The sequence below is a fragment of the Mobula birostris genome, chromosome 25 (genome assembly GCF_030028105.1).
Source record: "Mobula birostris isolate sMobBir1 chromosome 25, sMobBir1.hap1, whole genome shotgun sequence".
NCBI classification, from domain to species: Eukaryota; Metazoa; Chordata; class Chondrichthyes; order Myliobatiformes; family Myliobatidae; genus Mobula; species Mobula birostris.
In genome coordinates this window covers 54,628,871-55,775,117 of record NC_092394.1, presented here as the reverse complement: position 1 = coordinate 55,775,117, position 1,146,247 = coordinate 54,628,871, and the positions used below count along the sequence as shown (strand labels likewise).

At 43.3% G+C, this 1,146,247-nt stretch overlaps 3 protein-coding genes across 19 annotated transcripts; 2 read left to right on the top strand and 1 right to left on the bottom strand.

Annotated features, from left to right (window-relative positions):
- Positions 1 to 171,365: 171,365 nt before the first annotated feature.
- On the bottom strand, positions 171,366 to 191,843 carry LOC140187895 (myosin regulatory light chain 2B, cardiac muscle isoform-like). The gene is made up of 7 exons (XM_072243727.1): positions 191,735 to 191,843; positions 188,262 to 188,351; positions 187,721 to 187,796; positions 187,248 to 187,352; positions 185,102 to 185,180; positions 181,943 to 181,991; positions 171,366 to 171,625 (listed from the first exon to the last, which is right to left on the bottom strand). The coding sequence occupies exons 1-7, from the start codon at positions 191,735 to 191,737 to the stop codon at positions 171,527 to 171,529; spliced, it is 501 nt and encodes a 166-aa protein (XP_072099828.1). The 5' UTR covers positions 191,738 to 191,843; the 3' UTR covers positions 171,366 to 171,526.
- Positions 191,844 to 291,630: 99,787 nt separating this feature from the next.
- LOC140187605 (protein CASP-like) lies at positions 291,631 to 914,543 on the top strand. Of its 8 annotated transcripts, none has more exons than XM_072243099.1 (24): positions 291,631 to 291,826; positions 338,135 to 338,245; positions 457,530 to 457,577; positions 487,762 to 487,840; positions 496,378 to 496,515; positions 510,058 to 510,181; positions 521,602 to 521,678; positions 524,148 to 524,214; positions 590,025 to 590,073; positions 590,721 to 590,825; positions 610,617 to 610,805; positions 612,868 to 612,926; positions 617,585 to 617,633; positions 625,215 to 625,311; positions 626,097 to 626,621; positions 641,582 to 641,647; positions 682,006 to 682,107; positions 682,901 to 683,757; positions 699,701 to 699,784; positions 701,407 to 701,572; positions 769,013 to 769,315; positions 806,618 to 806,806; positions 826,642 to 826,906; positions 851,637 to 865,215. In XM_072243099.1, exons 1-24 carry the CDS (start codon positions 291,719 to 291,721, stop codon positions 852,409 to 852,411), a joined length of 4,632 nt encoding a protein of 1,543 aa, XP_072099200.1. In that variant the 5' UTR covers positions 291,631 to 291,718; the 3' UTR covers positions 852,412 to 865,215. The 8 variants fall into 8 exon arrangements, with proteins under 8 accessions (XP_072099200.1, XP_072099197.1, XP_072099198.1 ...); XM_072243096.1 differs by having other exon boundaries at positions 625,950 to 626,621; XM_072243097.1 differs by lacking the exon at positions 641,582 to 641,647 and having other exon boundaries at positions 625,950 to 626,621.
- Positions 914,544 to 946,154: 31,611 nt separating this feature from the next.
- Positions 946,155 to 1,122,262, top strand: LOC140187550 (SH2B adapter protein 2). Of its 10 annotated transcripts, none has more exons than XM_072242945.1 (11): positions 946,155 to 946,177; positions 963,577 to 963,709; positions 995,164 to 996,030; positions 1,013,901 to 1,014,002; positions 1,036,769 to 1,036,860; positions 1,051,303 to 1,051,382; positions 1,066,277 to 1,066,444; positions 1,070,125 to 1,070,318; positions 1,086,041 to 1,086,216; positions 1,087,379 to 1,087,503; positions 1,115,961 to 1,122,262. In XM_072242945.1, exons 3-11 carry the CDS (start codon positions 995,191 to 995,193, stop codon positions 1,116,257 to 1,116,259), a joined length of 2,076 nt encoding a protein of 691 aa, XP_072099046.1. In that variant the 5' UTR covers positions 946,155 to 946,177; positions 963,577 to 963,709; positions 995,164 to 995,190; the 3' UTR covers positions 1,116,260 to 1,122,262. The 10 variants fall into 10 exon arrangements, with proteins under 10 accessions (XP_072099046.1, XP_072099042.1, XP_072099048.1 ...); XM_072242941.1 differs by lacking the exon at positions 946,155 to 946,177 and adding an exon at positions 946,179 to 946,246; XM_072242944.1 differs by lacking the exon at positions 946,155 to 946,177 and adding an exon at positions 946,208 to 946,246 and having other exon boundaries at positions 963,580 to 963,709.
- The last annotated feature ends 23,985 nt before the right edge of the window (positions 1,122,263 to 1,146,247 follow it).

Sequence of the window (1,146,247 nt, the reverse complement as noted above, 5' to 3'; positions counted from 1 at the left end):
GATCTGCACCTGGAAAGTCTTCACTCTCCAGGGCGTAGGCCTGGGCAAGGTTGTATGGAAAGCCAGCAGTTGCCTATGCTGCAAGTCTCCCCTTTCCACGACACCGATGTTGTCCAAGGGGAGGGCATTAGGACCCATACAGCTTGGCACCAGTGTCATCACAGAGCACTGTGTGATTAAGTGCCTTGCTCAAGGACACAACACGTTCCTCGGCTAGGGCTCGAACTCACGACCTTCAGGTCACTAGTCCAATGCCTTAACCACTTGGCCACATGCCCACACGGGTCTTATATAGCTGTAAAGTTACTTCACAGCTCTTCAACTCAATCCCATGGTTGATGAATGCCAACACACCATGTCTTCTTAACAACACTATCAACCTACAAAGCAGTTTTGAGTGTCCTTTGGGCATGGACCCCAAGATCTCTCTGATCCTCCACACTGCCAAGAGCCTTACTATCAATACTAATTCCTCTTGTGCTTCTTGATCTCATCACTTGAGATTCAGTATCATGCAACCCTACCACTTTGATCTGGCCCAAGCCTTCATTAACCAGGATCAACACTTGCCTTTATTGGATGTTCCTCCTCCTCCTTACAAAAGTTATTGGGTTTGTGGGGGTATGGCCAGGGTTAATCAGGGTGTGCCTAGGGTTTGTGGGGCTGTGTGCTCCCTTGGACTTTAGGATTAGGTTTGAGGGTAGGGCTGGTGAATGTATATGTGGAGCTGGGAGTGATAAGGTTGTGGAGTTTAGTGTGGTGAGGTATGTTGGGTTGTGGAGCCACTTTAATCTGGCCAATGCCTTTCATTAACCTGGTCTGACACCACCTGGCTTAATGATCCAGGTGTGCACTGGGACACATCATCAGTAATGCAACCTGGTGTTTCGGGTCTTTAATCATTAGACAGGCAACCCAGTCAGGATTGATCAGGCTGGCTTGTGTTCATCCCTTGGACCAAGATTATGAGAAGCATGTAATTTGGTGTGTTATGGGTATTTTAGACCTCGTTACTTGGTTTTATTTTGACCATTTGAATGTTCTGAGACCTAGTTATCAGGCTTTATCTGAAAATAAAGTTAAACTTCCCTACTTTAAATTTACACTGGTCTTTATTTTGCATCTGTATGCCTGGGATTGCATGGGTTAAATTAACAGTGTTTACTGGAGACTCAGTGTCATTCCACCCTGTCACTGAGTTTAGTGGTGACTTGTTTTCTGTGCACCCAACTTGGCTTAACCTACCAGTTCTCTCTCGCCTTGTTGGTATTTCTGCTTTTTCACTGGCATTTTGTGGACCGGGAGAATGAAGAACTTCTCACTGTGAGGTTAGGTTGAGGGTACGCGGGCAGTGGGAGAATCATCCCTCTTGTGCTCCTTGATCTCGTTACTCAAGATTCAGTGTCACACAACCCTGCCACTTTGATCTGGCCTGCCTTAGGGTTAGGGTTAGGTTGCAATTACATGGGCAGTGGGTAAAATATCCCTCTGGTGTTTGTAGATCTCGTACTGGAGATGCAGCATCACTTCAGTCTGCCACTTTGTTTTTGGCCCACGTTGTCACTGTCCAGGTCCCCCACTTGCATTTATTGGGATCTTCTCCTTGTTAACTTCCATTCTAGTGTTTAAGTTATGATAGTGAGGTTATTGCTCATGGTGAGTGTTGTGGGGTGGGGAGTTAATATAGGGAATGGGTGCTGTGATTTGGAGGTTGTGCAGTAACTTTTTGGGGAGTGTGGGGGGAAGGGCAGGACTGGGGGTAGAGTTGGGCAATGGTGGTGGAGGTTTCACGGCAAAGGAAGGTGGGGTGGGAACTGGCAGTGCAGGGAGGGGTGGTGCGGGACGTTGCAGTGGGAGGGGGGGAAGGTTGAAAGAGAAACCAAACTGCTGGTGATGTTGGGTGAATTTGCCCCTTGGTGGGGAAAGGGCTTGGGTTTACAGGAATGTGTAGGAGGGTTGGAGATGTTAGGTTTAGGGGTAGGGCTGGGGATGTGAGAGGGTATGGTGGGGCCTGGTGTTACGTAAGCTCCTTTGTGGGGGTGTGGCCAGGGTTATTTGGGATGCTGTCCGGTTTAGTTGGGGTGTGTGGTCCTTTGGATGTTAGGATGAGGGTGAAGGACAGGATTGGGGGATGCCCATGGGGTCGCATGGGTATGTTAAACTGTAGATATGGGGTGAACTTGGCTCCCTGGTGGGGAGAAGGCTTGGGTTTATGGGGGACTGTAGGAGGGTTGGTGATGTTTGGTTTAGGGGTAGAGCAGGGAGGTGGAGCTGTGGGATCTTGCAATAGAGTATGGGGTTGAAAGAGGACCTGAACTGATGGTGAAGTGGCGTGTATTTGGCCCCCTGCTGGAGAGAGGGCTTGAGTTTATGAGGGTATGTAGGAGGAGTGAAGTTGTTAGGTTTAGGGGTAGGGCTGAGGAATGGGGATGCAGGCTTCCCCGTGGGGAGGGAGAGGAAGGTGGAGCACAGTGTTAAATAGGCCCCTTTGTGGGAGTGTGGCTAGGGTTATGTGGGGTGCTGTCCGGTTTAGTTGGGTGTGTGGCCCTTTGGATGTTAGGATTAGCATGGAGGGTAGGGTCGGGGGATATCCGTAGGGTAGCGGCAGGCAGTGATGTGGGGTGAGCTTGGCCCCCGGTGAGAAGAGTGCTTTATGGGGGTGTGTAGGGGGGATGAAGATGTTAGGTTTCACGGTAGGGCTGTGTGATGGGGATGCATTCTTCTCCATGGGGGCAGCCAGGGAATGTGGAATTTCGTGTTGGGGGGTTGGGATGAGCGGCTGGAGGAGTGGGGGTTGTGGAGATTTGGTTTTGGTGGGAAATTATGTGTCTTAAAAGGGGGCTGAGGGTGTGCCATGAAGGTGATGTTGTAGTTGGGTTTAAGCCCGATCCAGTCTCCCTACTTTATAGGATTATCAGTGGTCTCTTCTAGGTCTGGGTACGTTGGTGTTTTTCATCTGGATCAAACTGACTGTTTGGAGTCTATTCCTCCCAGTGGTTATCTATTGTGGAGTTATAATTTCTATTCTCACACCTCGTTTTTCCATTTAGGTGTTACCATTGGGGGAATTAGGTTATGTTCTGAGGCTAGTTGTTAGGCTCTATTTCCAAAGTAAGATGTACCTTTCCTATTTCACGGTCATCTGTCCTAATGTTGTTTCTGGATGGGTAACTGACTGGATGGGAGGGGATCCTCCTCTCCCACCCTGCTCTGGTTTTCTCAATCTAATCCCAATTATTAGGGTTAATTATTGGGTCCAGTGTTGGCCCTTTAGTGAGTATTCTTTTCTGGCCTAGCTTCTTAGGCTTCATTTAGGCCATTTGGGGAATATGTCTGTAGTGTTTCAATCCACATTCTCTCTGCTCTTTTTCTTTGAAAGTTTATGTTAGTTTCCAGGCCCAGGATTTCCAAGGAGTACATTCCATGCTGCAGGAAGTGCCTACTAACTGGTCTGTTCTGGTTTCCTCTTGTGATATTATTGAGGTACCCTGTGATTCTGGTTCTTAAGGTGTTACCTGTCTCCCCATGTATATAATATGGCATTGTTTACACTGGATTGCATACACTAAATTCTTCTGTTCACAAGTTACCCTCTGCTCTACCTCGGCCCACTTTACAGTGTATGCTTTTTGAGATTGGTAGGTATTTTCACGTCCTGCAGTTTCCCACCCCACAGTTTGGCTGTAATTTGGTATTGACCAGTACGTCTCTCAGGTTTTTAACCCTTTTGAAGGCTGAAACAGATTCTGAAACAGACACATTGTCCTCGTGCACAACCCACTTCCGCTTTTAGTTCTTAAAAGTAGGTTTTGACGGCCATGTGAATATTCACCGCTGTCCCAATGTATCCTGTTATCAGTGGTAGTCTCTGTGTTGTGTTGTTCTGGGGTCTGGGAATTGTGATACTTTTTAAAAAGTCAGATTTGATGTGTCTAACTCTCCGTCTGCTGTTGCCCCTGTGTCTAAGTGCAGAGAAGAGGATAGTAGTGGCTTGGTGGAAGTCCTCTGCCCTAGTGCAAATGCGGTGAAACCGGGTCAGCTGTCCTTTGACAATACCTCTGAAGGTGGCTCCTTGTGTGTAGGAGGGGGTGTGTGTGTGTGGTTTTAAAGAATACTTTGGTGCCTAGTTTCTGGCTGCCGTTTTCTCAGACATCCCACCTCTCCGGGAAGTTCCGGGAGTTTCCCACATATTGATAGCGGCTCCCTGATGCCCGGAAATTATATACAATATCCCGGAAATCGATTTTTTTTAGAGACAGCGAAAGTGAGCATCCTGATTGGTCTCTCTTCATGCTAAGTAGACCTATCAGTTTTCTCTGTGGGCGGGCTTTACAGTCGACCTCAAAAATAATGACAGTGTTGCTCGCTGCACTGTTTGCAACAGTGACTTTTCTATTGCCCATGGTGGGTTAAAATGTAGGAGACATGTTCAGGTGAGTTTAACAGGTGTCATTCATTCATTCTCATAGCTAACGTTATTTAAACTAGCTGGCTGGCTGCTAAAGAGCTACTTTACTGATGTCCTACGTGATGAGGCCAAACTTCCTGTGACTTGCATAAATTGTAATAGACTAAAAAAAACGACTCCATGATAATATAATATAACATAAGTACATTTTTCAATGTCACGTTTGCTGCATATACCCAACTTGGTTTACAGATTTGACAAAATCACTAAACAAAGTATTACATACACCCTTGGAGGTCGACCGGGGGGGTGGGGGGGGAGAAGCGGGGTGATATGGGGTTGTGGGTGTTGGGGTGCTACCTCCCTGAAATAGTGGTGCTACCTCCCTGAAATGAGTTTTTGCAGGGTGGGATGTCAGTTTTCTGGTGCTAGTTTAAATACTGTAGTGTCCAGGAAATCAATGTCTCCCTATTTGTTGTGGCCTTAACCTTAATGGATGGATGATGAGTGTTTAGGATTTGAATGAATTCCTCTAATTCTGCCTCCGAGTGTGTCCACACTCCCCAAATGTCATCCAGGTATCTATAGAGACACATGGGTTTTTTGGGACACTTTGGATAAACTGTCTCCTCCCACTTTGCCATGTATATATTGGCATAGGCTGGAGCAAAATTCTTTCCCATCGCTGTGCCCTTGACTTGTAAGTAGAATTCATCATTGAATTCAAAGTCATTTCTAGTTAGGCTGAGGTGAAAGAGTTCTATCAAGGCCTCGTCTGGTCTCTCTAGCTGAGGGTTCTTCCGTAGGATATCCCTCACTGCCTCTATATCCCTGTCCGTTTCTATATTGGTGTACAGGCTTTCAACGTCCATGGTGAAGAGAATGGCCTCAGGAGGCACTGACATGGAATTGACTACCCAGATGAAGTGGTATGTGTCCTTGATGTAGCTGGAGTGTCTCTGCGATAGTGGGTTAAGGAAGGCATCAATGTACTCTGCTATCCTGTATGACTTGCTGCTGCCGTCTGACACAATGGGCCTGCCGGGTGGTATTTCTCCCGGAACAGTCAATGAGTTTGTGTTCTTGTGTATTTTGGGGAGAATATAAAACTCACTTGCTCGTGGCTGTATCCCTGTCAGGTACTCCACCTGCTTCTCTTCGAGGTATCTAGTCCTTTCCAGTTCTTCCAAAATGTTCCTAATTTCTGTGTGTGTTTCCCAGTATATGGGTTTTGTTAGTTCAGTGTAGTGTTCCATGTTGTTTAATTGTCTGTGTGCCTCAAACAGGTATTGCTTTCTGTCCATGATAATGATGCTGTTCCCTTTATCCGCTGGTTTGATAACAATATCCTTGCTTTCCTTCAGCTCTTTCAGGGCTGCTCTCTCCTTCCCAGTTAGATAGGGTTTATCCTGTACCTCTCTCTCCCTCTCCATTATCTCATCCAGTGTGCTCTCAAATTCTAAAACCACTTCTGCCATCGCCCTCCTCTTGGACATCCAGTCTGAGGGAGGGGTGAAAGAGGTCCTTCTACCCTCTGACTTGCCAAAAAAATCTACGAGAACCATTTTCCTATAGCATTTAGCCTAGTCCTTCTCATTCTGTACCTTATGGAGTTTTGCAGTCAGTACAAAAGTGAGGCCCCTGTTCAGAACCTTTTCCTGGGTTTCTGTAGGGATGACCGTACGGGAAAGGTTCACGATGGTATCTCCCAGTCGTGGACCCTGCCTCTCACGGCTTTGTCTCCACTCTAGTTTAAAGCCTGCATCCACCTCTTGACTATGGTCAGGGCTGTGTTCTCTCTCCAACGTACATGGTCTGTGTATATTTTAAACTGCCTCGCAGGGATTGCAGGGATATAATTCTTAATGCTAATAACCTTGTTTAGTTGGCCCAGGGTTGCTCGTTTGCCGCTGTCAATCTGTGGCTAAAGTTTAATTCTAGCACCCAGATACTGGCATGGGGAAATTTAATACTGGCCATTCTTAGTAGTTGCTGAAGCTGTTTAGTTGCTGTCATTGGTTTATGTGATCTGTTGTTTTTTCCAAAGGAAAAGATAACCTTCTGAGTTTCTCGCTGAGGCTCTAACTTTTCCAAGAAAGCAATGGCATAGATGAATTTGGATCCCGGAAAGCTGTCCAATTGAACATCCTCATTAGGGCATCTTTTAAACCTGGAAATGTTAGAGTCCACTATAATTAGAAAAGGTTTAAGGGGCCTTGGTTCCCACATTACATTTTTCTGTCTAGAGTTAGGATGCCTAGTTATTTGACCCTCCTGTCTATCGCTAAGGGGGCTTACTCACTCTCTTGTCTGTCCCTTGTCCTGCAACTCACCGACTGTGTGGTTCCTGGGGGTGGAAGATTTACTCAGCTCTTGTGTACCTGCGCCCCCCACCCACCCCCAGGCTCCCGCCTAGGCGCATTTCAGCCTGATACAGCTAAAAAGCACAACTGCTTCCAAGGTCAGCAGAGTCAACAAAGATGTCTTAATGCGTTTAAATGAACCATTGCTGCTTAAAACTGACGGAAACAACACCGATTTTGATTAGAAGCGTCCACGTGGGATACCTCGGAGGAAGCGTGGGTATAGAGCATGGTTACAAGTGTGTTTTAGGAAACAGGGTTTTAAGCTCCCTATACCAACTATCTTGCTGGCAAACGTGCAGTCTCTGGTGCATAAAATTGATGATCTCAGAGCTAGAGTGCTGAATCAGAGGGACATTAGGGCCACATGTGTCCTTTGTTTCACGGAATCTTTGTTAACCCCTTCCGTACCAAATGCAACAATTCAGATCGATGGGTTTACTATACACCGTCAGAATAGATCTATAGAGTCTCTCAAAAGCAGAGGTGGAGAAGTATGCCTCATGATCAACTCTTCTTGGTGCACAAATATATCAGTGTTGTCCCAATTCTGTTCGCCAGACCTGGAATATCTAGCAGTTAAGTGCACTCCTTTTTACTTACCATGAGAGTTCTCTGGGGTCATTTTGGTAGCAGTTTACATTCCACCTCAGGCCAATGTCAATCAGGCTTTAGATGATCTGAGCAATGGGATCAACATGCATGAAACAGCGCACCCTAACGCCTTCACTATCGTTTTGGGAGATTTTAACCAGGCCAGTCTGAAAAAAATCACTAAGCAATTACCATCAACAAATCACTTGCAATATGGGAGGGAAAAACACACTGGACCATTGTTACACCACCATCAAGAATGCCGACTGTGTTATCCCACGCTCTCACTTCAGGAAGTCCAATCACCCGGCTGAACTTCTACTCGCTGAGTAGAGGCAGAGACTGAAGACTGCAGCACCAGCAGTGAGGACCAAAAAGGTATGGACAGAGGAAGCACAGGAGCGCTTACAGGACTGCTTTGAATCGGTGGACTGGACTGTATTCAGGGATTCATCTTCGAACCCGGATAAGTATACTGCAGTCGTTACCGACTTCATTAAGACCTGCGTGGATGAGTGTGTGCCTACAAAGACTTGCTGTACGTTCCCAATCCAAAAGCCACAGATGAACAACGAGGTACATCATCTGCTGAAGGCCAGATCTGTGGCATTCAAGTCTGGCGACCCAGACCTGTACCAGAAAACCAGGTATGATTTGTGGAAGGCTATTTCAAGGGTGAAGAGACAATTTTGAATGAGTTTGGAGGTGACATAGGATGCATGGCAACTCAGGCAGGGTCTGCAAGACATTACTTCCTATAAAGCGAAACTCAATCGTATGGCAGTGTTACGTACCAGCACCTTAAGTCAGGTTTTAATGTTAAAACCACTATCTTTATTAGTATCTACTCATAACATAGAAAGTCAAACAGTGTTAACAGTTAACAGTGTTATACGTGTAAATGTGTGTGAGGCTCCGAAACAGTCAAGTTTAGGAATACTTTTAAGATGGCAAACTTGAAAAGTACAGTAATCCACAGACTAAGTGAGGAGAGAGATTTGCAAATCCACACAAAAATGTAGAGAGAAGGTAATTATGAAGAATTCCACAGATTCATAGAACATAGAATAGTACAGCACATTACAGGCCCTTCAGCCCACAATGTTGTGCTGACCCTCAAACCCTGCCTCCCATATAACCCCCCCACCTTAAATTCCTCCATATACTTGTCTAGTAGTCTCTTAGACTTCACGAGTGTTTCTGCCTCCACCACTGACTCAGGCAGTGCATTCCACGCACCAACCACTCTCTGAGTAAAAAACCTTCCTCTAATATCCCTCTTGAACTTCCCACCCCTTACCTTAAAGCCATGTCGTCTTGTATTGAGCAGTGGTGCCCTAGGGAAGAGGCACTGGCTATCCACTCTATCTATTCCTCTTATTATCTTGTACACCTCTATCATGTCTCCTCTCATCTTCCTTCTCCCCAAAGAGTAAAGCCCTAGCTCCCTTAATCTCTGATCGTAATGCATACTCTCTAAACCAGGCAGCATCCTGGTAAATCTCCTCTGTACCCTTTCCAATGCTTCCACATCCTTCCTATAGTGAGGCGACCAGAACTGGACACAGTACTCCAAGTGTGGCCTAACCAGAGTTTTATAGAGCTGCATCATTACATCGCGACTCTTAAACTCTATCCCTCGACTTATGAAAGCTAACACCCCATAAGCTTTCTTAACTTCCCTATCCACCTGTGAGGCAACTTTCAGGGATCCGTGGACATGTACCCCCAAATCCCTCTGCTCCTGCACACTACCAAGTATCCTGCCATTTACTTTGTACTCTGCCTTGGAGTTTGTCCTTCCAAAGTGTACCACCTCACACTTCTCCGGGTTGAACTCCATCTGCCACTTCTCAGCCCACTTCTGCATCCTATCAATGTCTCTCTTCAATCTTTGACAATCCACTACACTATCTATAACACCACCAACCTTTGTGTAGTCTGCAAACTTGCCAACCCACCCTTCTACCCCGACATCCAGGTCGTTAATAAAAATCACGAAAAGTAGAGGTCCCAGAACAGATCCTTGTGGGTCACCACTAGTCACAATCCTTCAATCTGAATGTACTCTCTCCACCACGACCCTCTGCCTTCTGCAGGCAAGTCAATTCTGAATCCACCTGGCCAAACTTCCCCTGGATCCCATGCCTTCCGACTTTCTGAATAAGCCTACCGTGTGGAACCTTGTCAAATGCCTTACTAAAATCCATATAGATCAGATCCACTGCACTACCATCATCTATATGCCTGGTCACCTCCTCAAAGAACTCTATCAGGCTTGTTAGACACGATCTGCCCTTCACAAAGCCATGCTGACTGTCCCTGCTCAGACCATGATTCTCCAAATGCCCATAGATCCTATCTCTAAGAATCTTTTCCAACAGCTTTCCCACCACAGATGTAAGGCTCACTGGTCTATAATTACCTTGACTATCCCTACTACCTTTTTTGAACAAAGGGACAACATTCACCTCCCTCCAATCCTCCGGTACCATTCCCGTGGACAACGAGGACATAAAGATCCTAGCCAGAGGCTCAGCAATCTCTTCCCTCGCCTCGTGGAGCAGCCTGGGGAGTATTACGTCAGGCTCTGGGGACTTATCAGTCCTAATGTATTTTAACAACTCTAACACCTCCTCTCCCTTAATATCAACATGCTCCAGAACATCAACCTCACTCATATTGTCCTCACCATCATCAAGTTCCCTCTCATTGGTGAATACCGAGGAGAAGTATTCATTGAGGACCTCGCTCACTTCCACAGCCTCCAGGCACATCTTCCCTCCTTTATCTCTAATCGGTCCTACCTTCACTCCTGTCATCCTTTTGTTCTTCACGTAACTGAAGAATGCCTTGGGGTTTTCCTTTACCCGACTTGCCAAGGCCTTCTCATGCCCCCTTCTTGCTCTTCTCAGCCTCTTCTTAAGCTCCTTTCTTGCTTCCCTATATTCCTCAATAGACCCATCTGATCCTTGCTTCCTAAACCTCATGTATGCTGCCTTCTTCCACCTGACTAGATTTTCCACCTCACTTGTCACCCATGGTTCCTTCACCCTACCATTCTTTATCTTCCTCACCGGGACAAATTTATCCCTAACATCCTGCAAGAGATCTCTAAACATCGACCACGTGTCCATAGTACATTTCCCAAAACATCATCCCAAGTCACACCCGCAAGTTCTAGCCTTATAGCCTCATAATTTGCCCTTCCCCAATTAAAAATTTTCCTGTCCTCTCTGATTCTATCCTTTTCCATGATAACGCTAAACGCCAGGGAGTGGTGGTCACTGTCCCCCAGATGCTCACCCACTGAGAGATCTGTGACCTGACCCGGTTCATTACCTAGTACTAGATCTAGTATGGCATTCCCCCTAGTTGGTCTGTCCACATACTGTGACAGGAAACCATCCTGGACACACTTAACAAACTCTGCCCCATCTAAACCCTTGGAACTAATCAGGTGCCAATCAATATTAGGGAAGTTAAAGTCACCCATGATAACAACCCTGTTATTTTTGTACCTTTCCAAAATCTGCCTCCCAATCTGTTCCTCTGTATCTCTGCTGCTACCAGGGGGCCTTTAGAATACCCCCAATAGAGTAACTGCTCCCTTCCTGTTCCTAGCTTCCACCCATACTGACTCAAAAGAGGATCCTGCTACATTACCCACCCTTTCTGTAGCTGTAATGGTATCCCTGACCAGTAATGCCTCCCCTCCTCCCCTTTTCCCCCCTCTCTATCCCTTTTAAAGCACTGAAATCCAGGAATGTTGAGGATCCATTCCCGCCCTGGTGCCAGCCAACTCTCTGTAATGGCCACTACATCATAATTCCATACTGGGTAAACGAAATGACAGTCGCCGAAGATCTTATCTGTCGAGTCGTTCCGAAATCCACATAGAAATATCACCAGGTGACAGTCACAGGAATATGGTCTTCAAGTGGTTACCACATAACACCCGGATTCCAGGTAAGGGCCAAGAAAAGTGATACCACAGGATACTCCAACAAATCCACACATATGGATTATACGAAGTGACAGTGACACATCTGTTGTGCACTGTGTGCCGAGATCACCCCAATTTTTTGGGCCAGGGAGAGTTCCAAACCATAGCAGTGACAAGCTGAAGTTCCAACAGCATATCTATCTATCTATCTATCTATCTATCTATCTCTATCTCTCTCTCTCTCTCTCTCTCTCTCTCTCTCTCTCCCTCTCCCTCTCCCTCTCCCTCTCCCTCTCCCTCTCCCTCTCCCTCTCCCTCTCCCTCTCCCTCTCCCTCTCCCTCTCCCTCTCCCTCTCCCCCCCCCTTACAAACTGAAGGTCCCAGTGGTCTGTCACAGCATGTCGTACTGATATCATAGTCCCGCCTCATCCAAGCGTCTCTTAAAGTGACAATCCACAGTGAACGAAACCTGTGGTCTTGTAACAACAGTGATGCTTCACTACCAGATGAACTCAATGCCTTCTATGCACACTTTGAAAGGGAGAATACAACTACAGCTGTGAAGATCCCTGCTGCACCTGATGACCCTGTGATCTCCATCTCAGAGGCCGATGATAGGCTGCCTTTAAGGAGAGTGAACCCTCACAAGGCAGAATGTCCCAATGGAGTACTTGGTAAGGCTCTGAAAACCTGTGCCAAACAGCTAGCAGGAGTATTCAAGGACATTTTCAACCTCTCACTGCTACGGGCGGAAGTTCCCACTTGCTTCAAAAAGGCAATAACTATACCAGTGCCTATAAAGAATAATGTGGGCTGCTTTAATGTCTATCACCCAGTAGCACTCACATCGACAGTGATGAAATGCTTTGAGAGGTTGGTCATGACTAGACTGAACTCCTGCCTCAGCAAGCACCTGGACCCACTGCAATTTGCCTATTGCCACAATAGGTCAATGGCAGATGCAATCTCAATGGCTCTCCACATGGCTTTAGACCAAACACAAACACCAAGGTCAGGATGCTGTTTGTCGACTATAGCTCAGTATTTAATACCATCATTCCCACAATCCTGATTGAGAAGTTGCAGAACCTGGGCCTCTGTATGTCCTCCTGCAATTGGATCCTCAACTTCCTAACTGAAAGACCACAATCTGTGTGGACTGGTGATAAAATATCCTCCTCGCTGATAATCAACACTGGCGCACCTCAGGGGTGTGTGCTTAGCCCACTGCTCTACTCTCTATATACACATGACTGTGTGGCTATGCATAGCTCAAATGCCATCTATAAATTTGCTGATGATACAACCAGTGTTGGTAGAATCTCAGGTGGTGACAAGAGGGCGTACAGTAGTGAGGTATGCCAACTAGTGGAGTGGTGTCGCAGCAACAACCTGGCACTCAATGTAAGTAAGACGAAAGAGCTGATTGTGGACTTCAGGAAGGGTAAGATGAACGAACACATACCAATCCTCATAGAGGGATCAGAAGTGGAGAGAGTGAGCAGTTTCAAGTTCCTGGGTGTCAAGATCTCTGAGGATCTGACCTGATCCCAACATATCGATGTAGTTATAAAGAAGGCAAGACAGCAGCTATACTTCATTAGGAGATTGAAGCGATTTGGCATGTCACAAATACACTCAAAAATTTCTATAGTACCATGAAAAGCATTCTGACAGGCTGCATCACTGTCTGGTATGGAGGGGCTACTGCACAGGTCTGAAAGAAGCTGCAGAAGGTTGTAAATCTGGTCAGCTGCATCTTGGGTACTAGCCTACAAAGTACCCAGGACATCTTTAGGGAACAGTGTCTCAGAAAGGCAACATCTATTATTAAGGACCTCCAGCACCCAGGGCATGCCCTTTTCTCACTGTTACCATCAGGAAGGAGGTACAGAAGCCTGAAGGCACACACTCAGTGATTCAGGAACAGCTTCTGCCCCTCTGCCATCCGATTCCTAAATGGACAGTGAATCCTTGGATCCTACCTTACTATTTTTAATATACAGTATTTCTGTTTTTTGCACATTCTAAAAAATTTCTTCAATATATGTATATGTTCTATTCTGATATTAGTCCCTTTTGTGACAAGTGTATAGTGGGCGAGGCTTCTCTTATCCACATGTATTAGGCTTGTCCCAGTTTGGAGACATTTTGGAGAGATATCTTTTTAACTTTAATCCCATACCCTTAACTGCTATTTAGAACCTAACTATTTGGTTGCTCTTTTTGGCATTTTGGGTGAAGTTGACACGCGTTTGAGTCCGACTAAACGGCGAACATTGTCTTTTGCCTCTCTTTTGGCTAGACATTTAGTTGGAGATGTCTTAGGCGGAGAATGTTGCCCCACCCACTCATGCTCAATGGCTGAGAGACATTATGCCCTGCCTTAGACCTTGAAAAGATTCATTATTCACTTCTTAATTCGGACATGAAGTTCCAAAAGGTGTGGGGACTTTTTCTTGATTATTTTCATAACTCCTCTTTAGATTAAAGTTTTATCTTCCTTTTTCTTTTAGTGATTTAGTCCCTTACATCCAGCTTTCTTTTCTGGTTAATTTTTATGTTTTTTTTAATGTTGTGAAATATAGTTTAGGTAGTAGGCAATACACCTTTTTTATATTCACAGCTCTGTGGCGACAAAAGCTCTGATTATCTTTCCTTTATATCATAATGGTTAGCTTGGGGTGCGTAGTGGGAGGGTGGGGTGGAAACTAACTTAATATGATTTTATTTTGGGTGCTTTTTTTACTGTTATCAATTGTACATCAGACACATTGGTTTTGCACTGCATAAATCTTTTTGTTGGTGGGTTTTTTTGTTCCAATGTAGAAATTCATAAAAAAATTAATATAAAAATATATGTATACTGTAAATGATTTACTTCTTTATTATTATTATTTTATGTATTAATTTTTAAAAATATTATGTATTGCATTGAACTGCTGCTGCTCAGTCAACAAATTTCACGTCACATGCTGGTGATATTAAACCTGATTCTGTCTATCTCTCTGTCCACACCGATGTGGGGCAGGCTGTCAGAGTTACCGGTGCCCCAGAGACCTGGGTCGAGGGAGCCCGTGCTCCTGGATTGGACAGTGTCCCTTCAGAGGGGCTCGTGGTTGGGGAGGGCAGCCCCCAGCGTGTTCTCCGTTTCTGTGGCAGAGGCAGTGCGGCCACATCAGCACCGCAAGGGTCGGTGCAGTGCAGCGCTCTCTGCTGGACGGTACCGGAACGTCCACTCCGAGGAAGGGCAGCCGCACCGGTGCTTAACACAGCCCAGCGCCCTCTGTTGGATTGTACCAGACCTTTCACTGCACTTGTTTGTCTCCGGGCCAGCAAAATGCCCCGCAGTAAAATCACTGGACACAGGCTCATTTTGCTCGGTGCCAGCGGGCAAAGTGCGGAGTGGGCGGTCTTCTTCCACGGCTTGAGTGCGATACGGGCCTGGTCACAGCTAACCCAGAAGCCGACCCTGGAGCTTGAAGGTCCGTTCTCCTCTTTCTCTTGGGATGCAGTTTCTATAGTCAGTGGGCTCCTGGTGGCTGTATTAGACGTGTGGGGTCCCTTGTGGGTCCAGACTGCAGTGGCCTGCTGTTCTGACACAGGTCTTGAGACCAGATCAAAAATATGCTTTTCAATGACATCCAATTTGATTTGAAAATTTTCCTTTAAATTTTGTTTCAGATTATGGCTTTGGCAACTTCTTCTTGTAAACGGCCAGTCAAACCCAATTCAATGAATTTTAGTTGCAATTCCCGCAGGCTATTTTGTTAATGTTCAATTAAAACTTACCGTGTTTCTTTAGCCCAAGCATCCGCACGTTAGGGTTAGGATGCGATTACTCGGGCAGTGGGCAAAGTATCCCTCTAGCGTTTGTAGACCTTGACTGGAGATGCAGTATCATTTCGCCCTGCCACTTTGTTTTTGACCCAACTTGTCAGCATCCAGGTCCCCAATTTGCTTTTATTGGGACCTTCATCCTCGTTATCCTCCGTTCTGTAGTTTAAGTTACGATGGTGGAGTTATTGCTTATGGTTAGTGTTTGGGGGGGGGTTATATGGAATGAGTGCTGTGATTCGGGGGTTCTGCAGTAACTATTTGGGGGGGTGTGGTGGGAGGGCCAGGATGGGATGCGGGTAGAGTTTGGTAAAGGGGATAGAGATTTCATAGCCTCCTGGTAGGGAGAGGGCTTGGGTTTATCGGGATGTGTAGGAGGGTTGGAGATGTTAGATTTTGAAGACTGGGGATGCAGGAGGGGATGGTGGGGGTTAGTGTTACATAAGTCCCTTTGTGAGGTGTGGCTTGGTTTATTTGGGGGTGCAGTCCGGTTTAGTTGGAGCGCACGGTCCATTAAAAGTTAGGATTAGGGTGAAGGATAGGGTTGGGGATGTCTGTTAGGGTGAAGGGTAGGGTTGGGGATGCCTGTGGGGTGGCGCAGGTAGTGTTCAACTGGCAATGTGGGGTGAACTTGGCTTCCTGGAGGGCAGAGGGCTCGGGTTTATGGGGAAGTGTAGGAAGGTTGGAGATGTTAAGTTTAGGTATAGGGCTGGGAGGTGGGGCCATGGGACCTTGCGGTGGTGGTGGGGGGGGGAGGGTTGAAAGAGGACCCGAACTGATGGTGAAGTGGGGTGAACTTGGCATCCTGGTGGAGAGAGGGCTTGGGTTTATGGGGGTGTGTAGGATGGGTGAAGTTGTTAGGTTTAGGGTTAGGGCTGAGGAATGTGGATTCAGGCCTCCCCAGGGAGAGGGAGAGGAAGGTAGGGCCTGGCATTAAGTAGGCCCCTTTGTGGGGGTGTGGCCAGCACTATTTGGGGTGTTGTCCGGTTTAGTTCAAGTGTGCAGTCCCTTGAATTGAGGGATGTCTGCGGGGTGGTGGCATACAGAACTGGCGATGTGTGGTGAGCTTGGCCCCCTGGCGACAAGAGGGCTTGGGTTTAAGGGGGTGTGGAGGTTAGATTTCAGGGGAGTGCTGTGTGATGGAGATGCATTCTTTCCTATGGGGGGAGCTGGGGTGTGTGGAATTCCGTGTCGGGGGCTGGGTGAGTGCTATGTCTGGGTATGTCTATGTCGTTATTTTTCTTGTGGATCGAACTGATAGTTAGAAGTATATTCTTCCCAGTGGTTATTTCCTCTGGATCAAACTGATTGTTAGGATATTCTTCTTAGTGGTTATCCATTGTAGAGTTCTAATTTCTATATTTATCCCTCTCTATTCTGTTTAGGTGTTACTATTTGGGGAATTGGGTTCTGTTCTGGGGCCTAGTTGTTAGGCTCTATTTCCAGAGTAAGATGTACCTTTCCTATTTAATGGTCACCTGTCTTAATTTTGTTTCTGGGTGGGTGACTGTATGGGATCCTCCTCTTTCTCCCTGCTCTGGTTTTCTCAATCTAATCCCAGTTTTTAGGTTTAGTTATTGGGTCCAGTGTTGGTCCTTTGGTGAGTATATTTTACTTTCTGGCCTAGTTTTTTAGGCCTCATTTAGGCCGTTTGTGGAATACATCTGTAGTGTTTCAATTTGTCTCCTCTCTGCTCTTTTTCTTTGGAGGTTTAAACATAAAAAAACATAGGTTTGACCACTTTATGTTAGTTTCCAAGCCCAGGATTTCCAAGGAGTAGATTCCATGCTGCAGGAAGTGCCTACTAACTGGTCTGTTCTGGTTTCCTCTTGTGATATTACTAGTTCTTACGGTATTGCCTGTCTCCCCATGTCTATAATATGGCATTGTTTACACTGGATTACATAACTAAATTCTTTTGTTCACAAATTATCCTTTGCTCTATCTCAGCCGACTCTCCAGTAGCTCTGTAGTGTGTACTTTTTGAGATTCACAAGCATATGCATCTCTGGCAGTTTCCCACTTCACAGTTTTGCACTTCCTGTAATTTGGTACTGACTAGTATGTCTCTCAGGTTTTCACCTCTTTTGAAGGCTGAAACTATAGTGCAGTGTCCCAGTGGCACCCCCCCCCCTTCCACCTTTAGTTCCTCAAAGTGTGTTTTGACCGCCCTATGGATATTCACCGCCATCCCACTGTGTCCTGTTATCAAGGGTAGCTTCTGTGTTGCATTGTTCTGTGGTCGGGGATTTGTGATACTTCTTAAGAAGTCAGATTTGATGTGTCTGAGTCTCTGTCTGCTGTAGCCCCTGTATCTAATTGCAGAGAAGAGGGTAGTAGTGGTCTGGTGGAAGTCCTCTGCCCTGGTACAAATGCGGTGAAACCGGGTCAGCTGTCCTTTGACGATGCCTCTGAAGGTGTCTTTGGGATGGTGGCTCCCTGTGTGCAGGAGGTTATGTGTGTCCGTGCTTTTAAAGAATACTTTGGTAGTCAGTTTCTGGCTGCCATATTCCGGTACTAGTTTAAATACCGTAGTGTCCATGAAGTCAATTTTCTCCCTGTTTGTTTTGGCCTCAACCTTAGTGGATGGATGATGAGTGTTCAGGATTTGAATGAATTCCTCTAATTCTACTTCCAAGTGTGTTCACAGCTCCCAGACGTCGCCCAGGTATCTACAGAGACACATGGGTTTTTTGGGACACTTTGGATCAACTGTCCCCTCCCATTTTGCCATTTATATCTTGGCATAGGCTGGAGCAAAATTCTTTCCCATCGCTGTGCCCTTGACTTGTAAATAGAATTCATCATTGAATTCAAAGTCATTTTTAGTCAGGCTGCGGTGAAGGAATTTTATCAAGGCTTCATCTGGTCTCTCTAGATGAGGGCTCTTCCATAGGATATCCCTCACTGCCTCTATACCCCTGTCCATTTCTATATTGGAGTACAGGCTTTCAATGTCCATGCTGAAGAGTATGGCCTCAGGAGGCACTGACATGGAATTGACTATCCGGACAAAGTGGTACGTGTCCTTGATGTAACTGGAGTGTTTTTGCAATAGTGGGTTAAGGAAGGCATCAATGTACTCTGCTATCCTGTATGACTCACTACTGCAGTCTGACACGATGGGCCTGCCGGGTGGTATTTCTCCCGGAACAGTCAATGAGTCTGTGTTCTTGTGTATTTTGGGGAGACTATAAAACTTTGTTGATCGTGGCTGTATCCCTGTCAGATATTCCACTTGCTTCTCTTTGAGGTATCTAGTCCTTTCCAGTTCTTCCAAAATGTTCCTAATTTCTTTCTGTGTTTCCTAGTATATGGGTTCTGTTAGTTTAGTGTAGTGTTCCATGTTGTTTAATTGTCTGTGTGCCTCAAACAAGTATTGCTGTCTGTTCATGACAACTATGCTACTTCCTTTATCTGCTGGTTTGATAACAATATCCTTGCTTTCCTTCAGCTCTTTCGGGGCTGCTCTCTCCTTCCTAGTTAGATTGGGTTTATCCTGTACTCTATCTCCTTCCCTATTATATCATCTAGTGTGCTCTCAAATTCTAAAACTGTTTCTGATATCTCCCTCCTCTTGGGCATCCAGTCTGAGGGAGGGGTGAAAAGGGTCTTTCTACCTTCTGATTTGCCAAAAAAGTCAATGAGTACCATTCTCCTATAGAACTTAGTCATGTCCCTCTCAATCTGCTCCTTATGGAGTTTTGCAGTTGATATAAGTTTGAGGCCCCTGTTCAGAACCTTTTCCTGAGTTTCTGTAGGGATGACCGTACGGGAAAGGTTCACGATGGTCTCTCCCAGTCGTGGACCCTGCCTCTCACGGCTTTGTCTGTACTCTAGTTTAAAGACTGCATCCACCTCTTGACTATGGTCAGGGCTGTGTTCTCTCTCCAATGGACATGGTCTGTGTACATTTTAAACTGCCTTGCTGGAATTGCAGGGATATAATTCTTCATTCTAATAACCTTGTTTAGTTGGCCCAGGGTTGCTTGTTCTGCCTCTGTCAATCTGTGGCTAAAGTTTAATTCTCGTACCCAGATACTGGCATGGGGAAATTTAATACTGGCCATTCTTAGTAGTTGCTGAAGCTGTTTAGTTGCTGTTGTTGGTTTATGTGACCTGTTGTTTATTCCAAAGGAAAGGATAACCTTTTTAGTTTCTAGCTGTGCGTCTAACTTTTCCAGGATAGCAGTAGCATGGATGAACTTGGCTCCCGGAAAGCTGTCCAATTGAACATCCTCATGAGGGCATCTTTTAATCCTGGAAATGTTAGAGTCCCCTGTAACTAGTGCAACACGCTGTAAGGATTCATTGCTAATGTAATGGCTTCTCTGTAATGTTCACTGTTGAGGTAACGGTTTCTCTGTAGCAGCAATGTTTGGGTTATGGCTGGAGATAACAGGACTTTGGTAAGCATGTTAGCCAATCAGGAGATTGTTGCTCTGTCTTGTGGATCTCGAAGGAGACTTTTCATGGTCCAGATCAGAGGCGACACAATCGGCAATCGCCTCTGATCTGGGCCGACATTTACATGCCGGGCGGCACCTAATTAATTAGCTTGTTTATTTCGGCTTTTTTCTTAAAGATGTGTTGGGTGTGTCCCGGCTATTGCTGCATTCTTCACGGCAGTGTATCGGTTCGCGGCCTGGGGATTGGGGTGGTGGGACGCTGGGGTGTCATCTCATCGTCTGTTTCCATCAGGGCAGGCAGGTCATCTTCTTCTATATCTGCCTGCCTCGATGTCAAAGGTCGAGTTTCGTCGTCTGCTGTGGCTGATGTGGAAGGCTTGAGAAACGACAGTATGCTTGACTAATTAGCCTCGCGCATTTTTTCTATCATACAGTTCTTTGTAAGCACTCAAACCATCCTGCAAATATACCCTAGACCTACGTACCCTTTCAAAATTAAAGTCGTACTTTTCTGCAATCATTGTTGTCAATTGCAACTAAAATTTCACACAGTTGCTTCACGTTCAGTTCCTGGACGACTTCACTTTTGGCCCATTCGCTACTGCATTCGGTTTTTATCCTTTCCTCTTCCAATTGCATCCGCTCTTCATCTATCAGTTCTTGGTCATGGGATGCCAAAACCTCTTCAACATCATCTTCGTCAACTTCCACAAGCCTTACTTGGTTCACCACGATCGAAACACTTAATTATGTCTAGTTTTACGCTAAGTGTAACACCCTTACGAGCTCCTTCATGTTTTTCCGATACCTGAGAATTCATCTGGCAAACGGTTGCTCATGGGCACGTGTTTAAGCAATGCCGGCTAGAATGCAGTTCCGAATCCGGGAGAGGAGCTTGGCTGCTCAGGGTGCATGCTGCCTTTTTCTTGTAACAGTGAAAACACCTGTTAGCGAAAACAGGTAACTACTGTAGGTCTTTCGTAACAACGAGGATTCGTAAAGCGAACGTTTGAAAAGCGGGGGACACCTGGTATGCATACAGGCGCAGATCCATGGTCTCGCGAGACTAACGGATGCCCCACACACACACATTGTGCTTTTACAAGCTAGCGTTGGCCTGGCACGTGCATTATTTTGGCCGGCATGAAAAATGGATCGATGTTTAGTGAGAAAACGACCTCATCCAGAGGCATCAGTGGTGTCTCAGCCTGAGCCTGTCTTAATTGAAAGTGACATGCAGAAAGAAGTGGGGATGAGGACAACAGCAGTTCATCGAAGGAGTGTGAGGGCGAAGTAGAGGAACAAGAAATGGAGCGGGATTCGGAAGGGAACGTGGATGAAGCTGCTCTTAGTGCTAGTGGGAATACCGTTAGCGATGTTAGCCAGCAGCCTGAGGAAGGACCCCGTTGGCCAGCATTAAAAAAGTACCCTTCGCTGCTCGCAACAGTTTGGCAATCAGCAAAGGAGTTTTATTCGTGGCTGGTTTGACTGGCTAGAATATTCGATCACGAAAATAGTACGTTCTGCTTTGCATGCAGGTATTTCCTGTGTGGAGGGTTAGGATGCGAGTATGCGGGCAGTGGGCAAAATATCCCCCTAGTGTTTGTGGATCTCGTACTGGAGATGCAGTATCACTTTACCCTGCTACTTTGTTTTTGACCCACGTTGTAATCATCTGGGTCCCCAACTTTCCTTTACTGGGATCTTCCTCCTCTTTAACCTTCATTCTGGAGTTTAATTTAGAATGTGGAGTTATTGCCTATGGATAGTGTTTTCATAGTCATAACCATAGTCATACTTTATTGATCCTGAGGGAAACTGGTTTTCGTTACAGTTGCACCATAAACAATTAAATAGTAATATGTAAATTATGCCAGGAAATAAATCCAGGACCAGCCTATTGGCTCAGGGTGTCTGACCCTCCAAGGGAGGAGTTGTAAAGTTTGATGGCCACAGGCAGGAATGACTTCCTAAGACACTCAGTGTTGCATCTCGGTGGAATGAGTCTCTGGCTGAATGTACTCCTGTGCCCACCCAGTACATTATGTAGTGGATGGGAGACATTGTCCAAGATGGCATGCAACTTAGACAGCATCTTCCTTTCAGATGCGACAAGTCAGAGAGTCCAGTTCCATCCCCACAACATCACTGGCCTTACGAATGAGTTTGTTGATTCTGTTGGTGTCTGCTACCCTCAGCCTGCTGTCCCAGCACACAACAGCAAACATGATCGCACTGGCCACCACAGACTCGTAGAACATCCTCAGCATTGTCCGGCAGATGTTAAAGGACCTCAGTCTCCTCAGGAAATAGAGATGGCTCTGACCCTTCTTGTAGACAGCCTCAGTGTTCTTTGACCAGTCCAGTTTATTGTCAATTCGTATCCCCAGGTATTTGTAATCCTCCACCATGTCCACACTGACCCCTGGATGGAAACAGGGGTCACCGGTACCTTAGCTCTCCTCAGGTCTACCACCAGCTCCTTAGTCTTTTGAATTGGGGTCTTTTTTATAGGGACTGTGTGCTGTGATCTGGGGGTTGTGCGGTAGCTAATTGAGAGGTGTTGGGGGGAGGGACATTCCCGGGGGTAAAGTTAGGTAATGGGGGTTGAGGATTCACGGCAAAGGGAGGTGGGGTGGGGTGGCAAATGGCATTGCGGGGGGGGGGGTTGCCCCTGAAGTAGCGGGGAGGGCTGAAATAGGACCCTAATTGCTGGTGATATTGGGTGAATTTGGCCCCTTGATGGGGTAAGGGCTTGGGTTTATGGGGGTGTGTAGCAGGGTTGGAGATGTTAGGTTTAGGGATAGGGTAAAGGACTGTTATATAAGCCCTTTTGTGTGGTGTGGTTTGGGTTATTTGGGGTGCTGTCTGGTTTAGTTGGGGTGCGCGGTCCATTGGAAGAGGGCTAGGGTTCATGGGGGTGTGCTGAAGGGTTGGAGGAGTTACGCTGAGGTGTATGGCTGGGTAGTGGGGTCACGGGACCTTGCAGTGGTGGGAGGGTTAGGGTTAGGGTTAGAGCACCCAATCTGATGGTGTAGTGGGGTGAACTAGGCCCCCCAGTGGAGAGAGGGCTCAGGTTTATGGGGGCGCGTAGGATGGGTGAAGTCGTTATGTTGAGGGATATGGCCGAGGAATGTGCACGCAAGCCTACCCATGGGGGGGGGGTGGGAAGAAAAGGAGCATGGGGTCCAGCATTAAGTAGGCCCCTTTGTGGGGGTGTGGCCAGGGTCCACTTGGGCGCCATCTGGTTTAGTTGGGATGTGAGCTCCGTTTGGATGTTACGATTAGGTTGGGGGGGGTAGGGTAGAGGGGGGTTCGCTGGGCGGTGGGAGGTATAACTGGTGGTGAGGGGTGAGTTTGGCCCCCTGGTGAGAAGAGGACCTGTGCTTATGGGGTGTGAAGATGTTAGGTTTCAGGGCAGGGTCATGTGCTGGGGATGCATTCTACCCCATGGGGGGAAGCTGGGAGGTTGGGGCGAGTGCTGTGTCTGGATCAAACCGGTTGTTACGAGTCTATTCTTGCTAGTGGTTATCCCTTGTAGAGTTATAATTTCTCACGTTATCCCTCTCTATTTGGGGAATTAGGTTCTGTTCTGGGGCCTAGTTGTTAGGCTCTTTTTCCCAAGAAAGACGTACCTTTCCTATTTAATGGTCATCTGTCTTAATTTTGTTTCATGGTGGGTGACTGAAGGGGATCCTCCTCTCCCTCCCTACTCTAACTTTCTCAATGTTTTTAATTATTGGGTGCATTGTTGGCCCTCCAGTGGGTATATTTTATATTGTTGGCCTAGTTTTCTAGGCTTCGTTTAGGCCGTTTGGGGAATTCGTCTGTCGTCTTTCAATCCATATCCTCTCTGCTCTTTTTCTTTGGAGGTTTGACCAGTTTATGTTGGTTTCCAGGCCCAGGATTGCTAAGGAATACATTCCATGCTCCAGGAAGTGCTTACAAACTGGTCTGTTTTGGTTTCCTCTTGAGATATTACTGAGGTGTCCTGTGAGTCTGGTTCTCAAGCTGTTGCCCGTCTCCCCTATGTATATAATATGGCATTGTTTACACTGGATTGCATATACTACATTCTTTTGTTCGCAAGTTATCCTCTGCTCTATCTCGACCCACTTTCCTGTAACTCTGTTGTGTATGTTTTTGAAATTCTTACATATATGCATGCCCTGCAGTTTCCCACCTCGCAGTTTGGCGCTGTTTGTACTTTGGTACTGACTAGTATGTATTTTAAGTTTCTACCTCTTTTGAAGGCTGAGACTATGGTGTATTGTCCCAATGTCCCCCCTTCCGCTTTTAGTTCTTCAAAGTGTGTTTTAACTCTCTTGTGGATATTCACTGCCACCCCACTGTATCCTGTTATCAAGGGTAGTTTCCGTGTTGTGTTGTCCTGTGGTTGGGGATTTGTGATACTTTTTAAAAGGTCAGATTTGATGTGTCTGAGTCTCCATCTGCTGTAGCCCCTGTGTCTAAGTGCAGAGAACAGGATAGTAGTGGCTTGGTGGAAGTCCTCTGCCCTGGTGCAAATGCAATGAAACCGGGTCAGCTGTCCTTTGACAATACCTCTGAGGGTGTGTTTGGGATGGTGGCTCCCGGTGTGTAGGAGGGTGTGTGTGTCTGTGGTTTTAAAGAATACTTTGGTGGCTAGTTTCTGGCTGCCATTTTCTGGTGCTAGTTTAAATACCGTAGTGTCCAGGAAGTCAGTTTTCTCCCTATTTGTTGTGGCCTTAACCTTAATCGATGGATGATGAGTGTTTAGGATTTGAATACATTCCTCTAATTCTACCTCCGGTGTGTCTACACTCCCCAAATGTCATCCAGGTATCTATAGAGACACATGGGTTTTTTTGGGCACTTTGGATAAACTGTTTCCTCCCATTTTACCATGTATATATTGGCATAGGCTGGAGCAAACTTCTTTCCCATCACTGTGCCCTTGACTTGTTAGAATTCATTATTGAATTCAAAGTCATTTTTAGTTAGGCTGAGGTGAGGGAGTTCTATCAAGGCCTCGTCTGGTCTCTCTAGCTGAGGGTTCTTCTGTAGGATATCCCTCACTGCCGCTATACCCCTGGCCGTTTCTATATTGGTGTACAGGCTTTCAATGTCCATGGTGAAGAGTATGGCCTCAGGAGGCACTGACATGGAATTGACTATCCGGATGAAGTGGTACGTGTCCTTGACGTAGCTGGAGTGTTTCTGCTATAGTGGGTTAAGGAAGGCATCAATGTACTCTGCTATCCTGTATGACTCACTGCCGCAGTCCGACACGATGGGCCTGCTGGGTGCTATTTCTCCCGGAACAGTCCATGAGTCTGGGTTCTTGTGTATTTTGGGAAGGATATAGAACCTTCTTGCTCATGGCTGTGTCCCTGTCAGGTACTCCACCTGCTTCTTCTCGAGGTATCTAGTCCTTTCTAGTTCTCACAGAATGTTCCTAATTTCTGTGTGTGTTTCCCAGTATATGGGTTCCTTCAGTTTAGTGTAGTGTTCCGTGTTGTTTAATTGTCTGTGTGCCTCAAATAGATATTGCTGTTTGCCTATGATAACTATGCTGCTCCCTTTATCTGCTGGTTTGATAACAATATCCATATTTTCCTTCAACTCTTTCAGGGCTGCTCTCTCCTTCCTAGTTAAATTGGGCTTATCCTGTACCTCTCGCTCCCTCTCCATTATCTCATCCAGTGTGCTCTCGAATTGTAGGACCGCTTCTGACCTGTACCTCCTCTTGGGCATCCAGTCTGAGGGAGGGGTGAAAGGGGTCTTTCTACGTTCTGACTCCCCGAAGAAGTCGATGAGTACCAATGTCCTATAGAACTTATCCATGTCCCCCTCAATCTGCTCCTTATGGAGTTTTGCAGTTGGTACCAAATTAAGGCCCCTGTTCAGAACCTTTTGCTGGGTTTCTGTAGGGATGAACGTACGGGAGAGGTCCACAATGGTCTCTCCCAGTCGTGGACCCTGCCTCTCTCGGCTTTGTCTCCACTCTAGTTTAAAGACTGCATCCACCTCTTGACTATGATCAGGGCTGTGTTCTCTGTCCAATGGATGTGGTCTGTGTCAACCTTAAACTGCCTCGCCGGGATTGCAGGGATATAATTCTTAGTGCTAATAACCTCATTTAGTTGGCCCATGGTTGCTTGTTCTGCCTCTGTCAAACAGTGGCTAAAGTTCAGCTCTGGCACCCAGATACTGGCGTTGGGAAATTTAATACAGGCCATTCTTTATAGTTGCTGAAGCTGTTTAGTCGCTGTTGCTGGTTGATGTGACCTGTTGTTTATTCCAAAGGAAAGGATAACCTTCTTAGTTTCTAGCTGTGGCTCTAACTTTGTCAGGATAGCAGTGGCATGGGTGAATTTGGCCCCCAGAAAGCTGTCCAATTGAACATCCTTATTAGGGCATCTTTTGATCCTGGAAATATTAGAGTCCCCTATAATTAGTATAGGTTTAAGGGGCCTTAGTTCCCAAGTTACATTTTCCTGTTTAGAGTTGGGATGCCTCATTATTTTGACCCTCCTGGTTGTTGCAAATGGGGGTTACCTGTCCTCTTGTTTGTCCCCCGTCCTCCGACTCTCGGGCTGTGTGGTCCCCTGGGGCGGAAGACTTGCTCGGTCCTCGTGTACTGTCTCCCCTTGTCTGTGTGCCCATCCGCACTTGTGTGGGGTGGGGTGCTGATTCCCCGGAGTCCTAGGTCGGAGAGGCCGTGGGGGTGGTTGGCTGGGGCTCCCCTGCTCCTAGGTTGGATTATGTCTTCTCTGAGGGGCTCATGGGTGGGGAGGGGCACACCAGGCGTCTTCTCTGTCCCTGTGGCAGGGGCAGTGGGGCCGCATCGGCGTCGAGTGGGTTAACTAGCTCCAGCGCCCTCTCGTGGACGGTGCTGGAACTTCCACTGCACCGCACTGAGACAGTCTCCCAGCACAATTACCGGACACAAGTTCGTTTTACTCGGCACCGACGGACAGGGTGCAGCCTGGGCGGTCTTTTTCCGAGGCTCGGGTGTGATACGGGTCCGGTCACGGCTGACCCAGAAGCCGTCCCTGGAGGTCGAGGGTCTGTTCCCCTCTCCCTCTTGGAATGTGGCTTCCATTGTCCGTGGGGTCATTGTGGCCACGTTCGAATTGTGGGGCCCCTTGTGGGCCTGCCGTTCTGGCACAGGTCTTGAGACCAGATCAAAAATATGCTTTTGGACGGCCTCCAATTTGATTTGAAATTTTTCCTTTAATTTTCATTTGTTCCAGATTACGGCTTTGGTGATTGCTTCTCGTAAGCGATCAGTCAGATCCGATTCAATAAATTTTACTTCTAATTCTTGCAGGCTACTTTGGTAGTGTCCAATTAAAATTTGTCGTGTTTCTTTAGCCCAAGCGTCCGCATTCGCAGCAATTTTACGAAGCGTTTCTTGGGAGGGGTTCACCGGCTTAATGAATTTGGTCAGTCTGTGCGCCTGGGTCGTGATCCCCTTCAGTGGCCTGTTCATTTGTTCCAAAACTCTTAGGTGGTGCAGAATCTGAATTATTTTATATATTAATCTAACCGTGGTGGAAAAGGAATCCCTGGGAAAACCAAGGTTTCTGCAGTTACCACGGTAGTCTGACGCACCATGTGCTGGCAGGCCCCTGGTCCTCTTTCTCCAATTTCTCCTCCACATCATTAAAGTAAGACAATAATCAGAAAACTACAGATGAAGTCCATTTAATTAATGTCCCTATCGATTGTTCTTCGTCTTGGGTTCAGTGATTTCGACTCCTGCGTATTGCCTTTAATAAAGCGTATTTCCCGACTGGGAGAGTCACAAGTTTCACCTCTTCTCTGTGGCTTCCTCAAGGGGAGTCCTGTAAAGACTGAGGTGGTCTTCCTTTGAAATGTTCCACTCCACCCCCCACCAACCTCCCACCTCCCACCTCCCACCTCTGTATTGTTTTACCAAACCTGTTAGTCCATTTCTGCTGTAGCCTCTGGCTGTTGCCAAGATACTGGCCTGCCTTGTTTGTTAAAATTCTTAAAGGTAAATTATCCGCTAATTGCACTGCTCCTTTTTATTATTCGACCCTCCCCATTCTTTTAGTCCCTAATTTTTCATTACTGTTCCTTTAATACCTAGTGAGAATTGAGATTAGATTTCATCCTATTTCTCCTTTTAGGATTACGTTGTTTTATTGTGACTTTAGTATTCAAACTGTGAGTTAACTGTTCTGTGGGTATAATGTGGTAGAAGCTTGTGGCAAATGTATGTTGGGGTTGGGGCTTAACCTCAGTCTGTGCCAGTTTTCATAGCTTCTTGGATTTACTTTGGCTTTTGAGGACCAGGAAGATGAGAGACGTGTCACCTCTGGTTAGGATGCGAGTATACGGGCAGTGAGCAAAATATCCCCCTAGTGTTTGTGGATCTCGTACTGGAGATGCAGTATCACTTTACCCTGCCACTTTGTCTTTGGCCCACGTCATCATCATCTCGGTCCCCAACTTTCCTTTACTGGGATCTTCCTCCTCTTTAACCTCCATTCTGGAGTTTAAGTTACAATAGTGGAGTTATTGCCTATGGATAGTGTTTTGGATTTGGGGTCTTTTTTATAGGGACTGTATGCTGTGATCTGGGGGTTGTGCGGTGGCTAACTGAGGGGTGTTGTGGGGAGGGACATGCCCGGCGGTAGAGTTAGGTAATGGGGGTTGAGGATTCACGGCAAAGGGAGGTGGGGTGGGGTGGCAAATGCCATTGCAGGGGGGGATTTGCCCCTGCAGTAGGGGGGAGGGCTGAACTAGGAGCCTAACTGCTGGTGATATTTGGGTGAACTAGGTCCCTTGATGGGGTGAGAGCTTGGGTTTATGGGGGTGCGTAGCAGGGTTGGAGATGTTAAGTTTAGGGGTAGGGTAAAGGACAGTTATATAAGCCCTTTTGTGTGGTGTAGTTTGGGTAATTTGGGGTGCTGTCCGGTTTACTTGGGGTTCACAGTCCATTGGAAGTTATAGTTATGGTGAAAACTAGGGTTGGGGATGTTTGTGGGGTGGCGTGGTGCTGGTGATATGGGGTGAACCTGGCTCCCGGGTGGGAAGAGGGCTAGGGTTTATGGGGGTGCGCCGAGGGGTTGGAGGTGTTAGGCTGAGGTGTATGGCTGGGTAGTGGGGTCACGGGACCTGGTGGTGGTGGGAGGGTTAGGGTTAGAGCACCCAATCCGATGGTGTAGTGGGGTGAACTAGGCCCCCCAGTGGAGAGAGGGCTCAGGTTTATGGGGGTGCGTAGGATGGGTGAAGTCATTATGTTGAGGGATATGGCCGAGGAATGTGCACGCAGGCCTACCCATGGGGGAGGGGGGACGGGAAGAAAAGGAGCATGGGATCCAGCATTAAGTAGGCCCCTTTGTAGGGGTGTGGCCAGGGTCTACTTGGGTGCCATCTGGTTTAGTTGGGATGTGAGTTCCTTTTGGATGTTACGATTAGGTTGGGGGGGGTAGGGTTGATGGGGGGTCCGCTGGGCGGTGGGAGGTATAACTGGTGGTGAGGGGTGAGTTTGGCCCCCTGGCGAGAAGAGGACCTGTGTTTATGGGGTGTGAAGATGTTAGGTTTCAGGGCAGGGTCATGTGCTGGGGATGCATTCTACCCCATGGGGGGAAGCTGGGAGGTTGGGGCGAGTGCTGTGTCTGGATCAAATTGGTCGTTACGAGTCAATTCTTCCTAGTGGTTATCCCTTTTACGGTTATAATTTCTCATGCTATCCCTCTCTATTTGGGGAATTAGATTCTGTTCTGGGGCTTAGTTGTTCGGCTCTATTTCCCAAGTAAGACGTACCTTTCCTATTTAGTGGTCACCTGTCTTAATTTTGTTTCATGGTGGGTGACTGAAGGGGGTCCTCCTCTCTTTTCCTGCTCTAATTTTCTCAATGTTTTTAATTATTGGGTGCATTGTTGGCCCTCCAGTGGGTATATTTCATATTGTTGGCCTAATTTTTTAGGCCTCGTTTAGGCCGTTTGGGGAATATGTCTGTAATCTTTCAATCCATATCCTCTCTGCTCTTTTTCTTTGGAGATTTGACCAGTTTATATTGGTTTTCAGGCCCGGGATTGCTAAGGAATACATTCCATGCTCCAGGAAGGGCTTACAAACTGGTCTGTTTTGGTTTCCTCTTGTGATATTACTGAGGTGTCCCGTGAGTCTGGTTCTCAAGCTGTTGCCCATCTCCCCTATGTATATAATATGGCATTGTTTACACTGGATTGCATATACTACATTCTTTTGTTCGCAAGTTATCCTCTGCTCTATCTTGACCCACTTTCCTGTAACTCTGTTGCGTATACTTTTTAAATTAGGGTTAATTAGGTTGTATGCACAATGAAACCAACTTTTGTAACTTAAAGAGTTCAGGCATAAAACAGGTTGCAAAGACTTCAGAATCATATGGGAAGTTACGTTAAGAGGTTTCCATCAGGTTTGCAGTCAGTACCTTTGAGTAAAATTGAAACGTATACTTCTTTTAATGTCAAAGCATTGTATGTGCTGTGAAACCAGCTTTTGCATCGTAAAGAGGTCAAGCTTAAAACAGGTTGCAGACAACTCAGAATCATATGGGAATAAAGTTAATAAGTTTCCATCTAGTTTGCAGTCAGTACTTTTGAGTAAAATTGAAATGTATACTTCTTTTAATGTCAATGCATTGTATGCTCAGTGAAACCAACTTTTGAATCTTAAAGAGCACAGGCATAAGGCAGCTTGCAAACAACTCAGAATCATATGGGAAGTTACGTTAAGAGGTTTCCATCAGGTTTGCAGTCAGTACTTCTGAGTAAAATTGAAATGTATACTTCTTTTAATGTCAAAGCATTGTATGCACTGTGAAGCAACACACATCAAAGTTGCTCGTGAACGCAGCAGGCAAGGGAGCATCTCCAGGAAGAGGTACAGTGGACGTTTCAGGCCGAGACCCTTCGTCAGGACTAACTGAAGAAAGAGCTAGTAAGAGATTTAAAAGTGGGAGGGGGAGGGGGAGGGGGAGGGGGAGGGGGAGGGGGAGATCCAAAATGATAGGAGAAGACAGGAGGGGTAGGGATGGAGCCAAGAGCTGGACAGGTGATTGGAGAAAGCAGGATCTCCCAGTGGCCACACATTTTAATTCCTCATCCCATTCCCATTCTGACATGTCTATCCATGGCCTCCTCTACTGTAAAGATGAAGCCACACTCAGGTTGGAGGAACAACACCTTATATTCTGTCTGGGTAGCCTCCAACCTGATGGTATGAACATTGACTTCTCTAACTTCCGCTAATGCCCCACCTCCCCCTCGTACCCCATCTGTTATTTATATACACACATTCTTTCTCTCACTCTTCTTTTTCTCCGTGTCCCTCTGACTACACCCCTTGCCCATCCTCTGGGTTTTTCCCCCCCTCCCCCTTTTCCTTCTCCCTGGGCCTCCTGTCCCATGATCCTCTAATATCCCTTTTACCAATCACCTGTCCAGCTCTTGGCTCCATCCCTCCCCCTCCTGTCTTCTCCTATCATTTTGGATCTCCCCCTCCCCCTCCCACTTTTAATTCTCTTACTAGTTCTTTCTTCAGTTAGTCCTGATGAAGGGTCTCGGCCTGAAACGTTGACTGTACCTCTTCCTAGAGATGTTGCCTGACCTTCTGCATTCACCAGCAACTTTGATGTGTGTTGCTTGAATTTCCAGCATCTGCAGAATTCCTCATGTTTGCGTATGCACTGTGAAACCAACTTTTGTATCTTAAAGAACACAGGCATAAAACAGGTTGCAAACAACTCAAAATCATATGGCAAGTTAAATTAAGAGGTTTCCATCAGGTTTGCGGTCAGTAATTTTGAGTAAAATTGAAATGTATACTTCTTTTAATATCAAAGCATTGTATGCCCGTGAAACCAATTTTTGTATCCTAAAGAGCACAAACATAAAAATGATTGCAGACAGCCCAGTATCATATGGGAAGTTAAGTTAAGAGGTTTCCATTAAGTTTGCAGTCAGTACTTTTGAGTAAAATTGAAATGTATACTTCTTTTAATGTGAAAGCATTGTATGCACTGTGAAATCAACTTTTGTATCTTAAAGAGAAAAAGCAGAAAACAGGTTGCAAACAACTCAGAATCGTATGGGAAGTTAACATTAAGAAGTTTTGATCAGGTTTCCAGTCAGTACTTTTCAGTAAAATTGATACGTATACTTCGTTTAATGTCAAAGCATTATATGCATTGTGAAACCAACTTTTGTAACTAAAAAGACCACAGGCATGAAACAGGTTGCAAACAACTCAGAATCATATGAGAAGTAAAGTTAAGAGGTTTTCATCAGGTTTGCAGTCAGTAGTTTTGAGTAAAATTGAAAAGTAATATATTGACATCAAAAGAAGTATACATTTGAATTTTACTCAAAAGTTCTGACTGCAAAGCTGATGGAAACCATTTAACGTAACATCCCATCTGATTCTGAATTTTTTGCAACCTGTTTTATTCCTGTACTCTTTAAGATACAAAAGTTGGTTTTACAGTGCATACAATGCTTTCACGTTAAAAGAAGTATACATTTCAATTTCACTCAAAAGTACTGACTGCAACCCCAATGGAAACCTCTTAAGTTAAATTCCCATATAATTCTGAGTTGTTTGCACCCTGCTTCATGCCTGTACTCTTTAAAATACAAAAGTTGGTTTCAGGGTGCATACAATACTTTCACATTAAAAGAAGTATACATTTCAATTTTACTCAAAAGTAGTGACTGCAAACATGATTGAAACCTCTCAATTTAACCTCCCATATGATTCTGAGTTGTTTGCAACCTGTTTTATGCCTGTGTTCTTTAAGATACAAAGGTTGGTTTCACAGTGCATACAATGCTTTGACACCATAAGAAGTATACATTTCAAGTTTGCTCAGAAGTACTGACTGCAATCCTGATGGAAACCTTTCAATCTAACTGCCGATATGATTCTGAATGTTTGCAACCAGTTTTATACCTGTGCTTTTTAAGATACAAAAGTTGGTTTCACAGTGCATACAATTCTTTGACATTAAAAGAAGCATACATTTCAATTTTATTCAAAAATTCTGACTGCAAAGCTGATGGAAACTTCTTCAAGTAACTTCCCATACAATTCTGAGTTGTTTGCAACCTGTTTCATGTCTGTGCTCTTTAAGATACAAAAGTTGGTTTCACAGTACATACAATGCTTTGAAATTAAAAGAAGTGTACATTTCAATCTTACTCAAAAGTGCTGACTGCAAACTTGATGGAAACCTCTTAATGTAACTTCCCACATGATTCTGTGTTGTCTGCAACCAGTTTTATGCTTGTTTTCTTTAAAATACAAAAGTTGATTTTACAGTGCACACAATGCTTTGACATTAAAAGAAGAATGCTTTTCAATTTTACTCAAAAGTACTGATAGCAAACTTGACTGAAAGCTCTTAACTTAACTTCGAATATGATTCTGAGTTTTCGGTACCTGTTTTAGGCCTGTGCTCTTTAAGATACAAAAGTAGATTTCACAGTGCATAAACACCTTGACATTAAAATAAGTATACATTTCAATTTTGCTCAGAAGAACTGGCTGTAAAGCTGATAGAAACCTTTTAATGAAACCTCCTATATTATTCTGAGTTTTTTGCAACCTGATTTACGCCTGTGCTCTTTAAGATACAAAAGTTGGACTCAGTTTGTACAATGCATTGATATCAAAAGAAGTATACATTTCAATTTTGCTCAAAAGAACTGACTGCAAACCTGATGGAAACCTCTTAACTTAATTTCCCATATGATTGTGAGTTGTTTGCAACATGTTTTATGCCTGTACTCTTCAAGATACAACAGTTGATTTCACAGTGCACACAATGCATTGACATTTAAAGAAGTGTACATTTCAATTTTACTCAAAAGTACTGGCTGCAAACCTGATTGAAACCTCTTAACTTAACTTCGCATATGATAATGAGTTGTTTGCAACCTGTTTTATGCCTGTGCTCTTTAAGATACAAAAGTTGGTTTCAGGGTGCATACAATGCTTTCCCATTAAAAGAAGTATACATTTCAATTTCACTCAAAAGTACTGACTGCAACCCCGATGGAAACCTCTTAACTTAACTTCCTATATAATTCTGAGTTGTTTGCAACCTGTTTTATGCCTGTGCTCTTTAAGATACAAAAGTTGGTTTCACAGTTCATACAATGCTTTGAAATTAAAAGAAGCAGACATTTCAATTTTGCTCAAAAGTACTGACTGCAAACTTGATGGAAACCTCTTAACGTAACTTCCCAAATGATTCTGAATATTTTGCACCCTGTTTTGTGCCTGTACTCTGTAAGATACAAAACTTGGTTTCATCGCGCTTACAATGCATTGACATTAAAAGAAGTATACATTTCAATTTTACTGAAAAGTGCTGACTGCAAACTTGATGGAAACCTCTTAACTTAACTTCGAATATGATTCTGAGTTTTCGGCACCTGTTTTAGGCCTGTGCTCTTTAAGATACAAAAGTTGGTTTCACAGTGCATAAATACCTTGACATTAAAATAAGTATACATTTCAATTTTGCTCAAAAGAACTGGCTGCAAAGCTGATGGAAACCTTTTAACGAAACCTCCTATATTATTCTGAGTTTTTTGCAACCTGTTTTATGCCTGTACTCTTTAAGATACAAAAGTTGGTTTCATAGCACTTACAACGCATTGAAATTAAAAAAAGTATACATTTCAATTTTACTCGGAAATGCTGACTGCAAACTTGATGGAAATCTCTTAACTTCCCATATGATTTTGAATTTTTGCACCCTGTTTTATGCCTGTACACTTTAAGATACAAAGGTTGGTTTCACAGTGCATACAATGCTTTCATATTAAAAGTAGTATACATTTCAATTTTTCTCAAAAGTACTGACTGCAAACTTGATGGAAACCCCTTAACTTAACTTCGCATATGATTTTGAATTTTTTGCACCCTGTTTTATGCCTGTGCTCTTGAAGATACAAAAGTTGGTTTCATAGTGCTTACAATGCATTGACATTAAAAGTATACATTTCAATTTTTCTCTGAAGTACTGACTGCAAACTTGATGGAAACCTCTTAACTTTCCATATGATTCTGAGTTGTATGCAACCTGTTTTATGCCCGAACTCTTTGAGATAGAACAGTTGGTTTCACAGGGCATACATGGCTTTGACATTAAAAGAAGTATACATTTCACCTTTGCTCAGAAGTACTGACTGCAATCCTGATGGAAACCTCGCTGTTTAACTTGCCGTATGATTCTGAGTGTTTGCAACCTGTTTTATGCCTGTGCTCTAAGATACAAAAGTTGGTTTCATTGTGCATACAATTCTTTGACATTAAAATAAGGATACATTTGAATTTTACACAAAAGTTACGACTACAAACCTGATGGCAATGTCTTAATGTAACTTCCCAAATGATTCTGTGTTGTTTCCAAGCTGTTTTATGCCTGTGCTCTTGAAGATACAAAGGTTGGTTTCACAGTGCACACAATGCTTTGATATTAGAAGAAGTATACAGTTCAACTTTACTCAAAAGTACTGACTTCAAACCTGATGGACTCCTCTTAACGTAACTTCCCATATGATTCTGAGTTGTATGCAACCTGTTTTATGCCTGTGTTCTTTAAGACACAAAAGTTGGTTTCACAGGGCATACAATGCTTTGACATTAAAAGAAGTATACATTTAAATTTTGCTCAAAAGTACTGACTTCAAACCTGATGGAAACCTTGCTGTTTAACTTGCCGTTTGATTCTGAGTGTTTGCAACCTGTCTTTTGCCTGTTCTCTTTAAGATACAAAAGTTGGTTTCACAGTGCATACAATTCTTTGACATTAAAATAAGGATGCATTTGTATTTTACACAAAAGTAATGACTACAAACCTGATGGCAATGTCTTAACGTAACTTCCCAAATGATTCTGTGTTGTTTCCAAACTGTTTAATGCCTGTGCTCTTAAAGATACAAAGGTTGGTTTCACAGTGCTTACAATGCATTGACATTAAAATAAGTTTACATTTCAATTTTGCTGAAAAGTACTGACTTCAAACCTGATGGAATCCTCTTAACTTAACTTCTGATCTGATTCTGAGTTGTTTGCAACCTGATTTATGCCTGTACTCTTTAAAATGCAAAAATTGGTTTCAGAATGCATACAATACTTTGACATGAAAAGAAGAATACATTTCAATTTTGCTGAAAAGTACTGACTTCAAACCTGATGGAAACCTCTTAACTTAACTGCCCATCTATTTCTGAGTTGTTTGCAAACTGATTTATACCTGTGCTTTTTGAGATAAAAAAAGTTGCTTTCACAGTGCATACAATGCTTTGACATTAAAAGAAGTAATCGTTTCGATTTTACTCAAAAGTACTGCCTGTAAACCTGATGGATACCTCTTAATGTAACTTGCCATATGATTCTGAGTTGTTCACAACCTGTTTCATGCCTGTGCTCTTTAAGAAAAGTATACAGTTGATTTCATAGCGCTTACAATGCATTAAAAGAAGTATACATTTGAAAGTTGCTCAAAAGAACTGACTGCAAAGCTGATGGAAAGTTCTTAACGTAACCTCCTATATATTTCCGAAATTTTTGCAACCTGTTTTATGCCTGTGCTCTTTAAGATACAAAAGTTGGTTTCGCAGTGCATACAGTGCTTTGACATTAGAAGAAGTATACATTTCAATTTAACTCAAAAATGCTGATTGCAAACCTGATGGAAACCTCTTAACGTAACTTCCCATATGACTCTGAGTTGTATGCAACCTGTTTTATGCCTGTGTTCTTTAAGACACAAAAGTTGGTTTCACAGGGCATACAATGCTTTGACATTAAAAGAAGTATACAGTTCAATTTTACTCAAAAGTACTGACTTCAAACCTGATGGAATCCTCTTAACGTACCTTCCCATATGATTCTGAGTGTTTGCACCCTGATTTATTCCTGGCCTCTTTAAGTTACAAAGTTCATTTCACAGTGCATACAATTCTTTGACATTAAAATACGGATACATTTGAATTTTACACAAAAGTAATGACTACAAACCTGATGGCAATGTCTTAACGTAACTTCCCAAATGATTGTGTGTTGTTTCCAAACTGTTTTATGCCTGTTCTCTTGAAGATTCAAAAGTTGGTTTCACAGTACATACAATGCTTTGACATTAGAAGAAGCATACATTTCAACTTTGCTCAGTAGTACTGACTGCAATCCTGATGGAAACCTCGCTGTTTAACTTGCCATAGGATTCTGAGGGTTGGCAGCCTGTTTTATACCTGTTGCCTTGAAGATACAAAAGTTGGTTTCACAGAGCATACAATGTATTGACATTAAAAGAAGTATACATTTCAATTTCACTCAAAACTACTGTCTGCAAACTTGATGGAAAGCTCTTAATTTAATTTCCCATACGATTTTGAGTTGTGAGCCCCTGTTTCATGCCTGTGCTCCTTAAGATACAAAATTTGTTTTCACAGTGCATACAATGCCTAAACATTAAAAGAAGAATACATTTGAATTTTGCTCAAAAGTACTGACTGCAAACCTGATGGAAACCTCTTAACGTAACCTCCTATATGATTCTGAGTAGTTTGCAACCTGGTTTATGCCTGTGCTCTTTAAGATACAAAAGTAGGTTTCACAGTGCATACAATTCTTTGACATTAAAAGAAGTATACATTTCAATTTTACTCAAAAGTACTGACTGCAAATCTGATAGAAACCTCTTAACATAACCTCCTCAATGATTCTGAGTAGTTTGCAACCTGTTTTATGCCTGTGCACTTTAAAATACAAAAGTTGGTTTCACAGAGCAAACAATTCTTTGACACTAAAAGAAGTATTCATTAAAATTTTGCTCAGTAGTACTGACTGCAATCCTGATGGAAACCTCTCAATTTACCTTCCCATATGATTCTGAGTTGCTTGCAACCTGTTTTATGCCTGTGCTCTTGAAGATACAAACGTTGGTTTCACAGAGCATACAATGTATTGACATTAAAAGAAGCATGCATATCAATTTAACTCAAAAGTACTGACTGCAAACTTGATGGAAACCTCTTAACTTAACTTCCATACAATTTTGAGTTGTTTTCAACCTGTTTTATGCTTGTGCTCTTAAAGATACAAAAGTTGGTTTCACAGTGCATACAATGCTTTGACATTAGAAGAAGGATACATTTCAATTTTACTCAAAAGTGCTGACTGCAAACCTGAATGAAACCTCTTAACCTAACTTCTGATATGATGCTGAGTTGTATGCAACCTGTTTCATGCCTGTGCTCTTTAAGGTACAAAAGTTGGTTTCACAGAGCATAAAATGCATTGACAATAAAAGAAGTATACATTTGAATTTTACTCAAAAGAACTGACTGAAAACTTGATATGCGAAGTTAAGTTAAGATTTTGCTCAGAAGTACTGACTTCAAACCTAGCAGAAAGCTCTTAACTTATCTTCCCATCTGATTCTGAGTTGTTTGCAAACTGATTGATGCCTGTGCTCTTTGAGATACAAAAGTTGGTTTCACACTGCATAGAGTCCTTTGACACTAAAAGTAGTATTCATTTCAATTTTGCTCAGAAGTACTGACTGCAAACCTGATGGAAACCTCTTAACTTAACTTGCCATATGATTCTGAGTTGTTTGCGACCTGTTTTTTGCCTGTACTCTTTAAGATACAAAAGTTGGTTTCACAGAGCATACAATGCATTGACAATAAAAGAAGTATACATTTCAATTTTACTCTAAAGTACTGACTGTAAACTTGATGGAAATATCTTAACTTAACTTCCCATGTGATTCTGTTTTGTTTGCAACCTGTTTTGTGCCTGTGCTCTTTAAGATACAAAAGTTACTCCCAGTGGGTAGAATGCTTTGACATTTAAAGAAGTATACACTTCAATTTTACTCAAAAGTACTGACTGCAAACTTCATGTAAACATCTTAACTTCATATTTGTTTCTGAGTTCTTTGCAACCTGTTTTATGCCTGTGCTTTGTAAGATACAATAGCTGATTTCACGGCGCACACAATGCTTTGCATTCAAAGAAGTATACATTTCAATTTTACTCAAAAGTATTGCTGCAAACCTGATGGGAACTTCTTAACTTATCTTCCCATATGATTCTGAGTTGTTTGCCACCTGGTTTATGCCTGTCCTCTTGAGGATACAAAAGTTGGTTTCACAGTACACGCAATGCTTTGACATTAGACATGTATGACGTTGGTTCCATCAGGTTTGAAGCCACTGGTATATAAGGGAAGACCTAGATGACACAGTTAGTTTTTATTTTTCCAGCTAGAACGCGCGTTTGTGTCCCCGTTCCTGTTGCGCATTTGTTTTTATTACGCAGTTTCATTATAAAATGGAGTGTTATGTTCTGTTGCAAGGTACAATAGTGCTGGACTGGCAATTTTTGCTGGATGTGTTGATGTACCTTTTTCCAGCAGTACTGGGGAGTGAAGACTTTATCGAAGTACAGGACCCGAAGGTTTAGGAGAAGTTGGTATTGTTCGGCAGTTTAACAAAGGATCGACCTTATTGAGTCTTCGTTGAAGAAGTAGCGACCTGCATCAAAGATAACTCTTGCCAAAAGAGAAAGGAAGGTCATGCAGGACTTGCTGTCTCTCTAAAAGAAATTAAGGTCAGTTCTTTTAAACTTTTTATTTCCTGCATCATGAATCCTTTGGACAGAACTAACAGGAAAGTTGTGTCTATGAAGAAATCCTTCTCCAGAGAAGTCTCTCCCAATTGAACATATAAATCTGTTGGACTTTTGAATTTACCATTTTAAGAACTATATCTGACTTTACCGCATTAAGAACTGTTTTCGCATTTAACGCTTTAAGAACCAGTGCCAAGTGACGATTTGTTGAACGGCTGCTTAGCGGTTAACTTCCGGTTAAGGTTTTCGTTTTTTTTTATTGTTTATCCGTGTTTAATAAATGTTTGGTTGTTTTTACATAACCTGTCTCGATTGATATTCATTGTTGCTGGTTACGTAACACTTGTGCCTTAAAGTGACAGTCCACAGCAAAAAGGAACCCCAGGGGTACATAACAAATACAATGTATAGTTAAACATACAGCAGTATATTGCTGCTGGCGCTGTCATAAATAGTGTGCACTGTGTGGTAGCAGAGTGTTCAGAAGTCTCTCATTCCTGGGGTAGAAGTTGTTATTGGTCCCAAAGTGAAGTCAGAGGTAGACAGGAAGGCATTTGGCTTGCTGGAATTCATTAGTAACTCACTAAGTATAAAGTTTGTGACATTATGTTTCAACATTGGTGAGGTTGCACATGGGGTATTGTGGTCACCAATTTTGGTCACTCTGCTATAGGAATAATGAAATTAAGTTGCACAGAACGCAGAGGAGATTTACAAAGATATTATCAGGTCTCAAAAGCCAGAGTTATAGATTGGAGAAGCTGGGATTTTTTTTCCCTTAGAACACAGGAAACTGAAAGGTGATCTGTAGAGGTGCATAAAATCATGAGGAGCATAGTTACAGTAAATACACACAGTCTTTTCTTGAAGGTTGGGAAATCAAGAACACAAGAACATAGGTTTAAAGTGATGGGGCAGAGAATTAATATATATGCAAGGAGCATAATGTTCACCTGGAGAGTGGCCTGTATATGGAAATAGCTGGCAAAGGAAGTGTTTAAAGTAGATGCAGTACATTAACCACTCGTACAGCTACACAGACAGGGAAGTTTACGGGAGATATGGATCAAACGATGATAAATGGGAGTAAATTAGATTGCAGTTTTGGTTAGCATGGACCAGTCGGATTAAAGGGCCTGTTTCTATGTGGTGTGACTATAACTCTGTGCCATGGCTAAGTCTTTATGGAGTTTAGTAATGTTTGATAAGGTTCCCTATGGTCAACTCAGAAAGTCTGGAGGTGTGGGATCCAGGAAAACTTGGCTTTATGGATTCTCAGTTCAGCTGCCCAAAGAATGCAGAGGCTGGTTGTCACTGGATCATAAGCTGCCTGTAATTCAGTGACCAGTGATGTTCCACAGTGATCTGTTCTGAGACCCCTGATAAGGGTCGACAACCTGAGACTTTCCCCAGTGCATAAATGTGATGGGGCGTAACTTTCAGATGTTTGGAGGAATGTATATTTGGGGAGGGGGGAGCATGTCAGAACACCCTTTCAGGGGTTGTGTGGTTGTGTAGAGGCAGTACATTAGTGACATTTAGGACACATTTAAATGTGAAATAAAAATGGAGGCCTACATTAAAGGGAAGGGTGAGATTGATTTTGGAGAAAATTAAAAGTTGAAGGGCTGTACTGTGTAGCATGTTCTATCCCATCTCACCAACAGCGAACTCAATAAAGGCTGCAGCTGGCTGGAACTGGCCTATTGGGATGGACAGAATGGAGAGCCAGACATTTATCACGGCTTCTCCCTCTCCACAAAAATCCTCCTCAAGGACATCATGGAAGTTATAAATAATGATGCCTTTAAGGTAAGCCGACACTGCTCCATACAGACCTTCTGTTGTAGATTCGGTTTCCCTTTCAGTTGGAAGGACTGTTTGAAACTGACCATGAGGGTTTGACAACTGGGTAACGAGGAGACTGTCACCAATCTTTCACATTTGGCATTAATTCCAACCAGATAGGAAATGTGCTTTTCCATTCCCAAATGTATTACACAGAAACATAACAAACCGACAGCACAATGCAGGCCCTTGGGCCCACAATGCTTTGCTGAACATGTCCTTACTTCAGAAATTACCTTGTACTTTATTTTAATCAGATTCAGAGTCAGTCTATATCACTGGCAGATGTCATGAAATTTGTTCCTTTCTAGCAGCAGTACATTGCAAGGCATGTGAAGAAAAATGATAAATTACAATAAGAATTGTAATCTATATAATATCGGAATCTATAGATATACAGTGAAAAAAACAGGAAAAAAGGAAGTAGCACAGAAATAGAGGAAAAAAATTGAAGCAGTCTTCATGGGTTCATTGTCCATTCAGAAATCTGTTGGCAGAGGAGACGAAGCTGTTCCTGAAATGTTGAGTGTGTGCCTTCAAGCTCTTGTACCTCCTCTGAGATGGTAACAATGAGAAGAGGGCATGTTCTGGATGACGGGGCCCTTGTGGATGGCACCTTTCTGAAGAAGTGGTCGATGCTGGGGAGGTTAGTGCCTGGGATAGAGCTGGCTGAGTTTTCAGCTTGCTGCAGCAACGGCTGCTCCATAGCAGACAGTGATGCAACAAGCTGGAACATCCTCCACTGTACATCCGTACAAATTTGCAGAAGCCTTTGGTCATAGCAATATGCACCACAGAAATAGACCCTTCTGCCCAACTGGTCCATACTTTCCAGTTAATCCCATGTGGCTGCATCAGGTCTATATCCTTCCAAACATTTCCTAGTTTTCGACTTGCCCTATATTAGTAATTGTAACCAGTTCCTCTGGCAGCATGTTCCATTTACCCACCACCCTGTGTGAGAACCTTACCACTCATGTCCCCTTTAAATCTTTCCTTCTCATCTTAAACCAATGCCCTCCCTGAAAGAGAAATACAACATTAGCTGTCCTCCAATCCTTCAATAATGCTTTTGTAATCAGGGATGATAAAATCAGAATCAGGTTTATTATTACTAAAATTAAAAGATTAAACATTAGCTTTATTTGTCACAAGTACATTGAAACATCAGTGAAATGTGTTGTTTTATGACTAACCATCACAGTCCGACATCCGCTGGTGGCAGCCCAAAAGTGTCCCAATTCTTCTGGCACCAACATAGCATGCCCACAACTTCCCGCACATCTTTGGAATGTGGAAAGAAAGTGGAGCACCTGGATGAAACCCACATGATCGTTAGAGTGAAGAAGTCCATTGTCCAGAGTCCAAATCCATAAATGCAGAACCCCTATAACATCCCCTGACATCATCAACAGAGAGAGGCACCACTCAAACACAGAGGCCTGCCCTCGGGACACAGTGAGCCACCACAGAGCGATGGGCCACACGGGCTTCCTCTCAGGCAGCAGAAGGATTCCATCAGCAATCAAAAGGCAGGTAGTCAGTGCCAAACCCTCACTCGCCTTCTGCATTCTCTTCAATGTTTCAAATTCCTTGATGGTTTAATCGACAAACAACAGACACTTTGATTGGTGAGTTGAATATCACTTGCGCCCCATCTTGGAGTTTCTTCGCTGTGAGGCTTTGAGGAATCAATTTCAAGTTTGCGCTCACTTCCTGGAATCTTCTCAGTGGCACCAAAGTGCTGGATCTCTCACTCGATCTCCAAATTGTAAATCACAGGTTCTAACAGTTCCAGAATCACGTTTAAAATGAAAATCAGACGTAAAAGAAGTGAACTAAGCAGTTTTGTGGTCTGGAAGATGTTGATCGAGGGAATGTCGTGCACAGGAGCCATCGTGACACAATGTATCAGCACAAGAATAAAACAACAAATTTCACAACATTCAGGAGGACAAAGGTGGCATCGTAACACAGCAGCTGGCATAGAACAATTACTGAACAATGCTGGAGATCGGGGTTTAATTCCAACTGCCATCTGGAAGGAGTCTGTACGTCCTCCCCATGACAAAGTGAATTTCCTCTGGGTGCTGAGTTTCCTCCCACATTCCAGTGACGAACAGGTTAACAGGTCAGTAAGTTGAGAACATGCTGTGTTGGCACTGGAAGCCTGGCTACCCTTGCGGGCTGCCCCCAGCAGATACTCGGACTGTGTTGGTCATCAACACAATTGACGCATTTCACTGTATGTTTTGATGTTGTGGTGTAGATTTGACAAATAAAGCTGATCATTTGAGCTTTAATGTGTAAAACAATTGTACACTGAATGGTAGGACACTGAGGTGTATGGTAGAACAAATCACCTTGGAATACAGATCTTTAAATCCTTGAAAATGGCATCATGGGTAGATAGGATCATAAAGACAGCCTTTGGAACATAAGGGCTTCATAAATCAGAGCAGCAGAGTACTCAGTAAGGTATGGTTGGTGTGGTCTTACCAAATCATAACAACTGCACCTTGCCAGATCAAAGCTTGTATGATAAGATGGACCTTTGACCTCACAATCTACCTTATTATGATCTTGTACTTTATTGTTTGCCTGCACTGTGCTTGCTCTGTGGCTTTTACACTTTAGAATATAAAACATAGAGTACATCACCGGACAGCCACATCGGCCCACAACGTTGTGACCACCTTTTAGCCAACTCTAATATTGATCCAACGCTTCTCTCCCACACAGCCCTCCATTTTTCTATCATCCATGTGTTTGTATTTGAATTTTGATGTTCAATCCCGACATCCTCTGTAAGGTTTCCCTCTACATTCTCCCCGTTGAATGTGTCAGTTTTCCCTGGGTTCTCCGGTCTCACATCTGCAGAGAAAATTACAATGAAATGTGTCATTTGTGTTAGCAACCCACACCCAAGGATGAGAACAGAGCGTGCCCACAATGCTCAGCAGAACAAAATGGAACATAACTTCCAGTAGACTTGTGGATTTGCAGATACTGTGGCTTCGATTTCCCCAGTGGACTCACAGAGAGTTGTCAGCGGGTCCTGGAGTTTGAGTTCTATGCTGGCTGGTGGAACGAAGTCCAATTAGCCCCTGGATTCGTGAATTGGTGAGAATAGAGTTCAGTGCCCAGTGTTCACCACTGACGAGTCCAGAGTTCGAATGCCTGTTGTTTAGTGATCGGCGTGCCCGATGACAAGGATCAAGTCCCAACAAAGAATCAGGGTTCTAGACGTTGAGTCCTGGAACTGGAGTCTGTGGCGACAGCTTGGGCCTGTCCCCAGCACACCCTGAGGTGTTTCAGTTGTCAATGCACACAACACAGTTCACTGCATGTTTCAATGTACGTGTTGCCAATAAACTTGGCATCAAGTTTATGTGTTCATATCCCTGTCATGCATTCCCGAAGGAAACTTTTGAAAGAAGCAACTTGCTGCCTTCATCAGTCAGGGGACTGAGTTTAGGAGGTGGGATGTGATGTGAAAGATGAGCTTTTTTTCCCTCACATGTGCATCAAAGCATTCAGTGAAATTTCACATTTTGTGTCAAATCAAATCAGCAAAGATTCTGCAGTGCAGACCACAAATGTTACCACACTACCAGTACCAACATAGAAGGTCCACAGCCCACTAACCCTAACATGTACATCTACATCTACATGTAGATTGGGTGAACCAAATTGGTAAAGGTGCTGAGGAAGAGGATTTCTTGAAATGTATGCGGGATGGTTTTTTGAACCAACATGTCGAGGAACCGACTAGAGAGCAGGCTATTCTGGACTGGGTTTTGAGCAATGAGGAAGGGTTAATTAGCAATCTTGTCATGAGAGGCCCCTTGGGTAAGAGTGACCATAATATGGTGGAATTCTTCATTAAGATGGAGAGTGACATAGTTAATTCAGAAACAAAGGTTCTGAACTTAAAGAGGGGTAACTTTGAAGGTATGAGACGTGAATTAACTAAGATAGACTGGCAAATGATACTTAAAGGATTGACGGTGGATATGCAATGGCAAGCATTTAAAGATCGCATGGATGAACTACAACAATTGTTCATCCCAGTTTGGCAAAAGAATAAATCAAGGAAGGTAGTGCACCCGTGGCTGACAAGAGAAATTAGAGATAGTATCAATTCCAAAGAAGCATACAAATTAGCCAGAGAAAGTGGCTCACCTGAGGACTGGGAGAAATTCAGAGTTCAGCAGAGGAGGACAAAGGGCTTAATTAGGAAGGAGAAAAAAGATTATGAGAGAAAACTGGCAGGGAACATAAAAACTGACTGTAAAAGCTTTTATAGATATGTAAAAAGGAAAAGACTGGTAAAGACAAATGTAGGCCCCCTACAGACAGAAACAGGTGAATTGATTATGGGGAGCAAGGACATGGTAGACCAATTGAATAATTACTTTGGTTCTGTCTTCACTAAGGAGGACATAAATAATCTTCCAGAAATAGTAGGGGACAGAGGGTCCAGTGAGATGGAGGAACTGAGCGAAATACTTGTTAGTAGGGAAGTGGTGTTAGGTAAATTGAAGGGATTGAAGGCAGATAAATCCCCAGGGCCAGATGGTCTGCATCCTAGAGTGCTTAAGGAAGTAGCCTAAGAAATAGTGGATGCATTAGTGATAATTTTTCAAAACTCATTAGATTCTGGACTAGTTCCTGAGGATTGGAGGGTGGCTAATGTAACCCCACTTTTTAAAAAAGGAGGGAGAGAGAAACCAGGGAATTATAGACCAGTTAGCCTAACGTTGGTGGTGGGGAAACTGCTGGAGTCAGTTATCAAGGATGTGATAACAGCACATTTGGAAAGTGGTGAAATGATCGGACAAAGTCAGCATGGATTTGTGAAAGGAAAATTGTGTCTGACAAATCTCATAGAATTTTTTGAGGATGTAACTAGTAGAGTGGATAGGGGAGAACCAGTGGATGTGGTATATTTGGATTTTCAAAAGGCTTTTGACAAGGTCCCACACAGGAGATTAGTGTGCAAACTTAAAGCACACGGTATTAGGGGTAAGGTATTGATGTGGATGGAGAATTGGTTAGCAGACAGGAAGCAAAGAGTGGGAATAAATGGGACCTTTTCAGAATGGCAGGCGGTGACTAGTGGGGTACCACAAGGCTCAGTGCTGGGACCCCAGTTGTTTACAATATATATTAATGACTTGGATGAGGGAATTAAATGCAGCATCTCCAAGTTTGCGGATGACATGAAGCTGGGTGGCAGTGTTAGCTGTGAGGAGGATGCTAAGAGGATGCAGAGTGACTTGGATAGGTTGGATGAGTGGGCAAATTCATGGCAGATGCAATTTAATGTGGATAAATGTGAAGTTATCCACTTTGGTGGCAAAAATAGGAAAACAGATTATTATCTGAATGGTGGCCGATTAGGAAAAGGGGAGGTGCAACGAGACCTGGGTGTCATTATACACCAGTCATTGAAAGTGGGCATGCAGGTACAGCAGGCGGTGAAAAAGGCGAATGGTATGCTGGCATTTATAGCGAGAGGATTCGAGTACAGGAGCAGGGAGGTACTACTGCAGTTGTACAAGGCCCTGGTGAGACCACACCTGGAGTATTGTGTGCAGTTTTGGTCCCCTAATCTGAGGAAAGACATCCTTGCCATAGAGGGAGTACAAAGAAGGTTCACCAGATTGATTCCTGGGATGGCAGGACTTTCATATGAAGAAAGACTGGATGAACTGGGCTTGTACTCATTGGAATTTAGAAGATTGAGGGGGGATCTGATTGAAACGTATAAGATCCTAAAGGGATTGGACAGGCTAGATGCAGGAAGATTGTTCCCGATGGTGGGGAAGTCCAGAACGAGGGGTCACAGTTTGAGGATAAAGGGGAAGCCTTTTAGGACCGAGATTAGGAAAAACTTCTTCACACAGAGAGTGGTGAATCTGTGGAATTCTCTGCCACAGGAAACAGTTGAGGCCAGTTCATCGGCTATACTTAAGAGGGAGTTAGATATGGCCCTTGTGGCTACGGGGATCAGGGGGTATGGAGGGAAGGCTGGGACGGGGTTCTGAGTTGGATGATCAGCCATGATCATAATAAATGGCGGTGCAGGCTCGAAGGGCCGAATGGCCTACTCCTGCACCTATTTTCTATGTTTCTAACCAGTAGGTTTGTTATTTGGAATGTGAGAGGAAACCAGAGCCCCCCCCCCCCGCCCCGAGGAAACTCATTCATTCTCACGGAGAAGGTGTAAACTCCTTACAAACAGCAGCAGAAATTGAACTCTGATCTTAGAGCTGATGCTGCAAAGTGATTGCATGAACTGCTACACCACCATGAGGCCAAGTTAATATGGAGATTCCAATGCTTTTAAGATTTTCCTGAAGACTGGGAATTTGCAAACATCACTCCACTCTTCAAGAAGGGAGAGAGGCAGAATAAGGAAATTATAGGCCATTTAGTCTAACCTCAGTGATTGTGAAGATGTTGGAGCTGACTGTTAAGGATGTGGTTTTAGGTGACTTGGAGGCACATGATAAAATAGGCCATAGTAAGCATAGTTTCCACAAGGGAAAATCTTGCCTGACAGAACTGTTGGAATTTTTTGAAGCAGCAACAAGCAGGTTTGACAAAGGAAAATCAGTTGATGTTGTGTATTTGGATTTTCAAAAGGTCTTTAACAAGGTGCCACACATGAGGCTGCTTAATAAGTTAAGAGCCCATGGCATACAAGAAATACTAGCATGGATAAAGCAGTATCGTTATCAGACTGGCAGGAGACAAAGAGTGGAAATAAAGTGAGCCTTTCTGCTTGGCTGCCGGTGGCTTGTGGTGTTCCAGAGGAGTCTGTGTTGGGACCACCTTTTTTAACTTTATACGTCAGTGACTTGCATGATGGAATTGATGGCTTTGTGGTCATGCACTTTGGTAGAATAAAAGGTGGGACTATTTTATAAATACAGAGAAACTGCTAAAATCTGAGGCGCAAAGGGATGGGAATCTGTAGAATTCATTGCCACAGGTAGCTGTGGAGGCCAAGTCTTTACAGAAATTTAAGGGACAGTTTGATAGATTTTTGAGTGGTCAGGGCATGAAGGGATGTGGGAAGAAGACAGGAGATTGTGGCTAGAGGGAAAATGATGAAGCGGTGAATCAGACAATGGGCCAAATAACCTATTTCTACTCCTATTTCTTCTGGGCTTATGTCTTGTATTATTAAACTGGAAAAGGTGCAGAAGAGATTTACCAGGATTCTGCTCGGAGCTACAATGAGAGATTGTATGAATAGATTTTATTCACTGGAATGTATGAGATTAGGGGACAACCTGATGGAAGAGTTTAAGGTCATAAGGGGTGTAGACAAAGAAATAACACACTGTTTTTTCCCCAGGGAGAGGGTGCCACAACAGGTTGCAACATAATTAAAATAGGCATTTTAAATTGTGTAAAAATAAACACAACCGAGTTGAATCTCATTTCTAAGTGATTCTGTTCACTTCGCAGGTGTGTTTGAAAAACAATGATGTGATCACATTAATCAATGGGAAAGAGAAGCAGCATTCCTTCAGCAATGGGAATATTGATTTAAGCACCAGGCTTTTCCTTCCTCTCTCATGTTAATCAGCTGATGGTTTCTTTTCATATGTTTCAATTTTCACAATGCAAAGGCATTTTCCACGTGACTTTGTCAAGGATACAGACATAACCCCAACATTCTGTTTGTCTCCCCACCATCGGGCAAGAGGTATCATAGCATTCGGACAGGGACTGCTAGGATGAGAAAAAGCTTCACCCGCTAGGCCATAAGACTACAGAACTCCCCGCCGCACAAAGGTCTCATCACGTAGGAGCTCCAGTTACATTGCTTACTTCTCAATTTCTGTCAGAAATGCACCTCATTATTTGTAAATTTAGTTGTGAAAATGTTAATAAATGTGTTGTGTACTTGAGTTATATGTTCTGTGTTTGAGACCTTGGTCCTGAGATACATGGCGGTTCACATGTGTAAGATTGAATGACAGTAAATTGAAATTGAACTTGAACTGGAAGTGGAATGGTAAGAGTCCTTGACAGAGTAGACATAGTAAAGAAGTTTCCTATGGTGGGACTATCCAAGTCTGGAGTCAGACAAGAGAGGCGCCCTTTTAGAACAGAGATGGGGAAGAATGTCTTTTGCCAGACAGCGTTGAAGATGTGGAATTCCTTGGCACAGGAAGCTATGGAGACCAAGTCTTTATGTATATTTAAGGCAGAGGTTGTTGATAGATTCTTGATGAAAGAATACTGGGAAAAGGCAGGAGATTGGGGCTGAAAGGAAAATTTAATCAGCAATAATTAAATAGAGGAGAAAATACGATGAGCCAAATGGACTAATTCTGCTCTTTCTCCTTATGGTGTTATGATAAACCCACTCCACTGAACACATGTTACAGTTAAATAATAAATCAAACTATGCCTTGTTCCATCTGTTTGAACAAAGTACACCAACTGGAATTTTTACATTGAATAGAAGATGTACAGTCCTAAAGTGCAGAAAATCACCTGGCCCTTCAGCGAAGGGTGTTTGTGCAAAATCATATTATCAAATGAAACATCACATTTCTCTCAACATTCATCATAGCCTCTCCATTCGCTCTGTTTCCACGTGCCTGTCTAAGCGAGCTTATATAGCTGTGGTTGCCAATAACAACCAGCTCCAAGTAAATCGGGCAGCGTACTCCAGACATTAAACTTTTGCATAGAGCCTTCCCTTGCAACCTCGTTTGAACTCTCACCTTAAAGCTATTCTGTGATACACTTGAGATATCTACCAGAAACCAAATAAATTCACCTTGTACGCTGTGAATGCCTCATATCATTTTATAGGTTTCGATAATTCGTACGTCAGTCTTCTAAGTCCAGGGAAAACAATAAGAACTTGGCTAACCTCCTACTCTACCTGAAATTTGACTTTACTCTGTTATGTCCTTCTCAGACATCCCACAGTACAACTTACAGGCCACAGTGCTGAGCAATTTTTATTATTTCAAAGATGGACGTGTTTCAATTGAGTTCCTCATTGATAGAGATTGGAAACGAAACCCGTTAGCTGGACTGTAGAGAAACAAAACAAGATGAGGAGTCAGAGTTGGAAGGGGTGGGGGCAGAAACACAAGGTGATAGGTGATACTGGGGGGGTAATGAAGAAGCAAAGGTTCAGGAGTTCATCATTGAAAGAGATTCGGGGCTGGGAAAGGGGGAAAATCGGGAGGAGGGAAGGCCTAGAAGACAGAAAAGGGGGAAGCACACCAGAGGGAGACGTTGGGCAGGCAGGAGATCAGGTGAGAGGGGGAAAAGGGGATGGGGATTAGTGGAGCTGGGGTGGGTTGTGGCATTAGCTGAAGTTCGAGAAATTGGTGCTCATGCTATCAGGTTGGAGACTACACAGACGGAATACTATACAGCTTAGGCCAGAGCCCATAGACCACAGACAGTGGGCCACTGACCGAAGAGCTTAGTCCAGAGATCACAGACCAGAGGCCGCAAAGAACAGACCGTAGAGCTCAGCCCAGAGATCATAAACCACAGACCGTGAAGCAGAGGTCAGAGCCCAAAGACCATAGACCGTAAAGCTCTGGTCAGAGACTAAAGACCACATACTTCAAAGAACAGACTGTACAACGTAGGCCAGAGACAATAGAGCATTAACCAGAGAACATAACCCACAGAGCGAGAGCAGAGACTGACGAGCTTAGCCTAGAGACCATAGACCACAGACTGCAGAACACATTTCGAAGAGTTTCGGCCAGAGACCATAGCCCACAAACAGTAGAGCACTGACCGAACAGCTTTGGCTAGAGACCATAGACCACAGACCTCAGTGCTTCTACGACAGACCATAGACTACAGACTTCAGAGCACAGGGGGTAGAGCTGAGGTGATAGACCATAGACCACAGATAGAAGGGATTAGGCCAGCATGATAGACAAAAACCAGTAGACCACAGACTGCAGAGTTTAGGCCAGATACCAGAGACCACAGACTGTAGCACTTATGCAAGAGACCATAGACAACAGTCCATATAGCAGAGATCATAGTGTTTAAGCCAGAGACCAAAGACTGTAGAGCATAGTCTGTAGAGATTATGTCAGAGACCACAGACGACAGATCATACAGCACAGGCCGGATAGCTTCCACCAGAGACCACAGACCACAGTCCGTATAGCAGTACCACAGTGATTAGGCCAGAGACCACAGTCTGTCGAGCTTAGGTCAGGGACCACAGACAACAGTCCATACTACAGTCATACAGCTTGGGCAAGAGACCACAGACCACAAACTGTAGAGCATAGCCCATACAGGTTAGGTCAGAGACCAGAGACGACACATCATAGTGCACAGACTGTAGAGCTTACAACAGGGTTCATGGACCACAGACTGTAGACCAAAAGGCAGAGGCCATAGACCTCTGACCATAGACCACAGACTGCAGAACACAGTTCAAAGAGTCTAGGCCAGGGTCAATACACCTCAAATCGTGAGCACAGAATGAAGAACTCAGGCCAGAGACCATAGAGCACAGAACGTACACTACAGACAGTAGACCACAGAACGAAGAGCTTAGTCCAAAGACCATAGGCCGGAAGCCATAGCCCATAGACTCAGACCGCAGGGCTTAGGCCAGAGACAATAGACCTACAGCCACAGATAACAAACCAAAGACTTCAGGCCAGAGATTATAGACCACAGAACATAGAGCACAGTTCAATGCCCATAGCGACAGACTGTAGAGGACAGACCGTAGAGCTTTGGCCAGAGACCAAAGACCACATCATTTAGAGCACAGAATGCAGGCCAGAGACAATAGACCACAGGCCATAGAGCAAAGACTGCAGAGCATTGACAAGAGAACATAGACCTCAGACCGAGAGCACAGATTGTAGAACTTTAGGCCAGAGACCATAGACCACAGACTATGGAGGTCATATTGTAGATCTTATGGTAGAGACCACAGACCACAGAGAGTAGAGCTAGTGCCAGAGTCCGGAGACCATGCACCGTAGAGCACAGACCACAGAGCTTAGGCTAGAGAGTTTAGACCACAAACCATACGGCTTAGGCCAGAGACCATTGTCCACAGACTGTGGAGTTCAGGCCAGTAAGCATTAAGCAGAGATGGTAGATCTTACGCATGAGTCCATGTTCCACAGACTGCAGAACATATTTTGAAGAGTTTGGGCCACAGCACGTAGACCACACACCCCCATAGAGCACAGACTGAAGATCTTTGGCTGGAGACCACGTTCCACAGATCTTCCATGTGAGACTACAGACTGTAGAGCAGAGGTCGCAGAACTCAGGCTAGAGACCACAGACCACAGACCACAGAGCTTCCATGAGAGACCATAGACCACAGACCACAGGGCTTCCATGAGAGACCATAGACCACAGACCACAGAGCTTCCATGAGAGACCATAGACCACAGACCACAGAGCTTCCATGAGAGACCATAGACCACAGACCACAGAGCTTCCATGAGAGACCACAGACCACAGACCACAGAGCTTCCATGAGAGACCACAGACCACAGAGCTTCCATGAGGGACCACAGACCACAGAGCTTCCATGAGAGACCATAGACCACAGACCACAGAGCTTCCATGAGAGACTATAGACCACAGACCACAGAGCTTCCATGAGAGACCATAGACCACAGACCACAGAGCTTCCATGAGAGACCACAGACCACAGAGCTTCCATGAGAGACCACAGACCACAGACCACAGAGCTTCCATGAGAGACCACAGACCACAGAGCTTCTATGAGAGACCACAGACCACAGACCACAGAGCTTCCATGACAGACCACAGACCACAGAGCTTCCATGAGAGACCACAGACCACAGAGCTTCCATGAGAGACCATAGACCACAGACCACAGAGCTTCCATGAGAGACCATAGACCACAGACCACAGAGCTTCCATGAGAGACCATAGACCACAGACTGCAGAGCTTCCATGAGAGACCATTGACCACAGACTGCAGAACACAGTTTGAAGACATTAGGCTGGAGACCATAGACCAGAAACTACAGAGCACAGACCAAAGAGTTTAAGTTAGAGACCATAGACCACAGAACATAGGCCACGGACGGTAGACCACAGTCCAAAGAACTTATCCAGAGACCTTAGACTACAGACCATACAGCTTAGGCCAGAGGCCATACACCAGAGACTGCAGAACGCAGACAAAGAGTTTAGGCCAGAGACCACGGACCAGAAGCTGTAGAGCACAGACCGAAGAGGCTTGGTAAGAGACCATAGACCACAGACTCTAGAGCTTTGGCCAGAGACCATAGAACACAGACCATAGGGCTTAGGTCAGAGATGATTGACTACAGTTTGTATACCACAGATTGTAGAGCTTAGGCCAGAGACGGCAGACCACAGACTGTGGAGTATTATCCATAGAGCTTAGGCTAATGAACACAGGCCATAAACCACAGGCCACAGATCTTCGATGACAGACAATAAAATACAGAATGTAGAGTACAGGCCGTGGAGCTGAGGCTAGAGATCATAGACCACATACTGGAGAACACAGTTCAAAGAGTGTAGGCCAGACACCATAGACCACAAACCGTAGAGGTCAGACTGAGGAGCTTCGGTTAGAGAACATAGACCACAGACTGTAGAGCTTAGGCCAGAGACCATAGACGTAGGCCAGAGACCAAAGAGCTTGGGCCTTAGACCATAGAAAACAGTCCCTAAAGGACAGATTGTAGGGCTTAGACCAGAGACAACAGACCACAGACGGTAGAGTTTAGTCTATAGAGTTTAGATCAGCAACCATAGAAGACATCATAGAGCACAGGTCGTAGAGCTTAGGCCAGTGAACACTGACCAGAGACCACAGTGCTTCGACAAGAAACCATAGACTACTGACATAGAGCACAGGTCATGGAGTTTAGGCTGGAGACCATAGACTACAGACTGCAGAAACCAGTAAGGAGAGTTTAAGCCGGAGACCACAGACCACAAGCTGTAGAGCACAGACTGAAGACCTTAGGCCAGAGACCATAGACCACAGACCACAGATCTTAGGCCTGAGGCCACAGAGCAGAGACAATCGAGCTCATACTGTAGATCGTACGGCGGACAGCATAGTCCACGGACAGCAGAACTAGTGCCAGCGACCAGAGACCACAGAACATACAGCACAGACCGTAAGGCTTAGGACAGAGGTCATAGACCACAGACCATGAAGCACACACCATCGAGCTTTGGGCAGAGAACATAGACAACAGACTGCAGAGCATAGTCCATAGAACTTAGCTCAGAAACCATAGATGACAGATCATAGAGCACAGACTGCAGATCTTTGGCCAGTAACCAGAGAGATCAGACCACACAGCTTATATGAGAGACCACAGAGTGCAGAACATAGAGCACAGGTGGAAGAGCTTAAGCTAGTGACCATAGACCACAAATCTGTGGTCTCTGGACTAAGCTCTACAAACTGTGCTATATGGAATGTGGTCTATGGTCTCTAGCCAAAGCTCTTCAGTCTGTGCTCAGCAGCTTGTGGTCCATGGTCTCTGATATAGACTCTTCGAACAGTGTTCTGCTGTCTGTGTTTTATGGTCTCTAGCCTGAGCTCTACAGTCTGTAGCCTACGTTCTCTCCAAGAAGCTCTGTGGTCTGTGGTCAATGCTCTCTGGCCTAAGCTCTACCATCTGTTGTCGATGATCTCTGGCCAAAGCTCTGCGGTCCTTGCTCTACGGTATGTAGTCTATGGACTCTGGCCTAAGCCCTATGGTTTGTGGTCGATGCCCTCTGGCCTAAACCCTACGGTTTGTGGTCGATGCCCTCTGGCCTAAGCCCTACGGTCTGTGGTCGATGCCCTCTGGCCTAAGCCCTACGGTTTGTGGTCGATGCCCTCTGGCCTAAGCCCCACCATCTGTTGTCTATGGTCTCTGGCCTAAGCGCTATGGTCTGTGATATACATTCTGTGGTCTATGGTCTCTATCCAAAACTCCACGGTGCGTGCTCCATGGTCTGTAGTCTCAGACCTCTGGCCTAAGCCTACAGTCTGTGCTGTACGTTCTGTGGTCTGTGGTCTCTGGCCTAAGCTCCACGGTGGGTGTTCTCTGGTGTCTGGCACAAGCTCTACTGTCTGTGGAATATGGTCTCTGCCATCAGATTTGCACTATGCTCTATGTCCTCTGGCATAAGCTCTAAGATCTGTGGTCTATGATCTCTGGACTGAGTTCTGCAGCCTGAGTCCTATGGTCAGTAGTCCATGCGTCTGGCCTAAGCTGAATGGCCTGCAGTCTATGGTCTCTGGACTAAACTCTTCGGTCTGTGGTCTACGTTCTGTGCTCTATGGCCTCTAGCCTAATCTATTTGGTCTGTGCTCTAATGTTTGTGGTCTATGGTCTCTGGCCTAAACTCTTCGAACTGTGTTCTGCAGTCTGTCTTCTAAGGTCTCAAGCCTCAGCTCTACTGCCTGTATCTACAATCTGTAGTCTATGGTCTATGGTCACTGAACTAAGTCTACGGTCTGTTGGAAATGGTCCCTGGCCTAAGCCCTCGGTCTGTGGCCTAAGCTCTACCGTCTAGGATCTATGGTTCCTCACCGAAGCTCTTCGATCTGTGCTCTATTCTTTGTGGTCTATCGTCTAAACACTTAAACCTGTTCTGCAGTCTGTGATCTATGGTCTCTGGCCTAAGCTCTGTCCTCTGTGCTCTATGTCTGCAGTCTATGGTGTCTCGTCGAAGGTCTGCGGTCTGTGGTCTGTGGTCTCTGGCCTAAGCTCTTTGACCTGTGGATTATCATCTTCAGCCTAACCTGTTCGGTCTGTGCTCTACATTCTGTGGTCTATGGTTTCTAGCCGAAGCTCTACAAAGCTCTACAGTATGTAGTCTATGGTTTTTAGTCAGAGCTCCTCAGTCTGTGCTCTATGGTTTCTGGTCTTTGGTCTCTGGCCTAAGCTCTGCCCTCTGTTGTTGATGGTCTCTGGCCTAAGCTCTGCCCTCTGTTGTTGATGGTCTCTGGCCTAAGCTCTGCCCTCTGTTGTTGATGGTCTCTGGCCTAAGCTCTCTGGTCTGTTGTTGATGGTCTCTGGCCTAAGCTCTGCCCTCTGTTGTTGATGGTCTCTGGCCTAAGCTCTCTGGTCTGTGATATGCGGTCTGTGGTCTATGACCTCTGGCCTAAGCCTTACGGTCTATGCGCTACATTTTGTGTTCTCTGGTCTCTGGCACAAGCTCTATTGTCCATGGACTATGGTCTCTGATAGATAGATTGAGGGACAGTTAGATAGATAGAGAGAAAAATAGACAGAGAGAGATAGATAGGGAGATAGAGAGAGAGATAGAGAGAAAGAGAGACAGATAGATAGATAAAGAGAGAGATAGACAGAGACATAGATAGAGAGGGAGATAGATAGAAAGAGAGATAGAGATAAAGAGAGATAGATAAAGAGAGAGATATTATGATTATGATTATGAGGACACGCAGTCCCCTTTTATTGTCATTTAGTAATGCATGCATTAAGAAATGATACAATGTCTTTCCAGAATGATATCACGAAAACACATGACAAACTGACGTAAAAACTGACAAAAACCACATAATTCGATAAGAACAGACCATGGCACGGTAAAAGTCTCAAAGTCTCTCGAAAGTCCCATCATCTCACGCAGACGGTGAACCTCCAGCGCCGCCAACTTGCCGATGCAGCATCCTGGAAGCACCCGACCACAGTCCGACTCTGAGTCCGTCCGAGCCTCCGACCACCTCTTCGACACCGAGCACCATCTCTGCCGAGCGCTTCAACCCCGACCCCGGCAACAGGCAACAGGCAAAGCTGAGGATTTGGGGTCTTCATCTCCAGAGATTCTCGATGGCACAGTAGCAGCAGCAGCGAAGTGGGCATTTCAGAAGTTTCTCCAGATGTCCCTCTGCGCTTCTCACAGCTGTCTCTATCAAATCAGGATTGTGCACAGCCCCCTAGTTACACAGAATCGATATTCATTCAGAACGGCTGCGCACGCTGCGTAGCGTCGCCATCTTCTCCTCCCTCCTTGTCCCTCCAGACAATAGAGAGATAAATGGAGAGATAAATAGAGAGAAAGATAGAGATAAAGAAAGATAGAGAGAGAGAGAGATAAAGAGATAGATATAGGGATAGAAAGATGGAGAGATATATAGATAGAAAGACAGACAGATAGAGAGATAGAGATAGATAGAGAGATAGAAACAGATAGAGAGATAGATAGAGGGGTAAAGTGATAGAGAGATAGAGAGAGGGACAGAGAGATGGATAGTGATAGATAGAGAGTTAGAGGTAGATGAACAGATAGAGAAACAGATAGAGATATATATATAGAGAGAGATAGAGAGATAGATAGACCGAGAGATAGATAGAGTAAGAGAGATAGAGATAGAGAGATAGATAGATTGGGAGATAGAGAGATTGATAAATAGGGAGATAGATAGAGAGATAGCTGGAGAGATAGATAGTGATAGAGAGATAGACAGACAATAGAGAGATTGAGAAAGAGATCGATAGAGATATAGAGAGATAGATACAGAGATAGAGAGAGATAGAGAGATAGATAGATAGCTAGAGAAATAGGAAGATAGAAAGAGAGACTAATGGAGAGATAGATAGAGATATAGATTGAGAGATAGAGAGATAGATAGTGAGATAGAGAGATAGTGATAGAGAGTGTGATAGAGATATAGAGAGATAGAGAGGTAGAGTGATAGAGAGAGGGATAGGGAAAGAGAGTGATAGAGAGATAGATAGATATATAGATAGATTGAGGGAGAGTTAGATAGATAGAATTGGAGATAGATAGAGTGAGAGAGCAATAGAGAGATAGACAGAAAGAGAGATAGATAGCTAGGGAGATAGGAAGATAAAAGAGAGACTGATAGATAGAGAGATAGAGATATGGATTGAGAGATAGAGAGATAGATAATGAGATAAAGAGATAGTGATAGAGAGATAGAGAGAGGGATAGAGAAAGACAGTGATAGATAGATATATAGATAGATTGAAGGAGAGTTAGATAGAATTGGAGACAGATAGATAGATAGAGTGGGAGAGCGACAGGGAGATAGACAGAAAGAGAGATAGATAGATAGAGAGATAGAGATGGGATGAGGGAGGAGTTAGCTAATGTGGATTGGGAGCGCAGGTTATTTGGTAGGACAATTGAGGAACAGTGGAATACTTTCAAAGAGATTTTTTACAGTGCTCAACAAGAGTATATTCCAGTCAAAAGTAAGGACAGAAAGTGTGGAGAGATCTAGCCTTGGATAACTAAGGAAATTAAAGATAGTATCAAATTAAAATCTCGTGTACAAAGTCGCAAAGAGTAGTGGGAGACTGGAGGATTGGGAAAACTTTAAAAAGCAACAGAGAACAACTAAACAAGAAATAAGAAAAGGGAAGATAGAGTATGAAAGTAAATTAGCACAAAATATAAAAACAGATAGCAAAAGTTTTTATAAATATATAAAGCAGAAGAGGGTGGCAAAAGTCAACATAGGTCCCTCGGAAGACGAGAAGGGGAAATTGATATTGGGTGATAAGGAAATGGCTGAGGCTTTGAATGGCTATTTGGTGTTGGTCTTCACGGTGGAGGACACATCTAATATGCCAAAGAAGGATGTTATGGACGCAATGGGAGGTGAGGACCTCGATAAAATCACTGTCACTAAAGAGATAATGATGAGCAAACTAGAGGGCCTGAAGGTAGATAAGTCCCCTGGTCCTGATGGGATGCATCCCAGGGTGCTGAGGGAATTGCGGAGGTTATAGTAGGTAATCATTTATCAAAATTCTCTAGACTCTGGGTAGGTCCTGGCGGATTGGAAGACAGCAAATGTCACACCACTTTTTAAAAAAGGATGTAGGCAAAAGATGGGCAACTATTGGCCAATTAGCTTAACGTCTGTAGTCGGGAAAATGCTTGAAGCTGTCATTAAGGAAGAAATAGTGAAACATTTAGAAAGGAGTGGTTCCATTAGACAGACACAGCATGGATTCAGAAAGGGCAGGTCCTGTTTGACAAACTTACTGGAGTTCTTTGAGGACACAATGAGTGCAGTGGATGGAGGAGAACAGGTGGATGTCGTATACTTGGATTTCCAGAAGGGGTTCGATAAGGTGCCGCACAAAAGACTTAGAAATAAGATATGGATGCGTGGAGTCGGAGGAAGTGTATTGGCATGGATAGTGAATTGGTTAACCAATAGAAGGCAGAGAGTTGGTATAAATGGGTGTTTCTCCGGTTGCAGTCAGTGGTGAGTGAGGTGCTGCAGGGGTTGGTGCTGGGCCCACAGCTGTTTACCATTTACATTGATGATTCGGAAGAGGGGACTGAGCATAGCTTAGCAATTTTTTTGCTGATGACACTAAACTGAGTGGAAAAGCAAATTGTAAAAGCAGAATTTGGAAAGGTGCAAAAATAACAGGGTTGTTATCATGGGTGACTTTAACTTCCCTAATATTGATTGGCGCCTGATTAGTTCCAAGGGTTTAGATGGGGCAGAATTTGTTAAGTGTGTCCAGGACGGTTTCCTGTCACAGTATGTTGACAGGCCGACTAGGGGGAAGGCCATACTAGATCTAGTACTAGGTAACGAACCGGGTCAGGTCACAGATCTCTCAGTGGGTGAGCATCTGGGGGACAGTGACCACCACTCCCTGGCCTTTAGCATTATCATGGAAAAGGATAGAATCAGAGAGGACAGGAAAATTTTTAACTGGGGAAGGGCAAATTATGAGGCTATAAGGCTAGAATTTGCAGGTGTGAATTGGGATGATGTTTTTGCAGGGAAATGTAATATGGACATGTGGTCGATGTTTAGAGATCTCTTGCAGGATGTTAAGGATAAATTTGTCCCGGTGAGGAAGATAAAGAATGGTAGGGTGAAGGAACCATTAGTGACAAGTGAGGTGGAAAATCTAGTCAGATGGAAGAAGGCAGCATACATGAGGTTTAGGAAGCAAGGATCAGATGGGTCTATTGAGGAATATAGGGAAGCAAGAAAGGAGCTTAAGAAGGGGCTGAGAAGAGCAAGAAGGGGGCATGAGAAGGCCTTGGCGAGTAGGGTAAAGGAAAATCCCAAGGCATTCTTCAATTATGTGAAGAAAAAAAGGATGACAGGAGTGAAGATAGGACCGATTAGAGATAAAGGTGGGAAGATGTGCCTGGAGGCTGTGGAAGTGAGCAAGGTCCTCAGTGAATACTTCTCTGCAGTATTCACCAATGAGAGGGAACTTGATGACGGTGGAGACAATAGGAGTGAGGTTGATGTTCTGGAGCATGTTGATATTAAGGCAGAAGAGGTGTTGGAGTTGTTAAAATACATTAGGATGGATAAGTCCCCGGGGCCTGACGGAATATTCCCCAGGCTGCTCACCGAGGCGAGGGAAGAGATTGCTGAGCCTCTGGCTGGGATCTTTATGTCCTCTTTGTCTATGGGAATGGTACTGGAGGATTGGAGGGAAGCAAATGTTGTCCCCTTGTTCGAAAAAGGTAGTAGGGATAGTCCAGGTAATTATAGACCAGTGAGCCTTACGTCTGTGGTGGGAAAGCTGTTGGAAAAGATTCTTAGAGATAGGATCTCTGGGCATTTAGAGAATCATGGTCTGATCAGGGACAGTCAGCATGGCTTTGTGAAGGGCAGATCGTGTCTAACAAGCCTGATAGAGTTCTTTGAGGAGGTGACCAGGCATATAGATGAGGGTAGTGCAGTGGATCTGATCTACATGGATTTTAGTAAGGCACTTGACAAGGTTCCACATGGTAGGCTTATTCAGAAAGTCAGAAGGCATGGGATCCAGGGAAGTTTGGCCAGGTGGATTCAGAATTGGCTTGCCTGCAGAAAGAACAGGGTCGTGGTGAAGGGAGTACATTCAGATTGGAGGGTTGTGACTAGTGGTGACCCACAAGGATCTGTTCTGGGACCCCTACTTTTCGTGATTTTTATTAACGACCTGAATGTGGGGGTAGAAGGGTGGGTTGGCAAGTTTGCAGAGGACACAAAGGTTGGTGGTGTTGTAGATAGTGTAGAGGATTGTCGAAGATTGCAGAGAGACATTGATAGGATGCAGAAGTGGGCTGAGAAGTGGCAGATGGAGTTCAACCCGGAGAAGTGTGAGATGGTACACTTAGGAAGGACAAATTCCAAGGCAGAGTACAAAGTAAATGGTAGGATACTTGGTAGTGTGGAGGAGCAGAGGGATCTGGGGGTACACGTCCACAGATCCCTGAAAGTTGCCTCACAGGTAGATAGGGTAGTTAAGAAAACTTATGGGGTGTTGGCTTTCATAAATCGAGGGATAGAGTTTAAGAGTCACGAGGTAATGATGCAGCTCTATAAAACTCTGGTTAGGCCACACTTGGAGTACTGTGTCCAGTTCTGGTCACCTCACTATAGGAAGGATGTGGAAGCATTGGAAAGGGTACAGAGGAGATTTACCAGGATGCTGCCTGGTTTAGAGAATATGGATTATGATCAGAGATTAAGGGAGCTAGGGCTTTACTCTTTGGAGAGAAGGAGGATGAGAGGAGACATGATAGAGGTGTACAAGATATTAAGAGGAATAGATAGAGTGGATAGCCAGGGCCTCCTCCCCAGGGCACCACTGCTCAATACGAGAGGACATGGCTTTAAGGTAAGGGGTGGGAAGTTCAAGGGGGATATTAGAGGAAGGTTTTTTTACTCAGAGAGTAGTTGTGCGTGGAATGCACTGCCTGAGTCAGTGGTGAAGGCAGATACACTAGTGAAGTTTAAGAGACTACTAGAAAGGTTGAGGGGGGCGTTATATGGGAGGCAGGGTTTCAAGGTCGGCACAACATTGTGGGCTGAAGGGCCTGTAATGTGCTGTACTATTCTATGTTCTATATACAGAAGATGTTGAGAGTCTGCAGAGGGATATAGATCGGTTAAGTGAGTGGGCTAAGGTTTGGCAGATGGAATACAATGTTGGTAAATGCGAGGTCATCCACTTTGGAAGGAATAATAAAAGAGCAGATTATTAATTAAATGGTGAAAGATTGCAGCATGCTGTTGTGCAGAGGGACTTCAGAGTGCTTGTGCATGAATTGCAAGAGGCTGCCTTGCAGGTACAACAGGTTATTAAGAAGGCAAACGGAATGTTGGCCTTCATTGCTAGAGGGATTGAATTCAAGAGCAGGGAGGTCATGCTGCAACTATACAGGGTACTGGTGAGACCGCACCTGGAGTACTGTGTGCAGTTCTGGTCTCCTTACTTGAGGAAGGATATACTGGCTTTGGAGGCAGTGCAGAGGAGGTTCACCAGGTTGATTCCAGAGATGAAGGGGTCACCCTATGAGGAGAGATTGAGTCGCCTGGGACTATACTCTCTGGAGTTCAGAAGAATGAGAGGGGATCTTATAGAAACATACAAAATGTTGAAAGGGATAGATAAGATAGAAGTAGGAAAGTTGTTTCCATTGGTAGGTGAGACGAGAACTAGGGGACATTGCCTCAAGATTCAGGGGAGAAGATTTAGGACGGAGATGAGGAGAAACTGTTTTTCCCAGAGAGTGGTGAATCTGTGGAATTCTCTGCCCAGAGAAGCAGTTGAGACTTCCTCACTAAATATATTTAAGATACAGTTAGATAGATTTTTACATAGTAAGGGAATTTAGGGTTATGGAGAAAAGGCAGGTGGATGGAGCTGAGTTTACGGACAGATCCGCCATGATCTTATTGAATGGTGGGGCAGGCCCGATGGGCCGGATGGCCTACTCCTGCTCCTATTTCTTATGTTCTTATGTAGAGAGATAGAGAGAAAGAGAGAAATAGATACAGTGATGGCATCCGTTAGTCTCGCGAGACCATGGATCTGCGCCTGGAAAGTCTTCTTCACTCTCCAGGGTGCAGGCCTGAGCAAGGTTGTATGGAAGACCGGCAGTTGCCCATGCTGCAAGTCTCCCGTCTCCATGACACTGATCTTGTCCAAGGGCCGGTGCAGCTTAGCACCAGTGTTGTCACTGGAGTTGCCAGAACGAGGTTGAAGGCAACGTCGGACTGCCTTAGGGACTCCAGCTCCGGATTTGTCCTCAGGGTTTACTCCCGAAGCCTTCCCCATGAGTGGGTATGGCCACAAGGCAGCGGAGGTTTGAAATCAGAGTTTTCCCTCTCTTAGATGGACTAACTTCCCAGGCTGACGAGCTCCATCTACCCAATAGAGAGACAGATAGAGATATAGATAGAGAGGTAGATAGAGAGACAGGTAGAGAAATAGAGATAGATATAGAGATAGATCGATAGAGAAGATAGATAGAGGGATGGATAGATAGAGAGATAGTGTGATAGAGAGATGGAGAGATAGAGGGGTAGAGTGATAGAGAGAAGGATACAGAGATAGATAGTGATAAATAGAGAGATACAGAGATAGATATATAGATAGATAGATTTAGAGAGAGTTATATTGATATATAGATAGATAAACAGAGAGAGATAGATGGATGGATAGAGAGATAGATACGGAGTGGGATAGATAGACTGAGAGAGATAGAGAGATAGAGAGAAAGAGAGATAGATAGATAAAGAGAGTGATAGAGAGAGATAGAGAGACAATAGAGAGATAGAGAAAGAGATTGAAAGAGAAATAGAGGGATAGATATAGTGAGAGGGATATAGATAGATAACTAGATAGATAGAGAGTTAGATAGAGAGAGAGATAGCAAGTTAGATAGATAGTGATAGATAGAGAGATAGATGGATATATAGATAGATCGATGGAGAGTTAGAGAGCTAGATAGATAGAGCGATATATAGGAAGATAGAGAGACAGTTAGAGAGATAGATAGAGGGATAGATAGATGGAGAGAGATCAGATAGAGATAGGTAGAGAGATAGAAAGATTGATAGATAGAGAGAGATAGATGGAGAGATAGAGAGATAGAGATACATAGAGAGACAATAGAGAAAAAGATAAAGAGGGATAGAGAGATAGATAGATAGTGTGAAAGAGATAGAGAGATAGAGTGAGAAAGAGATAGACAGAAAAAGAGATAGATAGAGAGTTAGACAGATTGAGAGATAGACAGAGAGATAGATAGAGGGATAGATAGACAGATAGAAAGACAGATAGAGAGATAGATAAATATGTAGAGAGAGATAGACAAAGAGGATAGATAGAGACATAGACAGATAGATAGCAAGATAAATAGAGAGATAGAGAAATAGAGAGACAGACAGAGATAAAGAGATAGATACAGACAGAGAGAGGTAGAGGAATATATGGTTAGAGATAGAGAGATAGTGTGATAGAGAGATAGATAGAGGTAGAGAGATAGAGAGAGGGATAGAGATAGATAGAGATAGATTGAGAAATAGAGATAGATAAACAGATAGAGAGAGAGAGAAGAATAGTGAGAAATAGAGATATATAGATAGAGATAGATAGATAGAGCAATTGATGGATAGATAGATAGAGAGGGATAGAGAGATAGATAGAGAGAGATAGAGATTGAGAGATAGTCATAGAGAAATAGATAGATAGTCTGATAGAGAGTGAGATAGAGAGAGAGATTGAGAGATAAAGAGATAGAGTGATGGAGATAGATAGTGAGATAGAGAGAGAGATTGAGAGATAAAGAGATAGAGTGATGGAGAAATAGGTAGAGAGATATGTAGAGAGATAGTGTGATAGAGAGATAGAGAGGTAGAGTGATAGGAAGAGGGATAGAGAGATAAATAGATTATGATAGATAGATATATCGATAGATTGAGAGATTTAGATAGATAGTGAGAAAGATAGATAGAGAGGGAGATAGAGTGAGAGAGAGAGAAAGACAGATAGAGAGAGGGATAGATAGATGAGATCGATAGAGAAATAGAGATAGAGAGATAAATAAAGAGATAGATAGAGGGATAGATTGAGAAATAGAGAGGCAGATAGAGAGACAGAGACAGATGGAGAGATAGAGATTGAGAAAAGATAGAGGATAGAGAGATAGTGTGATAGAGAGATAGAGAGATGGATAGAGAGATAGATAGATATATAGATAGATTGCGAGAGTTGGATAGATAGACAGAGAGGGATAGATAGATAGAGGGACAGAGAAATAGATAGATAGAGAGGGAGATAGATAGATAGAGTAAGAGAGAGATAGAGAGAAAGAGAGATAGATAGAGAGATGGAAGATTGAGAGCAATAGAGAGATAGAGAGAGATATATAGTCGGAGACATAGATAGTGAAACAGATAGATATAGAGATCGAGAAATAGATAAATAGAGAGGATAGACAGAGAGGATAGATAGAGAGACAGATAGATACAGAGAGATAGAGAGATAAATCGAGATATAGAGAAATAGTGATAGAGAGAGAGAGAAATTAAGAGATAGATAGATGGAGAGATTAATAGAGACATAGAGAGATAGATAGAGGGATAGAGTGATAGAGAGATATATCAATAGTGAGATAGTTAGAAAGAGAGATAGAGATAGATAGAAAGAAAGAGAAATGGAGAGCTAGATAGAGATAGAGAGATAGATAGGGAAATAGATAGATAGATATAGAGACAGAGAGGTTGATGGTTAGAGAGATTGATAGATAGAGAGATAAAGATAGCTAGAAAAATTGAGGTGTAGATAGATAGAGATATGGAGATAGAGATAGAGAGACAGAGAGATAAAGAAAGAGATAGGTAGAAAGGTAGAGAGAGATAGAGAGATAGGTAAATACAGAGAGATTGATAGATATATAGGGAGATAAACAGATAGACAGAGAGATGGAGAGATAGAGAGAGAGACAGAGATATAGATTGAGAGATAGAGAGATAGCGTGATAGAGAAATAGATATAGATATAGAGTGAGATAGATTATAGAGAGATAGATAGACAGTGAGATAGAGAGATAGAGATAGATTGAGAGTTAGAGTGATAGAGAAATAGAGAGAGAGATAGAGAGATAGAGACTGAGAGATAGAGAGTTAGATAGATAGGTAGAGAGATTGAGAGATAGATAGAGAGATAGATGGAGAGATAAATATATAGAGAGACAGATAGATGATAGTGTGATAGAGGGATCGAGAGATAGATATGGAGATAGAGTGATATAAGAGATGGATAGAGAGATAAATGGTATAGGAACAGAATGAGGTGGTGGATAAGTGCGTGGCTGAGGAATTGGAGCAGCGGGCAGGGATTCAGATTTCTGGATCATTGGGAACTTTTTAGGGGCAAGTGTGACCTGTACAAAAAAGACAGGTTGCACTTGAATCCCAGGGGGACCAATATCTTGCCGGGCAGGTTTGCTAAGGCTATTGGGGAGAGTTTAAACTGCTGGGGGGTGAGAATCAAACTGAAGAGACTGGGGAAGAGGTGGTTGTTTCACAAATAGAGAAAGCTTGGAGACAGTGCGAGATAGAGGATAGGCAGGTGATTGAGAAGGGATGCGCTCAGACCGATGGTTTGAGATGTGTCTGTTTTAATGCAAGGAGTATTATGAACAAAGCAGATGAGCTTAAAGCATGGATCAGTACTTGGAGCTATGATGTTGTGGCCATTACAGAGACTTGGATGGCTCAGGGGCAGGAATGGTTACTTCAAGTGCCAGGCTTTAGATGTTTCAGAAAGGACAGGGTGGGAGGCAAAAGAGGTATCTCTATCTATTGATCAGAGATAGTGTCACGGCTGCAGAAAAGGAGGAAGATGTGGAGGGATTATCTACAGAGTCTCTGTGGGTAGAGGTTAGGAAGGGGTCAATAACTCCACTGGGCATTTTTTATAGACCACCCAATAGTAACAGGGACATCAAGGAGCAGATAGGGAGAGAGATTCTGGAAAAGTGTAATAATAACAGGGTTGTCGTGGTGGGAGATTTTAATTTCCCAAATATCGATAGGCATGTCCCTAGAGCAAGGGGTTTAGTTGGGGTGGGGTTTGTGAGGTGTGTTCAGGAAGGTTACTTGATACAATATGTAGATAAGCCTACAACCTGGTCTGGTGTCAGATCTCTCACTGGGAGAGCATTTTGGAGATTGTGACCTCAATTCTATCTCTTTTACTGTAGCATTGGAGAGGAAAGCATTTAATTGGAGTAAGGGGAAATATGAGGCTATCAGGCAGGAACTTATAAGCATAAATCGGGAACAAATGTTCTCTGGGAAATGTACGGAAGAAATGTGGCAAATGTTCATGAGATATTTGCGTGGTGTTCTGCACAGGTATGTCCCAATGAGACAGGGAAAGGATGATAGGGTACAGGAACAGTGGTGTACAAAGGCTGTTGTAAATCTTGTCAAGAATAAAAGAAGAACTTATCAAAGGTTAAAAATAGTTAATAACAGAGATCCAGAAGATTATAAGGCTAGCAGGAAGGTGCTTAAGGATGAAATTAGGAGAGCCAGAAGGGGCCATGAGAAGGTCTTGGCGGAGACGATTAAGGAAAACCCCAAGGCATTCTATAAGTATGTGAAGAGCAAGAGGATAAGACGTGAGAGAATAGGACCAATCAAGAGTGACATTGGAAAAGTTGGAAAAGTGTGTATGGAACCGGAGGAGATAGCAGAGCTACTTAATGAATACTTTGCTTCAGTATTCACTACGGAAAAGGATCTTGGCAATTGTAGGGATGACTTACAGCAGACTGAAAAGCTTGAGCATGTAGATATCAAGAAAGAGGATGTGCTGGAGATTTCAGAAAGCATCAAGTTGAATAAATCACCAGGACTGGACAAGATGTTCCCCAGGCTGCAGTGGGAGGTGAGGGAGGAGATTGCTAAGCCTCTGGTGATTATCTTTGCATCATCAATGGGGATGGGAGAGGTTCCAGAGGATTGGAGGGTTGTGGATGTTGTTCCATTATTCAAGAAAGTGAATAAAGATAGTCCAGGAAATTATAGACCAGTGAGTCTTACTTCAGTGGTTGGTAAGCTGATAGAGAAGATCCTGAGAGGCAGGATTTATGAATCCTTTCATTCCTGGAATCGTCCTTATGAACCTCCTCTGGACTCTCTCCAATGCCAGCACATCTTTTCTAAGATGAGGAGCCCAAAACTGTTCACAATACGCAAGGTGAGGCCTCACCAGTGCCTTATAAAGCCTCAGCATCACATCCTTACTCTTGTATTCAGGACATCTTGAAATGAATGCTAACATGGCATTTGCCTTCCTCACCACCAACTCAGCCTGCAAGTTAACCTTCAGGGTGTTCTGCACAAGTCTCTCTGCATCTCAGATTCCTGGATTTTCTTCCTGTTTAGGAGATAGTCCGCACATTTATTTCTACTACTAAAGTGCATGGCCATGCATTTTCCAACATTGAATTTCATTTGCCACTTTCTTTCCCATTCTCCTAATCTGTCTAAGTCCTTCTGCATCCTACCTGTTTCCTCAACACTAGCTGCCCCTCCATCAATCTTCGTATCATCTGCAAACTTGGCAACAAAGCCATCTAATTCATCATCTAAATCATTGATATACAGCATAAAAAGTAGTGGTCCCAACACCAACCCCTGCGGAACACCACAAGTCACTGGCAGCCACCCATAAGAGGATACTTTTATTCCCACTCGCTGCTTCCTACCAATCAGCCAATGCTCTGACCATTAGTAACTTTCCTGTAATACCATGGGCTCTAACCTGGTAAGCAGTCTCATGTGTGGCACCTTGTCAAAGGCCTTCTGAAGGTCCAAATATACAACATCCATTGCATCCCCTTTGTCTAACCTACTTTTAATTTCAAAGAATACCATAAGGTTTGTCAGGCAAGATTTTCCCTGAAGGAAACCATGCTGATTTTGTACCATCTTGTCCTGTGTCACCAAGTACTCCATCACATCATCCTTAACAATTGACTCTAACATCTAACTGAGGTCAGGCTAACTGGTCTATAATTTCTTTTCTGCTGCCTTCCTCCTTCCTTAAAGAGTGGAGAAACATTTGCAATTTTCCAGTCCTCTGGCACTATGCCAGAGTTCAATGATTTTTGAAAGATCATTTCTAATGCTGCCATAATCTCTAATGCTACCACTTTCGGAACTCTAGGGTGCAGTTCATCTGGTCCGGGTGACTTATGTACCTTTAGATCTTTCAGCTTTTTGAGCACCTTCTCTCTTGTAACAGTAACTGCACCCACTTCTCTTGCTTCACACACTACAACATCAGGCACATTGTTAGTGCCTTCAGACCATAAGATATAGGAGCAGATTTAGGCCATCTGGCAAATCAAGCCTGCTCCTCCATCTCATCATGACTGATCAAATTTCCCTCTCAGCCTCAATCTCCTTCTCCCTGTATCTCTTTGTATCCCTTCATGCCCTGACCAATCAAGAGTCTATCAACTTCTGTCTTATATATATATAAAGACTTGGCCTCCACAGCTGCCTGTGGAAATAAATTCCACAGATTCACCACTCTCTGGCTGAAGAAATTCCTCTTCATCTCCGTTCTAAAAGGATGCCCCTTTATTTTGTCCTCTGGGCTTAGACTGTCCCACCACAGGAAATAACCTTTCCACATCCACTCTATCAAGGCCTTTCACCATTTGATAGATCACCCCTCATTCTTCTGAATTCTGGTGATCACAGGCCCAGAGATATCGAACACTCTTCCTATGACAAGCCACTCAATCCTGGAATCATTTTCATGACCCTCTTTTGAACCCTCTCCAGTTTCAGCACATCCTTTTTAAGATAGGGGGCCCAAAACTGCTCACAGTATTCCAAGTGAGGCCTCTTCAGTGCTTAAAAAAGTCTCAACATTACATCCTTGCTTTTATACTCTATCCTCTTGAAATGAATGCTAACATCACATTTGCCTTCCTCACCAGAGACTGAACCTACAAATTAACCTTTAGGGAATCCTGCACAAGGTTTCCCAAGACCCTTTGTGCCTCAGTTTTTTTTCTATTTGCTCTCCATGCTGAAAATAGTCCCTTTTCATTTCTCCTACCAAAGTGTATGACCGTACACTTCCCAACACTGTATTCCATCTGTCACTTCTTTGTTCCTACTCCTAATCTGTCCATGTCCTCCTGTAGTCTCTCTACTTCCTTGAAACGACCCACCCCTCCACCTACCTTGATATCATCGGCAAACTTTACAACAAAGCCATCGATTCCATCATCCGAATCATTGACATACAATGTAAAAAGAATCGGTCTCAACACAGACCCACGTAGAATACTATTAGTCACCAGCAGCCAACCAGAAAAGGTGTCCTTTATTTTCACTCTTTGCCTCTCGCCAATCAACCACTACTTTAAACATGCTTGAATCTTTCCTTTAGTACCATGGAGCCGGAGCTTGTGAAGCAGCCTTCTGAAAATCCAAGTACACAACTTCAACCGACGCTCCTTTGTCTATCCTGATTGTTATTTCTTCAAAGAATCCAACAAATTTGTGAGGCAAGATTTTCCCTTGAGAAAATTAGGTTGACTACAGCCTGTAGTTTCCTTTTGTCTCCTTCTCCCTTTTTGAAGGGCGGAATGACATTTCCAACCTTCCAGTTTCCCAAGAACCCATTCTCTAGTTATGGTAACTACACACAGTTCATTGTCTTTGACACCTGGAGCTTCCGCCATACTGCTGGTGTCTGACTCACTGAAGACTCACACAAAATACTTCTTAAGTTCATCTACCATTCCATTGCTCCCCACTACTGCCTCTCCAGCATCGTTTCCCAGCACTCCCGCCCTCTCCTTTACACTTTATGTAGCTGAAGAAACTTTTGGTTTCCTATATAATATTATTAGCTGGCTTACTTTCCTAAGCCATCTTTAACTTCCTAGTGATTTTTTTAGTTGCCACCTGTTGGTTTTTAAAAGCTTCCAAACCTCTAACTTCCCTCTAGGTCTTGTTCTGTTATATGCTCTTTTTGACTTGGACCTCTCCTGTTAGCCACAGTTGTGTCATCTTTCCTTTAGAATATTACTTCTTCTTTGGGATGTTTATATCCTGTGCCTCTGAATAGCTTCCAGAAATTCCAGCCATTGCTGCTCTGCCACCATCCCTGCCAGTGTTCTTTTCCAATGAATTCTGGCCAATTCCTCTCTCCTGCCTCTGGAATTTCCATTAGACTGTAATACTGATATATCTGACTTTAGCTTCTCCTTCTCAAATTTCAGGCGGAATTCGATCACTTGCCCCTCAAGTTGACAGCGATTGATGCGTGGTGAATTCCGCCCGCCCCCCAGGTGACTGACAGTGGTGAACCCATTGATGATAATGGCAATGGTTATGAAGGGAAAGGCAGCCGTACTTCCATTTAGAGTGTGGCATTCTTCTGATGTGGAAGCCTCAGATCAATTGTTACCCAGGACAACAGTAACAAAGATAGCAATATGTTCCCAGAGAGAGTGGTACAGAACATGTTCTCATGGGTGGAAACGTCCAGAGCAAGAGGAGGTAAGAGAAAGGAGATTTTCTCAAATAACTATGTATGCATATGTGTATGTAAATATGTATGTTATGTGTATGGTGGCGTGTGTATATTGTATTGGTGCGTGGCCAAGTGGTTAAGGCGTTGGTATAGTGATCTGAAGGTCGCTAGTTCGAGCCTCAGCTGAGGCAGTGTGTTATGTCCTTGAGCATCGCACTTAACCACACATTGCTCTGCGACCACACCGGTGCCAAGCTGTATGGGTCCTAGTGCCCTTCCCTTGGACAACATCAGTGTCATGGAGAGGGGAGACTTGCAGCATGGGCAACTGCTGGTCTTCCATACAACCTTGCCCAGGCCTGTACCCTGGAAATCTTCCAAGGCACAAATCCATGGTCTCACAAGACTAACGGATGCCTATTAAGATTAAGATTATTATTATGTGTGTGTGCAAATATTCATGAGTATGTATGTGTGAGTATATATTTGTAAATATGTATGTGTGTATGTGTGTGTGTATATATATACTTTGTAAATGTGTGTGTGTAAATATGTGTATATGTGCATGCATAAATATTTGTGTGTAAATATGTATCTGCATATATATGTGTATCTGTTTATGTGTATTTATATGCACTTGTGTGTATATACGTATAAATGTGTGCGTATACATATGCATGTGTGTATATGTTAATGTATATTTGTGTGTGTGTATATGTGTAGGCTTGTGTGGAGGATCAGAGGGATCTTAGGGTCTGAGTCCAGAGGACATTCAGAACTGCTACACAGGTGACAATGTTGTTAAGAAAGCATACGTGTATTAGCCTTCATCAACCGTGGGATTGAGTTAAGGGTCACGAGGTAATGTTGCAGCTATATAGGACCCTGGTCAGACCCCACATGGAGTACTGTGCTCCCTTCTGGTCGCCTCACTACAGGAAAGATGTGGAAGCCATAGAAAGGGTGCAGAGGAGATTTACAAGGATGTTGCCTGGATTGGGGAACATACCTGATGAGAATAGGTTGAGTGAGCTCGGCCTTTTCTCCTTGGAGCAACAGAGGATGAGACGTGACCTGATCGGGGTGTGTAAGATGATGAGAAGCATTGATCATGTGGATAGTCAGAGGCTTTTTTCCCAGGGCTGAAATGGCTAACATGAGGGGGCATAGTTTTAAGGTGCTTGGAAGTAGGTACAGAGGAGATGTCAGGGAAAATTTTTAACACGGAGTGATGCAGAGGAGATTTACAAGGATGCGTATGTGCCGGTCGTGCACGCAGCCTGTTATAGCCGTTCCGACTAGTTTTCTTACTTTTTTCTTCTTACTTTTTTAAATTGCATTATTTTTTGTATTTTTTTCTCCGTAACATGTTGAAGCTGCACCCTGTCTAACATGCTGGTGGGGATGGTTTTATTTGGGTTTTTAGCGCTGGAAATAGTTACATTCGGACACGTCTCATTAGCGAGGCAGCAGTATGGTCGCATTGTTTATTCCAGGGAGCAGCTGATTGCGCTTACGCCGGCCGGTTTAGCAAACAGAACGGCGGACACCCTGGCTGAAATCTGGAGGAAAACACACAGAGGATGCAGAGGGGGATCACAAAGGCCAGGAAAGAGGACCGGGTCGAGACACAGAGACTTTTGGAGAAGAGGAGTTCGGTGGGTAATAAAATGGACGCGTTGACGGTGCTAGCCAGGCGTCAGAGAACATTTCGGGAGTGCAATGTTATGTGTTTCACTGGAACGGGGCTGCACGAGGACATACCCGATCAAATCTTTTCCACGGACGGCTTCCAGACCGTTCCGGCTGACCGGAACTGCACTGAGAGCGGTAAGCATAAAGGAGGTGGGGGCTTGCTGTTCTGGTTAACAACAGATGGTACAATCCTGGTCATATTACGATCGAGGAACGTGTTTGTAGACCGGATATTGAACTTCTTGCTGTTGGACTCCGGCCATATTCCACCGAGATACAACACTGGGCGTAATGGGAGGTTGTGCCTGCCTGTGGCCATCGAACTTTGCAGCTCCTCCTGTGGAGGGTCAGACACCCTGAGCCAATAGGCTGGTCCTGGACTTATTTTCCATCTGGCATAGTTTGCATTTTGTTGTTTGATTGTTTGTGGTTTTTGTATTGCTATATTTATGCTCTATTCTTGGTTGGTGCAGCTGTAACGAAACCCAATTTCCCTCGGGATCAATAAAGTATATCTATCTATGAGTATGTGGAATGTACTGCCGACGACAGTGATGTAAATGAAGAGCAGGCACAAGAAGGAAGTATAGAAAACTAATGAGCAAAATACAAAAGTCCAGTAGAATTATGGTTTTTAAAGTGAAGTTAGAACATGTAACTTCCACTTTTAGAATAGAGGCAGATACAATAGGGTCTTTTAAGAGACTCTTAGATAGGTAGCTGGAGCTGAGAAAAATAGAGGGCTGTGTGGTAGGGAAATTCTGAGCAGGTTACAGTAATAACATTCTGGGCCGAAGGGCTTGTAAGGTGCTGCAGATTTCTCTGTTCTATGTAACCACAGCTGATGGGAGGATTTTGTTCCATTTTCCCATGCAGCACTTGGATTTAGATGCCCGACAGATCCATCCGGCTGCATTTCCAAACACGCCCCACTGGCTGCCGAGGAAAGACCCAGAGGCGTGACCATCTGCTCCGAAACCAAAGACCGTCTATCGGCCGAAGCGAGGTGCCGCAGAGATGGTGGCAGCATAAAGCTCCCCGGGGGCCGGGTACAGATTGTGGGGCTGAGAGAGAGGGGAAGGACAGGGGTGCAGGGCCACGGCGTGTCCGCGGCTCACAGCAATTGCCTCTCCGCCCGAGGCCCCGCTCCTACCTGCTGCCAACCCTCCAGCGCCTGGCAGCCACTCGATTTCCCGGACCCTCGCGCATGTGAGTCTGAAACGCGGAGGTTTCTGGGTGCACTGAGCCTGTCTGCAAGCGTTATGCAGAAAACTCTCTAACGTAGCACAAACAATACACTCAACATCAACAGACGTTCCGTGTGTCATCTGTCAAAGTCCAACGTCGACAATAAAACACAATTATAAAACTGCAGATGCTGGAAACATCCAGAAACACACATAGAGTGCTGCAGGGACTCGGCAGAGCAGGCAGCATTTCAGCAGAGAAATAAACAGTCTAGGTCTTGTGAAGCGTCTCAGCCAGAAACGACTTTATTCCTCTCCTGATCTGCTGAGTTCCTCCAGCATTTTGCAGACTTAAACTAATTTTTCCGCCAGCACACACAAAAAAATGCTGGTGAACGCAGCAGGCTAGGCAGCATCTCTAGGAAGAGGTACAGTCGACGTTTCAAGCCGAGACCCTTCGTCAGTCCTGACGAAGGGTCCCGGCACAAAATGTCGACTGTACCTCTTCCTATTGATGCTGCCTGGCCTGCTGTGTTCACCAGCATTTTTTTGTGTGTGTTGCTTGAACTTCCAGCATCTGCAGATTTCCTCATGTTTTAATTTTCGGCCTCTCAGTTTCCAAATGGTGCTTACCTTTCATTTGTCACCTCCTACTCTGACCTCCTCCTCCTCCTCCCGGTAAACTCTAGCCCCGGCCATGTCTGGAGCCCCAGAGCCCTGGCTGGTGCTGGGCCACTCTTCTGTTTCTGGCCTCGCTCCATCAGAGATGTACCTACTATTCTGCTGTCACATCTTCGAGGGGAGTGTGCTAATGCAACAACCCAGCTGATGAGCAGAGGATTTAACTGTCCACGACATTCTTCCTTTGCCAAGAGCCCTGAGAAATGGGGATTATTCGGGACACAACCTCAGTGAAATCACCGCAGTCTGCAGCCTGCTGAAAGACATACAGGAAATCCAAGCTGAAGCTCTTCACACACAGACCAGTGACCAGTTGCAACCTAAACATCAGAGGGTGAGTGAGTGGTGAACAGCAGAGATGGATTTGAAAGCAGTGCTGTGGAATAGGGACACGAGCAGGCACCAGATGGGCTGAGTGGCCTCTCTACTGTACATTGGCCATGTGACAGAGACCTGAGACACAGGGTTTGAAATAGAACCTACTGATTTACACAGATCTACAACAGTCTATTTTAGAGCAAACATCAGGAGAACACCCCCCCCACCCCCATGCACAGTGACCAGGGCTCACTACTGTTGTGCTGAGCAGCCACAGACGTACAGAAGTACAGCACAGAAACAGGCCCTGAGGCCTATCTAGTCCCCACCAAGCCATTTAAACTGCCTGTTCTCATCAATCAGCACCAGGACCATAGTCCTATCTAAAAATCTTTTAATTCGAGCTCGTGTGAACCATTTGCACTGGCAGTTCATTCCACACTCTCACCACCCTCTGAGTGAAGAAGTTTCCCCTCATGTTCCCTTTAAATTTTTCACCTTTCACCCTCAACATATCATATGGGTAGTCCCACCCAATCTACAGTCCAATGAATAAAGTCCTACCCTTTGCAATAATTCTTTATAATTCAGGCCCTCATGTCCCACTAACATTCTTGAAAATTTTCTCTAACCTCCTTCAACCTTACTCACACATTTCCTGTAGGTAGGTGACCAAAACTGCACACAATACTCCAAGCTATGTTTCACCAATATCTTACACAACTTCAACATAGCATCCCATCTCCTGCACTCAACCCTTTGATTTATGAAGTCCAATATGCCAAAAGCTTTCTTTATGACCCTATCTACCTGTGAGGCCACTTTCAATGAATTATGGACCTGTGTTCCCAGAGCTTTTTGTTCTACTGCACTCCTCAGTACTCTACCGTTCACTTTATAAGACTGACCCTTGTTGGCCCTACTGAAGTGCAACACCTCGCATTTGTCTGCGTTAAATTCCATCTGCTATTTATCAACCCATTTTTTGCTGTGCCCAGATCCCACTGAAAGCTGTGATAGTCTTCCTCTCTATCCACTGCACCCCGGATCTTGATGCATTCTGCAGATTTGCTGATCCGGTTGACCACGTCATCTTCCAGATCGTTGGTATAGATGACAAATGACAATGTCCCAGCACCGATCCTGGTGGCACACCACTGGTCACAGGTCTCTAGTCAGAGAGGCAACCATCTCCTACCACTCTCTGGCTTCTCCCACAAAGCCAATTTAATCCAATTTAGTATCTCATCTCAAATGCTGAACAATTGAACCTTCTTGACCAACCTCCCATGCAGAACTTTGTCAAAGCCCATGTCGATAACTTCCACTGCCTTACCTTCATCAACTTTCCTGGAAGCACCTCTACTTCCATAGGAGTCAGGGGAGATTCGGTATGACATCAAACGCTTTGCCAGACTTCTATAGGTGTGTAGTGACTGGCTGTATCATGGCCTGGTATGGAAGCACTAATGCTTTTGAACAGAATGTGATGCCAAACCAAGTTATCAGACGATTGATGCTAATGAGAGAGATAAGGGAGACAATGGAGAAATGTTCAAAATGTTAATGAGCGAGGAGAGAGAGATGAACGGAAAAGAAGCACAATTCAGAATATTGACAGACCGGTTGCTTTGAACCTGAACTGTTTGAAGTTTGATGGACAGGCAATACCCCAGCAGGGGGATAAAAAGAACAGGTTCGCTAAGGCACGGGACACCACGAGATCAACGAGACCCTGGAAGAGCGGTGTGCCCCCACAAGTTTGTGGGAGTTTGGAGGTCCAGTTCGCGGGAACAGACCATAGACTCACAGGGTGTAGAGGTACGATCGGTGGGAACCTGGTGTGTGTGTCCGCCCTTGCCTGGGAGCCGGGTTCACCGCAGAAGAATGGTCGTATCCAGAACGGAGGGGTCACAGTCGGTGACCACAGCGGGATAGAAGACATAAAAGAGTCCGCCCGAAAGCCAACTGCGAAGACATCAAAGGCCTGCCTGAATCAAACTGCAATCCCTCCACCTCTCTCTCTCTCTCTCCCCAACGGCACAACAGCGATTACTGCAAACTATACTAAGCTGAACTGAACTCTGCGTCACTTAAAACTGATCATTTTACCCCTAGACTGCGATAGAGCTCAGTTTGATTCCTATTACCCTAGTTCTGTGTACATATGTGTATTATCATTGCTAACCTATTGCATTTATATCCTTACGATTAGAGTACTGTGTTACTTATTTCTTTAATAAAACTTTATTAGTTCCTAGTAATCTAGACTCCAACGAGTGGTCCATTTCTGCTGGTTTGGCAGCCCAGTTACGGGGTACGTAACAAGAATATCCTGCAAAAGGTAGTGGATTCGGCCAGTACATCACGGGTAAAGCCCTCACAATCATTGAGCACATCTACATGAAACGCTGTCATAGGAAAGCAGCATCCATCATCAGAGATCCTCACCACCCAGGCCATGCTCTTTTCTCACTATTTCCATCAGGTAGAAGATACAGGAGCCTCAGGACTCGCACCACCAAATTCAGGAACAGTTACTACCCCTCAACCATCAGGCTCTTGAACAAAAGGGGACAACTACAACCACTTGCCCAACAGTTGAGATGTTCCCACAGCCGCTGATCTCACTTTCGCTTGTTATCTCATGTCCTTGTTATTTAGTTGCATTTGCACAGTTTGTTGTCTTCTGCACTCTGGGTGATCTTTCACTGATCCTGTTATAGTCACAATTCTATAGATTTGCTAAGAATGCTCGCAGGAAAATGAATCTCAGGGTTGTATGTGGTCACTTAAGTGTATTCTGATAATAAAATTTACTTTGAACTTTTGACCACATCTGGAGGTCATGGGTTGGGGGTGAAAGGTAAAACGTTTAAGGGAAAAACATGACAGGAAACATCTTCGCTCAGAAGGTTGTGAGAGTCTGGTGCATGCAAGCTCGATTTCAATTTTTGAGAGAAATGTGGACAGGTACATGGATGGTAGTGTATGGAAGATTAATGTCCTGCTGCAGGCCACTGGATTTCAATGCTTGAGAGAAATGTGGACAGCTACATGGATGGTAGGATATTAAAGGCTATGGTCCTCCTGCAGGGGAGGGAACGTCGACTCAGACCATGAGAGGCCTGTGTCAGGCATTTTCATGCCTTACAAGGCGCAGGTTGGAAGTCTGTGTGGGGCGCCACTCCTCGCACAGACTAGAGCAATGTGTGGTTAAGTGCCTTGCTCAAGGACACAAACACACTGCCACAGCTGAGACTCGAATTAATGACCTTCAAATCACTAGACGAACGCCTTAACCACTTGACCACGTGCCCTGCAGGCCGGTGGGAATAGGCAGTTTCAGTGTTTCGGCATGGATCTGATGGCCACCTGTTTCTGTGCTGTACTTCTCTGTAACTCTATGACTCTATACAAGTTCAGCTGTCCGCCCCCGACTGAGCACGCTGAGACATCTTCCCTAATTAGTAACGCCACCCCTCCTCCATTAATCCTCCCCTCTCTCTCGTGGCTCAAACAACAGAATCCCGGAACACTGAGCTGCCCGTCCCACAACCCTCTCACTTATGGCTACAATATCGTAATTCCAGGTGTTTATCCAAGCCCTGAGCTCAGCTGCCTTTCCTGTGATACTTCTTGCATTGAAATATACTCAGCACAGGGCACTAGTCACACCATGCTCAACCTTTGTCTGTGGTTTGAAGGACATGTCTCCACAACCTCCCCACTGTCTGTTGTTGGCACTGGTTCTCGTCCCCCGTGACTCTAGTGTAAACCGGCCCATACAGCACTAGGAGAGCTTCCCCTGAGGATATTAGTCCCCTTCCGCTTCAGATGAAAACCATCTCTACTGTACAGGTCCCACCTGCCCTGGAAGGGAGCCCAGTGATCCAAAAGTCTGACAGCCTCCCTCCTACACCAACTCTTCAGCCACGTGTTAAACTGTATAATGTCCCTACCTCTGTCCTTGGGTATTACAAGATTACAACCCTGGAGATCCTGCCCTTTAACTTAGTACCTAACGACCTGAACTCACTGCAGACCTTCATCACTCTTCCTACCTATGCCATTGGTAGCTACATAGACCACGACCTCTGGCTGTTCACCGTCTAACTTAAGGATGCTGAGACTCTGACAGCAACACTCGCCCGTGAACGTGCAACTGGATTCAGACAGCATGATGGTTAGGAGGTTAACATACAGCTCATCTGAACTTCCTCACTGATGAGAGGTTGCTGGTGTTTCGTCAGGTGGAATGATTTCTTTGCAGACGCGGCAGGTGTGAATTTGCTGGAGCCTCAAACTCGCTTAACTGAATGAATCTCTTTTCACATGCGGAACAGGTGTGGCTACTCCCCTGTGTGAAATGCCCAGAGCCGCAATAGCTCAGGTGGCTAAACAAAACCGGTCCCACACTTGCAATAGGTGAACAGCCTCTCTCCAGTGCGAACTCTCCGGTGTTTCAGTGGATTGAATGCTTGGGTGAATCCTATCCCATACACGGAACAAGTGAATGGCCTCTCCCTATTGTGAACTTGCAGCTGCAAAGGCCAAGTGAGTCCTTTCCAAAATGAGAGCCTGTGAATGAAATTTTACTGCTATCATTTATCAGGTTAAATCACGGACGTGGCAACTTATTTGGGTTTTCTTTGCAATGTCCTCCTCATTCAAGGATTGGTGAACTGATGCAGCAGAACACACAGACAGACAGATTCATGTAGTGTGGGTCTTTGAAGTTCAATTTATCTCTGTTAGTCTCTGATACAGTGTGAGAGTGTGGGGTTAGTTCTGTGATGGAGAGTCTTTGGCACAGTCTGAAAGTGTGGGGCTAATTCTGGATTTGAGAGTCTCTGGTAGAGTGTGAGAGTATCGGGTTAATTCTGTGTCTGAGAGTCATTGGCACAGTATGAGAGTGTGGGATTAATTTTGTATTTGAGAGTCCTTGGTACAGTGTGAGAGAATGGGGTTAATGATGTATTTGAGGATCTTTGGTACAGTGTGACAGTGTGGGGTTAATTTAGTATTTGAGAGTCTCCGGTACAGTGTAAGAGCGTGGGGTTAATTCTGTACTTGAGAATCTTTGGCACAGTGTGAGAGTGCGGGGTTAATTCTGTATCTGAGAGTCTCTGGTACACTGTGGAAGTGTGTGAGGCCTCCGCCGCTGACCTCGGAAATCGAGCCCGAGGCTCGGCTGGAGCAGAGGCCTCCGCAACCGTGACTCAGCTCACAGACTTGTTTCAGCCAGGAGCCCGGTCCTCCGGGATTAAGTATCAGCTTCGGGTCCCGACCCAATCGACAGCCCGGGTCCCCGGCAGCTGGAAGTGGCAGTGAGGCCTCCCCCGTCACTCAGCTCGACCCGGAGCGCAGGACGACGCGACCCGCCGATCGATCCCCGCAGGATGCATCCATCAACCTCAAAGAGCTGCCAACAACACACTGCATCAATGGAAACCTGGAAAGATGCACTATTTACCGAGGAAGCGTGGTAAAAGAGCTGGGCTGCTGGTCAGATTGAAGCTGAAGGGCTTCAGGGTCCCTATGCCCACCATCCTGCTAGCTAATGTGCAAGCCATAGAGAACAAGGTGAATGATCTTAAAGGGAGACTCACCTACTGCAGGGAGATGCAGAACTGCTGTGTATTCTGTTTCACTGAGACCTGGCTCTCCCCTGCCACCCCCGACTGTGCCATCCGACCGGAGAGATTTTTGATCCATCGGATGAACTGCACAGCGTCTTCGGGCAAGACGAGGGGAGGTGGTGTCTGCCTACTGATCAACACTGCGTGGTGCTCGGACACAGTGGCACTGATAAGCTCCTGCAGCCCGGACCTGGAACACCTGTCAGTGAAGTGCCATCCCTACTATCTGCCACGGGAATTCACCTCGGTCATACTGACAGCGGTCTACATTCCCCCCCAGGCAGACGTGGAGTGTGCTCTGACCATACTGTACGCCAACATCAGTGAACTTGAGATCAGGTATCCGGAGGCTTTGCTCATTACAGCCGGGGTCTTTAACCAGGCCAACCTCAGCAGGGCGCTGCCAAAGTTATGCCAACATGTCTCCTGGCCCACTAGAGGCCCGAATATACTTGACCACTGCTACACAGCAGTCAAGGATGCTTACCGTTCCGTCCCATGACCTCACTTCGGAAAATTGGACCATCAGGCCGTACTCCTCCTCCCGGCTTACAAACAGAAACTGAAGCGGGAGGTCACGGTGTCAAAAGTAGTGTTGCGTTGGACGGAGGAAATAGATGAGGTCCTCCGTGACTGCTTTGAATCGGTGGACTGGTTAGTATTCAAGGACTCGGCAGCTAACCTCGATGAGTATGCCTCAGCTGTCACGGACTTTATCTGGAAATGCACAGAGGGCAGTGTGTCTCGCAAGACGATCCGGGTATTCCCTAACCGGAAACCTTGGATGAATTATGAGGTCAAGTCCCTTTTGAAGGCTAGAGCTGTGGCTTTTAGGTCCGGGGATACCAGTCGCTGCACGGAATCCAGGTGTGAACTCCGGAAAGCCATTAAGGGCAACAAGAGGCAATATTGAGCCAAATTGGAAGCCCAGGCTAACGAGAGGGATGCCGGTAGACTATGGCAGGGTCTAAATGAGATCACTGGGCGCAAAGAAAAGGCTGGGAATATCAATAACTGTGGTGCTTCTCTTCCTGACGAACCTAACGTATTCTACGCAAGATTCAACCAGAAGAGGATGAGCCGGACCTGGTGGCATCGAGATTCATCGTCACCGAGGAGGACGTTAGAAGGGCCTTCCTGAAGATAAATCCAAGGAAGGCGACAGGCCCAGATGGCGTCCCGGGACGGGTTCTCCGGGTCTGTGCAAGCGAGCTAGCTGGAGTGTTTGCTGACATCTTCAACTGCTCCTTGCTTCAGTCTAAGATCCCCTCGTGTTTTAAGAAGGCAATGATAATCCCGGTGCCGAAGAAGGGCAAGGTGGCATGCCTGAATGACTATCGACCTGTGGCTCTGACATCAATTGCTATGAAGTGCTTCGAGCGATTGGTTATGGCACACATCAACCACAGCCTACCGGTCAACCTCGATGCTTTGCAATTTGCCTACCAGAGCAACAGGTCAACGGCAGATGCCATCTCTCTGGCCCTATGTTCCTCCTTAGAACACCTAGAGAATAAAGACACATATGTAAGGCTCCTTTTCATTGAATACAGCTCTGCCTTTAATACCATCATTCCAAGTAAACTGATTCCTAAGCTCTGGAACCTGGGCCTTCAACTCTGCAGCTGGATCTTCAACTTCCTAACAGACAGGACCCAGGCTGTAAGAATAGGGGACAAGCTCTCCTCTACAATCACTCTGAGCACCGGTGCCCCACAAGGCTGTGTACTCAGTCCCCTGCTGTACTCACTGTACACCCATGATTGTGTAGCCAAATTTCCATCGAACCCAATATATAAGTTTGCTGATGACACCAGCATATCTCGGGTAATGATGAGTTTGAGTACAGAGAGGAAATTAAGAACCTGGTGGCATGGTGTGAAGACAATAACCTATCCCTCAACGTCAACAAGACGAAGGAATTGGTTGTTGACTTCAGAAGGAGTAGTGGACCGCACGACCTGATTTACATCGGTGGTGTGCAAGTGGAACAGGTCAAAAGCTTTAAGTTCCTCAGGGTCAATATCACAAGTGACCTGACTTGGTCCAACCAAACAGAGTCCACTGCCAAGAAGGCCCACCAGCGCCTTTACTTCCTGAGAAAGTGAAAGAAATTTGGCCTGTCCCCTAAAACCCGCACTAATTTTTATAGATGCACCGTAGAAAGCATTCTTCTAGGGTGCATCACAACCTGGTGTGGAAGTTGTCCTGTCCAAGAGCAGAAGAAGCTGCAGAAGATCGTGGACACAGCCCAGCACATCACACAAACCAACCTTCCGTCCTTGGACTCACTTCCGCACGCTGTCGGAACAGTGCTGCCAGGATAATCAAGGACATGACCCACCCAGCCAACAGACTTTTCATCCCTCTTCCCTCCGGGAGAAGGTTCAGGAGCTTGAAGACTCGTACGGCCAGATTTGGGAACAGCTTCCTTCCAACTGAACGGATCCTGACCCAGATCTGGGCCATACCCTCCAAGTATCCAGACCTGCCTCTCGGTTTTTTAGCACTACCTTGCTTTCCCTTTTCTATTTTCTATTTATGATTTATAATTTAAATTTTTAATATTTACTATTGATTTGTACTCCAGGGAGCACGAAGCGCAGAATCAAATATCGCTGTGATGATTGTACGCTCTAGTATCAATTGTTTGGCGACAATAAAATATAAAGTATAATTCTCTATTTGAGAGGCTCTGCACAGTGTGGGATTATGTGGTTAATTCTGTATGTAAGGGGGTTTTGTCTCTTATGTTACTGTGTAGGCTAATCAGAATGGCTTCTTTGTTATGTTATACTTGGGAATGCTTCTTTGTTACGTTAAACGCTGAGATAATCCTTCCCGCTAGCAGTTTGTTGAATCACGTTACTGATAAGAAGATGTTATGAACCAATTGGGATAGTTGTTATGTTTTTGGTGTATTTGAAGATACTGTATGCGCGGGGTTTTGGGGGAGAAGGCGGGAGAGCGAGACAGAGGATGGACCAGGTGCTGTGAAGTCCGCTAACGGGATCGGACCCCAAGCGGGGCATTCGGCAAGGAGACGGAGATGGACTCATGTGGAGCGTCTGGTCGACCACCGTTGTTGGTCCCAAGTGGCCGGTTGAGGTGATCCGAGGGGTCGCAGGGTGAAGAAGAAGGGTCTTGAGCTCCAAATGTTTTGTGCACGAAGAGATTGAACTTTGATAAACGTGGTGCCTTTTATTTTCCTTTTATATTTTATTCTCTATTAATTATATAGTTCCAGTAATATCTATAAACTAAATCATTTAATCGTATCTGGTGTGTTGTCTGTTATTTGGGTGGGGTGGGGTACATCACACAGCATCCACACAAACTAATTACCCAGTTTGGCAGGGCCAAGGGCTGTTTCCCTAGACGACAGTGAGCCAAGCGACCGTGAGGGTGGCCGGGGAGGCTGCATGTCTTTGAGAGCCTCTGGTACAGTGTGAGAGTGTGGGGTTAATTCCGTTTTTGAGAGTCTTTGGTACAGTGTGAGAGTGTGGGGTTAATTCTGTATTTGAGAGTCTTTGGTACAGTCAGAGAGTGCTGGGTTAATTCTCTGTGTGAGAGCCTCTCCACAGTTTCAGAGTGTGGGGTTAATACTTTATTTTAGAGTCCCTGGTACACTGTCAGAGTGTAGGGTTAAAACTGCATTTGTGAGTCTTTGTTTCAGTGTGACAGTGTGGGGTTACTCTGTATTTGAGAGTCCCTGGTACAGTGTGAGAGTGTGGGGTTAATTCTGTATTTGAGAGTGTCTGAACAGTGTGAGAGTGTGGGGTTATTCTGTATTTGAGTGTTTCTGGTACAGTGTGAGAATGTGGGGTTAATTCTATATTTGAGAGTCTCTGGTACAGTGTGAGAGTGTGAGATAAACTCTGTATTTGAGAGTCCCTGGTACAGAGTGAGAATAAGCAGTTAATTCTGTATTTAAGTGTCTCTGGTACAGTGCGAGAGTGTGGGGTTCATACTGCATTTGAGTGTCTCTGTTATAGTGTGAGAGTGTGGGGTTAATTCTATATTTGAGAGCCTCTGGCACAGTGTGAGAGTGTGGAGTTAATTATGAACTTGAGAGTCTTTCTCACAGTATGAGAGCTTGGAGTTAATTCCATGTTTGAGAGTCTTTGGTACAGTGTGAGGGTGCGGGGTTTATGCTGTATTTGAGTCTCTCTGGTACAGTGTGAGAATGTGGGTTTAATTCTGTATTTGAGACACTCTGGTACACAGTGAGTGTGTGGAGTTAAAACCGCATTTAAGATTATTTGGTACTGTGTGAGAATGTGGGGTTAGTTCTGTATTTGAGACTCTTTGGTGCAGTGTGACAGTGTGGGGTTAATTTTAGTATTAGAGAGTCTCTGGTACAGTGGAGCGTATCGGGTTAATTCTGTGTTTGAGACTCTCTGGTACAGTGTGATAGTGTGGGGTTAATTCTGTATTTGAGAATCTCTGGTACTGTGTCAGAGTGTGGGGTTCATTTAGATTAGATTAGATTAGATTAGATTCAACTTTATTGTCATTGTGCCGAGTACAGATACAAAGCCAATGAAATACAGTTAGCATCTGACCAGAAGTGCAAAGAATAGAGTTATTTACAAAATAACTGCGAATAAAAAAAGTGCTACAGCACACAAATATAAAAGTACTGAGACAGTACAATCTGGGTGCAATACTGCTTAGTGCTGTGATGAGAGGTTCAGCAGTGTCACAGCCTCAGGGAAGAAGCTCTTCCTGTGCCTGCTGGTGCGGGAGCGGAGGCTTCTGTAGTGCGTACCAGATGGGAGGAGAGTAAAAAGTCCATGGTTATGGTGAGATGCATCCTTGATAATGCTTTTCACCCTGCCCAGGCAGCATTTATGGCAGATGTTCTCAATGGTGGGCAATTGGGTGCCGATAATCCGCTGGGCAGTTTTCACCACATGCTGGAGCGCTTTGTGGTCCGATATGGGACAATTGCCATACCACACTGAGATGCAGTTGGTGAGTATGCTCTCAATGGTACAGCGGTAAAGTTCCGTCAGTATCCAGGGACAGAGGTGAGCTTTCTTCATGCTCCACAGGAAATAAAGGCACTGTTGTGCATTCATACTGCATTTGGGAGTCTTTGCTGCAGTGTGTGAGTGTGGGATTAATACTGTATTTGAGATTCTTTGGTACAGTGTGATAGTGTGGGATTAATTCTGTATTTGTGAGTCTCTAGTATAGTGTGAGGGTGTGGGGTTTATGCTGTATTTGAGAGTCTCTGGTACAATGTGAGAATGTGGTGTGAATTCTGTATTTGAGAGACTGTGGTACATTGTGAGTGTGTGGAATTAAAACTGCATTTGAGATTCTTTGGTACAGTGTGGGGTTAATTCTGTATTTAAAAGACTCTGGTACAGTGTGAGAGTGTAGGGATAATTCTGTATTTGAGGGTTTCTGCACAGTGTGAGAGTGTGGGGTTAATTCTGTGTTCGAGAGCCTCTGGTACCGTGTGAGAGTGTGGGGTTAATTGGGTACTTGAGAGTCATTGGCACAGTTTCAGAGTGTGAGGTTCATTCTGTATTGTATAGTCTCTTGTACAGTGTGAGCGTGTGGGGTTAATCCTGATTTGAGTGTCCTTGGTACAGTGTGACAGTGTGGGGTTAATCCTGATTTGAGTGTCCTTGGTACAGTGTGACAGTGTGGGGTTAATTCTGTATTTGAGAGTGTCTGGTACAGTGTGAGAGTGTGGGGTTAATACTGTATTTGAAAACATCTGCACAGTCAGAGAGTGTGGGGTAATTCTGTGATTGAGAGTCTTTTGGCACAGTGTGAGAGTCTGAGTTTAATTCAGTATTTGAGAGTCTCTGGTACAGTGCAAGAGTGTCGTGTTCATACTGCATTTGAGAGTCTTTGCTACAGTGTGAGAGTGTGGTATTAATTCTGCATTTGAGTGTCTCTGGTATTGTGTGAAAGTGTGGGGTTAATTATGAACTAGAGAATCTTTCACGCAGTATGAGAGTGTGGAGTTAGTTCTGTATTTTAGAGTGTCTGTTACAGCGTAAGAGTATGAGGTTAATTCTGTTTTTGAGAATCTTTGGTACAGTGTGAGAGTGTGGGGCTAATTCTGCATTTGACAGTCTGGTACAGTGTAAGACTGTGTGGTTAATTCTGTATTTGAGAGTCTCTGGTACAATGTGAGGTTTCAGGGTTTTGCTGTATTTGGGAGTCTCTGATACAGCGTGAGAATGTGGGGTTAATTCTGTATTTGAGAGTCTGAGCAGTGTGAGAGTGTGGGATTAATACTGTCTTTGAGGCTCTCTGGTACAGTGTGATAGTGTGGGATTAATTCTGTATTTGAGCGTCTCTGGTACAGTGTCAGAGTGTGGGGTTAATCCTGTATTTCAGAGTCCCTGGTACACTGTCAGAGAGTCCCTGGTCTAAATTCGGTATCCGGCCTGATGCAGCCACGCACTTCCCCAAAAGCAGCTTGAACACTGGGTGAACGGACAATGTCCCCAGAAAGCTCTCGCCAGCCTTCTTCCAGGCCCCCATGAGTTTCTTCACAAGAGCGGTGTTGGTCCCCACTAGAATTGAAACACCGCCCTTCTCAACAGGGTCCGGACAAACCAGCGATAATGTATCAAGGACCTCAGACACTCCCATATCGGCCTCCGAGAACTCCAACTTCACTGACAAATAACTCTCGTATGGATAATTACTAGCCCTAAGCCCCCAGACCTCCAGCACCCTGAATGGTGTCAATGGTAAATGCTTCAGATGCCGGTTGTAAAACTACGATACAACAACGTGACCTGCGACCCGGTGTCGAGTATGGCTTTAGCATAACTACCCTCTATTCGTAGCGACACACTGAAGCATGGACCCACTAAGCCTTTTGGGGGTTCCTTAGTACATTGCGGGGAACGTGTCCCCCCAGAGACACCAGGCCGTTCTCTCACTGGATCTCCTAGGTTTTCCCAACGACTCTCCCCTGCTGAGGTACCTGGGGGCTCTCTCTCTCCTTCTGGCGTGACACCCGCTCCACCAGCCCTCCGCATTGTTCGTCTGCTTGGGGAATCTGCCCCCCCCCCACCATCAGTTCCAACAGATAGGGGGGGGGTCACACCCGCTGATAACAGCCGACATACCTCCATTCTCAACTCTGCCACAATCTCCTCTACTGCTCCCCGGGGTAGGCTGCCTGTGGTCACCTCACCTCAGGGAACTACTACCGAGGACTGTACCCTGCTGACGGAATCCTCCCACGCCTCCGTCGCGTTCTCCTCCTCCCGTACCTCTCTGATCAGCTCAACAAAAGATGGAGGGGGGCGCATCTTACGAGACTGTTGGAGACCCCACGCAATCCGGTCATGGGACTGGGCACCCGGCTATCTGGTATATTCTTAACTGATCCACCTCAGCCGCCTGGATGACCCCTCTGCACTACAAGTAATTTAGCTGCCTTTCTATCCAAAAAATAAAAGCAGAAAGCTTCTCCCCCTTCTCTTGACGTACGTCCTAAAACCCTGCCATGAACTCCATTGGGCTTCCAGTCGGGCCAAAAGCATTGTCCAGTGCTTGCATGTAATTGACAGCTGTCACTACGGGAGATTTCAGCCTGACAGCTCTCACAACGTCAGCGGCCCGCCCATTCAAACTTTCAACCAGTCTCTGTCGCTTTATATCATCAGAGCACTGCTGCTCATCTAACAACTGAGAGGTCCGCTCCGTCCAACTCTCATACTCCTCCTCCCCTTTAGGGGTGGGCGTTATTCCAGCGAATAGGCGGCGCCTGCCATAGCTGGGACTTTTAATCTGATTTTTCCATTATTTCACCAGAGAAGTAAGGGCGGACACCAACTCAGGATTCTCACTCTTCACCGGGGGACGTGGACTAATTCCAAATCCGACCACTCTTTCCCCTCACTCCTCAGAAACGAGAGAACCCTGTCTTTGAAATCTCCACCCCCAGCTGCCGCTACCTCAGCACTGGTCTGGCCAAACTTCAGAAATCTCGTTTGGGTGGATGCTGCGCGATGCGTCCCGTTCCAAATCAGTATCCCGAAATAACAAACAGTACACAATATGCGATTAAACGATTAAGCTTTATAATTCTTACTTTGACTATAGGGTTAGTAAAGAAAACGAAAAAAAAGACCCAACCTTATGAAACAGTCTCTTGTGCAATGTTGGAACTCACTGATAAACCGGTCCTCCACCATCCTCCGATCGTCGCTGCCCTTCGGACACTCGCTCCAAATCCACCCCGTCCGGCAGTCTACCAGCTCTCTCCATTCACGTCTTCTCTCCTCATCTCTCCCCGGCAAAAGACGGCAAAAATCTCTCTTCCAAACTCCCAAGAAAGAACAACAGCATTCCAAACCCCGTTATCTCTAGTCATTGCTGCTACAGTGAAACCTTACAGCATGCTACATCTGGAAGAGAGTTCAAGGAGCTTCAGTAAAGTTACAAGCATTCGGTTTTTGTGATTATAAATAACCAGAATCTACTTTGTGTGCATTAAGGTTATTGCATGATCTTCAAGTGGGTGACAAATAGCAGTTTGTAAAAGTAGACAGATGAATGGAAGGCCAAAAAGAAAGGGGGTCAATGGAGATATGACAACAAGGGATTCATTAGATGGTGTTGTGGATGAGGAAACCAAGAGGAGAGATTAAATGGTAAAGGAAGAATAGAAGATTAATAAGAGAAAGCTCATGTGAACTAAATGCTCCCTCCCAAGATCCAGATGCACAAACTAGAAGAAGAAAAAGGAAGAAGAAAGGCAGCTGCCGCTGTCTGAACCATTTCTGACCGTCTCAGAATCAGCTCCTACAGCCACTATCGAGGAGGACCCAGAACCTGAGGTTGTTCCACCACCTGTCCCACCTTCCAGACAGAGTGATATCCCTTGTCAAGAAAGACATTATTCCACAAGAATAAGAAATCTTCCACAGCAAATAGGTCCTCAGGCCTGAATGGAATAATTTTAAATTTGTTATGCTATTGATGTTTGTATGTCGTAGTTGTAGTGCATAAAATACTGTGTATATATTTGAGATGAATTCTATATTCAGTTGGAGTTTTCACTAAGCAGGGTGTATTTGATATTTTAGTAATAGTTGAGTGATCTCATATATGTTGGTTGATTAAGCATTTACAAATCCATTTATTTAAATAACCCATCATGGGTTACACCTGTAAGTAAGTGAAGTCCATATGTCATCATGCTACCACGTGATACGTGTGTACCTCACTTGAAGTAAACTCGAAGTTAGACTCACATTTTGGAATTCTTCTTTCTTTGAATTAGTCTACTGTTTTTGAAGTTACAAAACATAACACACCCCGCTATAGGAAACACTCTTTCCCCATCCTCTTCATCTAGGCCTTTTAATATTAAATTGATTTCGATGCAATCAACCCCCCCTCCTTTCTCTAAACTCCAGCGAGTATAGGCCCAGCACCATCAAACACTCTTCATACGTTAACCCTTTCATTACAGAGATCATTCTCATGAACTTCTGCTGAGCCCTTTCCAATGCCAATGCATTCTTTGTTAATTAAGAGGGCAACACCCACTCACGATACTCCAAGTGCAACCTGGACGAGGAAGTGGTTAGTAAATTTGCTGATGACACAAAGGTCGGAGGTGTTGTGGATAGTGTGGAGGACTGTCAGAGGCTACAATGGGACATTGATAAGATGCAAAACTGGGCTGAGAAGTGGCAGATGGAGTTCAACCCCAGATAAGTGTGACGTGGTTCATTTTGGTAGGTCAAACATGATGGCAGAATATAGTATTAAAGGTAAGACTCTTGGCAGTGCGGAGGATCAGAGGGATCTTGGGGTCCGAGTCCATAGGACACTCAAAGCTGCTGCACAGGTTGACTCTGTAGTTAAGAAGGCGTACGGTGCATTGGCCTTCATCAACTGTGGGATTGAGTTTAAGAGCCAAGAGGTAATGTTGCAGCTATAAAGGACCCTGGTCAGACCCCACTTGGAGTACTGTGCTCAGTTCTGGTCGCCTCACTATAGAAAGGACATGGAAACCACAGAAAGGGTGCAGAGGAGATTTACAAGGATGTTACCTGGATTGGGGAGCATGCCTTATGAAAACAGGTTGAGTGAACTCGGCCTTTTCTCCTTGGAGCGACGGAGGATGAGAGGTGACTTTATAGAGGTGTATAAGATGATGAGAGGCATTGATCGTGTGGATAGTTAGAAGCTTTTCCCCAGGGCTGAAATGGTTAGCACAAGAGGGCGTAGTTTTAAAGTGCTTGGAAGTAGGTACAGAGGTAAGTTTTTTAAACAGAGAGTGGTGAGTGCATGGAATGGGCTGCTGCCGGCAGTGGTGGACGTGGAAGTGATAGGGTCTTTTAAGAGACTTCTGGATGGCTACATGGAGCTTAGAAAAATAGAAGGCTATGGGTAAAGCCCAGGTAGTTCTAAGTTATGGACATGTTCGGCACAGCTTTGTGGGCCGAAGGGCCTGTATTGTGCTGTATGTTTTCTATGTTTCTATGTTTCTCTGACCAATGACTTACAAAGCCTCAGCACTACAGAATCCTTCACAAAGACTTCCAAGTCCTCACGCAGGAATCCCTAACAGGCAAAATGTTTTCTTGGACCCTGTGGGAGGCTGGTGCAGAAATTGCCGGGGCCCTAGCAGAGATATTTAAAACATTCTTAGCCAAGGGCGAGATGCCAGAGGATTGGAGGATAGCTAACGTTCCATTGTTTAAGAAAGGTTCTAAGAATAAACTCAGAAATTATAGGCCAGTGAGCCTGACATCAGTAGTGGGAAAGTTACTGGCAGGTATTCTAAGGGACCAGATGTATAAGTATTTAGATAGATAGGGACTGATTAGACCATAAAATGTAGGAGCAGAAGTAGGCCATCCGGCCCATTGAGTCTGCTCTGCCATTCAATCATAGGCTGATCCAATTCTTCCAATCATCCCCACTCCCCTGCCTTCACCCCATACCCTTCGATGTTCTGGCTAATCAAGAACCTATCTATCTCTGCCTTAAATACACCCAATGACTTGGCCTCCACAGCCACTCATAGCAATAAATTCCACAGATATAGCACCCTCTGACTAAAGTAATTTCTCAGTTCTAAATGCACATCCTTCAATTCTGAAGTTGTGCCCTCTTGTCTTAGACTCCCCTACCATGGGAAATAACTACCAAAAATAATCTGTTCAGGCCTTTCAACATTTGAAATGTTTCTTTGAGATCCACCCTCATTCTCCTGAACTCCAGGGAATACAGCCCAAGAACTGCCAGACGTTCCTCATATGTTAACCCTTTCATTCCTGGAATCATTCTCGTGAATCATCTCTGAACCCTCTCCAATGTCAGTATATGCTTTCTAAAATAAGAAGCCCAAAACTGCACACAGTACTCCAAGTGTGGTCTCAGGAGTGCCCTGTAGAGCCTCAACATCACATCCCCGCTCTTGTGTTCTATACCTCTAGAAATGAATGCCAGCATTGCATTCGCCTTCTCCAACACGGACTCAACCTGGAGGTTAACCTTTAGGATATCCCGCACAAGGACTCCCAAATCCCTTTGCATCTCTGCATTTTGAATTCTCTCTCCATCTAAATAATAGTCTGCCTGTTTATTTCTTCCAACAAAGTGCATGATCATACACTTTCCAACATTTGCCGCTTCTTTGCCTATTCCCCTAAACTATCTAGGTCTCTCTGCAGGCTCTCTGTTTCCTCAACACTACCTGCTCCTCCACCTATCTTTGTATCATCATCAGATTTAGCCACAAATCCATTCATCCCATCGTCTAAATCATTGACGTACATTATAAAAAGCAGCAGTCCCAACACCAACCCCTGTGAAACTCAAACACGAGGAAATCTGCAGATGCTGGAAATTCAAGCAGAGAGTAGTCGAAGTTTTGGCCTGAAGTGTAAACTGGATTAGACATTGGCTTTGAGAGAGAAGCCACAAAGTGCTAGTAGATGGTTGCCTATCTGACTGGAGGCCTGTGATTAGTGAAGTGTCGCAGGGATCGCTACTGGGTCCGTTGTTGTCTGTCATCTGTAACAATGATCTGGATGATAACACGGTAAACTGGATCAGCAGATGATACCAAGATTGGGGGTGTAGTGGACAGCAAGGAAGATTATCAAAGCTTGCAGTGGGATCTGGGCCAACTGGAAAAATGGGCTGAAAAGGGCGGATGGAACTGAGAAATACAGTAGAACGGAAGAATCTGGGAATACAGATCCATAATTCCTTGAAAGTGGCATCACAGTTAGATAGGGTCGTAAAGAGAGCTTTTGGCACATTGGCCTTTTTAAATCAATATACTGAGTACAGGAGTTGAGATGTTACGTTGAAATTGTATAAGAAGTTGGTGAGGCCTAATATGGAGATTGGGTGCAGTTTTGTTCATTTACCTACAGGAAAGATGTAAACAAGATTGAAAGAGTACAGAGAAAATTTACAAGAATGTAGCCAGGGCTTGATGACCTGAGTTATAGGGATAGGTTGAACAGATTAGGACACAGAAGATTGAAGGGAGATTTGATAGAGATATGTAAAATTATGAGGGGGTAGAGACAGAGTAAATGCAGGCTTTTTCCACTGAGGTTAGGTGAGACTACAACTAAAGGTTATGGATTAAGGGTGAAAGGTGAAAAGTTTAAGGGGAACATGAGGGGAAACTTCTTCACTCAGAGGGCAGTGAGAGTGTGGAATGAGCTGCCACTCAAGTGGTGGATGTGGGTTTGATGAGAACATTTAAGAGAAATTTGGATAGGTACATGGATGGGAAGGGTAGGGAGGGGTAGAGAGGGCTACGGTCCAGAGCTCTCTGAAAGTGCTGACATGGGTAAGTATGGGATCAAAAAGCATAATTGGTATGCTTCCTTCATTGCCTGAGGCACTGAGTGAAAAAGTTGGGACATTGTGTTGTAGTTGTATGAAACATTGGTTGGATTGCACTTGGAGTATTGTGTCACTACACCCTGGGAAGGATGTGGTATCAATAGAGAGGGTGCAAAAGTGATTCATCAAATGTTGCCTGCAATGGAGGGCTGCAGTTATAGGGAGAGATTGGTTTATTCTCACTGGGATGTACGAAACTTAAGAGTTATCTGATTAAAGGTTTATAAAATTATGATAGTCAGAGTCTTTTTCCCAGTGCAGGTGTATCTAGAACTAGGGAGCACAAATTAGGGAGAGAGGGGAGAAATTTAGAGGAGATCTGAAGGGTAAGTTTCTCACACAGAGTGCAATGGTCATCCGGAATGAGCTGCCAGGTTCTGCTTCATCAAGCACCTTCGCTCCATCAACCATGTCCATCTGGATCTCCTAGTTCCCAGCTAATTTTACTTTTCCTTTGTATTCGCACATGGACATGTCTGTCTTCAACTCCCTCCCTGGTCATGTTGAGGCCAAACACAAGCTAGCGGGACAGCACCTGATATTCCACCCAGGCAGTCTGCAACCTGGCAGCCAGAATACTGAATTCTCCAATTTCCCGTAAGTGCTTCGCTCTGTCCCTTTTTCTATCTCTTCTCCCCTTGTGATCTACCCAGACCCCATCATTCTATCTCTTTCCCCTCCCCCACCCTGCCCATCACCCACGCACTCTTCCCACTGGTTCTCCTACCCATCTCTCTCCCTTCATTCCATCCTCCACCTTCTTCTCCTATCAAATTCCAACATCTTCAGCCCTTTGCCACTTCCACCTGTCACCTCGAGCTTCTGGCACTCTACGCCCTCACCCATCTGACTATCATGGCTGTTGCCTAGATCTATTTATCAGCCACCAGCTCTTGCTCCACCCCTTCCTTCCCCCTTCTTGTGCATCTATCTCCTCTCTATCTTTCAGTACTGAAGAAGTGTTTCAGCCCAAAATGTCAACTGTTGATTTCCTTGCACAGATGCTGCCAGACCCAACTGAGTTTCCCCAGTGCCTTTTGTGTGTTGCTTCAGCAACTGCTTTATGCCTCCTGTATATGTTTCTATGATTTTCCAGCTCAACTAAACGCATTTACAGGCTGGAGCAACACTTGCAAAATGCTCCAGGAACTCAGCAGGTCAGGCAGCAAGGAATAAACAGTCAACATTTCAGGTCGAGACTGTTTATTCCTTTCCATAGATGCTGCCTAACCTGCTGAATTCCTCCAACATTTTGTGTGTGTTGCTCTGAATTTCCAGAATCTGTAGTATCTCCTGGTTTCACAGACCCCTGGTCACAGAGTTCCCATATTCTGCTTTAAATCAGGTAAACATATAGCTTTGTTAAGAGTGAATAAGTTCCTAAATTCTGCCGTGGTTGATTTTCACATGGATGGAGTGAAACCCCCCAATCTTTCTTGGTACTAATGACCACTGCAGAATGATCCAAAAGTTGCCTCTACGTCAGAAAGCAAAAGTGAGAAGCTTCAGTATTGACTATGTCAAACTTCCTTCACCCTTCACCTCCATTCCAGCCCCTGTCCAATGCCCAGCAACTGTGGGTGGATTCATTCCATGAACCCATCTTCTGCTGGGCTGCCCAATGAGTTCTAGGCATTGCTTTCATTTCTATGTCTTCTCTCACCAGAGAGATGTGCTCCATCTGCTCCAGAAGGTTTTAAACATATTAAGGGAGAGTCTGTTATTTAATTGTGCAGGCATATTGGGTCACATAGTGAACTGTAATAGTGATGGTTATCAGAGAAATTGATATTAGAGCAGTTTGCAAAATATTGACTAGACACGAGGGTCACAGGATAGTCAACTGCCCATTCTGACACAATGGTCCTATTTCCTGTGCTTTTTGTTGCTTGCTTTTAGTTAGTTGATAATGAAGCAGGTAATCTTTTAAGCTGATGCCATCCATTTTCACAGTGTCATTCCAATTACTCACTAGAATGGGCAGCAGCCCCACTACAACAGGGCAAAGGCCAGTGCTATCTTGTTCTCTTCTACAGGGCTGGACCACCAACTGGCAGTGGAAATGCCAATGGGTATCCACTAATGTCAGATGACACTCCAGGATGGAAAGAGAGGGGTGTGGATTTGACTCACTTATCATCCACTAGAGGTCCTGCCAGATCAGGGGATCTGAGGACCCAAATATTTCTAAGTGTTGGTGGAACACAATTACAGCTGAGAACAGGCTCCAAACTAAATCAGGAGAATAATGCATCTTTAGAAATCCACCTCCCAGGCATAATGGGGCAGCCTTCTATCTCCTGAAAATTATGTCTGTCTTCTGACTCAATCTGAAAGTATATTTAAAGAATATGCAGGGATGGGGGGTATATTCATGCACTGACACACTCTGGTTATCTTTATACATTTTCCTACCCTGGCACCATTTAAAGTTCTTTTAACTTTCTAGATTACCCACCGTATGGATTCTTTCTACGGGCCACACCCTCTTCCCAGATGTATTGACTGGACAACACTATGAAGAGGTTCAGAGAAGATCTGAGGAGGAATATTTACACCCAGAGGGTGTTTGTAATCTGTAGCATCCTGCCTAAGTGGGTGTTGGAGCAGAAACTCTTACAAGCTGATTAACCCAAATGTTAATTAGATTGAACATTTCAAAGTTCCAAGTAAATTTATTATCAAAATTTATTACATATATGCCACCTGAGATCCATTGTCTTGTGGGAAAATTTAGTAAATCCATAATAGAATAATAACCATTACAGGATCAATGAAAGACCACACCAATCCAGGCATTCAACCAGTATGCTGAAGACAACAATAGTAATATTTAATACCCAGATTTTCTGTCTTCCTCCTAAATGCAGATTCATCACCACCTTTGATTCAGCCTATGATAGTGGTGTTGTCAACAAACTTGAATGTGGCATTAGAGCTTTGCTTAGCCACACAGTAAAGCAAGCAGAGCAGAGGGCTGAGCACACAGCTTTGTGGTGCACCTGATTGTGGAGAGAATGTTGTTGCCATTCCAAACTGATTGGAGTCTGCAAGGGAGGAAATCGAGAATCTATTTGCACAGAGTGGTATTGAGGCCAAGGTCTTGAAGCTTATTGATTAGCTTTGAAGGACTGATGGTATTGAATGCCTAGCTATTGTTGATAAAGTGCTCTCCAGATATCTTTGCTTTCCAGGTGTTCCAAGGTTGAGTGAAGAGCCAATGAAATGGACCTGCTGTGGACCTGTTACTCCTATAGGCAAATTGGAGTGGATCCAAGTCACTTCTCCAGCAGGAGTTGATATGTTTCATCACCAACCTCACAAAACACTTCATCATGGCGGATGTAAGTGCTAATGGATGATAACCATGTTCTTCTGAGGTACCAGTATAATTGAAGCCTGCTTGAAGCAGTTGGGTACCTCAAACTGCTGAAGCAAGAGTTTAAACATCTCAGCAAACACTCCAATCAGTTGATCAGCACAGGTTTTTAATATTTGGCTAGGTACCCCATCTGAGTCGGATGCTTTTCGTGGGTTCACCCTCCTGAAGACTGCTCGTACATTGGCACAGGATCATTGGGGTCAGAGGAAGAGGTTGTACACACTGGCTATGTTTTCTATGGGGCAGAGGAGGACGGGGATGACCTGATGGAGGTAGGGTGTAGTGACAATACAGCAGTACAGCACAGAAACAGGCCATTCAGCTCACAATATCCATGTCAATCACAATGCGATTTAAACTGTACATCTTCCTTCATGTGATCCATATCCTTCCATTCCCTTCCTATTCATGTACCTGTCTAAATGCCTCTTAAGCAATGTTCTTTCCAGTCTGTAATGACCAGTGTGTGCAAAAAATTGTGCTGTGCAATTTTTTTGCCCAGTGACAACATGTGCGCACTGAATTTTATATGTAGAGGTATTTATTTTAACAGCTAGCAAAACACTGTCAATAAGAAGTTCGATCTTCTCTGGGTTTGATCATTTTTGCTCTCGTTCATCTGCATTCTCATAAAACATATACAGCAGGCCTATAGTGGGTAATGAAGGATTTTCTCACCGGAGCTTTTGTTCACCATCCATATGTGATTTGCTTGCTAAAGGACACTTTAAGAAGTCAAGTTTCCAAATATTACTTCACTTCTTCCCATTTGCAAATTTTGCAGCAACTTTTGCATCGCAACAATACACGCAGGTAATGCCAGTTTCTATATTGTACATGAATATTTCTAGTAGCTGCACGTTCCTGACCTCATGAGCTTTCAGTGTAGCAGTTTCTACTGTTTCATTAAGCCATTTCACTTTAAATGAAGTAACAGTCCTTTTGCACTTCATGCCCTTTGCTTCTATGGAATTTGACATAGTGAATCAATTAATTTCTTCAATAAAATCAGTATAGATAAACCAGTTCTAAAATCTGTAGACAAATTATCACAAACTACACATTGTCAACACTGTCCACATTAGAAATTGGAAAATGATATGTGATTGTGTATGATCATGAAATATACTTTACATGTCACCGAGGTAGAGGGTAGAACCTTTTGTACGCAGGTTCATTTCCTTTGCGTGCTAGCAGCAAAAAATATGTGCGCAAACACACCATAAAGGGAAAATTGACTTTAAACACCTCTATTGTGACTACTTCCACCACAAACCCCAGCAGGGTGTTCCAGGCACCTGCCACTCTGCATAAGTAAAACCAGACTCATAAATCACCTTGCAATTAAATCTGTGCTGTCTAGTGTCTGACATTCACATCCTCAGGAGAAAAAGAAGACTTTAACAATCTACCCTATCTATGCCTTTCATAATTTGATATGCTTCTATCAGGCCTCCCCTCAGCCTCCGATATTTCAGAGAAAACAATCCAAGTTTGTCAAACTCTCCTTATAGCTAATACTCTGTAATCTAAGCAACATCCTGGTGAACCTCTTCTGCATCTTCTCCAAACCTTCACATGCTTCCTGTATTGCAGTGACTAGAACTGCGTACATGTAGCCTGATCAAAGTTTTAAAGAGCAGTAACATGACTTCCTTTACCTTCCTGATCCCTTGTGTTGCAACATTCAGGGAGCTGTAAACTTGCACCCATAGATCCCTCTGCACATCAGCGTTGCTGGGGGTCATGCCAATTAATGTGTACTTTCGTTTACCTCCTAAAATCCACCATTCCCTGCAATTTCTGCTATCTGCCACCACCAGGGACATTATCCACTCCCATCCCCTCTCCTTTCTCTCCGTGACCCTTGTTACTTGTCCCTTCCCATCAATCCCCCTTCAGGGATTTATCCCTGTAACCATTTTGAGTGCTATACCTTTCCATACACCTTCACCCTCATCACTGTAACACAGATTGGGGGACTACTTTTTCGATCACCTTTGTTCCATGTGCAGTAACAGCCAGAATTTCCTGGTGGCCATTCATTTTGGTTTCACTTCCCACTCCCACACGGACATGTCTGTCCATGGTTTCATAGAAACATAGAAACATAGAAAATAGGTGCAAGAGTAGGCCATTCGGCCCTTCGAGCCTGCACCGCCATTTATTATGATCATCGCTGATCATCCAACTCAGAACACCGCCCCAGCCTTCCCTCCATACCCCCTGATCCCCGTAGCCACAAGGGCCATACCTAACTCCCTCTTAAATATAGCCAATGAACTGGCCTCAACTGTTTCCTGTGGCAGAGAATTCCACAGATTCACCACTCTCTGTGTGAAGAAGTTTTTCCTAATCTCGGTCCTAAAAGGCTTCCCCTCTATCCTCAAACTGTGGCTCCTCGGTCTGGACTGTTTCCTCTGCAGCCACATCAAAACTAGATACAGATTAGAGGAACAACACTCTGGTAGTTGCCAACCTGATGCCATGAACATTGATTTCTTTAACTTCAGGTAACTTCCCTCCATCCCCTTTTATTTCCCACTGTCCCCATTGCCCCTTCTTCTTCCTCTCCATCTACTTATCATCTGCACACTCCTCCCTCCGGTTCATCTCCTCATTTCCATCCCATATTCCACACTCCACCTTCCTCTCCCATCAGATTCCATCTTTTTTCAGCCCTTTGTTACTTCTACCTATCACTTTGTGGTTTCTTACATCATCTTCACTTACCCCACACCCACCTCCATTTGCCTTTCACCTCCTTCACCTGGTTCTACCTATCATCCCTCAAATCTTGCTTGACCTCTTCCCTCCACATTTTTATGTCAGCTATCTCCCCTTGCTCTTTCCATTCCTGCTGAAGGGTCCATTTCACTTCATAGATGCTGCCTGACCTGCTTAGCTCCTCCAGCACATTGTGTCTTTCTCCATCAGCTATTTCTTTGCCCACGATTTTTGACTGATCTTTATCCTTAGACCAGTGGTTCTCAACATGGGTCATGTAGCCTCTCAGGGGGCCATGCTGAATTTCGTAGGGGTCACAAGTATAAAACAAGAAATTGGGGTCCACAGGATAGACCATGATAAGTTCATTGATTTAATAGTAATAATAATAATAATAATATGTACTTTATTGACCCCTAAAGGGAAATTATTTCATACAGCAGCAAAATTTAAAAACACAGCAATAATAATAAATATAATAATGATATTAACTGATAATAAAGTACAGAATAATACAGAATAATGAAGTACAGAATAGTACAGAATAAAGTTACAGCTTTATAGGTCCCTGGTCAGACCCCACTTGGAGTACTGTGCTCAGTTCTGGTCATCTCACTACAGGAAGAATGTGGAAACCATAGGAGGGGTGCAGAGGAGATTTGCAAGGATGTTGCCTGGATTAGGGAGCATGCCCTATAAGAATAGGTTAAGTGAACTTGGCCTTTTCTCCTTGGAGTGACAGAGGATGAGAGGTGACCTGATAGAGGTGTATAAGATAATGAGAGACATTGATCGTGTGGATAGTCAGAGGCTTTTCCCCAGGGCTGAAATGGCTACATGAGAGGGCACAGTTTTAAGGTGCTTGGAAGTAGGTACAGAGGAGATGTCAGGGGTAAGTTTTTTACTCAGAGGGTGGTGAGTGCGTGGAATGAGCTGCCGGCGACGGTGGTGGAGGTGGATACGATAGGGTCTTTTAAGAGACTCCTGGACAGTTACATGGAGGTTAGAATAGTAGAGGGCTATGAGTAACCCTGGGTAATCCTGAGTACATGTTTGGCACACCATTGTGGGCCAAAGGGCTTGTATTGTGCTGTAGGTTTTCCATGTTTATATGTAATAATATACACAATAAAAATTTTCCAATGTGCAATAATAATGTATGAAATAATAAAACAAACTATTGTACTGTGATGTGTGTTCTCCTTTTGCACAGAGGTGAACTGTTGTACGTGCTTATTAATGTGAGAGGAAAGATTTTCTGTAACAATCCTTGTGACAGTGGAGCTGAATGAGTCTGTTCGAAAGGGTGCTCCACTGCTTATTCAGTAGGTCATGGGGAGGATGTGCCAGATTGTCCATAATGGGTAACAGTTTGTTTAGGGACCTCTTCTCCACCACTAATTCAAAAGAGTCCGGGTTGTAGCCAAGGAGGGATCCAGCCTTTTGATGAGTTTATTTAGTCTTTTTGTATCACCACCAGCACTGATGCTGCTCCCCAACATAAAGCCAGGAAGAAGACTGCACTCACTACAACAGACTCATAAAAGATCTGCAGCATCCTGCTGCACACGTTGAAGGATCTCAGCTTCCCTAGAAAATAGAATCTGCTCATCCCCTTCTTGTAAACAGCCTTGGTGTTGGTTTTCCAGTCAAGTCTGTTGTCGAGGTGAACACCCAAGTATTTGTACTGCTCCACCATCACAACTTCTTCTTTCAGAATGTATACAGGACTCAGCACAGTCCCCTTCCTCCTAAAATCAATCACCATCTCCCTGGTTTTGGCCATGTTCAGGAGCAGGTGATTCCTCTCACACCACTCCACAAACTTGTCCACCAGTCCTCTGTACTCCAACTCCTGCCCATCTCTAATACACCCAACCACCGCAGAGTCATCAGAGGACCTCTGCAAATGACAAGATTCAGGTTTGTACTGAAAGTCTGAGGTGTACACTGTGAACAGAAATGGAAACAGGACAGTCCCTCGTGGTGCTCCAGTACCACTCACCACCATCTCAGGCAGAGAACTACCCAGCTGTACAAACAGGTAGCCGGGGTAATCCAGGAGATAGTGGATTTGTCTACACCTATCATTTGCAGCTTCTCACTCAGTAGAAGTGGCTGGATTGTAATTGAAGGCACTTGAGAAATCAAAAAATGTGATTCTCACAATGCCACCAGCCTCATCCATTGGGAGTGAGCCCTCTGCAACAGGTCGATGATGGTATCATCCGCTCCCGCATGAGACTGGATAATGAAATATTAATAAAATATATACATACAATATGTAATTTAATTGGAACTGTGAATGAAATGAATGAGAAAATATGCTTGTTGATACGAATGAGGCAGTAAAACAGCTTGGCCTCTGTGTGGAGGTGGTGGATCCATTTGGGGTGAATGTGAATGATGTCAACACCACATTACAAGAATGTCTTACTGAGTTGCAGAGTGATATAACAGCTCAAGCAAAATTCATAAAAAAGGCAAGCAAAATTTCTGGGTAACTAATGATATTCAAAGTAAGTTCCACAGCTCCGGGGGAAAGCAAAGTTGGTTTTAATTGGATTTCCCACCTCTTATCTAGTTGAATGTGATTTTAGTCAAGCTCTTCACCTGCTAGCAAAAGCTCCTAACCATTGTGATGTTATGAAAAGAGGCAAAAGCATAAATATTGACTATATATTAGAATAACTAGTACAGTTGAACAAAAAAACTTTACCAACTAAGGGAGTTTACCAACAGTGAGGGCCGCAGAGGTAAATGAAAGTCGCAAGTGGACCACAAGCAGAAAAAAGTTGAGAATCTCTGCTTTAGACAGTCTTCTTCTCTGCCCACAACTCTGTCAGCCTTTGCTTTCATCACAAGCTTGTACTTGATCTGGTATTGGGAAATGAACCCGGTCAAGTGTCAGGTCTCTCAGTGGGAGAGCATTTTGGAGATAGTGATCATAATTCTATCTCCTTTCCCATAGCATTGGAGAGAGGTAGGAACAGACAAGTTAGTAAAGCACTTAATTGGAGTAAGGGGAGTTATGAGGCTATCAATAGGAAATTGGAAGCTTAAACTGGGAATAGATGTGTCAGGGAAAAGTACGGAAGAAATGTGACAAATGTTCAGGGGATATTTGTGTGGAGTTCTGCATAGGTATGTTCCAATGAGACAGGGAAATTATGGTAGGGTACAGGAACCATGGTGTATAAAGGCTGTAATAAATCTAGTCAAGAGGAAAAGAAATGCTTACAAAAGGTTCAGAGAGCCAGGTAATGTTAGAGATCTAGAATATTATAAGGCTAACAGGAAGGAGCTTAAGAAGGAAATTAGGAGAGCCAGAAGGGACCATGAGAAGGCCTCAGCAGGCGGGATTAAGGAAAACCCCAAGGCATTCTACAAGTATGTAAAGAGCAAGAGGATAAGACGTGAAAGAATAGGACCTATCAAGTGTGACAGTGGGAAGGTGTGTATGGAACCAGAGGAAATAGCAGAGGTACTTAATGAATACTTTATTTCAGTATTCACTATGGAAAAGGACCTTGGTGATTGTAGTGATGACTTGCAGCAGACTGAAAAGCTTGAGCATGTAGATATTAAGAAAGAGGATGTGCTGGAGCTTTTGGAAAGCATCAGGTTGGATAAGTCACCAGGACCGGACGAGATGTACCCCAGGCTACTGTGGGAGGTGAGGGAAGAGATTGCTGAGCTTCTGACGATGATCTTTGCATCATCAATGGGGACAGGAGAGGTTCCAGAGGATTGAAGGGATGCGGATGTTGTTCCCTTATTCAAGAAAGGGAGTAGAAATAGCCCAGGAAATTATAGACCAGTGAGTCTTACTTCAGTGGTTGGTAAGTTGATGGAGAAGATCCTGAGAGGCAGGATTTATGAACATTTGGAGAGGTATAATAAGATTAGGAACAGTCAGCATGGCTTTGTCAAGGGCAGGTCATGCCTTACGAGCCTGACTGAATTTTTTGAGGATGTGACTAAACACATTGATGAAGGTAGAGCAACGGATGCAGTGTATATGGATTTCAGTAAGGCATTTGATAAGGTACCCCATACAAGTCTTATTGAGAAAGTAAGGAGGCATGGGATCCAAGGAGACATTGCTTTGTCGATCCACAACTGGCTTGCCCACAGAAGGCAAAGAGTGGTTGTAGACAGGTCATATTCTACATGGAGGTCAGTGACCAGTGGTGTGCCTCAGGGATCCGTTCTGGGATCCTTACTCTTCGTGATTATTATAAATGACCTGGATGAGGAAGTGGAGGGATGGGTTTGTAAATTTGCTGATGACACAAAGCTTGGAGGTGTTGTGGATAGTGTGGAGGGCAGTCAGAGGTTACAGCGGGACATTGACAGGATGCAAAACTGGGCTGAGAAGTGGAAGATGGAGTTCAGCCCAGATAAGTGTGAAGTGGTTCATTTTGGTAGGTCAAATATGATGGCAGAATATAGTATTAATGGTAAGACTCTTGGCATTGTGGAGGATCAGAGGGACCTTGGGGTCCGAGTCCATAGGACGCCCAAAGCAGCTGCTCAGGTTGACTCTGTGGTTAAGAAGGCATACATTGGCCTTCATCAATCGTGGGATTGAGTTTAAGGTAATGATGCAGCTATATAGGACCCTGGTCAGACCCCACTTGGAGTACTGTGCTTAGTTCTGGTCGCCTCACTACAGGAAGGATGTGGAAACCATAGAAAGGGTGCAGAGGAGATTCACAAGGATGTTGCCTGGATTGGGGAGCATGACTTATGAAAACAGGTTGAGTGAACTCGGCCTTGTCTCCTTGGAGTGACGGCGAATGAGAGGTGACCTGATAGAGATGTATGTTTGTATAATATGATGAGAGGCATTGATTGTGTGGATAGTCAGAGGCTTTTTCCCAGGGCTGAAATGATTGCCACAAGAGGACACAGGTTTAAGGTGCTGGGGGGTAGGTACAGAGGAGATGTCAGGGATAAGTTTTTTTACGCAGAGAGTGGTGAGTGCGTGGAATGAGCTGCCGGCGACGGTGGTGGAGGCGGATACGATAGGGTCTTTTAAGAAACTTTTGGATAGGTACATGGAACTTAGAAAAGTAGAGGGCTATGATTAAGTCTAGTAATTTCTAAGGTAGGGGCATGTTCAGCATAACTTTGTGGGCCAAAGGGCCTGTATTGTGCTGTAGGTTTTCTATGTTTCTAAGAAGCAGAAGTCTCCCTGCAGAACACCACCAATCAATACCTCCAGCTAGAATAAGACCACTACCCTTTGTCTTCCATGGACAGGCTGATTCTGAATCCAGGTGACCAAGTTACCGTGGATCCCATATATCTTTACAGGTCCCTTCATCACCCTTCATCATCTTCTACATGAGCCTACCATGAAGGACCTTGTTGAAAACTTTATTAAAATTCAACATCCACTGACCTACCCTGAACAATCCGATTCTTTATTTCCTCAAAATCTCTGTCATGTAAGAAATGACCCCCTGCGTATGGTATGGCACAGTAGCCTAGTGGTTATCACAATGCTTTACAGTACCAACGTCCCGGGTTCAATTCCCACCATTGCCTGTAAGGAGCTTGTACATTCCCTGTGGCCACGTGGCCTTCTTCCGGGTGCTCCCACTGTCCAGAGATGTATGTTAATTAGTCATTGTAAATTGACTCATGATTAGGCAAAGATTAAATAGGGGGATTGCTGCTCAGCACAGCTTGAGGAGCTGGAGGGGCCCATTCTGTGCTGTGTCTCAGTAATAAATACTTTTATAAATAAATAAACAAAATGCTGTTGACTGTGTCTAATAGGTCCATGCTTTTAGAGATGTGAGTAGATCCTATCCGTAAACCTTTCTCCAATAATTTATCTACGGTTAATGTAAGACTCTCCAGCCTACAATTTCCTGGTTTGTCTGTATTGCCTTTCTTAAACAAAAGAACACCTGGGTAGACAGTAAGAATTTTTATCCCTTGGTGTGAGTGCCTTAGAGAAGTGGTGTATGTTCAGGGTAGGATGTGAGAGATTTTAAGGTGATGATCTGAAGGGAAGTTTTTTCATAGGGAGTGGTTAGAGATTCAGGATTCATGATTATTTATCACACATACCTCAAAACATACAGTGAAATGCATCGTTCATGTTAACAACCAGCACACCAAGGCTGTGCTGGGGCAGCCCTTAAGTGACATTACACACTCTGGCACAAACATACAGCATCATGCCCCAATCCTCAGCAAACCAACACAGAACACAGCAAGCAAGAAAAAAGCAACATAACAAGCCCCATTCCTCCCTCTCACCCACACACACACAGACACTCCTCTAACACAAATCAGGCTGTATTCTTCGAACTCAGATTTGAACTTAGACTCACAGACATTGAGCCTTTGACTACTCTAGCAGGCTTGCAGAGATTCATAGAACAGGGGCTCTGGCCAATGGGTCTCAAATACCAGATATCAACCTTTGGGTCTCAGTCCTCGGTATCAACCACAGGACCAGACAAATACTGAACACCAGGCCTCAAACTCTGGACTTGACCATGACAGTACCCAGAACACTGGGCCTCAAACTTCGGTCTCACCGATTTGCAAACACAGGGGTTCATTGGACCTTATTCCTCCTGTCTGCATGGAACTTCAACTGTGGAAGCCGCCAGCGAAGTACTAACCTTGGGGGTGCTACCAGCTTCCTTCCTTGCTGCTCTGCTTGACAGGCGGCCAGACATCCTAGCCTGGTCCACAGGTAACACCACTGTCCTTTGTACACGGAGCAGAGGCTTAAAAGTCTGGCCTGTCCTCTAATTCCCCCACATTCCTGTCCTTAAAACCCTAACCTGACCCCTAACTCCCCTCTCTGTTCCCAAACCCATTCCACAAACCCAAAACACCACTAAAAATGAACTAAAATTGAGCCACAGTCTCGACAGAGTTCACAGCTCAATGCCATCTTGAACAGGTCACGTCTGGAACTCCCTGCGTTTGGAGGTAGTGGCGGCAGAGGCGCGCATAACTTTTAAGAGGCATCCAAGCAAACACTTGAATCACCAAGGCTAAGTGTCTGTTTCTGCACTGTATAACTCTATGACTATAAACTGTCATATATACACTGGCCACAAAATATGACAGGCAATCAAGTCATATAATTATCAGTTTCCAAGCAATTACGTTAACATCAGAAAGAACCCTAGATTCTGTATCAGGAGAAATGTTTCTCCAGCTCCATGAAATTCAGCTTCCTGAGATCAGATATCAGCAGCTGACAAATCTTCTGAAAGAATTAATGTCTGTTTTAGTAAATCTAATGACTTCTGACCATCAATTATGTAAGCATCTCAATTTACATTTTGTTGTAACATTACCCCAAAGCACACACGAGGAAAATTATCTCTTACGCTGGGGTACGAGGACACACCCATGGTTACAACATATTACATCAAACTAAAAATCAATGCAGTTATGTGCAGCTGAAAGAGAGAATTTGGATCCTCTTGTTTAGATGTAAAGCCAGCGCTTCTACTGGATGCATATATTCTTTTAGATGCTTGGTTTTCATGCAAATAATTGTTGAAGGCAAACAAGAAAACATATTCATTAAAAGTAAGAAACAAAAGACTAATGAGATGCCATGAATAATTAAAGACATCAGGAAAGCAGAATGTCAAGGAGGAGTCAATCCACATGGGGATGGTGGGCAATGGGAAGAATGTAAAGAGGCTTCAAGGTGAAAAAGTCAACCTGAGTGAGCAAGATCCTGGCAGATGGAATACACTGTGGAAATGTGAGGTTGCTCACTTTGATATACATAACAGAGTATTCTAATGGTGATGTTCAAAGAGACTTGGGTGTCCTTGAAGTCACTGAAATCACCATGTAGCTACTACAAGCAACAAACATCAAAGTTGCTGGTGAACGCAGCAGGCCAGGCAGCATCTGTTGGAAGAGGTACAGTCGACGTTTCGGGCCGAGACCCTTCGTCAGGACGAACTGAAGGAAGAGCTAGTAAGGGATTTGAAAGTGGGAGGGGGAGGGACAGATCCAAAATGATAGGAGAAGACAGGAGGGGGAGGGATGGAGCCAAGAGCTGGACAGGTGATTGGCAAAAGAGATACGAGAGGATCATGGGACAGGAGGCCCAGGGAGAAGGAAAAGGGGGAGGGGGAAAAAACCCAGAGGATGGGCAAGGGGTATAGTGAGAGGGACAGAGGGAGAAAAAGGAGAGAGAGAGAAAGAATGTGTGTATATATAAATAAATAACGGATGGGGTACGAGGGGGAGGTGGTGCATTAGCGGAAGTTAGAGAAGTCGATGTTCATGCCATCAGGTTGGAGGCTACCCAGATGGAATATAAGGTGTTGTTCCTCCAACCTGAGTGTGGCTTCATCTTTACAGTAGAGGAGGCCGTGGATAGACATGTCAGAATGGGAATGGGATGTGGAATTAAAATGTGTGGCCACTGGGAGATCCTGCTTTCTCTGGCAGACAGAGCGTAGGTCACTGGGAGATCCTGCTTTCTCTGTCCTAAGGTCTTTTAAGAGACTCCTGGATGGCTGCATGGAGCTTAGAGAAATAGAGGGCTATGAGTAGGTGGAAACCAGCATAAGCACCGGCCTGATGGGCCACAAGGATCGTGACAGACTTTAAATGGGTAAGGCCTAGGTAGTTCTAAGATAGGGACATGTTCGGCACAGCTTTGTGGGCTGAAGGGCCTGTATTGTCCTGTATGTTTTCTATGTTTCTATGAAGCTGGCTGGAGGACCATGATCTTCCCTGTAGAATGCCGGGGCTTCAATGGTGCATCGATGGGCAAGGTTATTCTGATGGCAGTGACTGGAGTAAGGCTCAGGAAGGCCACTAGGGCAGGTTTTGAAGAGGCCAAAATGGACAGGTTTTGTCTATGGCTGAGGAGGATGGACAGAAATTTGGGGACTAACTAACCTCAATGGAGGCGACAGGGATGTCCCTGCCACTGCTCCGCCACCAGGAGATGGACCAGGGATAAGGGACTGAAAGGTCAATGAACGGAGGTCCCTGGCTGCTGACCTAAGGGCATTGTTGGAGGTATGGCAGGCAGCAATGCCAAGTAGAAAACAACATCTTCCTGTAAATCTCATTATCTGGATATCTGCAGGCTCCAGTTTGGTATCTTTGCAATGCCATTCAAAATATTTATGGAGTGACTGAATCAGCTGAACAAGTGTCTAATTCCATTGTTACATACCTTGTGGGTATCTTGTGACTGTCTTATGCCCATGATGTAATTGAGTATCCTGCGAGCATGATATAATGGTCTTGTGATGGTGGGGTGATGTAATTTTCCCGCCAGTGTGAGGTCACGTGATTACATGTTCCCTACAGGTATATAAAAGGGAAACCTCTGTTGTTTCGCAGTTGATTCGTTGTTTAATTTGTCAGTTACTCCGTTATGCTGCGTATTCGTCTCATGACACAGTTTCTTTTTAAAGTGGAATTTTACTTTCTATTGTAAGGTAAAAATCATTGTGCCGGCAGTTTCACCAATCGCTGCCAGTTTTTGTGTGTTGTACCTTTGTTTTACCTCTACAGTCTAGTATTGGAGAGTGAAGACCTTACCAAAGTACGGGAACCTGAAGGATTGAGTAAAGTTGGTGTCGTTCAGCGGTTTCATAAAGGATCAACCTTATTGAATCTTCATTTAGGAATAGTGGCCTGCATCTGAGATAACTCCTGCAAGATCAGGAAGATTTGTGCAGTGTTCACCATCCAGGAAAAAGGTCAGTTCCCTTAAGCCGTTTTATTTCCTTCGTCATGAATCCTTTGGATGGAATCAGCAGTCTTGGAAGAAATCCATTTTCAGAGAAGTCTCTCCTTACTGACTGTACAAATCACTTGGACTTTAAGACTGTTCGAATTCACCACTTTAAGACTGTGTTTGAATTTACCACTTTAAGAACTGTTCCAGAGTTGCTGTATAGCAGTTAACTTCCGGTTAAGTTAGTCGTTTGAATACTTTTCGCTATTGCCGAGCAGAATTTAATAAATGTTTATGTTTGTTTATAAAACCTGACTCAATTCTACATTCATTGTTGCTGGTCACGTGACAAAATTTTAATGAATTTGTTGTTCACTTCCGGCATGAGCCACGTTGTCTACTGTTAATTTTCACACTGTATGTTGTCGCTCTCATCATTATCAGATTTTTCATCAACAGTGTGCAGATTAGTGCTCTTTTTGAAACTGCAACAGGACTTTTCATCTTTTTCTCTTCTCCCTGTAGTCCATTTCTTTATTTTTATCTGCCTGACATGCTCTTTGTGTGTGTCCTACATTTTCTGCAAGTTTTCCTTTTAAATCTGAATTTCTTTGGTGAATGTGAACACCTGCCACAACAGTAAAACAATTTGTTTGGCCAAGCCGGTTTCTGTTCAGATGATGCAGTTTTGTTCACGCTCACTTTCGTTCTTGATTGCAACTCAATTGCATCTCTGTCTGTGGTTTTCATTGAAACAGTGATTTCCACTGCTCTTTTAAATGTAAGCTCTGTTTCATTTAGGAGCCAGTTTTGAGTGCTTTCTTGAAAGATTCCAGAAACTGAACAATCTCTCAGTATATCATTAAGCTCATTACTGAAATGACAATGCTCAGACAATCTCTTTAATTTACCATGTATGCTGCCACTTATGAAACCTAAAGCGTTCTGCAATCAACAATGGCTTTGGTTCTGGAAACACTTTGACAATATCAGTAAAGCTCATTTCTGATGGTTCGGCTGGAGCAGTCAAACTTTGTAGCAAACTAGATGCCTTTAAACCCAATGAACTCAGCAAAATTGGTACTCACTTCTCATTGGCTATTTCATTTGCTTCAAAATACTGTTGCAATAGGTCAGTATACATGAGCCAATTACCTATTAAGTAATCAATCTTGTAATCTTTCCTATGTAGCCACCACTTCTGATTTTTAAAAAAGGATTATTATCACCTGGTACTCATTTTGTATGAACCCCAAATTCTTCAGTTTTTGGCCTTTTTATTAACTTGACGTCCCTGCACGTGCTGGGATGCGTATTTTACTCGCTGTGTTTTTTTTTGTTTGAACGTCTCGCTGTGCTTTAACAGGTTGGTAGCCATCTCGGGTTAATTTAAAAATATTTTGTTGCAAATGTTATGTTTTGTAACGTCAAAACATTAAACTAATTCAAGCAAGACACAGGAATGTGGGTCTAATTTTGAGTTTAAGCAAGGCACAGACATATTATGTGGTAGTGTAATGACGTATGCAGTTCACGTATGTACACATATAACTGTAATGAATTATTTAAATGAACAAGAATGCTTAATTAACCTGTGTGTGTGTATATATATACACACTGTATACTGTATATTTTACACACACACAATATTATTCAGATATTATTGAAATAAAACATAGAATATAAAGCATAGAACAGTACTGTACAGGAACAGGCCCTTCGGCCCAAATGTTGTGCTGAACCAGCTATAAAGTAACTCAACAACCCCCCAAAAACTAATCCTTTCTACTTACAAAATGGCCATATCCCACCATCTTTCCCTTATTCATGTGCCTATCTAAAAATCTCTTAAAAGGCTCTAATCTATTTGCCTCTACCACCATGTCAGGAAACACATTCCAGACATCCACCACTCTGATTAAAAAACTTACCTCTCACATCTACTTCTCACCTCCAATTCATGCCCTCTGGTATTAGACATTTCTACCCTGGGAAACAGATTCTCCCTGTATACTCTACCTGTGCCTCTCATAATCTTATAAACCTCGATCAGATCTCCCCTCAGCCTCTGTCACTCCAAAGAAAACACCCCAGGTTTATCCAGCCTCTCATGCGAGCACATGCCCTATAAACCAGGTAGCACCCTAGTAAACCTCTTCTGCACCCTCTCCAAAACCTCAACATTCTTCCTATAGTGCGGCAACCAGAATTGTATACAATACTTCAGAAGTGGCCTCACCAGAGTTCTATAAAGTTGTAACATAACTTCTTGACTTTTGAATCAATGCCTTGACTAATAAAACCAAGCATTGCTTAAGCCTTCTTGACCACCTTATTGACCTGTGTAGCCACTTTCAAGGAGCTGTGAACTTGGACCCCAAGATCTCTCTGCTCAGAAACACTGTAAGGGTCTTGTCTACTTTCATTTGTCCTACCAAGGTGCAACATCTCACATTAATCTGAGTTAAACTCCATCTGCCATTTCTCTGCCCATAACTTCAGCTGATCTACATTGCACTCTATTATTTGCAGGTCTTAGACCATAAGACCATAAGACATGGGAGCAGAATTAGGCCATTCAGCCCATCAAGTCTTCTTTGCCATTCCATCGTGGCTGATCCCAGATCGCACTCAACCCCACACACATGCCTTCTTGCGATATCCTTTGATGCCCTGACCAATTAGGAAACTATCCAATTCCGCCTTAAGTATATCCATGGTCTTGGCCTCCACTGCAGTCTGTGGCAGAGCATTTCACAGTTTCATTATTCTCTGGCTAAAACAATTCCTCTTTACCTCTGTTCTAAAAGGACACTCCTCAATTTTGAGGCTGTGCCATCTAGTTCTGAATAATCCCAACATAGGAAACATCGTCTCCACATTCACCCATCTAGTCCTTTCAACATTCGGTAGGTTTCAATGAGATCCCCTCTCATTCTTCGAAAGCTGCCAAACACTCCTCATATGTTAACCCCTTCATTTCCAGAATCATCCTTCTGGACTCTTCCCAGTAACAACATATCCTTTCTGAGATGTGGGGCCCAAAACGGTTGACAGTACGCCAAATGTGGCCTCATTAGCGTCTTATAAAGCCTCAGCATTATTTCTTTGCTTTTATATTCTATTCCCCTCAAAATAAATGCCAACATTGCATCTGCCTTCCTTACCGCACTCAACCTGTAAATTAACCTCTGGGAGTCTTGCATGAGGACTCCTAAATCCCTCTGCACCTCTGATGTTTGAATCTTCTCCCCATTTAGATAATAATCTGCACTATTGTTCCTTTTACCAAAATGCATAATCGTACATTTCCCAACAGTGTATTTCATCTAAACACAAAATACTCTGAAGTTGCTGGGGTCAAAGCAATACTCACAACACACTGGAGGAACTCAGTAGGTCGGGTAGCATCTGTGGAAACGATCAGTCAACGGTTCAGGCCAGAACCTTTTGTCAGGACTGAAGAGGGAAGGGGCAGAGGCCCTATAAAGAAGGTGGGGGGAGGATGGGAAGGAGAAGGCTGGTAGGTTCCAGGTGAAAAACCAGTAAGGGGAAAGATAAAGGAGTGGGGGAGGGGAAGCAGGGAGGTGATAGGCAGGAAGGGTGAAGAAGGAATAGGGGAAAACTCAATGGGTAGTAGAAGGAGGCGGAACCATAAGGGAGGTGATAGGCAGCTGGGGGAGGGGGCAGAGTGAAATAGGGATAGGGGAAGGGAGGGTGAGGGAATTACCAGAAGTTGGGGAATTCTATATTCATATCAAGGGGCTGGAGACTACCCAGACAGTATATGAGGTGTTGTTCCTCCAACCTGAGTTTAGCCTCATCATGGCAGTAGAGGAGGCCATGTACGGACATATACAAATGAGAATGTGAAGCAGAGTTGAAGTGGGTGGCAACACCTCCGCTCTGTCCGCCACAACAGACAGGATCTCCCGGTTGCCACCCATTTTTGAAAGTTTTGAAGATAATTCAGAAAGGGTCCCCACAATATTTGAAAGTCTTGACAAGATTCAGAAATTGAACAACGAATCTTCTCTAAATCTAAGCATGACATAACATCGCATAACCATTCAGCCTGAGTAGGAGGAGAAACATCTTTCCATTTAAACAAAAGTGCCCTCCGAGCTATAAGAGAGCTAATGGTCAAAATATGTAAATCTGATCTCTTCAACTTGATATCTTGTCCTGCAACAATACTGAATAGGGCCATCAGAAGATTAGGCTTTAAATTGGCTTTGAAAAGTAAAGAAAAAGTTTGAAAAACCTCCTTCCAATATTTTTTAAGACATGGACAAGTCCAAAACATATGAATTAATGAAGCTTCTCCATTATTGCATCTGTCACAGTAGGGAGATATATCCAAATAAAAATGAGATAGTCATATGGACTCTATGTACCACCTTAAATTGTATGAGGGAATGGTGAGCACATAGCGATGACGTATTAATCAGTTTAAAAATTTCATTCCAAGTTTCCTCAGATATTGATGTCTGTAAGTCTTGTTCCTAGAGGTTCTTAATATTGTCTAAAGGATCATTCCGCATCTCCAGTAACATACCATAAATATTAGATATTGAACCATTAAAAAAAGTTTCAAATTAAAAATTACATCTAGTAAGTTCTTATCTTAGCTTATAGGAAATTTGCATAATTGAGATCTTAGAAAGTCTCTAATTTATAAATATATAAAAAAGTGAGTTTTGGGTAGGCTATATTTAGCTGACAGTTGCTCAAATGAAAAAAAGATTTCCTCCAACAAACAGATCCCAAAAACATTTAATACCCAACCTGTCCCATTCTTTAAAAGCTCCAGTCATGGAGGGTTTTAAATAAAATTAGAATAAATGGGACCAGAAAGGGAAAATCTCAATAAACCAAAATGTTTTCTAAATTGTATCCAGATCCTCAGAGTATGTTTAACTATTAAATTATCAGTTAGTTTACTTACAAATAAAGGAAGTGAGGATCCAAGAAGAGAAATAATAGAAAATTTATTAACAGAATTAGCTTCCAAAGAAACCCATACCGGGCAGTCTACACAATTAATATAATATATCCAAATGTAAGATATCGTATATTAACTGCCCAGTAATAAAACCTAAAATTGGGTAAGGCTAAACTTCCAGACTTTTTAGGTTTTTGAAGATGAACTTTATTTAGATAAGGACGTTGTTTTTCCATATATAGGAGGGTAAAATAGATTCGAGAGAGTCAAAAAAGGATTTAGGAATAAAAATGGGTAAAGCCTGAAAAAGATATATAGATTTAAGTAGAATATTCATTTTAATAGAATTAATTCGTCCAATCAATGATATTGAAAGAGGTGACCAATTTAATAATATCTTTTTTACATGGTTCAATAAAGTAAGAAAGTTTTCTTTAAACAGGTATTTGTAATTCTCAGTGATTGTTACACCCAAATAAGTAACTTGATTCCTTACAATTTTAAAAGGAAGATTAGTATTAATTGGTACCAAATTATTTAAAGGAAGTAATTCACTCTTATGTAGGTTCAATTTATATCCTGAAAACTGGCTAAAACAGGAGAGTAAAGAAAATACACAAGGCAATGAAATCTCAACATTAGAGATAAAAAGCAATATATCATCAACGTAAAGCAAGATTTTGTGGGTGATACCTCTCCTTGAAATACCACAGATATCATTAGATTCTCAAAAAGCAACGGCAAGGGGTTCTAAAGCTAGATCAAAAAGCAAAGGACTCAAAGAACAGCCTCGTCTAGTTTCGCGGTGAAGTTTAAATGGTTTGGAATTTTGAAAATTAGTAAGAACTCGAGCAGAAGGAGATACATGAAGTAATTTAATCCATTGAATAAAATCTGGTCCAAAATTAAATTTTTCTAAGGTTTTAAATAAATAATTCCATTCAACCCGATCGAAGGCCTTCCCAGCATCTAAGGATATCATACATTCCGATATCTTCTGAGAAGGAGAGTAAGTAACATTTAATACACGGCGTATATTAAAATGGGAATGTTGGTTTTTAATAAATCCAGTCTGATCATCAGAAATAATAGAAGGTAAAATATTTTCAATCTACGAGCCAGAACTTTAGAAAGAATTTTAGTATCTACATTATGTAATGAAATTGACCTATATGAAGAACATTCAGCTGTATCTTTGTTCTTTTTTAGGATAAGTGAAATAGAAGCTTCATAAAAAGATTGAGGCAAACTACCCAATTTTTGAAAGAATCCAAAAAGACTGCAGTATAATTAATGAGGAAAAAGCCTTATAAAATTATCCAGAAAATCCATCTGGACCCAGAGCCTTCCCCAAGTGTGATGAACGTACAGCCTCGGCAATTTCCTCATAAGAAATGGGTTGATCCATTTGATTGCAATTATCTGCAGAAAGTGCAGGGATATTTAATTGATCTAAAAAAATTGTTCATTACAGTATTATCTTTAGGGGAGTCAGAACTATAAAGTTTAGAGTAGAATTCTCTAAAGGTATCATTTATTTCAGAGTAATCATTTGTCCTAACACCATTAGTTTTGCAAATTTCTTTAATTTGTCATTTAACTACAGAAGTTTTTAATTGGTTGGCCAATACTTTGCCTGATTTATCTCCGTGAATGTAAAATTGAGTTTTATCTTTAAGAAGTTGAGTTTCAATTAGATATGTTAACAGAAGATCATATTTAGTTTTAACTTCAACACATCTTTTATATAAAACAGGATCTGTAGCTATAGCATGTTTTTGATCTAATTGTTTTAATTGATTAGCTAATTCACTTCTTTCTTTATTAGCTTTATTCTTAACACTCGCAGTATAAGAAATAATTTGTCCTCTAATATAGGCCTTGAAAGTATCCCATACAATAAGATTAGAAGTCTCTTCCTTTTTATTCTCTTCAAAAAACAAAATAATATGCTTCTCTAGAAATTTTTAAAATTCCTTATCAGATAACAAAGTTGTATTCAAACGCCAGAATCTGTTGGTTTGAAGAAGACCAGGGAGTTTTAAAGATAAAAATATAGGAGCATGGTCTGAAACAGCAATCTCTTTATATTCACAGGAATGAACTGATGAGATCATTTGACTATCGTTAAAAAAATAATCAATCCTGGAATATGTGTGATGAACATACAAAAAAAAACCAAATATTCCCTATCTAAGGGATGTAAGAAATGCCAAATATCAACTATACCACACTTCAACAAAAAGGATTGAATAAACAAAGCTGATTTATTAAGAGATACTGGTTTAGAAGATGATCGGTCTAAGATTGGGTCTAACCAACAGTTAAAATCTCCTCCCATCACCAAAGAATAAAGATTCAGGTAAAAATGGAATAAAGTGTTTGAAGAATCCTGAGTCATCTACATTTGGGGCATATATATTGGCAAATACTATTAACTTATTATCTAGTTTTCCTGAGACTATAACAAAATGTCCATTAGTATCAGACACTACTTTATGTTGGACAAAGGAAAGTGTATTATCTATAAGAATCGAAACTCCTCTAGATCTGGCCTGAAAAGAAGAGTGAAAACAAAGTCCATTCCAACAGCTAAAAAAACTGTAGATGATCACATTTGTGTATGTGAGTTTCTTGTAAAAAAAATAGGGACCTTAAATTTCTTAATACAAGCAAAAATCTTCTTACGTTTAACAGGGTGATTTAACCCTATCACATTAAAACTGAGTAAATTAATAGTCAATTAATGGTCCATTTTTAAAAGTATTTAAAGGAAGGGTTAAAATGTAAGTTAAAAAACAAGCCATAAACCTTGAGAAATAGTAACCAAGCAACAAGTTGGCTGAAAGTTCAAAAACAGCTTCTAAGAAAAAAAACCACACCACCACCCACCTCCCAAAGAAGGAAAACCGACCAATAGAAGGCCGGCATCTACAAACTACTGACAACCCCCCCCAAACAACATGGTGATCAATTAGTTTCAAGGTTATTTATATTTCAACCTAGACTAAACAATACCCAAACAAGAGATTCAGCTCTCGTATGTCAAAAATACAGTATTAAGAAATACGAAAGGAAATTAGTTACAAACGTTTATCAAAAGTAAAAGATACAATTATTCATACAGATAGACATTAAACATTAATCTTATATCTTCATGGAAAAACAGACTAAGCAATTAGCTTTCAAATTTAAAAAATCTTTGTGCTTCAGCATTCAAACGAAGCCATTCGAAGGATCCATCTTTAATAAGACTCTCAGTCAAACTGGGTAGCCAAGGGACGGGTTAAAACCCTTGTTAAAAAAAAGTTCCAACAGAGCTTGTTTAAACTTAGCACACTCCTACATAACCTCAAGCAAATAACCTTCGAGAATCTTAATATTCCACCCTATAACCAGACGTGCCCCTTCGATGGGATTTGCGATTTAAAAGCTTCTCATTTAATCTTGAGTCTTCATGTAAGGAGAAACTAAACAGTTAGCCTTCGGATTTTAAAAACTTTTGTGCTTCAATAGTCGAGCAGAACCATTCGAAAGAACCATTCTTAAGTGTGATTCTGAGTCAGTCCGGATAGCGAAGGGAAGGCTTGAAACCCATATTAAAAAGCTCAGACGTAACTTCTTTGAATTCAACGCGTTCCTGCATAACCTCAGGCAAATAATCTTCAATAATTCTAATCTTGCGACCATTATAGTCGATCATGCCCCTTTGAGGAGATTCACGAATTAAGAGTTCCTTTGTTTTAAATTCATGAAAGCAGATTATTAGTGACCTTAGTTTCTGAGCGTTAAGAGATCTAAACACAGGAGATCTGTGAATGCGTTCAATCATAGGCGCAGACATCAAAATCTCTGGAAATAATTCTTGCAAAAAGTTTGCAAAAAACTCAATAGGATGGTTACCTTCGATTAATTTTTTGAGACCCAGAACCCGTAAGTTTTTCCTTCTACTTCTATTTTCTAGGTTGATAATCTTCTGTCTTAACTTTTTGTTGGACTTCAATTGCTTTTCACAAAGCTTCTGCAATTCATCCACTTCCGTTTCCGGAGCCAACAAATTTTCCTCATTATTTTTAATACGTTTATCCTGTTCATTAAGAGTTTGCTGAATAGAGTCCAATTTACCATCTATTTGTTTAAATTCAGTGCTGAATTGTTGAAACTTCTCAGAGGCTTCTCGTGTATGACTTTGCAGCAATTCCATAATAGAATCCAAAGAGGCAGGAAAATCATCCTTTTTAGTACCTCTGGCTCTCCTTCCAGCCATAATGAAAGAACATCACACTTAAAAAGAAGCTTCAAGACAGGTTGGAAATTAAGATAATTAAGATTGGAGCAACGGCAGATTACTGCTACTCCATCAGCCACCACCAGGAAATCTCTGATCCATGCTCTAACTTCATCATCTTTACCTCCTAGCATTAAAATATACACACTTCAGACGATCTGTCCCATCATACGTGTTATTCATGCAAAAGGCCTCCTCACCTTGGGAAGTACATTCTTGCCTTTGAGGAAGCATGGTGAAGCTGGACTGGTTCTAGCTTTCACTAGATTGGTCACTGGACTTAATTTCACTGGATTGGTTGCTGGACTGACAGGGCTGCTGAACAAGATTGAGCAGATCGGACTGTTCCTTAGAAAACTGAGAGAGCTAATTTAAAAAAGGGTTTGACGGGCTGGATAATTGGAGGATGCTTTCCCCCAGCTGATAAGTCCTGAGGCAGGGAGCACAGTTTGATAGTAGGGGAATGTGGGGAGGATGAATGGATTATGGTTGCGTTAGTGTAAATGGTGTTTGTTGGTTGGCGCAGACTTAATTGGCCAAAGGGCCTCTTTCCATATTGTCCTTTCTATAGGTCTATGAGAAAAGTTCCTGCATCCAAAGGTGGTGAATTCTTGAAATATGATAACCCAGAGGGCTGTGGAAGCTCACTTGTTACAGTTGTTGAAAGCAGAGACTGGTAGGCTTCTGGGCTGCTCTGTTTTGGAATTTCCCAGGAAAAACAGTTCAGTGGGTAGGATAATAGTTGATTTGAGCTCAGTCACCGTTGTAGTAGGACATCAGCTACCCCAGCTGCTTCCTCAACGACCTTCCTTCCAATTAACGTCAGAAGTGGAGAAGTTTCTATGTTCAATACCATTTGCAACTCTTCAACAAAAGAAGCAGCTCTGCCCAAAGGCAGTCAGGCCTGGCCTATAAGTTGCATTGTAAAATTGCTGGCAATGTCCCTATTGAAAAAGTGAAAGTCTGACTTCCATTCTTTGCTTCAGTGGCACTACCACTGTCAGGGTCCCCATCTGGAGATCACTACTGATTCAACGCATTACCAGCTCAAATGCAGCAGCCAATAATTTCCAGGGCTATGAGGTGAGAGGCTGAATATCCTATGGCCAGTGGCCACATTCTGATACCCTCAAGGCCTTCACACCATTTAGAAGGTTCTGGTCAAGACCATGACCAACACTCTCCACCTTCCTGGATGAGTGCGGTGCCAACAACTGTCAAAATGTCAGAAACTCTCCATGACACAGTAGTTTCCTTGGCTGGCACCAGCCACTGCTGGCATACAGAGGCTGCAGGATCCACCATTGATAAGGTGCACTACAGCAACTCACCAGGTGACTGACTCCTGCAGGAACTCCTGAACCATGCACTTCAACTTCAAAGAGTGTTTGATTCCTGAGCAAATGTTGACTTTGGGACCTGCGTGATGTTTTCTGCTGGTTTCCTAAAGGGTATGACTGAGGACCAGCTTGTGAAAGAGCTACGGACATGAAAAAGAAGCACACTCAGGCCCAATAGTTTCATCAATAAATAAAGTAATAGCTGATGTAATCTTTGGCTCTTGTTTCACTTTCCTGCTTTTTCTTCAATACAGAGCAAAGATCCATGAGTCTTGTCCCTGAATATATTCCATCTCAATGCTCTTCATTGTAGGGAGGCCAATATTCACCTGAAGGAGGATGCTACAACCTCAGTTCCTCAAAGCAAGAGCTGCACCCCACACCCTGAAGGGAGAGGTTAGACAGAGTGGAAGAGGCTGCAGACGGTATTGAACTGGTCAGGTTATGAGATTGGGCTGCACCAGTTGCCTTCACATGACCAAACTCAAGAGGATATGTGGTGATCCCAGCTCTGACTGACACAGCAGCGCGGCAGGTTATACCACTGGCTCTGCTTATATCTGGAAAACATAGAATTATCCAGGGATATTAAATGTAGTTTGTGCAGGGAGGTCATCATTTACAAATCTTGATTCATGTTTTTGAGAAGGTGATGAAGATGACTGATAAGGGCAGGGCAATGGATGATGTCTATGTGGACTTCAGTAAAGTTTTCCACAAGGTTCCTCACAGTAGGCTGATCCAGAAGATAGTTTGTACCTGCTACTAACCCTGGAGGAATTAACTGGCTCCATCTGTTCCCTTGACTCAAATAAAATCCTGGAAGTGATGTCTTACTAGTAGAATTATACCCAGCTCTGTGGGATTGGATGGGCCTAGACCTGCTGTAAGTGTACAAGACTGTGCTTGACTCCATGAGGAAAGGCATCATCACCCTCATCAACAAAACCAAGATTCATTTAAGTGGTCATCACAAACCTTGTGGGCCAAAGGGTCTGTTCCTGGCCTGTACTGTTCTGTGTTCTGTGTTTTAGGTACATAACACAAGTCAGTCCACAGCTTGAGTAAGATAAGCTTCTGCTCACCACGTTACAGGATGTGATTACATTTGAGGGAGCGCAGAAGAGATTTACAAGGATTTGGCCAAGACTGGGATATTATAGCCATGAGAAGAGGTTGAAAAGGCTCTGGAGCAGGAGAGACTTAATTGAGGTGTAAATTATGGTGACGGCCCCAGAAGAAATCAGAAAACTGCAAAGGCAGGAAATCTAAAATAAACAGAGCATTCTAAAAATTCTCTGTCACAAGGGGGCATTGGTGGCGGACCCAAATGCAAGACACAGACACTGAAGTACTAGGAACAGGACAGGACTAGAGACTAGAGTTAGGGACGTGACTGGATGCAGACTAGGAGCTGGGACAAGAACACAGACTTGGGCTAGGACATTGGCTAGGCAAGCGGGACCAGGACTAGGAACTGGGAACTTGGAGCCTGGGCTTGGACTCCAAGCCAGAGACTGGACAAGGACCCAGAACCTGGTCTTGACTTGGGCTCGGACCCTGGAACTAGGCGAGGAAATGACGTGGCTACAGGACTGGACATGGCTTGGGTTCCTCGAGGCTTGAGTTCTTCGTGGCTTGGGTTCCTCGAGGCGAGGACATGACGAGGCTTGGGTTCCTCGAGGCGAGGACATGACGAGGCTTGGGTTCGGACTCCGAACCAGAGACTGGACAAGGACCCAGAACCTGGGTCTTGACTCGGGCTCAGACTCCGGAACTAGGCGAAGGCATGACTTGGTCTTGGGAGACATGACTAGGAAAGGCTGCAGGACAAATGAGAGACTCCTGGTCAAGAGGAGGGAACTCCAGTACAGGATGAGGGAACTCCCGCACAGGAAGAAACACATGGACAGGACGAGGCACATGGACAGGATGAGAACATGAAGCCTTGACTTGGTCAAGGGAGACAGGAACGCAGAACACAGAGCCTTGGACTTGAGAGGACAGGAACGCAGAGACATGGAACACAGGGCTGGGTCCCCTCCTTGGGAACAGGACTTGGGGGCCGGGGCTCTACACAGAACACAGAGAGACAGTTGCCAACACAAGGTAGCGGCAAACGGCTGGACCGACCCAGCAAAGGCATGGACACAGAGACAGTTCTCAACACTAGGTAGTGGCAAACAGCCAGACCTACCTAGCAAAGGCGTGGACACAGAGAGACAGTTCGAAACAATGACAGACAGTTTCTTATCCTGACACAGCAAGGCTCCGGTCCTGCTCCGACGGTTGAACTTGACAGTGGTGCAGGCAAAGGTTGCAGGCGAGGCGAGGCGAGGCGAGGCGAGGCTACAGACACTGGTTGCAGGGCAAGGCTTCAGGAAGAAGGGGCCGAGAAGGGATTCTGACAGGGGGTTTTGACGGGAACAATCCAGCAACTGAAGCTGAACCAAGGAGCTATTTATGTAGGCAGCCCAAAATGTGAATCAGCTGCCTTAATTAGAGCACCCAACAGAAGAAAAGGGAAAACCAGAAAACTTGGAATAAGGAACGAGGGACTGGACCGTGTACCAGAATTCAGACTTCACGGACCGGACCATGACATTCTCAGCAGTTCTGTCAAATTGGTGGTTAGAGAAATAGAGAGAGTACTGTATATCTGACCTTCTGACCTCTCCAGAAATCTTGCCTGACCTGCTGGTGTTCAGAGAACCTTGTTTTTAATACAGATTTTCAGAAAGATGAGGAGTTTTGGCCCAAAACATCAACTGTACTTTTTTCCATAGATGCTGCCTGGCCTGCTGAGTTCCTCCAGCATTTTGAGTGTGTTGAAGGGAGATGAGGGAAAGCTTTTTTTCTCCCTAGAGGGTAGCAGAGGCAGAAACCCTCATCCCATTGAAGTATGCTGGGACTGTGTTTCCAGACGACACCGGCACAGTTCTTTCTTCTGTACGATGGTATGATTATGTGGCACAGCCTGAGAGCAGAATTAATAGCACTTAAACCTTCTGCAGGTTGAACTTTGGTGCTTGGACACCAGAGTGAAGGGACATTGATGGAAGCAAAAACTGCATTCCTTTTGCATTGTGTCCAATGGGTGACCTCAGCCGAATAACTCACCTGTTGGTCTTTAAAGGAGACAATGGCTTACTGCAGCTGTTATGAGTAATGAGCTAACTATACACCTAACAATTGTCTGGCGGCTGGCTCACTTGCATTGTATTTAGAACAATGTGATTATCAGCACTCTGCTCCTTCATAGTCTCCATTCCAATTTCCACAGCTTTATTTAGCTAAACCAGGGATTAGTGGGGATTTTCCACAACAGCTGAGCTGAGTACTCAGACAGTGTCTGGAGCTGAATGGGAAACACAAAATTCGCATTAGTTTTAAATCATTGAAATGGTTTGTGAAAATGTGGAGGGAACAGTGTTTGACTGTTTAGATCTCATGGTCCCTTTCTGTATTATGATACATAAAGGGTTAGGGTTAAATCCTACTTAAATGTAGGATTCAGACATTCATGCAGTTTCTATTAGACCAATATTTGTTAAGTGCAATCAAGTTGTTGCCGACCCGTGGCAATCCTATGGATAGTGTAATTGTCCATAGGTTTTCGTGGAAAGACACAGAAGTAGATTGCCTGGCCTTTCTTCCGCACAAATATTGCTATTGCTCAGGTTGGGACCTGGCTGGATTCAAACTCAGCCCTCCACCTCGAAATCCAGTGCTGATGCTACTACACCATTAGCTGGCACAATATTTGTACAAAACTGGCCAAATTCTGTATAAAAATGACCTTTATTTGTTCAGACTTCAAAACAGTGTGGTGAGAAGGGCCAGGCACAAGTAAATAAAGTGTGATGGAGGAACAAATCCAAGTTTTCAGCGATGACATTTAGTGGAGATTACACCGAGATAGCTAACCCTTGACTTTGTTATTTGGGGGAATGAAATTGTGCCCTGGTAGCTGATCAGTCCTAAACCTTAGGCAGCTCATATTTGGATAAGGAACTATCTCCACACAGTAAATATTCTGCTGTGTGCAGCAGGCAAGGAACAGCATCAAACTAGTCACCGACTTACTGAGAAACAGGAGATAGTGGCGGAAAGTCGTGGCAGTAAAAGAAGGAGAATACCTCAGACTAGGTTTTGGTCCTGTGAACATACAAAGGTATATTGGGCAGGGTTCACTTCCCACGGGTTCATCTGAGGTGTCTTTGATAGGGTTCGCATCCCGCAAGTTCAGCTGAAGTGTCTTGGGCAGGGTTCGTTCCCGCGAGTACCCCTGAGGTGTCTCAGGTCCTGCGAATGCCCAGGGTTCAGATCCTGCGAGTTCACCTGAGGTTCCTCAGGCAGGGTTCATAGAAACATAGAAACATAGAAAAACTATAGCACAATACAGGCCCTTCAGCCCATAATACTGTGCCGAACATGTACTTACTTCAGGAATTACCTAGGGTTACCTATAGCCCTCTATTTTTCTAAGCTCCATGTATCTATCCAGGAGTCTCTTAAAAGACTCTATTGTATCCGCCTCCACCACTGTCGCCGGCAGCCCATTCCACGCACTCACCACTCTCTGTGTAAAAAACTTACCCCTGACATCTCCTCTGTACCTACTTCCAAGCACCTTAAAACTGTGCCCGCTTGTGTTAGCCATTTCAGCCCTGGGTAAAAAGCCATTGACTATCTACACGATCAATGCTTCTTATCATCTTATACACCTCTATCAGGTCACCTCTCATCCTCCATCGCTCCAAGGAGAAAAGGCCAAGTTCGCTCAACCTATTCTCATAAGGCATGCTCCCCAATCCAGGCAATAACCTTGTAAATCTCCTCTGCACCCTTTCTGTAGTGAAGCGAACAAAACTGAGCACAATACTCCAAGTGGGGTCTGACCAGGGTCCTATATAACTGTAACATTACCTCTCGGCTCTTAAATTCAATCCCACGGTTGATGAAGACTAATGCACTGTATGCCTTCTTAACCACACAGTCAACCTGCACAGCAGCTTTGAGTGTCCTATGGACTCAGAACCCAAGATCCCTCTGATCCTCCATACTGCCAAGAGTCTTACCACTAATACTATATTCTGCCATCATATTTGACCTACCAAAATGAACCACCTCACACTTATCTAGGTTGAACTCCATCTGCCACTTCTCAGCTCAGTTTTGCATCCTATCAGTGTCCTGCTGTAACTTCTGACAGCCCTCCACACTATCCACAACACCCCCAACCTTTGTGTCATCAACAAATTTATGAACCCATCCCTCCACTTCCTCATCCAGGTCATTTACAAAGAGAAGGGGTCCTAGAACAGATCCCTGAGGCACACCACTGGTCACCGAACTCCATGCAGAATATGACCCATCTACAACCACTCTTTGCCTTCTGTGGGCAAGCCAGTTCTGGATCCACAAAGCCATGTCCCTTTGGATCCCATGCCTCCTTACTTTCTCAATAAGCCTTGCATGGGGTACCTTATCAAATGCCTTGCTGAAATCCATATACACTACATCTACAGCTCTACCTTCACCAATGTGTTTAGTCACATCACCAAAAAATTCATTCAGGCTCGTAAGGCACGACCTGCCTTTGACAAAGCCATGCTGACTGTTCCTAATCATAGATGTTCATAAATCCTGCCTCTCACTGGGAAATTGGGTACTAGTGAGATCCCACCAATGAAAGAATTGCCGTGAGCCCTGGTAGGAGGCCCATTTCAAGTACTGATAACCAATATACTGCTCTGAAGGTGCAGGGGAAGCCATTTTGAGTCTATGCTGCTTGCAACCTTAAGTGATCAAAGTTCAAAGTAAATTTATTATCAAAGTACGTATATGTCACCATATACAAACCTGAGATTTATTTTCTTGAGGGCATGTTGTGTTGTGTTGGCATTCATCAACCGTGAGATTGAGCTCAAGAGCCGTGAGGTAATATAAGACCTTGATCAGACCCCATTTGGAATACTGTGTTCAGTTTTGGTCACCTCACTACAGAAAGGATATGGCTATTATAGATAAAGTGCAGAGAAGATATACAAGGATGTTGCCTGGATTGGAGGGCGTACCTTATAAGAATAGGTTGAGTGAACTTGGCTTTTTCTCCTTAGCGTGACGGAGGATGAGAGGTGACCTGATAGAGGTGTATAAGATAATGAAGAACATCATCAGCTGTTTCCCAGGGCTGAAATGGCTAACACAAAGGGGCAGAGTTTTAAAGTGCTTGGAAATAGGCGCTGAGGGGATGTCAGGGGTAAGTTTTTCACACAGAGAGTGGTGGGTGCGTGGAATGCACTGCCGGCAGCGGTGGTTGAAGTGGATACAACAGGGTCTTTTAAGAGACTCTTAGGTAGGTACATGGAGGATAGAAATATAGAGGGCTATGCACTAGGGAAATTCTAGACAGTTTCTAGAGCAGGTTACATAGTCGGCACAACATTGAAGAGCCTGTAATGTGCTGTAAGTTTCTATGTTATATGTTCTATGTTCAGTAAATTCAAGAATCATAATAGAATCAATGAAAGACTGCACCCAACAGTACGGACATCGGCCAATGTGCAAAAGCCACCAAAATGTGCAAAGGCAAAAGAGAAAGTGAAATAATATGAAGAAATAAATAAGCAATAAATATTGTAAACTTGAGATGAGGAGTCCTTGAAAGTAAGTCATTGGTTTGTGGGAACAGTTCAGTGATGGGGCAAATGAAGTTACCTCTTCTGGTTCAGGAGCCTGATGGTTGAGGGGTAAGAACTATTCCTGAACATGGTGGTGTGAGTCCTGAGGCTCCTGTACCTTCCTCCTGAGGGCAGCAGTGAGAAGAGAGCATGGCCAAGGTGACGGAGGTCCCCGATGATGGATGCTGCTTTCCGGCGACAAGGCTCCATGTAGATGGGGAGGGCTTTACCTGTGATGTGCTGGACATTATCCATTTCTTTTTGTATGTGTAACGCGCTGTAAAGATTCACTGCTAATGTAATGGCTTCTCTATAATGTTCACTGTGAAAGCTAATGTAATAGCTTCTCTGTAATGTTCACTGCTGAAGTGACAGGTTCTCTGTAGCAGCAATGACTGGAGATCACAGGACTGTGGTATGCATGTTAGCCAATCAGGAGATTAGAAACATAGAAACATAGAAAACATACAGCGCAATACAGGCCCTTCGGCCCACAAAGCCGTGCTGAACATGTCCCTATCTTAGAACTACCTAGGCTTTACCCATAGCCCTCTATTTTTCTGAGCTCCATGTAGCCATCCAGGATCTTAAAAGACCCTTTGGTGTCCTCCTCCACCACTGCCGCCAGCAGCCCATTCCACGCACTCACCATTCTTTGCGTTAAAAAACTTACCCCTGACATCTCCTCTGTACCTACTGCTAAGCACCTTAAAACTGTGCCCTCTCATGCTAGCTAATTCAGCCCTGGGGAAAAGCCTCTGACTATCCACACAATCAATGCCTCTCATTATCTTGTACACCTCTATCAAGTCACCTCTCATCCTCTGTCACTCCAAGGAGAAAAGGCCAAGTTCACTCAACGTATTCTCATAAGGCATGCTCCCCAATCCAGGCAACTTCCTTGTAAATCTCCTCTGCACCCTTTCTATGGTTTCCATGTCCTTCCTATAGTGAGGCAACCAGAACTGAGCACAGTACTCCAAGTGTGGTCTGACCAGGGTCAGATATAGCTGCAACATTACCTCTCAGATTTTAAATTCAATCCCATGATTGATGAAGGCCAATGCACTGTATGCCTTCTTAACCACAGAGTCAACCTGCATAGCAGCTTTGAGAGTCCTATGGACTTGGACCCCAAGATCTCTCTGATCCTCCACACTGCCAAGAGTCTTACTATTAATGCTATATTCTGCCATCACATTTGACCTATCAAAATGAACCACCTCACACTTATCCGGGTTGAACTCCATCTGCCACTTCTCAGCCCAGCTTTGCAAACTATCAATGTCTGTTGTAACCTCTGACAACCCTCCACACTATTCACAACACCTCCAACCTTTGTGTCATCAGCAAATTCACTAACCCAATCCTCCACTTCCTTATCCTGGTCATTTATAAAAATCACAAAGAGTAGGGGTCCCAGAACAGATCCCTGAGGCACACCACTGGTCACCGACCTGTATGCAGAATATGACCCGTCTACAACCACTCTTTGTCTTCTGTGGGCAAGCCAGTTTTGGATCCACAAAACAACGTCCCCTTGAATCCCATGCCTCCTTACTTTCTCAATAAACCTTGCATGGGGCACCTTATCAAATGCCTTGCTAAAATCCATATACACTACATCTACTGCTCTACCTTCATCAATGTGTTTAGTCACATCCTCAAAAAATTCATTCAGGCTCATAAGGCATGACCTGCCTTTGACAAAGCCATGCTGACTATTCCTAATCATATTATGCCTCTGCAAATGTTCAATCCTGCCTCTCAGGATCTTCCCAATCAACTTAAAAACCACTGAAGTAAGACTCACTGGCCTGTAATTTCCTGGGCTATCCCTACTCCCTTTCTTGAGTAAGGGAACAACATCCGCAACCCTCTAATCCTCCGGTACCTCTCCCGTCCTCATTGATGATGCAAGAATTATTGCCAGAGGCTCAGCAATCTCCTCCCTTGCTTCCCACAATAGCCTAGGGTACATCCCGTCCGGTCCCGGTGACTTATACAACTTGATACTTTCCAAAAGCTCCAGCACATCCTCTTTTTTAATATCTGCATTCTCAAGCTTTTCACTCCACTGCAAGTGATCCCTACAATCACCAAGTTCCTTTTCCGTAGTGAATACTGAAGCAAAGTATTTGTCACTTGTTACATACACCTGTTAGGGTGCATTCTCCAGATACCTTATAAGGTAACCGTAGCCTTCAGCCAGGAGCAGCTGTCATCAGGTGGTTCCCAACCTTCACCGAGTGTTTCGACCCTTAACCACGACACTCTCCAGTTGGTGGGCCAGCAGTGGTGGCCAAATCACTGCCCATCTACTCCTGGCTTCCAGTTTCCCTCCTCTCGCCTACTCCAAATCCAACAAGAGGCTCGTTCTGCCTCTTCCCCCATCCTACGAGCTGCTCGTTTTTTGCTCCTTTCGTCCAGGCCCAGATCTGACAAAAACCGCCATGCTGATTTGGCTGGGAAACCTCTGCAGCCGATCTCCACAGGGAACAACCATGCCTACCATCCCTTGTCTTTACACTCCTGCACTAAGGGCTGATACTTCAAGGCCTTTCTCTCGTGGGCCTCTTCCCATCCCTCCTCCCACAGCACAGTCAGCTCAACCAGAATTATTTTCCTGTCTTCAGTTGACCACAGTACAATGTCCGGGCGTAGGATTGTGTGCACCACACCCGGGAACTGCAGCCTCCTTCCCACATAACCATATAACCATATAACAATTACAGCACGGAAACAGGCCATCTTGGCCCTTCCGGTCCATGCTGAACTCTTACTCTCACCTAGTCCCACCGACCTGCACTCAGTCCATAACTCTCCATTCCTTTCCTGTCCATATATCTATCCAATTTAACTTTAAATGACCCATGACCCTCATCTCCCATAACCTGGTTTGGTTATGAAAGGCCTGGCTCCCTCTTTGATGAAGGTGATGGCCTTCCTCAAATCTGTGCCAGCCGTCCTCTTCTTGCATCTCTCCCACTCTAGTGTGTCTGCAAGAGCCAGAAGCACCTTATCTTGGCTCCACCTATACCGTCCTTGAGTTAGAGCTGTTTTACACCCAGACAGTATATGAGCCAGTGTCCCCTTTTGACCACAGAGCTTACAGTTCGGGTCCTCTCTCATCCCCCATGTGTACAAGTGTAATGGTGAAGGAAGGGTGTCATACACGGATCGCAAGAGGAAGGAAATACGGAAGGGCTCCAGTCTCCATAACTCTGCCCATGAGATCTTGTGCTTAGGCAGATCCCATTTTGTCCAGACACCCTGGGACCCTTGTTCCACTGCCTTTGAAATCCGCTTCTCTTCCTCACGGATCCATACTTCTGCCTGTATCATGTCTCACCTGTCTCTTATGCTCGCGTTTCCCCACTGCTGGAAGTGAACTGAGCCGAGGCCTTGCCGCCCAATGCAGAGGTTGCCGATGATATCTTGCAGCTTCAGAGAACACACTGCCTCCTCCACAGCTGCGTTGGCTGCCCAGATCTTGCACCCAGATCTGGTTGTAATGCCTGCTTGCTTTACCGAGACGTCATTAGAATCTCTCAAGCTTAATAAGGCTCTGCATTTTGCAACCTTGAATTCCTCCACAACAGATGACAGGGGAAGCTGCCATTGCCCAGATTGAATATAGAGGCCCACTGAAGAGAAGGTTCTTGTTGGTTTTCCTCTCGATGCTCTCTACGGCAGTCATGGGGAAATCATAAAGTGTGAAGAGCCAGAGAAGCCTGGGCAGAATGCTGCAATGGAACATCCAGGTCTTGAATTTACCAGGAATTCCGGATTTGTTCATCTTCTTCAGCCATTCGTCTGTCTGCTTCACAGCATTGGTGACATTGGCCCCCTCTGTCAGTGACGCATTAAACCACTTCCCCAAGCGTTTTATCGGGTTATCTTCGATGGAAGGGATGACCTCACCCTGAACTTGGAGGCTAAACTTGCTAGTAACTTTTCCCTTTCTGATCATCATGCACCTGGACTTCTTGGCCTTGAAGGACATCCTCGCTACATTATCCAGGGTTTCCAATACCCATCTTGCTTGGACATGTGACACAGTTGTTATAGTGATGTCGTCCATGAATCCTCGTACAGCCGGCTGAACAATGCCCAACTCCAGTGTCGGGCTGCGGGTTACATCTTCTGCTGCTGATAATAGGAGGTTCATTCCCATAGTAAATAAGGTGGGGGAGATGGTGCACCCTGTTGGAATCCCCTTCTGGAGGTCCTGTCAACTAATTGTGAAATGGGCTAATGTAAATCTGAGTTTGCATCCTCCTAGGTAGCTGGTGATCATGTCTCGAATAGCCACTGGGATGTAGTAGTGGTCGAGTCCTTCTAGGATGAGGTCATGTGGAATAGACCTGTAGGCGTTTGCGAGGTCTAACCAGACAGCTGTTAGGTCACCTTTTTTCTGCTTGGCCTCATGGATCAAATGGCTAATCATTGAAGTGTGTTCCAGACACCCCGAAAAGCCTGGAATACCGCCTTTCTGGATGGATGTGTTGATATAGTGGTTCTGCATCATGTAAGAAGTCAGCTTTCTTGCGAGCACAGAAAAGAAAATCTTACATTCCACATCCAGAAGAGAAATTGTCCTTAACTGGGCAATTGTGGAAGAATCCTCTTCCTTTGGAATAAAGCATCTCTCTTCCAATTTCCAACTTGATGGAATAGTACCTTTGGCCCAGATCTTTCTCATGACCTTCCACAGCCTCCGAAGAAGTTTTGGGCATTTCTTATACACTTTATAAGGTATGCTGCTTGGGCCTGGGGCAGCTGATGCTTTAGCTTTCCGGATGATTTCCTGGATTTCCTGCCATGTAGGCTCCTTCACATGCAGCTCAGTTGATGGTTTTTCCGGTCTACACCCAGCCCGATTGGTTCCTAGTCCCTCACGCCTCTGTCCGGTTCCGGTGGCTTATCCAACTTGACGCTTTCTGAAAGCTCCAGCACATCTTCTTTTTTAATATTTACAGTCTCAAGCTTCTAAGTCCACTGCAAGTGATCCCCACAATCGCCAAGATCCTTTTCCGTAGTGAATACTGAAGCAAAGTATTCATTAATTACCTCTGCCATCTCCTCTGGTTCCATACACACTTTCCCACTGTCACACTTGATTGATCCTATTCTCTCACGTCTTATCCTCTTGCTCTTCACATACTTGTAGAAAGCCTTGGGATTTTCCTTAATCCTGTCCGCCAAGGCCTTTTCATGGCCTCTTCTGGCTCTCCTAATTTCATTCTGAAGCTCCTTCCTGCTAGCCTTACAACCTTCTTGATTCATATCATTACCTAATTTTTTGAACCTCGCTTTCATTTTCTTCTTGACTAGATTTACAACAACCTTTGTGTACCACGGATCCTGTACCCTACCATCCTTTCCATATCTCATTGGAACGTACCAACTCAGAACCCCACGCAAATATCCGCTGAACATTTGCCACATTTCTTCGGTAAGTTTCCCTGAGGATATCTGTTTCCAATTTATGCTTCCAAGTTCCTGCCCGATAGCCTCGTATTTCCCCTTACCCCAATTAAACATTTCCCTAACTTGTCTGTTCCTATCTCTCTCCAGTGCTATGGTAAAGGAGATAGAATTGTGATCACTATCTCCAAAATGCTCTCCCACTGAGAGACCTGACACCTGACCAGGTTCATTTCCCAATACCAGAACAAGTACAGCCTCTCCTTTTCTAGGCTTATCTACATAATAGACAATAGATAATAGGTGCAGGAATTGGCCGTTCGGCCCTTCGAGCCAGCACAGCCATTCACTGTGATCATGGCTGATCATCCACAATCAGTACCCTGTTCCTGCCTTCTCCCCATATCCCTTGACTCCACTATCATTAAGAGCTCTATCTAACTCTTTCTTGAAAGCATCCAGAGAGTTGGCCTCCACTGCCTTCTGAGGCAGAGCATTCCACAGATCCACAACTCTCTGTGTGAAAAAGTTTTTCCTCAACTCCGTTCTAAATGGTCTACCTCTTATTCTTAAATGTGTCAAGGAACCTTCCTGAGCACACCTAACAAACTCCACCCCATCTAATCCCCTCACTCTAGGGCGATGCCAATCAATATTTGGGAAATTAAAATCTTCCACCACAACAACCCTGTTATTATTACACCTTTCCAGAATCTGTCTCCCTATCTGCTCCTCGATGTCCCTGTTACTATTGGGTGATCTATAAAAAACACCCAGTAGAGTTATTGACCCCTTCCTATTCCTAGCTTCCACCAACAGAGACTCTGTAGACATCCCCTCCATGACGTCCTCCTTTTCTGCAACCGTGTCACTATCTCTGATCAACAGTGCCTCACCCCCACCTCTTTTGCCTCCCTCCCTGTCCTTTCTGAAATATCTAAAGCCTGGCACTTGAAGTAGCCATTCCTGCCCCTGCACCATCCAAGTGTCTGTAATGGCCACATTATAGCTCCAAGTGCTGATCCACGCTCTAAGCTCATCCACTTTATTCATGATACTCCTTGTATTCAAATAGACACATCTCAAACTATCGGACTGAGTGCTTTCCTTCTCTATCGCCTGCCTATCTTCGATCTCGCACTGTCTCCAAACTTACTCTATTTGTGAGCCAACCTCCTTTTCCTCCATCACTTCAGTTCTATTCCCACCCGCTCCCCAGCAATTCTAGATTGTTGTTCTGTCTTGTGGATCTGGAGGGAGGCTTTTCGTGGTTTTTCTGTTGAGGAGAGATGGAGAGGGAAGACATGTGGAGACCACCGGATGGAGTGGACTGGGATCCGAAGGTCGGAGGAGATCGATGGTGAATAGCGAATTAGTGAGCTCCAACGTGCACTTTTGACTTTTCCTTGAAATGGGCCCTTTTTTAATTTCATTACTAACCCTATATTCAGATTCAGATTCATAAAGTTCAATGATTTAATTGCATATAGTGTACTGTCTGATATTTTGTGTTGTGGGTTTGTAACTGGGGGTACATTACATGGCATCCACACAAGCGTGATTTCTCTGTTTGGCAGGGCCAGAGGCTGTTTTCCCCTAAATGAACACCAGCTGGTCAAGCCTGAGGGTTACAACTGACTTTCCGTTCTTTCTGTACCAAGCCACCCTCTCCACTTCTGAGTCCCCCAGTGATGACTGGTTCTTGGACCTCAGGTTTCCACTTTCTGGTCAATAATCAGCTCTTGGTCTTGCTGACATTAAATGAGAGATTATTGTTGAGACACCACTCAGCTAGATTTTTGTAATGTATGGATCTAATTTTTTTGCACAATGATTCCCCTTAGCACTACTTATTAACAGTTAACTTACCCATGCACATTGATCTGTCATTCGCTCGCTCTGTAACATGAATACACCTGCTAACCTCACCTCCGCTTGTGTGCTTTTATGTAATTGATATGTAGCTGTGCAGACACAACAAATTGGCAACAAGTACGAACCTGAATGTCAGCGAATATCACCAGCTGCACTGACAGTTACAAGTAGACAGAATTCAGAGGGAGGAAGAGAGGCAGTGAGAGGAAAGAGTGAATCAGTTTGGAAAATGCCATCATGGACACTAACGAAGGGATGCATGACTAATAGTACCCAGTGAGATAGGCACAACTAGCAAAGTTACAGTGAAAATAACATGACGATGGCCTCAGTCGTGAAAGTTGACGAATTTGGTAACGCTAATGAGGTCTGGGAATCATATATTGAGAGGATAGAACTGAATTGTAATACAAATGACATGGACGAGAACTGCATTGTAATGCAAACAAAATGGAATCTTAGTTTAATGGGTGCTAAAACAGACAGGCCTGTACACAACTTGTACACAAAAGCCAGCAAGCAAGAAATTGTTGCAATTTTACAAAATCACTTGAGCCCTAGACTGCTAGTATTAGCAGAGATTTAGATTTCACAAAAGGAAACAGTCAAAGGATGAGAGCATCGCGGAACTGCGCAAACTTTCCCAGTACTGTGATTTTGGAGATAGCTTTGTGATGCATTAAGGACAGGCTTGAATGTGGCACATATAGTCAAGACAGAATGTGACGTATATAGTCAAAAGATGATACTGGCAGAAGTAGACCTAACCATAGAATGGGCATTGACCATTGCAATATTAGAAAAGGAATCAGAATCAGAATCAGGTTTATTACCGCTGGCATGTGACATAAAATTTGTTAACTTAGCAGCAGCAGTTCAATGCAATACATAATATAGCAGCGAGAAAATATAATAAATAAAATAAAAATAATAATAAATAAATAAATAAATCAATCAATTACAGTAATTAAAACATGCGAAAACAGAAATACTGTACAGTATATTTAAAAAAAGGTGAGGTAGTGTCCAAAGATTCAATGTCCATTTTGGAATCAGATGGCAGAGGGGAAGAGGGTGTTCCTGAATCACTGAGTGTGTGCCTTCAGGCTTCTGTACCTCCTACCTGATGGTAACAGTGAGAAAAGGGCATGCCCTGGGTGCTGGAGGTCTTTAATAATGGACGCTGCCTTTCTGAGACACCACTCCCTGAAGATATCCTGGGTACTTTGTAGGCTAGTACCCCAGATGGAGCTGACTAGATTTACAACCTTCTGCAGTTTCTTTCAGTCCTGTGCAGTAACCCCTCCAAACTAGACAGTGATGCTCTCCATAGTAAAACTATAGAAGTTTTTGAGTGTATTTGTTGACATGTCAAATCTCTTCGAACTCCTAATAAAGTATAACCGCTGTCTTGCCTTCTTTGTAATTACATTGATATGTTGGAACCAGATTAGATCCTCAGAGGTTTGACACCCAGGAACTTGAAGCTGCTCACTCTCTCCACTTCTGATCTCTCTATGAGGATTGGTATGTGTTCCTTCCTCTTACCCTTCCTGAAGTCCACAATTAGCTCTTTTGTCTTACTGACGTTGAGTGCCAGGTTGTTGCTATGGAACCACTCCACTAGTTGGCATATCTCACTCCTGCACACCCTCTCATCACCACCTGAGATTTTACCAACAGTGGTTGTATCATCAGCAGATTTATAGATGGTATTTGAGCTATGCCTAGCCACACAGTCATGTGTATAGAGAGAGTAGAGCAGTGGGCTAAGCACACACCCCTGAGGTGCGCCAGTATAGATCGTCAGCGAAGAGGATATGTTATCACCAATCCGCACAGACTGTGGTCTTCCGGTTAGGAAGTCAAGGATCCAATTGCAGAGAGAGATACAGAGGCCCAGGTTCTGCAACTTCTTAATCAGGATTGTGGGAATGATGGTATTAAATGCTGAGCTATAGTCGATGAACAGCATCCTGATGTAGGTGTTTGTGTTGTCCAGGTGGTCTAAAGCCGCGTGAAGCGCCATTGAGATTGTGTCTGCCGTTGACCTATTGTGGTGATAGGCAAATTGCAATGGGTCCAGGTCCTTGCTGAGGCAAGTCTAGTTAGTTCAGTCTAGTCATGACCGACCTTTCAAAGCATTTCATCACTGTCAATGTGAGTGCTACCAGGCAATAGTCATTAAGGCAGACCACATTATTATTCTTTGGCACTGGTATAATTATTGCCTTTTTGAAGCAAGTGGGAAATTCCACCTGTTACAGTGAGAGGCTGAAAATGTCCTTGAGTACTCCCACTAGTTGGTTGGCACAGGTTTTCAGAGCCTTACCAGGTACTCCATCGTGACCTTCCACCTTGCGAGGGTTCACTCTTTTTAAAGACAGCCTAACATCGGCCACTGAGATGGAGATCACAGGGTCATCAGGTGCAGCAGGGATCTTCACAGCTGTAGTTGTGTTCTCCCTTTCAAAGCGGACATAGAAGGCGTTGAGTTCATCTGGTAGTGAAGCATCACTGCTATTCATGCTATTGGGTTTCGCTTTGTAGAAAGTAATGTCTTGCAGACCCTGCCAGAGTTGCCGTGCATCTGATGTCACCTCCAACCTCATTCGAACTTGTCTCTTTGCCTTTGAAATAGCCCTCCACAAATCATACCTGGTTTTCTGGTACAGGCCTGGGTTGCCAGACTTGAATGCCACAGATCTAGCCTTCAGCAGATGACGTACTTCCTGGTTCATCCAAGGACGGGTCAGAATTAATGAAAATGAGTTTCGAATATGAAATGCACAAAACGTCCTTGAATGGTGCAAAAAGCCCGAAATATTATCGATGTGGCAAAACGTCCCATTATGCAAATGACTGTTGGTTCAAAGAAAAAGTTTGCAGAAAGTGCCACAGACAAGGTCATATAAGTGTCTATAAAAAGTATTCACCCACCCCCCCCACAGGAAGTTTTCATGTTTTATTGCTTTAAAACATGAATCAGAGTGGATTTAATTTGTTTTTTTTATATACTGATCAACAGAGGAAGTCTCCTTCATGTCAAAGTGAAAACAGATCTGTACGAAGTGATCCAAATTAATTACAAATATAAAACAGAAAATAAATGTTTGCATAAGTATTCACCCCCTTTAATATGACACACCAAATCATAACTGGTGCAGCCAATTGGTTTTAGAAGTCACATAATTAGTTAAATTGAGATCACCCGTATGCACTCAACTGCAGGTGGGTCAGTATCCTGGCAAAAACTACATCATGAAGACAAAAGAACACTCCAAGCAACTCTGTGAAAAGGTTTTTGAAAAGCACAAGTCAGGAGATGAATACAAGAAAATTTCCACGTCACTGAATATCCCTTAGAGTACAGTTAAGTCAATCATCAAGAAATGGAAAGAATATGACACAGCTGTAAATCTGCCTAGAGCAAGCCGTCCTCAAAAACTGAGTGACTGTGCAAGAAGGGGACTAGTGAGGGAGGCCACTAAGAGACCTATGACAACTCTGGAGGAGTTACAAGCTTCAGTGGCTAAGATAAGAGAGACTGCACATATAACAACTGTTGCCCGGGTGCTTCACCAGTCACAGCTTTATGGGAGAGTAGCAAGGAGGAAGCCACTGTTGAAGAAGAACTCACATGAAATCTCAGCTAAAGTTTGCCAGAAGGCATGTGGGAGACTCTGAAGTCAGCTGGAAGAAAGTTCTATGGTTTGATGAAACCAAAATTGAGCTTTTTGGCCATCAGACTACACACTATGTCTGCTGTAAGCCAAACACTGCACATCATCAAAAACACACCATTCTTACCATGAAGCATGGTGGTGGCTGTATCATGCTAAGGGAGTGCTTCACTGCAGCAGGCCCTGGTAGGCTTGCAAAGGTAGAAGGCAAAGTGAATGCAGCAAAGTACAAGGTATTCCTGGAGGAAAACCTGATGCAGTCTGCAAGAGAACTGTGACTTGGGAAAAGATTTGTTTTCCAGCAAGACAATGACCCCAAGTATAAAGCCAAAGCTACACAGGAGTAGCTTAAAAATAACAAAATTAATGTCCTGGATCGGCCAAGTCAGAGTCCAGACCTCAATCCAATTGAGAATCTATGGCTGGACTTGAAAAGGGCTGTTCGAAAAGGGCTGTTCACTCACAATCCCCATGTAATCTGACAGAGCTTGAGCAGTTCTGTAAAGAATGGGGAAAACTGCAGTGTCCAGATGTCCATGACTATCCACACAGACTCAAGACTGTAATTGCTGTCCATCCAGACTCAAGGTTGTAATCTACCATCTTGAAGGGGGTGAGTAATTATGCAATCAATTATTTTGTGTTTAATAACTGTAATAAATTTAGACCAATTTGTTTTCACTTTGACACAAAATAGTGTTGTGAACTGTAACATTTTAGAAATAAACCAGCAGCAAGAGATTTCACACTGAGTCGGGTTTTAATGTTAAAACCACTATCTTTATTAGTATCTACGTATGATATAACTTAACCAAGATAAATAAATGTTAACAGTATTATGTGTATATATATGTGTGTAAATATAGCTCCCAAACTAAATTATATTTGGGGAAACAAAGCTTAGAGTCTTGAGATGGTAAAGTAGGAAAGTTCAGTTCATCCACGGAATGCATGATAGGAGAGAGATATTTGTAATCCAGGGTGAAATGTAGAGAAAAAGTGGTTATGTCGAATTCCACAGGTAAACGAAAGTACTCCACAGATTCCACGATGGTAAAATGAGATAACAGTCACTGTAGATCTTGTCCTTCGTGTCGTTCCAAATCCACATATGAATTATCACCAAAAGTGATCTGTCACAGGGATATCGTCTTCAAGGGATTACCACACAACATACCCAGGCAAGGTTTAACACGTAAGTGGTCTCCACAGGATATCCCAAAAAATCCACTCCTTTGGATTATACAAATGACAGTCCCACATTCGTTGTGCACCGTGTTGATATTTCACCCAATCTGTTGGGTTTATAAGAGTTTCAAACCATCACAGTGACCAGCTGAAGTTTTGGCAGCTGGTCTTTTCTCCCTCTCTCTCTCCCCCCCCCCTCTCTCCCCCCCCCCTCTCTCCCCCCTCTCTCTCTCTCTCCCCCTCTCTCTCTCTCTCCCCTCTCTCTCTTCCCCCCTCTCTCTCTTCCCCCCTCTCTCTCTTCCCCCCTCTCTCTCTTCCCCCCTCTCTCTCTTCCCCCCTCTCTCTCTTCCCCCCTCTCTCTCTTCCCCCTCTCTCTCTTCCCCCTCTCTCTCTTCCCCCTCTCTCTCTTCCCCCTCTCTCTCTTCCCCCCCTCTCTCTTCCCCCCCTCTCTCTTCCCCCCCTCTCTCTTCCCCCCCTCTCTCTTCCCCCCCTCTCTCTTCCCCCCCCTCTCTCTTCCCCCCCCTCTCTCTTCCCCCCCCTCTCTCTCCCCCCCCCTCTCTCCCCCCCCCTCTCTCCCCCCCCCTCTCTCTCCCCCCCTCTCTCTCCCCCCCTCTCTCTCCCCCCCTCTCTCTCCCCCCCTCTCTCTCCCCCCCTCTCTCTCCCCCCCTCTCTCTCCCCCCCTCTCTTCCCCCCCTCTCTTCCCCCCCTCTTCCCCCCTCTCTCTTCCCCCCCTCTCTCTTCCCCCCTCTCTCTTCCCCCCCCTCTCTTCCCCCCCTCTCTCTTCCCCCCCTCTCTCTTCCCCCCCTCTCTCTTCCCCCCCTCTCTCTTCCCCCCCTCTCTCTTCCCCCCCTCTCTCTTCCCCCCCTCTCTCTTCCCCCCTCTCTCTTCCCCCCTCTCTCTTCCCCCCTCTCTCTTCCCCCCCTCTCTTCCCCCCCCTCTCTTCCCCCCCCTCTCTCTTCCCCCCCTCTCTCTTCCCCCCTCTCTCTTCCCCCCTCTCTCTTCCCCCTCTCTCTCTTCCCCCTCTCTCTCTTCCCCCTCTCTCTCTTCCCCCCTCTCTCTCTTCCCCCCTCTCTCTCTTCCCCCCTCTCTCTTCCCCCCTCTCTCTTCCCCCCTCTCTCTTCCCCCCTCTCTCTTCCCCCCTCTCTCTTCCCCCCCTCTCTTCCCCCCCCTCTCTTCCCCCCCCTCTCTCTTCCCCCCCCTCTCTCTTCCCCCCTCTCTCTTCCCCCCTCTCTCTTCCCCCTCTCTCTCTTCCCCCTCTCTCTCTTCCCCCTCTCTCTCTTCCCCCTCTCTCTCTTCCCCCTCTCTCTCTTCCCCCCTCTCTCTCTTCCCCCCTCTCTCTCTTCCCCCCTCTCTCTCTTCCCCCCTCTCTCTCTTCCCCCCTCTCTCTCTTCCCCCCTCTCTCTCTTCCCCCCTCCCTCTCTTCCCCCCCCTCTCTTCCCCCCTCCCTCTCTTCCCCCCTCCCTCTCTTCCCCCCTCCCTCTCTTCCCCCCTCCCTCTCTTCCCCCCTCCCTCTCTTCCCCCTCCCTCTCTTCCCCCTCCCTCTCTTCCCCCTCCCTCTCTCCCCCCCCTCTCCCCCCCTCTCCCCCCCCTCTCTCCCCCCTCTCTCCCCCCTCTCTCCCCCCTCTCTCCCCCCTCTCTCCCCCCTCTCTCTCTCCCCCCCTCTCCCCCCCTCCCCTGTGACTGTCTGTGTCCTTGTTTTAAAGTTAAACAAGCTGCAAGTCAGTCAGTTAACAACATCATATTTCTGCCTCATTTAGGCGTTCTTAAAATAACAGTCCACAGTAAATGAAACCAGTGGGTTCGTAACACTTCCCCCCCCCCCAAAAAGGAAATTTTTTGGTCTGCAAGAGCAAAATTTTAACTGCAATCTACACAATGTGAAACAATACATGTATGGTAATCATATAACGTATTGCAGAAGCATTTAGAAATCCCAGATTCTACTCCACTATTAAAAATACATTGCAAGCTTAACATCCGGAAAGACAATCGGCAATTACATTATCTTTGCCTTTAATGTGAGTTATCATAAGATCATATTCCTGCAAAGTCAGACTCCAATTTAACAACCTTTTGTTTTTGTCCTTCATCTTCCTCAAAAACACTAATGGATCTGTATAAATCACAAGTGGTTTCTGAGCTGGGCAAACATACACATCAAAATGCTGCAAAGTGACAACAATTCTTTCTCTATGGTGGAATAATTTCTTTGATGCTCATTGAATTTCTTTGAAAAGTAAACTACAGGATGTTCAACTCCTTCACAATCCACCTTTTGTAGTAACACTACCCCTGTAGCTTATTAACTGGCATCCACAGTTATAGAAAATGGCTTTGTAAAATCAGGTGCTCGGAGCACAGATTGATGACATAAAATGGCTTTTAACTGATCAAATGCCTCCTGTCGAAACAAACTTTTCACCCTTCTTCAGGAGGTTAGTCAAAGAAAGAGCAAAGCAAAGTTACGATAATATCCAACCACTCCCAGAAACCTTCTAAGAGCCTTTTTACCCATTGGAATGGAAACTTCAGAAATTGCCTGAACTTTTGCTTGAACAGGAGCTAACTCACTTTGACCTACCACATAACCACGATAGGTCAGAGTGGCATGGACAAATCCACTTTTAGCTAAATTAACTGTAAGTTTGGCCTTTGAGAGCCTTTCAAACAACTCTTCCACTGCAGAGATATGTGCTTCCCATGTGTCATTCCCTGTGACTAAATCATCAATACAGGCATCTGTATGTTTTAACTCTTGAATCACAGAATTAGTCATTCTCTAAAATGTTCCTGGCACATTTTTCATTCCAAATGGCAGAACATTGTATTCATACAGCCCAGAAGGTGTTACAGATGCAGAAATTTCTCTACCTCTATCTGTCAGTGGAACACACCAGTATCCTTTCAACAGATCAATCTTTGTGCGAAACGTAGCTTTTCCAACTTTGTCTATGCAATCATCCACCCTAGGGATGGGTTAAGCATCTGTGTTTGTTACAGCATTCACCTTTCCATAGTCAGTGCAAAACCTAATACTACCATCTGGTTTAGGTACAATAACACAAGATGAACTCCAATTTGAAGTTGAAGGCCTTATAATACCATTTTTTAGCATATATTCCACAGTAAACAAAACCTGTGCGTTTGTAACAATAGTCATTTCCGTTGATCAGTGTCAAAAAAGCCAAATTAAATCCACTGTGATTCAATGTTGTAAAACAATAAAACATAAAATTATAGGGAAGAATTAAAGGAAAGATGTCAATAAAATTGAAAGAGTACAGAGGACGTTTACTAAAATGTTACCTGGGTTTCATCTCCTAAGTTACAGAGAAAGGTTGAACAAATTAGGTCTTTATTCTTTGGAGCGTAGAAGGTTGAGGGGGGACTTGACAGAGGTGTTTAAAATTATGACGGGGATTGATAGAGTTGACGTGGTTAGACTTTTTCCATTGAGAGTGGGGACATGGGTTGAGAGTTAGAGGACAAAAGTTTAGGGGTAACATGAGGGGGAACTTCTTTACTCAGAGAGTGGTAGCTGTGTGGAATGAGCTTCCAGCAGAAGTGGTTGAGGCAGGTTCTATGTTGTCATTTAAAGTTAAATTGGATAGATATATGGACAGGAAAGGAATGGAGGGTTATGGGCTGAGTGCAGGTTGGTGGGACTAGGATAGGGTAAGAGTTCGGCATGGACTAGAAGGGCCGAGATGGCCTGTTTCTGTGCTGTAGTTGTTATATGGTTATAAACACTTCAAAGGGGTTGAATACTTTTCATAGGCACTATTGAGAGAGTGTTTAAGTCAGATGAAAAGCACAAAGAGAAAAAAAAAACACACAGAAAACATAAAACTAAACAAATGCACAGTGACTGAATGTGAAACTGAATCAGACAACACAGAGTGTGACAAAGGTGAGCTGTTACGCCTAGAGCTCCATAGCATTACTGAAGCAGATTGCAAAATCATATGGATCACAACAAATATATCGGTGTGAAACGGAAAATGGAGTTGGATACAGGGTCAGCTTTGACTGTAATTTCAGGGGCTGACCACAACAAACTGCTTTCTAAGTGAAACACCCTGATTTCCTCGGCTGCATAAGTCTAGGGAAAACAATCTCTGACCCTGCCAAACTTGTGAGATTGAGACGCGAGCCCCACCCCCCCCAAACCCCCGTTTGTTTGGATGCTGTATAATTCACCACAAATTAATGCCATGAAATAACAGACAGCACATTGTATACGATTAAAGTAATTATATTTATGAATCTTAACTAAAGGGTTAGTAAAGAATAATAAAAAGAAAAAGCCCATTCTAATTAAACAGTCAAATGTCCACAAGTTGGAGCTCATCTTGAACAGGTCTCCTATTGGTTCTTCCCGGCATCTTCCTTCTTCATCTCCTCTCGAACAAAAGCCCCAAGTGCAACCTTGGTGTTCCTCACCAGAGAAACCTTCCCTTAATCCAAACATCCAAATTGAATGACACACATTTCTCCTATCTCTTATCTTTAACGGTAACCGAAACATAAGCAGAAACCAAACCGCTCACACAGAACAGCACAAAATGAAATACAGAACAGCATAACCATAAAAAATGTGAACCAGGCATTACATAAGCTATCTTTAGAAATACCTCAGTGATGCTAAAGACCTACGCAGGCAAGAAAGTGTCTCCCAAAGACAAACTGAAAGCAACTGTGACGTATGGAGGCAAAACACAGCAGTTAAAGATTTATGTGTTGAAAAGTGAAGGGCCAGCACTTTTCAGACATGAATGGTTGAGAAAAATCCAAATAGACTTGCTTAATGCTAATAAGAAGGTGTTTGAGAAAGGTATTGGTAAACTCAAAGGCATAAAGGCCAGAATTGAACTGGATAAAGCAGCAACACCAAGATTCCCAAAACTGCGACTGGAGCCTTACACATTACGTCCTACAGTTGATGCTGAACTTCAGAGTGTGGAGGCATCTGGCATTCTTTCCAAGGTTGAGTGGAGCAATTGGTTCATGGTTATTGTCCCAGTGATCAAGAAAGGGAAGGCTAGAGCTGCCCGCATATGTGGGGACTTCAAAGTGAGTATCAACCAGTGCTGTGTGCATTGGAGTGGAAACTACTACCACTGGTTTTTCCGAAACATTACTACAGTGCTGCACCCATTGAATGTACTGTTACAGACAGGAGAAAAGCAGGAATGGTCAGAAAGATGTGAAAGGGCATTCAAGGTAACAGAGGTAATGGATCTTTATCCATTTTCAATCCCCTGCCATGAATAGAAGACATTTGTGCATCTTTGGCAGGTAGGATCATAGATTTTCAAAGATTGATTTGTCACAAGCCCAACTGCAAATGGAGATCGAGGAGTTAAGCAGGAAGTTCCTCACAATCAACACCCAGAAGGGATTGTTCTAGTCTTTGGTGGTGTATCAGCTCCAGCAATTTGACAAAGAGCATTGGACCAAGTGCTCCAAGATATCCCAGGAACACAATGTTACCTTGATGACATCATTGTGACTGGCAAAAATAATGATGAGCACCTCCAGAACCTTGGTAAAGTGCTTACCAGCCTGACAGAGTATGATCTGTGCGCAAAGAGAGATTAATGTGTTTTTCAAGAATGAAATCTCATTTTGTGGACATGACAAGCATGACCTATATAAGCCACAATGAAGATTGAAGCAGTGCTACAGGCACCCAATCTGGAAAATGTGTCAAAACTCAGGTCATACTTGGGCTTTGTAAACTACTACCACTGATTTTTCCGAAACATTGCTACAGTGCTGCACCCATTGAATGTACTGTTACAGACAGGAGAAAAGCAGGAATGGTCAGAAAGATGTGAAAGGGCATTCAAGGTAACAGAGACTATTAACATCAGATGAACTGCTCACCCATTATGACTCATCTCTGCCCATCAAACTGGCATGTGGTATGTCCCCTTATGGTACTGGTGCCATCTTATCACAAACTAGAAAAGATGGATCTGTACATCCAGTTGCTTTGCTTCAAGATTACTGACAAGTGCAGATGCAACTACACACAGGTCAACCAAGAGGCCTTTTAGTATGGGGAATAAAAGAGTTCCACCACCACCTCTACAGACAAAAGTTTACTCTCGTGACGGACTATCTTTATCCATTTTCAATCCCAGGGAGGGAATTCCAATGATGTTTGCTACCCAGTTGTAACATCCGGCATTTTTCCTAGGAGCCCACTCTTAATGCATAGAGTTCAAGGTTACCAAACAACACAACAACACTGATGACTTGGCAATTGAAGAAGAAAAGTCTTCATTCTGTGACCCAGCAAAGGAGCTACATACAGCCTTGGTGGAGCAGTTGCCAGTAACAAATTCTGAAATACAAAGAGAAACAAGGAATTATCCGACATTGTCAAAAGTCTATGACATCACCTTGCAAGGGTGACCAGCTCATGATAATCCTACATTTCCAGAGTTCTCAGTGAGATGAGTCTAACTGCTTGTCAAAGAATGCTGATGTGTGGATCTCGTGCTGTGGTTCCCTCTAACCTGCACACCAGAGTGTTAGAGACTCTGCATGAAGGACACCTGGGTACAGTCAAGATGAAGAGTCTCACCTGGAGCTACGTATGGTGGCCAGGAATAGATGGATTGAAGATTTGACCAAAAGCTGTTTGACATGCCACCAAGTTCAAAATGCACCCCCACAGGCACCGTTCCACCTGTGGGAGTGGCTCTCTTCACCATGGCAAAGAGTATATATTGACTTTGCTGGGCCATTCATGGTCTCCACGCTTGTGATTGCTGTGGATGCTCATTCGAAGCGGTCACAAGTCATACCAATGAAGTCAACCACCTCAGAAAAGACTGTTTCCACTCTGAGGATTACTTCCCCAGAAACGGCTTACCTTAACAAATTGTGAGTGACAACAGACCACAGTACACATTAGAAGAGTTCAAACAATTCCTGAAGTAAAATTGCATCAAACATTTCAAGCCAGTTCCTCAACCATTTCTCTACAGCACTAGGTAGGCATCTTCCTTTCTGTGCATCAGAACTCTGGTCATGCGATGGCAAATCAAACACCTGCAGTGCTGTTCATGGGCAGGAGCCTAAGATCTCACATAGACCTCCTGAAACCAGATCTGCGGAGGGACGTGCAGAATAAACAGTTCAGCCATTTGCCAAGTACATCAGCAAGGAGCTTTGAGGTTGGACAGGAAATCCTAGCCTGAGATTACCAAGAAAACAAATGGATACCTGGTAGGATAGCTACAGGAAATGGACCACTGATTTACAGAGTGGATGTTGGAGATCATACATGGAGACATCATGTGGACCGGGTACTGGATGCTCAGCCAAAGAACACACCTGCATCAGTAGCATCCAACAAGAAGGACACATTGCAGTCAGTGACGATCACCTCACTAGCAAGAACATGACACCTGCAACAAAGAAAATTGTCTTTGAGAGGAAACCTGCCAAACCTGATACCACTCCACAGGTCCGAAGGCACTATCCTGAAAGAAACAGGGTGCCACCCAAAAGAATGAATCTTTAGTATAGTTATTGTGAAAGCATGTTTATTTGAATATGGCATGTTAAAGAGAATTTGAATGTTTTGTTGAGTATACAATTTTATGTTGCATTATTCTAAAGGGAGAGGGAGTGTGATGTATGGATCTATTAGCCCAGTGACTCCCCTAGCACTACTTATTGACTGATAACTTACCCATGGGCATTGATCTGTTCTCTCTCTTCCTGCAGTGTGAATACTGTATACCAGTTAACCTCATCTCCACGTGCATGCTTTTATTTAATTGATGTGTAGTTGTACAGACACAACAATTTTCACTTTCCCACTGGTGACAGAGGTGTTGGCAGCAAACTTAAATATGGCATTGGAGCTGTGCCTAGCCACACAGTTATAAATGTAAAGTGAGTCGAGCAGGGGGCAAAGCACACAGCCTTGTGGTGCACCTGTGCTGATGGAGATTGTGGAGGAGATGTTGTTGCCAATCTGAACTGACTGGGGTCTGCAAGTGAGGAAAGTGAGGATCCAATTGCATAAGGGGGTACTGAGGCCAAGGTCTTGAAGTTTAATGATTAGTTCTGAGGAGATGATGGTATTGAATGCTGAGCTGTAGTCGATAAAGAGCCATTCTGATGTATGCATCTTTGTTGTCCAGATGGTCCAGGTTTAAGTAATCATTATGTATTAGATACTTTGAGCAGTCTATGCATTTGTTTTCTGTCTAAGTACAAACTGTGTCTCATATCATTTTCACAGTCATACAGACCATTCTGCCCATCATTGCCATCCCCCTCCATGTGTTCCTATGCTTTTCCTTTTGTAAATCCATTTGGACTCTGTCCAGTCCTATCATTATCAAATCCTTAAACAATTGAGGTGGTCCCTTTCAGATTCAGATTTATTTATCAAATGTATATCAAAACATACAGTGAAATGCATCATTTGCATTAATAACCAACACACCCAATGATGTGCTGAGGGCAGTCTAGTCACCCCGGCCCTCATTTCTGATTTAAGTTGTCTGAAGCAGTTCAATCTTTATTCAGGGATGTACCCTCAGCCTCAGTACCTTTAACTAAACCTTTCTGTTTCTGTAATGCAAAGACCAAAATTTTCCAAGTCTGAGCTTCTGCATTCCAGTTTGGAGTGAATAGCCGTCACTCGTACGGTGAAAATACTACTACTGAAATTGACTACACCAGAGATGCTGTCAACTCTGAGCAAATCAGACAGCGACCGCACAAGGTCATCCACTGGAAACAATAACTCTGTTGCTGCAGTGTTTTGCCAGTAAGCTCAGAAGGCTGGCTGTCGGGTTTAGGCTGAAGGCACTGCAGGCTGTCAGTCTCGATCTCACACCCAACAAGAAAGGTCTACACAGATTTTATATTTAACTGCTGATGGGATCTCAGAGGCAAGGGCATGCAGTCAGAGCTGAGTGGGGCGCCATAGTCGCATATCAGTTAGCGCAATGCTATTACAGCCTTGGGCAACAGAATTCAGAGTTCAATTCCAGCATCCTCTCTAAGAAAGTTTCTACATTCCTTCCCTTGTGTGCATGAGTTTCCTCTGGGTGCTCCAGTTCCCTCCATAGTCCAAAGACATATCAATTAGTTGGTTAATTGGTCGTTGTAAATTGTCCTGTGATTAGGCTAGGATTAAATAGGTGAGTTGCTGGGCAATGCAGCTTGAGGGCTAGAAGAGCCTGTTCTGTGCTCTATCTCCAAATGAAATAAAAATCAATGTTGTGGGAACTAGTGTGCAGACGTGAAAAATTGAAGTACCTTTGGTAGATAATTGGAATGCTATTCTGTGCTCACCACTGCCTGTAGACCTCTTCACCTGCATTTCCATCCCATCACTCACTTCTCCAGAAACATCCTTGTGACAGTAAGCTTCCCCTGACTGCACTCTGGTGGTAAAAAACTATGTCCCTGAATATCTTACGCAATGTAAGGTTTCTACCTGTCAGCACAGTTGTTTAAGGATTTGATAACGATAGGACTGGGCAGAGTCCAAGACCTGTATCTGAGTGTTCTGCTGAACCTTCACTACCACATGGGTGGGAAGGGGAAGGAGAAGGGGGAGGAGGGAAAAGGAGTGGAAGGGACAAGAAAGGTAGGCAAAATGGATAGATAATGGATAACAAAGAGATGATAAATACAGGGGTCATTAAATAAAAGGATAGAAAGAAGGATATTGTTATGTCCATACATAGATGGAGAAACTGATGACATGCCACAATTTGATTATCTTTGGTCCTGGCTCCAAAGGTATTCATAGCTGAAGGGTGGTAGTGGGGATGAGCTCCCACTGCTAAACAAATGCTCTTCATGCTACCCAGAGGCGTCTCAAGCAGCCTCTGACAACCAAGTCCAACTCCTGGCCTTCACGTGTGGCACAGTTCTTATGCCCGGTGGAGCTGTTCTCACTGACAGGAGAAGGGGTAAAGACAGGTCACTGGCGCCTTAAAACCAGTTGCTCCGGGCAGATGGGGCTCGTTAACCACGGATGGTATCTCATCTAGGAGAGGGAAAACTCCAGTTTCAAACCTCCGCTGCCTTGCGGCTATACCTGCTCATGGGAATGGCTTTGGGAGTAAACCCCGAGGAAAAATCTGGAGTCAGAGTCCGGAAGGCGGCTGCCTGCTGTACCCAGCACCAGCACAGCAACTCCTGTGATGCTGCTGGCCCCAAACTGTATCCACTTTCATCATTCCATTGGAACTGTCATCTGCATGGAGAGGGGGGTTCCACTGCATGGGCAACAGACGGATCTCCATATCAAATCTGCCCTGGCTTGCACCCTGGAGAGGCCACTCCAGCTTCGCTTCAGCAACTACCAGAGGCGCAGTGCCCATGGTCGACCACGACTGATGGAAGCCACACACACAGTCCTGGTCACACTTCTGACCAGTATCTATTCACTGTTTTCACCCCTCCCTCCTCCCCTAACCAATGTTGCACAACATTTTACTTTAAAAAAGGAGGCACATAGCAGGTATAGGCAGGTAGGAACAAATGAGGTACTGATGTAGCGTAAGAATTGCAAGAAAGAAATCAGGAGGTCTAAAAGAATGCATGAGGTTACTAGCAGACAAGGTGAAGGAGAATCCTAAGGGATTCTACAAATAGGTTAAAAGCAAAGGATTGCAAAGGACAACATTGCTCCTTTATAAGATCAGAATGGTAACCATGTGTGGAGACAAAGAGATGGGGGGATCTTAAATTAATCTTTTGCATCTTTTTGTACTCAGGAGATTGACAGGTGAGGCAAAGGGGCATCAACTTTATGGATCCCGTACAGATTACAGAACAGGCTTTCAAATTTATGGATGACAGGCATTCCAATTTGTGGGTGTAGTAGACAGCCAGGAAAACTATCATGGCTTGCAGCAGGATCTAGACCAGCTGGAAAAATAGGCCGAAAAATGCCAAGTGCAGTATATGTACTTCAGTCGGACCAGCCAGGGTAGGCCTCACACAGTGAAAGGTAGGGCACTGAGGAGTGCTGTAGAACAAAGGAATCTGGGAATACAGGTCAATACTTCATCGAAAATGGTGTCACAGGCAGACAGGGTCATAAAGGAAGCTTTTGGCGCATTGGCTTTCATTGATCAAAGAACCCAAATGTTAAAAGGCCTGAACAGATGAGATACAGCAAAGTTATTTCCCATGGTAGGGGAGTCTAAGACAAGAGGGTACGACTTCAGGATTGAAGGACATTCATTTAGGACAGAGATGCAAAGAAATTACTTTAGTCAGAGGGAGGTACATCTGTGGAATTTGTTGCCACAAGCAGCTGTGGAGGCCATTCATTGGGTGCACTTAAACATAGAAATGTAGAAAATAGGCACAGGAGTAGGCCATTTGGCCCTTCAAGCCTGCACTGCCATTCAGTATGATCACGGCTGATCATCCAACTCAGAACCCTGTACCTGCCTTCTCTCCATACCCCCTGATCCCTTTAGCCACAAGGGTCATATCTAACTCCCTCTTAAATATAGGCAATGAAGTGGCCTCAACTGTTTCCTGTGGCAGAGAATTCCACAGATTCACCACTCTCTGTGTGAAGAAGTTTTTCCTCATTTCGGTCCTAAAAGGCTTCCCCTTTATCCTTAAACTGTGACCCCTCGTTTTGGACTTCCCCAACATCGGGAACAATCTTTCTGCATCTAGCCTGTCCAATCCCTGTAGAATTTTATATGTTTCAATAAGATCCCCCCTCAATCTTCTAAATTCCAGCGAGTATAAGCCTAGTTGATCCAGTCTTTCATCATATGAAAGTCCTGCCATCCCAGGAATCAATCTGGTGAACCTTCTTTGTACTCCCTCTATGGCAAGAATGTCTCTCTTCAGATTAGGGGAACAAAACTGCACATAATACTCTAGGTGTGGTCTCACCAAGGCCTTGTACAACTGCAGTAGAACCTCCCTGCTCTGTACTCGAATCCTCTTGCTATGAATGCCAGCATACCATTCGCCTTTTTCACCGCCTGCTGTACCTGCATGCCCACTTTCAATGACTGGTGTACAATGACACCCAGGTCTCGTTGCACCTCCCCTTTTCCTAATCGGCCACCATTCAGATAATAATCTGCTTTCCTGTTCTTGCCACCAAAGTGGATAACCTCACATTTATCCGCATTAAATTACATCTGCCATGAATTTGCCCACTCACCTAACCTATCCAAGTCAGCCTGCATCCTCTCAGCATCCTCCTCACACCTAACACTGCCGCCCAGCTTCGTGTCATCTGCAAACTTGGAGATGCTGCATTTAATTCCCTTGTCTAAGTCATTAATATATATTGTAAACAACTGGGGTCCCAGCACTGAGCCTTGCTGTACCCCACTAGTCACTGCCTGCCATTCTGAAAAGGTCCCATTAATTCCCACTCTTTGCTTCCTGTCTGCCAACCAATTCTCTATCTACATCAATACCATACCCCCAATACCATGTGCTTTAAGTTTGCACACTAATCTCCTGTGTGGGACCTTGTCAAAAGCCTTTTGAAAATCCAAATAGGCCACATCCACTGGTTCTCCCCTATCCACTCTACTAGTTACATCCTCAAAAAATTCTACAAGATTCGTCAGACATGATTTTCCTTTCACAAATCCATGCTGACTTTTTCCGATGATTTCACCGCTTTCCAAATGTGCTCTTATCACATCTTTGATAACTGACTCTAGCATTTTCCCCACCACCAATGTCAGGCTAACCGGTCTATAATTCCCCAGTTTCTCTCTCCCTCCTTTTCTGAAAAGCGGGGTTACATTAGCCACCCTCCAATCCTCAGGAGCTAATCCAGAATCTAAAGAGTTTTGAAAAATTATCACTAATGCATCCACTATTTCTTGGGCTACTTCCTTAAGCACTCTGGGATGCAGACCATCTGGCCCTGGGGATTTATCTGCCTTTAATCCCTTCAATTTACCTACCACCATTTCCCTACTGACATGTATTTCCCTGGGTTCCTCCATCTCACTAGACCCTCGGTCCCCTACTATTTCCGGAAGATTATTTATGTCCTCCTTAGTGAAGGCAGAACCAAAGTAGTTATTCAATTGGTCTGCCATGTCCTTGTTCCCCATAATCAATTCACCTGTAAGGGACCTACATTTGTCTTAACCAATCTTTTTCTTTTCACATATCTATAAAAGCTTTTACAGTCAGTTTTTATGTTCCCTGCCAGTTTTCTCTCATAATCTTTTTTCCCTTTCCTAATTAAGCCCTTTGTCCTCCTCTACTGGACTCTGAATTTCTCCCAGTCCTCAGGTGTGCCGCTTTTCCTGGCTAATTTGTATGTTTCTTCTTAAGGCAGAGATAGATAGGTTCTTGATTAGCCAGGGCATCAAAGGGTATGGGGAGAAGGCAGGGGAGTGGGGGGTGACAAGAAGAATTGGATCAGCCCATGATTGAATGGCGGAGCAGACTCGATGGGCCAAATGGCCCATTCTGCTCCTATATCTTATGGTCTTATGGTCTCACTGAGTTGGAATATCATGTGCAGTTCTTGTCATCTACCTACAGGAAAGATGTCGTTGTTCGTGGCTATCCCTCGAGGTCGAGGATGATGGTCTTCGTTCTGAAGAAGTGACCCACAGAGCGAAGACGCCTGTGCGTATATTTGTTTAATGTGTACTTGATGTTACACTCCAAGAAGCACACGATACTTCACAAATCAACCAACTGATTCCAATGGCATGGAAACCACGGCGATTGGAACTGATGGATTTGTTGCAGCCTTCATCTGCCTTCACAGCTGTTGAGTTCAAAGTAACTTCGTCCATCTGTTCCACCGCTGAAGTCTTGGTTGGATTGTTTTTTGTCAGGGACCTCACTCTCGAGCTTACCGCCATGGGTGACCCTACCAGGAGCATAGCTCCAGACCGCATTGCTCTCAGGAGCACGGGACCACACAAGCCTCTCCACCACGACAAGGTGACAATCCACGGAAAGAGGAAAGATGTAAATAAGGTTAAAAGAGACGTTGCCGGGACTGGAGGACCTGAGTTATAAGGAAAAGTTGAATAGGTTCGGACTTTATTCCTTGGAATGTAGGAGATTTATAGGAGATTTGATAGAGGTTTACAAAATTATCAAGTCAAGCCAAGTTTATTGTTGTTTAACTATATACATGTATACCATCAAAAGAGACAACATTTCTCCAGAGCAGAGTGTAAGGCACTGTCGTACACATAATAGAATCAGAATCAGGTTTATTATCACCGGCATGTGACGTGAAATTTGTTAACTTCGCAGCAGCAGCTCAATGCAATATATAACGTAGCAGAGAGAGAATAAAGAAGCAAGTAAATCAATTACATGGATTGAATAGATTATATAAAAATGTGCAAAAACAGAAATACTGTATATTAAAAAAGTGAGGTAGTGTCCAAAGCTTCAATGTCCATTTAGGACTTGGATGGCAGAGGGGAAGAAGCTGTTCCTGAATCTCTGAGTGTGATATAACAGACAATCACTTAGGAAAGTAAGGATAAAAACTACAGATAAATTACACATAAATAAACAAAATAAAGTGCATAAATTAAATGTTGTCTGGTACAGAGCAGATTAACCAGTGACACTTTGAATACAAAACGGCAGGAAGTTCAGAAGCCCGAGAGAGGAAAAGCTTTCCCACCCTGACTGTTCTTGTCTTTATGCACCAGAGTCTCCTGCCTAATGGCAGAAAGTCAAAGAGGATGCTGGATGGTTGGATGGGGTGGGGGGAGGGGGGGAGCCATGATAATACAAAGGACCCTGCATACACAGCACTCCTGATAAATGTCCCCACTGGATAAGGCCATAGGATATAGGAGCAGAATAGGCCATTTGGCCCATTGAGTCAGCTCCGCCATTCAATCATGGACTGATCCAATTCTTCCAGTCATCCCCACCCTTTGATGCTCTGGCTAATCAAGAACCTATCTATGTCCGCCTTAAATGCACCCAATGACTTGGCCTCCACAGCTGCTTGTGGCAACAAATTCCACAGATTTACCACCCTCTGACTAGAGTAATTTCTCCCCATTTCCATTCTAAAAGGACATCCTTCAATCCTGAAGTCATGCCCTCTTGTCCTGGACTCCCCTACCATGAGAAATAACTTTGCCATATCTAACCTGTTCAAGCTTTTTAACATTCGAAGAACCATAATCAGCATCTAACACCAGGTCAGGGTCTTCAAAAGAACCCTGAAGGGAAAAAAGAGAGATATTAAAGATGGAAATAGAGATGTTTTCGAAGATGCTGTTCACCGTTAGGCGCCATTAATCCTCCTAAGCGTCAGGACCTCCTCCCTTTTTCTACCTATGTCATTGATACCAACGTGTACCAAGCCTTCTGGCTGTTCACCCTCTCCCTTCAGAATACTCTGCACCCGATCTGAGTCATCCCATACCCTGGCACCCGGGAGGCAACACACCATGCAGATATCTCTATCAGGCTGACAGAACCTCCTGTCTGTTCCCCTGTGACTACTGCATTCCTTATCTTCTCTCCCTTCTGTACCAAGGAACAAGGCTCAGTGCCAGAGACCCGATCGCCATGGTCGTGCTCTGTCAGGTCACCCCCCCCCGCCAACAGCATCCAAAACGAGATAACTATTACTGAAGGATGTCTCTACTACCTGAGCTCTTTCCTTCCCTGACAGTCACCCACTTGTCTAACTCCTGGGGTGACTAACTACCTGTAGCTCCTATCTATCTACTGCTCACTTTCCCTAATAAGCTGCAGGTCATCAAGCCGTAGCTCCAAATCCCTAGCACGGTCTCTCAGAAGTAGCATCTTGGGGTACCTGGTGCAGATGTGGCCATCTGGGAGACTGGAAGATTCCCTGGATTCCCACATCTGACACCCAGAGCAAAGTACTAACTCTACAGAGGATGGTAGGGTGTCATGGTCCGGTCCATGAAGTCCGCGTTCTGATTCACAGTCTGGTCCATGGACTCCGGACTCCGGGTCTTCCGGCTGTCCCTTGTTTCAGTTGGGCTTAATCATAAGCACCTAATGCTCATCTTGGGGCTGGGAATATAAGTGGCCCTGGGATCGAGTGTGGGTGCTGGTTTGTCTTGTCAGTATCCCCTTGGAGCAACCCACCGGTGGAAGGCTAGAGCAGCCATTAGTGATCTCTAGGCCTGGTTGGAGGACCACCACTTCATGGAGCCTTGTTGTCTCTCGTCGGAGCAGTCATTGTGGTTTGGATTCGGCCGTTTCCGGGGCCAGCTGAGTGGCCATCTGCCACTCCGAGCTAGATATGGATTCGGCTGTCTCTGTGGCCAGCAAAGGTTGCTGGCCGCCCGAGATCCGGGGCCACACCCGATTGAGCTCTCTTCCTGTCCTAGCCTCCGTGGGGTAAGTCAGGCCGTCTTTGCCATTACCCTGCGGTTGGACCTGTCCCTTCCCATCCTTGCCTCCATGTGGTAAGTCAGACCACCTTTGCTGTTACCCTACGGTGGGATCTGTCCTTTCCTGTCCTTGCCTCTGTGGGATAAGCCAGGCTGTCTTTGCCATCACCCTGAGGCCGGACTGTTCCCTTCCCCTCCCCATCTGAATCCCTGACAGTTTCCTCGGCAGTTTACCCCAGCAGTCATCTGGTCCCTGCATCCTAGTAAGCATCCCAGCCCGGCGTCCAAGGAAGGGTCCCGGCCCTGTGCTCTAGGAAGGGTTCCTGGCTCTATAATCAAGGGTCTGACCGAGCCTCAAAGAACCCAAGCCTCGAAGAACCCAAGACATGTTCAGTCCTGTAGCCACGTCATGTCCTTGCCTAGTTCTGGGGTCCGAGCCCCAGTCAAGACCCAGGTTCTAGATCCTCGTCCAGTCTCTGGCTCAGAGTCCAAACCCAGGCTCCTAGTTCCCAGTTCCTTGTCCTGGTCCTGCTTTCTCAGCCAAAGTCCTAGCCCAAGTCTGTGTTCCTGTCCTAGCCCAAGTCTGTGTCTTGTATTTGGGTCCGCCTTCAGCGCCTCCCACGTATGACATAGGGAGACCCTTATGATCCTCACAGCTATTCACATAGTCCTTTGCAGTGGCCTCTGGTCCAATGTTCTGCTGCTCCCTTACCAGATGGAGATACAGCTTTTCCCAGTTGTGCTCCTGTAAAATGCAGTTGTCTTGGGAGCAGTGCAGAGTAGCCTTGCTTGCCTCGATCTACTTAGGAATTGGAGGTGCTGCTGCGCCTTCTTGTTCAAGGAGGTGGTATTGAGGGACCAGGTGAGGTCATCCGTGATGTGAACTTCCAGGATGGATGGCTGTCCTGGCAGGTGTGAGGTGATGCATTTTCGAGGTTAAGTATGAACGGGACATACATAGTGAATGTGTTGATGTACAGACAGACCCTGGGATGTAAATTCATAGCTCCCTTAAAGTGGTGACATCGTGAACAGTATAGTGAAAGGGCATTTGGAATGCTTACCTTCCTCGGCTGAAGCGTTGGAATGTCATGTTGCAGCTGTACAAAACATTGACAGGACATACTTGGTGTACACACTGGTCACCACGCTGCAGGAAGGATGTGGTAGCAACAGAGTGCGGAAGAGATTCAATAGAACGTTTCCTGGATTGGAGAGCTGTAGGAATAAGGGGAGATTGAGTAAGCTGGGCTTGTTCTTATTGGAATATCGAAAACTAAGGGGTGATCAGAGGTTTGGAACATAGAATAGTACAGCACAGTACAGAATCTTCAGCCCTCAATGGTTTGGTGACCTTTTAACCTACTCCAAGATCAATCTCATCCATGTGCCTACGTAAGTAACAGTCTCGGAAATGTCCCTAATGTATCTGCCTCTGCCACCATTCCCAGCGATGTATTCCATGCATCTACGATTCTGTTTGTAAAAGAAAACCTACTTCTGACATTTTCCTCCCCTCCCCCCCCCCAACAAACTTTCCTCCAGTCACTTTAAAATTATGCCCTCTTGTATTAGGCACTGCTGACCTGGATAAAAGGGGCTGGCTGTCTACTATCGATGCCTCTTATCACCCTATCACCTCTGTCAAGTCACTTCTTATCCTCTTTCACTCCAAAGAGAAAAGCTCAGCCTTGCTTAGGTTTGTGAGGGTATAGATAGTCTGAGTCAATTTTTTGTGCCTGAGGACTCCAAAATGAGAGGTGAGAGGAGAGAAATTTGAAGGAAATCTGAGACCTGAGCTCCCTGCCTCCAGGGGTTGGTGGTTATCTATAATGAGCTGCCAGGGGATGCTGTGGAGTCAGAAGCAATTATAATTTTGATAGAGATATAGTGGAGAGATGTGCGACAAATGCAGGCAAATGTGCAGATAGGCATTGTGGTTGGAATGAGTGAGTAGGGCCAAATGGCCAGTTTCTGTGCTATACCTTTTCATGTCAGAATGACTCCATGAGCTTTGGTTAGAAAAACAGAAACATAGAAAACCTACAGCACAATACAGGCACATTGGCCCACAAAGCTGTGCCGAACATATCCTTACCTTAGACATTATTTAGGGTTACCCATAGCTCTTTATTTTTCTGAGCTCCATGTACCTGTCCAGAGGTCTCTTAAAAGACCCTATCACTGCCTCTACCACTGTTGCCGGCAGCCCATTCCACGCACTCATTACTCTCTGCGTAAAAAAAAAACAAAGCACACACAAACAAACAAACAAATTTACCTCTGACATCTCCTCTGTACCTACTTCCAAGCACCTTAAAACTGTGCCCTCTCATGCTAGCCATTCCAACCCTGGGAAAAAGCCCCTGACTATCCACACGACCAATGTCTCTCATAATGCCTCTTGTAAACCTCTATCAGGTCACTTCTCATCCTCCATCGCTCCAAGGAGAAAAGGCCGAGTTCACTCAACCTATTCTCATAAGGCATGCTCCCCAATCCAGGCAACATCCTTGTAAATCTCCTCTGCACCCTTTCTATGGTTTCCACATCCTTCCTATAGTGAGATGACCAGAACTGAACGCAGTACTCCAAGTGAGGTCTGACCGGGGTCCTATATAGCCGCAACATTACCTCTCAGCTCCTAATCTCAATCCCACGATTGATGAAAGCCAATGCACCATATGCTTTCTTAACCACAGAGTCAACCTGCACAGCAGCTTTGAGTGTCCTATGGACTTGGACCCCAAGATCCTCCAGACTGCCAAGAGTCTTACCATTAATACTATACAGGCTTCCCCCCGCCATCCGAAGGTAGAGTGTTCCTATGAAACAGTTCGTAAGCCGAAATGTCGTAAAGTGAAGAAGCAATTACCATTTATTTATATGGGAACATCTTGTGAGCGTTCGCGGACCCAAAAATAACCTACCAAATCATGCCAAGTAACGCATAAAACCTAAAATAACAGTAACATATAGTAAAAGCAGAAATGATATGGTAAATACACAGCCTATATAAAGTAGAAATACTTTTCTACAATCATTACTGAACTGTTCTCTGTAGCGAAAATCTCACGCAAGCGCCGTCGGCAGAAAATCTCACGCAAGCGCTGTTGGCAAAAACACGGCCCAAGCACTTTCCATTAACCTTTAAGCTACGAAGCTGCCAAATCATACCAAATAACATGTAAAAATACACAGCCTATATAAAGTAGAAATAATGTATGTACAGTGTGATATCACTTACCAGAACTGGTTCAGCGCCGAGCACACTGATGATGGTGTGTTAGACTGAGACGTCGCAGGTTGGGTGGTGCAGTAGCCCCCACCCTCCAGGCCGCCGACCGATACATTGCCGCGAAGCATGCAGGAATGCAGCGGCAGCCGGGAGGCACACAGCACATCTTTAAGAAAAAAGCCAAAATAAACATGCTAATTAATTAGGTGCCGCCCGACACGTAATTAATTAGCATGTTTACTTCGGCTTTTTTCTTAAAGATGTGCTGTGTGCCTCCTGGCTACCGCTGCATTCTCCACGAATTGGTATCTATCCACGGCCTGGGTGTTGGGGTGGTGGGACACTGGGGTGTCATCTCGTCATCTGTTTCCTTTAGAGCAGGCAGCTCATCTTCTCTGCCTGCCTCGATGTCGAAGGTCGAGGTTCGTCATCTGCTGTGGCTGATGTAGAAGGCTTGCTTGACTGCTGAGCCTCGCGCATTTTTCTATCATACAGTTCTTTGTAAGGACTCAAACCATCTTGCAAATATCCCCTAAACCTACGTACCCTTTCAAAATTAAAGTCATACTTTATCATTGCAGCAAAAATCTCATGCAGTTGCTTCACGTTCAGTTCGCTACTGCATTCGGTTTTGATTGTTATCCTTTCCTCTTCCAATTGCATCAGCTCTTCATCTATCAGTTCTTGGTCATGGGATGCCAAAACCTCTTCAACATCATCTTCATCAACTCCCACAAACCAAACTCACTTCGTCCTTGCTTTGTTCACCACGATCGAAACGCTTAATTATGTCTAGTTCTACACTTAGTGTAACACCCTTAGAGCTCTTTTAGGCTTTTCCGATACCATAGAACTCATCTCGCTAATGGCTGCTCACAGGCACGTGTTTAAGCAATGCCGGCGAGAATACCATTCCGAATCCGGGGAAGAGCGGCTGCTTGGGGCGCACGCTGCCTTTTATCGTGCGCTTTTTTTTATCGCACTGCTTTTTTTGTAACAGTGAAAACAGGGAACTAATGTAGGTCTTTCATAACAGTGTGGTTTTGTGAAGCGAACATTCAAAAAGCGGGGGACACCTGTATTCTGCAATCATATTTGACCTCCCAAAATGTACCACCTCACGCTTATCTGGGTTGAACCCCATCTACCACTTCTCAACCCAGTTTTGCATCCTATCAATATCCCACTGTAACCTCTGATAGCCCTCCACACTATCCACAGCACCCCCAACCTTTGTGTCATCAGCAAATTTACTAACCCATCCCTCCACTTATTCATCCAGGTCATTTATAAAAATCATGAAGAGCAGGGGTCCCAGAAACAGATCCTGAGACACACCACTGGTCACCGGCTTCCATGCAGAATACGACCCGTCTACGACCACACTTTGCCTTCTGTAGGCAGGCCACTTCTGGATCCACAAAGCAATGTCCCCTTGGATCCCATGCCTCCTTACTTTCTCAATAAACCTTGCATGGGGTACCTTGTAAAATGCCTTGCTGAAATCCATATACGCTACATCTCTCTACCTTCATCAATGTGTTTAGTCACATCCTCAAAAATTTCAATCAGGCTCGTAAGGCACAATCTGCCTTTGACAGAGCCATACTGACTATTCCTGATCATATTATGCCTCTCCAAATGTTAATAAATCCTGTCTCTCAGGATCTTCTCCATCAACTTACCAACCACTGAAGTAAAACTCACTGGTCTATAGTTTCCTGGGCTATCTCTACTCCCTTTCTTGAATAATGAAACTACATCCGCAACCCTCCAATCCTCTGGAACCTCTCCGGTCCTCATTGATGATGCAAAGGTCATCGCTAGAGAGTCAGCAATCTACTCCCTCACCTCCCACAGTAGCCTGGGGTACATCTTGTCCGGTCCTGGAGACTTATCCAACTTGATGCTTTCCAAAAGCTCCAGCACATCCTTTTTCTTAATATCTACATGCTCAAGCTTTTCAGTCCACTGTAAGTCATCCCTACAATTGCCAAGATCCTTTTCTGTCGTGAATACTGAAGCAAAGTACTCATTAAGAACCTTTGCTATCTCCTCCGGTTCCATACACAGTTTTCCACTGTCACACTTGATTGGTCCTATTTTCTCATGTCTTATCCTCTTGCTCTTCACGTACTTGTGGAATGCCTTGGGGTTTTCCTTAATCCTGTCTGCCAAGGCCTTCTCATGGCCCCTTCTGGCTCTCCTAATTTTTTTCTTAAGTTCTTTCCTGCTAACCTTATAATCTGCTAGATCTCTATCATTACCTAGCTTTTTGAACCTTTCATAAACTCTTCTTTTCTTCTTGATGAGATTTACAACAGCTTTTGTACACTATGGTTCCTGTACCCTACCATAACTTCCCTGTCTCATTGGAAGGTACCTGTGCAGAACTCCACGCAAATACCACCTGAACATTTGCCACATTTCTTCCATACATTTCCCTTAGAACATCTATTCCCAATTTAAGCTTCCAAGTTCCTGTCTGATGGTCTCATGTTTCCCCTTACTCCAATTCAATGCTTTCCTAACTTGTCTGTTCCTGTCTCTCCCCGATGCTATGGTAAAGGAGATAAAATTGTGATCTCTATCTCCAAAATGCTCTCCCACTGAGAGATTTGACACCTGACCAGGTTCATTTCCCAATACCAGATCAAGAACAGCCTCTCCTCTTGTAGGCTTATCTACATATTGTGTCAAGAAACCTTCTTGAACACACCTAACAAACTCTGCCCCACCTAAAGCCCTTGCTCTAGGGACATGCCAGTCAATATTTGGGAAATTAAAATCTCCCACAACAACCCTGTTATTACACCTTTCCAGAATCTATCTCCCTATCTGCTCCTCGATGTCCCTATTATTTTTGAGTAGTCTATAAAAAACACCCAGTAGTGTTATTGACCCCTTCCTGGTCCTAACTTGCACCAAAAGATACTCTGTATGCAATCCCTCCATGTCTTCTTCCTTTTCTGCAGCTGTGACACTATCCCTGATCAACAGTGCCACGCACCCACCCCTATCCTTTCTGAAACACCTAAAGCCAGGCACTCGAAGTAACCATTCCTGCCCCTGAGCCATCCAAGTCTCTGTAATGGCCACAATATCATAGCTCCAAATACTGATCTACGCTCTAAGCTCATCCGCTTTGCTCATAGTACTCCTTGCATTAAAATAGACACATTTCAAACCATCGGTCTGAGCGCATCCCTTCTCTATCACCTGCCTATCCTCCCTCTGGCACCGTCTCCAAGATTTCTCTATTTGTGAGCCAACCATCTCTTCCTCTGTCTCTTCAGTTTGGTTCCTACCCCCCAGCGATCCTAGTTGAAACTCTCCCCAATAGGCTTAGCAAACCTCCCCGCCAGGATATTGGTCCCCCAGGATTCAAATGCAACCCCTTCATTTTGTACAGGTCACTCCTGCCCCAGGAGAGGTCCCAATGATCCAGAAATCTGAATCCTTGCCCCCTGCTCCAATTCCTCAGCCACACATTTATCCTCCATCTCACTCTATTCCTATACTCACTGTCACAAGGCACAGGCAGAAATCCTGAGATTACTACCTTTTGCCTGGACAGCTGGAGTTAATTGCAGACTAAATGTTGAGTAGGATCCAGAATCAGCAGTGATGTAATGGCAGAGCAGGCTTGTCAGGCTGAATGGCCAAATTCTGCTCTGATGTCTTATGGTAACATTGAAACAGTCGGAGATTTAGAAACAGTCCTAAAAACTTTAATTACAACATCCGCTGCGTAATACAAATGCAGTTCAGCATCTATTTCACATCACTTACACAAATGGATACACTGCAGATACAGTGGACTCCAGGTACACATCTGGATACACTGCAGAGACTGTGGGGATCAGGTACACATCCGGATACACTGCAGATACAGTGGACACCAGGTACACATCTGGGTACACTGCAGATACAGTGGACACCAGGTACACATCTGGATACACTGCAGATACAGTGGACTCCAGGTACACATCCGGATACACTGCAGAGACTGTGGACACCAGGTACACATCTGGATACACTGCAGAGACTGTGGACTCCAGGTACACATCTGGATACACTGCAGAGACTGTGGACTCCAGGTACACATCTGGGTACACTGCAGATACAGTGGACTCCAGGTACACATCTGGATACCCTGCAGGGACTGTGGACACCAGGTACACATCTGGGTACACTGCAGACATCATGTACACATTCCTGAACATGGCACTGTTTTGGTAAAAGTTGTTCTGTGGTGTGATGTGTGGTTTAGTTCTGCACTACTGGGGAAGATTCCAATTGCTCCTACCACTAGTTCCAATGACTCTTCTTTCCTCTGTACCAATTACCAAACTTTTGCATTGCAAGCTCTGGCTATGATTGATCAGAACCATAATCTAACCAGATGGATCAGATCTGGAAAATGATACAGCATGTTGTGTGATGAGTTTGATCCGGAGACCTGATTTTTGTACAAATTGTGAGGGCTCCCAACATTGATATGAGACTGTGAGCAACCGAGATCTTCGCCACATTTCTATTTGCCATTAGTCTTCATAGTTATGGCTTTCTGAACCTGGTGTGTTTCCCAGTGCATTGCCTATGGCCATGGTAATGGAATACAATGGAGCTGGGTGATACGTATGATTTGTCTGAGGTGATGCCTCACACCCCACATTTTAGGAACAGGTTCGTCCCCACTGCCATTAGCTTTCTGAGTGGACAATGAACCTATGTACACTATCTAACTATTTATTTTTCTTTTTTGCTCTCTTTTTATAATAGATATTTAAATTAATTTTAATATATATTTCTTATTATAATTTGTATTATTTGATCATGTCTTGCACTGTACTCCTTCTGAAAAACAACATACTTCATGACATAGGCCAATGATATTAAAACGTGATTCTGATTCTGATATTTTCAGTTATAGTCCGTGAGCCAGTAGGGTTGGTCGGTACCATCTGAGGGGAATAATGCTCATTATGATTTTTAGCAAGGTATACATCTCTAGAGTTAGAAGATGCGTGATAGGATTGCACCGGTGGTAGCTTCATGTGTGTTATCATGCATTTTATAACACTACCCTAAAATAAGCATTTCTGAAAAATGGCCAATATAAAGTACAACATATATATTCAACTTAGTGGTATTTTGTCATCAGTGATCCCTCAACATTGAAATTTGTCACAGTGATAGCTGAGTTCAAGCACTTTTCATCAAATGTTGTTACAAAATTCTACATTGAAAACTATGTCATTGGTGACACTCGCAGTACAGTGTCCAATTTCAGTAGAGTGAATCATTTCATTTTTAGAAAAATATTTGTCTGTTGTTTATTTTGGAAAAGTCAATAAAAAACCCTAGGACACATATAATCACATGGATCTGTAGAGAATTTATTTAGGAATTGAAATAAGTAATCACTTTTTGTATATATTCAATATTAACATCAGTACTGCAGAAAATGTTACCCCACCCCCCAAAAGGTAAAAAACCTCATTTGGAGAGATTTCTGGAATTTTATCAATGTCATGATATTTTCTATATTGTTGTATCAAATCAAAACAATCTTAAGCTTTTGTCGTAGCATGTAGAATTACAGTACAATAATTCAAATGTGGGGTTCCACATGGCCATAACCTCAGCCCCATTTGGTTGTAAAATGAATATATTTAATCAAAGACTGCTTTCCATACTTTGTTTTCCATACTTTCATAACCTATTAATAATCATAATAATTTCCCAAGTCTTCCACATCTTCTACATCTTCATCTGAACTTTCCACACTCTCTGAGGTGGATGCCTGGTTCTCACAGTCTGCCAGTCTACATATGTCAGTACACCTGAGGCCATTTGCAACACACATACATCATGAGAGTGAACATTTTTTTGGACAGTTACAGGTCAGTAGATCCAGGACGGCATCAGGTGCTGGCTGGCCTTCCATCCAGTACACTACCAACTGTTCAGCTTCCTCTTCTCTCTCCATCTTCCATCCTCTGCCAAAAGGGCTTGGCAGTTGTGGGTCCTTCTCCAAACATCTTCTCCATATACCAGCCTGGTAGTTGGCTCGCTGTGCGTGTTTTGTTAAGCAGTCCTTGCATGGTGGGAATTGATGACTTTCGATTTCACCTTTTTTGGCACAGAAAAGGTGATACCTGAGCTCATTGACCTTGGTGGTCATGCTTTTGGGCGTACAGGAGACATGTAAATGCCTCCAGTTTGTCCATCAGTTCTGGCGAGAGGTCCCATTCCTGACCCAACTCTAAGAATGTGTCCTGAGTTTCCCTGTTGCTGGTCAGAAGCTTCAGGGCACTTGTCTTCCCTTTGCCTGCAAAAGTGCTTACAGTGTCACATCCTGGATATGCGTGCAACCTGATGAGAGTCCTACAAACCTCTATGCCAACAGTGGCAGCAACCTTCCTGATATCTACAAGCCTTGTACAGGTTCTAGTGCCACACTTCTGGAACAATGAGGCCTCAATCTTGTCACAAAATGCTAAAGGCATGATAAAGACATCTGTGTCTTCTGAGCAGATCACTACAGATTGGTATCCCTCTCTTGTGGCATGGGCAGCATGGAGAAGTAGGCAGCCATCTGCTTCTTGTTGACGCTGAAGAGCTGACACCTCCTCACTGTCTTGAGATGTGATTCTGTAACATTTGTCATTCACAGTTGCATACAGAATCTTCTCCTGTAGCTTTGCTTTGTACTCCGTCTTCCTCCACTCATGGATTATGAAGCTAACGAGACTATTTTTGTTACTGACTTTGGTCAGGAATCTTCTCCACTGCCTCACCATCTGTGTGCCTGTGATACCTTGCAACTCATGACCAGTCTCTTTACCCCATAGAGATCTTTCACTATTTTTGATAGAGTTCTCCTTGTATGTGTCAAACACAACATCTATTCTGCTACCCTGACTGCCTTCCCTCAGAGCTATACCCAGAATTGTTGTGGCAACATCTCTGAAAGTAACTTGATCACCTTTCACTCTTTGGACCAAGTTCATTCCATCAACCACTGTAGCAGAGTTTCCTGGGAGTTGCTCTTCTACTGCTACATTTTTCTGCAAGGTTGTGGCTAAAGTAGCTTTATTTGTCTTTCTCAGCAATCCTTCTGGTGTGGACAGGGCCCAGGGCAATGGTCCAAGGGGATGAGAAAGGATATCCTCCATACACAGACTGCGCCCTTGTGCTATCACTATGATGCGTCCAAACACAGACCTGTCTGCTTTCAAGATGATCGCCCTCCCATTTGATTTCACTTCTCTCTTCTTACACATATCACTGAATGTTTTCAGCTTGTTGGTTTTCATTGGGTCACAGAATTTCTTTGCTGGTGGGTCTTCCTCTAGTCTCTCATCCTTGAAGGTTGCATAGCATTGCTCACCAATCTCATATGCCTTCATCAGGTCGGAGGCAATGCCTTTGCCGTAGAGATGCTAATGAGGTCCCGCTTCTCTGCAAATGGGTTGACCCATTCATGCATGAGGCTACCCACTGCTGAAACTGCCTCCTCATCTTTCTGGATTGTTGGCCGCTGTAGCTCCGCATGACAAAGCTCTGATTTGTTGCCTTGCACCATCTCCCTTAACTGTCCCAGGAATGCACTGTGGTGCTCAGCTGTTATGTAGTAACACTTGATAGCTCCAGCATTCAGGCTGAACCGTGATGTGCCTCCAGGAGTCTGTGTGTCTTTGTTCCCTGTGGCTTCAATAGCCTGGTCCACAGGGATCTGCCCAAAGGGGTTGTTACTTGACAGCTGCACTAAGAATTGGCCTGTCTTGAAGGCCTCATACACAGAAGGATTCTTCTCTGGGACGTTCATCATCTGAGCAGAGTAAGGGGACAGGTACCTGGCATAATTCATCTTATCATAGGCAAAGCACCATGGGGTCATGGTTTTCATAGCATGGAGGTGCAACTCCCAGTCCCCCTCACAGAAAGCTACCACTGCTGCAATGCTATCACATATTTTCTAGCATTAGGGGTGTATACCTTGCCAAAAATCACTATAAGAATTATTCCCCCCAGATGGTACCGGTGGCCCAAATTTGGGGTCCTGGCTCACAGACTATAAGTGTGAGTGAATACATGTGGTACTTAGTTTGTAAAGTTGTTGCCATACAACATCCAGACACAGGCGCCTGGCTGCTCTTTGTAGAATGGTGCTTTTGGGACGGGAAAGTGCCATACTTCCATCATCTTTTACAGCTGGTTACCGCACTGGACTAGATAATCATACACTGCAAACTTTAGCTGATCAGTGCCTGTGTTTTAGGTGGAATGTGTAGGAATGGGTTTCACCCAGAATGCTCCATGCTGATGATTACAACTAGTGAAACCCAAAACATTATAAAACTGGACTAGGAACTGATGGCAGAGGCATGTCCAATGACACCACAGGTCAGACCCACGTCCAGTAACATTACAGTTTGAACCCACATTCAATGACATCACCAACCAGACCCAGACTCAATGATATCACAGGTCAGACCCAGATCCAATGGCATCACAGGCCAGACCTACATCCGATAACAGTAAAGTCTGAATCTACAACCAATTTCTTCGCAGGTCAGACCCCAAGTTAAATGACATCACAGATCAGACCCAGGTTCAGGGACATCCCAAGTTAACACTACAACCTTCCACCCAGAACCAGTATAAGAACAGAAGGCACAGGATCTGGAATAGGCCACTTGGCACTTACTGTCTACTCCACCTTTCAAGAAAATCTTGGACTGATCTCATACTAACCTCATGTTCTTTATTTCCCTTCAGTCTCTAAAAATCTATCAACATTTGTCAGAAAGAGACTCATTGACATGGCCACACTTCCTCCTGGGTAGAGAATTCCACAGGCTCACCCTGGGTAAAGAAACTTCTTTTTATTTTTGTCTTGAATGACCAATTCCTTATTTTAAGTCTATGACCCTTGTTTCTAGATACCCCACCAGGGAGACATCATCCTTGCATCTACTTTATTGGGACCCATAAGAGGTCTGTAGAATTCAATATGATCTCCACTCGTTCTTCTAAGCAAGTGAGTATTGAACGAGAAGTCCATACAGCTGCTTCCACAAAAGCCGAAGAATCAGGTTTTCAGATCCTGGAGTTTACCACCCTGCAAGTCCCATTGAACCTCCCAACACTAACTTTCTGCTGGTGGTAATGTCATTGATCTTGCCACATGCTAGATCTGTGGTCTCCTGTAGTTCCTGGTTTCTGTGTCTTCTTTCAGGAGGACACAAAATAATTATTTAATTTCTCTGTCATTTACTTGTACTACTGTCGAACCTCTCCCATCTCAGTTTGCAAGAGGCCGGCATTAACTTTCATTAATATTTTCCTTTTACATATTCAAACAATCAAAGGATTGTTTATCCTCTCCAACACTAAAGGTCTTACAATCCGCTCCCATCATCATCGCTGGCTTACTTCCGTATTCCTTTCCCTCTGATCCTTTGATGGACACACCTTGATTTCTTCTTTTCCTTGAGGAGATATCTATTACTTGAAAACTGTTTACTAATTGTTTACCTGTAAGTCATCATTGGTCACCAACACTCCCCACCCCATTGACCACAGCTGCTCACTCCTCATACCTTGTGGTTTAGCGTTTTGAGATTAGAATAAAACACTTATGATTATTAACTCTCCTGAGCTGTACTGTCCAACTACCCTTTTCTTCATCCAGTCAAAGGCTAGACTAGCACTCAAAAGTAGTATGAATTACATCCTCAATATCTGCCTTCACCTATTCATGGGAATGGTCCGCATTTTACAGGATGTTACCATGAACCACTTCCTATTTCTTGGAACCAACTCCAACTGAAGGTATTGTCTTATTCTCAGGTGCTCTGTGCTGCCCTGACTCACTGTTATCAAGATCTATTTTACTGGCCTAGCTTGTGCTCTTTATCTAACTGCCTCCCAACTCCATCTGTGTACTTTGAGGTTTACTGTTTACCTTATCTGCAGCCCTAGAGGTCACATTTTCCAGGACAGTGGTCCCAGCGGGATTTAGGTGAAACCCATCCCCATAGAACAACACCCCAGAAGTACGGTCAGTGATCCATGAACTAACATCCACTTAGTCCACACCAATCCACGACCTGTCTTGCTCACCATCCTTCACCAGTCCTATCTACGTTGTTGATAGTACGTCATGGATCATATCAAGATCTGATTGAGGGAGGGTGGAGAAGATGGCGGCACGACGCAGCGCACACGGCCGTTCCAAATGAATATCATATGTGTAACTAGGGGGCCGTGCACAATACGGATTTGATGGAGACAGCCGTGAGAAGCACGGATGAACACCTGGAGTAACTTCTGAAATGCCCGCTTCGCTGCCGCTGCTACTGTGCCATTGAGAATCTCCAGAGACGAAGGCCCCAAATCCTCAGCTTTGCCTATTGCCTGTTGCCAGGGCCAGGGTTGAAGCGCTCGGCAGAGATGGTGCTCGGCGCTCGGTGTCGGAGAGCTGGTCGGAGGCTCGGAGTTTTCGGACGGACTCGGAGTTGGACTGTGGTCGGGTGCTTCCAGGATGCTGCATCAGCAAGTTTGCGGCGCTGGATGTTCACCGTCTGTGTGAGATGATGGGACTTCCGAGAGACTTTGAGACTTTTACTGTGCCCATGGTCTGTTCTTATCGAATTACGGTATTGCTTTGCACTGTTGTAACTATATGTTATAATTATGTGGTTTTTGTTAGTTTTTAAGTCGGTTTGTCATGATATCATTCTGGAAAAACATCGTATCATTTCTTAATGCATGCATTACTAAATGACAATAAAAGAGGACTGCGTGTCCTCATAATCTAATCTAATCTGATCTAATCTAATCTAATTTTACCACCCCCACCTTCTCCAAGTTCCTTTCTAGCCCCAAAGAGAGGTCCATGATTCTGACATCAGGTAACCCACGTAGCAGTCTGGATTCATGCTCACTACTGTTTATGTGCCTTTATACTTCCTTCCTAATACCTTGCGTACTACAGAATGGTATGGCAGGTATGATATTGCAGGGGCTTCAGCCCTTGACCAACAGGTACAATGTTCATATGGCCTGCAGGGTGGTGCAGAGCACCTCAAGCTGGCAAAGTAAGGAATCTGATTGTCCCTGCTGGGAGCTCCACTGGCTAGGGCTCGTCATTTCTTCCAAATTAAGAAATACAATCACACATCTTCAATGAGGAGTGACAGATTGTACCTGAGGCAAAGTCTCTCCTGTTATTCAGGTCCCCGTAAACAGGAAACTGGACTGAAGGAACGGAGGGAAGTAAGGGAAAGTGCTGAACTCTATGAGGATTTTCCTAGGTGTTGGATACACCTTGTCTATCGGTCCTTAACCTGGGATGGTGTCAATGGGCTTACTTGTCAACAACACAATGGATTTTACACAGAGAGTGCTGAGTGCATGGAATGGGCTGCCAGCAACAATGGTGGGGGCGGTTACAATGGCGTCCTTTAAGAGACTCCTGGACAGGTACATGGAGCTCAGAAAAATAGAGGGCTATGGGTAACCCTAGATAATTTCTAAGATAAGGACATGTTTGGTACAGCTTTGTGGGCTGAAGGGCCTGTACTGTGCTGTAAGTTTTCTGTGTTTCTATGTTATTTTTTCCTACAAAGGGACAGAATTTGTCCACAGATATGCTAAGTGTCCAAGCAAATTCCATCCACTGGGAATGTTTGCCCGTTGTACAACACTGAAACAGGCTTTTCAGCCCATCATGTGCACGCTGACCCTGTATTTACCTTTACTAGTCTAGATGCTTCTTTAATGTTGTGAGATACCTGCCTCCATCACCCCTGCAGGCAGGGCATTCAGAAGAAAAACTCCCCACAGATCCTATAAACCTCCTGCATCACCCCTTTTTCCTTTGTCCTCTTGTTGTAGGCATGCCTACTGAGGGGGGAAAAAATCAGATCACTCCTCACCCTCCTCTGCTTCAGCAAAAATAGAACCTGTCTGTTTAGTCTTTCATTGTGCTTGAATGCTCCAACCCAGTCATCATCCTGGTAAATCTCCTCCCAACTCCGTCCTCCCCATAGTGTGGCAACCAGAACTGCCCCCAGTTCTCCAGATAAGGCCAACATAACATTGTAACATGAATCCCTGCTCCTATGTGCTACTCCACGGCTGATGAAGGCAGGTATTTTATACACCTTCTCCACTCTTCCTATCTGTGCTGCCAGTTGCAGGGATCTATGGATGTGCACTCCCCAGGGCCCTATATGACCTTCCAGAATGAATCATTTTCCCTTTGTCAGAATTAATTTCCATCTGCCAATGCTCCACCCAGATTTCCTTTAGGCCATTATTTAACTTTCTAGTGCAAAGCTACAAATTACCAAATTTATCAACCTGCCCTGTGGGAATTTAAACTCACAACATCTGGGCTTCTAGCCCTGCGCACCAACCTTTGCACTACCTTCCTACTTGAACTTAGATTCATGATTGTGTTCTGGCCCCAGCTCTACACTGACCCCATCCACAGTCCACATCCTTGTCTCACAGGATGGACAACAAATACACAAAGTACACAACCTGCCTATGCAGAATACCTGCCTCCACGTATTCGAAGGTGGAACACGCCAGCCCAGAATAAGCTAAGAGAAAAGAACAACGCTAGCAGAAGATATTTATTACAGCATAGTTGGAGTCATGACCAGGGTTGTAAATCTAGCTGTAAAATACTTGCATAACTAAAACAATGAGTCAACATCAGGATATTGGAAGTCAACACACATAAAACACAATGGTTCCACATCCATCTGTCAACTCTTTTTCTATTGTTCAGCTCCCGGCTCCAGTCTTTTCCTTGCGTGGAGAGCTCTGTCATTCCTAATCCTTCTCTTCACCATGAGTGATGACGTAGCAGAGGTTTTTGTAGTCAACGTTGCCTGAAACATCAGGAGGGAATGCAATAAACATCTGCTCACACTGGAGGAAGAGAGAGAAAAGGTCAGGGTGCTGGTCACAGCAGTCACGGTCACAATCTTCTGTCCTGACTGGGGCTGTAGTCAGGACAAGGCACACTGGTCACAGGAGTCACGGTGTCAGCTGGCAGACTGAACTTTAACCCCTTCAGGTTCAGACCTGATGCACTGGCACTGATTGGTCACACTGCAGCCCCAGTCAAGACAAAAGCCTCAATGTCTTGAATTCTCAAGATAAGGAATAGAAACAACACACACAAAATGCTGGAGAACTCAGCAGGTCAGGCAGCAACTATGGAAATGAATAAACAGTTGACGGTTTGGGCTGACATCCTTCTTCAGGACTAGAAAGGAAGAGGGAAGATGCCAGAATAAAAAGGTGGGCGGAGGGGAAGGAAGATAGCTAGGAGGTAAACACGAGGAATTCTGCAGATGCTGGAAATTCAAGCAACACACATCAAAGTTGCTGGTGAACGCAGCAGGCCAGGCAGCATCTCTAGGAAGAGGTGCAGTCGACGTTTCAGGCCGAGACCCTTTGTCAGGACTAACTGAAAGAAAAGCTAGTAAGAGATTTGAAAGTTGGAGGGGGAGAGGGAGATCCAAAATGATAGGAGAAGACAGGAGGGGGAGGGATGGAGCCAAGAGCTGGACAGGTGATTGGCAAAAGGGATATGAGAGGATCATGGGACAGGAGGCCCAGGGAGAAAAAAAGTGGGAGGGGGGAAGCCCAGAGGATAGGCAAGGGGTAGTGAGAGGGATAGAGGGAGAAAAAGGAGAGAGAGGAAAAGAATGTGTGTATATAAATAAATAACAGATGAGGTACGAGGGGGAGGTGGGGCATTGATGGAACGAATGGACGAGGGAGTCGCGTAGGGAGCGATCCCTGCGGAAAGTGGGGGGGGGGGGAGGGAAAGATGTGCTTAGTGGTGGGATCCTGTTGGAAGTGACGGAAGTTACGGAGAATAATATGTTGGACCCAGAGGCGTGTGGGGTGGTAGGTAAGGACAAGGGGAACCCTATTCCTAGTGGGGTGGTGGGAGGATGGAGTGAGAGCAGATGTGCACATAAAGACCCAGCCTTGAGTTCAAGGCTGGAGTCGCAGTTGGTGGTTGCACAATCGCCAATTGCTATTCCTAGTGGGGTGGCGGGAGGATGGAGTGAGAGCACATCTGTGTGTTGAGTATGTGCTAGCGTACGTGTGTGTGTGAGTGTGTGCTACCACATGTACATGCATTTGAGTCAGTGTGTGTGCATGCGTTCTCCCTGAGTTTGTATATGTGCCTGTGTATATACTGTATGTGCCTCTGCCTGGGCTTCTACAGGTGCCTGAGCTCATTTTGCTTCTTAGTTAGATAAAACAATCCTGATCTCACACCTAATGAAGAGTTTGGGAAATGACAGGGTTTTTTTAAAGTCACATAGTGAGCAGGATTTGTTGTGGCCATGGGATGAGTTTGCAGCACTGCACAGGAAGAAGTCTCAGAGCTCTGTCGGCTTTACCCATCACTGCACAGATCTTGTCCAAAAGCAGTGAGAGGACTGGGATAGTCAGTGACCTGAAACACACCTGTCTGCAATAACCCCAGAATGTAACTGGCCTAAGGTAAGAAGCCAGGGAGCTGGAAGTGACTGCATTTTGGAATGTGCAGAAGGGAGAGGGAAGGTTTTTTTCATACTGGAAATGTGGAAGGGCCCCGCAAGAAGGTTCAAACATTAATGGTGCAGGGTTGGGCTCAATCCAACCAGCCCCGTAACTGGATATTACCTCTGCAGTTCTCCAGCACACGGCGAAGGCAGCAGATCCCATTATTTAACATGAATGAGGTCCCCTTACTGGTGGCTGGAACTGCCAAAGCATGGCACCTTAGAGGTGGGACCAGTGTTTACTCTGCTTTTCACAGTCAATAAGTGATAGGGAAGCTCACTGAAATTTTTAAGATGGTGAAAGGACTTGGCAGACCTGAATAAGGAGTTCAGAGCCAGCAGTCACAGTCTGAGAACGAGAGGTGCTCTGCGGGTCAGAGTGCTGACCCTTTGGAGTTCTCTCTCCACAGGGCCACACACGTTCTACGTTCTAGATGTTAGGGACATAAGAGGGTACTGTGATAGCACAAGGAAATGATGCTGAAGTGGAAGTAAACCGTGATCTTGAAGACAGGGAGATGTTTGATGGGGGGTTGGGGATGATTAGGAGTGGGCGATTGAGGAAGAGGGATTCAGACACTGAGTGAGTGATGATATCGTGACTTGGAGAGGTTGCAATCAGAATCCAGACAGGGCATCTAAAGGTCAATAGCAATGGGGGAGTGGTGGAATAACCTGGAGGGATTTGTCTGTGAGGTGGACATTCTATTGGAAGGGGTATATAGGGAGAGAGTGATAGAGAGTGTTTGATGGATGGGGTGAGGTTGAGAGAAGTGATTAATGGGAGGATTGTAATTAGAAGACTCAGGAAGGGGAACATGACAGGAAGAACCCGGCTTGGGGGCAGGGAAATGGGGATGTCCCTAAGAAGTGGGTGACTGGGAAGGAGCACATTTGGAGGTGGGGCTGATCTATGGGGTGGCAGTTGGGAGAAGCTCTGTTGGAGTTGAGAGAGTCTGGGAGGTGGCAGGGCCCAGCCGATTACAAAGATGAGGTGAGGGTGATGGGGCTTGCTGATCAGGTGGGGTGACTGGGAGTGGCTGGTCAGGAGAGATCAGAAGGGTGGGTAGGACAGGATATGGTAAGAAAAACATAGAAACATAGAAAGCCTACAGCACAGTATAAGCCCTTCGGCCCCAAAGCTGTGCCGAATATGTCCTTACGTGAGAAATTACCTAGGGTTACCCATAGCCCTCTATTTTTCTGAGCTCCATATACCTGTCCAGGAGTCTCTTAAAAGGCCCCATTATATCTGCTTCCACCACCGTCACCAGCAGCCCATTCCACACACTCACCACTCTCTGCATAAAAAATTTACCCATAATATCCCCTCTGTACCTACTTCCAAGCATCTTAAAACTGTGCCCTCTCGTGCTAGCCATTTCAGCCCTGGGAAAAAACCTCTGAATATCCACATGATCAATGCCTCCCATCACCTTATACACCTCTATCAGGTCACCTCTCATCTGCTGTCGCTCCAAGGAAAAAAAGGCCGAGTTCACTCAACCTATTCTCATAAGGCATGCTCCCCAATCCAGGCAACATCCTTGTAAATCTCCTCTGCACCCTTTCTATGGTTTCCACATCCTTCCTGCAGTGAGGCGACCAGAACTGAGCACAGTACTCCAAGTGGGGTCTGACCAGGGTCCTATATAGCTGCAACATTACCCCTCGGCTCCTAAACACAATCCCACAATTGATGAAGGTCAAGGCACTGTATGCTTTCTTAACAACGGAGTCAACCTGCGCTGCATCTTTGAGTATCCTATGGACTTGGACCCCAAGATCCCTCTGATCAATGGTAAGACTGCCAAGAGTCTTACCATTAATGTTATATTCTGTCATCGTATTTGACCTACCCAAAATAAACCACCTCACACTTAGCTGGGTTGAACTCCATCTGCCACTCCTCAGCCCAGCTCTGCATCTTACCAATGTCCCGCTGCAACCTCTGACAGTCTTCCACACTATCCACAACACCTCCAACCTTTGTGTCATCAGCAAATTTACTAACCCATCCTTCCAGTTCTTCATTCAGTTCATTCATAAAAATCACTAAGAGTAGGGGTCCCAGAACAGATCCCTGAGGCACACCACTGGAGACCGACCTCCATGCAGGATATGCCTTCTGTGGGCAAGCCAGTTCTGGATCCACAAAACAATGTCCCCTTGGATCCCATGCCTTCTTACTTTCTCAATAAGCTTTGCATGGGGTACCTTATCAAATGCCTTGCTGAAATCCATATACACTACATCTACTGCTCTACCTTCATCAATGTGTTTCATCACATCCTCAAAAAATTCAATCAGACTTGTAAAGCACGACATGCCTTTCACAAAGCATACTGACTATTCCTATTCATATCATGCCTCTCCAAATGTTCATAAATCCTGCCTCTCAGGATCTTCTCCATCAATTTACCAACCACTGAAGTAAGACTCACTGGTCTATAATTTCCTGGGCTATCTCTACACCATTTCTTGAATAATGGAACAACATCTGCAACCCTCCAATCCTCCAGAACCTTCCCGTCCCCATTGATGATGCAAAGATCATTGCCAGATGCTCAGCAATCTCCTCCCTCACCTCCCACAGTAGCCTGGGGTACATCTCATCCGGTCCTGCTTGATCAAGTTGCTTATCCAACTTGATGCTTTCCCAAAGCTCCTGCACATCCTCTTTCTTAAGATCTACATGCTCAAGCTTTTTAGTCCGCTGTAAGTCATCCCTACAATCACCAAAGTCCTTTTCCGTAGTGAATACTGAAGCAAAGTACTCATTAAGTACCTCTGCTATCTCCCCTGGTTCCATCCACAATTTTCCATTGTCACACTTGATTGGTCCTATTCTCTCATGTCTTATCCTCTTGTTCTTCACATACTTGTAGAATGCCTTGGGGTTTTCCTTAATCCTGTCTGCCAAGGCCTTCTCATGGCCCCTTCTGGCTCTTCTAATTTCTTTCTTAAGCTCTTTCCTGCTAGCCTTATAATCTTCTAGATCTCTGTCACTACCTAGCATTTTGAACCTTTTGTAGGCTCTTCTTTTCTTCTTGATTAACAGCAGCCTTTGTACACCACGGTTTCTGTACCCTACCATCCTTTCCCTGTCTCATTAGAACGTACCTATGCAAAACTCCACGCAAAAATCCCCTGAACATCTGCTACATATCTTCCATACATTTCCCTGAGGACAGCTGTTCCCAATTTATGCTTCCAAGTTCTTGCCTGATATTTCCCCTTACTCCAATTAAATGCTTTCCTAACTTATGTGTTTCTATCCCTCTCCAATGCTATGGTAAAGGAGATAGAATTGTGATCACTATCTCCAAAATGCTCTCCCACTGAGAAACCTGACACCTGACCAGTTAATTTCCCAATACCAGATCAAGTACAGATTCTCCTCTTGTAGGCTTATCTACATATTGTGTCAAGAAACTTTCTTGAACACACCTAACAAGTTCACCCCATCTAAACCCCTCGCTGTAGGGACATGCCAATCAATATTTGGGAAATTAAAATCTCCCCCCACAACAACCCTGTTATTATTACACCTTTCCAGAATCTGTCTCCCTATCTGCTCCTCAATGTCCCTGTTACTATTGGGTGGTCTATAAAAAACACCCAGTAGAGTTATTCACCCCTTCCCCTTCCTAACTTCCACCCACAGAGACTCCGTAGGCAATCCTTTCATTCTTTCCTTTTCTGCAGGCGTGACACAGTCTCTGATCTATAGTGCCATGTCCCCACCTCTTTTGCCTCCCACCCTGTCCTTTCTGAAACATCTAAAGCCTGGCACTCGAGTAACCATTCCTGCCCCTGACACATCCAAGTCTCTGTAATGGCCACAACATCACAGCTCCAAGTACTGATCTCCGCTCTAAGCTCATCCGCTTTGTTCATAGGCAACTTACCTCACCTCGATCCGTTATCGCTGAAGCCCGTTGAGCCAAAGCCTTCCTATTCTGTCTCCCTCTACTCCTATGCCTGCTCTACAAGGTGACTCCTTTTAAACTCTTCTCCCTGTTCTCACTGACTGACGTCCACGTGCTTGCGCAGTCATGCCCCAATCAAACTGCTGAAGCCTGATTGAGTTCTTTGAGGAGGTGACCAGGCATGAGGGTAGTGCAGTGGATGTGATCTACATGGATTTTAGTAAGACATTTGACAACGTTCCACATGGTAGGCTTATTCAGAAAGTCAGAAGGCATGGGATCCAGGGAAGTTTGGCCAGATGGATTCAGAATTGGCTTGCCTGCAGAAAGCAGAGGGTCATGGTGGAGGGAGTACATTCAGATTGGAGGGTTGTAACTAGTGGTGTCCCACAAGGATTGGTCCTGGGACCTCTACTTTTCGTGATTTTTATTAACAACCTGGATGTGGGGGTAGAAGGATAGGTTGGCAAGTTTGCAGATGACACAAAGGTTGGTGGTGTTGTGGATAGTGTAGAGGATTGTCGAAGATTGCAGAGAGACATTGATAGGATGCAGAAGTGGGCTGAGAAGTGGCAGATGGAGTTCAACCCAGAGAAGTGTGAGGTGGTACACTTTGGAAGGACAAACTCCAAGACAGAGTACAAAGTAAATGGCAGGATACTTGGTAGTGTGGAGGAGCAGAGGGATCTGGGGGTACATGTCCACGGATCCCTGAAAGTTGCCTCACAGGTGGATAGGGTAGTTAAGAAAGCTTATGGGGTGTTAGCTTTCATAAGTCGAGGGATAGATTTTAAGAGTTGCAAGGTAATGATGCAGCTCTATAAAACTCTGGTTCGGCCATACTTGGAGTATTGTGTCCAGTTCTGGTCGCCACACTATAGGAAGGATGTGGAAAGGGTACAGAGGAGATTTACCAGGATGCTGCCTGGTTTAGAGAGTATGCATTATGATCAGAGATTAAGGGAGCTAGGGCTTTACTCTTTGGAGAGAAGAAGGATGAGAGGAGACATGATAGAGGTGTATAAGATAATAAGAGGAATAGATAGAGTGGACAGCCAGCGCCTCTTCCCCAGGGTACCACTGCTCAATACAAGAGGACATGGCTTTCAGATAAGGGGTGGGAAGTTCAAGGGGGATATGAGGAAGGTTTTTTACTCAGAGAGTGGTTGATGCATGGAATGCACTGCCTGAGTCAGTGGTGGAGGCAGATAAACTAGTGAAATTTAAGAGACTACTATACAGGTATATGGAAGAATTTAAGGCAGGGGGTTATATGGAAGGCAGGGTTTAAGGGTCGGCACAACATTGTGGGCTGAAGGGCCTATACTGTGCTGTACTATTCTATGTTCTATGTATGTTAAATAACCATCTCCCTTTAAACACTTCTCGCTGTTCTCACTGGCTGACGTCCACGTGCCTGCGCAGTCGTGCCCTGATCAAACTGCTGAAGAAATGGTTTGTGGGTTTATCCTGGTTTTGAGGTGCACTGTTTTCTTCCAGTCCAATAGCTAAAAGTCCCCTGCCCAGGGGTTTAGTGTTCTTGGTGATTACCTACCCAGTGTCAGCTGTTCCTAGAACAGAGGAACACAGCCTCAGTACATGCACTCAGGGATAAGCCCCTGACTTAGGTTCAGGTCCTTGGACCTTCATTGCTCCACATGTTCTATTGTAGTAGGGAGGGGACTTCAGCCCATACTCACAGAGGCTAAAGCGGTGTTATTTTTAATTACTTAGAGATAGACAGAGTATCAGGCCCTTCTGGCACAATGGCCCCACACTGCCCAATTACACCAGTTGTGACCAATGAACCTACAAAACTGAACATTTTTGGAATGTGAGAAGAAACCAGAACACCCATAGGAAACTTACACAGGTACGGGGAGAACATACAATTAATTCCTTACAGGCAGAAGCGGAATTGAACACGGGTCGCTGGTTCTGGAATAGCGACATGAACTGCTCAGTATAGTGTTGCCCGTGGTAATGTTAACGGACAAGAACAATGTTAGGTTACAGCCATCGTATTCCCTGATCATTAATTGTGGGCACCATAAACTGTGATCAGCAAAAGCTCTTGCCTTTGTCCCAACTCTCCAAACTAATTCTCCAGGGAGTAGGAACCTGGGTCCCAAGTAAGGACCAAGAAGGTATGGACAAGGGAAGCACAGGAGCACCTACGGGACTGCTTTGAATCGGTGGACTGGACTGTATTCAGGGATTCATCTTCGAATCTGGATGAGTATGCTGCAGTTGTTACCGACTTCATTAAAACCTGTGTGGATGAGTGCGTGTCTACAAAGACTTGCTATACATTCCCAAACCAAAAGCCGTGGATGAACCAGGAGATACGTCGTCTGCTGAAGGCTAGATCTGTGGCATTCAAGTCTGGCAACCCAGGTCTGTACCAGAAAACCAGGTATGATTTGCGAAGGGCTATTTCAAAGGCAAAGAGACAATTTCGAATGAGGTTGGAGGTGACATCAGATGCACGACAACTCTGGCAGGGTCTGCAAGTCAATACTTTCTACAAAGCGAAACCCAATGGCATAAACGGCAACGATGCTTCACTACCAGATGAACTCATCATCTTCTATGCCCGCTTTGAAAGGCAGAACACAACTACAGCTGTGAAGATCCCTGCTGCATCTGATGACCCTGTGATCTCCATCTCAGACGCTGATATTAGGCTGTCTTTAAAGAGAGTGAACCCTTGCAAGGCGGAAGGTCACGATGGAGTACCTGGTAAGGCTCTGAAAACCTGTGCCAACCAACCAGCGGGAGTATTCAAGGACATTTTCAACCTCTCACTGCAACGAACGGAAGTTCCCACTTGCTTCAAAAAGGCAACAATTATACCAGTGCCTAAGAATAATAAGGTGGGCTGCTTTAATGATTATCGCCCGGTAGCACTCACATCGACAGTGATGAAATGCTTTGAGAGGTTGGTCATGACTAGACTGAACTCTTGCCTCAGCAAGGACCTGGACCCATTGCAATTTGTCCATCACCACAATAGATGCAAACTCAATGGCTCTCCACACGGCTTTAGACCACCTGGACAACACAAACACCTACATCAGGATGCTGTTCATCGACTATAGCTCAGCATTTAATACCATCATTCCCACAATCCTGATTGAGGAATTGCTGAACCTGGGCCTCTGTACCTCCCTCTGCAATTGGATCCTCGACTTCCTAACCAGAAGACCACAGTCTGTGCGGATTGGTGATAATATAACCTCCTCACTGACAATCAACACCTTTGCACCTCAGGGGTGTGTGTTTAGCCCGCTGCTCTACCCTCTATATACACATGACTGTGTGGCTAGGCATAGCTCAAATACCATCTATAAATTTGCTGACGATACAACCATTGTTGGTAGAATCTCAGGTGGTAATGAGAGAGTGTACAGGAGTGAGATATGCCAACTAGTGGAGTGGTGCCACAGCAACAACCTGGCACTCAACGTCAGTAAGCTGAAAGAGCTGATTGTGGACTTCAGGAAGGGTAAGACGAAGGAACACATACCAATCCTCATAGAGAGATCAGAAGTGGAGAGAGTGAGCAGCTTCAAGTTCCTGGGTGTCACAATCTCTGAGGATCTAACCTGGTTGCAGCATATCAATGTGGTTATAAAGAAATCAAGACAGTGGCTATACTTTATTAGGAGTTTGAGGAGATTTGGTATGCCAACAAATACACTCAAAAACTTCTATAGTTGTACTGTGGAGAGCATTCTGACAGGCTGCATCACTGTCTGGTATGGAGGGGCTACTGTACAGGACCGAAAGAATCTGCAGAAGGTTGTAAATCTAGTCGGCTCCATCTTGGGTACTAGCCTACAAAGTACCCAAGATTTCTTTAGGGAGCAGTGTCTCAGAAAAGCAGTGTCCGTTATTAAGGACCTCCAGCACCCAGGGCATGCCCTTTTCTCACTGTTACCATCAGGTAGGAGGTACAGAAGCCTGAAGGTGCACACTCAGTGATTCAAGAACAGCTTTTTCCCCTCTGTCATCCGATTCTTAAATGGACGTTGAATCCTTGGACACTACCTCACTTTTTATTTAATATACAGTATTTCTGCTTTTGCACATTTTTTAATCTATTCAATATTGATTTACTTGTTTATTTTTTTTCTCTGCTAGATTATGTAGTAAGTTAACAAATTTCACGTCACATGCCAGTGATAATAAACCTGATTCTGATTCTGAGGTGTGGAATCAGTTATTTGATCAGTTACTCAGCAGTCCAGGGTTTGACTGGTTGATTGCTGAATTTCAGTGAGAGCAGCAAAGAGGATTATCCTGACCTGTCCAAGACCATTGCTTTTGGCTCTGTTCGGAGATCAGGTTAGTGACTGTATAAAATCATTCAAAATACCCACAGACTCTAGTCACAAGAGGGAATGGAAAACGTTCCAACTTGGCAGGCTCTGGGGTAGTTGATGCTCTGAGATTCTCCACCTGCCTGTTGTATTAGTCATGAAACTGGTTTAACAGGGAAGTGGAATTTCAAATCTTTTGTATCTGCTGCTGAAGGGCAACAGGATCACCCGTTTTGGAATAAGAAGCCTGCAGGCCAGGTTAATGACTGTCAGGGCAATAAACCTAACCTGCCAAGTAATACCCCACTGTAGCCCTGATGACAATAATAGTCTGACCACACACTGCTATATCTTTGGAGGATGTTAATGTTAATATTACTCTGAATCTAATTTCTAATATTAGCAACTTCACATCATTACCTCCTCTTCATTAAATCGGTCTGCCTGGGTCTTCAGCATATGTTTGAGGCTGTAACAGAGAGGAGAAAGATAACAATGCACTGTTAGCCATACACATAGAGAGATGAGTATTAAATCTTTGAGATGTTCAATATCTACAAAGAGCAGGAAGTTTCTTCACATACTTATGTGATGGCCCATTGTCGATGCTACCTCTTTCCAGGACAATCTTCGTGGTCTCATTCCCCTAGAGCCCTGCAAATTATTTCTCCTCACCTGCCACCAATTATTCTTTTCAATTTTGATTCACTGGCTCCCCTTTATCCCCTTCACAAATTCTACCATCTTTGGTAAAATTCCACCACTGGAATCACCCTGCCCTCTCTGCTTTCAACATTCTGAAGGGACCATCCTTGGGCAACTCTCCGGCACAGTCTTTAATCATTACCCATAGGCCTTCTCTTTGCAACTGCAGGAGATGTAATTCCTATCTTTTTACGCCTTCCCACCACTCTGTCCAGTTGCAGCAGTGCCTGACCTGTACTTCTTTCTATCCAATGTATTGTATTCAGAGTTTCTCCCATGGACACCAGTCTGAGATTGGGTGACCACTGTGCAGCCCCCATCCTTCAATCTGCAGGGGTGACCCTGAGCTTCTGGTTGCCTAGCACTTAAACTGTCTGTCCCACTCTCCCTGTGACCGCTCCATCTTCAGCCTCTTGCACTACTCCACAACAGTTCAATCAAGGTAGAGCACTGCGTCTATACCTACACAGAGGCCAGGGATACTTATTTAATCAGTCCTATTGTCATTGCCAATTAACTAAATTCTTAAAAAAAAACCTGCATTCACTCTTCAATCCCACTATATATCTGTGCAGAAGGAGAATAGCTTGGCCCTTGTCATCAAACTATTCTAAAGTTTGAACCAAGAAATTACATTTTACCTACAGAATTGACTAGTTGGATATAGATATTGATCAATTGGCAACCTTGTGGATGTTCAAATTCTTTCTTTACATAATCAAACAGCAATCACACTAAAATACACATGTTGATAGCCAAATAATACTTCAGTAAATTTAGTAAAATTACTGTCCCAAAGTCCCAGTGTCTGCTTCTTGCCCCCCTGGCTTCCTGCCAACTCCAGCAGCACTGCTCAATACGTCTCTCATCCCTCACTCCCGTTCCTCTTGTCCAGCTGTAACACGACTCTCCCCTCTCATCCTGAATGTGCTTGCTGATTACAGGGATGTCCCCACCCATACTGCAGGGAGGTTGGATTCACACAGCAATGATCACAAAGGGAAGGAGGGGAAGATTCGATTTCATTGACCACCCCCCCCCCCCACCCCCCGCTTTTGGAATACAACGCATTGGGGATACACCTCACTGCCAACTTCACCTTTCCTACACTGAGAACCTGCTGGAGAGCTGCAGTGCTCACCCAAAAATGACGGAGCACAGCAGGAGGCTTTGAGAAGGCAATCTGGTTAATCCCACTGATCCTCAAGGTTAGTAACTTTCAAAGTAGTTGGCTCTTTGCTGCCTTTAGCACATTCTATAAAAGTTTCCCTCTCCTTCTTGGTCTGACCTCCAACACACAGGAGGTTAGGAGAATAGCATTCCCGTGGTTTGAATCATCATGTATGTTGGTACAGGGTCTAGAGATACACTACACCTGTCTCTGGGCTGGATCACTTGCTGGTCCAGTGGAGATTAAAATGTTAATTCTTGGCATCCTGGCCTGCCACATAGTTTTCAGCTATACCCATGGGGAAGGTCAGAAGGACGTAAGCAGCCAGCAGCTGCCTACTTCCACTGGGAACCCCTGAAGAGGAAAGAGTCGAAGCAGGCAATGCCTGATACAGATTTGTTCATAAAAACATAGGGCAATGAGATTGGCAACATCATTCTGACCTGTCCAGCCTTGGGACTGGGCATGGTGTGCAAAGCACTGGCAAACAGCTGTGCCAGCAACGGTGTCTGCCCACAGCTGAACGAGGTGAGGGGAGATGTCTAGTTCTCCCATAGCTTCCTTGGCCCACATTGGCAGGTCAGATTTGGATGACTACCCTCTTGCAATTCTCCCATGAGGTCAACCACTGGTGTCCTCTGCTCACTAAGGTCATTAGCCAATCACGAAGGCCTACTGATTCATGTGACCCATCAGCCATATGACCAACAAACCAAGGAGACTGTAGGAGAAAAGATGCTAAAGTGATGTGTACAGTGGGAATAAGGTGGGTGCAGTGTGGGAGAACCAAAACAGCTCAATAAAATTATTGACAGGTTGCACTCAGTGTTCACCTTTTTTATACCATCATGAGACATCAGTGTGAGGCATGTAAATATTTTAGAGTCATAGAGTTATAGAACATGGAAACAGGTCCTTCAGCCAACATTGTCTACGCTGACTTAAATGTTTTGCCAAATATATTGGGCACTAGCCTCCCCACTATCGAAGACATCTTCAAAAGGTGATACATGGAGGACTGTCACATCCAGACATGTTTATGTTTTTATTGTAATTTATACTCATTTTTATGCAATGCAGTGTACTGCTGCTACAAAATTTCATGACATAAGTCGGTGACTGTCTGCTCCACGTTGACATGAAATGGGCAAAGTCTGCAGATTCTGGTATTTGTTCGCAAATACTGGAATTCATAAATAAGGATTACATAGAAAAATGCTGTAGTTCCCAAAAAAATACCAAGACTCAGAGTCAAATGGACCTAACAGAGGAAGACAGGCACTACAAAGGAAATAGCATTTAATGTACGAAAACAGACTTCACGCTGGAAATCACAGGGAAACACTGGACGTTAAAGAACATTGGAACTCAGTGACCATTTACTGAAAGGGGAATACTGATTAACAGAGGAAAGGAAGTGTTAACAGAGGGACACAGGTCTTGATACGGGTGTCCACAGAGAACAAGTGTTCAGTACTGTAACTGGCATTTAAAAAGGAAAAGAAGGTTCATAGGGCGTTCAGTGAAGAATACACCTTCATGCAACAACATCGTTCTTTGGACTGGAATCTCATTTCTCATCCAGATGCTTGGAAAGACATGCACTAAATGTGGCTGCTTCCATCTAAGGGGAAATGATTATATTTATGTGACAAGCTACAGGGGTGGAAAATGCATAAGGTTTCCATTTGTTTTAGACTTACTAGTCAGCTTTGATATGTCCCTTGTCTTCTGGGTCAAAAATCTTGAAAGCATTGAGAATGGTTTCTTCTGGGTCGGAGCCTGCAGAAATCCACAGGAAGAAATAGATCATTAACACTCACACCTATGAATCAGGATGTGAAATTTAATGCTTGCATGTCTCTTTTAATTCCTGGTCAATTATAATGATTCACAGAATGGAGATGTGCACTCAGGAAGTCAAAGACACAAAGGAACTGCTGATCTGCAGATGTGTTTGAAAGTGAGAAGCAAATCGAACAAAGGAGCCTGTTCTTCAATACAGAGAAAAATACCTGTAATAGAAGAGCAGCCTGAAATGAAGTTGCATCCTGGAAATGATGTGTTTGTTAACTGTTTTTCTTTCCACAGATGCTGCCTGACCTGCTGAGACTTTCTAGCATTTTCTGTTTTACTTTTGATTTCCTGTATCTGCAGTGTTCACTTTCGCCTGAGTCAAGTTGTTCCTCGTTTGCCTTTTCTCCCTGTGGGTTTGCTGTTTTCCTGCAACAAACTGGCACCAGGATTTCTCTCTGGGACAACCTTCCTACTTTATGCCAAATCTTAGCTGTAAATTATTTTACCCAACCTTGGCTTTAAGATGTTATTTTATCTTTTTATTTAGAGATACAGCATGGAACCAGCCCTTCCAGCCCAATGAGCTGCACTGACGAGCAATCCACCTGTTTAACCCTAGCCTAACCATGGGACAACTTACGATAACCAATCAACCTACTAACCTGTACGTCTTTGGACTGTGGGAAGAAACCAGAGCACCTGGAGAAACCCACACATTCCATGGAGAAGACATACAAGCTCCTTACAGAGGATGCCAGGATTGAACGCCAAATTCTGACACCTTGAGCATCGCACTAACCACTACATTACATGGCCACCAAAGATCAAGATCTTTGCTACTATGCTCTATATACTCTTTACTCCAGCTGAATTGAAGTCCAGATGAATATTCCTTGTGCTTGGAACTAGTCTGATTTTGATCCAGTGACATTGGCTGGATTCTCTCCATGCTCTAAGTGACCAGTTTTTGTGTATTTCTGGAGAATACTTGCTTGTTCAATGTCTCTCAAATATAAAATCTGCAACTGGCTTTCTTCCTAGTTCATCCTTTTACATATATTTGATGAAATTATATAATTGGATACTTGCATTCTTAATAAGGAGCTCAAATCTCTCGCCACCACAGGAGTCCACTCCTCTGATTCCATCTCACTGAACCTCACCAGCAGTGAAATGAAGTTGCCAATGTATACAACCTGAATGGTGGACTGCAGCAGCTTACTCCCTTTCTCCCCTCTCTTCCTCACCCACTGTTTCCTCCTTCCTTCCCCTCCTTCCTCCCCATCTTCCTACCACTCCCCCTCCCTTTCACTCATTCCCCCCCTCCCCTCATTGTTCCACCACCAGCACTATCTCTGAAAAGCCATTTGCATTCACCGGAAGGTTAAATGATCCAGTTGCGAGGCCAACACCCCGAACACCACTTTGCTGTAATCCCTTACAGTTGGTCAGCCACATTGTTCCCAAGCCAACATCTAATGCTGACATCTGTCCCAAGGTGTACCACAGGAAAAGATGAGCAGCCATAGAGAAGAGATACAAGAATGTGCTCTAATGTTGCAATGACACCAGCTCCAGGGAATCTCTACTTCATGAGAATCCACAGTCAGGAAGGAGATGAAGGATGGTACCAGGAACCTAGTGTGAGCATGCACAGGAACACAAACCAGCGTCCACCTGACGAAACGTCACCACCTCACCAACACCCGTAGCACCTGCTGGAGAAGTTGGTCTGGTGTCAGCTCACCCTGGGCAGAAAGAATGATAGTAACTCATCTCTGTCACCCAGAGTTCACTTTCTCAATGTTTCTGTGCTTCTAAGAGAAGAGTTAACAGTTCTTTCAGAGGAAGAAACGACCACACAAACCCATTGTTAGATTTCAAAAGCTATCAGTCATTAATTGAACAGTGACCAAGCTGCTCACCTGGATAAAGCAATGGCCAACAAAAGCAAAATTGACAGAATAAGTGGAGCCTATAATCTGCAACACTATGGGAATTTTCAATCACTCCAATTAACCTTTATCTTCCAGCATTTCTTGCTTGCTTTACCTTTCAGCTTCTCCCCGAACATTGTGAGAAAGACGGTGAAGTTTATCGGTCCAGGAGCTTCGTTCAACATCTCATCCAGCTCCTCGCTGTTCACATTTATCCGACCTGATGGAAGAACAACAAACGTTCTCATCATGTCCCCTGCACTCGAGTACTTGCAAACCCTCTGTGAATTCTTGGAAGTTCTGTGAGGAATTTCCAAAGTGTTTCCCTAACTCTGTCATGGATAGTCCCAAGCCTGGCTGTAAAAGGTGGAGGCTTGGGCTTGGAGCTAGCAACCCCATCCCATAAAATCCCAGAGCTATAGAAACACCAACAGAGGCTCCAAAGGCCTCATCCCTGGGAGAGGAAGGATGGGCTAGAACCATGAACAGCTTGAAAGACTGGCCCAGAGCAGAGGACCCTGGTGATCTGCTCTTGGCATCCTATGCCTCCGTAGCGGTGATGGGCTTTAAGTAAGTAAGTACCCCTACCCAGCGCTGCGAAGGTTCCTTTCAGATCGTCCTTGTTGATGAATCCATCCCTGTTCTGGTCCATTATGGTGAATGCCTGTGGGAGAGAACATGGAAGTACAACTTATAAACACAAGATATTCTGCAGATCCTGACCAACACACAGAAAATGCTGGATGAACTCAACAAGTCAGGCAGCATCCATAGAGGTGAATAATACGGGCTGAGACCCTTCATCAGGACTGGAAAGGAAGGGGGCTGAAGCCAGAATAAGAAAGGGAGGGGAGGGGAAGGAGTGGCCGGTGATGATAGGTGAGACCAGGTGAGGAGGGTAGGTGGGTGGGTAGGGAAGGGGGATGAAATGAGAAGAAATATAACCCCTGCTTTCAGTGGTTACTCCCTGTGTTAAGGACTGGTCTGTATTGCCGGTACGATCAAACCATTTCCCACCTCAGAGGTTCCAGCCTCACTCAGCCCACCAGGAAGACTAGTCTGCAGCACCAATTTGAGCTCAAAGCACAGACTTAGGAGCTAATCCAGGCTTGGGCCATCTTGCACTCACCTCCTTGAACTCCTGGATCTGAGTCTGATCAAACATGGAGAAGACATTGGAGCTCCCCTTCTCTATCTTCTTCTTTGCCTTCTTTGGGGCCTGAAAAAGATACCACATCAGAAGACCATAAGAAATACAAAGAGATTTAGACCATTGAGTCTGCTCCACAATTCCATCGTGGCTGATTTATTATCCCTTGCAACCGCATTCTCCCCATAACCATGTGCATAAGACCATAAGACAAGATGATATCAGTCTGGGGAGAAGCTGAAGGGGAGGGGAAGGGAGTGAGAGAGGGTAAGAGGTAGGAAAGAGACGGAAGGAAGGGGTTGAAAGAGTGAGGGATGGAACACGGGAAGTGTGGAATATGGGGGTTGTGGAACGGGGTGTGGAAAATGAGGTGTGGAATACAGGGGATGTGGAATACCAGGAAGGGGTTGGAATATGGGGGGGTGAAATACTGGAGGTGGAATACGTGGGGAGTTGAATTTGGGTGGGTGGAATATGTGGGTATGTGGGTGTGGAGTACAGGGTGAGGTGAAACTGGAGGAATATGGAGGGTGGAACGGGAATTGTGGAATACAGTGGAGTGAAATATGAGGGTGTAGCATACTGTGGGAATGGAATATGGGGGGGGCAGGAATACAGGAGAGAGGGATTACTGGCGAGGTGTGGAACACTGGGGTTGAAATATGGGGGGTGTGGAATACGGTGGGAATGGACTATGCGGGGGGATGTGGAATACAGGGAGGTGTGGAACACAGAGGGGGGAGAGGTGGCATATGGTGGGGGTGCAACATGGGAAGTGTGGAATATGGCGGTGTGGAATACGGGGGGGCAGGAATACAGGGAAGAGGGATTACTGGAGAGGTGTGGAACACTGGGGGTGAAATATGGGGGGTGTGGAATACGGTGGGAATGGACTATGGGGGGGGATGTGGAATACAGGGAGGTGTGGAACACAGGGGGAGGGGTGGCATATGGTGGGGGTGCAACACGGGAAGTGTGGAATATAGGGTGTGTGGAACACAGGATGTGTGGAATATTTAGGATGGAATAGGGGGTATGGAATACTGGGGGTTGAAATACGGGGATATGGAATATGGTGGGAGTAGAATATGGGGGGTTGTGGAATACGGGAGGGTGGAATGCTGGGGTGTGAAATACTGGAGGTGGAATACGTGGGGAGTTGAATTTGGGAGGTGCGGAATATGTTAGTGTGGAATACAGGGTTCAGGAATACAGGGTTCTGGAATACGGGGAGTGGAATACAGGAGAGTGGAATACGGGGGAGTGGAATACGGGAGAATGGAATACGGGGGAGTGGAATACGGGGTGGTGGAACATAGGGGTAGAATACTGGGGTGTGGAATACAGGGATGTGGAATATGGGCAGGGGGGAGTTCGGGAGGTGTGGAAAACTGGGGAGTGGAAGACAAGGGATGGAATATGTGGGGGTAGGACATGGGAGGCTGTGGATTATGGAGTGTGTGGTGTGGATTACAGGGGGAGTGGAGAACGGCAGGATGAAGTACAGGGGTGTGGAAGAAAGGGTTGGAATTCGTGGGGGTGGAAAATGGGAAGGTGTGGAATATGGGCATGTGGAATTCGGGTGGTGAAATACTGGGGTGGATTATGGGGGGTGGAATACAGGGGGTGTGGAATATGGGATGTGTGGAATACAGGGGGTGTGGAATACGGGAGGTGGAATACATTTGGGGAGGAAAACGGGGAGGAAAATGGGGAGAGGAATACAGTGGGGTGGAACACAGGAAGTGTGGAACACGGGGAGGGTGGAATACAGGAGTGTGGAATATGGGGGTTGTGGAATACATAGGTTGGAATATGGGGGTGTGGAATACGGAGGGTGGTGGAATACATTGGGGGTGTGGAATGTGGGGTTATGGAACACGGGAGTGTGGAAGATGGGGTTTGGTGTACAAGGGGGTGGAATACGGGGCACAGCAATACGGGTGATGTGGAATACAGGGGGGTGGAATACTGGGGGGTTGTAAATACAGGGGGTAGAATAGGGTGGTGTTGAATACAGGGGGAGTGGAATATGGGGGGGTGGTGTACAGGGGCTGGTGGAAGATGGGGTAGAGATGGGGGAGTGGAAGACAGGAGTTGGGATATATGTGGGTGGAACATGGGGGGTGGGAATACAAGGAGGATGTAAATACAGGGGATGGTGGAAGACAGGGTGTTGGAATAAGGGGTGGTATGGAATACTGGGGGTTTGTGGAATACGGGACGGTATGGAATACTGGTAGGGGTGGGGTTGGAATTATGGGGGTGGAATGGGGGGTGGAATACGGGGGTTAAAATATGGCAGGGGTGGAATACGGGAGGTGTAGAAAACAGGGGGATGTGGAATATGGGAGGGTGGAAAATCGGCTGATAAAATACTGAGGGTGGAATACGGGTGATCTGGAATACAGGGGGGAGGAGTACGGGGTGTGTGGAGAATACTGTGAGTGTGGAATACAGGGGAGAAGTGTAATACGGGGTGTGGAGTACAGGGGTGGAATGCAGGGGTGGTGGAATACGGGGGGGTGGGATACAGCTTGTGTGGAATATGGGGATGGAATATAAGAGAGGTGGGGGATAAGGGGGGTGGAATACAGGGGGAATGGAGGTGTGGTATGCATTGTGTATAGAATACAGGGGAGGTGGAGTACGGGGAGGTGGAATACGGGAAATGTGGAATACGGGGGTTGTGGAATACGGGGTGGGGTGGAACACAGGAAGTGTGGAATACAGGGGGAAATGAAGGTGTGTGGAATACAAGGGAGGTGGAATATGTGGGATGGAACATGGGAAATGTGGAATACAGGAGGGATTTAGTGGAATACAGGGGCTGTGGAATACGGGGGGTTTGGAATGCAGGATTGTGGAACATGGGGGTGGAATACGGCACAGTGGAATACAGGGGGTTTGGAATGCAGGATTGTGGAATATGGGGGGTGGAGTACAGCGCAGTGGAATAGAGGGGCTGTGGAATAGGGTGGGCTTGGAATAGGGGATTGTGGAACATGGGGGGTGGAATACGGTGCAGTGGAATAAAGGGGGAGTGGAATACGGGGTGGTGTTGCAATATGGGGAGGTAGAATACGGTGTTGGGGAAGAAGTAGGGAGGGGAATGGGAGGGAAAGAAGGAGGGAGAAAATTAGGCAGTTCTGGGAAAAGAGAGGGGAAAAGAGGGGGAAATAGGGTAGACGGAGAGGAGGTGGTGGAGGATGGAATGATGAAGAGGTAAGAGGGGGAGAGGGGAGAGAGGAGGGAGAGGTGGGGCCAGTGGAGGGAGGAGGAAAGGCGGAGGTTGAAGAGAGGGTGAAGATGAGCTGGGGAGAGGAGAGAAAGGAGATGGAGGAGAGAGGGAAGAAGGGAGAAGGAGGGGAGAGGATGAAAGGGAGAAGGAGAGGGGGAGAAGATGGAGGAGAGACAGGGGAGAGGGGAGAGGAGATGAAGGAAAGACCTACCATGCTCTTGTGTCCGGCAGTGTGCGGCGGGCGGCTGGCAGGGCAGTGCCTTGCTTATATAGACGGCGCCGAGGGTAAAAATACCGCGGTGCCATTCCGGAGACCGCCGGCCCCCATGGCAGAGTTACAGGTGATCGGCAGCCAGAGGAGCGCGGTGACCTTCAGACAACGGAACAGACGCCCGGGAAAGTATTCACGGGGTGTGTGTGGGGGAGGGAGAGGGGTGTCGGCAGGGTCGGGGTTGGGTGCTGTTCCCGGTTCGCCGTCCCTGCTGTGCGCACACTCTGCGTTGAGCTGCTCCGAGAACGGAGAGACGGAATCCCACCCAGGCTCCACTTTGTTCATCGTAGCAGAGCTTCAGGACGTTGCCGGCGGTAAGAAGCTATCGAAGAAAAAGAACCATGTTTGAGCTATTCGAGTACTAAAGAAGATACGCATAAGGTTGACTGGATGAGGAAACTGCTTGAATTCAAACTTCCGTCTTCACACCATATTCACTGATACAAATTGAAAATAAAAGCGTACAAGTACTGACCGTGGGGAAAAAGGTACAGTTATACAGACTCCCACTCAATAGCACAGTGGCCACTTGGCACAGCTCCTCTAATCGGATTTCGGTGGTTGTTATTCATGTCCCGATAGACTTGTAACACAGACATCTTTAGATGTTACACGCTATAGTATTAAATGTCCCAGTGAAGTTCAAGTGGAAGTTTAAGTTCAGTTCATTACTGTGCAACAGTACACACACGTATACCAGTGAAACAATATTTCACCAGTCCAAGGTGCAAGGTGCAGTTAACTCACGCACAACACATAAAGTGAAGTTACGACAAATAAGTTAACAAACAATAACGTTTTTTTTCTATAGCGTGTCGCATCTAGATGCGAAAGACCTCCGCCTAATCAGAAATCTGTACTGGGAACAAACTGCCGCTGTACGAATAGATGGAGAAGTGAGTCAGTTTACGAAAATCAAGAGAGGCGTTAGACAAGGGTGTGTTTTCTCCCCTGATTTATTTAATGTGTACAGTGAAACAATATTACAAAAAATAAGAGACATTTTGGGAATCAAAGTTGACGGTGAAAACATCAATAATATCAGATATGCAGATGACACTGTGTTAATTGCAAGTACGGAGGAAGAACTACAAAACTTAATTGATATAATTGTTGAACAAAGTGCAAAAATAGGTCTATCTATCAATTGCAAAAAGACAGAATGTATGGTGATATCCAAAAAGAAGGAGAATCCTATCTGGAGGTTGAGAATAAACGGGGAAGATATAAAACAAGTACAGAATTTTTACTACTTAGGAAACTGGGTGACATCAGATGGGAGGTGCGACTTAGACATTAAAAGAATAGAGATGGCAAAAGACACCTTTACGAGAATGGAGAGTATACTGACCAGTACTAAACTAGGCATGACAACCCACCTCAGAGTACTGAAATGTTACGTTTATCCAGTTATGTTATACGGCTCAGAATGTTGGACAATATCTAGCAACATGAGGAAACGAATTGTAGCAGCAGAGATGTGGTTTTTGAGGAGGATGCAAAGAATATCATGGACGAAACGAATACCTAACGAGGATGTCATGAACACAGCAAACACAAAAAGAGATAATGTATGAGATCATGAAAAAGCAACGTAACTTCATTGGATATGTGATTAGGAAAGAGGAGTTAGAATGCATGGTAATTATGGGAAAGATTGAAGGGAAGAAGGCAAGAGGAAGACAAAGAGAAATGGTGATGGAGACGGCAGCCAGAGAACTGGAAATGAATACCAATGAATTGATCCACTTGACCCGAAACAGGAGTGTGTGGGCCATGGCAGTCAAAACCCAAACTGGGCATGGCACCTGATGACGGTGGTGATGTCGCACTCGACAGTGAGCCACTCTTGCCTGGCGCGTGGTGTCAGGATTGGTCTCCTTTCGGGTTAGCCGGGTCATGATATGAAAGTTTCTGACTTGACCCTTTTTTTAAATAGACCGAACGGCTAGCTCGACGCTCAACCCGGCACGGATGGAAGGCGTGCTTGTGGGGGCGAGGAGGGGGGGGGCTGACTTGGATTCGAACTCGGGAGCCTTTGCTCTGGAGTCCGGCGCTCATGCCATTGCGCCACCAGCCGGCAACAACAAGGTGCATTTATAACACAAGTTAAAAAGTAAATAGTATAATGTTACTGGCGCTTCATACGTGATGAGACCCGGGTGTGGGCAAAGAGTTCAGTAGCCTTATGACCTGGGGGAAGAAGCTGTTTCCCATCTTAACAGTTCTAGTTCTAATGCTGTGGTACCTCCTGCCTGGTGGAGGTGAACTCAATCTGCTTAAACGGAATACGCAATGAGGACCTGGTGTGTGAACTGACGCCCCACAGAGTCAGACACTGAATTTCCAAAAGCTGGATAGCAGATTACTGTAGTTTTACTGAATCTTAAAATTATTCACAGAGTCTGTTTTGTTACGTACCCCGTAACTGGGATGTCAAACCAGCGGAAATGGAACACTTGTTGGAGACTGTGATTACTAGAAACTAATAAAGTTTTATTAACAAAAATAAGTAATACAGTACACTAACCGCAAGGATATAAATGTAACAGGTTAGCAATGATGGTATACACATATACACAGAAATAGTGTAATAGGAATCAACCAAGTTCTATCGCAGTCTAGGGGTAAAATGATCAGTCTTAAGGTGAAGCAGAGTTCAGTTCAGTCTAGTGTAGTTCGAAGTAATCGCCGTTGTTGTACCGTTGGGGGGGGGGAGAGAGAAAGAGAGATACAGTTGAGGTTTCAGGCAAACCTTTTGATGCCTTCTGATCCCGCTGTGGTCACCGACTGTGACCTCTCCGTTCCGGATGCGACCGTTCTTCCGTGATGAACCCGGCACCCAGGCAAGGGCAGACACACACCAGGTTCCCACCGATCGTACCTTTACACCCTGTGAGCCTCTGGTCGATTCCCGCGAATCGGTCCTCCAAATTCCCACCAACTTGTGGGGCACAATGCTCTTTCCAGGGTCTCGTGGCGTGTGTCCTGTGCCTTAGCAATCCCGCTATTTTTATCCCCCTGATGGGGTATCACCTGTCCATCAAACTTCACACTTCCTATTGTCTCAGCATGATTGTTAATGAACAGTTCAGGTTCAAAGCAAACTGTCTGTGGCAGACGCCAACATACTGAATTATGTGTCTCGCTCTCGTTATCTCTCTCTTCTCTCTTATTAGCGTTTTGAATGACTCTCCGTTGTCTCTCGTTATCTCTCTCATTAACGTCATCCATTTTGCAGCTCTGCTTGGCTTCACACATGACACCCCCACCTTTAAAAGAATTTTTACCGGGGGTAAAAATTACGGGCATGAATGCACATTATAAAATACACACTAATATACAGGTAGTCATCAGCTATTCGGCTAATACAGAGAACTTTAAATTTTAACACCTGGACAGACAATCAGCAATCACATTGTCGGTTCCTTTTACATGTTTTATCTTTATATCAAATTTCTGTAATACCAGACTCCAACTTAACAAGCGTTCGTTTTTATCCTTCATTGTGGTCAAAAACACTAATGGATTGTGATCAGTGTAAATTATCAGTGGTTTCCGTGCCAGACAAATATAAACCTCAGAATGTTGTAATGCCAAAATGATTGCCAATAATTCCTTTTCCACAGTGGAATAATTTCTCTGATGGACATTAAACTTCTTAGAAAAATAAGCCACTGGGTGTTCAATTCCCTCCTTGTCTGTCTGCAACAGCACCGCCCCTGTCGCTTCATCGCTAGCATCTGTTGCTAGGGAGAAGGGTTTTGAAAACTCAAGCGTGTTCAATACAGGGTGGTGACACAGTATCGCCTTCAGACTCTCGAAGGTTTGTTGACGAAGGTCGTTCCACACAAACTTCTCATTCTTCGGCAAGAGCTTAGTAAGAGGGAGGGTAATATCTGCAAAGTTTTTACAAAACTTCTGATAGTACCCCACCATCCCCAAAAACCTTCTCAGGGCCCTCTTGTCCATCGGGATGGGAACTTCAAGGATAGCCTGCACCTTAGCTTGCATACCCCAGATAAGTGACCTTAGCATGGCCAAACTCACTTTTCACGAGGTTCACTGTCAGGTTGGCTTCAGACAGCCATTTAAACAGTTCCTCTACTGCCACAATGTGCTCCTCCCACATGTCACTCCAGACTACTAAATCGTCAATATTGGCTTCTGCGTTCTTTAACCCTTTTATCATTGAATTAATCATCCTTTGGAAGGTCCCTAGGGTGTTCTTCATGCCAAAAGGTAAAACATTATACTCGAATAACCCGGATGGAGTGATAAATGCTGAGATTTCTCTAGCCCGGTCGGTTAAAGGAACACACCAGTACCCTTTCAGTAAATCGATCTTAGTGATGTACTTAGCCCTCCCCACTTTATCGATGCAATCGTCTACCCTTGGGATGGGGTAAGCGTCAGTTTTTGTGATGGCGTTCACCTTTCTGTAATCTGTACAGAATCGTATGCTCCCTTCGGGATTCCAGACAACCACACAGGGAGAAGTCCATTCCGATTTGGATGGCCTAATAATACCTGTGGCTATCATGCGTTCAATTTCTTTCTCCACTAGCTTGTCCTTCTCCAAGTTCATCCTATAGGGGTGTTGCTTAATAGGCTGATCTGACATAACAATAACATCATGTATCGTCCCCTTGCATGGCTTCGGGACATCCGGACATACGTCTGCGTGCCGGTTAATTAGCCTTATCAGCGGCTCGCTCTGTTCAGAGGTTAAGTGAGAGACCTTATCAGCAAAGTTGGCCAAAACAATAGAGTTCTCCGATCTGGTTGGCACCATATTTATCTTTTCAAGATGTGTTTTCCCCTTATCACTTGGCACCAGATCCTCATTCATTTTTGTGAAAGCACCAACTGGATCTGCTTTCTCATCGTGGTAAACTTTTAGCATATTGATATGCACTAATTGTGTCGGCTTACGTCTGTCCAGCATTTCAATAACATAATTCAAAGAGTCTATCTTTCTAATCACTTTGTACGGACCGTGGAATCTCACCTGGAGGAGGTTGGTTACCACTGGAAACAGAACTAAGACCCTATCGCCCACTTGAAACACTTGCTCTCGGGCTCTTCTATCATACCACTGTTTCATTTTTGTTTGGGAGTCTTGTAGATTTTCTTTGGCAAGGTCACAGATCCTTTTAAACCTCTCACAAAAGTTTAAAACATAATCAATCACATTGACTTGTAGTGTCAGGCTGGACCATTGCTCTTTCAGTAAGGTCAGAGGTCCTCTGGGCCTATGACCGAAGACGAGCTCGAATGGGCTGAACCCCAATGACTCCTGAACGGTGTCCCTTACAGCAAATAAAAAGATAGGCAAGGCATCATCCCAGTCTCTAGTGTTCGCTTGACAATAAGTTTTAATCATGGTCTTTAATGTTGCGTGGAATCTTTCCAACGCCCCTTGGGACTCTGGGTGGTACGCGGAGGCCAAAATCTGTTTTGCTCCCATCTCATCCAACATCCGTCGGAATGTGTGAGATGTGAAGACACTCCCCTGATCTGACTGAATTTCCCTTGGCAACCCCACCATAGTGAAAAATATCACAAGCACCTTTTCCACTTTGGGAGCCTTGACGCTTGCCAGGGGCATGGCCTCCAGGAACCTGGTGGCGGTGCACATCATAGTCATCACATACTCCTGCCCACTCGCAGTTCTGGGCAGGGGACCGACAAAATCCACAATTATTTGGAAAAAAGGTTCCCCGAAAGCGGGTATCGGTCGAAGGGGCACTTTAGGCAGGACCTGGTTCGGCTGACCTACCACCTGACAGGTGTGACACCGTCTACAATACCCAATAATATCCTTCCTCATGTTCGGCCAGTAAAACTCTTTCATAATCCTATCGACTGTTCTCCTCACCACAAAATGTCCACCGAGGGTTATCTTGTGGGCCAGGTTAAAAATCTCGTCCCCATAAATTTTCGGCACTACCACCTGGTGTACCACCCCCCAGCTCCTCATCTGCAGGCACGGTACTTGGTCTCCACTTCCTCATCAGTAGTCCCTCCTTCACATAATAGCCCGCCGGTTCCCTTTTTATTTCAGCTTCAGAGAGAACTGTCACCGTCAAAACCATCAGCTCCTCGTCTCGTTCCTGTGCCTGTATAAATTCCTTCCTCGCTAATGATAAATCTACCTCAACTCCCTCACTTCCTTCCACTCCACTACGCTCCTTCTTCTCACTTTCTAACCCCTCCCAGTACAAAGCTAGTAAAAACTTCTCAGCTAAATCTACATTCGCTTTGGCAGCCTTTCTGGACATGCGTCGAGTTACTGCACAAGCGGGATAAACCTGTGAATCCATGGGCGGGGCCTCAATGCTGGCAGGCTGGCTCGTCAGCTTTACTGCTGGGTACACATCTCCACCTGCAAGGTCGTTACCGAGTAAGACCTCCACGTCTTTCATCAGTAATTCAGACCTCACCCCTATCATGACTGGTGAGAAGACCAAGTCACTTTTCAGGTGTATCTGGTGCAAAGGTACTGCTTCAGTCCCCTTCCCAATGCCTTTTATCACACTGACCTCCCCAATCTCGGTCTCTGCACTGAATTCTAACACCTTCCTTAAGATCAATGACTGACAAGCCCCAGTGTCTCTCCAGATCCATACTGGAGCTGGGGTTGACCCCTCCTTCACCAACACCAATCTGGCCAAAGTAAACTTCTAGCGCCCTTCCTGAACTCTATCAGACCTCTTCTCCCCTAGTGGTTTGTTTACCGGCTCAATACAGAGTCAGAGTCGTCATCTTTCCTTTCCCCATCTCCTTCTTTGGGGCAAAACACCGGGATGCAATGTGACCGGCTTTCCCACAATTATAGCAGACGACCCCAGGAGACTTCCCACCAAACTGCTTCCCGTCTTCCTTAACCTTCTCACCAGTCCCCGGCTTACTTTCTGGCTTTGCCGGTGGACTTTCTCCACCCTCTTGACTACCCTTTTGGTAGCTCTTACTCAGGGTAAACTTTGCTTTGTGTTTTAATGCATACTCATTCGCTAACTTAGCAGTTGCTGCTAAGGCTTCTGCCTCTTTCTCATCTAGATAGGGCCTCATACCTTCAGGGACACAACCTTTAAATTGCTCAATCAGTATTAGCTATAGCAGTCTGTCATAATCCCCATTAACCCCTTTCGAGGTGCACCAACGCTCACCATACATTTGCATCTCACGGGCAAACTCTAAATACGTGTGGCCCCATTGCTTCCTCACATTCCGAAACCTTTGCCGGTATGCCTCCGGAACCAACTCATAAATCCTGAGTATAGCCTCTTTTACCACATCATACCTCTGTGCATCGTCTGCTGACAACGCTGAGTAAGCTTGCTGAGCCTTCCCCTGAAGCACACTCTGGAGTAGAACTGCCCACTTATCCCTCGGCCAGTCCTGACTTGCAGCGACTTTTTCAAAATGTAGAAAGTATTGATCAACATCGGCCTCCTCAAATGGGGGAACCAACCTAACCTCCTGGGTCGCCCTGAACTCTCCACCTTGGTCCGACATTTGGCCCCGTCTCTCACGTTATCTTTAACTTCTCCAGCTCAAACTCCCTTTCCTTCCCTCTTTCCTCCCTTTCTTTCTCTCTTTCCTCCCTTTCTAGCTGCTTCTCTCTCTCTTCCCATTCTAGCTGCTTTTCTCTCTCTTCCCTTTCTAGCTGCTTTACTCGGAACTCATGCTCGAGCCTTAATCTTTCCATCTGCAGCTGCACTGCCTCCCCACCAGGTTTGCTCATAGACACCACCTCCAGCTCCCCGTGGGGAAACACATCTTTAGATACATATTACTCAACGATGGCTCTGTGCATCTCTGCTCTCCTCAATGTCTGCTTCCCCTTCAAAAGATTCAACCGTTTTGCAACAGTCACCAATTCTGCTTTCTTGGCATCCTCTAATGCCTCCAAGTTTGGCGCCTTTAAAAATTCCTCAATCTCTATTTCTGCTGTTTGCCCTTTTTTTTATTTGGGAATTTAACCCAATCAATTTAACCAGTCACAATTTTGGCGTTCAAAATCCTGGGACGAGATCCCCACTTATGTTACGTATCCCGTAACTGGGTTGTCAAACCAGCAGTAATGGAACACTCATTGGAGTCTGTGATTACTAGAAACTAATAAAGTCTTATTAACAAAAATAAGTAATACAGTACACTAACCACAAGGATATAAATGTAACAGGTTAGCAATGATAGTATACACATATACACAGAAGTAGGGTAATAGGAATCAACCAAGCTTTATCGCAGCCTAGGGGCCTAGGGGTAAAATGATCAGTCTTAAGGTGAAGCAGAGTACAGTTCAGTCTAGTGTAGTTCGAAGTAATCCCTGTTGTTGTACCATTGGAGAGAGAGAGAGAGAGAGAGAGAGAGAGATACAGTTGAGGTTTCAGGCAAACCTTTTGATGCCTTCTGATCCCGCTGTGGTCACCGACTGTGACCCTTCCGTTCCGGATGCGACCGTTCTTCCGTGATGAACCCGGCACCCAGGCAAGGGCAGACACAAAACAGGTCTCCACCGGTCGTACCTTTACACCCTGTGAGCCTCTGGCCAATTCCCGCAAATCGGTCCTCCAAACTCCCACCAACTTGTGCTTTTGTGTGGAAATGCTCTTTCCAGGGTCTCGTGGCATGAGTCTTGTGCCTTAGCAATCCCGCTATTTTTATCCCCCTGATGGGGTATCACCTGTCCATCAAACTTCACACTTCCTATTGTCTCAGCAGGATTGTTAATGAACAGTTTAGGTTCAAAGCAAACTGTCTGTGGCAGACGCCAACATACTGATTTATGTGTCTCTCTCATTATCTCTCTCTTCTCTCTTATTAGCATTTTGAATGGCTCTCCGTTGTCTCTCGTTATCTCTCTCATTAACAGCATCCGTTTTGCAGCTCTGCTTGGCTTCACACCTGACAATTTCCATCACCCTTTTGTGGAAGAGAGTTCCAGAGTTCCCAGCTCTGTCAGAGGGGTGACGTCATTTATACAGTGCCTCTGAGAAAACAGAACAGTTCAGCACTGAAACAGACCCTGCCTCCCACCATCTATGTGCCATCCATGATGCCAATTGAAATTGCACATCTGCTTCCACATGGTCTATTTTCCTCCATTGCTTGCTCAATCATGCCATTGCCCAAATGTTGCTATTATATTTGCTTCCACCACTTCCCCGGCAGCACATATCAGGCACCAGTATTCTGTACAAACAACTTTCCTCATACATTTCCTTTAAACTTCCTCCTGCCCATTCTAAAGCTATGCCTTCTAGTATTTAACATTACCAGTCTGGGAGCAATACTCTATCTACCCTATCTATGCCATGCCAATTCTTACAGGGAGACTTTTAACATAATTCTCTCCTTGCAAAATCTTAAGAACATATACGCAGTGGCCACTTTATTAGGTATGTATGCACCTGATCATTAATGCAAATATCTAAGCAGCCAATCATGAGGCAGCAACTCAATGCATAAAAGTACGCAAACATGGTCAAGAGGTTCAGTTGTTGCTCACACTAAACATTAGTATGGGGAAGAAATGTGATCTAAATGGCTTTGAACTTGGAGTAATTGTTAGTGCCAGACAGGATGGTTTGAGTATCTGAGAAACTGCTGATCTGGTATTTTCATGCACAACTATCTCCAGATTTTACAGGGAATGCTGTGAAAAATGAAATATCCGTGAGTGAGTGGCAATTTGGTGGGCAAAAATGCCTTGTTAATGAGAGAGATCAGAGGAGAACAGCCAGTCTGGTTCAAGCTGACAGGAAGGCAACAATAACACAGATAACCACAGATTAGAACAGTGGTGTGCAGAACAGCACAACACATCAAACAATGAGGTTGATGGGCTACAGAGCAGGAAACCACACTGGTATCCACTCCTGTACCAATAAAGTAGCCACTGATTGTAGAACAGTACGTGTGGAGCACCATGCCAGAGAGTGGTTAATGTGTCACCATTACGTGTGGAGCACCTTGGTAGTGAGTGGTTAGTGTGTCACCATTACAGCACAGCTCTTCAGAGTTTCAGAGTTCAACTCCGGCGCCATCAGTAGGAGTTTGTACCTTCTCCCTCTGACAATGCAGGTTTCCTCCGAGTACCCTGGCTTCCTTCCACAGCCCAAAGACATAGTAGTTTATTGGTTAATGTAAATTGTCCCGTGATCAGAATCAGAATCAGGTTTATTATCACCAGCATGTGACATGAAATTTGTTAACTTAGCAGCAGCAGTTCACTGCAATACATAATCTAGCAGAGAGAGAAAAAAAAATAATAATATATAAAATAGAACATAATAATAAATAAACAAGTAAATCAATCACATATATTGAATAGATTTAAAAGAATGTGCAAAAACAGAAATACTGTATATTTTAAAAAGTGAGATAGTGTCCAAAGCTTCAAAGTCCATTTAGGAATAGGATGACAAAGGGGAAAAAGCCATTTCTTGAATTGCTGAGTGTGTGCCTTCAGGCTTCTGTACTTCCTACCTGATGGTAACAGTGAGAAAAGGGCATGCCCTGGGTGCTGGAGGTCCTTAATAATGGACACTGCCTTTCTGAGACACTGCTCCCTAAAGATGTCTTGGGTACTTTGTAGGCTAGTGCCCAAGATGGAGCTGACTAGATTTACAACCTTCTGCATCTTCTTTTGGTCCTGTACAGTAGCTCCTCCATACCAGACAGTGATGCAGCCTGTCAGAATGCTCTCCACAGTACAACTATAGAAGTTGTATTTGTTGACATGCCAAATCTCTTCAAACTCCTAATGAAGTATAGCCGCTTCTTGCCTTCCTTGTAACTACATTGATATGTTGGGACCAGGTTAGATTCTCAGAGATCTTGACACCCAGGAACTTGAAGCTGCTCACTCTCTCCACTTCTGATCCCTCCATGAGGATTGGTATATAAAAGAGCAAAAAATTAGTGGGAAGCTTTTAGGAACCAACAAAAGGCAACTAAAACAATGAGAGAAAACATGAAATATGAGGGTAAACTAACCAATGATATAAAAGAGGATGCCAACAGTTTTTCGGATATATATAGATAGAGAGAGAGTGAGTGAGAGCGGGGGGGAGGGGAGAAAGAGAGGGAGAGAGAGAAAGAGAACAGGAGAAGCCTGAAGGAAGACAAGTCACCTGGACGGGATGCACTATACTCCAGGGTTCCAAAAGAGATAGCTGAAGAGCATTAGTAATCTTTCAAAAATCACCAGATTCTGGAATGTTTATGGAGTACTGGAAAATCACAAATGTCATTCCACATGAACAGAGGGAGGCAAAAGACAGGAATTATAGGCTAGACAGCCTGACTTCAGTGGGTGGCAAGAGTCCATTATTAAGTATGAGATTTCAGGATACTTGAAAGGTACATGATAAAAAAGACCAAAGTCAGAATTGTTTCCTTAAGGGGAAATTTTTCCTGAAATATCTGTTGGAATTCTTTGAGGAAATAAGAAAGGAGAGTCAGTGGATGTTGTTTACTTGGATTTTAAGAGAGCATTTTAAAGGTACTACACAAGAGTCTGCTGAAGAAGATAAGTATTACAGGAAAGATACTAGCAGCATGGACAGAAGATTGGGAGGCTCGCAGAAGAGTAAGAATAAAGGGGGCCTTTCACGGTTGGCTGCTGATGACTAGTGGTGTTCCACCATGTCCGCTACTCTTCATGTTATATTTTAATAATCTGGATGACGGAATTGATGGCTTTGTGGCCTAATACCCTCTGGTATTAGACTTCAATTCTGGGAAAAGATGCTGTCTGTCTACTCTATCTGTGCCTCCTATAATCTTATCAATCTCTATCAGGCCTTCCCTCAGCATCCGACACTCTAGAGAAAACAACCCAGGGTTATCTAACCTCTGATTACAATACATGTCCTCTAATCGAGGCAATGTCCTGGTAACCTCTTCTGCACCCTCTCCAAAACCTCGACATCTTCCTATAATGGGGCAACCAGCACTATGGATGAAAAGTATCCCCTCTAGATCTCTTCTCACCTACTCTAAATACCACTCAAGCACTAGAAAGGTACCCCGTAATACTATCTTCATAAAATCCTTTTATCTGCTGACAAGATAAGTGAATCAATGTCTTTATCCTCGGCACTGAGTGTCCAAATTACACTCACAACTCCTTTAGACAGGATCCTAATTGCACAGCCTACACCAGTCTCCTTAAGCAGACACGCTGGTAGAAGAAGAGAATACTAGGCAGATAAAGGAAAAGACTTGTTTGCTCTTGATACATCATTCCCATTGACTCGTGGCATTCTCTGTCCCATGACTGCAACATTGGGGATCACACTGAGAACCTCAAGTTCAATGTGATAGGAACATACAGAGGAAAAAGGAACACACCATCTCCCAAACTGCCCACACATTTCCCCTGTGGGTCCCAGGCTATTCATGCTAGCCTCACAGAACTTAGACCATAAGATATAGGAGCAGAAGTAGACCATTTGGCCCATCGAGTCTGCTCCACCATTCAATCATGGACTGATCCAGTCATCCCCACTCCCCTGCTTTCACCCCATACCCTTTGATGCCCTGGCTAATCAAGAACCTATCTATCTCTGCTTCAAGTACACCCAATGACTTGGCCTCCACAGCCGCTTGTGGCAACAAAATTGACAGATTTACCGTCATCTGACCAAAGTAATTTCTTTGCATCTCAGTTCTAAAAGGACGTCCTTCAATCCTGAAGTTGTGTCCTCTTGTCCTAGAATTCCCTACCGTGGGAAATAACTTTGTTATATCTAAACACAAAATAATCTGCAGATGCTGTTGTCAAAGGAACACTCACAATGCGCTGGAGGAACTCAACAGGTCAGTCAGCATCAGTTGAAAAGATTAGTCGACGTTTCGGGCCGAAACCCTTCATCAGGACTGAAGGAAGAACTTTGGGGAGGGTTTGAAGAATGCTGGTAGTTGAAAAAAACAGTAATTTTAAAAACAAAGGGGCGGGGGAGGGGAAGCAGGGAGGTGATTGGCAGGAGAACAATGCGAAGTAGTAGAAGGAGGTGGGACTATGAGGGAGGTGATGTGAAATAGGGATAGAGGAAGGGAGGGGGAGGGAATTACCGGAAGTTGGAGAATTCTATGTTCACACCAAGGGGCTGGACACATCCCAGACGGTATGTGAGGTGTTGCTCCTCCAACTTGAGTTTAGCCTCATCATGGCAGTAGAGGAGGCCATGTATGGACATATCTGAATGGGAATGGGAAGCAGAGTTGAAGTGGATGGCTACCGGGAGATCCTGTCTGTTGTGGCGGATGGAGTGGTGGTGCTCGATGAAACGGTCCCCCAGTCTGCGTCGGGTTTCACTGATGTAGAGGAGGCCGAACTGTGAGCACCGGATGCAATAGATGACCCCAACAAATTCGTAAGTGAAGTGTTGCCTCCACTCCGTCAGCCACAACAGACAGGATCTCCCGGTAGCCACCCACTTCAACTCCGCTTCCCATTCCCATTCAGATATGTCCATACATGGCCTCCTCTACTGCCATGATGAGGCTAAACTCAGGTTGGAGGAGCAACACCTCATATACCGTCTAGGTAGTCTCCAGCCCCTTGGTATGACCATAGAATTCTCCAACTTCCGGTAGTTCCCTCCCCCTCCCTTCCTCTATCCCTATTTCACATCACCTCCCTCATAGTTCCACCGCCTCCTACTTCTTCGCATTGTTCTCCTGCCAATCACCTCCCTGCTTCCCCTCCCCCACCCCTTTGTCTTTAAAATTACTGTTTTTTTCAACTACCAGCATCCTTCAAACCCTCCCCAAAGTTCTTCCTTCAGTCCTGACAAAGGGTTTCGGCCCAAAACCTCAACTGATCTTTTCAACTGATGCTGACTGACCTGCTGAGTTCCTCCAGCGCATTGTGAGTGTTCCTTTGTTATACCTAATCTGTTCAGGCCTTTTAACATTCGGAATCTTTCTATGAGATCCCCCGTCATTCTCCTGAACTCCAGGGAATACAGGCCAAGAGCTGCCAGACTTTCCTCGTATAGTAACCCTTTCATTCCTGGAATAATTCTCGTGAAACTTCTCTGAACCCTCTCCAATGTCAGTATATCCTTTCTAAAATAAGGAGCCCAAAACTGCACAATGACTTCACATCAATGTGGCAACCCATAGTGTGGATATTGGCTTCCAAATTTTCTGCTTTGAGACCATGACCAACTTTCAAAATGAGGCCTTAATCTGTCATGGTCATAAGTGGTCCTCAATTAAAGTGATTATTTTTGGCATACTTTGCCACATCCTAGGTGATTCAGTCATTTATGAGCTTACATGGTGTGGACATTCTTGGAAATGGGGAGATATTTTCACAATCATGTTTCCCTTTTATTCTCTTGTGGAATGCGATCATTACTGACCAGGCTTGAGAAAGTGATGTGAAGTCATTCCCTTTCACCCATTCCTGACAAGCAGTGAAGCACTTGCTGGGAAGAAGGTTCAAAAATCTGAAGCAATTAAAAATGAATGGCAATGTTGGCAGAGAATGTGCTGATGATGGGTCTGCACAGGGTTTGGTTGTGAGAGCAGTTTCAGCCTGTGAGCTGGGCATGGGAATTTGTAGGGTGATCAGACATCTGGACCAAGAGGATAATTAGGGAGAGGGCAAGACCACACAAGGTTAAAGGATGCTTGGAGGTGGAGGTTTTGGGCAAAGTCTTAAATAAATACTTAGCATCAGTATTTGGCAAAGAGAAGAATTTGAAGGCACAAACCTGCCCACCATTAAGTATATCTTCAAGAAGCAGTGCCTCAAAAAGGAAGCATTTATCACCAAGACCCTGAGCATTCAGGTTATGCCCCCACTTCTCATTATTGTTATCAGGGAGGAGGTACAGAAGCTTGAAGACCCAGTCACAATGTTTTAGGAACAGATTCTTATCCTTGGCCATCAGATTTCTGTTTTTGCACTAGTTATTTATTTATTGTAACTTATAGTAATTTTAATGTCTTGCCCTGTACTGCTGTCACAAAATAACAGATTTTAATTCAGGTGTCAGTGATAATAAACCTGATTCGGATACTGATTCTGGGATCAGTGTGTAATGTGCTAATATAACGGAGCATTTGGAGATAAAGGAAGAAATGGTATTGTTCTGCAGAAGAACATTAAGATGGATACATCTCCAGGACCTGATGGGATATACTCCAGGTTGTTGAGAGGGGCAAGAGCTGTGATTGGTGGGACCTTGACCAAAATCTTCGTGTTCTATTAAGCCACAGATGAGGTCCTGGAGTTCTGGCAGTATCCTGGAAATTATAGATTTTTATATTCAACTAGCATCATACACTACAGTACAGAAACATGTTCTTTGGCCTATTTAGCTTGTTCCTAGCCATTAATCTGCTAGTCCCATTGAGCTGCACTGGGACCATACCCTCTCATACATATACCAAGCCAAATTTCTCTCAAGTGTTGAAATCAACCCCGCATTCACCATTTCCACTGGCAGCTCATTGCACACTCTCTCCACCTTCTGAGTGAAGAAGCTCCCCCTCATGTTCTCCTTAACAATCTCACTTTCACCCTTAACCCACGACCTCTAGCTACAGTCTCACCCTATCTCAGTGGAAAAAGCATTTACCCTATATACTCATACTTTTGTATACCTCAATCAAATCTTCCCTCAATCTTCTGGCGAATAAAATCCTAACCTATTCAACCTTTCATGGAAACATAGAAAACCTACAGCACAGTACAGGCCCTTCGGCCCACAAAGCTGTGCCGAACGTGTCCTTACCTTAGAACTACCTAGGCTTTACCCATAGACCCCTATTTCTCTAAGCTCCATGTACCTATCCAGGAGACTCTTAAAATACCCTATCGTTTTCACCTCCACTACCACTGCTGGCAGCCCATTCCACGCACTCACCACTCTCTGCGTGAAAAAACTTACCCTTGACATCTCCTCTATACCTACTTCCAAGCACCTTAAAACTATGCCCTCTTGTGCTAGTCATTCCAGCCCTGGGAAAAAGCCTCTGACTATCCACACGATCAATGCCTCTCATTATCTTGTAAACCTCTATCAGGTCACCTCTCACCCTCCATCGCTCCGAGGAGAAAAGGCCGAGTTCACTCAATCTATTCTCATAAGGCATGCTCCCCAATCTAGGCAACATCCTTGTAAATCTCCTCTGCACCCTTTCTGTGGTTTTCATGTCCTTCCTGTAGTGAGGCAACCAGAACTGAGCACAGTACTCCAAGTGGGGTATGACCAGGGTCCTATATAGCAGCAACATTAACTCTCGGCTCTTAAACTCAGTACCACGGTTGAAGAAGGCCAATGCACCATATACTTTCTTAACCACAGAGTCAACTTGCACAGCTGCTTTGAGCGTCTTATGAACTCGGACCCCAAGACTCCTCTGATCCTCCACACTATTCAGAGTCTTATCATTAATACTATATTCTGCCATCATATTTGACCTACCAAAATGAACCAGCTCACACTTATCTGGGTTGAACTCCATCTGCCACTTCTCAGCCCAGTTTTGCCTCCTATCAATGTCCCACTGTAACCTCTGACAGCCCTCCAAACTATCCACAACACCCCAACCTTTGAGTCATCAGCAAATTTACTAACCCATCCCTCCACTTCCTCATCCATAGAAACCATAGAAACCACAGCACAGAAACAAGCCTTTTGGCCCTTCTTGGCTGTGCCGAACCATTTTCTGCCTAGTCCCACTGACCTGCACACGGACCATATCCCTCCATACACCTCCCATCCATGTATCTGTCCAATTTATTCTTAAATGTTACAAAAGAACCCGCATTTACCACATCGTCTGGCAGCTCATTCCATACTCCCACCACTCTGTGTGAAGAAGCCCCCCCCAATGTTCCCTTTAAACTTTTCCCCCCTCACCCTTAACCCATGTCCTCTGGTTTTTTTCTCCCCTTGCCTCAGTGGAAAAAGTCTGCTTGCATTCACTCTATCTATACCCATCATAATTTTATATACCTCTATCAAATCTCCCCTCATTCTTCTACACTCCAGGGAATAAAGTCCTAACCTATTCAACCTTTCTCTGTAACTGAGTTTCTCAAGTCCCGGCAACATCCTTGTAAACCTTCTCTGCACTCTTTCAACCTTATTTATATCCTTCCTGTAATTTGGTGACCAAAACTGAACACAATACTCCAGATTCGGCCTCACCAATGCCTTATACAACCTCATCATAACATTCCAGCTCTTATACTCAATACTTCGATTAATAAAGGCCAATGTACCAAAAGCTCTCTTTACGACCCTATCTACCTGTGACGACACTTTTAGGGAATTTTGTATCTGTATTCCCAGATCCCTCTGTTCCACTGCACTCCTCAGTGCCTTACCATTAACCCTGTATGTTTTACGTTGGTTTGTCCTTCCAACATGCAATACCTCACACTTGTCAGTATTAAACTCCATCTGCCATTTTTCAGCCCATTTTTCCAGCTGGTCCAAGTCCCCCTGCAGGCTCTGAAAACCTTCCTCACTGTCTACTACACCTCCAATCTTTGTATCATCAGCAAACTTGCTGATCCAATTTACCACATTATCATCCAGATCATTGATATAGATGACAAATAACAATGGACCCAGCACTGATCCCTGTGGCACACCACTAGTCACAGGCCTCCACTCAGAGAAGCAATTCTCTACCACCACTCTCTGGCTTCTTCCATCGAGCCAATGTCTAATCCAATTTACCATCTCTCCATGTATACCTAGCGACTGAATTTTCCTAACTAACCTCCCATGCGGGACCTTGTCAAAGGCCTTACTGAAGTCCATGTAGACAATATCCACTGCCTTCCCTTCATCCACTTTCCTGGTAACCTCCTCGAAAAACTCCAACGGATTGGTCAAACATGACCTACCACGCACAAAGCCATGTTGACTCTCCCTAATAAGCCCCTGTCTATCCAAATGCTTGTAGATTCTGCCTCTTAGTACTCCCTCCAATAACTTACCCACTACTGACGTTAAACTCATTGGCCTATAATTTCCCAGATTACTTTTCGATCCTTTTTTAAACAACGGAACAACATGAGCCACTCTCCAATCCTCCGGCACTTCACCCGTAGACAGACATTTTAAATATTTCTGCCAGGGCCCCTGCAATTTCAACACTAGTCTCCTTCAAGGTCCGAGGGAACACTCTGTCAGGTCCCGGGGATTTATCCACTTTAATTTTCCTCAAGACAGCAAGCACCTCCTCCATTTTAATCTGTACAGTTTCCATGATCTCACTACTTGATTCCCTCAATTCCATAGATTTCATGCCAGCTTCCTTAGTAAATACAGACGCAAAAAACCTATTTAAGATCTCCCCATTTCCTTTGGTTCCGCACAAAGCCGACCACTCTGATCTTCAAGAGGACCAATTTTATCTCTTACAATCCTTTTGCTCTTAATATACTTGTAAAAGCTCTTTGGATTATCCTTCACTTTGACTGCCAAGGCAACCTCAGGTCTTCAGTAGCCCTCCTGATTTCTTTCTTAAGTATTTTCTTGCACTTCCGGGTCATTTATAAAAATCACCAAGAGTAGGGGTCCCAGAACAGATCCCTGAAGCACACCACTGGACACTGACCTCCATGCAGAATATGACCCATCTACAACCACTCTTTGCCTTCTGTGGGCAAGCCAGTTCTGGATCTACAAAGCAATGTTCCCTTGGATCCCATGCCCCCTTACTTTCTCAATAAGCCTTGCATGGGGTACCTTATCAAATGCTTTGCTGAAATCCATATACACTACATCTATGGCTCTAACTTCATCAATGTGTTTAGTCACATCCTCAAAAAATTCAATCAGGCTCATAATTCAATCAGACCTGCCTTTGACAAAGCCATGCTGACTATTCCTTTTCATAGATGTTCATAAATCCTGCCTCTCACTGGTCTATAATTTTCTGGGCTATCTCTACTCCCTTTCTTGAATAATGGAACAACATCCGCAACCCTCTAATCCTCCGGAACCTCTCCCGTCTCCATTGATGATACAAAGATCATCGTCAGAGGCTCAGCAATCTCCCCCTTGCCTCCCACAGTAGCCTTAGGTACATCTTGTCTGGTCCCAGTGACTTATCCAACTTGATGTTTTCCAAAAGCTCCTGCACATCCTCTCCTTAACATTTACATGATCAAACTTTTCAGTCCACTCTAAGTCACCCCTGCAATTGCCAAGATCCTTTTCCATAGTAAATACCGAAGCAAAGTACTCATTAATTACCTCTGCTATCTCCTCCAGTTCCATACACACTTTTCCACTGTCACACTTGATTGGTCCTATTTTCTCACATCTTATTCTTATCCTCTTGCTTTTAACATACTTATAGAATGCTTTGGGGTTTTCCTTAATCTTGTCCGCCAATGCCTTCTCATGGCCCCTTCTGGCTCTCCTAATTTCTTTCTTGAGCTCCTTCCTGCTAGCCTTATAATCTTCTAGCTCTCTCTCATTACCTCATTTTCTTGAACTTTTTGTAAGCTTTTCGTTTCTTCTTGTCTATATCTTACAACAGCCTTTGTACACCACAGTTTCTGTACCCTACCATCCTTTCCGTCTCATTGGAACGTACCTATACAGAACCCCACGCAAATATTCCCTGAACATTTGCCACATTTCTTCCGTATGTTTCCCTGAGAACATCTGTTTCCAATTTATGAGAACATCATAACAGTTCCTGTACCCTACCATCCTTTCCCTATAACTCAGGTCCTCAAGTCCCAGCAACATCGTCGTAAATTTTCTCTGTGCTCTTTTAATCTTATTACATCTTTCCTGTACGTAGGTGACCAAAATTTGTCACAGCACTCCAAATTAGGCCCTATCAACGTCTTATACAATTTCAACATAACATCCCAACTCTTATACTCAATACATTGATCTATGTCTAAAGTGCCAGAAGCTTTCTTTATGACCTTAACCACCTGTGACACCACTTTCAAGGAAGTATGGATCTGTATTCCCAGAACCTTCTTCTACTGCACTCTCCAGTGCCCTTCTGCTCACCATGTAAGACCCACCCTGGCTGGTGCTCCCAAAGGGCAACACGTGTATGCATTAAATCTGCCATTCTTCAGCCAACTTTTCCTGCTAGTCCAGATCCCGCTGCAGGCTTTGATTGTCTTTCTTGCTGTCAATTACACCCCTATTCTTGGTGTCTCCTGCAAATACGCTGATTCAGTTTATCACTTTATCATCCAGATCGTTGATATAGATGTACGGGGTCTTTCTTTTGTTACATTTAAAATGGCGATTTTGTTATGTTAATCTGTGGAATGCGGCTTTGTTGTGTTTTAACGCTGCAGAGAGTTTGCGCTAACAGTTTGTTTTACTTTAAATGAGATAACAGGATTCTATTAGCCAATGGGTGGTTATGTATCGTTTTGTTTTCGGATGCCATGCTGTATGATATGACTGTGGACTGAGTTTTGGCGGGGAGTCGGAGGAGAGACGAGGAGGACGGCGGACGTGTGGAGAGGCTCCGGTCGATCACTCTGGGTGGTCCCGAGCCGTGGGTCGATGGAATTCGGGTGGTCGTCTGAAGTCGAATTGAGCTCCAACAGTAGCGCGCGAAGAACTTGGACTTTGATAAGTGTTCGCGCCTTTTGTTTTCCCATTACTTTCCTCTCTGTATCAAATGCATATTAATGTCCTAGAATTAGTAATATCTATAAAGTGTATGTGTTAAAATTTACTGGGTGTGCTGGCTGATGATTGATGTTTGTGATTGATTCGGGCGACGATTGACCCTGAGGGGAGTGTTGAAGCAGGTGCTGGGCTGGATTTCCCCTAGACATACACGAGCCAATATAACGGAACGTTACATAGATAACAAACAACAATGGACCCAGCACCATTCCCTGTGGCACACCAGCAGTCACAGGCCTCCAGTCAGAGAGGCAACCATCTACTACCACTCTCTGGCTTCTACAGATTCTGTGCCCATCTCCTGAGTAAACACTGATGCAAAAAATCAATTTAAGATCTCCCCCATCTCTTTCTGCTCCATACATAGATGACCACTCTGATCTTCTGGAAGATAAGTTATGTCCCTTGCTGTCCTTTTGCTCTTAATATATCTTCTGAAACCACCAGGATTCTCCTTCATTTTGTCTCATAGAGCAACCCATGTCTTCTTTTAACTCTCCTGATTTCCTTCTTAAGTCTTCTCTCGCATTTTTTGTACTCCTCAAGTACCTCATTTGTTCCTGCCTACTTATATCTGCTATACACCTCTTCCCTTTTCTTAGCCAAGGCCTCAATATTTCTTGAAAACCGAGGTTCCCTAAACCTGTTATCCATGCCTTTTATTCTGACAGGAACATACAAAGTCTGTATTCTCAAAATTTCACTTTTGAAATCTTCCCATTTCCCAAGTACACCTTTTCTAGAAAGCAACCTATCCCAATTCACACCTGCCGGATTCTTTCTGGGGCCATCAAAACTGGCCTTTCTGCAATTTAGGATCTCACCCTGAGGACCAGGCCTATTCCATTCCATAAATACCTTGAAAATAATGGCATTGTGATCACTAGATGCAAAGTGTTTCCCTGTGCCAACTTTTGTCGCCTGCCTTGTTTCATTCCTGAATAGGAGACCTAGTATCACACACTCTCTAGTTGGGACTTCTATGCACTGATTGAGAAACTTTCCTGAACTCATTCAACAAACTCTTTCCCATCTAGCTCTTTTACCTTTTATATTCTATAATTATGTGCATTTGGAAAGCGTGACTTATTTAGGGAGAGTCAGTTTGGCCTTGTCCGGAACAAGTTTTATTTTACTAATTTATTATTGAAGCGCCACGGTAGTATAGCACCTAGCGCGAGGCTGTTGCAGCTCGGGGAATCAGAGTTCAGAGTTCAGAGTTCAATTGCGACGTCCTCTTCACCCACATGTGCGTGTGGGTTTCCTCTGGGTGCTCCAGTTTCCTCCCACAGTCCAAGGGTGTACCAGATAGTAGGTTAATTCACATTTCTAGTGATTACTTATTTACTTACTGTCCATTATTTTCGGGCAGCAATGAAGATCCTCATCCCTTCCAGAAACTAATTTTGGTCTTGGTCTTGGTGGTGCTCAGGGTTTCCTTCATCATGCCAGTAGCTTCCTCTCAGTTTTCACTACCGTCAGCCGCACAGTTCCCGGGTGGAGACTCAGGAATACTGTCGTACACAGATGTAAAAGGATTCTCCATTACTATTTCTGTAACAGCTTTGTTTGATCTGTCAGGGTTGTGAGCCTTGAGCTGAACTTCCAAACCTGGAGGACCGGTGGACCACTCTTAGTCTAACCTCTACCCTTTGACCTATTTGGCATGGGTGACACCACCAAGAGCCAAAGCATAAAGTCCTGACTCCAGCCAACATAGCTCTCCAGGTCACTGAGGCACAAAAGCCTCCAAACCACGACATGTTTCTGGTCCTCTTAGAGGTGTCTAGTGATCAGGCTAGGGATAAATTGGTGGGTGGCTGAGGAGTATGGCTCAATGGCCCAGAAAGCCCTCAGAATCAAAATCAGAATTAGGCTTATTATCACCAGCATGTGTCATGAAATTTGTTAACATAGCAGCAGCAGTTCAATGCAATACATAATATAGAAGAAGAAAAAAGAAATAATAATAAAACAATAATCTCGTGGGGCTCGGTGCATTAGCAGTGGACTAATCAATTCGTAGAGAGAGAGGGCTTTGCACAGGTCTGGGAGAAAAGTTTAAAAAAGGGACTTGGCACATTAGAATAGTGAGTATGACTGTGAGGCCAGTTTTCTGTTCCGGGTGTCAGATGTGGGATGTCTGGGAGATTTCCAGCCTCCCTGATGACCACATCTGCACCAGGTGCAACGAGCTGCAGCTCCTTAGAAACCAAGTTAGGGAACTGGAGCTGCAGCTTAATGACATTTAGCTTGTTAGGGAGAGTGAGAAGGTGATAGACAGGTAGTCACCCCGGGGCTTCCCGGATAAGTGGGTGACCGTCAGGAGAGGGAAGGGAGGGCGTCAGGTAGTGGAGAGCACCCCTGTGCCTGTCCCCCTTAACAATAAGGACTCCATTTTGAGTGCTGTTGAGGGGTACAACCTACCTGGGGGAAGCAACAGTGGCCATGCGTCTGGTACTGAGTCTGGCCCTGTGGCTCAGAAGGGTAGGGAACAGAAGAGGAGGGCAGCTGTAATAGGGGACTCTGTAGTTCGGGGGATTCTGTGGACGTGAAAAAGAAACAAGGATGGTCGTTTGCCTCCCAGGTGCCAGGGTTCGTAATGTTTCTGAACGCATCCGCAATATCTTGAAATGGAAGGGTGAACAGCCAGAGGTCATGATACATATTGGTACCAACCACAAAGGTAGAAAAAGGGTAGATGTCCTGACAGCAGACTACAGGGAGTTAGGAAGGAAGCTGAGAAGCAGGACCTCAAAGGTAGTCATCTCAGGATTACTGCCTGTGCCACGCAACAGTGAGTATAGGAAAAGAGTGAGGTGGAGGATAAATGCGAAGCTGAGGGATTGGAGCAGGGGGTGGGGATTCAGATTTCTGGATCATTGGGACCTCGTTTGGGGCAGGAGTGACCTGTACGAAAAGGACAGGTTGCACTTGAATCCCAGGAGGACCAATATCCTGGCAGGGCGGTTTGCTAAGTCTATTGGGAAGAGTTTAAACTAGGATCACTGGGGGGTGGGAACCAAACTGAAGAGACGGAGGAAGAGGCAGTTGGCTCACAAATAGAGAAAGCTTGGAAACAGTGCGAGAGGGAGGATAGGCAGGTGATCGAGAAGGGACGCGCTCAGACCGATGGAAGTGAAGAGGCAGAGGATGGGGAGGTTGGAGCACAAGAAGAGACAGCTTATAGGAGTTCGTGAGGAAGGACAGTTTGATGTTAGAGCAAAGATGCACTCAGTCTGATGGTTTGAAATGTGTCTATTTTAATGCAAGGAGTATCATAAGCAAGGCGGATGAATTTAGAGCGTGGATCAATATGTGGAACTGTGATGTTGTGGCCATTACAGAGACTTGGATGTCTCAGGAGCAGGAATGGCTGCCGAGTGTGCCAGGCTTTAGTTGCTTCAAATAGAACAGAGAGGGAGGCAAAAGAGGTGGGAGTGTGGCATTGCTAATTAGGGATAGTGTCATGGCTGCAGCAAAGGAGGAAGTCATGGAGGGATTGTCTACTGAGTCAGTGTGTATGGAAGTCAGAAACAGGAAAGGGGTAATAATTCTACTGGGTGTTCTTTATAGACTCCCCCAATAGTAACAGGGATATCAAGGAGCAGATAGGGAGGCAGATTCTGGAACGGTGCAATAATAATAAGGTTGTTCTGATTGGAGATTTTAACATTCCTAATGCTGATTGGCATCTCCTTAGCACAAGGGGTTTAGATGGGGTGGAGTTTGTTAGGTGTGTTCAGGAAGGTTTCCTGACACAATATGTAGATAAGCCAACTAGAGGAGAGGTTGTACTTGGTCTGGTATTGGGAAATGAACCTAGTTAGGTGTCAGATCTCTCAGTGGGAGAGTATTTTGGAGGTAGTGACCACAACTCTATCTCTTTCACCATAGCGCTGGAGAGGGATAGGAGGAGACAATTTGGGAAAACATTTAATTGGGGTGGGGGAAATATGATGCTATTAGGCAGGAACTTGGGAGCATAAATTGGGAGCAGATGTTCTCAGAGAAATGCATGGCAGAAATGTGGCAAATGTTCAGGAAGCATTTGCAAGGAGTTCTGCGTAGGTATATTCCAATGAGGCAGGGAAAGGATGGTAGAGTTAAAGAACCATGGTGTACAAAGGATGTAGAAAATCTAGTTAAGAAGAAAAGAAAAGCTTACGAAAGGTTCAAGTAACTAGGTACTATTAGAGATCTAGAAAATGACAAGGTTGCTAGGAAGGAGCTTAAGAGTGGAATTAGGAGAGCCAAAAGGGGCAATGAGAAGGCCTTGGTGAGCAGGATTAAGGAAAACCCCAAGGCATTCTACAAGTACGTAAAGAACGAGAGGATGAGCCGTGTGAGAATAGGACCAATTAGGTGCGATAGTGGAGATGTGCATGGAGTCGGAGGAGGTAGCGGAGGTACCTAATGAATACTTTGCTTTATTATTCACCACAGAAAAAGACCTTGGCAATTGTGGGGATGACTTACAGCAGACTGAAACGCTTGAGCATATTGAAATTAAGAAAGAGGATGTGCTGGAGCTTTTGAAAAGTCACCAGGACTGGATGAGATATACCCCAGCCTACTGTGGGAAGTGAGGGAGGAGATTACTGAGCCTCTGGCGATGATCTTTGTATCATCAATAGGGACGGGAGAACTACCAGAGGATTGGAGGGTTGCAAATGTTGTTCCCTTGTTCAAGAAAGGTAGTAGAGATAACCCAGGAAATTATAGACCAGTGAGTCCGACTTCAGAGGTGCACAAGTTCAGAATCAGAATCAGGCTTATTATCACCGGCAGGTGTCATGAGATTTGATAACTTAGCAACAGCAGTTCAATGCAATACATAATATAAGACCATAAGAGCAAAAGATATAGGAGCAGCAGTCGGCCATTTGGCCCATCAGGTCTGCTCCACCATTCAATCATGGGCTGATCCGATTCTTCCAGTCATCCCCACTCCCCTGCCTTCTCCCCATACCTTTTGATGCCGTGGCTAATCAAGAACCTATCTATTTCTGCCTTAAATGCACCCAATAACTTGGCCTCCACAGCAACTCGTGGCAAAAAATTCCACAGATTTACCACCCTCTGATTAAATTAATTTCTCCACATCTCTGTTCTAAAAGGACATCCTTCAATCCTAAAGTCATGCCCTCTTGTCCTAGACTCCCCTACCATCGGAAAATAACTTTGCCATATCTAATCTGTTCAAGCCTTTTGACATTCAGAATTTTTCTATGAGGTACCCCTTCATTCTCCTGAACTCCAGGGAACAGAGCCCAGGAGCTGTGAGACGTTCCTCATACGGTAACCTTTTCATTCCTGGAATCATTCTTGTGAAACTTCTCTGAACCCTCTCCAATGTCAAGATATCCTTTCTAAAATAAGGACCCTAAAACTGCACACAACACATGATACTCCAAGTGTGGTCTCACGAGTGCCTTATAGAGCCTCAACATCACATCCCTACTCTTATATTATATACCTCTAGAAATGAATGCTAACATTGCATCCACCTTCTTCATTACCGATTCAATCTAGAGGTTAAACTTTAGGGTATCCCGCACAAGGACTCCCAAGTCCTTTTGCATCTCTGCATTTTGAATTCTCTCCCCATCTAAACAAGAGCCTGCCTGTTTATTTCTTCCACCAAAGTGCATGACCATACACTTTCCAACATTGTATTTCAGTTGCGAATTCTTTGCCCATTCCCCTAAACTATCTAAGTCTCTCTGCAGGCTCTCTGTTTCCTCAACAGTTATTTCTTCAGTGCTTTGATCGGGGCACGACTGCGCAAATGCATGCACATCAGCCAGTGAGAACAGTGAGAAGAGTTTAAAAGGAGACAGCCTTATAGAGCAGGCGCAGGATTAGAGGGAGACTGAGTAAGAAGGCTTTGGCTCAACAGGGCTTTGGCGTTAACGGGTCGAGGTGAGGTAGGTTATCTGTGTAGATTACAGACTGGAAGCATGTGTGTGAGGTCGGTTTTCTATGCTCAGTGTCAGATGTGGAAGATCCAGGAGATTCCAGTCTCCCGGACGGCCACATTTGCGCCAGGCGTGTCGAGCTGCAGCTCCTTAGGGTCCGTGTAAGGGAACTGGAGATGCAGCTCAATGACCTTCGTCTGGTCAGGGAGAGTGATGAGGTGATAGAGAGGAGCTATAGGCAAGTGGTCACTCCGGGGCCTGGGAGACAGGTAAGTGGGTAACAGTCAGGAGAGGGAAGGGCAGGAGTCAGAGGCTAGAGATCACCCCTATGGCTGTACCCCTTGACAATAAGTACTCCTGTTTGAGTACTGTTGGGGGGACGGCCTACCTGAGGGAAGCAATAGTGGCTGCGACTCCGGCACAGAGTGTGGCCCTGTGGCTCAGAAGGGTAGAAAAAGGAAGAGGATGGCAGCAGTGAGAGAAGACTCGATAGTTAGCGGGTCAGACAGGTGATTCTGTGGATGCAGGAAAGAAGCACAGATGGTAGTTTTCCTCCCAGGTGCCAGGGTCCGGGATGATTCAGATTGCGTCCACGATGTCCTGCAGTGGGAGGGAGAACAGCCAGAGGTCGTGGTACATATTGGTACCAATGACATAGGTAGGAAAAGGGAAGGGGTCCTGAAAACAGACTACAGGGAGTGAGGAAGGAAGTTGAGAAGCAGGACCTCAAAGGTAGTAATCTCAGGATTACTGCCTGTGCCACGTGACAGTGAGTATAGGAATAGAATGAGGTGGAGGATAAATGCGTGGCTGAGGGATTGGAGCAGGGGGCAAGGATTCAGATTTCTGGATCATTGGGACCTGTTTTGGGGTAGGAGTGACCTGTACAAAAAGGGGGACAAATACCCTGGCGGGGAGGTTTGCTAAGGCTACTGGGGAGAGCTTAAACTAGAATTGCTGGGGGTGGGAACCAAACAGAAGAGACAGAGGAAGAGGCAGTTGGTTCACAAATAGAGAAAGCTTGGAGACAGTGCGACAGGGAGGATAGGCAGGTGATCGAGAAGGGACGCACTCAGAGCGATGGTTTGAGATGTGTTTATCTTAATGCAAGGAGTATTATGAACAAAGCGGATGAGGTGAGGGTGTGGATCAGTACTTGGAGCTATGATGTTGTGGCCATTACAGAGATTTGGATGGCTCAGGGGCAGGAATGGTTACTTAGAGTGCCAGGTTTTAGATGTTTCAGAAAGGACAGGGAGGGGGGTAAAAGAGGTGGGGGCGTGGCACTGTTGATCAGAGATGGTGTCACGGCTGCAGAAAAGGATGAAGACGTGGAGGGATTGTCTACGGAGTCTCAGTGGGTGGAAGTTAGGAACAACAAGGGGTCAATAAATCTACTGGGTGTTTTTTATACACCACCCAATAGTAACAGGGACATCAAGGAGCAGATAGGGAGACAGATTCTGGAAATGTGTAATAATAACAGGGTTGTATTGGTGGGAGATTTTAATTTCCCAAATATCAATCGGCATGTCCCTCGAGCGAGTGGTTTAGATGGGTTGGAGTTTGTTAGGTGTGTTCTTGACACAATATGTAGGTAAGCCTACAAGAGGAGAGGCTGTACTTGATCTGGTATTGGGAAATGAACCCGGTCGGATGTCAAGTCTCTCTGTGGGAGAGCATTTTGGAGATAGTGATCACAATTCTATCTCCTTTACCATAGCATTGGGGAGGGGTAGGAACAGACAAGTTAGGGAAATGTTTAATTGGAGTAAGGGGAAATATGAGGCTATCAGGCAGGAACTTGGAAGCATAAATTGGAAACAGATGTTCTCAGGGAAATGTACGGAAGAAATGTGGCAAATGTTCAGGGGATATTTGCATGGAGTTCCAATGATTCAAGGTTCAAGTAACCAGGTACTATTAGAGATCTAGAAAATGACAAGGTTGCTAGGAAGGAGCTTAAGAATGGAATTAGAAGAGCCAGAAAGGGCCAAGAAAAGGCCTTGGTGAACAGGATTAAGGAAAACCTCAAGGCATTCTACAAGTATGTTAAGAGCAAGAGGATAAAACGTGAGAGAATAGGACAAATCAAGTGTGACAGTGGAGAAGTGTGTATGGAACCGGAGGAGATAGCAGAGGTACTTAATGAGTATTTTGCTTCAGTATTCACTGCGGAAAAGGATCTTGGCGATTGTAGGGATGACTTACAGCGGATTGAAAAGCTTGAGCATATAGATATTAAGAAAGAGGATGTGCAGGAGCTGTTGGAATGCATCAAGTTGGATAAGTCACCGGGACCGGATGGGATGTACCCCAGGCTACAGTGGGAGGTGAGGGAGGAGATTGCTGAGCCTCTGGCAATGATCTTTGCATCATCAATGGGGACAGGAGAGGTTCCGGAGGATTGGAGGGTTGCGAATGTTGTTCCCTTATTCAAGAAAGGGAGTAGAGATAGCCCAGGAAATCAAAGACCAGAGAGTCTTACTTCAGTGGTTGTTAAGTTGATGGAAAAGATCCTGAGAGGCAGGATTTATGAACATTTGGAGAGGCATAATATAATTAGGAATAGTCAGCATGGCTTTGTCAAAGGCAGGTCATGCCTTATGAGCCTGATTGAATTTTTTGAGGATGTGACTAAGCACATTGATGATGGTAGAGCAATAGATGTAGTATATGTGGATTTCAGCAAGACATTGTATACGGTACCCCATGCAAGGCTTATTGAGAAAGTAAGGAGGCAGGGGATCCAAGGGGACATTGCTTTGTGGATCCAGAACTGGCTTGCCCACAGAAAGCAAAGAGTGGTTGTAGACAGTCATATTCTGCATGGAGGCCGGTCGCCAGTGGTGTGCCTCAGGGATCTGTTCTGGAACTCCTATTCTTTGTGATGTTTATAAATGACCTGGATGAAGAAGTGAAGGGATGGATTACTAAATTTGCTGATGACACAAAGGTTAGAGGTGCTGTGGATAGCGTGGAGGGCTGTCAGAGGTTACAGCAGGACATTGATAGGCTGCAAAAATGGGCTGAGAAATGGCAGATGGAGTTCAACCCAGATAAGTGTGAGGTGGTTCATTTTGGTAGGTCAAATATGATGACAGAATATAGCATTAATGGTAAGACCCTCCGCAGTATGGAGGATCAGGGGGATCTTGGGGTCCGAGTCCATAGGATACTCAAGGCTGCTGCTCAGGTTGACTCTGTGGTTAAGAAAGCATTTGGTGCATTAGCCTTCATCAATCATGGGATTGAGTTTAGGAGCCGAGAGGTAATGTTGCAGCTATCTCGGACCCTGGTCAGCCTCACTTGGAGTACTGTGCTTGTTTCTGGTCGCCTCACTATAGGAAGGATGTGGAAACCATAGAAAGGGTGCAGAGGAGATTTACAAGGATGTTGCCTGGATTGGGGAGCATGCCTTATGAGAATAGGTTGAGTGAACTTGGCTTTTTTTCCTTGGAGCGACGGAGGATGAGAGGTGACCTGATAGAGGTGTGTAAGGTGATGAGAGGCATTGACAATGTGGATAGTCAGAGGCTTTTTCCCAGGGCTGAAATGGCTAACACAAGAGGGCACAGTTTTAAGGTACTTGGAAGTAGGTACAGAGGAGATATCGGGGTAAGTTTTTTACACAGAGAGTGGTGAGTGCATGGAATGGGCTGCTGGCGATGGTGGTGGAGGCGGATACGATAGGGTCTTTTAGGAGACTCCTGGACAGGTACATGGAATTCAGAGGAAATGAGGCTATGGGTAACCCCAGGTAATTTCCCAGGTAAGGACATGTCCGGCACAGCTTTGTAGGCTGAAGGGCCTGTAGATGCTGTAGATTTTCTATGTTTCTAACACTACCCGCTCCTCCATCTATCTTTGTGTCAACAGCAAATTTTGCCACAAATCCATTCATCCCATAATCCAAATCACTGACATACATTGTAAAAAGCAGCAGTCCCAACACCGACCCCTGTGGAACTCCACTTGTAGCCGGCAGCCAGCCACAATAGGATCCCTTTATTCCCACTCTCTGTTTTCTGCCGATCAGCCAACGCTCCACCCATGCTAGTAACTTCCCTGTAACTCCATGAGCTTTTACCTTGCTAAGCAGCCTCTTGTGTGGCACCTTGGCAAAGACCTTCTGAAAATCTCCTTTATCTACCCTGCTTGTAATTTCCTCAAAAAATTGCAGTAGGTTTGTGAAGCTCCTTCAATAATTCCAAAAGATTGAAGTAGGGTAAATACTCAAAGGCTTTTATTCGCAGTAAGACGTGACCTCCATGCTGGTCTGAGGGGGAGGAGCAGGGTAAAATCGCCTTTATTCAGGGATCTGTGAGAGGAGCCACAGGGGCAGTCAGTAGAGGGGCGGGTCCAGACAGTTAACCCAGTTACAACATATGTATATGGTTTACCACAGTTTGTCCGGCAGGATTTTCCTTTCAGGAAACCAGGCTGGCTTTGGCCTATCTTGTCATGTGCCTCTAGGTACTCTGTAATCTCATCCCAAACAATTGATTGCAGCAACTTCCCAATGACCAATATCAGGCTAACAGGTCTATAATTTCCTTTCTGCTGCCTCCCACCCTTCTTAAATAGTGGAGTAACATTTGCAATTTGCATCCAGTACAATGCCAGTATCTATCGATTCATGAAAGATCATTGTTAGTGATCTCAGAACATTAACAGATGCCTCAGAAAGGCAGCGTCCATTTTTAAGGACCTCCAGCACCCAGCGCATGTCCTTTTCTCACTGTTACCATCAGGTAGGAGATACAGAAGCCTGAAGACGCACACTCAGCAACTCAGGAACAGCTTCTTCCCCTCTGCCATCCAATTCCTAAATGGACATTGAAGCTTTGGACACTACCTCACTTTTTTCGACATACAGTTTTTCTGTTCCTGCACATTTAAAAAAATCTATTCAATATACGTAATTGACTTACTTGTTTATTTATTATGTTTTATCTTATTCATTATTATATTTTTTCTCTCTCTGCTAGATTATGTATTGCATTGAACTGCTGCTGCTAAGTTAACAAATTTCACATCACATCACATCACCTGATTCTGATTCTGAGTCTGAGTCTAATGCCTCCGCAATCTCTCCAGCTACTTCCTTCAGAACCCAAGGGTGCATTCCATCAGGTCCAGGAGATTTATCCACCCTCAGACCATTAAGTTTCCTGAGCACCTTCTCAGTCATAATTTTCACTGACACACTTCACTTCCCTGACACTCTTGAATGTCCAGTATACTGCAGATGTCTTCCACTGTGAAGACTGATGCAAAATACACATTCAGTTCCTCTGCCATCTCTGCATCTCTCATTACAGTATCTCCAGCGTCATTTTCTATTGGTCCTATACCTACCCTCAACTGTCTTTTACCCTTTATATACTGTACTTTAAAAAGCTTTTAGTATCTTCTTTGACATTTGTCGCCAACCTCCTTTCATAATTCATCTTTTCCTTCCTAATGACCTTCTTGATCTCCTTCTGCAAGTTTTTAAAAGCTTCCCAATCCTCTATCTTCCCACTAGCTTTGGCTTCCTTGTATGCCCTCTTGTGCTTTTACTTTGGCTCTGACTTCACCTGTCAGCCATGGTAGTGTCCTTCTTCCATTCGAAAATTCCTTCTTATTTGGAATATACCTGACTTGCACTTCCCTCATTTTTTGCAGAAACTCCAGCCATTGCTGCTCTGATGTCCATCCAGCTAGTGTCCCTTTCCAGTCAACTTTGGCCAGCTCCCCTCTCATGCCATTGTAATTTCCTTTATTCCACTGAAATACCAACACATTGGAATCTAGTTTCTTCTTCTCAAATTTTAAAGTGAACTTGATCATATTGTAATCACTGTTCCCTAAGGGTTCCTTAACCTTAAGTTCTCTTATCACCTCCGGATCATTGCACAGCACCCAATCCAGCACAGCCGATCCCCTATTGGACTCAACAACAAGCCGTTCTAAAAAGCCATCCCGGTGTACCTGGCGCAGATGTGGCCATCTGGGAGACTAGAAGATTCCCAGGACTCCCACATCTGACACCCAGAGCAAAGTATTAACCCTACAGACAGGCTCTCTATTCTTCAAAAAATGCAAGGAAAGAACAAAGTCCACTTACCCACTTACCTCGCCGAACCCCAAATGAGCCAAGCCCTACCGCTCTGACTCAGACCACTCCCTCGAAGACTGCTGCACTAGGAGACGTAGATGTAGGCCAGTACCCAAGATGGAGCCTAATAAATTTACAACCCTCTACAGCTTCTTTCGGTCCTGTGTGGTAGCCACCTCCCCACCTCCCCCCAGCCCATACCAGACAGTGATGCAGCCTGTCAGAATGCTCTCCACAGTACATCTACAGAAGTTTTCGAGTGTATTTGTTGACATACCAAATCTCATCAAACTCCTAATGAAATATAGTCGCTGTCTTGCCCTCTTTATAACTGCATCGATATGTTGGGACCAGGTTAAGTCTTCAGAGATCTGACACCCAGGAACTTGAAGCTGCTCACTCTCTCCATTTCTGATCCCTCTATGAGGATTGGTATGTGTTCCTTTGTCTTACCCTTCCTGAAGTCCACAATCAGCTCTTTTGTCTTACTGACGTTGAGTATAAGGTTGCTGCTGTGACACCACTCCACTAGTTGGCATATCTCGCTCCTGTGCGCCCTCTCGTCACTGCCTGAGATTCCACCGACAATGGTGATATCATCAGCAAATTTATAGATGGTATTTGAGCTATGCCTAGCCACACAGTCATGGGTATATAGAGAGTAGAACAGTGGGCTAAGCACACACCCCCGAGGTGCACCAGTGTTGATCGTTAGCAAGGAGGAGATATTATCACCAATCCAAACAGAAAGTTGAGGATCCAATTGCAGAGGGAGGTACCAAGTTCTGTAACTTCTCAGTTAGGATTGTGGGAACGATGGTGTTAAATGCTGAGCTATAGTCGATGAACAGCATCCTGACATAGGTTTTTTTATTGTCCAGGTGGTCTAAAGCCGTGTGAAGAGCCATTGAGATTGCATCTGCCGTTGACCTATTGTGGCGATAGGCAAATTGCAATGGGTCCAGGTCCTTGCTGAGGCAGGAGTTCAATCTAGTCTAGCCTGTTGCACAAAGTATCTATAAATAAAACAGATAAAATACTTTGAGCTTTAAACAGAGGTGATATAGGTGATTGATGAAGGTAAGCATTTAACATGAGAGGAGGAAAGTTCAAAACTGATGTGTAGAAGAAAGTTGTTTTTTATACAGAAAGTGGTAGGTGCCTGGAATGTATCACCAGTGGAAGAAGGAAATGCTGGAAATACTCAATGGGTCAGACAGCATCTGTGGAAAGAGAAACAGAATTAATGTTTTAGGTTAGAGACATTTAGAAGACTCTTAGATAAGGAACTGAATATGTACAGAGGGGTATGGAGTATGTGCAGACAGAAGGGATTGGTTTAACTAGGTGTCATTAGCTTAATTAGTTTGACACAACTCAGTGGGCTGGAGGGCTTCCTTCTTGTGCTGTGCTAAACTGTGCTTTGCTGCATTGTGCTGTGCTCTGCTGTGTTGTGTTGTATGGTGGTGTCCTCTACTGTACAGTAATGTGCTACAAGCACTGCACTGCGCTGTGCTCTTCTGCACTGCACTGTGCTCCGCTGTATAGTACAGTACAATAGAGTACAGTACAGCACCATACATTACAGTACAGCCAATTACAACATGGTACATTTCAGTACAGTACAGCACAGCACAGTGCAGTACCATACTGTAGACTAGAGTACAGAACAGTACAGCACAGCATAATACAGTACAATACATTACAGGACATAGCAGTACAGCTCAGTTCAGTGCAGGACAGCACAGTACAACACAGTGTACTAGAATATAGTATAGCACAACACAGTAGCATCACAGCACACTACAGTACATTACAGCACCATAAAACCATAAGACATTGGAGCAGAATTAGGCCATTCAGCCCATCGAGTCTGCTCCGCCGTTCCATCATGGCTGATTCTCAATCCCACTCAACCCCATACACCTGCCTTCTCACCATATCCTTTGATGCCCTGACTGATCAGGAAACGATCAACTTTCACTTTAAATATACCCACAGACTTGGCCTCCACTGCAGTCTGTGGCAGAGCACTCCACAGATTTATTACTTCCTAGCTGAAAAATATTTCTCCTTACCTCTGTTCTAAAGGGTCGCCACTCAGTTTTGAGGCTGTGCCTTCTAGTTCTGGGTACCCTCACCATAGGAAACATCCTCTCCACATCCACCCTAACTATTCCTTTCAACATTTGGTAGGTTTCAATGAGATCCCCTCGCAATCTTCTAAATTCCAGTGAGTACAGGCCTAAAGCTGCCAAACGCTCCTCATATATTAACCCCTTCATTTCCAAAATCATCCTCGTGAACCTCCTCTGGACTCTTTCCAATGACAACACATCATTTCTGCGATATGGAGCCAAAAACTGTTGACAATACTCCAAGTGCGGCTTCTATTCCCCTTGAAATAAATGCCAACATTGCTTTTGCCTTCTTTACCACAGACTCAACCTGTAAATTGACCTTCTGGGAGTCTTGCACGGGGACTCCTAAGTTCCTCTGCACCTCTGATGTTTGAATTTTCTCCCCATTTAGATAATAGTCTGCACTATTGTTCCTTTTGTCAAAATGCATTATCATACATTTCCCAACACTGTATTCCATCTGCCTCTCTTTTGTCCATTCTTCCGATTTGTCTAAGTCCTGCTGCAATGGCATTGCTTCTTCAGCACTGCTATCCCTCCACCTACCTTTGTATTATTTGCAAACTTTGCCACAAAGCCATTAATTCCATTATCCAAATCATTGTCAAACAACATGAAAAGTACACCTCCATATGGCACAACACAGCACAGTACAGAAGAGTACAGTACAATGCAGAAGACTGCAGTACATAGCACAGTATAGTACTGTGCTGTGCTGTACTATACTGTACTGTAGTGTACTTTATTGTACTGTACATTACTGTGCTGTAATGCTGTAATGTACTGTACTCCACTGTACTGTCCTGTACTATGCCCCACTGTACTGTCAGCAGCCTCTATGGAAAAGAGTACAGTCAGCATCTTAGGCTGAGGCCCTTCAGCAAGACCTGTTTCTCTTGTATGTGCTGTGTTCTCTGCTGTACTGCACTGTGCGGTAGTGCACTGAGCTGTACAGAGCTGTACCATGCTATACTGTACTGCACTCTGCTGTATTGTAAAGTGCTGCACTGCGCTGTAATATACAGTACTGTTGGGATGTGCTGTACTATACTGTGTCATTCTTTGCTGTGCTGTTCTGTACTGTGTAGCTCTCTACTGTACTGTACCGTGCCGTGTTCTACTGTTCTGCGGTATCCCGAACTATACTGTATGGTAATAAACTGTGTTGTACAGCACCATGCTGTGCTGTGCTATACTGCGCTCTTCCGTAATGTCCTGTACAGTACTATGCTGTACTGTGCTGTGCTGTACTGTGCTCTGTTGCACTGTAATGTATGGTGCTGTAGTGTACTGTGCTGTACAGTGTTCTACTGTAATATACTGCCCTGTGCTGTACAGTACTGTCCTGCATTGTGCTGTACTGTGGTGTGCTTTGCTGTGCTGTACTGCACTGTACTCAACAGTACTATGCTGTGCTCTACTGTTCTTTACAGTGCTTTGCTGTACTGTATGGTATTGTATTGTGCTGTATTGTTCTCAGCTGTTCTGTTCTGTGCTGTATAGCACTGTACATTACTGTGCTGTGCTCTGTTGTACTGTACTGTACTCTGCCACACTGTGCTGTATACTGATGTACTGTGTTGTCCTGCACTGTGCCATAGTGTACTATGATATGCAGTGCTTTGCTTTGCTGGACTGTGTGTGGTCTGCTGTACTGTAATATGTTCTGCAGTGCGATACCGTGCTGCACTCTGTTGTGCTGTACTGTGTGTGTTCTGCTGTATTGTACTGTGCTGTACTTTGCAGTGCTGTACTGTACTTCGCTGTGCTGTACGGTGCTATACTGCGCTGAGCTGCACAGTACTGTGCTCTTCTGTACTGTACTGTACTGATCTGCACTCTACTGTACTGCACTACATTGTGGGAGATTTTAATTTCCCTAATATTGATTGGCATCTCCCGAGAGCGAGGGGTTTAGATGGGGTAGAGTTTGTTAGGTGTGTTCAGGAAGATTTCTTGATACAATATGTAGATAATCTGGTATTGGGAAATGAACCTGGTCAAGAGTCAGGTCTCTCAGTGGGAGAGCATTTTGGAGATAGTGATCACAATTCTATCTCCTTTACCATAGCATTGGAGAAGGATAGGAACAGACAACTTAAGATTGCGTTTAATTGGAGTAAGGGGAAATATGAGACTATCAGGCAGGAACTTGGAAGCATAAATTGAAAAATAGATGTTCTCAGGGAAACGTATGGAAGAAACGTGGCAAATTTGCGTGGGGTTCTGAGTATCAATTAGATGGTTCTTTTCTTATAATATAAGTGGAATCTGTGGCTCTGGTCCTGAATTTCAACACAATACTGTGACATTGCCTCAACTTGGTGCATGGAGTCCAGAACTGAACAACACAGACAATGTAATACAGACCACAACACTTGTACAAGATCTTATGCTGGACAACCCACAGTAATACAAGTATATACTATTCAGAGTAGACTACTTTTAAAAAGGAAGGATGTTGCATTGGTATTGAACATTTCAATACTGTACTGTACAATGCTTTGTTACACAGTACTGTAATGTATTCTATCATACTCTACTGTACTGTGCTCTCCTGTGCTGTACTGTACTGAGCTGTACAGTACACTACTGTACTGTACCATGCCATGCTGTACTGTACTGTACTGATCTATACTGTATTGCATTGTACAGTACTTTGCTGTGCTACTGTACTGTGCAATGCTGTCATGCACTGTGCTGAACAGTACTGCACTGTACAGTACTGTGTTCGGCTGTACTCTACTGTGCTGTGCTCTTCTAGACTGTACTGAGCTGTACTGTGCTCTCCTGTACTGTACCGTGCTGCACTATGGTCTGCTGTGCTGTATTGTATGTTAGCGTACTGTGCTGTACTGTACTTTGCTGTGCAATGCTGTCCTGCAGTGTGCTGTGCTGCACTCAGCTGTACTGTACAGTGCTGTCTCTACCGTGCTGTGGTGTACTGTAGTGTATTGGACTGTGCCTTTTTGCACTGTACTGTTCTGTGCTGGGCTGTGTTGCACAGCATTGTGCTGTGTTGTGCTATGCTGAGTGCAATGTACTGTGCTGTCCTGTACTTACTGTGCTGTGCTCTGCTGTACTGTACTGTCTCTACTGTACAGTGCTGTACTGTGCTGAGCCATCCTGTGCTGTACTAAAATGTTCTGTAGTGTGCTGTACTGTGCTATGCTATACTGTACTATATTCTACTGTACTACACTCTGCTCCACTCTACTGTATTGTATTGTGCTGTGTTGTACTGCACTGTACACTGCTGTATTCTACCATACACTACTGTACTGTGCTATACTGTGTTGTACTGCACTGTACTCTGCTGTTTTCTAATGTACACTACTGTACTGTGCTGTGCTGTTCTGTAGTGTGCTGTACTGTACTCTACTGTACTATACAGTACTTCAGTGTGCTTTTCTGTACTGTTTTGTGCTGTGCTGTACTACACTGTACTCTGCTGTATTCTACCATATGCTACTGTACTGTGCTGTTCTGTGGTGTACTGTGCTATACTGTGCTGGACTGTACTCTACTATGCTGTGTTCTACTGTACTGTACTGTGCTGTACTGTATTCTACCATACTCTACTGTACTCTACAGTACTTTAGTGTGCTGTCCTGTGCTGAATTGCACTGTGCTGTGTTGTATTATGTTGTACTATTCTGTGCTGCACTGTGCTGTACTGTGCTCTTTTATAGTGTGCTGTACTGTAGTGTGCTGTACTGTAATATACTGTATTAAGTTGTACTGTAATGTACTGCACTGCAGTCAACTGTACTGTACTATTCTACACTCTATTGTACAGCACTATGCTGTACTGTATTCTACAGTACACTATTGTACGGTACTGTGCAGTATTCTGTAGTATGCTGTACTATACTGTACTGTTTTCTACCATACTCTATTGAACTGTATTGTACTGTGCTCTCCTGCACTGTACTGTATCAAGCTGTACCATACTCTACTGTACTGTATCATGAAGTACTCTAATGTACTGTGCTATACTGTATTGTGCTGTGCTGTACTGTAATGTGCTGTGCTGTACTGTGCTATACTGTACTGTACTGTGCTGTGCTGTACTGTACTGTGCTATACTGTACTGTGCTGTGCTGTACTGTAATGTACTGTACTATACTGTACTGTGCTGTGGTGTACTGTAATGTACTGTACTATACTGTGCTGTACCATGCTATGCTGCAGTTTGCTGTGCTGTACTGTACTTTGCTGTGCTATACTGTGCTGTCCTGAACTCTACTGTACTGTACTGTGCGATGCTGTCCTGCACTGTGCTTTGCTGGACTGTGCTGTAGTATGGTGCCCTCAACTGTACTATGCTCTATCCAACTGTGCTGTGTTGTATGGCCCTGCCTGTAGTGTACTATAGTGTATTGGACTGTTTTGCACTGTACTGTACAATGCTGAGCTGTGTTGTACCGTATAGTACAGTATTGTACTGTGCTGTATTGTGCTCTTTTGTGGTGTGCTGTGCTGTACTGTATTCTACCATACTGTACAGTGTTGTACTGTGCTATGCTGTGGTCTGCTGAGTGTAATATACTGTGCTGACTGTATTGCAGTGCACTGTCCTAGTTACTGTGCTCTACAGTGCTACCTGCACTTTGTTGTACTTTATGCTCGACTGTGCTGTGTCATACTGTGCTGAACTGAAATGTGCTGTAGCGTGCTGTACTACAGCAGAGTACCGCACATCTGCATCAGAAGTGGAGAGAGTGAGCAGTTTCAAGTTCCTGGTTGTCAAGATCTCTGAGGATCTAACCTGGTCCCAACATATCGATGTAGTTATAAAGAAGGCAAGACAGTGGCTATACTTCATTAGGAGTTTGAACAGATTTGGTATGTCAACAAATACACTCAAAAACTTCTATAGATACACCATGGTGATCATTCTGACAGGCTGCATCACTGTCTGGTATGGGGGGGGCTACTGCACAGGACCGAAAGAAGCTGCAGAGGGTTGTAAATCTAGTCAGCTCCATCTTGGGTACTAACCTACAATGTACTCAGGACATCTTCAAGGAGCGGTGTCTCAGAAAGGCAGCGTCCATTATTAAGGACCTCCAGCACCCAGGGCATGCCCTTTCCTCACTGTTACCATCAGGCAGGAGGTACAGAAGCCTGAAGGCGCACACTCAGCAATTCAAGAAACCGCTTTTTCCCCTCTGCCATCCAATTCCTAAATGGACATTGAATCTTTGGACACGACCTCACTTTTTTTAAATATATAGTATTTCTGGTTTTTGCATGATTTTTAATCTATTCAGTATATGTATACTGTATAAAGTATACCGAATAAGATTTACTTTGTTTTCTTGTATATTATGTATTGCATTGAACTGCTGCTGCTAAGTTAACAAATTTCACGTCACATGCCAGTGATAATAAACCTGATTCTGATTCTGTGTACACTGTACTGTAATGCGCTCTCCTGTGCTGTACTGTTCTATACTGTGGTCTGCTGTGTGTACTGTATTGTGCTATACTGCGCCATTATAATACAGTACAGTACAGCACAGCTCAGCACAATACAATGGAGTAACTACAGCACAGTAAGTACAGTACCCCACAGAATAGTACAGCATGGTACAATGCGGTACAGTACAGAACAGCACAGCACAGAGGAACACAGTGGAATTCAGCACAGTAGAGCACAGCAGAATACAGCAGGTCAAAGTACATTACTACACTACGGTGCAGCAGTATAGCACAGCACAGTAGAGTACAGTGGAGTACTGTGCTCTACTGTGCTGTATTGCTCTGTACTGTGCCATTCTGTACTATGCCATAATTTGCTGTACTGTGCTCTTCTGTAGTACTGTACTGTGTTGTAGCATGCTATACTATTCTGTGGTGTAGTGTAATGAACCGTACTCTAGTGTACTTACTGTGCTGTAGTTACTCTGCTGTACTGTACTGCATTGGTCTGTGCTGCACTGTGCTCTACCATACTGTACTGTCCTGTATTCTACCATACACTACCATACTGTACTGTGCTCCCCATGTGTACTGTGCTGAAGTGTAATGTACCTCGCTGTACTGTACTTACTGTACTGTGTTGTATGGAACAGCGTTGTGCTGTACTCTAGTGTGCAATGAAGTTTTATGTGTTGTGCTGTGCTGTACTGTCCTGTACCGTACTGTGTTGTGTTGTCTACGTTGTACTGCAGTGTCAGACTATACTGAACTATACTGTGCTGTGCTCCACTGTGCAGCGCTCTGCTTTGCTGTACTGTACCGCGCTGTGCTGTGATGCATTGCTGTACTGTATTGTGTAGTACTGTACTTTGTGCTGTGCTGTATGACGTGTGGTACTGTGTGGCACTCTGCTATTTTGTACTGTCATGTGCTGTGCTGTCCTGTGTTTACTGCTGTACTATATTATACTGTATTGTACTGTGCTGTACAGTGCTGTGATATGCTGTACTGTGTTGTACTGTGCTATACAGAAACATATTGTATACTGCATACAGTTACAGTATAAGAAATGTGATTTCAGTGTATCAGCCATCAAACAGTTGCTAAAGAAGAAAGAAAAAGGAAAATAATAAAAGGGCCCTTTATAATTAAAACATTTAAATGTGCACAAGATGGAGCTCAACTGTTCCAAAAGCTGGAGGTGTCCTTGTACTCACAGCATCAACTCTTATTCACACATCACCAATAGAACCTTCCATATTGGACTCCATCAAATCGCGCATTCCTGTTGGATCAAAACCTACCACCCATTCTCTTGATCTTCTTCTCCCTCCATCTCCTGCTGAAAAAGAACCTCGACCTCCCTAGTGTCCGTCACAAAACTTCTCCACCTAGTTTTCTCTAGAACTTTCTCCCAATCCCACATCCTGATTAATATTCCTAAGCAGAATATCACCAGCCCTTATCTTTAATGGTAACTCAAACACTACCGGCAGAACACACTGCTTCTACAGAAAACTATTAAATGAAATGCCCTACAGCATTAGCAGTAAAAGCTCAACCAGAGTATTGCATTTAACTTATCTTTAACATGTAAATTTAATTTGCAGTATCGATCTGTGTCTTTTCTGGAGGGATAGAATGCACACGATGATCTGTGAAGAAGCTATTCCATTGGGACAACTTGGAGACCACATCCCCTGTGGCTGAGAGCAGTGACTGTGGGTGCAGGGTGGGTCTGTCGTTACAGAATCAGATTTCTCATGTTTGCTAAAGATGGCTATATTCTCTTCCTGAATGGCTATCTCTGAGGTCCATGGTACGTCCTCCTCCTTGAAGTAAACAATGAGATTGTGGATGCATGTCTGAAGCTCTTACTCAATAGGTCTTTGAACTTCTGCGGGATACCAACTGCTCTCAAAACTTGGTTGATTTTTACCCAGTATACTGCCTTAAAACTGCTCCTTGGCCAGGACTGTCAGCTGGGCTGAATTGGCTGCCATGGGGTGGAATCAAGTATGCAAAATCCAGAGTTATAATTGAAGAGGTTTTGCAGTATTCTCTCCAATGTCCCCATTCATTGCCTCGCTAACCTTGGCATGTTCGTTTGCATTATTAACTCAGTTTCAGTTGTTTGGTTTGCAGACTACCTTCACAGTGCTAAAGAATCCTCACTTCATGACAACTGAGCTCTTTACAATTATCTTTAGTTCTATTGGTCACAGGCTTTTGGCTGGATCTTCACTTTCCCTTATGTATCTCTATGGCACCTGCCAGAAGAGGTAGGCATCTATGAAAAAGTTCACCAGCATGGCCTTTGGCTGCCAGGAAACTGCATGAAGACCTCAGGTTCAAGTTCAAGTTTAATTGTCATTCAACCGTGCACGAAAACTCCTGAAAACAGCCAAACAAAACAGTGTTCCTCCAAGGCCAAGCTGCAAAACACAGTACTAGCAGTCATACACAGCACAAGGCACAGGCAGTACATACAATATTGCAGAAAAGACACAGTCATACAGTGTCATGTCCTGTAGATTGATGGTGCGTGGTTGTAGCTGGCAAGAGCAATCCTGTATCAATCTGATCATTATGCACTAATGCAGCCGTGGAAAATTCTGTACAAAACTGTCATCAGCGATCCTCACTCTCCTGCATGCTTTTGAGCATTTGACTACTCACAACAGACACCAGAGAGGTACCACCAGCCATGAATCCACAAAATGCTCCAAATATCCATCAGCAGGATAAGTGAACCAATGGCTGTGTCCTTCACCGAGCCAGCACCCCAGCACTAAGAACTTTGGGCAGACCATATCACTTACATAACTGGCATAAACATCTGAAAGAGACACTTTTCCAAACTCTGTCACAGGAAGAGATTATCACACAGAGGGAAATACAAGAGTCTGCTCAAATTTTCCTTCAAGCCTGTGAATAAGCAGCCCATGACCATTCTAAGTGGGGTAGGAGCAGTTATAATTGTATTGAGAAACACAGAAGATAGAAGGAGTTGGCTATTTGCTTTAAGATCCTACCCAGCTATTCAATACAATCATGACAGTTTGTTTGAATTAATGCTTTTCATCATATACCTTGGACATTTTAACCACTGTATCATATCTGACTTCTTGGGTGTATTTAATGATCTAGACTCTAAAGCCTTCAATGGTGGAGAATTTCACAGGTTCACAACCTTTGGGTGACGAGGCTTCTCCTCATCTCTGTGCTAAGCGGTCAACTTATGATATGATCACCTTTGGGAAGATTTTATTGGTTCAGTTCCATCGGGATCTTACAGCAGTATAGAACAGTATGGAACTTTTAGCCCATGATCTGTTCCCATGATCAATCTAACCTTTCCTTCCTTCTCAGTTTTCTGAACACTACTGAATATAAAGGCAATTGCCCCAGCTTCACTTTGTTTGTGATTCCCTTCATCACAGGAATTAATGTAGTGAACCTTCACTAAAGTTCCTCCAGAGCAAGATCATCTTTCCTCAGATAGAGGCAAGCTCATGCAAAATGCTCAAAGTGCATTTTTAACAAGGCCCTGTATGATTGCAGTGAGGTTCAACATGCAGTACATACCATTTACCTTCTTAACCGCCTGACACAGGCATACTTTCATTGCCCGGTGCACAAGGACTCTTCAGTTGTGCTGCTCCTCCCCCTTCCACTAATCTCCTGACATACCGATAATGATCAGTCTTTTCACAGTGGATCTCCTCACATTTATTCTCATTACCTACATCTCCCATGTATCTGTTATCTCCTTCAACCTATTCAAATCAACCCGGAGCTGCCCTGCGTCTTTCTCAAGGCTCACACTGGAGAGGATTCATCGGCAACCCTGGAAAAAGAATAGCTGGAACACACCACCTCACAAATCACCCACCCCATCTATTACTTCCTGCCTCTCCTGCAGAAGAATCTGTGGTTTCACTGTTGGCCTCGTCAGTCACTTCTGAACTCAGCAGATACAAGGAAGGAGTGGAAGTAAGTGATCTTCAATCCCAATGGACAGTTTCCTCTGAAGAAGAACAGAGAATTTTCTAGACATCTGTGTGAAATATGACCCTTGTATCCACTTCATTATCCAGCCACACTTTCACAGATAAAAATGCTAAAAATATTTCCAACATGTATTATGCAAATGACTATACTTTTAAAGCCATTCATTTCTGTGTAACTGAATAATTAATGAATGAATTTTAGTTTAAAAATTCACCAGAAATTCTTAATTTAAATTAGAGAAATGCAAAACTGATTAATTAAAGAAAAGCCTCTGGGGAATTAAAGAATGTGGGAGAAAGTTTTCCTTAACTTTAGTCTCCTGAAATTGGGCTGCCGACCCAGAGTAATGTTCTCTTTTCTCAAATGAGAAAATCTGCAGATGCTGGAAATCCGACCAACACACACAAAATGCTGGAGGAACTCAGCAGGCCAGGCAGCATCTATGGAAAAGAGTACAATCGATGTCTCGGCCCAAAACGTCGACTGTACTCTTTTCCATAGATGCTGCCTGGCCTGCTGAGTTCCTCCAGCATTTTGTGTGTGTTGCTTAATGTTCTTTTTTGTTGCAATCACGTTAATATGTAATGGTTAAAGTGATCACCTGATTGAAAGGCAAAACTCAACACATTTATGATAAAAGGAAGGGACCAACTGCTCCTTCTGTCATCCTCAATAACTCCCCCCCCCCCCCGCCACTACACACACTGGAACAGGATTCAGTGGATATCATAGACCTTCATGGCAGCAGCTCAACAACTACTCAAGGACAAGTTCAGCACAGACTAGATGGGCCCAAGGGCCTGTTTTTGTGCTGTAGTGCTCTAGGACTCTATGACAAAGACAACACAAAGGTGAGAAAAGAAAGGCTTCCAGATCAAATCCAGAGGCAGGCAAGACTGCTTCCCCCTCTCCCTTCTCTGTGTGTTGTATTGCAGTTTTAACTGAATCCATTCAGAAAAACATAGATATAAAAGGTGCGATGATCCTGGGGCAGCCAAGGCAGCTACCTCGTCTATGGATAACATCGCCATCTTCTGCCCAGATGGCTGGTCCACAACATAGATCCGTGTCTGTTCAAACTGAACCCAGGGACCAGAGTCAATCACAGCAAAATAGGCTGGTGCTGTAGTGTTGCAGTTACTGCAATGTTATTACAGTGCCTGTGATCTAGGTACAGCTCGCTCATGTCTGAAAGGAGTTTGTACGTTCTCCCCAGAACTGCGTGTGTTTCCTTCAGATGCTCCACTTTCCCCCCGCGTTCCAAAGATGTACGGGTTAGTAACTCAATTGGTCACATGGGTGTTATTGACCGCCTCATTAGGTCGGCAGGACCTGTTATAATGCTGTATCTCTAAAAGAAATAAATAAAGTTCACATTCTCCAGCTTCAGTCTGATCAGTCCTTTGTTTGTTCCACAGTCAAATCTGATGAACTGAAGATACTGGGGACCTGGGGGAGCAGCTGGAATATGTGGGAAGGGCTAGTTAGAGTGGAAAGCCAAAATGAGATGAAAGCTGAATATCTTGGGGACGGCACAGAGAACCTTAAGTTCAGTCTGATAGGAACACATGGACACCCAACACAAATGGCAAAAGACCATAGACCATAAGACATAGGAACAGAATTAGACCATTTGGCCCATTGAGAATTCTCCACCATTCAATCATGGTTGATCCTTTTTCCCCTCCTCAGCCCCACTCCCCAGCCTTCTCCCCGTAACCTTTGATGCCATCTCCAATCAAGAACGTATCAAGCTTTGCCTTAGATATACCCAATGACCTGGCCTCCACAGCTGCCTGTAGTAACAAATTCCACAAATTCACCACCCTCTTACTAAAGAAATGTCTCTATATCTCTGTTTTAAATGTACGTCCCTCTATCCTAAAACTGTGCCCCCTTCTCCTACACTCCCACACCATGGGAAGCATCCTTTCCACATCTACTCTGTCTAGGTCTTTCAACTTTCAAAAGGTTTTCAATGAGATCCCTCCTCATCCTTCTAAATTCCAGAGAATACAGACCCAGAGACATCAGATGTTCCTCGTATGATAACCCTTTCATTTCCGGAATGATCCTTGTGAACTGCCTCTGGACCCTCTCACAGCACATCTTTTCTTAGATGATGTGACAAAAGACCAAGTTATCAGAAGATTGATGCCGATAAGAGAGACAATGGGGAAACATTCAAAATACTAATATGAGAGACGAGAGAGATTAACGAAAAGAGACACAGTTCCGAGTATTGTCAGACCGGTTGCTTTGAACCTGAACTGTTTGAAGTTTTACAGACAGGCGATACCCCAGCAGGGGGATAAAAGGAACAGGTTCGCTAAGGCAAGACACACACCACGACACCACGAGATAACGAGACCCTGGAAGTGCGTTGTGCCCCCACCCCCCACAAGTTGGTGGAAGTTTTGGAGGTCTGGTCTCCTGACCGACCATAGACGCACAGGGTGGAAAGGTACGATCGGCGGGAACCTGGTGTGTGTGTCCGCCCTTGCTTGGGTGCCGGGTTCACCGCAGAAGAACGGTCGTATCTGGAATGGAGGGGTCACAGTCGGTAACCTCAGAAGACATTACAAAGGGCTCGCCCGAAAGCTAACTGCGAGGAATATCAAAGGTCTGTTTGAATCCGATTTGAATATCATCATTCGCTCTCTCTCTCTCTCTCCCCAACGGCACAACAGCGATTACTGCGAACTGAACTAAACTGAACTGCACTCTGCGTCACGTGAGACTGATCATTTTACCCCTAGACTGCGATAGAGCTTGATTGATCCTATTATCCTAGTTCTGTGTACATGTGTGTTTTACCATTGCTAACCTGTTGCATTTATATCCTTATGATTAGAGTACTGTGTTATTTATTTCTTTAATAAAACTTTCTTAGTTCCAGTAATCCAGACTCCAACTAAGTGGTCCATTTCTGCTGGTTTGGCAACCAGTTATGGGGTACATAACAATGAGAAGCCCAAAACTGTCCACAATACTCAAGGTGAGGCCTCAATTTAATTTTTAAGGTGTTCTGTACAAGGACTCCCAAGTCCCTTTGCATTTCAGATTTTTGGATTTTCTCCCTGTTTAGAAAATAGTCTACACACTTACTTCTACTCCAAAGTGCATGACCATCCATTTTCCAACATTGTATTTCATTTGCCACTTTCTTACCCATTCCCCTAATCTGTCTAAGTCCTTCTGCAGCTTATCTGTTTCATGAACACTACCTGCCCCTCCACCAATCTTCATATCATTAGCAAACTTGGGAACAAAGCTATCTTTTCCATCATCTAATTCATTGATATACAGCATAAAGAGAAGTGGTTCCAACATCAATCCCTGTGGAACACCACTCCAACCAGAATAGGATCCTTCTATTCCCACTCACTGCCTCTTACAAATCAGCCAATTCTCTAACCATGCTAGTAACTTTCCTGTAATATATGGGAAGTAGCTCATGTGTGGCATCTTGTCAAAGGCCTCTGGAAGTCCGAATATTTAACATCCAATGCATCCCCTTTATCTATCCCACTTGTAATCTCCTCAAAAAATTCCAACATGTTTGTCAGACAAGATTTTCCCTTAAGGAAACCATGCCTATGTTTTCCTATCTTGTCCTGCGTCACCAAGTATTCCATAACCTCATCCTGAATGCCAAACAACTGAACCTTCTTGTACAGCCCCCCCACGTGAGACCTTGTCTAAGACTTTGCTCAAGTTCATGAAAACAACATCCACTGCCTCTTCATCAATTTTCTTGGTAACCTCCTCGAATTATGTCTAGTTACATAATCAGGCTCTGTCTATCCAAATACTTTTATATACGGTACCTTAGAATACCTTCTGATAATTTATTCAAAGCTGACGTCAAGCTCACTGGCCTGTAATTTCCAAACTTATTCTTGGAGTTTTTCTTAAACAAGGGAACAATATTAGCTATCCTCCAATCCTCCAGTACCTCAACTGTGGCTAAAGACAGTTAAGTACCTCTGCTAGGGCCTCTGCCATTTTTGCATTAACCTCCCACAAGGTCTGAGGGAACTTTGTGTCAGGCCTTGGGGAATTATCCACCTTAATTTGCCTCAAAACAGCTCTTCCTCTGTTATCTGTACTGGGTCCATGAGCTCGTTGCTGTTTTGCCTCACATCAGATTTCATGCATAGATGATGATCTATCAGCTTTGCTCTTAATATATCTGTAGAAACCCTCGGGATTCTCCTTCACTTTGTCTGCTAGGGCAACCTCATTCTTTCTTTTAGTTCTCCTGATTTCTCTCTTAAATGTTCTCTTACACTTCTTATACTCCTCAGTATATCATTTGTTCTTTGCTGCCTATACCTGCTATGCAAACATGGAGAAATCTGCAGATGCTGGAATTTCAAGCAGCACACATGAAAATTTCTGGTGAACACAGCAGGCCAGGCAGCATCTCTAGGAACGTCGACTGTGCCGCTTCCTAGGGATGCTGCCTGGCCTGCTGCGTTCACTAGCACCTTTGATGTGTATACCTGCTATGCATCTGCTTACCCTTTACCTCTTGAAAACTAATGTTCCTAAAACCTGTTTGCATTGCCTTTAATTCTGACAGGAAAGTAGAAAGTCTTCACTCTCCAAATTTTACTTTTGAAGGCCTCCCACTTGCCAAGCATGCTTCTGCCAAAAAACAGTGTGTCCCAAACCACACTTGCCAGATCCTTTCCAATACCATCAAAATTGGCCTTCTTCAATTTAGAATCTCAACCTGAGGACCAGACCTATCCTTCTCCACAATTATCCTGAAACTAATGGCATTATGATCACTAGATCCAAAGTGTTCCCCTACACACACCTCTGTCACCTACCATGTCTCCTTCCCTAGTAGGATATCCAGTATCGCACTCCCTCTAGTTGGGGCGTCTATAGTATATATTGATTAAGGAAACTTTCCTGAACACATTTGACAAACTCGGTCCCATCTATCCATTTTAAGTATGGTAGCCCCAGTCAATATGTGTAAAATTAAAATCTCTGTCTATCACAACCTTATTTTTCTTGTCTACAATCTTTCTACAAATTTGCACCTCTAAGTCCTGCAGACTCTTGGGTTATCTTCGATATAATCCCATTAACGTGGTCACTTCTTTATCATTTTCTCCTCAGTTCTACCCATGTAGCCTCAGTAGACGAACTGTCCTGTCTGAGTGCTACCATGGCATTTGCCCTGACTAGTAAGTCTCCCCTCCTCCTTTAATCCCTCTTGCTCAATCATGTTTAATACAATGGAATCACAGAACATTGAGCCGCATCTGAATTTACTTGGGACACAGACACAGATGTGAATGGTAGATGGTGATAAAGTAAAATGAAAAAAATCAGCAGACAAAAATGGCAGAGTGGGTATTGGACAATGACGCTGGAGAGGTAGTACATGGAGATGCTGGAGGTGATTCCAGAGGACTGGAAAATTGCAAATGTCACTTCAATCTTTAAGAAGGTGGGGGAGGCAAAAGAGGGAAAATTATTAGCTAGTTGACCTGACTTCAGTGGTTGGTAAGATGTTAGAGTGAAAGATGATGATGAGGTTTCGAGGCACTTGGAGGGACATGATAAATTAGGCCGAGGTCAACATGGTTTCCTTAATTGCTTGACAATTATGTTGGAATTCTTTGAGAAAATAATAGGCAGGATAGACAAGGGAAAGTCAGTGGATGTTGTTTACTTGGATTTTCAGAAGGAAGGTCTTTGACAAGGTGCTATACATGAGGCTGCGAAACAACATAAGAGCTCATAGGAAAGATACTAGCATGGACAATATCTCCGGATTCAACAAATGGTGCAAATGTGTCTTAAGTATTTTTCTTGTGATCGCAGGACCCTGTTGGACATTGATAACACAAAATCCTGCAAGTCCAGTTCATTAATTTATTGGACAGACTGATGGCGGGGGCGCCGGGTGGTCTCGGTTTTTGTGAGGACCGAGCCCTCATTCCACAGAATTGCCTGTTCCAGCTATCCAGGGGAGGAGGCAACGGAGGCTGTATGTATGAGAACAGAAGCACGGTGGGTGCACTCGAATCCACGCTGGGTTTGGGGCTGCTCCTGCAGGCCGGCTTTCCCATTGGTGCTGCTCTCCAGTGTTCACTCCCTGGAAGATACAGTAGCGTAGTGGTTAGCATGCTTTACAGTACAGATGACCCAGGTTCAATTCCTACCGCTGCCTGTAAGGAATCTGCATGTTCTCCCTGTGACCACATGGGTTTCCTCAGGGTGCTTCAGTTTCCACCCATAGTCCAAAGACGTACCGGTTGGTAGGTTAATTGAGTAGATTAATTAAGTTGTCCTGTGAATAGACAAGGGTTAAATCAGGGGTTGCTGAGTGGTACGGCACAAAGGACCAGAAAACCCTGCTCCGTGCTGTATCTCCAAGGTTCATTTTGATATCAGAGAGTGTGCACAGTATACAACCTAGAATTCTTACCCTTCACACATGTCCACAAGACAAGGACCTTATAGAATGAATGATGGAAACTCGAAGCCCCCTCCCTTCACACAAGCAGAAGCAAAAGCCTCAAAACTCCTTCCCCCTCCCACTCGCACCAGTAAGATCACCGACCAGCGACACCAATCCAGAGTCTATTGAGCTACGGTTCGTAACCCAGCATTGTGGTATCTCAGACAGGGTCTCTTTCTCCAGCGTGGGAGAGAGAGGTCACTGCTGCAACATCAAGAACGGAGACCAGCAAGTCAGGGTTCCTGTGTTACAATCTTGCACATCATTTCTCTAAGCCCTCTGCCCCAAGGACTGACAGGTTCTCAATTTCCATTAAGAGAGAGGGAGGGATGACTGGAGTACAGGGTCCTTTTTCCAACAGCAGCTGGTGATTAGCAAACACACCGACTGCTGTCTCGATGTTTCAGTCTCTCACGACGCTTCAGTTGGCGAGGATAGAGGAATAGAGGATAGAGTTGGAGGAATTTAAGGTGGGGTTATATGGTAGGCAGGGTTTGAGGGTCGGCACAACATTGTGGGCCGAACATACTGTTCCATGTTCTATGTTCTATGTAACCAGATCATCTACAGACCTACTCCCCGAGGTGCACATCTTTCAGGCTGTTCCTGGAGATAGTGAAGCACTAGGCTGCACAGCCAGTCCAAAAACCTTGCAAAGAACTATAGTTTGAACTCTGGATCATGGACTCTGACAGCCAACTCAGAAAGAAAAGAAAGGCATAAGAAAAGGAGAAAAAGTTGTTTTGTTTTTTTTACTTTTTTTATTGCAACACCAACAAATTACATTCAATACAACCAGTTACCAATTACATTTTGACTGTTTAACCTAGCCACCCCCCAACCTTCATCACCATCCCCCCTCCACCCCTCTCTCCCCCACAACCCTCTCCCCTCCACCAACCAACTGAATAGTAGTGCATACACTGACAACGCATTCCTATTTTAACAAAAAATCTTTTAAGTTAGATATCAAATTTGTTCACTTTAAGATTGTGTTTGGTCGTGCATCATTTACTCTTGCTGATGAAAGTTCCAGGTAAGAAATGTCCAAAAAGCTCTGAAGCTAGTGAGTATTGGAAATATCATGGGGAGGTTTCCAACACTGGACTACAATCTTCTTAGCTGCAGTCAGGCCTGCCAGCCAGACCTTGCGTGTTTTTCCCATAAGGGAAAGGTGGGAGCCATCATTTAGAAGATGTACAGCGGGGTCCATTGGGAGAAAAAGTTGTTTTGTTGACAAACTGGAAGAAGTCGCCTGGGTCTACAAAAACCACTGGCCCCATCTTTCCTCAATCAATAAATAAATAAAATAAAAATCATCTTGCATACTTGTTCTTGCAGAAATGTAGCTCTAGAATAACATCCCATACTCCATCAATCTTCAGGCACTCAAGGATTTGTGCTAATGTTTTTGGTCATTCAAGAGGTCAAGAATACAAAACCAGGGGTGTGATGCTGAAACTTTATAGGGCACTGATGAGGCCTCACCTTGAGTTTTGGGCTCCTCATCTAAGAAAAGATGTGTTGACATTGGAGAGGATTCCTTGGAGGTTTACAAGGATGATTCCGGGAATGAAAGGGTTATCATACGAGGAACGTTTGATGGCTCTGGTTCTGTACTTGCTGTAATTTAGAAGGATGAGAGGGGGTCTCATTGAAATCTTTTGAATGTTGAAAGGCCTAGACAGGGCAGATGTCAAAAGGATGTTTCCCATGATGGGAAAGTATGACAAAAGGGCACAGCCTCAGGAGAGAGGGGTGTTCATTCAAAACAGAGATGCAGAGAAATTTCTTTAGCCAGAGGTTCATTGCACTGGCAGCTGTGGAGGCCAGGTCGTTGGGTGTAATTAAGGGAGAGCTTGATAGGTTCTTGATTTGACATGCGTTAAAGGTTATGGGGAGAAGACTGGAGAGTGGGGCTGAGGAGGGGAGAAAAGGATCAACCATAATTGAATGGTGGAGCAGACTCGATGCCCAAATGGTCTAATTCTGCTCCGATGTATTATGATCTTATGATCTTATGTACTAACTTAACAGTGAAAAGCTTGTCTTGCATACTGTTCATACAAATCAGTCATTACACAATACATTCAAATAGAACTGAGTAAAGTAATAACAGAATGCAGAATAAAGTGTTACAGTTGAGGCCTAGAAAGGCACAGAATACAAAGTTTAAAGTTGAAAGTGAGTACATAGGTTGTGGGAACAGTTCAATGTTGGGATGAGTGAAGTTAGAGTATAGAAAAGCACAGCACTGAAACAGGTCCTTTGGCCTATTTAGTCCATGCTGAACCATTTAAACTGCCTACTCCAATTGACCTGCACTGGGACCATAGCCCTCCGTACCCCTACTATTCATGTATTTATCCAAACTTCTCTGAAACATTGAAATTGTGCTTTCATGTACCACTTGCACTGACAGCTCGTTCCACACTCCCACGACCCTCTGAGTGAAGAGGTTTTCCTTCATGTTCTCCTCAAACTTTCATCTTTCACCCTTAACCCATGACCTCTGTGGGAAAAGCCTGCTTGCAGTTACCCTATCTATCATCATCATCATCAGGTGCCATGCCCAGTTTGAGTTTTGACTGCCATGGCCCACACACTCCTGTTTTGGGTCAAGTGGATCAATTCATTGGTATTCATTTCCAATTCTCTGGCTGCTGTCTCCATCATCATTTGTCTTCATCCTCCTCTTGCTTTCTTCCCTTCAATCTCTCCCATAATTACCGTGCATTTCAACTCCTCTTTCCTAATCACATGTCCAATGAAGTTACGTTGCCTTTTCATGATCTCATACATTATCTCTTTTTGTGCTTGCTCTGTTCATGACATCCTTATTAGATATTTGTTTCATCCATGATATTCATTTCATCCATGATATTCTTTGCATCCTCCTCAAAAACCACATTTCTGCAGCTACAATTCGTTTCCTCATGTTACTAGATATTGTCCAACATTCTGAGCCATATAACATAACTGGCTAAACGTAACATTTCAGTACTCTGAGGCGGGTTGTCATGCCTAGTTTAGTATTGGTCAGTATACTCCTCATTCTCATAAAGGTGTCTTTTGCCATCCCTATTCTTCTTTTGATACCTTATTTATACCCCTCATAATTATGTATACCTCTATCAAAACTCCCCTCAATCTCTACATTCCAAGGTAAAAAGTCCTAACCTATTCAATCTATCCTAAAATTCAGGTCCTCCAGTCCCAGCAATATCCTTGTAAATTTTATCTGTACACTTTCAACCTTATTTACATCTTTCCTGTATGTAGGTGACCAAAACTGCACCCAATACTCCAAATTAGGCCTCACAATTGTCTTTTACAACTTCAACATAACATCCCATCTCCTGTACTCTGTAAACAACAGGAATTCTGCGGATGCTGGAAATTCAAGCAACACACATCAAAGTTGCTGGTGAACGCAGCAGGCCAGGCAGCATCTGTAGGAAGAGGTGCAGTCGACGTTTCAGGCCGAGACCCTTCGTCTGTATTTTGATTTATGAAGGCCAATGTGCCAAAACCCTTCTTTACAACCCTATCTACCTGTGACACCACTTTCAATTAATTATGGTCCTGTATTCCCAGATCCCTTTGTTCTACCATGCTTCTCAGTGCCCTACTGTTCACTGTGATGAGGCAGGTTGAGTAAGGTTATCCCCTTTGGTTCAACATTTTCCCCAAAAACACTCCAAAAGTTTTGATAGTAGGCAAGGCCCTGACTCTTGAGGGATTTTTTTTTTTGACAGACCTTTGGTTTTCCCAAGGCATAGATTGTTCAAATAAATTGGCAAATTAGTTTATTTTTATTATATGATATACTGAGGTACAGAGGCAAAGTTTGTTTTGCATGCCATCCATACAATGCCTATAAAAAGTATTCACCCCACCCCCCCCAGAAGTTTTCATGTTTTATTGTTTTACAACATTGAATTACAATGGATTTAATTTGACATTTTTGACACTGATCACAGAAAGAGACTCTTCCGTGTTAAAGTGAAAAGAGATCTCTACAAAGTGATCTAAATTAATCACAAATATAAAACACAAAATAATTGATTGCACAAGTATTCACCCTCTTTAATGTGACACACCAAATCATTACTGGTGCAGCCAATTGGTTTAAGAAGTCATCTGTGATCGGTTAAATGGAGATCATCTGTGTGCCGTCAAGGTGTTTCAATTGATTGTGGTAAAAATACACCTCTAGCTGGAAAGGTTGGAAAGTAGATGGGAAAGGATAGAAATCGAGGCTAAGGTGAGGAAGGCCTAATGAGTGGTGGGATTAGAGTCGAGTTGTGACTGGAAAATGGCGGAGAGAGAGAACATCAAGGAAAGATCCAAGCTGTTGAAGGAAGTTTTTGGCGAGAGTAGAAGTGAACTAGAGATGGAGGTCGGCGAGAAAGAGGAACGGAATGGAAAGAGGAAGAAAAGAAAGCAGCGGTACGGGATATCAAACTCTGAGGAGTCAGCCGATGATCAGAACAGGACAGCAAAACAATGGAAAGAAGATGAGATTAAAGCAATTATAAAACTAAGTGAAGACATGGCGTCTTTTGGTGATTGAAACCCCATTCGTCTGACGAAGATGCTCAACAAAATTATACGCCAGATTAAAGCAGCAAGGAATTTACGAAACGGATCGCTATTAGTGATTTGTTGGGGTAGTGCTCAGCAAGGCAAAGTGATAAGATTATGTAAAATAGACGGCAAAGAAGTACAATGCTTAATACCCAACAATAGAAAGTGGGCTAGAGGAGTTATTTCGGGGATACCAACAAAAGTCACTATGGACGAGATTAAACAGAACAGAAAAGGAAGCAAAAATTATTGAGGCCAAACATTTGAAAGTTACAAGAAACGGGAAAAAGTGTGATAGTTTATCGGTAATGATGAACTTTGATGAAGAGAGATTGCCGACTAACGTTTACTTAGGGTATATGTGTTATGCGGCGGTTAGAATATATTTACCACCGCCTTTAAGATGCTATAAATGTCAGAAATTCGGGCACATTGCGGCGGTCTGCAGAGGAAAACAAAGGTGTGGGAGATGCGCTGGAGAACATGAATATGGGAAATGTGAAGCGGGAGCTAGGCTGAAATGCTGCAATTGTGGCGAGGAACACAGCACAGCTTATCGAGGGTGCATTCATAGCAAGAAGGCGGCTGAGATACAATATGTAAAAGTAACTCAAGGAATCAGTTATGCAGAGGCAGTGAAAGAATTTGATGAAAAAAGGCTGCCAAGCAAACAAATACAGGGAATAATAAACTGGTGAATTGTGAGAGCTGTAATATGAAAAATAAGGATACACTATTAACGAGTAGAAAGGATTTCATGTTTTTTATGGTGGATGCAATTAATTGTTCAGCACAAACAAGCAAAAGAACTGAGAAAATTATCATCAAGTCTGCAGGAAAGTATCTTGGTATTAAAGGGAAGAAGTCAAAGAAACGCTGAATGGAGGATCCAACAGTTCATCGGCAGGGGAGATGGAATCTTACTGGCAGTATATTTATCTCAAATGGTCAAGAATTTAAGAAATGTTTCAGAACTTAAGGAAAATCCTCAGATTTTATGGGTGATGCCCAGGGTAAATGTGCAGAACTCCAACAACAAATAGAAGTACCCGACAAGAACAACGGTGAGTTGGAAAGAGATTGGAAAATGGAGGAAATTATTACAAGGATACAAAAGGAAAAGGAATTTGTTGCAAAGTGAATTATCTACATTCAGATTATAAAATGAAAACATGGAAGCAAATGAAGAAGAACTCCGAGGTCTCAGTAAACAACTGCAGGCGATGATCCAAGAAAAGGAAAACCTGAAAAAGCAGATAGATTTGGAAAAACAGCAATTTTAAAAGTATAACCTGCGATAATTACTACTCTCTAACAAGACGATTTTAGTCTTACAAGTGATGTAGATGAAATCATGTAATTGAGGTAATGCAACTACACAAAAATGTGACAAAATTAGGGAAGAATAGCAGTTTGTGGCATTATCTAATGAGCGCATTAAGCATTCACGAGGAATCGCAACTACAGAGTGATGCTAATAGAGAACCATAGGCTGAACTAGATTGTTTAGAGAACTCCAGGACATATTTGGTTGGAACACAAGTCTAGCAGGTGGCGGTAATGCACTGAAAACTGGTTGCTAACCGCCATAAAACGAAGAAGAAGTCGTCTGGAAAGTCCAACTGCTGGAGTTGGAGAGGCTGCCTTGAGAAGTGGTAGTCGGTGGTGCTGTCTGTGAATGGTGTGGGGATGTCGGGAAATAGTGTAGGTTCAGGTAGGGGGGAGAATCTGGAAAGGGGACTACAAATAGAAGGTTTGGGTGAGAATGGGTTGGTGGGAGGATGTTGGAATAGAAAATGGAAAAAGAAAAATAATATTGGAGTGATTTCAAGTGATGGAGAGGAAGGGATGGAAATTTTGGGAAAAAAAAGGGAAGAAGACATTTCAAGGTATTGTTTAAATTTGAACTGGAACAGCTACTTTCCATCAATCCCATTAAATTACCTACAGAAATAGAAGTGGGCATAGGGAATATAGATTGTACTTGTACTTTAGGAGGAGGGAAGGTGTTAATTGTGTGTAAGGATAAAAAACAGGTTGAGAAGGTATTATGATTGGAGACTTGGCAAAAAATAGTATCTATGTTGCCTAAGGAAAATAGAGGTGTTAAAGGTGTTATATCAGGTGTTCTGGTGGAGATTTTGATAGAGGAGGCTACATCTCATTTATTGGGAGGCAAGGTTAAGGAGGTAAAGAGATTGCAAGTAGTCAGAAATGGGGAAATAATGGATAGTTTATCTTGCTTGATGAAGTGAAGCTGTAAAGTTTAGTTGTTGTAATTGCAGAGGAGAACACAGTGCAGTTTATAGAGGGTGTGAAGTGCTTAAGAAAGCAGCTGAAGTTCCAAAGGTTAAAGTACAGTTAGATGTGTCTTACGCAGAGGCTGTGCAAAAAGTTAAACCAAACATTGGTAAAGTATTATCAGTCAGAGAACAGACTGTGAAGGCAGAGGCTATATGTTGGCATCATACATCTCTTATTAAAAATACTTCACTAGTTGATAAAATGAAGTTTGTGAAGTTCATAACAGATGTGGTGGATTGTACTGCTCAGACATCCAGTCATACTGAGAAAATTTAAATTATTGTGAAAGTTGCTGAAGAGTATCTGGTTATAACAGGTGTTATGTGGGAAGGTGTAAATGAGCTATAATGGGTGGGGTATCTGTATTTCAGGCTCCTCGTGAAGGTACATAATAGGCATAAGAATGTTGCAGTGGAATGCGAGAAGCCTGATTTCTAATGGTCTAGACTTTAAGAAGTTTGTTTCTGATTTATCAAATCCACCTGATGTTATATGTATTCAGGAAACTTGGTTGTTACCACATTTAAGTTTTTCTTTGCAGGACTATATTGTAATTAGGTCTGATAGCGGGGGTGATGTTGCAAGGAAAGGGATAAAGTTGTGGGTGTAAATGAAATATATAAGGCACTTGTAGTGGAAGTATTTGATTCAACAGGTAGAGGTATTAAAGTGGTAAATTTTTATAACCCTTGTGGAAAGCTCTTGATTTGCTGGAAAGCATATATAGCTCTAGCTCATTAAGAGTTGTATGGTGTAGAGATTTTAATGCACATAGTTCACTGTGGGGTTGTTCACAGAATGATGGTAATGGTTTGATTGTGGAAGAAGTTTTAGATATTTCACATCTTGTGTCTCTTAATGATGGGAGAGGCATGAGATTTAATGTTCACAGTAGTTCTGAAACTGTTCACAATAGTTCTGAAACTGCTATAGATTAACTTTAGCTTCGAACATTCTGGCTGGAGTGAGTGAGTGGGATGTTATAGAAGATGAAACATTGGAAAGTGATCATTTTCCTATATTTATAAGCTTGGGTGTGGATTAAATAGGAGTCCAAAAGACCTCTTTTAGGAGGTGGAATTTTGGTAAAGCAAATTGGGAGAGGTTGAAGGTTTTGTGTGATGGATGTCTTATCAGGGCTGAATGTTGAGGATGGTGTGGATTTCTGCAATAATGGTCAAGTCAGAAGAAAGAGATCCGATGCTCAATCATCAGCTCTGCTTTAGATTCTTTTTCAACGTCCAGTTAGAACTGTCTTCATTTCTGTCTCGTTTCGTCTCTCAGTTCTAGTCTCAGCTACGCCAACACGTGCCCTAATCATCCTCACCTAGGTCTTTCACCACAGTATGATCCAGCCCAACATGGGCCCAGTGGGGTAACTGGAGCCTCTTGTCAGCTGTGATTAGCCACGGTGAGAAAATTTCCAGAGAGAACCTGGAGATGCATACCTCCAGATTGCCATGTACCAAACTATCGCAAGGAGGAAGTGAGAGTCTCTCGGGTGAGGCTGTCAGTTGTTCTGTGGAGCAAATCCATCTTCCGACCCCAGAGAGATTTGGCAGTGACCCAGGCTCTTGCCATGGCTTCGTGACTCAGTGTTCATTGGTGTCCGAACCCCAACTGTCCCGGTTCCCTATGCACATAGAAAGGTCTTCACGATCTCTCTCCTGATCAGGAGAGCCCTGGCTGGGCAACAGTGCATGGTGACTACTGGTGTTCTGCAGTGGTCTGTGTTGGAACTGCTTTTTATGTTAAATCAATGATTTAACTCAGGGGTCCCCAACCTTTCTTGCACTGCGGACGGGTTTCATATTGACAATATTCTTGCGGACCAGCCGACCCTGGAGGGGTGGAGGGGTAGGGTTGCCAATGGACAAGAGTAGCAGTCAAATACATTGTGTTTACCCTGAGAAAGGCTACAATGACCATGAAGCCTTGTGCGGGCACCTGTGTGCGCATGCGTGTACGTGCCGATTTTTTTTCTGCAAATCGTTTTTGGCGATTCTGTTCGGGGGTGGGTGGGGGTGTTAATCACGACCGAAATATAGGTGATAAGTGGCTAATACACTCAATTTCCTTTCTAAAACAGTTCATCTAATGAATTTAATATTAAAAACACAGCACATATTTTCCTCGCATGAATATAGTGATGAGTCAATTATCAGGGGAGCTTGAAGTAAATATTGAACGAACTTCCAGTAGAAGTGGTTGAGGCAGGTTCGATATTATCATTTGAAGTAAAATTGGATAGGTATATGGACAGGAAAGGAATGGAGGGTTATAGGCTGAGTGCAGGTCGGTGGGACTAGGTGAGAGTAGCGTTCGGCACGGACTAGAAGGGCCGAGATGGCCTGTTTCCGTGCTGTAATTGTTATATGGTTATATAAGTCACTTAAGTCAATAGCATCATAACATTTTAAGTAACGTTTGGATATTAAACACACAGCACATATTTTCCCCGCATGAACATATAAAATCATTGCAACACACCAATATCGCTGAATCAGTGGGAGCCCTGGGCTTGTTTTCCTGCAACAAGACAGTGCCATCGAGGGATGATGGGAGACAGTGATACTCAAAGGGGGTTCCTTATGTCCAGTCTATTCCGCAATTTAGTTTTCATTGCATTCATTGCAGAAATATGTTGGAAATGGAAGCAATGTTGTCAGTGCTTTTGTGGCTATCACAGGATATTTAGCCTTGACTTTGATCCAGAATGCCGGCAGAGCTGTTATGTCAAACATACTTTTCAGCCCGCTGTCACTTGCAAGCTCGAGGAGTTGATCTCCTTCCTGCACTGACATGGATAACCTTGCGTGCATAATCACCTCGCATGCGTAACGGCTCAACAGTGGGCGTGACAGGGAATGAGGAACGGTTTCCTCGCGGCCCGGTAGCACATGCTTTATGGCCCAGTGGTTGGGGACCACTGACATAAATGACAGAATAGATGGCTTTGTTGCAAAGTTTGCAGACAAACATAGAACTCTACAGCACATTACGACCCTTTGGCCCACAGTGTTGTGCTGACCATGCAACTACTCTAGAAACTGCCTAGAATTTCACTACCACATAGCCTTCCATTTTTCTAAGCTCCGTGTACCCTTCTAAGAGTTTCTTAAAAGACCTTATTGTATCCTCCTCTACTACCGTCACTGGCAGTGTATTCCACACACCTACCACTGTCTGTGTGGGAAAACTTACCTCTGACATCCCCCTTGTGCCTACTCCCATGCTGCTTAAAACTATGTCGGGAGGAGAAGATGGCGGCGTGACGCAGATTGCAGCGGCCACTCCAGTGGTGACGTCTGTTATCTGTCCAGTAGGGTGCTGTGCACAATCCTGATTTGATGGAGACGGACGTGAGCGCACGGAGGAACATCTGGTGAAACTTCTGAAATGCCTGTTTCACTGCCGTTGCTACCTTGTGATCCAGAATCTCCGGAGGGGAAGGCTCCAAGTCCTCGGCTTTGCTTGTTGCTCGGCGGCCGGGGCAGGGTTGAAGCGCTCAGCAGAGATAGTGCTCAGTGTCGGAGGGCTGGTCGGAGGCTCGAAGTTTTCGGACGGACTCAGAGTCCGCTGCAGTCGGGTGCTTCCAATGCATCCGCAAGTTTGCATGCTTGGAGGTTCATGGCAGGGACAGTTTTCTCCCTTCCACCGTCTGCGTGAGATGATGGGGCTATCGGGACTTGAGACATTTTTTTACCGTGCCCATGGTCTGCTCTTTATCAAATTACGGTATTGCTTTGCAATGTTGTAACTATATGTTATAATTATGTGGTCTTGTCAGTTTTAGTCTTGGTTTGTGTTTTTTAGTCTGTGTTTCTGTGATATCTGTCTGGAGGAACATTGTATCATTTTTTAATGCATGCATTTCTAAATGACAATAAACGAGGACTGAGTGTCCTCATAATCTAATCTAATCACGTTAGCCATTTCAGCCCTAGGAAAAAGCCTCTGGCTATCCATGTGATCAGTGTCTCTCATCTTGTACACCCCTATTCAAGTCACCTCTCATCCGCCGTCACTCCAAGGAGAAAAGGCCAAGTTCACTCAGCCTATTCTCATAAGGCAAGCTCTCTAATTGAGGAAACATCCTTGTAAATCTGCGCTGCACTCCCTATAGTGTTCAAATCCTTCCTGTAGTGAGGTGACCGGAACTGAACAGTATTCGAAGTGGGGTCTAACTAAGGTCTTTTATAGTTTTAAAAGGGCAGGTAATGTTGAGGAAATGGGTAGGTGGGGATGATGTAGAGAGAGGTGACATAGGGCCAGAGAATGTTGAATCTTTGTGGGTGGAGATAAGAAACTGCAAGGGTGTTATAAAAAAAAGTCTCCAAATAGTAGCCAAGCTGGAGGGTTGAGATTGCAAAGGGAGCTGGAAAAGGCATGTAATAAGAGTAATGACATAATTGTAATGGGGGACTTCTATATGCAAGGGGGTTGGGAAAATTGAGTTGGTGTTGGATCTCAAGAGGGGATTTGTTGAATGCCTATGAGACACTTGTGCTTGAGCCTGCTTGGGGAAAGGCCATCTTAGATTGGGTATTGTGCAATAACCCAGATCCTATTAGGGAGCTGAATGTAAAGGAACCCTAAGGAAGCAGCGATCATAATATAATTTAATTCATACTGGAATTTGAGAGGGAGAAGCATGTATATCAGTATTGCAATGGAATAAGGAGAATTCCAGAGGCATGAGAGAGGAGCTTGCCCAGGCGGATTGGAGGAGGATACTAGTGAGGATGACAGCAGAACAGAGATGGCTGAAGTTTTTGTGAATAGTTCACAAGGCACAGGATAGATATGTTCTACAGATGAAGTTCTCAAATGGCAGCGGTAGGAAATTGTGGCTGACAAAGGAAGTTGAGGACTGCATAAAAACCAAGGAAAATGCATATAAGCAAAAATGAATGGGAAGTTGGATGATTGGGAAGCTTTTAAAATCAAACAAAAGGCAACAAAAAAAGCTGTGAGAAGGGAAAAGGTGAAATATGAGGGCAAAGTAGCCAATTGAGGATATCAAAAGTATTTTCAGTTACAAAGAGTAAAAAGGAGGTGAGAGTTGATATTGGACCACTGGAAAATGATGCTGGTGAGGTAGTAATGGGGAACAAAGAAATGGCAGATAAAATTAATAGATACTTTGTATCTGTCTTCACTGCGGAAGACACTAGCAGTGTGCCAGAGGTACATGAGCGTCAGGGAGCAGGAATGAGTGTTGTTGCTATTACAAAGGTAAAAGTGCTAGGTCTTAAGGTGGATAGGTCACCTGGACCAGATGGATGACATCCCAGAGTCCCTTGAGAGGTTGCTGAAGAGATAATGGGTGCATTGGACATGATCTTTCAAGAATCACTTGGCTCTGGCATTGGTCCCAGAGGACTGGAAGACTTCAAATGGCACTATATTCTTTAAGAAAGGAGGAAGTCAAAAGAAAGTAAATTATAGGTCAGTTAGCCTAACCTCAGTGATTGTGACAGTGTTGGAGTCTATTATCAAGGATAAGGTTTTGAGGTACTTGGAGACTAATGATAAAATAAGTCAAAGTCAGTGTGGTTTCTGTAAAGGGAAATATTGCCTGACAAATCTGTTGGAGTTCTTTGAGGAAGTAACACAGAAACATAGAAATCTACAGCATATTGCAGGCCCACAATGTAGTGCCGACCATGTAACCTACAAAGGAGAGGCAGAGGATTTCATTTACTTGGATTTTCAAAAGGTGTTTGATAAGGAACTACACATGGGGCTGCTTAACCAGATAAAATCCTATGGCGTTACAGGAAAAGTATTGGCATGGATAGTGGAACAGCTGACAGGCTGAAGGCAGCATTTGGGAATAAAAGGGGCCTTTTCTGTTTGGCTACCAGTGACTAGTGGTGTTTGTCAGGGGTCAGTATTGGGACTGCTACTTTTCACATTGTTTGTCAATGACTTGGTTAATGGAATCGATGGCTTTGTGGCAAAGTTTGAGGATGATATGAAGATGGGTGGAGGGGTAGGTAGTGCAGAGGAAGCAATGTGATTGCAGCAGGGCTTGGACTAATTGGAAGAATGGACAAAAAAGTGGCAGATAGAATAGTGTTGGAAAATGTATGATGATGCATTTTGGGAAAAGGAACAACAGTGCAGACTATGATCTAAATGAGAAGAAGGTTCAAACATCAGAGGTGCAGGAAGACTTAGGAATCCTTGTGCAAGACTCCCTGTCGGTTAATTTACAGGTTGTGTCTGTGGTAAAGAAAACAAATGTAATGTTGGCATTTATTTTGAGAGGAGTGGAATATAAGCTAGGAGTTAATGCTGGCCTTCATAAGACACTAGTCAGGCCGCACTTGAAGTATTGTCAACAGTCTTGGGCTCCATTTAGAACATAGAAATCTGCAGCACATTACAGACCCTTCGGCCCACAATGTTGTGCTGACCATGTGACCTACTCTAGAAACTGCCTTGAATTTCCCTAGCATATAGCCCTCTATTTTTCCAAGCTCCATGTACCTATCTAAGAGGCTCTTAAAAGACACTATTGTATTCGCTTCCACCACCACTGCCGGCAGTGCATTTCACACACCCACCACTCTCTGTGTGGAAAAACTTACCCCTGACATTCCCTCAGTACCCATTTCCAGGCATCTTAAAGCTATGCCCCACCGTGTTAGCCATTTCAGCACTGGAAAAGAGCCTCTGACTATCCACACAATCAATGCCCCTCATCACCTTGTACACCTCTGTCAGGTCACCCCTCATCTTTGTTGCTCCAAGAAGAAAAGGCCAAGTAACCATATAACCATATAACAATTACAGCACAGAAACAGGCCATCTCAGCCCTTCTAGTCCATGCCGAACTCTTACTCTCACCTAGTCCCACTGACCTGCACTCAGCCCATAACCCTCCATTCCTTTCCTGACCACATATCTATCCAATTTAACTTTAAACGACAAGTACACTCAAGTACACTCAAGCTATTCTCATAAGGTATGCCCTCCAATCCAGGCAACATCGCTGTAGATCCCCTCTGCACTCTCCCTATCTACATCCTTCCTGTAGTGAGGTACCAGAACTGAAAGGATGTGTTCTCATTGGAGAATCCGGAGGAGGTTCACGAAGCTGATTCCAGGGATGAGGGAGTTAACATGAGGGAGCGTTTGGCAGCTTTGGGCCTGTACTCATGGAAGATTGTGGGGGTATCTCATTGAAACCTACCAAATATTGAAAGGACCAGATAGGGTGGATATGGAGAGGATGGGGGTATCCAGAACGAGAGGGCACGGCTTCAAGACTGAGGGCTGACCTTTTAGAACCGAGGTAAGGATGACTTTTTTAGCCAGAGTGCAGTGGATATATGGAATGAAATGCTGCAGACTGTGGTGGAGGCCAAGTCTGTGGGTATATTTAAAGCAGAAGTGGATAGTCTCCTGATTAGTCAGGGAATCAAAGGATATGGCAAGAAGGTAGGTGTATGGGGTTGAGTGGGATCTGGGATCAGCCATGATAGAAACATAGAAAACCTACAGCCCTTCGACCCACAAAGCTGTGCTGAACATGTCCTTACCTTAGAAATTACCATAGCCCTCTATTTTTCTGAGCTCCAGGGGTGCAGTGCTGCCAGAGCTCACCGAAGAGCTGCTCCGGCACCCCTGTTTTAAAAAAAAGTCAAAATAACCAAGCAGGGAATTTAACAGCAGCCGCATATTAAATAGAGGGAATTTTATGGGAATTCTCTCTCCAGTCTCTCTCCAGCACTCGTTATTAGTAGGGCTACATCTGTGGTGGTCCGTGGATTACTCGCTAATACAAAAGTGAATTTTTCTCACTAACAACCCTATGGCTTCTAAGCAAACAACGTTAACTACTTTCTTTCGTAAACAAGCTGAGGAGTGTAACAAGAATAACATACAAGACATTGATAACAGTAAAAGTGACAAAAGCTATGTTTCGCCTGCTTCTAGTGCAAATTTTCTAACTAGGTCCAAATGCAGCTCTGAAAGTAACGGTCCTTCGAAGTCAGGTTTGTATCCCTGTTCAGATATTTGGACTGAAGAAATGTGGAAGAATAAGAAGGAAACTTATCCCTGGTTAGACTTCAAGGATGATAAACTTGGGTGTAAAGTGTGTGCAACTGGAAACAAAAGCAATCTGACACTTCTCACTTCTAAGGGTTTGAGGCTGTCAAATGAATGGCAGATGTACCAAGTATCCCATTATAGAACCAATCGAAGTACACGCTTGAAGTCTCTCAGAAAAAAAATTGTTGATCACAAACTATCAAAAGCTCACACTGCTGCTCTAAGTGTTGAAAATATAGCTCGTGAAGATGCTCTTGGAAAATTATGTGACACCATGAATGCTTTGCATCTAAAGGCAACTCATTCAATTTTTCGTTCTGCGTATTATTTAGCTCAAAATGACAGACCATACTCTGTCACTTTGGCTTATTGGAACTTCAAAAAAATAATGGTATTGGCATTGGAATTGGACTGCATTCCCTCACTAGTACTACAGAGATAATTAATCACAGAGCCATTAATATGAAAATAAAAATTGCCAGCATATCAAGCAGATAACTGGCAAATTTTCTGTTCTCATTGATGAATAAACAAGCCTGAGCATTAAGACCGCTCTAATAGTTTATTTGAAATGTGAAAGTGATAAGGAAGGTGATCCCCATTTTACGTTTTTAGATCTAATTGAACTGTCTGATCAGAAATCTGCAACTAAGCATCTATTGAACTATCTCAAAAACCATGGGTTTGATGATTTTTACTTGAAACAGAACCTTGTAACATTTGCTAGTGATGGGGCGAGCGTATTGCTTGGTGTCAAATCTGGTGTTACTACAGTTCTCAAGGAACATTACTCTAATGTGATAATTTGGCACTGTTTTAATCACAGATTAGAACTTGCAGTAGGCGATTCGGTGAGAGAAATTCATGGAATAAATCATTTTCAATCATTTATGGACAAATTGTACTCTGTTTACAGGAGATCACCTCTAAATCAAAAGGAACTGTCTGAATATGCCTCTCAACTAGAACAACAAATTTGCAAAATAGGCTGTGTTTTGGGCACCAGGTGGGTAGCTAGCTCGTTTCGAACAGTTTCAGCAGTGTGGCAAAATTATGAAGCACTGTGTTTTCATTTCGAAAAAACAATGAAGGATGAAACAAGATCTGGGAGTGACAGAAAAACCTATGAAGGTCCTTTGAAAAGACTCTCTTCAGAATAGTTTCTATTGGACTTAGCTCTAATGCATGACACGTTGCATGAACTTGGTTTACGGTCAGAGTGTTTACAGAAACGCACCACTACAATTGTTTATGCAGACAAACTGATCCAACGGAGCATAAGATCACTGCATGGACTGAAAGAGCAACCTGGCACAAAAACTCTAGAAGCTCAAGACACGAGGAAATCTGCAGATGCTGGAATTTCAAGCAACACACATAAAAGTTGCTGGCGAACGCAGCAGGCCAGGCAGCATCTCTAGGAAGAGGTACAGTCGACATTTTGGGCCGAGACCCTTTGTCAAGACTCACTGAAAGAAGAGATAGTAAGGGATTTGAAAGTGGGAGGGGGAGGGGGAGATCTGAAATGATAAGAGAAGACAGGAGAGGGAGGGTTGGAGCCAAGAGCTGGACAGGTGATAGGCAAAAGGGATACAAGAGGATCATGGGACAGGAGGCCTAGGGAGAAAGAAAGGGGGAGGGGGGAAGTCCAGAGGATGGGCAAGGGGTATAGTGAGAGGGACAGAGGGAGAAAAAGGAGAGAGAAAAAGAATGTATGTATATAAATAAATAATGGATGGGGTACAAGGGGAGGTGGGGCATTAGCGGAAGTTTAACAAGTCAATGTTCATGCCATCCGGTTGGAGGCTACCCAGACGGAATATAAGGTGTTGTTTCTCCAACCTAAGTGTGGCTTCATCTTTACAGTAGAGGAGGCCGTGGATAGACATATCAGAATGAGAATGGGGCATGGAATTAAAATGTGTAGCCACTGGGAGATCCTGCTTTCTCTGGCGGACAGAGCGTAGGTGTTCAGCGAAATGATCTCCCAGTCTGCGTCAGGTCTCACCAATATATAGAAGGCCACATCGGGAGCACCGGACGCAGTATATCACCCCAGCCGGTTCACAGGTGAAGTGTCATCTCACCTGGAAGGACTGTCTGGGGCCCTGAATGGTAGTGAGGGAGGAAGTGTAAGGGTATGTGTAGCACTTGTTCTGCTTACAAGGATAAGTGCCAGGAGGGAGATCAGTGGGGAGGGATTGGGGGAAACGAATGGACAAGGGAGTCGCGTAAGGAGCGCTCCCTGTGGAAAGTAGAGAGTTGGGGGGGAGGGAAAGATGTGCTTAGTGGTGGGATCCAGACAGTCCTTCCAGGTGAGGCAATATTGTCATTCTGATATGTCTATATATTTGCGAGACCCGACGCAGACTGGGAGATCGTTTCGCTGAACACCTACGCTCTGTCCGCCAGAGAAAGCAGGATCTCCCAGTGACCACACATTTTAATTCCACGTCCCATTCCCATTCTGATATGTCTATCCACGGTCTCCTCTACTGTAAAGATGAAGCCACACTCAGGCTGGAGGAACAACACCTTATATTCCGTCTGCGTAGCCTCCAACCTGATGGCATGAACATTGACTTCTCAAGCTTCCGCTAATGCCCCACCTCCCCCTCGTACCCCATCCGTTATTTATTTATATATACACATTCTTTTTCTCTTTCTCCTTTTTCTCCCTCTGTCCCTCTCACTATACCCCTTGCCCATCCTCTGGGCTTCCCCCGCTCCCCCTGTCTTTCTCCCTAGGCCTCCTGTCCCATGATCCTCTCATATCCCTTTTGCCAATCACCTGTCCAGCTCTCGGCTCCATCTCTCCCCCTCCTGTCTTCTCCTATCATTTTGGATCTCGCCGCCCCTCCCCAACTTTCAAATCTCTTACTAGCTCTTCTTTCAGTTAGTCCTGATGAAGGGTCTCGGCCCGAAACGTCGACAGTACCTCTTCCTAGAGATGCTGCCTGACCTGCTGTGTTCACCAGCAACTTTTATGTGTGTTGCTAGAAGCTCAAGAGGCAGTTGAAAAGGGGAAGTTTGGAGAAATTGCCTTAACAAGCAACAACAAAATTGTCTCCATTAATTATCTACAGTTTCTTACTAGTCTTATAAACAACTTGCAGCACCATATGTTCATGGCAACATCCTTGAAAGATTCTCAAACTTCCAAACCCCAAAGTATGTATAAATCCCTGCTAATTGAAACGTGTGTCCTTGATAAAGGTAACTGGCCTGCTGAAATACTGCCTAATTATGGAGAAGCTGCAGTATCACCTCGCTGCAAGAGGTTTAAGCTTTCTTCTTCCTCTGTAATAAATGCCTTCAGAGATTATGTGGAGGATTGTGGAAGCCGCATCCCCCAAGATTTACGCCCATTACTGAGCTGTTCACAAGTTATTCCTATTAGTACTGCTGAGTGTGAGAGAGGATTCAGTTAAATCAACTTGATAATAACAACAACATGTTCAAGGATTCCCATAGATCACGTATCAGCACTTATGTTTGTTAAACTACACGACCCTCCTCTAGTTCAGTGGAACCCTAAGCCGTATGTCACATCATGGCTGTGGTACCACAGACCAGCAGAATACGCTAGGACAAGAGTTGCTTCAGACCCCCGAACACATATTACACCTGACCCTTTGTGGAAATTATTGTGAAGCTTCTCATTGGTGGCATTTGTTAAGTAGGTAATTACTTTTAAATTGGTAAAATACATGATTACCGTCTTTTTCTTTATTTGCTTGATAATTATATTTTATGATAAATGTGATTGTGTCCTTGAGCAAGGCACTTAACCATACACTGCTCTGTGATGACACTGGTGCCAAGCTGTATGGGTCCTAGTGCCCTTCCCTTACACGACATCTGTGTCGTGGAGAGGGGAGACTTGCAGCATGGGCAACTGCCGTTCTTCCATACAACCTTGCCCAGGCCCCTGCACCCTGGAAACCTTCCAAGGCGCAAATCCATGGTCTCACGAGACTAATGGATGCCTCTATATATATACATATATATAGTGAAAACTGCCCAGCGGATTACCGGCACCCAATTGCCCACCATTGAGAACATCTACCATAAACGCTGCCTGGGCAGAGCAAACAGCATTATCAAAGATGCATCTCACCCTAACCATGGACTTTTTACTCTCCTCCCATCTGGTAGGCGCTACAGGAGCTTCTGCTCCCACACCAGCAGGCACAGGAAGAGCTTCTTCCCTGAGGCTGTGACACTGCTGAACCTCTCATCACAGCGCTAAGCAGTATTGCATCTGTATTGTACTGTCTCAGTACTTTTATATTTGTGTGCTGTAGCACTTGTTTTATTCACAATTATTTTGTGAATAACACTATTCTTGCATTTCTGGTCAGATGCTAAACGCATTTCATTGGCTTTGTATCTGTACTCTGCACAATGATAATAAAGTTACTTTATACTTTATTGTCGCCAAACAATTGGCGCTAGAACGTACAATCATCAAAGTGATATTTGATTCTGCGCTTCACACTCCCTGGATTACAAATATTAAATAATAAAAATATTAAAAATAGTTAAAAATTAGTAAATATTAAAAATTTAAATTATAAATCATAAATAGAAAATAGAAAAATGGGAAGTAAGGTAGTGCAAAAAACCTGAGAGGCAGGTCCGGATACTTGGAGGGTATGGCCCAGATCCGGGTCAGGATCCGTTCAGCAGTCTTATCACAGTTGGAAAGAAGCTGTTCCCAAATCTGGCCGTACGAGTCTTCAAGCTCCTGAACCTTCTCCCGGAGGGAAGAGGGATGAAAAGTCTGTTGGCTGGGTGGATCGTATCCTTGATTATCCTGGCAACACTGCTCCGACAGTGTGTGGTGTAAAGTGAGTCCACGGACGGAAGATCGGTTTGTGTGATGTGTTGCGCCGTGTTCATGATCTTCTGCAGCTTCTTTCGGTCTTGGACAACTTCCATACCAGGTTGTGATGCGCCCTAGAAGAATGCTTTCTACGGTGCATCTATAAAAATTTGTGAGGGTTTTAGGGGACAGGCCAAATTTCTTTAGTTTTCTCAAGAAGTAAAGGCGCTCAGGAAGTAAAGGAAGTAAAGAATCTAATCTTTTATAAAAAATGATACAGTAATTAGTGAGTGCAACCGTGCAATACTCTTGTCATATTATTAAATTAAGTATTATATGTTTCATTGTACCAGTTATACACTGAAATGTAGTGATGGGCTATAATCTTGTTAATGTCTTAACAATCACTATATTTGTGTGGAGCTCTGGAATTCATGTATTTCTTTCATCTTGGTTTAGTGCTTGACATTAAAAGAAGCCCTACTAATATACAGTATATATGTCACACCCAATTTATGTACCAGCTTATTACATGAATGGGGCAAGGAAGTTGCCCAGTACATGAATTGAGCAGGTACACTAATTGGGTGTGACATACAAGGGGTGATTGATAAGTTTGTGGCCCAGGGTGGAAGACATCAATTTTAGAAAACCTAATAATTTTCAACTCTCTAAAACAGAAATACCACAAAAGTTATTAACTTCAAACTTTCTGCATAATCACTCAAAGAGTTGAACTGCACATGCATGTAATGATAGCTGTATAACCTCAGGCCACGAACTTATCAATCACCCCTCATATATAGAGAGAGGATATAGGAAATGGCCGGCTGGTGGTGTAGAGGCATCTGCACCAGACTTTGGAGCGATGGCTTCCAAGTTTGAATCCAGCCAGCTCCCTTGCATGCTTTCCATCTGTGCTGGGTTGAGCGTCAAGCTAGCAACTCAGACTCGTAAAAATAAGAAAGCCTGCTAAAAAAACATCATGACGGCATCCCGATGACTCTACTCGGAGTTAAGGGTTTTCTTCTTCTTCTTCATAGGAAATGGCAAGCATTTCGCCAGCTCTGGCACCTAAAAAATTAGCACTGCACTCCTGCTGAGCTCCATCTACCTGTCCAGGAGTCTCTTAAAAATATCTTAGTGTATCCGTCTCTACCACCATCACCGGCAGCGCATTCCACACACTCAACACTCTCTGCGTTTTTAAAAAAAAACTTACCCCTGACATCTCCTCTGTACCTACTTTCAGGCACCTTAAAACTGTGCCCTCTTGTGCTAGCCATTTCAGCCCTGGGTAAAAGCCCCTGACTATCCACATGATCAATGCCTTTCATTATCTTGTACACCTCTATCAGGTCACTTCTCATCCTCTGTCGCTCCAAGGAGAAAAGACCGAGTTCACTCAACCTGTTTTCATAAGGCATGCTCCCCAATCCAGGCAACATCATTGTAAATCTCCTCTGTACCCTTTCTATGGTTTCCACATCCTTCCTATAGTGAGGCGACCAGAACTGAGCACAGCACTCCAAGTGGGGTCTGACCAGGGTCCGATATAGCTGCAACATTACCTCCCAGCTCTTAAACTCAATCCCATGATTGATGAAGGCCAATGCCCCGTATGCTTTCTTCATCAAGAGTCAACCTGCACAGCAGCTTTGAGTGTCCTATGGACTCGGATCCCAAGATCCCTCTGATCCTCCACACTGCCAAGAGTCTTACCATTAATGCTATGTTCTGCCATCATATTTGACCTACCAAAATGAACCACCTCACACTTATCTGGGTTGAACTCCACCTGCCAATTCTCAGCCCAGTTTTGCATCCTCTGAATGTCCCACTGTAACCTTTAACAGTCCTCCACACTATCCACAACACCTCCAACCTTTGTGTCATCAAATTTACTAACGCATCCCTCCACTTCCTCATCTACGTCATTTATAAAAGTCATGAAGAGTAGGGATCCCAGAACAGATCCCTGGGGCACACCATGGTCACCAACCTCCATGCAGAATATGGCCCATCTACAATCACTCTTTATGTTCTGTGGGCAAGCCAGGTCTGGATCCACAAAGCAATGTCCCCTTGGATCCCATGCCTCCTTACTTTCTCTTTTTTTTGGCGTGTGCCTGCGTGGGTGCGAGTCTGTGCATGTGCGTCTGCATGTGCGTGCATATGCATCTGCGTGTGCATGTGTGCATCCATGATGATGTCCTTTTCATGGCTTTTTACAAGGCGCGGAGAGAGAGAGAGAGTGTGGCATGCAACTCCTCACACAGACATTTTCGCAGTATTTTTCCCTTTATTTTATGAGGTCAAGTTGCAATCTCAACACTCAACCCGGCACAGATGGAAAGTGTACTCGGGAGCGTACCTGACTGGTTTCGAACCCTTATCGAATGCCTTGCTGAAATCCACATACACTACATCTACTGCTCTACCATCATCAATGTGTTTAGTCACATCCTCAAAAAATTCAATCAGGCTCATAAGGCATGACCTGCCTTTCACAAATCCATGCTGACTATTCCCAATCATATTATGCCTCTCCAAATGTTCATAAATCCTGCCTCTCATGATCTTCTCCATCAACTTACCAACCACTGAAGTAAAATTCACAGGTCTATAATTTCCTAGGCTATCTCTACTCCCTTTCTTGAATAATGGAACAACATCCACAACCTTCCAATCCTCCAGAACCTCTCCTGTCCCCATTGATGATGCAAAGATCATCGCCAGAGGCTCAGCAATCTCCTCCCTCACCTCCCACAGTAGCCTGGGGTACATCCCGTCCGGTCCCGGTGACTTATCCAACTTGATGCTTTCCAAAAGCTCCCGCACAAATTCTTCCTTAATATCTACGTTCTCAAACATTTCAGTCCACTGCAAGTCCTCCCTACAATCGCCAAGACCCTTTTCCGGAGTGAATACTGAAGCAAAGTATTAAGTACCTCTGCTATCTCCTCCGGTGTCATACACACATTTCCACTGTCACACTTGATTGGTCCCATTCTCTCACGTCTTATCCTCTTGCAGAATACTTGTAGAATTATACTTGTAGAATGCCTTGGGGTTTTCCTTAATCCTGTCCTCCAAGGCCTTCTCATGGCCCCTTCTGGCTCTCCTAATTTCTTTCTTAAGCTCTTTCCTGCTAGCCTTATAATCTTCTAGATCTCTTTCATTACTTAGTTTTTTGAACCTTTTGTAAGCTCTTCTTTTCTTCTTGACTAGATTTTCAACAGCCTTTGTACTCCATGGTTCCTGTACCCTACCATCCTTTCCCTCATTGGAACCTACCTATGCAGAACACCACGCAAATATCCACTGAACATTTGCCACATTTCTTCCGTACATTTCCCTGAGAACATCTGTTCCCAATTTATGCTTCCAAGTTCCTGCCTGATAGCCTCTTAGTTCCCCTTACTACAATTAAATGTTTCCCTAACTTGTCTGTTCCTATCCCTCTCCAATGCTATGGTAAAGGAGATAGAATTGAGATCACTATCTCCAAAATGCTCTCCCACTGAGAGATCTGACACATGACCAGGTTCATTTTCCAATACGAGATAAAGTATAGCCTTTCCTCTTGCAGGTTTATCCACATATTGTGTCAAGAAACATTCCTGAACACACCTAACAAACTCCACCCCTTGCTCTAGGGACATGCCAATTGATATTTGGGAAATTAAAATCTCCCACTACACCAACCTTGTTATTATTACACGTTTCCAGAATCTGTCTCCCTACCTGTTCCTCGATGTCCCTGTTATTATTGGGATGGAATGGTGGTGCAGACTTGATGGGCTGAATGGCCTAATTCTCTTCCTATGTCCTATGGTCTTGTGGTCTTATAATACTCATTTACTTCTGCCATCTCCTTGTCCCCTGTTTTCATTTCTATGGCCTCATTTTATTTTTATAGCAGTCCTATAATCCACTCCCATCTCTTTTTTTTACATATTTGTAAAAGCTTTTACTATCCGCTTTGACATTGTTATGCTAGCTTGCTTTCACATTTCATCTTTTCCCTCCTGATGTTTCTTTTTGTTGCTCTCTGTAGGTTTTTAAAAGCTTCCCATTCCTCTGTCTTCCCAATAATTTTTCAGGGATGTTAACCAAACACTGGCAAATGGGACTAGTTTAGATGGAAATCTTGGTCAGCATGGGGTTGTTGTGCTGAGGGGCCTGTTTCTGCGCTATGACGTGAATTTTGTTACTTTACTGGAAGGATTAGTGCTAGCACCATTGTTGTTTTTCATGTACTGTATATAAATGGCGTGTATGAGAATATAGGTGCATTGACTAGTAAGTTTGCTGAAGACACAAAATTACCATAAGACCAAGGAGCAGAAGTCAACCATTCGACCCATTGAGTCTGCTCCGCATTTTATCATGAGCTGATCCATTCTCCCATTTAGTCCCACTCCCCCGCCTTCTCACCATAACTTTTGATGCCCTGGCTACTCAGATACCTATCAATCACTGCCTTAAATACACCCAATGACTTGGCCTCCACTGCTGCCTGTGGCAACAAATTCCATAGATTCACCACCCTCTGGCTAATAAAATTTCTTCGCATCTCTGTTCTGAATGGGCGCCCTTCAATCCTTAAGTCATGCCTTCTCGTACTAGACTCCCCCACCATGGGAAACAACTTTGCCACATCCACTCTGTTCATGCCTTTCAACATTCAAAATGTTTCTATGAGGTCCCCCCTCATTCTTCTAAACTCCAAGGAGCACAGTCCAAGAGCAGTCAAATGTTCCTCATATGTTAACCCTCTCATTCCCGGAATCATTCCAGTGAATCTTCTCTGAACCCTCTCCAACGTCAGCACATCCTTTCTTAAATAAGGAGCCCAAAACTGCACACAGTACTCCAAATGAGGTCTTACCAGTGTCTTATAGAGCCTCAACATTACATCCCTGTTCCTATACTCTATTCCTCTAGAAATGAATGCCAGCATTGCATTCGCCTTCTTCACCACCGACTCAACCTGGAGGTTAACCTTAAGGGTATCCTGCATGAGGACTCCCAAGTCCCGTTGCATCTCAGAACTTTGAATTCTCTCCCTATTTAAATAATCGTCTGCCCTTTAATTCTTTTACTAAAGTGCATAACCATACACTTCCCAACATTCTATTTCATTTGCCACTTCTTTGCCCATTCTCCCAATCTATCCAAGTCTCTCTGCAGACTCTCTGTTTCCTCAGCACTACCAGCCCTCCACCTATCTTTGCATCATCAGCAAACTTAGCCACGAAGCCATCTATTCCATAATCCAAATCGTTGATGTACAATGTAAAAAGAAGCAGCCCCAACACGGACCCCTGTGGAACACCACTGATAACCGGCAGCCAACCAGAATGGGATCCCTTTATTCCCACTCTCTGTTTCCTGCCAATCAGCCAACACTCTATCCACGTATGTAACTTGCCTGTAATTCCAAGGGCTCTTATCTTGTTTAGCAGCCTCATGTGCGGCACCTTGTCAAAGGCCTTCTGAAAATCCAAATAGACAACATCCACTGCATCTCCCTTGTCTAGCCTACTTGTAATTTCCTCAAAAAATTGTAATAGGTTTGTCAGGCAGGATTTTCCTTTAAGGAATCCATGCTGAGTTCTGCCTATCTTGTCATATGCCTCCAGGTACTCCGTAACCTCATCCTTGACAATCGACTCCAACAACTTCCCAACCACCGATGCCAAGTTAACAGGTCTATAATTTCCTTTTTGCTTCCTTGCTCCCTTCTTAAATAGCGGAGTGACACTTGCAATCTTCCAGTCCTCCGGAACCATGCCAAAATCTGTTGGTTTTTGAAAGATCATTGCTAATGCCTCCTCAATCTCCGCAGCTACTTCCTTCAGAACATGAGGGTGCATTCCATCTAGTCTGGGAGATTTATCTACACTTAGACTATTCAGCTTCCTGAGTACTTTCTCTGTTGTAATTGTGACTGCTCACACTTCTCTTGAGTGTCCAGTATACTGCTGACGTCTTCCTCAGTGATGCAAAATACTAGTTCAGTTCCTCCGCCATCTCCTTATCTCCCATTACAATTTCTCCAGCATCATTTTCTATCAGTCCTATATCTACTCTCCACCTGTCTTTTACTCTTTATATACTTGAAAAAGTTTTTAGTATCCTCTTTGATGTTATTTGCTAGCTTCCTTTCATAGTTCCTCTTTTCCCTCTTAATGACCTTCTTCGTTTCCTTTTGTATGTTTTTAAAAACATCCCAATCCTCTGTCTTCCCACTCATTTTTTTCTTCCTTGTATGTCCTCTCCTTTGCTTTAACTTTTCTTGTCAGCCACGGTTGCATCCTTTTTCCTATTCAAAAATTTCTTCTTTTTTGGAATATATCTGTCTTGTACCTTCCTCACTTCTCGCATAAACTCCAGCCACTGCTGGTCTGCCGCCCTTCTCACTAGTGTCCCTTTCCAGTCAACTTTGACCAGTTCCTCTCTCATGCCACTGTAATTTCCCTTACTCCACTGAAATACCAACACATCGGATTTCGGCTTCTCTTTCTCAAATTAGACTAAGAAGACACGCAGTCCTCTTTTACTGTCATTTAGTAATGCATGCATTAAGAAATGATACAATATTTCCTCCGGTATGATATCACAAAACACAGGACAGACCAAGACTGAAAAAAAACTAACAAAACCACATAATAATAACATATTGTTACAGCAGTGCAACAATACCATAACTTGATGAAGAAGTCCATGAGCACAGTAAAAGTTCAAAGTCTCTCAAATGTCCCACATCTCACGCAGACGGGAGAAGGAAGAAAAACTCTCCCTGCCATACCCGACCACGGTCCAACTCTGAGTCATCCGAAAACTTTGAGCTCTGATCAGCTCTCTGACACCAAGTACTGAGCGCCATCTCTATCCGAACAATTCGACCTCCATCTCAGTCGCCAACGGCAGGCAAAGCCGGGGATTTTGAGACCTTCCCTCTGAAAGATTCCCAACCGCGCAATAACGACAGCAGCGAACGAGCATTTCAGAAATTTTTCCAGATGTTCCTCTGTACTTTCACGTCCATCTCCATCAAATCAGAATTGTCCATGGCCCCTACTTAACAGATACGATATCATTTTTCACCGGAGGGCTGCGCACTGGTGACGCGCTGCTATTGCCTCCTCCCGCCTAGATCACTAAGTGTTATGATCACTAAGGGTTCCTTCACCTCAATCTCTCTAATCACCTCTGGTTCATTACACAATACCCAATCCAGTACAGCCAATCCCCTAGTGGGCTCAACAACAAGCTGTTCTTAGAAGCCACCTCGTAGTCATTCTACAAATTCTCTCTCTCGAGATCCAATGCCGATCTGATTTTCCCAATCCACTCCATGTTAAAATCCCCCACAATTATCATAACACTGCCCTTCTGACAAGCCTTTTCTATCTCCTGTTGTAATTTGTAGTCCACATCACTGCACCTGTTAGGAGGCCTGTATATAACTGCCATCAGGGTCCTTTTACTCCTGCAATTTCTTAGCTCAACCCATAAAGATTCCGCACCTTCCGATCCTATAATCACCTCTTTCTAATGATTTAATATCATTTCTTACCAATAAAGCCATGCCTCCCCCTCTGCCTACCTGCCTATCCTTCCGATACACCGTGTATCCTTGGACGTTCAGCTCCCAGAGACATGCATCCTTTAGCTATGGCTCAGTGATGGCCACAATATCATCCTGCCAATCTGTAGGTGTACGACAAGATCATCCACCTTATTCCTTATGCTGCGTGCATTTAAGTATAACACCTTAAGACTAGTATTTGGTACTTTTTGCTTTGATTTCACTGCACTCATCCATATGGCTGCAAATTTGCCCCATCACCTGTCTGTCCTTCCTGACATCTTTACTGCTTACTATCTTAGATTTATTTCTGTTTTCCCCCTTCTCTGCTCTGTCATTCTGGTTCCCATCCCCCTGCCAAATTAGCTTAAACCCTCCCTAACAGCTCTATTATACCTTCCCGCCAGGATACTGGTCCCCTTCGGGTTCAGGTGTAACTCATCCATTTTGAACAGGTCATACTTCCCCCAGAAGAGATCCCAATGATCCAAGAATCTGAAGCCCTGCCCCCTGCACCAGTCTCTCAGCCATGCATTCATCTGCCTGATCCTACTGTCCTTGCCCTCACTAGCACATGACACAGGTAGCAATCCTGAGATTACTACCCTGGTCCTGCTTCTCAGCTTCCTTCCTAACTCCCAGGAATCCCTCTTCAGGACCCCCACCCTTTTCCTATCTATGTCATTGGTACCAATGTGTACCAAGACAGCTGGATGCTCACCTGTAAGATTTACATAATTACATAAGTTTTTGAAGTGAAAGGGGGAGACATAGATCAGTCAGAAAGTTGGACAGAACAGTGGAAGATAGAATTTAATTCTGACAAGGGTGAAGTAATGCATTTGGGGCATCCACTACCAACAGGATATATACTTTAAATATTAGGGACCTCAGGAATGTTGATGTGCAAGTGACCTCGGGGTGCTAGTTCACAGCTCACTTTATAGCAACGCAGATGGATAGGGTACCAAAGAAATAATTTGGCAATATTGCCCTCAAAGATGAGGAATTGAATAGAACATATGGGATGTTCATTTGTAGTGGTACAAAGCATTGGTATGGCTGCATTTGGAGTCTTGATACAGGGTCCCTTTTCCTCTACAGGTGCTACCTGGCCCACAGTGTTCCTCCAACAGTTTGTTTCTGCTCCAGATTATAGCATCTTCAGTATCTTGTGTCTTCACTTGAAGAATAATGAACTATTGTGGTTGTCGCACTATAAAAAGGATGTGGTAGCAATAGATAGAATATAGAAGTGATTCACCAGGATGTTACTGAGAATGAAGGGCTGTAATTATGATGAGAGATTGAATATGCTCTGGAATGTAGAAGATCGAGTAATATAGATTGGGTAGATGGTCAAACATTTTCCCTAGGACAAAGGAGTCTAAAACTCAAGAACATAGGTTTAGGACCTAAGGGGAGAAATTTGAAAGAAATTGAAAGGTTCATTTTTCACAGAGTGCGGCGATTACATGGAACAATCCGCCAGAGAAAGTGATAGAGACAGATACAATCACAATGTTTAAAAGGCATTTGGGCAGGTACTTGGACTGGAAAAGATAGAGGGATACTGGTGTAATGTAGGTAAATAGGTCTAGTGTAGATATGCATCATGTTCAGCATTGAATAGTTAGGCTGAAGAGCTGCCGCCTGTACTGTAGATTACGATTGTATTGTATTGGAAGGCATCAGCTGCCTTTGGGAGACTTCAGCGTAGAGTCTTTCAGAACAGGAGCTTTCGTCCCTCACAAAGGTCGCCGTATACCAAGCAGTCTGTGTCACCACCCTCCTTTATAGCTGTGAAGTTTGGGTAACCTACAGCCGTCACATCAAGTCCTTGGAGAGCTTCCACATAAGCTGCCTCCAGCACATCCTGGGAATGACCTGGCGTGAGCGGGTGCCTCACACTGAAATACTTGTAAAGACCAACTGCAGAAGTACTGGGGCCATGATCACCCAGCGTCAGCTGCAGTGGCTGGGGCATGTGATAAGGATACACCCATGTCGGCTACTCTGCCGAGTGTTATACGGCATGGTCGACGCTCAGCTGGAGGGCCGAAGAAGAGCGATAAGGATCAGATGAAGAATGCTTGAAAGAAGTGCAAGATCAGACCTGAGCACCTGGAGGATGTTGCTGCTAACCGTACCATTTGGCGACAGCTGTGTAGGGACGAGGTTCATATTCTGGAGATGGAAAGAACAACCAGAAGACAGCAGAAGAGAGCCAGGAGAAATGCAGCCATGGTTGCCACCACTACCACATATACATGTCCCATCTGCAACAGAGCTTGTGGGTCCAGGATAGGACTGTATAGTCATCAAAGATCTCACCATTAAAGGAGTGGACGTCGTCATCGGATTTCGATGGATAACCGAAGAAGTATTAGAAGTACATGACTCAAGAGAAATGATCCTTCATGTTGACCATGATTCAAGAACAGTTTAAAATAATTTTGTTAAGCAAAATACATGTCATCCTGGGCAACATTTTCTTGTTTTTGTTTTTGGTTACTTGGTTGTAGCAAAAGATGCAAGGGGTAGTGCTGCTGCCTTGCAGTTCCATTGACTCGCTGTGGTTGTTGGTCCTTGTCTCTCTACTCCTTTCTTATCCACATACCAAATGACTCTTAAATCATTTTATTGTATCTGACACAACTACCACTGAGTGTATTGATTCCGTAGGTTAGGGCATTTTGAAATAAAGGAGGAGGTGGTGCTGAGTCTCTTAAAGAGCATTAAGGTGGATATGTCCCCAGAGCCTGATGGGATATACTCCACGTTAGTGAGAGAGATAACAAAATAGATTGCTGGGTCCTTGACCAATATCTTCATATCCTCTCTATCAACAGGCGAGGAACCAGAGGACCGGTGAGTAGCTAATGTTGTTCCAGTATTCAAGAGGGAACCATGGAGAATTATGGAAACTATAGACCAGTGCATCTCACATCAGTCATAAGGAAACTACTGGAGAGAAATTTTTGGGATGGGGTTTTTGAGCATTTGAAAGAACATGGCTTAATTAGGGAGAGTCAGCATGGTTTTGTGCAGGGCAAGTTGTATTTTACTAATTTGATTGCCTTGATTGACTTTGTTGACAAGATGACAAGGGTGATTGATGAAGGTAGAGCTGTGGACGCTGTCTACATGGATTTTTAGTAAGATGTTTGACAAGAACCCTCATAGGAGGCTTACCCAGAAGATTAAATGCATGGGATCCATGGTGAATAGGCACTTTGGATTCAGATCAGACTTTCACATAAAAGACAGGTTGTGGTTGAAGGGACTTTTCTAGCTTGAGATGCGTGGGTTAATAAGCTTGCAGATAAGAAGATTGGTGGTGTTCTGGATAGTGAGACTGGCAAAGAATATAACAGTTTATAAATCAGTTGCAAATATGGCTGGAGAAATGGCAGATGGAGTTAAACATGACTAAATGTATAGTGTTGCACCTTGGTAGGTCAAATGTAAAGAGACAGTTCTTGTTAAAGACAAGATCCTTAACAGTGTTTCTGAGCAGAGCGAGCTTGGGGTCCAAGTTCATAGCTCCCTGAAAGTGGCTACACTGGTTGATAGGGTGGTTAAGAATGTATCTGTAATGTATCATGGTGTCAAAAGTAGTGTCACGTTGGATGGAGGAAACGGATGAAGTCCTCCGTGACTGTTTTGAATCGGTGGACTGGTTAGTATTCAAGGACTCGGCAGCTAACTTCGATGAGTATGCCTCAGCTGTCACGGACTTTATTTAGAAATGCACGAAGGACTGTGTGTCTTACAAGATGACCTGGGTATTCCCTAACCGGAAACCTTGGATGAATCATGAGGTCAAGTCCCTTTTAAAGGCTAGAGCTGCGGCTTTTAGGTCCGGGGATACCAGTCGCTACACGGAATCCAGGCGTGAACTCTGGAAAGCTATTAAGGGCGCCAAGAGGCAATATCGAGCCAAGTTGGAAGCCCAGGCTAACCAAAGGGCTGCCAGTAGACTAAGACAGGGTCTAAATGAGATCACTGGGTGCAAAGAAAAGGCTGGGAATATCAATAACTGTGGCGCTTCTCTTCCTGACGAACTTAACGTATTCTACGCAAGATTCGAACAGAAGAGGAGTGTCCTGCTCCCTCCGGATGAACCAGACCTGGTGGCATCGAGATTCATCATCACCGAGGAGGACATTAGAAGGGCCTTCCTGAAGATAAATCCAAGGAAGGCGATGGGCCCAGATGGCGTCCCAGGACGGGTTCTCTGGGCCTGTGCAAGCGAGCTAGCTGAAGTGTTTGCTGATATCTTCAACTGTTCCTTGCTTCAGTCTAAGATCCCCTCGTGTTTTAAGAAGGCAATGATAATCTCAGTGCTGAAGAAGAGCAAGGTGGCATGCCTGAATGACTATCGGCCTGTGGCTCTGACATCAATTGCTATGAAGTGCTTCGAGAGATTGGTTATGGCACACATCAACCACAGCCTACCGGTCAACCTCGACACTTTGCAATTCACCTACTGGAGCAACAGGTCAACAGCAGATGCCATCTCTCTGGCCCTACATTCCTCCTTACAACACCTGGAGAATAAAGACGCATACGCAAGGCTCCTTTTCATTGACTACAGCTCTGCCTTTAATACCATCATTCCAAATAAACTGATTCCTAAGGTCTGGGACCTGGGCCTTAGCACTCAGATCTGCAGCTGGATCTTCAACTTCCTCACAGACAGGACCCAGGCTATAAAAACAGGGGACAAGCTCTCCTCTACAATCACTCTGAGCACTGGTGCCCCACAAGGCTGTGTACTCAGCCCCCTGCTGTACTCACTGTACACCCATGATTGTGTAACCTAGTTTCCATCAAACTCAATATATAAGTTTGTTGATGACACAACAATTGTAGGCCGTATCTCGGGTAATGATGAGTTTGAGTACAGAGAGGAAATTAAGAACCTGGTGGCATGGTGCGAAGACAATAACCTATCCCTCAACATCAGCAAGACGAAGGAATTGGTTGTTGACTTCAGAAGGAGTAGCGGACTGCACGACCCAATTTACATCGGTGGAGCGCAAGTGGAACAGGTCAAAAGTTTTAAGTTCCTCGGGGTCAATATCACAAATGACCTGACTTGGTCCAACCAAGTAGAGTCCACTGCTAAGAAGGCTCACCAACACCTTTACTTCCTGAAAAAACTAAAGAAATTTGGCCTGTCTCCTAAAACTCTCACTAATTTTTATAGATGCACCGTAGAAAACATTCTTCTAGGGCGCATCACAAGCTGGTATGGAAGTTGTCCTGTCCAAGACCGAAAGAAGCTGCAGAAGACTGTGAACACGGCGCAGCACATAACACAAACCAATCTTCCGTCCGTGGACTCACTTTACACCACACGCTGTCGGAGCAGTGCTGCCAGGATAATCAGGGATAACACCCATCCAGCCAACAGACTTTTTGTCCCTCTTCCCTCCAGGAGAAGGTTCAGGAGCTTGAAGACTCGTACGGCCAGATTTGGAAACAGCTTCTTTCCAACTGTGATAAGACTGCTGAACGGATCCTGACCCAGATCTGGGCCGTACCCTCCAAATATCTGGACCTGCCTCTCAGGTTTTTTGCACTACCTTACTTCCCATTTTTCTATTTTCTATTTAGGATTTTATAATTTAAATTTTTAATATTTACTGATTTTAACTATTTTTAATATTTAATGTTTGTAATCCAGGGAGTGTGAAGTGCAGAATCAGATATCGCTGTGATGATTGTACGTTCTAGTACCAATTGTTTGGCAACAATAAAGTATAAGTATAAAGTATCTGGCATGCTTGTCTTTATTAGCCAAGCCATTGAGTTCAAAATTTAAGAAGTTGTGTTTCAACTTTAAAACTCACGTTAGGTTGCATCTTGAATATTGTATTCAGTTCTAGTTGGCCCATTATAGGAGGATGTCGAGGCTTTGGAGAGGGTACAGAAAAGGTTTACCAGGATGTTGCCTGGATTAGAGTGCATGTGCAATCTCATCCAATGAGAGGTTAGATAAACTTGTGTTGTTTTCTCTGGAGCAGTGGAGGCTGAGGGAAGATATGATGGAGGGTTATAAGATTATGAGAGGCATAGATTGAGTAGACAGACAGTACCTTTTTCCCAGGTTTGAAATGTCTAATACCAAAGGATATCCATTTAAGTTGAGAGGGGGTAATTTCAAAGGAGATGTGAGGGGCAACTTTTTTTTTATAGAGTGATGGGTGCCTGGAATGCACTGACTGGGCAGTGGTAGAGACAGAAACATTGGAGACTTTTAAGAGATGTTTACATGGACAGCAAATGGCACGATATGGTCACTGTGTAGGCTGAAGAGATTAATTTAGTTATCCATTTGATTACTAATTTAATTGGTTCAGCACATATTGTGAGCTGAACGGCCTGTTTCTCAGCTGTACTGTTCTATGATCATTGTTATATTACCTCTGACAGCTTGTTACAAATATTCCCCATTCTCTGTGTGGAAAAACTTGCCCCTCAAAATTCCTTCAAATTTCTCTCCTCTAATTCTAGACTCTGCTGCCATGGGAATATGATTGAGTATTGACCCTATCTATACTCCCATACTCTTCATCCTCCAACACTTCAATGAGAATAAACCACACTTGTCCAACCTTGCTTATAATGTTTTTGCCTCTACCGCTACCCCAAGCTGTGCATCCCAGGCAACACAATGGTGAATCTTTTCAGCATTTTCTCGGTTACTACACATCCTTCCATAGAGTGGCAAATAGAATGTTACAGAATACTGTCAAGGTGGTGGTATAATCAATGTTTTATTCAGCTGCAACATGATACTCCAGGTCTTCTACTCAGTACCTTGGTATATGAAGGCAAACATGCAAAATGCCTTTTTCACTACGCTATCCACCTGTTTCTCCATTTTCAGGGAGCTCTGGACTTGTATCCCAAGGTACATCAGTGCCCCTAAGGTCTCTGGCATATAGCAGAATTTGACTTCCCAAAGTGCATTATCTTCTCATCTGCCATTGCTCCACCCAATCTTCCAGCTAATCAATAACTTGCTGTATTCTTGGACAATTTTCTGCTCTTCTCAATTTCACCAATTTCCATACATCAGCAGACTTGTAAATTACATTCTTATCCTAATCAATTATATACATTACAAACAACAAAGTTCCCAGCACCGCTTCTCTGCAGTGCACCACTTGTTGCAGATTTTCAACAGAAAAAACAATATTCCACCACTACCTTCTGCCTCCTTCTGGACCAGCCTACCATGCAGCACTTTGTCCAAAGCTTGACTGACGTGCACCTAAAGGACATCTACTGCTCTTCCTCTATCAATTTTCTAAGTTATCTCCTTGAGAAATTCAGTAGTCTTTGTGAGGCATGATCTGCACTGCACAAAACTATGGTGACTCTTCCTTCTTAGTCTCTGCCTTTCAATGTGAACATTAGTCTCTCAGAATCTGCTGCTGCTCCAACAACTTCCCTACCTCTGCTGTGAGACTCACTGCCTGTAGTTTCAAGGTATTTTGGTTCTCCTTTATCCAATTTAAATATTATATATATTTGTCATATGTACATATGCCCATGAGTGTTGCCATGCTTCTGGCACCAACATAGCATGCTCACAACTTACCAACCCTAACCTGTATGTCTTTTTGGAATATGGGAGGAAACTGGAGCACCTGGAGGAAACCCACGCAGTAATGGGGAGAACATGCTCTGTAAGGAGTTTCTTTACAGACAGAGATGGGAATCGAACCTTTATCTTCCGATTGCAGATGCTGTGAAGCATTACGCTAACTTCTATGCTACCATGCTGCCACTTGGTAAGGTTCTAATTTTGGTCTAATCTCTTTCTTAAATTGTTCTTGTATCCTCCATCAACCACTTGGAGCTCATTTGATATCTGACATACACTTGTGATGAGAGTCCTTGACAAGGATGGTTTGGATCCAAATGTTGGAGTTTCTGAAGCAAGGATTGAGACATGGCATCAAACTGAATCGAGAACTGAGCACAAAACAAACACTAGACAATATCTCTAGTAGGGCTTTTGTTTGAGCTCCGAACCTTAGTTCAGTTGTTCTTCAAATACTCAATTCTTGGTGCTCAAAACATGATTGCCAATTAGTGGGACCATCCTGAACCCTTAAAAGAACTATGCCAGCTATCCATACTCTGGAGAGTTAAAGCGTCTAAATCCCAGAAACCAGTGCATCTGGAGAAGTCTTGTAACAGGATCCCCACCACTCCTGATTTTCCCCCACCTCATGTAAATATGAGTTAATTTCAAATTTCAGTGTGAGGAAGTGATGGATAGGATGAAGTTATATCCAATAGTTTGTTACATTTCTGTCATAGTAGGCTTGTAATAAAAGATTATGAATTAACTATGATCTCATGAGGGGTTGATTGGCCTAATAATACTCCTGCTTCTTATGTGCTCATTTCTATTGGGCAGGTGTTCCAGAATATAACCTAGTGATGAATATTGAATGAAGTTATATTTGCAGATTAGGATAGTCATGGATTTTGAAATAGAATTTACTTTAAAATTCTGATGCTGAGTCAAAGTAAGCCAGCAGGTGGTAGAAGTGGCATGGATGGGAAGGAAATTATAAACAGTCAAGCAGACCTATGATTTGTAGCACTTATCCATTTAAAACACAAATACAGATAATGGGGGAGACAGGAAACCTTTGCGTGTTTCCAAGATGTGGTGAAATTAATGTAATTCAGATCCTATGGACCACGTCAAACAGTGGTGAGTGGATCACAAACCAGAGAAAATCTGCAGATGTTGGAAATCCAAGCAAAACACACAAAATGCTGGAGGAACTCTGCAGGCCAGGTAACATCTATGGGGATGAATAAACAGTAGACATTTTGGGCTGCGGTCCTTCATCAAGACTGGAAAAGGAAGGGGGAAGAAGTCAGAATAAGAAGGTGGGGGAAGGGTTGGAAGAAGTACAAGGTGGCAGGTGGTAGGTGAAACCGGGCGGGGGGGGGCTGGTAAAGTAAAGAGCTGAGAAGTTGATTGCTGAAACAGATAAAGGGCTGGATAAGGGGGAATCTGCTAGGTGAGAATGGAAGACCATGCAGAAATGGAATGGCGAGGAGCACCAGAGGCAGATAAAGAAATAAGGTGAGAGAGAAATGGGAATGGTGAAGAGGGGGGTGGTGTTGGTAATTACCAAGCAAAATGAGCTTAGTGGTGGGAAGTTCGAGAAATCGTTTCATGCCATCAGGTTGCAGACATCCCAACCTGCAAAAACTCATTTCAGGGAGGTAGCACCATCAATTTGCGGGAGACTTCTGGGAGAGGTGGGATTTTTGCAATAGAGTAGCTCCTTAGCAGCTAGCCAGCTAGTTTAAATAACGTTAGCTATGCTAATGAATGAATGAATGACACCTGTTAAACTCACCTCAACATGTCTTTTACATTTTAACCCACCATGGGCAATAGAAAAGTCACTGTTACAAACAGTGCAGCGAGCAACACTGTCATTATTTTTGACCCCTATTAGGCAGGGGTACACTTTAGGGTAGTCTGGGGTGATGTATGTTTTATATTTTCTTTTTTTGGAACACTCTGCCACTCTGACTTTTTTTTGGAACTCTCTCCCTTGTTCTTGCTGTCTCTCTATCGCACATGCTCTCTCTCTCACTCGTGGTTGCTCTCACTCGCGCTCGCTTTCTTGCTCTTGCGCTCGCTCTCTCGTGCGCTCTCTCACTCTCGTTCTCAAAAAAAATCAATTTCCGGGACACTGTATATAATTTGCGGGCATCAGGGAGCCACTATTAATTTGCGGGAGACTCCCGGACCTTCCAGGAGAGGTGGAATGTCTGAGGTTGGAGGTTACCCAGACAGAATATAAGGTGTTGGTCCTCCAACTTGAGTGTGGCCTCCGCAGCAGAAGAGGACTGACATGTTGGAATCAGAATGGAAAGTAGAATTGAAGTGGGTGGGCACCAGGAGATCCCACTTTTTCTGGTAGATGGAGCATAGGTGCTTGGAAATGCAGTCTCCAAATCTATGTTGAGTCTCATTGATACTTAGACCATGCCAGGAGCACCAGAGTCTGTTGGAAGACCCCAATAGACTCACAGGTGAAGTGTTGCCTCACCTGGAAGGACTGTTTTGGGCCTTGAATGGAAGAGGAAGGAGCTGCAGGGGTAGGTGTGGCATTTGTTACGCTTGCAAGGATAAGTGCCAGGAGGGAAAAACGTGCTTGGTGGTGGGATCCCGTTAGAGATGGCAGAAATTACGGAGAATTATGTGCTGGATGCAGAGGCTAGTGGGATGGTAGGTGAGGACAAGAGGAACCCTATCCCTGGTTGGGTGGCAGGAGGATGGGGTGAGGGCAAATGTGCACAAAATGGAAAAGATGCACGTGAGGGCAACATTGATGGTGGTGACAGGATACTTGGAAGGCAAAAAACACTGAGAACACATTTTCTCATGTTGATTCACATGGATTCCATTACCTCTGCCCCTCTGACTCTCAACACAGGTGCCTCCCAGGGTTGTGTCCTGAGTCCCCTTCTCTACTCCTTTTACACCCATGACTGTACTGCCACACACAGCTCCAATCTGCTGATCAAATTTGCAGATGACACGATTTTGATTGACCTTATTTCTAGTGTAATGAGACAGCCTACAGAGGAGAGGTTGACACCCTGACACAGTGGTGCCAGGATAACAACCTCCCCCTCAATGTCCAAACAACAAAAGAGCAGATTGTGGATTACAAGAGGAACGGAGACTGGCTCAGTCCGATCAACATCAATGGGTCTGCAGTTGAGAGGGTGAGTAGTTTGAAGTTCATCAGTATACACATTACCGATGATCTCTCCTGGACTGTACACACTGGCTTTGTGGCAAAAAAAGCATAACAGTGTCTCTTCCACTTCAGGCGACTGAAGAAGTTTGGCATGGGCCCCCAAATCCTCAAGACCTTCTACTGGGGCACCATTGAAAGCATACTGACTGCCTGTGTCACTGCCTGGTAAGGAACTGCACCGATCTTGATCGCTGGGCACAGCCCAGCACATCTGTAGATGTGAACTTCCCTCCATTTGAGGACATCTATAGCAGCTGGTGCAGAAAGAAGGCCTAGAAGATCATTGGGAACACCAGTCACCCCAATCATAAACTCTTTCAGCTGCTTCTGTCTGGCAAATGCTACCACAGCATTAAAGCCAGGACCAACAGGCTACAAGACAGCTTCTTTCTATAAGCCATTAGACTTTTAAATTCACATGTCTGTACATTGCAACAGTCATAACCCAGAAGTTTTTACTCTCTAGTATTATGTGGGATGGATGAAAGATTTTAAATAAATTCTAAATTCTAATTACACAAGTGTAACACATAGAATGAATACTTTGCATGTATCTTGATCAGGGAAGAGGTCACTTCCAAAGGAATAGTGAAGGAAGAAAAGTCAAAACATAGGAGATATTTTTAAAAAAATGATAGTACAGAGATATACATTTCCTTAGAAGTTTGCGAAGATTCGGCATGACATCTAAAACTTTGACAATTTTCTAATGATGTGTGTTGGAGAGTATATTGACTGGCTGCATCACAGACTGGTATGGAAACACCAATATCATTAAATGGAAAATCCTACAAAGAGTAGTGGCCCAGCCCATCATTGCCCTCCCCACCATTGAGCACATCTACAAGGAGCGCTGTTGCAGGAAAGCAGCATCCATCATCAAGGACTCAACCATTCAGGGCATGCTCTCTTCACACTGCTGCCAACAGGAAGAATGACTCTGCCATAGTTGGATGCATCAGCAAGGGAGATGAGGCTGAGTACAGGGCTATGGTAGGAAAGTTTGTCACATGGTGTGACCAGAATTATCTGCAGCTTAATGTGAAAAAGGCTAAGGAGCTGGTGGTAGACCTGGGGAGAGCTAAGGTACCGGTGACCCCTGTTTCCATCCAGGGGGTCAGTGTGGACATGGTGGAGGATTACAAATACCTGGGGATACAAATTGACAATAAACTGGACTGGTCTAAGAACACTGAGGCTGTCTACAAGAAGGGTCAGAGCCGTCTCTATTTCCTGAGGAGACTGAGGTCCTTTAACATCTGCTGGACAATGCTGAGGATGTTCTACGAGTCTGTGGTGGCCAGTGCGATCATGTTTGCTATTGTGTGCTGGGGCAGCAGGCTGAGGGTAGCAGACACCAACAGAATCAACAAACTCATTCGTAAGGCCAGTGATGTTGTGGGGATGGAACTGGACTCTCTGATGGTGGTGTCTGAAAAGAGGATGCTGTCCAAGTTGCATGCCATCTTGGACAATGTCTCCCATCCACTACATAATGTACTGGTTGGGCACAGGAGTACATTCAGCCAGAAACTCATTCCACCAAGATGCAACACTGAGCGTCATAGGAAGTCATTCTTGCCTGTGGCCATCAAACTTTACAACTCCTTCCCTGGAGGGTCAGACACCCTGAGCCAATAGGTTGGTCCTGGACTTATTTCATAATTTACTGGCATAATTTACATATTACTATTTAACTATTTATGGTTTTATTACTATTTATTATTCATGGTGCAACTGTAACGAAAAGTAATTTCCCCTGGGATCAATAAAGTATGACTATGACTATGATACAGGAGCCTCAGGACTTGTACCACCAGGTTCAGGAATTACCCCTCAACCAATGCGAATAACTTCACTCAATTTCACCTGCCCCATCACTGAAATGTTCCCACAACCTATGAGTTCACTTTCAAGGATTCTTCATCTCATGTTCTTGATAGTTATTGCTTTTTAATTCAATATTTTTCTCCTTAGTGTTTGCACAGTTTGTTGTCTTTTGTACACCTTGTATGTTCTGTTGGGTGTGGTCTTTCATTGATTCTATTATGATTCTTGGATTTACTGAGTATTCCCACAAGAAAACAAATCTCAAGATTGTATATGGTGACATAAATACTTTGATAATAAATTTACTTTGAACTTTGATATTAGAAAAGTTAGAAAATATTCAGTAGGAAAGTTATCAGGACCAGATGGAATGCATCCTAGAATTTTAAAGGAAGAAGGAGGAAATTACAAGGACATTGCCTTTAATACACCAATGCCTTTTGGTTATGGATATACTTCAAGAAGACTGAACAATGGTGAATGTTACTCATTTGTTCAAAAAAAAGGAAGTGGGAATAATCACAGAAACTACAATATTCTTAGTGGTGGGAATATTTTTAAAAACATTGCTCTAGAACAGGATTAATAAAGCAAGATGGCATGGATGTGCTTAGATTCGTTAAACTTGACATATCCTAACAGATTTCTTTGTTGAGGTAGAGTTGATAAAGGTAGTGCTATTGATGTAGTGTTTATACCTTTCCATGGGGCTTTTGATAAGGTGACACATAACAAGTCTGTCAGCCAAGTTGAGCACATGCAATAAAAAGGACATTGCAGCATGGGTAAAACTTTGGTGAAGTAACAGGCAACAAATGGTCATGGTGAATAACTGCTTTTCATACTGGATGAATGGCAATCAGGTTACTTATAGAAATTAGTCATCTTTTCTTTTCAAAATCCATGTGAATAAGTGTGTAAATCACAATTTCTAAATTTGGAGATGACATAAAGCCTGTCAGTATTATGATCTGTGAAAAGGATAACGATTGATTGCAGTAGTATATAAACAGAATCAAAATCAAGTTAAATATTATGAGGCCATAAGACACAGGAGCAAAATTAGGCCATCGATCTGCTCTGCCATTTCATCATGGCTGATCCAATTTTCCACTCAGCCCTAATCTCCTGCCTTTTCCCCATATCCCTTCATGCCCGGACCAATCTATCAATCTCTGCCTTAACTATACATGAAGACTTAGCCTCCACAGCTGTCTGTGACAAAGAATCCCACAGGTTCATTACTCTTTGGCTCATCTCTGTTCCAAAAGGACACCTCTCTAATCTGAGCCTGTGCCCTCTGGTCTTAGGCTCTCCCACCATAGGAAACATTCTCTCCACATCCACTCTATCAAGACCTTTCACCATTCATTAGGTTTCAATTAGGTCACCCCTCATTCTTCTGAATTCTAGTGAATATAGGCGCAGAGCCATCAACGTTCTTCATATGACAAGCCATTCAATCCTGGAATAATTTTTGTGACTCTCCTTTGAACCCCCTCCTAAGATAAGGGACCCAAAACTGCTCACAATGCTCCGTGCTTTATAAAATCTCAACATTAATCTTTGTTTTCTATTCTAGTCCTCTTGAAAGGAATGCTAGCATCTCATTTGTCTTCCTCACCACAGACTCAACCTACAAATTAACCTTTAGGGAATCCTACACAAGGACTTCAAGGTCCCTTTGTGCTTCAGTTTTTTTGTATTTTCTCTCCATTTAGAAAATAGTCAACCCTTTCATTTCTTCTACCAAAGTGCATGAATATACACTTTCTGACACTTTATTATATCTGCCATTTCTTTGCCCATTCTCCTAACCTAAGTCCTTGTGTAGCCTTACTACTTCCTCAGAACTACCTGCTCCTCTACCTATCTTCATATTGTCTGTAAACTTTGCAACAAGGCAATCAATTTCATCACCCAAATTATTGAAATATAACAAAAAGCATCAGTCCTAACACAGACCCCCGTGGAACACCACTAGTTACTGGCAACCAAACAGAAAAAGGCTCCCTCTATTCCCACTCTTAGCCTCCTGCCAATCAGCCACTCCTTTATGTGGCATCTTGTCAACAGCCTTCTGAAAATCCAAGTACACAACATCTACCGATTCTCCTTTGTCTATCCTGCTTGTGATTTCTTCAAAGAATTCCAACAGATTTTTGTCAGGGTGACCATGGCCTATTTTATCATGTGCCTCCAAGTACCCTGAGACCTCATCCTTAATAATCTACTCCAACATATTCCCAACTACTGGCCTATAGTTCCTTTCTTCTGCCTCTCTCCCTTCTTGGAGAATGGAGTGACATTTGCAATTTTCCAGTCTTTCAAAACCAGTCAAATGATTCTTGAAAGTTCATTACTAATGCCTTCACAATCTCTTCAGCCACCTCTTTCAGAGTCCTGGTGTACATCATCTGGTCCAGATGACTTATCTATCTTCAGACCTTTCAGTTTCCCGAGAACCTTCTCTTTAGTCATGGTAACTTCACACACTTCATGACCCCTGACACCTGGAATTCCACCATACTGTTAGTGTCTTCAACAATGAAGATTGATGCAAAATACTTATTGTTTGTCTGCCATTTCCTTGTCCCCCATTACTGCCACTCCAGCATTGTTTTCCAATGGTTTGATATCCACTCTCGCCTCTTTTTTACATTTAATGTATGTTAAGAAACCTTCGGTTTCCTCTCTAATATTATGTATTGGCTATCTTACTTTCATTCTTTACCTTCTTAATGACTTTTTAAGTTACCTTCCATTAGTTTTTAAAAGCTTCCCAATCCTCTAACTTCCAACTAAAAGGCTCATTGGTTAATTTTATTATCAAAGTATACAATTCTGAAATACTCCTCCAGATAGCCGCAACCAAGAAAGAAAAGAATTGCAATACATCATGAACCTCCCAAATCCCTCCTCCCCGCACAAAATAAATCAAGCACGAATGGAACAGACACATCGACTCCCAAATTCCCCTCCCCACCACACACAAAAAAAACGCAAGAAAAATCGGGTGAAAAACATAGGCTGCCTCATTATTATTTGAGATTAGGGCAATCAGTGTAGTGTGTCAGCAAATTTAATTAGCAGATTGGAGCTGTTGGTGGCGTTGGTATACCATAAGACGATAAGACCATAATTAGGCCATCTGACCCATCGAGTCTGCTCCGCCATTCAATCATGGCTGATTTTTTTTCTCCTCCTCAACAGAGAGTAAAGGAGGAGACTTAGTACACAGCCCTGAGGGGTACCTATGTGGAGGGTCAGTGGGGCAGAGGTAAGGGAGCCCATTCTTACCTTCTGCCGGTAGTCTGACAGGAAGTCCAGGATCCAGCTACACAAGGCAGGGTGAAGGCAGAGGTCTCTGAGTTTCCTGTCGAGCCTGGAGGGAATTATTGTGTTGAATGCTGAACTATAGTCTAAGAACAGCATTCTCACATAAGCATCCTTCTTCTCCAAATGTGTAAGGATGGTGTGTAGAGCTATGAAGAAACCTTTCCTTCTCAAATTTCAGGGTGAATTTGATCATATTATGATCACTTTCCCCCACGTGTTCTTTTACCTCGAGCTGTCTAATCAATTTTGGTTCATTGCACAGCACCCAATCCAGAAATAGCTGATCTCCTAGTGGACTCAACCATGAGCTGTTCTAAAAAGCCATCTTGTAGGCATTCTAGAAATCCCCCCTCTTGGAATCCAACACCAACCTGATTTTCCCAATCTACCTGTATATTGAAATCTCCTATGAATATTGTAACATTGCTCTTTTGACATGCATTTTCTATCTCCCATTGTAATTTGTAAACCACATCCTTACTACTGTTTGGTGGTCTGTATACAATTCCCAACCTTTCACCCTTGCAGTTCCTTATCTCCATCCACAATGATTCAACACCTTCCAACATGATGTCACCTCTTTCTAGTAATTTGATTTCATTTTTTACTAACAAAGCAATGCCGCTCCTCTGCCTTCCTGTCTGTCCTTTTGATACAATGTGTATTCTTAGACATTAAGCTCCCAGCTATAATCTTTTCTCAGTCACAATTCAGTGATGCCTACACATCATACATGCTAATCTGTAACTGTGCTGCAAGTTCATCTACCTTATTCCATATACTGCGCTCATTCAATTATCACATCTGCAGTCTTGTATTCGCCCTTTTTGATTTTGTCTGCCTTTTACATTGCAACTCGTCCTGTTGACTGCAATTTTGCCCTATCAGCAGCCCTTCCTCACTACACATTGCCTCTGATTGTACACCAGCTACATCATCCTCAGCTCTATCACTTCAGTCCCATCTCCCTGCCAAATTGGTTTAAACTCACGCGAACAACTCTAGCCATCCTGATCGTAAGGATATTGGAACCCCTCTGGTTCAGGTGCAACCCATCCCTTTTGTAAGGATTGTACCTTCCCCAGAAGAGATCCCAATGATCCATGAATCTGAACCCCTGCCCCCTGTACCAGTTCCTTAGTCACATATTCACCTGCTAAATCATCCTATACCTACCCTCAATGGCACGTGGCACAGGCGGCAATCCAGAAATTACCCTCTGCAGGTTCTGTTTCTCAGCTTTCTACCTAGTTCCCTAAAATCTCTCTTCAGGACCTCCCAACCTGGCCTACCTGTAATTGATGCCAATACTGTATGTACTGACTTCTGACTGCTCACCTTCGCCCTTGAAAATGTCATGGACCCCATCCAAGACATCCCTGATCCTGGCACCAGGAATGCAACATACCATCTGGGTGTCTCTGCTGTGCCCACAGAACATCGTCTCTGTTCCGCTATATCCTATCAACACTGCAGTCCTCCTCACCTCTCTGCTCCTAGCCACAGCACCAGACTCAATGTCATATCACTGACATATGTCAGGAAATTTGTGGTTTTGTGACAGCAATGCAGAGTAATACATAAATAAATTTATAAATTACGATAAGAAATATATATAAAATTAAATTAAATTGGTAGTGCAAAAAGAGAGCAGAAATAGTGAGTAAGTGTTCATGGGTTGACCCATTGTCCATTCAGATATCTGATGGGGAAGGGGAAGAGGCTGTTCCTAAAACGTTGAGTGTGCGTCTTCAGGCTCCTGTACCTCCACCATGATGGTAGCAATGAGAAGAGGGCATATTCTGGGTGACGGGGGTCCTTGATGATGTATACTGCTTTCTTGAGGCATCACCTTTGAAGATGTCCCTGGTGCTGGGGAGACCATAATGGAGCTGGAGTTGGCTGAGTTTGCAACCCCCTGCAGCTTTCTCCAATCCTGTGCAGTGGCCCCTCCACATCAAACAGCGATGTGATCAGTTAGAATGCTCACCTTGGGACATCTGTAGGAATTTGCTAGTCTTTGGTGACATACCGATTCTCCTCAAACTCCTAGTGAAATGTAGCCGATGTTGTACCTTCCTTGTCATTGCATCACCACATTGGGCTCAGGACAGAGCTTCAGAGATGTCGACACACAGGATCTTGAAACTGCACACCCTATCCACTACTGATTCCTTGGTGAGAACTGGTGTATGTTTCCTTGACTTCCCCTTCTGGAAGTCCACAATTAACTCTTTGGTCTTACTGACCAGGTTGTTGTAATGACACTACTCAACCAGCTGATCTACCTTACTCCTGAACACCACCTTGTCACCATCTGAGATTATGCCAACAACAGTTATAGAACTGGTAAAATGGGCGGATGTGTAGCAGGTGAAGTTTAGTGGAGACTCCTGTGACATGAAAAATGGTAGTATTGAATAAAGAATATTGTTCTAAAATTTGCAGGAGCCTAGGAACCAGGGACATGGTCACTGAAAGAGCAGAATGAGTAAGCTGTTATAAGGCTTTATCAATAGAGGCCAAAGCATAAAACACTGCAATGTTATGTTCAACCCAGATTGTCGTACTAAGGGAAGTTTGTCAGGGTGTCAAAGAGGGTCTTTAAAAGTTTCCCAGATGAGGGACAACAGTTACAAAGATAGGCCACAAAGGCTAGAACCGTTTTCTTTAAAAAAGCTGAGAGGAGATTTTATATAAAGTAATGAAAGGTATTGACAGAGTAAGACATAATGGAAGGCTGTTCTCTATGTTGAAGGAGTTACAGGTATAAATTAAAGGGAAAGAGAAACAGAGTGGCAAGTTCTTTTTGTGCAACATGGGTTTGGAATCTGGAAACACTGTCTGCAGGTGTGGTGGAACCTGTTCCATTGTGGTCATAGAGACAGAAACTTGGGCTCACCATGTGCATGCTGACTTTTTTGCTAATTCCATTTGCTTTCTTTTTGGACCATATTTTTCTATGTCTTGCAAGTTTAAATGTCTGTCTAAACACATGTTTTTTAAAGATAGTAAATGTATCTGATTCCTCTGGCAGCACATTACAGGTATCAACCACTTTGAGAAAAAATTTACATAATTAGGAAATGAGCAGGCGTGGTCACTGGTGAGTTATTTGTACAGAGAGCTAGGGCAGGTATGAAGGGTTGAAAAGCCACCTTCTGTGCTGTAATTAATCAATAAGTATGTGAAACAGTAATAATTGGTCTGGGATGTCAGTCAGATAAGCAAAAGGCATGAGATTGTGCACTTGACAGTCTGGTATGAGGGTCGATAGTGGGGAATCCCACCATCAGTCAAGCAGGGAATTATCCTTTAAAACTCCTTTGGTTTCTCAAGACCAGATTTCACAGCAAATTTAAATTTCATTGAAATTTTATAATGGCTTTGAAGTGTCTTCAATTTCTGAATATCAGTGACTTGGGTAAGCTTCTTAAAATAATTCTTTTGCAAGTATCCCAATCAGTTGATGCCATCCATTTTGGTTCATGAAATTATGATTGGACACATTAAAAAGAAAACCACTTTGAATTTTTTTCCATGTCTAATTAATTTTGCTCTTTTAAATGGTGGTAAGAGTGGGCTCCCTCACCTTCACCCTTCTGACTCTCAATACAGGAGCCCCTCAGGGCTGTGTACTATGTCCCCTCCTTTGCTCCTTGTATACCCATGACTATGTCACCACCCGCAGCTCTAATCTGCTAATTAAATTTGCTGACGACACTATATTATCTTATCTCAAACAATAATGAGGTGGTTGACAGGGAAGAAGTCATCTCTCTGACACCGTGGTGTCAAGAAAACAACCTCTCCCTCCATGGTGCAAAAACAAAGGAGCTAATTGTGGATTACAGGAGGAATGCAGATGGGCTATTGGCATCAATGGGTCTGGGGTTGAGAGAGTAAGCTTTAAATTCCTCAGCATCCACATCACCAAGGACCTCACGTGGTCTGTACATACCAGCTGTGGTGATGAAAAAGGCACAACAGCACCTCTCTCACCTCAGATGGTTGAGAAAGTTTGGTAAGGGCCCCCAAATCCTAAGAACTTTCTACAGGGGCAGAACTGAGAGCATCCTGACTGGCTGCATCACTGCCTGGTATGAGAACTGTACCTCCCTTAATCGCAGGATTCTGCAGAGAGTGGTGCGGACAGCCCAGCGCATCTGTAGTTGTGAACTTCCCATGATTCAGGACATTTACAAAGATAGGTGTGTAAAGAGGGCCCATAGGATCATTGGGGACCCAAGTCACCCCAACCACAATCTATTCCAGCTGCTACCATCTGGGAAATGGTACCGCAGCATAAAAGCCAGGACCAATAGCCCAGGACAGCTTCTTCCACCAGACCATCAGACTGATTAACTCACTCTGATTTGATTATATTTTGTGTTACATTGACTGTTCTATTTATTATAAATTACTATGATTGCACATTTAGATGGAGAAGTAATGTGAAGATTTTTATTCATGTATATGAAGGATGTAAGAAATAAAGTCAATTCAATTTTGTTGCACCAACGTTATGTGTCTCGTTTGAAAAAAAATTTGAATATGGGACTAAGAGTTGGAGTCATATGCACAGAGAATATAACTGTTGGTGTTAGATTTGTTTCGGTGGAGATGGGGAATACACCTTCAGTTCTGCTCACTTTTTGAAACCATTTACTGACCAAGGTCTCCAATAATTCAGAAACAATAGAATTCAACTGCAAATATTCAATTTATCATGGTACTTAACAGTGACTCTTTTGTGCTCTTCTGCAGAAACAGCTTAATTTCTACCTCTTATGTCTTTCTTTTCTCTTTTCAGGTTGGATGGGGTTCTGTTGAAGACCCTGACCTGGAGTTACACTCAGACTTTGGTTCTTTGTGGTGGTGGCACCTACTCCTGGGGGCTCACAACAAGCTGCTTTTTGAACTCCAAGTACGCAGCCTAGAAGACCAGTGCACCTTTGGAGTTCCGAGGCCTTGCAGCCTGTGGATGGGCTGATTCTATGCCGATGCCACTGACTGAAGTGTCGTGGGAGAAAATGGAACATTCGGAGCAGCGGATCAGCTGTCGGAGGCTCTGTGCTGGGCAAATTGTGCTCTCTCTCTCTCTCTTATTGGTGGGAGAGAGCGTGTAGTCGATTCTTGGGTCGGAGAACAGAAAAAAAGTGATGCAACAGACTTTATCATCTCAAATTAGTGAGTTGTTTTGTTATGTCTTCCCTTTATTAGAGAGGGAGGGAGGAAGGGAAAGAGGGAACCTGTGGCGTATTGAATTGTTGGGGGGTGCATGATTAGTTTTTGTTGTACTGCAGATCATGGTCTTTCTTTACTAATGCTTGCTCGGTGGGTGGAGAGTGCTGATGCTTTCTTGTGGAAGTGTGGGGGGCGGCAGCATTGTTGCTTTGCTGCTGCTTGTGTGTGTCGGAGGGGGTGGGGGGCTTTAACATTTTTACTGTCTTTCATTTGGGACACCTCTGTTTTCGTGGATGTCTGTGAAGAACAAGAATTTCAGGATATATATTGCATACATTTCTCTGATATTAAATGGAACTATTGAACTATTAATACAAAACAATCACCAACAAGTAGAGTAGTTTACTTTGTGTACCTAGCAGAACTCATAGAATCACAGCTCACTAACAAACGCCGCGGATCTGCGGTACTTCACCGCTGTCTGCGTTGCCTGTGGTTGCCTGGCGGCTGCGATCCGGGCCGGGCTGGTGCTGCGATCCGGGCCGGGTTTTGCGGCACGCCCCCCCTCCCCTTCCTATGAACTCCAATCCAGCTCGCTCTATTGCCTCAATATGTCTCAAGATGGCCGCCAATGTGGGATCGATGTTTCAATATTGGAAGAAATTTGATTTACAACTGCTTCAGGTCAGCAGCTCCACGGGGCTCCCGGATGGGCGGTAGAGTGTGCGGGGCGGCGCGGTGCTGAGCCCGGGGTGGCTAGCGGCGGTTCCGACTCGGTTTTAGGGCCAGAATGTGGCGTTTTCCGATTGATCAGGAATTGATCCCTCGGCTGCTTTTGTGTTCAATCATCGATCAGCCGCCAGCAGCCAAGATGGCGCCGGCAAGCGGGGCGGGCGGCCCAGGCCCAGCCTGGCCCCAGGACGGGCGGCAGTCGTCTGCCTGCCCACTCCCCTAACAACTTTCCGAGCTTGCCTGTGTTGCCGAGTCGGCGGCGGCGGCCGAGCAAAGTTTGAGCGACGCGCCGGCAGCGTGGCTTCCCCCGCCCTCCCGTAAACTCATGACGGAGCGGCTTCGATTTGGAGCTGCGCCGGCAGAGAGAGGAGGCCTTCGGGCGTGGTGAGGTTGTCCCGAGCGGGCAGGTGGGCTTCATTAGGCCTCGCTCAGCCGCGGGGACAGGCAGGTGGGGGGTGGGTAGAGACACGAGTGCCGCCCCGGGCGGGACTGCGCACGAAGTTGTGAAGTTTTTTTGCTGTACGGTCGGCCCATTCTGAGCCGCTCTTTACTGGTTTCGGGGCTTGTTAAAACTGGAGAGCTGGGCGGAGTTGGCTGTGGTGAGCGGGAGAGTCGAGCTGGCTTCCGCTTCGTACTTTGTGTCTGAACTATTCGATTCATTTAAACTTAGCTGCAAGCCAGAATAGTGAGCTAATAGGGTACGCGCTGCCGGTGATTTTGCACCAGAGAGGTACACCAGTGGACATGGGGTGTGCAAATTCTGATCACTTTGAACTTTAGATATAAACAGAAACTTGGAAATATCAGCAGGTCAGACAGTATCGGACCAGTAATAGGGACATGAGCGTAAATAGGTGCGTTGGTGGAGATCTGTGGCAGTTAGGAATCTTGCATTCTAATGGAGACTTAAATCAGCAATCAGGTGAATTGGCGAATCGTGTTCTTCAGGTACAATAACGGGAATTAAGTGTACTAAAGTCAGGTGCGACAATTGACGTTACTACACTCATTTGCCCATCCATTGACATGTTCCAACAACCAATAATCTCACTTTAAGGACTCTCTATCTTGTTATCTCATGTTCTCCTTATTTATTGCTCTTTATTTGCATTTGCAGAGTTTGTTGTCTTGTGCACTCTAGTCGATCTTTCATTAATCTTCTAGATACTGTGCTGTAGATTTGCTGAGTATGCCTGCAGGAAAACCAATCTCAGAGTTGTATATGGTGACATATATGTACTTTAATAATAAAATTTATTTTGTGCTTTGAGGGGGACTTGACATAGCAATGAGTGTAGTAATGACGATCAAAGAGGATTGCAGCAAAGGAGATTAGGGATGAAGTTGGGTGCAACAATAAGAATTAGGTAATGGAGTACAATTTAAAAAAACATTTTGTAATGAGCTGTGGTGTAGCCATGAGATGCAGAGAATGGATTGTTTGCTGTAAATGGATCACATGTTGTAATTGGACTGTGCAAATGATGTAGTGTAGGAGTAGTATCATTAGTATTCTGTCAAGATACTTCTGATGTTATTTTTGTGCAAAACAGGGTTTTAGTAAATGTATACAATAATGGAGTTTTTGTTAGATTTTGGATGAGGGATTGGAATGGGTTAGTTGGTTTGTAATGGAGAGCTCACACTGTGGAACTGAGGATTTGATAATAAGGTCTAATAATGGAATTGCATACACCAAGAAGCTCTGCTCTATCTGTAAGATGTAGTGTTCTGAAAAATGGATCAACTAATTTGATTAATAAGGTGATGTTTTAAAAAAAAGTTCTTTGGTTTTCAGGAGTGTTTAGAAGTAGTAGAAATACAGTAGATTCCAGTTAATTGGGACACATTGGGACCAGTTCATTTTGGCCCAATTAAGAGGCTGGCCAAAGTTTCATGGAAACAGTTAAAAATACAACAAAGACAAACTATCATTTAACTGAGCAAGGAATTATTTACTTAAAATGAAATACAGAACAAATTGGAGCACTGCCAATACTACTACAGTACTATAAAACTGTATTAGTTCCTAATACTTGTTGACAGAGGAATCCATCCATGTTGTATTCTTTTGACTGTAAATGAATTGCTGCAGAAATCTAGTTCAGATAATGGACTGCTTTCATACAATGCTGTTAATGATTGCATCCTCCAAATTTTCATTATCATTGTAACATTCAGAATAATTGTGAACCAAAGAGTTTTGAACTGTCTTATTGCTTATATCTTGGCAACTATCACAGACAAAAATTACTGCTTTTTGAACATAAATACACACAACTGACACTATTTTAAAAACTTTTTGCACAATGCACAGTGTTGTACCACAAGTACACATGATTGACGCTGGTTAGAAACTGTTCAGCAACAGTATCCTGCCCCAATTAGTGTCATAGTGTCTCAAATAAACAAAGGGAATCCCAGCTATTTTCTCATTTTGTTTTTGTTCTTTGAGTTGTCCCAAATAAGCAGCTGCCCTGATTAACCCATGGCCCAACTAACTGGAAGCCACTGTATATTCTTCAGTATGGAAACAATATATGATTTCTGAATTATGTCTGTTTTCTGATATATTGACAATCTTGAGTTAGTGAAGTGGCCCTCAGCTTTTCCTTGTTTGTCCACATCAGTGTTATTTGCAGTATTAAAGGAAACAGACAAGTGCAAACACAGAATAGGTTAAAAAAATGTTGCTGTCTATTTTTGAGCTGTTGATTTATGCAGTGTATATAATTATTAATTTTTTATAGTGCTTAGGCAGCAGGCAGAATCACTTCTTTTTCATTAATCCTCCTCTGTTTGTTTACTGAAGCATACTTTGAAGATGAATTCTGACTAAGCGTGTCTGGTATGATAATTACAGTGTGTGTCTATGTATTGTTCCATACATTTTTACATCATTCATGGGGGATGGGGACATAATCCGTTCACTATTCAGATTTATTCTGTTATTAAAATACTGTCCAGATATATGTAAAGGTGAAGTATTTTACTGAATGGGTTTTGAAGAATAACTAATGTGCATATCTAAGATTGGTATTTCAGAGTGTATTTCAAAATATTAAATTGCATAAAATAATATGGTTTGGATTATGTCAATTCAACATATTTAATTATTTAAGTTATCCTTTAAAATATTTGGTATGTGCTGTACTTTTGAAAGACTGGTCAGATAATTGGGAGATGGGGAATTATTGAAAAGCAATGAGTTCTTTTGTGTTATTGGATAATTTCCCCAACTAATCTTGAATAACCCACTGTGAGAAGAAATGATTGGATTTGAGCTTTATTTGGAGAGTGTACAATTACTGCAAGTTTGTTAGACAATCATACAAACCACGATTGCTCTGGCTGTGTGCCAGATATTGAGGTGTGGGAAGTGACAGGCTTTATATTTTGGGTGGGGTGGCAGCTAATTTTGTTGTTTTAAAAAAAATGTCATTTCTAGCTTTGGTTTTTCAGTGCAGATTTTTTCACGTATGTAAACTAATGGTGGGAGAAATAAACCTTTTGGAGTTGTATTAGAACATATGGTGATTTGAGGGAATGATAAAATGCTTATCTCAGCCATAATAATTGAGTTTTGCTTAACCAAAGTACAATACCCTGTTAAAAGCTGAGATCACTATTTACTGGAATAAATATAACCCAAACTATGAACATAATAATCCTAATTAACATTTAACCATTTTAGCAATAGTAACAGTGATGATAAAATTAAATGAGGACTGGTTGTAGGATCAATTCAGAAAATTTGCACATTGTGACTTTATAAAGTGGGAAAATGTTGAGTCTATAAATATGTTTGTTTATAAAAAATGCAATTTGTACTACAGCTACTTTTGTCCTCAAATATATGTATATACAGTTGATTTTCGTTGTAAGTTGAGTCTCTGATGAAGCAGCTTTTGATGCTGGGTATTTACAGACCCATTGGAGACAAGGGAGAATAAGCTTCCTTTGTGTTCTAACATTCCTGAGGTGGTGAGACCCCCTGGGCACTCCTTGACAGCTAGGTACTAGCAAAGAGCTGGGCTAAGGTTTGAGGTTATTTTTTGCTTTTTTTTTCTTAAAACAATATTTTTCTGTTTTAGTTTTCAATCTGAATTTCAATGGCAGTATATATTTTCTGCTAAGAAATGTTAGTTTTTAAAAAGTGAAGATGGTTCTGTGACCTTTAATGCTTGGGAGAAAATTTTGATTTTTAAGCAGTATTTTGGGGATTATTACAGGGTACGTGGCCAAGTGGTTAAGGCATTCAATTAGTGACCTGAAGGTCGTGAGTTCGAGCCCCAGCTGAGCAGTGTGTTGTGTCCTTGAGCAAGGCACTTAACCACACAGTGCTCTGCGACGACTCTGGTGCCAAGCTGTATCGGCCCTTGCCCTTCCCTTGGACAACACTGGTGTCGTGGAGAGGGGAGACTTGCAGCAGGGGCAACTGCCGGTCTTCCGTACAACCTTGCTTCAGGCCTACGCCCTGAAGACTTTCCAGGCGCAGCTCCATGGTCTCGCAAGACTAATGAATGCTATATTACAGGGCATTACCTTTAATACCATTGACTTTAACTTGCCAACTTGTAAAGGAATGATTTTTTGGAGATCTGCTTAAGCTCTTCCATTTCCCCCTCCTTTGCAGTTTCAGATCAACATTATTTCTGTTGCAATCATTATCGATGGGGAGAGCATCTAGTAAATTAGAACAAAATAAATTGAAATTTGTGTGAGATCTTATTTTAACATTAGTTCATGTGCTGTAGAATCTACTGTATTTTGATTAGAACAATTCAGTGATGTATGGATGCAGACATAGAATGCCATCAGGCATTTTGCTGTAAGGATTTTCTCTTGTTCACAATATGAGTTAAAATATCTTCCCTCAGTGACCAGGAAGCCAATCTTGGAAATTGGGTCCCTGTTCTCTGCCGAGGAGCACCCATTTGAGGATAATTTATTGTTGTATCAAAGTGATTTTGCACAACTCGATGAATGAAATATTTTTTATCATGTTTGAAAGCTTTGACTGTCAAATTCTTAAGAAACTTAAATTCTGGTTATTTAGTGTCACCATTGGTGCTTGCTGTTTCTTCCTGTCCTGCTCTTCATTAGAGTAGTGATGTTAAATTGAACCTGAAACAATTGATGAGGGTTTCACACCATTTGGTGTGAAATATGGTCAAGAAAGCAATATTTTTGTGATAGAGTTATCAAGAGTTTAATATAACTCAAGATCAGATAGATAGAAGTTTGGTTTATATGGAGTATTATTGTCTGCTCCTGTATACTCACCTGTTTCTCCAGTTGGAATAAAAGTGAAATCAGTAATATTTTTAGGTTCTGCTAGTCCACCCTAGTTTATGAATGAAATATATTTTCGGAAGTAGATCTGGAATTCATACTGGGGATCTTTTTCAACAGTTTGTTACTATTCAAAACACAATTGAAAGAGAACCATAAGATAAAGTATCTTTCACATCCACTGGAATGTAAATGTTTTATAACTAATGAAGTGCTTTTTTTCCAAAGTGCTGTTGCTAGTAATGTTGGAAGCACTGCAGTCAAGTTACATAAAGGAAATTTCCACAATAGCAGTTTGATAATAACTGGATGTTGAGTTGTGGATAAATGCCAGTTAACATTTCAGGGATAACTCGCTGTACTGGATGAAAATGTAGATGGGTGGGTTAGAAAGTTTTTCAGATGACAAAAAGATTGATGGCATTATGGATATGTAGAATATTTCCAAATGGAATATGGTAGATGAAGTTTAATCCTGACAAGTGTGAGGTATTGCACTTTGGGAGATCAAATGTAAAGGAAATGCACACAGTTAATGACAGTCCATCAGTAGCATTGATGTACCAGGTACCCTGGGCTTCAAGTGCATGGTTCACTGAAAGTGGCTATGCAAGTTGATAAATTAGTAAAGAAAAGTGCATAGCATGCTTGCCTTTTAGTCAATACCTTGTTTAAAAGTCAGAAAGTTATTCTGTAGCTTTATATTTTGATTTATTTATTAGATGAGGTGGTTTTGGAGAGGGTGTGGAAGGGGTTTATCAGGATGCAATAGAGGATATGTGCTATTTTGACAGATTGGTTAAATTAGGGGTATTTTCTCTGAACGTGCAGTGAATGGAGGGATGTGGACCATGTGCAGGCAGAAGGGACTTGTTTAATTAGATGTCATTAGCTTAATTGGTTTGGCACAAAATTGTGGACCAGGGGCCCATTCCTGTGCTGTACTACGTTCTATATGCTTTATAATTGCACTAAGATCTTTTATATTCATGTGAAAGAGCAGAGGCGACAATATAACATCTCATTCAAACACCTAATGACGTATTTTAACTCTACGTGGCTCCTGTCCTGTTCTCACTGACCTTCAGCAGCATGTTTTTCCTGTGCACGCAGTGGAATGTCTTAATTATAATATTTCAGCACTCTGCTGCTTATATTGTGTTTTCCAACTTTGGCCTACTAGGAATCTCTTTAATCTCCACTTGAACAGTCATTGAGACTGATATTCCTTCACCTCTGAACTGGAGTGTCACTATGGATGTAAAATCTGGATGGAAGACAGGATTGCTACCAACTGTACAATAGAGTAAGATTTGCTTTAGATCTTGCCTTTCCTGGTATGCTGATAGATGTACAACTTTCAATCCACCCCATTAATTTGAATGTCCTTCTAGGAATTGCAAAACATATGCAGTGAATAAGTTTAAAAAAGTAGGTATTTTACCCCCAAGCTGATACAGGAACAAGATTTGAGTGCCTGGTGCTGCTGACCTATGGTGTTTCTCCCTGTACAGGTTGAAATGTTTGGTGTGTGCCAGAAATCTTCAAGCCATCTTTTGACTGCTAATAGTAAATATTGGCAACTTTGATTCAGTAATTAGTGGGAAAAGCTGCTCTTCAGGAATAAGCAGACAGTTCAATACTGTTAGAGGTGTCTTTTTTCATATGAAACTTTAAACAGTGCCTGCCTGTTCAGCTGGGTGCAAAATATTCCTGGCATAATTTACATAAGAGGATGGCGCCAACATGAAGTAAACAGTATAATTGATCATTGCTGTTTGTGAGATTTTACTGTATGAAATGAAATTTTTATTTATATAACTGTTTACATAGCAAAGGTACTTGTAGAATGTTCTGAGGATGTGAGTCATTATGATGCATTAACTTTTTTAACCCCTTTGAATCAGCTATTTTGATCCACACTTTGCCTATTTTGCCAGTAGTATAAATTCCAATGTGCAATATGGTCTATAAATGCCCCAACATTTCTGTTTATAGTCTTGTAATGAGTGCATGATTATGACAATGCTTACTTGTTTGCTACTGTGAATTACTATGGCATTGTAAAATGGGAGGAATTTGTCTGAATTCTGACTTGATAATTAGGTTAAATGGTATAGGAAGGACATTCAAGTGACATTGAGCAATGAAAAGACAAAAAACTCTGCCTTAAATGAGTTTCTATTCTGCAGATAGTTCAGTACTAACTTTGCAATGAGTTTGGCAGTGCACCATGTGTACAATTTTAAACTGTTGTCGGGCTCCAAGGTATCATAGCAACAGGCCGTAGCAACATTGTGTCCCAAAAATACTGTCCCATATAAAAAAATGAAAAAAAAATTGCATCATACCTTTTTATAAACTGTATCCAATAGGTGCCTGTGTGATGTCTTCAAGTGGCTCCTTCACGTGGAAGTTACTTCATGTGTGTGTGTAGATAACAGTAGCTCATTAGAATGAGGCTAACCTTTCTCTAATAGGCCACCCACACAGCAGACACTGAGTAAGTGGAATATAAAACAGCACTTGTATTGTGATGTTATGATCTTAGTACATACAGTGGTTCTTCTCTTTAGGGTAGAGAAATGTGAAATGAAAGACTTCCATTCTAGGAAAGTGTATGTGAAACTAATTTATATTTGAGTTAGCAAGGGATAGCAACCATGTAGTAAGATAAAGACTCTTGGAGAGAGGTTGCTCTGTAGCTGAAAATAAGAGACTGAGAGTGATAAACAGATTTTTCCTTTTAAATTTTAAAGAAGGTGATAATTTTACCACTGTGAATATAATTTTAAACAGCTGAGATATTCTATAATAGGGCTATGATTTCACTAGGATTTTTATTTCTGTGCATGCTAATATTCTTGTGAAAATGTTGAGTTCTTGCAGGCATGCTACCTATTCCCTCGGCATTTCCTATATTTACTGTACATGTAAACTTTTATGTTGACTATGCTTTTCAACTGGAGGGAAAATGACTGCATGTTGCTTTCTGTCTTTGTTTATGTACTTGCACTTATAACACATGAAGTATTTAGCTGAAATCATAGGCTAAATTTTGACAGGCTTCTGCACCCAAAATGCTGAGCCAGTTGCTTCTACTAATTCAGCTAAGAAAAGCTAACTAAGAAACTAATTTGGGGTGATCTTGTTTTCAGTGCATATGTTTTGTGCAGGATAAATTAATTGAATTGGTTATGAATTACAACTTGAAAATAATTTATTCCCAATTCAAATAAGGTATTTGCAAGCTGTTTGCTAATCATGCAATAATCTGACTAAATTTTACATTTTGGTTCTGGTTCTGAGTCAAGGATTGGAGCGTGCAGATGCAATATAAGGTTGAGACATATTTGAGACAAAGTTGGGGCATGTGGAGCAGAGTTGGATCAGTGGAAAGGCAGATTTGAGACCTGTCCACCTAAACTGGGAGAAGTTTGATCATTGAGGTGCCAGGCTGATTTGGAAAGATCAGGTATGAAGCGGAGCGTAGTGGTGGGATCTAGGCCCAGAGTGTATTGATGTGGCAGGGCCCGGGTCCAAGAGTGAGGAACAACCCTATGTTTGGAGGATTTAAACGGCAGGCTAGATGGATTGAAAAGGCAGAGAGTTGGGACCAGAGACGAGGGTTTGGCTGGTTCTGCAATATTTACTCCACTCTTTGCTGACCTGAGGCCAAGGCTGTGGCCTGCTCTGGCTGCTCCAGGCTCTGTGTCTGTGGACCCCGTGATGTTTACTCTGCTATGTGCTGAACTGAGGGTGCTCTGGGCTTTGTGTTTGAGGAATCTTTTTTGTTCTCAATGCTATTTGCCTACATTTATTGCTTGCATGATTTTTGTTTCTCTGCACATTGGGTATTTGTTGGTCTTTTTTAAAGGGTTCTTTTGGGTTTCCTTGTTTTGTAGCTGCCTTTAAGGAGACGAATCTCAAGGTTGTATAATGTATACATACTTTGATAATGTATTTTGAACTTTGGTTTATCAGGTTTTCTTGCAGCTTTTTTTGTCATATGCTATTACAGCCAAATTAATTTCAAAATATCCTGCATGTACATAATTTCAAATTATCTTGCATGTACAGAATTTCATAAGACATAGGATTTGAATTAGGCCATTTAGCCCATCAAGTCTGCTTGGCCATTTCATCATGGCTGATTTATTATCCCTCTCCACCCCATTCTCTTACCTTCTTCCCATAACCTTTGACATCCGGATTAATCAAGAATCTATTAACCTCTGCCTTAAATATAGTCACTGACTTGGCCTGCACAGCTGTCTCAGGCAATGAATTCCATAGATTTATCACCCTCTGGTTTAAAAAAAATCCTCATCTTTGTTCTTAATGGATGTTCCTGAATTCTGAGACTGTGCCCTCTGGTCCTAGTCTTCCCCACTATAGGAAACATCTTCTCCATAACAATTCTATCTAGGCCTTGCAAAATTTGATAGATTTTAATGAGTCCCCCTCCCCCCATTCTTCTAAATGTCTCCCCTCCCCCATTCTTCTAAATGTCTCCCCCAGTGAGTACAGGCCAAGAACCATTAAACACTCCTTGTACATTAACCTTTTCATTCCAGAATCATTCTTATGATCCTTCTGTGGACCCTCTTCAGAGACAGCTCATTTTTTCTTAGATTAGGGGTCCAAAGCTGCTCACAATACTCCCAAGTGCAGTCTGACCAATGCCTTATGAAGCCTTAGCATTATATTCTTGCTTTTAGTCCTCTGGAAATGTATGCTAACATTGCATTTGCCTTCCTTAACAACCTGCAAAACCTTGTGAATACTCTATAAGGTCTCCCAAGCTGCTTTGCACCTGATTTTTGAATTTTCTCCCTATTTAGAAAATAGTCCACACTTTTATTCCTGCTATACTTGCACTGTATTCTATCTGCCACTTCTTTACCAATTCAACTGATCCAAGTCCTTCTGCCTCCCTGCCTCCTCAACACTACCTGCCCCTCCACTTATCTTCCTATTGTTTGTAAACTTGGCCCCAAAGCCACCAATTACTTCATCCTAATCTTTGAAGTAACATGAAAAGAAGCAGTACTTACATTAATTCCTGCGGCACACCATTAGTCAATGGCAACCAACCAAAAAAGGCCTACTTTATTCCCACTCTGCCTCCTGCCTGCCAGTCAGTCAATCTTCTATGCATGCTAGTACCTTTTCTGTAATACCATAGGCTGTTATCTTATTAAGCTGCCTCTTGTGTGGCTCCTTTTCAAAGGCCTACTGAAAACCCAAGTACACAACAACCATCGATTCTCCTTTGTCTGTTGTCCCTGTTATTTCCTCAAAGAATTCCAGCAGATTTGTCAGGCAAGATTTTCCCTTAAGGAAGCCATACTGACTTTGACATGTTTTATTATGTGCCTCTAAGTACCTCGAAACATCATTCTTAATAATAGACTCCCAACATCTTTCCAACCATTGAAGTTGTGCTAACTGGTCTATAATTTAATTTCTTTTGCCTCCTTCCTCCTCAAATAGTAGAGTGACATTTGTAATTTTCCAGTCAATTATCCAATTAGGTTTACTTAATGAAAAATGTGACACAGTTATGGAATGTTATAGTTATCCAGCAGGGAAACAAACCCTTTGCCTAACTAAGCTGTTTCATGCCAGCCAAGATTCTGAGCTAAGCTAGTTCCATTTGCCCATATTTGGCCCTTCCCCATCTTCCCCTCCCCCCCCCCCCCCCCCAAACCTTTCCTATCCATGTTCCTGTACAAATAAATGCCTTTTAAATATTTCTTCAGCGGTTTGATCGGGGCACAACTGCATAAGTGCGTGGATGTCAACCAGTGAGAACTGCGAGAAGAGTTTAAAAAGAGACGCCTTTATACAGCAGGCGTAGGAGGAGTGGGAGACAGTAGGAAGGTTTTGGCTCAATGGGGCTTCGATGATAACGGGTCGAGGCGTGTAGAATACAGACGGGAAGAATGTGTGTGAGGCTGGTGTTCTGTGCTTGGTGTCAGATGTGGGAAGGCCAGGAGAATTCCAGCCTCCCGGATGGCCACATCTATGCCAGGTGCGTCGAGCTGCAGCTCCTTAGCGACCGTGTTAAGGAACTGGAGATGCAGCTCGATGATCTTTGTCTGGTCAGGGAAAGTGAAGAGGTGATAGGAGCTACAGGCACATAGTCACATCGGAGCCTGGGGAGACAGATAAGTGGGTAAAAGTCAGGAGAGGGAAGGGCAGGAGTCAGAGGCTAGAGATCACTCCTGTGGCTGACCCCTAGACAATAAGTATTCCTGCTTGAGTACTGTTGGGGGGTACGGCCTACCTGAGGGAAGCAACAGTGGCTGCGCCTCTGGCACAGAGTGTGGCCCTGTGGCTCAGATGGGTAGGGAAAGGAAGAGGATGGCAGCAGTGATGGGGACTTGATAGTCAGGGAGTCGGACAGGCAGTTCTGTGGTCGCAGGAAAGAAGCACGGATGGTAGTTTGACTCCCAGGTGCCAGGGTCCGGGATGTTTCAGATCACGTCCATGATATCCTGAAGTGGGAAGGAGAACAGCCAGAGGTCATGGTACATATTGGTACCAACGACATAGGCAGGAAAAGAGAGGAGGTCCTGAAAGTAGACTACAGGGAGTTAGGAAGGAAGTTGAGAAGCAGGACCACAAAAGTAGTCATTTTGGGATTACTGCCTGTGCCACGTGACAATGAGTATAGGAATAGAATGAGGTGGAGGATAAATGCGAGGCTGAGGGATTGGAGCGGGGGCAGGGATTCAGATTTCTGGATCATTGGGACCTCTTTTGAGGTAGGTGTGACCTGTACAAAAAAGGACAGGTTGCACTTGAATCCCAGGGGGACCAGCATCCTGGCGGGGAGGTTTGCTAAGGCTATTGGGGAGGGTTTAAACTCATTGCTGGGGGGTGGGAACCAACCTGATGAGATGGGGGAAGAGGTAATTGGCTCACAAATAGAGAAAGCTCGGAGACAGTGCGAGAGGGAGGATAGGCAGGTGATTGAGAAGGGATGCGCTCAGACCGATGGTTCGAGATGTGTATTTTAATGCAAGGAGTATTATGAACAAAGCAGATGAGCTTAGAGCATGGATCAGTACTTGGATCTATGATGTTGTGGCCATTATAGAGACTTGGATGGCTCAGGGGCAGGAATGGTTACTTTGAGTGCCAGGCTTTAGATGTTTCAGAAAGGACAGGGAGTGTGGTAGAACAAAGGGATCTGTGAATACAGGTCCATAATTCCTTGAAATTGGTGTCACAGGTAGATAGAGTTGTAAATAAAGCTTTTGGCACATTAGCCTTCATAAATCAAAGTACTGAGTACAGGAGCTGGGATGTTATGTTGTTGTTATATAAGACCTTTGTGAGGCCTAATTTGGAGTATCGTGTGCAATTTTGGTCACCTACCTACAGGAAAGGTGTAAATAAGGTTGAAAGAGTACAGAGAAAATTTGCAAGGATGTTGCTGGGACTGGAGGACCTAAGTTTTGCCAATCACCTGTCCAGCTGTTGGCTCCATCCCTCCCCCTCCTGTCTTCTCCTATCGTTTTGGATCTCCCCCTCCCTCCCCCACTTTCAAATCTCTTACTAGCTCTTCCTTCAGTTAGTCCTGAGGAAGGGTCTTGGCCCGAAACGTCAACTGTACCTCTTCCTGGAGATGCTGCCTGGCCTGCTGCCTTCACCAGCATCTTTGATGTGTGTTGCTTGAATTTCCAGCATCTGCAGAATTCCTCGTGTTTGCGACCTAAGTTATAAGGATGGATTGAATAGGTTAGGACTTTTTTTCTTGGAACATAGAAGATTGAGGGGAGATGTGATAGGGGTATACAAAATTATGAGGGCTCTAGATAGGATAAATTCATGTAGGCATTTTCCACTGATGTTGGGTGGTACTACAACTAGACCTCATGGGCTAAGGGTGAAAGGTGAAAAGTTTAAGGGGAATATGAAGGGAAACTTCTTCACTCAGAGGGTGGTGAGAGTGTTGAACAAGCTGCCAGTGCAAGTGGTGCATGTGAACTCAACTTCAATGTTTAAGAGGGGTTTGGATAGTAGTATATATGACTATTGTCCTGGTGCAGGTTGATGGGATTAGGCAGTTTAAATGGTTCAGCACGGACTAGATGGCCCAAAGGGCCTGCTTCTGTGCTGTACTTTTCCATGGTTCTGTGTCCTTGAAAGTAAGTCAGTCCATAGGTTGTGGGAGCATTTTAGTCATGGGATGAGTGAAGTTATCGTCCTTGGTATGAGAACCTGATGCTTGGGGGGGTAATAACTGTTCTTGAATCTGGTGGTGTGAGTCCCGAGGCCCCTGTACCTTCCTGATGGCAGCAGCGAGAAGAGTACCTGACCTGGGTGGTAGGGGACCTTGACGATGGATACTGCTTTCCTGCAACAATACTCTGTGTAGAGTGCTCATTGGTGGGGAAGACTTTACCTGTGATGAATTATGTTGCCCTTTCTTTCTGTAATACAAAACTTCATTCATCATGCCTCCTTTCTTCATTTTCTGATTTCTCCTTCTGCTGCATGGGCATTACTTTTTGTAGGACTTTCCATTCAAGGACACCCAGTCAATGGAACCTGATGGTTTAGTTTTTCCTCTGGTTAGGCCTCAAATTATTTACTAATATCATGTAGGTGAAATGAATATTATCTTGGAAGCATGCTCCAGTGCATTATGTCTTATGTTTGGTGCTGGTTTATATTCTGAAGGGCACTCATAGTGAGCCTAACATGATTGGTAGGAATATTATTGGAACAGTTTTTGACATAGGATATACCAGCACTTAGAAAGACAAAAGACAGAAGAGTGGTAGTCAGCAAGACTTTGTACTTAGGAAATCATGTCTCACAATTTTTTTTGATGAGGAAGCAAAGAAGATAGAGAAGGTTAGGGTAGTTTATGTTGACTACATGGGCTTCATTAAGGCCTGCATGGTAGGCTAGTCTAGAAGGTTAGATCACTTGGGATCCAGGGTGTGCTAGCCAATTTTATTTAGCAAAACTGGCTTGGAGAAAAGAGATAGGGTGTGGTAGTTAAAGCTGTTATTTAGATTGTAGGCATGTGACTAATGGTGTGCCACAGGATTGGTGGTGTCATCAATACTAATGACCTCTGTTTTTTTTCTGCTCATCATCTAATGTATACCATCCTCCACAGGTTAAGATTCATTTTTACGTGTGGACTACGACTGTTTATTAGCTATTGAAGTAAGAACAGGTCATAGTTCTCACTGACACAATAGCAGGGATCCTTGGATAGATTCTGAAAGCAGAAGTTGTAGCACAGAGTGCACAGATCATTTTCAGGTTGGATGAAAAGAATGTGGATTGTAATTATTGTTTTTGTGACCTTGTCCACTGTGTATCTCAGGTCTCTGCATTTCTCCAATCTGGTCTCTTGTGAGGAACAGGGTAAGGTAATTACTAGTCAGCAGGGGTCAGATGTGTTGTTTAACAATCTGTAGTTGCTGGAGAACTGGCAGGGCAAATGGCTTGCATTCCCAAGACTCTAAATTTCTGTGGGTTATTGTGGTATTTTGTTGTTGGTGGGGTATTGGGTTGTTCAGGTGAAATCTAACTGTAAGGATGAATGTGGTCTGCAGACAATATTGCCCAGCATTGCTTTCCTTTTATCACCAGGAATTCATGTTTTAAAATTTACATCCCAACTTGTTGGTTGTACATTAGTGGTAAATAATTGTCACTTATTTACACTGCAGAACAGCACTCTTCCCAGGTAGTGAATGTCTTGTTGACTTTTGTCAAACTTTAAGTATGGGATGGCATAGTAGCAAGCAATTAGCATAATGCTATTGCATTGCTAGTGACCCAGCTGTCAGTAAGGAGTTTGTAGGTTGTCTATGTGACCGCATAGGTTGCCTCCTAGTGTTCCAATTTCGAAGTTTCAAAGATACATTTAATATCAGAGAAATGTATACAATATACATCCTGAAATTCTTTTCCTTCACAAACATCTCCGAAAACAGAGGACTGCCCCAAAGAAAGAAATGCGGGTTAGTAGATTAATTGGTGGCATGGGTGTAATTGGGCAATGCAGGTTCATTGGGCCAGAAAGGCTTGTTACTGTGCTGCATCTCAATAAAAATAACTATGCAGGCAGGAATATAGCAGAGCTCTAGGAATTTCTACGAAGCTTTATATGGAGAGGATAATAGAAATTGGCTGAATTTTGTCACGTATTGAGATATAGTGAAAAGTTTTGACACAGGAAAGGAAAACAAAACAGGATGCAGAATATAGTGTTACCATTACAGAGAAGTGTGGGGCAGGTAGACAAAAAAGGTACAAGCGCCATGCCGAGGTATATTAAGTTCATCTTTATCATACAATAAGTCCAATTACAGGTTTTATAACAGCAGAAAAGCTGTCTTTGAGCCTTGTATGTGTTTTCAAGTCTTTGCATCTTCTGCCTGATGGGAGGAGGAATAAGGAAGAACGACTGAGTTGGAAGTGTTTTTGATTATGCTGGCTGTTTTCCAGAGGCAGTGAGAAGTGCAGAGATTCATTGAAGGGATGGTGGTTTCCATGATGGCTGTGCTCAACTCTCTTGTAGTCTTGGGCAGAGCAGTTGCCACACAGCAAACTATAATACGTCCAGCTAGGATAGGATGCTTTCTAAGGTGTACTTGTAAAAATTGGTAAACGATATTGGGAAAATGCCGATTGATTCCCCCCCCTCCCCACACACAGTTTTCTGAGGAAGTTTGAGGCATTGGTGCCCTTTCTTGGCCGTAATATCTATGTGATTGGTCTAGGACAGGCTCTTGGTGATTTTAAACCTAGAAACTTGAAACTGTCAACCATCTCCACATCAACACTATTGATGCAGACAGGGGCATGAACTCTGCCCCCACCCACTTCTTCAAGTCAATAACCGGCTTTTTTGTTTTGATATTGAGCAAGAGCTTGTTGCCTTGACACCATGCCACCAGGCTCTTTCTCCTTCCTGTACTCTGGTTGTCATTTGAGAACTGGCCCACAACAGTGGTGTCATCTGTGAACTTGCAGATGAAGGGGCTGTGGATGGAGCCTTGTTGGATGCTGGTGTTGAGGATAATTGTGGCACAGGTGTTGCTGGCTATCCTTACTGATTGCGGTTTGTTGGTCAGGAAGTTGAGGATCCAGCTGCAGAGGATGGTGCTGCCTGGGTCGTGGAGTTTGGAGCTGAGTTTGTTTGCAATTGAAGGTGGAGCTATAGTCAGTAAATGCTAAGCTGAGGTAGCTGTTTTAGAGAGACTCCAGAGATTAGAGTAGAACCAGAGGAATGGCCAAAGAACTCTTGAAGCACTTTGGTTGCAAGGAAGAAAACGTTACTACTTTCTTTTGTTCATGGTTGATTTAGAATTGTGGCTCTTGTTTTGACATGTGCTTTTGCACTGCTCCCCTGTTGTGGATTAGGTACAAAGTTGAGATGGCTTTCCCTATTAACTTCCTATCCTTCAGAGTCTTTACATGCTGTATTGACCAGTGTATCAACTACTTGATCACTGTGGTTCCCATCCCAGTGCCAAACTAGTTTAAAACCTTGCCAATGGCTCTAGCAAATTTGCCCACAAGGATATTGATCTCCTCAAGTTTAGGTTATACCTACTCCAGAAAAGATCCCAAATATCCACAAATCTGAAACCCTGACCCCTGCACCAATTCCTCAGCCACAGATTCATCTGCCAGATCATCTATTTTTATCCTCACAGGTAGCAATCAGAGATTACTACCCTTGTTAAGCAGGATCTTTCTATATAAAGAACAATGCAAAAGACTTGGACACATGTAAAAAAAAATCCTGTAAAGTGAACACACACAAAATGGTGGAGGAACTCAGCAGGCCAGGCAGCATCTGACCTTGGCCATGTTATTGGGGACATTGTCCTACTGCAGGATGCAGTTGGGACCGATCAGATGCTTCCCTGATGATATTGCGTGATGGATGAGAATCTGCCTGTATTTCTCAGCATTGAGGATTTCATTAATTCTGACCAGATCACCAACTCCATTTGTAGAAATGCATAGCCAAACCTTCAGGGAACCTCCACCATGCTTCACTGTTGGCTGCAGACACTCATCCATGTTGCACTCTCCAGCTCTTCTACGGGCAAACTGCCTCCTGTTTGAGCCAAAAATGTCAAATTTTGACTCGTCATTCCAGTATACTTGCTGTCATTGTTCAGCACCCCAGTCCTTGTGTCTTTGTGTGCAGTTGAGTCTCTTGGCTTTGTTTCCATTTCAGAGGAATGGCTTTTTGACAGCAACTCTTCAATGCAGAACATTTCTGACCAGACCTCTCTGGATTGTAGAGGGATGTACTCGGGTTCCAGTCATTTTTGCGAGTTCAGAGCTGATAACAGTGCTGGATGTCTTCCAATTTGGAAGGGACGTCAGTTTGATGTATCTCTCGTCCGCTGCACTCAGTTTCTGTGGCAGGTCACTACGCTTCTGGTTCTCAACCTTGCCTGTTTCTTTGTGTCTCTTCAGAAGGGCATTGGTATTACATTTTGGTGCTCCTGTCTGCTATGAAATTTCTGCGTGGGAGAAACCACATTGTGTCTTGATGCTATCCATACTCTTGCCATGGTATAAGAATTGATGATCTACCCACACTCACCTTTTAGTTTGGTTGACCTTCACCCAGTTTGATTCCTTCTACACCCGTTTCTGTTTCACTTAAGCAGTTTAGTTCATTAAACTCAATGTTTAATGAACATTAACACCTATTTTCTTTATTTAATCATGCACTAGGCTATATACCTACAAAGTAATCAAGTTTTTATTTGAAAAGTGGTCTGTTACTTAATGCTATTTTCTTTAACAAAATACATAAAATTCTCGAACATTTAATTTTTTTGAAAATGAATGTTTGGAAATCCAAAATTTGCTATTATCCACTGACAAACTAATGCAGAAGACAAAAAATAAACACCTAAAGCCAGAGAAAGCAGGTGTATGGGGTTGAGTGGGATCTGGGATCAGCCAGGATGGAATGGTGGAGCTGACTCAGTGGGCTGAATGGCCTAATTCTGCTCCTATGTCTTATGGTCTTTAAACAAAATTTATATAAAAAGTCTTGGGTGCCCAAGATTTTTATACAGTGCTGTACGGTGAACCTGAATGGTGACATCTCACTTGAGTGTGATTTCTTGTGTGTGAAAAATGTCTTCATTGATAGTGAAGGTGCTTTTTGCCGCCATTAAGAGAAAATGATAATTTCCTTTATCAATTGCAAAACCTAACTTTTTTTTCTGTGATGATTTGGGAGTGTATATACATTCTAATGGTAGACTAGAAGTACTGTATCTAATTTAGTTCAGTTTTACTTGAGGGAGAGGAAGCCAGGATTTATCTCTAAATTCACAAAATAGAATATCTAGAATTCTTGCCAAATGGATTAGCTTTGCAGCTTTGCTGCTGTTGTGACAAGTGGGTCGTGCAGGGTGAGACTTCTAGAGTTTAGTGGGATATCAATCATTTGTTGGAATCAGAACCACTTCCACATTATTTAACAATAAAAATATATTTATTTTGTCATTCAGTAAAAGTTCCAGATTTTTTTGAACCAGCGATTGCTGGTGTACTAATTTGAGCAATTTATTTAGGTTACCATTGTTCTGGAAGTGTATTAAGTGATTAATGCAATATTTATAGTAGAGAAGGACTGCACACTTCAGTTTGGCTTGCTTGTGGTAAGGCAATCTGTAATAATGGAAGGGTTGTGTGTTGGGCCAAAATACATTGTTTCTGTCAGCCTTCATTTTGCCTGCCACAATTCCTCAGTTTTGCAAATACTTTTGGCTGATAATTTTTCATTGATAAATTCTGAGAATGAAAGGTTTAATTTGTTTGTATTAAATATAGATCCATTAGCCTACCACACAACTTGATGAACAACTTGATGCATATTTCAAAATAGAATTTACGTTGTTTAATTTGGCCAATTATAATAGTTTGTAAGAAGAGTTGTGTTCCTTTTTAGGTTGTGAAGTATTCATTTCATTTCATTTCTAGTTGCTGATGGGGCTGCATGGTTTGGCTACTTTTAGTGTTGTGATAATTTATGGTGCTGAAAATATAAAAATGAGAAATCGCCTTTGCAATAACATTATTTCATACATAAGAGTGATTTGGTTTGTTACCTGTCATAATATTTATGATTTGATAGTGGCAAGTCACTGAATATTGGAAGCACAGATTCTGGAACAAGGAAAAGCAATTGAACCTGTCAGGTTTGCTCCGTTCAAATGTCTGGATGGTTAGACTATCATAGACCCTTTGTTCTTGCCCTTATCTTTAGTCATAAGTTCTATTTATTCATCTATTCTGCAGACTCCCTTGCCACCCAAGACCATGTAATCTTGATACAGTCCTTTTTAAACTATGCCAGCAGCAATAAGCAATAATGATCGATCACCCAACATTTCATTCGAAGTTGCACTGATGATGTTGCTTAGCTGGGTAGTGAAACGTCTGGAAGCTAATAAGCCAGCTCGGTGAGCTACTCACAACATCCTCAACCCAAGCTACAAATCTTTTCCACCATCCTATAGAATTTGCTTTAATTAATTTGTCAAAACTTATTTCCTGTATATGCACTTTCCATTGGATTATGCAAGTTTTTGCAGATTTGGACCAGTTTTTCTGAAAATAATGAACCTTTTGTGCACTTGGATTTTAATCACTGAAGTGTAAACGTTTGGCAATAGTTGGATATGTGCTTTTAGTTGGGGCATTTGGTAATATAGAGATTGGAATCTTTGCAGTGATTTTTGGGTTATGCAGATCTTTAAACATTCTGAAAAATAACTAAGTAAATTAACTGTACATTTTGAGGAACTGAGCTATCACTTGGGTAATTGTCTCACTGTTTAAATACGTGTCTATTCTGAATGAAAGTATTTATTAAGCTGACAAACAATCCAAAAGAGTCCTGTACCTATCTACATCAGCTTCATTTTTATGTCAGCATCCCCTGGTCTCCACACCCGACTAGCAGTTAGAACATGAAGTGAAGGTTGAATCTAGGAAAAGAAATATAATTTTAATAATTAAGACTCCTGTTGATAAAGTTTAAGGGAATTGGGGGATTCTCAGATTCCTGTAAATAATGGGTTAAGTACCGATTACGTCTGTGACTGCAGTGTGTTTGAATAATGTCTCACAGCTGCTTCTTTGGAGCAAGATAAGGGTTAAAGTTTATCCAGATCCACATAAGATGTCTCCTGATTTTTCACACCTTTTGGTTTCGACAAAAGGCAGTACCTGATGGAAATTAGACAGGACAGGACATTCTTAATTAAAGCATAAATTGGTGGATGTTCTTATTTTTGTAATTAAGTTTTGGCTCCAACAAATCAGGTAGGACATTCCTTTCTTTAATTAAAGTGGCTGGAATGTCTATCAAACTGATTGTTCTTTTGTATCAATAGTCCATTGACTTGGCTGGAATGGTTATCAAACTGATTGTTCTTTTTAATCGGTGGCCTTATAACTTCTAACAATTCTGACATCAGGCAGTGAACTTGTTGAACCGCCGGAGGGATGAGAAAGTTTCTCCCCTGATGTTGGGACCAAGTTCACTTGCCGACTGAGCTCGAAGAAATAAACTGGTGAAAAGATAAGTAATGATCTTTTTGTGCTGTGGTTATTTGATCCGGCAAATTTATGTTTACACTGTCTTATAATAGCACACTTAAAATCCTATCTTGTAGAACGGGGCTAAGTTGTCATATCTGTATGGTGATGTCATTCAACAGGAAATTACCATTTTATTTCTGTTTTGTATATATCCTACAATCTGAATGTGAAACTGTCACTAACGTATTAACTGTAAATATTCAGAGTTACCCTCACAACACGCTGGAGGAACTCAGCAGGTCGGGCAGCATCTGTGGAAAAGATCAGTCGATGTTTCGGGCCGGAACCAGTGTTCAAAGTTACTTGGTTTGGTAGCAAGTGTCTCTTCACAAACTCTAGAATCTAATCTAATATCACAGCAGGAACCTAGTCATGTAGAAATGAACCTAATACTGCAACTTGACACCGAGTAGAGTCGCAAAAGTTGCTGAATGAAAATACTTGCTCAAACAATGGAAAGCGTATCTGCCAGAATATCTGCTATATTTGAAAATGTATTTTAACCTTTTAGTTGTAAGCATTTTTGTTTGCCATTCAGGAAAAATTAGTATTTTGAGGATCCAGGAAGTGGTGACATTTCTTGTGGCTCATTCTACTGTGGTGGTAAACAATGCAAAGCAGGAATTCCTTGGGTTTCAAGTTTAGAAAATGGACATTTCAGGCAATGATGGATTTTAGACATTTTATGCTTTTCTTCAGGATAGGGTGCTCTTGAATTTTGCTCATTGTCATCAGCTGTGTGAAAGAAATTACATTGGCTGTAATTCATGTTTCTTGCTGATGAATTCTCAAAACTTTTACTTGTTCCAGAGGAATAACTAAAAATTACTTCTGAATAATTTAGGATATTTTAGTTTTTAAAAGGAGGAATCTGAATTTTGGAAAAAAAATGAATAAGCTCTAATTATTCTAACTTGTTGGTAGTCTAAAAATGTAAAGCTAACAGTTTTGAGATACAGGTATTTGATTACTCAAACCTTATCATGTGCTATTACTGCAAATACAAAGTTTAGTCTGTAAAAATCTTCTATACTTGCACACAGCATAGCACTAAGGCTTTGCATCCCAAGTTACAAACTAATAAAAATAAAATTTTAAAGGCATGAGAAGGTAAAAATAGGAAATAAAGGCCACTTATTCACAGAATAGCGCACAGCATCACGGAAGTTAATCCCTAGAGGACGGACAAGTCTCAAAATACCTTGTAGTAAAAATAGAATATGATTTATTCAGTCACTATAAACTGAAGCCAAAGCTTTGTTCTGCATGGCGTAACATCCTTATTATAAAACAATAAATCTTGCCAAGTCCTTTTACAATTTAAACAAAGATGAAAGATATTTTTTAATTTTTGGGAGGTATTATTGTTAGATGGGCTTAATTGGCTACTGGATTAGGATACTGAGAGGTAAACTTTGAGCGAGTGAACTTGGAGGAAAAGCTGGAAGTGTATTTATGGAGTCTGGAGGTAATTAATGTATAATTGAAGGCTGTTATAACACCTTAGCTGAAACATTGTGGAGATATGTGATGACCGGAGATGATCTCTGTGATGTTCAGGTTCAGGGTGATATAGGACACTGGGGTTGAGGCGTATTAAGGTTGTTCTGAAGGAATCTGTAGTTTTTCTCAAACTTCAGATCAAGAAAGTGGAATTCATTGCCACAGACAGCTTTGAAGGGCAGGGTATATTTAAAGTAGGGTTTGATAATTTCTTGATTAATAAGGGAGTTAAAGGTTACCAGGAGAAGGCAGGAGAATGGGGTTGAAAGGGATAATAAATCAGTCATAATGGAATGGCAGAGCAGGCTTGATGGGTGGAATGGCCAAATTCTGCTCCTATGCCGTATGACCTTAAATATTTAAAAATAATCCTTGATTTAAAAAAAAATTGCCTTCAGTGAAGTTCTTGAAACTTGTTCATTTTCTTCTTAAATCTTTAGAATACTCCAATATATTTTTAAGGTTTAAAGGCAATTTCAGGTATAAAAACGTGTACTTTGCATGAGCTTATATTAATCAATGAAAATTAAATTCCAGCAAAAAAAAAGTTTAAAAAAAGTCTCATTTTAAGGCCAGGATACTTGGAAATCTTGATCTGTGAAGGGAAATACATAATTGATGTTTTGGGATTAAACCCTTCACAATTCAGATGAAGGAACTTGACCTGGAAAGTCAGTATAAGATGAACTGTCTTTGAATTTCAGCCGTTAAAGGATGGCTCTGTTCCCCAAGAATCGTGCCATTAACATCTGCTTTCAAATTTGACCATCCAAGGTGGATCTGACACTAACCCTCCACACTATCCACAGTGCCACCAACCTTCGTGTCACCTGCAGACTTAGCAGCACATTCTCTGACTTCTCCATCCAAGTCATTTATAAAAATCATAAAGAGCTAGAGTCCAGAATGGATCCCACTGGTCCCAACAGACACTACTGGTCACTGACTTCCAGGCAGAACACACTCCATCCACAGCTATTCTCTGCCTTCTATGGCCAATCCACTTCTAAATCCATACAGTTTTTCTGGATCCCGTGCCTGGAAGATACCAACGGAAATTAAAATTGCCTGGCTGACAATGCAGCAAAAAAGGACAAAAAGACCAAAGCCTACAGAGCTCTGCCACCAATTGTAGTTTGACAACTGGAGGTGCTAGAGAAACTAAAATTATGTATTTCTTCTCTTTGAATGCGTTTGTTGTGCACCTTGTCAAATGTAGCATAATACTTCAAATCTTCTGTAGCATAAACAACAAATTATGAATGGACTATAAACACTTGTTATTCCTTTCCATCCGCCATAACATTCAAAATACATAGTTGGGAAAGATTGAAAAGGATATGAACCAAATATGGGCAAATAGGTGGGTACTTTGGCTTGGATGTGTTGGGCCTGTTTTTTTGCTGACTATACTTCCACTGTACTATTATACCTATTTGACTTTCCTACTACTTTGCTGACGAGGATTATTACAGATGAACCCACTTTAGGCGGTAAGATTTGCATTCTTAGAAAGTGGTCCTTGTCACAATTTTACTTCATGAAGTTAAGTCTTCTGCGCATGTGTCAAGAAATAAAAGGGAAAACTTCGGTTGTTTTATTTATCTTTCTTACATGTATAATGAGGGTGAATTTTATTCCATATCTCATGTCTTTATAGCTATTTGTGAATTTTGTGAAGTGAATTTCCATTACCCAAAAGTCCATAACCCAGAAGTCACTTGGGCTTCCAGTGTGCATCCTGCATGTTGTGCATATTTTGGAAAAGGTCCACCTTGAGTTATAAGAACGCAAGACATAGGAGCAGAATTAGGCCATTTGGCCCATTGAGTGTGTTCCAGCGTTCAATCATGGTTGATCCTTTTCTCCCCCTCCTCATCCCCACTCCCTGACCTTCTCCTGTAACCTTTGATGTTGTGTCCAATCAAGAACCTATCAAGCTCTGCCTTAAATACACCCAACAATCTGGTCTCCACAGCCACCTGTGGTAACAAATTCACCATCCTCTGGCTAAAGAAATTTCTCCACTTCTGTTTTAAATGGATACCCTTTTATCCTGAGGCTGTGCCCCTTTGTCATAAATTCTCCCACCATGGGAAATGACCTTTCCACATCTACTTTGTCTAGGCCTTTCAAACAAAGGTTTCGACAAGAATCCCGCATCATCCTTCTAAATTACCTAGAGGTATCAGACGTTCCTTGTATGATAACCTTTTAATTCCTGGAATCCTTGTAGAATCCTCTGAACCCTCTCCAATGCCGGGACATCTTTTTGAAGAGGAGCCCAAAACTGTTCATAATACTCTAGGTGAGGCCTCACCAATGCCCTATAAAGCCTCAGCATCACATCCCTGCCCTTGTATTTTAGTCCTAGTGAAATGAACGTTGCATTTGCCACTGACTCTACCTGCAAGTTAACTTTTAGGTTAGTTAACCTTTAGGGTGTTCTGCACAATGACTCCCAAGGCCTTTGCATCTCAGATTTTTGGATTTTCTCCCCATTTAGAAAATAGTCTGCACATTTATTTCTACTACCAAAGTGCATGACCATGCATTTTCCAACATTGTCTTTCATTTGTCATTCTCTTGCCCATTCTCCTGATCTGTCCTTCTGCTGCCTACTTGTTTTCTCAACACTACTTGCCCCTCCACCAATCTTTGTATCATCTGCAAACTTGGCAACAAAGGCATCTATTCCATATAAATCATTGATACATAGCGTAAAAAAAAAAAGGGGTCAACACAAGACTCCTGTGGAACACCACTAGTCACTGGCAACCAATCAGAAAAGGATCCTTTTATTCCCACTTGCTGCCTCCTACCAATCAGCTAAATTTCTAACCTGGCAGTAACTTTTCTGTAATACCATGGATTCTTAACTTGGTAAGCAGCCTCATGTGTGGCACTTTGTCAAATGCCTTCTGGATGTCCAAGTATAAAACATCCGCTGCATCCCCTTTATCTACCTTACTTGTACTCTCCTCAAAGAATTGCAACAGGTTCGTCAGGCAAGTTTTTCCCTTAAGGTAACCATGCTGAGTTTGTCTTATCTTGTCCTGTGTCACCAAATACTCCATAACCTCAACCTTAAAAATTGACACCAACAACTTCCAACCACTGAGGCCAGGTTAACTGGTCTATAATTTCCTTTCTGCTGCCTTCCTCCTTTCTTAAAGAGTACAGTGACATTTGCGATTTTCCAGTCTTCTGGCATCACGCCAGAGTCCAGTGATGTTTGAAAGATCATTACTAATGCCTCCACTATCTCTACTGCTATCACTTTCAGAACCCTAGCGTGCAGTTTATCTGGTCCGGGTGACTTACATACCTTTTAGGTCTTTAGCTTGTTTAGCACCTTCTCCCTTGTAACAGTAACTGCACTCACTTCTCTTCCTTCACACCCTCTAACATCTGGCTCACTGCTAGTGTCTTCCACAGTGAAGACTGATGTAAAATACTCATTTAGTTCATCTGCCATCTCCTTAGCTTCCATTATTATTTTTCCGGTCTCATTTTCTGGCAGTCCTATATCAACTCTCATGAAATTACAAGCAGGGTAGACAAAGGGGATGCAGTAGATGTGGTGTACTTGGATTTTCAGAAGGCCTTTGACAAGGTGCTGCACATGAGGCTGCTTAGCAAGATAAAAGCCCATGGAATTACAGGGAAGTTACTCGCATGGGTGGAGCTTTGGCTGGTCGGCAGAAAACAGATTGGGAATAAGGGGATCCTATTCCAGCTGGCTGCCGGTTACCAGTGGAGTTCCATAGGGGTCGGTGTTGGGACCACTGCTTCTTACAGTGTATGTCAATGAATTGGACTATGGGATTGATAGATTTGTGGCTAAATTTGCCGATGATACAAAGATAGGTGGAGGAGCAGGTAGTGATGAGGAAACAGAGAGGATGAGGAAACAGAGAGGCTTAGATAGTTTAGGGGAATGGGCAAAGAAGTGGCAAATGAAATACAATGTTGGAAAGTGTATGGTCATGCACTTTGGTGGAAGAAATAAATGGGCAGACTGTTATTTAGATAGGGAGAGAATTCAAAATGCAGAGATGCAAAGGGATTTGGGTGTCCTTGTGCAGGATACCCTAAAGGTTAACCTCCAGTTTGAGTCAGTGGTACAGAAGACAAATGCAGTGTTGGCATTCATTTCCAGAGGTATAGAATATAAGAGCAGGGATGTGATGTTGAGGCGCCATAAGGCACTCGTGAGACCACACTTGGAGTATTGTGTGTTGTGTGCAATTTTGGGCTTACTTTAGAAAGGATATACTGACATTGGAGAGGGTTCAGAGAAGATTCACTAGAATGATTCCAGGAATGAAAGGGTCTTGCAGTTCTTGCGCTGTATTCCCTGGAGTTCAGGGGAATGAGGGGAGATCTCATTGAAATATTAAAAGGCCTGAACAGATTAGATATGGCAAAGTTATTTCCCATGGTAGTGGAGTCTAGGATGAGAGGGCATGACTTCAGGATTGAAGGATGTCCATTTAGAACAGAGATATGGAGAAATCACTTTATTCAGACGGTGGTAAATGTGTGGAATTTGTTGCCATGAGTGGCCGTGGAGGCCAAGTCATTGGGTGCATTTAAGGCAAAGATAGATAGGTTCTTGATTAGCCAGGGTATCAAAGGGTATGGGGAGAAACAGGAAGTGAGGATGACTGGAAGAATTTGATCAACCCATGGAGCAGACTTGATGGGCTGAATGGCCACTTCTGCTTTTGTATCTTATGGTCTAACTCATCACTTTTGAACAGGTCATATCTCCCCCAGAAGAGATCCCAATGATCCAAGAACCTGAAGTCCTGCCCCTTGCACCAGCTTCTCAGCTACGCATTAATTTGCTGAATTATCCTGTTTCAACCCACACTGGCAGGTTGCATAGGCAGCAGTTCAGAAATTACTACCTGGGAGGGCCTGCTTCTCAGCTTTCTACCTAGCTCTCTAATGTCTCTTTTAAACGTGAAATGATTTTCTCTCACCAACTGAAGTTCTGGAAAAAAGTGTTTGACATTCCTGATACAAACAATTATTTACTAATCCAGTGGCATGCAAAAGTTTGGGCATCCCGGTCAAAATTTCTGTTACAGTGAATAGCTAAGCGAGTAAAAGATGACCTGATTTCCAAGAGACATAAAGTTAAAGATGACACATTTCTTTAATATTTTAAGCAAGGAAACTTTTTTATTTATATCTTTTAGTTTCAAAACAACAAAAAAGGAAAAGGGCCCGAAGCAAGGTTTGGGTACCCTGCATGGTCAGTACTTAGTATCACCCCCTCTGGCAAGTATCACAGCTTGTAAACGCTTTCTGCAGCCAGCTAAGAGTCTCAATTCTTGTTTGGGGGATTTTCGCCCATTCTTCCTTGCAAAAGGCTTCTAGTTCTGTGAGATTCTTGGGCCGTCTTGCATGCACTGCTCTTTTGAGGTCTATCCACAGACTTTCGATGATGTTTCGGTCGGAGGACTGTGAGGGCCATGGCAAAACCTATAGCTTGCACCTCTTGAGGTAGTCCGCTGTGGATTTTGAGGTGTGTTTAGGATAATTATCCTGTTGTAAAAGCCATCCTCTTTTCACCTTCAGCTATTTTACAGATGGTGTGATGCTTGCTTCCAGAATTTGGAATTGATTTTTCCCTTTACCAGTGAAATGTTCCCTGTGCCACTCGCTGCAACACAAGCCCAAAGCATGATCGATCCACCCCCGTGCTTAACAGTTGGAGAGGTGTTCTTTTCATGAAATTCTGCACCCTTTTTTCTCCAAACATACCTTTGCTCATTGCGGCCAAAAAGTTCTATTTTAACTTCATCAGTCCACAGGACTTGTTTCCAAAATGCATCAGGCTTGTTTAGATGTTCCTTTGCAAACTTCTGACGCTGAATTTTGTGGTGAGGAAGCAGGAAAGGGTTTCTTCTGATGACTGTTCCATGAAGGTCGTATTTGTGCAGGTTTCGCTGCACAGTAGTACAGTGCACCACCACTTGAGTCTGCTAAACCTTTCTGAAGGTCTTTTGCAGTCAAACGGGGGTTTTCATTTGCCTTTCTAGCAGTCCTACGAGCAGTTCTCTCAGAAAGTTTTCTTGGTCTTCCAGACCTCAACTTAACCTCCACCGTTTCTGTTAACTGCAATTTCTTAATTACATTACGAACTGAGGAAACGGCTACCTGAAAATGCTTTGCTATCTTATAGCCTTCTCCTGCTTTGTGGGCATCCATTATTTTAATTTTCAGAGTGCTAGGCAGCTGCTTGGAGGAGCCCATGGCTGCTGATTGTTGGGACAAGGTTTGAGGAATCAGGGTATTTATAAAACTTTGAAATTTGCATCACCTGGCCTTTCCTAACGACGATTGTGAGCAAGCCATAGCCCTAACAAGCTAATTAAGGTCTGAGACCTTGGTAAAGGTTATCTGGGAGCTCAAATCTCTTGGGGTGCCCAAACTTTTGCATGGTGCTCCTTTCCTTTTTTTTCCCCACTCTAAAATTGTACAAAACAAAAATAATACACTAATCTTAAAATGTTGAAAATAATGTTTCATCTTTAACTTTATGACTTTTGGAGATCAGTTCATCTACTCAACTATTCACAGTAACAGAAATTTTGACCGGGGTGCCGAAACTTTTGCATGCCACTGTATACTGGGTAGGCTAGTGCATAAGACCATAAGAAATACTAGCAGAATTAGGCCATTCAGCCCACTGAGTCTGTTCTGCTATTCCATCTTGGCTGATCCCAGATCCCACTCAAGCCCATACACCTGCCTTCTCACTTTGATATCCTGGCCGATCAGGAAGTGATCAACTTCCGTCTTAAAAATACCCACGGACTGGGCCTCCACTGTAGCCTGTGCAGAGCATTCCACAGATTCTCTACTCTCTGGCTAAAAAAAAGGTGCTTCTTATCTCTGTTCTAAAAGGTCATCTCTCAACTTTGAGGCTGCGCCCTGTAGTTCTAGATACTCCTACCATAGGAAACATCCTCTCCACATCCACCTTATTTAGTCCTTTCAACATTCGATAGGTTTCAATAAGATCCCTGCGCAACCCTAACCCTAAATTCCACTGAGTACAGGCCTAAAACTGCCAAATGTTTCTCATTCCCGGAATCATCCTTGTGAACCTCCTCTGGACTCAGTCCAATGACAACACATCCTTTCTAAGATATGGGGCCTAAAACTGTTGACAATACTCCGGCGTGGTTATTTCCTTGCTTTTGTATTCTATTGTCTCTCTCTCCCCCCTCCTCCCCCCAAGGTCAGGTCACTGGTCTGAGTGTTACTGGTACCATGTAACCCAGTACTACCTGTCTCATGGTCGGGTGGTCGGCGACTAAACCGGCTCCCCCACCAGGCTTGCCTGGTGAGGAGGGTGGCTGGACATACTGTAGGACGAAAAACAAGACCTGTCAAAGGGCGGATGAACCCTCTCATAGAGTCAATGGCCATCTAACAAACATGTGCCGTGAAGCACGGAAAGGGCATCCCTTGCATCGAAGCTTGGTCTGGCCATTCACTGCAACAGAACTTCCCCCAGCCGACTTGGACTCCCACCATGCCGCTGGATCTGGGAGGGGATGTCGAGAGAGTGGGTCTGGACCTGTGCAATCCACTACTCACCTAAAATCCATTCACGCACATGCTGCTACGTTCTGAGGAGTGTGTTACCTGTCCCTTGAGTGTCTCCTGAATATGATGTAATTGTCTTATGTTATTGGTATGATGTAAGTTTCTTGTTATAGTGGGGTTGATGTGATGTCACGTGATGGCATGTTCGAACTGTTATATAAGGGGAAACCGCAGTTGTTGCGTAGTTTGTTTTGTTGGGAGTCTACCGTTGGTAGTTATGCCATCGGAGAAGAAGAAAGAATGAAGAATCCCCAGCTCTGAATGAACCCCAAAAGGATTGGGGTTAACCAGCGGCATTCGTCGCACTATGGGTGTGACTGACATTTGGAACCGTCCGTACGTGGCACGCACGTTTTGTTAACCCTGACATGGTTTGAGTATTGTGTGATGATCACTTTGTCGAAAGGTCAGTTACTTTGAGAAATCGTATTCTGCGTCGTAACTTCGGACAAGGCATTTTTTTTTAGATTGGATTATGAGAACACTCAGTCCTCTTTTATTGTCATTTAGAAATGCATATATGCATTAAGAAATGATACAATGTTTCTTTGGAGTGATATCACAGAAAACAGGACAAACCAAAGACTAATACTGACAGAACCACATAATTATAACATATAGTTACAGCAGTGCAAAGCAATACCATAATTTAATAAAGAACAGACCATGGGCACAGTAAAAAAAAAGTCTCAAAGTTCCAAGTCGATCGACTCCCGAGTCCCCAATAGCAGGCGGCAAAAGGGAGAAACTCCCTGTCATAAACCTCCGTCAATTTGCCGATACCTTGGAAGCAGCTGACCCCAGCTGACATTGAGTCCATCTGTCCGAAAACTTAGAGCTCCTGACCAGCCTCTCCGATACAGCCTCCCGAGCGCCATCCTCTGCCGAGCACCTTTGACCTCTTCCCGGCCGCTGAAACACGCAAAGCGGAGGATTTTGGGGCCTTCAGCTCCGGAGATTCCGGTTACCACACAGTAGCAGCGGCAGTGAAGCGGGCATTTCAGAAGTTTTCCAGATGTTCTGCTATGCTGTCACGTCTGTCCCCATCAAATCAGAATTGTGCACGGTCCCCTACTTGACAGATAACAGACATCATCACCGAAGTGGCCGCGCATCCTGCTGTTGCGCGGCCATCTTCTTCCCCCCTCCCAGGAGGATTTTGGCTGGGAGCTGCGTCAGCAGTGACGTCTTTATTTCAGGGACTGTTCCAAAGCTTTGGGAAGTCTCTACCCTCGAATATTTCAGGAATCATTTGGGCTTATTAAATTACCACCTTAAGACTGTGCTTAAATAAGATCTATTAAGAATTGTTTTTAAGTTCAACTGTTTGATAACTATAGGCACATAACACTGTTAACATCTGTTTAAGTTAATTGTTTACTGTTCAATTTTTTTTGGGTAGAGGTTAATAAATGCTATTTTAGAAAAGTTCGACTCAAATTCATCTCTATTTTGCTGCTGGTTCATAACATATGTGGGGGCTCGTCCAGATTTGAACAAATTTAGAGCTTAATTGGTTGTTTAATTAACCATCTAATTGATAGAGGGGAAATAATCGATTCTTTTTGTTTCACAAACAAGAGGAATTCTGCAGATGCTGGAAATTCAAGCAACAAACATCAAAGTTGCTGGTGAATGCAGCAGGCCAGGCAGCATCTCTAGGAAGAGCTACAGTCGACGTTTCAGGCCGAGACCCTTCGTCAGGACTAACTGAAGGAATAGTAAGAGATTTGAAAGTGGGAGGGGGAGATCCAAAATGATAGGAGAAGACAGGAGGGGGAGGGATGGAGCCAAGAGCTGGACAGGTGATTGGCAAAGGGGATATGAGAGGATCATGGGACAGGAGGACCAGGGAGAAGGAAGGGGGGGGGGACCCAGAGGATGAGCAAGGGGTATAGACAGAGGGAGAAAAAGGAGAGAGAGAAAAAGAATGTATATGTAAATAAATAACAGATGGGGTACGAGGGAGAGGTGGGGCATTAGCGGAAGTTTAAGAAGTCAATGTTCATGCCGTCAGGTTGGAAGCTACCCAGACGGAATATAAGGTGTTGTTCCTCCAACCTGAGTGTGGCTTCATCTTTACAGTAGAGAAGGCCGTGGATAGACATGTCAGAATGGGAATGGGATCTGGAATTAAAATGTGTGGCCACTGGCAGATCCTGCTTTCTCTGGCGGACAGAGTGTAGGTGTTGAGCAAAGTGGTCTCCCAGTCTGCGTCGGGTCTCGCCAATATATAGAAGGCCACATCGGGAGCAGTATATCACCCCAGCGGACTCACAGGTGAAGTGTCGCCTCACCTGGAAGGACTGTCTGGGGCCCTGAATGGTGGTAAGGGAGGAAGTGTAAGGGCATGTGTAGCACTTGTTCCGCTTACAAGGATAAGTGCCAGGAGGGAGATCAGTGGGGAGGGATGGGGGGGACGAATGGACAAGGGAGTCGTGTAGGGAGCGATCTCTGCGGAAAGTGGGGGGGGGGGGAGGGAAAGATGTGCTTAGTGGTGAGATCCCGCTGGAGGTGGCGGACAAGGCAGTTAGTCCTGACGAAGGGTCTCGGCCTGAAACGTTGACTGTACCTCTTCCTAGAGATGCTGCCTGGCCTGATGCGTTCACCAGCAACTTTGATGTGTGTTGACTCTTTTTGTTTGATTGGTTTGTGTGTGGTAATCAGCAGCAATGGATGTTGGGGACTTCCTGGAATCACCAAACCCTGCGGCATTAGTGAATGCGAAAAAGGGTGAGGTGCAGGGAATTGCTGAGAAACTGAAGCTTACAGTGATAACAATGGCTACGACAAAGTCAGAGATTCAGAGAATAATAGCTGATCATTATGTCGCTATGAAAGTATTTGATGAAGAGGTGTTAGAGAAGTTTCCTGTAAGTAAAGATATGATCCGATTACAGCTAGAACAAATAGCGTTAGATAAACTTAAAATAGAGGCTGAGGGGAAATGACAACAATTAGAGGCTGAGTTGGAACGAAGTCGATTAGAAGCTGCAGAAAAACAGTGAGAGTTTAAGCTAGAGTTAGAGAGGTTAAGGCTCAAGAAGCAAGATGGTTCGAGGAAACCGTGTATACCGTTTATTGCTGGTCAGGAAGTTAAATTGGTTCCTCCATTTAATGAGGCAGATGTTGATAGATACTTCCAGCATCTTGAGAAGGTTGCTCTGAGTGCACCATGGCCAAAAGAGCGCTGGCTTGTCCTGTTACAAAGTGTATTTAAAGGTAAAGCACAACAAGTTTATATGGCTTTAACCAGTGAACAGGCAGTTGCTTATGATACAGTGAAGCAGGCTATACTTAAAGCTGTGAAGCAAGCTTTAAGTTCATATACATAAAGCTTATGAACTGGTTCCAGAAGCTTACAGACAGAGATTTAGAAGTCTGAAGAAACATGTGAACCAGACTTATGTGGAATTTGCCCATGACAAATCTGTGTGTTTTGAGCGCTGGTGTACCTCTAAAAAATGTGAATGAGGATTATGACATCTTAAAGGAGCTGGTTTTGATTGAGGAATTTAAAAGGTGTGTCCCTGATGGCATAAAAGAATATTTGAATGAAAAGGAGCCTGCCATGTTGCCAGAGTCTGTTAAATTGGCAGATCTGGTTTGGTCTTATTTGTCACTATTGTAAGAAACCTGGTCATGTTATGGTTAATTGTTTCCATCTGAAGAAGAGGGAAAAGGAGGGAGTTCCAGATGCCTGCGTGCAACACTTTGAAACGCCCGTAAACCCACAGGGTTCGGGACATTCAAAGGAAGCTCTGTCAAGGTCTGCCCAGGTAAAGAAGGGATATGAAACTTTTCTGTCAGAGGGATTTGTTTCGGTGAATGCAAGGATTCCCAAAAGGATTGGGGTTAACCAGCGGCATTCAGCGCATTAAGGGTGTAATTGACATTTGGAACTGTCCATACGTGGCACGCACGTTTTGCTATCCCTGACATGGTTTGGGTATTGTGTGATGATCACTTTGTCGAAAGGTCAGTTACTTTGAGAAATCGTATTCTGCTTCATAACTTCGGACAAGGCATTTCGGCTGGGAGCTGCGTCAGCAGCGACGTCTTTACTTCAGAGACTGTTGTTCCAGAGCTGGATTGGGAAGTCTCTCCTCTCGAATATTTCAGGAATCATTTGGGCTTATTAAATTACCACCTTAAGACTGTGCTTAAATAAGATCTGTTGAGAATTGTCTTTAAGTTCAACTGTTTGATAACTATAGAAGCATAATGCTGTTAACATATGTTTAAGTTAGTCGTTCGTTTACTGTTCCATGTTTTTTTGAGTAGAGATTAATAAATGTTGTTTATTTTATAAAAACTCGACTCAAATTCATCTCTATTTCTGCTGGTTCATAACAAGTGGGGTACAAACCCTACTAACTGACTGAAAAGAACCATCATCATCCTATGGGATGGATAGCCAGAGAGATTCTGTTCCCCTTAAAATAAATGCCAACATTGCATTTGCCTTCTTTACCACAGACTCAATGTGTAAAGTAGCCTTCTGGGAGTCTTGCACGAGGTTTCCTAACTCCCTCCACACCTCTGATGTTTGAACCTTCTCTCCATTTAAAGAATAGTCCATACTATTGTTCCTTCCGCCAAAATGTATTATCATACAATTCCCAACGCTGTATTCCATCTGCCACTTTTTTGCCCATTCTTCCAATTTGCCTAAGTCCTGCTGCAATCGCATTGCTTCCTCAGCACTACCTACCCCTCCACCCATCTTTGTATCTTCTGCAAACTTTGCCACAAAGCCATCAATTCAATCATCCAAATCACTGACAAGCAATGTGAAAAGTAGTGGTCCTAGTACTGAACCCTGAGCCAACCAGAAAAGGCCCTTTTTATTCCCACTGGCTTCCTCCTTCCTGTCAGCCATTCCACTCTCCATGCTGGTATCTTTCCTGTAATGCTGTAAACGTAACTTTGCTGGATCAAATAAAGACAGCACAAAGAGATGGTTACTTATCTTTTCACCCGTTTATTTCTTCGAGCTCAGCCAGCGGGTGAAATTGGACCCGACATCAGGGAGAGAATCTTTCTCATCTCCCCGGCGGTTCTACAAGTTCACTGCCTGATGTCAGAATTGTCAGAAGTTATAAGGCCACCGATACAAAAGAACAATCAGTTTGATAACCATTCTGGCCAAGTCAAAGGACTATTGATACAAAAGTACAATCAATTTGTTAGACACTCCAGCCACCTTAATTAAAGAAAGGAATGTCCTACCTGGTTTGCTGGAGCCACAACTTAATGACAAAGATAAGAACATCCGTCAAATTTGTGCTTTAATTAAGAAAGGAATGTTCTGTCTAATTTCCATCGGGTACTGCTTTTTGTCAAAATCAAAAGGTGTGAAAAGCCCAGAGACATCTATGTGGATCTGGGTGAACTTTAACCCTTATCTTGCTCCAAAGAAAGCAGCTGTGAGACATTATTCAAACACACTGCAGTCACAGACATAGTCAGTACTGAATTCATTATTTACAGGAATCTTGAGAATCCTCCATTCCCTTAAACTTTATCAGTGCCATAGGTTTTTATCTTGTTAAGCTGCCTCGTGTGACACCTTATCAACTGCCTGTTGAAGATCCAAGTAAATGATTTCCACTGCCTTTCCTTTGTCCACTCTGCTTGTTACTTCTTGGAAGAACTCTTAACAGATTTGTCAGGCAAGATTTCCCTTTGCAGACACCATGCTGACATTGATTTATATTATCATTAGTCTCCAAGTATCCTGAAACCTCACCTTTAATAATGGACTCCAACACATTCCTAACCGAGGTTAGGCTAACTGGCCTATAATTTCCTTTCTTTTGACTTCTTCCCTTCTTGAAGAGTGTAGTGACATTTGCCATCTTTGAGTCCTCTGGGACCATGCCAGAATCAAGAGATTGTTGAGAGATCATGACCACGTTAGCTCTTCAGTAACCTCCATCTGGTCCAGGTGACTTATCCACCTTAAGACCTTTGAGTTTGCCTAGCACTTTTTCCATAAGATCAAAAGGCGTAGAAGCGGAATTAGGCCATCTGGCCCATCAAGCCTGCTCTGTCATTCAATTGTCATGTACCCCGTGATGGGTTAAAGAACCAGCAGAAATAGAGAACACTTTGGAGTCCAGTATTGCTATTAACTAATAATATTTATTAGTAACTATGCAGTACAGTAATATAAATGTAGATAAATCAAACAGGTTAGCAATGACTATATATAAATAAGTGTGGAATATATATGAAAACCAAGCTTCAAGTCTAGGGGTAAAAAGATACAGTCTTGTGATGGGTAAAGTTCAGTTCAGTTCGTGGTATTGAGTTGAGTAGTGATAGAGAGAGAGAGAGAGAGAGAGAGGGAGGGAGGGAGAGATTTGAGTCTTCAGCTAAGCTGACCCCGTCAATCTTCTCGATGTCCTCCGAAATCCTTTAAAAGTCACTGACTGTGACCACAACAAAGGGGACCAGTTTTCTGTGGTGGAGCTATCAACCCAGGCAAGGGTGGACACACGGACAACTGCCCACCAGTCAATCCCATTTTACACTGCAAGAGCGCCTGATCGATCCTCTAAAAACCCACTTTTTCTGCGGGCACAACAAAGCTCATTCACTGCCCAAAATGTGCCTGAGGTCTATATCATCTTACCTCCTATTTATCTCACTGTACTGAGTACCAACTGTCATTCAAATAACTCCTCCTTTCTTTGAAATACACTAGCAGGCAAATGTCCTTGGAAGTATAAACATGCTGTTGAAAAATCATAACATTGATTGTCCATCAAATAACACCGCCCTTGGTCACCATAGCAACTTATGAGCTGCTCGGCTCCAACTCAGCAGAAATCCAAAAGTTACTCCCAGTGCCTTAAAGTGACAGTCCAAAAGTTAGTCTTATCTCTCTCTCTCTCTTCCTTTCTCTGTCTCTCTTCAAAAGCACAGTTCATAGGGGTAATCGAGCACAGTTCATAGGGGTAATTCAGGACCCCGTCACACAATCATGGCTGATCTTTTTTTCTCTCCTCCACAACCTCAGTTCCCGGCCTTCTCCCCTTAACCTTTGATGCCATATCTAATCAAGAACCTATCAATCTCTGCCTTAAATACACCCAACAACCTGGTCTCCATAGCTGCATGTGGCAACAAATTCACCACCCTTTGACTAAAGGAATTTCTCCGCATCTCTGTTTTGAAATGGTGCCCCTCTGTCCTGAGGCTGTGCCCTCTCGTCCTAGACTCTCCCACCGTGGGAAGCATTCTTTCTACATCTACTCTGTCTAGGCCTTTCTACATTCGAAAGGTTTCAGTGAGATCCCCCCCTCATTCTTCTGAATTCTAGTGAGAATAGACCCAGAACCATCAAATGTTCCTCGTATGATCACCCTTTCATTCCTGGAATCATCCTTGTGAACCTCCTCTGGACCCTCTCCAATGCCAGCACATCTTTAAGATGGGGGGCCCAATACTTTTCACAATATTCAAGGTGAGACCTCACCAGGCCTTATAAAGCCTGAGCATCACATCCTTGCTCTTGTTTTCTGCACCTCTTGAAATTAATGCTTACATGGCATTTGCCATTAACCACCGACTTGACCTGCAGGTTAACCTTCGGGTGTTCTGCACAAGGACTCCCAAGTCCCTTCGTATCTCAGATTTTTGGATTTTCTCCCAGTTTAGAAAATAGTCCATACATTTAGATTATGAGAACACTCAGTCTTCTTTTATTGTCATTTAGAAATGTGTACATGCATTAAGAAATGATACAATGTTTCTCTGGAGTGGTATCACAGAAAACAGGACAAACCAAAGACAAAAGCCACTGACAAAACCACATAGTTATAACATATAGTTACAGCAGTGCGAGGCAATACCATAATTTGATGAAGTACAAACCATGGGCATGGTTAAAAAAAAAAGTCTCAAAGTCCCTGAGTCGATCGACTCCCGAGTCCCCGATAGCAGGCGGCAAAAGGGAGAAACTCCCTGCCATAAACCTCTAGGCACCGTCAACTTGCTGATGCCTTGGAAGCAGCCAACCACAGCTGACACTGAGTCCGTCCGTCCGAAAACTTAGAGTCTCCAATCAACCCCTCCAATACAGCCTCCCGAGCGCCACCCGCCATCTGGAGCGGGCATTTCAGAAGTTTTTCAGATATTCCTCTGTACTCTCATGTCCATCTTCATCAAATCAGAATTGTGCACGGTCCCCTACTTGGCAGATTATAGATACCATTCACCAGAGAGGCCGCGCGTGCTGCCCTTGCGTCGCCACCTTCTCCTCCTATCAAAGTGCATGTCCATGCATTTTCCAACATTGTATTTCATTTGCCACTTTCTTGCCCATTCTGCTAATTATATAAGTCCTTCTGCATCCTACCTGTTTCCTCGATACCGCCTGCCCCTCCACCAATCTTCGTATCATCTGCAAACTTAGCAACAAAACCATCTATTCCATCATCTAAATCATTTATATACAGCATAAAAAGTGGTTCCAACGCTGACCACCGACACCTGTGGAACACCACTAGTCACTGGCAGCCAATCAGAAAAGGATCCTTTTATTTCCACTCGCTGCCTCCTAGCAATCAGCCGATGCTGTAACCACATCAGTAACTTTCCTGTAATACTATGGGCTCTTAACTTGGTAAGCAACCTCATGTGTGGCACCTTGTCAAACATCAGACTTTCTCCCTAGCAAATTTCAAGTTGAACTTAATCATATTGTGATCACTGGTTCCTGAGGGTTCTTTTACCTTAAGCTCCCTAATCGCATCTGGTTCATTACATAACATCCAATCCAGTATAGCTGATCCCCTAGTAGGCTCAATGACAAACTGCTCTTAAAAACCATCTCTTAGTATTTAACAAACTCACTCTCTTGAGATCCATTAGCAACCTGATTTTCCCAATCAACCTGCATGTTAAAATCTCCCATGAGTACCATAACATTGGACTTTTGACACGCCTTTTCTATTTCCCTTTGTTATCTGTGCTGCACCTCCCTGACATTGTTGGGAGGCCTGTATATAATTGCCATCAATGTCCTCTTCAGGAATAAACATCTTCTGATCCTATGTCACATCTTTCTACCGATTTGATGCGATTCTTTACCAGCAGAGCTACACCACCCCCTCTGCCTACCTTCCTATCCCTCCGATATAACGTGTAACCTTGGACATTCAGCTCCCAACTACAACCATCCTTTAGCCACGATTCAGTGATGGCCACAACATCATACCTGGCAATCTGTAATAGTGTAACAAGATCATCCACCTAGTTTCTTATGCTACACACATTTAGATACAACACTTTGAGTACTGTATTTGCCAATTTTTCTGATTCTGCATCCCTAATGTTTTGATACTCAGCCTGCTGGCTGCAACTAAGTCCCATCACCTGCCTGCCCTTCCTGACAGTCTGATTGCATGCTATCTTTACTTTTTTACCATCTGTCCTGTCCTGAGTCCCTTCACTCCGGTTCCCAACCCCCCCCCCCCGCCAAATTACTTTAAACCCTCTCCAACAGCTCTAACAAACCTGCCTGCAAGATAATTGGTCCCCCTCAGGTTCAGGGGCAACCCGTCACTTCGGAACAGGTCATACCTCCCCCAGAAGAGATCCCAATGATCCAAGAAGCTGAAGTCCTGCCCCCTGCACCAGCTTCAGCCATGCATTTATCTGCCAAATCACCCTGTTTCTACCGTCACTGGTGTGTGGCACAGGCAACAATCCAGAAATTACTACCCGGGAGGTCCTGCTGCTCAGTTTTCTACCTAGCTCTCTAAATTCTCTTTTCAGGACCTCATTGCTTTTCCTTCCTCTGTCATTGGTACCAATATGTACCAGGTCATCTGGCTGCTCCCCCTCCCTCTCCAAAATGTAATAGCAATGGCACTCACTCCTGCTCCCTGTCACTCACACATCTCTGGCACACTGCTAGTGTCTTCCACAGTGAAGACAGATGCAAAGTACCCATTGAGTTCATTTGCCATTTCTTTGTCCCCCATTACTACCTACTTTTCCAGTGGTCCCATATCAACTCTCACCTCCCTTTTACTCTTTACATAACTGGAAAAAAAAACTTTTGGCATCCTACTTTATATTATTGGCTAGTTTGCCCTGATAGTTAATCTTTTCCCTTCTTATAGCTTTTTCTAGTTGCCTTTTGAAGGATTTTAAAGGCTTCCCAAGCATCCATCTTCCCATTCACTTTTGCTGCCTTGTATGCCTTTCCTTGGCTTTTTTTTTTTTTGCAGTCTTTAATTTCCCTTGTAAGCCAGGGTTGCCTAGTCCTGACAACAACTTCTGTGGAACATATCTTTTCTGCACCTTGTGAACTATTCCCAGAAGCTTCAGCCACCTTTGTTCTGCCATCTTCCCTGCCAGTATCCTCCAATTCACTTGGGCAAACTCCTCTCTCATGCCTCTGTAATTCCCTTTATTCCATTGCAATACTGAAATGTGACTTATGTATCACCCTCTCAAATTGCAGTATGAATTTAATCATATTATGATTATTGGCTCTGAAGAATTCCTTTATGTTAAGCTCTATAATAAGATCTGGACAGAATACCCAATCTAAGATAACCTTTCCCCTTGTAGGCTCAAGCACAAGCTGCTCTAAAAAGCAATTTTGTAGGCATTCAGCAAATTCCCTTTCTTGTGATCTGCCACCAACCTGATTTTACCAATCGCCTTACGTTTTGAAGTTCCCCATAATAATTGTGTCATAACCCTTATTTCATGCCTTTCCCAGCTCCCTTTGCAATCGCAGCCCCACACCTTGGCTACTGTTTGGAGGCCAATCATTGATAACTGTTATATTTTTTTTACCCTTACAGTTTCTGAACTCCACCCACAAAGATTCAATGTTTTCTGACCTATGCCACCTTTTTCTAAAGATGTAATTCCATCTTTTACCAACAGAACCACACCACCTCCTATGCCTTCCTGCCTGCCCTTTTGATACAAAGTATATTCTTTGATGTTAAGCTGCCAACTATGGCCTTCTATCATCCATGACTCAGTGATGCCCACAGCATTATACCGAGCAATCTTTAATTGTTTCATGAGTTCCTCCACCTTATTTCGAACCCTACGTGTATTTGAATACAGCACCTTCCATCCTTCTTTGCCCTTTTGAATTTTGCCTGTGTGGTATAATCTAACTCTTCACTCTGTCTGCATTTGTACCCGATCATTGGCTTGTCTTTCCATCCATCATAGAACATAGAATTACAGGCCCTTCGGCCCACATGTTGTGCCGACCCTCAAACCCTGCCTCCCATATAACCCCCCACCTTAAATTCCTCCATATACCTGTCTAGTAGTCTCTTAAACTTCACTAGTGTATCTGCCTCCACCACTGACTCAGGCAGTACATTCCACGCACCAACCACTCTCTGAGTAAAAAATCTTCCTCTAATATCCCCCTTGAACTTCCCACCCCTTACCTTAAAGCCATGTCCTCTTGTATTGAGTAGTGATGCCCTGGGGGAGAGGCGCTGGCTATCCACTCTATCTATTCCTCTTAATATCTTGTACACCTCTATCATGTCTCCTCTCATCCTCCTTCTCTCCAAAGAGTAAAGCCCTAACTCCTTTAATCATCATAATGCATACTCTCTAAACCAGGCAGCATCCTGGTAAATCACCTCTGTATCCTTTCCAATGATTCCACATCCTTCCTATAGTGAGGCGACCAGAACTGGATGCAGTACTCCAAGTGTGGCCTGACCAGAGTTTTATAGAGCTGCATCATTACATCGCGACTCTTAAACTCTATCCCTCGACTTATGAAAGCCAACACCCCATTAGCTTTCTTAACTACCCTATCCACCTGTGAGGCAACTTTCAGGGATCTGTGGACATGTACCCCCAGATCCCTCTGGTCCTCCACACTACCAAGTATCCTGCCATTTACTTTGTACTCTGCCTTGGAGTTTGTCCTTCCAAAGTGTACCACCTCACACTTCTCTGGGTTGAACTCCATCTGCCACTTCTCAGCCCACTTCTGCATCCTATCAATGTCTCTCTGCAATCTTCAACAATCCTCTACACTATCTACAACACCACCAACCTTTGTGTCGTCTGCAAACTTGCCAACCCACCCTTCTACCCCCCACATCCAGGTTGTTAATAAAAATCACGAAAAGTAGAGGTCCCAGAACAGAACCTTGTGGGACACCACTGGTCACAATCCTCCAATCTGAATGTACTCCCTCCACCACGACCCTCTGCCTTCTGCAGGCAAGCCAATTCTGAATTCACCTGACCAAACTTCCCTGGATCCCATGCCTTCTGACTTTCTGAATAAGCCTGCTGTGTGGAACCTTGTCAAATGCCTTACTAAAATCCATATAGATCACATCCACTGCACTACCTCATCTATATGCCTGGTCACCTCCTCAAAGAACTCTATCAGGCTTGTTAGACATGATCTGCCCTTCACAAAGCCATGCTGACTGTCCCTGATCAGACCATGATTCTCTAAATGCCATGATTCTCTAAATCATCTACTTGTAAACCTGCTGGGTCATCCTCAGCTCTATCATACCCATTCCCATCCTCCTGCCATATTAGTTTAGACCATCCCAACAGCTCTAATAAATCTGCCTGTGTAGTGTCCATGATGGAGCTGGCTGAGTTCACAACTCAGCTCAGCCTGCTAAAAGCCAAAAAGCTCTCCAATGTGCCAAAAGCTTTCTTTATGACTCTTAACTACCTGTGACACCACTGTGAAAGAGGGGGACCAGTTTGTATTCCCAGGTACCTCTGTTCTACCACATATTTCAATTCCCTACCATGTAAATCCGACTCTGGTATCTCCTCCCAAAGTACAACCGACTTTTGTTCTTTGGTTAGGTAGTCAAAGATCCAGTGCAAAGGGAGTTTTGATTCTTGGGGTGCAAGAATTTGAAATTGAGTTTGCTTGAAATTATAGTATTGACGGCAGAGCTATGTCAATAAACAATTGTCTGATATAGGTGCCTTTACTGTCCAGAAGCTGATTGAAGATCACATCGATCATCGTCTCTCTGGACCTGTTTAGGCAGTTAGATGGCAGTCTGCCCAGGGTGAAGCCAAATGCAAATTTACGGAACAGCACCTGATATTCCACCTGGGTAGACTACAGCTTAGTGAATCAGTATCTGGTTTATTATCACTGATATATGTTGTGAAATTTATTGTTTTGTGGCAGTAGGAAATAATGTTTTGTGCAAAGGAAAAAGTACTTTAAGCTCCAAAATGAAAGTGCAAAGCAGGAATAATAAAGTGGTGTTCAATGGTATGAACATTGAATTTTCCAATTCCGGGTAACCCTCATGTTGTCCTTCCTCCCCCCCCCTCCCCCACACATATTCCCTCACCGTCGTCCTCCGTTTCCCCTATTTTTGTTCCCTTTGACAACCCAGCATAGTGCATCCACCCGGCTCCTCCCCCCCCCCTCCATTGGGTGGGTCCTGGTTGCATCTGCCTTTCACCTCCCTCCTAATTTTTCATCATTATCTCCCTTACTTATCAGATTGCTGCCTTGGTATGTTTTGTGTTCCCACTTAGTCACTGTTATCAGCACCTATCCACCTTCACCATCCCAACTCCTTCCTGGCTCCAACTTCCTTAGTCGGTCTCCTTCTGTCATGTATCCCAACACCACCTCTCCTCATCTCCTACCTCTGGCTTCTCATCTTCTCCTCTTTATACTGTCTTCCCTCTCCACACTCAGTCCCTTCTCCAAAGGCAGGTTTTTGATTTGAGCCATCAGTTTGTTCCCCACCCCCCGCAGAGATGCTGCTTGACCTGTTGAGCTCCTCCAGCAGGTTATTGTCATCTTGTCCTGTCTTACTGCATTGCTGCTCAACCTTTTGCTTCATCATTTTTCAGCTTTAACGTCCCATTTTTTGATTTTCCTCTTTGAAACACACTCCACTAACCTAATAACCATATGGCTCTGGAAACATTGTAATTACTGGCCTTCTCCTATTACAATATTCCTTTTGTCTTGTCCATTTTTGTACTCTACCATCTCTGCAACTTGGTGCTGGCTGTGAATTTCACTTTTTTGTTCTCAAGTGTCTTCTTCAGAAACATTAATTGTTCCTCTTTCAACAGACACTGCCTGATCTGCAAATTGTACAAAATTTATTGGTTTAATCTGTTTCCAATATCTGCAGATTTTTAAAAGAAACCATTTGTAATTGTTCACACAAAAATGCTGGAGGAACTCAGCAGGCCAGGTAGCTTCTATGGGGGGGAGAAAGGTACAGTTGATGTTTCGAGCTGAGACCCTCCGGCAAGACTGGAGAAAAAAAGATGAGTATGTTTAAAAGGGGGGTGGAGGGAGAGAAACACGAGGTGATAGGTGAAACCGGGAGTGGGTTAGCGATGAAGTAAAGAGCTGGAGAAGGGGAGTCTGATAGGTGAGGATAGAAGGCCATGAAAGAAAATGGGGGAGGAGCACCAGAGGGTGGTGATGGGCTGGCAAAGAGATAAGGTGAGAGAGGGAGAAGGGGATGGGAACTGTTGAAGGAGAGGGCGGGTAGGGTGGCAGTTACTGGAAGTTTGAGAAATAAATGTTCATGCCATCAAGTTGGAGGCTACCCAGTCGGAATATAAGGTGTTGCATCAATTTCTTGAACTTCTAGTAATGGATCGGCCCCCCCTCCCTGCCTCACCTGAGTATTGTGAACAGTTTTGGGCTCCTCATCTAAGAAAAGATGTGCTTGCATTGGGGAGGGTTCAAAGGAGTTTCACAAGAATGATTCTGGGAATGAAAGAATTATCATACGAGGAACGGTTGGTAGCTCTGAGTCTGTACTTGCTGAAATTTAGAAGGGTGAGGGGGGAATCTCATTGAAACCTTTTGTATGTTGAAAGGCCTATTCAGAGTAGATGTGGAAAGAATGTTTGCTATGGTGAGGGAGTCTAGGACAAGAGGGCACAGCCAAAGGATAGAGGGACGTCCATTTATAACAGAGATGCGGAGACGTTTTTCCAGGCTGGTAAATTTGTGGAATTTGTTGCCACAAGCAGCTGTGGAGGCCAGGTTGTTTGGTGTATTTAAGGCAGAGCTTAATAGGTTCTTGATTGGACATGGCATCAAAGATTACGGGGAGAAGACCGGGGAGTGGGGTTGAGAGGGGAGAAAAAGGATCAGCCATGATTGAATGGCGGAGCAGACCCAGTGGGCCAAATGGCCTAATTCTACTCCTATGTCTTATGATCTAATTAGTAAAAGTGTCAAAGGTTTTGGGGAGAAGGGGGTTGTGACGGTAAATATATCCGCTGTGATTGAATAGTGAAGCAGATTTGATGGGCTGAATAGCCTAATTCTTCTCCTATTCTTATGGCCTTGTTTCCTCATTAAGTTATTGTTAATTTTTGTTTTTGTGTCATCTGCTGAACTTCAACTATACCATACCTTTTAAAGCAAATATTTTTGTAGTGCATTGTCATGTGACAGTAAAGGTATTTGGAAAATTCAGTAGAATAAATGTACTTTACTATTCCAGTACATTAGGTTGTTTTTCTTGTCTCTTGTTCGCACGATCAAGTAATTTATGCGAAAGAGTGATCTATTTTTAACAATGAGATCTTTCTTGCGTATTTATATTGCTATTGTCAGCAAGTAATTTGGTACAGTAAATTATCTGCTTATCTCAATAATTTAGAATATTTTGTGATGAATATTTATAAAGTGTAATATACATTAGATGTAATAAGATCAGCTGACTGACTGGATATATTTCATTTTGTTTGATGATTTTGTTATTCAAAGGCATTTCTATTATTTTCCCATTGATCCATAATTTCTCTTGGTAATGATGAAGCTGGTCTCTGGTTCTATAATATCACAGGTTGTTATAGCCATGGGATAAGTGACAGTTCCTAATATTAGACCCACTTTGTGTGTGTGTGTGTGTGGGGTTCAGTGGATGACATTCAATCAAAACCATTTAAGTAATCTTTCTGTATGAACTTGCATTGGAGTTGGTAGGGTACTGTCCAACTTCTTTGTATTAATGAAGATAAACAGTTGCAAATGACATTTTTTATTACTGTCAGCCAGAGTTAATTTTCAGGATGAATCCAGATTCAAATTCTGTATAATTTAATAGCAGCCTAATTTTTTTCCCATTGTTTTTCCAGGAGATTTTTTGTAGTACTTGTTTCTTCCTCTGACTTTTTATGCTTCCCTTTGAACAGAGGGAACTTGATGCTACTGCTACAGTATTGGCCAATCGACAGGATGAGAGTGAACAGTCCAGAAAAAGACTTATTGATGAAAGTCGTGAATTTAAGAAGAGCACGCCAGAAGTGAGTAAAGTATTGCAGTTTATTCTTCAGCCAGTGGACACGATTGTAAGCAAACTGTAAAGTGATTTCTTGCTTTTGGAAGTTGAATCATTCGTTCCCATTCTCATGAAAGTGTTCAATATGAGCATAAAGTAGTAAGAAATATACAGATTTAGTGAAAGTATCTTAGAAACTGAGGTCAGAAATGTAATTGGATTATAAACAAATTGTGATGATACCAAATAAAAGTTTTGTTCCTATGTATACAGTGCAATACATAAATCCTGCAAGAAATAGTGGGTAACCAAGGACAGTCTTAAAACAATTAATATCAGTAGAGGCAAATCCCACTGATGTTGTAGAGTTGACTGTATTTATTATGTTGAATTGATTCTGGAATGCTTCGCTTTTTTGTTTTTTTAAATAGTTACACCTTTATTCAAGAAAGATAGTTATTTTGTTGGTCTTTACTGCAAGAAGATTTGAATTTGAACAAGGGTATCTTTTTCCAAATATGTTGATGGTAAGATTGCAGCTGGAATTTATGTTGAGATCTGTCTCTTAAGGCAATACATAAGTGGATTAGAAGAGACTGTATTAAACCTCAGATTGATTCTAGGAAATATTGTGTTTGTAATATGAGAGTTGACAGAACAGATGAAACTTGTACATTTAAAGTACAGAATGCGAGATGACCTCATTGAAACATACAAAATAATTAAGAGGTTGACAAGGTGGATCCAAAGATATTTCCCTGGCTGGGGTGGCTAAAATCTGAGTTACCATTTCAAAATAAGTGGTTTATAATTGAGGGCAATTGAAAGTAATTTTTTTCAGAGAGGGATATAAATCATTTGGAGAGATGGGTAGAGCATGGGTTGGCAGTCTGAGGTTTTGCATTTTGGGAAGTCAGAAATGGGTAGGGCAATGAGGAATGTTGAACAGAGACTAAGGGGTTCCTGAAAGTTTACAGGTGGATGTGGTGATGAAGAAGCCATATGAAATGCTTACATTTGTAGGTTGAGCATAGAACTTAAGAGCTTGTATGTTGTGTTGCAATCTAGTTAGGCCACACTAGAGTCTTAAGTACAGTTTTGGTTGCTACACTATTGGAAGGATGTAATTCTGCCAGAGAGTGTGCAGAGCAGGTATACCAGAATGTTGACTTGTTTGGAGGATTTGAATTATGCAGAGAGATTGGATAGGCTTGACTTGTTTTCTTTGGAGCAAAGAAGGGCAAGGGTAACCTGATGAAAGTATATAAGTGTAATGCTCTGGGAAAGGTTTCACTGCTAATGTAGTGGTTTCTCTGTAGCAGCAGTATGTTTGGGTTATGACTAGAGATAACAAGGGGTTTGGAATGTGCGATGCCCAATGAGGGGAGTGGTTTTCTTTCTTGTGTGCCTGAGAGTGAGGGATTCATGGGCTTTTGCTCGGTGGAAGATGGAGAGAGAAGAGGCCAGAACATAGAGGTTGTAGACTGCAAGACTGAGTGGACGTGGAATGGGGTCAGGGGTCGACGACACCCGGGGGAAATCGATAGAGAACGGATGGACGAAAAAGTCGTGAGCAATGTGCACATTAGACTGTTGCATTAAAATGGACCCTTTTTGTTTTCTTTACTAACCTGTGTATAAGATGATGAGAGAGGCATTGATCGTGTGGATAGTCAGAGGCTTTTTCCCAGGGCTGAAGTGGCTAGCATGTGAGGGCACAGTTTTATGGTGCTCAGAAGCAGGTACAGAGGAGATGTCAGGGTTAAGTTTTTTATGCAGTGAGTAGTGATTGCCTAGAATGGGCTGCTGGCAACGGTGGTGGAGGAGGATACGATAAGGTCTTTAAGAGACTCCTGTACATGGAGCTTAGAAAATAGAGGGCTATGGGTAACCCTAGGTAATTTCTAAGGTAAGGACATGTTGGGCACAGCTTTGTGGGCCGAAGGGCCTGTAAAGGTTTTCTATGTTCTAACCCTCCAGTCAAATTAAGAATTATAAAGCCAAATCGTTTAATTGCATATGTTGTGCTGTTTGTTATTTCATGGTACTGATTTGAAATGGGAAAACATCACACAGCATCCACACAAACGAGATTTCACAAGTTTGGCGGGCCGAAGAATGTCTTTCCCTAGACTAACGCAGTCCACCGAACCTGGGGGTTATATAAGATTATGAGAAGCATAGGTAGGATAGTTAAAATTATTTTTCATTGGTAGGTATATCAAAAACAAGAGAGCTTTGGTTTTGGTGAGAGGCAGGGGTGAAGTAAGTTTTTTTTACACAGTAGTTGGCATCTGGAATACACCATACGAGTTGGTGGAAAATTTAGTTGGATATTAAATAGGAAAGGCATGGAAGGATATGGCTCTAATGCTTTCAGATGGGAACTATGTAGATTAGCAAAATATTTGGTATAGATTTGATAAGCTGAAAGGCCCTTTCCTTGTTTGATTCCATGATTCTAACTCCAGGGATGTGCAAAACTGACTTCCTGAGATATCTATGCAGCATTTGATTGGATGTGGACCATGGGTCCCAGATAAAACTGAATTTAGACATCAGAAGGGAAGTACTCAGTAGTCATACCTTGTACAAGGGAGCCTGGTTGTGTTACAGGAGATCCTTGGGCAGTGTCCTAGATCCTGCCTTCTTCATCTGCTTGAACAATGACCTTCCCTTATTAGATACTCTCAATTACTAGCTGAGTGGAGATGTTTGCTTATAATTGCAGAATGCTGAATTCTATTCATAACTTCTCAGCAATTGAAGAGGTTAATGCTAATATTTGCCAAATGAGGGAATGCAGCCCTTAACAAAAAAAAAAGTGGTGGCATTGCTATCACCCTGCCTGTACACCATCAACATTCTGGGAGTGACTATTGATCAACTGGACCAACTGTAGAAGTATTGCAGTTACAAAGGCAGATTAGAGGCTGGGCATCCCGGATTGCGATGGAAGTAGAAACATGTAGAAATTCATAAACTAAGCAACTTTGGGTTTATTTTTGGATGATTATTGTAAAAGAAAAAGTAGAACAAAACCAGAACATAATAAATATACTGATTTGGATGAGTCAACCTATATCCCATTTAATTCCACTGTATAAGATTCCTGATCTTAGCACAAAATATTCCCCAGATATCAGGATTTTAGCACTCTTTGTACTAAATATAGTTAACTCACTACCAGCTTTCAACTAGAGTCAGCAGTTTATTTGACAAACCTAATCAGTTTCCTTTGAAATGTAATTTTTGTGAAGTTGTGTACAGTTTTACAGAGAATTGCAGTACAAATGTATAATTAGGTTGCCACGTGAGGATTTGAAAGACCGTTGAAATCAGTTTAGAGTTGGAGCATTTTTTGGTGCCAGTTATCTGGTGTTAGCAAAGTCCTTAATGTTATTTTGAAACAAAAACTCATAAAAAGATTGAGCAATTTATTAGAGCTTATTTGAAAATAGCGTTGTTGCAATTCTGGAAACCATTAGCAAGCTTAAATGATGGGAGGAAATCAGATGAACCTGCACACATTTCTAAAGTGTGTGCATAGGAAGTATTTTCCTTACACGGGTATTTTGGCAGCAAGGTTTTTTTTATTCTTCATGTGGTGTGTAGCAGTTATTTTAAAAGAAACCAAATCTGCTGAGAGACTTAGCCGGGGTATTCAACGCTGTATGACGTGCTTCCAAATAAATCAAGAAAGGTACATTCAATCCTTTATTATGAAACCAGCAAAGATGAATAATCTTACAGCGATTTAAAAAAAAAACTAACAAGATTAAGTTAGCATTATAGCATTCAAATTAGTAAAGTAACAAAGGTGGCAGAAAAATCTAATATACTTAAGCAAAGTTAGTGATCTAGTTAGCATGCCAATGAAGTCCAATTAGCATAACTAAGCAGTCAGGCTAAATTAGTGTTCCAGCGATATTATTAGCAATCAATGAAAAATATCATTCTCCATGGCTTAACCCCACTCCACTGCACTATACTAAACAAAATGAGAATACATAACTGTACTTATTTGCTTCTACAATGTTCCAACCCACATGACTGATTATCACAATAAACACACCGCAAAATACAACACAGACAGAAAATTAGATACATGGCTCTGACATCCCGGCACCTTAATTATTAATCTATAATAATTACAAAAGCATACTACTAAAGTAGGAAGCATGAAATAATGGACAAACATCTTAACATTTATGCAAATCTCCCCTTTCGTCTTTCTTCTTCCAGTCAAGTTATGTGACAGTCACTTAGGCTAGAGGTTACTAGCATTTAGCCCAGACAAGAGTGATCTGTACCACCACTCTCTGTCAAGTCAGTAAATCAAGTCAAAGTCATGAAGCTTCTAGAGCTGTATCTCCTCAAACCTCTGCCTCCTGTAGAAGACAGATCTTGGTTATAGGCCTGTCCAGACTTGGTCTTGATGCTCACCTGTTGGACAAATCCTGTTCTGTCTGAAAAGACTTGATTAACTCTTTCCATGATCTTTGAGGTACTGTGTTGTCAACTATATTGCACAATGTCTCCTGGGAGGAAGTTGTATTTTATACCTGACCACTTCTGACATTCCTGTAGGTATTGTAAGTACTTCTTGACCTACTGTTTCCAAAGCAAGTTGGGAACGTTGATTCAGTGTCTGCCATAATCACCACGAGTTCTTTTCTGAATTTGGTTATGAGGTGTATAGATGTTAGATAGTTCACAATAGTTTTCACCGTCTAAATTAGTGACTTTCAATCCTGAAACAATGTAATACTCACGACCTTCTCTTGACTTATGGTGCTTAAGAGAATGAGTGTCCTTTTTGCTGTGAGGTTGAGCTTGTTTATGAGGCCCACCGTGCAGACACTTGTAGTTCCTTAATGTAAGAATACATAAGTAACCACTGTTGTTACCCTTTTTAGACTTCTTGTACTGGAACTACAGGAAGTTTACTATCATGATTGCCGGGGGAAGGGAAGCCCCTTTCTTTGAAAAGGGAGGATATTTCCTCAGCTGATCAACTGGCACTGTGCTGCAGCTGGCTAGCTAAAGCATAACATAATTACTTATAACCATGTTAATATAGAGCATGGACAGTTGTCATGGAGCCATTTATGTCAGTGGTCCCCAACCGCCGGGCCGCAAAGCATGTGCTACCGGGCCGTGAGGAAACGATATGATTTGGCAATATGAAACGATGTGAGTCAGCTGCACCTTTCGTCATTCCCTGTCACTCATTGTTGAACTTGAACGCACGCGAGGTCATCAGTGACCCAAGACGCAAATGATCCAAGACGTGCAAAGGAATGGGTCTGTGACCCATTTGTGAATATCCTCTGGTGAATTATCCATGTCAGCGCGGGAAAAAGGTCAACTCCTCGAGCTTGCAAATGACAGCGGGCTGAAAAGTATGTTTGACATAACATCTCTGCCGGCATTCTGGATCAAAGTCAAGGCTGAATATCCTGAGGTAGACTCGAAAGCACTGAAAACGTTGCTTCCATTTCCAGCATCATATTGCTGTGAAGCGGAGTTTTCTGCAATGAATGCAACGAAAACTAAATCGCGGAATAGATTGGACATAAGGAACCCCCTTCGAGTATCGCTGTCTCCCGTCACCCCTCGATGGGACCATCTTGTTGCAGGAAAACAAGCCCAGGGCTCCCACTGATTCAGCGATATTGGTGTGTTGCAATGATTTTATATGTTCATACGAGGAAAATATGCGCTGTGTGTTTAATATCCAAATGTTACTTAAAATGTTATGATGCTATTGACTTATAATTGACTTATCAATATTCATGCAAGGAAAATATGAGCTGTGTGTTTAATATTAAATTCGTTAGGTAAACCCTTCTGGAGATGAAATTGAGTGCATTAGCCACTTACAGTTGACTTATCACCTATATTCCAGTTGTGATCAACACGCCCTTCCCCGGTCGGCCGGTCTGCAAGAATATTGTCAATAATAAACTGGTCGGCGGTGCATAAAAGGTTGGGGACCCTTGATTTATGTAACAGACTATGCAGATCTGGCTCAAGTATTTATCTATTGATATATGAGGAGAATGAAGTAAAGGGAATCTTACAGTATTTACTTTTAATGCAACTTTTTTAATATACAGTATTTCTGTACATTTAATAATCTATTTTGATTTACTTATGTTTTATTTTTTATTATTTTTTTCTTTTTCTCTGTGCTAGATTATGCATTGCATAAGACTGCTGCTAAGTGAACAAATTTCATGTCACATGCCGGTGATAATAAATCTGATTCTGAAGATCAATGAAGCTCAGTTGTGTCAAATCTGTTTTTGTGCAAGTCCCATGTAATTTTCATAGAGGGAACATCATGTGTGAAGAACATTAAATGAGACCATTGATTTTTATTTTAATGGAATATTTCTCATACAGTTGCAGTTGGCAATGCAAGCAGTGGTCTTCTGCATGAAAACTTTAACTCCGTTTTCCTTTCCACAGATGTTGTATGAACAGTTGAGCATTTTGTTTTGTTTTGTTTATTATGCTGCATTTAGTTTTGTATCAGGAACAGATTTACATTTCACCTGCTGACATTGAGCATTCCAGGTAAGATTTGGGACAAGACTTGCTGAAAGTACTTTGCAGGTCAAATGTGAGGAGAACAAAATATGTGACTAATGCAGGATGAATGTGAAATTGGTGGTTGATGGTTGGAGAGTACTTGGTGAACTGAAAGGTCTGTTTTCCTGCTGTATATATCACTTCATCAGAACTCTAGTCATGAAGGTATTATGACTATTCAATTGTATCCTTTAATGGGAAAAAGAGAGAAATGTTGCAATCATTCAACTATAGGAATTGGCCATTGGATGTGGCAATCCAGCTTGAATTTACCTTGAAATAGGGTACAGACATTGTAGAACATACAGCAGAACAGTATAGTAAAAGAACAAATCCTCAGTCCATAAAATTTGTGCTGATCCTAATAGTAAAGTAAAATCTATCTGCATATGGTCCGTGGCCCTCTATTCCTGCATGTTCAAAGTTTAAAGTAAATTTAATATCAAAGTTCATATGTCACCAGATACTATCCTGAAATTTGTTTTCTTGTGGACATTCACAGCAAGTACAAAGAAACTGCACACAGCAAAGATAGACAAACAATCCATGTACAAAAGACAGCACAGTTTGAAAATAAAAAAGCAAAATAACAAATAATAAATATTGAGAATGCGTGTTGTAGAGTCCATAGTTTGTGGAAACAAACCAGTGTTGGAGTGAGTGAAGTTATGCACTCCGGTTCAGAATCCCAATGGCAGAGGTGTAATAACTGCTTCTGAACCTGTTAGTGTGGCTACTAAGGCTACTGTACCTCCTGATGGCAACAGCAAGAATGACCTGAATGATGGGAGCCCTTGATAGATGCTGCTTTCCTGAAACAATGCTCCTTGTAGATGTGCTCAATGATGGGGCGAGCTTTACCCGTGAAGGACTGGGCTTTTCCGTTCAAGGGCACTGGTGTTTCCATACCAGGCCGTGATGCAACCATTCAGTATACTCTCCATCATGCATCTACAGTAGTTTGTCTAAGTTTTTGATGACATGCCAAATCTTTGCAAACTTCTAAGAAAGTAGAGATGTTGCCATATCTATGGTTTTCTCCTTCTATGCCTATGATATGTTACTATCATGTTTGCCTCCACCACTACTCCCAGTAGTAACAGGGACGTCGAAGAGCAGATAGGGAGACAGATTCTGGAAGGGTGTAATAATAACAGGGTTGTCGTGGTGGGAGATTTTAATTTCCCAAATATTGATTGGCATGTCCCTCGAACAAGGGGTTTAGATAGGTTGGAGTTTGTTAGGTGTGTTCAAGAAGGTTTCTTCACACAATATGTAGATAAGCCTACAAGAGGAGAGGCTGTACTTCATCTGGTATTGGGAAATGAACCTGGTCAGGTGTCAGATCTCTCAGCGGGAGAGCAATTTGGAGATAGTGATCACATTTCTATCTCCCTTACCACAGCATTGGAGAGAGATAGGTACAGACAAGTTAGGAAAGCGTTTAAATGGAGTAAGGGGAAATATGAGGCTATCAGTCAGGAACTTGGAAGCATAAATTGGGAACAGATGTTCTCAGGGAAATGTACGGAACAAGTGTGGCAAATGTTCAGGGGATATTTGCGTGGTGTTCTGCATGGGTATGTTCTTCTGAGACAGGGAAAGGGTGGTAGGGTTCAGGAAACATGGTGTACAAAGGCTGTTGTAAATCCAGTCAAGAAGAAAAGAAGAGCTTACGAACGGTTCAAAAAACTAAGTAATGATAGAGATCTAGAAGATTATAAGGCAAGCAAGAAGGAGCTTAAAGAAATTAGGAGAGCCGGAAGGCGCCTTGGCAGACAGGATTAAGGAAAATCCCAAGGCGTTCTACAAGTATGTAAAGAACAAGAGGTTAAGACGTGAGAGAATAGGACCAATCAGGTGTGACAGTGGAAAAGTGTGTATGGAACCAGTGGAGATAGCAGAGGTACTTAATGAATGCTTTGCTTCAGTATTCATTATGGAAAAGGATCTTGGCAATTGTAGGGATGACCTACAGCAGACTGAAAAGCTTGAGTATGTAGATATTAAGGTAGAGGATGTGCAGGAGCTTTTGGAGAGCATTAAGTTGGATAAACCGCCGGGACTGGACGAGATGTACCCCAGGCTACTGTGGGAGACGAGGGAGGAGATTGCTGAGCCTCTGGCGATGATTTCTACATCATTAATGGGGATGGGAGAGGTTCCAGAGGATTGGAGGGTTGAAATGTTGTTCCATTTTTCAAGAAAGGGAGTAGAGATAGCCCAGGAAATTATAGACCAGTAAGTCTTACTTCAGTGGTTGGTGAGTTGATGGAGAAGATCCTGAGAGGTAGGATTTATGAATATTTGGAGAGGCATATAGGAATAGTCAGCATGGCTTTGTGAAAGGCACGTCGTGCCTTACGAGCCTGAATGAATTTTTTGAGGATGTGACTAATCACATTGATGAAGGTAGAGCAGTAGATGTGGATTTCAGCAAGGCATTTGACAAGGTACCCCATGCAAGGCTTATTGAGAAATTAAGAAGGCGTGGGATCCAAGGGGACATTGGTTTGTGGATCCAGAACCGGCTTGCCCACAGAAGGCAAAGAGTGGTTGTAGACGGGTCATATACTGCATGGAGGTCAGTCACCAGTGATGCGCCTCAGAGATCTTTTCTGGGACCCCTACTCTTCCTGATTTTTTAAATGAGCTGGATGAAGAAGTGGAGGACTGGGTTCGTAAATTTGCTGATGACACAAAGGTTGGAGGTGTTGTGGATAGTGTGGAGGGCTATCAAAGGTTACAGCAGGACTTTGATAGGATGCAAGACTGGGCTGAGAAGTGGCAGATGGAGTTCAACCCAGATAAGTGTGAGGTGGTTCATTTTGGTAGGTCAAATATGATGGTAGAATATAGTATTAATGGTAAGACTCTTGACAGTGTGGAGGATCAGAGGGATCTTGGGGTCCGAGTCTGTAGGACACTCAAAGCTGCTGCGCAGGTTGGTCTATGGCTAAGAAAGCATGTGGTGCATTGGCCTTCATCAATCGTGGGATTGAGTTTAAGAGCCGGGAGGTAATGTTGCAGCTATTTAGGCCCTGGTCAGACCCCACTTGGAGTACCGTGCTCAGTTCTGGTCGCCTCACTATAGGAAGGATGTGGAAACAGTAGAAAGGGTGCAGAGGAGATTTACAAGGATGTTGCCTGGATTGGGGAGTATGACTTATGAAAACAGGTTGAGTGAACTCGGCCTTTTTTCCTTGTGAGTGACAGAGGGTAAGAAGTGACCTGATGGAGGTGTATAAGATGATGAGAGGCATTGATCGTGTTGGGTAGTCGGAGGCTTTATCCCAGGGCTGAAATGACTAGCATGAGAGGGCACAGTTTTAAGGTACTTGGAAGTAGATACAGAGGAGATGTCAGGGGTAAGTTTTTTATGTCGAAGGTGTTGAGTGCTTGGAATGAGCTGCTGGCGATGGTGGTGGAGGCGGATACGATAGGGTCTTTTAAGAGACTCCTGGACAGGTACATGGAGGTCAGAAAAATAGAGGGCTGTGGGTTACCCTAGGTAATTTCTAAGGTAAAGACATGTTTGGCACAGCTTTGTGGGCCAAAGGGCCTGTATTGTGCTGTAGGTTTTCTGTGTTTCTATGTTTTCCCCTGTCTGTGCGTTTCAGGCACCTACCACTCTGTAATTTAAAAAAAATCTTCCCATGTTCATCACTGTGTACAAGTCTTTGGCACCCAAGACTTTTAAAATAATTTTGTTATTTATCTTACGAAGGGGGATTGATAGGTTCGTGGCCTAAGGTAGAAGGAGATGAGTTATACAGCTCTCGTTACAGGCACATGCAGTTCAACTCTTTGAGTGATTATGCCAAAAGTTTGAAGTTAATAACTCATCTCCTTCTACCCCAGGCCACAAACTTATCAATCACCCCTAATGAGTTCTTAACTGATGAGCTGGATGAAGAAGTGGAGGGATGGGTTCGTAAATTTGCTGATGACACAAAGGTTGGAGGTGTTGTGGATAGTGTGTATAACTGTATAGATAGCTAATGTCTGCAGAAGAACTGTGGCAAATGCTCCATGCTGCTTGAAACAAACTGTTATATTCTGTAACTTGAAAACATTAAGCTAATTCAAAGGAAAACAAGAGAGTTGGGAGATTAAGTTGTGCTCTTCATTTTTTTTACTTTAAGCAAGGAATGCAGTTATCACTTGCTGGCATCATGATGTGTGCAATTCATGTATTTTTACATATAATCCTTAGTGAGTTATTTCAACAGACAAGAATGCTCAAGCAAACAATATATTTACATTATTACTCAAATACTATTGAAATATTAAATACACAGCACTCCTTCCTGCTTAACTATAAACTCCAATTCAATGTAGAATGCATCTCAGCTATATACACATTATACTATCTAATACAGCTACTGTACAGGCAAGCACAGCGTAGGAAATTTTAAATTATCCCATTCAGGCCTGAAGGTTTAATCACAGTGGAGGCTTTCTTACTCTTGTGGGACCATGTCTTTCCTGACGGATCACTCTGCTTGGCAGGTGAGACTTGTGGCTGTGACACAGTCCCAGGTTCTGGGACCTCCTCTATGGTGGTTGTAGGAGTTGACTCTGGAACTTGTGGAAGTGGTTCTGATAGCTCTGGATACTTTTGATTGGAGTATGGCACAGACGCAATAGAACCATTCTCATGTAAGTCTGGTGAAGTGCTTTAAAAACCCAGTCTCCAAAAACGAGGGGGACTGTCTAAGAGCAGTCGTCGTCAGAGTGGTAAGGCTTTGGCTCAACAGGACTTCTATGAGAACAGGCCGGCACATTTATTTCTACTACCAAAGTGCATTACCATGTATTTTCCAACATTGTTTCATTTGCCAGTTTCTTGCCCATTCTCCTAAACTAAGGCCTTCTGCATCCTACCTGTTTCCTCAACACTACCTGCTCCTCCACCAACCTGCAAACTTGGCAACAGAGCCATCTATTCCATCATCTAAATCATTTATATACAGCATAAAAAGAAGTGGTCCCAACACCAACCCCTGTGGAACACCACTAGTCACTGGCAGCCGACCAGAAAAGGATCATTTTATTCCCACTCGCTGCAGCCTACCAATCAGCCAATGCTCTAACCATGTTAGTAAGTTTCCTATAATACCATGGGCTTTTAACTTGGTAAGCAGTCTCATGTCAAAGGCCATCTGAAAAGTCCAAACATACAACATCCACTGCATCCCCTTTATCTATCCTACTTGTAATTTCCTTAAAGATGCAGTGTGCCAGAGGTCCACGAGTGTCAGGGAGCAGGAGTGAGTGCCATTGCTATTACAGAGGAAATAGTGCTAGGCCAACTCAAAGGTCTTAAGGTGGATAAGTCACCTGAACCAGATGGACTGCATCCCAGAGTCCTGGGAGAGGTTGCTGAAGAGATGACGAATGCATTGGTTAGAACCATAGATCACTACAGCACAGAAAACAGGCCATTCGGCCCTTCTAGTCTTTGCCGAAACTTTATTCCGCTAGTCCCACTGACCTGCACCCAGTCCATAACTCCATACCGCTCCCATTCATGTATCTATCCAACTTATTCTTAAAACTTAAGAGTGAGCCCACAATTACCACATCAGATGGCAGCTCGTTCCACACACTCACCACTCTCTGAGTGAAGAAGTTCCCTAAAGAATGCAAATACAATGTTGGCATTTATTTCAAGAGGAATAGAATATAAAAGCAAAGAGATAATACTGAGCCTTTATAAGACACTAGTCAGGCTGCACTTGGGAGTATTGTCAACAGTTTTGGGTCCCTTATAATGTGTTGTCATTGGGGAGAGTTCAGCGGAGGTTCAGGAGGTTGATTCCAGGAATGAAGAGGTTAACATATGAGGAGTGTTTCGCATATTTGGGCCTGTACTCACTGGAATTTAGAAGAATGTGTGGGTGGGAAATCACATTGAAACCTACTGAATGTTGGAATGACTAGATTGGGTGGATGTGGAGAGTATGTTTCCTATGATGGGGTTAGCGAGGACTAGAGGGCACAGCCTCAAAATTGAAGGGCGACTTTTTAGAGCAAAGGTAAGGAGGAATTCTTTAGCCAGAGAGTAGTGAATCTGTGGAATGCTCTGCCACAGACTGTGGTGGCCAAGTCCGTGGGTATATTTAATGATGGATTTGATGGTTTCCTGATTGATCAGGGCATCAAAGGATATGGCAAGAAGGCAGGTGTATGGGTTAAGTGGAATCCGGGATGAGCCATGATGTAATGATGGAGTAGACTCATTGGGCTGAATGGCTTAATTCTGCTGCTATATCTTATGGTCTCATTGTCTGTGTTCTTTTCTTGGCTTTTCTCTCTAGATCATCTTCAATCCTTGATTCTCTCCTGGTCCCTGGTTTTTTTCTCATTATTCCACTGTTTCTTTCTCACATTTCTTCTCTCATTCATGCCTTTCTCTCTCTCTCACTCAGTCTTTCTCTGTCACTTCTCTCCTTTTCAGCTTGTCTTTCCTTCTTCTTGCCTTCTTTCTTTCTAGGATATGCATTTTGATCTTGGGAAGATATATTTGGTTCAGTGGAGTATTTTCTTATTGATCCTTCTATTGCTTCCTTTATGATCTGATTTTCTCCCCTTGATTTCCTTGTCCACAACATCATCTGATGATTCCTCTGTTTTCCTTTCTCCATTTCCTTTCTTTTTGGCTTCCACTCATTCAGCTGGTCTTTGGTTTTTGCATCTCCTTTTACAAGCAGCTTTTTGTCTCCAACTTGAAATTCATGCAATAACCTCAATGCACACAAGCGGAATGCTTGCATTTTTTCTGAAGCTCCTTGAACTCTCTTCCAATTTAAAACCAAGCCACAACTCGCAAGTACCTGCCTAATTAACATAACAGAAGCTTTCTCAGATATGTTGCTGACAAAAGCTGTTATAGCTGGACCACTGCTCAGAATCAGAATCAGGTTTATTATCACCAGCCTGTGTTGTGAAATTTGTTAATTTAACAGCAGCAATTCAACACAATACATAATATAGAAGAAAACAATAAATAAGTAAATTCAATTACAGTATGAGTATAATGGATGCTGTCTTTCTGAGACACCGCTCCTTGAAGATGTCCTGGGTACTTTGTAGGCTAGTACCCAAAATGGAACCGACTAAATTTCCAGTTTCTTTCTGTCCTGTGCAGTAAGTCCTCCCCCCCACCCCCCCATACCAGATAGCGATGCAGCCTGTCTTAATATTCTCCATGGTACATCTATAGAAGTTTCTGAGTGTATTTGTTGACATTCCAAATCTCTTCAAACTCTTAATGAAGTATAGTTGCTGTCTTGCCTACTGCATTGATAATGTTGGGACCAGGTTAGGTCCTCAGAGAGCTTGACGGCCAGGAACTTGAAACTGCTCACTCTCTCCAGTTCTGATCCCTCTGAGGATTGGTGTGTGTTCTTTCGTTGTACCCTTCCTGAAGTCCACAATCAGCTCTTTCATCTTACTGATGATGAGTGCCAGGTTGTTGCTGTGACACCATTCCACTAGTTGGCATATCTCACTCCTGTACGCCCTCTCGCCACCTGGGATTCTACCAACAATGGTTGTATCATTAGCAAACTTGTCGATGGTATCTGAGCTATACCTAGCCACGCAGTCATGGGTTTAGAGAGACTAGAGCAGTGGAATAAGCACACACCCCTGAGGTGCACCAGTCTTGATAGTCAGTGAGGAGGAGATGTTATCACCAATCTGCACAGATTGTGGTATTCCGGTTAGGAAGTCAAGGATCCAGTTGCAGAGGGAGTTAGAGAAGCCCAGGTTCTGCAACTTTTCGAACAGGATTGTGAGAATGATGGTATTAAATGCTGAGCTATAATCGATGAACAGCATCCTGACATCAGTGTTTTTGTCACTTTTATGATTCTTCAGACCTGGATGGTCCTTTCTTGGTCCAATATGCTTTCCAACCAGAGAAATAGAGATTGCCACCAAAATCTGTTCGCCCTCTGGTGCACAGCATGGAGGCAGTTGTGGTGTTATCCAGTATCCTTTTTAATTCACTTTCAGTTCGCACTGTTGCAGGAGATGTGGCATGCAAATAGTAGATGGATCTTCAATCAAGTAGTGATTGTCTCAGCCACTCACTACCTCACAACGCTGGCCCACTTGTTTGTATCACATTCAAGATCAATGTGGTTTGTTGGTTATTGTATTTCACTGTTACGTATGTCATTCCCACAGAAGCTATATTTTCTCCAGTATTATTTCTTAGTTGGTTATCTGAAGGCTTTAGTTCAATATTTTAAGAAATGTCATTCCAACTCATTTTGTGGAATGACTGAAACAGCCGAGCCAGTATTCCATTCGATTTTAATTAATTTGCTGTTCATTTCTGGTATACATCATATTGCTTGTCTATTATTAGTTTTTACTTTATAAATCTCAAGGGTACCTAGTCCTGTGTCACTGTCAACATGATCAGATTTTTCATCAACAGCATGCAGATTAGAGCTCTTTTTGAAACTGCAACTTGACCTTTGTAGTCTTTTCTCTCCTTTGTTACATTTTCTGCAAGTTTCACCTGTAGACTGGCATTGGTGTTGAATATGTGAGCCCCTGTCACAACGGTCAGGCCAGTTTCTGTATCGACATTGCCATTTTGTTCATGGTCACTTCCGTTGACGGCTGCAACTCAATTGTATCTCCGTGGTTTCCATTGAAAGAGCTATTTCAACTGCCCTTTTAAATGTGAGTTGTGCATCAGTTAGGAACTGTTTATGAATGCTTTCTTGTAAGATTGCACAAACTAAACTATCTCTGAGTGCATCATTAACCCCATAACTGAACTGACAATGCTCAGACAACTTCTATTCAGCCACGTATGCTGAAATGGACTCCTCTTCCTTTTGATTCCACTTAATAAAATCATTTTGGTTCTAAATGTTCCCGCATTTGTTTCATAGTATCAATAAAGCTCATTTTGGCTGGTTTAGTTGGAGCAGTCAAACTTTGAAGCGGACTGCGTCCACTCAGCAATATGCACTCTTTTCTCATTGGCTATGTTATTTGCATCAAAATACTGTTCAGTTAGTTCAGTTATACATGAGGCAATTACCTGTTGAGTAATCAAATTCGTCTGTCTTTCTGATGTTGCCAGTCATTTCTGCTTTTTACCCGAGTATTATCATCCAGTATTCAGTGTTTAACTCATGAATTCTTCTGTTCACTTTTTTTAAAATTTGACTGCCTTTGCACATACTGTGCTGCACTGTTTTTTTTTAAACTCGCCGCTCCTCTTAACATCTCGCTGCATTTCAAAAGGTTGGTAGCTGTCTTTGGGTTTGTTTTAAAAATACCTCATCACCACTGTTACAATTGGTAATTTCAAAGCATTAAACCAACTCAAAGGAAAAAGAGTGTTGGGAGGTAAATTGTGTACCTCATTTTTTTTTACTTTAAGCGAGCTGTGTATGTATCATGTGGTATTGTCAAATGCTACTGAAATACTATATATACAAAACAATCTGTCAGCTGGTTTTCTTGTAATTCTGCATGGTGGTATACCTAAGAATTGATGCAGTTTTAAAGGCAATGAGTGGTCACAGCAAATATTGATTTTATTTAATTTTGTACTGTTTACTACTCTTTATAGTTCTTGTGTTTGGAAACTTTACATTTCATTATTTTTGAAAGTGTCTTTACTATATTTCAATATTATGAGTTAATCAATTTGTGTAAATATAGAGTAAGGAGTTTGTATGTGCGATTCAGTATAATGTATTTGATATATTTTTTTCTTGAACTCTGTATTCTATGTAGAAAATTAATAAAAATATTGAAAAGAAAGTGTCTTTGCTTCATAGAATTTTTAAAAATGCAAGCAAGACTTAGAACTGTAAATCTCTTTTAACCTCTTCTCTTCCTCTTCCCCCCCCCCAAATCTTAAAGCAATGCCTCTAGCATTTGACTTTTCCTCTCTTGGAAACAGGCTTCAATTCCTACTCATCTGTGCCCCTCGTTATTTCAGATTACCTCTCAGCCTCTGACACTTTAAAGAAAACAAATCACGTATGTCTAACCTCTCCTTCTTGCCAGTATTTTATAATCCAGGCAATATTCTGGTGAACCTCTTGTTCACTCTCATGTCCGTCCTATATTGTAGCGACCAGAACTGCATGCAATACTTCAAATATGACCTCAATGTTTTATGTAGCTACAAATGACTTACTAGCTTTTCTGCTCAATACGATGAAGATAAATATCCGGTACACTTTTTTTATCACCCTATCTACTACCACTTTTAAGGAGTGATTGACTTTGCATCCAAAGATTCTTCTGCATATTAATGCTTTTAAAAGTCCTGCCGTTTACTCTTGTATTGTTTCGGAGAAGGAACACAAGCAGCAATTCATCATGTATAGAACTTTACACTGGTGTAAAGTTGTGTGCTGAACAGGAGATGAGAGAACCATAACTTAGCTGATGCTGCTGGGTCCCCTACATGGTGGCAGAACTCATCCATAAAATTATCTTTTATAGATTCCATGAATTAGCTTCCTCTTTGTTAGAGTAAATATAATTCATGCAGTATATATATATATAAATATATATAAAAGTCTCCTGCTTTGTCTTTGTTACGTGGACCTATATTTTATGGATTTAAAACATTCTACACAATAGTTATATAAAGAAGTAATGCAGATGATAAATCTTCCTAAATTCATTTTGCAGATAATCCATGTGTATGATAGAGAAACTATTTCTCTGCTCTTGAATCTGAGTTGAAAGGCATTGTGAATTAATCTATATTAATTCATTGTGAATTAATCTATATACTACTGAAACTTTCATGCTCTGTCTGTCTGTGACCTCCAGTTAGTGCAAACGGTGCATTGCAGCAGCACTTTTTTTGGCTAGATCAAATTTAAATGCGCTAACTTATAGAATTCAGGCAAAGTTCGGGGTTATATATTCGTATAAAATTGCTCATACGCCAAAAATCAACAGGCTCCCTTTTAACCTGAGAGCCGATCTGCCATCATGGAAATCGGGACGCGACAGCCGGACGCATGCCCACGGCCAGCCTCAGCAGTGACACCTACTGGAGCAAAAGGGCAGGGCAGCTCTGTTTCAAGGGGTCAGCATGTGCATGTGCAGGATTGGGACAGATCTAACTGCCACCCATCAATAAGAGATAATTAAATCTTATTGTAATGATGTACTTCGAGACACCCATAAAACCCTTTGCTGCAAGTATAGTGGTGACTATATCACGTCCACTTAGGAGAGTGCCAACCACATCATCAAGAATAATCAGTATCCTTTGGTGTTACTGCTTCGTATCTTCTATCTAGCATTAGGGTAAAAAAAAATGGTCAGCCTAATTATGCCGCGTGGAAAGGGGAGGGGGATATTATGGTCAAGCGATGATGCCAAACGTCGTCAGGAAGCGGCAAGGAGAGGGAGAGAACAAGAATCAGATGAGGCCAGGGCCGCATGACTCCAGGATAAAAAAAGATGAGAGAAGAAGAGACAGAGGAGGAGAGGCATGCACGTCTCCAGGATCAGAGTCAAACAACAAACAGCAGAAGAGACAGCAGGTGAAAGGACTGCACGTCTCCAGAATGACAAAGAGGCACAAGGGTGGCAGATTAACCAGAAATGATGCCATCAAAAGTGTCCTTCATTAAATAAGGAGCAGCTATATTTGCTTTGCTACGGGTCATTCTTCTTTAATAAACTGGGGTTTTCTACTTCAGTTTCCAAAGCAAAGCGATACCAATAGTATTCAGGAAAATTTAATGTTCATTCTGGTCACATCAGACTGCACTACCCTTCTCTCAAAGGGTGCTGCAATGGGTCACCCTGTTGTCTAGTGCGATATGAAGAGTAAACTTGCATACTTAGCCTGGTTCAAATATGCTGTTTTGAGATTCAGATTAATTGCTCAGGCTGAAGAATTTAGAACCAGGGAGAGATTCGATAAACTACTCTCACTATAAGGAGGAACACATTTGGGACTGAAACACGGCTAATTTATTTGCTTGGGGTTACAGAATTTTGAAATTTGTTAACTCAAGGGACCTGTGAATGCTCAGTTATTTAGTGTTTTCAAAACTGAGATCGATTGACTTTCTGTTCCCAGGAAATTAGGATATAGATATCGAGTAGCAAATGAACAAAGTGCAGATCAGCTGTGATCATATTGAATGGTGGTGCAGATTTGAGTGGGTCCATATGGTGTACTAGTTCTATTATCTACATTCTTTATTATGCAAAAGGAGAAAACTATTTTTACAATTCATGATTTGAGGGTTCTCTGATCTTTGTGTGTTGCTTCCAGAGGTGTTTTTGGATGTAGGGAAGGATCTGCATCTGACATGGTCAACATTGTTGGGCATTTTAAGCATGACATGTTGCAATATAAACAAAACTGTATTTTTAGATTTCTACTTTAGTGTGAAGGCAGTACAGTTAAAAGGGAATTTCCCCCCCCCCCCCTTATCACTTCTACTTTTGATAACCTTTGGAGAGCGTTAGAAAACTTCAGTGGGTGGGCACTTTTTTAAAATTGGTGAAGAGTCTTTAACTTGGTACTTGGAGACCTATTCTAGGTGCATGGTAAAATTATGCTGGAATTAGGAAGGTATTACCAATAACATGTAACTAGAATTTCAGTTTGGGTATCTCAAGTCAGACACAATGTTCTTCAAGTAGTATTATAACCATACTGGTTCTGTTTTCTTACTATTGTACATGTAATAAAGCAGGATGTAAAAATTCTTTGAGATGAGAACTATGCCAATGTCTTATGGTGGAGAGTTCCCTGTTACTCCTGGCCCAGATCATCCACCATTTCTTCTGGCAGCTCATTCCACACTCTCACCACCCTCTGAGTGACGTTCCCCCTCATGACCCCTTAAATATTTCACTTGTCATGCTTAACCCATGATCTCTAGTTCTAGTCTCACCCAATCTCAGTGGAAAAAGCATGCTTGTATTTACCCTTCATAACTTTGTATACCTTGATCAAATTGTCCCTCATTCTCCAACATTTATCGACCCTAACTTGCCTCAAGACAGCAAGCACCTCCTCCTGTTCTCAGCCTCATTGCTGTTTTGCCTCAGTTCTACAGACTCTGTCCATCTCCCAAGTAAATATCCAAAAAATCCATTTTAAGATCTTCCCGTCTGTTTCGGCTCCATACATCGATGACTGCACTGAATTTCAAGAGGTCTGTAGGTGCTCTTGGGATTCTCTATTACCTTGTCTATTAGACCAACCTCAAGACTACTTTTAGCCCTCCTGATTTCCCTCTTAAGTGTTCTTTTACATTTCTTAAACTTGTCAAGTATCTCATTTGTTCCTTGCTGCCTATATCTGCTGCAGGTGTGGACTCGATTTTTTCAAAAATCTCTCAATGTACTTTTATTATTGTTGATTTTTGACAAGTCTGTTTCAGCAGTCCTTGGTTTCTCAGTTATCAAGGGGTTTTATTACAAGTGCGATTAGATTGTTGTACATTGCTGCTGTGTGATCAAATTAACATCTGTTTTTGAAAAGCAAAAATCTGTGCTGCTGGAAACGTGAACTTAAAAAAAAGAAGCTGGAAGTGCTCCTGAAAACTCATTATCTTTCAGGTGAAGCAGTGATTCATTTGTAGCATGTTCAATTTAGTATAATGTATCTGGTGCCTTTTTTTTAGGGCCTCCTCTGCAATTGCAAAAATTGTACACGGATTGGGTGACTGCTTTGTAGAACATATGGATTAATTTGCAGGGGTGACTGAACATCCAATTGCATTATCAGTTTAATTCTCTTCCTGCGCTGTCTGCTGCCTCTTGAACTGCTCTATCTGAGTCCTGTGTAAGCTTGAGGAGCAGCATCTCATCTTCTAAGTAGATATATTTCGGATTTAACATTGACTCCATCTGTTTTAGGTAACTAGGCTTTCAATTTTGTATCTGAACCGGGCAGGCAATCAAACTGTAATATCTGTTTTCATTTTTCTCACAACCTGACTTGGCATTTCCAGTCTTCTGCTTCCAGTATCCATGTTTTGTATTATCACAGTTTCAGCACTGGGTTTCTTTTCTCTTGCTTTCTTCCTTTTCATTCATTTTCATCTCTTCCGGATAACTACTATTGACAAACCTTCAGAAATACGTCAGCTGACACCACCAGAATTTGGTCTTCATGCCTTCAACTTGAATTTGATAATCAATTGCAACCATTGTAGAATCCTCTAAATCCAACCTTGGCCTTTATCATCCATTCACGGTGATACAACAGAACATTTTCTTAAATAAATTTTCACTAAATATGTGTATATCTGCTTTATGCCAGATATGGAAAATTAAATCAAAAGTCTGGAGGAAGAGTTTAATCAAAATGCCTGGGCATCCTAAGGAAAGTCTTCTGTGAAGACCCTGTTAAATTTTGAGACCACTGGGACTGTACGTGTATGCTTCTTTGTCCAGTGTTAATGTACCTAAATGACATTCAGCTGAGGATTCTAATACTTTTCAGCAATCATATTTTTAATATGATTCTGTTCTTTGGTGTTCCATGGGTTTGTCACTTGGATTATTTTGTTCTCATTAGCGTGCTTTTTAGGATGCAATGTAACCCTGTTACTAGGAATCGCAGATTTCATTTTGAAAGTGATTCTTCAGAGGAACCACATCTGTAATTCATTTAAGGATATAAAATCAAGAAAGGAGGTAGATAGCCCATGATTTATAGACCTCCGCCACTAAGTCTTTGACATCAACAGCACTTGTTTTATCTCTTGATCTTCATCTGATTTGTGACATCCTCTGCATCTCCATTCCTCCCATTTCTCTGAATCATAAATCATATTCAAGATGGCGCTGCATACGATGACAGTGTTGCAAGCTCCATTCCAAATCTACAGTATACTACTAATTTCTATGGTTTTCTTAGCATTTTCTGTTCAAGTAGCTGATAGGCACATCAGATATGATAGACTGACCCTTCTGATCATCGGAAAGACATTTACCCACTATGTGCTGCCTTTCCTAAACTGGGATTCCCTGCTTGCGTGATCCATGGGAGACTCATCTCTTACACCATCACTACCTCAGAAGAAATGCCGGAGGCGAGGGAGAAGGGCCGGTGTCCTGGTGAGGCTGAGACAGTGTGCAAATCAGCCGCCGCTCCCTAGCATACTCCTGGCTAACATTCAGTATCTGGATAACAAGCTTTGTGAACTGAGAGCCAGAATCTCCTATCAGCGGAAAACAAAGGAATGCAACGTTTTGTGCTTCGTGGAGACCTGGCTGATGGAGGAGATCAGCCATCGAACCCTCTGGGTTCTCCCTGTTCCGGGCGGACAAGTCGAAAAACCTAACTGGGAAGGGTGAAGGAGGAGGGGTATGCTTCATGGTGAACAATGCTTAGTGCAACCCCCCCAGAATGTGCATGCACTCAAATCCTTTTGTTCCCCAGACCTGGAATATCTGGTGCTGCTGTGAAGACTTTACTGGCTGTCTAGGGAGTTCACAGCTGTTATCATCACAGGGGTGTACATTCCGCCGCAGGCCGATACTGATCTGGCTCTCAAGGAACTGTACGAGACCATCAACACGTTGGAGTCTGCACACCCAGAGGCAGCCTCATTGTCGCCGGTGACTTTAATCGAGCGTTGCTGATGAAAGTCTCTCTGAAGTTTTGACAGTATATCCAGGTGAGCAGTCGTGGGGATAAGATACTTGACCCCTTCCGCAATGCTTACTCTCCTTCGCCTAGCTTTTGAAAAATCAGATCACTCTTTGATCCTGCTTTTGCCGATGTACAGGCAGAAACTGAAACGAGGCAGCCATAGTTAAAACCGTCCACTGTTGGCCCAATCAGTCGGCCTCCATGCTGCAGGACTGCTTCGATGATGTCGACTGGAATGTCTTCCATGATTAGGATGTCTCCAAGTTCATTGATGGGAGTCACGTGCTTCATCCGGAAGTGCATTGACGATGTTGTCCCCCAGAAGTTGGTTAGGGTCTTCCCGAACCAGAAATCCTGGATCAGTAGTTCTGTGCAAGCAGCACTTACAGCACAACATCAAGCTTACCTTGCTGGCGATCAACTAGGGCTCAAGAAAAGCAGCTATGATCTGCGCAAAGCTAATAAGGCTGCGAAACGTCAATACAGGGACAAGATTGAGTCAAGATTCACAACGAATAGCACAAGTGACTTGTGGCGAGGGCTGCATACCATCACAGACTTCAGAGCCAAACTTTGTGCTGCCACCAATATCGTGGCCTCTCTCCCAGATGAGCTGAATCACTTTTGTGCTCAGTTTGCTGTCGCTAACTTTGAGCCTCTGAGGAAAGCCACCGCTACAACCTGCAACCTGGTCATCTCTGAGGCTGAGGTACGCAGACGTTTCCAATGAATGGACAGTCGCAAGGCTAAGGGACCGGATGGTACCTCAGGGCAAGTACTCAGGATGTGCACAGCACAACTGGCAGGTGTGTTGACAGATATTTTTAAATCTCTCCCTCTCCCATTGTAGAGTGCCCCCTTACATCAAATTATCCACCATTGTCCCTGTACCAAAAAAGACCAAAGTAACATGCCTTGAACGACTAGCGTCCTGTCGCACTCTCCTCAATAATAAGAAAATGCTTTGAGAGGCTGGTCAAGGATTACATCTGTAGCTTGCTACCATCCAAACTGGACCACCTATAATTCGCCGGCCGACACAACTGATCGACAGATGACGCAATAGCCACTGCTCTACTTACAGTCCTTACACATCTGGAGAGGAATGATGCTTACGTGAGAATGCTGTCCTTGGACTACAGTTCAGCATTCAACACCGTAGAAACTCTGAGACCTCGGCTTTGACCCTGCCTTGTGCAACTGGATCCTGGTCTTCCTGTCAGATCGCCAGCAGGTGGTAAGAGTGGGCTCCCTCACCTCCACCCCTCTGACTCTCAATACAGGAGCCCCTCAGGGCTGTGTACTGTCCCCTCCTTTACTCCCATGACTGTGTCGCCGCCCACAGCTCTAATCTGCTAATTTGCTGATGACAGTACATTGATTGGCCTTATCTCAAACAATAATGAGGTGGCCCACGGGGAAGAAGTCGTCACGCTGCCACAGTGGTGTCAAGGAAACAACCTCTCCCTCAGTGTTGCTCGTTATGGATTACAGGAGGAATGGAGATGGGCTAACTCCTATTGACACCAATGGATCTGGGGTTGAGAGGGTAAACAGCTTTAAGTTCCTTGGCATCCACATAACTGAAGACATCACGTGGTCTGTACACACCAGCTGTGTGGTGAAAAAGGCACAACAGCGCCTCTTTCATCTGAGACGGTTGAGGAAGTTTGGTATGGGCCCCCAAATCCTAAGAACTTTCTACAGGGTCACAATTGAGAACATCCTGACTGTCTGCATCACTGCCGGGTATGGGAACTGTAATCATAGGACTCTGCAGAGAGTGGTGCGGACAGCCCAGTGCATCTGCAGTTGTGAACTTCCCGTGATTCAGGACTTTTAGAAGGACAGGTGTGTAAAAGGGCCCATAGGATCATTGGGGACCCGAGTCACCCCAACCACAAACTGTTCCAGCTGCCTGCCATCTGGGAAACAGTACCGCAGCATAAAAGCCAGGACCAACAGGCTCAGGGACAGCTGCTTCCACTGGGCCATTAGACTGATTAACGTGAGCTGATTTGAGTGTACTGTGTTACATTGACTGTTCTATTTATTATAAATTACTATGACTGCATATTGCACATTTAGACAGAGATGTAAAGATTTTTACTCCTCGTGTACATGAAGGATGTAAGAAATAAAGTCAAGTCAATTCAGTTCAATTCAATTCGTGCTTATTTTCTCATCTGTCCATTCTGCCCCCTCTAATGGGGTATGGTGCACAGTGAAGAATGTTATCCAGTACTGCAGAGGAATCTTGATGAGCTGAGTAAGTGGGCTGAGGAATGGAATTTAATTCTTCTATTAATTTTTGCAAAATCAAATCAATCATAGTGAATGGCAAGGCCTTGGAGTGTTGTAGAACAGAGGGGTCTTGTGGTATAAGGACATGGCTCCCTGAAAGTGGCATTGTAGGTAGACAGGGTGGTGAAGAAGTCTTTTGGCGTGCTGGTCATTATCAGTCAGGATATTGAATTTGAAAGTTAGGATGCCATTGTAGTTTTACATAACACTGAGATCACATTAGGAGAATTGTGTCCATTTTTGGCTACGTTGCTATAGGAAAGATGTTATTAAAGGGGCACTATGTTATTAAACTGGAAAGGGTGCAGAAAAGATTTATAAGGATGCTGTCAGAACTTGAAGGGTTGAGTTACATATATATGGAGAGGTTGGACAGTCTGGTGCTTTATTCCTTGGAGAATAGGGGACTGAGTGGTGGACAATTTATTATATAAAATCATGAGGGGTAAATGCACTAAGTCTTCCCAGGGTTGGGTAATCAAGACTAAGGGCAAGGTTTAATGTGAGAGGGGAATTTGAGGAACAAGTTTTTTATACAAGTGGTGTTATGTCTGTGGAATGAGTTGCCAGACGTACACTGAAAACTTTTAAAAGACAGTTGGACAGTTACATGGATTGAAATGTTTAGAAAGTTATGGGGTCAAATGATGACAAATGGGGCTGGCATGGATGGGTCATTTTGATTGCCATGGATCATATGGGTTGAAGGGCCTGTTGCATTTATGACTATAACACTAAGATAGTTACTGAAAAAAAATGTTTTGCCAGAGCAGTTGTTCTTTGTGTTATTTATGGTCTACAACATACATCTGACTACTTTTATTGAGATTGTTCTAAGCATTTTTTTAATGTTGTAAAATATATATTCTTGTACTTGAATTAGTTATCAGATATAAAAAAAATGACATTCATTCTTTTAATGCTGTATGTACTATACAGTAGTTAGTTTGGTTGATCATAGTGATTAAGTTAATGATCCTTATTCAACCTATACAGTGCTCTATGTATGGAAATGGAATAATTTTTTTAAATACAAGGTTCCTTGACTGTGAAAGAGTCAAAAACCTAGTTTTTCTCAAATACTGGGTGGAAGTGAACATATTTAATCATTATTTGTGTACCACTTTAAGCTATTTGTTGCTGAGTTTGGAATATTTATACTTTGGAACCAGGGCAATCAATCAATCAATCCTGCTGCAACTTGCAGGGTTGGGTGCAGTTATAATTCTAGGAATTTTTGAAGTAAATGTATGTTGGTTATTTAAGTACATTGCTGTTATAAATTTGCTTTACTATCTCTAAAATAAAAAAGGTATAGTAATTGAAAACGTACTGCTTGTAATGCTGTTAATGGAGGAAATCCACTATAAAAGGAGAAAAATGGTAAATGAAAAATTGCAGGAGTCTGAGCATTTTACTTCATTGTCTTCTTGTATAATTCAGTGTTTACAACGGAGGACAATAATACGTCTACAGAATTAGTACAAAAAGGATGGATTTGGTTAGGAGAGTTAAGGAAGATCATGTGACTAGAACTTCAGTGAGTACAAAGAACAGAAATTCCTGAGGTAGCCACTGAATCAAATGATCAAACCATTAAAAAGTATTCCAAATGGATCCGTGGAAACTGTTTTGTTGTAGAATTTGGTAGACAAACCTTAGTGAGTTAATGGAAATCAATTCAAGTGAAATGCCTGAGTTAAGGTGGTTTAATTGACAAAGGAGTTCACACCAGTTGGGAACCCATGAAGAGGATGGAGAAATAAGTCACCAAAAAGGCCTGCAGGGAAACTCAGGAAAATGCTGATCAGTTAACATGATGTAAGGGAAAACACTGGAGTCTTGGTGTAAGGTGTTGTGAATCCTGGAAAATTATGGATCTGTGTGTGAGCCAGTATAGATTAATGAAGGAAAAACTATGCATCATAATTAAATGGTGTTCTTTGAGGAGTGAATGTGGGATGTGGTGAAGATAATGAGTTTTATTGATGAAAGAGACTACAGGCATTTTTATAATATTGAACAAAACTTTGTTCCAGTGTCATACAGGGCAATGATCCATTAAAATTTCAGGAATAAAATAGCAGATGGAATGTAAAACGATTTGCTCCTCAGAATGTGCAACAGCATCTCCAACACTACTCCTTTTAGAAACCCCCATCCTCTCTTGCTGATGGGACATCAATCACCTTGAGTTCTTTACTGCCCTCGGCCACTCCAATCATACCTGAATCAGCTTTCACCAGTAACCCTGCACTTGCCGCCTCAAGGAGTTCCAGGCTATCACGATGACATCTTTTTCATTTCTTCCATCTTAATGCCTGCTTCTTTGGCAAAGAATCCTTAACACCTGGTGATGACTCTTTAATTTTGGACATCCATTTTTTACCGCTGTTAACCTTTTCATCTTTGACATTTCCATTTTCAATTGATGACATGACATAGACTGCCTTGCCTTCTCCATTCCCCTCATCCACTCAAACCTCACCCTCTTAAGATGCAGCAGCAGTGTCTTGGTCAGCAGTTGGAATGTGCAGGGGGTTATGGATGGAACTAGGTTGTTTTAAAGAGCTTGACCAATGGGGAGTCTTATTCTCTGTTAAGATGAATAGGAATGGAAGCAAAGCTCTGTGTTTAGAGATGCTTCAGGAGTGGAAAGGACTGGGGCAGGATGCTAATTACCGGGATAAATTGGGGCAGGTGGGACATCTGCTTCAATGTGGCCAAGTGAAAATTTGTGAGATTGCAGAAAGATTCTAAGTGGCAATTTAAGAGGAGTGGGATTATGATCAGGGATGACAGAAAAATGGAATTTAAAGAACTGTTGGATAGATCCTTGATGTCACCAATACAGATGAACTGTTGTAAAGAGTTACTAGGTACATCTTTCTAGTGCTGGTAGAGCCTTCCTTTGCCTTCAGAGCAGTCTTTTTCGCACCTTTCTCTAGAGACCGTTGTGCATGAAAATCCCAGGAGATCAGCAGTTTCTGAGACTCCCTGTCCAGCACCAACATTCTACAGTCAAAGTCACTTAGATCACACTTCTTCTCTATTCTGGCATTTGGTCTGAACACCAGTTGAACCTTTTGACCATGTTTGCATGCTTTTATGCATTGACTTGCTGCCACATGATTGGCTGATTAGATATTTGCATTAATGTGCAGGAGTAGCCACTGAGTGTATGTTCTTTGTCTGTGACCGGATGAATTAAGGGTAGTTTCCTTTTTGATTCTATTTCTTAATTACAAATAAAAGCTGTGTAAGTCTGTTTGTAAGATGTGTAGAATGTAAACTCTTTCAGCTCTATCTTGTACACTTTTCACTTCTCTTTTGTTTTTCCTGAGACTGATGCTACCTCTCACTCATGGCATGGAAACAAAAAGGTTCATTGTCTTGGCTGTTTTTCATTCTGCTCCATGTGCTCCTTCACATACTCCATCTATAGTTCTTTCTTTCCCTTCCTTGATTGTCTCTTTCCAGTGGAGAGTTAGGATAATTACAGTATCTGCTGCAGGCTGAACCTCACAGGCATGTTGACTAAATTTTTCTAATATATTTTCCTTTTCCTTTGATTATGAATTTCCTCCAGTGTTGTTGATAGGTACTGAACTGTGACCTTTTTATTTTCTACGTGTCTGCTCTCATCCTTTTTTTCTCTCCCCCCCCACCCCGCCACTCTCTGAGTTTTGGCCCACTGCCATTTAATGGACTCTGCAATTTCTGATGCCACCACCAGATGCTATTCCCTTTCTGACCTTCTAATCCCCTGAGCCTTGTAGCATTCTGAGTGGATCTTCACTTACATGGTTACATAGTCCATTAATGTTCACATTCTTTCCCATCTTGTTCTGCCATGTGGAACTTTTTACTTACTCCTGCCATGTTATCCAGAGCACCCTTTCCAGGTAATTTTGGAGTAGTGCATTTTGTGCACCAGAGGTGTCTGCAACACTTCTGCATTTTGTCATTTTTTTTCTTTGTACTGCCTCCACGCACTGTTGTAATGAAATGATGAGGATGGATGGCATGCAAAGGGAAGCTTTTCACTGTACCTTGCGTGACAATAATAAACCAGTTTACTAATTTAGTCTGCATTCTGATTTGGAGATACACAAATTTTACAGCTTTGCTTCCTTATTTCCTTATCCAGCTGTGTTGTGACAGTATTTTGAACAGAGATTGCAGCTGCTCAGAAGGTGAATACTAAATGGCTGCGTCAGTAGCACCATTTCAATGACATTTAAGGGTTGGCAGTAAATGGAAGCTTTGTCAGTGATGCCTGTATCCTGAAAAACGAAGAAGGAAAAATGTATCCACCCAGTGGATATGAGGGGAAAGGTTACTGGATTGACTCCTCATCCACCACCCTAAGCATTCACTCTTTTCCTTACTGGTGTAGAGAGATTGCAGCGTGTATCATTTATATCAGTGCGCTCCGACTACTTTCCTGATGTCCAACAGCACCTCCCAAAGCCACAACCTCTTCCATGACTAAAGAAGGGCGAGGTCTGCAGGCACATTAGCTCTTTAAGCTTATGCATCATTCTAAAGGCTGATTTATACTTGTGTGTCAAATGTACGCCGTAGGTACTGCGTACCCTACGCCATAGGGTGACGTGCACCTCCCCAAAAGTGTAACTCATGCGTCGTGGTGTCGCGGCGACGCAGACCACAACAACTGTGATTGGTCTGCTTGGTAGCATCACATTTCCTCATACACATTTCCGATTGCTTTTCTCCGCCATGTTGGTACACTGATGTGAAATAAGTGGTTGGAGAAGATGAACCAAACTGTCAAATCTACCTGCTGACATCCGAAAATATTTGAAATGCATTTCCTCGTCCGTGTCTCTCACGAAGAAACTCAACACAGTGGCATAGAAACCCCACCGCCAACTTGCGTTTTGGTGGTGAATTGCAGAGCGATGTAGACACAACTACGCATTGCTCGCTACGGCATAGGGTTAGGCAAACTCAGGCCTACGGCGTAGCCCGCACGCACAAATATAAATCAGCCTTAACTTGGAAATGTGTCATTCTTTGTTGCTGGGTCTTATTTAATAGATGTTTGAAGAAAAGATCGTTAATTTACTTTCTATTTGAGATGGATGTTAATATCAACTGCAGCTGAAGATGGACAATTGCCTCTAAGTGGTGTATTACTGTGAAACTACATAAATTACATGATTTTATATTTGAGGAATTAATAAACATAAATTAAAATGAGAGAAAAAAAATGACAAATTGGATACACAGAGGAACCATTAAAGAGGTTGCTAAGATCCCTTTCACCCATCAACTGATTTCCTGGCCTCATCGTGCTCATTGTAGCTATCTTATGTTGTGAATTGTATCCCATCTTTATGCAGTTCATATAGTTCAGTTCTGTAAGTCAGAGCTTTTCCTGTTTGGTGTCTGGCTGTACCTCCTGTTCCGACCATTGTGCGGGTATAGATTTAGAACCTCATTAATTTTCAAAGATGGGTAATTGAAATTCTTGCATATACCTATTAGGAACCTGTTATAACATTACAGTTGTTATGCTTAAAAAAAAGATGCATTGAGTTTTTTTGGGTAAGTTCCTGAGCAGTAAAGTTGTTTTGCACCAGAAGTTAAAGTGGCTAATAAATGCATCACAATTATTATTTAGAGAAGTTTAAAAACGTGTAGATTTGTCTATTTCAACTCTTTAGGTCAGTGTTCATTTTGAATTAATTATTAGACTATCCCAGTGATGAACTTCCAGTATTTGGTACAGCATTGCTGGAAAATACATAAATTATGAAATCTGCAATTTGTACTATAAAGATTTGTACCAGAAATTCCAATATAGTTTTCATTTAAAAGGTGAGGAGTACATAGCATTTTTGAGACTGCCAGTGTCTATTGAATTTGGATGATTTTAGTCATGATGCTCAACCTAACATTTACAGTTGTATTTCAGGATTAAAGTGTATTCTTTTTCCTGATCATCCCATTTTGTGATGTTAACATCGCCCTGACTGAATAAGTTATCAGCACAGACCAGAGGTTGGATTTTACTGCTTTGGCGTACATGTGATGGACTGCAGACGAAAGACCTCAGGCTTCCTTCCTCCTTTCCCATCCCTGTTGTAGTAAGGTTAAAAATAAAGTTCTCTTTCCTTGTATGGCATTTCTACATAAATTGTTTTCAGTTATTTTGAACATTTCAAAAATACTCCATTGGCTGCTTTGGAACAAATCATTACCAGGAAAGTGTTAAAGTATTTTTATGGGAACGTGGACTCCGACGAGAAATAGAAAAGGTATAAAACTATTGGGCAAATTTAGGATGTATCTTAAAAAAAATAACATAAACAAGAGTATAGTGAGTACATGGGAAAAGTAAGTTAGATAAACCCATCTTCGATTGCTACTAATGAGATCTAGAATTTTACAGTAACCATAAACTTTTTCCTTTTTCATTCTATTTGCATTTGTGAATTTAATAGTTCAACATGCACACTGATAAAATACATTAGTTATACCTTAATTCTATGTAGTGAATTAGATTGGGGATTTGAATGCTTTCCCTGTAGAATTAAACCATGTTGAAAGTGCTGAATGTGCGACATCAGTCATCGGTCAATGTCTAGCCTTGTTTTCTACAGTCAGTCCATCATAAGGTCCAGTTAGTTATGTATGTCTTAATGTGTCTTTTGTAACATTCAATCATTTTAAAGGTAACACTGTTATATGGATTTGGCATAAAGAGATTGTAGAAGGTTTTAATCAGAACAGTACATAGAAATGTGTGTCTCTGCTTCTTTTTGGATTCCAGACCTAACCAGTTCCCCTCTACCACCACTCTGCTCTGTCTAGCAGAATTAGTCCTTACTCTTAATAATTTCTCCTTTGGCTCCTCCTACTTCCTCCAAACTAAAGGTGCAGGCATGGGCACCCGTATGGGTCCCAGCTATGCCTGCCTTTTTGTTGGCTTTGTGGAACAATCCATGTTTCAAGCCTATACTGGTATCCGCCCCCCACTTTTCCTTCGCTATATTGACGACTACATTGGCGCTGCTTCCTGCATGCATGCTGAGCTCATTGACTTCATTAACTTTACCTCCAACTTTCACCCTGCCCTCAAGTTTACCTGGTCAATTTCTGACACCTCCCTCCCCTTTCTTGATCTTTCTGTCTCTTATCTGTGGAGACAGCTGATCTACTGGTGTCTACTATAAGCCTACAGACTCTCACAGCGACCTGGATTATTCCTCTTCCCACCTTGTCTCTTGCAAAAATGCCATCCCCTTCTCGCAATTCCTCCGTCTCCACCGCACCTGCTCTCAGGATGAGGCTTTTCATTCCAGGACGAAGGAGATGTCTTCCTTTTTTTAACGAAAGAGGCATCCCTTCCTCCACCATCAACTCTGCTCTCAAACGCATCTCTCCCACCACCCCACTAGGAATAGGGTTCCCCTTGTCCTCACCTCCACCCCACCAGCCTCCAGGTCCAACATATAACTCTCCGTAACTTCCGCCACCTCCAATGGGATCCCACCACTAAGCACATCTTTCCCTCCTCCCCCCCCCCCTGCTTTCTGCAGGGATCGTTCTCTATGCAAATCCCTTGTCCATTCGTCCCCCCCCCCCCCCGCCATCCCTTCCCACCGATCTCCCTCCCGGCACTTATCCTTGTAAACGGAACAAGTGCTACACATACTCTTCCAGTTCCTCCCTCACCACCATTCAGGGCCCCAGACAGTCCTTCCAGGTGAGGCGACACTTCACCTGTGAGTCGGCTGGGCCTTCTATATATTGGCGAGACCCGACACAGACTGGGAGACCGTTTCGCTGAACCTCTGCTCTGTTCGCCAGAGAAAGCTGGATCTCCCAGTGGCCACATATTTTAATTCCACGCCCCATTTCCATTCTGATACGTCTATCCACGGTCTCCTCTACTGTAAAGATGAAGCCACACTTAGGCTGGAGGAACAACACCTTATATTCCGTCTGGGTAGCCTCCAACCTGATGGCATGAACATTGACTTCTCTAACTTCTGTTAATCCCCACCTCCCCTTCGTACCCCATCCGTTATTTATTTATTTATTATTATTGATTTTTTTTTTTCTCTCTCCTTTTTCTCCCTCTGTCTCTCTCACTATACTCCTTGCCCATCCTCTGGGCTTCCCCCCTCCCCCTTTCTTTCTCCCTGGGCCTCCTGTCCCATGATGCTCTCATATCCCTTTTGCCAATCACCTGTCCAGCTCTTGGCTCCATCCCTCCCGCTCCTGTCTTCTCCTATCATTTCGGATCTCCCCTCCCCTCCCACTTTCAACTCTCTTACTATCTCTTCTTTCAGTTAGTCCTGATGAAAGGTCTCGGCTTGAAACATCGACTGTACCTCTTCCTATAGATGCTGCCTGGCCTGCTGCGTTCACCAGCATTTTTTGTGTGTGTTGCTTGAAATTCCAGGATCTGCAGATTTCCTCGTGTTTGCATAGAAATGTTTGTTTATCAATAGGAAGGAAAAAGTTAAATTGTCAGACTCAGTGGAAATACATTCTATCAGCCATGTGAGGACTCTGTACTAGAACTGCTCTACAGTAAGCAATTTTATTCAGTGCTTTAGTGACCTACATTGAAAATTCTTCATGTTCAGGGTGCATGCAGACAGATGGCAGGTACCGTTCATTTTCTTTTGTTCAATTCAGTGAACAAATTACAACCTTAGTTTGTTGTTCCATTGGATCGGTTCCTCGGCAATTTTCAAATGCAGTTCCATTGTTAACAAGATTGTTTGTCTATTTTAATGAAATATTTGGCTCCTTTATTTCCTTTAGTTGAGTAATTGATTAGGTACAATGTAGTTACTGACTACTTATATTACACTGGTGCCTTATGTCTGGTTCTGTAAGTATTTGGATGCAAAGATGAGAAATTTTAAAATCATTCTTCAATTGTGCTTAACTAATCAATTTGTTCTGTTTATCTTAGCAATCCATTGAATGTGCTGGAAATTCAAATGGACATGTTGATTCTTTGTGTTCTAAGCTTGACTTATTTCTAAGATATTACATTGTAACTGTACACAACAATGTTATTTCTCTGGGATGAATACAAATCATTTTCATTAAAGGTTGAGGTTTCTGGGTCTGTCGATTGTCTTTGTTTTAGCTTCACTTGCATAACGATTTTTAACTCCAGCAAAAGGAACATGCTGCAGGAAGAGCGTAAGATAATAGAAGCAGAAGTAGGCCACTTGCTTCTCGAAATTTAAACCTTGTGTCATTCAGGCGAATCTGCATTTTTATCATTGCAAAGGCTAATGTATATTTTATGAGATTCATTGCTCAGAACTGAACACAGGTCTTCCAAATAAGGCCAATGAAAGGTTCTACTCAAGTCTATCCTCAGCATATCACTTATAGAACATAGAATAGTACAGCACAGTACAGGCCCTTTACTCACCACCAGGCCATTTCAGAATAAGACCAGCATTCTTCTAGGCTTCTCACCACAGGAGCAAATTTGACGTTGTTTTTCTTTGCACTCTTTCCATCGTAGTCGCATCCTTCATAGAGCACTGAACACTGTATTGCAAGTGTGGCTTCACCAATGTCTTGTACATCCCAGCTTGCATACTTAATGGCCTGACTAATGAAGGCCAGAGTTGACCACCTGTCTACTGGTGATGCCACTTTCAGGAAACCACGTACTTGTACACTTGGATTCCACTGTCTATAACTCCCCTCGAGACCCTACTGTTGGCTGTGAATGCCCTACCTGATTTGTATTTCCAAAATGAACAACTCAGACTTAACCACTTAAATTCCACTTGCCACCTTCAGCCCACTTCAGAATCAGAATCAGGTTTATTATCACCGGCATGTGACGTGAAATTTGTTAACTTAGCAGCAGTAGTTGAATGCAATACGTAATCTAGCAGAGAGAAAAAAACCCAAATTATTTGATTATGTATATTGAATAGATTTTTAAAAATGCAAAAAACAGAAATACTGTATATTTTTTTTAAAATGTGAGGTAGTGTCCAAAGATTCATTGTCCATTTAGGAATTGGATGACAGAGGGGAAGAAACTGTTCCTGAATCGCTGAGTGTGTGTCTTCAGGCTCTGTACCTCCTACCTGATGGTAACAGTGAGAAGAGGGCATGCGCTGGGTACTGGAAGTCCTTAATAATGGACACTGTCTTTTTGAGACACAGCTCCCTGAAAATGTCCTGGGTACTTTGTAGGTTAGTACCCAAGATGGAGCTGACTAGATTTACAATCTTCTGCAGCTTCTTTTGATCCTGTACAGTAGCCCCTCCATATGAGACAGTGATGCAGCCTGTCGGAATGCTCTGCACAGTAGAACTATAGAAGTTTTTGAGTGTATTTGTTGACATGCCAAATCTCTTCAAATTCCTAATAAAGTATAGCCACTGTCTTGCCTTCTTTATAACTACATCAATATGTTGGAATCAGGTTAGATCCTCAGAGATCTTGACACCCAGGAGTTTGAAGCTGCTCACTCTCTCCACTTCTGATCCCTCTATGAGGATTATATGTGTTCCTTTGTCTTACCCTTCCTGAAGTCCACAATCAGCTCTTTCATCTTACTGAAGTTGAGTGCCAGGTTGTTGCTGTGGCACCACTCCACTCACTCCTGTATGCCCACTTATCACCATCTGAGATTCTACCAACAACAGTTGTATTGTCAGCAAATTTATAGATGATATTTGATTTATGCCTAGCCACACAGTCATGTGCATAGAGACAGTAGAGCAGTGGCCTAAGCACACACCACTGAGGTGCGCCAATGTTGATCGTCAACGACGAGGAGATGTTATCACCAGTCCGCACAGATTGTGGTCTTCCAGTTAGGAAGTCGAGGATCAAATCGCAGACGATGCAATTGCACTTACCCAGTTAAGATAAATCCCTCTGTAAATCCTGATAACTGTTTTCAATGACACCACCTATTTTACTGTCATCTGCAAACTTCATAAACATGCCATGTACATTTTTATCCAAGTTATGCGTGGGGCCATCACTGAGCCCTGGGGTATGGCAAGAGTCACAGCCCTCCAATTCAAAAAGCAACCTTCTTTCATTATCAAAGTTGCTGGTGAACGCAGCAGGCCAGGCAGCATCTCTAGGAAGAGGTACAGTCAACGTTTCAGGCCGAGACCCTTCGTCAGGACTAACTGAAGGAAGAGTGAGTAAGAGATTTGAAAGTTGGAGGGGGAGGGGGAGATCCAAAATGATAGGAGAAGACAGGAGGGGGAGGGATGGAGCCAAGAGCTGGACAGGTGATAGGCAAAAGGGATACGAGAGAATCATGGGACAGGAGGTCCAGGGAGAAAGACAAGGTGGGGGGGAACCCAGAGAATGGGCAAGGGGTATAGTCAGAGGGACAGAGGGAGAAAAAGGAGAGTGAGAGAAAGAATGTGTATAAAAATAAATGACAGATGGGATACGAGGGGGAGGCGAGGCATTAGCAGAAGTTAGGGAAGTCGATGGCCATGCCATCAGGTTGGAGGCTACCCAGAGCATATGCTACTGGGCCGCGAGGAAACAATATGATTTGGCGATATGAGTCAGCTACACCTTTCCTCATTCCCTGTCACGCCCACTGTTGAGCTTGAACACACGCGAGGTCATTACCTGCGCGTCATCCATGTCAGTGCGGGAAGGAGATCAACTCCTCAAGCTTGCAAATGACGGCGGGCTGAAAAGGATGTTTGACATAACATCTTTGCCGGCATTCTGGATCAAAGTCAAGGCTAAGTATCCTGAGATAGCCACAGAAGCACCGAAAACGTTGCTTCCATTTCCAACATATCTCTGCGATGAATGTAACAAAAACTAAATTGCGGAATAGACTGGACATAAGGAACCCCCTTCAAGTATCGCTGTCTCCCATCACCCCTCGATAGGACCGTCTTGAGCCCAGGGCTCCCACTGATTCAGCGATATTGGTGCGTTGCAATGATTTTATATGTTTGTACGGGGAAAATATGCGCTGTGTGTTTAATATCCAAACGTTACTTAAAATTTATGATGCTGTTGACTTATAAGTGACTTATATAACCATACAACAATTACAGCACGGAAACAGGCCATCTCTGCCCTTCTAGTCCATGCTGAACGCTACTCTCACCTCGTCCCACCGACCTGCACTCAGCCCACAATCCTCCATTCCTTTCCGGTCCATATACCTATCCAATTTTTCTTTAAATGATAATATCGAACCTGCTTCTGCCATTTCTACTGGAACTTCGTTAGCACTTACTTCAAGCTCCCCTCTCCTCCCCGATAATTGACTTAATTCATGCGAGGAAAATATGCGCTGTGTGTTTAATATTAAATGCGTTAGATAAATCCTTTTAGAAACAAAATTGAGTGTATTAGCTACTTAACACCGATATTCCGGTCATGATTAACAACCACTCCCCCCCACCCCCGAACAGAATCGGCAAAAACAATTTGTAGCAAAATAATTGGCACGTGCACGCATGCGCAAGTCACACATGCGCACTGGTGCCTGCGCAAGGCTTCATGGTCATTGTAGTCTTTCTCGGGGTAAACACAACATATTTGACTGCTACTCTTGTCCGTTGGCAACCCTCCCCCGTTCCCCCCCGGATCGGCCGGTCCGCAAGAATATTGTCAATATGAAACCGGTCCGCAGTGCAAAAAAGGTTGGGGACCCCTGATTTAGACTATATCTACAACCTTCTTGATTACTGTTTCAAATAACCATTTGTGAAACATGATCTTCGACATTGCTGTGGAGGTCAAGCCTTTGGGTACATTTAAAGCAGAGGTTGATTCGATTCAATTCAATTCAATCCATTTAATTGTTATTTAAACGTATGAATACTCATGAACAGGGTCAAGCAGGACAGTGTTACTACAAAGACACAGCAACTTTGATGTGTGTTACCAACAGTCTCACACAGTAAGTACACTCAAGATTACAATCACAGAATAAGAGTCCCGACCCCCACGATTCAAGTCAACAAACCTACAGAGAATATCAATAAAAAGGCGATGATTCAGAATATGCTGTATCAATAAAATGCATATTGTGCGTCATTTTTGTTATTCTCTCTCTCTCTCTCTCTCTCTCTCTCTCTCTCTCTCTCTCTCTCTCTCTCTCTCTCTATCTCTCTCTCTCTATCTCTCTCTATCTCTCTCTATCTCTCTCTATCTCTCTCTATCTCTCTCTATCTCTCTCACTTTCTCTCTCTCTCACTTTCTCTCACTTTCTCTCTCCTTCTCTCTCTTTCTCCCCCCTCTCTCAACATCTGTTGACTGGCCCCGGGCGCCTGCTAGGTGACACAGTGGCTTTGAGGCCCAGTTCTTGCATATACAAGCACAATAGAATGTTAGTAAAAAAATACAAACAGACAAATGTGTGTGTGTGTGTGTATATATATATATATATTTATAGTCCAGACCCTTCAGTCCATTTTAAATCTTAAGTTGCCACATCTGTGCTATGCCTCCACTGGTGGAATGCGACAGCTTGGATGCCTCTGAAAAGCAAGCGACCCCTCAGCTTAAGACCCCAGTCCATTGAGTGCCGCTAAAAATATGCAGCTGGCCGCAACAGAGTTCGCCTTCTGCCAAGCGAAACCCTGGGAAGGCAGCTTCGACTCCATTCTGGAACTGTGCCACACCGTTTGCAGTGAAGTGCAACGGCTTCGCCCCTTACTCTGTGTCATTGAAAGAAGACGACACTGGCTTTAGGCCAAGTCGTCACAAAGGACTAGGCCGCTCCATCCTCCCCACTCGTATCCAATAAATCAGCGATCGAACTTGCGGTGTACCAGATTAACAATGTTGAAAAGGGACTTGCGATCTGAAGAGGAGCTACCATGGCACTACTGGCTATTTGACTGTAAACTGTAAGCCTCGATCTACTCAGGCAGCAGCACGTTGCGCAGCTCCTTCATTATCTCTGCCAGCGAGTAACTTGCTGATGGTGTAGACCTGTAGTCCTTTGAATTCACAGCAAGATTATGTGATCGTTAGATGTACATTTGAGTAGAATGGCATCAACTTTTGTTGACTCTGTAGAAGCCGCTGTGACTAGTCGCATGGCCATCTTGCTGGGACACGTGCCGGATGGTTCTTCATTAGGACAGATGTCAAAGGTTATTGGGAGAAGGCAGAAAAATGTGGTTGAAAGGAATAATAAGCTAGCCTCGTCTATCAGGTCACCTCTCATCCTCCTCCTCTCCAAGGAGAAAAGGCTGAATTCACTCAGCCTTTCTATGGTTTCCACAACCTTCCTGTAGTGAGCTTGACCAGAACTGAGCACAGTACTCCAAGTGGGGTCTGACCGGGTCCTATATAGCTGCAACATTACCTCTCGGCTCCTATACTCAATCCCACGATTGACGAAGGCTAATGCACTGTATGCTTCTGAACCACAGAGTCAACCTGCGCTGCAGCTTTGAGTGCCCTATGGACTTGGACCCCAAGATCCCTCTGATCCTCCACACTACCAAGAGTCTTACCATTAATACTATATTCTATTATCGTATTTGACCTACCAAAATGAACTACTTCACACTTACCTGGGTTGAACTCCATCCGCCACTTCTCAGCCCAGTTTTGCATCCTATCGATGTCCGCTGTAACCTCCGACAGTCCTTCATACTATCCGCAACACCTCCAACCTTTGTGTCATCAGCAAATTTACTAACCCATCCTCCATTTTCTCATCCAGGTCTTTTATAAAAATCATGAAGAGTAGGGGTCCCAGAACAGATCCCTGTGGCACACCGCTGGTGACCGCTCTCCATGCAGGATATGGCCTGTCTACAACCACTCTTTGCCTTCTTTGGGCAAGCCAGTTCTGGATCCATAAAGAAATGTCCCCTTGGATCCTGTGCCTCTTTACTTTCTCAATAAGTATTGCATGGGGTATCTTATCAAATGCCTTGCTGAAATCCATATACACTACATCTACTGCTTTACCTTCACCAACGTGTTAATCCTCAAAAAGTTCAATCAGGCTTGTAAGGCACGACCTGCTTTTCACAAAACCATGCTGACTGTTCCTAATCATATTATGCCTCTCCAAATGTTCATAAATCCTGCCTTTCAGAAACCTTTCTATCAATTTACCAAGCACTGAAGTAAGACTCACTGGTCTATAATTTCCTGGGCTATCTCTACTCCCTTTCTTGAATAATGGAACAACATCCGCATGCCTCCAAACCTTTGGAACCTCTCCCGTCCCCATTGATGAAGCAAAGATCATTGCCAGAGGCTCAGCAATCTCCTCCTTCACCTCCCACAGTAGCCTGAGGTACATCTTGTCTGGTCCCGGAGACTTATCCAACTTGTTGCTTTCCAAAAGCTCCAGCCCATCCTCTTTCTTAATGTCTGTGTGCTCAAGCCTTTTAGTCGGCTGCAAGTCATCCCTACAATTGCCAAGATCCTTTTCCGTAGTGAATAGTGAAGCAAAGTTTTCATTAAGTACCTCTACTACCTCCTTCGGTTCCATGCACACTGATCCACTGTCACACTTGATTGGTCCTATTCTCTCACACTTTATCCTGGCTATTCACATATTTGTAGAATGCCTTGGGGTTTTCCTTAATTCTTCTCCGCTAAGGTCTTCTCATGGCCTCTTATAGCTCACCTAATTTCTTTCTTAAATCTTCTTCCTGCTAGCCTTAGAATCTTCTAGAACTCTTATCACTATCTAGTATTTTGAAGCTTTCATAAGCTTTTCTTCTTGACTGGTTTTACAACAGTCTTTGTACACCACGGTTCCTGTACCCTACCACCCTTTCCCTGTCTCATTGAAACGTAGCTATGCAGAACTCCATGCAAATATCCCCTGAACATTTACCACATTTCTGCCATACATTTCCCTGAGAACATTCCCTTTCTCCAATTAAATGCTTTCCTAATTATCTGTTTCTATTCCTCTCCAATGCTATGGCAAAGGAGATAGACTTGATGGACTGAATGCTCCAATTCTGCTCCTGTGTCTTATGATCTAATCACTATGCTATTCCAAATAAATTCCTGTCATTCCAAATGCCTGTATATCTTATTTGCTATAGTAACCTATCGAGCCTAGCTGTTAGGTTATTGGTCTCTAGATTTACTTTGCAGCCCTTCTTAAATAAAAAGTTCCAAAGTTCAAAGCAAATTTGTTATTAAAGAAAATATATGTCACCATGTACAACCCTGAGATGAATTTTTTTGTGAGATTCACAATAAACACAGTAGAGTCAATGAAAGACCGCACCCAACAGGGCAGACAAACAACCAGTGTGCAAAAGACAACAGTGTGCAAATATAAAAAGAAAGAAAAATGAAATGATAATATAAAGCAATAGCTATTGAGAACAGAGATGAAGAGTCCTTGAAAGTGAGTGCAAAGGTTGTGGGAACATTTCAGTGTTGGGGGGAGTGAAGTTATCCCCTCTGGTTCAGGAGCCTGATGGTTGAGTGGCACAATGTTAGCCACTCTCCAGTCTTCTGGCACTTCATCCACCATTATTGATGATGCATATATTTCAGTCAGGGCTCCTGCAGTTTCTTCTGTAGCTTGCCAAAGAGTTCTTCGATATACCTGATCAGGTTTTGGAGATTTACCTTTTGTGCTGTATTTTAAGACCTCCAGCACCATCTCTGCTGTAATGCAGACTGTCTCCAAGACATGCCCGTTAACTATCTAGAGATTTAAAGTCTTCAATTTCTTCTGCAATATAAAGAGAAATACTCAGTGAGGATCTCGCCGATCTCCTGAGTTCCACACAAAAGGTTTGGTCTTTATGGAGCCCCGTTCTCTCTCTGATTACTCTTTTTTCCCTTAGTATACTTAAAATCTCTTTGTATTCTCCCTAATCTTCTCTGCTCTCTCATCCACCCTTTTTTCCCTCATGCCCCGCCTTGCTCTCTCGTGGCTCCTCTTCTGCCCTTCTGATTCCCTTAAGTACACTCCTGCAAGTCTTATTCCCAAATGATTTACTTGAACCCAGCTGCCTGTACCTGACAGGTTGCCTCATATTTCCTGACCAAAGCATGAATATCCTTCGTCATTCGGGATTTCCTACTCCTGCCAGCCTTGCTCTTCTGTGTAACTTTGTAAACCAGCTTCAGTTTAGCCGTCTGTGCCATTCTTTATTCAGGCTAATTCCATATACAGGACAAAATTACCTTAGTAGATCCACTTGAATTGATTGGCAGCACAAGGAATGTCTTCCACTTATGAAATATTCAAGCTTAACTTGAACATGGTCAATACCACCAACCCCTTAAAAGACCCTATAAATAAACTTCAAAACTTGGGCCTCTGTACCTCCCTCTGCAGATAGATCCATTTTTTCATTAGGAGACCACAGTCAGTATAGACCATTAATAATATCCCATCCTTGCTGACAACCGACATTGGCGCATCACAAGGATCTGTGCTTAGCCCACTGCTGTACTTTGTCTACAATCATGACTGTGGCTAGGCATAGCTCCAAAGGCATCTATAAATTCATCAGTGACACCATTGTTGTTGCAGAATATCAGATGGCTATGAGGAAGTGTACAGAAGTGAGATAGATTGATTGATGTCGGAGCAACAACTTTGCAATCAATATCAGTAAGATCAATTAATTGATTGTGGACTTCAGGAAGGGGAAGTCGGAAGAATATACACCAGTCCTCATTGAAAAGTCAGCGGTGAAAGGTGGGAGCAGCTTTGAGTTCATGGGCATTAGAATCTTAGAAGATATATCCTGGGCCCAACTTGCAGATGCAATCTTGAAGGAAAATTTCAATCGCTGAGTGCAATGATACACTCAGTGGTCACTTTATTAGATACAGGCGGTACCTAATATATTGGCAACTGAGTGTATGTTCCTGGACTTCTAGGTATGAAGTGTTGTGTGTTTGGCAATGCTGTTCTGCACACCACTGTTGTAACGTGAGATCATTTGAATTACTGTTGCCTTCTTATCACCTTAAACCAGACTGGCCATTCTCCTCTGATCTTTCTCATTAACAATGCCTCTCATCATCTTATACACCGTTATCAGGTCATCTCTCATCCTTCGTCGCTCCAAGGAAAAAAGGCTGAGTTCACTCAACCTATTCTCATAAGGCATGCTCCCCAACCCAGGCAACATCCTTGTAAATCTCCTCTGTACCCTTTCTATGGTTTCCACATCCATCCTATAGTGGGCCGATGCTCCAAGTTGGGTCTGACCAGAGTCCTATATACAGTGGCATGCAAAAGTTTGGGCACCCCGGTCAAAATTTCTGTTACTGTGAATAGTTAAGTGAGTAGGAGGTGAACTTATCTCCAAAAGTCATAAAGTTAAAGATGAAACATTCTTTTCAACATTTTAAGCAAGATTAATGTATTATTTTTGTTTTGTACAATTTTAGAGTGGGAGAAAAAGGAAAGGAGCACCATGCAAAAGTTTGGGCACCCCAAGAGATTTGAGCTCTCGGATAACTTTTACCGAGGCCTTAGACCTTAATTAGCTTGTTAAAGCTATGACTTGTTCACAATCATCGTTAGGAAAGGCCAGGTTATACAAATTTCAAAGCTTTATACAAACCCTATTTCCAGAAAAGTTGGGATATTTTCCAAAATGCAATAAAAACAAAAATCTGTGATATATTAATTCATGTGAACCTTTATTTAACTGACAAAAGTACAAAGAAAAGATTTTCAATAGTTTTACTGACCAACTTAATTGTATTTTGTAAACATACACAAATTTAGAATTTGATGGCTGCAACACACTCAACAAAAGTTGGGACAGAGGCATGTTTACCATTGTGTTACTTCACCTTTCCTTTTAATAACACTTCTTCATCGTTTTGGAACCGAGGATACTAATTGTAGTAGATTTGCAACTGGAAATTTTGTCCATTCTTACTTAATATAAGACTTCAGCTGCTCAACAGTCCGTGGTCTCCGTTGTCTGGTTCTCCTCTTCATGATGCATTTTCAGTAGGAGATAGATCTGGACTGGCAGCAGGCCAGTCAAGCACACACACTCTGTGTCTACAAAGCCACGCTGTTGTAGCCCGTGCAGAATGTGGTCTGACATTGCCCTGCTGAAATAAGCATGGACGTCCTGAGAAGAGACGTTGCCTTGATGGCAACATATGTCTCTCTAAAATCCTAATATACGCCTCAGAGTCAATGATACCTTCACATACATGCAACTCACCCATGCCGTGGGCACTGATGCACCCCCATACCATCACAGATGCTGGCTTTTGCACCTTTCGCTGATAACAATCTGGATGGTCATTTTCATCTTTGGCACGGAGAACTCGATGCCCGTTTTTTTCCGAAAACTAACTGAAATGTGGACTCATCTGACCACAGCACACGGTTCCACAGTCTTTCGGTCCATCTGAGATGAGCTCGGGCCCAGAGAACGTGCCGGCGTTTCTGTATAGAGTTGATGTATGGCTTCCTCCTTGCGTAATACAGTTTCAAGTTGCATTTTTGGATGCAGTGACGGACTGTGTTGAGGGACAATGGTTTTCCTAAGTACTCCCGAGCCCAGGTGGCTAGAATTGTCACAGTAGCATGACGGTTTCTTAGGCAGTGCCGCCTGAGGGCTCGAAGATCACGCACATTCAACAGTGGTTTCCGACCTTGCCCTTTACGCACTGAGATGTCTCTGAATTCTCTGAATCTTTTCACAATATTATGTACTGTAGATGTTGAAAAACCTAAATTCTGTGCAATCTTGCGTTGAGGAATGTTCCTTTTGAACTAACAATTCTCTCACGAATTTTGGCACAAAGAGGTGAACCACAACCTGTCCTTGCTTGCAAAGACTGAACCTTTGATGGACGCTACTTTTATACCCAGTCATGATACCTCACCTGCTATCAATTAGCCTGCTTAATGTGGAGTCTTCCAAACCGGTGTTACTTGAATATTCTGTGCACTTTTCAATCTTATTTTAACCCTGTCCCAGCTTTTGTTGAGTGTGTTGCAGCCATCAAATTCTAAACTTGTGTATATTTACAAGATACAATGAAGTTGGTCAGTAAAACTATTGAAAATCTTTTCTTTGTACTTTTGTCAGTTAAATAAAGGTTCATGTGAATTAACAAATCACAGATTTTTGTTTTTATTGCATTTTGGAAACTATCCCAACTTTTCTGGAAATGGAGTTTGTAGATACCCTGACTCCTCAAACCTTGTCCCAGCAATCAGCAGCCATGGGCTCCTCTAAGCAGCTGCCTAGCACTCTGAAAATTAAAATAATTGATGCCCACGAAACAGGAGAAGGCTATAAGAAGATAGCAAAGTGTTTTCAGGTAGCCGTTTCCTCAGTTCGTAATGTAATTAAGAAATTGCAGTTAACAGTTTGGTCTGGAAGACCAATAAAACTTTCGGAGAGAACTGCTTCTAGGATTGCTAGAAAGGCAAATCAAGGGCTGGCTGGTGGTGCAATGACATCGGCTCTGGACCCGCGAGCGGAGGTTCCCGGGTTTGAAACTAGTCGGGTCCGCTCCCGAGTACGCTTTCTATCCGTGCCGGGTTGAGTGTCGAGACCGCAACTTGACCTCGTAAAACAAAGGGAAAATACTGCGGAAATGTCTGTGTGAGGAGTGGCGCGGCACACAGTCTCTCACTTGCTCATCATCACGGATGCACGCACGGACAAGGAGACGCACACGCACAGACGCGCATGCACACAGGCACACGCCAAAAAAAAAAGGCAAATCAAAACCTCTGTTTGACTGCACAAGACCTTCAGAAAGATTTAGCAGACTCTGGAGTGGTGGTGCACTGTTCTACTGTGCAGCGACACCTGCAGAAATATGACCTTCATGGAGGAGTCATCAGAAGAAAACCTTTCCTGCGTCCTCACCACAAAATTCAGCATCAGAGGTTTGCAAAGGAACATCTAAGCATTTTGGAAACAAGTCCTGTGGACTGATGAAGTTAAAATAGAACTCTTTGGACGCAATGAGCAAAGGTATGTTTGGAGAAAAAAGGGTGCAGAATTTCATGAAAAGAACACCTCTCCAACTGTTAAGCACAGGGGTGGATCGATCATGCTTTGGGCTTGTGTTGCAGCCAGTGGCACGGGGAACATTTCACTGGTACAGGGAAGAATGAATTCAGTTAAATACCAGCAAATTCTGGGAGCAAACATCACACCGTCTGTAAAAAAAAAGCTGAAGATGAAAAGAGGATGGCTTCTACAACAGATAATGATCCTAAATGCACCTCAAAATCCACAATGGACTACCTCAAGAGGTGCAAGCTGAAGTTTTGCCATGGCCCTCACAGTCCCCTGACCTAAACATCATGGAAAATCTGTGGATAGACTTCAAAAGAACGGTGCATTCAAGAGAGCCCAAGAATCTCACAGAACTAGAAGCCTTTTGCAAGGAAGAATGGGCGAAAATCCCCCAAACAAGAATTGAAAGACTCTTAGCTGGCTACAAAAGGCGTTTACAAGCTATGATACTTGCTAAGGGGGGTGTCAATAAGTATTGACCATGCAGGGTGCCCAAACTTTTGCTTCGGGTCCTTTTCCTTTTTTATTATTTTGAAACTGTAAAAGATGGAAATAATAAAGTAATCTTGCTCACAATATTAAAGAAATGTCATCTTTAACTTTATGCCATTTGGAAATCAGGTCATCTTTTACTCGCTTAGCTATTCACAGTAACAGAAATTTTGACCGGGCGTGCCCAAACTTTTGCATGCCACTGTAGCTGCAACATTATCTCTAGGCTCCTAAACTCAATCCCACGATTGATGAAGGCCAATGCACTGTATGTTTTCTTAACCACAGAGTCAACCTGCGCAGCAGCTTTGAGTGTCCTGTGGACTCAGACCCCAATATCCCTCTGATCCTCCACACTGCCAAGGGTCTTACCATTAACACTATATTCTGCCATTATATTTGACCTACCAAAATGAACCACCTCATATTTATCTGGGTTGAACTCCATCTGCCACTTCTCAGCCCAGTTTTGCATCCTATCAATGTCCTGCTGTAAACTTTGACAGCCCTCAACACTATCCACAACACCTCTAACCTTTGTGTCATCAGCAAATTTACTAACCCATCCCTCCACTTCCTCATCCAGGTCAACCCACCAATCTTCTGGAACCTCTCCTGTCCCCATGGATGATGCAAAGATCATCACCAGAGGCTCAGCAATCTCCACCCTTGCCTCCCACAGTAGCCTGGGTTACATCTCATCCGGTCCTGTAACTTATCCAACTTGATGCTCTCCAAAAGTTCCAGCACATCCCTTTCTTAATATCTACGTGCTCATGCTTTTCAGTCCGCTGTAAGTCATCCCTGCAATCGTCAAGATCCTTTTTCGTAGTGAATACTGAAGTAACGTACTCATTAAGTACCTCTGCTATCTCCTCGGGTTCCAGACACACTTTTCCACTGTCACACTTGATTGGTCGTATTCTCTCACATCTTATCCTCTAGCTCTTCACGTACCTGTAGAATGACTTGGGATTTTCCCGAATCTTGTCCATCATGGACCCTTTTGGCTGTCTTAATTTCTTTCTTATCTACTTCCTGCCTGCCTTATAATCTTCTAGATCTCTATCATTACCTAGTTTTTTGAACCTTTCGTAAGCTTCTGCTTTTCTTCTTGACTAGATTTACAACAGCCTTTGTACACCGTGGTTCCTGTACCCTACCATCTTTTCCCTGATTGGAACGTACCTATGCAGAACACCACGCAAATATCCCCTGAACATTTGCCATACTTCTTCTGTACATTTGCTTGAGAACATCTGTTCCCAATTTACGCTTCCAAGTTGCTGCCTGATAGTCTCATATTGCTCCTTACTCCAATTAAATGCTTTTCTAACTTGTCTGTTCCTATCCCTCTCCAATACTATGGTAAAGGAGATAGAATTGTGATCACTATCTCCGGAATGCTCTCCCACTGACCAGGTTCATTTCCCAATACCAGATCAAGTACAGCCTCTCCTCTTGTAGGCTTAGCTACATATTGTATCAAGAAACCTTCCTGAGCACACACAACAAACTCTGCCCCATCTGAACCCCTCGCTCGAGGGACATGCCAATCCATATTTGGGAAATTAAAATCTCTCACCACGACAACTCTGTTATTACACCTTTTCAGAATCTGTCTTCCTATCTGCTCTTCAAGTCCCTGTTACTATTGGCTGGTGTATAAAAAAACAGCCAGTAGAGCTATTGACCCCCTCCTGTTCCAAACTTCCACCCACAGAGACTCTGTAGAGAATCCGTCCATGTCTTCTTCCTTTTCTGCAGCCGTGATACTATCTCTGATCAACAGTGCCATGCCCCCACTTCTTTTGCCTCCCTCCCTGTTGTGGACATCTAAAGTCTGGCACTTGAAGTAATCATTCCTGCCCCTGAGCCGTCCATGTCTCTGTAATGTCCACATTATAGCTCCAAGTACTGATCCACGCTCTAAGCTCATCTGCTTTGTTTATAATACTTCTTGCATTAAAGTAGACTCATCTCAAACCATCGGTCTGAGCGCATCCCTTCTCGATCACCCCAGCCGACTCATTCCAGGACGAGGGAGATGTTCTCCTTTTTTAAAGAAAGGGGCTTCCCTTCCTCCACCATCAACTCTGCTCTCAAACGCATCTCCCCCATTTCACGCACATCTGCTCTCACTCCATCCTCCCGCCACCCCACTAGGAATAGGGTTCCCCTTGTCCTCACCTACACCTACCACCCCACCAGCCTCCTGGTCCAACATATTATTCTTCGTAACTTCCGCCACCTCCAACGGGATCCCACCACTAAGCACATCTTTCCTTCCCCCCCCCACTTCCGCAGGGATTGTTCCCTACACGACTCCCTTGTCCATTCGTTCCCCCCCCATCCCTCCCCACCGATCTCCCTCCTGGCACTTATCCTTGTAAGCGGAACAAGTGCTACACATGCCCTTATACTTCCTCCCTTACCACCATTCAGGGCTCCAGACAGTTCTTCCAGGTGAGACGACACTTCACCTGTAAGTGGGCTGGGGTGATATGCTGCGTCTGGTGCTCCCGATGCGGCCTTCTATATATTGGCGAGACCTGACGCAGACTGGGAGATCGTTTCACTGAACACCTATGCTCTGTCCACCAGAGAAAGCAGGATCTGCCAATGGCCACACATTTTAATTCCATGTCCCATTCTCATTCTGATCTGTCTATCCACGGCTTCCTCTACTGTAAAGATGAAGCCACACTCAGGCTGGAGGAACAACACCTTATATTCCGTCTGGGTAGCCTCCAACCTGATGGCATGAACATTGACTTCTCAAACTTCCACTAATGCCCCACCTCCCCCTTGTACCCCATCTGTTATTTATTTATATACACACATTCTTTTTCTTTTTCTCCCTCTCCTTTTTCTGTCCCTCTCACTATACCCCTTGCCCATCCTCTGGGTTTTCCCCCCTCCCCCTTTTCCTTCTCCCTAGGCCTCCTGTCCCATGATCCTCTCATATCCCTTTTGCCAATCAACTGTCCAGCTCTTGGCTCCATCCCTCCCCCTCCTGTCTTCTCTTATCATTTTGGATCTCTCCCTCCCCCTCCCACTTTCAAATCTCTTACTAGCTCTTCTTTCAGTTAGTCCTGACGAAGGGTCTCGGTCGGAAACGTCGACTACCTCTTCCTAGAGATGCTGCCTGGCCTGCTGCGTTCACCAGCAACTTTTAGTTGGGGTATGAAGGGATCTGGGGAGAAAGCAGGAGATTGAGACTGAGAGGCAAAATGGATCAGGCATGATGAAATGGTGGAGGAGACTTGAGGGGCCAAATGGCCTAATTCTGCTCCTATATCTTATGGTCTTATGAATATATTAAGAGCAAGAGATAGCAAGGGTCAAAATTGGTCCACTTGAAGATCAGTGTGGCCATCTATGCATGGAGCCAAGAGATGGAAGAGATCTTTAATGGATTTTTTTTGTATCGGTATTTACTTGGGAGAGAGAGAGAGAGACGTAGAGTCTATAGAACTAAAGCAAAGCAGCAGTGATGTCATTGACCGTATATGGATTCAGAGAGGTAGATGGTTGGTATGTTGAGGCAAATTAAGGTGGATAATTCCCTAGGGCTGATAAAGTGTCACCTTGAACATTATGGGATGCTAGTACAGAAATTGTAGAGGCCCTTGCTTAGGTATTTCAAATGTCCTTAACCATGGGCGAGGTGCTGGAGAATTGGAGGATAGCGAATGTTGTTTTGATTTATATGAAAGGCTCTAAGCATAAGCTGGAACATCATAGGTGCTTTGAGAGGACAAACCAGTATTGTCCTCAGGTTGTGAATAATAGAGCACTGAGAGGTGTGATAGAATACAGTGATCTAGGGGCACAGATCTATAATTCCTTGAATGTGGCATCATGGGTAGCTTTTGCTTCATTGTCTTCATTAATTAAAGTACTGAGTACAGGATTTGTGGTGTTATGCAGAAGTTGTATGAGATATTGGTGAGGCCTAAATTAGAGTATTGTGTGCAGTTTGGATCATCTACCTACAGGAAAGATGTCAGTAAGATTGAACAAGTATATTGGAAACTTACGAAACTGCTTCCAGGACTGGAGGATCGAAGTTACAGGGAATGGTTGAATAGGTCAGGATTTTATTTCCTAGACTGTAGAAAAATGAGGGCAGATTTGACACAGATATCAAAAATTATGAGGTGGGTGTTGTTAGGGTTTTTCCACTGAGGTTGGGTGAACCCAAGAAATGTGGGTCATAAGTTAAGGGTAAAAGGTGAAACATTTAAGTGGAACCTGAGGGGGAACAATTTCACTCAAAGTATGGAGCGTACTGTCAGTGGATTTAGTGGATGTGGGTTTGATTTCAACTTTCAAGGGTAATGGGTAAGTACATAGATGGGAGGGGTATGAAGATATGCAGGTCAATGGGACTAATATGTTTAATAGTTTGGCATAGACTAGATGGGCTGAAGGGCCTGCTTCCATGCAGTAGTGCTCTGTGACTCCAGTGGAGTTACATGTGCAATGTTCCAATGGCTTTTTGGGAACAACTGATAGGTTGTGGTAAAGAAATGTTAAACCAGTATTTGTAACACCAACTTTCAGCTAAAAAGCCTGTGTTACTACTTTTGGTGATTTCCATGTTAACTTAGCTGTACTTTTTATGGCTTTTATCAATAAGATTATAAAACTTTTTGAGTGTGGATTGTCTAAATTCCTAATTTTTTTTAGAAGTCCTATTCAGATCGTAATTTGCAATTTTGATCAAACTTCTATTCAGGCAAACAATGATAGAAATCTAATGCTGAGGATATTGACATATTCCCTTGCATACTTCTTGCAGCTTTAGATTAAGAAGCTACAGAGATATCAATATTCTATCAGTTGAAAAATCATCAAAATACTTAGAGAAGATTTCAACCGGTTGGTTTGATTACTCTTTAATGAGCTATTTGAAAAGTATTGCTTAAAAGCTAAAAAAAAATGCAAACTTTTGAACTTTGAATTGTAATTGCCAGAAATCTTTGCACAGAACATAGTACATTGTATAGTACAGGAACATGTCCTTTGTTCCATGATGACTGTTAAGGCTGATTTGTACTTGTGTGTCAAATGGATGCGGTAACCTACGCAAGTGGCCTACACACGTTGTGAGCATTTATACTTGTGCGTCAGTGTGTCTGCATTGCTCTGCAATTCGGGCACGTCGCGCAAGTGCACACACCTGCCCGTGCAAGGCTTCATGGTCATGGTAGTCTTTCTTGGGGTAAACAAATTTAAAGCGAGCGTCTTTTTTTGTAAAAGCGAAATGCGTCCTCCATAATTTTGGAGGTCTGTAAAGCTTTATGGAAAGCATTGCAGCCAGAGTTCCTTCCCTGCCCTTCAGTCGCCCAGTGGGAAGCTATTGCAGCGTAGGATGAAATGCGATGCTACCAAGCGGACCGATCACAGTTATTACAGTCTGCATTGCCGCGACATGTAGTTACATTTTGGGAGAGGTGCACATCAGGCTACGGCGTAGGGATCCACGTAAACTCTGTGTAGGGTTCGTGGTGACGCTGTACCTATGGCGTCAAGTTGACACAGAAGTATAAATCAGCCTTTAATCTAAGTACGTTCTGCCTGTACATGGTCTAAATTCCTCAATTTCCTGCCTGTTCCTGTCTATCTAAAAGCCACTTAAACACCTCTATTGATCTACTTCCATCATCATCCCAGACAGTACAATTACAGGCCCCTGACACTCGGTCTGTTTTTTAAAAAAGGAGCACACTTGCACATCTCGTTTAAACTTCCCTCTCTCACCTGAAATGCATGGCCTTTGGTACTTGCTGTATATCAGTGATTTAGGTGATGGAATGTTTGCAGATCATACAAAGATTGGTGGAGGAGCAGGTAGTGTTGAAACAGGTAGGCTGCAGAAGGGCTTGGACAGGTTAGGAGAATGGGCAAGAGAGTGCCAAATGAAATACAATGTGGGAAATTGCAGGTCATGCACTTTGGTAGTAGAAGTAAATGCAGACTGTTTTCTAAACGGGGAGAAAAGACAAAAATCTAAGATGCAAAGGGACTTGGGAGTCCTTGTGCAGAACACCCTAAAGGTTAATGTGCAGGTAGAGTCAGTGGTGAGGAAGGCAAATGCAGTGTTAGCATCCATTTCAAGAGGTCCAGAATACTAGAGCAGGGGTGTGATGCTGAAGCTTTATAAAGCACTGGTGAGGCCTCACCTTGAATATTGTGAACGGTTCTGGGCTCCTCATTTAAGAAAAGATATGCTGGCATTGGAGAGGGTTCATAGGAGGTCCATAATGATGATTCCGGGAATGAAAGGGTTATCGTACAAGGAATGTTTGATAGTTCTGGGTATGTAGTCACTGGAATTTAGAACCTCATTGAAACCTTTTGAATGTTGAAAGGCCTGGACAGAGTAGATGTGGAAAGGATGTTTCTTATAGTGGGGGAAGTCTAGGAAAGGAGGACACAGCCTCAGGATAGAGCGGCGTCCATTTAAAACAGAGATGTGGAGAAATTTCTTTAGCCAGAGCATGGTGAATTTGTGGAATTTAGTACCACAGGCAGCTGTGGATCTAGTTTGTTGGGTGTATTTGATGCAGAGCTTGATAGGTTCTGGATTGGATGCGGCTGAGGCGGAGAAAAATAGGATCAGCCATGATTGAACATGGTAAGTTGACGGAAAAGATCCTGACAGGCAGGATTTATGAAAATTTGGAGAGGCATAATATGATTGGGAATAGTCAGCATGGCTTTGTCAAAGGCAGGTTGTGCCTTAAGAGCCTGATAGAATTTTTTGAGGATATGACTAAACGCATTGATGAAGGTAGAGCAGTAGATTTAGTGTATATGGACTTCAGCAAAGCATTTGATAAGGTACTCCATATAACCATATAACGTATAACAATTACAGCACGGAAACAGGCCATCTCGGCCCTTCTAGTCCGTGCCGAGCTCTTACTCTGCCTAGTCCCACTGACCTGCACTCAGCCCATAACCCTCCGTTCCTTTCCTGTCCATATATCTATCCAATTTAATTTTAAACAACAACATCGAACCTGCCTCAACCACTTCTGCTGGAAGCTCGTTCCACACAGCTACCACTCTCTGAGTAAAGAAGTTCCCCCTCATGTTACCCCTAAACTTTTGCCCTTTAACTCTCAACTCATGTCCTCTTGTTTGAATCTCCCCTACTCTCAATGGAGAAAGCCTATCCACGTCAATTCCAACTATCCCCCTCATAATTTTAAATACCTCTATCGAATCCCCCCTCAACCTTCTACGCTCCAAAGTATAAAGACCTAACTTGTTTAACGTTTCTTTGTAACTTAGGAGATGAAACCCAGGTAACATTTTAGTAAATCTCCTCTGTACTCTCTTAATTTTATTGACATCTTTCCTGTAATTCAGTGACCAGATCTGTACACAATACTCCAAATTTGGCCTCACCAATGCCTTACGGCAGTGCTGGCTCGAGGGGCCGAATGGCCTACTCCAGCACCTATTGTCTAATACAATTTCAACATTACATCCCAACTCCTATACTCAATGCTCCGATTAATAAAGGCCAGCATACAAAAAGCTTTCTTCACCACCCTATCTACATGAGATTCCACCTTCAGAGAACTAGGCACCATTATTCCTAGATCACTCTGTTCTACTGCATTCTTCAATGCCCTACCATTTATCATGTATGTCCTATTTTGATTAGTCCTACCAAAATGTAGCACCTCACATTTTTCAGCATTAAACTCCATCTGCCATCTTTCAGCCCACTCTTCTAACTGGCCTAAATCTCTCTGCAAGCTTTGAAAACCTACTTCATTATCCACAACGCCACTTATCTTAGTATCATCTGCATACTTACTAATCCAATTTACTACCCCATCATCCAGATCATTAATATATATGATAAGCAACACTGGACCCAGTACAGATCCCTGAGGCACACTGCTAGACACCGTCCTCCAATCTGACACAAAGTTATCCACCACTACTCTCTGGCATCTCCCATCCAGCCACTGCTGAATCCATTTTACTACTTCGATATTAATGCCTAACGATTGAACCTTCCTAACTAACCTTCCATGTGGAACCTTGTCAAAGGCCTTACTGAAGTCCATATAGACAACATCCACCACTTTACCCTCGTCAACTTTCCTAGTAACCTCATCAAAAAATTCAATCGGATTTGTCAAACATGACCTTCCACGCGCAAATCCATGTTGACTGTTCCTAATCAGACCCTGTCTATCCAGATAATTATGTATACCATCTCTAAGAATACTTTCCATCAATTTACCCACCACTGACGTCAAACACTCAGGCCGATAATTTTTAGGTTTACTCTTAGAACCCTTTTTAAACAATGGAACCACATGAGCAATACGCCAATCCTCCGGCACCATCCCCGTTTCTAATGACATTTGAAGTATTTCTGTCAGAGCCCCTGCTATTTCCACACCAACTTCCCTCAAGGTCCCAGGGAATATCTTGTCCGGACCTGGAGACTTATCCACTTTTATATTCCTTAAAAGCGCCAGTACTTCCTCTTCTTAAATCCATACTTTCCATAACTACCCTTCTTGTTTCCTTTACCTTACACAATTCACTATCCTTCTCCTTAGAGAATACCGAAGAAAAGAAATTGTTCAAAATCTCCCCCCATCTCTTTTGGCTCCGCACATAGCTGTCCACTCTGATTCTCTAAGGGACCAATTTTATCCCTCATTATCCTTTTGCTATTAATATAACTGTAGAAACCCTTTGGATTTATTTTCACCTTACTTGCCAAAGCAGCCTCGTATCTTTTTTTAGCTTTTCTAATTTCTTTCTTAAGATTCTTTTCACATTCTTTATATTCCTCGAGCACCTCATTAACTCCAAGCTGCCTATATTTATTGTAGATCCCTCTCTTTTTCCGAACCAAGTTTCCAATATCCCTTAAAAACCATGGCTCTCTCAAACTTTTAACCTTTCCTTTCAACCTAACAGGAACATAAAGATGCTGTACCCTCAAAATTTCACCTTTAAGTGACCTCCATTTCTCTATTACATCCTTCCCATAAAACAAATTGTCCCAATCCATTCCTTCTAAATCCTTTCGCATCTCCTCAAAGTTAGGCATTCTCCAATCAAAAATCTCAATCTTAGGTCCAGTCCTATCCTTTTCCATAATTATATTGAAACTAATGGCATTGTGATCACTGGACCCAAGGTGCTCCCCAACACATACCTCTGTCACCTGCCCAGCTCATTCCCTAACAGGAGATCCAACACTGCCCCTTCTCTAGTTGGTACCTCTATGTATTGCTGCAAAAAACTGTCTTGCACACATTTTACAAACTCCAAACCATCCAGCCCTTTTACAGAGTGTGCTTCCCAGCTTATGTGTAGAAAATTAAAATCTCCCACAATCAGAACCTTGCGCTTACTACAAATATCTGCTAGTCTTATTCAGAAAGTAAGGAGACATGGGATCGAAGGGAACCTTGCTCTGTGGATCCAGAACTGGCTTGCCCATAGAAGGCAAAGAGTGGTTGTAGATGGGTCATATTCTGCATGGAGGTCAGTCACCAGGGATCTGTGCTTCAGGGATCTGTTCTGGGACCCTTAGTCTTTGTGATTTTTATAAGTGACCTGGATGAGGAAGTGGAGGGATGGGTTAGTAAATTTACTGATGACACAAAGGTTGCATGTGTTGTGAATAGTGTGGAGGGCTGTCAGGTTATAGTGGAGTATTGATCGGATGTAAAACTGGGCTGAGAAGTGGCAGATGGAGTTCAACTCAGATAAGTGTGAGATGGTTCATTTTGCTAGGTCAAATATGATGGCAGAATATAGTATCAGTGGTAAGACTGTCGACAGTGTGGAGGATCAGAGGCATCTTGGGGTCCAAGTCCATAGGACACTTAAAGCTGCTGCGCAGATTGACTGTGTATTAAGAAGACATACTGTGCATTAGCCTTCATCAACCGTGGGATGGAGTTTAAGAGCCGAGAGGTAATGTTACAGCTATATAGGACCTTGGTCAGACCCCACCTGGAGTACTGTGCTCAGTTTTGGTCACCTCACTATAGGAAGGATGTGGAAACTGTTGAAAGGGTGCAGAGGAGATCCACAAGTTTGTTGCCTGGATTGGGGAGCATGCCTTATGAGAATAGGCTGAGTGAACTCGGCCTTTTCACCTTGGAGCTGTGGAGGATAAGAGATGACCTGATAGAGGTGTATAAAATGATCAGAGGCATTGATCGTGTCTATAGTCAGAGGCTTTTCCCCAGGGCTGAAATGGCTTACATGAGAGGGCATAGTTTTAAGATGCTTGGAAGTAGGTACAGAGGAGATGTCAGGCCAAATGTTTTATGCAGAAAGTGGTGAGTGTGTGGAATGGGCTGCCAGTGGCGGTGGTGGAGGCAGATATGATAGGGTCTTTTAAGAGACACCTGGATAGGTACATGGAGCTTAGAAAAACAGAGGGCTATGGGTAACCCTAGGTAATTTCTAAATGTTCGGCACAGCATCGTGGGCTGAAGGGCCTGTATTGTGCTGTAGGTTTTCTATGTTTCTATGAATGAATGATAGAGTAGACTCGATGGGCCAAATGGCCTAATTCTTTTACTGTATCCTATATCGTATGGTCTTATTATCTTAATGTTTCTATCTTGGAAAAGAAAAGCTTTTGTCTAAGTTTCTAGTCAGAATAACACCCTTCCATCACTACTCTTCTTCTATATGCAAGCCATTTCTAAACCTGAACTACCAAGCCACTGTGGTCCCACAATACAGTGAAAGAAATTAGTTCATATCCCTGCATTTCCAGCACGTTCTAGGTATCCATCACTGCAAAAGAAAATTCTTTGGCCTCAATGGCACTTTTGAACATTCACCCCCTGTCTGGTACTGGAGGTTTCTACCCCAGAAGAAAGATACCAGCTGTCTAGCTATGCCTCTCATAATCTCTTAATTTCCCCTCGGCCTCCATCACACCAGAGTGAACATCCAAAACTTGTCCACCCTCTCCTCTAATACCCTATAATCCAGACAGCATCCTGATAAACCACTTCTTCACCTTCTCCAAAGGCTCTACATCCTTTCTAAAAAGAGGTGCCAGTGTCATGGCGGATCGACCCGATGCAAGAGCGCAGGTACCACAAACACAATAACACAAGCAATATTTTATCAAACTTTACTCTTTATTCATAGCATTCTATGGGGGAAATTACAGACTGATCTCCCAAAGAGCCAATCTAGACACTGCCCTCACCCGAATCACAATTCTCCACAATTTATAACATTGATCATGTACGCAGGAAATCTTACGATTACAAGTTAAGACAATATTAGAATAATTTCAGTCACATGCTGAGATACTATTAGATGTAAAATCATCATCGGTTAGTTATAATTACTTTCTGCCAATGCTAGCCTGGATACAACATCAGTTCCTTATATTGACACTTTCTCCTTTCTCTCGAACGTTCTGTCCCCTACGCTATCCTTCCCATATTTAGTTTTACCTTGAGATATCCCTTCAATCATTCTTATATCCATATTTAGTTATGCCTCCAAATGTTTTGGTATGACCAGATAATTTCTTATTTGAACCTTTATCTAACATTTTCAGAGAACAATGGATCGTACGTCACCTGTTGCTGGGTAAGGTTTCTTTCTGATTTGTCCAACAACAGTAAGCTAAGGTGCTTATAAAGTGATTGATCATTAGCTAATCATTGTTCTTAGTATTTACCTATCCCTCTACTCTTATCACCAGCAGTACTCCAGATGTGCTCTAACTAGAGTTTTGCAAAATAGTGACAGAAATTCCCAACTCTTGAACTCAATTTCAATATTGCAAGTATACAGTATGACTTCTTTACCACCCTATCGTCCTGTGCAACTGCATTCTTAGACCCCAGCATCTCTCTGCAGAAGAATACTGTTGAAGATCTTGTCATTTGTATTTGATCTCCAAAAATGCAGCATATCACATTTGGCTGGGTCAAACTCCATCTGCCTTTTCACTGCTCAAAACTGTAGCTCTTCTTTATCCTACTGCATCCTTTGCCAGTCTTCTACAGTATCCACAGCACTGTCAATTTATGTATCATCTGCAAACTTAGTAACCCCACCCATCTACCTTTTCATCCCTGAAGAACATTAGTTTTATTCTGGCTGGACGTCTGTGACTAGTTGACTACTGCTCTCTGTAGTCAATGGGGAAGTCAGTTCTGATAATCCGCTGGATGAACCTTTGAAGGACTTTGTCACATGCCTTATAAAAGCCATGTAGACAACATCCGGAGTTCTACTTTCATTAATCACCTTTGTTACCACCTCAAACAAAGTTAGTCAAATTGGTAAGACATGACTTGTCCTTCTGAGTTCGGTACCAGCAGTGTTGCAGGAGTTGCCAGTTGGCATTGAGCTAAATGTAGGACTGCCTTAGGGACTCCAGCTCTGGATTTTCCCCTCAGAGTTTATTCCTGAAGCCTTCCCAATGAGTGGGTATAGCCGCAAGGCAGCGGAGGTTTGAGATCAGTTTTCCTTCTAGATGAGCTGCCAGCCATGGCTGACAAGCCCCATCTGCCGGAAGCGACTGGTTTTAAGGCACCAGTAGCCCATCTTTGACCGTTCTCCTGTCAATAGAAATGATTCCTCCCGGGCTTAGTAGCTAAGCCACACATGAAAGCCAGGAGATGGGCTTGGTTGTCAGAGGCTATTTGAGACGCAGGCTGTTAGGACCATTTAATAGGTAGTGGGAGCTTGTCCCCATTACCATCCCTAGCTATAATAACCTTAAGGAACCAGTTGATAGTGGTGGGCAAACTATTGGAGAGGTTTCTTAGGGACAGGATTTGAGCATCTAGTCAGTATAGCTTTGAGAGAAGCAGATCATGCCTTATGAGACCAGTTGAGCTTTTTGAAGAGGTGACAAAAAAAAATTGACAATAGAGCAGTGGATGTGTTGTATATGAGTTTTATTAGGTATTTGCCAGATTCCCTATTGTAGGTTCATCCAGAATGTCATGAAGCATGGAAACTTCAGAGAAGGCAGAGGGAGGTAGTAGATGGACAGCACAGTACAGGCCCTTCGGCCCATATTGTTGTGCCAACCCTCAAACCCTGCCTCTCATATAACCCCCCACCTTAAATTCCTCCATATGCCTGTCTAGTAGTCTCTTGAATTTCTCTAGTGTATCTGCCTCCACCACTGACTCAGGCAGTGTATTCCACGCACCAACCACTCTCTGAGTAAAAAACCTTCCTCTAATATCCCCCTTGAACTTCCCACCCCTTACCTGAAAGCCATGTCCTCTTGTATTGAGCAGTGGTGCCCTGGGGAAGAAGGCGCTGGCTATCCACTCTTATCTATTCCTCTTATTATCTTGTACACCTCTATCATGTCTCCTCTCATCCTCCTTCTCTCCAAAGAGTAAAGCCCTAGCTCCCTTAATCTCTGATCATAATCCATACTCTCTAAACCAGGCAGCATCCTGGTAATTGTCCTCTGTACCCTTTCCAATGCTTCCATAACCTTCCTATAGTGAGGTGACCAGAACTGGACACAGTACTCCAAGTGTGGCCTAACCCGAGTTTTATAGAGCTGCATCATTACCTCGCGACTCTTAAACTGTATCCCTCAACTTATGAAAACTAACACCCCATAAGCTTTCTTAACTACCCTATCTACCTGTGAGGCAACTTTCAGGGATCTGTGGACATGTACCCCAAGATCCCTCTACTCCTCCACACTACCAAGTATCCTGCCATTTACTTTGTATTCTGCCTTGGAGTTTGTCCTTCCAAAGTGTACCACCTCACTTTTCTCCGGGTTGAACTCCGATCTGCCACTTTTTAGCCCACTTCTGCAACCTATCAATGTCTCTCTGCAGCCTTCGACAATCCTCTACACTATCTACAACACCGCCAACCTTTGTGTCGACTGCAAACTTGCCAGCCCACCCTTCTACCCCCACATCCAGGTCGTTAATAAAAATCATGAAAAGTAGAGGTCCCAGAACAGATCCTTGTGGGACACCACTTGTCACCACCCTCCAATCTGAATGTACTCCCTCCACCACGACCCTCTTCCTTCTGTGGGCAAGCCAATTCTGAATCCATCTGGCCAGACTTCCCTGGATCCCATGCCTTCTGACTTTCTGAATAAGCCTACCATGTGGAACCTTGTCAGATGCCTTACTAAAATCCATATAGGTCACGTCCACTGCACTACCCTTATCTATATGCCTGGTCACTCCTCAAAGAACTCTATCAGGCTTGTGAGACGCGATCTGCCCTTCACAAAGCCATGCTGACAGTCCCTGATCAGACCATGATTCTTGAAATGCCCATGGATCCTATCTCTAAGAATCTTTTCTAACAGCTTTCCCACCACAGACGTAAGGCTCACTGGTCTATAATTACCTGGACTATGCCTACTACCTTTTTTGAACAAGGAGACAACATTCGCCTCCCTCCAATCCTCCAGAACTATTCCCGTGGACAACGAGGACATTAAAGATCCTAGCCAGAGGCTCAGCAATCTCTTCCCTCGCCTCGTGGAGCCGCCTGGGGAATATCCCCTCTGGCCCCAGGGACTTATCCATCCTAATGAATTTTAATAACTCCAACACCTCCTCTCCCTTAATATCAACATGCTTCAGAACATCAACCTCACTCATATTGTCCTCATCGTCATCAAGTTCCCTCTTATTGGTGAATACCGAAGAGAGGTATTCATTGAAGACCTCGCTCACTTCCATAGCCTCCAGGCACATCTTCCCACCTTTATCTCTAATCGGTCCTAACTTCACTCCTGTCATCCTTTTGTTCTTCACATGATTGAAGAATGCCTTGAGGTTTTCCTTTACCCTACTCGCCAAGGCCTTCTCATGCCCCCTTCTTGCTCTCCTCAGCCCCTTCGTAAGCTCCTTTCTTGCTACCCTATATTCCTTAATAGACCCATCTGATCCTTGCTTCCGAAACCTCATGTATGCTGCCTTCTTCCACCTGACTAGATTTTCCACCTCACTTGTCACCCATGGTCCCTTCACCTTACCATTCTTTATCTTCTTCATCGGGACAAATTTATCCCTAACATTCTGCAAGAGATCTCTTAACATCGACCACATGTCCATAGTACATTTCCCTGCAAAAGCATCATCCCTATTCACACCAGCAAGTCCTAGCCTTATAGCCTCATAATTTGCCCTTCCGCAATCAAAAATTTTCCCGTCCTCTCTGATTCTGTCCTTTTCCATGATAATGCTAAAGGCCAGGGAGCGGTGGTCACTGTCCCTCAGATGCTCACCCAGTGAAATATCTGTGACCTGACCCGGTTCGTTACCTAATACTAGATCTAGTTTGGCTTTCCCCCTAGTCAGGCTGTCAACTTACTGTGACAAGAATCCATCCTGGACACACTAAACAAACTCTGGCCCATCTAAACCCTTGGAACTAATCAGGTGCCAATCAATATTAGGGAAGTTAAAGTCACCCATGATAACAACCCTGTTATTTTCGCACCTTTCCAAAATCTGCCTCCCAATCTGCTCCTCGGTATCTTTGCTGCTACCAGGGGCCTATAGAATACTCCCAATAGGGTAACTGCCCCCTTCCTGTTCCTGACTTCCACCCATACTGACTCAAAAGAGGATCCTGCTACATTACCCACCCTTTCTGTAGTTGTTATAGTATCCCTGAGCAGTAATACCACCCCTCCTCCCCTCCCCCCCATCCCTTTTAAAGCACTGAAATCCAGGAATATTGAGAATCCATTCCTGCCCTGGTGCCAGCCAAGTCGCTGTAATGGCCACTACATCATAATTCCATGTATGTATCCAAGCTCTTAGTTCATCACCTTTGTTCCTGATGCTTCTTGCATTGAGGTACACGCACTTTAGCCCTTCTACCTTCCTACCTTTACACCCTTTATTCTGCTTCTCTTTCCTCAAAGGCTCTTCATAAGTTAGATCTGGCTTTACTCCACGCACTTGTTTCACTGCTCTGTCACTCCGGGTCCCATCCCCCTTGCAAATTAGTTTAAACCCTCCAGAACCATGCTAGCAAACCTACCTGCAAGGATATTGCTCCCCCTTGAGTTCAGGTGCAACCCATCCAATCTGTACAGGTCCCACCTTCCCCAGAAGAGATCCCAATGATCCAAAAATCTGAAACCCTGCCCCCTGCACCAACTTCTCAGCCACGCATTCAACTGCCATCTCCTCCAATTCTTACCATCACTGTCACGTAGCACTGGCAGCAATCCTGAGAACGCCACTTTTGAGGTCCTGTTCTTCAGCCTTCTGCCTAGTTCCTGAAACTCACACTTTAGGACCTCATCCCTCTACCTTCCTATGTCATTGGTGCCAACATGTATCATGACTTCTGGTTGCTTTCCCTCTCGTACCAGGATGTCGTGCACCCGGTCAGAGACATCCTGGACCCTGGCACCCGGGAGGCACCAAACCATGCGGGTGTCCTTCTCACGTCCACAAAATCCCCTGTCTGCTCCCCTGACTATAGAGTCTCCAATGACGACAGCTCTCCTCTGCTCTGATCCACCCTTCTGCACCACAGGGTCAGACTCAGTGCCAGAGGCCCTGCCACCATGGCTCACACCTGGCCAGTCGTCCCTGCCAACAGTATCCAGGACGGTAAACTTATTACTCAGGGGAATGGCTACAGGGGTGCTCTGTACTACCTGTCTATTCACCTTTACTTTCCTCCCTCTGACTGTCACCCAGCGACCTGCTTCTGGCAGCCTAGGTGTGACTACCTCCCTGTAGCTCTCATCTATGACTGCCTCATTCTCCCTTACGAGTTGAAGGTGATCCAGCTGCTGCTCCAGATTCCTCACACAGTCTTCCAGATCGCCCAGCCGCATGTACTTCTGGCAGATGTGACTCAGCGGGAGAGGGGAGTTCCCCCAAGACTGCCACATCTCACATGAGAGGCATATCACCGTCTCAGGAGACATTGTGAAGACTAACTGCGAGCAAGCTCGTCCTCTGCCTCTTCTCGTCAAAGCCTCTCGAGTCAAGCCTGAAAGACCCACTCACTTACTGGCTGCTCCACTTGAGCTACCCCTCTATTTATTTGTTCGAGCTGTTCAAACTGCTTGGTCACCTGACCTTGATTGCCTAATCAGCTGCTTTCTGCTGCGTCTGAGCTATTCAAATCTTGATTGACTTGATTGCATAGTCCAACTGCCAAAACTGCCAGAATCTCTCGAGTCAAAGCCTCAAAGCTCCACTCCTTCACTGGTCCACTCACTCACGGGCCGCTTTCCACAGCTATATTTTCATATTCTTTTCATACACATTGGATCATATACTGGACTTTAAATCTTCGCTGAGGAATTAGTTGCTTCCCAAAATATCAATTCCAAATTTCCAGTTTAACTATCCACCAATGACCAGTTTCCCCAAATGCCAGTTTTCTTCTGAAATGTTGGCATCTCCTACCTGGAATAGAGATGCTCAGATCTCCATCACCTTAAACTGGACTCCATGTGGCCGGTGAAAAACCAGAAGTTTTTTCAGATATATTAAGAGTAAAAGAGGTGAAAGTATATATTGGACTGCTGGAGGTTACTTCCTGAGAGCTGAGGTTGTAACAGGCCACAACAGGAATTGCAAACAAAAGATATTTGTGTGGGGTAGTGCTGGTGCAGAATGGGAGAGAAGGAGTGGGGGTGGCCTTGTTCTTAATCAGTCTCCAGCAGGTGCCGGCAATGGAAGGGCAATTGCAGATGTCCCAGGGAACTGCCACACAGTAACAAGAGAAAACAGTAACGACACAGGTCCACCACAAAATACATGCTTAGCCCACTGCTGTACTCTCTCTACACTGATGAGCAACTTTGGTTTATTGGTTGAACGCAGATGGCAGTGGAGAGGTGTACAGGAGTGGGATAGATCAGCTAGCTGAATGGTGTTACAACAACAACCTCACACTTAATCTCAGCAAAATCAAGGTCAACCTCACACTTAATCTCAGCAGGATTGTAGGCTTCAAGAAGGGAAAGCTAAAAGAATACACAACAGTTCTCATTGAGGGGGCAATGGTGGAAAGAGTGATTGCAGTCAACTTCTCAGAAAGTGTATCTTGTGCCCAAAACGAAAGGCTTTCCTTCATTAGGAGTTTGAGGAGATTCGGTATATCATGACAGAACTTGTGCAAACTTTTGTAGATGTACAGTGGAGAGCATTCTGACTGGTTACATCATTCCCTGATACGAGGTCTCCAGTGTACAGCATCGCAAGAAGCTTCAGAGGGTTCCAGATTAAGCTACCTCCATCACACATAGCTCCTCTCCACTATTGTGGGCATCCTTAAGAGGTGCCTTAAGAAAGCTGCATTCATCACTAAGGGCCCTCAGCATTTGGAACATTATAGCATCGGGGAGGAGATACAGGATCCTGAAGATACCCAACACTGAACAATTCAGAATTGGCTTCTTTCCCTATGCCATCAGTTTTGTGAATGGCCCATGAACACTACCATGCTAGTCCTTTTTCTCGCACTAATTTATTTTTGTAATTTACAGTATTCTGCAGAAGTCTTAGCCACCCCAATTTTTTAATATAAATTTTGTTCTAGATATTTATGTTTTGGTCCTCTGCATTAATGTGTCAGTATATTTAAAATTTCCAAACATTCATTTTCCAAAAACATTGTTGCAGTGAAATTTTTGTATTTGTTAAAGGAAGAAACATATTAACCCTCTTTTCAAATAAAAACTTGATTACTTTGCAGGTACAGTGGGATGCAAAAGTTTGGGCACCCCAGGTCAAAATTTCTGTTACTGTGAATATCTAAGCGAGTAAAAGATGACCTGATTTCCAAAAGGCATAAAGTTAAAGATGACACATGTCTTTAATATTTTAAGCAAGATTACTTTTTTATTTCCATCTTTTATAGTTTCAAAATAACAAAAAAGGAAAAGGGCCCGAAGCAAAAGTTTGGGCACCCTGCATGGTCAGTCCTTAGTGACACCCCCTTTGGCAAGTATCACAGCCTTTTGTAGCTAGCTAAGAGTCTTTCAGTTCTTGTTTGGGGGATTTTCGCCCATTCTTCCTCGCAAAAGGCTTTTTACAGATGGTGTGATGCTTGCTTCCAGAATTTGCTGGTATTTAATTGAATTCATTCTTCCCTCTACCAGTAAATACAGTTCACTGGCTGCAACACAAGCCCAAAGCATGATCGATCCACCCCCATGCTTAACAGTTGGAGAGGTGTTCCTTTCATGAAATTCTGCATCCTTTTTTCTCCAAGCATACCTTTGCTCATTGTGGCAAAAATTCAGCGTCAGAAGTTTGCAAAGGAGCATCTAAACAAGCCTGATGCATTTTGGAAACAAGTCCTGTGGACTGATGAAGGTAAAATAGAATCATTGCTTACACCATGGCAAGACAGAATGTGATCATCCTGCATCAGCAAAATCTCTCTCAAGTAGAAATTTCATGGCAGAGAGGAATTTCAAGATGTGCTATCCAAGATTTCTGAAGAAATACAAAGAAACTGGCAAAGTTCAGGACCAGAAACACAGTGGTCGGCTATGAAAACTGAATGCAGCAAATAAGAGATACATCAAACTGATGTCCCTCCTAAATTGGAAGACGTCCAGCACTGCTGTCAGCTTTGAACTCACAGAAACCACTAGAACCCAAGTATACCTCTCTACGGTGTGGAGAGGATTTGTCAGAAGTGATCTTCATGGAAGAATTGCTGCCAAAAAGACATTCTCCCGAAGTAGAAATAAAGTTAAGCTATTCGTCTATGCACAAAAACACAGGGATTGGGGTGCTGAACAATAGCAGTAAGAGCTCTGGACTGAGGTGTCAAAATTTGAAATTTCTGCTTCAAGTAGGAGGCAGTTTTTCTGTAGAAGAGCTGGAGTGTGCTACATGGATGAGCGTCTGAAGCCAACAGTGAAGCACCAGTGAAGGTTGTGGTTCCCTGGAGGTTTCGGGCTGCATTTCTGCAAATGGCATTGGTGATCTGGTTAGAATTAATGGAATCCTCAATACTGAGAAATGTAGAAACATAGAAAACATACAAAGCTGCTCCGAACACGTCCCTTCCTGAGAACTACCTAGGCTTTACCCACAGCCTTCTATTTTTCTAAGCTCCATGTAGATAAGCCTACAAGAGGAGAGGCTGTACTTGATTTAGTATTGGGAAATGAACCTGGTCAGGTGTCAGATCTCTCAGTGGGAGAGCTTTTTGGAGATAGTGATCATAATTCTATCTCCTTTGCAATAGCATTGGAAAGAGAAACACATTTATTGGAGTAAGGGGAATTATGAGGCTATCAGGCAGGAAATTGGAGGCTTAAATTGGAAACAGATGTTCTCAGGGAAAAGTACAGAAGAAATGTGGCAAATATTCAGGGGATATATATGTGGAGTTCTGCATAGGTACGTTCCAATGAGACAGAGAAGTTATGGTAGGGTACAGGAACCGTGGTGTACAAAGGCTGTAATAAACCTAGTCAGGAAGAAAAGAAAAGCTTACAAAAGGTTCAGAGAGCTAGGTAATGTTAGAGATCTAGAAGATTATAAGGCTGATAGGAAGGAGCTTAAGAAGAAAATTAGGAGAGCCAAAATGTGTCATGAGAAGGCCTTGGCAAGCAGGATTAAGGAAAACCCCAAGGCATTCTACAAGTATGTGAAGAGCAAAAGGATAAGACGTGAAAGAATAGGACCTATCAAGTGTGACAGTGGGAAAGTGTGTATGGAACCGGAGGAAAGAGCAGGGATACTTAATGAATACCTTACTTCAGTATTCACTATGGAAGAGGATCTTGGTGATTGTAGGGATGACTTGCAGCAGACTGAAAAGCTTGAGCATATAGATATTAAGAAACAGGATGTGCTGGAGCTTTTGGAAAGCATCAAGTTGGATAAGTCGCTGGGACCGGTTGAGATGTACCCCAGGCTACTGTAGGAGGCGAGGGAGTAGATTGCTGAGCCATTGGCGATAATCTTTGAATCATCAATGGGGACAGGAGAGGTTCTGGAGGATTGGAGGGTTGCAGATGTTGTTCCTTTATTCAAGAAATGGTGTAGAGATAGCCTAGGACATTATAGGCGAGTGAGTCTTACCTCAGTGGTTGGTAAGTTGATGGAGAAGATCCTGAGAGGCAGGATTTATGAACATTTGGAGAGGCATAATATGGTTAGGAGTAGTCAGTATGGCTTTGTCAAGGGCAGGTCATGCCTTACGAGCCTGATTGAATTTTATGAGGATGTGACTAACATATTGATGAGGGTAGAGCCATAGATGTCGTGTATATGGATTTCAGCAAGGCCTTTGATAAGGTACCCCATGCAAGGCTTATTGAGAAAGTAAGGAGGCATGGGATCCAAGGAGACATTGCTTTGTGTATCCAGAACTGACTTGCCCACAGAAAGCAAATCGTGGTTGTAGACGGGTCATATTCTACATGCAGGTCGGTCACCAGTGGAGTGCCTCAGGGATCTGTTCTGGGACCCTTACTCTTCATGATTTTTATAAATGACCTGGATGAGGAAGTGGAGGGATGGGTTAGTAAATTTGCTGATGACACAAAGGTTGGAGGTGTTGTGGATAGTGTGGAGGGCTGTTAGAGGTTACAGCGGGACATTGATAGGATGCAAAACTGGGCTGAGAAATGGCAGATGGAGTTCAACCCAGATAAGTGTGAAGTGGTTCATTTTGGTAGGTCAAGTATGATGGTAGAATATAGTATTAATGATAAGACTGGTGACAGCGTGGAGGATCAGAGGGATCTTGGGGTCCAAGTCCATAGGGCGCTGAAAGCAGCTACACAGGTTGACTCTGGTTAAGAAGGCGTATGGTGTATTGGCCTTCATCAATTGTGGAATTGAGTTTAGGAGCTGAGGGGTAATGTTGGAGCTATATAGGACCCTGGGAGTACTGTGCTCAGTTCTGTTCGCCTCACTACAGGAAGGATGTGGAAGCCTTAGGAATAGTGCCGAGGTGATTTACAAGGACGTTGCCTGGATTGGGGAGCATGCCTTATGAGAATAGGTTGAGTGAACTCGACCTTTTCTCCTTGGTGGGACGGACGATGAGAGGTGACCTGAAAGAGGTGAATAAGATGATGGGAGGCATTGATTGTGTGGATAGTCAGAGGCTTTTTCCCAGGGCTGAAATGGTTGCCACAAGGGGGACACAGGTTTACGGTGCTGGGGAGTAGGTACAGAGGAGATGTCACGGGTAAGTTTTTTACTCAGAGAGTTGTCAGTGCTTGGAATGGGCTGCCGGCAATGGTGGTGGAGGCGGCTACGATCAGGTCTTTTAAGAGACTTTTAGATAGGTACATGGAGCTTAGTAAAATAGAGGGCTATAGCTAAGCCTCTGTGGGCCGAAGGGCCTGTTTTGTGCTGTATGTTTTCTATGTTTAGCCATCCAGGATTCTCTTAAAAGACCCTATCGTTTCTTCCTCCACCGCCGCCACCAGCAGCCCATTCAATGCACTCACCAGTCTCTGCATTAAAAAACTTACCTCTGACATCTCCTCTGTACCTACTTCCAAGCTCCTTAAAACTATGCCCTTTCATGCTAGCTAATTTAGCCCTGGGGAAAAGCTTCTGACTATCCACACGATCAATGCCTGTCATTATCTTGTATACTTCTATCAAGTCACCTCCATCACTCCAAGGAGAAAAGGCCAAGTTCACTCAACCTGTTCTCATAAGGCATGTTCCCCAATCCAGGCAACATTATTGTAAATCTCTTCTGCACCCTTTCTATGGTTTCCACGTCCTTCCTATAGTGAGGCGACCAGAACTGAGCAAAGTACTCCCAAGTGGGGTCTGACCAGTGTCCTACATAGCTGCAACATTACCTCTCGGTTCTTAAACTCAATCCCATGATTGTTGAAGGCCAATGTACCGCAGGCCTTCTTAACCACAGAATCAACCTGCGTAGCAGCTTTGAGTGTCCTGTGGACTCAGACCCCAAGATCTCTCTGATCCTCCACACTGCCAAGAGTCTTACCATTAATACTATATTCTGCCATCATATTTGACCTGCCAAAATGAACCAGCTCTATCAATGTTCTGTTGTAACCTCTGACAGCCCTCCACACTATCCACAACACAGCGAACCTTTGTGTCATCAGCAAATTTGCTAACCTCACCCTCCACTTCCTCATCCAGGTCGTTTATAAAAATCACAAAGAGTAGGGGTCCCAGAACAGATCCCTGAGGCATACCACTGGTTACCGGCCTCCATGCAGAATATGACCTTTGTACAACCACTCTTTTACTTCTGTGGGCAAGCCGGTTCTGGATCATCAAGGCAATGTTCCTTTGGATCCCATGCCTCCTTAATTTCTTCATAAGCCTTGCATGGGGTACCTTATTAAATGCCTTGCTAAAATCCATATACACTACATCTACGGCTCTACCTTCATCAATGTGATCACTATCTCTGAAACACTTTCCCACTGAGAGACCTGACACCTGACCAGGTTCATTCCCCAATACCAGTTCAAGTACAGCCTCTCCTCTTGTAGGCTTATCTACACATTGTGTCAAGAAACCTCCCTGAACACACCTAACAAACTCTACTCCATCTAAACCCCTCACTCCAGGGAGATGTCAATCAACATTTGGGAAATTAAAATCTCCCACCACAACAACCGTGTTATTATTACTCCTTTTCCAGAATCTGTCTCCCTATCTGCTCCTCTATGTCCCTGTTACTATTGGGTGGTCTATAAAAAACACCCAGTAGAGTTATTCACCAGTTCCTGTTCCTAACTTCCAGCCACAGAGACTCCGTAGACAATCCCTGCTACTTCCTCCTTTCTGCAGCTGTGACGCTATCTCTGATCAACAGTGCCACACCCCCACCACTTTTGCTTTCCTCCCTATCCTTTCTGAAACATCTGAAGCCTGGCACTTGAAGTAGCCATTCCTGCCCCTGCACCATCCAAGTCACTGTGATGGCCACAACATCATAGCTCCAGGTGCTGATCCATGCTTAAAGCTAGTCGCTTTATTCATGATACCTCTCGCATTAATAGAGACACCTCTCAAACCATCGGACTGATCATGTCCCTTCCCTATCACCTGCCTATCCTCCCTTTTGCACTGTCTCCAAACTTTCCCTATTTGTGAGCCAACCTCCCTTTCCTCCATCACTTCAGTTCAGTTCCCACTCTCCAGCGATTGTGGTTTAAACTTTCCCTTCTAGCCATAGCAAACTTTCCCACCAGGATATTGGTCCCCGTCGGATTCAAGTGCAACCCGTCCTTTTTGTACAGGTAACACCTGCCCCAGAAGAGGTCCTAATGATCCAGAAATCTGAATCCCTGCTCCCTGCTCCAATCCCTCAGCCACGCATTTATCCTCCACCTCATTCTATTACTATACTCAAAATCACTTCGCACAGGCGCTAATCCTGTGATTACTACCTTTGAGGTCCTGCTTCTCAACCTCTTTCCTAACTCCCTGTAGTCTGTTTCCAGGACCTCCTCCCTTTTCCTACCTATGTCATTGGTACCAATATGTACCACGACCTCTGGTTGTTCTCCTTCCCATTCAAGATATCGAGAAGTATAAGCAGATTCTCATTCATCATGTAGTACCATTAGGGAAGTGTCTGATTGGTCCCAACTTCATTTGGCAGCAGGAGAATGACTCCTAACACACGGCTAAAGTCATAAAAACCTATCTTTAGCAGAAAGAATGAGGAGCTCTGCTCACAACATCAACACCAGAGACTATCTGGGATTACCTGCAGAGACAACAAAAGTCTGCAGAGGAATTGTGGCAAGTTTCCCAAAATGCTTTGAACAACCTATGAGCAGATTTTCGTTGATAACTGCACCACATGTACGTAAGAGAATTGATGCAGTGTTAAAGGCAAAGGGTGGTCACACCAAATATTGATTTGATTTAGTTTTTTGCTGTTAACTGCTCTTTATATTAAATTATTGATATTTTGAAGTCAGTAATAATAAATCTTATTCTGACATCCCCTGCCCCTTTAGATATCTGTCTAAATACCCTTTAAATGTTGCTATTATATCTACTTCCACCCTAGTTTCTGAGTAAATAAAAATTGCCCCACAAATCTCCTTAAAACTTATTTCTTCTCTTCTTAAATCTATTCCCTTTCTTATTTGACATTTCAACTTGGGAAATGTACTTGACTATCTCTGCTTCTCATAATTTTATATACTTTTGAAAAGTAAGTATACTTTATATACAAACGTTTGTACTTTGGGATGTTATCAATAATGTTCAATAACGTTCATCTTCAGCGAAGAAGCAGGTGCTGCTGATAAAATGGTTGTCACAATAAAAGTTATTAAAGAAAATTAAACCTATGGTGTAGGAGGTAATATATTGAAAGAGGTGATTGGAAACAACATCTTTGGATACCTTTAAGGCAGAAGTAGATAGAGTTTTGATAAGCAGGGAGTGAAAAGTTACTTTGGGCTCAGAGAGATGTGGAGTTGAAGTTCCAATCCGTTTTATCATGATCTTGTATAATGGAGCAAGCTCAAGTTCAACGAAAATTTATTGTCAAAGTACGTGTATGTCACCGTATACAATCTTAAGATTAATTTTCTTGCAGGCATTCTCAGTAAACAGAAAGAAGCGGAATAGAATCAGTGAAAAATTGCACATGACGGCGATGGGCAAATACCAATGCGCAAAAGACAACAAAGTGTGCAAATACAAAAAGAAAGAAAAAATAAATAAGCAATAAATATTGAGAAATATGTCGTTGTAGAGCCCTTAAAAGTGTGGAATCAGTTGTGGAAATAAATTAATTAATTAGCGAAGTAATGCCATCTGGATCAAGAGTCTGATGGTTGAGGGGTAATGACTGTTCTTGAACTTGTTAGTGTGGACTCTGAGGCTCCTGTACCTCCTTCATTTTGGCATCTGTAAGAACAGAGCATGGCCTGGAATGTATGGGTGCCTGATGATTGATGCTGCTGTCCTGCGACAGCGCTGTTTATGAATGTGCTCAGTGGTGGGCTTTTCCTCTGATGGACCAGGCTGTATCCACTACTAGTAGTTTTTTCTCATTCAAGGACATTGGTATTTCCATACCAGGCTGTGATTCTTTATAATGGTAGTTGCATACTGGACCTGAGGAATTTAAAATTGCTGACTCTCTATCTACTTCTGAGTGGCCTACGTCTCCTGGTCCATATGTAGAAAATATTTACAGTGATTGGTGGGTTTATACAAGCAGTCTCTTTTGTTTTGCATGTTCTCTAGCTTCTTGCATGTGAATGGAAGAGTATTTCCATTGCTGTCTTTATTTTACTTTGCTTCATAGTTTCATTTAGCGTGCAAAATTACTTCGCTCGGTAGATGTCAGTCTCGGCCCGAATGTTGACTGTACTCTTTTCCATAGATGCTGCCTGACCTGCTGTAGCATTTTGTATGTATTGCTTGGATTTTCAGCAGATTTTCTCTTTTTTGTGACTCAGTAGATGATGGCATTTTAGTGTTTGGACTGGCTAGAGCCAAAGACTATTGTCTCAGAATGGGAGGCCAGAAAAAGGAAAGAAAGAAAAAAACAGAAGGAAAAATCGATGTTTATGACATCAAGTTGGAGGCTACCTAAATGGAATATGTTAACAGTTGGCTCGTAACATCGATTGTTTACTCTTTTCCATAGATGCTGCCTGGCCTGCTGAATTCCTCCAGCATTTTATATATGTTGTTTTGGAGGGGTTTATTAGTGGCAAAAGAGGAGACCATGGACGAACATCTCCCAATGGAGGTAGAAATGGGCGCCATAGCGCACAATGCTTTACGGTACCAGCAACCCCTGTTATATCCAGAAAGAAAAGCCTCGTCTTAGAAACAGATGTGGCTGAGATGAAGGAACTGAGAAATGGGAATAGTACTTTTTACAGGATATGGGTGGGAAGTGGTATAGTTAAGATAGCCGTGGGAATTGGTAAATTTATAGAAGATGTCGGTAGACATTCTGTCTCTAGAAATGGAGACAGAAGGATCGAGAAAGGGGATAGAGATGTCAGAAATGGACCAAGTGAATTTGAGGGCAGGGTGGAAGTTGGAGGCAAAGTTGATGAAATCGATGAGTTCAGCATGGGTGCATGAAGCAGTGTCAATGCAGTTGTCAATACAGTGCAGGAAGAATTGGAGAGCATTACCAGATAAGCAACACACATGAAATGCTGGAGGAACCCAGCAGGTCAGGTAGAGAAGGCCTGAGAAGACTTGGATCATAGACTGTTCAATAAAAAGGCAGTTACAGCTGGGGCCCATGTCTATGCCTTGAATTTGGAGAAAATGGGAGGAGTCTTTGGAGAAATTGTTGAGGGTGAGGACCAGTTCTACCAGACAGAGGAGGGTGGTGGTTGAGAGGAACTGGTTGGATCTCTTGTTGAGAAAGGAGAGCTTTAACGTCTTTTTAATGGGTGATTGAAGTGCATAGGGACTGGACATCTGTGGTGAAAATGAGGTAGTCAGGGAATTGAAAGTTGTTGAGGAGATTGAGAGCATGTGAAGTGTCGTGGATGTAGGTGGGAAGGGACTGAACCAAGTGGCATAGAATGGAGTTGAGGTATGTGGACACGATTTCAATGGGACAAGAACAGGCAGAGACAATAGGCATACCTGGACAGATAAGTTTGTGGGTCTAGGGTAAGAGGTAGCGATGAGCAGTGTGGGTAAGGGGACTGTGTGTCTGGTGGCAGTTGATGGGGGTTCTCCAGAATTGATGAGGTTAGTGATGGTGTGGGAGGCAGTGGCCTGTGGTCTGTAGTGGGATCCCCTTCAAGAGGTAAGTAAGAGGAGTTGTTTGAGAGTTGCTGCCTGGCCTCAGCAAGACAGAGGTCAGTCTGCCACGCTACAACAGCACTCTTTGTCTGCGGTTTGATAGTAAGGTTGGGATTAGTGTGGAGAGAGTGGAGATTTTAGAGGGGGTAAGGTTTGAGGAGGAGAGAGAAGTGTTGGAGTCGAGCTGGTTGATGACTCATCAGCAATTACTGATGAAAAAGATCCAGAACAAGCAGAAAACCAGGGTGGGATGTCCAAGAAGAGGAGGGGTTGGAGATGAGAATAGGGGTAATTGGTGTAGGGTGGTGAATTCTTGCCAAAGAAGTGTGCTTGGAGACGAAGGGGACAGAAGCAGAACTCTGCGTTGTGATAATGCTTTTATTAAAGTTGTTTGAGAGAAGTTATCAACTGGGATATTAGAGAGAATTCTGCTGATTTGGAATGAGAATCAAAATTTCTTTATTTTTCTTTTTTTTTTGGCGTGTTCCTGCGTGCGTGCGTCCGTGACGATGTCTTTTTCATGGCTTTTACAAGGCGTGGAGCAAGAGAGAGACTGTGTGGCATATTACTCCTCACACAGACATTTTCGCAGTATTTTCCCCTTTGTCTTACGAGGTTGAATTGCGATCTCGACACTCAACCTGGCACGGATGGAAAGCGTACTCGGGAGTGGACCTGGCTGGTTTCGAACCCGGGAGCCTCCACTCCCGGATCTGGTGTCGATGTCATTGCGCCACCAGCTGGCCCCAGAATCCAAATTTCTAAGTGCAAGAGCTGAAGTGGAACTTATTGTGTAGATAGACAAAGCTTATAGATAATAATACTATTTTCGGGCCGCCTCAGGGCGACTCGTGTAGCAGCAGAACTCTCAATGGATATGGTTAAATATTCTCATTTCAGCCTGATACAGCTAAAAAGCACAATTGCTTCCAAGGTCAGTACAGTCAGCAAAGATGTCTTAATGCGTTTAAACGAAATATCGCTGCTTAAAACTGATGGAAACAATGCTGATTTGGGATAGATTTGTCCTTGTAGTATTTCGCGCAGGAAACGTGGCTGCAGGTCAGAGTTACTAGTGTGTTTAAGGAAACAGGGTTTTAAACTCCTAATACCAACTATCTTGCTGGCAAATGTGCAGTCTCTAGTGAATAAAACTGATGATCACAGAGGGAGTTTAGGACCGCATGTGTCCTTTGTTCACGGAATCCTGGTTAACCCCTTCCATACCAGATGCAGCGATTCAGATCGATGGGTTTACTATACACCATCATGATAGATCTATAGAGTCTCTCAAAAGTAGAGGTGGAGTTGTATGCCTCATGATCAACTCATCTTGGTGCACAAATATATCAGTGCTGTCCCAGTTCTGCTCACCAGACCTGGAATATCTAGCAGTTAAGTGCCGTCCTTTTAACCTGGGATCATTTTGGTAATGGTATACATTCCACCTCAGGCCAATGTCAATCAGGCTTTAGATGATCTGAGTAATGGGATCAACATGCAGTAAGCAGCACACCCTAATGCCTTCACCATCGTTTTGAGGGATTTTAACCAGGTCAGTCCGAAAAAAATCACTAAGCAACTACCATCAACAGATCACTTGCAATACGGGAGGGAAAAACATACTGGACCATTGTTACACCACCATCAAGAATGCCTATCATACTATTCCAACACCCTCATTTCGAGAACTGTGATCACCTGGCTGTACTTGTACTCCCTAGTGTAAGTAGAGACTGAAGACTGCAGCACCAGTAGTGAGGACCAAGAAGGTCTGGACAAGGGAAGCACAGGAGCGCTTACAGGACTGGTTTGAATCGGTGGACTGGACTGTATTCAGGGATTCATCTTCGAATCAGGATGAGTATGCTGCAGTTGTTACCGACTTCATTAAAACCTGTGTGGATGAGTGTGTGCCTCCAAAGACTTCCCTCGTGGATTAACCAGGAGGTACGTCCTCTGCTGAAGGCTAGATAAGACCATAAGTTATAGGAACAGAAGAATGCCATTCGGCCCATCAGGTCTGCTCCGCCATTCAATCATGGGCTGATCCAATTCTTGCAGTCGTCCCGACACCCCTGCCTTCTCCCCATACCCTTTGATGCCCTGGAGTCTATCTATCTCTACCTTAAATGCACTCAATGATTTGGCCTCCACAGCCGCTCTTGGCAACAAGTTCCACAGATTTGCCACCCTCTGACTAAAGATCTGTGGCATTCAGGTCTGGCGATCCAGGCCTGTACCAGAAAACCAGGTGTGGTTTGCGGAGGGCTATTTCAAGGGTGAAGAGACAATTTTGAACGGGGTTGGAGGTGACATCGGATGTACGACAACTCTGGCAGGGTTTGCAAGACATTACTTCCTACAAAGCGAAACCCAATAGCATGAATGGCAGCGATGTTTCACTACCAGATGAACTCAATGCCTTCTATGCCCACATTGAAAGGGAGAACACAACTACAGCTGTGAAGATCCCTACTGCACCTGATGACCCTGTGATCTCTGCCTCAGAGGCCAATGTTAGGCTGTCTTTAAAGAGGGTGAACCCTCACAAGGCGGAAGGTCCCGATGGAGTACCTGGTAAGGCGCTGAAAACCTGTGCCAACCAACTGGTGGGAGTATTCAAGGACATGTTTAACCTCTCATTGCTATGGGCAGAAGTTCCCACTTGCTTCAAAAAGGCAACAATTATACCAGTGCCTAAGAAGAATAATGTGAGCTGCCTTAATGACTATTGCCCCGTAGCACTTACATCGAGAGTGATGAAATGCTTTGAGAGGTTGGTTATGACTAGACTGAACGCTTGTCCCAGCAAGGACCTGGACCTGTTGCAATTTGCCTATTGCCACAATAGCTCAATGGCAGATGCAATCTCAATTGCTCTTCATATGGCCTTAGACCACCTGGACAACACAAACACCTATGTCAGGATGCTGTTCATCGACTATAGCTCAGCATTTAGTACTATCATTCCCACAATCCTGATTGAGAAGTTACAGAACCTGGGTCTCTGTATCTCCCTGTGCAATTGGATCCTTGACTTGCTAACCAGAAGACCACCGTCTCTGCGAATTGGTGATAACATCTCCTCCTTGCTGATGATTAATATTGGTGCACCTCAGGGGTGTGTGCTTAGCCCATTGCTCTACTCTCTCTATACCCATGACTGTGTTGCTAGGTATACCTCAAATACCATCTATAAATTTGCTGATGGTACAACCATTTTCTCTTCTATATTATGTATTGCACTGAACTGCTGCAGCTAAGTTAACAAATTACACAACAGTTGCTGCTGATAATAAACCTGATTCTGATTCTAATATAATCACAAACAAGTCTTCTGGATTTTAGAAATGGAAAAGATGCCATATAATGGAAAGAGGGTATTATTTTTCATTTCATATTGTATGCATGAACATGAGATAGAGGAGGCCACTTGAGTCTGCTCCGCTGTTTGGCAAGGTGTTTGCTGATCTGGCCTGATCTTCAACATCTTCACACTCTCTCCCTTTACCTTTGACTTGGCTGTAAATCAAATAGCTGACTATTTACCTTGAATCTATTCACTGATTCTACCTCCTCCTTGGTCTGAAGCAAAGAATTCCAAAGAGGCATTATCTTCTGTAAAAAGAAGTACTTGTGATGCTGCAAAAAGCCAATTTTCATGGCGTTTATACCCTGGCTATATTTGATCATGCAAATAAGCTTGAACTTATCCTTGATAAACCCTTTCAGCATTTACCTGTATGATCTCCCTCAGAATATTTTATGTTTGATTAAGATTACCCTGGGATTTATAACCAGTGAGTTTTACTTCAGTGATAGGCAAATTATTGGAGAAGATTCTAAGAGACGGAATTCATGAGCACTTAGAGAAGCATCGTTTGATTAGGGATAGTCAGCATGGCTTTGAGAGGAGCAGGCTATCCCTTACCAGCCTCTTGAGACTTCGTAGCGGGCTACAACCATCACAAGCAGTCGCTTGTTTCGGTGAGGTTGTGCATGATCTGCATAGAGTATAGAAGCTTTTGGGACATTTTGGCAGACATAGCCTGATTAAAAAAGAAGTTAAGTTTAACAATGCAGTGGCCATTGTTAAAGTGAGACAGTGGTTTGTTTCGGGCTTTGGCACAAGAGGCTTAGGCGAGAAAAGACAAAGACTCCAGGTAAGTTTCTTTCTTTGTTTAATAGTGCAGTAAAAATGGGTCCAAGGTCAGTGGTGTGTTCTTCATATGCGATGTGGGAACTCCGCGAGACTTTCAGTCTCTCTCATAACTACCTGCACAAGGTGTATCCAGCTGCAGCTGGATGACATCATATGGAAGAATGAGGTGGTGATAGGAGCTACGGGTATGTAGTCACCCCCAAGTTCCAAGAGGCAGGTAGCTGGGTGACTTTCAGGAGAGGGAAAAGGAATGGGCAGACAGCGCAGAATACCCCTGTGGCTGTTCCGATCAGTAATAAGTATACCACTTTCGATACTGTTGGGGGGGGGGGAATGGGGGTATGGAGGGAGTGACCTTACAGGGGAAAGCCATTGCAACCAGTTTACTGCAACTGAATGTTGCTCTGTGGCTCAGAAGGGAAGCGTGGTGGGGCTGGTGGGGGATGCAGACACGAGGAATGTAGTAGTAATAGGGGATTCGATAGTTAGGTGAGCAGACAGGAGATTCTGTGGATGTGAAAGAGACACCCGGATTTTATGTTGCCTCCCAGGTGCCCGGATCAATGAGATCTTGGATCAGGTTCACAGTGTTCTAAAGTAAGACCAGAATTTGCAGTACGTATTGATACTGGCATGGGTAGGAAAAGAGATGAAGCTTGAAGAGAGAATATAGGAAGCTAGGTTGAAAGCTGAAAAACTGGACTTCAAGGGGTAGTAATCTCTGGATTGCTACCTGTACCATGTGCCATTAAGGGTAAGAATAGGATGATTTGGCAGATGAATGCATGGCTGAGGAATTGGTGCAGGGGATAGCGTTTCATATTTCTGGATCATTGGGATCTCTTCTGGGGAAGGTATAACCTGTAGTAAAGGTCGGGTTACATCTGAATTGAAGGTGGCAGGTTTGCTTGTGCTGTTGGGGAGGATTTAAACTAATTTGGCAGTGTAATAGGAACTGGAGGGGTATGGCTGAGGATGGAGCAGTTGGTGTACAACTAGATATAGTGCGTTATGAGACTGAGGAAGGATAGGCAGTTGAGAGGGCAAAAAATGCAGTCAGTGAGTTGGGTTTAAGTTTGTCTTCAAACTGAATAGTAGGTTTAACAGTTTGGAAATGTGATGATAAAGCAAAAGGGAAGGAGAGTGCAAGAGAGGTTACAAAAGTCTCCAGAATAAATAAATAGACAAAAAGTTTAGAAAGTCACAAGAATTTAACGCGGTAACATAGGGACAAAATTGAAAAGGGTGCTGAATATAGGACTGAAGGTGAATGCATGCAGCACATAGAATAAGGTAGGTGATCTTACAGAGCAGTTAGAAATTGGCAGGTATGATGTTGTGGGCATTGCTGAGTCGTGGCTGAAGTTGGGAGCTTAATATACAAGGATAGACATTATATCAAATGGACAGGCAGGTAGACGAGGGTGGCGTGACTCTGTTGATAAAAAATTAAATCAAGCCCTTAGATTTTTTTTAGATTATGAGAACACTCAGTCCTCATTTATTGTCATTTAGAAATGCATGCATGCATTAAGAAATGATCCAGTGTTCCTCCAGTGTGATATCACCGAAAAGCAGGACAAACCAAAGACTAACACTGACAGAACCACATAATTATAACATATAGTTACAGCAGTGCAAAACAATACGATAATTTGATAAAGGACAGACCATGGACACGGTAAAAAAAAAGTCTCAAAGTCCCGAGTCGATCAACTCCTGAGTCCCCGATAGCAGGCGGCAAAGGGAGAAACTCCCTGCCGTAAACCTCCAGGCACCGACAACTGCCGATGCATTGGAAGCACCCAACCACAGCTGACACTGAGTCCGCCCGTCCGAAAACTTCGAGCCTCTGACCAGCCCCTCTAATACAGTCACCCAAGCGCCATCCTCTGCCGAGCACCTTCAACCTTGCCCGGCTGCCGAAACAAGCAAAGCCGAGGATTCGGGGCCTTCTCCGGAGATTCCGGACCGCACAGTAACAGCGGTAGCGAAACGGGCATTTCAGAAGTTTCTCCAGATGTTCCTCCATACTCTCACGTCTGTCTCCATCAAATCAGAATTGTGCACGGTCCCCTACTTGACAAATAACAGACATCACCACTGAAATGGCCGTGCGCGCTGCACTTCTTAGACAGAAGTGACATAGGATCGGAAGATGCAGAATCCTTGTGGGTAGAGTTAAGAAACTGTGAGGATAAAATGACCCTGATAGGAGGGCTCTGAACAGTAGCCAGAATGTGGGATATAAATTACAACAGGAGATAGAAAAGGAACGTAATAAGGGCAATGTTACAATGGTCATAGGAGATTTCAGATGTAGATAGATTAGGAAAATCAGCCTGGTGCTGATCCCAAGGGAGCGAATTTGTAAAATGTCTACGCGATGGCTATTTAGACCAGCTTGTACTTGAGCACACTAGGGAAAAATCAAATCTGGATTTGATGTTTTATGATGACCAGATTTGATTAGGAAGGATACCTAAAGTTGTTCTGTTATTCAAGAAAGGCTTTGGGAATAAGCCTGGAAATTATAAGCCTGATGTCAGTAGTAGGGAAATCATTGGAAGGTATTCTAAGCGACAGGATATATAAATATTTAATTAGACGGGTCCTGGTTAAGGGTAGTCAACATGGCTTTGTCTGTGGTAGATCATCTCTAACCAATATTGTTTTTTTCAAGTAAGTTACCAGGAAAAATGAAGGAAAGGCAGTAGATGTTGTCTATATGGACTTTAGCAAGATCTTTTGACAAAGTCCAGCATGTGAAGCTGGTCCAGAAATTCCATTCAGGATTTAGAATTTTGAATTATTTAAATCTTATGTCCATCCCACAACATGAGGGAGTAAAAATCTTTGCGCTATGACTCTGTTACAATGTAGAGTCGTGTGAATTTAAAAGTCTAATAGCTTGTAGAACGAAGCTGGCCGGTAGCCTGTTGGTTGTGGCTTTAATGCCGCGGAAGCAGCTGAAACAGTTTATGATTGGGGTGACTGGTGTCCCACTTCAACTCTGCTTCCCATTCCCATTCGGATATATCCATACATGGCCTCCTCTACTGCCATGATGAGGCTAAACTCAGGTTGGAGGAGCAACACCTCATATACCGTCTAGGTAGTCTCCAGCCCCTTGGTATGAACATAGTATTCTCCAACTTCCGGTAATTCCCTCCCCCTCCCTTCCCCTATCCCTATTTCACTCTTCTCCCTCCCCCAGCTGCCTATCACCCCCTCATGGTTCCGCCTCCTTCTACTACCCTTTGTGTTTTCCCCTGTTCCTTCTTCACCTTCCCTGCCTATCACCTCCCTGCTTCCCCACCCCCACCCCTTTATCTTTCCCCTGGAATCTACCAGCCTTCTCCTTCCCACCCTCCCCCATCCTTCTTTGTAGGGCCCTTGCCCCCTCCCTCTTCAGTCCTGAAGAAGGGTTCCGGCCCGAAACTTTGACTGATCGTTTCCACGGATGCTGTCTGACCTGTTGAGTTCCTCCAGCGAGTTGTGAGCGTTGCTTTGACCCCAGCATCTGCAGAGTATTTTGTGTTTTTGGTGTCCCTGATGATTTTTCAGGCCTTCTTTCTGTACCTACTGCTATAAATGTCCTCAGTGGAGGGAAGTTCACATCTACGGATGTGCTGGGCTGTCCGTACCACCCTCTGCAGTGCCCAGCGATCAAGGTTGGTGTAGCTCCTGTATCAGGTGGTGATACAGCTGGTCAGTATGCTCTCAATGGTGCCCCTATAGAAGGTCTTGAGGATTTGGTAGTCCATGTCAAACTTCTTCAGTCGCCTGAGGTGGAAGAGATGCTGTTATGCTTTTTTTGCCACAAAGCCGGTGTGTACAGTCCTAGTGAGATCATCCGTGTTGTGTAATCAAGGGGAAATAAAACCTTAGATCATGTCTACACTAATCCGGCTGACGCTTACAAAGCCACTACCCTCCCCCACCTGGGACAGTCCGACCATCTTTCATTGTTTCTGCTGCCCAAGTTTAGCCCGGTCATTAAACGTGTGAAACCCCCAATGAAGACTATTAAGATCTAGCTGGAGGGTGCTGACTATGCTCTTCAGCACCAATGCCAGCACATAGACTGGAGCGTGTTTGCTGCCCGTGCCACCACGGACTCTCAGATTAACATTGATTTATATACCAACTTTGTCCTTGAGCACGTCAACAAGTATGTAGATAGAATGATAGCACAAAAACAAATAAAAGTTTTCCCCAATCAGAAACCATGGATGAACAGAGAAGTTCACCTCCTGCTCAAAGCCAGAGATTCAGCTTTCAGGTCTGGAGACCGGGAGGCTTACAGCTCAGCCAGGGCCAACCTGAGGAGGGGAATCTCTCAGGCTAAACACATATACAAACAGAGAATCGAAGAGCATTTCAACTCCTCAGACCCCCGGCGCATGTGGCATGGCATACAGGTCATTACAGACTTCAAACCACCTAGTACTGTGCCCCCTTCCAGCTCTGCTTCCCTCCCTGATGAGCTCAATTACTTCTACACTCGCTTTGACCGAGAGAACAAGGAGGTCACCCTCAAAGCGGATCTCCCACCTGGTGAACTGCCTCTCTCACTTTCTACCTCTGATGTTTGCGCCACCCTGAGCAGGGTGAATGTACGGAAGGCAGCTGGTCCAAATGGAATACCTGACCGTGTGCTCAGAGTCTGTGCAGGGCAGTTGGCCGAGATCTTCACGGACATTTTTAACCTGTCCCTGGCCCAGGCAGTTGTCCCCACAAGCTTCAAGATTGCCACCATCGTACCAGTGCCGGAGCATTCCACTGCCACAGGCCTGAATGACTTCCGCCCAGTTGCACTCACCCCCATCATTGCAAAGTGCTTTGAGAGACTGGTTCTATCACATCTGAAATCCTGTCTGCCCACTACCCTGGACCCCCATCAATTTGCCTATTGCACCAACAGGTTAACAGAGGACGCCATCTCCACAGCACTTCACTCTGCGCTGACCCACCTGGACAGCTCCAACTCTTACATCAGAATGCTGTTCATTGACTTTAGTTCGGCATTCAGTACCATGGTCCCTTCCAAGCTGATCACCAAACTTTGCCAGCTTGGTATCAGCTTATCCCTCTGCAATTGGACCTTGGACTTTCTGACTAACAGACCCCAATCAGTTAAACCATGGACTTTTTACTGTCCTCCCATCTGGTAGGCGGTACAGGAGCCTCTATTCCCGCACCAGCAGGCACAGGAAGAGCTTCTTCCCTGAGGCTGTGACCCTGCTGAATCTCACATCACAGCGCTAAGCAGTATTGCACCCATATTGTACTGTCTCAGTACTTTTATATTTGTGTGCTGTAGCACTTACTTTTTATTCGCAGTTATTTTGTAAATAACACTATTCTTTGCATTTCTGGTTAGATGCTAACCGCATTTCATTGGCTTTGTAACTGTACTCGGCACAATGGCAATAAAGTTGAATCTAATCTAATCTAATCCGAGGAATTTGAAACTGCTCACCCTCTCGACTCCAGACCCATTGATGTTGATCGGGCTGAGCCTGTCTCTGTTCATCCAGTAATCCACAATCAGCTTTTTTGTTTATTGCACATTGAGGAGAAGGTTGTTATCCTGGCACCACTGTGTCAGGGTGCCAACCTCTCCTCTGTAGGCTGTCTTAGTAACGCTAGAAATAAGGCCAATCAAAGTTGTGTCATCTGTAAATTTGATCATCAGATTGGAGCTCTGTGTGGCAGTACAGTCATGGGTATAAAAGGAGTAGAGAAGGGTTCTTTGAACATAACCTTGGTGGCCACCTGTGTTGCGGGTCAGAGGGACATATGTCAGCGATCCAAAAGGAAGTCTAGGATTCAGCTGCACAAGGTGTGGTGCAAGTTGAGGCTTCTGAGCTTCTTGTCAAGTCTGGAGGGAATTATGGTGTTGAATGCTGAATTGTAGTTCAGGAACAGCATTTTAACATATGCATTCCTCTTCTACAGGTGAGTGAGGATGGTGTGTAGTGCTGTGGCTATGGCGTCATTGGTAGACCGGTTCCGACGATAGGTGAATTGTAGGGAGTCCAGTGTGGGTGGTGGCATGCTGCAGATGTAGTCTTTAAAAAGCTTCTCAAAGCACTTGCTTATAATTGAGGTGAGTGCCGACAGGGCGCCAACTGTTCAGGCAAGCTACTCTGGTGTTCTTAGGTGCAGGGACAATGATGGACGATTTGAAACAGGGCACGACACACTGGGAGAAGGAGGGATTAAAAATGTCTGTAAGCACACCAGCCAGCTGTTCAGTACACACTTTAAGGACACGCCCTGGGATGGTGTCCAGCCCCGCTGCCTTTCAGCTGTTGACATTTAGAATTTTTTACGTACCTCAGCCTCATGGCTGACCAAGGTACAGATCTCGTTGGCAGCTGTACTCAGGGGTTCAGTCCTATTAACCTTGAATTGAGCGTAAAAAACATTTAGCTCGTCTGGAAGTGAGTAGTAATTTGGATATAACATTGGCTTGGCAGGAGAAGTCAGAGGGTAGTAGTAGCAGATTGTTGCCTCTCTGACTGGAAGCCTGCAACTGGTGGTCTGCCACAGAGATAAATGTTGAACCAACTCGCTGATAGAGGTGACAACCACAACTGACATCAATCATGACAATCAGAAACCAGAGAAAGTCTGCAGAGGTTGGAAATCCGAGTAACACACACAAGATGCTGGAGGAGCTCAGCAGGCCAGGCAGCATCTATGGAAAAAAGTATAGTCAACCTTTTGGGCTGAAACCCTTCGGCAGGACAGTCCAAAACGTCAACTGTACTTTTTTCCATAGATTCTGCCTGGCCTGCTGAGTTCCTCCAGCATTTTGTATGTGTTGCGCAATCATGTTGATGATGGATGTCTGTTGTTTGTTAAGTGTATTAATGATCTGAATTATGTGGTAAACTGAATCAGCTAATTTAACGGTGACATCAAGATTGGGCTCATAGTGGACAACAAGAAAGACTATCAAAGCTTGCAGTGAAATCTGAACCAGCTGGAATAATGGGCTGAAAAATGGCAGAGATAATTTAAGTAACACACACAAAATGCTGGTGGAACACAGCAGGCCAGGCAGCATCTATAGGAAGAAGTACAGTCGATGTTTCGGGTCAAGACCCTTTGTCAGGACTAACGGAAAAAAGAGATAGTAAGAGATTTGAAAGGGGGAGGGGGAGACCCGAAATGATAGGAGAAGACAGGAGGGGGAAGGATGAAGCTAAGAGTTGGAAAGTTGATTGGCAAAAGGGATACAAGGCTGGAGAAGGGGGAGTATCGTAGGACAGAAGGCCTTGGAAGAAAGAAAGGGGGAGGGGAGCACCAGAGGAAGATAGAGAACAGGCAAGGAGTTATCGTGAGAGGGAAAGAGAGAAAAAAGAAATTAAAAATTAGGGATGGGGTAAGAAGGGGGGGGGAGGGGCATTAGTGGAAGTTAGAGAAATCAGTGTTCACACCATCAGGTTGGTGCCTATCCAGATGGGTCTCACCAATATATAGAAGGCCACACCGGGAGCACCGGACACAGTATATCACACCAGCAGACTCTCAGGTGAAGTGTCGCTTCACCTGGAAGGTCTGTCTGGGGCTCTGAATGGTGGTAAGGAAGGAAGTGTAAGCGCAGGTGTAGCACTTGTTCCGCTTACAAGGATAAGTGCCAGGAGGGAGAGCGATAGGAAGGAATGAGGGGGAATGAATGGACAAGGGAGTCGCGTAGGGAGCGATCACTGCGGAAAGCAGAAATTGGGGGGGGGGGGAGGGAAGGATGTGCTTGGTGGTGGGATCCCGTTGGAGATGGTGGAAGTTACAGAGAATTATACGTTAGACATGGAGGCTGGTGGTGTGGTAGGTGAGGACAAGAGGAACCCAATCCCTGTGGGGTGGTGGGAGGATGGGGTGAGAGCAGATGTGCGTGAAATGGGAGAGATGCGTTTGAGAGCAGAGTTGATGGTGGAGGAAAGGAAGCCCCTTTCTTTAAAGAAAAGGAAGACACCTCCTTCGTCCTGGAATGAAAAGCCTCATTCTGAGAGCAGATGCGGCGGAGATGGAGGAATTGAGAGAAGGGGATGGCATTTTTTACAAGTAACAGGGTGGGAAGAGTAATAGTCCAGGTAGCTGTGACAGTTTGTGGGCTTATAGTAGACATCAGTAGTTAAGCTGTCTCCAGAGATAGAGACAGAGAGATCAAGGAAGGGGAGAGAGGTGTCGGAGATGGACCAGGTAAACTTGAGGGCAGGGTAGAAGTGGAGGCAAAGTTGATGAAGTCATCGAGCTCAGCATGCGTGCAGGAAGCAGTGCCAATGCAGTCGTCAATATAGCGAAGGAAAGGTGGGGGACGGATACCAGTATAGGCTTGGAACATGGACTGTTCTACAAAGGCAACAAAAAAGCAGACATAGCTGGGACCCTTACAGTGAAATTTAATGCAGACGACTGTGAAGTGTTGCATTTTGGGAGGACAAACCAGGGTAGGATTTACACAGTGAATGATGGGGCACTAAGGAGTGCTGTAGAACAAAGGGCTTTGTGAATATGGATCCATAATTTCTTGAAAGTGTCAGCACTGGTAGACAGGATTGGCCTTCAGAAATCAGAGTATTGAGTTTACAACAAAATTATGAGGGGTATAGGTGGTAGAAATGCAAACAGCCTTTTCACTTGAGTTTGTGTAAGACTACAACCAAATGTCATTGCTTAAGGGGAAAAGGTGAAATATTTAAGGGGAGCGTGAGGGGTAACTTCTTCACTCAAAGGGAGGTGTGAGCGTGGAGCGAGCTGCTAGTGGAAGCGGGTTCGATTGCAACATTTAAGAGAAGTTTAGATAAGTATATGGATGGGAGGGGTATGGAGGGCCCTGGTCCAGGAGTGGGTTGAGTGGCACGACAGAATAACAGCTTGTCACGGACTAGATGGACAGTAAGACCTGTTTCTGTACTGTACTTCTGTGATGCCATGACTCAAATGAATTTGATGCTATCAGTAGATTGAATGTTGTGTCTGAGGTATAGTCTTTTCGATATCATGGAGCTTGGACAGTGAAATTATATACTAGAATGTGCAGTGTATTATGGTTGGGTGGAAAGCTGTTTGGCTTTGTGGGAATGTAACAGGGTGAGATGGTAGTAGAGGCATGTCATTTCTTTTGTGATAGACTGATTCATAAATAGAAACTGACAGTTGTGCTAATGATGTCACCATAGAAGGAGCTACTGTACAGAATCTTATTATTTTGGATGTATTGAATTGAGGAACACTTGTGAGGAGAGTGCATCTGATTAGTGTTGAAATTGCAGAGGCCCTGGCAGAAATATTTAAGATGTCGCTGTCTACGGGTGAAGTGCCGGAGGATTGGAGAGTGGCTCATGTTGTTCCGTTGTTTAAAAAAGGATCGAAAAGTAATCCGGGAAATTATAGGCTGGCGAGTTTAACATCATTAGTAGGTAAGTTATTGGAAGGAGTACTAAGAGACAGAATCTACAAGCATTTGGATAGACAGGGGCTTATTAGGGAGAGTCAACATGGCTTTGTGCGTGGTAGGTCATGTTTGACCAATCTGTTGGAGTTTTTCGAGGAGGTTACCAGGAAAGTGGATGAAGGGAAGGCAGTGGATATTGTCTACATGGACTTCAGTAAGGCCTTTGACAAGGTCCCACATGGGAAGTTAGTTAGGAAAATTCAGTCGCTAGGTATACATGGAGAGGTGGTAAATTGGATTAGACGTTGGCTCGGTGGAAGAAGCCAGAGAGTGGTGGTAGAGAATTGCTTCTCTGAGTGGAGGCCTGTGACTAGTGGTGTGCCACAAGGATCAGTGCTGGGTCCATTGTTATTTGTCATCTATATCAATGATCTGGATGATAATGTGGTAAATTGGATCAGCAAGTTTGCTGATGATACAAAGATTGGAGGTGTAGTAGACAGTGAGGAAGGTTTTCAGAGCCTGCAGAGGGACTTGGACCATCTGGAAAAATGGGCTGAAAAATGGCAGATGGGGTTTAATACTGACAAGTGTGAGGTATTGCACGTTGGAAGGACAAACCAACGTAGAACATACAGGGTTAATGGTAAGGCACTGAGGAGTGCAGTGGAACAGAGGGATCTGGGAATACAGATACAAAATTCCCTAAAAGTGTCGTCACAGGTAGATAGGGTCGTAAAGAGAGCTTTTGATACATTGGCCTTTATTAATCGAAGTATTGAGTATAAGAGCTGGAATGTTATGATGAGGTTGTATAAGGCATTGGTGAGGCCGAGTCTGGAGTATTGTGTTCAGTTTTGGTCACCAAATTACAGGAAGGATATAAGGTTGAAAGAGTGCAGAGAAGGTTTACAAGGATGTTGCCGGGACTTGAGAAACTCAGTTACAGAGAAAGGTTGAATAGGTTAGGACTTTATTCCCTGGAGCGTAGAAGGATGAGGGGAGATTTGATAGAGGTATATAAAATTATGATGGGTATAGATAGAGTGAATGCAAGCAGGCTTTTTCCACTGAGGCAAGGGGAGAAAAAAACCAGAGGACATGGGTTATGGGTGAGGGGGGAAAAGTTTAAAGGGAACATTAGGGGGGGCTTCTTCACACAGAGAGTGGTGGGAGTATGGAATGAGCTGCCAGATGATGTGGTAAATGCGGGTTCTTTTTTAACATTTAAGAATAAATTGGACAGATACATGGATGGGAGGCGTATGGAGGGATATGGTCCGTGTGCAGGTCAGTAGGACTAGGCAGAAAATGGTTCGGCACAGCCAAGAAGGGCCAAAAGGCCTGTTTCTGTGCTGTAGTTTCTATGGTTTCTATGGATAATGTAAAGGACATATTGTTAGCAAAGTTGATCAGAAGTGTAGTAGATTGATAGGTGCAATAAACATTTGCCTAATGTTTTGTATTATGTACAGGGGAAAAAGCCATCTTTCAGTTCAAAGCCAATCAGATGAGAAACACAGATCATCTTGTCAACCTGAGACAGTGAGGAGATTGAATGTTTCAGAGACAGATCTTTGAGATTCTCAGGAACATGCAGGGTCTGCTCCACACACAGGCAATCAGGGACAGTGCTGACCTGGGAATTGTATGTTTATCACTTTCTTGATTTTTAAAATTTGAGCCCAAGTATTAATAGCCTTTTAGAAGTGTGACTCCAGATTCTCACTCTGTGGTGAAATTCATTATTATCACATGTACCAAGGTAAAGTGTTGCTTGTTCATACAGATCAAATCATTCCACAGTGCTTTGAGATAGAACAAGGTAAAATGATAACAATGCAAATAAAGTGTAAAGCCTTCATAGAATGCACATTGTTGGTAGATAATAAAATCAATGAAGTGCAAGAACAGAATGAGGTAGGTTGTGAGATCAGGGGTTCATCTGTTATACAAAAGGTCCATTTAAGAGTGATAACAGCAGGTTAGAAGCTGTCATTGAGCCTGGTGGTACATATTTTCAGGCTTCTGTATCTTCTGCTCGATGGTAGAGGGGAGGAAAATAGAGAATGTCCAGGGTAGGTTTGATTATGTCAGATGCTTTACTGAGGAAGTGAGATGTATTAACTGAATCCATAGAGGGGAGGCAAGTTTCCACGTGCTGAACTGTGAAAAATGTTTCTTGACTTCAGTCTTCAGTGGGCTAGATGCTGTTGTTAAGTGTAATTTACTCACTTGATTAACTTTATTACTGAACGTGTTGCTAAGAGTATCCCAAAATTATGAAACATAGAAACATAGAAAACGTACAGCATAATACAGGCCCTTTGGCCCACAAAGCTGTGCTGAACATATCCCTCCCTTAGAACTACCTAGGCTTTACCCGTAGCCCTTTATTTTTCGAAGCTCCATGTAGCCATTCAGAAGTGTCTTAAAAGACCCTATCGTTTCCGCCTCCACCACCGGCAGCCCATTCCACGCTCTCACCACTCTCTGAGTAAAAAACTTACCCCTGGCATCTCCTCTGTACCTACTTCCAAGCACCTTAAAACTGTGCCCTCTCGTGCTAGCCATTTCAGCCCTGGGGAAAAGCCTCTGACTATCCACACAATCAATGCCTGTCATTATCATGTAGACCTCTATCAACCTATTCTCATAAGGCATGCTCCCCAATCCAGGCAACATCCTTGTAAATCTCCTCTATACCCTTTCTATGGTTTCCATATCCTACCTGTAGTGAAGGTGACCAGAACTGAGCACAGTATTCGCAAGTGGGGTCTGACCAGGGTCCTATATAGCTGCAACATTACCTCTCAGCTCTGAAACTCAATCCCACGATTGATGAAGCCCAATGCTCGTATGCCTTCTTAACCACTGGGTCAACCTGTGTAGCAGCTTTGAGTGTCCTATGGAATCGGACCCCAAGATCCCTCTAATCCTCCACACTGCCAAGAGTCTTACCATTAATGCTACATTCTGCCATCATATTTGACCTACCAAAATGAACCACCTCACACTTATCTGGGTTGAACTACATCTGCCACTTTTCCGCCCAGTTTGCATCCTATCAGTGTCCCGTTGCAACCTCTTGACAGCCCTCCACACGATCCAAAACTCCCCCAACCTTTGTGTCATCAGCAAATTTACGAACCCATCCCTCCACTTCCTCATCCAGGTCATTTATAAAAATCACTAAAAGTAGCGGTCCCAGAACAGATCCCTGAGGCACACCAATGGTCACTGACCCCCATGCAGAATATGACCCATCTACAACCACTCCCTTGCCTTCTATGGGCAAGCCAGTTCTGGATCCACAAAGCAATGTCCCCTTGGATCCTATGCCTCCTTACTTTCTCAATATGCCTTGCATGGGGTACCTTATCAAATGCCTTGCTAAAATCCATATACACTGCATCTACGGCTCTACCTTCATCAATGTTGTTTAGTCACATCTTCAAAATATTCAATCAGGCTTGTAAGGCACGACCTGCCCTTGACAAAGCCGTGCTGACTATTCCTAACACGAGGAATTCTGCAGATGCTGGGAATTCAAGCAACACACATCAAAGTTGCTGGTGGATGCAGCAGGTCAGGCAGCATCTCTAGGAAGAGGTACAGTCGACGTTTCAGGCCGGGACCCTTCATCAGGACTAACTGAAGAAAGAGCTAGTAAGAGATTAACTGCTGAAGCAATAACCGTCACCTTTTCAACTCTGCTCGCTTTTAAACTCCTCCCGCTGTTCTCACTGGCTGACCTCCACGCCCTTGCGCAGTCGTGCCCTGTTCAAACCACTGAGGAAGTTCAAGAGAATGCAAGGCATATTGATGCAAGTAGTCCACATAATTTATTACATTCTTGCAAGACGAACATATCTTTTCTTGTGGTATTTGGAGCTGAACACAGTATCCACATAGAATGGAAAAAAAGTTGATTTAAAAATTAGAACTGAAGCTCATTTTCTTTTTTATATTCCAGACACTTGAGAAAAAGAGAACAAAATACAGCCCTAGGACTGAATTAAGACCATAAGTTAGAGGAGCAGAATTAGGCGATTTGGCCCAAAGAATCTGCTCCGCTATTCAATCATGGCTGATCCTTTTTTCTCCCTTCTCAGCCCTACTCCCAGGCCTTCTCCCTGTGTCCAATCAAGAATATATCTAGCTCTGCCTTAAATACACTCAACGACCCAGTCTCCACAGCTGCCTTTGGTAACATATTGCTCAACTTCTCTACCTTTTGGCTGAGGAAATTTCTCTGCATCTCTGTTTTAAATGGACTCCCCTCTATCCTGAGGCTCTGCCCTCTTGTCCTAGACTCCTCCACCATGGGAAACATCCTTTCCACATCTGTCATGTCTGGGCCTTTTAACATTCCGAAGGTTTCAGTGAGATTCCCCCCCCCCCCCCACCCCATCCTTCTAAATTCCAGCAAATACAGACACAGAGCTATCAGACGTATGAAGTTCAGGACAGTAATTTCAATCATGCAGCAAAATTGGCTGAATGGCTGTCCCTGGAGTTGTATAATTTTATAACAGTTCCTCTATATCTTCCTCTGCTTCATTTTCTGCTCAGTCATGATTAAGTGCCACTTGGCACATCCATATCAGACTATAATTGTTTTATTATCACTCAAACCTTCAACTTCCCTTCCCAAGTCATAACTAACCCATGTCACATGTTTATCTCCAATTTTGTATCACCTTGCTGTTTAACTCATGTGGAACTTCATCAAAGGACAGCACTATTAGCACTTCTTTGTCCAGTACATTAATGATCTCAAAAATTCAATCAAATGGGTTAATCTCTATTAATACACATTTGAATCAGAATGAGTTTTAATGTCATGGCATTTGTTATGAAATTTGTTGTTTTGCATAAACTCACAATTCCCTCCATATGAATATGCGTAGATGATATTTTAAGTTCTTTGAGCATTGTACAGTTTGGTGCAAAAGTCTTATAAAAAAAACCTGTAAAGTGAAGATACTTTAAAAAATAATGAAATGAAAAGTTTCTAAATGTCAAAAATTTACTGTAAAGTGCAGTAAACAGTTAAAAATCAAATCAAATCACCTTTTGCCTTTAAAACCACATCAATTATCTTAGGTACACTGTCATGCAGTTTTATAAGAAAATTGACTAGTAGGTTGTACCAAACATCTTGGAGAACTTGTCACTGTTCTTCTGCAGACTTTGGCTCACTTGCTTGCTTTTGTTTGAGAGTATAGAGTTGGTATGTTCCTGTTAGAATAAAAGGCAAGGATAATAGGTTTGGGGAACCTTGGTTTTCGAGAGAGATTGAGGACCTGTTTTTGAAAATGGTGCATAGCAGGTATAGGCAGCAAGTAACATATACAAGGGAAATCAGGAGGGCTAAAAGAAGGCACAGGATCGCTCCAGCAGACAAGGTTGAAGGAGAATTCCAAGCACTTTTACAGACATGTTCAGAGCAAAAGGATAGCAAGGGACAAAATTGGTCTTCTGGAAGATCAGAGTGGTCATCCGTGTATGGAGCTGAAAGAGATGGGGGAGATCTTAAATGGAATATTTGCATCTGTATTTTCTCGCTAGATGGACAAAGTCTATAGAAGTGAGTCGAAACAGTAGTTAGGTTATGAACCATATACAGTTTACAGAGGAAGATGTGTTTGCTGTCCTGTAGCAAATTATGGTGAATAAATCACCAAGGCATGAATGAACTCTTTGGAAAATAAATTAAATTTGACTACTCGTACATTGGAGCAGTATAAAGCCAAGATTATTGATTTGGAGAGTCGTAGTCGCAGACAGAATTTGCGAATAATAGGACTCATTTGAGAGCGGGGACCTTACTAAATACTTTACTCAATTCTTAATGGAAGTCCTTGGAACGGAGGTCTTCTCCTCTCCTCCGGTACTCGATAACACACATCGATCGCTAAGACCGAAACCTTCGAGAGAGTTACATCCGCGTCCTGTAATTCTCCAATTTTACTATGTGAGTACTAAGGAGCACTTAATTGGAATTGCTCGTCGGAAAGGAATTATTGTACATCAAAATCTTAAGTTTCGTTTGATTGAAGATTATTGCCCTGAGTTATGGCAAGAAAGATCGCGTTTTAAATCAGTGATGTCGGAACTAATTAAAGGAATTTTCAACTGGCGTTGCTATAAAAGTTGTTTTACCCGATAATTCGTTTAAGTAGTTTGAATCCGTGGACGACGCACAACAATTTCTCGAAGAACATGCCTTGAGCTTGGATGTTTAATTAATTTACCGTTCCTTTAAGTTTGTATACACCTGGTCTGTTAGTTAATAACCAGCTTACAGATTCGGACATTTTACGTTCGTAGTGCTTTGGCCTTGGGCTGAGTCCTCTGGTATTTTGTTTTCGCTTTTGTCTGCTTTATGTTAATATCCCTTTTCTTTTCCCAGATTATTTTATTTTTCTTTTATTTTTAAATGTCAGGTTTAGAAAATTATTATGACTCTGACTTGGTGATTATTTGATTTTTCTTGAAATATTATTAAGATTGTACTCTGTTTTACTTCTTAAGACCAGGTCTTTTAAAATAGTCTGCAAAGGGTTGTTTTTTCATCTGTGTTTGGCATTCCTATTGTAATGTTTAGGCTATGGGTGGTTTTTATTTTATTTTTTAGAGTTGGAGATTTGCCGTCAAGCGAGATGGGGATTGGGTGGTTCTTAGATAGTTGTACTGGCTGCCTATTGGCCAGGTTTTGGGGCTTTGTGGGGGGGGGGTGAGGAGGTTATTTTTACTTTAGTATTTTTCACTTGGGCTGACTTGAAACTACAAAAATGTCTGTATTGTCATAACTTCCAGTTCCTCTTTAAACTTTTGTTCCTCTTCCTGATTCGTGAGTTTCCTGTGCAATTTGGTTAGCCCTTTACTTACCATATGGTTTATTTAAGCAAAATGAATGATATTATTAACTTTGTTTCATAGAATACGAATGGTTTGAATCATCCAATTAAATGGAAGAAGATTTTAAAAGTTTTTCATAGATTGAATGCTCAGATTATTTTTGCGCAGGAGACTCGTGAGGAAGGAGGGTAATCAGCGTTTTCTAGGTTTTGGAAAAGAGAACAAGTTTCATTCAAACTCATCGACCAAAGTGAAAGGTGTTTCCATTTTTATAGATTCTTCAATCTCATTTGTTCATTATGGTATAATCTCAGACCCAGATGGTAGATTTCTGTTAATTACTGGTTTATTTATAACCAAAAGATAGTTTTGGTTAATGTTTATGCGCCAAATATTGATTATCCTGAATTTTTTAAGCATTTATTTCTATCTCTTCCCAATTTAAATGAATATATGTTAATAATGGGCGGTGATTTTAATTGTTGTTTGAATCCTATGGTGGTAGGTCTGCGCCTAATCAGGCACTTCCAAACAAACCTGCTATTTTTATTAATTCCTTTTTAGTTGACGCGGGAATTTTAGACGTTTGGAGGTTTTTATATCCTAATGATAAAGAGTTCTCTTTCTTTTCTCATGTATCTCATAATTACTTTAGAATCGATTACTTTTTTATTGATTCTCGATTAGTTTCATTTGTCACTACCTGTGAGTATGATACAATCCCCATTTTTGACCGTGCGCCTTTGAAATTATCAGTTAAATTTAGGAATGCAATTCTTAGTACCAGACAATGGCAGTCTAATTGTATTTTGCTTCAGGATTTAAATTTTGATAATTTTATTAAAGAACAGATTGCATTTTTCTTTACATCTAACTCAACTGAAGAAATTTCCAGTGCGATATTATGGGATACCTTTAAAGTATATATCCGTGTGCAAATTATTTCATACTCTGCTGGAGTGATAAAACGTCAATTGCTTAAAACTAAAGAGTCAATTTTACATACATGGTGATAAATTGGGTACTACTACTACTATGTTGACTCAGGCCTAGGGGGCCGGCGTTGGGCACGATGATGGACTCTCCACTTCTCCCTCTCCCTCATCAGTGTGTTCAGTTCATCTACATTAGCCGCGCCGCTGTCTTCTAGGAGCGTGTTGACCATAGTCTTGGGAGGGCACCCAGGGTTCATCCTCCCGTGCTTGGGCTCCCATATGATGACTAGGCTGGCAGGTAGCTCGGGGTGGCGTAGACAGTGCCCCGCTAGTTGCAGTCTTCTTGCCTCGATTTTAGTGGTGAGCATCGGTAGGTTGTTATAGAGCTCAATGTTCATCATGTGCTGTTGCCAACTCACGTCAAGAGCCATCCGGAGCATTCATGTATAGCAACCATCTAGAGACTTTCGCATCGTCTTGGTGAGTGTCCACGTCTCGCATCTGTATGTGAGAATGGACTCTATGACTGCTATGAAAATCCTCTTTTTTTAAGCCCTCTGGTCAGGTTCGACTTCCAGATTTCCTTCATGTGGTTCATAGCCCTTCATGCTAGCGCCTTCCGTATCTTTTTGTCCTTCTCCGAACTCATCATTCTTGACCCGAGGTACTTGTAGTCAAAGACTTTCTTAATGGTATCATTCTTTACGGTCTTGAGAGTACCTTTGTCGCAGTTAAACGCCATGTACTCTGTCTTTTTAGCGTTTAGGTGAAGTCCAACTTTATTGCACTCATTTTCCACTTTTGTCAGTAGCTGCTGTGCTTCCTCCATCTGGTCAGAGAGCAGGACAATGTCATCTGCAAAATCGAGATCTGTGAGTGTAACTGGTCTGACCCTTTTGGTTCGTCCTGGTTTTATGGTAAAACCAAGCTTGTCATGATCTTTGGTAGCTTGTCGCAGAGCGTAATCAAGGACGATTATAAAGATGTAGGGTGCCAGAGTGTCTCCTTGCAAATCGGTAAATTACTGGCTAATCAATTGAAAGATGCTTTGGCGAAACATCAGATTAATAAAGTTTGTAGATGGGATGGTAATTTGACGGTTGACCATGATGAAATTAATAAATCTTTTCAAGAATTTTATACCAATTTGTATCAATCAGAATTTCCTGATGATCCTACCATAATGCATGATTTTTTAAAGAGACTAAATATGCCGAAATTACTAACTGATGAACGTTTAACATTAGATGCACCCATTACTGAAGAGGAAATAAAGAAAGTAATTTTTTCAATGAATTCTGGTAAAGCACCTGGCCCGGATGGGCATCCAGTTGAATATTTTAAAATCTTTTTCAGATGTACTTTCTCCCTGGTTATATATAATTTTTAAAGATGCCTAATCTGTAGGTAAATTACCACAATCCTTTTATGAAGCATCTATCTCATTAATTCCTAAAAAAAGATAAAGATCCCACTGAATGTGCATCATATAGACCTTTGTTGAATGTGGATTCTAAAATCTTTTCCAAAATATTAGCAATTAAAATAGAGAAGGTACTACCACAAATCATCTCCGAAGATCAGACAGGATTTATTAAAAATCGTTACTCACATTTTAATGTTAGGAGGCTAATGAACATTGTATACACTACTTCAATTAAAACTCCAGAATGTGCTATTTCGCTTGACGCCGAGAAGGCATTTGACAGACTTGAATGGGAATATTTATTTGATATACTTGAGGAATTTAATTTCAGCTCAAAGTTTATATCCTGGATTCAATTGATATATTGTACACCTCTGGCTGCTGTATTTATCAATAATCAGAGATCTCCGTTTTTTAGGCTTTTTCGAGGTACTAGACAGGGCTGTCCTTTAAGCCCTTTACTTTTTGATGTTGCCCTGGAGCCCCTGGCAATTGCTATTTGTGATTCACCTAATATATTTGGGATTATTCGCGGGAGTGGGACGCATAAAGTATCACTATATGCAGATGACCTGTTACTATATATCTCTAACCCAGAGAAACCCATTCCTGCGGTAATAACACTGTTTGCTCAGTTTAGTAGTTTTTCTGGTTATAAACTGAATCTTGATAAGAGTGTGCTTTTTCTATTAAGTATGCAAGTTCCAATTTATAGGCAATCACCATTTAGATTAGTTACCGATTATTTTACTTATTTGGGTGTTAAAATTACTAAGAAGCGTAAGGATCTATTTAAAGTTAATTTTTTACTCTTAATTGATCATGTTAAACGACTGTTTACTAAAGGGTCCCCATTGTCTTTATCTTTGATTGGTCAAATTAATACTATTAAGATGATTATTTTACCTAAATTTCTGTATCTATTTCAGGCTGTATCAATTTTTATCCCTAAATCTTCTTTTGATACTATTGATTCTAAAATTTCTTCATATATATGGCGGAATAGAAATCCCAGGTTATGTAGGAACTATTTACAGAAATCAAAAAAAGAAGGTGGTTTGGCTTTGCCGGATCTTAGATTTTACTACTGGGCAATTAACATTCAATATTTAATGTTTTGGACGCAAGAATTGGATGAAACTTAATGTCCACGATGGATGAACCTTGAGTGGGAATCTACAGGGATTTTCGCTGGCTTCCCTTTGCACTTACTAAATTGAATAAACAAATGATAAATCCAATAATTAAACATATAATACGAATATGGTTTCAATTTTGTAAATTCTTTGGATTGAACAAATTTATCCTATCAAGTTCTATTATATCTAATTTAATATCTATTTTTTTCTTTCAACCGCCTAGAATTGATCAAGCTTTTCTTCTATGGAAAACAAAGGGAATAACATGTTTTCGTGATTTATTCATGGATGATTGTTTTATGTCTTTTGAACAGTTGGCTAATAAATATAATTTGCCTAGATCATACTTTTTCAGATATTTACAGGTTAGAAACATTTTGAACCTTTCCAATATCGCGTCAACTTGAAGTTACAGAAAAAATTTTAGGTTTAAACCCCTATCAAAAGAGTTTAATAGCAATTATTTATGATCTGATTACGAAAACACGTTTAGGTACACTTGATAAAATTAAGAATGAGTGGGAAAAAGAACTTCAAATATCTTTATCTACAGAGAAATGGGAGAAAATTCTTGAATTAGTCAATACTTCCTCAATGTGTGCCAGACACGCCGTGATACAATTTAAGGTGGTTCATAGGGCTTATATGTCCAAGGATAAGTTAGCTCGTTTTTACTGCCACATAAATTCTGTTTGTGATAGATGTAATTCTGAGTTAGCTTTCTTGACACATATGTTCTGGTCTTGTCCTCTTCTAGAAAAGTATTGGAAAGATATTTTTGATATTATTTCAGTTGTTCTGCGTATTGATTTACAACCTCATCCTATTACTGCAATTTTTGGACTACCAGTGATAGACTCTAGTCGTTTATCCTTGTCTGCTTGTTGTCTAATTGCATTTATTACATTAATAGCCAGACATACCTTTGCTCATTGCGGCCAAAGGGTTCTATTTTAACTTCATCAGTCCACAGGACTTGTTTCTAAAGTGCATCAGGCTTGCTTAGATGTTCCTCTGAACCTTTTGAATAGAACTTCTTGGCCGTAGTGAGTAAAGGTATGTTTGGAGGAAAAAGGGTGCAGCATTTCATGAACACCTCTCCAACTGTTAAGCACGGGGGTGGATCGATCATGCTTTGGGTTTGTGTTGCAGCCAGTGGCACGGGGAACATTTACTGGTAGAGGGAAGAATGAATTCAATTAAATACCAGCAAACTCTGGAAGCAAGTATCACACCGTCTGTAAAAAAGCCGAAGATGAAAAGAGGATGGCTGCTACAACAGGATAATGATCCTAAACACACCTCAAAATCCACAATGGACTACCTCAAGAGGCGCAAGCTGAAGGTTTTTTCATGGCCCTCACAGTCCCCTGACCTAAACATCATTGAGAATCTGTGGATAGACCTCAAAAGAGCAGTGCATGCAAGATGGCCCAAGAATCTCACAGAACTAGAAGCCTTTTGCAAGGAAGAATGGGAGAAAATCCCCTAGTCAAGAATTGAAAGACTCTTTGCTGGCTACAGAAAGCATTTACAAGCTGTGATACTTGCCAAGCGGGTGTTACTAAGTACTGACCATGCAGGGTGCCCAAACTTTTGCTTCGGGCCCTTTTCCTTTTTTGTTGTTTCGAAACTAAAAGATGTAAATAAAAGAAGTTTCCTTGCTTAAAATATTAAAGGAATGTGGCATCTTTAACTTTATGCCTTTTGGAAATCAGTTCATCTTTTACTCGCTTAGCTATTCACAGTAACAGAAATTTTAACCAGGGGTGCCCAAACTTTTGCATGCCACTGTAGCTGCAACATTACCTCTCTGCTCCTAATTTGAATTCCACGATTAATGAAGGCCAATATGCTATATGCCTTCTTAATCACAGAGTCAACCTGCGCAGCTGCTTTGAGCGTCCTATGGACTTGGACCCCAAGATCCCTTTGATCTTCCACACTTCCAGGATTCTTACCATTAATACTATATTCTGCCATCATAGTTGACCTACCAAATGAATCATAGGCAGACAATGCCACCAACCACCAATGGCCTGTGACATCCAGTTTCACTGAGGTCAGAATATAAGTAAGGAGCTTGTTGTCCGATCTCACCTCAAACTTGGTCTGTAGAGGTAGTCACTCAGCTTATCCACCACCGCCCATTTCAGCGCCAGAAATTCCAGTTTGTGCGTGGGATAGCTTCTCTCGGAGGGCGACAGACTCCGGCTGAGAAACGCAGTAAATTTCAACCGGGTGCCATGATTCTGATACAGGATGCCCCCTATGCCCTCTTGGCTGGCAACTGTGTGCAGTACATACAGCAATCGGGGGTCCACAAAAGCCTGCACTGTGGTGCCTGGGTCAGCAGCTCCTTCAGCGACTGAAAGGTCTCTTCACAGCTTACATCCCACCTTGGTCCAAAGGGCTCCAATGAGCTAAGATATTCTCCACCCACCTGTCCTTCTATCCCCCTCCCTTTCTTCCCTAAGGGAGGGTACCGCACAGAAGCTGATCCAATGGGTGACTCACTTTTGTGTAGCCCTTCACGAATCTCCGATAGTAACCACAAAACCTGAGAAACAAGCGCAGAGCACCCACGGTCTGTGGTCTTGGCCAAGTGGTCACCTCCTCTATCTTAGCTGGGACTCCATCCTATGAGATTATGTGCCCAACATAGCTAACAGACATTTTGCAGAACTGACACTTGTCCAGGGAAAGGTTTAACTTTTCAGCTTTCAGGCGGCCGAGCACCTTCAGTAGCTTCGCTTCATGTTCTTCCAATACCTCAAACAAGTTCATATTCCCCACCATCTTTTCCATGACCCGCTGGAAGGTCACAGGGGCCCCCGATATGCCCTGAGGCATCCTTTTGAACTGGAAGAATCCCAGGGGGCATATAAAGGCTTTCTTCTCTTTGTCAGCCTCACTCATGGGGATCTGGTAATATCCACTCCTCAAATCCAGCACACTGAACCACTTCACACCACTCAGACAGGCTAGTGTGTCTTCGATCCTCGGGACCGTATACTGGTCAGAGTCCTATAGTCCACACACATGTGTACCTTCCCATTCTACTTCCGGGCCACTACTACTGGGGACAGATAGGGGCTTTGGGACTCGGTGATGATCCCAGCATCATTCAGTGTACCCCTGCTTCCACGTCTTCCACGTCTGCAGTGGCCAGTCGACACGACCTCTCTCTAAACCCAGATAGTGTGACGAATGTTCTTGGAACAACCCACATCAAACTGGTCAGTGGAAAAAGTCATCTTGCAGCTTCAACATCTTCTCTACCAATCCCCTCTTCCAAACCGCAGGAACTATGGAGCCCCTGAAGTTGAATGACTCAGCTGTCAACTCTCACCCGCCCTTCTAATTTTTTCTCCCTGGCTTATCTCACAGGGACACTAGACATTACTGTCACCGGGAACAGGTGTGCCAGGGGCATCCCCCACCTGAAGGTGACCTCCCTGTTTGTAGTGTTCCTGACAATCACTGCCATCCTGTTTGCCTGTACAACCGAGGGCTTCTGCAGCTCGGGCCTCACCAGTACCCCAGCAAGAAATCCTGACTCCCCCTCGTGGTCTTCTGGACCGTCCACTCGCGCTCAAGCACTCTGGGAAATTTGGAGTCTCCATCACTCTTGCTGCTTCTCCAGGCCATATCACTATTGACTGCAACTGGGAGAACCACACAGTCCCTTGTTTAAATTTGGTATCTGGCCCAGTGTAGCCACGCACTTCCTCAAAAGCAGCTCAAAACACTGGGTGCACAGACAATGTCCCCAGAAAGCTCTCACCAGCCTTCTCCTTGCAGGTCCCCCATGAGTCTCCTCACAAGAAGGGTGTTGGTCCCCACTAGAATTGAAACGCTGCCCTTCTCAACAGGGTCTGGACAAACCAGCGATAATGCATCAAGGACCTCCAACACTCCCACATCGGCTTCCGAGAACTCCAGCTTCACTGAGAAACGACTGTTGTATGGATAATCACCAGCACTGAGACCCCAGATCTCCAGTGCACTGAATGGTTGCAATGGTAAATGCTTCAAATACCGGTTGTAAAACCAACGGAACAACAACATGACCTGCAACCCTATGTCGAGTATGGCTTTAGCATAAATACCCTCCATCCGTAGTGATACACTGGGGCATGGTCCCACTAAGCCTTCAGAAATAGTCTTTCGCTTTTGGAGGTTCTTTGATATATTGCTGGAACGTGTTCCCCCAGAGACACCAGGCCATTACCTCACTGGGTCTCATCACCTATCCCTGCTTCGGTACCCGGAGGGTCCCTCCGAGAGGCTTCCTGCCGCTCACATTCTCGCCTGAAGTGTCCCTGTTCACCACAGTTATAGCAGGCTCTGCTGGCAGCCCCCTTTTGCATGGAACTCGGCCAGCCGCAGCCCTTAGGGGGTCCCCCTCTCTACCAGTGCTGTCATATGGGGGGTCCACACCTGCTGTTAATGTCCAGGACATCTCAGTTCTCAGCTCTGCCACAATCTCCTTTACCATCCCCCGCCTTGGGCTAGCTGCGATTACTTCACCACAGGGGCTACTGCCAAGGACTGTACCCTGCTGACGGAGCCCTCCCGTGCCTCCGACGTGTTCTCCTCCTCCTGTACCTCTCTGGTCAGCTCAACAAAGGAGGGAGGAGTCTTACGGGACGTTGGAGACCCCAAGCAATCATGTCCTGGATCTGGGCACCCTTGGCTATCTGGTCCATTCTTAACATCCACCTCAGCCGCCTGTATGACTGCCCCCCCCCCCCCCCACGCCGCAAACAATTTAGCTGCCTCTCTCACTGAAAAATGTAAGCAGAAAGATTCTCCCCTTTCTCCTGACGCATGTTCTGAAACCCCGCCATGAGCTCCATCGGCCTCCTTGTTGTACCAAAAATGCTGTGCTATGCACCCAGATACTCAGCAAGGCGAGCTGAGGGTTGGTGAATTTTCATAGCTCTCACTACGTCAGCAGCCAACCCCTTAAAACTTTCAACCAATCTCTTTTGCCTTGCATCATCAGAGCACTGCCACTCATCTAACAACTGAGAGGTCTGCCCCGCCCAAGTCTCATACTCCTCTTCCCCCTCGGGGGTGGGCGTTATTCCAGAGAATATTCTTAGCTTCTTTTCTTTCTTTTTCAATCTTTTTATTAATTTTAGAATATATAAACAAAACATAGCAATGATACAAATAATCGGAGATAAATTGTTACACTTACGAACAGTAATCGTAAAGTCCAATATTGAAATTTGACAAAGCTCCCAATCATATAAAACTAACAATGGATAATACAAATAAAAAAAACTAAAAAAAATTATGAAAAAGAAAAAAAAACCAAAACCAAAAAAAAATCCCATCCCAAAAGAAAGACAAAATTAATCAACTAAACTAAAAGACTTGGGCAAATCTAAGAGCTTATAAATGAAAAAGAAGAAAATCTTAGTGCCGACGACTCCATTCCCCTCCAACAGCAATACAGAGAAATAAAACAAGTTTGGAAATAAAGATATTACATTAAGTGAAAATGCTGAATGAATGGCCTCCAAGTTTTTTCAAACTTAATGGAAGGGTCATAAACTGCACTTCTAATTTTCTCCAAATTCAAACACAGCATAGTTTGTGAAAACCAATGAAATACCTTAGGAGGGTTAATCTCTTTCCAATTCAACAAAATAGACCTTCTAGCCATTAAAGTAAGAAATGCAATCATCCTTCGTGATGAAGAGGTTAAATTATTTAAATCTATCATTGGTAGTCCAAAAATAGCAGTAATTGGATGCGGTTGTAAGTCTATATTTAAAACCGTTGAGATAATATCAAAAATATCTTTCCAATATTTCTGCAACAGGGGACATGACCAAAACATGTGGGTTAGAGAAGTTATCTCGAAATGACATCTGTCACATATTGGATTAATATAAGAGTAATAGCGAGATAGTTTATCTTTGGACATATGAGCCCTGTGTACTACTTTGAACTGTATTAACCTATGCTTAGCACACACAGGGGATGAATTCACCAACTGAAGAATTTTTTCCCATTTTTCAGTCAGTATATTAATCTCAAGTTCTCTTTCCCAGTCAGCTTTAATTTTATTAGAAACATCAGGACATAAATTCAAAATTATATATGATTGCTACAACACTTTTCTGAGAGAGATTTAAATCTAAAATTTTTTCCAAAATATCCGTTGGATATGGATGTGGGAAATTAGGGGAAACAGTAATTAAGAAGTTCCTAATCTGTAAATATCTAAAAAAGTGAGATCTGGGTAAGTTATATTTATTAGAAAGTTGATCAAAAGATATAAAACAATTATCCATAAATAAATCGCGAAAAGATATTATACCTTTGATTTTCCAATCAGAGTAAGCTTGATCCATCGTGGAAGGTTGAAAAAGAAAGTTTGACAAGATGGGGCTTGCTAGGATAAATTGATTGAACCCAAAAAATCTTCGAAATTGAAACCATATACGTAAAGTATGCTTAACTACCGGGTTATTCATTTGTTTATATAATTTAAAAGAAGTAAAAGGAAGTGAAGTTCCTAAAACCGAACCCAAGGAAAACCCTTGTAATGAATTAGATTCAAGATTTACCCAATGAGGATTTAAAGATACGTCCAGATCTCGTAACCCAAATTTTAAATATCGAATATTAATTGCCCAATAATAAAATCTAAAATTCGGGAGGGCAAACCCCCCCCCCCTCCTTTTTAGACTTCTGTAAATACCTTTTACCTAACCTAGGATTTTTATTCTGCCAAATTATATGAAGAAATTTTTGAATCTACATTATCAAAAAAAGATTTTGGGATGAAAATTGGAACTGATTGGAATATATACAAAAATTTAGGCAAAATGATCATCTTAATAGCATTAATCCGACCAATCAAAGACAAAGAGATTGGCGACCATTTGGTAAATAACAGTTTAATCTGATCAATTAAAGGTAAAAAATTAGCTTTAAATAAATCTTTATATTTTTTCGTAATTGTTATCCCTAAATATATAAATGAATCAGTAACCAGTTTAAATGGTAAAAGTCCATAAATAGGTACATGCTTATTTAAAGGGAATAATTCACTCTTATTAAGATTCAATTTGTAACCAGAGAAGTTACTAAATTGAGCTAACAAATCTAAGATAGCAGGAATTGACTTCTCCGGGTTAGAGATGTATAACAGCAAATCATCTGCATATAACGATAACTTATGTATTTTGTTTCCACGGGTAATACCAACAATATTTGGTGAGTTACGAATAGCAATTGCTAAAAGGTTCAAGAGCAATATTGAATAGCAAAGGACTAAGAGGGCAACCTCACCTAGTGCCACGAAAAAGATGAAAAAAGAGAGATCTATAATTATTTGTACAAACCGAGGCTACCGAGGAGTAATATAACAATTTAATCCAAGGTATAAATGTCAAATTAAAATTAAATTTCTCAAGAACATTAAATAAATAAGGCCATTCGACTCTGTCAAAAGCTTTCTCAGCATCTAAAGAGATAATACATTCCGGGGTGGTAAATGAGGGGGTATAAACAATATTTATTAACCTCCTAATATTAAAGGATGAATAGCGATTCTTAAAAAATCCAGTTTGATCCATAGAAATAATTTGAGGTAACACCTTCTCCAATCTAGTTGCTAGAATTTTTGAAAAAATTTTAGAGTCTACATTCAAAAGAGATATCGGTCTGTATGATGCACAATCAGTAGGATCTTTATTCTTTTTAAGAATTAAGGAAATAGAGGCTTCGTAAAACGATTGTGGTAATTTACCTAAACTGATTGCTTCCTTGAATATTCTAGACAACTTAGAGGAAAGAATGGAGGAAAAAAATTTTAAAAATTCCACTGTAAACCCATCCGGACCGGGTGCTTTACCGGAATTCAAAGATGAGATTGCAGTTATTATTTCTTCCTCTGAAATGGAAGTTTCTAATGATAGGGACTCTTCGGGTGATAATTTCGGAAAACTCAATTTACTTAAAAAGTCATGCATAAAATTAGAATCATGAGGAAAATCAGAGTGATATAAAGAGGTATAGAATTCTTGAAAGGTTTGATTTATCCCAGCATGATCCACTGTGAAAGTATCATCCTGTTTACGAATCTTAGTAATTTGACGTTTAACCGAATCAAATTTCAAATAGTTAGCCAGTAATTTACCCGATTTATCGCTATGAATATAAAAATCACTTCTAGTTCTCATTAATTGATTTTCGATGGAGGATGTTAATAATAAGCTATGTTCCAGTTGGAGTTCAACTCTGTGTTTGTACGGCTCCTTACTGGGAGAAATAGCATATTTTTTATCGACTTCTTTAATTTTATCAACCAACAAAAGTATTTCATTGTTAACACGTTTCTTCAAACCAGCCGACTAGGAAATGATCTGACCACGGATATAAGCTTTAAAGGCATCCCAAACAGTTCCATTGGAAACTTCGTCCGTAGTATTAGTTGAAAAAAAGAAATCGATCTGCTCCTTTATAAATTTGACAAAATCTTGATCTTGAAGCAAAATAGGGTTAAATCGCCATTGTCTGCTAGTACAAGAGGTGTCCATTAACTTGATGGAAAATTTCATTGGAGCATGATCTGAAATAACAATAATGTCATAATTACAATCAACTACATATGGAATCAAACGGGAGTCAATCAAAAAATAATCAATTGGGGAAAAAGAACGATGAACATGTGAAAAAAAAGGAGAATTCCTTGTCATTTGGATGTAGAAATCTCCAAATTTCTAAAATCCCAGAATCCAACATAAAAGAATTAATAATAGTAGCCAACTTATTCGGTAAAGCCGGACTAGCTATGAACCTGTCCAACATGGGATTCAGACATAAATTAAAATCACCACCCATTATCAACATATACTCGTTTAAGTTAGGAAAAGAAGTGAATAGGTGTTTAAAAAATTCAGGGTAATCCACATTCGGAGCATAAACATTCACCATAGCAACCTTTTTATTAAAAAGTACCCCAGTAATTAACAGAAATCTGCCATTAGGATCCGAAATAATGTCTTGATGAGTAAATGTAATTGAAGGATCAATAAAAATTGAAACGCCTTTAATTTTGGCTGGAGCATTTGAGTGGTATTGATGATCTTTCCAAAACTTAAAGAAGCGTTGATTATCCTCTTTCCTTACATGAGTCTCTTGTGCAAAAATAATATGAGCATTCAGTCTTTGGAACACTTTGAAAACCTTTTTCCGTTTTATTGGATGGTTTAAATTATTTGTATTCCAAGAAACAAAATTAATAGTGTGAACCATAATTAAGAGTTAACCCTTTGGTGAGAAAGGGGTTAACCATAATGTGAGCTCATAAAAGCGGAAGAGGAATACATGATTAGAGAGGAACCGGAAATCTCGACACTGCGGACATCTTTGTAGTTCTGAAACAGCCCAATAGAAAAAATTAAAAAAGAAAAAGACTACCCCACCCCCCAACCCCAAGAGCCCCGAACTAAGCCAAAAATGGCTGAAGGAAGCTCTAACTAAAACTAATTCTAACCCCATTTCTGCAGGGGGCAACTCCAAAAATATATGTTAAATAGATGACCTCCCAGAAACTGATGCATGTAAAAAATAACCAGTATAATAATTAATCTACATAATAAAAATTAGTAAAATATATAAATTAAAAAAGTCAGTGCATATAATTAGTTATAAACGAATAAATAAAAAATCACTTCCAAAATGAAAGGATTATGGGAAGAAGAAGCATAGGAACATGGCGTCCCGAAAAAGAAACAAAGGAAGCTAAACAAAAAGAAAGACAAGTCGCCATTTTGATTATGCGAAAACCAAAAGTAGGAAACATATAACTAAAAATGATTGTCGAATCATATCATAAATAATAGCGAAAAAGGAAAAGTTAAAACAAAAGATTAACTAAAAGAAAACTGATGTTAATTTACAGAAGATAAATATTCTATATAAGTTATAGAATAACAACTATAGTAGTAAATAAAAAACAAAAATCTTAGACTTAAAATAAACCTTCATCGCGCGCTAATAAGAGGTTCATTTTATAAAGAAAACACCAGAAGAAAAAAAAATTGGTGCTGGAAGCACCCAACACACATTAAGAGAGGGTATCTGTATCAGAAGGGAACTTATCATCCAAAAAGCTTCGGGCAGCAGTCATAGAATGGAAAACACGACGATTTCCATCGGGAAGAGAGATTCTGAGACGTGCAAGATACAATAGTGCCGGTTTGAGATTTTTTTGATAGCATTCCGACATTAGAGGTTTAAAAGTCAGTCGTTCCTTCATCACTTCAGGACTGTAATCTTGAACTATCCTGAAGGAATGCTGGCGATACTTGATCATCCCTTGTCGACGAGCAGTCTGGAGAAGTTGTTCTTTAACATTGACATAATGGAAACGGAGAATAACTGGTCTAGGTTTAGAAGCAATCGCTGCCGACTTTGTCCACGGTATACGATGGGCGCGGTCGAGTAATGGGGGATCGTTGGGAAAAACTGAACCGAACGAATCCTTTAAAAGTTGAGCAAAGAATATTGCAGGGTCTCCAGCCTCAACATCCTCGGGTAAACCGATTAAACATAAGTTTTGTCTTCTCGATCGTTTCTCGAGATCAATAACTTTGGATTTAAGTTGTTGGAGTTGTTTAGTAGTCAAAGCTAGATTCTTCTCTAAGATCTCGACTTTTGTATCTGTCTTCTGAGACTTAGTATCCAGTTCAGAAATTTTGGCATCGTGTTTCTGAACATCAGAATCCAGGGATTTCAAAGGGTCCGTGATTGATTTTAAATCTCCATTGAGGCTTTGGCGATGTTCTTCAAATTGAGCCGATAAACTATCAGATAACTTTATCCGCTGCTGCTCAAACATTTCCTCCATAACTTCGTAAGTTAATTCCGTTTGTTTAGAATCACCTTTCTTCTTTGCTCCGTTCCCATCAGCGTCTTTCCCATTTTTGGTTCTAGATCTCGTACTCATTTCTCTAAACTCAAGATTTGCAGTTGACAAAAGGAAATCAATTAATCAGTAAATCAAGAAAATAAAATAAAACTTCTGGTGTACTTAAAGTTGATTAGATCAAGGAGATCATAGGTTGAAAAGAATAACGGGGATGGAGCGAAGCCAAAGAAACGACCTCACTCCATGAGCGCTCCCTGCAGACTCTCTTAGCTTCTGGTAGGGACCCTCTCCCTGTGCACTGGGCCACTTATTTGCCAGAGCGGTAAGGGCTGATGCCAACTCAGAACTCTCACTCTTCACTGGGGGACGGTGACTAATTAAGACATTTCAAATCCGACTATTCCTTCCCTCACTCCTCAGAAAAGATAGAACCCTGTCTTTGAAGTCTCTGCTCCCAGCTCAGGAAGCTTGACTTGTGACTCAGCCAGCTCTGCTGTCTTTTCCTCCCTGGAAATATGGACAGACCATGGCCCCGCCTCGCCTGGGGCACCGATAGACACTAGCAGTTCCACTACCATTACGTGAACGCTAGTCTGAACTAAAACAAGGCCTGAACCCGCCATTTGATCACATCTCCACGCTGTGACCTCAACTGTACCAACAGCTCTAACCGTGCTCAAAGATTGCATTTACAATTCATCCGGGGTATGAATATCCACCCCACTCAACACGCACACATTAGTTACTCGTAACCCCATGGAGCTACACCACTGCTGTACCCTGGCAGCATCCATACCAGCACAGATTTAAAAACACAACCCACTGGTTCAATGCTCAGGGCAAGTGCACAGCATTCAACAGACTCAATCCCGGAATGATACCCCCACTATTGTAACCCTCGGGTTCGGCCAGCTCATGTTCGTTTAGGGGAAGACAGCTTCTGGCCCCGCCAAACTGAGAAATCTCGTTTGTGTGGACGCTGAGTGCTGTGTTGCCTAGTTACAAATCCGAACCGCAAAATATCAGACAGTATGCAATTAAATGACTGACCTTTATAAATCTTAATCTGAGTATAGGGTTAATAAAGAAGATGAAAAGAAAAAGGGCCCATTTTAAGGAAAAAGTCAAATGTGCACGTTGGAGCTCACCGATAGGCTATTCGTCCACTGTCGACCTCCACCGAGTGTCGCTGACCTTTGGATCGTTGCTCCCCGTCCACTCTGTCCAGTGGTCTACCAGTGCTTTCCACACCCATCTTCCCTCTTCATCTCTCGCCGACAAAAGACCGCGAAATCCCTGCTCCCAGACCCACAAGAAAGAGCAACATTCTGCTCATTGGCTGACATATATTCCAAGGGCTCGGTTATCTCTAGTCATAACCCAAACATTGCTGCTACAGAGAAACCATTACCTTAGCAGTGGAACATTAGAGTGGCCATTACATTAGCAGTGAACCCTTACAGCGCGTTACATTTACATGCTGGCATTATTAGATTCTCACCAACTGTGTGACTTTTCTTTTTCTGGGTATTAAGTTATGCTACTAAACAACTTGCTTGCTGATCAGGTCAACTGACTATGACTTTATTAGCAAAAGCTTTACTCTGTTTGTTTTGAGATTCCAATAGCCATTTAAAATAATGAGCACTTTTGCGTGCCGTATGGCTGTGGTTTGTAGTAAAGCATCTTTTCAATTTTGCTGGAACCATTGCTACATTTGTAAAAATTACTTCCTTAGAATGAAAATTTCCCTCCAATTTTCGGCTATACCGGTAGAGTTTGTTCTCTCCCATAAGACAGTCGGTGGTGTGTAGGGATAAGTTGGGGAGGTAATGCGGAAGGGAGAGGCTGATGTCACAGCCCAAGTTGGGCGAGTCCATTCAATGTTCAGAAAATGCACTTCACACTCCTCATCAGCCTACCGTCCTCCCCTCTGCGCAATACAGTGCTCACCAATTATTAATGGCCCACCTATCGTGTGTCAAAAACTGAGAATGGACTCGCCCAAATAAATATAGTCTTACTGCGTACTGCCATACAGGGCTGAGAGACCCCAATGAGATTGCCAAAGGGGCTACTCTGTCGCTGCCCAACACTGCGAGCCCTTGCACAAAGTTCAAAAAACAATGTTTTTTTTTAATGACGATCACATGGAACCCCGGTTGAGAAACCCTGGTTTAGCCTGATGGTCAAAAAGCTCAATTTTGGTTTCATTAGACCATAGAACCTTCTTCTGGCTGACTTCAGAGTTTTGCTCGTTTTCTGGTCAACTCTAGCTGACGTTTTATGTGAGTTTTTTTTCAACGGGGACTTTCTCTTTGCCATTCTCCTATAAAGCTGCAACTGATGAAGCACCCGGGCAACAGTTGCTGTATGTGCGGTCTCTGCCATCTCAGCCACTGAAACTTGTAACTCCTCCAGAGTTGTCATCGTTCTCTTGGTGGCCTCCCTCACTAGTCCCCTTCTTGCACGGTCACTCAGTTTTTGAGGATTGCCTGCAGACTTACAGCCATGCCATATCCTTTCTATTTCTTGATGATTGACTTAAATGTACTCCAAGGGCTATTCAGTGAATTGGAAGTTTTCTTGTATCTATCGCCTGAGTTGTGCTTTTCAATAACCGCTTCATGGAGTTACTTAGAGTGTTCTTTTGTCTTCATGGTGTAGTTTTTGCCAGGATACTGACCCACCAGCAGTTGGACCTTCCAGATACAGGTGTATATTTACTACAATCAATTGAAACACCTTGACTGCACAAGAGTGATCTCCATTTAACCAATTATGTGACTTCTAAAACCAATTGGCTGTACCAGTTATGATTTGGTGTGTTATATTAAAGGGAGTGAATACTTATGCAATCAATTATTTTGTGTCTTATGTTTGTAATTAATTTAGATCACTTTGTAAAGATCTGTTTTCACTTTGGCACAAAAGAGTCTTTTTCTGTTGATCAGTGTCAAAAAAAGCCAAATTAAATCCACTATGATTCATTGTTGTAAAACAATAAAACATGAAAACTTCCAAGTGGAGTAAATGCTTTTTGTTGTGTTGACACTATATAACTATTTGGATAGATGAGGACTGATAGGAAGAGTCAACGTGGTTTTTTGCATGGTAGGTCACGTTTAACCAATCTTACAGAGTTTTTTTGGGGAGGTTACCCGGAAAGTTCATGAAGACAAGGCAGTGGATGTTGTCAGAGCATGGTTGGAGTGTGGAACGAGCTGCCAGTGGAATTGATGGATGCAGTTTTGATTTCAATATTTAAGAGAAATTTGGATAGGTACATGTATGGGAGGGGTATGGTGGCCTATGGTTTAGTTACAGATCGATGGGACAAGGTGGATGAATTCTTTGGTATGGACTAGATAGGTATAAGGGCCTTATTCTGTGCTGTAGTGTTCTATGACACTTTTTCCAGGAAAGGACTATGGTCTGAAATCATTCTACTTGCCTGAGGGCTAAGTCCTGTGTGATGGTGTCTCAAACTGTTTATATCCAGTGATAGTATTTTGAGAAGTTAGTGATGAAACATATCAACTCCTGCCTAAGAAGTGACCTGGATCTGCTCCAATTTGCCTACTGGAGAAACAGGTCTACAGCTGAGGCTCTTCACTCAACCTTGGAACATCTGGACAGCAAAGATCTAAATATATTTTATGCCCTATAGCTCGGTATTTAATACCATCATCTGCTCAAAACTAATAAATAAAGTTTAAGACCTTGGTCTCAATGCCTCTTTGTGCATTTGGATTCTCTTTCCTCATTTGCAGACCCCAGTCAGTTCAGAATGGCAACGACATTCTAAGAACATAAGAAATAGGAGCAGGAGTAGGCCATCCGGCCCATCGAGCCTGCCCCGCCATTCAATAAGATCATGGCTGATCTGTCCGTAAACTCAGCTCCATCTACCTGCCTTTTCCCCAGAACCCTAAATTCCCTTACTATGTAAAAACCTACCTAACTGTATCTTAAATATATTTAGTGAAGAAGTCTCAACTGCTTACCTGGGCAGAGAATTCCACAGATTCACCACTCTCTGGGAAAAACAGTTTCTCCTTATCTCTGCAACACACAGAATTCCTGTTGTTTGCGTTCTCCTTATCTCTTTTCTAAATCTTCTCCCCTGAATCTTGAGGGAATGTCCCCTAGTTTTAGTTTCACCTACTAATGGAAACAACTTTCCTACTTCTATCTTATCTATCCCTTTCAAAATTTTGTATGCTTGTATAAGATCCCCCCTCATTCATCTGAATTCTAGAGAGAATAGTCTGACTCAATCTCTTCTCATAAGTTAACCCCTTCATCCCTGGAATCAACCTGTGAACCTCATCTGCACTGCCTCCAAAGCCAGTATATCCTTCTTCAAGTATGGAGACCAAAACTGCACACAGTTTTGGCCTCAGCAGTACCCTGTATAGTTGCAGCATGACCTCCCTGCTCCTGAATTCAGTCCCTCTAGCAGTGAAGGCCAATATTCCGTTTGCCTTCTTAATAACCTGTTTTACCTGCAATCATCTCTCCATGATCTCCATCATCCACATGTGCACCACAAGACTGTATGCATAACCCCCTGCTCTTCTTGCTTTACACTTATGACTATGTGGTTTAACACAGCTCCAAGGGCATTTTTAAGTTTGCTGACGACACCACGATCGCAGGCTGGATCAGTGACTAATCAGAATAAAGGAGGGATATTGAAAATCTGGCTGAGTAGTGCCATGACAACAACCTCTTATTCCATGTCATTAAGACCAAGTAGCTGATTATTGATTTCAGGAGGAGGAGACCAGAGGTCCATGAGCCAATCCTCGTTGGAGGATCAGAAGTGGAGAAGATCAGCAACTTTAAATTCCTTGGTGTTATTATTTCGGAAGGCCTGTCCTAGGTCCGGCACATAAGGCTGATTATGAAGAAAGGATGACAGTGCCTCTATTCCTTAGGAGATGGCGAAGATTCAGTATGACATCTAAAACTTTGACAATCTTGTATAGATGTGTAGTGGAGAGTATATTATCTCGTTGCATCACAATCTGGTATAGAAACACCAATACCCTTGAACAGAAAAGCCTACAAAAAGTAGTGGATATGGCCTAGTCCATTACGGGAAGGCCCTCCTTACCACTCGGCAAACCTAATGAAATGTTGTTGCAGGAAAGCAATTATCTGGCACCTGACCACCCAAAACATGCTCTCTTCTTGCTCTGCCATTAGGAAGAAAGTCCAGGATCCTCAAGACTCACATCACCAGTTCAGGAACAGCTTTTACCCCTCAACCATTGGACTCTTGAATCAGAATCAGATTTAATATCACTGGTATATGTCATGAAATGTGTTTGCTTTGTGGCATCAGTACAATGCAATACATAATAATAGAGGGGAAAAAAGTGAATTATGGTAAGTTAAATTAGTAGTGCCAAATTAAAATAAAAATAGGTAGTGAGGTAGTGTTCGTAGTTTCAATGTTCATTCTGAAATCAGATAACAGAGGGGAAGAAGCTGTACCTGAACGGTTGAGTGTGTGCCTTCAGGTTCTTGTACCTCCTTCCTGATGGTAGCAATGAGAACAGGGCATGTGTTGGGTGATTACCCCTTTTATCCTCTATTCACTGAAAGTTAAAATGCAAGAAGATAAGGCGGTAAAGGTGGTGTATGGCATGCTTCCTTTAATTGGTAGGGAAACCAAGATTAAGGAAGATATCTTTGTTGGTTCAAAAATTAAAACAGGCAGTTCTAGTGGGACTGGAGAAAATCGCATGTAAGGTATTCAAGGATGTGGTATATTTTCTTCACAACTACAGAGCACCAAACTACATTTGACTGGTTGACAACATGCTTCAAGCATTCAAAATCATGAAATGCAACATGTCACTAAGATTATTTTTGTGCATTCACATTTATACTTCTTCCTTGCAAATCTTGATGTTGTCACTGTTATGCATAGTGCAAGGTTTCACCAGGACATTGGAGTCATAGAGAAATGGTATCAGGGCAACTGGAATGCATCAATACTGTTGGACAATTAAGTGAAAAGCCTCAGGCACACTGCAAACAAAAATCAAAAGCAAATCATTTTTAGCTTAGTTGAACTAGTGCAAAGAGTCAGCACTGTTATGCAATTAAACACATTATATTTAATAAAAGTTAATTTCTTGTTTCTCCAAATTCCTACGTGATGCAAGTAGTATGAAATTAAATATGTGTTCAGCTTCAGGTGGTCTTCTGAGGAAGCAATATTTTTGAAAATCTTTGTTGTCCAGTGTTATTCTTCCTAGAGTGTTGGAAGCAGAGAAGAGATGCAATAGAGTTTTTTTAAAATATGAGAAACAAATGGAATCAGTATTCCCCCCGCCCCCCTGGGTAGAAATATTAAACACCTGAGGATATGTTTTTTAAAATTAGATGGAGGAGATATTTTTTCAAGCAAGGTAGCAGTGTGAAATGGATTCTTCATCTGTCCTGATGAAGGGTCTTGGCCCGAAGCACCGACTGCTTATTCCTTTCCATACGTGCTGTCTGACCTGCTGACCATCTCCAGCATTTTGTATGTGATGAACTGGATTGCCATCATTTACAGAATCAGTCAATGTAATTTATTTGGAGTTTCAGAAGGTCTTCGACAAGGTGCAGTGCATGTGGCTGCTTAACAAGATAAGAGCCCATGGTGTTATAGGAGAGGTACGAGCAGGGATAGACGATTGGCTGACTGGCAGGAGGCAAGGAGTGAGAATAAAGAGGGCCTTTTCTGGTTGGTTGCTGGTGACTAGCGGTGTACCGCTGGGGTAGGTGTTGGGACTACTTATTTTCATGTTGTATGTCAATGATTTGGATGAAGGGATTGATGGCAAGTTCACGGACAGTACAAAGTGCAGATAGTGTTGAGGAAGCAGGGTGTCTGCAGAAGGACAGAGAGATTGAGGGAGTGGGCAAATAAATGGTAGATGGAATATGATGTAGGGTAGTATACAAGGAAGTACAAGGTCATGTGCCTTGGAAAAAGGAATATTGGCATGGACTATTTTCTAAGTGTGGAGAACATTCAAAAATCAGAGGCACAGAGTGACTTGCGAGTCTTCTTGCAGAATTCCCTAAAGGTTAACTTGCAGGTTAAGTCAGTGGTAAGAAAGGAAGATGCAGTGTTAGCATTCATTTCGAGAGGACTAAGTAAACAAGGACTAAAAGGATGTAATGCTGAGATATTATAAGTCATTGGTCAGACTGCACTGGAATATGGTGAGCAATTATGGGTCCCTCATTTGCTGGCATTGGAGAGGGTCCAGAAGATGTTCACAAGAATGATCCCAGGAGTTAAAGGGTTCACATATGAAGAGCTTCTGATGGCTCAGGGCTTTTAGAAGAATGAGGAGGAATCTCATTGCAACTTACCAAATGTTGACTAGCTGAGATAGAGTGGATATGGAGAAGATGTTTCCTATAGTGGGGGAGTCCAGGACCAGAGAGCACAGCTTCTGAATTGAGGAATGTCCATTTAGGATGGAGATGAGGAAAAATTTCTTTAGCTAGAGGGTGGTTAATCTATGAAATACTTTGCCATATATGGGTGCGCTGGCCATGTTAAGGTGGAGGTTGGTTAATCATGGCATCAAAGGTTATGGGGAGAAGGAGGAGAATGGGGTTGAAATCAGTCCTGATGGAATGGCGGAGCAGATTCGATGGGTAGAATGGCCTAATTCTGCGTCTATACCTCTTATAGTCTTACATTTTGGATCAATAAGCAGCTGTCCCAAGTAGCCGAAGTTTCATGGAAATAATTAAAAAGGTATAAACTGTGTAACAAATTATGTATTTAAATGAAATACAGCACAAATTGGAACATGACAAATACAGTAGTCTAAAAGTGTGTCTTAGTTCCTAGTAGTTATTGACGGAGGAACTTATCCAGTGTATGCAATGAACAAAATCACGGCAGACTACTAGTGCAGATAATAGACTTACTTCATACAATGCTGTCAACGATTCCATCCTCAAAATCTTCATTTTCATTGTAACATTCAAGATGATTGTCGATACCTTAATTCTTCATTGTTCCTGACTTGTGGAAGTAGTAAAATCGTTTCATTTTCATTCCCAGCTGTTTCTGGTGCCTCCAAGCCTGAATGTTTGAAACTGCAGTGACCAAGAGTTTGTCCTGATGAAGGGACTCAGTCCCAAACTGCGTAGGATGCATTTATCATGATGCAGAATTCACCCTGTAGTTTGAGGGAGAAGCTGAAGCTGAAGTCAGTATAATGGTGGAGGAAAGGCATTTAGAGGCTTGGAGAGGAGTTGGCTAAAGTTGATTGGAAGGGAACAGTCAGATGATGACAGCAGAACAACACTGGCTGGAGTTGCTAAGAGCAATTTGGAAAGTGCAGAATAGATACATCTCAAGGGCTAAAAGTATTCTAAAAGGAGGATGTGGCAACCGTGGCCGATAAGGGAAGTCAAGGACAGCGTAAAAACAAATAATATAATATAATAACAGCATATAATACAGCAAAAAATAATGGGAAGTTAGAGGATTGGGAAGCCGTGAAAAACCAACAGAAGGCATCTAAAACACCATAAGGAGAAAAAAGAAGAAATATGAAGAAACTAGCCAGCAATATTAAAGAGGATACCAAATGTTTTCAGAAATACAAAATAAAAGAGAGGTGAGAGTGTATACTTGAAAATGGCATTGAGAGGTAGTAATGGGGGACAAAGAAATGTCGGATGAACTTATTAAGTATTTTGCATCAATCTTCACTGTGGAAGGCACTATGCCCGATGATTGGGAGTGTCAGGGGCCAGAAGTGAGTGTAGTTACTATTACTAAGGAGAAAGTGCTTGGGAAGCTGAAAGGTCTGAAGGCAGATAAGTCACCTCGACCGATGGACAACACCCGAAGTTCTGAAAGAGGTAGCTGAAGAGATTATGAAGGCATTAGTTATGATTTTTAAAGTATCAGTAAATCCTGGAATGGGTCAGGAGGACTGCAAATGTCACTTCACTCATAATGAAGCAGAAGAAAGGAAATTATAGGCCAGTTAGCCTAATTTCAGATGTTGTGAAGATGTTGGAATCCATTATTATGGACAAGGTTTTGGCGTGCTTAGGCGCATGATCAAGTAAGCTAAAGTCAGTTTCCTTGAGGGGAAACCTTGCCTGACAAATCTGATGGAATTATTTGAGGAAATAGCAGGCGAGATAGATAAAGGACAGTAAGTGGATGTTTGATTTTCAGAAGCCTTTGACAAGATGCCACACGTGAGGCTGCTTAAGAAGATATAGAGCCTGTTGTATTACTGGAAGGATACTAGCATGGATTGAAGATTAGCTGATTGACAGGAAGAAAAGAGTGGGAATTCTGGTTGGCTGCCGATGACTAGTAGTGTTCCATAGTGGTCAGTATTGGGACTGCTTCTTTGCACGTTATATATCAACAATTTTGATGATGGAATTGATTATGTGTAGCCAAGTTTGCAGACGATATGAAGAAAAGCTGAGAGGCAGGTAGCGTTGAGGAAGTAGGGAATCTGCAGAAGACGGATTAACAGAATGGGCAAAGAAGTGACAAATGGAATATAGTGTTAGGGAAGTGTATGGTCATACACTTTAGTAGAAGGAATAAAGTCATAGACTGTTTTCTAAATGGGGAAAAAATTCAAAAAATCAGATGTGGTAAGGAAGGCAAAATGCAATATTAGCATTTTGAGTGGACTTGAACCTACGAGCAAGGATGTGATGCTGAGACTCTATAAGGCATTGGTCAGATGGCACTTTGAGGATTGTGAGCAGTTTAGGCCCTTTATCTATGAAAAGATGTGTTGGCTTTGGAAAGTGTCCAGCGAAAATTCACAAGAATTATTCTGGGAATGAATGGGACGAGGAACATTTGATGGTTCTGAGCCTGTACTTGCTGAAGTTTAGAAGAATGAGGGAGGATCTGACTGAAATCTACTGAGTACAGAAAACCTAGACTGATTGAATGTGGAGAGGATGTCTCCTATCACGGATGAGTCTATGACCATGGGGCACAGCCTCAAAACAGGGATATCTATTTGGTACAGAGATGAGGAATTTCTTTAGCCAGAGGATGAAGAACTCATTGCCATGGACTGTTGTGGAGGCTAAGTCATTCAGTATATTTATTGCAGAGGTTGATAAGTTCCTGCTTAGCCAGGGTGTTAATGGTTTCGTGGAGAAAGCAGGAGAATGGGGTTGTGAGGGATGATAAATAAACCATGATGGAATGGCAGATCAGTCTTGATGGACAGAAGAGCCTAATTCTGCTCCCTGAGAATAAGCTAATTCAATGGATTCCATTCAACAGTATTCCTTTTTGAATGTCCAAGATCAACATTGAGGGAACAGCAACTAAAATGCATTATGCTCTTCGGACACATGCTGAATAGTCATTTGGTGGAGTGAGAAGTTACAGTAAAATCATTTTACAGTAGTCTTGTAGCTTGGAAGGTAATTCTGTCATAAGAGATGAATAAGGTGTGATGTATAAAAGATAGGATCTTTCATTACTATTCCACTAATGTCATGTTTTTCTGTCTTTTTTCCTACCTGTTCTGATATCCATCAACCTCTTCCCTGCAAACTCCCTTGCTTCTCCATCCACCCACCACTCTGAAAACAACTCCCATCTAACTACAGGACTTGAGGAAGCTTGTGGCTCCATTACTGAAGAGTTTCCAGGCAGAGGTAAGACTCAGCTTTCTTTAAGCCTGACAGAGTGTATCGTTTTAAAGAGTCATAATCCTTCGATGAAAATCAAAACAGCAGATGTTGGGATTCTGAAACAAAAAAACATAAATGCTGGAAGTACTCAGTAAGTCAGATAGTATTGGTAGAAAGAGACAGAGTTAGTGAAGATTTACGAGAATCATTCTGGGAATGAATGGGATGAGGAAGATTTGATGGTTCTGGGCCTGTACTTGCTGAATTTTAGAAGAATGGGGGGGTGGAATTTCACTGAAATCTACTGAATACAGAAAACCTAGACTGAGTGAACTTTGAATGTTTCCAGCATCCTCTGTTTTCTTTCAGTGTTTTTTGGCATACAAGGTACTTTTGACTTGCATGTAAATTGTACCATAAACTGACTCTTAACGTTTGCCTCTAGATTAAGTTTGAGGTTTTTGTCTTTTTTTTAAGTACTTAAACTTCAGAACTTTTTGTAGTATATATTATTGTATCATCAGAAATATATATTTACAAAGATGTTATGTACAACTATAATAATTATTTTTTGATGCTGCAAGAAAGATGTGATTGCCAAGTTCCTATAACTTGCAATCAATTATGTGATGCAAGTTTCCCTCATTATAGTTAGCAGGGGACAAAGTATTGCTACATATCAAATCTGTGGTGATGCTGTGTTACGCACAAAAAAATGCTGGAAGAACTTGAATTCTTATGGAAATGAATAGACAAGTCAATGTTTTAGGCTGAGACCCTTCATTGGGACTGGAAAGGAAGATCGATACTTTATTGATCCCAAAGGAAACTACTGTGTCACAGTAGCATTACAAGTGCACAGATATACAAATACACAAATATTAGAAGAAAAGTAAGAGATGGGCTGGCTGGTGGCGCAACGACATTGGCGCTGGACCTGGGAGCGGAGATTCCCAGGTTTAAAACTAGTCGGGTCCGCCTCCAAGTAGGCTTTCCATCCGTGCTGGGTTGAGCGTGGAGATTGCAACTTGACCTCGTAAAATAAAGGGAAAATACTGTAAAAATGTCTGTGTGAGGAGTGGTGCGCCACACGGTCTCTCTCTCGCTCAGCGTCTTGTAAAAGCCATGAAAAAGACATCATCACGGACGCACGCACGGACACGCAGACGCACACGCACAAACGCGCATGCACGCAGGCACACGCCAAAAAAAAAGTAAGAGAGAATAAGTAAAAAAATAAGAAGGGGGAAGAAGCCAAAATAAGAAGGTGCAAGGTGGGGGAGGGGTTATGAAGTAAGAAGCTAAAGGTGATAGTCCGAAATGTTTAAGGGTTTGGGAAGAAGCAATGTGAACAGAGAGGAAATTGGACCATGGGAGAAAGTGGCGGAGGAGAGGCACCGGGGGAGGCGATAGGCAGGTGCGGAGAAGAAAAAGAGGCGGGGGGGGGCAGAGTGGGGAACTAAAGAAGAAGGAAGGAAGAAGGGAAAAAAAAATAATGTTCACAATAGTTCTAAAACTCCGATAGATTTAACTTTAGTTTTTAACATACTGGTTGCAGTGAGAATGTGCGATGTTATGGGAGATTAAACATTGGGGTGTGATCATTTCCCTATATTTATAAGCTTGGGTTTGGATTTATATAGGGGACAGTAGGCCACTTTTAGGAGATGGGATTTTGGTAAAGCAAATTGGGAGGAGTTTAAAGCTTTATGTGTTGAATGTCTGTCAGGGCTGAATATTGAGGGTGCTGTGGATTTTGGTAGTGAAAGTAATGTCACATTATTCATCAAACTGCATTGGAAGTGATTCCTATTAAAAAGAACATTAATAGGAGAAAGGCTGTATCATGGAGTACTGAGGAGTGTGCAGAGGCAATTAGGGAGAGAAATAAGATGTTTAGGAAAGTTAATAAGTATCACTCTCCAAGTGACCTTATTATGTATAAAAGAGCTCAGCCCATAGTGAGGAAAATGGTGAAGGTTGCAATAAAGGTTTTCTAGAGGTCATATTGTAAATTGAATTGAATTGACTTTATTTCTTACGTCCTTCACATACATGGGAAGTAAAAATCTTTACGTTATGTCTCCGTCTAAATATGCAATGTGCAATCATACAAACGTTTGTAGTAATTTATAATAAATAGAACAGTCAGTGTAACATAGAAGTAAACTCAAATCAGCATGAGTTAATCAGTCTCATGGCCTGGTGGAAGAAACTGTCCCGGAGCCTGTTGGTCCTGGCTTTTATGCTACGGTATATAATGAGTGCAGTGTATAGAGGGGAACAGGTGGATGTCCTATACTTGGATTTCCAGAAGGTATTGGAAAAGGTGCCGTACAAGAGATTTATAAATAAGATATGGATGCATGGAATTGGAGGAAGTGTATTGGCATGGATAGTGGATTGGTTAACCAGTAGAAGGCCGAGAGTTGGTAAAATTGGGCGTTTCTCCGGTTAGCAGTCAGTGGTGAGTGGGCTGCCACAGGGGTAGGTGCTGGGCCCGCAGCTGTTTACCATTTACATTGATGATGTGGAAGAGAATTACATTAATTCTATAAAATCAAGTTGCAAACAAGAAAAAGGCCCACCAGGCAAGGGGGTAGTTCCAGAAATGCATTCAGTCTTTTTACAAATTAAACATGCTGTGGCTTGTTTTTTTTAGCTGCTTGCTGGAAGTCAGGGTGCCACCAAGATTGTAATAAAGTATTAACCATTCTCTCCTTGCCCAGGTGTGTACAATTATGTACATAATCTATCAAAATAGATAAGAACACAGAGGGAACATCGACCTGTCCCGCAGGGGTCATCCATAAATTGGTCTGAGGTTCAGGGTGGCAACCCATTTGGGACCATAGTTTGCGCTCTCCTTCAGGGGCGTCCCCCTGGAAGTTACATCTTTCCCCCATGTCTGGCATACCCATCTTTAGATTTTGTCTAATTGGAGCTTGCTGGGTTCCCGAGGGGACTAAAAGTGTGGGATTCAAGCCTGTCTGTTTCGCTGCTGCATCAGCCTGAGCATTACCCTTAAATATCTCTTCAGATTCCCCAGTATGGGCTGCATATTTAATAATAGCCAAAACTCGAGGTAGCTGTAGGGGGTGAGTAAGTTGTTTACAAAGGTAGCATTACTAATGAGGTGGGCAGAGGAAGTCAGGAATTCCCAAAGCCCCATAGTCAGTGCATAACGGGAGTCTGTTTAAAAGTTTGCACTTTAGTCTGTTGCTAGGATACAGGCACGAGTCAGAGCAAGCAGCTTAGCCTTCTGGGCGGAGACAGCTGTTTCAAAAGAGGCCTGCTCAATTACTTCAATGTCGTCACTTATCGCATAGCTAGAACATCGTTTTCCTGCTGGATCAACAAAAGAGCTTCCATCCTCATAAAACGTTGCCTCGGGCTTGAGGGGTATTGCGGAAGGGATGGGAGAGTCTGTCCTTCTTTTATGGTGATCCGGACAGGGGGGCAGTTGGTGCGGCCGACTTCATGGCCTGAAATTGCCCAGAAATGGGGTACAACGTTTTGGGTTCGGTCAATATTAAAAGAGTTTCTTACCGGATGTCCCGTCTTCACCTTTGACTCCTATCAGTATTGGAGTTGGTCCGCGGCCAAGTTTTGCCATTCTCCCTCGGTGCTGGAGGCTTGTTTCGTCAGGGTGTAGGCAAGGAACCCTAGGCTCTTTAGCTTGAACCCAGGGAAAACCCTAACGGTGGTATGGGGAACCACCAGCCCTGTCTCTCGCCAAAGGAAATCCGAAACTTCGGCCAGTAATGCAGTGCCCTCTTTTCCTTTAGCCTCTCCAATCATCGTGACTGGGAACTTCTGTCCCTCGAAGGGTGCATGATATTGACTCTCCTCAGTAGGATTATAGCACAGAGTCACATGTGGGTCTGCCTCTGGCAGAGGAGGTTTCAAACGAAGTGGAGTCCAGATTAAGTGCCCACCACTGGGAGGTCAGTAACTGGGGAAGCTGTCGGTTGTTCACTAGTCCCAGAGTTGCACCCTTGTCCGTGCATAGAATCTCAACTTCCAACGGACAGAGCAAGTCTTTCCCTGCTAGATTACACCGCAGACTGGTGGTGGCTGTAAATGTAACTTCACACTGGGTCCCCCTGGAACTCCATCTGCAGTGGCTGAGTACATGAATACGTGTGTTCCGTGCTTCGGTTCCTATTTCTGATCCCCAGATATAGTCCGCTCGTGTCCTTCTTCCTGCTGAACGTATTCACCTTTAATATCAGTTCCCTTCGGGGTTGATCGGGATTAGAAAGCCGGGACCCAGTAATATGTGAAAGCTCATCGCATTTGATTTCGATCATTGTCAGGCCAATCCATATTATTAGTTCTACTCATGTTGGCCTAACTTAATTGGTAAGCATTGGAGCAGTAAGGCATTAAACTAGAGGGACGGATTCCCGTTATCAGAGGCTTGGTCTCCTGCGAAAGTGCCATAGCAGGCCACAAATCGCTCTCGATAGTCTGCTCCTGATTTCCCAGGCTTAGGTTTGCATTCAAGTACTTTAGTGATATTTACAGGTTGTTGGAGAGCCCTGTCTAAGGCTTGAATAATCTGGTCTGTCTGTTCATTCCCACTGTGGATTCCTGCCTGTAACTCCTGATAGGTTTGGTATCTTAATTCTGCCTTCCATTTCCGCCCCTCATCATGCAGCAGAGATCGAATAGATCTTGCGGGGTCGCATTATACATTTGTATAGTACTGCGGACATACTGAGCAAACTGTGCTGGTTTTTCTTTTCTATCTGGGGCCTGATTCGTGATCACTATCATTTTTTTTAGATTATGAAAACACTCAGTCCTCTTTTATTGTCATTTAGAAATGCATACTTGCATTAAGAAATGATGCAATGTTTCTCCAGAGTGATACTACAGAAAACAGGACAAACCAAAGACTAACACTGACAGAACCACATAATTATAACATATAGTTACAGCAGTGGAAAGCAATACCATAATTTGATGAAGAACAAAACATGGGCACGGTAAATAAAGTCTCAAAGTCCTCGAGTCGATCGACTCCCGAGTCCCCGATAGCGGCGGCAAAAGGGAGAAACTCCCTGCCATAAACCTCCAGGCACCGTCAACTTGCCGATGCCTTGGAAGCAGCCGACACTGAGTCCATCTGTCTGAAAACTTGGAGCTTCCAACCAGCCTCTCTGATATAGCCTCCTGAGCGCCATCCTCTGCTGAGCGCCTTCAACCTAGCCCCGGCTGCTGAAACACGCAAAGCCGAGGATTTTCGGTCCTTCTGCTCTGGAGATTCGGGTTATCACACAGTAGCAGCGGCAGCGAAGTGGGCATTTCAGAAGTTTTCCAGATGTTCCTCCATACTCTCACGTCTGTCTCCATCAAATCAGGATTGTGCACGGTCCTCTACTTGACAGATAACAGACATCACCACTGAAATGGCCGCGCGTGCGGCCGTCACGCCACCATCTTCTCCTCCTCCATTTCTTGAGGCTTCCAGGGTGCATATGAACAACAATGGTGTGCATGGCAGGATTGCAAGAAGGAAGCCACTACTGTCCAAGAAGAACATTTCTGCCTGTCTAAAGTTTGCTAAAGTCTATGTGAATAAGCCAGAAGGTTATTGGAAGAATGTTCTGTGACAGATGAGTCCAAAAGAAAACTTTTTGGCTTAAGTGAGAAGTGTGATGCCTGGTGAAAAGCAAACACTACAGTTCAGCATAAGAACCTCATCCCATCTATGAAACATGGTGATGGCAGTGTCATGATTTGGACCTGCTTTGCTGCCTTGGGACCAGGACGGCTTGCCATCATTGATGGAACTATGAATTTTAAATTGTACCAGCAAATTCTACAGGAAAATGTCAGGGTATCTGTCCATGAACTGAAACTCAAGGGAAAGTGGGTCATGCAGGAAGACAACAACCCTAAACACCCAAGTCTGTCTACCAAAGTTTGGTTAAAGCGAAAGAAATTTCATGTTTTGGAATGGCTGAGTCAAAGTCCTGACCGTATTCCTATAGAAATGTTGTGGAAGGACCTGAAGTGAGCAGTTCATGCAAGGAAGTCCACCAACATCCCAAAGTTGAAACATTTTTGTAAGGAAGAATAGCCTAAAATTCCTCCAAGCTGATGTGCAGGACTGTTCAACAGTTACTGGAAATGTTTGGTTGAAGTTATTGCTGTACAAGAGGATCACAACAGTTACTGAAAGTACAAACGAGAAAATCTGCAGATGCTGGAAATCCAAGCAACACACTCAAAATGCTGGAGGAACTCAGCAGGCCAAGCAGCATCTATGGATAAAAGTACGGTGAACATTTCAGGCCGAGACCCTTCGGCAGGACTGGGGGAAAAAAAGATGAGTACATTTAAAAGATGGGGGAGAGGGGAGTTACTGAAGGCAAATGTTCACATATTTTTTCAAACAAATGCATAAAATATTGAATAATTTTCCTTAATAAATAAATGAAAACATATTTTTGTGTTATTTGTTTAATTGGGCTCTCTTTATCCAGTTTTAGGACTTGTGTGAAGATCTGGCACATTTTAAATTATAATTATCCAGAAATAGAGAAAATTCTAAAGGGTTCACAAACTTTCCGGCACCAATGTAATTTAACTGGGAATGTTGGTGTGGCTGTTTTTGGGCCTGAATTACAGATAACAGAAAACAAAATCACTTATTAACCATTTATCAGTATATATAGCAGAATTGGTTGCCATCATTTTAGGCTTACAGTTGGTGGAGGAAATTTGTCCTTGCAATGTAATTTGTTTAGATTCCTTTTCCACTTTGATGAGTCCTAAAAAAGGTCATTCCGGTGGTAGGTCATATTTACTTTTGGAAACTCATCAAGTATTATTTCATATACAAGGTATAGGTTTAAATGTTTGCTTCTTATGGGTCCCTGCACATAGAGGTGTTGTTGGTAATGAGTGGGTTGATTGTTTAGCTACAAATGCTGTTAAAAGTTCAACAGTGGATTTGGACTTAGCAAATCAGAAGCTAAGGGGGTGGTAGGGTAAGAATTGGGGGTTATAGCGACACTGTAGGATAATGGGCGTAAGGGGACACACTTTACAGAATGCATAAAACAGTTGAGTTAATAGGAGAAGGGGATAAAACAAGAAAGGAAGGAGTTATATTGACACAACTTAAAATTGGGCATACTACGCTTAATTATTCCTTTTATCTTGTTGGAAAACATTCTGGGTTGTGTTGGTTTTGTCATCATTATGAAACAGTTGAACATGTACGAATACAGTGTGAAGCATATAAGGTTGAAAGAAATTAAATGCAGACTTCATTACAATCTTTACGGGTTGACAGCTTTCATTTAAAAACTTTGTTAAGCTATGGGAGTGACTAATTTAATTCACAGTATCGTCTTTCACTACTTACAATCTATAGGGCTTTTTAGGGTAATTTAGCTTTTCATTTGAAAAAAGAAGTAGTAAGGGTCCCCGCAACCCCCCTCCAATCTCTACACCGCACTCCAGTCCAGTTGGTGGCAATAATGCACATTTAAGTTGGACTGTTAACCAGCATTAAAATCAAGAAGAAGAAGATGTTCAGTTGTTGTTCAGACCAAATATCAGAATGGGGGAAGAAATATGACCTAAGTGGGTTTAACTGTGGAATGATTGTTGGTGCTAGATGGGGTGGTTTGAGTATCTCAGAAACTGCTGGTCATCTGGAATTTTCATATACAGCAATCTCTAAGAGTTTACAGAGAATAGTGTGAGAAACAAAAAAAAGCAGTGAGCTTGAGTTTAGTGCGTGAAAATGCTCTGTTTGTCAGAGGAGGTTGGCTAGACTGGTTCAAACTGACAGAAATGTTACAATAATTCAAATAACCATGTGTTACAACAGTGGTGTGCAGAAGAGCATCTCTAACTGCACCATATGTCAGACCTTGAAGTAGGTGGGCTACAGCAGCAGAAGATCATGAACATACCCTTAGTGGCCACCTTATTAGGTACAGGAGGTAACTAATAAAGTAATCACTAAGTATATCTTCTTCATGACTCACTTTTTTCCCCCCCCCATTCTTTACTAATGATGTATTTCTCAACCAGCCTTTCGGTGTTTCCGTCCCAATCAAAGAAATGGTTAAAAGTTGACTGCCCAGGATCAATCACTGTGACATAGTACTTGGTGTACCTTTCCTTATCGAATGCCAGCTGGAAATCTAAGTACAGTAAATTCACTGATTTCCCCTTTATGTATGGCACTTGTTAATACTTTAAAGCTTGTTGTTGTTCAGTCATTTAGTCGAGTCCGACTCTTTGTGACCTTATGGACCATTGGGTCCGCAGGGTTTTCATGGCAAGATATGGAAGTAGAATGCCAGGCCTTTCTTCAGCACAGATACTGCTGCTGCCCAGGTTGGGACCCGGCTGGGTTTGAACTTGGGACCATCTGCCTTGAAGACCAGTGCTGATGCCACTAAAGTAGTACAGTCAAATATGAACACAAACACGAGGAATTATGCAGATGCTGGAAATTCAAGCAACACACATCAAAGTTGCTGGTGAACGCAGTAGGCCAGGCAGCATCTCTAGGAAGAGGTACAGTCGACGTTTTGGACCGAGGCCCTTCATCAGGACTAACTGAAGGAAGAGCTAGTAAGAGATATGATATGATTTCCTTTTCACAAAACCGCATTGACTTTGCCAGATTAACTTGAAATTTTGTTAGTACTCCTCTGTAACGTTGGTAATAATAGCTGCAAACATTTTTCCTATCTCAGATGATGAGTTTAACTAGCTTGTGCTTTCCTGCTTTTGGTTTCTGTTCCTTATTGAGTAAAGGAGTTAGGCATGGAAATCTAGGAAATTTCAGAAAATTGAATGCATCATTTGTCTTACTAGGCACTTATTCTCCAGCGTTTCTCCCTCTCTCCTTCCTTCATCCACACACAATTCCAGATTTAGAGTCATTACTAGGTATTGTTACTCATTTCAGAAGACGTGAAAAATAACTGTTTATCTACAATCTCGTTATTTTCTATTATTAATTCCCTAACAATATTCTTAATCTTTTACTTTTGAGGTATCTATAGGAATTCTTAGTTTCTATTTATAGATTTCTGGCAAACTTTAGCTTGTACAGGTGTGTGCCGCTTAACGTCCATTCGGACAACGTCCGATTGCATATACGTCTGTAGTTCCGATCAGAGAACGTGACGTAGTGAACGTAATCAATTTCGTGTGTCGAGCGTCGCTTGGGTGTAGTAGCGTTATCTCTGTTTAATTTTCTTTCAAAAATATAACCGTAAAGTGCATCATGGCTTCCAAACTCAGCAAAACCATTCCTAGTGATAGCAGCAGCAAGAGGCAAAGGAAAAATATTGATTTGGAAGTGAAACAAAAAGTTATTAAACAATATGAAGGTGGAAAACCAGTGAATGCTATTGTTCGGGATTTAGGCATGTCGCACTCGACAATCACGACGATCCTGAGAAACAAAGAAAAAATTCTCAAAGCTGTTAAAGGATCGGTTTCACTGAAAACTACAAGGCTCACGAAAATATGAGAGGGACCTTTATCGGATATGGATAAATTGCCAATGTATGTATGTATAATACTGTACAGAATACAGTTTTAGTGTAAGTTCTTGGCTATTTAGTCAATACAGGTACACTACAGTACTCCATATAGATAACCATATTATATATATATACTTATATATTATAAGTATATATAATATATACTTATTATATATTATAAGTATATAATATGGTGTTCGCACAACTTCTAAATCAATAATGTCCGATTTCACAGAACATATCGCGGACGTTAAGCAACACATACCTGTACTCAGATTTTTACTTCCTTATTAATCTATGTGTTTTTTTTGCATCATTTCTTTATCTGTCATCTCTCTTTGTACAATCATATGCTTTCTTTTTAAGTTAAGCAGGAGTGGTAAGTCTTGCCTTCTGAATTTTATTTGATTCTTGCAGTATATCTATACTGTGCGTTTGGAAAGTGTGATAGCATTGTGTTTGCTGACTGTGAAGTTCTAAATTCAGATGATGATATTAGGCCCTATCAGATATAAATAGTCATGAATGCTCTCATTAAAGGATAATTGTACTGTAGCTACTGAATCTTCAAAGATTAGTTTACTTCCTGTTTATTCTCCACGTTGTTCATCTGCCAATATCCATTATTCAAGCAGTGGCTCCCCTCTCCCTACGAATGAGAAGATACTTGCAGCTAACAAAGAAGTTTAAAACACAGTTCATTTATTTTTAGTGATAGACATTTAAGTCCAGACAGCATCCTTAAAACATATTTAAAACTCAGAAGATTTATATCTTAAACATTTCTAAATTACAATCATTTCAAAAACAGAATACGTTTCCAGAATACAAAGGACAAAGGATTTCCAAAACACAGGTGCAGCTCCTGTAAACTAAAACCAGATACCAAAGTTGCAAACGAACAAATTATCCATCACAGACACTAAAGCTGGAGGAAATGGTTCTAGTTCACTATGATTCTTCCATTACAAAAGGTTCAAAAAACTAGGTAATGATAGAGATAGCAGGAAGGAATTTAAGAATGAAATTAGGAGAGCCAGAGGGGGCCATGAGAAGGCCTTGGCGAGCAGGATTAAAGAAAACCCCAAGGCATTCTAGAAGTATGTGAAGAGGATAAGACGTGAGAGAATAAGACCAATCAAGTGCGACAGCGGAAAAGTGTGTAAGAAATTGGAGGAGATAGCTAAGGTACTTAATGAATCTGTTGTGTTTTACTATTTATTGTTATGTTTATTACTTAGTGTTGCATTTGTTATGTTATGATTGCACTGCCCCTGAGAAACGCTGTCTCATTCTGCCCTGCAGAGCTGATGTATGGTTAGAATGACAATAAAGTTTTTTGAATCTTTTGAATCTTGAATCTTGAATCTTTGCTTCAGTATTCACTACAGAAAAGGATCTTGGCGATTGTAGGGAAGACACAGCAGATTGAAAAGCTTGAGCATATATACATTAAAAAAGAGGATGTGCTGGAGCTTTTGGAAAGCATCTGCAACTGGACGGGGTGTACCCCAGGCTTCTAGGGGAGGCGAGGGAGGAGATTGCTGAGCCTCTGGCAATGATCTTTGTGTCATCAATGGGGGTGGGGGAGGTTGCAGAGGATTGGAGGGTAGCAGATGTTGTTCCTTTATTCAAGAAAGTGAGTAGAGATAGCCCAAGAAATTATAGACCAGTGAGTCTTACTTCAGTGGTTGGTAAGTTGATGGAGAAGATCCTGAGAGGTAGGATTTATGAACATTTGAAGAGGCATAATATGATTAGGAATAGTCAGCATGGCTTTGTCAAAGGCAGGTCGTACCTTACAAGCCTGATTCAATTTCTTGCGGATGTGACTAATATGTTGATGAAGGTAGAGCAGTAAATGTAGTGCATATGGATTTCAGCAAGACATTTGATAAAGTGCCCCTGGCAAGGCTTATTGAGAAAGTAAGGAGGCATGGGATCCAAGGGGATTTTGCTTTGTGGATCCAGAATTGGCTTTCGCACAGAAGGCAAAGAGTTGTTGTAGATGCATATTCTGCATAGAGGTCGGTGACCAGTGGTGTGCCTCAGGGATCTGTTCTGGGACCCCTTCTCTTCGTGATTTTTGTAAGGGGTTAGTAAATTTGCTGATGACACAAAGGTTTGGGGTGTTGTGGATAGTGTGGAGGGCAGTCAGAGGTTACAGCAGGACATCGATACGATGAAAAACTGAGCTGAGAATCTTGGAGACATGGACCTCAGCTTTCCATCATTAATGAAGTGAAGCTAACTTCTCTAAGTCGATAAAACTCCCAACAGATTTAATAAATTTCACGACACATGGCGGTGATAATAAACTTGATTCTGATTAATAGATCAGTTATTGATATGCTAAACGATATTATCCATCTGGTCTGTAACAAAGTCAGCTTGTGTGTTTTGAAGCAAGCCAAATTAAATAACCCATTGTTTTACACTGTACTTTGTGCAGCAATAAAGCAGGTTGAAGTGACTTTCTACAAACAGAGCTTGTTTGCAACTTCAAGCTGATTGCTACTCCATTTACATTTTAAGAACTGAAGACTGACTCCATTTACGACCAGAAGATACACAAACTGTTAGTTAGAAGTTTACTTCCAACTGTTTGTTATCTTACAAGTGGCAACTGCTGTGTTTAGAAAGCAAAATTAGCGAACAAATATCCATCACCCCCCCCCCCCCCCCCCCGCCCAAGCGAAGGTTTACAAGCCCACTTTTTCCTACGGACATCAGTTTCGAGATCAAGAATCCGGCCAAGTCTCCTTTTGGGAACAGACTATCGCTCCACCATCTGTTTCAGTAGGTTACCAGTGCTAGAAAGGCTCTTTTCATGTGGTACTCAAAGAACGCATTGAGTACTTCCCAATATAAAGGTTTCTGTGTTATTTTCTCTTCAGAGTATTCACTCCCTCATTCTCCATTGCACACATTTCCCAATCCTCAAAGGATTGCCACCATTATAATTTTACATAAACACGTGACGATATATCAACAGTCATATTAGTCCATCCAAAATTTCTCTTCCTCACAAACAGTTCGTGCCACTTCCTTGATGCAAGTTGGAATCACTGTCTCTGTCGCCGTTAGTTCATGAGGTCAGCTCACAATGTCTTTCATGAAGCTGAAAATAGCTTATCTCTTCATAGGTGCTTTCACTTTGCTTTCAAAGCAGTGCACAAATTCACCCAGGTTTCCTGAAAACAAGTCTTGTAAACAAATTACTGATCCTGTATTGTTGTCCTCTTTTGCTTAAGGATTAATTATCTCACATTTTATAGAAAATTATATCTAGTTTACATGATTTAACAATATAATAACGTACATAAAAAATAAAACATTCACAGAAATAAGGAAGTGTGCAGTTCTCCTGTTGAGGATTCTATCTGTACTTTATAAGCTCCGAGAAAAAATAAAGATGTGAAAAATATGGGGTTGGTTATGTCCTTCGTATGGGAGTAAACACCATTATGCTGTAACTTAAAATTCTGATACCAACCATACCACCTGTTTAAGTTTCTTCCCATCTTAGTGATTCTGCATAAGGAAGTGTTTGCTCTTTACTTTTAAGGATTGGACCTGATGAAAAAAGAATTGACACAATCTTCCCAAACTTTGTGTTTTCCCAGAAAACTTTTACTGAACAAGGCTACTCAGTCTTTTATGTTAAACCACGTGATTTTATCAACCAAATATACAAATTATTCTTGTAACATAAATTATATCATAAATAGAAGTATTGCTAAGCCGAGTGGATTGTTAGGCCATGTTGCGTTGTAGGAGTAGCACGTACTTAATATATACTCAGAGGTTACAGCGGGACATTGATAGGATGCAAAACTGGGCTGAGAGGTGGCAGATGGAGTTCAACACAGATAAGTGTGAGGTGCTTACTATCTCTTCTTTCAGTTAGTCCTGACGAAGGGTCGTGGCCCGAAACGTCGACTGTACCTCTTCCTATAGATACTGCCTGATCTGCTGCGTTCACCAGCATTTTTTTTTGTGTGTGTTGCTTGAATTTCCAGCATCTACAGATTTCCTCGTGTCTAAGTGTGTGAGGTGGTTTATTTTGGTAGGTCAAATATGATTGCAGAATATAGTATTAAATGGTAAGACTATTGGCATTGTGGAGGATCAGAGGGATCTTGGGGTCCGAGTCCATAGGACACTCAAAGCTGCTGCGCAGGTTGATTCTGTGGTTAACAAAGCATACGGTGCATTGGTCTACATCAATCGTGGGACTGAGTTTAGGAGCCGAGAGGTAATGTTCCAGCTATATAGGACCCTGGTCAGACCCCACTTGGAGTACTCTGCTCCGTTCTGGTTGCTTCACTATAGGATGGATGTGGAAACCATAGGAAGGGTGCAGAGGAGATTTACCAGGATGTTGCCTGGATTGGGGAGAATGCTTTCTGAGAATAGGTTCAGTGAACTCGGCCTTTTTTCCTTGCAACAATGGAGGATTAGAGGTTACCTGATAGAGGTGTATAAGATAATGAGAGGCATTGATCATGTCGATAGTCAGAGGCTTTTTCTCAGGGCTGAAATGGCTAGCATGAGAGGGCACAGTTTTAAGGTGCTTGGAAGTAGATACAGAGGAGATGTCGGCTAAGTTTTTTACGCAGAGAGCGGTGAGTGCGTAGAATGGGCTGCCGGCGACGGTGGTGGATGCGGATAAGATAGGGTCTTTTAAGAGACTCCTGGACAGGTACATAGAGCTCAGAAAAATAGAGGGCTATGGGTAACCCTAAGTCATTTCTAAGGTAAGGACATGTTCGGCACAGGTTTGTGGGCCGAGGCCCTGTATTGTGCTGTAGGTTTTCTATGTTTCTCTGTTTCTGTGAAAGATCTAAATGTATACCTGTACCAGATGGTCTATACCCTGTGGTTCTAAAAGAGCTGACTAAAGAGATTATTGGCATTTGTAATGTTCTTTCAAGAATCCAGTCATTCAGGAATGGTTCTGGAGCACTGGAAAATTGCAAATATCACCTCACTCTTCGAGAAGGGAGAGAGCCAAAAGGTAGGAACTTATAGGCCAGTTAATCTGACCTCAGTGGCTGGGAACATGTTGGAGTCGTTAGTTAAGGATGTGCTTTTGGGGTACTTTGGAGGCACATGTTAAAATAGGCTGTTGTTAGCGTAGTCTCATCAAAGGAAAATCTTGTCTGACAAATCTGTTGGAATTCTTTGAAGAAATAATAAGCAGGATAGACAAAGGAGAATCAGGTAATGGGTACTTAGATTTTCAGTTATGAGCCCCTGGCATTATAGGAAAGATACCAGCATGGCTAAAGCAATGGCTGATTGGCAGGAAGCAAATAGTGGGAGTAAAGGGTAACTTTTCTGGTTGACTGCCGTTAACTGATGGTGGTCCACAGGGGTCTGTGTTGGATACTACTTCTTTTTACCTTGTAAATCAATGACTTGGATGATGGAATTAATTGTTTTGTTGCAAAGTTTGTGAATGATACGTAGATAGGTAGAAGATAGTTTTGCAGAAGTAAAGAGGGTACAGAAGGATTTAGACAGACGAGAATAGGCAAGAAGTGACAGGTGGAATATATTGTCAGTAAGTGCATGGTCATACACTTTGGTAGAAGAAATAAAAGGGTAGACTTTTTTATAAATGGAGAGAAATTTCAAAAACTTGAGGTGCAAAGGGACTTTGGAACCCTTGTATACAGGATTCCCAAAAAGTTACTTTGCAGGTTGAGTCACTGATGAAGAAAGCAAATGCAATGTTAGCATTCATTTCAAGAGGATTAGAAAAAAAGAGAAAGGATATAAAGTCGAGGTTTGTATTGCGCTGGTGAGGCCTCACTTGGAGTATTGTGAGCAGTTTTGGACCCCTTATTGGGTTGTAATAAGGATTGTACTGACACTGGAGAGGCTCAAAGGAAGTTCACAAAAATGATTCTGGGATAGAACGGCTTGAGTTAGAAAGCGCATTTGATTGCTCCAGTCCTGTATTCACTGGAATTCAGAAGAATGAGGGGTGACTTAATTGAAACCTATTGAATATTGAAATGCCTTGATAGAGTGGATGTGGAGAGGATGTTTCCTATGGTAGCGCAGTCTAGGACCAGGGGAGACAGAATAGAGGGGTGTCCTTTTAGAACAGGGATGAGGAGGAATTACTTCAGCCAGGGAGGAGTGAATCTATGGAAATTGTTGTCACAAGCAGCCAAGAGACCAGGTCTTTATGTATATTTAAGGCAAATGTTAATCAGTTCTTGATTGGTCAGGGCATGAAAGAATATGGGGATGGCAGGAGATTGGGGCTGCAAGTGATGATGGGTCTGCCATGATGAAATGGCGGAGCAGATAAAATGGGCCAGGTGGCTTAATTCTGGTCCTATATCTTATGGCCTTATGGTCTGAAACCCAAATTGTAAGTTTCAACACATTCTTGTGACAATATAACACTTTGTAGACCTCAGTATCGCTGTTTCCAAAGAAGTCGCAACAGAATAGGTAAAAAGGTTATCGAGAGTCGTCAATCATTCCTCGTGGATAACTATCTTTCTCCTCCTCCTCCTTCTGATAAGTTCTATTTTAACTTCATTAGTCCACAGGACTTGTTTCCGAAATGCATCAGGCTTGTTTAGATGTTCCTTTGAACCTATTGAATAGAACTTTTTAAGCACAGTGAGCAAAGGTATGTTTGGAGAAAAAAAGGGTGGTAGTGGTGGCAACCATGGCTGCATTTCTCCTGGCTCTCTTCTGCTGTCTTCTGGTTGTTCTTTCCATCTCCAGAATAGGAACCCCATCCCTACACAGCTGTCGCCAAGTGGTACGGTCAGCAGCAACATCCTCCACGTCCTAGGGTCTGATCTTGCACTTCCTATATGCATTCTTCATCTGATCCTTATAGCGCTTCTTCGGCCCTCCAGCTGAGCGTCAACCATGATGTAGCTGGCCATATAACACTCTGCGGGGTAGCCGACATGTGGGCATCTTTATCACCTGCCCCAGCCACTGCAGCTGACACTGGGTGATCATGCCCTCAACACTCCTGCAGTTGGTCTTTACAAGTATTTCAGTGTGAGGCATCCGCTCATGTCAGGTACTTCCCAGGATGCACTGAAGGCAGTTTATGTGGAAGCACTCCAAGGACTTGATGTGATGGCTGTAGATTACCCAAGCTTCACAGCTATAAAGGAGGGTTGTGACACAGACCGCTTGGTATATGGTGACCTTTGTGGAGGGACGAAGGCTGCTGTTCTGAAAGACTCTACACCGAAGTCTCCCAAAGGCAGCTGATGCCTGTTTAATGTGGCTCTGGATGTCGTCAATGCCGCTATCCTCAGAGAAAATGCTCCCCGGATATTTGAAAGATGACGCTACTGACAGCTTTTCATCACCAACAGTGAAGGCAGGTAGAGTGGGTGGGACACTGTACTCCATTGGCAAACCACTTCTGTCTTGGTGGTATTGACAGTCAGCCCTATCCTGCTGTATGCTCTCACCACCTCAGTAAGGACAGTCTGAAGATCCTCCAGAGTATGGGCCACAAGAGCACAGTTGTCTGCATACTGCAGCTCTGGGACCCACACTCTATGGAGTTTGGTGGTTGCGTGCAGCCTCCTGATGTCAAAGAGGTTGCCATCTAATCTGACATCTACTGCCACACCGCTGCTGTCTTCAATCTCGTTGTGGAGAAGCTTGGTAACACACACGAGGAAGATGTTAAAGAGCACTGGTGCTAGCACACACCCCTGCCTCACCCCTGTGGGTACAAGGAAGGGCTCGGACTCTTGTCCTCCTATGGTCACCTGAGCAGTCATCCTATCGTGGAACTGGCGGAGGATGTTAACAAATTTATTGGGACAGGCAAACTTGAGGAGGACACCCCATAAGAGCTCTCTTTGCACAGCGTCGAATGCTTTGGAGAGGTCGACAAAGGCCATAAACAGGACCTGTTGTTGCTCCCGGCAATTTTCCTGAAGCTGCTGGGCTGTGAAGATCATGTCGATCGTGCTCCTATTCTTCCTAAATCCACCCTGCGATTCAGGCAGCATTGACTCGGTGATGTTGCTGATGAGTCTCTGAAGCATCACCTTAGCCAGGACCTTTCCAACAACAGAAAGGATTGATATGCCCCTACTATTGCCGCTGATGGCCTTGTCACCTTTGTTGTTATAAATGACAACGATGTTTGCATTTCTCCATTGCTGTGGGATGTTCTCATCATTCCAGGCCTTGGTGATGTACTGGTAGAGGGTGCGCATACGCATGTACCCTCCGTTCTTCAGTAACTCAGCAGGGGTATTGTCAGTGCCAGGAGATTTGTTGTTCTTAAGGAACTGGATAGCTGATAGAACCTCCTGGAAGGTTGGTGGTAGACTGAGGTCATGGATAGGAGGAAGTTCAGGCAGCTTGTCCAGGATGGTGGGGTTTGTGTCAGAGTCTTGATTAAGCAGGGTGTTAAAATGCTCAGCCCACCTCAGCAGAATGGTATTCTGATTCTTCAGAAGTGTTAGACCATCAGCTGTTTTCAGGGGAGTAACGCATCGATTTATTGGGCCATAGATGATTTTGACAGCATTGTAAAAATTATACATGTCATTATTATCGGCAAAGGACTGGATTTCATGCGCCTTTTCAGTCCACCACTCATTTTGCATGGCCCGTATTGCCTTTTGCACATTCCTCCAAGCTGCCTGCCAATGTTGTCTGATGCTGGTGGATGAAAGGTTGTTTAAAGTTGCCCGGTGTGCTTTGTGCACGTCCTTAAGCAAGTTGTGGATGGTATCTGAGTTATTTTCAAACCAGTCTTAGTGGTTCCTGCTCCTATGGCCGATGGATTGGGCTGCTGCCTCATAGAGTGCAGAGCTGTTACAGGTCCACTGTTGATCCATGGTATTTTCTGAGTCCAGACAAGGTTCCAGCTCCCTTAGTTTCTCAGCTAGGATGCGTCGAAACTCACTGCTTGCTTCTGTGTTTCTCAGGTGGTTGCAATTTAGCCACTTTTTATTGGGTTTTTGCAGCCACAAGTGGGGACGCACTTTCATATGGAGCTTGGCCACAATCATACAGTGGTCAGTCCAGCACTCTGCACCTCTCATGGCACGGGTGATGAGAACATCCTTGGTGTCAATACGTCTCACAATGATGAAGTCGATCATGTGCCAATGTTTAGAGCGAGGGTGCATCCACGAGGTCTTATATTTTGCCTTCTGCTGGAAGATGATGTTGGTTCTGGTAAGGTTGTGCTCAGAGCAAAGAGTAAGTAGCCTCATGCCATTTGCATTCACCTTGCCAATACCATGTCTACCTAGCACTCCACTCCAGATACTGTTGTTCTGCCCACCTTAGCGTTGAAGTCCCCAAGCAAAGGGATCTTTTCATTCTTAGGGATCCGGCAAGGAGCTTCATCCAATGTCTGATAAGAGCATTCCTTGGCCTCAATCTGAGATGGCAGAGTTGGTGCATAGGCACTGAGAAGCGTGGCATAATGTTTCTTTGCCGGGGGATACAGAGGGTCATTAGTCTTTCACTAATGCCAACAGGTGTTTCTGTGAGACTTGGTAGAAAGATGTTCTTGATGGCCAATCCTACTCTGTGGAGATGTTGTCCACCTGGGGGGGTGGGGGTAGCGGGATCCTTTCCAGAAGAAGGTGTAGCCCATCCCTTCCTCTGTTAAAGAGCCTTCATCCAGGAGCTTGGTCTCACTCGATGTTGTAGCGCCTCAGCTCAGCAGTGATCAAGGCTGTTCTCTGGTGAGGTCTGTCAGGGATGCCATACGAGTCCAGGAGAGTCCTTACATTCCATGTTGCCAGTTTTAGGTTGCATTGTTTCTTATTTCGACCGCAATAGTGGAATAACCCGATAGGCGCGGTAACCTATCCAGGTGAGCGATTGAATGGGCAATTTTTAGGCCACCTTTTCTAGGCCCTTCCCCGATTGGGGTGAGCAGTGCGGTCCCTAAATAGGGCTGCTCAGTCGCACAGGGGTCTGCAGAAAACTGCCACTCAGTCCCAGCTGCTAGTGACCAAATACCCATCCCCAGTAGCACTATCTTCACCACGATGAGGTAAATCCTGGTGGCAAGGATGATCGCAGGACAACTGGTCCCACATCTTGGCTGCAGGAAGCTGCCGGGTCCTTAGTCTGTTAAGGCCTGCCTATTGCACGCCACCAGTGCATTGCTTTTCTGACAGGGTGTGCTTCCTTAGCCTTGTCTCAACAAATTTACCACAAGGCAGTGGGGCTATTTTGCCCATTGCTGGGACAGTGGTTGACGGATGCCAGGGTGTGTCCACGCGGTGTTGGGCCTGCATGCCACGTCTCTGGGGTCCACTGCTGCTCCAAGATCCCCTGTAGTTTAGCCTGGGACCGTAAGATACCCAGTTTCTGTGTGTGGCCCGGTGGAGGCACTGCAGGAGTCTTGGTGCTGGAGAGGCTCTGTACTGGCAGGAGGAGGCTTACACACTCAGCTCCTCTTTTCACCCTCTGTTAAGAAGGCTAGCCAGCAGCAATAGCTGTAAGCAGAGATCACTATGTGGTATGCAGCATGCACTGACTACAAGCACTACTACACTACTGCACTAGACGGTTCACACACACCCTGTGAGCAAATACTCCCACACACAATATGTAATATGAATGTAAAGAAGGGCAAGCCAGTGATTGGATACAACTGTAGAGACAGTAAAGAGTTAAGTTGTACCACAGAAGCAAAATTCAAAAGGGAAAAGAATGCAAGACTGATACTGTATTTAAAATGTACATAGTATTTGGAATAAGGTCGACAAACTCATGGCCCAATTAGAGATTAGTTGGTATGGTGTTGTGGGCAGCACTGGGTCATGGCTGAAAGAAGGTCATAGTTGGGAATTTAACTTTGTACCGAAAGGGCAGGCAGGAAGGCACAGGCAGTGTTGTGGCTCTGTTGGTAAGAGGTGGAATGACATTTTTAGAGTGAGGTGACATAGAGTCAGAGAATGTCAAATCTTTGTGGGTGGAGTTAAGAAACTGCAAGGATAAAAAATCCATTATAGGAATCATATATAGGCCTCTAAATAGTAACCAGGATGTGGGGTTGATATTGCAAAGGGAGATGGAAAGAGCATGTAATAAGGATAATGTCACAATTGTAATGGGGGGGTTTCAATATGCAACGGGATTGGGAAAATCAGCTCGGTGTTGGATCGCAAGAGAGGAGATTTGTTGAATACCTATGAGATGGCTTTTTAGAGCAGCTTGTGCTTGAGCCTACTCTGGGAAAGGCTATCTTAAATTGGGTGTTGTGAAGTAACCCAGATTTTATTAGCTTAAGGTAAAGGAACACTGAGGAGGTAGTGATAATAATATGATTGAATTCGTACTGCAATTTGGGAGGGAGAAGCACAAATATCGCAATAGAATAAAGGGAATCGTAGAGTCATGAGAGAGGAACTTGCCCAAGTGGATTGGAGGATATTGGCGGGGATGATGGCAGAGCAGAGATCGCTGACGTTTCTGGGAATAATTCACAAGGCGCAGGATCGATATGTTCCACAGTAGAAGTAGTTCTCAAATGGCAGGGGTAGGTAACTGTGGCTGACAAGGGAAGTTAAGGACTGCATAAAGCAAAGGAAAGGGCATATAGAAACATAGAAAACCTATGGCACAATACAGGCCCTTTGGCCCACAAAGCTGTGCGGAACATGTCCTTACCGTAGAAATTATCTAGGGTTACCCATAGCCCTCTATTTTTCTAAGTTCCATGTACCTGTCCAGCAGTCTCTTAAAAGACCCTGTCGTATCCGCCTCCACCACCGTTGCCTGCAGCCCATTCCACGTGCTCACCACTCTCTGCGTAAAAAACCTACCCCTGACATCTCCTCTGTACCTTCTTCTAAGCACCTTAAAATTGTGCCCTCTCATGCTATCCATTTCAGCCCTGGGACAAAGCCTCTGACTATCCATGCGATCAATGCCTCTCATCATCTTATACACCCCTATCAGGTCACCTCTCATCCTCCGTTGCTCCAAGGAAAAAAGGCCGAGTTCACTCAACCTATTCTCATAAGGCATACTCCCCAATCCGGGCAACATCCTTGTAAATTTCCTCTGCACCCTTTCTATGGTTTCCACATCCTTCCTGTAGTGAGGCGACCAGAACTGAGCACAGTACTCCAAGTGGGGCCTGACCAGGGTCCTATATAGCTGCAACATTACCTCTTGGCTCCTAAACTCAATCCCACGATTGATGAAGGCCAATGGACCGTACACTTTCGTGACCACAGAGTCAACCTGCGCAGCAGCTTTGAGCGTCCTATGGACTCCGGCCCCAAGATCCCTCTGATCCTCCACACTGCCAAGAGTCTTACTATATTACTATATACTATATTCTGCCATCATATTTGACCTATCAAAATGAACCACCTCACACTTAACTGGGTTGAACTCCATCTGCCACTTCTCAACACAGTTTTGCATCCTATCAATGTCCCACTGTAACCTCTGACAGCCCTCCACACTATCCACAACACCCCCAACCTTTGTGTCATCAGCAAATTTACTAACCCATCCCTCCACTTCCTCATCCAGGTCATTTCTAAAAATCACGAAGAATAGGGGTCCCAGATAGCAAGAGTGAGTTGGAAATTAGATGATCGGATGTTTTTAAAATTTAACAAAAGGGAACTAAAAAAGCTATAAGAAGGCAAAAGATGAAATATGAGGGCAAACTAGCTGATAATATAAAGCAGGATACTAAAAGTTTTTTCAGTTATATGAAGGATAAAGGGGAGGTGAGAGTTGTTATTGGACCACTGGAAAATGATGCTGGTGTGTGGTAGTAAAGAAATGGCAGATAATATTATTAATTTCTTTGTTCAGTCTTTACTGTGGAACATACCAGATGTATGCCACATGTCTGAATGTCAGGGAGCAGGAATGAGTACCATTGTTATTACAACGGGAACAGTGCTAGGCCAACTCAAAGGTCTTAAGGTGAATAAGTCACCTGGACCAGATGGACTACATCCCAAACAACAGGAATTTTGCAGATGCTGGAACTTCAAGCAACACACATCAAAGTTGCTGGTGAACGCAGCAGGCCAGGCAGTATCTCTAGGAAGAGGTACAGTTGACGTTTCAGGCCGAGACCCTTCGTCAGGATGGACATTTCAGGCCGAGACCCTTCGTCAGGACGAAGGGTCTCGGCCTGAAACATCGACTGTACCTCTTCCTAGAGATGCTGCCTGGCCTGCTGTGTTCATCAGCAACTTTGATGTGTGGTCTACATCCTACTCTTTAAGAAGGGAGGAAGACAAAAGAAAGGAAATTATAGGCCAGTTAGCCTAACCTCAGAGGTTGAGAAAGTGTTGGAGTTCATTATTAAGGATGAGGTTTCAGAGTGCATGGAGACTAATGATAAAATAAGTCTAAAGTTGACATGGGTTCTACAAAGGGAAATCTTGCCTGACAAATCTGTTAAAATTCTTTGAGGAAGTAACAAGTAAGGTGGATAAGGGAGTGCTAGTGGACGTCATTTACTAAGATTTTCATAACGCATTTGGTAAGATGCCACACATGAGGGTGCTTAACAAGATAAAATCCTGTGGTGTTACAGGAAATATACTGGCATGGATAGACAGGTAGGAGACAGCGAGTGGAAATACAGGGGGCCTTTCCTGGTTGGTGCCTGTGACTAGTGGTGCTCCTCAGGGGTCAGTATTGGGATTGCTTATTTTCACATTGTTTGTCAGTGATTTAGATAATAGAATTGATGGCTCAGTAGTGAAGTTTGCCGATATACAAAGTTAAGGTGGAGGGGTAGGTAATGCTGAGGAAGCAATGCGATTGCAGCAGGATTTAGACAAAGTGGAAGAATGGGCAATAAAGTGGCAGATGGAATACAGTTTTGGGGAATGTATAATAATACATTTTGGTAAAAGCGATAAAAGTGCAGACTCTTATCTAAATGGGGAGAAATTTCAAATATTGGAGGTACAAAGGGACTTAGAACTCTTAAAGCAAGACTCCCCAGAAGGTAATTCACAGGTTGAGTCTGTGGTAAAGAAGGCAAATGCAATTTTGGCATTTATTTCAAGGGGACTGAAAAGAAAAATGAGATAACACTGAAGCTTTATCAGCCTACAGTTTTGGGCCTCTTATCTCAGAAAGGATACACTTTCATTGGAAAGAGTCCAGAGGACGTTCACGAGGACGATTCCAGGAATGTATGGGTTGACATGTGAGGAGCTTTTAGCAGCGTTGGGCTGAAAGGATTAGATAAGGTGGATGTGGAGAGGATATTTCCTCTGGTGGGGCTACCCAGATCTAGAGGGTATGGCCTTAAAATTGGGGGTGGGGGGACCTTTTAGAGCAGAAGTAAGGAGGGATTTTTTAAGCCAAAGCATGGTGAACCTGTGAAATGCTCTGCCACAAACTGTGTGGAGGCCAAGTCCATGGGTATACTCAAAGCAGAAGTTGATCAATTTCTGAGTGGTCGGGGTATCAAGGGATATGATGAGAGCACAGGTGTATGGGGTTGAATGGGATCTGGGATCAGCCATTGTGAAATAGCAGAGCAGAGTTGATGGGTTGAATGGCCCTGATTCTGCTCCTATCTCTTATGATCTTATGGTCTAAGTGGCAAATACTGTGTTTAGAATACGAGGTTAGAAAACAACCAAAGGATCCATTACAAAAGATCCTTTAAATTTTCACTGCTACTTCTCATTTGGTGATACCTTTAACTAATTTGCCAGTTCACTTTTGCTAGCAGGTTACTGCTTGAATGTCTTTGTGATTGATTTTGTTTATTTTTAAAGTATTTACCTTGGACCTGTTCTGTTTTCACTCACCCTGAATGCAAGATTCAGTCAAGTGGTGATTGGCTGCTACCTAGGCAGGACATGTGGAGAGGTAAAGCAGTTAATGTTTCAGGTGAATAATCGTCACATCACATTTTGTACACACTGTATAGTGTTACAGAACATTTCCTTGCTTTGATGGTATTTGATTTTGTGGGTTGAAGTCGGTATTTAGGTAAACCTCCCAGACCTCTCTCCTGATTGCATACTTACTGCAATGCTACTACCTTTTTGACATGTGTGTCCCTCCGGTGGGAATTATGATCGTCTGATTTGGGGTGTTGCCTTGAACGTTGTTATTCACGGAATGTGACTTTATTTGGCTTTTGCTCAACATAGCTCTTCGATATAGCTCTTCCAATTTGCACTTTTAGCAGAGTTTTGTCTGGTTTGATGCTATATGGTTGTTCTGCTCTAATGTTATTTCAGTCATTAATAGAGCTGTTTTGGAAGACAGTGATGTTTAAATCCTTTGCTCTGAGCCATGCAAGCAAGCTTGGATTTCAACAGCAGGTTTTTGTTCATAAAGCATGTTAATGCCCTGAGTTGCAAATGCATGGTGAAAGGTTGAGAAATCTACTCAGTCTTGGATGATGATCTTGTGCAGCTCTAAGCCACTTCATTTGGCCATGCTTCAGATCAGGCAGTTGGCTGACTGACAAGCAGTAGTAAAGATAATTACAGAGTTGTAGCTGTTTGTCAGTGGAAGTTTATGTTCCATGGTGCTGATGGAGCAGTGCCTAATATTTCTTGTACTCTTGAGGACTGCAGTGACCTTGTGCTAATCCCACCAATCACCAATATCTAGTGCAATGATGGATTATGATTATGAAGACACGCAGTCCTCTTTCATTGTCATTTAGTAATGCATGCACTAAGAAATGATGCATTATTTCCTCCGGTGTGTTATCACAAAACACAGGACAAACCAAGACTGAAAAAACTGACAAAACCACATAATTATAACATATAGTTACAAACAGTGTAACAATACCATAACTTGATGAAGAAGTCCGTGAGCACAGTAAAGTTCAAAGTTTCTCAAATATCCCACACCTCACGCAGACGGGAGAAGGAAGAAAAACTCTTCCTGCCATGCCGACCACAATCCGACTCTGAGCCATCCAAAAACTTTGAGTTCTGATCAACTCTCCGACACCGAGTACTGAGTGCCATCTCTGCCCGAACAATTCGACCTCCTTCTCGGTTGCCAAAAGTAGGCAAGGCCGGGGATTTTGAGGCCTACCCTCCGAAAGATTCCCGACCTCCCAGTAACGGCAACAGCGAACTGGCGCTTCAGAAATTTCTCCAGATGTTCCTGTTTCACGTCCATTCTCCATCAAATCAGAATTGTCCATGGCCCCTATTTAACAGATACAATATCATTTTTCACCACCATCTTCTCCTCCTGCCAAGTATGATTTTGGATGATGCTTTTTTTAGGCATTGGATGTCTTTGAGTCATGGAGCATTACAGCAGAGGTACAGGCCCTTTGGGCCAACTGGTCCATGTTGACCACTGCGCCCAACCAGCTAGTCTTGAATCCTGCATTCAGCCCAATTTCCTCTGAGCTCCTCACTTCGATGTTCCTATTTAAGTGCTTCCTTAATGATACTATTATATCTGCCTCAGTCACTTCCTGTAGCAGCTTGTTCCATATTCTCACCTTGCTGTGGGTGGAAAAAGTTGCCCCACAGTTCCTTTGTAAATTTGCCCCCCACCCCACCCTAAATACATAGCCCCTGGTTTTGGACTTCTGTACCCTTAATTTCATACATTTCTGTAAAGACACCCCTTTTCTCCCAAGTTCTCTGGCCAATGTTTCCCTTTATTTCAGGCCCTCGAGTCCTGGCAACATGCTCATAAATCCTTTCTGTTCTATTTTCCAGTTTCACCTCATGTTTTTACAACAGGGTGACCAAAAGTGTGCTCCACAGGCAGCCTCACCAATGATTTATGCAACTGCATCTTTATGTCCCAATTCCTGTTTTCAGTGCCCTAACTGATGAAGGCCAGTAGGCAAAATACTCCTTTTCGCCATCTTGTTTACTTGTGACACTGCATTCAAGGAACTGTGTTCTTGACCTCCTAGGTCTCTGTTTCATTTTATTACCTAGTCCACTACTGTTCATAATGTAAGTCCTGTGCTGGCTTGACTTCTGGCTCTTTCAGCTGTACAGCTCCTGGTGGAGTAGAAGCTGCAAAATCTGCTTTTAACTATGCTTAGTTCCTGCCCATGATATATTAATGGCATAACTCACCACCATGAAGGTATGCAAAAGCTGCAATCTGTTGAAAACCCTGCTGCACAGCTGATGTTATTCCTGCAGAATCCTTGATTTTGCCCACATGTTTTCTGGCAGACTTGCTTAAAATATTACATTTTAACTATTCATCTACTACCTGATGACAAGTCTCGGCTCGAAACGTCGACTCTTTGCTCCTTTCCATAGATGCTGCCTGGCCTGCTTTGTTCCTCCAGCTTCTTGTGTGTGTTGCTACATTTAGTAAGCTGTCCCATTTAAGTTCTTAGCTGAATCCTGTGGAGCACTGCAAGGAGTTGGCACTGACTCTATTTGTCCATTGAGTTCAAAATATCGGAACTTAAGACATCTAATTTTTAAATCAGGGAATTTTGTGGAATGTGAGTAGGTGGGCGCGAGTCCACAATAGTGCCATCTTTAACCAGTCACTTATCAAAGATCAAGTTAAGTGAAATGTATCTCCTATTGATGGTTTGTGCATATTTCCTTTCTTCCCCTCGTGAATGATTGATTGCTTCGATACTGCACCATGTTGATCTGAAAGTTAACTCGTTTGTCAATAAGTATTGTGCTTTTTGTATAGTTGATGTAATCTAATAGCTGTTATGAAAGGTGGATGTGAGGCATGTAGCAATTAACCATATGAGGATATCATGGTGTGTGTTAATTTGAAAGTCTGAGTGATAGAAATTGTCTGAAAGTGGGAGATGGGAATGTTGTACATTGAGCATTGTTGGATGTTAGTGGTGTGATATGCCATGTGAAATTGCACCCCCAATGTATGAATGTATTTGAGACTATTGAACACCTTGCAATATGTCATCCAGCTCCTCGTAGCTTGACTTCTTTAATTTTTTTCACCTCCCCTTCTACTCCATCTGCCAAACACCAAAGCACTGCTCCCGCGGGCTTTCCTATCCCCTCCATTCACTGTTTGCATTTGTCCACCAACCCTTCCGTATTTCATTCCATTTCCCTCCTTCCTTTCTTATCAGATTCCTTACATCTGTAGCCTTTTTTTGCCTCCACCTATTGCTTCCAAGCTTCTGTCACTCTCTTCAGCCACTCTTCTTCCAACTGACAATCCAACAGTCCCTCCCACCTGGATTCACTTATCACTTTCCAGCCCTCGTCCCAACCCTTACCCCTCCTGATACTGGCATTATACCCTCTTCTCTTTCTGTTCAGTGAAGGGTCTTGACCAGAAACATCAACCATCCATTTTCTTCCACAGAGGTTGCCTGATCCACGAGTTATGCCAAATTAACGAAATGAATAATTAATCACCTAACTAAATTAATCCCTTCTCCCTACATAATGTCCATGGCCCTCCACTCTCTATACATTCATGTGCATATCTAAAAGCTTTAACTACCATGCCTGGCCGCATAGTCCAGGAACCTACCATACTCACCTTAAATCTATGCCCTGAAATCTTTTGATCCTGAGAAAAAGACCATAAGACTTAGGAACAGAATTAGGCCATCTGGCCCATCGACTCTGCTGTGCCATTCAGTCATGGCTGATCTTTTTCCCCCTCCTCCTCAACCCCTTCTCCCGGCCTTCTCCCCATAACCTTTGATGCCATGTCAAGAACCTATCAATCTCGGCCTTAAGTACACATAATGATCTGGCCTCCGCCGCTTCATGTGGCAACAAATTCCGCAAATTCACCGCCCTTTGACTAAAGAAATTTCTCCGCATCTCTATTTTGAAGGGCACCCCTCTATCCTGAGGCAGTGCCCTCTTGTCCTAGGCTCTCCCACCATGGGAGACATCTTTTCCACAACTACTCTGTCTGGGCCTTTCAACATTCGAAAGGTTTCAATGAGATTCCCCCCCCACCCCCCCATCCTTCTACATTCCAGCTAGTACTTTACTTTATACTTTATTGTCTCCAAACAATTGATACTAGAACATACAACCATCACAGCGTTATTTGATTCTGCGCTTCGTGCTCCCTGGAGTACAAATCAATAGTAAATATTAAAAATTTAAATTATAAATCATAAATAAAAAATGGGAAAGGGAAAGTAAGGTAGTGCAAAAAAACCCGAGAGGCAGGTCCGGATATTTGGAGGTTATGGCCCAAATCTGGGTCAGGATCCGTTCAGCAGTCTTATCACGGTTGGAAAGAAGCTGGTCCCAAATCTGGCTGTACGAGTCTTCAAGTACAGACACAGAGCCATCAAATGTTCCTCATATGATAACCCTTTTATTCCTGGAATCATCCTTGTGAACCTCTTCTGGACCCTCTCCAATGCCAGCATATCTTTTCTAAGATGGCTCAAAACTGTTCACAATACTCAAGGTGCCTTATAAAGCTTCAGCATCACATGCTTGCTTTTGTATTCTAGACCTCTTGAAATGAATGCTAAAATCAATGCCTCTTATAATCTTTAAACATCTACCAAGTATAGACTTTCTGGTGAAAAATCTTCTGTGCTGGAGTTGCTTGTATTTTGCTCCAGATTTCAACATTTGAAGCCTTTTGTGTCTCTTGATAAGCTGTAGTTAACAATTCCGAGTCTCTTCGGGTGGGGGGGGGGGGAAGTGTTTGTATTTTGGCCTGGTTGTCCCTGGATAGAGCACAACTTTGTATGTGGGGCTTTAAACCATTCTCAGTGTTTTCTTAGTTACAATACCAACTACACAAATACGTGATGGTCTTTGGAAAATATGCTGGAATTAAGTATTCCTTTCTGGTTTTAAACTGTCTTTTCTGCTGAAGGTATTGGTTCATGCTGAGGGAAACAGACCCCCAACAACTTATTTACCTCAGGTTGCACAATATCAGTATGCAGTATAAAGTGGCATGCTTTCACCTTCGGAAAATACATTTGCAGTCTAATTGCACATTGTGACTCCTGTCCTCATTTTTAGGAATTCTATTAATGATATATTATATGGACAGGGAGAATATGTTTCAAAAGGCAAACCAGATTTTTCTCTAAAGTGCTTGAAGGTGTGGTGGTTTGAGTGTGATCCCACAACTAATTAGTGTTTAGCAGGTGACCAAAGCTGGCATCACAGGGTAAGCATCTGTGACTGTTCTCTTCCCTAAACATTACTGGGGTCAGTTTGTTTCACAAATTGCTTTTTACGTCTGGTGTCATTTTTATTTTTAGTTTCTGTTGTGGGTAATTAAATTTGACCAATTTTGGTTTAACAAGAAGATCAAGAATATGATAAAAAAGTTAAGATTCCTAGCAACAATGTTATAATTGAATGGGGGAATTGCTATGGTGTTAAATGTGTCACGATCATAAAAAAAGGCCAGGCGGCATTTATGGAGAGGGAAAAATAAGGTGGGTGAGCTTTTATCAACACTGGATGTGCTGATAAAAGATGTAAAGCTTCAGAGCAAATAATGACAAAGAAAAAAGGGAAAGCAATAACAGAGAAAAGCTCTGCAATCGTGTGGGAGAAGGGATGAATATATATGATGGATCTGTAGAGCAGAACTTGTATATGAGAAGCTGTAATACCTGAAATTTAGGATTTGGTTTTAATGCACTGTTGCCAAGATTGTTTTGCCAATAATGTATGATATAAGTGTTTCTCTTCTTTTGGAATAAGAATTTACCATTTGTGTTTCAGATTGATGCACTAAGTAAAAGAAGCAAAGAAGCAGAGGCAGCCTTTTTGAATGTTTACAAAAGATTAATTGATGTTCCAGGTAAGTTTTCAGAACATAGTGATGTGTGACCTTGGCTATGCATTTTGTGCCACTTCCTTAGTTTTAGAAATGGCTTGTTTATATCCTCAGAAGTAAACCAACCATTAGATTTGCCCAAATAATCTAAGCCATTATTCCACTGGGTAGAGATACCAAGATGAAACAATATCCTGTTCACTCTATTATAATTAACTCTAACTCAGATGGCCATGGAGATTAAAATGACACTGTATGTGCAGAAGCAGTATAACTGGAGCATTTGGTTATGCACAACTTGTACTGGCCCTCTGTGTTGTAATTGTATACATAATAAAGGAGAATCTTATTTCGTCGTAATAGCTTGAACACTCAAGTAAAAATTTTGGACATATGTATGATGTTTAAGAACTGCAGAGTGATCTCATCATTATTTAAAAATTAACCATGAACACATTACAAAAACTGTAAAATGTGTACTGTGAAATTATAAATGCCATTCTTTTGGGGTGGAAAGGCAGACATCCCACCCTGCAAAAACTCATTTCAGGGAGGTAGAACCCCGACCCCCGCAACCCCATATCCACTCCCCCCGCCCCGTCAACCTCCAAGGGTGTATGTAATACTTTGTTTAGTGATTTTGTCTAATCTGTAAACCAAATTGGGTATATGCAGCAAATGTGACATTAAAATATGTACTTATAGTATCCTGTTTATTCTATTACAACTTTAAGTAAGTCTACAGGGAGTTTGGCCTCATCATGCAGGACATCAATAGCGTAACACCTTAGCAGCTAGGCAGCTAGTTTAAATCAGGGTTCCCCAACCACTTTTGCACTGCCAACCGGTTAAATATTGACAATATTCTTGCGGACCAGCCAACCCGGGGGGGGGGGGGGGGGGGCTCGGGGGGGTTGGGTGTTAAACACGACCGGAATATAGGTGATAAGTCAACTATAAGTCACTTGTAAGTGGCTAATACACTCAATTTCGTTTCTAAAGGGGTTTATATAACTAATTTAATATTCAACAGATAATGCATATTTTCCTCGCATGGTTGTAGTGATAAGTCAATTATAACAGTGGTCCCAAACCTCCGGGCAGTGAAAAATGCACCTAATCAATTAGCTTATTTATTTCGGCTTTTTTCTTAAAGATGTGCTGGGTGCCTCCTGGCTACCGCTGCATTCTTCGCGGTTCGGAGGTTGGGGACCACTGAATTATAAGTCGCTTATAAGTCAATAGTATCATAACATTTTAAGTAACGTTTGGATATTAAACACACAGCACATATTTTCCTTGTATGAACATATAAAATCATTGCAACACACCAATATCGCTGAATCAGTGGGAGCCCTGGGCTTGTTTCCCTGCAACAACATGGTCCTATTGAGGGGTGATGGAAGACAGTGATACTCGAAGGGGGTTCCTTATGTCCAGTCTATTCCGCAATTTAGTATTCATTGCAGAAAACTCCGCTTCGCAGAGATATGATGTTGGAAATGGAAACAAAGTTTTCAGTGCTTCCATGGCTATCTCAGGATATTCAGCCTTGACTGATCCAGAATGCCGGCAGAGATGTTATGTCAAACATAACTTTTCAGCCCACCATCATTTGCAAGCTCGAGGAGTTGATCTTTCTCCCGCGCTGACATGGATGATTGACCAGGGACATTCACAAATGGGTCACGGACCTGTTCCTTCGCACATCGTGGGTCACTGATGACTTCGCATGTGTTAAAGTTCAACAGTGCATGACCGGGAAAGAGGAAAGGTGCAGCTGACTTATATTGCCAAATCGTATTGTTTCCTTGCTGGGAACCACTCTTAGCACGAACAGAGACCAATCAGGATGCTCGCTCTCCCTCTCCCTCTCAAAAAAATCTATTTCATGGATATTGTGTATAATTTCTGGGCATCGGGGAGCCACTATTGATATGCGGGAGACTCCCGGAACTTCCGGGAGAGGTGGGATGTTTGGAAAGGGGAGAGAGAGGAAGTTAATGTTTCAGGTTGATGATACCTCACTAAAGTTAAATAGTTATCAACGTGCAAGGGAGAGGTCTAAAGTTGAAAGAACTACCTTTTCACTGAAAATACTGGAACATAATTTTACTTCTGCCAATGCTTATGCTAGGAAATACTGGGGTGTCCCCACACAAGTCCTGCTTTCCAGTACTGATACGGGCTCCCATTGGATGACTACACCCAGGACGGACCTGATTAAACTGGTGGGCAAATATCAGCCAGTTTGGTGCAACAGAAGATCTGATTCATAGAATTGAGGCTCAGCCTGCTGCCGTAAGGATATCAGGTGTCAGGAAACAGGAGGCATCTGGGATCAAGCAAACACCTTGAGTATAATTTAACTTTAGTAGACAAGGAAAAATAAAGAATCATAAGAGATTCTTTAGTATATTATGTGCAAAAGGGTAAGTAGGGAGAGAATATGTCCCCTTAAGGATCAGCATGGTCATCTATGTGAGGAGCCACAGGAGATGGCGTGGTCTTAGGGGATTACTTTTCATCATGGAAAAAGTCATGGAATACAGGGAATTCAAGAAGGAGATGTCACATACACCGGGATGGGTTAAAGAACCAGCAGAAATGGAAAACACATTGGAGTCCGGTATTGCTGTTAACTAATGGTATTTATTAGTAACTATGCAATACAGTAATACAAATTCAGATATATAGGCTAGCAATGATAATCTATATGTAAGTGTGGAAATATAGAAACCAAGCTTCTTCAAGCCTAGGGGTAAATGGATACTGTCTTACGATGAGGAGTAAAGTTCAATTCAGTTCAATTCGTGGTATTGAGTTGAGTAGTGATGGAGAGAGAGAGAGAGAGAGGTGTTTGGTTCTTCAGGTGAGCTGATGCCGTTGATCTTCCTGTTGTCCTCCGAAACTTCCAGGTTAGCCAAACTTGACCAACTTAAGAGCACTGTCTTCGAGTGGTAGTTTACCAACCCAGTTGAGGGTTAGACACACTAGTAGACTCCACAAGGTCGCTCTTTGACACACTAATAATCACAGATCGATACCTCATAATCAATCCACAGTCCCACACTCCTGGGCACCTAAACAGGATAGTGGTAACTTCACCACACCCTTGTGCGCCTGCATGTCCTGTCCCTGTGAAACAAGCAATTACGCTGATTTAAATACTGTTGTGCTGAACACCAGCTGTCCATCAAGTAGCTCCTCCCTTCCGTCTCTGTAGGAACTCAGAAGCTGCCAGTGTCCTTGCAGAAATTCCAAACAAGCTGTGAGCAGTCTTTGCCTCTCTCTCTCTTAATAACAAGGTGCTTGAGTTGAACAACTCTCTGCCTCTCTTTTTTAAAAGCACAGTTCATAGGGATAATTCAGGATCCCATTACAGAGAAACATACCTTTGCTTATTGCGGCCAAAAAGTTCTCTTCAAAAGGTTCAAAGGAACATCTAAACAAGCCTGATGCATTTTGGTAACAAGTCCTGTGGACTGATGAAGTTAAAATAGAACTTTTTGGCTGCAATGAGCAAAGGTATGTTTGGAGAAAAAAGGGTGCAGAATTTCATGAAAAGAACCCCTCTCCAACTGTTAAGCACGGGGGTGGATTGATCATGCTTTGGGCTTGTGTTGCAGCCCGTGGCACAGGGAACTTTTACTGGTAGAGGGAAGAATGAATACAATTAAATACCAGCAAATTCTGGAAGCAAACATCACACCGTCTGTAAAAAAGCTGAAGATGAAAAGAGGATAGCTTCTACAACAGGATAACGATCCTAAACACACCTCAAAATCCACAGTGGACTACCTCAAGAGGCACAAGCTGAAGGTTTTGCCATGGTCCTCACAGTCCCCTGACCATCGTCGAAAATCTGTGGATAGACCTCAAAAGAGCAGTGCATGCAAGAATCTCACAGAACTAGAAGCCTTTTGCAAGGAAGAATGGGCGAAAATCCCCCAAACAAGAATTGAAAGACTCTTAGCTGGTTACAAAAAACGTTTACAAGCTGTGATACTTGCCAAAGAGGGTGTTACTAAATACTGCCATGCAGGGTGCCCAAACTCTTGTGTCGGGCCCTTTTCCTTTTTTGTCATTTTAATACTGTAAAAGATAGAAACAAAAAAGTTGTCTTGCTTAAAAGATTAAAGACGTGTCATCTTTAACTTCATGCCTTTTGGAAATCAGGTCATCTTTTACTCGCTTAACTATTCACAGTAACAGAAATTTTGACTGGGGTGCCCAAACTTTTGCATGCCACTGTATAATCAGTAGAAAAGAGATGGTGCTGAATGTGTTGAAGTTCATAAAGTTAGATAAATTCACATGGTTATGGGAAACTAGAGAAGAAATTGCTCTGGAAGATAGAACAACACAGCGTAGGAGCAAGTCCTTTGGCAGATGTTTGTGCTAAGAAGCCAATTTAATCTGCATACCTGTATATAATCTATATTATTCAATTCTCTATCTGTTCACATTTCTATATAAATGTCTCTTAAGCTATGATTTTTTTTATCATCATTAGCCTTTACAGTGGCATGCGAAAGTTTGGGCACCCCTGGTCAAAATTTCTGTGACTGTGAATAGTTAAGTGAGTAGAAGATGAACTAATCTCCAAAAGTCATAAAATTAAAGATGAAACATTCTCTTAAACATTTTAAGCAAGATTAGTGTATTGTACAATTTTAGAGTGTGAAAAAGGGAAAAGAATATATGGGGGGAGATTTGGTGGAAATGCAAAGGATGATTTACTTAATTGGTATCTAATGGTGTGGATGATGAGGACTGGGGAATTCCAAGGATCAATCCATGGTGAAGATGAACTGTTTGAGACCAGGGATATGTAAACTGTGAAAGTGGAATTTGCAAAGATGTTTCCTGGATTGGGGAGCATTCCTAATGAGAATAGGTTGAGTGAACTGGGCCTTTTCTCCTTGGAGTGGCGGAGGATGAGAGGTGACCTGATAGAGGTGCATAAGATGATGAGAGGCATTGATTGTGTGCATAGTCAGAGGCTTTTTCCCAGGGATGAAATAGCTAACACAAGAGGGCACAGTTTTAAGTGTCTTGGAAGCAGGTACAAGGGAGATGTCAGGAGTAAGTTTTTAACACAGAGTGTGAGTGTGTGAAATGGGCTGCCAGTGATGGTGATAGATGCGGATATAATAGGGCCTTTTAAGAGACTCTTGGATCGGTACATGGAGCTTAGAAAAATAGAGGGTTATGGGTAACCCTAGGTAATTTCCAAAGTAAGTACATATTTGGCACAGCATTGTGAGGCGAAGGGCCTGTATTGTGCTGTAGGTTTTCTATGTTCTATGAAATGTCCCAGATGTAAGTGAGAAGGGATTGGACCTGAGGAAAAAGAAATAATTTTGGTGGGGTAAGAGTAAGCTGTAACAATGCCTCTGTTTGGATGGTGTAGCTTGTGGATCTTGGACAGAAGGTAGAAGCACGCTGTGTAAAGTTGAAAGCGATGGAGAGAACTTATCAGTGATTTTCTGCATTTTATCCATCATTATCTGTCACCAAAGACTTACTTGCTTTCCCTTTTCCCCATTCTGATATAGGGTCCCAGACCTAAAATGTTAACTGATTCGTTTTTCATAGATGATGCTGACCTGCTGAGTGTTTCTCAGCTTTCTTTGTGTTCTTTGTAGTTTGTGCAGGAGAGCAAATGAAGAAGAAACATTATATTGCAGCCATACTATTCTGGAAATACTTGGCTTGTCGCTCAGCTAGGCCTTCTTCTAAATTCTATTTAAATCCTTTAAATTTTCTCTAAATTTTAACATTTGCCCAATGTGCTGGGCTGGCAAGATGATACTAATATTTTCAGGCTACCAACAGTCCTTCCAGGTGAGGCAATAATGCACTTGTGAATCTGTTGGGGTTGTCTACTGTATCCGGTGCTCCTGATGCAGCCTGCTCTACTTTGGTGAAACCCAACATAAATTGAAGGACTGCTTTGTCGAACACCTCCACTCCATCCACTAAGAGTGGAATTTCTTGGTGGCCAACCATTTTAATTCCTATCCTCATTTCCATTCTGACATGGCCTGCTCTTTTGCCACAATGAGTCCACTCTCCGGGTGGGGAGCAGCTCATATTTTGTCTGAGTAGCCTCTAACCTGATGGTATAAACATTGATTTCTCCTTCTGATAAAACTTCCTTCCTTCTAATTTATTTCCAACTTCAGTCTCTCACCTCTTCTCCTCACCTGGTGCCCCTTCTTCGTCCCTTTTTCCTGTGGTCCACTCTCCTCTCCTATTAGATTCCTCCTCCTTTACCCCTTACCCTCCTGGCTTTACCTATCATTTTCCAGCTGGTCCTGCTTCCCTTCCTCCACCACCCCCCACTTTTTTATTTTGGCTTCTTCCCCTTTTCAGTCCTGAAGAAGGGTTTCAGCTTGAAAAATCAATTGTTTATTCATTTCCATAGATGCTGCCTGACCTGTTGAGTTCCTCCAGCACTTTGTGTGTGTTGTTAATATTTTCTGTTTCTTACAGCTCCAGTTGAGGGATGGAGTCGTAACATGTGAAATTCAGTATAAAGCCATATTATTGATAATTTTTAAATGTGTTTTTAATGAATCATTTTCATCAACTTTGCCTCTAACTTCCACCCTGCCTTTAAATTCACTTCGTCCATTTCTGACAGCTCTCTCCCGTTTCTCAGATTCTCTGTCTCGCCCCTGGAGACAACCTGTCTACCAACATCCTTTATAAACCTATGAATTCCCACGGCTATATTGACTATACCTCTTTCCATCCCGTCTCCTGTAAAAATGCTGTTCCCTTTTCATAGTTCCTTCATCTACGCCACATCTGTTCCCAGGGTGAGGCTTTCCTTTCTAGAGATGTCCTCCTCCTTCAAACAATGGGGCTTCCCTTACTCTACCATCGATATTGCTTTCACCTTCATCTCCTCCATTTCCTGGAAATCTGTTCTCATCCCACCTTCCCGCCACCCAGAGATAGATTTCCTCTTATCCTCACCTACCACACGATGAAATTTTGCATCCAGCATACCATTCTCTGCAACTTCTGGCATCTTCAGTGGGATCCTACAACCAAACACCTCCACACCCATTTCTTCGCTTTCCGCAGGGATTTTCTTGTCCATTGTCCATTCGTCCCTCCTCAATGATCTCCTGCCTGGCACATAGTGAGGGAAATTCTACATCTGCCCATTCACTTCCTCCCTCACCTCCATTCAGGGCCCCAAATAGTTCTTCCAGGTGAGACTACACTTCACCTGCGAATCTGTTGGGGTTGCCTATTGTGTCTGGTGCTCCCAATGCAGCCTCCTGTGCATTAATGAGACCAACATAAATTGGTGGACCACTTGGTTAAGCACCTCTGCTCCATCTGCCAAAAGAGGACTTTCCCGGTGGCCAAATATTTAAATTTCTATCCCCATTCCCATTCTGACATGTCAGTCCATGGCCTCCTCTTTTGCCATGGTGAAACCACTCTTAGGGTGTAAGAGCAACACTTCTTATTTGGTCTAGGTAACCTCCAATCTGATGGCATGAATATCGATTTTTCCTTTCCATTAATTTTCTCTCTCTTCCTTTCCCCCTCCCCCTTTCCTGTTCTTTCATTCCCCATTTGTCCTCGTATCTTTTCTCCTCACCTGCCTATCACCTCCCCCTTTTGCCCCTCCTTCTTCCCTTGGTCCACTTTCCTCTCCTATCAGATTCTTTCTCCAGCATTTAACCTTGCCTGCCCACCTGGCTTCATCTATCACCTTTTAATTTGTCCGTCTTCCCTTTCCCCCACTTTTTTATTCACGCATCTTCCTTCTTCCTTTCTAATCTTGATGAAAGGTCTTGGTCTGAAATGTTGACTGTTTATTCATTTTCGTAGATGCTGCCTGACCTGCTGAGTTCTTCCAGCATTTTATGTGTGTTGCTCTTGATTTTCAGCATCTGCAGAATCTCTTGTATTTAAAATGTATTGTCTTTCATGACCTTACACACTCACACTATATCAGCTGTTTGCAAGTTCATGTCTCGGAAATCTGAGATCAGAAATGTAGACTGAAGCTTTGGCTTGGTCTGGGGGATTTAGTGACTTGCAGCAGAGTGGACTTTATTACAACGAGGTATTTGTCTCCACAAACTGATATTGCGAAGAAGGGGTACTACTTCGGGGATAGATTAATGATGCTAAGTCCAATTGACTTTTGTTCCCTTGTCTTTATTTTGTCACCCCAGCTATACTGGATGGCACCATTAATATTTCAGCTAGTGTCAGAATCACAGAGCATGGAAACTGGCCCATGCCAACAAGTTCCCCATCTAAGCTAGTCCCAGTTGCCTGCTTTTGGTCCATACCCCTTAAAGCTTTTTCTATTCATGTACCTGTTCAAGTACCCACTAAATATTGGTACTGCGCCTGCCTCAACCACTCTTTTGACCGCTCATTCTAATATACTGACCACTCTGTGGATGGAAAAAGTTGCACCTCAGGATCCTGTTGCTTTAGAGCACCTAAAAGGTTAGACTGTACTTGCTTGGAGAAGATTTAACTGTGCTGATGAACCTTGGTATATTTTGTTGCAGATCCTGTTCCAGCATTGGATCTAGGACAGCAACTCCAACTCAAAGTTCAGCGTATGCATGACATTGAAACAGAGAATCAGAAGCTCCGCGAAACACTTGAGGAATACAATAAAGAATTTGCGGAAGTCAAGAACCAGGGTAAGACTGGAAAATTTTGCCTGGTATTAGAACTGTCAATAATGAATTCCTTTGATTCATTTATGATGGGGTTGCAATTTTGAGTACAAGTTAAGCAGAACAGGTGAAAGCTCTCTTGATTTCAGAATGAAGATAGGTAATTTCACTGAAGCATTCAGATTATTATGACCTTTGCATGGTAGAGTTGGCATTTTGGATTGATGTGTTCTGGTAAGATTGCGCCATTAAGTAGTGACTCTTTGCATGCAGCCCCATTAGATATTTTCAGTTTGGAGTACTGCAGTTGAAATCCACAGTCACAGACATGGATGCTTCGGTGGGTAGCATCATTTTAAGATGTGTAAAACAAGTACTCAAAATCGACAAACTTTGGATGGTACACTTGGGTTGCGAATAAATGCAGTTCCCCTTTGAGGTAATGGAACTGGGGATGCTGCATTCGTCTGCATGTACGATTGAAATGCAGAGGCCTTAGACTTCCACTCCTGATTATCCTGCTGGCAAATGTACAGTCTCTGGAAAATAAAATTGAAGATCTCAGAGAAAATTGCTGTATCAGAAGGACATCAGGGACTGCTATGTACCCTGCTGTACAGAAACATGGCTCACACCAGCAATTTGGGATGCAGTGCTGCAGCTCGATAGCTTCACTGTTCTCTGCAAAAACAGGATAGCTCAATCTTTTAAAGGTGGAGTATGCTTTATGATTAACTCATCGTATTGCACAAACATGGCATTTCTGTCTGTCTTGCTCACCTGATCTGGAACATCTAGCGGTCAGATGTCTATCTGCCGAGGGAGTTTGCATAGCTGTATACAATCCACTTCAGGCCAATGTCAAGCAGGCACTGGAGGACATGAGCAACGTAATCAGTAGTCATGAAATAAAACACCCAATCATTGTGGGGGATTTCAACCAGGCCAGCTTGAAGAAGTCTATAAACAACAACTGCCAACATATCACCTGTGGGACCAGAGGAGTCAACACACTTGACCACTCTTATGCCACCATTAAGAACATTTACAGTGCCATCCCACATCCACACTTTGAAAAGTCCGATCACTTGGCTGTACTTCTATTCTTAGCATGTAGGTGGAGACTAAAGACTACAGCACCAGGGGTGGGGACCAAGAAGGATGGATGAGGAGCACTTACGGGACTGCTTTGAGACATTGAACTGGACAATATTCAGGGCTTCATCTTTGAACCTGATGAATATGCCACAGGTGACACCAACCTCATCAAGACCTGTGTGGATGAAAGTGTGACTTCGAAAACATACCGGGCTTACCCTGTGGATGAACCAGGAAATTGATAAATCTAATCTGGGCTAGATATATGGCCTTCAAGACCATTAATCCAGATCTATACAAGAAGTCCAGTTACAACCTACAGAAGGCTATTTTAAGGGCAAAAAAAAAACAATTCTGATTGATGTTAGAATCATGTGCACGTCAGCTCTTTCAGGGTTTGCAAGCCTACATGGCGAAACCTAACTGTGATGCTTCACTCCCAGAAAAACTCAACACCTTTTATGCACACTTTGAAAGGGAGAATAAAACTAACCTGTGCAAGTCCCTGTAGCATCTAGTGACCCTGTGATCTCTGTCTCGGAGACCAACGTCAGAATATCTTTCAGAAATGTGCACCCTTACAAGCTGTCAGGTGCTTGGTAGGTTCTGAAAATCTGTGCTGATCAACTGACGAGAGTGTTCAAAGACATCTTCCATTTCACACTGCTGCAGTCGCAGGTTACCACCTGCTTCAGAAGGACGACAATCATTCCAGTGCCCAAGAAGAGCAGGGTGAGCTGCCTCAATGACTATCGCCCATTCATACTCACAATTACAGTACTGTGATGAAGTGCTTTGAGAAGTTGTTCGTGGCTACAATCAACTCTTGCATAAGCAAGGACCTGGACCTGCTGCAATTTTCCTATTGCCATGATGGGTCTCCAGTAGAGCTCACTTGGCCTTGGATCACCTAGACAATAGTAACACCTACGTCAGGCTGCTATTGCTTACAACTCAGCGTTCAACACATTCATACCTCCGGTTCTAACCAACAAGCTACAAAGCATGGACCTCCAAATCTTCTGCTGCAACTGGGTCCTGGACTTTCTTATTGGGGGACAACAGTCTGTGTGGACCAGAAATAAAATCTCACTGACACTCAAACTGGCGCAGCTCAAGGATGCACGCTTAGCCCACTGCTCCACTCTTTCTCCACCTACAATTGTGTGGCTAGGCCCAGCTCATATGTCATCTATAAATTTGCCAATGACACAACTATTGTTGGGAGAATTTCAGATGGTGAGGAGCCATACAGGAGCGAGGTAGATCAGCTAGTTAAGTGGTATCACAACAACCTTGCACTCAATGTCAGTAAGACCAAAGAATTAATTGTGGACTTTAGATTAGATTAGATTATGAGAACACGCAGTCCTCTTTTATTGTCATTTAGTAATACATGCATTAAGAAATGATACAATATTCCTCTGGTGTGATATCACAGAAACACAGGACAGACCACGACTGAAAAACTAACAAAAACCACATCATTGTAACATATAGTTACAACAGTACAACAATACCATAACTTGAAGAAGAACAGGCCATGGCGCAGTAAAAAAGTTCAAAGTCTTTCGAAAGTCCGAAAGTCCCACATCTCACGCAGACGGGAGAAGGAAGAAAATTCTCCCTGCCATGCCTGACCACAGTCCGACTCTGAGTCGTCCGAATGCTTTGACTTCAGTCTCGGTCGCCAGCAGCAGGCAAAACCAGGGATTTTGGGGCTTTCCCTTTGGAGATTTCTCGATCGCACGGTAGTAGCGGCAGTGAACCGGGCATTTCAGAAATTTCTCCAGATGTTCCTCTGCTTCCCACGTCTTGTCTTCATCAAATCAGAATTGTGCATGGCATCCTACTTACAAATATGATATCATTTCACTGGAGAGGCTACATGCGCTGCCATCTTCTCCTCCCGCCTCAGGAAGGGGAAATCGAGGGAACACACACCAGTCCTCATTGAGGGATGAGAATTGGAAAGAGTGAGCAGCTTCGAGTTTCTGAGTGTCAATATCTCTGAGCATTTATCCTGGGCCCAACATATTGATGCAATTACAAAGTAGCCATGTCAGCAGCTGTATTTTACTAGGAGTTTGGGGAATATTTGTATATTGTAGTCGCACTGATACGCAACGAGTGAAAACAAGACACTGATTCGGGCAGGGTCGGGTTGAACCGTTTACTGTTTGAATCGGCGCGCGCTTAAGTAACCCGCTCCCGGTCTGCCCTGCACTCAGAGTCCTCTCGGTTGCCACTGGCTGTGGGCTCGCTGCCGACTGCTGGAGCCGGTTTGCTTGCTGCGTGGGCAAGCCGCCACATGACCCCCCCCCAGAACCGGCGATAGGAGGTGCAGAGTCCACAGCCTGCACACTCTCAGTTCTTTTACGTGTCCGGCCTGGATGTCATGGGGGCGGTACCGCAACCAGGCGTTCAATGTCTAGATGCACCAATATGAGACGGTCAATGGTAGAAGTCTCATCCCGACTGCCGATGTCGAGAACGCAGGTCACTCCATTATGGCGCACCACCTTGTAGGGTCCCTCGTATGGCCGCTGCAGGGGTGGTCTCTATGTGCCTCGGCGAACGAAAACATACTAGCTCTGTTGTAGGTCCCTGGGCACAAAAGAGGGTGTTGTTCCGTGGTGGGACGTCGGGACTGGGGCAAGTGTTCCAAGCTGCTCCCGGGGTTTAGTTAGGACCCAAGCAGGTGTGTCCTCCGGGCCACGTGGTGCTGGCACAAGCTCACTGGGAACTGTGAGCGGACCACCGTAAACCAGTTCAGCCGATATGCGGCCAGGTCCTCCTTGGGTGCCGTGCGGATGCCAAGCAGTACCCAGGGGAGTTCGTCCACCCAGTCTGGCTCTCGGAGGCGTGCCATCAGGGCTGACTTCAAGTCCCTGTGGAAACGTTCCACCAGGCCATTAGACAGCGGGTGGTAAGCAGTCGTTCGGTGGAGCTGGGTTCCGAGTAGTTGTGCCAGCGCAGACCACAAAGCCGATGTGAACTGCGTATCCCTGTCTGAAGTAACGTGGGCTGGGAGTCCGAACTGTGCCACCCAGGTGGTAATCAGGGCTCTGGCACATGTCTCCGTGGCAGTGTCAGCGAGTGGGACAGCTTCCGGCCACCTCGAGAACCTGTCCATGAGGTGGCCGGAACAGGTATCTCGCTCCTCTCGAAACTGGCAGTGGGCCTTGAGTGCCTCATACCTGTCCGTTGCCAGGGGCTGACGCAGAAAGTCGATAACGCGGCCCGCTGTCTCCTGGTCGAGGGCGCCCACCACGTAGTAATACTTCGTGGCGTCTGAGACAATTTGCCCGACCTGGAACTGGGCCTCCGCTTGCTCAAACCAGACCAGGGGTTGGGTGGTCCAGAAGGTTAGCAGTTTAAGGGAAACTGCATTCTGCAGAACCAAGTCATTCATGTTGGGTCCAAATGCCCGTTAGACTGTCTGGGTCACCAATGTAGCCGCGCTGATACGCAACGAGTGAAAACACTGACTCGAGCAGGGTCGGGTTGAACCGTTTACTGTTTGAATCGGCGCGTGCTTAAGTACCCGCTCCCAGCAATCCCTGCTCTCTGCGGGGCAGAAGCGACGCCGGCTTCCGGACCGAGGACTGCCCCGCACTCAGAGTCGTCTCGGTTGCCGCTGGCTGCGGGCTCGCCGGCAACTGCTGGAGTCGGTTCGCTTGCTGCGTGGGCGAGCCACCACAGTATCATCAAAGACTAGTAAATTTCTACAGATGTACCATGGAGAGCATTCTAACTGGTTGTATCACCATCTGGTATGGAGAATACATTGCACAGGATTGGTAATAGCTGCAGAGAATTGTAAACTCAGCCAGCTGCATCATGGACAGTAGCCTCCTCAGCATCCAGGATACCTGCAAAAGACGATGCCTCAAAAAGACAGCATCCATCATTATGGGTCCCTCATCACCCTGGACATGCCCTCTTCTCATTGCTGCCATCAAAGGAGAGGTACAGGAGCCTTAAGGCACACAAAATGTTTAGGGAATAGCTGCCTGTTTTTCTCCCCGTCTCTTTGTGCACTACTTCTTTAAATATATATAAGATCAGAGTTCATTTATTATCAAGGTATGTATACATTATTCAACCTTGAGATTTGTCTCCTTACAGGCAGCCACAAAACAAGAAACCCCAAAAGAATACATTAAAAAAAAGACTGACAAACAACCAATATGCAGAGAGAGAAAAAAAAACAAATTGTGCAAGCATTGAAAGTAAGCAAATAACATTTAAAACAGAAGTATATGCTCAGACCTGAAGCCCGGAGGAGCCAGAGCAGGCCCACAGCCTCAGCACACAGCGGAGTAAATGTTATGGAGCCCAAAACACAAAGCCCGGAGCAGCCCGAGCAGGCACACAGGATAAGCCTCAGTGCAGCAAGCAGAACTGGCCTGAGCCTTGTCTTTGCTTCCGACACCCGGCCTTTCCAAACCTTTTGGCCAGGTGTTTAAATTGTTCAAACACTGGGTCATTTCACACACTAGGACCCGGGCCATGTAGTATCAATACACTGTGGGCCTGGACCCACACAATGTTTTGGTCCGTACCTGACCTTGCCAAATTGGCTCGGACCTTAGATCAATCGAACCTTGCTCTTGGTTTAGGTGGACAGGCCCTGAAGCTGCTGCTCCTCTGCGCCAACTTTTCTCCGCTCTGCTCACCCCAACTCCACCTTGAACATGCACCCAGATGCTTCGACCTTTGACTCAGCTTCGCCTTCGCTCGCCTTTTCATTGTTTGTGTTGATTGTTTACCATAATTTTTTTGTTATTAAAGTATTGAGCTGTATTTCTTGTGAACTGCTGGAAAGTTGTCACTCACCTTTAGCAGCGCCATCTTCGATTGGAAGCCTCTATATACACACACTTACTGTGATTTAATGTTTTTATTATTATGTATTTCAATGTACTCCTGCCACAAATCAGCACAACATATGCCTGTGATATTAAACCCAATTCCAAATCTGATTCTGAAATTTCTTTATGCAGAGAGTACTGAATCTTTAGGATGAACTACCCAGGATGTTCCATCACTGAAGAACCTCTAGTCAGATTTTCATGTCATCTGCAAACCAAATCAGCTGTCTACATTTCCATCCAAGTTATTTATTGTCATTTTTACCTTAGACTTGCAAGAGGGTTCCCAGTGCTAATGCCTGAACCCTACTGGCCACAGGCATTCAGTCAGAATAACACTCCTCCACCATTACCTTCTATGCTTGGAGTTGGAAGAGATGGGGAAGATCTTAAATGGATTTCTTTTTTTGCGTTTGTTTTTACTACAGATGGGCAAGTCTCAGAAACTGAGTAAAAACAACAGTGAGATCCTGGACCATACAAGGACTAGAGGGGAAGGGTGCTTGTTGTATTGAGGCAAATTAGGGTATATGAATCCCCAGGGTCTGGCAAGGTTCCCCCAATGCTCCCTTTGTGGGAGGCTAGTGCAGAAATTGCAGGGCCCTAGCAGAGGTATTTAAAATATCCTTAGCAATGCGTGAGGTGACAGAGGACGGCTGTTTAAGAAAAGCGCCAAGAATAAGCAGGGAACTTAGAGACAGGTGAGCCTGACAACAGTAGAATCAGAATCAGGTATAATATGTTGTAAAATCTGTTGTTTTGCAGTAGCAGTACAGGGCAATACATAATTATTACAATAATATATATTATATATAATAAATATATATGTAGTAAGTACAGTAGTGAAAAAAGAGAGGAAAAAATAGGTGGTGTTGATGGGTTCATTGACCATTCAGGAATCAGATGATGGAGGGGCAGTAGCTGTTCCTGAAAAGTTGAATGCATGAATGTGTGTCTTCAGGTTCCTGTACCTCCTCCTTGAGAGTATCAATGAGAAGAAGGTATGTCCTGAGTTATGGAGGTCCTTAATGGTGGATGTCACCATGTTGATGTGTTGCTTTCTGAAACTGTCCTGGATGCTGGGGAGGCTAGTGCCCATGATGCTGCTGGCTGAGTTGAAACTTGCTGCATCTTTTTTCAATCCTGTGCCATGGCCCCTCCAGTTAGAATGCTCTCCAAGATACACTTGTCGAGATTTGTGGGTCTTTGATACATACCAGTGTCCTTAAACTCCTAATGAAATCCAGCTGCTGTTGTGCCTTCTTTACAATTGCATCAATATGTTGGACCCAGGATAGATCTTCGGAGATGTTGACACCCAGGAACTGGAAACTGCTGAACCCTCGATGAGGACTGGTGTGTGTTCCCTCGGCTTCCCCCTTCCTGAAATCCACAATTAATTCTTTGGTCCTACTGACCTTGAATGCAAGGTTATTGCAACACCACTCAAACAGCTACTCTATCTTGCTGCTGTACACCTCCTCATCGCCATTTGAAATTCTGCCAACAATAGTTGTGTCCTCAGTGATTTTATAGATGCCATTTGAGATGTGCCTAGGCATACAGTTGTGGGTGTAGAGATAATAAGTATGCAGTCTTGAGGTTTTGCGGTGTTGATTGTCAGTGAAGAGATGTTGTTTCTGATCTACACCGACTGCGGTCTCCTGGTGAGGAAGTCAAGGATTCAGTTTCAGAATGAGGTAGAGAAACCCAGGTTTTGGTGAAAAAAGAACTATTTCACTACTTCAGCAAGTTAGGAACTATGAAGAATTAGAGGATGTCTATTAACAATCATCTTATATGTTACAATGAAAATGAAGATTTAGAGAATGCAGTCGTTGATTGCTTTGTATAAAGGCAGCTTATGATATACAGTAGGTGTCTGTGCTGATTTTGTTCATTGTGTCCATGGATGAATTCCTCAGATAATTATTAGAAACTAATTCACAGTATTATGTTACTGTAGTACTGTATTATCACTATACTACTGTAGTGGTACTCTAATTTATGTATTTAATACATAATTTGTTGCTCAGTTAGTCTTTTTATACCTTTCAAAGATTCAGGGTACAATTATTGTCAAAGGATGTATTAATTATACAATTTGAGAGCTGTTTGCTTACAGGCAGTCGCAAAGCAAGGAACCCAAAAGAACCTATATAAAAAAAAATCAAACCTTGACTTGGAATTTGAATTGATGTGAACCCCGAAGAAAGAAAGAAAGAGAGAGAGAAAAACAAGTCATGCAGACAATAGAAGTAAGCAAACAACAGCATTCTGAACCAAATTGAGTCCTTAGATCCAAATTCCAGAGCAGCCCAAAGTAGACCCGAAGCTTCAATATTCAGTTAATCATATTAGCTGGGCAAATCACCGCAAATACTATTTTCATGAAATTTCGGCTAATTGGGGCAGCTGCTTAATTGGGCCAATACGTAGTGGGCCTGATGAATTCCAATTAACTAGAATCCACTGTATTTGTATAGATAGGGACGAATTAGGACCAGTCAACATGCGTATTAAGTCATGTATAACCAATCTTAGAGAGTTTTCCTAGGGAATTACCAAGAAAGTTGACAAAGGAAAGGCAGTGGATGTTGTCTACATGGACTTCAGCAAGGCCTTTGACAAGGTCCTGCATGGGAAGCTGAGCAAGACTTGGCATTAAGATGAGCTGTAAATGGGATTAGACAGTAGCTTCCTGGGAGAAGCCAGTGAGTGGTAGTAGATGGTTACCTCTTGACTGGAAGCCTGTGGCTAGTGGTATGGCACAGCGGGGTTCTGGGTTCATTGTTATTTGTCATCTATACTAACTAGACTGGGGATATAGTGGACAGCGAGAAAGACTATCAAAGCTTGCAGTAAGATCTGGATAAACTGAGAAATGTCTGAAAAATGGAATTCAATGCAGACAAGTGTGAGGTTTTGCACTTTCGGAGGACAAGCCAGGTTAGGACTTGCACGGTGAACAGTAGGGCACTTAGGAGAGCCACAAGTCAGAGGGATCTGGGAATATAGATCCACAGTTCCTTCAAAGTTAAATAGGGTTAGAAACATAGAAAACCTAAAGCGCAATACAGGCTGTTGTAAGCTGCTACAGCAATTTTTTGAGTGGGCATTGTGAAAATGGTTTAATTAAGTGATTTTAAAGGAATGTGCATATGAGTTGAAATCGGTCATGAATAGCCAAATGGGTAATTGCAAAAATATTTTAAGTGGAGAGTCAAAGGTTTGTGAACAGGGATTTTGAAAGTGCAGGTGAAAGTGAAATGGAGAAAGCTTTTCCTGGGATGAACACTGTGGGTTTAGGAAGGAACTGACAATATTTATGATCAGAGATAGTTTCTTTTGTTGAAACTTGGAAGCAACAGTTCACGTGAGATGTCAGGTTCGCAGAAGTGACGTTGGCCATTGTCTCACAGCGAGGTATTGTAAGAAATGTGGAGGAAGTGGACTTGAAAGGAAGAAATGAGTTGAAGGTGGATCTGCAGAAGATAAATCTGGAGTGGATATTAAAGGAAAGTTGATTGAAATATTCAACTTCGGAATTACAGCAGCAATCAGGGCTAATCCATTTATCACCATAATATAAAAATATTATTTTAGTGATGCAGTACAAACAGGCCCTTCTGGCCCACTGTTCAGCAGCTTTCTGTTTGACTCTAGCCTCATCAAAGGACAATTTACAATGACAGATTAACTACTAACTGGTGTGTCTTTGGACTGTGTGAGGAAAGTACAGCACCCAGAGGAAACCCATGCGTTCACAGGGAGGATGTACAAACACTTTAAAGCGGATGGTGGAATTGAACTCTAAACTCCGAAGCCCCGAGCTGTAATAGGATTGCGTGAACTGCTATGCTTCTGTAGCCTAATTATTGTTCAATATTATAATATTATTCAATCTATATTTTCTGAATTGAGGCAATAATTGGTCTTCCTTTCTAACATGTAATTGTCATGTAATTAGAGAGAAAATGCATGCCAAACGGGCAATGTTAGATTAGTCATGGGGATTACAGATCTGTTGGAATTCTTTAAAGAAAGAACAAGCAGGATAGACTAGGGCGAATCGGTTGATGTTGTATACTTGGATTTTCAGAGGGGCTTTGACAAGGTACCACACATGAGACTGCTTAACAAGCTATGAGCCCATGGAATTACAGGATAGTTTCTAGTATGGATAAAGCAGTGACCAGTTGGCAGGAGGCAAAGAGTGGGAATAAACCCTTTTCTGGCTGCTACTGGTATTTCATAAGGGTCTATGTTGGGAATGATTCATTTAACTTTGTATGTCAGTGATTTGGATGATGGAATTGATAGTTTTGTTGTAAAGTTTGCATACCATGTGATGGAGGGGAGATAGTTTTGAGGAAGTAGAGAGGCTACAGAAGGATTTAGTTAGGAGAATGGGCAAAGATAAGGCAGATGGACTACGTGTGGGGAAGTGTATGGTCATGCATTTTGGTAGAAGTAATGAAAGGGAGAGAAAGTACAGGTGATGTATAAGATGATGAGAGGCATTGATCGTGTGGATAGTCAGAGGCTTTTTCCCAGGGCTGAAATGGCTATCACGAGAGGGCATAGTTTTAAAGTGCTTAGAAGGAGGTACGGAGGAGATATCAGGGGTAAGTTTTTTACACAAAGATTGGTGAGTACATGGAATGGGCTGCTGGTGACGGTGATGGAGGTGGATACGACAGGGTCTTTTAAGGAACTTCTGGATAGGTACATGGAGCTTAGAAAAGTAGCAGGCTGTAGGTAACCCGGTAATTTCTAAAGTACATGTTCAGCACAGCATTGTGGGCTTAAGGGCCTGTATTGTGCTGTAGTTTTTCTGTGTTTCTACAGAAAACTGAGGTGGGAAGGGACTTGGGAGTTCTTGTGCAGGATTCCCTAAAGGTTAATTTGCAGGTTGAGTAAGTGGTAAAGAAGGCAAATGCAACGATAGCATTCATTTCAAGAGGACTAGAATATGAAAACAAGGATGTAATGTTGAGACTTTATTAAAGCACTGGTGAGGTCTCACTTGGAGCAACAAGTCAACAGCAGATGCCATCTCTCTGGCCCTACATTCCTCCTTAGAACACCTGGAGAATAAAGACGCATACGTAAGGCTCCTTTTCATTGACTACAGCTCTGCATTTAATACCATCATTCCAAATAAACTGATTCCTAAGCTCCGTAACCTGGGCCTTAGCACTCAGATCTGCAGCTGGATCTTCAACTTCCTCACAGACAGGACCCAGGCTGTAAAAATAGGGGACAAACTCTCCTCTACAATCACTCTGAGCACCGGTGCCCCACAAGGCTGTGTAATCAACCCCCTGCTGTACTTACTGTACGCCCATGTAGCCAAGTTTCCATCAAACTCAATATATAAGTTTGTTGATGACACAACAATTGTAGGCCGTATCTCGGGTAATGATGAGTTTGAGTGCAGAGAGGAAATTAAGAACCTGGTGGCATGGTGCGAAGACAATAACCTATCCCTCAACGTCAGCAAGACGAAGGAATTGGTTGTTGACTTCAGAAGGAGTAGCGGACCGCACGACCCAATTTATATCGGTGGTGTGCAAGTGGAACAGGTCAAAAGCTTTAAGTTCCTCGGGGTCAATATCACAAATGACCTGACTTGGTCCAACCAAGCAGAGTTCACTGCCAAGAAGGCCCACCAGCGCCTGTACTTCCTGAGAAAACTAAAGAAATTTGGCCTGTCCCCTAAAACCCTCACTAATTTTTATAGATGCACCGTAGAAAGCATTCTTCTAGGGTGCATCACAACCTGGTATGGAAGTTGTCCAAGACCGAAAGAAGCTGCAGAAGATCGTGAACACGGCGCAGCACATCACACAAACCAATCTTCAGTCCGTGGACTCACTTTACACCGCACACTGTCGGAGCAGTGCTGCCAGGATAATCAAGGACACGACCCATCCAGCCAACACACTTTTCGTCCCTCTTCCCTCTGGGAGAAGGTTCAGGAGCTTGGAAGACTCGTACGGCCAGATTTGGGAACAGCTTCTTTCCAACTGTGATAAGACTGCTGAACGGATCCTGACCCGGATGTGGGCCATACCCTCCAAATATCCGGACCTGCCTCTCGGTTTTTTGCACTACCCTACTTTCCATTTTGCTATTTTCTATTTATGATTTATAATTTAAATTTTTAATATTTACTAATTTTTTACTATTTTAAATATTTAAATATTTAATATTTGTAATCCAGGGAACGGGAAGCGCAGAATCAAATATCACTGTGACAATTGTACGTTCTAGTATCAATTGTTTGACGACAATAAAGTATAAAGTAAAGTAAAGTATTGTGAGCAGTTTTGGGCCCTTTATCTTAGAAAGGATGTGCTGAAGCTAGACAGGGTTCAAAGGAAGATCATGAAAATTATTCCAGGATTGAATGGCTTATCAATGAAGAGTGTTTGATAGTTCTGGGGCTGTATTCACTGGAATTCAGAAGAATGAGGGGTGACCTCATTGAAATCTATTGAATGGTGAAAGGCCTTGATAGAGTGGATGTGGAGAGGTTGTTTCCTGTGATGGGAGAGTCTAAGACCAGAGCTCACAGCCTCAGAATAGAGAGGCGTCCTTTTAGAATGGAGATGAGGAGAAGTTTCTTTAGCCAGAGAGTGGTGAATCTGGATTTTTTTCGCCATAAGCAGCTCTGGAGGCCAAGTCTTTACGTATATTTAAAGCAGAGGTTGATAGATTGTTGATCGGTCAGGGCATGAGGGATATGGGGAGAAGACATGCGATGATGGCTGAGTACGAAATTGTATCAGCTATGATGAAATGGCGGAGCAGACTTGATGGGTCAAATAGCCTAATTCTGCTCCTATATTTTTTGATCTTATTGTTTTATGATTTTATGTAGCTGGCTTAAATGAAAGATATAACGAAAGGTGAAAGAGTCACCTGACGGCCCAGTGTTTTTGTATTTAGCCAGTTGGTAACTAAGCCATATAGTTTATGTAGGTTTCATTGGTGGTTTAATTTAATTTGAGAGTTAACAGTCATGGGCCAGAATACCAGCCGAGAAGCTGTGATTTGTCCCTGCATTGCTAGGGAGGAAAAGTAGTTTGAGATGCTGCTAATAAACCTAATAGATGGTAGGTAAGTGTTTCTACATATTTATTGCTGGCATCGAGATGTTGTCTACCTTTTTAACCTCAGGTATGATACCCCTGAAGTTAAGTAGATCTCACTCATCAGATGTCAGAGGTGAATAAAGTTAGTTGTCTTTGTGTGGTGGAAGTGAAGATGAATATTCTTTCATTTTCTAATCCCAAATTTCCAAGTGGCTTCCATGGTGCATCAATGCTAATTTGAGTGATATTATATTTTAGACTTGATTGTTTTTGAGTCATCTCAGTGAACCTAGTATATCCTGTAAATCTATTGACCTCTCAGCCAAAACATTTGAAGTTCAATTTAGCCTTTAAGGAACAGTCGGTCTCCAAAGGATACTTGATTATGTCTGGATTGAAAAGTTGCTGTTTAAATCACAGTAAGCATTCAGAGTGCAGGTAACCTCCTCTTGTATAACAGAACAATAACTTTTGCCTTGTTCCTGCAGAGGTTACAATAAAGGCACTTAAAGAAAAAATCAAAGAATATGAGCAGACTTTGAGTAGCAGAGCAGAAATCCTTGCACTTGAAAAAGAACAGAAATTACAAAATGACTTCACTGAAAAAGAAAGGTAAGTTAATACATTATTTTATGTTTCACATTTTATATCACGTTCTTTGAAAGCATAACAATTCTTACTGCAGAGGTCATGGGATTCTTGTATTACTTCTATTGATTGTCTGTAGAATGGTTTCTTTCTGTTTGAGATTTACAGTCGATGTGTCTCTACAGGTGTAACATTCTACTTAATAAGGCTTAGTTAAAAACCAAGTGACCGCTACATTCCTGATGCATGAAAATCTACGTTAATACTTAATCCAGGTTGGCACGATTGTTAATAAGTGAGTCCCCCTGTCAACTTACTACTCACACTCTGCTTTGAGTTCCTTCATCATTCTGTTTATCAAAGAGATGTTGATACTTTTGTTCCTACGATAAAATATGTCAGAGATGAGCTCTTTCTGCTGTTGTGATACCCTTCCATATAAAAGAATACAATTGTATTAGAGGAGGTCCAATAAAAGATCTACCAGAAAACTTCCCGGGCCGAGAGTTCCGTCAAGAGAGACTAAACAAGTTGTGTTCGATTCCTTGGTGTTTTGAAGGGATGATCTTATTAAGATCTACTGTATGAGATCTTGAAGAGGGTTGACAGGGTAGCTGTTGAGATATTTTCAGTGGTGAGGAAGTGTCAAACCAGGGGACCTAGTTACAAGATAAGTAGATGGCACGGAAATTTATTTTTGCAGAGGTTATTGAATTTCTGGAATTCCCTACCCCAGAGTATTATAGAGACAAAATAATTAGATATGTTTAAAATGTTTTGAATTGTGAGCCGTGGGCCAGTATATGTCAGCCATGATCATATTGAGGGGCCAGGAGGCCTACTTTTTCCTGTTTTTAAGTGTGTTTGTATGTAGCTTCCACATGCTTTGTCAAATAAAATAATGTAATAGATAGGGAGTTATAACATATTTGAGATGGGAGCCATATTCTAGGCTTGTCCATAAACTCCGTTAGTTGATGCTGTTGAAACCTTTTGTGAGGTCCGAAAATACCAGCTGTGGTGGTTAGTGCATATCTTGTATTTGGCACTGGGTGAACCCAGGATCTACGGTATCTTTTGATGATAGAATCTACAGATAGAACATAGACCACTACAGTACTGGAAAGGCTATTTAGTCCATTATATTGTATTGATCCTGATACCACTTTATGTTAAGTGTCTTCTTCCTATGTATCATCCATATCCCTCCATTCCCTTCATATTCATGTGTCTATCTGAAAGCACCTCGAACTCCACCAAAATGTGTGCTTCCACTGCTACTCCTATGAGCCCATATCAAGCACCTACTGTGGTGCTAGAAAGTTTGTGAACCCTGTAGATTTTTCTCTATTTCTGCATAATGTAACTTAAAATGTGATCAGATCTTCACGCAAGACCTGAAACTTGATAAAGAGAACTGAATTAAGTAAGTTACACAAAAACATTATACTTGTTCATTTACTTATTGGGAAGAATGATCCAATATTACAGGTATTTGTTGGAAAAAGTATGTGAACCTCTGGGGTAATGCCTTCTACAAAAACTATTTAGAGTCAGGTGTTCCAATCAATGAGATGAGATTTGAGGTGTGGGTTGTAGAGGTGCCCTGCCCTATAAAAAAGACAAAGTTAGGTTACTCTTCTCACCAAAAATCTGTTTATGTGCACCATGCCTTGATCAAAACAACTTTCAGAGGACCTGAAATGAATTGTAGAGATCCATGAAGCTGGAAAAGTTTACAAAAACATTTCTGAATGTTCATCAGTACAGCGTAAGAGAAATTGTCTGCAAATGGAGGAAACTCAGTACTGTTGCTCCTCTCCCTAGGAGTGGGCATCCTGCAAAGCTCACACCAAGAGCACAGTCTGCAATGCTGAAGGAGATGAAAAAGACCCTACAGGTAACAGCAAAGGAACTACAGAGATTTCTAGAACTTGCTGAAGTCTCTGTTCATGTGTCCACTATAAGAAAAACATTGGACAAGAGTGGTATTCGTGGAAGGACACCACGGAGGAAACTACTGCTGTCCAAAAAAAAATTCTGCACATCTCAAGTTTGCAAACTGAATGTTCTACAACACTTCTGGGACAATGCTCTGTGGACAAATAAAACAAAAGTTGAACTTTTTGCCAGAAATGCACATTGCTATGTTTGGAGGAAAAAGGACACTGCATACCAACATCAAACCTCAGCCCACTGTGAAGCATGGTGGAAGGAGCATCATAGTTTGGGGCTGCTTTGCTGCCTCAGGGCACTGGGAGGCTTGCAATCATTGAGGGAACAAATAATTCAAAAATTGTATCAAGACATTTTACAGGAGAATGTCAGGGTAGCAGTCTGTCACCTGAAACTTAATAGAAGTTGGATAATACAACAAGACAATGATCTGAAAGACAAGAGTAAATGAAGAACAGAATGGTCTAAAAAGAAGAAATTTTGTGTCTTGGAATGGCCGACTTAAAGTCCTGACCTTAATGCTATAGAAATAATGTGGAAGGACCTGAAGTGAGTAGTTCATGGAAGGAAGCCAATCATCATCCCAGAGTTGCAGCAGTTTTGTAAGGTGGAATGACCGTCAGTTCCTCCAAGCTGCTGTGCAGGACTGATCAATAGTTACCGGAAATGTTTGGTTGAAGTTATTGCTGTACAAGGGGATCACACCAGTTACTGAAAGCAAAGGTTCATATATCTTTTCCAACTAATTTTCCAACTATCTTTTTGCTCTTAGTATACTTACAGAATCTCTTAGGATTCTCCTTTACCTTATCTGCCAAGACTACCTCATGGGTTGCCTCCAACCTGATGGCATGAACATTGATTTCTTGAACTTTTGGTAATGTCCCCTCACCATTCCCCATTCCCATTTCCTCTCTCACTTTACCTCCTTACTATCACCTCTCTTTGGTGCTCCTCCCCCTTTTCTTTCTTTCATAGCCTTCTGTCCTCTCCTATCAGATTCTCCCTTCTCTAGCCCTGTACCTCTTTCATCAATCAACTTCCCAGCTCTTTACTTCACCCCTCCCCCCACCTCACGGTGACACCTATCACCTCACGTTTCTTCCTCCCCTCCCGAACCTTCTCACTCCGCTTCATCTTTTTTTCTCCAGTCCTGATGAAGGGTCTTGGCCTCAAACGTCCACTGTACTCTTTTTCATAGACGCTGCCTGGCCTGCTGAGTTCCTCCAGCATTTTGTGTGTGTTGCTTGGATTTCCAGCATCTGCAGATTTTCTCTTGTTTGTGATTGGACTATCTCATGCCCTCATTTTTTCCCTTTTCATTGTGCCTTCTTGATTTCTCTTTTAAGTGCACTGCTTCTCAAGGGACTTGCATTATCCTAGCTGCTGTTATTTGCCGATATTTTCCTGACCAGAGCATTAATATCACTCATCAGTCAGTGTTTCCTAATCCTGCTAGCTCTGCCTTTCACTCTAATAGACACTTACTGGCTCCGAACTTTCCCTATTTGGCTTTTAAATTAAGTCTCCCACTTGCCAGGTATGCTTAATTCAACCCTTGCAAATATCTGTCTAATTATGTCAAAATTAGCCCTGGCCTAATTTAGGACATTAACTTGTGGAGAGGAGATTAACGCAATAGAAAGGAAGGATATTAGCCAGGAGGATGTGGAATCGATATGGGTAGAGCTGCATAACACTAAGGGGCAGAAAACGCTGGTGGGAGTTGTGTACAGGTCACCTAACAGTAGTAGTGAGGTTGGGGATGGTATTAAACAGGAAATCAGAAATGCGTGCAATAAAGAAACAGCAGTTATAATGGGTGACTTCAATCTACATATAGATTGGGTGAACCAAATTGGTAAGGGTGCTGAGGAAGAGGATTTCTTGGAATGTATGCGGGATGGTTTTTTGAACCAACATGTCGAGGAAGCAACTAGAGAGCAGGCTATTCTGGACTGGGTCTTGAGTAATGAGGAAGGGTTAATTAGCAATCTTGTCATGAGAGGCCCCTTGGGTAAGAGTGGCCATAATATGGTGGAATTCTTCATTAAGATGGAGAGTGACATAGTTAATTCAGAAACAAAGGTTCTGAACTTAAAGAGGGGTAACTTTGAAGGTATGAGACGTGAATTAGCTAAGATAGACTGGCAAATGACACTTAAAGAGTTGACGGTGGATATGCAATGGCAAGCATTTAAAGATCGCATAGATGAACTACAACAATTGTTCATCCCAGTTTGGCAAAAGAATAAATCAGGGGAGGTAGTGCACCCGTGGCTGACAAGGGAAATTAGGGATAGTATCAATTCCAAAGAAGAAGCATACAAATTAGCCAGAAAAAGTGGCTCACCTGAGGACTGGAAGAAATTCAGAGTCCAGCAGAGGAGGACAAAGGGCTTAAAAAGGAAAGTTAAAAAAGATTATGAGAGAAAACTGGCAGGGAACATAAAAACTGACTGTAAAAGCTTTTATAGATATGTGAAAAGAAAAAGATTGGTTAAGACAAATGTAGGTCCCCTACAGACAGAAACAGGTGAATTGATTATGGGGAGCAAGGACATGGCAGACCAATTGAATAACTACTTTGGTTCTGTCTTCACTAAGGAGGACATAAATAACATTCTGGAAATAGTAGGGGACAGAGGGTCCAGTGAATGGAGGAACTGAGTGAAATACATGTTATTAGGGAAGTGGTGTTAGGTAAATTGAAGGGATTAAAGGCAGATAAATCCCCAGGGCCAGATGGTCTGCATCCCAGAGTGCTTAAGGAAGTAGCCCAAGAAATAGTGGATGCATTAGTGATAATTTTTCAAGACTCGTTAGATTCTGGACTGGTTCCTGAGGATTGGAGGGTGGCTAATGTAACCCCACTTTTTCAGAAAGGAGGGAGAGAGAAACCGGGGAATTATAGACTGGTTAGCCTAACATCAGTGGTGGGGAAAATGCTAGAGTCAGTTATCAAAGATGTGATAACAGCACATTTGGAAAGCGGTGAAATCATCGGACAAAGTCAGCATGGATTTGTGAAAGGAAAATCATGTCTGACAAATCTCATAGAATCTTTTGAGGATGTAACTAGTAGAGTGGATAGGGAAGAACCAGTGGATGTGGTATATTTGGATTTTCAAAAGGCTTTTGACAAGGTCCCACACAGGGATTAGTGTGCAAACTTAAAGCACACGGTATTGGGGGTAAGGTATTGATGTGGATAGAGAATTGGTTGGCAGACAGAAAGCCAAGAGTGGTATTAAACGGGATCTTTTCAGAATGGCAGGCAGTGACTAATGGGGTACCGCAAGGCTCAGTGCTGGGACCCCAGTTGTTTACAATATATATTGACTTAGACGAGGGAATTAAATGCAGCATCTCTAAGTTTGCGGAAGACACGAAGCTGGGCAGCAGTGTTAGCTGTGAGGAGGATGCTAAGAGGATGCAGGGTGACTTGGATAGGTTAGGTGAGTGGGCAAATTCATGGCAGATGCAAATTAATGTGGATAAATGTGAGGTTATCCACTTTGGTGGCAAAAGCAGGAAAACAGATTATTATCTGAATGGTGGCCGATTAGGAAAAGGGGAGGTGCAATGAGACCTGGGTGTCATTATACAGCTGTCATTGAAAGTGGGCATGCAGGTACAGCAGGCGGTGAAAAAGGCGAATGGTATGCTGGCATTCATAGCAAGAGGATTCGAGTACAGGAGCAGGGAGGTACTACTGCAGTTGTACAAGGCCTTGGTGAGACCACACCTGGAGTATTGTGTGCAGTTTTGGTCCCCTATTCTGAGGAAAGACATCCTTGCCATAGAGGGAGTACAAAGAAGGTTCACCAGATTGATTCCTGGGATGGCAGGACTTTCATATGATGAAAGACTGGATTGACTAGGCTTATATTCGTTGGAATTTAGAAGATTGAGGGGGCATCTTATTGAAACGTATAAAATCCTAAAGGGATTGGACAAGCTAGATGCAGGAAGATTGTTCCCGATGTTGGGGAAGTCCAGAACAAGGGGTCACAGTTTGAGGATAAAGGGGAAGCCTTTTAGGACCGAGATGAGGAAAAACTTCTTCACACAGAGAGTGGTGAATCTGTGGAATTCTCTGCCACAGGAAACAGTTGAGGCCAGTTCATTTGCTATATTTAAGAGGGAGTTAGATATGGCCCTTGTGGCCAAAGGGATCAGGGGGTATGGAGGGAAGGCTGGTACAGGGTTCTGAGTTGGATGATCAGCCATGATCATACTGAATGGCGGTGCAGGCTCGAAGGCCTGAATGGCCTACTCCACCTATTTTCTATGTTTCTATGAACTGTTCAGTGAAGCGTAGAAGGCTGAGATATACCTAAAAGAGGCATACCATAAAATCGTGTAGGTCTAGATAAGGTGAATGGTTACAGTCTTCCTAAGGGTAAAGAAGATTAAAACAAGAGGACAAGGATTAGAGGTCAGGTGGGAAATATTTAAAGGGACCTTACGGGGCAACTTTTTAAAAGGAGGATGGTGGGTATGTGGAATGAGTTGCCAGAGGGAGGTGATAAATGTGTCTTTGAGTTCATCGAGAAAGCACCTAAAGGGTAGATAAGGGAAGGGTAGTGGATGTTGTCTATTTGGACTTTAGCAAGGCCTTTGACAAGGTCCTGTCTGACTGTTTAGATGGCATTGGATTCAGAAGGATAAAGTGGATTGGGTTCATAAATGGCTCAGTGATAGGAAGAAGCATTGATTACTGAGAGTTGTTTCTCATTTGGAGGTCTGTGTTAGCGGTGTGCTGCAGGTGCTGGGACCTTTACTGTTTAAATTTATGAAAATGATTTGGAAATAATTGTGATAGGCATTGTTTGTAAGTTTGCAGATGATAGTACTATAGGTGGTATAGACATTGAAGAAGATTATCAGAAATTTATAGGAAGGATCTTGATCAGTTGGGTAAGTGAGCTGAAGATTGGCAGATCGCTTTCATCCAGGTAAATGTGAGGCATCACATTTTGCGAATCAAAGCAGGGTAGGACTTCTACAGTGAATGATAGAGCAAGAATATTGTTCGCTAAAAACAGCATGGGGGTATAAACAGCATAAGATAGACAGGGTGATGCAAGGGCTGGTTGGTATGCTGGGCAATGAGAAAAGGAGTTGTGGAGTTTTTGTTTGATTTTATAGATACAGGCCCTTCCTGGTTAAACACCTGCACCACCCAGCAACCCAACTACTTTTACCCTTGCGTAATCACAGGGCAATTTACCACGAGCAATTAATAGAATTGCTCGAATTATTGTGCTACTGTGGTGCCTATGTTGCTGTTATGGAAGTCGTTAGTGAAGCTTCACTTGGAGTATTGTGTATAGTTTTGGTCACCTGATTTTAGGAATGATGTTATTAAACCATAAAGAGTGCAGCAAAGATATACCAGGATGTTGCCTGGACTTGGGGGACCTGAGTTAAAAGGACATTTTGCACACACCATGACTTTATTCCCTGCAATGCAGGAGATTCAGAGGTGACCTGGAAGAGCTTTATATGATCATAGAAGCTATAGGCAGGGTGAAAGCACATAGTCTTAGCACACCCCTCCTCCCTGGTTATAAAAGCAGTAGGGCATAGGTTTAAGGTCAGAGGCAAAAGTTTTAAAAGGCACATCAGAAGCAGCTTCTTCACATAGAGGGAGGTGCATATTTGGAATAAACTGCCAGAGGTAGTGTGGAGACAGGCACATTTGCAATATTTATAAGTTTTCTAGATAAGTACGTGGAGAGAGGATGTTTAGAGGGCTGTGAGCCAAACACAGGCATAAGGGACTAGCCCGCTTGGCAACATAGTATTGATGAGTTGGGCTAAAGGGTCTGTTGCCATGCTGTCTAAATCTGTAAAATTACATGATGTATAAATAGATTAGCATAGGTAGGTATCGCAGTCGGCATTCTCTTTCCAGATAATAGTAGACCTGTGATGTCTTCTAGTATTTTCTTTCCTTCTGTTTAGTTTGTACCTCATTTGTGTCAGGTAGATTATTGCAAGTTGTAAATAGGCATGAAAATTAGATCGTAAAGCATTATATTTTGTGCATTATCTGATTCTATTTTAATGAAAAAGTAAAAACTCAAGTATCACTGGTAAAAAGTACCATCTGTGGTCCTATCCATCTAGGAGCAAACACTGCTCTTTCAGGCAGCACCCTCACCGTGACTTCAGTCACCTGTCTGTCTCCTTTCCTTCCAGCTGTTTCTGATCGCAGTGTGCCATTGTTGTTTTGCTTGGCCCTTGAACACTTTTAAGTTGGTTACAAAGGCCTTTCACATACGGTGTCAGTCTATCCCTGTAAGCTCCAGGCTCAACACATCTTGTAGTTACCCCGTAGGGAAGTTGTATTGCTTGCCCCATCAATAATTCGTAGGGACTGAGACCCAGCGTGCAGTTCGGGGTTGATCGTAATCTCCTCAGGATTCCTGGTAATACATCAACCCACGTCTTTCCTGTCTCAGCTATAGCTTTGGTTAAGGCATTCTTGATTGTTCTGTTCATCCTTTCTACCATAGAACATAGAAATCTACAGCACATTACAGGCCCTTCAGCCCACAATCTTATGCCGACCGTGCAACCTACTCTAGAAACTGCCGAATTGCCCTACTGCATAGTCCTCTATTTTTCTAAGCTCCACATACCTATCTTAATCTCTTAAAAGACCCTATTGTATCCACCTCAACTACCATCGCCAGCAGTGCATTCCACGCACTCACCACTCTCTATGTAAAAAACTTACCCCTGACATCCCCTCTGAAACTACTTCCAAGCACCTTAAAACTATGTGTTAGCCATATCAGCCCTGGAAAAAAGCATAGCCACCCACACGATCAGTCTCTCTCAACACCTTATACACCTATATCAGGTTACCTCTCATCCTCTATTGCTCCAAGGAGAAAAGTCAAAGCTCACTCAACCTATTCTTATAAGGTATTCCTGAACAGTGAGGATGGTTGGGTACGTGGAGCTGTTGTCGAGTCCCTAACAGTCTGCACATTTCCCTCATCACTTTCCCTCTGAAATGTGTTCCCTGATCTGAGTCCAACTGAACTGGGGTTCCCCACCTTCGGAGGATTTCCTGAACTAGAATCCATGCGGCAGTACTGGCGGTACAGTCCCTTGTTGGGAAAGCCTCTACCTACCGGGTGAAGTGATCCATAATTACTGGACAGAAGCTTTCCTCTGTGCAACTGGATGTTTTCCCAGGGTCCCCTTGGCTGTGGCTGATTTGCCAGCCGTAGCTTTATGCCCTTACCAGGGTTATGCTGGACACAAATAATGCAACGTTGGCAGAATTTCTCAACATCCTTGCCCATCCCTGGCCATCACCAGTCCTGCTGGAGGGTTGTGGTCATGCTCGGCCTTCCCTGATGAATCACCCCATGGTATAACTTCAATAGTACCTACCTAATGTAGAGTGGGGCCTCCACGACTCCTTCCTCCCCGTGTGTCCAGCTCCCATCTGCTCTCTTCTTTGCTCCCTTTCTCCTCCACTTCTCCTTCTCTTCTGCCTCCACCTCTTCACAGAATTTTACTAAACAGACTTCTGTCGTTTCTTCTTGCACACTTGCAATTTCCACTGCCTCTTGTTTCTCTGCTGCCTTCTTCGCAGTGATGTCTGCCTCCTCATTTCCTTTCTGCTGCTTACTGTCCCTTTTCTGGTGAGCTTTAACTTTAATTACTGCCACCTCTGTTGGTATTTAGGAGCTTTACAATCTTATGTAATGTATATTGTATGAATTGTCCCATCATTACAATTGGTTCACTTATTCGCACTGCCAGTGCTGGGCAGTCTAAAGCTGCAATGCAACAAGGAAGTCCTACTGTCTGTTTCTTTGAATAATATGCCACTAGCTTTCTTGTGTCTCCATGGTCTTGCACTACAACTGCTTTGGTACAGTATAGGTGAAAGGGGCGAGCCACATCCTAGCGCGGGTGCAGAGACCAGGGTTTTTGTGATATCTATAAAAGCCTTTTCCTCATCTGGTCCCCATCTTACTTCCTCCAGAAGGGACTTCTCTCATTTAATCAAGGCCTGAATCAGGACCACTAGTACTGAGAATGGTGGTATGAAATTACGGCCATAATGGAATAGACCCATAACCTTCCTTAACCTTACGTTTTCTGGGCGGGGTATGAATCTGATTGCCGAATGTCTGTGATCTGACATGTCCTTCCTCTCCTGGCAAATGGTGTAGCCTAGATATTGTATGGCTTGCTTTCCTATCTGAACCTTGTGTGGACTGATTTTAAGCCCCTTGTCTTGCAGTATCTCTAAAACGCTGGCTATCACCCTTAAATGACCTGCTTCTTCTTCCAAAGCAATTACTAGATCGTCTGCATATTATAAGCTGGTCGACCCGTACGACATTAGATTGAGCTTTTCCAAAGACTGTGCCAATACCTTATTAAAAACAGATGGACTAATGTGGAATCCCTGCGGGGAACCTGGCCCATGTATATTGCTGCTCACCTAAGGTGAAGGCAAATCGGACATGGGATTCAGGTGCTAAGGGGAGGCTCCAAAATCCATTAGCGATAACCAAGACTGAAAAAACTTTATGTTCTGGAGACAGGCCATTCAAGATTGCTGGATGGCTCGCCACTATGGGATGCAAACTCGGCATGGTCTTAAGGGTGGTATAGTCTGTTGCTGTTGTCTGTTGGGCTTCTTTACTGGCCATGTAGTGAGTTAGTGGTTGCCTCAGTCTCTCTGAGTATCCCCAGGTTTTTTAGTTCTTTCACTTTACCCTGAATAGTTGTCAATGCATCAGTTTTTATAGGGTACTGCTTACGGGTTCATACAGGCTCTCCTCTATCTTTAACTGAGTTTATCTTTACTTGACCACAATCTTGCTTGTGTCTACCCCATACTGCTGGGAAATGCTGGCTCCAGTCTCTGAGGATCGGGGCAGCTGCAAATTAAATTCACAATACATATTCAGATGTGAAGACTGGTAGCCAGAGTTAATTGCTAAATGTATATGTCGAACACATAAAAATCGCTCTTAACGTTGTCACGCTGCTGGTGCGAACGTAACATGCCCACAATTCATGTTAGAATGTGAGATCGGGGTGGAAGTTTATGGCAAAGGTAATAAAATTGATGACTCTGCACGGGTGCGGGAATCAGCACCAATGCAGTCATCAGTGTAATGGAGAAAGAGTTGGGTGTGGTACCTGAGAAGGTTTGGGACTATTCCAATCTTCTCAGTACCACTCCCCAAAGCCCTGTCCTGATGTAGGGTTTTGACCCAAAACTTTGACAGTTCTTTTCTTCCCGTTGACAAATTGTAGTCATTGGCAAAAAGCTGTATTAAAAAGTTCAAATGAGTTTTTCATTAATGACAGAACAGAAGAGAATCTTAATGTAACATCATGCCTGGATGCAGTCATATGTTTTCACAGATGTTTGCTGCTGAAATTACTCTCATTATGAAATCTGTCTTGACATTTCTGTTTAATATATTTTGCAGGAAACTACAGGAGACTCAGACATCCTTGGCCTCAAAATTTGAGGAAGCTGATCATAAAGTTCAGGCATTACAGACAGGTAACAGATTGACTTTGATGATGTAGTTTCAGGGCTTCGAGTGACTCATTATTTTCATTATTCTCATTGTGTTAGATTATTTCCAAGTTAACGAACGATATACAATTGTTTAAAAATTAATGCAATATTTAATTTCTTTGAAATTAATGATAATGATTGACAAATCAGATGAAACTAGGCCTTCACAAGTATATGACGTTGAAGATAGTAACATAGGTTTGTTGAATCAAGATCATAGAAGCACAAAATGCAAAAGCAAGGAAGTTATTTTGGGTAAAGCTGGGCCTAGATCAGAAAGGAAGGCAAAGCATTGAAAAAGCTGCCATGAGGAAGTAAGGAATTACAGGCGTTATAAGGAAATGAATTGCATTCCTTAAATATGGAATGAATACACTTCATTATCAACTTGCGTGAGAGAATTATATGTACCTGAAAATTTACTGGATTGGAAGGGAAGATTAAAGGTGTAGAACAAACTGGATCCTAAGATGTGTCTCTTGTTTGGTTTATTGGCTGATATAAATTCCCCTTGTGGTGTAAATGAGTGAAAGAATAAAGGAATTTTAACAGGATCGTGGAGAGATTATTGTTACCGTGTCGTTGATGATCAGCATGGTCTTGATGGGTCAAAGGCCCTGTTTCGGTTCTCTTATAATTTTCAGAATAAATAAAATATTTCTTCTGTGTTTCACTTGGCTATTTCTCTATTAATTGTTGAATAATTGAACCTGTATTGATAAACTGTGTTGTTTTAACATTAAAAGCTGCATTTAAATGTTTGCTCTAATTTAATATTATGACTAGATGTTGGTTGATGCCATATACTTCCTGAAGTGGACTGAGATTTATCTTTGACATTAAGAGGTGATCTTACATGGTAAGATTTTGAACATGAACTGATTGTTAGCAGAGTTCCCTGTGCATATCAATCCATGATAAAGAGCTCATTCCATGCTTAGAAGCATTGGTGTGAGACATGGGGAGAGAGAAGTACTTTTATGCACGAAGACTGTTTTCAGGGTAGGGCCCTTATTACATAGAGAGAGGTTCTTTCAGTGCTTAACCTTCTACATTACAATTTGGTGGTGGTAGTGGTGCCATTATGTATATCTAGATGGGAACATGAATCATCAAAGCATAAAAGGCTTATAGACCAAGTGTGGGTAAATGGGATTAGTATATTGAGGTACATAATGGTCAGCCCAAAGCCTTCTTCTGTACTGTTTGACTCAGTGAATTGACATTAGGATCCTAAGATGGACTATAGTAATTCTATTCCAGTTCATGTACATCCTGAACTTGTCAGAACTAAAATCATAAGTGTGGCGCCTAGACTCAGCTTTATTGTTATATTTTAAATCAAAGATAAATTATTTGAGAATTAGGCATGGAATTTTTAATAAATGTGATGTTTTATTTTACTTTATTTAATCTTTTAAGGTATCAGGAAGGTTTAATGAGTACAATGTGCTCAATGTCTAAATTGATTTATAGTAAAATTAACCCCAGCTGGAAGCAAAGGGTAATGGTTGGTAGGTATTCTAGTGATTGGAAGGCCATTGCATGGAATGCTACACAAAGTGCAGTGCTGTGTTTTACTTTTTGTATATATTTATAGGGGCATGATAGTTTTGTAGAACATACGCAGAGTCACAGACTAAAGTTTGCAGATGAGACACAAGTTGGCATGAGGTTGAGAATGTAAAGTAATATTGTAGACAGCAGGTGGATATAAATGGTTAATTGGACAGATAACGTGGCAAATGAATTAATCTTGATTTGTGAAGTACTGATTTGGTCAGGTACAGTACAGTAAGGGAATATACAACAGACAGGAGACACAAAAGTTTCGAGGAACAGGTGAAGCATACATATGTAGATCCTATACTTAATTGAACTTCATGACATTTTGAGGAGCCTAAGTTAAATGAAGCTTATTTCCCTTACCATGAGTCAGAAACTGGTGCTAGGATTTAATATAATTATCAGAAGGATCAGAGGGAAGATAAGAAATATTCCAACTAGAGAGTGGTGGAAGATGGAACTCTGCCTGAAAGGTTTGCAGTGGCAGAAACCCCATCATTCACAATAAGGAGTTTTCAGTGTGCAGCTGGAGAATCATGACCTGTTGTATTGTGGGCTGTTTTGGGAAGATGGGATTCAACCTGTTAGTGCTTTTGTTGCCTGGCACAAAAACATTGGCCAAAGAATCCCCTGTACATTGATTTTTCTATCATTCTGCCTAGTTATCGCAGTTTGTACGTGGATATTCAGTTCACCTGCACAGAGCCTTCCCCCTAAATTTACTAATTACTTATATTACACGTTCCTGTAGGAAAAATGCAGTGGAAGCATTTGACTTTAAACAACTCTTATTTTATTAATGATGTATCTGCAAAGTCTGTTGAGAAATACTCATTGAACAACTGCAATCATTGATCCTCTTGGAACTATTCCTTTCTTTTGCAGCCTTGGAATCAACACAGACTGAATTATTTGATTTGAAAACAAAGTATGATGAAGAATCAACTGCCAAGTAAGTTTCATGAATTACAAAGGAGTAAACTATTGATGATAATGTGCTGTTGAGATGCAGAAGCATTGCCTGCAGCTGCATCCCACCCAGGACTCAGTTCTTAAGATAACAGTGGATTAACTTAATCAAGGTAGTTTTTTGTTTTACTGTCTCCAACTTGATCTTATTTGGAAAAAGTCAGTTATGAAATCTTGGACAGTTTTACTATGCCATTTTCTAATTCTGAATCATATACTTGCTCTATTTTTAAGTGAACTTCATTGTAATAGTTGAAAATTCTCATGAGTTTTATTTTTTATTTTTATACAATTCCTGGCAAGATCAGCTTTTATTTGTTATACTTAATTTCTGTTGATAAGGTCTGTGAGCTCTCTTCTTGATTCTCTGCTGTCCATCGGGTTAGATAACTCCAAGTGTTGTTGGATTGGGGGTTCTAGCATTGAAGCAACAGTAATATATTCCCACATACTGACTTCAGTGATGATGGGAACTTCAAGAAGAATTTGAGATCAGTTAGCCATGTGGTATTTTTGATGGAAGTTGTTTACAAGTATGCTCTGTTAGATATTAATCTGTATTCCTGGTATTAATCGGGTACATATTCTTCTTACAATAAATGGAGGATAATGTAAAAAAAAATATGTGATGCATGGCTAGGATCATTGATTCATAATTAGCAATTCATTTAACTTCTGGTTTCGTGTGTGGGTTTTGCTAATACCTATTTTATTTGTCCATAAAGACTGTAAATGAATGGCTGTGATTGTTAGCATGTTAATTATGTTTTTTGTCTGTTATGCTTTGTTTGCGTGAAGTAGATTGGAAGGAACTGTATGGTACTTGGTTATTATGGTCAGGAGGTATTTGTGGATTATAACAGCAGCTGCATGGTGAGATGCATGACTTGCAGGTGATTCTGTGGAAATGCAAGGTTTTTGAGAAAAATGATAGTAAAAAATGATCGGGTGGAAAATTTGAGTGGTTTACTTTGTTATTTTACAGCAAATTAAGTGAGTTGATTGCAGTAGGTACTGAGGTTAGGAAGAGGAAAAATAGATGGGAAACCAACTCTTTGGAAAATTTGACAGGAAATTATGTTTGGGATACGTGTGGACAGGAGTGGTGTAAAAAACCTAAAATTCGTATCAGAATTCGTTGTTTTGAAGTTGATCCATTTGTTTGATCCTGAACAATTAGATCAAAATAAAAAAGGAAAACTTTTCACTGTGAAAACTGATTTACCTAAGATTTTATAAGTTTTAAAGCAGAAAAATACTTTTTTTTGTTTCCTTTTCTCCAGTTTACTCAGAAGCGAGGCATATGCAATGTAATTTGGCAATCAAAAAGAAATTGTCTCCTTGTTACAAAGTTATTCAATGTATTTTGGAATCATTAGTATGCAACAATAGGGACGCTTGCTCAAACGCAGTGCATTTGCTCACTGTACAAAATTTCCTCAGGCAGCTGAATAGCTTGAGGTCAAGATGTAAACTTCATTACTCTCAGAGTGATGAAAGCTTGCATGTAAAACATGAGCTCCTCAAGCACACACAAAAGATAACTTTAGTGGTAAGATTGATCACATTTTGTGAATAACGTAACTGGTAATTAACTTAAAATGTTTTAATAATTATAGTTTTAGTTAAGCAGCATTAAATAATTGAAACAAATGCAGAGGATATTTTCTTGAAGTGAAATAAATGAGTTATTGATTGACCAATGTGAAAAAATTTAATGCATTGATTTTAATAATATTGATTATACTGAAGTGCACTATTCCTTCTAAGCTGTGCAGTAACAAATGCTTCTGTGCACATAACCCTTGTTGCTGTGCAGCTGGGATTTTCTTTTATATTTTTATAATTGTGAAGTACCCGGCTTGTTACGTGTTTTATTATTTATTTATTACTTTTATACCGCAACCTTTACTTTGAGACATTTTAGAGCTTCAATGTATTTGCACTGTCAGTGTTTCAAGTTACAACATTTACAACTTGTAGCATTAAACACAGAATAGAAGTTGGTAGATCATTGTTAGTTAACCGCTGGCCCATTAAACACTGACGTTGTCTGATCAAAACATTTTACTTTTGCCATTGTGCTTGCAGTTGTTCTGACGTAGTTTACTTGTGTTGTGGGTTGTGGTTTATGTTTTTTTGATGTGAAAAATTTTATAGTATGACTTTTTTGGTAAGTATCTTTCAGAAAAATTATAGTCTTAATAAGAATTTTTTATTAAAAATTTTTGAGAAGGTAAAATTTGTTTCTATAAAATTGTTTGCATGACTGTGGTTATTTTATTAGTATTCTTAAATTATAATAATAATTATTTTTAGTATCCTATGGATGTTGAAAATAAAAACAAAAGAAGAGTTAAATGCTTTGAAGAACAAAGCTTGTATAAAATTTAAGGTAGAATGACCCTTGCAGCTCATAGATACTAAACTACCAGCTTCACTTCAATATCAAAACATAAAAATTGGCAATATTTTTACATATCAGGATACTGGCGATATTGTATGCACTATTTGTGTGGAAGTGAAAAATTGGGGATAAATTCAGTTCCGCACAAAATTGGAAGAATGGAAGTCAGCTTATTTAAAATGACATCATAACCAGAGGATTCATGTATATGCAGTTACCAAGTTATGCAGCCCGAAGAAATGTGGAATTTTGTGCATGTTAACTGAAACTTCAAGAGAGCATGAGGCAAGAGTGACACAAGATATGCAAAAGATGTCTAATTCTGATAGTCAAAGGGGTAATTAACAGCATTATCTTAGCAATTAAAATGAATGCTTCTAAGTATTCTGTGTAAGAATTTCGTGCACATATGACCAAATATATAAATATACCAGAGAGTTGGCGCAGCAGGACAATGCATTTGAATTTGTTGCACATATCAGTGTTGTGCTTCAGAAACAGATAATGGAAGAACTGCGGAAATTTGCTTTCCATACAGTAATTGCTGACAAAAGTACAGACATTTTTTTAGAGAAAATGTTAATTTTGGAAAATTTTGAAATTCGCTGCATGTGAGGGTATCACTATTGTTGAAGCAATAAAATATTATGTCAACAATAATCTTGATATTCAAAAGATGGTATGTTTATGTCAGAGGGAACCAGTGTTATGCTTGGAAAGAATAATGGGGTGCCAGCAATCCTTTAAGAAATAAAGCATCTGTGAGAGCAACTTTGGGGTGCGCACAGAGAAGACCTGGGAAAAACCATCAATTGAGCACTCATTCGAACAATGTATACAATGTTCAGAAGGTTTTTGATTAAAAAGGAAAAGCTGGAAGGATTAGCTAATATTACAGAGTGTGATGTTGTATCATTTAGACCACTAGACAAAGTAAGGTGGCTGTCAGGACACGTTACTGCTTTAATGAGGAACTGCGAAGTTTTGATTCAGTAATGCAAAGAGCAAGTTAATAAATGTCACAATTCAATCAGCAACTATTGCCTGAAGATTTTGACCAATCCACAATATGGAGTATTAACTGTCCTTAATGATGTTTTGGAAGATCTGGCATGTCTTTGTAAATACCTTCAGAAAAGCTGTTTGAATACAATTGAGGTACTGCAGTATGCAAAGCAAAAATTAACGAGATACAGTTACAGTATCTTGGTGATACCATTTATTTAAGTGACAAAGTGAAAGATATGCTTACAATTATAGTTCTGACATTGATATTACGTCTATCATTTGAATCATTCAACGTGTGTGTAATCACTTGGATAATAGATTTCCTGACGATGAGTCAAGAGAATGGCAAACTTTTGACCCTGTTGCTATTGCAAATGCAACCAATTTTGAATTTAGAAAAGAGAATTTGGAAAACTCAGCTACTCAGCTACTAATACGAGCTACAATAGAAGTGTTGCCTCGAAAATATCGCAGCAATACTGTGATTTCAAATTTGCTGTTTCTGAGAAAGCCATGACTAGTTCAATTAAGATGTTCACTGATATGTTGAACTATGTTCTTAGAAATGACGAATTGGAAGAACTGTCAATTTTTGTTGACATTGTTGGAACATTAGGGTTCTTCTATTGCTGACTGCGAACATGGATTCAGTCTTACGAATTCAATCAAATCTAAATACAGAAGCAGAATAGAAGTGGAACATTTGGATGATCTGATGAGGATTAAGTCATTCCTGGACAATGGATTTGTAATAAGGACATGAGAAAATGTTTGCAAAGCGTGAAAGATTTTCTTTGTACTGTATTTCATTATACACTTCAATTAATAAATAAAACCAAAAATATGCAGTTTTTAAATTGTCATTCTAAATATTCATAGTATGCATATTACAAAGAAAACATGTAAACTGCCGCATAGTTTACAGGCTATGTAAAAATATGAGAGCAATAGTTGGTCCGCGCGGTTGTAAAATATATGAGAGGGATCGTTGCTTCAATGTGACAATGTGTGGCAAGTATTAGTCTTTCCATTGCCTACTCATGATTGTTTGGCGATCCTCATGATACTTTGCAGGCCATCCTGATTTGTGATGATTAACTATTATGATAAATAGGTTTGAGCTACATGATGTTATTTATAACCACAGTAGTACTCTTGGCTTTATTTTCCTGTTCATATACTGATGATGCTACATTGATTGGCCTAATCTCAAATAGTAATGAGACAGCCTACAGAGAAGTCATCACCTTGAAACAGTGGTATGAAGAAAACAACCTCTCCCTCAATGTCGCAACAACAAAGGAGCTGGTTGTGGACTGCAGGAGGAATGTAACCCCTATAGACATCAATGATTTTGGGGATGAGAGGGTGAACAGCTTTAAGTCCCTCGGCATACACATCACCAAGGATATAATGTTGTCTGTGCATACTGGCTGTGTGGTGAAAAAAGCACAATAGCGCCTCTTTCACCTCAGATGGATAAATAAGTTTTGAGCTACATGAAGTTTGGTATGAGTCCCCAAATCATAAGGACTTTCTACAGGGACACAGTTGAGAACATCCTGATTGGCTGCATCACTGCCTGGTATGGGAACTGTACTTCGCTCAATCGCAGGACTCTGCAGAGAGTGGTGCGGACAGCCCAGCACATCTGTAGATGCGAACTTCCCGCTATTCAGGACATTTACAAAGACAGGATCATTGAGGACCTGAGTCACCCCAGCCACAAAATGTTCCAGCTGCTACCATCCAGGAAACGGCACTGCAGCATAAAAACAGCAGGCTGTGGGACAGCTTCTTCTACCAGGCCATCAGACTGATTAATTCACGCTGATACAATTGTACTTCTATACTATATCGACTGTTCTGTTGTACATAATGTTTATTATGTTTAGACAGAGACATAACATAAAGATTTTTACTCCTCATGTATGTGAAGGATGTAAGAAATAAGGTCAATTCAATTTAATTCGATTATTTGCTGCGCCTACATGCATGCATGGAGCAAAACTGTTCCAAGGATATCCTTCAATGTCCAGGTAACAAATGCAACCCTCAGATCTCAACCTGAATCCTCATTAATGGTAAAACTCAGTGTGTGCTTCAGACAAGTGGTAAGAGGAAATCTGTTACTATTCAATGACGGCCTGTTGACCCTAGATATACTCACCATGAAAGAAGGGAAGGTAAATGAATCAAATCATTATGGCTCCAGATGGATTAATATTTTGATAGGCTTGTGCCTTTAAGATCAAACTATGAATCAAGATCAAGATGAAAGTTCTAATGGGGGTGAGTGTTGCGGGATGTACTGATACATCATAAGTATCTCTCCACAGTAGCAACATTTGCATCATTACTGAATTCTCGATGCTTGAACAATTGACCATTTAAATTCATGTGGTTGATTGAACTATCATTCTAAGTTGAACTCACTAGATAAAAGTAAACAGTAAATATGCATCAACAGTACAAAATGCTGGATGTATTCAACCGGTCAGGGAGTATCTGTAAAGGGGAATGAACAGTCGCTGTTTTGAGTCGAGTCCCTTGATCTGAAGTGAAAGGAAGAAGTCAGATAGCCAGTATAAAGAGGTGGAGGGAAGGTGGATCTAGGTGGGGTGAAAGGCAGATGGGGGGGTGGAAAAGAGTGGGAATGATGTATGAAACTGAGAGATGATAGGCAGAAGTGAAAGGGATGAAGATGATAGGTTGAGCATGGTGGAGCATGAATAAAAGGAAGGTAGTGTGTGATGATGGTTCGATGGAGAGAGTAAGGTAGTGGAGGGCAAAGAGGAGGTGATGAAGTCAGGAGGAGAGAAAATAAAAATAGACAACAGGCAGGGAGGGGGCTAATAGGAAGTTTGAGAATTCGTTGTTCTTGCTGCCGAGCTGGATTCTGCTCAGACAGAATATAATGTGTTTTTCCTCTAATTTGTATTTAGCCTCAACTTAGCAGTGAGAGTGATAGGCAGCCATGTCATGTGGGAATGAGGAAGTCAGAATGGTGTTAAACTCTCATGAGAGCTTTCCATCTTGCTTTACCAGGCCTATGTAATGACTGTTGCCCTGCGGGTGGAAGACTGCTCTCTCTCTCATGATGTCAATGCTGGGCAAGTGCTTGAGCTCGTCTTCTGGACTACAACATGTGGCAGTAATGGCATCAGAGAAGCTAACAGTCGACACTGGCTGGTACTGTAGTTTGCACCACAGAATCAGTGTTCTGCTGGATTCTGCTGTGAATTTGGAGGTGGACCTCTGTGCAATTTGGCACTTTTTGTGATCTGCCAGGAAGACTAGGCAATGAGGTCATGCCTTTGATCATGTATAGAGGACGTTCTTCCCTTTTGCAGTTGTCATCTAAATCATTTGGGCAGTATTAAAGGATAACCTTTCTTGCAGATGTTTGCTTTCATTTTTGCATCAAGGTAATACAATTCTGGTGATCTGAATTCAGTTTTGACCTCTGGTGTAGTCTTTTTGGAGCTTGCACGTTCTCTTGTACCCCCGTGGGTTTTCCCACACTGCTGCACTTTCATCCTATGTGCCACATCCCTGCCTCCTCTTGGGTGAATTGGCTATAGCAAAGTACCAGTAGTGGTTGACAGTGGTAGAAGAATTGTGAGTGGTGGATGTTAATGAACATGTGAAAGAGAATATAGGGAAATAAGTCGGGGAATGAAATTGTTGTAATTTCTCTGAGAGTTAGCAGAGACAGAAGGCCAAATGGCCTCTTTCTATGACATGAATGAACATGAGAAATGTTTGAGAACTGTGTCCAGGATGCACCAGTCTGATGAGGGTGGGGAGTATGGAGAAAGACACTTTCAGGGGTGTCCCGGGGTCTGATGAGATGTATCCTTGGCTGCAGTGGAGGGTAAGGGAGGAGATTGTGAGGCCCTCAGCTCACAGCACCAGAAACCCTGGGATTGTTGCCTGTTGTAAAATATAATGAGTGATAGAATCTGGAGGGGGTAAGTTGATAAGTATGTGGGAGAAAAATAAAAGGGATTATTAAAAATGAGTAGTTTATAGTGACCTTGATCTTTATGGCTGATGGTCCTGTTTCTTTGCTGTAACTCTCTATATGACTACAGAGATAGTGTGGCTTTGCTTGTGTGAAGTATCGTCTCACTAATTTGAATGAAGTTTGAAGAAGTATATTGATGAGGGCATGGATGTAAATATTGTCTAAATGAATGACTGTGAGGTCGTTGATAAGTTCCCATATTTCAAATGATTAGAGTCCATGGGATCTAATGTTAACTGGCAATTAGATCCAAAATTGAGTTGGTAATGGGAGGCAGAGGGTAGAGTTGACGTTTGCATTTCTTGTTGGAAGCCTGTGACCAGTGGTGTTTTACCCGTGATATTTGTAACAAAATATTAATGATTTAGATATGAATATAGGATGAATAATCGATAAGTTTCCAGATTGCATTCAAATTTGCATTGTTCTAGATAATGAGGAAGATTATCTCAGGCTGAAATGTGATATAGAACAGCTGGAGCATTGGGTGCTGCAATGGCAGATACATTCATGACAAGTTTGAAACAATGCATTTTGGAAAGTAATATAAGGGTAGGACATTCCCAGTTAATGGCAGAATTGATGCACGGAGGTATCTCAAGTCCTTGTGGCAGCACAGGTAGTCAAATGTATGGGATGCTTGTTTTCATCAGCTGTGTCATTGGAGATAAGGGCAAGGGACATCATGTTAACATTTTATAAAACATTGGTTAGGCCAGAACTGAAGTATTATGTATAGCTTTGGCTGACACACTATAGAAAAGATACGATTGTGATGGAGAGTGTACAAAGGAAATTAACAGATAGTAATAGTTTTTATCACTTTAAAAAGCAGAAAAGGCTGGCTTAAGTGAACTAGGTCCTTGGAAGATGAGAAGCGGAATTAATGTTGGATAATGTGGAAATAAGTTGAGGCTCTGAATGATTTTTATGAAGATTTTCAGAGTCTGGGGCATGTCTAACATGCCAAAGAGAGATGTTATGGATGCAATGGGAGGAGAAGACCTGGATTCAACCGCTAGCACTGGTAGTGATGAACAAACTAGTTGGCCTAAAGATAAGCAAGTCCTCTGATTTTGATAGGATGCATCCCATGGTACTGAAAGAAATGTAAGTTTTAGTTCAAAGTAAATTTATTATGAAAATACTTATATGTCACATACTCCTTGAGATTAATTTTCTTGCTGGTATTCACAGTCGAACAGAGAAATACAATAGAATCAATGAAAAGCTACACACAAAGACTGACAACAACCAATATGCAAAAGAAGACAAACTGTGCAAATAAAAATAAATAACTAAATAAATAACACTGAGAACATGAGCTATAGAGTCCTTGAAAATGAGTCCATATGTTGTGGAATCAGTTCAAAATCGAAGCAGCTGAAGTTATGCATGCTGGTTCAGGAGCCTGATGTTTGAAGAGAAGCGGCTGTTCCTGAACCTGCAGGATCTAAGGCTCCTCTACCACCTTTCCGATGGCAGTAGCGAGAGGAGAAGTTGGCCTGGATGGTGGGGGACTTGATTATTAATGCTGCTTTCTTCTGGTAGCGCTCTTTGCCTGTGATGGCAAAGTGGCTGTGTGCCACTTTTCACGAGGAATTCTGCAGATGCTGGAATTTAAAGCAACACACATCAGAGTTGCTGGTGAACGCAGCAGGTCAGGCAGCATCTATAGGAAGAGGTACAGTCAACGTTTCGGGCCCGAAACGTCGACTGTACCTCTTCCTATAGATGCTGCCTGACCTGCTGCATTCACCAGCAACTTTGATGTGTGTGCCACTTTTCGTTGGCTATTCTGTTCTTAGGCATTGATGTTTCTATACGGGCCATAATGCATCCACTCAAGATACTCTTCACTGTGTATCTATAGAAGTTTGTCACAGTTTTAGATAACATTATAGTAGATGATAGAGATGTTAGTGATAATTTACCAAGATTCTCTGGACTCTGGGCAGGTCCCAGAAGATTGGAAGGCAGTGAATGTCACACCCCTGTTTAAAAAAGATGGCAAAAGGTGGGTTACTATAGTCCAATTAGCGTAATGCTTGTAGATGGGAAAATGCATGAGGTTATCATTAAAGAAGAAATTTCAAGACCCCTGGATAGAAGTGGTTCCATCAGGCAGACACAGCGTGGATTCTTATTTGATAAATGTATGGGAGTTAATCGAGAATATAATGAGTACAGTGAGGGGAACAGGTGGATGTTGTATTTGAATTTCAAGAAAGTGTTTGACAAGGTGCCGCATTAAAGATGAGGATGCATGGAATTAAGGGCAGTGTATTTTCATGGATAGTAGATTGGTTAACCAAGACAAGACAGAGTTGGGATAAATGGGTGTTTTTCTGGTTGGCAGTCAATGGTGAACAGGCCCACAATTATTCATGATATACAGTAATGATTTAGAAGAGGCGGCTGAATGTATCATAGCTAAGTTTGCTGATGGCACTAAATTGAGTGATAGGCAGCTTTGACATTGTGGGCATCTCTTTAGTTGTGGCTGAAAGAAAATCATAGTTGGGAGCTTAACATTCAATTATACACGTTGTTCAAAGTTCAAAGTAAATTTATTTTTGGAGTACATATATGTTACCATATACTACCCTAAGATTTCTTTTTCTTGCAGCCATTCACACGAAAAACTGCACAGAAACAAAGACAAACAACCAATGTGTGAAAGACAAATTGTGCAAATACAAAAAGGAAATTAATTATAAAAAATAAATATGGAGGACATGAGTTATAGTCCTTGAAAGTGAGTCCATGGGTTGTGGTATATGTTCAGTGTGGGGTGAGGGAAGTAATCCACTTTGGTTCATGAGCCTGATGATTGACATTCCTGAACCTGATGTTGTGGGAACTAAGGCTCCTGTACCTCCTTCCTGATGACAAAAGCAAGAAGAGAGCATGGCCTGGATGGTGAGGATCCTTGAGGTCACTTGCAGCGCAGTAAGAGATTGGCATGTATGATGAATGGGCATCAGTGAGAGAAGCATCATGTGTGGGTGAAAGAAGATCATAGTCGGGAGCTTAATATCCAAGGTTACACATTGTATTGCAAGGACTGGCAGGTCTGCAGAAAGGGTGTGGTGGTTCTTTTGATTAAAAAATAATCAAATCCTCAGAAAAATACAGTAGAGAGGAGCTGGCCAACGATTAGAAGATGACACTAGCAGGGATGATGGCAGAACAGTGGTGGCTGGAGTTTCTGTGAGCAATTTGGAAGGATAGATAGGTCCCAAAGTATTCTAAAGGGACGATGACAGAACCATGCTGATAATTTTCAGATATATCAAGAATAAGAGAGGCGAGATATCAGATCGTTGAAAAATGATGCTGGAGAGGTAGTAATGGCGGACAAGGAAATGGTGGATGAACTGAATAAATATTTTGTGTCATTCCTTACTAGCAGTATGCCAAAATTTCGAGCGTGTCAGGGCAGAAGTAAGTGTAGTTGCCATTACTAAGGAGAAGGTGCTTGGGAAGCTGAAAAGTCTGAAGGTAGATAAGTTACCTGGACCAGATGGACAACACCCTAGGGTTCTGAAGGAGGTAACTGAAGAGATTATGGAAGCATTAGTGATGATTTTTTAAGAATCACTAGATTCTGGAATGGTTCCAGAGGATTGGAAAATTGCAAATGTCTCTCCATTCCTTAAGAAGGGAGGGAGGTAGAAGAAAGGAAATTATAGGCCAGTTAACTTGGAAAGATGTTGGAGTCCATTATTTTGGGGTGCTTGAAAGCACATGATAAAGTTGACCAAACTCAGCATGGTTTCCTTATAGGGAAATCTTGCCTGATAAATTTGTTGGAATTCTTTGAAGAAATAACAGGCAGGATAGACAAAGGAGAGTTGGTGGATGTTGTTTACTTGGATTTTCAGAAGGCATTTGACAAGGTACTGCACATGAGGCTGCTTAACAAGAGTCTTTGGTATGACAGGAAAGATATTAGCATGGATAAAAGATTGGCTGACTGGCAGGAGGCAATGAGTAGGAATAAAAGGGGCCGTTTCTGGTTGGCTACCACCAACTAGTGTTGATAGTCCAAAGTAAATTTATTATCAGGAGACATGTATGTCACCTGGGACTCATTTTTTTGCAGGCATTCATAGTAAATAGAGAGTCAATGAAAAAATATGCATGACAGGGATGGACATTAAACCAAATTGCTATATTCTGCTTCTATGTCTTATGGTCTTATGGTCTCCTGAACCTGTTAGTTGCATTTCTTAATGTGGCTTGGATTGGAGTGTTTCAGTTATGAGACATTGAATAGACTGGTTTCATGTTCCTTTGAGTAGAGGAGGATAAGTAGATAGTGGGGTGGAGTACTATGAGAAGTATAGATATTCTAGAAAGTATGAAACTTATGCTTTTAGCAGAGGATCCTGAAACATAGATGAAGGATAAAGGGGATCCAAGGAAGAATTTTTTTCATCCAGAGGATGGTTGACATTTGAAATGCACTACTTGCATGGGTAGTGGAGGTAGGTACTATCTCCATGAAAGCTTGCATGATCAAGCCATTGACCGATTGTAGGTAAATGCGATCAGTACAGAATCTAATTGATGATCAGCATGAACGTGGTGGGCCAGAGAACCTGTTTCTGGGTGATAGATACACATTTACAAATCATCGCAGTAAAAGGATGGTGAGTCTCGGCCTGAAACGTCGACTGCACCTCTTCCTACAGATGCTGCCTGGCCTGCTGCGTTCACCAGCAACTTTGATGTGTGTTGCTTGCATTTCCAGCATCTGCAGAATTCCTGTTGTCTGCATCCTTTTGAAGTGGTTACATTATATGGAGGTTAGCAGTAGTGATCTCTTAGTTTGAGATGACTAATATCGAAGATTCAAGGCAAGAGAGGAACTTAAACTTCAGTTGAATAGTTTTGGTCACTGCTTTTGATTTTAGGTAGTCTACCTCAGGATTTTACAGTATATCTACTTTAGAGCTGTATTCTGCAAACTCACAGTGGATTAAAGTGTTAAATTAAGGTGGGGGAATTACATAGTTTTTTGTCAATATTAAGTTGAGAAGATTCAGATGTTAAATTCTATGTGTCAGAAATATAATACAGACCTGATGAAATTCATTGAGTCATGAGATTTTACAGAGAAAAGCAGAACAAAATCCAGTTTCCACCTTGAAATTAGATTAGATTAAACAATTGGAACTAAAATTAGGAAACCCTTTTCCCCGCTGTAATTAAACCTGGAACTTCCTTACTTCAGACACAAGGTGCAGGGATGTAATTTATTCAAAAGGGCACTTACTTTGCAAATTTTATTAAGAGTTATGGATCAAACTGTTCAAATAAGCTTTATCTAATTGAAAGGAACAAGATTGAGGGTCTAAATGGTGCATGCTTATTCCTTTGTTTTGGTTATAGTTGGGTGTGGTGGCAGGTATTAGGTCCTACTACCTATTAAATGCTCAGTACGGTGTGTGTCTCCAGTAGACTCGACAATAAAGGCCAGATCCTAGCCTTCACACATGGCTTGGCTACTAAGACTGGCGGAACCATTTCTACTGACAGGAGAAGGGGAGGAGCCAGGTTACTGGCATTCTAAAGTCACTCCCTTTGGGCAGATGTGGCTCCTCAGCCACAGTTGGCAGCTCAGTTAGGAGAAAGAAAACTCTGATCTTAAATCTCAGCCTCTTTACGCTATACCCACTCATGGGAAAGGCAAAGAGGGTAAAGTCTGAGGAAAAATCTGGAGTTGGAGTGGTGCATTGAGTTCAGAGCTAACTGGCAACTCTTGCAACACCACTAGTGACAAACTGTATCGGTCTTTGGCACTTTTTTGGATTCATCAGCTGTGTAGAATGGGGGAACCTGTTACATCGGCACCAGCTTGCTCTCTGTTTTGTACTGCCCTGACGTGTAATGGCTTGCTTATCTCATGGACAGCTGGGACGCAACATTCATGGTCGGTCCCAACCAACTGAGAAAAGTAACATGGATATTGCCCCAATCTTTCAGAAACTAGCTAGTTAAATTGGATGACAGGTATTGTAGTCAAGGATAACCTGAATGATAGTGTTTTTCAGCACACTGAAGTAGCTACCAACTGAAAATGTTGAAAACAACAACTGAAATTTTTTTATATTATGCTTTTTGCTTTCATACTGTGGCTGCAGCATCTGCTTTTTATACGTGTATAAATATTGCTTCTGCTTTATTGCTTCCACTGGGAGTGTAGTAGTCTGCTCAGAAATACCATGTAGTGAAAGTGCTAAAACCATTTGGATCCCATTGCATGGAGAACATTTGTGTTTTGTTTTGAGTGTGTGATTGGATTAGCACTTCACAAGGCTTCTATTACAAATGAATGACACTAATTAAAAACAAAGCTGTTTTCCCCATACGGCACTAAGTAACTCAGTTTCTGAAGTGTCGTCTTCGTAATGATATGTACTGTTAGAATAAGAACACTGAATTCAAATCAACATGTCTACAGACCCGCCAACTGTGGGTCAGGTTCTATTTCAGTTCCTCCAGCATTTTGTGTGTTTTATGTGTGTAACTTGTTTAAATCTTGTTTTAACTTTATGACTTTAAAGTTGCTTTTTCAGTACAGGATATGAGATGGGCTTTTTATAACCCTGAAATCAAATTGAGAAAAGAGATTAATATTTTAATGTGAAATATTAATTCTTGATGTAACTTGTGATTTCTTTTCAAACTTATTATATTAATGAACACCATTCTGAGAAGGTTGAGCTACTTTGAATGTTTAGTAGGTAAGTAATGCTGAGTATTGACAGAGGAATTATATTCACCTTAACTGCTGAGTTCTCGGTCCCTTTTTAAAAAAAAATATTCCAGTACAAATACACTGTTTCAAGGATCAAGTCAAAAATCTTAAACATCCTAAAATTCCTTATACAATCCATATGTAAGTATTCATGTCTAAACAATAATAAACAATTTGGGTTTCTCAGGCTTACACGTAGGATATAGAGAGGCAGGAGGATGGAGCTGAGAGGGAAATGGATCAGCCACAATGAAATGGTGGAGCAGACTCGATGGGCCGAATGGCCTAATTCTGTTCCTATATCTTATGGTCACTAGGTGAGCTGAAATGCCAGTTTCTGTGTTGTAATTCTCTTTGACTATCTGTATTTCAGTCTCCAGAGCACTTGACTGGCTTTGTTTTTAAAGAAGGATTGTAACACAAACAAAATATCGGCATATTGGTCTTTTTAATTTCTTACTTATTAATGTTGCTCTGTCAATTTTGCTTCTATAAATCCTGATTGTAATACAGGTTTCCCCTGCCATCTGAAGGTAGAGCATTCCTATGAAACGGTTTGTAAGCCGGTATGTCGTAAAGTGAAGAATCAATTACCGTTTATTTATTTGGGAAAATTTGTGAGCATTCACAGACCCAAAAAATAACCTACCAAATCATGCCAAGTAACACATAAAACCTAAAATAACAGTAACATATAGTAAAAGCAGGAATGATATGATAAATACACAGCCTATATAAAGTAGAAATACTTTTCCACTATCATTGCCGCACTGCTCTCCATAGCGAAAGTTTCACGCAAGCGCTCTCGGCAGAAACATTCTCTCCAGTAACCTTTAAGTTATGAAGCTGCCAAATCATACCAAATAACACATAAAAATACGCAGCCTGTATAAAGTAGAAATAATGTATGTACAGTGTAGTATCACTTACCGGAATTGGGAAGACAGCGCTGAGCACACTGATGATGGTGTGTTAGGCTGAGTCGTCGGAGGTTGGGGTGATGCTGTGGTTCCCAACCTCCAAGCAGTGAACCGATACCGATCCGCAGAGAATGCAGCGGTGGCCGGGACGCTCCCGGCACATCTTTAAGACAAAAGCCAAAATAAACAAGCTAATTAATTAGGTGCGGCCCAGCACGTAAATGTCGGCCCAGATCAGAGGCAACGCAATCGGCAATCGCCTCTGATCTGGGCCGATATTTACGTGCCGGGCCACACCTAATTAATTAGCTTGTTTATTTTGGTTTTTTTCTTAAAGATGTGCTGGATGCGTCCCGGCCACCGCTGCATTCTCCGCGGCAATGTATCGGTCCACGGCCCGGGGGTTGGGGTGGTGGGACACTGGGGTGTCATCTCATCATCGTCTGTTTCCATCAGGGCAGGGAGGTCATCTTCATCACGTTCAGTTCCTGGATGACTTCACTTTCGGTCCGTTTGCTACTGCATTCGGTTTCGATTGTTATCCTTTCCTCTTCCAATTGCATCAGCTCTTCATCTATCAGTTCTTGGTCATGGGATGCTAAAACCTCTTCAACATCATCTTCGTCAACTTCCACAAGCCTAGCTCACTTTGTCCTTACTTCGTTCACCACGATCGAAGCGCTTAATTATGTCTAGTTTTACGCTAAGTGTAACACCCTTATGAGCTCTTTTAGGCTTTTCTGATACCATCTTGCTAACGGCTGCTCACAGGCACACGTTTAAGCAATGCTAGCTAGAATGCCGATCCGGGGGAGGAGCTTGGCTGCTCGGGGCATGCGCTACCTTTTACCGTGCGCTGTTTTTTTTCGCATGCTGCCTTTTTTCGTAACAGTGAAAACACCTTCTGTTAGCGAAAACAGGTAACTAATGTAGGTCTTTTGTAACAGCGAGGTGTCGTAAAGCGAATGTTCGAAAAGCGGGGGACACCAGTAAATACGTTTGAATGTTAGTTTAGCTCAGAGTCATATAGAGATGGAGCACTGATTTAGCATTTAGTATTTTTAAGTAAGTATTTGGCTCTAATTCTGGTTAATCATGGCTTAAGTTGTTCTGCACAGTTCTGCAATAAGTCTTAGTAGAGAATGAGATGTCTCCATTTGGTGCTGAGGTGGTAAACACAGTACTAACAGTCACACACACAGCACATACAGCATGTTTAATTATGATAGCAGAGTATTATACAGTTACAAAATAATATTTTTTAAAAATAGCACAAGTCCCTGAGTGTCATGGCCTGAAGATTGATGGTGCACGGATGTTGTCCTGGATCCACGTTTCTGCAACATCAAGTCCTCAAAAGTTCATCATCTCATGCGAGTGCAGCTGCAAACAAATACAATCCAGCCTGTCTTCCATTGAACAAACACTGGAGGGCAGCATTGACGAGCGCGTCCAGCCCCCAAACCCGGTATGGAATCCAGGGGCACGCAGCCAGCTCCAGCATCTCCTACTCTATTGGTTGCAAAAGGGCGACCCCAAGGCATGAAGGCCTGGTCTGCGCCACAACCAAGGCCATGCAGCTGCTCGGCCTTTGGTCTCGCCAGTGAATCCAGTGAATTGGATTTGCAGAATTCTGCATTACCAATGTCTACTAGGGACTTGCGATCACAATAAGAACATCCAAGCCAGTCATTTCCACCATTTATTAGATTGCCCATTGCCTCGTGCACCCCCTCTGACGCATCTTCCCTGGATGGCTGAAGTGTGCAGCAGGTCCAGGTCCATCGCTATTGAGCAACTGGCTAGTGGGGTAGACCTGCAGTGCTTGAAATTCTTGGTACCCTGCAGTGTCTTGTGATCATGGTTGGACGTAGAGAGGCTGCTGTGTCTGAGCGTGCTGCATCTCACTCAGCAAGTCAGGCATCATCTATAGAGGAAGAATCAATGTTTCAATTTCATCTTTCTTCATTTGCAAGATTCACTGGGGTCAATCGACAATTGATTAAAATCTTTACTGATCCTCAGTAAGATTGAAAAGGAAGTTTTGAATATCTTTTAGAGATGAATTCTTTTGTTTCTTTACTTCAGGCAAATGTTGGGTCTCAAATGGAACTACTGCAACCTTGAGAGTCTTCTGAATCTCAGTTATATCTATCATGCGTATTTCAGACTGGCTATTATAGCCTGTTGCATGGGCTGAATCAGACAGTGAAATTGAATTCTGGGTTCACTACAAAATGTGGCATGAATCAGATCAGAATCAGGTTTAATATCACTGACATGTGTCATGAAATTTGTTGTCTTGAGGCAGCAGCACATTGCAATACATGAGAAATTATAAATTAAGAAACATATAAATTAAATAAGTGGAGCAAAAATGAAATAAACAGAACCGTAAGGGTCTGAATGTCACTATGGAAGGAAGTGGTAGGCAGTAATGTTGATTTAAATTAACTTTCTTCAAATAAATTTTTCATAGGTTTTTTTGTCCTTTCATTCTCTGAGGCTGTATTAATTTGGAATGCCATTGATTACCAGAAAAGACTGTGGGATGTCTAATATTTTCCCAGTCAGGCGGGGCAGAGTACCATGGAATGCTGAGAATATGAATTTTTAATGTATTGCTATAAAGCAGAGTCTTTGCAGTGCAGCTGCGTTACTCTCCTGAGCTTACAGATTTTATGCTTTACTGAACAGAACATGTACTGGGGGCTTAGTACTTCAGTTTGTATTAACCCTTTGATTACTGACTGTGCAAAAGTTAATTTCCCAATGGGCCACAAATATCTACTAGATAGAAGGTCTTGAATAATGTAGTTCCACTGAGGTTATCAGGAGGGAATTACTAAAATAATATAGGACGACTTTTATATTGCTTGTTTTCTTTTAGGAGTGTGATGTTAAAAGCTAAGGAGACCTTGAATGAAGATTCCATTGATCATTTGTAACTTAGATTTTTTATTTTTGACGGTGAATATTTCCTAAATTTCTTTTCCTAAATTCAGCATTTAGGTAATTAGGTGTACAGTTGCAAGAGGAAGTTTGTGAACCATTTGCTATTACCTGGTTTTCTGCATTAATTACTTATAAATGTGGTCTGATCTTCATCTAAGTCACAATAATAAACACAATCTGCCGAAACTAATAACACATATCAGAGATTGATAGGTTCTTGTTTGGATATGGCATCAAAGGTTACAGGAAACACACATAAAAATTGCTGGTGAACGCAGCAGGCCAGGCAGCATCTCTAGGAAGAGGTACAGTTGACGTTTCGGGCCGAGACCCTTTGTCAAAGGTTACGGGAACTGGGGTTGAGGAGGAGTGGGAAAAAAGGATCAGCCGTGATTGAATGGCGGAGCAATCTCAATGGGCCAGATGGCCTAATTCTGCTCCTATGTCTTAGGGTCTTCTGGTCAATACTGAGTACACCATTTATACAACTGCGGTCCAGCTTCAAAAGAGTATGTGAACCTCTGAGGTAATGCCTTCCACAAAAGCTATTTGGAGACACGTTTACCAGTCAATTGGAAGTTAGAGGAGTGGGTTGTAGAGGTGCCCTGACCTATAAAAAAGAAACACAAAGTCAGGTTACTGGCAGAGCCTGCTCTTCTCAACAAAGATCTGTTTATGTGCACCATGCCCTGATCAAGACAACTTTCAGAGAACCTTAGAAGAAGAATTGTAGAGATGCATGAAGCTAGAAAAGGCTACAAAATGATTTCTAAAGACCTGAGTGTTCATCAGTCCACAGTAATAGTCTGCTACTCTCCCTTGGAGTGGGCATCCTGCAAAGATCACACAAAGAGCACTGCGTACAATGCTGAAGGAGGTGAAAAATAACCCAAGGGTAACAGCAAAAAGACCTGCAGGAATCTCTAGAACTTACTAAAGTCTCTGTTCATGTGTGCACTATAAGAAAAACACTGAACAAGAAATGTGATCGTGGAAGGACACCACAGAGGAAACCATTGCTCTCCAAAAAAAAATATTTATGCATGTCTCAAGTTTGCAAAAGATCACGTGGATGTTCTAGAAAGCTTCTGGGACAATGCTCTGTGGACAGGTGAGACAGAATTTGAACTTTGTTGGCAGAAATGCACACTGCTGTGTTTGGAGGAAGAAGGGCACTGCTGGGCCTGGGCAGCTTGCAATCATTGAAGGAGCAATGAATTCAAAATTGTATCAAGACATTTTACAGGACAAACGTAGACACATCGAAAACCTACAGCACAATACAGGCCCTTCAGCCCACAAAGCTGTGCTAAATATGTCCTTACCTTAGAAATTACCTGGGGTTACCCATAGCTCTCTATTTTTCTAAGCCCATGTACTATCCAGGAGTCTCTTAAAAGACCCTATCATATCTGCATCCACCACCATTGCTGGCAGCCCATTCCACACACTCACCACTTTCTGCGTAAAAAAGCTTACCCCTGACATCTCCTACTTCCAAGCACCTTATGTCAGGAGAATGTCAGGGTAGCAGTGTGTCACCTTAATAGAAGATGGATGATGCAACAAGACAATGATCCAAAATAGAAGAGTAACTGAACAGCAGAATGTTTAAAAAGAATAAAATTGGTGGTTTGGAATGCCGAAGTCAGAGCTCAGACATTAACCCAACTGAGATGCTATGGCTAACCTGAAGAGAAGGATGTTCATACAAGGTATCCTAGAAATATTGCTGAAATGAAACAGTTTTGTAGGGAGGAATGGTCTAAGATTTCTACTTGCCATTCTGCAAGTCTGCTTCAGGAAACGTTTGGTGGAGTTAAATGCTGGTGAAGGAGGTTCTACCAGTTATTAAATACAAGAGTTCACATACTGTTTCCGGCCTGGACTGCGAATGATTAAACGAGGTGTTCAGTAAAGACATGAAAAGTGCAATTGATTGTGTGTTATTAGTTCAGGCAAATTGTATTTGTCTATTATTACGACTTAGGTGTCTGAGATGAGCTGATCCTTACCTCCTCATTAATGAATCTGCCTTTGTTCCTCACCTTCACTTTATCAAGTAAATATTAGTACTATGTCTAAAATAATATTAAATCAAAAAGGCCATAAGACAGAGGAACAGAAACAGGCCATTTGGCCCATGGAGCTTGCCATCTGTTGGGCGGAGTCAACCATTGATATTGTGTCTTAGCTGTCTACATGATACGCAAGCTAGTACACACGCAAGAGCAGTACGATATGGAGTCGTTGCCCCTGAAGCAGGCTGCTCTTGCTGTACAGCTGATCGATCCAAGAGTTGCCAGTCAGTGTTGAACTCAGCATAGGACTGCCTTATGGATTCCAGCTCCAGATTTTTCCTCAAGAGTTTACTACTGAAGCTTTCCTCATGAGTGGGTATGGCCACAAGGCAGTGCAGGTTTGAGATTGGAGTTTTCTTTCTCCTAGATGAGTTGCCAACCATAGCTGGTTTTAAGATACCTTGGCCCCTTCTGTCAGTAGAAACGGTTCTGCCTGGCTTAGTAGCTAAGCCATGGGTTAAGTCCAGGAGCTGAACTCAGTTATTTGAGACATACTTCATTGGGAGCTTATCCCCACGACCTCCCCCAGCTTGTCACCCTGAAGGAACAATCATGGCTGATTTATTATCACTGTCAACCCCATCCTTTTGCGTTCTTCCTGTAACCTTTGACACCTTGACCAATCAAGAACCTATCAACATCTGTTTTAAATGTGCTCAATGACACGGCTGCCACAACTGTCTGTAGCAGTGAATTCCACAGAATCACTACCCTAAGGCTAAAGGAGTTCCTTCTCATTTCTGTTCTAAACGGATGTAATTTATTTTGAGGCTCTGCCTTCTGGTCCGAGACTCATCCACCACAGGAAACATCCTCTCTACATTGTGACGAGAATACACATAAATTAAGATGTTTGCTGGCCTGGGCTAGCACCAGTGGCATCAGCAGTTGGTCTGCCACCTGTCCTCAGGGGAGGGAGAGATAAGGAACACAATAAAGCAGCATTTGGAGATGTTAATGAAGGAGCCATCAGTCTGGGTATTGTCAAGATCGGCTCCCCCTTTGAACCCTGAACTGTTTGAAGTGTGATGGACAGGCGATACCCCAGCAGGGGGTTAAAAAGGGACAGGTTCGCTAAGGCAAGGCACCCACGACACCACGAAGTAACGAGACCCTGGAAGCGGCACCCCCCCCCCCCCCCCCCCCCCCCGCAAATCGGCGGGAGTCGTTTGGAAGGCTGGTTGCGGAACCAAGCCATAGACGCACAGGGTGGAAAGGTACGATCAGCGGGAACCCAGTGTGTGTCCACCCTTGCTTGGGTGCCAGGTTCACTGCAGGGGATCGACCGCATCTGGAGGAGGGGTCACAGTCGGTGACCTCAGGTGACATCACAAAGGACTTGCCCGAAAGCTGCTTGTGAGCAATATCGCAGGTCTGTGTGTGGAAGCCGTTTTGAATGATCATTCGTTCTTGTTCTCTCTCTCCTTCCCCCCCACATTGTCCATCGCCATGGCAACGATTACTGCGAACTGAACTAAATTGAACTGGACTTTGTGTCACTTTGAAATTGGTCATTTACCCCTAGACAACGATAGAGCTTGATTGATGCTGTTATCTTAATTCTGTGCACATGTGTGTTTATCATTGCTGAACTGTTGCATTTATTATCCTTTCGATTACTGTGTTGCTTGTTTCTTTAATAAAACTTTCTTAGTTCTAGTAATCCAGACTCCAACTGAGTGATCCATTTCTGCTGGTTTGGCAACCCAGTTACGGGGTACGTAACATAAGTGGGGTTCTCGTCCGGGATTTTGAACGCTAAATTTGGGACGGAGTAAATTGATTGGGTCAAAATTCCCGAAAGAAAGAAAAGACAAACAGCAGAAATGGAGGCTGAGGAATTTATAAAGGCGCCGACCTTGGAGGCATTAGAGGATGCCAGGAAATCGGAATTGGTAGCTGTGGCCAAACGGTTGAATCTTGCTAAGGGGAAGTCGACAATGAGGAGAGAGGAGATACACAGAGCTATCGTAGAGCACTATGCATCTAAAGGTGTGTTTCCCCAAGGCGAGCTGGGGGTGGTATCTATTGAAAAACCTGCTGGAGACACGGTACAGGTACAGCTTGAAAAACTGAGAGTTGAGCACGAGTTCCGGGTACGGCAGCTAGAACACGAAGGGAAGCAGTTAGAAAGGCGGGAGAAAGAGAAAGAGTTAGAGAGGCAAGAGAGAGAGTTAGAAAGGCAAGAGAGAGAGAGGGAGAGACAGTTGGAGAGAGAGGAGAAAGAGAGGCAATGGGAGCGAGAAGAGAGAGAGAAACAGAGGGAAAGGGAATTCGAGCTGGAGAAGTTAAAGATAAGGGCTGAGCAGTGCCAAACCAAGGTGGAGGGTTCCGGGCGACCCAGGAGGTTAGGCTGGTTCCCCCATTTGACGATACCGACGTGGATTGGTACTTTCTCCATTTCGAAAAAGTGGCTATAAGTCAGGAATGGCCGAGGAATAAGTGGGTTGTTTTGCTTCAGAGTGTACTGAAAGGGAAAGCCCAAGAAGCTTACTCAGCTTTGTCCGCGGAAGATGCCCAGAGGTATGAGGTGGTAAAAGAGGCCATCCTCAGGATTTATGAGTTGGTCCCGGAGGCATACCGGCAGAGGTTCCGGAATGCGAGGAAGCAGTGGGACTGCACATATTTAGAGTTTGCCTGTGAGATGCAGACATATTGTGAGCGTTGGTGCGCCTCGAAGGGGGTAGAGGGGGATTATGACAGACTGCTACAGCTGATCCTGATTGAGCAGTTTAAAGGTTGTGTCCCTGAGGGTATGAGACCCTACCTAGGAGGCAGCCACGTTAGCCGCAACTGCTAAGTTAGCGGATGAGTATGCATTGACGCATAAAATGAAGTTTGCCCCGAGTAAAGGCTACCAGAAGGGTAGTCAGGACGGCGGGGAGAGTCCGCCGGAAAGTCAGAAAGTAAGCCGGGGACTAGTGAGAAGGATAAGGTAGACCGAGAGCAGTCTGGTAGGAAGTCTCCTAGGATCGTCTGCTATAATTGCGGGAAAGTCGGACACTTTGCGTCCAGGTGCTTTGCCCCAAAGAAGGAGACGGGAAAAGGAAAAATGGCAATTTTGACTGGCTGTATCGAGCTGGTACACGAACCGCTAGGGAAGGACAGGTCTGCCAAAGTTCAGGAAGGGCGCGAGAAGTTTATCTCGGCCGGATTGGTGTCAGTGAAAGAGGGGTTAAAACCAGTTCCAGTGCGGATCTGGAGAGACACGGGAGCATGTCAGTCTCTAATACTGAAGAGTGTATTAGAGTTTGGCTCAGAGACCCAGACTGGGGAGATAAAGGTCAAAGGTGTTGGGGAAGGGACAGAGTCAGTCCCTTTGCACCAGATACACTTACAAAGCAATGTTGGCTCTGGACTAGTCACGATCGGGGTGAGGTCCGAATTACTGATGAAAGGCGTGGAAGTCTTGCTCGGTAATGACATCGCTGGGGGAATCATGTTCCCAGTCGTGAGATTGACAGGTCAGCCTGACAGCATTGAGGCCCCGCCCATGGACTCACAGGTTCATCACGGGACCGTGGTAGTGAATTTAGCTGAGACGTTTCTGCCAGTCTTGTACGAGACGGGGCTAGAAAGTGAAAAGAAGGAGTGTAGTGAGACAAGAGGTAGTGAGGGAGCTGGGACAGACGTAGCATTAGCCAGGAAAGAATTTGTGCAGGCACGGGAGCGAGACGAGGGGCTGATGGTTTCGGCAGAGACAGCTCTCTCTGACACAGGCTTGACAAGGGAACTAGTAGGCTATTGTGTGGAGGAGGAAGTGCTAAGGAAGCAAGGGAGACCAAGTACCGTGCCCGCAGATGAGGAATGGGGGGTGGTGCAAAAGAGTTATGGGGATGAGGTTTTTAACCTGGCCTACAAGGTACCCCCCGGTGGACATTTTGCGGTGCTGGAGGAAACAGTTGGTGGAATCATGAAAGAGATTTACCGGCTGCCCAGGGGGAAGGATGTTATTGATTATGGCCGACGCGAACTGGGACGGTCACAGGCTTTTGATATGCTAACAAACCTAGTCGGGGTTAGCGCGGAAATCAATGAAGCTAGGGGCCCCCTGATAAGAGAAAAAAACCATTTTGAAAAGATTAGTATGGTATCGATCAGATGGGAGAAGACTATTGTTTTGGCCAGGTCTGCTGATAAGGTCTCTCCCTTAATCCCCGAACAAAGCGACTCTTTAGGAGAAGTAATTAAACGACTCGCACCCGTGTGCTTGATTGTCCTGAGGCGATGCAAAGAACTGGGATGTTGGGTGGTGTCTGTTACAATAGGTCAGCCTGTGAACAACAGCCATATAGAATGAGTAATTCAGTGACTAAAGGGCTGACGAACACAGAGGTGTGTATTGGCAATTTAATACGGCTGTCTGAAGCCAGCTTGATAGTGAACCTTGAAAAAAATGAGTTCGGCCACACGAAGATCACTTACCTGGGAATTGTGGTGACACAGGGGCAGCTGGCAGCGATGCAAGCTACAGTGCAGGCTATCACTGACCTCCCAACTCCGACAGACAAGAGGGCCCTCAGAAGGCTCTTGGAGATGGTGGGGTACTGTAGGAAGTTTTGCAATAACTCTGTGGTCACTACCCCTCCCCCTCCTACTATGCCCTTGCGAGAGAAAACTTAAGTCGGAATGGGACGACCCTTGTTATTGTGGTCCGGGACAAAACCAAATGAGAGGTTACATTGATCGCAATTCATCAGTGTTTTTGGCCACTATGAAGTTTGCTAAATTGGAGCCTGGTCTAAAGGGGGAAGTGTGACGAGAATACACATAAATTAAGATGTTTGCTGGCCTGGGCTAGCACCAGTGGCATCAGCAGTTGGTCTGCCACCTGTCCTCAGAGGAGGGAGAGATAAGGAACACAATGAGGCAGCATTTGGAGATGTTAATGAAGGAGCCATCAGTCTGGGTATTGTCAAGATCGGCTCCCCCTTTGAACCCTGAACTGTTTGAAGTGTGATGGACAGGCGATACCCCAGCAGGGGGATAAAAAGGGACAGGTTCGCTAAGGCAAGACACCCACGACACCACGAGGTAACGAGACCCTGGAAGCGGCGCCCCCCCCGCAAATCGGCGGGAGTCGTTTGGAAGGCTGGTTGCGGAACCAAGCCATAGACGCACAGGGTGGAAAGGTACGATCAGCGGGAACCCGGTGTGTGTCCACCCTTGCTTGGGTGCCAGGTTCACTGCAGAGGATCGACCGCATCTGGAGGAGGGGTCACAGTCGGTGACCTCAGGTGACATCACGAAGGACTCGCCCGAAAGCTGCTTGTGAGCAATATCGCAGGTCTGTGTGTGGAAGCCGTTTTGAATGATCATTTGTTCTTGTTCTCTCTCTCCTTCTCCCCACATTGTCCATCGCCACGGCAACGATTACTGCGAACTGAACTAAATTGCACTGGACTTCGTGTCACTTTGAAATTGGTCATTTACCCCTAGACAACAATAGAGCTTGATTGATCCTGTTATCTTAATTCTGTGCACATGTGTGTTTATCATTGCTGAACTGTTGCATGTATTATCCTTTCGATTACTGTGTTGCTTGTTTCTTTAATAAAACTTTCTTAGTTCTAGTAATCCAGACTCCAACTGAGTGATCCATTTCTGCTGGTTTGGCAACCCAGTTATGGGGTACGTAACAACACCCAGTCTATCTGGGCCTTTCAATATTCGATAGGTTTCTTTGAGATTCCTTCCTCATTCTTCTAAACTGCAGTGAGAACATCCCCAGACCCATCAAATGTTCCTCATACATTAACCCTTTCATTCCTGGAATCATTCTCGAGAATAAGTGGCCCAAAACTGCTCACAATACTCCCAAGTGCAGTCTGACCAACAACGTATAAAGCTTCAGTTTACTGTTATCTTCTAGTCCTTTGAAATGAATGCTATCATTGCATTTGTTTGCCTTAACACATGCATGAGGACTCTCATTTCCGTTTGCACCTCTGAATTTTGAAATTTTCTTCCCTTTTAGAAAATAGTCTGAGGCTTTACTCCTTCTACCAAGGTGCATGACCAAACACTTCCCTATTCTATATTCAGTTTCCAGGTTCTCTAGACTCTGATGAAGACTCATTATCTGAAATGTTATTTCTGCCTCATTCTCTACTAATGCTGCATGACCTGCTGGGTAAATCCCACATCTCCTGTTTTTATTTTGTATTTCTTACATCTGTGTTTGTATTTGGCTTTTGATGAGTAGATGAAAAATAACAGCTTCATGAATATCCCCACCTTCAATGACAATGGATCTCTTGCTTAAGTGCTAGTTCTAAGACAAAATATATTTTACAGAGTGGATGGTCCATTTCCTCTCCCACCTGAGATTCCTAGATTCTGACTATCATAGAATCTTGAAGTCCTAGAATTATGCAGCACAAAAACAAAATGACCTGCCAAGTGCATGTTAACATTTTTGTACACCTACAAGAGGTTTGTATCCACCTCTGGTAGCGAGATCTAGATATTTATTTGTTTGTTTATTTATTTCAATGCAGATTGGCAATTCCATTGTATCCTGGAAAATGGACTACCTGACTGGCAGCCCACAGTTTGTGCAGTTTCAGAGCTGTGTGTCAGAAATGGGTATAAGCAACCCTACAGTGGACTGCATTGGCTCCCTTCCTGCTTACTCTGTATACCTTGGACATTAGATAGAAAACCGTGTCATGTCATCTGCAGAAATTCTCTGATAACTCAGCAATAGTTGGATGTATAAAGGGATGACAAGAGGATGAATACAGGGCCCTAGTGGAGGAGTTTGTCAAATGGTTCAAGCTGAATCATCTGCAGCTCAACATCAGTAAGACAAAGGAGATGGTGATGGACTTTAGGAAGACTAAGCCTGCACTGCTCCCTGTTTCTGTTGATGGTGAAAACGTGGATCTGGTGAAGACCTACAAGTACTTGGGGGTGCACTTGTATGACAGACTTGAGTGAAGCACCAACACAAAGGCTGTGTACAAGAAGGGCGGGAGTCGCCTATATTCCTGAAGAGATTGAAGTCCTTTGGATTATGCAAGCCTCGCCTTCACATGTTCTACCAGTCTGTTGTTGCCAGTGCAATCTTCTGTGCAGAGGTGTGCTGAGGCAATGGCATCAACAAGGGTGATGCCAACAGGCTCAATAAACTGATTAGAAAGGCTGGCTCTGTTAGAGGAGTCAAACTGGACACACTGGAGGCTGTAGTAGAACAAAGGGTCCTATGGAAAATCCTGACAATTCTGGACAACGTTTCTCACCCTCTACATGTTACCTTGGCTGAACAGAGGAGCACTTTTAGTAAGCTAAGACAACTGCTCTGCTCCAAATTGCGCTATATGAGGACATCCTTACCCTCGGCCATTAGGCTCTATAATTAGTCAATCTGTTACAGGGAATGTGATGACCCCTCCTGTTAGACTGGTTGAGGTAACATACTTTTGATTCTTTCTTACTTCTCTTCTAATATTTGTATATCTGTGCACTTGTAATGCTACTGTGATACTGTAATTTCCTTTGGATCAATAAAGTATCTATTTATTTATTGAGACCATGCTGTGTAAGTAATTAATAAATAAAATCCCCTGTAAAGTTCTTTCTTTTCAACTGAAATCTCTTGTTGGAAAGAATCTGACCCCTATCTATGTCTCTCTGTGCTATCACAGAATGGTTGAGAAGACAGAATACAGCAGAACGCATGGGATTAGACAACATCATGCTACAGTATTGAAGACTTGCACTTCAGAAATAGTCAAGTCTCCAGCCAAATTGTTCCAATGAAGTTGCTCAGAAATAGCTGGTTTGCACAAAGTGAGACAAATTGAGTGTGGTTATTAGCTGCCCATTTAGTCTACTCTAAAATATTAGAACAGCAGAGCAGTAGTATCAGGATATTCTGTAGTCGCGTAGCTGCCGGTGCTATGTGATAGTGATGGTAAGAATTGGAGGTGGCAGTTGAATGTGTGGCTGACGGACATCCCACCCTGCAAAAACTCATTTCAGGGAGGTAGCACCATCAATTTGCGGGAGACTCCCGGAACTTCCGGGAGAGGTGGGATGTCTGCGATAGAGTAGCTCTTTAGCAGCTGGCCAGCTAGTTTAAATAATGTTAGCTATGCTAATGAACGAATGACACCTGTTAAACTCACCTCAACACGTCTTTTACATTTACAGTCTTAACCCACCATGAGCAATAGAAGAGTCACTGTTGCAAACAGTGCAGCAAGCATCACTGTTATTATTTTGACCCCTATTAGGCAGGGGTACACTTTAGTGTAGTCTGGGGTGACGTACGTTTTATATTTTCTTTTTTTTAGAACACTTCGCCATCGCGCGCTCTCGCTTGCTTTCTCTCTCCATTTTTCGCTCGCGCTCTCTGTCTCTCGTGGTCACTCTTGCGCTCTCTCTCACTCGCTTTCTCGCTCACGCTCTCTCTCGTCACTCTTGCGCTCTCTCTCACTCGCTTTCTCTTCCACTCGCGCGCTCTCTCTCGTGGTCACTCTCGCGCTCTCACTTGCTTTCTCGCTTGCGTGCTCTCTCATGGTCGCTCTCACTCTCGCTCGCACTCTCTCTCTCTCACTCTCTTGCTCTCAAAAAAATTGATTTCTGTGATATTGTATATAATTTGCAGGCATCAGGGAGCCACTATTAATATGCGGGAGACTCCCGGAACTTCCGGGAGAGGTGGGATGTCTGGGCTGAAGAGTTGGTGCAGGGAGCAGGGTTTTAGATTTTTGGATCATTGGGATCTCTTCTGGGGAAGGTGGGACCTGTACGGATTGGATGGGTTGCACCTGAACTCGAGGGGGAGCAATATCCTTGCAGGTAGGTTTGCTAGCATGGTTCAGGAGAGTTTAAACTAATTTGCAAGGGGGATGGGGCCCGGAGCAATAGAGCAGTGAAAGAAGTGCATGGAGTAAAGCCAGATCTAACATATAGAGAGGCTTTGAGGAAAGAGAACTAGAATAAACGGTGTAAACACAGTAAGGTAGAAGGGCTAAAGTGCGTGTACTTCAATGCAAGAAGCATCAGGAACAAAGGTGATGAACTGAGAGCTTGGATACATACATGGAATTATGATGTAGTGGCCATCACAGAGACTTGACTGGCACCAGGGCAGGAATGGATTCTCAATATTCCTGGATTTCAGTGCTTTAAAAGGGATATGGGGGGGGGGGTGGCATTACTGGTCAGGGATACTATTACAGCGACAGAAAGGGTGGGTAATGTAGCAGAATCCTCTTTTGAGTCAGTTTGGGTGGAAGTCAGGAACAGGAAGGGAGCAGTTTCTCTATTGGGAGTATTCTATAGGCCCCCCTGCTAGCAGCAGAGGAGCAGATTGGGAGGCAGATTTTGGAAAGGTGCAAAAATAACAGGGTTGTTATCATGGGTGACTTTAACTTCCCTAATATTGATTGGCACCTGATTAGTTCCAAAGGTTTGGACGGGCCAGAGTTTGTTAAGTGTGTCCAGGACGGATTCCTGTCACAATATCTTGACAGGCCGACTCAGGGGAATGCCACACTAGATCTAGTATTAGGTAATGAACCGGGTCAGGTCACAGATCTCTCAGTGGGTGAGCATCTGGGGGACAGTGACCACCATTCCCTGGCCTTCAGCATTATTATGGAAAAGGATAGAATCAGAGAGGACAGGAAAACTTTTAATTGGGGAAGGGCAAATTCTGAGGCTATAAGGCTAGAACTTGCGGATGTGAATTGGGATGATGTTTTTGCAGGGAAACGTACTATGGACATGTGGTCGATGTTTAGAGATCTCTTGCAGGATGTTAGGGATAAATTTGTCCCGGTGAGGAAGATAAAGAATGGTAAGGTGAAGGAACCATGGATGACAAGTGATCTAGTCAGGAGGAAGAAGACAGCATACATGAGGTTTAGGAAGCAAGTATCAGATGGGTCTATTGAGGAATATAGGGAAGCAAGAAAGGAGCTTAAGAAGGAGCTGAGAAGAGCAAGAAGGGGGCATGAGAAGGCCTTAGCGAGTATGGTGAAGGAAAACCCCAAGGCATTCTTCAATTATGTGAAGAACAAAAGTGACAGGAGTGAAAGTAGGACCAATTAGAGATAAAGGTGGGAAGGTGTGCCTGGAGGCTGTGGAAGTGAGCGAGGTCCTCAATGAATACTTCTCTTCGGTATTTACCAATGAGAGGGAACTTGATAACGGTGAGGACGATATGAGTGAGGTTGATGTTCTGGAGCATGTTAATATTAAGGGAGAAGAGGTGTTGGAGTTGTTAAAATACATTAGGACTGATAAATCCCCGGGGCCTGACGGAATATTCCCCAGGCTGCTCCACGAGATGACGGAAGAGATTGCTGAGCCTCTGGCTAGGATCTTTATGTCCTCGTTGTCTACGGGAATGGTACTGGAGGATTGGAGGGAGGTGAATGTTATCCCCTTGTTCAAAAAAGGTAGTAGACATAGTCCAGGCAATTATAGACCAGTGAGCCTTACGTCTGTTGTGGGAAAGCTGTTGGAAAAGATTCTTAGAGATAGGATCTATGGACATTTAGAGAATCATGGTCTGATCAGGGACAGTCAGCATGGCTTTGTGAAGGGCAGATCATGTCTAACAAGCCTGATAGAGATCTTTGAGGAGGTGACCAGGCATATAGATGAGGGTAATGCAGTGGATGTGATCTATATGGATTTTAGTAAGGCATTTGACAAGGTTCCACCCGGTAGGCTTATTCAGAAAGTCAGAAGGCATGGGCTCCAGGGAAGTTTGGCCAGGTGGATTCAGAAAACAGCTTGCCTGCAGAAGGCAGAGGGTTGTGGTGGAGGGAGTACATTCGGTTTGGTGGGTTGTGACTAGTGGTGTCCTTCAAGCAACAGTTCTGGGACCTCTACTTTTCGTGATTTTTATTAACGACCTGGATGTGGGGGTAGAAGGGTGGGTTGGCAAGTTTGCAGACGACACAAAGGTTGGTGGTGTTGTAGAAAGCGTAGAGGATTGTCGAAGATTGCAGAGAGACATTAATAGGTTGCAGAAGTGGGCTGAGAAGTGGCAGATGGAGTTCAACGCAGAGAAGTGTGAGGTGGTACACTTTGGAAGGACAAACTCCAAGGCAGAGTACAAAGTAAATGGCAGGATACTTGGTATTGTGGAGGAGCAGAGGGATCTCGGGGTACATGTCCACAGATCCCTGAAAGTTGCCTCACAGGTAGATAGGGTAGTTAAGAAAGCTTATGGGGTGTTAGCTTTCATAAGTTGAGGGATAGTGTTTAAGAGTCGCGAGGTAATGATGCTGCTGTATAAAACTGTGGTTTGTCCACACTTGGAGTACTGTGTCCACTTCTGGTCGCCTCAGTATAGGAAGGATGTGGAAGCATTAGAAAGGGTACAGAGGAGATTTATCAGGATGCTGCCTGGATTAGAGAGTGTGGATTATGATCAGAGATTAAGGGAGCTAGGGCTTTAATCTTTGGAGAGAAGGAGGATGAGAGGAGACATGAAAGAGGTATACAAGATATTAAGAGGAATAGATAGAGTGGATAGCCAGTGCCTCTTCCCCAGGGCACCACCGCTCAATATAAGGGGACGTGGCTTTAAGGTAAGGGGTAGGAAGTTCAAGGGGGATATTAGACGAAGGTTTTTTACTCAGAGAGTGGTTGGTGTGTGGAATACACTGCATGAGTCAGTGGTGGAGGCAGATACACTGGTGAAATTTAAGCGAGTACTAGATAGGTTTATCGAGGAATTTAAGATTGGGGGTTATATGGGAGGCAGGGTTTGTGGGTCGGCACAACAATGTGGGCTGAAGACCCTGTACTGTGCTGTACTATTGTATATTCTATGTTCTATATTAACTTGCTTGCTGATGGTCAGTTTAGTTTTGCTGAGACACCCTGCATTGAGGGCAGTGGTGAATTCTGATGGTGAGGTGAGAGACCATAAGACATAGGAGCAGAATTACACCCCTCGGCCCATTGAGTCTGCTCTGCCATTACATCATGGATGACTTATTCTCTTGCCTTCTCCCTGTAACTAATCAAGAACCTGTCAAACTCCGCTTTAAATATACTGAAATACTTGGCCAACTCCGCCATCCATGGCTTTGACTTCCACAAAGAGGTGGAGAGGTAGATAGTATTGAGGAAGCAGAGAGTCTGCAGAAGGACTTCAATTGGGAGAATGAACAAAATACCAGGAGATGTGATATAGTATGGAGAAATCCATTGATACGGACTTTGGTAGAAGGAATAAAGGCATGGAATATTTTCTAAACAGGGAGCAGACTCAAAAATCAGAGGTGCAAAGGGACTTAAGAGTCCTTGTGCAGGATTTTCTAAAGGTTAACTTGCAGGTTGAGTCCATTAAGGAAATTTATTGAAATGTTAGCATTAATTTAGAGTGAACTAGAATATGGAGCAAGCATGTAATGCTGAGGCTTCATAAGGCATTGGTCAAACTGCACTTGGAGTATTGTGAGCAGTTTTGGGCCCCTTATCTAAGAAAAGGTCTGCTGCCATTGGAGAGGGTTCAGAGGATGTTCACAAAAATGATTCCAGGAGTGAAAGGGTGAGGTGCTTTTGATGACTTTAGGCCTGTACTTGCTGGAGTTTAGAAAAATGAGGGGAGATCTTTTTGAAACCTATTGTATAATGGAAGGCCTAGATAGATTGGATGTGCAGAGGATGTTTCCTATAGTTAGTGAGCCTTGGGGGGGGGGGTCACAGCATCAGAATTGAGGGACATCCATTTTGAACAGTGATGAGGAGGAATTTCTTTAGCCAGAGGGTGGTGAATTTCTGGAACTCATTCCAAAGAATACTGTGGGACCAAGACATTGTATATATTTAAACTGGAGGTTGCTTTTTTTTGATTAGTTGGGGCATCAAAGGTTATGGGGAGAAGGCAGGAGAATAAAGTTGAAAGGGATAATAAAATCAGCCATGATGGAATGGCAAGGTGTACTTAATGGGCTTAATGGCCTGAATGCCCTTGCATTGTTACAATGATATTTGGACAGGCTTTGAACAGGTATCATCAGTAAATAAAAACAGCCGATATTCCATTTGTAACATTGCAATAATCAGTCACATAGAATATCAGCCTCCAATACCACTCAAAGAGCTTAAGATCATCTTTGAATTTTTCAAAAGCAAAGTGCATAACAACGTGCATTTGAAATTGGGAATATGGCAGTGTTTGTCAATTGTTTTGAGTTTCATTCCACAAATTCAGTGCCTGACGTCATTGCTTTTGAGAAGGTCAGGAAGATTTGCCAGAATGTTGTCTTCGATGGAGTTTTTCATTTACGAGGACAAACAGTATTGACTGGTTTATTTGCTAATGGAATTGTAATTATTATGAAGAGCAAAGTTTGTAGGAATATTTTCCAGTGGCAAGTCTGTTTAGTTTAGGGGAAGTTAAGAAATTTAGTTCCAGATTCCAACCACTAGTTAATGCTAGTGTTTGGAATCTGGAACACAGCAGCTGAGTGGCTGGTGGAGAAAGGTGTTGTTATCCAGGTGTCCACTTAAAGCACCAATGCACAGGAGGCTGTAAATCAAGTGCTGGTAAATGGGATGAGTATAGAAGGAGACTTAAACATGAGAAAGTCTGCAGATGCTGGAAATCAAAACCAACACACATAAGATGCTGGGGGAACTCAGCAGGTCAGGCAGCATCTATGGAAAAAAGTAAACAGTTGACGTTTTTGGCTTAGATCCTTCTTCAGGGTATTTGTTGGTTGGCATGGATACGCTTTGCATTTGATCTCCCAAAGTGCAACACTTCACACTTTCACAGATTAATCTTCCATTTGTCATTTCTCTGCTCATATCTGCAACTGACCAGTATCCTTTTGCAATCACTTATACCAGGGGCCCCCAACCTTTTTTGCATTGCGGACCAGTTTCATATTGACAATATTCTTGCGGACTGGCTGACCAGGGGGTGGGGTGGTGGTGGAGGGTAGGGTTGCCAACGGGCAAGAGTAGCAGTCAAATACATTGGGTTTACCCAGAGAAAGACTACAATGACCACGAAGCTTTGCGCGGGCACAAGTGCGCATGCCTGACCTGCGCATTCGTGTACGTGCCGTTTTTTTCTACAAATCGCTTTTGCCGATTCTGTTCGGTGTGGGGGTTGTTAATCACGACCGGAATATAGGTGATAAGTGGCTAATACACTCAATTTCGTTTCTAAAAGGGTTTATCTAATGAATTTAATATTAAACACACAGCGCATATTTTCCTCGCATGAATATAGCGATAAGTCAATTATCAGGGGAAGACAGGGGAACTTGAAGTAAGTGTTGAAAAAACTTCCAGTAGAAGTGGTAGAGGCAGGTTCGATATTATCATTTAAAGTAAAATTGGATGGGTATATGGACAGGAAAGGAATGGAGGGGTATGGGCTGAGTGCAGATCGGTGGGGCTAGGTGAGAGTAGTGTTCGGCACGGACTAGAAGGGCAGAGATGGCCTGTTTCCGTGCTGTAATTGTTATATGGTTATATAAGTCAATAGCATCATAACATTTTAAGTAACGTTTGGATATTAAACACACAGCACGTATTTTCCCCGTATGAACATATAAAATCATTGCAACACACCAGTATCGCGGAATCAGTGGGAGCCCTGGGTTGTTTCTCTGCAACGAGACGGTCCTATCGAGGGGTGATGGGAGACAGCAATACTCGAAGGGGGTTCCTTGTGTCCAATCTATTCCGCAATTTAGTTTTTGTTGCATTCATCGCAGAGATATGTTGGAAATGGAAGCAGCGTTTTTAGTGCTTTCGTGGCTATCTCAGGATATTTAGCCTTGACTTTGATCCAGAGTTCCAGCAGACATACTTTTCAGCCCGCAGTCATTTGCAAGCTCGAGGAGTTGATCTCCTTCCCGCGCTGAAGTGGATGATGCGTGGGTAATGACCTCGCGTGCGTTGAAGCTCAACAGTGGGTGTGACAGGGAATGAGGAAGGGTGCAGCTGATTCATATCGCCAAATCATATCGTTTCCTCGTGGCCCTGTAGCGCATGCTTTGCGGCCGGGCACCGGTCCGCGGCCCGGTGGTGGGGGACCGCTGATTTATACTATCCAACAATCTTTGTAATTTAATCATTCACCTATCTACATTTTCATCCAGGTTAGTTATATGTAGCAGAGATAGGCTGTAGAATATCTTGATTAAATAATGATACCATTCAGTGAATTTTTGAACATATTGATAAATTTATTACTTTTCAATATATTGATATTGTGATTTAACAATTATAAAATTATTTGGTTAAGCAATCATACATGCTTTTATTCTTGTCACAAAAGAAATCAATTTATTAGGCATATGATTTGATTGATATTATTGTTTTAAAGTCTAATTACTGGAAGAAAGTGAAATAATTTGAACATTACGTGGAAGTAGAAAAGTAATAGTAAAGCCTGTATAAGTTGATAGATTGACCTGTAGAACGGAAAGGTTAATGTAATACGAAAATATCTAAGTTTGTTTCAATACTTTTATGTTCAGCAATTATACAGTGCAAGGTTTACCTCTATGTTATGACAGCAATAAATGGACAAAATGTCAACCCTTTATTTTTGCACAGTTCTGTCATTTCTGGAATATGGGATGCTGATCCATGTAATAAGCAGTTTTAATGATATTCAGTCCATACTGTTGTGCCAGACAAATTAAACTAGTAATTGAATTGCCAACTAAACTAATCCTTTCTGTTTACACATGGTTCATATCCCTCCATTCTCTGCCCATTCATGTGCCTATCAAAAAGTCTTAAAAGCCTCTCATATCTGTTTCCACAACCACTCTTGGCAGTGTATTCCAGGCAGTCACCACTCTGTACAAATTTGTGTTGCACTTTTCCTTTGAACTTTCCCCCTCTCACCTTAAATGCACACCCTCTAGTCTGAGACATATTGACCATGGAAGAAATACAGTGCCTGAGAAAAGTATTTAACTGCCACAACTATTTTCACATTTTACTGTCTTATTTTCTAAATTTAAAAAATATTGAAGTAGGATTTTTGAGCTATTCTACAAAACATTTACTAAAAATTGAAAACCAAAATTGTGAGACTGAAAAAGTATTAATCCCCTTTGTAATTATTATGCTAATTTTCCTCAGGTGCAATATTCAATAAGTTTCAATAGGTACATTTAATATCAGAGAAATGTATGTACAATATATATCCTGAAATTATTCCTCTTCGCAAACATCCAGAAAAACAGAATGTCCCGAAGAATGAATGACAGTTAAATGTTAGAACCCCAAGCCCCCCTCTCATGCGCAAGCAGCAGTAAGGCAACAACCCCCAGCAAAAAAGCATCAACACCCCCTCACCGAGCACTCAAGCCTGCAGCAAAGCATCAATAAAGACACAGACTGGCAGAACCCCAAAGACTACTCGTTTTCCTAGCAATTCAGCATACCACAGGCTCGCGCTCTCTCTCTCTCCCCCCCCTGCTAATAAGGGAAAAAGAGGTGTCACCGTTTCACAGCGAGAGGGGAGACAAAACAAACAACTCACTGATTTATGATGTTAAAAGTCTGCTGTGTCGCCTTTTCTGATCTCTGCGCCCAGAGTGTTGGCTCCAAGACTCTGAACACACAGTCCACAGCAGGTAACTGGCTACTCCTGACGTTCTGTGTTCTCCTGCAACACTTCAGCCAGGGGCACTGGCCTTGTATCAGCTAGTCTCCAGAGCCACAAAATCTGGCACCCTGAAAGCGCGCTAGTCTCCAGGCCACATCCTTCAGATATCAAAAAACGGCTGGTTGTGTGGCCCTGAGAGTGGGCCCCGTTCCCGCAAAGATCCAAAGTCAGAGTGTAACTCCAGGTTAGAGTCTTCAAAAGAACTTTGTAAATGAAAAAAAGAGTTATCAAAGATAGAGATAGTGCTGTTTCCAAAGATACAAGCAAAGGAGTTGCCGTTTAGTGCCACCATCATTTCTTATTTTTAATTTTTATTTTTATTGAAGGAATGACACAATACAGAATATATAATGGATTACATTTTCCTCCATATTGCTTTAGTATTGTACCCCCAAAACAAACCTCCCCCCCACCCGCTCTCCCCGAACCTATCATGGCAGCTAATATATCTACAACACAACAGTTCACAAATACAAGTACGGACATTTCACAACCGTACCCCCACACTACTTCAATACGACAGCTCATACACATCTGCAACATGTCAGATGATCCAAAATACACTCATATTTACAATTCATCAACCACCCTGTGAGGTAAATTGTAAGTGTGTTAAATTGGAGGCAACTTCCTAAGTACAAGCAAATGCCCTCGACTAGTAGGTAATTCCTTAAGACTCCCAAAATATGATAAGAAAGGTCCCCATTTCAAATAGAACTTTTTCACAGACCCCTCAAAGTGAATTTAATCTTTTCTAATTTCAGAAAAAACATTACATCTTCTAACCAAGCAGCAGCAGTTGGGGGAGTGGCAGATTTCCAAACCAGCAAAATTCTCATACGGGCCAATAGCGATGTAAATGCAATGATATCCGACTGGCTTGCATTTAAACCCAAATCATCATCTGCCACACCAAATACAGCTATAAGCGGGCAAGGTCTCAGTGCCACCCCCAAAACCTCACTGATAATTTTAAAAACCAGTGCCCAATAGTCATCACGCCGAGGGCATGACCAAAATGCATGTACTAAACCAGCCGGAGAGAAGGAACACCTGTCACAGCCAGCGTCTGTCCCAGGGTATATGTCTGCCAGTCTGGCTTTACTTAAATGTACCCTGTGTAAAACTTTGAATTGTATGAGCCCCAGTCTAGCACATGATGATGAGAAATTAACCCTATTCAATACTTTTGCCCAATATTCTTCCGCAAGGTCCATACCGAGGTCGTCCTCCCACCTACTCTTAGTTTTGTTTAGATCTTGAACTCCCAAAGACATCAGCTGAGAGTATAATTCAGAAATCAGCCCCTTATTGTTAAAGCTAAGAGTGAATTTTTCCCATAACATAGCAGGTGGTAGAACAGGAAAAGAGGGAAATTTTTCCTTGACAAAGTGGCGAATCTGCAGGTATTTAAAAAAATGATTATGGGGAAGGCCATACTTACCGCGCAGGTTATCAAAACTATCAAATATGTTATCAGTATACAAATCCTTAATGCGCATAAGACCGTTCAAACCCCATTGTCTAAAAGCTGAATCGAATGTGGAGGGAGGAAATAAATGGTTTTTATGAATGGGGCCCAAAACTGAAGCTGATATGAACTTATAGTGGCAGCGAAATTGATTAAAAATTTTGAGGGTGGAGACCACGACCAGGTTAGATGTGAATTGAGAGGATTTCAATGGTAAGGAAGAATACACCAAAGCTGGGAGGGACGAGGAGTGGCAAGACCGTGACTCAAGCAGGCACCAGATTATATCTGGCCGGTGAAGCCAAAATAATACTTTTTGAATGTTCGATGCCCAGTAATAATGAATAAAGCTGGGAAGACCCATTCCACCTACGTCACGACCTCTTTGAAGAATGCGCTTATTAACCCTTGGGACTTTATTTTCCCAAATAAAGGAGGTTATAGCTTGATCAACTGATTTAAAAAATAACTTAGATAAGAAAACTGGCAAACACTGAAACAAATAGAGAAATCTAGGAAGTATAGTCATTTTCACTGACTGAATTCTCCCAGCTATAGTAAGGGGTAAACTGCGCCATCTCTCGAAATCAGCCTTCATTTGGCTAACCTGAGGCCTGTAGTTAGCTTCAAACAGAGATGTAAAAGAGTGAGTAATATGTATTCCTAGTTATACAAAACCATCTTGAGATAAAGGAAAGGGCAAGGATTCCTGTCGGATCTGTAGGGCCAAGTTATTAATGGGGAAGCATTTGCTTTTTTGAAAGTTCAGTTTATAGCCAGAGAAGGCTCCAAATTGACCTAATAATGGCACAATAGCAGGACTACTACCTACAGGGTCGCTAACATAAAGTAAGAGGTCATTAGCATATAGGGAAACACGGTGTTCCATGTCCCCTCTTCTAACACCTTGAAATAATGTAGTTGACTTAATTGCAATAGAAAGAGGCTCAATTGCAATTGCAAAAAGAAGAGGGGACAGTGGGCAGCCTTGGTGAGTGCCACGTGTTAATGGGAAATAGATCAAAAATAATTTGTCTGTATACACGCTAAAGGCGAGTGGTATAATAGCTTAACCCAAGCTATAAATATTCTGCCAAATCCAAATTTCTCCAAAACACTAAATAAGTATACCCATTCCACTCTATCAAATGCCTTCTCCGCGTCCAAGGCGATAACAACCTCTGGACTTGGAGAATCACTCGGTGAATAAACCACATCAGCCAGTCGACGGATATTAAAAAAAGAATCGCGATTTTTAATAAAACCTGTTTGATCATCTGAAATTATCTTGGGAAGGGGATGTTCTAAACGACATGCAAGCACTTTAGCCAAAATTTTCACATCTACATTCAAAAGTGAGATAGGGCGATATGATCCACATTGAGTCGGGTCCTTGTCCTTTTTAAGAAGTAGTGATATAGCTGCCTGTGAAAGAGAAGGGGGTAAGGAGCCATTCTCCAAAGATTCCTGAAACACTTCTAGAAGGACCGGTGTGAGCTTATCCTTAAATTTCTTATAATATACTTATTACCTTACCAGCTCTTCCAGTTTGTTGATGTAGAAAATTGGAGGATCACCTGTTTTCAATAATTTATAAGCATAAATTATTGTAAGGTCCAATAGTATGGTAGAGTGCTGGCTGTAGTAGTCACGAGAGGTGGTTCAACTAAGTACTGAGCAAAGAGGGATTTTTAGCTTTCCATGCTTTACAATTTACTGTTTTTTGAGCTGTACTGTGAAAAAAAGAACAAGTGATTCACAAGTAAAAATTTTCAGTTGAATTGATCAAAATCCCTGGTTGTAATAGCTATTTATGTGTACAAAGGGTTGGGGTTAAATTCTTTTAAAAGACACTGTATTTTGACTGTTTTCTCATAATCTTATGAACTTTTTCTTGTTTCCCCTACTTTGTTTACATCTCCCTTCCCCTCCACAATTATACATATTGCTGCCTCCTCCTTGTTCTGCAGCCCTTTTTCTCTTTCCTCTTCATTCTCCTCTCCCCTTCTTCTTGTTCTTCTTTCCTCTGCATTTTGTATCTAGTCCACTTCCCTGCTCTCATTTTTTTCTTTTACCCTTTTAAACACCGTCTACAATTTCTTCATATTTCCCCTATTTCCTGGCTTCTTTCTTCCGTTCCTTTCCATTCTAATATTCCCACTTTCACTTTGTCCTTTCATGTATCAGAGGTGTTGATATCAATTGTTATTGAATAGCTAAGATATAACTGAAGCATATTCCTTTTGAATGCTCTTCATTTGTTTTTCTATTTTGTTTAGAAACATGTTGTTAGATTGGGATTTTCTCCAAATCCTAATCTCAATTTACTTTTGTCAAATTTTCAAAAGTGCCAGGAAAAGTAAAACTGGAAAATGTTGAATGTTACAGAGAAAGTGGAAAGGGGCAGAAAAAACAAAAGGAAAGGTCTGAATAGAGGATTGACACGTGAGCTGGTGTCACTAACTAAGGAAAGGGTGGCTAAGGTCTGTGGAGGGTGGTGCAAGAGGAAGATAGAAAGAAATAAGGAGAGAGGACTGACCAAAATCAAATGCTAGAATTGAATTTTTTTTGATATTTGACTACCCCTCACATTAGGGTTAGGGTTACTGATGATGTCACCTCGTATGGTGATGAAATGTTTGCAAATGGATTGCCAGGATCGGAGAACAACTCAATCCAGGGATCAATCACCTGAGCTACATATTTTCCGAGTTACTTCCTACTCCCTCTGATCATTTTGCAGGCCTCGATCAGGTTGTGCCAAGGATTCTTTGCTCCAGGGAAAGTAAATCCACTCTACCCAATCTCTCCTTATAATTATTTTCCCTCAGTCCAGGCAACATCCTGTTGAGTTTGCTCTCTAGTGTCAGAATCAGAAACAGAATCCAATTTAGCATCACTGGTATACGTCATGAAATTTGTTGTCTTTGCAGCAGCAGTACAATGCAAAACAAAGTAATGGAGAAGAAAAATTTGTGAATTACAGTAAGTATATATAAAATATATATTAAATAAGTAGTGCAAAATAAAAATAAAAGGCAGTAGTGAGGTAGTGTTCATGGGTTCAATGTCCATTCAGAAATCAGATAGCAGAGGGGAGGAAGGTATTCCTGAATTATTGAGTGTGTGCCTTTAGTCTGCTGTACATCCTTCCTGATGGTAGCAATGAGAACACAGTGTTGGGATTTTGGTAAAAGGAACAATAGTGCGGACCATTATCTAAATGGGGAGAAGGTTCAAACATTAGAGGTGCAGAGGAACTTAGGACTCCTTGTGGAAGACTCCCAGAAGATAAGCTTACAGGTTGAGTGTGTGCTAAAGAAGGCAAAGGCAATGTTGGCATTTATTTCAAGGGGAATAGAATATAAAAACAAAGAGATAATGTTGAGCCTTTATAGTTAGTCTGCACTTGGAGTATTGTCAACAGTTTTGGGCCTCATATCTCAGAGAGAATGTGTTGTCATTGGAGACAGCCCAGAGGAGTTTCACGAGGATGATTCCAGGAATGAAGGGGTTAAATATAAGGAACATTTGGCAGCTTTGGGCCAGTACTCACTGGAATTTAGAAATATGGTGGGGGGGGGTGGGAGGTCTTATTGAAACCTACCAAAGTTGGAAGGACTTGATAGGGTGTATATGGAGAAGGTGTTTCCTGTGTTAGGGTTATCCAGAACTAGAGGGCACAGTTTCAAATTTGAGAGGCGACCCTTTAGAACAAAGGTAAGGAGGAATTTTTTTAGCCAGAGAGTAGTAAATCTGTGGAATGCTCTGCAGTGGAGCCCAAGTCTGTGGCTGTGTTTAAGGCCGAAGTTGATTATTTCCTGATCGGTCAGGGTATCAAAGGATATGGCGAGAAGGTAGGTGTATGGGGTTGAGTGGGATCCGGGATCATCCATGATGGAATGGCAGAGCAGACTCAATGGGCTGAATGGCCTAACTCTGTTCCTAAGTCTTATGGTCTAACAGGGCGAGTCCTGGGTGATGGGTGTCCAAAATGATGAATGCTCTGCTCCTTGAAATATCCTGAATACTACGGAGGCTAGTGTACATGATCCATTTCTGATCCTTTTATGACGACTGGTGTGTTTTCCCTCGACGTACCCTTTCTGAAATCCATTAACAGTTCTTTGGTCTTACTGACGTTGAATTTAATCTTATTCTTCCTTTCAACCTAAGTTGTTGGTACCAGTGCGCACCACAATCTCTGTCTGGCTTGAGAATGTTCTGTAGCCACTCAAGCCTCCTAAATCCTGGCACCCAGTAGACAACGCACCATCCTGGCACCACAGAATCTAATGTCCGTTCACCTAACTATTGAGTCTCCCATCACTGTTGCTCTGCCTGACTTTACTTTCCTGTCTGCTGCTGCTGTGCCCTGATAGTCAACCCCCCCCCTTGCCCCTGCCCACAACCCCAACCCTTCAGCAGTATCCAAAGATGTATACTTGCCAGTGTGAGGAATGGCCACAGGGGAAAGGTCTCCTAGAGTACTTAGCACAGCTCAGGGCTCGGCTGCACTTTTGGGCTATCCAGAGGATTATTAAGATTATTACATGTCAGGCCACATCTATAGAAAGAGAAACAAAGTCAACATTTCAGGTCAAAGAGTTTCCATCAGTACTGAGAAGAAGGCAAAAGAAGCTCATTAAGATGCAGAGAGAGTTTGTTTATTTAGTTAACACTTTCTTCCCCAAAGACAAGTTATTTCTTGCTTTAGATGACATAATTACATACACAGATACATAAACTCCAGTAAATGCAGGGCATTGCCACACACGCACACACACACCCCTTTTGTTATTTATTAAGTTTTTGGGAAAGAAGGCTGGTGAACCTATGGCACTCATACCCAAGATAGCAGATGCAAAAGTTTTGTTGCACTCCTTGATATTTTAAAACCCACCCATAATAAAAAAGAATATAGTGGGTCGCGCTGATACGCAACGAGTGAAAGCAACACACTGAGTCGAGCAGGGTCTGGTTGAACTGTTTACTGTTTCAGTCCGCGCGCGCTTAAGTGCCCGCTCCCAGCATCCCCTGCTCTTTGCGGGGCGGAAGTAATGTCGGCACTCAGGGCCCCCTCGGTTGCCGCTGGCTGCGGACTTGCCCGCGACTGCTGGAGCTGGGCGAGCCGCCACAATAGTGAGTTCCCTTAAGCAACAAATGATCTTGTACAACACAAGGGCAGTGAGATGCTTTCACAGGAAGCATATCACGCCAACTGGGTACCATCTAAATGATTGCAGAACCACATGCTGTTAGATAATATGTTTTGAAATCTTTGCAGGTCTGATGTACACATCAGTATTTGGATAGTAAATGATTATAATAATACTATTTAGGAATGATGTTATTTTGCAATTGTCTTTTTTAATAGATTGATATTAATAATTATGAACGAGTTCATATCCTTTGAACTTACCCCCTCACCATAAATACTTGCCCTTTAGCATTTGACAGTTGGTCCTTAAACACTCTCAACAAGTCAGATGTGAACTTGCCCAAAACAGCTGTTCCCAGTTAATCCTGCCTAATATTCTCATAATTTACCCTTCTCAAACACTCCTGCAAGATCCATAATCCTTATTCATAACAATCTTAAAAGTTGAGTTGTGATTACTGTTTCCTAAATGCTCCCCCCTGATAGTTCAGTCACCTGGCCAGCTTATTCCCTATTACCAGGTGCATTTTGGCTCATCCTATAGTGAAACTATCCACATACTGTTTTAAAAGATCCTTCCCGGACGCAACCAACAATTTTTTTTCCCGTATCAAAACCTCCTGCACTGCGGAGGTCCAGGTTTATATTGTGGAAGTTGAACTAATCCATGACAACAGTCCTGTTGTTTTTGCTCCTATACCTAATCTGGCTGAATATCTGTTCCTTAATGTCCTGGTGGTTACTTTGTCAGATTTGCAGCTCATTTTTGGATTCGCCTGGCACTGCTCCAAACATACTGCCTATGCTTGTCATTGAAGTAGGTATCAGAATCAAGCTCATTATCATTGTCTAATACAAAATTTGTTGTTTTGTGGCAGTAATGTAGTGCAAAGACATTAAGTTATTAGAAATTGCAAAAAAATACTTAACATAAAATAAAGGGATAATGAGGGTTTTTTTGTGGACTGTTCAGAAATCTGATGGCAGATGCTGAATGTGGGTCTACCTTGTCCCTAATGGTAGTGATGAGAAGAGGGCTGATCCAGATGATGATCTTTAGTGGTGGATGGTGCCTTCTTGAGGCACTGTCTGTTGAGGTTGTTGATGGTGGGGAATATTGTGCTTGTGATGGAGTTGGATGAATCTACAACCCTCTACAGTTTGTTATAATAATGGTAAAATAAGCAAATGCCATGGCATGAGATGGCAGATTGTTGTGGAATACAACTCTGCTGGTAGCAATGCTCCTGAGTAGGCAATTCTAAGGTATTGCATCTGTTCCCCTACCTGTACCGTTGTGGGTGGAAATACCAGTGTAGCTGGAGGATGAGAATGATCCTTTGTCTTGTTTTGCTCAGCACCTTTCACATGAGGTACTTTGCATGGGTCTTGCATTCAGGTGAGTTAAGGCATTATTGAACTAAAAACATTTTAGGACAGTCTAGTCAATAATGCCAAGGTTCAACTACTTGAACCAGTTTATTTAATTCAGTGAATCGCCAATCTTCAAAATTCGGCCTCCGTACGTTCATCTGCAACTGGATCCTTGACTTCCTTATGAAACCACCGTCATTGTGGATTGGTAATGACAATCAACACAGGTGTACCTAAAGGATGCGTGCTTAGCCCACTTGTCTACTCTCTCAATAATCTTGACTGTGGCTAAGCACAGCTCAAATGCCATCTATAAATTTGCTGATTTCACCACTTGTTGGCAGAATGTTAGATAGCAATGACGAGGCATACAGGAGTGGCTGGTAGAGCAGTATCACAACAACAACCTCACACTTAATGTCAGCACGATGAAGGAGTTGATTGTGGACTTCAGGAAGGGGAGGTTTTGGAGAAATCACACAAGTCCTTATTGAGGTGAAAAGGTGAGCAGCTTCAAGTTCCCGTGCATTCATGAAAAAGACATACAGGGGCTCTCTTCTTTAGGAGTTTGAGGAGATTTCATATAACACCAAAGACTTTTGCAAATAGCTAAAGCTCTATGGTAGAGAACATTCTGACTGGTTGTATCACTGCTTGGTATGAATGCTCCAATCCACAGGATCAAAGGAGACTGCAGAGGGCTGTGGACTCATCTACCTCCATCATGGGCACAACCCTCCTCACCATCAAGGAGGAACTATTCAAGAGGCAAGAAGGTGGCATCCATCATTAAGGACCTTCACCATCTGGAACATGTCCTCTTTTCGATACTATCATTGGGGTGGAGATACAGGAGCTTGAAGACATGCATCATTGTAGGAACAGCTTCATGCCCTACGGCATCAGATTTCTGCATAGTCCATGAGCGTACCACACTGTTTGTATTTTGCACTATTTTAAAGAACAAAGTAAATTTTATTATCCAAGTACATATATGTCACCCTGAGATTCATTTCTGTGGGCATACTCAGCAATTCTATAGAATAGTAACTAACAGGAAATAGTATCTATAAACCTCGAAGGATTTATTCATTTTAATTTCCTGTACTTCGCATACATTTACTCCTTTTTTCTGATTAAACCTATAAAGTCACTCACTAACCGAGATAAATTTTACCATCTTTGCTTCTCACCCTAACAGTAACATGATGACAGAAATCTTATTTTCCGGGTTTTAAACGCCCCTTACTTATCAAATGTTATCAAGTGCTCTTTGTTATAAATAATGCCGACTTAATTGTTTCTGCTTATTATAAAAAATATAAACATAATAGAACTCAAAAAAAAAGTGAATGCTGAAAATGCTCGGCAAGTCAGGTTTATAAACAGAAAGATCTTTGAACTGAAGCATTGACTTTCTCATTGTACAGCTGCTCCCTGGCTTACTGAGTGTTGTAACATTCTGTGTTCATATTTCACTCTTCCTGCTTCTCTGGTTTTAAATATTAAGTAATTCCTTTAACTAGGTTAATTGTGTTATTTATCAGTGAGCTAAAACAACCAATGCCTATTGGCCAGCTGACAACTAATCCCAGGCTGATTTTCACTGGTTGTTGTTCTGATCAATTTCTCAAATATTCTTGGGTAAGCCATTTAAATAGTCGTGCATTGGGATGCATTGTTGAGTTTTGAGATTGTTGTAGTTGCGTGGTTATTAAACTTCTAGAAATGTACCGTGGAGAGCATTCTGACTGGCTGCATCACTGTCTGAATTGGGTGGGGAGGAGGGAAGGGATACTGCACAAGATCGAAATAAGTTGCAGGAACTTGTAAAATTAGTCAGCTCCATCATAGGTACCAGCCTCCATTGTATCCAAGACAACAGCAAGGAGCGGTGCCTTAGGAGGGTGACGTCCATTATTAAGAATCCTCACCACCCAGGACGTACCCCCTTCATCTGTTACCGTCAGGAAGGAGGTACAGAAGACTGAAGGCACACACTCATCAATTCAGGAACAGCTTCTTCCCCTTTGCAATCTGACTCCTAAATGACTCCTCACTATTTGTTTAGTCCTTTCATTTTGCATTACTTATTTAAACTTAACTATTTAATAGACACAATTTATATATATATAAAACCTATTTCATTGTACTGCTGCTGTTAAATTAATGATGGTGGCGGAAGCAGGTACAATAGGGTCTTTTTAAGAGCCTCTTAGATAGCTGTATGGATCTTAGAAAAATGGAGGACCATGCGCTAGGGAAATTCTAGGGAAGACAGAGTATGATATTAATGATAAGACTCTTGGCAGTGTGAAAGATTTGAAATATCTTGGGGGACACTCATGGCTGTTGCTCGGGTTGACAGTGCTTAAGAAGCTTAAGAAGGCGTATTGTGCTTTGGCCTTCATCAGCTGTAGGATTGAGTTCAAGAGCCATGAGGTAATGTTACATCTATATAAGACCTTGATCAGAACCCACTTGGAGCAGCTGTGTGTTCAGTTCTGGTCACCTCACTACATGAAGGATGTGGATACTATAGAGAGAATGCAAAGGAAACTTAACAAGGATGTTGCCTGCATTGGAGGGTGTAGTGTATGAGAATAGATTTTGTGTAAACTTGGCCTTTTCTTCTTGGAGTGATGGAGGATGAGAAGTGACCTAGTAGAGGTGTGTAAGATGATGAGGGGATCGTGTGGATAGCCAGAGGCTTTTTCCCAGGGCTGAAATGGCTAACACAAGGCGGGGGGGGGGGCGGGGATAGTTTTAAAGTGCTTGGAAATAGATACCGAGGGGATGTCAGGGGTAAGTTATTCACACAGTGAGTGGTGGGTGCGTGGAATGCACTGCTGGCAGCGGAGGTGGAAGCACTTCTACTTCCTTAGGAGTCTGTGAAGAATCAGCATGACATCTAAAACTTTGAAAAACTTGTATAAATTGTGGTGGAGAATATATTGCATCACAGTCTGGATGGAAACACCAATGCCCTTGAATGGAAAATCCTACAAAAAGTAGTGGATACAGCCCAGTCCATCATGGATAAAGCCGTTCCCACCATTGAGAACATCTACATGGAGTGTTGTCGCAGGAAATCAGCATTTATAGTCAGGAACTCCCATCACCCAGGCCATGTTACCTTCTCACTGCTGCTGTCAGGAAAAAGGTACAGGAATCTCAGGACTCACACCACCATAAGACCATAAGACATAGAAACAAAATTAGGCCATTTGGCCCATTGAGTCTGCTCTGCCATTCAATAATGGCTGACCCTTTTTTTCTATTTCCTCCTCAATCCCAGTTACTTGCCTTCTCCCCATAACCTTTGATGCCATGTCCAATCAAGAGCCCATCAATCCCTACCTTAAATACACCCAATGACCTGGCCTCCACAGCTGCATGTTGCAACAAATTCCACAAATTCACCACCCTTTGGCTAAAGAAATTTCTCTGCATCCCTGTTTTGAAAGGGCATCCCTCTATCCTGAGGCTGTGCCTCTTATCCTGAACTCTCCCACCATGGGAAATCCTTTCCACATCTACTCATTCAATGAGATTCCCCCCTCATCCTTCTGAATTCCAGCAAGTACAGACCCAGAGCCATCAAACATTCCTCATATGATAACCCTTTCATTCCTGGAATCATTCTTGTGAACCTCCTCTGGACCCCCTCTTTTCTTTCTTTTCAAATCATCTTATTGTTATATTATACAAAAAAACATGAATACATTGAAGTAACAACACTTACAATGTCTCAAAAAAGACATTATCTCAAAGATTGAAAAAAAATTTTGTGATAACAAAAGAAACCTACTAAGCAGAAAAGTGAGAAAAAAAAGAACCCATTAGGTGTACAACCCCGGAGTCATGCGTCATACAAAAAGCTTCTAAAAATAAACATCAAACCGCCAACAAGAAAAGAAAATATACTAAAAAATTTACAATTAGATCGTGGAAAAATTATATCTTTTATCTCATATGCCAACACATCTTTTCTAAGATGATGGGCCTAAGACTGTTCACAATACTCAAGGTGAGGGCTCACTGGTACCTTATAAAGCCTTGGCATCACATCCCTGCTCTTGTATTCTAGACCCCTTGAAATGAATACTAACATGACATTTCCCTTCCTCACCACCGACTCAACCTGCAAGTTAACCTTTGGGATCTTCTGCACAATGACTCCCAAGTCCCTTTGCATCTCAGATTTTTGGATTTTCTCCCCATTTAGAAAATAGTCCGCACATTTATTTCTACTGCCAGAGTGCATGACCATGCATTTTCCAACGTTATATTTCATTTGCCACTTTCTTGCCCATTCTGCTAATCTGTCTAAATCCTTATGTATCCTACCTGTTTCCTCAACACTACCTGTCCCTCCACCAATCTTCGTATCATCTGCAAAGTTGGCAACAAAGCCATCTATTCCATCATCTTAGTCCTGACGAAGGGTCTCGGCCTGAAACGTCGACTGCACCTCTTCCTACAGATGCTGCCTGGCCTGCTGCGTTCACCAGCAACTTTGATGTGTGTTGCTTGAATTTCCAGCATCTGCAGAATTCCTGTTGTTTATTCCATCATCTAAATCATTTATATATAGCAGCGGTCCCCAATCACCGGGCCGCGAGGAAACGATATGAGTCAGCTGCACCTTTTCCTCATTCCCTGTCACGCACTGTTGAACTTGAACATAGGGTTGCCAACTGTCCCGTATTAGCCGGGACATCCCATATATTGCGCTAAATTGGCTTGTCCCATACGGTACCGCCCTTGTCCCGTATTTCCCCCGCTAAGGTAGAGCATTCCTATGAAACCTTTCGTGCCGAAATGGCGTAAAGCAAAGAAGCAATTACCATTAATTTATATGGGAAAAATTTTTGAGCGTTCCCAGACCCAGAAAATAACCTACCAGACCATACCAAATAACATATAAATCCTAAAATAACTCTAGGATATAGTAAAAGCAGGAATGATATCATAAATACACAGCCTATATAAAGTAGAAATAATGTATGTACAGTGTAGTTGGGAAGATTAAGCCAAAACCCATTTGTGGAGAAAAAAATCGACACGTACGCACATGCACACGTCACATATGCGCACATCACACATTAGATTATGAGGACACGCAGTCCTCTTTTATTGTCATTTAGTAATGCATGCATTAAAAAATGATACACTGTTTTTCCAGAATGGTATCACAGAGACACATGACAAACCACGTCACATATGCGCACATTACATACAAGTTTCCCCCGCCATCCGAAGGTAGAGCGTTCCTATGAAACGGTTCATAAGCCGAAATGTTGTAAAGCGAAGAAGCAATTACCATTTATTTATATGGGAAAATTTTGTGAGCGTTCGCAGACCCAAAAATAACCTACCAAATCATGCCAAATAACACATAAAACCTAAAATAGCAGTAACATATAGTAAAAGCAGGAATGATATGATAAATACATAGCCTATATAAAGTAGAAATACTTTTCTACAATCATTACTGAACTGTTCTCCATAGCGAAAATCTCACGCAAGTGCCGTCGGCAGAAAATCTCACGCAAGCGCTGTTGGCAAAAACATGGCGCAAGCGCCCTCCAGTAATCTTTAAACTATGAAGCTGCCAAATCATACCAAATAACACGTAAAAATACACAGCCGTTATAAAGTAGAAATAATGTATATACACTGTAGTATCACTTACTGGAATTGGGAAGACGGCGCAGAGCACACTGATGATGGTGTGTTAGGCTGAGTCATCGCAGGCTGGGTGGTGCAGTGGCCCCCACCCTCCGGGCCACCAACCGATACATTGCCGCGAAGCACGCAAGGGTCCAACGGTAGCCGGGATGCGCCCAGCACATCTTTAAGGAAAAAGTCAAAGTAAATATGCTAATTAATTACGTGTGAGGCGGCACCTAATTAATTAGCATGTTTATTTCGGCTTTTTTCTTACAGGTGTGCTGTGTGCCTCCCGGCTACTGCTGCATTCTCCGTGAATCGGTACAGTGTCTGTCCAGGGCCCGGGTGCTGGGGTGGTGGGACACGGGGGTGTCATCTCATTGTCGATCACAGAGACACATGACAAACCAAGACTGAAAGACTGACTAAAACCACATAATTATAACACAGGTGCCCGCGCAAGGCTTCATGGTCATGCTAGTTTTTCTCAGGGTAAACACAAGTGTCCCGTCAACACATACAAAAGATGCTGGTGAACACAGCAGGCCAGGCAGCATCTATAGGAAGAGGTACAGTGGAAGTTTTGGGCCGGGACCCTTCGCCGGGATTTAACTGCTACTTTTTTCCCTTATTTGGGAGTGAGAAAGTTGGCAACCCTAACTGTAAAAGACATGTTGAGGTGAGTTTAACCCTACTTGAACACCACCCCCCCCATCCCCCAGTCCTCTGGTCCGCAAGAATATTGTCAATATTAAACCGGTCCACTGTGCAAACAAAGGTTGGGGACCCGTGATATATAGCATAAAAAGAAGTGGTCCCAACACTACCCACCAACCCCTCTGGAACATCACTAGTCACTGGCAGCCAACCAGAAAGGGATCCTTTTATTCCCATTTGCTGCCTCCTACCAATCAGTCAGTGGTTTAACCACCTTCGTAGAATTACGGCGGGAGGAGAAGATGGCGGCGCGACGCAGCTTGCAGCGACCACTCCGGTAGTGATGTCTGTTATCTGTCAAGTAGGGTGCCGTGCACAATCCTGATTTGATGGAGACAGATGTGAGAGCACGGAGGAACATCTGGTGAAACTTCTGAAATGCCTGCTTCGCTGCTGCTGCTACTGTGTTATCCAGGATCTCCAGAGGGGAAGGCCCCAAGTCCTCGGCTTTGCTTGTTGCTCGGCGGCCTGGTTGGGGTCGAAGCGCTCAGCAGAGGATGGTGCTTGGTGTTGGAGGGCTGGTCGGAGGCTCGAAGTTTTCGGACAGACTCAGAGTCCGCTGCGGTCGGGTGCTTCCCATGGTGCTGCATCGGCAAGTTTGCGGCGCTTGGAGGTTCATGGCAGGGAGAGTTTCTCCCTTCTACCGTCCGCGTGAGATGATGAGTCTATCGGGACTTTGAGACTTTTTTTTACCATGCCCATGGTCTGCTCCTTATCAAGTTAAGGTATTGCTTTGCACTGTTGTAACTATATGTTATAATTATGTGGTTTTGTCAGTTTTAGTCTTGGTTTGTCCTGTGTTTCTTGTGATATCATTCTGGAGGAACATTGTATCATTTTTTAATACATGCATTTCTAAATGACAATAAATGAGGACTGAGTGCCCTCATAGTCTAAAAAAAATAATGGTCTCTTAACTTGGTAAGCAGCCTCGTGTGGCACCTTGTTAAAGGCCTTCTGAAAGTCAAAATATACAACATCCACTGCATCCCCTTTATCTGTCCTACTTGTAATATCCTCAAAGAATTCAAACAGGTTCGTCAGGCAGGATTTTCCCTGAAGGAAACCCTGCTGACTTTATACTATCTTGTCCTGTGTCACCAAGTACTCCATCCCCTCATCCTTATCAATTGACTCCAACATCTTACCAATCACTGAGGTCAGGCTAACTGGTCTATAATTTCTTTTCAGCTACCTTCCTCCTGTCTTAAAGAGTGGAGTAACATTTGCAGTTTTCTAGTCCTCTGGCACCATGCCAGAGTCCAATAATTTTGAAAGATCATTTCTAATGCCACCACAATCTCTAACGCTACCTCTTTCAGAACCCTAGGATACAGTTCATCTGGTCTGGGCGACTTAAGTACCTTTAGATCTTTCAACTTTTTGAGTGCCTTCTCTCTTGTAACAATAACTGCTCCCACTTCTCTTCCTTCACACATTACAAAATCAGGCATACTGCTTGCTAGTGTCTTCCACAATGAAGACTGATGCAAAATACTCATTTAATTCATCAATCATCTCCTTGTCCCCTGTTATTATTTCTCCTGCCTTATTTTCTAGCAGTCCTATATCCACTGTCATTTCTCTTTTATTTTTAACATACTTGAAAAAATGTTTACTGTCCACTTTGACATTATTTGCTAGCTTGCTTTCATATTTGGTCTTTTCCTTTCCGATGATTTTTCTAGTTGCTCTCTGTAGGTTTTTAAAAACCTCCCAATCCTCTAGCTTCCCACTAATTTTTGCTTTGTTGTATGCCCTTTCTTTTGCTTTTACAATAGCTTTGACTTTCCTCGTCAGCCACGGTTGTACTATTTCACCATTTGAGTATTTCCTCATTTTTGAATACACATATCCTGCACCTTTGTCGTTTTTCCCATAAACACACGCCATTGCTGCTCTGCTGACATCCCTGCCAGCAGCTTCTTCCGATTTACTTCAGCCAATTCCTTTCTCATACCACTGTAATTTCCCTTATTCCACTGACATACTGCTACATCAGACTTTACTTTCTCCCTAGCAATTTTCAAGTTGAACACCATCATATTGTGCTCATTGGTCCCTAAGGGTTATTTTACCTTAAGCTCCTTACTCGCCTCCGGTTCATTAAGTAACACCCAATCCATTATGGCTGATCCCCTAGTAGGCTCAATGACAAATTGCTCTTAAAAGCTATCTCTTAGGCAATCAATAAACTCACTCTCTTGAGATCCATTACCAACCTGACTTTCCCAATTCACCTGCATGTTAAAATCCCCCATGACTACCATAACATTGCTCTTTTGACTCACCTTTTCCATTTCCTGTTGTACCCTCTGGTCCTCCTCCCAGTCACTGTTGGAAGGCCTGCCATCAACATCCTTTTACCCTTGCAGTTTCTTCACTCAACCCACAAGGATTCAATATCATCTGATGCTGTGTCATATCTTTCTACTGATTTGATGTCATTCTTTACCAGTAGAGCCATACCACCCCCTCTGCCTACCTTCCTATCCCTCCGATATAACGTGTAACCTTGGATATTCAGCTTCCAACTACTGTTCTTTCATCCTTCAGCCATGATTCAGTGATGGCCACACCATCATACCTGGCAATCTGTAATAGTGCAACATGATCATCTATCTTATTACCTGTGTGCATTTAGATACAATACCTTGAGTATCTTATTTGCTATTCTGATTCTGTATCACCTAATGATTTGACACTCAGCCTGTTGGCTGCAACTGAGTCCCATAGCCTGCCTACCCTTCCTGACAATCGGACTGCACACTATCTTTACTTTTTTGCCATCCGTCCGTTCCTGAGGTTCCCATCTTCCTGCCAGGTTAGCTTAAACCTCTAACAGCTGTAACAAACCTGTCCGCAAGAATATTGGTCCCCCTCGGGTTCAGATGCAACCCGTCACTTTTGAACAGGTCATACCTCCCGCAGAAGAGATCCCAATTATCCAAGAACCTGAAGCCCTGCCCCTTGCACCAGCTTCTTAGCCACACATTTATCTGCCAAATCATCCTGTTTCCACCCTCACCGGCATGTGGCACAGGCAGCAATCCAGGAATTACTACCCAGTAGGTCCTGCTTCTCAGCTTCCTACCTAGCTCTCTAAATTCTGTTTTCAGTTCCTCATTGCTTTTCTTTCCTATGTCATCAGTACCAATACGTATGAATCTCTCCTCTCTCCAATCAGTCATCTCTCTTCGGTGTTTGTTACCATCGCCTTATTTAACGCAGTGGTTGAGTGCAATGCTGATGACTTCACTCCATATGACGGTGCCATCAATTGGAAATATGAAAAATTCAAGCTGGGTAACATGGCTGAATCACAGTTCAAACTGCATAACTTTTTATTTGCGGACTTCAGGTAACTGGCAATGCAGGCATTTGCAAACAGTTCCTGGCCAGACTGGAGCAAGACCTTGATATGACTCTACAAGCTGTCACTAGACAATGTCAACATTTGATCAACATGAAACATCATGTCAATGCAGTTCCATTGGCCTAGGCATCACACATAGCTTGTTGGAAGTGTGGTGCATGACATTGCGCAAGGAACTGCTAATACGATAAGTACATATGCAGCAAATGCCAACGCCATAGTCACAAAGAAGGTTTTGCCATCCTTCACCATCTTCCAGTCCAGTGAAATATAAGAACAAGATGTTTCAAAAGCCATCAAAATCTACAAAAATTTAATGGTCACATTCAAAGTTGACTTTTGCCCCCAGAAGAAGATGTGTCAGCGTATTTATCAGCAATCATTTGGTCAAGCTACAACTCAATACAGTGTTAAACATCACCAATATCTTCAAACACATGTGGTGCGTATTTGGGTCCCAACCAGTCAAGTCAACTCATCACTCTGCCTGTAGTGCATCAGATAGAACCCTCCAGCTGAATGGTGAACTGCACTGCCTGGTGCAGCTAAATGGTAACCAAGTCAATAGTGTATGTTACCTAACAGACCAGCCAGTTCTGAATGCCCTGGACAACGTTTTGAACAAACTACAAAACTTTGGATTATGACTTTAGACAGAAAAATGCAGCCTCCTTTTTCAGCCTTCTAATGTCTTCAAGCTGTGATGAAAAACCAAGTTATCAGAAGATTGATACTGATGAGAGAGATAAGAGAGACAAAGGGAGAAGCGTTCAAAATGTTAATGAGAGAAGAAAGAGATTAACGAAAAGAGACACTTCCGAGTATTGACAGACCAGTTGCTTTGAACCTGAACTGTTTGAAGTTTGATGGACAGGCGATACCCCAGCAGGGGGATAAAAAGAACAGGTTCGCTAAGGCAAGACAGACACCACGAGATCACAAGATAACGAGACCCTGGAAAAGCGGTGTGCCCCCACAAGTTGGTGAAAGTTTGGAGGTCTGGTCGCGGGACCGACCATAGACGCACAGGGTGAAAAGGTACGATTGGCAGGAACCTGGTGTGTGTGTCCACCCTTGCCTGGGTGCCGGGTTCACCGCGGAAGAATGGTCATATCCAGAATGGAGGGGTCACAGTCGGTGACCACAGAAGACATAAAAGGGTTCGCCTGAAAGCTAACTGCGAAGAACGAAGGTCTGTGTGAATCAGAATTTGCATATTATCTCTCTCTCTCTCCAACAGCACAATAGCGATTACTGTGAACTGTACTCAGCTGAACTGAAATCTGCGTCACTTGAGACTGATCATTTTACCCCTAGACTGCAATAGAGCTTGATTGATTCCTATTATACTAGTTCTGTGTACATGTGTGTTTTATCATTGCTAACCTGTTGCATTTATATCCTTACGATTAGAGTACTGTGTTACTTATTTCTTTAATAAAACTTTCTTAGTTCCAGTAATCCAGACTCCAACTAAGTGGTCCATTTCTGCTGGTTTGGCAACCCAGTTATGGGGTACGTAACATAAGTGGGGATCTCGTCCGCGATTTTGAATGCTAAATTTGGGACTGGGTAAATTGATTGGGTTAAAATTCCTGAAAGAAAGAAAGGGCAAACAGCAGAAATGGAGATTGAGGAATTTCTAAAGGCGCCAATCTTGGAGGCATTAGAGGATGCCAGGAAATCTGAATTGGCAACTGTGGCCAAACAATTGAATCTTTTTAAGGAGAAGTCGACAATGAGGAGAGCGGAGATGCACAGAGCTATCATAGAGCATTATGTATCTAAAGGTGTGTTTCCCAAAGGGGAGCTGGAGGTGATAACCATTGGCAAACCTGGTGGAGAAGCAGTACAGCTGCAGATTGAAAAATTGAGACTCGAGCACGAGTTCTGGTTAAAACAGCTGGAGCGGGAAGAGAGGGACAGGCAGTTAGAACGACAAGAGAGAGAGAAGGAAAGGGAGTTTGAGCTGGAGAAGTTAAGGATGACGCTAGCGCAGGGGCCCATGCCGAACCAAGGTGGAGGGTTCAGGGCGACCCAGGAGGTTAGGCTGGTTCCCCCATTTGAGGAGGCCGATGTTGATCGGTACTTTCTCCATTTTGAAAAAGTTGCTGCAAGTCAGGACTGGCTGAGGGAAAAGTGGGCTGTTTTGCTTCAGAGCATACTTAAAGGAAAAGCCCAGCAAGCTTACTCGGCCTTGTCCGCAGAAGATGCCCAGAGGTATGATGTGGAGAAAGAGGCTATACTCAGGATTTATGAGTTGGTCCCGGAGGCATACCAGCAGAGGTTCCGGAATGCGAGGAAGCAGTGGGGCCGCATGTATTTAGAGTTTGCCTGTGAGATGCAAATGTATGGTGAGCGTTGGTGCACCTCGAAAGGGGTCAATGGGGATTATCACAGACTGCTACAGCTAATGCTGATTGAGCAGTTTAAAGGTTGTGTCCCTGAAGGTATGAGACCCTACCTAGATGAGAAAGAGGCAGACACCTTAGCCGCAACTGCTAAGTTAGCAGATAAATACATGTTAACACACAAAGCGAAGTTAACCCTGAGTAAAGGCTACCAGAAGGGTAGTCAAGAGGGCGGAGGGTCTGCCAGAAAAGTCAGAAAGTAAGCTGGGGACTAGTGAGAAGGATAAGGTAGACTGGGAGCAGTTTAGTAGGAAGTCTCCTGGGGTCGTATGCTGTAACTGTGGGAAAGCCGGTCACTTTGCGTTCAGGTGCTTTGCCCCAAAGAAGGAGACAGGGAAAGGGAAAACAACAGTTCCGACTGGCTGTATTGAGCTGGTAAACAAACCGCTAGGGGAGAAGAGGTCTGATAAAGTTCAGGAAGGGCGCGAGAAGTTTATCGCGGCCGGATTGGTGTCGGTGAAGGAGAGGTTAAACCCAGTTCCAGTACGGATCTGGAGAGACACTGGAGCTTGTCAGTCATTGATATTAAAGAGTGTGTTAGACTTTAGTTCAGAGACCCAGACTGGGGAGGTCATGGTGATAAAGGGCATTGGGAAAGGGACTGAAGCAGTACCTTTGCACCAGATACACCTAAAAAGTGACTTGGCCTCCAGACCAGTCACGATCGGGGTGAGGCCCGAACTACCGATGGAAGACGTGGAGGTCTTACTCGGTAATGACCTCGCCGGCGGAGAGGTGTACCCAGCAGTAAGATTGACGAGCCAGCCTGCCAGGATTGAGGCCCCGCCCATGGACTCACAGGCTTATGCCGTTTGCGCAGTGACTTGGCGCATGTCCAGAAAGGCTGCCGAAGTGAATATAGATTTAGCTGAGACGTTTTTACCAGCCTTGTACCAGGAGGGGTTAGAAAGTGAGAAGCAGCGTAGTGAAATGGAAGTTAAGGTAGACTTATCATTAGCAAGGAAGGAACTTATACAGGCACAGCAGCGAGACGAGGAGCTGATGGTTTTGACGGAGACAGCTCTCTCCGAAGCAGAATTAAAAAGGGAGCTGGTGGGCCATTATGTGAAGGAGGGAGTACTAAGGAGGAAATGGAGACCAAGTACCGTGCCAGCAGGTGGTGCCGAAAATTTATGAGGATAAGATTCTTAACCTGGCCCACAAGATACCCCTTGGTGGACATTTTGGGGTGAGGAAAACAGTCGATCGAATCATGAAAGAGTTTTACTGGCCACACAGGAGGAAGGATGCTATTGACTATTGTAGACGTGAGCTAACACAGTTACAGGCTATTAACATGTTAAAAGCTTATCACGATCAGAAAACAGATCTAGTTGGTGTTATCACGAAAATTAATGAGGCTAGGGTGCCACCTGATAAGGGGAAAACCCATTTTGAAAAGATAAGTGTGGTGCCGACCAGATGGGAGAAGTCTATTGTTTTGGCCAGCTTTGCTGATAAGGTCTCTCCCTTAACCCCCGAACAGAGCGACCCGCTAAGAAAGATAATTAACCGGCACGCACACAGATGTCCGGATGTCCCGAGGCGATGCAAAGAGACGGTACATGGTGTTGTTGTCAAATCAGGTCAGCCTAGTAAGCAACACCCCTATAGGATGATTAATTCAGTGACAAAAGGGTGAAAGAACGCAGAAGCGTATATTGGCGATGTAGTGGTCTGGAGTGACACGTGGGAGGAGCTGTTTAAAAAGCTGTTTGAAGCCAGCCTGACAGTGAACCTCGCAAAAAGTGAATTCGGCCACGGATGGATCACTTATCTGGGATTTGTGGTAAGACAGGGGCAGCTGGCACCGATGCAGGCTAAGCTGCGGGCTATCTCTGAAGTCCCCACCCCGACAGACAAGAGAGCCCTGAGAAGGTTCTTGGGGATGGTGGGGTACTATCGGAAGTTAAAACTTTGCAGATACTACCCTCCCTCTTACTAAGCTCTTACCAAAGAATGCTAAGTTTGTGTGGGACGACCCTTGTTATCTTTGTCTGGGACGGAAACCACTGAAAATTTACACTGATCACAACCCATTAGTGTTTTTGGCCACTATGAAGTTTACTAAGTTGGAGCCTGGTCTTAGAGGATTATTAAAATAACACATATAAAAGGAACGGAAAGGTGATTACTGACTGTCTGTCAAGGTGTTGACAACTTAAAGTTCTCTGTATTAGCCGAATAACTGATGACCCTGTATATTAGTGTGTATCTAATAATGTATTCATGCCTATAATTTTTACCCCGGTAAAAATCCTTTGAAGGGTAGGGGTGTGACGAAAAACCAAGTTATCAGAAGATTGATACTGATGAGAGAGATAAGAGAGACAAAGGGAGAAGCGTTCAAAATGTTAATGAGAGAGGAGAGAGATTAACGAAAAGAGACACAGTTCTGAGTATTGACAGACCGGTTGCTTTGAACCTGAACTTTTTGAAGTTTGATGGACAGGTGATACCCCAGCAGGGGGATAAAAAGAACAGGTTCGCTAAGGCAAGACAGACACCACGAGATCACAAGATAACGAGACCCTGGAAAAGCGGTGTGCCCCCACAAGTTGGTGGAAGTTTTGGAGGTGTGATCGCGGGACTGACCATAGATGCACAGGGTGAAAATGTACGATTGGCAGGAACCTGGTGTGTGTGTCCGCCCTTGCCTGGGTGCCGGGTTCACCGCGGAAGAACGGTCGTATCCGGAACGGAGGGGTCACAGTCGGTGACCACAGAAGACATAAGAGGGTTCGCCCGAAAGCTAACTGTGAAGAACGAAGGTCTGTGTGAATCAGAATTTGCATATTATCTCTCTCTCTCTCTCTCCAATGGCACAGAAGCGATTACTGTGAACTGTACTCAGCTGAACTGAACTCTTGCGTCACTTGAGACTGATCATTTTACCCCTAGACTGCGATAGAGCGTGATTGATTCCTATTATCCTAGTTCTGTGTACATGTGTGTTTTATCATTGCTAACCTGTTGCATTTATATCCTTACGATTAGAGTACTGTGTTACTTATTTCTTTAATAAAACTTTCTTAGTTCCAGTAATCCAGACTCCAACTAAGTGGTCTATTTCTGCTGGTTTGGCAACCCAGTTACGGGTTGTATAACAAAGCAAGTATCTGGGACTCATGATAGATAAGTGCAGTCGTCACCTGGATCCCAAAAACATCACTGCTATCTTAAAGATGCCTCCACCATCAGATGTCTGGACTTCATGAGCATTTTTAGACATGATCAGTAATTAATTAGCTTTTCTCTGAGCAGTATACCAGCTGAAGGATCCACTCAGTGCCCTGCTCAACAAGGGTGCTAGGTGGAAATGATCCAAACAATATCAAGAGGTGAAGAATATGCTGTCATCCAATCTTCTTGATGCATTTCCGCAAATAGGGAGGAAGCTGTCTTGCATGCAGCCAGACCACTAATATCAGCAGAAAGGGTCCATGAACAAATCAAGAAAGAGGCCTTAGGAATCCTCTTTGCTATTAAGAAATTCCACAAGATGCTTTATGGCATACACTTCATTCTCTTTACTAATCACAAGGCAATGTGGTCCATTTTTGGGTCTAAGAGAGGCATCCCGGTGTATACAGCTAACCATCTCCAAAAGTGGTCAATGATGTTATTAGCCTTTGATTTTGAAATTAAGTACACATCATCCTTGGTCACCCAGGTGTCCTCTTCAGACTTACAAATAAGTAGATTACTAAGAAAGTGCTGCGGTGCTTTCTTTGTAATTTCAGTTCTGTGTTGTCCCAGGACAGATCCTCTGAAATAATAACATCACCTTAGATCCCCAAATGAGGGTTGGCTTATGGACTTACGGTTTCTTCCTCCTATAGTTAATAATCAGCTCTTTGGTTTTGTTGACGTTAAGTGGTTGTTGTGATGCCATTCAAACAGATTTTCATCCTCCCTCCTATATTCAGTCCAACCAATCCATGCTGGTCATGGTCCCCACCCAGCTACTCCCAATTCCCTGCTTTTGGCCTATATACCTCCAATACCCATCCTTCTATACAGCTATCAAAGTGTTTCTGAAATGAAACTATCATACCTGCCTCAACCTCTTAGTCTGGCAGCTCATTCTATATACTCACCACCCTCTGAATGAAAAAACTATTCCTCTTCTCACATTTTAAACATCCCTATATGGTCATCCTTCATTTTTCTAGCCAACCTCTGTCTACAACTTGGGCTCTCTAGTTCTGGCAACGTCGTTATAAATCTTTATTCTGCTCATTCAGTTTAGCCATGTCTTCACTTTAGCAGAACAGGGTGACCAAAACTGAACTCAGTATTTTCAAGTGTGGCTTCACCAACATTATACAAGTCCAATATATCATCACAACTACTGTACTGAATGCCCCAAATGATGAAGATGTGTTTTTCTAGCCTTGTAACTAATTGTACAGCTTGCTAAAGTGAACTTAAAGTGAACTTAAACTTCTTGAAGATTCATTGATTGAGACAAGTTCTGTTTTGCCAACACTTCTAAAAGTTAATAACATGAAATATTTTAAAATTAGCGGTTTTTCAGATCGAAAAGGATTACGTGTAGTCAGTTATGCAAAATCAGTTTTAACTGTCCTTTGCTTCTTCCACCTATCACTTCCCAGCTTCTCACTTGATCTCCCCCCTTCTCCCTCCACTCACTTTCTCCCTCACCTATTTTCACCTATCACCTTGCCTTCTTGTACTTCTTTCTCCCCCCCCCAAATCTTCTTATTCTTACCTTCTTTCCCCAGCCTTTCCAGTCTTGATGGAGAGTGTCAGCTCAAAACATCGATTGTTTATACTTCTCCATTGATGTTACATGACTCGCTGAGTTCCTCTAGCATTTTGTGTGTTTTGCTCTGGATTTCCAATATCTGCAGAATCTTTGTGTTTATGATTGGTTTTAACATTCTCCTTTAATTTCAAAACTCAAAATCGACTGTTCTCCAGGGTTCCTTCACATTTGTGAATTGAGTGTCATGTATTCTAATTCTGTTTGCAATAGAATATTGAAAATATATGACATTTCATCTGTCTGTTTTATAAGTAGTCTTAAATGATACTTTCCTTCAGATTAAGCTTTTGTTTACTAAATGGTTACCAATTTCTTTGTCTTTAATTGGCCGAATTAATGCTATTAAGATGATTATTTTGCCTACATTTCTATATGTATTTCAATCGGTTCCAATTTTTATCCCAAAATCTTTTTTTGATAACGTAGATTCAAAAATTTCCTCATATTTATAGCAGAACAAAAATCCTAGGTTAAGTAAAAAGTATTTCCTGAAATCTAAAAAGGAGAGGGGGCTTGCCCTCCCGAATTTTAGATTTTATTATTGGTCAATTAATATTCGATATTTAAAATTTTGGTTACGAGATTTGGAGGTACCTTTAAATGCACATTGGGTAAATCTTGAATGTAATTCTTTACAAGGGTTCTCCTTGGGTTCGATTTTAGGAACTTCGCTTCCTTTTACTTTTTCTAAATCGTATAAACAAATCAATAATCCAATAGTTAAGCACACTTTACGTATATGGTTTCAATTTTGAAGATTTTTTGGGTTTAATCAATTTATTTTAGCAAGTCCTATCTTATCTAATTTCCTTTTTCAACCTTCCACTATGGATAAAGCTTATTGTGATTGGAAAACCAAAGGTATAATATGTTTTCGTGATTTATTTTTGGATAATTGTTTTATGTCTTTTGATCAACTTTCTAATAAATATAACTTACCCAGATCTCACTTTTTTAGATATTTACAGATTAGAAACTTCGTTATTACTGTTTCCCTAATTTTCCACACCCATACCCAATGGACACTTTAGAAAAAATTTTAGATTTAAATCTTTCTCAGAAAAGTGTCGTAGCAATTATATATAATATAATTATGAATTTATCCCCTGATGCTTCCAATAAAATTAAAGCTGATTGGGAAAGAGAACTTAAGTTTGTCATACCGACTGAAAAATGGGAAAAAATTCTTCAATTGGTTAATTTATCCTCTATATGTGCCAAACATGTGTTGATACAGTTTAAGGTAGTCCACAGGGCCCATATGTCCAAAGATAAACTATCTCGTTATTACTCTTACATTAACCCAATATGTGATAGATGTCATTGCAAGATAGCTTCTTTAACTCAGATGTTTTGGTCATGTCCTTTGTTGGAAAAATATTGGGAAGATATTTTTCTCATTATTTGAATATGGACTTATTACCTCACCCAATTACTGCTATCTTTGGATTACCAATGATAGATTCAAGTTATCTAACCTCTTCAGCACGTAGGATGATTGCATTTCTTACTTCAATGGCTAGAAGATCTATTTTACTGAATTGGAAAGAGATTAACCCTCCTACTGTATTCCATTGGTTTTCACAAACTATGGCGTGTTTGAATTTGGAAAAAATTAGAAGTGCGGTTTATGACCCTTCCAATAAATTTGAAAAAACTTGGAGGCCATTTATTCAGCATTTTCATTTGATGTAAGTTGACCATTTCCAAACCTGTTTTATCTCTCTGTACTGCTGGTTGAGAGGAGCGGAGTCTTCGACACTAAGGCTTTCTTCTTTCCCATTTTTAAGTTGTTAGTACTGCCCAAGTCTTTAGTTTATTGACTAATTCTGTTTAGTTTAGTTTTTTTTGGGGATAGGGTTTTTTTCCTTCGTTTTTTCTTTTTCATGTTTTCTTTCTTTTTTTTTGCTTTGTATTATTCATTCCTATTCTACACGATTGGGAGTCTTGTCAATTTATACTATTCGGTCTTATAATGATTTATTTTAACTGTAACAATGTATCTCCTACTATTTGTAATATTGTTATGTTATGTTTTCATTCTATGAAATTAATAAAAAGATTGAAAAAGAAAGAAATTATACTTCGCTGAAGTTCTTTAAACAAAAGTTACTTGTAATTATTTGGTCAGCTGTTAAATGCAGAGATTTTTTTGATGTATTTTCCCGTTGGCACCTTGACTATTCTGCTTCTTTTGTAGATATTGGTCCATTTCAACTAAAACACAATTCTCTTGCCTTGTTTTAAAGGGTGGGATGAGTTTTGCTGATACAATCATATCATATCTATAAGTTTTCATGCTGTAAGAATGCTATTCCCATTTATTTGCTAATAGTAAATAATTGAAAATCTACTATATTTCATTGTGCTCAATAAGTATAAGATATAGGGTCATGGATTAGAGTCTGAGTCCATTTCTGACACTACTATTGAAGAAAGCAGTGAGTACAGGATACTGCAATTTTATTGCAAGTTCAATTAATACCCTGTGAAATTTTGCTTTTATTACTGTTTATGAAACAAATTTGGTCATGCTTCTTAAGACTTGGATATTTGTCGACTGGGTTTAGTTATGAAATGGAAATCATTTATAAGGTGTAGGCAGCCTGTATTCCTTTGACAATTTTTCTACACACGGTTAAACTGTGAATGATTGAACCTGATCGTTTTGATCTTTATTTCCTTATTAATTGGTAATGAATTTTTGTTGTCACAAGCACCAAGATATAGTGGAAAGCTTAGTTTGCGTGTCGTCCGTATAGATCATTTCAAAACAATGGATTAGCACTAATGGAACTCATTATATATTGTGAGAGTAACATTTACAGAGAAAATGCAGAGCACGTAAATCATCAGGATAAGAGTTCATCTTTGTTGTATGAGGTCCATTCAAGAGTCTTATAATAGCTAACTAGAAGCTGTTCTGAACCTAGTCGCACATGCTTTCTGTCTGAGGGAAGGGGAAGAAGAGAGAAATTCCATGGTGCGTGAGGTCTTTGATTATGTTGACTGCTTTACTAAGGCAGGAAAAATGTAGGCAGAGTTTCTGGAAGGTGCTGAGCTGTGTTTGCAACTCTCTGCAATTTCTTGTCTTGAGCAAAGTTATTGCCGTATCAAGTAATGATGCATCCAGATAGAATGCATCTATGTAAATCGATGAAGGTCAGCAGTGACGTGGAGAATTTCCTCAGCCTTTAGTGTCAATGTCATTGGATCAGGGCAACCCATTCGTGAGGTTTACACCTTGGAATTTGAAGCTCTCTGCCATATCCACTCAGCAACATTGATACATGTAGGTGCATGACCTCCACTCTCCTTCTTGAAGTCAATGCTAGCTCTTTTATTTTGCTAACTTTTAGAGAAAGGTTGTTGTCTTGACACCATGCTGCTAGGCTCTTTATCCCATTCCTGTACTCTGCATCATGTTTGTGATTTGGTCCAGTATAGTAGTGTCATCTGTGATCCAGTTGCGAAGAGGGTACTGAGTCCTTGGTCTAGAAGTTTGTAGATGATCTTGTTTGGAATTATGGCTTTGATGGTATTAATTTTGGAATTTGTTGTTTGAATAATCAACGCTTTCCATGTACAGAGCTTTCCCCTATAATGTACGTTCTTTTTAGTTTTCTTGTGAGTTCTCCCCTGTGTAAGATACTTTTTAACTTCTTGTTCTTGGTACACATTCCGCATATTTCTTCTTTTGGGTTAGCAAACTGGTGCAAATTTTCTTCAGTGAAGAAGAAAACTTTGGAAAGCTGAGATGTAGTGTGGGCAGTTTCTAGGTTTCAGAGTTCCCTTGCAAAATCCCTGTAATTTGGACAACTAAATGCAGTCAGCTGAAATGGATCAAGATGCTGCAACATCTGATATAGGACAAAGCCTGTGATGAAAGTGGTTTCCAATGTGATATTAAGGACGTTTCCTTACCCAAAATATTTATTTGGTTAAGAGTTTCTTTTTTATTGCACAGGTATACCTGCACTGAAATTAGGACTTTAATTTATTTGGTTTCTTTCTATTACAGAGCAGATGAAATTGAAATGATCATGACAGATCTGGAACGAGCCAATCAGGTAACAGACTTTGAGGATATAGTTCAGTGTTTTGGCAACTGATATTGCTCTTGTAGTTTCTCACTCCCATTCTCCTCACTCCACCCCCTCTTCCTCAGCTCAACTTGCCTCTGTCAGTATTATTTCACATTCCATCCTGTCTGCCCATTTCCTTTTCCTTCTATTTGGCCCATCTGGTCCATGCCAACTAGTAGGTAATCTTATTTCCTCTGTGCCATATTTTCTCCACCCTCTTTCTCCTGTGGACTTTTTTTGTGCTCTTCCCCTTTTCTGATTTTGAATTCTGCTCTCCCTCCCCACAACAAATAAAATCTCCTTTGGTCTCAACTGTGCAAAAATAAATTGAATAAAATAATCTCCTTCCATTTGTTTTCGCTCTATCTGAAAAATTCACTGAACTGCAACATTAATATCAGCAGGGATTCCTTGCTCCTGGCGTTAAATTGCTGTCATAATCACTCAATTATTTCCTCCTTGTATGGTATAAAATGAATATCCATCACTTGCAGTATTTTCTTTTTACATTTATTAGGTTGACTGTTAAGGAAAATCTGTTATAGTCAGTGGCGCAGAAATTGATTAATGGGTCCATAAAATTTTTTCAGCTGCTCAACAAGTAAGTTTTGTTTTTCTCTCCTTTTTCTCAGAGGGCTGAAGTGGTTCAGAGAGAGGCAGAGTCCTTACGAGAGCAGCTTTCCTCAGCTAACAAATCCCTTCAACTGGCCACTCAGATTCAGAAGGCTCCTGATGTGGTAAGGCATTAAAGAGTATGAATCAAATGAAGGGTCGACTGATAATCACATTTTTCATTTTAAAACAGATTTTCAAACAGCTTTATTAATTCTATTGACAAATCCCTGCGATCTGTTGACTCACAGTTTTGGGTTTTGACGGAGTTAACTTTGGAGGCAGACAGTGAACTGATTGGTATCTTCCGTATACTCTAGAACTCCTATGTTGCAGACCTGAGTGCGACACTTTCTGGATTTAATCACCTCTCTCTAAAGTTGCATCCACCAGGCACTTTGAGTCACGAGTCTCAATTGAGCTGGTTGACGAGGTTCTTTGTGAGCAAGGGACGTTAGTGGGAAGGGACCAATGGGCAAGGGAATCATGGTGGGACCAATCCCTGCGGAAAGTGGAGAGAAGAGGGAGTTAAAAACCAGTTCAGTGGTTGTATCCTTTTGGAGATGACACAAGTTGCAGAGAGTGATGTTTTGGATGTGGAGACTCATTGGGTGGTAGGTAAGGACAAGAGGATCTCTATCCCTTATAAGTCAATGGGAAGATAGGGTGAGCGCGGATGTTTGGGAAAGGGAGATGTGGGCGAGGGAGGATTAATGGTGGAGGAAGGGAAACAATTTGAAGAAGGAGGATATCTCTGATGTCCTGGAAAGGAAAGCTGCATGCTGGGAACAGATGTGGTGGAGATGAAGAAACTGAGAAAAGGGAATAGCGTTTTTATAGAAGGCAGGTTGCAAAGACATATAGTCAAGATAACAATGGGAATCATAGGTCTATAAAAGACATCAACTGACAGTTTCTCTACAGAGGTGGAGATAGAGATTGAGAAAGGGGTTAGAGGTGTCAGAAAAGGACCAAGTAAATTTAAGTAGAGGATGTAAGTTGGAGACAAAATTGATGAAATTGACGAGCTCAGCATGGGTGCAGGTAGCAGGGGATGAGTTGGGGAGTATTACCGGAGAAGGCTTCAATCATGGACTGTTCGACATAGCTATTGAAAAGGCAGATATAGTTGGGGCCCATGGCTATCCCTCCAGTCTGGAGAAAATGGGAGGAGCCGAAAGAAAAATTGTTGAGGATGAAAATGAGATGTGAAATATTCACCTGAAAGAGCTTACAGTAGAAAGGTTTTAATTTTTTTTGTTTTATGTAGATTTGGACAATCACATGGTTGTTTGGTTGAAAAGTAACTAATTTCTGCAGTGTGCTCACCAAGTTGCAGAAAATGGTCTTTGAACCGAAAAAAGTGCAGTCCCTATTATTAGTGAGTTTGTAACAGCTTCACAAATGGATGAACACTTACTTATTAGCAATCATACTATGATTGAGTTTGATGAACTCTGGTTTCAAATCCAAGATTCTTATAGAAGTCAGGAACAAGGCATAAAACTTGTTGCTTTATGATTGTTTCATTAAGAGTTGATAGAATAAGGGAAGTTGAAACAAACAGTGAGAGAGGTTTACTACTTGAAGAGAGAGAAAGTGAAGATGGCACCTAGTATAAAACAGTTTTTTTTTAATATTGAGGTAAGAACAATTCCATTCAAATCTATAGATATGGGTTAACCAATTAAAAAGCACTTAGTCAATACCAAATTACCCAATGAGAGAACACATTCACAGGCTTTAGATGTTTCAGAATGGACAGGGAGGGAGACAAAAGAGGTGGGGCGTGGCACTGCTGATCAGAGATAGTGTACTGGCTACATAAAAGGTGGACATCATGGTGGGATTGTCTACAGAGTCTCTGTGGGTGGAAGTTAGAAACAGGAAGGGGTCAATAACTCTACTGAGTGATTTTTATAGACCACCCAATAGTAACAGGGACACTGACAGCAGATGGGGAGACAGATTCTGGAAAGGTGTAATAATAACAGGGTTGTCATGGTGGGAGATTTCAATTTCCCAAATATTGATCGGCATCTCCCTAGAACAAGGGGTTTTGATAGGGTGGAGTTTGTTAGGTGTGTTCAGGAAGGTTTCCTGACACAATATGGAGATAAGCCTACAAGAGGAGAGGCTGTACTTAATCTGGTATTGGGAAATGAATGTGGTCAGGTGTCAGATCTGTCAGTGGGAGAGCATTTTGGAGATAGTGATCACAATTCTATCTCCATTACCATGGCATTGGAGAGGGATAGGAACAGACAAGTTAGGAAAATGTTTAATTGGAGTAAGGGGAAATATGAAGCCATCTGGAGGAACTTGGAACCATAAATTGGGAACAGATGTTCTCAGGGAAATGTGGCATACATTCAGGGGATATTTGCGTGGCATTCTGTATAGGTATGTTACAATGAGACAGGGAAAGGATGGTGGGGTATAGGAACCGTGGTGTAGAAAGGCTGTTGAAAATCTAGTCAAGAAGAAAAGAAAAGCTTACAAACGGTTTAAAAAATTGGGTAATGATAGAGATCTAGATTATAAGGCTAGCAGGAAGGATCTTTAGAATGAAATTAAGAGAACCATGAGAAGGCCTTGGCAAGCAGGATTAAAGAAAGCTCCAAGGCATTTTACAAGTACGTGAAGAGCAAGAGGATAAGACATGAGAAAATAGGACCAATCAAGTGTGACAGTGGAAAAGTGTGTATGGAACCGGAGGAGATAGCAGAGGTACTTAATGAATACTTTGATTCAGTATTCACTACAGAAAGGAATCTTGGTGATTGTAGGGGTGATTACAGCAGATTGAAAAGCTTGAGAACATAGACATTAAGAAAGAGGATGTGCTGGAGCTTTTGGAAAGCATCAAGTTGGATAAGTCTCCGGGACCGGACGAGATGTACCCCAGGCTACTGTGGGAGGCAAGGGAGGAGATTGCTGAACCTTTGGCAATGATCTTTGCATTATCAATGGGGACGGGAGAGGTTCCGGAGGATTGGAGGGTTGCAGATGTTGTTCCCTTATTCAAGAAAAAGAGTAGAGATATCCCAGGAAATTATAGACCAGTGAGTCTTACTTCAGTGGTGGTAAGTTGATGGAGAAAATCCTGAGAGGCAGGATTTATGAACATTTGGAGAGGCATAATATAATTAGGAATAGTCAGCATCGCTTTGTCAAGAGCAGTTCATGCCTTATGAGCCTGATTGACTAAACATGTTGATGAAGGTACAGTAGTAGATGCAGTGTGTATGGATTTCAGCAAGGTAGTTGATAAGGTACCCCTTGCAAGGCTTATTGAGAAAGTAAGGAAGCATGGGATCCAAGAGGACCTTGCTTTGTGGATCTAGAACTGGCTTGCACTCAGAATGCAAAGAGTGGTTGTAGACGGGTCATATTCTGCATGGAGATTGGTGACCAGTGGTGCGCCTCAGTAACCCCCTTTGTAATTTTTATGAATGGCCTGGATGAGGAAGTGGAGGGATGGGTTAGTAAATTTACTGATAGCACAAAGTTTGGGGGTATTGTGGATAGTGTGGAGGGCTGTCAAACATTACTGTGGGACATTGATAGCATGCAAAACTGGGCTGAGAAGTGGCAGATGGAATTCAACCCAGATAAGTGTGAGGTGGTTCATTTTGGTAGGTCAAGTATGATGGCAGAATATATTATTAATGGTAAGACTCTTGGCAGTGTGGATGATCAGAGGGATCTTGGGGTCCATAGGACATAGGACACTCAAAGCTACTGCGCAGGTTGACTCTGTGGTTAAGAATGCATATGGTGCATTTGCCTTCATCAAACGTGAGATTGAGTTTAAGAGGCAAGAGGTAATATTGCAGCTATATAGGACCCTGGTCAGACCCCACTTGGAGTACTGTGCACAGTTCTTGTCAGCTCACTACAGGCAGGATGTGGAAACTATAGAAAGGATGCAAGGAGATTTACAAGGATGTTGCCTGGATTGGGGAGCATGCCTTATGAGAATAGGTTGAGTGAACTCGGCCTTTTCTACTTGGAGCAGCGGAGGATGAGAGATGTGGTGAAGGATGATTGCTTTACAATGAGCCAGGAACTGTGTACAGTAAAGTTGGCCAATGTACTTGTGGGTGAAACAACTGTAGAACAATGGGAGATATTGATAAAGGAGCTCAGTGACGCAGGGTCACTTATACTCCCAAAAGACAAGTGAGCTTGTTGCCAAAACAAAACTTACTGGACTGCTGAATGTGGGATAAGCCAAATGGAGAATGTATAGAAAAGGCAAAACTAATGCAGATCTTGAAGACTGGCAGCATGCAAAAATGCAAAAGTAGCTGTTTTGGATCTCCAGATATGGATTTGTTTTCAACTTTAAAAGAAATTTTGAAAAATACATAATTGGAAGGATATAAGAGGACTTATGGTTCAGGTGTTGGTTGATGGGACTGGGGAAAATAATAGTTCATCATGGACTAGATGGACTAAGGAATATGTTTCTGTGATGTAGAAAAGCAGAAAGAGAGCAAAAGGCCCTTGGAACAGAAGTCCTTCTGAAGGGCCTCAACCCGAAATGTTGACTGTGGAGTCCTGCTAAAGGGTCTTGTCCTGAAACATCGACTGTACTTTTTTCCACAGATGTTGCCTGGCCTGTTAAGTTCCTCTAGCATTTTGTGTGTTGCTTGGATTTCCAGCATCTGCACATTTCTGTTGTTTGTGATTGGACCAGAAGTATTGAATTCTGTTGCCTTTTCCTGGACACTGCCTGACCAGTTGAGTGCAGGAATTTCTAGTCTTTGATTTTCAGATTTTTCATTTTTGCAAACCTCTCTTTGAACATGAACTTTTCTTATGATTGGAAAAACTGTGATGTCATTCAGCTATTTAAAGCATAGAGAGAGAAAGAGCACAAATTATGGATTTAATATTCTACCAACGTCGCTATTAAATGAACAACAGCAATATGGCAATGAATGTCTGTTTTTCAGACTGATTGAATCATACTGAGTTTGTTGTATATTAATGACTTGAATCTTGGTGAACACAATTATTTAACATGGACAGAAAGAATGGAAAAGGAATGTGAAGTAGACTTGTAACTTAAGATTGGTGTAAGGATTCTAAATAGCAATGACTTTTTCTGCAGAAAGACAAGTTTAATGAGGAAAGTTTAAAAGATGGAAATGATAGAAAGTGGGAACAAAAGATACCCCTGGGTGTACTTTGCAGGTATCTTAGTAGCAAGGAGAGAATTCAACAAGAAATGAACAATTTTGGTTTTCATCTTGTTAAGCGGAGAAGACTAAAGAGTGACCGATGACTTAAACCGATAGAACATTTTGATAAAGTGGCTACTGAAGGAATTCTTCTGCATGTGTGGAAAAGTAGTGTGAAAGTCATCAAGACAAAATGGTGACTGAGAATCAGAAGGAACTTCTTTTGCTCAGAGTGGTGAGGATGTGGAATTCTTCACTACAGGGAATAAATGTGGCAAATGGTACAGATGCACATAAGGTGTGACTGAAAAAGCACTTAGAGAGTTATGCTGATGGACTTCAAAGACGGAAGTTGGGAGGCTCAAATGGAGTTTATGAGAACATGCTTTATTGGTATTGGAAGGATGGCAATAATCGTGGGCTACCCTCCAGTGCATCCTTGGACTATGTCAACTATTGACACTATTTTTCGATGTGCGTAAGGCATTTCCATGTATGCTACAATGTGCATAGGACAAATAGAACATAATCTAATATTATCTAAACATCAGCCTGGACAAGTTGGATAAAATTGTCTATGACAGTAATATACATTCTGTCCTATGTAATCCTAAGTCAATAAAACCATCGTGTGGCCATGATGGTTATAATGGCCAGGATCACATGTTAATGGGCAAACAAATTCATAAATTTTTTTTGGTAGGAAGAATTTGTAGAATGCAGTATGTAGTGTGTACAATGTGGAATAAAATAGGGAATAGGCTATTATGACTTTATTTTGTGTCGATGTGTAATAAAGTAATCTCAATAAAAGATGGAAAAGTGATTTCAGCATGACACAAGTTGATATTTATGTTGAGAGTAAAGCAATTTAGTGAAAGAAGTTTCTTCAAATTACATAAACTGGGTACATAGAAATGAGGAATGAATTGTCAATGATAGATGTAGCAGATTAGATTAGAAGGTTTGCCAGTTGATAAATGATTGTTTTAAAAGGAACATTTCACAGTACTCAGTAAATACACATTGCAAAGAGAAATAAACGTATATGGAAAACTCAGTAGTAATAATAATATTTAATCATCCCTTATGTTACTTCTAAGCAGTGAAGTACCCAAATTTATGCAAGTGGAGTATTTGCTGTATATCATCCCAATGTGAGGATAGTTCATGCAGTCCCATTCCCTCCCTTCACTCCAAAGCCTTGCATATTATTTTGTATAAGGGGATTGTTCAATTAATTTTTGAATGTTGTAATCCCCAATACTACTTGCTGAAATTAAGTTTGATGATTGGGGAAGTTTAGAACCAGCCATTGAAGATTGAAAAAACAAATTATTCAAGTGGTTGAGGGTAGAATATAAGAAAAAGACTGTAATGCTTCTGTAAACCACATAAATAGGAAGAAAGGTGAAGATATGTTGCTTACTCTATGTCAGAGGTAGGAAGAACTATATAAACAACGAAGAACTGGCTGAGGTATTTAGAAATATTTTGTTTGTCATGACTATGGGAAGTATAAATGTAGTAGAAATTATGTGAAATTAAGACATGAAAGTGAAAAGGTCAAAGTAATTATTATTGCTTTAGAGAAGGGTTAAGCAAATCACCTGGACATTATGCCACAGCTACCAGGGTGGCAGCTACAACAAGGAAAAATTGTTCTAGAACAATCTTACCAAACTGGAAAGTAGGGAAATAAAACATAGAACATTACTGTACAGTGCAGGCTGTTCTGCCTGTGATATTGTGTTGACCCTTTAACCTACTCTAACGTTAATCTCTTACATCCTACATAGCCCCTCATTTTTCTTTCATCCATGTGCCACTCTAAGTTTTCTTAAATGTCCATTATGTATCTGCCTTTGCCACCATCCCTAACAGGGCCTTCCATGCACTCAACACTCCATGTATTACCTCTGACATCCCCACTATACTTTTTTCCAATTACTTTAAAGTTATGCCCCCTTGTTTTATGCCACTATTTGGCTATTTAGCTATTTTAGCCCTGGGGGAAAATGTAAACTGCCTATCCTCTAAATCTATGTCTCTTATTATCTTGTACACCTCTTATCAAGTCACCTGTCACCCTCCTACATTCCAAAGAGAAAATTCTTAGCTCACTTAACCTGGCCTCATAAGACATGCTCTCTAATCCAGGCAACATCCCAGTAAATATCCTCTCTGCACCTTCTGTAAAACTTCCCCATTCTTCTGATAATGTGGCACCTAGAACTGAACACAATTTTCCAAGTGTGCTCTAACCACGGTTTTATAGAGCTGCAACATTACCTTGCAGCTCTCCAGCTCAATCCTTCAGCTAATGAAGGTCAACACAATTCTTAAAAACCATATCAACTTGCACTGCGTCTTTGAGAGATCTTTGCATGTAAACCCCAAAAACACTCTGTTCATCTACACTGGTAAGAATCTTGTCATTAACTCTGTATTCTGCCTCAACTTCAATCTTCCAAATTGAATCACTGCAGACTTTTCTGGGTTGAACTCCACCTGCTAATTCTCAGACCAGCTCTGCATCTTGTCAATGTCCCTTTGCAACCTATGACAACCTTCCACACTATTCACAGCTCCTCTAATTGAACTACCATCTGGAAACTTACTAACCCATCCTTATGGAACACCACTGGTTACTAATCTCCAGACAGAATTTTTTCTATCTGGAACCACCTATGGGCAAGCCAGTTCTGAATCCATACAGCCAAATTTCCCTGGATCCATGCCCCCTGACCTTCTGTATTAGTCTAACTTTGGTGAACCTTATTGAATGCCTTCCTAAAATCCATTTCCACCATATCCAGTGCTCTACCTTCATCAACGTGCTTTGTCATATCCTCAAATAATTCAGTCAGACTTGAGAGACATGAGCTGTCCCTCACATAAGCCATGCTGACTATCCCTAATCAAACTATGCTTCACCAAATACTTGCAAATCCTGTCTCTACGGATCTTTTCCAGAAATTTACCCGCCATTGAAGTAAGATTAAATGGTTTGAATTCCCAGGATTACCTCTACTCGCTTTGTTGAACAAAGAAGTATACTTTATACTTTATTGTCGCCAAACAGTTGATACTAGAATATGCAATCATCATAGCGATATTTGATTCTGCGCTTCCCGCTCCCTGGATTACAAATCTTTATACACTTCATTGTCGCCAAACAATTAGACCATAAGACCATAAGACAAAGGAGCAGAAACTGGCCATTCGGCCCATCGAGTCTGCTAGAATTGATACTAGAATGTACAATCATCACAGCGATATTTGATTCTGTGCTTCCCAGTCCCTGGATTACAAATATTAAATATTAAAAATAGTAAACAATTAGTACACATTAAAAATTTAAGTTATAAATCATAAATAGAAAATAGAAAAATGGAAAGTAAGGTAGTGCAAAAAAACCAAGAGGCAGCTCCGGATATTTGGAGGGTACGGCCCAGATCCGGGTCAGGATCCGTTCAGCAGTCTTATCACAGTTGGAAAGAAGCTGTTCCCAATTCTGGCCGTATGAGTCTTCAAGCTCCTGAGCCTTCTCCCGGAGGGAAGAGGGACGAAAAGTGTGTTGGCTGGGTGAGTCGTGTCCTTGATTATCCTGGCAGCACTGCTCCGACAGCGTGCGGTGTAAGGTGAGTCCAAGGACGGAAGATTGGTTTGTGTGATGTGCTGCACCGCGTTCACGATCTTCTGCAGCTTCTTTCCATACCAGGTTGTGGTGCACCCTAGAAGAATGTTTTCAACGGTGCATCTATAAAAATTAGTGAGGGTTTTAGAGGACAGGCCAAATTTCTTTAGTTTTCTCAGGATTCTCCAGGTGTTCTAAGGAGGAATGTAGGGCCAGAGAGATGGCATCTGCGTTGACCTGTTGCTCCGGTAGGCGAATTGCAAAGTGTCGAGGTTGACCGGTAGGCTGTGGTTGATGTGTGCCATAACCAATTGCTCGAAGCACTTCATAGCAATTGATGTCAGAGCCACAGGTCAATAGCCATTCAGGCATGCCACCTTGCTCTTCTTCAGCACTGGGATTATCATTGCCTTCTTAAAACACGAAGGGATCTTAGACTGAAGCAAGGAGCAGTTGAAGATGTCAGCAAACACTCCAGCTAGCTCGCTTGCACAGGCCCGGAGAACCCGTCCTGGGACGCCATCTGGGCCCGTCGCCTTCCTTAGATTTATCTTCAGGAAGGCCCTTCTAACGTCCTCCTCGGTGACGATGAATCTAGATGCCACCAGGTCCGGTTCATCCAGAGGGAGCGGGACGCTCCTCTTCTGTTCGAATCTTGCGTAGAATACGTTAAGTTCGTCAGGAAGAGAAGCACCACAGTTATTGGTATTCCCAGCCTTTTCTTTGCACCCAATGATCTCATTTAGAACCTGTCATAGTCTACTGGCATCCCTCTGGTTAGCCTGGGCTTCCAACTTGGCTTGATATTGCCTCTTGTTGCCCTTAATGGCTTTCCAGAGTTCACGCCTGGATTCCATGCAGTGACTGGTATCCCCGGACCTAAAAGCCACAGCTCTAGCCTTTAAAAGGGACTTGACCTCATAATTCATCCAAGGTTTCCAGTTAGGGAATACCCGGATCATCTTGCGAGACACACAGTCCTCCGTGCATTTCCAAATAAAGTCCGTAACAGCTGAGGCATACTCATCGAGGTTAGCTGCCGAGTCCTTGAATACTAACCAGTCCACCGATTCAAAGCAGTCACGGATGACCTCATCCGTTTCCTCCGTTCAATGCAACACTACTATTGACACCGTGATCTCCCGCTTCAGTTTCTGTTTGTAAACCGGGAGGAGGAGTATGGCCTGATGGTCCGATTTTCCGAAGTGAGGTTGTGGGGCGGAACGGTAGGCATCCTTGACTGCTGTGCAGCAGTAGTCAAGTATATTCGGGCCTCTAGTGGGGCAAGAGACATGTTGGTATAACTTTGGCAGTGCATTTCTGAGGTTGGTCTGGTTAAAGTCCCCGGCTGTAATGAGCAAAGCCTCCGGATATCTGGTCTCAAGTTCACTGATGTTGGCATACAGTATGTTCAGAGCACACTCTACGTTCGCCCGGGGGGGGAATGTAGACCGCTGTCAGTATGACCGAGGTGAATTCCCATGGCAGATAGTAGGGATGGCACTTCACCGACAGGTGTTCCAGGTCCGGGCTGCAGGAGCTCGTCAGTGCCACTGTGTCCGAGCACCACGCAGTGTTGATCGGTAGGCAGACACCACCTCCCCTCGTCTTGCCCGAAGACGCCATGCGATCCATCTGATGGATTGAAAGTCCCTCCGGTCAGATGGCACAGTCGGGGGTGGCAGGGGAGAGCCAGGTCTCGGTGAAACAGGATACACAGCAGTTCTGCATCTCCCTGTAGTAGATGAGTCTCCCTTTTAAGATCATCCACCTTGTTTTCTATGGCTTGCACATTAGCTAGTCGGACGTTCCATGTCTGGTCGAGTAACGGGGGAGGCTCCGTTGCCACTTCCAGTTGCTGGGGGCCCAGGCTGTCAATTGGGTCGGGCCCCGAAGCCGACACTTAATCCCAGAGGGTTGGGTCCCTGGCTGAAACAAGTCTGTGAGCTGAGTCACGGTTGCGGAGGCCTCCACTCCAGCCGAGCCTCAGGCTCGATTTCCAAGGTCGGCGGCGGAGGCCTCACTTCCAGCAGCTGTGGATGGCCACCAATGGGGCTTTACGGTCGTTGCTCTGGGGAATCGTCTGGGGCACCTTGAGGTCTCCGCCGTCACTTCTGTGTTGTCTGTTCCGGAGGGGTGCTGGTCGGAATGGGCCGTGTTGCCAAGCGCTCCGGCACGGTAGCAGACAGCGGGTCTCCGGGAACATGGTGGGCTTCGTTGGTTGGGTCCAGGTGCGGTCCGGACTTTAAGAAGCAATTCTAGCGCGGTGGTCTCCAGCTGGGTCAGTAGCTTCGCCAGGGTGTTGTTGATCTTGATCTTGGTAGATTGGAGGTTTAGAAGGGTTTCTCGGGTATACAGGATAGTGGAGAGGGCAGTTTGCTCGGGAGAGCACGTGCAGTTACCAGTTACCGGCGCCATCTTTAGCGGATGATAGTAAATATTAAAAATTTAAATTATAAATCATAAATAGAAAATAGAAAACTGGAAAGTAAGGTAGTGCAAAAAAACCGAGATGCAGGTCCGGATATTTGGAGGGTATGGCCCAGATCCGGGTCAGGATCCGTTCATCAGTCTTATCACAGATGGAAAGAAGCTGTTCTCAAATCTGGCCGTACGAGCCTTCTCCAGGAGGGAAGTGGGACGAAAAGTGTGTTGACTGGGCACCCTCCAGTCACCTTTTACTACTCCTGTGGGAAATGAGGACGCAAAGATCATCACCAGAGATTCGGCAATCTCTTCCCTCACTTTTCGTTGTAACCTCAGGTATATCCCGTTCGATCCAGTGACTTATCTAGCACAGTTACAAAATGTAGTCCAGTTACTCAAGAAGAGGAGAGGGAGATAATATTACAAACTCTAGATGGGATAACCTACCATCAAATTTTGGGGAATGTTAAAATTAGTTATAAAGTTGAGATAGCAGGGTGCTTAGAAAATCACGATGTTATTAGATAATGACAGAGGAATTATGGAAAGAATTGTTTTCTGTTTTCTGGGAAATCAATAGAAATATGTTGGGTAAATAAGGGTTAATGGATTTTGAAGTAATATGAAATAATTGATTAAAGAAAGGAAAATAAAAGTCAATTCAACTTATACTCAACGTCAGTAATACGAAGGAGCTGATTATGGACTTCAGGAAGGGTAAGACGAAGGATCATAGAGAGGTCAGAAGTGGAGAGAGGGAGCAGTGTCAAGTTCCTGGGTGTCAAGACATCTGAAGACCTAACCTGGTCCCAACACATCAATGCAGTTATAAAGAAGGCAAGACAGCAACTATACTTCATTAGGAGTTTGAAGAGATTTGGCATGTCAACAAATACACTCAAAAACTTGTATAGATGTTCCCTGGCGAGCATTCTGACAGGCTGCGTCACTGTCTGGTATGGGGGATGGGGAGGACTTCTGCACAGGACCAAAAGAAGCTTTGAGGGTTGTATATTTAGTTGGCTGCGACTTGGGTGCTAACCTACAAAATACCCAGGACATCCCAAGGATCAGTGTCTCAGAAGGGCAGCGTACAGAAGCCTGAAGGCACACATAGCGATTCAGGGACAGCTTCTTCCCCTCTGCCATCCGATTCCTAAATGGACATTGAACCCACGAACACTACCTCACTTTTCTAGTATGTATTATCTCTGTTTTTTGTATGATTTTTAATCTATCAATATAAGTGTACTGTAATTGATTTATTTATTTATTATTAGTATTTTCCCCCCTTCTATATTATGTATTGCATTGAACTGCTGCTGCTAAGTTAACAAATTTCACGACACGTGCTGATTCTGATTATTATTCTGAATTTGATCATGTGACGTGTTTCAAGGGGGATGCCAAAAAAATCTCAGTGCTAGACACTCAAGTATTTATGATTTATATGAAAGGCATACAGCTCTGGTTGTCTCATTATAGGGAGGACGTAGAAGCTTTAGAGAAAGTGCAGAGATTTACCGGGATGCTTCCAGGACTAGAGGGCATGTCTTGTGAAGATAGGTTGAATGAGCGAGGACTTTTTTCTTTTGAGTGAATGAGGATGAGAGGCTCTTCTGGTAAGATGGTGGCATGCTCAGATACAGCAGCCTCTATGGGGCCACCCAAAGAAGTTATTGGCTTTTTTACAATCGCAAGACACTGCTGTCTGTCCTATCACTGAGTTGGTCATTGGTGGAGGAACTAGAAGAGCTGGACTTGGTGCAGACTGTGTTGCTGCCTGCTATAGAGAAGCGTTGGAGTTACGAAGGCAGCGTGCAGTCTAATAACAAGTGGTTGCCTTTGTCATTTTTCTTGTGATTACAAGACCCTGTTGGATATAGGTAAAATGTGGAATGCTACAAGCCCAGTTCATTGGTTTTATTGGCAGGGCCGATGCTGGTGATGCTGCGTGGCCTTAGATGTAGCATGGATGTGCCGCGTCATCACCTGTTTGCAGCCACTCAGGAGAGAATCATCTGAGTCGGTCCCCAGAGACAGTGTGGCATGATGCTCTGTTGGTGTCGGTGCTATTCTCCAGTGTTTGCTCGTTGGAAAACAAGTTGAATTGTGGTCTGCATACTGCTGCAGGCTTGCCCCTGCCAACAATATTCATGGACTTGGGCTGTATTTTTTGTGTGACTGAATGTTTACTGCTATCTTATAAGTGCCTTGTGCTGTGTATGAATGTTTGGACTGTGTTTTGCACCTTGGACCTATGGCTGTGTTCATGGATATTCATGTATGGTTGAATGACAATTAAAACTGAATTTGATAGAAGTGTACTAGTTGATAAGAGGCATAGCTAGAATGGATAGCCAGAGAAGTGGGAACGGCTGATACAAGGGAGCATAATTTTCAGAATTTTGCAGGAAAGTATAAAGAGGATGTCAGATCTAATTTCGTTACCCACCTTCTTATTCTGGCTTCTTTATCCATTCTTTCCAGTTCTGATAAAGAGACTTGGCTAGAAATTGAGTGGCTATTGCTTTCCATAAATGTTGCCTGACCTGTGGAGTTGCTCGAGCATTTTGTGTGTGTTGTACTGTTCTGTGAAAGGCAATATTTTATGTTAAAGATTTCTTGCTGGTTGGAAAAGTGACACCAAGTGTTAACTAGGACTATTCAATGCCAGACTTAGCCCGGACCTGGACTGTAAGCTGAATTCTGCTCTCAACATCAAGAAGTGAAAGTGCCATCAGTTTCTTAATGTTGAAGAAGTTTAGCCAGTAATGCTGGCTGTGCCACCAATGCTCCTATACTCTAATGAAAGTAATTTGAATGGGTAAGTGGATAGAATGACGCATAATGGGAAAAATATAATATGTAGGAAAACAGAAGAAACAGATACATTTTTAAGTGATAAGAAACTAATAAGTGATAAATAATTACTGTGAAATTCAGGATAACTCAAATCACAAAATTGAATTGCAAATGCAGTTGATTGGACATTGATGCAAAGGAATTTGAGTAAGAGGAAAGAAGTGATGCTGCTTTTGTAACAGGACCATATTGGAATTGGTTTGTTATTGGCACATACTGAGGTACAGTGAAAAGCTTGTTTTGCGTACTTTTGATACTGATCAAATCATTACACAGTGCATTGGTGTAGAAGAAAGTAAAATAATAAGAGAATGCAGAATGAGTTATAACAGCTACAGAAGCAAAATCAAGTTTAATGTCATTGGCATTTGTCATGAAATTTGTTCTTTTGCAGCAGCAGTATATTGCAGTACATAGCAATAAAACTAAATTACAATAAGAAGTACGGTTGCAAGAAAATGTTTGTGAACTCTTTGCAATTACTTGTTTTTCTGCATTAATTACTCATAAAATGTGCTCTGAATGGCCTAATTCTACTCCTGTGTCTTATGGTTTTAAGATCATAACGAGGTAGATTGTATGGTCATCTTATTGTACTAGGGATTGATTCAATAGTGTTACAACAACATGGTAAAAACTGTTCAAAAGTGATCTCCAGACATAAGGAAGAACATTATCTGGCCTGGATGTGATGTGGGTTAAATTCATTCACTTGATGGCAGAGTTGAGGGGCTTAAATATGATTGGAAATTCAGGAACAATTTCTAGGTCTTTTGCTCTAGTTTAGATGCTGTGAAATAGTGATTCTGTTTCTGTGTACCTGCTGAGTATTTACAATGTTTTGTTTTCATATTCTGCAGGGATTCAGAAATGCATGGAGTAGACTGTTCCCCTACTTTCCTAAGTCTGGAGCAAAGCTCCACAGAAGGGTCCACTATTTAGTATTAGGATGAAGAAAATTTGTGTTATTCACATAGGGGGTTATAAATCTTTGGAATTCTGTCTCAGAGGTCAAAATCTGATTAGATTTAAGATCAACAGATTGTTGGGTACTAAGGACATTAGGCCGGAAGGTAAATTTGAGGAAGTTCAAGTTTATTGTCATCGAACTCTACATATATACAACCAAAGAAAACAATGTTCCTCCTGACCATGGTGTATCCACGATACATATATCACACACAACACAGAGAACAAAATATTACCTGCAATAAGATAGTGAAATACAATTCAAAATGCGTGAGAAATGCACAGCACAGGTAAACAGTAAACAGATCGCTGTCCTAGTGACAAAACCTTGGTCGTGGCTAGGTATTCAATCAGCTCGCAGCCTGGGCTAAGAAACTGTTATCCAATCTGATACCCCTCGTCCTGATGTTCCTATACCTCCTCCCTGATGCATGGATGGCAAGGATCCTCATGAATGCCTCGGGCCCTTTGCATACGATGCTCCCAGTAGACATCACAGACAGGGGGTGTAGAACCCAGTGGTCCCCTCGGCGGGTTTTACTATCCTCTGTAGAGTCTTTTGATCCAATGCCTGGCAGCTTCCGTATCACAAAATGATGCAATTAGACAGGACTATCGATGCTCCTGTAGGAAGTTGTTAGATTGCGGGCAGAGAGCCTTGCATGCCTCAATCATTTCTGTGTCTTCTTGACTAGTGAGGAGCTGTTGTGGTCCAGGTTAGATCATCTGTTATGTGCACACCAAGGAACGTTGTGCTCTTCACTCTCTCCACAGCAGAGCCATGGAGCCATTGTTGTGCAATGGAGAGTGGTCAACCCATGCCTCCCTAAAGGCCACAATTATCTCTTTTGGTTTGCCATGTTGAGACCCATGTTGTTTTCTCAGAGCATTTGACAAGTCTCTCTACCTTCTCTCTGTACACCAAATCATCACTGTTGCCTACGAGGCCAACCATTGTTATCATCAGCTAACCTGATGCGATTTGAGGTGGATCTGGCAGTGCAGTTGTGAGTCAGCAGTGTGAACAGCAACGCTGAGCACATAGCCTCGGGTGGGGTGGGGGGGGGGAGCAGTGCTCAGCATAATGGAACCCGAAATATTGCTGCCAACTTGGACTGACTGAGGTCTTACCATCAAGAAGTCCAAGATCCATTTACAGAGACGCATGTGAAGTCCCAACAAGGACAGTGTACCTACCAGCCTCAGAGGGAGGAAGGTGTTAATCGCCGTCCTGGCGTGTGAGGCATTGTTTTCCAGGTGGGACTGGACAGAGTGGCGGGCCAAGGCACTGGTTCATCAATGAACTGGTTTGAGCAGTCTAATATGGACGAAAGGTGGGATTTTATATGGTCCATTGCCACTGGGCAGTAATCACTTAGGGCAGTTACTGTTGTTCTCTTGGGCACCAGAATTATTGTGGTTGCCTTGAAGTGGACAGTTGCAAAGAGATGTTAAAGATGTCCATTAAGACATCTATTAGATAGGCCGCACAATTTCTCAGCACCTGACCAGTTACGTTGTTTGGCCGCTAAGCTTTGCATAGGTTTACCCTGGCTAGGATCCTCCTCATTTTGGCTGCAGCCAGACAGGATGAATGTTCCTTAGGGGGAGAAGGGGGGTCTTCTTCACTGTCACATCATTCATTATGTCAGATTGTGTGCATGGAAGGGACTCAGCATACCAGAATGGGAGATGTCGCTGTCATTGACAGTGCAGGATGGACTTTAATCTGATATGGTTTGTTTACATTGTGCTGTGTGTTCCTGTGTCACAAAAGTGTCTGTAAATTTTCTGTGAGTACTTTCGCTTTGCCTTTTGATGGCATGATAGAATGCAGCTCTTGCTGACCTTAGAACCGTTTTATTCCCTGATCCGAAGGCAGCGTCCCAATCCCTAAGCAGTGCACAAGCCTGTGCAGTCAGTCATGAAGGAAAATATAGAAACATAGAAAACCTATGGCACAAGACAGGCTCTTTGGCCCACAAAGCTGTGCCGAACATGCCCTTACCTTAGAAATTACCTAGGGTTACCCATAGTCCTCTATTTCTCTAAGCTCCATGTACCTGTCCAGGAGTCTCTTAAAAGACCCTATTGTATTCGCCTCCACCACCATCGCCAGCAGCCCATTCCGCGTTCTCATCACTCTACATAAAAAACTTATCCCTGATATCTCCTCTCTACCTACTTCCAAGCAGCTAAAAACTGTGCCCTCTCATGCTAGCCACTTCAACCCTGGGAAAAAGTCTCTGACTATCCCACGATCAATGCCTCTCATCATCTTATACACCTCCATCAGGTCACCTCTCATCCTCCGTCGCTCCAAGGAAAAAAGGCCGAGTTCACTCAATCTATTCTCATAAGGCATGCTCCACAATCCAGGCAACATAGAAACACAGAAACATAGAAAACCTACAGCACATTACAGGCCATTCACCCCACAAAACTGTGCTGAACATGTCCTTACCTGAGAATTTACTTAGGGTTACTCATAGCCCTCTATTTTTCTGAGCTCCATATAACTGTCCAGGATTCTCTTAAAAAACCCTATCATATCCGCCTCCACCATTATCGTCGGCAGCCTATTCCACGCACTCACTCTCTGCGTAAAAAACTTACCCCTGATATCTCCTCTGTACCTACTTCTAAGCACCTTAAAATTGTGCCTTCTCGTACTAGCCATTTCAGCCCTGGGAAAAAGCCTCTGATTATCCACACAATCAATGGCTCTCATCATCTTATACACCTCTATCAGGTCACCTCTCATCCTCTGTCGCTCCAAGGAGAAAAGACTGAGTTCACTCAACCTATTCTCATAAGTCATGCTCCCCAATCCAGGCAACATCCTTGTAAATCTCCTCTGCACCCTTTCTATGGTTTCCACATCCTTCCTATATTTGATCTGGGTCCTATATAGCTGCAACATTACTCTCAGCTTCTAAACTCAATCCCACGATTGATGAAGGCCAATGCAGGCATGCATTCTTAATCACAGAGTCAACCTGCGCAGCAGCCTTGAGTATCCTATGGACTTGGACCCCAAGATCCCTCTGATCCTCCACACTGCCAAGATTCTCACCGTTAATACTATATTCTGTCATCATATTTGACCTACCAAAATGAACCACCTCAGACTTATCTGGGTTGAACTCCATTTGCCAGGTCTCAGCCTATTTTTGCATCCTATCAATGCCCCACTTTAACCTCTGACAGCCCTCCACACTATCCACAACACCTCCAACCTTATCAGCAAATTTACCAACCCATCCCTCTACTTCTTCATCCAGGTTATTTATAAAGATCATAAAGAGTAGGGGGTCCCAGAACAGATCCCTGAGACACACCACTGGTGACTGACCTCCATGCAGACCTGTCTACAACCACTCTTTGCCTTCTGTGGGCAAGCCAGTTCTGGATCCACAAAGCAATGTCCCCTTGGATCCCATGCCTCTTTACTTTCTCAATAAGCCTTGCATAGGTACTTTGTCAAATGCCTTGCTCAAATCCATATACACTACATCTACTGCTCTACCTTCATCAATGTGTTTTGTCACATCCTCAAAAATTCAATCAGGCTCGTAAGGCATGACCTGCTTTTCACAAAGCCATGTTGACTATTCCTAATTATATTATGCCTCTCCAAATGTTCATAAATCCTGCCTCTCAGGATCTTCTTCATCAACTTACCAACCACTGAAGTAAGGCACACTGGTCTATAGTTCCCTGGGCTATCTCTACTCTCTTTCTTGAAAAATTGTACAACATCCACAACCCTCCTATCCTTCGGAACCTCTCCCGTCCCCATTGATCATCGCCAGAGGCTCAGCAATCTCCTCCCTCGCCTCCCACAGTAGCCTGGGGTACACCTCATCTGGTCCCGGTGACTTATCCAACTTGATGCTTTCCAAAAGCTCCTACATATCCTCTTTCTTAACGTCTATATACTTAAGCTTTTCATTCCGCTGTAAGTCATCCCTACAATCGCCAAGATCTTTTTCCATCGTGAATACTGAAGCAAAGTACTCATTAAATACCTCTGCTATCTCCTCCGGTTCCATACACACTTTTCCACTGTCACACTTGGTTGGTCCTATTCTCTCAAGTCTTATCCTCTCGCTCTTAACATACTTGTAGAATGCCTTGAGGTTTTCCTTTATCCTGTCCACCAAGACCTTCTCGTGGCCCCTTCTGGCTCTCCTGATTTCTTTCTTGAGCTCTTTCCTGCTAGCCCTATAATCTCCTAGCTCTCTGTCATTACCTAGCTTTGTGAACCTTTTGTAAGCTCTTCATTTCTTCATGACTGGATTTATAATAGCCTTTATACATCACAGTTCCTGTACCCTATCATCCTTTCCCTGTCTCATTGGGACGTACTAATGTAGAACTCCACGCAAGTATCCCCTGAACATTTGCCACATTTTTTCCGTACATTTCCCTGAAAACATCTGTTTTCAATTTATGTTTCCAAGCTCCTGCCTGATCACCTCATATTTTCCCTTACTCCAATTAAACACTTTCCTAACTTGTCTGTTCCTATCCCCCTCCAATGCTATCGTAAAGGAGATAGAGTTATGACCACTATCTCCAAAATGCTTTCTCACTGAGAGAGGAATAGGATCATATGAAATGACAGAGAAAGCTGAAAGGACCAAGCTCTTGCTTTTGTTCCTTAGCTGATAGGAATCAGTCACATTCCAGTGGAAGAATCTGTTCAGTTTTTCTCCTCTCTTAACTAGTAAACAAGAGGTGTGTTATTTTGTATGACTTAATAAAGATATTAAAGGATGCAAATGTATTAAATATGTCTTTTGGGTCCTGTTTATTAGGAACAAGCTATTGAAGTGTTAACACGATCAAGTCTGGAGGTTGAATTAACTGCAAAAGACCGTGAAATAATGCAGTTAGTTGAAGACGTGCAACGATTGCAGGCAAATCTGACGAAACTCCGTGAGACCTCAGCAAATCAGGTCTCACAACTTGAGCAGCAACTTACTGCAAAGAATAGCACACTCAAGGTAAAGGAATTCAAATATTTATTCGACTTTAAATAATTAATGGTTTTGTGGCAGATTTTGGACCATACTGTTTTTGAGGCTTTTCTATTTATTTGCCAATTTCTAGCTTTGCTGGGCTTGTATTTCTTGTATGGAACAGCCGTTAATTGGTATAATCTACAACATAGCAATGTGCTTAGATTTACTGTTACAGAAATGCAATGCTGAGCAGTGGAAATAATTTTAAAGGAATTTGTAACTGGCAATCTACAGTGGCATGCAAAAGATTGGGCACCCCTGGTCAAAATTTCTGTTGCTGTGAATAGTTAAGTGAGTAGAAGATGAACTGATCTCCAAAAGTCATAAAGTTAAAGATAAGACATTCTATTCAGCATTTTAAGCAAATTAGTGTATTATTTTTGTTTTGTACAATTTTAGAGGGAAAAAACAGAAAGGAGCACCATGCAAAAGTTTGGGCACCCCAAGAGATTTGAGATCTCAGATAACTTTTACCAAGGTCTCAGACCTTAATTAGCTTGTTAGGGCTATGGTTTGTTCACAGTCATCGTTAGGAAAGGCCAGATGATGCAAATTTCAAAGCTTTATAAATACCCTGACTCCTCAAACCTTGTCCCAACAACCAGCAGCCATGGGCTCCTCTAAGCAGCTGCCTAGCACTCTGAAAATTAAAATAAACGATGCCCACAAAGCAGGAGAAGGCTATAAGAAGATAGCAAAGTGTTTTCAGGTAGTCGTTTCCTCAGTTAGTAATGTAATTAAGAAATGGCAGTTAACAGGAATGATGGAGATCAAGTTGAGGTCTGGAAGACCAGTAAAACTTTTGGAGAGAACTGCTCATAGGATTGCTGGAAAGTCAAATCAAAACCCCCGTTTGACTGCAAAAGACCTTCAGGAAGATTTGGCAGACTCTGGAATGGTGGTGCACTGCACTACTGTGTAGTGACACCTGCACAAATATGACCTTCATGGAAGAGTCATCAGAAGAAAACCTTTCCTGCGTCCTCACCACAAAATTCAGCATCAGTAGTTTGTAAAGGAACATCTAAACAAGCCTGATGCATTTTGGAAACAGGTTCTGTGGACTGAAGAAGGTAAAATAGAACATTTTGGCCGCAATGAGCAAAGGTACGTTTGGAGAAAAAAAGGGTGCAGAATTTCACGAAAAGAACACCTCTCCAACTGTTAAGCACGGGGGTGGATCGATCGTGCTTTGGGCTTCTGTTGCAGCCAGTGGCACAGGGAATATTTTACTGGTAGAGGGAAGAATGAATTCAATTAAATACCAGCAAATTCTGGAAGCAAACATCACACCGTCTGTAAAAAAGCCGAAGATGGAAAGAGGATGGCTTCTACAAGAGGATAATGATCCTAAACGCACCTCAAAATCCACAATGGACTACTTCAAGAGGTGCAAACTGAAGGTTTTGCCATGGCCCTCACAGTTCCCCAACCTAAACACGATCAAAAATCAGTGGATAGACCTCAAAAGAGCAGTGCATGCAAGACGGCCCAAGAATCTCATAGAACTAGAAGCCTTTTGCAAGGAAGAATGGGCAAAAATTCCCCAAACAAGAATTGAAAGACTCTTAGCTGGCTACAAAAAGCGTTTACAAGCTGTGATACTTGCCAATAGGGGTGTTACTAAGTACTGACCATGCAGGGTGCCCAAACTTTTGCTTCGGGCCCTTTTTCTGTTTTGTTATTTTGAAACTGTAAAAGATGGAAATAAAAAAGTGATCTTGCTTAAAATATTAAAGGAATGTGTCATCTTTAACTTTATGCCTTTTGGAAATCAGGTCATCTTTTACTCGCTTAGCTATTCACAGTAACAGAAATTTTGACTGGGGTGCCCAAACTTTTGCATGCCACTGTATGCATTTCATTGTTCTCACTTAGTGGGATGGTAGTCTTGTAGGAAATCTCATATGGTAATTGTTGAATAATTATTATCATTTACTTGGCAATGAATGCCGTGGGATATTACACTTTGTACTGTTGAATAAACACTAATTTTTACTGCTTTTATCAACCTTTACATAAATTGTTTTGTCTATTTTTGAAGCAACTGGAGGAAAAGCTAAAAGAACAGTCTGACTATGAAGAAGTTAAGAAGGAACTGAGGTGAGTAATTTACAAAGTAGCTTCTCTTTGTACCTTTGGCAAAATAAAAGTGTGGCAACAAATTCCACAGACTTACCACCCTCTGGTTAAGGAAATTCCTCATCATCTCTGTTCTAAATGGACAGGCCTCTAATTTGAAGCTGTGCCCTGTGGTCTTAGATTCCCCCATCAAAGAAAACTTCCTTTTCACATCCACTCCATCTAGGCCTTCCAACATCCTCTATGTTTGAATGAGATTCCAGCCCCACCCCCCCTCCCATTCTTCTAAATTCCAGTGAATACAGGCCCAGACCTTCAACTGCTGCTCATAAGATAACCCTTTCATTCTTGGAATCATTCTTGTGAACCTCCTCTGGACCCTCTCCAATGTCAGCACATCCTTCCTTAAAGAAGCAGCTCAAAACTCCCAAGCTAGGCCTCACCAGTGCCTTATACAGCCTCAACATTACATCCTTGCTTTTATATTGTAGTCCTCTTGAAATGAATGCTAACATTGCACTCGCCTTCCTCACCCCTAATTCAACCTGCAAATTAACCTTTCGGGAATCCTGCACAAAGACTCCCAAATCACTTTGAAACTCAAGAGTTTTGAATTTTCTCCCTGTTTAAAAAATAGTCTGTGCTTCTACCAAAATGCATGACCATACACTTCCTGACATTGTATTTCATCTGGCATTTCTTTCCTCATTCTCCTAATCTGTCAATAAGTCCTTCTGTAGCCCCTCTGCTTCCTCAGCACTACCTGCCTCCCCCCACCCATCTTCGTATCGTAAGCAAACTTGGCCACGAAGCCATCAATTTTATCATCCAAATTGTGGACATACAATGTAAAAAGAAGTGGTCCCAACTCGGACCCCTGTGGAACACCACTAGTCATCGGCAGCATGTCTTTATTCTCTCTCTTTGCCTCCTGCCATTCGCCATTCAGCCAATGCCCTATCCATGCTAGTATCTTTCCCTTAATACACTGGGTTCTTACCTTGTTTAGCAGCCTCGTGTGCTGCATCGCATCAAAGGCCTTCATTCTGAAAGTCCAAACATAGCCATACCATGTCTGCTATATTGGTAAGTCCTTGTGATAATTCAGTTAGTTTTATTAACTAAACTGTGGAGGATATAAACAGATTAAATTGTCAGCTGAGCAGATGTTCCTTTAATGAATATCTTCATTCATGGATGGCAGCTAATAGTGTTGCCTGTCATATCTGGAGGATGGTCAAAGCTATGTTGATAAGAAGTTGTTGATGTTAGCAGTTAAAATGTAATATTTACTATGAAAATCTTCCCTTGTTTTTATTTTTTATTCCAGCATTGAGAATGCTTTAATCTGGAATTTTTTGTCCTATAAATCTTAACAGTGAAGAACAACTGATGTTTTCATTGCACTTTCTACATAAAAAACCATTCAAACATGCAGTAAGAGTAATTTTATATTTGATGATAGTTCGAAATTAAGAAAATCAGAATATTCTGATTTGTTTATGCGAATAATTCAGTATTGTGGTCATTATCTTTAAACAGTCTTTTTCACAGTTGGCTAAACGTAGTGTTGACGTAGTCATGGCAGTAGTGAATTTCATAGTTGACACTGGCCTTTGTTGCAAATGTTCCATCTTTTCTAAGGGAAACAGGTTTTTATTGTTGGAGAGTCATACGGGGTCATACAGTTGGAGAGTACCATGGGGCTGAGCTGGAAGATAGTATTAGGTTGAGGAGAGATACTGAAGTGCTGGTGAAATGGGTTGAAGGCTGGAGTTTAATTCAGTCAAATGTGAGGTGATGCAGTTTTGGAGTACAAGTGAGGCAAGGGCATACACTATGATGGTCAATTTTTAAGGTTTATGGAAGAACAGAGGGACCTTGATGACATGCTGGAAGGTTGCAGTGTGAGTGTTGATTAGTCAGATATTGGATACAGAAATAGAAAGTTTATGTTGCAGCTTCATAAAATCTTGGTTAGACCTCTGCTGGAGAACTGTGTGTAGTTCTGGTCACCAAGGGACAGGAAGGACATGATCACACTGGAGAGGGTGCAGAGCAATTTACCAGGATGTCACCGAGAATGCAGCAGCTAATTTATGAGGGGAGACTGAAGAAGTTAAATCTATTCTCCTTGCACCAGAGCAGGAAAGGAAAGGCTATGAATGCGGTATATAAAATTATAAACAATGAGTATCTGAACTGGCTGAAACTGGGTAATTGATAGCCTTTAAGAGTTGAACATATTGAAGTCCATGGAGCAAGTGCTGGGAGATGAGATTAAAACGGAAAGATACCCACTGATTGGTGTAGGCAAGTTAGGCTGAATGGCCTGTTTCCATGCTGTATGATTCTATGACTGAGTTTTATTTTGGAGGAGGTGTCTGTATTAACCATCCCTTCAGGCAGCTCAGTTAAACATGTAAATGATGACTGAGCTCAGCCTCAAACACAAGTAACATCTTCACAATGCTGCTGTTGCAGAGACTTTGATTCTGGAGTTCAGTAGCAGATCTGCTGCTGCTTCACGATACCAGTGACCCGGGCTCAGTCCTGACCTCTGGTGCTGTTAGAATGGAGATTTCACATTTGTTCTGTGATTATGTGGGTTTCTCTGGGTAGCCTGGTTTCCTTTCACATCCCATAAAGGTTCTGGTAGGTTAATTGGTTACACATTGCCCTTTATATAGGTGAAAGTCAAGTTTATTGTTATATGCACAGGTACAGTACGTGTTAACTGAAAAGTCTGAAGCAGCATCACAGGCCCATAGCATCATGTCAGCAGAATTCATAAGAAAAACAAATTAAGCACTATTTTTACAAGAGCGAGCACACTTAGAACAAACTAAAAACAAAGTCTGTTTTAGTGCATACAAAATGATCAGACAGGTCAGAATGTTAACTTTTAGTGTTTAAGATTTTGCCCATTGGGGTTTCACCTGCAGAATGGTTGAATGGAAGTAGCTGTTCTTGAACCATAGATATGGGACTTAACTCCGGCACATTAGTAGTTGCAAAAAGATGTTGTGGCCTGACTGGCGGAAATGTTTGTTTCAGGAACATCGGGGGAGTTGATAGGCATTTAGAAGAGAATCAGTTACATGGAGAGCCATCATAGACTTGACTAACCAAATGGCGTCTTTCCAACTGAAAGAAATTTGAATGGAGATGATGATGGTTAAATGACTTCATATTAGTCTTGCAGATTAAACCATAAGACATAGGAACAAAATTAGGCTATTCAGCCCATTGAGCCTGCTGCACCATTCAGTCATGGCTGATTTATTTTTTCTTTCGTTTTCTTGCCTTCTCCTTGTAACTTTTGCCACCCTCACAAATCAAAAACCTATCAGCCTCTGCTGTAAATGTACCTGTATATTGAATTGCAGTGTCCTGGTCCACCAGGCAGCAATGATCCCTGTCTGGAGGCATCTGATACTTGGATTGCCTACAGCAGGCCAGGCACTGACATGTGAAAGTGTATTGTATTGCCTTAGAATAAACTGGGGATGGTTTGAAGTGAACTGAGGACTCTATCCTTGCTGTAGTTTGTGTACCAGTTCAAGGATATTATTCACCAGTAAATCAATATTCATCAAGGCTTTGACAAGCTTCCTCATGGTAGGCTGCTATAAGAAGGTTAGATCACATATGAAACAGGGTAAGCCAGCCACTGATGCAAAATTAGCTTGGTGGTAGGAATAGGAGGGTGGTACCCAATACAATTTGTCATTTGTATTAAAGAATTTGAAGGAAATATAGATAGCATGGTTAGTAAGTTAATGGATGACTAAAACTGTGGGATAGTAGATAGTGAAGAAAATTGTGTTGGGTTAGAAGCAGGGTCTAGATCAGCTGGGATTGCGATCCAAGGAATGGCAGATTGAACTTAACTCGCAGATATAAAGTGTTGCATTTTGGAAGTTAAACCAGGGTAGCGAATGACAGAGCCCTAGAGATAGACATGGAGTTCTCTGAAAGTGGTGATACAGGGTAGACAGGATGGTGAAATCTGGTATGACATACTTTATTGGTCAGGGTATTGTGTACAAGAGCTGGAAGGTCACGTTGTAATGGTACAAATTGTTGGTACTCCAAAGGTGTTTGGAGTATATTGTTCACTATATATAGAGAGGGATGCCATTAAGTTGTAAAGGATTCAGAAATTATTTCAAGAATCCTGTGACACTGAAGGGCTTAATTATAAGAGATGGGTAGGGCTGCTTTCCCGGAACAAAGGAGGCTGAGGGATAACCTTATAGTGGTATATATTCAAGATTGTTTAATATCACTTCCAGTACACAAGTGCCTAAAAGAGAATAAAATAATTGAAACACACACACACGGTAGCTTATATAAGAGGATTGAGTATATCTTCACAGAATGCCGCTTGGCACATGACAGTCATTGATAAGGTGACTGATCACAATGGTTTTCCCAGGAGCAAGTTTTTTACACGTGAATTGGTGGGTATGAGCTGCCTGGGAAAGACGTAGAGGTGGGTACAATTACATTGTTTAAAAGAAATTTAGAACATGGGTAAGATAGGTTCAGCAGATATGGGCCAAATAGCACTAGTTCAGTGGAGGTATCTTGGTTGGCATGGAGCTATTGGGCTGAAGGTTCTGTTTCTATGCTGCAACACTTTCTGATTCTGACTCTTTTCCTATCATTTCCAGTATCTTGAAGTCCATGGAATTTGTACCAGCAGAGGGATCTGGAGCACAGGTATGTTCTTTTCTAATCTTAACAGCCGAATGTGAGGTATATTATGAGAACATGTTTGTCAACAGTATTGCTTAGTATTTTGGTATATGTTCACCATTTCAAAGGAATGATTTTAGGCTGGGGTGAGAACATCTGCATACAAAGAACAGATGACTTTCAGTGCCAGATTTAAGATGTTTAGGATTTTAGCTGTCTCCCTATGGAATTTGAACAGACTGGTTTGTATTCGTTTATCTCTACCCAATCAATGCCCCTTTGCTGTGAAAGACACATCTCAAAATTTAGCCCTGGTGGTTCACATTAAATTCTACAGGACTACCAGAACTCAAAGGGAAGAATTTTAGAGCCACTGCAACTACCAGTTTTCATTTAGGTCTGCATATTATGACACATGAATTTACAAACATATTATTTCAATTATCTATCGTATTTTAATTTTGTTTCTAACTTTCTGACTACTGTTCCCATCAGTTATTTTTAGAATTTATTAGATTATTGCAATAAAAGCTGCATTTATTTATTTGAAATTATTTCTAATCACATATAATACTGTAATTTTGTATGATTAAAAAGGCCGGAAATTTGATGTAAATTCATTTATTTTTGCACAATTTGAAAGCCTCACAGAAACTAAGTGATTTTTATGTTATTAGTAGGTGAGATAAATTTGCAGAACATTTGCATATATGGTCATCACTATCTGATAATTTTTGTTGTCACAAATCTAATAGACTATTAGTCTATGATTTTTTTTCTGTAAAATCAGTGATAACATTTCTACAGGCTATTTTTAACAGAAATTATAATATTGGTACTCTAGCCTTCAGAGGTGCAGTTTGTTTTGTACAAATGTACATACATCTGCACGTAAGCTGTTTCTTATATCATTTCCTGTGTGGATTAATTTGGATTTTGACGTGAAGCACATGGTGTACAAAGACATCCATCTCCAACCCCTTTTTAAATGCCCTTGAAGCAGCAGTGTCTTTTCACAAATAACATCTCATTAAAACCCCTGAAGGAAGCTTCCGATTCAGGTGATTTTGAGAAGGTATTTAACTCCCTGCCTAGCTTTGTAGACATGCTCTGAGAGTGAAAGGATAACTCTTCTTCAAAGGCATTGCCTGCTAACTGGAGACACACCTTGAATGCCATATGTCAGCTTCTGACATGAGCAATGTCAGTCTTTGAGCTCTGGAAGTCGGGTCAGAATGTGGCCTTTCGATTGTGTTTTCGCAGCATTCCAGCAAAACCACAATTAGCGTGGCCACAGCACGGGCCTGCACCAGAGCTGAAGTGGCAAGTATGAAATCAGCGTACACTAAGTGCCAAGTTGAAATGCGAATGGAGAGTGTACATACAGATAATGGAGAAAGCTCATACAGAGGCTACACTGAGTGTCCTGAAGGAGGAGAGTGAAGCTGAGGCTGCCTTATCAGAAGCAAATGCGTATAGGAGCTGCAGCTGACTTAGACAGTGGTGATCGTCCCTTTAGGAAGGTGACTGAAGAACCAACCATTAGTGCAAGCCTTCAATTACGACATGATTGCTCAACAGAGGATGAAATCAAAGCAGCAGTCAAAGATGGGAACTAACTTCCTGTCATGCTTCACACCAGATTTTTATCCAGTCCTCCAGTGTCTGCATCCTCTGCTGCAGATTCAAACCCAAAAAAAAGATAAACTCTCATATAAGGCAGGAAATTTAAAATGCCCATGGTCACCTAACTTGGAAATGCATGGGTGGTCACCACTTAATAAAAGTACTCGAGGGCTGAACAGTGCACCAAGAGCATCTGTGGACCACCTATCAACGGAACCAACTGCACAGCCCTCACTGGCTGCATCACGCTGTGTGATAAATCACCATTGGACAATAGTCTGAGTGAGATGCTGAGGCAAGCCAGAGAAGCCCTGAGGCAGAGTCCCACCTCCCTCTGGTGCTCCTCCCCCTTTTCTTTCTTCCATAACCTTCTGTCCCCTCCTATCAGATTCCACCTTCTCCAACCCTTTTTCTCTTTCACCAGTCAACTTCCCAGCTCTTGATGTTACCCTTCCCCCCCTTCCCGTTTTCACCTAGCAGCTTGTGGTTCATCATCCGTTCCCTCCACTTTCTTACTCCGACTCCTCAGATTTTATTCCAGTCCCGATGAAGGGTCTTGGCCTGAGTCGCCGTAGAGGCTGCCTGGACACTGAGTCCCTCCAGTATTCTGTGTGTGTAGCTGAGGCAGAGTCAGTCTGAATGTGAACAAGACAGTCATCCAGAGAGTGCTGGAGGATCTGGAGGGTAGCGAGGAGAAATGGAGAAACAGTAACAATAGATTGCAGAACACAAATGGTTACATGGTGCTGCAAGCACCAATGGACTCCAGGAAACTGAGCCAAAACTCTATTTGAACTTCAGAAAAATTAGACCCAGATACAGCTGTAAATTTAGGGCCAGCACCTTGGGTTCCTACTGTTTTTAGCACACCTACAGAAGAGCATAGTGGGGAGTTAGCTGAACATCTGGAAGAGGTGCCAGTGGATTTGTTGTGAAGCCAATAAGAGGAGAGATCTGCTTACCCTTGCCAACCGTCATTGAGTGCGACCATATTCCGAACAACAGGGATGAAATCCCAGTTCCTGAAACTGCATGTGGTCATTTACACCTTAAGGACATAGCTGACTTGACTCTTCTGCGATTCTCCTGTTGCTTTGCAGAGGCACCATCTGTGTACATAAGGTACGTGAACAGTACAATGGTCAGCATGACGCACCTTATGCCCACAACAATGCTCTACAGTACCAGCAACCCTGGTTCAATTCCCGCTGTTGTCTTTAAGGAGTTTGTTCATTCTCCCCAGGACTGTGTGGGTTCTCTAGTTTCCTCCCACAGTCCAAAGATGTACCGGTTGGTAAGCTAATTGGTCATTGTAAATTGTCCCTTGATCAGGCTAGTGTTAAATTGGGACTTGCTGGGCGGCATGGCTCAAAGGGCCGGAAGGGACTACACCACGCTGTATCTCAATAAATAAATAAATAAATGTCTGGACCTGGCAGGATCATAGTGTGTGAAGTCTACCTTGGTGGTGCTCATCAGCACACTTTCAGTGTATTTAAAACTAGTGTCCTGGACATCCAGGTCATTTCAAACCCTGAGAGAGTAGTATCGATATGAAAGAGAAGATTGTAGGAGTGGCCAAAGGCAGCCTTTGCAGTGGTTGGCACATTTGTAAACAACCTCTTAGGACAGAGCAACTGAATCCAGCAAAGGTTAGAATCCTTGTTGTTCAAAGACAGGTGTATTTAGAGGAAGTGTCATCCATCGCGAAGCAGGAACTTCTCCCAATCCAAAGTTTCCCAAGTAAACTCTTTCCATTTCTTGACTCTGAGGGGATACTGCAAGTTGGAGGACATAGTTAGTGGGCACAACTCACTTCAGAGGGAGTACCTCATCCAATTGTCATTCTGGTTGAGTACTATGTCACTGCTCTGCTCATCAGACATTACCACAAGTAAGTAACCACCTGGCCACGCGCCAACATAGGGGTGTATCAGTATTCTGGTCAGATGCTAAATGCATTTCATTGGCTTTGTATCTGTACTTGACACAATGACAATAAAGTTGAATCTAATCTAATCTGTATGGTAACGTAAGACCAGCAGTTGCCCATGCTGCAAGTCTCCCCTTTCCACGCCACTAATGTTGTACAAGGGAAGGACAGTAGGGCCAATACAGCTTGGCATCAGTGTCATCACAGAGCTGCCTCAGCTAAGGCTCGCCTAGCGACCTTCAGATAATTAGACCGACGCCTTAACCACTTGGCTATGCGCCACATATATGCACAGGTGAAATTCAATGCTGACACCAACATTCACAAGGAAGATATGAGCTAAGAACAAAACGGTGCAAAATTATACAAGAAAGAATGCAATTAGATTTTAAAAAAGTTAAAAGTTGATTGTAGTGCAAAGTGATCAGTGTTGCTTTACTGAAGTAGTGATTAGGGTTGTGCTGGTTGGTTCAAGAACTGTATGGTTGAAGGGAAGTAGCTATTCTTGAACCTGGATGGTGAAGATCTTTGAAGTAGGATGTTGCCTTCTACTGATGGTGGGAAACAATGTGTCAATTATGTATTGGACTTGTGTCCACTTCTCTCTACAGCTTTTTACGTTCCTGCTCATTTAAATTACACTAACAGACTATGATGTAACCAGCTAGGATAATTTCAACTCTATAGAAATTTATTAGATTGTCTGGTGACAAGCTGAACCTCTTTAACTTTCAAGGAAAGTAGAGACACTATTGCTCCATCCTTGTGATTATAAAAAGTGTTTGCAAAAGACCAGGTCATTCAATATGTCAACTTTCAGAAATTTTAAGCTCCTGATGCTCTCCACTGCTGATCCATCAATATAAATCTGTCAGAGGGCAGAAGTGAGTGGAGTTGCTATTTCTAAGGAGAAGATGCTTGGGAAGCTGAAAGATCTGAAGGCAGATAAGTCACCTGGACCAGATGGACTACACCTGAGGGTTCCGAAAGAGGTAGCTGAAGAGATTATGAAAGCATTAGCAATGATCTTCCAAGAATCACTAGATTCTGGAATGGTTCTGGAGGACTGGAAAATTGCAAGTATCACTCCACTCCTTAAGAAAGGAGGGAGGTAGAAGAAAGGAAATTATAGGCCAATTAGCCTGACTTATTCTAGCCTCTAGAGGGTTACAATAAAAAAGCAAGAATGTAATGCTGAGGCTTTATAAGGCGTTGGTCATACCGCACTTGGAGTATTGTGAGCAGTTTTGAACCCTTTACCTAGCATTGGAGAGGGTTCAGAGGAGGTTCATGAGAATGATTCCAGGAATGAAAGGGTTATCTATCATGCCTTTGATGGCTCTGGGCCTGTACTTGTTGGAGTTTAGAAGAATGCGGGTGGAGAATCTCACTGAAAAATTTTAAATATTTAAAGGCCTCGATGAGTGGATGTGGAGAGGCTGTTTTCTATAGTGAGTGAGTCTAGGATGAGAGGACACAATCACAGAATAGAGGGATGTCTGTTTAGAACAGAGATGAGGAGAAAGGCAACAGTTATACCAGTGCCTAAGAAGAATAATGTGAGCTGCCTTAATGACTATCACCCAGTAGCACTCACATCTACAGTGATGAAATGTTTTGACTAGACTGAACTCCTGCCTCAGCAAGGACCTGGACCCACTGCAGTTTGCCTATCACCACAATAGGGTAAGGGTAGGGTAAGACGAAGGAACATATACCAATCTTCATAGAGGGATCAGAACTGGAGAGAGAGAGCTGTTTCAAGTTCCTGGGTGTCAAGATCTCTGAGGACCTAACCTGGTTTCAACATATCGATGTAGCTATAAAGAAGGCAAGACAGTGACTGTACTTCATTAGGAGCTTGAAGAGATTTGGTATGTCAACAAAAACACTCAAAAACTTCTATAGATGTACCGTGGAGAGCATTCTGACATCACTGCTTGGTATGAGGATACTACTGCACAGGGCCGAAAGAAGCGGCAGAGGTTTGTAAATTTAGTTGGCTCATCTTGGGTACTAGCCTACAAAATACCCAGAACATCTTCAAGGACTGGTGTCTCAAGAAGGCAGCTCCTGTTATTAAGGACCCCCAGCACCCAGAGCATGCCCTTTTTACATTGTTACCATCAGTAAAGAGGTACAGAAGTCTGAAGGCACACCGATTCAACAACAGCTTCTTCCCCTCTGCCATCCAATTCCTAAATGGACGTTGAACCCTTGAACACTACATCATTTTTAATATATATTCTGTTTTTGCATGATTTTAATCTATTGAATATACATATACTGTGATTGATTTACTTACTTATTTACATTTTTTCTTCCATATTATGTATTGCATTGAACTGACGCTGCTAAGTTAACAAATTTCATGACACGTGCCAGTGATAATAAACCTGATTCTGATTCTGATGAGAAAATTCTTTGGCTAGAGGGTAGTGGATCTGAGGAACTCATTGCCACAGATGGCTGTGGAGGCCAAGTCAGTGAGTATTTTTAAAGTGGTGGCTAATAGGTTCTTGATTAGTCATGGCATCAAAGGTTACAAGGAGAATGGGATTGAGAATGAAAATAAATCAGCCATAGAAACATAGAAATATAGAAAATAGGTGCAAGAGTAGGCCATTTGGCCCTTCGAGCCTGCACCGCCATTCAGTATGATCATGGCTGATCATGGCCATGATGGTATGGCAGAGCTGACTCAATGGGTTGAATAGTCTAATCTGATCCTATGCCTTACGTTCTACTTGCGTTTATAAGTGAGGACATTGTATATTAAAGTTAGCAAGTCATGTACTGTATAAATAATTGGTGGGACCTCATTTGGAGTACAGCAAGGATGTGGAGTATGTGGAGAGTATGCAGAGGTTCACTAAGATATTAACAGGGCATTCATTATAAGAAATTGGACAAATTAGGGTTGTTTTCTCTGGAGTGTTGAAGGCTGAGGGGGAACCTGATAGAAGTTCGTAAAACTGTGAGAAGCATAACTAAGATAGATAATTAGTCTTTTTTCTGAGCGGAAATGTCGAATACTAAAAGGTATAGGTTTAGGGAAAAAGGGAGAAAGTAAAAGATATTTGCAAAACAAGTTTTTACACAGAGAGTGGGAGGTGCCTGCAATGCACTGTCAGGAGAGATAGTGGAAGCAGATAAAACAGCATTTAGAGGTCATTTGGACAAGCATATGAATAAGCAAGGAATGGAGGGATATAAACTACATGTAGGCAGATGGGATTGGTTAAAATTAACATTACCGTTGACACAGCCATTGTGGGCTGGTGGGCCTTTCCCTGTTCTGGTTTCTGTGTTCCTATGTATATATTTTTTTATAATTCTTATGTGTTTGCATCAAATAAGAAGTAAATTAAAAAATAGGTTAATGCTTTGGCAGGATAAAATTACAAAGTTCCTTACCCATCCACACACAAACCTAATCTTCTTTTCTTGCCAGTTCTTCTGGCAAAATAGATTTTGGATAACATCTGAAACATTAAATCCTATCTGGGGATAAGGAGGTGCAGTAGATTTTGGGCATAGAGACAAAAACTGTTCACAGTTAAGAAGTTAATTTGATTATTTCAGAATTGTAAAATTTAGCTGGTAATTGGAAGAATGGATTAAAAATTTTCCTATTAGATTCGTTAGCAAAGTATGCCAAATTCTCCTTTCGGTCTATTTTACTTGTTTTTAGAACACTATGTTGTTTCTGTGCTGCCAAGCTGGAATAATTGTGCTATGTTTGTGAATTCTTTCCTATATGTTGTAGTAGGAGCATTGCTTCATAGTTTCTTCATTATGAATTAATGGACTTTCAAATATGAATTATGTCATTTCATCCAGAGTGGTTGTTAATAAACAAGACTTACCAGGCAGTTCGTGAAATCAGTGTGCCTTCAAAGGACTTTGGAACTGGAATTGATTGCCTTGGGCTGCATGTTTGCCATTAATTTTAATTCTTAATGAATCCTTGATTAAACATGTTGAGTACTAAAATATCACATGCTTAACATTAAATAAATCTGACTTCATTGTTGCTTTAACAGGATGCATCCAAGACTCTAGAGGTACTTCTGCTGGAAAAGAACCGCTCACTACAATCTGAAAATGCAACTCTGCGTATCACCAACAGTGACCTTAGCGGTAGGTCTTTGCATTTGCAGCGTATGTAGCTGTGCTTGGGGAATGTGAGTACATATCCTGAGATCAAAGCCTGTATTAGTGCATGGCAGCAAGATTTTTGTGTATTATACCCTTCTAAATCACTAAATTATAGTTGTGTATTTGTACAGACTGGGTAATAGGACAAAGCTTTCATGAAAACATTGATTTATTTAAAAAAATCAGATGCTTTTGAACTTTATTGATGCATTTGGGTTTTTAAGCCTTGTTTTTTTGTTTCCCTCATAGGTTTCTCTCAGAGCATACATTCTATAGCCAATGCAGTATTCAATCATATTGAATTGATGCTATTTTGTATTTGCTGCAATTATCTCTCCAAGTAGGATTTTATATTTGTTAAACTAATGATGCCTAATATTTGCTATGGGCTACGTAAATGATTGTTAGGAATTCTCCAGACTGTTACTTACAAGAAAGGTACAAACAACAAATGCATGACATCTGCCGTTGGGGGCTAGTCTGGCATAGTCAAATTTGACCATCCATATCAACAGCAAAGCCCTTTGAAAAACAGACAATTTTGGGCTAAAGTTTGCTAATTTTCATGGTTTTACTTTTTTCACTCCCCCATAATGCATTGTGTTTGACCTTTCTTGTAGGGTCAGCTGGGAGAAATGGGAAAGAACGACTTGAAAGTCTGCGTCCTTCGACCTCACCAACTCCCCCTCCCTCAAAGTTGCTGCGCAACACGAATGAGCAGGCTTCCAGTGCTAATGGTACGCACCAATTTTCACCGACGGTTTTAGGTCAAGATTTTTACAGTTCATCATTGGCAAGCTCCCCGATCCCCCTGGCCTCTGCAGGGAAATTTGCACTAAACTCGCTTCTTCAGCGGCAGCTAATGCAGTCCTTCTACTCCAAGGCAATGCAGGATGCGGGAAGCACAACCATGCTTTTTCCAACAGGTCCTTACAGCACAAACTCCATATCATCCCCAAGCCCCATACAACCGAGCGCTGACTTGAATGGAATGATCCCTTCACCCAGCCAGTCAGAGAGTGCTGGAAGCATATCCGAGGGCGAGGAGCTGGATACAGCGGAAATTGCACGGCAGGTTAAAGAGCAGTTGATCAAGCACAATATTGGCCAACGGATATTTGGACATTATGTACTGGGGTTGTCTCAAGGCTCTGTAAGTGAAATATTGGCCAGACCGAAACCGTGGAATAAGCTGACTGTTCGAGGGAAGGAGCCCTTTCACAAGATGAAGCAATTCCTGTCTGACGAACAGAATATTTTGGCCTTGCGGAGCATCCAGGGCAGGCAAAGAGGTGGGTGATGGATTTAATCTTCATTCTGAATCCCTTAAAGTTCTTATGGTTGCCCTGCTTTTCTTGATAAAGTAGGAAGTAGAATATTATTTTGATCATTTGAGTAAATTGATGCGTCTTTGTAAATGGATGGTGCAGGAATCTTCACCTTAATTCTATGCCCTCTATTCTGAGATTTACCCACGGTGGGGAAAATAATTACTATTTACTCTCTATCCTCGTAATTTCACATACCTCTTATCAGGTTACCCCTCGGCCTCCTCAACTCCAAGGAAGCCAAATCCAGCCTATCCAGTCTCTTCTTATAATTCCTATCCTGACAACATTCTCGACCATCTCCAGTATAACTGCATCTTTTGTATAGTGTGCTAACCAGAGCTCCACATAATACACTCGGTGTGGATTAATCAATGTATTATAAAGATGGAACATGATGTCTCAAGTTTTATATTCTAACCTTATTCATCAGGATATCCAAACACCTGTGCTGCTACTTTCAGGAATCTGTGGACTTGTCGTGTGTTCACCAACATACCCTAGAGCACATTCAATCCTTGATTGCCTTCCCAAAATACATTTTTTCACATTTGTCAGGATGAATTTTAATTTGCCACTGCCCCACCCAAATTTTAGAGAATTTTCCTCACTATCTACACCACCAGCAGTTTTCATATCTATGTTGTTTATGGGACCATTGCTAACCATTGCTAGACATAGAGCAAACCCACTTTATGTCTAACCCTTGAAAGGATTGAATAACTTGGTGTGCCTGGCAAAGAAATGTTTCTCATTCTGAGTAACCAGATCTCAGTTGTCTTATTTGGCAACTGACTATAATATTCCTGTTTAAAATTGCTCCTGCTGATGCCGGATGAGAACAGAATTGAGCCGCCATTGCCTATTTTGGCTTGTTGGACTTTATAAGAACATCAGCAGGAGCAAGAGTGGGCCATCTAGCTTCTCAACTCTGCTCCATCATTGAGTAAGGTTGTGACTGATCCGAACTTGACATTAATCCTTTTACACTCAATTTTTGAAATTCCTTTGTAGTCTAAAAATCTATCTGCCTTGGCCCTGATTTTGAAAGGAGAAATTTCCCTTCATCTCAGTCTTAAAAGACTATTTTCTGCCTTGACTGAGTGTTCATTAACTCTAGAATCCCTCAAACATCTGCTTAGTATCCAACCTGTCAATCACTCTCTGAATCTTGATTGTTACAGTGGCTTCTCAATCAGCTAGCTAAACACCAGAGGTTGTAGGCTTGTTTTGCATATCATTCTTCCTAGGACATTCTGTTGTTTCTTGGCATGAGTCTTGTTCAGCTTTTCCAGATTTCCAGAACAAGGATCAGTTATCTTTAATAATACCAAGTAATATTATTATTAATGCCTTGTAGAGTTGTGGCTTGTTAATATTCTGTCTCTCTAGTTCAGATGTCAGAATACCGCAAGTCCCTTGCCATTTGACTAATGTGCTTTTATTCCTCCTTCCCACTTAAAGTGGACACCACGTTTCCCCCCCATTTCAAGTTTATGCGGTTCATTGCAGTGCACTTGTCTATATCTCTTTCCCAATTCTTTTTATCCTGCTTAGCAGACTCATTTATGTTATATTTGGTCCTTTCATCTGCCATTCTTTCAGATTGTGGATAGCTGAGATCCCACCACAGAATGCTAAGGTTTATGTAACACTAGTTTTATGTAACCATATTAAAAATGCCCAGTGAACAAATAGAAAGCCAATCTTGATCCATGCTAATTTATTACCCTCATCCCAGGAGTCCACACAAGAGTATTTTTTTCTCTGAAACCTTATCGAATTCCTTTTGCAAATCCAACTACGTCTTCTACAAGCTTCCTGGTGGCTACATGGTCAAAAAACTTGTTAAACATTATTTCTCTTTCACTGTGTGGACAGTGCCTATTCATTTTACGGTCTTAAGTGTTCTGTTATCACTTTATTTGTAATGGTTTTCAGCATTTGCTGATCTCATTCCCATTTAGCCAACTCAAGTCAACACCAGAGTGAAATACCATTAGAAAATAATCTTGGCTGTAAGTTTGATTAGTTCATTTTAGATAGAAAGAGAAGCTTACTTAAAATGAAAGTACATTAAAATTGACAAATACATTCTCTATTTCCATGAAGTACTTTCTTGTGATATTGGAAAAAAGGAGACAGATTATTTCAAAATGGTGCATGTAAGCTTGACTATAAATATTCTATTAAGGTTTTAATGCTTGTGTTAAAAAGAATATTGTCTTTAAGTTGTCATTGTGATATTGTAATGAGATAGCTTAAAAGTATTGGAAAATAAATCCTATCCCTTAGGTATGCTGGGGAAAGACTTAGTAACCTGCTCATTTATAATTAGCCATTACTTTTGTGCACTATTAAATAAACTGTGATGTTTACTCTGCAGAACTTTACAAGAGTAAAGAGCTGCTGGAAAAATGCTGGGAAAAATGAATTGTGCAGAATCTAAAGAGGCAGAAACTGTTAAATAAATCAGTTATTTTCACCAAGGATGAAACTGTTTCTCTCTCTACAGATGCTTTTGTTTATTTAGAATATGGCCATCATTTTCTCTCTCTCTGGATTCTCTTCAAATGCTCCAAAATAGTTTTTTAGAGGTTGTGCGCCATCACCTTGCTATTGATTTATAAACTAAACAGCAAAATTCTTATCATAGAGAAAAGTGATTAGTGGTTGAAGCTTCGGAGTGTAGTTTACTCCAGGGTTAAATAATTGAGTATCTTCTGATCTTATTGCCAGGGAGTGTAGCCAGATTTAAAGTACTGTATGTTTTGATGTAGTTTCAAGTAGTGGTTGGGTGACACTTTAAATATTAACATGGTAGCATAATATAATGATACAATATGATTTTGTAAGCTTTTATTTGAAAACAGTTGCACAAGTGGGGTTACTTGTGGCAACACACACAAAATGCTGGAGAAGCTCAGAAGGTCAGGCAGTATCTATGAAATAGTCAATGCTTTGGGCTGAGACCCTTCTTCAGGCTGCTTGTAGCTCAGCTGTTTTATCCAATGAGTCCTGAACCATTAATGCCCCAGTTTCAACAAGTGATGCACAGAGTCAGTTGGTCCGGAGCAGTGTATTGATGAGTGGAGACTTAGTGTGGATGCCCTGGTGGAAGTACGTCAGGGTTCTTGTTCCCTGCTGGATGTGTGGAGGATGTGGGTGTGAGTGACAGAGGTTTAGGCTCAGTTACTATTTCTCCTCTCTGTATCCTTTGTTTTGTGTTTACTTGTACATCCTATCATAAATTTATGTTTGTCAGCTACTGAAATCCTCAGGGTAACAGCTGCCAGGCAGGTAAAGGTCAGAGCTCTGAGTGTGAGGGATGAAGTAAAAAAATATAACTTTTGACTAGATTCCAACATTATGTATTATCTCAGGGTTTCGAGACCTGGAGGGAATATTATGAATGTAGCATTGACATAGACTTCAAGACGTTAATGTGTGGATGTCACAGCATTTTTATGGTAGTTGCTTCTTCATAAAACTAATTAGAAATAATGTCATTATTTCGCATTAAATAAAACTGGATTGTCAGAAGATAGAATGCCTCGAAGTTCATCCCCACTCAGTAGCACTCTGAACACTATGAAGCATCAGACTTCAGTGGAAGCAGAGTGGAACATGTTGTCACTGCTGTATTTAATGCTATTTCTAAGTGAGATTTAAAGCATTCTCTTGAATTTGATCTCCATGTAGTACCAGTTTAGCTTTGATTTCTCCTGTTGATATTTAACATTTGTGGAAACCCTAGCTCTCCTCATTTCTGCTTCACTCCAGAATTACATAGTTTGACAGTTCAGATAATCATTCTTCCCTTGATATCAGACTTCCACACTGTATCATATCATTACCTCCGATCCTCTAATTTCCAAGCAGATGCTCCAACTGGGGCATTATCCAGTCAAGCCTGAGGAAATAAAATGTAGATAAGAAGGAAAATACTGCAAGTTTTGAAACTGTGGAATGAAAGTAGCAAGATGCAAATTCACTGGGTGATTTGCACATGACAGAGGTGGTAATATTTTCTTCAAAGAAACTTTAAACACAAAGAATAAAGTTGTGTAAAAAAATATAATTATGAACAACCATCTCTTGACCAGGATAGTATGATGGAAAAACTAGTGATGAATAGATAATCAAACTAAATATGGCACTGCTGTTTCTCTATCCTCCTCACTGAAACAAAGATTGTAGAATTGGTTGGTATAGCATATTCTACAATATTCAACATGGGGTCTTTTAAGTGCAAATCCATGTCCATCTTGGTGGCATTGCCGCTAACTTGACGTGCATTTCCCCCTCAGAAAAGTTGTCTTCTTTTCTCCTTTTGTAGTTACCAGTTACTTTCTCGTGTCAACAGTTATGATTTTCTATAAAACTGAACTGTGCAGTGAGTAAGTTCAGTGATGGAAGGTACTGCTGGAAGGGTATTGTAACATTAAGCTCTATGTAGAGTGCATATTGTACTGGCACAATTATTTTCAGTGCCAACACTGGTTGTTACAAAATAAGGTAACTAAATTACGTGTTGGATAAGGTACTTGAGGAGATACTTTGAGTTGTCTTATCAGTATTAAGCCATTGGAATTGAACCAATTGATTGTAAAATTCATTTATTTAAGTGTTCTTTTTAAAACTAAGAAAGGGAGCAGGAGTAGGTTGTAGATCTACAACCCCGCTCTGCAGCAGTAACGTTTGTGGCTGATCATTTGCATTGATTAATCTTTGATAGCTTTTCAAATGTTTGTTGAGTCTCCATTCCCACAGATTTATGTATCTCAGTCTTGATCTTTATCAACATGTGAACATCTGCATCCCTCTTATAGTTTCACAACCTTTTGTGTGAAGAAAATTCTGCTCACCTCAGTAGAACAATGACAATAGAAGATTTTTTTACATAGCACTTCTAATGCAGCAAAACTTTTGAAGGGTCCTCTGGTTTGAGAGAAGACCTGGCTTGAACGTGGTGATAGGAAGGTGGTTTGGGTTCAGTAATGGCAACAGTAGCTGAACAAGTTGAGCGTAGTGAAACTAATGTATTTAGATTTGATCAGGAAGTTTGAATTGGAGAGGCACAAGTATTTTTGAAAGGTTATGGGTGGTTACAGAGAAGGCTAGTTGAAGCCATGAGGTCTTTGAAAACAAGAATTCAATTAGAAAAAATTACATAAACTAATTGGTTGTCATTATAGGTCTCTGAGCATGTGGATGATGGAGAAATGGGAATGGTATGAATTAGGATGTCAACAACAGTTTTGTGTGACCCCATTTTTACAGTGGGTTAAAGAAAAAGGCCAACCAGAAATTCTTTAGGTCCAATCTCGATTCAGCATAGATGTGGAAATGCTTACAGCTGCAGATGAACAGAGACGTGCAAAATATTATAGAAGGCAAAATAGAATATAAATATGTGGTCTGAATCTCATGTTGGAGCCAAGTAATTTGTCTTCATTGAGGGATCAGCAGTGGAAAGGGTGAACAGTTTCAAGTTCCTGGGTATCAGTATTTCTTAAGATCTATCCTGGGCCTAACATGCTGATGCAAAGAAGGCACAACAGCATCTATATTTTATTAGGAGTTTGAGGAGACTTGGTATGTCACCAAAGACACTCGCAAATTTCTACACTTGTATTGTGGAGAGCTTTCTAACTGGTTACATCACCATCTGGTATGGAGGGCCACTGCACAGGATTGGAAAAAACTGCAGAAAATTGTAAACTCAGTCAGCTCCATTATGGGTGCTAACCTCCTCAGCATCGAGGACATCTTCAAATGGTGATGGCTGAAAAAGGCAGCATCCATCAATAAGGAGCCCCATCACCCACGACATGCTCTTCTCATTACTACCATCAAGGAGGAGGTACAGAGGCCTGAAGACACAAACACAACATTTTAGGAACAGCTTATTCTGCTTCACCATGAGATTTCTGAATAGCAAAGTGAACCCATTTTTTCCTCAGTTTTTTGCACTCTTTTTGCAGTAATTTAATTTATCTTTTTAATATATACAGTGGATTCTGATTAATTGGGCCAACCGTTAATCATTAGAACATTAGAAAGTTTTTGACAAGAGCAAGCCTTTTGGTCCAACAAAGTTTATCAAATTTCTATTCACGTAGTGTGTTGAAATAACTATCAAGTTTAGGTTTGAAAGTCTCTAAGGTACTACTCTCAGCTACACAACTAGGTAGTTTGTTCCATGTGTTCACAACTCGCTATGTAAAGAAATGCTTCCTGATGTTAATCTGAAATTTCCCTTTAATCAGTCTCCACTATGGCCCCATGTCCTCATTGATAGATTAATTTTGAAGTAGCAGCTAGTATCCATCTTATACCCTTAATGATGTTGAACACTTCTATCCAGTCTCCTCTCATTCTACATCTACTTAGGCTAAAAAGATTTAATTTATTTCAATCTTTCTTCATAGCTCATATCCTGCAGATCTGGAAAGAATCTCATCACCCTTCTCTGAACTCTCTCCAATGCTTTCACATCCCTCACATAATGTGGATACCAAAATTGTACACAGTACTCAAGGTGTGGCCGTACAAACACATTATACAGTTCAAGGAGAACGTCTCTAGACTTGAACTCCACTGAGTGCATTATATAGCCCAACATTCTATTAGCCTTCCTAATTGCTTCTGTGCATTGCCTAGATGAATCAGGGCAGCCTCTTATTTGGGACAACTCTTAAAAAAGAAAAACAAGTTGAGAAAATAGCAAGTATTTCCTTAATTTATTTGGGACACTATGCTTAAGTAATTAGGACAGAAGACTTGCTGAACATTTTCTAACTCTTGTCAATTGTGTGCGTAACATGTGGTGGTTAGATACTACACTGTGCTTAGAATAAACAGTTTTTAAATATCGTCCCTTGCTTGTGTTTGTGTTCAAAATGCAGTGCTTTCTGCCACTGAGATAGTTAGTGAGTTATGAACAGTAAGACAGTTCAGAACTCTTTTTAAAAACGCAAACACGAGGAAATCTGCAAATGCTGGAAATTTAAGCAACACACACAAAATGCTGGTGGAACGCAGCAGGCCAGGTAGCATTTATAGGAAGAGGTACAGTCGACGTTTTGGGCCGAGACCCTTCGTCAGGACTAACTGAAAGAACAGATAGTCAGAGATTTGAAAGTGGGAAGGGAGGGGGAGATCTGAACTGATAGGAGAAGACGGGAGGAGGAGGGATGGAGCCAAGGGCTGGAAAGTTGATTGGCAAAAGGGATATAAGGCTTTAGAAGGGAGAGGATCATGGGACAGGAGGCCTTGGGTTGGGAAAAGGGGGAGGGGAGCACCAGAGGAAGATATAGTGAGAGGGACAGAGGAAGAAAAAAGAGAAAGGGGAAAACATATATAAATAAACAAACAAGGGATGGGGTAAGAAGGGGGGAGGGGCATTAACGGAAGTTAGAGAAGCCAGTGTTCATTGCCATCAGGTTGGAGGCTACCCTGACGGAATATAAGGTGTTGTTCCTCCAACCTTAGTCTGGCTTCATCTTTACAGTAGAAGAGGCCTTGGATAGACTTATCAGAATGGGAATGGGACGTGGAATTAAAATGAGTGGCCACTGGGAGATCTTGTTTTCTCTGGCAGACAGATCTCCCAGTGGCCATTCATTTTAATTCCACATCCCATTCCCATTCTGATATGTCCATCCATGGCCTCCTCTACTGTAAAGATGAAGCCAGACTAAGGTTGGAGGAACAACACCTTATATTCCGTCAGGGTAGCCTCCAACCTGATGGCATGAACACTGGCTTCTCTAACTTCCGTTAATGCCCCTGCTCCCCTTCTTACCCCATCCCTTTGTTTGTTTGTTTTTATTTATTTATATGTTTTCCCCTTTCTTTCTCTTTTTTCTCCCTCTGTCCCTCTCACTATATCTTCCTCTGGTGCTCCCCTCCCCTTTTTTCTTACCCCCAACGCCTCCCGTCCCATGACCCTCTCCCTTCTCCAGCCTTGTATCCCTTCTGCCAATCAACTTTCCAGCTCTTAGCTCTATCCTTCCCCCTCCTGTCTTCTCCTATCATTTCGGATCTTCCCCTCCCCTCCCACTTTCAAATTTCTGACTCTCTCTTCTTTCAGTTAGTCCTGACGAAGGGTCTCGGCCCGAAACGTCGACTGTACCTCTTCCTAGAGATGCTGCCTGGCCTGCTGCGTCCCACCAGCAGTTTGTGCGTGTTGTCAGAACTCTTGCTCAATGCAGTTTCAAGCATTCAGGCTTGGAAATTTCAGAAATGGCTGGAAGTGGAAATGAAACAATTTCACGACTTCAACAAGTTAGGAGATACAAAGAATTTGAAGGTATCAACAATCATCTTGACAGTTACAAAGAAAATGTAGATTTGGAGGATGCAATCGTTGAAAGCACCTTTTGAAGGTAGTTCACTGTCTGTGCTGATACTGTTCATTTGTAGTCAATCAAATGAACGTGTCAGTGTACACTCAATGAATTTGTCTGCCAATAACTATTAGGAACTAATATACAGATTTATAGTACTGTATAGTTTTGGTAGTGTTCTAATTTATTCTATATTTCATTTAAATACATAATTTGTTACTCAGTGATTGGTAGTTTGTCTTTTTTATACCTTTTTAACAATATCCAGGAAACTTTGGCTAATTGGGACAGCCACTTAATTGGGCCTAAATGTATTGGTCCCCATGTGTCCCAGTTAACTGGAATCCATTATTTCTTATTGTAATTTATAGTTTTTTATTATTATGTATTGCAATGTACTGCTGCCACAAAACAACAAATTTCACAGCATATGCCTGTGATATTAAACCAGATTTTTATTTTATTTAGTGATGCAGCATGGAGTAGGCCCTTCCACCCACGCTGCCCCAACATCCCCACAAACCCGAGTAACCCTAACCGAATTACACAATTGTGGATATAAAAATGATTCCACTGATTCCACTCTTCCCCCAATATTTAGATTGAGAAATTTTCAGCATGATACATGAGCTTTGTGGCAATTGAAGATAATGGTGGGATTAGAGAGGAATTGGTTTGAGAAATTCGCACGTAACGAATGCAAGGATGGTGCTGTGAATGCAAGATATTGAAGAAGGGACTGAGAATAGATATTTAAAGAAGCCCGGGACAATGGTTCAGGAGAGGCAGAAACAGACAGGAGTTTCAGGGAGATAGTCACCCCTAAAAGTCAGGAGAGGGAAGGGGAATAGACAGAATGAGCAGAGCACCCCTGTGGCCGTTCCCACCAATAATAAGTACATTGTTTTGGATACAGTTGATGGGGACGACCTACCAGGGACAAGTTGCGGTGGTTGCGTCTCTGGCACCGAGACGGGACCCTCAGCTCAGAAGGGGAGGGAAAAGAGGAGAGCAGTAGTGATAAGGGATTCGATAGTTAGGGGGACAGATAAGAGGTTCTGTGGATGAGATCAAGAATCCCGGATGGTCTGTTGCCTCCCTGGTGCAAAGGTCCGCGATATCTCGGATCGAGTTCTCAGTATTCTCAAGAGGGAGGGTGAGCAGCCAGTTGTCGTGATCCATGTAGGGACCAATGACGTGGATATTGGTGAAGGAGGAGGTCCTGCAAAGAGAGTTTAGGGAGTTAGGTGCAAAGTTGGAGGACAGGACCTCCAGGGTGCAATCTCAAGATTGTTACCCGTGCCACGTGCTAGTGAGGCTAGAAATAGGAAGATAATGCAGCTAAATACGTGGCTAAGGAGCTGGTGCAGGAGGGAGGGCTTCATATTTCTGGACAATTGGGCTTTGTTCCAGGGAAGGTGGGGCCTGTTCCGACGGGACGGGTTGCACCTGAACTGGAGGGAGACTAACATCCCTGCAGGAAGGTTTGCTAGTGCTGCTCTGAGGGGTTTAAACGTGGCCAAGTGGTGAAGGTGTTTGTCTAGTGATTTGAAGGTCGCTAGTTCGAGCCTTAGCTGAGGCAGTGTGTTGTGTCCTTGAGCAAGGCACTTTACCACACATTGCTCTGCGACGACACCGGTGCGAAGCTGGATGGGTCCTAATGCCCTTCCCTTGGACAACATCAGTGGCGTGGAGAGGGGAGACTTGCAGCATGGGCAACTGCTGGTCTTCCATACATTCATGACAACCATCAGACAAACGGATGCCTATTAAAACTAGATTTGCAGGGGAAGGGGAACCAGAGTGTTAGAGCAGATACTGAGGTGGAGGAGGATAAAGGTCATGCGAGGACTGCAAGTATAGTGCATAGAGTAAAGCCAGATCGGACATATAAAGAGGCTTTGAGGAAAGACAAGCAGAAAAAGGGGTGTAAAGGTAGTAAGGGAGAAGGGCTAAAGTGCGTGTACTTCAATGCAAGAAGCATCAGGAACAAAGGTGATGAACTGAGAGCTTGGACACATACATGGAATTATGATGTAGTGGCCATTACAGAGACTTGGCTGGCACCAGGGCAGGAATGGATTCTCAATATTCCTAGATTTCAGTGCTTTAAAAGGGATGGGGGGGGAGGGGAGGAGGGGTGGAATTACTGGTCAGGGATACTATTACAGCTACAGAAAGGGTGGGTAATATAGCAGGATCCTCTTTTGAGTCAGTATGGGTAGAAGTCAGGAACAGGAAGGGAGCAGTTACTCTATTGGGAGTATTCTTTAGTATTAGGTGACGAACCAGGTCAGGTCACAGATCTCTCAGAGAGTGAGTATCTGGGGGACAGTGACCACCACTCCCTGGCCTTTAACATTATCATGGAAAAGGATAGAATCAGAGAGGACAGGAAAATTTTTAATTGGGGAAGGGCAAATTATGAGGCTATAAGGCTAGAACTTGTGGGTGTGAATTGGGATGATGTTTTTGCGGGGAAATGTACTATGGACATGTGGTCGATGTTTAGGGATCTCTTGCGGGATGTTAGGGATAAATTTGTCCTGGTGAGGAAGAAAAGAATGGTAGGGTGAAGGAACCATGGGTGACAAGTGAGGTGGAAAATCTAGTCAGGTGGAAGAAGGCATCATACGTGAGGTTTAGGAAGCAAGGATCAGATGGGTCTATTGAGGAATATAGGGTAGCAAGAAAGGAGCTTACGAAGGGGCTGAGAAGAGCAAGAAGGGGGCATGAGAAGGCCTTGGCGAGTAGGGTAAAGGGAAACCCCAATACATTCTTCAATTATGTGAAGAACAAAAGGATGACAGGAGTGAAGGTAGGACCGATTAGAGATAAAGGTGGAAAGATGTGCCTGGAGGCTATGGAAGTAAGCGAGGTCCTCAATGAATACTTCTCTTCGGTATTCACCAATGAGAGGGAACTTGATGTCGGTGAGGACAATATGAGTGAGGTTGATGTTCTGGAGCATGTTGATATTAAGGGAGTGGAGGTGTTGGATTTGATAAAACACGTTAGGACGGATAAGTCCCTGGGGCCTGATGGAATATTCCCCAGGCTGCTCCACAAGGTGAGGGAAGAGATTGCTGAGCCTCTGGCTAGGATCTTTATGTCCTTGTTGTCCACGGGAATGATACCGGAGGATTGGAGGGAGGTGAATGTTGTTCCCTTGTACAAAAAAGGTAGTAGGGATAGTCCAGGTAATTATAGACCAGTGAGCCTTGCGTCTGTGGTGGGAAAGCTGTTGGAAAAGATTCTTTGAGATAGGATCTATGGGCATTTAGAGAATCATGGTCTGATCAGGGACAGTCAGCATGGCTTTGTGAAGGGCAGAACATGTCTAACAAGCCTGATAGAGTTCTTTGAGGAGGTGACCAGGCATATAGTTGAGGGTAGTGAAGTGGATGTGATCTACATGGATCTTAGTAAGGCATTTGACAAGGTTCCACACAGTCGGCTTATTCAGAAAATCAGAAGGCATGGGATCCAGGGAAGTTTGGCCAGGTGGATTCAGAATTGGCTTGCCTGCTGCAGGCAGAGGGTCGTGGTGGAGGGAGTACATTTGGATTGGAGGGTTGTGACTAGTGATGTCCCACAAGGATCGGTCCTGGGACCTCTACTTTTCGTGATTTTTATTAATGACCTGCATGTTGAGGTAGAAGGGTGGGTTGGCAAGTTTGCAGACGACACAAAGGTTGGTTGATAGTGTAGAGGATTGTCGAAGATTGCAGAGAGACATTGGTAGGACGCAGAAGTGGGCTGAGAAGTGGCAGATGGAGTTCAACCTGGAGAAGTGTGAGGTGGTACTCTTTGGAAGGACAAACTCCAAGGCTGAGTACAAAGTAAATGGCAGGATACTTGGTAGTGTGGAGGACCAGAGGGATCTGGGGGTACATGTCCACAGATCCCTGAAAGTTGCCTCACAGGTAGATAGGGTAGTTAAGAAAGCTTATGGGGTGTTAGGGATAGAGTTTAAGAATCGCGAGGTAATTGATGCAACTCTATAAAACTCTGGTTAGGCCACATTTGGAATACTATGCCCAGTTCTGGTCGCCTCACTATAGAAAGGATGTGGAAGCATTGGAAAGGGTACAGAAGAGATTTACCAGGATGCTGCCTGGTTTAGAGAGTATGCATTATGATCAGAGATTAAGGGAGCTAGGGCTTTACTCTTTGGAGAGAAGGAGGCTGAGAGGAGACAGGATAGAAGTGTACAAGATAATAAGAGGAATAGATAGAGTGGATAGCCAGCGCCTCTTCCCCAGGGCACCACTGCTCAATACAAGAGGACATGGCTTTAAGGTAAGGGGTGGGAAGTTCAAGGGGGATATTAGAGGAAGGTTTTTTACTCAGAGAGTGGATGGTGCGTGGAATGCACTGCCTGAGTCAGTGGTGGAGGCAGATACACTTATGAAATTTAAGAGTCCTTCTAGACAGGTATATGGAGGAATTTAAGGTGGGGGGTTTTATATGGGAGGCAGGGTTTAAGGGTTGGTACAATATTGTGGGCTGAAGGGCCTGTACTGTGCTGTACTATTCTATGTTCTATGAGTAGGAAGAAAAGCAGAATAGAAATCATAGCCTAATCGAATCTTACCGATTGAATAATGATAGGGAGATCCTGAAGGAACTGAGTATGGCGAAGTCTGCAGGCTGGAGGATGGGGGGATTGTCACATCACATTGCTGGACAGTAGTGACTTTGTAAGATACTGTGATTTGATTGGAGCAATTCAAACAATGTGAAGAAGTGTATGTATTTGAGAGGCTAGAATGTATTGAATACTTTGGAGTGCAGAAGGACACGAGGTGGAGTGGCCGTCTGCAAAGGATTGAGAATTTTCTTCAGGGAAAGAGTGCTGAAGGCAGGAAAAGAAACTTGATTTCATTGAAGAGAGTATCATTATTAATTGGTGGATGGCGGGAAGGGTGCAGGAAGAAGTTTAGGTGGTTCGATAGATAGATACTTTATTGATCCTAAAGGAAGTTACAGTGACATAGTCCCATTAAAAGTGTGCAGCTATACAATTATACAAATATTAGAAGGGAAGTAAGAAAGATTAAAAAATAAGTTACTTCAAGTAAGATTCACTAGTCTATAATTTCCTGGGCTATCTCTACTCCCATTCTTGAATACGGGAACAACATCTGCAAACCTCCAATCATCCGGAACCTCTCCCGTCCCCAACTAAGAAAGAATAAAAAATAAGTTACCTCCAACAGTCTAACAGGAAGGGGTCATCACTTCCCTGGCTATAGGTTGACTCATTATAGAGCCTAAAGGCTGAGGGTAAGAATGACCTCATATAGCGCTCTTTGGAGCAGCACAATTGTCTTAGTCTTTTACTAAAAGTGCTCCTCTGTTCAGCTAAGTTGGCATGCAGTGGGTGAGAAACATTGTCCAGAATTGCCAAGAATATAGCAGGAATAGAGAATACGGAACAGAGTGAGGACATGACTTCAGGGTTGAAGGGCGTCCATTGAGAATGGAAATGCGGAAGAAATTACTTTAATCGGATGGTGGTAAATCTGTGGAATTTGTTGCCATGAGAGGCTGTGGTGGCCAAGTCATTGGGTGTCTTTACGACAGAGATAGATAGGTTCTTGATTAGCCAGGGTATCAAAGGACATGGGGAGAATGCAGGGGAGTGGGGATGACTGGAAGAATTGGATCAGCCCATGATTGAATGGCGGAGCAGACTTGATGGGCCAAATGGCCTGCTTCTGCTCATATATCTTATGGTCTTATGGAATTCGTGGCAAAAGGCGAAAGGAATTTGGCAAGCAAACTCATGAGTGTTTCCAGCATTTTCTGTTTTTATTATTTCAAGTTCAATGCCCCCATATCAATAGAAACATCCTATCAGTACATAACTTTACACACTGTTATTTGCTTTGGTAAAATTACTGGCCTTTTTTCTAAAGAATATCACCCAATTCCACTCATTCTTCTCTCTTACACTTTTTTTGTTTTCTTGTTCTCTATACATAGGAAAACACCGAATGAATTTTCCGTTAGTCCGTATACTTTTCATGTAGTCCCGTATAATTGCAGCTTGCTGTAAAGGCAAGAACTGTAAAGGCCTTTTCAGAACTGCCTGTTGTGTAAACATGCTAGCTCTCTATGAGTCACACCAAGATACTTATCTGCTTTTCTATTCATCTATTAAAGTAGGTAGATTCACATTTCCCCTTCATTTGCACTCTGCCAGCTTCTTATCTACTCACTTATGTTTTTAAAAATTCAGTAATGAATGTACAGAAGAATGAAGTAACCCATGAATAAGAAGGCTACTGATATCCTGACTACTGAAGCTCACACAATTTTGAAATAATCTTTATGCCATTTTATGAATCGTATGATAGGATCTGCGACATTAGGAAAACTTAGCCGTTAGCTCAACTGTTATTTCCCACCTTCACTCTCACCATTCTAACTGCCAAACAAAATCATTAAAATAATCAGTGACAGAATCTAATGTTTGTGCTCCAGTTTTAGGTCACTGTGAAGAGACAAGAAACAAACACTCCCCCTTGTTTTATATTCTTATCAAAACTTATTTTTTAACAGAGGTTCCAGGCCAGAACATACAAAGAATGTTGCAGGAAGTAAAGAAACGAAGATATGGTTCAGAAGGTAGGTCCTGGGATGTTCTGTTGATTACAGCCAGTAGGATTCAATAAGCTGTAAATATACCAAGCACATGTTATGTAGTTGACACTGGCCTGGAATCTGCTGGAAAATAGATAATGTGAGTATAAAAACAAGGCATTCATACCTTAAAGCTGCAATGGGTACCAATTTAAATCATAATTTGTTTTTGATTACATGGAATCTTCCCAACTATTTCAAATATATTAAAGTTCAAATTGCCAGCTATTTATTAAGTTAAAGAAAAATAATTATTTTGAGAATTAAGAGATTCAGATTGTAATAAGCAACAGATGTTTATGGAACCCCAAAGGCGGATGTCCCATCTTATCTGGGTTACTGTGAAAGATGTGGTGTACTTTGACAAATATTGGAACAAACCACCGTGAAAACTGCAGCACTTACCTTGTTACAAACTGGGATGCCAGAATGTACCCTATACTCCATTTGCAGTCTCACCAGATCCCTGTGCGGTTCCCCATCAGTCTTGCACTCTACCTTACCTTGCAGGAAAGACCCACTTTGAATTGAGTTTCTTAATTACTTGCTGCACTCGCATGCTGATTTTCTCTTTTTCTCATATCCGGATGTTTGGATCTCTCTGAACTGTAATTTAAATAATCTCACACCTAAATAATTTTCCCTATCTAGGTGATTAGCACCAAATTTCATCTGCTAATATTTTGCCCTGATATATTTAACCTGTTGATCTGACTTTATTCAGCTAATGTCCTTCAAACAACTTGTTTCCCATCTATACGTGTAGTTAAATTGATTGCCCTTCGTCCCTTCAACCAAAGATCAAACAATGGTATTCTGAAGATCCCACAGCACCATTTAAATTGTGCATCACTCTTGTTATTCTGACTCATAAGTGTCAAATGGAAAAAGTTTGCACATTGTTCTGGGCTTGCAGGGTCCTGTGAGGTCCACTATGGTTTAAAGTGCTTTGCTGACTGGTGATTACAGTCAGGAGCCTACATTCCCTCTGGCAATCCCTCCTGCCAAACCCCAACTCCTCCACTACAAATCTACCTCTCTCTCTAATCTCACCACGCCCCACCCCCCCACCGTCAAAAATTTACTAAGGGTTATTTGCTTGATTATCAAATCCAGGCTTGATTTCCATATCATTATGTATCCAAAGATCTATTAGCCCCTGTTAATGTGTGACCTAGACCTAGATGCATGTGTGGGTTAATCAGCATTCTTGGGCCTCCTGTTGAACTGAGCTTTGGAGCAGTTCAAAGAACAGTGGTCAGTATGGATAGTATGGATTTGGCAGGTCGAAGAGCGTGGTTCTGTCATGAATAACTCTGGTAGCTTTGGGTTCACTTAATTACTAAACAGAAATCTGAAGAATATGAACGTTATTCCAAGATGTGCAGCACAATAAATTATATTTAAGGTACATTGCAGCTTTAAGTGATTGGCTGATATATCTCATGGTTCTGTATTGTATCAATGGGATGGGTTTTGTGAATCGTACCCATCAGGAATGTTCTTTGTTCGTAGTCCACAGGTTGTCTGGAATGTTTTGACCGATTAGTGGTCTGGAGTGGTCTAATCACTCTGGAGTGAATGCATACAAAGTAGCTTTTAATGATTTTAAAGTTGTTTGATCACTGTGAATTATATTATTCAGCATGGGTATTTGACACAGTTTTGAATGCTTCAGTCACCTCCCTAATCACAGTGTAAGAGTGAAGAGGTAAATCAAAATGGGAAATTTAATCCTTTGAAGAGCAAATGATGCCTTTACAACAACTGCAGCTAAATACTTAGGTGCATACCACACACTATACTGCTGACCTTCTGAGCAAGAGGCCAGGGTTTTATTTGCAGTAAATGCCTTTATTTCAATTAAAATAAAATTAGCATGTCATTAACCGTATTAATATATGACCATTGTTTTGAGTATGAATTTGTGTTAAATACTGTATCTGATAATACTACTTTTGAAGTACAAGCTGCAAAATTTCCTAACTGACAATAACTACATTTTCAATATAACTAATTTTTAGAATGTCTTGAGGAAATGGAAATTGTTTTCTAAGTGTGTTTATATCTGCTGTCTTTAGTTTGATTGATGTTTAATCATTGATTTTAGGAAACTCCACAGTTTTTATCTCATCAAAATAAATTACTGCCGACTATTTCATGAAATCTACTGAACACAGTCTATAATAATTTAGAATGGGAGCTTTAGGTTTTTACATTTGCGTAATAACAAGAGCTAAATTTTGGAAACCTAAGTCTGGTTAAAGTCATTGCTTTGAATATGTTCATATCGTGTGCAGGGTTATACATATTGTGTATATTGCATTTGAAGTGATTGTTTATTTGACTTGCAATTGCGGGTTCATTCCAAAAGCAGAATATTGTAATTTACACAGTTTTCTAGGATTAAAAAACATAATCTAAGCCTCTATACAGGCTCTTTAGGAGGCTGTAGAGCTAATTAGAGCAAAGTTTATGAGCTGACTGAGTATAGCTAGGGTCTCAGTGCTGAACATGTTGCCCAGAGTGAGGACACTGAAATTAGTTTCTTAGGCTGTTGATCAGTTTTTGAGCTTAAATTGAGCTTAAAGGTGGCGCGGCTGGAGGCAGCAGCAGCCTCTCCGGACCTGGTGTTACTTTAATTTAAATTTTTAAATTTTAATTTAATTGCATATGGACAACAGAGCAACTGGTGTTCGTATCTGCCATCACCAGACACTACTGCAGTACAGAAATTGCCCAACAACGAACCTTCATGAGGATCTGCTGGAGAAGCTATGCAGCCTCGGCTTGCTTCGGGGACCAGGCCTACAGTCCTCGGTGTTGCCTGATGCCGGTGGCCGGGGGTAGGGTCATCGTAAGCGGTGTGCAAGGAAGCAGAAGTGCAGCAAGCAGACAGGGGTCTGTGCTAGGCTAAAAACAAACCCTAGCCGGCTGGCTGTCCTGTCCATTCTGCTCTCCAATGTCTGCTCCCTGGACAATAAATTGGACTACATCCAACTCCAGCAGACTTCTCAGTGGGAGTTCAGAGTCTGCTGCGCTTTCGTTTTCACAGAAACGTGGCTTAGCGACAGAGTTCCGGACGCAACCATTCAGCTAAACGGGCTCGCTTTGTTTCGGGCCGACAGATGCAGCTCTGTGCGGTAAGGGTCGTGGTGGTGGCTTGTGTATATACATCACACGGAATGGTGCAAGAACTCCGTGCTGGTCTCTAGTTACTGCTCATTGCTAGTGGAGTTTGTGACTGTTAGATGCAGACCATTTTATTTATCACGGGAATTCACCATTGTCCTTATAGTCAGTGTGTACATTCCCTCCAGCGCTAATGCTAAGGAGGCCTCTGTGAACTGTATGGGGCTACTAGTGAACAGCAGAACGCACACCCTGGTGGACTGTTTATTGTCGCCGGAGATTTTAACCGCGCGAACCTCAAGTCAGTGCTCCCCAAATTCCATCAGCATGTAGACTTTGCAATGAGAGGGGCAAACGTGTTGAACCTTGTTTATACAAACATCTCCGACGCATACCGGACGGAGCCCTGCCCCCACCTCGGTTACTCAGACCATATCTCTGTTATGCTAATCCCAGCATACAGACCGCTGGGCAGACGCTCCAGACCAGTTCAGAAGCAGGTAAAAACCTGGCCAGCAGAGCCATCTCTGCTCTTCAAGACTGCTTTGAGCACACCGACTGGCACGCGTTCAGGGAGGCTGCAACCGATGGCGACTCTACCAACTTAGAGGAGCACACAGCATCAGTGACTAGCTACATCAACAACTGCATTGGTGATGTCACTGTGTCCAAGACCATCACTACATGCTCTAACCAGAAGCCATGGATGACCGTGGAGGTGCGTATGCTGCTGAGGACCTGTGACTCCACCTTCAGAGCAGGCGACAAGGCAGCCCTAACAACAGCAGGGCCAAACTGTCCCGGGCCATCAGAGAGGCAATGTGTGCGCACGCCCAGCGAATCCATAGCCACTTCCAGGACAGCGGCGACATGCGGCGCATGTGGAAGGGCATTTAGGATATCACCAACTACAAGACAACGTCACCTGCCTGTGCTGGTGATGTCTCCCTCCCAGATGCATTGAACAACTTCTATGCTCGTTTCGAGGCGGAAAATGATGTGGTGACGAGGAAGACCACTCCTCCTCCCAATGACCAGGTGCTGTGTCTTACCGTGGCCAATGTGATGAAAACTCAATGCAGGGTCAACCCACGGAAGGCTGCTGGACCAGACAATACTCCTGGCAGAGTGCTCAGAGGATGTGCAGACCGGCTGGCAGATGTTCTCACTGATATCTTCAACATCTCCCTGAGCAGCGCCGTCGTTCCTATGTGCTTCAAGGCCGCCACCATTGTCCCCATGCCAAAGAAGTCTTCAGTGTCCTGCCTCAATGACTACCATCCCGTTGCACTCACATCCATCATCATGAAGTGTTTCGAGAGGCTCGTCATGAGGTACATCAAGACCCTGCTGCCCCCCTCACTGGACCCCCTGCAGTTCGCGTATCATCCCAACTGCTGAACAGATGACATCATCGCCACCACCCTCCACCTGGCCCTCGCTCACCTGGACAAAAAAGATACATACATTCGAATGCTGTTCATAGACTTCAGTTCAGCATTCAACATAATCATTCCTCTGCACCTGATTAGAAAGCTGAAACTGCTGGGCCTGAACACCTCCCTCTGCAACTGGATCCTAGTCTTCCTGACTGGGAGACCTCAGTCAGTCCGAATCAGGAGCAGCATCTCCAACACCATCACACTGAGCACGAGGGCCCCCCAGGGCTGTGTGCTCAGTCCACTGCTGTTCACTCTGCTGACCCACGACTGTGCAGCAATACACTGCTCCACTCACGTCATCAAGTTTGCCGATGACATGACGAGTCAGCATACAGAGAGGAGGTGCAGCAGCTAATGGACTGGTGCAGAGCCAACAACCTGTCTCTGAATGTGAACAAAACAAAAGAGATGGTTGTTGACTTCAGGAAAGCCTGGAGCGACCACTCTCCACTGAACATTGGCGGCTCTTCCTTTGAGATCGTTAAGAACACCAAATTTCTTGGTGTTCACCTGGCAGAGAATCTCACCTGGTCCCTCAACACCAGCTCCACAGCCAAGAAAGCACAGCAGCGTCTCTACTTTCTGCGAAGGCTGAGGAAAGTCCATTCCCCCCCCCCCCCCCCATCCTCACCACATTCTACAGAGGTTGTATTGAGAGCATCCTGAGCAGCTGCATCACTGCCTGGTTCGGGAATTGCACCGTCTTGGATCGCAAAACCCTGCAGCGGATAGTGAGGTCAGCTGAGAAGATCATCAGGGTCTCTCTTCCCACCATCGCAGACATTTACACTATACGCTGCACCTGTAAAGCCAACAGCATTATGAAAGACTCCATGCACCCCTCATACAAACTCTTCTCCCTCCTGCCATCTGGCAAAAGGTACCAAAGCATTCAGGCTCTCACAACCAGACTGGGCAACAGTTTCTTCCCCTGAGCCATTAGACTCTTAATACCCAGAGACTAGACTGATATCTACATCATTTATTATTATATTGTAATTTGTCCTCTACTGTGCCTGTTGTCTTGATTATTATTTATTATACTGCCCTGCACTGTTTTATACACTTTATGTAGTCCTGTGTAGGTCTGTAGTCTAGTGCAGTTTTTGTGTTGTCCTACGTAGTCTAGTGTAGCCTTGTGTTGTCTCACTTAGTCTAGTGTAGTATTGTGTTGTTTCATGTAGCACCATGGTCCTGGAGGAACGTTGTTTCGTTCTTACTGTGTACTATACTAACAGTTTATGGTTGAAATGACGATAAAAAGCGACTTGACTTGACTTGAGTTTGTGTTATTGCATGTAGATAGTGTTGGTGGTAGTTTTTCATTACTGGAAAAGGTAGACCAGGACTCAGAAGTATATAGGAAAGTAGGAGGTCAGTGCAATCTAATAGATCAATTTTTAAGTCAGCATTGAGGTCTTAAAGGTCAAACACCGTTTTCATCAAATATTGTACAAAAATTCATCTTTTGGCCAACCTTACCCATGTTGATATGATGCCTAGCTGTACTAATCTCATTTGATACAATGGATCCATATCTCTTGCCTCTATTCATATTCAAGTACCTGACCAAGTGCCTTTTAAACAATGTAGTAGTATCTGTCTCCAGCATCTCCTGGCAGCTCATTCCAAATACTCATTGCTCTGTGCATCATGGCTGCTCGCATCTGTTAAATTTCTCCCCTCTCACCTTCAGTGTCTGGCCTATGGCTCTGGATTTTCCTGCTCTAGAAAAAGACTGAAAATATGGTTCCTATCTATGCCCCTCATAATTTTGTGAATCTCTGTTACATCAGTCCCCACCTTCCAATTTTCCAGTGATCAAAAGCTGTGCTGGCACACGGAAGTCAGTGATGAACTTCATCATTGATGCTTGCTTTCACTAAGTCATGGCTGTCAAGATATTCCCATTTTCCAAGGTCTTGTGAGAACTTTTATTGCTGGAGGGCAATGCAGTATGTTTGGGCAGATATAGAACAGCTGTCTCCTTACTGTAAAGCTGAATAGAATCATACACCTCAGCACAGAAATAGGCCTTTCAGCATGCCGAAATATTATTCTGTCCAGTCACATTGATTTGCATCTGGACCACAGCCTTTGATACACCTCCTATTAGTCTACTTATCCAAACATCTTTTAAATGTTGAAATCAAATCTGGATCCACCACTTCTGCTGACAGCTTGTTGCAACCTTAACCCATGACCTCTAATTCTACTCTCACCCAACCTTAGTGGAAAAAGCCTGCTTGTATTTACCCTATCTATACCGCTCATATTTTTATATACCTCTTCACATTTTCCATCATTCTCTTACGCTCAAGGAAATAAAGTCCTAACCTATTCAACCTATCACTATAACTCAGATTCTCAAGTCCCAGCATTCAGCTTTGGTTCAGATGATCTTCGTGTCACTGTAGGTTGAACAGGTTCTCATTAGTTGAGAGTGAACTGCAACATTGCAGTGAAAAAGGTTGGTAAAAGTGTTGGAGCAGTGATGCAGATCTTTGTTTGATATCTGGATGGTGGGCATCCACATTGTGAAGCAGCAATTCAGCAACTGGGAGGGATCATTTCAGAAGGACCCTGTTTTAGCTTTGGCACTGAGTCTGTAAACTGAGATCAGATTTGATGAAAGACAACAATTTCAATGATTTTGTTTCTGTGGCACTGCCACCTGTAGGCTTGATTGCATCCTTGGTAAACAAATCCATGTTCACACTGATGTTCTTGGGGTCGACGATGGATGTTCCGTCCCAGCTGTTTGCATGATATGCAAGCCAGGGCAGTACAATATGGAGCATATATGTACAATATGTTGCCCATGTATCAGGCTTCCTCTCTCCATGAAAGTGGTAAATCCAAAGGAATGATAAAGTCTGATAGTTTGGCACTAGTGGCATTGCAGGAGTTGCCAGTCTGTGTTAAACTCAACACAAGGTTGTCTCAGATATTCCAGACCAGATATCTCCTCAGGGGTTTATTCCCAAAGCCTTCCTCATGATCGGGTATAGCCGTAAGGCAACGGAGGTTGGAGATGGGAGTTTTCCTTTTAGAAAAGTTGCCAACAATAGCTGATGAGCACCATCTGCCTGAAGTGACTGGTTTTAAGGTACCAGTAATGCACTTTTGCCCCTTCTCCTGTCAGTAGAAACTGCTAAGCCACATGTTAAGGCCAGGAGCTGACCTTGGTTGTCAGAGGCGCTTTGAGATGCATGCCATTGGGAGCATTTAATAGGTAGTAGGAGTTTATCCTGAGAACCACCCCTGGCTGTAACAATGCTAAGGATTCTTTTTTCCTTTCTAACGGTCATTTAGATTGAGAACCTTGGGGCAATCTGAACTGCTGTGTAAGCTTCGGCAATGTGGAACAAAACCACTTCTATCAATCATACAGAATGCTGGAGCAACTCAGCAGGCCAGGCAGCATCTATGGAAAGAGTACAGTTGACATTATTGTAGCTGAGACCCTTCAGCAGGACTGGAGATAAAAAGATGAAGAGCAGATTTAAGAGGTGAGAGAAGGGTGAGGGAGAAACAACAGGTAATAGGTGAAACTGGGAGCGGGGAGGAGGGAAGTAAAGAGCTGGGAACTAGATTCGTGAAAGAGTTAAATGTCTGTAGTAGGGGGAATATAATAGGAGAGGACAGAAGGCCATGGAAGAAAGAAGAGGGGGGAGGAGCACCAGAGAGAGACGATGGGGAGGCAAGGAGATAAGGTGAGAGAGGGAAAAACAGGGTGGGGAATGATGAGGGGGGCATTAACAGAAGTTTGAGAAATCGATGTTCATGCCATTAAGTTGGAGGCTACCCAGAATATTAGGTGCTGTTCCTCCAACCTGAGTGTGTCCTCATCATGACAGTTGAGGTGGTAGTGGATCAACATATTGGAATGGGAAGTGGAAATAAATTGGATGGCTACTGGGAGATTCTGCTTCTTCTGGCAGACGGAGCGTAGGTGCTCAGCAAAGCAGTCTCCCAATCTACGTCGGATCTCACTGATATACAGGAGGTCACAACAGGAGCACCGGACACAGTATATGACCCCAGCAGAGTCACAGGAGGGTTGTTGCCTCACCTGGAAGGACTGTTTGAGGCTCTGAATAGTGGTGAGAGAGGAGGTATAGGGACAGGTGTAACACTTGTTTCGCTTTCAAGGATAGGTGTCAGGAGAGAGATAAGTGGGGAGGGACGAATGGGCAAGGGAGGTACGTAGGGAAATCAGAAAGTTGGGGGGTGGAAGATGTGCTTGGTGGTGAGATCATCTTGGAACTTCGGGAGAATTATGAGCTGGACGTGGAGGCTGGTGAGGTGGTCGATGAGGACAAGAGGAACCTTATCCCTGGGAGGGTGGGAGGAAGGTGAGGTGAGAGCTGATGTGTGTGAAATGGAGGAGATGTGTTTGAGGCCAGCGTTGATGGTGGACGTGCGTGAAAAGGAAGAGATGCAGATTTGGACCCCACCACCAAGCACATCTTTCCCTCCCCCCACTTTCTGCTTTCCACAGAGATCGCTCCCTACGCGACTCCCTTATCCCATGATATCCCTCCTTTGTACCTCTTGTGAACTTACTAACCCACCCATTCTAGTATTTATCGACGTAATTTATATACTGCATATAATATCACAAACAGGAGCGATCTCAGCACAGACCACGATAGAGCAAAACTAGTCACGGACCTCCAGCCAGAATCAGTCCCATTGATCACTACCCCAATTGTGAATCTAAACAGCGAGTCATTGTGGAAACCATACAGTACATCTTAATCTTCTGGATGAGCTTCCTATGTCAAATGCCTTACCAAAATCAATGTAGATTATATTATGATTCATGTGTATTGCAATGAAAGGCATCAAAAGATTGATGAGAAAAACAATTGCTAAAGGTGGAGAGACTGAGTAAAGTTCTGTTATCCAAAGTTTATCAGACTTTTGAATTTAATAATATGGGAGCTCATTCATACATAGTGGTGTCCGTATGTCAGGTTTACATAAACTGAGAACAGCCTATAATACATTTGGGAAAAAAACTGTCATTAATAAAAGAATGATTTTGAGGTTTACTGGGTTTTGGGAGTAAAATTCTGCTTTTGTGACCAGTGTTTAACTTGTTTTTTTGGCAGAGTTGTTGGAATTTAGATCTTCCAACAGATCAGGCTACTCAAGACTTGGGTAGATTTGTGTTTTAGTGATGTTGGTCTGTGTAAATCTCTCTGAGTTGCTTTGGGATATTGTCTTCACAATAACAAGGCCCTTGTCAGAATGTGGGGCAAATCACAATGGTTCTGTAGTGAGTCTCACTGTAGAGCAGTCCTGCGCAAAATGAAGAGCAGATAGATGAAAATTGTATGTTGCAGAGAATTGTTCCAGTTCCCTGGGCCATATCCCACAGTAATTTTAGGCATGTGAAAATTGTCATCCTTGCAAATTTGTGCTTCTGATGTGTTCTTTTGATTTTGTGTTCACTGAAGTACATCATTACTGACAGCTTTTAAACAGCTGCTGTACATTCTCATAACATAGAAACATAGAAAACCTATGGCACAATACAGGACTCACGGCCCACAAAGCTGTGCCGAACATGTCCTTACCTTAGAAATTACCTAGGGTTACCCATAGCCCTCTGTTTTTCTAAGCTCCATTAGCCTGTCCAAGAGTCTCTTAAAAGACCCTATCGTATCTACCTCCACCAATGTCGCTGGCAGCCCATTCCACTCTCACTGCTCTCTGCGTAAAAACCTTACCCCTTACAAAGGCTGTAGTAAATCTAGTCAAGAAGAAAAGCTTACAGAAGGTTCAGAGAGCTAGAAGATTATAAGGCTAACAGGAAGGAGCTTAAGAAGGGAATTAGGAGAGCCAGAAGGGGCCATGAGAAGGCCTTGGTGGGCAGGATTAAGAAGGCATTCTACGAGTATGTGAAGAGCAAGAGGATAAGACATGAAAGAATAGGACCTATCAAGTGTGACAGTGGGAAAGTGTGTAGGGAACCAGAGGAAGTAACTGAGGTACTTAATACTTAACTTCAGTATTCACAATGGAAAAGGATCTTGGTGATTGTAGTGCTGACTTGCAGCAGACTGAAAAGCTTGAACATGTAGATATTAAGAAAGAGGATGTGCTGGAGCTTTTGGAAAGCATCAATTTGGATAAGTCACTGGGACCAGATGAGATGTACCCCCAGGCTACTGTGGGAGGCAAGGGAGGAGATTGCTGAGCCTCTGGCGATGACCTTTGCATCATCAGTGGGGACGGGAGAGGTTCCAGAGGATTGAAGGGTTGCGGATGTTGTTCTGTTATTCAAGAAAGGGAGTAAAGATAACCCAGGAAACTATAGACCAGTGAGTCTTACTTCAGTGGTTGGTAAGTTGATGGAGAAGATCCTGAGAGGCAGGACTTATGAACATTTGGAGAGGTATAATATGATTAGGAATAGTCAGCATGGCTTTGTCAAGGGCAGGTCGTGTCTTACGAGCCAGTTTAGATTTTTTGAAGATGTGACTAAACACATTGATGAAGAAAGAGCAGTAGATGTAGTGTATATGGATTTCAGCAAGACATTTGATAAGGTACCCCATGCAATGCTTATTGAGAAAGTAAGGAGGCATGGGATCCACGGTGACATTGCTTTGTGGATCCAGAACTCACTTGCCCACAGAAGGCAAGAGTGGTTGTAGATGGGTCATATTCTGCATGGAGGTCGATGACCAGTGTTGTGCCTCAGGGATCTGTTCTGAGACCCCTACTCTTCGTGATTTTTATAAATGACCTGGATGAGGAAGTGGAGGGATGGGTTAGTAAACTTGCTGATGACACAAAGGTTGTGGATAGTGTGGAGGGCTGTCAGAGGTTACAGTGGGACATTGATAGGATGCAAAACGGCTGAGAAGTGGCAGATGGAGTTCAATCCAGATAAGTGTGAAGTGGTTCATTTTGGTAGGTCAAATATGATGGCAGAGTATAGTATTAAAGGTAAGACTCCTGGCAGTGTGGAGGATCAGAGGGACCTTGTGGTCCGAGTCCATAGGACGCTCAAAGCAGCTGCGCAGGTTGACTCTGTGGTTAAGAAGGCATACGGTGTATTGGCCTTTATCAATCGTGGAATTGAATTTAGGAGCAGAGAGGTAATGTTGCAGCTATATAGGACCAGAGGTACAGAGGAGATAGCAGGGATAAGTTTTTTTATGCAGAGAAGGGTGGGTGCGTGGAATGGGCTGCCGGCTACTGTGGTGGAGGCGGATACGATAGGGTCTTTTAAGACTCTTCTGGATAAGTACATGGAGCTTAGGAAAATAGAGGGCTATGGGTAACTGTAGTAATTTCTAAGGTTTGGACATGTTCGGCACAACTTTGTGGGCCAAAGGGCCTGTATTGTGCTGTAGGTTTTCTCTCTTTCTGACATCTCTTCTCTACTTACTCCCAAGCACCTCTCATGCTAGCCATTTCAGCCCTGGGAAAACACCTCTGACTATCCACACGATCAATGCCTGTCATCATCTTTAACACGTCTATCAGGTCACCTCTCATCCTCCATCGGTCCAAGGGGAAAAGGCCGAGTTCACTCAACCTATTCTCATAAGGCATGCTCCCCAAACCAGGCAACATCCTTGTAAATCTCCTCTGCACCCTTTCTTTGGTTTCCACATCTTTCCTGTAGTGAGCCAACCAGAACTGAGTACAGTACCCCAAGTGGGGTCTGACCAGGGTCCTTTATAGCTGCAACATTACCTTTCAGCTCTTAAACTCAATCCCATGATTGATGAAGGCCTCCTTAATCACAGAGTCAACCTGCGCAGCAGCTTTGAGTGTCCAACAGACTTGGATTCCAAGATCCCTCTGCCAAGAGTCTTACCATTAATATTATACCATTAATATTATATTCTGCCATCATATTTGACCTACCAAAATGAACCAGCTCACGCTTAACCTGGGTTGAACTCCGTCTGCCACTTATCAGCCCAGTTTTGCATCGTATTAATGTCCCGCTGTAACCTCTGATCGCCCTTCACGCTATGCACAAGTTATCTTTCGCAAAGGAGTACCTTCAACGTGCTTGATAAGACATCGACGCAGAATTAGATCATTCAGCTGCACCTTTTGATTATGGCTGATTTATTGTCCATCTTAACCCCATTCTCCTGCCTTCTCCCTGTAAATTATGATGTCCTTACTTAATCAAGAACATATCAATCTTTGCTTTAAATATACCCATTGACTTGGCCTCCACAGCCGTCTGTGGCAATGAATTCCACAATTTCACTGCCTTCTGGCTAAAGAAATTCCTTGTCATCTCTGTTCTAAAGGTATGTCTGTGTCTCCTGCGGCTGTGCCCTCTGGTCCTAGACTCCCTCAGATAGTACTGCAACAAAATACATTCAATGTTGTTTATTTTGTGATGCTGAGAAGCTCACCAGACAATTCCAGTACTGGAATTATATTAAAACCAATCACTGGATGTATATTAAAACCAATTTTAGAGCACTTCTACTTGTGTTACACTGATCCCAGCTCCTGTCAACACCTCATCTTGGAATCTAATTAGTTAATTTCAGAAAAAAATACTTGGGAAAGACTCTTTCTGTGGACCTCTTTTTTTTCTCCAGCCCTCTGTTTTTGTTCACTCCTTTCATGGAACTCCTTTTGCTTACAGCAATGTGATGCGAAGCAACTGGAGAATTTAGACATTACTCATGTCTTTCACTTAGGTCTTGTACATTTTATCATCTGTGAAGAGAGGGATGGCTAACAGATATTGTTTACTGTCCGAGATCACTAAAGTGAAGCATTGGTTAGAGTTGCATATAATGAAAGGAGTGCAAAATTTTGCGAACATATCTGCTTTTCAGTGATAAGAGACATAGATGGAGAGAGTTGGATTCCTCAGAGATTTTCATAGTCAACCCACTGCTCAACCCACTCAGTTCCTCCTGTCAATTGTTTGTTGCTCCAGATCCTAGCATTTGCAGCGTTTTGTATCTGGAGATGCTGGTAGGTCTCTCGAGGTGGATCTATCCCAGATTATTCAGAGAGGCAGCAGAGGAAATTGCTGGAGCTGTGACAAAGATCTTTGGTTGAATCACTGCCTGGTATGGAAACATGCCTAAGAACGGAAAAGCCTGTATATGGTGACATGCAGTATAAGTTCTTTGATAATAAAGTGACTTTGAACTTCTAATTCTAGCCACATGGGAGGCCCGGGAAAATTGGAGAGTAGCTCCAGTAATGTTCTTCCTTTGTTCAAGAAGGAAAATAGGAATGACTTGAGGAAATTAAAGGTTCCTTCCTATAATGAGGTGACCAGAACCGAACACAGTACTCCAAGTGATGTCTAACTGAGGTCTTATATAGCTGTAGCATTACCTCACGGCTCTTGAACTCAAACCCTGGTTGATGAAGACCAATACCATCATAAGCCTTCTTAACAACACTGTCAACCTGTGCAGCAGCTTTGAGTGCCCTGTGGACATGGCCACCAAGATCTCGCTGATCCTCCACACTGCCTGGTGTCTTACCATTAATATTATATTCTGTCTTCAAATTTGACCAACCAAAATCAACCACTTCAGACTTACCTAGGTTCAACTCCATCTGCCACTTCTCAGACCATTTCTGCATCCTATCGATGTCGCACTTTAACTCTAACATCACTCCAGACTATCCACAACACCCCAACTTTTGTGTCATCGACAAACTTACTAACCCACAGTTCTATTTCATCATCCAGGTCATTTTATAAAAAAATCACAAAGAGGAAGGGTCCCAGAACAGATCCCCGTGGAACACCACTGGTCACCGACCTCCATACAGAATATGAACCATCCACAACCACCCTTTGCCTTCTGTGAGCAAGCCAATTCTGGATCCATAAAGCAAGGTCTCCTTGGATCCCATGCCTCATTACTTTCTGAATGAGCCTAGCATAGGAAACCTTGTCAAATGCCTTACTGAAATCCATATACGCCACATCCACTGCTCTACCTTCATCAGTGTCTTTTGTTACACCCTCAAAGAATTCAGTCAACTTCGTAAGGCATGACCTGCCCTTGACAAAGCCCTAATCAGATTGTCTTTCCAAATGCTCATAAATCCTGCCTCTCAAGATCTTCTCCAACAACTTGCCCAACACTGAAGTAAGACTCACTGGTCTATGATTTCCTGAGTTATCTCTACTCCCTTTCTTGAACAAGGGAACAACGTTTGCAACTTTCCATTCATCTGGTACTACTTTCGTTCCTATTGATGATGCGATGATCATTACCAGAGGCTCAGCAATCTCCTCCCTTGCTTCCCACAGTAGCCTGGGGTATATCTCATCTGGTCCTAGCAATTTATCTAACTTAATACGTTTCAAATGCTCCAGCACATCCTCTTTCTTAATGTCTGTACACTCAAGCATTTCAGTCTGCTGTAAGTCATCCCCACAAATGCCAAGGACCTTTTAACTGGTGAATACTGAAGCAAAGTATTCATTAAGTCTCTCACTCCTGATTGATCCTATTCTCACATGGCTTATCCTCTTGCTCTTCACATACCTGTAGAATACCTTGGGGATTTTGTTAATCTTGTCCTTCTCATGGCCCCTTCTAGCTCTCCTAATATCATTCTTGAGCTCCTTCCTGGCACCCTTGTAATTTTCTCGAGCTCTAACAGTACCTAGTTTTTTTGAACCTTTCAAAAGCTTTTCTTAACTAGATTTTCTACATCCTTTGTACACCATGGTTCTTTTACCCTACCATCCTTTCCCTGCCTCAATTGAACATAGCTGTGCAGAACACCATGCAAATGTTCCCAGAATATTTGCCACATTTTCCGGAGAACATCTCCCAATTTATGCTGCCAAGTTCCTGCCTAATAGCATCATATTTTCCCTTACCCAATTAAATGTTTGCCTAAATTGTCTGCTCCTATCTCTCTCCAGCACTATGGTAAAGGAGATAGAGTTGGACCACTACCTCCAAAATGCTCTCCCACTGAGAGATCTGACAGCTGACCAGGTTCATTTCCCAACACCAGATCAAGTACAGCCTCTCCTCTAGTCAACTTATCTATATATTGTGTCGGGAAACCTTCCTGAACACACCTCACAAACTCCACCCCATCTAGACCACTTGCTCTAAGGCGATGCCAGTCAATATTGGGAATGTTAAAATCACCCACCACAACAACCCTATTATTATTGCACTGTTCAAGAATCTGCCTTCCTACCTGTTCCTCGATGTCTGTTACTGTTGAAGGGTCTATAAAAAAACACACAGTAGAGTCATTGCCCCTTTCCTGTTTCTGACTTCCACCCATAATGGCTCAGTAGACAATCCCTTCATAACTTCTTCCTTTTCTGCAGCCATGATACTATCACTCATTAGCAGTGCCACCCCTTCACGTCTTTTGACCCCCTCCCTGAAACATCTAAAGTCCGGCACACCTAGCAGCCATTCCTACCCCTGAGTCATTCAAGTCTCTGTAATGGTCACAACATTATAGTTTCATGTATTGATCCGTGCTCTGAGTTAATCCGCCTTGCTTAAGTTGATTAAGTTCTTTTGAGGAGGTGACCAAGGTGACTGATGAGGCAAGATCCTTCATGGTAGTTTTTTTAGGAAAGTGAAGATGCATGGTATCCATAGTGATTGGAAGTTTGGGTTCAGAATTGTCCTGTCCATAGAATATGGAGGGTGGAGATAGCTAGGCTTCTGTTATGTTCTGCAGCGATGAGTGCTAGGTCACAAAAAATGGTGGAGATCCAAACCAAACTTAAGAAGGTTAACAAAGGATCTAGTGGATTATATCAATTACCTTTATGGGTGGAGAAGTGGCAGATGCAGTGTAATCTCACCAATAGTGAAGAGAGAACAAGGAAACAGCCTCTGCCATCAAGGAACCTCATCATACAGGTCATGCTCTCTTCTTGCTGATGATGCCTTTGGGAGCCTTAGATTCCACACCAACAAGTTCAGGAACAGTTATAACCCTTCAACCATCAGTCTCCTGAACCAGTGAGGATAACTGCACTCACCTCAACACTGAATTGATCCAACAAACTATGGACTCACTTTCAAGGACTCTGTAACTTATGCTCAGTTTTGTTCGTTTGTATTTGCACAGTTTGTTGCACATTGGTTGGTTGTCAGTCTTTGTGTGTAGTTTTCATTGTTGCTATTGTATCTCTTTGTTCTACTGCGAATGCACACAAGAAAATGAATCTCAGGGTATTACATGGTGACACATATGAACTTCAAATATAAATGTACTTTGAGCTTTGAAGTGTGGGGAATTACTGTTTAGGGGGTCAGTGTAAAAGAAAAGTATACAGTTATGGCTGAACCCTTAATGGTGTTGATGAACAGAGGGATTTTAGGGTTCAAGTCCCTGAAAGCAGCAATGCACTTAGACAAGATGTTAAAGAAGGCATATGGCATGGTTGCCTTCATTGTTGAGGGAGTAGAGTAAGAGTTGCTTAACACTTGGAGGATTTGGAGTATTGTGTGCATTTCTAATTGTCTCGTTACGGGAAAGATGTGGAGGGTTTACTTAGATACAGCCTGGATTATAGAGTATGGGCTAAAAGGGGAGGTTGGAGATATGTAGATTATCAGAGTGTCAGAGGCTGAGGGGAAACCTGTTGGAAGTTTATAAAATTATGAGATGCACAGGTAGGACAGACAATCAGAATCTTTTTCCCAGGGTAGAAATGTCAAATGTCAGGACACATAACTTTAAGGTGAGAGGAGGAAAATTTAAAGGTATGTGCAGGACAATTTTTTTAAAAGAGTGATGGCTGCTTAGAATGACTGCCAGGGTTAGAGGTGAAAGAAGATGCTATAATTGCATTCAAGAGGATTCTAGATAGATGAATATGCAATCAATCGAGTGATGTAGATCGTGTGCAGGCATCAGGGTGGGTTGGTGTCTACTTGTGCTGTACAATCTTACGTTCTAATGGATAGGCTGAAACTGTTTTCTCTATGGAAACTGAGGGGTGACCTTATGGAGATTTGCAAAATTATAAGGGGCATATATAGTCACAGTCTTTGTCTCAGAGCAGGTTTAAGGTGAGAGGGGAAAAAATGTAAAGGGGATCTGATGAACAGGTTCTTCACAAAGACCCGTGGTGGATACATGGATCAAGCTGCAGAGGAGGCCGTAGAAGTGGGTATGATTAAAATGACTGGAAAATGATACATGTATAGAAATATCTAAAAGCCTGTGGGCAGATGGGACCAGTGTTAATGGCTGTCTTGTACAACATGAAGGCCTGTTTTTATGTTTAACTCAATAAATCTGTAAATTGCAGTTGTATTTTATCTAATAAAGTAAATGGCATTTTAACACATCTGTGATTTCATTGCCCGTTCAGTCAGTCTGTCTTGCGGTGCAGCCAAGCTGTCTACCATCATCAAATGAATAAAACCAGAAAATCCTGGAAACACTTAGTAGCTCAGGCAATAGGAGAGAGGCATAGTCAACATTTCTGGTTGAAGACCCTTCATTAGAATTAGAAAGAGCAAAAAGTGTTGCTTTAAGTGGCAGAGAGACTCACGAAGGGTGAACATGGAAACGGGAAGGGGAAATGATGAAGGTGAGGGGGAGGGGTGGTGGCAATTGCCGGAAGTTTCAGTTTGAGTGTGAGGCCACACTCAGGTTGGAGGAGCAACCCCTTGTATTTTGTCTGGGTAGCCTCCAACCTGATGGCATGAACATCGATTTCTCAAACTTACAGAAATTGCCTACCTCCTCTTCAGCATTCACCATTTCCATTTCCCTATCTCTCCTTAATCTCCTTACCTGCACTTAGAAACATAGAAAACCTACAGCACGTTACAGGCCCTTTGCCCACAAAGCTGTGCTGAACATGTCCTTACCTTAGAAATTACTGAAGGTTACCCATAGCCCTGTATTTTTCCGGGTTCCATGTACCTGTCCAGGAGTCTCTTAAAAGACCCTAACATATCCGCCTCCACCACCGCCACCGGCAGCCCATTCCATGCACTCACCACTCTGTGTAAAAAAACTTACCCCTGACGTCTCCTCTGTACCCACTTCGAAGCACCTTAATACTATACCCTCTTGTGCTAGCCACTTCAGCCCTGGGAAAAAGCCTCTGACTATCCACATGATCAATGTCTCTCATCATCTTATACACCTCTATCAGCTCACCTCTCATTCTCTGTCGCTCCACGAAAAAAAGGCCGAGTTCACTCAACCTATTCTCATAAGGCATGCTCCCCAATCCAAGCAACATCCTTGTAAATATCCTCTGCACCCTTTCTATGGTTTCCACACCCTTCCTATAGTGAGGCAACCAGAACTGAACACAGTACTCCAAGTGGGTTCTGACCAGAGTCCTATATAGCTGCAACATTACATCTCGGCTCCTAAACCCAATCCCACGATTGATGAAGGCCAATGCACCATATGCTTTCTTAACCACAGAGTCAACCTGCGCAGCAGCTTTGAGTGTCCTATGGACTCGGACCCCAAGAACCCTCTGATTCTCCACATTGCCAAGAGTCTTACCATTATTACTATATTCTGTCATACTTGACCTGCCAAAATGAACCAGCTCACACTTATCTGGGTTATCAGCCACTTCTCAGCCCAGTTTTGCAACCTATCAATGTCCCGCTGTAACCTTTGACAGCCCTCCACACTATCCACAACACACCCAACAAATCATCGGCAAATTTACTAACCCATCCCTCCACTTCCTCATCCAGGTCATTTATGAAAATCATGAAGAGTTGGGGTCCCAGAACAGATCCCTGCGGCACACTGCTGGTGACCGACCTCCATGCAGAATATGACGCATCTGCAACCACTCTTTGCCTTCTGTGGGCAAGCCAGTTCTGGATCCACAAAGCAATGTCCCCTTGGATCCCATGCTTCCTTACTTTCTCAATAAGCCTTGCATGGGGTACCTTGTCATATGCTTTGCTGAAATCCATATTCACTACATCTGCTGCTCCACCTTCATCAATGTGTTTAGTCATATCCTCAAAAAATTCATTCAGACTCATAAGACACGACCTGCCTTTGACAAAGCCATGCTGACTATTCCTAATCATATTATACCTCTCCAAATGTTCATAAATCCTGCCTGTCAGGATCTTCTTCATTAACTTACCAACCACTGACGTTAGACTCTCTGGTTTATAATTTCCAATCCTCCGGAACCTCTCCCGTCCCCATTGATAATGCAAAGATCATCGCCAGAGGCTCAGCGATCTCATCGCTCACCTCCCACAGTAGCCTGGGGTACATCTCGTCCAGTCCTGGTGACTTATCTAACTTGATGCTTTCCAAAAGCTCCATCACATCCTCTCTCTTAATATCTAAATACTCAAGCTTTTCAGTCTGCTATGAGTCATCCTTACAATCGCCAAGATCCTTTTCCGTAGTGAATACTGAAGCAAAGTATTCATTAGGTACCTCTGCTGTCTCCTCCGGTTCCATATATACTTTTCCACTGTCGCACTATTCTTTCACGTCTTAACCTCTTGCTCTTCACATACTTGTAGAATGTCTTGGGGTTTTCCTTAATCCTGTCCACCAAGGCCTTCTCATGGCACCTTCTGGCTCTCTTAATTTCTTACTTAAGCTCCTTCCTGCTAGCCTGTAATCTTCTAGATCTCTATCATTACCTAGTTTTTTGAATTTTTCGTAAGCTCTTCTTCTTGACTAGATTTACAGCAGCCTTTGTACACTACAGTTCCTGTACCCTGCCATCCTTTCTCTGTCTCTTTGGAACTCCATGCAAATATCCCCTGAACTATGCAGAACTCCACGCAAATATCCCCTGAACATTTGCCACATGTCTTCCATACATTTCTTGAGAACATCTATTCCCAATTTATCCTTCCAAGTTCTTGCCTGCTAGTCTCATAATGCCCCTAACTCGAATTAAACACTTTCCTAACTTGTCTGTTCCTATCCCTCTCCAATGCTATGGTAAAGGAGATAGAATTGTGGTCACTATCTCCAAAGTGCTCTCTCACTGGGAGATCTGACACCTGACCAGGTTCATTTCCCAGTATCAGATCAAGTACAGCCTCTCCTCTTGTAGGCTTATCAACATATTGTGTCAGGAAACCTGGAACACATCTAACAAACTCCACCCCATCTAAACCCCTCACTCTAGGCACATGCTAATCAATATTTGGGAAATTAAAATCTCCCACCACAACAACCCTGTTATTATTATACCTTTGCAGAATCTGTCTCCCTTTGTGCTCCTCGATGTCCCTGTTACTACTGGATGGTCTATAAAAAACACCCAGTAGAGTTATTGACCCCTTCGTGTTCCAAACTTCCACCCACAGAGACTCCGTAGACAATCCCTCCATGTCTTCCTCCTTTTCTACGGCCATGACACTATCTGTGATCAACAGTGCCACGCTCCCACCTCTTTTGCCTCCCTCCCTTTCCTTTCTGAAACATCTAAAGACTGGCACTCGAAGTAACCATTCCTGCCCCTGAGCCATCCAAGTCTCTGTAATGGCCACAACATCATAGCTCCAAGTTCTGATCCACGCTCTAAGCTCATCCGCTTTGTTCATCTTACTCCTTGCATTCAAATAGACACATCTCAAACCATTGGTCTGAGCACGTCCCTTCTCTATCACCTGCCTATCCTCCCTCTCGCACTGTCTCCAAGCTTTCTCTGGTTGTGAGCCAACCACCTGTTCCTCAGTCTCTTCAGTTTGGTTCCCACCCCTTAGCAATCCTAGTTTAAACTCTCCCCAGTAGGGTTAGCAAACCTCCCTGCCAGGATGTTGCTCCCCCTGGGATTCAACTGCAACCCATCCTTTTTGTACAGGTCACGCCTGCTCAAAAGAGGTCCCAATGATCAGAAATTTGAAACCCTGCCCCCTGCTCCAATCCCTCAGCCACGCATTTATCCTTCACCTCACTCTATTCCTGTACTCACTGTCACATAGCATAGGCAGTAATCCCAAGATGACTACCTTTGTGGTCCTGCTTCTCAACCACCTTCCTAACTCCCTGTAGTCTGCTTTTAGGACCTTCTCCCTTTTCCTGCCTATGGCGTTGGTACCAATATGTACTTCACCTCCCTCTGGTGCTCCTCTGTCTTCCCTTCCATCATCTTCTACCCTCTCCTATCAGTTCCCCTTATCTAGCCTATCTCTTTCACCTATCACCTACCACCTTGTACTTCCTCCTATCCACCCACCCTCTTACACTGACATCATCTTTTTTCCCAATCCTGATGAAGGTCCTCAGCCTGAAACATTGACTATTTGCTCTATTCCTGATGAGTTCCTCCAGCATTTTGCGTGTGTTCCCCAGTTACTTGTATCCTGCACCTTAGGTGTAACTACCTCCCTGTATAACCAGTCAATCAATTCCTCGGCATCCCAAAAGATCCAGAATTCATCCAGCTCCTGCTCTTGTTCCTTGACATGGTAAATTATGGTACTGGATCCACTTATTGCAGATTTTGCCTTCAGGTACCCTGTCTTCCCACACATCCTGCAAGATGAGCATTCCACTATCCTGCCTGGCATTCCCATTCCTCTTACTGTGCAGTAAGAATGAAGGAAAGAAAGAAAGGAAATTACTTGCAAATCTTGTTTTGCTTCTTCTTGTTGAATTGTATCTACTGTGTTTTTCTTCAGTAAAGACAGACATAAAGTGGCTGTTTAACAGATCTGTCATTTCCTGATTTCCCAGTAAACCTACTCTGGCCTTTGTCTTGATTATCTATTGATCTAGCCCAGGCTGCTGGACTCAGTTTGTAAACTAGAGCAGGGAACAAGCTTGCTGCTATCTGTGAGGAAGAACATATTTATCCAGCAAATGAAGTTGTTGAATGTAGATGTAGAACATAGAATGTAGACGTCTACAGCACATCACAGGCCCTTCGGCCCACAATGTTGTGCCAACCATGTAACCTACTCTAGAAATTGCCCAGAATTTCCCTTCCGCATACCCCTCCTCTTTGTTAAGCTCCAGGTACCTATGTAAGAGTCTCTGAAAAGACCCCATTGTGTCTGCCTCCACCACAGTCGCTGACAGTACATTCTACACACCTCTGACATCCCCCTTGTACCCACTTCCAAACACCTTAAAACCTTACCCCTTATGGTAACCATTTCAGCCCCGGGGGGAAAGCCTCTGGCTGCCCACACGATCAGGTACCTCTCATCCTCCGTCGCTCCAAGGAGAAAAAGGCAAGTTCATGCAACCTATTCTCATAAGGCATGCTCTCCAATCTAGGCAACATCCTTGTAAATCTCCTCTGCATTCTATAGTACCCACATCCTTCCTGTAGTGAGGTGACCAGGACATGTCTGAATGAGTTTTAGAAGTTAAGTAACAGAGATTTAAACTAATGTTGTTTAGCTTGAGGAATTGAAATGTTATGTTTTAATCCTGTGATTGAATTCATCTTTAGGAGATTTTTTTTGTGGGCATAGTACTTTTTGCATTTATACTAAATGGCCATGAAATCAGAAATGTGACTGGTTGATGTGATAGTGTGTATAAAAAAAAAGTCTATTTAAATTAAAATAAAACTGCAGATGTTGGAAATCTGACATAGAAACAGGACGTGTTGGATACAGCTAGCAGGTCAGGCAACATATATAGAAAGAGAATTTTCTGAGACCCTGTTTCAGATCTAGGAGAGGGTCACAAAGGAGCTTTGAAATGCTGAAAGGGGAGTGTTGTTGAAACGGGCAAAAACTGTGATGGATGATAGGACGGGTGGAAAGTGAGGACTGAGGACTTCTATTTTGGCTCCATTCAGGGGAGGTGGGATGAAAATTGAGGTGCTGGAAATAGATTAGACGCAGCACTGTGGTAGATGGAAAAAATATTTCAGAAACAGTATTTCAGAGGCACCTGTTCGGAAGAGTTAATTGTTGGATCAAATGTAACAGAGAGTGAGGAACTGAGGGAATGGAAAGAGCTGTAGAGCGGGATGGAAGGATGAAGGCTTTTCGGTCTTTTCCTGAAGATGTATTGGCATTGTAATTCTGCTGGAACTCTTCTGAAACATCACATAATCTTCTGAGGTTCTAGGAATGGTGGTTTTTATTCTCTTGTTTGACAATAATATTCACCTAGGGCTGCAAGTGAGAGTCTTAAGATCAGGGCTTGCCTGTAATTTTGTGTTGGTTACTTTCAGTTTGGTTCATTGGTCATTTGTTTGCACAATCTAACCATCTTAAATATCTTAAGACTATAATAGGGGCAGAAGTAGGCCATTTGGCCCATCAAGTTTTCTCCACCATTCTATCATGGGCTGATCCAATTCTTCAAGTCATGCGCTCTTGTCCTAGACTCCCCTATCATGAGAAATAACTTTGCCATATCTAATCTGTTCAGGCCTTTTAACATTCAGAATGTTTCTGTGAACAGGGAATACAGCCCAAGAGCTGCCAGACGTTTCTCATATGGTAACCCTTTCATTCCTGGAATCATTCCCGTGAATGTTCTGTGAACCCGCTCCAATGTCAGTATATCCTTTCTAAATGGATGTCAGGTCATTCGTCTGAGTGCTACTGGTACCATGTAACCCAGTACTACCCGTCGCATGGTCGGGTGGTCGGCGACTAAACTGGCTCCCCCACCAGGCTTGCTAGACAACCTGCAGGACGAAAAACAAGATCTGTCTAAGGGCGGATAAATCCTCTCGTAGGGTCAACGGCCATCTAGCAAACACGTACCGTCTAGCAAACATGTGCCTTGAAGTGCGGAAAGGGCACCCCTTGCATCGAAGCTTGGTCTGTCCATTCACTGCAACAGAACTTCCCCCAGCCGTCTTGGATCCCACCATCCAGCTGGATCTGGGAGGGGATGTCGAGAGGGTGGGTCTGCACCTGTGCAACCCCCTACTCACCTAAAATCCATTCACACACACACTGTTCCTTTCTGAGGAGTGGGGTATAAACCCCACTAACTGACTGAAAGGAACCATCATCATCCTTTGGGATGGATAGCCAGAGAGCACCTTTCTAAAATAAGGAGCCCAAAACTGCACACAATGCTCCAAGTGTGGTCTCACAAGTGCCTTATAGAGCCTCAACATCATATCTCTGCTCTTATATTCTGTACTTCTAGAAATGAATGCCAACATTGCATTCACTGCCTTCATCACCAACTCAGCCTGGACTCCCAAATCCCTTTGCATCTCTGCATTTTGAATTCTCTCTGCATCTAAATAATAGTCTGCCCATTTTTTTCTTCCACCAAAGTGCATGACCATACACTTTCCAACATTGTATTTCATTTGCCACTTCTTTGCCCATTCCTCTCAACTATCTGAGTCTCTGTGCAGACTGTCTGTTTCCTCAACACTACCCGCTCCTCCACCTATCTTTGTATCATCGGCAAATTTAGCCACAAATCTATTTATCCCATAGTCCAAATCATTGACATACATCATAAAAAGCAGCGGCCCCAATACCGACCCCTGTGGAACTCCACTGGTAACTGGCAGCCAACCAGAATAGGATCCCGTTATTCTCACTCTCTGTTTTCTGCCGATCCGCCAATGCTCCACCCACGCTAGTAACTTCCCTGTAATTCCATGGGCTCTTATCTTGCTAAGCAGCCTCATGTGCGGCAGCTTGTCAAAGGCCTTCTGAAAATCCAAGTACACAACATCCACTGCATCTCCTTTGTCTACCCTGCTTGTAATTTACTGTTCATAGATGTTCAGGTGCTTTGTGGTTGTTATTTCTCAGATGATGTAATCATGTGGCTTTTGCAATAACTCATTTCAAACAGGCTTTCAAGCCCTGGTATGAATGAAGCAGATTTTGTTGCTGTCAGGTGAGCACAGAATTACCATGATATTTTCAGAAGTTGAGTACTAGCCAGTGTAGCTTGTTGAAAGTCAGCCAAGTGATTTTGATTTATACTTTTTTGTGGCAGCCAAATATTCTCATGAGAGAATATTCTCATCATTCACTAAAAGTTGTTCTGCTTCACACAGGAAGTTGAATGAGCACTAGATGAAGGTATGTAAGGTTAAGATAGAGAGAAATGGTTTCTGCGCACGCGCGCGCACACACACACGCACGCACGCATGCACACACACACACACACACACACACACACACACACACACACACACACACAGATGAAGAACCTGAGAATATTAAATAGGAATTAATAAAAAAGAATCAAAATTGAAGAAAAACTTCTCAAGCAGCTACTCAAGTGCAGTCAAGCAAAATAGATAAATGGCAGGGTGAGACCAAAGAAACATTAAGAGTAGGCCTGGAACTAGAGTCAGAGCAGAAGAAGGTGGTACAGAGATAAAAGTAATAGCTGTTTACTTGCACCTCACGGGAAATGTAACAGAGCTTGACAGGGTAGGTACTGAGATGCTTCAGCTAATGGGAGAGTCTTGAATAAGGCGATATTTACAAATTGAGGGCTGTAAGTCCCAGCTATCACAAAGTATAATTACCTAAGCTGATTCACTGTATGTGAAATCAAGCAATGGTTCATTGCAGTAAACATTAATTGTCCTAACAGTATTCTGGATGGAATGTGAAAATAAGATATGCCTAGAGCCAAAATGTGGTGGTCACAGCTTTGTGGCATCAGCCAGACAGACCAAGTGAAAAATTATATTCCTTGTCCATATAAAATCCAGCCAATCACTGCCCCATCAGAGGAGTTGCAAATATCACCAACTTGACAGAAGGGGTTGTCAATATACTTCTCAATCAGGACATTAACTTGTACATCAGGATCTCTGAACTTCAGATGAAGATCAAGATGAACAAGAGCAGAATTCCAAAGGCTAGATAAAAGTGAATGCTGTTATGCTAAGACTTTGTTTCACTGGAAGTGACGCTATGGAGCCTTGGTAACATTTAAGTCAATGTGAATCAGGGAGATAGCTTTTCACTGACTGCGGTCATGTCTCCCACAAAGGAACAAGGTTGAGTGTTACATTGATCATTTTAACCCAACTACTCTGCTAGAGTTCAGCAGGACTGTTCTGGGTCGAGTTAACTTTAGTTGCTTCATCACAATGTTGGAACCTTTGACAGTTTGCAAGATGGTGCTGGTGAGCCACGGCAACGTGTTGCCAGCAGTTTATCAAACTTCCAAATACACTTCTTCTGAACAACTCTCACTGTAATCTGCAGACTGCAATTTCCCTCTGGGCAATGCACTTTTTAACTGTCTTAATGAAGTAGTGATTTCAGGATCTTCTGAATGACTGGGTGGACTTAACTATCAAGCATGCAGATATAGCACCTTTAAGCAGGTGAAGTTACATCACCATGGCCGAAAGAGAGAGAGGAGGGGGGGATATTTAGAAAGGGGCTACGTAGGGTCAGGGAATGTTGAATCTTTGTAGGTGGAGTTAAGAAACTGCAAGGGTAAAAAAACCATTATAGGAATCATATACAGTAGCAGGGATGAGGGGTTGAGTTTGCAAAGGGAGCTGGAAAGGGCATGTAATAAAGATAATGTCACAATTGTAATAGGGACTTCTGTGTGCGAGGAGATTGGAAAAATCAGGTTGGTGCTGGATCTCAAGAGAAAGAATTTGTGGAATAGCTACCAAGATGGCTTTTTAGAGCAGGTTGCGCTCAAGCCTACCAGAGGAAAGGCTATCTTAGTTTAGGTGTTATATAATAACACCAATTGTATTAATCAGTTTAACGTAGAGGAACCCTTAGGAGGCAGTGATCATAATATGTTTGAATTCATACTCTAAATTGAGAGCGAGAAGCATAAGTCACATGTATCAGTATCGCTCTGGAATAAAGGGAATTACAGAGGCATGAGAGAGCAGCTTGCCGGGGTGGATTGAAGGAGAATGTTGGCGGGGATGACGACAGAACAGAGGTGGCTGAAGCTTCTGGGATTAGTTCACAAGGTGTAGGGTAGATATGTCCCACAGAAGTAGTTGTTCTCAGATGGCAGGGCTGGGCAACTATAGCTGACAAGGGAAGTTAAGGACTGCATAAAAGCCAAGGAAAGGGCATATAAGATAGCAAAAATGAGTGGGAAGTTGAATGATTGGGAAGCTTTTAAACTTCGACAAAAGGCAAATGAAAAAAGTTGTAAGAAGGGAAAAATGAAACATGAGGGCAAACTAGCAGATAATATAAAGTTTTTTCCATAAGACAAAGGAGCAGAAGTCAGCCATTCGGCCCATCGAGTCTGCTTCGCCATTTTATCATGCGCTGATCCATTCTCCTATTTAGTCCCACTCCCCCGCCTTCTCACCATAACTTTTGATGCCCTGGCTACTCAGATACCTATCAATCCCTGTCTTAAATACACCCAATGACTTGGCCTCCACTGCTGCCCGTGGCAACAAATTCCATAGATTCACCACCCTCTGACTAAAAAAATTTCTTCGCATTTCTGTTCTGAATGGGCGCCCTTCAATCCTTAAGTAATGCCCTCTCGTACTAGACTCTCCCATCATGGGAAATAACTTTGCCACATCCTCTCTGTCCATGCCTTTCAACATTTGAAATGTTTCTATGAGGTCTCCCCTCATTCTTCTAAACTCCAAGGAATACAGTTCAAGAGCGGACAAACGTTCCTCATATGTTAACCCTCTCATTCCTGGAATCATTCTAGTGAATCTTCTCTGTACCCTCTCCAACGTCAGTACATCCTTTCTTAAATAAGGAGACCAAAACTGCCCACAGTACTCCAAGTGAGGTCTCACCAGCGCCTTTTAGAGCCTCAACATCACATCCCTGCTCCTATACTCTATTCCTCTAGAAATGAATGCCAACATTGTATTCGCCTTCTTCGCTACTGACTCAACCTGGAGGTTAACTTTAAGGGTATCCTGTACGAGGACTCCCAAGTCCTGTTGCATGTCAGAACTTTGAATTCTTTCCCCATTTAAATAATAGTCTGCCTGTTTATTTTTTCTGCCAAAGTGCATAACCATACACTTTCCAACATTATACTTCATTTGCCACTTCTCTGCCCATTCTTCCAATCTATCCAAGTCTCTCTGCAGACTCTCCGTTTCCTCAGCACTACCGCCCCCTCCAGCTCTCTTCGTATCGACAGCAAACTTAGCCACAAAGCCATCTATTCCATAATCCAAATCGTTGATGTACAATGTAAAAAGAAGCGGCCCCAACGCAGACCCCTGTGGAACACCACTGGTAACCGGCAGCCAACCAGAGTAGGATCCCTTTATTCCCACTCTCTGTTTCCTGCCAATCAGCCAACACTCTATCCACGTATGTAACTTTCCCGTAATTCCATGGGCTCTTATCATGTTAAGTAGCCTCATGTGTGGCACCTTGTCAAGGGCCTTCTGAAAATCCAAATATACAACATCCACTGCATCTCCCTTGTCTAGCCTACTGGTAATTTCCTCAAAAAATTGTAATAGGTTTGTCAGGCAAGATTTTCCTTTAAGGAACCCATGCTGAGTTCTGCCTATCGTATCATATGCCTCCAGGTACTCTGCAACCTCATCCTTGACAATCGACTCCAACAACTTCCCAACCACTGATGTCAAGCTAACAGGTCTATAATTTCCTTTTTGCTTCCTTGCCCCTTTTTTAAATAGCGGAGTGACATTTGCAATCTTCCCGTCCTCCGGAACCATGCCAGAATCTATCGACTTTTGAAAGATCATCGCTAATGCCTCCGCAATCTCCACAGCTACTTCCTTCAGAACACGAGGGTGCATTCCATCTGGTCCAGGAGATTTATCTACCTTTAGACTACTCAGCTTCCTGAGTACTTTCTCTGTTGTAATTGTGACTGCGCACACTTCTCTTCCCTGCCACCCTTGAGTGTCTGGTATACTGCTGATGTTTTCCTCAGTGAAGACTGATGCAAAATACTCGTTCAGTTCCTCTGCCATCTCCTTATCTCCCAATACAATTTCTCCAGCATCAGTTACATAAAGGATAAAAGGGAAGTGAGAGTTGATATTAGACCACTGGAAAATGATGCTGGTAGGTCGTAATGCGGGAACAAAAAAATGGCAGATGAACTTAATGGATATTTTGCATCCATCTTCAATGTGGAAGACACTAGCAGTGTGCCAAAGGTCCATTAGTGTCAGGGAGCAGGAGTGAGTGCCATTGCTATTACAAAGGAAAAAGTGCTAGGTAAACTGAAATGTCTTAAGATGGATAAGTCACCTTAAGTGGATAAGACCAGAGCCCTGAAAGAGGTTGTTGGATAGTTAACAGACACATTGGTCATGATCTTTCAAGAATTACTTGATTCTGGCATGGTCCTGGAGGACTGGAAAATTACAGATAGCATTTCACTCTTTAAGAAAGGAGGAAGAGAAAACAAGGAAATTATAGGTCTAACCTCTGTGGTTGGGAAAGAGTTGGAAATCCATTATTGAAGGTGAGGTTTTGGAATACTTTGAGGTACTATGATAAAATATGTCAAAATCAGCATGATTTCTGTAAAGGGAAATCTTGCCTGACAAATCTGTTAGAATTCTTTGAGGAAGTAACAAGTAGAGTGGATAAAGGTGAGGCAGTGGGTGTCATTTACTTGGATTTTCAGCAGACATTTGATAGGGTGCCACACATGAGGCTGCTTAATGAGATAAAATCCTATGGCGTTACAGGAACGATACTGGCATAGATAGAAGAATGACTGACAGGCAGGAGACAGCGAGTGGGAATAAAAGGGGCTTTTTCTGATTGGCTGCCAGTGACTAGTGGTGTTCCTCCTTGGGACACTACTTTTCACATTGTTTGTCAATGATTTAGAAAGTGGAATTGATGGCTTTGTAGCAGTGTTTGCAGATGATATGAATATAGGTGGAAGGGTAGGTAGTGCTGAGGAAGCAATGCAGTTGCAGCAGGACTGAGACAAATTGGAAGACTGGGCAAAAAAGTAGCAGATGGAATACAGTGTTGTGAAATGTATGATAATGCATTTTGGTAAAAGGAACCATAGTTCAGACTATGGGCAAAAAATTCAAACATCAAAAGTGCAAAGGAACTAAGGAGTCCTCGTGCAAGACTCTTAGAAGGTTAATTCACAGGCTGAGCCTGTGGTAAGGAAGGCAAATGCAATGTTGGCATTTATTTCAAAGGGAATAGAATATAAAAGCAAGCAGATAATACTGAAGCTTGGAGAATTGTCAACAGTTTTGGGCCCCTTATCTCAGAAAGGATGTATTGTCATTGGAGAGAGTCCAGAGGAGGTTCACGAGGATGATTCTGGGAATGAAGGGGTTAACGTATGAGGAGCATTTGGCAGATTTGGGCCTGTACTTACTGGAACTTAGAAAAATGCGTGGGAATGTCATTGAAACCTACTGAATGTTGAAAGGACTAGATAAGGTGGATGTGGAGAGGATGTTTCCTTTGGTGGGGGTATCCAGAACTCAAGGACACAGCCTCAAAATTGAGGGGCAGCCTTTTAAAACAGAAGTAAGGAGGAATTTTTTTAACTGAAGAGTGGTGAATCTGTAGAATGCTGTGCCACAGACTGTCATGGAGGCCAAGTCTGTGGGTACATTTAAAGCGGAAGTTGATGGATTCCTGATTGCTGGGTCACCAAGTGATATGGCGAGAGGACAGGTGTATGGGGTTGAATGGGATCCGGGATAAGCCATGATAAAATGGCAGAGCAGACTCGATGAGCTGAATAGCCTAATTCTGCTCCTATATCTTATGGTCTTGTGGACCTAAAAGCCAGGCTGAAACACCGGAGCATGAAACTTCCTCTACCCAGCATCTTGTTTTCCAAAATGTACAGTTGCTAGAGAACAAGATGAGGACCTCAGGGAAAGATTGCTGTATCAGAAAGAAATGAGTATTTGCTGCATTCTGTGTTCATTTGAGACATGGCTCACTAAGGACCAAGGTATACCACACTGCTGATTCAAATAAGATAAACTATCAGAGCTTGCAGTGGGATCTGAACCAGCTGGAAAAATAGGCTGAAAAATAGCAGATGGAATTTAATGCAGACACGTGTGAGGTATCGCACTTCGGTATGTCCACCAGGGTAGGTCTTACACAGTGAATGGTTGGGTACCAAGGAGTGCAGTAGAACAAAGAGATCTGGGAATGCAGTTCATACTTTGTTGAACATGACGCCAGAGGTAGATAGGGTCATAAATAAATTTTTGGCCCATTGGCCTTCATAAATCAATGTATTGAATACAGGAGATGGAATGTTATATTCAAAGCTCAAAGTAAATTTATTATCAAAGTACAAATATGTAACCACATTCAACCATGAGATTCATCTTCTTGTGCACACAAAATAAACTTATAGAATAAAAACCACAACAAAATCAATGAAAGACAACTCAGATAGGACATTCCACCAGAGTTCAGAGGACAACAAACTATGCAAATACAAAAAGAAGAAATAATAATAAATAAATAAGCAATAAATAGCGAGATGAGATGAGATGGAGAGCTCTTGAAAGTGAGTCCATCGGTTGTGGGAGCATTTCAATGATAGGGCAATGAAGTTGAATGAAGTTATCCTCTTTGTTTCAAGAGCCTGATGGCTGAGGGGTAGTAACTGTTCCTGAACCTGGTAGTGGGAGGCTTGAGTCTCTTGTACCTTCTTCCTGATGGCAGCAGCGAGAAGAGAACATGTCCTGACTGATGGGAGGTCCCTGATGATGGATGCTGCTTTCCTGCAACAGTGTTTCATGTAGATGTACTCAATGGATGGGAGGCCTTTACCATGATGGACTGGGCCATATTCACTACTTTTTGTAGGATTTATTGTTCAAGGACATTGGTGTTTCCATACTAAGCTGTAATGTAGCAGTTAGTATATTCTCCACTACACATCTATAGAAGTTTGTCATGTTGAATATCCGCAAATTGCTAAGGAAGTAGAGGTGCTGCCGTGCTTTCTTCGTAATTGCACTTAGTGCTGGGCCCAGGTAGGTTCTCCAAAATGATAACACTGAGGTATTTAAAGTTGCTAATCCTCTCCACCTCTGATCCTCCGATGAGGACTGGCTCATGGATCTCAGGTTTCCTTCTCCTGAAATCTATAATCAGCTCTTTGGCCTTGCTGACATTGAGTAAGAGGTTGTTGTTGTGAGACCACTCAGCCACCCTCCTATATGCTCATTTATCACCACCTTTGATTCAGTCTACAACAGTGGTGTTGTCAGCAAATTTGAATATGTTATTGGAGCTGTGTTAGCGGCACAGTCATTAATTAAAGTGAGTAGAGCAGGGGACTAAGCACACAGCCGTGTGGTGCACTTGTTCTGATGGAGATCGTGGAGGTGATGTTGTTGCCAATCCGAACTGACTGGGGTCTGCAAGTGAGGAAATCAAGGATCCAATTGCACAAGGAGGTATTAAGGCCAAGGTCTTGAAGCCTATTGATCAGTTTTGAGGGGACGATGGTATTGAGCGCTGAGCTGTAGCTGATAAAGAGCATCCTGATGTATGCACCATTGTTGTCCAGATGTTCCAGGGTTGAGTGAAGAGCCAGTGAGGTGGCATCTGCTTTGGACCTGTTGCTTTGGTAGACAATGGGTGTGGATCCAAGTTGCTTCTCAAGCAGGAGTTGATATGTTTCATCACCATCCTCTCAAAACACTTCATCAGTGTTCACGTCAGTGCTACTGGGCGACAGTGGTTCAGGCCGGTCACCACACTCTTCTTGGGCAATGATATAATTGAAGCCTGCTTGAAGCAGGTGGGTGCCACACAGTGGTGCAGCGATAGGTTAAAGATCTTTGTGAACGCACCAGCAGTTGATCAGCACAGGTCTAGTACTCGGCCAGGTACCCCATGCTTTTCGTGGGTTGTGTTGCCTTAAGGCTGCTTGCATATCAGCTTCAGAGGTTGAAATTATAGGATCATTGGGATATATGGGAGTCCGTGATGGTTCCTCCCTGTTTTGATGGTCAAAGCGAGCATAAAAGGCAGTGAGCTCATCTGGAAGCGAAGCCCTGCTGTTACCTATGTTGCGTGTGTTGAAGTCCTATAACAGTGGGCTGCACCGGGCTGCAGAGCATGTGCTACCGGGCCACGAGGAAACGATATGATTTGGCGATATGAAACGATATGAGTCGGCTGCATCTTTCCTCATTTCCTGTCACACCCACTGTTGAACTTGAACGCACGCGAGGTCATTACCCACACGAGGTCATCAATCGGTATAACCTACAACTACTCGATGAGTAAAAAACAAACGTCCCTTGAGAGTTTCTTTGGAAGAGCTGGTAGGGGACATAAAAGGCCTAACGATGATGATAACGCAGAGACAGCTGAGGCCGAGACTGCAAAAATAGAAAGTTCCCTTCAACAGAAAATACGACGAGTCGTACATAAAATATGGCTTTATTGCGACCGGTGACTTGCACGCTCCAAGCCCCCTGTGTGTGATATGTGGAGACAAGCTATCTAATGAGGCAATGAAGCCCTCAAAGCTGCTCCGGCACCTTGAGTCCAAGCACCCTGCACTTAAAGACAAACCCGTTGAGTTCTTTGAGTGGAAAAAAATGTGAGCAAGCGGGACAGAAGCAAGTGCTGAGAGCCACCACCTCCACAAATGCTGCTCTGAGAGTGTCGTACTTAGTGGCTAGCCATATTGCTACGGCTAAGAAGCCTTTCACTGTTGGTGAAGAATTGATTCTGCCTGCTGCCAAGGACACGTGCTGTGAACTGTTGGGAGAAGCTGCAGCTAACAAGATGGCACAGGTTTCTCTTTCAGCTACCACAGTTTCAAGGAGAATCAATGACATAGTGGAGGACATCGAAGCACAGAGGTTGCTCCTGAAAGCCAGTCTACACACTGTGTCATACACAGGGAAATGTTGGCTAGCCGAAAAATGTCACCTGATTTTAACAACATATTGAGTGACGTTGTTGAAGTTATCAATCACATCAAAGCAAAAGCCCTTAACTCATGTCTGTTTGAGCAGCTTTGTGAGGAAATGAATGCAGAGCACAAATGCCTTCTCTCACACACTGAAGTCAGGTGGCTATCAAGAGGGAGAGCCCTGGCCAGGGTTTTTGAGTTAAGAGAGCAGCTACAGAGATTTCTTTCAGGAAAAAAGCCACCACTGATAGCACACTTCAGTGACGAGGAGTGGATAGCAAAACTCACTTATCTGTGTGACATCTTCAACCTGCTCAATGAACTCAATTTGTCACTTCAGTGGAGAATGACAACTGTCTTCAAGTTGGCAGATAAAGTGTCTGCTTTCAAAGCCAAACTGCAACTGTGGGGACGGTGAGTGGACAGGGACATATTTGACATGTTCCCAACATTAGCGTGGGATTTTGGGAGAGACTGAGGCTGCACCGACCTTCTCACAGCTGGTGCGCGATCACCTGTCTTCGCTGTCAACAGAATTCGAGTGTTACTGCCTAACTGTAAATGATCCAAGACGTGCAAAGGAATGGGTCCGTGACCCTTTTGTGAATGTCCCCGGTCATCCATGTCAGCGCGGAAAGAAGATCAACTCCTCGAGCTTGCAAATGACGGTGGGCTGAAAAGTGTGTTTGACATAATATCTCTGCCGGCATTCTGGATCAAAGTCAAGGCTGAATATCCTGAGGTAGCCATGAAAGCACTGAAAACCTTGCTTCCATTTCCAACATATCTCTGCAATGAATGCAATGAATACTAAATTGCGGAGTAGACTGGACATAAGGAACCCCCTTCGAGTATCGCTGTCTCCCATCACCCCTCGATGGCACCGTCTTGTTGCAGGGAAACAAACCCAGGGCTCCCACTGATTCAGCGATATTGGTGTGTTGTAATGATTTTATATGTTCATACGAGGAAAATATGCGCTGTGTGTTTAATATCCAAATGTTACTTAAAATGTTATGATGCTATTGACTTATAAGTGACTTATAATTGACATCACTATATTCATGTGAGGAAAATATGCACTGTGTGTTTAATATTAAATTCATTAGATAAACCCTTTTAGAAACGAAATTGAGTGTATTAGCCACTTTAAGTGAGCTTATAGTTGACTTACCACCTATATTCCGGTTGGCCCCCGTCGGCCGGTCCGCAAGAATATTGTCAATATTAAACTGGTCCATGGTGCAAAAAACAGTTGGGACCCCTGTCTTATAAGACCTTGATGAGGCCTAATTTGAAGTACTGTGTTCGGTTTTTGTCACTAACCTACGAGAAAGATGTAAGTAAGTTGAAAGAGTACAGAGAAAATTTACAGCAATGTTGCTGGGACTGGAGGATCTACATTATAAGGAAGGATTGTATAGGTTAGGACTTTATTCCTTGGAATGTAGAATTTTGAGGGGAAAATTGATATAGGTATACAAAATTTTGAGAGGCATGGATAGGATAAATGCAAGCAAGCTTTTTACACTGTGGTTGTGTGGGGCTCCAACTAAAAGTCATGGGTTAAGGGTGAAGGGTGAAAATTTTAAGGGGAACACGAGAGGAAACTTCTTTACTCAGAGGGACATGAGAGTGTGGAATGAGCTACCAGCACAAGTTGTGCATATAAGCTTGATTTCAACATTTAAGAGAAGATTGGATGAGTAAATTGATGACGGGTATGGAGGGATATGGCCCGGGTGCAGATCATTGAGAGTGAGCAGTTTAAATGTTTCAGCACAGACTAGATGGGCCAAAGGGCCTGTTTCTGTGCTGTATTTTTCTATGACTCTTAGCAGCCTGTTTTATTGTAAGTATTTATTTCAATCTGATATTATAGAAAGCACAAATACAGACCATAGTGCACAAATTGTTCAGTAATAATTTTAAGAGCTACCTCCACCCTGCTTCATCCCTCTGAGTCAATGCATAAAGAGCTCTTTTCCCTCAAATTTACTGAGCTTCGTGTTATCCTCCTCCTTCACAATTGTTACTGGGTCTGGAGATCATTAATTATAAGGAGAGACTGGATAGGCTGGGGCATTTTCCCTGGGGGTGTATGAGGTTGAAGGGTAACCTTATAGAGGTATGTAAGATCATGAGAGACTTAGATAAGCTGGATGGTTACAGTCTTTCTTAGGGTAGGGGAGTTGAAAATTACAGGACATTAGTTTAAGGTGGGAAGGGAGACCTGTAAGTGTGGTGAGTATATGGAACAAGCTGCCAGAGCGATTGGTAGAGGCGAGTACAATGTTTACAATCATTTAATCAGTCCTGATGTAAGGTCTCAGCCCAAAATGTCGACTGCTTACTCTTTTCCATAGATGCTGCTAGGCCTGCTCAGTTCCTCCAGCATTTTGTGTGTGTTGCTTTGGATTTCCAGCATCTGCAGAGTTTGTTATGTTTGTGATAATGTTTAAAAGTTGAATTGTTGTCATGTGCATTGGTACGACAGAAAACTTAGTTGCAGCAGCATCACAGGCATTATGTAAGTTACATTTACAACATTTACTTACCAGAAAATAGCATGGCCCAGATGGAGGAGATCTTTGATGATTGATGCTGCTTCCTGCACACATGCAGAACTCGTTGACTTTATTAACTTTGCCTCCAACTTTCACCCTGCCCTCAAGTTTACCTGGTCCATTTCTGACACCTCCCTCCCCTTTCTAGATCTTTCTGTCTCTGTCTCTGGAGACAGCTTATCCACTGATGTCTACTATAAGCCTACTGACTCTCACAGCTATCCGGACTATTCCTCTTCTCACCCTGTCTCTTGCAAAAACGCCATCCCCTTCTCGCAATTCCTCCATCTCCGCCGCATCTGCTCTCAGGATGAGGCTTTTCATTCTAGGACAAGGGAGATGTCTTCCTTTTTTAAAGAAAGGGGCTTCCGTTCCTCCACTATCAACTCTGCTCTTAAACGCATCTCCCCCATTTCACGTACATCTGCTCTCACTCCATCCTCCCGCCACCCCACTAGGAATAGGGTTCCCCTGGTCCTCACCTACCACCCCACCAGCCTCCGGGTCCAACATATTATTCTCCGTAACTTCCGCCACCTCCAACGGGATCCCACCACTACGCACATCTTTCCCTCCCCCCCCCCCTGCATTCCGCAGGGATCGCTCCCTACACAACTCCCTTGTCCATTCGTTCCCCCCCCCCATCCCTCCCCACTGATCTCCCCCCTGGCACTTATCCGTGTAAACGGAACAAGTGCTACACATGCCCTTACACTTCCTCCCTTACCACCATTCAGGGCCCCAAACAGTCCTTCCAGGTGAGGCAACACTTCACCTGTGAGTCAACTAGGGTGATATACTGCGTCCGGTGCTCCCGATGTGGCCTTTTATATATTGGCGAGACCCGACGCAGACTGGGAGACCGCTTTGCTGAACATCTACACTCTGTCCGCCAGAGAAAGCAGGATCTCCCAGTGGCCGCACATTTTAATTCCACATCCCATTCCCATTCTGACATGTCTATCCACGGCCTCCTCTACTGTAAAGATGAAGCCACACTCAGGTTGGAGGAACAACACCTTATATTCCGTCTGAGTAGCCTCCAACCTGATGGCATGAACATCGACTTCTCTAACTTCCGCTAGGTCCCACCTCCCCCTGGTACCCCATCTGTTACTTATTTTTATGCACACATTCTTTCTCTCACTCTCCTTTTTCTCCCTCTGTCCCTCTGAATATACCTCTTGCCCATCCTCTGGGTCCCCCCCCCCCTTGTCTTTCTTCCCGGACCTCCTGTCCCATGATCCTCTCGTATCCCCTTTTGCCAATCACCTGTCCAGCTCTTGGCTCCATCCCTCCCCCTCCTGTCTTCTGCTATCATTTTGGATCTCCCCCTCCCCCTCCAACTTTCAAATTCCTTACTCACTCTTCCTTCAGTTAGTCCTGACGAAGGGTCTCGGCCTGAAACGTCGACTGCACCTCTTCCTACAGATGCTGCTTGGCCTGCTGCGTTCACCAGCAACTTTGATGTGTGTTGCTTTGATGATGGATGTTGCCTCAAGATGCAAATAGTGGGGAAGGATATACCTGTGATGTATTGAACCGAGTCCACTACTCTCTGCAACTTGTTATATTTGAACATTTGAATTGCTGTAGTAACTGTTATGCAACCAAGCAAGATATTTTCAATAGTCTATCTGTAGAAGTTAAAGAAACAAGCTGGCAGTTGTATGGTGAATTCAGATTTATTTATTTTGTGTGTATTGAATCATACTGTGAAATGCGTCACTTGCATTAAGGACCAGCATACCCAAGGATGTGCTGGGGGCAGCCACAAGTGTTGCCACACATTCAGATGCCAAGATAGCATGCCCACAATGTTTCACAGAAAAGGAGAAGCAGCAACAAACAACAAAACTAAACAAGACAACTATAGTAAAACAAGCCCCTTTTCCATCCTCCCCATCCTCCCACCCTCCTACCCTGCCACCCTCCCACACAGGCCTCCAACTCAGGACAGGCCACCTCTGGGCCTCCAATCCTTGTCCCCGGATTCTCAGACTCACAGACATCGGGCCTCCGTTTAAGCTTGACCTTGGTGCAGGTAGAGTTACGGCATTTAGCAAACTATTAGATAAGTGATGAGGAGACGTACAGGAATGAGAGAGATCAGCTGGTTGACTGGTGTTGCCATAAGTACCTCATACTTAACATCAGTAAGACCAAGGAATTGATTGTGATCTTCAGGGAGAGAAGTCGGGAAAACAGACACCAGTCCTCATTGAGGGATCAGTTGTGGAAAAGATGAGTAGCTTTAAGTTCTGAGTGTCAGTATCTCAGAGGATCTATCCTGGGCCTAACACAACGATGCAAACACAAAAAAGGCGTGCAAGCACCTCTTTTTCATTTGAAGTTTGAAACAATTTGGTATGTCACCAAGGACATTAAACTTTTTTTTATATAAATATACATTGCCAATGATTCAGAATGATTGCACTATAGCCTGGTGCGGAGCCTCCAAAGCTCAGAATTGCAAGATGCTGCAGAGGGTTATGGACTCAGCCAATTCCATCAAAGGCAAACTTCCCCACCATCAAGGACATTGTGCAGAGGTGTTGCCTCAAGAAAGTGGTAGCCATCACTAAGTATAACCACCTGGGACCTGCCCTTGTTACTACTGTCAGGGGATACAAGAACCTGAAGATCCACACTCAACAATTCAAAAATCAGCTTCTTCTCCTCCACCATCAGATTTCTGACCGGTCCATGAAGCCATGAATGCTCCCTCAGTATTCCTTTTCTTTGCACTATTTATTTTGTAATTTCTAGTCATTTCATGTCTTTGCACTATACTACCACTGCAGAACAACAAATTTCATGTTATATGAGATCATGTCATATAAGACAGGGATAATAAATCTGATAATGAATGGATACGAAAGGTTTAGAGCAATTTGGCCAAGCGGCCTAGCTTAGGTAGGCAACATGATTGGTATGAAGGATTTGGGCTAAGAGATCTGTTTCTGTGCTGTATAACTCTGTAACTTGATTGTAAACAAACAAATTCTACCTAAACTACTCGATATAGAAACTGCATTATTCCTTTGTTAGAAGGGATGATGCATTCCTCATTAGTGATATTATTCTGAAAGTATTTGAGTGTAGATCTGACTCCTAGTGTAATTCTGTTGCCTGCAATGTAAAGTTTTGTTTTCCCTTCTGTTGCACTTTTGGCCTTGTATAAAAAGTATTATGCGAAATGTCCTTGACTTCCAGTTCAGTTGTTGAAGGGTATCCAAAGATCTATTGAAGAAGCAATATTTAACTGATTGTTATAATCAAAGAAAACAGTTTAAGTTTTAGGCAAAATCTGTTCTGGAAATACAAGTTATCAGTGAGTGAAAGCACTGAAAGATGATAGACACACAAACACCTATCGGTAATGTTTGCTGGCTGTAATGTTCTCAGCATTAATTGCCGTTTATTATTTGATGCCTAGGAAACATCACAACACGGATCAGAACCCCTGAGACGGGCTCTGATGAGGCCATCAAATCAATTCTTGAACAAGCCAAGAGAGAACTACAGGTGCAAAAAAATGGTGAGTGCACACTGAACTTGTAAAGTGCACCTGCACATGCTTTTTTGTTGAAACTGAGGAGAGTTTGCAAAAAACCTGAAATGGGCTATAAACATTGAACAAAATCAACCAATGAACTACAGGACACCAGTCTCATACGTAACATACATCTAAATTGATAATAAGTATATCTTTCACTCTCAATGGAAAGCATATATTGAAAATAAGAATAGGACATTTGACCTCTGAAGACTACTCGGTAATATTTTCCATTTCAGTATCACCTTTTGTTGCTGTCCACATAATACCTGATTGTTTTAATACCAAGTCTCTTTGTCCTGTATCTGCTGAATGACTGGGCATCTAGAGCCCTTCAGGGTAAGGATTCCAAGTTTCATAATTGGTTAAAATACAGAACGTTCTCCTTTTCTCAGCCCTATAACTTGAAATATACAATTCCATTATTTTGTTTTACAGACAAAATTTTAATGCTGTTAAGAAAATGTCATTTAAAAAAACTTCCATTCTTTGCTTGCTTCCTTGACATTAATGATATGGATGGTGCTGTTCTCAAATGTTGAAGGTTTTTAATCTTTGCTTTTGTGTATTTCTACTAGTTAGAAATACTAGAGATATTGAAATGATCAGAACTGTACATTGAGCATTGTTTTCCATTGGCAAGTTTGTCAAGTAATCTAATTTATTACTATCTTGAAACATGAAGGCAAAACTAAGAACAAATTCACAAAACCTTACAGTTCAGAAAGGAGTTTGTGAATGTCATACCCACTTTTGTTTCCTTTGTATGTTGCAGTTGATTCAACTCAGCCACCTTGTACATCTAGCAGTGGTGGTTCAGATGAAGCAATATGGTCAATACTGGAACAGGCCCGGCGTGAGATGGAAGCTCAGAAGGCTGGCCTTGAGCCGACACCGAAGCCAACACCTGTTGCGCAAGCTGACTTGACCCTTCATTCATCCAAAGTAGCAGCAGCAGCATCATCATCATCGTCATCATCATCATCAACAATATCAACATCAACGTCGTCGTCATTATCAATCTCTTCCTCATTAACAGTCATGAAAAAGCCTTCCATAATGGATTCCAGTAACAATGCAACACAGACTTCTCATGGATTAAAAAAGGAACCAGTACATGAATCGTGCACCTCAGAACACCATGGTGTTGCAGAAACACCGCATAATGTGCTTAAGCAAGTTAAAAATGAATTGGGACGAGGTAGTACCTGGAGGGACCAGTGGTGGAACACAGTCTGCCCAGACAGAAGAAATCCAGAAGATGGAAGAGCAGAGGAAAATAGCAGTGGAAGAGATAGGTTTAATAATCCAAGCAGACTTGATCGAAACACATTGCAAGGGCCTGCTTCATCTGACCATTGGAAGGACTGGCAAAACACTGAATCCCCTTATTCTCAAGCATCTGATTTAGGCACAGTGGTTCCTGGTAGTAGTGTGACCCCACAGAGCAGTCCCCTGCCCTCTTCACCTCTTATTCCTGTTTCTAAACCACTTAAGCCTTCTATACCACCACTAACACCAGAGCAGTATGAGATCTACATGTACCAGGAGGTGGACACAGCTGAACTAACACGACAAGTGAAGGAAAAGTTAGCCAAGAATGGGATCTGCCAGAGGATCTTCGGGGAAAAAGTAAGCTATTTCTTAAAAAGGTCTTGTTTTTAAAATGTTCAACAACATTAACTTGTTAAGATACCCAACAACACACACAAAATGCTGGAGGAACTCAGCAAGCCAGGCAACATCTGTAGAAAAATTACAGTTGACGTTTCGGCCTACCACCCCACCAGTCTCCGTGTCCAGTTCATAATTCTCCAAAACTTCTGCCACCTCCAACTGGATCCCACCATCAAAACACATCTTTCCCTTTCCCCCCTCCCCCACTTTCTGCTTTCCGCAGGGATCGCTCCTTACCCGACTCCTTCGTCCATTTGTCCCTCCCCACTGATCTGATTTCTGGCACTTATCCTTGCAAGTGGAACAAGTGTTTCACCTGCCCCTACACCTCCTCCCTCATTACCATTCAGGGCCCTAAAAAGTCCTTCCAGTTGAGGCAACACTTCACCTGTGAGTCTGTTGGGGTCATATACTGTTTTCAGTGCTCCCGGTGTGGCCTCTTGTATATCGGTGAGACCCGAAGTAGATTGGGAGACTGCTTCGCCGAGCATCTACGCTTTGTCCACCAGAGCAAGTGGGATCTCCCAGTGGCCACCCATTCCTATTCTGATATGTCCATCCATGGCCTTCTCCACTGTCGGGATAAGGCCACACTTAGGTTGGAGGAGCAAAACCTTATTTTCGATTGGGTAGCCTCCAACCTGATGGCATGAACACCGATTTCTCAAACTTCCAGTAATACCCCCCCCCTCACCATTTCCCATCCCCTTGTCCCTCTCTCATGTTATCTCCTTGTCCGCCCATCACCTCCCTCTGGTGCTCCTCCCCCACCTTCTTTCTTCCAGGGCCTTCTGTTTCTTTCACTAATCAACTTCCTAGCTCTTTGCTTCATCCCTCCCCTTCCCAAGTTTCACCTATCAACTGGCATTTCTCTTTGCCCTCCCCCCAGCTTTCAAATCTACTCCTCAGCTTTTTTCCTCCAATCCTGCTGAAGGGTTTCAGCCCAAAATGTCGACTACTTTTTTCCATAGATGCTGCCTGGCCTGCTGAGTTCCTCCAGCACTTTGTGTGTGTTGCTCCGATTTCCAGCATCTGCAGATTTTCTATTGTTTGTGTATTAAAATACCCAAGCTACTTTACTGAAGAATTGTCATTCAAAATATTGATACCAATCCTTGGTGTGAGATAGCAGAGAGATAACTTAAAGATTGGTCAACAAGTTAGTTTTTAATGGAGCATGGTAAAGGATAAGAAGGAGGTGAAGAGGATAAAGGAGCAAATTCCAAAAACCTAGCCTGGTTATAGCTGAAGACATGGCAGTGTGATTAAGTAATTCAAATCAGGAACGTACAACAACCGGAGGGCACTGAGCTCTGGTTCGGAGGATGCTTCAGATGTCAGGTGGGATCAGGCCTTGGACCTGAATAGGATAATGAGAATCTTACTATGTTTTTGATACTGGAAACCTGCCTGTTTTAGCAAGCAAGGGTGTGCTAGTGTCAGAGGGTGTGGATATAGACCATTAAGCCCATCATGTTCATGCTGATCAATGGATATTGATTCCATCTTCCTTGACTTTGCTCAAGCATTTGAAGTGCTCATCTATACCCAGCTTCAACCACTTTCTCAGACAGTGTTTTCCAGGTTATACACCATTCTGTGGATGAGAAAAACACAGACTCCCCACAATCTTCTTTAAATATGTTATCCCTTACCTTAAATATGCAGTATTGTCCTCCAGTTTTATCTACCTTTGATATGGGGAAAAATACTTGCAGTTTACCCTATGTATTCTCCTCATAATTTGATATACCTTAATCATGTCCCTTTTTAACCTTCACCACTCCAAAGAAAACAAACCCAACCTCTCTAGTGCTCATAACTAAAATGCTCCACCCCGGCAAGATCCTGTGTATCCCCACGAGCACAAGCACATATTTCCTAAGGTGTGGTGATCAGAGTTACATGCACGATTTTAGCTTGAGGTTTGATCAAAGTTTTGTAAACATTTATAAACACTCTTATATTCAAGGCTTTGACTAATGAGGGCCAGTATTCCATATTCCTTCTTAATAAAGTTATTTATTTGGGCTGCTGCATTAAAGATCTTTGAAATTTCAGAAACAGAATCAGTATTAATAGTGCTGACAGATGTCATGACATTTGTTATTTTTGTGGCAGCAGTACAGTACCAGGCATTAAAAATTATTATAATTTGCAATAAAATATTAAAATAAATAATGCAAAAGAAGAATAGTGAGATAGTGTTCAAGGACCGTTCAAAAATCTGATGGTGGAAGGGAAGAAGTTGTATCTAAAACATTGAATGTGTGTCTTCAGGCTCCTGTATCTCCCCTCTGATGGTAGTAATGAGAGGAGGGCATGTCCTTAATGATTGATGCCTTTCAAAGGTGTGTTTGGTGCGGAGGTTTGTACTCATGATGGAGCTGGCTTTGCAACCATTTTTGATCTTTTGCATTGGAGCCTCCATTGTCGGTGAGACACCTAGTGGGAATGCTTTCCACTGTACACGTACAGAAAAGAGGTTCACAAGAATGATTCCGGAAATGAAAGGGTTATCATACGAGGAACGTTTGATAGCTCTGTGACTATACTCACTGGAATTTAGAAGGATGGTGGAGATCTCATTGAAACCTTTCAAATGTTGAAAGGTCTAGACAGGGTAGATGTGGAAAGGATGTTTCCCCTGGTGGGGGAGTCTAAGACAAGAGGCCCATCCTCAGGATAGAGGGGCGTCCATTTAAAACAGAGATGCGAAGGAATGTCTTTAGCCAGAGGGTGGTGAATTTGTGGAATTTATTACTACAAGCAGCTGTGGAGGCCTGGTCGTTGGGTATATTTAGGGGAGAGAATGATAGGTTCTTGATTGACAACATCAAAGGTTATGGAGAGAAGGTTTGGTAGTGGGGCTGAGGAGGGGGTAAAAGGATCAGCCATGGTTGAATAGCAGAGCAGACTTGATGGGCTAAATGGCCTAATTCTGCTCTTTTTTCTTATGGCCTTATGTCTTATGGTCCCATAGTCTTTGGTGACATCACAAATCACCTAAAACTAATGAAATATAGCTTTTGTCAACAGTTTCTTTGTAACTGCATCAATACGTTAAACCTAGGATAGGTCATCTGAGATGTTGATGCCCAGGAACTTGAAGCTGCTCACTTTTTCCACATCTGACCCCTCAATGAGGACTAGTGTGTGTTCTCCTGACTTCTTCCTTCTTGAAGTCCACAATCAGTTCCTTGGTCTCGATAACGCTGAGTGCAAGGTTGTTGTTTCAACACTGCTTAACTAGCTACGTCACTCCTGTATGCTTCTCTTCTTCCAATATTGCCCTGCGGTACTAGTGTACTTACTTCATTAGTGCTCTTAAAATACATAGCCTTGTATTTGATTAAACTCCATCTGTCATTTTTCAGTCTGTTTGACCAATACATCGATATCACGTTGTAGCCTTGAAGATTACCCTCCATACTGTCAGCAACTTTACCAATCTTGTCTCAGTGACGGCAACAGTATTATCAGTCACATGTTAATTAAAACTTCAACTTAATTTCTCATCCTGTTTAGACTCACTGCATTAAAATAGATGCAATTTAACTTTGTGCATCCTTGTGCAGTAACCTGCCTGCTCTGCTTACTGAACTTCTTTGAAAATGTGCACTATGTTCCTTAACCCTGCCAACAGCACCAACAAACCTCCCTACAATGATGTTGGTCCCTTTCAATTTAGGTGCAAACAATCCCACTTGCACACATCGTGCCTTCACCAGAAGAAATCCCATTGATCACTGAATCCTAGGAACACTAATGAGGCTGATACACCCATATCCCTAGGGAGTATTGACAAATAGAGGAATCTTGGTGTGCAAGTCTGAAAATCTTATAAAATGAAAGTACAGGTGGATTATAAAGCCTTCCCATGCAAAACCTCTTCAGTCACACATTCATCTAATTTATCTTTGTAATCCAGCTCGTAGGATTTTTGCAATCCAGAGAATTACATCTTTGAGGTTCTGCCCTCTAAAGAGCTTCCTAACTCCCTAAACATGTTGCAGGACCTCATCCCAACTTCTATCTGTATATATATTGTTAGTACCAACGTAATACTACTAATGCTGGCTGTTCACCTTCCCCCTTCAGAGTATCCTGGACTGAGATGATGATCTAGAACCGAGGAGATTATGTACCATTCTGCAGTCTCACCCAGATGATACCATCTGCTACCACTAACATTCTCCTAGTGTAATTCATTGCCTTTTGTATTCAAAGCTCACCCTGGTGCCACAAACTGCGCTGTTGCTACTCTGTTCCTGAACAGCATTTACAACATAACCTTTTTGAGAGGGGAATGACCACAGGGGACTTCTGCACTATCTTCTTGCTCCATAATTTTCATTCCTGGTGGTCACCCCTCTTCTCTTCTGTACCTCCAGCATGACCAACTCACTAAATATATCAACAACCTATTTTGCATACCCGATACTCTGTGTGGGTCCAACTGTAGTCCAAATGCAGCTGGCCACACTTCCCTCAGGTGTCACCAGGGACACTGGTATCAGGAACAGTCACCTGGACCGAGGGGTAGGAAATTTAAAAAGCAGGTAGTAGGAGCCAGAAAGAGGCGTAACTACAAACTTTAAGATGTTAATCGATCAGGAAACTGGGCAATTGGCAATAACCCATACAAAGAGCTTGGTTTAACCGGAACCCGAGGGGGAGCAATATCCTTGCAGGTAGGTTTGCTAGCATGGTTCGGAAGGGTTTAAACTAATTTGTAAGGGGGGTGGGACCCGGAGCGAAAGAGCAGTGAAAGAAGTGCATGGAGTAAAGCCAGATCTAACATATAGAGAGGCTTTAAGGAAAGAGAAGCAGAATAAATGGTGTAAAGGTAGTAAGACAGAAGGGCTGAGGTGTGTGTACCTCAATGCAAGAAGCATCAGGAACAAAGGTGATGAGCTGAGAGCTTGGATACATAACATGGAATTACGATGTAGTGGCCATTACAGAGACTTGGCTGGCACCAGGGCAGGAATGGATTCTCAATATTCCTGGATTTCAGTGCTTTAAAAGGGATGGAGGGGGAGGGGAGGAGAGGTGGCATTACTGCTCAGGGATACTATTACAGCTACAGAAAAGGTGGGTAATGTAGCAGGATCCTCTTTTGAGTGAGTATGGGTGGAAGTCAGGAATAGGAAGGGAGCAGTTACTCTACTGGGGGTATTCTATAGGCTCCCTGGTAGCAGCAGAGATACAGAGGAGCAGATTGGGAGGCAGATTTTGGAAAGGTTCAAAAATAACAGGGTCGTTATCATGGGTGACTTTAACTTCCCTAATATTGATTGGCCCCTGATTAGTTCCAAGGGTTTAGATGGGGCAGAGTTTGTTAGGTGTGTCCAGGATGGATTCCTGTCACAGTATGTGGACAGGCCAACTAGGGGGAATGCCATACTCGATCTAGTACTAGGTAATGAACCGGATCAGGTCACAGATCTCTCAGTGGGTGAGCATCTGGGGGACAGTGACCACCGCTCCCTCGCCTTTAGCATTATCATGGAAAAGGATAGAATCAGAGAGGACAGGAAAATTTTTAATTGGGGAAGGGCAAATTCTGAGGCTATAAGGCTAGAACTTGTGGGTTTGAATTGGGATGATGTTTTTGCAGGGAAATGTACTATGGACATGTGGTCAATGTTTAGAGATCTCTTGCGGGATGTTAGGGATAAATTTGTCCCGGTGAGGAAGATAAAGAATGGTAGGGTGAAGGAACCATGGATGACAAGTGAGGTGGAAAATCTAGTCAGCTGGAAGAAGGCATCATACGTAAGGTTCAGGAAGCAAGGATCAGATGGGTCTATTGAGGAATATAGGGAAGCAAGAAAGGAGCTTAAGAAGGGGCTGAGAAGAGCAAGAAGGCCTTGGCGAGTAGGGTAAAGGAAAACCCCAAGGCATTCTTCAATTATGTGAAGAACAAAAGGATGACAGGAGTGAAGGTAGGACTGATTAGAGATAAAGGTGGGAAGATGTGCCTGGAGGCTGTGGAAGTGAGCGAGGTCCTCAATGAATACTTCTCTTCGGTATTCACCAATTAGAGGGAACTTGATGATGGTGAGGACAATATGAGTGAGGTTGATGTTCTGGAGAATGTTGATATTAAGGCAGAGGAGGTGTTGGAATTGTTAAAATACATTAGGACGGGTAACTCCCCAGGACCTGATGGAGTATTCCCCAGGCTGCTCCATGAGGCGAGGGAAGAGATTGCTGAGCCTCTGGCTAGGATCTTTATGTCCTCGTTGTCCACAGGAATGGTACCGGAGGATTAGAGGGAAGCGAATGTTGTTCCCTTGTTCAAAAAAGGTAGTAGGGATAGTCCGGGTAATTACAGATCAGTGAGCCTTACGTTTGTGGTGGGAAAGCTGTTGGAAAAGGTTCTTAGAGATAGGATCTATGGGCATTTAGAGAATCATGGTCTGATCAGGGACAGTCAGCCTGGCTTTGTGAAGGGCAGATCGTGTCTAACAAGCCTGATAGAGTTCTTTGAGGAAGTGACCAGGCATTTTGATGAGGGTAGTGCAGTGGATGTGATCTATATGAATTTTAGTAAGGCATTTGACAGGGTTCCACATGGTAGGCTTATTTAGAAAGTTAGAAGGCATGGGATCCAGGGGAAGTTTGGCCAGGTGGATTCAGAATTGACTTGCCTGAAGAAGGCAGAGGGTCGTGGTGGAGGGAGAACATTCAGATTGGAGGATTGTGACTAGTGGTGTCCCACAAGGATCTGCTCTGGGACCTCTACTTTTCGTGATTTTTATTAATGACCTGAATGTGGGGGTAGATGGGTGGGTTGGCAAGTTTGCAGACGACACAAAGGTTGGTGGTGTTGTAGATAGTGTAGAGGATTGTCAAAGATTGCAGAGAGACCTTGATAGATTGCAGAAGTGGGCTGAAAAGTGGCAGGTGGAGTTCAACCCGGAGAAGTGTGAGGTGGTACACTTTCGAAGGACAAATTCCAAGGCAGAGTACAAAGTAAATGGCAGGATACTTGGTAGTGTGGAGGAGCAGAGGGATCTGGGGGCACATGTCCACAGAGCCCTGAAAGTTGCCTCACAGATAGATTGGGTAGTTAAGAAAGCTTATGGGGTGTTAGCTTTCATAAGTCGAGGGGTAGTGTTTAAGAGTCGCGATGTAATGATGCAGCTCTATAAAACTCTGGTTCGGCTACAATTGGAGTACTGTGTCCAGTTCTGGTCTCCTCACGATAGGAAGGATGTGAAAGCATTGGAAAGGGTACAGAGGAGATTCACCAAGATGCTGTCTGGTTTAGAGAGTATGCATTATAATCAGAGATTAAGGGAGCTAGGGCTTTACTCTTTGGAGAGAAGGAGGATGAGAGGAGACATGATAGAGGTGTACAAGATAATAAGAGGAATAGATAGAGTGGATAGCCAGCGCCTCTTCCCCAAGGCACCACTGCTCAGTACAAGAGGACTTGGCTTTAAGGTAAGGAGGTGGGAAGCTCAGGGGGGATATTAGAGGAAGGTCTTTTACTCAGAGAGTGGTTGGTGCATGGAATGCACTGCCTGCGTCAGTGGTGGAGGCAGATACACTCGTGAAATTTAAGAGTCTACTAGACAGGTATATGGAGGAATTTAAGGTGGGGGGTTATATGGGAGGCAGGGTTTGAGGGTCGGCACAACATTGTGGGCCGAAGGGCCTGTAATGTGCTGTACTATTGTATGTTCTATGTTCTATATAAACAGTGTGGCCATATTGTGAGTGAACAAGCTTAGAATAGGGAACAGAGGCTTTGACTCAACAGCCTTTGCTGAGAAGAGGCAGTGGCTAAGGCGAAATCCTGGTAAGTTTCTCTTTCTTGCACAAGTAGAGCAATATGAATGGAACCTAGGGCTCCTCATGCACAACTTGGGAAGTGAGGGAGATCTCCAGTGTCCCTGATGACTATACCTGCAAGTATATCTAGATGCTGTTTCTTACAGACTGTATTAGAGATCTGGAGATAGGTGACCTGCAGAAAATTTGGGAGACAGTGGGATTGATTGATAACAATTATAGAGAGGCAGGTATTCTGAAATTGTAGAACAGAGATAACTGGGTCACCATCAAGAGAGAAAGAGGGAATAGGTAGTCAGTACAGGGCCACCCCTGTGGTTGTTCCCTTCAATAACAAGTGTATTGTTTTGGATTCTGTTGGAGAGGACATCATAGCCCAGGAAAGCCATAGCAGTTAGGAGTCTTCTTTGGTACTGAGTCTGATTCTGTGGCTCAGAGGGAAATGAGGAGAAGATGTGAACGGAAGTAATACAGGATTCACAGGAGAAGGACACAGAGATCATTTGGACAAGAACTCCTAGGTGCTAGAGTTAGGGACGTCTGTCATCAAATTCCATAAGATTCTTAAGGGGGAGGATAAGCAGCCAAAAGTCGTGGTCCACTTTCGTATCAATGACATAGGCAAGAAGGTTACAAGGTCATGCAAAGTGAATTAATGGAGTTAGGTTCTAGGTTAAAGGACCTGACCTCCGGGGTGGTGATCTCAGGACTGCTAACTATACCACATGTAATGTGGCCAGAAAAAGGAAGATGATGCAGTTACAATGTGCCTAAGCAGATGGTGCAGGAGAGAGGGCTTCTGGTTTTTGAGTCATTGTGCTCTCTTCCAGGGCAGGGGAACCTGTACAAACAAGACGGTTTGCACCAGAATTGGAAGAAAACCAATATCCTTGACAGAAGCTTTGATAGTGCTGCTCCAAAGAGTTTAAACTATACTGTAAAAAGACTGGATGGAATAGAGTTTAGCAGAGTGGTGGGTCAGCAAGTGGAGTGGATGTGGAGAAAGTAGATGTTAAACCTACTTGCACAGGGGAAGGCTGAGCATGGTGGGGCTAATTCAATGCTAGGAATATGGTAGGTAGGGCAGATGAGTATAGAGTATCAGTAAGCACATGAATTATGATGTTGTAGCTATTGGTGAGACTTGGTTGAGGGAGGATTAGGACTGGCAGCACAATGTTCTGAAGTTACATTGTTTTAGACATGATGGAATGGGAGGTATTAAAGGTGGCATTACTCATTAGGAAAAAAGTCACAGCAGTGCTCAGAAAGAACATACTGGAAGTTTTGTCTACTGAGGCAATACGGGTGGAATTGAGGAATAAGAAAGGGATAACAACGTTGATGGGTGTATAATAATAGAACTCCAATAGTTAGCAGGCTTTAGAGGAACAAAATTTTGTAGACAGTTGAAAGAACAATGAGTTTGTGCTCGTAGTGATTTCAACTTTTCTTACATTAACAAGGACTCCTACACTGCAAAAGGACAGGATGGGACAGAGTTTGTCAAACATACTCTGGAAACGAGGAAAGTTTCCTTAACCAATGTGTAGAGGTCCCAACTAGAGAGAACGCAATAATTGATCTTTGGGAATGTGACAGGACAGTGAAAGAATTGTGTAGGACAACACTTTGGATCTAGTGATAATAATTCCATTAGTTTCAAGATAATTATGGAGCAAGATAGGAATGTTCCTTAGCTTGAAATTCTAAACTGAAGAAAGGAAAATTTTGACAGCATCAGAAGAGATCTGGCAGGTGTGGATTGAGGTAGGTTATTTTCCCACAAAAGCATGCTTGGTAAGTGGGAGACCTTCAAGTGAAATCTTGAGATTGCTGAATTTGTATGTTTTTGTTAGAATAGAAGGCAAGGCTAACAGGTTTATGAAACTTTGGTTTTCAAGGGATATTGTGGAATGGTTAAAAGAAGAAGGAGGTGTATATCAGGTATAAGCAGTCAGAATCAAATGAGCCACTTGAGAAGTATAAGAAAGTTAAGAGGATATTTAACCGAGAAAACAGGAAGTCTAAAAGAGGTTATGAGGTTGTGTTGGCAGACAAGTTTAAAGAGAATTCCCAGGACTATATTAAGAGCAAGAAGATAGCAAGGGACAGAATTGGTTCTCTTGAAGATCAGTGTGGTCATCTATATATGGAGCCAAAAGAGATGAGGTAGATGGGGAATATATTTTTTGGAGGGCCTGGTTAGGGATGGATAACATGCTTTTATTCCCTGGAGTGCGGGAGAATGAGGGGAGATCTTAAGAGTTATGTAAAATTATCAGAATCAGGTTTATTATCACTAACATGTGTCATGAAATTTGCAGCAATACATGAAATATACTATAAATTACAAGATGTCCTTGATGCTGGGGAGCCTAGTGTCCATGATGGAGCGGGCTGTGTATACAATGTTCTGCAGCTTATTCTGATCCTGTACAGTGGTTCCTTTATACCAGATAGCGATGCAACCAGTTAGAATGTTCTCCACAGTACATCTGTAGAAATTTGTGTCTTTGGTGACATGCCAAATCTCCTCAAACTCCTGATCAAATATAGACACTGGCATGTTTTTTTTTCTGAATTGCATCAATATGTTGAGCCCACAAGAGAACTCCAGAGGTGTTGACACCCAGTAACTTGAAATTGCTCACCTTTTCCACTGCTGACCTCTCGATGAGGCTGGTGTGTGTTCCATAAGAAGGTAAGACATAGGAGCAGGAGTCAGCCATCGGGCTTGTCAAGCCTGCTCCTCCATTCAATAAGATCATGGCTGATCTGACCATGAACTCGTCCCCACATACCTGCCTTTTCCCCATAACCCTTAATTCCCCTACTATGCAAAAATCTATCCTACCTCTTTTAAATTTGTCTGCTTCATTGGGCAGAGAATTCCACAAATTTACTACTCTTCAGGAAAAGCAGTTCCTCCTCACCTCCGTCCTAAATTTGCTCCCCCAGAATCTTGAGGCTATGTCCCCTAGTTGGGGACGATGGCCTTCCTGGGGGAAGCAACAGTGGTTGTGCCTCTGGCACAGAGTCTGACCCTGTGGCTCAGAAGGGTAGGGAAAGGAAGAGGATGGCAGCAGTGATAGGGGACTCTATAGTTAAGGGGGTCAGATAGGCAATTCTGTGGACGCAAGAAAGAAATGCAGATGGCAGTTTGCCTCCCAGGTGCCAGGGTCCGGGGTGTTTCTGATTGCGTCCACCATATCTTGAAGTGGGAAGGAGAACAGCCAGAGGTCATGGTACATATTAGTACCAATGACATAGGTAGGAATTATATGGATCTGTCAGTGTTAGTCTTTGGTCTGTCTTGATTTCTGTGATATCACGCCGGAGAAACATTGTATCATTTCTTAATGCATGTATGCATTTCTAAATGACAATAAAAGAGGACTGAGTGTTCTCATAATCTAAAAAAAGGGAGGAGGTCCTGAAAAAGACTACAGGGAGTTAGGAAAGACATTGAGAAGCAAGACCTCAAAGGTAATAATCTCGGGATTACTGCCTGTGCACCGTGACAGTGAGCATAGGAATAGAATGAGGTGGAGGATAAATGCGTGGCTGAGGGATTGGAGCAGGGGGCAGGGATTCAGATTTCTGGATCATTGGGACCTCTTCTGGGGCAGGTGTGATCTGTACAAAAAGGACGGGTTGCACTTGAATCTGGTGTGGGGGGGGTGGGACCAATATCCTGGCGGGAAGGTTTGCTAAGGCTATTGGGGAGAGTTTAAATTAGAATTGCTGGGGGATGGGAACTGAATTGAAGTGACGGAGGAAAGGGAGATTGGCTCACAAATAGGGAAAGTTTGGAGACAGTGCAAAAGGGAGGATAGGCAGGTGATAGCGAAGGGACGTGCTCAGTCCGATAGTTTGAAATGTGTCTATTTGAATGCGAGGAGTATCATCAACAAAGTGGATGAGCTTAGAGCGTGGATCAGCACTTGGAGCTATAATGTTGTGGTCATGACAGAGACTTGGATGGTGCAGGGGCAGGAATGGCTACTTCAAGTGCCAGGCTTTAGATGTTTCAGAAAGGATTGGGAGGGAGGCAGAAGAGGTGGGTGCATGGCACTGTTGATCAGAGATGTCATGGCTGCAGAAAAGAAGGAAGTCATGGAGGGGTTCCCTACGGAGTTTCTGTGGGTGGAAGTTAGGAATAGGAAGGGGTCAATAACTCTACTGGGTGTTTTTTATAGACCACCCAATAGTAACAGGGACATTGAGGAGCAGATAGGGAGACAGATTCTGGAACAGAGTAATAATAATAGGGTTGTTGTGGTGGGAGATTTTAATTTCCCAAATATTGATTGGCATCTCCCTAGAGTGAGGGGTTTAGATGGGGTAGAGTTTGTAAGGTGTGTTCAGGAAGGTTACACTCACAACACGCTGGAGGAACTCAGCAGGTCGGGCAGCATCCGTGGAAACGATCAGTCAATGTTTCGGGCTGGAACCCTTTGTCAGGACTGAAGAGGGAAGGGGCAGAGTCCCTATAAAGAAGGTGGGGGGAGGGAGGGAAGGAGAAGACTGGTAGGTTCCAGGTGAAAAACCAGTAAGGGGAAAGGTAAAGGGGTGGGGGAGGGGAAGCAGGGAGGTGATAGGCAGGAAAGGTGAAGAAGGAATAGGGGAAAACACACTGGGAAGTATAAGGAGGCAGAATCATGAGGGGGATGATAGGCAAGGTTTCTTGACACTATATGTAGATAAGCCTACAAGAGGAGAGGCTGTACTTGATCTGGTATTGGGAAAGGAACTTGGTCAGGTGTCAGGTCTCTCAGTGGGAGAGCATTTTGGAGATAGTGATCACAATTCTATCTCCTTTACCATAGCATTGGAGAGGGATAGGTACAGACAAGTTAAGGAAATGTTTAATTGGAGTAAGGGGAAAAATGAGGCTATCAGGCAGGAACTTGGAAGCATAAATTGGAAACAGATGTTCTCAGGGAATCGTATGGAAGAAATGTGGCAAATGTTCAGGGGATATTTGCGTGGGGTTCTGAGTAGGTACGTTCCAATGAGACGGAAAGGATGGTAGGGTACAAGATCCGTGGTGTACAAAGGCTGTTGTAAATCTGGTCAAGAAGAAAAGAAGAGCTTACGAAAGGTTCAAAAAACTAGGTAATGATATGAACCTAGAAGATTATAAGGCTAGCAGGAAGGAGCTTAAGAATGAAATTAGGACAGCCAGAAGGGGCCATGAGAAAGCCTTGGCGGACAGGATTAAGGAAAACCCCAAGGCATTCTACAGGTATGTGAAGAGCAAGAGGATAAGACGTGAGAGAATAGGACAAATCAAGTGTGACAATGGAAAAGTGTGTATGGAACCGGAGGAAATAGCGAAGGTACTTAGTGAATACATAGCTTCAGTATTCACTATGGAAAAGGATCTTGGTGATTGTAGGGATGACTTGCAGTGGACTGAAAAGCTTGAGAATGTAGATATTAAGAAAGGGGATATGCAGGAGCTTTTGGAAAGCATCAAGTTGGATAAGTCACCAGGACCAGACGAGATGTACCCCAGGCTACTGTGGGAAATGAGGGAGGAGATTGCTGAGCCTCTGGCAATGATCTTTGCATCATCAGTGAGGACAGGAGAGGTTCCGGAGGATTGGCGGGTTGCGTGAGGTGGTACATTCTGGTAGGTCAAATGTGATGGCAAAATATGGCATTAATGGTCAGAGCCTTGGCAGTGTGGTGGATCAGATGATCTTGGGGTCCGAGTCCATAGGACACTCAAAGCTGCTATGTAGGTTGACTCTGTGGTTAAGAAGGCATACAGTGCATTGGCCTTCATCAAGCATAGGGTTGAGCTTAAGAGCGGAGAGGTAATGTTGCAGTTATATAGGACCCTGGTCAGACCCTACTTGGAGTACTGTGCTCAGTTCTCGTCGCCTCACTACAGGAAGAGTGTGGAAACCATAGAAAGGGTGCAGAGGATATTTACAAGGATGTTGCCTGGGTTGGGGAGCATGCCTTATGAGAATAGGTTGGGTGAATTCGGCCTTTTCTCCTTGGAGCGACAGAGGATGAGAGGTGTACAAGATAATGAGAGGCATTGATCATGTGGATAGTCAGATGCTTTTCCCCAGAGGTGAAATGGCTAGCACAAGAGACCATAGTGCTTGGAAGTAGGTACAGAGGAGATGTCAGGGGTTAGTTTTTTACGCAGAGAGTGGTGAGTGCGTGAAATGTGCTGCTGATGGGGTGGTGGAGGTGGAAACGATAGGGTCTTTTAAGAGACTCGTGGATGGATACATGGAGCTTAGAAAAATAGAGGGCTTTGTGTAAAGCCTAGGTAGTTCTAAGGTAGGAACATGTTTGGCACAGCTTTGTGGGCCGAAGGGCCTGTATTTGTGCTGTATATTTTCTATGTTTTCTATGTTTCTAAATAGGCTGGTGAACGTGTGCGGTGAGTTGCCAGTAGCAGTGGTGATGTGAGTTAAATTGCAGCGTTTCAGAGAAGTTTGGATAGGTACTGTATGTAAGCGGATGAAATGGAGGGCTCTGGTCTGGGTGCAGAGAGATGGAACTCGGCAGAAAAGCTGGTTGGCACAGGTTAGATGGGCTGAGGGCCAGCTCTGCACTGCAATGCTCTTTGACTCTATGTTTGGATATGCTCTTGGTGTCTTACATCCTACAGGAAGTGCCTACCACTGGCCTATCTTCCATATCCTTTATCCAAGTTCTTTTCATAAGAAAGAAAGAAAAGAAGGAAAAAAATCTTACCTGGTTAACCAGTTGCCTTCCATACCAAAGCTTTAACCTCAACGGCAGTAGTACACAACCCCTCTCAAAATGGCTGCTGCCCCTCTAAACTGCAATCTGTTTATAGCACAGGTTCTGAGGGTCTCATTGATGCCTCTAGATCTTACCCCAGGATCAGGTGTAATATCACTGGCATGTGTCATGAAATCGTTTTGTGGTAGCAAAATACTGCAAGTCATTAAAGTTACTCAGTTACAATGAATAAACAAATAGTGCAAAAGAGGAAGAGTGAGGTATTGTTCATGGAACATTCAGTAATCCCATAATAGAGGGGAAGAAACTATTCCTAAAATGGTGAGTATCTCCTTCTCAATTGTAGTCACAAGACAAGGGCGTGTAGGATGGTGAGTGTCTCTAATAGTGGATGACACCTCCTTGAAGAACTTCCTTTTGAAAATGTCCCCAGTAGGTGTGGAGGGTTATGCCCATGGTGGAGTTGGTTGAGTTTACAGCCCTCTGCAGCCTCTTTCAATCCTGCGCATTGGAGCCTCCACGCCAGGGCAACCAGTCAGAATGTTCTCTGCTGTACATCTGTAGAAATTTGCGAGAGTCTTTAGTGATATACCAGATGTCCTGAAGCTCCTAATGAAGTATAGCCGCTGGTATGCCTTATTCATGATTGCATTAATATGTTAAGCCCAGGGTAGACAGTCTGAGATGTTGACACCCAGGAACTTAAAGCTGCTCACCTCTTCCACAACAGTCCTGCTTCAAAATGTTTATTAGGGAACCCCAGAATTATTCTGTGAAAATCACAAAGTAACTTTTTCATACATAGAACTGAGGCCTTCACATTCTTGGACATTGTAAATAATTTGCTGTGTTCAACATGTACACATCCCACAATTGCTTTTGTAATTCTTAAATATAGCATGGGTTAAAGCAAAACAAATCATTATTTTATTTCAGTTAAGTTATTGATTTTGTTAATAGTTTGATTAGAAAGATATTGATGTGAAATTACCTGCCATGGAATTTTTTTGAGCTTCTGGCACAATGGAGAATAGGCCAGTGCCAGTGGCAAGAGTTAATATCTGTCTCTGAAAATAAGTTGTGCTCGACGTCTCAAATAGGAAGTGATCGATGCAGTTCAATTCTGGCCACAAGTTAGCCAATATTACATCTAGCAGATGATAAATCTGAATCGAGTTTGTTTTTTTGCATGACCGCACACATGTGGAACTTGAAAAACAAACATCCTTGTTCCCACATCAGAGGATGTGGTTTCCATTATACAATGGTTCTGGCTTCTCAATGTCATAGCACCAGTGTGATAACACTTAGAAGGGAACTATTTATCATTCTAATTGTCATCACTCAGGTGTTACGTCTGACCACACCACCCAGCTCCTCACCGGCCACATCAAATGACTACCGTGGAGCATTCTGCACTGGAGCAACACCGGTAAGTCCCTCATTAATTCTTAAGAAACTCCATTTTGTTGTTAACAGAGACTGTCCGGTCCAGAACCATTGTATAAATGCTTTTGCAAGAATGTGAAACTGATTTTAGATTATTTCCTGCTTTTTGCTTCATGTGGTCGTGTATCATTTGATGTTGGTGGTAACAACATACAATCTGATGTAACAATGTCAATTTTAACCAACAGCATTGGAAATATAATTTCAGCTGTTTTTGAGGGCATGTCCCATTGTTTAACCTTTCTGCTGCACTTGGAACTAAGATTGAGGTACTTCTGAGGTCAAAGAGACCCTTGTTTTCTGGTTCTTATGTAATTCTATTTATTGTGAGAAAGATGTAGTCCGTTTACTTGTTAGGTAGGGTCAATTGTGATGTCTTTGTTTAGGACATTGTTGTTTCTTTGAGACTTCCATTTTTCCTTGCTACTGAACCAGGCGTATCATGTAATTCTGGTCAAGATGGTGCCAAGTTGTGATATTGGCTCAGACTTGATCGTTTATGTAGGTTCATAGGGATGTTTCTGGGGGCAGCACAGGGAGTTAGTCAAGGCCTAATAGTCAACGCCCCTCGATCTTTGTGTCTGTAAGTTGGAGGCAGAATGTCCGAGACTGTGCATCTGGGCCCAGTGTCTGCCGGGTCTGAGAGTGCAGGGACAAGGATTCCAGAGGCATTCCTGGCCTGGGGTTGGAGGCCTGTCTGTGTGTCTGAATGGGTGGGAGGGAGGGAAAGATTGTCTTTAGCAGTTTTTGGGGGTTTTTTGCAGTTGTTTTATTGTTGCTTGTGTTCTGTTAAACATTGTAGACATGAGATGTTGGCACTAGAATGTGTGGTTACACTTGTGGCATCTGTAGTTTGTGTTGATTGTTAACACAAACAACACATTTCACTATGTTTTGATGTACATGTGATAAATAAATAAATCTGAATCTGAATTTGAAATTCCCAGAGTCAATTCCTAGATCTAGCTTCCCTACTGGAGTTTATGGTAGTGATATTGAAGTGTCATGATACTGTCCATGCACTAAGTGGAGAGTCTGGAAAAATAATTAGGCTGAAGGCAATCTTTAGTCTACTCTTTTAAAAGTGAAGTGGAAATGCTGCTTTAAAGAACAGAGAATTATGCTGTTTTATATTTTTCTCTACGTTGTCGCATAATAAAACTTTTTATGCAAAAAATTAGCAACTCATGCACTATTTTTTCATTAATGAATAAATCATAGAGTACATGAACAGAAAGAATGAAAGATGATTTTGAGAAGCCGAGGAAGGAATAACAAAAATGGCAGGGAACTAATGGAAATTATTGAAAGAAACAAAATATTAAAAATGCTGGGATTATGAGATAAATAACAGCAATAATATAAGTTACTGTTAGAAATTCAATGTTCTCTATATACTTATCTGCATGACTGACTTAAATCTGGATAAGTAACCCACTGAAACAACTTTCTGATACTTGAAATGATTTATAATATTTTGATGCATTCTTCATGTTTGTAAATGTAAGACTCGTACTTCTATCACCAAATCTGAAAGAAAAATAAGGGAAAACATAACTGATTAAGAACTTTGTTTCTCTTTGCTGTGGTTTTCCCTTTTCCCAGGTTTTGGGCCTTTCACAAGGGAGTGTGAGTGACATGCTGTCGCGGCCCAAGCCCTGGAGCAAGTTGACTCAAAAAGGCCGAGAACCCTTCATTCGTATGCAACTGTGGTTAAATGGTGAACTTGGGCAGAATGTTCTTCCATCCCAGGTCCAGCAGCCAGGGCAGGGTGAGTCGAAATAGCCATTTATTAGATCAGTGTAGAACTTGCGTCTACACCTTTGCCTTTTCTCTATCAATTGCTATAATTTTCTTCTTCAAATTTTTGATACATCTAAGAGATTCAGAATCAATTTGTTTGTGATTAATTGCCTCTAATCAGAATGGTTTAGATTAACAAAAGAATTTCATTTTAAGTGAGAGATGGTACATTTTGGTGGGGAGAATAAGAACATATAATTGGGAAATGAGAATTGAAACAGGAAAAGTAACAGAACAACTCAGTGATACAGATGTACAAATGTCTGAAAGTAGTAATACAGGCCAATAATAAGTTGGCGGAAAAAATATTAAAGCATAATGATTCATTTCTCATGGGCCATATTGGAAAACTTGAGTTGCTATTTTAATTTGTTTCAGAAACTTGGTTTGATCACAGAGTAAAGTAGAAAGTATCATATTATAAAAATTATTTGGTCAAAAAAGGCGTCAAGGGAATTGCACGGTTGTACCTACAAGGAAATATTAAATGAGTTTTTGCTCTTTCTGTCACAAAGATAAGGCTAAAGGTGACCTGAAGGATAAAGGTGGTCTGTAAGGTTGTGAAAAGATAGATGTGTACTATCTTGAAAGGAAGATGAAAATTATGGCTCAAATACATATGCCATCAGCTTTCCTTGGACTTGTCTATTTTTCTGTTGTCTGTTCTCCCCAGTAGTTCTAACATCTAATGGAGTTCCATGTCAAAGTTTGTTAAATATCACCCCTGCAATTGTCTTTGAGCATGTCCAGCCCGGTTTTTGAAACGTGGGATGAAACCAATCTGATCATGGGGAATGTGCAGAATCCATGCAGACAGCACTGAAGGTCAGAATTACCTGCTGTATCACTGTGCCAAAGTGATCGGTTCATGAAAGAACGGATGGGAAATAGAATAGCAGTTTTCAACAGACCCATTAAAGATCACGGTTTAAACTGTAGAGCTGCTTCACCTATTATCCTTCTAGCTTGTACTTCCCCTCCCTCCCACACCACCTTATTCTGGCTTCTTGACCTGCTGGTTCCTCCAGCATTTTATGTGCGTTCTTATGGATTTCCAGCATCTTCAGAATCTCTTGTGTGTAGATTTTTCCTGTATCTGAGGAGAGTGAGGGTGAATAGGAGGGCATAAATCAAAATCAAAATTAAAAATAAAAATTCTTTCGAACTAGCTGCTCTATGGCATGAATGTTTATTGGGACAATGGATGTAAAGCATTGTATGGTATTGAATCTGAATCTGTAGCAACATGTGGTACAGATGATAGGAGATAGAATTTGAAGAAGTCTTCACCAACTTGACTCTTTTGTGCTTTTAATTGTCATTTGTTACTTCGACAAATTTGGTCTGCTCAGTATCACAAACATTATCTCTACGATCCTTCTTTTTTGCAAATTAAAATATGCCTTTCCAGTCCTTGACCTGAAACTTTAACTAACTTGCTCTCGCCACTGATTCTGCATGATATGTTAAGTAGTTCGAGCATTCTTATTTTTGGTTTGGATTTCAGGTCTCTCAAGTTTTGTTCCAAAGATAGAGGTACTCTAAATCATTTGTGACTTTTATAAAATACACAAATGAACAGCTACTTTATCTGTTAGAAGTTTGTACACCCTTTTCATGAGTATGTGGGTTTTGTCTGGATGCTGCTGCTGTGGTTTCCAGAGAAATACAGGTTAATAGGTCATTGTAAGTTGTATGATGATTAGGCTAGGTTTAATAGCTGGGTTACTGGGCAGTGCGGCTCGTTTGGCTGGAGGGGCCTGCTCCATGCCATATCGCTAAAGAAATAAATAGAAAATGCTATTCTTTACAGTTAATTGCCAACAAATCATTAAATAATTGATAATCATTTGGAAGTAGCAGTTTGGAAGGTGACAGCTGTTGTTCCTGAGAACTAGGTTAGCTCCTGTACTGAAGTCCAGTGTAATAGTAAAAAAGGAAAGGCCCGTCGCATCCGGAGTTTACGAGCAAGTTACAGCAGTGGTTTGCCATTGCCTTCTGCCGGGTGAGTTTCCAAAGAGATCACCAGCTCATAACCCAGCACAGATGGAAAGCGTGCAGGGGAGCTGGCTGGATTCGAACTCGGGACCTTTCGTCCCGAAGCCCGGCACTGATGCCATTACTCCACCAGCCAGATCAGTAGTGGCATTAAATTAACATTGTTATGATTGGCATACTCAGCGTAAAACATTGATTGTGTTACTGATGTGAGTCAATGGAAGTGCTAAAAAAACTGTATATGAGCCCATCATACATAGATTGCAGCCAAATATGGGCGTGTATCTTCCAAGGTCTAAATCTTTCCATAATCAACAGCCTGCAGTAATGCCAGTGTTTTGCATAGAACTGTTTCAAAGGGCTAGATGGGATTAAGTTTCAAATATTTGTCCTTGATTATTGTAGGTAAAATGTAGCCGTCCAAAAGAGAGGGAAAATGTGCTTCCCCCCTCTACACAGTGTGACTCTCTGTTGAATGTTTGTCTTTGAAAGTTGATGTAATAAGTATGTACAGGTTCACAGAACACAGCTGTTGGGCATAGGTCAGCACAAACTCCATTATGTCTTGTCAATTTAGCACCTTTGATATCTTGTACCAAACCATAAGACCATGTGATATAGGAGCAGAAGTAGGCCATTTGGTCCATCAAGTCTGCTCCGCCATTCAATCATGACTGATCCAATTCTTCCAGTCATCCCCACTCCCCTGCCTTCTCCCCATACCCTTTGATGCCCTGGCTAATCAAGAACCTATCTATCTCTGCCTTAGATGCACCCAATGACTTGGCCTCCACAGCTGCCCGTGGCAACAAATTTCACAGATTTACCACCCTCTGACTAAAGTAATTTCTCCGCATCTCTCTTCTTAAAGGACATCCTTCAATCCTGAAGTCATGCCCTCTTGTCCTAGACTCCCCTAATGTGGGAAATAACTTTGCTATATCTAAGCTGTTCAGGCCTTTTAACATTCGGAATGTTTCTATGAGACACCCCTCATTCTCCTGAACTCCAGGGAATACAGCCCAAGAGCTGCCAGACGTTCCTCATACGGTAACCCTTTCATTCCTGGAATCATTCTTGTGAATCTTCTCTGAACCTCTCCAATGTCAATATATCCTTTCCAAAATAAGGAGGCCAAAACTGCAAACAATACTTCAAGTGTGGTCTCACGAGTGCCTTATAGAGCCTCAACATAACATCCCTGCTCTTACATTCTGTATCTCTAGAAATGAATGCCAGTATTGCATTCGCCTTCTTCCCCACCGACTCAACCTGAAGGTTAAGCTTTAGGGTATCCTGCACAAGGACTCCCAAGTTTCTTTGTATCTCTGCATTTTGAATTCTCTCTCCATCTAAATAATAGTCGATCAGTTTATTTCTTCCACCAAAATGCATGACCATACACTTCCCAGCATTATATTTCATTTGCCACTTCTTTGCCCATTCCCTTAAACTATCGAAGTCTCTCTACAGGCTCTCTGTTTTCTCAACACCACCTGCTCCTTCACCTATCTTTATATTTAGCCACAAATCCATTAATTTTGGTAAACCCTTTTGGTATTTCTGTAAGAACTGGTAAAAAGTATAGTAGCATTCTACTACACTTTTTAAATGCTGCTTTTGATCAGATGAATGTGATTCATTTTATAAAGAAACTCAAGAAATGGGTTTGATGTTGAAAAAGTTGAGATATAGCCAGTAATAAAGTGGTAGGTTATACATAATCATGATAACCTGTTGTCATTTAAAGTTTTTGCAATATTGCTGGCAGCATGATTTAGTTCCTTTGTCTTTGTGATAGCCAGTATTTTCTGACTAATCAAATCAATGAGAACTAGAATCACTCTAAAATAATGTCTGTGCCTCAAAGATTAACTGACCTTCGCATAGTGCAATGCCCAAAATTCTCTCAGCAACATTCTGCTCTTTCCATTGCTCTTGACCCCCATAACCATCCATGACTACTGTCCTCATCGATTGTATCATTGTTGATTATTAATTAAACCCGTAGCCTCAATTCTGCCTGTCCTTACAATGATAGCATGCCCTATATTCCTCCTCAGACCCAGCATTGACTTGGCTTGCATCTCCTCTCTCCTTCAGCTCTACTTTAAATTGTTTCATCCTTTTTCTAAGAAATACTCTGCTTATATCCTCACATAACTTTCCTATTCTTTTTCATATAGCAGTGACTGAAAAAGCAATGGATTTAAGCTATAACCTTGTGAAATATCCTTGAAGTGTTTGTAAAATCTGACTTTTGCTTTCAGTTCATTAACACTTATCCCTTCAAATCTTGGTACCTAATTATTTTCAAATCTTCATATCTTGTTTAATTCTTCAAGGCCTAGTCATGTATCATCTTTTCAAACCTCTGATTTTGTTCCCCTTACCATTTTGTGTTTTTTTTTGTTGGTTTGTAAGAGTTGGACTAGGTTTGCAGCAATGAAATAAGGAAAAGCTGATGAATATCAATTGACGCTGGGCCAATTTTTGCTTTTAAATCCGCGAACAGAAGGCATGTGGGGCAGGTATCCAGTGCTAAGCCACACATCAACTCAGAATTTACTGAATTATGGAATGGGTGTGTGGAGTATTCTTTTTACCCAAATTATCAGCAATCTACCACCTTCTGCTTCTCTCTCTCTTTCTCTCTCTCTCTCTCTGGCTATCCATCCCGTAGGATGATGATGGTTCTTTTCAGTCAGTTAGTGAAGTTTGAGGACACCAGACTCCTCAGAAAAGAACAACGTGTGCGTGAATGGATTTTAGGTGAGTAGGGGGTTGCATAGCTCCAGACCCACCCTCTCGACATCCCCCCCCCCCCAATCCAGCGGCACGGTGGGGTCCAAGACGGCTGGGGGAAGTTCTGTTGCAGTGAATGACCAGATCAAGCTTCGATGTAAGGGATGCCCTTTCCGCGCTTCACGGCACATGTTTGTTAGATGGGCGTTGACCCTACAAGAGGGTTCATCCACCCTTTCACAGGTCTTGTTTTTCATCCTGCAGTGTGTCCAGCCACCCTCCTCACCAGGCAAGCCTGGTGGGGGAGCCGGTTTAGTCGCCGACCACCTGACCATGCGACAGGTAGTACTGGGTTACATGGTACCAGTAGCACTCAGATGAGTGACCTGACCTGCGTATATTCTATCACCAAAAGTTCTCTTCACACCTTAACATACTCTTGCCTTCCTCTCCTTTAAGACATTGAAGGCTTCTGTATAACCCTGCTTTGTCTGTGCCGCCTGCCATCTCCTTTGATAGCCTGTGGTTGTTTTTTGGTTATGTTTTTTAAATTTCCTTGTGATTTCCTTATGACATCCTACTCTCAAAAGTGCAAGTTTACTGTTACTAAATTTTGACAAATGTAATTCCCATGAAGAATGCCAATTCCTGAAATGTGGATTTATATTGGCTTTGTTTTCTGAATGTTTTGCCAATTTATTTTTAAATAAAAGAGAGGAGCCTCTTATGTCATATATTTGCTTTGAGGGATCCTGAAAGGTCTTTCTGTGCCTTCTGTACAAATTTTGTTAAAAATGGATATACCATCTCCATTTTCAGGGAAAGCCTGTGAAGCATTAATTGGGTACACTGAATTGCCATATGCTGTATTGTTAATGTTGGATTGAGGATTGGAGCGAACTTAGCATTGGTGAATGGAACATATACTTGGAACAAATTCATATTCTTTTGTTCTTCCCAGAGTAACTCAATAGATAATTTTTTTCCTAACCACTGTGCTTGCCTTCATGTTAATAATTCTAATTTTGTTTATTTGTAAGCCCTTTTCTTGCTAAGAAGTCTTGGAGGATGGATGTTTCCTTCCATATCTCACTGCTGTATTATAGCCAGCAGCAGTAAGTGTGTGCGAGTGGCTCAATGGGCTTTTCCCACTTGTTTTCTGTTTCTTGTGGGGAAATCTCCAGGAACCTGTTCACCAGTTTTCTCCTGCTCCTCGCTGTGGTGCTCAAATATAGCTTTCAAAAACAATACAGTTCCCAATTTTAACAAAGCAAGGTTCTCTTTGAAAGGTCACATTCCATCGTGAAATAGCAGCATTTGAACAATCTTTTCTAACTGTAATGCTTTAGATGCAGGCTGAGGTCATGGAGAACAAGAGGTGGAAAATCTTTTGTAAAAACAATCTTAAATATGTGCGTAGATCCATTACCAGGATCGTTGATTAGTAGTTCTAGTTATTTTTTTTATCAAATTTGTTCCAATGTATTATTGAAGATAGTTTACGAGGGAATGTTTAATCTGTCATTAGATACAAAACTTAACTATAGGAAGATGCTTTTAAGGCTTTTCTGGATGCAGTAGCAAGAAGGTATTCCTCAGTCACTAATATTCAGTCGTGCGGGAAGGTATCTGTGTTATTTAGGCTGTTCAGTGAACTAGATCCTGACCTGCTGAACTCAATCTGAAGATGCAGCTGCAATGCCCCACAGGGAGCCTGAATTTAATGTTTGTTTAGTTTATCCCATGGTGTCATTCGTCATTCCTCTCTATGCCAGAACCGCAGCTTCTGGTAATGGGAATACCCAGAGGAGCAGTACAAAGCAATAAAGCAGCAGAAAGTGCCTAATTAGAAATGGTATTGTTAAAGGTATTGGTATTACTCTAAATAATTTGTCTTGCTTTAGGGATTCATAAAACTGAATCCATTTTTAATAAAAGGAAGAACTTCCATTTTTATGTTCTTTCATATTAGACAGGACTATATTACTCTTTTACTTTTTCTTCAGACTAAATTAACATCAGAAAATCCCTTAAAAGGCACTATAGCACCTGCACCAGGGTGTAAATGGAAGTTATCTAAAGGCAATTAAAATATTCTTAAAACAATTGCTTTGCATTGATATTAATTGTATCTGAAAACTGTTCTAACCTTTACAGTGAAGGATTAATTGCCCCAGTAACAACTAAAACCTACTTTTTCCTTCTTTAGCAGACTGAAGACGTGATAATATACCTGGTATTCCCCCACCCCCTCCCTTGCATCCTGCTAGTTATTGTGCAGTCACTAGAAAATAAGATTGAAGATGTGAGGGCAAGATTGTTTGATCGGAAGGACTTGAGGGACAGCTGTGTACTCTGTTTCATGGAGACATAGCTCACCACCAACGCTATTGACACAGCTCTCCAGCTCAAGGATTTTTCAATCCACTGCGTGAGCTAGATCATAACATCTGATAAGGGGGAAAAAGATGGCAACGGCTTGATGATAAACTCATCATAGTGCACAAATTGGCAGTTTTGTCCTATTGTCCCAACTTGGAACACTACACAGTGATGTCCTGACCATTCTCCCTACTGTAGATGTTCTGACTGTAATCTGCATCTTACCTCAGGCCGACATAAATCTATCACTTGCAGAACCAAGGGCTGTAATCAACAAGGACAACAAGCGTGTACTCCGATGCCTGTCACATTGCGGTGGGACACTTTACTCAGGCTAGCTTGAAGTCTCTGCCTACTACTTTCAAAGATTACCTGCAACACCAGGGAACTCAGCACACTCAATTACTGCTATACCACCATCAAGGATGCCCACCGCTCTACCCCACCTTGTACTTTGGTAAATCTGACCACCTGACTGTGCCTCTGCCTGTGTGCACACAGAGACTGAAAAATGCAGCACTGCTGAAGAGGACTATGAGGAGCTGGATGGCAGAAGCAGAGGGGTGAATATGGAATTGCTAGACTTGAGCATTCAAGGATTTGTCAATGGATCTACAGTACTGTGCAAAATTCTTAGGCACATACAGTCGCAAGAAAAAATTAGTGACCCCTTTGGAATTACCTGCTTTTCTGCATTAATTACTCATATAATGTGGTCTGATCTTTACTTAAGTCACAATAATAGACAAACACAATCTGACTAAACCATTGACAGGCAAACAACTGTACTTTTCATGTCCTTATTGGCCACATTGTTTAATCATTCACCATCCAGGCTGGAAAAAGTATATGGACCCTTGTACTTAATAACTGGTAGAACCTCCTTTAGCAGCAATCACCTCCACCAAATGCTTCCTGTAGCTGCTGATCCTTTAGCAGCAATCACCTCCACCAAATGCTTCCTGTAGCTGCTGATCAGACTTGCACAATGACGAGGAGGAATATTAGACCATTTCTCCCTACAAAACTGTTTCATTTCATCAATATTTCTGGGACACCTTGCATGAACATCCCTCTCTTCAGGTCAGCCACAACATCACAGCATCTCAGTTGGGTTAAGGTCTGAACTCTGATTTGGCCATTCCAAAACACAAATTTTCTTCTTAAACCATTCTGTTGTTGATTTACTCTTGTGTTTCGGATCATTGTCATATTGCAACATTGAACTTCTATTAAGCTTAAGGTGATGGACCGCTACCCCTGACGTTCTATAAAATACCTTGATACAATTTTGAATTCATTGTTTCTCAATGATTGCAAGCTGTCCAGGTGCTAAGGCAGCGAAGCAGCCCTAAACCATGATGCTCCTTCCACCATGCTTCACAGTTGGGATGAGTTTTTGGTGTCGTCGTATAGTTCCATTTTTCCTCCAAGCATAGTGATGTTCAATTTTTGTCTCATCTGGCCGCAGAACATTCTCCCAGAAGCATTGTGGAATATCCAGGGGTCTTTTGCAAACTTGAGACGTGCAGCAGTGTTTTTTTTTAGAGAGCAGTGGTTTCCTTCCCTGAACGCCTTTCTTAGGAACATAGAAAATCTACAGCACAAGCCCTTTGGCCCACAGTGTTGTGCCGACCATGTAACTTACTGTAGAAGCTGCCTAGAATTTCCCTACCACATAGCCCTCTATTTTTCTAAGCTCCAAGTACCGTTCATTCCGTTCCATTCTTGGTCAGTGTTTTTTCTTGTAGTGTACACATGAACAGAGACTTCAGCAAGTTCTTGAGTTTCTGCAGGTCTTTGGGTTCTTTTTCACCTCCTTCAGCATTGCAGACTGTGTTCATGGTGTGATCTTTACAGGATGCCCATTCCTGGGGAGAGTAGCAACCGTGCTGAGTTTCCTCTATTTGGAGACAATTTCTCTTATTGTGGATTGATGAACACCCAAGTCTTTAGAAATACTTTTGTAGCCTTTTCCAGCTTCATGCATTTCTACAGTTCTTCTTCTAAGGTCCTCTGAAAGTTGTTTTGATTGAGGCATGGTAAACATAAACAGATCTTTCTTGAGAAGAGCAGGCTCTGTCAGTAATCTGACTTCGTGTGTCTTTTTTACATGGCAGGTCACCTCTGGAAGCCATACCTTCAATCTCATCTTATTGATTGGAACACGTGACACCAAGTAGCTTTTGTAGAAGGCATTAGCCCAGAGGTTCACATACTTTTTTGAATCTAGACTGTGATTGTTTAAATGGGATACTCTGTATTGACTAAAAGAAGTACAATGGATTATGTGTTATTAGTTTAGACAGATTGTGTTTCCCTATTATTGTAATTTAGATGAAGATGAGACCACATTTTATGAGTAATACAGAAAACCAGGTAATTGCAAAGGGTTCCCAAACTTTTTCTTGTAACTGTATAAGGTTATACAGACCTGTATAAGGTATACAGACCTACCTTCTGTGCAGTACTGTATATTATGTCTTTCCATTTACCATATATATAAATATATAAACTTTTGTACAGTAACATAAAGGAACATAAGGATCATTACTGACTTCATAAAGACAAGTGTGGATGTGTACCCACAAAGACTTTTCAAGTCCCCCCCCCCCAAGTAGATGCCCTAGGTGAACCAAGTGATTTATTGTGCTGAGGGCTACATCTGAGAATCATAAAGCAGTCTAGTTATGACCTTTGGAAGGTCATGCAAGCACAGTGAGGTAATTATATTAAAGTGGATTCAAGGATGGACAGTTGACCAGTGTGGCCGGGATTGCACAATATAAAATGAGATTGGTTAGCATTAGTGGCAATGACCCATCACTCCTGGATAAGATCAATGCCTTTTCAGAACTATAATACACCCACATGAGTCCCTGCATCTCCAGATGAACTGTTAATCTCCATCTCTGATGCTGACGTCTGGGTATTGTTCAAGAGGGTGAATCCACAAAACGTGTCTACTCCAGATGTTATACCTGGCCATGTACTAAAGAACTGCTAGTTGGAGTATTTACTGTCATATTCAATATCCTGCTTTTGTGATCTGATGGTGCCAACTGGCTCAAAAATGTACTGGTGCCCAAGAAGAGCATGGTGACCTGCCTCAATGACTATCATCTGGTAATGCTTGCATCAGCAGAAACGAATTACTTCAGAACTTTGGTTATGGCCCAAATTAGCTCCTGTCTCAGAGATGATCAGGATCCATTTCAGTTTGTCTACCAGTACAATAGATCAACAGTAGATGCAATTTCTTTGACTCTTCACTCTGCTCTGATCAATGTTGATAACAGGAACACATACATGAGGCTACTGTTCATCAGCCAGAGCTCAGTATTTAATTGGATCATTCCATCCAAACTCATCATCGAGCTTTGAGAAATGGGCAAACTCTAAATACATGCAGTCCCAAGGCTTCCTCAAATTTCGGAGCCTTTGCCTGTATGCCTCCGGGACCAACTTGTAAACTTTAAGTACAGCACCTTTCACTACATCATAATCATTTGTGTCTGCAACAGACAACGCCGAATACGCCCATTGGGTCTTCCCCTTAATCCCACTTTGTAACAGAACAGCCCACTGATCTCTCAGCCAGTTCTGATTTATGGCCACTTTTTCAAAATGTAGGAAATACCTATCGATTTCTGTTTCCTCAAATGGAGGTACCAACTTAATTTCTTGGCTAATATTAAATGGTACAACCGGCTCCCTACTACGGCTTGGCACTGGAACTCCTTGCCGCACCAACCCCCTCTCAAACTGGCTCTGTCTTTCTGCCTCTTCTTTCTGTTTTTCAGCCTCTTCTCTCTGTTTGTCTGCCTCTCTAGCCTCATGGATCCTCTGCCTTTCTGCTTCATCAGCCCCCAGCTGTTTTAATTTCAATTTTAATTGCAACTGAACCTCAGCCTCAGTAAGTACCTTACCTTCAGTGAATAACTCTAACAGCTTCTCATCAAACTTTCCCTTAGCTATATAATGCTGGACTATTATCGTCTGCATCTGAGCTTTCCTCATTTTAGTGGTCATCTTTTGTCTTAACTTTTGAGCAGTTCCCAACAGCACATCCCTCTTAGCATCACCCAACGCTTCAGGGGTTGGTTCTGCCACAAACTTATTAACCTCAAACTCCATTTCTGCTGATATTCCACACAAGCAAATCAAAAGGGATTTTCCCCTAATCAATTCAAACAAGCCCCCCCCAGCCAACTTGTTCATATCCTGGATGAGCCCCCAATTTTGTCACGTACCCCGTGACGGGTTAAAGAACCAGCAGAAATGGAAAACACTTTGGAGTCCAGTATTGCTATGAACTGCAACACACATCAAAGTTGCTGGTGAACGCAGCAGGCCAGGCAGCATCTCTAGGCTGGCCTGCTGTGTTCACCAGCAACTTTGATGTGTGTTGCTTGAATTTCCAGCATCTGCAGAATTCCTGTTGATTGCTGTGAACTAATGGTATTTATTAGTAACTATGCAATATGGTAATATAAATGCAGATATATCAAACAGGTTAGCAATGACTATATATATATATATATGTGTGTGGAAATATATGAAAACCAAGCTTCTTCAAGTCTAGGGGTAAATAGATAATCTTACGATGATACGAAGTTCAGTTCAGTTCATGGTATTGAGTTGAGTCGTGATGGAGAGAGAGAGGTTTGAGTCTTCAAGGTGAGCTCACGCCGTCGATCTTCCCGTTGTCCTCCAAAATCCTTTTGAAGTCACCGACTGTGACCACAACAAAGGGGACTGTTCTTCTGTGGTGGAATTATCAACCCAGGCGAGGGTTGGACACATAAATAACTCCCCACTGGTCACTCCCTTTTCACACTGTGAGAGCCACTGATCGATCCACCTGATCAATCCTCCAAAACCCTCTTTTCCTGTGGGCACAACAAAGCTGATTCAGTGTCTAAAGCCATGTGTCTCCAGGTTTAACAGCTGACCTTCTATTTATCTCACCTAGCTGTTCATCAAGGCACTCCCCCCTTCTCTCTCTGTAAGAACTTGGAAGCTGCTAGTGTACTCGTAGAAAGTATAAACAAACTTTGAGCGGTCTTCACCTCTCTCTCTCTCTCTTTCTTTCTCTCTCTTTTTAACAAGGTGTCTGGTGTTGAACAACTCTCTCTATCTCTCTCTTTTCAAAAGCACAGTTCATAGGAGTAATTCAGGACCTCGTCACACTGCCAGCATCTCCTTCCAATTTACTTTGGCCAACTCCTCTCTCATACCACTGTAATTTCCCTTACTGCACTGAAATACTGCTACATCAGACTTTACTTTCTCCCTATCAAATTTCAAGTTGACTACATCTTATTGTGATCACTGCCTCCTAAGGGTTCTTTTAACCTTCCTAATCGCCTCCAGTTCATTTCATAACACCCAATCCAGTATAGCTGATCCCTCGTAGGCTCAACAACAAACTGCTCTAACAGGCTATCTCTTAGGCATTCAACAAACTCACTCTCTTGAGATCCATTACCAAACTGATTTTCCTAATCGACCTGCATGTTAAAATCTCCCATGACTACCATAACATTGCCCTTTTGACTCGCCTTTTCTATCTCCTGTTATAATCTGTGGTCCACCTCCCAGCCACTGTTGCGAGTCCTGTATATAACTATCATCAACGTCCTTTTACCCTTGCAGTTTCTTAACTCAACCCTCAAGGATTCAACATCTTCCGATCCTATGTCACATCTTTCTACTGGTTTAATGCTATTCTTTATCAGTACAGCCACACCACCCCCTCTGCCTACCTTCCTATCCCGCTGATATAATGTGTAACTTTGGACATTCAGTTCCCAACTACAACCATCCTTCAACTACGATTCAGTGATGTCCACAACATCATACCTGGCAATCTGTAATAGTGCAACAAGATCTTCCACCTTATTTCTTATACTACACACATTTAGGTACACCTTGAGGACCGTATTTGCTGTCCTTTCTGACTCTGCATCCCTAATGATTTGATACTCAGCCTGTGGGCTGCGACTATGTCCCATCACCTGCCTGCCCTTCCTGACAGTCTGACTGCACGCTATCTTTACTTTTTTACCATCCGTCCTTTCCTGAGTCCCTTCACTCCAGTTCCCAACCCCCTGCCAAGTTAGTTTAAACCCTCCCCAACAGCTCTAACAAACCTGCCCACGAGAATATTGGTCCCCCTCAGGTTCAGGTGCAACCCGTCACTTTTGAACAGGTCATACCTCCCCCAGAAGGGAACCCAGTTATCCAAGAACCTGAAGCCCTGCCCCCTGCACCAATTTCTCAGCCATGCATTTATCTGCCAAATCATCTTGTTTCTATCCTCACTGGTGCGTGGAACAGGCAGCAATCCAGATATTTCATCAACAACTCCAACATAACAACTCAAGTACTCAAAACTTGAAAGCTAGTGTTCCAAAAACTCTTTACAACCCTCTCTGCCTGTGACACCACTTTCGAGGAATTACGGATCTATATTCCCAGATTGCTCTGTTCTACTGCACTCCTCAGTTTTGACCTGGTGTGTGATCCCAAAGTACAATACTTTACATTTGCCTGCATTAAATTCCATCTGTTATTTCTCAGCTCCTTCTTCCAGATGCTCCAGATCAATTTGCAAGCCTTGATAGCCTTCCTCTCTGTCCACCATCTTGGTGTCATCCTCAAATTTGCTGATCCAGTTTACCACATTATTATCTAAATCACTAATATAGTTGATGAACTACAACGGACCCAGCACTGACCCCTGCAAGAAACCACTGGTCCCAGGCCTCTAGTCAGAGAGACACCTGTCTACTAACACTCCCTGGCTTCTCCTGCTAAGCCAATGTCGAATCTAATTGACTACTGGAGCAGAATATCCCTGCTGTTGTATTCAATGCCCCAACTAATGAAGGTCATCTTAACTACGTTGTCTATCTGTACTACCGCTTTAAAGGATCTTTAGACTTATACACCTCTATTTCTCATTACTCCCTAGGACTCAACCATTCATGGAGTGTGTCCTACCCTCATTGGTACAGAGAACAGTAACCCCACTATGTCTGTGCCAATCATGATTCCAGTTTAAACTAAGCTATTCTGCATCCACATTGTCTATATCCCTCTGATCCTGGCCTGTTTATGTGTCTTGTCTAAATACCTCTTAAATATTGTTACTTCTTCTGCTTCTACCACTTCTTTTAGGTGCGTTCCCAGCACCTAAAACCCTCTGTGTTAAAAAAAAAATGCCTGGCAAAGTTCCTTTGAACTATTCCCTTTTTACTTGAATGCTATGTTTTCTGGTTCTTGATATTTCCACCCAGATGAAACAAACTCTGACTGTTTACACTACCTACAACTCTCATGATTTTAGAACTTCTATTTGGTCTCCCCTCAGCCTTCGATGCTCCAGAGGAAACAATCCATGTTTGTCAACATCTCCTTTCAGCTAATACTCTGTAATCCAGGCAGCATCATGGTGAATCTCTTCCATATTCACTACAAAATCACCACATCCTTTCCATAGCATGACGAACAGAAGTGTGCTCAGTGCTCCACATGTGGCCAAATGCATGTTATACTAATTGTGTCAAAAAAAGAGGGTACAGGAAGTCATTCACAGCTTTTATACTCAATACCTTGACTACGAAAGGCAAGCATTTCATACACTTCCTTTACCATCCTATCCTTTCTGTTGCCACTTTCAGGGAGGATAAAATCTGTACAAGAAGGGAGAGGGATAGAAGAAAGGAAACTATAGGCTAGATAGTCTGAACTCAGTGGTTGGGAAGATGTTGGAGTCAATTATTAAGGATGAGGTCTCAGGGTACTTAGAGGTACACAGTAAAATAGGCTGTATTCAGCATGGTTTCCTTAAGGGAAATTCTTACCTGACATATCTGTTGGAATTCTTTGAAGAAGTAACAAGCCGGATAGACAAAGGAGAATTGGTTGATGATGTGTGCTTTGATTTTCAGAAGCCCTTTGAGAAGGTGCCACATATGAAACTACTTAACAAGCTACTTAACATGGTACTACAGGAAAGGTTCTAGCATGGATAAAGCAGTGGCTGATTGGCAGGAGGCAAAGAGTGGAATAAAGGCAGCCTTTTCTGACTGGCTGCCGGTAACTAGTGGTGTTGCACGGGGATCTATGTTGGGACTGATTCTTTTTATGTTATATGTCAAAGATTTGGATGGTAGAATTGATGGCTTTGTTGTGAAGTTTGCAGATGATATGAAAATAGGTGGAGGGGCAGGTAGTTTTGAGGAAGTTGAGAGAAAACAGAGTACTTAGACAGATTAGAAGAATGGTAAAGAAATGGCAATGGAATACAGTGTCGGGAAGTGTTTGGTCATGCACTTTGGTAGAAGAAATGAAAAGGTTGACTATTTTCTAAGTGAAGAGAAAATACAAAAAAAACCTAAGATGGAAAGGGACTTGGGAGTCCTTGTGCAGGTCTCCCTGAAGGTTAATTTCTCGGTTGAGTCTGTGGTGAGGCAGGCAAATGCAATGATTGCATTCATTTCAACAGGACTGGAATATAAAATCAAGGATGTAATGTTGAAACTTTATAAAACACTGGTGAAGCCTCACTTGGAATATTGTGAGCAGGTTTGGGCTCCTCATCTTTGAAAGGATGTGCTGAAGCTAGAAAGGGTTCAAAGTATGTTCACGAAAATGATTCCAGCATCGAATGGCTTATCATATGAAGAGCATCTGATGGGTCTGGGCCTGTGTCCACTAGAATTCAGAAGAATGAGGGGCGACCTCATTAAAACCTATCGAATGGTGAAAGCTCTTGATGGAGAGGATGTTTCCTATGCTGGGAGAGTCTAAGACCAGAGGGGACAGCCTCAGAATAGACGGGTGTCCTTTTAGAAGAGAGATAAGGAGGAATTTCTTTAACCAGAGGGTGGTGAATCTGTGAAATTCATTGCCACAAGGAGCTGTGGAGGCCACCTTTATGAATGTTTAAGGTGGAGGTTAATAGATTCTTGATTGTTCAAGGCACAAAGGGATACGAGAAGGATGCAAGAGATCGGGGCTGAGAGGACAGTTGGCTCAGCCATGATGAAATGATGGAGCAGACTCGATGGGCCAAATGGCCTATTTCTGCACCTATATATTAAGGTTTTTTGGTACCCCAAGATTTCTCTGTACATCAGTGCACTTAAGGATCACGTCACGCTTGTCTGAATTAAACTCCATAACATTTCCAAAATGCATCGCCTTATATGTATTAAGATTAAGCAGTCCTAGCATGACTGCCCTGCTTTTGTGTTCCTTGCATCTGTAATGGAGGAATGCATTCCGTATGCTCCTTTAACCATTTGTCCTGACAGGATCTGTGGACATACTCTGACTTCCGGGTGCGTTTGGCTGCAGCAGCTTCTGCGGGGGTTAACCAAAGGTGTTAATTGTCTTTTTTAAGACTTATTTTTTATGATCACAAGACCCTGCTGGACATTAAGAACTTAAAGTACTGTAGGTCTGCCTCATCAATGAGTTGCTCATTGGCAGGGAAACTGAAGGAGCTGGACTTGATGCAGACCACGTTGCTGCCTGCAACAGAGAGGCGTCGGTGCACCAGACGAACAATGAGTGATTGTCTGATTCACCTTTCTTGTGATTGCAAGACCCAATTGGACATTGCTGGTGTGGAATGCATCAACTCCAGTTCATTGGTTTATTGGCAGACAGCAGAGGAGTTGTGTGGCCTCAGTAGCAGCGAGGAGCAGGCTTCAAGCCACGGTGTCTCCTCTTTGCAGCTGCTTAGGAGGAGGCGTCAGAGTCGGTTGCTCCACCAGAGCACTGGACGGCATCCATGGAGGAGCGGGTGCTGTCCCCCAACATTCGCTCAGCAGAAGACAAGCTGTATTGTGTTTGACTGCATACTGCTGCAACATTTAGGGACTCAGACTGTATTTTTTGTGTGGCTATTTTACTGCTATCTTATATGTGCTTGCTTTCCAGCCCTTCGAGTCATGCTGCTCTAGCAACTCCTGACAAACCCGATTAACCCTAAACCGATCATGGGACAAATTATTAAAGACCAATTAGCCTACCCAGTACATCTTTGGACTGTGGGATTTGGTCTACATATTTTCTGTGTGACTGTATTTTACTGCTGTCTTATATGTTTACTATCTTATATGTACTTTGTATGACTGTTGGTACTGTGTTTTGAGCCTTGGCCCTAGGATTAACAGTTTTGTTTGCCTTTATTCATGAGTATTCATGTATGGTTGAATGACAATTAAACTTGATCTTAAATGTCCTCCGCACCTTTCTATATTTTTCCATTTACTTGTTGCACCTCCCAACATGCTTTTCCCCATATTTCCCTGGGTTAAATTTCATCTGGTATTTTTCTGCCCAACTGACCAGACAAAAGCTTTTCTCCTTTCAACATGCAGCTAGTCTTTGTATCATCTGCAAGTTGATAAACGCTGTAAAAAAAAAATCTGCTGATTTTACAGTGATTACCAAACCCAATATTTCACACCACTCTTCCTCAACTGTAATGTTGGCATTACTCTCCTTGTTCTTGAGCATGTTTATATCCTCCTCACTTTCTTGAGGCTGGAGGATCTGTTCCTTCCTCTGTTATTTTCTTGTGCTTTATACATATAGAAAACAGTCTGAATTTACTTTGACAAACAAGAGAAAATCTGCAGCTGCTGGAGATCCAGGCAACACACACAAAATGCTGGAGGAAATCAGCAGGTCAGGCAGCATCTATCGAAAAGAGTACATTTGACATATCAGGCTATCCTTCAGGACTAGAGAGGAAAAAAAGTTGAGGAGTCAGAGTAAGAAAATGGGAGGAGGGAGGTAAAACCACAAGATGATAGGTGACACCGAGGGGGGAGGAGGGTGAATTAAAGAGCTGGGAAGTTGATTGGTGAAAGAGATACAGGGCTGGAGAAGAGTGAATCTGATAGGAGAGGGCAGAAGGCCATGGAAGAAAGAAAAGGGGAGGAGCACCAGAGTGAGGTAATGGGCAGGTAAGGGGATAAGATGAGAGGAATAATGAGAATGGGGAATGGTGGAGGAGGGAGGCATTACCAGAAGTTCAAGAAATCAGTGTTCATGCCATCAGGTTGGAGACTACCCAGACAGAATTTGTGTTCCTTCTCCAATCTGAATGTGGCCTCATAACAACAGTAGAGGAACCCGTGGACTGACATGTTGGAATAGGAATGGGTGGCTACTGAGAGATCCCGTATTTTCGGGCAGACTGAGTGCAGGTGCTCAGCAAAGTGATCTCGCAAACTACGTCGGGTCTCACTGCTATGCAGGAGGCCACACTGGGAGCATTGGGTACAGTAGATGACCTCAACAGACTCACAGGTGAAGTGTCACCTCACCTGAAAGGAGTGTTTGGGACCCTAAATGGTAGTGTAGCGACAGGTGTAGTACTTGTTCTACTTGCAAGGATAAGAGCCAGGAGGGGACTTGCTAATCCATTCGTCCCTCTCCACTAATCTTCCATTTCTATCATATATGTTTCCTACTAATGAAAGTGGCACTTGTTTGCAAAAGTGTGGCATTTATTTGACAACTTCCAATTTAAAACGTCTTCATCCAGGCCTTGTTTTACTTCCATTCCCAGCCTAAACTCCCTCTGATGAATTTCCAGTAGGAATCCTGAAGCATAGAGCACTGTGGCTAAATAGCCACATTCCTGCACTCAACTTCTTCAGCATGATTTTCTTTATGATCTTAAGCGTAGACTGATGCAAAATAATACAGCCAACAGTTGACATTGTGGAAGTGTAACATTTTCCATGAGTAAATAAATCATGACTGATTTCTCATGTTACTATTTTAGTGCTGCAGTTTTAGTGTTTAAGAAATAATGCAACTTTTCGTATGTGTACTACAGAGTCACTGTTAGCCATTGTATACTTACATTGTAAATTGTTTGGTTAGATTTTATTTATACTCAATATTAAGTCTTGGGATCAGTTATTTTTTAGCTCACCCTTGTTTGTGTACTAGAGAGAGGAATATAGATTTGCGGTGCTGTGCCTGGTGGAGGGCAAGCTTGAAGACCCCCTGGGACAGAGAAAGATGTTGTAATCAATTACCACGTTATAACACTGATGCATGATAATTACTGAATGTTCCTCCAGAGATAGCACAGCATTTGGCTGGCATACAGTCCTTTATGGTCGGATGCCTGATTAATATGCAAATAATTGTCCAATTGTATGAAGAATGCAGGGGGAAAATGTACAGATAATGTGATCAGCAGAGCAAAGAGATGATAAATTGCTTTTACTCACTGCTGGTCTTGGTCTGAATTAAGTCTCTTCATTTTATAGATGTTTTATCAAAATTATCAACAGGATTTTTTTATAATGCGTTAGGACAGCATTGTCATGAATTTAATGTAAATTTAACACATTGAGAAATCATATATGCTGCTTGCTAAATTTTAAAAATGCATGTTTATTGTACTTATTCAAGATAGGTTGTCCATTGAATTTTTAAAAACAATTGTACCCAACTCATTGTTCCCTGCTGTTTTGAAGTGTGCTTTCTGGAAGAAAATAATTCCTTCACTGTGTTACCAGTGTCAGGTGCACAGCAGTACTTGGCAGTTTTTCATTCTTTCCAAAGTGGTGACAGCCAGCCACGAGAGCACATTGACCATAAAACCAGAAGATATAGGTGCAGAAGTAGGCCATTCAGCCCATCAAGTCTGCTCCACCATTCAGTCATGGGCTGATCCAATTCTTCCGGTCATCCCCACTTAGGCCATAAGACCAATAAGACAAAGGAGCAGAAGTCAGCCATTTGGCCCATTGAGTCTGCTCCACCATTTTATCATGAGCTGACCCATTCTCCCATTTAGTCCCACTTCTTCTGCCTTCTCCCCATACCCTTTGATGCCCTGGCTAATCAAGAACCTATCTATTTCTGCCTTAAATGCACCCAGTGACTTGGCCTCCACAGCTGCAGTGGCAACAAATTCCACAGATTTACCACCCTCTGACTAAAGTAATTTCTCCGCAATTCTGTTCTAAAAGGACGTCCTTCAATCCTGAAATCGTGCCCTTTTGTCCTGGACTCCCATACCATGGGAAGTAACTTTGCCATATCTAATCTGTTCAGGCTTTTTAACATTTGGAATGTTTCTATGAGATCCCCCCTCATTCTCCTGAACTCCAGGGAATACAGCCCAAGAGCTGCCAGACGTTCCTCACACACTAATCCTTTCATTCCTGGAATCATTCTTGTATATCTTCTCTGAACCCTCTCCAATGTCAGTATATCCTTTCTAAAATAAGGAGCCCAAAACTGCACACAAAACTCTTAAGTGTGGTTTCACGAGTGCCTTATAGAGCCTCAACCTTGCTCTTATATTCTATACCTCTAGAAATGAATGCGAACATTGCATTTGCCTTCTTCACCACCGACTCAACCTGGAGATTAACCTTTAGGGTATACTGCACAAGGACTCCCAAGTCCCTTTGCATTTCTGTATTTTGAATTCTGTCCCCATCCAAATAATAGTCTGCCCATTTATTTCTTCCGCCAAAGTGCATGACCATACACTTTCCAACATTGTATTTCACTTGCCACTTCTTTGCCCATTCCCCTAAACTATCTAAGTCTCTCTTCAGGCTCTCTGTTTCCTCAACACTGCCTGCTCCTCCACCTATCTTTGTATCATCGGCAAATTTAGCCACAAATCCATTAATCCCATAGTCCAAATCATTGACATACATCGTAAAAAGCAGCGTCCCAACACTGACCCCTGTGGAACTCCACTGGTAACTGGCAGCCAGCCACAATAGGATCCCTTTATTCCCACTCTCTGTTTTCTGCCGATCAGCCAATGCTCCACCCATGCTAGTAAGTCCCTTGTAATTCCATGGGCTCTTATCTTGCTAAGCAGCCTCATGTGCGGCAGCTTGTCAAAGGCCTTCTGAAAATCCAAATACACCACATCTACTGCATCTCTTTTGTCTACCCTGCTTGTAGTTTCCTCAAAAAATTGCAGTTGGTTAGTCAGGTAGGATTTTCCTTTCAAGAAACTATGCTGGCTTTGGCCTATCTTGTCATGTGCCTCCAGGTATTCCGTAATCTCATCCCTAACAATCAATTCCAACAACTTCCCAACCACTGATGCCAGGATAACAGGTCTATAGTTTTCTTTCTGCTGCCTCTCACCCTTTCTAAATAGCGGAGTAACATTTGCAATTTTCCAGTCATCCGGTACAATGCCAGAATCTATCGATCCTTGAAAGATCATTGTTAGTGCCTTCGCAATCTCTCCAGCTACTTCCTTCAGAATCCAAGGGTGAATTCCATCAGGTCCAGGAGATTTATCCACCCTCAGACCATTAAGCTTCCTGAACACCTTCTCAGTCTTAATTTTCACTGCACGTACTTCACTTCCCTGACACTCTTGAATGTCTGGTATACTGCAGATGTCTTCCACTCTGAAGACAGGTGCAAAATATGCATTCAGTTCCTCTGCCATCTCTGCATCCCTCTCCAGCGTCATTTTCTATTGGTCCTATGAAGAGAAGAAGAAAGCCCTTAACTCCGGGTAGAGTCAGCAGGACGCCATCATGACAGCGTTTTTTTTAGCAGGCTTTCTTATTTTTACGAGGCTGAGTTGCTAGCTCGACGCTCAACCCAGCACGGATGGAAAGTGTGCAAGGGAGCCGGCTGGATTTGAACTCGGGAGCCTTCGCTCCGAAGCCTGGCGCTGATGCCACTAATCCACCAGCCAGCCTATTGGACCTATATCTACCCTCAATTCTCTTTTACTCTTTATATACTTAAAAAAAACTTCTCTGATATTAGTTGCCAGCTTCCTTTCACCTTTTCCTTCCTAATGACCTTCTTATTTCCTTCTGCAAGTTTTTAAAAGCTTCCCAATCCTCCATCTTCCCACTAGCTTTGGCTTCCTTGTAAGCCCTCCCTTTTGCTTTTACTTTGGCTCTGACTTCAGTTGTCAGCCACGGTAGTGTCCTTCTTTCATTCAAAAATTTTTTCTTCTTTGGAATGTATCTGTCTTGCACTTCCCTCACTTTTCGCAGAAACTCCAGCCATTGCTGTTCTGCTGTCCTTCCTGCTAGTTTCTCTCTCCACTCATCTTTGGCCAGTTCTTCTCTCATGCCATTGTACTTTCCTTTATTCCACTGAAAAACTGACACATTGAAATTTAGTTTCTCCTTCTCAAATTTCAAAGTGAACTCGATCATATTGTGATCACTGTTCCCTAAGGGTTCCTTAACCCTAAGCTCTCTTTTCACCTCCAGATCATTGCACAGCACCCAATCCAGCCGTAGGGGGCTCAACAACAAGCTGTTGTAAAAAGCCATCCCTTAGGCATTCTACAAATTCTCTCTCCAGGTCCCGTACTGGCCTAGTTTTCCCAATCCACTTTCATGTTAAAATCCCCAAATTGCCCTTCTGACATGCCTTTTCTGTCTCCTGCTGTAATTTGTAATCCATATCCTGGCTGCTGTTTGGAGGCCTGTATACAACTGCCATTAGGGTCCTTTTATCCTTGTCATTTCTTCACTCAACCCATAGAGATTCTACACCTTCCGATCCTATGTCATCCCTTTCCAATGATTTAATATTATTTCTTATACACAGGGCCACACCACCCCCTCTGCCTATTAATGTATCTTTCCGATACACCGTATATCATTGGACGTTCAGCTCCCAACGGCAGCCATCCTTTAGCCAAATTTCAGAGATGGCCACAACATCATACTTGCCAATCTGTAGCTGAATTTCAAGATTGTCCATTTCATTTCTTATGCTGCACACATTCAAATACAACACCTTGTGTGTTGGCACGTGGCCAAGTGGTTAAGGCGTTGGTCTAGTGATTTGAAGGTCGCTAGTTTGAGCCTTGGCTGAGGCAGTGTGTGTGTCCTTGAGCAAGGCACTTAACCACACATTGCTCTGCTACGACACCAGTGCCAAGCTGTATGGGTCCTAATGCCCTTCCCTTGGACAACATCGGTGACGTGGAGAGGGGAGACTTGCAGCATGGGCAACTGCTGGTCTTCCATACAACCTCGCCCAGGCCTGTGCCCTGGATACCTTCCAAGGTGCAAATCCATGGTCTCATGAATCTAACGGATGCCTATTATTAAATAGAAGAGCAAGGATGTCATGCTGAGGTTTTGTAAAGCATTGGTCAGACCACGCATGGGCTATTATGAGCAATTGTTTGCCCCTTATGTAAGAAAAGATTTGCTGGCATTGGAGAGGGTCCGGAGGAGGTTCATGAGAATGAATTGAATTGACTTTATTACTTACATCCTTCACACACATGAGGAGTAAAAAATCTTTACATTACGTCTCCATCTAAATGTGCAATGTAAAATTTATAGGGCATCAAAGGGTATGGGGTGAAAGCAGGGGAGTGGGGATGACTGGAAGAATTGGATCAGCCCATGATTGAATGGTGGAGCAGACTCAATGGGCTGAATGCCCTCCTTCTGCTCCTATATCTCTCAATTGTACTCTCTCAAGCTTATTGACATCTTTCCTATAATTCAGTGACCAGAACTGTACACAGTACTCCAAATTTGGCCTTACCAATGCCTTATACAATTTCAACATTACATCCCAACTCCTATACTCAATGCTCTGATTAATAAAGGCCAGCAAATCAAAAGCTTTCTTCACCACCCTATCCACATGAGATTCCACCTTCAGGGAACTATGCACCATTATTCCTAGATCCCTCTGTTCTACTGCATTCTTCAATGCCCTACCATTTACCATGTATGTCCTATTTTGATTAGTCCTACCAAAATGTGGCACCTCACATTTTTCAGCATTAAACTCCATCTGCCATCTTTCAGCCGATTTTAGTGGAGAGCATTGGTAGGTTGTTATAGAGCTCAACGTTCGTCATGTGCTGTTGCCAACTCACATCAAGAGCCATCGGGAGCGCAACCATCCAGAGACTTCTGCATAGTCTTGGTGAGTGTCCACGTCTGGCATCCATATGTGAGAATGGACTCTATGACTGCTATGAAAATCCTCTTTTTAAGCCCTCTGGTCAGGTTCGACTTCCAGATTTCCTTCACGTGGTTCATAGCCCTCCACACCAGCGCCTTCCGTATCTTTATGTCCTTCTCCGAACTCATCATTCTTGACCCGAGGTACTTGTAGTCAAAGACTTTCTTAATGGTATCATTCTCTACGGTCTTGAGAGTACCTTCGTCGTAGTTAAACGCCATGTACTCTGTCGTTTTAGCGTTTAGGTGAAGTCCCACTTTATTGCATTGTAATGCAGTATAACACCTATTTTATATAGCATTTACATTGTATTAGATATTATAAGTAATCTAGAGATGATTTAAAGTATACGGATGTGCGTAGGTTATCGTGGATCGGGATCGAAAAAAACAGAAGTTCTCTTACCAAGTTAGTCGGAACAGGTACATCCGGTATTATTTAGCGTCAGTTAGTCAATCGTTTGTCTTAGTATATAGTATATATTTTACCTTCCTATGCATATAAAATGCTTAAGAAACGTACGTTTCAGCGCCGGGCTCGGGAACAGAAGTTCCTGAGTTCGATCCAGTGACAGACCGCTCCTGAGCTCACTCTCCATCCGTGCAGGGTTGATGTGGAGGATCAAAAACCCAAAACCCCAAAAGCCTATAATTAATAATTGTAGCTTTCATCGGGGCAGGGCCTTTCTCACTTTATCCTTTAAAATTGTTCCGATTGTTGACCGCTTGTAGCCTAACGCTTTTCCAATGACCGATGGCGTTTCACCTCTTTCTGATCACTTTATTATTTCCACTTTATTTTCAGTGGTGATCGTGATTATTTTAATGAACAGAAACACTGTGGATTCAGAGCTCCGCCACTGGGTCCTAATGTTCACCACATTGAGACAGGTTGAATAAGGGACTTGAGCATCCACGATTTTTGGTATCCACGAGGGGTTCTGGAACCAATCCCTTGTGGATAAGGAGGGTCAACTGTAGTTGCTAAACACTATTTCTCATTGGCATTCCAAGTGTAGCCAAGTTTGCTTATGATCCGTAGCTGTTCAGTAATTATGATTTCTTGAAATATTAAGCCATGACAAGTGACAACAGTGAAGTTCACAGGAGATTTTGTGGTTTTGTGTTTCTTCTTTGCCATTTTAGTAATCAGAGCAATTGCAGATTGCTCTCTTTTTTCTTTATAATTTCTCTTTCCTGATGCACATGTGCCCTGTGGCATACCAACAGTGAAAATGTCAATTACAATAATGCATGCATCACAGTGGTGCAATGACATAATATCTTTATCCAAAATGTTTAAATGTACAAAAAATGATGACAATTAAACATTTTATAATCTGCTCCTGCTGATTTTTTTTCCCCCTTAAGTAGTGCTGGGACCCTTGGAGTGTCACTGCACAGAAAATTCTTTTTATGAAATGACTGTAAATTTGCCTCAGATATATCCATTATTTCGAAGCTGGGAAAAACAAAATTTGATGTGATTAATGCAAAAGCCACACCTAGGCATTGGCATAATCATTCAACAATGAATCTAATGCTGTTTATAATCAGATATAAATTGTGTTGGGCAGTGATAAGTTCAAAGGTTCAAAGTCATAGTGCATTTATTATCAAAGAATGTATAAATGATACAACCTTGAGACTTGTTTGCTTACAAGCAGTCCTAACGCAATGAACCCGAAAGATCACAATTAAAAAACATAAGACCAACCCCCAGGACCCACAGAGAAAGAGAAAAAATACACCAAGTAAGTCATGCAAATAATAGAAGCGAGCAGCAACAACAGCATTCCGAACCAAAGTGAGTCCTTAAATCCAAACCCCTGGAGTAGGCCCAAAGCCTCGGTATTCAGTTTATCATATTAGCGGGGCATATCGCCGCAAAGTTCGCATACACAAAGCACGGCAGCTGGGGTAGTCTTATAGCCTTAGTGTAGTGGAGAGAGGAGCCCCCCCAGACTCTCTGAGCCGACATTTTTATTGTCTGAACCTTGCACTAGGATTCAGCAAATCGCTGCCATAGAAGTTGTTCTCGACCTCTCCAAATTACCTTGGTGTCCAGAGCAATACAACCTTACCCAACACCCTGCCTTCCAGTCTATCTGGGCCAGAGTTTAGATTGTCCAAGCAGCCTTTAGTACCCGAGCCTTTGCTGCTGGAGAAGCCTTTCTCGAACTCTCCAAATCAGCTCGGCGCTTAGAACAATCCATCTTCGCATCTGAACCAGCTGGATGGGCATTGGAATTCCTCCATCCAAATGCATTGATTTTGCTGCGCACCATGAGGGCACATCTCATAAATTTGCTTTGCCTTTGCTCACCTCTTCATTATTTACGGTGATAGTTTACCACAATTTACTTTTTAAAAAGTGTTCTTTATAATGTTTTTAATCAAAACCCTTTGCTTTCAAACAACCAGTAAGGTGCTGCATATCTTCAGTAGCGCTATCTTAAACGGGAAGTTATATTTCAGATTACAGATATTCACATTCTATGCCTCAGGTTTTTCACGCACAAGTTCAGATGCGCCATGTAACTCTTGTACCCCCATTCAATTCTTGTAAAAATATGATAATATAGACATATTTAGCATTTTTTCATGATATATTAATTTAATATAAAAACAAGATAAACATTAGTTTCCTTAATGAGACTTTTGAGTCTGTTTTGATTTCACCAAGCTTTTAATGTTTGGAGTTTTAGTTACTGAGAACAGCAGAGAATTCTTCAAATTTGAATTAGTCAATCACAACCTCGTTTTGTTTTTAATCAATTTCATGGCTGAAAATGCTTGTTCACATCTGTATGTTGTTCTGAAACGACAGATATAACTCTGGGCAAATTTTCTTAGTTCTGGGAAATGTTCAGAGGGTAATGATCGTCAGAAATTAATCATGTCAAAAGCATTTGGGACTGAGGGAAGTTCATCAAATTTCATGTTCAATAATTAATTTGTTTTCAAGTCAATAAGTTCCATTTGGAAGTTCCATAGGCATCTTCATGATTTTTTGTTCACTAAGTGAAAATGGGTTTATAAGTGCAAGAATGCAGTCTTCTTCTTTAGCAAAATCACAAAAACAACTTTCAAATGACTCTTGCAATAACCTGATTTTTTTCAGTATATTTTGTAAAATTGCCATTATCTTCAGCATATTCACTCTGCTCTTTTAACTGGCTCAAATCCTGATTTCCTAACTGAGAGGTAAACAGTTTTAACTTCATCTTGAATGCATTGATGTCATTTACTAAGCTAGGAAACAATTTGTTCTTGCCCTAGAGTTTCAAATTTAGATCATTGAGATGGCTGGTAACATCAGCTAAAATGCTAAATCAAATAGCCAATTGTAATCACGTAAAAGGGCTCCTTCCTCAGGCAGCTCATTTTTCTCTTCTAGAAAATTATGAACAGTATTTTTCAGTTTCCAAAATCTACTCAGAGCCTGTCCTATAGAAAGCTGAGGCACCTCACAATGAAGAACGAGATTGCCATATTCCAAATCTAACATTTCACAATATTCTCTGAATTCTCGTCTGTTTAATCCTCTTGCTCTAATTTTATTCACGCATTTCACAACCAGTAACATAACATGCTGCAGATTTAAAGTTTTTCCACACAGTGACTCTTGGTGTACAATGCAGTGATATTTTAGTAGAGGATAACCTAAAAAGTTTTCAAGCGAAGTTGTAGTCCCAGCGGCTTACCTGTGATTGACGGCGATCAGTCAGTACAATCATCGATGAGTTTACTAGAATCGAGTTGTAGATTTTCTAGGCATGATTTTACTTTGTCATATATGTTTGATCCTATTGTTTTTCCATGAAGCAACTCAAGACCGGTAAGTTCTTCAAAGACATTAAAATTATCATCAATTCCTCTCATAACAATGCCTAACTGGGCTACATCACATATGTCAGCAGATTCGTCCAAAGCTAAAGAAAAGAAATAGGCATGGACAAGGTCTTTCAGTTGCTCAGATACATCATGAGAGAGTTCTTCGGTGTGTCTTGCAACAGTTTGCTTTGATAGAGCAATTTTGTCTACTTTCCTTTCGATATTTTTATCACCAAGACATCTTGCAAATATTTGGAGACAAGGCTTAACAACTTCTTCTCCATCAGAGAAAGACTTCTGTTTTTTGGCCAACGCTAAAGCAATTTCGTAGGATGCTTCTGTCATCGCCAAACTTTCATTTTCCCACTGTTCGTTGAATTCATGCTTACTATCACTCTCTGCTTTTCTTTCGCTCATTTTCTTTTGCACTGTGATGGGTAACTGAATATAAAAACAAGGCTTCATTTTCAAAAAAGTATAAAACTGCAAATGTTCACAAAGAACGAAGAAAGCACAACTCCATAGCGCACGAGTGTCGATTGTAAACTGACTGGCGAAAACCGGCGATGCACTGCTGGTGCAGACGCCTGGCACCTCAGGATCAAACAAGTATCAAACGTGTATTCAACAGTTATGGAACAACTGCAGAACAAAAGTCCTTCTTTTCTAGTTTGACTCATTAAACATTTTTTAAAATTAAAAAGATGTGCATGAAATAATAAAATTGCTAAAAATAATTGCTAAGTTTTAGACTTATTCTCAGTAAAACCCATTTCTAGTTCTAAGCTACTTGATTTCCTGCTATAATTTTTTTTTCTACAGATTAGTTTTTGGTTCATACTTTTTGCATGAGTAAGCTTACTTTTATACTATTATCTCTGGGGTGCAATGCGCCACTTCTAATCATCCAATGTGCCACTTTTGGCACATGCGCCATAGGTTGGCCATCCCTGGTTTCAGGCATAGTAAATCTCTTGGGTTTTTTTGAATGATGGAAGGAAGTTTTCCAGAAGGTGCTTTTAGAGCACACTGTGAGTCTGGCTTGTGACATAGTCATGCTTCTGTCTTCTCTTACTTCACCGTGCTGTTGTTCATTCTTGTCTTCAATGTCGTCTTTCTCTTTAAGAGCCTTCTAAACCTTTATACTTCATTGTTGCCAAACAATTGATACTAGAATGTACAATCATCACAGTGATATTTGATTCTGCACTTTCCGCTCCCTGGATTACAAATATTAAATACTAAAAATATTTAAAATAGTAAAAATTAGTAAATATTTAAAAATTTAAATTATAAATCATAAATAGAAAATAGAAAAATGGCAAGTTAAGGTAGTGCAAAAAAACCCAGAGGGAGGTCTGGATATTTGGAGGGTACAGCCCAGATCCGGGTCAGGATCCATTCAGCAATCTTATCACAGTTGGAAAGAAGCTGTTCCCAAATCTGGCTGTACAAGTCTTCAAGCTCCTGAGCCTTCTCCCGGAGGGAAGAGGGACGAAAAGTCTGTTGGCTGGGTGGGTCATGTCCTTGATTATCCTGGCAGCACTGCTCCGACAGCGTGCGGTGTAAAGTGAGTCCAAGGACAGAAGATTGGTTTGTGTGATGTGCTGCACCGTGTTCATGATCTTCTGCAGCTTCTTTCGGTCTTGGACAGGACAACTTCCATACCAGGTTGTGATGCACCCTAGAAGAATGCTTTCTACGGTGCATCTATAAAAATTAGTGAGGGTTTCAGGGGACAGGCCAAATTTCTTTAGTTTTCTCAGGAAGTAACGGTGCTGGGGGGCCTTCTTGGCAGTGAACTCTGCTTGGTTGGACCAAGTCAGGTCATTTGTGATATTGACCCCAAGGAACTTAAAGCTTTTGACCTGTTCCACTTGTGCACCACCGATGTAAATGGGGTCGTGCGGTCTGCTACTCCTTCTGAAGTCAACAACCAATTCCTTCGTCTTGCTGACATTGAGGAATAGGTTATTGTCTTCACACCATGCCACCAGGTTCTTAATTTCCTCTCTGTACTCAAACTCATCATTACCCGAGATACAGCCTACAATTGCTGTGTCATCAGCAAACTTATATATTGAGTTTGATAGAAACTTGGCTACACAATCATGGGTGTTCAGTGAGTACAGCAGGGGGCTGAGTACACAGCCTTGTGGGGCACCGGTGCTCAGAGTGATTGTAGAGGAGAGCTTGTCCCCTATTTTTACAGCCTGGGTCCTGTCTGTGAGGAAGTTGAAGATCCAGCTGCAGATCTGAGTGCTAAGGCCCAGGTTCCGGAGCTTAGGAATCAGTTTGTTTGGAATGATGGTATTAAAGGCAGAGCTGTAGTCAATGAAAAGGAGCCTTACGTATGCGTCTTTATTCTCCAAGTGTTCTAAGAAGGAATGTAGGGCCAGAGAGATGGCATCTGCCATTGACCTGGTGCTCCGGTAGGTGAATTGCAAAGCGTCGAGGTTGACCAGTAGGCTGTGGTTGATGTGTGCCATAACCAATCTCTTGAAGCACTTCATAGCAATTGATGTCAGAGCCACAGGTCGATAGTCATTCAGGCATGCCACCTTGCTCTTCTTCGGCACTGGGATTATTGTTGCCTTCTTAAAACACGGGGGGATCTTAGACTGAAGCAAGGAGCAGTTGAAGATGTCAGCAAACACTCCAGCTAGCTCGCTTGCACAGGCCCGGAGAACCCGTCCTGGGACACCATCTGGGCCCGTCGCCTTCCTTGGATTTATCTTCAGGAAGGCCCATCTAACGTCCTCCTCGGTGACAATGAATCTCGATGCCACCAGGTCCGGTTCATCCGGAGGGAGTGGGACGCTCCTCTTCTGTTCGAATCTTGCGTAGAATACTTTAAGTTCGTCAGGAAGAGAAGCACCACGGTTATTGATATTCCCAGCCTTTTCTTTGTGCCCAATGATCTCATTTAGACCCTGCCATAGTCTACTGGCATCCCTCTGGTTAGCCTGGGCTTCCAACTTGGCTCAATATTGCCTTTTGGCGCCCTTAATGGCTTTCCAGAGTTCACACCTGCATTCCGTGTAGCGACTGGTATCCCCGGACGTAAAAGCCACATCTCTAGCCTTTAAAAGGGACTTGACCTCAAAATTCATCCAAGGTTTCCGGTTAGGTAATACCTGGATTGTCTTGCGAGACGCACAGTTGCATTTCCAAATAAAGTCCGTGACAGCTGAGGCATACTCATGGAGGTTAGCTGCCGAGTCCTTGAATACTAACCAGTCCACCGATTCAAAGCAGTCACGGAGGACCTCATCCATTTCCTCCATCCAACATGACACTACTTTTGACACCGTGACCTCCCGCTTCAGTTTCTGTTTGTAAGCCGGGAGGAAGAGTATGGCCTGATGGTCCGATTTTCCGAAGTGAGGTTGTGGGGCGGAACGGTAGGCATCCTTGACTGCTGTGTAGCAGTGGTCAAGTATATTCAGGCCTCTAGTGGGGCAGGAGACATGTTGGTATAACTTTGGCAGCGCCCTGCTGAGGTTGGCCTGTTTTTAAAGTCCCTGACTGTAATGAGCAAAGCCTCCGGATACCTGATCTCAAGTTCACTGATGTTGGCATATAGTATGTTCAGAGCACACTCCATGTCCGCCTGGGGGGGAATGTAGACCGCTGTCAGTATGACCGAGGTGAATTCCTGTGGCAGATAGTAGGGACGACACTTCACCGACAGGTGTTCCAGGTCCGGGCTGCAGGAGCTTGTCAGTGCCACTGTGTCCGAGCACCACGCAGTGTTGATCAGTAGGCAGACACCACCTCCCCTCGTCTTGCCCGAAGACGCCGTGCGGTCCATCCAATGGATCAAAAATCCCGCCGGTCGGATGGCACAGTCGGGGGTGGCAGGGGAGAGCCAGGTCTCGGTGAAACAGAATACACAGCAGTTCTGCATCTCCCTGCAGTAGGTGAGTCTCCCTTTAAGATCATGCACCTTGTTCTCTATGGCTTGCACATTAGCTAGCAGGATGGTGGGCACAGGGACCCTGAAGCCCCTCAGCTTCAATCTTCAACCTTCTCAACTTAAATGAATATTTTCAAATTTCTCTTAGTATTTCATCATAGAAGTAACACTCGCTTTCCTTTATTACCACCTGAATAATAAACTCAGTTAAAATAAGTCTGTAATTAGTTTGGTGCAGATAAGAAACAGCAAGACACTGGTGAGAGCTGTCGAAGTCTCCTATGCAATGGTCATCAAGGGGATGGTAAATAGTAATGATGGATGACTTTAATCTATAAATCAACTTATCAAATCATATCAGCAATAATACTGTGGAATAAGTAATATTGGAATGTACACAGGATGGTTTATTAGACCAGCAGCCTGAACAATGAGCTGAAGAGCAGGCTATCCTGATGCTGAGCAATGAGAAGGAGCTACTTAATAATCTACTGATGTCTGGCCCACCAGGGAAGAGAGATGATAACATGATAGATTTCTCTATTAAGATGAAAAGTAAAATTGCTCAACCTGAAACTAGGATCTTAAATCTAAACCAACTATGAAGACGTGAACAGTGAGGTGGCTCTGATCTCGCCATACCATTGGGATAGTGAACAGCATTGACTTCAGAGTACCTCTGAGCCAAGCTCTAAGATCAACAGTGCATGTTGCACAACAGATGTGAGAAGCCCAGGCTTTGCCTTGGTTGCCAATTTTATATTCAAAGTAGAGCTAGTAGGCTTTCTTAATAAGGCTCTCTTTGAGATTTTAGTGTATACTCAACACAAATATTATGGAAAGTATTGCGGTTGTTGCAACATTGACAAGACATTTTGCAATCGTGAATATTTCTGAAAATACAACTACTTTATTATAATGCTATGTGCTTAGAGCATGCTTATCAACGTGATTGCAAAGTGATATACATATAATCACAATGCATATAACGGTGTGTGTGTGTGTGTGTGTGTGTGTGTGTGTGTGTGTGTGTGTGTGTGTGTGTGTGTGTGTGTGTGTGTGAGATACTTTTATAGCCTTTCTAAAACCTGTCCTACCATGTAGCATCCACCCTGCCGAAGCATGCCTGGGAAAGATAGAAAGCTTTTCAGCTGAAATTGTGGGCAACGTTTAATTGACTTGAATTATGAATTGAAATAACAAATATAGGTGATTTTTTTTTTAAATGGTGCATGATGGTGATTTTCGTGACCCATAAGATACACCCAAAAGTGTTTAGGACGCAAAATCTTTGTTTTCCAGTGCAATAGGTCTGTGTGTAAAATTAAAAGACAACGTTTTGGCATCATTTGAAAGCTGTTTAGCAATGGGAAAGCAGTAAATAAATGGGCCTATTTTGGACTAGCTGGTAGGCAGTAATTACAGTGTGCCACAAGGGCCGATGCTTGGGACTTTACCACTCGTGACATAGACAAGAAATCTGGGTAAGAGAACAAAGTGTAACAGAACATAGAACGGTAAGGCACCGGAACAGCCCCTGAGCCCACTGTGTGTGTGCTAAGCATGATGTCAAATTTAATGAATTTCATCTGCCTATACATTACTTGCCTGTACATGTACAGACATTATGGAGTGAGGTTGAGCAGTTTGGGGCATTTTTCCATTGGAAAGTTGGCAAATTAGCGTGTATAAAATCATGAGGGGCATTGATTAGATGAAGGCACAGTCTTTATTCCCATGTTTTGGGAATCAAGAACTAGAGCAGGGGTTCCCAACCTGGGGTCCATGGACCCTTCTGTTAATGTAAAAAAATACAGTTGGGCCAAAACCCTTCAGCAGACCTGATGAAAGGTCTTGGCCCAAAACGTCAACTGTACTCTTTTCAATAGATGCTGCCTGAACTGCTGAGTTCCTCCCAACGTTTTGTGTGTGGTGCTTGGACTTCCAGCATCTGCAGATTTTCTTGTTTCCCATCGGTTAATGGTAGGGTACAGAAAAAAATAACAAACAGAAATGGAACAGAAAAAATTGGAACTGAACTGAATATTCCTAGACTGCTTCAAGGACTCTGTGGTTTGATGTTTAATATTCTGTGCTTTTAGCTTATTTTTTGCTGTTTGTGCAATTTGTTCTTTTTTTTTTGCGTGTTGGGTGTTTGATATTTTCTTAGAATGAGTTTTCTGGTGTTTCTTTGTTTCATGGCTGTCTGCAGGAAGACAAATCTCAGGTTTGTATACTGCGTGCATACTTTGATAATAAATGTACTTTGAATCTCTGAAAACAGTACAAGCTTGTGGAACCTATCCTTGGATCACATACTCTCTCATCCAGGCGAGTGAATCCCTCCCACACCTTATGCAAAGCCTCCATATCGTCCTGTAATTCTGTGACCACAACTGCACACGGTATTCCAAATGTGGCCTAACCAAAGTATGACACAACAGCATTGTGATTCCGCAAATTTTATATTCCATGCTGCAACCAATGAAGGCAATAATCCTTATAGTTTCCTTATGCCCTTACTTACATGTGCGGCCACTCTCAAGAAGCTATGGATTTGCACCACAAAATCCTACAGTGCAGCAATGTTCTTAAAAGTGTACTGTTGTTTTCTGTATGCTTTCGTCTTGCAATCGACCTTTCATTGTGTGATACCTCACACTTGTACAGATTAAATTCCATCTCCCTTTTCTCTGCCCATATTTCCAACTGATCTATACTTGCTGTATCCATTAACAAAATTTCTCACAATCAAAAGCTCCATCAATTTTTGTGACATTTGCATACTTCTTAATCAGCCCATCTACATTTTTGTCCATGCAAGTACCAGATGTTGCAGCACTGATTGGTGTGGAACACCACCGACCATAGACCTCCAAACCGAATAACAGCCCTGCACCACTATCCTCAGTCTTCTTTGCCCAAGTGAACTTTGAATCCAGTCTACTGTCACACATCCTACTCCTCTATGATCAGTCTACCATGAGGGACATTGTTAGACATAAGACATAGTCCCTCAAAACCTCATTCTTAATAATAGATTACAACATCTTTCCAACCAATGAAGTCAGGCTAGCTGGTCAATAATCCTTTCTTCTACTCCCCCCCCCCTTAAAGAACGGAGTGACATTTGCAATTGTCCAGTCCTCTGGAGCCATTCCAGAATCTAGTGATCATTACTAATATCTCCAAAATCTCTTCAGGCTCATCTTTTACAATCCTGGGTGTAGTCCATCTGGTCCAGGTAACTCATCTACTTTCATCCGTTTCAGCTTCCCAAGCATCTTTTCCTTAGTAATAGCAACTACACTCACTTCTGCAGCCTGACAGTCTCAAATTTCTGGTGTATTGCTCATGTCTTCTACAGTGAAGACTAACGCAAAATAGATATTATGTTCACTGCCATTTCTTTGTTCCCTCTTACTACCTCTCCAGTGTAATTTTCCAGCAGTCCGATATCTACTCTTGCCTCTCCTTTACCTCTTTAGATATCTAAAAAAAAGTTTTGGTATTCTCTTTTACATTATTGGCTAGCTTCCCTAACTATTGCATCTTTTCTTTCCTTGTGGCTATTCTAGTTATCTTATGTTGGTTTTTAAAAACTTCATAATCTTCAAACTTCCCAATAATTTTTGTTCAATTATATGTTCTCTTTCCCATTTATGCTATCGTTGACTTTCCTTGTCAGCCACGATTGCCTCATTTTTCTTTCAGAGTACTTCTTCATCTTTGGGATATATTTATTATGTGCTTTCGGAATTGCCCCCAGCAACTCCAGCTGCTGCTGTTCTGTCATCATCCCTGCTTGTGTTCCCTTTCAATCAACTTTGACCAGCTCCTCGCTCATGCCTCTAGTTTCTCTACTCCACTGTAATACTGATGCAATTGATTTCAGCTTCTCCTTCTCAAGTTGCATGGGTGAATTCTATCATATTATGATTACTGTTTGCTGGGTTCCTTTACCTTAAGCTCCCTAATCAAATCTGGCTCATAACACAGCACCCAATCCAGAATGGCCTTTCCCCTAGTGCTCTTACTACAAATGCCCTTTCTTGGGATCCAGCGCCAACCTGCATTTTGAAATCCCCCATGATATAGTAACGTTGCCCTTTTTGCATGCTCTTTCTATCTCCTTTCTAATTTGTACTCCAAATTCTGGCTGCTGTTTGGGGCCCTGTCTATCTATCAGAGTCTTTATACTCTTGTGGTTTCTTAAATCTACTCACAAATATTCTACATCTTCTGATCGTATGTCACCTCTTTCTAAGCATTTGATTCAATTTTTTTTTCCAACAGAAGCACCCTATGCCTACCTGCCTGTCCTTTCAATATAATGTTTCTCCTTATATATAAACTCTGCAGTTCTTTATTTACTTAGAGGTACAGTGTGAAATAGGCCCTTGGAGCTGCGCTGCCAACAACCCACCCTTTTAACCCCTGCCTAATTACAGGACAGTTTACAAGACCAATTAACCTACTAACTGGTACATCTTTGGAATGTTGGAGGAAAACGGAGCACCTGGAGAAAACCCACATGTTCCACTGAAGATATACAAGCTCCTTACAGGTGACATTGAAACTGAACTTTTGATACAATGTGTATCCACGGATGTTAAGTTCCCAGCTACGATCTTCCTTCAGCCTCGATTCGGCGATGCTTACAGTGTCATACCTGCCAATCTCTAACTGCATTCCCAGATCATCTGTCATATTCCGTAGACTGTGTGCGTTCAAATATAACAGTATTCATCTCCCTTTTTGATTTTTGCCCTACGTTACACTTCAGCTTAACCCACTCACTGCAATCTGCCTGTCCTTCCTCACAGTGTCGCAACCATGGATTCGGCAGTGCAGCAGATTCGGCAATTGCACTTGTGAATATGCATGTGTCAGCTAATTATTATTTCATTGTGATAGTATTTAACTCCATTGATTCCGTCGTAGTATTTGTCGAGACTTGTACACGCTGCTTGTTTGTATTCGGCCTTGCCTGAGAAATTGGACTGTCAAGTCAACTGACTCTGATGACTAGCGGAATTTGTTTTATTCTTAGTTGTTCTTTTCATCTGCAGGTGTAGGCTTCATTTTCCATTTGAGAGTTTTAGTTAACGGTCCTGTTTGGCCCAGTGTTTGTTGTTTTCTTTTCCCTTTAACACTGTTCGCATTAAGGACTGTGAACTATGGGGTGTCTCTCACTCCACACTTGGGCCATACCTGAACCTGGTAACACACAGTCTCATCACACTCTGCATCTACTTGTTGAATGCTTTACTGAAGTCCACAGAACTATCTTCATTAGTCATCTTTGTCACTTCCTGAAAAAAATTCAATCAAGTTTGTAAGCACTGTTCCCTCTAAGCTATATGGGTGTGCAGCCATGCAGTAACTGAATTGCTCCTGTGTTCATAGCCTAGCCTTTGTTGCCATACAGCTAGAATGTTTTATTCAATTGCTGTGCAGTTTTCAGGCTGCATAAAAACTTCCTGCTCAGAGTAATGGATGGTCCACGTAGCTGTAACAAAAATTAGAGGGAACGTTGTTTGTAAGATATTACCTCCATTGCACAAAACCATCCTGACTATCCCTAATAAGTCCAAATCTGAGTTAATCATATCCCAAAGAACCTTAGATGTTAAGGCTCAACAGCTAGTATTTCTTGGTTTGCCCTGGTTGTTCACCTTAAGCAGAGAACAACACGGGCTTTTCTCCAGTACTTTGTGGCAAAGGTTTGCCCTTGTTCTTAAGCAGAGAACAACACAGCTTTTCTCCAGTTCTTTGTGGCAAAGGAGAATGCAAAGATCTTGATCAAGCCCCCAGCAGTCTTCTCACAAACAAGAGAAAATCTGCTGGAAATCCCAGAAAAACACACAAAATGATGGAGGAACTCAGCAAGCCAGGCAGTATTTGTGTAAAAAAGTACAATCAATGTTTCAGACCGAAACCCCCAACTGTACTCTTTTCCGCAAATGCTGCCTGGCCTACTGAGTTCCTCCAGCATTTTGTATGTGTTCCCATCAATCTTCTCTCTTGTTTTGCACGATAACCTGGGGTAATTTCATTAGGCCTTGTGGACTTCCCCAGCTTAGTGGTCTTCAAGAGTCCCAAAATACTCTAAAATATTAGCTTATCTTTCCCTGATTTCAAAGATTCAAAGTACATTTAGTATCAAAGAATGTATAAATTATACAACCTTGAGATCTGTCTGCTTATAGGCAGTCACAAAGCAAGAAAACAGAAAGAACCCAATTAAAAAAAAAGACCACCCCCAATGCGCAGAGAAAGAGAAAGAAAACACTAATCATGCAAATTATAGAAGTGAGCAGCAACAACAGCATTCCGAACCTAATTGAGTCCCTAGATCCAAATCTCTGGAGCAGGTTCAAAGCCATGGTATTCAGTTCCTCATATTAGCAGGGCAAATCAAGACAAAATTCACAGGCATGAAGCACTGTAGCCGAGGACAGTCTCACAGCCTCAGCAATATGGAAAGTGGAGCCCAGTCTTTCTGGGCTGGTGTTTAAATTGTCCAAACAGTGGATCGTGCCTTGCATTAGGCGAATTGCTCCGTGTCTAGAACATGACACCCAGCAATTTGCTTCGGCCCTAAATTTTGCCGCTGAAGAAGCCATCCTCAACTTCTCTAAATTGGCTTGGGCCTAGAGTGGTCCACTCTCGCACCCGGGTTAATTAGGTGGGCTTTGGAACTCCTCTGCCTTGCTTTCCTCTTGGAATCATTTACTCCAACCAGCACAGCTCCAACTCTAAATGTATCGGTTTTGCAGCACATCTGTCAAATTTGCACCACCAATTTATCAAAGATGCTTTAATATTTGCTAATCAACATCAAAGCAGATGCAGTTGAGAGTTCCAAGGATGATACAAAGTTTGAGTAAGTTGTCTATTTAGAAAGGATTTTCTTACTTTCGAGGGCATGCAATAAAATTTAAGTAGACTATTTCCTGATAGAGTAAGGTCATTGAGTAAAGAAAAATTGGACCAATGATGTTGTTTTCACAAAGGTCTGGAAAGATGAAAAGGAGTTCTAGTTGAAATTTGTAACAAGTGGGAGTAAGAGGTTCCTTTTCTGGTTGGCTGCCAGTGACTAGTGGTGTTCCGCAGAGGTTGGTGTTGGGACCACTTCTTTTTATAAATGACTTAGATGATGGAATAGGTGGCTTTGTTGCCAAGTTTGCAGACGTTACGAAGATTGGCAGGTAGTGATGAAGAAACGGGTAGGATGCAGGAGGACTTAGAGAGATTAGGAGAATGGGCAAGGCAGTGGCAAATGAAATATAATGTTGGAAAATGCATGGTTCATGCACTTTGATAGTAGAAATAAATGTGCAGACTATTTTCTAAGTGGGGAGAAAATCCAGGAGTCTTGGGAGTCCTTGCGCAGAACACCTTGAAGTTAACTTTTAGGTTGAGTCAGCGGTGAGGATGGCAAATGCCATGTCAGCACTAATTTCAAGAGGTCTAGAATACAAGTGCAAGGATGTGATGCTGAGTACAGGTGTCCCCCGCTTTTCAAACGTTTGCTTTACGAAACCTCACTGTTACAAAAGACCTACATTAGTTACCTGTTTTCGCTAACAGAAGGTGTTTTCACTGTTATGAAAAAAGGCAGCACGCGATAAAGCAGCACGCGCCCCGAGCAGCCAAGCTCCTCCCCCGGATTCGGAACTGCATTCTAGTCGGCATTGCTTAAACACGTGCCTGTGAGCAGCTGTTTGCAAGATGAGTTTTAAAGTATCAGAAAAGCCTGAAGTAGCTCGTAAGGGTGTTACACTTAGTGTAAAACTAGACATAATTAAGCGTTTCAATCATGGTGAACGAAGTAAGGACAAAGTGAGTTTGGCTTGTGGAAGTTGACGAAGATGATGTTGAAGAGGTTTTGCAATTCCATGACCAAGAACTGACAGATGAAGAGCTGATGCAATTGGAAGAGGAAAGGATAACAATTCGCGAAAGTGAAGTCGTCCAGGAACTGAACCTGAAGCAACTGCGTGAGATTTTCGCTGCAATGATAAAGTACGACTTTAATTTTGAAAGGGTACATCGGTTTAGGGCACATTTGCAGGATGGTTTGAGTCCTTTCAAAGAACTGTATGATCTAAAAATGTGCGAGGCTAAGCAGTCAAGCAAGCCTTCCACATCAGCCACAGCAGACGACGAACTTCGACCTTCGACATCGAGGCAGGCAGAGATAGGAGAAGATGACCTGCCTGCCCTGATGAAATAGGCGACACCCCATTGTCCCACCACCCCAACCCCTGGGCTGCGGACAGATACCGATCCGCGAAGAATGCAGCGGTAACCGGGAGGCACACAGCACGTCTTTAAGAAAAAAAGCCGAAATAAACAAGCTAATTAATTAGGTGCCGCCCGGCACGTAAATGTCGGCCCAGATCAGAGGCGATTGCTGATTGCGTCGCCTCTTATCTGGGCCGACATTTACGTGCCGGGCGGCACCTAATTAATTAGCTTGTTTATTTCGGCTTTTTTCTTAAAGATGTGCTGAGTGCGTTCCAGCCACCGCTAGACTGCTGCATTCTTCGCGAATTGGTATCAGGTCGCTGCCCTGCACCATCCCAACCTCCGACGACTCAGCCTAACACACCATCATCAGTGTGCTCGGCGCTGTCCCAATTCCAGTAAGTGATACTACACTGTACATACATTATTTCTACTTTATATAGGCTGTGTATTTTTATGTGTTATTTGGTATGATTTGGCAGCTTCATAGCTTAAAGGTTACTGGAGAGAGTGTTTTTGCCGAAGGCGGGCCTTGTTTCTGCCGAGAGTGCTTCCATGAGATTTTCGCTACAGGGAACAGTGCGGCAATGATTGTGGAAAAGTATTTCTACTTTATATAGGCTGTGTATTTATCATATCATTCCTGCTTTTACTATATGTTACTGTTACTTTAGGTTTTATGTGTTATTTGGCATGATTTGGTAGGTTATTTTTGGGTCTGCGAACAGTCACAAATTTGTCCCATATAAATTAATAGTAATTGGTTCTCCACTTTACGACATTCCGGCTTGCGAACCGTTTCGTAGGAACGCTCCACCTTCGGATGGCGGAGGAAACCTGTATTGGGAACAGTTTTGAACCCACGTACTGGACAACACTCCATGTAGATGTTCTCAATGGTGGGGGGGGCTTTATCTGTGATGGACTGGGCTGCATCCACTACTTTTTGTAGGATTTTCCATTCAAGGGCATTAGTGTTTCCATACCAGGCTGTGATGCAAGCAGTCAATATATTCTCCACCACAATTTATAGAAGTCTGTCAAAGTTTTAGATGTCATGCCGAATCTTCACAAACTTCTAAGGAAGTAGAGGTGCTTCCATGCTTTCTTCATAATTGCATTTACATGCTGGGTCCTGGACAGGTCCTCCGAAATGCTAATACCAAGGAATTCAAAGTTACTGACCCTTTCCATCTCTGATCCTCCGATGGGGACTGGCAGATGGACCTCTAGTTTCCTCCTCCTGACATTGAGTAAGAAGTTGTTATTATGGCACCGCTCAGCCAGATTTTTAATCTCCTTCCCATACGCTGATTCTTCACCACCTTTGATTTGGTGTCGTCAGCAAATGAATATGACATTGGAGTTGTGCTTAGCCACACAGTTATAAGTATAAAGTGGGTAGGGCAGAGGGCTCTACCTTGTGGTGCACCTGTGCTGATGAAGACTGTGGAGGAGATGTTGCTGCCAATCTGAACTGATTGGGCCTGCAGATGAGGAAATTGAGGATCCATTTGCAGTAGGAGGTATTGGGGCCAAGGTCTTGAAGCTTATTGATTAATTTGAGGGGACAATGGCATTGAGTGTTGAGCTGTAGTCAATAAAGAGCATCCTTTGCTACCCAGATATTCCAGGGTTGAGCGAAGAGCCAATGAGATGGTATCTGTTGTGGACCTTGCGCTCATAGGCAAATTGGAGTGGATGCAAGTCATTTCTCATAATCATTCTATCAAAACACTGCATCACTGGAGGATAGTGATTGAGGTCGTCTTCGGCACCGGTGTAAGTGAAGTCTGCTTGAAGCAGGTGGGTACCTCAGACTGCTGACGTGAGATCAGTGAACACTCCAGCCAGTTGATCAGCGCAGGTCTTTAGCACTTGGCCGGGTACCCTGCCTGGGCCGGGTACTTTTTGCAAGTTCACCCTTTTGAAGCTGCTGGCTCGTCGGCTTCAGAGGAGTTCGTGATGGTTCCTCCATGTTCAAGGCAAACACAGAAGGCAGTGAGCTCATCTGAGTCCTGTTGTCGCCTATGTTGCTTGATTTTACTGTATAATATGTAATAGCTTTCAAGCCCTTCCACAACTGTTGAGCATCCCTTGTTGATTCAAGCTTAGTCTTGAATTGTTACTTCACCTGTAAGATGTCTTTCTGGAGATCATACCTGGACCTTTTGTAACTTTTTTGGTCACCAGACTTGAATGCCTGTGATCTGGTGCTCAGCAGATTGCGGATCTCATGGTTCATCCAGGGCTTCTGGCTAGAGAAGGTTCTGAATGATTTTGTGGGGAGATACTCATCTAGATCTGTTTCAATAAAGTCTGTGACATTCATAGTGTATTCATTCAGATCCACAGATGAGTTCTTGAACATGACCTAGTCGATTGACTTAAAGCAATCCCAGAGCCTCTCTTGAGCCGCTGCAGTATGCAGGTAGGAGGATAGCCAATTGATCAGATTTACTGAAATGTGGTCTTGGCATGGAACAGTAGGCATTCCTTAACTTCATCTAGTTAACAGTCGTCTAGTGTGTTTAAACCTCTGGTGCTCTAGGTTATATACTGCTGGCAATTGGGCAGGGATTCCTTTAGGCAAGCCTGGTTGAGGTCCCTGACTATGATTTGAAATGCATTGGGATGGATTGTTTGGAGATGGCATCTTGCAGTATCTTAATCACTTGGTTATAGTCAGCTACTGGTAGTAAACTCTGGTAAGAATTATGGATGAGAACTCCCTAGTTAAATAGAATGGATGGGATTTGATCATTATGTGTTCAAGGTCAGGGGAAACACTAGTTCAACAAAACTGCCATGTTGGGTGGGCTCACATATCTCCACATTCCATTGGGTATACACTCACCCACTCACTCAGCATGTTTGTGTTCCGCTGAAATTTCTTCATGTCCTCCTCCCTGCACACAATCCTGGCTAGGTTAAAATTTTTAACAATTTTGGAAAGCTGACATTTGGTCCCTTGATCTGAAGGGAAGAGGAGAAGATGGCCGTGCAACGCAGCGCGCAACGGCCACTCCGGTGAATGATATCTGTAATCTGTCAAGTAGCGTGCCGTGCACAATCCTGATTTGATGGAGACAGACGTGAGAGAACGGAGGAACATCTGGAGAAACTTCTGAAATGCCTTTTTCGCTGCCGCTGCTACTGTGTGATCCAGAATCTCTGGAGGAGAAGGCCCCGAGTCCTCAGCTTTGCTTGTTGCTCGGCGGCCAGGGCGGGATCGAAGTGCTCGGCAGAGATGGTGCTCGGTGTCGGAGGGCTGGTCAGAGACTCGAAGTTTTCGGACGGAGTCATACAGTCAGCTGTGGTCGGGTGCTTCCAACGCATCAGTAGTTGTCGGCGCCTGGAGGTTTATGGCAGGGAGAGTTTCTACCTTCTGCCGCCTGCTATCGGGACTATCAGGAGTTGATTGGAACTTCGAGACTTTTTTTTTTACCGTGCCCATGGTCTGCTTTTTATCAAATTATGGTATTGCTTTGCACTGCTGTAACTATATGTTATAATTATGGGGTCTTGTCCTGTTCTTTTTTGTGATATCACTCTGGAGGAATATTGTATCATTTCTTAATGCATGCATTTCTAAATGACAATAAACGAGGACTGAGTGTCCTAATAATCTAAAATTTCTGATTAAAGTTGTGAAAAATTGGGACCAGTCCCTGTGATAGCCACGGTTAACAGAAAAATGCAGGCAATAGTCTTACAATTAGTGGATGTAGCCCTGCATAAACAACTTAGTAGAATTATCTCTAACTCGCCTATAAAAATAACTAACTGTAGCTTACCTCTGCAGTTGGCTGCACTATTTCTCTGTAATTATTGCAATCATTCATTCCTTCCATCATGGTGTCTATAGTCTGTACTCTCTGCAGTTACACACCTATTTCTTCGGACAGAATTTTTCCAAGCCCAGAACCTCTACCACCCAGAACAACTGGGCAGCATAGCATGGGAGCACCACTACCTGCAGGTTCTTCTGCAGGTCACATACAACCTATACTTGAAAATATACTGGTTTTTTTGTCATTGTTTCTGGATCTAAATCCTAGAACTCGTACCCCAACAGCATTGACTGAAGTGATTCAAAAGGACAGCTCATCACCATCCCCTCTGGGGTGATTTAAGGACTATAGTAAAGCTGGCCTTTATAGCAACTCCCAGATTCCAAAAAATAGAGTTTAAAAAGCGGCTTTCCTTTAATTTCCATTACTAGAAGAACGATCGCTACTTTATCTTTAGCTGTTGGTTTGTGGAATGTTTTAATTCCCTTTGCAATAATTGAAGCAGCAATACACTTTCTTCCTCGTAACGTTTACTTAGAAAAGAAAGATTTGAAATTGTATTTCTTTTCACCACGCTCCAAAGCACTGTCAAGCCAATAAAATGTTTCTGAAGAGGTTTTGATGATTGTTGCAGAAAACACACAGTCGAATTGCTCACAGCATGCTCCCACAACAAAAATATAATAATGGTCAGATTATAAGATCATAGTCATAAGTCATAGGAGCAGAATTAGGTCATTTGGCCCATCGAGTCTGTTCCACCATTCAATCATGGCTGATCCATTTTTCCCTTCCTCAACCCCACTCCTCGGCCTTCTTCCCATAATCTTTGATACCGTGTCCAGTCAAGATCATGTGAAGCTCTGTCTTAAATACACCCAATGACCTGGCCTCTGTAGCTGCCTCTGGGAACAAATTCCACAAATTTACCACCCTCTGACGAAAGAAATTTCTCTGCATCTCTGTTTTAAATGGACACCCTCTATCCTGAGGCTGTGCCCTCTTGTCCAAGATTCCCCCACCATGGGAAACATCCTTTCCATATCTACCATGTCTAGACCTTTCAATATTCAAATGATTTAGAAGCCATAGAAACTACAGCACAGAAACAGGCCTTTTGGCCCTACTTGGCTGTGCCGACCCATTTTCTGCCTAGTCCCACTGACCTGCACACGGACCATATCCCTCCATACACCTCCTATCCATTACCTTTACCACCTCATGTGGCAGCTCATTCCATACTCCCACCACTCTCTATGTGAAGAAGCCCCCCCTAATGTGCCCTTTAAACTTTTCCCCCCTCACCCTAAACCTATGTCCTCTGGTTTTTTTCTCCCCTTGCCTCTGTGGAAAAAGCCTGCTTGCATTCACTCTATCTATACCCATCATAATTTTATATACCTCTATCAAATCTCCCCTCATTCTTCTACGCTCCAGGGAATAAAGTCCCAACCTATTCAACCTTTCTCTGTAACTGAGTTTCTCAAGTCCCAGCAACATCCTTGTAAACCTTCTCTGCACTCTTTCAACCTTACTTATATCCTTCCTGTAATTTGGTGACCAAAACTGAACACAATACTCCAGATTCGGCCTCACCAATGCCTTATACAACCTCACATTACATTCCAGCTCTTATACTCAATACTTTGATTAATAATGGCCAATGTACCAAAAGATCTCTTTACGACCCTATCTACCTGTGACGCCACTTTTAGGGAATTTTGTATCTGTATTCCCAGATCCCTCTGTTCCACTGCACTCCTCAGTGCCTTACCATTAACCCTGTATGTTCTACGTTGGTTTGTCCTTCCAACATGCAATACCTCACACTTGTCAGTGTTAAACTCCACCTGCCATTTTTTAGCCCATTTTTCCAGCTGGTCCAAGTCCCTCTGCAGGCTCTGAAAACCTTCCTCACTGTCTACTACACCTCCAATCTTTGTATCATCAGCAAACTTGCTGGTCCAATTTACCACATTATCATCCAGATCATTGATATAGATGACAAATAACAATGGACCCAGCACTGATCCCTGTGGCACACCACTAGTCACATGCCTCCACTCAGAGAAGCAATTCTCTACCACCACTCTCTGGCTTCTTCCATCAAGCCAATGTCTAATCCAATTTACCACCTCTCCATGTATACCTAGCGACTGAATTTTCCTAACTAACCTCCCATGCGGGATCTTGTCAAAGGCCTTACTGAAGTCCATGTAGACAATATCCACTGCCTTCCCTTCATCCACTTTCCTGGTAACCCCCTCGAAAAATTCCAATAGATTGGTCAAACATGACCTACCACGCACAAAGCCATGTTGACTCTCCCTAATAAGTCCGAGTCTATCCAAATGCTTGTAGATTCTGTCTCTTAGTACTCCCTCCAATAACTTACCTACTACCGACGTTAAACTTACTGGCCTTACTAAAATGAGATCCCCCCTCATCCTTCTAAATTACAGCGAGTACAGACCCAGAGCTATCAAATGTTCTTCATATGATAACCCTTTCATTCCCAGAATCATCCTTGTGAAGCTCCTCTGAATCCTGTCCAATGTCAGCAGATCTTTTCTAAGATAAGGAGCGCAAAACTGTTCACAATACCCATGGTGAGGCCTCATCAGTGCCTTATATAACCTCCGCATCACATCCCTGCCCTTGAAATGAATACTAACACTGCATTTGCCTTCCTCACCACTGACTACCTGTCAGTTAACCTTTAGGGTGTTCTGCACAAGGACTCCCAAGTCCCTTTGCATCTTTGGATTTTCTCCCCATTTAGAAATAGTCTGCACATTTATTTCTACTACCAAAGTGCACGACCGTGCATTTTCCAACATTGTATTTAATTTGCCACTCTCTTGCCCATTCTCCTAATCCATCTAAGTCCTACCTGTTTCCTCAACACTACCTGCCCCTCCACCAATCTTCATATCATCTGCAAATCTATTTCATCATCTAAGTCACTGATATACAGTACAAAAAAAAAGCTGCCCCGACACCACCCCTGCGGAACGCCACTAGTCACTGGCTGCCAACCAGAAAGCATCCTTTTATTCCCACTGGCTGCCTCCTACCACTCAACCAATGCTCTAACCATGTTAGTAACTTTCCTGTAATACCATGGGCTCTTACCTTAGCAAGCAGCCTCATGTGTGGCACCTTGTTAAAGGCCTTCTGAAAGTCCAAACATACACCACCTACTGCATTTCCTTATTCTATCCTACGTGTAATCTCCTCAAAGAATTGCAACAGGTTCATCAGGCAAGATTTTCCCTTAAGGAAACCAGGGTTACTCCATAACCTCATCCTTAACAATAGCCTCTGACATCTACCCAACCACTGAGGTCAGCCTAACTCAGAATAAGAATTGAGTTTATTATCACTGGCATGTGTCGTGAAATTTGTTAACTTAGCAGCAGCAGTTCAATGTAATACATAATATAGAAGGAAAAAAATGATAATAAATAAATAAACCAATTACAGTGTATGTATATTGAATAGATTAAAACTCATACAAAGACAGAAATAATATATACTAAAAAAGTGAGATCGTGTTCACAGATTCAATGTCCACTTAGGAATTGGATGGCAGAGGGGAAGAAGCTGTTCCTGAATCGCTCAGTGTACACCTCTAGGCTTCTGTACCTCCTACCAGATGGTAACAATGAGAAAAAGGAATACCCTGTGTGCTGGGGGTCCTTAATAATGGACACTGCCTTTCTGAGACACCGCTCCTTGAAGTTGTTCTGGGTACTTTGAAGCAGTGGCGGCGCCAGAGATTTTTTCTTGCTGGTGCTACAGTGGGGCTGAATTATTCAGTGATGGTGCTGAGGGATGTGCTGTATGGTAATATGTATTCGCAAGGTCAAACGCGTGGCGTTCAAAAGTCAGTTTCAAGCATTATGTGCCTTCTATAAATGCCTCTGTTAATTCATAAGCAATAGCAATTGATAAATATAATATAGAAGTGAACTGTGACAGTGTCAACAGCATCAGAGACAACCCGGGCTACACAGAGCATAAACAAACAAACCAACAGAGCACCCGACCCACAGCGCACAACATGAATCACGCACCAATCCCGCAATCAGCGTCAAATACGTGCTTTTCACCTGGAAGACACAACACTGCTATTGGCATTACATAGACAGAAAATGCTAAAAGATACACCGTTATTAAAGTCAAATAAGGCAAACAACAGATGCAAGGCTTTATCAGGAGTTGGACGAATCATACTCTGACCATGCAATACCTCAATTAATTCGGCTACTGAATTTAAAACAAAAATCAACAGAATCACTGCTTGGAAGTCTAAGCAAAACCAGTAGGCTTAATAGCAATAAATGTAATAGTTTAGGATTTGCAGGAAACATAAGGACTATGGGGTATCCACCACAAAATAATAATAATAATAATAATAATCAGCATTAGTCTCGGCCCAAATTTTTTTTAAAAATCAACTGCACTCACCATTGATGTTTTCAGAGAAGCACGATCCATCTGTTGTGATTGGTGGCGAAAGCATCAGTGATTTTCTGGTTGTCAATTGCTTTGGTCCTCCGGCTGTTTATAGCCAACAAGGCCAAGTTGCTGTTCCGAGCATCGCCACTGCTATTTGTTGGGTAGTCTTTGAGGCGTCTGAGGCAAGAGAAACTCCGTTTGCATGAGGCAGATGTCACAGGTAGAGTCAATGATACGCAGATTAGTTTGTATAAATCTATAAATGCATCGCGGTAGGGTCTCATTGGAGCTAGAATTTCCACTGTGTCGTTCACTGTCTGTCCTTGCTAGAGACTCAACCACAGCTCGCATATACTCACAATTTTCTTGGACAATCTTTGCATGTCCTTTGTCAAGCATACTTCCCAATCTTGAACCATCTTGTTTTCTCAATGTGAATTCGGCCCGTGCCTCCATGGCAAACTTATGACCTGCACTTACATGGTGGGTTTTGAAAGCTGTTGTAGCTTTCCGCCAGTTGCGGTAACCAGTGACAGTGAAGGTAGACTCAGAATGGAACCCATGTCCTCCACACAGGAAATACCTGCATGCGAAGCAGAACGTAGTATCTTTTGTGATCAAATATTCCAGTCAGCCAAACCAGCCACGAATAAAACTCCTTTGTTGATTGCCAAACTGTTGCGAGCAGCGAAGGATACTTTTTCAATGCTGGCCGACGGGGTCCTTCCTCAGGCTGCTGGCTAACATCGCTAACGGTATTCCCACTAGCACTAAGAGCAGCTTCATCCACGTTCTGTTCCAAATCCGGCTCCATTTCTTGTTCCTCTATTTCGCCCTCACACTCCTTCGATGAACTGCTGTCGTCCTCATCCCCACTTCTTTCTGCATGTCACTTTCAGTTAAGACAGGCTCAGGCTGAGACACCACTGATGCCTCTGGATGAGGTCGTTTTCTCACTAAAAATCGATCCATTTTTCACGCTGGCCAAAACAATGCACGTGCCAGGCCAACACTAGCTTGTAAAAGCACAATGTGTGTGTATGGGGCATCCGTTAGTCTCCGGGACCATGGATCTGCGCCTGGATGTATGCTATCAATCTCTCGTGTGAGTGAGAGTAAGTGACATCACCACCTTAAGTGATCTTAGATCAGCTTAACTGATCTCAGGACAGCAATGGCAAGACATTGACAACGAACGAATAGGCAGAAGTGTAGAGTGGATCTGACAGAGTTTATAACTTTATTGCTGCGTGGGTGCTATGGTAATTGGGGGCGCTGTTTCACTAGATCAGCCGGAGAAACCAGCTGTATTCAAAACTATACAGAGCAAGCAAAGCAGCTGCAATTTGTATGTGAAATTTCAGTTAATTTCTTGGTGGTGCTACGCTGGTGCTATTGCAATTTCTGCTAGGGCTATAGCACCAGCTAGCACCACCTTAGCACCACCCCTGCTTTGGAGGCTAGTACCCAACATGGAGCCAACTAAATTTACGACCCGCTGCCACTTCTTTCGGTCCTGTGCAGTCGCCCCTCCATACCAGACAGTAATGCAGCCTGTCAGGATGCTCTCCACGGTACATCCATAGAAGTTTTTATAGAAACATAGAAAACCTGCAGCACAATACAGGCCCTTCGGCCCACAACCTTAGAAATTACTAGGCTTATCCAGTGCCCTCTATTTTTCAAAGCTCCATCAAGTCAAGTCACTTTTTATTGTCATTTTGACCATAACTGCTGGTACAGTACACAGTAAAAACGAGACAATGTTTTTCAGGACCATGGTGCAATATGAAACAATACAAAAACTACACTGAACTACGTAAAAACAACACAAAAACTGCACTACAGACGTACCCAGGACTGCTTAAAGTGCAAAAAACAGTGCAGGCATTACAATAAATAATAAACAAGACAATAGGCACAGTAGAGGGCAGTAAGTAGGTGTCAGTCCATGAGCCTATCCAAAAGTCTCTTAAAAGACCCTATCGTATCCGCCTCCACCACCATTGCCGGCAGCCCATTCCACGCACTTACCATTCTCTGAGTGAAACACTTTGCCCTGACATCTCCTCTGTACCTATTCCCCAGCACCTTAAACCTGTGTCCTCTTGTGGCAACCATTTCAGCCATGGGAAAAAGCCTCTGACTATCCACATGATCAATGCCTGTCATCATCTTACACACCTCTATCAGGTCACCTCTCATCCTCCGTCGCTCCAAGGAGAAAAGGCCGAGTTCACTCAACCAGTTTTCATAAAGCATGATCCCCCATCCAGGCAACATCCCTGTAACTCTCCTTGGCACCTTTTCTATGGCTTCCACATCCTTCCTGTAGTGAGGCGACCAGAACTGAGCACAGTACTCCAAGTGGAGTCTGACCAGGGTCCTATATAGCTGCAACATTACCTCTCGGCTCCTAAATTCAATTCCATGATTAATGAAGGCCAGTACACCGTATGCCTTCTTAACCACAGCGTCAACCTGCGCAGCTGCTTTGAGCGTCCTATGGACTGGGACTCCAAGATCCCTCTGATCCTCCACACTGCCAAGAGTCTTACTATATTTTGCCATCATATTTGACCTACCAGAATGAACCTCTTCACACTTATCTGGGTTGAACTCCATCTGCCACTTCTTTTTTGTAATATAATTTTTATTGAGTTTTCAAAAAGAATACATGAAAAGATAAAATCTACCCTCCCCCCCCCATATATAGTCCTACCTAAAATGAAAGAAAAGAGAAAAAAGAAGAGCCGCCTGGGTATTGGAAGGTTTCCACATGCTCCATGGGATTCAAAATAAATTTGGTATAATTATTCGTTACTTTCCCCAAGGGACCAAGATCTTTATCGGAGCACTTAAATATGCCATCCTATCTTTTGTAAATAAGGGCGCCAAATATTCAAAAATGTTACATATTTATCTCTTAAATTATAAGTAATTTTTTCGAGTGGAATAGAACTAGCCATTTCATTATTCCAACGATCCATACTTAAATACGAATCAGATTTCCAAGTAACTGCTATAGTCTCCTTAGCTACTGCCAATGCAATTTTTATAAATTCTTTCTGATATTTATTCAACTTAAGTTTTGGCTTTATCCCTTCAATATCACCTAATAGAAATAATACAGGGTTATGTGGAAGTTGAGTTCCAGTAATTTGTTCCAATAAGACTCTTAAATTTATCCAAAAGGGTTGAATTTTAAAACAAGACCAAGTAGAATGTAAAAAAAGTTCCAATTTCTTGATTACACCGAAAGCATTTATCAGATAGATTTGAATTTAATCTATTTATTTTTTGTGGTGTAATATATAATTGGTGTAAAAAATTATATTGTACTAATCTAAGTCAAACATTTATTGTATTTGTCATACTGTCAAGACAGAGTCTTGACCAATTTGTTTCATCAATATTAATATTCAGATCTGTTTCCCATTTTTGCTTTGACTTATGGGTTCCTTGTTTAATTGTCTGTTCTTGAATCAAATTATACATACAAGAAATAAATTTTTTAATTTTCCCTTTTTGAATTAAAATTTCAATTTCATTAGGTTTTGGCAAAAACATTGTTTGACCCAGCTTACCTTTTAAGTAAGCCCTTAATTGAAAGTAACAAAAGAAAGTATTATTAGATATTTTATATTTATCCTTTAATTGTTCAAATGACATCAATATACCTCGTTCAAAACAATCTCCTATGAATTTAATCCCTTTTTGGTACCAATTATATAAAAGTTGATTGTCCATTGTAAAAGGAATAAGTCTGTTTTGGAACAAAGGTCTCCTTGCTAATAGAGATTTCTGTGTTTCATTATCAACATTTATCTTATTCCATAGATCAATCAAGTGTGTTAATATAGGAGATTCTTTCTTTTCCCGTATCCATTTAGATTCCCATTTATATATAAAATCTTCAGGTCTATCTTCTCCTATCTTGTCTAATTCTATTTTAATCCATGCTGGTTTTCGATCATCGAAGAAAGATGCAATAAATCTAAGTTGATTTGCTTTATAATAGTTTTTAAAGTTTGGAAGTTGTAACCCTCCTAACCCAAATTTACATGTCAATTTTTCCAATGATATTCTTGACATTTTACCTTTCCAAGGAAATTTTCTCACACATTTATTTAACTCTTGAAAAAATTTCTGTGGCAATTGTATTGGTAATGTTTGAAACAAATACTGTAATCTAGGAAATATATTCATTTTTACGACATTGACTCTACCTACTAATGTTATTGTTAGTATCATCCATTTGTCAAAATCTAATCGAATTGTTTTCAATAGTGGTAAATAATTAAATTTATATAAATTCTTTACATCATTATCAAGTCTTATACCTAAATACTTTATACCATTTACCGGCCATCTAAATTGGGTTACTAATTGACATTGACTGTAGTCTCCTTTAGTAAGAGGTAAAATTTCACTTTTATCCCAATTTATTTTGTAACCTGATACCTTCCCATATTCATCCAATCTAGAAGATAATTTATGTAATGAATGTTGTGGGTTTGTTAAGTAGATCAAAACATCATCGGCAAAAAGATTAATTTTATATTCCTCCTGATTAACTCTAAAACCCATAATATCTGGATCAATTCTGATTAGTTCTGCTAATGGCTCTATCGCCAGTACAAATAAAGCAGGTGATAATGGACAACCTTGTCTAGTTGACCTTTTTAACTGGAATGGTGTTGAAATTTGAGAGTTTGTCACTACTTTAGCCTTAGGGTTAGAATTTAAAGTTTTAATCCAATTTATAAAAGATATTCCTAACCCATATTTTTCTAATACTTTAAATAAAAAATCCCATTCTAATCTATCAAATGCTTTTTCTGCATCCAAGGCTACTACTATACTCTTCTCGTCCCTTTTTTGTGCCAAATGAACTATACTGAGTAGCCGGGTTACCTTATCTGCCAATTGTCTATTTTTAATAAATCCTGTTTGATCCATATGTATTAAGTTTGGTAAATATTTAGATAATCTATTCGATAAAATTTTTGCTATTATTTTATAATCCATATTCAATAAAGAAATAGGCCTGTATGATGCTGGTTTCATAGGATCTCTGTCTTTTTTTTGGCAATACTATTATAATCGCTGTTGAAAAAGATTCTGGAAGTTTATGTATTTTTTCTGCTTGACGTATTAGTTCCATAAAGAGAGGAAATAATAAATCTTTAAATTTTTTATAAAACTCAGGTGGAAAACCATCTTCTCCTGGAGATTTATTACTTTGGAGTGATCCTAAAGCTTCTTCAACTTCTTTTAATGTAAAAGGCATATCTAATCCCTTCTGTTCTTCCAAATTCAATTTTGGAAGAAAAACTTGTGATTAAAAACCTTTCTATCTCATTAACATCATTTTGGGATTCTGATTGATATAATTCAGAATAGAAATTTTTAAAGGTTTCATTTATTTCAAGAGGTTTATAAGATATTTTATTTGCCCTTGTTCTAATTGCATTTATTGTTTTGGAAGCTTGTTCTGTTTTCAACTGCCAGGCAAGAATTTTATGTGCTCTCTCACCTAACTCATAATACCTTTGTTTAGTTCTTATAATTGCTTTTTCCATTCTATATGTCTGAAGCGTATTATATTGTAACTTCTTATTGACAAGTTGCCTTCGTTTTTCTTCTGACATATATCTTTGAGATTCTTTTTCTATTTTTGTAATCTCTTTTCCCAATTGATCTAGTTCTGCCATATATTCTTTCTTAATTTTAGACGTATAACTTATTATCTGGTCCCTAAGATATGCTTTCATCGCATCCCATAATATAAATTTATCGTCCACTGAATGAAAATTTGTATCCAAAAAAAATTGAATCTGCTTTTTCATAAAATCACAAAATCTTGACGTTTTAATAATGTTGAATTAAATCTCCATCTATAAGCCACTTCTTCCTTATCGGCGATTATTATTGTCATTAATAAAGGAGAATGATCTGATAATATTCTTGCTTTATATTCCATATTTTTCACTCTGTGTTGAATATGCATTGATAATAGAAAAAAATCTATCCTTGAGTAAGTTTTATGTCTATGGGAATAGAACGAATAGTCTCTTTCTTTAGGATTGATTCTTCATATATCAATCAAATTTAAATCTTTCATCAATGATAAAGTTAAATTTACTACCTTCGATTTTATAACAGCCTTGGTTGATCTATCTAAGACTGGGTCTAAGCAAAAATTAAAGTCTCCTCCAATTAATATTTTTTCATGTGCATTCGCCAAATTCAGAAAAGCTTCTTGTATGAATTTTGCATCATTTTCGTTTGGTGCATAAATATTCATAAAAGTCCATAGTTCAGAAAAAAGTTGACAATGTATAATCACATATCTCCCCGCAGAATCAGTTATTACATTTTGTATTCTAATTGGTAACGTTTTATTGATCAAAATTGCTACTCCCCTTGCTTTTGAATTAAATGAAGCCGCAACAACACTACCCACCCAATCTCTCTTTAGTTTCTGATGTTCTGTTTCTGTTAGGTGCGTTTCCTGTAAAAAAGCTAAATCTATCTTCATTTTTTTAATATCTGTTAAGATTCTTTTTCTTTTCACTGGTCCATTAAGCCCATTAACCTTAAAACTCAAAAAATTCAATAAATTAGTCATTATTCTTAACAAAGTTACTCCAATCTAAAACATTACTTATCTTCTCAACTCTCATAGTTCCTTGGGGAATCTCTTTAAACTTCACCATGTTGCTATGTGTTTCCCTCCTAACCTTCCAGGCAAAAAGAAAAAAAAAGATAGAAAGAATACAAAAAAAGAAAAAACAAAATACCCCCCCCCCCACTAATGTTGTGAATGAAAAGATACACAACACTACCCCCCTCCATTTTACGGGTCATGGCAAAAGCCACGCTTGCACACATGATTAGCGTAGCAATTGGTCAGTGCTTCTTCCAGCTCCCCAGCAACAAAAAAAATTATATATATATAGACAAAATTAGTGTTACTATTCCCAGCTAATATTCCTCCAATTTTAACCTTTCTTACCCCCCTCGTATAATTAATAATATATTTATACATTCATCCACCTTCAAAAATCCAACAAGTCCATTCTTTGACCCAATCTTCATCTTCAATCTATCTCGCTCCCCTGGATTTGTTCTTGTATCTGGTGAATATTCAGAGAATCTTGCACAAACTGCTCGACTTTCTGGTAGTCATCAAAAAATCTTTTTTCTCCACCAGGAAAAAAAATCTTCAAGGTTGCAGGATAACACAGTATAAATTGATAACCATGATCCCATAGGGTTTTTTTCACTGGATTAAATTTCTTCCTTCTCTTCAAAAGTTCATAACTTATATCAGGGTAGAAAAAAACTTTGTTCCCTTGAATCATCAATGGCCCTTTTCTATCCTTGGCAGCTCGAGCAGCTGCCTGTAGAATCCTTTCCTTGTCTTGAAATCTTAAGAATTTTATTAAAATCGATTGTGGATATGGGTCATCTTTTGGTTTTGGTCTTAGAGCTCTATGTGCCCGCTCAATTTCAATTGGTCGAACCTCCTCTTCCATTTGCAAAACTTCCGGGATCCATCTTTGAAAAAATTCTATTGGTTTTTCTCCCTCCGTTTTAATATTATTATGTCTACTGAAATTTTCCAACATGTCTACTTTCTCCAAGAGTCGATTTCTTTCCGAGTTCCAGACAAGCAGATCATTTTCTGTTTTTTCCACTCTATCATTCATATGCCCCATTGCTCTTTCCATCTTCTGAAGCTTCTTATCCATTTTGTCCTGTCTTTCCATAACTTTATTATAGCACATCTTCGTATCTCTAAACTCTTCTCTTACGTTTCTTAGTTCAGCCGTTAATTGCAATATAGCCTCTCTTATGTCTCTATCATCTCCTTTACTTCCAATCGCTTCCAATTCTTCCTCCTCTTCTTCATCTGTGTTCTCTGCAGAATCCAATTCTGACTCTGAATCATTTTCAATTGCAGTGGCTGTCGGTTCTTGTAGTTTGCGTTGTGTCGATTTGCGCATGCGCATTTCCGGTATCTTCTTCAGAGAAACCGCTACCGCCGCCATGGCTCCCTGTTCTACCGAAGGAGATCCAACCTGAGTCCGAGGCTCCATCGTTGCAGTAGGCCCTTTTTTCTTCCCCTCTCGCGGCTGCTTCGCAACAGCAGACTTCTTTTGTTGCGGTTTAGGAGGCATATCCTAAAGTAGTCTTGCAAAATTTATAAATAGTTTTCAGAAAATATTTATTAACTTTGTTTTGTTTAAACGGTACTTTGCTGATTTGTTGCGGGAGAGCTGGATTTACACGTCTCAATCCCACGTCATCACGTGACGCCCCCCCCATCTGCCACTTCTTGGCCCAGTTTTGCATCATGTGGAGGGCTGTCAGAGGTCCCGCTGTAACCTCTGACAGCCCTCCACACTATCCACAACACCTCCAACCTTTGTGTCATCAGCAAACTTACTAACCCGTCCCTCCACTTCCTCATCCAGGTTTTTTATAAAAATCACGAAGAGTAAGGGTCCCAGAACAGATCTCTGAGGCACACCGCTGGTGACCGACCTCCCTGCAGAATATGACCCGTCTACAATCACACTTTGCCTTCTGTGGGCAAACCAGTTCTGGATCCACAAAGCAATATCCCCTTGGATTCCATGCCTCCTTACTTTCTCAATAAGCATTGCATGGGGTACCTTATCAAATGCCTTGCTGAAATCCATATACACTACTTCTACTGCTCTTCCTTCATCAATGTGTTTAGTCACATCCTCAAAAAATTCAATCAGGCTCATAAGGCACGACCTGCCCTTGACAAAGCCATGCTGACTACTCCAAATGTTCATAAATCCTGCCTCTCAAGATCTTCTCCATCAACTTACCAACCACTGAAGAAAGACTCACTGGTCTATAATTTCCTGGGCTATCTCTACTCCCTTTCTTGAATAAAGGAACAATATCTGCAACCCTCCAATCTTCCGGAACCTCTCCCGTCCCCATTGATGATTCAAAGATCATCGCCAGAGGCTCAGCAATCTCCTCCCTTGCTTCCCACAGTAGTCTGGGGTACATCTCATCTGGTCCCAGCGACTTGTCAGCACTACAATCACCAAGATCCTTTTCCATAGTGAATACTGAAGTGAAGTATTATGTACCTCTGCTATTTCCTCCTGTTGCATACACACTTTCCCACTGTCACACTTGATAGGTCCTATTCTTTCATGTCTTATCCACTTGCTCTTCACATACTTGTAGATTGCCTTGGGGTTTTCCTTAATCCTGCCCGCCAAGGCCTTCTCATGGCCCCTTCTGGCTCTCCTAATTTCCTTCTTAAACTTCTTCCTGTTAGCCTTATAATCTCCTAGATCTCTAACATTTCCTAGCTCTCTGAACCTTTTTGTAAGCTTTTCTTCTTGACTAGATTTATTACAGCCTTTGTACACCACGGTTCCTGTACCCTACCATAACTTCCCTGTCTCATTGGAATGTACCTATGCAGAACTCCACACAAATATCCCCTGAACATTTGCCACATTTCTTCTGTACTTTTCCCTGAGAACATCTGTTCCCAATTTAAGCTTCAAATTTCCTGCCTGATAGCCTCATAATTCCCCTTACTCCAATTCAACGCTTTTCTAACTTGTCTGTTCCTATCTCTCTCCAATGCTATTGTAAAGGAGATAGAATTATGATCACTATCTCCAAAATGCTCTTCCACTGAGAGATCTGACACCTGACCAGGTTCATTTCCCAATACCAAATCAAGTACAGCCTCTCCTTTCGTAGGCTTATCTACATATTGTGTCAAGAAACCTTCCTGAACGCACCTAACAAACTCCACCCCATCTAGGGAGATGCACCCTTGCCCTAGGGAGATGCCAATCGATATTTGGGAAATTAAAATCTCCCATCATGCCAACTCTTTATTATTACACCTTTCCAAGATCTGGTTCCCTGTCTGCTCCTCAATATCCCTGTTACTATTGTGCAGCCTAATTGACCCCTGCCTGTTCCTAACCTCCACCCACAGCGACTCCTTTTCTGCAGCCGTGACACTATCTCTGATCAACAGTGCCATGCCCCCACCTCTTTTGCCTCCCTCCCTGTCCTTTCTGAAACATCTAAAACCCGGCACGTGAAGTGACCATAGCTGTCCCTGAGCCATCGAAGTCTCTGTAATGACCACCACATCATAGCTCCAAGTTGCTGATCCGTGCTCTAAGCTCATCCGCTTTGTTCACAATACTCCTTGCGTTAAAATAGAGACATCTCAAACCATCTGTCTGAGCGTGTCCCTTCTCGATCACCTGCCTATCCTCCCTCACACACTGTCTCCAAGCTTTCTCTATTTGTGAGCCAAACTGCCTCTTCCCCAGTCTCTTCAGTTCGGTTCCCACCCCCTAAGAATTCAAGTGTAAACTCTCCCCAGTAGCCTTAGCAAACCTCAATACCAGGATATTGGTCCCCCTGGGATTCAAGTGGAACCCGTACTTTCTGTACAGGTCACACCTGCCTCAAAAGATGTCCCAATGATCCAGAAATCTGAATCCCTGCCCCCTGCTCCAATCCCTCGGCCATGCATTTACATCATTCTGTTCCTATACTCACTGTCACGTGGCACAGGCAGTAATCCTGAGATTACTACCTTTGCAGTCCTGCTACTCAACTTCCTTCCTAACTCCCTGTAGTCTGCTTTCAGGACCTCTTCCCTTTTCCTGCCTATGTCATTGGTACTAATATGTACCACGACCTCTGGCTGTTCTCCCTCCCACTGCAGGACATCTTGGATGTGATTTGAAACAACAGGACCTAACAGGACCCAGGTGACCCTGGCACCTGGGAGGCAAACTATCATCTGAGTTTCTTTCCTGCGTCCACAGAATCGCCTGTCTGACCCCCTAACTATAGAGTCCCCTATCACTACTGCCTTCCTCTTCGTTTCACTTTTGCTTCCCCCAGGTAGGCTGTCCCCCCCCCCCCCAACAGTACTCAAACAGGAGTACTTATTGTCAAGGGGTACAGCCACAGGGGTACTCTGTAGTACCTGACTCTTCTCCTTCCTTCTCCTGACTGTTACCCACTTGTCTGTCTCCCGTGGCCCCTGTGTGTGACCACCTGCCTATAACTCCTTTCTATCACCTCCTCGCTCTCCCTGACCAGACGAAGGTCATCGAACTGCATCTCCAGTTCCCTGACGCGGTCCCTTAGGAGCGGCAGCTCGACACACCAGGTGCAGATATGGCTCTCCGGGAGGCTGGGAGACTTCAGGACTTCCCACATCTGTCACTGAGCATGTCAAGGATCCAATTGCAGAGGGAAGTACAGAGGCCCAGGTTCTGTAACTTCTCATTCAGAATTGTGGGAATGATGATGCTAAATGCTGAGCTATAGTCGATGAACAGCATCCTGGCTTGGATGTATGTATTGTCCAGGTGGTCTAAGGCTGTGTGGAGAGCCATTGAGATTGTGTCTGCCATTGACCTATTGTGGCAATAGCCAAATTGCTGTGGGTCTAGGTCCTTGCTGAGCCAGGAGTTCAGTCTAGTCAAGACCAACCTGTCATAGCATTTTATCACTGCTGATGTGAGATGTAGATGTAACTGGTCTATAATTTTCTTTCTGTTTCAAAGGTACGTTTAATGTCAGAGAAATGTATACAATATACGTCCTGAAATGCTTTTTCTTCGCAACCATCCACGAAAACAGAGGAGTGCCCCAAAGAATGAACGACAGTTAAATGTTAGAATGTTCCCCTCCTTCCCGCGTGTAAGCGGCAGTAAGCAGTGATCCCCCCATCGGCACCCACCACTGAGCACTCAAGCCTGAGCAAAGCAGCAGCAAAGACACAGCCTTGCAGTTACCCCAAAGACTTCGCGTTTCACCCGGTATTCGAGAAAGGGAGAAAGAAGCGTCTCCGTTTCACAGCTAGCGGGGAAACATAACAAACAACTCGCTGGTTTGCGATGTTAAAAGTCCGTTACGTCGCTTTTTTCAAGCTCTGTGCCCAAAGATCTGGAGTCTCTAGGCACACAGCTGTAGATATTCCAACTCCCCAGACAACACATCGGTCTCCTGCTGTGATACTGACCTTCGATTCCCCCCCTCCTTCTCCAGAGCCCCGAGATCCTAGGCCTCCATAGCCAAGCTGAACTCTTAGGCAGAGCCTTTGGTGTGCTGAACAACAGCCAGTTATGAAACCCCGAGAGCAGGTCCCAATCCCACAAAGAACTGTACTCGGCATGTAACTCCAGGTCAGGGTCTACAAAAGAACCCTGAAAGGGAAAAATAAAGATATTAAAGATAGAAATAGAGCTGTTTCCGAAGATGCAGGCAAAGGAGTCGCCGTTTAGCATCATCATCATTTCTTCCTGCCTCCGAGTTGCCTTCCTTCTTTCTTAAAGAGTGGAGTGACATATGCAAATCCTCTGGCAGCACACCAGGGTCCAGTGGTTTTTGAAAGATCGTTACTAATGCCTCCACAATCTCTACCGCTACCTCTTTCAGAACCCTAGAGTGCAGTTCACCTGATCTGTGTGTCTTATGTACCCTTAGCTCTTTCAGCTTTTTGAGCACCTTCTCCCTTGTAATAGTAACTGCACTCACTTCTCTTCCCTCACACCCTTCAATTATCTGTTTCTTTTAATGACAATGATTGAGAGATAAATATTGACCAGAATACTGATTAATTCCTTTGATTAGGAGAATAATCTCTTTGAGATAATTCTCATAAACTGAGGAGTCTTGACTGGGACATGAATATGCAACTACAGTAGAATTGGCTCAATTCCTGGCTTTCTATTTGAGCTGAAAAATACATGATGCTTTTGCTTTATGAATCTTAATGAAGGAGTACTGTTGGAATCTTGTAGTGTTGTCCTCAGAATGCCACTGTGTTGCCTACTGGGTGGGATATGTTGAGTCCACTCCATGTCAACTGGTAAACAAGAGAAAATGTGCATATGCTGGAAACCCAAGCAACACACACAAAATGCCGGAGGAACTCAGCAGGCCAGGCAGCATCTATGGAAAAAAGTGCAGTCGATGCTTCGGGCTGAAACGTCCTGCTGAAGGGTTTCGGCCTGAACATCGATTGCACTTTTTTACATAGATGCTGCCTGACCTGCTGAGTTCCTCCAGCATTTTGTCCATGTCAACTTTTGTCCATGCTTTACACACCAGACAGCAAGAGGGATTTGCTTGTGCCCTTGAAATGATATCTGTACCAAATGAATTGAACTTTAAACAGCAGGAAACACAAATTAAATGTTACATTGCCCTAAAATAATGTATATCAAAACAAAAGTTCCCAATTAGCTTGATTGAAGGTATAAGAGAGTCCCAGTGCTGGAATCCTGAACAAAAAAAAAACAAACTACTGGAGGAACTCAACAGGTCAGGCAGTATCTGTGGAGGGAAATGAATAGTCTATGTTTCAGGTCAAGGTGCTTCAATTGGATGAAAAGGTGGAGATAGTTAGTATAGAGGAGAAGAAGAGAAGGGATGGAGCAAGAGCTGGTAAGTGATTGGTAGATACAATGAAGCAGGGTTGATTGGCAGATAGAGTCAGGTAATGTGGGGATGGGAGGAGAATAGAAATAGTGACAGACTGAGAAGCGAGAAATGGAGGCAACTGGGGCTGCAGATGATGGAACCAAATAAGGGAAGTAGGGAGGGCAGATGGGAATAATTGGGGGAGGGGACCCATTGGAAGTGGGGGGGGGGTGTTTGTGTAGGTGATGTGTGGGTAGAGGAGGAGATGGAAACAGAACAATTGGCAGGGTTATGTAAGGGGTATATTAGATTGATTGAAATCACAATCATTATTTAATCCTAATATTTCCAGTTCTTTTACCACAGACTGCTTGGGTAAATTTTCAGATGCTGGAAATTTGAAATAAAAATAAATGCTGGAAACACAGCAGGTCAGGCATCATTTGTGGAAAGATAAACAGTTAGTGTTTTAGATTGAAGTCGCTTCATCATGTCATAAGTCAATTTTTTTTAATGTGTCCAATAAAATTGGAACTTTTACAAAGCTAGTTTGAAGCAATATCAGTGAGAATTATTTATACTATGTGTCAACAGAATGAAGCTTCAACATTTTATTTACCAATGATAAATTTACCTACCAGTTTGACCGTGGTGTAGGTTAAAGGACGCAGACCTGAAGAGAAACATCTTCATCATGTTGGTGTGTCTGCCATCTTTGACATCACATAGTGAGGATGATAGATGACCTGCCAAACTGTTCCTTGCACTGGTGAATTAGGAGCAAATTTGGTAGCTAATTCCCAGTTCTGTGATAGAAGAAATATCTTCGAACAAATTACTGTCGCACATTTGTATTAGGGCTTTTTAGGATAAGTAAATAGGTAGAAAATTTGTGTTGTTTTTATTATGAGGTTGCAGTACAATAATTAATATCATTTTGGTTCCAGTAGAAAGTAAGGCAAGTTTCTATTTAAAATATTCACTTCCTGTTGTTTCATTTGAATCGATCATTGATTGTCTTCACATCTGGGAAAATGGTGTTGTTTATGGAGCTGTTGTTTTATCTTGTTTATCATCTTAATAAAAATGCTACTTTGGGAAAAAGGATTACTAATCTGTTCTTCCCATGGAAAATGGAGGATTCTGAGGGCGAGTTAAAAGCTAACAAATACACTTCAGCTATTTGTAACTTCAAGAAAGGTGCTGTAGCTGAAGCTTTTGAAATGCCATTAGCATTCCTGTCCTCATAGCCTCTTAACCATCATTTGCTTACATGCACTCTTCAGGGCTGGTGATAGTGGACCTGGGAGAGGTGGAAATTACATTTGCAAAGTAGGTGTATAACTGTAATTACAAAATACAGTTCAATTGCAAAAGCTTGCAAAATGCAACAAGGAGATCTTTCATTAATATATAGTTCTTTCGACATAGGCCCAAGATTATCATGTAATCTAAATACCATGACATACAAATGTTTCCTGACTTAGGGATGACGGTTTCAGTGATAGATTAAAGGAGCTGGGGCTGGTTTCTTTGCGGAAGAGAAGGGAGAAGATGAATTTGACTTATCAGATGATGAAGTGTAAATCTACAATGGCATTGCACAGTGTGGATATTGGTGGAGAAGTCAGAGATTAGAGGTCACAACTATGAAATAGTTCATCGAAAGTGGGCTAACAAGTAGACAGGATGGCGAAGAAGAGGGTTTGCATGCTGGCCTTCATTAGTCAAGGCATTGAGTTTGGGAGACAGGGTATTTTATTGTAATTATATAAATTGTTGGTGAGACTGCACTTGGAGTATTGTGTACAGTTTTGGTTACCCTGTTATAAGAAAGACATTGTTAAGGGTGAACCAATATTCTTGTGGGAGGGTTTACTAGAGCTGTTAGGAGTGGTTTAAACAAATATGGCAGCTGAATAGAGACCAGTATGTTAGACCAGAGGTTGAGCCAGCAGGTTTACAAGTAGATGACAGATGTAACATGAATGGACAAGCCAATGATTGGGTACAAATGCAGACAGAGCAAAGAGTTAAATTGTACCACAGAGCCAAAATTCAAAAGGATGAACAATGCAGGACTGAAGGTGCTGCATTTTAATGCGCATAGCATTCAGAATAATGTGGACGAACTCATGGTGCAATTAGAGATTGGTCAGTATGATGTTGTGTGCATCATTGAGCTGTGGCTGAAAGCAGGCCATAGTTGGGAGCTTAACATCAAAGGATACACTTTGTATTGAAAGGGCAGGCTGGTAGGCAAAGGCGGTGATGTGGTTCTGTCGCTAAGAGATGGAATTACATTTGTTGAAAAAGGTGACATAGGTAAATTTACAGAAACTGTTATCTACCATCAACACAGAGAGCGAAAAACTTGGCCTAACCTTAAACAAAAAGAAAACTGAAGTAATGGTAATATCAAAGAAACCTGATATCCCAAACTGTAGGATCCTATTGGGAAATGAAACCCTGAAACAAGTTTACAACTTCCAAGTACCTTGGATCATGGGTAACATCTGATGGCAAATGCGAAACAGACATAAAAGCAAGAATAGCTATGGCAAGAACAGCATTTACAGAAATGAGAAACATCCTAATGAACAAGAAAATAGCAATTGACATCCGCCTTAGAACTCTCAGCTGCTACATTCTTCCTGTATTGATGTATGGCTGCAAGTCATGGACCATCACAAATGCAATGAACAAAAGAATCAATACAGCAGTGATGTGGTTCCTGAGAAGAATGCTGTGCATATCATATACGGACAGGATAACCAATGAAGAAGTTCTACAGAGAACGAAAACAAAACGTACATTACTTAAAAAATCAGAAAACAGCAATCAAAACTCTTTTGAAAAAACATGCGAAGAGAGACATTAGAACATTTAGTTACAACTGGAAAGCTGGAAGGAATAAGAAGCAGAGGCAGGCAGAGAATGAAAATGATAAATGGAATAATATCATGGTTACAAACAGGGGAGGCAACAACTACAATTCAGAGGGTCAGGGACCGTGATGGATGGAGAGACATGATTGCCCACGCCAAACGGCAAGGCACCTGAATGATGATGACATAGGGTCAGAGAACGTTGAATTTTTGTGGGTGGAATTAAGAAACTGCAAGGTAATAAAAAACATTAAGGGAACCATATATGGGTCTCCAAAAGATGTGGGGTTGAGGAGCTGGAAAGTACTTGTAATAAAGGTAACGTCACAATTGTAATGGGGGACTTAGTATGCAAGGAGATTGAGAAAATTGGGTTGGTGTCAGATTATAAGAGAGGGAATTTGCTGAATGCCTACGAAATGGCTTTTTAGAGCAGCTTGTGTTTGAGCCTATTCCAAGAAAGGTTATCTGAGACTGGGGGTTGTGTAATAACCCAGATCTTATTAGGGAGTTTAATGTAAAAGATGATGAGAGGCATTGATTGTGTGGATAGTCAGAGGCTTTTTGCCAGGGCTAAAATGGCTAGCATGAGAGGGAACAGTTTTAAGGTGCTTGGAAGTAGGTACAGAGGAGATATCGGGTAAGCTTTTTACGCAGAGAGTGAGTGCATGGAATGGGCTGCCGGCGATGGTGGTGGAGGCTGAAACTATAGGGTCTTCTAAGAGACTCCTGGACAGGTACATGGAGCTCAGAAAAATAGAGGGCTATGGGAAACCCTAGGTAATTTCTCAGATAAGGACATGTTCGGCACAGCTTTGTGGGCTGAAGGGCCTGTATTGTACTGTAGATTTCCTATGTTTCTATGAAGCATTAGGAGATAGTGATCATAATATGACTGAATTCATACTGCATTTTGAGAAGGAGAAGTATTAGACACATGTATCAGTATTGCACTGGAATAAAGGGAATTACAGAGGCATGAGAGAGGAGCTTGCCCAGGGTGGATTGGAGGAAGATACTGGCAGGGATGATAGCAGAACAGAGATAGCTGATGTTTCTGGGAATAGTTCACAAGGCACATGATAGATATGTCCCATAGAAGAAATTGTTCTCAAATGGCAGTGCGAGGCAACCGTGGCTGACAAGGGAAATTAAGGACTACGTAAAAGCCAAGGAAAGAGCATATAAGGTAGCAAAAGTGAGTGGAAAGTTGAATAATTGGGAAGTTTTTAAAATCAAACAGAAGGCAGCTAAAAAAAAAAGCCATATGAAGGGAAAAGATAAAATATGAGGGCAAACTACCCAATAATATGAAGCAGAATGCTAAAAGTTTTTTTCAGTTATATAAAGAGTAAAAGGGAGGTGAGAGTTGATATTGGACCACTGGAAAGTGATGCTGATGAGGTAGTAATGGGGGACAAAGAAATGGCAGGTGAACCTGATGGGTACCTTATACTCACTGGAATTTAGAAGGATGCATGGGGATCTCATTGAAACCTATCGAATGTTGAAAGGACTAAGTAGGGTGGATGTGGAGAAGATGTTTTCTACGGTGGGGTATCCAGAACTGGAGGGCACTGCCTCAAAATTGAGTGGTGACCTTTTAGAACAGAGGTAAGGAGGATTTTTTTAGCTAGAGAGTGGAATGCTCTGACACAGACTGTGGTGGAGGCCAAGTTCATAGGTATATTTAAGGTGGAAGTTGATAGTTTCCTAATCGGTCAGGGCATCAAAGGATATGGCAAGAAGGCAGGTGTATGGAGTTGAGTGGGATCTGGCATCAGTCATGATGGAGTGGCGGAGTAGAATGGCCTAATTCTGCTCCTATGTCTTATGGTCTTATGGTCTGAGCTGACGATGGTGCAGAATAGGTATAGGAAGATGTTACCTGGATCAGAGGGCTCGAGTTATACGGAGAGGTTGGCCATCCTAGATCGCTATTCCCTGGAGTGGAAGAGAATGACCCCATAAAAGTTTATAATATCACAAAGGGTATGGTTAAAGTAGATAGCCATAGTCTTTTCCCAGGGTTAGGAAGTCCAAAACTGGAGGGCAAGGTAAAGGGGGAGTGATTTGACAGAGACCTGAGAGATGACTTCTCTACACAATGGGTCGTGGTACCTGGAATGAACTGCCCAGAGGTACTGGTTGAGGTGGGTACAACTGCAACATTTAAAAGCCATTTACTTAGATACATGGAGGGGAAGCACTTGGACAGTGTGGGCAGAATGCAGGTAACGGTGACTAGCAGGAAGGGTGCTGTGGTTGACATGGACCAGTTGGGCTGATTGGCCTGTTTTTGCACTGTATTACCAACGTGGACTAAGGTGGGTGAAAGTTCAGAGCCAGGAGGAAATAGTATTACACCAAAATCACAAAGTCATGCTTGGGTTTCTTTCTGCCTCTTCCTATTGCACTATTTATTCAATATAAGAAGCATTTTTCCTTTTTCATATTTTTTTCCTGCACTTAAAAAGTTCTTCCTGTCCTATTTCTACTTTGAAGCTGATTTTACCAACTAATAACTTAATAAATTTCCATTTATTATGAGGTTTAGGTTTGAAGGAAAGTTTATAATCATCTGATTAAAATGCTCTCTATCAAACTCAATCTATTATAATGAAATTATTCATTCATTTATTTTAGAGATTACCCCAAAGACCTCTGCCAGTTGCAGCCCAGCCCCTGAATCTCCAGTCAGCTCTGTGGAATCAGTGAAGAGTGTGGCTGAACTATCATCCCAGCACTCAATAGCCACTGAGAGCAGTAAGGACATCAAACCCTCCGAACCATGTGAACACTCCTCCAATGATCCTCAGGTTCTGTCATCGCTGCCAATGTCTGGCCAGTCAGCAGTAAGCATACAGAAGCTGGTAGCCATGTCTCCTGAACTAGATACGTACGCTATCACAAAGAAAGTCAAGGAAGTGCTAACAGACAATAACTTAGGTAGGTAACAATACACTTTCAAATGGATACAGCTGATTCCATTTTGCTAATGTGTGTCATGTATAAAAGAAAATAGAGTAGTATGGTTTAATTTACAAATTAAATCCATTTTTTGTTATCTTTATTTTTGTATAATGCATTAGAATAATGTTAGTACACATTTTCACAGATGGAGTATGCTGTAAAGAGGCATTCTTCTGGAAGCAAGTCCTCTGTTTTTATACACAAGATGCTAGCTGAATTGTAAATATGTAGATTTGTGACAGAATGTTGAACCTGGGATGAGTTCCTCTTCGTTATCATTACTTTTTTTGTCGGTCTGTGTCTTCCACCCTTGTCCAAATAATTCCTAAAATAAGCAACATTCAAATGATCAACATCAACATATCTAAGAAGGAGTGGTTAGGAGAAGCCAGGAAAAGTGTTATTGTAGTTGCTGTAGCACTAAATAGAATTAAAGCAGAAAATGCTGGTGTTACTTAGCAAGTCAGGTAGCATCTCTATAGACAGAACAGTTAACGTTTCAGTTCAGTGACCCTTCATTGGAACCATATCATCATTACATTGCATTTTTAGACAGTCAGACTTTGTTAGAATGTCATAGACATGGTGCGGTAAAGATTGCCAACACAATTATGCTAATTCCATTATGAATGTGTACATTATTAAAATATTAAATGTTTAAATGACTTTCAAAATAAAAAAAACAAGTATTAGTGATACTTTTGTATTAAAAGGAAAGGGTATTTTTTAACTGAAAAAAATTGTGTTTGTGTTAACCATTTGTGGTGCCCAAACATTTTAAAGCAGACAAATCCTTTTAAGTCCAGTTGTTGAGAGAAAAAGGAGGCATCACACACATCAATGAGATAAATAGCTAACAAATCAATGTCATTAATCATTTTGTCTGGGATGTATATTGAACAGAAAATTGACAAGTTATTCTTGCTGGTCTTAGAGTATAAGAATTTGTTGGTGTCCATCTGAGAGAACAGACAGAGCTTTCTTTCAGTACCTCATGTGGTTGTACTTCTCTTGTGCTGCACTCTCTAGTTCCCACATTAAGGTGACGGCCTTGATTATTGTGAATTTGAACTGAGCAAAAACATTTGGGAGACTTCTTAACAGAGGAAATAATATGAAGTTACTTATTGCATCAAAGATAACATCAAACTAGTCAATATGTATGTCCTGTTCCTGCACTGTAAATTTAATGAATGTGCTTGAATCTGCTAACTTGGATCTATTTACATATGGGATTCCCATTTTAGTTCCATTGGGTCCAATTTATTTAACCTGGCATAAAGTTAAGAAATGAAAAATTGCAGAGTTGCTCTATCACTGTTATCCAGATGTTGGCTGCTGCCTGTCAGTCTTCAGTGGATTTTTAACTACTGTGGTGCTAGAAAGTTTGTGAACCCTGTAGAATTTTCTCTATTTTTGTATAAATATGACCTAAAATGTGATCAGACCTTCATGCAAGTCCTAAAACTAGTATCTGCTGTGACCCCCTTGTACAGCAGTAACTTCAACCAAACATTCCTGGAAACTGTTGGAACAGTCCTGCACATCAGCTTGCAGGAATTTTAGGCCATTCCTCTTTACAAACCTGCTTCAACCCTGGGATGCATGAACTGATTGCTTCAGGTCCTTCCACAACATTTCTATAGGATTAAGGTCAGGACTTTGACTCAGCCATTCCAAAACACAATTTTTTTTCTTTTTAAACCATTCTGTTGTTGATTTACTCTTGTCTTTTGGATCATTGTATCGTTGCGTTACCCAATTTCTACTAAGCTTCGAGTAATGGACTGCTACCCTGACATTCTCCTGTAAAATGTATTGATACAATTTTGAATTCTTTGTTCCCTCAATGATTGCAAGCTATCCAGGCCCTGAGAGAGCAAAGCAGCCCCAAACCATGATGCTCCTTCCACCATGCTTCACAGTTGGGATGAGGTTTTAGTGTTGGTGTGCAGTGCCCTTTTGCCTCCAAACATAGCAATGTGTATTTCTGCCAAAAAGTTCGACTTTTCTCTCATCTGTCCACAGAATATTGTCTCAGAAGTAGTCTTGCAAACTGAAGCCATGCAGCAATGTTTCTTTTTGGAGAGCAGTTGTTTCCTCCCTGGCGGCTGTCTAGGAACACCATTCTTATTCAGGGTTTTTCTTATAGTGAACAGAGACTTCAACAAGTTCTGGAGATTTCTGCAGGTCTTTTGCTATTACTCTTGGGTTCTTTTTCTCTACTTCAGCATTGCATATTGTACTCTTGGTGTGATCTTTGCAGGATGCTCACTCCTTGGGAGAGTAGTAACAGTACTGAGTTTCCTCCATTTGTAGACAATTTCTCTCACTGATGAACACTCACGTCTTTAGAAATGCTTTTGTAACCTTTTCCAGCTTAATGCATCTTCTTCTAAGGTCCTCTGAAAGTTGTTTTGATCAAGGCATGGTGCACATAAATAGATCTTTCTTGAGAAGAGCAGGCTCTGTCAGTAACCTGACTTTGTGTGTCTTTTTATAGGGCAGGGCACCCACTCACGCCTCCAATCTCATTTCATTGATTGGAACACCTGACTCCAAATAGCTTTACCTTACATACTTTTGACATACTTTTTCCAACAAATACATGTAATAGTGGATTATTTTTCTCAATCAATAAATGGACAAGTATAATGTTTTTGGGTTATTTATTGGTTTCCCTTTTATCTAGCTTTAGGATTTACATGATGATTTGATCACATTTTAGGTCATAGTTATGCAGAATTAGAGAAAATTCTACAGGGTTCACAAACTTTCTAGCACCACTGTAAGTTATTTCTGGCGATACTGTTTGAAGGCTTCACCTGCTGAGATTTACATGTAGCCTGTTGGTGATACCACAATATCCAGACCTGGTAAGGCACCATTTAATATATTGTAATTGCATAACTGAATACCCCAGCATGCAAGCAAGATGCAGATTCTGATTAGCCTTTGATTACATCATGTAGCATATATGTGCCAGCCTCCATTTATCAGTTTGTCAGCTCTTTTATCAAAGCACAGGAGCTCTTTGTTGTCAAGGACATTGCTAACAAATGGAGGTCATACAAAGTGCAATATATACTGTGGGTGTTATTTCCCAGTAATTTACAGCAGTATCTGCTATATGGTCTGGCACTCATCAAGTAAAATATTCGCAGTTCTCAGGTGCTCATGCTGCCACTGATGAAGCACCGTTGCTTATTACAAATATAACATGGAAAAAAGTCATTATACTTTAGCACAATGAAAATGTCATTACAAAGATGCTTCTCAGAGTCTTCAAGTGCTTCATTGATGGGAGGCAAGGGGAGAATTCTTTGGGACTCTGGCTAAGATGTTTAAATCATCACTTGACACAAGTGAGGTATCAGTTGACTAGAGCATGACAAACATGGTCCTCTCTTTGAGGAGACCTGGTAATTACAGATCTGTGAGCCTAAATTCAGTAGTAAGGATATTACTGGAAAAAATGCTGATGTACAGTATTAATGATCACTTGGAGAACTGATAGAGATAGCCAAAGTAGCTTTGTCAAGAGCAGATCCTGCCTCACTAATCAGATTGAAGTTTTTGAAGAAAGCAGTAAATTATATTAACGAGGGCAATGCAGCAGATGTGTTTTACATAGACTTGAGGAAGGCTTTTGACAAGGTCTCACATGAAAAACTGGTCCAAAATATTAGGGTCCATGGGATCTAGGGCAGGATGGTAAATTGCATCCAAAATTGGCTAGTTAACTAGAGACAAAGAGTTGAATGCTTGTCACCATTGGTGTTCGTTAGGAAATCAAAATGTGATCCTTGCTATTTGCACTATAGGGAATGAACTGGCTGTTGCTGTGAGATGCATGTAAGGCTAGTTTACAGCTGACGTAAAGCCTGATGTTGACAGCATGAAGGTGTAGTCATACGTTACAATGTTATGTCTGTGTGTTGGTGAAATTGGCTGAGAAATGGCAGATGGAGTTTAGTCCTGATAAGTGTAAGTTTCTGCATTTTACAAGCAATAGTGGTAGAAGGACATACACCGTGAACCATACTACCAGGGAATATTGAGGAGCAGAGGGATCTGGTTGTGCAAATCCAAAGATCTTTCAAGGTCTGGAACAGATAGATAACTTAGTTAAGAACGCACTTTAAGGTCAAGTTTAGATCGTAGTGTTGGGCACGTGGCCAAGTGGTTAAGGCGTTTGTCTAGTGATCTCAAGGTCACTAGTTCGAGCCTCAGCTGTGGCGACATGTTTGTGCCCTTGAGCAAGGCACTTAATCACACATTGCTCTAGTCTGTGCGAGGAGTGGCACCCCACACAGACTTCCGATCTGTGCCTTGTAAGGCATGAAAATGCCCAACGCAGGCCTCTCATGGTCTGAGTCAATGTTCCCTCCCTCCCCTTAGACCATAAGACCATAATGGCATAAGATATAGGAGCAAAATTAGGCCATTTGGCCTATCGAGTTTGCTTCACCATTTCATCATGGCTGATCCAATTTTCCTCTCAGCTCCATTCATTCCCAAGACTTGGGCTCCATAGCTGCCTGTGGCAAAGAATTTCACAGATTTGCCACTCCCAGGCTAAAGTAATTCCTCCTCATCTCCATTCTCAAAGGACGCCCCTCTATTCTGAAGCTGTGTTCTCTGGTCTTAGACTCGATATGTTTCAATAAGGTCACCCCTCATTCCTCAGAGTTCCAATGAATACAGACCCAGAGCCTTCATATGACAAGCTGTTTAATCCTGGAATAATTTTCGTGAACCTGCTATGAAACCATCCTTTCTTTGATAAGGGGCACACAAATGCTCACAATACTCCTAGTGAGGCATTCTATAAAGTCTCAACATTATATCCTTGCTTTTATATACTAGTCATCTTGAAATGAATGTTAACATTGGATTTGCCTTCCTTACCACAGACTCAACCTACAACATAACATAGAAACATAGAAAACCTACAACACAATACAGGCCCTTCGGCCCACAATGCTGTGCCGAACATGTACTTACTTTCGAAATTCCCTAGGGTTACCCATAGCCCTCTATTTTTCTAAGCTCCATGTACCTATCCAAGAGTCTCTTAAAAGACCCTATCGTATCCACCTCCACCACCATCGCTGGCAGCCCATTCCATGCACTCAGCATCCTCTGCATTTATAACCTTTAGGGAATTCTGCACAAGGACACCCAAGTCTCTTTGCACCTCAGTTTTGTCGTATTTTCTCTTCATTTAGAAAGTAGTCAACCCTTTCATTTCTTCCACCAAAGTGCATGACCAGACACTTCCCAACACTGTATTCCATCTGCCACTTCTTTGCCCATTCTCCTAGTCTGTCTAAGTCCTTCTGTAGCCGCTCAGCTTCCTCAAAACTACCAGCCCCTCCAGGTATCTTTATATCATCTGCAAACCCATCAATTCCATCATCCAAATCATTGACATATAACGTAAAAAGAATCTCTCCCAAAATAGACCCCTGTGGAACACCACTAGTTACTGGCAGCCAGACAGAAAAGGCTCGCCTTATTCCTACTTTTTGCCTCCTGCCAATCAGCCACTGCTTTATCCATGACCATGGAATCATAGCTTGTTGAGCCTCATGTGTGGCACCTTGTCAAAGGCCTTCTGAAAATCTAAGTACACAACATCCACTGATTCTTCATTGTCTATCCTGCTTGTTATTTCTTCAAAGAATTCCAACAACTTGTCAGGCAAGATTTTCCCTTGAGGAAACCATGCTGACTATGGCTTATTTTATCATGTGCCTCCCAAGTACCCTGAGATCTCATCCTTAATAATCGACTCCAACATCTTCCAAACCACTGAAGTCAGACTAACTGGCCTATAGTTTCCTTTCTTCTGCCTCTCTCTCTTCTTGAAGAGTAGAGTCACATTTATAATTTTCGAGTCTTCTGAAACCATTCCAGAATCTGGTGATTTTTGAAAGATATTACTAATGCCTCCACAATCTCTTCAGCTACCTCTTTCAGAACTCTGGGTCTACACCATCTGGTCCAGGTGACTTATCTACCTCCAGATCTTTCAGTGTCCCAAGAATCTTCTCTCTAGCTATGGTAACTTCACACACTTATGACCCCTGACACCTGGAACCTCCACCATACTGCTGGTGTCTTCCACTGTGAAGACTGATGCAAAATACTTATTCAGTTCAAACGCCATTTCCTTGTCCCTCATAACTACCTCTCCAGCTGTTGTTGAACCTCGTGGTGTAGGACTTCAAGCTTCTGTACGTCATGTGCGATAGTAGTTGCGAGAAGATAGCGTGTCCCAGGTAGTGGGGATGATTGAAGATGGACATTGCCTTCTTGAGGCAGTGCTTCCTGTAGGTACGACTTACTGTGGGGTGGGATATGCCTGTGATGAAATAGGCTGAGGCAACTACTCTCTGCAAATTCTTACTTTTCTGTGCATTCGAATTGCCATACCAGACCATGATGTTTCTATTTAGGATACTTTCAACAATACATCTGTAGAATTTTGCTGGAATATTCAATGACAAACTCTATCTCCTCAACCTCCTAAGAAAGTGAAGATCCTGCTGCACTTTTCTTATAGTTGCATCTGGGTGCAGGCTCAGGAGAGGTTACCCAATATGTTAATACCCAGTTGATTCAAGCTGCTGACTTTTTCACCATCAATTCCCCAATAACACAAAGGTCGGGGGTGTTGATGACACAAAGGTTGGGGGTGTTGTGGATAGTGTTGGGGGCTGTCAAAGGTTCTAGCGGATGCAAAACTGGGCTGAGAAGTGGCAGATGGAGTTCAACCCAAGAGTGAGGTAGTTCATTTTGGTAGGTGAAATATGATGGCAGAATATAGTATTAATGGGAAGGCTCTTTGCAGTGTGGAGGATCAGAGGGATCTTAGGGTCCGAGTCCACAGGACACTCAAAGCTGCTGTGCAGGCTGACTCTGTGGTTAGGAAGGCATACAGTGTACTGGCCTTCGTCAACCATGGGATTCAGTTTAAGAGCCAAGAGTTAATGTTACAGCTATATAGGACTCTGTTCCGACCCTATTTGGAGTACTGTGCTCAGTTTGGGTCACCTCACTACAGGAAGGATGTGGAAACTATAGAAAGAATACACAGGAGATTTACAAGGATGTTGCCTGGTTTGGGGAACATGCCTTATGAGAATGGGTTGAGTGAACTCAGCCTTTTCTCCTTGGAGTGGCAGAGGATGAGAGGTGACCTGATAGAGGTGTATGAGATGATGAGAGGTATTGATCATGTGGATAGTCAGAGGCTTTTTCCCAGGGCTGAAATGGCTAGCATGAGAGGGCAGAGCTTTAAGGTGCTTGGAAGTAGGTTCAGAGGAGATATCAGGGGTAGGTTTTTTTATCCAGAGAGTGGTGAGTGTGTGGAATGGGCTGCCGGAAATGGTGGTGGAGGCAGATACAATAAGGTCTTTTAGGAGACTCCTGGATAGGTACATGGAGCTTAGAAAAATAGAGGGCTATGGGTAGCCCTAGGTAATTTCAAAAGTAAGTACATGTTTGGCACTGCATTGTGGGCCAAAGGGCCTGTATTGTGCTGTAGGTTTTCTATGTTTCAATGTATACCAGCATGAACACACTCCTTCCCTAAAGTCAACAATCAGTTATTTAGTTTTGCTGACCTTCAACAAGAGTGTTTGTGTTGTGACACCACTCAACCAGTGGTATTTGTGTGATAATGGCCTTCACTGAATGGAGCATTGCATACAATTGCAAGGAGTTTGTGCGTCAACCTAATAAAACCTTGTTCAGCCATCAGCTGGAATACTCAGTGCAGTTCTGGTCACCAAAACATAGGAAGGTTGCAACACAAACAAAATGCTGGAAAAACTCAGCAGGTCAGGTAGCATCTGTGGAGGAGAATAAAATTTGTTGTTTCAGGCCAAGATTTATCATCCAATCCTAAGTATGAAAATTAAGAAAGCATATGCTGCAGTGAGTACATATAACATAACAGGTTGCACATTGGAAGGACAGCGACACAGACATGGGACATCTGCGGATCGGGCTGGGACGGCCAGCTGCATGATGGGCCAACAGACTACTGTGGACAATGACTGGTGGCTTCCCCAGGGTCAGTGAGTTCTTGCGGGTTCTGAAGTTGGAGTTACGTGAGGGATAAAAAAATGAGTTCCAATGAAATCCTGGATTCGTAAATTGGTGAGACCAGAGTTCAGGTCCTGTCATTGACCTGGTGTCAGTTATCAACAGGATGCTGTTGTTCATGCTCAGAATCAAGACCCAGGCGTCGAATTGGAAGCATGGAGGTCGAGTTTCCTGGGTCTGTGAATCTTTGCTTGTCTGCTGGGTTAGTCGAAGGCCAATGTCTCCACCTTTTTGAGTTCAAATCCAAGACGACTGATGGCTGGAAGCTGTAGAAGATGAACTCTCTTAGGGTTAGAAGGCTGCCTGTTTGTGGGTATGAGGGAGGAATGAGGGCTTGTTTTTCTGTTTTTGGTTGTTGCTTGTGTTCTGTGTTGTTCTGCCTAGCATTGTGGGCATGCTATGTTGGTAACTGAGTGTGTAGCGACACTTGCAGGCTTTCCCCAGCATACTGGTGTGGGGTGTGTTGGTTGTTAACACAAATAAATGAATTTTGAACGCCACTACAGCACCAGTGTCCTGGTTTCAATTGCCACCGCTGTGTGTAAGGAGTTTGTATGTTCTCCTTGTAACCACATGCGTTTCCTCTGGGTACTTCAGTAAGGGTTGGTAGGTTAATTACATGGGTGTAATTGGGCAGCATGAATTTGCTGGGCTGGAAGTGCCTGTTACTGTTCTGTATCTTTAATAAAAAAATAAGTTTAAGGCGAGAAGGAGTTTTAAAGGGAACTTGAGGGTTACTTTTTTTTATCCCTACACAGAGTGATAAAGGAGGTAATGGGGGGTGTTTGGTAGCAAGGGGGGCAGTGGATGCACATTACAGGCTTAATTAAAGAAATGAATTACTTATTATAAGCATTTGATCCTCAGTGATTCATAATTGATCACAGTGACCACATAATTATCTCATCTCTTGCTAACTTACCATTCTCTTAAACTTAGCTCAACTCGTGTCATAATTGTTTGAAAACAGTGTGACACTGTATTTGGCATATTATGAGAAATCTGTATTGAAGAAATCTTGTTATTTCTGAGCTTGGCCTGTGCATTATTATTGTTCACTACTGTAGTACAGTGCTAGCTAGTACGATTCCCGTACTTTAATCACACATTTAAGAAGTGAGGCATTTCTTGTGAATTAAGGTATAATGTTCAATGGGGTAAAGTTCAGAATCTGCCCTTTTGAATGGTCTTAACTGCATTTCTCTAGCTCATGGCCCAACTGAGATATCAGTCAGGTTTTGCCTGAGCTGCAATGACGTTATAACTTTCCACTTTATTGATCACAACACTTGAGGTTGGACTTAAACAATAGACAATTATCTGTGGTCATTAATCCATAACAAAAATGGCAGAAGCAGACTAAGCAAAAGAGAAGTGCAGACAGTAAAGTGTGGATTTATACCAGTACCGAGCAACCAACGGCAACCAATGTGCCTGTTGTGTGAAAAGGTTTTTTTCAAAGCTCCAAGATTATTTTATAATGTATGCTTTATACACAGTGTGTGGACAAGATCGGAAATACAAACGTCAAACAAGTCTACAAATTCAAATATCTTGGCAGCCTAATATCAAGTAATGGCAGGTCGACACAGATATCAAATACGGAATAGCAATGGCGAAAGAAGCTTTCCAAAAAATGAAGACCATATTAACAGACAGAAAGATGACCATGTACACTAAAAACAGAACACTGCAGTGCTACATTTGATCCTGACTTATGGAAGTGAATGCTGGACCATTTCTCCAGCAATGGAAAAGAGACTAGAAGCAGCTGAATTATGGTTCTACAGGAGAATGTTAAAAATATCATGGACCACACACATCAAATGAAGAAGTTCTCAGAAGAGCCCAAGCAGTTCGATCACTCATACCAACAATAAGAGGAAGGCAACTCAGATTCCTAGGACATATCATGCGGAAAGATGAGCTAGAAAAACTCATACTCTCTGGAAAGATCGGGGGGAGCAAACCTAGAGGAAGACCTCGGCTTATGTACATCAAAAGCATAGACAGGTGGCTACACATCGAGGAAATGGAAGTCATCCAAAAAATGAAGGATAGACCTATATGGAAATCCATGGTCACCAAAGTCCGCATCGGATATGGTACCTAGGCAGACAGGCATACTTTATACAGTCTTGAGATTCATCTCTTTACAGGCAGCCCAAACTAAAGAAGCCCAATAGAATCCATTAAGACAAAAGAACATAAAACACACAGTGTGCAGATAGAGAGGTAAAAACAAATCGTGGAAATGATAAAATGATAAAACAGCATTCAAAACTGAAGTTCACAAGCAGGCTTCACTGCTGCTGATCCAGATGTCCACTAGTTGCAGGCTACAGCCTCAGCCCAGAACAGGAACAAGCACACCCCATGGAGCAGCTAGCTGAACTGGACAGTCTCTTGCCTCCGACCCCAACACTCTGACCATCTCAGCATGGCCCAGCACTTAAACTGTCTAAACCTCAAGTCATTTCTCACCCTCAGGCTCGGGTTCTGCCACCTTGATTTGGCCAGTATCCAACCTTTCCAGTTCGGCTCAACTCATAAGTTGATCAAACCTCGGATCTTTGCTCGCTTCGCCTTGCCAAGGTTCCGTTGCATCGAATTGCCTCCAAATTTGCTCCAGCAACTGCAGCCCGAACCATCCTGCCCCAGCAAATTTCCAGCCATGCTGCACAAATGCTTGATAAGTCCATAAGACATAGGAGCAGAATTAGGCCATTCAGCCCATTGACTCTGCTCCACCATTCCATCATGGTTGATCCTGGATCCCACTCAACCCCACACACCTGCCTTCTCACAATTACCTTTGATGCCCTTGACCAATTCGGAAACTATCAAATTTTGCTTTAAATATACCCATAGTCTTGGCCTCCACCACAGTCTGTGTCAGAGCACTCCACAGATTCACCACTCACTGGCTAAAAAAGTTCCTCCTTACCTCTGTTCTAAAGAGTAGCCCCTCAATTTTGAGGCTGTGCCCTCTGGTTCAAGATACCCCCAATATAGGAAATATCCGCTCCACTTCCACTTTATCTAGTCGTTTCAACATTTGATAGGTTTCAATGAGATTCCCTTGCATTCTTCTAAATTCCAGCGAGTACAGACGCAAAGCTACCAAACGCTCCTAATATGTTAATCCTTTCATTTCTGGAATCATCTTTGTGAACCTCCTCTGGATTCTGTCCAATGACAACACATCCTTTGTGAGATATGGGGCCCAAAACTGTTGACAATACTCCCAAGTGGACTAGTGCCTGACTAGTGTCTTATAAGGCCTCAGCATTATCTCCTTGTTTTTATATTCTATTCACCTTGAAATAAATGCCAACATTGTATTTGTCTTTTTTACCGCAGATTAAATGTGTAAATTAACCTTTGGAAGTCTTGCATGAGGACTCCTAACTTTCTTTGCACCTCTAATGCTTGAATTTTCTCCCCATTTAGATAGTAGTCTGCACTGTTGTTCCTTTTACCAAAATGCACTATCATACATTTCCCAACACCGTATTCTATCTGCCATTTTTTTGCCCTTTCTTCCAATTTATCTAAGTCCTTCTACAATCGCATTGCTTCCTCAGCACTATCTACCTCTTCACCTGTCTTCATATCATTTCCAAACTTTTCCACAAAGCCATCAATTCCTTTATCTAAATCATTGACAAACAATGTGAAAGGTAGCAGTCCCAATACTGACCCTGAGGAACACCACTAGTCACTGGCAGCCAACCAGAAAAAGCCCCCTTTATTCCCAATCACTGTCTCCTGCTTGTCAGCCTTTCCTCTATCCATGCCAGTACCTTTCATGTAAAGCCACGTGATTTTATCTTGTTAATCAGCCTCATGTGTCGCACCTTATCAAATGCCTTCTGAAAATCCAAGTAAATGACATCCACTACCTCTCCTTTGTCCACCCTGCTTGTTACTTCCTCAAAGAACTCTAACAGATTTTTCAGGCAAGATTTCCCTTAAGAGAAACCATGCTGACTGACTATTTTATCATTAGTCTCCAAGTACCTCGGAACCTCACCCTTAATAATAGACTCCAACACTTTCCCAACCACTGAAGTTAGGCTAACTGGCTGAAAATTTCCTTTCTTTTGCCTTCCTCCCTTCTTAAAGAGTGGAGTGACATTTACAATTTTCCAGTGCTCTGGAGCCATGCCAGAATCAAGTGATTCTTGAAAGATCATGACCAATGCATCTGTTATCTCTTCAGCAACCTCTTTTAGAGCTCTGGGATGTAGTCCAACTGGTTGGGGTGACCTATCCACCTTAAGGCCTTATAATTTGCCTAGTACTTTAGCAGTGTGCTAGAGGTCCATGAATACGAGCTATTACAAAGGAAAAAGTGCTATAGTGAAGACAGATGTAAAGTACCCATTAAGTTCAACCACCATTTCTTTGTCCTCTTTTACAACCTCATGATCATTTTCCAGTGGCCTAATATCACCTCACTCCCTTTTTGCTTTTTATATAGCTGGAAAAACCTTTCAGTATCCTGCTTTCTATTATTGGCCAGTTTATCCTCATATTTCATCTTTTCCCTTCTTATGGCTTTTTTAGTTGCCTTTTGTTGGATTTTAAAATCTTCCCAATCATCCAAATTATCCAGATCATAATTGCAATTCAACTCAACTCAACTCTGACAGGGAAGCCACAGGCCACTGTTTGCAGTGGTCATTTACCAGAAAAAGTGTGAATAATGAAGTATTTTGTTGCTTTCTTTGTTTCATTGGCTACCAGCAAGCAGTGGCATCTTAAACCAGAAGTTACTTTTTCAAATGAGGCAATGAAACCATCCAGACTCTTTGAACATTTGAAGAGAATATGCTCTGATAAAGCAAACAAGAACTTGCCTTATTTTCAATCACTTCATGAAAACTTTCAGAAATAGAAAACACTTCAAAACCTGTTTGCCAGCACTTCAGAACAGAGCAGTGATGGTTTGTGTGCTTCATACATTTCGTTGCTCATTGCTGATTCTGGAAAGCCCCATACATTTGGAGAAAAACTGATGCTGCCAGCAATAAGTGAGATTCTGAATCTGTTCGGAGACAACTCTGTTCAAAGGCGAGTAAGTGAAATTTCTGAGAATGTGGAAGACTCATTATGCACCATACTGAGGACAACAGGATCTGCTCAGCAGTTAGATGAGTCAACTCCGCCAGGCAATGAACCTTTGCTTCTTGGTTATGTTCACTTCATAAAAGATGAAAGCATGGTTCAGGAGTTATTATTTGCAAGGGGACAAGAAATAAATATGAAGTGGGGTCAATATTTTGGGTTGTTGAGCAATATTTCAAAGAGAAGGACACTCTGCTGACTGACATTTTTGATTGTACAACAGATGGAACACCATCAATGACAGGACGCTACCATGGAGCTACTACATTTTTGAAAAAAGCTATACCTAGCATATTTATCATGCACTGTGCAATTCACACACAATACCTTTTGAACACAGTTTGAAGTTCCTCGGCATCCACATCACAGAGGACCTCATGTACACACCCTGTTGTATGATGTAAAAGGCACAACAGCACCCCTTTCACCTCAGACGGTTAAGGAAGTTTGGTATGGGCTCTCAAATCCTAAGAACTTTCCACAGGGGCACAATTGAGAGCATCCTGACTGGCTGCATCACTGCCTGGTTTGGGAACTGTACCTCCCTTAATCGTAGGACTCTGCAGAGAGTGGTGCGGACAGCCCAGCATATCTGTAGTTTGTGAACTTCCCATGATTCAGGACATTTACAAGGATAGGTGTGTGAAAAGGGCCCGTAGGATCAATGGGGACCCAAACCATCCCAACCACAGTCTATTCTAACTGCTACTATCCGGGAAGCGGTACCACAGCATAAAGGCCAGGACCAACAGGCTCCGGGACAGCTTCTTCCACCAGACCATCAGGTTGATGAACTCATGCTGATTTGAGTGTACTCTATGCTACATTGACTGTTCTATTTATTATAAATTACTATGATTACACATTGCACATTTAGATGGAGACGTTATGTAAAGATTTTTACTCATATATATGAAGGATGTAAGAAATAAAATCAATTCAATTTAAAAAAAGTAATCAGCTGCACAAATCATAAAATAGTGTTACCACAGCGGTAAATAATATCAAGGATCATGCTGTCACTTCTCAACTATTACAAGAGCTTTGTATTGAGAATAATGAATAGCTTCAATGGTTACTGTTGCACACAGAAGTCAGCCGGCTCTCATAAGTAATCTGCTTGAGACGCTTTCATGCCCTTTCGGAAACTGATAAAATTCTTTGAATATTTGAATGTTTCATTCAGTAATCAACTCAAGTATGTTAGACATGACATTGCATATTTGTAAAGTTTAATGAAATCAATCTTCAACTGCAGAGAAATTATGTGAATCCTATCAAAGTCAAATCAGTCGTCTCCACATTTCTGTCCGTTAACCCTACTTAAGTGTAACATTGGCTGTTGAGCCCTTTTCCAACTTCTGAGCCTTGCTGAGTTGAAAGGGAAAGAAAGAATACCAGATGATGATCTTCAAGTATACTGTACCCACTTGGGTGAGCTGCATAAAGACGTGTCAGAGAGATTTCAGGTTCATATTCCACGTTGGGTAGTAAGTGTATTCCAGAGTACTTCTAATGGGGAATTAACAGGAAGGATGGTACGTAGGAAATGTTTTGAGGCCTACATTTCTATTGATCTACAAACGTTTGTAACGTTATGCAAATAAGTAGAATGGAAAATATACTTAAAATTCATTAATCATTTGCATACTGACAAATTCAAATCACTTCAACAGCACATCAGTATGAGCCTTTCTCAGGACCGTTAGTCATAGGAGCAAATTAGGCCATTTGCTCTGCCACTTCATCGTCACTGATTTATTATCCTTATCAACCCCATTCTCCTGCGTTCTTCCTGTATCCTTTCACTCCCTTACTAATTAAGAAGCTATCAACTTCCGCTTTAAATACACCCAATGAGTTGACCTCCACAGCTGTCCGTGGCAATAGTTTCCACAAATTCACCACCCTCTGCCTAAAGAAATTCCTCCTCATCTCTGTTCTAAATGGAACATCTGTCTATTCTGAGGCTGTGGGCTCTGGTCATAGACTCTCCCACTATAGGATACGTCCTTTCAACATCCACACTATCTAGGCCTTAAAATATTAGATTAGATTATGAGGACACGCAGTCCTCTTTTATTGTCATTTAATAATGCATGCATTAAGAAATGATACAATGTTTCTCCAGAATATCACAGAAACACATGACAAACCGACTGAAAAACTGACAAAAACCACATAATTATAACATATAGTTACAACAGTGCAAAGCAATACCGTAATTTGATAAAGAACAGACCATGGGCACGGTAAAAAGTCTCAAAGTCTCTCGAAAGTCCCATCATCTCACGCAGACAGTAAATCTCCAGTGCAGCAAAGTTGCCAATGCAGCATCCTGGAAGCATCCGACCACAGTCCAACTCCGAGTCCGTCTGAAAACTCTGAGCCTCCGACCAGCTCTCCGACACCGAGCACCGAGCACCATGTCTGCCGAGCGCTTCGACCCTGGCCCCAGCAATAGGCAAAGCCGAGGATTTGGGGCCTTCCCCTCCGAAGATTCTCGGTCGCACAGTAGCAGCTGCAGTAAAGCGGGCATTTCAGAAGTTTCTCCAGGTGTTCCTCCGTGCTTCTCACGGCTGTCTCCATCAAATCAGGATTGTGCACGTTCCCTAGTTAACGCATACGATATCATTCGGAACGGCCGCACGCGCTGCGTCACGCCGCCATCTTCTCCTCCCTCCTCTATTTGGTAGGTTTCAATGAGATCCTGCTCTCATTCTTCCGAACTCTAGTGAGTACAAACACAGAGCCATGAAAAGCTTCTCATACATTAACCCTTTCATTCCCAGAATCATACTCGTGCATCTTCTCTGGACCCTCTCCGTTGCCAGTACATCCTCTCTTAGATAAGGGGCCCAAAACTGCTCGCAATATTCGAAGTACAGTCTGACTAATGAATGTCATGATTGAAGCCCGCCAAGGAGTCCCAAAGATTCAGGGGGCGTTTGTAACCCCACACTGCCCCTTCAACAAGCAAGTGCTTGCAACGATTGAAGCCCCTTTCAGGAGAAAAGTTCAAAGTTAGCCACGTGGGGGTGCCAGGCATGTGAAAAATCTGAGATGGTTAATGTGCATCATAGAGATAGAAAATACAGTGTCATGATGGCTCGGTCTTCGGCTGGGAACATGGACATTTGCACACAACATGTCTACCAGTGACAAGGGAGAAAATTTTCAATGCATCCACTGACATTACATAGTAAGCAATTTACAAGTATAAACAAAATTTTATCAAGAAAGATACACAGGTAACTCAGCTGTTGGAATCTGGAGCAGTACCAACACTGCTCCAGATTCCAACAGGACGCAGCACCTATAAAGAGAAATGGACAGTGGACATTATGAGTTGATTTTCAGTGCCATTTTAAAGTAACACAATATATCAACTTTTTATGACAGATAAATATATTTACTACCTCGGAGAAGTGGTATTTCTCAATAATTAGGTTGAAGTACTAAAGTTCAATGTTGAGACTCTAAAAGGTCACCTACAATATGACATGTTTGGATACACCATTAAAGTTTTGGACATTTACAGAAGTTTATTAACATTCCTTTTATACTTCTGGTTATATTTTGCTGTTGCTCTTGAGATTTTAATCATCCATGTGCATGGACTACCTCAAGTTTTTTTGAATCCATTGTTTCTCACGGTGTTCTTTAATTTATAGAACACAGAAAAGCGCACTCATAATGTTTGAGCTAAGTCTGATGCCAAATTAAACTAATCCCTTCTGTGTGCTTATCATTCCTGTTCCTCCACTCCCTACGTACTCAGGTGTCTGATCAAAATGCCTCTTGAATACTTCGGTTGTACTATATATGCCTCGCATATGTCACCGACCACTGTGTAAAACATGCCTTGCACATCCCTTTTAAACTTCCTTCTGTCACTTTAAAACTATGCCCTTTAGTACTTGACATTTCTAACCTGGGGAAAAGATAATTGGCTGTCTACTCTTATCTATTCCTCTCATAATTTTATAAACTTCAGCCTGCACATCCTTCTTTTAATGGAGTTATCAGTCTGCACATTAAACTCCAAGTGTAGTCTAACCAAAAATTTGTACAACTGCATCATGATTTCCTGACTGTTACACTTTATGCCTCTAGCAATACAGACAATCATGTCAGTTGTATTTTTACCACTTTGAAACTTCAAAACTTTTTGAACTTTTGTTTTTATCCATTTTGCATGTGGTTTGTCTTGTTATGACTGCTAGAAATGAATAAGGCCAGATTTCTGGCATGTCCTATGATTTTGGTATATCTGGTTAAGGTGGCGCTACCAAACGCGTGCGATAGCTTCCTGGTAGTCAAAAAGCTAAGAAACCCAACTAAACAAATCACTAAAAATGCCTTTTCTGAGGTAAATAGTGTTAAATTATCACCTCAAACAGTGAAGGGGTGAGCGATGGCAAAATGAGTTTGGGGGATGAATTGTTGCAGATGGAGTTAAGATGCGCTTACAAGCTGGCTCTGGAATGAGATTGGATTGTTTTGGGCACTGTAAGGAGAAGTTGGGGCCCAGGGAGAGGAGATTTGATTTTGATGCTCATACAACTGGTCTGGATGCAAGTTTGGATCGCTGTGGGCGCTGAGCTGATTTGAAGAGCTTGATAGCGGTTTCAGGCTGTGTGATCTAGGCCCAGGGTCCTTCACAGCAGTGGTGCCTGGTCCCTAGTGCAAGGTACCTTACGTTGTTTAGATAATTTAAACACCAACCCAGATCGGAGGGGAGAGCCAATTTCACACGCTCTCCATGAGGTTCAGTCCTCTCTCCAGGGCGCCAGAGCCTTTCTTTTTTCTGTCGTTTGGACAATTAACCGCAGGCCCAGATAGACGAAAAGACAGGGTGTCAGTGGGGACGAGAGCCGATTTCGGTTGTTCTCCATGATGGTCATCTCTATAGCACAGAGAAAATGAAGACTACCCCGGCTGCTGTGCTCTGTGCCCGCTAATATGATGAACTGATATGTGAGGCTTTGGGTCTACTCCGGGCTGCTCCAGGGTTCAGATCTGAGGACACAATCTTGGTTTGGAATGCTGTTGTTCATTTCAATTGTTTGCATGACTTGTATTTTTTTTCTTTCTTTTGTGCATCGAGGTTTGTCTTTTTATTTTTATATTTTTTCTTTAAATTGGGTTCTTTTGGTTTCTTGCTTTGTGGCTAACTGTGAGCAAGCAGATCTCAGGTTGTATAATTTATACATTCTTTGATAATAAATGTACCTGAATCTCGAAACTTGAATCTTGTTTCATTGCCGCACCTTTTGCTGAAGTCAGTGGTGCTCAAGGTGCAAAGTTAGGCATGGGCTTACTGTGGGGATTTGGGCCTCCGTCTGGAGAATTCGAGACCTTGGAGGATTGGAGAGTAGGTGTTCAGGGAGCTAAGGTGTGCTGGAGTGAGGTGACCAAAAGTTAAAAACTGGGCACTCAATCTGGTGCTACTCTGCAGAGACCTGAGTGTCCAAGGATCATTGATTCAAAGTCAGCTCTGAGACCATGTGATCTAATTTCCCCTTCAATAACAACAAAAGAACGCTACATGGTGTCAGCAGTATTTGATGCATGCCTGACGCAAAGGTGATAAAAGGGCAAATAAATCCTGCAATTCCCATGAAGGCAGATGCTATGCAAAGAAGAGTGGTTGTTGGAATTGCAGAGGGATAGGTGTCTCTGAATGTTGAAAGGGAAAAGGAGGAATAATTCTTGGTAATGTCATCTCTTTGAAAGTGGTACCTTAGGTGTATAAGATGAGAAGAAGCATAGATAGATTGGACAGTCAGCACCTTTATCCAAGGGCAGAAATGGCTAATAAAAGAAGTTATAATTTTTGAGGTGTTTATTGGAAAGTTTTAGGAAGGGGTGCCTGAGGTAGTTTTTTTTTACACAGAGTGATGGGTGTGTGAAACGCAATTGATCTTGGAGCAGGTTGAAAGGTCAACATCATGGGCCAGAGGGACTGTGCTGTTCTCTAAAATAATGCAATGAACATATTGTTTCTCTACACCAGAATATCTCACACCACTAAAATAATAGCAGTACAGTAGTGATCCAATGCCATTGGTATCCTTTTTTGTTCTATAGTTGTGTTACTCTGGATTTCTGTTTGATCTGTTGCATTCTTCTATTTTTCTCTTTCCATTTGTATTTATTGTTTTCCTTAATGAGAAATTCCACGAGCTATCCTGTCTGTAGTATAAGAAGAGTCTGGTCAATTATCTGTTGGCTGCCAGCTTGATTGACAGCTCTTGGGCCAGCTCTGCTGGAGTACTCCTTAAAGCCAGAACCTTGCAGATACAGCATGTTAAAACTGTGATTGGCATTGTTGTCCGACGGAATCAGTTCAAACTGAAAACAACACTGGTTGCAGTGCTCAGATTATCAAATTATAATAGCACTTTTTTCCAATTTGCAGGTTTTTATTACTGATGCTGAATGCTGGACATATATTTGTTCTTTGCATAAACAAGCTTATATTGCTTGACATGGTTGTTGGAATATTTAAAAGAAAATAACACAAAAATAATGAATATACAGAAGAAAATTATTGAAGTTAATGGTTTTAAATTCCCTTTATACTTATCAATGTCCATGTTAGGAGAAGTATGGTGCATTTTCTGAAATTAAAAAAAGAACGCAGAACTGAATTGATTTTTTTTCATTCTGAATATCTTTGCTGCCCTTGAAAATGGGGCCAAACACCAGCCTTAGGCTATGATTAGCATCAGCTAAAACCACTGGGCTGCTGAAATGTGCTTTTGATAACAATGGGCCTTGGGATTCCATAGCAGATGAATGAAAGATGTGATGAAAACATGAGTGGCATGGGACTTATTCCCCAAGAAATTGCAAAGAGAAGGTACTGTGCAAATTGTTCCAACATATTTTAGTTCTGAAAACTTAGAAAATAGTTTCTATGGATCACATCAACATTCAGTATAGATGCTATCTAAATTGCAAACTGCCATGGTTACCAGACAAAAGAAGTTCAGCGTAAAGCACTGAACTATGTCTATAGTGCCTTAGTTTCCTGATCATTTTTCTCCGCAAAATTATGTAGAAAGAACAGCAGTAAGCATTCTGCAGTATAATCAAATCTGAACTAAGAGTAGTTGGTCTTTTAGTGACTTTGCTTCTATACTAGCTGTTAGACATTTTCTGACAAGACCACCAAAATGTTGACTGTGTTGTCAATGCATATGATCACCTTACTTTTTCCTGAATGTTCTTTATCGTTTTTCTTTATCCTCTGTTTTATTCCCAAGAATGTTTTTTTTCTCTCTCTTGGGAGGGTCTAGTGCTTAAAACAGTGAAATTTAAGAACAGATTAAGATCAAAACTCTGTTTTAAACAGTTCAAGTAAAGTTAACAGCTCCCTGGCCCAGTTCCAGAAATGTGAACTGGTAAATATTTATCCTTATTTGGAATTTAATAATTTTTAAAATACTAAAAAGACATTAACCCAATAATTCCATTTGCATTTTGCCAGGTAGACTCCATGTACTCTATTTACCGGTTTCTTTTGCCTTTTAGAAGAACATCAATTGCTTATAACCCAGTCATAGTATTTAGCACTTTGGCAACCTGCATGTTTTTATTGTCCCTTGCAGGAAAATATCCTGATCATTAGTCCTATTTCTGACAGTGTACTTTTGACTTACTCTTTTGAACCTCCTAGCATGATAAACATTTTTTCTGCATCAACTTAGTCCATTTTCTTTATCATCCTGATAAAATATCAGCATTGCAATATATTATGGGAAATGTTAGTACAAAATGAGGAGAGGGCAGTACACTATTCAGCCTAGCAAAATATAGATTCATAAGTAGAATGTTGGTAAATTGAGAAATGCCTGCAAAGGGTAGCCAAAATATGGATACATAGAGTGAGCTGTAACTCTTTTAGTCTTAGAACCACAGAGTTGTATAGCAAGGAAACAGGCACTTCTCCAACTCATTCATGCCAAGTAGCCTACCTGAGCTAGTTCCATTTGCCTGCGCTTGGACAGAAGCTCTCTAAGCCATTTCTATCCTTGTCCCTGACTAATTATTTTTTAAACACTGTAATTTTATCTGCCTCTACCACGTCTTCTGGCAATTTATCCTCCATGTAAAAACCATAGCCTCTCAGGTTTTGTTTAAATCTTTCCCTTCTCAAATTAAAACTTATGCACTCCATTCCCCTACCTCAGGAAATAAACTGCCTAGTTACTTTATCCATGCCACTGATGATTTTTGTAGATGTCTATAAAGTCACCCTTCAGCTTCCTCTGCTTACCCAGTCTCTCCCTACAACTCAAGCCTTCCATTCCAAGTAACATCCATGTGAATCTTTTTGGCACTCTTTCCAGCTTAATGATATCCTCCCTGTAGCTAGACAACTAGAACTGCACACGATACTGCAGGAGTATTTTCACAACTGTAACATGACATCCTCACTTATGCTCAATGCCCTGAAGACAAGTCTGCCAAACACCACCTCCTCATTTTCCCTGTGTACTACCCGTGGCGCCATTTTCAAAGTACTATGTACTGGTACCCTGTGGCCTCTCGGTTCGAAAACAGTCTCCAAAGCCCTGCTCTTTACTGTGTAAGTCCCGTCCTGGTTTAACTTTGCAAAATGCAAGACTGTATTTGAGTTAAATTCCATCTGCCAGCCCTTGGCCCCTATTCCCATTTGATCTAGATTCTCTTGTAATCCTAGATAACCTTTTTAACTGACCACTAACCAATTTTGGTGTCATCTGCAATTTACAACCAAGCCAGCTATATGAGGGGTGATTGATAAGTTTATGGCCTAAGGAGTCAATTTTGAGATAAAAGAAGTCAATTTTAGAAAAACCTAGCACACTTATTTTTCAACATAGTCCCCTCCTACATGTACACACTTAGTCCAGCGGTCTTTGTAGAAGTGGTCCAAAGCAGGGGTAATTAATAAGTTTGTGGCCTAAGGTAGAAGGAGATGAGTTATTAACTGGTGAACGCAGCAGGCCAGGCAGCATCTCTAGGAAGAGGTACAGTCGACGTTTCGGGCCGAGACCCTTCGTCAGGATGAAGTCGGCCCGAAACGCCAACTGTACCTCTTCCTAGAGATGCTGCCTGGCCTGCTGCATTCACCAGCAACTTTTATGTGTGTTGCTTGAAATTCCAGCATCTGCAGATTTCCTCATGTTTGAGTTATTAACTTCAAACTTTCTGCATTATCACTCAAAGAGTTGAACTGCATGTGCATGTAACGAGAACATCTTGGACCTCCAGGTGGTCCACAGTAGGGGTGATTGATAAGTTCGTGGCCTACAGTAGAAGGAGATGAGTTATACAACTCTCATTACATGCACGTGCAGTTCAACTCTTTGAGTCAAAATGTAGAAAGTTTGAAGTTAATAACATCGTCTACAGTAGGCCACAAACTTATCAATTACCCCTGCTGTGGACCACTTCTGGAGGTCCAAGACGCCGACTCCTACAAAGAAGGGATCCATATGCTCCACAACCGCTGGACTAAGTGTGTAAATGTAGGAAAAATAAATGTGCTAGTTTTTCTAAAAGTGACTCCTTCTACCTTAGGCCACGAACTTATCAATCACCCCTCGTATTCTCAGCTAAATTGTAATGGACATGACAAACAACAGGGGACCCAGCACAAATCCCAGTGGCACACCATGGGTCACACCTCTCCACTCCCACCCTCTGACTCCTATCACCAAGGTTTTTCAACCCCAATCTCATGTGATCTGACCTTCCAGAACAACCCACCACATGGGAGTTGATCAAAGGGCTTGCTAGATTTATCAGTATAGCTTTTCTGGATGATTGTATTCTAAGTTGAATGGGATCCATGGTAAATTGGATCCAAAAATTGGCTTGGTCCTAGAAGATGAAGTGGTTGGGAGCTGTGACATGATGTTCCATAGGGATCAGTGCTGGGACTTCTTTTATTTAAAATATAAATTAATGATTTGGATTAAAATGTAATGATCATTAAATATGCAGACAATACAAAAACTGGTGGAGTTGTGGATAGTGGGGAAGGTTATTAGAGTATGCAGCAGTGTATGGATCGTTTGGAAATCTGGGCAGAAAAAATGCAGATGGAATTTAATCCAGACAAGAATGAGATGATGCATTTTGAGAGATCAAATGCAAGAGGAAGTATAGTGTAAATGGCAGGATCCTATAAGCATTAGTATACGGTCGGATCTTGTGGTGCAAGGCTGAAAGTGGCAACATAAGTTGGTTCAGGAGGTGTATCACATTCTTGTCTTCATTGGTTGAGTATAAAAGTTGGGAAGTCATGTTACATCTGCATAAAACTTCGGTTGGGCCACATTTGTTCTCTGGTTCTAGGCCACACTGTAGGAAGGAATGAGAAGCTTTGGAGAGGTTGCTTAAGATGTTTACCAAAATCTTCCCTGATCGTAGTATATTAGAATGAGAAGAGAATAGACAAAATTTGATTGGTAACTCTGGAGATTCAAGGGCTGCGTGGCAACTTGTTGGAAGTTTATGAAATTATGAGGGTCATAGGATACAAAGTCATTCTTTTTTCCGGGGTGAAAATGTCAAATGTTTACATTTTTGTTGTGAATGTTATGTGTTGTAATGCTGCAAGTTAGCTTTTCATTGCACCTGTGTATTCATGTACTTATGGATATGATAATGAACTCTATTTTGACTTTGACTCTTTGAAATACTGGTGAACATAGTAGATAGAGGACATCTGTGGGGCTAGTTTTCACATTGATGGTCATGGATGCCTGGAATGTACTGCCAGAAGAGGTGCTGAAGCAAAATTGCAAGATTGTTTATTGTCATTCTTCAGTACATGAGTGCAAAGGAGAACAAAATAATTGTTAATGATTGCAATTCTGGGTCTAATGTAGCATAATAAAAACACAATAAGTTAGGAAAGTGTTTAATTGGAGTAAGGGGAAATATGAAGCTATCAGGCAGGAAATTGGAAGCATAAATTGGGAACAGATGTTCTCAGGGAAATGTACAGCAGAAATGTGGTAAGTGTTCAAGGGATATTTGACTGGCGTTCTGCATAGGTACGTTCCAACGAGACAGGGAAAGGATGGTGGGGTACAGGAACCGTGGTGTACAAAGGCTGTTGGAAATCTAGTTAAGAAGGAAAGAAAAGCTTATGAAAGGTTCAAAAAACTAGGTAATGATAAAGATCTAGAAAATAAGGCTAGTAGGAAGGAGTTTAAGAATGAAATTAGGAGACCCAGAAGGGGCCATGAAAAGGCCATGGCAAGCAGGATTAAAGGAAACCCCAAGGCATTTTACAAGTATGTGAAGAGAAAGAGGATAAGACATGAGAGAATATGACCAATCAAGTGTGACAGTGGAAAAGTGTGTATGGAACCAGAGGAGATAGCAGAGGTACTTAATGAATACTTTGCTTCAGTATTCACTACGGAAAAGGATCTTGGCAGTTGTAGGGATGACTTACAGCAGATTGAAAAGCTTGAGCATGTAGACATTAAGAAAGAAGATGTGCTGGAGCTTTTGGAAAGCATCCAGTCTCCAGGACCGCAGGAGATGTACCTCAATAGAAAATGAGGCCAGAGAAATAATAACGGGGACAGGAGATGGCAGATGAACTAAGTGAGTACTTTGCACCAGTTTTCACTAGGTGTGAGGGAAGAGAAGTGAGTGCAGTTACTAATACAAGGGAGAAGGTGCCCAAAAAGCTGAAAGAGCTAAGGGTACATAAGTCACCTGGACCAAATGAACCCTTGAGTTCTGAAAGATGTAGCATAGAGATTGTGGAGGCATTAGTAATGATCTTTTCTAAATCATTGGACTTTGGCATAGTGCCAGAGGACTATAAAATTGCAAATGTCACTCCATGATTTAAGAAAGGAGGAAGGCAGCAGAAAGGCAATTATAGAACTGTTCGACTGACCTCAATGGTTGGGAAGATATTGGAGTGCGATGGAGTACTAGGTGACACAGGACAACATAGGACAAGGTCAGCATGGTTTCCTTCAGGGGAAATCTTGCATGACAAACCTATTGGAATTCTTGGAGGAGATCACAAGTAGGATAGATAAAGGGGATGCAGTGGATGTTGCATATTTGGATTTCAGAAGGATTTTGACGAGGTACCACACATGAGGCTGCTTACCAAATTAAGATCCCATGGTATTACAGGATATTACTGGCATGGTTAGAGCATTGGCTGACTGGTAGGAGGAGGTGAGTGGGAATAAAAGGATCCTTTTCTGGTAGGCTACCAGTGACTATTGATGTTCCACAGGGGTCGGTGTTAGGACTGCTTATTCTTATGCTGTATATCAGCGATTTAGATGATGGAATGGATGGCTTTGTTGCCAAGTTTGCAGATGATATGAAGATTGGTGGAGGGGCAGGTAGTGTTGGGAAACAAGTAGAATGCAGAAAGCCTTAGACAGATTAGGAGAATGGGCAAGAAAGTGGCAAATGAATACAATGTTGGAAAATACATGGTCATGCACTTTGGTATTAGAAAAAATGTGCAGGCTATTTTCTAAATGGGGAGAAAATCCAATAATCCTGGAAGTCCTTGTGCAGAGTCCTTGTCTAGAATACGAGAGCAGGAATGTGATGCTGAAGATTTATAAGGCACTGGTGAGACCTCACCTTGAGTACTGTGAACAGTTTTGGGATCCTCATCTTAGAAGAGATGTGCTGGCATTGGAGAGGGTCCAAAGGAGGTTCACAGGGATAATTCCGGGAATGAAAGAGTTACCATATGAGGAATGTTTGATGGTTCTGGGTCTGTACTCGCTGGATTTTAGAAAAATGGGTGGGGGGGGGGGAAGGATTTCATTGAAACCTTTTGAATGTTGAAAGGCCCAGACATGGCAGATGTGGAAAGGATGTTTCCCATGGTGGGGGAGTCTAGGACAGGAGGGCACAGCCTCAGGATAGAGGGGATCCATTTAAAACAGAGATGCAGAGAAATTTCTTTAGCCAGAGGGTAGTGAATTTTTGGAATTTATTACCACAGGCAGCTGTGGAGGCTAGGTCATTGGGTGTATTTCAGGCAGAGATTGATAGGTTCTTGATTGGACACAACATCAAAGGTTATGGGGAGAAGGCCGGGGAGTGGGGCTGCTGATGAGTGGAAATAAGGATCAGCCATGATTAAATGGCAGAGCAGACTCAATGGGCTGAATGGCCTAATTCTGCTCCTATGTCTTATGGTCTATTAAGAACACAATATAAAAAATGCAAACTAAACACAATACATATAGAAAAGCAATCACGATGTACAAGTAACAGTTATATACATAGACTAATTGTACAGCATGTACATAAATTGATACTAGGGGATGTGTATTTGCTGGGGTGTGTTAATGAGTGGCTTGGGGAAGTAACTGCTATTGAGTTTTGTGGTTGTGGTGTGGATGCTGTATAGCCTCTTCCCTGGTGGGAGTAAACAAACAGTTCATTAACAAGGTTGGTGGGATCCTTCATGATACTGCTGGTCATCTTTTTTTTTTGGCACCTTTCTGTATATATGACCTTGATGGCAGCTAGGCTGGTGCCGTGATGTGTTGGGCAGCTTTAAGCACCCATTGTAAAGCCCTCCTGCCTGCCACAGTACCACATATTAGGGGATGCACTGCACTGAATCTGTGGAAGGTAGTGAGTATTGGTGTGCATAGACCAGTTCTCTTCAGCCTCCGCAGGAAGTATAGGTATCCAGACAGACTCGAGAACAAATAGGGAATGTGGGGATATAAACTATATGCAGGCAGATGGGCTGCAGGAGTGGGTTGGAGGACCTTTTCCTGTGCTGTATTGTTTTATCTTTCTAAAAGCTAACCAGACTGATCTTTTTTCTATTTAATAAGCTTGGTAACTAGGTAACTACATTTCTATAAATGACTGAGATCAGTTTATGTACCTAATTTATGTAATTACACATTTAAAGAAATTGCATAGCTTTGAACAGTATATTTGATGGAGTATGTGTTTGCTCTACTCTTATAAATGACATTAAATGTATTATCGTACAGTGGGTGTGTTTTTGTGCCGAACATTTTGCCTCGTCACCAGTTCACTGGGTGACAATGTTCAGTCTGTATTGTCCTGTTAGATATTAAAAAAATTAACTGCAGGAGACGCTGTAGGCAGTTTAAAATCAACAAATTGTCAAAAGAGTCTGTGCCTCCTGAGCCTTTTCACTAAACTGAAATGATCAACATAATGAGGGTTGCCCGCACACGTTATAAACTCCCATGGAAGGGAATGACTGTCAGTGATCAATATCTTTGATACTGGCAATTTCTCATTTGGACAATCATTTCAATAGATAAAGCTTCTTTTCAAAGTGGCACATCATTTCAGTTGAGTTGTCTGTCTGAGTTAGTAATACAAGCTGACATGGAGCGGTTTGTTATCCTTCATACAGCTAAACCATTATTTAAAGCTTAGAACAGCAAAAATTCAATCTCGACTGTTTAGAACATAGAACATTACAGTACACTACAGGCCCTTCATCCCACAATGTTGTGCTGAACTTTAAACCTACTCTAAACAATGGGCAGCATGGTAGCATAACGTTTAGTGTAATGCTATTACAACTTGAAGTTCAATTCTGATGTCATCTGTAAGGTGTCTGTACCTTCCTCCCCCTGGAATGCATGAGTTTTTTGGGGGGGCTCCGGTGTCCTCCCATAGTCCAACGACATACCGGTTAGTGGGTTAATTGGTCATTGTAGATTATCTGTAATTAGACTAGGGTTAAATAGAGGGTTGCTTGGTCGGCGCAGTTCAAAGGGCTGGAAGGGCCTATTTTGCACTGTATCTCAATAAGTAAGTAGATAGTTAGTCTAACCTTTCCCTCCCACAAAACCTTCCATTTTTCTTTAAAACGTGTGCCTATCTGAGTCTCTTGACTGTCTCTAATGTATCTGCCTCTACATCATCCCTGGCAGTGTTTTCCAATCACTCGCCGCTCTCGTGTATGTATATATAAATTCCTCTGGCATCCACAATATACTTTCCTCCAGTCACCTTAAAATTATGCCTCTTTGTGTTGTCAATTTACACCCTGGGTAAAAATCTCTGGCTGTCCACTCATTGTATGCCTCCTCATCATCTTGTTTAGATTTATCAAGTCACCACTCATCTTCCTTTCATCCAGAAAGAAAAGCCTTAGCTCGCACTATCTATCCTCATTAGACATCTCTTCAGTCCAGGCAGAATTTTTGTGAATCTCCTCTGCATCCTCTCTAGAGCTTCCATATCCTACTATAATGAGACAACCAGAGCTGAACACAATATTCCAAGTGTGGTCTAACTAGGGTATAATTGAACTGCAACATTACCTCACAGCTCTTGGATTCAATCCCCTGCCTAATGAAGGCCAACGTACTATATACCTTCTTAGCAACCTTATCAACTTGCGTGACAACTCGGAGGGATCTATAGACTTAGATTCCAAGATCCCTCTGTTCCTTCACATTGATAAGAATCCTGCCATTATCACTGTATTCTGCCTTCAAACTTGACTTTTCACTTTTCTGGAATGAACTTCATCTGCCACTTCTCTTTCCAGCTCAGTATCTGTCCATGTCCTGTTGTAACCTATGACAACACCCTACACTATCCTCAATGCCACCAACCTTCACGTCATCTGCAAACTTACTAACCCACTCTTCCGCCCACTTCCTCATCCAAGTCATTTATAAAAAAAATCACAAAGAGCAGGAATCCCAAAACAGATCCAGGACTGGTCACCGGCATCTAGGCAAAGTATGTTCCATCTACAATCACCATTTGTCTTTTATAGGCAAGCTATTTAAATCCATACAGTAAAGTTTCCCTGGATTCCACACCTACAGACTTTCTGAATGAGCCTTCCATGGGGAACCTAATCAAAAGCCTTACTAAAATCGATATACACCACATCCACTGTTCTACCTTCATCAGTGTGTTTTTTCACACATCCTCAGTGAATGACCTGCCCCTCACAGAGCCATGCTGACTAACCCAAATCAGGCTATGCTTCTCCAAATGCTGGTATACCTTGTCCCTAAGAACCTTCTCCAATTATTTGCCCAACACTGAAGTATGATTCTCTGGTGTACGATTTCCAGGGTTATCCCTACTCCCTTACTTGAACAAACAAGTAACATTTGTCACCCTCCAATCATCTGGTACCATTCCTGGGGCCAGTGAGGACACAAAGATCATTGCCAAAGATGTAGTAATCTTTTCCCTTGCTTCCGTTAGAACCTGGTGTATATCCATCTGGCTCCAGGGACTTATCTATCCTAATGTTTTTCAAAGGTTTTCAGTACATCCTCTTTCTTAACGTCAACATGTTCTCACATATCAGCCTGTTGACACTGTTCTCACAAACAACAAGGTCCTTCTCAATGGTGTATACTGAAGCAAAGTATTCATTTAGGATCTCCCCAACCTTCTGTGACTCCAGGCACATGTTTCCTCTTCTTTTCCTGATCAGTCCTACCCCTTACTCTACTCATCCTCCTGTTCTTCAGATATGTGTAGAATGTCTTGTGATTTCCCTTCATCCAAGCCTTCATGCCTGTTTCTAGCTCTCCTAAATCCATTCTTCAGCTCCTTCATAGCTCTTTAGAGCCCTTTCTGATCCTTTCTTCCTAAACCTTAAGTAAACTTCTTCCTTCCTCTTGACTAGATGTTCCACATCTCCTTTCAACCATGGTGGCTTCATCCTACTGTATTTTCTCTGCCTCAATGGAATGAACCTATGCAGAACCTCATGCAAGTACTCCATAAACAACCTCCACATTTCCATTGCGCATATTCTTGAGTACATCTCTTCCCAATTTATATTCTTAGGTTCTTGGCTAATAGCATCTTATTTCCCTCTCCCCAGTTAAGTACTTGACTACGCTGGTCTCTTTCCAAGGATATTGTAAACGTCAGGCAGTTGTCATTGTCTGAAATGCTCTCCCACTGAAAGATCTGATACTTAACTAGTTTCATTGCCTAGTACCACATCCAGTATGGCCTCTCCTCTAGTTGGCCTGTCTACACATTGTATCAGGAATCCTTCCTGAACACTCCTAAAAAATCCAGCCCTCTCTAAACCTTCTGCACTAAGGAGGTGCCAATCAACTTTAGGGAGGTTAAAATCAACCATAATAACAGCCCAGTTATCTCTGCACCTTTTAAAAATCTGCCACCAATCTGTTCCTCAGTGTCACTGTTGCTATTGGGTGTCTACAGAATACACTGGATTCCAGTTATTGGGACACATCAGGACCAGTACATTTTGGCACAATCAAGTGGCAGCCCCAATTAGCCAGATTCATGGAAATACTTAAAAATGTATAAAAAAGATAAACACCCGTTTAACGGAGAAACAAATGATGTATTTAAAGGAAATACAGAATGAATTAGAATACTAACAGTACTACACAATACTATAAAACTAGATCCTAATAATTATCGTCTAAGGAAATTCATCCAGTGTACGCTGCCACATTCTTTTGATTGACTGTAAGTAAACAAAATCACACAGACATCTCGTGCAGATACCGGACTGCCTTCATACAAGGCTTTTGACGATTGCATCCTCCAAATCCACATTTTCATTGTAACATTCAAGATGATATTGGTGCCTTAAAATTCTTCATAGTTCTTAACTTGTTGGAAGTAGTGAAATCATTTCATTTTCCCTGATGACCGTTTCTGGCATCTCCAAGCCTAAACGGCTGAAACTATAGGGAGCAAAACTGGTCCGAATTGTCTTACTGCTTATTTCTCAGCAGCTATCAGTGACAAAAGTCACTGCTTTTTGAACACAAATACACACAAGTGACACCATTAAAAACTATTCGGTCTAAGCACTGTGTGGTGTTTAACAGCCACACAAGCACACAATTGACTCTAGTTAGAAATTTTGGCAATGGTCTCCTGCCCAAATTAAGCTGCATGGTATCCTAAATAAACGAAGGAAATCCCTACTGTTTTCTCAATTGGATTTTGTTCTTTAAGAGTTGTCCCAAATAAATGGCTGCCTTGATTAACTGATGGCCTAATTAACCAGAATCCTCTATATTCCCAGTAGTGATCATTCCCTTCCTGCTTCTTTCTTTCACCTATACTGACCCAGTAGACAATCTTTCCACGGTACCTGCACTTTCTGCAGCTGTGTTGCTATTCCCAATTAGTAATGCCACTACCCCTCTTTTATCTCCCTCTCTGTCCCTTTTGAAGTGTATAAATCCTGGAACATCCAGCAGTGATTCCTGCTCATGACAGCCAAGTCTATAATGACCACAATGTCATTGTTCCATGTAATGACCCATGCTCTAAGTTCATCAGCCTTGTTCCTGATACTTCTTTCATTAGAACAGATACATTTCAACTGCCCCAACTGACTGGAATATTGTCCTGTCAACTGCCTATCTGTCCTCTCAATATCAATGCCTGCTGCATCTACCTGTACAACAACTAGTCCGGCCTCTGACCCATCACTCAAGTTCTCGTCCCACTGCCAGATTACTTTAAACCATCCCCAACTGCTCTAGCAAACTTGCCCACTAAAAATATTGGTTCCTCCCTCAAGTTCAAGTCTAACCCATCCTTTTAGTACAGGCCATACCTTCAGAAGAGATCCCAATGATCTACAGATCTGAAACCCTGACCCTTACATCAATTCTTCAGCTACACATTCATCTGCCAAATCGACCTCTTCTTAGCCCCACTGGTGTGTGGCACAAGCAGCAATCCAGAGATTACTATCCTTGAGGTCCTGCTTTTCAGATCATACCTAGTGCCCTACATTCCCTCTTCAGGACTTCATCCTTTTTTGTGTTATTGGTACCAATATGTACCACGAATTCTGGCTACTCCTTTATAATGTTGTGGACTCACTCTGGGGAATCCCTGACTCTGGCACCTGGGAAGCAACATATGATCCTGGAGTGTCTTTCATATTCACAGAATCTACTGACTATTGAATACCATATCACCACCATTCTCTTCTTCTACCACTTCCCTTCTGAGCCAGACACCTGGTCATTGTGCCTGTCCCCACTTGGATGTTGTCCAGCCATCCCCAACAACATTCAAAGTAGTATACCTGTTATTGAGTGGACTGTCCTAACAGTCACCCACCTACCTGCTACTTGCAACTACCTCCCTGAAGCTGTTACATAGCACATTGTTACTCTCATGCTATCATGCTATCAAGGAGGCTGGAGGTCTCCCAGATCACCCACACCTGGTAAAAGGAACATGCCACTGACCCTGGATCTATTCTCACTTCTCTAGCTGGACACTAATACATAGAAACATAGAAAACCTACAGCACAATACAGGCCCTTTGGCCCACAAAGTTGTGCCAAACATGTTCCTACCTGAGGGGAAAGTGATCATAATATTATCAAATTCATCCTGCAATTTGAGCAGAGAAGGTGAAGTCAGATATATTAGTATCACAATGCTGTAAAAGGGAATTAGGGAGGCATGAGAAAGGAGCTGGCCAAAATTGTTTGAAGGGAACACTAGCAGAGATGATAGAAACATAGAAAACCTACAGCACAATACAGGCCCCTCCACAAAGTTGTGCCAAACATGTCCCTACCTTAGAAATTACTAGACTTACCCATAGCCCTCTATTTTACTAAGCTCCATGTACCTATCTAAAAGTCTCTTAAAAGACCCTATCGTATCTGCCTCCACCATGGTTGCCGGCAGCCCATTCCATGCACTCACTACTCTCTGAGTAAAAAACTTACCCCTGACATCTCCTCTGTACCTACCCCCCAGCACCTTAAACCTGTGTCCTCTTGTGGCAACCATTTCAGCCTTGGGAAAAAGCCTCTGACTATCCACACGATCAATGCCTCTCATCACCTTACACACCTCTATCAGGTCACCTCTCATCCTCCGTCGCTCCAAGGAGAAAAGGCAGAGTTCACTCAACCTGTTTTCATAAGGCATGCTCCCCAATCCAGGCAATATCCTTGTAAATCTCCTCTACACCCTTTCTATGGCTTTCACATCCTTCCTGTAGTGAGGCGACCAGAACTAAGCACAGTACTCCAGACCAGGGTCCTATATAGGTGCAACATTACCTCTTGGCTCCTAAATTCAATTCCACGATTAATGAAGGTCAATACACCATATGCCTTCTTAACCACAGTGTCAACCTGCGAGCTGCTTTGTGCGTCCTATGGATTCGGACCCCAAGATCCATCTGATCCTCCACACTGCCTAAACAAAAGACGTACCAGAAACTTACCTTAGCCTTTGGCTCTTCTTGTCAAAACGTCTTGAGCCAAAGGCTCAGCTCCTCAGTCTAACTTGTCTACTCACACAATGGCCACCTTGCCTAAGCCTAACTTCTTTTTATTCTTTCTTGCCGAGTGCCTAATAAACTACAATATCTCAAACCAACAGAAAAGTTCCGAAAGTCCCATTAACTTTTTCAGTTTTGTGCTCGCTCACTACAAACAATATCTCAAGCAGTTTATTGTCAGGTGCAAGAAGTAAATTGACGACCAAGCTGCTGGGTCCAGCCACCCTGCAGCTTACCCCAATTGCACTTCCAACTGACTTCAGAGGAGTTAAGCTTTTGGCCTGTCAACAACACAAATTGAAAATTTATCATTGTCCAGTTTGAATTTTGAAGTGATTCTTAATTTTTAAACATAGACACCTGGTTGCAATTTAATTTGCAAAGTAAATTTAGTGTGAAGTGTTAATTATAAGTCAAATAACTGTGACAAAAATAAGATTTGCAACCTTTTGATAATTTCTCTTTGCCACATTTCTGTTTAGAGGTTTTTTATTATGGGAGTATTGAAATCTCATTAAGAATATTTCTTTGGAAAATGATTGAGCACCACAGTAAGACCGAGAAATGCTCAACAATTTAGGCAGCATCTATGGAAAGAGGAGCAAACTGATGGAGAGAAGTTTCCACAAGTGATATACAGTCTTGTATTTTGAAATCTGCCTTTATAGAATTGCTTGAAGTAGCCATCCTAATTCAAGAAAGGTGAAGCCTTGCATGGTGGTGTGGGCTGAGATGAGTCAGGTGGCATCACCTCTGGTGAAGAAGTACAACCCCAAAACAGGTGTAAGAATTTAGACACCCGGGCTCCCAGGAAAGCCAGTTATTAAATTCTGCAAGGTTCTGGAATGCCTCTGCACGTCCATGATGTTTGCAAGCATTCAGAACAATAGAATCAATGGAACATGAAAGATTAAAACCGAAGTTTAGATATTAAAACACTTTATATTTAACCAATTAAATGGATATTACTTTTTTTTTTCCTGACTCGTTCTTCACTACTGAAATGAATGGATTCGACATTGACTGGCCTTAGCAGACGCAGGCTAAGTATGTTTTACATAATTGCTGAGGAACTACAGTATGTTCATGTGTGTGACACTGAATTGCAGCTGGAAGATTGCAGTGATTATGCTCCACTGTAGGATTATAGTTGGGAAATTGGAGTCAGAATCAGAATCAGGTTTATTATCACTAGCATGTGATGTGAAATTTGTTAACTTAGCAGCAGCAGTTCAATGCAATACATAATCTAGCAGAGAAAAAATAATAATATATAAAATAAAAATAATAAATAAACAAGTAAATCAATTACGTATATTGAATAGAATTTTAAAAACGTGCAAAAACGGAAATACTGTATATTTTTTAAAAAGTGAGGTAGTGTCCAAAGATTCAATATCCATTTAGGAATCGGATGGCAGAAGGGAAGAAGCTGTTCCTGAATTGCTGAGTGTGTGCCTTCAGGCTTCTGCACCTTCTACCTGATGGTAACCCTAATGCAAAGAGACAATTTTGAATGAAGTTGGAGGTGACATCGGAAGTTCCCACTTGCTTCATAAAGGCAACAATTATACCAGTGTCTAAGAAGAATAATGTGAGCTGCCTTAATGACTATCACCCTGTAGCACTCACATCGACAGTGATGAAATGCTTCTGAGAGGTTGGTCATGACTAGACTGAACCCCTGCCTCAGCAAGGACTTGGACCCATTGCAATTTGCCTATTGCCGCAATAGGTCAACGGCAGATGCAATCTTGATGGCTCTTCATATGGCTTTAGACCACCTGGACAACACAAACGCCAAAGTCAGGATGCTGTTCAACGACTATAGCTCAGCATTTAATACCATCATTCCCACAATCCTGATTGAGGAATTGCAGAACCTGAACCTCTGTACCTCCCTCTGAAATTGGATCCTCGACTTCCTAACCAGAAGACCACAATCAAATATCCTCCTCGCTGGCGATCAACACTGGCATACATCAGGGGTGTGTGCTTAGCCCACTGCTCTACTCTCTATATACACATGACTGTGTGGCTAGACATAGCTCAAATACCATCTATAAAGTTGCTGACAATACAATCATTGTTGGTAGAACCTCAGGTGGTGACGAGAGGGCATACTGGAGCAAGATATGCCAACTAGTGGAGTGGTGCCACAGCAACAACCTGGCACTCAACGTCAGTAAGACGAAAGAGCTGATGGTGGACTTCAGGAAGGGTAAGATGAAGGAACACATACCAATCCTCATAGAGGGATCAGAAGTGGAGAGAATGAGCAGCTTCAAGTTCCTGAGTGTTAAATCTCTGAGGATCTAACCTGGTTCCAATATATTGATGTAGTTATAAAGAAGGCAAGACAGCAGCTATACTTAATTAGGAGTTTGAAGAGATTTGGCATGTCAACAAATACACTCAAAAATTTCTATAGTTGTACCGTGGAGAGCATTCTGACAGGCTGCATCACTGTCTGGTATGGAGGGGCTGCTGCACAGGATTGAAAGAAGCTGCAGAAGGTTGTAAATCTAGTCAGCTCCATCTTGGGTACTAGCCTACAAAGTACCCAGGACATCTTCAGGGTGCAGAGTCTCAGAAAGGCAGCGTCCATTATTAATGACCTCCAGCACCCAGTCAATGAGTTTTGAAGATTTCCAGCATTTTGTGTTTTATTTCAGGCATCCTGTCTTTTGCCTTCACATCATTTTGCTTCAGCCAGTTCAGTTAGACATGCACTCCTTGCACTTATTTCCATCTGTTAATGATTCCACACCTGAAAGTCATGAGTGTCTTCTGATCCAAGAGTGTCATCAGACCCCATTAAACAAAATAAAGAACAACTTTATATAAAACTAATAACAGGAACTGTTCCTTCTCTTGGCAGTAGGCAGGAAATAAATTTTGTGTGTATTGAATACATTTCAGTTAATTGGGAAAGGTTTAGAAGGGCATTGGGAAAGAAATATTTCAGACAGTGAGTAGTGCGGATCTGAAACACTGCCTGAAAGGATGGAGGAGATAGAAATCTTCACACAATTTGCGTCATTTTAAAATGGGTAATGTGTTCAGAGCCATGATTTAGACATCCCTGAAGATCTTTACTATGCCCAAGGCAGGTGGTATGTTGATTAGGTCGGAATCAGATTTTTATGAAATTGTGGCTAATATTTATTCAGTTTTATATATTAACCATATCAATTGTCTGTAATTGCTAATAAGAGGTATAAAAACCTGACTGGCTCATCATGAAGCATGTTCCTAAGTCTGCAGCTACCTTGAAGTCAGTGGTTTTACTTAAAATGCCAAACGTCAACCCTTCTTAGTGAAATGGAACAGGCATCAATGGGATTTCTGTAATATTAGATGATAACATTGATGTTACACTCAAAAGCTTACTGGTGAAAACTAATCCATATGAGTTCCTGCTAGTATTTTTATGATAAGTATATTGAAAGAAAGCACAGTTTAGGAAGGAATGAAGCTAGTGTATTCATTATTTTGGAGGAACAATAACTCCATATTCCCTTGTTTAACCATGTTTTATATGGGATATAATGACAAAAATTACACTTCCTAAACTTTTTCTAATCCCAACTCTGACAAAAGTCCTACTCTAATTTAAGATTTTTCAGTACAAAATTGCTAAATGTTTCTGCATAATTAGTAAAATGTAGCTTTGTGTCTCAGTAGGCTGATTGTTTTCTGTGTCCCACGAACAGGCCAACGTCTGTTTGGAGAGACCATCCTTGGCCTGACACAAGGTTCTGTGTCTGATCTCCTGGCACGGCCCAAACCCTGGCACAAGCTGAGCCTGAAGGGAAGGGAGCCTTTTGTCCGTATGCAGCTCTGGCTCAATGACACAAGCAATGTTGAGAAGCTAATGGACATGAAGAGAATGGAAAAGAAAGGTAAATGAATCAACATCTTAAAATAAGTCTGAGCTAAAGTGAATGGATCCTTTGTTAAAATATTAAGTGAAGACTTGAATATACACTTTGCAATCTGCATTGCTTTCATCTATGAATAACATTGTCTTTATTTTGTGGAACTATTTGTTAAATTGTATCTGAGTCCCTAAACTGTTAATTTTCAAAACAGGTAAAATCTGAGTAAAATGGGCCCAAATAGGAATATATACTACTCAGGCAGAGGGTACACTTAATTACTGTAGTTATACACTGCTGCCCACCTTTTGCATATAACCAGGGATTTGCATTGTTACATGATGCTGCATAGTATAAAGAGAACAGAGTAGAAAAGCAAATGCTAGATAGTTTCTTTTTTAAATATGGATATCTTAAATATGCCAAACTAATTTTATTGCTAATTTTTTATTCATTTGAAGTTTTTAAACATGAACTTAAAACAGCACAAGGATAAAGTTTTTTGTCAGGATTGTCATAGTCATACTGTACAGAAACAGACCCTTCAGCCCACCCTGTCTGTGACAACCATCAAGTCCCCATATATACTCTTCCCCAAAAGATACCTGTGGTCTTGTCAATGAAATGGCACAGCAGCTAATTCTCATGCCAATTGTATGTCCTCTTTGCAAACAGAGGCATTCAGTATTGGGTGTATTAAAGATGATCTTAGAGAATGGGTTTGAAATTAAACTCACATCTTACCTAGTGTTTCCATTGTTGGAAATTTTCAGTGTGTTGCAGTAGGACCACTTGTGCTTCTCGTCTGCTTTCAGAAAATGGTTGTATTTGAGACCCACTTATAAGCATTTTTTTGGGGGGGAGTGTGCTTTTTAAGTCAGTGGATGGCTGTAATTTGTCTTTCACAGGTTAAAAAAAATTTCTAGTGAGGAGAAACATTTAATGTCTGCTTCCCAATGAGTTTAGAGGTGATGGAGTGCCACCTCCTGGATTGAGTTTGCTAACCATTTGCTCATAAAATAGCTCTTGGAAACTATCGGATATTCTGGCTACTGGGTAACAAAATACAGAAGGATAAACTACCAGTAATGGATTTGCATATAAAATAATTTGAGGAATAAATGCTGCTTTCATTTCAAAAGCACCAACTAGTAATACTGAGTGCTCATAGGAAAGTTTTTCGCTCATATGTGGTGTGGGGTTGTCAGCCACTCCTATTTTGCCCTTGGTGCTGTTGTCTTCTTCAGACCCTGCAGCTCTTGTAGTAGAGATGTTCCCACAGTATTCATAAACCAGCAGTGAAGAAAGGTTAACAAAATGTTCTCGAATCAGGATGATATAGGAATTGGAGTCAGCATTCTCATGTGTTCTGCCATTAGTGTGGATGTTACAAATTTGAGATGCCCTGCTGGAAATGTAATTAGATGCTATTGATATTTTATTGCCTTGTTTTATTTTGGTTGTGGTCCGAGTGTTTCCCTTTCCATGCCAAATTTTGACATTGAAGTAAACAAATCCAGTCATATTGACTGGTTTCAGGAAAAAAAAAGCTGCTATCATAACATCATGACTGGTTTGCTATTGAAGGGAACTTGTTGCCTCCGCCTACCCTGATGTGCAGTGGATTCCATTCCATGTCTGTTCAGCTGCAAAAGGATTGTGCTTATTTAAGTTAGATCAACAAAACAGGAAGTTATTCAGCCCTTTAGATCAATAGATGTGCAGCAATCCCACTTATGCTACGTCCACACTACGCCGGATAATTTTGAAAACACCAGTTTTGAGTAAAAACGACAGGCGTACACACTAAGCGTTTTTCAAAATATCTCTGTCCACACTAACACGGATATTTGGGCGAATCTCCTCTACTGGGCATGCACAGGACACACAGAAAACAAGCGAAGAGGAAACGGTATACTTATACGCGTTTGTCCAGTTACAGAGTAGAAAAACTTAAAAGGACTGGTGCTTGGCTCTCGCGCAGGAGGACTTAAAACTAAAAAAAACATACTGGAGCGTATGGAGGCAACCGACAGGGAGTTCACGGACAGTATGACCCGGCTGACGACGAACATTGAAAAACTGACTAACTCTGTTGCATTAATAAAGCACCTTGTTAAATGTATAAAACATGTCTGCATCAGTGTTATCTTGTATTTCCATACAATGTTACATTAGGCTGTTACACATCTATTGTCAGAGAAGTACTTGCATAAATAAGTAAACCACCCTCATACGAGCGAGGACAGAAAACGGGGCAAAGTGAGTATACTTATTTATTCAGTAAGCTATGGGTCAAAGTATTTGGTGAGTACATTTCTAACTCTTCTGGCTTCAGTCTCGTTGCCGTCTGCTCTGAAATTGTTAGGTTCTGTGAAGCTCAGAATCAAATATCGCTGTGACGATCGTACGCTCTAGTATCAATTGTTTGGCGACAATAAAGTAGTAATAATACTAAGAAGAAGAAGAAAACAATGAAATACCGGGCTGTCGCCATCTGTTGCAACATGTCATGACTGCGGTTTTAAAAAGCTCCGGTTACCCCGTACACACTGCAGCGGATATTAGGCGTTTTCAGATTTATTCACTCTGGAGACCGTTTCTGAAAATCTCCATTTTCAGGGGATGAAAACGCCGTTTTAGTGTGGACAGAGAGTCAAAACGAAGAGAAAAGGCTTTGTTTTCAAAATTATCCGGCGTAGTGTGGACATAGCCTAAGTCCCAACTTTTCCCTTTCTGTTCTTACTTCTGTACCCGGTCTGTACTCCTGCAATATACACATTGCTGATGTCTGTGGCATTGGATTCCGTTTCTCAGTGTGTGACCTTTGACACAAAGTGAAATTGCAGTCACTCAGATTTAAGAATTCTCATGTCAGGAAGTTTAGCAATGTTTCAAAGTGCAAAATAGGGAGTGGGGATCTTCTTACATGATTGTCGCATCAGAGGTAAACAGGGCTGTAAAGAAGGCTTTTGGCATCCTGGCATTCATAAATCAAAGTATTGAGTATAGGAATTGGGATGTTATGGGGAGGTTGTATAAGGCATTGGTGAGGCCAAATTTGGAGTATTGTGTACAGTTCTGGTCACCTAACTATAGGAAGGATATCAGTAAGATTGAAGGAGTGCAGAGAAGATTTACTAGGATGTTGCCAGGTCTTCAGGAGTTGAGTTACAGGGAAAGATTGAACAAGTTAGGATTTTATTCCTTGTCGTGTAGAAGAATGAGGGGAGATTTGATAGAGGTTTACAAAATTATGAGGGGTATAGACAGAGTAAATGTGAATAGGCTCTTTCCACTTAGATTAGGAGAGATAAATACGAGAGGACATGGCTTTAGGGTGAAAGGGGAAAGGTTTAGGGGGAACATTAGGGGGAAATTCTTCACTCAGAGAGTGGTGGGAGTGTGGAACAAGCTGCCATCTGATGTGGTAAATGCGGGCTCACTCTTAAGTTTTAAGAATAAATTGGATAGGTACGTGGATGGGAGAGGTCTGGAGGGTTATGGACCCAATGCAGGTCAAATATATGTGTGTTCACACACTCATATACAAAATTCTGGAAGAACTCAGCAGGCCAGGTAGCATCTATGGAAAAAAAGTACAACCGATGTTTCGGGCCAAAACCCTTTGGCAGGATAGCCTGAAACGTCGGCTGTACTTTTTTTCCATAGATGCTGCCTGGCTTGCTGAGTTCCTCCAGCATTTTGTGTGTATTGCTGGGATTTGCGGCACCTGCAGATTTTGTGGTTTGATTACACTCGTGCGTGTGTGTGTATGTGTATGTGCTTTCTTGGCAAGAACAGGATATAGTGGAAGATCTGACCTACAAAAGTCCAACTTCACACAAATACTTTGGTACATTTTTTAAAACATTTTCTAAGACGGGAAAGCTAATTGCAGAAATGCAAATGTATCCAGCAGTTATGAAATGGAAAGCAGTAGCTGGTTAAATCAAAGGACAATGAATCTTTAAAAAACATGTTTGACACTAAAATAGCTGGTGCCATAGACAGTGAAATGCGTTATCAGGATTTGCAGAGAGATCTTGATCAGCTGAGTAAGTGGGTTGAGGAATGGTAAATGGGGATTAATTTAAATTATTGTAAGGTGTTGCATTTTGGGAAGTCAAGTTAAGACAGGACTTTCATGGTGAATGGTGTGGCCATGGGTAGTGTTTTAAATCAGAGGGAGCGAGAGGTATAAGTACATGAATCTCTGAAAGTTGTACCAAAGGTAGACAGGATGGTGAAGAAGGTTTTGGGCACTTTGGACTTCATCAGTTAAGGCACTGAGTATAGAAGTCGAGATGTTACGTTGTAATATGGGCCTGTTTATGTGTTGCCTGAGCATGTGTTGGCAGCACGGCGCAGTGGTTCAAACAACCCTTTATAGTATCAGCTTGTACTATTGCCTGTAAGGAGTTTGTACATTCTCCCTGTGATCGTGTGGGTTTCCTCCAGGTGCTCCAATTTCCTCCCACAGTCCAAAAATTTACCAGTTGGTAGTTTAATAGGTCATTGTAAATTGTCCCATGATTAGGCCAAGATTAAATCAGGGGATTACTGGGCAGCGCAGCTTGAAGGGCTGGAAGGGCTGTACGTCAATCAATAAATAAATGTGACATACATCTAGGACCTGTAACCTCACTGTGACAACATTGTCTGTTTAAAACCACTGGTGCTGGTTCACAGCAGGAGACCCATTAGGTTACCCTGGATTCCGGCTAAATGGGACTCATTGGGCCAATTAAGCGGCTGCCTCAATTAGCCAAAGTTTCATGGAAATAGTTAAAAAGGTGAAAGGAAGACAAACTGCCATTTAACTGATGCAAAAATTATATATTTAAATGAAATACAGAACAAATTAGAACACTCAGTACTACCACAGTAGTATAAAATTGTGCATTAGTTATCAATGAAGGAATTTATCCAGTGTACACTGCCACCGCCTTTTGATTGTAAATGAACAAAATCAGTGCAGACATCTAGTGTTGATAATGGACTGCATTCATGCACTGTTTTCAGCGATTGTATCCTCCCAATCTTCATTTTTATTGTAACGTTCAAGATGGTTGTCAATACCTTCAAGTTCTTCATAGTTTTTAACTTGTTGAAATGATTAAATCGTTTCAATTTCATTCCCAGCTGTTTTTAGCATCTCAAAGCCTGAATGCTTGTAAAAGCAGTGAACAAAACAGTTCCGAATTGTCTTACAGCTTATTTCTTGCAACCAATAGTGACATAAATCATTGCTTTTTGAACACAAACATGCAACTGACGCTATTTAAATCTGTTCACTCTGAGTTGCGGAGTTTAATGGCTACACGAGTGCATGCGACTGATGCTAGTTAGAAACTTCGGCAACAGTCTCGTGCACCAGTTAAGCAGCATAGTGCCCTAAATATACAAAGGGAATCCCTGCTATTTTCTTGATTAGTTGTTGTTCTTTACAAGTTGTACCAAAGAAGCAGCTGCCCCAATTACCCGATGGTCCTATTAATCAGAATTCACCATATGCCCAAGAGAGTGATTGTTCCCTTCCTGTATTTTTCTTCTACCTACACTGACTTAGTAGACAATTCTTCCATGATGTCCTTCCTTTCTGCAGCAATTAACCAAAAACCACTGTATTAGCTCTGGAAATTTACAGAACAATCTCTTTGGTTGACACTAGTGTGACAATACTGTATACAATGTAACTTCCTCTGATAGTTGAAGCTCACTGAAACCAGTCATTGGGCGTGGGATTTGCCAATTCTATACCATTGTAACTACACAGTAAAGGCAGTATTGAAATCATTCTTTTCTGACTTAGGTGTCTTAGGTTCTCAGGAGTGTAACCCTTGTGTAACCTGGGGACTGCCTGCATTTGTGGTTTAAGTTCTCAAAAGATGAGGGCCTTAGCAGCGCATCAGCATCCTGCTGACTGTTGAAACAGTGAAATTGGCTGGCAGTCAGGAAAATAACTGCAGTCTCCCATGGAAGTACAGGAAGCTGAGGATTTTTGTTCTAAAATGAATGCAGAAGTTCTGAGTTGTTTGTGCCTACATTCTCAGTACCACCTGCTGCAGTTCTCATGTAGTGCAGTGCTGGAACACAAAGTTGTAGTAAGTCCCAAATGGGAATCCATGATGCAGAGCCAATCCAGGTTGGAAGAATTAGTTGGTTGAAGTGTGATTCTCTGTCTCTTGCATTTCATGTGATAAGCAGAAGTTTCTTACACTGCTGTAGCATTCCAATACAACTTCTTGGAGGTATGGGTAACTCTCTCCCCCAAAGGTAGTTGCTACTGGCCGCAGATTCTATGCCCGCAAGCTTCAGCACCAACGGAGAGTTTAGCAGTGTAAATGAAGCAAATAGTTCATTATATTTTACAACCATGTGTTCTATATAATTATAAGCTCAATTTACTCAAGGATATATGTAAAGATTACAAGCTTTATCATCCTGTTGTAATGGCACAGCTGTTAAATAACTGGACTGTAATCCAAAGACTCAAGTTCAGATCACTTCACAGCAACTGTGGAATTGAAATTTTTTTTAGAATCCAGAATAGCAACAACATAGTTTCAAAAGTGATGATGACGAAGGCGCTGATTATAATCATTTCTTCCTCGCTTCCATGAAGTACCACACTTTAACTCATGTTTTAGGAGTTTTTGAACTCCTAAACCTGGCAGGGGGACGGGAACCAGTGTGATGGAGCTGAGGATAAGCCAGCTGGTTTACAAGCAGATGATGCAATATGAACGTACAAAAGGACAAGCCAATGATTGGGTACATCTGGCCCATCGAGTCTGCTCCGCCATTTAGTCATGGCTGATCCTTATTTCTATCTTCTCCTCAACCCCAGTTCTTGGCCTTCTCCCTGTAACCTTTGATGCCATGTCCAATCAAGAACCTATCAATCTCTGCCTTAAATACACCCAATGACCTGGCCTCCACAGCTGCCTGTGGCAACAAATTCCACAAGTTCACCACCCTTGGGCTAAAGAAATTTATCCACATCTCTGTTTTGAAAGGGCACCCCTCTTATCCTAGACTCTCTCACCACGGGAAACATCCTTTACACATCTACTCTGTCTGGGCCTTTCAACATTCGAAAGGTTTCAATGAGATCCCCCCCCCCCCCACCATCCTTCTGAATTCTAGCGAGTACAGAACCAGAGCCATCAAATATTCCTCGTATGATAACCCTTTCATTCCTGGAATCATTCTTATGAACCTCCTCTGGACCCTCTCCAATGCCAGCACATCTTTTCTAAGATGAAGGACCCAAAACTGTTCACAGTACTCAAGGTGAGGCCTCACCAGTGCTTCAGCATCACATCCCTGCTCTTGTATTCTAGATCTCTTGAAATGAATGCTAACATGGCATTTGCCTTCCTCACCACCATCTCAACCTGCAAGTTAACCAAAAGGACTCCCAAGTCCCTCTGCATCTCAGATTCTTGTATTTTCTCCCCATTTAGAAAATAGTCCTCACATTTATTTTCTACTACCAAAGTGCATGACCATGCATTTTCCAACATTGTATTTCATTTGCCACTTTCTTGCCCATTCTCCTAATTTGTCGAAGACCTTCTACATCCTACCTGTTTCCTCAACACTACCTGCCCCTCCACCAATCTTAGTATCATCTGAAAACTTGGCAACAAAGCCATCTATTCCATCATCTAAATCATTTATATACAGCATAAAAAGAAGTCCCAACACCGACCACTGAACCCTGTGGAACACCACTAGTCACTGGCAGCCAAGCATAAAAGGATCCTTTTATTCCCACTCACTGCCTCCTACCAATCAGCCAATGCTCTGACCATGTTAGTAACTTTCCTGTAATATTGGCTCCTAACTTGGTAAGCAGCCTCATGTATGGCACCTTGTGAAAGGACTTCTGAAAGTCCAAATACACAACATCCACTGCATCCCCTTTATCTATCCTACTTGTAATCTCCTCAAAGAATTCCAACAAGTTAGTCAAGCAGGATTTTCCCTGAAGGAAACCAGGTTGACTTTGTACTGTTATGTACCCCTAGGGTTCATATTTTCTGTGGACTCACTTTAAAATGTCAGGAGAATGAGACTGACTTTTGGACACTGTTCGAGCTGCTCCAGAGAGAGAGAGAGGTGAAGTTATTTGGTGGACAATTGATGTTATGGTTTCTCTGCAGTTTGTTTTGAATATACAAGAACACACAGACACACATAGTTAGAGTCAAGCAACACACATCAAAGTTCCTGGTGAATGCAGCAGGCCAGGCAGCATCTCTAGAAAGAGGTACAGTCGACGTTTCGGGCCGAGACCCTTCCTAGAGATGCTGCCTGGCCTGCTGCATTCACCAGCAACTTCGATGTGTGTTGCTTGAATTTCCAGCATCTGCAGAATTCCCTGTGTTTACATAGCTAGAGTCAAGATGGATTCGGTCAATGGAAGACACCAGTGAGTCGGTGGCTGGTTTAAACTTCCAGTAGCCCAAAAGGGTGAGTTGAGATCGATCCTGAGTATTGATAAATGAATCTCACAAGTTTTCTGCAACTAGAACAAGTTTGCAGGAAGAGAAAAGAGGAGAGATAGGTTTGAAACAGAAGAAACCTAGTGATTAAGAGATCACTGTTTGGACTCTCTCTCTAAGTAGCCCATGAGGGTGAGTTTGTTTCCATTCGACTACGAAAGTGTGATTGTCACTTAGTTAATCCACAGGAGTGGGTTCTCTGGTGAGGAGAAAACCTTTGTGAACACCACGTGTGTGTTTACCCTTTGTCTGGGTGTGGTAGTTCACTGAAGAACTACCCTGTGGCAAATCACTGTTGGAGTTATTTCATATGTCGTGGAACTGGATAAGTGGCTATCACGTTGTGTGCTTGGGGTAACCTTGTGGAATCTACCGGTGTGTTGACCCTTGCCTGGGTGGTGGTTCCCTTGAAGAGAGTCCCCTTTGTTATAAGCTACTGTTGGTGATAATCCATACGTGGATTCTGTTTGAGTGTCCTGTGGCCACCACTTTGAGATGTCCTGTAGCTGAATTCAGGTGTGGTACCATTTGTGTTGAAAGGATATTCGTTGAAGATCACTGTCGGTGATATTTCTTGTGTGGAGTGGAACAACTTCAGAAAAACCTACTACTATTGTTATCTTGTATTGCTGTCGTGGAATCTGTGGAATATCAACGTAATTGCACTCTCAGAACATTCACCTTTGGATTAATTAACCTGTGTATCTGAACTGAACTTTTCTTACATACCATTGTAAAACTGTATCAATTACCCCCTAAGCTTGAAGAAGCTTGAGTTTTATATTTCCACACCTATATATGCATAAATTCTGCTAACCTGTTCGATTTATCTAGTCTTATATTACTGTATTGCGTAGTTACTAATAAAGATAGCGTTAGTAAACTGCAAAAACAGACTCCAGAAGTGTTCCATTTCTGCTGGTTCTTTTAACCCGTTACAAGGTATGTAACAGTACTATCTTGTCCTGTGTCACCAAGTACTCCATCACCTCATCCTTAACAATTGACTCTAACCACTGATGTCAGGCTATCTGGTCTATAATTTCCTTTCTGCTGCCTTCCTCCTTTCTTAAAGAGTGGAGTAACATTTGCAATTTTCCAGTCATTCTTGCACCATGCCAGAGTCCAATGATTTTTGAAAGATCATTTCTAATGCCACCACTATCTCTAACCCCATAGGCGGCCTTAAGCATCTGGGGGCCCACTTCAAGAGTTAATGTGGGGCCCTACCCCCGCTTCCCAAAAAAAAAGAAAGAAAACAAGTGAATATTCAAGTTGGTTTGCATCAATAATGGTATAATTTCAGACTTAAACGTTGATGCATTATATGCACTTTCAGCATAATGGACAGACAGCGCAAGATAATCCAAACAATTCTCTTAATTAAAAACTGTAATAATGACATTTTTTGCTTTGGAGTGAGAAGCCTCGCCCTTTTCAGCAACTAGTCTGCATTGAATGGGACTATGTGTTAGTTATCAGCTGACATAAGAACAGCTAAACAATTTCCCTCTAATTAAATTAATAACAAAAGCAATGTCATATTTAATGAAAATTCACACTTTATTTATTCAATGAACAGTGTCTGAAAGTTAACTACTGGAAGTTTACAACAAGCTGTGTCTCGCGCTCTTTCAGCACCACGGACAGCTCACGTAAGGCCTGGAGAGCAAACAGGAGGAGAGTGAGAGAGAGGGAGGGGACGCAAGCGGGAGAGAGAAATTACGATTTGTGGAAACGAGGCCTAATCACCTATACGCATCTTGAGTGAAATACGTGGTTTATTATTATTTTAATTATAAACTTTATTTCTGCTAAAAATGTGTTAAAAGACTTACCACTAGAACTTCACCACCCTCCTGTGCTTGAGTGCTGAGAATGCTTTAATGAGCTCATCTTTGTCCAGCAATCTTGTTATTTCATGCTCGATTGATATCTGAGCAAGAGCTGACAGACGCTTCTGGAGCAAGGTTGTCCTCAGATGCGTTTTGATGAGCTTTAGTCTCGAAAAACTTCTCTCTCCACTCGCTACAGTCACAGGCACTGTTAGCATGAGTCTTAGAGCAATGGTGAGGTTAGGATACAGTTCAACCAGATTGTTGCTGTAAATGTAGCTCAGAATCTGCAGGCCAGTGGTTTCTTTTGCAGGCACGGCACTGACAGCAGCCGACACCTCAAGCAAAGGGTCCTCAGCGTCCACGACACCAAGTGTCCTCTCCATGTTTACTCAGCTGTCTTTCAGTGTGCGACTTTGGGTGGCTTTTTTCTTTTCCCCTCTGCCGTAAATGAAGCCAAACAGACTGTAAAATGATTCCATCAGCTTGAAGCGCTCACTAATGCCTGAGATGGCAGAGTCCACTAGTGGAAGGAAAACTTCCCTCTTGTACTGTTCCTCGGGTGCCACTGGGTCTGCACTTTGGGACTCGTACTAGAAATGGCGTTTTGGTTTTCTGATTCGTGCAGTAGGAAAGACCATTGGCATCCCTATCTCTTCAGCTATGTCTCTGGCATCTGTTTGGGTGGATGAAAGGCTGTTCTCTCTGTATTCCTTGAGAAATTTCAGAACATATTCCACCTCGCACTGTAGCACATCGATTCCCACTTGTGGGCTCTGGAGCAGCTTGCTGACATGAATCACCTCACGTAAAACGTTGTACCAGATTATAACAGTCAGCAGGAATTTCCATGACATGATCTCCTGTTCTAGGCCTCTGGCTGCAGATGTGGTTTCACTGTCAACTTTCTGTGTGGCATATTCAATCAGTGAGAAGAGCGCATTGGGAAGCTGGTAGCGCAGAACTTTCACACTTTCCACGCGGCACTCCCTTTGCATGTTGGATATGGCCTTGAGGGTCATCTGTGGCACGTTCTCCTTGACAAGCTCCCACCTCTGTGTCGATGAGCTGAATAGTGTGTATAGATGTTGTAGCACCCCAAAGAAGCTCACAGACTCCACTGTTGATTTTGCAGCATCGACAATGACCAGGTTTAGGCTGTGGCTGGCGCATGGCATGAACAGTGCTTTTCTTGTTAATATCTAGCACCCTCTTCTGCACCCTCCTATTTTTCCCCTGCATATTGCTCCCGTTATCATATGCCTGCTCCCTGCATTTTGAGATATCTAATCCTAACTTCTCCATATGCGTTAAGAAAACGTCGGTTAGGCCTGTACCTGTTAGGAAACCGACAAAATGCTCACTAACTGTAGCTCCGACATTTACTTGACATGTGACAAAGCGCAATGTCACAGAGAGCTGCTCTATGTGTGCAGCGTCAGTGATGCAGTCCATTATCACCGAGTAGTAACGTGATTGTTTTACTCTCTCTGTTATCGCTTCCAGTGTCTTGTCTCCACTAAGTGTGATTAACTCATTTTGCATGGTTTTCCCCATGTAGTGGTCAGCAATCTCTTTTTTCTCTGCCTGTCTGACATGTTCGCTCATCACGGGGTCAAACTCGGCAAGCAGCTCCACCAGACCTAGAAAGTTCCCATTATTTGGTTCATGTAGGGTGGAATTGTGGCTATGGAAAGCAAGGTTTCATTCTGCAAGGTGATAGACTATGGCAATGAACCTCTTCATGGCATCATTCCAGTGTTGTTTTTCCAGCATTTGCATTTCTTGGTACGTGCTGTCAACGGCACTGTGCGTTCTTAAGCGCATTTTCAGCTCGCGCCAGCTATCCATGTTGGCACGGTGCGCATTTGACTTCTCATGATCCTGGAGTGTGAAAGTGAGTCGCTCCCACACTCTGAAACCTCCGCAAGTGAGACTGTGATTTCGCTTGCCAAATAGGGTACAGCAGAAACAGAAGATTGAATCAGATGATTCTGAGTACACTAACCATGACCTATGAATAGTTTCTCTATTTTTCATCTTCATAAGATATCTGTCCTTGGTAAAACGACGGCGTGATTGGCTCTGTGGAAAGTTAATGTCCCCTAACTGAACGGGACCTCTGCTAACAATGTCAATCCATTGGTCACTGGTAATATGCGTTGGCCAGTGTGCCGGATTGTTCTCTGTGAATGTTAGTGGGGCTTTCTCTCTGTCTGGTGTGCTGGTAGCGGCATCTCCCTCACCTGTCTCAGTTGTAGGACTGTCATCATGCTGTGGTGCTTGTTCATCAAACAAAGTTTGGTCATCATTATCACCATCTGTTTGAGTAGAATTGTTCTCCTCATTTTCATTGCTCTGATTATCAACATCTCCCGTACTACTTACACTGTCAATTGGCACTGCAGCCCCATGCTGTGACGATGGTGCAGCAGCAACTGCAGTCAGCGGGCCTTTTACAGATGATGGATCAAAGAAAGATGTAACTTTTGGGAGACTGTTTACACATTTTGTTTTGTTGTCTAATATTTTCCGTTTTTCAGCACCGCTAGGATAGGAGCGTTTCATTTTCCTCTCATTGGAAAGTAGCCTTCTTTGCTAGGAGCAATGTTTACAAGTGAAGTAAATATTTTAATATATTTTCTCAGATGTCAGTCAGTGAGCGCCTACTGGCGGTTCAGCTGGCAATAGCAGGAGAATATTGTGGCGTCTGGGAGCTGTGCATTAAATTTTTGCATGTCAGTTGGGGGCCCCTGGGAGGGCGGGGCCCGTTTCAGTTGAAATGGGTGAAACATAGCTAAGGCCGCCTATGTCTAACGCTATCTCTTTCAGAACCCTTGGGTGTAGTTCATCTGGTCCGGGTGACTTATGTGCCTTTAGGTCTTTCAACTTTTTAAGCAGCTCCTCTCTTGTAATGCTAACTGCACCCACTTCTCTTCCATCACATACTACAACATCAAGCGTACACTAGTTTCTTCCACAGTGAAGATTGACGCAAAATATTCAGCCATCTCCTTGTTCCCCGTAATTATTTCTCCTGCCTCATTTTCTAGTAGTCCTATATCCACTGTCATTTCTCTTTTATTTTTAACATACCTGAAAAAACTTTTACTATCCACTTTGATATTATTTGTTAGCTTGCTTTCATATTTCATCTTTTCCCTTCTAGTTGCTCTGTGTAGGTTTTTTAAAACTTTCCAATCTTCTGTCTTCCCACTACTTTTTGATTTGTTGTATGCCCTTTCTTTTGTTTTACAATAGCTTTGACTTCCCTTGTCAGCCACAGTTGTACTATTTTACCATTTGAATACTTCTTCATTTTTGGAATACACGTCCTGCACCTTCCTCATTTTTCCCAATATGCAAGGAATTGGGAAAATCAGATTGCTGTCCATAATCGCATTAGACATAGGAGCAGAATTAGGCCATTCAGTCTGTCGGGTCTCCTCCACCTTTCCAGCATGGCTGATGCCAGATCCCACTCAACCCCATATAGCCTTCTTGCTATATCCTTTGATGCCTTGATCAATCAGGAAACAATCAACTTCTGACTTAAATATACACACAAACTTGGCCTCTACCGCAGTCTGTGGCAGAGCATTCCACAGATTTACTACTCTCTGGCAAATAATATTCATCCTTCCCTCTTCTAATAGCTCACCCCTCAATTTTAAGGTTGTACCCTCTACTTCTGGAAACCTGCACCAGAGGAAACATCCTCTTCACATCCATCTTAGAAACATGGAAACAAAGAAAACCTACAGCACAATTCAGGCCCTTTGGCCCACAAAGCTGTGCCGAACATGTCCTTGCTATAGAAATTACCTAGGGTTACCCATAGCCCTCTATTTTTCTAACCTCCATGTACCTATTCATGAGCCTCTTAAAAGACCCTATCGTATCCGGCTCCACCACCCCATTCCACGCACTCACTACTCTCTGTGTAAAAATCTTACCCCTGACATCTCCTCTATACCTACTTCCAAGCACTGTAAAACTGTGCCCTTCGTGCTAGCCATTTCAGCCCTGGGAAAAAGCCTCTGACTCTCCGCATGATCAATGCCTCTAGTCATCTTATACATCTCTATCAGGTCACCTCTCATCCTCCTTCGCTCCCAGGAGAAAAGGCCGAGTTCACTCAACCTATTCTCATAAGGCATGCTCCTCAATCCAGGCAACATCCTTGTAAATCTCCTCTGCACCCTTTCTATAGTTTCCACGTCCTTCCTGTAGTGAGGCGACCAGAACTGAGCACAGTACTCCAGGTGGACTCTGACCAGGGTACTATATAGCTGCAGCATTACCTCTCGGCTCCTAAACTCTATCCCACGGTTGATGAAGGCCAATGCACCAAATGCCTTCTTAACCACACAGTCAACCTGCGCAGGGTCTTTGAGTGTCCTATGGACTCGGACCCCAAGATCCCTCTGACCCTCCACACTGCCAAGAGTCTTACCATTAATGCTATATTCTGCCATCATATTTCACCTAACAAAATTAACCACCTCACACTTATCTGTGTTGAACTCCATCTGCCACTTCTCAACCCAGTTTTGCATCCTATCAATGTCCTGCTGTAACCTCTGACAGCCCTCCACACTATCCATAGCATCCCCAACCTTTGTGTTATCAGCAAATTTACTAACCCATCCCTCCAGTTCCTCATCCAGGTCATTTATAAAAATCACAAAGAGTAGGGGTCCCAGAACAGATCCCTGAGGCACACCACTGGTGACCGACCTCCATGCGGAATATGACCCGTCTACAACCACTCTTTGCCTTCTGTGGGCAAGCCAGTCCTGGGTCCACAAAGCAATGTCCCCTTGGATCCTATGCCTCCTTACTTTCTGAATAAGTTTTGCATGGGGTATTATCAAATGCCTTGTGAAATCCATATGCACTACTACTGCTGTAAAATCCTTATCTAGTCCTTTCAATATTTGGTAGGTTTCAATGAGATCCCCCCCGCCCCCCCCGGCATTCTTCTAAATTCCAGTGAACACAGGCCCAAAGCTGCCAATGTTCCTCATATGTTAGCACTGTTCACAATACCCCAAGTGCCGCCTGACTAGTGTCTTATAAATCCTCAGCATTATCTCCCTCCTTTTATATTCTATTCCCCTTGAAATAAATGCCAACGTTACATTTGCCTTCTTCACCACAGACTCAACATGTAAATTAACCTTCTGGAAGTCTTGCACGAGGACTCCTAAGGCCCTCTGATGTGTGAACCTTCTCCCCATTTAGATAATAATCCACGCTATTGTTCCTTTCACCAAGATACATTTGGATTGCAAGAGAGGGAATTCATTGAAAGCCTATGAGAGGCTTTTTAGAGCAGCTTGTGCTCGAGCCTCCTAGGGGAAAGACTATCTTAGATTAGATTTTGTTAGTCAGCTTAATGTAAAGGAACCCTTAGTAGGCAGGTATCATAATATGGTTGAATTCATACTGCAACTTGAGAGGGAGAAGCATATGTCACATGTGTCCGTATCACAATGGAATAAAGGGAATTACAGAAATAAGGAGGAGCTTGGCCAGGTAGATTGGAGGAGGATATTCGTGGGTGTATGGCAGAGCAGAGGTGACTGAAGTTTCTGGGAATAGTTCACAAAGGGAAGGATAGGTATGTCCCATAGAAGAAGTAGTTCTCAAACAGCAGGACTAGGTAACTGTGGCTCACAAGGGAAGTGCATAAAGGCCACGGAATGGGCACATAAGGTTGCAAAAGTGAGTGGGAGGTTGGATGATTGGGAATCTTTTAAAATTCAACAAAAGGCAACTAAAAAAGCTATAAGAAGGCAAAAGATGAAATATGAGGGCAAGCTAGCTGATAGTATAAAGCAAAATATAAAAGGTTTTTTCAGAGATATAAAGAATAAATCAAAGGTCTTAAGGTGGATAAGTCACCTGGACCAGAGGGTCTACATCCCAGTGTCCTGAAAGAGGTTGCTGAAGAGATAATGGATATATTGGTCATGATCTCTCAAGAATCACTTGATTCTGGCATGGTCCCAGAGGACTCGTAAGTTGCAAACGTCACTCGTTGAGAAGGGAGGAAGACAAAAGAGAGGAAATTATAGGCCAGTTAGCCCACCTCAGTGGTTGGGAAGTGTTGGAGTCTATCATTAAGGATGAGACTTCAGGGTATGGAGACTAGTTGTAAAATAAGTCAAAGGTAGTATGGGTCCTCTGAAGGGAAAGCAGAGGCAGTGGATGTCATTACTTAGATTTTTTTGAAAGCATTTTATATGTGCCTCACATGAGGCTGCTTAACAAGATAAAACCCTATAGTGTTACAGGAAATATACTGGCATGATAGAGGAATGGCTAACAGGCAGGAGACAGCGAGTGGGAATAACTGGGGCCTTTTCCGGTTGGCTGCCAGTAACTAGTGGTGTTCCTCGGGGGGGTCAGTATCGTGACCGCTGCTTTTCATATTGTTTGTCAATGATTTAGATAGTAACATTTTGGGATGATACGAAGATAGGTTTAAGGATAGCTAGTGCTGAGGAAGCAATATGATTGCAGCAGGACTTAGACAAATTGGAAAAATGGGCAAAAAAGTAGCAGATGGAATACAGTGTTGAGAAATGTATGATAATGCATTTTGGTAAAAGGAACAATAGTGAAGACTATTGGGGAGCTTATTCAAACATTAGACGTACAAAGGGACTTACGAGTCCGCGTGCAAGACTCCCTGAAGGTTAACTCACAGGTTGATTCTGTGGTAAACAAGGCAGTATTGGCATTTATTTAAGGAGAACAGAATATGAAAACAAGGAGATAATGCTGAAGCTTTGTAAGACACTAGTCAGGCTGCACTTGGAGTATTGTAACCTGTTTGGGCCCGTTATCTCAGGAAGAATGTGTTATCATTGGAGAGAGCCAAGAGGAGGTTCACAAGGAGTATTCGGAAAATGAAAGGGGTTAACATATGACAAACGTTTGGCGGCTTTGGGCCTGTATTCGTTGGACTTTAGAAGAATGCGTGGGGATCTATTTGAAACCTATCAAATGTTGAAAGGACTAGATAAGGTGGATGTGGAGGGGATGTTTCCTGTGGTGGGAGTATCCAGAACTAGAGGACACAGCCCCAAAATTTAGGGGCAAGCTTTTAGAACAGAAGTAAGAAACTCAGGTCTCTCAGAGGGGGAGCATTTTGGAGATAGTGATCACAATTCTATCTCCTTTATCATAGCATTGGAGAGGGATAGGAACAGACAAGTTAGGAAAGCGTTTAATTGGAGTAAGAGGAAATATGAAGCTATTGAGCAGGAACTTGGAAGCATAAATTGGGAACAGATGTTCTCAAGGACATGAACGGCAGAAATGTGGCAAATGTTCAGGGGATATTTCCATGGCATTCTGCATAGGTATGTTCCAATGAGACAGGGAAGGGATGGTAGGGTACAGGAACTGTGGTGTACAAAGGCTGTTGAAAATCTTTTCAAGAAGAAAAGAAAAGCTTATGAAAGGTTCAAAAAACTACGTAATGATAGAGATCTAGAAGATTGAGGCTAGCAGGAAGGAGATTAAGAATGAAATTAGGAGAGTCAGAGGGGGCCATGAGAAGGCCTTGGTAAACAGGATTAAGGAAAACCCCAAGGCATCCTACAAGTATGTGAAGAGCAAGAGGATAAGACGTAAGAGTATAGGACCAATCAAGTATGACAGTTGAAAAGTGTGTGTGGAACTGGAGGAGATAGCAGAGATACTTAATGAATACTTTGCTTCAGTATTCACTACGGAAAAGGATCTTGGCAATTGTAGGGATGACTTACAGTGGATTGAAAAGCTTGAGCATATAGACATTAAGGAAGAGGATGTGCTGGAACTTTTGGAAATGATCGAGTTGGATAAGTCTCCGGGACTGGATGAGGTGTTCCCCAGGCTACTGTGAGAGGCGAGGGAGGAGATTGCTGAGCCTCTGGCAATGATCTTTGCATCATCAATGGGGACGGGAGAGGTTCTGGAGGATTGGAGGGTTGCAGATATTGTTCCCTTATTCAAGAAAGGGTGTAGAGATAGCCCAGGAGTTTATAGACCAGTGAGTCCTACCTCAGTGGTTGGTAAGTTGATGGAAAAGATCCTGAGAGGCAGGATTTATGAACATTTGGAGAGGCGTAACATGATTAGGAATAGTCAGCATGGCTTTGTCAAAGGGAGGTCATTTTCTATGTTTCTATGAATTATTTTTAGCCAAAGAGTGGTGAATCTGTGGAATGCTCTGCCACAGACTGTGGTGGAGACCAAGTCCTCAGGTATGTTCAAAGCAGATGTTGATGGATTCCTGATATGGTGAGAGGGCAGCTGAATGAGGTTGAATGGGATCTGGGATCAGCCATGATGTAATGGCGGAGTGGACTCGATGGGCTAAATGGCCTAATTCTGCTCTTATGTCTTACGGTTTTACGGTCAATACCTTTCTCCTAAGAACCACAGTCCTCAAATCCCATCCCTTTCCCTGGTATCTCCTCCTGTGGAACCTTTCCTGATGCATGAGCCTTGCATATTGGAGAGAATTCCTCCATCTCCCCAGTCTAACGTTAGACTGGGTTGTTGCTCTGCGTCACTTCCCATCACTGACAAAATGGTTTTGTCTGAGAGAAACGTATCCTATAGGATGCACCTCTGAGGAGTTAATGGGAAAAGGGGATTTCTGGGGAAGGTATGCCCTCCTTAACATGAGGCTTTCCTATACTGTACATTTCTACCCCATTAGCCTTCTCAAATGCGTCACCTCACACCTGCCAGCATTACTTTCTGCCTGCCATAACTCTGCCCAGCTTCCCATTTGATCTATATGCCACATCACCTTAGACAACCTTCTTTGCTCTCCACATTAATGTACATGTAATCCACAAACTTCTCTTGTTACAGGATGAGACTCGGAAATTGATAATGGGCACCCAGAATATTGAGTACAGTACTGGTCGTCTTGTGTAAAGAAGGATGTGAATTTGTTTGCTGAAAGGTTTACTAACCTGTGGAATGGTTGGACAAGCTTAGCTTGTATCTAGTGGAGTTAGATGAATGAGAAGTGACTGAATGGTTTTGACAGGACTGGTCAAATAGACGTTTCCACATCTGGGAAGTTCTGGAACTAATGGGTCACCCATTTAAGGCAGATATAAGTTAAAGTGTTTTTCTCTCAGAGAGTGCTGAGTCTTTGGAACTCTTCAAAGGCTGGTGGAAGGAGTGTCTTTGAATAAACAGTGATAGATTGGATTGCAGAGTTAAATTATAATGAATCAGTCACAATCATGAAATGGTGAAGAAGGCTTGAGGAACTTAGTGACCTGCTCCTACTAATAATTTATGTGTTTGCATGCCCTAATTTGCAGGGCTGTGGGAACAATTGACATGTCAACAAATGAGTTTTTTTTGTATATTGGCAAACACTGCAGCCTACTAAACCAAAAAAGAAATTGTACCTTAAGTTAATGGATAAGTATGTTTTCTCCAGACTTCAAGTAAGATTATAAGTTAACTTTTTTTGTTTCAGCTTACATGAAGCGACGACACAGTTCAGTGAGCGATGGTCATGGGAGTGATTCTTCAGTTGCTGGGCTAGACTACAGTCAGAGCGCCAGTCCCCAGCAACAGGTTCATCTGAAGAAGCCCAGAGTGGTGCTGGCCCCAGAGGAAAAGGAAGCTCTGAAGCGGGCATACCAGCTAAAGCCATATCCATCTCCAAAGACTATTGAGGAGCTTGCTGCCCAGCTAAATCTGAAAACAAGTACTGTCATCAACTGGTTTCATAACTACAGGTGAGTTTTGAATGCTATAATTTTGGATGCAAATAGCCAGTGTCTGGCTTTCACCCAAACAGGGAAAGATTGAGTTTTCTTTGGGACCACAGGGTTATCTTGATCAACTGGGTAAGTTGGACAAAGAATAGCAAATGACATTCAATCCAAATAACTATGATGCAATGCATTTTGGGAAGTCAAACCAGGATAGGCCTTTCACAGTGCAATGTCACAAGTAAACAGGATGGTGAATAACAAACAAGAGAAAATCTGAAGATGCTGGAAATCTGAGCAACAAACACAAAACGCTGAAGGAACTCAGCAGGCCAGGCAGCATCTCTGGAAAAAAGTACAGTCGACATTTTGGGCCGAAACTTTTTTCCATAAACGCTGTCTGGCCTGCTGAGTTCCTCCAGCATTTTGTGTGTGTGGCTCGGATTTACAGCATCTGCAGATTATCTCTTGTTTGTGATTTGATTACTACCCTGCAAAGCCTCTTCCAGGGATGCCTACCCTGAAGAAGTTAAATCTTCCCTTCAACAGAAGTTCAGTGAAATTCTTTCTCACTGCTCCCCCGCTGTGATCCCTGCTGCTCTCCAGCAGTCTTGCTGAAGGGTTTCGTCCCGAAATGTCGACTGTACTGTTTTCCATAGATGCTGCCTGGCCTGCTGAGTTCCTCCAGCATTTTGAAGATGGTGAATGAGCCATTTGGCATACTGGCCTCAATCAGGGCATTGAATTTAGGAGTTGGGCATCATGTTGCAGTTGTACAAAACTTTGGTGATGCTGCCTATGAAGCATTATATGCAGCAGGTCATAAACACAAGAGATTCTGCAGATGCTGGAAATCCAGTTCAATAGACACCAGATGCTGGAGGAACCCAGTAGGTCAGGCAACAGTTATGGAGAGGAATAAAGAGTCGACATTTTGTGCTGAGTACCTTCATCAGGACCAGAAAAGAAAGGGGAAGAAGCGAGAATAAGAAGGAAGGGGGAGGGGATGGAGTGATGGGTGAGCAGGAACATGGGTGAGTGGGGTAGGGGAGATGAACTGAGAAGCTGGAAGGTGATGGTGGAAGTGGTAAAGGGCTGACAAAGAAGGAATCTGACAGGAGAGGAGAGTGGACCATGCAAGAAAGGGAACAAGGAAGGGCTAAAAAGCAACAGAGGGCAGTGATGGACGGGTGAGGAGAAGAGAAGGAGTCAGAATGGGGAATGGGAAAAGAGAGAAGTGGGAGGAGGAAGGAATTACTGGAAGTGAGAGAAATGGATGTTCACAGCATCAGGTTGGAACATGAGGCCTTGCTTCTCCAACTTGAGAGTGGTGTTATTTTGACAGTAGAAGAGCCATGAACCAGCGTATATGCATACTATGTATCACTAAGCTGAAGAAAAGGTTTACAAAAATGTTGTCAGGACTTGAGAACCTGAGTTATAGACAGAAGTTGGCCATTTTAGACATAGGAGACTTAAGAGTGACCTTATAGAGGTGCATGGAATTATGAGGGGCACAGATGGGTTGAATGCATTCAGTTTTTTTCAGGGGAAAAGAATAAAAACTTGATGCGTAGGTTTACAGTGAAATGGGCAATTTCTTCATGGAGTATATGGAATGAGCTGCCTGAGGAAATGGTTTAGGCAGGTACAATGCCAAATTTTGAAAGACATTTTGACAGGTACAGGAGCAGGAAAGGTTTCGAGGGAAGTAGGCCAAATGCAGGCAGATGGGACTAGCTTAGATGGCCATCTTGCTTGGCATGGATGAGTTGAGCCAAAGAACTTCTCTCCTTGCTGGAGCAAGGGGGTGTGGGTAAGGTCCTGACTTTTCGTCTGTATTCACCAAGAAGAAGTGCATGGAAAGTTCAGTCTTAAGAAGGGTTAGATATCTGGAACACAAGTTCGATAAATCCCCAAGGCTGCTTGGGGAAACAAGGGAGGAGATTGAAGGACTGACAAAATCCCCTGTCTGCCCTGCTAGTTATCAAGTCTCCAATTAATCTTGCCTTTGTTGACTGTATTCCACCCCTCCTGCTGAACCTCAGAGCTGGCCACAGTGCCACTGACATGGCTGCTGCTGCTGTGCCCTGATTCCAACCCACCCCCCTAGGGGTACTTGTTGCTGAGGGGAACAGCCACGAGCAGCCCTGCACTGTTTGTGTGCTTGCGCTTCCTGGATCTTTCCTGGTTGGTCATCCAGCCATTTGCTGCCTGCAGCTTGGGTTTCATAATCTCACTAAAACTCTTATCTATGATTTTCTTTGCATCCTGGGTGATTGTAAATATGTCTAACTGTAGCTTCAGCTTCTTCACATTGCCAGTCAGGAGCTGCAGCTGGGCACATCTCCCACAGATGTTACTTTCCACATCCTGCAAAAGGAGTATATCACAAACATCCCAGCTACGCTAATAGGAAGAGTAATTCTAAGGCATTACCCCAAGGAATATAAGGAAATATGCCTTTACTGAAGTAAGGTAGAGTTAAGGTTCTCTATTTTATTCCGTAGTTGTAGTGAAGGCACCAGAATATGCTGTGGGTAAGCCTGTAACATACAATGTTGGCCTGATAAGGTGAATGCTGAATTCTTTCAGTCTGCTATCATACTTATATAAGGCAAAACAGATTTTCCAAATGTAACCTCCTCATCCCAACCCTTCACCCATTCCTCTTGAATATCAAAATCATTAAGGATTGGACTATAAGGATTGGTCTATGACTCTGTGACCAATTTGAGCAAAATCTAGTGATCATGCACCCAATGTCAATTTCTAAATCATTAATAGTTGCCGTGGACACCCACTGTCAGTGGAAAAATTGCACACAAAGACAGACAAACTGTGCAAATACAAAAAAGAAACAAGTAGTAGTAATAATAATAATAATAATAAGACGCCATACCCTACTTTAAATCCAACCCTGATCCAGATTTAGAGTCTGAGTTCTACAAATTATATTATGACTAATCCATTATTACAGATGGGCAATCTAAATTAACCATCCGGATATAATATTACAGGATAAACAAGCAAGTACAACTTGCTTAATAGATATAACCATTCCCAACACATATATAGAAATTAGTAAGTGAAAAACACCTGAACTATGTTGAATTAAAAGCTGAAATTGAAAAACTATGAAACATGAACAGGGTGTATTCACTACACTGCAGTATTCCAGTGAGTAAAGTTCCAGAGCCATCAATCACTCCTGATACGATAATTCCTTCATTCCTGGAATCATTCTCTTTGACCTCCTCTGTACTCTCTCCAGTGTCAGCACATCCTTTATTAGATAAGGGGCCCAAAACTGCTCACAATATTCCAAGTGAGGCCTCAGCAGTGCCGTATAAATCCTCAGCATTACGTGCTTGTTTTTGTATTCGAGTCCTCTCGAAATGAATGTTAACAGCGCATTTGCATTTCTCACTACCGACTCAAACTGCAAGTTGAACCTTTGGGAATTCTGCACAAGGACTCCCAAGTCCCTTTGTACCTCGGATTTTTATACTTTCTTCCCCTATAATTCCTTTTACCAAACTGCATGACTATACATTTCCCGACACTGTTCCATCTGTCACTTCTTCGTCCATTCTCCTAATCTGTCTGAGTCCTCCTGCAGCCTCCCTGCTTCCTCAACACTACCTGTCCCTCTACCTATCTTCATATTGTCCACAAACTTGACCACATAGCCGTCAATTCCGTCATCCGTTTATCAACATACAATGTAAAAAGAAGCAGTCCCAACATTGACCCCTGCGGAATATCAGTAGTCACAGGCAGACAACCAGAAAAGGCTCCCTTTTTTCCACCCTTTACTTCCTGCCAATCAGCCAATGCTCTATTGAGGTTCACAACAGGAATTCTGCAGATGCTGGAAATTCAAGCAACACACATCAAAGTTGCTGGTGAACGCAGCAGGCCAGGCAGCATCTCTAGGAAGAGGTACAGTCGACGTTTCGGGCCGAGACCCTTCGTCAGGACTAACTGAAGGAAGAGCTAGTAAGAGATTTGAAAGTGGGAGGGGGAGGGGGAGATCCAAAATGATAGGAGAAGACAGGAGGGGGAGGGATGGAGCCAAGAGCTGGACAGGTGATTGGCAAAAGGGATATGAGAGGATCATGGGACAGGAGGCCCAGGGAGAAAGAAAAGGGGTGGGGGGATCCAGAGGATGGGCAAGGGGTATAGTCAGGGAGAGAGGGAGAAAAAGGAAAGTGAGAGAAAGAATGTGTGTATAAAAATAAATAACGGATGGGGTACGGGGGGAGGTGGGGCATTACGGAAGTTAGAGAAGTCGATGTTCATGCCATCAGGTTGGAGGCTACCCAGACGGAATATAAGGTGTTGTTCCTCCAACCTGAGTGTGGCTTCATCTTTACAGTAGAGGAGCTTTGCTGAACACCTACGCTCTGTCCGCCAGAGAAAGCAGGATCTCCCAGTGGCCACACATTTTAATTCCACATCCCATTCCCATTCTGACATGTCTATCCACAGCCTCCTCTACTGTAAAGATGAAGCCACACTCAGGTTGAAGGAACAACACCTTATATTCCGTCTGGGTAGCCTCCAACCTGATGGCATGAACATCGACTTCTCTAACTTACACTAATGTCCCACCTCCCCCTCGTACCCCATCTGTTACTTATTTTTATACACATATTCTTTCTTTCACTCTCCTTTTTCTCCCTCTGTCCCTCCGACTATACCCCTTGTCCATCCTCTGGGTCCCCCCCCCCCCCCCCGTCTTTCTTCCCGGACCTCGTGTCCCATGATCCTCTCGTATCCCCTTTGCCAATCACCTGTCCAGCTCTTGGCTCCATCCCTCCCCCTCCTGTCTTCTCCTATCATTTTGGATCTCCCTCTCCCCCTCCCACTTTCAAATCTCTTAATAACTCTTCCTTCAGTTAGTCCTGACGAAGGGTCTCGGCCTGAAACGTCGACTGTACCTCTTCCTAGAGATACTGCCTGGCCTGCTGCGTTCACCAGCAACTTTGATGTGTGTTGCTCTATTGAGGCTACTATCTTTCCTTTACCACCATGGGCTCTTGTCTTGTTAAGCTGACTCATCTACAGCATTTTGCCAGAGGCTTTGGAGTGATAGAAAAGTACAGCACAGAAACAGGCCCTTCAGCCCATCTAGTCTATGCCTAGCCATTTAAACTGCTTACTCCCATTGACCTGCACCGGGACCATCCATATACCTATGCAAGCTTCCCTTAAACTTCGACATCAAGCTTGCATGCTTGGCTTGTGCTGGCAGCTGGTTCCACACTCTCACGAACCTTTTCACGAGAAGGTTTCCTCTCATGTTTCCTTAATTTTTTTGCCTTTCACCCTTAACCTATGACCTCTCATTGTAGTCTCACCCAACTTCAGTGGGAAAAAGTTTGCATTTACCCTGTCTACACCCCTCATAATTTTGTAAACCTCTATCAAATCTCCTCTTGATCTTCTATATTTCAAGGAATAAAGTCCTGACCTGGCAACATCCTTGTAAATTTTCTCTGTACTCTGTCAACCCTAATTATGTTTTTCCTGTAGGTAAGTGACCAAAACTGTATGCACTACTCCAAATTAGGTCTCAACAACATCTTAGACAACACTCATCTCTTGTACTCAATACTTTGATTTATGAAGGCCAATGTGTCAAAAGCTTTCTTTACGATCCTATGTACTTGAAATGCCACTTTCAAAAAATTATGGACCTGTAATTCCAGTTCCTTTTGTTCTTCTTCACTCCTCAGTGCCCTACCATGCACTGTGTAAGACCTACTCAGGTTGGTACTACTGAAGTGCAGCACCTCACATTTGTCTGCATTAAATTCCATCTACCATTTTTCAGACCGTTTTTCCAGCTAGTTCAAATTCCGCTGCTAGCTATGACAGTCTTCCTCGTTGTCCACTACACCTTAAATCTTGGTGTCATCCCCAAATTTGCTGATCCAATTAACCACATCATCATCCAGATCATTGATATAGATGACAAACAACAACAGACCCGGCACCGATCCCTGAGGCACTCCACTAGACACAGAGCTCCAGTCAGAGGGGCGACTATCTACTACCACTCTCTGGCTTCTCGCACAAAGCCAATGTCTAATCCAATTTACTACCTCCTTGTCAAGTGCCTTGTAAACAACATCTACTGCCTTATCTTCATCAACTTTCCTTGGTAACTTCCTCGAAAAACTCTATAAGATTGGTTAGACATGACCTACCATGCACTATGCAAATACTCATATATCCGGTCCATGTCTATCCAAATACTTATATATTCGGTCCTTCCAATAACTTTCTCCATTGTTGATATCATAGTCATCTGCCGATAATTTCCTAATTTATTCTTGGAGCCTTTCTTACATTGGCTGTCTTCCAGTCCTCCAGCACCTCACTTGTCACTAAGGATGATTTAAATATCTCTGCTAGGCCCTGGCAATTTCTGCACTTGCCTCCCACAGGGCCCAGGGGAACACCCTATCAGACCCTGAGGGTTTATCCACCTTAATTTGCCTCAAGATACCTCCTTCTCTGTAATCTGTATAGAGACCATGAAGTTGATGCCATTTTGCCTTACTTCTGTAGAAAACAGCCTGTCCCAATCCACGCAACACACACAAAATTTTGGAGGAACTCATCAGGCCAATCAGCATCTATGGAAAAAGTACAGTCCCTAGACCAAGACCCTAGATGCTGCCTAGCCTGCTGAGTTCCTCCAGCATTTTGTGTGTGTCGCTTGGGTTTCCAGCATCTGCAGATGTTCTTTTGCTTGTGTCCGAATCCACACTTGCCAGGTCCTTTCCGATACCATCAAAGTTGTCCTTTCTCCAATTTAGAATCTCAACCCATGGACCAGATGTATCTTTTTGCTTATTTGCTTTAAAACTAATGGCATTGTGATCACTAGATGCAAAGTGTTCATCTACACAAACCTTTGTCAACTGCCGTCTTTTTTTCTAATAGGAGATCAAGTATCGCGCATTCTCTCATTGGAACTTCTCTGTACTGATCAAGAGAACATTTTACAAACTCAGCCTCATCTAGGGCTTTTGCAGAATGGGAATCCTAGTCAATATGCAGAAAGTTAAAATTACCTGCTATATAAACCTCATGTTTCTTGCAACAGTCAGCTATCTCTCTACAGATTTGTTCCTCTAGATCCCTCGGTGTATTGGGTGGTCTGTAATATTCCCCATTAATGTGGTCATGTCTTTCTTATTGCTCAATTCCATCCATAATGCCACACTCAACGAGTTCTTCAGTCTGCCCTGACTGAGTACTGAAATGACGTTTTCCCTGACTAGAAACACCACATCTCCTCCTTTAATACTTACCACTCTGCCGCAGCTAAAGCTACGGGACCCCCAGAATTTTGTGCTGCCAGTCCTCACCCTCCTGTAACCAAGTCTTACTAATGATTACAATATCATAATTCTAGTTGTTGGTCCATGCCCTGAACTCATGTGCTTTTTCCTACGATAATTCTTACATTGAAATATATGCTACTCAGGACATTAATCACACCATGCTCCACTTTTTGATTTCTGACTTTGTCTGAAGTCTTAACAACATCTGTCTGCACAACCTCTTCATTATCTGTTCTGGCAATCTGGTTTCCATCCCGTTGCAACTCGAGTTTACCACCCCGTGTGCAACACTAGCAAACCTTCCCACTAGAATATTAGTCCCCTTCCTGTTCAGGTGCAAACTGCCTCTTCTGTACAGGCAAACACGAGGAAATCTGCAGATGCTGGAATTTCAAACAACACACATAAAAGTTGCTGGTGAATGCAGCAGACCAGGCAGCATCTATAGGAAGAGGTACAGTCGACGTTTCGGGCCGAGACCCTTCGTCATGACTAACTGAAAGAAGAGCTAGTAAGAGATTTGAAAGTGGGGGAGGGATGGAGCCAAGAGCTGGACAGTTGATTGGCAAAAGGGATATGAGAGGATCATGGGACAGGAGGCCTAGGGAGAAAGAAAAGGGGAGGGGAGAAGTCCAGAGGATGGGCAATAACGGATGGGGTATGAGGGGGAGGTGGGGCAGTAATGGAAGCCAGAGAAGTCAATGTTCATGCCATCAGGATGGAGGCTACCCAGACGGAATATAAGGTGTTGTTCCTCCAACCTGAGTGTGGCTTCATCTTTACAGTAGAGGAGGCCGTGGATAGACATATCAGAATGGGAATGGGACGTGAAATTAAAATGTGTGGCCACTGGGAGATCCTGCTTTCTCTGGTGGACAGAGCGTAGGTGTTCAGCAAAATGGTCTCCCAGTCTGCATCAGGTCTCGCCAATATATAGAAAGCCGCATCAGGAGCACCGGACACAGTATATCACCACTTTACCTGGAAGAGAGCTCAATAATCCTATGATCCTATACCAACTCCTTAGATATGTGTAAACCCGCATATTCTTTGTACTTCTGGCCTCACTGGCACGTAGCACGGGTAGCAATCCTGAGATCACAACACTGGAAGTCCTGCCTTTCAGCTTAGCACCTAACTCCTTGAACTCACCTTGCAGAACCTTGTCATCCTTCCTACCCATGTCATTGTTACCTACATGGACCATGACCTCAGGCTGTCACCCTCCCACTTAAGAATGCTGAGGACTCGATCCAAGATATACTAGACCCTGACACTCAGGAGGCAACATCCAATCCAGAAATTTTGTTCTCGTCCACAGAACCTCCTTTCTCTTCCCCTACCTAACAAATCCCCTATCAGAACATCTAGCCTCTTCCCCCCACCCCACCCCCACCTTCCTTTCTGAGATACAGAGCCAGACTCAGTGCCAGAGACATCACCGCTGTGACTTTCCTCTGCTAGGTCATCCCTCTCAAAGTAGTGTACCTGTTGTTGATGGGAATGGCCACAGGGATACTCTTCACTGCCTGTTTAACTCCAATCCCTTTCCTAGCTGCCACCAAATTTCTTAAGTCCTGCAACCTGGGTGTATCTACCTCTCTATATGTACTATCTTTCAACTCCTCTGCCTCCCCTCGGAAAATCCAAGTACACCACATCCACCAGTTCTCCTTTGTTATTTCTTCAAAGAGTTCCAACGGATTTGTCAGGCAACATTTTCCCCAGGAAACCATGCTGACTACAACCTTTTTTATTACGTGTCTCCAAGTACCCAAAAACCACAAATTTTTACAACCACTGAGGTCAGGCGAACTGGCCTATAATTTCCTTTCTTCTGCCTCCCTCCCTTGTTGAAGAGTGGAGTAACATCTGCGATTTTCCAGTCCTCCAGAAGCATGTCAGAATCTATTGATTCTTGAAAGATTGTTACTAATGCCTTCCCATTCTCTTCAGCCAGCTCTTTCAGAACCCTGGGCAGTAGGCCACCTCTTCCAGTCAGCTTGTGTACCTTCTGACCTTTCAGGCTCCCAAGTACCTTCTCCCTAGTATAAGCAGTCATTTCTGCCCCCTGGTACTCAAATTTACGGCATACTGCAGTGAAGACTGATGTAACATACATTCGGTTCGTCTGCCATTTCCCAGTTGCCCATTACTAGTTCTCCATTATCATTTTCTAGCAATCCAATATCTGCTCTCGCCTTTCTTTTACACTTTATATATCTGAAAATACTTTTCATGTTCTCTTTGATATTATTGGCTGCCTTACCTTCAGAAGGCCTTTGACAAGGTGCCACACATGAGGCTACTTAACAAGATAAGAGCCCATGGAATTACAGGAAAGTTACATACGTGGATAGAGCGTTGGCTGATTGGCAGGAAACAGAGAGTGGGAATAAAGGGATCCCATTCTGGTTGGCTGCCGGTTACCAGTGGTGTTCAACAGTGGTCAGTGTTGGGGCCGCTTCTTTTTACATTGTACATCAACGATTTGGATTATGGAATAGATGGCTTTGTGGCTAAGTTTGCTGACGATACGAAGATAGGTGGAGGGGCCGGTATTGCTGAGGAAATGGAGAGTCTGCAGATAGACTTGGATAGATTGGAAGAATGGGCAGAGAAGTGGCAAATGAAATACAATGTTGGAAAGTGTATGGTTATGCACTTTGGCAGAAGAAATAGACAGGCAGACTATTATTTAAATGGGGAAAGAATTCAAAGTTCTGAGATGCAACGGGACTTGGGAGTCCTCATACAGGATACCCTTAAAGTTAACCCCCAGGTTGAGTCAGTAGTGAAGAAGGCGAATGCAATGTTGGCATTCATTTCTAGAGGAATAGAGTATAGGAGCAGAGATGTGATGTTGAGGCTCTATAAGGTGCTGGTGAGACCTCACTTGGAGTACTGTGGGCAGTTTTGGTCTCCTTATTTAAGAAAGGATGTGCTGACGTTGGAGAGGGTACAGAGAAGATTCACTAGAATAATTCCGGGAATGAGAGGGTTAACATATGAGGAACATTTGTCCGCTCTTGGACTGTATTCCTTGAAGTTTAGAAGAATGAGGGGAGACCTCATAGAAACATTTCGAATGTTGAAAGGCATGGGACAAAGTGGATGTGGCAAAGTTGTTTCCCATGATGGGGGAGTCTAGTACGAGAGGGCATGACTTAAGGATTGAAGGGCGCCCATTCAGAACAGAAATGCGAAGAAATTTTTTTAGTCAGAGGGTGGTGAATCTATGGAATTTGTTGCCACGGGCAGCAGTGGAGGCCAAGTCATTGGGTGTATTTAAGGCAGAGATTGATAGGTATCTGAGTAGCCAGGGCATCGAAGGTTATGGTGAGAAGGCGGGGGAGTGGGACTAAATAGGAGGATGGATCAGCTCATGATAAAATGGCGGAGCAGACTCGATGGGCCAAATGGCCTACTTCTCCTTTGTCCTATGGTCTTATGGTCTTCATATTCCATCTCTCCCACCACGACACCCCATTGTATTTTAGTTGCCTTTTGTTGGTTTTTTAAAGTTTCCCAATCCTTTAACTTCCCACAGTTTTCTGTTCTATTATTTGCCCTCTCTTTTGCTTTTATATTGGCATTGACTTCCCTTGTCTGCAATGGTTGTGTCATCTTGCCCTTAGAATACTCCTTCTTTGGGATACATTTATCTTGTGCCTTCCAAATTGCTCCCAGAAACTCCAGTCATTTCTGCTCTGCCATCATCTGTGCTCAGTTTTGGTCGCCTCACTACAGGAAGGATGTGGAAGCCACAGAAAGGGCGCAGAGGAGATTTACAAGGATGTTGCCTAAATTAGGGAGCATGCCTTATGAAAACAGGTTGAGTGAACTCGGCCTTTTCTCCTTGGAGCGAAGGAGGATGAGTGGTGACCTGATAAGAGATGTGTAAGAAGATGAGAGGCATTGATCGTGTGGATAGTCAGAGGCTTTTTCCCAGGGCGGAAATAGTTGCCACAAGAGGACACAGGTTTAAGGTGCTGGGGGGTAGGTACAGAGGAGATGTTAGGGGTAAGCTTTTTACTCAGAGAGTGGTGAGTGCGTGGAATGGGCTGCTGGCAACGGTGGTGGAGGCGGATACAATAGGGTCTTTTAAGAGACTTTTGGATAGGTACATGGAACTTAGAAAAATAGAGGATAAGTCTAATAATTTCTAAGGTAGGGACATGTTCGGCACAACTTTGTGGACTGAAGGGCCTGTATTGTGCTGTAGGTTTTCTATGTTTCTATCATCTCTGCTAGTGTTCCCTTCAAACAACTTTGGCCAGCTCCTGTCTCATGCCTCTCTAATTCCCTTTACAGCATTGTAATACTAATACATCTGACTACAGCTTCTCCCCTCAAGTTGCAGGATGAATTTGATCATATTATGATCACTTTCCCCTCAGGGTTCTTTTAGCTTAAGCTCTCTAATCAATTCTAAATGTGACTTTAGCTTCTTCCACTCAAATTAGACAGTGAACTCTGTCATATTATGTCCACTGCCTCCTAATTAAGCTTCCTAATCAGATCAGGTTCATTACACAACCCCCAATCCAGAATAGCTGATCCCCCCGTGGGCTCAACAGCAAGCTGCTCTAAAAAGCCATCTTGTAGGCCTTCTACAAATTCTCTCTCTTGCAATCTAGCACTAATCTGATTTTCCCAATCTGATTTTGGCATACTGAAATCTCCCATGACTATCACAACATTGCCTTTTTGACATGCCTTTTCTATCTCCTGTTGTAATTTGTAGCTCACATCCTGACTGCTGTCAGAGGCCCTTATATAGCTCCCATCAGGGTCTTTTTCCCTTGCTGCTTCTAAACTCTACTGACAAGGATTCTACATTTTCCAATCCTACATCACCTCTCTGTAAGCATTTGATTTCATCGTTCAGCAAGAGCCACACCATACCCTCTGCCTATCTTCTGGTCCTTTAATACAATGTGTATCCTTGAATGTTAACCTCCCAAGTAAAATTTTCTTTCAGCCATGGCTCAGTGATGCCCGTAATGTCATACTTGCCAATCTCTTAACTGCGCAACAAGATCATCTGCCTTATTCCGTGTACTGCATGCATTCTAATCTAACACCTTCAGTCCTGTATCAGATTAGATTGATCCCAAAGGAAATTACAGTGTCACCATAGCATTACAAGTGCACAGATATACAAATATTAAAAGAGAAGTAAAAACATAGAAAATCTACAGCACAATACAGGCCCTTCGGCCCACAATGCTGTGCCAAACAAGTACTTACTTTAGAAATTACCTTGGGTTACCCATAGCCCTCTATTTTTCGAAGCTCCATGTACCTATCCAGGAGCCTCTTAAAAGATCCTATTGTATCTGCCTCCACCATTGTTGCCGGCAGCCCATTCCATGCACTCACCAATCTCCCTGCGTTAAAAAAAACTTACCCCTGACATCCACTCTGTACCTACTTCCAAGCACCTTAAAACAGTGCCCTCTCGTGTTAGTTATTTCAGCCCTAGGAAAAAGCCTCTTGACTATCCACATGATCAATGCCTCTCATCGCCTTATAAACCTCTGTCAGGTCACCTCTCATCCTCCATTGCCCCAAGGAGAAAAGGCCAAGTTCACTCAACCTATTCTTGTAAGGCATGCTCCCCAATCCTTGTAAATCTCCCCTGCACCCTTTCTAAGTGTGGTCTGACCAGGGTCCTATACAGCTGTAAAATTACCCCACGGCTCTTGAACTCATTCCCATGGTTGATAAAGGCCAATGCACCGTACGCCTTCTTAACTACTTAGTTACCCTACGCAGCAGCTTTGAGTGTCCTATGGACTCGGACCCCAAGGATCCCTCTGATCCTCCAGATTGCCAAGAGTCTCACCATTAATACTGTATTCTCCCATCATATTTGACTTACCAAAGTGAACCAGCTCACACTTATGTGGGTTGAACTCCATCTGCCAATTCCCAACCCAGTTTTGCATCCTATTGATGTCCTGCTGTAACCTCTGACAGCCCTCCACACTATCCACAACACCCCCAACCTTTGTGTCATCAGCAAATTTACTAACCCATTCCTCCACTTCCTCATTCAGGTCATTTATAAAAATCACAAAGAGAAGGGATTCCAGAACAGATCCCTGAGGCACAGCACTGGTCACCGACTTCCATGCAGAATATGACCCATCTACAACCACTCTTTGCCTTCTGTGGGCAAGCCAATTCTGGATCCACAAAGCAAGGTCCCCATGGATCCCATGCCTCCTTACTTTCGCAATAAGCCTTGCATGGGGTATCTTTTCAAATGCTTTGCTGAAATCCATATACACTACATCTACTGCTCTGCCTTCGTCAGTGTGTTTAGTCACGTCCTCAAGAAAGTCAATCAGGCTCTTAATGCATGACCTGCCTTTGACAAAGCCATGCTGACTATTCCTAATCATATTTTGCCTCTCCAAATGTTCATAAATCCTGCCTCTCAGAATCTTCTCCATCAACTTAACAACCACTGAAGTAAGACTCAGTGGTCTATAATTTCCTGGGCTATCTCTACTCCCATTCTTGAATAAGGGAACAACATCTGCAACCCTCCAATCCTCCGGAACCTCTCCCATCCCCAACTAAGAAAGAATAAAAAAATAAGTTACCTCAAACAGTCTAACAGGACTGGCTATAGGTTGACTCATTTTAGAGCCTAATTCCAAGGGTAAGAGTGACCTCACATAGTGTTCTTTGGAGCAGCGCAGTTGCCTTAGTCTATTACTAGAAGTGCTCCACTGTTCAGCCAAGGTGGCATGCAGGAAGTGAGAAATATTGTCCAGAATTGCCAGAATTTTCTGTAGGGGCCTTTGTTCAACCACAGCCTCCAGTATGTCCAGTTTGCTTCTATAACAGGCCAGCTCTTCTAATCACTTTATTGAGTGTGTTGGCATCACTCATGTTGATGCCACTGCCCCAGCACACCACCACGTACTGGCGACAACAGATTGGTAGAACATGTGAAAGAGAGGCCTGCATACTCCAAAGGACCTCGGTCTCCTCAGGAAGTAGAGGAGACTCTGACCCTTCTTGTACACAGCCTCTGTGTTGGTGCTCCACTCAAGTCTGTCATTCAGGTACACCCCCAGATATTTGTAGGTGCTCACCATCAATATTAACGGGAGGCTAAGTTTTCCTAAAGTCTATCACCATCTCCTTTGTCTTACTGATGTTGAGCTATAGATGATTCATCTTGCACCATTTGACAAAGTCCTCCACCAGGGCCCTATATTCATCCTCCTGTCTCCCTTATACGCCCAATCATTGCAGAGACATCAGAGAATTTCTGCGGATGACATGACTCAGTGCTGTATCTAAGGTCTGAGGTATACAGGGTAAACAGGGTATCCATCACCCTTTCTAATCTTGTCCCCTTTTGTACTGCAACTCATCCCATTGACCACAGCTTTGCTCTATCATCTGCCTGTCCTACCTGACAGTCTCACTACCCACTTTATCTGCTTGTAAACCAACAACACGATCCTCAGTTCTATCACTCCAGTTCCCATTCCCCGTGCCAAATTAGTTTAAACCAGGTGCTCCTAAACTTTTTTATGACATGGACCAATACCATTAAGCAAGTAGTCTGTGGACCCCCTGGTTGGGAACCCCTGATTTAAACCTGCCTGCAAGGATATTGGTCCCCCTTGGGTTCAGGTGTAACCCATCCCTTACATAGGAAATGGGAGCAAATCCAGAGTATCCCTGTAGTGTTCCACTCTATGATAAGTATGGCACAGACAGCAATCCATATATTGCTATCCTGGAGGTCCTGCTTTTCAGCTTTCTACGAACCTCCTTAAATTCTCTCTTCAGGGTATCCTTGCTTTTCCTACCTATGTCATTGGAGTCAACACATGCCAAGAATTCTGGCTTCTCACCCTCCCGCTTTAGAAAGTTGTTGTTCCAATCCTGGACATCCCTGTCCTGCTCCTGGGAGGCAGCACATCATCCAGGTGTCTATTATGTCCACAGAATCTCATGTCTACTCTTCTAACACTATTCTGTCACTACTGCAGTCCTCTTCTCCTCCTTCCTTCTGAGCCACAGTGCCAGAGACCTGATTGCTGCGGTCCCCTTTGGTTGGTCATTCCCCTCCTCCCCCCACCCACGCCGAAGTGGTATACTTATTATTGAGAGGAACAGCCATAGGGATACTCTGCATTTGCTGCCCATTTCCTCTTCTTCTCCCAATATTCACCCAGGTACTTGCCTCCTGTAAGTTGGGGGCTTCCACCTCCCTGTAGTTCCTACTTATCACCTCCACATTAGTCTTGGTGCAGATATAGTTATCCAGGAAGCTGAAGGTCTTCCAGAATTCCCACATCTCAGGCAAAGAACACAACATTCCCCTTAGAGCTATCCTCACTGCTCTATCAATGCACTAACAGACAAAGAATGAAGAAGATGCAAAAAGAAGTAGAACTCACCAGATACTTACCTCACCCACTCCAGTTCTCATTGAAGCCTGATGAGCCAAAGCTCTCCTACTCTAATCCTGGTCCACTCCCGCAATGGCCACTCCATTTCTCCCTGCCTTATTCTTATTTGCCCTTGCTAGTGAATTGCAACTACACTGCTGAAAAAAGCGAAAGCTTTTATAAATCCCTCGCTCCCAGGCCTGCTTGAGGACACGAGTTGCAGAGGGCTTGATACTGAATCCATAGGTTGTATTTAATGATCCGTTCAGTATTGTGGTGAGTGAAGATGTTCAAGCTGGTTCAGCAGCCTGATGGTTGAAGGGTAATAACTATTCCTGAACCTGGTGGTATGGGACTTAAGGCTCCAGTACATTCTTTCTGATGGTAGCAGTGAGAAGAGAACCATACCTGGGTGGTGGGCGTTCTTGTTGCTGGATGCTGCTTTTTTGTGGCAGTGCTCTTCATAGATGTGCTTGATGGTGGGGAGTGCTTTTCCTATGATGTACTGGGCTATGTCTACCACTTTTTGAAAGCTTTTCCATTCTTGGGCACTGGTGCTTCCATATCAGAGTGTGATGCAACCAGTGAGGATACTCTCCACTTTGCATCTATCAGTTATGGATGACATGCTGAATCAAGCAAACTTCTAGGAAAGTAGAGGTGCTGCTGTGCTTTCTTTGAAATGTTATGCTAGTCCCAGGACAGATCCTCTGATATAACAGCCAGGAATATACAATTACTGACCCTCTCTGATCTGCTAATGGGCCCCCGTTTTCTTCCTCTAGTACTCAATAATCAGCTCTTTGTTCTCTAATATTGAGTGAGAGGTGGTTGTGATAGCACTCAACCAGATTTTCAGTCTCCCCCTAAATGCTGTAAATTTGTAAATGCCTTCACTGTTTCTAATGAATATCAAGGTCTTTTGTTTCTGTCAGAACCTTCCCAGTATTCAACATTAGGCTATGGTCCTCAGGCTCTGAACAGGTGAATGGAGAAGGGACTGATGGCAGATGACAAGTGATGCTGAGAACTTGAAGTGTTACATTTTGGTAGGAAGGACGAGAAGAGACAAATTCTAAAATGTCCACAAGAACAGGGAGGTCTGGGGTACATGGTGCACACTGAACTGTAAGTGACAGGACAGGTTGAGATGGTGGTTAAAGTGCAGAATCCTGAGTTTTATAAGCAAATAAAGGCACAGAGCTTAAGAGCAGGAAGTAGTAATGGGTCCTTCGTACTGGATTGGCCATGACTGTAGCCGCACTAGTTGTGTAGTTGAGCTCACTAGCAGATCTGCTGCTCTGGATTGAGTGCTGTGCAATAATCCGGAGGTGATAAGAGAGCTTAGGGTTAAGGAACCCTTAGGGGACCAGTGATCACAATATGATCGAGTTCAATTTGAAATTTGAGAAGGAAAAATGAAATTCCAATGTGTCGGTATTTCAGTGGAATAAAGTAAATTACAATGGCATGAGAGGGGAACTGTCCAAAGTTGACTGGAAAAGGACACTAGCAGGAAGGACAGCAGAGCAGCAATGGCCGGAGTTTCTGCAAAAAATGAGGAAAATGCAAGAGAGGTATATTCCAAATAAGAAGAAATTTTTGAATGGAAGAAGGACAGTATCGTGGCTGACAAGTGAAGTCAGAGCCAAAGTAAAAACAAAAGAGAGGGCATGCAAGGAAGCCAAAGCTAGTAGGAAGATAGAGGATTGGGAAGCTTTTAAAAACTTGCAGAAGGAAATTGAGAAGGTCATTAGGAAGGAAAAGATGAATTATGAAAGGAAGCTGGCAAATAATATCAAAGAAGATATTCCAAGGCGTTTTAAAGTATATAAAGAGTAAAAGAGAGTTAAGGGTAGATATAGGACCAATAGAAAATTACGCTGGAGATGTTGTAATGAGAGATGCAGAGATGGCAGAGGAACTGAATGCGTAGTTTGCATCAGTCTTCACAGTGGAAGACCTCTGCGGTATACCAGACATTCAAGAGTGTCAGAAAAGGGGAGTATGTGCAGTGGAAATTACAACTGAGAAGGTGCTCAGGAAACTTAATGGTCTGAGTGTGGATGAATCTCCTGGACCTGATGTTCTGAAGGAAGTAGCTGGAGAGATTGCGGGGGCATTAACAATAATATAACCATATAACAATTACAGCCCGGAAACAGGCCATCTCGGCCCTTCTAGTCCGTGCCGAACTCTTACTCTCACCTAGTCCCACTGACCTGCACTCGGCCCATAACCCTCCATTCCTTTCCTGTCCATATATCTATCCAATTTAATTTTAAACAACTACATCGATCCTGCCTCAACCACTTCTGCTGGAAGCTCGTTCCACACAGCTACCACTCTCTGAGTAAAGAGGTTCCCTCTCATGTTACCCATAAACTTCTGCCCTTTAACTCTCAATTCATGTCGTCTTGTTTGAATCTCCCCGATTCTCAATGGAAAAAGCCTATCCACGTCAACTCTATCAATCCCCCTCATAATTTTAGATACCTCTATCAAGTCCCCCCTCAACCTTCTACGCTCCAAAGAATAAAGACCTAATTTGTTCAACCTTTCTCTGTAACTTAGGAGGTGAAACCCAGGCAACATTTTAGTAAATCTCTGTACTCTCTCAATTTTATTGACATCTTTCTTATAATTCGGTGACCAGAACTGTACACAATACTCCAAATTTGGCCTTACCAATGCCTTATACAATTTCAACATAACGTCCCAACTCCTATACTCAATGCTCTGATTAATAAAGGCCAGCATACCAAAAGCTTTCTTCACCACCCTATCCACGTGAGATTCCACCTTCAGGGAATTATGCACCATTATTCCTAGATCCCTCTGTTCTACAGCATTCTTCAATGCCCTACCATTTACCATGTATGTCCTATTTTGATTAGTCCTACCAAAATGTAGCACCTCACATTTTTTAGCATTAAAATCCATCTGCCATCTTTCAGCCCACTCTTCTAACCAGCCTAACTCTCGCCGCAAGCTTTGAAAACTTAACTTCATTATCCACAACTCCACCTATCTTAGTATCACCTGCATACTTACTAATCCAATTTACCACCCCATCATCCAGATCATTAATATATATGACAAACAACATTGGACCCAGTGCAGACCCCTGAGGCACACCACTAGACACCGTCCTCCAATCTGACACACAGTTATCCACCACTACTCTCTGGCGTCTCCCATCCAGCCACTGCTGAATCCATTTTACTACTTCGACATTAATGCCTAACGATTGAACCTTCCTAACTAACCTTCCGTGTGGAACCTTGTGAAAGGCCTTACTGAAGTCCATATAGACAACATCCACCGCTTTACCCTCGTCAACTTTCCTAGTAACCTCATCAAAAAATTCAATAAGGTTTGTCAAACATGACTTTCCACGCACAAATCCATGTTGACTGTTCCTAATCAGACCCTGTCTATCCAGATAATTATATATACCATCTCTAAGAATACTTTCCATCAATTTACCCACCACTGACGTCAAACTCACAGGCCGATAATTGCTAGGTTTACTCTTAGAACCCTTTTTAAACAATGGAGCCACATGAGCAATATGCCAATCCTCCGGCACCATCCCCATTTCTAATGACATTTGAAATATTTCTGTCAGAGCCCCTTCTATTTCCACACTAACTTCCCTCAGGGTCCTAGGGAATATCTTGTCCGGACCCGGAGACTTATCCAATTTTATATTCCTTGAAAGCGCCGGTACTTCCTCTTCTTTAATCGTCATACTTCCCATAACTACCCTTCTTGTTTCCTTTACCTTACACAATTCAATATCGTTCTCCTTAGTGAATACCGAAGAAAAGAAATTATTCAAAATCTCCCCCATCTCTTTTGGCTCCGCACATAGCCGTCCACTCTGATTCTCTAAGGGACCAATTTTATCCCTCACTATCCTTTCTGCTATTAATATAACTGTAGAAACCCTTTGGATTTATTTTTACCTTACTTGCCAAAGCAGCCTTGTATCTTCTTTTAGCTTTTCTAATTTCTTTCTTAAGATTCTTTTTACATTCTTTATATTCCTCGAGCACCTCATTAACTCCAAGCTGCCTATATTTATTGTATATTTATTTATTTATTTATTTATGTGTTCTCTTTTTCAGAACGAAGTTTCCTATAAAACCATGGCTCTCTCAAACTTTTAACCTTTCCTTTCAACCTAACAGGAACATAAAGATCCTGTACCTTCAAAATTTCACCTTTAAATGACCTCGACCTCCATTTGTCTATTACATCCTTCCTATAAAACAATTTGTCCCAATCCACTCCTTCTAAATCCTTTCGCATCTCCTCAAAGTTAGCCTTTCTCCAATCAAAAATCTCAACCCTGGGTCCAGTCCTATCCTTCTCCATAATTATATTGAAACTAATGGTGTTGTGATCATTGGACCCGAAGTGCTCCCCAACACACATCTCCGTCACCTGCCCTATCTCATTCCCTAACAGGAGATCCAACACTGCCCCTTCTCTGGTTGGTACCTCTATGTATTGTTGCAAAAAACTATCTTGCACACATTTGACAAACTCCAAACCATCCAGCCTTTTTACAGAATTGGCGTCCCAGTCTATGTGTGTTAAATTAAAATCTCCCACAATCACAACATTGTGCTTACTACAAATATCTGCTATCTCCTTACAAATTTGCTCCTCCAGTTCTCGGTCCCCATTAGGTGGTCTATAATACACCCCTATAAGCGTCACTACATCTTTCCTATTCCTCAATTCCACCCAAGTAGCCTCCCTAGTCGAGTCCACTAATCTATCCTGCCAGAGCACTGCTGTTATATTTTCTTTGACAAGCAATGCAAACCTGCCCCTCTTGCCCCTCCTATTCTATCATACCTGAAGCAACAAAATCCTGGAATATTTAGTTGCCAATCACACCCCTCCTACAACCACGTTTCACTAATAGCTACAACATCATATTTCCAGGTATCAATCCATCCTCTAAGCTCATCACCTTTCTTACAATGCTCCTAGCATTAAAATAGATGCATTTAAGAAACTCTCCACCTCTTACTCTCTGTTTATCCTTAATGGTGCAAACAACTTTGTTATCTTTTTCTTCCTTATCCCCTACATCTTTGGTCTGAGTGCTCCTGATTTCTGCCCCCTGTCTATCCTCCCTCACACACTGTCTACTAGCTTTCTCTATTTGTGAACTAACCTCCTCTCTCCTAGTCTCTTTAATTTGATTCCCACCCCCCCCAACCATTCTAGTTTAAAGTCACCTCAGTAGCCCTTGCAAATCTCCCTGCCAGGATATTGGTCCCCCTAGGATTCAAGTGTAACCCGTCCTTTTTGTACAGGTCACACCTGCGCCAAAAGAGGCCCCAATGATCCAAAAACTTGAATCATTGCCCCCTGCTCTAATCCCTCAGCCACGCACTTATTCCGCACCTCATTGCATTCCTACTCTCATTGCATTCCTACTCTTACTGTCGTGTGGCACAGGCAGTAATCCCGAGATTACTACCTTTGCGGTCCTTTTTCTCAACTCCCTTCCTAACTCCCTATATTCTCCTTTCAGGACCTCTCCCCTTTTCCTACCTATGTCATTGGTACCTATATGTACCACGACCTCTGGCTCCTCACCCTCCCACTTCTGGATATCTTGGACGCGATCAGAAACATCCCGGACCCTGGCACCAGGGAGGCAAACTACCATCCGGGTCTCCGGACTGCGTCCACAGAATCGCCTATCTGACCCGTAACTATTGAGTCCCCTATTACTACTGATCTTCCAAGAATTGATAGATTCTGGTATTTTACTGGATGACTGGAAAATTGCAAATGTTACTTCGCTATTTGAGAAGGGTGGGAGGCAGCAGAAAGGAAACTATAGACCTGTTAGCTTGACATCAGTGGCTGGGAAATTATTGGAATCAATGATTAGGGATGATATTACAGTGTACCTGGAGGCACATGACAAGATAGGCCAAAGCCAGCATGTTTCCTGAAAGGAAAATTCTGCCTGACTAACCTATTGCAATTTTTTGAGGAAATTACAAGCAGGGTAGACAAAGGAGATGCAATGGATGTGGTACACTTGGATTTTTAGAAGGCTTTGACAAGCTGCCGCACATGAGGCTGCTTAGCAAGATAAGAGCCCATGGAATTACAGGGGAGTCACTAGCATGGGTGGAGCATTGGCTGATTGGTAGAAAACAGAGAGTGGGAATAAGGGGATCCTATTCTGGCTGGCTGCCAGTTACAAGTGGAGTTCCAGAGGGGTCAGTGTTGGGACCGCAACTTTTTACGATGTATGTCAGTGATTTGGACTATGGGATTAATGGATTTGTGGCTAAATTTGCCGATGATACAAAGATAGGTGGAGGAGCGGGTAGTGTTGAAGAAACAGAGAGCCTGAAGAGGAGACTTAGACAGTTTAGGGGAATGGGCAAAGAAGAGGCAAATAAAATACAATGTTAGAAAGTGTATGGTCATGCACTTTGGTGGAAGAAGTAAATGGGCAGACTTTTATTTAGATGGAAAGAGAATTCAAAATGCAGGGATGCAAAAGGACTTGGGGGTCCTTGTGCAGGATACCCTAAAGGTTAACCTCTAGGTTGAGTGGGTGGTGAAGAAGGTGCATGCAATGTTGACATTCATTTCTAGAGATATAGAATATAAGAGCAGGGATGTGATTTTGAGGCTCTATAAGGCACTTGTGAGACCACACTTGGAGTATTGTGTGTCGTGTGCATTTTTGGGCTCCTTATTTTAGAAAGGATATTCTGACATTGGAGAAAGTTCAGAGAAGATTCACAAGAATGATTCCAGGAATGAAAGGGTTACCATATGAGGAAACTCTGGCAGCTCTTGGGCTGTATTCCCTGGAGTTCAGGAGAATGAGGGGTGTCTCATAGAAACATTCCGAATGTTAAAAAGCCTGAACAGATTAGATATGGCAAAGTTACTTCCCATAGTAGGGGAGTCTAGGAGAAGAGGGCACAACTTAAGGATTGAAGGACGTCCATTTAGAACAGAGATGAGGAGAAATTGCTTTAGTCAGAGGGTGGTGAATCTGTGGAATTTGTTGCTACAATCAGCTGTGGAGGCCAAGTCATTGGGTGCATTTAAGGCAGAGATAGATATGTTCTTGATTAGCCAGGGCATCAAAGGGTATGGGAAGAAGGTAGGGGAGAGGGGATGACTGGAAGAATTGGATCAATTCATGATTGAACGGCAGAGCAGACTCAATGGGCTGAATGGCCTACTTCTGCTCCTTTATCTTATGGTCTTATGGTGTCAGTTGTGGAGCCACACTTTAGGTAAAGCATGGTGACTTTGGATAGGGTGGAAAAAGGATTCACAGAAAAGATTCCAAAGTAGAGGGACTTCAGTCATGCAAATAGACAAGGGAAGCTTAAGTTGTTCTCCTTGGACTAGAGGAGATTGTGAGGGGATTTGATTCAGTGATTTGAAATCAGGGAGATTATCAACATAGTGAGAGCTTGTCCCCACTAGAGGAAATGTTATGGACGAGAAAATATGGTATGAGATAATTAGCATTAAGTATCAAAAGTGTCATGTGGAGAGATTTTTACCCCGGACACTGGAATGGACTGCCGGAGATATTGGTGAAGTCAGGTCTAAATATAAAGTGCAGAAGGAAGTGAAGTATCAATTTAGTTGAGTGAATGGAGTCTGGCGTTTCTGCCAATGGAATGTACTATTTCAAAGAATTGGTGCTTGGCTGCACAAAACTGAAAACATGCCTCCTGCTAGGGAAATCCAGAGGGCATGGAAAATAAGCATAGACTTAGTTAAGGAAAAATATTATTTTGTGTGGCTGAAAATCTTTGGAATTCTATTTGCCAGAGAGTTGTAGATACTGAATTACTGAGTATTTCAGGGCTGAGGCTGATATTTTTAGACTACAGGGAAATCGAGAGTCAAAGAGGTTGGTTGGGATAGGAACTTAGGTAAATGCTCAGATCAGCCACAGTCTTACTGAATGAAGAACGTGTGTGGGTAGCTGTGTGTTCTTCTGCACCTGTGTCTATTTTCTTGCATATCTTTACAAATGGTTGTGTCTTTCTCAGTTGCATGCAATACTTTATCTTCTTTCCATCTCAAGTGAGTGGAATGGTTATGTTTGGTCTGGACAGTTTTTCTTTAAACTAGTGATATAAAGTGATAAATAATTAATAGGGCAAAATCACCAAGATGTGGAATCAGAAAGGTGTCACCTTGGTTCGTTTGATGCAGTTAATCTGCAGTTGAAAAAAAAGACACAGTATGTCATGTCCCAGGTCAATATTGCACAGGGAGTTTAAAAGGAAAGTTAAATTGTGAAGTAATGAACAAAATGCTAGAAGTACTCAGGAGGACAGGCTGCATCCGTGGGAAGAGAAAAAGTTAACATTTCAGGTCAGAAACCCTTCAACACGAGGGTGTCCTAACAGAGGCATTCTCTCCCCACACTATCCCTGCAGCTTAACAAGCTTATTTTTATCTCCTTCCCAGTTCTGACAAAGCATCTCCAACCTGAAATGTTTGTTACTCTTTCCACAGATCTCACCTGATCTGCTGAATATTTCCAACATTTTCATTTTTATTTCATTTTTCTAGCATCTGCAGTTTTTTTTTCATATTTTCTTTAAAATATATGACTCAATTTGAACATTTGACCGCAAGTTTGTGTCTCCAATCCTGGATTAAACCTGAATGCCGTACATCAATACCAACTGAGGAAATATCATTCTTCTTGGCAAGTTTCCTGGCATTTATCTGGAAATCCAGTTCACCACTTCCCTTCCTAAGACATTTCCAGTCTTAAATCCGTCTGGATTCTCACCTCTTATTCATAATTTAACATATGAGTTTGTTTACCTTCTAATATCCATTGGTGTTGTGTAAGTATAATAAAAAGTAGAAAGAAAACCTCTGGAATGGTCTAATGATTTATTTTATATTATGTTGCAGGTCACGAATTCGAAGGGAGCTGTTCATTGAGGAAGTACAGGCAGGGTCTCAAGGTCAGACAGGATCCGGTGGCTCTCCGTCTGTCAGAGGAAGTAGGACAGGTCACAGTTCAGAAGGGGAGAGCTGTGATGGAGGAGACTTGGATGTGGTGGCTGAAGAAAAGGAAAATGTCATGGGAGTGGAAAATTATAGCACTGGGCATGTGAGCCCTCAGGGAGGGCAGGTAGAGTCACTTTGTGATGAGGATGCAGAGTCTTTTGTACAGGTTGACCTTAAAGATGACAAAAAGGAATTGTCCCAGTCAGAAAAAGATGCTATGGTATCTCCAAATGCTGAGAGTGAAGATGAGAGGACCCTGAAGCATCCGGGTCGAAACAAGAGATCTCAACAGGAAGCACATTTGTCAGGAGCATCCTTGGAAGAGTTCCAGAAAAGTCAGTCTTTAGTGCAGTCAGTTGTAGAAGAGGAAAACTCTACCTCATCGGCCTCCACATCAGCAACTGTAGGGGAGATTTCCCGAGATTTGAAAGAAGATACCTCTTTGGTGCAGCAGGCGAGCAGTGAGCAGAGCACCATCTGTGGAGGCTCCTCATCCTCTTCCGCTGTAGGCTTTCAGAAACGGCTGTTCAATTTTTCTGACACAGCATCACCTGCCCAAAAAACGAGCTTGAGAGAGAACAGCTTAAGGCGTAAGAAAGCAGCAAACTTGAACAATATTATCCATCGTTTGGAGAAGGCTGCAAGTCGGGAAGAACCCATTGAATGGGAATTTTGAGATTAAATTATTAATTATGCACAACTCCCGAGAGTTACATATTGAGAAACCTCGGACATTCTGTACTCATTTTATCCTGTTACGCACTTAATGCCCTGCAGGCCACGGGGCAAAAATGCCATAGGCCAAGGTGCATATAGAAAGGAGAGCATTAAGTTCTGTTCATCATAGCATTTTCAAAGCCAGAGTTGAAACATGCAGTTAAGCTTTTGTACCCTGAAGTGTTTTTGTGTCATGACTGATTTTCAAACTGTTTGGGATTAACTGTTACAGCTTTGCCTTCCCCCTCTGCCAAGTGGGCTTCAAGCAGCGGCAACCATCGGCTAATGAGGGGATCTCCTAGCCATTAAATGGCAGCAGAGCGATATTACACTATCAACTTCTTAAACAGAAAAAAAAAAATTGGAGAGTTTTCAAATGACTAGAATTTTATAGCTGTTCAGTTGCCACTGAGAGATTGCACAGTCATCTGACTCTAAACACACTAGTTTGGTTTCTTAGATATTTTGAGATTTCTTGCTGTTTTAAACTTTGAAAGAGAAAAACACATTTAGCCCACTTATTTTTTAAAAAAAGGTTATGTAAAAAAAAGATTTGTCAAAAAGATGTGGTAGGTGAGTTAGTGTTTCCTTGTATGTGAATTTGGAATAATGATATGTAGTGCACATTGTTTCATAGCTTTAACTAACTCTGGTTTCTCTGCGGGCCAGGGTTTGTTTAATACACTCCATTTTAGGCCAAATCAGGACAAGATCTGTACCTAGATATTTTATAACCTGCTTTTTAACCTCTAAACCACAAAGCACGCTGATCAGACCTCATATTATTGTCTTCTTGTGTGCGAGAGTGTGTGTGAGGACAAGTTTGTATGTGTGTAAATTTTTAGGTCTGGCTGATTTCATACATACTGATGCACAGTTAGAGTGCATACTGCCACCCTTTCCTCAATAAGCTATGTCATCAATAGAGTTTGTATGAATTAGCTTGTCACAAGTTACATTTTTCTTGCCATATCTTTTATTAAAACTAACAGTAGAGTATTTCAGTATACCAGAATATTTTTGTGCTTATTTATAGGTGTGGTATTTTTTTTCTATCCATTGTTAGGAAGTGATGAAAAGGAGCAAGTCTTGTTCTAAAGGGTCAGACTGCCGGCAGTATTTGGGATATTTTACAAGTTTCACTGGATAAATATTGGCTCCTTGACATCTTACAAGTTTCAGATTATTGATTAGAATTTGTTCCACAGTGTAAATTGCATCATGATTTTTGTGTTGGTCTTTTAGGTCAGAATCCATTGAAGTATCTGTGTAGCACAATCATAACCTGTCATTTTAATTATAATATATGAACTCTGTTTTCTATAATAATTATGGTTGAGGAGTTATATACCTGATATTGCACCACAGCGTGTTGTGTGTAGTTTTTGTAGCAGATTATGACTGTTTATAGGGAAAGCTACATTATCTGCATGATATGTTAAATAATCATATATTTCTTACATAAAAATCATACATTGCATATTGATTGAGCACTTAGCTGTTAAGTGTACTTATGGTTCTGATTCAACTCCAGCTAGTCATAGAGAAAGGCTCTAGGAGGCTGCAAGACAGTAAATTAGAATGAAATCCTCCAGCATTCATGCCCACCAGAGAGCATTCCTCAACATTAAGCTGTAAAAGATGAATTGTGAAAATTATCTGAAACCAGAACTCCCTGAGATACATACTGTTGCTACAGGCATGAGTGCAAAATCACCCAGTACAAATCTTCCACCCAGTGTTGGAGTATAATATATAATTACTGGTAAACCTCCAAGGGCTGTTCCCATGTTTCTTTTTCTTGATCTCCTCAGCTTTCCAAAGGTGAAAGAAACAAGGTATTTCCTGTGGTCTGCTGTGAGGTATGCTCTCCTTCCAAGTGGGTAACCATTTAACATTGTGCCATCTAGCAATGGGTGGCATGTGAATCCTTGGAAGTTATGATTTATGAAGAGGCCATTTGACTCCACTAGTTGACATTTGATATTATCCTCCATGTGAATATGATTTAAGTAATTAGCTGAGCTTAAATTTACATTTACATAATAGTGACATGTCATGGTGGAATTTGGTTTAATTCTACCGGATAATTGGGATTACTGACTGATTGCTGGATTACTAGTCATGTAGCTTCACCACTATTCTTAGCAAAGCCCTATAAAACTGACAACTATGGGCAATAGTCATATTCCCTTTTAATAAGATGTGAGTATTCTGTGCTATTTGTGCTTTCATCAGATAGTGGTGTAAGGAGAAAATTAGTAATGAAACAGAAGGTTTCCGAAGGATTGATGTTAGCTTTGGCAGTTTTCTCAACACTATTCTCTCAAACACAAGCATTAAATAGTAGTCCCTCCTACTCTTTACCATTCTACATAACCTGAGCTTTGCCCAATACCAGAAATTTGTGATCACCCCATAGTTTCAGTCAACTGGATTACTATCAGACTTCATGCCTGAGACTGAACTGTTGGAAAGCAAGAGTTTGTGGGAACAGCATGGCAAGCTGAATGTTTCTCATTTTGGTAACTTTGATAAATGAAAACATTTTATAAAATACCATAACTATTTTTGAGACTATAATCTGTCCATCTGTTGTCTAAACCTTACCTCAAGCATGTGTACCTGTTCTCGAAACAGTTCGCTTTGCAATGTGATCTTTATACTAGAGAACTCAGGAAATTAAACCTCAATTGGAACACATGAGAATTGATGTTGATATAACTTGAAGCTTCAAAGTTAATTTTGTTTCTCAGAACAAAATAACCTAATCCCAAGAATGTTTGCAGTGGTGGAAATTTCTTTAAGAGTCCATCCACACTGGAGGTTTGGGATTAGCTATAAAATTGTTCCATAGTCATTGTGACAATGCTAATTCTTGGAATGATCTTGAAAGATGGCATTTTTTTCAGAGATTGGTTGGGTAATGCGTCTGTAAATTATGTTGACAGTGTTTGCTATCAGCCTATAAAGAGCAGTTAAAAAAGCTTTGTCAAATGCAGTATATTTACCAGGTGGACACTGATTATTTTTCATTCTAAACTTCCGTTTTGTCATGTATGTTAGTGTTATCTGTAGGCTTTGTTCCTTTGTTGACACTGTTTTAACTATTTCATAATGATGCAGAGTGTAGCACACTTTAGAAATCTTCTAATGTTCACAAATAAAAATAAAGTCCCTAAGAACATTGATCATAATATCCTGTACATAAATCTGAGTTAATAACTACAAAGTACAGATTACTGCCTGAGGAAATGGGCAATCCCTAAAAACAGATCAATTCTTTGATGTGCAAAACTTAGCATATAAATAACTTAATAATCAGAGTTAATTCTGGTGATTTTAAAGTAACTTATCCTCAGTCAAATAGCCTTAGGTTTATCCTTTTTTTGTAAATAATTTTTGAGCTGGAATTCTGAGAATGATAGGAACATTTATTTTAGTTCTGTATTGGCAACACAAGTAATTTATTCCTTTGAAATTTAGGTCAGACTGGCTGGAAAACCAAGTACTTTTCATTTGATCACTGTAATAGTTCATTGATTGTATTCATCTTCCCTGAAATTTCAACCAGTCACCGTTCACTAAATTGATGCTTCAGTTGAAGTTGTTGACTGTACATTTTATATCATTTTATTAAGATAACTGTAAACTTAATTTCATTTCAAGACAACCACCTTTTTAATCATACTTTATAGCCCAGTTACAGTAAAGGCAATTATAGCCTGTGATCTTACAGTGTGTATTTTGCAGGTTCTTTGTTTCATGTAAATAATTATGGGCCTTATAATTTTACAAGCTTGTAATATATTTTGGAGTTGTTGATTTTGCATACAAATGTTTCAGTTCTTCTGAGTGATAAAGGGCTAGATGAATTGGCAACATTGTATCATTTAGCATTAAGACAGAAGGAAGTAGAGATTGAGATACTGTCCCCGATAAAGAAATACATTCATTCCTAAATCTCTGCAATTATTATGTGCGTCATTCTTTTGCACGTACCCTTACAAGATAATGGTTAGAACCAGTGATAGTACTACCATCTTCAATTGCTACCTTTTATATCTTGATTCTGTAGTTGAGCAATATTTCTTGTCTACAGAAACTCTGGAAGTCGATCTAAGTTTTACAATCTATAACAAGTACTCTTTGTATGCACCATTTCTATTTCCATTTAAAACATTGAAGGCTGTCACTAAATTTTTGAAGGTTTGTGTTGCAAAACCCTATGTGGTAGATACTAGTTTGAGATTGTCTGCATACATTCCATTTCTGACCCATAAGAACAATAAGAGGCTATCTTAAACTTTCCATGGGTAGGGTTGCACCTAAATCTTCTGAGGTTACCTTCTCCGTTACATAGCCACCTTAAAATTTGGTGATTAAAACATGTTCCTGTGAACCTCTGCTCAATTTATGCATCACAGATGCTAACATTAGATGCTAACATTTGGAGCCAGTATAAATAACTGGAAATAACAGAGTTGAACTCTTGTGTGCCTTGAGTAGGATATTATGGAAAGAATAAAAGTCTGACTCTGTCATAATCTTAGATACTGTGATTGCAGATACTGAATTGGCTCCCATAAACATATGCACAAGTGGAAAAAAGATAAAAGTAGAATACATTCCCTAAAGCACTTGCAGTATATTTTACAAAAAATATATTTTTAAAATCTATTGTGATAAGTCCTTATAAATGGAGGGTCATCAGCATATTTTCTCTCAAAAGCACTATTATAAAAAGCAATATTATCATTCCAGCATTTTTAGCAGTAATTTTGTACAAATGTCTCCTTTGAACTTTTATCGGATGACACTTTAAAAGATGTTTGAAATCATTTTGCTGTTCAACAGTATAAATGCACTCAATTTTCCACATCTAATTACAATTGATAAGCACTGCAGCTCAGAAATCTGTGATGAAATTCCATTTGTAAATAAATCTTTGATCATAATTTCTGGGAATTCGCCATCTTTTACTACCAAATCTTTTCTATGAAAAATTCTCAAACATTTCAGAATTTTTGTGTAGGGTAGTACATCTAAAATATCTGCAATCTGCTCCATTTATATTAAATCCTTCTAAAGTAAAGAATACAACAGTTTCTTTTGTTAAATTTCAAAATTTCTAACAACATTCAGAGTCTTTCTCCATTTACTTCCTGAAGTTTGGGATAAATTTTTTATTTAAATATATCATCTACTAGCCGACTTCTACTGATCTGATCTATTTCGAACCTTTGAAAAGATTTGTTGAACTTTTGTCAGTAAATTTCACAATTATTATTTCTAATTCCTCCATTATGTAAATCATGTGTTTTAACTAATGCTAGAAGACATCATCAAGCAAAGCATTTTCTGTTGGTCATAAAGAGAACTCAAGTTTTGCATTCAGTGTAATGTGTTCATAAAGTAGCATCACTAATATATGTAATTAACATGCAATTCTAATTCACTAGCATCAATTAAGCACTTCCCTTGTATTTGTTTCATCGTTAAATGCATAAAACACAGATGCAGTGAAAAGTTCACTGGTTAAATCACATTTTTTCCCTAGATTTCCCAGCTGGATAGTGGCAAAACAAAATTACTTTAAATAAGGAAATGGAACAGATATTTTTGTGTTTTGTATGATCTTGTTTCAACTATGAACGTAGTATCAATGCTGAAGTTGATCTGAAGAATATTATTTTAAGATAATCACCCATTATTTTGGTGTTTTCTCTTTTGTTATTGGATGGTAAATCTTTGGGGTACAGTGGTTAGTGTTGATTCATTATCCTCTACAGGACAGGCAGGACTTTGCCTGTATTCTCATCTTCATAGGCAAGTCATGTTAGGTCCTGTTGGGCTGATTGAGAGAGCCAGTCTGCATTCTCCCTCTGATACTACTTAACTGTTGAGTTTTACTCTTTTAGCCCCATTTTACCTTTTACTTATTCATACCCACATTCTGTTCTCTATTCTATTATTGCCCTATTCTAATCTGTAATAACCTAACTACCACCTTTAGCTATGCATTGTAAAAGTAAAACAATCATTTCCTCCTTTCCCTGAGCACTACTATTCTATTTATTTTGAAGAATTGTTTCATTCCCTCTGTTTCCTGTTGTATTCACTCCTCTTCGCATGAATGTATCAATAAAATTCACAGAATGTAAAGCATATTTTGGTTCATTTGTGTGCCGTAGGTACACTTTAACAGCGATTCCGGTCAGTAAATGTATGCCATATGGACTTAGGTTGGTTCCTTGATTTTGTTTTAAGCATGAATAACGGGTGTGAAAGCTAAGCTGAATTAAAGGGTTTTTTTTAATACTGCTGGAAATGTATAAGAAGTCAGTCATCATCTGAGAGAAGAAGCATTCCTGGTCCTTTTGAATTCCTCTGCTTTGGTCCATTATGCACTTCAGCTGCAGATTTTAGAAACCTTGTCTGCTCTAGTCTCTTTACTCCACGGGGTTCTGCATCATTCTGTTGGCTCATAAGTTTTGTTTATGCACGTCATTATTTTCCTCATCAGGAGCTGATTTCTCTCTCAAAATCCATCTCTCCCCTGATTATTTTCTGCTTTTGCAACATCTGCCCTTTAGTCATAGCTCCAACTTTAATGATCAACATCCTTGTTTTCCTTCTGTAGGATCTGCTGCTGAGAGTTTTAATGCAGTGTTTTAAGCTGGTGTTTTGTTGTTTGCTAATTTACGAAGGATTATTTCTGGTATTTAACAAAGTGTTTGGAATGCTTTTCTGATTTTGCTCAGCATTATATTTGAATATAACTTCTGCAGTTGTTTAGGTTCACATTTCTGTGGCCCGGAGTAGTTCAGTTACAGGTTAAACTATCCATGTTAGACAAGACTAAGTCAGATGGAAACTTAAGTGACTACACATGCTGGATTACGGGGCAATCCCTGTTTATTTGTCAATTCTCCAAATCTTTGTTTGTATCCATGTTATCTGTTGGCTGCCAGCTTCTGTCTCACCCCTCCCACTCACCTCTTTATACCAGCTGTATCCCCACCACACTCAGTTCTGATGAGGCGTCTCAACTGAAAATATCAACAAGTCCTCTGCCTCCACAGATGCTGCTTGACCTTCTGAGTTCTTCAGAAGTTTTGCTCAAATCATATAAACCTGTTACCTTCTTTAAAAGTCACTGGTCCATAAGGGTTTTTGTAACTAAGAGTTTTGTTAGTACCACATGTGGATTATAATAAATGTTATGTACATAGTACTATACTTACTATACATACAATTAGTACTGTTGTACTGTACTGTACATATTCTGACCCTAAATGTAGAGTTCTATTCCTGTGGGCATTAAGTTTTTTGATTTATCTAATTTTCATTTTCTACTGACCTTTGTGCTCAGCATCAACACAGTTTACCTTGCTGAAGCAGTCTTTGTAGTTTATGAGTGAATGAAATTAATGACAGCACTTTGATCATATATGAGACCAGTGGTGTTGGTTGCCAACAAAGTTACAAATAATAGCCAAGCCATTTAAGCAGGAAAAGTGAACTGAACTCCATTAAGTGTTGTCAGCCATTTCTGTTAAGGCTGTTCGTTTTTTCAATTTTGCCTGTAAGAATCCCAGACTGATCAGAAAACATCTAGAAATTTAGGACATGCTTTTTTTATGTGTGTGTTTTTAACTAAGTTTCATCTCCTTCCTGTCCCAAAGACAAAGCTTTTGTATGGTCAGGAAACAAGCTGGCTGCATTAAACTTACAATTTAAGGAGGGTATGCTTAATAATGGTTAAAATGCAGTGTATGTCCTGCTGGTGCCCGTATTGCTTACATTAAGACGAATTCCTTGTACAACTCTGAGTTTCCACTTTTTTAAAAGATTCATGTTCAAATTTCACCCAAAATTTACTGAGCTTACTGAATCATACAAACAATTTACTGAATTTAAAACTGAGGTCATAGCAGGGGATTTAAAGCAAAACTGTAGATATTGCTCATTGGAACATAGAATATTGAAGAGTACAGCACAGGAACAGACCATTCGACCCACAGTGTTGTACCAAAGAAGTTAAAAACCAAATCAAAAACATCCAAACACTGATCCCTCCTACTCACATTCCATATTCCACCCCCCATCCTCCTTATATCCATGTGCCTATCCAAATGTCTCTTAAAAATCTGTAATGTATTTGCCTCTACCACTATACCAGGCATCCATGACTCTCTGAGTAAAAAACTTGCCCCTCATATCCTCCTTAAACCTACCCCCTCTCACCTTCAATGCATGCCCTCTGGAATTAGACATTTCAACCCTGGGAAACAGATACTCTCTGTCCACTTTATCTATGCCTGTCATAATCTAGTAAACCTCTATCATATCTCCCCTCAGCCTGTGATGCTGCAGAGAAAACAGCCCAAGTTTATTCAGTCTCTCATGATAGCATATGACCTCTAAACCAGGCAGTGTCCTGGTGAACTACTTCTGCATTATCTCCAAAGCCTCAACGTCCTTCATATGATGGAGCAGCCAGAACTGTACACAATACTCCTGATGTGGCCTAACCAAAGTTTAATAAGGTTGCTAATGTAACCTCCTGACTTTTGAACTCAATGCCTTATGAATAAAAGCAAGCATTCCTTAACCACCCTATCTATTGACCTGTGTAGCCACTTTCCTGGAGCTATGACTTGAACCCCAAGATCTCTCTGCTCAGCAACACGAAGGGTCTTGCATTTTTCCTACCAAGGAGCGCACCTTACATTTATCTGGGTTAAACTCCATCTGCCATTTCTCAGCCCACATCTACAACTGATCTATATCGCGCTGTATTCTTTGCCAGTCTTCTACACTATCCTCAACTCCATCAATCTTGGTATCATTCACAAATTTACTAACCCACCCATCTACGTTTTCATGAAGGTCACTTGTTATAGATTACAAACAACAGAGGTCCCATCACAGACCCCTGCGGAACTCCACTAATTAGAGACCTCCATCTGGAATAACTCCCTTCAACCACTATCCTCTTTCTTCCATGTGCAAGCCAGTTCTGAACCCAAACAGCAATTCGCCGTGGATCCCGTGATCTCGATATTTTGGATTAGCCTCCCATGAGGGACTTTGTCAAATAACTTACTGAAATCCATGTAGACAACATCCACCGCCCTGCCCTCAACAATCTCTCTCGTCACCTTGTTAAAAACCTCAATCAAGTTGGTAAGGCATGACTTGCCCCACGCAAAGCCATGCTGGCTCTCTTAGGCCGTGGGTTTCCAAATGCTCATATATCTCATCACTAAAAAATTTCTCCAGCAGTTTCCCTACACCTGACGTGAAACTCACAGCTCTGTAGTTCCCGGGATCTTCCCTTGTTCCCTTCTTAAGTAGAAGTACAAGATTAGCCACTCACCAGTCCTACAGTACCTCACTTGTGGCTGGAGAAGACACAAAAATACTGGTGGAGGCCCAGCAAGCTCATCTCTTGCCTTCTACAATAACCTGAGGTAAATCCCATCGGGTCCTGGGGATCTATTCACCCTAATAGTCCTTAAGAAGCCCAACACTTCCTCCTCCTTGACCTCTAAACGCCCTAACTCAGCACTGATCTCCTGGTCCTCCATTTCCTTTTCATTGGTAAGTACTGAAGCAAAGTACTCATTAAGTACCTTACTCATATTCCCTGCTTCCGAGCAAATATTACCCCCTTTATCCTTGAGTGGTCCCATCCTCTTCCTAATTATCCTCTTACTCTTGATGTATGTATAGAATGCCTTAGGATTCACCTTAATCCTACTTGCAAAGGACTTTTCATTGCCCTTCCTGGCTTTCCTAATTCTTTAGTTCTTTAATTCCCTTCTTTAGTTCTCTTCTGGCTTCTGTTTACTTATGTGCTTCATTTGATCCTGACTTCTAAAGCTTTACAGACTCTAACATTTTTTTCTTGACTAAATTCATCAACTCTCTGGACGTCCAAGGTTCTCTTATCTTTCCATCCCTGTCCTTCCTTCTAACAGGAACATATCTTTCCTGTACTTTGTGTAATTGATCTTTAAACACCCTCCACGTGACTGATGTGGACTTGCCAGAGAAAAGGTATGCCCAATTCATGCTTCTTAGTTCCTGCCTAATGCCCTTGTGATTTGCCCTACTGCAAGATAAAATTTTCCTGCAAGGACCATACTTATTCTTATCCTGAAAGTTAAGGAGAGTGGTCACTGTTCCCTCACTGCTCACCCACTGAAACATCAGTCATCTGGCCAGGCTCATTACCCAACACCAGGTCAAGTACGACTCCTCATCTTGTTGGACCATCCACATACTGAATCAAAAAGCCTTCCTGGATACACTTAACAAATTCAGCCCCATTAAAACCTCTTGCAATAAGAAGGTCCCAGTTTATATTGGAAGTTGAAAGTCCCCATGACAAAAACCCTATTGTTCTGACACATTTCCTTAATCTGATTACATATCTGTTGCTCAAATGTCCAGGTGGCTTTTAGGGAGTCCGTAGTACAATCCCATCAGTGTGATTGCACCCTCTGTATTCCTGAGTTCCACCCAAATGGACTCAGTGTCTGACCCCTCCATTATGTCTTGAGTGCGGCTGTGATGTTGTCTCTGATTAGTAGTGCAACTCCATCCCCTCTTTTACCTCCTCCTCAATCATTTCTAAAACTTCGAAAACCTGGTACATTAATCGCCCATTCTTGCTCCTCTCTCAACCAAGTTTCAGTAATGGCAACAGCATCATAATTCCATGTACTGATCCATGCTCCATCTTCATCACTCTTACCCATAAGCAAGAGGAGAAAGACAAAAGCAAGTCATCAGTAAGATGAAAGACGTAATGTATAATGCTCATGTAAAAATGGATTTTCACGGATTAGCATCACACAATCCAGAAGTCACACTTAAGAGTACATTTGACTTGGTAACTTAAACAGTGAATCTCATGAATTTCTGTCTCACCAGCTGCTGAGAGATGCAATTAAGAAAATCATGTTTAGGAAGATATGCTAACTAGTGGCAGTTCATCTGACAACTACCAAAATTCCTTTTTGCTGAGAAATCATCAGTGATTGTGACTCAGAGATGCAGGGTCTAGAATGTAGAAATCAGAACATACTATGTTGATATTCATTAAAGTTGGGATACTATACAAGTATTAGTGAGTTGTTCTTGCAACATGGAAGTTGTGGCTTAGCTTAGTCTCAGATTTGGAGAAGAAATAAGAAGTGATAACAGTGTGAAAGTGTCTAGGATTTAATTTGCAGGTGGAGATTATGTTTGTTTATTTGTGTTAAGACATTCATCATGTCTCTCCTCACTCTGAGCACTGCTTAAATGCTCTGAAAAATATCCCTTGTATCTTACTTTCAGATAGAGCAATTGCAGAGTCTGGATAGATTGAAAGCATTAATCTATTGTCCTCATGAAAGGTGAAAATTGTCACCATCAAAGGAGACCAGCCTGAAATATGTTAATATTGCATCTAGAAGGAAGGTTGTAATGGACATCCAGAACCCTGAATATTGATATGTAAGGGTGTTATTCTGAAAGAAAATGATAGCCTTCTCCCTCATATTTTCCTTTCTTACAATGTGCCTAGTGATGACACTGCAGTTATGATAGCAATGGAAAGTTATGCCTTTTGCTTAGTGTCAGAGGTGGACTGTCCAGTCTTGTGGCTGGTTGTATTTGCTACAGTGCAGTGAGAGATTATCTCCTCAGTTGCAGTGAAATAGAACATGATCCCATTGTTAAATAGTCCAGCCAATGAGCCATGAAAACAAACAAAGCAACGTCACCTATTTATACAACTCAGAATAATAAGATTTAACTAGTCGTTTCTTTCCTCAGATGCTGACTAACTTGCTGAGTGCTTTTGGCTTCTTTGGATTTCCAACATGTGCAGCTTTCAGTTTTGGAGTTACAGCAATAGATTATCTTTGACTATGGCAAATAAGTTTCACTTCTGCCTTTTGAGCTTGAGCAGTTATACAACATTAATTTCTATAGCACATGTCTGAATCATGGTTCTCTAAGTTGAGGTGAGACAGTAGTTTTAATCTTTGCTCCAGCCTCCTAGAGCCCCCTTTAAATCAAGTTGTTCAATAGTAAGTAGAAAGAGAAAACCGCTCATTAAACCTTTTTCCATTTTGTTGGGGAGAGTGGTGGAAATCCATGGAATTATACATTACCATCTGTGCAATAATTATTAACCACCTGTGGACCGTTTCTGTACTGCCCCATGTACTACAGCAGCACACTTGTGTGACATACCTACCTTGACAATTTTAATAAGCTTATTGTCTTTACCCGCTCCCCAAATGTTTTGTGATGTCTTACAGTTTAAAAGTATTCCATTTATTAATGCCATCACATACTGAATATTTTAGATGATTTTTAGAATTTGCTATTCACAGTCACAGAAAAAGTTCACGATGATAAACCCAGATGACCAAAACAAAGTGTCATTCTTGTGCACATGACTTTATGCTAACCATTTTTCACTGTGATCCACGTTTCATAGTTGTTTTTCTTGGTATTAGGAATTGGTCAAAACTTTTCTATATGGCTGGCAGAAATGGAATCTGCTCCCTCTGTGGCAGAATCAGGTTTCTCTCTGTCTCTGGTGATTAGTCATACTGCATACTTTGTTCTCAGCACTGTAAACAGTCCTTATATAATATGGAGAAGCAATATCACTGTATGAAACTCACATGATGTATTATTCACTAGCACCCTAGGTGTGATAATTGAAGTAAATATCTTTTATACAAACACAGTATTGGCCTTCATTGTCTTTATTTGTGTGTAATCATTCAAAACCAATAATTTAATTTGTTACACAAAGAGAGAAAATGATCCGATGTTTTAGCTTTATAATATGTCTGTTTAAAAATGTTCTTTATATTAAAGTGCATTCTTCTGTTCCTTTCTGAGGGAATATCTGTCTGAAAAATGTTACCTTTGTGTGGTGATGTCCAGGTGCTAATAGCCCGGTACCAGTGTATAAACTCAGACCCATCTTATTGTGCAGTTTGAAAAGCCACTGTATTCCTACTTACATCAGGCAGATGCTCAGTTATTCTCTTCCACAGAAGGCCTGTGTGATTTGTATTAGCCTGTTGGACATCCTCTCCTCAACAGCCAACCTGATGGGCTTTCCTTCTCTTCCTGTCTTAATTCAGGTAGGCCACTTCAATCTGCTTACACCTTGAATGTGAATGACTGAGGGCTAGTGATATCCAGCCTCTGTTGCATGATTCAATTGGAATCTTTTCAGAGGAACATAGGACGTTCATTTGTGTTGTCCTCAACCTCTGAAAACCTTGTTCCTACCTTTCATCCCACATCTATTTTTTCTCAGTTTAAGAGAAAACAAGGCTGAATCTTGCTGTGAGTTGAATGGATGAATCCCATTTTGAAGGTCAAAGCAAGATTTGCTAAAGGGTGTAGTCGAAATGCTGAATCTTATGGTACATAATACAAAGTTATATCCTTTTGTGGGCTGAACATCTTCAGCACATTGACACATAATCAATGTGTATCATTTGACTATTTCTCTGCTCTTACCTGAACTACTAGATTTCTGAGTTTGAAAATGTTCTTTTTCACCATACTCTCCCAAAAGGTCAATGGCTGATGTAAGGTCTTTTATAGCATCATCCCTTAATGGAAATCCTAGGAGCTGAAGACATCTGGAAGACTTGGTTTTAGTAGACTTCTGAGAGACTCTCTACTTTCAGTATGTCCTTAGTTGTTAGTGAGATTGATGCCAGGGTAGCTCTCTGAGTGACTTGGAGGATACACAATTTAGTTCCTGAGAGACACAAATGGGCCAAATAAGTTATTATGGCAATCATGCTTGCTGGTTATATCTGGGTTTTTAAATGCAGATTTAGTTCATGTTAACATATTAACTATCCCTAGCTTCCAGTGGATTATTTATGTCTGTTGCATGTCTCACATAAATGCAGTTATATGTTGCAGTTTTTAGATGTGCCTGAGCACGCTCTTAGCATGCCTTTCTCCACACCCTAGTGAACCCTGGCTTGACTCTGTAATGGCGCAATGAGAAAGCAGCCAGCCTGTGCAGTTAGAAATCACGGTGTCTCATGGATTCCCAGGTTTGACATCTGCTCAGAATTTAAATGATTTAGCATTTTGGTACTGATGGTGCCAGGATGGGACTTGTCTCCACAAGGTCAGTGAGAACAAGAAATCTGACGTTAGAATTAGGAGTAGGAGTAGGCTGGCTGCTGTTTGAACCTGTTGTGCCATTCAACAAGATCATAGCTGATCATACACCTCTTGCTCCATTTCTTGCACTTTCCTCATATTTCCTTGCTCTCTTAATATACAGAAATCTTTGGAATTACATTCTAAATAAATTCAATGACTTGAGTCCCCAAGCCCTGTTGAGTAGAGAATTCCAAAGTGTGTCAACATTGCTGCTCGTTTTCATCCTATATGGCTTATATTCTGAAACTGTACTCATTGCCCTACACTTCTGGGCCAGGGTAAACATTTCTGCTATCTTCTTAAGTACAAACACTGTAGATCCATTCTGTCCTCATATTTGGCCAGCCATTGGTACAGCAGCTCTTGAGCTGATGGACATTGAAGGTGCAGCCTACTTTAGGTTCAGTCCCCTCTGTCTCTGGAGTTTGCATGTTCTCCCTGTAACCAAGTTGGTGCTCCAGTTTCCTCCCACATCCCAAATACGTGCATGTTGATAGGTTAATTGACCATTGTAAATCAACCCTGTGACAGGGAAATTGGGAAGCTGATGAGAATAAGAGTAAGAGAGAGAGAATATGTTACAGAGGAACAATGGAGTGAAAGGGTTGATGGAATTGATGAGAACTGGATAAACTTGATGGGACAGATGAATTTCCTGAATGGGTTCAATGACATATATGAAAGCTTGACTTTATTCTGCCCCTTAGTCAAGACTAAAACAACCACCAGAAATAACTTCTACTTACTTATTATTGCTTTTTAAATATTATCATTTCATTAATATTCTGACAATATTACGCTGACGCTGCAAACTTTTCATGTTCAGGGAAGGTGATATGATAGCTAAGGTGTGCAACAAATGCTGACAACTCCCAGATCCTGAAAATGAATGTTGTTTCACCCTTGCACTTTCAGTGACCTTCCTGTGCTCAAAACTGTTGTCTACACATGGTATCATTGTTGGACAGCATGGAGATCAGCAACGTCATAGACTCCCTGAGTAGCCAACATCATGGACCTTCTAACAGGGGTATATTGATCTCATTCAGAGGAGTGTAACTGTTAAATACCTCACTGTATTAGGAATTGAGCTTCCCTTTAACTCCATAAAGGTTGGTGAATGTTGCAGTGCTCAGTTTTGACATGTGCTTGCCCAAGATGAGATTAATATTTGATTTGTTCAATATCTTGATTTGCCTCAGAGCAGAGATAGCACACCTTTTGAAGAGTATAATTGTCAAAATGTAACAGCTGACTAAAATTGGGGTAATACTGTGATGATGGTGAGAGGAACAAAGGATTGTATGCTAGAATCAGAATCAGGTTCAAAATTGCTGGCTATATGTGGTGAAATGTCCTTGGCAGCAGTACATTGCAATACATAATAATAAAAAAGCTATAAATTACATTAAGTATATATTTTAAAAAGTTAAATAATTAGTGCAAAAAGAGAGGAAAAAATAATGAGATAACGTCCATTCGGAAATCTGATGGCGGCCAGGAAGAAGCTGTTCCTGAAACATTGCGTGAATGTCTTCAGGCTCCTATACTACCTCCTTGATTGTAGCAATGAGGGCGTGCCCGGGGTGATGGGGGTACTTAGTGATCAATGCCACGGTGCTGACGAGGCTAGTGTCTATGATGGAGCTGGCTGGGCTTACAATTTAGCAGCTTTTTTGATCCTGTGCAATGGCCCCTCCATACCAGACAGGGATGCAACCAGTTAGAATACATAATGAACACCCAACATAACTGATAAATCACCCAATTTTCTGCTCTATTTGCTAATGAATGCAGCTTTGTGATGCTAATTTTTTTTTGTGCTGGAAATCGGTGATTTGTGCCACAGAAAGAAATTGTAGCCTTTAAATGGCACAAGTAGCAGTGCTATAATGAGATAGGTTGCACTTATTAGTGGTGAGAACACACTAGTAATTTAGAAGACACGAGGACAAGGGAACAGTGATAAACTGGATTTTGGTGCCAAGAACTGTTGACTTTAATTAATACTTGAGATCTGAAACTATGCTGGAACCATACATCACTGAGGGACTTGTGTACACTGCATTCGCAAAAAACTTATTTGCAGAGAAGCCAGAGACTGAATGGAGAGCTGATCAGCTGAGAATTACTGTCATAATCTGATCTGTGTCATGGTAGGAATTTACATTTAAATCCTGACTCACATCTTATTTTCTTTATACTTTTTTAAAATTTAACCAATAATTTCATAGACGTTCCATGTAAGTTTTAAAGTCACTGCTGTTCTGCACAGGTTGTAGCTGTTTACATATGTACCAAATGGAGCAGTTGTTGGTTTTTCCTGTTCTGTTGGGGAAGTGGGCCAAGGAATAGCAGATGGAGTTTAACTCAGACAGGTGAGAGCAGTAAGCTTAACCAGTGGCAGGACTTTCACAGTAAATTGCAGGGCCTGGAAAGTGTTGTGGAACTGAAAGACATAGTACATAATACATAGACAGGTAGGAAATAGAGACACTGGCAGAAGGGTGGTGAAGAAAGCATTTGGCACACTGGCCTTCAGTTCGGGTACTGAATGCAGAAGTTGGGACATTATGTTACAGCTGTGCAAGCTATTGGCGAGACCACATTTGGAGTATTGTGTGCAGTTCTGATCGCCCATCTATAGGAAGGATGTCATTAAGCTGGGAAGATTCACAAAGATGTGACTGAAGGACGAGTTGTGGGAGGCACAGTGTCATTGTGATTAGTTGGGGTTCAATTGCTACCGCCGTTTGTACGTTCTCCCTCTGACCATGTAGGTTTCTTCCGGGTGCTCTGGGTTCCTCCCACGTTCCAATGATGTATGGGTTAGTAGGTTAATTGGTCGCATAGTGTAATTGGGCAGGCCAGAAGGCAGAAGTACCTCTAAATAAAATAAATATTATAAAGAGAGACTTTTTTTTTATTCTTGGAGCATAGTTGGCTGAGAGGTAACTTTATAAAGGCATATAAAATCATTAGGGGTAGAGTTAAGGTGAATGGTCACAGTTTATTTTTTGCCCCAGGCTAGGGGAGTCTGAAACTAGAGAGAATAGGTTTAAATCAGAGGGGAAAGATTTAAAAGGACTTAAGCAGCAAGATTTTCATATACAGGCTGAGGGGTATCTGAAACAAGCTACCAGAGGAAGCTACAGAGGTGGATACAATTTGATGTTTAAAAGATGTTTGAACAGGTACATGGATAGGAAAGGCTTAGAGCAGGGGTTCCCAATCTTTTTTATGTCATGGAGCAATACCATTAAACAGGGCCCAGGTTGGGACCCCCTGCTTTAGAAGAATATGGGCTCAGATAGATAACTTGATTGACATGGCAAGTTGAACTGGAAGGCCTTTTTTCTGTGCTGTATAATTCTGTGACTTCCATGCTATCACATGTAGCATAAAACATATAGAATCAGGCCCTTTGGCCCATCTAGTCTGTTCCAAACTATTAAATTGCTGAGTCCAATTGACCTGCACCCAGGCATAGCCCTCCTTACCCTTTCCTTCCATGTACCTATCTAAACTTCTCTGAAAGTTTGAAACCAAGCTTGCTTGCACCACTTGTGCTGGCAGCTCATAACAAACTCTCAAGGCCCTCTGGGTGAAGAAGTTTCCCCTCATATTCCCATAAATATTTCACCTTTCACCCTTAACCCACGACCTCTACTTGTAATCCCACCCTAGTTGTTTGCTTCTAAGATTAACTATTGACTCATAATTTACTATGTAAAGGACCCTGCCATCTTAACTGTCAGCTATTCTTCACCACTTTTTGAACCAATTCAAGGTAGTGCTAAACTATTCCCATGATCACAAGGTCTTAACAAGTCCTTACAAGTTTATGCTTATAACTTTGGGCTAGAAGTTGCTGAATACATAATACATATTTATTTGTGTAGGGGCTATCCTCGAGTAAACTTTATGTTTTGTTCTGTGACTTGTTTATTCTAGTGTGTGCATTAATGAATTGTAATCTTACTGTTTTGATCTTTTCCTCTGTTCCCTTCTGCAGTAAATCAAGAGCAAGAAATGGTGTTGATTAATGCTTCTGCCGGTACATCTCCAGTCTGCTGACATGATTCACATCTGCCTTCCATCAATTTTTGTCTGCAGTTACACTTCTATATTTCTTCTTCAGCTAGTTTGTCGTGTTGAAAGCACTATCCATTATTATAAAATGGTTTTTGGTTGTGAAATTAAACTGGATCCTATTTGAAAATGTAATATCCTTGCCTTGCAGAATTCTAAATTCATCTCCAGAAATTAAGCATTAAAGCAAAAACAATAACAGGGAAGTATGGTTTAAAAAGAATTAATATATCCGAGGTTTGCCATGTACTGGATTTAGTAAGGAAAAGTATTGCAGAAGGAACCACTGTGAGTGTTTTGTTACCCAGTCTGTACATTATGTTAAAGGGGCTTGAATTAGTCAATGTTTTCTGAATAAAATCTTCATTGCTGGTATGGGTTCAAAGCATCATCAAATTGTATCTCTTTTTATTGATTAGGATAAGAATGATGTTTAGTTTATATTAGGGAATCTGTTAAATATTAATTTAATGTTTCACATTCTTTTCCAAGTTAAAGTTCATGATGGTTATAGTTTTGGGCACATTTTCTACTTTCAAAGCTTACAATAGTTTAATCATATTTTCCACATCCTTTCTTTGAGTCAAAGGAAAAAAAATGAGATTTGCATAATCTTTTTGGTTTAATCTACCCAATAATACAGTGGATTCAATGAAGTAGCTATAAATTACGAAGATTCATTGTATGTGAGTGTATACCTCAGCAATACTTGGCAAATTGGTTCATTATGGTCACGTACTGAGGTACACTGAAAAAGCTTGTTTTGCATGTCATGCATACAAATTATTTTATCACATCAGTACATTGAGGTAGTAGAAGGGAAAACAATGACCAAATGCAGAATACTATTACAGATACAGAGGCAGTGCAGTGCGGTGCAGGCAGAGAATAAGGTACAACACCATGACAAGGTAGACAGTGAAGTGGATAGTATTCTACTAGGGGACCATTCAGTTGTCTTATGTCAGAAGGATAGAAGCTGGTCCTGAATTTGGTGGTATGTGCTTTCAGGCTTTTGTAACTCTCTCTGATGGGAAGGGCGATATGAAGGAATGTCCAGGTTGTGTGAGGAATTTGATAATATTGGCTGCATTACTGAGGCAGTGAGAAGTGTAGCCAGAGTTCATGGAGGTTGGCTTCTGTGATGTGCTATGTCCATGACTCTTTGCAGTTTCTTGTAGTCTTGGGCAGTGCAGATTCCATACCAAGTTTTAATGTTTCTGAATAGGATGCTTTCTATGGTATCACAATTAAACTTGGTGAGGGTCAAAGGGGATAGAAAATTTCTTGAGCATCCTGAGGAAGACAGGCACTGGTGAGTTTTCTTGACTATATGGTTGAACCACGACAGTCTATTGGTAATATTTACTCCTAGGAACTTGAAGCGCCAACATGCTCAATCTCAGTACCATTGATGTAGACAAGAGTGTATGCAGCGCCCACTTCCTGAAGTCAAATCTTTGTTTTGCTGACATTGAGGGAAGGATTATCATATCACTAAGCTCTCTATCTCCTTCCAGTACTCCAACTAATCGTTATTTAAGATTTCACCCACTGCAGTAAAAAATTGTAGATGGAGATAGGGCAGACTCTGGACACTCAGTGCAGAGTGCTTGGTGACTAGAGTTGAGAATGCAACTTCATGGGGCACCAGTGTTGAGGGTAATTGTCTCGATAGGTTTGTCCCATTGAAGCAGGGAGAGGATGGTCGGGTGAAGAAGCCATTGTTGACGAGATGTGAGACATCTAGTCAAGAGGAAGAAAGAAGCTTACTTAAGGTTTAGGAAACAAGGATCAGGCAGCTCTCAAGGGAGTTATGAGGTAGCCAGGAAGGGAATTATGAATGGACTTAGGAAAGCTGGAAGGGGACGTGAGAAGGGCTTGGAGGGTAGGATTAAGGAAAATACGTTGGTGTTTGGAGATGAAAAAAATAAGTATAAAGCCATTTAATCAATACATTTAACATTAAAACTTATGTTTTGAAATGCTAAGTATGGTGGCTTACAAAACCAAGTTTTTCACTGTATTTTGGTATCTGTGACAATAAATCAATCCAAGTTAGCCTAACATTGCCTGGGAAATTATGCTTTAGATTACTCGTCTCCATAAATCAAGCAGAGGTGCCATGTTTGGTAGATCTAACCAGTGCAGATAGAGGTAAAGAAATAGTGAGCCTGGAGGAATAAATCCTGGAATTAACTGGGCTGTACTTTAGATATTGCAACACTTTACAAAACAGCCCTTGAAAAAAAAACGTTAGTGAAGAAGTTGAGTCTAGACTGGTGTGCCAGAATAGACTTGAAAGAAGAGTTTGGACCCTTGAAAGTTGTGCTCACACTGTTGAATTGGCAAATAAATTACAAAATCAGTCTCCTGTCAGATTAAGTAATTGCTTGCACTGTAACCAACATAAACTTTGTTCTTAATCTTTCATTGTTGCCTTTTCTCCTTGCTCAGATAAAAAAGGATACAATTTCTGTTAATAGTAGAGGCAGTATGCTTAAAATTTCTGTGATGAAGAGTGTACTAGAAGTGTGTATGGTCAGTCTAAACATCAAAGTCTGAGAGGTGAAAGACATTTTTTTTTATTCCACCTTCTGCCCTGATCATGTGTTGTACTCAAAAAAGTTCTACTTCCAAGATGTTTAAGTTACATGTTTCTTCAACTTGTTTCAGTGACCATTCAACTTAATAGTACTGTTACTGTCCAACCTGGAAGAAAATTCTTTTTTGTTAAATCCTGATTTTTGACATTTTAAGTGTGACCTCAAGCCTCCCATCTCCCAACAATTCATAATTCGTTTAGCAGCTCACTTACCACTTTTTCTATCCTTTCTCTAGCCTTCTCATTTTTCTTTATTTGTTCAGATCCAATAACACTGCATGTCTGAAGGACATAAGCTTTTACAATGGTTTATAATCAGTGCCGGTTTTCTTAAAGGTTTATTTAAGTATAGGAGATGAATGATAGTGATATTTGTCTCCAGGTAGTTGTATAGGTGTCTGGATGAGAATCAAAAACACTGGAAATCTGAAATAAAAGAAGAATCAATGCTGGAACTATTCAGTATGCTGGGCAGCATATATGGAAAGATGGAGTTAACATTTTGTTGAAGACCCTTCACTGGAATTAAATTTGCATTTCTGCGTCAAGACCTCTCTCTACAGATGCTGCCAATCTGCTGAATGTTTCTAAAATTTTCTGCTTCTGTCTCTGGACGCTAGTCCAGAAATCTAAATGTTTCTGCAATCTACTTCTCTCCCATCACTTATTTACAATTTACAATTAACTGCAATTAAACATGTTCACTCCTGATTGTTCATGGAACATTAAAGTCTTTCTGAAGGGTTAAAAATAGAATGTTCTCAATTTGGGGAAGGCCATATTTACTGAAGTGACTTGAAAAAGTGGTTTGGAAACTGCTATTTGAAGGTAAACAATGAGAGGAAGGGAGGGATTCAGAGAGCTCCTGGTGTTCAGAGCGAGTACATTCATGTAGAATAATGATGGTAATTCTGGAAAGGCGCTTCAGATAAGGCAAAATGGGAGCTAATACCAGCAATCAATACTGTAGAAATCCAGAAGTATGTAGAAAGTACAGGGGGTGAAAGTAAAGCAGAAGCTAAAGAATACGATAAAGGATTGTAAAATGAAACTTAAGGATATTTCATTAATAGAGCAATAATGAGATAACTGAATTGCATCAGGCCTAATGTTTAAAATTCAGCAGACAAACACTATAAGATGCAAAATGTCCATTGCAGATTACATAAGTGAAATGTTACAGGACGGTGTTGTTTGCCACTTGCATTATGGACAATTTCAATGTAGGTTCAGTTAAGTTCCTTTTCCTCATGCGCTGAGGTATCTCTGTAGAAACATAGAAAACCTACAGCACAATACAGGCCCTTCGGCCCACAAAGTTGTGCTGAACATGTCCCTACCTTAGAAATTACTAGACTTACCCATAGCCCTCTATTTTTCTAAGCTCCATGTACCTATCCAAAAGTCTCTTAAAAGACCCTATCATATCGGCCTCCACCACCGTCGCCGGCAGCTCATTCCAAGCACTCACCACTCTCTGAGTAAAAAACTTACCCCTGACTTCTCCTCTGTACCTACTCCCCAGTGCCTTAAACCTGTGTCCTCTTGTGGCAACCATTTCAGCCCTGGGAAAAAGCCTCTGACTATCCACACGATCGATGTCTCTCATCGGCTTATACACCTCTATTAGGTCACCTCTCATCCTCCTGTACTTGTGCGCTGCTCCAAAACATCTTTTTGAAGCTCTCTTTATTTGAAGTAAAGAGGTGGTACACAGCTTTTCATGCATTGATGTACATGTCTGCAGAAGGGACAACTAATGTCTGGAGTTACTACAATCCATGAGTTGAGCAGGATCCTGGCCTTATGTACTACCCAACTGGCAACGACTCAAGACAAGTGTGGATTTACTATCGTCGTAACAATCTGCTTTTACTGCTATCCTTAACAAATCCAGTGAGCTTATAGTTAGGTTGCATTCATCTGCTTAAAAAGCTCCCCACTAACCATGACAGCTGTTTGAGTATTGAACTCCACCAGTCCTGTGAAAGTCCAATACTAGTCCACAATCCTGGCATTGTCAGTCCTTCAGGAAAACCACCAGAAATTGTGCAGTCAGCATTCTCGGAGACCACGAGGTCTTCATGTACTGATGTCTACACTGCATACCATTTGTTGCCTTTGTTGGATAAACATGTAAAGCAGTAGGTGAGCAGACAATTGGATATAATGTGGCCCGGGGGCTGACGGATAATTTCTGTGCTTGTTCACCTGCTGCTGCTGCGGCTGCTTAGGAGCATCAGTGCTAAAACCTGCCCAGTGGGACAGTGCTCCATTAATCTGCTGATGTGATTACGTGGTGCTGTTACCTTGCAAAAGCTGCCCTGGTTTTTAGCTTTGGAGCCTAGCCTGAATTTACTGTGCCTTCAAGAACTGAGTGACTGGATGGAGCATTTCAGGAAGGCACACAGGGAGCCAGTGTGATCTGCAGCCCATCCTGTGTAAGGATGGTGGCAGTTCCTTTGGATATTAGTGGTTTCATGGAGCAACCAATCCTGCTGTGATATTTCTCATAAATTCTCCAGTTGTGGTGGGATTGGTTGCATTGGACCAGTAATCCAGCTTTTTGGACACTTGACTGCAATTGCACCAAGCCTCAGAACGCAGGAGAGTAAGGGGAGATACAGAGGTATACAGAAGTATGAGGGCTATACAGTAGATAGGGTAAATACATGCAGGTGTTTTTTTTTCCCTGAGGTCATGTGAAATTTGAACTAGTGATCATAGGTTAAGGGTGAAAGTTGAAATATCTAAGGGCAACCTGAGGGGGAACTTCTTTACTCAGAGGGTGATGCAAACGTGGAACAAGCTTGCAAGTGGAAGTGGTGGATGCAGATTTAATTGCAACATTTAAAAGAAGCTTGGATAGGTACATGGATAAGAGAGATACGGAGAGCTCTGGTCTGGTTGTGGGTAGGTGGGACTAGTTGGCACAGACTGGATGAGGTGAAGGGCCTGTTTCTGTGCTGTAGAACTCTATAACTCGGTGTAAGTGGACCAGCATCTTGCCCTTGTCCACATCTTTTGTCACCTTATCTTCTCCGTAATGATTGGCCTCAATTTTTCACGTTTGCTTTTTTCCACCTGAGGAATAATTGAGCTCAAGATTACATCCAGACTTATCAGCCCTTAGCTTTCGACATCCCCACTTTTCTCCTTGTTCATTAGTGCACTATATTTCTCATTCTCCAGTCCTTCTTATATAGTGCCTGCTGAGTATTCCCAACATTTTTTTGTCTTTTGCTATCCCTTGTCCATCTCTGTCTATGGGGTATAAATAACCCCAACTGCCCATCTTCTTTATTTACTTGGACCTGATATATACTTTCTTTGTTTAGCTGTACAAAATTTTAGTCTGCTTTTGAACCTGCATCATACTACCTGTTACACAACGGCTGAGAAACTTCCCTCTTCCAGGTGTGCCTGTACACCTGTCCCAATCTCTGATTTTTCCTTGTGTTTATTTCCCTGACAGTTGTGACTCTTGCTTTGTTATTTAAGTGTTTTATTTTCCTCCACTTTTGTCTCCCCTTCCACTGATGTTTTTACTTTGTGGTTTCCTTTCTTTTTTCTCTCAGATGCTGACTGACCTGCAGTTTTATTTTTGAGGATGTTTTTATGTGTTTCATTTTCCGACATGACCTTTGCTAACAATTTGTGTTGCTGCTGGTTTACTGCAGCTCGCTGTGCTGACTTGCAGATGCAGTACACTGAGGCAGTGAAGACCACAGCAGGACAAAAGGAGCTCATCATAAAGCTGGAGCAAGATCTCAGCACCATCCAGGCAATATCCTCCCTTCAACGCCCTGATGCAGAGGTACAATCTCTGTTCCATTTGAGCAGAATCTTCACATATTGCTATTCAACAAAGACGGCCTTTGGCATTTCCAACTGACAACCACTCCAAACAATTGTTCATTTACAAAAGCTGATTCCATGTTAGTCCTTCAGTAACTATAGTTGTTTGGGGGTGATGTCCATGACGGAGCTGTAGTGGGTACGTGACGGTCCCAGGACTTAGAGTAGTGAGTGGGTGGTGGTCTAGGATCTCGGTGTGGTGGGTGATGGTCCAGGGGCTCAGTGTGGTGGATGAGTGATGGTCCAGGGGCTCAGTGTGGTGGGTGGGTCCAGGGGCTCAGTGTGGTGGGTGAGTGCTGGTCCAGGGGCTCAGTGTGGTGAGTGAGTGATGGTCCAGGGGCTCAGTGTGGTGGGTGAGTGATGGTCTAGGGGCTCAGTGTGGTGGGTGAGTGCTGGTCCAGGGGCTCAGTGTGGTGGGTGAGTGGGTCCAGGGGCTCAGTGTGGTGGGTGAGTGGGTGGGTGGGTCCAGGGGCTCAGTGTGGTAGGTGAGTGATGGTCTAGGGGCTCAGTGTGGTGGGTGAGTGATGGTCCAGGGGCTCAGTGTGGTGAGTGAGTGATGGTCCAGGAGCTCAGTGTGGTGGGTGAGTGCTGGTCCAGGGGCTCAGTGTGGTGGGTGGGTGGGTGGGTCCAGGGGCTCAGTGTGGTGGGTGAGTGATGGTCCAGGGGCTCAGTGTGGTGGGTGGGTGATGGTCCAGGGGCTCAGTGTGGTGGGTGAGTGATGGTCCAGGGGCTCAGTGTGGTGAGTGAGTGTTGGTCCAGGGGCTCAGTGTGGTGGGTGGGTGGGTGGGTCCAGGGGCTCAGTGTGGTGGGTGAGTGATGGTCCAGGAGCTCAGTGTGGTGGGTGAGTGCTGGTCCAGGGGCTCAGTGTGGTGGGTGGGTGGGTGGGTCCAGGGGCTCAGTGTGGTGGGTGGGTGGGTGGGTCCAGGGGCTCAGTGTGGTGGGTGGGTGGGTGGGTCCAGGGGCTCAGTGTGGTGGGTGAGTGCTGGTCCAGGGGCTCAGTATGGTGGGTGAGTGATGGTCCAGGGGCTCAGTGTGGTGGGTGAGTGATGGCCCAGGGGCTCAGTGTGGTGAGTGAGTGTTGGTCCAGGGGCTCAGTGTGGTGGGTGAGTGATGGTCCAGGGGCTCAGTGTGGTGGGTGAGTGATGGTCCAGGGGCTCAGTGTGGTGGGTGGGTGATGGTCCAGGGGTTCAGTGTGGTGGGTGAGTGATGGTCCAGGGGCTCAGTGTGGTGGGTCAGTGATGGTCCAGGGGCTCAGTGTGGTGGGTGAGTGATGGTCCAAGTGCTCAGTGTGGTGGGTCCGTGATGGTGCAGGAGTTCGCTGTGGTGGGGCTGTGATGGTCCAGGGGCTCAGTGTGGTGAGTGAGTGATGGTCCAGGCGGTGTCTTCAGGAGTATTCTTTTCCACTGACCTTTTGATCAATGCTTTAATATATTAAAATACTCAATTAAAGTTGTAGGATATTCTCCCAACAATGTAAAAACAGTTTACATTGCTTAACTTATTCAGTGACTTATTCAGCTGTAACATGACTTCCATGCTTTTATATTTTGTGTCCTAGCTAATGAAGACAAATATACAGTATGCCTTGTTCATCACCTCTTCTACCTGAATTTTTACCCTGTAGGAATGTATGGGCAAGCTCCATGGATGCTACCTGACCTGCTGAGTTCCTTCAGCATTTTGTGTGTGTTGTCCTGGATTTTCAGCATCTGCGTAGTCTCTTGTATCCTCCCAGGAATGTTATGGAACATAGGGTAAAGTGAGGGAGAGGAATTAAATGAAATCAATAGTGCAGCATGACACAGGAGTGAACTGGGTGAAAATGCTGAATCCCGAGGAGTTATCCGAGAGGAGAGTGTGTGTTGCTTAGCCTTGTGTTGGAAGGATAGGCATCACATCTCAGTGAAAGTTCAATTGTTTTACCTTCTAAATGTCCGTTGTTATTTTTAGTGATTAAATGTGACATCAGTTAAACTTATATTTTATTTCTATAATAAAATAGAACATAGAAAATCTATAGCACAGTACAGGCCCTTTGGCCCACAGTGTTGTGCCAACCATGTAACTTACTCTAGAAGCAGCCTAGAATTTCCCTACCACATAGCTCCATGTACCTACCTAAGAATCTCTTAAAAGACCCTATTATATCCGCCTCTACCACCTTCACTGGCAGTGCATTCCACGCACTCACCACTCTCTGTGTAAAAACCTACCTCTGACATTCCCCCTGAACCTACTATCTTAAACCTATGCCCCCTTACGTTAGCCATTTCAGCCCTGGGAAAGAGCCTCTGACTATCCACGTGATCAATGCCTCTCATCATCTTACACACCTCTATCGGGTCACCTTTCATCCTCTGTTGCTCCAAGGAGAAAAGGCCAAGCTCACTCAATCTATTCTTAAGGCATGCTCTCCAATCTAGGCAACATCCTTGTAAGTCTCCTCTGCACTCTCTTTAGCCACTAGGACTTCATCAAGAATGTAGCCTGGGGAAACGCAGGACCATGGCTCAGACACAGCACCACTTCCACCCAGTTGCTGGTTAACCTAGGGCAGCCTATGTCCAGGAAGACCCAGTCAAAGGTTTCAAAAGTACATTTAATATCAGAGAAATGTATACAGTATACATCCTGAAGTGCTGTTTCTTCCAATCCAGTCCTGTCCAATATTGAACAGCCTGACCCTAGCAGAGTATTGTAAGTCCCATCTCCTGGCAGTGACATCCGTTGGTCAGGATCGAGATGTAGTTCTATGCTGCAGCCCATTGTCATCCTCTGTCCATTAACCTACAGTAAGATTGCTTCATCAGTTGTATGAAGAGGGTTCTTACCTCTCTGTTTCATTCTTCCAGTGAGAAGACTTTCCTCCTGTTTCACAAATTTGTCAGATTCCTGAAAACCCCTTTCCTCCTCCATCTCACCTCTCCCTCGGGGAATTACTCAAGCTTTTGACTATTCCATCTGACAATAACCTCCAAACTTGTGTTTTTTTTTTCCATACGTTATTCTTCTTCCTATAACTGAGCAAATCATAGTTACTCATCAGTATCTTACCAATTTGTGTTTTGTCCTTGGCATCAGGGAGCAGATATTGGCAACATGGAGAAGATCCCAGAGCCCATCAAAGAAGCAACAGCTCTCTTCGGTAAGAACACACCAATAAGCCTGTTACAGTCAATGTTCACGTAAGCTGATTGATCTGAGGGAAGGTTCTAATAGATAAGCCATAGCGAATTTAGGATAGGTATAGCATTCGTAGAACATAGAACGGGAAGATGCTCTTTGGCCAACATGTTGTGCCAAACTAACTCATCAGCTGATCAAAGGCTGTTGTTTGATTGATTTCTTGTAAAAAAGTACTTGATTCTTGTGACTTTTCTTTCCACACATGTTATGGTACCAATAGCAGATTGTATTCACTTGCCCAAGATGCTTTAGACAGAGTCACACAGCTCTTCAGTCCACACTGTGCATCCTAACCATAAAGTACACATTTGTCCCACCCTATTTACCTGAATTTGGGGTGGGACAAGTGTGTCTTGGTGATTCAAATGTTCATCCACCTACTTAAACATTAGAGTCTCTGCCTTGAGCACCCAGACACATTAGTTAGATATGCCAGGGAAAGGAAGAGATGTGAGATGGAAGCCTTAATTTAATAGGCATCCGTTAATCCCATGAGACCGTGGATTTGCGCCTTGGAAAGTTTCCAGGGCACAGGCCTGGGCAAGGTTGTATGGAAGACCAGCAGTTGCCCATGCTGCAAGTCTCCCCTCTCCACGCCACCAATGTTGTCAAGGGAAGGGCATTAGGACCCATACAGCTTGGCACCGGTGTCATCGCAGAGCAATGTGTGGTTAAGTGCCTTGCTCAAGGACACACACACTGCCTCAGCCAAGGCTCAAACTAGCGACCTTCAAATCACTAGATGAACGTCTTAACCACTTGGCCACTCACCTTAATAAGGTAGTTCCAAAGGGCAGGACCACTAGCACCCGTGATAGGAGAAGAGGAAATTGTGTATTTTACCTTTCCTGGGAAGATGAAAGGGTTTGGAAAGTGTTTCCCAATGAACTTAAAGGAGGCAGAGATGATGTATTTGGGAGGAGCTGTTGAATATGCTTTGGCAAAGTGTCACAGAACATCTTTTAGGTGTTGGAACTGGTGTCAATTAAGCAGGTTTTTGAGAGTTTTTGGTGCTGTATTAATCTGGGCAAACAGGGTTTTGTAAGCTTTAAGGAAGAAAATAAGGGTGGTCGGTGAGCTATCTCTGAAAGTAGGGAAGGTAGATTTCAGTAATGTACGCAGGACCTGGCAGGCAGAGATCAGGAACAGCTGCAATTCCCCACAGGTGGAAGGTGGTAAGAGTTCAGAGTTAGCATGACCCTATTAGGTCAAAGGCCAAAGGTGGTAACTTTTGGGAACCCAGATATTGAAGTTTTGATCAGAGAAAGGAAGTATAGGTCGGGTACAGAAAGCTGGTATCAAATGAGTCACCCTTATAAAGGATAGGAGTAAAAGAAGTTATCAGAGCGAAAAAAGACCATGAGGTGAACTTGGCCAATCTGATTAAGGAGAATCCTGAAACCTCTTGTAAGTGTACGAGAAGAAGGGGGGTAACTAGGAAAGCGACAGGTCCTCTCTGTGATCATAGGTGGAGCCAGTGGATATGAGCAAAATCATAAATGAATACTTCTCACTGGTATTCATCAGGAATGAGATCATGGAAGCAGAGAGTCAAGGGATGGGTATGCTGATATGCTGGAGCACATCTGTATTGAGCAGTAGGAAGTGCTAGAAATATTGTCACAACCACGGATTTGGCATTGCAATAGATACAGCAATTTTGCTTGTGAATTTGCACGTGTCAGCTAATTATTATTTAATTGTGATAGTATTTAACTCCATACTTATCATAGTGCTTGTCAAGACTTGGACAGAGCACAGCAATGATTCACTTTCGTTTTGCATCGGCCTTGCCTGAGAAATTGGACCATCGAGTCAACTGATTCTGAAGACTAGCAGTATTCATTTAATAATTAGATGTTCTTTTCAGTCACAGTGGCTTCATTTCCCACTTGAGAGTTTTAGTTAGTGGCCCTGTTTCGCGTAGGGTTTATTGTTTTCTTTTCCCTTTAACACTGTTCGCATTAAAGTTTTGTGAACTATCGACCTGCTTCAGTGTCTCTCACTCCTCACTTGGGCCCTATCCGAACCTGGTGACAGCAAGTCTCAAACACACAAAGATGGACCCAGCAGAGAGAGAGCAGCTGACCTTGGCTGTGAGATTCATTGGTCAGGTAGGAGACAAGTTACAAGCAATGGAATCTGTTCTCAGTGAAGTTATGGAGGCAAAGAGGCAGATAATCTCGTGCCGACAAGCCCCGTCTCACTTGGAGGAACAGGTATCATCCCAAGCCGCAGCTGTTCAACAGCTCACCACAGAAAATCAGACTCAGGTGTCTGCGATTTCCACACTCACAGCCACTCTCCACGAACTTACTGTGAACAGCCAGCATCAGCTGACAGCCATTAATGTTCTCACCAATGCAATTCAGCAGCCTTAGGCCGCCTCAGTCCCACTCCCAACATCTCGCAGGTCCTCCTTTTCTGCTGCCCTGACAATCCCTGATACTAATGCTCCCGCTCCCGCTGCCAGACCAGAGCTGACTCCCGCATTCGGACCTCCACAGATACCCGCGTCCGTACAAGATTCTGGTGATCCTGATGGCTGCAGGAATTTATTACCCAATGCAAGCTGACATTCCAAGCCCAGCCTGGTCATTTTGGTGATGATGCACGAAAACTGGCATACATGGTCACTCTTCTTGATTGACCTCCACTCAGCCTGTTCAACGCTTTACGGGAGCACTGATACCCCGCAGCCCAGTTGTTTCAACATTTTGCGGCGGAGTTAAGGAGGGTTTTTGATCTTCCAGTACGGGGTCAAGAGGCTGCCCACTGACTCTTGGACCTGCGCCAAGGCAGAGGAACGGTGAGAGCCAATGCAGTCAAATTCCGTACCCTTGCAGTAGAGATGGGTTGGAATGAGAGATCTCTCATCACTGCCTTCCAGCGTGGACTGAAAGCAGGGGTCCAGCATGAGATCGCTGTCCGGGACGAGCAGAATAGTCTGGATGACCTGATTAATCTGGCTATAAGAGTTGATGACCGGATAGCTGAGTGGCGCAGGGAAAGATTGTTTCAAACTTCCTGATCACCGTCTTTCCTTGCCCTCTCCCCCTCCCTCACCACCCAGCGCCCAGCCCACGGACACGGAGGAGCCTATGCAAGTGGAGCGCAGGCTCCTGTCTCAGGAGGAATGAGAGCGGTGCTGGAGAACAGGTTCCTGCCTCTACTGTGCTGATCCAGGACACCTCCAGGTGGCATGTTCCAAGTGTCCAGTAAAAGCGAATACCCGTCAGCAGGGAGGGGAATCCTGATGGGTCGGTTCACTCTTCAGTCAGCTTCCCCTATTTCTGTAATGCTCGCAGCTTCCTTGTCGTGGAGGTCTCAGACCCATGAACTTAAGGCGATTATCGACTCTGGTGCAGCCAGGAATCTCATGCACATCTCTCTCGCTCAAAGATGGGGAGTTTCAACTCCGAAATTAAGAGAAAAGATCAACGTCAAGGTGCTGGATGGTCGACCTCTGGGAACTGGCGAGATCCACCTTTCCACCCAACCCCTCCAACTGGTGCTCGAAGGCAGCCATCATGAAGAAATATCTTTCTATCTGGTTAATTCACCTGAACCGCCACTGGTACTTCGTCTCCCCGGTTCTCCCAACATAACCCACGGATCGATTGGTCTCTGAAGGTACTCCAAGAGTGGGGACCGGAATGCCTGTTTACCTGTCTGGGTCCAGCTCATGTTCAAGCTCCATTCCATGAATCCCCTCCTGTGTCAACTAAGGATGTGGACCTGTCTGCGATTCCAGCTGAATATGTGGATCTCCTGACGAAGGGTCTCGGCCTGAAACATCGACTGTACCTCTTCCTAGAGATGCTGCCTGGCCTGCTGCGTTCACCAGCAACTTTCATGGGTGTTGCTTGAATTTCCAGCATCTGCAGAATTCCTGTTGTTATGTGAATCTCTTTGTGGTTTTCAGTAAAAGAAAGGTCACTACCCTGCCCCCACACCAGCCATAGGACTGTGCCATAGATCTCCTACCTGGTGCTAGTCCTCCCCCGGGCTGGCTCTTTTCCCTCTCTCGTCCTGAAATGGTGGCCATGGAGGAATACATTAAGGAGGCATTAAGCCGTCCATCACCCTCGCCGGCAGGAGCAGGCTTCTTTTTTGTGAACAAGAAAGATGGCAAGCTCTGTCCCTGCATCGATTATCAGCCCCTGAGCAACAACACTGTGAAGAACCACTACCCTCTTCCCTTGCTGGCGTCTGCGTTTGAACATCTCCAGGGAGCAACCAAATTTTCCAAAATTGATCTACGTAATGCCTACAGTCTGATTTGCATAAGAGAAGGTGATAAATGGAAAATGGCTTTCAGCACCTCTAATGGCCACTATGAATACCTGGTGATGCCTTTTGGTCTGGCCAACACCCCCACTGTATTCCAGGCCTTGGTTAACAATGTGCTCAGGGACATGTTGAACCAGTTAGTGTTTGTGTATTTAGATGACATCCTCATCTATTCCCGCTCTCATCAGGAGCACGTCCAGCATGTCTGGAGGGTATTCAGACACCTTCTTGAAAACAACCTGTACGCCAAGCCTGAAAAATGTGAATTGCGTAAAGGCTAGGCAACATCCTTGTAAATCTCCTCTGCACCCCATTCTATAGTTTCCACGTCCTTCCTGTAGTGAGGTGACCAGAACTGAGCACAGTACTCCAAGTGGGGTCTGACCAGGGTCATATATAGCTGTAATATTAACCCTTGGCTCTTAAACTCAATCCCACGGTTGATGAAGGCCAATGCACTGTATGCCTTCTTAACTACAGAGTCAACCTGCGCAGCAGCTTGGAGTGTCCTATAGACTCGGATCCAAAGATCCCTCGGATTCTCCACACTGCCAGAACTCTTACTATTAATACTATATTCTGCCATCATATTTGATCTACGAAAATGAACCACCTCACACTGATTGAAATTGAACTCCATCTGCCACTTCTCAGCCCAGTTTTGCATACTATTGATGTCCTGCTGTAACCTCTGACAGCCCTCCACACTATTCACAACACACTCAACCTTTGTATCATCAGCAAATTTAATAACCCATCCCTCCACTTCCTCATCCAGGTCCTCCATGCAGAATATGACCCATCTACAACCACTCTCTGCCTTCTGTGGGCAAGCCAATTCTGGATCCACAAAGCAAGGTCCCCCTGGATCTCATGCATCCTTACCTTCTCCATAAGCCTGGCATGGGGTACCTTATCAAATGCCTTGCTGAAATCCACATACACTGCTCTGCCTTCATCAACGTGCTTAGTCACATCCTCAAAAAATTCAATCAGCCTCATAAGGCATGACCTGCCTTTGACAAAGCCATGCTGACTATTCCTAATCATATTATGCCTCTCCAAATGTTCATAAATCCTGCCTCTCAGGATCTTCTCCCTCAATTTATCAACCACTGAAGTAAGACTCACTGGTCCATAATTTCCTGTGCTATTTCTACTCCCCTTCTTGAATAAGGGAACAACATCTTCAATCCTCCAATCGTCCAGAACCTCTCCTATCCTGATTGATGATGCAAAGATCATTGCCAGAGGCTCAGCAATCTCCTCCCTCGCCTTCCACAATAGCCTGGGGTACAACTCGTCCGGCTTTGTGAAGGGCAGATCGTGTCTAACAGGCCTGATAGGGTTCTTTGAGGAGGTGACCAGGCATATAGATGAGGGTAGTGCAGTGGATGTGATCTATATGGATTTTAGTAAGGCATTTGACAAGGTTCCACGCGGTAGGCTTATTCAGAAAGTCAGAAGGCATGGGATCCAGGGAAATTTGGCCAGGTGGATTCAGAATTGGCTTGCCTGCAGAAGGCAGAGGGTCGTGGTGAAGGAAGTACATTCAGATTGGAGGATTGTGACTAGTGGTGTCCCTCAAGGATCTGCTCTGGGACCTCTACTTTTCGTGATTTTTATTAACGACCTGGATATGGGGGTAGATGGGTGGGTTGGCAAGTTTGCAGACGACACAAAGGTTAGTGGTGTTGTAGATAGTGTAGAGGATTGTTGAAGATTGCAGAGAGACATTGATAGGGTGCAGAAGTGGGCTGAGATGTGGCAGATGGAGTTCAACCCGGAGAAGTGTGAGGTGGTACACTTTGGAAGGACAAACTCCAAGGCAGAGTACAAAATAAATGGCAGGATACTTGGTAGTGTGGAGGAGCAGAGGGATCTGGGGGTACTTGTCCACAGATCCCTGAAAGTTGCCTCACAGATAGATAGGGTAGTTAAGAAAGCTTATTAGGGTGGTAGCTTTCATTAGTCGAGGGATAGAGTTTAAGAGTTGTGATGTAATGATGCAGCTCTATAAAACTCTGGTTAGGCCACACTTGGAGTACTGTGTCCAGTTCTGGTCGCCTCACTATAGGAAGGATGTGGAAGCATTGGAAAGGGTACAGAGGAGATTTACCAGGATGCTGCCTGGTTTAGAGAGTATGGATTATGATCAGAGATTAATGGAGCTAAGGCTTTACTCTTTGGAGAGAAGGAGGATGAGAGGAGACATGATAGAGGTGTACAAGATATTAAGAGGAATAGATAGAGTGGATAGCCAGCACCTCTTCCCCGGGGCACCACTGCTTAATACTAGAGAACATGGCTTAAAGGTAGGGGGTGGGAAGTTCAAGGGGGATATTAGAGGAAGGTTTTTTACTCAGAGAGTGGTTGGTGCGTGGAATGCACTGCCTGAGTCAGTGGTGGAGGCAGATACACTAGTAAAGTTTAAGAGACTACTAGACAGGTATATGGAGGAATTTAAAGTGGGGGGTTATATGGGAGGCAGGGTTTGAGGATCAGCACAACATCGTGGGCCAAATGGCGTGTAATGTTCCCGGAGACTTATCCAACTTGATGGTTTTCAAAAGCTCCAACACATCCTCTTTCTTAATGTCTGTATGCTCAAGCTTTTCAATCTGCTGTAAAGTCATCCCTATAATCACCAAGATCTTTTTCTGTAGTGAGTACTGAAGCAAAGTAATTATTAAGTGCCTCTGCCATCTCCTCTGGTTCTATACACACTTTTCCACTGCCACACATGATTGGTCCTATTCTCTCATGTCTTATCCTCTTGCTCTTCACATACTTGTAGAATACCTTGTGATTTTCTTTAATCCTGCTCGCCCAGGCCTTCTCATGGCCTCTTCTGTCTCTCATCATTTCAGTCTTAAGCTCCTTCCTGCTAGCCTTATAATCTTCTAGATCTCTATCATCACCTAGTTTTTTGAACCTTTCGTAAGCTTTTCTTTTTGACTAGATTATCAACAGTCCCCTGAACATTTGCCACATTTCTGCTGTACATTTCCCTGAGAACATCTGTTCCCAATTTATGCTTCCAAGTTCTTGTCTGATGGCTTCATATTTTCCCTTACTCCAATTAAACACCTTCTTAACTTGTCTGTTCCTATCCCTCTCCAATTCATTGATCGTGTGGATAGTCAGAGGCTTTTTCCCAGGGCTGAAGTGGCTAGCGTGAGAGGGCACAGTTTTAAGGTGCTTGGAAGTAGGTACAGAGAAGATGTCAGGGGTAAGTTTTTTTACACAGAGAGTGGTGAGTACGTGGAATGGGCTGCCGGCGACGGTGGTGGAGGTGAATACTTTTAAGAGACTCCTGGATAGGTACATGGAGCTTAGAAAAATAGAGGGCTATGGGTAACCCTAGGTAATTTCTAAGGTAAGGACATGTTTGGCACAGCTTTGTGGGCTGAAGGTCCTGTATTGTGTTGTAGGGTTTCTATGTTTCTATGCTATGTTAGAGGAGATAGAATCGTGATCACTATCTCCAAATGGTCTCCCGCTGAGAGACCTGACCTGACACCTCACCAGATTCATTTCCCAATACCAGATCAATTACAGCCTCTCCTCTTGTAGGGTTATCTACATATTGTGTCAGGAAATTTCTTGAACACACCTAACAAACTCCACCCCATCTAAACCCCTTACTGTGGGAAGATGCCAATCTATATTTGGAAAATTAAAATCTCCCACCCCGACAACCCTGTGATTATTACACCTTTCCAGAATCTTTCTCCCCATCTGCTCCTCGATATCCCTGTTACTATTGGGTGGTCTATAAAAATCACTCAGTAGAGTTATTGACCCCTGCCTGTTTCTAACTTCCACCCACAGAGACTCCATAGACAATCTCTCCATGACTTCCTCCTTTTCTGCAGCCGTGACACTCCCTCTGATCAGCAGTGCCATGCCCCCCACCTCTTTTGCCTCCCTCCCTGTCCCTTCTGAAACATCTAAAGCCTGGCACTGTGAGAAACCATTCCTGCCCGTGAGCTGTCCAAGTCTCTGTAACGGCCACAACATCATAGCTCCAAGAACTCATCCAAGCTCATCGGCTTTGTTCATGATACTTTTTGCATTAAAATAGACACATCTCAAACCATCGGTCTGAGTGCATCCCTTCTCTATCACCTGCCTATCCTCCCTCTCACATTGTCTCCAAGCTTTCTCTATTTGTGAGCCAACCTCCCCTTCCTCCGTCTCTTCAGTTCGGTTCCCACCCCCCAGCAAATCTAGTTTAAATTCTCCCCAGTAGCCTTAGCAAACCTCCCTGCCAGGATGTTGGTCCCCCTCAGATTCAAATGCGACCCATCCTCTTTGTACAGGTCACAGCCTGTCCCAAAGGAGGTCCCAATGATCCAGAAATCTGAATCCCTGCTCCAATCCCTCAGCCACGCATTCATCCTCCACCTCACTCTTCCTATACTCACCGCCGCACGTCACTGGTGATGAATCTGTTGAGTGTGAGATGAGGAGGAAGAGCTGAGTGGATAGAAGAAATCAGCAGAATACACTTGGCCACAACTCCAGGTTAGAGGTATATGATATATTTCAAACATGTGAAGGAGATTTACTGATTCAATCTATTTTTGCCTTGCAGCCTATCCGAGCTCAGAGATTCCACAGGGACAGATGGATTCGCTACTCTCCATTATTTCAAGTCAGAGAGAAAGGTTCCGAGCCAGAAACCAGCAGCTGGAATCTGTACGTAAATGCCAGAACTTAAAGAAACTATCCTGCTGGGTAGTGCTAACCCTCGAAATGACCATGTTTACACATCTGTTAGAACCACATAAGTAAACAGCAATTCGGAAGCCCATCCAGTTGCTGTCATTCTTTGGGAGACTATTGAGAGGCAAAAAGGGAGATTATTGGTAACTTGCTGTGGATTTTTTGTATTTCCTTTTACCACAGCAAGGTCTCAGAGAACTGAAGAATAGGCAGTGTTATTCCCTTGTTTAAGATGGGCAGTAGAAACAAGCCAGGAAATATAGGCTAGTGAACTTCACATCACTGATAAGGAAATTATTCAAATTTATTCTGGATTTGTATTTATTTATTTCAGTGTTACATCTGTCCCACAAGATGAGGGAATAAAAATCTTTGTGTTATGACTCCGTTACAGACATATGAATTTATAAGCCTAATGACATGTAGAAAGAAGCTGTTGGTCCTGTCTTTAATACTGTGATACCATTTGCCAGACAGAGGCAACTGAAACAGTTTATGGTTGGGGTGACTGGTGTCCCCGATTATCTTCCAGGCTTTCTTTTATGCACCTGCTGCTGGAAATGTCCGCAATGGAGGGATTTTCACATTCCACAGATGCGCTGGGCTGTCTGTACCCACAAAATAATCTGCAGATGCTGGGGTCAAAGCAACACTCACAACACGCTGGAGGAACTCAGCAGGTCAGGCAGCATCTGTGGAAAAGATCGGTCGACGTTTCGGGCCGGAACCCTTCGTCAGGACGGATGCTGCCCGACCTGCTGAGTTCCTCCAGTATGTTGTGAGGGCTGTCTGTACCACTCTCTACAGTGCCCAGCAATCAAGGTTGGTGCAGTTCCTGTACTAGGCAGTGATACAGCCAGTCAGGATGCTCTCAATAGTGCCCCTGTAGAAGGTTTAGAGTTTCTGGGGGCTCATGTCAAACTTCTTCAGTCGCCTGAGGTGGAAGAGATGCTGTTGTGCTTATTTTGCCACACAGCTGGTTTGTACAGTCCAGATGAGATCTTCCATGGTGTGTATACTAAGGAACTGGAACTACTCACCCTCTCAGATGCAGTCCCTTTGATGTTGATTGGGACAAGCCTCCGTTCCTCCTGTAATCCACAATCAGCTCTTCGATTTTTTGGACATTGAGGGAGAGGTTATATGATAAGATTCTTGGGGATAGGTATTATTCATGTCTGGAAAAACACAGATTTATTAGACAAGGTCAGCATAGCTTTATGTGGGAAAGGTCATGTTTTACAAACGTGATTGAGTTTCGTGAGGAGGAGGCAACAAAAGGAATTAATGAAGGTGTGCTAGTGAATGTTGTCCACATGGCCTTTAGTAAAGCTTTCAGCAAAGTTCCTCATGGAGTCAAGGAAATTACAGTAAAGAAACAGGCCCTTTGGCCCACCTAGTCTGTGCCGAACCATTTATACTGCCTACTCCCATCGACCTGCTCCTGGACCATAGCCCTCCATTCCCTTACCATTCATCTACGAATTCAAACTTCCTTTAAATATTGTAATAGAGCCCACATGCACAACTTGCACTGACAGCTCATTGCGCACTCTCACGACTCTTTGAATGAAGAAGTTTTCTCTCATGATTCCCTTGAATTTTTCACCTTTCACCCTTAACCCGTGACCTTTAGTTGTAGCCCCACCTATCAATAGACAATAGGTGCAGGAGTAGGCCATTTGGCCCATCAAGCCAGCAGCGCCATTCACTGTGATCATGGCTGATCATCCACAATCAGTACCCTGTTCCTACCTTCTCCCCATATCCCTTGATTCCACTATCATTAAGAGCTCTATCTAACTCTTTCTTGAAAGCATCCAGAGAGTTGGCCTCCACTGCCTTCTGAGGCAGAGCATTCCACAGATCCACAACTCTCTGGGTGAAAGAGTTTTTCCTCAACTCCATTCTAAATGGCCTAACCCTTATTCTCAAATTGTGGCCTCTGGTTCTGGACTCCCCCAACATCGGGAACATGTTTCCTGCCTCTAGCGTGTCCAATCCCTTAATAATCTTATATGTTTCAATCATGCCTGGTGATCTGTAATAGTACAACAAGATCATCCACCTTATTTCTTATACTCCGCACATTGAGATGTAACACCTTGAGTGCTGTATTTGCTACCCTTTTTGATTTTGCATCCCTAATGATTTGATACTCACCCTGTTGGCTGGGACTATGTCCCATCATCTCCCTGCCCTCTTGACAGTCTGACTGCACACTATCTTTACTTTCCTACCATCCGTAACCTGAGACCCATCACTCTGGTTCCACCCCCCCCCCCGCCAAATTAATTTAAACCCTCACCAACAGCTCTAACAAACATGCCCGCGAGAATATTTGTCCCCCTCGGGTTCAGGTGCAACCCGTCACTTCGGAACAGGTCATACCTCCCCCAGAAGAGATCCCAATGATCCAAGAAGCTGAAGTCCTGCCCCCTGCACCAGCTTCAGCCACGCATTTATCTGCCAAATCACCCTGTTTCTACCGTCACTGGTGTGTGGCACAGGCAGCAATCCAGAAATTACTACCCGGGAGGTCCTGCTTCTCAGTTTTCTACCTAGCTCTCTTAAATCTCTTCAGGACCTCTTTGCTTTCCTTCCTCTGTCATTGGTACCAACATGTACCAAGACATCTGGCTGCTCCCCCTCCCTCTCCAAAATGTTGTTGGCGAGATCTGAGACGCCCCTGACCCTGGCACCTGGGAGGCAACATGCCATCCGGCTGTCCTGTTCACATCCACAGAATCTCATAGAAACATAGACATTGAAACATAGAAAATAGGTGCAGGAATAGGCCATTCGGCCCTTCAAGGCTGTACTGCCATTCAGTATGATCATGGCTGATCATCCAACTCAGAACCCTGTACCAGCCTTCCCTCTATACCCCCTGATCCCTTTAGCCACAAGGGCCATATCTAACTCCCTCTGATCCCTTTAGCCACAAGGGCCATATCTAACTATCCTGCCTGTTCTCCTCACTATTGAGTCCCCTATCACCACCACTCCCTTCTCTCTCTCTCTTTCCCTTTTGCACCATGGACCCATACTCAGTGCCTGTAAAGACCTCCCGGGGGAGTGCATGGCATTCCCCTGGGAGGTCATCCCCCACAAGAGTATCCAAAGCAGTTTACTTATTTTTGAGGGGAATAGCCATAAATCAAAGAGTGGAAAGATTTAAATGGGACTTTTTCATGCAGAGAGTGGTGAGCAAATGAAACAAGCTGCCAGAGGAAGTGAGTGAGGTGGGTACAATCATATTATTTGAGAAGTACACGCAGGGGCAGGGCTTGGAGGGGTATTGGCCGAACACAGGAAATTGCGACTAGCTGTGATCACCGTGGACTTGTTGTGCCGAAGAGCCCTTATCTGTGATGCATTACTCTATGACTTAATTTCCAGTGGTGAACAGTGAAATGTAAAGCAGGACAGTCACTTTGTACATCTATATTCTTGGGTTATTTCCAAGATTCAGCCTTCCATTTTGTGTTCCAGGACAATCACATGATGCAACAAACAATACATGCGCTTCAGAATGAATTGGACAACTTGCGTGCTGACAACATCAAATTGTATGAGAAGATCAAGTTTTTGCAAAATTATTCTGGCAGAGTAAGTACAAATACTTCTAAATGGTAGCTGAAGCAGGTTGTGGCATTCACAGTGTGCCACCAGCCCTCCTCATGTTTAAGGGGAAAGCAAGGGCAGCTCTTCCATCTGACTGCCAGATGTCGGAATATAGAACAGTGCAGCACAGAACAGGTCCTTCAGCGTATGGTGTTTGTGCTGACCATGGTGCATATCTGTCTGCGCATGGTCTAAATCCTTCCACCCACTACCCCTTCACGCATTTGTCAATGCCTCTGAAGTGTTGCTTCTACCACTTCTTCTGGATCCTACCATTGTGTGTGAAGAAAAAATATTTCATTCCAAGTTTGTCCACACTCTCTTTAAAGCGAATACGCTCTAATCCAAGCTTTATTCCCGTGAACCACACCTGCATCCTCTCCAGTGACTAGAAATGTACACAACACTCCAAATGCAGCCTCACCAAATTTTTACAAAGTGGCAACGTGACTACCAACATTTATATTCACGCCCCGACCAAAGAGGCAAGCATTGCATGTGTCTTCTTTACCAGCCTGTCTATTTGTGTTGCCACTTTCAGTGCGTTAAAGGGCACAACATTGCTCTGCAAGATCCTGCACCTTCCTGAGGCTTTACCGAGCTCCCTGAGCGATGCTAACTCCGCAGCTGTGAAGGGAAGAAGGCATGTCGCTGCATCACTGCAGCTCATCAAAGCAGTATTAATGACTTAAGTCTTATCACTGACCGTGGTTTTTTACTTTTATAAATGTAAAGTTTTTAAAAATTCTTCATACACTGGATTTTGTTAATTGAACCACGACTAAACCAGTACATTTTCGTCCAATTTAAATGTCTGCCCCAATTAGCTGAACTTTCATGGAAATAGTTAAAGCGTATAAAAAAGGCAAACTACTGTTTAATTGAGTAACAATTTATGTATTTAAATGAAGTACAGAACAATTTAGAACACTACCAATACCTCTAAAGTACTATAAAGCTCTGTATTAGTTCCTAAAAGTTATCAACAGAGGAATTCATCCACCGTGGTATTTTGATTCACTGTAGATGAACAAAATCAGCACAGACACCTAGTGCAGATAATGGACTGCCTTCATACAATGCTTTAGAAATCTTCATTTTCATTGTAACATTCAAGATGATTGTCAATACCTTCATAGTTCCTAACTTATTGAAGTAGTGAAATTGTTTCATTTACACTCCCGGCTGTTTCTGGCACTCTAAAGACTGAGTTATACTTGTACGTCAAATGTACGCCGTAGCCTAATGCACACCTCTCCCAAAATGTAACTACGCATCGCGGCGACGCAGACCGAAACAAATGTGATTGGTCCACTTGGTAGCATCGCATTTCCTCCTACGCTGCAATAGCTTCCCATCGGGCAACTGAAGGGCGGGGAAGGAACTCTGGCTGCAATGCTTTCCATAAAGCTTTACAGACCTCCAAAATTATGGAGGACCCTGTGCTTGACGCCAGTTTGTAGCTAGCTGCTACAGTCTGTTGATTTCCACCTGAAGCTAAAACTGGAATGGTGATTGCCAGTCTCTGAGTATACTGTGTGTACACTGATGCAAAGTAAATGGTTGGAGGCAATGAACCAAATCATCAAATCTACCTCCTGACATCCGAAAATATTTGAAATGCATTTCCTCGTCCATGTCTCTCAGTGGCTGGACAAGCACAGAAAATTCACCCTCCTTCGGTTTCAGCCGCCATTGTTTGAAGTTTGAGTTTCAACACGAAGAAACTCAACACAGTGGCATAGAAACCCCACCGCCAACTAGCGTTTTGGCGGTGAATTGCAGAGCAACGCAGACACACCAACGCACGAGTATAAATGCTCACAACGGCGTAGCCCACTTGAGTAAGCTAGTACGCACAAGTATAAATCAGCCTTAAACCTGAATGCTTGAAACTTTGGTGAGCAAAACAATTCCAAATTGTCTCACTGCTTATTTCTCGCCATTTGTCAGTGAAAAGAATCGCTGCTGTTTGAACACAAACAAATGCAAATGATGCTACTTAAATGCTTATTGCTCTAAGCACAGCGTAGTGCCTAATGGCCACTCAAATGCAAACAACTGACACTAGTTAGAAATTGTTCGGCAACAGTCTCCTACCCCAATTAAACGGCATATTGTCCCAAATTTTTAAGAGTTGTACCAAATGAATGGCTGCCCCGATTAATCAATGGCCCAATTAACTGGAATCCATTGTTTAATTTCTTCTTTCCTATGCTGGTGTTACCCAATCTTTGTAAATGTGAAAGGTGTTTGATGAGTGCAGCCATTGTATGTGTTATGGTAGTCGTTGTGGGGGTCATGGAGGAGGTTGTGTGAGTAGGGGTCAGTGAGGGAGTCATCTATGGGACTTGCCAGTACTACAGTCAGTGGTGTGCAGGGGTTAGTGTTTCCTCCAATGCCCTGGTTTTCTCCACATCTCAAAGTCATGCAGGTTCCCACTGGGAAGATGAATGATAGAATCCAGCAGAGTTGATATAATGCGGGAAAATGGATGACAGGAAGAATTAATAATGAACAGGACTTCCACGTGAGCCAAAATAAACTCAGAAGAATTGGAATGGTATCCTGCTGTGTAATAAAAAAATGTGGAAAATATAGGACATTTAGTGAGTACGTGGATAAATGTGATCTGACAAGAGAAAGTCTATTAGCTCATTGATCAAAGCACCGTGTTGCGGCCCAAAATGCCGGCGCTGTGCCCCAGCCATGAACATTGACTGTAACTGGTCGGTCACACACCAGAACGACTGCTGTATTTTCTGATATTGGCTGTTGTCTCCACAGGGTTCCAGCAGCGATGACACCGAACTGCGCTACTCCTCGCAGTATGAAGAGCGCCTAGACCCATTTGCCTCTTTCAGCAGGAAGGTTGGACATTCTAAAAGCACAACCTTATTTAACATGTATTATAATTTTGAGTAAGATGCACCAGAATAACATTAGCAGACGTATGAGGTCTTAAAGTTGATGAATATGGAGCAGGTTCAAAGCCTCCAACTGGAGTTAGAACATAGACCAGTGGAGCTCAAGAACAGGCCCTTCAGCCCACCATGATTGTGCTGACAATGTTCCCAGATTAAACAAATCGCATCCCTCCATTCCCTGCCTGGTCACCTGTCAGTTTAGATGCCCCTGAAATGTCGCTATTGTAACTGCTTCCAATACTTTATCTGATTCCAGGTAGTTGGCACTCTCTGTATACAAAAAAAATGCTTTGTACGCCTCCTTTCAACTTTCTCCCTCTCACCGTCAAGCTATGCTCCCTAGTATTTAACATTCCCCCATCGGGTAAAAAGCTCTATCTGCGCTATCTATGTCTCTCATAATCTTATAAACCTCTATCACATCTCCTCTCAGCCTCTGATATTCCAGAGCAAACAATCTCTTAAAGCTAATATTCTCTACTCTAGGCAACATCTTAGTGAACTTCTGCACTGTCTCCCAAAGCCTCCACATCCTTCCTGTAAGACGGAGCCAGAACTACAAATGTGGCCAAACCGAAGTTTGACACAACTTCAACATGACTTCCTGATTTTTATACTCAACACTGACCAATGAAGGCAAGCATTCCTTACACCTTCTGTACTACCCAGTCTGCAAAAGATCCTGCCATTTACTCCATACTTGTCTCATACAATTGACCTCCCAAAGCGCAACACCTCACACGTGTCCATGGATTAATCTCCATTGCCTTTTAAATTAATTAAGTAATTAATCAATTAGTTCATGAATTAGAGATACAGTGCAAAACAGGCTCTTCCAGCCCACTGAGCGGCACCGCCCAGCAAGCCACAGATTTAACCTTACCCTAATCACAGGACAATTTACAGTGACAAATTAACCGACTAACCGATGCATCTGTGGACTGTGGAGAAACCCGGAGGAACTCCATGCGCGCACAGGAAGAATGTACAAACTTTCTTACACAGGGCACCAGAATTTCACTCTGAACTCCGATACACCCTGAGCATGCGAACTGCTACACTACTATGGCACCTTTTCTGCCCGTATTTTTATCTAATCTAGTTTCAGCTGTATCCTTTGATCTCATTTTACACTGCCGATTTCCATGACATCTACAAATTTACTAGTCAGCCTATCTGCATTTTTGTCCCTATCATTTTGTATGTTACCACAGGTAACTGTGGAGCCCAGGTCGTTGGGTGTATTTAAGGCAGAGCTCAGTAGGTTCTTGTTTGGACACAGTAGCAAAGGTTATGGGGAGAAGGCTGGGGAGTGGGGCTGAGAAGGGAAAAAAGGATCAGCCATGGTTAAATGGCGGAGCAGACTCGACAGGCCAAATGTCCTAATTCTACTCCTATGTCTTATAGTCATATGTTTCCCAAAAACACAGGCCCCAGCATTAATCCTTGTAGAAGCCTACTGGTCACAGACCTCCAGTCAAAATAACACCCCTGTTGGATGGTCCTGTATGATTTCAGCTTCCTAAACCTTACATTTGCTTCCTTTTTCTTTTGACTAATTTTTTCAGCATCTGGGTCCTCAAAACTTCATCACAAGAACATGTTGGTCATGGATTCTGACCAGCTGACCCTTAAAAAACTCACACGTCTGATTGAATTTATTCAATAAACCCACAGCTAATCCACTCTTCCCAGCTCTTACCTATCACCTAGGAGTAATTAGCCTGCCTTCCCCTCACACCCCGCCCCCCCCACGGTTTAATACATTCCGCAACTGTCCTATGGTATGGTTACTATAATTTTCTAAAAACTTACTGAGTTGTGATTACTTCCTGAGTTATGAGTTATGATTACAAAATGCTCTCCTACTGTAACAGATCATCTGACTAGGGTCATTTCCAAATACAGACTCTAGTGTACATCCTTCCCTGGTTGGGCTATTTGCATACTATGAGAAGAGATCTTTCTGGAAGCACCTAACACCTGCCCTCACTTCATGTTCCTGAAAATCACTCTGCCTCTCCCTGTCAGTCCACCTATAACTCTGCTGTCTCTGTCTCTCTGTTCCCTCTCTCACTCTGCCCGCCTCATTACACCCTGTCACATCACACCCCCTCACTTAGCCCCCTCGTTCCACCCCTTCACACCACATCCCTCACTCAACCCCCCTCATTCCACCCCTTCACATCACACCCCTCACTCAGCCCCCCTCATTCCACCCCCTTCACACCACACCCCTCACTCAGCCCCCCCTCACTCCACCCCTTCACACCACACCCCTCACTCAGCCCCCCTCATTCCACCCCTTCACACCCCTCACTCCACCCCCTTCACACCCCTCACTCAGCCCCCCTCATTCCACACCCCTCACTCAGCACCCCCTCCTTCCACCCCTTCACACCACCCCCTCACTCAGCCCCCCTCATTCCACCCCTTCACACCACACCCCTCACTCAGCCCCCTTCATTCCACCCCCTTCATATCACACCCCTCACTCAGCCCCCCTCATTCCACCCCTTCACACCACCCCCTCACTCAGCCCCCCTCATTCCACCCCTTCACACCACACCCCTCACTCAGCCCCCTTCATTCCACCCCCTTCATATCACACCCCTCACTCAGCCCCCCATTCCACTCCTCACTCAGCCCCCCCTCATTCCACCCCTTCACACCACCCCCCTCACTCAGCCCCCCTCATTCCACCCCTTCACACCACACCCCTCACTCAGCCCCCCCTCACTCCACCCCTTCACACCACACCCCTCACTCAGCCCCCCCTCACTCCACCCCTTCACACCACACCCCTCACTCAGCCCCCCTCATTCCACCCCTTCACACCACACCCCTCACTCAGCCCCCCCTCATTCCACCCCTTCACATCACACCCCTCACTCAACCCTCCTCATTCCACCCCTTCACACCACACCCCTCACTCAGCCCCCCTCATTCCACCCCTTCACATCACACCCCTCACTCAGCCCCCTTCATTCCACCCCTTCACACCACCCCCCTCACTCAGCCCCCCTCATTCCACCCCTTCACACCACCCCCCTCACTCAGCACCCCCTCATTCCACTCCTCACTCAGCCCCCCTCATTCCACCCCTTCACACCACCCCCCTCACTCAGCCCCCCTCATTCCACCCCTTCACATCACACCCCTCACTCAGCCACCCTCATTCCACCCCTTCACATCACACCCCTCACTCAGCCCCCTTCATTCCACCCCTTCACACCACACCCCTCACTCAGCCCCCCTCATTCCACTCCTCACTCAGCCCCCCCTCATTCCACCCCCTTCACACCACACCCCTCACTCAGCCCCCCTCATTCCACCCCCTTCACACCACCCCCCTCACTCAGCCCCCCCTCATTCCACCCCTTCACACCACCCCCCTCACTCAGCCCCCCTCATTCCACCCCTTCACACCACCCCACTCACTCAGCCCCCCCATTCCACACCTTCACACCACACCCCTCACTCAGCCCCCCTCATTCCACCCCCTTCACATCACACCCCTCACTCAGCCCCCCTCATTCCACCCCTTAACACCACACCCCTCACTCAGCCCCCCTCATTCCACCCCTTCACACCACCCCCCTCACTCAGCCCCCCTCATTCCACCCCTTCACACCACCCCACTCACTCAGCCCCCCCATTCCACACCTTCACACCACACCCCTCACTCAGCCCCCCTCATTCCACCCCTTCACACCACACCCCTCACTCAGCCCCCCTCATTCCACCCCCTTCACACCACCCCCCTCACTCAGCCCCCCTCATTCCACTCCTTCACACCACCCCACTCACTCAGCCCCCCCATTCCACACCTTCACACCACACCCCTCACTCAGCCCCCCTCATTCCACCCCCTTCACACCACACCCCTCACTCAGCCCCCCTCATTCCACCCCCTTCACACTACCCCCCTTACTCAGCCCCCCCTCATTCCACCCCTTCATATCACACCCCTCACTCAGCCCCCCTCATTCCACCCCTTCACACCACCCCCCTCACTCAGCCCCCCTCATTCCACCCCTTCACATCACACCCCTCACTCAGCCCCCCTCATTCCACCCCTTCACACCACACCCCTCATTCAGCCCCCCTCATTCCACCCCCTTCACATCACACCCCTTACTCAGCCCTCCCTCATTCCACCCCCTTCACATCACACCCCTCACTCAGCCCCCCTCATTCCACCCCTTCACACCACACCCCTCATTCAGCCCCCCTCATTCCACCCCCTTCACATCACACCCCTTACTCAGCCCTCCCTCATTCCACCCCCTTCACATCACACCCCTCACTCAGCCCCCCTCATTCCACCCCTTCACATCACACCCCTCACTCAGCCCCCCTCATTCCACTCCTTCACACCACACCCCTCACTCAGCCCCCTTCATTCCACCCCTTCACACCACACCCCTCACTCAGCCCCCCTCATTCCACCCCCTTCACACCACACCCCTCACTCAGCCCCCCTCATTCCACCCCCTTCACACTACCCCCCTCACTCAGCCCCCCCTCATTCCACCCCTTCATTATCACACCCCTCACTCAGCCCCCCTCATTCCACCCCTCCACACCACCCCCCTCACTCAGCCCCCCTCATTCCACCCCTTCACACCACACCCCTCACTCAGCCCCCCTCATTCCACCCCCTTCACACCACACCCCTCACTCAGCCCCCCTCATTCCACCCCTTCACACCACCCCCTCACTCAGCCCCCCTCATTCCACTCCTCACTCAGCCCCCCCTCATTCCACCCCTTCACACCACACCCCTCACTCAGCCCCCCTCATTCCACCCCTTCACACCACCCCCCTCACTCAGCCCCCCTCATTCCACCCCCTTCACACCCCTCACTCAGCCCCCCCTCATTCCACCCCTTCACACCACCCCCCCTCACTCAGCCCCCCTCATTCCACTCCTCACTCAGCCCCCCCTCATTCCACCCCTTCACACCACACCCCTCACTCAGCCCCCCTCATTCCACCCCTTCACACCACCCCCCTCACTCAGCCCCCCTCATTCCACCCCTTCACACCACCCCCCTCACTCAGCCCCCCTCATTCCACCCCTTCACATCACACCCCTCACTCAGCCCCCCTCATTCCACCCCCTTCACACCACACCCCTCACTCAGCCCCCTTCATTCCACCCCCTTCATATCACACCCCTCACTCAGCCCCCCCTCATTCCACCCCTTCACATCACACCCCTCACTCAGCCCCCCCCTCATTCCACCCCTTCACACCACCCCCCTCACTCAGCCCCCCTCATTCCACCGCTTCACACCACACCCCTCACTCAGCCCCCTTCATTCCACCCCTTCACACCACACCCCTCACTCAGCCCCCCCTCATTCCACCCCTTGACATCACACCCCTCACTCAGCACCCCCTCATTCCACCCCTTCACACCACACCCCTCACTCAGCCCCCCTCATTCCACCCCTTCACATCACACCCCTCACTCAGCCCCCTCATTCCACCCCTTCACACCACACCCCTCACTCAGCACCCCCTCATTCCACCCCTTCACACCACACCCCTCACTCAGCCCCCCTCATTCCACCCCTTCACATCACACCCCTCACTCAGCACCCCCTCATTCCACCCCTTCACATCACACCCCTCACTCAGCCCCCCCTCATTCCACCCCCTTCACACCACACCCCTCACTCAGCCCCCCCTCATTCCACTCCTCACTCAGCCCCCCTCATTCCACCCCTTCACACCACCCCCCTCACTCAGCCCCCCTCATTCCACCCCTTCACATCACACCCCTCACTCAGCCCCCCTCATTCCACCCCTTCACACCACCCCCCTCACTCAGCCCCCCTCATTCCACTCCTCACTCAGCCCCCCCTCATTCCACCCCTTCACACCACACCCCTCACTCAGCCCCCCTCATTCCACCCCTTCACACCACCCCCCTCACTCAGCCCCCCTCATTCCACCCCCTTCACACCCCTCACTCAGCCCCCCCTCATTCCACCCCTTCACACCACACCCCTCACTCAGCTCCCCTCATTCCACCCCTTCACACCACACCCCTCACTCAGCCCCCGTCATTCCACCCCTTCACACCACCCCCCTCACTCAGCCCCCCTCATTCCACCCCCTTCACACCCCTCACTCAGCCCCCCCTCATTCCACCCCTTCACACCACACCCCTCACTCAGCTCCCCTCATTCCACCCCTTCACACCACACCCCTCACTCAGCCCCCCTCATTCCACCCCTTCACATCACACCCCTCACTCAGCTCCCCCTCATTCCACCCCTTCACACCACACCCTTCACTCAGCCCCCCTCATTCCACCCCTTCACACCACCCCCCTCACTCAGCCCCCCTCATTCCACTCCTCACTCAGCCCCCCCTCATTCCACCCCTTCACACCACACCCCTCACTCAGCCCCCCTCATTCCACCCCTTCACACCACCCCCCTCACTCAGCCCCCCTCATTCCACCCCTTCACACCACCCCCCTCACTCAGCCCCCCTCATTCCACCCCTTCACATCACACCCCTCACTCAGCCCCCCTCATTCCACCCCCTTCACACCACACCCCTCACTCAGCCCCCTTCATTCCACCCCCTTCATATCACACCCCTCACTCAGCCCCCCCTCATTCCACCCCTTCACATCACACCCCTCACTCAGCCCCCCCTCATTCCACCCCTTCACACCACCCCCCTCACTCAGCCCCCCTCATTCCACCCCTTCACACCACACCCCTCACTCAGCCCCCTTCATTCCACCCCTTCACACCACACCCCTCACTCAGCTCCCCCTCATTCCACCCCTTCACATCACACCCCTCACTCAGCACCCCCTCATTCCACCCCTTCACACCACACCCCTCACTCAGCCCCCCCTCATTCCACCCCTTCACATCACACCCCTCACTCAGCCCCCCTCATTCCACCCCTTCACATCACACCCCTCACTCAGCACCCCCTCATTCCACCCCTTCACATCACACCCCTCACTCAGCCCCCCTCATTCCACCCCTTCACATCACACCCCTCACTCAGCACCCCCTCATTCCACCCCTTCACATCACACCCCTCACTCAGCCCCCCCTCATTCCACCCCCTTCACACCACACCCCTCACTTAGCCCCCCCTCATTCCACTCCTCACTCAGCCCCCCTCATTCCCCTCCTTCACATCACACCCCTCACTCAGCCCCCCCTCATTCCACTCCTCACACAGCCCCCCCTCATTCCACCCCCTTCACACCACTCCCTCACTCAGCCCCCCCCTCATTCCACCCCCTTCACATCACACCCCTCACTCAGCCCCCATCATTCCACCCCTTCACATCACACCCCTCACTCAGCCCCCTTCATTCCACCCCTTCACACCACACCCCTCACTCAGCCCCCTCATTCCACTCCTCACTCAGCCCCCCCTCATTCCACCCCCTTCACACCACACCCCTCACTCAGCCCCCCTCATTCCACACCCTTCACACCGCTCACTCAGCCCCCCCTCATTCCACCCCTTCACACCACCCCCCTCACTCAGCCCCCCTCATTTCACCCCCTTCACATCACCCCCCTCACTCAGCCCCCCTCATTCCACCCCTTCACACCACCCCACTCACTCAGCCCCCCTCATTCCACCCCTTCACATCACACCCCTCACTCAGCCCCCCTCATTCCACTGTGTTCACTGTTTTCTAGGAGCGCCAGCGCAGGTACCTGAGCCTCAGCCCCTGGGACAAGGCCACCCTTAGCATGGTGAGTACAATCCACAACTGTGTTCAAGTCGGGGAACTCATGCTTTCTGATCACTGTCTAAGTTTCTTCTTTATTCAAGGGCCGCATCATCCTGTCAAGCAAGTTGGCTCGGACCATCGCCTTTTTCTATACTCTGCTGCTGCACTGCCTTGTCTTCCTTGTGAGTAGATTCTAACTTCACATGCTTTCTGGGATGTGACAGGAAGTTGATCACATGCTCATGGGATTTGATTGGATACCTAGGGGACATTGTGAGGATGTTGATGGGAAAGCAAGTGGATGATATTGGCCCGGACTGTATTAAGGGATTTGATAAGGTTCCTCAGGGTAGGTTGAACAAGAAGAAAAAAATGCATGGGATGCAGGGTGAATTGCTCATAGAAGGCAGAGAGTAGGAGTTGGAAGGCCATTATTCTGGTTGGAGGTCTGTGATTAAAAGTGTTAATAGTGATTGTGTCTTCAATTGTATGTCAATGAATATGTAGAATGGTGGATTGGCGAACTTGTGGTTGTCACAAGATATGGTGGGGTTGTGGACAGTGTGAATGACTATCGGAGAACATATTGGGATATAAATCAGTTTCAGATATGGGCAGAGAATGGAGTTTAATTTGGGCAAGTGTGAGTATTGCACTTTGGGAGGGCAAATGAAAAGAGAAAGTATAAAGGTAATGGTAGACCCATTATTAGCACTGAGGTACAGAGCGATCTTGAAGTCTATGTCCAGACTTCACTGAAGATGGCTACACAAGTGGACAAGGTGGTAACAAAGGCTTTTCTTCATTGGTAGGGATGCTGAGTACAACAGTAAGGAAGTCATGGTGCGGCTATATATAATGTAAGTCAGAGTACACTTGGAATATTGTCTGCTGTTCTGATCGCCCCCCCGTTATAGAGAAGACAAGGAGACTGTAAAGAGTGTGCAGAAAAAGTTTACCAGGTTGCTGTCTGGATTGGAGGGGATGAGCTAGAAGTAAAGGTTGGACAAACTTGGATTGTTCTTCCCAGAGTGTCAGAGGCTAAGAGGAGACCTGACAGGGCTCTTTTTTTAATTTTGAGAGGCATAGATAGTGTACACAGGATCTTTTCCCCCAAGGTAGGAATGTCAAACACAAAACAATATGCTTTCAAGATGGGGTAGTTCAAGAGCATGGTGGTGTTTTTACACAGAGTGCAGGGAATGTGTTACAAGTGCTTTGTGGAAGTAGGCATTTTGGTGGAGTTTAAGGGGCTTTTAGATGGACGCAACAGTATGAACTGTAGGGAGGGATATGGTTGATGCTCAGGAAGAGGCCATTTCATCTGAAGATTCAAGATTGTTTAATGTTATTTCCAGTACACAAGTGTAAAGAAGAACAAAATAATTGTAACTCCAGATCCAATGCAGCACAAAAAAACACAATAAGATAAAGGAACACAATAATAATAAAAAATCCACAATAAATATAAATACATCAGATAGCTTATACGGAGAGATTGATAGTATGTCCATAAACTGACTGTACATAAAATTGCATCAAGATTGGCACAACATTTTAGGCAAATGGCCTGTCCAGTGTTAGAACCATAATACATTGGAGCAGAATTAGGCCATTCGGCCCATCAAGTCTGCTCCACCAGTTGATCATGGCTGATCCATTTCCCTTCCTCCCGCCTTCTCCCCATAACCTTTCATGCTCTGACTTATCTGCCTTAAGTACATTCAATGAGCTGGCCTCCACAGCTGCCAGTAGCACCTAATTTTGCAGATTCATCACCCTGTAAATAAAGAATTTCTTCTTCATCTCCATTCTAAACAGACATACCCCTACTGATGCTGTGTCCTCTGGTCCGAGACTCTCCCACTATAGGGTACATCCTCTCCACATTAATTCTATCTAGGCCTTTCAACATATGAAAGGTTTGAAATTCTTCTAAATTCCAGCATGTACAGTCCCAGAGCTTCCATATGATAAGCCTTTCAGAACCTCTTTGAACCTCCCCAATGACAGCACGTCCTTTAGACCATCAGACATCGGAGCAGAATTAGGCCGTTCATCCCATCGAGTCTGCTCCACTGTTCCATCATGGCTGATCCCAGATCCCACTCAGCTCCATATACCTGCCTTCTCATCATCTCCTTTGATGGCTTGACCAAGCAGGAAGAGATCAACTTCCACCTCAAATATACCCACGGACCTGGCCTCCGCTGCCGTCTGTGACAGAGCATTCCACATGTTCACAACTCTCTGTCTAAAAAAGTTCCTCCTTACCCCTGTTCTGAAAGGTCACTCCTCAATCTTGTGCCCTCTAGTTGTCGATACCCCCACTAAAGGAAACATCCTCTGGACATACATGTTTTGTAGTCCTTTCAACATTCACTAAGTTTCAGTGAGATTCCCCCCACATTCTTCTAATTTCTAGTGAGTACAGGCCCTGCCAAATGCTCCTCATATGTTAACCCCTTCATTTCTGGAATCATCCTCGTGAACCTCCTGTCGACTCTCTCCAATGACAATATATTCTATCTGGGATATGGGGCCCAAAACTGTTGACAATACTTCAAGTGCAGCCTGACTAGTGTCTTATAAAGCCTCAGCATTATCTCCTTGCTTTTATATTCGATGCCCCTGAAATAAATGCCACATTACCACTGACTCAATCTGCAAATTAACCTTCTGGGAGTCCTGTATGAAGACTCCTAAGACCTTTTGCAGCTCTGATGTTTGAATTTTCTCCCCATTTTGATAATTTTGTTCCTTTTGCCAAAATGCATTATCATACATTTCTCAACACTGTATTCCATCTGCCACTTTTTTCGCCATTTTTCCAATTTGCCTAAGTCCTGCTACAATTGTGTTGCTTCCTCAGCACTACCTACCCCTCCACCTATCTTTGTATCATCTGCAAACTTTGCCACAAAGCCATCAATTCCATTATCTAAATCATTGACAAACAATATAAAAAGTAGCCGCCCGATACAAATCCTTGAGGAACACCACTGGTCACTGGCAGCCAACAAGAAAAGGCCTTCTTTATTCCCACTTGCTGCCTCCTACCTGTCAGCCATTCCTCTATCCATGTCAGTAGTTTTACTGTAATGCCATGGGATTTTATCTTGTTAAGCAGCCTCATGTGTGGCACCTCATCAAATGCCTTCTGAAAATCTAAGTAAATGACATACACTTGGTCCACCCTGCAGGTTACTTCCTCGAAGAACTTTAACAGATTTGTCAAGCAAGATTTCCCTTTACAGAGCCATGCTGACTTTGATTTATTTTATCATTAAGCTCCAAGTACTTCGAAACATCATCCTTAATAATAGACTCCAACACTTTCCCAACCACTGTGGTTAGGCTAACTGTCCTATAATTTCCTTTGTTTTGCCTTCCTCCCTTCTTGAAGACTGGGGTAGGTGACATTTGCAATTGTCCAGTCCTCCGAGACCATGCCAGAATCATGTGGTTCTTGAAAGATCATGACCAATGCATCTGTTATCTCTTCAGCAACCTCTCTCAGGACTCTGAGATGTAGTCCATCTGGTCCAGGTGACTTATCCACCTTAAGACCTTTGAGTTTGCCTAGCACTTTTTCCTTTGTAATAGCAAAGGTACTCACTCCTGCTCCGTGACACTCTCAGACCTCTGGCATACTGTTAGTATCTTCCACAGTAAAGACTGAAGCAAAGTACTTAATAAGTTCATTTGTCCTCCACTACTACCTCAGCAGCATCATTTACCGGTGGTCTAATATCAACTCTCATCTCCCTTTTACTCTTTATATAACTGAAAAAACTTTTAATATTTTGCTTTGTATTATTGGCTAGTTTGCCCTCATATTTCATCTTTTCCCTTCTTAATATTTTTTTTTAGTTGCCTTTTGTTGGATTTTAAAGGCTGCCCAATCATCCAACTTCCCACTCACTTTTGCTACCCCATATGCCTTTTCCTTGGCTTTTATGCAGTCCTTAACTTCCTTTGTCAGCCATGGTTGCCTAGCCCTGCCATTTGAGAACTTCTTCCTTAGGGACATCTTTCTTGCGCCTTGTGAACTATTCCCAGAAACCTCAGCCATCTCTGCCAGTATCCTCCTCCAATCCAACTGGGCAAGCTCCTCTCTCATGCCTCTGTAATTCCCTTTATTCCATTGTGCTACCGATACATGTGAGTTGTGCTTCTCCCTCTCAAATTGCGGTATGAATTCAATCATATTATGATCACCGCCTACTAAGCTCCCTAATAAGATCTGGGTTATTACACAACCCAATCTAAGATAGCCTTTCCCCGAACAGCACAACCTGCTCTGAAAAGCCACCTCATAAGCATTCAACAAATTCCCTATCTTGCAATCCACCACCAACCTGATTTTCACAAACCCCTTGCATATTTGAAGTGCCTCATTACAATTGTGACATTATCCTTATTAGATGCCTTTTCCAGTTCCCTTTGCAATCTCAACCCCACACCTTGGCTACTATTTGGAGGCCTACATGTAATTCCCATAATGTTGGGAATCCTCCTGTCATTATCCTCCCATAATCCTCCTGTCCCATGATCCTCTCATATCCCTTTTGCCAATCACCTGCCCAGCTCTTGGCTCCATCCCTCCCCCTCCCGTCTTCTCCTATCATTTTGGATCTCCCCCTCCCCCTCCCACTTCCAAATCTCTTACTAACTCTTCCTTCAGTTAGTCCTGACGAAGGGTCTTGGCCTGAAACGTCGACTGTACCTCTTCCTAGGGATGCTGCCTGGCCTGCTGCGCTCACCAGCAACTTTGATGTGTGTTGTTTGTTGTTATTCCCATAATGTTCTTTTTTTCCCATGCAGCTTCTCAACTCCATCCACAAAGATTCAACATTCTCTGACCTTATGTCACCTCTTTCTAAAGATATAATTCCATTTCTTTTCAGCAGACCCACATTACCGCCTATGCCTTCCTGTCTGTCCTTCCGGTACAAAGTATATCCTTTGATGTTAAACTCCCAACTATGTCCATGACTCCGTGATGCCCACAACATCATACTGACCAATCTCTAATTGCGCCACGAGTTCGTCCAACTTATTCCGAATGCTACAGGCATTTCAGTACAGCAGCTTCAGTCCTGCACTTTTCGCCTTTTTGAATTTTGCTTCTGTGGTATAATTCAGCTCTTTGCTCTGTCTGCACTTGAACCCAATCATTGGCTTGTTCTTCCGTTCATGTTACACCCATCATCTACTTGTAGGTGTATAAGATGATGAGAGGCATTGATCGTGTGGATAGTCGAAGGCTTTTTTCCAGGGCTGAAATGGTTGCCACAAGAGGACACAGGTTTAAGGTGCTGGGGAGTAGGTACAGAGGAGATGTCAGGGGTAAGTTTTTAGGCAGAGAGTGGTGAGTGTGTGGAATGGGCTGCCGGCAACAGTGGTGGAGGCAGGTATGATAGGGTCTTTTAAGAGACTTTGGATAGGTACATGGAGCTTAGAAAAATAGAGGACTATGGGTAGGCCTAGTAATTTCTAAGGTAGGGACATGTTCAGCACAACTTTGTGGGCCGAAGGGCCTATATTGTGCTGTAGGTTTTCTATGTTTCTATGTAAACCTGCTGGCTCATCCTCAGCTCTGTCATACTGGTTCCCATCCCCCTTCCATACTAGTTTAAACCACTCCCAACAGCTCTAGTAAAGCTGCCTGCAAGAATATTAGTCCCCTTGGATTCAAGCGCGACCCGTCCCTTTTGTACAGGTTACACCTGCCCCAGAAGATTAGATTAGATTAGATTATGAGGACACTCAGTCCTCGTTTATTGTCATTTAGAAATGCATGCATTAAGAAATGATACAATGTTCCTCCAGAGTGATATCACAAAAAAAAACAGGACAAACCAAAGACTAACACTGACAAGACCACATAATTATAACATATAGTTACAGCAGTGCAAAGCAATACCATAACTTGATAAAGAGCAGACCATGTGCACGGTAAATAAAAAATCTCAAAGTTTCGATCGACTCCCGTTAGACCCGATAGCAGGCGGCAAAAGGGAGAAGTTCTCCCTGCCATAAACCTTCAGGCGCCGGCAACTGCCGATGCATTGGAAGCACCCGACCACAGCCGACTCTGAGTCCATCTGAAAACTTCGAGCCTCCGACCAGCCCTCCGACACCGAGCACCATCCTCTGCCGAGGGCTTCGACCCTGCCCCGGCCACCGAGCAACAAGCAAAGCCGAGGACTCAGGGCCTTCTCCTTCAGAGATTCTGGATCACACAGTTGCAGTGGCAGCGAAGCGGGCATTTCAGAAGTTTTCCAGATGTTCCTCTATACTCTCACGTCTGTCTCCATCAAATCAGGATTGTGCACAGCACCCTACTTGACAAATAACAGATATCATTCACCGGAGCGGCCGGAGAGGTTCCAGTTATCCAGAAATCTGAATCCCTGCCCCTGTGCCAATACTTCAGCCATGCATTTTAGATAAAGGACCCAAGACTGCTCACAATATTCCAGTGTGTTCTGACCAAGGCCCTATGAAGCCTCAGCATTAATTCATTGCTTTTATATTCTAGTCTTCTGAAAATGAATTCTAGCATTGAATTTGCCTTCCTCACCTCCGACTCAACCTGTAAGTTAACCTCCAGGGAATCCTGCACGAGGCCTCCTAAGACTCTTTGCACCTCAGATTTTTGAATTTTCTCCCCGTTTAGAAATAGTCTACCCTTTTTTGAGGATAGTGCTGAGAAAGAAGTATTCTAAAGGCGATATGACACAACTGTGGCTGACGAGAAATCAAAGCCAACATGAAAGCCAAAGAGAGCACATATAATAGAGCAGCAATTAGTGGGAAGTTAAATATTGGGAAGCCTTTAGAAACCAACAAACGGCAACTAAAAAAATCATAAAGAAGCAGAAGATGGAATACGAAGGTAAGCTAGCCAATAATATTAAAGAGGATACCAGAATTTTCTTCAGATATATAAAATGTAAAAGACAGGCAAGAGTAGATATAGGTCCGTTGGAAAATCATGCTGGAAACGTAGTAATAGGAGACAAGGTGGATGAGCTAAATGAATATGTTGAATCAGTCTTCACTGTGGAAGTCACTAGCGGTATGCTGGAAGCTCAGGAGTGTCAGGGGGCAGAAGTGTGTGAAGTTGCCGTAACTGGGGTAAAGGTTCTTGGGAAACAAATGTCCTAAGGTAAATAAGTCACCTGGACCAGATGGTATAGACCCCAAGGTTCTGAAAGAAGTGGCTGAGAGATTGTGGTGGCATTAGCAATGATCTTTCAAGGATCGATTAATTCCAGCGTGGTTCTGGTGGGCTGAATATTGCGAATGTCACTCCACTCTACAGGAAGGGAGAGAGGCGGAAGAAAGGAAATAGGCCAGTTAGTCTGAACTTAGTGATTGGGAAGATGTTGGCGTCAATTGTTCAGGATGTGGTTTCGGGGTACTTGGAAGCACATGATAAAATAGACATGGTTTCCTTGAAGGAAAATCTTGTCTGACAAGTCTGTTGGAATATTTTGAAGAAATAACAAGAAGGATAGACAAAGGAGATTTGGTGGATGTTGTGTACTTGGATTTTCAGAAGGCCTTTGACAAGGTGCCACACACAAGGCTGCCTAACAAGTTAAGAGCCCATCGTATTACAGGAAAGATTCTAGCATGGATAAAGCATTGGCTGATTGGCAGGAGACAAAGAATGGGAATAAATGGAGCCTTTTCTGGTTGGTTGCTGGTGATTAATCGTGTTCCACAGGGGTCTGTGCTGGGACGGATTCTTTTTACATTATATGTCAATGATTTGGATGACAGAATTGATGGCTTTGTGGCCAAGTTTGCAGACAATACGAAGATAGGTGGAGGGGCAGATAGTGTTGCGGAAGTAGAGAGGCTACAGAAGGACTCAGACAGATTAGGAGAATGGGCAAAGAAGTGATGGATGGAATACAATTTTGTGAAGTTTATGGTCATGTACTTTGGTAGAAGAAATTAAAGAGTAGACTATTTTGTAAATGGAGAGAAACTTAAAAAACAAGAGGTGCAAAGTGATTCCCTAAAGGTTAATTTGCAAGTTGATTCGGTGGTGAGGAAAGCAACTACAACGTTAGCATTAATTTTGAGAGGACTAGAATAGAAAAGCAATGTAATGTTGAGGGCTTTTTTACATACTGGTGAGGTCTCACTTGGAGTATTGTGAGCAGTTTTGGACCCCTTATCAAAGAAAGGTTGTGCTGATGTTGGAGAGGGTTCAGAGGAGGTTCACGAAAATGATTCTCAGATTGAAAGATGGGTTTTATGAGGTGCGTTTGATTGTTCTGGGCCACTACTCACTGGAATTCAGAAGAATGGGAGATGACTTCACTGAAACCTATCGAATGTTGAAAGTCCTCAAGAGAGTAGATACGGAGATGATGTTTCTATGGTGGGAGAGTCTAAGACCAGGGGACCTCAGAATAGAGGGCCATCCTTTTAGAACGGAGATGAGGAGGAACTTTTTTAGTCAGAGAGTGGTGAATCTGCGGAATTCGTTGCCACAGGTAGCTTTAGACACAAAGTCATTGGGTATCTTTAAGGCCGAAGTTGATAGTTTCTTGATTAGTCAGGGCATGAAAGGATACAGGGTCAGAGATTTGGGCTGTGTGGGAAAATGATTCAGCCGTAATGAAATGGTGGAGCAGACTCGATGGGCCAAATGGCCTAATTCTGCTCCAGTATCTTAAGGTCTTATGGAATTTTATTCCTTCTACCATGTCCATACACTTTCCGACCCTGCATTCCATCTGCCACTTCTTAGCTCATTCTTCTAATCTGTCTAAGTCCTTGTGGACACTCTCTCCTTCCTCAAATTACCTGCCCTTCCACCTTCTTCATATCATCTGCAAACTTGCAACAAAGCCATCAATTCCATCATCAAAATCATTGATATATGACGTGAGAAGAAGAATCGGTCCCAAAACGAATCTCCATGGAACTCCACTCGTCACCAGCAGCCTATCGGAAAAGGCTCCCTTTATACCAGCAGCCTGTCAGAAAAGGCTCCCTTTATTCCCACATTTTGCCTCCTGCCAATCAGCCTATGATCTAACCTGTAATACCACAGGCTGTTATCTTGCTAAGCAGCTTCATGTGTGGCACCCCATCAAAGGCCTTGTGAATTCCAAGTACATAATATCCATTGATTCTCCTTTGTCCTGCTTTTTATTTTCTCAAAGCATTCCAACAGATATGTCGGGCAAGATTTTCCCTTAAGGAAACCATGCTCAGTTTGGCCCATTTTATCATGTGCCTCCAAGTACCCTAAAACTTCATCCTTAACAATTCAGTACAACATCTTCCCAACTACTGAGGTCGGGCTAACTGGCTTATAGTTTCTTTTCTTCTGCTTCCCTCCCTTCTTGAAGAGCGGAGTTACATTTGCAATTTTCTTGTCCTCCAGAACCATGCCAGGATCTGTTGATTCTTGAAATTTAGTTACTAATGCCTCCACAATCTCTTCGTCCATTTTCAGACCTTTCAGCTTTCCAAGCTCCCTAGTAATAGCAACTGCACTCACTTCTGCCCCTTGACACTTCCGAACATCTGGCATAGTGCTAGTGTCTTCCACAATGAAGACAGATGCAAAATACTTATTCAGCTCGTCCGCCATTTCCTTGTCCCCCGTTACTACCTATCCAGTGGCATTTTCCAGCAGTCCAATATCTACTCTCACCTCTCCTTTACTCTTTATATATCTGAAAATACTTTTGGAATCCTCTTTGATAGTATTGACTAGCTTACCTTCGTATTTCATCTTTTCACTCCTTATGGTTTTTTAGTTGCCTTCTGTTGATTTTTAAAAGCTTCCCAATCCTCTAACTTCCCACTAAATTTTGCTCTATTATATGCCCTTTCTTTTATTTTTATGTTGGCTTTGACTTTCCTTGTCAACCACGGTTGCATTACACTGTCCTTAGAATACGTTTCCTTCTTTGGAAATCTATCCTGCACCTTCCCAGTTCCTCCCAGAAACTCCAGCCAATGCTGCTCTGCTGTCATCCCTGCTAGTGTCCCCTTCCAATCAAATTTGGTCAGCTTCTATCTCTTACCTCTGTAATTCCCTTTACTCCCCTGTAGTACTGATACATCTGACTTTAGCTTCTCATGCTTGAATTACACTGAATTCTATCATGTTGTGTTCACTGCTTTATCTTCAACTTCCTAATCAAATTAGGTTCATTACATGAAACCCAATCTCCTAGTGGGTTCAACCGCAAACTGCACTAAAAAAAGCCATCTCGTAGGTGTTCTACAAATGATCTCTCTTAGGATCCAAAATCAGCACCAACCTGTCAGCATCTCCTCTTTTGCACTGTGGATATATTTTAGAGCATCACAATTCTGCCCTAAATTCCATACATTCAATGACCTTCTCCATAGTAAACACAGACAAGGAGTTTTTATTTCGGGTTTATAATAATCAGTGAACTCTTGCTGAAGTGACTGCTAATTGGGATTTATGATTCCAGACTTTCCCCTATCACCAAGTTTACATTCCATAGTTCCTTTGTTGGTGCCTAGATTCTTTTTTGAACCAGGGTGTAATGTTTGTGGTTTCCAATCCATATTCCTGATTGAGTCTATAAATGTTTGTAAATTATGGCCTGCATCTCAGCAGTATGAAGTACTCTCTTAAAATATTCCCATTTAATATGTACTGGGTATCTTATTAAGAGTTTTGTTAATGACACTGAATTTCTCAGCTGAATGCCTTTATTTTTCAGGTATTGTATAAGGTGGCCTGGAGTGAGAGTGTGGGCAGAGACTGTGTCGCCTATTGTGCTAAGAAGTGAGTATTGCATCAGAGGTATCCAAAATGGGAGTTTTCTCATCACAGCATGGTGCTTCCTTGCTACAGGTTCACTCCAATTTTGGGATGTTTTTCTATGCAGAGTTCTCTTTGATTGTGATTGGAGGACAGCAGAAAGCGTGACATTGTATAAGTAAACAGCTGTAGTAATTTCTAAGGTAAATCAGGTGCAGAATAGAAAGTTTTGTGCACCATAGTGGAAGGGGAGAGAGTTTAAAAGAAGCGAATGGGAGCAGTTGGCACTTTTTGCATGCCAGAGTCCCAAGGACACATTGAATTATGCATAATTAGACACTTTGCAAGGACCAATAAAAAGAAGTTAAGTTTAAGCAGAGTGACCATTGTGGGAGTGGCCCAGTATTGGAGTGGGGAGTTGAGGCTGTGGCCATAATAGGTATTTTTTTCATTATTTATTCTTTCTTAATTTTTATTGCACATTTAGAGCAGAGGTGGTGCCAGACAGGGTAGTGAGATGTTCTTCTTGCGGGATGTGGGAAGACAGGGAGACCTCCAGTGTCACTGACAACTGGAAGAAGTACATCCAATGGCAACTTCTAACAATCAGTGTTGAGGAGTTGGAGCTGGAACTGGATGAACTCCAGATCATTCAGGAGGCTGAGGGATTGATAAGCCGAAAAGGGAGGTAGTTACACCTAAGCTGCATGCCACAGTTATCTTGGTGATCGTCAGGAGAGGGAAAGGGCACACAGTACAAAGTACTCCTGTGGCCATTCTCCTCAACAACAGGCATACCACTTTGGATACTGTTGGGGGGAAAGACCGAGCAGAGGAAAGCCACAGAGGTCCAGTCTCTGGAATCGAGATTTGCTCAGTGGCTCAGAAGGGGAGAAGAGACGAGCTATCGTAATAGAGATTTGCTGGTTAGGGGAACCATATAACCATATTGAATTTGAATATGGCGCCGGTATCTGGCGGCTCTGCGCGTGCTCTCCTGAGCAAACTGCCCTCTACACTTTATCCACAAGAATATAACAATTACAGCACGGAAACAGGCCATCTCGGCCCTTCTAGTCCATACCGAATGCTTACTCTCACCTAGTCCCACCGATCTGCCCTCAGTCCATAACCCTCTATCCCTTTCCTGTCCATATATTGATCCAATTTTACTTTAAATGACAATATTGAACCTGTCTCTACCACTTCTACTGGAAGCTCGTTCCACACAGCTACCACTCTCTGAGTAAAGAAGTTCCCCCTCATGTTACCCCTAAACTTTTGCCCTTTAACTCTCAACTCATGTCCTCTTGTTTGAATCTCCCCCAATCTCAATGGAAAAAGCCCATCCACATCAACTCTATCTAACCCCCTCATAATTTTAAATACCTCTATCAAGTCCCCCCTCAACCTTCTAAATTCCAAAGAATAAAGACCCAACTTGTTCAACCGTTCTCTGTAACTTAGGTGCTGAAACCCAGGTGACATTCTAATAAATCTTCTCTGTACTCTTTCTATTTTGTTGACATCTTTCCTATAATTCGGTGACCAGAACTGTACACAATACTCCAAATTTGACCTCACCAATTCCTTGTACAATTTTAACATTACATTCCAACTCCTATACTCAATGCTCTGATTTATAAAGGCCAGCATATCAAAAGCTTTCTTCACCACCCTATCCACCTGAGATTCCACCTTCAGGGAACTATGCACCATTATTCCTAGATCCCTCTGTTCTACAGCATTCTTCAATGCCCTGCCATTTACCATGTATGGCCTATTTTGATTAATCCTACCAAAATGTAGCACCTCAAACTTATCAGCATTAAACTCCATCTGCCATCTTTCAGGCCACTCTTCTAGCTGGCCTAAATCTCTCTGCAAGCTTTGAAAATCTACTTCATTATCCACAGCGCCAGCTATCTTAGTTTCATCTGCATACTTACTAATCCAATTTACCACCTCATCATCCAGATCATTACTGTATATGACAAACAACACTGGACCCACTACAGATCCCTGAGGCATACCACTAGTCACCGGCCTCCAACCTGACAAGCAGTTATGCACCACTACTCTCTGGCATTTCCCATCCAGCCACTGTTGAATCCATTTCACTACTTCAATATTAATACTTAACGATTGAACCTTCCTAACTAACCTTCCGTGTGAAACCTTGCCAAAGGCCTTACTGAAGTCCATATAGACAACATCCACCGCTTTACCCCCGTCAATCTTCCTAGTAACCTCTTCAGAAAATTCAGTAAGATTTGTCAAACATGACCTTCCACACACAAATCTATGTTGACTGTTCCTAATCAGACCCTGTCTATCCAAGTAATTATATATACCATCTCTAAGAATACTTTCCATTAATTTACCCACTACTGACGTCAAACTCACAGTTCGATAATTGCTAGGTTTACTCTTAGAACCCTTTTTAAACAATGGAACCACATGAGCAATACGCCAATCCTCCGGCACCATCCCCATTTCTAATGACATTTGAAATATTTCTGTCAGAGCCCCTGCTATTTCGACACTAACTTCCTTCAAGGTTCTAGGGAATATCCTGTCCGGACCCAGAGACTTATCCACTTTTATATTCCTTAAAAGTGCCAGCACTTCCTCTTCTTTAATCATCATAGTTTCCATAACTTCCCTACCTGTTTCCCTTGCCTTAGACAATTCAATATACTTTTCCTTAGTGAATACCAAAGAAAAGAAATTGTTCAAAATCTCCCCCATCTGTTTTGGTTCCACAAATAGCTGTCCACTCTGATTCTCTAAGGGACCAATTTTATCCCTCACTATCCTTTTGCTATTAATATAACTGTAGAAACTCTTTGGATTTATTTTCACCTTACTTGCCAAAGCAACCTCGTATCTTCTTTTAGCTTTTCTAATTTCTTTCTTAAGATTATTTTTACATTCTTTATATTCCTCGAGCACCTCATTTTACTCCACGCTGCCTATATTTATTGTAGATCCCTCTCTTTTTGCGAACCAAGTTTCCAATATCCCTTGAAAACCATGGCTCTTTCAAACTTTTAACCTTTCTTTTCAACCTAACAGGAACATAAAGATTCTGTACCCTCAAAATTTCACCTTTAAATGACCTCTGTTTCTCTATTACATCCTTCCCATAAAACAATTTGTCTCAATCCACTCCTTCTAAATCCTTTCACATCTCCTCAAAGTTAGCCTTTCTCCAGTCAAAAATCTCAACCCTGGGTCCAGTCCTATCCTTCTCCATAATTATATTGAAACTAATGGCATTGTGATCACTGGACCCGAAGTGCTCCCCAACACATACCTCCGTCACCTGACCTATCTCATTCCCTAACAGGAGATCCAACACTGCCCCTTCTCTAGTTGGTACCTCTATGTATTGCTGCAAAAAACTATCCTGCACACATTTTACAAACTCCAAACTATCCAGCCCTTTTACAGTATGGGCTTCCCAGTCTATGTGTGGAAAATTAAAATTTCCCACAGTCAGAACCTTGTGCTTACTACAAATATCTGCTATCTCCTTACAAATTTGCTCCTCAGATTCTCGCTCCCCATTAGGTGGTCTATAATACACCCCTATAAGTGTTACTACACCTTTCCCATTCCTCAATTCCACCCAAATAGCTTCCCTAAATGAGCCCTCTAATCTATCCTGCCAGAGCACCACTGTAATATTTTCTCTGACAAGCAATGTAACACCTCCCCTTCTTGTATCTCCGAATCTATCACACCTGGAGCAACTAAATCCAGGAATATTTAGTTGCCAATCACACCCCTCCTGCAACCACGTTTCACTAATAGCTACAACATCATACTTCCAGGCATCAATCCATGCTCTAAGCTCATCCACTTTTCTTACAATGCTCCTTGCATTAAAATAAATGCGTTTAAGAAATTTTCCACCTCTTACTCTCTGTTTATCACTAACAGCGCAAACAACTTTACTATCTCTTTTTTCTTCCTTCTCCCCTACATCTGTTCCTACACTCTGGTCCCCCTTCCCCCTTGTATCTAGTTTAAATCCACTGGAGCCTCCCTAGCAAACCTACCTGCAAAAATATTTGTTCCCCTCCAGTTCAGATGTAAACCGTCCCACCTTCCTTGGAAAACCGCCCAATTATCTATAAATCTGAAGCCCTCCCGCCTGCACCATGTCTTCAGCCACGCGTTGATCTGCGCTATCTTACTATTTCTAAACCTGCCTGCACGTGGCACTGGTAGCAATCCTGAGATTGCTATCCTGGAGGTCCTGTCCTTTAACTTGGTGCCTAACTCCCTAAACTCACCTTTCAGAACCTCCTCACTGTTTCTCCTCACGTCATTGGTCCCTACATGGACCATGACATCCGGCTGCTCACCCTCTCTCTTGAGAATATTGAGAACTCGATCCGAGATATCACGGACCTTGGCACCAGGAAGGCAACGGACCATCCGGGATTCTCGATCTCTTCCACAGAACCTCTTATCTGTCCCCCTAACTATCGGTTCCCCTATCACTACTGCTCTCCTCTTTTCCCTCCTTCCCTTCTGAGCTGAGGGTCCAGTCTCGGTGCCAGAGACGCAACCACTGCAACTTGTCCCTGGTAGGTCGTCCCCATCAACTGTATCCAAAACGATGTACTTATTATTGGTGGGAACGGCAACAGGAGTGCTCTGCTCATTCTGTCTATTCCCCTTCCCTCTCCTGACAGTCACCCAGCTACCTGTCTCCTGACTTTTAGGGGTGACTATCTCTCTGTAACTCCTGTTTATTTCTGCCTCTGCCTCCCGAATGATCCGAAGTTCATCTAGCTCCAGCTCCAGTATCCTAACTCGGTTTGTCGGGAGCTGCAGCTGGATGCACCTTTTACAGATGTATTCATCAGGGACAATTGTGCTGTCCCTGACTTCCCACATACTGCAAACGGAGCACTCAACTGCCCTGACTGCTGCCTCCATTACCTACTCCTAAGTTAATTAGAGTAATTTAAGGAACTTACAGAAAGGAAATTCTGTGGATGAGAACAAGAATCCCAGATGGCTTGTTGCTTCCTGGGTGCCAGGGTCTGGGACATAGTAGATTGAGTACACAGCGTTCTTAAGTGGGAGGGTGAGCAGCCAGAGGTTGTGGCCCATGTTGGTACCAATGACATGGATAGGAAGTGTGACAAGGTCCTGCAAAGTGAATTCAGGGAGTTAAGTGCTACGTTAAGGGAAGAGATCTCCAGTGGTGTGATTTCAGTATTTCCACCCTTATAACATGCTAGTGAGGCCAGAAATAGGAAAATCATATAGTTTAAAATGTGGCTAAGGAGTTAATGCAGGATGGAAGACTTCAGATTTTTGTATCATTGGGCTCTCTTCCAGGGAAGGTGAGACTTGAACAGAAAGGATGGCTTGCACCTGAACTGAAGGGGGACTAATATCGTAGCAGAAAGGTGTGCTAGTGCTACAGGGGAGGGTGTGGTGGTTGGTGGTTTAAACTAGAGCTGCAGGGGGATGGTAATCAGAGCACCAGGACAGATAAGACCATAAGACATAAGAGCAAAATTAGGCCATTCTGCCCATCAAGTCAGCTCCACCATTCCATCATGGCCGATCCTGGATCCCACTCTACCCCATACACCTGCCTTCTCACCATTTCCTTTGATGCCCAGACCAATCATGAAACTATCAACTTCCATTTTAAATATACCCACGCACTTGGCCTCCACCGCAGTATGTGGCAGAGTATTCCACAGACTCACCACTCTCTGGCTAAAAAAAATCCTCCTTACCTCTGTTCTGAAAGGTCACCCCTCAATTTTGAGACTGTTCCCACCATAGGAAACATCCTCTCCACAGGAAACATCCTCTCCACATCCACCCTATCTAGTCCTTTCAATGAGATTCTCCCCCGCCAACCGCATTCTTCTAAATTCCTGTGAGTACAGGCCCAAGGCTGCCAAACGCTCCTCATATGTTAACCCCTTCATTCTTGGAATCATCTTTGTGAACCTCCTCTGGACTATCTCCAATGATAACACATCCATTCTGAGATATGGGGCCCAAAACTGTTGACAATACTCCCAGTGCAGCCTGACAAAGCCTCAGCAATACCTCCTTGCTTTTATATTCTATTCCCCTTGAAATAAATGCCAACATTGCATTTGCCTTCTCTGCCACAGACTCAAAGTGTGAATTAACCTCCTGAGAGTCTTGCACAAGGACTCCTATGTCCCTCTGCACCTCTGATGTTTGAATTTTCACCCCATTTAGATAATAGTCTGCACTATTGTTCCTTTTACCAAAATGCATTATCATACATTTCCCAACACTGTATTCCTCATTGCTTCCTCAGCCTCCACCTATCATTGTATCATTTGCAAATGATTCTTTTCAAACTCCTGATGAAATATAGCTGCCTTTGTGATTGCAGCGACGTTTCCTAACCTGTTAGCATTGCATTCCAGGTTGCAACCATCATCACAGTGAAAAACTGCCTCCTCAGAACCCCTCTAAACTTCTTACCCTTTACCCTAAGCGTAAGATAATAAGACATAGGAGCAGAATTAGACCATTCGGCCCAGTGAGTCTGCTCCACCGTTTCATCAGAGCTGATTTATGTTCCCTCTTATCCCCATTCTCTTGCCTTCTCTCTATCCTTTGACACTTTGATTAATCAATAACCTATCAACTTCCACTTTAAATATACCTTATGACTTGGATTGTACAGGCTATCTGTGGCAATGAATTCCACAGATTCATCACCCTCTGGCTAAGAAACTTCTCATCTCTGTTCTCAATGGGCGTCCCTCAATTCTGACACTGTGTCCTCTGGTCCTGGACTCTCCCACTATAGAAAACATCCTTGCCACATCCACTCTATCCAGGCCTTTCAATATTTGATCAGTTTCAATGAGATCCTCTCTCATTCTTATAAACTCCAGTGAGTACAGGCCAGGAGCCATCAATTAGTCCTCATATGGTAACCCTTTCATTCTGGTGAACCTCCTCTGAATCCTCTCCAATGTCAGCACATCCTTGTTTAGATAAGAGGCCAGAACTGCTCATAATATTCCATTGCATTCTGACCAAGGCCTTATAAAGTCTCAGCACTATATCGTTGCTGTTGTGCATTTACCTTCTTTACCACCGACTCAATCTGCGAATTAACCTTCAGGGAATCATGTACAAGGTCTCCCAAGTCCCTTTTCAGCTCTAGTTTTTGAGATTTTCTCCCCAGTTAGAAAGAAGTCTATGCCTTTATTCCTTCTACCAAAGTGTAAAACCATACACTTCCCTACACTTTATTTCATCTGCCACTTCTTTACCCATTCTCCCAGTCAGTCTTAAGTCCTTCTGCAGACACGTTGCTTCATCAACACCACCTGCTCCTCCACCTATCTTCCTATCAAACACAAACTTGGCCCTTGTAGTTTCTTAACTCTACCCACAAGGATTTTACACTACATCTTCCAATCTTACGTCACCTCTTTCTAAGGATTTGATTTCAGTTTTTGCCAGCTAAGCCACCTCTGCCTACTTGCCTGTTCTTTTGATACAAGATATATCCTTGGAGGTTAAGCTCCTAAGTATGATCTTCCTTCAGTCATGACTCTGAGTTGCCCACAGTCTCTTACTTGCCATCTCTAACTGCTCCACAAGATTATCTACCTTTTTCTGTATACTGCATGCATTCAAGTATAACACTCTCGGTCCTGTATTCATCACCCTGTTTGATTTTGGCCCTTCATTACACTTTAGCTTAACCCATTGACTGTGATTTTGTCCCATCACCTGTCTATCCTTCACAGTCTCAGTACAAACTAATCAAGTTGTATACCAATTGCTCCATTCTCAGCCCTAATCACTTCGGTTCCCATCCCCCAGGCAAATTATTTTAAACCCTTCCCGACAGCTCTAGCAAACCTGCCCACAATGATACAGGTCGTCATTGGGTTCAGATGTAACCCATCCTTTTTGTACAGTTTGTTTAGAAACCTGAAGCCCTGCCCCCGAACCAATTCTTAAGCCATGCATTCATCTGCCTAATCATTGTGCCTAACTCCCTATGTTCTCTCTTCAGGACCTACTCCCTTTTCCTACTTATGTTGCTGGTACCAATATGTACCACAAGTTCTGTCTGATCCCCCTCCCCTTTAGAATGTTATGGATCCAATCCGAGACATCCCTGACCCCTGCACCAAAGAGACAATATACGGTCCAGGTGTCTCGTTCACAGCCACAGAATCTTTTTTCTGCTCCTCTAATTATTGAATTCCCTATCACTACTACACTCCTCTTCTCCCCCCCCCCCCTTCACTTCTGAGCCACAGAGGCAGACTCAGTGCCAGAGATCTAGTTGCTGTCTCTTCCTCTGGTAGGTTGTTCCCCCCAACAGTATCCAAACTGGTATACTTATTATTGAGGGGAATGGCCACAGGGGTGCTCTGCACTGGCTGCCTATTTCCCTGTCTTGACAGTCACCTGCCTGCTGCAGCCTAAGGGTGACTACCTCCCTGTAGCTCCTATCTGTCACCTCCTCGTTTTCCCGTAGAAGGTGAAGTTCCTCCAGCTGCAGCTCCATTTGTTTAGCACAGTCTCTAAGGAGATGCAGCTCGGCACACTTCATGCAGATGTAGTTATCAGGGAGACTGGAGGCTTTGCAGAGTTCCCACATCTCACAAAGAACATACCACTTCCTCCAGACTCATTCTTGATGCACTAGCTATGTACTATCAGAAAAAAATAACTTACAAGAAAATTACTTAGAACCTACATCTGTGCTTGCCAAAGCCTGATGACTCCACTGGCCTGCTCCCACAATGACTTCTCTGCTTACAACTCCTTTGATTGGCCCCATGCTGACTGCACAGAGCCAAAGAACAGGAGCTCTTCTTAAACCTCACCTTGCATCACCATTGAACAACCTCTTGCGCTGATTTCAGCCCACTGCCATCTAGTTGCATTTCCTACTGCCCACCCTGTCTATGCTTTCATATTTTTCACTTTTATGAGACTCCGCTCAGCATCCTCTGCTCCAAAGAAAACAAATTCAGTCTATCCAGTCTTTCCTCATAGCTGATCTGCTCCATCAAAGGCAGCATCCCTGTGAATCTCCTTTGTACTTTTCCAGTGTCACCATATTTTTCCTATGGTGTGATGACTGGAACTACATACGATGTCCCAGTTGGGCCAAACCATTTGTTTTAATGAAGACACAACACAACATTCATACTTATATATTATTAGCTTTGGCAAGATCTTCACCATGTTATTTACCCTGTGCTGCCTTCAGGGATCTTTGACTTGTACAACAATGTCCTTCTGTTCCTCATAGATTCCTCAGATTCTTAACGTACAACTATAGTTTACCTCGCCAAATGGACTTACTACTTACTAGAATTTAATTTGCTTTCACTCCATCCATCTTACCACCATTGTCTTGTGGTCTAAGATTATTAACATGTTGCAAGTTTCAAGATTTCAAAAATTTGTTTCTCTTAATCATCTTGCATAATCCTGGGTCAGAATTCTTGAACACTCCCACCAGCAGACAGGTTTGTGTAGTTCAAGAAGTCATCTAACCCCCACCACCACCTCAGGACCCATGGGTCATCAATGAAAGGCAGACCAGATTGGAATGTTTTAACAAAGACGACTGGTAGCTCTTCATTCAGACAGGATTTGACTTCTGACCTAATATGATCATTTGAGACCTGCTTTACCTTTTTTCCACTATCAGACATTGTCTCTTCATGGGCGTCTGTCATATGGACAGCAGTTAACTCAAAACTACTACTTCAGAATCCGTCTTTGCTCTTCTTCCTACTGAATGGTATCTGCCTTATCAATGTATTGGGTACTTAATTGGACTGGTATGGACATTAATGTTTCTTTTTTCAAATTAGTGTTCTGTCTCAATATCCAGGGGCTTGTTGTGTGTCCATTGTTGAATATGTTGTTGTCGTTGTCGTTGCATAGGCTGCGTTTGTTTTTCCTGGAGTGAAGGAGGCTGAGGGGTGAACTTCCACAAATCTTCTTTAATGATCAGAGGCAGAGATAGGATAGAAGCAGGAGAATGATATTCAGTTCAATAAAGTTCTGGTTAAGGTTTTAGCTCAGGGTTCAATAGAGGGAATGGGGATAAGCAGACAGTGCAGTCTCCCCTTCAATAACAAATACTTTATACTTTATTGTCGCCAAATAATTGATACTAGAACATACAATCATCACAGCGATATTTGATTCTGCGCTTCCCGCTCCCTGGATTACAAATCGATAGTAAATATTAAAAATTTAAATTATAAATCATAAATAGAAAATAGAAAAATGGATAGTAAGGTAGTGCAAAAAACCGAGAGGCAGGTCCAGATATTTGCAGGGTACGGCCCAGATCCGGGTCAGGATCCGTTCAGCGGTCTTATCACAGTTGGAAAGAAGCTGTTCCCAAATCTGGCCGTACGAGTCTTCAAGCTCCTGAGCCTTCTCCCGGAGGGAAGAGGGACGAAAAGTCTGTTGGCTGGGTGGGTCGTGTCCTTGATCATCCTGGCAGCACTGCTCCGACAGCGTGAGGTGTAAAGTGAGTCCAAGGACAGAAGATTGGTTTGTGTGATGTGCTGGGCTGTGTTCACTATCTTCTGCAGCTTCTTCCGGTCTTCGACAGGACAACTTCCATACCAGGTTGTGATGCACCCTAGAAGAATGCTTTCTACGGTGCATCTATAAAAATTAGTGAGGGTTTTAGGGGACAGGCCAAATTTCTTTAGCTTTCTCAGGAAGTAAAGGTGCTGGTGGGCCTTCTTGGCAGTGAACTCTGCTTGGTTGGACCAAGTCAGGTCATTTGTGATATTGACCCTGAGGAAATTAAAGCTTTTGACCTGTTCCACTTGCACACCACCGATGTAAATGGGATCGTGTGGTCCGCTACTCCTTCTGAAGTCAACAACCAATTCCTTCGTCTTGCTGACGTTGAGGGATAGGTTATTGTCTTTGCACCATGCCACCAGGTTCTTAATTTCCTCTCTGCACTCAAACTCATCATTACCCGAGATACGGCCTACAATTGTTGTGTCATCAGCAAACTTATTTGATGGAAACTTGGCTACACCATCATGGGTGTACAGTGAGTACAGCAGGGGGCTGAGTACACAGTCTAGTGGGGCACCGGTGCTCAGAGTGATTGTAGAGGAGAGCTTGACCCCTATTTTTATAGCCTGGGTCCTGTCTGTGAGGAAGTTGAAGATCCAGCTGCAGATCTGAGTGCTGAGGCCCAGGTTCCAGACCTTAGGAATCAGTTTATTTGGAATGATGGTATTAAAGGCAGAGCTGTAGTCAATGAAAAGGAGCCTTACGTATGCGTCTTTATTCTCCAGGTGTTCTAAGGAGGAATGTAGGGCCAGAGAGATGGCATCTGCCGTTGACCTGTTGCTCCGGTAGGCGAATTGCAAAGCGTCGAGGTTGACCGGTAGGCTGTGGTTGATGTGTGCCATAACCAATCTCTCGAAGCACTTCATAGCAATTGATGTCAGAGCCACAGGTCGATAGTCATTCAGGCATGCAACCTTGCTCTTCTCCGGCACTGGGATTATCGTTGCCTTCATAAAACACGAGGGGATCTTGGACTGAAGCAAGGAGCAGTTGAAGATGTCAGCAAACACTCCAGCCAGCTCGCTTGCACAGACCCGGAGAACCCGCCCTGGGACGCCATCTGAGCCCGTCGCCTTCCTTGGATTTATCTTCAGGAAGGCCCTTCTAACGTCCTCCTCGGTGACGATGAATCTCGATGCCACCAGGTCCGGTTCATCCGGAGGGAGTGGGACGCTCCTCTTCTGTTTGAATCTTGTGTAGAATACGTTAAGTTCATCAGGAAGAGAAGCGCCACAGTTATTGATGTTCCCTGCCTTTTCTTTGCGCCCAGTGATCTCATTTAGACCCTGCCATAGTCTACTGGCATCTCTCGTTAGCCTGGGCTTCCAATTTGGCTCGATATTGCCTCTTGGCGCCCTTAATGGCTTTCCGGAGTTCACGCCTGGATTCCATGCAGTGACTGGTATCCTCGGACCTAAAAGCCGCAGCTCTAGCCTTCAAAAGGGACTTGACCTCATAATTCATCCAAGGTTTCCAGTTAGGGAATACTCGGATCGTCTTGCGAGACACACAGTCCTCCGTGCATTTCCAGATAAAGTCCGTGACAGCTGAGGCATACTCATCGAGGTTAGCTGCCGAGTCCTTGAATACTAACCAGTCCACCGATTCAAAGCAGTCACGGAGGACCTCATCTATTTCCTCCGTCCAACGCAACACTACTTTTGACACCGTGACCTCCCGCTTCAGTTTCTGTTTGTAATCCGGGAGGAGCAGTACGGCCTGATGGTCCGATTTTCCGAAGTGAGGTTGTGGGATGGAACGGTAGGCATCCTTGACTGCTGTGTAGCAGTGGTCAAGTATATTCGGGCCTCTAGTGGGCCAGGAGACATGTTGGTATAACTTTGGCAGTGCCCTGCTGAGCTTGGCCTGGTTAAAGTCCCCGACTGTAATGAGCAAAGCCTCCGGATACCTGGTCTCAAGTTCACTGATGTTGGCATACAGTATGTTCAGAGCACACTCCACGTCCGCCCGGGAGGGAATGTAGACCGCTGTCAGTATGACCGAGGTGAATTCCCATGGCAGATAGTAGGGACGACACTTCACCGACAGGTGTTCCAGGTCCGGGCTGCAGGAGCTTATCAGTGCCACTGTGTCCGCGCACCACGCAGTGTTGATCAGTAGGCAGACACCACCTCCCCTCGTCTTGCCTGAAGACGCTGTGCGGTCCATCTGATGGATCGAAAATCCCTCCGGTCGGATGGCACAGTCGGGGGTGGCAGGGGAGAGCCAGGTCTCAGTGAAACAGAATACACAGCAGTTCTGCATCTCCCTGCAGTAGGTGAGTCTCCCTTTAAGATCATGCACCTTGTTCTCTATGGCTTGCACATTAGCTAGTAGGATGGTGGGCATAGGGACCCTGAAGCCCCTCAGCTTCAATCTGCCCAGCTCTTTTGCCACGCTTCCTTGGTAAATAGTGCATCTTTCCAGGTTTCCATCGATGCAGTGTGTCGTTGGCAGCTGTTTGAGGTTGGTGGACGCGGCCCGCGGGGATCAATCGGTGGGCGGCATTGTTGAACACTTCGGGTCAGGCCGAGTAACGGGGGAGGCTCCGCTGCTACGTCCAGCTGCCAGGGGCCCAGGCTGTCGATTGGGTCGGGCCCCGAAGCTGACACCTAATCCCAGAGGGCTGGGCCCCTGTCTGAAACAAGTCCTTAAGCCGAGTCATGGTTGCGGAGGCCTCCACTCCAGCCGAGCCTCGGGCTCGATTTCCAAGGTCGGCGACAGAGGCCTCACTTCCGGCAGCTGTGGGTGGCCACCAACGGGGCTTTACGGTGGTCACTCTGGGGAAGCGTCTGGGGCACCTTGAGGTCTCCGCCGTCTCTTCTGTGTGGTCGTCTGCTCCGGAGAGGTGCTAGTCGGAATGGGCCGTGTTGCCAAGCGCTCCGCACGGTAGCAGACCGCGGGTCTCTGGGAACGTGGTGGGCTTCGTTGGACGGGTCCAGGTGCAGTCCGGAGTTTAAGAAGCAATTCTGGCGCGGTGGTCTCCAGCTGGGTCAGTAGCGTCACCAGGGTGTTGTTGATCTTGATCTTATTTATTTATTGGACTACAGCAGAGAATTGGCCCTTCGAGCCACACCACCCAGCAAGCCCCTGATTTAATCCTTGCCTGATCACAGGACAGTTTACACTGACCAGTTAGCCAACCAACCGGTATGTCTTAAGACTGTGGGAGGACACTGGAGCATCCAAAAGAAGTAGAAGAGAACATTCAGACTCTTTACAGACAGTGGTGGGAATTGAACCCAGGTCACTGGTACTGTAAAGTGCTTTGCTAACTACTACACTACTGTGTCACCCCGTATTTTTTGGATACTGTTATAGGCAGACATAGTAGACGAAAGCCACAGCTGTCAGGTCTCTGGCACTGAGTCTGGCTGTTTGACTCAGAGGGAAAGGGTGGAGAAGAGGCGAGCAGTAGTGATAGAAAATTTATTGGTTAAGGGAACAAACAGATAAGAATGTGATTTTCCCTTGCAGGCGTCAGGGTCAGGGACATCGTGGACCACGTCCAAAGCATTTTTAAGGGGGAGGATGTCACTACATTCAGATATGGCCGAAGTGCAAAGCGAGAGACACTGGAGTGGGCCAATAGTTCATGGACTTTAATGTGAACAGAGTTAGAGGGAGAAGAAAACAATAAACACTAGGCTAAACAGGGCCATTAACTAAAACTCTCAAATGGAAAACGAAGCCAACACTGCTCCTGAAAGGAATAACTAAATATAAAATGAATATTGCTAGTCTTCAGAGTTAGTTGATTTGACAGTCCAATTTCTTAGGCAAGGCTGAATGCAAGCAGGTAGCGAAACATTGCTATGCTTTGCTCAAGTCTTGATAAGCACTACGATGACAAGAATGGAATGTAATATTATCACAGTGAAATAATAAGCTGACACGTGCATATTCACGAACGCAATTGCTGTATCTGCTGCGCTGCCCAATCCATGGTTGTGACAGGGCTCCCCTCCCTAGGCACAGCCCCTGAAGTGCCTCAGACCTGTGTCCGCTGGAAGTGCCAGATGAGCAACCTGTCCAAGATGTCCTTCGCTGCGATCCAAGTACCTTCTTCTGGACCATACCATTCCCAGTCCAAAAGATCCTGGGCCATACCGTATATGTGGCAAGATGCCAGGAGGCACTGCACTGTATGGAGAAGGGAACCGCCTACCAAGTGGAGAGGAGGGGGAGGTGGGGTGACTGGGGCCAGGGGAGAGGTAGTAACTGGCTTGAGCTGGGAAACATGAAATATTGGGTGGATCTTCAGTGATGCTGGTAGAAGCAATCCCTACAACACCTTGTTGACAGTCTTTTCCTCTACAAACGGTCCCACATAGCACGGTGCCAATTTGCAGCTCTTCAGGAAATGATCCCTTGATGCCTTCCCAGGAGAAGAACCAGCCCTCGTCTCCTGGCTTGAATGGCCTTACCTGTTGGAACCAATCAGCCTGCCAGGCATGTTGTTTCTGGGTGTGCAGTAGAGAAGCCCTGGCTTGTCTCCAGGTGCGCTTGTAGCGCTGGATTAACTGTTCAGCAGCAGGAACTCCTACGTCAGTCTCCTGGTCAGGAAAGAGCGGTGGCTGGAATCCCTTCTGGCATTCAAAGGGAGACATACCGGTGGAGGACGACTGGAGGTTATTGTGGGTGACCTCTGGCCAAACCAATTGGGAACTCCATGACGTGGGGTTGGAAGAGGCAAGACAGTGCAGGGTTGTCTCCAATTTCTGGTTCACTCCCTCAGTATGGCCATTGGATGGGCTGGAAAGCAGACGAGAGGCTGGCCATGGCTCATACAGGAGAGCAGAAAGCTTTCCAAAAGTGGGAAGTGAACTGTGGTCCATGATCAGACACTATGTCTTGTGGAAAGCCATAGAGCCTGAACACAGGTTGAACCATGAGTGTGGCAGTCTCACGAGCCGATAGGAGTTTGGGGAGAGCAATGAAGTGGGCAGCCTTGGCAAAACGATCCACAATGACCAAAGTGGTGGTGTTTCCATTAGACAGGTGCAGCCCAGTGATGAAATCTACTGAGAGGTGGAACCAGGGGCGGTGGGGCACAGGCTGGCATGATGTCATGTTCGGAGCGCAGGTGTGACAAGTAGATACATCCTGGGACATAGATGGCCACGAGAGTTGAGTCTCTTTGCATCTTTATAAAATCCTGGGTCCGTTGAATTCCCGGATGTCCAGCCAGACAGGAGGAGTGACCCCATTCCAACACTTTGGAATGCACTGCAGCAGGGACAAACAGCCGGTTGGGTGGTTCCCCACCTGGGCCTGGCTCTGACTGCCGGGCGGCCCTCACCTCTGCCTCTATTCCCCAGATCACTGGAGCAGCGATACACGAGCGAGGAAGAATGGGCCCCTGGTTCGGCATTGTCCTCAGATCCGTCAATCTGCCAAGAGAGAGCATCAGCCTTTGTATTCTTGCTGCTGGGACAATAGGGTGAGGATGGAATTGAAGCATGTGAAGAAGAGAGCCTACCGGGCGTGACGAGAGTTGAGTCTCTTTTCATCCTAAACGTAGGAGAGGTTTTTGTCACCTGTCCAGACCAAGAATAGCTGCTCTGCCCCCTCCAGCCAGTACTGTCATTCCTCCAGGGCCTCCTTGACAGCCAGAAGTTCCCAGTTCTCAAAATCATAATTCCTCTTGGCCGGAGTCAAACAACGGGGAAAAAAGGCACAAAGGTGCAGCCAGCTATCCACAGACGAGCGCTGAGAGAGAACAGCTCCAATGTCAACATCGGATGCATCCACCTCGTCAATGAATGGCTGTGTTGGGTCTGGATGTTGCAGCAGCGGGGCAGTGGTGAAACATCGCTTTAACTCCCAAAATGCTTGGTTGGCACATTCTGTCCAGTAGAATCCTGCAGAGCTACTCTTGGTGAGTGCACTTATAGGAATGCGACAGAGCTGGCAATAAAAGTTCGCAGACTCCATGAAGCACCATACCTGTTTAGGCCACTGTAAATCTGCCTGAACTTAACTAGAGCCCATCTGAACACTGGATGGGGTAGGGATGTAGCCCAGAAATGACATCTGGTCTTTATGGAACTCACATTCTTCGGGCTTGGTGTACAGATTATTTTCAAAAAGCCATCTGAGAAGTCTGCAGACATACTGGATGGGTTCCTGATGAGAGCGGGAATAGATAAGGATGTCATCTAAATACAAACGTACACAAACGCAGACTGGCTCAACATGTCCCTGAGCACATCGTTAAACAAAGCCTGGAATACAGTGGGAGCGATGGCCAGACCAAAAGGCATCACCAGGTACTCATAGTGGCCATTAGAGGTGTTGAGAGCTGTTTTCCACTCATCTCTTTCTCTTATGTGAACCAGATTGTAAGCGTTGCACGGATCAGTTTTGGAAAATATAGTTCCTTCCTGGAAATGCTCAAATACAGACACCAGCAGGGAAAGAGGATAACGATTCTTTGCAGTGATGTTGTTCAGGGGATGATAATCGATGCAGGGACAGAGCTTGCCATTTTTCTTACTCACAAAAATGAAGCCTGCTCCCACTGGCGAGATTGACGGACGGATAAAACCGATGGGCAATACTTCCTTGATGTGTTCCTCCATGACCACCATTTCAGGATGAGAGAGGGAAAAGAGGACTAGTGCCAGGTGGGAGGTCTATGGCACAGTCGTATGGCTGGTGTGGCCTCAGGCTGGTGGCCTTCCTTTTTCTGAAGACCTCAAGGCAATCAACATGTTCAGCCGGAATCGCAGACAGGTCCACATCCTTAGCTGACGCAGGAGGGGATTCATGGAACGGAGCTTGAGCTGGTCCCAGACAGGCAGGCATGCTGGTCCTCACTGTTGGAGTGCTTTCAGAGACCAAGCGATCTGTGGAATATGTCAGGGTAACCGGGGTACCAGTGGCAGTTCAGCTGAATCAACCAGATAGAAAGACAGTTCTTCATGATGGTTGCCTTTGAGCACGAGTTGAAGGGGTTGGGTGGAAAGGTGCCCAGAGGTCATCCATCCACCGCCTTGACGTTGATCTTTTCTCTTAGTTCTTGAGTTGAAACTCCCCATCTTTGAGCTAGAGACATGTCCATGAGATTCCCAGCTGCAACGAAGTTGATGGGCGCCTTAAGTTCATGGGTCTGAGACCTCAACAAGGAATCTGCGAGCATTACACAATTAGGGGAAGCTGACTGAAGAGAGAACTGACCCGTCAGGACTTCCCTCCCTGTTGATGGGTATCCTCTTTTACTGGAAACTTGGGACATACCACCCGGAAGTGTCCGGGATCACCACAATAGAGGAACCTGTTCTCCTGCACCACACTTGTTCCTCCTGAGACAGGCGCCTGTGCCCTACTTGCATCGGCTCCTCTGTGGACTCAGTGCTGGGTGGTGAGGGAGGGAGAGAGGTCGAGAGGTACGAAGTTTGAAACATTCTTTTCCTGCACCACTCAGTTACCCAGTTGTCAACTCAAATAGCCAGATTAATCAGGTCATCCAGACTACTATCCTGCTCTCCCAGACAGTGATCTCATGCAGGACCTCTGCGTTGAGTCCACACTGGAAGACAGTGGTGAGCGATCTCTCATTTCAACCTGTCTCTACTGCAAATGTGCGAAATTTGACTGCATAGGTTCTCACCATTCCTCTGCCTTGGCGCAGATCCAAGAGTCGGAGGGCAGCTTCCTGACCCCCTACTGGAAGGTCAAAAACCCTCCTTAACTCTGCCATGAAATGTCGGAACGACTGGGCTGTGGGGTATCTTAGGTCCATAAAGCATAAACAGGCTGAGTGGAGGTCCAAAATGACTGGACTGGTCTTGGAATGTCAGCTCGCATTGGGTAATAAAATTCCTGCAACCATCAGGATCACCAGAATATCTGCCTGGTGATGGAATACTCGGTTCCTGTATGGATGCAGGAATCTGTGGGGGTCTGAAAGTGGGAGTCAATTCTGATCCAGGTTCGGGAATGGGAGCATTAGTAGCAGAGATTGGCAGCAGAAAAGGAGGACCTGCGAGATGCTGGGAGTGGGACTGAGGCGGCCAGAGGCTGCTGAATGGCGTTGGCGAGAACATTAATGGCTGTCAACTGGTGATGGCTGTCCACAGTGAGCTCATGGATGGTGGCCATGAGAGCAGAAATCACAGACAACCGAGTCCAATTGTCTGCGGTGAGCTGGTCAACCATTGCGGCTAGGGATGATACTTGTTCCTCCAGATGAGACTGGACTTGTTGGCACGAGATTATCTGTCTCATTACTTCTATAACATTTTCAGCTCACTTTTCCAGCTGATCCAGATCCCTCCACAAGCCATGATTGCCTTCCTCGCTGTCAATTACACCTTTGATCGTGGTGTCACCCGCAAATTCCTTTGCCTGTAGCTTGCCCCCTATCTGACTAATGAATCTCAGGGCCAAGGTCAATTACTGTCTCTCTGCTGGGTCCATTTTTGTGTGATTGAGACTTGCTGTCACGAGAGCGAGAAACACTGAAGCAGGTCGATAGTTCACAGACTTTAATGCGAACAGATTTAGAGGGAAATGAAAACAATAACCGCTAGGCCAAACAGGGCTGTTAACTAAAACTCTCAAGTGGAAAACAGAGCCATCATTGCAGCTGAAAGGAATAACTAAATATAAAATGAATACTGCTAGTCTTCAGAGTCAGTCGACTGGAAAGTCCAATTTCTCAGGCAAGGCCGAATGCAAGCAAACAGTGAAACATTGTTGTGCTTTGCTCAAGTTTCGACAAGCAGTACAGTGAAAAGAATGGAGTTAAATACCATCACAATAATTAGCTGACATGCATATTCACGAGCGCGATTATCTATGGCACTGCCAAATCCGTGTTTGTGACAGAGGGTGAAGAGCCAGAGATCGTGGTCCACTTTGGTACAGATGACATAGGCAGGAAGGGTGACAAATTCCTGCAAAATGAATTCTAGGTGTTAGGTGCTAAAGGACGGGATCTTCAGGGTTGGTACCAATGCCACGTGTCCGTGAGGCCAGAAATAGGAAGATAATACAGTTTAACACATGGCTAAGGAGATGATGCAGGAGGGAGGGCTTCAGATTGTAAACTGTCATCCAGGGAAGGTGGGGCCTGTACAGAATCTGCACCTGAACTGGAACATCTATACTGTAAAAGGACTGGATGGGGTAAAGTTTGTCAAATATGTTCAGGAAAGTTTCCTTAATCAATATATAGAAGTCCAAATTGAGAGAATGCAATACTGGATCTCCTATTAGGGAATGAGACGGCAGATGACAAAAATGTGTATAGGGGAACACTTTGGATCTAGTGATCATAATACCATTAGTTTCAAGAAACTTATGGAGAAAGGATAGTTTTGATCCTTGGGTTGAGATTCTAAACTGGACAATGGCCAATTTTGTTGGCATCAGGAAGGATCCGGCAAGTATGAATTGGGATAGGTTGTTTTCTGGCAAACAGATGTTTAGTAAGTGGGAGGCCTTCAAAGGTGAAATATTGAGAATGATGAGTTGGTGTGTTCCTTTCAGAATAAAAGGCAAGGCTAACAGGTTTAGAGAAACTTGATTTTTGAGGGATTTTGAGGCCCCGGTTAAAAAGAGATATGGGCAGCAAGGAAAGAATGAGGTGCTTGAGGAATAGAAGAAATGGAAGGGCTGAAAGAAGACATGAGGGTTCTCTGGCAGACAAATTGAAGGAGAATCTCAAGGGTTTCTATTGATATATTAAAAGCAAAAGGTTGGAAAAATGAACTGAAAAATGGCAGGTAGAATTTAATGTAGACAACTGTAAGGTGTTGCACTTTGGGAGGACAAACCAGGATAGGACTTATACAGTGAGCTGTAAGCCACTGAGGAGTGTGATCGAACAGAGGAATATAGGAATATATATCCATTATTCATTAAAAGTGGTGTTACAGGTAGATAGGGTCATAAAGAAAGCTTTTGGCATATTGGCCTCCATAAGTCAAAGTGTTAAGTACAGGAGTTGGGATGTTGTGCTAAAAGTTGTTTAAGATGGTGATGAGTCCAAATTTGGAGTATCATGTGCAGCTCTGGTCATCAACCTATAGGAAAAATATTAATAAGATTGAAAGAGTATAGAGAAAATTTACAAGGATGTTGCCTGGACTTGAGGTCCTGACTTATACAGGAATGTTGAACGGGTTCGGACTTTATTCCCTGGAGTGTAGAAGAATGAGGGAAGATTTGATAGAGGTATACAAAATTAGGAAGGGCGTAAATAGAGTGATTGCAAGCTGGCTTTTTCCACTAGGGTTGGGTGAGACTAGATCTAGAGGTCATAGGTTAAGGGTGAAAGGTTACATTTTGAAGGGGAACATCTACACCCAGAGGTTGGGCAAGTGTGGAATGAGCTGCCAGCAGAAGTGCTGAGTGCGGGTTTGATGGCAATATTTAAGAGAGTTGTCAATAAGTACATGGACGGAAGGAGTATGGAGGTCTATATTCCAAGTGCAAGTCAGTGGGGTTAGGCAGAATAACATTTCAGCATAGACTGATGGGCCGAATACCTGTTTCTGTGGTGTCGTGCTCTATAACTCTGTCTTGCATATAGTCAGTAATAGAGCCTTCTTGAGCAGAAAATACCATAGGTTGAAGAAATTTCTCCTGAACAGTTCTGAGTTCCCCTGGATCTTGTTACCCTACCTCTTTGCATCTTCCTCATTAGCCGGCATAAGAGTTTAAGATGTTTCAGTGAAATCACCTCTCATTCTTGTAGGCTCAAATATGGTCCAGTTTACTTTTTCTCTCCTCATTAACCTAGTACCACAGTAGGCTATCTCATGGACCTTTGTTTCTTTCCTGTTGTGAGTAGGTCCTTCCTCAGGAATACCAGCGTTATTCACACTGTTCCACTTGCAGTCTGTCCATTTGCTGCAAGTTTCATTGGAAGAAAATTTTATAGGCTATGTCTTTTTCTAGTGTTGGTTAAAACTGAATAATTAAAGCCCATTTTAAATAAATGTCGGCAATTAGATGTTCTGTAAACTTCCTTCAGTGCATTTTATTTATTATGTTGCTGATTCTGGCATGATGACAAATAAAAATAACCCAGTTCACTGAACAGATGCCAGTTAATATTATCTTAGATTTTGTCAGGTGCTAGTCATCTGTTCTGGTTTTTTTTCAGGTATTCTGACCACCTGCACAAGTTCCATGAGAATGGGGATGCAAGAGATATGTGGCAGTGAAGTGGAGGATCTGGGATCCAGTAAGGGCTCCTAAAGTTTCTGGGTGAAGTCCAGTCAAACACTTGTTCAACAGTCGTCAAGTTCAGCTATTATCAGGAAGCCTTTCTTTTGATGAATCGACATAAAAATTTTCATTTTCTAACTCCTTCCATTAACAGAGAAATTGCACCCCGTGTAACAGGATTGTCTCACTTTTCCTTTCTCCTGCTCTGCAGCTATTATTGGGTGAATGTAGCAGTTGATGATTACAAAGCCGAATTACTGAATCCAGGCAGGGTGTGTGTGCTCTGCTTCTTTCTGCGTCCCTCCCCGTACCTAGACCGGGCAATCCTGACAAATGCCCATGTTACAACAATTAAAGCAGTACCGTTAGTATAGTTAGTAAATTAATTACAGTTTTGGTTTGATTTTTAATGTAATTTTAGTTGCTGTATGGTGCAGATTGTATTCAACTTCCTGGAAGCTTCCATATTTAGTTGTACAACCCAAACAGGATACTGAGATTTAGAAACATTTAGTTCACATGGTTTATGTTAAATTTTTGTTAATTCATGAATAATTATTACTTTTCCCAAGAAAATTGGTCTTTTTGTTTTATCGGATCTGATGGTAACTGAGAACAGGGGTTTGTAGGGTACTCTGTTAGCTAATCAAAATTGCTTAGAAAAGGACAATAACAAAGTTTTTTTCTGTATTGCCCGGTGGTAAATTTAAATCCAGGATCACCAGCACAGCCTCTGTCGAGAGTTTGTCAGAACCCTCTGCTATTGTCTCTGATAACTGACCACTGCTGATATTTATCCTCTCTGTTGCATGTGATCTGGGTGAATGTACGAGCAATACAAGGTTGAATAAACTACTTGGCATCAATGTTTAAATGTTGCTCTATTTACTTCAGCTTTGTTTATAAACAAGGGAGACATGATCCAGTCCATCTGAGTGATGATTTATGGGTTTAGTTTGAACATTAGGCTAATGTTTGCATAAAGTGTGGTAAGTAGGGAGATGCAGTGCCAAAGCAAGGCTGCCCTGCGTTGACAAGAGTGATCACATTCTACAAGTTCAGGAACTGAATTTTCACCTGAACATCAGAGGACCAGTTCTCTGGTCATCAGTGATGAAGTAACTGTGAGATCTTGCTGTGCATAATTCCTGCGTTTACAGGAGTGACGATACCTCAGCAACACTCAGGTCACAGCTTCTCTTCAGCTGTGCTTTCCCTGCACCCTGGTCGACAGCCCTCAACCCTGGGTTGATGATGGCATGAACCCAATGGGCCAAAGGGCAGATTACTGTCCTCTCTGTGACTCTATGGCACAACTGTTCTATTTCCTCTGTGTCAACTCTTAAACCCAACCCCCAAACAGCTAGAGGTAGGATAATCACCCAAACCAACAGACGTCTGGCGTCAGAACCAGACACCTCCAATCATTTCCCCTGATCGCACATTCCAAAGTGACACAGCTCTCTATAGTATTCAGGCTCACCTCAAAATCCAAATCCAATCTTGGTACCACTCATCCAATAACCCTGGATTCACCAATCCGAATTCCACTCCCCTAGAGACCCTGAAACCACGTAGCCAGAATCCCACTCCCCATGACCCTGAATCCACACAGCCAGAATCTCAATCCCCCCCCCCATGACCTTGAATCCATGTAGCCAGAATCCCACTCCCCTTGTAATCATGTAATTGTCACCACTGGTGACAAGACATATCCTCCATTCCCTGCCTGTAACCGAACAGCACTAACGTCACTAACCCCAGTCCAAACCTCAATATACCACTTCCTTGTATTGAAACTGAGGCTCATTGCTCCTTCCCTCCCCCGCCTGTACTGCGAGGCCGCGAATGATTGTGGCCTAGGTCCTGATTGTGCCAAAGATGGCAGGAGGATCAGGAATTGAAGTACTTGGCAACACCAGTGTATTTCTTCAGTGCTGAAGGGGAGGTAGTTGGTTTACACACAAAGGCGATGTATAGTGAGACTCCTAGCAAGGTGGGGCTGATGATAGGGCAAAATTGCAGTCAACAGGATGAGTTGCAATGTAAAAAGTGGACAAAATCAAGAAGGGTGAATACAGGACTGAAGGTGATCTATTTGAATGCGTGCGGTATACGGAATTAGGTAGATGAACTTGTAGCACAGTTACAGATTGGCGTGTGTGATATTGAAGGCATCACTGAAAGAAGATTATAGCTGGGAGCCTAATGTCCAAGGATATACATTGCAATGACAGGACAGACAGGAAGGCAGAAGGGGCACAATTGCTCTGTTATTAAAATGTGAAATCAAATTATAAGAAACAGGTAAAATAGAGTTGGAAGGTATTGAATCATTGTGGACAGAATTGAGGAACTGCAAGGGTAAAAAGACCCTGGTGAGAGTTACAAATCTGCAGATGCTGGATATCCGAGCAACACACACAAAATGCTGGAGGAACTCAGCAGGCCAGGCAGCATCTAGGAAAAGAGTAGAGTTAACGTTTCAGGCTGAAACCCTTCCGCGGGACTGAAGAGAAAAGCTGAGAAGTAGATTCAAAAGGTGGGGGTGGGGAGAGAAAAAGACAAGGTGACAGGCGAAACCTGAAGCAGGAGAGATGAAGTAAAGAGCTGGGAAGTTGGTGAAAGAGACAGAAGAAAGAAAAGGGGGGAGGAGCACCAGAGGGAGGCGATGGGAGGCCAGGGAGATAAGGTGAGAGAGGGAAAAGGGGGTAGAGGGGCATATCTAGAAATTTGAGAAATCAGTGTTTATGCCATCAGGTTGGAGGCTACCGAAATGAAATATAAGGTGTTGTTCCTCCAACCTAAGTGTGGCCTCATCAGGACTGTGGAGGAAGCCATGGATGGACATATCGGAATGGGGATGGGAAGTGGAATTAAAATGGACGGCTGCTGGAGATCCCACTTTTTCTGGAGGACGGAGCGTAGGTGCTCAGCAAAGCGGTCTCCCAATCTACGTCCAGTTTCACTGATATACAGGAGGTCACACAGGGAGAACCGAACACAGTATATAACCCCAACTAGCTCTCAGGTGAAATGTTGCCTCATCTGGAAGGACTGTAAAGGGCCCCGAATGGTAGTGAGGGAGGAGCTGTAGGGGCAGGTGCAAGGATATGTGCCAGGAGGGAGATAAGTGGGGAGGGGCGAATGGCCAAGGAGTCGCGTAGGGAGTGATCCCTGCGGAAAGCAGAATGTTGAGTGGGGGAGATGTACTTGGTGGTGGGATTCCGTTGGAGGTGGCGGAAGTTTTGGAGAATTATGTGCTGGACGTGGAGGCTAGTGGGGTGGTAGGTGAGGTCAAGAGGAACCCTATCCTTAGTAGGGTGGCGGGAGGATGGGGTAAGAGCAGACGTGTGTGAAATGGAAGAGATACAGTTGAGGACAGCATTGATGGTGAGGAAGAGAAGCCTTTTTCCTAGAAACTGACACCTCTTTTTTGCTAGAATGAAAAGCCACACCTTCAGAGCAGATGCAGCGTAGAGAAAGGAATTGAGAGAGGGGGCTGGCATTTTTACAAGTAACAGGGTGGGACTCTTGGCACTTATCCTTGCAAGCAGAACAAGTGTTGAGACTTTATAAAGCACTAGTAAGGCCTCAGCTGGAGTATTGTGAGCCGTTTTGGCCCCTTCTCTTAGAAAGGATGTACTGAGAGGGTTCAAAGGAGGTTCAAGAAAATGTTCCCAGAATTGAAAGGCTTATCATATGAAGACCATTTGATGGCTCTGGACCTGTATTCGCTGGAATTCAGAAGAATGAGGGGTGACCTATTGAGTGGCAAAAGGCCTTGATAGAGTGCATATGCAGGGGATGTTTTCTATGGTGGGAGAGTCTAGGACCAGAGGACACAGCTTCAGAATAGAGGAACACCATTTAGAACGGAGATGAGGAGGTATTTCTTTAGCAAGAGAATGGTGAATCTATGGAATTATTTGTCACAAGCTGCTGTGGAGGCCAAATATGTATGTATATTTAAGACAGAGGTTGATAGATTCTTGATTGGTCAGGGCATGAAGGGATATGGGGAGAAGGCGGTAGATTGGGGCCGAGAGGAGAAATGGATCGCCCACGATGAAGTGGCGGAGCAGGCTCGGTGAGTCAAATGGCCTAATTCTGCCCCATGTCTTATTTCACCCACCACCCCGATCTGCTCTCTGCTCTGGATCGCTGGGGTAACCACTGTCGCATCCAGTGTGGCGGTCACAGCAGCAAGCGCAAGGGGCCTTAATTCTGCGCTACTGCCTCTCGCAGCGTTCAGCACCCTTGGGATTGTCGTCTTATGTTACTGGACTGTTAACGTCAAAGTTTATTGTCGTGGGCACAAGTACATGTCCGTACAAGGTGAAATGAAAAGTTTACTTCCAACAGCATTCACAGGAAAGCAAACAAATTTTCCACATTTTTATGAGAAAAAAATACAAAACAACAAAAGCAACACACGGTGGAGGAACTCAGTAGGTCAGACAGCGTCTATGGAGATGAATGAACGGTCGACCGTTTGGTTCGAGAGTTAAGGGGGAAGTGCGGACACTCAGACTGTTTTATCAAATTGGCCAGCTTTGGTTTTTGACCTGTGTGGCTCAGCTTTCGATCGGACTCAAGCACTCGGCCGTTTGAAAATCGTCCTCATCCTGCTTCACGTGATATGTAAACTTTTAAGGTGAACTGTTGCGAGCGGTTCCCTCGGTCACCGTCGCTGAGCCCCGAGGACCTAACCTGGTCCCAACATATCGATCCGGCTATAAGGAAGGCAAGACAGCGACTATACACTACTAAGAGTTTGAAGAGAGTTGGCATGACAACAAATACACTCAAAAATTCTGTAGATGTACCGTGGAGAGCATTCTGACAGGCTGCGTCACTGTCTGGTATGGAGGTGGGGGGGGGGGCGCTACAGCACAGGACTGAAAGAAGCTGCAGAGTTGTAAATCTAGTCAGCTCCATCTTGGATACTAACCTACAAAATACCCAGGACATCTTGAAGGAGCGGAGTCTCAGAAAGGCAGCGTCCATTATTAAAGACCTCCAGCACCCAAGGCATGCCCTTTTCTCACTGTTACCATCGGGTAGGAGGTACAGAAGCCTGAAGGCACACACTCAGTGATTCAGGAACACCCTCTTCCCCTCTGCCACCTAATTCATAATTGGACATTGAACCCGTGAACACTACCTCACTTTTTAAATATATATAATTTGTTTTTCACGATTTTTAATCTATTCGATATACGTATACTGTGAAGCAACACACATCAAAGTTGCTGGTGAACGCAGAAGGCCAGGCAGCATCTCTAGGAAGAGGTACAGTCGACGTTTCGGGCCGAGACCCTTCGTCAGGACTAACTGAAGGAAGAGGTAGTAAGAGATTTGAAAGTGGGAGGGGGCGGGGGAGATCCAAAATGATAGGAGAAGACAGGAGGGGGAGGGATGGAGCCAAGAGCTGGACAGGTGATTGGCAAAAGGGATATGAGAGGATCATGGGACAGGAGGCCCAGGGAGAAAGAAAGGGGGGGAAATCCCAGAGGATGGACAAGGGGTATAGTCAGAGGGACAGAGGGAGAAAAAGGAGAGAGAAAAAGAATGTGTGTATATAAATAAATAACGGATGGGGTACGAGGGTGAGGTGGGGCATTAGCGGAAGTTTGAGAAGTCAATGTTCATGCCATCAGGTTGGAGGCTACCCAGACGGAATAAAAGGTGTTGTTCCTCCAACCTGAGTGTGGCTTCATCTTTACAGCAGAGGAGACCGTGGATAGACATGTCAGAATGGGAATGGGATGTGGAATTAAAATGTGTGGCCACTGGGGAGATCCTGCTTTCTCTGGCGGACAGAGCGTAGGTGTTCAACGAAACAATCTCCCAGTCTGCGTCGGGTCTCGCCAATATATCGAAGGCCACATCGGGAGCACCGGACGCAGTATATCACCCCAGCCGACTCACAGGTGAAGTGTCGCCTCACCTGGAAGGACTGTCTGGGGCCCTGAATGGTGGTAAGGGAGGAAGTGTAAGGGCATGTGTAGCACTTGTTCCGCTTACAAGGATAAGTGCCAGGAGGGAGATCAGTGGGGAGGGATGGGGAGGACGAATGGACAAGGGAGTCGCGTAGGGAGCGATCCCTGCGGAAAGGGGGGGGGGAGGAGGGAAAGATGTGCTTAGTGGTGGGATCCCGTTGGAGGTGGCGGAAGTTACGGAGAATAATATTTTGGACCCGGAGGCTGGTGGGGTGGAAGGTGAGGACAAGGGGAACCCTATTCCTAGTGGGGTGGCTGGAGGATGGAGTGAGAGCCGATGTGCGTGAAATGGGGGAGATGCGTTTGAGAGCAGAGTTGATGGTGGAGGAAGGGAAGCTCCTTTCTTTAAAAAAGGAGGACATCGCCCTCGTCCTGGAATGAAAAGCCTCATCCTGAGAGCAGATGCGGCGGAGATGAAGGAATTGCGAGAAGGGGATGGCATTTTTGCAAGAGACAGGGTGAGAAGAGCAATAGTCCAGATAGCTGTGAGAGTCAGTAGGCTTATAGCAGACATCAGTATATAAGCTGTCTCCAGAGATAGCGACAGAAAGATCTAGAAAGGGGAGGGAGGTGTCGGACATGGACCACGTAAACGACCCCTTCTCCCGTCTTCATTCCTCCTCCTCTTCATGGACACCCCGCTCTGGTCTCCTGCCTGCTCTGGATCTCTTTATCGCTAACTGCCGACGGGACATCAACCGTCTCGACTTGACCGCACCTTGTTCCCATTCCAACCTCACTCCTCCGATCGCTCTGCTCTCCACTCCCTCCGCACTAATCCTAACCTTACGATAAAACCCGCCAATAAGGGGGATGCTGTTGTAGTCTGGCGTACTGACCTCCACCTTGCCGAGGCACAGCGACAACTCGCGGATACCTCCTCTTATTTATCCCTCGATCGTGACCCCACTGAGGAGCACCAGGCCATTGTCTCCCACACCATCACCGACTTTATCCGCTCAGGGGATCTCCCAACCACTGCTACCAACCTTATAGTTCCCACACCCCGCACTTCCCGTTTCTACCTCCTACCCAAGATCCACAAACCTGCCTGTCCTGGCCGACCTATTGTCTCAGCTTGCTCCTGCCCCACCGAACTCGTTTCTGCATACCACGACACTGTTTTATCACCCCTTGTTCAATCCCTTCCGACCTATGTTCGTGACACTTCTCACGCTCTTAAACTTTTCGATGATTTTAAGTTTCCTGGCCCCCACCCACCGCTTTATTTTCACCATGGATGTCCAGTCCCTATACACTTCCATCCCCCATCAGGAAGGTCTCAAAACTCTCCGCTTCTTTTTGGATTCCAGACCTAATCAGTTCCCCTCTACCACCACTCTGCTCCGTCTACCGGAATTAGTCCTTACTCTTAATAATTTCTCCTTTGGCTCCTCCCACTTCCTCCAAACTAAAGGTGTAGCTATGGGCACCTGTATGGGTCCTAGCTATGCCTGCCATTTTGTTGGCTTTGTGGAACAATCCATATTCCAAACCTATTCTGGTATCCGTCCCTGACTTTTCCTTCGCTACATCGACGACTGCATTGGCACTGCTTCCTGCACGCATGCTGAGCTCGTTGACTTCATTAACCTTGCCTCCAACTTTCACCCTGCCCTCAAGTTTACCTGGTCCATTTCCGACACCTCCCTCCCCTTTCTAGATCTTTCTGTCTCTATCTCTGGAGACAGCTTATCTACTGGTGTCCACTATAAGCCTACAGCTATCACAGTTATCTGGACTATTCCTTTTCTCACCCTGTCTCTTGCAAAAATGCCATCCCCTTCTCGCAATTCCTCCGTCTCCGCCGCATCTGCTCTCAGGATGAGGCTTTTCATTCCAGGACGAGGGAGATGTCCTCCTTTTTTAAAGAAAGGGGCTTCCCTTCCTCCACCATCAACTCTGCTCTTAAACGCATCTCCCCCATTTCACGTACATCTGCTCTCACTCCATCCTCCCGCCACCCCACTAGGAATAGGGTTCTCCTGGTCCTCACCTACCACCCCACCAGCCTCCGGGTCCAACATATTATTCTCCGTCACTTCCGCCACCTCCAACGGGATCCCACCACTAAGCACATCTTTTCCTCCTCCCCCCTCCCTTTCCGCAGGGATCGCTCCCTATGCGACTCCCTTGTCCATTCCTTCCCCCCCCCCCCCATCCCTCCCCACCGATCTCCCTCCTGGCACTTATCCTTGTAAGCGGAACAAGTGCTACACATGCCCTTACACTTCCTCCCTTACCACCATTCAGGGCCCCAGACAGTCCTTCCAGGCGAGGCGACACTTCACCTGTGAGTCGGCTGAGGTGATATACTGCGTCCGGTGCTCCTGATGTGGCCTTTTATATCTTGGCGAGACCCGACGCAGACTGGGAGATCGTTTTGCTGAACATCTACGCTCTGTCCGCCAGAGAAAGCAGGATCTCCCAGTGGCCACACATTTTAATTCCACATCCCATTCCCATTCTGACATGTCTATCCACGGCCTCCTCTACTGTAAAGATGAAGCCACACTCAGGTTGGAGGAACAACACCTTATATTCCGTCTGGGTAGCCTCCAACCTGATCGCATGAACATTGACTTCTCTAACTTCCACTAATGCCCCACCTCCCCTTCGTACCCCATCCGTTATTTATTTATATACACACATTCTTTCTTTCTTTCCCTCTCTCCCTCTCACTATACCTTTGCCCATCCTCTAGGTCCCCCCCCCCCTTGTCTTTCTTCCCGGACCTCCTGTCCCATGATCCTCTCATATCCCTTTTGCCAATCACCTGTCCAGCTCTTGGCTCCATCCCTCCCCCTCCTGTCTTCTCCTATCATTTTGGATCTCCCCCTCCCCCTCCCACTTTCAAACCTCTTACTAACTCTTCCTTCAGTTAGTCCTGACGAAGGGTCTCGGTCTGAAACGTCGACTGCACCTCTTCCTAGAGATGCTGCCTGGCCTGCGGCGTTCACCAGCAACTTCGATGTGTGTTTCTTGAATTTCCAGCATCTGCAGAATTGCTTGTGTTTACGTATACTGTGATTGATTTACTGATTTATTATTATTTTCTTCTTCTGTATGATGTATTGCATTGAACTGCTGCTGCTCAGTTAACAAATTTCACGACACATGCCGGTGATAGTAAACCTGATTCTGAGGTGCGGACCGACGTTCACCAAATCCAACACATTGCTCTGTGGGATGTGATAGAAAAGGACAGCACGGAACCAGACCCTACGGCTCTGGAGGAGCGGACCGACAGCAGCCCGACCGTGGCTTTATGCGAGAGCTTTCCGTGTCCGGCGTGGCTGTTACTTGCAACAGTGAGCCTGGGGCTGACAAATGACTGGGTGAATGGGGAGGACTTTGAAATGTTCCTAAGTTTCGGTACAAATACAGGGTTGTATTCATCCAAAGAGTGAAAAAACGGGAGGCTGTTAATACCCAGGATGGAACGTTTCAACCGTTTCCATCAACAGAGGCAAAGCCGCGCCCAGCATCTGGAGGCGGCGGTCGATGCCCAGTCCGACCGAGCGATGCGGGATCCCAGCGGAGCCGGGGGGAGCAGACCTGAGTTTAGGGCTAACGGGTCTCCTTTCCCCAGTAATCGACTGCGGGAACAGTTGAGAACGGGGGGGTTTGGAACGGCCGGAGGCGGGATGGGGTGGAGTCTCCCTTTTCCAGATGATCAGTTCCGAAGATGGGACAACCTCAGCTCTCCACGGTTACCGAGACAGAGGATGCAAACGTGATTATGTAACTTCCAATGGCCAGGCGGCTCCTTCATTGGTCAGATCACACGTCCATCTATAGCTTAAGACCAATAGGAAAGGAGCGGCTCCAGAGCCCCTGATTGGTAGGATACTGGCGGTCATTCGGTGTCGTCCCGTGATCCCGGCACCAGAGATGCGAAGAGCGGCGGGAGGTGGGTCTGGGGTCCGGCGAGGAGAGTGGGCGCCGGGGAGGTGGGTACAAAGGGCTGGGTGTGAGAGAGCGACCTGATGTTCCCATCGCAGATCCGCCTCTTCTCCAGGGCTAGGGGAGCGGCTGGAGGGAACGGACGCCGGGGTTGGGCCCACGGACTCATCGGGAGCAAACACTTAGCGCTGAACACGGTAAATCCTGATACCAGCCATTCATATCGGGAAACCACTGCCCCCTCCCCGGCGGGTGGTCCAGACCGGTGCAGCCGCCGTCTGATTCGAACTCGTGCGGCAGACAGACAGTGAGTGTTTCCATTCCGGGCATAGAGCGTTTTCAGCCGGTCTCCCTCCCGAGAGGCTGATGTCGGAGTTGGGAAAAGATCCCTCGCCGCAGGTCGGGGCGATCCTTCCCCGCGGATCTACAGTTAATTTAACCTGTGATACAACTGTGATCAATCCTCGCACCGAGCCCCTCTACCTCCAGTTGTATGAGAACCTCCATTCCCTCCTCTGTGTGGGAGTCGGGAACCCACTGTTCATGGTATTATGAACATAAAGATCGCTCCTCCACCCCCTCCCCAGGCACGACCCAGTGGGCTCTCCCCCCACCCCGTTACCCGGTCTGGAAGGTTGGCTCAGTCCGGTGAAATGCTGGCAGTTGGTCTGTCGCTGCCTACCGAAGACATCGCTGTCCCTTGTATTTCACGCACGAACAATCAGGATATGTCCTAGATCAGTTTGAAATGTTTTAGAAACATCTGGCCCCTGGGTGAAATTTTGACCTGACCACTGCCTTCTCTCCAGACCCCTGCTGCAACCTGACAGGATTCCGGATGTACTGAACTCCCGTAAAATTGGGCTGGTTGCGCCATCTCCCATCTCAGTGCCGACATCTGGGGAAACAGTCTAATTAGCCTTCACTGCAGCCTCTCTATTGCAAAAATACCCTTCCATTGACGAGAAGCTCAAGAAGGCACAAATCAATCCATTCTAACATTTCATACAGGTGCGGTAGATATTCCTTACTCCTTTATACAAATGATCCTGAATTGAAGACCAATATTTAGCTTCAAAGCCACCCTCTGTACCTGCAGGCTTTCAGCCACTAATGTACAGGGACTGGTATGTCGTTATGTCTTCCCTTTACACATTCTATCACCATTCAGGGAACACCTTATTGAACCAAGGTGGGTCTCAAACCAAACTGCATCTGCCATGCATTTGCTAATTACAAAATGTTCTCCCAGCTTTGTGTCATCTGCAAACTTGGATATCTTGAATGTACAAGTCACTGCTGTGATCTGTGATTAAGCTGGTCTCCAGTACTGAACCTGAGGTATGGTACTGATCACTTCCTGCCACCTGCAAAGTACACATTTCTTTGTAATCTGTCAACCAATCCTCAGTCCACTTCAGTGTATCACCTCCAGTCATGGACTGTCATTTTGTCAGTCCAGATACTCCACACCATCTTGTTCTCTTCATATATCCTAATTATAGTAGATCCTCAAAATTGCAGTCAGTTTGTTAAGAATGATGTCCCATCACTTTGACCAATCCTGTTAATGTTTTTCAAAAGCTTTGTTGTATCGCAGTTTCTTGTATTCCGCCTTTTCAGGTACAGGTCTGGAATTCCCAGTTTTTTGTTTCTGTTTGGTGGGGTGAAGGGTGGAGGTTGCATTGGTAATGCTCCAATCTGTAGAATTGATCCAAAGTCTGAAAAATTTAAGAATACCATCAATTTATCCACTATTTCTTGAGCCTCTTCCTTTAGTCCATGGGCAAGTAGACCATCAAGGCTTCCACTTTGGCTTTACTAACTCTAACTCGCCCGGGGAAGTTTCTGTTTATGAGGGAAGACAGACAGACCCTCAGTTTCTGTTGGTTGCTCTGCTATTCGCCTTCTCAGTTATACCCTCTGTTCCCGACTATTTTCACAACCTTCACGTTTAATAGGAACTCCTGTGCTTAGCCAGTTTTAATCTGGTACACATTCAGGAGGCCCAGCAAAGAGCGCGGAGGCTGTGGAGACCAGATGGCAAGACACGCAGCTGGAGGAAGAAGTTGCTGCTGAATTGTCCGTGGTCATAAGATGGGCCTCTGTATCCGGCCAGGAATCTCCCACCAGCATCACTAATGTAAACCCCGGTTAATGAAACCACACTGGATCACTGAAAGCAGAAACCAGTCAGCTCATTACTGGCTATGGAAAGACCAGAGCGGAGATGGCATCCTTCAGTTCAGACTAAATGGGGACCTGTGGGTGGTGGGGTAAGTGGATGGGCTACAGAACTGGTGGGGAGAAAAGACCAAGAGTATTGTGAGAGCAGGGTGGAGAGTCTGTGATGGAATGTAGGTCCCAAGAGGCAGAGGCCCAAGTCCTGGACCTGTTGCTATCTTCTGCCAGTAGGGAAAGATCCTGGGGAATTGAAACAGAGACTGTAGAAGTGAGTTCTGTTCATGTGACAATGTGTGGATCCAGAGTGAGGAATGGAGCCATTGTGAAAGAGGAAAGAAATGAAGTTAATATCTGGGGCAGGACATAACTAATGAGGAAGTGTAAAGTCAGCATTCATCTAATACTGCATTTGTGGAAGTACAAATGTACTGAAACCCATGATCAGGGAGTGGTTGGCTGGTGTAGCAAGCCTCATTGAGTCCTGACCACAACAGGGAGACCCATTAAGGGAAGGTCACCCTCCTAATGAAGCATTCATGTCACAGTGGGGGCAGTCATTTTCTGTATTCTCACCAGCTTTGGTGATTTTTAACCCTCTATGTTCAAACTTGCTTTACTTCCTTGCTATAGTTTTTGAGGTTATTATGCAAGGATTTGATTAGCTGGCAAGAGTCAGCACACGAGGGTTTCTTACGTTGTCAGTGCTGACTGAACTGATTTAGTGCTGAGTTAAGAGTTTTATGTTGTGTTGGGATGCTGCAAGGGTGTTTCAGAAGCAATCAGACTTTTATGAAATGTACAATCAGGCTGGTGATGCATTTTATTATATTTCATTAAAGATTCAGAGAAACTTGAGATATAGAGGAATATGCATATCTGACCTGACTTACAGACAAATGAATATGCTCCCACGAGTATCGGTAAATCGAAAAGCCCAGCATTTATTTGTTAATACTGTCAGTAGAGCTAGTTTGCTTTCCACCTGTAGTAATTACTTTTCATATCAGTCTTCTGTGCTTTTGATGCCATACATTGCAATACAGTACTCTGGATGTGTGGTTATTGTGTTGCAGTTTTTGTGTATTTTCTGAATTATGGATAACATTGACTTATGCCTATAAACAAGGAGCCCCTTTGTTACCCAAATGAGCTGTACATTTAACACACATTTCTGTGATTCCAATAACATTTAAAATGAATAAAATTCATATGGGCTTAACTGGACAGAGTGCCACCAGGCAGAATTTGGAGTTGTGCAAAAGAAATTCATCAGAATTATCCAGGAATTTAAGGACTATTTACAACAATAGGGCGACCTATTCATTCTCTCAGGACTGAATAAAGAATGAGTCTTGAACTGTTAGGTGGTCTGACTGAGGTGTTTAGGATAATTAAATACTAGTAAAGTATTGTTTGGAGTAAGTCCTGAATGTGGGTGTTTTGAAGTGGGTGTTGCTGCGTAGGTGGGAGTATTTGATGGCACTCTTGTGCACCCTTTGACATGTTAAAGGGTGCGATGGTCTGTGTTGTGCGGAGCACCAAGTGGGACTGACAATGTTTACAACAGTCCAGCAGCAATCTGCCTGCCAGGTGCCAGTGGTCAATCACCTAGAGGTGTTCTGGCCACACAACAGCACAAACTGGAGCAGGATCTAGACCATGGGAGATGGTTTAAGCTGAGCAAGTGTGAAATGTGTACTTTGGTGAGGTCAAATAGAAGGATGCTGAAGAGCACCAAAGTACATGGGGTCCAAGCCCATAACTGGTTAAAGAGCAGTCATCAAGCAGAGAGGGTGATATGTTGGGAAGAAGGTTTTCTGTGCTCAATGTCAGATCTGGGAAGTCCTGGAGACTCCCAGCCTCCCGGACGGCCACATCTGCACCAGATGCGTGGAGCTGCAGCTCCTTAAGGACCGTGTAAGGGAACTGGAGATGCAGCTCGATGACCTTCGTCTGGTGAGGGAGAGTGAGGAGGTGCTAGAGAGGAGTTACAGGCAGGTAGTCACTCCAGGGCCTGGGAGACAGGTAAGTGGGTAACAGTCAGGAGAAGGAAGGGCAAGAGACAGATGCTAGAGAGTACCCCAGTGGCTGTCCCCCTTAACAATAAGTACTCCAGTTTGGGTACTGTTGGGGGAGACGGCCTACCTGACGGAAGCAACAGAGTCCAGCCCTGTGGCTCAGAAGGGTAGGGAAAGGAAGAGGATGGCAGCAGTGATAGGGGACTCTATAGTTATAGGGTCAGACAGGCAATTCTGTGGACACAGGAAGAAACACGGATGGTAGTTTGCCTCCCAGGTGCCAGGGTCCGGGATGTTTCTGATCACGTCCATGATATCTTGAAGTGGGAAGGAGAACAGCCAGAGGTCGTGGTACATATTGGTACCAATGACATAGGTAGGAAAAGGGAGGAGGTCCTGAAAACAGACTACAGGGAGTTAGGAAGGAAGTTGAGAAGCAGGACCACAAAGGTAGTAATCTTGGGATTACTGCCTGTGCCAAGTTACAGTGAGTATAGGAATAGAGTGAGGTGGAGGATAAATGCGTGGCTGAGGGATTGGAGCAGGGAGCAGGGATTCAGATTTCTGGATCACTGGGACCTCTTTTGGGGCAGATGTGACCTGTACAAAAAGCACGGGTTGCACTTGAATCCCAGGGGGACCAATATCCTGGTGGGGAGGTTTCCAAAGGCGATTGGGGAGAGTTTAAACTAGAACTGCTGGGGGGTGGGAACAGAACTGAAGAGATGGAGGAAAGGGAGGTTGGCTCACAAATAGAGAAAACTTGGAGACAGTGCGAGAGGGAGGATAGGCAGGTGATAGAGAAGGGACGTGCTCAGTCCGATGGTTTGAGGTGTGTCTATTTTAATGCGAGGAGTATTATGAACAAAGCAGATGAGCTTAGAGCATAGATCAGCACTTGGAGCTATAATGTGGCCATTACAGAGACTTGGATGGTGCAGGGGCAGGAATGGCTACTTCAAGTGGCAGGCTTTAGATGTTTCAGAAAGGACAGGGAGGGAGGCAAAAGAGGTGGGGGCATGGCACTGTTGATCAGAGATGGTGTCACGGCTGCAGAAAGGAGAAGTCATGGAGGGGATGTCGGCGGACTCTCTGTGGGTGAAAGTTAGAAACAGGAAGGGGTCAATACCTCTGCTGGGTGTTTTTTTTTATAGACCACCCAATAGTAACAGGGACATTGAGGAGCAGATAGGGAGACAGATTCTGCAAAGATGTAATAATAGCAGTGTTGTTGTGGTGGGAGATTTTGATTTCCCAAATATTGATGGGCATCTCCCTACAGTGAGGGGCTTAGATGGGATGGAGTTTGTTAGGTGTGTTCAGGAATATTTCTTGACATAATATGTAGATAAGCCTACAAGAGAAGAGGCTGTACTTGTTCTGGTATTGGGAAATGAACCTGGTCAGGTGTCAGATCTCTGTGGGAGAGCATTTTGGAGAAAGTGATCACAATTCTATCTCCTTTACCATAGCATTGGAGAGGGATAGGAACAGACAAGTCAGGGAAATGTTAATTGAAGTAAGGGGAAATATGAGGCTATCAGGCAGGAACTTGGAAGCATTAATTGAAAACAGATGTTCTCAGGGAAACATACGGAAGAAATATGGCAAATGTTCAGGGGATATTTGCGTGGGGTTCTGCATAGGTACGTTCCAATGAGACAGGGATGTTATGGTAGGGTACAGGAACTGTGGTGTACAAAGGCTGTTGTAAATCTAGTCAAGCAGAAAAGAAGAGCTTATGAAAGGTTCAAAATACTAGGTAATGATAGAGCTCTGGAAGATTAGAAGGCTAGTAGGAAGGAGCTTAAGAGTGAAGTTAGGAGAGTCAGAAGGGGCCATGAGAAGGCCTTGGCGGACAGGATTAAATAAAACCCCAAGGCATACTACAAGTTTGTGAAGAGCAAGAGGGTAAGACGTGAGAGAATAGGGCCAGTCAAGTGTGACAGTGAAAAAGTGTGCATGGAACCAGAGGAGACAGCAGAGATACTTAATACTTTGCTTCAGTATTCACTAAGGAGAAGGATCTTGGCAATAGTAGGAATGACTTGCAGCAGACTGAAAAGCTTGAGCATGTAGATATTAAAGGAAGAGGACATGCTAGAGCTTTTGGAAAGCATCAAGTTGGATAAGTCACCGGGACCAGACGAGATGTACCCCAGGCTACTGTGGGAAGCGAAGGAGGACATTGCTGAGCCTCTGGTGATGATCTTTGCATCATCAGAGGACAGGAGAGGCTCTGGAGGATTGGAAGGTTATGGATATTGTTCCCTTATGTGAAGATGTGACTAAACACATTGATGAAGGTAGTGCAGTAGATGTAGTGTATATGGATTTCAGCAAGGACCAGTGGTATGCTTCAGGGGTCTGTTCTGGGACCCCTACTCTTTATGATTTTTATAACTGACCTGGATGAGGATGTGGAGGGATGGGTTAGTAAATTTGCTGATGACACAAAGGTTGGGGGTGTTGTGGATAGTGTGGAAGGCTGTCAGAGGTTACAGCAGGACGTTGAAAGGATGCAAAACTGGCTGAAAAATGGCAAATGGAGTTCAACCCAGGTAAGTGTGAGGTGGTTGATTTTGGTATATCAAATATGATGGCAGAATATAGTATTAAAGTTAAGACTCTTGGCAGTGTGTAGGATCAGAGGGATCTTGGGGTCCGAGTCCATAGGACACTCAAAGCTGCTATGCAGGTTGACTCTGTGGTTAAGAAGGCATATGGTGCATTGGCCTTTTATCAACCGATGGATTGAGTATAAGAGCTAAGAGGTAATGTTGCAGCTATGTAGGACCCTGGTCAGACCCCATTTGGAGTACTGTGTTCAGTTCTGTTCACCTCACTACAGGAAGGACGTGGAAACCATAGAAAGGGTGCAGAGGAGATTTACAAGGATGTTGCTGGATTGGGGTGCATGCCTTATGAGAATAGGTTGAGTGAACTCGGCCTTTTCTCCTTGGAGTGACACAGGATGAGAGGTGACCTGATAGAGGTGTACAAGATAACGAGAAGCATTGATCGTGTGGATAGCTATTTTCCCCTGGGCCGAAGTGGCTAGCACAAGAGGCCATAATTTTAAAGTGCTTGGAAGTAGGTACAAAAGAGATGATAGAGTAAGTTTTTTTGGCAGAGTGGTGAGTGCGTGGAATGGGCTGCCGGCGGCGGTGGTGGAGGTGGAAACGATAGGGTCTTTTAAGAGACTCCTGGATGGCTACATGGAGTTTAGAACAATAGAGGGCTATGGGTAAGCCTAGGTGGTTCTCAGGTAAGGACATGTTCGGCACAGCTTCATGGGTCAAAGGGCCTCTCTTGTGCTGTAGGTTTTCTATGTTTCTACATCTATCTGCGGTACAGAGGCCTGAAGGCACACTTTCAGCGATTCAGGAACAGCTTCTTCCTCTTTGCCATCTAATTTCTAAATGGACATTGAACCTATCAACACTACCTGACTACATTATTTTTTTTTGCTCTACTTATTTTAACTCAACTATTCAATAGATATATATATTTCATGTAATTCAGTTTTTTGCCTCTATATTTATTTATCATGTATTTCATTGTACTGTGCCGTAAAGTTTACAAATTTCACAAAATATGCCAGTGATATAGTAATATGCCCAATAGTAACAGAGACATCGATGAGTAGATAGGGAGACAGATTCTGGAAAGGTGTAATAATAACAGAGCTGTGGTGATGGGAGATTTTAATTTCCCAAATATCGATTGGCATCTCCCTAAGGTGAGGGGTTTAGATGGGGTGGAGTTTGTTCTGGAAGATTTCTTGACGCAATATGTAGATAAGCCTACAAGAGGAGAGGCTGTACGTGATCTGGTATTGGGAAATGGACCTGGTCAGGTCTCAGATCTCTGTGGGAGAGCATTTTGGAGACAGAGATCATAACCCTATCTCTTTTACAATAGCATTGGAGAGGGATAGGAACAGACAAGTTAGGAAAGCATTTAATTGGAGTAAGGGGAATTATGAGGCTATCAGGCAGGAAATTGGAAGCTTAGATGTTCTCAGGGAAAAGTACAGAAGAAATGTGGCAAATGTTCAGGGGATATTTGTGGGGAGTTTTGCATCGGTATGTTCCAATGAGATGGGGAAGTTATGGGAGAGTACAGGAACCATGGTGTACAAAGGTTGTAATAAATCTAGTCAAGAAGAAAAGAAAAGCTTATGAAAGGTTCAAAAAACTAGGTAGTGTTCGAGATCTAGAAGATTAGAAGGCTAACAGGAAGGAGCTTAAAAAGGAAATTAAGAGAGCCAGAAGGGGCCATAAGAAGGCCTTGGTGAGCAGGATTAAGGAAAACCCCAAAGCATTCTACAAGTATGTGAAGAGCAAGAGGATAAGACGTGAAAGAATAGGACCTATCAAGTGTGACAGTGGGAAAGTGTGTATGGAACTGGAGGAAATAGCAGAGGTAATGAATACTTTACTTCAGTATTCACTATGGGAAAAGATCTTGGTGATTGTAGGGATGACATACAGCGGACTGAAAAGCTTGCGCATGTAGATATTAAGAAAGAGGATGTGCTGGAGCTTTTGGAAAGCATCAACCATGTTACCATAGAAACTACAGCACAGAAACAGGCCCTTTGGCCCTTCTTGGCTGTGCCGAACCATTGTTCTACCTAGTCCCACTGATCGCACCTGGACCATATCCCTCCATACACCTCTTATCCATGTACCTGTCCAAGTTTTTCTTAAATGTTAAAAGTGAGCCCGCATTTACCACTTCATCTGGCAGCTCATTCCACACTCCCACCACTCTCTGTGTGAAGAAGCCCCCCCTAATGTTCCCTTGAAACTTTTCCCCCCTCACCCTTAACCCATGTCCTCTGTTTTTTTTTTCTCCCCTTGCCTCAGTGGAAAACACCTGCTTGCATTCACTCTGTCTATACCCATCATAATTTTATATACCTCTATCAAATCTCCCCTCATTCTTCTACGCTCCAGGGAATAAAATCCTAACCTATTCAACCTTTCTCTGTAACTGAGTTTCTCAAGTCCCGGCAACATCCTTGTAAACCTTCTCTGCACTCTTTCAACCTTATTAATATCCTTCCTGTAATTTGGTGACCAAAACTGCACACAGTACTTCAAATTGGGCCTCACCAATGCCTTATACAACCTCATCATAACATTCCAACTCTTATACAGTACTCAATACTTTGATTTATAAAGGCCAATGTACCAAAAGCTCTCTTTACGACCCTATCTACCTGTGACGCCACTTTTAGGGAATTTTGTATCTGTACTCCCAAATCCCTATGTTCCATTGCACTCCCAGTGCCCTACCATTTACCTTGTATGTTCTACCTTGGTTTGTCCTTCCAAAGTGCAGTACCTTACACTTGTCTGTATTAAACTCCATCTGCCATTTTTCCGCCCATTTTTCCAGCTGGTCCAAATCGCTCTGCAAGCTTTGAAAACCTTCCTCACTGTCCACTACACCTCTAATCTTTGCTTCATCAGCAAATTTGCAGATCCAATTTACCACATTATCATCCAGATCATTGATATAGATGACAAATAACAATGGACCCAGCACTGATCCCTGTGGCACACCACTAGTCACAGGCCTCCACTCAGAAAAGCAATCCTCCACTACCACTCTCTGGCTTCTTCCATTGAGCCAATGTCTAACCCAATTTACTACCTCTCCATGTATATCTAGTAACTGAACCTTACTTACTAACCTCCTATGCGGGACCTTGTCAAAGGCCTTACTGAGGTCCATGTAGACAACATCCACTGCCTTCCCTTCATCCACTTTCCTGGTAACCTCCTTGAAAAACTCTTAATAGATTGGTTAAACATGACCTACCACGCACAAACTGATGTTGACTCTCCCTGAGTGGAATAAGTTGCCAGGACCGGATGAGATGTACCCCAGGCTACTGTGCGAGGCGAGGGAGGAGATTGCTGAGCCTTTGGCAATGATCTTTGAATCATATGTGGGGACGGGAGACGTTCCAGAGGATTGGAGGGTTGCGGATATTGTTCCTTTATTCAAGAAAGGGAGAAGAGATAACCCAGGAAATTATAGACCAGTGAGTCTTACTTCAGTGGTTGTTAAGTTGATGGAGAAGATCCTGAGAGGCAGGATTTATCAACATTTGGAGAGGTATAATATGATTAAGAATAGTCAGCATGGCTTTGTGAAAGGCAGGTTGTACCTTATGAACCTGATTGAATTTTTTGAAGATGTGACTAAACACATTGATGAAGGAAGAGCAGTAGATGTAGTGTATATGGATTTCAGCAAGGCACTTGATAAAGTACCCCGTTGAAGGCTTATTGAGAAAGTAAGAAGGCATGAGATCCAAAGGGACATTGCTTTGTGGATCCAGAACTGGCTTGCCCACAGAAGGCAAAGAGTGGTTGTAGACGGGTCATATTCTGCATGGAGGTCGGTGACCAGTGGAGTGCCTCAGGGATCTGTTCTGGGATCCTTACTCTTCATGATTTTTATAAATGTGCTGGATGAGGAAGTGGAGGGATGGGTTAGTAAGTTTGCTGATGGCACAAAGGTTGGAGGTGTTGTGGATAGTGTGGAGGGCTGTCAGACGTTACAGCGGGACCTCTGACAGCCCTCCACATGATGCAAAACTGGGCAGAGAAGTGGCAGATGGAGTTCAACACAGATAAGTGTGAAGTGGTTCATTTTGGTAGGTCAAATATGATGGCAGAATATAGTATTAAAGGTAAGACTCTCGGCAGTGTGGAGGATCAGAGGGATCTTGGGGTCTGAGTCCACAGGGTGCTCAAAGCAGCTGCGCAGGTTGACTCTGTGGTTAAGAAGGCATACGGTGGAATTGTGTTTAAGAGCGTAATGTTGCAGCTATATAGGACTCTGGTCAGACCCCACTTAGAGTGCTGTGCTCAGTTCTGGTCGCCTCACTAGAGGAAGGACGTGGAAGCCATAGAAAGGGTGCAGAGGAGATTTACAAGGATGTTGCCTGGATTGGGGAGCATGCCTTATGAGAATAGGTTGAGTGAATTCGACCTTTTCTCCTTGGAGCGACGGAGGATGAGAGGTGACCTGATAGAAGTGTATAAGATGATAAGAGGCATTGATTGTGTGGATAGTCAGAGGCTTTTTCCCAGGGCTGAAATGGTTGCCACAAGAGGATACAGGTGTAAGATGCTGGGGAGTAGGTGCAGAGAAGATGTCAGGGGTAAGTTTTTTACGCAGAGAGTGGTGAGTGCGTGGAATGGGCTGTCGGCAACGGTAGTGGAGGCAGATACGATAGGGTCTTTTAAGAGACTCCTGGATAAGTACATGGAGCTTAGAAAAATACAGGGCTATGGGTAAGCCTAGTAATTTCTAAGGTAGGGACATTTTCAGCACAACTTTGTGGGCCGAAGGGCCTGTATTGTGCTGTAGGTTTTCTATGTTTCTATGATATTAAGTCTGATTCTGATGTGGCATGCTTGCCTTCATTATATAAGGCTCAGAAAGTCATTTTGCAGTTGTATAAAGCTTTGGTTGGGCTGCACTTAGAGCATTGTGTGTAGTTTTGGCCACCCCATTACAAGAAGGACATGGAGCCTTCAGAGAGAGTGCAGAAGAGATTTACCAGGATGCTGCCTGGAATAAAGGGCATGTGCTATTAGGAGAGGCTGGACTAACTTTCTCTCGAGTGGCGGAGGCTGAGGGCTGATCTCATAAAAGTTTATAAGGTTATGAGAGGCATAGCTGGTATCTTTTTTTAATACTAAGTAGTCATGCATTTAAGGTGAGAGGTGGTACGTTCAAAGAAGATATGTGGGGCATAGTTTTACACAGAGAGTGCCTGGAATATGCTACCTGGGGTGGTAATGGAGACAAATATGATACAGATGTTCAAAAGGGTCTTCGATAGGCACATGAATGCACAGAGCATAGAGGGACGTAAGCATTACGTAGGTGGAAGCTAGGCATTTTATTATCTCATCACAGAATTGTGGCCCAAAGGGCTTGGACTGTTCTGTTTTCATAGATAGAATCCTTTTCCCAGAGTAGAAATGTCAGATACTAGAAGACGTGCGTTTAAAGTGGGAGGGAGAAAGATGTGTGGATGTTTTTACAGCGAATGATGGGTTCCTGGAATGGGCTGGCATGGGTTGTGGTGGGTCCAGGAACTGATAGAAAGGTAGTTGAATATGCCAAGAGATAATAGACCATGTGCAGGCAAAGGAGATTTGTTTTAATTGGCATTTTGTTCTGCACAGACATGATGGGCAAAATGGAGTCTCCTGTGCTGTGCTATTTGCAGTTGTTTGTCAATTCTCTGAGGAAAACAAAATAAGCACTCAGTTCAGAGTACCCTATGGCCGTTTCCCTCAATAACCAGTATACTCCTTTGGAAACTGTTGGGGGGGGGGTGCGGGGAGATGACCTACCAGGGGAAAGCTGCAGGGACCAGGCGTCTGGCATTGAGCCTCTCTCTTTGGCTCGAAAGGGAAGCGGGAAGAAGAGGAGCGCAGTGGTGATATGGTATTCAATAATTAGGGGATTACACTGGAGATTCTGTGGATGTGAAAGATATTCTCAGATGGTATGTCTCTGGCCCTACATTCCTCCTTAGAACACCTGGAGAATAAAGACACATACATAAGGCTCCTTTTCATTGACTACAGCTCTGCTTTTAATACCATCATTCCAAATCAACTGACTCCTAAGCTCCGGAACCTCAGCCTTAGCACTCAGATCTGCAGCTGGATCTTCAACTTCCTCACAGACAGGACCCAAGCTGTAAAAATAGGGGTCAAGCTCTCCTCTACAATCACTCTGAGCACCAGTGCCCCACAAGGCTGTGTACTCAGCCCCCTGCTGTACTCACTGTACACCCAGGATTGTGTAGCCAAGTTTCCATCAAGCTCAATATACAAGTTTGCTGATGACACAACAATTGTAGGCCGTATCTCTGGTAATGATGAGTTTGAGTACAGGGAGGAAATTAAGAACCTGGTGGCATGGTGCGAAGACAATAACCTATCCCTCAACGTCAGCAAGACGAAGGAATTGGTTGTTGACTTCAGAAGGAGTAGCGGACCGCACGACGCAACTTACATCGGTGGTGTGCAAGTGGAACAGGTCAGAAGCTTTAAGTTCCTCAGGGTCAATGTCACAAATGACCTGACTTAGTCCAACCAAGCAGAGTCTACTGCCAAGAAGGCCCACCAGCGCCTTTACTTCCTGAGAAAGCTAAAGAAATTTGGCCTGTCCCCTAAAACCCTCACTAATTTTTATAGATGCACCGTAGAAAGCATTCTTCTAGGGTGCATCACAACCTGGTGTGGAAGTTGTCCTGTCCAAGACCGGAAGAAGCTGCAGAAGATCGTGAACACAGCCCAGCACATCATACAAACCAATCTTCCGTCCGTGGACTCACTTTACACCGCACGCTGTCGAGGACACGACTCACCCAGCCAACAGACTTTTCGTCCCCCTTCCCTCCGGGAGAAGCTCAGGAGCTTGAAGACTCGTACGGCCAGATTTGGGAACAGCTTCTTTCCAACTGTGATGAGACTGCTGAACGGATCCTGACCCGGATCTGGGCCGAACCCTCCAAATATCCGGACCTACCTCTCGGTTTTTTTGTACTACCTTACTTCCCATTTTTCTATTTTCTATTTATGATTTATAATTTAAATTTTTAATATTTACTATAGATTTGTACTCCAGGGAGCGCGAAGCGCAGAATCAAATATCGCTGTGATGATTGTACGTTCTAGTATCAATTGTTTGGCGACAATAAAGTATAAAGTAAAGTATGTTGCCGGGGTCAGGGATGTCTCAGATCAGGTTCGGAGCATTCCTAAGGGGGAGGGGAAGCGATTAGAAGTTGTGTCCATGTTGGTACAAACAACATGGGTAGAAAAAGAAAAGAGGTCCTGAAGAGAGAAAATAGGGAGCTGGGTAGAAAGCTGAAAAGCAGGACATGAAAAGTAGTAATCGCTCGATTGCTGCCTGTGTCACATACTAGTAGAATAATATGACAGTTGAGTTTGTGGCTGAAAAATTGTTACAGGGGCAGGGCTTCAGATCTTTGGATGATTGGAATCTCTTCTGGTGAAGGTATAACCTGTACAAAAGGGACGTGTTACATATACCTTGCAGGCAGGTTTGCTAGAACTGTTGGGGAGAATTTAAACTAGTTTGGCAGGGGGTTGGTAATGAAGTGATAGATAGATCAGAGGATAGAGCAGTTAGTGTAAAGGTAGTGAGGAAGGATGGACCATGGATAGGGCAAATTGTAGTCAGTTGAATAGATTGAAATTTTGTGTATTTTAATGCAAAGGGTATCAGGAATTTACAGCTTGAATTAGTACATGGAACTATGATGTGGTCATTACAGAGACTTGGCTGTCACAAATGTAAGAATGAATGCTGGATGTCTCAGGGTTTAGATGTTTCAAAACAGACAGGGTGGGAAGTAAAACAATTGAGGGAGTAGCATTGGTCATCAGGGATAGTGTCGCAGCTACACAAAAAGAGGACGTCTGAGTCTTAGGGGGTGGAAGGCAGAAACAGGAAGGACACAATCACTGTATTAGAACTATTCTATAGAACTCCCAATAGCAACAGAGACACTGAGGAGCAGATTGGGAGGCAGATCTGGGAAATACGCTAAAATAACAGGGTTGTTGTCATGGATGACTTCAACTTCCCTAATGGTAATTGTCATCTCCTCAGTACAAAAGTTTAAGTGGGATGGAGATTGTTAGGTGTGGCCAGAAAGGATTCCTGATACAATAAGTAGACAGGTTGACCAGAGGAGAAGCCATATTTGGATCAGGCACAATGCAATGAACTTGGTCAGGGGACCAGTCTCTCAGTGAGTGAGCGTTTCAGAGACAGTGACCACAACTCCGTGACCTGGACAGGAATAAGAGCAGACACTATGAGAAAGTGCTTAATTGATAGAAGAGGATTTATGATGCTATTAAGTAGAATCTTGGGAGTGTAAATTGGGAAGTACACAATGGACATGTGGAGGATTTTTAGGGAGCACTTGCATGGGTTCTGGTTAGGTTTGTCCCATTGAGGCAGGAAGAGGATGGTAGAGTGAAGGAACCTTGGTTGACTAGAAATGTGAAGCTTTACATTTTTGTAGGAAAGAAACACGCTTAAGGTTTAGGAAGCAAGGATCAGACAGGGCTGTAGAGAGTTACGAGGTAGCCAGGAAGGAGCTTAGCAGAGCTGGAAGAGGGCATGAGAAAACTTTGAGTAGGATTAAGGAGAGCCCCAAGAAATTCTGCATGTACGTAAAGAACAGGAAGATGACTAGAGTGAGGGTAGAAACAATCAGAGATAAAAGAAGAAATGTGCTTGGAATTAGAGGGAGTATAGGAGGCCCTTAATGTAATCTTTGCTTCAGTATTCACCAGTGGGAGGGACTTTGATGAATATGAGAGCAGTGTAAAACAAACTGATGTGCTTGAGCATGTTGCCATTAAGAAAGCGGATGTGCTGGAACTTTTGGAAAACATTAAACCATAAGACCAGTGAGTTTTAATTCAGTTGTGGGAAAACTACTGGAGACGATTCTTAGGGACAGGATTTACAAGCATTTGGAGAAGCACAGTCTGATTATGGATAGTGAGCATAGCTATGCAAGGGGCAGGTCATGCCTCATGCGCCTGATTGAATTCTATGAGAAAGTGACCAAATTCACCAGTGGACGTGGTGTATGTGATTTTAGTATGGCATTTGACAATGTACCTCATGGTAGGCTCCTTCAGAAAGTCAGGAGGATGGGATCCAAAGGAAACTTGGCTGCTTGAATTCAGAATTGGCTCAGAGGGTGGTTTTAGATGAAGCATATTCTGCCTGAAGATCATTCGCTAGTTGTGTTCTGTGGGGTTCAGTTCTGCTCTTTGTGATTTTTATAAATGACTTGGCTGAGGAAGTGAAAGGGTGTATTAGTAAGTTTGCAGCTGACATAGAGGTTGACAGTGATGTGGATAGTGTAGAAGGTTGTTGTAGGAAACAACGGGTCATTAGTAGGATGCAGAGCTGGATTGAAAAGTGGCAGATGGAGTTCCATCCTGAAAAGTGTGAATGATACACTTTGGAAGATTGAACTTGAAGGCAGAATACAGGGTTATTAGCAAGATTCTTTGGGGTCCACATCAAAGTTGCTGCACAAGTTGATAGGGTGGGTTAAGAGGGCATATGGTTGTTGGCCTTTATTAGTTAAGAGACTGAGTTCAAAGCCATGAGGTAATGTTGCAGCTCAATAAAACTCTGGTTGGACCACACATGATTCATTGTGCTCAGTTCTGATCGCCTCACTATAGGAAGGATCTGGAAGCTTTAGAGAGGGTGCAGAGGAAATTTACCAGGATTAAAGAACATGTCCTATGAGGATATGTTAAGTGAGCTAAGTATTTTCTCTTTTGAGGAAATGAGGATGAAAGGTGACTTGATAGAGGTGTACATGATGATAAGAGTTGTAGATTAAGTGGATAGCTAGAGATTTTTTCCGAGGCCAGAGATGGCAAATATAAGGGGACATAGTTTTAAGATGATTGGAGGAAAGTATAGGGGAATGTCAGAGGTAGGTTTTTTCATGCAGAATGGTGGGTGGGTGCATATAAATGTGCTGCCAGGGGTGGTAGTAGCGGCAGATACATTAGGGGCATTTTAGAGACTCTTAGGTGGGCATGTGGATGGAACAGAAATGGAGAGCCATGTTAGTTTGATTTTAGAGTAGATTAAAAGGTTGACACAACATCGCGGGCCCAAAGGCCTGTACAGTTCTGTACTGTTTGATGTTCTCTAATATTCCCCCTCTCTTGTTTTATCACACATAGTGTAATCACATTCTATGCATTAAAGCTGTTTATTGTGAAATTAAGGCTATTTTCCTGTGGCTGTCCTTACACTGATGGGGTGGTATGGTGGTGGTGGTGGTAACTAAGACCTGGTTACCAGCTGGAGTGAAACCCTGAACAGAAGGCACAGTCAGTGCTCAGAGTTTTACCACTCAGACTGGCACCATTACTGCGCCGTGGGCTGCAGGAATGGCACGTTCTCAGCACTTGCTCCGCACGGTGTGCTCGTGGAGAGCTTTGATGGTGCTGCTTGTCTATGTCCGTCCAGGACTGAAAGTTCTCTCTATTTTCTGCTGCAGCAGGTGACCATGTAATGCTGTGGACAGAATGTGTGCAGGAGCTCTCAGGCACCCAGCGTCTGCCGCCACACATATAGAAAAATTCGCTTGACCGGGATGGCCAAAGGAAATGTAGGACTCCAGCCACCTTCAGGTTTGTGAGTTTCTCTGTCTTTTACGGGCTGGGGTAAGAGTTCAGGGCTCTTAGCCGGTCCATTGCTGGTCTCACTGCTCCACCTACACACTGTCCATAACACTGGAAATGCTGCTTGCTTGGGGCGCTCTGTCTCAAATCACTTCTATCACAAAGTGCTATGTTCCATCACCCTAATAGCCACTTCTTCTCCCTCACTCCTCTCTCTGGGACCACTGCAACATGATGATCGCTTGAAACTGGATCCCAACCAAACAGAATAACTTTATTTAAAGTGTGTGTCTCTACAAGGTTTTCTTCTTTGTGTGGATCAGTCTTTAGTATTTTGAGCCTCGACGGACTGGTGAATCTTCCCCTCGGCTTTCCATTGTGTCATGGACCCTCCTACGCCCAGCGGCAAAGTTTTCTATAGCCTAACTTACTGGAGTTCTTTGAGGACATAATGAGTGCAGTGGATAGAGGGGAACAGGTGGATGTTGTGTACTTGAATTTCCAGAAGGCGCCGCACAAGAAACTTATAAATAAGATACGGATGCATGGAGTTGGAGGAAGTGTATTGGCATGGATAGTGGATTGGTTAACCAATAGAAGGCAGAGAGTTGGTATAAATGGGTGTTTCTCCGGTTGCAGTCAGTGGTGAGTGGGGTGCTGCAGGGGTCGGTGCTGGGCCCACAGCTGTTTACCATTTACATTGATGATTTGGAAGAGGGGACTGAGTGTAGTGTAGCAAAATTTGCTGATGACACTAAACTGAATGGAAAAGCAAATTGTACAGAGGATGTAGAGAGTCTGCAGAGGGATATAGATAGACTAAATGAGTGGGCCAATGTCTGGCAGGTGGAATACAACGTTGATAAATGCAAGATCATCTACTTTGGAAGGAATAATAGAAGAGCAGATTATTAATTAAATGGTGAAAGATTGCAGCATGCTGTTGTGCAGAGGGACTTGGGAGTGCTTGTGTATTTGAATTGCAAAAAGTTGGCTTGCAGTTACAACAGGTTATTAAGAAGGCAAACGGAATGTTGGCCTTCATTGCTAGAGGGATTGAATTCAAGAGCAGGGAGGGTCATGCTGCAACTATACAGGGTACTGGTGAGGCCGCACCTGGAGTACTGTGTGCAGTTCTGGTCTCCTTACTTGAGGAAGGATATACTGGCTTTGGAGGCAGTGCAGAGGAGGTTCACCAGGTTGATTCCAGAGATGAAGGGGTTAACCTATGAGGAGAGATTGAGTCGCCTGGGACTATACTCTCTGGAGTTCAGAAGAATGAGAGGGGATCTTATAGAAACACACAAAATTTTGAAAGGGGTAGATAAGATAGAAGTAGGAAAGTTGCTTCCATTTGTTGGTGAGACTAGAACTAGGGGACATTGCTTCAAGATTCAGGGGAGAATATTTAGGACAGGGATGAGGAGAAACTGTTTTTCCCAGAGAGTGGTGAATCTGTGGAATTCTCTGCCCAGGGAAGCAGTTGAGGCTTCTTCACTAAATATATTTAAGAAACAATTAGATAGTTTTTTACATAGTTGGGGAATTAAGGATTATGGAGAAAAGGCAGGTCGATGGAGCTGAGTTTACAGGCAGATCAGCCATGATCTTATTGAATGGTGGGGCCGGCTCGATGGGCCGGGTGGCCTACTCCTGCCCCTATTTCTTATGTTTTTTATGTTCTAACCTGTCAATTTTTACTGGGCAAAGCATCGGGAGAGAGCAGATACTTGGCAATGAGAGTGATAGGTTACACAAAATACTCTGCAGATGCTGGGGTCAAAGCAACACTCACAACATGCTGGAGGAACTCAGCAGGTCGGGCAGCATCCGTGGAAACGATCAATCAACGTTTCGGGACGGAACCCTTCGACCGGCCCGAAACATTGACTGATCGTTTCCACAGATGCTGCCCGACCTGCTGAGTTCCTCCAGCGTGTTGTGAGAGTGATAGGTTATGGTCTCACCCAGTGTTGGGAAGAGGTGGAAACTTTGTTCAATGATGGGTTTTCCTGCCAGTGTCACTGAACATTCAGAAGCCTAACAACATTAAATAAGATCACGTACTCCACACTGCCTTGGACACCAGAGGCTGGAGTATAGGAGTGTGCGGTTGTATGGAATTGCTTTGATCTGTCTGTTGTGACTGCTGTTGTTTCTCTGGACATCAATAGTCCGTTCCTTCTGTGACCTAGTTTGAATCTAGGATCCTATCCACATGTTGTGTTTGTTCGATGCCTCCTCCACAACCTCTTGTCCTTTTCTCAGGCTAGTTAGTCCACTGAGTCCCACATTGCCACTTCTCACGAGGGCCGCTGAACAAGAATCCCTGAGAAGCAGCCGATTCAAGCTGTAGAATAAGAATGGAATGGGTTAGAAACAGGCAGGGGGTGGAGGTGTTTAGAATGGAGTAGGGCTGGGTATATTTAAGGAGGGGTAGTGTATATTTAGGGAGTGTTTAGGGAGAGGGGATGTTTAGAGCGGGACGGGGTGTGGGAAATGTTTTGAATGGAGCAAGAAGATGGTTAGAGCAGGATGGGGCAAGGGAGTTTAGAGAGGAGTGGGGTTGTGTGGATGTTTAGAATCGGGGGGAGATGTTTGGAATGGGGGAATTTAGAGAGTGGTGAGGGCTGGAAATGTTTACAATAGGACGAGGGTTAGAGGGGCAGAGGTAGAGGGGAGTTTAAACCGGACGCGAGTGATATGGGATGTGGAGATGTTGGTGTCTCTGAATTGATTGGCACACCAGGGGATCCTGACATTTGGATCAGGTGTGGTCACAACAGCTCTCGGCTGGATCTCCTTGGGCTGGATTTCCCTCAATCTCCGGAAGTTCCTGCAAGTTGTGCTGGGAGTATGGGGAGTGTATGGCACTAATGCCCACGGTGGTGAAGTGTTTTGAGAGGCTAGTGTTGAAGCATATCAGCTCCTGTTTGAATGTTGACTTGGATCAGCTCTAATTTGCCAACTGAAACAACAGACATACAGCAGATGCCATCTCATTGGCTCTTCACACAACCCTGGAACATCTGGGCAGCAAAGAGGCATATATCAAGATGCTCTTTATCAATTACAGCTCAACATTTAACGTGAGCATCCCCTCAAAACTAATCAGTAAATTCCACAACCTGGGCTTCAATATCCCCTTGTACAATTGGAGCCTGAATTTCCTCACTTGTAGACCTCAGTCAGTTTGGATCGACAGAAACATCTCCACAATAACCATCAGCACAGGAGCACTGCAGAGATGTGTTCTGAGCTCCCTGCTTTATTCACTTTAACCTTTGACTGTATGGCTCCAACACCATATACAAGTTTGCTGATGATACAACTGTTGTGGGCTGTGTCAAAGGTGCTGGTGAATAAGCTTACAGGAGGGAGATTGAAAACTTGGCTGAGTGGTACAATACAACAACCTCTCACTCAATGTCAATAAGACCATGGAACTGATTGTAAACTTCACGAGAGAGAAACCAGAGATTCATGAGCCAATAATCATTGGACGATCAGAGGTGGAGAGTGTCAGTAACTGTAAATTCCTGTGTGTCACTATCTCAGAGGATCTGCCCTGGATCCATTATATCAATAGGTTTCAATAAGTACACTTAATGTCAGAGAAATGTATACAATATACATCCTGAAATTCTTATAAATATTATTGCGAAGAAAGCATAATAGCGCCTCTACTTCCTCAGGAGTCTGTGGAAGTTCGACATGTCATAGAAGACCTTGGCAAACTTCTATAGGTACGTGGTGGAAAGTGTGTTGAATGGCTACATTACAGCCTGGTATGGGAACACCGATGCCTTTCAGTGGAAAATCCTACAAAAGGTAGTGGGTTTGGTCCAGCACGTCATGGGTGATACCCTCCCAACATTGAGCACATCTAAATGAAATGAAAGCAGCATCCATCATCAAAGATCCTCACAAACCAGGCCGTGCTCCTTTTTCACTGCTACCGTCAGGTAGAAGGTACAGGTACTTCAGAACTGGCACTACCAGGTTCACGAACAGTTACTACCCCTCAGCAATCTGGCCTTGAACAAAAGGGGATAGCTACACTCATTTAAGGACTGTTATATTGTTATATCATACTTGATATTCATTGCTATTTGTTTATATCTGCACTTGCACAGTTTGTTCACGGTTAACAGTTCTTTATGTTCACAACTTACAGTTACTGTTCTGTAGATTTGCTAAGTATGTCCACAGAAAAAAGACTCTCAGAGTTGTATGTACTCTGAAAGTAAATTTTACTTTGAGCATCTCCTCCGTGATCTCCATCAGCACAGGTGCATCACAAGGCTGTGTGCTCAGCTGTTTACACTCCTGACTGTGTGGCTAATACCATATTCAAGTTTGCTGATGACACCACTGTTGCGGCTGAATCAAATGTGGTGACAAATCGGCATATGGGAGGGAGACTGAAAATCTGGCTGAGTGATGTTACAACAGCAACCTCTTACTAAATGTTGGCAAGACCAAGGAGCTGATTATTGACTTCAGTAGGAGGAAGCCAAAGGTCCATGAGCCAGTCCTCATCAGAGGGTCAGAGATGGAGAGGGCCAGCAACTTTAAATTCCCCAGCGATATCTTTTCGGAGGAGCTGTCCTGGGCCCAGCACGTAAATGCAATTACGAAGAAGCAGGGCAGCGCCTTTGCTTTTTAGGAGGGTGCAAAGATTCAGGATGACATTTACAACTTAGACAGACCTCTATAGATATATGGTGGAGAGTATATTGATTGGCTGCATCATAACCTGGTAAGAAAATACCAATGCCCTCGAACGGAAAATCCTACAAGAAGTGGATATGCCCAGTCCATCATGAATAAAGCCCTCCCATCCATCGAGCACAGTTTGTCGTCCTTTGCACACTGGTTGAGTGCACAAGTAGGTCCGGTCTTTTATTAATTCCATTATGGTCATTATTCTGTAATAGATTTATTGATTATATGCAAGAAAATAAAACTCAGGCATGTACATTGTGACATGATATGTACTTTGAAAATAAATTTATTTTGTAATTTGATAAGTACCGTCGCAAGAAAAAGTTTGTGAACCCTTTGCAATTACCTGGTTTTCTGCAGTAATTACTCATAAAATATGGTCTGATCTTCATCATAGTCGAACACAATCTGCCTAAACTAGTAATACACAAACAATTGTACTTCTTCTCGTCAATACTGAGTACACTATATAAACAATCACAGTCTAGGTTCAAAAAAAATATGTGAACCTCTGAGGTAATGTCTGTCTGTCTAGGTACCATATCTGATGCGGACTTTGGTGACCATGGTTTTCCATATAGATCTATCCTTCGTTCTTTGGATGACTTCCATTTCCTCGATGTGTAACCACCTGTCTAGGCTTTTGATGTACATGAGCTGAGGTCTTCCTCTAGGTTTGCTCCCCTCAATCTTTCCAGAGAGCACGAGTTTTTCTAGTTCATCTTTCCGCATGATGTGTCCTAGGAATCTGAGTTGTCTTTCTCTTATTGTTGGTATGAGTGATCAAACTGCTTGGGCTCTTCTGAGAACTTCTTCATTTGATGTGTGTGTGGTCCATGATATTTTTAACATTCTCCTGTAGAGCCATAATTCTCCTGTAGATAATGCCTTCTACAAAAGCTATTTGTAGTCAGGTTTACCAGTCAATGAGATGAGATTGGAGGTGTGCCTTGCAGAGGTGCCCTGCCCTATAAAAAAGACACAAAGTCAGGTTACTGACAAAGCCTGCTCTTCTCAACAAAGATCTGTTTACGTGCACCATGCTCTGATCAAAATAACTTCCAGAGGACCTCGGAAGAAGAATTGTAGAGATGCATGAAGCTGGAAAAGGCTACAAAAGCATTTCTAAAGACCTGAATGTTCATCAGTACAAAGTAAGAGAAATTGTCTGCAAATGGAGGAAACTCAGTACTGTTGCTCCTCTCCCTAGGAGTGGGCATCCTGCAAAGCTCACACCAAGAGCACAATCTGCAGTGCTGAAGGAGGTGAAAAAGACCCTACAGGTAACAGCAAAGGAACTGCAGAGATTTCTAGAACTTGCTGAAGTCTCTGTTCATGTGTCCACTATAAGAAAAACACTGAACAAGAATGGTCTTCATGGAAGAACACTATGGAGGAAACCACTACTCTCCAAAAGAAAGCATTGCTGCACATCTGAAGTTTGCAAAAGACCAGATAGATGTTCCAGAATGCTTCTGGGACAACGTTCTGTAGACAGATGAGACAAAGTTGAACTTTGTGGCAGAAATACACATTGCCATGTTTGGAGGTAAGGACACTGCACACCAACATCAAAACCTCATCCCAACTGTGAAGCATGGTGGAATAAGCATCATGGTTCAGGGCTGCCGTGTTACCTCAGGGCCTGGACAGCTTGCAAATGTTGAAGGAAAAATGAATTCAAAATTGTATCAAGACGTTTTACAAGAAAATGTCAGGGTTGCGGCCTGTCACCTGAAACTTAATAGAAGTTGGATGATGCAACAAGACAATGTTCTGAAACACGAGTAAATCAACAGCAGAATGGTTTAAAAATAAGAAAATTTGTATTTTGGAATGGCCTTAATTGAGATGCTGTTGCATGACCTGTGGCTGTTCATGTAAGGTATCTCAGAAACATCGATGAATTGGAACAGTTTGTATGGAGGAATGGTCTAAAATTCCTACTTGCCGTTGTGCATGTCTGATCAGCAGCTACAGGAAATGTGTGGCAGAGGCTATTGCTACTTAATGAGGTTCTACTAGTTATTAAATACAAGGGGTCACATGTTTTTTTCCAGGCCGGACTATGAGCAATTAAACAATGTATTCAATAAACACATGGAAAGTACAATTGTTTGTGTGTTTGTGGTTTAGACAGATTGTGTTTGTCTATTATTGTGACTTAGATGATGAAGATCAGACCACATTTTATGAGAAAAGCAGGTAGTTCCAAAGGGTTCACAGATTTTTTTCTTGCAACTGTAAATAGTGCAAAAGCAGAAAGCAAGGAAATTCATGAACCATTTAATGGTGAAGGGGAGAACGCTGTTCCTAAAACTGTCTTGGGCTCTTGTAACCTCACACCCCCTCGCCTTAATGGTAGTAACAAGAGAAGAGCATGTCCCAGATGGTGAGAGCCCTTGGAGTTGGATGGTGGGGACGGATGGAACTACCTGAGTCCATATCCCTCTGCAGCCTCTTGCTATCCCGTGCACTGGAGCTCCATACTGTGCAGTTATGCAGCCAGTCAGCGTATAGAAGGGGGTTGAAAATCTGGCTCAATACGCCATAACAACAAGCTGTCACCCAACTACAGCAGGGGGAAACCAGAAGTTCATGAGGGTGAGTGACTTTAAATTCCTCTGTGTTACCATTCCAGAGCATCTGTCCTGGGCCCAGAATGTAGGTGCCATAACAAAGAAGGCACTGCTTCATTAGAAATTCGCAAAGATTTGGCATGTAATCTGAAACCTTTCTGACAAATTTCTATAGATGAGGGGTGGAGAGTATACTGACTGGTTGTATCACAGCTTGGTATGGAATCACCAATGCCCTCGAATGGAAATACCTACAAAGATTAGTGGACACAGCCCAGTCCATCACAGGTAAAGCTCTCCCCACCACTGAGTACACCTACAAGGAGCACCGTCGCAGGAACGCAGCATCCATCATTGAGGACCCCCACCATCCGGGCCATGTTCTCTTCCCACTGCTGCCAACACAGAAAAGGTACAGGAGCCTTGGGTACCACACGAGCAGACTCACGAGCAGTGATTACCTTTCAACCATCAGTCTTCTGAACAAGAGTGGATAAATTCAGTCACACCAGCACTGAAATGAATACACAACTATGACTCACATTCAAGGACTCGACAACTCACGTTCTCAATATTTTTTATTATTTGTTTATTATTATTCTTTTGTTATTCTTTCTGTATTTGCACAATTTGTTATCTTTTGCACATTGGGTATGTGTAGTTTTTCATTCAATCTATTGTGTTTCTTTGTATCTACTCTGAATGATAGAAAGAAAATGAATCTTAGGCTAGTATATGGTGACATGTAACATAGAAATATAGAAAACCTAGAGCACAATACAGGCCCTTCGGCCCACAAAGCTGTGTCGAACATGTCCTTACCTTAGAAATTACCTAGGGTTACCCATAGCCCTCTATTTTTCTGAGCTCCATGTACCTATCCAGGAGTCTCTTAAAAGACCCTATTGTATCCGCCTCCACCACTGTCGCCGGCAGCCCATCCCACGCACTCACCACTCTCTGCGTAAAAAGAAAAAAAAAACACTTACCCCTGACATCTCCTCTGTACCTACTTCCAAGCACTTTAAAACTGTGCCCTCTCGTGCTAGCCATTTCAGCCCTGGGAAAAAGCCTCTGACTATCCGCACAATCAATGCCTCTCATCATCTTGTACAACTGGATCAGGTCACCTCTCATCTTCCGCCGCTCCAAGGAGAAAAGGCTGAGTTCACTCAACCTATTCTCATAAGGAATGCTCCCCAATCCAGGCAACATCCTTGTAAATCTCCTCTGCACCCTTTCTATGGTTTCCACTTCCTTCCTGGAGTGAGGCGACCAGAACTGAGCACAGTACTCCAAGTGGGGTCTGACCAGGGTCCTATACAGCTGCAACATTACCTCTCGGCTCTTAAACTCGATCCCACGATTGATGAAGGCCATTGCACTGTATGCCTTCTTAACCACACAGTCAACCTGCGTATGGACTCAGACCCCAAGATCCCTCTGATCCTCCACACTGCCAAGAGTCTTGCCATTAACACTATATTCTGCCATTATATTTGACCTACCAAAATGAACTACCTCACATTTATCTGGGTTGAACGTCATCTGCCACTTCTCACCCCAGTTTTGCATCCTATCAATGTCCCACTGTAACTTCTGACAGCCCTCCACACTATCCACAACACCCCCAACCTTTGTGTCATCAGCAAATTTACTAACCCATCCCTCCACTTCTTCATCCAGGTCATTTATAAAAATCACGAAGAGTAGGGGTCCCAGAACAGATCCCTGAGGCACACCATTGGTCACCAACCTCCATGCAGAATATGACTGTCTACAACTACTCTTTGTCTTCTGTGGGCAAGCTAGTCCTGGATCCACAAAGCAATGTCCCCTTGGATCCCATGCGTCCTTACTTTCTCAATGAGCCTTGCATGGGGTACCTTATCAAATGCCTTGCTGAAATCCATATACACTACATCAACCTTTCTACCTTCATCAATGTGTCTAGTCACTCCTCAAAAAATTCAATCAGGCTCGTAAGGCACGACCTGCCTTTGACAAAGCCATGCTGACTATTCCTAATCGTATTATGCCTCTCCAAATGTTCATAAATCCTGCCTCTCAAGATCTTTGCTATCAACTTACCAACCACTGAAGTAAGACTCACTGATCTATAATTTCCTGGGCAATCTCTTCTCCCTTTCTTGAATAAGGGAAAAACATCCGCAACCCTCCAGTCCTCCAGACCCTCTCCCGTCCCCATTGATGTTGCTAAGATCATTGCCAGAGGCTCAGCAATCTCCTTCCTCACCTCCCACAGTAGCCTGGGGTACATCTCGTCTGGTCCCAGTGACTTATCCAACTTGTTGCTTTCCAAAAGCTCCAGCACATCCTCCTCCTTAATATCTAAATGCTCAAGCTTTTCAGTCCACTGTAAGTCATCCCTACAATCTCCAAGATCCTTTTCTGTAGTGAATACTGAAGCAAAGTATTTATTAAGTACCTCTGCTATCTCCTCTGGTGCCATACACACATTTCCACTGTCACACTTGATTGGTCCTATTCTCTCACATCTTCGTAATAAGTTTACTTTAAAATTCTCTGCACCTTACATATGTAGAAAGGTACAAGAATCTTTAGTGACATACCAAATCTCCTCAAACTCATAGTAGAGCTGCTGGCATGCCTTCTTCATGATGTTGGGCCCAGGATAGATCCTCTGAGATATTGATGCCCCAGAACATGAAATTGCTCACCCTTTCCACCACTGACCCCTCAATGAAGACAGGTGTGTGTTCTCCTGACTCCTTCTTCCTGAATTCCTCAATCAATTCCTTGGTCTTGCTGATGTAGAGTGCAAGTCCTTGTTCTGATATCACTCAACCAGCCAGTCTATCTGCTTCTATACACCACTTCATCTCCATCTGAGATTCTGCCAACAACTGTGGTGACGTCAGCGAATATATAGATGCTGTTTGAGTTGTACTAATTCTGAAAATTGTTGAACATTGTACAATCATCAGTAAACATCCCCACTCTGACATTGCAATGAAAGAATCACCTTGGATGGGTTAATAAGTTTGCTGATGACACAAAAGGTTGGGGGTGTTGTGGATAGCATGGGCGACTGACAGAGGTTACAGAGGGACATCGATAGGATGCAAAACTGGGCTGAGAAGTGGCAGATGGAGTTCAACCCAGATAAATGTGAGATGGTTCATTTTGGTAGGTCAAATATGATAGCAGAATATAGTATTAATGGTAAGACTCTTGGCAGTGTGGAGGATCAGAAGGATCTTGGGGTCCGAGTCCATAGGACACTCAAAGCTGCTGCGCAGGTTGACTCTGTGGTTAAGAAGGCATACGGTGCATTGGCCTTCATCAACCGTGGAATTGAGTTTAAAATCTGAGAGGTAATGTTGCAGCGATATCGGACCCTGGTCAGACCCCACTTAGAGTACTGTGCTCAGTCCGGTCGCCTCACTATAGGAAGGACGTGGAAACTATAGAAAGGGTGCAGAGGAGATTTACAAGGATGTTGCCTGGATTGGGGAGCATGCCTTATGAGAATAGGTTGAGTGAACTCAGCCTTTTGTCCTTGGAGCGGCAGATGATGGGAGATGACCTGACAGAGGTGTATAAGATGATGAGAGGCATTGATCGTGTGGATAGTCAGAGGCTTTTTCCTAGGACTGAAATGGCTAACATGAGAGGGCACAGTTTTAAAGTGCTTGGAAGTAGGTACAGAGGAGATATCAGGGGTTGGTTTTTCACGCAGAGAGTGGTGAGTGCGTGGAATGTGCTGCTGGTGACGGTGGTGGAGGCAGATACGATAGGGTCTTTTAAGAGACTCCAGGATAGGTACATGGAGCTTAGAAAAATAGAAGGCTATGGGTAACCCTAGCGAATTTCTAAGGTAAGTACATGTCCTGCACAGCTTTGTGGGCTGATGGGCTTGTACTGTGCTGCAAGTTTTCTGTGTTTCTGTGTTTTACCAAATCTCACATAGTGGCCAGTTTGGGATTATCCTGGGAAATTGTTTGGCTTACTTAGTTGAGAAAACAAATATAGCTAGTCCCTGACACATGGGAAATATTTCTGTGCTTTTGAAACTCATTTGATTTGGTCTGAGTGTGGAAACATAGGGCAGAGCAACACAACATAAATTTTATACAGAATCTGAGAATTCTCTGCTGGATAAGCAGTAATTTGCAATGTTCCTGCACAATGTAGAATAATAAACAGTCCCTCACAACCTCTGGTATACTGATCTTGTGTTTCTGGGATGCGGCTGCATAGCTTCCACTGGGAAGGTCAAAGGAAAATTGTTGTTTCCTGTCCTTGACGTGTAAGATCACTATCATCCTCCTTCACACTGACAGGAAGTCTCTCAGTTGACAGCAGCTGTTTAGCACCATTCCTTCTAGCTAAGCTTTCTGTCTAGACTGTGTGATCCCAGTGCCTGTCCAGCCCTCGGGGTTCACAGTTTCGGACTTTCTTCCAGCCAGTGATGTCCAGGAACAGATCCACTGTTTGCAGGAGAGCACCTCACCGTCATTGGGTGAGAACGTTGGTGCTGGTCAGCTCTCAGGGAATTTGGCTGAATTTTCACTACTGCTGTATTAATGTTACTTGTGGGACACAGCTGGAGTTGAGGCAGGGTGTGATCCGCATACTGGGCGAAGGACTCCCCGGGGACTGCAGCAGGAGAGTAGGTGGTGAGTGGGATGCAATCTAAGATGTGGTGAGGGTGAGTGTGTGGGATTGGGATGGGGTGAAACCAATACATTAACTGAGTTGGGAGGGGCACGGGTGAGTGTCAGGGAGGGGGTATTGGAGCCATAGACTTAATAGCACAGAAACATGCTCTTCAGACGCCAAACAGGTTGCTTGCCCGAGCCTGCATTAGATCCATTTCCCTCTAAACCTTTCCTGTCCATGTACCTGTCCCAAAGTCTTTGAAATATGACTGTTCCCCTCTCTGCCACTTTTTCTGGCAGCTCATTCCTATACCCACCACCTCTGTTTAAAAAAAAATATGATTTGTCCCACATGTCCTCTTTAAATCTTTCCCCACTTACCGTAAGCCTATCCAATCTCTTCTTATAACTTGAGCCCTTTCGTTCTAGTAACATCCTTGTGAATCTTTTTTGCACTCTTTCTAGCTGAATGACATCTTTCCTATAGCTGGGTGATCAGAACTGCAGATGGAACTCCTAGTGTCATCTCAGTAATATTTTGTTCAGTTGTAACGTGCCTTTGCAATTCTTGTACTATATGCCCTGATGGAGGGCAACAAGTGTGTTCACTACCCTGTCTAACTGCATCAGCACTTTCAAGGAACCCCTAGAATGCTCTGTTTTAAAACACACTCTGTGATACTATGTAAGTCTTTCACTTGCCCGAGTTAAAATTTCAGCTGACATTGCCAGACACTTTCCCACTTAGACTGTATCCTGTAATAATCATGGTGAGGTTTTTCACTGTCCATGACACCATCAATATTGGGGTCTGTTGCAAATTTACTCACCATGTCATCTACACTCAGAGGCCACTTTATTAGGTACCTCCTTTACCTAATAAAGTAGTTACTGAGTGTATGTTTGTGGTCTTCTGCGGTAACCGATCCAGAGCAATTTTCAATGTGTTATGCGCTCACAAATCCTCTTCTGCATACCGCTGTTATAGCATGTGGTTACTTGAATTAACTGTCGCCTTCCTGTCAGCTTGAACCAATCTAGCTATTCTACTCGGACCTCTCATTTACAAGGCATTTTCGCCCATGGAACTACTGCCCATTGGATTTCTTTGTTTTTCGCATCATTCTCTGTAAACTCTAGAGATTGTTGTGCATGAAAACCCCAGGAGGTCAGCAGTTTGTGAGATGCTCAAACCACCCGGTCTGACACCATCATACACAACAAATTGGCGACGAGGTTAATGAACCTGCATCGTATTGGAACGCCATGTTTTAATTGATAACAGCACTCGGAAGAGGCAGAGTGAGGTCGTGAGTCTGAAAAGAAGCGGGAGTTCAGCCAGAGTTGGGAATGTCGGAAGACCGAAAGACACAGTCGGAGCCATGGCACGTCTAGATGAGACCACAGCCGGCGCTGAACCCCAGGGTTGAGGCTCTGCCTGCCTCGGAAGGGAGATTAAAAAAAAGGAGCGACACACGCATCTAGCCAGAGTACACTTGTGACGCTAGCAAAAAAAAAGGTCACATGAGTCAAAAAGAAAACAAGGGACTGGGGCTAAGTTAACATAACAAGGATAAATGAACACAACAGGGATGGTGTTAATTTGATAGTGGTTTGAAGACTGGGCAACTTATATCGAAAGAATAGAGCTATACTGTGATGCTAACGATGTTAATGAAGGAAAAAAAGCCAACATCTTACTTAGTGTAATGGGTGTGAAAACATGGCCTGCTATGGAGCTTGTTAACCCCTGAAAAGCCAGCTGACAAAACGTTCAAACGAATAGTAGACACTCTCCAACAGCATTTAAACCCCAAACCGCTGGTCATTGCTGAAAGATTTAAATTTCGTAAACGGAATCAGAGCAAAGATGAAAGCACTTCTGATTATGGTGCTGAATTGCGCAAATTATCAGAACATTGTCAATTTGGAGCTGGTCTATCAGATGCATTGAGGGATAGGTTAGTGTGTGGCATGCACTGTGAAACCACACAGAAGAAGCTCCTGTGTCAAAAAAGACCTTATGTTAGAGAAGGCGCGAGACATCTCAATATCATTAGAAACAGCCGCACGAGGTGCTTCACAGATACAACAAAAATCTCTGGAATATGCTACGAATAAAATGTCACTGCACAGAAATGAAGGAACGAAATGTTACTGTTGTGGGAACATGTCACATGACCCTGATGATTGTTGGTTTAAAGATAAAGAATGCAGAAACTGTGGCAAGCAGGGTCACACTGGCAGAGTATGCAAAGCTAGTAAACAGCAGGAAAAGGACAAAATACAGAGAAACAAGAAACCCCAGAAAGGAAAATACAACAATGTGCATAAAATGAAAGAAAGCAATTCTGATGAAAATGACTCAGACAAAAGTGAATTGTCTTGTTTGTAACTTCACAGCGTGGAAGAGACAGATAATCGAAGGGTAATATGGATCACTCCACAAGTGGCAGGCGTGAGACTGAAAATGGAGTTGGACACAGGCTCAGCTTTGACAGTGATCTCTGTACGCGACTACAAATGACTGTTTTTGCACATACCTCTGAAACGAACTAAACTACTGCTGAAGACTTACACAGGACAGAAAGTGCATCCGGAAGGCAAAATTAAAGTGACAGTGACCCACGGAGGTAAAACACAGCGACTGTATGCATAACTCTATGTACTGAAAAATGGAGGGCCACCATTGCTGGGACGTGAATGGCTCAGGAAAATTCGGTTGGATTGGCACACTATCAAGGCACCAGATGTGTCAGCAAAGGAGGGCAGCAAAGCTACATCTGAGAGACTGTCACAAACACTTGCTGACTCTGAGGAAGTGTTCATGAAAGGAATAGGAACACGTCAGGGCATGAAGGCAAGGATTGAGATTGAGGAAAATGCATGTCCAAAATTTCACAAAGCCAGACCAGTGCCATATGCAATCCGTCCTACAGTAGAGGCAGAGCTGAAAAATCTGGAGCAGACTGGGGTCCTGTCAAAGGTGGATTGGAGTGAATGGGCCACGCCTGTTGTTCCAGTGATGAAGAAAACCTCCAGCACAAAACCAGGAAAACCAAGCAAGGTGCGCATATGCGGTGACTTTAAAGTGACTGTTAACCCAGTTCTCCACACAGTACAGTATCCTCTACCTCGTATTGACGACATCTGTGCTTCCCCGTCAGGAGGGGAACATTTCACAAAAATCAGTTTGGCCCAGGCTTATCTCCAAATGGAAATCGATGAAGCATCCAAGAAATACCTGACAATAAATACACACAAAGGACTTTACCAGTACAACAGGTTGGTGTTTGGGATAGCATCAGCTCCTGCAATCTGGCAAAGGGCAATGGACCAGGTCCTGCAGGGGATTCCAGGGACTCAGTGCTACCTGGACGACATTATTGTCACTGGCAAAGATGATGACGAACATCTTTCTAACCTAAAACAAGTGCTCACCAGGTTACGAGAATATGGGCTCAGAGCTAATCGACAGAACTGTGAGATTTTCCAAAAAATTTCATACTGTGGGCATGTGATCAGCAAGGATGGCTTACACACGTCTCAAGACAAGATAGAAGCGGTGATTAAGGCACCACCACCTGAAAATGTGTCTCAGCTGAGAGCATATCTTGGTCTAGTGAACTACTACCACAAGTTCTTGCCTAACCTATCCACAGTCCTACACCCACTAAATGCACTATTACAGACAGGGACACAATGGAAGTGGACTGAGAGCTGTGAGAAACTTCAGATGGGGTGCTCGCGCACTTTGACCCCTCCTTACCTATCTGATTGGCTTGTGATGCCTCACGCCACGGGATAGGAGCTGTGTTATCGCACAAGTTTCCAGATGGTTCCGAAAGACCAATAGCCTTTGCCTCAAGAACGCTAACTTCAGCTGAACGCAACTACGCACAGATTGACAGACCCTAAGCCTCGTGCGGGGAGTCAAGAAATTCAGTCACTACCTGTATGGTCAAAAGTTTACCCTGTTGACTGACCATCAGCCTCTCGTGTCAATCTTCAACCCAAGGAAAGGTGTTCCAGTGATGACAGCACACAGGCTGCAGCGATGGTCCCTTTTCTTAGGGGGTCACAGGTACGACATCCAACACAAGGGGACCAAGCAACACGGCAACGCAGATGGATTGTCACGTTTACCACTGCCCACTTCTGTGGTAACTACGCAAATGGATTCAGCAGAGGTTTTTCACACAACAGTAGTTGAACAATTACCAGTGACAAACAGCCTTACTGAAAGGGAAACACACAATGACCCTACGTTGTCAAAAGTGTATGACATCACGGTAAAGGGATGGCCAGCGCGTGGTAACATACTGTTTCCAGCGAGGAAGGAGCAATTGTCAGTGCGTTGGGGAACACTGATGTGTGGCTCACGAGTTGTGATTCCTCCCAAGTTACACACCAGAGTGCTGGAGGAACTGCACGAGAGGCACCTGGGTACCGTGAAGATAAAAGGTCTTGTCCGTGCCTATGTGTGGTGGCCAGGAATCGATAAACAAATTGAGGACTTGACCAAGAACTGCTCTGGATGTCAAAAGTTCCAGAACACACCACCAGAAGCCCCTCTCCATCCACGAGAGTGGCCCTCATCACCATGGCAACGAGTGCACATCGACTTTGCTGGACCATGCATGGACTCTATCTCTTTAATCGTCGTTGATGCACATTCCAAATGGCCAGAGGTCATCAAAATGAAGACAACCACATCGGAAAAGACCATTACAGTTCTGAGGACCATGTTCACCAGGAATGGCATACCAGAACAAATCTGCACAGACAATGGATGACAATTTGTTTCTGAAGAATTCCAAAGTTTTGTGAAGAACAATGGAATCAAGCACTTTACATCTGCCCCTTACCATCCATCCACAAATGGCTTGGCAGGAAGATTTGTACAAACATTCATGAAAGCCATCAAGACAAGGGACAGTGAAAATCGACCACTACAACACAAAATAGACAGCTTCCTCCTTGCCTATCATAATGCAGTACATGCAACCACTAACCAGACTCCAGTGATGACGTTTCTGAACAGGAACCTGAGGTCCCACATGGACCTTCTCAAGCCAGATGTACGGCGTGATGTGGAGAACAGACAGTTCAAACACTTGAATGTTAAGTCAACATGGAGCTTCAGTGTGGGACAGTCAGTTCTTGCATGGGATTACCAGACTGAAAAGTGGCAGCCGGGTACAATTTCCGCCATAGATGGGCCACTGATGTGGAAGAAGTACAGATGGGAGAGAACGTATGGAGATGTCATGTGGAGCAAATCCTGAATGCTCAGGTGGAAAACACAACAACACCTTGCCCGGACTCCCCGGACCGGACATGGAAGGAAACACTCCTGATGTGACCACATCAACCTCGCCCACAGATAAGCCTGTCATCAGTGCTGAGGACCCACCTGATGTACCTGTGGACACTCATTTCCCAAATCAAACGTTGCAGGGCAGACGTTACCCAGAGCGGCAGAGAAGGACCCCCCAGAGACTTCAGTTATAATTATTATTATTATTATGTTACTTTGTTGTAATTTCATATAATTACGTTACTAACTAAACAGTTGGTGGGCGTTTGTATATTAAGGGTACACATACAGTATTTGTTTAGCGTAGTGTCCTTGTTAACTTAAAAAAAAGCAGTTGATACACCTTTAAAATAAAAGGGGAGGAGTGTACCATATAGCCTACTGTATAATATGGGACTATTTTATGTCGTAGTAACAGGTTATTGAGCATGCGCCATTAGGCGTGTATTGATCTGTATATATATGTTCAGTTTGGGTTCCATAAGTAAAAAGCCCTGTTAACTTAGCTCCAGTCTCTAGCGTTTTTATTTGTAGTTTTGTTGTGTAACGTACGCAACAGATTTTAAATAATAAAGGACAATATTGTGAATTAAATTAAAGTCACACATGACTTAGTTTTTAAATGAAAACTGTCAATCCCCCAAAGCTAGTAGTGCAGGTTGCATTTGCTTTCTTTCAACCTTGTATGCTTCAAGGTAAGATACAAGGAATAATTAGGCAGAGTATGCCCAATTCCAAGTTGAATCAATATAATTTCTTCCCTTCTTGTCTTACCCCCTTCTCCCATTAATACAACAGTTTTATGTATTCAGTAAAGGGGTCTCCCCTTATGCCCATTACCCCACAGGTCTTGCAATAATCCCCTGATTCTGAGCCCCACCAACCCCTTAGCTCCTGATCTGCTAAGTGGAAGATCTATATCCACAGATAAACTTTTAACAGCGTTTTTGGCCAAACAATCAATGCCTCTATGTACAGGAACCCATAGGAAGAGGACATGTAGACCAATACTTTGAATGTGAAATAAAATTTGTAGAACTTCCAGCAGTAAATCAGACTTACTGCCAGAATGACCTGTTTTAAGACTAGTCAAAACCAAAAAAGAATCTGAACAAATTATAACCTTGCAAGGACAGATTTCCTGCACCTACTGTAAGCCCAAAATAATGGCAACCAGTTCTGCAGTATACACTGATAAATAGTGAGATCTTTCTTTATTGTTACCTGTAATTCAGGCACAAAAACAGCCACACCAACATTTCCTGTTAAATTATCTTTTGATCCATCAGTAAAAATGGTTAACGTATCACAATAATTCTCCTTAACATACTGATGGACCAACGGACTCTTGGGTATATCAGGATCCTTCAATTTCATTAAATCATGCAACCTAAAATCAAGTGACGCCATTGGAAAAAACCATGATTACCGAAAAAGCTACAGTGGGACAAATTACACGATCCAGCAAACCCATATTCCTAGCATGATGAAAACCCAGCCACCGAAAACTAAGAACACTCTGCTTGTGATGTTCCCAACAGACTAACAACACACTTTTAGCAGGCTGATCATTCCTCTGCCCCCTCAAGTTAGATTATGAAGACACGTAGTCCCCTTTTATTGTCATTTAATAATGCATGCATTAAGAAACGATACAATATTTCCTCTGGCGTGATATCACAAAAACAGGACAAACCAAGACTGAAAAAACTGACAAAACCACATAATTATACATATAGTTACAACAGTGCACAATACCATAACTTGATGAAGAAAGTCCGTGAGCACAGTAAAGTTTAAAGTTTCTCAAATGTCCCACATCTCACGCAGACGGGAGAAGGAAGAAGGACTCTCCCTGCCATGCCGACCACAATCCGACTCTGAGTCATCCGAAAACTTTGAGCTCTGATCAGCTCCCCGACACCGAGTACTGAGCGCCATCTCTGTCCGAGCAATTCAACCTCTTTCTCGGTCGCCAAAAGCAGGCAAGGCCGGGGATTTTGAGGCCTACCCTCCGAAAGATTCCTGACCACACAGTAATGACAGCAGCGGATGGGCGTTTCAGAAATTTCTCCAGATGTTCCTCTGTGATTTCACGTCCATTCTCCATCAAATCAGAATTGCCCACGGCCCCTATTTAACAGATATGACATCATTTTTCACCGGAGAGCTGCGCATGCACTGCCATCTTCTGCTCCCGCCTTCAGTTAACCTAGTTTATTAACAACAACTTCATCCTCCGCAACTGTGAGGGTAATTGCCCCATTTCAACCAGTAAAGCTGAAACAGGAGATGACCTTACTGCACCACAACACAGTCTTAAAGCCTGAGCTTGTATCACATACAAACATTTTAAATTTTGAAGATGAAGCTGATCAATAAGCCACACAGCCATAATCAAGTACTGATCTAATTAAGCAAATATATAAAGTCAGAGATTTTTGTGTAGCACCCCAAGAATACCCACATAGACACTTATGGATATTTAATGCCGCTTTACATTTGTCAATTATCTTACTGGTATGGTGCTTCCATGTCAGCTTATTATCCAGCCACATGCCAAAAGCTCTTATCACTGACACTTCTTCAAGAGTTTGACTATACAGTTTCAAATTGAGTGCAGAGCTATTCATCCTCTTTGTAAAACATATAACTTGTGTTTTAACAACTGAAAGCTTAAAACCATCTATTTGCCCTCTGTACAACTTGTTAATTGCATTCTATATATGATTAAATGAAATTTTTTCTCCTGATTCACAATGCTCCATCATCTGCAAAAAATGATTTTCCCACCCCAGTGCCTATTTCGGAGAAAATATCATTAATCATAATATTAAACAATAAAGGGCTGCAAATATTACCTTGTGCAGACCCATTTTCTATCTCATAGAAGCCCGAATATATCTTTCCTACCCTTACCTGCATAGACCATCTAAATAAGAAACTCATAAAAAAATTATATAGCCTCCCTGCTATTCCTAATTTCTATAATTTAATCAAAAGACCCTCCCTCCATAACATATCATATGCTTTCATTATATCATGACCATATTATATCGTAACATATCATATGCTTTTATTATATCCGCTCTCACGACCAGACTATGTAACAGTTTCTTCCCCCAAGCCATCAGACTCCTCAATACCCAGAGCCTGGACTGACACCAACCTACTGCCCTCTACTGTGCATATTGTCTTGTTTATTATTTATTGTTATTTCTTGTAGCGCCTGCGCTGTTTTGTGCACTTTATGCAGTCCTGGATAGGTCTGTAGTCTAGTGTGGTTTTTGTGCTTTTTCTTATGTAGTTTTTGTATTGTTTCATGTAGCGCCCATGTTCCTGCAAAACGTTGTCTCATTTTTACCATGTTCTGTACCAGCAGTTATGGTTGAAATGACAATAAAAAGTGATTTGACTTGACTGACTTGATATCAATAAGTACTGCTATTACAACTTTATTTACCTATGCTTTCCTAATATCATCTTCCAAACATAAAACTGAATCCAATGTCATTCTACCCTTCCAAAATCTGCTGTTCACCTCTTTTTTTCCCCAAGTATACTTTAACCTATTACCATTTGTTCCATAAGTTTACACAAATGGGATGTTGATGATATTGGTCTATAACTAGAAGGATCTGACAGGGGTTTTTCAGATTGGAATAGGCACTACTACTGCCATTTTTCATGAGGAGAAAAGATGGCCTAAATTTCAAATACAGTGGCATGCAAAAGTTTGGGCACCCTGGTCAAAATTTCTGTTGCCGTGAATAGCTAAGTGAGTAAAAGATGAGTAAAAGGCATAACATTAAAGAGGACACATTTCTTTGATATTTTAAGCAAGAAAACTTTTTTATTTCCATCTTTTACAGTTTCAAAGTAACAGAAAAGGAAAAGGGCCCGAAGCAAATGTTTGAGCACCCTGCATGGTCAGTACTTCGTAACACCCCCTTTGGCAAGTGTCACAACTTGTAAACCATATAACTGTACAACAATTACAGCAGGGAAACAAGCCATCTTGGCCCTTCTAGTCCATGCTGAACTCTTACTCTCACCTAGTCCCACCGACCTGCACTCAGCTCATAACCCTCCATTTCTTTCCTGTCCATATAGCTATCCAATTTAACTTTAAATGACAACATCAAACCTGCCTCAACTACTTCTGCTGGAAGCTCATTCCACACAGCTACCACTCTCCGAGTAAAGAAGTTCCCCCTCATGTTACCCCTAAACTTCTGCCCTTTAACTCTCAACTAATGCCCTCTTGTTTGAATCTCCCCTACTCTCAATGGAAAAAGCCTATCCATGTCAACTCTATCAATCCCCCTCATAATTTTAAATACCTCTATCAAGTCCCCCCTCAACCTTCTACGCTCCAAAGAATAAAGACCCAACTTGTTCAACCTTTCTCTGTAACTTAGGAGATGAAACCCAAGTAACATTCTAGTAAATCTTCTCTGTACTCTCTCTACTTTGTTGACATCTTTCCTATAATTCGGTGACCAGAACTGTACACAATACTCCAAATTTGGCCTACCAATGCCTTGTACAATTTCAACATTACATCCCAACTCCTGTACTCAATGCTCTGATTTATAAAGGCCAGCATACCAAAAGCTTTCTTCACCACCCTATCCACATGAGATTCCACCTTCAGGGAACTATGCACCATTATTCCTAGATCCCTCTGTTCTACTGCATTCTTCAACACCCTACCATTTACCATGTATGTCCTATTTTGATTAGTCCTACCAAAATTATCACATTTATCAGTATTAAACTCCATCTGCCATCTTTCAGCCCACTCTTCTAACTGGCCTAAATTTCTGTGCAAGCTTTGAAAACCTACTTCATTATCCTCAACTCCACCTATTTTAGTATCATCTGCATACTTACTAATCCAATTTACCACCCCATCATCCAGATCATCAATATATATGACAAACAACATTGGACCCAGTACAGATCCCTGAGGCACACCACTACACACCGTCCTCCAATCTGACACACAGTTATCCACCACTACTCTCTGGCGTCTCCCATCCAGCCACTGCTGAATCCATTTTACTACTTCAATATTAATACCTAACGATTGAAACTTCCTAACTAACCCTCCGTGTGGAACCTTGTCAAAGGCCTTACTGAAGTCCATATAGACAACATCCACCGCTGTACTCTCATCAACTTTCTTAGTAACCTCTTCAAAAAATTCAATAGGATTTGTCAAACATGACCTTCCACGCACAAATCCATGTTGACTGTTCCTAATCAGACCCTGTCTATCCAGATAATTATATATACCATCTCTAAGAATACTTTCCATCAATTTACCCACCACTGACATCAAACTCACAGGCTGATAATTGCTAGGTTTACTCTTAGAACCCTTTTTAAACAATGGAACAACATGAGCAATACGCCAATCCTCCGGCACAATTCGGGTTTCTAATGACATTTGAAGTATTTCTGTCAGAGCCCCTGCTATTTGCACACTAACTTCCCTCAAGGTCCTAGGGAATATCCTGTCAGGACCCAGAGACTTATCCACTTTTATATTCCTTAAAAGCACCAGTACTTCCTCTTCTTTAATCATCATAGTTTCCACAACTACCCTACTTGTTTCCATTACCTTACACAATTCAATATCCTTCTCCTTAGTGAATACCGAAGAAAAGAAATTGTTCAAAATCTCCCCCATCTCTTTTGGCTCCGCACATAGCCGTCCACTCTGATTCTCTAAGGGACCAATTTTATCCCTCACTATCCTTTTGCTATTAATATAACTGTAGAAACCCTTTGGATTTATTTTCACCTTACTTGCCAAAGCAACTTCATATCTTCTTTTAGCTTTTCTAATTTCTTTCTTAAGATTCTTTTTACATTCTTTATATTCCTCGAGCCCTTCATTTACTCCAAGATGCCTGTATTTATTGTACATATCTCTCCTTTTCCGAAACAAATTTCCAATATCCCTTGAAAATCATGGCTCCCTCAAACTTTTAACCTTTCCTTTCAACCTAACAGGAACATAAAGATTCTGTACCCTCAAAATTTTGCCTTTAAATGACCTCCAAAAAGTTCTATTCACAAGGTTCAAAGGAACATCTAAACAAGCCTGATGCATTTTGGAAACAAGTCCTGTGGACTGATGAAGTTAAAATAAAACTTCTTGGCCGCAATGAACAAAGATATGTTTGGAGAAAAAAGGGTGCAGAATTTCATGAAAAGAACCCTTCTCAACTGTTAAGCACGGGGGTGGATCGATCATGCTTTGGGCTTGTGTTGCAGCCAGTGGCACGGGGAACGTTTCACTAGTAGAGGGAAGAATGAATTCAGTTAAATACCAGCAAACATCACACCGTCTGTCAAAAGCTGAAGATGAAAAGAGGATGGTTTCTACAACAGGATAATGAACCTAAACACACCTCAAAATCCACTATGGACTACCTCAAGAGGCGTAAGCTGAAGGTTTTGCCATGGTCCTCACAGTCCCCCGACCTAATGTCATCGAAAATCTGTGGATAGACCTCAAAAGAGCAGTGCATGCAAGACAGCCCAAGAATCTCACAGAACTAGAAGCCTTTTGTAAGGAAGAATGGGCGAAAAACCCCCAGACAAGAATTGAAAGACTCTTAGCTGGCTACAAAAAGCGTTTACAAGCTGTGACACTTGCCAAAGGGGGCGTTACTAAGTACTGCCATGCAGGGTGCCCAAACTTTTGCTTTGGGCCCTTTTCCTTTTCTGGTATTTTGAAACTGTAAAAGATAGAAATAATAGTTTTCTTGCTTAAAATATTAAAGAGATGTGTCATCTTTACCTTTATGCCTTTTGGAAATCAGTTCATCTTTTACTGGCTTAGCTATTCACAGTAACAGAAATTTTGACCAGGGTTGCCCAAACTTTTGCATGCCACTGTATGATTCAGAAATTTTAATACTATCTTGAGAGTTGTCAGCCATATGTTTAAACATGCTGTCACTTTCTGGTATCACGTATCCTGTGACGGGAATAAAGAACCAGCAGAGATGGAAAACACTTTGGAATCCAGTATTGCTATAAACTAATGATATTTATTAGTAACTACGCAATACAGTAATATAAATGTAGATAAGTCAAACAGGTTAGCCATGTTTATATATATATAAGTAAGTATATCAGTAAGTGTGGAAATATATGTATGAAAAGACCAAGTTTCTTTAAGTCTAGGGGTAAAAAGATACAGCCTTACGATGATGAGTAAAGTTCAGTTCAGTTCGTGTTATTGAATTGAGTAGTGATAGAGAGGGAGAGATTTGAGTCTTCAGGTGAGCTGATGCTGTCGATTTTCTCGTTCTCCTTTGAAATCCTTTAAAAGTCACCAACTGTGACCTTAACAAAAGGGACCGGTTTTCTGTGTGGAGCCATCCCCCAGGCGAGGGTGGACACGTGGACAACTCCCCACCAGTCAACCCCTTCTCGATCTTCTGAAACCCACTTTCCTCGCGAGCACAACAATGCTCATTCAGTGTCCAAACATGTGTCTGAGGTCTGTATCATCTGACCTCCTATTTTATCTTCCCGTGCTGAGCATCAACTGTCATTCAAATAACTCCTCCTTCCTCTCTCTGTGAAGAAATGCAAGCAGGCAAAAGTCCTTGAGAAGTATCAACAACCTGTCGAAATTCATAACATCGAGTGTCCATCAAATAACCGCCCTTGGTTACCATAGCAACTTACGAGCTGCTCGATGCTGTCTCCAACTCAGCAGAAATCCAAAAGTTACTTCCAGTGCCTTAAAGTGACAGTCTAACAGTTAATCTTCGTCTCTCTCTCTTTCAAAACAACCTGTCAGTGTTAAATAACTCTCTCTCTCTCTCTTTTCAAAAGCACAGTTCATAGGGGTAATTCAGGACCCCATCACAATACAATAACATACCATCCTTGCCACACATTTTAATTCCATGTCCCATTCCCATTCTGATATGTCTATCCACAGCCTGCTCTACTGTAAAGATGAAACCACACTCAGGTAGGAGGAACAACACCTCATATTCCGTCTGGGTAGCCTCCAACCTGACAGTATGACCATTGACTTTTCTAACTTCTGCTAATGCCTCACCTCCCCCTTGTACCCCATTCGTTATTTATTTATATACACACATTCTTTTTCTCTCTCTCCTTTTTCTCCCTCTGTCCCTCTCACTATACCCCTTGCCCATCCTCTGGGTTCCCCCTTCCCCCTTTCCTTTCTCCCTGGGCCTCCTGTCCCATGATCCTCTCATACCCCTTTTGCCAATCACCTGTCCAGCTCTTGGCTCCATCCCTCCCCCTCCTGTCTTCTCCTATCATTTTGGATCTCCCACTCCCCCTCCAATTTTCAAATCCCTTACTCACTCTTCCTTCAGTTAGTCCTGACGAAGGGTCTCGGCCCGAAACGTCGACTGCACCGCTTCCTAGAGATGCTGCCTAGCCTGCTGCGTTCACCAGCAACTTTGATGTGTGTTGCTATCCTTTCCTGAAGCTGTCTGACCTGTACTATTAATAGATTTCATAAATTCACACAAGCAAAACTCTACATCACTAATACTATCATTGCTACAGCTAGGTTCCAACACATCAGGGTATTCACTTAGAACCTTATCCCTACATTGTTCAGCCTCTTCACTTAAATTATCTTGATTATGAATTGCAGCAAATGACTGAGCCAGTAACTCAACCTCTTCGTTTCAGTATCCAGCATATTACCTTCTTTAATCAATACTGGAATGTTACACTGGACAACAAAGACTTTGCTTCCTGAATACCTTTAGGTGTATCTTATGAATTTTGGGCTACTGATCATGAAAATCACCATGAAATTTCCCTATCACGCACCATTTTTTAAATAAACTTATGTTTATTATTTCAATTCATAATTCAAGTCAATTAAAATGTTGCCTACAATGTAAGCTGGAAAGTTTCCTATCTTGTCCGGGCATGCTTGGGCATGCTTAGACGGCAGGGCTGCTGCATGGCAGGACAGGTTTTAGTAATAATTGTTGGGTTCAGGACTGTAAGGATGGAATTTGCTATCACCAGGCACAAAAATTTCTATGAAGAATTTTGATATTTGAGACAGATGCTTCCCAGAATAACTGATGCCAAGATTAAGGAAAGCATTTTTGTTGGTCCACAAATCAAACAGGTCATCAATGACAGGCAATTTGAAGAATTTCTAGTGGGATCGGAGAAAATCACATTGAAGGCCTTCAAGGAAGTTGTTGGAATTTTTCTCGGCATCTACAGAGCACCAAACTAAATGCAGCTGGTTGAAAGCATGCTTCAAGCTTATAAAACGATGAAATGCAACACGTTACTAAAGATTCATTTTCTGCATTCCTATTTAGACTTCGTCCCTGCAAAGCTTGGTGCTGTTAGTGACGAGCATGGTGAAAGGTTTCACCAGGACATTGCGGTCATGGAGAAAAGATACCAGGGCAACTGGAATCCATCAATGCTGGCGAATTATTGTTGGGCACTTAAGCGAGAAGCCTCAGACACTAAGTACAAATGAAAGCCATTAACAAAATATCTTTAACTTAGTTGAACTATTTCAAAGCATCAGCAGCATTATGCAATTAAACACATTATATTCAATAAAAGTTAATTTGTTGTTTCTCCAAATTCCTACGTGATACAAGTAGTCTGAAATTATATTTGTGTTCATCTTCAAGCAGTCTATCATAAACGAACAAAAATTCTGAGGAAGCAACACTTTTGAAAAAATTTGTTGTCCAGTGTTATTAGCCCTATGAATCCACCCCCCCCATTTTTTTAATCATTTCCCAAACATCTCTTAAGTTTAATACCCCTTCCAATACTGGCATAGTATAACCTACAGTAAACATTTTTCGCAACCTTCACTACTTTCCTCACCATAGCCTGTGCCCTTTTGTACTTAATAAGGTCACTGGGAGACTGATACTATTTAACTTTTCTAAACGCCTTATTTCCCTCCTTAATTGCCTCTGCATACTCCTCAGTCCACCATGGTACAGCCTTTCTCCTATTAATGTCCTTTTTAATAGGAATCACTTCCACTGCAGATTTATGAATAATGTAACATAACCTTTCATTGCAGAAATCCATATCATCCTCAACATTCAGCCCTGACAGACATTCATCACATAAAATCTTAAACCTCTCCGAAGTTCGCTTTACCGAAGTTCCATTTCCTAAAGGTGGCCTTCTGTCCCCTATACCCAAGCTTATAAATATAGGAAAATGATCATTTCCCAATGTTTCATCTCCCATGACATCCCACTCACTCGCCCCAGCCAGAATGTTCAAAACTAAAGTTAATTTATAGCAGTTTCAGAACTATTATGAATATTAACTCTGGAGCCCCTCCCATCATTAAGACACACAAGCTGTGAAATATCTAAAAATTTGTCTACAATCAAACTATTACCATCATTCTGCAAACAACCCCACAGTGAACATCCCACACCAAACAACCCTTAGTGAGCTAGAGCTACATGTGCTTTCCAGCAAATCGATCACAATTCTTGATCACGTCTGTATGCATTTATGCATTGAGTTGCCGCTACATGACCGGCTGATTAGGTAGTTGAGTTAACAAGCATGTGTGCCTTTTCAAGTGACTGCTGAGTATACATTCTCACCTGAATCATTAAGACAGATAACAACAGCTCTGGTCACAGCCTCCACTCTGGAAAAGCATCCTCCTCTTCCACGGTCTGACTACTTACACCAATCCCATTTTATATATATTTGGCTAACTCACCTGGATCCCTGTGGTCAAACTTTCCATGCAGGATGTTGTCAAAGACCTTGCTAGCCTTGCCCTTGTCAATCCTCTTGGTCACCTCTTAAAAAGGTACTCAGTCAAAATCATGAGACGAGTTCCTGTGCTCCAAATGGAAGGTAGATCCTGTCCATCAGAATCCCCTCCACAACTTCCCCACCACTGATTTCAGGCCCACCAGCCTGGAGTTCCCTGACTGGTCCTTGCAGCCTGGTTGTTGGGTGAGAGAGAGGGGATGTAGGATGGGGTTCTCCTTCATCACGTATTTGTCTTTAGGAAAATGATCCACTATCCCCCCAACAGAACATATTCCACCCTCCCTATAATCCACTCCACCTCTCATGAACCATTCCACCCCCACCTTCCCTGTGAATGATTCTCCCCCACACACCACACCACAATGTGGACCAGTTGTCGGCATTAACAAAAATTGGCCTTTGTAAGGTGCATGGAACATGCGTTCTGAGACTGTGAACAGAAGTATGTCCTAGACATGGCACCGACAGTGTGAACCAATGCCTATCTGGATTCTATTGTGGAAGGAGAGAGATGGAGGAGTCTATGGAGAGAACTCCAGTGCTGAAGGTTGCATGCTGACTGAACACAGAGCCAAGGGAGTTGTGGAGATTTTGGGACTGGACCCAGGACGGCATCTGTGAAGTTTGTAGTGCTGGAAGAGCAGACAGAGAGAGTTATTGGTCATTTGTGGGGGTGGCTGGAACAGCAAGCCTTTGATAGAGACAACGTGTTGTCGGGAAGGATCCCTGGCTATGGTTTGTGAAGAGGACAATTCCAATTTGGACCAGTACTAGCTGTGCCCCTCCCAGGAGACCAGTGACTGTTTCACTAAGGCTGATGTGTTGGGGAAACCACCACCACCAGCTCGGTTAACCCCACAAGGCTGCCTCTCTGCTGAATCCTCTACCCACCTACTGGTAGTTTCTCCAGCCCTCCTGTTTGTTCGCTATCCTCATTCTCTCAAACTTGCAGCTAAAGTTTGCACACCCCTTGCATGTCATGCCCCTGAACAGCCTGGCTTGGTTTGCTGGGAGTTCAGATCCATCACAGAGGGAGAGACGGATTTTATAACGTTTTCTAGAAACCTATAAAATTATGAAAGGGATAGATAGCATAGAGGCAGAAATGTTGTTTCTACTGTTAAGTGAAACTACAAATTAGGGGACGTAGCCTCAAAATTTGGGGGAATAGGTTTAGAATGGATATGAGGAGAAACTTTTTCCAGAATTGTGATCTGTGGAATTCTTTGAACAGGGAAGCAGTGGAGGCTACCCCATTAAGACACAGTTTGATAGATTTTTGTATAGCAGGGGAATTAAGATTATGGGGAAGGGGTGGGTGGGTGGAGCTGAGTCCACAGCCAGGTCTTATTGCATGATGGACCAGGTGACTGACTCCTGCTCCTATTTCTTATGTTTGTACATCATCAGTTGGTGTTACTCTTGTGTTTGTCTCAGTTACTCAGTGCAACAAAGACATACAGCAGTGCCAGAAAGTTTGTGGACCCTGTAGAATTTTCACTATTTCTGCATAAACATGACCTAAAATGTGATCAAAACTAGATAAAGAGAACCCAATTAAATAAATAATACAAAAATGTTGTACTTGTTCATTTATCTATTGAGAAAAAATGGTGTATTATTACATGTATTTGTTGGGAAAAGTGTATGAACCTTTGCTTTCAGTGTCTGGTGTGACCTCCTTGTACAATAATAACTTCAGCCAAATGTTTCTGGTAACTGTTGATCAGTCCTGCACATCAGCTAGGAGGAATTCCTTACAAAACTGCTTCAACTCTGGAATGTTCTGTGGGCTTCCTTGCATGAACTGCTTGCTTCAGGCCCTTCCACAATTATAAGATTAAGGTCCAGACTTTGACTCGGCCATTCCAAAGCGTGAATTTTCTTCCTTTTAAACCATTCTGTTGGTGATGTACTCTTGTGTTTTGGATCATTGTCTTGTTGTATTATCTGACTTTTATTAAGCTTCTGGATCTTAGCAGGATGCCCATTCCTAGGGAGAGTAGCAACAGTACTGAATTTCCTCCATTTTAGACAATATCTCAGGTCTTTAGAAATGCTTTTGTAGCCTTTTTCAGCTTCATACATCTGTATAATTAGTCTTCTAAGGTCCTCTGCAAGTTGTTTTGATTGAGGAATGGTGCACATAAACAGATTTTTCTTGAGAAGAGCAGGCTCTGTCAGTAACCTGACTTTGTGTGTCTTTTTATAGGGCAGGGCACCTCTACATCCCACACTTCCAATCTCATCTCATTAATTTGAAGCTTTTTCAGAAGTCATTACTCCAGAGGTTTGCATACCTTTTCCAATAATTATATGAAATATTGGATCATTTTTCTCAATAAATAAGTGAATAATTAAAATGTTTTTGTGTTATTTATTTAATTGGGTTCTCTATCTAGTTTTAGGACGTGAAGACCTGATCACATTTTAGGTCATATTTATGCACAAATAGAGAAAATCTTACAGGGTTTACAAACATTCCAGCACCACTGTATAGTTGCATTCAAGCTGTTTTGGATGTCTGACTACACACAATTAATTCTATCCCTGTCTTTCCTGATTTGATTGCAATGTCTTGTCCTGCAGTTTATTGCAAGTTTGTGTCCGTCATTGTTCTGCTTGCTGTTGGACCATTGTCTTCTGATGAACCTCAGCAATGATCATTAATATTTACAAAGGCTGTTGGGATGTGTGTTTTTTAAGATATGTCTGAGCCTCCTGTTTAAAAGGGCCATTGTCGAACCACAATGTTCTTTGGTAGAAACTGCTCTCTCAGTACAGCTGCCTATTACCTGTTACAAGGGGCAGGTCAGTGTGACACACTGTTACATGGGACAGTTTGGGGTGATGTTCACAGTGACAGGTGACGCAGCTCACTCAGTTAGAGGGAAGAGGGAAGAATACTCCAGCTGTTGTTGTGAACAGTTCCATACCACAGGCATTTAAAGGACGGCCAACTCCATTTTCAAAGATTTCATCCATCACTGCTGTCAAGCTCTAGCACTTTATGCAGTCTGGCTCACTGACTAAGGAACAGAGGGGTAAAAAAGAACTTCTATGCCCAGTGAATAGTGTAAAATCTGGAACAGAACCAGCTGGTGAGTGTGGCAAACAGATTCTATCGAAATGATTGAGAAAGCATTAGATAAATGGGTAAATCTGCAGCTGTATGATGAATTGAACAACATATTTGTAAGAACTGTGAAGGCAGAATGGGGCCGTATGTTTCCTTTGATTCCAGAGCAGTGGCTGAGTGTTACAATTATTCATGACCAGGGCATACATTTGGTTGATGTTTCTGGATGCTGGCTCTGACTGTTGGCCACAGAAGTAACAAAGTCTCTCTCCCTGCTTCTTGTGCAGCCTCATTGGGACACCAGTGAATTAGCCATGAATGGTGATTCTGGAAATCAGGATTCATTACAAGATGTTCCAGACTGGAAGGAATTTTGTGAAGTCCAGGCACGTGCTGCTGCATCTGATTTCGCTCAGAAATTCCGGGTATTTATAAGTGAAAATCCTCATTATGAATGCTCTGGAATAGAAGCCAGTTTCTCTCAACACTTTGCTTTCCATTTTGTGGAGTACTTTGCACGAGAGGTGAATGGGTCATATCTCTCAGACTCTACAGCCAGGTGCAGCGTCGCTCCGTTCTCCGACATTCAGAGCTGCCAGCTCTCGTCCAGGGAAGGAGTCCTCCAGAGGAAAGCCGACTCCTGTTCTCTCACAAGAGGAGAGAACATGTCAAACTCCAGCAGGTACCCAAGACATCAGCAAGTCTGCAACGTGTCCAGTTTGGGTCATTCTCGGAGCTCAGAGGATGTGTCGTTCAGTGCTTCTGCCAGACCTAAATTTAAGAAAGGATTTTCTTTGCGGAATATGAGTATGTGTATGGTTGATGGGATGAAGGAGATGTTGCAGTGGAGGTCCTCGGCTGAACCTCTGCTGGGTGCGAAGCCTGAAGGAGAGGAAGATTCCTCAGGGAATAGACTTGAAACTGAAGCCCACGACAGATGGAGCCAGAAGCTTGAGCGATTGCGCTTAACAAAACTGTCCTCCACCAGGGTCGAGCTGCAGGACATCCAGAGGGAAGGAATGCTGAGGTACATGTTGGTTGATGACTCCAACAGTTTGAGCAGCTTACAGTGGCAGAAGTGCCGGGTGTTGCTACGGAAAGCCGTGGGAATCGAGGAAGAGAGGTTCATTCTGGAATTTTACGTCCCACCAAAGGTGAGAATGCAGTAATGGTGTTGGAAACCTGTGTCTGTGACAAAAGTACGACCTTGCCTTGGTACCACTGACTTTAAGAGGCAGACTGCAAAGACAAAGTTGAGTAAAGTTTGCATCCCATTGGGTGCATAAGATTGATACTAGATTTGCTGTTGTATTGATAAAGGGCTCAGTGAAGAAGTTTCCTCTAGTGGGGAGTCTGGAGAAGTACAGGAGTTGTCCCTTTAGTTGGATGCCATGGTAGTGATCACGGTGGAATGGAGAGTAAAGATGGAACTGCAGCTTGAACCAGCAGGTACCATGCATTAATTATTGAAGGACAACAGCAGATACTTGGGCTGGATTTGAAGGGATGTAGAGTGAATGTGGTAGATGGTGTCAATCTCATGAAACGGAGGTACATACTTCAAGGCCTTCTGATTCCTGTTTCAAGTTGCTCAGCGCTAGTTCATGTTGAGTTATTAGTTTGGACGTAACTTGAAATATACAGCCTAATGTTCTAGGATAGAAGTGAGCCACATGCCAGGGTTAGCAGAATATGTTCTGAGATGGGGAAATAGGTTCATTGTTGAGGGAAGCTTTATTTTGTTCAGTGATTGGTGTCCAGTCCGACTTCTTTACATGGTAGGGTAGTGGTTAGGGCTGAGAAGGAAGCAGCTTCCACATTGACGGAGACTCCCATTGGATCAGAGGAGGGGCATCACGATGTATCACTGTGACTCCAGTGATAACCAGGCTGATATTAAATCCTAACCACCACCTGGTTACAGCACTAAATACGGCCATTTGGCCAGTTGAGCCAATGCTGACTGTTTGTAAGAACGCCCAGCTGGTCACACTGTCCTGTCTTCGCAATCAGCCCCAGCTCTTCCATGGGTTGTGACAGGATTCTGTCCTGTGAGCCTGAGGATGCCTGTATTTCTGTAGTAGCCAGCAAATTCATCCTACAGGTCTCCAAAAAAACCTCATACTTACGTACAGGCTGTACAGATGATGGGTGTTTGAAACTGAGGGAGGTCCTGTACTCATCCTGCTCCCTTTTGAACTCAACAACAGAATCTGCCATCTCTAATGCCTGAAGTCCACGCCAAACCCTTGTACTCACTGTCATTTTAAAAATAGGTTTCCCTCATGTATTTTCCCAGCATTCCATATTTGTTTGTCTGTGATACTTCCTCCAGTGGAATGGGCTGTCACCATACTGATAATCTTCTTGATGTCAAATCCCCTTACAACTTCCTCTGTTCCCAGGGGAACAGCCACAGCTTCCCTCATCCATCTGCACTGCTGAAGTTGATCATCCCTGGAATCCCTTTGGTTAATACTTCTCCACCCTATCCAAAGCCATCACGTCTTTCCCACCACTTGTGGCTCCAGTTGTGGCCAATCCAGCACGAAAGACTCATTACCACTTCCTTGCTCTTAAGCTCTGAACCTTTATTTGTTTATAAAACCCAGGATCCTGCACTTTAATCACTATCTCAACCTGTCCTGTCACTTACAGTTCAGTGTGCACCATGTACCCCAGACCTCCTTGTTCTTGCGGACATTTTAGAATTTGTCTCTTCTCGTCCTTCTTACCAAAATATAATACTTCAAATTCTCAGTATTATGTTTCATCTGCCATCAGTCACCTCTCCATTCACCTGTCCACATCTCCTTCAAGTTTGCTCTTTTCCACACTCCAAGCTTTGTGTCACCTGCAAATGTGAAAACAGTTCCTGTATGGCCATGTCTAATCATGGATCTATTTTCAGAAGGGCTGCAGACATGGAACATGGAGCACGTAAGCAGGTCCTTCAGCCCACAATATCTGTGTCAAGTTAATTGAAATCTCTTCTTCTGTACATGACCCATATCCCTCCGTCCCTGCATATTCACGTATGTATCTGAAAGCCTCTTGAACAATGTATTGTAATCCTGGGGATCTTCACTATGCACCCATGCTTAGTCCCAAACACAGTTGTTACTGATTCTTGTTACTTCCTAACATGGACCATAACGTTTCAATGAAGCTACTACAATAACTGCGGTAGTGTGAAAGATGGGTAGTAAAACCAAAATATGACATATTTGGGGTTAATGCAGTTTTTATCTTCTGAGATTCAAATACATCTTCAGCACTTACAGCCTGTTGCGGGGTCCCTGGGGCACAATCTGAACAGCAGGAGCAGCCTCCAGTTTATGCTGTGAGATTACACCGTGCCCAATGGGCCCCCGCTCCCAAGCACTGGTGCCCTCCTTCCCCGTTTCCTTCCAAACAACAGCCCTTCCCTGCGTGCATATCCATGTGCACAGAGCCCATTTAGCTCTCCTCACATTCTCACCCACTCTACGTCTTCTACACCTTCCCCGCACTAGAGAGCAGTTGCAATGGTCAGTGACCAGCACACTTTGGGATACCAGAGGAAACCCACCAGGTGTTGAGTGACTAGACCACTTTGGTGCAAGGCAGGTCATGTTGAAAAAACTTGATTGAGTCTTTTGACAGGGTGACGAGAGAGATTGATGAAGTTAGGGCAGTGGAGGTTGTCTGCATGGATTTTAGTAAGGCATTTGACAAAGACCCTCATGGGAGGTTAATCCAGAAGATTAAAATACATGGGGTTCGCGGCAAATTGGCTGTTTGAATTCAGAACTGGCTTGCATATAGAAGATAGGGGATCGTGGTTGAAGAGACATTCGAACTGTGGACTGTAATTAGTGATGTTCCCAGGGATCTGTTCTGGGACCTCTGCTGTTTGTGATGTACATAAATGACCTGGATGAAAATGTAGACGGGTGGATTAGTAAATTTGCAGTTGATATCAAGATTGGTGGAGTTGTGGACTGGCAAAGAATATAGCATGATACAGATCAGTTGCAGATATGAGCAGAGAAATGGTAGATAGAGTTTAACCAAGATAAATATAAGAGTTGCACTTTGGTAGGGTAAATGTAAGGAGACAGTACACTGTTAAGGGCAAGACCATTGTAGGTCAATAAGGTGGTTAAGAAGGCTTATGCAATGCTTGCTATTATTAGTCAAAAGTCAAGAGGTTATGTTGCAACTTTATAAAACTCTGGTTAGGCCAGATCTGGAGTATTGCAAGTAGTTCTGGTTGTCCCACTATAGGAAGGACGTTGAGGCTTTGGAGAGGGTGCAGAAGACATTTACTAGGGTGATGCCTGGTTTACAGGGCATGTGCTCTCATGAGAGGCCGGACAAACCTGGGTTGCTTTCTCTGGAGCGGCAGAGGCTGAGGGGAGATCTGATAGAGGTTTGTAACATTATGAGAGGCAGAGATAGAGGAGACAGGGAGTATCTTTCTCCCAGGGCAGAACTGTCTAATACCAGAGGGCAGACATTGAAGGTGAGAGGGGGCAGGTTCGAAGGGGATGTGAGGGGTAAGTTTTTACTCAGAGGGTGGTAGATGCCTGGAATGCGCTGCCTGATATGGTAGTAGAGGCAAATTCATTAGAGACTTTTAAGTGATGTTTAGATAGGCACATGAATGTAATGAAGATAGAGGACTATGGACATTGTTTAGGTAGGAGGGGTTAGTTTTATCTGGCTCGGCACAACATTGTGGGCCAAGGGGCCTGTTCCTGTGCTGCGCTCTTCATGTTGACTGGGAGAGCAGAGTGATCTGACCAGCTGGAGCAGTGAGGCAGTCACCCACAGCTTAACCCAGGGAGCTGTGTCACAGGACCCACGTTCAGACCCTGCTACTGATGGTTCAGGGGATTCACCAGCAGCATTCTTGGACCTCCCACCTGGGAACTGAGAGGTGGGCCCTTCTGGCGCTGTGCTAACGTTAAGTGGACACAAAGCTGAAAAAATGCTGGAAGTATTTGGCAAGTCAGTCAAAATGCAGGGAGAGCAGAGCAGTTGCTGATTTGTTTTGATTTCTCAACAAAGCACCAAGTGCCAGAGGGAGCAGAGAGTGAAGAAATTTGTCTTCCGAGAGAACGTGTGCTAGGAGACACAGGCAGACCTACAGACACGCTTGTGACCGCAGGTTTCCCACCTCCATCCCTGCTTCAGAGCCGGAGGTAGAGGTCTCAGCTTGTCAGGATCGAAGACGTGGTGAGGTCCGTGTAGTAACTGATGGTTTCCGGGAAACAGCTGCGAGGCCACAAAAATCGCAAACAGTCCATCCATCCCTCAATGCTTCACCATTCAATGCAATCAAAGCTGATCCATGATTCCCCCTCCACTTTCCAGAACCTTCACATCCCCACTGATAGAAATCAAACTCAACCTTAAGTATCTTCGAGGACTCCTCTCTACAGTTGTCCATTCCATAGGGCCTTAACCCGATGAGACCTTTACCTCAGCTCTAAATTGGTGCCCCGTCTGGTTCTGGAATTCCCATGACTGGACCCTATCCTCTGCTACTGATTCCTGCAGCTTCTCTGCATTCTAACACGGCTCTGTTGTTTTATACAAGTTTTCCTACATTTTACTCTCCATTTGCCAGTATTTTCTCCACTCCCCAGATGTTGCATCCTCCACTCAGCTGGTGTTCCCACTTATTCTTGTGTTGTCTAAAAATCTGGTGACTGCACACTAGCCTCTCCAAGTCATTAATATTTTGTAAAGCTCTGCAGTCTCAGCATTGGTCCCTCTGGTAGCTTCCTGATGATAGGTGGTAAACTTGGGAATGTCCCACTTGCTTCCTGCTAGTTGGACAAACCTCTCTCCCTGACTTCAGCACAGTGGGTTCTTGTTACTTATCCTAGTTGAATGCCTCTGAGTGTTCAGATATGCAGCCTATTGTGACAATAAACCTAATTCTGATTCTGTAAATAGAGAAATTAATGCGGAGCAGGAGGTCCCCTAGCCCCTGCAGCCTTCCCACCATTCAGCAGTTTCATTAATTATTGTAACCACAGGTCTACATTCCCCTCTACTATGATATAAAGATGCACAACGTCCACTTGGTTAACAGGTAAGAGAGTGCAGAGTTTTGAGATGCAGAGTGGTCTGGGGATCCCAGTGCATGATTCACAGAAGACTGACATGCCCAAAATGTGTGGGGGAGCAGAGGGATCTGGGGGTACGTGTCCACGGGTACATGCGATGTAATGATGCAGCTTTATAAAACTCTGGTTAGGCCACACTTGGAGCACTGTGTCCAGTTCTGGTCACCTCACTATAGGAAGGATATGGAAGCATTGGAAAGGGTACAGAGGAGATTTACCAGGATGCTGCCTGGTTTAGAGACTATGGATTATGATCAGAGATTAAGGGAGCTAGGGCTTTACTCTTTGGAGAGAAGGAGGCTGAGAGGAGACATGATAGAGGTATACAAGATATTAAGAGGAATAGATAGAGTGGATAGCCAGCGCCTCTTCCCCAGGGCACCAAGAGGACATAGCTTTAAGGTAAGGGGTCGGAAGTTCAAGGGGGATATCAGAGGAAGGTTTTTTACTCAGAGAGTGATTGGTGCGTGGAATGCACTGCCCGAGTCAGTGGTGGAGGCAGATACACTAGTGAAATTTAAGGGACTACTAGACAGGTATATGGAGGAATTTAAGGTGGGGGATTATATGGAAGGCAGGGTTTGAGGGTCGGCACAACATTGTGGGCTGAAGGTCCTGTACTGTGCTGTACTATTCTATGTTCTATGTTAACTGCAAGTAAAGGCAGTTTCCAAAGCACTCTTAACGAGGCCGAGGTCTCCAACAAGGCAGAGATTTACTCCCAGGGTGTGGGCTAATGGAGAGAGACCAAAAGTTACAATTAGTTAAACTACCATTATTACATAGCTTAGTGGAATTTGACTGAAGGAACTGCTTGGTTAATGTCCAGCACTTTCGATGTGATGTTTTCCATTCTCCTGTCACCAGTTAGCAGCAACCTTAAAGGAGCGCCCCCAAACTTTGGAAGTGGCAGCCTTACTGTCATTATGGAAGACGTGCTGCCTCAGGGACTGGCTCATCAGTGTATTTCCTGTACTGAAATCCAAATGCGGTACTCAGAAATCCCACGCAATGAAATCATTCAAACAAATTACTGGACCTTTCCTCAAGCAGTACATCAAAATTGAGAATCTGTCAAATCAGTGTCACTCAGCACACTAACAGGTCCTTTGACCCACCACATCCATGCTAACCATCAACCACCCATCAATATCAGTCCTACTCACCACCACAACACGCTGGAGGAACTCAGCAGGTCAGACAGCATCCGTGGAAACGATCAGTCAATGTTTCGGGCCGGAACGCTTCATCAGGACTGTAGAGGGAAGGGGCAGAGACCCTATAAAGAAAGTGGGGGGAGAGTGGGAAAGAGAAGGCTGGTAGGTTCCAGGGGAAAGATAAAGGGGTGGGGGAGGGGAAGCAGGGAGGTGATAGGCAGGAAAGGTGAAGAAGGAATAGGGGAAAACACAATGGCTAGTAGAAGGAGGCAGAACCATGAGGGAGGTAGTAGGCAGCTAGGCGAGGGGGCAGAATGAAATAGGGATAGAGGAAGGGAGGGGGAGGGAATTACCGGAAGTTGGGGAATTCTATATTCATACCAAGGGGCTGGAGACTACCCAGACGGTATATGAGGTGTTGTTCCTCCAGCCTGAGTTTAGCCTCATCATGGCAGTAGAGGAGGCCATGTATGGACATATCCGAATGGGAATGTGAAGCAGAGTTGAAGCGGGTGGCAACCAGGAGATCCTGCCTGTCGTGGCGGACGGAGCGGAGGTGCTCGACGAAGCGGTCCCCCAATCTGCGTCGGGTTTCACCGATGTAGAGGAGGCCGCACCGGGAGCACCGGATGCAATAGGTGACCCCAACAGACTCACAATTGAAGTGTTGCCTCACCTGGAAGGACTGTTTGAGGCCCTGAATGGTGGCAAGAGAGGAGGTGTAGGGACAGGTGTAGCACTTAACGCTTACAGGGATAAGTGCTGGGTGGGAGATCCGTGGGGAGGGACGTGTTCCCTCCGCGACTCCCTGGGACATGTTCGGCATGACTTTGTGGGCCGAAGGCCTGTAATGTGCTGTAGGTTTTCTCTGTTTTCTTTGTTCTACTAAGATATGTTCCATTGAGGCAGGGAAAGGATATTAGGGTTAAAGGACCATGGTGTACAAAGCATGGCTTTGTCAAGGGCAGGTCGTGCCTTACGAGCCTGATTGAATTTTTTGAGAATGTGACTAAACATACGGATGAAGGTAGAGCCGTAGATGTAGTGTATATGGTTTTAGCAAGGCATTTGATAAGGTACCCCATACATGAGAAAGTAAGGAGGCTGGGATCCAAGGGGACATTGCTTTGTAGATCCAGAACTGGCTTGCCCACAGAAGGCAAAGAGTGGTTGTAGACGGGTCATATTCTGCATGGAGGCCGGTGACCAGTGGTGTGCCTCAGGGATCTGTTCTGGGACCCCTGCTGTTTGTGATTTTTGTAAATGACCTGGGTGAGGAAGTGGAGAGATGGGTTAGTAAATTTGCTGATAACACAAAGGTTGGGGGTGTTGTGGATAGTGTGGAGGGCTGTCAGACGTTACAACAGGACATTGATAGGATGCAAAACTGGGCTGAGAAGTGGCAGATGGAGTTCAACCCAAGTAAGTGTGAGGGGGTTCATTTTGGTAGATCAAATGTGATGGCAGAATATAGTGTTAATGGTAAGACTCTTGGCAGCATGGAGGATCAGAGGGATCTTGTGGTCTGAGTCCATAGGACTCTCAAAGCAGCTGCGCAGGTTGACTCTGTGGTTAAGGAGGCATATGGTGCATTGGCCTTCATCAATCGTGGGATCAAGTTTAAGAGCTGAGAGGTAATGTTGCAGCTATATAGGACCCTGGTCAGACCCCACTTGGAGTACTGTGCTCAATTCTGGTCACCTCACTACAGGAAGGATGTGGAAACTATAGAAATGGTGCAGAGGAGATTTACAAGGATGTTGCCTGGATTGGGGAGCATGCCTTATGAGAATAGGTTGAGTGAACTCGACCCTTTAACCCTGGAGTGATGGAGGATGAGAGGGGTGACCTGATAGAGGTGTACAAAATAATGAGAAGCATTGATAGTCAGAGGCTTCTTCCCAGGGCTGAAATGGCTAACACAAGAGGGCACAGTTTTAAGGTGCTTGGAAGTAGGTACAGAGGAGATGTCAGGGATAAGTTTTTTACGCAGAGAGTGGCGAGTACGTGGAATGGGCTGCTGGCGACAGTGGTGGAGGCAGAAACAATAGGGTCTTTTAAGAGACTCCTGGATGGCTACATGGAGCTTAGAAAAATAGAGGGCTGTGGGTAAGCCTTGGTAGTTCTAAGGTAAGGACATGTTTGGCGCAGCTTTGAGGGCCGAAGGGCCTGTATTGTGCTGTATGTTTCTAATTGTGGGGATGACTTACAGCGGACTGAAATGCTTGAGCATATAGACATTAAGAAAGAGGATGTGCTGGCGCCTTTGAAAAACATTAAATTAGATTAGTTACCGGGACCGGATGAGATATACCCCAGGCTACTGTGGGAAGCAAGGGAGGAGATTGCTGAGCCTCTTGCGATGATCTTTGTGTCATCAATATAGACAGGAGAAGTAACAGAGGATTGGAAGGTTGCAAATGTTGTTCCCTTGTTCGAGAAAGGGAGTAGAGATAACCAAGGAAATTATAGACCCGTGAGTCTGACTTCAGTGGTGGGCAAATTGTTGGAGAAGATCCTGAGAGGCAGGATTTATGGGCATTTGGAGAGATATAACCTAATTAGGGATCGTCAGCATGGCTTTGTCAAGGGCAGGTTGTGTCTTATGAGCCTGATTGAATTCTTTGAGGATGTAACAAAACACATTGATGAAGGGAGAGCACTGGATGGAGTATATGAATTTCAGTAAGGCATTTGATAAGGATCCACATGCAAGGCTCCTTCAGAAAGTATGGAGGCATTGCATTGCTGATGCAGAATTGGCTTGCCCATGGAAGGCAAAGGGTTTTTGTAGATATTTCATATTCTGCATGGAGGTCAGTGACCGGTGGTGTTCGGCAGGGATCTGTTCTGGGACCCCTCATCTTTGTAATTGTTATAAATGATCTGGATGAGGAAGTGGAGGGATGGGTTAGTAAATTTGCTGATGACACAAAGGTTAGGAGTGTTGTGGATAGTCTGGAGGGTTGTCAGAGGTTACAGCAGGACATCAATAGGATGCAGAACTGGGCTGAGAAGTGGCAGATGGAGTTCAACCCAGATAAGTGTGAAGTGGTTCATTTTGGTAGGTCCAGTTTGAAGACAGAATATAATATAAATGGTAAGACTATTGGCAGTGTGCAAGATCTGAGAGATCTTGGGGTCTGTGTCATAGGACACTCAAAGCTGCTGCATAGTTGACAATGTTGTTAAGAAGGCATATAGTCATCAACCGTGGGATTAAGTTCAAGAGCCGTGAGGTAATTTTACAACTATATAACACCTTGGTCGGAGTGGTGAGTAATGCGTTCAGTTCTGGTCACCTCACTACAGGAAGGATGTGGATACTATAGAGAGAGTGCAGAGGAGATTTACAAGGATATTGCCTTGATTGGAGGGTGTACCTTATGAGAATGGGTTGAGCAGAATTGGCCTTTTCTTCTTGGAGTGACAGAGGATGAGAGGTGACCTGATAGAGGTGTATAAGATGGAGGGGCATTGATCATGTGGATAGCCAGAGGCTTTTTCCCAGGGCTGAAATGGCTAACACGATTGGGCATAGTTTTAAGGTGCTTGGAAAAAGGTACCAAGGGGATGTCAGGGGTAAGTTTTTCCACACACAGAGTGGTGAGTGTGTGGAATGCTCTGTCGGCAGTGGTGGTGGAAGTGGATACAATAGGCCTTTTTAAGAGCCTCTTAGGTAGGTACATGGAGCTTAGAAATATAGAGGGCTATGTGGTAGGGAAATTCTAGGCAGTTTCTAGAGTATGTTACATGGTCAGCACAACATTGTGGGTGGAAGGGCCTGTAATGTGCTGTATATCTTTAGGTTCTTACTGGGTTGAGGACTCATCTGGATGTTACTTCAACATTGAGAGAGACTCTGCCTCCGCCACACCCTCTAGCAATGAGTTACAGAATCAAAGTTTGAGAACATCTCAAGTTTGCCTAACCTCTCCTTATAACTCGTTCATTCTTATCCAGACAACATACTGGTAAACCTCTTCTGTACCCTCTCCATAACATCCACATTCTTCCTATAATGGTGTAACCAGAAGTAAGTGCTATACTCCGAAATCATTGATATAGATGACATGCAACAAAAGACCCAGTACCAGTCCCTGTTGCATACCACTAGTCACAGGCCTCCAGTCAGAGAGGCAATCCTCTATTGCCGCTCTCCAGCTTCTCCCACAAAGGCATTGTCTAATCCAATTTACTGCCTCTTCCTGAATGTCGAGCAACTGAGCCTTCTTGACCAGCCTCCAATGCGGGACCTTGGCAAATGCCTTACTAAAGTCCACGTGGACAACATCCACTGCCTTATCTTCATCCACTTTCCTGCTAACATCCTCAGAAAACTATAAGGTTGGTTACACACACAGCCATGTTGACTTTCATCAGTACAAATACTTTCATATCTGCTCCCTTTGGATACCTTCCAGTAGCTTTCCCACAAATGATGTCAGACTCAGCCGACCTATAATTTCTTGGTTTCTGTTTAGAGCCTTTTTTGAACAGATGGACAACATTGGCTATCCTCCAATCCTCTGGTACCTCTTGTGTCACTAAAGATGTTTTAAATATCTCTACTAGGGCCTGGTAATTTCTGCACTTGTCTCCTCTGTAATCTGTACTGGGTCCATGAAGTTGATGCCATATTGCCTCACTTCTAGTGAGTACAATCAAAGCCAATGGCCCACTGAAAAGATAAGTGTCTTTTCCTAAAGTTCTCATTAGTACTGATTTTGATTAACTTACCATATAGGAAGTTGCTTATGGGAACTTACTAGCAACTTAAAAAAATTAAATCCTTTAGAATTTTTAAAAGCATCTCTGATCAGGAGCATTTAAAGTGTTGAAAAACCTTTGACAAAAGAGGATTGTGAGCAGGGGTTGTGGTGCAGAGACTATGGGTTAATTGGATTCCTCCTGTGCTCCTGCCCCGTCCTTGCCATCTGCTTGAAAACCACAGGGAAACTGATTCATTCTCAGCTAGGGTGAATGAGGAACTGTTTTCTGGGGCTTCCAACTGGAAGAGGTAGACGTGGACACACCAGCTGTGCCAGCATTTGTTGTCCTACGCACTGAGTTTAGATCACTTCATTGATCAATCTGGAGGCGGGCCAGGATGGAAAGCTGCTTATTCTACCTGAACCACACACCAGAGGTGTCTAAAACTAGAAGGCATGTGTATGGGGTGGGGGTAAGTGGATTAGAATTAGAATTCATTCCTCCAGAGGGTGGTTGGAATTGGGAATGTACTGTATTGCCTGAAGGGGAGACAGAGGCAGAGATCTTCACAATGTTACCAAGACTCTAGACTTGTCAGTAAGGAAGAGAAGACCCACAGCAAAGTGCGGACAAATGGCTTAGTACAGATGGAACGAGAGTTCTGTTTTGTCCTACGTTACTTTTTCAATAATTGGGTAGTATTATGGGTCCAGTAACTAAGTGAAGGACAGAAAGAGGGATCCAACTCACTTCTCTCAGACCTTTGCATTTCTGCTCTAATCCAATTCCTGTTCCCAAACTTCTCTTGTGATCAGACGCTGGAGTCCAACGACCCTCTGCATAAAGGAAAAGCTGGTTACTACACACACCACTCGTTGAAGGAAAGGCAACAACTTCCATAAGCTTGCTTCCCTAACCCACTTCTGATTTTTGTTTCACACCTCTCTGTTGCCACAGAGTCATCCAGAACAGAAATGGCCAATTCAGCCGATCAAATTGCAATTCTCAGCAAGCCCTATTTGCCCGGCTTTGGTCCATATCCCGCCCCAGGGAAAATATTCCAAGCCAATCCTTGTAACTCAAGCTCTCGAGACCCTGCAACACTTTTGAGAATCCATTCTGCACTCTCTCTAGATTAATTACATCCTTCCTTTAGTATGCAACCAGAACTGTACACACTGCTCCAGATGCAGTCTCACCAATATCCTTTGCAGCTGTAACATGATGGCCCAACTCCTGCGCTGAATGCCCATCCAGTTTTGTCTTCTTCATGACCTTGTCTACCTTTATCACCATTTTCAAGAAACTACGTGAGGTGTCTGTACTCTACAGCCCAGGACCCTGCCATTCACCATGTAGGTCCTACCTAGGTTTAACTTCCCAAAATGTATCACTTTGTATTTGTCTAAGTGAAATTCCACCTGCCATTCCCTGGCCCACTGACCAGTTGGTCTAGACTCTATTGTATCTTTAGATAATACACACAAAGTGTTGGAGGAACTCAGCAGGACAGGTAGCATCTATGGAACATGGACATAGGCAGGAAGAGGGATGAGGTCCTGAAGTGCGAGTTTTGGGAACTAGGCAGAAGGCTGAAGAACAGGACCTCAAGGGTGGTGTTCTCAGGATTGCTACCAGTGCTACGTGATAGTGATGGTAAGAATTGGAGGAGATGGCAGTTGAATGCGTGGCTGAGGAGTTGGTGCAGGGGGCAGGGTTTTAGATTTTTGGATCATTGGGATCTCTTCTGGGGAAGGTGGGACCTGTACAGATTGGATGGGTTGCACCTGAACTCAAGGGGGAGCAATACCCTTGCAGGTAGGTTTGCTAGCATTGTTCTGGAGGGTTTAAACTAATTTGCAAGGGGGATGGGGCCCGGAGCGATAGAGCAGTGAAAGAAGTGCATGGAGTAAAGCCAGATCTAACATATAGAGAGGCTTTAAGGAAAGAGAAGCAGAATAAAGGGTGTAAAGGTAGGAAGTTAGAAGGGCTAAAGTGCATGTACCTCAATGCAAGAAGCATCAGGAACAAAGGTGATGAACTGAGAGCTTGGACACATACATGGAATTATGATGTAGTGGCCATTACAGAGACTTGGCTGGCACCAGGGCAGGAATGGATTCTCAATATTCCTGGATTTCAGTGCTTTAAAAGGGATTGGGGGGAGGGGAGGAGGGGTGGCATTACTGGTCAGGGATACTATTACAGCTACAGAAAGTGTGGGTAATGTAGCAGGATCCTCTTTTGAGTCAGTATGGGTGGAAGTCAGGAACAGGAAGGGAGCAGTTACTCTACTGGGGGTATTCTATAGCCCCCTGATAGCAGCAGAGATACCGAGGAGCAGATTCGAGGCAGATTTTGGAAGGGTGCAAAAATAACAGGGTTGTTATCATGGGTGACTTTAACTTCCCTAATATTGACTGGCACCTGATTAGTTCCAAAGGTTTGGACGGGACAGAGTTTGTTAAGTGTGTCCAGGACGGATTCCTGTCGCAGTATGTTGACAGGCCAACTCAGGGGAATGCCATACTAGATCTAGTACTAGGTAATGAACCGGGTCAGGTCACAGATCTCTCAGTGGGTGAGCATCTGGGGGACAGTGACCACCACTCCCTGGCCTTTAGCATTATCATGGAAAAGGATAGAATCAGAGAGGGCAGGAAAATTTTTAATTGGGGAAGGGCAAATTATGAGGCCATAAGGCTAGAACTTGCAGGCGTGAATTGGGATGATGTTTTTGCAGGGAAATGTACTAGGACATGTGGTCGATGTTCAGAGATCTCTTGCAGGATGTTAGGGATAAATTTGTCCCGGTGAGGAAGATAAAGAATGGTAGAGTGAAGGAACCATGGGTGACAAGTGAGGTGGAAAATCTAGTCAGGTGGAAGAAGGCATCATACGTGAGGTTTAGGAAGCAAGGATCAGATGGGTCTATTGAGGAATATAGGGTAGCAAGAAAGGAGCTTAAGAAGAGGCTGAGAAGAGCAAGAAGGGGGTATGAGAAGACCTTGGCGAGTAGGGTAAAGGAAAACCCCAAGGCATTCTTCAATTATATGAAGAACAAAAGGATGACAGGAGTGAAGGTAGGACCAATTAGAGATAAAGGTAGGAAGATGTGCCTATAGGCTGTGGAAGTGAGCGAGGTCCTCAATGGTTCAGTATTCACCAATGAGAGGGAACTTGATGACAGTGAGGACAATATGTTCTGGATTGATGTTCTGGAGCATGTTGATATTAAGGGAGAGGAGGTGTTGGAGTTGTTAAAATACATTAGCACAGATAAGTCCCCAGGGCCTGACAGAATATTCCCCAGGCTGCTCCACGAGGCAAGGGAAGAGATTGCTGAGCCTCTGGTTAGGATCTTTATGTCCTCGTTGTCCACGGGAATGGTACTGGAGGATTGGAGGGAGGCGAATGTTGTCCCCTTGTTCAAAAAAGGTAGTAGGGATAGTCTGGGTAATTATAGACCAGTGAGCCTTATGTCTGTGGTGGGAAAGCTGTTGGAAAAGATTCTTAGAGATAGGATCTATGGGCATTTAGAGAATCATGGTCTGACCAGGGACAGTCAGCATGGCTTTGTGAAGGGCAGATCGCGTCTAACAAGCCTGATAGAGTTCTTTGAGGAGGTGACCAGGCATATAGATGAGGGTAGTGCAGTGGATGTGATCTATATGGATTTTAGTAAGGCATTTGACAAGGTTCCACATGGTAGGCTTATTCAGAAAGTCAGAAGGCATGGGATCCAGGGAAGTTTGGCCAGGTGGATTCAGAATTGGCTTGCCTGCAGAAGGCAGAGGGTCGTGCTGGAGGGGGTACATTCAGATTGGAGGATTGTGACTAGTGGTGTCCCTCAAGGATTGGTTCTGGGACCCCTACTTTTCGTGATTTTTATTAACAACCTGAATGTGGGGTAGAAGGGTGGGTTGGCAAGTTTGCAGATGACACAAAGGTTGGTGGTGTTGTGGATAGTGCAGAGGATTGTCGAAGATTGCAGAGAGACATTGAGAGAATGCAGAAGTGGGCTGAAAAGTGGCAGATGGAGTTCAACCCGGAGAAGTGTGAGGTGTACACTTTGGAAGGACAAACTCCAAGGCAGAGTACAAAGTAAATGGCAGGATACTTGGTAGTGTGGAGGAGCAGAGGGATCTGGGGGTACATGTCCACAGATCCCTGAAAGTTGCCTCACAGGTAGATAGGGTAGTTAAGAAAGCTTATGGGGTGTTAGCTTTCATAAGTCGAGGGATAGAGTTTAAGAGTCACGAGGTAATGATGCAGCTCTATAAAACTCTGGTTAGGTCACACTTAGAGTACTGTGTCCAGTTCTGGTTGCCCCACTATAGGAAGGATGTGGAAGCATTGGAAAGGGTACAGAGGAGATTTACCAGGATGCTGCCTGGTTTAGAGAGTATGGATTATGATCAGAGATTAAGGGAGCTAGGGCTTTACTCTTTGGAGAGAAGGAGGCTGAGAGGAGACATGATAGAGGTATACAAGATATTAAGAGAAATAGATAGAGTGGATAGCCAGCGCCTCTTCCCCGGGGCACAACTGCTCAATACAAGGGGACATGGCTTTAAGGTAAGGGGTGGGAAGTTCAAGGGGGATATTAGAGGAAGGTTTTTTACTCAGAGGGTGGTTGGTGCGTGGAATGCACTGCCTGAGTCAGTGGTGGAGGCAGATACACCAGTGAAATTTAAGAGACTACTAGACAGGTACATGGAGGAATTTAAGGTGGGGGGTTACATGGTTGGCACAACAATGTGGGCCGAAGGGCCTGTACTGTGCTGTACTGTTCTATGTTCTGTGTTGTATGAACAGAATACAGTTGACATTTTGGGCCGAGACCCTTCGGCAGGACTGGAGAAAAAATGCTGAGGAGTAGATTTAAAAGGTGGTGGGAGGGGAGAGAGAAATACAAGGTGATAGGTGAAACCGGGAAGGGGAGGAATGAAGTAAAGAGCTGGGAGGTTGATTGGTGAAAGAGATACAGGGCTGGAGAAGGGTGAATCTGATAGAAGAGGACAGAAGGCCATGGAAGAAAGAAATGGAGGGAGGGGAATCCAGAGGCAGGCATTGATTGGTCAAGGAGATAAGGTAAGAGAGGGAAAAGGGGATGGGGAATGGTGAAGGAGAGGGGGGTGGGGCATTACCAGAAGTTGGAGAAATCGATGTTCATGCCATCAGGTTGGACGCTACCCAAATAGAATATAAGGTGTTGTTCTTCCAGCTTAAGTTTGGCCTCATCACGACAGTGATAGACATACGGGAATGGGAAGTGGAATTAAAATGGGTGGCAACTGGGAGATCCTGCTTTTTCTGGTGGACGGAACGTAGGTGATTTGTGAAGCAGTCTCCCAATCTACGCCGGGTCTCAATGATATACAGGAAGCCACACCGGGAGCACCAGACACAGTATATGACCCCAACAAATCTACTCCTCAGCTTTTTTTCTCCAGACCTGCGGAAGGGTCTCGCCCAAAGTGTCGACTGTACTCCTTTCCAAAGATGCTGCCTGGCCTGCTCAGTTCCTCCAGCATTTTGTGTGTGTTGCTTGGATTTCCAGCATCTGCAGATTTTTTTCGTCTGTGTTGGTATCTTTAGGTAACCTTCTTCACCATCCACAAATAGTTTTGGTGTCATACACAAACTTTGCAGTCACCTACGTTCTCATCCAAATCTTCAGTACATGTGACAGACAACAGAGCACTGACCTCTGCGGCACATCCCTCTGCTTCCTCTCTCTAATTCCTACCACTAAACTAACCATACCCAGCTGGGCAGTCACCCCGGATCCCTGTCATCTCTCTTCCAGGCCTGTCGGACTCATTTAAAGGCTCTTTCTGCTACACTGCTGAGTGAGCCTCATGTGCATTCACAGTTCGTGTGACATCCTCCATGAGGTAAGGTCCAGAGTTGAGCACTGGGGACCTGAAGTTCATCCATTTGTGTCCAATTTGTCTGATTTCCTTTTACAACATGCCATTTGAACTCCATGCAAAACAAGACTCTTGTTGTTGCAAGACGGTGGATGCAGTTAGCAGATCAGGCAGAGTCTGTGGAGAGAGGAACAGAGTTACTGTTTCAGGTCAGTAGCTTTTCATCAGAGCTGACCAGTTCAGTTACAGGCTTAGTAACCTGAAACATTCACTCTGTCCTCTCTCCATTTATGCTACCTTACCTGCTGTGTATTTCCAACATTTTCTTTTAACTTCAGTGTTTTGTGACTCGGCTCAGCAATATTTTTCTTCTCCCTCCTCTGTTCTCATTATTCCCACCTACTCACACAGTCACACATGCACACACTCCCACTCCCAGTCCGACTCACACACACAGCAGCTGCCATTAACAACCCGTCCCCATCGTCTCTCAGCCAGCACAGCACTTACACCTCTCAGTGCCTCATGGCTTGCTCCTTACCGCAAACATTCCCTTCATTCTCTCCAACCCTCCCATTCTGTTTGTCCGGCCTTCAGCTCATCCCTCCACAGGTGCTGCCCCACCTACTGTGGTCCTCCACAAAACGTTGGAGGAACTCAGCAAGTCAGGCAGCATCTATGGAGGGAAATCAACAGTAACATTTTGGACCAGGATCCCTGATGAAGGCACTTGGCCCAAAGTATCTAATGTTTGTTCCCCTCAATGACTTGTTGAGTTCCTGCAGTATTTTGAGTGTGTTTCTCAAGAATTCCAGCATCTGAAAATTACCTTACGTTTATAACATTGCACCAATTGATTGATGTTGCCTCTCCTCAGTCATAATTAAAAACCTTCACTTTCCACCTACTCTGAAAATGCCCATCTCCTGTGGACTGTGCCCATCCTTTTGGTGACCTATGAGGTCTGAACTTTGGTCCTGTGTATGTGATTGAAGTCTTGTGGTTGATGAGAATGTACCAAGGATGGGGAGCATCAGCAGGTAGACTTGGCCCTGCCTTCTCTTCCGGCTTACAGGGTTGTGAAGCTGTTATATAGTGGTTGACGGAACACTGCCTGACTGGTCTCCCACAATAACCTGTTGTGTTTTATTGGCAGTCAACAAAGTCACGAGTCAGCATCCCGCTCTCTACAATTGTGGAAGTGCGGACCACTATGCCACTGGAAATGCCGGACAGAGACAACACGTTTGTGCTGAAGGTGAGTGATGGGTGGTGGATCATGGCACTGCTGTTTGTTACCCACACCACAAAAGGAATAGGGGACGCTCTGAGATGGCGGGGGGGGGGTGCGTCCTCTCTGCGGCTGAGCTCAGTGGAAGACTCTGCCACATCAGCACTTCAAGAGCTGTGAGCACAGCTTCTGGCTGGCTTCATCCAGCATGCAGGGTGTGAGCTTCAGCTGGAGACTGTCCCACCCTCAGGAAACCAGGGAGTCCAGGAAGTCCACAGTACAAGCCCTCCACAAAACTCAGCTCTGACTTTGGGATGAAACAGGGCACCAGCCTCCATACTGTCCCATGGTGGGCCAGAACTCTCTCACCTTTGACATTGGTCTTTCACTGGGCCAAAGTCCCTTTGGTCTTTCGGAAAAGATGATGAATGTTCAAGTAGCAATGGGAGAAGTAAAAGATTAAGTGAGAGGGGGTAACAGGAAAGGAGAAAGCCAGGTAAACAAAGGAAAGACTGGGAGGGGCTGCAGGGTCAGGGAATCTGTGCTTATAAAGCCCAGCATCAGTCACTTTAACCACTAACTCAACATACCCTGTCACTTGCAGTTTAGTGTGCAACATGTGTCCAGATCTCACTGTTCTTGTGCACCTTTGAGAATGTGCCTCTTCTCATCCTTCCTATCAAAATGTAACACTTAACATTTTCAGTTTCCTTCTTTGCCTGCCCATTAATATGCTCCGTTCCTTGTCACGGTCCTCTACACCTCTAAATTTTGTATCCTCAGTAGATTGTACCTGTACAACCAAGCTCTAGTCTCAGTACTGAGCCCTGGCAATCCCCACTGTTCACTTCCTACAATCCAACAAACATCTTTTTATCTGTCAGCTTTGGTGTCACATGACCTGTTTCTGTATTGCTGCTGCCCACTGCCCTTGACCTTCAAACTTATTGAAAAGCATGCTACGTGGCATCAGTGAACATACTGAAAACACGAAATAAATTCAATAACATATTTTACAGTCCATCAGTCCATGCTGTTTCCTCTAATCAAGCCACACTTCTCCAAGTGAGACATGATTTTGGATACAAGAGTTTCTGCAGATGTTGGAAATCATGAGCATCACACACTAGGTGCTGGGGGATCTCAGCAGGTCACGTAGCATCAGTGGAGTGTGATAAACTTGTTGATGTTTCTGGCCGAAACCCTTCATCGGTACTGGAAAGGAAGGGGGCAGAAACCAGAATAAGAAGGTGGGGGAGGAACAGTGATAGGAGGAAGGTGACTGGGGGGGAAGGGGGTATGGAGCTGGGAGGGGATAGGTGTAAGAGGCAAAGGGCCAAAGAAGAAGCAGTCTGGTATGAGAGGACAGTGGACAATGAGAGAAGGAGGAGGGGACCAGAGAGAGGTGATGGGCAAGTGAGCTAAAAAGATGAAAGGATAACCAGAATGGGAAATGGAAAAAAGAGAAGAGAGTAGAGTGGAGTAACTACCAGAATTTGGTGTTCGTCCATCTGGTTGGTGGCTCCCAGATGGGATATGATGTGTTGCTCATCCAACCTGAGTTTGCCCTCATTGTTGTAGTAGAGGAGGCCTTGGACAGAAATGTCAGTATGTGAATGGCAAATCGAATTGAAGTCAAATTTAAATGGGTAGCCACTGGCAGATCCTGCCTTTTACGGCAGATAGAGCAAAGGTGCTTGATGAAGCAATCCCCCTATCTGCATCTGGTCTCACCAATATAGAGGAGGCTACTGTGGGAGCTCAGAGAAGAGAAAAGCATTTTTACAAGTGACAGGGTGAAAAACAGTAAAATAATTGTGAGAGTCAGTGGGTTAGTAAAAGCACTGATTCTTGTTACTCCTTTTGTCTGGAATTTCTCATCCTCCAAGGTTGAATAAACTGGTCCATAGTTACTTGGTTCATCCAGCACCTTCTCAGAGAGCAAGTTATCTCAATCACATTTCCGCTGAGTTTGTCCTGAGGGTATGTGACCTTTGTTTGATTAAATGACCACACCACTGGTAGGTGTTGTAGCATGGATGAAATCACTGGAGAGACAGAGTCACTGGTAGATACAAAGCAGCTTCTTTATTCGACACAACAAGCAGGTATCATACGGACAGAGACGCTTTCCGTAGAAAGGTCTGCTAGCTCAGTGTGGGCTGGATATTTATATGCTAAACACAAAGGCAATGGCTACTTAAATAGTTATAGACAATGCTTCCTATTGAAGCTACATATAAAATATCACACCATCCTTTCCTTCCGACGCCAACATGTCTGGGTTGGTATTCACAGCCTTTAGGAATGTAAGTTAAGTCTACGATACATTTATTTGGCATTTCCCGTGCTAACATAGAAGACAGTTAATATTTATAATGTATAGATAATACTGTGTTCAAAACTACAGCATCAGGTCAAACTACGGCGCCAGAAGCATCTGGTATTCACACCTTTTTAGGAGGTGCGTTGTTGTGGACTCAATCCACAGTACTTTGTCAAATAGAAGTCTGGTGGCCAAAGTCATTTAAGTGTAAACAAATCATCTACCCAAAAAAACTCATCTAACAGTAGAGAAGGCTATTTTTTCTCAATTCTGCATTAGATAATTTATGAATGAGTCGCCAGCTACTCGAGGCAGTATATGAAATGATCCAAGGTTTCCAGTTGAGTTATTAATAAATCTAGAGTTCCTATTTGGTGTTTATGAATGGATCCCCATCACTGAAGTGATTTATGAATGGAAGATACATCCCTGTGGACATTTTGAATAGATTCCAATCTCTTTTTTTATGGTAATTAATGAATGGATTCAAAATTACTTTAATTGATTTAATAGATTTTTGCATCTGATTTAAAAATTGGAACCCTGGCTTGTGATGTTGTCTTACAATTGAACCCATAGCTCCTAGTAAATAATTTGTGAATGGGATCACAGCCTCAATTAGTTAATTGATTTTATTGATTTCAGATGTCCCCATCAGTATGGAATGAAAAGTCCTGATGTTCTGTGAATGTGTCTAATTGGTTATTGTAAATGGCACAGAGAATGTGGAAGACTGGGTGAACCTGGAAGGAATTGAGGAGGATATAGGAAGAATAAAATGGGTTGGGTTGTGGAGGAATAATATGAATGGGTAGTAGGTGGTCCATGGGGAATCAGGTAGAAGACCCTGCCAAATATGCCTTGGTTTCGATACATATTCTTCTGCAATGGCATAGTCACTAGTGGGGATTGTCTATGCATGATGAAGCTATTCCCCTTCACTGCTGCAAGTGTGCACAAAACCTGTTGCCAGTTTCTTGAGATACAAGGCCTATGTATTTGGCCTGTTCCTCCTGTAGTGCTGTCAATACTCCATTTTCATTGGCATTCATTCCAGCAATCTATTGCGAAACACACAACTTATTGGGATTTGGCATTTCAGTCTTACCGGGGATTAAATCTGAGACTGTTAGGCATTTGGACTCACTTAATCACTGTCTAAACCATGGGAATTATCAATGGATCTTTTTTAAGTGTTTAATGGGAATTCCAGTTGCAGTGTATTGAATTACAGTTCAGTTGGGAGAAGCAAATTGGCATCTGGCAAAGCTGTCCCAAGTTTAGCTGTTTTTTAATTACAGTCTGCTAGACTTCTGGCATGCATCAGTTAATGGTACAGTTAGCATTCCTTGATGTAAAGAGTTTTTATTTTTGCTGTCCAAGCTGTTTGTCAATTCGGTTGAAAGATGCTGCTGCTGTGAAGTGAAGCACTACAGGACTCTGAATATCAAGGTCAATACTTCAGTGTAATTCAGACTGAATGTGCACACCAAATCCTTTGATCCTGAGACAATTTACATCCTTGATGCCTTCCTGCTTCCATGAGAAGAGAAACAAGGGCCTGCAGCCCTTGGTCAGAACATTTCATGCTTAAAGCATCTGCAGTTCTCATTTTCCTTTTCTTGAACCTGACCCTGTCTGGTAGCTGTTGCGTCCTAGCCCTGTCTGTACATTTCAAGAAAATGACCATTAATCTGACTGCTTTTTGCCCATTTTCAAAAACCTATTTCCTCCTTTCAACCAGTGAGTTCCGGACCCTATCACTTTGAAATAGTAGGTTTGGGAGGAAAGGGAAATCCCTCAAAATTAATTCCCTCCGCGATAGGTGCAGAGTGAGAGCAGCCTTTGCCATTCATAAAATGCACTGAAATACTGGTTTGAACCTTCCAAACCCCCAGCCTTTGCCACCAGGAGCAGCAGGCACATGAAAAGACCTCATCTACAGGCTCTGTATGTTGGAAAGGATGCATCTTCAGAAGGGTGGTTCAGGGGTTGTCAATCCAAGGGGTACTTCATCCTGGATTATGTCAGCATGGGACACCCAGTTGTTGGAAAGGCTTTGGGGTGTCAGCAATGAGTCACTCTGTAGCTTGCTCTGTCGATCTTCTGGTCAAAGGTGGTGAGCAATGGAGCAGAACACTGTTAAGGAGGACATGGAATCAGATGGATAAATCCCCAGGGCTGAATGACACCTATTTCAGAATACTACCCAAAGCAAGTGTGGAGGCACCTGGGCCCTGATAGTGATCTTTACTGCAGGTGTTAACTACAGTTGAGGGACATGGGGATAGCAAATGTTGTTTTGCGGCAGCAGTATAGTGCAAAAACATAAAATTACTATGAATTGCAAAAATAGATACTGCAGAAGTAAGAAACCAAGTAGTGTTAATGGTTTCATGGGTTGATCAGAAATCTGATGGCAGAGGGAAAGAAGCTGCTTCTGAACCATTGAGTATGGGTTTTTGGGTTCTTGTACTGAGGAGTAACATGAAAAGCGCGTGTCCCAGATAGTAGTCATAGTCATACTTTATTGATCCTGGAGGAAATTGGTTTTCGTTACAGTTGCACCATAAATAATTAAATAGTAATATGTAAATTATGCCAGGAAATAAGTCCAGGACCAGCCTATTGGCTCAGGGTGTCTGACCCTCCAAGGGAGGAGTTGTAAAGTTTGATGGCCACAGGCAGGAATGACTTCCTATGACGCTCCGTGTTGCATCTCGGTGGAATGAGTCTCTGGCTGAATGTACTCCTGTGCCCACCCAGTACATTATGTAGTGGATGGGAGACATTGACCAAGATGGTATGCAACTTGGACAGCATCCTCTTTTCAGGCACCACCGTGAGAGAGTCCAGTTCCATCCCCACAACATCACTGGCCTTACAAATGAGTTTGTTGATTCTGTTGGTGTCTGCTACCCTCAGCCTGCTGCCCCAGCACGCAACAGCAAACATGATAGCACTGGCCACCACAGACTCGTAGAACATCCTCAGCATTGTCCGGCAGATGTTAAAGGACCTCAGTCTCCTCAGGAAATAGAGATGGCTCTGACCCTTCTTGTAGACAGCCTCTGTGTTCTTTGACCAGTCCAGTTTATTGTCAATTCGTATCCCCAGGTATTTGTAATCCTCCACCATGTCCACACTGACCCCCTGGATGGAAACAGGGGTCACCGGTGCCTTAGCCCTCCTCAGGTCTACCACCAGCTCCTTAGTCTTTTTCAATGATGGTGAGGGTCCTTAATGATGAATGCTACCTTTTTGAGGTACCATTTCATGAAGATGTCCACAATAGTGAGGAAGGTGGAGCCAGCTGAATCTATAACCTTCTGCAGCCTCTTGTGGTTCTGTGCATTGGTGGTTCCATACCAGATTGCAATACAACCAGTCAAAATGCTCTCCACAGTACATACTTAAAAAAATGTAAGAGTCTTTGATGATATACTGGATCTCCTGAAATACCTAATGAAGTAGAGTCATTGGTATTTCTCCTTTGTAATTACATTAAAGTGTTGGGCCCAGAACAGATCCTCCAAGATGTTGCTGCCCAGGAGCCTGGAGTTCTTTAGTAGATTAGCACTTGGAATTAACACATTGTAGCAGGAAGACCAGCAGTTTAATGTTGCAGTATTCCGTTGTTTTAGACCAGAGAGAGGGGGAGTTAAAGGTGGAGCCATTACTAGTCAGGGAAAATGTGACATCATTGTTCAGGGAGGGCTCATCTACTGAAGCTATATGGGTTGAATTAAGAAATAAGAAAAGGATGACCATGTTAATGGGATTATATTCTAGACACCCCAACAGGGAGCAAAATTTAGAGGAGCAAGTCTGTAAAGAGATAGAAAACAGTTACTAGAAAAATAAGGTTGTGATGATAAGTGATTCTAACTTTCCACATAATGACTGGGATTCCCATTTTGTAAAAAGAATGGATGGGATAGTGTTTGTCAAGTTTGATAAATCTTATTGAACTTTTTGAAGAGGTTACTAGGAAATTTGACAAGGGTAAAGTGGTGGATGTTGTCTATATGGACTTCAGTAAGGCCTTTGACAAGGTTCCACATGGAAGGCTGGGTAGGAAGGTTCAGTCGTTAGGTATTAATATTGAAGTAGTAAAATAGATTCAGCAGTGGCTGGATGGAAGATGACAGAGAGTGGTGGTGGATAACTGTTTGTCAGATTGGAGGACGGTGTGTAGCGGTGTGCCTCAGGGATCTGTACTGAGTCCAATGTTGTTTGTCATATATATTAATGATCTGGATGATGGGGTGGTAAATTGGATGAGTAAGTATGCAGATGATACTAAGATAGGTGGAGTTGTGGATAATGATGTAGGTTTTCAAAGCTTGCAGAGAGATTTAGGCCAGTTAGAAGAGTGGGCTGAAAGATGGCAGATGGAGTTTAATGCTGATAAATGTGAGGTGCTACATTTTGGTAGGACTAATCAAAATAGGACATACATGGTAAATGGTAGGGCATTGAAGAATGCTGTAGAACAGAGGGATCTAGGAATAATGGTGCATGTTTCCTGAAGGTGGAATCTCATGTGGATAGGGTGGTGAAGAAAGCTTTTGGTATGCTGGCCTTTATAAATCAGAGCATTGAGTATAGAAGTTGGGATGTAATGTTGAAATTGTACAAGGCATTGATGAGGCCAAATTTGGAGTATTGTGTACAGTTTTGGTCACCGAATTATAGGGAAGATGTCAACAAAATTGAGAGAGTACAGAGAAGATTTACCAGAATGTTACCTGGGTTTCATCACCTAAGTTACAGAGAAAGGTTGAACAAGTTGGGTGTTTATTCTTTGGAATGTAGAAGATTGAGGGGGGACTTGATAAAGGTATTTCAAATTATGAGGGGGAAAGATAGAGTTGAAGGGGATAGGCTTTTTCCATTGAGAGTGGGGGAGATTCAAACAAGAGGACATGAATTGAGAGTTAAAGGGCAAAAGTTTAGGGGTAACATGAGGGGGAACTTCTTTACTGAGAGAGTGGTAGCTGTGTGGAACGAGCTTCCAGCAGAAGTGGTTGAGGCAGGTTCGATGTTGTCGTTTAAAGTTAGACTGCTATATGGACAGGAAAGGAATGGAGGGTTATGGGCTGAGTGCAGGTTGGTGGGACTAGGTGAGAGTAAGAGTTCGGCACGGACTAGAAGGGCCAAGATGGCCTGTTTCCATGCTGTAATTGTTATATGGTTATATGGTAAATCTGGTTGTACAGTATATGTATATTGAATAGATTAAAAGCTGAGCAAAAAACATAAATAAAATATATTAACAAAGTGAGGTAGTGTCCAAGGGTTCAATGTCCATTTAGGAATTGGATGGCAGTTGGGAAGAAGCTGTTCCTGAATCGCTTCAGGGTTCTGTACCTCCTACCTGATGGTAACAGTGAGAAAAGGGCATGACCTGGGTGCTGGAGGTCCTTAATGATGGACGCTGCCTTTCTGTGACACTGCTTCTTGATGGTGTTCTGGGTACTTTGTAGGCTAGTACCCAAGATGGAACTGACTAAAGTTACAACTTTCTGCAGTTTCTTTCAGTCCTGTGCAGTAGCCTCCCCCTACCACCCCCCATACCAATTAGTGATGCAGCCTGTCAGAATGCTGTCCACGGTACGGTGTATTTGTTGACATACCAAATCTCTTCAGTCTCCTAATGAAGTATACAGGTTTCCCCCGCCATTTGAAGGTAGAGCGTTCCTATGAAATGGTTCATAAGCCGGAATGTCGTAAAGTGTAGAAGCAATTACCATTTATTAATATGGGAAAAATTTGTAAGTGTTCGCAGACCCAAAAATTAACCTACCAAATCATGTCAAATAACACATAAAACCTAAAATAACAGTAACATATAGTAAAAGCAGGAATGATATGATAAATACACAGCCTATATAAAGTAGAAATTCTTTTCTACAATCATTGCTGCACTGTCCACCGTAGCGAAAATCTCTCGCAAGCGCTCTCGGCGGAAACACTCGGAGCAGGTGCTCTCGGCAGAAACACTCTCTCCAGTAACCTTTAAGCTATGAAGCTGCCAAATCATACCAAATAACACCTAAAAATACACAGCCTATATAAAGTATAAATAATGTATGTACAGTGTAGTATCACTTACCGGAATCGGGAAGACAGCGCTGAGCACACTGATGATGGTGTGTTAGGCTGAGTCGTCGCAGGTTGGGGTGGTACAGTGGTCCCCAACCTCCAGGCCACCGACTGATACCGATCCGCGAAGCATGCAGTGGTGCAGCGGTAGCTGGGACGCTCCCAGCACACCTTTAAGAAACAAGCCGAAATAAACAAGCTAATTAATCACGTGCCAGGTGGCACCTAATTAATTAGCTTGTTTATTTCGGCTTTTTTCTTAAAGATGTGCTGGGTGCGTCCCGGCTACCACTGCATTCTTCACGGCAATGTATCGGTCCGTGACCCAGATGTTGGGGTGGTGGGACATTGGGGTGTCATCTCATTGTCGTCTGTTTCCATCAGGGCAGGCGGGTCATCTTCTTCTATGTCGGCCTGCTTCGATGTCGAAGGGCAAGGTTCGCTGTCTGCTGTGGCTGATGTGGAAGGCTTGAAAAACGACAGTATGCTTGACTGCTAGCCTCGCACATTTTTCTGTCATACAGTTCTTTGTAAGCACTCAAACCATCCTGCAAATGTGCCCTAAACCTACATACCCTTTCAAAGTTAAAGTTGTGCTTTTCTGCAATCATTGTTGTCAATTACAGCAAAAATCTCACACAGTTGCTGCACGTTCAGTTCCTAGACAAATTCACTTTCGGTCCGTTCGCTACTGCATTCGGTTTCGATTGTTATCCTTTCCTCTACCAACTGCATCAGGTCTTCATCTATCAGTTCTTGATCATGGGATGCCAAAACCTCTTCAACATCTTCTTCGTCAACTTCCACAAGCCAAACTCACTTTGTCCTTACTTCATTTACCACGATCGAAATGCTTAATTATGTCTAGTTTTACGCTAAGTGTAACACCCTTATGAGCTCTTTTAGGCTTTTCCAATACCTCAGAGCTCATCTTGCTAACGGATGCTCAAAATAAATTGACATAAAGCACAGATGCAGATGCTCACAGGCACGTGTTTAAGCAATGCCGGCTAGAATGCAGTTCCGGGGGAGGAGCTTGGCTGCTTGGGGCGCACGCTGCCTTTTTTCATAACAGTGAAAACACCTTCTGTTAGCGAAAACAGGTAACTAGGTCTTCCGTATCAGCGAGGTGTCGTAAAGCAAACGTTTGAAAAGCGGGGGTCACCTGTATTCGCTGTCTTGTCTTCTTCATACTGTATTGATATGTTGGGACCAGGTTAGATCCTCAGAGATCTTGACCCCAGGAACCTGAAACTGCTAACTCTCTCCACTTCTGATCCCTCTATGAGGATTGGTATGTGTTCCTTCGTCTTACCCTTTCTGAAGTCCACAATCAGCTTTTTCATCTTACTGACGTTGAGTGCCAGGTTGTTGCTGCGACACCACTCCACTAGTTGGCATATCTCGCTCCTGTACGCCCTCTTGTCAACATCTGAGATTCTACCAACAATAGTTGTATCATCAGCAAATTTATAGATGGTATTTGAGCTATGCCTAGCCACACAGTCATAGGTATATAGAGAGTAGAGCAGTGGGCTAAGCACACACTCCTGAGGTGCACAAGAGTTGATCATTAGTGAGGTGGAGATGTTATCACCAATCCACACAGATTGTGGTCTTCTGGTTAGGAAGTTGAGGATCCAATTGCAGAGGGAGGTTCTGCAACTTCTCAATCAGGATTGTGGGAATGATGGTATTAAATGCTGAGCTATAGTGGATGAACAGCATCCTGACATAGGTGTTTGTGTTGTCCAGGTGATCTAAAGCCATAAGAAGAGCCATTGAGATTGCATCTGCCATTGACCTATTGTGGCGATAGGTAAATTGCAGTGGGTCCAGGTCCTTGCTGAGGCAGGAGTTCAGTCTCATCATGACCAACCTCTCAAAGCATTTCATCACTGTAGAAGTGAGTGCTACCGGGTGATAGTCATTAAGGCAACTCACATTATTCTTCTGAGGCACTAGTACAATTGTTGCCTTTTCGAAGCAAGTAGGAACTTCCGCCCATAGCAGTGAGAGGTTGAAAATGTCCTTGAATACTCCCGCCAGTTGACTGGCACAGGTTTTCAGAGCCTTACCAGGTATTCCGTCAGGACCTTCCACCTTGTGAGGGTTCACTCTTTTTAAAGACAGCATAATATAAGCCTCTGAGACAGAGATCACAGGGTCATCAGGTGCAACAGGGATCTTCACAGCTGTAATTATATTCTCCCTTTCAAAGCAGAAGGCATTGCATTCATCTGGTAGTGAAGCATCGCTGTCATTCATACTATTGGGTTTTGCTTTGTAGGAAGTAATGTCTTGCAAACCCTGACAGAGTTGTCATTCATCCAAGTCACCTCCAACCTCATTCGAAATTGTCTCTTTGCCCTTGAAATAGCCCCCTGCAAATCATACCTGGTTTTCTGGTACAGGCCTGGGATACCAGACTTGAATGCCACAGATCTAGCCTTCAGCAGACGACGTATCTCCTGGTTCATCCATGGCTTTTGGTTTGGGAATGTACAGTAAATCTTTGTAGGCACACACTCATCCACACAGGGTTTAATGAAGTCGGTGACAACTGCAGCATACTCATCCAGGTTCGAAGAAGAATCCCTGAATACAGTCCAGTCCACAGATTCAAAGCAGTCCTGTAGACGCTCCTGTGCTTCCCTTGTCCAGACCTTCTTGGTCCTCACTACTGGTGCTGCAGTCTTCAGTCTCTGCCTATACTCAGGGAACAGAAGTACAGCCAGGTGATCAGACTTCCCAAAGTGAGGGTGTGGAATAGCACAGTAGGCATTCTTGTTTGTGGCGTAACGATGGTCCAGTGTGTTTCCTCTGGTATTGCAAGTGATTTGTTGATGGTAATTGCTTAGTGATTTTTTTCAGACTGGCCTGGTTAAAATCTCCCAAAACGATGGTGAAGGCATTGGGGTGTACTGTTTAATATACATTGATCCCATTGCTCAGATCATCTAAAGCCTGATTGACATTGGCCTGAGGTGGAATGTATACCGCTGCCAAAATGATCCCAGAGAACAGACGGCACTTAACTGCTAGATATTCCAGGTCTGGTGAGCAGAATGTTTTTGTGCACAAAGAACAGTTGATCATGAGGCATACTCCTCCACCTCTGCTTTTGAGAGACTCTATAGATCTATCTTGACAGTGTATAGTAAACCCATCGATCTGAATCGCTGCATCCAGCAATTCAGATCGATGGGGTTAACCAGGATTCCGTAAAACAAAGGACACACACAATCCTAACGTCCCTCTGATTCAGCACCCTAGCTCTGAGATCATCGATTTTATTCACCAGAGACTGCACGTTTGCCAGCAAATTGGTAGCTTAAAACCTTATTTCCTTAAACGCACTTGTATCTGGGATCTACAGCTACGTTTCCTCCGTGGGATCCTACGAGGACACATCCGTCCACAATCAGTATTATTTCCATCAGTTTTAAGCAGCGATAGTTCGTTCAAATGCGTTAAGTCATCTTTGTTGACTGTACTAACCTTGGAAGCAGTTGTGCTTTTTAGCTGTATCAGGCTGAAACGAGAATACTTAATCGTATCCATTGAGAGTTCTGCTGCTATTCGAGTCGTCCTTAGGCAGCCCGGAAGGGCCTTCATTGCTGTGGAGGATTTCTTACTCTTGTGGATGACATCTTTCCTGACAAAGGGGTTCACTCTGCTTGGTAGGCTGTGAAATAATCTCAGGTACTGGGGCCTCCTCTGCGGTGGTTGTACGATTGGATTCCAGGACTGCAGGAAGTGGTTGTAACAGCTTTGAACACCTTTCTTCTCCATCAGTTGACTCTGCTGTTCTCAATTGATCAATATTTCATCTCCAGATGACATCAGACACAATCTCCACTGTGTAGGAGAGTGGTCCAGTCCTGTCCTTAATTTTTCCAAGTACCTACTTTTGATCATCTTTGTAGTCCCACGCCAGGGCTGCTTGTCCAGGAGTGAAATGTCAAACCTCCTTGTTTGAGGATCCCTCAATTTGCCTCAACTGTTTGTCCTGCATACTCCTTCTGAGATTGGGTTTAAGGAGATCCAAGCATGGGCACAGGGGACAACCCAGAAACAGCATAGCTGGTGAGTTGCTGGTTGTGGAGTGTGCTGCATTGAAGTATGCAAAGGGGAAATTGGTGAGTATCTGATTCAGTGTTAGTGTAGTATGTTCTGCTGACATTGCTCACACTGGACAGACCTTTCCACCAAGCCATTTGTAGTTTGGAGGTACTGTGCAGATGTAATATGTCTTATTACCTTCATTTTCAGGAATGGTTAAAACTGTTCAGCAACAAATTGTGCTCCATTGTCACTGGCCAAGTGTTCTGAAACACTAGTCTGTGAGAAGAGGCTTTTCAACACATCAACAGTGTGCGATGCTGTTGTGGAGGTTATTGGGAACACTTCTGGCCACTTCGTAGCTGCATTCTGTACTACCAAGAAGTTTGTGCCCATGAATATTCCAGCAAAATCCACATGAATCTTCAGCCAGGGCAATGCAGACCATTCCCAGGGATGGAGAGATGCTGCTCTTGGCATCTTCTGGATGTGTTGGTATCCCAAACAATGCTGATTATATTCCAGGCCACCAAGCAAAGCTTTGAGCCAATGCTTTCATTTTGACCATGCTAAGATAATCAGCATGTGGACTATAGGAGGAATGGAGACAGGTTAGCTCGTATTGACATCAATACCTCTGGGGTTGAGAGGGTGAACAGCTTTGAGTTTCTCGGCATAAACATTATCGAGGATTTCACGTGGTCTGTACATACTGACTGTGTGGTGAAAAAGGCACAACAGCACCTCTTTCACTTTAGAAGTTGAAGAAGTTTGGTGTGGACCTCCAAATCTCAAGAATTTTCTATAGGGGCACTATTGAGAGCATCCTGACTGGCTGCATCACTGCCTGGTGTGGGAACTGTACTTCTCAATCACATGTCTCTGCAGAGAGTGGTGCGGACAGCCCAGCACATCTGTAGATGTGAACTTCCCACTATTCAGGACATTTACAAAGACAGGTGTGTAAAACGGATCATTGGGGACCCGAGTCACCCCAACCACAAACTGTTCCAGCTGCCACCATTCAGGAAATGATACCGCAGCATTAAAGCCAAGACTAACAGGCTCTGGGACAGCTTCTTCCACCAGGCCATCAGACTGATTAATTAATGCTGACGCAACTGTTATATTGACTATCCTGTTGTACATAATATTTATTATAAATGACTATAAATTGCACATTGCATGTTTAAATGGAGACGTAAAGACTTTTACTCCTCATGCAATCCCCGTCAAGGGCAGGTTCATCCTGGTAAAGATGAGGGAACTGGAATTTCTACTGCACATTCCAGCCATTTTGGGTTCAGCCATGTAGATCTGAGTTAGTGTGGATCTGTTCTGGTTTCCCTTTGGATCATCACTGCCATAATAAGGATACATTCTACCTACCATGCCGTGACCCAGAGCGCATTTCAGTAAATCTGATCACTTGGCTGTCCTTCTCCTACATGCGTACAGGTTCAAGAGCAAAGCTCCAGATGTTAGTACAATAAAGAGGTGATCACAGGAGGCAGAAGAGCAGCTGTGGATTGCTTCAAGTTGGTGGACTGGGCCATGTGTGAATGAATACACCATGGTTGTCACGGACTTTATTAATAAACAGTTGCCGACAAGTGTGTCCCTACAAAATCATTTAGTCTTCAGCAACTGGAAGCCCTGGATGAACCATGAGATCCACAATCTGCTGAGGACCAAGTCAGAGGCATTCAAATCTGATGACCAAGAAAGTTACAAAAAAACTTAGAAACATCGAAAATCTACAGCACATTACGGGCACTTCAGCCAACCATGTAACCTACTCTAGGAGCTGCTTAGAATTTCCCTACCGCATAGCCCTCTATTTTTCTAAGCTCCATGTACCTATCTAAGAGTCTTTTAAAAGACCCTGTTGTATTTACCTCTACCACCTTTGCTGGCAGTGCATTACATTCACCCACCACTTTCTGAGTGGAAAAACTTGCCTCTGACATCCCCCTTGTACCTACTACCAAGCACCTTAAAACTATGCCCCCTCACGTTAGCCATTTCAGCCCTGGGAAAAAGCCCCTGGCTATCCACACGATCAATGCTTCTCATCATCTTATATACCTCCATGAGGTCACCTCTCATCCTCCGTCGTTTCAAGGAGAAAGGGCCAAGTTCACTCAACCTATTCTCATAAGGCATGCTCTCCAAGTGGGGTCTAACCAAGGTCTTATATAGCTGTAACATTACCTTACGCTCTTGAACTCAGTCCCATGGTTGATGAAGGCCAACACACCATACGCTTTCTTAACAATACTGTCAACCTGCGAGCAGCAGGTCCAGGTCCAGGTATGATCTCTAGAAAGCCATATAATAGGCAAAGTGGCAATTCCAAACTAAACTTGAATCAACAAAGGATGCCCAACAAGTTCTGGCAGGGCTTGAATGCTATCACCTCTTATAAAGTAAAATCAAGCAGCACAGGTATCACCGGGGCTTTGCTTCCAGATGAGTTCAATGCCTTTTTTGCTTGCTTTGACAGTCAATATGTGGAGAAACGATCACAAACTCCTGCAGCTCTTGATGATCCTGTGATTTCAGTCTCTGAAGGCAACGTGAGAGCAGCCTTCAGGAGGGTGAACCCACAAAAAGAATCCGGACCCGATGGGGTAACTGACCAAGTGCTAAAGACCTCTGCTGACCAACTGGCTGGCGTGTTCACTGAGATTTTTAATGTCTTGGCTTCACTTATACCAATGCCTAAGAAGTATGTGGTAACTTGCATCAATGACTCATCCAGTACCACTTACTGTGATGAAGTGTTTTGAGCAGTTGATGATGAAACATGTCAGCTCCTACCTGATAACCAGTTTGGATCTGCTCCAATTTGCCTACCGGAGAAACAGGGCCACAGAAGATGACATTTAATTGGCTCTTCGCTCAACCCTGGAACATCTGGACAGCAAAGATGCATAATCAGGATACTCATTAATGACTATAGCTCCACATTCAATACCATCCCCTCAAAACTAGTCATTAAGCTTCAAGACCTTGGCCTCAATACCTCCTTGTGCAAGTATATCATCGATTTCCTCACTTGCAGACCCCAGTCAGTTTGGATTAGCAACAATCCTCATCAGCACAGGTGCAACACAAGACTCTGTGCTTAGGGGGGCTCTACTCGCTTTGCGCTTATGACTGTGTGGCTAAGCACAGCTCCAATGCCATTTCAAGCTTGCTGATGACACCACTGCTGTAAGCTGTATCAAAAGTGGTGACAAATTAACATATAAGAAGGAGATTGAATATCAGACTGAGTGCTGCCACAGCAACAACCTCCAACTCATTGTCGGCAAGACCAAGGAGCTTATTATTGACTTCGGGAGGAGGAAACCAGAGGTCCATGAGCCAGAGGATAACCAACTTTAAATTTCTCGGTGTTAATCATTTTGGAGGACCAGTACGTGAGTGCAATAATGAAGAAAGAACACAGAGCCTCTACTTCCTTAGGAGTTTGCGAAGATTCAGCATAACATCTGAAACTTTGATGTACTACTGTAGGAGGCGAGAGAGGAGATTGCTGAGCCTCTGGCAATGATCTTTGCATCATCAATGGTGATGACAGAGGTTCCAGAGGATTGGAGGTTTGCAGATGTTGTTCCCTTATTCAAGAAAAGGAGTAGAGATAGCCCAGGAAATTATAGACCAGTGAGTCTTTCTTCAGTGGTTGGTAAGTTGATGGAGAAGATCTTGAGAGGCAGGATTTATGAACATTTGGAGTAGTCAGCATGGCTTTGTCAAGGGCAGGTCATGCCTTATGAGCCTGATTGAATTTTTTGAGGAGTGACTAAACACATTGATGAAGGTAGAGCAGTTGATGTAGTGTATATGGGTTTCAGCAAGGCATTTGATAAGGTACCCCATGCAAGGCTTATTGAGAAAGTAAGGAGGCATGGGGTCCAAGGGGACCTTGCTTTGTGGATCCAGAACTGGCTTGCTCACAGAAGGCAAAGAGTTGGTTGTAGATGGGTCATATTCTGCATGGAGGTCGGTGACCAGTGGTGTTCTACAGGGATGTATTCTGGGACCCCTTCTCTTTGTGATTTTAATAAATAACCTGGATGAGGAAGTGGAGGGATGGGTTAGTAACTTTGCTGATGACACAAAGGTTGGGGATGTTGTGCATAGTGTGGGCGGCTGTCAGAGGTTACAACCGGACATTGATAAGATGCAAAACTGGTCTGAGAAGTAGGAGATGGAGTTCAACCCAGATAAGTGTGAGGTGGTTCCTCTTGGTAGATCAAATGTGGTATTAATGGTAAGACTGTTGAGCTCAATGCCTTCTAAGCTAGCTTTGACCATCAAAAGATGGAGGAACCATCACGAATTCCCACAGCCACTGATGATCCTATGATTTCTATCTCTGAGGCTGATGTGCAAGCAGCCTTCAGGAGGGTGAACCCACAGAGAGGATCTGGCCCAGAGAGTGTACTAAAGACTAGTGCTGATCAACTGGACGGAGCATTGACTGAGATCTTTCAGCTCTCACTTCAGCAGTCTGAGGTACCCACCTGCTTCAAGCAGACTTCACTTACACCGGTGCCTCAGAAGAACTTGGTAGCCTGCCTCAATGACTATGATCCAGTAGCACTTACATCCACAGTGATGAAGTGTTTTGAGAGGTTGGTGATGAAACATATCAAATTCTGCCTGAGAAGTGACTACAATCTATTCCAATTTGTGTAGTGTATCAACAAATCCACAGCAGATGCTGTCTCGTTGGCCCTTTGCTAGCCCTGGAACATCTAGACAGCGAAGATACATACATCAGGATGTTCTTTATTGACTTCAGCTTATCATTCAGTACCATCATCTCCTCAAAATTAATCAATGAGCTTCAAGACCTTGGCCCCAATACCTCCTTATCCAATTGGATCCTCAATTTCCTCACTTGCAGACCACGGTCAGTTTGGATTGGCAACAACATCTCCTCCACAATCTTCACAAGACTCTGTGCTTAGCCCCCTGCTCTACTCACTACTCACTTTATACTTATGACTGTGTGGCTAAGCACAGTTCCAATGCCATATTCAAGTTTGCTGATGACACCACTGTTACAGGCCAAATTAAAGGTGGTAACAAATCGGCATATAGGAGGGAGATTGAAAATCAGTCTGAGTGGGTCTGCAACCACAACCTCTTACTCAATGTCAGCATGACCAGTGAGCTTATTATTGGCTTCAGGTGGGGAAAACCAGAGATCCATGAGCTAGCCTCCATTAGAGGATCAGGGATAGAGAGGGTCAGCAACTTTAAATTCCTCTGTGTTGTCTCTTCAGAAGAACTGACCTGAGCCTAGCACATAGGTGCAATAATGAAGAAATTACAACAGCGATTCCACTTCCTTAGGAGTTTGCGAAGATTTGGCATAACATCTAAAACTTTGATAAACTTCTGTCAATGTGTGGTGGAGAGTATATTGACTGGCTGCATCATAGCCTGGTATGGAAACGCCAATGCCCTTGAGTGGAAAATCCCACCAAGAAGTAGTGGATAAGGCCCAGTCCCTCAAAGGTAATGCCCTCCACACTATTGAGCACATCTGTGCAGAGTGCTGTCACAGGAATGCAGCAGCCATCATCAGGGACCCCCACCACCCAGGCAATGCTCTCTTCTTGCTGCTGTCATCAAGAAGAAGGTACAGGAGCCTCAGGACTCTCACCACCAGCTTCAGGAAGTTATTACCCCTCAACTAGCAGGAACTTCATTCAGCTTCACTTGCCCCATCACTGAAATATTCACACAATCTATGGACTCAGTTTCAAGGACTCTTCATTTCACGTGCTCGATATTGATTGCTTATTTATTATTATTATTCTTTCTTTCTTTTTTTATTTGTACAGTTTGTTGTCTTTTGCACACTGGTTGAATGCCCAAGTTGGTGTGATCTTTCATTGGTTATTATTCTGTTATGGATTTATTGAGTATGCCTGCAATAAATGAATCTCAGGTTGAAATTTGTGTACTTTGGTCTGAACAACAACTGGACCTCTTGACCATGTCTGCAGGCTTTTTTGCATTGAGTTTCTGCCACATGGTTGTCTGATTAGATATTTGCATTAACAAGCAGGAGTACAGATGTAGCTAATAAAGTGGCCACTGAGTGTATGCTTCCTTCTTTTTCTTGACCAGAAACTGAATATCAATCACCAAACAGGGGTTACAATTCCTGCCAGCCTTACCTGTCACTCCAACAGGATCATGCTGGCCCTGAACTCAGCTCTCCCAATCTCACCTTTAAAAGCATGCTACTTGCTTAATATTTGTTTACCTGCTGACAGTCTCCTCCAATCAGGTTCTGCAAGTTCCTGTCTAGAGTCATCAAAATTACCCTTGTCCCCTCTAGGACTTTAATTAGTTTTAACTTTTCTATAACTGTTTAAAAAACTAATAGAATTATGACCATGAGTTCCAATGTAATTCCCTGCTGACACTTAAGCAACTTACCCAGCCTCATTGCTCAAGATGAGATCATGTGTTGTACGTGAAGTTTTGTTGGGCCATCTACATCCTATTTCAGAAAACTCTTCTGGGCACTTGCAAGTTCTGTCCCATCAATGCCCTTATCATGAAGGCAGTCCCAGTCTATATGAGGCAAGTTCAACCACCTACTATGATCTACAGTGTTCTTACTGTGATTTTGCTGCATATTTGCTTCTCTAATTACTGCCACTTTAGGAACCACAGGGGTGGGGCTGGGTGGTGGGGGGAGGCAAGCTAGTGGTGGAAGATGCCCAGAGGACATTCACATGAAAGTGATCTTCCCCTTCTTATTTCTAATCTTTGGTCCATTTGCCTTCACTGGACGATCCACCAAGAATCACCACTCTTAAGGATGTTCTCCCCAAGTTGTATTGCAGCTCCCCCTCCTCTCTTACCTCCACATCTATTACACCTGTAGCATCTGTATCTATTGTTGATACTTGCTCCCAAGTTAAGAATTTTTGATGCCTGATCCTTGATTTGTGCTGGATATGAAACTCCTAAATATTTAGTACGTCTGCTCATTCATTACCGTGTGAGCAGACCCACTGACCAGAGAGGCTGTCTTATTGTATATAGCATTCTGTAATGTATTGAAAATTCTGTGCATGTGCATGCAATTATCTTTTGGTGTATAATCCTACACTACTAGAAAGAGTTATAGAATCATGCAACATAGAAACAAGGCCTTCAGCCCAGCTGGTCCATCTGTGCTAGTCCCATTTGCCTGCATTTAATGCGCATCCCTCTTAAGCTTTCATATCCATGTACCTGTCCAAGTACCTTTAAAGAGTTCTGCCTCAACCACCTGGCAGCTCATTTCATATACTGAACATCCTCTGGGTGAACAAGGTGCCTTCAGATTCCTATTAAACCTCTCCCTTCGCACCTTAAACCTGTGCACTCTACTTCTCGATTCCGAAACGCTGGGAAAAAGGCAGTGTGCATTCACCCTGTCAGTGCCTCTCACCATTTTATACGCTTCTCAAGATCACTCTTTCTCCTATGCTTCAATGAAAAATGACCCACCCCACTCAACATCTCTCCATAACTCAGTCCCTCCAGTGCTGGCAACATCCTCATAAATATCAGCATAAATATTTGCTGTTTAATGACATCTATATACACTAAAACTCTTATGCTCTGTTTGTGACCTCCAATTAGTGCAAACAGTGCATTACAGCAGCACTATTTTTGACTAAATCAACTTAAAATGCGCTAACTTACAGAATGCAGGCAAGGTTCAGGGTTATATATTCGTTAAAAATTGCTCACTCGCCAAAATCAACAGCCCCGCTTTCACCCAAGAGCCAATGTCAGCAATGGTGGAAACCGTGACGCGACACCACGACGCATGTGCACGGCCAGCCTCAGAAGCGACTCAAGATGCTCACAGCAGTGACACCAACCAGATCAAAAGGGCAGGGCAGCTCTATTTTGAGCGGTCACATTCTGCTAATCACCATCAGCATGTGCAGGCTTGGGACAGATCAAACTGAGACCCATCAATAAGAGATAATTAAATCTTATTGTAATGATGTACTTCGAGACACCAGTCAAACCCTTTGCTGCAGTCAAAGGACAGCGGTGACTATATCACGTCCACTTAGGAGAGTGCCAGCCACATCATCAAGAATAATCAGCATCCTGGTGGCTTTGGTGTTAGTGCTTTGTACCTTCTATCCAGCATTATGGTAAAAAAAAATATGGTCAGCCTAATTATGCCGCGTGGAAAGAGAAGGGGGACATTATGGTCAAGAGATGACGCCAGACGTCGTCAGGAAGCGGCACGGAGAGGGAGAGAACAAGAATTGGATGAGGCCGGGTCCACATGTCTCCAGAATGACAAAAACAGGCACAGAAGGAGGAGAGAGGAAGAGACAAAGGAGCTGAGAAATGCACGTCTCCAGGATCAGAGATAAAGAACAAACAGCAGAAGAGATGAAGAAATGGGGGATGAAAGGGCTGCATGTCTCCAGAATGACAAAAACAGGCACAGGAGGAGGAGAGGCATGCATGTCTCCAAGATCAGAGACAAAGAATAAACAGCAGAAGAGATGAAGAGATGGCGAATGAAAGGACTGCACATCTCCAGAATGACGACGAGAGGCACAAGGGTGGTAGGACAACCAAAAATGATGCCATCAAAAGTGTCCTTCGTTAAACGAGGAGGAGCTATATTTGCTTTGCTATGTGTCATTCTACTTTAATAAACTGAGGTTTTCTTCTTCAATTTCAAAAGCAAAGTGATACCAATAGCATTCAGGAAAATTTAATGTTCATTCTGGTCACATCAGACTGCACTACCCTTCTCTCAAAGGGTGCCCCAATGGGTCACCCCGTTGTCTAGTCTTTCCTATAAACAAGAAACAACATTCCAACTGTAAGGTAAAGTGCTAACCTTTATCTCATTGTACTTACTGATGATGGCTAATGTACCAAAAGCCTTCTTTACCTCTCTGTCTACCTGAGTACTTCTTCACCATGCTGTCTTATAGGACTACTCCCGTGTAATTGTAATTCTTCAACACTGCCCAGGGGCCCAACCATTCACTGTGAAAGTCCTACCCTCATTTATCATCTCAAAATGTAACATCTTACGCTTTGGGGGCGTAGTGAACAGTGAGGAAGACTACCAAAGCTTGCAGTGGGATGTGGACCAGCTGCAAAAATAGACTGAAAAATGGCAGATGGAATTTAATGCAGTCAAGGCTGAGATGTTGCACTTTGGGAGGACGACATGATTGAAAGAGTGGACTGGAGCTTTGGACAATGAGGGAGATTTGATAAAGGTATACAAAATTTTGATGGGTAGAAGGTAAATCCAAGCAGGTTTTTGTCTACTGAGGTTGAATGAGACTAGAGCTAGAAGTCATAAGTTAAGGGTGAAAGATTAAATATTTAAGGGGAACTTGAGGGAGAGTTTCTTCAGTCAGAAGGTGGCGAGAGTGTGGAATGAGCTGCCAGGGGAAATGATGGACGTGGGTTTGATTTCAACGTATGAGAGAAATTTGGTTAAATATGTTGATGGGAAGGGTATTGGGGGGGCTGTGGGTCAATAGTATGAGGGAGAATAAAGTTGAGCAGGGATTAGATATACCAAAGGGCCTGTTCTGTGAAATGTTTATCATTATCTAAATTAGACTCTGTTTGCTATTCCTCAGCCTGCTGATCCAACTGATGAAGATTGCTCTGTAATCCTGTTAACCATCTTCACTGTCAACGACATCACCTTTGAAGTGTCTCTGCATACTTACTTTACCCTGCCTTGTTCATTCTCATCAAAATCATTGACATAATTGATTAGCAATAATGGCTCCAGCATAGACCCCCGGGCACACCACTGATTGCAGGCCTTTAGCCAGAAAAACAACCTTCCACTGTTGCCCTCTGCTTTCTACCATCAAGCCAATTGTGCATCCAAATAGCCAGCTCTCCCCAGATCCTGTGCAGTCTAGTGTTCATAGCAGTGTTTCATGTAGATATAATCAAAGGTCTTATTGAAGTCCACAGCAATCATGTCTACTGCCCTGCCCTTGGTTATTTCTTAAAAAAAGATCAAATTCCCATGCACAACGCCATACTGACTATCTCTTATCAGCCCCTCTCTTTTCAAATCTTATCCATTAGATTCCCCTCCGGTAAATTATTTATCATAAATTTTGGATGTATTGTTCTATTGTTCTTTCTTTGAAGTCCTTAAATAAAAGTATGCCATCATCCACCCTTTACTCTTCTGGCACTTGTGGTGACTTGTGGTGACTTGTGGTGACTTGTTGTGCAACAGGTGGAGAATGGTGTGGAGTACATCCTGGAGACTATTGACTCCCTGCAGAAACACTCGTGGGTTGCAGACATTCAGGACTGCATGGAGCCAGGGTAAGGGAGACTTCGCCTCTGACAGGGTGCTTCTGCTGCATGCCAAAGCATCAAGTAGAAATATTTGATTCTGTAAATCAAGTCGCACAAAATGGAGGCAGCGAGGGTGCAGATACCGGGGAGTGGTGTTTGGGTCCGTTGGAGATGATTACGGTTGGTTGGCATGTCAACAGCTCACTTCACATCAGCCTTGGCAGTCAGATAAATATTGCCCAACATTGCCCCATTGGCTTAATGCCAGCCAGTGATCTGCCATTGACTGTTGTATCTATTGCCTAAAATGCATTATCTAATATTGTTCACTTACTCATGATCTGTAGAATAGGAGCATCAGAATAACTACTAATGTGGAACTAATTGCAGCAATCCCAGCCAATGGCTTCCACCCAGTTTCCATGGAGCACCCAGTGTGTCAGGAACTGATCAGCATGGAGTTGCTATGAAGTGTAGGTCTTGTGTTTGTGGCCAGGCAGTGTCAAAGTTTGCAGGTGGCTTGCCTAGTGAACCTGCAGATGGTCACAGAATAGTCAGGTGGGAGGACAATTGAGCCACTGAAGCTGGTCTATTGTTTACATTCCCCTGCCTCTAACCAGTCAACATGGTGTGCGATTGATGGTAACCTGAAGATGGTGGTGTCCTAATGCACCTGATTTGTTGTTGGAGGTGTTTTCTATCCTTCACTGTTAACAGCTCTACCTGTTAGAGTGGCCTGGTGAGTGGAGCCAAGGAGATCGGTGGACAGAGTGATGATTGAGCAGGTTGGGACTGAGCTTCAGTTATGGAGCTGCACCTCCCCAGTCCAGTGAAGAGTGTTCCCTTGCACTTGAAGAAGATAGGAAGGTATTGGGAAAGGAGTTCCTTGTTAAAGGTACCTAGTATCTGACCTGTCTGTTCTTATGGGCCGTGCATGTTCAGGCAGCACAGTGGAGCAGCTGGGAGAGCGGCTGCCTAGGTTCAGTCCTGACCACTGTGTCGAGTTTGTACTTTCATTCCATGACCACCCAAGCTTCCTGCCACATCCCAACAGTGTACACGTCAGGAGATTAAATGACCACTATAAATTGTACTTTATGTGGGTGAGTGATAGAATCTGGTGGGGCGGGTTATTGATGAGAATGCAGGGAAAATAGAAGTTGGGGGTCTGTGAATGGGTCAGCACAGCCTCAAGTGGGCCAAAGATCCTGTTTCTGCACTGTACCTGGCTATACCTCTGTAATCTCTCTTTGGAGGACAGAGCTTCAAAACCATTGCATTTTAACTACCTAATAGTTCACTGACTGATAATTCACCAATAAATTACATTACATAAAGACTTGCAAACTCTCCTGTATGAACAATGTTCAGAGCTATTCTTGATGCAAAGTTTTAAAAGACTTGGAACATTTTAGCAAATGCGTTAGTTTATCACATGAACATCACAGAAGCTCCTATGGCATCCCTCTGGAGACAATAAGTTTCACTCATGAATTTAAATTTGAAACAACTTAAGATCACTTTGATCTCAGGATCACACAACAACCATATCCTGTGCACAAGATTTTGTATTCACCTGCCATTCCAGCTCACAGATAGCCAGATTGCACAAAACCAGATCCCTCTGCCCACACCTCCTTGTATCTGTTCACACTAAACCCATTCACTACATTAACCTCCCTTGCCTTGGGATTCAAATGTTTGCCTATATGCTTCTCAAATATTGAGAATGTCCTTACCTCTCCCCCTCCTTAATTAGCATGTTCCAAAATATAATCAAATGCCTACCTCTCACCTTCAACCTAATCCCACACACTCCAGGTTTTACTACTCACTAATATGAGGCACGTTTACAGTGAGCCTGCATATCTTTGGGATGTGAGCCTTGAACACCTCCATCATGGGAGAAAAAAATTCCTGGATTATTCTTAGATAGCAGACCCAGTACTGATTCCCATAGCACACCACTTGTCACAGGCCTCCGGTCAGAGTGGCAACCAGCTGTAACCAATCCTTAGCTTCTTCCATGAAGCCAGTGTCTAATCCAATTTACTACTTTATCTTGAATTCCAAGTGATTGAACCTTCTTAACCAACCTCCCATGTGAGACCCTGTCAAAGGCCTTGCTAAGGTCCATGTAGATAACATCCACTGCCTTGCCTTCATACACTTTTCTAGTAACTTCCTTGAAAAACAGTAAAAGATTGGTTAGACACGTGAAACCACCCAGTTTCCTTGGCTACGTAAGTCTAGGGAATACACACTCTGGTCCCACCAAACCCCTGAGATTGAGATAGCTCTCCCACCCTGAACCCCAGTTTGTGTGGATGCTGTGTAATTTGCTACCCTGTTACAACTCAGCGACAAGAAATAACAGCACACTGCATATGATTAAAGGAATTATGTTAATGAATCTTACTTAGCTGAAGGGTTAGTAAAGAAAAGAAAGAAAAAAACCCAAAAAGGGCCCATTAATATATAAATGTCAAGTTGGAGCTCATCTTGAACTTCTCTGTCACTCACGCACTAAGCCCTCGGTCTGCATGAGAGCACTCATCATCTTCCAAACGTTGCTCACAATCCATCTCGAACAAACGAGTCTCTCATCAGTTTGCACCCTACGATCGGTTCTCCCCAGCATCTTCTTTCTTCATCTCCTGCCGAACAAAAGGACCCAGTTGTCAGGCACACAACACAAAAACACACTCCCCTCATTGATTGGTTGACATTCCAAAGCACCTGTAATCTCTAACTATAACCCAAACACTGCTTCTACAGAAAGGCCATAATGTTAGCAGTGAAACTTTTCCCAGGGTGTTACACTCTCCCCCCACCAAAATTAGTCATATCCTCATGATGTTGAGATAATTTCTCACTCCTTCATACAAAGCACAAAGTCCAACCCATATGTAAATGGCAGTGACCAAGGGGATAGGTGCCACACTCTGTTCCCCAGGTGCGACATAAGCCAGTTTGTCTGGGGGTCTCCTTACTCTTTGGGACCTCCTTACCCCATCATCAGACACTCCATGGGCTCGTTCCTGTCTGCCTGGGGAGGCCATAATAAATGAAATACTTCTCCACTGGCCAAATGATGCCTATGCCACTTCCCCAGGACTCAATTCCAGCAACTGCTTTGTCTTCAGAGCAGTCAGGTTGCTGTAAGCCTGTGGAATGGTACCATCAGAAGTTCCCAAATGATCTAACGTTCAATTCTGCCCTTGCCTTTCCTTAGAGGGAATTGGAGCTCCACCCGTAAGACTATGTGCCCAACATAGTTGACAGACTTCTTGCAGAACTGGCACTTGTTCAGGGAAAGTTTGAACCCTTCAGCTTTTAGGTGGCCCAGCACCTTCAGTAGCTTCGCTTCATGTTCCTCCAAGTTGGACCCAAACACTGTGAGATCATCCAGGTACAGCAACACCTCAAGCAAGTTCATATCCCCTACCGTTTTCTCCATGATATGCTGAAAGGTCGCCAGGGCTCCTGATAATGCCTTGGGGCATCCCTTCAAACTGGAAGAGTCCCAGTGGACATATAAAGGCCGTCTTCTCTTTGTCAGCCTCACTCATGGGGATCTGGTAATATCCACTCCTCAAGTCCAGCACACTGAACCACTTCACACCACTCAGACAGGCCAGTGCATCCTCGATTCTCGGGACCATATACTGGTCGGTGACAGTATGCCTTTTCAAAGTCCAATAGCCCGCACACATCCATATCTTCTCACTTTTGGAGACGTGTAAGGGCTTCTTGACTCAGTGACAATCCCAGTTTCCTTCAGTTTCCACAAATGCTGCTGAGCGTCTTCCACCTCTGCAGGTGCCAGTCGCCATCACCTTTCTCTGAAGGGGGTGTCCTCCGTCACCCGAATTATGTGGCGAGTCCTCGTGGAACAACCCGTATCGAACTCGCCAGTAGGAAAAACATCTTCCAGCTTCAACGTTTTCTCCATCAACCTCCTCTTCCAACCTCCAGGTACCAGGGAGTCCCCAATGTTGAATGACTCAGTAGTCAACTTCCCTTTTATCGGAGAGAGTTTCGCCCCGGCTTGTCTCACAGGAGCACTAGACATTACCGTCACCGGAAGGAGGTGCACCATCAGCATTCCCTGCCTGAGGGTGATCTCCATCTCTGAAGTGTTCCTGACAATCACTGTCATCCTCTTCACCTGTAAAATTGAGGGCTTCTACAGTCTGGGCCTCACCAGTACCCCAGCAGGTAAGCAGGACTCCTTTTCGTGGTCTTCCGGAGCGTCCACCAAGAGGGCCTCGGCATCAGGCATTCTGGGAAATCTGGGTTTTCCTGTCACTCTTGCTACTTCCCCAGGGCGTAGCACGTCTGTGAGTTTACCACACAGTTCCTCGTTTATGCTCATCATCGAGTCTGGTGCGGCCATGCACTTCCTCAAAAGCAGCTTGAGGAATGGACAATGTTTTCAGAAAGTGCTTTCCAACTTTCTCCTTACAGGCTCCCACTAGCCTCCTCACAATAGGAGTATTTGTCCCCACAAGAAGCGAAGCTTCACCCTTCTCAACCGCGTTCAGACAACCCAACACTAATGTACCAAGGACCTCAGGTATTCCCACATCTGCCTTTGAAAACTCCAGGTTCGATGAAAAAAGTAGCATCATACAGATAGTCATCCGTACTAAGACCGCAGATCTCTAGCGCACTGAGTGGTGTCAGTGGTAAATACGTCAAATACTGGTTGTAAAACAAACGGTAGAGAAGAATAACGTGAGAGCCATGTCAAGTATGGGTCTCTCATCAATATCCTCAATCCGTAGCGATACACTGCAGTTTGGCCCCACTAATCTTCAGGAATTGCTTTCGGGTGTTCCTTGATATATTGCTGGGAAGGTGTTCCCCCCAAGACACCTGGCCATTCCTTCACTGGGTCTCTCTGTTTAGGTACCCAGGGGTTCACTCTCTGAGGGTTGTCCTGCCCTTCACACTCCTGCCTGAAGTGCCTCTCTTCACCATAGTTATAACAGACAATACCGGTCGCTCTGCTTCTTGCGGACTCTGTTCACAAGCAGCCCTCTGCTTAGTCCATCCCCTCATGGGGTCTGACTCCCTGTCACTTTTTTGTGTGGGGTGGCTGCAACTGTGGCTGTGTGCCTTTCGCAACTTGGTCCATTCTTAATTGATTCACCTCAGCTGTTTGAATGCCCCCCACACTGCAGGCAGCTGTGCCTCTAGCCAAAAAATGTAGGTGGAAAGTTTCTTCCCCTCCTCCTGAAACATGTTCCAAAACCCCGTCATAAGCTCCATTGGGCTTCCTGTCGCTCCAAAAACATTTTCTAGCAATTGCATGTCGCCCGCAGAAGTAGCAAAAGGGTTCTGTGTCTTTAAGGATCTCACTACGTCAGCAGCTGGCCCCCTCAAACTCGCTACCAATCGCTGTCTTTTCACGTCATCAGAGCTCTGCTACTCATCCAACATCTGGGAGGTCTGCTCTGCACAAGTCTCATACTCCTCTTCCCCTTTAGGGGTGGGCTTCGTTCCTGAAAAAATCCTGAGCCTACAACAACTGGGACTTTGCCATTGATTCGCCAGGGAGGTAAGGGCTGATACCAACTCAGAATGCTTACACCTCGCTGGAGGGCTCATTAGACCCTCCACATCAGCCAACTCCTTCCTTTTGCTCCACAGAAACGAGAGCAATTTGTCTTTAAAGTCTCCACCACCAGCTATAGGAAACTCAGCTTCCGATTCAGCACCCAGAAAGTATGGACAGTCCACGGCCCCCCTCCTCTCTCGGGGTTGCAATAGTACCAGGCAGACTCACTGCCGTTATGTCAGCGCTAGTCTGAACTAAAACAAGTCGTTGCCCGCCATTTTGTCAAACCTCCACTCCATGATTGTAACTGTTCCTAATGCTTTAACGGTACTTAAAGTCTGAATTAACAGTTGATTGGGGCTATGAATGTCTACCGCACTCATCCGTTACTGGTAACCCTGTGGATTCGTACCACCACTCAACCCCTGCAGCGTCCATAACCATGTATCTTAATTACTTTACCCAACAATAGTTTAACACAGGCTTCAACGCAACCCACTGGATCAATGCTCAGGGCAATCACACAGCGTCCAACGACAGCGATCCTGGATGAGCCCCCGCATTGAAATCACCTGGATTCCTTGGCTGCGCAAGTGTAGGGAATACACACTCTGGTCCCACCAAACCCATGAGATTGAGATGGCTTGTGTGGATGCTGTGTAATTTGCTACCTTGTTACACCTCAGTGCCAAGAAGTAACAGCCAGTACACTGCATACGATTAAAGGAATTATAAGAAAAGAAAGAAAACAAAACAAAAAGGGCCCATTTTAATTAAACAAGCAAATGTGCACAAGTTGGAGCTCAGCTTGAACTTGAAAGTCACTTACGCACTGCGCCCTCAGTTAGCATGAAAGCATTCACCACCTTCTGAACGTTGCTCGCAATCTATAGTGAACAAACAGGTCCCCCACTGGGTTGTATCCTATCAACACACATCAAAGTTGCTGGTGAACGCAGCAGGCCAGGCAGCATCCCTAGGAAGAGGTACAGTCGACGTTTCAGGCCGAGACCCTTCGTCAGGACTAACTGAAGGAAGAGTTAGTAAGAGATTTGAAAGTTGGAGGGGGAGGGGGAGATCCAAAATGATAGGAGAAGACAGAAGGGGGAGGGATGGAGCCAAGAGCTGGACAGGTGATTGGCAAAAGGGATATGAGAGGATCATGGGACAGGAGGTCCGGGAAGAAAGACAAGGTGGGGGGGAACCCAGAGGATGGGCAAGAGGTATATTCAGAGGGACAGAGGGAGAAAAAGGAGAGTGAGAGAAAGAATGTGTGCATAGAAATAAGTAACAGATGGGGTATGAGGGGGAGGTGGGGCCTAGCGGAAGTTAGAGAAGTCAATGTTCATGCCATCAGGTTGGAGGCTACCCAGACGGAATATAAGGTGTTGTTCCTCCAACCTGAGTGTTATAAAAATAAATAACAGATGGGATGAGGGGGAGGTGGGGCATTAGCAGAAGTTAGAGAAGTCGATGTATAAAAATAAGTAACAGATGGGGTATCGCTCAGGTTGGAGGAACAACACCTTATATACCGTCTGGGTAGCCTCCAACCTGATGGCATGAACATCGACTTCTCTAACTTCCGCTAATGTCCCACCTCCCCCTCGTACCCCATCTGTTACTTACTTTAATACACACATTCTTTCTCTCACTCTCCTTTTTCGCCCTCTGTCCCTCTGAATATACCCCTTACCCATCCTCTGGGTTCCCCCCCCCCCATCTCCTTGTCTTTCTTCCCGGACCTCCTGTCCTATGATCCTCTCGTATCCCTTTTGCCAATCATCTGTCCAGCTCTTGGCTCCATTCCTCCCACTCCTGTCTCTCCTATCATTTTGGATCTCCCCCTCCCCCTCCAACTTTCAAATCTCTTACTCACTCTTCTTTCAGTTAGTCCTGACGAAAGGTCTCGGCCTGAAACGTCGACTGCATCTCTTCCTAGAGATGCTGCCTGGCCTGCTGCATTCACCAGCAACTTTGATGTGTGTTGCCTGAATTTCCAGCATCAGCAGAATTCCTGTTGTTTGGGTTGTGTCCTATGACTGGTTCTCCTCAGCATCTTCTTTCTTCATCTCCCGCCAAACAAAAGGACCCAGCTCACACTGGTGTCAGGCACACAACACAAAAACAGACTCCTCTCATTGAATGGCTCACATTCCAAAGCTCCTGTAATCTCTAACTATAACCCAAACACTGCTTCCACCAAAAGACCATTACGTTAGCAGTGAAACCTTTCCCAAGGTGTTGCACACAACTACCCATGCACAAAGCCATGTTGACTATCCCTAATTAGTCCCTGTTCATCCAAGTACTTCTATATCTGGTCCCTTAGAATAACTTCCAATGACTTTCCCACTATTGATGTCAGGCTCTCTGGCCTATAATTTCCTGACTTATTGTAGAGCCTTTTTGAAAAGCGAAACAACACTAGCTCCCCTCCAATCCTCAGGCACCTCACCCGTGGCGAAGGATGTTTTAAATATCTTTGCTTGAGCCCCTGCAGTTTCTGCACTAGCCTCCCACAGGGTCTGATGGAACAACTTGTCAGGCCCTGGGGACTTATGCACTCTAATTTGCCTCCAGACAACAGGTACAACCCCTATAATCTGTCTAGGGTCCATGGCATCATTGGCTGCATTGACTCACATCGATAGATTCTGTGTCTGTCTCCTGAGTATATACAGAAGCAAAGAATCCATTTAAGATCTCCCCCATCTCCTTTGACTCTGTGCATAGATTTACTAGCTTATCTTAAATGCCAAGCGACTGAACCTTCTTGACGAACCTCCCATACTGGATTTCTGATCTTCCAGAGGACCAGTTTTGCTCCTTGCCATCCTTTTGCCCTTAATGTATCTGTAGAAGACCAGAGGATTCGTCTTCACCGTGTCTGCCTGAGCAACCTTTTAGCCCTCCTGATTTCATTCTTAAGTTTTCTTTTGCATTTCTTATACTCCCCATTTACCTAATTCGCTCCTGCTTCGCCTGTATTTGCTATGAACCTTCTTTTTTTCAAACCATGGCCTCAATCCAATGTTCTTTGGTTCCAAGGTGTCCTGTTTCATTCCCTAATAGGAGATCTGGTATCACACTCTAACTCATTGGGACCTCTGTGTCCCAATTAAGGAAACTTTCCTGAACATATTTGACACATTCTTTCCCATCCTGCTCTCTTATAGTATGGGAGCCTCATAAAACCATAAGACATAGGAGCAGAATTAGGTCATTTGGCCCATTGAGTCTGCTCCAAAATTCGATCATGGCTCCTCAGCCCCACTCCCTGGCCTTCTCCCCATAACCTTTGATGCCATGTCCAATCAAGAACCTGTCAAGCTCTGCCTTAAATACATCCAATGACCTGGCCTCCACAGCTGCCTATGATAACAAATTCCACAAATTCACCACCCTCTAACTGAAGAATTTTGTCCACATCTCTCTTTTAAATGGGCGCTCCTCTATCCTGAGGCTGTGCTCTCTTGTCCTAGACTCTCCCACCATGGGAAACGTTCTTTCCACCTCTGCTCTGTCTGGGCCTTTCAGCATTCAAAAGGTTTCAATGAGATCCCCCCTCATCCTTCTAAATTTCAGTGAGTACAGACCCAGAGCTATCAAATGTTCCTCAAATGATAACCCTTTCATTTCTGGAACCATCCTTGTGAACCTCCTCTGAACCCTCTCCAATGCCAGCACATCTTTTCTTAGATGAGGAACCCAAACCTGTTCACAATACTCGAGGTGAAGCCTCACCAGTGCCTCAAAAAGCCTCAGCATCACATCCCTCCTCTTATATTCTCGACCTCTTGAAATGAATGCTAACCTTGCATTTGCCTTCCTCACCACTGACTGAACCTGCAAGATAACCTTTAGGGTGTTCTGCACAAGGACTCCCAAGTCCCTTTTGCATCTCAGATATTTAGATTTTCTCCCTGTTCAGAAAATATTCTGTACATTTATTTCTACTACTAAGGTGCATGACATTTTCCAAAATTGTATTTCATTTGTCACTTTCATGCCCATTCTCCTAATTTGTCTGTGCTTCTGTAGCCAACCTGTTTCCTCAACACTACCTGCCCCTCCACCAATCTTCATATCATCTGCAAACTTAGCAATAAAGCCATCATCGGAACCATTGATATACACCATAAAAAGAAGCAGTCCTGACACTGACCCCTGTGGAACACCACTAGTCACAGGCGCCTAGCCAGAAAAGGATCTTTTCATTCCCACTGACTGCCTCCTACCAATCAGCCAATGTTCTAACCGTGCCAGAAACTTTCTTGCATTACCATGGGCTGTTAACTTGGTAACCAGCCTCCTGTGTGTCACCTTATCAAAGGCCTTCTGAAAGTGGAAATATACAACATCTACTGCATCTCCTTCATCAATCCTACTTGTAATCTCCTTGAGGAATTTCTAGAGGTTTTTCAGGCACTATTTGTCCTGAAGGAAACCTTGCTGACTTTGTCCTATCTCATCCTGTGTCACTAAGTACTCCGTAACCACATCCTTAACAATTGAATCCAATATCTTCCCAACCACTGAGGTCAGGCTAACTGGTCTATAATTTCTTTCTGCTGCCTTCCTCCTTTCATAAAGGGCTTCGAGTTCCTGGATCATTGGGGCATCTTCTGGTGAAGCACGACCCCAAAAAGGACAGGTTACAGCTGAACCCAAAGGGGTCCAATATCTCAGCAGGCAGTTTTAATACAGCTTTTAGGGAGGGTTTAAACTAATTTGGTAGGGGGATGGGATCAGGAGTGATAGGGCTGAGGAAGAGGAGAACAGAAATAAATCAAAGATAGCGTGCAACAGAGATGATAGAAAGAACAGACAGGAGATGAGGCATAATTGCAGCCAGTGGGATGACTTACAGGGCAATAGAGGCATGGTGCAGTTAAAACAGAAAGCAACCAATGCTGGACTGAAGGTGTTGTATTTGAATGTGTGCAGCATAAGAAATGAAATGGACAATCTTGAAATTCAGCTACAGATTGGCAAGTATGACGTTGTGGCCATCTCTGAAACTTGGCTAAAGGATGGCTGCCATTGGGAGTTGAATGTCCAAGGATATACGGTGTATCGGAAAGATAGGTTAGTGGGCAGAGGAGGTGGTGTGGCCCTGTGTATAAGAAATAATATTAGATCATTAGAAAGGAATGAAATAGGATCGGAAAGTGCAGAGTCTCTATGGGTTGAGTTAAGAAATGACAAGGGTAAAGGGACCCTAATGGCAGTTCTATACAGGCCTCCAAACAGCCGGGATGTGGATTACAAATTACAGCAGGAGATAGAAAAGGTGTGACAGAAGGGCAATGACATGATAATCGTTGGGGATTTTAACATGAAAGAGGATTGGGGAAACCAGGCCAGCACTGGACCTCAAGGGAGAGAATTTGTAGAATATCTAAGGGACGGTTTTTTGGAACAGCTTGTTGTTGAGCCCACTAGGATCGGCTGTCCTGGACTGGGTGTTGTGCAATGACCTGAAGGTGATAAGAGAGATATGAGGGAAGTACAAGACAGATATATTCCAAATAAGAAGAAATTTTCAAATGGAAGAAGGACACTACCGTGGCTGACAAGTGAAGTCAGAGCCAAAGTAACAGCAAAAGAGAGGAAATGCAAGGAAGCCAAAGCTAGTGGGAAGATAGAGGATTGGGAAGCTTTGGAACAACTTGCAGCAGGAAACTAAGAAGGCCATTAGGAAGGAAAAGATGAATTATGAAAGGAAGCTGGCAACTAATATCAAAGAAGATACTAAAAGCTTTTTTAAGTATATAAAGGGTAAAAGAGAGTTGAGGGTAGATATAAGGCCAATAGAAAATGACGCTGGAGATATTGTAATGAGAGATGCAGAAATGGCAGAGGAACTAAATGTGTATTTTGCATCTGTCTTCATAGTGGAAGACATCTGCAGTATACCAGACATTCAAGAGTATCAGGGAGTGTATGTGCAGTGAAAATTACAACTGAGAAGGTGCTCAGGAAACTTAATGGTCTGAGGGTGGATAAATCTCCTGGACCCGATGGAATGCACCCTCAGATTCTGAAGGAAGTAGCTGGAGAGATGACAGAGGCATTAACAATGATCTTTCAAGAATTGATAAGTTCTGCCATTGTACCGGATGACTGGAAAATTGCAAATGTTACTCCGCTATTTAAGAAGGGTGGGAGGCAGCAGAAAGGAAACTATAGACCGGTTAGCCTGACATCAGTGGCTGGGAAATTGTTGGAATTGATTGTTAGGAATGAGATTACGGAGTACCTGGAGGCACATGTCAAGATAGGCCATGGTTTCCTGAAAGGTAAAGCCTGCCTGAGGAAATTACAAACAGGGCAGACAAAGGAGATGCAGTAGATGTGCTGTACTTGGATTTTCAGAAGGTCTTTGGCAAGGTGCCACACATGAGGCTGCTTAGCAAGAGCCCATGGAATTACAGGGAAGTTATGGCATGGGTGGAGCATTGGTTGATCAGCAAAAAACAGAGAGTGGGAATAAAGGGATCCTAGCAACACATAAACATTGCTGGTGAACGCAGCAGGCCAGGCAGCATCTATAGGAAAAGGTACAGTCGATGTTTCAGGCCGAGACCCTTCATCAGGACTAACTGAAAGAAGAGATAGTGAGAGATTTGGAAGTGGGAGGGGGTGGGGAGATCCTATTCTGGTTGACTGCCTGTTACCACAGGGGATGGTGTTGGGACCACTACCTTTTACGATGTATGTCAGTGATTTAGACTATGGGATAATGGATCTGTGGCTAAATTTGCCGATGATACAAAGATAGGTGGAGGAGCGGGCACTGTTGAGGAAGTAGACAGTCTGCAGAGAGACTTAGATAGTTTAGGGAATGGGCAAAGAAGTGGCAAACGAAATACAATGTTGGAAAGTGTATGGTCTTTGGTGGAGGAAATAAACGGGCAGACTGTTATTTTGATGAGGAAAGAATTCAAAATGCAGAGATGCAAAGGGACTTGGGAGTCCTTGTGCAGGATACCCTAAAGGATAACCTCCAGGTTGAGTTGGTGGTGAAGAAGGTGGATGCAATATTGGCATTCATTTCTCAAGGTATAGAATATAAGAGTATGGATGTGATGTTGAGACTGTATAAGGCACTCGTGACACCACATTTGGAGTATTGTGTCCAGTTTTGGGCTCCTTATTTTAGAAAGGATATGCTGACATTGGAGAGGGTTCAGAGAAGATTCACGAGAATGATTCCAGGAATGAAGGGGTTACCGTATGAGGAACCTCTGGCAGCTCTTGGGCTGTATTCCCTGGATTTCAGGAGAATGAGGGGGGATCTCATAGAAACATTCCAAATGTTAAAAGGCCTGAACAGATTAGATACAGCAAAGTTATTTTCCATGGTAGGGGAGTCTAGGACTTCAGGGTTGAAGGCCATCCATTTAGAACAGAGATGTGGAGAAATTACTTCTGAATTAGTCCGATGCTGGTAAATCTGTGGAATTTGTTGCCACGAGCGGCTGTGGAGGCCAAGTCATTGGGTGCATTTAAGATAGAGATAGATAGGTTCTTGATTAGTCAGGGCATCAAAGGGTATAGGGAGAAGGCAGGGGAGTGGGGATGACTGGCTCAATGACAAACTGCTCTAAGAAGTCATCCCATAGGCATTTCAGGTGCAAAGTATCCTTTCTGTAAGGTCCCACCTTCCCTGGAAGAGAGCCCAATGATCCAAAAATCTGAAGCCCTCCCTCCTGCAGCAATTCCTTAGCCGTGTGTTAAACTGTATGATCTTCCTATTTCTGGCCTCACCAGCATGTGGCATGGGTAGCAATCTTGAGATCACAACACTGGGAGTCCTGTCCCTTAATTTTGCACCTAACTCCTTGAGCTCACAGTGCAGACCTCATCATCCATCCTACCCATGTCACTAGTACCAACGTGGACCATGACCACTGGCTGCTCACCCTCCCATATAAGAATGCTGTGGAAAACATCAATCTGAGATGTTCTTGACCTTGGCGCCTAGGAGGCAACAAACCGCTTATTCGGATCTTCCTTTCTGTTCCTCTAACCAACGAATCCCGTAAGACTAAAGGTTCAAAAAAATAAAGTTCAGTGGTTCATTTATTATCAAAGTATGTGTGCAGTATACAACGCTGAGATTCATCTTCTCTGGATAGCCACAGGACAAAGAAGACCATGGTAGTTGTTCAAAGAAAAAAAACATCAACCTCCCCCCGCACAAAAAAAAACTCGTAAACCCCAAATGTAATCATAACATTTCCCTCTTGACATGCATTTTTTATCTCCCTTTGTCATATATAGACCACATTTTTACTACTGTTTGGGGGTCTATATATAAACTCCCGTCAGTATATTTTCACCCTTGCCGTTCCTTAGCTCTATCCATAATGATTGAATATCTTCTGACCCTATGTCTCATCCTTTTAATCATTTCATTGCATTTTCTTGCCAACACAGCCATGACAGTCCTTGCTGACTTCATCACCTCTGCCCTTCCCACCTCTTTCACTTAGTTCCATGCTCCACCTTCCTCTCCACTCAGATTCCACCTCCTGCAGCCCTGTGCCATCTCCGTCCATCACTTCCCTCTCCCATTACTGTTTCTACTCTCACCTCCCACCCACCCCCACACGGCCCATCCGCCTATCCCTTCCCCTCACCTGGATCCACCCATCAACTGGCAGCTCTTACCCCACCCCTTTCCTCTCAATAATTTATGACATTTATCTCTTCTTTGCTGTCAGTTCAGGTGAGAGGTATTGAGCAGAAATTTTGACTGTCCATTCTCCTGCACTGATGCAGCCTGGTTTACGGAATTGCTCCAACATTTCTTGTCTTGCACAAAGCAGCCACTCCCTTGGGTCAGGTGAACTACACGTGGTGACTTTGATGTTCTGCACCTTCCTCTGCAGAGACAGTGAAGAGGACGTGGAGCTGACCTGTCCCAGCAGAGAATCATCCTTCTTCCCTGACTGCACCTGTGACTCCGACAGTAAGTAAATAGTCCAGCGTTGTGTTGGTATGGAAGAGGCTCCACTACCATTGCGAGGAGGTTTTCCTGTTGCAGACAAAATGTGCTCTACATTAGCACAGTGATCTCCCTCTTAATCTGCGTGGTGGGAACAGTTTTGCATGGTGTTCATGGCTCCAAGGTCCTACAGGACCGGGAATACTGCCACTGCTCAGTCCACGGCTCTGATTCTGCATCAATTCTTAGAGATTAATGAGTCCCTTAAATCTTGGAAGATGTCATCCATAGCCTAGAACATGTGTAGTGTATCCTGTACCATCTGACATCTATGATCATTGAATTCTCTCATTCTCTCTCTCTCTCTCTCTCCCCTCTTTCTTCTCTTTTCCCCCTCCTCTCCCCTCGCCATTACCCTCTCCCCCTCTCTCCCCTCCGCCTCTTCCCTCTCCCCCCTTCCTTCTCCCCTCTTTCCTCTCCCCTCTCTTTCCACTTCCCCCTCTTCCCCTCTCACCCCTCCTTGACCATCTCCTTCCTCTCCCCTCTCCTCCATCTCCCCTCCCCTCCCCCTCTTTCCTCTCCTCTCTCTCTCTCCTCCCACTCTCTCTTCCCCCTCACTCTCTCTGCCCACCTTCTCTCACCTTCTATCCCTCTCTCCCGCACTACCTCTGCCCCTTTCCCCACTCTCTCTCTCCCCTCTCTCCCCCTCCTTTCTTCCCCTCCTCTTGCCCCCTCTCTCTTGCCCCTTTCTCCCCCTTGCCTCCTCTCTCTCCCTTCCCCTTCTCCACTCCTCTTCTCCCCCTCTCTCCCCCTCTCCCTCTTCTCCCCCTCTCTCTCGCACCCTCTCTCTTGCCTCCTCTCTCTCTCCCACTTCTCCCTCTCCCTCTCTCCCCCTCTCCCTCTTCCCCCTCTCTCTCCCTTCCACTTTCCCACCTCCCCCTCTCTCTCCATCTCCCCCTCCCCCTCTCTCCCCTCTCCCTCCTCTCCCCCGTCTCCGCTCTCTCGCCCCTCTTCTCTCCCTCTCTCCCCCTCTCCCTCCTCCCCACTTCCCCATCTCTCTCCCCACTTCTCTCACCCAAGAAGCTTCCAGAATGGTATAAAGGAACTTGGGGACACATTGAACAATTGCACATATATATACTGTGACCATTAGAGACACACTGAACAGTTACATGTACATATTTAGTCATATCAAATAGAAACAGGCAATTAATTACTAAGTTGCAAAAAATAACAATGAAGACCTGGCTCTTTGTTGGCTTCATGGAGTACTCCCTGTTCTAGTCCTTCTTTCCTATCGCTCCTCAACTCTTTCTCTTACACTGGTGCATCTTACACATTTGCAGAGCTTCATTAGTTTTTGTCACCTTCACTACACTATGCTCTCAAATTCACTTGAACTATTTAGACCATAAGATATGGGAGCAGAATTAGGCTATTTGGCCCATCGAGTCTGCTCAACCATTTCATCATGGCTCATCCAATTTTCTTCTCAGCTCTGATCTCCTGCCTTCTTCCCATATCCCTTCATGCCCTGAGCAATCAAGAATCTATCAACCTCTGCCTTTAAATATATAAAGATTTGGCCTTCACAGCTGCCTGTGGCAAAGAAATCCACAGATTCGGAACTCTTTAGCTAAAGAAATTTCTCGTAATTTCCATTCCAAAAGGATGCCCCTCTACTCTTTGTCCTCTGGTCTTAGACTCTCTGACCATAGGAAACGTCCTCTCCACATCCACTCTTATCAATGCCTTTCACCATTCAATGATAAGGCCTCATTCTTCTGAAATCCAGTGAATACAGGCCCAGAGCTATCAAACGCTCTTCATATGACAAACCATTCAATCCTGAAAACAGTTTTGTGACTCTCCTTTGAACCTTGCCCAGTTTCAGCACATCATTTCTAAGATAAGGGGCCCAGACTTGCTCACAGTAATCCATGTGAGGCATCACCAGTGCTTTATAAAGTTTCAACATTACATCCTTGCTTTTATATTCTAGTGCTCAGGAAAGGAATGCTAACATCCCATTTGCCTTCTTCACCACAGATTCAACTTGCAAACTAACCTTTAGGTAATCTGGTACAAGGATTCCCAAGTCCCTTTGCACCTGTTTTTTTGTATTTTCTCTCCATTTAGAAAATAGTCAACCCTTTGATTTCTTCCACCAAAGTGCATGACCATACATTTCCTGACAATGTATTCCATCTGCCATTCCGTTGCCCATTCTCTTAATCTGCCAAAGTCTTTCTGTAGCCTCTCTACTTTCTCAAAACTACCTGCCCTCCCATTTGTTTTCATATCCTCTGCAAGCTTTTCAATAAAGCCATTAATTCGTTCATCCCAGTCATTGACATATAAGGTAAAAAGAATTGGATGCTGCCCAGACCCCTGTGGAACACCAGTAGTCACTGACAGGCAGCTAGAAAAGGCTCCCTTTATTGCCAGTCTGCCTCTTGTCAATCAGCCACTGCTTTATCCATGCTACAATCTTTCCTGTAGTACCATGGGTTTGTACCTTGTTAAGCAGCCTCATGTGTGGCACCTTGTCAAATGCCTTCTGAAAATCCAAGTACACAACATCAACTGATTCTCCCTTGTCTTGTTATTTATTTATTTATTTTTAGATTATAAGAACACTCAGTCCTCATTTATTATCATTTAGAAATGCATGCATGAAAAATGATACAATGTTCCTCCAGAACGATATCACAAGAAACAAAGGACAAACCAAGACTAAAACTGACAAAACCACATAATTATAACATATAGTTACAACAGTGCAAAGCAATACCGTAATTTGATAAAGAGCAGACCATGGGCACGGTAAAAAAAAGTCTCAAAGTCCCGATAGCCTCATCATCTCACGCAGACGGCAGAAGGAAGAAACTCTCCCTGCCATGAACCTCCAGCGCCACAAACTTGCCGATGCAGCACCCTGGAAGCACCCGACCACAGTGGACTCTGAGTCCATCCGAAAACTTTGAGCCTCCGACCAGCCCTTCGACACCGAGCATGGAGCACCATCCCCTGCCGAGCACTTCGACCCCGCCCAGGCCGCCGAGCAAGAAGCAAAGCCGAGGACTCGGGGCCTTCCCCTCCGGAGATTCTGGATCACACAGTAGCAGCGGCAGCGAAGAAGGCATTTCAGAAGTTTCACCAGATGTTCCTCCGTGCTGTCACGTCCACCTCCATCAAATCAGGATTGTGCACGGCACCGTGCCTGACAAATAACAGTCCTCAAAGAATGCCAATAGTCTTGTCAGGCAAGATTTTCCCTTGAGGAAACCATGCTGACTATGGCCTATTTTATCATGTGCCTTCAAGTACCCTGAGACCTAATCCTTATAATCAACTCCAACATCTTCCCAATCATTGAGGTCAGACTAACTTGCCTATAATTTCCTTTCTTCTGCCTCTCTCCGTTTTTGAAGAGTGGAGTCACATTTGCAATTTTCTAGTCTTCCGGAACCATTCCAGAATCTAGTGATTCTTGAAAGATCAATAGTAGTGCATCCATAATCTCTTCAGCTACCTCTTTCAGAATTCTGGGGTGAACAACTTCTGATCCGGATGATTCATCTACCTTAAGACCTTTCATTTTTCAATTTTATTAATATTAAAGATCAACAAAAAAAATACATTAAGGTAATCAAGTCAACATGTTAATATATACAATGAAGAATCAAATTACTAAATAACTGTTTAACAAAGCTAAACAATATATCAATAATAATAAGAAAGAAAAAGTGTTAAGAATTTTTTTTAGGAAAAAAAAGAGCCCCGACTAACTAAAACAAAAAAATCCCTACTAACAAAAAAAACCCATTGGGAGCACAACCACAGAGCTATACACCATATAAGCTTCCATAAAAGAAAATCATCAATCTGCCATCTCAAATCCATTTAAACAAGAATCAGAAGGAAACTATCTTAATTAACTCAAATCAGATGATAGTAGCGGGCAAATGAACCCCACCTTTTCTCAAAGTCAAATCAAGGATCAGAAGTTCGACTTCTGATTTTCTCCAAACTGAGACGTAGCATCAGCTGAGAGAACCATCGTATCAAAGTGGGAGCAGAGGCATCTTTCCATTTCAATAAAATAGCCCTTCCGGCCAATAATGTGACAAATGCAATTACATGTTGGTCTGATATAGAAATACCATGAATAAATTGAGGGATTATACCGAACAAAGCTGTCAATTTATTAGGTTGTAAATTAATTTTTAAAGCTTTAGAAATTGTAGAGAAAATAGATTTCCAGAAGCGTTTCAATACAGAACACGACTGAAAAATTTGCGTCAATATAGCTGTCTCGGTTTTACATCTATCACACTGACAATCAACATTAGGAAACATTTTAGACAGTCTCTCCTTTGTCAAATAGTAATGATGTACAATTTTAAATTGAATTAAAGAGTGACTGGCACAGATCGAAGAAGAGTTAACCAGCTTCAAATTTTGCAACCAATCCTCTGTTATCAAGGTCATGTTAGGCTCTCTTTCCCAATCTTGCTTAATCTTAAGTGAAGGTAATTGTACTGTTGTAACAGTAAATTATAAATTTTCCCAATAAAACCTTTCACTAAAGGGTTCATTTTTAAAATAATGTCTAACAGGTCAGAATCCTGTACATATGGAAAATTACTTAAATATTCTTGTAAGAAATGTCTGACCTGAAGATATTGCAAGAAATGTGAGTACGAGAGAGAGTATTTAGTTACTAATTTCTCAAAAGACATCAATCAGCTTTCTTGGAACAGATCCATAAAGGAATAGACTCCTTTATTCCTCCAAAGAAGAAAGGTAGGATCACTTAATTAAGGTTTAAATAAATAATTTCAATAAATTAAACTAAGAAGGTTAAATTTTTTTGAGATTAAAGTAACTCTGGGGTGTACAACTTCTGACCCAAATGATTTATCCTCCTTAAGACCTTTCAGTTTCCCCAAGAACTTTCTCTCTAGTTATGGTAACTTTACACACTTCATGACCCTTGACACCTGGAACTCCCACCATTCTGCCAGTGAAGACTTATTCAGTGAACACTTATTCAGTTCGTCCTTCATTTCAATATCCCCCATTACTACCTCTCAGCATCATTTTCCAGCAGTCCGAAATCCACTGTCATCTCTCTTTTACACTTTATGTGTCTGAAGAATTTCTGACACTTTTCTCCCTTTTCTGGACCTCTGTCAACATCTCAGGATAAGCTATCCACCAACAATTTCTCCAACCCACCCCCCATCTCCCTCAACTACCTGGACCACTCCTCTTTCACCATGTAACTTGTAAGGAACTACTGGGTATGAGGATAAACTACATCCGGCTGTGGACCATTTGCTTTGAGTAATAAGGTGACCATTAACCACAGCTACCTCCAGGTCACCCTTAGGCAAGGTGTAGCATCTGTTAGCCTCCCTACTTCGGTTACAGTGAAGCCACGGAATGCAGGTGGTGGATAAAGCAGAAGGCAAGTTACGAGTAACACAATCGATGGTTCCTGCTTCTCAGACGCTGAGCAGTAGATCCTTTTAATAGGACAATGTTCAGGGTCACCCGTCTTGTAAAGACACTGCATCAGAAGCAAGCAAGGGGAAGCTACTTCTTGTATTTTATCCCTAGTACAACCATGTTTAATACATACACAAATGTAAAAGACAACAGCGTAAATGGCAGCCCACTTCCAAATAGTGCAGATACCTCACTCGGTACGGGATATCATGTAAACAGACAGGTGAGCCCGGATCGTCATACCACTATTGTCCGCGAGAACAAGAGACTGCAAGTTGCCACTTGGAATGTTCGAACCCTGCACCAAGCTGGTAAGCTAGAAAACGTAAAATTAGAGATGAAGAAGCTAGAAGTCAGCATCCTAGGCCTAAGTGAAATAAGCTGGAAAGGCACTGGAGTATTCCAATCAGACGACTACAAGATGATATACTCTGGTGGAGAGAAACATGAAAAGGGTGTTGCAATCATCTCAGACAAAGAAACATCCAAGAGCCTGCTAGGATACCGGCATATCTCAGACAGAATGATGCTAATCAAACTAAAAGGACAACAAAACAACATCTCTGTTATCCAAGTATATGCACCCACAATGGCAAGCTCAGAGGAAGAAATTGATGCCTTCTACCACTCCCTAGACAAAGCACTAGAAGAATGCAAATCACAAGAAGCCATCATAGTCATGGGCGACTTCAGTGCAAAAGTTGGTGAGGGAAGAGAAGACCATATTGTTGGAGACCAGGGATTGGGAGAAAGAAATGAAAGAGGAGAAAAGCTTATATCATGGTGTAAAACAAACAATCAGATAATCACCAACACTTGGTTTAAACAACATCCAAGAAGGAAATGGACATGGAGAAGCCCAGATGGGAACAACAAAAATCAAATTGACTACACAACAATCAATAACAGATTCAAAAACTCGATAACTCAATCTAAAAGCTACCCTGTAGCAGACTGTGGAAGCGACCACATACCATTCATTTGCAAAATGAAAATAAAGGTGAGAAAATTACAGAAACCAAAAAGATCGGAACCACTGGATTATCAACAACTACAAAACAACCCTCATCTGAAAACAGGGTGAAAAACCGTTTTCAATTGCTGCAGGATGAAGGAGGCAAATCTTCCTGGGACATACTGAAGGAATCCATGGTTGTAGCTGCAAAAGAAACCATCCCACGAAAAGACTGGAAAAGTAAGAAGAAATGGATAAATGAAGATATAATACAATTGATGCAACAAAAACAAACCATCAGACTAAGAGACAGCAAAGAATACAAACAACTTGATAAGACAATAAAAAGAAAATGCAGAGAAGCTAAAGACAGGTGGCTAAATGAGAAATGCTCAGAGATAGAAATGCTACAAACCCATAAGCCTGGAACAAAGTTGATGCACAGTAAGATTAAAGAACTAACGGGGAAATTACCTTGCTCAGCAAGTGGATGCATCAAGGCAAAAGATTATGAACAAAGAGAAAATCCTAAACAGATGGACAGAATATATGAAAGAACTTTTTGAAGACCAAAGAGGAGAAAACCTGAACATAAAGAAGAATCTTGAAGGACCTAGCATTCTAAACTCAGAAATTCGAGCAGCCGTAAGTAAAACAAAACATAACAGAGCAACTGGTCCAGACAACATCGCTGTTGAAATGATACTAGCCTTAGAAGATTTTGGAATAGAGAAAATAACAGAAATAGCAAATGAAATCTATGATCATGGGGGGATACCTGATGATTTAAGTAAATCAGTGTTCATCACACTTCCAAAGAAAGGGGGAGCAATGGAATGTGAGTTACATCATACAATAAATCTGATGAGCCACGTGGCAAAAATTATTCTCAGAGTAATCATAATGAGAGCAAGATGCTGTATAAAACCAGAGATCAGTAAAGAACAACACTGGAACCAGAAATGCAATTTTCATGCTACAGATGATCTGTGAACGAGCCATCCAGGTACAAAAAGACATCTACCTATGTTTCATTGACTATACAAAAGCTTCTGACACTGTCAGACAGCAAGATCTTCTGGAAGTGCTTCAAGATCTTGACATGGATGGGAAAGATATACGTTTCCTAAGAAACTTATACTGGGACCTGACAGCATCCATCAGAATAGAAGGAGAAGTAAGTGAGTATGTGAGTATCATGAGAGGAGTCAGGCAAGGTTGTGTCTTTTCGCCAGACTTATTCAACCTGTATAGTGAAAATATCTTGAGAAGTATCAAAGACATCAAAGGATTCACAATTGGAGGCCATAATATAAATAACATCGGATGTGCTGTTGACATCGTACTAATTGCTGACTCAGAAACAAAACTTCAAGAACTGCTCACTATAGTCGTGGCAGAAAGTAATCGCAGAGGCCTCTCAGTCAACACCAAGAAGACAGAAAGCATGGTCATCTCCAGAAAGACAAACATCCCACAATGTGTGATCAAGATCAGAAATACAAACATCAAACAAGTCAATAAATTCAAATATCTTGGCAGTCTAATAACAAGTAATGGCAGGTCGACACAGATATCAAATACGGAATAGCAATGACGAAAGAAGCTTTCCAAGAAATGAAGACCATATTAACAGACAGAAAGATGACCATGTACACTAAAAACAGAATACTGCAGTGCTACATTTATTCTATCCTGACTTATGGAAGTGAATGCTGGACCATTTCTCCAGCAATGGAAAAGAGACCAGAAGCAGCTGAATTATGGTTCTACAGGAGAATGTTAAAAATATCATGGACCACACACATCAAATGAAGAAGTTCTCAGAAGAGCCCAAGCAGTTCGATCACTCATACCAACAATAAGAGGAAGACAACTCAGATTCCTAGGACACATCATGCGGAAAGATGAACTAGAAAAACTCATACTCTCTGGAAAGATCGAGGGGAGTAAACCTAGAGGAAGACCTCGGCTTATGTACATCAAAAGCATAGCCAGGTGGCTACACATCGAGGAAATGGAAGTCATCCAAAAAATGAAGGATAGATCTATATGGAAAACCATGGTCACCAAAGTCCACATTGGATATGGTACCTAGACAGACAGAATTTGTAAGGATGTCATCTCTTTCAGTTTCTCCATCTCCACCTCATCTGCTGTCAAGATGAGTGCTTCTACTGCAGGACCTCTGTGATGTCCTCCTTCCTCAGAAGACATGGCTTCTGTTCTCCTGTTGTCGACAAATGCCTCACCCACATCTTCTCCATTTCATTCACCACCCCCCACACAGGAACAAGTACATGGATTTCCCCTAATCTTCACCTTTTGCTTCACCAGCTTCCACAACCAGCGTATCACCTTCTGCCGTTTCCTACAGCTACAATATGATCCCATCACCACTTTTTGCTCTCTCTCTAACTCCAAGGTGTAATCAATCCTCCCCACCACCCCTCCCTGATCCTTGTCACCTTCCTCTGTAATTGCAGAAGGTGTAGCAGTTCCTTCCTCACTATCATGCAGGGACCTAGAATCATAAAGTCATAATCGCATGGAAACGGGTGCTTCAGCCTAACGCATCCATGGCCAGAGAGCTGCCTGCAGCCCTCTGCACCTCTCCTATTGAAAGGTTTTAAATGTTGCTAATGTGCCTGCCTCGAACATCTAAACATACCTTCCAGGTAAAGCAGAGATTCACTTGTATCTCTTCCAACCTCGTGAATTGCAATCAGTGCTCTTAGAGCCAGGTTATTTGCTCTAACTGGTCCATACCATCTAGGGTACCCTGCAAGCTGGTTCCAATTGTCCACATTTGGCCCATATCCTTCTAAACCTTTCTAATCCATGTATCTGTCCAATGTTGTTAATGTACCTGCCTCAACCACATCCTGTAGCAAGTTCATTACACGCACTTTGTAAAACAAAAAGTTGCCCTCAAGTTCCTATTAAATCTCTCCACACTCAACTTAAGCCTGTATCATCCATTTCTTGATTCTCAACACTGAGCTTCATATTTCATCTTTTCTCTCTTTAGTTGCCTTCTTTTGGTATTAACGGCCCTTTCCAATCAATTTTGGCCAGCTCTGCTCTCATGCCTCTGTAGATCCCTCTCCTGATACATCTGAATTTATATTCTCCCTGTCAAACTGCAGCAAGAATTTTATCATATTATGATCACTACCTCCTAAGGGTTCCTTTTCCATAAGGCCATAAGATAACAGAGTAGAACTAGGCTATTTGGTCCACTGAGTCTGCTCTGCCATTTCATCATGGCTAATCCATTTCCCTCTCAACTCCAATCTCCTGCCTTCTCATCTTAACCCTTCATAACATGAATTATCACAAATCTATCAACCTCTGCCTTAAATATACTTAATGGCTTGGCCTCCACAACCACCTCTGGCAATGATTCCACAAATTCATCATTCTCTGGCTAAAGAAATTCCTCTTCATCTCCATTCTAAATGGACATCCCTCTATTCTGAGGCTGTTCCCTCTAGTCCCTCACCTAGGAAACATCCTCTCCACATCTACTCTATCTAGGTCTTTCAACATTCAATGGGCTTCATCCCTCATTCTTCTGAATTCCAGTGAGTACAGGCCCAGAGCCTTCATATGGTAAGCCTTTCAATCCCGGAATCATTTTTGTGAACCTGCTTTGAACCCTCTCCAATATCAGCATATCCTTTCTTAGATATGGATTCCAAAACTACTCAAAATATTCCCGAGTGAGGCCTCACCAGTGCCTTATAAAGTCTAAACAGTACATCTTTGCTTTTATATTCTAGTCCTCATGAAATGAATACTAACATATAACGTAAAAAGAAGCTGTCTCAAAATAGAAAAAGCTCCCTTTATTCCCACTCTTTGCTTTCTGCCATTCAGCCAATGCTCTATCCATGCCAGCATCTTTCCTGTAATACTGTGGGTTGTTAACTTGTTAAGCAGCCTCATGTGTGGCACCTTGTCAAAGGTCTTCTGAAAATCCAAGTAAGCAACATCCACTGAGTCTCCTTTGTCTATCCTGCTTATCATTTCTTCAAAGAATTCCTACCAACTTGTCAGGCAAGATTTTCCCTTGAGGAAACCATGCTGACTTCAGCCTATGTACCTCTAAGGACCCTGAAACCACATCCTTTACAACCAAGTTCAACACCTTCCCAACCACTGAGGTCAGACTTACTGGCCTATAATTTCCTTTCTTCTACCTTTATCCCTTCTTGATGAGTGGATTGACATTTACAATTTTCCAGTACTCAAGAACCATGCCAGAATCTATTAATTCTTGAAAGATCATTACTAGTGCCTCCACAATCTCTTCGAGCACACCTTTCAGAACTCTGAGTTGTAGACCATCTGATCCAGATGACTCATCTACCTTCAGATCCTTCAGTTTCCCAAGCACCTTCTCCCTAGTAATGGCAACTTAACTGGCTTTTGCCCCCCTGGCACTCTTAAGCTTCTGGAAAACTGCCAGTGTCTTCCACAGTGAAGACTGATGCAAAATGCTTATTCAGTTCATCTGCCATTTCCTTGTCCTCCTTTTCTACCCCTCCAGCAAAATTTTTCAGCAGTTCAATATCTACCCCCTCCTCCCTTTTACTTTTTATATATCTGAATAAATTTTTTGTATCCTCTTTAATATTATTGGCTAGCTTACCTTTGTATTCCATCTTTTCCTTCTTTATGACTTTTTTTAGTTGCCTTCTGTTAGTTCTTAACAGTTTCCCAGTCTCCTAATTTCCCACTATTTTAAGCTCTATTATACGCCCTCTTTTGGCATTTTAATTGGCTTTGACTTCCCATGTCAGCCACGGTTACATCATCCTGCCTTTAGAATACTTCTTCTTCGGGATAGTATCTATCCTGTGCTTTCTGAATTGCTCCCAGAAACTTCCAAACAGTTTTGGCCAGCTCCTCTCTCATGCCCCTGTAATTACCTTTACTCCACTGTAATACTGATACATCTGACTTTAACTTCTCCCTGTCAAATTGCCGGGTGAATTCTATCAAATTAAGCTTTACCTTACACTCCCAGATCAAATCTGGTTCATTACACAACATCCACCCAGAATTGCCTTTTCCCTAGTGGGCTCAACCACAAGCTCCTCCAAAATGTCATCTGGTAGGCATCCTACAAATTCCTTCTCTTGGAATCCAGCAACAACCTATTTTCCCAGTCTACCTGAATATTGAAATCCTATACGACTATTGTAATATTACCCTTTTTTACATGATGTTCTATCTTCCATTGTAATTTATATCCCTCATCTTGGCCACCATTCAAAGGCTTGTATATAATTCACATCAGGGTACTTTTACGTTGCAGTTTCCATCTCAACCCACAAGGAATCTACATCTGCTGATCCTCTTGCAAAGGTTTTAATTTAATTTTTTACCAACAGAGCCACTTCACTCCCTCTGCTTACCTGTCTGTCTTTTCGATACGATGTGCATCCTTGGACGTTAAGCTCCCAAATGTGATCTTCTTTCAGCCGCGACTCGGTAATACCCACAACGTCATACCAGCCAATTTCTAACACCTGCCTTATTCCATATACTGCATGTGTTCAAATATAACACCTTCAGTCCTGTATTCATCACTCTTCAATTTTGCATCCATGTTACCATAAGTTAAATTCATATCTCTTTCTAAACTTTTTGCTTTTTTATTTATTCTGGAGTCTTTTGTAACCTCTCCTGTACTCTCCTTTTACTCTCAGCTTTCCAAACCTTTGAACCTACTATTTAGTTTAAAGACACACTTTAAATCAAGGGTTTCCAACTTTTTTATACTATGGACCCCTGCCATTAACCAAGGGGCTTGTAGACCCCAGGTTGGGAACCCCGCCCTCTGAACTGCCTCCCAGTCTCACTACACACTGAACCTATTTGTATACCAACTGCCTCGTCCTCTGTCCCATCACACTGGTTCCCATTCTTCTTCCCCATAGCTCTAGCAAACCTACCTGTAAGGATTTTGGTCTCACTCATATTCAGGTGTAACCCATCCTTTTTGTACATGTCATGCCTCCTCAATGGTCCAGAAATCTGAAACCCTACCCCCTGCACATAATTCCTCAGCCATACATTAATCTGCCAAATCATGCTATTTTTATCCTCACCAGTGCGTGGCACAGGCAGCAATCGAGAGATTGCTATCCTTGATGCCTTGATTACTACCCTTTCTCTCTTCAGGACCTCACTCTTTTTCCCACCTCTGCCATTGGTACTAATGATTTGCTGCTCACCCTTTAGAATGCTATGGACTCAATGTAAGACATCCCTGACCCTGCCACTTGGGAGGCAACACACCACTGAAGTGTCTCTTCCACGTCTCTTGTCTAGTCTAGTCTGTCTGTACTGTACTCCTGTTCGCCCCCTTCCCTCTGCGCAACAGAGCCAGATTCAGTGCCGGAGATCTGATCACTGCAGCTTTTGTCTGGTAGTCCTAACCCCCATCGACCCCCACAACAATATCCAAAGCATTCCACTTAGTATTGAGGGGAACAGCCACAGATGTACACTGCACTGGTTGCCTATTCCCTTTCCCTCGTCACAGGCCTCCAATTCGATAAACAACCTTCCACCATTACCTTCTGCTTCCTACAAACAAGCAATTCAGTATCCAACTTGCCATGTGATCTAACCTTCCAGAACAGCATACCATGTGGAACCTTTTCAAAGGTTTCACTGGTTTTCATATAGACAATGTCTATTGCCCTACCATAATTAAGTGTGTAACAAATGATTACATGAAGCCACAAAGCCATGCTGACCTACCCTGTCTTTCCAGATGTTTGTTTATCTTATCCCTCAGACCCCTCTCTTGTAACCTACCTACCACAGATGTTAGACTTACTGTTTATCTGGATTTAAAGCCACTTGCCAATCTAAAGCCCATTTACTGAGCTGATCAAGATCCCCCTGTAAATTTTGATAACTGTCTTCATCGTCTATGATACCGTCTGTTTTAAACTGTTGGGGACTCCAGTAAGATGGGGTGTTGAAGATTAAAGTTAGTCAGGATTTTGAGACCACAGTGAGATGGTGTTGCGGACTGCATCTAAACAGAGTGTTGGGAATTGTGTCGAGATGGGGTGTTGGGGACTGCGTCGAGATGGCGTTGGGGACTGCGTTGAGATGGCGTTGGGGACTGCGTCGAGACGGTGTTGGGGAATGCATCGAGACAGGGAGTTGGGGACTGCATCAAATCGGGGCGTTAGGGACTGCATCGAGACCAGGCGTTGGGGACTGTGTTGAGATGGAGATGGGGACTACGTCTAGATGGAGATGGGGACTGTGTCGAGACGGGGTGTTGGGGACGGTGTCAAGATGGGGCGTTGGGGACTGCGTCGAGACGGGGTGTTGGGGACTGCGTCGAGATGGGGCGTTGGGGACTGCGTCAGGACGGGGCGTTGGGGACTGCGTCGAGATGGGGTGTTGGGGACTGCGTCGAGACGGGGCGTTGGGGACTGCGTCTAGATGGAGACGGGGACTGCGTCGAGATGGGGCGTTGGGGACTGCGTCGGGACAGGGTGTTGGGGACTGCATCGAGACAGGGAGTTGGGGACTGCGTCAAGACGGTGTTGGGGACTGCATCGAGACAGGGAGTTGGGGACTGCATCAAATCGGGGCGTTGGGGACCACAACGAGACCGGGCGTTGGGGACTGTGTTGAGATGGAGATGGGGACTACGTCTATATGGAGATGGGGACTGCGTCGAGATGGGGCGTTGGGGACTGCGTCGAGATGGGGCGTTGGGGACTGCGTCGAGATGGGGCGTTGGGGACTGCGTCGAGACGGGGAGTTGGGGACTGCGTCAAGACAGGGTGTTGGGGACTGCATCGAGAGAGGGAGTTGGGGACTGCATCAAATCGGGGCGTTGGGGACCGCAACGAGACCGGGCGTTGGGGACTGTGTTGAGATGGAGATGGGGACTACGTCTATATGGAAATGGGGACTGTGTCGAGTTGGGGCGTTGGGGACTGCGTCGAGATGGGGCGTTGGGGACTGTGTCGAGACGGGGCGTTGGGGACTGCGTTGAGATGGGGCGTTGGGGACTGCGTCGAGACGGGGCGTTGGGGACTGCGTCTAGATGGAGATGGGGACTGGGTCGAGATGGGGCGTTGGGGACTACGTCTAGATGGAGATGGGAACTGCGTCTAGACGGAGATGGGGACTGTATTGAGACAGGGTGTTGGGGACTACAGCGAAACACTGTTTTTAGGACTGCAGCAAGATGATGTTTTTGAAACTGTCAGTGTCACTGGTAAAGGACTGTGCTCTGCATTGACCTTTCTCCTTTGACAGTGGTTTTCCACTTGTAGAAGTTTATCCTTGTATGTACTTCAAGTGGCCCAGTGTATGGGGGCTTGGATTTGGATGTCTTTGAGATGACACCGAGTGTGCTAACCCCATGTTATCCTCATCACCACTCCTCCCCCAGCCGTCACCCAGCTCCCAGTCAAGTCGTGCAGTGATCCAGAGTCTGCTGTCACCGTTTCTCCAGTCAGACCAAAGGAAGTCCAGGGGTCACAGCCACTCGCTCACGTTCCTTTAGAAAACTTCCTGCAGACGTTACGCTCGGACTCTCCAAGCACCATCATTTCCACAGGTAACACAGCCACACCTGCAGCCTCTCAGCGCAGCAGCTGGGAACTGTTGATCAGAACCATCTGTGGTTTATTAACCGGTTGGGGATTCAGATTCCAAATCAATATGTGAGAAAAATATTGACTGGTCTGGACACGTTTATCACATGCACATTGTTAGATGCTGCGTATGACGATGTTCACTGACAGCTAATTCTGCTTTAACTTCATTCCATGTTTCATGGTTTTTTGGGAAACATATGCTAAAGTAGATGAACTCAGGACGTGAATTGGCTAGGATATTATAGCCATAATAGAAATATAGCTGAGGGAAGGCAGGAATGGCAGCTGAATGTTCCAGGATACAGATGCTACTGGTGTGCAGGTTAAGAGAGAAGAGGCAGTTGCCTTCTTTATGAAAAGCACATAACAGGATATTCTTATCCTCTTGAGGCCATATGGGTAGAACTTAGAAATAAGAGGGAATGGTCAATTTGATGGGATGGCATTATAAGCCTCCCCAGGCATCAATGGGAATTGGAGGAGCAGATATGTAGGGAGATTCAAACAATCTGTTGGAAGAACTTGGTGGGTTGAACCAAATTCATGAGCAGATGGAAATCATGGACATTTCGGGCTAAATCCCTGCATTAGAACTGAGATTAGAGCGGCAAGATAGCCAGCATAGAGAGGAGATGGATAGATCTGCTCCTTGGTTTGAAATTCTAAAATTAGAGAAGGGCCAGTTTTGATGGCATCAGAAGGGATCTGGCAGCAAAGAAGAAATGAGGTGCTTAAGGAGTACGAGAAATGCAAAAGAGCACTTAGGGTTAGGGTTAGTAAGGTTAATTAGGTTAATCAGGAGTGCTAAAGGAAAGGATGAGGTTGCTCTGGCAGACAAGATGAAGGAGAATCCCAAGGGCTTCTACAGATCTATTATGAGAAGAAGGAAAGCAAGACAAAATTAGTCCACTTGAAGATCATGCTTGGAGTCAAAAGAGATGGGGGAGATCTTAAATTGATTTTTTGCATTTGTATTTACTCAGGAGATGGACACAAAGTCTATAGATTTGAGTCAATGCAGCACAGAGGTCATGAGCCCTATGCAGATTGCAGAGGAGGAGTTTACTGTTGCCTTTTGGGAGGTTAGTGCAGGGGCCCTGGTGGAGGGACAGGGGGCATGAGTTCAACAGGAGACAGTCAGCAGGTGGGATGGCACTCTTAGGCTTATTTCTCCCTGCCTTCCTATCCAATGGTTGCCCATTGAGGTCCCATAACAAACAGTTCCTTCCCCTGGCCATGGGACTATCGTGATATGTTGCAAAAACCCCCCCAGATGTGGTCATTATCTACTCAAGTTTGATATTTCCTTGTGACTAAGCTCCAGCTAACCCTGGTCATCAGGAACGTAGCCATCATAGGATCAGGGGTGGTTCGCAGTACGAGGTATAGAGGCCCAGATTTTGAAGCTTTTTGATTAGTACAGAGGGGATAATGGTGAACACCAGGCTGTAATCAACAAACAGCAAACTGACTTGGGTATTGCTGCTGTCCAGGTGGCCCAAGACCGAGTGGAGATCTAGTGAGATTGCATCCACTGTAGGCCCTGTTGTTGGTGGAAGGGAAATTGTGGCAGATCTAGTTCCTTGCTCAGGCAGGAGTTAACTCTAGTCATGACCAACCTCTCAGAGCACCTTATCACATTGAGTGTGTATGTGAGTGCTGTCAGGCAATAGTCGTTGAGCAGCTCACCCAGCTCTTCTTGCCACTGGTATGATGGCTGAACTCTAATTGCAGTAGTGAGAGTTTGAAGATGTCCTTGAACACTCCCACCAGTTAGTTTGTGCTATTTTTCATACCATTAGGGCCTGATGTTTGCAAGGGTTCACCCTCTTGAAGGACCTTTCCCTCCCTCCCTCTTGTTTGTGCTGAGATGTTACTTTTAGAGAGAGGGTCAGCTGAGACAGTGGGAGAAGACCCTACATCTCCTTTACCCCGTTTCACGTCCATGAAACGAGCTGATCTTGTTCCTCAGTTCCCTTTGTTTTCATTGTGAACTCATTAACTGTGTCTCCAGCCCACTGAAATAGGCAGTTCTACTGATCTGTGGCCTTCTGAACTAGGATTTTTTTTTTTCCTTTTCTCAGTCCTAGATAGTCAGCTGTTTTCTGGAGACTGTTATCTAAAAGAAGCCTCACAGCATCCAAGCTGGTCAAATGTTTCTGCTTGAACCCGAAACCTGGAGTTAGTGTGGGGAACAAGCCCTCAGCAAGTGTATCCGTATTTGTAGGCACTACTAGTCAGATGGAAATAATGGCAGCAAATCATTCCAAAAATTAGACGCCAAAGACGAATGCACCAACATTAGGTTCCCAACTATCCTGAAGTTGTGCCATTAATATATTTTTATTCTTTTCTAGCCATTGATTCTCACTCTGTGCTGAGGCAATGCCTCAAATCTCAGGAATCCTATTTGCTTCCAAACATTTGTGGACACTTTTAAATTCAAATGTTGTGCATCCACAGGATCCCCCTTATCGATTTTCATTCAACATTTTGAGAAGCGGCCTGGCAGCACGAAGAATCACATGGAGAGCATACACTACTTATGTATCACATCAGAGTGATTTTTGCTGTTAGAAGTCAGGACGTTCAGGATTGGAAGGAAAACCTGGGGAGAAAGGGAGAAGTGGGGGTTTGGGAGAATTGTGTGTGTGTGTGTGTGTGTGTGTATATGTGTCACCAGGAGGGAAGACCGGGACCACCAGTCATGTTACTAGAACAGTATAGCAGAAGAACAAACTAGTAATAAAGGGAGGTTTGTATAGATCAGTAGAAAGGTCTTTGCCTGCCCATCTCCTTCCTCTGGTCCCCCTTCCTCTTCTCACCTTTCTTCCATCTAACACCTCCTAGCTTCTTACTTCATCTTACCTCCCCCAGCTTCACCCTCACCTGGTGTCACCTATCGCCAGTTTGTCCTCTTTCCCCTCCCCCAGCTTCTGTCCCCTTCCTATACAGTCCTGATGAAGGGTCTTGACTCCCCTCCTCCATTGATGCTGCCTGACGTGTTACGTTTAACTGCTGTGCTGATTCTGTACGTCATTGAACAGGTATGAATGACCGTCGAGCTCTGCCTTTTAGATCCAGGGGCTGGGTTAGGAAGGGGAGCAGTTATACCTCACATATAGAAAGATTGGGATTGCTCTAAGCACTGGAGAAGGTTCAGCATGTATTGACCAAGCTGTTATGTGGAACACTAGAAGAATTAGGAGAAAAGGGAAGACAGAAACCAGGAATGCACCCTCTGGATCATTGAAGCTGATCAGAACTTGCAGGGCAGTAAGGGTCTGTCTTGGTGTTTGAGATTTTGGGTGACAGGACTCCAGGCATAGAGCAGGACAATGTTTCTGTATGCTAAGGTGGTCTAAGCCCGGAGCTTTCTGCCACAAATTCTCATTGGTGCTGGCCAGCGTGATCTTGACTAGGTGATGAGTGCAGCCTGATAACTAGGCGGTTGCCCTGAGGATGTTGTGATGGTGGATGAGCGTAACCTGTCCACGTTCTCATTGAGAGCCGGGAAAGGAGGAGGGCTGCCTTGCTGCCTCCTGTGCTCAAGTTGAGGGCAGACCATAGCTTCCTCTGGGTGGGGTGCATCTGCTTTCTTGGAATCTACTGAAACAGAGTCCCCTTTCTCAACCTGTAGATGAGAAGGAGCCGCCAGCGTCTCCGACCCTGCTGTCAGGGTACCCCTGGTTCCATGGAACTCTGTCACGGATTAAGGCGGCCCAGCTGGTACTAGCTGGTGGCAGGAGGAGTCACGGCCTCTTTGTCATTCGTCAGAGTGAGACCCGGCCAGGAGAGTATGTCTTGACTTTCAACTTCCAGGGCAAAGCCAAGGTAAGAGCTGATGCATGAACTGCCACACACCACAACTCCCGTGCTGGTTGGATTATGGAATACCTGCAGATTACAGGTTTCAAGTCTCATATAAAATACAAATGACTTTTGTTCCTATCTGATGCCTTTGTCAAAAATGACCAAGAATTTCATTTGAGCTCAACAGAAATGGACTGTGACTGCACCGTGCTTCACTTGTAGAGTTAAAGGAATCCCTCACACCACAAAGCACTGGAACTCTTGGCAGGCAGACGAGAGTTTATTGAACATTTCCACATAATGGAATATGTTTCCCACTAGCTTCTATTCCTGCGTTTATGTGAGTGGAGAAGTGTTCGGACTGGTTAATATTCGTGGCAGCTGGTTATGTGTTTCTGCAATTCACCAGAAAATTGGTTAATAAAATTAATTCAAGACTTCAGCAGGAAAAGAGGAAAGAAAGGGCAGGTGGAGAGAAAACTAGAGCATTAGGAACATAGAAAACCTACAGCACAATACAGGCCCTTTGGTCCACAAAGATCTGCTGAACATGTCCTTAACTTAAAAATTACCTAGGGTTGCCCATAGCCCTCTATTTTTCTAAGCTCCATGTATCTGTCCAGGAGTCTCTTAAAAGATCCTACCGTAAATGCCTCCACCACTGTCGTCAGCAGCCCTTTCCACGCACTCACCACTCTCTGCGTAAAAAAAATTACCCCCGATATCTCCTCTGTATGCACTTCTAAGCGCCTTAAAACTGTGCCCTCTTGTGCTAGCCATTTCAGCCCTGGGAAAAAGCCTCTGACTATCCACACAATCAATGCCTCTCATCATCTTATACACCTCTATCAGGTCACCTCTCATCCTCTGTCGCTCCAAGGAAAAAAAGCTGAGTTCACTCAACCTATTCTTATAAGGTACGCTCCCCAATCCAGACAACATCCTTATATGAGCACCACACATCAAAGTTGCTGCTGAACGCAGCAGGCCAGGCAGAATCTCTAGGAAGAGGTACAGTTGACGTTTTGGGCCGAGACCCTTCGGGTCCTGACGAAGGGTCTCGGCCCGAAACGTCGACTGTACCTCTTCCTAGAGATGCTCACCAGCAACTTTGATGTGTGTTGCTTGAATTTCCAGCATCTGCAGATTTCCTCATGGTAACATCCTTATATATCTCCTCTGCACCCTTCATATGGTTTCCACATCCTTCCTGTAGTGAGGTGACTAGAACTGAGCACAGTACTCCAAGTGGGGTCTGACCGGGGTTCTATATAGCTGCAACATTACCTCTCGGCTCCTAAACTCAATCCCACAATTGATGAAGGCCAATGCACCGTATGCCTTTGTAACCAGAGTCAACCTGTGCAGCTGCTTTGAGTGTCCTATGGACTCTGACCCCAAGATCCCTCTAATCCTCCACGCTGCCAAGAGTCTTACCATTAATACTATATTTTGCCATCATATTTGACCTACCAAAATGAACCAGCTCACACTTATCTGGATTGAACTCCATCTGCCACTTCTCAGCCCAGTTTTGCATCCTATCAATGTCCTGCTGTAACCCCTGACAGTCCTCCGCACTATCCACAACACTCCCAACCTTTGTGTCATCAGCAAACTTACTAACCCATCCCTCCACTTCCTCATCCAGGTCATTTATAAAAATCACGAAGAGTAAGTGTCCCAGAACAGATCCCTGATGCACACCACTGGTGACCAACCTCCATGCAGAATATGATCTGTCTACAACCACTCTTTGCCTTCTGTGGGCAAGCCAGTTCTGGATCCAGAATGTCCCCTTGGATCCCATGTCTCCTTACTTTCTCAATAAGCCTTGCATGGGGTATGTTGTCAAATACCCTGCTGAAATCCATATGCACTACATCTACTGTTCTACCTTCATCAATGTGTTTAGTCACATCCTCAAAAAATTCAGTCAGACTCATAAGGCACGACCTGCCTTTCACAAAGCCATGCTGACTATTCCTAATCATATTATGCCTCTCCAATATTCATAAATCCTGCCTCTCAGGATCTTCTCCATCAACTTACCAACCACTGAAGTAAGACTCACTGGTCTATAATTTCCTGGGCTATCTCTACTTCCTTTTTGAATAAGGGAACAACATCCTCAAGCCTCCAATCCTCCGGAACCTCTCCTGTCTTCATTGATGATGCAAAGATCAATGCCAGAGGCTCAGCAATCTACTCCCTTGCCTCCCACAGTAGCCTGGCGTGCATCTCGTCCGGTCCCAGTGACTTATCCAACTTCATGCTTTCCAAAAGCTCCAGCACATCCTCTTTTTTAATATCTACATGCTCAAGCTTTTCAGTCCACTGCAAGTCATCCCTACAATCGCCAAGATCCTCTTCAGTAGTAAATATTGAAGCAAAGTACTCATTAAGTACCTCTGCTATCTCCTCCGGTTCCATACACACTTTTCCACTATCACACTTGATTGGTCCTATCCTCTCACGCCTTATCCTCTTGCTCTTCACATACTTGTGGAATGCCTTGGGGTTTTCCTTAATCCTGTCCGCCAAGGCCTTCTCATGGCCCCTTCTGGCTCTCCTAATTTTTTTCTTAAGCTCCTTCCTGCTAGCCTTATAATCTTCCAGATCTCGATCATTACCTAGTTTTTTGAACCTTTCGTAAGCTTTTCTTTTCTTCTTGACTAGATTTACAACAGCTTTTGTACACCACAGTTCCTGTACTCTACCTTTCCCTATCTCATTGGAATGTACCTATGCAGATCTCCACACAAATATCCGCTGAACATTTTCCACATTTCTTCCGTACATTTCCCTGAGAATATCTGTTCCCAATTTATGCTTCCAAGTTCCTGCCTGATAGCCTCATATTTCCCCTTACTCCAATTAAATACTTCCCTAACTTGTCTGTTCCTATCCCTCTCCAATGCTATGGTAAAGGAGATAGAATTGTGATCACTATCTACAAAACGCTGTCCCACTGAGGGATCTGACAGCTGATCAGGTTCATTCCCCAATACCAGATCAAGTACTGCCTCTCCTCTTGTACATTTATCTACATATTGTGTCAAGAAACCTTCCTGAGCACAGCAAACAAACTCCACCCCATCTAAACCCCTCACTCTAGGGAGATGCCAATCGATATTTGGGAAATTAAAATTTTCCACCATGACAACCCTGTTGTTAATACACTTTTCCAGAATCTGTCTCCCTATCTGCTCCTCGATGTCCCTGTTACTATTGGGTGGTCTATAAAAAACTCCCAGTAGAGTTATTGATCCCTTCCTGTTCCTAACTTCCACCCACAGAGACTCCGTAGACAATCCCTCCATGACTTCCTCCTTTTCTGCAGCTGTGACACTATCATTGACCTAGAATGGTTACCATACAGGAGCAGGCCATTTGGTCCCTCATGTCCATCCCAGCTCCTGATTAGAGCAACTCACTAGTTCAACCCACTTCCACGTCCTTGCAATTTTTTCCCAACTATTTGGGCAGAACAGATCATTATGGACCATAATTGTTATGAGTGAGAAGTAACATACCTTGGAATAGCCGATGAGGATGGGTACATGGAATGAACAATTGGCTCCAGAGAGAATTGAAGAGCAGAGCAAATATAGGGCATGGGTCCAATAATTCCTGAAGTTGACAGCATAGATAGAAACTTAGAAAATCTACAGCACATTACAGGCCCTTCGGCCCACAATGTTGTGCCGACCATGTAACCTACTCTAGAAGTTGCCTAGAATTTCCCTAGCGCTTAGCCCTCTATTTCTCTAAGCTCCATGTACATGTCCAAGCGTCTCTTATAAGGCCCTATAGTATCCGCCTCTACCATCTTCATTGGCAGTACAGTCCGCGCACCCACCACCCTCTGTGTGAAAAAACTTACCTCTGACATTCCCCTTGTCAAAAGGGTGATGAAAAGTCCTTTCAATAACCAGGGTATAGAATACAACAGCAGGGTGTAATTTTGTATGATTTTGGTTAGGTCACAGATGAGTGTAATAAACAGTTTTGGTTACCACACTATGGGAAAGATGTGTTTGTACTGGAGAGGGTGCAGAGGGGATTCACCAGGATGTTGCTTGGGATGGAGCATTTCAGTAGAGAATTTGAATAGGCTGGCTTTGTTTTCGTGCAGTGTTGGAGGCTGAGAGGGGACCTGTACAAAATGATGGGAGGTATGAATATAGAGAAATATAGAATATATGAATATAGAGACAATCTTTGAGAGAAGCTCAGAGGTGTCAGCAGCATAAGGCCACAAGATATAGGAGCAAAATTAGGCTATTTGGCCCATCGAGTCTGCTCACTATTTCATCATGGCTGATCCATTTCTCCTCTCAGCCCCAGTCTCCTGCCTTCCCCCCCGCATATCCCTTTATGCCCTGACCAATAAAGAATTTATCCACCTCTGCCTTAAATATACATAAAGTCTTGGCCTTCACAACTACCTGTAACAAAGAATTCCACAGATTCACCACTCTCTAGCTAAAGAAATTCCTCCTCATCTCCATTCTAAAAGGATGCCCCTCTACTCTGAGGCTCTGTCCTTTGGTCTTAGACACCCCCACCATAGGAAACATCCTCTCCACATCCACTCTATTAAGGTTTCAGTGAGGTCGCCCCTCATTCTCTGAATCAGTCTCAGACCTATCAAACGTTCTTCATCTGACAAGCCGCTGAATGCTACAATCATTTTCGTGAACCTTCTTTGAACTCTCTCCAGTTTCAGCACATCCTTCTAAGATGCCCAAAGCTGCTCACGGTAGTCCAGGTGAATCTCCCCAGTGCTTTATAAAGTCCTCAATATATACATCCTTGCTTTTATATTCACGTCCTCTTGAAATGAATGCTAACATCACATTTGCCTTCCTCACCACAGACTCAAACTACAAATTAACCTTTAGGGAATTCTGCACAAGGACTCTCAGATCACTTTGAGGAGTCCAGAACCAGAGGCCACAATTTGAGAAAAGGGGAAGGCCATTTAGAACGGAGTTGAGGGAAAACTTCTTCACCCAGAGAGTTGTGGATCTGTGGAATGCTCTGCCTCAGAAGGCAGTGGAGGCCAATTCTCTGGATGCTTTTAAGGAAGAGTTAGATAGAGCTCTTAATGATAGTGGAGTGAAGGGATATGGGGATAAGGCAGGAATGGGGTACTGATCGTGGATGATCAGCCATGATCACAGTGAATGGTGGTGCCAGCTCGAAGGGCCGAATGGCCTACTCCTGCACCTATTGCCTATTGTCTATTGCCTCAGATTTTTGTAGTTTTCTCCCATTTAGAAAATAATCAATCCTTTAATTTCTTCTACCAAAATACATGATCCTACACTTCCTGACACTGTATTCCATCTGCCACTTCTTTGCCCATTCTCCGAATCTGTCTGAGTCCCTCTGTAGCCTTTCTGTTTTCTCAAACTACCTGCTCCTCCACCTATCTTCATATCATCTGCAAACTTTCCAATAAAACCATCAACTCCATCATCCTGACGAAGGGTCTCAGCCCGAAACGTCGACTGTACCTCTTCCTGTAGATGCTGCCTGGCCTGCTGCGTTCCACCAGCATTTTGTGTGTGTAACTCCATCGTCCAAGTCGTTGACAAATAATGTAAAAAGAATTGGTCCCAACACACACCCTAGGGAACAACACTAGTCATTGGCAGCCAACCAGAATTTTTTTGCCTCCTGCCAATCAGCCACTGCTTTATCCATGCTAGAATCTTTCCTGTAATATCATGGGCTCATAGCCTGGATACAGCCTCAGAAAATAGGGGCATCCTTTTAAAAGAGAGATGAGGAGGAATTTAGTCCAGTATTCACCCTTTTGATTTTGTCCCACCTTTTACTTTGCAACTTATCCTGTTGACTGCAATTTTGTATTATCATCAATCTCTCCTTGCTAGGAGCCTCACTACATATTGCCTCTATTTGTAAACCAACTACCTCATCTTCAGCACTATCGTCACTCCAGTTCCCATCCCCCTGCCAAATTAGTTTAAACCCACCTGAATAACTCTAGCCAACCTGTCCGCAAGGATATTGGACACCCTCGGGTTCAGGTGTAACCCTTCCCCTTGTGTAGGTGATACCTTCCCCAGAAGAAATCCTAATGATCCATGAATCTGAATCCCTACCAGTTCCTCAGCCACGCATTCATCTGCCAAATAATCCAATTCTTACCCTCACTGGCATGTGGCACAGGCAGCAAGCCAGAGATTGCTATCCTGGATGTCCTGTTTTTCAGCTTTCTACCTTGCTCCCTGAAATCTCTTTTCATGACCTCCTCACCTTGTCTACCTATGCCATTGGTGCCAATATGCACCAAGACCTCTGGCTGCTCACCCTCGCCCTTGAAAATGCCATGGACATGATCTGACAAACCCTGATCCTGGCACCAGGGAGGCAACATACCATCCGGGTGTCTCTATTGCACCCATGGAACCTCATCTCTATTCCTCTGACTAAAGAATCTCCTCTTCACCTCTTTGCTCTTCTAAGCCACAGCAACAGGCTCACTGCCAGAGACCAGGTCCATGTGGCTCCCACCTGGTAGGTCATCCTCCTCAAAAGTATCTAAAGTTATATCCTTATTATCTCATTCCTACCATCAGGGAGGAGGTACAGGAGCCTGAAGGCACACTCTCAATGATTCAGGAACTGCTTCTTCTCCTCTGCCATCAGATTTCTGAGTGGACAATGAACCCATGGTGTTATACGGGGTGGGGGGGGGGCGTGCGTTGATGGTGGACCCAAATGCAAGACACAGACACTGAAGTACTAGAAACAGGACTAGGTTTATCGAGATAGCAAGGGGAGTCAGGAAGAAACAACGCTGGACAAGGAAACAGGCCCTGGACGAGACTAGGATTCAGGGCCTGGGCTAGGACTTGAACTAGAAACACGGGACCCGGACGGGGAACTAGGAATGAGGAGCCTGGACTAGGAACACAGAACTCTGGAACCAGAGCCTGGACAAGGATCTGGAACCTGGGTCTAGGTTGGGACTCGGAACCAGAACCCGGGTCTAGGCTAGGACTTGGGACTAGGACCTTGGCAAGGACAGAACGTGGATACCGGACAGGACGAGGTACTCCAGCACAGGACGAGGAATCTCCAGCACCGGCTGGGCGAGGAACTGCTGGGCTGAGCGAGGAACATGGACTGGAAGAGACACCAGAACTGAATGAGGACATGAAGCTCAGACTTGGACAGGGCTGGAACACGGCGCCTGGACTTGGTCTTGGAGCACAGGAACACAGAGCCTTGGACTTGAGCACAGGAAGACAGAACACAGACTCGGGGACCCCTCCTTGGGAACAGGACCTAGGGCTGGGGCTTTACACAGAGTCAGGACCCCTCCTTGGGAACAGGACCTAGGGCTGGGGCTTTACACAGAGTCAGGACCCCTCCTTGGGAACAGGACTTAGGGCCGGGGCTTTACACAGAGTCAGGACCCCTCCTTGGGAACAGGACCTAGGGCCGGGACTCTTCTTTGACACGGATGCTAAACACAGGGACACAAAGAGATAGTTCCAAACTCAACAATAGATCGTTCTTTATCTTGGTGTGGCAAGGCTCCGGTCTCAGTCCAGCGGTTGAACTTGACGGGGATACTGACGAAGGTTGCAGGCGAGGTTTCAGACGGGGATTCAGATGGGAGGGGAGAAGGAGTGAGAGAGAGAGAAAAACAGTTCAGCAATGAATCCCTGGTTTGCAGAGGTACTTATGTCCAGACCGAAACGAGAATCAGGTGTCTCAACGGAACAGGGGGAAACCGGAAAACCTGGAATAAGGATCGATGGACTGGATAGTGAACCGGAATGCGGACTTCACGGACTGGACCATGACACATGGAGACTACCTCACTACTTTTTTGTACTACTTATTTAATTTAACTTTTTAATATATAAAATATGTATACATCTAAGAAGATGTAACTCATTCAGATTTGCTGGTTGAGTAAAAAAGGCAGCAACTTGCAGCAGTTCAGTGCTTTGAGCAATGACTAATTAGCACACAGGATTGATTGGCAAGAACAAATGAAAGTAAGACAGGGGCAAGGTGATTGTTGGAGTGGCCATCATTGGACTGGTCAGAGTTAGAGTGGAGATTTTTTAGGCTTTAGTGCTTCGAGGATTCAGTGAGACAAGGCAAAAAAGTTGTAGGTAGAGTACCCCCCCACACAGTTTATTGTTCTTCTTTATATATGCTCAGTTAAGACAATAGAGATGGCAGCATAAAGGAATGCTCCTCTTGTGGGATGTGGGAAGGCAGGGAGACCTCCAGTGTCCTTAACGACTATACCTGCAAGAAGTGCATCCACATGTTAAAGAGTTGGATGAACTCCAGATCATTTGGAAGACTGAGGGTGTGATAGGTAGGAGATATAGAGAGGTAGTTACATTCAGGCAGGACTCAGGAAACTAGGTGACAATCAGGAATGGGAAAGGGGTTAAACAGCCAGTGCAGTGTACCCCTCAAGAACTTTGGATAGTTGCGGGGGCCGACCTAGCAGAGGATAATCATAGCGGTCAGGACTCTGGCACTGAGTCTGCTTCTACGACTCAGAAGCGGGGAGCGTGGATGGCGAGCTGAGGTGATATGAGAACCCGAATGGTATGTTGCCTCCCAGGTGCCAGAGTCTGGCACATCTTGGATCAAGTCCTCAGCATTCTTAAGTGGGAGGGTGAACAAACTGCCAAAATTTGTGGTAGGGTAGGTACCAATGACATAGGTAGGAAGGGCCATGAGTTTCTGAAGGGGAGTTCAGGGAGTTAGGTGCTAAGTTAAACGACAGGGCCTCCAGGTTGTGATCTCAGGATTGCTACCCATGCCACATGCTGGTGAGGCCAGAAAAATAGGAAAAGCTGCGGCAACTACAGGCCCTTCGAAATAATAGGAAGATTATACAGTTCAACATGTAGCAAAAGGGTTAGTGTAGGAGAGTGGGCATAAAATTTCCAGGGAAGGTGGAACTGTTCAGAAGAGATGGTTTGTATCTGAACAGGAAGGGGACTAATATCCTAGTAGGAAGGTTTGCTAGTTTTGCATGGTGGGGTTTAAACTAGTGTTGCATGGGATGGAAACCAGAGTATCAGACAGCTGGTGGAGAGGCTGTGGAGACAGATGTTGTTAAGACCTCAGACAAAGTCAGGAATCAAATGATTGAGCACGATGCGCTTGTGTCTTGAGCTGCTTAAATTTCAATACATGAAATATTATAGGAGACACAGATGAGCTCAGGGCATGGATCAACCCCTGGAATTTTGATTTTGTAGCCATTAGTGAGACTTGGTTGCAGGAGGGGCAGAATATTGCAGGGTTCCATTGTTTTAGATGCAACAGAGTGGGAGGGATTAAAGGAGGAGGGGTGGGATTACTAGTAGGGAAAATGTCATGGCAATGCTCAGTCAGGATAGACTGGAGAACTCATCTAGTGAGGCTTTATGTGTAGAACTGAGAAATAAGAAAGTTATGACAACGTTAATGAGGCTATGTTACAGACCAACCAACAGTCCAGGGGATTTAGAGGAACAAATTTGTAGAGGGATCACAGACTGTTGCAAGTAGCATAATGTTGTTATTGTAGGTAATTTTAACTTCCCATATAGACTGCGACTCCCATACTGTAAAAGGACTAGATGGGATAGAGTTTGTGAAATGTGTTCAGGAGAGTTTCCTTAAACAGTACAAAGAAGTCCCAACGGGAGAGTGTGCAGTACTTGATCTGCTACTACTGAATGAAACAGGGCAGGTGATAGAATTTCTGTAGGTGAACACTTTGCATCTGGTGATCATAATGCCATTAGTTTCAAAGTAAATATGGAAAAAGTTAGGTATGGTCCATGGGTTGAGATTCTAAATTGGCGAAAGGCCGATTTTGATGGTATCAGAAAGGATTTGGCAATGTGGATTGGGACAGGCAGTTTTCTGGCAAAGGTGTACTTGGTAGGTGGGAGGAAATTTTAAGAGTACAATGTTTGTATGTGCTTGACAAAATAAAAGGTAAAGATAACAAGTGCAGGGAACCTTGGTTTTCAAGAGAGATTGAAATCCTGGTTAACGAAAAACAAGGTGCATAGCAGGTAAAGACGGGTAGGACTAAATGAGGTGCTTATGGAGTATAAGATACAGTATGCAAGGACCACTTAAGAAATAAATCAAGAAGGTTAAAAGAAGGCATGATATTGCTCTAGCAGACACGGTGAAAGAGAATCCTAAGGAATTCTACAAATATGTTAAGAACAAAAGGATTGCAAGGGACAAAATTGGTTTTCTGGAAGATCAAAATGGTAATCCATGTGGGGAACCAGAAGAGATGGGGGCAGTCTTAACTGAATTTTTTGCATCTGTATTTACTCAGAAGATGGACACTAAGTCTATAGAAGTGAGGCAAAGCGGTATAAGCTTCATAGACCTTATGCAGATGACAGAGAAGGAGGTTGTTGTCTTGAGGCAAGTTTAGGTGAATGAATCCGCAAGGACTGACAACGTGTTCCCTTGGACCCTGCAGCAAGCAAGTGCAGAAATTCCCAGGGCATCGCTAGTGACAGTGAGGTACCAGAGGATTGCAGGATAGCCAATATTGTTCCGCTGTTTAAGAAAAGCTCTAAAAATAAACCAGGAAATTATAGGCTGGTAAGCCTGACATCAGTAGGAGGAAAGTTATTGGAAGGTTCTAAGGGACCAGATATGTAAGTATTTGACCATAAGATATAAGAGCAGAATTAGGTCATTTGGCCCATCAAGTATGCTTCATCATTTCACCATGGCTGATCCAGTTTTCCTCTCAGCCCCAATCTCCTGCCTTCTCCTCATATCCCTTTCTGCAATTGGTAGAAAAAATGAAAGGGTTGACTATTATCTAAACGGAGAGAAAATACAAGCAACTGAGATGAAAAGGGACTTGAGAGTCCTTGTAAAGGATTTCCTGAACATTGATTTGCGGTTTGAGTCTGTGGTGAGGAAGGCAAATGCAACGTTAGCCTCCATTGCAAGAGGACTAGAATATAAAAGCAAGGATGTAATGTTGAGACTTTATAAAGCACTGGTGAAGCCTCACTTGGAGTATTGTGAGCAGTTTTGGGCCCCTTATCTTAGAAAGGATGTGTTGAAACTGGAGAGGGTTCAAAGGAAGTTCACAAAAATGATTTCAGGATTGAATGGCTTGTCAAATGAGGAGGATTTTAATGGCTCTGGGCCTGTATTTTCAGGAATTCAGAAGAATAAGGGGTGACCTCATTGAAACCTATTGAATGGTGAAAGGCCTTGATAGAGAGGATGTGGAGAGGATGTTTCTTACGCTGGGAGAGTTTAAGACCAGAGGACACAACCTCAGAATAACACAGTGTCCTTTTAGAATGGAGATAAGGAGGAATTTCTTTAGCCAGAGAGTGGTGAATCTGTGGATTTTTTTTTGCCACAGGCAGCGGTGGAAGCCGAATCTTTATGCATATTTAAGGCAGAAGTTGATAGACCATACACTTCCAGACATTGTATTCCATCTGCCACTTCTTTGCCCATTCTCCTAATCTAAATTCTTTTGTAGCTTCTCTACTTCTTCAAAATTACCAGCCCCTCCGCTACCTTTATATCATTTGCAAACTTTTCAACAAAGCCATCAATTCCATCATCCAAATCATTGACATATAACGTAAGAAGAATCTGTCCCAACACAGACCCCTGTAGAACACCACTAATCACCAGCAGCCAGACAGAAAAGGCTCCCTTTATTCCCACTCTTTGCCTCCTGCCAATCTGCCTCTGGTTTTTCCATGCTAGAATCTTTCCTGTAATAATATGGGCCCATAGCTTGTTAAGCAGCCTCATGCATGTCACCTTGTCAAAGGCCTTCTGAAAATCCAAGTACACAACATGAACCAATTTTCCTTTGTCTATCTTGCTTGTCATTTCTTCAAAGAATTCCAACAGATTTGTCAGGCAAGATTCTCCCTTGAGGACATCATGCTGACTATGGCCTATTTTATCATGTGCCTCCAAGTACCCTGAGACCTCATCCTTAATAATCGACTCCAACATCTTCCCAACCACTGAGGTCAGACTAACTGGCCTATAGTTTCCTTTCTTCTGCCTCTCTCTCTACCTAAAGAATGGAGTGACATTTGTGATTTTCCTGTCTTCTAGAACCATTCCAGAATCTAATGATTCTTGAAAGATCATTACTAATGGCCCCACAATCTCTTCATCCACCTCTTTCAGAACTCTGGGGTGATATCTACTATAAGCCCTTTCAGTTTCCCAAGAACCTTCTCTCTAGTTATGGTAACAACACACATTTCATGACCTCTGACACCTGGAATTTCCATCATGCTGCTAGTGTCTACTACCGTAAAGACTGATGCAAAATACTTATTCAGGTGTCCACCATTTAGTTGTTGCCCATTACTAACTCACCAGCATCATTTTCCTGCAGACTAATATCCACTCTCAACTCTCTTTTACACCTTATGTATCTAAAGAAACTTATGGAATTATTATTGGCCTGGCTCACTTCCATATTCCATCGTTACCTTCTTAATGACTTTTTTAGTTACCTTCTGTTGGTTTTTAAAAGCTTCCCAATCCTCTAACTTCACACTAATTTTTGCTCTATTATATGCCCTGTCTTTGGCTTTTAAGTTGGCTTTGACTTATCTTGTTACCCACGGTTTGTGTCACCTTTCCTTTAGAATACTTCTTCCTCTTTGGGATGGATATATCCTGTGCCTTCCAAATCACTTCCAGAAATTCCAGCCATTGCTGCTCTGCCGTCATCCCTGCCAGTGTTCTTTTCCAATCAATTCTGGCCAGTTCCTCTGTTTTGCCTCTGTAATCCCCTTTACTTCACTGTAGATACATCTGACTTTAGCTTCTCCTTCTCAAATTTCAGGGTGAATTTGATCACATTATAATCACTTCCCCCTTAGGGTTCTTCTACCTTCAGATCTTTAGTCAATTCTGGTTCATTGCATAACAACCAATCCAGAATAACTGACCCTCTAGTAGGCTCAACCACGATAAACATGGACGTCGATAGACATGAATTGATTAAGGATAGTCAGCATAATCTTACAGAAATTTTTGAAGAAGTTACCAGGAATATGGATGTTGTCTACATGGACTTCAACAAGGCATTTGGCAAGGTCCCACATGGGAGTTTGGTCAAAAAGGTTCAGTCGCTCATCATTCAAGGTGAGATAGTACATTGGATTAGACATTGGCATCATTGGAAAAGCCAGAGAGTGGTAGTAGATGCTTGCCTCTTTGACTGGAAGCCTGTGACCAGTGGAGTGCCGCAGGGATCAATGCTGGTTCCATTGTCGTTGGTCATCTATATCAATAATCTCAGTGACAATGTGGTTAACTAGATCAACAGATTTGTGGATGACACAAAGATTGGCGGTGTCAGCTGGAAAACTGGGATGAAAAATGGCAGATTATTTTGTGTTATATGTTTTGTATTTGTAATTAATTTAGATCACTTTGTAGAGATCTGTTTACACTTTGGCACAAAAGAATCTTTTTTCTGCTGATCAGTGTCAAAAAAAAAGCCAAATTAAATCCATTGTGATTCCGTATTGTAAAACAATAAAACATGAAGACTTCCAAGGTGGGAGGGGCCGGGTGAATACCTCTTATAGGTACTGTATACAGTGAATGGTAGGGCCCTGAGGAGTGTGGTAGAGCAGAGGGATCTGAGAAGTTGTGTGCAGTTCTATTCATCTTCCTCCAGAAAAGGTATCAGTCAGCTTGAAAGAGTACAGTGAAGATTAAATGCAAAGGACAAGATGGCAAATAGGAGAACTTTCTTTTGGTATAGGGCAGGACGGCAGTGCGGCGGGTAGTGCTGCTGCCCCACTGCTCCAGAGAACCTGTCTCTTTGCGCATTCATTCCATCTCTTTATGTCTTCTCGCAGTTTTCTCCCACATCCTAAAGATGTTCTCAGGGAAATGCATGGCAAAACAGTGGCAAATGTTCAGGGAATATTTGCGTTGTGTTCTGCATAGGTATGTTCCATTGAGGCAGGGAAAGGATGATAGAGTAAAAGAACCATGGTGTACAAAGGATGTGAAAAATCTAGTTAAGAAGAGAAAAGCTTACGAAAGATTCAAGAAACCAGGTATTGATAGAGTTCTAGAAAATTACAAGGTTGCCAGGAAGAAGTTTAAGAAAGAAATTAAGAGAGCTAGAAGGGACCATGAGAAGGCCTTGGCAAGCAGGATTAAGTAAAACCCCAAGGCATTCTACAAGTATGTGAAGAGCAAGAGGGTGAGCCATGTGAACATAGAACTAATCAGGAGTGATAGTAGAACCGTGTGCATGGAGCCGGAGGAAGTATCAGAGGTATTTAATGAATACTTTGCTTCAGTATTCACCAGAGAAAAGGACCTTGGCAATTGTGGGGATGACTTACAGCGGACTAAAATGTTTGAGCATATAGACATTAAGAAAGGAGATGTGCTTTTGAAAAGCATCAAGCTAGAAAAGTCACCAGGATCGGATGAGATGTACCCCAGGCTACTGTGGGAAGCGAGGGAGGAGATTTCTGAGCCTCTGGCGATGATCTTTGCATCATCAATAGAGATGGGAGAAGTTCCGAAGGATTGGAGGGTTGCAAGTGTTGTTCCCTTGTTTAAGAAAGGGAGTAGAGATAACCCAGGAAATTATAGACCAGTGAGTCTTACTTCAGTGGTGGGCAGGTTGTTGGAGAAGATCCGAGCGTCAGGATTTACGAACATTTGGAGAGATATAATCTGATTAGGTGTAGTCAGCATGGCTTTGTCAAGGGTAGGTCGTGCCCTTGATGAGAGATAGCGTGGGTAGTCTAAGGCTTTTAACCAGGGCTAAAATGGCTAACAGGAGGGGCATAGTTTTAAGGTACTTGAAAGTAGGTACTGAGGAGATGTCAGGGGTAGGTTGTCACACAGAGAGTGATGGGTGCGTGGAATGCACTGCCGGTGACAGTGGTGGAGGCAGATACAATAGGGTTTTTTAGGAGACTCTTAGATAAATACATGGAGCTTAGGAAAATAGAGTGGAAAATAGAGGGAAATTCTAGGCAGTTTCTAGAGTAGGTTACATGGTCGGCACAACATTGTGGGCCGAAGGGTCTGTGATGTGCTGTAGATTCTATGTTAGGTTTATTACCACTAAGTTTCCTTCAGTGTGATTTTACATTTAGTGATACAGCACGGTAACAGCCCTTCTGACCCACAAGCCCACACCACCCAATTACACCCATGTGACCAATTAACACATTTACTCATATATCTTTGGAATGTGGGAGGAAACCGAAGCTCCCAGAGGAAACTCAAACAGTCACAGGGAGAATGTACAAATTCCTTAGGACAGTGGCAGGAGTTGAATCTGAGTCTGGGCGCTGTAAAGTGGTGCTCTACCACTATGCTACCATCCTGCTCTAACAGCACACTTCTGCTGCCTATGTGGGTAAGTGGAAGAAAATCATAGGAAGGATGGTTGCTGATGGGACATGAAAAAGAAAATGGCTGGGGTGGACGAGACTGATCTGTTGCTTTACTGGAACTGGCATGTACAGGTGGGCCGATTAATCCCCTCCTGTTTGGCAGTAAAAGATATCATGGTGGGGCTGTGGAATTCACCACCAGACCGTTCATGAGAGCAGGAGGTGGGTGTCATAGGTTGTGAGAACATTGTGTGGGATTGGGAACATAACTGTCTGACAGGTCCATACCGAACTGTTCCTTTCCACTTTTTTCAGCACCTCCGCCTGTCTGTGAATGAAATGGGCCAGTGCCATGTACAGCACCTCTGGTTTCAGTCCATCCTGGATATGCTCTGGCACTTCCACGCCCATCCTATTCCCTTGGAGTCTGGAGGTTCTGCTGACATTACTCTCCGTACCTATGTTCTCGTCCCACAGCCTATCCCAGGTAGGTAGGTTCTTCAAAGTTCTTTGTGCAGTTTCATTTCTTAAAGAATAATTGTTGCCGTAATTATTGACCACAATACATTTAGTTGTTTGAGGTTCCACCAATCACCTCTCATCTACCAAGAGCTGGTTGACTGGACCCTTATTGTTTATATGAATTTGATGATTCGTCATTAGTGGCCATACCTTCAGCTCAGGAATTTCCTTCTGACAGTCCTCCACCTCCAATCAATCCATTTCAGCAAGAGAGCTGCCTGCTGGCAGCAACTCAGCTCTTTCTGAGGCAGCTGCAACTCTGTTGACTCTCACTAGGTTCAATCTGAGCCACCTTTTCAACAACTGCTGTACTGAGTCTGACCCCTTCGTACAGTAAGGTAAATTAGTTATGTGTAGTTAGTTGAGAAACACCCTAGATGATTATCTCCTCACAGAACTAATTAGAGCAGTATTTTCACAGATGGAGCTTCCTGCTGCTCTCCCTGGAGTTCTGCCTGAGTGCCACCAGTTTCCACATCAGGCTCGGCTTGGCTGGGTACTGATGGGACTGGGGAGGTGACTGGGAAGAATTGAGTTTGTCTTGTTGGTCTGTGGTAGAGACATTTTCTATCGAGTTATGGTCAATAATCCTATTCTTGTTCCTTACTTGATTTAATAGATAGTGAGAGTGCACATTGTTGGATGTTTTTGATTCATACGAACATTTTGCTAGCGAAACACTTTTAACATTTGTCCAGTTGGCCAGTGACCTACTTAAACCAAAGTAATTGACTAGATTTGTGAATCTACAATACTTTGTCAACAAGGCCAAGCCATGGCTCTGAAATCTTACCCAACTACCACAGCAGAATATTTTAGACAGTGCGAGGCGTAAAAAGGACAAACACAACTGAACACCACGTCAGCCGAATTGAGGACAGAATCAGAGGTCACAACTTGAAAATGAGCCAAAGGCAAGGCAATGGTATGATAGTAGAGGGCAAACCATTGACGGTGAGGGAGGAATACCAGAAAACACAATTCACAAAATCATTAAGGGCACAGTAAGAAAGGCATGCAGTGAAAAATATTAAAATAGCATAAATGAGATTTGCTCAGTGGCAAATGAGATTTGCTTATGTGTGCAAGGGCCTGTCTGTGCCTTAATCCACACTTTTTTTATATTTAAAGGCAATATTTGTACAAAATAAGACAGAATGCAAGTCAATTGGACCCTCTTCCACAACTTGAAGAGATCTTTATTGATTTATTTGGGAGGGAACCTTTCAATGGCCTTGGGATGCAGAGCTTGAAGGGTATGTATCACATTCCTTGAATACTTCATTACATTGACATGCCCATATGCACAGTGTACAAGTGCAAAGAAGTAACAGTATTACAACTGCCTGTCTATGCTATATATCATCCCACATCATCAAGGAGATCCAGCTAGAGTGATGCCTTTAATCATCAACACTTGTGAAGTACCAGCATAGACATTGACAATTCCTGAATAGAGGCTGGTGACAGTGGTCACAAGGTGGTGTTTGAGGCCCAAGGGGAAACTTGACCACACAATCTTTTCAGGCTGTGCAAAACTGGGAGCTGGTGAGTACAAGCCATACATACCCAGTTCAGGTGGCTTCTGTGGGAAATTAGCTGAAGTATTTTCTACCAGTATTCACTAAGGAGAAGGTCATAGAGAATAGTGAGAGTGGGCAAGCCAGCTCCGGATCCACAAAGCAATGTTCCCTTGGATCCCATGCCTCCTTACTTTCTCAATAAGCCTTGCATGGGGTACCTTATCAAATGCCTTGCTGAAATCCATATACACTACATCAACCTCTCTACCTTCATCAATGTGTTTAGTCACATCCTCAACAAATTCAATCAGGCTCGTAAGGCACGGCCTGCCTTTGACAAAACCGTGCTGACTATTCCTAATCATATTATGCCTCTCCAAATGTTCAAGACTCAATGGCCTATAATTTCCTGGGGTATCCCTACTCCCTTTCCTGAATAAGGGAACAACATCTGCAATCCTCCAATCCTCTGGAACCTCTCCTGTCCTCATTGATGATGAAAAGATGGACTTGGGCAGAGGCTGAGCAATCTCCTCCCTCGCTCCCCACAGTAGCCTGGGGTACATCCCGTCCAGTCACGTGACTTATCCAACTTGTTTCTTTCCAAAAGCTCCAGCAAATCCTCTTCCTTAATATCTATATGCTCAAGCTTTTCAGTCCACTACAAGTCATCCCTACAATCACCAAGATCCTTTTCTGTAGTGAATACTGAAGCAAAGTATTCATTAAGTACCTCTACTATTTCCTCCGGTTCCATACACACTTTTCCACTGTCATATTTGATTGGTCCTATTCTCTCACATCTTCACATACTTGTAGAATGCCTTCAGGTTTTCCTTAATCCTGTCCGCCAAGGCCTTCTCACGGCCCCTTCTGGCTCTCCTAATTTCATTCTTAAGCTCCTTCCTGCTAGCCTTATAATCTTCTTGATTTATATCATTACCTAGTTTTTGAACCTTTCATAAGCTCTTCTTCTTGACTAGATTTACAACAGCTTTTGTACACTACGGTTCCTGTACCCTACCATCCTTTCCCTGTCTCATTGGAACGTACCTACTCAGAACCCCACGCCAATATCCCCTGAACATTTGCCACATTTCTTCCATACATTTCCCTGAGAACATCTGTTTCCTTTATGCTTCCAAGTTCCTGCCTGATAGTCTCATATTTCCCCTTATCCCAATTAAACATTTCCCTAACTTGTCTGTTCCTACCCCTCTCCAATGCTATGGTAAAGGAGATAGAATTGTGATCACTATCTCCAAAATGCTCTCCCACAGAGAGACCTGACACCTGACCAGGTTCATTTCCCAATACCAGATCAAGTACAGCCTCTCCTCTTGAAGGCTTATTTACATATTGTGTCAAGAAACCTTCCTGAACACACCAAACAAACTCTACCCCACCTAAACCTCTCAGTCTTGGGAGATGCCAGTCAATATTTGGGAAATTAAAATCTCCCACCACAACAACCCTGTCATTATTACTCCTTTCCAGAATCTGTCTCCCTATATGCTCCTCAATGTCCCTGTTACTATTGGGTAGTCTATAAAAAACATCCAGCAGAGTTATTGACCCCATCCTATTCCTAACTTCCACCCACAGAGACTCTGTAGACAACCTCTCCATGACTTCCTCCTTTTCTGCAGCTGTGACACTATCTCTGATCAACAGTGCCATGCCCCCACCTCTTTTGCCTCCCTCCCTATCATATAACCATATAACAATTACAGCACAGAAACAGGCCATCTCGGCCCTTCTACTCTGTGCCGAACTCTTACTCTCACCTAGTCCCACTGACCTGCACTCAGCCCATAACCCTCCATTCCTTTCCTGTCCGTATAGCTATCCAATTTTACTTTAAACGACAACATCGAACCTGCCTCAACCACTTCTGCTGGAAGCTCGTTCCACACAGCTACCACTCTCTGAGTAAAGAAGTTCCCCCTCATGTTACCCCTAAACCTTTGCCCTTTAACTCTCAACTCATGTCCTCTTGTTTGAACATCCCCCATTCTCAATGGAAAAAGCCTATCCACATCAACTCTATCAATCCCCCTCATAATTTTAAACACCTCTATCAAGTCTCCCCTCAACCTTCTACGCTCCAAAGAATAAAGACCTAACTTGTTCAACCTTTCTCTGTAACTTAGGAGATGAAACCCAGGCAACATTTTAGTAAACCTCCTCTGTACTCTGTCAATTTTATTGACATCTTTCCTATAATTCGGTGACCAGAACTGTACACAATACTCCAAATTTGGCCTTACCAATGCCTTATGCAATTTCAACATTACATCCCAACTCCTATACTCAATGCTCTGATTAATAAAGGCCAGCGTACCAAAAGCTTTCTTCACCACCCTATCCACATGAGATTCCACCTTCAGGGAACTATGCACCATTATTTCTAGATCCCTCTGTTCCACAGCATTCTATCCTTTTTGAAACATCTAAAGCCTGGCACTTGAAGTAGCCATTCCTGCCCTGCACCATCCAAGTCTCTGTAATGGCCACAACATCATAGCTCCTGGTATCCTCTTCGATACTATTGGCTAGCTGACTTTCATATTTTAACTCCCCCCCCGTTGTTTTTTTGATTGCTTTCTGTTGGTTTTTTAAAAATTCCCAATCCCCTGTCTTCCCACTAATTTTTGCTCTTATATGTCCTCCCTTTTGCCTTTATGTTGCCTTTGACTTCTTTTGTCAGCCACAATTACATCATCCTGCCTTTAAAATACTTCCTCCTCTTAGGGATATATCTATCCTGCACCTCCCAAATTGCTCCTAGAACCTCCAGCCATTGCTGTCTGCTGTCATTCTAGCTGGTGTCGCCTTTCAATCAACTTTGGCCAGCTTCTCTCTCATTCCCTTTACTCCACGGTAATACTAATACATCTCACTTCAGCTTCTCAGTCTCAAATTACAAGGTGAATTCTATCATATTATGATCACTGTTACCTGAGGATACCATTACCTAATCCTATCCAGTTCATTACACAGCACCAAACCCAGAATTATTGATCCTCTGGTGCTTGAAGAGCATTCGGGTGGATAATTTCCCAGACTGATGGGTTCTATCCTATGTTATTCAAGCGGATTACAATAATGGGTGTAGAAACGGTGGATGGAGTTTAATGTGGGAAAATTGTGAAATGTTGCACTTTAGGAGGTCAAGAGTAGTCAGCTAATGATAGGATCCTTACCAGTATTGATGTACAGAGGGATCTTTGGTCTAAGTTCAGAACTCCCTGAAAGTGGTAATATGGTTAGTAAAGGTGTAAAGAAGCAAGTATCATGCTTGCCTTCACCACTAGGGGCATTAAGTCTGGAAGTCATGTTGCAGTTGTACAAAACTTCAGTTGCACTGCAGTTGGAATATTACCTGTGGCTTAGTGTCTGTAGGTGGACTCCCAACAAACTTTGAATAAAACTCCAACCAATGAAACTGAGGGTGAAATAGAAGATCATGAGGCAACACGTAGATAGGGAATTGTTTATTGGGTAGGAAGGATATATCATATGCATAGGTAGTTCCCAGAATCTTTGCTGGAGACAACTTTTCCTGGGACTTATTCATAATTTAATTTAAAGATCAGCAGGCATCTGTTTGTGTTGCCTTCATTAAGTGGCACTGTGGGAAGTGTTGATCAGATCAGAAAGGTTTAATTGATATATTTACACTTCATTACAGTGTGGAAGGAAGGCTTTCGACCCATTAAGTCCATGCCAGATCAGTATTACCATCTTTCACTTATTTCATGGAGTGAGAGAGAGAGTACAGAAACGGGTCCTCTGGTGCATCAAGTTCATGCCAACCAGCAACTGCCCCATTACACCAATCCAATTTTATTCTACCTATATTCCCATCACTACCCCTTTGATTCTACCCTGCACCCACAAACTAAGGGTATTTTATAGTGGCCACTTAACCTGCTAACCAGCATGCTTTTGGGATGTGGGAGGAAGCCAAAGCACCCGGGGGAAACCCACATGCAGAACATGTAAACTCCATGGAGGTAGTACTGACGTCAGGATTTTTCTGGGTTTCTGGAGCTACTGAGAGGACAACTGATGGGTGAATGGGTAAAGCTGCAGCTGGTGCAGTTCAGACAGGAAAGAGCAATGTCATTATCCGCTCTGAGGGTAACAAAGATAGAAATATTTTCAAAATGGTGGAGGAGCAGAAAGATTTTGAGGTTCCAGGACAAGTCCCATTCAAAGCCAATGGACACTGGTAAAACCAAATGGAGCATTGCCTGCACCTCAGGGGGATTGGAGTACCTGTGGTCAACAGAACCTCCTGTGAGACCACAGTGTGTGTGCTGCATTTGCCTGGGCTCAGTATCTTGTGAAAGCTTTGGTGGTTTTGAAAAGATGCAGTACAGATGCTAAAGGTCCGGGGAGACCAGCCGTGTTCCAACCACATCCACAAAAAACCTCAGAAAGTTGGTGACGTGTATCTCATGTGTGTTCACCTTCAAGGATGTGCGCAAAATCCTTCACATACTCATGAGAGCCACCTTAACTAGTGAAACTGGCACCTCATCAGTTCCTCAGAGAGTACTGCTTTGAAATGTTTGATATTAATACAAGAAAGTAGAAATTATCAGGATCATATCTGCTCTTCTGCCTCAGCACAGTCCCCAGACACCTTAATTCCATTAATATCTAGAAATCTTGGGGAGGGGTGGGGTACAAGTTCAAATGATTCACCTTTCTCTGAGAGGAAGACACTTCATTCTGAAAATGTGAACCCAATACAGAATTTTTCAGCAAGGCAAACACTATCCCCACATCCATCCTTTTCAGCCCTGCGGATTCTTGCAATGATGTACTGTCATCATTTTAAACTGGAGAGAATATTGTCTCAGCCTGCTATGTCTTTTGTCCTGTGCCAGATCTGTCATCACAAGAACCACACTGGTGAATCTTCACTGCACTCTATACAGCAAAAGGTCCAAACTTTAGCACAATAGTCCCGGTTTTGTTCCACAAAGAACCCCTCACCGATCTTTGTACAAAAGTGACTCCAGGCCACTGTGTTGCCTCCCTGGTGCTGAGCAGCTGCAGAACTTCCTCGTGGAGCCAGAAGCCACAGTGCATGTTGGCACTAATTTCATGGACAGCAGAACGGATGAAGTTCTACAGAGCGAGTAGAGGGAGTTAGGAAAAAGGCTTAATAACTGAAATTGATAGCAGTGATTTCTGGATTTCTCCCTGTTGCACATGTTAAGTAGGATAAGAATAGGAGAATTTGGCAGATGAAAGTGGCCGAAGAGCTGGTGCAGTGGGCAGAAATTCAGGATCTTGGATCCCTCTTCTGGGGCAGAGGTGACCTGTACAAGAGGGTTGGGCTGAACCTGAACTGGAAGGGGACCCTGGCAAGCAGTTTTTGCTGTGGCGAGTAGGGAAGCTTTAGACTAGAGTGGCAGGTGTGGGATCACAAGCAGAAAAATAAGCAAATGGGTACTGAAAATTAAATGTTAGTAAGGTCAGTAAACAAGATGGGCAACAGCATGGCAGAAAGAGAGGAAAGATTGTTGGATTAAGTTGCATTTGTTTCAATGCAAGAGGCCTAAGAGGTAAGGCAGATGAACATGGGACATAGATATGCAATTCATGTGGGATTGGGATATTGTAGCCATTACAGGCACATGGCTAAGGGATGGAAAGGACTGCCAGCTAAATTTTCTAGGGTACAGGTGCTATAGGCTGGAGAGAGATGGTGGAAAGAGAGAAGGGCAGTTGCATTTCTGATTAAGGAGAACATCTCAGTAATAATCCAAGATGAAATTACTGAGGGATCATTTAGTGAGGCCTAATGGGTGGAACTGAAAAATAAGGAGGCGATATGTGCATGGAATGGGCTGCCGGAAATGGTGGTGGTGGTGGATACGATAGGGTCCTTTAAGAGACTCCTGGATAGGTACATGGAGCTTAGAAAAATAAAGGGTTATGCGTAACTCTAGGTAATTTCTAAGTAGCTTCGGCACAGCATTGTGGCCGAAGGGCCTGTAATGTGCTGTAGGTTTTCTATGTTTCTATGATAATCACCTTGTTGAAATCGTACTATAGGCCCACAAATAGTTTGTGGGTAAAAGAGGAACAAGTATGCAAGGAGGTGGCAAACAGCTGCAAGAATAATAACGCAAACACGAGGAAATCTGCAGATGCTGGAAATTCAGGCAACACACACAAAATGCTGGTGGAACGCAACAGGCCAGGCAGCATCCATTGGAAGAGGTACAGTTGACGTTTCAGGCCGAGACCCTTCGTCAGGACTAACTGAAAGAAGAGCTAGTAAGAGATTTGACAGTGGGAGGGGGAGGGGGGAGATCTGAAATGATGGAGAAGACAGGAGGGGGAGGGATGGAGCTAAGAGCTGGACAGTTGATTGGCAAAAGAGATACAAGGCTGGAGAAGGGAGAGGAACATGGGACAGGAGGCTTAGGGAGAACGAAAGGGGGAGGGGAGTGCCAGAGGAAGATGGAGAGCAGGCAAGGAGTTATTGTGAGAAGGACAGAAAGAGAAGAAAAAGAATGAATAAATAAATAAATAAGGGGGTAAGAACAGGAGGAGGGGCATTAACGAAAGTTAGAGAAGTCAATGTTCATGCCATCAGGTTGGAGGCTACCCAGACGGAATATAAGGTGTTGTTCCTCCAACCTGAGAGTGGCTTCATCTTTACAGTAGAGGAGGCCATGGATAGACATATCAGAGTGGGAATGGGACATGAAATCAAAATGTATGGCTACTGGGAGATCCTGCTTTCTCTGGTGGACAGAGCCAGTGGCCGTACATTTCATTTTCACATCCCATTCCCATTCTGATATGTCCATCCACAGCCTCCTCTACTGTCAAGATGAAGCCACACTCAGGTTGGAGGAACAATGCCTTATAATCCGTCTGGGTAGCCTCCAACCTGATGGCATGAACATTGACTTCTCTAACTTCCGTTAATGCCCCACCTCCCCCTCGTACCCCATCCCTTATTTATTTATTTATTTATTTATTATTTTTCCCCCTTTTTTGTCTCTCTCTCTCTCTTTCTCTTTTCTGTGTCTGTCTCTCTCACAATAACTCCTTGCCTGCTCTCCATCTTCCTCTGGCGCTCCCCTCCCCATTCCCTTTCTCCCTAGGCCTCCCGTCCCATGATCCTCTCTCTTCTCCAGCCTTGTATCCCTTTTGCCAATCAACTTTCCAGCTCTTAGCTCCATCTCTCCCCCTTCTGTCGTCTTCTATCATTTCGGATCTCCCCCTCCCCCTCCCACTTTCAAATCTCTTACTATCTCTTTCAGTTAGTCCTGACGAAGGGTCTCGGCCCGAAACGTCGACTGTGCTTCTTCCTATGGCTGCTGTCTGGCCTGCTGCATTCCACCAGCATTGTGTGTGTGTTGCAAGAATAATAAGATTGTTGTAAGTAAGGGATTTTAACCTTTCTAACATAGACTGGCACTGATAGTGCTTAAGGGTTTTGATGGGGTGGAATTTGTTGAATGTGTTCAGGGAAATTTCCTAATGTAATATACTGAAGGCTTTACCAGGAAGATGGCAAAGCTCGACCTACTCTTGGGAACTGGGGCAGGACAAGTGTCTGGGAAGTTGGTGGGGGAGCACTTTGGGACCAGTGACCATATATGCTGTTAGTTTTAAATTACTTGTGGAAAAGGATAGTCCCGGTCCACAAATTAAAGTTTTAAATTGGGGCGAGGCAAATTTTGATGATATTGTAGGTAACATAATGGGAAGAAGTATACATAATTCACAACCACAGCATTAAGTTGGGGTTTCTCATTAAGAGGCTGGTCTAAAGTGATCATGTTAATATGTAAAGATTTTAAGTGCATTTTTGTGTTTAGGTTTTGGGGTTCAATGTGTTATGGGTTATGGAGTTTTATAAACATAAAACTCCTCACTTCATTTTATTTGCATAAACCTACATTGGTAACCTTGATGATCTGGGACGATTCCCGAGTTATTGAACATGGGTCAGAGGTGACAGTGGGACATTGATAGGATGCAAAACTGGGCTGAAAAGTGGCAGATGGAGTTCAACCCAGATAAGTGTGAGGTGGTTCATTTTGGTAGGTCAAATATGATGGCAGAATATAGTATTAATGGTAAGACTCTTGGCAGTGTGGAGGATCAGTGGGATCTTGGGGTCCGAGTCCATAGGACACTCAAAGCTGCTGTGCAGGTTGACTGTGTGATTCAGAAAATATACAGTGCATTGGCCTTCATCAATCGTGGGATTGAGTTTAGGAGCTGAGAGGTAATGTTACAGCTATACAGGGCCCTGGTCAGACTCCACTTGGAGTACTGTGCTCAGTTCTGGTCGCCTCATTATGGGAGGGATGTGGAGGCTCTGGAGGTGGGGGGGGTTCAGGGGAGATCTGCAGACATGTTGCCTGGATTGGGGAGCATGCCTTATGAGAATAGGTTGAGTGAACTCGGCCTTTTCTCATTGGAGCGACGGAAAATAGGAGGTGACCTGCTGGGGGTGTGTGGGATGGTGAAAGGCATTGATTGTGTGGATAATCAGAGGCTTTTTCCCAGGGCTGTGGCGGCTGACATGACGGGGCACAGTTTTGGTTTGCTTGGAGGTAGGCACGGAGGAGATGTCGGGGTGGGTGTTTTTGCTCAGAGAGTGGTGAATGCGTGGAATGGGCTTCCAGCGACGGTGGTGGATGCAGATAAAATAGGGTCTTTTAAGAGACTCCTGGATAGTTACATGGAGCTTAGGAAAATATAGAGCTATGGGTAACCCTAGGTAATTTCTAAAGTAAGTACACGTTCGGCACAGCATTGTGGGCCGAAAGGCCTATATTTTGCTGTAGATTTTCTATGTTTCTCTGTCGACCATCGCAGTCACTTTCAAACTTTTGGAGTTTTGGGAGCAAGATGCCGTAGCTTAGCTTGTACAAGCTGAGGCCCTGTTTGCGCTGCAAAAGATCACTTCAGACGACACCAGGTTCTACTACCTGGTAGTGTCACTCAACAATTACACAGCTGCAAGAGTGGTGACTCAGCTTGACACTTGCCTGAACACAATAAATAACCATCTCCGAAAACTCACTTTTTGCAGACCTTTGATGATGTAACAAAACACATTGATGAAGGTAGAGCAGTGGATATAGTGGATTTCAGTAAGGCATTTGATAAGGTTCCCCATGTGAGGCTCATTCAGAAAGTGATGAGGCATGGGATCCACAGAGACCTTGCTTTGTCGATACAGAATTGGCTTGCTCACAGAAAGGAAAGAGTGGTTGTAGATAGTTCATATTCTGCATGGAGTGCAGTGACCAGTGGTGTTCCACAGGGATCTGTTCTGGGACCCCTTCTCTTTGTGATTTTTATAAATGACCTGGATGATGAAGTTGAAGGGTGGGTTAGTAAGTTTGCTGATGACACAAAGGTTGGGGGTGTTGTAGATAGTCTGGAGGGTTGTCAGAGGTTACAGCGTGACATTGATAGGATACAGAACTGGGCTGAGAAGTGGCAGATGGAGTTCAACCCAGATAAGTATGAAATAGTTCACTTCAGTAGGTCAAATTTGAAGACAGAATATTATATTAATGGTAAGACTCTTGGCAGTGTGGAGGATCAGGAAGATCTTGGGGTCCATGTCCATAGGATACTCAAAGCTGCTGCACAGGTTGGCGATGTTGTTAAGAAGGCGTATGGTGTGTTGGCGTTCATCAACCGTGGGATTGAGTTCAAGAGCCGTGAGGTAATGTTACAGCTGTATAACACCTTGGTCAGACCCCACTTGGAGTACTGTGTTCAGTTCTGGTCACCTCACTACACGAAGGATGCAGATGCTATAGAGAGAGTTCAGAGGAGATTTACAAGGATGTTTTCTGTACTGTGTCTTATGAGAATAGGTTGAGTGAACTTGGCCTTTTCTCCTTGGAGCAATGGAGGATGGGGGGGTGACCTGATGGGGGTGTATAAGATGATGAGAGGCATTGATGGTGTGGATAGCCAGAGGCTTTTTCCCAGGGTTGAAATAGCTAACACGAGGGGTCATAGTTTTAAGGGGCTTAGAAGCAGGTACAGAGGGGATGCCAGAGGTAAATTTTTCACACAGAGAGTGGTGGGTGCGTGGAATGCACTGCCAGGAAAGGTGGTCGAGGTGGATCCACTAGGGTCTTTTAAGATTCTCTTAGATAGTCACATGGAGCTTAGAAAAATAGAGGGGTATGCAATAGAGAAATTCTTGCTTTTTAAATCTTTTTATTGAATTAGTACACAAAAGGTAAACCATATAGGCACTGATACACTGTTGCAATATAACTTTACAAGAGATATTAATACACAAAAAGAAGTTAGTACAAACAGTGCAGTTTAGATATAAACTAATAAGGTAATATAATAGTATACTAATTTTCATACATGTCAATAAGGAAAATAAAAAAAAAACCCAAAAAACCCACCATGCAACTAATCTAAAAGGCAAAGCAAAGCAATGGGCTAACTAGGTATCAAGTAGAGTTAAACAACTTAAAACAATCACGTCCTCAAATCCGACCTCCATTAAAAACAGTTAAAAAGCAAGAAGGGAATGTAAGTATGAACAGAGAGAGAAAAAAAGTTACATTAAATGAAAATGTTGAATAAAAGATCTCCAGGTCTGTTCAAATTTAACTGAAGAATCATAAAGATTACTTCTAATTTTCTCCAAATTTAAACATAGTATCATCTGGGAAAACCAAAAGAACATAGTTGGAGCATTAATCTCCTTCCAATGTTATAAAATACATCTTTTCGCCGTTAAAGTAAGAAATGCAATCAATCTACGGGCTAAAGGGGAAAGATTACTGGAAATTTTAGGTAATCCAAAGATAGCAGTAATAGGATGGGGAGAAATATCTATATTCAATACCTTTGAAATAATATTAAAAATGTCTTTCCAAAAGGTTTCCAAAGTAGGACAGGACCAAAACATATGAGTTAAGGAAGCTATCTCCCCATGACATCTGTTACACAAAGGGTTAATATGAGAATAAAAACAAGCTAATTTATCTTTAGACATATGTGCTCTATGGACAACTTTAAATTGAATTAAGGAGTGTTTAGAACAGATAGAGGAAGTATTGACTAGTTGTAAAATATGCACCCAGTCATCCGCTGAAATAATAAAGCCCAATTCCTTTTCCCAATCTGACCTAATCTTATCGAATGGAACTTTCCTAAGTTTCATAATAGTATTATAAATAATAGCCGTTACACCTTTCTGACATGAATTAAGGTTAATTATAGTATCTAAAATATATGTAGGAGGTAGCGTCGGAAAGGAAGAGAGTGTAGTACTTAGGAAATTTCTAACTTGGAGATATCTAAAAAAATGTATTCTTGGTCAGTTATATTTGGTAGATAATTGTTCAAAAGACATAAGGGAACCATCTAAAAATAAATCCAAAAACCGTGAAATACCATTAGTCTTCCAAATTTGAAAGGCATGGTCCATGAAAGAGGGAGGAAAGAATACGTTGCCTAATATAGGAATCGCAAGCCCAAATTGATTAAGATCGAAAAATTTTCAGAATTGAAACCAAATACATAAGGTATATTTAACTATCGGGTTACAAGCCAGTTTACAGCATTTCAAATCAAAAGGAAGAGAAGAACCTAAAATGGAGCCAAGTGCATAACCTTGAGCAGATTGTAATTCCAATACTACCCATTTAGGAATGGATAGTGTATCTTGATCAAGTAACCAAAATTTCATATGTCGAATATTAATTGCCCAATAATAGAATCTAAAGTTAGGTAATGCCAAACCTCCATCTCTCTTAGCGTTCTGTAGATGTATTTTACCCAATCTCGGGTTTTTATTTTGCCAAATAAATGAAGAAATTTTAGAGTCAACTTTATCAAAAAAGGATTTTGGAACAAAAATCAGTGGTGCCTGAAATACATATAAAAATTTTGGCAGAATAAACATCTTAACAGCATTAATATAACCAATCAAAGTTAAATAAAATGGAGACCATTTAAATGAAAGTTGAGTAATGTGATCGATTAAGGGTAGGAAATTAGTCTTAAATAAATCACTATGTTTACAGGTAATTTTAATCCCAAGATATGAAAAATGATTATTAACCAATTTAAACAGAAGATTCTGATATAGGGAACTTGCTTATTAATCGGGAAAAGTTCACTCTTACTGAGATTTAACTTATAACCTGAGAAAAGACTAAATTGTGCTAATAAATCTAAAGCAGCAGGGATAGATTTTTGAGGATTAGAAATATATAAAAGTAAGTCATCAGCATAGAGTGATACTTTATGGGACTTTGAACCCCGAGTTATCCCAATAATATTTGGAGATTCTTGAATAGCAATTGCAAGAGGTTCTAATGCAATATCAAATAATAAAGGACTAAGAGGGCAACCTTGTCTGGTACCTCAAAAAAGAGGGAAAAAAGGTGAGCTTAAAGGGTTAGTACAGACTGAGGCCATAGGAGAATGATATAACAATTTGATCCAGGATATAAATTTCGGGCTGAAATTAAACATTTCAAGCACCTTAAATAAGTAAGACCATTCGACTCTGTCGAAGGCTTTTTCAGCGTCTAAGGAAATGACGCACTCAGGATCATTTTGTGAGGGGGTATAAACAATATTTAACAGTGTGCGAATGTTATAAAAAGAGTAACGACCTTTAATAAAACCCGTTTGGTCTTCCGAAATAATATAAGGAAGTGCTTTTTCTAATCTGTTTGCTAATAATTTAGAAAAGATTTTAGGCGATAGAGAAATTCTGGGCAGTTTCTAGAGTAGGGTACATGGTTGTCACAACATTGTTGGCCAAGGGGCCTGTAATGTGCTATAGATTTCTACGTTCTAAGTTCATGACGCACTTGATAATGCACCCATGAAGGACTATAGAGAGTTTGCTAAAATGTCTGATAGTCTACACTCAGCTAGGCAGCGCAGCATCATTCCTCCTCTTTTCTCTACCTCAGTAAGCCTGCAACAAAGCCCCCAGCATAAGGACACTGTGGCTATGAAACAGATGACACCTGGTTTATGTTTTTACCATGCTCGCTTTGGTACGAACACTAGGAGGTGCTGACTGCCTTGTAACTTCAACAGTGCCAGCACAACGGAATATTGGATGTCTGTGAACACCATGGGTTTCAGCCGCAGGGTCGTGTACTGTTCATTACGGACCCTCTTTCAGGGCAAAGCTTCCCATGTGACACGGGTGCGCAAGTGAATGTGCTGCCAGTCACACCTATGGACCAGGAGGCAAGGAGTGACAAAACCCCACTGCAAGCCCCCAGTGGCAGCAGGATCCAGACTTACGGGACACAACAGGTGACGCTCTGCTTCAGTGGGTGACGTTACACATGGGACTTCATCCTGACTGAAAGGGTAGACCTCTGTTCGGTGTAGGTTTCTTTTATACCCAAGGATTATTAGGTGATCGTAAGATCTGCTAGCTTGTGGATGTCAAGGACAAGTTACCCTGTATCCCCTGTAAGTTCCCCACAACAACTTTGTCTAGTGCATGCATCACCAGGAGTGAGTTTATTCCACTGCTGGGCGAATTCCCAGACCTCACCAAGCCCACATTCTCCACTACAGTCACAAAACATGGGGTTGACAACTGGCCCACCATTCTATGTCCACGCATGTAGACTGGACCCAGAAAAGCTGGCAACCGCGAAGGCTGATTTAGCCAACATGGAAAGATTCAGCGTTATACACCAGTCAAATTGCCGCTGGGCTTCACCCCTCCATATGATCCCTAAGTCCGAAAGTAGTTGTCACCCATATGATTACTGACACCTAATGAGGCCACCACCCTGATCGTTACCTGATACCATACATCCAGACTTTTCAGCATGTTTAGCTGGAAAGTTAATTTTTATTCCAAAGTCAGTCTAGTTAGTTGGTACCATCAAGTGCTTGTGTGCTTGGAGGACATTCCAGAAAACAGCTGTGATAATCCCAACTGGCCTTTTTGAGTTTCTGCACATGAAATCCTGCACTGGACTGAAAAATGCAGCACAGACTTTCCAATGGATGATGGGCTCTGTATTAAAAGACTTAGATTTTCTTTTTGTTTACCTGGATGACATATTTGTCTCTTGTGTGTCTAAATCTGAATATGCATCTCATCTCCACACTCTTTTCAAGCATATAAGCCAACATGTGTTGATTATTAACCTGGTTAAATGCCAGCTTGGGTTGTCAACCATTGGCTTTCTCAGCCATCACATCTTTGCAGAAGGTACAAAACCCTCCCACAGAAGTAGCCGCTATTATGGATTTCCCACTGCCCCACACTTTTTTCACATCATTCATTGACCACAAACCCCTCGTGCACACGATGACCAATATATCAGACCCTTAGTCCAAAAGACAGCAATGCCAACTGGCCTACATCCAAGTTCCCAACTGATATACACATCAAGGGGAAAAATAATGCCGTGGCTGATTGCCTTTCTGGGCCAACCATTGAGGCCATACACATAGTGGTTGACTATGTAGTTATGGCAGCTGACTCAGAGGCCCAGGCTTACCAAACAGCAGTCGCAAGTCTGCAGTTGGTTGACATTAAGTTCAGGGTATCTGGGGTTTCCCTTCTGTGCAATGTCTCAACCGGTTGCCCTCGCCCCCATCATGTCCGCAAACTGAAGAGGGATTGTTTTCGTCTCCGTACATGGCTTCTTGCATCCAGGCCAGAAGGCCTCACAGAAACTGGTTGTACTAAAGTTTGTGAGGGTCAGTCTTCGAAAGCATGTGCGTAATTGGACAACAGCCTGTGTGGAGTGCCAGCGGGCAAAAATTAACCATCCTGTCCAGGTGCCAGTGGCACCTTTTGAGGTCCCTGATAGACGGTTTCACCATGTCAATGTGGACCTTGTTGGTCCTCGCCCCCTGTGGTTTCATGTACCTTACCATGGTGGACAGTACCACCAGGTGTCCCTCTAGCATCGACGATGGCTGCAGATGTGGCTTGGACATTCATCAGCACCTGGGTTGCTCAGTTTGGCATCCCATCTGATATTTCCTCTTACCGAGGTTCTGGCTAAGTTCTCAAATGAATATTCTTCCTCTGCTTTTGCCATGAAGAAGGATATGAAGCCTTGAGAAGAATTCAGAATGGGGATGTACTGTGGATAGTTCCTGTACATGGTTCTAATGCCATAATCAAGTTCGCAGACGACACCACGGTGGTTAGTCTGATCAGAGGGGATGACGAGATGGCGTACAGGGACGAGGTCCAGCACCTGGCCGTGTGGTGTGCTGACAACAACCTGGCCCTTAGCACCCAGAAGACCAAGGAGATCATTGTGGACTTCAGGCATGCTAGGAACCACATTCTCGTCCCCATCTACATCAACGGAACTGTAGTGGAGCGTGTATCAAATTCCTTGGTGTCCACATTTCCTCCATCCTGACCAAAAAGGCGCAAGAGCGCCTTTATTTCCTGCGGAGCAAGAAGAAAGCTCACCTCTGTCCCAGGATACTGACGGATTTTTACCACTGTACCATTGAGAGCATACTCACCAACTGCATCTCAGTGTGGTATGGCAATTGTCCCGTATCAGACCGCAAAGCACTGCAGCGTGTGGTGAAAACTGCCCAGCGGATTATCGGCACCCAATTGCCCACCATTGAGAACATCTACCATAAACGTTGCCTGGGCAGGGCGAAAAGCATTATCAGGGGTGCACCTCACCCTAACCATGGACTTTTTACTCTCCTCCCATCCGGTATGCGCTACAGGAGCCTCCGATCCCGCACCAGCAGGCGCAGGAAGAGCTTCTTCCCTGAGGCTGCGACACTGCTGAACCTCACATCACAGCACTAAGCAGTATTGCATCCATATTGTACTGTCTCAGTACTTTTATATTTGTATGCTGTAGCACTTTTTTTATTCGCAGTTATTTTGTAAATAACACTATTCTTTGCATTTCTGGTCAGATACTAAATGCTTTGTATCTGTACTTGGCACAATGACAATAAAGTTGAATCTAATCTAATAGTCTGTATAACAGCAGGTGAGGTGCTAATATCTTAAAATATATGAAGGTAGCTAAATCTCCAGGGCCTACTCAAGTCAGTACAGGGTGCTATGACTACCTCCTCACAAGGAGATAATGCAACAGAACAGCGGTCATACCTTCGCGACACATTTCACGAATCAGCACTCTGTATCTTTGCAAGAAAGACCACAAAGAGCAGTGACTGGTTTGAGGCAAAGTCCAACATCGTGACTCCGCTCATCGAAGCCAGACGTGCAGCTCTCATAGAGTACAAGCGCTCACCATCTGACCAAACACTTCGAGCTGCTAGAAGCAAAGTGCAACAGACTGCAAGGCGGTGCACAAGTGAGTACAGGCTCCAGCTCAGTGAGGACATTCAGGCAGCGGCTGTGACAGGCAACATCAGAGCGATGTGTGATGGTATCAAGAAGGCCCTTGGCCCATCGCAGAGCAAGACAGCACCCCTGAAGTCATCCAGCAGTGAAATAATCACCGATAAAAGCAAGCAGACGGAACGCTGGGTAGAACACTACTCTGAGCTCTACTCGAGGGAAAATGTTGTTGTTAGCTCAGCCATTGATGCCATCGATTATCTACCAGTCATGGATGAACTCGACTCCGAACCAACCACTGAGGACCTCAACAAGGCAATTGACAGTCTGGCCCCAGGGAAAGCTCCTGGCAATGATGGGATTCCTCCAGACCTGATCAAACACTTCAAGAGCTCACTCCTCCAACCTTTACACGAGGTCCTCTGTCAGTGCTGGAAGGAAGGAGCCGTACCACAGGATATGCATGAGTCCAAAATCGTCACTTTGTACAAGAACAAGGGTGACAGGAGCAACTGCAACAACGACAGGGGTATCTCCCTCCTGAGTATTGTCGGCAAAGTCTTTGCTCGTGTGACTCTGGCACATCTACAAACTCTGGCAGAACGGGTCTACCCTGAGTCCCAATGTGGTTTTCACACAAGGAGGTCAACTGTCAACATGATTTTCTCACTCCGTCAACTCCAGGAGAAGCGCAGGGAACAACAGAAACCCCTCTTTGTTGCTTTCATCGACTTGACCAAGGCATTCGACCTTGTCAGCAGGGATGGGCTCTTTCAGATTCTCCTCAACATCGGCTGTCCCCCGAAACTCCAAAGTATCATCAAGTCATTCCATCATGATATGAGGGCTACTATTCAGTACAATGGCAGTGCATCAGAACCCTTCGCTGTTCGTAGTGGAGTCAAACAAGAATGCGTGTTGGCCCCACCATTATTCAGCATCTTCTTCTCTCTGCTATTGAAGCACGCGTTTGGGACGTCGACAGAAGGCATCTACATGCACACCAGGTCTGATGGGCGGCTGTTCAACCCTGCAGGCCCGAGAGCAAGAACAAAGGTGCGAAAGATCTTAATACGTGACATGCTCTTTGCCGATGAGGCTGCTATAACCTCGCACACCAAACAGCAACTACAAACTCTCATGGACCGCTTCTCTAAGGCATGCAAGGACTTTGGGCTTACCATCAGCCTAAAGAAGGCAAATGTCCTTGCCCAGAACGTAGTGGAGACACTGGTCATTACCATCGACAATTACCATCTAGAAGTGGTCCGCGAGTTCACATACTTAGGGACGACCTTTAGCGACACTCTCTCCCTTGATGCTAAAATCAATAGGCGTATTGGCAAAGCAGCATCAATCCTTGCTCGACTCTCCTCGCAGGTCTGGGAGAATCCGAAACTCGCTACAAGGACCAAGACTGCTGTGTACAATGCATGCATTATCAGCACCCTCCTGTATGGTAGCGAGACTTGGACAATCTACTCCAAGCAGGAGAGGAAACTCAATAGTTCTCACCTGCGCAGCCTTCGCCGCATCCTCGGCATCACCTGGAGAGACAAAGTCCCAGGCTCTGAGGTTCTCTCCCATGCTGGACTTCCCACAATGTTTACGCTTTTAAGACAACACAGACTGCGCTGGCTGGACCATGTCCATCGTTTGAAGCATGGTAGACTGCCAAAGGAGAACTAGCAACAGGCAAGAGGAACATTGGCAGACCCCAGCTTCGCTTCAAGGACCTCTGCAAGCGCAGCATGAAAGCCTTAAAAATCAACACAGAGTGCTGGAAGGATACAGCAGGTAACCTCAACAAATGGCGAGGTACTCTTCAGAAACACCTAGAGCAAGGCGAAAGAGTGATCCCGAGTCAGTTTGAGGAGCGGAGAGCACAGCGGACAGCGGGCAACAACTCTACGGTGCCCTACACATGCAGCAACTGTGGCAGAGCCTGCCGTTCCAGGATCAGCCTCAATAGCCACAGTCGACACTGCTCAACAGACCAGTGACTCCGAGAGGTGCAATACCCATGGTGGACCATGACCAACGGAGGCCACACACACACACAATCAGATAGATTCAAGGACACTTTAGGAACCTAGAAGATAAATTGCAGAAGCTCTGGCTGAGATATAAGCATCATTGTTAGCTATGGGTGAAATGCCAGAAGACTGGAGGGTGGCTAATGTGACTTTGTTTAAAGAAAAGCCTAGGAACTATAGACCAGTAAGTCTAACATCTGGGATTCTAAGGAATAAGATATACAAGCATTTGGAAGGCAGGGGTCAATTAGGAATAGTCAGCATGTCTTTGTGCATGGGAGATCATATCTCATGAATTTGATTGAGTCTCTTTAATCAACATGATCAATGAGGCAGAGTCTGTATGGCCTTCATTAAGTCCTTTGATAAGATTTTGCATGGTCGGCTGCTATGGAAAGTTAGATCACATGGGATCCAGGGGGAGCAGTTAACTGAGTAGGAAGCAAAGGGTGATGGTGGGAGGTTGTTTTTCAGACTGGAGGCCCATCACCAGCAGTGATCCCCAGATTTTGGTTTCAGGGCTATTGTTATTTATCACCTATATTAACAATTTGGATGAAAATGTACAAGACATGGTTAGTGAATTTACAGGTGACAGTAATGTAGGTGGTGTCGTTGACAGTCAAAATAATTAACAGGATTTACAGAGGGATATTTTGCTGGGTAAGTGGGCCAAGGGATGGCAGCTGGAGTTTCACTCAGATAAGTCAGACGTTACATTTTGGGAAGACAAATGTGGGTAGAACTTAGACAGTGGAGCATGTTGTGGAAGATGATGACCTAAGAGTACAAAGTACATGGTTTTCTGTCAGTGACATCACAGGCAGACAGGGTGGTGAAGAAGGCGTTTGGTTTGTTAGCCTTCATCAGACAGGGTACTGAGTGTGAATGTTGGGATTTTATTTTGCTATTATACAAGATTTTTGGTGATGCTACATTTCGAATATTACATTCAGTTTTGGTCACCCTATTATAGGAAATAAGCTGGAAAGGTTGCAGAGGGGATTTACAAGGATATTGCTCGGACTCCTGAGACTGAGTTGTGGAGAGAGGTTGATCAAGTTGGGATTTTTTTCACTGGAGCATAGGAAACTGAGCATTGGTCTTACAGAGGTGTATAAAGTCATGAGGGATATGGTGGTGGTGGTGGTGGCATCCGTTAGTCTCGCGAGACCATGGATCTGCGCCTGGAAAGTCTTGCTTCAGTCTGTGTTAGAGCAGCATCTATTGTGGCTGTAGAGTCCCACATGAGAGTGATAGTCTGGGCTGCAGCAACTGCACTTGAGGGCACTGAAGGGTCTCGGCCTGAAACGTCGACTGCACCTCTTCCTACAGATGCTGCCTGGACTGCTGCGTTCACCAGCAACTTTGATGTGTGTTGCTTGAATTTCCAGCATCTGCAGAATTCCTGTTGTTTTTGTCCTCCAGTGTTGTCTTGGTGCTGTTTTTCCGACGAGTGCGGTTTTCTTCAGCAGCAAGCCTTAGCTTCTCTTTTTAGACCTCTGTGTAGTTTCAGCCTCCAGTGAGAGCGATTGCTTGCGATGTCCTCCCACCTCTCGACGTTCATTTTCAGTGACTTCATGTCTCTCTTGCAAACATCTTTGAAACGGAGATGGGGCCATGAGGGATATAGATAGGGACAATGCATAGACTTGTTACCCATGTTGAGAATCAAGAGCCAGAAGGCATAACTATAAGATGAGAGGGGAGATATATTTAATAGGAACTAGAAAGTGGTCAGTATATGGAATGAGCTTCCAGAGGAAGTGATTGAGGAAGGTACACTCACAACATTTGAAAAGTACTTAGAGGGCTGTTGGCTAAATATTGGCAAATGACTGAGATGGGAATTCTGTTTGGCATGGACTAGTTGGGTCAAAGGGCCTGGTTCTGTGCCCTATGACTCTCTGACAAGTCATGGAAATTGAGCATGCAGATGCAACAGGCGTTCAGGGAAGTCACTGATTTATACTATGTGTGAGACTTCAGCCACAAGTGGAACACTTCTTCTGATTGATTTTATTGCCTCAAAAGAATATAGTGTTACTGCAAATCCTGCATCATTTCTTTAAATGCCAGTCACTGTTGCCCATCACCAATGCACGCCTCAACCAACCTACTGTTTTCCAAGATCTTTTCCTCCTTCATTCAGATTTAAGACACAAGTTTTATTTTCAAACTCAATGTCAAATTCTATCATATTAGGGTCAGTTTTCCCTGAAAGCTGTTTTCAGCAAGGTCATCGACGGACCCTTTTACCACCTTACAAGATCGAAGATACCTTTTCCTTGGCTGACCTAGAAATTCATCTCATATCCGTCCTTCACGTTGTGTATTGTTAATTTGCAATTTAAAGCTTCCGTTACATAGCACCTGTAAGGGGACTTCTAACTTCCTGATTGATGCTTTGCCCAGTAGTCATTACGTGACTGCCTATAAATAACTCCCACTGATGTTACCTGCCCTTTGCTGCATTTTGCTCTACCCAGACTGATCTACTAGGACAAACTGAAATTTCATCACTCTGCTGATCTCAGCATGCACCATCGGCGCTTTCCCAGCCCTTCACCCCTTTCTGCTTGCCTTTTCAAACTTTGAACCACCCTGGTATCCAGCTTCCAGTTCTGGTCACCCTGCAAGCATGTTTCAGTCATGGCAGACAGAAGATTAACGTTCAATTTAACTTCAGCTGCTTTGTCTCCAATTCGTAGGATACTGTGGAAAGAGTAGGAGCAGAATTAGGCCATTTGGCCCTTCGAGCCTGCACTGCCATTCAGTATGATCATGGCTGATCATCCAACTCAGAACCCTGTACCTGCCTTCTCTCCATACCCCCTGATCCCTTTAGCCACATCTAACTCCCTCTTAAATTAGCCGTATCTAACTCCCTCTTAAATATAGCCAATGAACTGGCCTCAACTGTTTCCTGTGACAGAGAGTTCCACAGATTCACCACCCTCTGTGTGAAGAAGTTTTTCCTCATCTTGGTCCTAAAGGCTTTCCCTTTATTCTCAAAATTATCCTCCTTTGAACCCCCCGCAATGTCAGCACATCCTATCTTCGATAAGGGGCCCAAACGTGCTCACAATGCTCCAAGTGAGGCCTCAGCAGTGCTTTTAAAAACCTCAACTTTACATCCTTCCTTTTATATTCTAGTCCTGTTGAAATGAACACTAACATTGCATTTGCCTTCCTCACTATCAACTCAACCTGAAATTTAATCTTTAGGGAATCCTGCATGAGGATTCCCAAGTTCCTTTGCACCTCCAGACTTTTGAATTTTCTCTCCATTTACAAAATAGCCTCCCCTTTTATTTCTTCTTCCAAGGTGCCTGGCCATACGCTTCCCAACACTATATTGCATCTGCCATTTCTTTGCCCATTCTCCTAATCTGTTTGTCCTTCTGTAGCCTCTCTACCTCTCTACTTCCTCAACACTACCTGCCCTTCCACCTGTCTTCGTATTATCCACAAACTTGGCCACAGAGCCATCAATTTCATCATCCAAGTTATTGGCATATAACATAAAACGAATTGGTCCCAACATAGATCCCTGTGGAACATCAGTAGTCACTGGCAGCCAAGCAAAAAAGGCTCCCTTTATTTCCACTCTTTGCCTCCTGCCAATTAGCCAATGCTCTATCTATGCTATTATCTTTCCTGTAACATCATGGGCTGTTAACTTGTTCAGCAGCCTCATGTGCAGCACTTTGTCAAAGGCATTCTGAAAATCCAAGTACACAACATCCATGGATTCTCCTTTGTCTATCCTGCTTTGTCAGGTAAGATTTGCCCTTAAGGAAACCATGCTGACTATGGCCCGTTTTATCATGTGCCTCCAAGTGCCCTGAAACCACATCCTTAACAATCAGCTCTAACATATTCCCAACCACTGAGGTCAGACTAACTAGCCTATAATATCCTTTCTTCTGTCTCTCTCCCTTCTGGAAGAATGCAGTGTTATATGCAATTTTCCATTCCACTGTAACTATGCCAAGATCAATTGATTCTGGAAAGATCATTACTAATTCCTTGGTGTCCACATTTCCGAGGATCTCACCTGGTCCTTGAACTCCTCCATCCTGATTAAAAAGGCGCAACAGCGCCTTTATTTCCTGCGGACTTTTTACTCTCCTCCCATCCAGTAGGTGCTACAGGAGCCTCCACTCCCGCACCAGCAGGCACAGGAAAAGCATTATCAAGGATGCATCTCACCCTAACCATGGACTTTTTACTCTCCTCCCATCCAGTAGGCACTACAGGAGCATCAAGAAATCTCACCTCTGTCCCAGGATACTGATGGACTTTTACAATTGAAAGCATACTCACCACCTGCATCTCAGTGTGGTATGGCAATTGTCCCTATCGGACCGCAACGCAGTCCAGCATGTGGTGAAAACTGCCCAGCGGATTATCGGCACCCAATTGCCCACCATTGAGAACATCTACCATAAACGCTGCCTGGGCAGGGCAAAAAGCATTATCAAGGATGCATCTCACTCTAACCATGGACTTTTTACTCTCCTCCCATCCAGTAGGCGCTACAGGAGCCTCCGCTCCCGCACCAGCAGGCACAGGAAGAGCTTCTTCCCTGAGGCTGTGACCCTGCTGAATCTTACATCACAGCGCTAAGCAGTATTGTACCCATATTGTACTGTCTCAATACTTTTATATTTGTGTGCTGTAGCACTTACTTTTTATTCGCAGTTATTTGTAAACAATATTCTTTGCATTTCTGGTCAGATGCTAACTGCATTTCAATGGCTTTATATCTGTACTCGGCACAATGACAATAAAGTTGAATCTAATCTAATCTAATCTCTTCTGCCACCTCTTTCAGAACCCTGGGGTGTACTCCATCTGGTCCAAGTGACTTATCTACCTTCAGACCTTTCAGTTTCCCATGAACCTTCTCCCTAGTATTGGCAACTCCACACACTTCTGCCCCTTGACACACTCAAACTTCCAGAAAGCTGCTAGTGTCTTCCACAGCGAAGACTGATGCAAGATACTTATTCAGTTCATCCACTATTTCCTTGTCCCCCATTAATACCCCTCCAACATAATTTTCCAGCTGTCTGATATCTACTCTCGCCTCTCTTTTATGCTTCATTTATCTGAAGAAACTTTTGGTATCTTTAATATTATTGGCTAGCTTACCTTTGTATTCCATCTTTCCTTTCTTTATGAATTTCTTAGTTGCCTTTTGCTAATTTTTAAAAGCCTCCAGTCTCTGACTTCCCTTTAATTTTTGCTCCATTATATGCCCTCTCATTAGCTTTTATTGTGTGACAGCCACGGTTGTGTTATCCTGCCTATATCCTGCCTTTAGAATACTTTTTCCTCTTTGGGATGTACAGTATATAACTGCACCTTCTGAATTGCTGCAAGAATTTTCAACCATTGATTCTCTGCCATCATCCCTGCCAGTGTTCTTTTCCAAGCAGTTTTGGCCAGCTCCTCTCTCATGCCTCTGTAATTCCATTTACTCCACTGTAATACTGATACATCTGATTTAGCTTCTCCTTCTCAAATTGCAGGGTGAATTCTATCACATTACGATCAGTTATTCTAAGGGTTTACCTTAAGCTCTTTAATCAATTCTGCGTCCTTGCACAACACCCAATCCAGAACAGCTGATCTCCCAAGTGGGCTCTAAAAAGCCATCACAAAGTTTCAAAGTTAATTTATTATCAAAGTTATCAACTCTGAAATCCTTCTCCCGGTAGCCACGAAACTAAGAGAGAAAAGAATGGCAGCACAATCACCAACCCCTAAATCCCTCCTCCCCACACAAAAAAACAAACAAAAAACATCGACTCCACCCTCCAAATTCCCCTCCCTCGCACACAAAAAAACTAGAAAGCTCTGGCAAGAAACACAGTATAGAATAGTCCAACTCCATATCCAGAATGCAGAAAACCTGGGTAACATTCTCTGGGCACAGTGGCAGGTCTTTATAAGACACTAGTCAGGCAGCATTAGAGTATTGTCAACAGTTTTGGGTCCCATATCTCAGAAAGGATGTGTTGTCATTGGAGAGAGTCCAGAGGAGGTTCACGTTGATGATTCCGGTCATGATGGGGTTAACATATGAGAAGTGTTTAAGTGTTTGGCAGCTTTGGGCCTGTACTCACTGCAATTTAGAAGAATGCGGGGGGGTGGGAGGGGGAGCCTCATTGAAACCTACCAAATGTTGAAAGGACTAGATAGGCTGGGTGTGGAGAGGATGTTTCCTATGGTGGGGGTATGCAGAACTAGAGGGCACAGTCTTATAATTGATGGGTAACCCTTTAGAACAGAGGTAATGAGAAATTTTTAGCCGGAGAGTAGTAGATCTGTGGAATGCTCTGCCACAGACTGTGGTGGAGGCTAAGCCCATAGGTATTCGAGGGGTGATTGATAAGTTCATGGCCTAAGGTAGAAGGAGTCAATTTTAGAAAACCTAGCACATTTATTTTTCAACATAGTCCCCTCCTACATGTACACACTTAGTCCAGCAGTCGTGGAGCATACGGATCCCTTCTTTGTAGAAGTGGTCCACAGCAGGGCTGATTGATAAGTTTGTGGGCTAAGGTAGAAGGAGATGAGTTATACAGCTGTCGTTACATGCACGTGCAGTTCAACTCTTCGAGTGAAAATGCGGAAAGTTTGAAGTTTCTCCTTGTCTCCTTCTACTCTAGGCCATGAACTTATCAATCACCCTTGCTGTGGACCACTTCTGGAGGTCCAAGATGCTGACTTCTACAAAGAAGGGATCCGTATGCTCCGCGACCGCTAGACTAAGTGTGTAAATGTAGGAAAAATAAATGTGCTAGGTTTTCTAAGATTGACTCCTTCTACCTTGGGCCACGAACTTATCAGTCACCCCTCGTATTTAAGGCAGAGGTTGATTGTTTTCTGATCAGTCAGGGCATCAAAGGATATAGCGAGAAGGCAGGTGTGTAGGGTTGAATGGGGTCTGGAATCAACCATGATGGAATGCTGGAGCAGACTCGATGGGCTGAATGGCCTAATTCTGCTCCTGTGTCTTATGGTCCCTCTTCAGCAACAGAGCAATCCCCCAATGATCAAAAGGAAATCTCCCCTGTCTGGTACCAGAATGATCTCCCATCAATCAAAAGACAGGCAGCCGGTGCTCACCTTGTGCATTCAGCTCGATGTTTCAACTTCCCTCATCGCTTTAATCAGCAAACAATGGAAGCTTTAATCAGTGAAATGGAGTTGAACATTGGCCCGGAGCCTACTCGGCACAAGGTTCATGCATGTTGCCTCTGCCTCCTGGAATCCTCTCGGAGACTGCAGAGCTCTGAAACACCCAAACGATCTCCAAACTGCACATCTCAGGCTTCAACAGTTTCCAGAATCACATTCAAGATGAAACACAAATGTAAAAGATGTCAACTGAAGGAACATTTGTATGCAGGTGCCAAACTCCCATCAAGGTCTTTTTACCCTTACAATTTCTTAGCTCTACCTACAATGATTCAAACCTTCCGGTTCCATGTCACTTCTTGCTAATGATTGATGCTTTTTGTATACCAACTGAGCCACACCACTCCCTCTTCGGAGGCTTTATAAGACACTGGTGAGGCCTAACCTTGAGCATTGTGAACAGTTTTAGGCTCCTTATTTAAGAAAAGATGTGTTGGCACTGGAGAGGGTTCAAAGGAAGTTCCTAAGGATGATTCCAGGAACTAAAGGGTTATCATGTGAGGAACATCTGATAGCTCTGAGTCTGCACTTGGTGGAATTTAGAAGAATAAGACCATAAGACATAGGAGCAAATTAGGCCATTCAGCCCATTGAGTCTGCTCAGCCATTCCATCATGGCTGATCCCAGATCCCACTCAACCCCATGCACCAGAGGAGGTTCACAAGGATGATTCCAGGATTGAAGAGGTTAACATATAAGGAGTGGTTGGCAGCTTTGAGCCTGCGCTCACTGGAATTTAGAAGAATGTGGGGGGATCTCATTGAAACATACCGAATGTTGAAAGGTCAAAGTCTAAGGAATAGTTAGCAAGTAGAAAGTTCTTACAAGGGTCATATCAGGGTGAAAGGTAGACATACCAAATTCAGGGAACCTTGGCTGACAAGAGGTATCAAGGCTCTAGTAAGGAATAAAGAAGGAAGCATGCATTGCACTTGGGGAGCTGGGCACATAAGAAATACGACCAGAAGTTGGCCAACCAGCCAACTAGTCCTTCCAACATTCTCACCATATTGTTTGATGTCCTGACCGATCAGGAAACTCAACTTCTGCCCTAAATATACCTACGGACTTGGCCTCCACCGCAGTCTGTGGCAGAGCATTCTACAGATTGACTACTCTCTGGCCAAAAAAAATTTCCTCCTTACCTCTGTTTTAAAAGGTCACCTCACAATTTTGAGATTTACCCTCTAATTCTGGCTACCCCCACTATAGGAAGCATCATCTCCACATCCACCTGTCTAGTCCTTTCAACATTTGGTGTGTTTCAATGAGATCCCCCACATTCTTCTAAATTCCAATGAGTGCAGGCCCAAAGCTGTCAACCACTCCTTATATGTTAACCTCTTCATTCCTGGAATCATCCTTGTGAACCTCCTCTGGACTCTCTGTAATGACAACACATCCTTTCTGAGATATGGGCCCAAAACAGCTAACAATATTTCAAGTGCAGCCTGACTAGTGTCTTACAAGGGTTCAGCATTATCTCCTTGCTTTTATATTCTATTCCCCTTGAAATAAAATGCCAACATTGCATTTGCCTTCTTTACCACAGACACAACCTGTAAACTAACCTTCTGGGAGTCCTGCACGAGGACTCCTAAGTTCCTCTGCACTTCTAATGTTTGAACCTTTTCCCCATTTAGATAGTAGTCCGCACTCTTTACCAGTCAGATCTCAAGGCCTTCACGGATAAAGACAAGCATATTGTACACCTTCTCTAACACTCTATCAACCTGTGCAGCCACTCTCAAGGGCTATGAACTTAGACCGCAGGATCCCTCAGTACATCAATGCTCCTTAGAGTCCTGCAATTAACACTGTATTGTCCCCCTTACATTAACTTGTGAGCAACTGAAAGGTTTTCATCTTTAAATGGACCAGGTTGTTCCTCTTGGAATTATACAGCATGGAAATGGGCCCTTTGGCCGATTCATCTCTGCCAGCTGAGGTGCCTTCTGAACTAATCCTACTTGCCCTTGTTTGATCCATATCTTTCCAAACCTTTACTATCTGTAAACCTGTCCATCGGTCTTTCACATAGTAATCGTACCTGCTTTTACCACTTCCTCTGGTGTACCCATCTCCCTCTGTGAGGGAAAATGGAGTTTGTATATTTTGTTTTTACTTTCCATGCATAAATCTCTGAAAGCTAACATGTGGATTCAGCAGGCTGTTAGGAAGGCAGATAGCATTTATTCAAGACGATCTGAGTGCAAGGCACACTATCATACTGCAATTGTATAGAACCTTAGTAAGATGGCAACTGGATACTACACATGGGCCTGGTTTCCCCATCCAGAGAAGGATGTATTTGTGATTGAAGAAATATAACAGAAAATCACTAGATTGATTCCTGGGATGATGGGTTTGCTGAGAACAGATTAAGCAGACTGGTTGTCTGTGGTGCTTTGAAAAAAGAGAATAGAATATACTTAATTCTTGAGGGGTTTAACAGAGTAAAGGCAAAGATGAATCTTACCACATTGGCAAAGCTGGAGAGCATAATACAATCCTACATTCTATTGTCATTGTTAGTTTGAAAGTCCTAGGACTCTTTATGCAAAAAATATATCTTCCTTGTTATGATTCTTTACAGAAGTGAGTACATCTTCATCCAGCAACCTGCCTCCAGGTGCCCTGATACAAGCCAGCCCCAGTGGTGATGCTGATCAGCCACAACACTCCTTTCCCAGTGCAGTTTTTCGGAGTCTCCCACCCGTTGCCCAGACTGAAGACCCGCCAGTGACCAACACAGTAGAGACTGCCATCTCTGTGCGCAGCAATACTTCCGAGCATCTGTTGCAGCCTCCACCTGCAGTCTCAGAGGACTACCATGATAGTGATGTGACAAGAAATCGAATTCGAGCCGTAGAAAATCAATACTCTTTTTACTGATACAAAGGATTGCAATAATGCACACCCATGAGAATGTTTGGAAAGGTGTAAAGAAGCAGCTGCCCCATTTGACTATTGGTGACAAAGATGATGTGGACTGCACCAATGGAGGGGTTCATATGAACTGCAAGGTGACTAATGCCATATGTGCTTCAACCCCAGATGACATGGATGAACCTGATTAAATCTTTTTTCTATATATTGTTTTTCACAATTACAGTAAAGAAAGAACTTTGGTGGACTGTGTACTATGGCGAGGGCTGAAATGTTCTACATCATCGTATTGTCTAGGGTTGATTTTTTCAGTAAGTTTCTAAATTATTGCTACTGCTTGGTCTGGTTAAAGTCTCCATTTGTTTGCCATTTACTTTGTTTAACTTTCGTGGTAAAGCTGATAGATTTTGAAGTTAGTGATTACCTTTAAACCAAACAGTAATTTCAACTGTTCAATCATGCTAATGGGATGGGATTAGAGATGAACCTGTTTAAGTATGAAAAATATTTTAATATTGCTCTGCATTTGTACACTGTCGTGCACCAATCACCTCAATATTGGGAGGTCCCAGCTCCCTGTGGATGGTGGTGGGCAGTCTCTGCAGTTCATCATTCACCAACACGACTGGCAGACAGACCAAAGTGGCTGAGGACTGTGTGTTTGTTTTCAGTGGAGCAGGCGATCCATACATTATTGACCTGGCTGCCATGTTGTTCTATGTGAGGAAACCAGATGGACAGAAATGACGATGCCTTCACAGTTCCAGAGCTGAGCTGGAGTCGGCATTAATTGAAAGAGAAACTGGAGTAGGATAGAGAAGTTAACCAGCAGGACTGAGAGGTTAAACATGGAGAAAGTTCAAAGTAAATTTATTACCACAGTGCATACAGTATATGTCACCATATACAACTCTGAGATTTCTTTTCTTGCAGGCAGTCACAATAAATACAAGATACACAGAAACATCAATGAAAGACCATAAGACATAGGAGCAGAATAGGCCATCTGGCCCATTGAGTCTGCTCTGCCATTCAATCATGGCAGATCCTTTTTTTTAAAATCTCCCAGCCTTCTCCTCAGAGCCTTTGATGCCATGTCCAATCAAGAACCTATCAAGCTCTGCCTTAAAAACATCAAACAACTTGGCCTCCACAGCTGTTTGGGGCAACAAATTCACCACCCTTTGGATAAAGAAATTTCTCCACATCTTTGTTTCGAAAAGGTGACCCTCTATCCTGAGACCCTTTTGTCCTAGACTCTCCCACTATGGGAAACATCCTTTCCACATCTACTCTGTCTAGGCCTTTCAACATTAGAAAGGTTTCAATGAGATTCCCCTCCCCTCATCCTTCTGAATTCCAGTGAGTACAGACCCAGAGCCATCAAACTTTTCTCATATGATAACCCTTTCAATCCTGGAATAATCCTTGTGAACCTCCTCTGGACCCTCTCCAATGCCAGCACATCTTTTCTAAGATGAGGAGCCCAAAACTGTTCACAATACTAAAGGTGAGGCCTCACCAGTGCCTTATAAAGCCTCAGCACCACATCCTTGCTCTTGTATTCCAGACCTCTTGAAATGAATGCAAACATGGCATTTGCCTTCCTCACCACTGATTCGACCTGCAAGTTAACCTTCAGGGTGTTTTACACAAGGACTCCCAAGTCCCTCTGCTTTTCAGATTCCTGGATTTTCTTCCTGTTTTGAAAATAGTCCGCACATTTATTTCTACTACCAAAGTGCACGACCATGCATTTTCCGACATTGTATTTCATTTGCCATTTTCTTACCCATTCTCCTAATCTGTCTAAGTCCTCTGCATCATACCTATTTCCTCAACACTACCTGCCCCTCCACCAATCTTTGTATCGTCTGCAAACTTGGCAACAAAGCCATCTATTCTATCATCTAAATCATTTATATACAGCATAAAATGAAGTCCCAACACCGACCTCTGCGAAACACCACTAGTCACAGGCAGCCAACCTGAAAAGGATCCTTTTATTCCCATTCGCTGCCTCCTACCAATCAGCCAGTGCTCTAACCATGTTAGTAACTTTCCTGTAAAACCATGGGCTCTTAACTTGACTTAATTTAATTCATGTGTGGCACCTTGTCAAAGGCCTTCTGAAAGTCCAAATATACAATATCCACTGCATCCCCTTTCTTTGTCCTACCTGTAATCTCCTCAACAGGTTGTCAGGCAGGATTTTCCCTGAAGGAAACCATGCTGACTTTGTACTATCTTGTCCTGTGTCACCAAGTACTCCATCACTTCATCCTTAACAATTGACCCTAACATCTTCCCAACCACTGAGATCAGGATGATTTCATTTCTGCTGCCTTCCTCCTTTCTTAAAGAGTGGAGTAACATTTGCAATTTTCTAGTCCTTTGGCACCTTACCAGAGTCCAATGATTTTTGAAAGATCACTTCTAATGCCACCACAATCTCTAACGCTACCTCTTTCAGAAACCTAAGATGTAGTTCCTTTTGTCTGGGTGACTTACGCACCTTCAGGTCTTTCAGCTTTTTGTCTCTTGTAATAGTAACTGCACTCACTTCTCTTCTTTTACACACACCATCATCAGCCACACTGCTAGTGTCTTCCACAGTGAAGACTGATGCAAAATACTCATTTAGTTCATCTGCCGTCTCCTTGTCCCTGTTATTATTTCTCCTGCCTCATTTTCTAGCAGTCCTATATCCACTGTCATTTCTCTTTTATTTTTTAACATACTTGAAATAACTTTTATTGTGTGCCCTTTCTTTTGCTCTTACAATAGCTTTGACTTCCCTTATCAGCCACGGTTGTACTATTTTACCATTTGAGTATTTATTTTTGGAATACACATGTTCTGCACCTTCCTCATTTTCCTCAGAAACTCACACCATTGCTGCTCTGCTGACATCCCAGCCAGCAGCTCCTTCCAGTTTACTTTGGCCAACTCCTCTCTCATACCACTGTAATTTCCCTTACTCCACTGAAATACTGCTACATCAGACTTTACTTTCTCCGTATCAAATTTCAAGTTGAACACCATCATATTGTGATCATTGGTTCCTAAGGGTTCTTTTACCTTAAGCTCCGTAATTGCCTCCGGTTGATTACATAACACCCAATCCAATAGAGCTGATCTTCAATGACAAACTGCTCTTAGGCATTCAACAAACTCACCCTCATGAGATCCATTACCAACCTAATTTTCCCAATCGACCATGACTACCATAACATTGCCCTTTAGGCTCACTTTTTCTATTTCCTGTGGTCCACCTCCCAGCCACTGTTGGGAATCCTGTATATAACTGCCATCAACGTCCTTTTACCCTTGCAGTTTCTTAACTCAACCCACAAGGGTTCTACATCTTCCGATCTTATATCACATCTTTCTACTGATTTGATGCCATTCTTTACCAGTAGAGCCACACTGCCCCTTTGCCTACCTTCCTGTCCCTCCGATACAAAGTGTAACCTTGGACATTCAGCTCCCAACTACAACCATCCTTCAGCCACAATTCAGTGATGGCCACATCATCTTATCTGGCAATCTGTAACATTGCAACAAGATCACCCACCTTATTTGTTATACTATGCGCATTTAGATACAACACCTTGGTGCTGTCCTTTCTGACTCTGCATCCCTAATGATTTGATGCTCAGCCTGTTGGCCGCAACTAAATCCCATCACCTGCCTGCCCTTCCTGACAAGCTGACTGCATGCTATCTTTTCTTTTTTACCATCCGTCCGTTCCTGAGTCCCTTCACTTCGGCTCCCACCCCCCCCCCCCGTCAAGTTTGCTTAAACCCTCCCCAACAGCTGTAACAAACCTGCCCGCAAGAATATTGGTCCCCCTCGTGTTCAAGTGCGACCTGTCACTTTGGAACAGATCACAGCTCCCCCAGAAGAGATCCCAATGATCCAAGTACCTGAAGCCCTGCCCCCTGCACCAGCTTCTCAGCCACACATTTATCTGCCACATCATCCTGTTTCTACCCTCAAAGGCGCGTGGCTCAGGTAGCAATCCAGAAAATACTACCCGGGAGGTCCTGCTTCTCAGCTTTCTACCTAGCCCTCTAAATCCTTTTTCAGGACCTCATTGCTTTTCCTTCCCATGTCATTGGTACCAAACTCCACACCCATAGGGTAGGACAACAAACATTGTGCCAAAAAACAACAAACTGTCCAAATACAAAAATGATTAACTAATAAATAAATAGATAAATAGTTAGATGACCAAACAAACAAGCAAGTAAGCAATCAATATCAAAAGCATGAGAAGAGGAATCCTTGAAAGTTGTTCAGTTCAGTGATGGAGTGAGTGGTTCAAGAGTCCTCGGTAATAACTGTTCCTGAACATCGTGGTGCAGGTCAGGAGGCTCCTGTACCACCTTCCTGATGGCAGCAGTGAGAAGAGAGCATAGCCTATATGTTTGGGGTCCCTTATGATGAATGCTGCTTTCGTGCAACAGCGCTGTGTGTAGATGTGCTCAGTGGAGGGGGCGGGGGATGCTTTACCCATGATTGACTGGGTCGTATCCACTACGTATTGTAGACTTTTCCATACAAATGTATTGGTGTTTCCATACTAGGCCGTGATACAAGCGGTCAATATACTATCCACCACGCGTCTATAGAAGTTTGTCACAGTTTTAGATGACATGTCAAATCTATGCAAACTTCTAAGAAATCAGAAGCACTACTGTGCTTTCTTCATAATAGCATTTATATGCTGGAGCCAGGACAGCTTCTCTGAAAAAATATCACTGAGGAATTTAAAGTTACTGACCCTTTCCACCTCTGATCTCCCTATGAAGATTGGCTCATGGACGTCTGGCTTCCTCCTCCTGAAGTCATCTGTTTGGTCTTACTGATATTGAGTGATAGGTGGTGGTTGTGGCACCACTCAGTCAGTCTCCCTCCTATATGCTGAGTTAGCCGATGACAGTGGTGGTGTTAGCAAACTTAAACATGGCATCACAGTTATCAGTATAAAGTGAGTAGGTTAAGGCGCGAAGCTCACAAACTGCTTGTGCACCTGTGCAGATGGAGATTGTGGAGGAGAGTTTGCCGATATGAGCTGATTGGGGTCTGTTGAGGATCCAGTTGCACAAGGTGGTATCAAACCCAAGGTGTTGAAGATTATTGATTAGTTTTGAGGGGATAATGGTATTGAATGCCGAGCTATAGTCAATGAAGAGCATCCTGATGTATGCATCTTCACTGTCCAGATGTTCCACGATTGAGTGAAGAACCAATTAAATATCATGCATTGTGGATCTGTTGCTTCAACAGGCAAATTGGAGTAAATCCAAGTAGCTTCTCAGGCAGGAGTTGATATGTTTCATCACCAGCCTCTCAAAGCACTTCATCACAGTGGATATACTGTAAATGCAACTGGATGATAGTCATTCAGGCAGGTTACCACGTTCTTCTTAGGCACCGGTATAATTGAAGCCTGTTTGAAGCAATTTGGTACCTCAGACTGCTGAAGCAAGAGGTTAAAGTTATCTGAACACTCCAGCCAGTTGATCAGTATAGGTCTTTAGTACGCCGCCAGGGCTGGATGCTTTCTGTGGATGCACCCTCCTGAGGGATGCCCTCACATCAGCCTCTGAAACGGAAATCAAAGGGTCATTGGGGTCTGTGGGAGGTTGTGAAGGTGCCTCCAAGTTTTAGTAGTCAAAGTGAGCATAAAGGACATCAGAGAAAGTTCAGTACATGACATGAAATTAAATATTTCATAAATATGTTCATATGTATTTAATAGAATTGAATTTTAAGGAAATTAATGAGTCAAGATTTTACTGCCTCAAAGCTCTGTATTCCTACAAATAAATTACCATCAGTGTTGACCAGCATTACAGGTACAGTACATGGCATCAGATAAACAGCTTTCACAAGAAAAACATAATTTATGCACAGTTTTTACAAGAAAGATGAAATTAGAACAAAAAAAAACAAAAATAGAAAAGGGGGTGAAGGAATATTTGGGCCAGTGGGAAGGAGGAGGAAGAGTGTGGGAAGGAAGAGGGAATAAAATGGGGTTTGGGAAGATTTGAGAGGGGAGTTGGGGGAGGTGGAGTGGGAGGCAGAAAGTCAGTAGGAAAGGATTTGGAGGATGGGAAACGAGAAGAGGAAGGTGAGGTGAAAAGGAGTTGGGTCAGGGGGGTGGGAGGAGAAGGAGTAAGGTGAGTTGAGGGGGATTGAGGGATAAAACAGTTGCACATGGAAAGGGAAGAACAATGGGGTGGAGAAAGAGTTGTGGGGTGCGGGGGGGAGGAGAAGTGGCAAGAGGTGGAGCAGTGCAGAGTGGATGATGAGATAAGGATAAAAATGAGGGGTATTAAGGGGATTCAGTCACTTGACATTCAGGATGAGGAAATAAATCGGATTTGCCATTGGCTCCATGGTAGAAGCCAGAGAGAGATAATAGAAGGTGCATGTTTATGGTTTTCTACTGATGTAGACTTTCTCTCTCTCTCTCTCTCTCCTTTCTTAAACAACGGAGTCATGTTTGCTGTGAACTGCAGCAACAATTCCCAAACTTACAGAATCTCAACGTACATCAGTGGCCACTTTATTTGGTACAGGAGTGTGGTCTGCTGCTGTAGCCCATCACTTCAAAGATCAATGTGTTGTGCATTCAGAGACTACCGTTGTGTGGTTATTTGAGCTACTGTTGCCTTCCTGTTAGTTTGCACCAGTCTGGCCATTTACCTCTGACCTCTCTCATTAACAAGGCTTTTTAGCTCACAGAACTGTTGCTGACTGAATGTTTTTTGCATCATTCTCTACTTCAGGAGATCTGCAGTTTCTGAGATGCTCAAAGCACCCCATCTGGTACCAACAATCATTCCACAGTCAAAGTCACTTAGATCACATTTCTTCATGTTTGGTCTGAACAACAACTGAACCTTTTGATCACATCTGCAGGCTTTAATGCATGGAGTTGCTGATTAGATATTTACATTAACAAGCAGATGTACAGCTGTACCTAACAAAGTGGCCACTGAATGCAGATTATTGCGTTCATTATGATGATCTTATCAGACAGCAAGGTGGTTGTCAAAGACTACAGAATGATATAAAATCACTGGAAAGTTGTGCCGAGCACTAGGAATCTTGTGCATTTTGGAAATCGATATGTAGAATGTATAAAGTGAAGGATGGAGCCCAGGGAGTGTTGATGAACAGAGGGATCTTGAACTACAAGTGTATGGTTCCCTGAAAGTGGCAGCACAGATGCAGAGGACATATGGGATGCTTGCCTACATCAGCTACACCGTTAAATGTAAGAGTAGGGATCTGGACGGCTACCTAGGAGAAGGAAACCTCTGATTTTAATTCCTCCACTGCCTTGTGGCCATACCTGCCTTGGGAAAGGCTTTGGGGGTAAACTCTGAGGAAGAATTCCAGAGCCGGGATCCCTAAGGCAGTTTGATGTCGTTTACAACCTCTGCGATGACACTGGTGCCAAGCTGTATTGGCACTTGCCCTTCCCTTGGACAACATCAGTGACGTAAAGAGGAGGAACCTGTGGCAAGGGCAACAGCTGGTCCATCGAATCTTTGCGCCCTGGAGAGGACACAGTCCACCAGAGGCGCAAACCCATTATCCCCTGGGATCGATGGCTGCCTACTAGGGATGTCATATTACAACTTTAGAAAGCATTGATTAGGCCAAACCCGGAGCACTGTATGACAGCACTTGAGAGGGAGCAGAGGACATTCACCAGAATGTTGCCTGGATGGGCGCAGTCCAGATATGAAGAGAGGTTTGATAATCTGGATTTAGTTTCCCAGGCTCAGGGATAACCTGCTAGAGATATATAAAATTATGAGGGAAGTAGAAGGGGTCGACAGGTAAAAATCTTCCATACAGTGGGGATATCTAAGGCAAGGTGGGATAGATTTAAAGTGATAGCAGGAGATTTAGAGAAACCTGAGAGGGGGATATTCTCTCACACAGTATGATTGGAGTCTTGAAGTGTGGTGCCTGAAGTGGTAATAGAGGTACTCTCAGGGCATGTGGACAATACCTAACTCACCAAGGAATAGAAGGCTACAGACAAATTGTGGGTAAATGGAGCTAGTGCAGATAGGTGGGCTGAGGGGCCTGTTTCTATGCTGTGCAACTCTGAGACTCCAAATGTGACAGAAATTTATATGACACTGGAGTCATAGAGTCAAATATCACAGAACAGGCCCTTAAGCCCAGCTCATACGTGCTGATCGAGATTCCCGTGCAAGTCAGCATTCGATCCATCCGTGTATCTGACTACCTGTTCGTATACCTGCCTCTACCACTTCCTCGATTTCCTCCAATGCGGTAAATTTACAACCATGCCACCTCCATTTCTATCCAGGTTGTTAATGAAGATGATGAACAAGAGTACACCCTGCACTGATCCCTGTGGCACACCATTGGTCATAGGGCTCCACTCTGAAATAAGAACCTCCACTACACAAGTGGAGCTCCTACACGCTCAGCTCCTACCACCAAGACCATAGGACATAGGAGCAAAATTAGGCTATTCAGCCCATTGAGTCTGCTTCACCATTCCATCACGGCTGATCCTAGATCCCACCCAAACCCACACACCTGCCTTCTCGCCATACTCTTTGATGCCTTGACCAATCAGGAAACAATCATCTTCCGCCTTAAATATACCCACAGACCTGGCCTGCACAACAGAGCATTCTGCAGGTTCACTGCTCTCTGGCTAAAAAAGAAATCCTTATCTCTGTTCTAAACGGTTGCCCCTCAATTTCTTCGAAATTCCAGTGAATACAAGCCCAAAGCTGCCAAATGGTCCTCATACGTTAACCCCTTCATTCCCAGAATTAACCTCATAAACCTCCTCTTGACTCTCTCCAATGACAACGCATTCTTTCTGAGATATGATGCTCAAAACTGTTGACAATACTCCGTGCAGCTTGATGAGTGCCTTATAAAGCCTCAGCATTTTCTCTTTGCTTTTATATTCTATCCCCCTTGAAATAATTGCCAACATTACATTTGCTTTCTTTACCACAGACTCAACTGTTAATTAAACTTCTAGGAGTCTTGCACGAGGACTCTTAAATCTCTCTGCACATCTGATGTTTGAACGTCCTCCACATGTAGATAATAGTCTGCACTATTGTTTCTTTTACCAAAATGCATTATCATACATCTCCTAATTCTGTATTCTATACGTCACTTTTTTGCCCAATCTACCAATTTGTTTAAGTCCTGCTACAATCGTATTGCTTCCTCAGCACTACCTACCTGTCTACATATCTACGTATCATCCACAAATTTTGCCACAAAGCCATCAATTCCATTATCTAATTTATTGACAAACAATGTGAAAAGTAGCTATCCCAATACTGACCCCTGACAAACACCACTAGTCACCAGCTGCCAACCAGAAAACTTCCCTTTTATTCCAACTCGCTGCCTTCTGCATGTCAGCCATTCCTCTATCCATGCCAGTACCTTCCGTGTAATGCCATGGATTTTATTTTATTCAGCAGCCTCATCTGTGGCACCTTATCAAATGCCTTCTGAAAAACCAAGTCAATGACATCCACTGCCTCTCCTTTGTCCACCCTGCTTGTTACTTCCTTGAAGAACTCTAACAGATTTGTCAGGCAAGATTTCCCTTTAAAGAAACTATGCTGACTTTGACTTATTTTATCATTGTTCTCCAAGTACCTCAAAACCTCATCCTTAATAATAGACTCCAACACTTTCCCAACCACTGAGGTTCGGCTAACTGGCCTGTCATTTCCTTTCTTTTGCCTTCCTCCCTTCTTAAAGAGTGCAGTGACATTTGAAATCTTCCAGTCTCTGGGACCATGCCAGAATCAAGTAATTCTAGAAACATCATGATCAATGCATCCATTATCTCTTTAGCAACTGCTCTCAGGACTCTGGGATGTAGTCCAACTGGTCCAGGTGACTTATCCACCTTAAGATCATTGAGTATATGGAGGAATTTAAGGTGGGGGGTTATATGGGAGGCAGGGTTTGAGGGTTGGCACAACATTGTGGGCCAAAGGGCCTGTACTGTGCTGTACTATTCGATGTTCTATGTTTGTGATAATGTAACACACTGTAAGGTTTCACTGCTAAGGCTAATGTAATGGCTTCTATGTAATGTTCCACTGTTAAGGCAATGGTTTCTCTGTAGCAGCAATGTTTGGGTTATGACTGGAGATAACGGGGCTTTGGAATATATGTTATCCAATGGGAGAAATGTTGTTCTTTCTTGTGAGTCTGGAAGAGAGATTTTCACTGGGGAATGATGAAGAGAGAAGACGCAAATGGAGAGAGTCGGAAGACCCCTGGATGGAGTGGACTGAGGAGCGAGGGTCCAAGGACTGGCTACACTCGGAGGAGGTCGATGGTTGATGAATAGCCATATCAGTGAGCTCCAACAATGCACAATAGACTTTTTTTCCTAAAATGGGCCTTTTTCTTTTTATTTTCTTTCCTAAACCTTTATTCAGCTTAAGATTTATAAAGTTCAATTATTTAAACATATATTGTGCACTGTTTGATATTTTACGGGTGCAGATTTGTAACCGGGCAACAAATCTCGCAGCATCCACACAAATGAGATTTCTCAGTTTGGCGGGGCCAGAAGTTGTTTTCCCCTAGATGAACACGTGCTGGCCGAGCCTGAGGGTTACAATATCAATGGGACTCACTCCTGCTCCCTGACACTCACAGACCTCTGGCACACTGTGCTAGTGTCTTCCACAGTGAAGACAGATGCAAAGCATCCATTAAGTCTATCTGCCATTTTTTCATATCTGCATTATATTATTGGCTAGTCTGCCCTCATATTTCATCTTATAGCTTTTTTAGATGCCTTTTGTTGGATTTTAAAAGTTTCCCAATCATCCAATTTCCCATTCACTTTTGCTACACTACATGCCCTTTCCTTGGCTTTGGCGCAGTCCTTAAGCTCCCTTGTCAGCCACAATTGCCTACCCCTGCCATTTGAGAACTTCTTCCACTGTGGGACACATCTATCCTGTGCATTGGAAACTATAGAAAGGGTGCAGAGGAGATTCACAAGGATGTTGCTGGATTGGGGAGCATGCCTTATGAGAATAGGTTGAGTGAACTCGGCCTTTTCTCCTTGGAGCGGCGGAGGATGAGAGGTGGCCTGATAGAGGTGTATAAGATGATGAGAGGCATTGATCATGTGAATTGTCAGAGGCTTTTCCCCAGGGTTGAAATGGCTAGCATGAGAGGGCACAGTTTTAAGGTGCTTGGAAGCAGGTACAGAGGAGATGTCAGGGGTAAGTTTTTTTGTTATTATATAAAGCGCAGAGTGTGGTGAGTGTGTGGAATGAACTGCCGACGATAGAGATAGAGTTGGATACTATAGAGTCTGTTAAGAGTCTCCTGGACAGGTACATGGAGCTCAGAAAAACAGAGGGCTAGGGGTAACCCTAGGTAATTTCGAAGGTAAGGACATTTTCGGCACAGCATTGTGGGCCGAAGGGTCTGTATTGTGCTGTAGGTTTTCTATGTTTATTCCCAGAAACTTCAACCATTTCTGCTCTGCCTTCATCCCCGCCAGTATCCTCCTGCAATCCACCTGGGCAAGCTCCTCTCTCGTGCCTCTGTAATTCCCTTTATCCCATTGTGATACAGATACATGTGAGTTATGCTTCTCCCTCTCAAAATTGTAGTATGAATTCAATCATATTATCATCACTGTCTCCTGAGGGTTCCTTTACATTAAGCTCCCTAATAAGATCTGGGTTATTACACAACACCCAATCTAAGACAGCCTTTTCCTGAGTAGGCTCAAGCACAAGCTGCTCTAAAAAGCCTGAACAAACTCCCGATCTGCACTAACCTGATTTTCCCAGTGAAGTCCCCCATTACAATTGTGACATTACCCTTATTACATGCCTTTTCCAGCTCCCTTTGCAATCGCAACCCCACACCTTGGCTACTATTTGGAACCTATATATGATTGTCATAATGGTTTTTTTACCCTTGCAGTTTCTTAACTCCACCCACAAAGACTCAACATTCTCTGACCCTATGCCATCTCTTTCTAAAGATGTAATTCCATCTCTTACCACACCACTGCCGATGCCTTGCTGACTGTCCTTTCAATACAAAGTTTCTCCTTTGGTGTTAAGCTCCCAACTATGGCCTTCCTTCAGCCACGAGCTGGTTTTGTCCACAACGGCAAACCGATCAATCATTAAATGTACCACAAGTTCGTTCACCATTGCAAGTGCTGTGCGCTTTTAAATACAGCACCTGCGATCCTGCATTCTTTGCCTATTTGAATTTTGCCTCTGTGGTACACTTAACTCTTTGCTCTGTCTGTATTTGTACCCAATCATTGGCTTGTCCTTCCTTGCACTCATGTAACACCCGTCATCTACTTGTAAACCTGCTGGCTCATCCTCAGCTCTATCACACTGGTTCCCATCCACCTGCCATATTAGTTTAAACCACTCCCAACAGCTCTAGTAAATCTACCTGCAAGAATATTTGTCCTGCTTGGATTCAAGTGCAACCCATCGATTTTGAACAGATATTCAATTGTATCCAATTGTGCAGCTCACCTTCCAGACCAGTCTACCATGCAGTACCTCCTCAAAGAGTGTGCTAAAGATATTCTGCCCCGTTAGTCCTCAGTTACTTCGTCAAAAAATAGTCAAGTTCATGAGACACGATGTTGCAGGATTTTGTGAATGAAACATGTGTGTTGATTCTTGTGCTTAACAACTGCAGCCCATTACCAACTAACCAAAAGCATTCACCTTACACTGACATTATCTCTTGAAGTGAACACAACAATTCAAAGATGGTATGAACTGTGTCAAACAATAACGTCGAACTGTGATGAACAATATGGGTCATCTGTCACCCACTACACAGATAGCATCCCCCTCTCCCCCAAATTCACCAAGTTTGGCATTGTGAGTCTGTTTGCAGCTCATGTGACCCACCCAGCTCAGGTTCTATTTGCCTTGTATCAGCAGGGGCATCAGAGTTGTCCAGGGGTGTGCTAACCCGCACATCGTCATGTCATGATCCAGCAGGTATGGGAGTGGAACCATCCAGGTGTTAGTGGGCCAGCTTAAGGCGATCTACAGAAATATGTTCAGTTTTACTCTTCCTATTTACAATAAGTCTCTTGTTGTCCTATTCCCAAATGAGGAATAGGCTATTGTAAGGGGACTTAAGGGGGTGTTGATTTGCATCATGGCAGACAAAAACGAACAAGGTAGTTTGAGGCTCAACTGGAACTCAAGAGTGCACTATGATGGATGGTAGGAATAGGTGCAAAAGAATTGAGTTTGCTGAAGAGAGTGGAATGCTGCTGAAACACTAACCAGGCGGTCATGGCGTCAGGAATAAAAAATCACCCAGCACCCGTAGCAGCTACCTGTACACTAACTCAGCTGTGGAGGACTGCAGTTTCTCTTTCTGGAGCCAACAGAACATAGAGCCGTGACCTCACAGCATAGAGCACAGACCATACAGCATTGAGCATAAATCACATAGCACAGACCACAGAGCATAGAGCCTGGAGTATAGAACTTAGAGCATAGAGTATAGACCACAGAACATCAATCTATGGTCTATGCTCCATTTTCTGTAGTCTCTGCACTATGGTATATGGTCTACGCTGTCTGCTCTATGTTCTGTGGTCTATGGAAAGTGGTAATGGTCTGTGGTCTCTGGCATATGCTCTGTGTTCTATTATTTAAGATCTATGGTATATGCTCCATAATCCATGAAATATCCTCTATGGTCTCTGGCGGTTTGATGTTTATCTTTAGAAGCTTTATATATGACGCACGGCTCTGGGGTTGAACCCCTAATGGGATTTTTCTTTTTTCCCACTTTTCTTGCTTAGTAGGGGTTCTTTTTCATCAAAAATTTTTTTCAATCTTTATATGTTTTTTTTTTCTTGAGACATTGTAGGTGTTGTTTACTTCGACGTACTCATGTTTATTTTGAAAAAAATAATAAAAAGATTTGAAAAGAAAGATTTGAAAGTATAAACATAATAGTGGTTCCAAACAACTCTACATCATATAGCTAGAAGTAGAGAAAGAACGTCATACAGCTAGCGCTAAAGCAACATATAGAAATAGAGATAGAGGTAGAAATAGAGCAGAGCTAGAGAGAGACAGAAAAACAGGTAGTGCAAGAGGTACAGCCAGACCTAGAGCTAAACCTAGAGACAGAGCGAAAGCGATGGAGCTGCAGATAGAGCTAGTAGAGATAGAGATAGAGGTAGAGATGGATAGAGAAGAGATAGAGGTACATAGAGCATACACCATAGACCATAGACCATGCATCATACACCATAGACCATAGACCATAGACCATACATCATACACCATAGACCATAGGCCATACATCATACACCATAGACCATAGACCATGCATCATACACCATAGACCATAGACCATGCATCATACACCATAGACCATAGACCATACATCATGTAGACCATACATCATACACCATAGACCATAGACCATACATCATACACCATAGACCATAGACCATGCATCATACACCATAGACCATAGACCATGCATCATACACCATAGACCATAGACCATACATCATACACCATAGACCATAGACCATAGACCATACATCATACACCATAGACCATAGACCATACATCATACACCATAGACCATGGACCATACATCATACACCGTAGACCATAGACCATATATCATACACCGTAGACCATAGACCATACATCATACACCATAGACCATAGACCATAGACCATACATCATACACCATAGACCATAGACCATAGACCATACATCATACACCATAGACCATAGACCATACATCATACACCATAGACCATGGACCATACATCATACACCGTAGACCATAGACCATACATCATACACCATAGACCATAGACCATACATCATACACCATAGACCATAGACCATACATCATACACCATAGACCATAGACCATGCATCATACACCATAGACCATAGACCATGCATCATACACCATAGACCATGGACCATACATCATACACCGTAGACCATAGACCATATATCATACACCGTAGACCATAGACCATACATCATACACCATAGACCATAGACCATAGACCATAGACCATGCATCATACACCATAGACCATAGACCATGCATCATACACCGTAGACCATAGACCATACATCATACACCATAGACCATGGACCATACATCATACACCATAGACCATACATCATACACCATAGACCATAGACCATACATCATACACCATAGACCATAGACCATGCATCATACACCATAGACCATAGACCATGCATCATACACCGTAGACCATAGACCATGCATCATACACCATAGACCATAGACCATACATCATACACCATAGACCATAGACCATGCATCATACACTATAGACCATAGACCATGCATCATACACCATAGACCATATATCATACACCATAGACCATAGACCATAGACCATAGACCATGCATCATACACCGTAGACCATAGACCATGCATCATACACCGTAGACCATAGACCATACATCATACACCATAGACCATAGACCATAGACCATACATCATACACCATAGACCATAGACCATATATAGCATAGACATAGGGCAGATAATAGACCATACTTCCTAGACCATAGACCACAGAGCATAGACTGTAGAGCATATGCCATAGTCCATAGATCATACAGCATTGACAATAGACCATAGAGTACAGAACATTGACAATGGAGCACATGGCATACAGCATTGGCTAGAGACCATAAAGCATCGACCGTACAACACAGTGCATAGACAATGGAACATACAGCATAGACAACAGATCACAGAACATAGACCTTAGTGCATAGGTCGTAGACTACAGAGCATAGAGCACAGAGCACAGACCATAGACCAGAGAATATAAAGCATAGACAGTCGATCATAGGGCATAGAGCTTAGACCATTGACCATAGACAAAGGCGATAGAGCAGACACCATAGTGCATAGAGCATAGAACATAGAAAATAGACTATAGAGCTTAGAGCATAGGCCACTGAATATAGAACATAGAGCATATAAACCATAGATCATAGAGGATAGACCATAGAGCATAGACTTTAGAACAATGAGCATAGAGCATAGGTCATAGACTATTGAGCATATAGACCATACTGCATAGAGCATTGAGCATGGAGCCTAGAGCATAGACTACAGAGTATGGAGCATAGAGCAGTGAATATACAAAAGAGCATTATAGCATAGAGCCTAGAGCATAGACCATAGATCATACAACATTGAGAATAGACCATAGAGGATTGACAATAGACCATATGGAAGAGAGCATAGACTATAGACCACAGAGTATAGACCATAGACCATAGATTATAGACCATACACCAATGACAATAGACCATAAATCATAGAGATCAGAACATTGACAATGGACCTCATGGCTTAGAGCATTCAGCATAGAGCATAGACCATAGGGCATAAGCATGGACAACACACCATAGGCCATGCACAATAGATCATATATTATAGAGCATAGACTGTAAGCGATAGAGCATACAGCATCAACCATAGTGTATAGTGCATAGACCACAGAGAATAAGAGTATAGATTCCAGCCCATTGACCATTGACCAGAGGGTCTAGACAATTGATTATAGAACAAATACCTTAGAACATAGACCATAGAGCACAGAGCTTAGACCATTGATCATAGAACACTGACCTTTAGTCATAGATCATAGACCATGGATCCTATACCCTTCACTATTGTCTGTCGAGCTTAGACCAGAGACTATAAAACATAGACTAGAGAGCATAGATTATAGACCAAAGAGCATAGACCATGAAGCATAGAGCATGGACCTAGTCCATTGACCGTTGACTATGGACCATAGACCAATGAGCCTAGACCTTAGAGAATAGATTATAGACAATAGATTCTATACCATTCACCATTGACCACAGACTATAGAGCCTAGACCACTGATAATAAAGCATAGACCACATAGCATAGATCTCAGATCATAGACCATAGAGCATAGAGCTTAGACCATTGACCACAGACCATAGATCATCGATCACTGACCATAGAGCTTTGATAATTGATCACAGAGAATAGACCTCAGTGCATAGATAATAGCAGGAATCCTTAGGTTTTAGTCCTTTTGAACTTGTGTTTGGGCATAGAGTTAGAGGACCTTTGGTCTTGTTAAATGAACAGTGGATTAATAAAGAGGTACATACTAATTTGCTGGATTATGTTTTAAAATTTAAGGGAAGATTGCATAAAGCTTGCAGCTTAGCCAGGGAAAATTTAAAATCGGCTCAGGAGAAAATGAAAACTTGGTATGATAAGGAAGCTAGAATGAGGTCATTTAAGCCTGGAGATAAGGTGTTGGTTCTTTTCCCGGTGCAAATGAACCCTTTACAAGCTAAATTTCATGGTCCTTATGAGGTTATATCTAAAGTTATTGATGTAGATTACGTGATAAAAACACCAGACCAAAGAAGGCCAACACAGCTTTGTCATATAAATATGATAAAACCATTTTATGATAAACCGTCTGCTACTATGACTGTTGTGGTCAATAACAGTGAGTCTGATCCCACTGGGAACTTAATGGATGATTCATCTGAAACTCATTTTAAACCCAAAATTATTTCTGCCAGGTTACCAAACTCAACAATTCTGGAAAATATTTGTAAGGGGTTTCTTCTTTTATGTTACTGCGTAGGCTAATCAAAACGGCTTCTTTGTTATGTTAACTGCTGAGAAAGTTCTCTCTCTAGCAGCTTGTTTTTGTTATAATGAGAATTGTATTCAGTTGCTAACCAATTGGGATAGATGTTATTCTTTCTTGTGTGCACTGACTCGCGTACTGTAAATAACAGTAAATGTACGCCCTCATCCCAATCATTTTTATTTTCCACAAAATATGTCCTAATCATAGTTTTGAGGGTAGAATAGAATCTCTCCAAGGCTCCTTGTGATTCTGGATGGTATGCAGATGAGGTAATCTGTTTTGCTCCCAGTTTATAAACTATCTGCTGGAACAATCCAGACATAAAATTACTACCTTGATCAGATTGTATTTCCTTAGGCAACCCAAAGTAAGTAAAGAATTTTATAAGAGCCTTTATTACAGTTTTAGCCGTATATTCCTAAGTGGTATTGCCTCTGGAAATCTAGACACTGTGCACATGATGGTCAGCAAATATTGATGGCCAGTTTTGGTTTTTGGCAATGGGCCTACACAATCTATAATAATTTTGGAAAATGGTTCAGCAAATGCGGGAATAGGTTGCAGTGGGGCCACTAGAGTAACTTGATTAGGTTTACCCACAATCTGACAAGTATGACACGTTTGGCAAAATGTCGCCACATCTTCTCTTAAACTAGGCCAGTAAAAATGTTTAAAAACCTTGTTCGTAGTTTTCTTCACACCTTGATGGCCACCCAAGGGCTTACTATGAGCCATAGTAACTCATTCCGATAAACTTTAGGAACTACTACCTGGTGAACAACTTCCCATTCCTCACTTGCAGGAATTGTAGGCAATCTCCACTTCCTCATTAATACTCCCCTCTCAAAATATTATCCCACTGGAACCTTCTCAATTTCACTATCTGGAAGAGCTTGCTCCTTTAATTTGAAAATCTCAGGGTCCCTATTCTGCTCTGCTATCATCTCCTTCCGAGACAGAGACAAATCTTTATGGTCAGACTTACTACAAGAACCTTGATCAAACAATGAAGGTAAGAAAGTTTCTGACACATCCTCAAAATTCGAATCCCGAGTTGAACAATCATGGGTAACAGACCCATCCTGCACATCAATCTTTTTAGCCATAGCTCGGATTACAACACAGGAGGAATCCGTGTTATAATCCATATTTGGTTCCTCAGAGATGGGCTTTATTGTCAAATGCACTTCAGGAAAAACTTGTCCATCTGCTAAGTCATTCCCTAACAACAGAGGAACATCATTCACGGGTAAACTGGGTTGTAGTCCTACTTTAACAGGTCCTGTAACTTACCCTGACCTTAAATTTACTCTATGCAAATGTACAGGCATAAGGGCACTCACAACATCTTGTATATAGTTTACCTCACCAATGTCAGACTCATCACTAAACTTTAGAACGCTGTCTAACATAAGTGACTGAGAAGCTCTAGTATTCCTAAGGATTCTTATTGGCACTGGAGTGGATCCCTTTTTCAAGGATACAAATCCTTCGGTTATAAAATAATCATATCCCCTCTTAACTGGGTCAGACTCTGACAAAGCTTCATTTGTATTTATCAAAACATGTGGATTTACACATGTTTCAATTTGTTGCACACAAGCATCTGGGACTGCCTCCTTCTCCTTCAGTTGGAAACAGTTAGCTATTACATGACCAGGTTTCTTACAATTCTTACAAATAGGACCAAAATGTCTTTCCTTCACACGTTTCCCTTCATCCTTACCTTTCTCACTAACTTCTGATTTAATTTCTGGTTTACCTTGACTCTGTGCTATTTTTCCTTTTAAAAGTTCTATCCGGACGAAATTTATTCTTGTGGATTAAAGCATACTCATCAGCTAATTTAGCAGACTCCTGCAATGTAGCAGTGTCCCTCTCATTTAAGTATGTCCTTACTTCAACAGGAATGCTCCTTTTAAATTCCTCCATTAAAATCAACTCTTTTAATTTATTATACCCCCCATTCACATTTTTAGAGGAAATCCATCGCTTAAAACACACAGATTTATCATAAGCAAATTCCACGTAAATTTTTTCCACAGATTTCTTCAACTTTCTGAATCTTTCTCTATAAGCTTCTGGAACCAGTTCATACACTTTCAGTATATGCTGCTTCACAATATCATAATCAAATGCCTGCTCAGCAGTTAAAGCTGTATAAACTTGCTGTGCCTTACCTTTAATTACACTTTGTAACATCACTGGCTATTTCTCTTTCGGTCACTCTGAAATCAGAGCAACAATTTCAAAATGTTGAAAATATTTGTCCATTTCTGTTTCATTAAATGGAGGAGCCAATATAACTTCCCAACTAGCAACAAAGGGTTTCCTAGAACCAGAGGACTGATTCTTGGACTTTAATTTCTCTATCGCTAGCTCAAATTCCCTCTTTTTATCTGCTTCACTAGCTGCGAATTCCTTCTGTTTATCTGCTTCTCTAGCTTCGAATTCCCTTATCCTATTGGCTTCTCTTTCGGCCACCTCTGCTTTAAAAATTTCAACTTTATCTGTTCAATATGTAACTGTATCTCTAGATTACTCATTGGAAACATATCTAACACTTCTTTATCAAAATCACTTGACTCTTTATAGTATGTCGTGACTTTTCTCTGAATTACTGGCTTTGTTGTAACCTTCGTAATTCCTTTAAGGTCCAACCTTCTAGCAATCTAGGGTGCATCATCCTTTTTCACCTTTGCTAATAACTCTGGGTCTGGTGATGCCATAAACTTGGCAATATTCTTTGCTGCCGAATACCACCCACAGACCAATCAAACAAAAGAATTGGGTATTTCCCTTTTCCAAATCAGATTGATAATTAAACAAGCACTTAAGCTCAAAATTGGAACAATCCCGGACGAGCTCCAATTTTGTCACGTGACCAGCAACAATGAATATAGAATTGAGTCAGGTTTTAAAAACAAACATAAACATTTATTAAATTCTGCTCAACAATAGCGAAAAGTATTCAAATGACTAACTTAACCGGAAGTTAACTGCTAACGGCAACTCTGGAACAGTTCATAAAGTGGTAAATTCGAACACAGTCTTAAAGTGGTAAATTCAAAAGTCCAAGTAATTTACACAGTCAATAAGGAGAGACTTCTCTGGAAACAGATTTCTTCGAAGACGTGGCGTTACTGCTGATTCTGCCCAAAGGATTCACGAGGAAGGAAATAAAATGGCTTAAAGGAACTGACCTTTTCCTGGCGAATGAACACTGTACAAACCTTTCTAATCTTACAGGGGTTATCTCAGATGCAGGTCACTATTTCTGAATGAAGATTCAATAAGGTCGATCCTTCATTAAACCGCCGAACGACACCAACTTTACTCAATCCTTCAAGTTCCCGTACATTAGTAAGGCCTTCACTCTCCAATACCGGACTTACAATAGAAAGTAAAACTCCACTTTAAAATGAAACAGTGTCATGAGACGAATATGCAGCATAACGGAGTAACTGACAAACTAAACAATGAATCAACTGCGTAGCAACAGGGGTTTCCCGTTATATACCTGTTGAGAACATGTCATCACGTGACCTCACACTGGCGGGAAAATTACATCACCCCACCATCACAAGACCATTACATCGTGCTCAGAAGATACTCATTACATCAAGGTCATAGGACAGTCACAAGGTATGTACAGGGGTATGGTGGTCCGTACTCTATGCTCTATGATGCATGGTATTACGCAATTCGTGCTCTATTTTCTTTTTTTTAATTACTAATTTTTATTGCAACACCGACAAATTATATTCAATACAAACAGTTGCCAATTACATTTTGACTGTTTATCCCAACCACCCCCCAACCTTCATCACCATCGCCTCTCCACCCCTCTCTCCCCTTCACTAAGCAACTGAATAGCAGTGCATACACAGACAAAGCATTCCTACTTTATACAATAGTAAGATTTTCTAATTTATCTGTGTTGCTCTTCTTCCCCTGGATCTGTTGTTGTAGGTTGGTGGTGGAGCCCTGAGCAACCCCTTCCCACCCTCCCTCCCCTCACTCCTCCCACCCCCCTCCCATCACCCCTCCCATTACCCCTCCCATCACCCCTCCCATTACCCCTCTCATCACCCCCCACCCTCTCCTATCACCCCTCCCATCCCCTCTCCCATCACCCCTCCCATTCAACCCTTTACTTAGTAACATCTGTGAGTGTCACTTAGCAACGTCAGACACTGAACAATAACCACCCCTCTCTCGCACCAGCAAATTAGAAAGGCAAAGCAGTTCTCATAGACAATCACATCAAAGAGACTAGATAAAAAACCTGGACAAACCCGTTACCCTATATAATTAAAACCATTTTCATCCCGAATATTATATACCACATAATCAAGACCCCGTTAGCTCTCCTGCGAGAAACTGTTGCTTTAATAAACCGTCGCTTAGCGATGGAGCCAGTGACGTCTTATCTGGTGCCCAGGAATGAAAACAAGTCTACTGGAGACATAACCCGAAATGAACGTGTACAACTAAAGTTATTCAGAATCAGAACAAACTGCTGTTTTTCAGCTTCATTCTTGGTGAAGTATGACATTTGGGTATATTGAATATCACCTTAGAAAGTAAAAGATAAAAAGTATAAATCTAGACGGACTTATATCACCTTACCATGTTATCCTTGTACTAACAAGTTAGCTGAGCCATTACCTTAAAACTCTGACCTGCAATACTCAGAGACAAATTGGCCCCTTAATTAACTAAATACAAAAGTGCAACAAATGACTTTCCAATAAAAGAATAACTAGAAAACTTCACACCTAGGACGTTAACTTGCCCGTGCCTGTTAGATTGCGCATACAGGCTGGTCCGAGCTCTTAATGCCGTTCCATCTCCTCCCAAGGGGCGTGTGGACTTTGCCCAGGGTCGTCTTCCATATCTCCCAGCACCAATGAATTCAGAGCTTCTTTTGCTTCCTCTGCCGAGTTACACGACATCTTCATGCCCTTCAAAGTTGCTGGTGAACGCAGCAGGCCAGGCAGCATCTCTAGCAAGAGGTACAATCAACGTTTTGGGCTGGAACCCTTCGTCAGGACTGAAGAGGGAAGGGGCAGAGGCCCTATAAAGAAGGTGGGGGGAGGGAGGGAAGGAGAAGGCTGGTAGGTTCCAGGTGAAAAACCAGTAAGCGGAAAGATAAAGGGATGGGGAGGGGAAGCAGGGATGGGATAGGCAGGAAAGGTGAAGAAGGAATAGGGGAAAGCACAATGGGTAGTAGAAGGAGGCAGAACCATGAGGGAGGTGATAGGCAGCTGGGGGAGGGGGCAGAGTGAAATAGGGATAGGGGAAGGGAGGGGGAGGGAATTACTGGAAGTTGGAGAATCTATGATGAGGCTAAACTCAGGTTGGAGGCCATGATGAGGCTAAACTCAGGTTGGAGGAGCAACACCTCATATACCATTTAGGTAGTCTCCAGCCCCTTGGTATGAACATAGAATTCTCCAACTTCCAGTAATTCCCTCCCCCTCCCTTCCCCTATCCCTATTTCACTCTGCCCCCTCCCCCAGCTGCCTATCACCTCCCTCATGGTTCCGCCTCCTTCTACTACCCATTGTGTTTTCCCCTGTTCCTTCTTCACCTTTCCTGCCTATCACCTCCCTGCTTCCCCTTCCCCACCCCTTTATCTTTCCCCTTACTGGTTTTCCACCTGGAACCTACCAGCCTTCTCCTTCCCACCCCCCCCCACCTTCTTTATAGGGCCTCTGCCCCTCCCCCTACAGTCCTGACGAAGGGTTCCAGCCCAAAACGTTGACTGTACCTCATCCTATTGATGCTGCCTGGCCTGCTGCATTCACCAGTAACTTTGATGTGTGTTGCTTGAATTTCCAGCATCTGCAGAATTCCTCGTGTTTGCATCTTCATGCCCTTGATATTCATTCTCAAAATCGCCGGATATATGAGGAATGAGTCGATCCCCTTCTGTCGAAATTTAGCGCGGGTCTCCTTGTATCCCTGCCATTCCTGCATCGTGCCGGGGCTGTAGTTGGCGAAGAACTGCAGCTGGGTGCCATCTTGCGCCCTCCAGGATAGCCTGCCGGTCGGTGTACTGTAGAAGCCTAAAAACCATGGTCCGCGGTCTTGAGATGTTGTTGGAAAAGATCCTATGTGCTCTATCAATCTCCAATGGAGTGCTGTAGGAATTCTTGTGTGCTGGAATCCAATTAGGCAGCATCTTCTGGAGGTAACCTCTTGGATTGTCGCTCTCAGCACCTGTTGGTAAGTTGACCAGCTGCACATTGTTTCTCCTGGATCTGTCCTCCAAGTCATTTAACTTCTTCCATATCTTAGTCACCTCCACAAGGCAGGAGTTAGTAACTTTCTTATTCTTGCGTAAGCAAACCTGAATGTTGTCTATTTTGTTGAAGACCGTGCTAAATTTTTTAGCATGAATGTCCGTTTGCTCTTTTAATGACCGGAGAATGTTGCCATTCTCTGCCATATGCTTCTGTATGGGGTCAAGAGCCTTTTCCAGCGACTCCTTTAGCATGTGGACTACCGTTTCTTGCAGTGATTCCATCTCCGTTGCCATTGTATGCTTAATCAGCATAGCTGTTTCCTCGGATGAATCACTAGCTTAGTGTCGTCTGCTGGTATCTTGTCTCCTGGTTGAATTTCGATCTTTTTTTTGAGGTCATGTCTTTAGTTAGATCTTTCTCCAACTCAATCTTGTATTCTGTCTATCAGCCCTAAAGAACTTGAAAAAGGAGGGTTATATGTCAGCGCTCAGTGCTGTGCTACCATCTTGCCTCTTGCCTCACTGGAAGTCCTCGTGCTCTACTTTCTATGGTGTATGGTGTTCCGTGGTCTGAGCTCAATCCTGTATGGCGTATGGAGGTTCATGGACCATGCTCTATTCTCTACGGTGTATGGTAGTCCATTGTCCTTGATCTCTTCATGATGATATATGGTGGTCGGCGGTCCGTGCTCTATTGTCTATGTTGTTTGGTGGTCCGTGGTCCGTTCTCTATTCTCTATGGTGTATGGTGGTTCTTGCTCTATATTGTATGGTGTGTGGTCATCCTTGCACTATTCTCTATCATGTATGGTGGTCTGTGCTGTATTCCCTATGGTGTATGGTGGTCAGTGCTCTATTCACTTTGGTGTATGGTGTTTGGTGGTCCGTGCTGTATTCTCTATGGTGTATGCTGGTCCATGGTCCGTTAATATGTCACAGTTTTACGCAGTCAGTGCTTTATTCTCCATGGTGTATGCTGTATAGTGGACTGTGTGCTATTCTCCATGGTTTATGTTGGTCCCTGTTACGTGCTCAATTCTCGATGGGGTACAGTAGTCCGTTGACTGTGCTCAATTCTCTACGGAGTATGGTAGTCTGTGGTCCATGCTGTATTCTCTATGGTGTTTGGTTGTCCGTTGACCGTGCTCAATTCTCTATGGTGTATGGTAGTCCGTGGTCCATGTTGTATTCTCTATGGAGTATGGTAGTCCGTGGTCCATGCTGTATTCTCTACGGAGTATGGTAGTCCGTGGTCCATGCTGTATTCTCTATGGTGTATGGTGCTCCGTGGTCCGTGCCATATTTTCAAATGCTGCATGGCGTATGGTTGTCCAGGCTATATGCTCCATGGTTTCTGGTGGTCCGCAGTCTGTGCTGTATTTTCTGTGGTGTATGGTAAATACGTGGCTAAGGAGTTGGTGCAAGAGGGAGGGCTTCATCTTTCTGGACAACTTGGCCTTGCTCCAGGGAAGGTGGGACCTGTTCCGATGGGCGGGTTGCACCCAAACTGGAGGGGGACTAACATCCTTGCGGGAAGATTTGCTAGTGCTGCTCTGGGGGGTTTAAACTAGATTTGCAGGGGGAGGGGAACCAGAATGTTAGAGCAGATAGTGAGGTGGAGGAGGATAATGGTCAAGTGAGAACTGCAAGTCTTGTGTATGGAGTAAAGCCAGATCTAACATGTAAAGCGGTTTTGAGGAAAGAGAAGCAGAATAAAGGGTGTAAAGGTAGGAAGGTAGAAGGGCTAAGGTGCGTGTACTTCAATGCAAGAAGCATCAGGAACAAAGATTATGATGTAGTGGCCATTACAGAGACTTGGCTGGCACCAGGGCAGGAATGGATTCTCAATTTTCCTGGATTTCGGTGTTTTAAAAGGGATATGGGGGGGGGGGTAGCATTACTGGTCAGGGATACTATTACAGCTACAGAAAGGGTGGGTAATGTAGCAGGATCCTCTTTTGAGTCAGTATGGGTGGAAGTCAGGAACAGGAAGGGAGCAGTTACTCTACTGGGGGTATTCTATAAGCCCCCTGGTAGCAGCAGAGATACAGAGGAGCAGATTGGGAGGCAGATTTTGGAAAGGTGCAAAAATAGCAGGGTTTTTACCATGGGTGACTTTAACTTCCCTAATATTGATTGGCACCTGATTAGTTCCAAGGGCTTAGATGGGGCAGAGTTTGTTAAGTGTGACCAGGATGGATTCCTGTCACAATATGTTGACAGGTCAACTAGGGGCAATGCCATACTAGATCTAGTATTAGGTAACGAACTGGGTCAGGTCACAGATCTTTCAGTAGGTGATCATCTGGGGGACAGTGACCACCGCTCCCTGGCCTTTAACATTATCATGGAAAAGGATAGAATCAGAGACGACAGGAAAATTTTTAATTGGGGAAGGGCAAATTAAGAGGCTATAAGGCTAGAATTTGCAGGTGTGAATTGGGATGATGCTTTTGCAGGGAAATGTACTATGGACATGTGGTCAATGTTTAGAGATCTCTTGCAGGATGTTAGGGATAAATTTGTCCCGGTGAGGAAGATAAAGAATAGTAGGGTGAAGGAACCATGGGTGACTGGTGAGGTGGAAAATCTAGTCAGGTGGAAGAAGGCATCATACGTGAGGTTTAGGAAGCAAGGATCAGATGGGTCTATTGAGGAATATAGGGTAGCAAGAAAGGAGCTTAAGAAGGAGCTGAGAAGAGCAAGAAGGGGGCATGAGAAGGCCTTAGCGAGTAGGGTAAAGGAAAACCCCAAGGCATTCTTCAATTATGTGAAGAACAAAAGGATGACAGGAATGAAGGTAGGACCAATTAGAGATAAAGGTGGGAAGATGTGCCTGGAGGCTGTGGAAGTGAGCGAGGTCCTCAATGAATACCTCTGTTCAGTATTCACCAATGAGAGGGAACTTGATGATGGTGAGGACAATATGAGTGAGGTTGATGTTCTGGAGCAAGTTGATATTAAGGGAGAGGAGATGTTCGAGTTGTTAGAATACATTAGGACAGATAAGTCCCCGGGGCCTGACGGAATAGTCCCCAGGCTGTTCAACAAGGCGAGGGAAGAGATTGCTGAGCCTCTGGCTAGGATAATCATGTCCTTGTTGTCCATGGGAATGGTGCCAGAGGATTGGAGGGAGGCGAACGTTGTCTCCTTGTTCAGAAAAGGTAGTAGGGATAGCCCGAGTAATTATAGACCAGTGAGCCTTACGTCTGTGGTGGGAAAGCTGTTGGAAAAGATTCTTAAAGATAGGATCTATAGGCATTTAGAGAATCATGGTCTGATCAGGGACAGCCAGCATGGCTTTGTGAAGGGCAGATCGTGTCTAACAAGACTGATAGAGTTCTTTGAGGAGGTGACCAGGCATATAGATGAGGGTAGTGCAGTGGATATGATCTACATGGATTTTAGTAAGGCATTTGACAAGGTTCCACATGGTAGGCTTATTCAGAAAGTCAGAAGGCATGGGATCCAGGGAAGTTTGGCCAGGTGGATTCAGAATTGGCTTGCCTGCAGAAGGCAGAGGACCATGGTGGAGGGAGTACATTCAGATTGGAGGATTGTGACTAGTGGTGTCCCACAAGGATCTGTTCTGGGACATCTACTTTTTGTGATTTTTATTAACGACCTGGATGTGGGGGGGTAGAAGGGTGGGTTGGCAAGTTTGCAGATGACACAAAGGTTGGTGGTGTTGTAGATAGTGTAGAGGATTGTCAAAGATTGCAGAGAGACATTGATAGGATGCAGAAGTGGGCTGAGAAGTGGCAGATGAAGTTCAACCCGGAGGAGTGTGAGGTGGTACATTTTGGAAGGACAAACTCCAAGGCAGAGTACAAAGTAAATGGCAGGATACTTGGTAGTGTGGAGGAGCAGAGGGATCTGGGGGTGCATTGTCAGAGATCACTGAAAGTTGCCTCACAGGTGGATAGGGTAGTTAAGAAAGCTTATGGGGTGTTAGCTTTCATTAGTGGAGGGATAGAGTTTAAGGGTCGCGAGGTAATGATGCAGCTTTATAAAACTGTGGTTAGGCCACACTTAGAGTACTGTGTCCAGTTCTGGTTGCCTCACTATAGGAAGGATGGTAGGATACAAGAACCATGGTGTACAAAGGCTGTTGAAAATCTAGTCAAGAAGAAAAGAAAAACCTATGAAAGGTTCAGAGAGCTAGGTAATGTTAGAGATCTAGAAGATTAGAAGGCTAACAGGAAGAAGCTTAAGAAGGAAATTAGGAGAGCCAGAAGGGGCCATGATAAGGTCTTGGCGGGCAGGATTAAGGAAAACCCCAAGGCATTCTACAAGTATGTGAAGAGCAAGAAGATAAGACATGAGAGAATAGGACCAATCAAGTGTGACAGTGGAAAAGGGCGTATGGAACCGGAGGAGATAGCAGAGGTAATTAATGAGTACTTTGCTTCAGTACTCACTACGGAAAAGGATCTTCCGATTGTAGGGGTGACTTACAGTGGATTGAATAGCTTGAGCACATAGACATTAAGAAAGAAGATGTGCTGGAACTTTTGGAAAGCAACAAGTTGGATAAGTCTCTGGGATCAGATGAGATGTACCCCAGGCTACTGTGGGAGGAATTGGAGGAGATTGCTGAGCCTCTGGCGATGATCTTTGCGTCATTAATGGGGACGGGAGAGGTTCCAGAGGATTGGAGGGTTGCAGATGTTGTTCCCTTATTCAAGAAAGGGAGTAGAGATAGCCCAGGAAATTATGGACTTACTTCCGTGGTTGGTAAGTTGATAGAGAAGATCCTGAGAGGCAGGATTTATGAACATTTGGAGAGGCATAATATGATTTGGAATAGTCAGCATGGCTTTGTGAAAGGCAGGTCGTGCCTTACGAGCCTGATTGAATTTTTTGAGGATATGACTAAACACACTGATGAAGGTAGAGCAGTAGATGTATGTGCATTTCAGCAAGGCATTTGACAAGGTACCCCATGCAAGGCTTATTGAGAAAGTAAGGAGGCATGGGATCCAAGGGGACCTTGCTTTGTGGGTCCAGAACTGGCTTGCCCACAGAAGGCAAAGAGTGGTTGTAGACGGGTCATATTCTGCATGGAGGTCGGTGACCAGTGGTGTGCCTCAGGCATCTGTTCTGGGACCCCTACTCTTTGTGATTTTTATAAATGACCTGGATGAGGAAGTGGAGGGATAGGTTCGTAAATTTGTTGATGACACAAAGATTGGGGGTGTTGTGGAAAGTGTGGAGGGCTGTTAGAGGTTACAGTAGGACAACGATAGGATGCAAAACTGGGCTGAGAAGTGGCAAATGGAATTCAACCCAGATAAGTATGAGGTGGTTCATTTTGGTAGGTCACGTATGATGGCAGAATATAGTGTTAATGATAAGACTCTTGGCAGAGTGGAAAATCAGAGGGATCTTGAGATCCGAGACCATAGGACACTCAAAGCTGTTACGCAGGTTGACTCTGTGGTTAAGAAGGCATATGGTACATTGGCCTTTTATCAACTGTGGGATTGAGTTTAAGAGCCGAGAGGTAATGTTATGGCTATATAGGACGCTGGTCAGACTCCACTTGGAGTACTGTGCTCATTTCTGGTCACCTCACTACAGGAAGGGTGTGGAAACTATAGGAAGGGTGCAGAGGAGATTTACAAGGATGTTGCCTGGATTGGGGAACATGCCTTCTGAGAACAGGTTGAGTGAACTTGGACTTTTCTCCTTGGAGAGACAGAGGATGAGAGGTGACCTGATAGAGGTGTATAAGATGACGAGAGGCATTGATCATTTCAGAGGCTTTTTCCCAGGGCTGTAATGGCTATCACGAGAGGGCACAGTTTTAAAGTGCTTGGCCACTTCGGTGATGATATCTGATATCTGTCACATAGGAGACCATGCACAATTCTGATTTGATGGAGACAGACGTGAGAGTACGGAGGAACATCCGGAAAACTTCTGAAATACCCACTTCACTGCCGCTGCTACTGTGT

Coding starts and splice junctions, on each gene's coding strand:
- LOC140187550 (XM_072242945.1), top strand. CDS start 995,191: ATGAATGGTGATTCTGGAAATCAGGATTCATTACAAGATGTTCCAGAC. Junction 1,014,003..1,036,768: donor ACAACACGTTTGTGCTGAAG/GTGAGTGATGGG, acceptor GTTGTGCAACAG/GTGGAGAATGGTGTGGAGTA. Junction 1,070,319..1,086,040: donor ACTTCCAGGGCAAAGCCAAG/GTAAGAGCTGAT, acceptor CACTTTTTTCAG/CACCTCCGCCTGTCTGTGAA.
- LOC140187605 (XM_072243096.1), top strand. CDS start 291,719: ATGAACTCCAATCCAGCTCGCTCTATTGCCTCAATATGTCTCAAGATG. Junction 521,679..524,147: donor AGTTCAGGCATTACAGACAG/GTAACAGATTGA, acceptor TTTCTTTTGCAG/CCTTGGAATCAACACAGACT. Junction 625,312..625,949: donor CACCAACAGTGACCTTAGCG/GTAGGTCTTTGC, acceptor CCTTTCTTGTAG/GGTCAGCTGGGAGAAATGGG.
- LOC140187895 (XM_072243727.1), bottom strand. Junction 187,797..188,261: donor AGATCCAGGAGTTCAAGGAG/GTGAGTGCAAGA, acceptor TCTCTCCCACAG/GCATTCACCATAATGGACCA. Junction 181,992..185,101: donor GGACATATCAAAGCTGACTA/GTAAGTCTAAAA, acceptor TCTCTGTTACAG/CCTCAAACATATGCTGAAGA.